Below are 1,153,433 nucleotides of genomic sequence, written 5' to 3' on the forward strand. Positions count from 1 at the left end.
GCATCACGGATGAGCTGTCCAGACAGAAATAACTCGATTGTATGCAGCACCAAGCAGGAAGGACCGAACTTTCTCTGGGATCAAATTGCGGTGAGATCAATCCGGGGCAGGTTGGAATGACTACTAGTTGCTACCGAGTAACAGATGTGGAAGTCTGAACATGCTCAGGAAATCCGAATGGGAAATGCGCCTATGTTGGAACTAAAGGAGTGTCTGAACGCACCCACACATAAAGAAAAATAAAGTGTACACTGTGCACAGATTATTCCTGTGTTCACTGCAATGTATAAACAGGGCTACTGTGAGTCTTGACAAGACTAGACTTCATAAGCTTTCCCTGCTAAACCTCAGCTACAAACTGCAGACCTACAAAATGCCACAAACTAAACTTTATCAACATTCAAATACAAGATGAGTGCAGACTTTGGGAAAGATTGCAAGTGTTTTGAAAATGTAGTTGAGATGGCAGGTAGAAATATAAAGCCGCTCAGCTGGAATGAAATACAATGGGTTTCGATGTCAAGCTGTTCTTGGTCAAAATTGGGGGCTAAGTAGAGATTCTGCAAATTGCACTGCAAAAATATTCGATACTAGAACTTGCCTCGTTTAAAGGTGTCAATCAGATGTGAATTGATCACTTGGATTCTGAGGATTGTGCTGAACAGCCATGAAGGCCTGATGAATAGTTTTGCATTGGGATTTTGCAGAAAAAGTGCATGTGCAGGACACTTCCAATTCACTACCATAGCTAAGAACTACTTAGATGAACACAAGAGGCTTGGATTTTATTAAAATACAGCATTTATTTACAACTGATTTATATGATTGATAACTGATTCAATCATCTCTTCTAAATAATTGCCTGCTGAGCAGAGCAGTCATGCAGGAAAGATGAGAGGAGGAATTAGAACGCAACTGGGCTATGTAAAAAAGTGTTTGTGTACAAAAGCCAGTTGTGCTATACTGCATGATTAGGAAGGAATACAAAACAGAAACATACCAAACAGCAATGAACAGGCTGACAAACAGGCAAATCAATCACTGAAAAACTGACTACCTGTTTGCAACCAGCTAACAAGATGTGAGCTGAATAGGTGGCTGTTCAAGCATCTCTATCTAGAAATAAGCCTTGCAAATTATGTTATCATACATTTTAATGCACTTGGTCCCTTAATAGTTCTATAAAGCATTACTTACCCACTTAAAAGAACAGCTGAAAAATGCCTCTTATATTCACTTGAGCAACCCTGGGAATAATGAACATAGACTTCTCACAATCCCAGAAACTAAACATAATTATTCTTCTTTACACGTCTCCTTTCCCAGTACAGTTAGGGATTCTGTTTTGGCACTATAAAGGGCCATAGGCTGGTTGGCATTTGTAGACAAACCTGAGAGTGAAATATTATTTGGGGTGTCTATAAATTGCACAAAACACAGTGGAGTCCAACAGGCCTTTTGTTTGCTGTTTACCATTCCATTTTCTATCCCACTTTTCAGTGAATGCTACTTGGGGATCTTGTGAGGTCTTGCAAGGTTCTGCTTTTGAGAATACACAGTAATGCAGGATGAAAAGAAAAAACAAGTGCTCTAAATTCTACAACAGACAAAATGATTTTTAAAAATGGATTTGAATAGTTAACTCACCAATTCCACTGTTTCAGATTCCTTTCTTGAAACAATCTGAGGCTTGCAGCCTGCAGCAAAGCTGCTAGGCTGCTTCAGCCTGGTTTGCTGCCCTGGGAGGAGGGAGGAGGGCTCTCCCGTTTGGGCATGCAATCTTGTGGGCGGGGCCTGGCTGTCTTAATGGCCAGACTTCTGCTCCGTCAGTCCTGCGGACAATCGGAAGACGACTGCTGGGAGCATTTGTTTGGAGGTTCTTCTGTTAAGCCTGGGGTGGTCTGTCCTCTCCCTTTCTCGGTGAGGGAGATTTGGGGGGTAGACTTGAGTTACAGGTGGGGCATAAGGTGACTTTGTTTGCTGGGGCTGCTTTTCTTTGTGGAGGGTGAAGTGGAGTCGGCCATTTTAAGTACCCTTCTTGTGTGAGGGGTGGCTGCCATTGTGGAAAGTACCTGTGAGCGGCCATTTTAAGTCCCTTTCTGGTAGGAGGGGATGCAGCCATTTTAGGAAGCTCTTGGGAGCGGCGATTTTGTGGGTGCTATTCTGACTGTGAGCACGTTCCCCCGAGAGTACTGAGATTGGGAACTCAAAATCTCCTAGATATCCCCAGGCCAAAGGAAGCCCGCTTAAAATCGACAAGGGACCGGGCCTTTTCTATTATGGCCCCCTCCTGGTGGAACCAGCTGCCGGAAGAGGTGAGGGCCCTGCGGGACCTCGCCCAGTTCCGCAGGGCCTGTAAGACAACCCTCTTCCAGCTGGCCTATGACTAGCTGGTACAAGAAACTGAGCGTAGTTATACTGGATGTCTGCTGCCCCCAATGGTTTAAATGTTTTAAATGGTTCAATGTTTTAAATGGTTTAATGTTTAAATTTAAATGCTCTATGTTTAATGCCTATTTATGTTAGATTTATGTTAGATTCCTGTGTTGTAAGCCGCCCTGAGCCACTTGTTGGGAAGGGCGGGGTAGAAGTAATAAAATAAATAAATAAATAAATAAATAAATGTCAGGTGGTAAGGGATCGGGCAGGTCCAAGGGCAAGAAGCCAGCGCCTAAAGCGCCCAAGGCTCTTGCTAAGAGGAGCCTTGGATCCAAGGAGCCACCCCCGTTATCCTCGTCTGATGAGGAGGGCGATGTAGCAGTTGATGCCAATATTATGCGTAGGTTGCGGGCTTTGGAGCAGGCGTCAGGAATTCCTTCTCCAGGAGGGTGGAGGGGGATAGGGCTTCTAAGAGGGGGCTGCGAGCTACTATACTTACCAGGCTGTCTATTCTTGAGGGCAGGTCTGGTGGAGTTGCAGCTGACAGGGATATTGGTCCCAGCGGTCCTGATGTGGGTGCGGTGTCAGCGGCTGGAACATCTGGAGTCGGATTGCTGTTGGTTCCCACTGGATTTGTAGGTAAGTCTGGGGACAATTGGCAGGATTGTGCTGGGCAGGCTTGGCCATGGGGGCCTGCCTTGTTGGCCAAGCAGGGTATTCCCGCTGCAAGTCCGGAGGTGCCTGTTTCCCCTGGGTCGGGGTCATTTTCGAATTAGGTTTGGCCAAATGGGCAGGGTGGCCTTTGCAAGGCTTACCCGGGTGCAGGGTGCCTTGATCTCTTATGGGTGCACCTTCTCCTTATGGGATGGTTCCTTTTACATCTTTGCCCTTTGGGGATGCTGCCTTGTCGTTAGGGGACCACTTGTTAACCACAACCAGAGAGAAAATCCTGAAAGGGGAGAGCTGGAGAAAAAAGATAACGAGGAGTTGGATGAGAAGGAGAAATTTAAAAAGCATAAGGTGGATCGGACCTGGTCAAATTGGTTGCCAGGGTTTTGTATTTATGCCGGGGTGATTGCCTGGGTGCAGTCTTAGTGGGCAGCTGCCCTTTTCCAATATTTGGATATAATTTACAAGGGCTACACGGCCTTCAGCAGCCCCGCCTGGTTGCAGTACGATGAGGAGTTTCGGATGAGGGCCGCCCTATATCCGTCTCTTTAGTGGGACTGCATCCATCAGCAGCTGTGGCTGCAGGTCATGTCCCCAGCTAGGCCTAACTTGGGTGATTCCTCTGATAGCAGTTACCTTGTGAGCAGGTCATCTACAACCTCTTCGATGTCATCAGGCTCTCCCCTTGGTTCAGCAAGGCAGGCAGTTCAACCCTGTTTGCTCTAGTGAGAATTTGGCTCTCTGGGAGTGTGCAGCAGTTCAAGCACGAGTGTCCCATGTGCGGTGGGTCCCACTCCTTTAACAGCTGCCCCAGAGCTTGGGGACGTAACAATACAAAGAAGCCTGGTAGGGGTGGAAGATCGTATCAAGCTGGAAAAGGGGCCCAGTCTGATAAGGGTGGGGCCTCTTGAGCATTGGCTGTCAAGGTAACCTCGAAGGGCAGACAGTTTTTATTTGTTGGAAGGTTTTAAAGTTGGTTTTAGTATCCCTTTTCAGGGGCCTCAAGTCCCATTTATGTCTGGGAACCTTAAGTCTGTTAAGGGTTTGGAACAGGTTGTTAGAGACAAGATTGCCAAGGAGTTGGCGGAGGGTAGGATCTTGGGTTCTTTTTCACAACCTCCAGTGGGTACTCTTAGGGTTTCGCCGTTGGGCGTGGTGCCAAAAAGGCGCCTGGTGAATTTCATTTGATTCACTATCTCTCCTTCCCCAGGGGGAAGTCTGTGAATGATGGGATTCCCGAGCACTTATGCTCAAGTTGGGTATATCAGCTTCGACCAGGTGGTAGCCATGGTGAGGTGCTGCGGGGTGGGCGCTGAGTTGGCAAAATGCAATATTAAATCTGCATTTCGCCTTCTACCAGTGCATCCTGATGATTTTGAGCTTCTGGGGTTTTCTTTTGAGGGCCAATTTTACATGGATAGAGCATTGCCAATGGGCTGCTCTGTATCATGTTCTGCTTTCAAGTGTTTCAGCACATTCTTGGAATGGGCTGTGCGGGAGAAAGTGGGTTTACAGGATGTTGTTCATTATTTGGACAATTACCTTTCTGTGGGTCCCAAGGAGACTGGGTGTTGTGGACAGTGCCGTCTGGCTTTATAGAGCTGGTGGCGGAGCGCGGGGTCCCTTTGGCTCCAGAGAAAATGGAAGGTCCACCCCAAAAGCTGACCTTTTGGGGGACTGAGATTGATACTGTGGCGCAGCTGTCCAGGGTACCTCTTCAAAAAATAGTTGAATTGAGGATTAGGATTTTTGCCTTTCTTCTTAAAAAGAAGGTTACCTTGCTGGAGTTGCAACAGCTAGTGGGGCACCTCAATTTTGCGTGCAAAGTGGTTGCTCCGAGGAGGGCTTTTCTTAGAACACTTTGTGATGCTATGGCAGGGTTACGCTTGCCTCAGCATAGAACTCAGGTTACCTGCAACATGAGGGATGATTTGAGGGTTTGGCAGGAATTTTTGGCGTCCTTCAATGGAGTCTTCTTTTGGAGAGAGGACATGAGGCTTGAAGTTGAGCTCCAGGTCATGTCTGATGCTGCTGGGTCCTAGGGTTTTGGAGTCTATTTCCACGGACATTGGTGCGCAGATAGTTGGCCAGACTCCTGGATACAGGTAGGTGTGAACCGAGAGCTTACGTTTCTCGAGTTCTTTCCCATTTTAGTCGCAGTTTGGCTGTGGGGGAAGGATATGGTCAATCACACCATTCATTTTTGGTGTGATAATATGGTGGTAGTCCATGTCATTAATTCCCTTTCATCTAAATCCCGGCGGGTTATGAAGTTGGTGAGGGCCTTCACTCTGTGTTGTTTGAGGCTTAATATTTTGTTTTTAGCCAAGCATGTTCCTAGGGTGAGTAATGGGGTGGCTGACGCTCTCACTAGTAAACAGACAGAGAGGTTTCGTCAGCTGCCCCCAGAAGCCGACAGAGAGGCGGTGCCAATGCCCTAGGAGCTATGGCTGATTGAAGAGCTGAGACCTGCAGAGTGAAAAGCCTAGCTATTTTGCCTAGCACCAGGAAGTCTTACGAACGGGCTGTGTGGCAGTTTGAAGACTTTAGGACTGAGGTAGGGTATCGCATTGTTTGGCCCCTCACAGTGGAGCAGTTGCTCCATTACTGTGTTTTGCTTCGAGGTAAGGGATTGGCCGTGCAATACATTAGGGGTCACCTGTCTGCATTGGCTTTTGCCAGTAAGGCGCTGGGTTATAGGGAGGAAGCAGCTGATTTTTGTCTTTGAAAGATGCTGGAGGGGTGGGTCAGAGAGGCCGGACCCAGGGTACATACACGGAATCCTATGTCTCCGTCGATTCTGTGGGGTTTGAAGGGAATTTGGGACATGGTGTGTGCTTCTTCTTTTGAAGCAAGTTTGTTTCATTCCACGTCTTTAGTAGCCTTTTTGTGGCCCTTAGAGTCAGCGAGCTGGTGGCACAGTCCAGAAATGATGTTTCTGGTAAGGCACTGTTGTTAAGGGACCTGGAGCTATCTGTGGGTAAGGCTGTGATTACTGTACGTTGCTCTAAAATGGATCAGTTGCAAAAAGGTACCATACTTGAGCTGGGTAGTTGTTCAGAGCTTGAGCAGTGTCCAGTTACCGTGTTGGCTGCTTATTTGGCAGTCTGGGGGCCCAAGGATGGGTTTTTGTTTTGCCATTATGATGGTAGCCCGTTGACAAAGCATCAGTTTTGGGCAGTGACATCACGGGCTTTAGGTGAATTGGGGTTGACTGGGGTGCGGTTTGGGACCCACTCCTTTAGAATTGAGGCAGCCTCGACAGCTGCCGCTATAGGGTATCCTTCCTCCTCCATTCAGCACTTGGGCCGTTGGTGTTCATCGGCCTACAAGTCTTACGTTCGACCTTTCCTCAGGCCTTAAGTAATTTCTTGTTGCATGGTTATTGGTTCTGTTCTTGTTTAACTGTTTAGATGCTGTTGTTCCTGGACAGAGGAGTCGAGTTCTTGTTTGGGCCACTCATCAGGTGCGGTTGGCTCTCAACTGGGACTCAACCAACTTGTTTGTATTGAATGGCGGGGGCACCGGGGCCTTCAGTGGCTGGGCCTGTTGCCTTTGTTATTTCAAAATAGTGTGGGTCCTCCTCCTCAGGTTTTAATCGTTCACCTGGGAGGCAATGATCTGGGGCTTTTAAAGGGCAAGCCTTAGTTTGGCCAGCCCACGATGATTTTCAGTATATTAGGAAGCGATGGCCTGGGACCACCATAATTTGGTCAGCCATGCTGCCCCGCCTTGTTTGACACTGTGCTTGGGACCCTGCAGCTATTGAGAGGGCCCGGTATAAGGCTAATAAGGAGTTTAAGAAGGTGTTGGAAGGGGGGTTGGGCCACTATCTGCCCCATCCGGACATTTCGTCGAAATTTCCTGACCTCTACAGAGGGGATGGGGTACATCTCTCAGAAAAGGGCAATATGCTTTTCTTGAGAGATTTGCAGGAAGGGTTGTAGATGGCTTTTGGCCTCCCAGTGGGCGCTAAGCCCTAAGTAGAGACTTGGCCTCAGTGGTGGCAGGTTTTGCAGGTTTAGGGCACTATGCGGCTAGGGGAGGACTGTGAAGCATCCCCCTTTTGGGGAATTAGGGGTCTGGCACGATCAACCTTGGGGTTTGGTGACCCAGGGTGTGGAGAATGCAGACTGTCCTGGAGGCTCAACTAGAGGGTGCCTTCCGTTGAGACGTGCGTCTGGGTTTGGGCCCTCTGGTGCATGCCTCTCGGTTGGGCCTGCCTGGCGGGAGCTGAGTCACACAGCTCCGGCTGGGGGGCTGGGTTTCTCGCCTGTTAATGGTAGGGGAGCAGTCTCAGTGACCCCTAGCCCTGGCCAGGCCGCTGGTTGGGTGCCCTTGCTGTTTATTATGATGTTTAATAAAGTGGCCCAATTATTATACCAATGCATTGTGTCTGACTCTTTATTCCAACCTTGGGGGGCAAATGTTCTACTTCTAGTTTTCACTGATGTTGACAATGAATGAATAATAACCCAGGGAATACATACTGGCTTTCTAAGAACACACCAACAAGAAGTGAGATTGATTTCATTAATATAGCCTTTTTGACCTCAAATAATAAAGTCATCATGAAGCTCCTTCACATGCCAGCATGAGGCCTCTGTCCTCAGGGAGTGAATGTAAAATTATTTTAGCCATGTAGCCTCCAAGTACACAAATCAAGCAAACAGGGATATCAAAAATGCTACAGGAAAAGCAAGTCTATTTTTAAGCAGATACAATCCACAACATACTTTCACTGGAATATTTCCATTGCCTGTTTTTCCTATCACTAGGGTTGCCACGTTCCCCCTGGCCACAGGCAGGAGGTGGAGGGAAGGCAGGTCTGAGGAGAGCAAGTACTACCCTGCCACTCTTGCCTTCCTGCATCTGTGCAGACCTGGGAAGGCAAGAGCGATGGGGCAGGGGCGGCAGCATATGCTCTCCTTGGAGACCACCTTCACCTGCAAGGGAAGGTGGGCTCCAAGGAGAGCACATGCCGCCATGCTGTTCTGCTGCTCTTGCTTTTCTGGGTCTGCCTGGGGTGGGGGCCTAGGGCTCCAGGAACCCTGATGTTGGCCCTGTCCTCAGATCCCACCTGGAGGCTGGGTTCTAGGGATGCCAGACCTCCCAGTGGGAACTAAGGTCCCCCAGTTTTCAGTGCTCCTCTCCACTACTGGTCACCTGGTCAGCAGGAGAAATTATCCCTCAAAACAGACAAGACGCGGGGGAAAAAAAACAATGTGCCTACATCACCTATTAGAACTGGGGCATGACATTGGAGGCCAACGCCATGCTGGGAATTATTAGGAAGGAAATTGAAAACAAATCAGCCAGTATCATAATACCCCTGTATAGATCGATGGTGCGGTCTCATTTGGAGTACTGTGTGCAATTCTGTACACTGCACCTCAAAAAGGATATTATACCACTGGAAAAAGTCCAGAAAAGCGCTGCTAGAATGATTAAAGGATTGGAACACTTTCCCTATAAAGAAAGGTTAAAACGCTTGGGGCTCTTTAGGTTGGAGAAATGTCGACTGCAGGGTGACATGACAGAGGTTTACAAGATTATGCATGGGGAAGAGAAAGTAGAGAAAGAAATCCTTTTCTCCCTTTCTCACAATATAAGAACTCATGGGCATTCAATGAAATTACTGAGCAGTCAGGTTAAAACCGATAAAAGGAAGTACTTCTTCACCCAAAGGGTGATTAACATGTGGAATTCACTGCCACAGGAGGTGGTGGCAGCTACAAACATAGCCAGCTTCAAGAGGGGCTTGGATAAAAATATGGAGCAGAGGTCCATCAGTGGCTATTAGCCACAGTGTGTGTGTGTGTGTATTTGGGCCACTGTGTGATACAGAGTGTTGGACTGGATGGGCCATTGGCCTGATCCAACATGGCTTCCCTTATGTTCTAAAGTGGCTCTGGATGGGGTTGTTATTGAATCACTCTGGACATTTCTTGCTGTGCTGGGTCTAGGAATAATATTTTGCAGATGGTGTGTAAGAACTGCCAGGGTTTTTTGCAGCTGGATTGGGCAAAAAGAGCTTCTGCTGAAGAACTTTGGGACTCAAAGTTTCTGAGTGACAGTCATACAGTGGGCAAATTCCATTTGGGACTGGAGATCTCCCAGAATAGCAGCTCATCTCCAAACTATAGATTTCAGTTCACCTTGGGAAAATGACTGTTTTGGAAGGAGGAATCTATCACAATTTATTTAATGGAGGTCCTGGCCCTGCCCAACCCCTGCCCTCCCAAGGCTCCACACCCCCAAATCTCCAGGAACTTCACAAGCTAGACTTAGCAATTCTAGCAATCTACTTTAGGCTAGAAGACTTTTCTGCAACTGAAGGAGCTTTCCTACACCTTAAGTGGCTCTTCAGTTGGCCATGTTAGTTGGAAGGAGACTCTATAGGCTGGATGGAGGCTTCAGATTTCACTTAATGGGATTTGGTAGGCTACAAGCTTCTGTTTCTCTTTCTGGGGATCTGATACAGGTCAGTGGACCTGCTGCTTTGACCCCTCCCCCTTATGTTATATTACACATACATATGCACATTGCAAAGATGCCTTAAGTCTCTGGAGCTCTCTCTTCTAAAGGAAACTGAAATTTGTCTCTCAAGAACCTTCTACTGGTTATGGAAGAGAGAGTGTACAAACATATTTTGTCCATTAATCCTGTGATGGACAACATAATCTGCATGGCTGGCTCTTTGTAGTTAGTATGGACAATATGGCTTCTGTTCAAAAAACTGTAACTGTGCAGCAAAGTAGCTTGTTCCAAGTATTTGCTCAATCTGTTTACAACCTTGATTTAACTCCCATAGCAACATAAAGACTAAAAAGGAGACAGGGGTGAAGGTACTAAATTACTTGCTGCATTGCCACATAATCCCATTTATGCAGGAAGGATTTTCTTGAAGCATTTTGTGAACTTCCTCTCGTATTATTAATATTTTGATAAAATAGCTTTATTAGCATGTCATATCCAGAGAATTAGAAACAACTTCTCTGGCTATTGATGGGCTCCGCTTGCTGCACAGTTAATATGAGTGTATAAATCACTAGTGCATATATTTTTACTACTTTTTCCCCTTCTCTATAGCTTTAATCCTTTCCCCTCCCTTGATTACTCCTATTTTCATATTGATTAAAGCTCTCTTCCCAGACACAGCCAAGGGCCGCATTGCCTAACCTTGGTATGTAACATTGCCCTCTCAATATTTCAAGGTAAGGCTATTTTTTCCCCCAAGGAAAAAGTTCTAGAAATGTTATTTTGTGTTTCAGAGACTGTGTGAGTGGGAGGGGGAGACTGACCTTGTATTTTAAACCAGTATTTTTTAAATAACATCAGAGGGCATGAGGAAAGAAATTGGCAACTTGAGTGGTGGGATCAAATGCCTTGAAAAACAGCTACAATTTGTGACTCTCCAAAATAAAAAATGGGAAGAATAAAATGAATGTTGGGATGAGTTATAAACTGCACTTCTCATTTAGGGCCTTACTATTTCAGATGTTCATCAATACAGTTATTTATTTTAGATGTTTGGTAGGAAAACCCTCTTGAACAAGAAAAGTAGTAATCTCTGTTTTATGCACATGTCATCCAGCATGAGGGGGTTTAAAAATGGGGTAGTTATGGCTTTTCATTATGGATGCAAGTCTTGCTATTTAGTATTACTCTAGCACTAAATATGTCCCATTAATCTGTATTCCTGATAGTGGAATTGACATGCACTAATGTAGCTATTAGCACTATTTATACTAAGTGTTTTAGAACTGGCTGTTCATAAACATATTCCCAAGTGCTCAAATCTCATCCCTGACCCAAAATATTAAATGCCACACTTTGACATTTGGTTGTTTTTAGTAACCAAATCCCTTGAAAACTATGCAGAAATCTGTAAAGCCATTCAGCCCTTAATCACAGCTAATATGAATCATTTTGTCAGTTAACACCAGGCATATAAATTGCAGGAACGAGGATTTATGACACTAAAGTTTAATTCACTGAAATCACTTGTCAACATTTCATTAGAATTCTGTGGTTTAAAAGGACTCCTTTAAATATTGCTTGCCCAAGTTTCCCTGAAAACAGAGGCATGAAACTTTTTTCTACCCATGAGTTGGTGTAGTTCAGACATACTTGTATTCTTCAAGCTAACTGCAGCTTTAAGGCATGATCCATGAATGGATGCAAAGAGTCTTCCCCTTGCCGGAACATGCTGTTGAACTGGTGACCAGCAGGATCCCACTTAACATCATCTGCTACAGCTGATCAGATCAGTCCCAAGAGCTCCCAGCCAAACATAATGCACTTAGAATATTGTAGCCACTAGACCCTAGCTCCATATGGGGTCTAGTTTGCCTTGATCTGACTTCTGGTCCTCAGGACTGAAAAGTTCTGCTTTATTTATAAGATCATACTTTCCAATAACAATGTAGAGTCATTTAAAAATAAACACCAACAGAACGTAAAAAAAAACTTTCAATGGAGGGGAGGAAGACAGAGAAATTGCAAGAATTGTCTCTGATTTTTTGGCAAAAGGGTCAGTGATTCCTTTTTGTTTGACTGCTGTGGTTTTTGGTTTTGCTCTTCCTTGTACAGATCATTCAAGGCAGCTTTTCAAGAACGCAATGGCAAAAGCAGTCATTTCTAACATCCATGGAACATTATGCAGTTATGCCAGCACTCCCAAAACTGAAAAATTCAGAACACACAGCATTGCTTTCTCAAACCACTCCCTCCTCCTTTTCCCCTTTCTCTTTTTCCTCCTCCTCCTACTACAAAATGGAATGTTTGCCTGGCTGCCATTTTACTCCCAGGATATGAGCTCTAAGGTAAGCCACCCAATTGTGACTCTTCCCTTCCTGCCATTGCTCTTGAAGCAGGGCTGAAATAAAAAGATATTAAATAAGGTAAATTGAAAGCCATCAATTAGGCACAAGGGCAAGAAAACAAAAGGTCAAAGAGTTTTTAAAAGTGCCTGCTAGATGTCTCTGTGAAATAATCCTCCTAGGTTGCGAAAGTAAGGAAAGGGACGTTAGAGGTGTGTTCGGCTTGCAGAAGCATAAGGCAGCAAAAGAGGGTTAATCCTTCACTCACCAGCTCTGCCACAGTTGCCTAAAAGAGGAACTAGAAACTGACTGGAATAAGCACTAAAATAAGCTTTAAGCAAATGTACCTTGGAAAATGTCTCGGGAACAAGTCAAAGGTGCAAATGTGTTTTTGATGAAGGATATTGCTGCAAGAGTGATAGCAACATCAATGCCATGTATGGAAAGACCCTCCCTGTCTCCTCCTTGTTTCTTTAGTAATATGACACTTGTAATGATGTATGGGATATGAGGTGGTCCTTTCCTGTAATTGTGCGAGTGTTTACTGGAAATGATTGTCTGTGACTGTAAAACTGTAGACCTCCCAGATTCGTTTAGACATGAGTCTGATCTGGGGTCCGTGTACACACTAAATAAATGGCTGTTTCTTCCTGATTTCACCTGTGGCCTTGTTTCTGTCTGACCACCAAGGGCTAAGGTTTCTGCTACACTCTCAGCAGCCTGCCTCCCACACACTTTCCTTCCTTTGCTATAGAGGGATGGGGGTTTGTCTGGCTATTCCTTATGCATGGCATGATACTGTGCTGCACTGTACTGTCTCATGCTATGGACAAGGAGCCACCCAATGAACAGGATCAGGCATTTCAGAGGCAGCTAAACTGCTATTGGAGATTGGTTGCACACTAATGACTGGCAGTAATGTAGCAAGCTGAGCTGATGGGTGTTCACACATTTGTGAGCCAGTTACTACAGTACAGCCTAATTTCAGTGACACAACAGCCATTAAAAAATTCTATTCATAAGTTTGAATGAGTAGTACGGGACTGAGAGGGTAAGGGACCTTTTTGCAAATTTGTTCTGGGCCCAAAGAACTGATGCTCAATGTCTACCTATAAGGACATTAGACAGTCGTTTTCTCAGTGAACAGACTAGCTACCAGTATGCCACAACAAAGAAGTATTGTTTCTGGGTTGTTGTTTTTAAAGTCAGCACTTGTATCTTTAGTCTGTGGTGGCTATTTAACGATGCTTATCATTTTCCCACCATGTAGTTATCATATGAATTTATCTAATCTACCAGTCCCAATTTCACACTAGACCTTTAATCCTGGTTTGTCCCCAGGATTTAATCCAGCCTTGTCCCCAAACTGACATTCCACACTAGAATCAGAGAAACCAACTCTATGACTCTATGGTTCTATGATTTTAGTGTAGAATGTCACCTTGGGGACAGGGCTAAACCAGGATTAAAGATCTAGTGAGAAATTGGTCCTGGACTCTGCATGGGGATCAACAGTCTCCCTGTGTCAATTGTGGGTGCTAAGCACTCTGACTCAATGTGTTGATCACCCACAATTACACTATGTTCACAACCAAGCACCAAGATAGTTAGTTTCATGTTGATCTGCAGTAGAAGACCTAGATTTGAGTTCAATAGCATCTTAGAAACCAACATGTTTGTTTCTTTTCTTTTTTTTGCGGGGGAAGGGGGGTTATGAGCTTTCAATACCCAGCATCTCCAATAAGGATCAGGCAGTAGGCGATGTGAAATACCTCTGTTCGAGATCTTGAAGAGCCACTGCCACTGAATAGACAATACTGACTTTATTGGACCAGCACTCTGATTCAGTATAAATTAGCTTAATGTGTGTTCAAGTTACAGCAAGTGTCAAAACAGCACTCTTTTCCAAGCACAAGTTACTCTAAAATACTTCTTAAGTAAAGTGAATAAATAAATAATTCTTTTTCTGAAGGTGAAATCTGATATGATAAAAGACAAGTAGCAGCCTAGCATAAAATTTTGTATGGGTATTATCATGATGCAATGCAGTTAGCTGCTTTCCACTATTTGTAAGTTGTACTTTTCATAGGAAAGTTTGAGGTGGTGATGTAAGAGCATTTCTACCAAAAGCTAATGGAAGAAGGAATACATACCCTGATTTAATCACAACATGTTTTCAGGAGGAAGGTAGAAAAGGCCACAGCTTCCTGATAGCTCCCTATTAAATTCTGGAAGACACCTACTTTTGGAGCAGAGGCTGGCAAATACATTGTGTACCAACAGAGCTAAAATAAACAATTTTAATCTAATTAGGGGGGAAAGTATGTTTTTGGAGTCTGGTGGCTGTTTAAATTTTAGAACCAAAAGCTGTGCTGAGATTAGCATTGCCCTATGTTTGTTCCTGCTTGTCTTCTGCCTACTGATTTGCTATATTTGCAAATAAATAGATATACAAAAAGCCCCATTTAATATCTTCAGTACCTTCAGATAGCAAAGTACATAGACTTCCCAAAAGTTGCCATAAAGTCCCAAGGAACCCTAAGCTAACTCTCAAGTAGCTTCTGGCAGAGCTCCAGAGATAAGAACACAAGAGAAGCCATGTTAGATCAGGCCAGTGATCCATCCCGTCCAACAATGTATGTCACACAGTGGCCAAAAATCAGGTGCCATCAGGAGGTCCAGCAGCAGGGCTAGAACTCCCTCAGCCTTCCCACTGTGGATCAACCAGGCACCAAGAATACAAAGCATCACTGTCCCAGACATAGAGTTCCATCTATACCTTGTGGCTAATAGCCACTCATGGACCTCTGCTCCAGTTCTCCAATTCTCTTTAAGCTGTTTGCACTTGTAGCTGCCACCACTTCTTGTGGCAGTGAATTCCACATATTAATTATTCTTTGGGTGAGTAAGAATTTATTATAAATGAGCAATGATTATACATTGTTTAGATTATAAGTCTGTTAGCTATGAAATCTGTTTGGGACAAATGCTATAAGCTGCTCCGAGTCCATTGGATAGATGGATACACAGACAGCGGGTGGGGTAGGCAGAAAAAGAGATGAACTTCCCACTTGAGAAAGTTGGGTGGGGTAATTAAAATGTGTTTTTGACAATACTAAAAAGATGTTTTAAACACACAACTATGCTGATACAGTTCACTTTTTTTCTCCTTTCACTAGACTTCATAGTTTGTCCCCAAAGTTAGCACTAACTGTATTTGCCACCTGGAGTGAGGTGGGCAGGGCTCTTTTTCTAGCAGCAGTTCCTCTGCATATTAGACCACAACACCTGATGTAGTCAGTCCTCCTGGATTTTACAGTAGGCCCTGTACTAAGAACCCTCTAAGCTCTTGGAGGATTGGCTACATCAGGGGGGCCTGGCCTAATATGCAGAGGAGCTCTTGCTAGAAAAAGAGCCCTGAAGGTGGCTGTTTTTCTTTTTTGGGAGAGAGGGGTTGTACCACTTTGATAAGTTACTTCAATCAATATTTTGTATTTCACACAAGTTAAAATATTTATGGGTTTAAAATATTGAAATTTGTCATTTGCAACAAGTTTAAAAACTTCTGTCGTCGTATAGCCATCTGTCAGCATTCATGTCTATCACTTCTGAGAATGACAAGTTATTTTTATGTATATTGAACAAATAGATTTTCTTTACTCAGCTCCACCTGTGGCTTATTAGCTTGACCAATTATTCATGAGCAAAAGTCTAAACAATGTGTTTTGTGTACAACATATTCAGGATCTTTGGGCTTTCAATATTAATTAAGAAGAGTTTTCTAGTCCTCATGGTAGGTAGCACAAGAGTTTTCAAAACAAGCTAGAATCAGAAAAGAGAACAAAATGAAGGGCCTGCTGTATGTCCTTGGGTTTTTTTCTCTTGTCCTTTCACAGTCACAAATATGGAGTCTGCTATGGAGATTATGAGCCATAACCAGAATTGCGATATTTACTTGCAAACTGGAACAGCTGGATGAGCTGTACCTCGTGGACTTATTGTGAAGGTAAAACACAGGAAAGAAATGCACTATTCAGAGCTCCTTGTTGGAAGCCTAGATTAAAAAATCCAATAAACAGGATAAAAGAAACCAGCAGTTCTTTACTTGTTTTATTCATTCCAACACTAGCAAATGAAATCCAATTAAATAAAATCTATATTCCCCTACCTCTTATTTGTATAGCTATTATCAATTCACTAATCATGGAATGTGGTTTACTAAAATTCCTCTTACATTTCCTTTGGAACCAGAGATGGGATGACAGTGTTTCTCTCATGGCCTTCATCCAACAAAACTGACCAGCATTTATCTCAAATGAATGTTGTGCCCTCAACCCAAATCAGTTTAGATAAACATAGTCCCTCTGGTAACTCTCTATTTAATATGAATCAGCAGGTGTTCCTTCAATTAAATCTTGGCATCAGTCTTATTTTAAATTATCAATCAGGCAATTATTTTACCTTGTTTGCATTACAAATTCTATTTCCCTCCCCCTCAACTGGGAATGTGACAGAAAGATGAAATAAAAAGACCAAAGGGCAGGAAGATTCACTGCACATCAAAAATCCTTGCAAGAGATGTGACAGTCCATAAAGCAAGCCTGTTAAGTCCATGTTCACAGCAAGTAAAGGAGTTGTTTCCAGATTGCTGTGATCATCCCACATTTCCATCTTTCCCACATCCTAGACCATTGCTTGACTATAACGACTCTTTTGCTGTTCATCACTCTCCCTCCCTATCAATTTTCATTTCCTTCCACGGCTTCTTTATCACTTTCTTTATCACTTTTGTTGTCAGGAGTACAACTACTTTTAGATCAAATGTTTGTCATAAATCCAAGAAATAGGCATGTAGCCCATAAAGTGTATAAATGAAATTGGCTGGCTTTAAGGGGCATTAGTAGATAATGTTGTTTCATATCCACATATGCTATTAAATATTGTCACACCTCAAAAAGAAAAGAAGAAAAATTCTCTTACTTCCAATACAAGAGAGTGTACTCTACCTCCCTCCCAACGTCACTGTCCCAGCACATAGTCTGTTTTTAAGTAATGGTGCTTGTGCTTCCCACACACTACAGAGGGGAATAAACAGTGTGTAGCACAGCGTGCTTTATAAAAGCCCTGTTTTCCATCCTGGAAGAGCTCAAGAGTTGTTATTTAGCAATCATCACTTTCAGACTTCTAAGTCTCTTCTGAGAATTTTTTAGGCACTTAGAACTAATTCACATTTCCAGAGATGGTGAATTGTGAATTGAAGGCCTTGGGTTGCAAAGAGCTGTCCAGAAGTCAACAGAAGTTGGAAAACTGAAAAGTGAAAATTCTTAGCACCCCGTAATTTAGCCACATACACAAGTAAGCATTCCCTCTCTAATATACCATTCTTCTAAAGAAGGCTTAACTTAACTAGCCACAGTGTTACAATTTGAAAGAGTATATATTTACCTGTTAGTTGCTTGCCAGCAAATTTTACTTGTTGGTGTACACATATGCAAGCATATCAGACATTGTGACATCACCATGGGGTTTTCAAGGCAAGAGATGTTAAGAGGTGGTTTGCCATTGCCTTCCTCTGGTATTCCTTGGAGGTCTCTCATTCAAATACTAGCCAGCGCTGACCTGGCTGAGTTTCTGAGATCTGATAATATTTGTTTGTTTACTATTTGTATCTGTTGGGTTTTCTATTGCAATTCCACTTCCTGTTGTCATGAGTTAACTAAATGAATGTATATGCATGCTGATGCTTAGCCAGTGAGAGATAGAGCCAATGAGAATGTGCGCACATATTTCCCTCTCAGGCTAGGTGTCAAAATGTAAAGTGACCATTGAAGCAATGCCCTAATTGGTTAATCCATATATTTGGGAGGTGGTCTGGGGAAAACCATTTGGTCAGTTTTACAGCCCTTTGTGTAAGCCCTCAGATCTCCATGCAGTTAGAGTTTGGACATCTCAGTGTCGAGATGTAGCTTAGAGAGCTAGATAGGATATTGAGTCCTTCTTTGTTTTCTAGTAATCCCAGTAACCCTTTCCTCATAGTAAAAGTAAACTACTTTGTTCTTAAGCTAAACTGTGTGCCTGGCTGTTTATTATTGTGGTTCTTACCACACAACTCTGCTAAAGTGTTTCTAAACCCCAACAGTATCCCACCCTCCCTGTAGCCTGGACTATTCAGGTTAAATGCTCTTTTACTGTGCATTTTTACAGGCTATCCGCATTAGATGTGTTTTTACTGCAAAGCTCATGACAACAGCTTGCAGTAAGCTACAGCGTGGGTCTGCCTCTTGTAGTCTGACATCTCAGTGCTCAACCCCTTGCCATTCCTGGTTTATAAACTTTAGCCACCCATGAGCAGTAAATTGAGTTCAAGGAGTATTAAATTAACAATTACAAGGAAGAGCAGTCCCAGCAGCTTTGAAAGAGGCAATGGTGATTCCTCTCTTGAACAAAAAAGCCCTGTCTGATCTCTAAATTTCAGAATAATTTTTTTTTTTTAAGTAAAGGTAATCCCCTGTGCAAGCACCAGTCGTGTTCGACTCTGGAGTGACGTTGCTTTCACAACGTTTTCACGGCAGACTTTTATTGTCCTTTTGGCACAAGGTGTTCAAACACACAGTGACTGACCATGTTTTCTTGGTTTCCATGGTTATCTTGTTTCATGATTATCTTCACCCATTTCAACATGGTTGCTGGCCACATTTTGGAAATGGAATTGCTTTGTTCAGCCTGAAAGACAACCTACTCCAGGAAAGACAGACAGGAGGAAATGCATCCCTGATGATTGCCCTGGATTATGCTTTGATATCAATGACCATGATATCCTGCTGGTCAGTTAGAGGGGTTGGTTTGAAAGGTACTGTGCTCTGTTGAGTCTGATCCTACATGACTGATCAGTATCAGAATGTGATGCTTGGTGAACACTATGCTACATGGTTCTACATCCCCATACTTTTAACATTTACAAAAAACTTATCCTTGAAGTCATCTAGGGATTTGGAATGAGGCAACACCAATGTGTAGATGAAATCCAGCTCTGTCTGTATTGTATGAAGTGGCAGATGTTCTGAATCCTTGAAAAAGTAAATGGGATAAAGTGGCAAATGTTCTGATTCCTAGAAAAAGTAAATGAGATGGACAACAGTGAATAAACTGGAGCCCCATCCAAATAAGATGGAAGTGCTTGGTTCTCGAATCAGTACATGTGACTGGTTCATAACATGCAAATCTTCTTCTACACATATACGGTTAAGATCATGTAACCAGGGTAATTATGTTAGAGCTAAACAATTTGGCATATACTTGGGTCTTGATTTGATACAGCATTCCAATTAAGAAGGAAAAACAACACAGAAAAAGAATAACAAAAAAGAAATGTTCATATAACAAGTTAGCCCCATTCCCTCACTCAGACACAGAATTTTACCTCCATTTTTTCTTCCTTTCTGAGCAGCCCCTTTATCTGAGAGCCAGTTTGGCATAGTGGTTAAGAGCAATGAACTCTAATTTAGAGAAATGGGTTTGATTCCCCACTCCTCAACATGCAGCTGCTGAGTGACCTTGGGTCAGTCACCATTCTCTCAGAGCTGTTCTCTCAAGAGCAATTCTCAAAGAGCTCTATTAGCCCCACCTACCTCACAGGGTATTTGTTGTGGGGAGAGGAAGGGAAAGAGATTGTAAGCTGCTATAAAGTACTCCTATGTAGGAGCATCCAGGGGAGACAGCTGCTGGTTAAACTCCCCCCCCCACACACACACACACACACCCGAAAAGTTCTTTGCAGTTATGTAGACCTGATTGCAATCTATAAGCAACTAGAAGGATCCATTTTAAGTGCAGCCCTGCTTCTGTGTTGCACATAATAAACTGAAACTGATTATTAGTTATGATGCTTTGGCAAAGAGTTTTGCTGAGAAAAGTCTCTCAAATATGTTCTGATTTGGATGTCAACTGTAATATAGCTGCAAAGCTAGAAATCCCCACTATACCATCAGGTCTGCTTGTGGAACACTTTGATCAGGTTACCACAATGGATGCTGCCATGTACTTTGGATCCTTGCCCATCCTGGTTATTGAAATGATGCAAGGATTGAATCTGTAAGTCCCTAATATCCATTATAAATCAATCATTGACCCAGGGGAACTTTCCTTGGGCTCCGAAAAAGTGGCCATCCATCTGCTATTTCAAAAACAATCGCCAGAGAAGAATGATGTGACCAAATCACCTGGTAAGGTCTCTAATTTACCTTTTCTAGGCAACATTATGGAAAGAATGGTAGCAGAGTAGTCTTCACAGATAACTAATCTTTTCTAGATTCTTTTCAGTTTGTTTTCAGTTTGAGCTACAGTGCAGAGGTTGATTATCTCCATCAGAAAATAGACAAGGGCTGTTCCTCACTTTTGCTCTTACTAGATTTATCAACAGCCTTTGTTACTACCATGCCAGTATTGAGATGTTTGGAGGCAGAAGCAGAGATTAATGGATATGCTTTGGAATGGTTCAAATAATTCCTCATAAGCAAGACTCAGAAAGTTGCTTTTGGAGACCAGTTGCCATGGGTGTGCCTTCACATGCAGTTTCTGTAGTGGCTCCCACCTTGTGGAACAGCCTACTTGAGGTGATCAGGGAAGCCCCAATAGATCAGCCATTTCACAGAATGTGCAGAACAGAAATGTTCAGAAGGGCATTTTTATGAAAGAGTTTAGAATGGTAGTGTAATGGAACAACTCAGGAGTCTGCTTATATAATGGATAGTATTGTAGTCTATTGCAACATTTATTGTATGTATAAAATGCATGTTGACTAAAACAAATCAATGAGTTTATGGCCAAGAAGATGTGAACCAGAGATTTCTTGATTTACAGTTTACAGTGCAATCCTAAGGAGAGTTCAGCCCTTCCAATTCCATTGAAGTAAATGAGTCATAGAGGGTTATAACTATGCTTAGGATTTCACCGTCTGTCTTGTAGACATTGCACCACACTACACCACACTACAGTAGCAACAACTGTTGTCCCCTGATGAAGGCCTTACGTTCTTTCTTTCTTTTTTGCGATATTGGTTATTTGCTGATGAATTCATTGTTCATGTTCACAGTCAGGGAATTGACCTGACTTTCAGTGCTCTCTCGCATCTCAGCACTGATTCATATAAGACTCATCTTCCTAGTTGGTGAAGTGCTTTTTTATGGCAGGTGCTATAACTGATGCCTTTCATGTCTGATTGATGAGTGATTTGCATACTTTTCTTCCTTGGTTCCTCATATCTTCTTAAAATATCATTTCATTTTTTTCCTATTTGTTCAGATACCTTGGTGAAAGGGAGTCTGGAAAATGAGATGAACAAAGACACCACATCAAAAAGAGATTGGAACTATTCACGCATTTGTAGTTTCTAATTACACAAATAAAAGCATTTAAATAGTTGGCCTGACGATTAATTTTATATATCCAAGAGACAGAGATAAAAATGTGAAGGCTACAGCTCTGTCTGTCTTCTTACCCTTCAGGTACACTTGCTAAAGGTACTCTGGAAAATAAGCGATCTCAAGACTACCAGTGTTTTATCTCATGAGAGCAGAAAATTGCATAGCTGCTTTGATGGTGCACTACCTAAATTCCCTGTTGGTAGCTCTGTGCTAGTTTTGCAAACCTTCCCATGTGATTTCTATCACTAAAAACATATGTAACTGTAATTTTACTGGAAACAGGGAGCATGAACCAACAACTGCTTTTTAGGCAGCATGTAGGTACCCATGTAGCCCAATCCTGTGTAGATTGCTAAAAGATCCATGACGTTCAATGGGATTTGTTCCATCAGACTGTGTTCTTAAACATATTCTTCAGTCCCACCTATTGCAAAAAGTGGGGCACAAAAATATGACTTTTAAAAAGGATGTGGTCATGGGTAGGGCTGTGACTTAATAGCAGAACATCTGGTTTGCATGCAGAAGATTCCAAGTTCATTCCCTGGTATATCTAGTTGAAAGGCGATAGATCATATATAAGACCTCTGCCAGAGAACCTGGAGATCTGCTGCCAGTCAGAGTAGACAATATTGATATTGATATACTAATCGTTTGACTCAGTGTAAGGCAGCTTCATGTGACTGTGGCTGGATTTTGTCTAGGGTTTTTAAAATTTAGTTTGCAAAGAAACATGCCCATTTTGGTGTAGCAGTAAGCCCATTCCTCCACTTGCAGCTGCTGGAATGGCCTTGAGTCAGCCATAGCTTTCACAGAGCTCTCCTTGAAAGGCAGCTTCTGTGAGAGCTCTTTCAACCCCCTCTCAGCCTCACAGGGTGTCTGTTGTGGGGGAGGAAAGTAAAGGAGATTGTAAGCCGCTCTGAGACACTGAGATTCAGAGTGAAGGGCAGGGTATAAATCCGATATCATCAGCATCATTTTAATTCCCATTTTTGGAACCCACCTCAAGATATTTCATTAGCAACTCTATTCCACAGTCCTACATTTATCTTCCTATTACTGCTGCTTAGCAGTTACTAACTATTCTTATGCTTAAACAACAGCTTTCTCCTTTTTTTTATCAGCCTGCACATGCTGTCTCATTTGCAGACAGGGTAGCATCCATAATGCTTTCACTGATGATGAATTGTGAAGTCACAGACTCTAGATTGTGGTATCACTGAAAGAATCAAATTGATAAAGGAAGAAGAGCACACATTTCACAAAAATGTCTTTATAATGGTCAAGGATGGATGAGGAAAACTAGGCTAATGGATATTCATTGTTGAAAAAATGTGCCTTTTTTAAAAAAGCAGCTCACATCTGAAGATACTGAAGAGTAAATAAGTGGGCCCTTTGTTATGAGTGTACATGCCAAGAATTGTTTAGTAATCTGGCCATAGGTATAATATAAGCATTTTTTACAGAAAGCACATATTCTTATAAATTATTATTGCTCTTTCCTATGTTGATGGCAACTCTATAAAACATACTAACTACCAAAGTACTTTTTAAACTTTAAGGTGTATGTTAAGTACTGTGTTGTCTATTTTGGTTGAAAATTGAGAGCTGTGTGTGTCAAAGCAGGGGAACTACTGGGACGCACCAGAAGTATGCACAATTTCAAGTTAATTTAATGGAATTTATGTCCACATGGATGAGGGCTTTTTTTGTAGCAAGAACTCATTTGCATATTAGGCCACACCCCTCTTATGTAGTCAAACCAAGAGCTTATAGGGCTCTTATTACAGGGCCTACTGTAAGCTCTTGGATAATTGGCTACATCAGGGCAATGTGGCCTAATATGCAAAGGAGTTCCTGCTACAAAAAAAGCCCTGGATAAGAGTATTAATAGTATTAGCATTCCCTTTAAAGTACACTGTAATATTATAGATATGGTTAAGACATGAATCTTTTAAATATATTTTATGTGCACATGTATGTGTGCATGTGAGTGTGTGTGTGCACCTGGAGTCATGGTGACCTCTGATGACTGACCCCTGCTGGGGGCATGGGATATTCAGAAAGATGGTTAAATAAAGCCTGCCCTTGCCTCACAGCTCCAAAGAGGTCTCCCATCCAAGTACTTGTCAGAATTGACCCTGCTTAGCTTCGAAGATCTGATGAGACTGGGCTTGCCTGGGCTATCCAGGCCAGGGCCAACATTAGTCTTTGGTAATCATGTTCTGCAAAACATGACTCTGTCCACCAAGATGAAAACGTAATTCTGGTAAGACACTGACTGGCTGGTGTGCCATAATCCACAAATGGGTCCTGCACTGATGCAGGGTAGGTCAAATGAGTCATGCCACCACCACTGGGGGGGGCGGCGGAGGGGGAATCTAGTTCTCTAAAGAGGCCCATCAGTAGCTATTAACCACAATAGCTAAATAAAACTAAAATGACTGTGTCTCCAAGTTAAGGCACCTGCTTAGCATTCAAATGGTGCCAGGTTTACTCCCCAGCATCTCCATTTTAAAGGATCACAAAACCAGTCAAATTAAGTAATACCGATCTTGATAGGTGAATGGTCAGTCTTAGTAGAATAGCAGCTTCATGTGTTCAGATCCAGCAGCTCCATGAAGACAAAATTCAGAAGACAAATCTGCTTGACAACTTCCAGAGGTCCCAGGATTGCAAACAAGGTAGGAGAAGGTAAATGTTGTTCTAATCCAGAGAGATCTATTGTTCCTAATGAGAGTGACAAAGAGGAGAGAGTAGGAGGGAAGCAGAAGAAAAGTTAAAATTAAGGAGATCCCAGTTCTGGAAAAAAGGATCTTGAAAATCCCACTACTCAAGGGCTGCAGTCCTGTGAGCATTTACCGTATTTTTTGCACCATAAGGCGCTCTGGACGATAGGATGCACCTTCCTCCTGGGGGGCGATCCGCTGCCTCCGCCTCCGATCCCAGCGCTTCCCCCGCGCCTGCCTGTCTGGCTCCAGCTTCTTCCAGCAAGTGCTGGGATCGCTCCACGCTGCCCCCACCGCAAACCCAGCGCTTTGCAAGCGCCGGCTGTGGAGAGGGCAGCGTGCTTCCTCCGTGCCTGCCTGCCTGGCTCCAGCTCTGACGCTTATAGCAAGTGCCAGGATCGCTCCCTCTGCCCTCCGATCCCGGCGTTTGCTGTAAGCATCAGAGCTGAAGCCAGGCAGACAGGCACGGAGGAAGCACGCTGCCGTCTCCACAGCCGGCGCTCGCAAAGCACTGGGTTTGCGGAGGGGGCGGGTGCTTCCTCCGTGCCTGTCTGCCTGGCTTCAGCTCTGATGCTTACAGCAAGCGCTGGGATCGGAGGGCAGAGGGAGCGATCCTGGCACTTGCTGTAAGCGTCAGAGCTGGAGCCAGGCAGGCAGGCACGAGGGAAGCGCAGGGATCAGAGGCAGAGGCAGTGGATCGCCCCCCCCAGGAAGGTAGGTACCTTCGCTCCATAAGACGCACACACTTCCCCCCCACTTTTTTTTGGGGGGGGGGTGCGTCTTATGGTGCAAAAAATACGGTACTTAGGAATAAGTCCTAATGAACTCAGCGGACCCTTCTGCTGAACAAACATAAATCAAAAGGAGCACATGGATAAGCAGAAACTTATGTTTCCTCACCACATATTCCTCCAGTCTTTTTACCCCAAGTACTGTTCTAATGAAGTCAGTATCAGAGTTTGGCTGGGTATAGATGGGGGAAAGCACTCTAGGGGGCAGAATGAGGGGTGCTGAACTGCAGGTTCCGAACATCAAATGTATGTACCTTTATGTACTTCCTGAACCTGGTAGTTCCATGTGCACAAGATCAATAGTTTTCCAGGCTGTCCAATGCATACAGAAGTGGCAGAGGAAGCAAGCACTGTGGGGGTGGAGCAGCCTCTACAGAGGCCAGAGAGAAAGGGAAGGGGGACAATGACATTGAACCCAAAGCACTAAACATAAGGATGTTTCAAGATTTTTCCGACATTTGTAGGCATTCTTCTACTACAAAATACATGGCTCAAATCTGGTTTTTTTTTTAATGACTTCCAAATATTACAGTTCAAACACTTACTCCTCTGATTTAATTTGAGCTGTTTTATCACATTCCCTGCACTTACTGAGTTTCAGCATACCTTTTTACACGTTCATATATCAGTCAGTCACCATGTCATTTGAAACCTATTCTGGAAAGCACTAGCTGCATTGGATCATATCAGATTGGTGGTAAAGCAAATAAAAATAATGACTGGGTACTGTCATTTGTTTGAACTGGAATGATTCAGAAGAAATATTGGATCTGACAGGTATGGAAAAAAGCAAAGTACTGCAAAAAACAGTACCACTGCCAAGACCTTTTAAGGGGTCCTCCTTTCCTTCTTCAGCATCCACCTGTAACTTGTTAGATTTGTTAGAAACTGCATAAATATTATACTAGAGAACAGACCCCGGCATTTCAAATGGCAAAGGTATCCAGCTTCAAAACAATTCCTCTAAAAGGGAATTTTTTCTTGAAGAACACCTGGCTGTTATAAATCAAGTTTTTTTTTTTTCCCATCGGTAGATAGCAAAACGTTTGACAATGGTGCTGTTTTGCTCCCTCCTTAATGACTGGAGGTGGTGAAGTAGGAAACAAGTTTTGCCACTTCCTTTTGTAGCCTCCAAGGCCTTCTCAGCAGCATGAATGGCTTATGGTCTAGGAAATGGTTTGGAACAACATGAGCAGAGCTGTTTGCAAAGGCATTCAGAAATGTAAGGCTTATAGAATTTCATATTGCTTCTGCTGATAAACAATCTGGTTTAGCAAGATTGTGGTAAGAAGTAACAAACACTTCTCTGACTCCAAGCAGAAGGAGAAGGTTAAAGGGTCATTGCAATTGTGATAAGAAATAACAAACTATTCTCTGTTAAAAAAGGAATTTAGGACTGGACACTCCCCCCCCCCAAAAAAAAGTGGAAATATATGTATGCCCTGCTAATTGTCAGAAGGCAGAACACAGTGTTAAGTATCTGTGCCAGAATCACACCGCCAGGCAAGCCTTTAACAAGTATTCTTACTAGAAGAGCAATTTTTAAAAGTATGGTTTTCATTTCACTACAATTGCCCGCAAATAGCAGTTGCCTCCATGACTGATTTAGCAGGGAATGGGGAGAAGGCTACATCCAAACCTTTCTGATTGTGCCATTCATGCTCAACCTCAGCCTAGTCTCTGCTTGACTTCTGGACTAGCAGCAATAAGCCGATGCATTTTAGCAAGCTCCATTTAGCTTCTGGGTATCAGGCACAGAGCTAGAAGCATGGGACAGTCTACTGCTGTACTGATATAGAATTGTGAGTGTGCATGACAGACTGAGTAGTTACAAAGGGCAGCTTTTAAGAAAGCCGAAGGAAGACTGAAAGGGCCATCAGCATGATACATGCTCTCATTTCTTTTGTCCTGCCATTGTCTTTGTTCAAGCAGGCTTTTTCAGACTTTTGAAGTGAATCAGAAAACTTGTAGCCAAACATAGTCATAGGATATGTGCATACAATGTGCATAAGTAACTAAATTGTACCAATTTAGTCTCTCAGAAAGAAAGAAGCCTCTAGTCTATCTGCACTCTCATGGGTAGTTGCACCATTCTAAGACCATTGACTTCAAGTGATTTAAAAGGGTATACCCTGCTGAGGATTGCCTGCCCAAATATACAAACCAGTGCACCACTTCATGGTGAGCCTAATAATTTAGAGACACATCCTTTTAAGGAACATAGGGAATTTACAGAGGATCTCTGCTGGTAAGAGGGAAGCTGCAGGCAGTAGGAGACAGAGAGAGAGAGAGCGTTCAGGGAAGCTATGAGAAATGCTGCGTTTGGCAATTATTACATGTGTTTAACTTTGGTATGTCCTTCACATGATTGGATCCCTAACATATCATATACTTCATGTTCTCTGCAGTAATTTGGGAGAGGGACACTGCAAACTGAAATGCTGCAGAAAAAACTTTTACACAACCAGTCAGAATAGAAATCATGGTGGGAAAAGTAAAACATGAGTTCTCACATTCTATGGAAAATCCAAAATAGAGAGCTGGATTATGATGCATAAGGTTTGGAACTTAACCAACTTGTAATGGAAAAGGCTTGACTATTCCAGTTATAAATTCACTGAGGAGAGTATTCCCAGCCCTTAAGAAAGATCCATACCCAAATTTCGAAGCCATCTTCCGGTAAAGGAACCTTGATGTTATCTGCATTCTTTTCTGGATTTGGATTTTTCATACCCTTGGACTCCCTTTTTGTCTCCATTTGGAGTTAGAATTAGTGTGTCCTAAATGTATGTAATGTGGATTATGATAGAATTTAAAATGTGATATTTCTTCATGGTGAAATACATATTTGCTTCATAGTTTTTAGAAATCATGGTGGTTCAGAAAAATGAATTATGTTTCTATCACAGGTAGTGAAAACTCTAAAATACATTTCCATGCTTGCTGCAAAACTATAGCCCACACCCATGCTGAAATTCCCAGAGTGCAGTTTGGATAGCAGTACACAGAGAAGAGAAACCAAGCTGTGTACATAAACACATACATATACATATATATATGAAATCTGGTCCTTCAGTCTAGTGACTACTACCGTACATGACTCTTTAAAATGACTACATGGGTTCTCCAAGGATAGATGTCTGAGTGGCCACAGACCATGATAGAAGGAAACAGATCTTTTGTTTGCTTGTTAGTTTTGTTTGTTTAGGGACTTCATATGCCCCCTCTCCACAGTCCTGCTTGAAGTGACCTACAAGTTCAAACAATACCATGAAATAGATCCAGGTGGGCAGCGTGTTTGTCTGAAGGAATAAAACAAAGTTGGGGTTGGTCTTAAAGGTGCTATTGAATTCCAACTTTGTTCTAATGCCATGAAATGACAAATCTTCATAAATTATACTATCGAAACAAAACAAGCCATTAAAAAAAGCCACTGATCATTCTTAAAAATCCATAAAACAGACCTGACTCCTGAAGCAGATCATAAAACAGCTAAAACAAAACAAAATATAGTAGTGAACAGACGAGGAAAAAGAAATGTTGTGGAATGGCACCTAAAAGGTGATATCGTATGGGCAGATGAGCCTCAAGACCAAATGGGAGAGGAAGAAGCCACTCAAAAACTGCTAGGAAAACAGTTGATTGTGCATTTCAGACACAGAACTTTAAAAAAAGCAACACTTCTACAATTCTTTCACAAGTCTCTGCCTGAATAGCTTGCGAGGGTTCCTCCTCCCTCTTCACCTTTGATAGCTAATCAAGACATTTCCGTATTCAGATACTGTCACCATCTAAACAGAGATACAGAGTGTGGATTGCAGAAGATGGCTGCTACTATCATATCCTACTGCTGAGATTCTGATAGGCATCAACTAGTGCTGGGAGTCAAAACTGTGACCTTGGTGGACCTAAAGTTTGATGGATCCAGAAAGGGAGTTATGATGTCAAAAAGACGTAGGGGAGGGAGCACCACTCTTTGCTCTTTCTGCCTCCCTATTCCCATCACCTGTGTTATTTATTTTCATATTGTGAGGTAAACAACATGACATATTAAAGTACCTGCTGCTTCCCCTCTTTCACCTCCTGCCTTTTTGTTCCCTTCTGTATTCTGCAGTCAAGCTGATGAGAGCTCTGACATTTAGTCGGGGTGGATCAAGATCCATCTTTTCAGAGTCAGCCCTGCCTTCTCTGCCAAAGAGACATGCTGCTCTTTCCATGTGCCTTCTTTACAGCCCATGTCACAGAATGAACAAGCTCCCATGCCCTCCTCTTCCAAAGCTTTGCAAAGAAAAGGGTTTTTTTTTCCCCTGGCATTGAACAAATGGGGGAAGTGAAAAAGAAAAGGACAGGAAGGAGGGGGCATTCAAAATTAAATAGACCAAGGGAAGCCTCAGGAAACATAATGATGATGTAGATACCTGATATTATACTGCCACCTAGTGCCGTTAGAATGTATGCTGGAGAGCCAACAGTAGAACTAGCAATTAGCAGTTAATTTTAAAATATTAATGCAAAATGTAAGGCGGGGGGGAATGAGAGGATAAACCTGGTAGAGATATTTCCTCTTTCAGATTGCCTTTTGCCTTCCAATTCTGAGACTATGTTAAGGCTTAAGAAACCTATACTGTCTTGCAGGGTGTAAGAGGTACCTCATTTTAAACAGAAATGTTTTCAGCTTTTCTTACCTACTTAGATCTTGAGAAGACATTGTCTCTTTTAAGGATAAGAAGTGAGCATTCCATATGTCAACAAGATACAGTTAAACTCTGAACTACAAGGGTACTTTGTCAACAGTGGCACTAGAAACAAATGTTGTGTGTCAGTTGATGGAGAAGTGAAAATCCCTTACATCAGATGGTACCGCCTCAGTCTAGAGAAGGAGATCCATTCATAGAAGCAGTCTTCCATACAAATATCTCCAGCTAGACCTAGAAATAACCAAATGTGCTTTACAATGCTCTTCTGAGAACCACACTGCATTATTTTGAATGGGATCTGTAGGAGGTTGTGCATTTGAGAGTGCATCCAATTGTGCAGGTTGATAGATGGACTCCCTGATGCCCTGGTCATACATCTTGGTGAGAAGGACATTGGGTCCAGCATGGACCTCAACCTGGCCCAGAAGGCCAAAGTGGACTTCTATGTGATATGTTCTAAGTTCCTGACTATGACACTTTCCTGGTCAGACATACTGGAAAAATGGTTCTGGCAGAGGGCAAGCTGCCTTGCCAGGGTGGATGTGGCAAGGAGGAAGGTGACCAACAGGCCAGGCACAAGGTTGGATAAGCCCTGGAAGGTTCACTGTGATGTATTTTATTGTTGTACATCACCTAGACCCCAGCACCAGCTGGGATGAGATGATTCATCTAATTGAAACAAACAAACAAAGGCTCCTAAGCAAGCTTAACAGTCATGGGGTAAAAGGACAAGTCCTCTTGTAGTTTAAAAAACTGGCTAATTAATAGGAAACAGAGAATGAGTATAAATGGACAATTTTCTCAGTGGAGGATGGTAAGCAGTTGGTGCTACAGGGCTCAGTACTGGGTCCAATGCTTTTTAACTTGTTCATTAATGATTTGAGTTGGGAGTAAGCAGTGAAGTGGCTAAATTGTTCAGGGTGGTGAGAACCAGAGAGGCACTCTGAAGGGATCTGTTGAGGTTGGATGAGTGGGCATCAACATGGCAAATGAGGTTTAACATAGCCAAGTGCAAGGTAGTGCACATTGGGGCCAAAAATCTTAACTATGAATACAAGTTGATGGGTGTAAACTGGCAGAGACTGACCAAGAGACAGATCTTGGGGTCATTGTAGATAACTCACTGAAAATGTCAAGACAGTGTGCGATTGCAATAAAAAAATCCAATGCCATGCTGGGAATTATTAGAAAGGGAATTGAAAACAAAGCAGAAAGTATCATAATGCCCCTGTATAAATTGATGGTGTGGTCTCATTTGGAATACTGTGCACAATTCTGGTCACCGCACCTCGAAAAGAATATTATACCACTGGAAAAAGTCCAGAAAAGGGCAACTAGAATGATTAAAGGTTTGGAACACTTTCCCTATGAAGAAAGGTTAAAACGCTTGGGGCTCTTTAGGTTGGAGAAACGTCAACTGCGGGTTGACATGATAGAGGTTTACAAGATTATGCATGGGATGGAGAAAATAGAGAAAGAAGTACTTTTCTCCCTTTCTTACAATACAAGAACTCGTGGGCACTTGATATTGCTGAGCAGTCAGGTTAGAATGGATAAAAGGGACTTCCAGTTTCGGCGACCCGTTGTTAACTAAATCAGTAACCTTTAAAGCAAATCTGTATAAGATGTTTTACAGATGGTACATAACTCCACAGGAATTGTGAAAGATGTATACTAATATGTCTAACAAATGTTGGAAATGTACTAAACAGGTGGGTTCTTTTTATCATATGTGGTGGACATGTGAGATGGTGAAAGACTATTGGAAAATGGTTCATGAACTGTCACAGAAGATTATGAAGATAAAAATTCAATTCAAACCAGAACTATTTTTATTGAATATATTTCCTGAGGACTACTCCAAAGAGATGAGACATTTGTTGGCGCACATTAACACAGCAGACAAGATGCTTCTGGCACAGAGATGGAAGCTTCAGGAGACTCCCACGAAAATGGACTTGGTGGGGAAAATTTTGGAAACAGCTGAGTTGGACTACTTATCCCAGTTGCTGGCTGGGAAATCTAAGGAAGAAGCAAGAAAATACTGGTTGAAATTCTATACTTGGCTAGATACTCAAGACTCTTAAGATTCTTTGGTGTGAGCTTATATCTCCTTTCTCCTTTATTTTTCATTATAAGACTGCCTTTGTTGGAAATGGCAACCTGAACAGGTACTTTAACAAGAAGACTTGTTATCAAAATGCTGATGATCTAAAGCTAAGAGATAATAATATGTGATAACTTATGTATTCTAAGAAAGTATATTAGATGCAGACTTGTATTCTATGAAAGTATACTACATGCAAATTAAGACAGATTTGTAACTATAATTTCTTACTCCCTCTTACCCCTTACCCTTAATTTCTAGAAAACTAATAAAACTTTTAAAATCTAAAATAGATAAAAGGAAGTACTTCACCCAAAGAGTGATTAACATGTGGAATTCACTGCCACAGGAGGTGGTGGTGGCTACAAGCATAGCCAGCTTCAATAGGGAACTGGATAAACATATGGAGAAGAGGTCCATCAGTGGCTATTAACCACAATGTATTGTTGGAACGCTCTGTCTGGGGCAGTGATGCTCTGTATTCTTGGTGCTTGGGAGGGGCAACAGTGGGAGGTCTTCTAGTGTCCTGGGCCCACTGATGAACCTCCTGATGGCATCTGGGGGTTTTGGCCACTGCGTGACACAGAGTGTTGGACTGGGTGTGCCATTGGCCCATCGCTTCTCTTATGCTCTTATGTTCTTAACAACAACAACAACAACAAATTTGGTACTCAGCCATCTCACATCACCAGGGGGACATTTTTTGTTTGGATGGTGTTCACCTTGCTGAGTGGAGCACTGGGTTCAGGATGGCCTACAGGTTTGGTTGCAGCTGTAGGTGCTTTGGTGGGAGTTGGTTGAATGTCTCCGTATCTCTTGTGGCAGCATTAGAATGGGCCCAGATCCATTTTCAGAAAAAAGGAGGCCTGTGTGCCCATTTTCCCCACAGCTGGGGATCCCCTTAATGGATTGGGGATGAGGACTTACAAGGGACATGACCAGCGCAGAGGCTGTCATGGTACCCTCACATTCAAGTGGTAGAGGCGATCACATAGTGGCTGCCATCCATGTGGAATCCATTATGCTGCCATCCCATGCCCCCCCCCCAGCAGATGGGCTGGGGTGTTCAGGTGTTCTTTCTTCAGCAGTTGGGTCAGTTGAGGCATAGATCCATTTTGCCAAATTCTGTGTTAAGGTTTTTACAGCTGCTGTAACCAATAAAGTTGCAGCCATTTTCAGTCTAAAGCTAGTTGTACTTGTCTTGAATTTACTTGGGGAGGGGATGGACAGTCACTTTGCCTTTCCCTCTCTCCTTATTGCTAACCCATAAGAACTTTCAGTATATCTGATGGTTTCCCAATCAGTTCCCTACAACAGGCTTACCTACCTCTGTTTATACAATTTTTCTAGCAGCCCGCAAACAAAATGCAAAGACCCAGGAAAAAGTAATCTTTTCACAGTTCCCCTTCCCAAAAAAAACAGGAACTATATACTCTAGTATATTAAATACTAGAGTACATTGTGTATTTGATGTAGAAGGCTGTTATGTTCTTCAGAAAATGTGAGGTTACAAATACTAAAGATGATTGGATCATCTTGTGTGGGATACTTTAAGCAGTATCTCTGACTAGATAATTTCGAAGTTTAAAGCTACCCCTATTCATTCAACATAATGAAAAGTTAGCTAAGACTCACTTACACAAGCAACAAAGCTGTTTACTAATCCATATTTCTTAGTTCAGTGACTTGATAACTAAACAAATGGTGCTTCATATATGAATCAGCCAGAACTGGGAGGGGGACACAGTACTACTTATTTTTTTAATGACATAGGATTTATAGCAAAACTCATAATCTGCATTCAGCACATTGCCTTTTGAGGAGGCTATTAATTTTCATTCCCATGCATGGCTTTTTAAAGCCTGCGGTACAGGTTACCTTTCAAGAAAAGCATTAACATGTCAGGAAAGAAGTGGTAATGTTGGCAAGAAATACCTACCCGCAAATTGTAAGAGGTGAAATACTACTCCCCATCTCTGTCCCACAAGTGTGAAGATACAAAGAGCAGGTTGCAACGGAGATTTTCATCAGAACCAGACAGAACCTTCCCCTGCTTGAAGTTCCAGCAACCTTTCTCGAGTTTGCAAAACAGACAAACTCTGGGACCAGCCCTTCTTTCACTACTGCTGAGAGCAGCTTGAGCATGCGGAGGTCAGAGAATATCATCCAAAGCAAAGCAAATGCCTTCCCACAGAACATAGAAGCATGGAGGCACTGGCTGCAGTCATGCAGTGATGACTTGCAGGTGAATGGGATGGGGATTCTGCTTGGCTCCTAGTGGGGAAGCCACTTTGCAGCTTATCCTCCACATATGCACACATGCTGTGAAAGCATAATTACGCCATATCCTTTCTAGCTTTATATTTGTTTCCTATAAATTCATCTGCAATCTTAAGGATGGCTACCAATGGTAATTACAGTGGAAGGCAGATATATTTCTCAGGAGTGTTCTGTGCCATGCTTTAGATAATGTCATCTATTATAGTCTTGAGAGTTTAGTTGATGGGTCTGCAGTCCTTAAATATCCTGTTCTAGAGAGTCCTATTTTTTGCCTGACATAGATTTTCCTGCTTTGTAGACAGCCTTTTCAGAAAGAATAGCTGGAGTCTACTGAGACTATTAATTTCTTGGGTAGCTTTTCAGCTGATAAAAGGACTCTTTCCATTTTCTGCAGCTGTGTTGTGAAAACATAGTGGTAGTCCATTACAAGATGGCAGAGTGACTGCATAAGATCTTCTCATAATTTAATGTATTGTAAGGTATGTCTGCTGGAAAAAGGCTCTTTATTTAGCTGAGTGGAATAGTAGGATACTACCCTGTCACTGAGGTGTTCAGTTACACAATCTCTCCAAAGGCAAGATTATTTTCTTCCAGAACCTCCTTGGTGGTTTACAAATGTCATAAATCACCAAAGGTTTTGGGGTGAGCAGAGAAGCCAAATAAATAATTATGATGACCTGTGAATTTCTTGCATGTCTTACTTTCAGGACCTTCAGTGCTTATTTGGATTTGGTGAGATGACAGTTTTTATTTATGTAACTTTGTATTAAGGGTGTGCAAAAAAACCCCAATATTTTTCAGATTTGTGTATATTAGACCCAAAAAATATCAGTATTCACAATATGCCCAGATTCCAATACTGGTATGGTATTTGGATTGGGGGAGGAGTCAGGAGTCTAATTTTGGGGTTCATTATACCTTCTGGGGGAGCTATCTGGGTGTCTGGGGGTTGTTTTTTCAAGCTATGGGCCCCAAATTTGCAGCATTGCTGCTGATACCTGTCCTCAGGAGATCCCCCAAATTTCACAAAGATTCTAATTTAACAAAGGGTCTAATTTTATGGGTCCCCAAAGAGGGTGTCTCTGTCCATCCTCCATTGTCTCCAAAGGGGGAGGGCAGACTTTTTTTTCCTCCAGGGCAAAAGCAAAGAGGCAAGCCTGCAGCAACTACTGCCATGCAAAGAACCAACACAAGCCCAAAAGAACCAAAGCAGAACTCAGGAATCTAAGCAGAACAAGCCAGTGTGGCAAGCTCAACAGAACTAATGTCAAACCATAGAATCTTAGCACAAGCCAAGTGAGAGGGGGTACTCTTGCAAGCACAACTGTTGCCAAGGTTCTGTAGATGCATTTTGGTGCAGGTGGATTCAGAAAGGCAGTGGGAAGTAGTGGAGTGTCTATACCAATCAAATTGGGCAATTGGTCTGCTACTTTTTCTAGCCTCGTTTTAATTTTGAGAAGAGCATTTTGCCCCAACTTCCCAGCACAGACTGAGTGATGATGCAGGCACAAGTACATGCTCATGGCAGTAACCCTCAAAAGTCCAGAACCTGGTATCTGATCAGTGGCAAGCTGACCCTCAGGAAGACCAACTGCTCAACTTTCCAGGGGAACAGGCATGAGCAATATGAGCTGATAATGTTGTCTACATGGGGGGGGGGCGGCGGACCATGCTCATCCTGCATGCTCATTGAAAGGCATGAGAGGACCTCTCATGCCTTCACATAGTCCCTATGCCTTCATGTAATCCCTGCCACCCCTGCACAACAAGCAGGGGATGTGTACCAGGGAGAGGCATCCTGGAGTAGCCTGCAGAAACTAACATGTCCAACCAGGCCTGAAAGCCAGGCCTGAAGCAGCAGTTGGAGGCCTCTGCATCCAGGTTGGAGTAGCAACTGCTGTCCTCTCTGGTTGAGTTGGAGCAGCAGCTGGCATCCTCCACTGCTGCTGCTGAGTCCATTGTGTGCTGAGTTCACCATGTGCTTGACCTACAGGTTGTTGGGGGCAGGGGGATAAGAGATTGGCAAAACTCTGAAGAGTAGTCAAACAATGTGAAGTAAAAACCATAGGCTGATTTCGCACTGACCTTTTACTGGCGCGACCACCCTCCTCACGCCGGCAGATCTGCAGGGATTTCGCACCAGAAGCGCCGGCGCAGCCAAAAGAGCCGGCAACTTCCGTCGCGAAACCAGCTCAAACGGAAACCGCCAAGAAGCAGGAAAACGTTTGAGCGGGTTTCGCGACGGAAGTAGCCGGCTCTTTTGGCTGCGCTGGCGCTTCTGGTGCGAAATCCCTGCAGATCCGCCGGCGTGAGGATCGTGGTCGCGCCAGTAAAAGGTCAGTGCGAAAACGCCCATAGAGTTTTAATCAATTAATACTGAGACATGATATCACTCCAGGCCATTTTAAAATTTAATTTTCACCTGCTGCCACACATAGTTGCGGCAAGAAACACCATCTGTGGGCAAAGTTCCATAGCCCCATTAGGTAGCTGGCAATCTAAGGCTCAATAGGAATGGCAAGGGAGGGTCAGGTATCCCCCACCAGAATTCTGTCACTCTCAGGAGCTTAAGCAAGCCAATTTCCCAACTGCTTTTCTCAATCTTCCCTTAATTAACTCTCCATTGCTCTCAACATTCAATGTCTTTTGGATCATATTTAGTCCTCATTAAGCTGTTCGGGGGGTTTTCCTCCACACTTTGGGTTAATTTTTCTGCAAACCTGAGGTGTTGCCAAGACTCGAAAACCCCAAGCTTTTTGTGTCTTTGTTTTTGCTGCTTTGTGGACATTGAAACCATAGGGAGATTGTATTTCACAGTATCTTTGTGATGGTTTGCCAGTCTAAAATGTTTTACTTGTCATGCTGCCTTATAAATGGCCTTGCTTGTGTCTAATTAGTATGTAAAGGCATATGAGCTGTTAAGAGTCAAGGAGGGCTTCTGACTTAAGATATAGGCACCCCAAAGTAAAGTGGAACTGAAGGTTGTTAGAACAACTTTTTTTTATCAGGCTTAAGATAAGAACACTTTTGTCTTTGCAAGTCATAAGAATCAAAAATAACCCACACATAAATGTGATAAGGTGTATTTGAAGCAAACCATCACAGACCTATCTAAAAATCCAGTGCTTCCTTTGTTATATATCAGCTAAGCTTTAAAGGCATGTTTTTTCAAGCATGAAATGTTTGTAAAACCTTTGCAGAATCTTTCATCTAAAAATAGTAATTTCATCCTCAACATCACTGTATGCATACTGAGAGATATAATGTTTAATTCTTTGTCTGGAGTTCAGTACCTAAGCAACAAAGTTTCAAAAGGGTACACTACCACGACTACCATTACAATACCTGTTGCAAGAAGAGGCTTGTTCAATTGATTTCAGTTGTCCTTGCTCCTGAGTGCTTACTGCCTGTTGTTTGCCCACCCACCTCTCAAATGAAACACCACACAAGTTAAATTGGGACTTTATTTACACAAAAGCTGAACTGCACCATTACATACATCATAAAGCATGGGTTGCCTTGAGCTTGCAAAGGAAGCTTTCTGACAGGGCAAATCCCCCCCCCCCAGCTTGGGCCACGTCCAGAAACTTCTGGACCCTACTTGTCATGGCCTGCACACCAGTGCATAGAGGGGATGAGTGCACATACCCTTGGTTCACGACTGCGAAACCTTAGGGCCAGTCGTATGCTCCCCCAACCAAGCCACCCAGACTGCCAAGCCTCTAGGTAGCCCAATTGAGGACCCCCCTCCATAGCTGATATCTCGGGGTGCTTGCCAGTTCCAAATTCTTCTAACCCATGCTTTTCCTGCCTTCCCAGTCAGGGCCTAACCAGTGACACCAGGCCTATTTATGCCTCACCCCCTTTGACTATGTGGAGAAGGTTAAAAAAAGATCCCCTCTATGGCCAATCAAAGTGAGGCCCAAAAAATTCCTGCTCAGCCCCATAACTGGCAACTAGCTAATCTCACATGGTCTTACCAAGAGGGTGGGTGGGTGGGTGGGAAGCTTGCTTCGGGAGAGATTGATCTGGTAATGGCTTTTGCTGCCCTACCTGGCCAGCCAGTCACCTCCAGGATTGGCTAGATCGCCTGCGCCAAATCTGAATAGGCTCATTCAACCCCTTGTGGTTTTATTTGAGGAAATGGGGTGTGGTCAATCTATGCTCTATGGCATCCACCGGTTTTTTGAAGGCATTGGTATCCTCATTTGCTCAGAATCTCAATGATGGTGAAATGTGTCATCAAGTTAAAGTTGACTTCTGGCAAACTTGTAGGTTTTTCAAGGCAATAGACATTTCAGAGGTGATTTTGCATTGCCTGCTGTGAGAAAAAGGCCCCTAATTTCAGAACATCATAGTCACCCGTTTGGTTGCCAGGGTGCCTGGAGACTCAACTCACACACATCTGCCAGGAGAATGTGGGTTTTGTCTACCAGACTGTAAGGGACTTATGTGAGTACTAAAAGCCACAATGTTGCAGCAGCACTCCATGTCTCTGGAGGAGTGCTAACCAGGAGAACAGATGGGTTTCCAGTCGTTCCATGCGATCACCATCTCGGCCATTGCAGCGGAAGAAGTTGTGCCGCCAGGAACTGTCTGAGCAAGTGGTTTCCAGCCTTGACCACAGAATCCATATGGGAAGGCTAACATTACCATCAGCTATCTTCCTGCAGTGCCAGACTTCATTACAGTGAAGCGGGAGGCTCACATACTCAACAGATGTTACCTATGCATAAAGCAATCAAGCTTATCTTAGGCGTGGATCCTGCCAGACTGCCTAAGCCTTTGTCCAACGGAACCCAAGACAAAGGATGGTGCCAGTAGAGGAATGAAGAAAAGGAAGAACACCTTCACCCAGAGCCAAGTTTCTTTGTATAGATTGGGTGTTACCTTAGGTAGCAATTTGGCCATCTATTGTCACCTTTTAGATAAGTTTTGATAGCCTTAATCACCTCCACCCCAATAATTTCTCCCATTCTTTTCCTTAATGGTCATCTTAGAGCCTCCCCCTTTGGCCCATTGTTACCAGGAAGTCCAATCAGGTAACTAGGGCCAAGTCTGCTCATTGGCCAGGTACGGGCATCCAATCAGGTGTCCCTAATAAACTGGCTATTGGCTACCGCATAAGTCCAGCCCTTATGGTCATTGCAGAACCTCCCCTTTTTCTGAGGTCATGTACCAGCTGACCACCTGTCATCCGCCCCTGTACCTCCCATCCCCTAAGGGCTCAAGGTAGTCCTTATAACCTGTGACCTGACTCCCCACAGGTGTGCATCTAGCAGTACCCCATTCCTGCTGTTTAGATACATCCCCGATTCCTGATCAGTTGAGGGTCCCTTCCTCCTAGTCCTCATTTTTTGCCATTGGAGCCTTCCTTGAAGACTACGATCAGTAATTATAACCCTGTTTGTCCATCCTTATGTTACTTCTATGCATTTCTCTCTATTTTTATTAGGACTGTATGTATGTTTTATGAGTTTATTATCTTGTGTGTGTGTGTTCTATATTTTCCTGTAATAAAAGCATAATTGTTTACTCAATTAATGTCTTTGGTAAATTCAGCAATAATTTCTGGAGGTGGAATCCTGTTTACATAGATTCTAGATCCTTTTTAAGCCATAGGTGCCCACCTGTCAATTCCCCAACCTCTTTTGAGGGCATTTTTGGGTTATACTGCATCCACATCAAAAAATGACAGTTGCAATGCCACCCCCTTTTCACATAACATCCATGGAAAATGAACACATGGATGACAGGGAGAGTGACAGGGAGTGAGGGAGTATAATAGCAAGCCCCTCTTCCAACCTACACACATGTACAGGAAGATATGTTTCAGTCCTAGATAGTGTATTGTATTCAGTTTTGGGAATCACAGTTTAAGAAGGGTATAGACAAGCTGGAACATGTCCAGAGGGGGACAATGAAGATGGTGAGGGGTCTGGAGACCAAGTCCTGTGAGGAAAGGTTAAAGGAGCTGGGTATGTTTAACCTGGAGAGGAGATGACTGAGAACCATCTCCAAGTACTTGAAGGGCTGTCATATAGAGGATGGTGCAGATTGTTTTCTGTTGCCCCATAAAGTCAGACTAGAACCAACAGATTGAAATTAAATCAAAAGCATTTTCAGCTTAAACTTTAGGAAGAATTTCCTGACAGAGCAGTTACTCAGTGGAACAGGCTTCCTCAGGAGGTAGTGGGCTCCCCTTCTTTGGAAGTTTTCAAACAGAGGCTAGATGGCCATCTGACAGCAATGCTGATTTTGTGAACTTAGGCAGATCATGAGAGGGAGGGTAGGAGAGCTGCTTCAGTGTTTAGTTCATGTGGCCCTTTCTTACATGCCCAGGGAAATGCTGATTACCACTTCGGGGTCAGGAAGCAATTTTCTCCAGACCAGTTTGGCCAGGGATCCTGGAGGTTTTTTGCCATCTTCTGGGCATGGAGCAGGGGTCACTGAGAGTATGGAAGGAGGTATTTGTAAATTTCCTTCATTGTGCAGGGAGTTTGACAAGATGACCCTGGAGATTCCTTACAACTCTATGATTCTATGTATACGCATGCCTAGGAATTACCCCTGAAAAAAATGTTAAAAATCTTCCTGAGGTCAGGAAGGCAGCCCTATTCATGTAGACTTCTTTGTACACATTGGGGGGAAGGGGGTGTTGAATCCAGTGGTGTTCCACTCTTAAACCAATCCAAAAATGCTTTATGCTTTGCACATACAGAAAGAACAGTTTGGATCCAATCATTTTCACTTAGCATATATACCCTGCAAGGTTTGTTTTTAACCCCTACGCAAGCATGTAGAATTGTTCTGTTGGACCCCTTCTATTCGACCCCTCCCAATGTCTTCCATAGAAGGTACAAAGTTAAGGGACAGATTTGTCCATCATGATGCAATTCCTTCCTCTTCATCAGTCCTCATTAATTTTTTTCTGAAACAGTGTATGGCAAGGACTAACAGAAGATTGTTGTGTACGGCTCGATTATATTTATTTTTGTCTTCAGTTAATTATATCTAGGAATGTGCATTCAGTTTGCAAAGAATCACACGAAAATGAATCATGCTGCTTTGATTCTAAATAGGCCTCTAAATGAAGTGAGATCCCTTTGCGGCATTGTCGTATCCTCACTGGCGGGGTGGAGTAGGAATTCCACACACCCTGCTTCTGTTTCCTGCTGCCAGTCATAGTGGCATGGGAGAAAAGTTTTAAAATTGGTCATTGGGTCAACAGAACAACATAACTTCTGGGTAATACTGTCAGTCTTCTCTAGGATTAGCTGGAAACTGGCAACCTGCCTGGCTAGCTTATTCCTCCAAATGACTTTGAGCTACAGCAAAGCTATCCAAAGCAGGTTATAAATAACAATTAAATAAGGGTTCTAAAAGAGCTTATGGATGTAATTTCTGAGCCTCTGACTATTATTTTTGAAAATTCTTGGAGAACAGGAGAGGTGCCGGAAGATAGGAGGTGGACGAATGTTGCCCCATCTTCAAGAAAGGGAAAAAAAGAGGATCCGGGTAACTTCCGACTCGTCAGCTTGACGTCTATACCTGGAAAAGTTTTAGAACACATCATCAAACAGTCGGTAGAAAGAATGGATGTGATTACTAAGAGCCAGCATGGTTTTCTCAAGAACAAGTCATGTCAGACTAACCTGATCTCTTTTTTTGAGAAAGTGACTACCTTGCTGGATCAGGGGAATGCTGTAGACATTGTTTATCTTTATTTCAGTAAGGCTTTTCATAAGGTTCCACATACTATCCTTGTTGACAAGTTGGTAAAATGTGGTTTGGATCCTGTTACCATTAGGTGGATCTGTAACTGGTTGACAGATCACACCCAAAGAGTGCTTGTGAATGGTTCCTCATCCTCTTGGAGAGGAGTGACAAATGGAGTGCCTCAACGATCTGTCCTAGGACCTGTTTTGTTCAACATCTTTTTCAATGATTTGGATGACGGAATAGAGGGAATGCTTATTAAATTTGCAGATGATACTAAATTGGGAGGGTTGCAAACACAGAAGAAGAAGAAACAGGATACAGGATGACCTTGACAGGCTGGAAAACAGGGCTAAAACCAATAAAATGAATTTTAACAGGGATAAATGTAAAGTTCTGCATTTAGGTAGGAAAAATCCAATGCATGGCTATAGAATGGGGGAGACGTGTTTTAGCAGTAGTATGTGTGAAAAGGATCTAGGGGTCTTAGTGGATCATACGCTGAACATGAGTCAACTGTGTGATGTGGTGGCTAAAAAGGCAAATGCAATCTTGGGCTGTATCAATAGAAGTATAGTGTCCAGATCATGGGATATGATGGTATCACATTACTTTGCTCTGGTAAGACCTCATCTGGAGTATTGTGTTCAGCTTTGGGCACCACATTTTAAGAAAGATATAGACAAGCTGGAAAGGGTCCAGAGAAGGGTGACGAAGATGGTGAGGGGTCTGGAGACCAAGTCCTATGTGGAAAGGTTGAAGGAGCTGGGGATGTTTAGCCTGGAGAGGAGGCGGCTGAGAGGTGATATGATCATCATCTTCAAGCACTTGAAGGGCTGTCATATAGAGAATGGTGTGGAATTGTTTTCTGTGGCCCTGGAAGGTAGGACCAGAACCAATGGGTTGAAATTAAATCAAAAGAGTTTCCAGCTCAACATTAGGAAGATCTTCCTGACTGTTAGAGCAATTCCGCAGTGGAACAGGCTTTCCTGGGAGGTGGTGGGCTCTCCTTCCTTGGAGGTTTTTAAACAGAGGCTAGATGAAGACCCTGTGAATTTAGGGGGAGGTGTTTGTGAGTTTCCTACATTGTGCAGGGGGTTGGACTAGATGACCCTAGAGGTACCTTCCAACTCTATGATTCTTTGATTCTATGATTCTAAATAAGCAAAGTGCTTTGAATGATGTCAAATGTCTAGCTTCATCAAAGTTCCAGCCCATTGTTCCTTTGCTGTGCCATCTGAATCTTTCCTTCCATAAAAAGATGCGGTTTCCAAACAGTTAGGGGGAGACTGGTGAAGGGGCAATATGATTGATGGCTTTGAGTTGAATAAAGGCTTCCTCATCTAATCACTGTCATTCTTGGGAAGAAATTATGAAAGAATTATTTCTCATTCTATGAGTTTATGTGTCATGTCTGTTCATCACAGCAGCACCTTCTCACTATTACCTCATATGCCAAGGTAGGAACAGCTGCAGTTCACTCATGGACCTTTCCTATAATCACCTCCACACGGCTTTGTTTTTTGTTTTTGTTTAAAAAAAAAACCCTCTCGAGTATATAGAGAAATCCCCTATTCTTTGCTATTTTGGGGGGAAGGGGAGGTGTTATAAAGCTGAATTTTTAGGAGAACTTTTTTGGGACCTGAAGGGAATTGGCAATTGTGGCTAATGCTGTGCATGCCGCATGAATGGTTGTTTTATTTAATTAGTAGATATGCCTCCTTTAAAAAAAACTCAAAGCAGTTTCCTAACATACAGTTCTATACACAATAAATAATGAAAGCATCATCCAGTACTAAAAGAACCTAATATAAAATTCTGCACCATTTCTGAAATGGCAGAAGGAGAGGAAAAGTCCACATATCAGTTGGCCGCTGATGGAGTTGCCACAGAAATCATTATAATGGGAAGACTTTAGGGTAGGGGTGTCAAACATACAGCTTGTGGGACAGAACCAGCTCACCCAGGCCTTTAATCCTGTCCAAGGCTCTCTTCTCTCCCGCTCCCCACCCCTGCCTCTGCCTGTCATTCACCTTCCAATCTGCCTGGGAGTGCAGAGAGCAGAGGGCGGGGCTGCTGAACTTCCCTCATCTCATCTTCGCTGGCTTTTTCTGTGCCCACATAAGTCTACTAGAGTTATTTGCTGAAGTTTGCTGGCTGAGGAGGAGGGGGCTTGCTTGCAAATGTTGTGCTACTCTGTAGAGGCTTTTCTCTTGTGTTGATTGAGCTAAGGAGCCAGCTGAGTCTGCTAGAGTTATTTGCTGAAGTTTGATGGCTGACAGGGAAGGGTTTGTGCTTCTGGGTGGAGCTAAAGACAGGAGCCTGGTGGTCTGCTAGAGTTCTGAATTATCAATAATCCTTGTCCCTCCATTCGTTTTGGGGTGGTGTTTGTTTAATTAGCATATTTTTGCCTGGGCTATCCAGGTCATGGCTCAGATGAAGAGCCTCTGCTTAGCATGCAGAGTCCCAACTTCTATCCCTGGCACTTCCAGTTAAAAGAACAAGGCTGTGGCTTATTATTAGAAAGACTTCAACCTGAGTCCCTGGAGAGCCACAGCCGCTCTGAGTAGACCTGAAGGTGGGGAAAGCTTGCAATGCCCAGCCATTTTATGTTTTCCCCTGGATCCTAGGCTGGCTCAGAGAACTGACCATGAGAGCAGGTTGGGGAAAGCATTTGCTACCAAACCAGGTCTTCTGTTGCATAGCATCTTTGAGTTTTTCTGTATCCTTTTATCTCCACTACCTGGCATTACATTTTATGACAAACGTGTCCTGGTCCAATAAAGTCCCATTTATGTAGGATCTGGTCCTTATAAAAATTAGTTCAACACCCCTGCTTTAGGGTCTGTTTGGGCCCATATGGAGAGATGCAGATTTCAGATAGGTTGGACCCAGCCATAAAGTCCCTATTTCATTGTTTATCTGTTCATGGTTTATTGGTTCACTTTGTTTGGGAGATGTAAAACTCACCAGGAGTCTTCAGTAGGCTCTCCTCCACCCACCCTCCAAGTTTGGTGAAGACTGGATTTGGAATGTCTGAGTTATAGCCATAGCCAAAGCAGGTGCTCCCAGGAAAACTCAGCTTCAGCTCTCACTAACAACTCTTCATGATGCAGAATGGGAGCTCTGTGATTGGCTCCTGGAGCTGCCAATCAAATGATGGACAACTGTTATTGGCACTTCTAGGGCTCCTGGAATTGAGCAATTCCAGAAGCAATTGATTGAATCAGCACTAGGCTGTCTGGGAAATGAACTGCAAAGATGAAGCACGCAAAGCAGCATGGTTAGAAGCGGGTTGAAACAATCCATGAATTGGCCCAAATTCGTGCACAAATTACAATTCATTGTTCTGTTCATGCCCCTGCCTATTACCAACTTTAGGTTCTGCAGCATGGAAGAAAGGTAGACTTACAAACAGTTTAAGTAAGAGACATTTCTACTGATAGGTATAAACAATGGGTATTTAAGACCTAGATCAACAGAAGTGACAAAAGATATACGTAGTTCATTGTACCTTGGACAACCAAACTGCTTCTTCCTGATTACATGTGAGACAGAATTCAGCAATTTTTTTTTCAGAATACTGCCATGTGAACTGGCCTTACTATCCTAAGCTTCTCATGTTTATCAGTATAAAAACCTATGCAACAATGTACTCACTTGCTCACTTAGAGCACATTGCACTCTTTGAGCCTTTTTGGAAACACCCAGAGGCAGCATCCTTGCTCTCTCAGTTGGCTACCTCTAATGTTCATTGCTTCTTCACAACAATCTCTCTTACCTCCAGCTGATATCTTTTCTCAGGGCTAATCTACAACAGTCTATAGGTACCCAAAGATTTTAAACTGACTTCCTGGTGTGCCTCTTTTGCTTTCATTTGACAGCTAGAGGAAACCAGGAAACTTCACACTGAGCAAGAACACATTGCTGATGAATTGGAAACAGCTGTTTGCATCACTGGAGTACAATGGAAAAGCAGACAGCACAAAAGTGTGATGCGAGTGATGAGCAGGGGGGAAATAGCTTCCCAACATGAGCTTTGAAGTTTTTATACTCTGTTGGCCATGGTTGCCCAGAGTGTATTTAAGTGGAAAAGAAAAGTCCCACAGATTAACATGGCATACATAGTGGTGCATAAGTAATGGAAGGATTGTATCCTTGGAAAGAATATGGGGGGCATGAATGGATGCCTTCTAACTCACATCATCTATTAATGCCAAAGTGACACTGATTAAGAAATGGTATGAATAATTCCATTTTTGAAACTGGATTCAGTCCAAGTGCATTATCTTCTAAACAAATCTATTATGCATACTCACTATATTTCAAAGTGCTGGAACCTCATAAGAATTTCTTGGAGACATAGTACCTAAGAAACCTATAATTTACATTTTTGAGAAACGGCACTATGTAAATAGGGGATGGTAGTGGGGGTAGGGGTCCACTACAGAATACAGATAGTAACAAATGGGTAAAGGTTTCAATGCTAGCAAAATCTGTCCAGCAATAAAAAACATATCACATATACATTTCATCGGGTGAGAAGGAAATAGCCAAACATTAGAACTGAAGTACATAGTACAGATCATGAGTTGGTCTATTACGGGTATAGTTTGTAAAGAGAAGAGAATTTCCTTGTAGGCACCAGTATGATTGTCTTTTTTTCCCAATATGCTGAGCAGAGCACTTTTGTACCTTGAGACCTGCATCATGCTTGGTTATTCACATCAAGCTGAGGTCCCCTTGTACCTTACTGTATCCAGCTTTCAGGAAGCACTCATAAGTTACAGTAGTCCCTAACATGTGAGCCACCCTGTGCCATTTTATGGGAAGGGCGGGATATAAGTTATAGAATAAATAAATAAATAAAATAAACATGGTATCCATGTGAGCCATGGTGGCCACCAGTGCTTTTCCTGACTCTCACTTCCTTCTTCCCCAAATCCATCTCTTCCCAAAAGTAAAAGATACAATCCTGGATTTTCTTCACATAATTTGAGGAGGAAATGTTTCTGCAGTGCCCAGGAAGCATCATCTTTGTGTTTGCGGGCAATGTCTAATTAAATTCCACAGACTATATCAGAGGAAGATGCTGGGCTTGGAGTCTCACTATATTTTTATTGGCCCCAGAACCTATGGCAGGCATTTGATGGTCACTTGTTCCCTCTGTGTAAGAGCCCCATGGTGCAGAGTGGTAAAGCTGCAGTACTGCAGTTGGAGCCCTCTGCTCACGACCTGAGTTCAATCCCAGCAGAAGTTGGCTCAGGTAGCTGGCTCAAGGTTGACTCAGCCTTCCATCCTTCCAAGGTTGGTAAAATGAGTACCCAGCTTGCTGGGGGGGGGGGGGGAGTGTAGATGACTGGGGAAGGCAATAGCAAACCACCCCGTAAAAAATCTGCTGTGAAAATGTTGTGAAAACAACATCAGCCCAGAGTAAAAAATGACTGGTGCTTGCACAGGGACTACCTTTACCCTTTTTTTACCTTTTTGTTCCCTCTGTAACAGCTATTTTGTAATGATACCTACTTCCCAGTTCAATATTCCAAAAGTGATCACAAGCTTCACGAGGCTGGGGACCATGGATTTAGAGGCAGAAGCAACTTTGCGTGCAGAATTATTCCCATTAAAGGCTATCGGGAGAGATGTAGGGAATTATAGAGCCACTGGCAATCAAAACAGGATGGCTATATGGGTCAATGACCTGACTTGACAAGGCAGTTTAAATATTTACATAGTTTCCAAACCAGCATGCAAGCTACTCGACAGGTGAAGACTAGCCCCATGCACCAGCCACTTGTTTTTAATGACTTCACACATTGCAGCATGGGGATGTTATGCTGAAGTACTTCACTCAAACTGTTAGAATAGCATTGAATTTGTGAGAAGAGGCAACCACACCACTTTGTTGCTGGCAATTGGGTTCCTATCTTATCAGAATAGCAAGGAGGAAGCCCCAGTGGCAGAGGTAATAGGGGAAGATGCTATTTACATGCTCTGACCTTGGCTGCCTGTATTTCTCTTCAAGGAGTTCTTTTCCTGTTCACAACCATTTCCTCAGAGAACTAGGCTGAGAATCACCATGTTAGACTGTGAAAGTATCTGTCCTTCCCATACCACCTTAAGTTATCCTGGGTATGTTTGCTTATTTGACTGTTATGAACACCCGATAGTTTAGAAATATTTTAAAAAGTTAATGGCTGTGCAGAAATGTCATTAATCTCTCATGAGAGGCGCATTATTTCCAATGTCTCCAACCTGATCTTTCAAACTACTTTCAATATATTTTATTCTACTTCCCCCCTTCATTTTTAGTGTTCCATTGCCAAATATTCTGAATCATCAGGATTAATCTGAAGCCTGGATGAGATCCAGGTGTTACAAATAAAAAGCAAGGTGCTTTTTGGTTTTCTTCCAGCCCTGCTGGGATGTGTAACTCATGTTTATTGGTGTGAGAAAAAGTGGAGCTAATCAGAAGAGAAAGGAAGTATTCTCTGTGGCCTTTATGCAGGCTGCACTGAACACAACTTGCCCAAAGTGTGCATTGGTGAGCTGAATCTGTTGCCTGGACATTTCTTTTAGTAAACATAAGGTAAAGGTTTTAATGTTTTGATGCTTTGATGAATAGAAATGATACAAAGCAACAAATGTGCAGGATCTTACCATTCCTGTCTATAAAGCAAGATTTCATACAGATCACCACTATAATATATTAGATGTGCTCACAGAAGAATTGAGAAGTCTGCATGCACTATGTCAACATTGCAGATGCTGGATGTCAACCAATGAATTTTGATCTAGCAATAAAGGACAGAAAATCTGACTCTGGGGGGGAGTCAATAGATGCAAAAGTTACTGGAGATGACTGAAAATCAATCCCTTGCATTGTGCTGGAAGTTCCATTGGTTATTTTGCATTTCAGGGCAAGATAATTTATTTCCTTCATTTTTCCCAAAGGTTATGCTACTGATATTGAGAAAGTCTTTAGTATAATAAAAATCAAATAGAATCCTTGTCCCTGCTGCTATTCAAGGACTCTGTTCCTTGGCTCATCAAAGCAGCCAAAATGATGTTCATTCAAAGCGGCTTCTGCATTAAGGCAACTCAATGAGCAAAGTCTAATTTTCATAAAGGGCAGCAAAGGGCAGTTCCAATGGCTGCCAATGGCTGCCTTGGTGGATGATGTTCCTGAAGCAGAGATATGCCAGTGCTCCCCAGCTCACAGGAGTACAATTAAATTAACTAAGTCCTTGGCTGTCAACAAGTGAATCCCAAAGACTGATCTAGGATTAGAGAGATGATGTGAAAGTTCATGGTTTAGACTCAAGACAATTCCAAAAATGTCTAATACCTGTAGTGCTGAGTCAACAACAGTCTCTAGGTGTGTTTCTTTTGATTTACTTGAATTTAGAATTCTGAGCTTGGCAAACTCCTACAGCAAATTCTCCATGAAATTTTCCTGGGGATTCAGTAACAAGTGAAGGAACTAATACTTTCAAATGACATCTAGGCCCTATAGCTAGAAAGCTGTCTGGCTATTTTTTCCCCTGATTTGTCCATCCTGAAGCTAGTTCTACTTTAATTACCAGCCTTTTCAGTTATAACTGATAAGCTTTCCTAGCTGTATCATCTCTGGGAGACCCAGATTCAAACCGCCATTCTATCATAGATGCTAGCTGGGTAACTTTGAACCAGTTACACTTTCAGCCTAACTAATCTCACAATGTTGTTGTGAGGCAAAATGGATGAAGGAAGACGTATGTATGCCACCATGAACCCAGAGGTAGAATTAAAATGTAGCAAAGTAAGAAAACAAATCAATAAAGCTTCATGATCAAGCTGACAGGAAAAGAGACGATATTTGTAGAGTAGTTTTTTTTCAAATGATGGAAGAGACAACAGGTGGGTAAGCAAGAGAGGAAATAGTTGTAGCAATCAAAACAAGAGAGGATCAACATCTGGACAAGGGGTTTAACAGTAAATGAAAAGCCTGATTTTGGAATTCTAAGAGTGCAATTAGAAGGTTATGGAAATATGTTTTATGCTCAGTAATCACAACCATAAGCCCTTCTAAATGAAGCACTTTTGAAAGTGATTGCTTCCAAAGCTAAAATTGAAAAAAAAAGTACACAAAATCTAGATGGTCTCATTAATTTATCATGAGATAAAATGTATACCCATCCGGAAATCATTTTATGCTGACTTATTAGAAACAAGAAGATGACTGGACGTTGCCTTTTTATTTCAGAAATATATCCTGACAAATGTAATACTTCTTTTTCTTTAGGTACTCGAGGGAAGGATATCATTGTTTAGATTGCTAAAGAACTTCGTCAAAGCATTTTTTGCACTGCATAATCTTTCCCAGGTCAGTAATATACACTGAGATCATAAAATGACAGGCAAAATATTTCATGTCTCTGTTTATGAAACTGGAAAAATTCAAGAATTTGGGATGGAATATATCTTCAAGTTGAGAAATCTGTTAGCCCCGATGACCCCCTATGCAGGGACAAAGAACTATCCCCCAACCCCCCACCCATACTCCTACAGTCTAGGCAGCCAAAAGCAGATTGTTTGAATTAAAGGAAAGCTAATTCATGATGAGGCGGCCAAGTCTATGTGAGAAAATCTCATACTCCTTAATCAAGCACTTTTTTTGTTGACTCCATGGGACCTCACACCAAGGTCAAAATGAACAACCAGTGTTTGCAGATCTGTAACCATATATTCCATTCCCATCAAGAACATCCATTACAATACAAACTTTCCCAGTATCTTAATCAATTCCTTAATCAACAGAATAACTTCACCTCTACTACCATTCCCTTTGAACTAACCTCAAGTATCCTGAAAATCCAGTTCCTATCATTGCCAGCAAAGCCATCAAGTGCAAAAAGGACACCTTTCAACAGGCATTTTAGGCTTATTTTTATTCCAGGAAAATAAACTGCTTTAATACCACCTTCTTTACTGGAAGTTCAATGTCAGGAAGTGATTGTTCCTACAAACCCTACTGTTTTATGACTGCTGTGTCTCCAGTGAGCATATCCTTGAGTCTATGTGTACCAAATTTTATGGTGAGTAAAAGGGAGACAGCAAGAAGGGTGGGGAAAAGAAAAGCAAACCTGATAGTGCTAGGTCTGAAAATAGGGTTGCCAATCTCCATTTGGGGGTAGGGGATCCTCTGGTTTGGAGGCCCTCCCCTCACTTCAGGGTTATCAGAAAGCGGGGATGGGGGATGTCTGCTGAGCATTACATTATACCCTATGGGGACTGGTCCCCATAGAGTATAATGGAGAACTGATCCAAGGGTATCTGGGGCTCTGGGAGAATGGTTCTTTGAGGAAGAAGCACCAGATTTTCAGCATAGCATCTGGTACCTCTCCTCAACTTCCCTCCAAGTTTCAAAAAGATTGAATCAGGGGTTCTAATTCTATGAGTCCCAAAAGTAGATGCCCCCGTCCTCCATTATTACCAATAGAAGGAAGGCATTTAAAAGGTGCACGGTCCATTTAAATGGCCAGGGCTCTCTTTGGAGTTCAATCATGCTTGTCACAACCTTGCTCCTGGCTCCACCCTCAAAGTCCCCAGATATTTCCTGAGTCGGACCTGGCAACCCTACCTGAGAAAAGTGCCCAGACAAATCTATTTATACTTGATAACAATCTATCCATAGGGGCAGACCTGATATTGCTAGACCTGAGAAAGGTGCTCAGACAAATCTTATTACACATGATAACAATCTATCCAAAGCAGGAGGATGTGATCTACTTGGCCTAAAATTTCTATTGTGACTTTCATATTCCCTGCCAGATGCTACAGGGCCAAACTACACATTATAATGTAGGAGAATCTGGAATGGGGACATGCAACCATACCACAGCTGCAAGCAACATATCTGCAGGACTATCTCTCCCAATAAAGAAGAGCCTTACACTCAACAGAACAACATCTTCTGGTGTGTGATCCCTGGCCCAAAAGACATCCGCTTATTCTCAACCAGAGCTAGAGCCGTTTTGGCTCTGGCTCCAGCCTGGTAGAATATTCTCCCAAGTTAGATCAGGGCCCTGCAGGACTTATTATAGTTCCATAGGGCTTGCAAAATGGAGTTGTTCCACCAGGTCTTGATTTGAGGCAGCAGGTGTCCAACTACATCGGCCTCCCCTGCTCCAATCCGCCCTTGTTCTGTGCACTATATCAGCTTCTGCCACCAGTGGTGACTTTTGTCCACTTGCTCAATATGCTGGTCCTCTTGAGGTACACATACAGTGAGCACTTGGGAGTTTTGTTAAATTGCTAATTGAGTAAGTATGTGAAATTGTTCTTAACTGTTTTTATCTGTCTGTTGTAACCCACCCTGAGCCTGCTTGTGGGGAAGGGCAGGATAGAAATTTAATTACCGGTACTAAATAATAAATAAATAAACTCCCAATGGGAACTGTATTTAAAAGTGCTGGGGGGCAGGTTTCAGATCAGAACTGCAATGCAAGGAAGGAAAGACTCCTGCCTTCTCCCCCCATACTATTTTCTGAAGATGAAATGTTGTCGGGTACATTATTTGTCCCATGGGAGGGAGGCAAGCAGGCAGAACCATGTGGCTCTTCCCAGTGAGTGTGTAAAGTGTGTGAGAGAGGAAGAGAGCACAGCTCCACTGTGTGGTTTGTATTTGTTTCAGAAGCTGTGTGTGTATAGTAAAATGAATAGTAAAGTGTTAACTAGAACCTGATTATGGGATGGAGAGAAACAACCCCTAGACTGCTGCTTACTTTCATTTTTCTGTGTTAGTCTGAAGAAGTTGGTTAAAATTGTTACTTTCAGCAACTGCTGTGAGTAAAGAGTTTTATACCATTGCCCCACTGAGATCACAAAAGTGTGGGCTTGCACACTTTGTGTTTGGGAAAGTACTATTTATTTTGGCTGCTTTGTGAGTGTGTGTGTGTGTCCCTTAATAAAGCCATGCTTGGAAATGATAACACAGCCTGGCAAGGGACTTGTCATTATGGAATGACTGGTGATGACTGTTGACTGTTAATGACTTCTGAACTGTCCATATCCAGAGTTGTTCCCACATACATGTTGTCACACAGTATCAAGACAGTTTCATCTTCACCTGTGTATTAAAATAAATAGCTTTAAATATTTTAAGGTAAAATCTATACATCAGATAACCTGTGATCTGTGCGCTTTAATGTTCTGACCCAACTAAGACCCTAGGTCTCTACCTATATCACCTATTATGTAGGTACAAAAACAGTTGCAAGTCATAAAGAAACAAAATTTATACTCCCACAATTACAACACAGCTGCATGTTGTCCAGTAAGCAATGGCATCTAGAGAAATTAATCCATGACTCTGTAGCCCACAGGACCCCTTCACACTGATGCACAAGTCTCAGTGCATTGCTCAAATCAGAAATGTGGATGAAGCCATATTTAGGGTTGCCAAGTCCTGCCTTGGCTTTGGTGGAGGAATTTTTTCGCACGTACCTTGTGCACGTGGCGTGATGACATCACCCAGAAGTGATGGCATCATGCTGGTCTTGTCACACTGGGAATGCTCTAGGATTCAGGTTAAAACTCTATGGTACAATAGAGTTTTTTACCCAAATGCTAGAGTGTCCCCTGTACCATGTTCCCAGCATGATGATGTCACTTCTGGGTGATGTCATCATGCGAGGCACATCACGTGATGACAGAGCTCTTTGGACATGGGGATCTCCCAGCAGCCCACTCTGTGCCGACAGATTGGAAGGCCCAAACCGGGGGAAACCCTGCCCCAAGTGGGAGCTTGGCAGCCCTATTTGATATCAAGGCAGGTCTCCTGAATAAGGTATATCTTTCCACAGATGCTTTCAAGAAAAGGGACATTGAGTGTTTGCAAACTTAAAGGGTACTCTAATCCAGGTATTTTGTACAGTCCTCCAAAACTCCTTTCAGTCCAGCCTGAATTTATTACTCAAGTTTGCAGGGCAATAACTGATCTCCTCAGAATCTCTCTCACATGTAGATTTATTTTGGGACTCAAGCAAGCAAGCAGAAAGGCCCATCAGGCACATCTTCTGGTCATTGCCAATTGCCATGGTGGGGCTGCCTATTTTCTGGCAGTCTGTTATGGTAGCTTGCACTAAATCTGCAAGGAAACCAATGAGTTAATTTTGTGTTGCAGATCAGCTGTTTAAATCTTAATTTAACATATTCATTGCTTGTTGCAGAGTTCAGGGCAAATCCCAACTCATATCATTGCATTTTATTTTTGAACCTCAAAATGTACAACTATGGTAAGAAAAGAACATTATGCTAAGCTCTACAAATTTGTTTTGTTTTCTTAAGCAAATAATTCAAACATGGCATGATTCATGCTAAACTCATTTATGTCTCAGTTATTTTAATGGCTGTATTTAGCACACACTTAATTCTTATGGAAAGTCATGAAGCAAAAATGTTCAATTTTAACTGGATTATACTCTTGATATGATACACACATTGTTCTTCTGCTTCTCTTTAGCAAGATAAATAGAAATGCTAATGAGTCAGGATAAACTTATGGTCCAGCTATAGTGGCTGCCATTACATCAGAACTCATGCTAGTACAACTAGCCAATATCTCATTTTCTTCTAGTGGTACTGTCAAAAATACAGTAAATCCTTGCATAAGAAAAAAAACAACATGACTTCTGCAAAGGGAAGCCTGCTTTACCAGTCTTATTGTTTTTTTTGAAAGTGTCTGTAAGCATGTGGAAAGAGATGATCCAGTAAGCATTATATATCTGAACTATCCAAAAAGCTATTGAGAAAGTCCTTCACCAAAGACTCCTAAGTAAAGCTGTCATGGGAGAAAATGACAGATTTTTTTATGGATTAACAACTGCTTCAAGAACAGGAAGCAGAATATAATAATAATAATAATATAATAAATTTTATTTGTACACCGCCCTCCCCTGCCGAAGCAGGCTCAGGGCGGCTAACAATACGATGACCAATGGTGCACCAAACAATAAAACGGTTACATTAGAAACATTAAATTAAACATTAGTTAACCTTAAAAACCTGTTAAAACAATTAACTAAAACATATTATAACACTATCCTTGACGCTCTTCTAGTTAGTACTGATGGCGGATTTTCTTCGTTGTTGGTATAATTCAGTTATTCATAAAAGCTAATTTAAAAAGGGTGGTCCTGCAGGCCCTGCGGAACTGATCAAGGTATAGAAGTATATAGTACTGACAATAAATGAAGTCAGCAGTAGAGTCACCGAAGAATCCATACTGGAAGTGACACTATATAATTTGTTCTTAAATGAACTCAAGCAGGGCTTTTTTTGGTAGAAAAAGCCCAGCAGGAACTCATTTGCATATTAGGCCACACACCCTGATGTCACCATTTTTGTGCAGGGCTTCCACACCCCCTGACACCAAGCCAGCCAGAACTGTGTTCCTGTGCATTCCTGCTCAAAAAAAGCCCTGATTTCAAGGCAGGAGTGTTTACTCACTGAATCATTCTCCACTCTCACTATACTACCTTATACGGCTAAAATTGAACACCTGTATTCTAATAATTATTTTAGTACACAAAAAGCAATAAAATGGTTTTGACAGTCTTGCTCAGAACACTAGTATTTTATATATAATTATGCATTTATGCATTAAAGGCTCTCTTTATATATTATGTGTATGTGTGATGGACAGACTAGGTTCCACCTCTCTCTAACAGCAACCAATAATAGCTGTGGGAATGTTGATGAGTTGACAGAAGAAAAACAGCAGTTGCTGGCAGTTGGAAGCTGGCAAGTTGGGAGTTGAGAGGGAAAAGAGTATATCTGATTAAATGAAACTGTGAAGAAAAGCTGCTGAAAATAATCAATTTGTAACAATCAATTTGTAATCTATCTAACTATAATTTATATAATGTATAATTTATCTAACTATAATATCATCTATCCAATATGATATGAATAAATGGTGACTGTGTGTGAATGGAAATGTATGTGAGCCCCCAAACCCAATAACTTTGTTATTATAGGGGGCTGGGCTACCAGTCTGAGGGTGTCTCTTTAAGTGAGAAGTCCTGAGGTGTGAAATGGTCATGGCTGTCTATATACAGGCCTCGGATTGAGTGGGAGCTCACAGGAGCGCAGCTCCTGAACCTTTCTGAGAGTTCCACCTCATCCTTCTGAGAGTTCCACCTTCTTATCCATTGAATAGTAGGTGCAGCTGCATAACAATCCCTGGATGAGCTCCACCATCTATTTTTCTACAAAGCGACCCCTGCCTATATATAGTTAAATGAGATAAGAAGGGTAGTGATGAATGTAGTGGCTGACTTACATGTACCCTGAATTTGAGAGAGAGGTGTAGATGATAGCAGTCACCCTGAGTGGAAACAGGCATCACAGTATGTGTGAAGGTACTCAAGGCCCAACCTTGTAGGTTCCCAGGGCAAGTGCACACAAAAATCAGGCTGTTGTTTATAAAATAATTGTAAAGCTTATTCAAAAGATATTAATAAAGAAAAATTATTACCAACACATTACTCTAAAACCATACAGAACTGACAACAATAAAGCTAGCTTCAACTACCTAACACTTGCAAGAACTGCATTAGGTGGCACCAACCTTAGATCCAAAAGAAAGGGCTAAAATATGCCCACACGTCACATTAAAAGCGGGCATGCTGTGCTCAAATTTGAACCGCTGATTATTGATTCAATATGGAGCTGATCAAACAAGCATCCAAGAATGTGACTCGTCCCGATATTGTCCTGTTGCTGAATTATCAAACACTGAATGCTATATCACTCTTTTCTTGGAGCATGAGCACAACCAATCAAGCAGATCCAAAGTCGTCTTGCTCTCATTCAGTTGCTGAGCAATCAGACTGTGATTCCTGCCATGGGGTTTTCATTGAACATGCACCCAACCATTGGGAGGCAGAAAATCAAATGTTGCTTCAGAGGTGTGTAAGAACATAAGAGAAGCCATGTTAGATCAGCCCAATGGCCCATCCAGTCCAACACTCTGTGTCACACAGTGGCAAAAAAATTATTTATATATATATATATACACACACACATACATACATACATACACACACACACGCACTGTGGCTAATAGCCACTGATGGACCTCTGCTCCATGTTTTTATCTAAACCCCTCTTGAAGGTGGCTATGCTTGTGGCCACCACCACCTCCTGTGGCAGTGAATTCCACATGTTAATCACCTTTTGGGTGAAGAAGTACTTCCTTTTATCCGTTTTAACCTGTCTGTTCAGCAATTTCATCAAATGCCCACGAGTTCTTGTATTGTGAGAAAGGGAGAAAAGTACTTCTTTCTCTACTTTCTCCATCCCATGCACTATCTTGTAAACCTCTATCATGTCACCCCGCAGTTGACGTTTCTCCAAGCTAAAGAGTCCCAAGCGTGAACCTTTCTTCATAGGGAAAGTGTTCCAGCCCTTTAATCATTCTAGTTGCCCTTTTTTGGACTTTCTCCATGTGTATGTGTGGTGTATGTGTGGTGGGAGGGGTTCTGGGAATTTACATTGCTGATTCAAACTAGGAGACAGCCAGGAACTACTTTTCTGGAAATGGGCAGTGACAATGATATCTGAAAATTCCTCACATTGAAAAAAAAAATTTTTTTTTCTGTTCTTCTGAATAGTGGGATAACAGTCCCATGGATCCTGTGTTGATCCGAGAAGTAGAAACCTCACCTCAGATTCCCGATGATCTGGTCAAGCGCATGTCTGCTGGGGCTTTGAAAAAAGAAAGGTGGGGGGAAGATGGCAGCTGCCAAACATCCCAAGGGGCAGTATCACACATAAGCTATCCAAACATGAATAACCCGAATGTGTGCCACTTTTGGGGGAAAGGGTCATACTTTTTCCGGGGTCAAATAACGGCAACATCAAACCAGGGCGAGTCGGGATGCTGATGAGTTGCATTCGAGGGACAGATGTGATAGTCTGGACAGGAACCACAGGCAATTCGAAACTAAAGGAGTGTGTGACCACACCCTCATACTCTCAACCAAGGGGTCAAAGGATTACTGAAGGAGTATAGGGAAATGGCTGAGAAGCTGAAGATGAGAAGTGTTTGCCTGCTCCAGAACCACTTATATTGGAAGGGGTGTTGAAAGACCTGAGTCAGATTGAGGTGACAAAAGAGGAAGTCCTACAACTGATAGACAAATTAAAAACTAATAAGTCACCAAGCATACATCCAAGAGTTCTGAAAGAACTCAAAGTTGAACTTGTGGATCTTCTGACAAAAATATGTAATCTTTCATTGAAATCTGCCTCTGTTCCTGAGGACTGGAAGGTAGCAAATGTCACCCCCATCTTTAAAAAGGGATCCAGAGGAGATCCGGGAAATTACAGGCCAGTCAGTCTGACTTCAATACCGGGAAAGTTGGTAGAAACCATTATCAAGGACAGAATGAGTAGGCACATTGATGAACACGAGTTATTGGGGAAGACTCAGCATGGGTTCTGTAAGGGAAGATCTTGCCTCACTAACTTGTTACATTTCTTTGAGGGGGTGAACAAACATGTGGACAAAGGAGACCCAATAGATATTGTTTTACCTTGACTTCCAGAAAGCTTTTGATAAAGTTCCTCATCAAAGGCTCCTTAGTAAGCTTGAGAGACATGGAGTAAAAGGACAGGTCCTCTTGTGGATCAAAACCTGGCTAATTAATAGGAGGCAGAGAGTGAGTATAAATGGGCAGTCTTCGCAGTGGAGGACGGTAAGCAGTAAAGTGCTGCAGGGCTCAGTACTGGGTCCCATGCTCTTTAACTTATTCATAAATGATTTGGAGTTGAGAGTTGCCTCCCCAGTCGGAATAAAGAAGCTGACACAGTATGTTGGATAAACTGGTTCGCTTTATTAAAGATAACTTAACTAGAATGGCAAGGGGTATAGGCCTAACAGTACAAGCCCTGGGGTCAACCACAGGACTCCGCCCTGTCCTTAGAGGGCAAGCCACCCTGCCCCCAGCATGAGCCCAACATTCTGGCTGGTGCTGAGCTGCCAGGCCCAAACTCCACCTCCACATAGGCCAGCATCAATCCCTCTGGAAAGATCTGCCCCAGTGAGGCTTTGTCGTGATCTGCACTCCTCGCATTGAGCCATACAGCCCATCTGCAGTTCATACAGACCACCTGCACCTACTGGTGCAGGGCCATAGGTGCTCCCCTGAACAAACACCGTAGCCCATACCTCATCCTACGATCACCAATGCCATGCCTCTGCTTAGGCATTAGCGCCCACCGGACGGCCCAGAGCCGACTGCAACCCCAGCCTAATCTCTTCCAAAAAGGCCCGGTTACCCAATTCAGATAAATGCACCCCATCCGGCCTATACAAGGCGGCATCCTCGACACGTATGGCCGGATGGGGGAGGAATATTCCTAAGCCCCCCTCCATGACTTTCTGCAAGGCCTTTTTGGTCTTGCGCCTGGCGCATTCTATCCCAGCAGGGGACAAAGCATATCGCCAGAACCTGCGTGGCAAAATTGCTGCCCACACCAACAGAACTCCTGGCCATCTCTGCTTAATGGCCCACATATCATCCCGCGCCTGCAATGAAAGGGCCTTCCCCTTCATAAACCCAAGGTCATTACCACCAAGTGGATGACCAAAATGTGCGGAGGAGGCGCACTCCAGCCACCGAACAACAGTGGCATGATCCCTGGCCAATGCAGGCCGTGGCGACCCAGCCACTCCACAGTCGCCCACTCACTGAGACCAGCTGGGTGCCAACCAGCAATCTCCTGGCCTGGTGGGCAGCCCAGAAAATCATACTGTGCCCGCAGATGAGGATTCGACGCCTCTCCCTACGAGCCACAGCACCTGAAAAACAGAAAAGAGTCACAACCCAGAAAATACATGCCAACAGGCAACATAGCAACAACCTGCCCGCTACCCCCGATCTCACTGAAAGGCAAACGGGTGAACATATGACCAGTAGGCAGCCGACCGCCAATGGCCCAACCACTGTATGGCCCGAGGGGTGTAACCCATAGCTGCCGCGGTGGATGCAGTACCAAATCAGAACTAATGTGTAGTGAATTTAACACCCCCTAACCCCAACTTCGCCAGTGCCTTACCGGTCACTGCCCAAAATTGGTATTTAGTTAGAGGGGAACCCCCACTATGGCAAAACAAGGGGCCATCGCCCTCTCCCCTGAATGGTATATACCGCTCCAATGCAGTGACGGGGCACAGCTCCAGTGAAGAACATCGCCCAATTGTAATCACTGTGCCTCTCTGATGCTGGTCCATCTTGGACTGCCTTACTGTCACCGGAGCTTGCCCCCCTTCGAATTTGACATCCTTAGCCTGAAGCACCTGTTCAGAGATATCCTTTTTTGACTGCACCACCAACTCACTGATCCATAGTGCACAGAAAAAGGAAGCTAAACATACGTCAGGCCAAACCCTGTAAAGCCCCGTCAACACTGACGGAGATATGGGCTGTTGGGCATCCACCCACGGCCCGCGTTCCCTTGCCCAACCTTCCAGCATCTTTCTCACTCTGAAGTCACCAGTGCCCTCAGCCAGCCCCTGAGATTTACTTATAAAGGAAAGTGCTGCCAACTGTCCCTTGATTGACTTGAGCCCCAACCCTCTGCCCTTCTGATGAATGCAGAATTGCAATATGTGCACTACCGGGACCGGCCAGCTATGCGGAAGCCCAGCCCCGCTCCTGAAAACCCAGAATTGCGCCACCACCCTATCATAAGCCTTCTTGGTGCTAGAGCTAAATGAATTGCCCTACTGGCTTCAGCTTCCCAAGCTGCCAAAGGTCCTGTGGCATTCGTGCTGGCTGCAGATCCGCTTCCAGAGCGAGCTGGCGAAAACGCTCGATCTGTTGACAAGATAGAGCGTCTGCCACCCCATTGCACACTCCCGGAACATGCCTTGCCAGGAACAGAATGTTCAAACAAAGGCATCACAACATGAATGCCCGCACAAGATTCATAACCACTGAAGACTTGGATGACAGGGAGTTGATAACATGTACAACAACCATGTTAGCACAGCAGAAATGAACTGCTGCTCTCCCCAAAGCCAAACTGCCACTACAATGGGAAAGAACTCCAAAAAGGTGAGGTCCCGACAGAGACCACTGGCCAACCACGCCATGGGCCACTGCTCAGCGCACCAGTGTCTCCAGAAATATACTTCGAAAGCAGTGGCACCCGCTGCATCAGTGGAAATTTGAAGCTCCGCTTCTATCTTAAATTCCTCCCGCCAAAATGAAATCCCATTAAAGGATTCCAAAAATATCTTCCCACACCTCCAGGTCCTTATGCATACCTGTGGTCATCTGAACTCTATGATGAGGAAGCCGCAGGGACCCCATGGCATCACATAGCCGTCTCAAGAAGGCCCTGTTAGGAGCAACAACCTTGCATGCAAAGTTGAGGTGCCCCACTAACTGCTGCAGCTCCAAAAGCGACACCTTGTGCTGCTTCTTACAAGAAGCTAAACGATCCCTAAGACCCTCCACTTTATCTGCAGGCAGCCATGAAGCTTGCCGAATAGTGTCCAGCTCGATGCCTAAAAAGGTAATCACTGAGCTGGGCCCCTCAGTTTTTTCATGGGCCAACGGGACCCCTAGCTCCCCTGCCAGGTCCTCAAATGACCGTAATAATCTGGTGCACTGCCCCGACCCCGCTGGGCCCACGAAAAGGTCATCCAGGTAATGCACCGTGTTCTTTAACCCAGCTTTAATCCTAAGCGCCCATTCCACAAAGGAACTAAACCGCTCAAAAGCGGCGCAAGATACCAAGCATCCCATAGGTAAGGCCCTATCCATGTAATACTTTCCAACAAAGGAGAAACCCAGGAGGTCAAAATCTTCTGGGTGCACTGGCAACAGGCGAAATGCTGACTTAATGTTGCATTTTGCCATTTCAGCCCCCACACCACAACCCCGTACCACTTTGACTGCTTGGTCAAAGGAAGTATACCTGACCGAACATAGAATGTCAGGAATGGAATCATTCACTGAGCCGCCCCTGGGGTATGACAAGTGGTGTATCAAATGGTATTCCTTCGGCGCCTTTTTTGGCACCACCCCTAAGGGAGACATCCTTAACGTAGGCACTGGCGGAGTGTCAAAGGGGCCAAGAACCCACCCCTCCGAACACTCCTTGGCTATTTTCGCCCTGACCACGTGCTCCATCCCAACCACCGAACGAAGGTTGGAGGCCATACAAGGGACTCTAGGTCCCTGATACAGAATCCTAAATCCAAAATTAAATCCCTCCAGTAAATAGGCCCTATCGGCAACCAAGGGGTAATTACCCAAGCACTGTCTAAGTACCTTCAGACGTATGGGTCTGGGTCCCTTTTCCAGGTGGCTGCGGATTACTCCCACTGCTGAGGTGCTTGGCATTCCCCTTAGTTTTTGACCTGCTGCAAGCTGAGAAGGCATGTGACCCCCCCCCCCCCCCGCATAGTGGGCACTCATGTTTAAATATACAGGCTTTTCTAGCATACACGCCCTTGGAGGTAAATTCCCAGAATAGCAGCCAGGGTTGAACCGACTGGCCCACCGAACTGCGGGCACCAACCGTATTCTGCTGCCTATGCACCAAATGCCCACGATCCACCCTATCACCTGTATTGGGCTTTCCCGGGGACTTCAACTGCAGCCAGAACTGCTGATTAATTTGATCCCAGGGAAGACCTGGATTGACCGCAGCCCTCATTCTGAAGGCCTCGTCATATTGCAACCACGCAGCCCCAACGAAGTCCATATATGCACGGTGGACTATGTCACAATATTGAAAAGGGGCTGCAGCTCGTAAAGGTTGCACCCTTGCTATCACTCCTGCATAAATCAGGAAACCTGGCAGCCAATTGGCCCAAGTCCTGTCCAACTTTCTACGCTTCAGCTTCTCCTTCTCCTTGTCGTCTAGCTCCTCTTTGTCTTTCTTTTCTAGTTCTCTAAATAGGAGACTGAAAACATCCACATATTCACCCCGGAGTATTTTTTCCCGGGTGGCCATTGCCAAATGTTCACCCAAGGGCAATGCGGTATCACCATATGGCAAAACTTGAAATGGTATGGACCCATAAGGATTCGGTGGATAATGCCACACACCCCAAGGGTGCTCCGACCATGCCCCTTGTTGCAGCAACTGCTGCTGCCCGCCCCATGGCAGCACACCCGGTGCGGACTGTGAAGTAGATGTGCCTTGCGATGCTGGTGTAGCCACTGACTGCAAGGGGGGCTGTGAGGTAGAACCCACTGTATTCTGGCTTTGAAGCAGGGCACCAGGTGCACCCGAACCCCAAGAAGATCCCGCCTGACTTTAGCGCCCAGAAGGGGCCACCTGCCCAGGCGGTGACCCAGCCATATATGGTGTATTGTGGATAACCGCCTGCTGGGGGAGGCCCCAAGACCAAGTCGGAGGCTGCTGTTGCAATGGGAACTTACCCGCTACCCACGAAGGGGTAACAGCAACTGCCACCACCGGGGTTGTCTCCACCACCGCCCTGCCTGCGCCAGAATCCACAGGGTCCCCACCGGGGGCCTCTCTTGTGTCCACCTCTGCTTCCTGATCCGATTCCTGCTGCATATCCAAGCCGACAGCCACGCCCTGTAACACAGAGAGACGAGCCAGCACCTCCTTTTCAAAAGTGAACTTGGACAAACGGTCAGTTGCCCTATGGCACCCTTCCTATGTGGGAGCCCCCACAGCACCCCTATGTTGCTCCAAAGCGGCCAGTTGCCCAATGATGGCCTGCCGTAGCTGGGCCTCCTCACCCGAGTCATGAGGTGGCCTAGATTGCTGCCCTCTCTTCTTAGTGGGCTGTTTTCCCTTGGAGGGGCCATGACCCTTCCTGGGAGCCATTCCTCCCTTATTAACTACCCCTCGAGTAACCTAGCGCCCCACTTATTGTCCTACCCCCGGGCAACCAATGCTCTTTGGCAAAGAGAAAAAACCTTGAGCTGCTACTCCAATCCAGCTTCCCCCGGGATCGACTCAGGTCGTGAGCAAAGCACAAGGCTACAGCACTGCAGCTTCACCACTCAGCGCAACAGGGCTGTTGTATACGTTGCTCTCTTTTTGATGGTTGGTTGTTTGTTTGGGGGGGGCAATCACCAAGACTAAGGCCCCCCACTACCCTATTAACCGCAAGGGGGCGGGTGTGAGCCCAAACTCCTGCACCAAGGGGGGGAGGGGGGTGAACAGTTGCCAGCCGGGCACTCGCGCCCTCACAAAAGCACTCCCATGTCCTCTAAAAAACACCCCTGACTTGCTGTTCCAGCTGGGCAAACCAGCGCTGAGATCCGCCACTAGCGCAATGAGCCCGCAGCGCCTCCCACATATCCTCCTGAAGGCCTCGCATGCGCCACCGCACCCAGAGCCGAGCCACGCGATCGCAGTCGTCTGAGCTGCTCTCCCACCGAGAGCCGAATAACAACTGCGTGGAGTTGGGCGGGGCCAGGGCCTTTATAGCCCTGATGCCATGCCCAACAGCCTACCTGGATGCAAGGAAATGACAGGGGCCAGCCTTCCCTCCTTCCAGGAGGGCCACAGCAACCCCCAGACTCTAGCCGGCAAAGCTGGTCCGGCTGGGAAGGGGTCGATCTAAGCAGTGAACTGGCCAAGTTTGCAGGTGACACTAAATTGTTCAGGGTGGTGAGAACCAGAGAGGATTGTGAGGAACTCCAAAGGGATCTGTTGAGGCTGGGTTAGTGGGCGTCAACGTGGCAGATGAGGTACAATGTGGCCAAGTGCAAAGTAATGCACATTGGGGCCAAGAATCCCAGCTACAAATACAAGTTGATGGGGTGTGAACTGTCAGAGACTGACCAAGAGAGGGATCTTGGGGTCGTGGTAGATAGCTCACTGAAAATGTCAAGACAGTGTGCGATTGCAATAAAAAAGGCCAACGCCATGCTGGGAATTATTAGGAAAGGAATTGAAAACAAATCAACCAGTATCATAATGCCCCTGTATAAATCGATGGTGCGGTCTCATTTGGAATACTGTGCACAATTCTGGTCACCGCACCTCAAAAATGATATTATAGCATTGGAAAAAGTGCAGAAAAGGGCAACTAGAATGATTAAAGGTTTGGAACACTTTCCCTATGAAGAAAGGTTAAAATGCTTGGGGCTCTTTAGCTTGGAGAAACGTCGGCTGCGGGGTGATATGATAGAGGTTTACAAGATTATGCGTGAGATGGAGAAAGTAGAGAAAGAAGTACTTTTCTCCCTTTCTCACAATACAAGAACTCGTGGGCATTCAATGAAATTGCTGAGCAGTCCGGTTAGAACAGATAAAAGGAGGTACTTCTTCACCTAAAGGGTGATTAACATGTGGAATTCACTGCCGCAGGAGGTGGTAGCAGCTACAAGCATAGCCACCTTCAAGAGGGAGTTAGATAAAAATATGGAGCAGAGGTCCATCAGTGGCTATTAGCCACAGTGTGTGTGTGTGTGTGTGTGTATATATATATATATATATAAATTTTGGCCACTGTGTGACACAGAGTGTTGGACTGCATGGGCCATTGGCCTGATCCAACATGACTTCTCTTATGTTCTTAACCTCCCCCTTCCCATCACAGATCACAAGTTTCCCTGAGAAACCACTTACCAGGCTTCCACTGTTGGCCTTGAAGATGATAATATCTACAGGCCAAAAACCCAATTAACAATACTTACAAGACAGTTCAGGGCCATTACAAACCACATAAACCCTTGAGGGGAAATGGGGGAAGAGGTGTTTTGCCTCACAGTATGTATATACATATCCTAGACCTTTCTTTATGAAAAAACCACTTTCTAATAACAAATTATATTAGGGTCTGATTAGACATTCTTGATCATTATAGCAAAAGGAACAAACGTTTTTGCTGCTTAGGATTCCTGGCTTTTAGTGTTGCCAATCCCCAGGTGGGCAAAACCAGAAACCAAAGTGTACTGATTAATAACAACTGAAATAAACCACTGCATTACTTATATAATGCAAATAATTGCTCCACAAATATTTCTTATATCCTATTAATGTATTCTTCACCAAAATTCTTACAAATGTCCAGGAATACAGCACAACTCAAAATACAAATTAATTTCCAATTGCTGTAATGGTACCAAAATCCACTGTCTGTACCCTTTCATTGATAGACGTGTGCAGTACCAATAAATGTGCTACTTCTTGCTTGGGTAGCAGTTCGAAATCCAACAGGTGCGGCGACATTTACATTAAGCTCACTGGAAATTACAGAGAAGCATGTTAAACATCTTTGATTCTATGATTTGTGAGGAACTTTTTGGGGGAGGGAGGGGGGTGAAAGCTTTCAGGCTTGGTATTTTTAAAGCACAGAGATAAGCTGCAATACCAAGTAATCAGCAAACATCTCAAAGACTTCAACAAACATAAGATGGCTCTTTCCACCAGCACCCGTTTAGTGGACTGTATTCCAGTGAAAACATCTACAAATGTCATGGGTCTCAGGACGCAGGGCTATTTTTGTAGCAGGAACTCCTTTGTATATTAGGCCACACACCCCTGATGTAGCCAATCCTTCTAGCACTTACAGTAGACCCTGTACTAAGAGACCTGTAAGCTCTTGGAAGATTGGCTACATTAGGGGTGTGTGGTCTAATATGCAAAGGAGTTCCTGCTACAAAAAAACCCTGTTTAGGAGATTACTTTGATGTGTCACCTACTTTGGAAAAATTTGCAACCTTAATTCAGCAAATGTTAAGCGTTGTTTGCAAAGGATTAAATAAACATAGTTCAGTTCAGTTTTTATTACAGCCCACAGGTCATTCAGAAGCAGGAAAAAACACTTTTATAAAATTCACATGACTACATTAAACTGCCTTAAACTGAATCAGACCTTTGATCCATCAAGGTCCATATGGTCTACTCCAACCGGCATAGGGTTTTCCAGGGTCTCAGGCAGAGAAGGTCTTTCACGCCACCTACTGCTGGATTCTTTGGAGATGCTGGGGATTGAACCTGAGACCTTCTGCATGTCAAGCAGATGTTTTGCAACTGAGCCACATCCTCTCCCCAATACTTGTGTTTAAATGCCTTTTATTTAAATCTGTTGAACTTTAAAGTGTTTAACGTTGGTTACACCATGCTCATATTCCTTATTTGTTCAGCAAGATTTCATCAAGTTATAATGTTTGTATGCAAGACAGACTGAGAACAAAGACAAGTAACTATATAGGCAATGGGTAGCATTACAGGGTTTTTTGTTTAAAATGTGCATAACTTATTCCAGTATATCAGACTCAGGTAGAACACCATGTCCCCAACCCAGCATATAGCTAAGGAGTTTTAAGCCTGCTGAAATTAGTAGGCTTAATGATATCAAATGCTCTGTAGGCCAGTGAATATTTTGTCAGTTCCATCCTTCGTGCTTATTTAGAACATTATGAATTTATCTAATTTCAGCTCAGTAGTTCCAACCTATCTTGTATTCTTTTTAATACTGAAACCATATGGTATGTCTCCTACACACACACACACAAACAAACAAAACGGTATTTTCATATGTTCTAGGACTGGGCTGGCTCAGCCAATCGTAAGAAGCTGAAATGCTCCCATAAAAGCATAAGTCTCCAGCTTAGGTAAACAAGATAATTATCCATGTTCAATTTACAGTCTAATTAAAGAGAATCTGCAGAAAGAGAAGATTTTCTTTTATCTTATCAGCTGTGGGCCTTTTCTTCTTCTAAGGTACGTATAATTTTGTCTATCGAGCATTATAGACAAATGAGTATTTCTCAAAGTTTTACAATGCCAAATTGTAAAATGCCAGCATTATCAAATGGATTCAAAGCCCAGAGAAGTTTTGAAAGGCTGAAAAGTCTGGCAATTTAATTTTAGGAGCCTATTAGAACATATTCTATACATTCATACACTGCCAACGTTACAATAATTTCTATTATCTCAAAGGAATCTACTTTCTGAGCATTAAAAATGCAGATGAAGTTATACCACATTCACCATGGTGATCATTACCATTCAACATTTTAAAAGCTTAAACCCATTACAATTTGATGACGGCTAAATAGAAAAGATTTTTTTTTTTTTTAGATTAAAACAAGCATTAGAAGCATAATTCCAGACCAGTGTTATTTGTAAAGAAATGACATATTCATCTCTATAAAATAGGATGTTAAATAATTTAAACTATTATATTCTGTTAACAAATTAGCAATGCATGTATGAATAGATAGATATATGTGAGTATTCAATAGAGGATTATCAGGAGAAGGTCAAGTGCTACAGAAGACGTTGTGTATGACAAGGTTAGTCACTGAGCATCCAAACTGACATGTAATGGCTCTGATGGAATGTTTGAATAGATACTGGATTGTGCTACTTGGTATGGAGAAGAAAATGCTGATAGTGACACTGTAGAAACCATTAAGCAGTCAAAGACTGAAATCAATAGCAATACAGCCTACCTCTCTGTTGAAGAGGGGCAGTGTATTGTATATTGTAAGATTAATAACAAAAGTGTATGTAGGTCAGCTGTAATAAACTCAAAATTTGCAACTGCAGTCTCTGACGTGCTAAAAAAGCTATAATAATATACAAAAGAAGGGGGATTTTATGCCAAAGAGCTTGAAGGTTCGTTGCTGTTGAATTTAAGGCATATTATTGAAGGAATTACATATTAATCTTTAAAATGGAAACTGTCAACATGCTACACTGCAATGGATTTGAGTTACAATGACATGATAAATAGTGACTTTCAGCCACAAGAAGAAGGACAAAATAGAATGAATGGGGAGTTTTGTTATAGATTCACCATCAAATGGTTATCAAATTTATCTGAAAGTGCTCTTATGTGTATCTCTGACTTAGACATTGTCATTTATTGCCCAGGCTGATAGCCATGAGTTTAGATAGCTTTAAAAGAGTTTAGACAAATTCATGGAGGAGGTCCAACAATGGCTATTAGGCATGATGGCTAAACGGAACCTCCCTGTTATGAGACAATTCACCACTGAATACCAATTACTGGGAAGCAGCTACAGGGAAAAGTTTTGGCCTCTATACCCTGCTTTTAAGCCTTTCAAGGGTATTTGGTCACTATGAAAAACAGCATGTTGCACTAGATGGACCATGGGTCTGATCAACATTCTTATGTGGAGATAACATTGTGGCCCTCATGCATGCAATCTGTTTCTACCAGAGACCAACTCCTCTAGCTGGAGTTTAGGTATTAAGTGAGAAATGCTGTCTATGAAATAATCTTTTGAACAGCAGCTTTTTAGTCAAACTGAATTTTCCAGGTTAAAACTATACCAGATAATAAATGTATGGTTTTAAATTATGCATGCAAAATACAGCATTTACCAGCTGCATTGGACACATTCATATTTAGTGGATCTTTAATTCAAGGTTTGTGCAAATAATTCTCTTTGGTCGTTTTCACACTGACCTTATTCCGGAGCGATGTCCCTCTTCACCGCGCAGCGTCTGCGCGGATTTCGCACTACTTGCTCCGCAGAACCCGGAAGTCCCGCGGCTTTTGAGTCGCAAATGTAAACTGGTTTTTGGCGGTTTACATTTGCGACGCAAAAGCCGCGGGACTTCCGGGTTCTGCGGAGCAAGTAGTGCGAAATCCTCCCAGACGCTGCGCGGTGAAGAGGGACGTCACTCCGGAATAAGGTAAGTGCAAAAACGACCATAGTTATTATAGTACAGCAAGTTTATCATGTACAGGGGTAGAAAAAAGGGTGCAGGAGCTTAGTAAAATATCTTATTTGCATATGCCCCAGGATCTATGTGCAGGGGGGAGAGAACTTCCCACTGCATGCAGACCTTGGCTGGAGGTTCAGGAGCTGTGCTCTTGTGAGCTCCTGCTAAATTCAAGCCCTGATCATGTATAAGTTATTTTCCTCACTTATAAAAAGACTTTATATCCAATAGCTATTCTTTGAATAATATTTCAGATGATCAGACTTAAGGTTATTTATTTAAAAAATTAAAATGTAGTATCTATTCTTATCTCATGTAAAATATGTTTGTGTGAAACTATGCTAATAGTATAAATGATAGGAAATGATGTGTAGATCCTATCTATGTGCTGTTTGAGCTAAGACAAAATGATAATGATACAAACTGAGGACATCATCTGGGAGATGAAATAGCATCAATATGTCTTTAATTATGAGATCAGTTTAGAAGTGTTTCTGTTTATTATTTTTCTACATCTTAATTTCCTCCAAATATAGTAAAGCACAAACATAAGTACATTAAAGCTCTCCAGTAATGTATGTTTGCACAAACAGTTTTAATTTTCTGTTAGCCCAGTGTGATATTTTAAATCTCTGCTGTGGACTGATGTGCTTAACTCTTTTTTTCTAAACGTAAGGGGAAAAGATGTTATCTGAGTTAGTAAAGCTGCCCCTGAACCAAGTATTATGTTCCAGTGTTTCATATAGTTCCTCTTTTGCTTTGGCTGCTCAAGGCAGAGTACTTCATGTACATCTGAAAAAGAGGAAACACGCATGTTGAGAAAAAGTTTTCATTTAAAAAATTTAACTAAAAGTGGGGGGAAATCAACAAAACTGAGGTTATTGTTACATATTGTTGTGGCTGCTGGCTGACCATTATGTTGTTAGGGTACTTGCCCCAAATAGTCAGCTAGTTTTTTTCAATGGGTGCCCAATCCCATCATTAGAAGATAGTCCCTTAAGGGAGAGGCTGTAGCTATGGCTCATGGTAGAGGATTTGCTTAGCATGCAGAAGGTCCAAAGTTCAATCCCCAGCATCTCAAAGGATCTGGCAGTAGATTATGTGAAAGATCTCTGCCTGAGACCTTGGAGAGTTCTCCCAATTTAAATAGACACTACTAACTTTGATGGACCGATGGTCTCATTCAGAATACAGAAGATTCATGTGTCTCTGATGTCCTGTTAAAGTACTCATCAGAGACTGGAGGACCTCTGTTCCCAGTAGAAAGGAGGGCGAGGTACGTATGTGTGCAAAGAAATAATAGCTTTGGGTTTTTCAAGAGAGACTATACCAGTCAGGCAGCTAGCTAGCACTTTGAGGGGCATAAGGCCTTTTTCTCTCCTGATGTGGGGATGGTCTTGTCCTAGAAAAATCAAGGGCTTTTTTTGAGCAGGAATGCACAGGAACACAGTTCCAGCTGGCTTGGCATCAGAGGGTGTGGCCTAATATGCAAATGAATTCCTGCTGGGCTTTTTCCACCAAAAAAACTGTGTGAAACATTGGTGATGTCAGGGGGTGCAGCCAAATATGCAAATGAGTTCCTGCTGGGCTTTTTCTACAAAAAAAGCCCTGAAGAACAACTCTCAGTTGTTTCAATCTTCTATATTTTATCGGTTGCTTCTACAGAGATCCTGTTGTAACATGTGTAAATTTATTATTTATAATTTCTTGATCATTTTTCTCTTTGGAGAAAAAAGGGGAGAGGTATAAATATTTTAATTACTAAAGAATAAATTCAAAGAAAACATTTGGTAGCAATGCTCTTGGCATGCCTCATTTCTAGACAACTGGGGAGCACTTCAACAATACATTGAGAAATGGCCTTGACTTCCCTGTTACATCCAATTAGGTGATCCATGCATACAGTTCCATTTAGGTCCATGAATACATTAGCTTCTTAGATTTCTATTTTTTTCTATGCATAAAGATTATAAAGCACATCAATAATTATAGGACAGAGGTGAAGCATTTCCATGACATGTCGTTTTTGTGATAGTGTCTTCTATGGCAAAGTGCCATTTTCCTCTGTTTGTAGCTGAATCCAATGACTGGTGAATGAAATAAAATCTTGCAGCTGACAACATTTAATTTAGGAGGCTCTTAAGCTTGTCATCTCACAAAGCTGAAGCAGGGACAGAGACAGACTACAGTCTCTCAGCTTGGGCTGTTTGCCATTTTTTAAATGGACTTACATTTTAATTTTCCAAATAATTAAATAAAAAAGCTGTACTCTCCTCCAACTAGCCATCTACAGTGATGCCATGTGGCATTTTATGTCACAAACTGGAACAGCAGATCCAAGTCTGCTGCCGGATCCAAGTCTTCTTTTCTAAATACTACAGCCAAAGTGGGCTCATATGGCAGTGTTTTGAAATGGAATTAAATGAAGATTTCACACAATGGACACAAAACCCTGCATCTTGCAGTTCTACCACCTGAGGGCATGGTAGTCAACCTGCTGTGACCCTCATTCACTCTTTTGTCATCTCTACTGGCCAGGCATATGAGAAGGATTACAGATATCAGTGCTCTGAGGTGAAGAGAAACTGTTGATCAACCTTCAGGGAACTTGATTTCCATTGGGCATAAAGCATCATTCAGTTCTGCAAAGGAAGGAAGAGTTATCATAGTAAGCAAGGTGGCCTTGTACAGCATTGAGCCTCTCTCTTATACGCACAGGTTGTTCTAGCCAAACCTCAAGACAAAACAGTGACAAGGATAAGCAACATGTCTCCACATTCACACTGTCTTGTCTTACATCTGCTGGGATAATGCATGCACTGGGATACCCACTCTGCAGCTATGTTAACGAGTTGGTTCCAATTACAGAGGCTCAAAATGTGATTATAGTAGCTAAAGGTCAGAGCTGTCCTCATAAAGCATGTGAACCAGAGAGAAAATTGGGTTGAATTAGTATTTCATATGAACACTGAAATAGGGATTTTATTGCCTGGAGTAAACTATACAAGAAGAAAATCAATTTCCATGACATATCAAAGCCATATCCAATAAACTTTGAGGGATATCTCTTCCTGTGCTTCTACAGGTTTAAGCTTTGAAAAAAAATCTTTGTTGAACTGTGTCCCGTTGAAAATGCCATCCATATGGACTCTCCAGCACAAAAGAAAAATATCTCCTAGAATTAATTAGACAAAATGTTCATCTCCCACGTCAGAATTTCTGTCATCTAATATAAAAAAGAAAAGAAGAAATAAGTGAGCATATTAAAACTGCTCTATTCTTCTAAGACAAGAGTGCTCACTAAAGATGTGGAAACTTGAAGTGAGGTTATTTTGAATTTCTTCATTTTGTATAAAGAAAATATAATGAAGACATCATTATTGTCCCACTTCACCAAAGAAGAATTTAACATTTTTTCTAGGAGGTTCTTTTACCTTCAAAATGCTCATAGACACCCTAAGCTCATTTGCTTAATGGTATGTTCTCAAGATGGTCAGCATTTCTCATTTAGAGAAATAGGTGTATCTCAATAGGTGTGATATACATGGATAAAAATTGCTTTTTGTGTTGGGGATTGCTAAAAATGGTGCATAGAGAACCATATGGTGCAATATGCCAAGATGTACTGTTATGTCTAACATATTGATGGATTTTAGTTTCAGTCATTTGAAAATCTTTGAATTGTTAACCTTCTTTTTAAGTTGATAATTAGGGCCAATGCACATTTCAAAGTCCATGGATTAAGAACATAAGAACATAAGAGAAGCCATGTTGGATCAGGCCAATGGCCCATCCAGTCCAACACTCTGTGTCACACAGTGGCCAATATATGTGTGTCTGTGTGTATGTGTGTGTGTGTGTGTGTGTATATATATATATATATATATATATATATATATATACACACACACACATACACATATATACACATACTGTGGCTAATAGCCACTGATGGACCTCTGCTCCATATTTTTATCCAATCCCCTCTTAAAGCTGGCTATGCTTGTAGTTGCCGCCACCTCCTGTGGCAGTGAATTCCACATGTTAATCACCCTTTGGGTGAAGAAGTACTTCCTTTTATCCGTTTTAACCTGACTGCTCAGCAATTTCATTGAATGCCCACGAGTTCTTGTATTGTGAGAAAGGGAGAGAAGTACTTCTTTCTCTCCTTTCTCCATCCCATGCATAATCTTGTAAACCTCTATCATGTCACCCGCAGTCAACGTTTCTCCAACCTAAAGAGCCCCAAGCGTTTTAACCTTTCTTCTTAGGGAAAGTGTTCCAAACCTTTAATCATTCTAGTTGCCCTTTTCTGCACTTTTTTCAATGCTATAATATCCTTTTTGAGGTGCGGTGACCAGAATTGTACACAGTATTCCAAATGAGGCCGCACCATCGATTTATACAGGGGCATTATGATACTGGCTGATTTGTTTTCAATTCCCTTCCTAATGATTCCCAGCATGGTGTTGGCCTTTTTTATTGCAATTGCACACTGTCTTGACATTTTCAGTGCGTTATCTACCATGACCCCAAGATATCTCTCTTCATCAGTCTCTGCCAGTTCACACCCCATCAACTTGTATATGTAGCTGGGATTCTTGTCCTCAATGTGCATTACTTTGCACTTGGCCACATTGAACCTCATCTGCCACATTGACGCCCACTCACCCAGCCTCAACAGATCCCTTTGAAGTGCCTCACAATCCTCTCTGGTTCTCACCACCCTGAACAATTTAGTGTCATCTGCAAACTTGGCCACTTCACTGCTTACTTCCAACTCCAGATCATTAATGAACAAGTTAAAGAGCATGGGACCCAGTACTGAGCCCTGCGGCACCCCACTGCTTACCATCCTCCACTGTGAAGACTGCCCATATATACTCACTCTCTGCTTCCTATTAATTAGCCAGTTTTTGATCCACAAGAGGACCTGTCCTTTTACTCCATGTTGATTGTTGATTGTTCATAGACTTTGTCTAGGATTTCTTTGCTGGGAAATAAATTTCTATGCACATGCAGGACCAATTCAGATCAAAACTATGGTGCAGAGAACAAGAAGACTTAACCCTTCACCACCATGCTTTCCCCCTGACCTAAAATGACCCCATTGGGTAAATTTACATGTAGTTATTGCAAGAGTCCCTTGGCGCAGAGTGGTAAAACTGCAGTACTGCAGTCCTAAGCTCTGCTCATGACCTGAGTTCGATCCTGGTGGAAGCTGTGTTCAGGTAGCTGGCTCAAGGTTGACTCAGCCTTCCATCCTTCCGAGGTTGGTAAAATGAGTACCCAGCTTGCTGGGGAGGGGGGAAGTGTAGATGACTGGGGGGAGGCAATGGCAAACCACCTCATAAAAAGGCTGCTGTGAAAATGTTGTGAAAGCAATATCACTTTAGAGTCAGAAATGACTGGTGCTTGCATAGGTGACTACCTTTACTGTTACCTTTATCAGTATAGCTATACTGAGAGCCAGTTTGGTGTAGTGATTAAATGTGTGGGCTCTAATCTGGGAGAACTGGGTTTGATTCCCCACTCTTCCACACGCACCTGCTGAGTGACCTGGATCAATCAAAGCTCTCTCAGAGCTGTTCTCCCAAGAGCAGTTCTCTGAAAGCTGTCATAGCCCCCATCTACCGTTCTCTGTTACAAGGAGAGGAAGGGAAAGGAGAATGTAAGACCCTCTGAGACTACAAAGTGAAGGGTGGGGTTTAAATTCAATCTCTTCTTCTTCTATGTGTAAATTTCTCCAGTAGTACACATAGCAGCTATCCAGGGCCATTTTAAGCTGCTAAAATAGCATAAGGAGCAGACTTAAGAATATGTTGTCGAAGGTTTTCACAGCTGGAGTGCATTGGCTGTTGTAGATTTTCCGGACTGTGTGGCCATGGTCTTGACATTGTGAGACCTGACATTTTGCCAGCAACTGTGACTGTCCTCCTCAGAGGTATAACCCAGAAAACTGGAGTTCTCTCTGGGTCAACATGGAGTTCCCTCTGGGTCAACCCAGAGAGAACTCCAGTTTTCTGGATTATACCTCTGAGGAGGCCAGTCACAGTTGCTGGCGAAACATCAGATCTCATAATGCCAAGACCATGGCCACACAGCCTGGAAAATCTACAACAATAGACTTAAGAATGCCTGACAGAAACTCCTTATGACAGCCATGCTATAGACATAAGGTCTTTGTAGTGTTCAACTTAGCCCTCAGGCTTAAACTGGAATGTCCTTGTAACTTGTGAAGCAAAATGCCCTTTACTGTTAGGAAAACAGATAGAGTTAAATAAGAAGAGTGTAAGTATGTGTGCATACACACAGAGAGAGACTAGAAGCAGGATACATGTATTCCATGAAATGTTCCCCCATCAATGACCAAGCCAATCTAATGAGAAAAACCATTTCTTTGCTTTGCATACATGCCACTGCTAATTAGTTGCCCTGGTGATATCCAGAAAGACACCCCTGTACTGATTCCCAAGCCATGCACCCCTGGAATGTGATATTGCAATGTAACCCTAAAATATTAATATGACACAGCAATGCCCATTTGAATTGGAATGGTCTTTCTTGAGCATAAGGGAGAAAAATCCAGTTCCTTCTAGGCCCCAGGCAGGCTGGAATGATATCAAGTCTGGTTCACAGGCTGGACAGATGTGGTGGCCATGCTGAACGGCTAAGGAGCATCCATCTTTCTGCTCCTGGAAATGAAGAATTCCAGGCCCAGAGAGGGACACGTAGTGGGCAGAGTTGTAAAAGTTCCTTCACTTCTTTTGGCAATCTTTTAAGTCCTGTTATCAAAGCATAAAAAAATAAGGGTTACCAGGACCCCTGCAACACAAATAAATGGCTTGTATTTATATGTTCTGTTATTCTTCAGGGCAAGATTGCAGAAACACAAAGGCTAAAGGTTAAGTGGCCATCGTGTTGTGAATGTGTGGTATACCTGTAAACTGGTCTCACATTTCTGCCAGGGAATCTGACTTTTAACAAAATTTCTATTTTTCTTTAATTACTGCTAAGGCTATCAAAGTCAACCAATCTCCTGAACACTTGATGGATGCCTATCCATGTTTGACATTAAGGGAGAAATCTATCACTTTTGGGGAGTTTCAAAGGAATCAGTTTAGAAAAACAGGGCCATAAAAAGTCATTTGGCCAGTGTAATTAAAGTTCCTCTATTGGGGTATGGATTTATGACACAATGATCTCTGATTGGATATTCCACATATGACACTCTGATTTTCCATTGGTGTGACACTCTGCTTCCTCATTGGGTAACTGAATTGCTTGATGTGACGTAATTTACCCTAGAAAACAGGCAACCTTACCTGTCAAGATTAGGGAATTCCTCCATCCTCTCCTCCCTCCATCCCTTCCTGCCTTCACCCCCCTCCCTTCTCAAGAGAAATCTCCCTCCAGAGGCCTTGTGTTTCTTCTGACTGAGCCTACTCTGCAAGATCTAGGTATTGTATCACCTCTCCCCCCATCCATACTTATTCAGCTAACCACTGTATTCCTCTTGTATGCTTGAAATTGTTTGATTGGGATGTAAATATTTGAAAACCAATACCTATAATAAAATCCATTAATAACCAAAGGATTTTCAGTGGTCTATCTCCATAAACATTGACAAAGATTCTTGCTCACCTCATAGACTCACCATTTTGGGCTAAGAAATATTAATATTCCCCAATAAAAGTTTAGTTGAGGTGTAACACTGGAAAATCTGAAAAGCAAAGCTTTTTTTCTAGGGGACACTGCAGAATGAAGTTCCAGAACCTCTTCATGGAAACAAGTTCTCAAAAAATTGTTTAAAAGTTCATGAGGGGCACTTGTGTTTCTCCTTCATTTCCTTCTTAAGAGTTCTGACACCTGTTTTTCCAGGGGGGGAAAGCGCTCCTGAGAACTCCTGTTTGAGATTAGTTATGTATTATTACAAGCATTTGTGAAATGAATGACCATTAAGCTAGTATATAATGTCTTGTGAGAAGCCATGAAATGGTAACTTTAGCAGAAACAAAAACAATGCTGTGCTGCTGTCCATTTCCAGGAGATCAATCCATTGTCATTCTCTAGGGCAGGGATGGCCAATGGTAGCTCTCCAGATGTTTTTTCCTGCAACTCCCATCAGCCCCAACTAGCATGGTCAATGCCTGGGGCTGATGGGAATTGTAGGCAAAAAACATCTGGAGAGCTACCGTTGGCCACCCCTGCTCTAGGGGTTCCTGAAGGGTGTAAACATATTATTTTATTTTTTCCTTCATCATCTGTGTGTTTGATCTGAATTGCTTCCCTGTTCCTTAGAGGAAAAGAATCATTGATCCTTGGCAATATATAGAATGACCCACAACATTTCTTTCTGATACACCATATCTCTGATCCATACATAACTCACTCTGCCAACACTCACATGCCACAGGCAGGTGTAGAGATGCATACAAGCTACCTTAATACTGCACCAGATCCCATTTGTGTAGAGGAGAGCATGAACTGGTTCGCAAACAAAAGTTGTCATTAATTTTGGCCTTTTCATGGTTTGTGTAGCCATGTTCATGAACTGAAGAGCTGCCATGAACTTACACAAATCTGTATGCAGTGCATGGTGGTTTGTGAAAGAAAGCTCTTCACAAAAAACAGCTGAGCTGCAGGAGCTCCCCATTTCTCAGCTATTTGGTTTAAATGGCTCAGAGCCATTTAAACCACAGCTTTCTGCTCCATATGAAACACCCAGGGAAACAGAAAGTACAGTTTTAAATGGCTCTGAGACATTTCACCTTCAGCTTTCTGCTGACAGTGGATTTTCCCAGAAAGCAGGAGGTGAAACACCTTCCAGCCATTTCACCCCATGCTTTTTGTTCACTGACAAAAGCTGTAGCAAGCAGAGACCTGGGGGTGAAATTTAAACTATTTAAACCTCTGCTTTCTGCTTTTCACAGGGAGCAGAAATCAGTGGGTTAAATGGCTCCAAGGCATTTAAACTCTTGCTTTCTGCTCCCGACATTTAAATGGCTCATGGACCCATACAAACTGGTTCAGTTCATAAACCAACCTCCCGGTTCAAATGGGACTGTGGTTTCATTTGTGGTGCAGCCATGAACGAGAACCAAACCACAAAAATGCAGTTCATGTCCATCCTCACAGTTGTGTACAGACAACTGACTCTTTTTCATTGTTCACATGGGATGTATTTTAGAATTCTTCTCAGTGAAATGTGCTGTGCCTAGCAATGCAATAAGAGACAGCTATTGTGTTCTGAAATGTGGGTATTAATTAAAGGGCTCTGCCTTTAATCACAGCAAAAGTGGTACTTCCTGATCATCGGGAGGGACAGTGGCTCAGTGGTAGAGCATCTGTTTGGGAAGCAGAAGGTCCCAGGTTCAGTCCCTGGCATCTCCAAAAAAGGGTCCAGGCAAATAGGTGTGAAAAACCTCAGCTTGAGACCCTGGAGAGCTGCTGCCAGTCTGAGAAGACAATACTGACTTTGATGGACCAAAAAGGTCTGATTCAGTATAAGGCAGCTTCATATGTTCATATATATGTTCATACTAGAATCCCTATTTGCATACTTAGTAATGGTAGTTATTCCTGGTGGATAAAAGCATCAGCAATGCAAAATCCTCAATAATTAATCTTAATATAATCCTGAACATACGTAGCAGAAATACAGACTTCTGTGTTATTCTTTAGATAAAATTATCATAGACTCATCTACTTGAAAAGTAATCAGTATCAAAGCATGAGTTAAAACTGTTGTACCAGAAAATACAAATCTTTGAGCCTCCCTGGCAATATTTGTGGTCTTAAAACTGCATTTACTTTTCAAGTTTGTATTATTTTTACATTGTTCTTCTCAGCTTTGTGGAAAATCTTTACAAACATCAAACAAATCTGACTATATGAAGGAAAAGATTAAAGAGTCTGTTTACAGAATTCTATCAAATGTGCAGAGAAAAATCATTCTTCTCTATTTCTTGGTGTTATTTGCCACAAGAGTAGGCAAATGAAATACTGCACAAATGTGGGATGGTTTCTTTAACTGATGGTTTGCCTTTATTCATTTTGATATTGTATTTGAAGCATCAAAGAAATCTAATGGAATTACTGATTTTTATTGTTAAAATGCCTACCCAGCCATGAGAACTTGCCTATCATTTTCAGATTGCCATGATGCTTTTACAAATATTATGCATATCTGAGCCTTTTACACAAATCTTTGTGATACTGTCAACTGAATGTATAAGTTCGCTTATGTTCTTCTCCAACACATTGAAATCAGTGGTGGTTATTGAAGAGCAAAACCCTTTTGATCACATGCAATGGCTACTGTGCCAAGCAAATTTTATTATTATCAGGCATTGTTAAGAACAACCCATTAGAAAATATTAGTGAACCAATACACTGATAATTGTTCTGATAATGTAGCATGGTGGCATACATCAGCTGAAGAATAGCCAGCTTGAGGTAAGGCTAAAATATCAGACCAAGATTGAAGAGGCCCAAATAATTCAGCCATAAAGCTTGGAGCTTCCTAACAAGAATAAATTAAGCAGTTCAACCGTGGAAACAATTAGTTGAGGGAGGGGCTTTCCCCTTTAGTCATTCTCTCAGTTTAACCCACTTCACAGAGCTATTGTAAGGAGGAGATCTCTAGCCATATATACCATTCTGACTTCCATGGAGAAAGGGTGGCATTAAAATGTTATTTCAAAACTTGTGCTACATTCAGATAGGCCATATCAAGCCAAAATGGCCTTTCTCCCTCCCCAAATTTATCCCAGAAAGTCTAGATTTGTCTAGTAGCACCTTAGAGACCAATAAAATTTTGGGGGTATAAGCTTTCATAAATCAAAGCTCCCTTTGTTAGATACTTTGACTATGGTCAGACAACAGGCTTAGCATGTTTTGCCATGCTTCTGATTTTGTCTGTACTTTTTGCATTGGAGAGTTTTGTCTAAACATCTAATAACGTGCTGCTCCGCATGGTCACCCCATGATTGACTGTTCAGATATTGCTCTGTGGTAACCATGGAGAATGTGATCAGGCAGCATCCTTTCATTTATTTATTTTTTGTTTTTCATGCATGTGCATAAACACGTATTCGAAGCACTGGCTCCTTTTTGACAGCTTCACAATCCCTCCACCAAGTAATGTGATCACTGGTTCCTATACAGCTGTATTTCTCCATCAGAAATCACTCTCTTTCCCACCTGGTCATACTCTCTTTCTCGCTCATTTCATAGGACTCTGTTTCTGTGGCACTGCATCTTACACCTTTTTCTCTCTCCATAGAGCTTTCCCACCAGAGCAGTATTATGAAGTGACTTGGAGTAAAGCTCCAAAGGCAGAATCCTGGCCATCAATACGGGAGCCTAAATAGGGACTGACTCCAGTGCCATCCCACCCCAAGAAATGACAGGAAGGGTTGTTTTTCTTGCATTTGTCACTTTAAAACAACCCTCATGAGCTCCTGATTGCAACAAAATATTGCAGCAAAGCAGAGTGCAAGCAGTGATTCAAAACTCTTGTGCAAAGATCCAGTGATGCTCATATCACTAATTGCTTAAAAAAGGGAGGGGGCAAAAACTGAGGGGGAAAGTTCAGACTTCACAAATGGCTTGACTTTGCAACAGGGGACTCAGAGAATCAGACATCCAGGAATTCAGGGTGCAGTCACTTATATCTGTAATCAGTTCCGCAGGGCTTGCAAAACCACCCTCTTTCTGCAAGCATATAAGGAGCCCTGAAAGCGATATCTAGCCATCGAAATACATCTACTGAACATAGCACCTTAATTTATTGTAGTTTTAACTTTTTATGTAACCGTTTTTAAATGTATTTATTAACTGTATTTTAAAATTGTTTTATGCAAATCATGGTATACCATGTCTTGTTAGCTGCCCTGAGTCTGCTTCGGCGTGGAGGGCGGGATACAAATAAAAGTTTATTATTATTATTATTATTAAACCCTGGACTTTCCCTGGTGACAGAAAACTTGCAATTGAGAAGCGGTGAGATCAGGGGGGTGGGGGTGACAACTGGGGAACAGAATACTGACAATGGTGTTTGAATGTGATTTTTAAATCCACAGGGAAACAGCCATGACAACAGATTAAACAGTTCGTCTGACCACAGCCTTTGTCAGATATTTGGTGAAAGGACATTTGACTCTTGAAAACTTATACCCCTCCTACAATTTTGTTGGTCTCTTCTACTGCAGACCAACATGACTATCTTCTGAAATTATCCTAGAATATATGCTAAGGGAAATTATAAAATAGTAGTGCAGATTTTGCAGGCTGGACTAGCAAATACCCCATAACTCTCTCATTGCCTTTTTAAAATGATCAGTTCTATAAGGAGACAGAACAATATGACAATGGAAATAAAAATAGCATTTCCGTCACTGATGGTTTTTAAACTCATCCTGGACAGGCATCTGTCAGGAATGCTCTACTCTGGAATTTCCACATGTAGCAGAGAGTTGGCTCTTTCCAGTTCTATCATTCTGATTCTATGATCTCCATCAAAACGTCTGCCTTCCTGGTTTGTCACTATGACATACACTTAGAAACGGAAAAATGTCTGCAGTAAAACTAGTTATATTTTCCCTTTCTGTGCCAAGCCAGTACAACTTCTGAGAGTCTCTTGCTACATGGGAGACAAATATAGACTAAAATGCATGCTGTATGTGAGCTATGGGAATTATATGATCTTCATGACTACATTCAAACATTAAATATGAATAGTAAGCTCTGAATCTTTACACAGTTATTTATGCTTAAAAATCCATATTATGCTGATAACCTAGGATTAATGATCATGTTCCTGACAACAGCTCCTGGAAAGTTATGTTTACGCTGTCTATGTGACCTATAAAAAAAACCCCTTCCTTTGTTCAGAGCTTCTAAAGAAGTTAATAATGAGCTCTTACACAAAGTAGAAAGAGGCAACATCAAACAGCGCAAAGTATTATCTGCCATATGATTGAGTCAAAAAAATTAAACTCTGGATTTTCATGCAGCGCTTTAAAAAAGTCTACGCAGAGAAAAAGCTTGCATATTATCTATGTTTAATCCATTATTACAATCTTGCTCTTTGCCCTCTTATTCAAAAAAGCTCATCAGACAATAATTGTCATAAATTGAAGCCAGTCACATTACACATTTTTATGAAACACTAGATAGCATTATTGTAAATGCTGCATAAATATCTTTGTGCTAATGGCATCTGTTCCACTGCTGTAGAAATGACTGTATGATCACTAAATCAATCAAATACATTGAGTGGTGCTTCATGCTTTCAGATGAGCCTGCTCTTTGCTTGGTTAAATTAGGTTAGACAGATATGCTCTTGTTGCTATTTTATCTCAAAAGTGTGTCCATTCATGGGTTGGTTTCATTGGGTTGGGTTTTTTTACTATCTGTATGGTATAGAGTATTTATAACCCTTACAAAAAGTAAAAATGTATACAGTGTATAAAAATAAAAAAGTCACTAAAAAGAGCAACCAGTTAAATTAGATAAAAACAAGCAACAGTAAAAACCCCTAATCTGTGTTGGAGCCCATAAAAACAATTCCAAAAGCCCTCCAGAAAATGTTTAGCAGAGCACTGGAAAAATTATTTATTAAACTCATTTGCCAATTGCCTTTCATTTCAGTCTCAAAGCAGTTTGTGTAAAAATAGGAAAGGAGCCCCATAAAACTCATGAGACAAAGAATTACGAAGTCAGGAGCAGGGCTTTGTATGTAGAAAAGGCTCAGCAGGAATTCATTTGCATATTAGGTAACACCCCCTGACATCACCATTGTCTCACAGGACTTTTTGTAGAAAAAGACCAGCAGGGACTCATTGACATATTTGACCACACCCCCTAACGCCAAGCGAGTCGGAACTGCATTCCTGCGAGTTCCTGCTCAAAAAAAGCCCTGGTCAGGAGTAAGGGCCAAGAAGACTGCATCCTGAGTACCTACCACCCGTCTTACTTCTGGTAATGCAAGGCTGGAAAGTAGGAACCACCAACTGAAAATGGATTCTGGGCTTATTCATATGGAAGGAAGCAGTCATAGAATCATAGAATCATAGAGTTGGAAGGGACCTCCAGAGTCATCTAATCCAACCCCCTACACAATGCAGGAAACCCACAAATACCTACCCCAAATTCACAGGATTTTCATCACTGTCAGATGGCCACCTAGCCTCTGTTTAAAAACTTCCGAGGAAGTAGAGCCCACTACCTCTCAAGGAAGCCTGTTCCACTGAGGAATTGCTCTAAGTCAGGAAGTTCTTCCTAATGTTGAGCCGGAAACTCTTTTGATTTAATTTCAACCTGTTGGTTCTGGTCCTACCTTCTGAGGCCACAGAAAACAATTCCACACCATCCTCTATATGACAGCCCTTCAAGTAATTGAATGTGGTGATCATATCACCTCTCAGCCGCCGCCTCTGCAGGCTAAACATCCTCAGCTCCTTCAACCTTTCTTCATAGAACTTGGTCCCCAGGCCCCTCATCATCTTCCTCACCCTCCTCTGGACCCGTTCCAGCTTGTCTATATCCTTCTTAAGATGTGGTGCCCAAAACTAAACACAATACTCAAGGTGACGTCTTACCAGAGCAGTGTAAACGATACTATCACATCACGTGATCTGGACACTATACTTCTGTTGATACAGCCCAAAATTGCATTTGCCTTTTTAGCCACCACATCACACTGTTGACTCATGATCCACTAAGACCTTTAGATCCAGCGTATGATCCACTAAGACCCTTAGATCCTTTTCGCACATACTACTACTAAGACAAGTCTCCCCCATCCTATAACTATGCATGGGATTTTTCCTACCTAAGTGCAGAACTTTACATTTATCCCTGTTAAAATTCATTTTATTGGTTTTAGCCCAGTTTTTCAGCCTGTCAAGACCATCCTGTATCCTGTCTTCTACTGTATTTGCAACCCCTCCCAATTTAGTATCATTCGCAAATTTAATAAGCATTCCTTCTATTCCTTCATCCAAATCATTTATAAAGATGTTAAACAAAACAGGTCCCAGGACAGATCCCTGAGGCACTCCGCTTGTCACTCCTCTCAAAGAGGATGAGGAACCATTCACAAGCACTCTTTGGGTGTGATCTGTCAACCAGTTACAGATCCACCTAATGGTAACAGTATTCAAATCACATTTTACCAACTTGTCAACAAGGATAGTATGTGGAACCTTATCAAAAACCTTACTGAAATCAAGATAAATAAAATCTACAGCATTCCCCTGATCCAGCAAGATAGTCACTTTCTCAAAAAAAGAGATCAAGTTTGTCTGACATGACTTGTTCTTGAGAAACCCATGCTGGCTCTTAGTAATCACATCCATTCTTTCTAAATGTTCCAGGACCAACTGTTTAATGATTTGTTCAAAAATTTTTCCAGGTATAGATGTCAAGCTGACGAGTTGGTAGTTACCTGGATCCTCTTTTTTTCCCCTTCTTGAAGATGTGGACAACATTTGCCCTCCTCCAATCTTCCAGCACTTCTCCTGTTCTCCAAGAATTCTCAAAAATAATAGCCAGAGGCTCAGAAATTATATCCGCAAGCTCTTTTAGAACCCTTGGATGCCATTCATCTGGTCCTGAGGACTTAGTTTCATTTAAAGAAACTATGTGTTTATGTACTATCCCTATGCTGATCCTAGGTTGGAACTTCATACCCTCCTTATATGTTCTGTTTTTGCCATGTTGAGCACTGTTTCCCTCAGAAGAGAAGACTGAGGAAAAGTAGGAACTGAACAGTTCTGCCCTCTCTTCATTACCCATTACAAATTCACTTTCCTGCCCTCGCAATGGGCCTGCCATGTCTTTGCTCTTTTTCTTACTCTGAACATAAGAAAAGAACCCTTTTTTGTTGTTTTTAGCATCTTTGGCCAGCCTAAGCTCATACTGAGCTTTAGCTTTCCTAACTTTTTCTCCATAAGCACTTTCCTAACTTTTTCTCTGCAAGTCCTTCCTGCATCAGTCACAAGCCATTTAGAGGCTAAAATATCAAAAACAACACTATGAGTTGTGCCCTCAAGCAAAATGAAGCTAAAATGGCACTGGCATTACATGCTAATCATGGTGAGTCCTCATCATAACATTTGGCTGCTGTCATGGTTGTTATTGTTATTATTACAATTATTTTAACGTGTAAAGTTCTTCACAACTTTAAATTAACTCACCCTGAGGAATTACTTAGCACTAGTGGTACTGAAAGTTGGGTCTTAGGAGAGTAGAAGTAAGCTTCAGAGCAGACATAACTTCAGAGCTGAAGTACCTGAATACCTAAATCATATTTAAATCAATGTAATTTAATCATATGGTTCAACTTTTATTTCCATGGGGTTTATGCCTATGGCAAGAACCTCTGGAATATAACAAAGCACCTATCTTTTTGCATTGCCTCCCAGGAGGGCCACCATGACTGGCATGTATATCATAAGGTGTACCCTCAGTATACCCTAAGGTGGGTCAGCCACCAAGTTACAGGTTCTTTCAGAGAAGTCCACTTTCATGCCTTTTCCCTAGTCCCTCCTCTCAAGTCCACCATTTACCATCAATCCCAGCCATATGCACTGTAATGTTGGGGAGGGGGCATGCATATGGGGAATACAGTTGGGAGACCCAGGAAGAATTTATCAGTGGGTGGCCAGGCCAAGCCAAAGCTGGTGCAGAGCCCTGCAAATGGATCTGGTTCTTAGGAGATTGCAAAGCTATGGAGCTCTTGCTCTTCCTCTCTCCCACCATTAAGGGATGACGCTGGGGCAGGCCTGATGAGAAACCACATTAGCAGGAGGAAGGGTAAAAAGAAAGGTGAGTGCACAAGATGCATACATGTTAATCTCCTTCCTCCCCCTTCCCATAGTTTGGCTTTCAATAACAATAGCCATTAAAAACCAAGACAGGTAAGGTGGGCTAGAAGACTCTGCCAACATAACAGCAGCAGGGACCCGAGAGGGAATAAAGTAATCCCACCTTCTGCTGCTGATGCTCCTAGAACATAAGAACATAAGAGAAGCCATGTTGGATCAGGCCAACGGCTCATCAAGTCCAACACTCTGTGTCACACAGTGGCAAAAAATTTTTTATATACACACATACACTGTGGCTAATAGCCACTGATGGACCTGTGCTCCATATTTTTATCTAAACCCTTCTTGAAGGTGGCTATACTTGTGGCCGCCACCACCTCCTGTGGCAGTGAATTCCACATGTTAATCACCCTTTGGGTGAAGAAGTACTTCCTTTTATCCGTTTTAACCTGTCTGCTCAGCAATTTCATCAAATGCCCACGAGTTCTTGTATTGTGAGAAAGGGAGAAAAGTACTTCTTTCTCTACTTTCTCCATCCCATGCATTATCTTGTAAACCTCTATCATGTCACCCCGCAGTCGACGTTTCTCCAAGCTAAAGAGTCCCAAGCGTTTCAACCTTTCTTCATAGGGAAAGTGCTCCAGCCCTTTAATCATTCTAGTTGCCCTTCTCTGGACTTTCTCCAATGCTATAATATCCTTTTTGAGGTGCGGCGACCAGAACTGCACACAGTACTCCAAATGAGACCGCACCATCGATTTATAAAGGGGCATTATGATACTGGCTGATTTGTTTTCAATTCCCTTCCTAATAATTCCCAGCATGGCGTTGGCCTTTTTTATTGCAAACGCACACTGTCTTGACATTTTCAGTGAGTTATCTACCACGACCCCAAGATCTCTCTCTTGGTCAGTCTCTGCCAGTTCACACCCCATCAACTTGTATTTGTAGCTGGGATTCTTGGCCCCAATGTGCATTACTTTGCACTTGGCCACATTGAACCGCATTGATCCTCCACCTCCCCACCATCCTCTCCCTTCTATAACTTACAAGAACATAAGGGAAGAGGAATCTCATGATTGGCAACCTGTTTGCCAGCCTGCCTTCCCCAGCCTCCTGGCTCTACTCACCCCCTCCAAAACATTATCTGCCTGGGGCTTCCAAAAACGAGAACTGGCCCTGCTTTTCAGGCCACTTTGTTACAAGAGCATGATGGTCTTTAAGGGAAATTCCCAAAGTCAAACAGGAACTAGAAAGTGTCCCAGATTTAAAAACTATGGAGAATAGAGAACAGAGAGTGACTGTCTAGAAAATTAATATTGAATTTGGTTTTCCATATTCCTACCAGTCACAAATTTATGTCAACTATCTACGTTTGCTAAAATCGTGTCAGTTTGTTGCTAAGAAATCTTCTTACCTAAAAGTTGTTTGCAGGGTTTATTGTATGCGAAGTCAAGGAAATAGAACTCATTCTTCCATTTAGTTTAAGGGGAAATAATATGTTCATCAAAAATTGAAGTCAGTGGAGAACTCTTAAAAAGTGATTAGGTGGGTAGATGAAACAAGAGAACAAAGTTTGAGTCCAGTGGCACCTTTAAGGTCAGCAGAGTTTAATTCTGGGCATAAGCTTTTGTGTACATGCATACTTCATCTGTTATCTGATGGAGTGTACATGCACTAGGATTGCTAATCTCCAGTGGGGATGTGAGAATTGAATGTATTTGCATCTTCTGGAACTGTAATCAAGCCCATTTGGAGTCAAGATATTAATACTTCATTATACTGTTGTCTAGGGACTTGTTCTCTTTATGTATTATAATACTGTTGTAAATATTAGTAATTTTGTCATCATAACCTTGAGGTTGTGTTTTGTTTACAATCTCCAGTAGGGGGCAGGGGATCCCCTGGTTTGGATTCCCTCCCTCCACTCCAGAGTTATCAGAAAGCGGAGGGGTGTGTGAATGTATGCTGGGCACTCCATTATACCCTATGGAGACCAGTTCCTATAGGGTATAATGGAGAATCAATCTGTGGGTATCTGGGGCTCCAGTAGGCAGTGCTGGATTAAACCCTGTAGAGGCCCCTAGGCAGTCAAAATCTCAGGGGCCCCTCGCAAATTATCTCAGAGTCAGAGTGCCTGCCACACCACCCACAGCCCCACTGCAGCCTGCAGGCACCTTCTCATGTTCAGGCTGGGAAGGCTGCAAGCAGGGAGAAAACCCGGAGAATGGCCCAGGGCCCCTTAAGTTGTGGGGACCCATAGGCTAGTGCCTACTTGGCCTAATTGTTAATCCAGCCCTGCCAGTGGGGGGGGTGTTGTTTTCTGAGGTTCATACACCAAATTTTCAGCATAGCATCCAGTGCCTCTTCTCAAAAAACACTCCAAGTTTCAAAAAAGTGGTCTAGAGGGTCCAATTCTATGAGCCCCCAAAGAAGATGCCCTCGTCCTCCATTATTTCCAATGAAAGGAAGGCATTTAAGAGAAGCACAGTTCCTGTAAATGTGGTGGCCAGAACTCCGTTCAGAGTTCAATTGTGCTTGTCACAACTTTGCTGCTGGCTCCACCCCCAAAGTCCCCAGATATTTCTTGAGTTAGACTCTAGCATGCACACAAAAGCTTATACCAAGAATTAAATTTTGTTGGTCTTAAAGGTGCCACTGGACTCAAACTTTGTTCTTAAAAAGTGAGGATGAGAGACCAAAATAGCTGCAGCATTCACTATGCAGAAAGTCAGTAGGTCTGAAATGCAATAGTTGTTGAGAGAATTTGTTACCCCTATTACCATAAGGCTAGAATGTTACTGTTTCATACCAATGACAGAGGATTAGCCATAGAGAAAAATTACATTTACTACCAACTGCTTTTGAAATTTTTAAATGTTTTCTAAGGAAGCTATAACCAGTATTTTAGAGGCATGAAGCTTTGACAGTCATTATGATAGTCAACAGCACTGAAGAAAACTGGCTTTCAAAAGCTTGCTGGAAGCCAGATGCTATTATTATTCTACAGTTAGAAGTATTACCAGAGCAACTTTCTGAACCCTTCAGTATAATTTATCTAATTCCCTAAACTACTCACTGAAGTACTTTTACACTGCTATACATACCTATCAATTGCAAAATATTTCCAGACTCAAAAACCAGCTTTACTTCAATCTGCGTACAATTTAAGATTTGAGGTTCTTACCAGTTATCCTTTCATGTTAGGGACCTGGATTAATTGCTATAAAGCCATAAAAAACAAAAATAGCCTATTCCTGTGTCCTCCAACCATTTGTCCAGTGTCCAAAAGTATATTTTACTGTTCAGCAGTATTCAGACTCTATAAAAATGTCAGTTTGCAATTTCAGAGAAGATGCACTCTTATGGTGTGTGCCTCCCAATAATCTTCTCAAGAGACAATAACAGTGGCTCGTTGCCTTTCTGAAAGTTTTTGTCATAGTTTTCCTTTTCCACTCCATCTGATAAAATGCAGTGATATGTTAATATGTTTTCAATTGAAAAAGAATCACAACTGAAGCAAACGTTAAATGTGCCTGACTTCTTAAGACTAAACAGAGCACCAAGGCAGTCATCCACTAAATCTGCTGATAAGCTTAGCATCTCTATAATTGTTTTACACACAGTTACAAGATGCCTAGTGAATACAAAATGTGATACATTTTGTTGAATCACACAAATGCTACAATAGATATTGTTATACAATATATAATAGACAAATGGGTGGTTCATAATGGGTGGACACTGCTGTAGGGAAAAAGAAAGCTGAAATATCCAAAAAAGTAAATATCCTGGAGTAGATTCTCTCTAGATAGAATTAAGCGATTAAAGAAAATATTTTCTTGCTGCCTGTCTTGAATTTCTTTCTCATCTTGTTTGATGGGCAGCTTTCCCAAATATTTTGTGACCAGTTTTGCCTCTGCCCAGACTTGGTATTAATTACACTTAATTCTTCCACCTCCTTGATTCCAATCCTGTTGACACTGCTCAATGCGTGATTGAGTGAACTGAGATATAATGATTGCTATGGGTAGTCTTGGTACTGCAGTATTCTGAAACTAAGAATAGTGTGGAACTGATCAATATATGGATGGGAAACAACTGGGAGTCTCATATCAGCTGCCCTAAACTTTCTAAAAGGAGAGAGAAATACAAGAATGTAAAAAAAAAACCCTGAAAACCAGACTAAAATTGTTCTGGAGCTGTGTATTAAACTGCAGCTTTTCCTAAATTACCTCCCTGTTCTCAGATTTCATGGAACTTCCATTTCTCAGAGACCATCAGACAAGTGAGAGCCCACAAGGAATTCTGAGAGAAGGAAAGATGGAGATATTATATCTTTGTGCCCTTTTCTACATAACCGAAAAATAATCAGAGAGGAAGACAGGGTTCTTCTGTCCACTTCTCCGAGAAATGAAGTTCATAGAAAAAGAGGAAGAATCCAGGCTTGAAGGACTCTTTGGTGTTCAATCTGTATTCACTTCAGGGAGTGGTGTATCAATGCACCATCTTTCTTTTTCCACAGCCATTTCAGCCTTGTTTTTTAATCTCTAAAGTGATATTTGGTGGGAAGGGAGAACTGATCCTGAGAGGGAAAAAAGGATGCTGTCTCAGTTGCTTCTGGTACAGAGACACATTTCTATGTCTGTAAGTATAGAGAATAACAGAAGGATATATGTTCACTGTATCCATTATACATTAGCTTCTTTGTTTGTATCCTTTTTTGTACGCACAGTATTGAGACATGTGAGCCACAACAGCAAAAACTTCACAGCCATTATCACAACTCTGTTGACTTCCCTCAAAATCCTTCCAGAATTTGCATTGAACAGTTACATCTGATTTCAGTGGACAATCACTTTTTCATGGCACATCTTTACATTGTGTTCACAGTCAGAGAATGTGGCTATTGTATCTTATTGTAGTTTACTCCAGTTTCTTTAAGACATATTTACAATGGTTTTGTACCACTATGATATAGGCAAGAAATATACTTGCTTTTTAAGTCGGTAGCCAGTTTCTAGAAGTTGTGGAATTATTTTTTTTAAATTTCTATTGTATACTTTTCTGCCCTGGCTATTTCAAATATGGTTTTGTACACAGTTAACACACAAAAAGACTAATTGTTTGATGCTGTTATTATTGCAGCAGCATTTCAGAACAGTGGCCCTACATATCCTGAGTTAATGCATAATGTCAGCAACTGGAAATATCAGAACTCCACCCCCCCCTAATATTGTTTGATCAGATATACTGCAAAAGGTGGTGACTTTTACAATTGTACTGCATACGTCTATTTCTAGAACTAAGGTGGTCTGTTTCCCTGTGGATCTGAGGTATGAAACCCATCATTGCTGTAGCCACCAGCATATAACAGGGAAGACATTGGTATGTGCAGTCTCTGAGGGTGTTTGCCTTTGAACTCAAAATGAACAACAAGCTATTTATAAAATGGGTCACTGCCAGAGACCAGGTTCTGGTGATAATTGCTCTCTCCAATCTGACACAGCTGTGATTGAGTGCATACAGTGTCCCCTTAGCTAGGAAGTTGATTAAGAAATTTTAATTAACCAATTAGCCATACCCATTCTGATGAAATTGTTAAATGCCAAGGTTGCTGAGCCAATGTACATATGAATACGCTTGAAAAGTTATGCCTTATTAATCAAAAGCCATGAAGCTAAATAAGAAATTAAAGTAAGTTTTCAAAAGCTAAAAGAGACAAATTGTGTAGTCAGGGTTACAGTTTTGAAGACCAGTGATTACAAAAGTTTTATCAAAATAAAACAGCACTTACCTGGCCGGGCCGCCGCTGCGGCTGAGGACGGGGGCCGCACTTTGCCTCCCTGGAAGGAGGGGAGGCTTATGTTGCCATCCTGCCCATCTGGGGACTCAGAGGGGGGTAGAGTGCTGGGCTATAAGAGGCCCTGCTCTGCCCTGTACTGCGCACTTTCTTTTGGCTCTTGGCTGAGAAGGATGTGTATTTCATGCTCCCTCTGTTATAGGCCGAGAGCAGCTCCGGGGAGGCCGCAGTTTGGGCAGCTCGGGTGGATGGCACAGCTAGCTGCTCTTTTCACAGTGCGGGGGCTGAAGTTCGCTCAGCGTGGGTCGGCGCGGTTCTTGGCGGCCGCATATTTGGAGTGGCACAGCAGCAGCGGCTGGCTTTGGCGCAACATGCCCCACCTCCAGGCCTCCAGCAGAAGAGCCCCTTCCCTTCCTTATTCTGCTCCCCCATCCACCCCCACCCCTTTCTCATATTGTTCAGAGGAAAGGGAGGAGCAACCAAGGGGATTTTGAGGGCAGGACTAGTCCAGGGAGAGAAGGCAATGGGATCCAAAAAAGGGTAAGACCCATCTAAGGGCAAGCAGCCCCTCAGGAGGCCCAGCAAGAGGGTGCACACGGGCAGCCCTGCCCTCGGAGAAGGGGAGGAGGCACTACTAGGATGGCAATCCTGGAGCAGTTACAGCTCCTGGAGTAGGAAAAGGATGTCAGCACTGGGCCCTCAAGCCAACCTTCTGGTCATAAGGCCTCTAGAATTCTCAAGTCTTTTTTTGAGGAGGTTCTTGCTCAGCTTTCTGCGTTACAGGGAATGCAGGATCAATCTGCAGTGGAGGACTCGGGACAGGATCCAGATGATGGTGACGAAGCAGCAACTGAGCGTGAGACCTGCATGCAAGGTGTGGCTGGCCGGACAGTTGTGTCAAGGGAGGCTAACCCGGTGGCGGTGGCTCTGGTAGGCATGGATGGTAAGTTAGGCACACTGCAGTTTGGCACCACTTTGACTTGGGGGCAAAGGATGCAACCATTCACTCAGGGTACATCGACAGCTATGGGGTTCCCCTCAATGTCATATGGACAAGTGGGGGCACCCCCCCTTTCTACCAGTCAAGCGCTTCTGCAGCGCAGGCCTCCCAGGGACAGGGCTATGTGTGGGGGCCTGGGCAGTTGCCAGCCGCCATGGTGCCTCCGTTCCACATGCAGACAGCCCTACCGCACTGCCACCCACAGGATCATTGCTATGGGGGCAGCATCCTTTCATTCAATCACCACTAGAGTGGCTGGGACACTCATGGGGCATATGGGGTAGCAACTGGAGCCCCTACGGGTCGGTTCCTTTTCAATATCACCCCTTTGATGATACTGCCATGTCCTTAGGCGACTGTCTTACAGTGGCCACATGGGAATAGATTCTTAGGAGTGAATACGTGGATGTTTTTACCCTCCTATATCAGGAATTAGAGAAGAAGAAGAAGAAAGAGGAGCTGGACGGTAAGGAAGGTTGACAGGACCTGGGCCAATTGGCTGCCAGATTTCCTGATTTATGCAGGTGTCATAGCGCGGGCACAGCTTTTAGGGGCGGCGCCGCTATTTCAATACTGCAATATAATCTATGAGACTTACACAGACTTTTCCAGGGCTGCTTGGCTACAGTATGATGAGGAGTTTTGGATGAGGGCAGCCCTTAAGTCTGTCATGACAGCAACTTTGACTGCAGTTGATCCCAAAGCATTGGAGGTGACCTGGAGATCTGTCTCAATCCACAAGTCCTCCCACCAGAAGGAAATGCCTTTGAATGACTCTAAGATCCAATGTGCCCACCAGCTTACGTCCTTTGTGGGGTTGGCCAGAGAACTCGGTGTTCTGTTGGCTCATGAAAAGACCAAAGGTCCAGCATCAGTACTGATGTTCCTGGGTATCAAGCTCAATACCATGCAGCAAGCTTCATGGCTGCCTGCAGAGAAGGTAATGGGCTTGAGGGAAAGACTGGCTGCTGTTAAGGTGAAGCGTAAAATCTCACTGTTAGAATTACAGCAGCTGGTGGGTCACCTTAACTTTGCATGCAAAGTGGTGGCCCCAGGCACAGCCTTTCTACAGTGTCTGTGTGACTCCATGGGTTCCCTTTGGCTGTCTCACCACAGGATCCATGTAAACAGGGGCATATAGTTGGACCTGGATATGGCAACAGATCTTAGAGTCATTCAATGGCATTTCCTTCTGGTGGGAGGACATGTGGATTGAGACAGATCTCCAGGTCACCTCCAATGCTTTGGGATCCCTGGGTTTTGGGGTATATTTCAGGAGGCACTGGAGCGCGCAGGAGTGGCCCCATGAGTGGACTGTCAGTGGTCTATGCCATAATCTCACATTTTTTGAGTTTTTCCCCATTGCAGTACGGCTGTGGGGGGCAGAATTAACAAATCATACGGTCCACTTTTGGTGTGACAACCTTGTGGTCATCCATGTTATCAATACCCTCTCCTCAAGATCTGAGCTGGTAATGGACCTGGTTAGAGTTTTCACTTTGCACTGTTTATGCCTGAATATTTTGTTTTTGGCAAAGCACATTCTGGGCATGTGCAATGGCAGATGGAGAGGTTCCACCAGTTTTCCCCAGAGGGTGACCCCTGGCTGGCAAAGATGTTCCCGGACATGTGGCAGCTTGGAGGGCTGAGGCTAACCGGGCAATGCAATTAACTTTGGTGCCCAGTTCCCGGAAGTCATACGACTGGTTGGCCGCGCAGTTCCACTCTTTTAGGATGCAGGTAAGATTGCCGGACCTGTGAGCCATCCCAGTTGATCATTTGATGCAGTTCTGTGTTCATTTGAAAGGTAAGGGCCTGGCAGTGAAATCCATTCACTCTCATATGGCTGCATTGGCTTTTAACAACAAGATACAGGGCTTCACAGATGCCGCTGGGGACTTTAGGGTGAGGAGAATGTTGGAGGGATGGGCGCAGGAGTAAGGTCCCCGAACAGACACATGGGAGCCCATTTCACCAGCAGTTCTTAGAGGTTTGTGCCAGGTGTGGCAGGAGGTATGCTCCTCAAGCCACGAGGTAGCATTATTTCATGCGGCTGCATTGACAGCCCTCAGAGTTAGCGAGTTGGTCGCTCAATCACGCAGGGACCAATTGGGTCGTGCTTTGCAAGCTGGCAACCTCAAGTTTATTGGGGACCAGGTCGCTATTACCATACAATGCTCTAAGAATGACCAGCGACAAAGATGCACAGTCCTTACCTTGGGCCCCTGTTCAGATCAGGATCTGTGCCCAGTTCTTGCCCCACGACAGTACAGTGCAGTTCATGAAGAACGGGGGGGTCTTATAATGAGTCTTCATAGACCAAGTACCAGTTTTGGACCATCACAGCTAGAGCATTAGTGCAGCTGGGGATTGCAGGAGTTAAGTTCGCTACTCACTCCTTTAGGATCAGCACCGCTTCCACTGCAGCAGCCATGGGCTATTCTGACTCAGCAAATTAGCGCATTGGGCGCTGGCGGTCTGCAGCGTACCACTCCTATGTGAAGCCCCTGCCTGTTGTCTAATTGCGTGTTTTACAAGTTGCTGGCCCTATGTTAATTTCTATATGCTCCCATACAGGTGTCGTGGCTTGGCAGGAGAGGAGGAGAATACTCATATCGGGCACAGCATGGTCTTTTGGGCAGCTCATCAGGCTCAGTGGATGCCAGTGCGGTCCCCAGCTGGGACTTAGTGAGTGGGCTGTGTTGGAGTGGCAGGGGCGACAGGGCCTACTGTGGCCAGGGCTACTGCCACTGTTATTCTGGGGGAGGAATGGTGAAGATCCACCTAGGTGGCAATGATTTGAGCCTTATGAAGGAAGGGCCCTGTTGTTGCAGGCCATTAATGATCTCTGTCATTTCGAAGAGGTGGCCGAGGGTGCTGATCATGTGGTCCACCATCCTCCCCCATAGGGTCTGGCAGGCCGCTCTTGATCCAGCTGGGATTGAGCGGGCCAGACAGAAAGCCAACCAGGCCTTGCAGAAGGCATTGGCAGAGGGCTTGGGTATTTACCTGCTGCATCCGGTCATAAGAGTTGAACATGCAGAGCTATACCACAGTGATGGGGTGCACCTCTCAGTTGACGGCAACAGGGCCTTTTTGGAAGAGACCCAGCTGGGGCTTCGGGCGGCTCTGGGTCACCCAGTGGGCATGAGTGCCTAAGTTGAGGCTTGGCACTGGTGGTGGCAGGAGGGGCTTAGGTTATTAACATGGTGAGCACCCATTCTGCAGCCCCATTTTGGGATAAGTGGCAGGGTGGATCAGCAGCTGGGCTGCACGGCTCTCTGCGGTGAATGCCTGCCACGGGGGGGGGGGGTCCTCCCCTTGCAGGCTCCTTTTGTTTAGGGGAGGCCTCGGAGGGGGATGGAAACCCCAGCAGGCTGGCCTGGCTTTAGCCATCATTCTTGGCTCATGCTGGGGGTGTGGGGCTCACTCGTTACAGGACGAGAAAACGTAGGGGTTACCTTTGGCTTGTCCTGTTAGTTCTGTTTTGCCCCATGCCAGTTTAACTGTTTAATAAAGTGGCCCTACTTTATACCCAAACATTTCATATGACTCCTTATTTCGGACGGGGGGGGGGGGCAAAAGACTTAATATTGCATGATGTTAATTTTGCATTCTTATGGAGAAGTAAGGAATTGTGTAGTCATCAATCCAGATACAGAAACTCTCTTGATTTTGGAAAGGTCCATCTTGAATCCTTTAGGTAATTCAATGGGTCATATCCATGATAATCAGATACAGCAGAGGGAGGTCTTGTCTTTCACACAGTGCTATGCTAAACAGAGTCACCATCTTCTTAATCTACTTAAGTTAATGGGCTTTGAAGAATGTAACTCTACAGAGGATGGCACTGACAGTTATGAAGAAAAACTAGTAAAAGCAGCTTTTTAGTGTTTTAGTAGGAGCAGCTGATTAGGCCATTGCTCTATAGGGATGAGAAATCTTAAACCTCACCAACTGTCCTTCTGCACTGTATTAAATGTGCTGGACAAAGGTGGGCACAAACTGGATTACATTTCTGGAATTACAGACCACCACCGCCACAAGGTCTCCCTAGTGCTCTCTCTGGTAAAGACAGCTGCAGTTACAGGAATCTATGGAACAGGTCAGGAACAAGCCAGTGACACAAAACTCACAGGGAAACTTCACCTGGACAGTGCATCCCCAGCCAAACACTGGAAGCAAGGTTCCCCGTTATGCTTGCAGCCACCTTCAAGTCTCCAAAATCAGGTCCTGAAGGACAGAAAGGCAGGGGCTTCCCAAAGTTATGCCGTGACAGCTTGGTGGATATGCAGCCCCTCCTTACCAGTGAAAATCAGATGATGTTGGGTAAGGAAGTCCACCCACACCTGGCAGAGGTGGCCATCTTCACACCCAAGCACCAAGGGTACAACCTGCATGCTGCATGCTGGATCACCCAGAGAGGAGGAGTGGGATGAAATGCAAGGGGACAACAGGAGGTCTGGATCTTACCATGTGAGGTTAAGAGAGGAGTAGCTCAGCAGGGGGAAGTTGACCTTCAGGAAGGCCAACTCATCCACCCTAGCTGAGTCGAGGCAGGAGCAGTGAGGGCTGGGAATGTCTCCCAGGTAGGAGATTTCCCACTCTCTCTGGACAGTGGTGGGAGGGCAGAAGAGGAAACTCATAGCCATAAAAGAGAAGTTGGGTCAGATGGCAGCCTTGCATGGCCAGTACTCAAAGGGATCACTGAAGACAGACTCAGGGGACATAGTGAGATATCTGTCATCACCACCTCTGCTGAATCCTCTGTCATCACACATCTGGCAGCCTAGTCATTACTGATCTCCCAAGTCACCACTGATAACTAGCAGTGAGGCTTCTCCCTGGTTGGGCTCTTTGAGGCAGAGGTGCCAGACTATGGCTCCTCCTCCTCTTCTATAATATAGTGGATTCAGTGCAGTGAAGAGACAAGGTGGTAGTGATCATAGCTCTTTATTAGGTACAGCATAGCATAGGGCTGCACTCAGAAACTGGCTAACTGGGCCCATAGGGCCAACTATATACAACTCCGGGTTCCCATGCAAGCACATTATTGGATCATTCAAACCAGCAAGGGGCTCATGATTGGAGCAGGGCAGCAGGGATCTGGATCCTGCTGTCCTTTGTTCCCGAGTCCCCAAGCTCAGTCCTTCTGGCTCCAATGAACCCAGTAGGAACACACATAACAGTCTTCCCTTTGGTCCACATACACAACATCCTCTTCCCCCCCCCCCAGCTTCTTCCACCTGCTGTTCCCTCTGGCCACATCTGCTGGTCTATAACCTCCATACTTTTTTGCAGAGCTCACACTTCATAAAATCATAAAATCACACAGTTGGAAGGGGCCATACAGACCATGTAGTTCAGGATTTCCCAAACTATTTTCTCTGTGGGAAAAACTTCATGACCCATTAAAATTTGCCTTCCCCCATTTAAACACCCCACTGAGGGGTTTAAATGGGGAGGAAAGCCCCACCGAGGTGTTTAAATGGGAAGGGAAGCCCAGGGACTGCCTCCCCCCCATGTAAACACCCCACCAGATGTTTAAATGGGGAGGGGAGTCTGGGACTGCCTTTGCTGTCTCCCTGCCTTACGAGGAGACTGCAAAGGCAGGCAATCAGCCTCCCCCCCATGTAAACACACCACTGGGTGTTTAAATGGGGAGGGGAGCCTGGGGGCTGCCTTTGCTGTCTCCCCGCCTCATGACCCGGTATTGAGATGTCTGTGACCTGGTGCCAGGTCATGACCCGGCAAATGGGAAATGCTGATCTAGTCCAACTCCCTACTCAATGCAGGATCAGCCTAGAGAACATCCCTGACATATGCATGTCTAGCAGCTGCTTAAAGACTGGCAATGAAGGGGAGCTCACCATCTCCATAGGTAGCTGATTTCACTGTTGAACAATTTTTACTGTAAAAAGGCTTTTTCTAATATCCAGCTGGTACATTTCCACCCTTAATTAAATCCCATTATTGTGAGTCCTCTCCTCTGCTGCCAGCAGGAACAGCTCTCTGCCCTCCTCTTCAAATATTTAAAGAGAGCAATCATGTCTCCCCTCAACCTCCTTTTCTCCAGACTGAACATTCCCAAGTCCCGCAGCCTTTCCAGGCCCCTGATCATCCTCAACACTCTCCTCTGCACCCTCTCCATTCTGTCCACATCTTTTTGGCAGTGAGGTCTCCAGAACTGTACACAGTACTCCAGGTGTACCTAAACAATTCAGTGTACAGCAGGATTATGACCTTATGATTTGGATGTTATGCCTCAGTTGATACACCCCAAGATCACAATAGCATTTTTTGTTGCTGCATCACATTGACTGCTCATATTTAACTTACAGTCCACCTGTACCCCAATAACTTGTTCACACACACTGCTATTCAGAAGTGTATCCCCTGGGCATGTTCCTCATTTTTTTTACTCAGATGTAAAACTCAGAATTATCCTTGTTAAATTGAATTAGGGGAGGGACGGTGGCTCAGTGATAGAGCATCTGCTTGGGAAGCAGAAGGTCCCAGGTTCAATCCCTGGCATCTCCAAAAAAGGGTCCAGGCAAATAGGTGTGAAAAACCTCAGCTTGAGACCCTGGAGAGCCGCTGCCAGTCTGAGAAGACAATACTGACTTTGATGGACCAAGGGTCTGATTCAATATAAGGCAGCTTCATATGTTCATATGTTCATATGTTGAATCTTGGTCATATCCACCCAATTGTCCAGTGTGTTCAGATCTTGTTGATTTCTATCTCTATCTTTTGTTGTATTTGCTGCTCCTCCCAATTTGTTATCATCTGCAAATTTAATAAATAGGCTCTCCACACCTTCATCCAGATCATTGATGAAAATATTGAGAAGTACAGGCACAGACAGTTTCCCCACTGTCCCCTCACTAAAAATTTCCTGACTCCAGACCTGTGACAGATGCTTCCTGGCTTCAGACTAGGAGATACCATGGAGGGGTGTACAGAAGGCTGGAGCAGCATTGTTTGGAAGGGGAAAATACTTCTTTCCCTCCCCCAATCTCAAAAGACTATTATCAACTACTGGTTCTGAGCAGTGCTAATAACGTTTTGTCCCCTGTGGAGAGCCCCAGGGACAAATCAGGAAAAAGAGGCTCTGAGGCCTGTAGTGATGCCTGTTAGGGGTGGGATAACAGGATGAAATTTAGTGCCCAGGGTGAGGAGCCTGTGGTCAGGCCCAGCATGTGGGGTTCTGTCACCCGAGGCAGAACCCCAGCATGCACCACCCAGTATTTTTTTGTGTGCATGTGCTTTGCACATGCAGCATGATGATATCATCCATAGGTGATGTGATCATGCCGGGCACTCAGCGAGTGTTTTTAAGCTCCCTGAGTCCATCTAAAATCCCCAAACCCCAACTAGGGGGAGGAATTCTTGATCAAAATGTGGGACCTTAACCAAGGAAGCTACTAGCTAAGCCCCTCTGTTTGGCATGTCCAGAGAAACTGGGTGGATCAGAACTCTGAGGCCACCTAACACTACAACCTCAGCAGGTGGGTAGAGTCCCCAATCATGAGGGAATGTTCTCTGCCTCTCTGTGTAACTGGAAAAGCCAAGAGAAAAGACTGCAGAGCTGAGCTGAGCATATATATAGCATGATGATCCTCATAGAGCAGAATGGGAACTCTGTTACTGGCAACCAGCAATCCCTGTTAAGCTTTGGAGAGCTCCTATTGGTGTTTCCAAGGCTGGGGAATTCTACCCCTCCATTACTTTTGAGTTTTGTAAACATTTTAACTGAGCAGAGACAATCTTTCTGGAAAATGCAATAATTAATGAACCACCACAGACAGAACCAAAGTTTGTGAAATGTTCATGCTGTGTGCCCTTCCACAAAATTGCTCCACGAACCATAAACCAGCCAAAATTTGTGATGAACATTACTTTATGTGCCCGTTTGTGCCCATCCCTACCCCTGGACCTGTGCTCTTTATCCTATTATATCAGACCTTCTACCATGCAGAACTTTAGGGATTGTCTGGAAGTTTGTGGCTTCCATTTTCTTGGCTCTCTGATCTCAGTCCTCTGTTTTCTATCAAGGTAAAGGAAACCAGTCAGATAATAGATGGTTTTGATCTGAATTGTTTGCTAGTTACTTATTCTCCTTAGTTAAGAGAAATAAGTTTGAGAGCACAATAAGAGATATAAGAACAATCAAGCCAGGAGCTCAAGGAGATTAAATTGGAGTAGGAACCCAAAGGGGGGTAGTCTACAGCTTTCGCAGGCTGCTAGCAGAAGATATAAGTGGAATACTAGCTGCTGCCTAATCCTAGATTGGAAAACCTGATCCAAGATAAGGTCTGCAATAAATCAGTGAATTCAGCAATTGAAGTCAACTATAATATAAAATTATATCCCATAAATGGCATTGTGCCTATGTTTAATATATTATCTACATTATAATGGCATAGTCTTTATGAATACTTCCATCTTTGATGGCTAAACAAATATCTAACAGCAAGGGACTGCCCCCCCCTCAATTTAGGAAAATGCATGCAACAGGGGCATTTTGTGGGGAAAGGGCTGCCAAGTCACAGGTGACTTATGATGACCCAGAAGTTTTCAAGGCAAGAGATGAACAGAAGCAATTTGCCTCTGCCTAGCTTCCAAGATTTGATGAGAATAAGCTAGCTAGGGCCATCCAGGTTAGGTCAATGGGGCCATTTAGGCAATTGAGAGTGCTTGGATCTATTTTGTTTGAGGGGATAACCCAGAGCATAGGACTTGCAAGGAAATGTATAGTGCAGAGATCATAAACACAAAGTACAAACAGAAGTACACAGTGCCATCAGTCCCAACATGTTGGGGGGAGTCTAAATACAGAAAGGAGGCTTGAATTGCAGCTTTCCAAAAGTCTTAACTCTACTCCTACCAAGGAATTACATTTCTGTAATGTACAGAACCAACATTAAATATTGCCATCTACCCACCCCAGAACCATCAAGACTAATGTGACCAGAATCCAGCACAGATACTGCAATGGGAAACTGCAAAGTAAACTGTAATGACTGTGAATGTGGGAACTGTGAAAAGTAATTAATGTTGTGTTCCAAGAAAAACCTTTGCAATGATGACAATTCTGCAATTGTTGTGACAACGACGCATGCAGGCATAGCTGGAATTAGGCAGCCAAAGCCATCATTGTGTTGCAACACAATTACCGAAAGCCTTAAAAAAGAGAGGGAAATGACCCACTGTGGAGTGAATGTGGTGGGCATTTGGTCTTGGGGGAGGAGATGGCTTTTGGGACGAGCACCCTTTTGGTTGCAAATAAACAAATGAGAGATGGGCATGGAGGGATGGAAATTGGGTGGGAAGGTTAATGTCAAATCACTGAGATTCACACTTTGAAACCCTGAGTTCAGAGACAAACAGGAACAAAATTCTGGAAAACTTCTGGGAAATCCAGGTGCTGGAAAATCCAGAGGAAACAGGGAAGATGTGGGTCAAATGGTAACTGCGGATAATTATGTAGGGAATCAAGCAACAGTTCTGAATAAATGTGGTCAAAGATGGAGCAAGTAGTTGTGTGGAATCAGTCTAAGAGTAAACAAGACAGGGCTGAATAGGTCAAGTATTCAGTGTAAGGCAGCTTCAGAAGACACAGGCAATAGATGTTCCCCAAACATTAACTTAGATGTCACTGATGTGAAACTTAAACGATACCCCCTCCAAAAAAAAAAAAAAAGATTGTAGACTCTGGATTCCATATTCCACAGTATTCTGAAAACATACAAGCTTTCATATTCAGTTTATTTTGGGTGCTTTGGATTTATATGGTTTTGAATCAGAAAAGAAGTCACCATTACCTATATTTTTACCCTTTTTAGTCTTTATTGGCAGGTATTCTGAAAGCACAGGTGTGTTTTCTTTAACAGTTTAGGAGGGGGGTGTTATCATCACACTTCCATCAGCAGCAGCTGTTTGTTTATTTCAGCTCTAGGGGAATATGGCGGTAGCTACAGAGCTCCTTTGTTTTTGATATTTTTTTCTTATCAGAGTCCTGCATTACAGGCCTGGTTTCTCTCCTTCTGATCCTATGAAAGTCTACTTTAAACTGCATGCAATTTTCATGGTTCTTTGATGTTGCTAGTATAGCCCTTTTCTTTTGTAAAGCTTTTATTTATAATTGCTTTTAAAAGACTTTCAAGGGGAAATGGCTTGCAATTAACTCAGGCTTCCTGGTCCCCTTGCAAGTCCGAACATCCAAAGGCAGTTTTTTAGGACTGGTATACCTGGCCTGGATAGCCTAGTCTAGCCCAGACTCATCAGTTCTCAGAAACTTAGCATGGTCGGCCCTGGTTAGTACTTGGATGGGAGACCACCAAGGAAGTCCAGGGTTGCTATGCAGAGAAGAAGATATTGGATTTATATCCCGCCCTCCACTCCAGAGAGTCTCAGAGCGGCTCACAATCTCCTTTACCTTCCTCCCCCACAACAGACACCCTGTGAGGTGGGTGGGGCTGGAGAGGGCTCTCACAGCAGCTGCCCTTTCAAGGACAACCTCTGCCAGAGCTACGGCTGACCCAAGGCCATGCTAGCAGGTGCAAGTGGAGGAGTGGGGAATCAAACCCGGTTCTCCCAGATAAGAGTCCGCACACTTAACCACTACACCAAACTGGCTCTCCAGAGGCAGGCAATGGCAAACTATTTCAGTTGGTCTCATGCCCTGAAAATCCTATAGGGTCTCAATACATTAGCTGTGACTTGACAGTAAAAAAAAAAAAAACCTAACAGTTATGGAGTGTAGCCACTGCCTTGTGGAAGCATCCTGCCCGTTCAGTACACAGAAAAAAACACATGGAGGGAGGGCCTGTAATGCAGTTCTTTGGCAAACTAGAGAGAGATAGTATTGCAATCAAAAGTAAGCTTTTTATTCATCACCCTCAGATGGTGCTCTTATTGCTTCCACTAGAGCACTGTTTCCCATTTGCAGGGTCAGGACCTAATACCGGTCCATAGAAGCCTCACTACCGGGTCGCAAGAAAAGCCAAAGCTAGTCCCGCCCCCAACAAAGCATGACCTCTGCTCTGCTTCCTTTCTTCCACCATCTCTGTGTTGTGCAAAGAAAAGCTAGCCTTGAAGACTAACACAGGCTGCAAAGCCTGAGCTCTGTTTGGCTTCCTTCCTTCCCCCGTCTCTGTGTTGTGCAGAGAGGAGCTGGGCTGCCTCTCCTTCCTTCTCCCTCTCTCCCAGTGTTTGAGAGAAAAGCTGGCATCCACTGGCACTTTAGATTCATGAAGTGTTCTTCAAGTTATGAGCTATCATGTGTCTTGCAGTATGTTCTTTAGGAGAGATTTCCCAGGAGGCCTGGACAGCAAAGAAGGGGTGTGTGTTTTTTTCAGCTGGGAGGGGCGAGGAGTGGGCATTCCAGTAGCTAATTTTTTTACCAAATAATCCCTGGGCAGAATTGTTGAATATTGCCCACTGAAACTGTTTATGCCAGTGGAGTCATAGCATCATAGCATGTTGACCTGCAAAGCTTTGCTGGAAATTTCATAAACTTTTAGCTTAAAAGAAGAGGTAGCATCAAGTAGAAGGAGAGAGAGTCTGAAATGATGCCACAGAGTCTCCTGTATTTTATATGCATTTATAATTTTTTTAAAAAATATGGTTGAACTCCTAAGCTCGATTTCCCTGTTTGAAGCACAGGTTACAAGCCCCAGGAGTAAGTCCTACGGGATCCTGCCGTAAACAAGTTTTATTAAGTTTTAACAGGGAAGATTAGGGTATTGAAGGAAGGATCAGGGATAAGGTACAGAAAATAAAAGAGTAGATTACATTTATTACTATATCAAGAGAGAAAAAAAGTATAATTCATTATACCTGCAAGTACCCAAAAGTAGTACATATTACATTTAAAATCTACAAACTTTTTGATATAGTATAAAATCCTACTATTTAGTGGGAAATTACAGATTTTTATCTGCCTTATCTGTACTCATACAAAACCACATCTATATATCTTTAATCTACACCAAACAACAAAGGAAGAAGAAAAAGAAAAGAGAGAAAAGTTCAAATTCTGGTCTTCAATACTATCTTATTGGGCAAGAAGTTTCTGTATATAACAACAGCAACTGTATATTGGCAACATTTCTCTTATCTAAGTTACAAAGGAATCTCAAGGTTAACAAAACTAAAACCAGCTTCTCATTAACCATAAAGGCCTTTGAATTAAATGGGTACAGTTATGATGTGCATGTCTTATTAGCAAATGTTGATAACTTTAACGACCTACTTGAAAAGCTAGCCATACAGGGATCTTGTGCCTCTTACTAAGATATCACTGTAGAAGACAATAAATATCTCTATAGTAGACAATACTGAGTAGGTTGATCAATTATCTGACTTATAATAAGGTATTCCCCTTTATTAATAATGTTTCCCCATGTTTATTGCCAAGAAGCAATGTTTTCTTTCCTCTAAGAAATATGGAAGCAAATGAACACATTTTTGAAGGAAAATAAATTTTAAGTAGTCTAAAGTAGTATACAAAAGAAAATCACTTCTGTAGAAGAATCAATGCAAGAGAATAATGTGCTTATGTTCCTTCAGCTGTTGGGATCCCCAAAGAAAATAATGGACATGGCATCATAATCCTTAAAAGACAGCATCACAAAACTATGTGGGGAACTGAGGGAGCCCTGTGTCAAAACACTCTTGTGGAGCAACTGGTGGGAAATCCAGCATTTGGGCAGCTTGCTCTCCTTCGTGTGCCTTGGCAAACTCAGTCACTTGAGCTGCTGTGCTTCATGCTAAAAAGACAGAGATGAGGATTCTTGCAAATGAAGGTTTCTGAGCACTGCAGCTTCTGCAGCAACATGCATGAAAGCTCTTTAGTTTCCTTGCTGGCTTCTCACTCTATCACCTGTATCAGGACTGGTTGGCAGTCAAGCACTGGCAATTGGCAGGTGTCATAGACAGCATTTGAAATTAAAACCAAAACTTTCCAGATCATATTAGGATTTATTGGGGGGAGCAGGCACACATACAATTTCCCATTTGTACTTTGAAATGGCAATATATGAGACTGTTTTATACTGTTGGACCACTGGAATATCTATCCATTATTCATGTGGTCTCTTACTGAGCTACAGGCCCATCCTGAAGGTTTCAAATTCATAATATCCTCCTAAAAATAATTAAAATGTAATCTATAATCTGATTCTGTAATATGTAATCTGATTCTGTAAATAATTTTATTAATCAAATCCGTTGTTAAAACTGTCACACTTCTGTTGAATGAAAGTTGCTGTTCTTGACTTTCAGAAGTACATGTGGTAGAGATTTATATACAATCTTTTCTCATTTATCCGATGTCAAATACTTGTACATGTGCTATATTGGGTGCAAGCAACATTAAATCATGTACAAGCTAATTCAGATTAGTTGCTGCAGTGTCAAATAATTGATCATTGCTCAGCAATCATCAGTTACAGCTGGCTCAGACATGCACTATGGATGGCCTAAGTCACTAAATTAAAGATATAATTTGATACTCACTTAATTGGGAACAACCCGCACTGAATTTGTGGAAATGACTTTTGTATACACGTGTGTAAAATCAAGATGCAAATCCCTGCAACAAAGAACTTGCAATTATAGAAAGACAGGGAGAATTTCATAATACTTGTACACTGGTTTAGTCACAAAGTTACTATTTTTCGATGAGTATTGTTTAATTGAAACCCCACCTCCCTTAACTTTTGAAATAAAGAAGATACTTTATAGAATCTGTTATGCCTGTAAGACCTAATGAAGAAAAAACAAATATAGTGCAAGTTACTAATTTTGAACCCTTAAATATACTGAGGAAGCTGGCAATTCATGTTAGAGTAGTATTTTAGTTAGGCTCCTCATTAGATCATAGATCCATCTTTATGTCCTAGATGCCTAATAAACTGGACAAATAGTGGAGTTAAATAGTTAAAACATAGCTCACACCCTCCATAATCTAAGGGTAACCTTTAAGACATTTAATGCTGAATCAATCAAGTAGAGAGACTGATATTCTCACACTGCCAGTGAGGAAATTTATGATTCAGTCTCATGGGAGAATCCATTTGAAAATCTTAACACAGTGTCAGACACATCCTAATATTAAAAACAGAGGGCTTTTCTGTAGTATCATCAGCATGCCTATAAGTCTGCTAGCTCAGAAATGCATGATTTGAAATTTTTATATCTTATTGTGATCAACCCTGGCAGCAAGAGATTGGTGTATTATGTTGGTCCATCTTCCACAGAGACACAGAGAATGTGACATGAAAAGGACTTCTTATTTTGTGTTGCAGCTCAACTGTTACTGACCACACTCATTAACCCTTGACTTCCCCTATGCCTTTCTTCACTGGGGTCACTTCCCTAGTTTAGTCTAAACCCAGGCTATAGGAGGTCATCTCTTTCAAAAACTGATTTGCTAAGACACAGGTTTGCACTTCCCTTGACTCTGCCTTTCTTCCCTCTGTTCTCATACTCTGCCTTTTATGTATGGCTCTTTGTCTGAAACCCCATGCCATGATAACTAACCCTGAACTATCATTAACTTCTGACCCCACCTTCCTTATTGGTCTACTGACTCAGTTGTATATGCCCTCCAGAACAACCCATGTCCAGAATGGCATTATGCCACCACTCAGTTGGAGCAGAAAGTTACATTCACCCAGAGGCAAAATAGTTCTCCAGATTATAGTATTAGTGAGTATGGATGGGCACAAACTAAGAAAATGCAGTTCATTATGGTTTGTGGTTCATGGCATGCCTGGTTTGCGAACCATGAACCATCATGAACTAAATGAACTCAAACTCACAAGAGATCTCTGGCTAACTCTCCTCTACCTGCCTTCCAAGATTGGTGAGGATTGGATTTATGTGGTCCAAGGGGAGCATTTTTGCAAACCTAGCAGAACCAGTGGAATGTGCCCGGCTGAACCAGTGCCTCTGTGTGGCACTGTAAACCCAACATGACTAAGCTCAGTCAAGAGAATCTCTGCAGCAGAAACTGAAGGGGGTCCATTTCTGTAAATCCAGAACAACCACTGTGTTGTTCAAAGTGTGCAGCAGTACCAGTGGCATTGTGGCAATACCAGATCAACAGAACTGATGTGAGGCACAAAATCATTCTCCAAGCAAGGGGTAGTTTGCAAGCTCAGCACAACCAGGTCAGTGTACAGAATGCCCAGAAGAACCCAGTGCAGTATGGTATTGCAAGCTTAAAAGGACTGATCTCAAGCGTCACAAGAAATCCAAGCAAGGAGGGATTTGCAAGCTCAGTGCAACATGTTACAATTTGCAGAATGCCCAGCAGAACCAGTATCACTGACATTGCAAGTGTAAAAGGACTGATCTCAAAGCACAGCAAATCCAAGCAAGAGGGGGGTGGGATTTTGCAAACTCTGCACAAGAAAATGGGAAGTGAACACAAAAGAATGCCAGCAAAGGGGGAGGGGAGCAATCTTCACATGACTAGTTTGAAACTAACAACAGTGTTTCCAAGGCTGGAGAATTCCACTCCCCACAATACTTTGAAGTTTGGTAAATATTTTGTTTGAGCAGTGACAATCTGTCTTGAAGTGTATCCATTCACGAACCTCCACAAACTGCTTGAAAGTTCACAAACTTTGTGCCAGTTGACTTGCCAGGAACTTCAGTTTGCGAACCATGAACCAGCCAAAATTCATCTTGAACTTTAGATTGTGAGCCCTGTTCATGCCCATCCCTATTAGTGAAATATGAAGTCCTGTTTCATGCACTATTAGAAGCAGGCAGTCAACAGGGATGATAGCAGCATCCAGGCCCGGCTCTGGGGGTTATGCCATCCCAGGCAGACCCCAACTCCCTGCCCCTGGCCTTGGCAAGGTCAGGGTGGCAGTGGGCGCTCTCAGAGCCAGGCTCTGAGCATGCTTGCTGCCACACACCCTGACTTTGCCAAGCCTTCCTGAGCCTCAGGAAGTCTTGGCAAGGTCCAGATGGCAGCGGGCGCACTCAGAGCCGGCCTCTGAGCAGCTTACTGCCATGCCCCCTGACTTCACCGAGGCTTCCGGAGCCTTGGGAAGCCTCAGCGAGGTCCAGATGGCAATGGATGTGGTCAGAGCCAGGCTCTGAGCGCATATGCTGCCATGCCACCCCACCTCACCCAGGCTTCAGGAAGACTGCACGGGGTCAAGGGGCAGCTGATTTCACATTCCAGGATCTGTTACAGACCCGGAGAATGCAAAAGCAGCTAGGCAGCATCTGTGCTCCATGGAGCCTGCTTTCTGTTGGAGAAGCCAGGCTCCCAGGAGCATACATGCTGCATTGTGAGGAGAGGGGGCACCTTGTGGTGCCCTTAGGCCAGGTGGTACCCTAAGCCGCCACCTACTTGGCCGACTCCCACGTGCCGGCCCTGGCGGTGTCCTCCCTATCCATTGCCATCTTCCTCTCCTGACCATCCATCTCTTCTGAAATCCCCTATGATAACCTAGCCCCATTCCCACTCAGATATAAGATTTTCCCTCTGTTTTTTCCTTCCTTTCTGGCTGAGCAGCCCCTTTATCAATTTTCTTCTTTTGTGAAGGTTTATGGCTATCTCACCTTATCACTTAATAGTATTTTGCTGCTGGCTCAGTGCTGGAAGTTGAAGGAAACGGCAAGATCACTGTCTTAACTTAAACTTCTGAAAATGGCATATGAGAGGCTTTAGAATGCTCAAAAAAACCAAGATATTTCATTCAATGTAGAGGGGGAAAGGTCATGTGAAATTAGGTGTAAAATGTCTGAGGTGAATAAAATATAACTCTGAGGTAATTTAGTAATTTCACATTCATGTTTCTAGCAAAGGAGAGCTTAAAGCTCTTCACAATGTCTTCAGATCTTGGAGATGAGTAACTTTGGTTTCAGGGTTTCTAAAACACTCCAGTTCAGGTTTCAGAAGGCAGGGATACAATACCAAGTACTCTAAAACCCTCTTAAGAAACCAGGGATCACTCCACTCTTTAAAACGACCTTCCTTTTCAACTGGGCAGGGAATTACTTCTCTAAAATAGAAACTCTGTCCCTGTTTCTGGCCTGAATGGGGATCTTCAGCAATCCTCCCTCTTCTCCTTGTCAACCTTCCCAATTCTCAATCAGTGCTAAACTGGATTCTCTTCAGCAGTCAGTTCCCAGCTCTTTCTTCTCAACTGACTCTAACCAATCAATTCCCTTTGAGCAGCCTGTCAAAGGCTATCAAATACCATTACATCCCCTTCTCTATGGCTTGTGCTCTGCAAATTGCCAGAAGAAGGATTAGCTGCTCCTACTCCTGGGTTCAGGTTGGGCAGGTATGACAAGTGACACAACCAATTGAACTAGCACTGAATATACCAATCAGTATTTTGTGCCAATCTCATGATATGTGCAAGGGCATGTGGTGGACCCAGAAAAACACTGAGGATGCTTGTCAGTCTTCACATTGTAAAATCACAATGTAAGCTGTAGAGAGGAACATATAGCAAAATTAGGGCCAAGGAATCTGAATTTTGTAGTTACGTGGACAGCAGGATTATAGTCTGTAATGACTAATTGGTTGGAAATGTGACCCATACTCATGTGACTCAACACAAATTCACTACTATCCATTTAACATCTGTTATGTTTTCATTATCTACACTGGTTCCAGATAGCTCTTATTCCAGCAAAACATTATTTTCCCAGAAGACTACACCCAATTCTGGCAGAAGGTCCATTTATCTAGAATCATTGAATGTCAGAGCAATTCTTTCTTTAAATACTGTTATCCTCTCTTCAGAAGGCTGCTGTCTTTGTATACTTGGAGATAACCATCTTAATTGGACTCCTTAACTAAATCCTTATCCCAGTGAACTCAGAAAAGAGTTCTATTTCCTCTAGTATTGTTTTCAGGGAGTCCATTTCAAATTGTAATTTTCTATTCAACAAAACAGAGTTAACATAAGCCTGCAGTCTCTGTACATATGTACTGTACTAAAGGCAGACAATTTAGCAGTATTGAGCCTAGTTAATTACAGCAAGCCAAAAGCCGAGAGATAATCCAGCATTAATTGTGAGTTTATTTATTAATAGTCATTTTGCTGACACTAATCTCCTCCAGAGATGAAATTAATAAATAAATAAATATATATATATATTCTCTTCTAGTGTAAACTCCAAATGAGTTGCTTGTCATTTCTGTTACTTGCACAGAGATAAATCTTGAAAGAAGGCGAATGCAAATTTATACCCCGCCCTTCTCTCTGAACTCAGAGACTCAGAGCGGTTTACAATCTCTTATATCTTCTCCCCCACAACAGACACCCTGTGAAGTGTGTGGGGCTGAGAGGACTCTCACAGCAGCTCCCTTTCAAGGACAACTTCTGCAATAGTTATGCCTAACCTAAGGCCATTCCAGCAGGTGTAAGTGGAAGAGTGAGGAATCAAACCCGGTTCTCCCAGATAAGAGTCTGCACACTTTACCACTACACCACACTGGCTCTCTGGTATTTCCAGAGTACAAGTGTCATGGGAAAGGGGTTTACATAAGATAAACTTAAAAACTGCCTATTGTATATTTCTTACTACAGGCTCTGACCGGTTAAGCATGACCAGTAATGATTGCCAACCCATCCTTCTCTCTGTGAGATAGCTGATCTGGAAGCCATTGATGTGATGCCAAGGTCAGACCATTTTGCCCTGAAGCAGGGCCAGTGCTAGGATTTTTGGTGCCCTAGGCGAGCTGCCCACTAGCACCCCCAATTTTTTAAAAAAAAAACCTGAGAATTGTAGGAGAAATGAAGAAACTTGAAACTATTTACATTTTTAATTTGCATTTATTTTAAATTTTAATTTTTTAAAAAAAAATTGGAAGATTAAACAATAAAATTGTGAGAATTCTACTTGATCCTTTTAGCTGGAGGTGCCAGGGACAAGACCTTCACATGACCATTTCTACTTGATCCTCTTAGTTGGAGGTGCCAGTGACAAGACCTTGTGCATGTGAGAAAGAAGCTCTATCACTGACCAATGGCTCCCACCCAATGGCCCCATGGCTCCCACCTCGTGGTAGAGTAGGAAGGATGAGTTGCAGCATACAACTTCAACAGGAGCCAGTTTTTAGAAACTGTAATTGACTCTTCTTCAGCTTTTACAATTGGTTAATTTATCCCTGCCAGGCTCTGAGAAGTGCACTGTGCAGGCGCCGTCCACTTTTTCATTCCCGGACCTGGGGAGTGTGAAACTAGCCAGGCAGCATCTGTACTCCATGGAGCCCACTGGGGAAGGCAGGCTTCAAGGAACACACACACTGTGCGTGAGGAGAAGAGGTGCCTAGCAGATGAGGAGAAGGAGTGCCTACACGGCCTACTCCCATGCACTGGCCATGTCCTGAAGGCTCATTTGAGCATTCCAATTCCTCACTCTCCCATGTGTTATCAGGGCCCCTGGAGGATTTATTCCAGTTTGTAAAATGCAGTTGTTCCACCAGGCCTTTGGTTGAGGCAGTGGGTGTCTAATTACACTGGCCTCCCCTGTCCTAATCTGCCTCTATGTTGTGCACTACATCAACCTCTGCCATAGGTGGAGGTTCTTGCCTACCTGTCTGATATGCTGGCCTTTGGATGCATATAGCATACACCTGGGAGCATTGTTAAATTACCAGTTCACCATCATGTGTTATTTTGGGTTTTGTAGGCTTTTAATTGTAACTATTGTAGGGAAGGGCAGGATAGAAATCTCATAAACAGTCTTAAATATTTGAAAAACATCTAAGTATCACACCTTAATTTCTGTTCCTTTGATCTGTCAGTGATGTCATTATCATTATCAATCTTTTTTTTTTGTAGCTTTCCTCTGCATAGTTTCAACTTTAGCATCCTTCATAAACTGAGGTCCATGGAACTAAGTTCCCAAATCACATCTGTACAGCTTGTGACCCACCAAACAAAATGAACCTCACAAAATTCCAGTCTGTGTCCCATCCCAAGGATAGTGGGTATGGGGGCCAAGTGGAAACACTCGCCTCCGTCCCTAGTATTGTGCAATGCCAGGTCCATAAATAATAAAACCTCAGTCCTTCAGGATTTTTTTATCAGGCAGGACATGGACCTGGCTTGCGTGACGGAGACCTGGGTGTGGGACGGGGAGACGGTTGCTCTCTCCCAAGTAGCCCCGCCTGGGTTCTTTGTTCTTCACCAGGCTCGGACTAACGGGTGAGGGGGAGGGGTGGTCTTTTTCATATGAGAGGATTGCTCCTTCAGGGCGCTTCTGCTGCCAAAGATTGTGGGCATAGAGTGTGCTGGCCTGATGTGGGATGTTGGGGAGAGTTTGGCAATCTGGCTGGTGTACCGTCCACCTAAGACACTGGCCAGTGCCTTACCATCCCTGATGGAGGCTGTAGCAGGCTGGGCATTGGAGCATCCTCGGTTTATAGTCCTGGGTGACTTCAATGTCCATGCTGAGGATGCGGCTTCCACTCGGGCGACGGATCTAGTGTCTTCCATGGCAGCACTGGGACTCTCCCAATATATAACAGTGCCCACGCATCGTGCTGGACACACGTTAGACCTGATCTTTGCAGCGGGAGTTGTGGATCAGATTTCTGTTGAGGCAGTGCCATGGTCTGACCACTATGCCCTGAGGGCCTGTGTGGATGTGTCCCGGATTGCGTCTGCAACCTCGTGCCCAGCACAATAGTATAGTTGTGTATATAATGTTTAGTATAATTTGGTCACTAACAACTTTACCAGAAGGTAAACCAAACATTAGAGAATTGGAAATTGGCTGTTAGGCTTTTGCAAGTTTTTTCGCAGATAAAGTCTCGTCACTCCGACGCGACCTTCCCACCATAATTGATACAGTGAAAGAACTTGGGGCACTGAGCATGGCTTCTGGTCCAATTCTAGATTCCTTCAATCCACTCGGCCTGGAAGAAGTCGACAGGATCCTTTTTGCTGTACGCCCTACGACCTATGGGTTGGACTCATGCCCGTCCTGGCTTATAAAAGCTAGCCAGGCATTGCTATGTGAGTCATTGCAAGGTATTGTTAACAGATCCCTGGAAGAAGGGATGTTTCCCACTCCTCTTAAAGAGTCTGTGGTCCGTCCCCTCTTGAAAAAACCATCTGCAGATCCGGCCGCACTGGCAAACTATCAGCCGGTATCAAACCTTCCCTTTTTGGGTAAGGTTATAGAGCGGGCGGCGGCAATTCAGCTACAGGGATTCCTGGATGACACTTCCGTACTGGATCCATTCCACTCCAGCTTTTAACCAGGTCACGGGATGGAGATGGTTCTGGTCGCCCTCATATATGACCTCATGCGACATCTGGATCGGGGCAGCTCAGCAGTGCTGTTATTATTAGATCTGTCAGCCGCATTTAATATGGTTAACCCTCAGCTACTGACTAGCTGCCTTGCCAACATGGGGATTCAGGGGTCCGCCTTACAGTGGTTGGCCTCCTTTCTCCAAGATCGGGGACAAAGGGTGGTGATAGGGGAGGAATCATCTCAAAGGCACCAACTTATATGTGGTGTGCCACAGGGTGCGGTTCTGTCCCCAATGTTATTTAACATCTATATGCGCCCCCTTGCCCAGATTGTCAGGAGGTATGGGCTGGGATGTCACCAATATGCAGATGACACCCAGCTCTATCTATTGATGAGTGGCCAGTCCAACTGTACCCCGGAAAATCTAGACCTGGCTCTTCAAGCCGTAGCATCTTGGCTCAGGCTGAGTTGGCTGAAGCTGAATCCGACGAAGACAGAGGTTCTCTACCTGCGCCGGGGTGGTCCAGGTGGGGAGATCCGTTTGCCGGCTCTTGATGGGGTGTCACTAATACCGACCCCTGAGGTCAAGAGCTTGGGTGAGCTCCTTGAGTCCTCTCTTACAATGGAGGTCCAGGTAGCAGCCACTACTAGATCCACCTTTTTTCATCTTCGGCGGGTGCGGCAGTTGGCCCCTTTCCTGGAGCATGACGACTTAGCAATGGTGATCCATGCTACGGTCACCTCAAGAATAGATCACTGTAATGCTCTCTACATGGCACTACCCTTGATGCTGACTCAGAAACTAGTGCAGAATGCTGCGGCATAGCTGTTAATGGGGCTCCCCTGATGGGAGCACATTCGGCCAGTGCTGAAAGAGCTGCACTGGCTACCTTTTGTGTTCCGAGTCCATTTCAAGGTGTTGGTATTGACCTTTAAAGCCCTTTATGGTCAGGGGGCCTGTCTATCTGCGGGACCGCCTTTCTCCACATGTTCCCCAGAGAGCACTGCGTTCAGGGACAAAAAATCTATTGTCCAACCCTGGACCAAAGGAGGCTAGGTTGTGTTCGACACGAGCTAGGGCCTTCTCGGTGGCAGCACAAGAATTGTGGAATGCTCTCCCAAAGGCCATAAGGGCACTGCGGGATCTTTCCACTTTCCACAGGGCCTGTAAGACCAAACTGTTCCAACAGGCCTTTGATATCTAGCCGGGTGAGAACTGCCACCCGACATCATATAGAGTACTAGGTGATCACCATCAGAAAAGAAGAACTCGCCTATATTGTAGTGATACAGCACCACAAAATGTTTTTAAAATCTTAAATTGTAATTATGTTTTATTTGTTTTTACTGGTTTTAACTTGTGAATATGAATGTTGTTAGCCGCCCTGAGTCTGCTTGCGGAGAGGGCGGGATAGAAATTGAAAATAATAATAATAATAATAATAATAATAATAATAATAATAATAATAATAATAATAATAATAATAATAATAATAATAATAATAATAATAATAATAATAATAATAATAATATACCAGTTGTAAGTCACCTTTCTCTAGCCTAGTCTTCATTTTTCCCATAAAATAAAATATACAGCAGCAAAAACCAAAAGATCTGTTTCTACAAGGGGATGCCCCTGACAGTCATGACAGCTAAAGGGTGACAAGTCTTTCCCAATAGCACATTCTTTAGAACAACAACACAGATTGTAGGTTTTCAGCCTGAGTTATCAGGATTGGCAGAAACTCTAATTTTGTCATGGCCCTCCTTCTAAGACAGCTTTCAGCTTTCTGCAATCATTACCTTGCAATGAAAGCAACACAGAGTGAAAAAGACAGAGTAGCAAATTCTACAAAGCCCATAGGCAGTGATGCCCACCTAATAGCTGCTGTGAAGTAGATTTTCCCATATGTCCAGCCAGTGTTTGATGCTGCATAAAAGGGTGCTACAAAAAAGCTGAATGTGTCTTTCTTGTCTTATTTGCCTTAGAAAGGTGTTTATTAAGACATCCAAGTGGTTCTCACAGCAACTTTTCCCCATTCTTTTCGTGACTGCTGAACTCCTTTATTTATTGACACTCTGCTTTTCTCCCCAACAGTGATCCAACACAACTTACACATCATTCTCCATTCCTCCATTTTATCATAATAATAACACAGTGAATCAGAGTCACACACATAGGCAGAAATATAGAAGAACAGTTGCTGAATTTAACCCAAAAAATAATAGACAATGTCTCAGTCCACAAAAACAGCCTGGCCTTTCAGTGATGATGGCTAATGACTGCAAATACTTATATAAAAGACAAACATGAAATCACACTTATACAATTACAACAAGCCATTTCCATGCACACATGGTCGCAAAGACACTGACCCGAGAAAAACAGTCTCCTTGATGGATGCGCGTCTCTCCTTATTTAAAGAGCCAGCGCTCAAATTTCAACTCCCGCGTTTCTATGGAATGTGATGAGAATGTTGAAGAAATGTTGAAGATGGACACCGTGTTCCAAAAGACCCAAAACTGGAAGTCCAAAAGCAATGGTAGACTGGTAAAAACTGACCCCTCAGCCCTGCCCCAGACCAGAGGAGGATTGGGCCACTGGGGAAGCTGTTAGCAAGAGGCTGTAGCTAGGCAGTAAAGGGAGAGCCCTCAACTGAATAGAATACCATAGAGTCCACCCTTCAAAACAGTTATTTTCTCTAGGGGGGGGAGAGATTTGTTGTCTGGAGATCAGTTGTGATCCCAGGAGATCTTTAGGCTCCACCTGAAGGTTGGCTACTCTAAGCCTGGCAGCACCCTCTGGGTGATGCCATCTGACTGGTATGACTTAACTAGGCCTGGCTGCTTGCACCTGTTCAGCAGCAGCCCCCCTAGGACAGTCAATGTGACTTAGCAGTTGCCAACTCCAGGTTGGCAAATTCCTGGAGATTTGAGGGGTGGAGCCTGGAGAGGGTGGGTTTTAGGAGAGGTGGGACCTCAGACAAGTACAATACCATAGACTCCATCCTCCATACCAGTCACTTTGTCCTGGGGAACAATTGCTGCCAATCTCCTGGTGAGATGCAAAACCAAAAACCGTGATGATATTAATAAAAACAAATAATAATTCATTAGGGTTTGTAGAATCTTTCGGGATCAAGTGCCGTGTTCTACTGGAGAAAGTTTTCCTTCCAGACATTTCGTTCTCAGCTGCGGAGAACATCCTCAGTGGCGTTACAGCATTCAAGGCAACATTAATATTTCTAATACAAACATAATTTGATATTGAGTAACCAACTTACCACTACAAACAGAACAGGAGCTTATACAAGCACATCAAAACATTTTCAATGGCATATTACCGCAATCATCATTAACCTACAAGCCATTTGCATTTCATCTCTCCATGATTCTCCCTGTTGTATAATCTCCAGGTGAGGGCTGGAGATCACTCAGAATTAAAATTATTCTCCAGATAGAAGAGATCAGCTCCCCTTGAGGTGAGGAGGGGAGTGAATGCCTTCATTTGGTAGGTGAGAAGACAGCAAGGGCGGGGTGCACTCACCCAGAGATTCTTTCTACAGGCCATTGGAGACTATTTAAAACTATAATCCTAGAAGCTCAGATAAAATACATACCACAAGTTAGGAAAGGCACAAACAGGTATAAGAAGAGGCCAGCATGGTTAACAAACAAAGTAATGGAAACTGTAAAAGGTAAGAAGGACTCCTTTAAGCGGTGGAAAACCAGTCCAAGTGAGATTAATAAAAGGGAACACAGGCAGTGGCAAATCAAATGCAAGACTGTGATCAGGCAGGCAAAAAGGGACTATGAGGAGCATATTGCAAAAAACATAAAGACCAACAATAAAAATTTCTTCAAATATATTAGAAGTAGGAAACCAGCCAGGGAAGCAGTGGGGCCCTTGGATGACCATGGGGTAAAAGGATTACTGAAGGACTATGGGGAAATGGCTGAGAAGCTGAATGCATTTTTTGCCTCTGTCTTCATTGTGGAAGATGAGAAGTGTTTGCCCGCCCCAGAACCACTAATATTGGAAGGAGTGTTGAAAGACCTGAGTCAGATTGAGGTGACAAAAGAGGAGGTCCTACAACTAATAGACAAATTAAAAACTAATAAGTCACTGGGTCCGGATGGCATACATCCGAGAGTTCTGAAAGAACTCAAAGTTGAACTTGTGGATCTTCTAACAAAAATCTGTAATCTTTCATTGAAATCTGCCTCCATTCCTGAGGACTGGAAGGTAGCAAATGTCACCCCCATCTTTAAAAAGGGTTCCAGAGGGAATCCAGGAAATTACAGGCCAATCAGTCTGACTTCAATACCGGGAAAGTTGGTAGAAACCATTATCAAGGACAGAATGAGTAGGCACATTGATGAACACGGGTTATTGAGGAAGACTCAGCATGGGTTCTGTAGGGGAAGATCTTGCCTCACTAACCTGTTACATTTCTTTGAGGGGGTGAACAAACATGTGGACAAAGGAGACCCGATAGATGTTGTTTACCTTGACTTCCAGAAAGCTTTTGATAAAGTTCCTCATCAAAGGCTCCTTAGAAAGCTTGAGAGTCATGGAGTAAAAGGACAGGTCCTCTTGTGGATAAAAAACTGGCTGAGTAATAGGAAGCAGAGAGTGAGTATAAATGGGCAGTCTTCGCAGTGGAGGACGGTAAGCAGTGGGGTGCCGCAGGGCTCGGTACTGGCTCCCATGCTCTTTAACTTGTTCATAAATGATTTAGAGTTGGGAGTGAGCAGTGAAGTGGCCAAATTTGCGAATGACACTAAATTGTTCAGGGTGGTGAGAACCAGAGAGGATTGTGAGGAACTCCAAAGGGATTTGTTGAGGCTGGGTGAGTGGGCGTCAACGTGGCAGATGCGGTTCAATGTGGCCAAGTGCAAATTGGCCAATGCACATTGGGGCCAAGAATCCCAGCTACAAATACAAGTTGATGGGGTGTGAACTGGCAGAGACTGACCAAGAGAGATATCTTGGGGTCGTGGTAGATAATTCACTGAAAATGTCAAGACAGTGTGCGTTTGCAATAAAAAAGGCCAATGCCATGCTGGGAATTATTAGGAAGGGAATTGAAAACAAATCAGCCAGTATCATAATGCCCCTGTATAAATTGATGGTGCAGTCTCATTTGGAGTACTGTGTGCAGTTCTGGTCGCCGCACCTCAAAAAGGATATTATAGCATTGGAGAAAGTTCAGAAAAGGGCAACTAGAATGATTAAAGGGCTGGAACACCTTCCCTATGAAGAAAGGTTGAAACACTTAGGGCTCTTTAGCTTGGAGAAACGTCGACTGAGGGGTGACATGATAGAGGTTTACAAGATAATGCATGGGATGGAGAAAGTAGAGAAAGAAGTACTTTTCTCCCTTTCTCACAATACAAGAACCCGTGGGCATTCGATGAAATTGCTGAGCAGACAGGTTAAAACGGATAAAAGGAAGTACTTCTTCACCCAAAGGGTGATTAACATGTGGAATTCACTGCCACAGGAGGTGGTGGCAGCCACAAGCATGGCCACCTTCAAGAGGGGGTTAGATAAAAATATGGAGCAGAGGTCCATCAGTGGCTATTAGCCACAGTGTGTGTGTGTATATACATATATATGTATATATATTTGGCCGCTGTGTGACACAGAATGTTGGACTGGATGGGCCATTGGCCTGATCTAACATGGCTTCTCTTATGTTCTTATGTTCATTGTATTTTTCCTCACAATGGGCCTTATCCTAGTGCTATAATAGAAAGCTGGAATAGAAGGTGAGTTACTTCTAGTAATTACTTGTGTACTGTACCCAGAACAAAACTAGAATATTCCTGAAGTGTACCTCTGGGCAGAAGATAAAGGATCTGGTACTAGGTCTGGTGCTTTTTAACTTGTTCATTAATTATTTGGAGTTGAGACTAAGCAGTGAAGTGACTAAGTTTGTGGATGACACTAAGTTGTTCAGAGCAGTGGACTGTGAAGTGCTCCACAGGGATCTATCAAGGCTAGGTGAGTGAGCATCAATGTGGCAAATGAGGTTCTACCTGGGCAAGTGCAAAGTAATGCACATTGGAGCCAAAAATCCTAACTAGACATGTAAATTGATGGGGGTCTGAACGGGCAGTAAGTGACCAGAAGAGAGATTTTGGAGTCATGGTAGATAACTCACTGAAAATGTCAACACAGCATGTGACTGCAACAAAAAAAAGCAAATGTTATGCTGGGGATTATTAGGAAGTGGATTATGATCCCACCTATACTGAAGTTTTGAACAGTACCATGGAATGTATTTTAATTGTTATTTAATTGTTTTTAAATTGTAATCTTAAAATTGTTTTGAATTGACTGTTAGCCACCGTGGGTCCGCTTGCAGAGATGGCGGGATAAAAATTTAAATAAATAAATAATAGATTGAAAGCAAATCAACCACTATCAAAATGCCTCCATATAAATCTATGGTGGGGCCTCATTTGGAATATTGTGTACAGTTCTGGTCACTACATCTCAAAAAAGATATTATACCATTAGAAAAGGGCAACTAAAATTATTAAGGAGATGAAACACCATTCCTATGAAGAAAGTTTTAAAAGGTTATGGCTCTTGAGCTTGGAAAAATGACAACTGAGATGTGACATGATAGAGACTTGCAAAATTATGCATGGGATAGAAATGGTAGAGAAAGAAGTACTTTTCTCCCTCTCTCACAATACAAGAACTTCTGGGAACTCAATGAAATTGATGAGCAATAGGTTTAGAACAGATGAAAGGAAGTATTTCACCCAAACTAACTAACACATGGAATTTACTGCTGCCAGAAGTGGTGATAGCTACAAGCATAGACAGCTTCAAGAGGGACTAGATAAATGTATGGAACAGAGGTCCATCAGTGGCTATTAGCCAGAAGGTATTGATGGAACACTATGTTTGGAGCAGTGATGCTTTGTATTCTTGGTGCTTGGGGAGTCAGCAGTGGGAGGGCTTCTGGCCCTGATGGTGGACATCTTGATGGCACCTGGTGTTTGGCCACAGTGTGAAACAGTGTTGGACTGCATGGGCTATTGGCCTGACCCAACATGGCTTATGTTTTTATGTTGATCTGAAATAGGAAAACCCACTAGACACTTAGGGCTTCTTAAGCACACATCTGCATCTGAATCAGACCTGCCCTTAGTCATCCAAAATGAGAAGCCTGCTTCAAGAGCATGCCCCAGACTATAGGCAGTGCAACACTATTTAGAATGGGTGACACCATCTACCCTCCAATAGCACTTCCATCTTGCCGGAATTAAGTTTAATTTATTATCCACTCAAATCTGTTTTCAGGGTTTCTTCAACCTCCCTGGGATCAGTTGAAAGTATAAGATAGAGATGAGCATCATCCATACATAGGTGACAGCCCATCCCAAATCTTTGGTTGATCTCACCTAATGAGTTCATGTAAATGTTAAGCACCAAAGGGGGCATGATGGAACCTTGCCAAACCCCATAGACCAAAGGTCAAGAGTCTGAACAGCAGACCTCCAGCACCAGCTTCTGAAACCTACCTATTTTTACAGAATGGTACCTCCTAATCCCAGTCCAGGTAGAACGTCCATAAGCATACTATAATCGATGGTATTGAAAGGCAATGAGAGGTTCAGAGAATCAACAAAGTCACATTTCCTCTCTCTATCTCCCAAAGCAAATCATCCATCAGGGTGGCAAAGGCTGTTTCAGTCCCATAACCAGATCTGCAACCAGATTAGAAGGAATCTAAACAATTTGCCTCTTCCATGAAGGCTTGGAGTTGTCCAGGCACCATTCATTCAATCACCTTGCTCAAGAATGGAAGGCTGAGATTATGTAACTAGCCCGTCACTGAATTTAGCTTACATGGCAGAGTAGTATTTGAACCTTAGACATCCAGATCCCAGATTGACACTCTAACCACTATACGACTCTGGTTCTCAGATGTATCCCATAAGAAGAAGTCTCTTTAAAATATAGACAAAGGTACCAAATATCCCTTATTTTATCAAATGTGTTCTGTTTGCTCCCCATATCTGAACAGCAGGTAGCCCATATTGAGCTCTGTATGTTTATCCTCACGTGGGGAATACCAAACAATGTCATTCAAAACATTAAAAATGCTAATAGAGTAAAATATGGAACATTATATAACACAAATACTAAAAAAAAATATCTAAAAATCAAGATAAGAGGAACTTACATTTGCTTATTATGGAGTAGGTAAGGTTCTGTATTTTGTAACAAATAACTACAGTTGTGTAGTTTCTCCCACCTAGTAATGCCTTTCTAGTACTTGGTGACCAAAGGGGAGAAAAGTAAGACCACTATGAACTAGCAGATATACCCCCCCCACACACACACACACACACAAGGTATCATTAATTTCTTAACTGAATTGAAAGTGGGCTATATATCTGGCTATACAGGGTTATTTGAAGAACTATGGACAACAGGGGAGGGAAACATCAATAATACACAGATCAGCCAATAAAGAGCAAAAGATACTGAACAGAATTATTTGATAAAGCACTCCCAGTCGTCTTGTCTGACATGTGCCAAGTATTTGTCAGAACTTGTATCTTTGCTGCTGGTCCTCTATAATGTGACCAATGCTGTATGGTAGTTTTATCGTGGCTTAGAGCTGTATTGTTACTGAACCAAACTGACTCCATGTTGTAACCTCTGCTTAACCCAGAGTGCCTGAATAGTAATTAACCTTGCCCCACTGGTATCCAAAATATTTGGGGCTGTAGAATGAATTATGTCTTGTCTCTGCACATTCTCACACTGGGACCCTTTGAAGCCGAACAGCATGGCCTTCGGAGTAGGGAGGCATCCTCTCTACTGATAGTGATGGTGAGAAGACAGCTGCGCCCTACAATGTGAATTGTGGCTTTGTGAGATGTTTGCTTTACGTGTATAAAATCAAGCTGATGCTGGCTCTCGCCATTACTGTTATCTTGCCTTTTCCAGCACCTAGTTCTCTTCAATAAAATCCTAGCTTTGTAACTGAGTATGGGATCCGTTTGAAGTTCTTGAGTTCTGACATTATAACAGTAATGGCGAGAGCCAGCATCAGCTTGATTGTCGAAATGTGAATTCCACAAGACCGAACTGGATTACTTGGGCTTCCGGGTGTCGGGGGAGGGATTGTCCATGGACCCCGCAAAGGTCCAAGCGGTGTTAGACTGGGAACCCCCTCGAACCCGCAAGCAGTTACAAAGTTTTATCGGGTTCGCTAATTTTTACCGCGACTTCATAAAGGGGTTCGCCATGGTCATGCTCCCTCTCACAGAACTCCTCAAAACTAAAGGGAAGGGTGACGAGGCTAAAAAACCCGGCGCACGCCTAACGTGGACGCCTGACTGTCAAAAAGCTTTCACTGAGCTAAAACGCCTCTTCACCTCCGAACCCGTGCTGGCTCATCCTGACGAACTAAAGCCCTTCGTGGTCCAATGCGACGCCTCCGACGCCGCTGTAGGAGCCATATTAATGCAGAGGGGAGAAAATGGGGTGCTCCGACCCTGTGCCTATATTTCCAGGAAATTTTCCAATGAACAAAGGAACTGGTCGGTCTGGGACAAAGAGGCATTTGCAGTCATGTTTGCCTTAAAAACCTGGCGCTCCTGGCTTGAAGGAGCGAGAGTCCCCTTCGAAATCTGGACCGATCACAAAAACCTGGAAGCCCTCACTGGGCGTCGCAAAATGACTGCAAAACAGATCCGGTGGGCAGGCTTCTTTGCTAAGTTTGATTTTGTGTTGAAACACATCCCAGGCTCAAAGAACTTTTTAGCGGACGCCCTTTCCCGCATGCCCCAACACGACAGTCTCAGGGAGGAGGTGGTGGACTCACTAATTTCCCCCTCAGCCATCGCGGGGGGGGTCACTACCCGCTCCGGTAAACAGACCAACCCACCGGACTTAGAATTACTTTCTCGGTTCCTCTCAGAGTACAAACAAGAAACTGACCGCCCCCCCAACTTGGTCAAAGCCGAGAACGGGCTCTGGTTACATAATGAAAAAATCTATGTGCCCGATCCCCTCAGAAAGGAGGTTTTGGACCGCTGCCACTCAAGTCGCTTGGCCGGCCACTTTGGCTATGTCAAAACACTCAACTTGCTCACCCGCCAATTTTGGTGGCCGAAAATGAAAAAAGATGTTTCAGAATTTGTACTCTCATGTCCCACTTGCCTCATGGCAAAACGAAGGGGGGGCAAACCTCCGGGCCACCTAGTTCCCCTCCCTACAGCCACCCGACCTTGGTCGGTAGTCTCCATGGACTTCATTGTAGAGCTCCCGCCTTCACAGGGCAAAACAGTCATCTTGGTCGTAGTCGACACCTTTTCAAAGCAGGCTCACTTCATTCCTTGCAAACAGTTACCTACAGCCAAAAAACTTGCCCAGCTCTTTTTCACTCACATTGTACGCCTACACTCATTCCCAGACAAGGTCATTAGTGACCGCGGAACGCAGTTCGTTGCCAACTTCTGGCGGGAGTTCTGCAAACTAGCTGGCATTGAGCAAGGACTGAGTTCTGCCTACCACCCCCAGTCGGACGGACAGACGGAGAGGGTTAATGGCCTTCTAGAACAATACCTCCGCTGTTTCATTAATTTCCAACAGTCCAACTGGGTAGATCTCCTCCCCTTTGCAGAATACGGCTACAACAATAGCCTCCATAGCTCAACCAAAACCTCCCCTTTTCAAATCATCAATGGCTACGAGGGCAAGCCGTTCCCCACGCTCGCCCTCCCAGCCAGCCCATCCCAGCCAACATCATGCCAACAATGGTGGGAGGGACTTCGTGAAGGCTGGAAGGGAATTCAGGAAAACCTGGAGGAAGCGAAAAAAGCCTACAAAAAACAGTTTGACAAAAAACACTCTCCGGAGTGGGATCTGAAGGTGGGGGATACAGTTTTCCTGTCGACAAAAAACCTTCCCCTTCCCCAGTCCTGCCGCAAACTTGCACTGAAGTTCCTAGGACCTTTCAAAATCAAAAGGGTGATAAATAAAGTAACGGTGGAACTCGAACTACCCAAATCTCTAAGTAAGATCCATCCTGTTTTTCATTGCAGCTTGCTTCGGAAAGACCCTGGTGCTACGTCCTTCCATCCCAGGGCCCCACCGCCCCCTCCGACGACAGTGAGGGGTCAGAGTCACCATGAAGTCCAGGAGATCCTGGACTCCAGAGTCAAACGGGGGAAACTGTATTATTTGATCAGGTGGAAACACTTCCCCCCGAGCTGTGACGAGTGGGTCGAGTCTCAGAACGTAGTGGCACCGCAACTGCTGAAAAAGTTTCACCTACTGTACCCGCACAAGCCCAAGGCCGGCCCCGCGGGAGGGGGCGCTTAGGGGGGGCAGTATGTCAGAACTTGTATCTTTGCTGCTGGTCCTCTATAATGTGACCAATGCTGTATGGTAGTTTTATCGTGGCTTAGAGCTGTATTGTTACTGAACCAAACTGACTCCATGTTGTAACCTCTGCTTAACCCAGAGTGCCTGAATAGTAATTAACCTTGCCCCACTGGTATCCAAAATATTTGGGGCTGTAGAATGAATTATGTCTTGTCTCTGCACATTCTCACACTGGGACCCTTTGAAGCCGAACAGCATGGCCTTCGGAGTAGGGAGGCATCCTCTCTACTGATAGTGATGGTGAGAAGACAGCTGCGCCCTACAATGTGAATTGTGGCTTTGTGAGATGTTTGCTTTACGTGTATAAAATCAAGCTGATGCTGGCTCTCGCCATTACTGTTATCTTGCCTTTTCCAGCACCTAGTTCTCTTCAATAAAATCCTAGCTTTGTAACTGAGTATGGGATCCGTTTGAAGTTCTTGAGTTCTGACAGTATTGTATACTGTTTATCAAAGGCATTCTTTTTTTCCTCCCACCTACTGGTCATTTCTTATCTCCTAGATAAGGAATTCATTGTTGAAAGAACCTTTACTTGAAAAACTCTTCTGCCCTCCAACTGAAGAATTTCAAGTATATCAATTATGCCAAAAGAAATGCAATGAACTGTACTAAATGTATGGGCTAGAATATGATTACCATATCTAATGCATATAACACAATGAATTCATGCTTTTTGGTAGTGAACTTTAAAGAATGATTTCCATCAGGGTTTGCTTGCATAAGTAATGTAGCAGAAAATGCACCCTGATATCATTACATGATGTATTGGGCTGATAATGCATAAGATACGTTGCTCATAATGAAGCAGGAAATGTAACCCTATATAATTCTGTGAATTTTGTAAGGAATTACTGACATATGTAATGTAGCTAGAAATATGAATCTATGGAACTATAGGATGCGTAGTACTAAAAAAGTTTCATGACCTTGTAAAATTTGTGACGTGTACAGAAGCACCATTAGAAACCACAACATTCAAAAACCAATGGAGCAACATTTTAACCTTCCAGGACATTCAGCTGATGACCTAAAACTAGAAATTCTCTTACAAAGGAATTTCAAAGGGACATAAGAGAGATTGCTGAACTGCAACTGGTTATGAAGCTCAAGACAATGTATCCTTGGACTGAACTGAGACCTAGGTTTCTTGTCATCTCACCAATGCTGATTTCTCTACACCTACTACCCCTCTGCACATCATAAGTAATCCAATCACACCTGCTATTGTCATTTCCCTGCTATTGTAATTTGGGATCTGATATCACTCCACTGTCCAAGATACAAGGACAGATGGATTCACATTCTAGCTGTATATGAAGACATGAGCAGTGATTCATGAAAGTTCATACACTGCCACAAATTTTGTTAGTTTTTAAGGTGCTACTGGACTCTTGCTCTTTTCTACTGTACAGAATCACATTTCATAAAATATCCTGGTCCCTGCTGCTTTAAGGTTTAGATCCATGAGTATTCTCCACTCATGGCCAAAATGAGCCTGTGCAATTGGTCTAGGTTTACTATTTGCCTGAATGGGGTGAGCAACCTCCTGACAGTTTGGCCTATCCACCATCCTTTGTGCTCAGGCCAGTGGGAGAAATGTGGGGGGATGAAATGACATTGCACCGTGCATTAACATCACTTTTGGGTGAAAATTTGGAAGTAACATCAGCATGTCAGGCAACTAACTTTAGCTTGGGGCAAACTTTAGAAAGTCACCTGATGTCAATTCCAAGTTTTCACCTGTAAGTGACATCAGTGCATTGAGTGATGTCATTTCCACTCATTATCTTGCCTTTAGAGCTCCTGAGGGGTGCATGATGATGGCCTGACAACCCTAAGTTGGTCACAGAGGATAGAAATATATGCATGATGGTGGAAAATGGTGACTGGATTTGCTTGTCCAACCACCAGTCTCCATGTTCCCTTAAGATTTCTTCTTGTCAGATACTAGAAGTCTTCATTTTGGCTACAATCCTATGCACACTTTCTTGGAAGAAAGTCCTAATTAAACTTAATAGCATTTACTTCTGAGTAGGCCTGCTTAGGAGTCCTCCCTTTGAAAGGATTGGTGGAGTTCACCAAGCTAGGTCTCATTAAGACTATTATTTCTCCTTAATGGAGGGAAAGGATGTAAGAGCTTTGAAAGAATTAAAAATAGGGGGAGTTTAAGAAATTGTCTGGTAATCCGACTAGTAACTCAAAGACAACCACAGAAAGAATTTATAACTAAGCTTTCTACTGTCTAGTAAGAATGCCATAAAAACTTGTTATTATTGCTGAACAGCAGATTCAGCACAACCAGCAACTCAACTGGAGAGTTACTTAGAAATATTGAAATACATATCAGGGAATGAATAGTCTTGCTATGCAAAATTCAGCTTTATAAAGAGTACACCTTAACAGAAATCACATTGACTGTATTTATAAAATAACAGTTTCTGTTTTATTTTTTAAAAATAGAGTTTCTTTTAGAGATATATGTTTCTGACAAGTTCATCTTCAGGCATTTCACTCCTTTTAAAAAAATATACACTAATAACATTTTAAGTGTCCACCTGAAAATACCAAGCATGAATGTAACAACCATACATTTGCAAACACCAAGGAGATAGGACATCTTAGTCCTGAGAAGATGAAACCTCTCGACATTGAAGGAATGGAGTTGGAGGATGTCAAAAGGAAGGAGATCTTCAGCATTGAGACAACAGATGACACCAATGGGAAGGTGGAGGAAGGTGTTTGATTCTTTCCTTTGCCTATTTAGATGGCTGAGGGCTTAGATATGACTAAGGGCATACAGGACCTTTTCTCTGGAATAGCACATCACTTATCACAGTGAGCTTGAGGAGCATCCAGAGGTTTCTCTTATCATGCAGCTTTTAGTAGCCCTTTCGTGGTGGGCCTTGGGGGTAAAAAAGTGGCTGGAGTCACAAGTTGTGGTATTGTGTCCTTTCCCCAGAAAGAGCAGTCAGGCATCATGATCATCACTTGGAACCATTTTGCACTCCTAGAAAAGTGCCACATTTGAACTATTTTCCAACATTTTTCCAAAAAATGTTTTGAAGGTAACAGAAAGCTTCAGAAGATGTCCCCTCTTCCATGGTGGTAAAGAGAGAATTGGGGAGGACGGCTTCTAAATATGCAACACTTTTTTTCATACTGTTCTAATGTCAGCTAAAAATGTCAAGGCACTTCAAAGTTCTTTTAAAAATTGTGCTAAGGCTTCAACCATGAATCCAAAATGAATTATGTCAGTCTCCTTAATTCCAAAATGTATATTAATCAAAAATATACCAAACCTTTCTCAAATGTATTATACCTTATGTAGAGAACAGGTAGGGATGTTTGAACAGAAATGGAGGGGGGAAATGTAACACAAGCAGAAGTACACTTTCTGTGTTTCCTGCTTGGAAAGCTACCAATGTTTCCACTGTCCTATATATGGAATGCCACTATCTCCTGGTGGCTGTTATAAGTGAGCTATTGATTGTTCTGGGCTCTAGGCAACTGTGATTGAGGGTTTGGATAAATTTGTGCCCTTCAAATAATGTCCATTGTCCAGCAAAATTCAGTGTATGGAACAATTCCACAATATTTTCATGCTCTACCCTCAAGGGAGGACTCCTAAGCAGGTCTACTCAAACATAAGTTTCACTTATTCAATAAGGTTTACTGTAAGGCCTTCAACTTACCTGGTGCCCTGCTCTGTAGGATGCATAATGTTTAATTAAACTCAAAGCTTTCCTTTTGATTTTTTAGGTATTTCATTGAAGAACAATTCCCATAAGCAAACATGTGGGTGGTTTGTCTCCATTCCTGCTATATATTAAGAATTACTAAACATAGTTAATACATATGAGTAAATATAGACTCCTTGTCAACAAATGTGAAGTCTATTACCTGGTTTGGTAAACATAGAACTGTTTTTGTTTGCAATATTCCAAATACTTTGAACAGCTCAATGCTTATGAGCAATAATTCATTATGAATAACAATACACAGATCATGGAGATTTACTAAGTATAACCCATCATAATCTATCCATCAATGTGACAGGCAATCATTTCTGGAATTCCAGCTGCCATTATGTCTGAAATCACCTTATCTACTGTACGCTTTGTAGGTTCCGGGAATATTGGCTTTTATGTGGCACTATGACCTCCACTTCCCTTCAGTATTCATGTGGGTGTTTCATGCTGTGAAGCAATAAAATGTTCTAAACCAAAAAGGAGGAATAAACTCAGGCTAGGATCCTGCAATGATTTAATCCTGCTAAGATCAATGGGAGATAAGAGCACATAGCTATGGGGAAGACTGCATGAAACCGCAGAGCTTAGAAGCACAAAGGAGGAGATGAGTGGCTTTTCTGCTGTAACATCTGAAGCAAAACTTACCTATTTTCCTCATTCTGCCTCCCCATCAGGTTCTCCTCTAGCCAGATATGTGAACCATCTCCACACAGTGGCCTCTCACATATGCTTGCTAAGGATGATTCCTAAATTTCTGTTCCACACATAAAGCAGGAAGGGCATGTGTGTATTTTTATTTGAATTTTATACATTCCAAAAAAATAAACAATGACATATTCTATAGTAACGCCCAATACAACTACGACCATACATAAAATATGGACAATCATCTTACATAGACATAAACATAATAATAATCATTTCTTTTACAGATGTTTCATCTACATATCTAAATCATACATAATTGCAACCCTGTATAAACTACATGCTACAATACTCTAATTTATTACAATTTTCAATCAGAACCTGCTTGCTAACATAAAACTCATTTATGTATATTCTTAATTTTACAGTTCTGTTTAACTTTATTCTATATTTTTCTACATAATTCAGGAAGTGAAGAAAAAGAAGACCTACTGAGTCTCTATTTGATTTCTCACCTCCATTTGATGCTTGGCCAGCTTCTGTCTGCTAATCACAGGAAGCCAAGAAATAGGATCCCCCCCCTCAGACAAAATGCATAGGGCAAAATATCTATCTATCTATCTATCTATCATCTATCTATCTATCTATCTATCTATCTATCTATCTATCTATCTATCTATCTATCTATCTATCTATCTATCTATCTATCTACCTATCTCTCTATCTCTCTATCTCTCTATCTATAATCTATCTGTCTGTCTGTCTACACGCACACACACATACAAATAGAGTAGGCTTCCCAATCCCCAGGTCCCAGCAGGGGATCCCCTGGTTTTACAGACTTCCCCCCTGCCCCCAGCGAGCTGGCCAGTGGTGGAAGCCCCGCCCCCACAGCCACCACTTATCTCTAGATCTCCGGCAGATTTAGAAACCTGCAAACAAGTCCCCTTTCAAAATGCCTGTGTGTATGTGTGTGCCTTTAAAGTTGAGCAGGAAGTACTTCATGGGGAAGGATCAGTAGCAGAAGCTCTTCAAAGCAGAGCCTCTCCATTTGTTTTGCTTTCGTTTTAGAGCAAGTAAGGGGGTGGGTATGAGTGTGTGTGTGTGAGAGAGAGAGCAGTGTAGCTAGGGCTGCCAATCCCCAAGTAGGGGCAGGGGATCCCGCGGTTTGAAGGCCCTTCCCCTCTTCAGGGTCATCAGAAAGCAGGGGGAGGGGAGGGAAATGTCTGCTGGGAACTCTATTATTCTGTATGGAATATTGTTCCCATAGGAAATAATGGAGAATTGATCCACAGGTATCTCGGGCTCTGGGGGGGGCTGTTTTTTTGAGGTAGAGGCACCAAAGTTTCAGTATAGTATCCAATGCCTCTCCCCAAAATACACCCCCAAGTTTCAAAAAGGGTCCAATTCTATGAGTCCCATTATTTTCTATGAAAGGAAGGCATTTCTTCCAAAGGTGTGTTGTTCCTTTAAATGTAATGGCCAGAACTCCCTTTGGAGTTCAGTTATGCTTGTCACACTGTTGCTCCTGGCTCCACCCGCAAAGTCCCCAGATATTTCTTGAATTGGACTTGTCAACCCTAAAATAGAGGGGGAGCAGGAACGAGCATGCTGGCTCCATTCTCTGCCTATGTGCAGTCAATGGAAGATGAACATGGTTTTTACAGTCATACAAGGTGTACACATCTTGTGACAACCTGATAAGACCCCAAAGATTTGTAGACCTCACTAAATAGTTGCTTTGGTTCCCTGGAGATAAAAAATGCAATCTTAAATATATATATTAAAAAATCAAACCCCAACAACTGTAAATCAAATATATATGACACGCCATCCCTCAATAAAGATAAAGCTCTAATAGTTACGTTCCCTAAACAATCTAGCTTTCCCTACTTTTCCACCACAACTGGCACTTCATAGGCTTGCTGATAGATTATTTTGGTGCCAATACAGGACTGCCTCTATTTTTAGACTGCTTCTGGTCCTGCTGAGGCATTCCTCCCATCTTTTTGGATAGTTACTATTCCTCTAGCATATTCCTCTGGTGTCTTCCTAGGCTATCTGTCCTCCTTCTCCTGCCTTCTCTTTGATTGCAAATTTTCCTTGCCTTCAGCTTTCTTCATTTCTTTTTTCTGAAGATCATCTGCCTTTCAGGTGCTTCTCTCCTGCCTCTCTCCTCTCTGCTTCAGTCAACTGTCCCTCATGTACTCTCTCAGGAAGGTTCCTTCCAATCAGCTGTTAACATTTAATCCAACCTTAGTGTGATTGGTTCTGGAATTTGTGATTTCACAAGGCCCCTCAAAACCATTCTTCCTAAATTTATTCTGAGCTTGAAAGCTCTTCTTATATTTTAACCTCCCCTTAGGAACAGTCAGTTAGTTCACAAACTGAAAATACACTATAATACATTGAAACCCTTTTGCTATCACCTTATAAACCTCTTTACATATGCAAAATACAGACAATAATTACATATATTTTGAAATTGTTACAAAGTATTTGTAGTCCTTGTTAGAGAATTCATTTCTCCAGATCCATCCCAATGATAATGAATGCTTCAAAAAGAGTATACCTGATCAGCAGGATGGAGCAGAGGTACAGTGCCCAAGTTTCAGCTATTAGACGTAGGGGCAAAGCCAGCATATAGGTTTTTACTACCTGCCACATGTATTCTTTTTTACTCTAAATATATCCTCTAAAGAGGTCAGGTGCCTATTAGCACTAGAAAAGTGGAAGAAATAGCACCTTCTTACATAGCAATCATCTATAGGATTAAATCCACTAAATTCATACTCACTAGGGGTGTGCATTCGGTTCGGCCGAATCGAAGAAACCTCCAAATCACCCCTGATTCAAAAGTATACGGCTCCCCGTATACTTCTGAATCAATATTCAGAAGTATACGGAACTCCATGGAAAAGGCGGGAAAGGAGCTTCGGCAGCTTCAAAGGAGCTGCTTGCCTCCTTTCCCGCCTTTGGAAACCTTTTCCCACCTCTCCCATAGCCTCCCTGGGATCAGGGAGGGAGGGGGAGAGGAGCCCCAGCAGCCAATCCAAAGCACGCATTTGCAAAAGGCATTGCAAATGCATGCTTTGCAGGGCTGTTGTGTAGCTGATGGCTGGGCTAATCCCCCAGGCATCAGCAACATTGTTGTTCTTTTGTTTACTTGGGTATCCAAGTAAACACTGTTCTCTGGCCAATCACAGAGCAGTGGTATTTTTTGAAACTGCTCTGTGTAGGGCCAGAGTACCTTTTTAAGAAGTCTGCCTGGCTGGACTGCATTCCATTGCTTCTGTGTTGGTGTAAGAGAGAGATTGTGCTGCGCTGGCCCTTGGACTTAGCTGCTGCTGCTGCTCTCTCTCAGCCTTGCCTGACCTGCCTGGAGAAGAGAAGACATCTAAGGTATGACAGTCTTGCGGTTCTTGTTTTTATTTTAGTTAGTAAAAGGACTTTTTAAGACTCAGAGTCCCTTTACTTATCCAGATTTGGGTAGGTGAGTACTGGGTAGCTTATTTGGGGTTAGAGTTAGGGGGTTCTGCTGGGGTGGGGGCCTGAGGCGGGGGGCTTGCCAATTTGCCCATATCTTACTTTAGTGAGAGAATTTTTAAAAGTGCAGTGTCCTTTTACTTTTTCTCATTTGGGTGGCTTGGCTTTCTTGGGGCTAGGGTGAAGGTTTTTTTGGGGGGACGGGTTGGTAAAGTTCCTGTATTGTTAAAAGTCAAGTTTTTTTAACTGTTTTAAAAGGATTCTGTTGCTGCTGTGTTGTGCTGCTGTTGTTCCTTTTCTCTTCTGGTTCTTGGGGAGGGGGGCTGTTTGGCCTTATTTTCATTGTTAAAAAGGTCACTTTTTTAACTGTTGAGTTTGTTGGCCTTTTCTCAGTGATCTGTTTGGATCTATTCTCTGTTGTTGCTGGTTTTGCATCCTGTCCTGTTGTCCCTTTTCCTGGTTCTGGGTTTTTTTTTGGGGGGGGGGGTAGGTTAAAAGTTAAGTTTCTTTCTGTCACGTTTTGGTTTTTAAAAATTACCTCTGGTTGGTGTGGGGGTTGGTGTGTGGACTGTGTGGGGTGGGTCACTTTTATGTTTTTATAGTTGTTTTTGGAGTCTGAGGGTGCTTTCAGTTTGGCTAGGGCCACTAAATAGGCTGCCCCATCTAATAAGGATGTTTTGGGGGATTGTGTTTTTTGAAATTTAAAAAAATAATAATCCAGTTTAGGGCTTTATCTTCTTTTAAAATTCAACTAGGCCAAATAGGGGTGATTTTAAAAGATTTTAGGTTTCTCATAAAAGGCAGCATGACTATTAGGCGACATCAGGCTCCCTTTTAAAGAGACTAGGGTTGCAGTGCATCTTGCTTGCAGCCACTGAAAGCTGGTGCATCCTTAGATTTCCATAGGGTAAACCACAGCTTCTCTCAAGTTATAGGGGTCACCTGATTTCTAGCTGGCAAGGAAATCTGGTTCGTCCCAAGATCTAGTTAGGAGAAGTTTAACTAGGAGGATATAACAAGGATTGCCTTCATCTCAAGGTAGCCTTTTAAAAACTGTAGCCAGGTAGAGGCAGGATCACCTAGTCTCCTAAACTTTACCAGATCACTACTTCCCCAAATCAAAGAAGGACAGGTTAGGGACCAAAAAAACAAACGAACAAGTTTTGGTGGGAGGGTTTTTAAAAAGAAGTCAGGGCACCTGTTAGTTCAGGGTACAGTGCAGTGAGTTAGGTTTGTAAAAAAAAAACCACTCTCATTTCAGGTTGTGTGAGACTGGCCAAGGGTGACATGAGTGACAGGAAACAGAAGAGGGGTCCTGGGGGCAAGGCCAAAGAGAAGACTAGAGGGGAAGAGTGGAGGGGGAGGACCCAGTTTCCCCCCACCTACCTGTGTGTAGGGTCACTCCACAGCCACCTTCCAGCACTCCAACCTCTTGCCAGAGTGTGATGAAGAAGTCCCACCTTGGGCCCTTCATCAAGGCTGCTGCTGGGGCGCTCCCAGCAGAGGTCCCATTTGGTGCTGGCACTGAGTAGGGGTCTGCTGCTCAGGCAGTCTCTCCTCCAGCTGATGTCGCTCAGACTCAGCAGCCGGAGGAGGGGCAGCAAAAGCAGCCCTCTTTGGAGATGAGCTTTGGGGACAGTTTTCTGTCCAAAACAATCACCCCAAGGAGGGTGCAGAGTGTAGTGCAGGAGCTGGAGGAGAAGCTGGTTGGGGAGGACCAGCCCCCTTCTTCAGTTCCTTCAGGCACCAGCAGTCTTTCAGGGGATGGCCAGGAGGGAAGGCTACATGGGGTGGAGGGGGAAGAAAGGTGCCTCCATCTCCGCCCACTTTCCCCCAGCAGCCAGCCCTTCCTGCCACCTCGAGACACGATGTGTCTCCCCCAAGCACCTCACAGGAGTCAGCTTGGGCATCCATACACCTCCGAAGTCTGGAAGCATTTCTGACTTATGGAGGATCCACGCTATGTGCAGTGCCAGCTGTGCAGGGCCTGGATCAGTCGTGGGCGGGACCCTGCCCACCTGTGGAAGCACCACCAGGCAGTGCTTCTTAAGGGGTACCCAAGCAGCCAACACCACCCAGCCAGGAGGTCCAACCCATCGCAACTACCTCCAGAGCTCTCCAGGAGAGTTCCATGGCAGTGCAGGGACGCCAGCCATCTCTGCCTGAGATGTTTGGTGGGGTGGCACCTGTGTGCCAAGAGGGGGAATCAGGCATGGCAGGAAGGTGATCGCCTGGAACTTTGCCAGGTCGGTCACCCATGGGTTTCCATTTTCAGTGGTCAAGAATCCTGGGGTGCTAGGGTTGCTTGAGTACCTGGCACCCTGGTACAAAGTTCCTGCTAGAACCACCATTAGCAGGACCATTGTGCTATCTGTTTTCAGGACAACCAGATCCGTGGTGAAGGCACATTTGTCCCATGCTGCTGGAGGGACTGTTCATTTCACCTCAGATATCTGGAGCTCCCAACATGTGTTTGAGGGGTATCTCTCCCTGACTACGCATTGGTGGCAACCCAGTGAGCTGCAGGGTGGGTGTATTAGTAGCAGCAGGCAGGGTCAGGGCCTCCAGGCCGGCTATCGCTGGGCCTTGCTGCATGCCGAAGCAGTCGACGCGTCGCACATGGCGGATACTCTCAGAGCCATCCTCTCACGGCAGTTAGAGGGCTGGGTAGGCAACGGGGACGTCGCCACGGGCTTCTTGGTGACTGACGGTGGCTCCAACATCAAGGCAGCAGTCCAGCGTCAGGGCCTACAACGCCTTTCTTGCGTGGACCACCTTCTCCACCTCGTGGTTAAGGACGCATTGGGCCAGACAAAAAGCCAGGATTGTCGGTAACTAGCCACGACCCATGAGTACCGACTTCTGCTCCAGAAGTGTCGGCATATCACGGGTCACTTCTCACGCAGCAATATCTGCTCGTATCTGCTGCATGAGAAACAGACACTGACAGGCGTACCAGGGCATCGCCTGATTGGTGACATCAGCACACGCTGGAACTACACCTGTGCCATGCTGGAGCACATGGTGGAGCAGAGAGCAGCCCTGGATGCCTTTGTCTCTGAGACGAGGATCTTTTAGGATGAGAACCGTCTCGGGTGGTCATTTCTTAGACTGTGGAGGTTATTGGGCCCTTCAAGACTAGGGTTGCCAAGTCCAATTCAAGAAATATCTGGGGACTTTGGGGGTGGAGCCAGGAGACTTTGGGGGTGGAGCCAGGAGACATTAGGAGTGGAGCCAAGAGCAAGGCTGTGACAAGCATAATTGAACTCCAAAGGGAGTTCTGGCCATCACATTTAAAGGGGCGGCACACCTTTTCAATTCCTTCCTTCCATAGGAAATAATGAAGGATAGGGGCACCTTCTTTGGGGGCTCATAGAATTGGACCCCCTGGTCCAATCCTTTTGAAACTTGGTGGGTATTTTGGGGAGAGGCACTAGAAACTATACTGAAAATTTGGTGCCTCTACCCCAAAAAACAGCCCCCCCCCAGAGCCCCAGATACCTGCAGATCAATTCTCCATGATTTTCTATGGGAATAAATCTCCATAGCGAATAACAAGAGTTCCCAGCAGCCATTTCCCTCCCCTCCCCCCACTTTCTGATGACCCTGAAGCGGGGGAAGAGCCTCCAAACCGGGGGATCCCCTGCCCCCACCTGGGAATTGGCAACCCTATTCAAGACCCACACAGAAATGCTCTCGTCTGACACAGCGAGCATCGCACTGGTCATCCCCATGGTCCACATGGCCCGTGAGGACCTGGCCTCGTTTCTAGTGCCAGCTCAAGGCCGTGCAGACATTCTTCCAGTGGTGCGCACCCTGGTTGTTAGGCTGCAGGAAGGGCTTAAGGCCTGCTTTCAGACTTTCACCCAGGAAGTGCAAGCCCTGCAGGACTTTAACCAGTTCCGCAGGGCTTGCAAAACTACCCTCTTTCAACAAGCCTATAAGAAACCCTGAAAGTGACATCTAGCCATCTGGATATATATCGTAGCACCTCTAATTTATTGTGTTTTTTAAGATTTTATGTAACTGTTAACTGTATTTATTAACTGTATTTTATCATATGAATTGTATAATAATCATGGTACACACCATGTCTTGTTAGCCGCCCTGAGCCTGCCTCAGCAGGGAGGGCGGGATATAAATAAAATTTATTATTATTATTTATAAGGTCACATGATGGCAGCATGTTAGACCCACGCCTTAAGGCAAGATCACCGAGTGGGCCAACGAGCTCGATCACTGGCGAGATGAGCTCTCTCAGAAACTCGAGCACTGAAGAGTCAGGGCGGGCCCAGTGCCGGTAGCTGAGGAGGATGGGGATGGAAGCAGCTCATCTGCCACTTCCACTGCTGTTCATCCCCAACCTTCCCAGCTAGGCAGTGTTTCCAATCAGATTCACGCCACAAAGAGTCCCGAGATGACACTCATCCGGCGGCTCGTTGGCCCCTCTGGGAGCGGTAGGCCCCTGAGAGCAGAGACCGGTGCTGCAATGGTGAGGGACTATCTTTTGGAGCCCAACGAGTCACAGGAAACATTTTCTTTGGACTACTGGGTCACGAAGGAGGGGGTTTGGCCGGCCCTCTCCTCTGTGGCCAAGGTGTTCCTCTCATGCCCACCAACGAGTGTGCAGAGACAGCGTGTCTTTTCGCATATGGGTGACATTGTCTTCCCACATCGCAATTGCCTGCAACCCTGGACAGTCGAGCAGTTGGTCTTCCTGAAGGTCAACTTGCCTCTGTTCGGCTCCCTGAACGTAGACTTTGAGAATGAATGAAGTGAGCATCTACTTGTGTCTGCATCTTCTCTTGGCCCGTGCTTGGAAGGTGGTTGTAAAATGTTCTCCCACTAAACATAGACTAGAGTCCAAAGACAGCCCAAAAACTCACTCACAAATTGATTGGCAGTGCACCCCCCCCCCCCATTCATCATCCATCCGCAAACCAAAAGTGAATGCTGGTCTAAAATCTGCAAAGCAATCCAAATTTCCCCAGTCCCCATCCACACATGCCTAATAATATTAAAAGGGCCATTGCAGCCCCCAACTGTAACTGACAGCATCCACAGGCCCAGCCAGGATAACTCAGTGTTTTTTTTTTTCAGGGGCAGGAGGAAGAAAGAGGGAGGTGCCAGTGATGATGACAGGCAGCCAGCAGCCATACCAATGCTGAGGTCCCTCTAATGGGACAGTGATAGCTGGTGTATTGCTGCTGAGCTGAGAGAGAAGGAATGGTTCCCTTCCTCTCACACAATCTGAGGCCCTCCCAGTGATCTTCCTCATTTGGGGTGGAACTCTGGCTCGCCTCCTCGTTATGCACCCTGGGTAATGCAAAAGAGCTTGGACCAGCCAATCATCCATCGCTCAAGGTAAGTCTAAACGCTTCTTGCTTTGTGTCAGATACAGAATGATGTGGAGCTAGGTGTGGTCCATTACTTCTCTTGTTTGAGACTTGTGTTGTTTGGGGCAGGGCAGGAGAGCTGGCATCTGTAGATTGTGTGTTCTGTGGCAGGGAAGCTGGCATCTGGGTGAGAGACCCAGAATCAGCATGCTTGTTGTTTTTGGCCAGCTCTCCCCGCGTTGTTTGGGACAGGGCTGGAGAGCTGGCATATGTAGATTGTGTGCTCTGTGGCAGGGGAGCTGGCATCTGGGTGAGAGACCCAGAACCAGCATGCTTGTTGTGCTTGGCCAGCTCTCCCCGCATTGTTTGGAGTAGGGCTGGAGAGCTGGCATCTATAGATTGTGTGTTCTGTGGCAGGGAAGCTGGCACCTGGGTGAGACACCCAGAACCAGCATGCTTGTTGTGCTTGGCCAGCTCTCTCTGCGTTGTTTGGGGCAGGGCTGGAGAGCTGGCATCTGAGTTTGCTGCAGCCAGGTCTGCAAAGCAGACCTTGAGCAGATTGTGTTTTGTGTGGCAGTGACGTTGGCAACTGGGTTTATATTGTTTCCAGGCCAGCAGGGTTCATAGAGTTGATAGATGGATGTAGTGCTTTTGGATCCTAAAGAGATTCTCTGGTATGAAGTTAGGTTTGGCTTTGGGTACCCCAGGAACTGGACCCCCTGGTCCAATTTTTTTTTTTGACCTTGTGGGTTTTGTGTGGGACAGAGCCCTGAAGCTGCACAGCAGGGGGTCCCTCAAAAACCCCTGCTCCCCAGAGCCACTGTTCTCACGACAATTACAGTGAGGGAAGTGGCTATAATTGGGTTTTTTTCTCACCATTGGAAACAGTGTTCCTTTTGGGGTGCCCACAGATGGATGCAGTCTTTTTGGGCCAGGGGGGTTGCATGTGGGGAGTCCCCTGAAGCTGCCCTGCGGTTTTGGGGCCTCTCCCTCAAATCCCCCTCTGGCCAGAGCCACTTTCCCCACAGCAATTATATTGGAGGAAGTGGCTAATTGGGCTTTCCCCAGCATTGGTGGCAATGGGCCTTTTGGGGAGCCTAAAGACAGGGACCCCCTTGCCCAATCTTTTTGGGACTTGGGGGGTTTGTAGGGGAGAGTCCCCTGCAGGTCCCCTGCAAATTTGGGGGTTCTTCCTCCCCTTCAGGCAGCTTCCAATATACCCTATTTTGCCATTGATTTCAGTGGCCATAGGGTATAATGGGGCCGTATATTCGGAAATAGCCACGCATCTACCGTATATACGGCTATTCCGAGTACCAGTATTTGGAAATATACGGTATTCCAAATTTTTTGGCCCCGTATATTTCCAAATCCGATTTTTTCCTTTTTTTTTTTTTTGCACATCCCTAATACCCCACTTATTGAAGACATTATAGCTTCAAAGAGATCCAGAATCAAGCTGTTCATCATTAATCAAAACCCATCAGCAATTAATCTGGCACATTTGTTGGACACAGATGGCACTTACAGCAGCTTCCTTCAGGGAAACTGACCATTCAGTATTGTGTGGTAGAACAGTCCTGTTCCACTCTGCCAGCCCTGTTCCATCCTTTGCCAGCCCTGTTTCATACTGTCTTCCTGGATTTTCCCAACACCTCCCAAATGGAGGTGATTTTCTCTCTCTCTCTCTGTTCAACCACCACCACCACCTGACTTCTCTCTCTGTTCAACCACTGCTACCAGTTTGTAGGAAATGCCCACTGGGAGGGTCAGGACTCCCAGCTTCCTTTTCAAATTCTGAGGCCTTAACTCCGTGTCTCCCACTACCCAGAGTCTGGTTACCATAGGGACAGCTTGCTATTTTTTGTACCGCTAGGGGAGTAGCCACTTGCGAAATGACTACCCTGCCTTGTCCAATAGCATATCCAAGACAATGGAGATCTATGTTGCACAGAGAACCACCACCAGGATCAAAATTATAATGCATTTCTTATAAATAAAGTGTTCACAAGTATACTTTTAGCACCGCACCAAAATAAGTAAGGGATTCAAAAGAAACTGCAATTCCTTGGTCCCTTGCTCTGCACATTCCCTATCTGATATTAAATATAAGGCAGGCTCATTAGCTTAGAAAGTTCCAGCTTTTTGCAAGAGTACCATTACCTTCAAGTCTTCTGCAGGTGTGCAGGCTAGCTCATGGCAATGGCCTCCTCTGCATCTCAGTTAAGCAGTCTGTCTGCTTCAATGGAATTAGCACACAAAAGGACCCTTACTCCTTGCGAGGGGTGGAATTCTAGCATATTACGCCACACCCCCTGATGTAGCCAATCCTCCAAGAGTTTACAAGGGTTTTTTTGTAAACTCTTGGAGGATTGGCTACATCAGGGGGTTGTGGCCTAATATGCAAATGAGTTCCTGCTAAAATTCCACCCCTGCTCCTTCCACCCCTGCTTCCAGAAGTTTTATTGTTTCTCTTTCTCCACCTATTGATCAGGTCAGGTTGGGTCAAACAAGCCTTTCCTGAAGTCTCCAGGAGTTTATTCCTGAAGTCCTTCTAGTTTTAATTTCTCCAAATACCTATTCACTGCTTGTATGGAGTGGGGGGGGGGGGGACTGGACCATCCCAGCATCTGTAGTTAGACTTATTAGCATTTCTAAAAAGGTGACAGAGGTGAGGCTGGAAAGCAATTGAATTTTCCGCCCTCCTGCCTGTTCTCTGCCCAGAGACAAAAACGTCTAAAATTCAAGAGTGAAGGTTTTGTTCAGTTCAGACCTCCAAAGAAAAAATGCATTTCTTCATGGTTGTTATTGTGCCTAGAACCTGAAATTAGTCTCATGGGAACATCTCAAGTGGATTACATTTGTACTTTTATCTGCACATACTCAGAAGGTTGCCATTGGAAACCTAGGAACTTCAGATTGAGACTTAGCCTGTGGGGTTCCACAGAGATCCGTATTATCTACATTTGTCACTATATAATTAAGACCTTTAAATAAGAGAAATAAAATAAAATAAAAGTCTTACTATTTGGTGTTAATATCAGTCTTTGTAACTGAGGTTATTTCACACATGTATTTTCACACAGCCTTATGAGAGACATGATCCACATGTAATTTACGGTAGTTGCCTATACTGACCATCCATGACTCTGAGTAGAATCAGTTTGACTTACTGCATGGGGCAAAAAGCACTTGCAAGCACCTGCTTGACTAGCATAGCAGTCAACCAACAAGATCTGGGGCTCAGCTGTCAAACATGATATGTTCATCCATAAATCTCTTTGTGACAAGTACCAGCAGCTTCTTTGACCATTCCCTCTTGCAGGCAGTTGAAGTGCACTGTTGCGCACTCTCAAGCTTTCTTTGTGTTATAACCCCCCAATTGTGGAATGACCTTTGGAAAGCTCCACAAAATGGAGCTACTTAAGAGCACTTTCTATGAAGGATAGTGGCAAGTGTACAGTCTGGCTCCTGAGACTGGCTTCTATTTAGGTTTCTGTTATATTTATTGCTTTTATTATAAGGAGCTGTTGTTTTAACTTAGTGAGTTTTATTATTATTTGTCATTTTAAGTTTTTTGTTACTTGTTTTGGATCCAGGCTGGAAAAAGTGGATTAGAAGCATTTGAAATAAATGCATATATATATTTGGGCAGCCCTCCCTTCATATTAACAATTATACAAAGAAGAACTATACCCACATTACTATTTCACACTAAGAGGTTGTTAGTTTAGATTGATTTAATTAGATTGTTGAATTTCCTAGCTCAGAGAGGTAACCAAGACTGCATATATACCCTCATACACCCATTCTCTCCCTGGCCAGAGACTTCCCCTCCTCTGCTCACTTATTTGAAATCCAGGACTTGGGACTGACTCCCTTTGCTCTCTTCAACCAATATTATGGCATACCTATAACTCATCTTTCTCTTTTCCCTCCTTCCATGTGTGAAAAGCAAAGCAAAACAATATTCTCTTTTTAATTCAAGCCTCTGACCCTATAATAGCAGTCCGAATTTGTCCCATGTTATCTCTATATGTTATCATAGAAAGATGAATCCAGCACTGCTTAAATGCAGGTTAAATGTGAGGGATGGTTGTTATACCAGGTGTGGCTGCTGCCTAGAAAAAGATTAAAGGTGATTTGAAATACCAGGATCCTCTGTCTATATGCTTGTCTGGATTTCATTAAGAAGCAGCTCTGGGGCTGTAAATTGGACAAACTGAGAAGTCTAGAATGAGAGCATGTACCCTTCCAAAAGGACCAAAATAAGAAAGGCTTCTTGGAAACCAGGAAGGTTTGAAATAGTCTGGGAATGACTACTGTTTCAGAAGTAATTTTGTATTTTGTTTTCCATTTCAATAAGATTGTATCTGGTATCTGTTAGTTGCAGTAGCTTGATGCAGTGCTTATGAAACTCCAGTCACTGAAACAAGATGAATGAACTGGAGTACAATACACAAGAAAAATTGGAAGCTGAATCTCATATACAAAATATTATTAATACTAATTTCCACTTATTACCAAGCAGCTTCCATGCATGTATAACATTGCCTTTTGCACCCCATACATGACTTTAATTAAGATCTAACTTATTCATGACTATAATTCAGACCTAACTGCTAGTCGAGTGAAATCAGTCTAATTAGTCCCAGAGGGCATTTATATGAGAACTAGGCTTCCTTTTCATCTTTATGTTTTGGCAAACAGGAAGGATAGTGGGTTATCATTTTTAGACTTTTCTAATTTAAAAACCTCAGTGAAGCTACTAGGAGAATTCCAAAAGCAAAAACATTGCTGTAAAGGTCTACATAAAGGCCCCCATGTTAGTTTAATTCATTTTACATGACATGTAGTAGGAGCAAAACAATGAGGATGATTATCCAGCAAAAAGCTCATAAACTTTTCATAACCACTTGTCTGACTTAGTATAAAATAGGATTGTACATGTTTACTTAACCTTTGAATGGGACTCAAACCTTTCAACTTCTTAACCTTTGAAGAGGATTCAAAAGGCTGGAACTATAAAGTCATACTTTATTTTCCAGTGCTCTGTGTAGTGATAATCTCTGCTGTCTATGATATATTTGTAATATAAAAATGGCAAGGCAGGATTCTTAAGCTCTCAAACTCCCAGTGTGCTATTGATCTGTATGTGGGCGTCCTCATATATCCTAAAATGATGCTCTATAATCAACACTGGAGCTTGTTCCATAGGTCAACTTGCCTTTACATACAAAGATTCTCAAGGCCAAGCTCAAAACATAGATGATAAATATTTCTGAAATTGCTGTATTAAAGAGACTGATGGAGAGGTAGGTCAAAACAAGCATTCATGGAGAATGACATTAACACAGTGCCATCCTAAGCAGAGTTACACCTTTCCAAGTCATTAATCTCTTAAGGAGTGCTAAGCATTACATGCTTATTGTCTTTATTATCTCACCATCCTCCAAGCATTTCAGGGCAGCTGCATACATGCCCCCCAATAGATTTCACAATAATCCTCTAAGTTAGGCAGCGTGAGAGTGGTCCAAGGTTGCCAAGTGAGTTTCAGTGAAGGCTGGGAGTATGAATCCAGGTCTCACCATGTCTGACATTCTAACCATTATATCACACTGTGTCTGAAATGTATCTTCTTCTTTTTTTTACAGAATAAGAAAAAATGTTGTGAATCCAGTATAATTAAAGTCATCCCTTGAACTAAGACCAGGGCTTTTTTTGAGCAGGAACACACAGGAACATAGTTCCAGCTGGCTTGGTGTCAGGGGATGTGGCCTAATATGCAAATGAGTTCCCACTGGGCTTTTTCTACAAAAAAACTATGTGAAACTATGCTGATATCAGGGTGTGGCCTAATATACAAATGAGTTCCTGCTGAGCTTTTTCTACCAAAAAAGCCCTGACTAAGAACATTGTATATATATCTGCTATACATTCTGTTGCACCTGAACATCTAGGACTGAATTCTATTTCATGTCAGAATCTATAAAAATAAAGAACTCAGACCAATAATGGCTACACACTCCTCCATCATAGCAACAGGGGAAAAGAAAATGTTATGATGTTGAGAAAATATTCACCCACAATTCTTTAATCAATCTTTAATCATATAACTGTGATGCATAATACCTCTGTATATTCCTCTTGTAAAATCCCATTGACTTTGTAAGTCCTGTAGAAATATTTAAATATTTTCAGCTGTAAAGTCCATATCTAAATATTTCAGTACAAATTTTACCACTAAAAAGTTACTTAAAAAAAAAGTTATTCATAATGCCTTTAAAAGCTAACTTAATTACCAAGACCATGGTTGCTGATAGTAGGGGGAAATCTAAGGAGGATAATTGTTGAAGTTGTAATATATCAACAGAACAATAGAACTCTGAGCAATACAAAGGCAAAGGAGACCCAAATTTGCTATAAAAGAAGCAGCTAATTATATAGAAACTCAATAGATCTCATGCATTACAACTGTGCTTGGTCATGTTTGGTTTTGTGTGTATTCATTTGGTTTCATGCATATGACTTTTACAGTATATAAAATGAACAATTTACAGGATCAGGATTAAAATTATCTTGATTTGCTGTACTTAATATAAAAGTTGCAAGGTGGCAGTATATCCTTAGAAATGAACATCTCTCACTTTCCTTCATTTTTATTCTTTATTTCCTTTTTCATGATAAAATATAATACTCTATATGCCTGACTTGATCTTAGGAATCACATTTTTAGGGCCTGATTATCCTTTATACATTGTTGCTACTAAATCAGTGAATAAAACAAATGTGCATATTTTTCCAGAACCAACAAAAACAGCCTAATATTTCAATAGCTGAATCCCACTGGTCACTTGAATATTTGAACTCCTGCTTCTGCAACTTGTGATACCCATAAAGAAGTGAAAAGGATAATCTGCTGTATGGCCCTGTTCAGACGCACAGTATAATCAGATGTCGCTGCTGTTTCCTTCCGGATTTAAAGTGGCTGATCAGACAGCAACATCTGCCTCCCAGTATTAACTTGTGGTAGCCCCCCCCCACTGCCAAATCCTTCTTGGAACCAGATTATTTTGTTACCTGCTCCTTTGCGGTGTTATTTGAGTTCTCCGGTTTCTTCTCATAGTTTTCTCTGTCTGGATAGTTCTGCTGTGATATTAACCAACTTCTGGATGTCTGAAGGCTGCCCCAGAGCAAAAGGAGCCTCAGATATCCAGTTTACAGTTGCCATTTTATTTTACTACTTAGCGATATGCACATAACCTCATAACCACATAATGTTTAAACCTATGCACATGCACGCATGCTCATAATAGTGGAAGGGAAAAAAAGAACTGCATGGTGCCGTCATGTGGACGGCAGAAGATGGTTTCACCGCAGAGTGATTCAAATTGCATTACAGCAGTCTGATCAATAATATCCGGAACAAAGATATTCAGAACAGAACCGGGTCAGTTTAACATGAACTCAACATGCTGTGTGAACAGGGCCTATAAGTACTTTACCAAAGGAATGTCATGATGACCTATAGCACTGCACTGACCTTGCCAGCAGTCTGATGTTGTGATCTTATACAGGAATGCTATTGTGATTGAATAGTCAGAAGGATCCCTAAACAGGGGTCCCAACCTTTTTGAGCCTGCAGGCACTTTTCTCATTTTCTGAGGGGATGGTTAAGCACCATCCCAAAACAGCTGACACAGGAGGTGCAACTAAACCCAAAATGGCTGTTGCATGAGGTGGAGGCAAATACAATATCTCCCTCTATGCTCAGCAAAAGAATTACATGGCAACCACATTCAATGCAGGAAGCTGCCACTGGTCTCTCAAGGTTAGTATTACCTGTACTTTCTAAAAAGTTTTGCAAATGTTTCAGGAAGCAGAGGCACACAACATTCAGGAACCCTGCCCTAAATCATGTGGGGTCCTTCAAGAAGGGTTCCAGCAAGGGAAAATAGAATCCAGCCTGTTCTTCAAAATGAAGAATGATAAATGCCAGTATGTACTGATGTCAACTGATGGACTGTTGTTATGCTGTCAATGTGAATCTGATGTGCAAGAGATAGTTGACAAGCTGAGTGCAGAAGTGGAAGCAAAACGTTTTGGGACTTTGGAACATTATCTTGAAATACAGGTAGAAAGAACAGAGAATGGAGGGTTTTTTCTAAGTCAAAGAACCAAAATCCTGAATCTTGCTAAGGCACTGAGCCTGGAAGATATCAAGAGAGCAAGTTTCCCATTTGACCCATCTTACCTCAAGCTGGAAGATGGAGTGCCTCTCAAGGACAGTAGTCTGTACAGAGAAACTATTGGGAAACTACTGTATCTAGCTCAACCCGACCTGACATAAGTGCAGCTGTTGGGATCTTGAGCAGAAAGACAAGCTCACCTAATCACCATGATTGGAATGTGGTGAAGAGACTTGTTAAGTATCTTATTGGGACAACTGATCTGAAACTGAAGATTACAGCTGATGATGACCCAAGATTGGTTGGATACATGAACGCAGATTGGGTCTACGCAGAAGACACTACTGAATGCAAATCAGTAAGTGGGCATCTGTTTTTCTATGAAAGCAACCTAATCAACTGGACAAGTCGCAAGCAGAGTATAGTAGCTATGTCCACAATGGAAGCTGAGTTTGATTCTGCAGCAGGTGCCTGCAATGAGCTTGAATGGATCATATACCTGCTGAGAGACTTTGGAATATAAGAGCCTATTCCAGTAACCCTGTTTGAAGATAACACACCTTGCCTAAGTTTGATCAGGAGTGAAAGTGTCAAAGGCAAGACCAAGCACATTTCTGTGCGATACCACAAGGTGAGGGTGTTGTAGCAACAAGGAATGATTGAAGTAAAGTTTTGTCCTTCGGAAGAAATGATTGCTGACATCCTGACCAAGCCGCTCACCAAGAAGAAGTTTGAGCACCTGAGAGAGAAGCTGAAACTTCATGACTTCAGTTCGTGAACTTGAGAAGGGGATTGTTGGGTTTCTGATGCAATTTCACTTCCTGTTGTCATGAGTTAATTAAGTGTTTGTATATGCATGCTGATGTTTAGCCAGTGAGTAGGGAGAGCCAATGAGAATGTTTGCATGTACTTCCTGCCAAGGCTAGGTGTCAATATGCATAGTGACCATTGAGGGAGAGCCCTAATAGGCTAATCCATATATTTGGGTGGTGGTCTGAGGGAAACCATTTGGTCATTTTTATTGCCCTTTGTGTTAAGCCCTTAGATCTCCATGCAGTTGAAGTTAAGACTCAAGAGAGTCAAGATGTAAACTAGAAGCTAGATAGGATGATGAATACTTCTTTGTTTTCTAGAAATCCCAGTCATACCTTTCCTCATTAGTAAAGTAAACTACTTTGTATCTTAAAAAAAAAAGGAAAGTTCAAATTGAAACAATGCTAAGTGAAACTGGTTCAAGACATTTTGAATACATCCCCAATCTTTTCCTTTGTCCAACTGCCCGCCACTTTTTCTTCTGCTTAAGGAAGGTGGCTTTCCAAGCAGTTATGGGGCTGAGGACAATATGTAATTGCTACCTCTGAGCTGTCAGTGAAACACAAAGCATCTGAATGAAAACTGGCATGCTGTTAATGCTTCCTTTGCTTCCTTTTCCAATCAGTGTGATGCTTGGGCAGAAACATGAAAATATAAAAACATGCAGCAGTCTAGGGCTAACAGTTTTTTCTACCCTGTGTATATGCTCTCTTGATAGCATGCACTATTTCCATTGTGTATACCTATCTCCATTGTGTACCAAACTCATATGTCAGTGTTAGTTTCACTTTGACTTAGCCTTTTAAAACTAAAACAATATTATTTATTCCCCTGTGAAAGTAATTTACTTTGCAATCCCACCAACAAACTATCTGAAAACTTGCAGGGAATTTTTCAAGGGTAATTTCTTCAACTCTAGGTGATACTGTACACAAATCTGCAATTTCTGTGATTTTGGTACAAAATGAACTGAAAATAACTTACATGTTTTTATGGATAACTACTAATCCCCTGCACCTATCCTCCAGAAATCATACACACATCATACCTAAGAATTTTTCTACATTTTCTACATTTGTATATGTCCATAAAAACATGGCAGGACTAGCAGAAACCTTTTAAAATGAATAGTTGTCCCTATAAATGAAAGCCCAATAACCATATGAATGAAGTCAAAACTACTTTGTCCCCTCCTAAAAATCTTTCATCACTATAAAGGTTATACAATTCTGAAACTTAAATGTCAAAGTTATAGTAAATTGAAATATCCATACTGAAATCAATGGAAAAGGATTTCAAAACTAATTAAAATTGGAAAAAAAATGAGCACCCAAATCAGGCACAAAATGAAGCAATTTTTTTTAAATGAGCCAACTAAAGCTATCAAATGAAGCAATGAAATAAAAAAATGAAACCATTTTAAAAAACATATCTACAGGAAGGGCCATCCAAAAATAACAGCACAATGTTTACTAGAGTAGGTTCAAATCTGCTTGCCACAGATGGAATCAATAAGAAAGACTTTTCTCAGAAGCCCGTGGGTATAGCACAAGTGAGAGGTAGATGTTCAGTTCTTGAGTGTAAACATCATGATTGGCATAAATTCAAAATATCTGGACACAGATTAGATGTTAACCAGAGTTTTGTACACCCCATCAAAAAGATCAAAGCATGGGGGGGTGTATAAAATATTTCTCTAGAGTAGAATACTTAGTTACTCAGAGCAAAGAGACCATCTGCCCTGGAAATTCTTAGAGTGATCAGAGTTTATCACATGATCTGCTGTGTTTAGGTGCTCTTGTAAGTCCAGTTGGCCTTAGGTACAATTCTTTCTTTTGCAAAATCATTGTGCATAGCCTGAAATTCTGCTTGACATTCCTGCTGCTGGCTGGATCCTGGCAAAAGCTTATTAAAAGACTGACAGTGATCTAGTTTTCTTTGATATACATTTCTGCATCAACACACCCTAAATCTGGTTATATAAACATTAGCAAAAAACTATTCTAAAAGTAATGTCTTTTTAAAGGAAACATTCTAAGGAATGACATTAAAACGTAGTTCTGTTTTGTTAATTTGCCCCTTTCTTATTACCCTATACCAGGGGTGGCCAATGGTAGCTCTCCAGATGTTTTTTGCCTACAACTCCCATCAACCCCAGTCAGCATAGCCAATGGCTGCAGCTGATGGGAGTTGTAGGCAAAAAACATCTGGAGAGCTACCGTTGGCCACCCCTGCCCTATACAGTACAGCATTATGGTTTAGTTAAAATTGACTGCTTGGGTAAATTCTTAAAAGTCAAAAGCACAAAGTTTATTGCCTAGCTTTGTATAACTAATTATTTTAATGAGCATAATTAATAAACACTAAATGACTAGTATGCTCCCTGAATAAGAACATATTCAACCTGTATCTACACAGAGAGAGAAATGCTGCTCTGTTCCCTGACTCCTGTAAGGTCCACGCAAACATGTTTCCAAATCTTATCAGAATTCAGAACAGAACATTACAAAAAAATGCTCCATGCTTGGTCATACCCAGGCTATAGGGGCATTTGGGACAAAGTCCAACCCGCCCCCCCCCAAAAAAAACTTATAATGTTTCATCACTAAATTCTCATTTGCATTTTTTAAAGTATGTAATGTCTCTAGCCCTTCTTGTTACAGAAATATAATGGGAAATGTTAGGTTTGCCAGCTTTCATGTAGCACTCACTATTACAACTGATCTCCAAAGATCAGTTCACCTGGAGAAAATTGTTGCTTTGGAGGATTGATTCTATGGCATTATATCCTGTTGAAGTCCTTATCCAGGTATTTTCCAACCCATAGTTGGCAATCTTAGGAAATGTGTAAGTGGTTTTTGACCACATGACCTGGAAAGGAGTGCAAGAAGTTCCAGGTTGGGTAAAGAACTCATAGAGTTGCCAACTCCAAGTTGGGAAATTTCTGGAGATTCCGGGGTGGAGCCTGGGAATGGTGGAATCTGGGAAGGGAGATCAGCAAGGAAGTGATGCCTTACTGCTCACCCTCTAAAGCTGCCATATTCTACAATTGAACTCATTTCTATAGTCTAGAACCAGCTATAATTTTGGAAGGTCTCCAGTCTCCCATCTGGAAGTTGGCATCTGTGGTTGGTTAACCCATTCTTGAAGAAATTCATTATCACCTGCTCTGCTCTTCTCGGCTTCTTTTTTTGTTTGTTTCTATGTGTTCTGCCACTTTAATATGCTAATGGAGACCTTAGGATAAGTAAGTCTTGTGTTCTGTAGTTGTAAGCCATAGGAGTAGAGTACATGCTTAAATTGTTCACATGTGGGCCAGGCCAACTCTGAACTTTGAACCAAGATAAATCTTTGCTTCCCCCAACCTTTCTGCAAACCACTTTGCTGTAATTTGACTGTGTAAAGGAACACATGCAGAATGCCTTTTACTTCCAACCAAATAATTCTTCTCTAACTGGTGCCCCCTCAAAAAATATGGGATTAAGAAATTAAGGATTGAAGTGGCATAATACTCAGTCCACCTTAAACTCCAGAACCTCCTCTACGGAAAATCAATTATTTACTACAAAAACCCAAAGTGATGAAGGAGCATAATAAGCAAATAGTCTTAAAATCTGCCAGTTCTCACTGCATAAAGATCCAAATATATCTGAGCCAAGAACTCAGGCTAGTCACTCCCTCAGCCTAACCAACTTTACAAGATTGTTGTCGTGAGAATAAAATTGAGTAGAATGCTGCAATTTAATTTGCCCCCCAGTCAGAAGAACGAGACAAACACAGTATATGGGTAAATAAACAGGGCAACTTTATTGAACATAAAAAGGCATGGGGAAACCTAGCTAACCGGACAGGCCAAGGGAAACCCCTGACCCTTCCCTGTCCGGCGGGGCGAGCCACCCAGCCCCCGGCAGAAGCCGATTAATACCGGCTAATGCCAGGCCGGCAAAGGCCAGGTATACCCTCCGCCGGCCAGGCGCTGTATTCCAGAGCAGCCTGCCAGAGAAGGGAACCCTATAGCGGACCTCCCAGCAGAGAGCCGTACAGCCCATCTACCGTTCCATCCCGCTACATTCCCTGAAACAGGGAATAACCCGAGGGTGCTCACTGGTTACCAAACTAACCAATAAAAATCCTACCACCACAATGCCAAGCCTCAGCTTAGGCAATTGCGCCCACCGGCTGGCCCCAGCCACAGTTCATGTAAAAAGGCCCTGTTACCCCTCACGGACAGGTGCACACAGTCCTGCCAATACAGGTCCGCCACCTCGACTCTTATTGCTGGGTACAGCAAATAAATGCCCAGGCCTTGACCAAGCGCCTTCTTAATAGCACTGTTGGCCTTGCGTCTGGCTCTTTTGATCCCAGCTGGATCCCATGCCGCCCTCCAGACCCTGTGAGTCAGAATGGCAGACCACACGATCAGCACCTCGGGCCACCTGCTCCATATCACCCACAGGTCCTCAATGGCCTGCAACAAAAGGGCCTCCCTTTCAGCAGGCCAAGGTCGTTGTCTCTGAGGTGGACAACCAAAATATGCGGTGGAGGACCGTTCCTCCCCTGGAACAAGAGTGGCAAGAGCCCGGCCCACCACAGGCCATGCCGGCCCTGCCACTCGGCGACGGCCCACTCGCTGAGCCCCAGCTGGGATCCAATTGGTGAACATCAAGCCTGGTGGGCCGCCCAAAACACCATGCTGTGGCCAGCGATCAAAATCCTGCACCGTTCAGGTCGCGCCACAGCACCTAAGAAACAGAAACAACCAACTGAACAAAACAATGGTAACACGATCACCCAAGACAAATCCAATCAGGCGTCCAATGGGCGAACATAACTTTTATAAACTGCGGACTACCAACGGCCCACCCGCTGAATCACTGGTCCCGGGTACCCCATCACAGCAGCTGTGGAAGCCGCTCCGATCCTAAAGGAATGGGTACCAAATCTGACCCCCCCCCCCAACCCCAGTGTATCCAAGGCCCTGGAGGTGATCGTCCAAAACTGGAACTTGGTCAACGGTGACCTGTCAACATGGCAAAAAAGGGGGCCCCGCTCCACACCCCTTACAGCAACATACTGTTTTAATGCAAACACTGGGCAAATGCCCTTCTCATGGCACTGGCCCAAGGTGATCACAATACCTTTCTGCTTTTGATCAGTCTTGGACCTCCGTACCCTGATAGATACCTGTTCGCCCTCAAATTTTACATCCCCAGACTGCAGGGCACGACCAGAGGAATCATGGTGCGAGCTAAGAACTAGCTCGCTAACTCTGAGCACCCCAAAAAAGGCCGTTAAAGCCGCAGCATGAAACCAAGGGTCTGATTCAGTATAAGGCATTCATATGTTCAAAATGAAACGCTGTTAAATGAGGACAAAAACTGCTCCTAGACCTCCAAATCCTGACGCGTGCCTCAGCTAATCCTAATCTGATGATGAGGTAAACGTAACCCACCCATGGCGTCACAAAGTCACCATAAAAATGCCCTGCCAGGAGCCACTACTTTGCACCCAAAGTTAAGATGGCCCACAATCTGCTGAAGCTCCAGCAACGAAATCTTGCGCTTACTCCGCAACGCCCAGCTTCAACCGCAGGCCCTGGACCTTCTCAGAAGGAAGCCGTGAAGCTTGCCTCACTGTATCCAACTCGATACTTAAGAAGGTTAAAACCCGTGAAGGGCCCTCGGTCTTCTCATGAGCCATCAGGACCCCCAATTCCTCCGTCAGCTGCAGGAACAAATGGAGCATCTGGGCACACTGTCCAGAACCTCCCGTGCCCATAAACAAAAGATCATTCGGATAGTGCACTGAATTGGCGGAACCCGCCCTCTTACACAGGGCCCATTCCAAAAAGGAGCTAAAACGCTCGAAGGCAGAACATGATATAGAGCTACCCATAGGCAATGCCCTATCCATGTAATATTTGCCCTCAAACATAAACCCCAAAAGCTCAAAGTCATCGGGGTGAATCAGAAGAAGACGAAATGCTGGCTTGATGTCGCATTTCACCATTTCGGCACCAACTCCGCAACTCCGCACCATTTTAACCACCTGGTCAAAGGAGGTATAATGAACCAAACACAAATAGTCAGAAATGGCATCATTCACCGACCCCCCTTTTGGGAAAGACAAGTGGTGAATAAGCCAGAACTCCCCCGGCCCTTTCTTTGGCACCACACCCAAAGAAGATACCCTTAAGTTAGGTACAGGCGGACTATCAAACGGGCCCAAAACGTGGCCCTCCACACACTCCCTACCTATCTTATCTTGAACTACCTCCTCCATCCCCTGAATGGAACATAAATTCTTTGCCATACAAGGGCCCCTAGGGCCCTGAAATGGAATATGAAACCCAAAAAAGAAAACCGTCTGCAAGATACTTTCTATCCATGGCCCTGGGGTAATTGGCCAAAAGCTCATTAAGTACCCTCAGCCTGATGGGGTTGGGTCCCTTTATTAGCTGACTGGGTACTGCCACCCCCGCCTGACCACTTCCCCCCTGACCTGGACTTGGATTTACTGCATGCTGGCAAGGCATGCAAACCCGCACACAGCGGGAACTCGTGTTTATACTTACACGTTTTTCTTTTACAAACGCCTTGCGATGTATACTCCCAACACAGCAGTCGGGGTTGAACCGGCTGCCCCACTGAGGTGCGGGGACCTACTGCGCCAGCCTGCTTGCTAACCAAATGCCCACTGTCGGACCTTTCCCCGCTATTAGGCTTAGCCGGGGACATAAACTGTAGCCATAATTGTTGGTTAATCTGGTCCCACGGAATTGCAGGATTTAACGCCGCCCTCATATGGAATTCCTTGTCATACTGCAGCCACACAGCACCAGATAAGTCTGTAAAAGCCTTATAAATGATATCACAGTATTGAAAAAGCGGGGCGGCCCGTACAGGCTGTGCCCATGCTATCACCCCTGTGTATATCAAAAATCCAAGCAACCAATTGGCCCAGTTCCTATCAACCTTCCTCCGTTTGAGCTTCTCCTTGTCCTTCTCATCCAGCTCATCCTTATCCTTCTTCTCAAGCTCCCTATAAAGAAGGCTAACTACATCCACGTAATCACCACGCAAGATCGTTAAATGGTCACCCAGCGGCATGGCAGTGTTCCCAAAAGGTCAAGACTGAAAGGGGACTGAGCCAAAAGGCGTCGGGGCCAGGCCCCACCCTCCCCATTTGGCAACAGGCCAATGACTATAAGGCTGTTGCCCCCATGGCAATGTCCCTTCCGTTAACTGCTGCGTCGAAACCCCCTGCAAAGTAGAAGGCACGGCTGCTGATGCCGCGACCTGAGTGGGGGCCCAGGGATAAGGCTGCCCATGAGACATCGATACCCAAGCCCCAGGACTGCAAGGGAGGCCAGAGGACCCGCCAACACTACCAGGTCCAAACATAGCCGTGGAGCCAGTCGGACCCAGCAGGCAGGGAGAGCCCCAACCCCCCCAGGGCCAACCGCCACTGTTACCTAGATTTCCCCACTTACCATCAGGGTCCTCAACATTAACCGCCAACACCACTGGAGCTGGAACCCCACCGGGCCTAGAGGGGCCTGCCCCATCAGGAGACTCGCCCTCCACTTCCGACTCAGAGTTGTTGTCCGCCAGCTCCCGGCTCGGCCCTCCAGCAGCATCATTCCAAGCGACCATGTCCTGCAAAGAAGAAAGATGAGCCGGGACCTCCTGCTCAAAAGCCCTAGTGGAGGTCCTCACTGCCTTACGGCCCTTCACTAACCCAGACTTAACTGGGTCCAAACCATGCTGTTTCTCTAAGACACCCAAGTGCTCAATTATGGCACTCCTGGTACGCACCTCATCTTCTTCCCCAGGGCGTGGCAAACAACCTTAAGGGGTTGTTTGCCCTTGGAACCCCCTTGTCTCTTCTTAGGACCCATAACTACCCCCAAAAAACACACAAAATGGGGGGGGGGGGTGATCTCACCCACCAAGGGGTAGCCAAGCAATAAAAAGCAAGGTGTTAACCCAGGCTGATCAAATAAACAGATCAAAATAATGTCTAATCAAAGCTGTTCAGTGCTGCCCTGCTCAGCCTCCCAGATCTAAGGAGACTGGGCCAGCCTGGGCCATCAAAGTTAAGGGAGCGAGAATCAAAGAGTCCAGGCACTTAACCACTACACCAAGCTAACTCTAGCCAGAAAACCCCCATTCCAAGAGAGGACGCTCGAGCGTTTTGGTACCCGCCCAGGCTATTCCACAGGGCTAAAGCCCGACCGGAGCTCAAACAAACGGGCCATTTCCCCTTCCCAGCCAAGTCCCTTCATGCCCAAACCTTGGAAAAAGGTAAACAACCCCGCGTCGCGTCCCCGCAGGTCTGAAGACCAGCAGAGGTGAAGGGAAGGAGGGGGGGAGAGGAGAAGAAACGAAACCAGAGCCAAAGGCCGACGACAATCCCCAGAGCGCGAATGGAGGAGCGCGCTCCGACAAAAGCCCGGACACAACTGCGCCACAGGAGGCGTGTCCAGGCTTATAAGCCACGATCCATGCCCCCCCCAACATCCCCAGATGAGGGAGGCTTGTTTGCCTCCACTCCATCCGGGGAGGCAAAAACGGCCCCTGCCCTAAGCCGCCTTAAAGCGGTGCGAGCGGGAAGGGGCCACATTAGGGTCCCAGTGAGAGGAAGGGTGCGGTATAAATAAAAATAATCCCTTCCCTGAATGCCAAGACTATGACCGATTTCGCACTCACCCTATTCCGCTCTCACATTCGTCTTCTCAGTGTGGCATCATTCCAATTTCCCATTAGTTCTTTGAGGGGGTGAACAAACATGTGGACAAAGGGGACCCAATAAATGTTGTTTACCTTGACTTCCAGAAAGCTTTAATAAAGTTCCTCATCAAAGACTCCTTAGTAAGCTCAAGAGTCATGGAGTAAAAGGACAGGTCCTCTTGTGGATCAAAAAACTAACTAATTAATAGGAGGCAGAGAGTGAGTATAAATGGGCATGTTCACAGTGGAGGACGGTAAGCAGGGGGGTGCCGCAGGGCTCAGTACTGGGTCCCATGCTCTTTAACTTGTTCATTAATGATTTGCAGTTGGCAGTAAGCAGTGAAGTGGCCAAGTTTGCAGATGACACTAAATTGTTCAGGGTGGTGAAAACCAGAGAGGATTGTGAGGCACTCCAAAGGGATCTGTTGAGGCTGGGTGAGTGGGTTTCAACATGGCAGATGAGGTTCAATGTGGCCAAGTGCAAAGTAATGCACATTGAGGCCAAGAATCCCAGCTACAAATACAAGTTGATGGGGTGTGAACTGGCAGAGACTGACCAAGAAAGAGATCTTGGGGTCGTGGTAGAGAACTCACTGAAAATGTCAAACAATAAAAAGGCCAATGCCATGCTGGGAATTATTAGGAAGGGAATTGAAAACAAATCAACCAGTATCGGAGGCTGACTTCCTGTTTGGCTGGAAGACAGTCTGCAGCTCCCTAACAGAGGGGGATTTTATTGTCACTGTTCAGGGTATTAAAGACCCCTGATAAGGTCTATGCTCATTAACCCTAGGCAAGGGTTAACCCAAGACGACTTATCTTCCTTTAATGCTGTTGATATCGAACTGGAGCAGTCAGGGAGCTGACTCCTTCATTTCTTGATGTCCGGCAATGGAATGTCAACCATCGTCTGCAGTGACTCTAAAGTGACTTCGGTCACTTAAGGCTGTCGGAATCCAAGCACGCTAGAAGGACTGATTTTAATTGCAAGAAAATAGCAGCCGGGGGAGTTGAGAACATCTAAAAGGTAGACTCATCATTCTTATCTTCACTCTGAGAGACTTTGAATATAGTTTAAACACTGAGTGGATTAATAACAGACGAAGGCAAAGCATAATTGAATGGAAAAAAAACTTTTACCTTGTTAAGCTGAGCTCTGTGGCTGTGGATGTGAACAACAGCAAAAAAAAAAAAACCTTTCAAGATAAGAGTGAAAGTTGGCAATGGGAGGCTGGTGACGCAGAAGAAAGAAAAGAGAGTTGCCGTGTATATAGGCCCATAAACTGCAGAACCTAGAATGAACTGAGCTGAGTGGGGGCACAGCAGGAAGGGAATTCAGCTTGGGAGAACTGAACGCCGTAAAAACAGTTGCCTTCAAGGATATTTTGGAGAAAGGACATATTGTTGTGAATTTTTGTGGTTGCGGTTTCTTCATGCAGCTCAAAAAACTGCGAGATTAGACACGAGATCAGTCTAAGCTGTGACAGGAAGTGAAACTAAAAGGGGCTGGACAATAAATCAGAGCCTATAAGGACAACAAGAGCTGTGACATCCGACCTTTGAACTAGGAAGGAATTGAGTCCAAGACTCAGATCAAGAAAGACGAAGAGAGACCTCTCTAGGCTGGAACTGTACCATAGAGAAATAACGATTGCCATTTTAAAAGGGAGAAAAACTGTCAAAATTGTTAAAATTCAATATCTTTGCTCAGGAAGAAGGGAGAAAAACGAAACTAGTCTCATCTGAAAGAACTGGCTCTAAGCTATTGGATTGGATGCTAAATTTTATGTGGGGATTTTTTTAAGGTTTGGTGATTTTTTATATGTCAGTAGAAAGAACAACACGTGCAAGAGCCCAATCATTTGACAAGATGCAGGCTCAATTTGACGCTCTGGAGGCAAAAATGTTAAAAGCTATGGACAAATTGCATTTGGCAATAAAAAAAGATATTAAAAAAGAAGTTGGAGACCTTAAGAAGGAGATAGAGAATTTTAAGGAAGAGACTCAAAATAAAGTGAAAGAGGTAGAGATGAAAGTGGATACACAGGCCTCTGCCTTGCTAAAAATTCAAGAAAAGGTCATAATACACGACTGTAAGTTGCTGGAGTCACAAGTGCGTCTAAGAGGGGTACCTGAAAAAGAAGACACAGACTTAAAAGGCTATATGGTGGATATCATCACTGAGTACATAGAAGAAGACCCTGACAGATTTAAGAGTATGTTGGAGGGTGCCTACAGAGTCAACTCAGTTTATGCGAAAAATAAAGGTCTGCCAAGAGACATCGTCATAAGATTAAGATCAAAAGAAGTGGCAGAGAAAATTTTGAGGAAAGGGTACCAAAAAGCCTGGGCAATAGAAGGGAGCAGAGTTAAAATAATGAAAGAGCTACCAAGAGAAGTGATCAGCGATAGGAAAAAGTACAAGAAGCTAACCGATCAGTTGCGTGCAGAGGGCACAAGATATAGATGGATAATACCAGAGGGTCTTGGATTTGAACAAAATGGCAAAAGGATTACAATAAGAAGCGAACAAGAGATGCATAGCTTTTTTGAAGAAAATAAAGAACCAACATCATAATGGAGTACAAATTACTATCTTGGAATATAAATGGACTAAATTCACCACAGAAAAGAAGGAGAACATTTCATTGGATTAAAAAGCAAAAATGTAATATAATTTGTTTACAGGAAGTTCATATACAACGCAAGGACAGTAAATTTTTGTGGAATAGAAATTTGGGGTTGGAATTTTTTTCACTAGCAGAGCAAAAGAAAAGAGGGGTGGTTTTTTACATTAAAGAACAACTTGACCCAAAATTAATCTTTAAAGACAAAGAAGGAAGATACATTGCTGTTGAGGTGACGATAGGGGCGAAAAAAACGTTACTACTAGGACTCTATGCACCCAATGGAGCGAAAGACAAATTCTTTAAAGACATAAATAGACAAATGGACGAAGAGACTTATGACCAGGTATTGATGATGGGTGATTTTAATGGGACAATACAAAATAACCTTGACAGATCAAGTCCAAAGAAGAATGATAAAGAAGGGAAGCTGCCCAATTCTTTCTTTGAGTTGATTAAACAGGAAAATCTAGAAGACATTTGGAGAAAGTTCAACCCTGAGGTAAGAGACTATACATTTTTCTCAGCAAGGCATAATTCTTTTTCCAGAATTGACATGTTGTGGGGTTCCCAAGGCTTGGGCCTCATAACAAAAAAAATTGAGATTCTTCCAAAGGTTTGGGCGGACCATAATCCAATATGCTGGTCAACAAAATTGCAAAGAAAATCAAGAAGATGGAGAATTAATGAGGATTTACTACAAAATAAAGACACTGTATCATTCTTAGAAAAGGAGACTGCAGCATTCTTCCAAATAAATGAAACGGATGATATGGAATATCCAACAGTATGGGACACTTATAAAGCAGTAATGAGGGGTATATTAATTACATTGAATAATAAAGACAAAAGAGCAAGAGAAGAAAGGCTGTCAGCACTGCAAAATGAAATAGATAAAAAAGAAAAGGACTTAAAAAAAAGACCAGGGAAGAAAAAATTAATAAAAGAAATTACGATATTACAATCCCAAGTTAAACATTTGCTGAATAAAGAATTAGAATGGAATTTAAAAAATTTGAAACAGAAATCGTTTGAAAGTGCAAACAAACCTGGTAAATACCTGGCCTGGCAATTAAAAAAAAGGAAAGAAAATAAGACTATAAATAAAATCATGGCAAATGGGAAAACAGTAGTGGATCAAGAAGGAATTAAAAGAGAATTCTTTAAATACTATGCAAATTTATTCAAGGGTGTGAATGTAAGTAAAGAAAAAGTGGAAGAGTATCTACGAAACATTCAGGTGGCACCTTTGACGGAACATATGAAAAAGATATTAAATGACCCAATAGAGAAAATTGAAATAGAAGCAGCAATAAAAGCAATGCAAGAGGGTAAAGCTCCAGGGCCAGATGGATTCACGTCAAAATTTTACAAATCTCTCAAGGATGAATTAACACCCAAACTGTTGAAGTTGTTAAACACGATAAGAGAAGAAGGGAAAATCCCAAAGACCTGGAGGGAAGCTGTAGTCTCTCTGATTCCTAAGGAAGATAAAGATAGCACAAACGTAAAAAATTATAGACCAATCTCATTGTTGAATAATGACTATAAGATCTATACAAGAATTTTAGCAGAGCGACTGAAACAATACCTGACCAACTTTATAAACAAAGACCAAGCGGGATTTCTTCCTAAAAGACAAATAAGGGACAATGTAAGAGCTGTTATTAATGTTGTGGAATACTATGAAAAGCATCCGGAAAAAGAAGTGGCCTTATTTTTTGTTGACGCAGAGAAAGCCTTCGACAACTTAAATTGGGACTTTATGTTTGCGGTAATGGAAAAAATTAATTTAGGGGAACAATTTATAAAAATGACAAGAGCAATATATACAGATCAGCATGCAAAATTGTGTATAAATGCAGACCTTACCAAAGAATTGAAAGTGAGTAAAGGAACAAGGCAAGGATGCCCGCTATCACCATTGTTGTTTATAATGACTCTTGAAATTTTGTTACAACAAATTCAAAAAGATGAAAAAATAGAAGGTCTAAAAATTAGAAGATTCTCTTATAAATATAAAGCTTTTGCAGATGATATAGTGTTCATAATGGAGAATCCGGTTCAAGTGTCACCACTGCTGTTAGCTAAGATAAAAGAATACGGAGAACTAGCAGGATTATACATAAATAAGGAGAAATCGAAATTCCTCTGTAAAAACATGCAACCAAATAAAACAAACGAACTACAAAAGGTGACAGGTTGTGAAGTCACAACCAAAGTTAGGTACCTTGGAATAGAGATAACAATGAAGAACATTGATTTATACAAAAACAATTATGAAAAACTGTGGTGTAAGATGGACAAAGATTTGATGAAATGGAATAAACTCAACTTGTCCTTACTGGGCAGGATAGCTGCAATCAAAATGAATATTTTGCCAAGGATAATGTATTTGTTTCAAACCATCCCGATTGTAAAAGAAGCAAAACAATTCAACAAATGGCAAAGGAAAATCTCTGATTTCATTTGGGCCGGAAAGAAACCAAGGATAAAGATGAAGATCTTAACGGATGCCAAAGAGAGAGGAGGTTTTCAACTTCCCGATCTAAGACTATACCACGATGCAGTTTGTTTGACATGGATAAAAGATTGGATAATGCTGTTAGATAAAAAACCTTTGTGGTTAGAAGCTCACGGAAATAGATTCGGCTGGCATGCATACATGTACTATGGGAAGAATAAAATGGATGGTTTTTTCTCTCACCACTATGTCAGAAATACATTACTAAATACTTGGATAAAATACAAGAAATACGGGGACGAGAGAAAACCATTATGGATAGTGCCAGCAGAAGTAATAAAAATAACAGCTGATTCTGAAGAAAAAAGAGAAATGTCATATAACCAACTGCTTAAGATTCAAGGAGACAAAATTGAATTAAAAACCTCAGAAGAGCTAAATAACAATTATGATTGGTTTCAAATGCAACAAATTAAAAGTTTGATGGAAAATGACATAAAATCAGAGGGGATTAGACGAGAACAAACAGAACTGGAAAGAGTCCTGTTAGGTGACAATGAAAAATTGATATCAAAAGTATATAAGTTATTATTGAAATGGTCTACAGAAGAAGAAGTAGTAAAGTCTCAAATGGTCAAATGGGCAATTAATGTGAATAGAGAAATACAAATGGAAACATGGGAGCACCTCTGGAAGAACTCAATGAAGATATCAACTTGTCAAAGCATTAAGGAGAACTGTTTTAAAATGATGTATAGGTGGTATATGACTCCGAAAAAATTGGCTAAGATAAGTAAAAAAATGTCGGATAGATGTTGGAAATGTAAAAAACATGAAGGTTCTTTCTTCCATATGTGGTGGACATGTGAAAGAGCGAAAGAATTCTGGAAGATGATACAACAAGAAATCACCAAAATTTTGGGCTATGATCTTAAGAAAATTGCAGAGACGTTTTTACTTGGATTACAATTAGAAAAATACCCAAAAGAAGACAGGACTTTAATTTGGTACCTGTTATCAGCTGCTAGGACTTTGTACGCGCAGCTTTGGAAGCAAGAAAAAATACCAGAGAAATGGGAATGGACCATGAAAGTTTTATCGTGGTGTGAAATGGACAAATTAACCAGAACACTAAGAGACTATGATTTAGAGATATTCAAAAGGGAGTGGAGAAAATTTAAAGGATATATGGAGAAAACTTGGAAAGTAAAGAAATATTGGACATTTTTTTAGTTGTAAGAATATATATACGGAACTTTGAGCAATCAGAAGTGCCTTTAGTATGGATTTGAACTTATAACCTCGGGGAAGTCAACATTGGAGGGAGGGGGGATGGAAATGTCATATGGGTTATTGTGAAAAAAAAAGAAAAAATTAAGAAATAGATAAGCTTTGTAACCATATGCTACCAATAAATTGTTTAAAACAAAAGAAAACAAATCAACCAGTATCATAATGCCCCTGTATAAATCGATGGTGCGGTCTCATTTGGAATACTGTGTACAGTTCTGGTCACCACACCTCAAAAGGCATATTATAGCATTGGAAAAAATCCAGAAAAGGGCAACTAGAATGATTAAAGATTTGGAACACTTTTCCTATAAAGAAAGGTTAAAATGCTTGGAGCTCTTTAGCTTGGAGAAACTTCGACTGCGGGGTGACATGATAGAGGTTTACAAGATTATGCATGGGATGGAGAAAGTAGAGAAAGAAGTACTTTTCTCCCTTTCTCACAATACGAGAACTCATGGGCATTCAATGAAATTGCTGAGCAGTCAGGTTAAAACAGATAAAAGGAAGTACTTCTTCACCCAAAGGGTGATTAACATGTGGAATTCACTGACACAGGAGGTGGTGGTGGCTACAAGCATAGCCAGCTTCAATAGGGGACTGGATAAAAATATGGAACAGAGGTCCATCAGTGGCTATTAGCCACAGCATATTATTGGAACTGTCTGGGGCAGTAATGCTCTGTATTCTTGGCGCTTGGGGGGGGGAGGGCAAAGTGAAAGGGCTTCTAGACCCACTTGTTAACCTCCTGATGGCACTTGGTTTTTTTGGGGGGGGGGTTGTTGTTTTGACCACTGTGTGACACAGAGTGTTGGACTGGATGGGCCATTGGCCTGATCCAACATGGCTTCTCTTATGTTCACTATCTGCCCTGGAGCTGCAGCAAAGATCGGCATTTAAGCACAGCAAACAGAAACTGTTTTTAGCAGTTAGTGGGAAATCGGAAGGACACCACACTTAAAAAACGAACATGAGAGTGGCATAGGGTGAGTGGGAAATTTGTCTAAGTGTGCAAAGCATTTGTTTGTTTCGTTAATACACAGTAGTGACATTAGGGTTGTCAATCTTCCATGGCCACCGGTGGGAGATTGGGGGTAGGATTACCAGCTCCAGGTTGGGAAACTCCTGGAGATTTGGAGGTGGAGCCTGAGAAGGACAGGAACATCAGTGGGGTACAATGCCATAGAGTCTACCATTTAAAGCACCCATTTTCTCCAGAGGAGCTGGTGTCTAGAGATGAGCAGTAATGCCGGGGGATCCCCAGGTCCTACCTGGGGGCTGGCATCCTTACATCTATCAACCTGACATTAGGGGATAATTTTTAGGCTGCGTGAGTGGTTTGCAGGCTACTGCAATTTATGAATCTCTACCTCTTTTAGCAGTTAACAGAGTAATCCTAAATAGATCTGCTCAGACCTATTCAATGGTGTTTACACAAAGGAGAGTGTTTTCAAGATTGCACTGTTAGGCACTGATTCAATGTTAACTCCTCCCTAACCACCAGCATTCCCTCCCAGCACAGCTGTGAACAGAGGTGTGCACAAAAAAAATGTAATAATTTCAGACCTAAAGTTCACCTAAGGCAGGGCACTGTTTTTGTTATGCTGATTTTTCAGATTGGTTGTTACAAATTCTGGGTTGGGGAAGGCAGCACTTTTTCAGGTCCTGAAAATTCCTGAACATTATTTTTGTCATCTCCCCTTGCCCCCAAGGCAGCAGGAGCAGGGATGGAGGGAAAGAGAGGAAACTAGTCCTGGAGTAGCTATACAAGCCTTGTCCCCGCTGGAGGATTCTTCCTGCCACTGCACTAGAGGAAGCATAATCCGTCCCCTCAGCCAGAAAATGGCTTCAAAATGTTTCTATAATTAGGAATGATGGGATTTTCCCCCTTAAAATAAAACTGATGTCTTATATAGGACCTTCCAAGTTTCAATAGTTTATTTAAATAAGCAGGGGGGAAATCAATTTATACATTAAGCTTTTTTGTTTACTATTTAACCCCCCTAGAATCAGGTTAACTGAAACATGTTTCTTTATTATGAGATTTATAATTAAACCAGGTGTGATCAATGATAGCAAATATATTTTGGTTTTGTTCAAAACCTAAAATGGAATCATAGCTCTCAAGGTAAGTGATTTGTTTACAAACCTGATACAAGTCATTTGTTGATATGCCTACATTCTTCACACGAAAACTGTTGTGGCCTTAAGTCTATGGGGTAGGATTTAAAAGTAGGTGCGTAAATTCAGAAATGCCCAAACCAAAATTATACCAGAAATTAACTGTTTCCAGTTGGCCCAGAGAGTTCCAAAATGACCCAAGACACTCCCCAAATTCGGGAAGTAATAGGGTTGCCAATCCCCAGCTGGGGGCAGGGGATCCCCCGGTTTGGAGGCCCTCCTCCCATTTCAAGGTCATCAGAATCTTGAGTGTTTTAGGATTTCAGAAAGGTACATGAGTGAGGAGGGAAAAAGAGATAGGCTCTAATCCATGTGATACTCCACTGCCATTAGCAATGGTATGACAGGTGAGGAGGCCAGAGGACTGACTGTGGGCACAGCAATGGGAGGCATGTAGGGGCTAAGCTGGTGGAACAAGTGTAGCCTAATGGTCACAATATCAGGTGCATCTGGATCAGACCAATGGCCCATCTAGTCCAGCATCCTGTCTCAAACAGTGACCAGCCAGTTCCTCTGGAAGGCCAACAACAGGGCATAGAGACCAAAGATTTCCTCTGATGTTTTCTCCTGGCTCTGGGATTCAGAGGATCAGTGCCTCTGAATATGGCGGTTCCCCTCAGTCACAATGGCTAGTAACCATTGATAGATTTATCCTCTATGAATCTATCTAATCCTCTGACCTGAATGCTGAACTTAGTAGTATTGTGGTCACTGTTCCCAGTTGGTGTAACAACCTCTACATCTCTCAGCAGACCTTGAGACCTGTTCAGAACCAAGTCCAAGATCATTACCCTTCAGGTTGGCTCTGTGACCACCTGTTCTAGTGAACTGTCATTTATGATGTCTAGGGATCCTATTTCTACAGCATGTCTTGAGCACACGTTTACCCAGTCACTGAGAAAGTAGTTGAAATCCCCCAGTAATAATAATATTATCTGCTTTAGTCACCTCCTTTATTTCCTTCTCTCATCTCAAGATCAGCCTCTCAGCTGTTTGAAAACCCCTGGTTTCTTCTCCCCACAAAAAGTTGCAGGAGGAAAAAAGCAGAGGTTTAAGCTTTTAATGGCCCACAAATCAACCACCTAGCTAATGTGGATTCATAGTTCAGTGCTGAAGCAAATCACCAAACAAAGAAAGAAATGCCCTCCTTTTGGCCCAGGCTTATAACAATAGAGTGATTAACAGATATTCTCACAATTTGACATGTCACTGTTTTTTTGGTTTCTCATGCTCGTGTTACCCAGATCAAAGTTTTGCTCAATTTGTTAATTTTACTATTCTGTCATTGGATCTTAAATTTGTACCATTCTACATTCTAAACCACTGCTTACCAGCTATATGTAGCTCTGCTCACTGTACCTGATTCCTTGTCTGATGAAGTGCACTTAGAGCACACGAAAGCTTACATTCTGAATAAAACTTTGTTGGTCTTAAAGCGCTACTAGACTCCTACTTTGTTCTACTGCTTCAGACCAACTCGGCTGCCCATTTGGATCCACCAAAATACAGTTTGTCTCCATTCCTAATTGAAACCCCTAATCTGTACTTGAATAGCTGACCCTGTATGTGGAACCAGCAACACTTCTGAGGATGCAACCTTTGCAGTCCTGTCCTTTGACTTTCTTCCTTATAACCTAAAAATTTTCTCCAGGACTACACAACTACATTTTCCAATGTCATTGGTGTCAGTGTGCACCATGATTGCTGACTCCTCCCTGGCACGATCTAGGCAGTGTGTTATATACAAAATCCTCCCAGTAGGCAGGCAAATCATCATCATATGGTCACAGACCCTATTCTCTATATTTCATCTTCCCAGCAGCTGTCTCCTGAGTTCTTCTGTCTCCCAGCTCAGCTGGCTCAGTTCTGTCTCTACCTAGGAGAGGCCTCACATTTCACATCCCCACAACACTTTCCTCCCAGGAGTACTAATCCTTTTTTATCCTTTGTATATTGGAGAAGCTAGAAGAAGCCGATTAGGACCCGTGGAACCCTCAGAGGGAGATAATAGTGGAAGCTGGAGAAGTAAAAAAAGAGCAGTTTAACTGCCAGTTCTGCAGCTTGTATTTAGAAGTCTTACAGGCAGATTAGAACTAGCTCTATCTCATAGGTCAATTCCGCACTAGAGCTTTAGTCCTGGTTCAACCCTGTCCCCAAACTGATTTTCTACACTAGAATCATAGAATCATGAACTCATAGAGTTGGTTTCTATGATTCCATGGTTTAAGTGTAGAATATCAGTTTGGGGACAGGGCTGAACTATGATTAAAGGACTAGTCTATTCCAGGGCTTTTTTTTGAGCAGGAATGCACAGGAATGCAGTTCCAGCTGGCTTGGCCTCAGGGATGTGGCCTAATATGCAAATGAGTTCCTGCTGGTTTTTTTCTACAAAAAAAACCCCGTGTGAAAAATGATGATGTCAGGGGTGTGACCTAATATGCAAATAAGTTCTTGCTGGGCTTTTTCTACAACAAAATGCCTGGTCTCTTCTGGCAGAAGCAGACTGCTGTTGTAGGATTAGCAGGAAGAGCACACAATGCTGGTTAAACTCTAAAATTCAGTCTTCCTGTGCAGTGGAAAGCTAAGGGATCTTTTGATATAAACTCCAGTAATCTTCAAGTAAGGTTCAGAAAACCTGAAATAAACCTAATTATTCTACTCTCATGTGATAGGCCATTTCTGCATATCTCTCTCTCAAAAATGTTACATTCTGAAGTGAAATTGTTTATTTCACTTCAGAATATAATGTTCAAGTTTATGCTTAAACAAAAAAAACATTCTTTTAAAGCAATAAGTTCTTTTTTGTTTATTTGTTTGTTTCTAGGTTCTCATCTCCTTGCTTCTCTCAAATGAACAAGAATTATTATTCGATTTTAATGACCAAGAAAGAAATGTACTTCCACAACACACCTGAGGAAGGAGGTAGTGTGCTTCATTATAATTTACCTCACAAATTACTTGCTTTCAGAGAATTACCAGGTACTTTTAGGCCAGTTTCTAAGTCATTCTCTGGCTTCTTTGATAACTTTTTTTTCTGGGGCAACATAGTGGAATGGAGTTCCAGAACCTCTTTGTGGAAACAAAATTCTAAAAAATTGTTTAAAAGTTCATGAGAGGCACCAGTGTGTTTCTCTTTCAATTCCCTCTTGAGAGTTCCGGCACCTCTTTTTCCACACGTGCATACACACACACAAAGCCCTGCCAATAGTAATACAATTCTAACCTGCTATGCCAGTTTAATCAAGATATAAGTGAAGCATATGCAGAGCATCGCAGATCTCCAACTTTTGCTCACTCTCCAACTTTTGCTTACACTCCAGTGTGAGTAAACAAAAAATCTAGTCATAACTACTCACATTGGTTCCAGCCAGTCCAGAAAAAAAAAGCTGTGCTCCTTCAATAAATGTTCAATGTATGGAAGTCAACAGTTGAAGCTTTTCTGGTCATGGAGGTAAATCATATCCTATTCTGCTTCCATTAAAGGAACAGAACATTTTTATCTGTATGAGTTATCAGTCTACTGACTGATGAAAGAAACTGCAGAATTCGGGTGGGGGGGCATGTCCCATAGCTGGCCATCAGACCTGCAGAGCTTTCCTTGACATTTTAGATGATGGCTTTAGGCCTATGCTTCATATAAATGAGTGACTGATATAGCATGAAAGTTAGCTTATTAAGGTATTATAGTTCTTGCCAGGCAAAGAAAGGTGATGTTATTATCATTGAGTATACTATTTACACTTTCCCCCCAGCAAGCTGGGTACTCAGTCTGCCGTGAAAACGTTGTGGAAGCAATGTTACCCCAGAGTAGGAAATGACTGGTGCTTGCACAGGGGCTACCTTTGCCTTTATACTATTTACATATTAGTATTTAAAGGCTGCAATCCTCAAGACTCTACGGAACTAGAAACAATGTAAGTTTTACTCCTAAGTAATCACGGTCAGAATTCATCTTCTTCCTTTAAATGTTCAGGTAAAACAGATTTGCCAACAGGTAGAGAAGAGATTAAACTTCCCCTGGCAGGGAAAAAACTCTCACTTTTTCAGATATAGCTGTTCTGAAGCAAGAACCATTGTCGTACACCTTATCAGGCAATTATGAGAAATAGGTCAGAGAAGCTGAGACTATTCAAATGTCATTCTTGAGTTCCATAAATCAATCACCAGCCAGTCTCAGATAATAAAAGAAAACTCTTCAGATCAAGGGGGGGAAAGAAAGTGGAGCTATTTCCAGAAAACATCAATGGCTTTTCATGAAAGCAATATTGACTCTCAATTATCTTCTGATAGATTATTGTTATAAGGAACAACTAGAGTGTCATCTAGAAGATATCTTTCTCTAAATAACATTTTTAATTTACTGGTATGCTATGTGTTATTTTGCTTGGATAACTCATATAGCAAACTGATAAAAAAAACTTTTTTGAAAAAAAAATTAACAATAGCCATAAAGAAAATATTTTTGCTACAAAGCATTTTGCAATTCTCCCCATGGAAAAAGCTTCACAAAATGCAAATCTGTGGCAGCTCTCCACCCAGTTTTGAATCTCTTTGTCTGGAAAATTAATTATGGTGGAAAGTAGGAGTCTACTCCGGAGCCAGCCAAGAGTAAATGGATGTTTTACTACAATGCAGAAGTACTTTTCAAAGTTCTAGTGAATAGAAAAATGATATTTCTAGCTACTGGTAGGTACCTAAAACAGGAAACGAAAAGTGAGCTTGTTGTTCTTTATTATTTATTTAAAAACATTTTAATGCTTCTGTGATGATATAAGGATGCGGGGGGGGGGGAGGTGCATAAGTGATGCTGTGACAGTTATGGTGATGGAAAAAGGCCAGGCTCCTCTGTGGCTAGGAAGTAGAGGAGAAAGTGCTCCTCCTGGATAGAGAGTATCATTTTCCAACTGAAAACATGCTAGCCCTCTGATTGATTGGAGGATCCAGGTTAAGCTCCAAAATGTGGTTCACAGAGCACATGTGGGATGGAGTCTGAAAAAGGAAGCAGTTCCTTTGTTTAGAGAACTCTTTTCAGTCTGCTTTGAGAGTGCTTGTGATACATGCATTTGCTGTCTGTTTACTATGAAGGATGATGGAGGAGAATGATGCTAATGGGGGTTGCAGATGCACCAGGAATAGTGATAGTAAAAAGGTAGGCAAAACAGTGGCTAGTCTTGCCCCATACCATGTCAAGGATCATTCACAACAACTGCCTTTCCACCAAATCCCAGACCATACAGGGCTTTAAAGATTAATACCAGTACCCAGCTTGCTGGGGGGAAAGTGTAGATGACTGGAGAAGGCAATGGCAAATCACCCCGTAAAAAGTCTGCCATGAAAGCATAGTGATGCGACATCACCCCCTTTACTTTTTTACCAGCACCTTGAATTGAACCTGAAGCAAATTGAAAGCCATTGTAGATGGAACAAGACTGGAGTGATATGGTTCCTATGACCAACTCCAGTCAACACTCTGACTGCAGCATTCCTTACCAATTCCAGCTTTTCAATTGTCTTCAATGGCAGACTCTTGCAGTGGTTCATTGCAGTAACCTAATCAAGATGTTACCAGGACATACACCAGAGTGACAAGATCTTTTGTTCCTAGGAAGGGCTGCCGTTGGCTCACCAGTCGAAGCTTAGTCCTCTTGGGTTTGCATTGCCACTGGTTCTGCTGGACACATTGCACTGGTTCTTGGCTTGCAAAAATGCCCCTCATCCTTTAGTGAGATTCTTAGGGAGTTTGATTCTGTTCTGCTGGGTTTCTATTTCCCTTGCTTTTTTCTGGTGTTTTTCCTCCATTGGAAACAATGGAGGATGGGGGCACCTTCTTTTGGAATCCATAACTCTGATCTGTTAAATCCAATCTGCACATAACTTGGAGGGCATGTAGAGAAATTAATTTTATCATCGTCATCATCTGGCATTGTGTGTAGTATAGTCAGAGGATCCTAAGTTTGTCTGGCAGCCTAAAATTCCAGATCTTTTTGTGTCATGTGCCACTTGGTGATGAGCTAGACTTATTTTGGGGGCTGAGAGCTCTGAAAGAGTTGTAACTGACCCAAGGTCACCCAGCTTCATGTGGAGGACTGTGGAATCAAACCCATTTCTCCAGATTAGAGCCCATAGCTCTTAACCACTACACCACTGTAGTTTCCCATGCAGAGGAGAGCCAGCTGGAGGTGTTATGAGTTTGGTGTCTCTAGTTTGCACAGAATTCACTTTATACACTGCTGAACTTTCTCAATTTGCACCTGTCTTTTCCCCAGAAAGCAGTTTCCTTGGGGACCTTCTTTGGGGGTGCCATAACTTGGATTCTATAAATATAATCAACACCAAATTTGGAGGGCAGGTAGAGGATAGTCAGCCAAAGATTGCTTCTGGGTTTGGTGTCTCCAGCACTCGGGGGCAGGGGGGCATTTTCCCATATCATGATCTTCACAATGGTTCCGTTTGTATGAACCATTTTTAGTTTCATGATGGTTCATGGTTTGGTTTGTGTGTCTGCCACAAACCACAAATTGAATCACATATTCCCAGTTCATGGCCATTCTTAGTTTGTTGGAATGAAGTTTCAGCTTGTTAGCCTTCATCTATTCCAAAAATGTCTCCAGGCACCTGTTCATGGTTTCCATAGCCTCCCTGGAATATACTGGTTATGAAAAATAGGAACCAATATTTTCTATGAATGGGTACAATTTTGGGGATAAATGTTGTGAAAATAATGGCACTGGGTTAAATATAGTTTCATTAGTTTGGTCTCATGTGGCATTATTTTACAAAGTTTCCTACAGCAAATATTACAAGGTGTCTGAAGAAGAACTTAAATTTTAAAAATGAAAAAAAAAAAAAAAGTGGTCAGATAAAGGCCCTAGGAACTTTTGAGTCTGATGGAAATGCTGCAGGGGATTGGAGGAGATGGAAATAAGGTTCCCAGTTATGGTAAACTGCAAGTAGGCCCAGGGTTATTATTTTTTTTTAATAGCACTGTTTCTTCATATGGCTCTGAAGAACCAAAAGAGCTATTTTGTAATGTTTCGTTTAATGGCAATTGCAGTTAAGGAAGTAAAAAATGGTTTGGATTAATAAAACTGAACACCCTGTAAGGATACCAAGTGTTCACTTGGGAGAGCCATTTTTCTACTAATGGAAACCACCACATACACGTGCCTTTGCCTCTGGAGTTGGTAAGAGAAACAAAGAGGGCAGATATGATGTTGCACATAGCCCAATATCATGTTCACCTCTTGCCATCTCCCCAAAGCTCATGGGAGTGCCAGGCAGGGGCATATTAATAGTAAAAGTTATTCACTAGAACTGATAGTAAAAAGAAAATAGAAAAGTATAGGTTCATAAGTAGCTGATTTAAAGCTGTTAACACTCATTTGAATCTGGGGATTGTGTGAATTGGTTATTTAAAACTGCATAAAACAGAAAAAGAGAGAATAGTGGTATAGATTGATTTGATGGTAGAGTGTTCAGTGGGGATAACCTAGGCAAAGGAAATGACTACAAAGCAGTTTGAGAGGCTTGGAGAAAGCTAAAAAAACAAATGGATGTTCTCCTACACTGCCTAAGTACTTTTCAAAGCCTAGCATACAGTCTGACTCAGACTAGAAGAAGCCTTACCAGTAGGTTAACTTTCTAGGCTTCATTCAGATGTGTCTTTTTACAAAGGACAAGTGGTCTATTTAATCTGATGGTTGTGTGAACACATACTTCAAATATTTGAAGTTCCAACATTTTTAGGGAGGCACAGTATAACCCAAACTCATCTTTCCTGCACTGAATTCTTTTTAAAAATATATTTTCCAAACAAAAATTGTCTTATAATAATAGACACAACTATCGAATCCTTCAGCTGTTGAAGAGTGTCTCTTCTTGTAAATGATCACACTTTTTTTTTTAAATTGACTAATAGGCATGAATTAATGCATTTTTTAAAAGACTTACAAAACATTGCCAAATAAACTGTCAGAATTCAAATACTAGATGAGTATATACTCTGGAAAAGATAGGAAGTGTGTGTGTGTTTAATGTAGTGTGGGTAGCTCATAAAGCAGCTCAACTGCAATTAAAAGCAATAGTTTCTGATGTATAAACTGCATTTGATGGAAATGTGAGGACAAAATAGTTTGTTTTTACAGATATGCACTTAAATGGTCACAAACTGGGAAAATGTAATGGCCCTGTGGCAGCACCTCCCTTGAACTTTTGAAAGGCTGTCGTATAGAGAATCATAGAATCACAGAGTCAGAGTTTGAAGGGGCCATACAGGCCATTTAGTCCAACCCCCTGCTCAATGCAGGATCAGCCTAGAACATTCGCAACAAGTGTTGGTCCAGCTGCTGCTTAAAGACCGCCAGTGAGAAGGGCATCTCCAGTCCCATAGCCAGAAAATTTTGGGTGGAGGGGCCCTGGAAAAAAAACTGGTGGAGGGGCTGCTAAGCTTGGTTGATCTCTCACTCTTCCCCTCTCTCCCTGTCACTTTTGCTCGCTCATGTGCACACTGGAAAGGGAGGGACAAGAAACATCTCGCTGCTTGGCAGCCATGGTGGAAAAGGTGCAGCCAGGGCTACCCCAGGCAAGGCACCACCACCCCACCCTCCAGTGGGGGAGGGCCCCCAGCGCCGAGCCAAATCAGGCCCCATTTGCACAGAGGGCTCCTCTTGAAGAGTCCCCTGTGCAAACGCCCCCCCTCCGCTTGACCCTCCCACACTGTGGGAAGGCCGAGCAGGGCCAGATGGCCTCGTTTGCACAGAGGGCTCCTCTTGAGGAGCCCTCTGTGCAAACGCCCCCTTGCTCTACCCTCCCGCAGTGCAGGAAGGCCGAGTGGGGCCGGATGGCCCTGTTTGCACTGAGGGCTCCTCTTGAGCCCTCAGTGCAGAGCCCCCCCCCCCCCATTTGACCCTCCTGAAGGAGACCCTCACTGTCTCACATGTGGTGATTGTGAGGGTCGGGCTGCCACTCAAGCGACAAGGAGGGAGTGTTGCCCATAGCCAATGGAGGGGCCGTACAGAGGGAAGGGGGGTTAATAGAGCGGCTGGCCCCCCCGGATCCCCCTGTAGCTATGGGCCTGGGCTGATTCCACTGTTGAACAACTCTTACTGTAAAAAAGTTTTTCTAATATTCAGCTAGTACCTTCCCACCCTTAATTTAAACCCATTATTGTGAGTCCTCTCCTCTGCTGCCACCAGGAACAGCTCTCTGCCCTCCTCTAAGTGACAGCCCTTCAAATACCTAAAAAGAGCAATCATGTCCACCCTCAACCACTTTTTCTCCAGACTAAACATTCCCAAGTTCCTCAGTGTTTTCTTTAAGGCTTGGTCTCCAGGCTCATCCTCATTGCTCTCCTCTGCACCCATTCCTTTCTGCCCACATCTTTTTTGAAGTGAGGTCTCCAGAACTGCACGCAATACTCCAAGGATGATACACAGTTGTTTTCTGTTGTCCCAGAAGGTCGGACCAAAACCAATGGGGTGAATTTAAATCAAAAGTGTTTTCGGCTAAACATTAGAAAGAGCTTCCTGACAAAGCGGTACCTCAGTGGAACCAACTTCTTCGTGAAGTGGTGGGCTCTCTTTCTTTGGAGGTTTTTAAACAGAGGCTAGCTAACTGACTGCAATGCTGATTCTGTGATCTTAGGTAGATCATGAGAGGGAGGGCAGATAAGGTTGCATCAGTGCCCAGTTCTCGTAGCCCCTTCTTACACAACCAGAGAAATGCTGATTGCCACTTTGAGGTCAGTCAGCAATTTTTCTACAGGCCAGTTTGGCAAGGGATCCTGGAGCAGTTTTTGGCATTTTTTGCCAACTTCTGGGTATGGATCAGGAGTAACTGGAGGCATGGGGTGGAAGCATTTGTGAATTTCCTGCACTGTGCAGGGGGTTGGACTAGATGACCCTGGAGGTTCCTTTCAAGGCCATATGATTCTATCCATCACACTTCACATCCCTGTCTGCTACTAGCTTCTGATGTCTTTGCTGCTCTGTCTGTGGGGTGCCATCTTCAGGTGCTGCTATGGTTCATGGCTGTCACCTCCAGGGTGAACTGGCCTCTCCTGGCCTCTGGCAAGTGAGGGAGAGCCCAGTTGCCAGATCCCCATTGAGGGACTCCTAGTAGATGTGGGGAGGCATTGGTGCACTTGGCCCTCTGTGGGGAGTAAGCGCAGGGATCCCTCCTCCCCAGCATCTTTTCCTTCAAGGGACACTGATCTCCTCAGTCTGGAGGGAGGGCTGCAATTCTGAGGGAACCCCAGGTCCCACTCAGAAGATGGCATCTGAATGGCCTCCCTCCCAAATGGTGGCACCCAGGGACCTGTTATTTTTGTGGGTCTCTTTCAGAAAGATGGGGCACTCTTCAGAGTTGCCCTTCTTGGCCCCCTAGCAATGAAATGGACCAGATTATGACCCCTGGATGCACCACTTGCCCCACCCCTCCTAGTGCTTCTAGCTTGCAACAATGCAGTGAGGTCATATAGCAGAATCAGCATGAATGCCACCACACCAGCAGCCAGTAACATGTTGGGGCACATTTTTCCCCACTTGGCCCCTGGGTAACTAGCCCCTTAGGGAGCAGATAGTGATATGCAGCTGCACTACAGCTGGCTGCTGCCATGCTGGCACAGCTCAGGATTACTCTATAAGCATGAAATTGGTGTGTTTTAATTGTGTTAACTGGATTATCAGTATAGCTTTTTTATAGTCAAAAATACTCTTCCTGTCCCTATGTGGATGGATCTAACATCATAGTCAGAATGATTATAATCCACAAATGTCTATATACCTGACATGAAGAAAAGAGAAGCAGGAAGTGGCAAAGTGTTTTCCTCAAGTGGTAAAGTGTATAATCTAAACAAAGTAATCAAGGACTTTTAGAATCCAGGAACTGCAATGAGATCCTCCCAAAAGAAATTAGATTGATCGGTCTTCACACAGTGTACCCCCCACTAGCACCTAAACTCATGCCATGAAATATTTAAAACAGTAAATTCAAGAATTCTCATGCAATTTATTTATCTTTAGGTACATAAATTCCTGACACTTTCACTGTGTTTTTAATGCTGATCTTTAATGCTATTATATTTCTTTTCCTGACAGCTGGATGTGAAGTGTGACAACTGCCAAAGACGTATTTTCTCAAATACCACTATTATGAGGCACAGCCTGCCATAAACAATGCTATAAGCAATGCTAATTTGGAGCAGCTTGCAAGCTTACATTCACACTGCTGACACCATGACATTATGTATACTAACCTTAATGACTCCAGTTATATGATGCCTCAGTAAATTTGCTAACATTGAATTTACAATAGTGGCAAAAAAAGCATTCCCTCATGTAGGCTTATATTGATTCAAAAACATGCTGGTCCAGAAACAAAGCAACACTACTATTAACAAAATGATTGTGGCTCCATATCAGTCACACATATTTGTTAGTTTAGTGTTGTTAAATTTCATTCGCTACATGTTACCAAATAAAACAGAAGTGGCTTGTTATCATTAACTTTAATCTCTCAGGCTCAAGTGTCTATCTGAAAAAGCCCTGATATCTAGATCAAAATTATTCTTATATTAGGAAAGAAGAACGGATTCATTTTTTAAATAATAACTAGAATGCAATCTGTATCCTATATCTATTATTTGAATATGTGTATTAGTTCCCTGTGGAACTAGTAGCTAAAGATTGTCCGCTAGGAAGTCCTTGGTTCAAACTCCCCAAATTCATTGTGAGGCCTTTGACAAACCACCAACTCTTCCAGTCTCAAGTCCTGCCTTGTCTGCCATATGACAATGATAACAATAGCCTGCCTTACAGGGCTATTGTAAGGCAAGCCATATTATTTCAGAGGTAGTGTCTGCAGGAACATCCTGTCCCTTAAATTTAGGCTTAATGGAATTTTATTGACCAGGTAGTGTTATTTACTTCCACGCCATAAAAACCTTCAGCTGCCTATTTTCACATATTGCACATTCCTTCATATTTGAGAGACTGCTGGTGAATTGTTCTTATGCTGAGGAGATCAGCGACATCAGTTGAGTTGCAACATCTGACTTGTACAAGGAACCAGTAATACAAGTCCAGGACATAGGTCAGAGAAATAAGGGAGGAGACTAAAGAGCCAGCCAAGATTCTGCAGATTATCAATAAAACCTGAGTCACTGGGACCAAGCCTCCATAATTCTTTTAATAATTCAAGCACTATTTTTTTTATTTTTAAAAAATCAGTAGATAGGGAAGAATTCAGTTTTGCAGTTTATATGCCAAGATAGATTATCTGTTTTATTGTTTTATAACTGTATTATCATTCATCCTGTTATCATTTTGTTATCCATCTCGGGTCTTTAGATAAAAGTAGGATGTAAATATGTAATGAATAAACCTGAAAACATATTTTGAGGTACTTTGAACACTGGCAATATGCTATATACTTGAAAAGAGTTACTGGAGTTCTGGGCCTTTTTTTGTAGAAAAAGTCCAGCAGGAACTCTTTTGCACATTAGGCCACACCCCTGGTGCCAAGCCAGCCGGAACTGCATTCCTGTGTGTTCCTGCTTTAAAAAAAGCCCTGCTGGAGTGTATTCAATCATCAGTGTACTTTGCAGAGTGAGAATTCACCACTTTCCCCTTTCCCTGCAGTCCACTGAGCCCTGGAAATGTTGTCCCTGGGGAACAGCAGATCTTCAGGAAGAGTACCAGGTGCAAAGCAGGGGCTTGTGGTGGAAGACAGAATTGGCAGGAATTGCTGCTCCCTCTTCTGAAGATACATGAAATGGCATGAGAAGGGAGCTGCAATTATACTTAAGAGTGCCCAGTAAATCTTTGGAACCACATGGCTGAATACATGCCACCATTCCTATGTAGAAACAGGGCTTTTTTTGAGCAGCAACACACAGGAATGAAGTTCCGGCTGGCTTGGTGTCAGGGGGTGTGGCCTAATATGCAAATGAGTTCCTGCTGGGCTTTTTCTACCAAAAAAGCCCTATCTAGAAAAGATTCAAACTGTTGCTTTTGACCTAGTAAGCTATAAGCAGGTTGTGTACCATGGGGGTCTCCTGAAATCTGAAGTCTTTATTTTGTAGACTCTCAGTGGTTGATAAATAAGAGAAAGGATATCTTCTCTCATTCTTATGGTCTTCCTTTTTGTTATCAGCTTCTCCATGCCATTTTAAGGAGACGAAAGACAGACCTGCCAGTAAGGCAAGGCACCTGCCAGGCTACTGCAAGCTGGTTCTCAAGATAACTTCATACCCTCCCAGCATATTAAAAAAAAAAACTCACTTGTACAAATATAATACTGTTACTAGTTAAACCAATGTTACAGTGAAGCTAGAACAACAATGTTTAGCATTAGATGGTTCTTTTTGTGTTCAAAGCATTCTACATAAAATATGTAGTATTTGTTATTTGAGTCCAGAGAAGGAGGCTAGTAGTATTCTTATTCCTGGACTACTGATATGGGAACAAAAGCATCCGGGCTTCTAGTTCATGTTGCTCAACCACCTCTAATGAGAGCAGAGAATGTATATTGGCTATACTGGTCATACAAAAATTCCAAAAGGATCAGTCATGTGATACCTTTGTATTTAGACCAACCAAAGTATCAGAGAGTAGAATGCTTTCAAGTTCCACAGGACTCTTTTCAGACTGTATATTCAATACAAAAATAAAAGGAGGAGAGGAGAAGAGAAGAGAAAAATGTTCCAGAACATGAAGGGACAGTTTGTCATCTGTAGAGTATTCAAGGGTGTTGTTAGAGCCTTGCAATGAAATACATGGTTGGCTTACACACTTAATTGGATTATATGTTGCTTGGTACAAAACAAGTTTCAAAATGCAACACAGACTCCAGGGACAAAGAAGCAAAATTTTCCCCTTAAGAAATATAACAGTCATCATGCAACTCCCTATCTCCCTTGCATCAATTGTGAATTATCCTAATAAAAAGTATTTTTATAAGGAAGGGAGCATTGCAAAATGCAATCCTTGTAATCACCTCTGTGATGGTCCAGGCTGGCAATTAAAAACTAATTGATAATATAGTGAGAGGATCCATACAGAGAACTAACTTATAAACTTGCTTATTTAAAATATTTCTGTCTCACCCTATTGTCGTGGAAAAATCCTTTATGAACCAACCCTTAAAATATGCAGGTCATTTATTCATTGTTCGAAGCACTTAGAATCACTGGTTGCCAGTAAGCTTGTAGAAATCAGCCCCTACCCGCCTTTGCCATGTGCGGCTGAGGGCGGGGGCCTCACTTTGCTTCCCTGGAAGAGAGGGAGGTTTGCACAGCCTTCCCACCCATCCGGGGATTGCTGGGGGGTGGGGCGCTGGGCTATAAAAGGCCCGGCCACACCCCAAGTTGACCAGTTTTCGGCTCTCAGTCTGAGGGGACAGCTTGTTTTCTGCCCCCTTTTTGCAGGCTGAGAGCAGCATCGGGGAGGCCACAGTTTTGGCAGTGCAGCAGTGCGGCTCTTCCCCCTGGCCCCTTTCAGAGATGTGGAGGTGGCCAGGACAGGTGCAGAGGCCATGGAATGGAGCCAGGAGCAGTGGTGGCACTCCGGGCAGTGTAGCGGCCACGTCTAGTCTACACCCTCCCCTGCCGTGCACTGTAGCAGCATCCAGGAGGGCAGAGAGGTGTATGGCGGCAGCGCCGGGTGTGGTGGCAACACTCAGGGCAGCATAGCAGCTGCTCTTAGGCTGCATCCTCACATGGCCCTGCCCCCTGGAGTGGCATAGCAGCCGCTTTTGGGCTTCAGCCCCCCAACACCTTGGGCAGCATTTAGCCCCTCTTCTCTGGGTTGCCCCCCCCAACCATCGTGGTTAGCAGCAGGCCCTGGGCCACAGGGCTAGGGGTGGTGTAGCCAGTTTGTAAGGGTTATGGGGCCCAAAAAAGACAAGACCCTTCCAAAGGGAAACAGTCCCTTAAAAAAGCTACGAAGAGGGGGCATCCAAGTAGCCCCATCCTGGGGGAGTGGGATCAGGCCAGCACCAGACTAGCAATTCTTGAGCAATTAAAGCTGCTCAAACAGGAAAAGAGTGTGGATGCGGAGCCCTCTAGTCACCAGTCAGGTTGTAAAGGTGCCAGAGCCCCCCAAAAGTCATTTAAACAGGAGGTGCTGGCTCGGCTTTCTGCTCTACAGGGTATGCAGGACCTGGATGCAGGTGGTGAGGAGCTTGGGCCAGATTTGGAGGATTTGGAGGATGCTGAACCAGAGAGAGGCACCGGCACACAAGCTTCTGGGAGCAGGCAGGGAAGGCCAAGTGTGCAGGCCAGCCAGTCATGAAGAAAAAAAAGGGTGCCCTCTGTCCTCCAATGTATAGTGTGGCTTTTCCTGCTGAAAAGAGAGAGCCTATGGGGAGGCAACATTTTCACTCAATTCCTTCTTCATCATTATCTGGAAAAGATGTATACATATAACTCTGGTTTCTGGTGTTTGGTGGCACTGTTTTTGATCCTCTCTTCAATGCCCCAAAGGTTTGTTTTGTTAAAAAATGTGAGAGTCACAATGTTGGGTCCTGTCACCAATGTAAGTGTTTCACCCCTAAAGTACAATCTGATAGAGCCTTTAGGCTCAAAACAGTCCTCTGGCAGAGGCCTTGACTGTCTCCTTGGCAGTGAAGCCATCTGCTGCACACGAGTGATCCTCCAGACCTGAATCGCCTTGGTTCAGTTGGTTCCATCTTCAGATATACCTCTGCGCAGATCCTAATTGCCAATTCAGCCATCTTAACAGAAGAGTGCATCGGAACTGCTTCCAAGAAGGCAAAATCAAAGCACAAGACCTATCAGTCTCTGTGTCATAAAGACTCAGAATACAGTGAGTTGGTTCCATCAGTTCTGTAAGATCCAATAGTGTTGGATAGGAGGAGAAGCCTCTATTCATGTCACCTTGCACCCCCCCCCCCCTTCCCTGCAGCTGCAGGAACCAGAGGATTCAGGTTCCAAAGGGTAGATTCCTCTCGAACAGCAGACATGGGCACTGGCTCTAGAAAAGGCCCACATTCAGCTTCAACCCATCAGCAACAACCCACACCTTGGCTGATTCCACAGCCTCTGGAGAGCCAGTTTGGTGTAGTGGTTAAGTGTGCAGACTCTTATCTGGGAGAACCGGGTTTGATTCCCCACTCCTCCACTTGCACCTGCTAGCATGGCCTTGGGTCAGCCATAGCTCTGGCAGAGGTTGTCCTTGAAAGGGCAGCTGCTGTGAGAGCCCTCTCCAGCCCCACCCACCTCACAGGGTGTCTGTTGTGGGGAGGAAGGTAAAGGAGATTGTGAGCCGCTCTGAGACTCTTCGGAGTGGAGGGTGGGATATAAATCCAATATCTTCTTCTTCTTCTTCTCCTCTTTAAATTGTTGCAAGCATTTTCCTTACAGAGAGAGACATGGAGGGTATGTAATGCAAACAGCAAGAAGAGTCATTTCATGAGTGGAAAGTAGTAAAATGCATAACATTTGGATATCCTCATAAAACAGAGATTATTGCCTGTCTGAGATACACCTGAAAGCAACATTAACAAAGTCAATCAAAACAACAAGAACAACAAGCTTGGCGTTAAGCATCTTGCTAATGAGTCCTTGCTGAGCAAAGCTCACATAAAGCAATTGGAAGGAGAAGGATTCCTAGCATCTGAACAAATCAGCACAATTAAAAACCTGGAGCAGAATCAAGGAACTTCAGTAAAGAAACTGTGCCAAAAAGGACTCCAGGTAAGATTACCTGGTGGAGGCAGCTTTGCCCTTTCATGCTGCCACTGTGGCTGAAAGTCTGCTCTGGTCAGTGAGGTGGGGTAGGACTCAGGTCCCCACTGCTAAACATCAGCTAAAGGACCCCAGGGATACATGGTGGCTGCAGAAGTGGATGTTGGCACAGTGCAGCTGTTGTTGACTGGTCAGTTTTGCTCTGCATAGTTCACTGAAATCCTGTGCACACACAGAACACAACTGCTGAGCTGCCAACTCCAGGCTGGGAAATTCCTGAAGATTCTGGAGGTGGAGCCTGAAGAGGGCAGAGTTTGGGGAGGGAAGGGACCTCAGTGGGGTATAACATCATTAGAGTCAACCCTCCAAAGCAGCCATTTTCTTCAATGGAACTGACCTCTGCAGCCTAAATAAATTGTAATTCCAGGAGATCTCCAAGACCCACCTGGAGATAGGTAACCCTATTGGCCAGCCAGGACTTAAGCCTTTCCAGGATACTAACAGAGCTGCCACCTCCTTTCACCCTTAGAGAAGGATCTGCTTCCCTTTTGCCAAACTGTCAGTCATCAGCAGAAATTTCTTCACAGGCTGTGGTGAGGAAAAAATAATCTCTGGTTTGCCAGTTTAGAAACCCAAATTGCATATGAGAAGTTAACAAAATGAGCATTTCCCTTAACACAGTGTTATGTGTCCCATGGCTATGTCTCTAGGAAAAGGAAAAATTGCATTCAGAAATGTTAATTCAGTAAAATTTATTTAATTTGAATTTTTCTTCATAGCATTCAACATTTATTGAAAGCACCCCCACTTAATCCTTGAGGAATATTGATCAACTAGGCTTGTCGGCTTATTATGGTGTTTATAGCACTGCAGGAACTGTAGGCCAGATTTTCTTCTGTTGCTGATCTGTACAAGAAAGCATATTGTAGCAGATGTATACAGAGCTTTAAGAGTTGTTATACAGACAGCTCCTTGCCTTATTGTGCAGCTGAGATACCTCAAACTTTACAAGAGGCAAAGTTTAGAGAAGTGCAAGTACTGAAGCAAATATTTGCAAATCTCACATGAAAGCCTTTTTCTACATGAAACTGCCTGGAGAGATCATCCAGAGATTAGAAGCACAGTTCCAATAATATCTATTTTTTAGAAAATGTATATGCTGCCTCTCCAGAGACCTGCTGAAGGCAGCTTGCAAGGTAAAAAGAATAAAAGTTAAAAAAATTACAAAAAACAATGATGCGTAATATTATCAATATTAAAACCAGGAGAAAAACATGCAAAGAGCCCACCAGGGACAAAAAAACCAATTCTAGCAGGAGGCAAAATTGCATTCATAAAACAGACCTCAGGCTAGAAGTAGGCCATAGAAATAATAGTAAAATAGATGAATAGCATCTCAGTTAAAAGACTATGCACAGACAATGAGGTAAGTACCTGGTGAGCCTCAAAGGGGAAGACGCTCTGTTAATCCTGTCTGGCTCATCTCTGTGCACTGGGTACCAAGAGCAGAACTTGGAAGCAGGATCTTAACTGGTATTGACTGAAGAACTGGACAATATGAGGTAAGGCAGTCAGTCCTTCAAGTATTATGGCTGCAACTTAAAGGTAAGAATAATAGCTCCACTTTAGTACTGGAGACAAATGAGCAGCTGGTGCAGACCATTCAGGACAGGAATTATGATCAAGTTCTGTCATAGGAGGCATCTAATTTGCTGAGGAGGGGGCAAATTGTGCCATGATTTCTTCCATAGTGGGAAGTTTAAACTGTTCCTCCTGGATAGCTTTTTTGAGACTTCTGGGATAGACATATTCTCAACTTCCCTTTAGATTTCTCTACAGTGGCCAACCCTCTCATGGATTTCTGCCTTGACATGGCAAGAGAGCTTGAGTGGTTCAGTGAGGCTGTGGGCTATGCCATGCAGGGTCACCAAAATGGACAGGCCACAGCTGAGAACCCAGACAAAATGTGATCCACTGGAGAAGGAAATGGCAAACCACTCCATTATCCTTGCCAAGAAAACCCCATGGACAGTAACAAAAGGCTAAAAGATATGGCACTGGAAGATGAGTGCCTCAGGTCAGAAGGTGCCCAATATACTACTGGGGAAGAGCGGAGGGCAAGTCCAAGTAACCACAGAAAGAGTGAAGCAGCTGGGTCAACGCCAAAAGGACACTCAGCTGTGGATGTGTCTGATGGTGAAAGAACAATACTGCATTGGAATGTGGAATGTAAGATCTATGACTCAAGGTAAGCTGGATGTAGTCAAACAAGAGATGACAAGACTGAACATCAACATCTTGGGAATCAGTGAACTAAAATGGACAGGAATGGGTGAATTTAACTCAGAAGATCACTACATCTATTATTGTGGGCAAGAGTCCCATAGAAGAAATGGTGTGGCATTTATAGTTAACAGTGAGGAAGGCAGGAATGGGATACAACCTCAAAAATGATAGAATGATCTTGGTCCGTATCCAAGGCAAACCATTCAATATCACAGTAATACAAGTCTATGTCCCAACCACTGAAGCAGAAGAGGCTGAAGTGGACCAGTTCTATGAAGATCTACAACACCTTCTAGAACTAACACCGAAAAAAGATGTCCTCCTCATCATAGGGGACTGGAATGCCAAACTGGGAAGTCAAAAGGTAACCGGAACAACTGACAAGTTTGGCCTTGGAGAACGAAATGAAGCTGGGCAAAGGCTAATAGAGTTTTTTCAAGAGAACAAACTGGTCATAGCAAACATCCTCTTCCAACAACCTAAAAGGCGATTCTACACATGGACATCACCTGATAGGTGACACAGAAATCAGATTGATTATATACTCTGCAGTCAAAGATGGAGAAGCTCCTTACAGTCAGCAAAAACAAGACCTGGAGCTGACTGCAGCTCAGATCATGAACTACTCATTGCAAAATTCAGGTTTAAACTGAAGAAAACTGGGGAAGCCATTAGGCCATTCAGGTTTGACCTTGATCACATCCCTTATGAATATACAGTGGAGGTGAAGAATAGGTTTTAGGAACTAGAATTGATATACAGAGTGCTGGAAGAACTATGTACAGAGGTTCATGACATTGTACAGAAGGCAGCAATCAGCACCATCCCAAAGAAAAAGAAATGCAAGAAAGCAAAATGGCTGTCTGATGAGGCTTTTCAAATACCTGAGGAAAGAAGGAAAGTGAAAGGCAAAGGTGAAAAGGAAAAATTCACCCAACTGAATGCAGATTTCCAGAGAACAGCAAGGAGAGATAAGGAAGCCTTCCTGAAGAAACAATGCAAACCAATAGAGGAAAATAATAGAATGGGAAGGACAAGAGATCTTTTCAAGAGAATTGGAGAAATCCAGGATACGTTTCGTACAAAGATGGCCATGATAAAGGACAAAAATGGTAGGGACCTAACAGAAGCAGACGAGATCAGGAAGAGGTGGCAAAAATACACAGAAGAATTATACAAGAGGGATCTCAATGTCCTTGACAACCATGACAGTGAAATTGCTGACCTTGAGCCAGTCATTCTGGAGTGTGAAGTCAAATGGGCCTTAGAAAGCATTACTAACAATAAAGCGAGCGGAGATGACGGTATCCCAGTTGAGCTATTAAAAGTCCTAAAAGATGACGCTGTTAAAGTGATGCACACATTATGTCAACAAATCTGGAAAACGTAACAGTGGCCACAGGATTGGAAAAGGTCAGTTTATATTCCAATCCCAAAGAAGGGTAATGTCAAGGAATGTTCAAACTATCACACCATTGCACTCATTTCACATGCCAGCAAGGTCATGTTAAAGATTCTACAAGCTAGGCTTCAGCAGTATGTAGATCGGGAACTACCAGAAGTTCAAGCTGGGTTTTGGAGAGGTAGAGGAACTAGAGATCAAATTGCCAACATTCACTGGATTATGGAGAAAGCACGGGAGTATCAAAAAAAGTCTATTTCTGTTTAATTGACTACGCTAAAGCCTTTGATTGTGTGGATCACAACAAACTGTGGCAAGTCCTTAAAGAAATGGGAGTACCAGACCACCTCACATATCTCCTGAGAAACCTGTATAAAGGTCAAGAAGCAACGGTCAGAACGGGATATGGAACAACTGATTGGTTTAGAATAGGAAAAGGAGTTCAACAAGGATTTATAATGTCACCTGCTTATTTAATTTATACGCAGAGTACATCATGTGGAATGTAGGCCTGGATGAAGCAGAAGCCAGAATTAAGGTTGCCGGAAAAAACATCAACAACTTCAGATATGCAGATGACACCACTCTAATGGCAGTAAGTGAGGCGGACCTAAAGAACCTCTTGTTGAGGGTGAAAAAGGAGAGCATGAAAGTAGGCTTAAAACTTAACATTAAAAAAACTAAGATCATGGCATCCGGCCCGATCACACCGTAGCAAATAGAAAGGGTAAACATGGAAGTAGTGACAGACTTCACATTTCTGGGATCCAAGATCACTACAGATGGTGACTGTTGCCATGACATTAAAAAAGCAGTATAATAAAAAGTATAGACATCACCCTGCCAACTAAAGTCCATATAGTCAAAGCGATGGTATTCCCAGTAGTAATGTATGACTGTGAAAGCTGGACTATAAGGAAGACCGAACACACAGAAGAATAGATGCTTTTGAGCTGTGGTGCTGGAGAAGAATCTTGAGAGTCTCTTGGACTGCAAGAAGATCCAATCACTCAGTCCTAAGGGAAATCAACCCAGACTGTTCCCTGGAAGGTCAGATGCTGAAACTGAAGCTCAAATACTTCGGCCACCAAATGAGAAGGGAGCACTCCCTGGAGAAGATCCTGATGCTGGGAAAGCAGAAAGCAAAATAAGAAGGGGACGGCAAAAGATGAGATGGCTGGACAGCGTTACTGATGTAACAAACACGAATTTGAGCAGACTTCGGAGGATGGTGGAAGACAGGAGGGCCTGGCGTGACTTTGTCTATGGGGTTCAAAGAGCTGGACTCGACTGTGCGACTGAACATCAACAAACAATGACCAAGTATCTCACCCATTCTATGGCTTTCTGATTTTTTTTCTAGAATGATTCCATTCTATCTAGTTCCTTGCATTATTGTGCAGTGCATGTGCTTCTTGGATGGCTCACTGGGGTAATTTTCTTATTAATCTGGGTTGTATGTAAGCAGTTAAGAACATTTTTTTAAAAAGTTTTTATTCACAAAATCTGTACTCAGCTTTTCTGCCCTCATCAGGACCACTAAAGTACCTAACAAATTAAAAACATGCATAATAAAAACACACTTAGGCCGAGGTCAGATGCATATAAACTGACGAAATGGGCATGGATGAAAGCCAGATGCATGTCGGATTTTATGCAGTTGTCCAAACATCAGCATCTGGCAATGGTCATTGGCTCGTTCGTGTCCCAAACTACCACAACTGAGACACGGACTTTTTTGATAGTACATTAAATCCGGAATAAGAATGCTTCCGACGACTCCCACGCGTACTATGTTTGAACGCTCCATTGTAGCCGACTCGTCACAAGCGCAAAGCCGCTTCCCTGCAAGAGCCCACTCCAAATGATATCATTGTACCAGCAATTGTTGACTCAGCCTTCCAACCTTCCAAGGTCAGTAAAATATGTACCCAGCTTGCTGGGGGGGGGGGGGAGTATAGATGACTGGGGAAGGCAATGGCAAACCACCCCATAAAAGGTCTGCCATGAAAACTTTGTAAAAGCGGCGTCACCCCAGAGTCGAAAATGACTGGTGCTTGCACAGGGGACCTTTCCTAAATCGGGGGGAGGGGGGAGGCAGATGACCCACCTTTGCTGTCTCCCTGCCAGGGGAAGAAGATGACCCACCTTTGCCGTCTCCCTGCCAGGCAGAGAGACAGCAAAAGAGAGTTGTCGTGCTCCCCCTCCCATTTAAACACGGTGGGGTGTTTAAATGGAGGGGGGAGGAAGATCACCTACCTTTGCTGTCTCTCCGCCAGGCGGAGAGACAGCAAAGAGAGTTGCCGTGCTCCCCCCCTCCCATTTCAACACCACGGTGGGGTGTTTAAATGGGGGGGGAGGAAGATCACCCACCTTTGCTGTCTCCCCGCCAGGTGGAAAGACAGCAAAGAGAGCTCCTGGGCTTCCCCTTTCTTTCTTGGTGTTTAAATGGGGGGGGGGGCAGATCGCCCACCTTTTCTGGCACCTTTTTTTTTAAAAAGCCAAGCACAATATCCCACATACTGCGCTTGCGCGAGTATGGAATGCCATCTCAAAAAATGAGGTCCGGTTGAGACCTCTGATCAACCATTGACAGGACCAACACTGCTTAGAACTGAAGGATGGAGGGATGTGTGATCAGGAAATTTGTTGTAAAAAAGCTGTGGGGTATAATAGCAATGGGTTAGGGATGGATTTAATGGTGAGTGTGACAGCGGCCATAATTTCTCATATATCCCTGCCTGCCAGCTAAGAACACCATGGGAGGCTGTGCCTTATATGCTGCTACACTCTAGAGCTAAGTGTGTGTGCACCAAAGGCAGGTGTAGTGTGCTGATGTGGTGGAGTGGTTATAGCATTGGACTAGCACTTAGGCTGACAAGGCTTAAATCCCTTGCTCAGCCATGGAAGCCTGCCAGGTAGAGTTGCTAGGTCAGATCGACCTGGGGGCGAGGACTTTCCAGGAGTGTGGGGGGATGTGTGATGTAATGACATCATGCAGAAGTGACATCATCACGTTGATGATGCTGCATGGCGATGCTCAGGTATTTGGGGCAACCATAGAGTTTTGTCCAAAATACCAGAGTGTCACCACATGGTGTTGTCCACATGATGATGTCACTTCTGTGTGATGTCATTGCATCATGTTTGGGGGCAGGATTTCCTCCTGCTGACCAGCGGACTGATGGCAGAGAAGAGGCCTAAAAATTTGGGGATACCCCACCACCAACTGAGGAATGGCATCTCTACTGCCAAGTGACCTTTGACCTGTCAACCTGACCTACATTTACAAGGTGGTTGTTGTAAGGATAAAGTAGAGGGGAGGGTGTGAAAAGCCTCTTTAAGTCCATGATCAAAGAGAAAAATGGGATATAAATAAATAATAATAATAAAATGCATTATAAGCAGAGACAGGGCTTTCTCACACTCTGGAATGCCCCCCCCCCCCGAGACTGCCTGATACCAAATTCAAATTTTGTTAAGGTGCTAGGCAAAGACTTTTTTATTTTCTCTGGCTCTGTAGATTGCTTATAATTGGTGTTAACTACTCCATCCCTCCTTAACATTTTTAGGCTGCAGCTGTAAGCACATCTTTATGCTGGTTTTTAGGCTATTTATTGTCTAATCATTTTAACTGGATGTATTTTATAGCTGGTTTTAAAATGGTTTATTATGTTGCTCCTAGTGATGTATTAATTTATTGTTATTTGTTATTTATGTTTTATATGTGGTAGGATATAACTGTTGTAAACTAACAATGTATATCAAATAAAGGGTTTGTAAGCTCCATGTGACTCAAGAGATCATAGGTCAATGGGGGTGGGGGAGGCAGAATGAGAGGTATGACTTCTTGGTTGCACATTTGAAGAGAAATTCAAGACACTTTCTTGATGTGATGCATTATCCAACCATTTGTGGTAGAACAACTGCACCTGCGGAATTGTATCCTTTCCCCTAACATCGAAACAAAACATTTCAAATCACCCCAAATATGCGCCATAGGAAGTGTTGTGAAGGATTTTCTATGCTGAGTATGCTTTGCCCTGAAACAGCAGAAACAGCCATGTCCAGAACTCTTAAGCTGAAGACCATGACTTGATAGACTTACTGTACAATAAACATACACCAGGATGGCTCCAATTTGGAGAAAACATAACAATGTACAGAAGATTATCTTCTCATACATTCTCCATATCCCTTTAACTATTGCCTTCTATGTGCAACCCCTCCCTTCAGTCAAACAACATGCAGAAGGAAGAATGGCCATGAGTGCATGGATCCAACCTCCACACCATCACCAGCTTATGACCTACACCTATACATAGCACAAATGTACACACATTGGTGCCATCCCTGTGAACAGGAATGTTTGGATTTGGAAAGCTGCATCCATGGTCATGGATCATGGAGAGAGCACATACACTTCCTGTGAATGTAAGTGCTGCACTCACATACCAGCAATCATGCGGAGGCGGGGGGGGGGGGGCTACACTCATACCTGTTTCCCCTTTCTTCATGAAGACTGAATGCAGGAAGGGCTTAAAATGCAATCAAAGCATTCTTTATTGCTTGATATGTTGATAAGATTACCAGACTATCAAGCAATGAATTCTTTAACCCTGAGGGTGTTTGGTTGTTCATGTGTACTATCTTTCATACTATCAGAAGACCATGAACAGTACAGACTGCATGTGATGACACTTATTCAGTTTATCAAATTATGAGAGTAAGTCTGGAATATTAAAATTCAAAGCCTTATTGCATCCATCTTCACAATATCTCTGCAACAGAATTTACTCCTGTTCTCACCTTGCAATTGTAGATTTACTCGAAGTAACTAGGATCCTATTAAAGACTTTTTTAAGAAATGAAACTGCAACAAATGTATTTTAACTCAGTTCAACAAAAGACTCACACAAGTCTTTATTTTTTTCAAGTTATTTTATTAAACAATCATATTTTACATGTTATCAAATCTAAACCCTGAAGTGCAAAAATATGTTCTGAGGTATTAAGACTGGAAAAAACCATGCACAATCTTGTTTGTGAGAGACCCGACACTACAGCAGGCAGAATATTTTATGACAGATGTTGACAGACCATCTTGAGAGCCAGAATGAATATAACAGTTAATAATTGTGTTTTAAGTCATGATACTCAAATAACCCTGATAATAAACCATTTGTGTAAGTTCACACACAAAAATATAGACACAAAAACCACAGGAAACTGGAAAAGTACATGAAGGAATTGTTTCAAGCAGTGTGTACAATGTGCAACCACAACGGAATTCAGTTTGTTCAATTTAACACTGGATATAGGCCCAAAATGCTACTGTCTGGCAGATATAGTTAGCATCCAAACTATATTGCACTATATTCTGCATCATGCAGCCTCACTTACTGTCAGTAAAATATACCCTTATATATTATAGTGAGCTGCACAGATATATCTAAGCTGCCATCCTTAAGTGCCTAGTTAAAGAAACAAAGTCATTCAGCTCTAACTCCCACTTATCTGAAGCTTATCAGATGAGCTAAAGGTGTGAGACAATGCATGCTGGTAAGGTACTTGTCAAACAGGTTTCTTTCCCTTCAGGAGTGACTAGCTCACAGCCATAAAGGATAATATAGTATTCCTGAATGGAAGAGGAAAGGTAAGTTTGAATGACATACATGAATCAGAATCAACTTCAGACAATACAAAGTAGTAAGTGGTCCTCCAGTACATCGATGCACAGGGAATACAGGGGGACCACCATCTTTAAAAGTTGCTGTCAGGGTTACCAAGTCCAAGATCAGAGATCCCCCTTTATACACTACTGAATCCACACAAGAAAGCTGAGACTTTGCCACTAGTCCATGTCTCACTTTCCTTCTCTACTTGTGCTTCACACCTGCTGCTAAGTAGCACTGCAGATGGGTGAAACAGAGGAAAGGACTGGGTGGGGCGGGGGGGGGGGGGAGACACAGGTAAGAGTTGCTATGGCAGCTTCACCTTCTGATTTAGCCGTGTATTGAATGGAACAGAACAGTAACCGCTTGACAACCACTAAATGGAAATATAGCCCTGGATTATCACCACTCTTATAAACATACTAGATCCTCTCTAAATCTAGTTGTAGTCACTTTAATGAGGCAGTGGGCTCATAATGAGTAGGTTCTTGTCTTTTAGAGATTTATGTTAGGTCCTCCTAAAGTATAACATTCTTTGGGTTGACTAACTCTTTCTCCACAATCTATAAATAAAATGTGTGTGTTTTTCCTTCTATAAAGAACATCTTTCACTTTTTTAATGCAAAGTTTTTTCTATAAAGAGAATTCTTCAGTGATTCTCAGACAGAGCCCTAAGCAGCAATATTCCCCATTGAGCTCAGTGGAAATTACTTCTGCCTGTGTATAATCATACTTGGGATTAAGCTGAAAGTCGCCCTGATGTCTCATGGACTTTTACAAAAGCCCTTAATATATTTTACTTTCTTTTCCTCCAGAGGTGATAAGTTCAGGATAGCTTTTCCTTTCTCAATAACAGAGGTTGCTGGAATCTTGATGAACATCTATTCTTCATACTAGAAAGCAGAATTAGAACTAAGAAGAATGTTTATTGAATTTGGATGAGATTCACCAAGAATTGACAAACTTGTTACTTCTCTGTTCAAAGCATTTTAAAGATATTTAACAGAACACTTTTAACACAAATTGAAATTGATAAGACTTGTGCAAAATTGGATTTTTGATCCAGTGTGTGCCGTAGTAGAAACTGACTAACAGAAACAGACTAATTTTGTGACTAAATTTGAATTTCCATAGGACTGTGTTGAACATCCCTCCATATGTTAGGGTTGAAAACAGCTATTTGAGGAAATAAGAATGCTTCCAAACAATGCTGACTGAAAATATTTGGTGCTGTGGTTCCCTTAGCTGGTACATGAATCATTATTCTTTCTCCTTCTTGGATTACTTTATTCCAGCCAATAAGGGGGCACGTAATGTCATAATGCTATGCAGGTGATCAGATTTTGCTATGTGCTGAAGTCACTGAAAATAAACTTATTTCCGAATGAGGGCAATGCTTCATGGACTAATCATATTGATGATTCCAAACAATCAGGGACAGTGTTGTCATTGCATATAAACAATACATATGCTAAGGAAAATGTAGAAAGAAAAGTAAATTAATAAACGAACATTGTCAAAGCAGTAGCCAAAAATATATTGAAAGGAGAAACTTTCTTCTAAAAAGTGAGTAGCTTCAACTTAGCATTAAATGTTCACGATTAAAGATTGCTGCCTTGATATGGCAAGATGGCTTGCATGGTTCAATGAGGCTGCAGGCTATGACATGCAGGGCTACCCAAGATGGACAGGCCAAAGCAGAGAACCCAGCCAAAATGCAATCCACTGAAGAAGAAAATGGCAACCCACTCCAGTATCCTTGCCAAGAAAACCCCATGGACAGTAACAAAAGGCTAAAAGATATGGCACTGGAAGATGAGCCCCTCAGGTCGGAAGGTGCCCAATATGCTACTGGGGAAGAGTGGAGGGGAAGTCCAAATAACCACAAAAAGAATGAAGCAGCTGGGTCAAAGCTGAAAGGATGCTCAGCTGTGGATGTGTCTGAAAGGAAAGTCCGATGCTGCAAAGAACAATACTGAATTGGAATGTGGAATGTAAGATCTATGAATCAAGGTAAGCTGGATGTGGTCAAACAAGAGATGGCAAGACTGAACATCGACATATGGGGAATCAGTGAACTAAATGGCAGAATGATCTCGGCCGGTATCCAAGTCTATGCCCCAACCACTGATGCAGAAGAGGCTGAAGTGGACCAGTTCTATGAAGATCTACAACATCTAGATCTAACACACACAAAAAGATGTCCTCATCATCATAGGGGACTGGAATGCCAAAGTAGGAAGTCCAAAGGTAACCAGAACAACAGAAGGTTCGGCCCCTTCCCAGCCGAGCCAGCGTGCTGGCTATTAGGCTGGGGGCCGTTTTTGCGCCTGCGGAAGGAGGGAGGGGCAGAAACATCACCCGACATACGGGTGTCTGCCCAGGCGTGAGCTGGGGCTATATAAGCCCCGGCTCTCGCCCTCCTGCGCAGTTTGGATTTGGCTCTCTGTGAGAGAGCCACGTGGGTTGGAGCTGCAGCAGGATTGAGGCCTGGGCAGCTCGGAACGTCAGGACTCGCAGCGGAGGCTTCGGGCGTCGGCAGTTTGGCTGAACAGCTGATCGGCGGGGCGTTGCGCAGCGAGACGCTTGCGGCGGCTAAGTCCTGCTCTGTATTGTCCGGGGCTTTGGGAGGTGGCCGGGACGGATCGGGTCGGCGCGGCGCTTCCTTAGTTTGGGCGCCTCGTGGGCGCTTAGTCTGGGGGGAGCTTGGTCATTATTCTGTTTGCCTGAATCGGGGCAGAGCGCAGCGGCGGCTGGTAGGGTGCGCTGGCGACTGGCCATTGTTAGGCGGCAGCCTTCCCCCCCCTGGGTTCCAGGCCACCAAGGCGCTTTACTGTGCCTCGTGGAGGGCGAGTGGGTCACTGATTCGTTTGTTTGGGGAGGGCTGTGAAGCACCCCCCCACCCCCCCTCCCCCTGTTTACTGGCTTTTGGGCGCATTATATCTGGCTACCCAATTATCTGCCTGGTGCTGGTGCTTGTTTCACCCCCCCCCTCTCTCTCAGCACCCTTCCCCTCCCTCCCTCCCCTGGGGGTTTGGCAGGGTGCAGGGGGGGTGCCTCCCCTTTGGTTTGTGGCCTGATAGTCTGGGTCCTAACCCCTTTAATTACCCTCCATTTCCTTCACATTGGTGGAGGTGGTTGGGGCTGAGAGGGGCTTCTGGGTGGCCGGTGTGCGTCAGCCTTTGTGAATTGCCTTTCAAAACAGTACAAATGGCACCGAAGAAAGGGCAGGGCAAGTCTAAGGGCAAGCAGCCCGCCCGCCCACCCCGGGGGCGGGGCCAGCAAGGAGCACCAGCCGAGGAGCAGGATCAGAGTGAGAGGGTCCGACTTGCTATCATGAGTCAGTTGGATGCCCTCGAACAGGATCGTGTCGCCAGGGGTGCCCCCATTTGGGAGGGGCGTCGCCGTGCCACCGGTCGGTCGGCGCGGCTGACTTTCGAGTCAGAGTTGCTCGCACGGCTGTCTGCTTTGCAGGGCGGGCCGTCGGAGCCTGAAGAGCCGCTGGAACCCGATCAAGAGGAGGACCCCGGCGAGGGCCCATCTGGCGTGCCATCGGGCGACGGTGCATCGGGCAGTGGGGGGCCGCAGCCCCCTGGAGGTTCGGGCGTCCTACCGGGTGATGGTGGTAAGCCCTTTATTCTGCCTGTCCAAGGATGGCCTTGGGGTCCCATTCAGCCGACCCCCCAGCTGCAGGGGGTGAGTGGGGTGGGGTGGGGGCCCGCGTTGGTAGGTGCCAGTGAGCAATTGGGCCCCGCCCAGCCGTGGGCTTGGGGTTTGCATACCCCCGGTTTGCCTTCCAGTCCGGTCCTTGCCCCTTCTGGCCAGCAGGTGGGCGCTGTAGCGCCTCCTTCAGCCCCCTCTCCCCTGCCCACACCCGGCACCTTGCCCTGGGGTGGTTTGCAGTGGGCACAATTGCAGGGGGCATGGCCTGCAGCTCAAGGGGGCGGGTGGTTTTATCCCCCGAACCCCTATGCTAGTATCCCCTTTCATGCTCTCCCTTATGGTGACACTTCCTTGCCATTGGGGGACCATTTGACGGCGGCCACGCGTGAGAAAATTCTCCGCGGGGAGTACGTGGATGTGTTCAGTCTCCTGTTTAGAGAGCTCGAGAAGAAATCTAAGGACGAGCTCGACGACAGGGAGAAGGAAAAGTTAAAACGCAGGAAGGTCGATAGGGCTTGGGCAAACTGGTTGCCCGGCTTCCTGATCTATGCCGGTGTTATAGCTAGGGCCCAGCCGGCTAGGGCGGCTGCCCTCTTCCAGTACATTGATATAGTTTATAGGGCCTATACGGACTTCGTCGGTGCAGCATGGCTGCAATACGACGAAGCCTTCCGGATGAGGGCCGCAGTCAATCCTGGAATGCCGTGGGACCAGATAAATCAGCAGCTGTGGTTGCAGCTGATGGCCCCGGCTAAGCCAAATGCTGGAGATAGGTCCGACAGTGGACATTTGGTACAGAGATCGCAGCAACAACAGACTACCCCAAGTGCCCGCGTTTCCGCGGGCCAGCCGGTTCAAACCCGGTTGGTGTGCTGGGAGTTTGCTTACAAGGGCGTGTGCCCCCGTAAGCCCTGCAAATTCCGCCACGAATGCCCGTTGTGCAGTGGGGCCCACGCTTTGTCGGCCTGCAGTAGAGCAAAGCCTGGAGGGGGGGGCAGGCGCCCCGGCGGCGGCGGCGGTGGTCCGCAGCCACCTGGAAAAGGGACCCAGCCCCATCCGCCTTCCGGCTCTCAGTAGGTTATTGGAGGCATACCCGTGTAGGGCTGATGCGGTATATTTGCAGGACGGGTTTACTCTGGGGTTTCGGATTCCTTACAGGGGGCTTAGGGCCCCCTTTTTGGCACCCAACCTAAGATCGGTTGTGGGGCTTGAGCATGTGGTCCGGGTTAAAATTGCCAAAGAATGCCAGGAAGGCAGGGTCCTTGGACCCTTCGAGGCACCGCCGGTCCCCACATTGAGGGTATCCCCGTTGGGGGTGGTGCCCAAGAAGGCAGTGGGAGAGTACCGGATTATTCACCACCTGTCTTATCCCAGGGGAGCTTCGGTGAACGATGCTATCCCTGAGGAGCTATGTTCGGTGCGCTATACCTCCTTTGACCAAGCGGTCAAAGTAGTTCGTGCCTGCGGGGTTGGGGCTGAGTTGGCGAAATGCGACATTAAGTCGGCATTTCGCCTTTTGCCTGTCCACCCCGATGACTTTGAGTTATTGGGCTTTGCATTCGATGGGAAATTCTATATGGACCGGGCATTGCCGATGGGCTGCTCCATTTCCTGTGCAGCGTTTGAGCGATTCAGTTCCTTTTTGGAATGGGCGCTCAGGGATAGGACGGGGGTTAACGACACGGCGCATTACCTGGACGACTACCTTTTCGTCGGTCCAGCAGGATCTGGTCAGTGCGCCAGGTTGTTAAACTCCTTCCAGGAATTAGCCCTCGAACTTGGCGTGCCACTGGCGCACGAGAAAACCGAGGGTCCCAGCACGGTCCTTACCTTTCTAGGTATTGAGCTGGATACACTCCAGCAGACATCACGGCTACCGGAGAATAAGGTCTCCGACCTTAAGAACCGGTTGGCTGCCTTGAGGGGGCAGCGGAAGGTTTCCCTGTTAGAGCTGCAGCAGGTTGTGGGCCACCTTAACTTTGCTTGCAAAGTGGTGGCCCCCGGCAGGGCCTTTCTGCGGCGCTTTTGCGATGCTATGGGCCAGCTGCGCCTCCCTCACCATAGGACTCGGGTCACTGCTGGAATGAGAGCGGACCTAGAGGTTTGGGTGGAGTTTTTGGAATCCTTCAATGGGGTTTCGTTCTGGAGGGACGACCTGAAGATTGAAGCTGAGCTTCAGATTTCTTCGGATGCGTCCGGTGCCAGTGGATTTGGAGTATACTTCAGGGGCCATTGGTGTGCCGAGCAATGGCCCGCTGAATGGTTGGCCAGCGGGCTTTGTAGAGATCTTACGTTTCTGGAATTTTTCCCCATTTTAGTGGCTGTTTGCCTTTGGGGAGAGCAGCTTGCCAACCATTCAGTTTTGTTTTGGTGCGATAACATGGCTGTAGTACATGTTATCAATTCCTTGACTTCTAAATCGGCCGCGGTCATGAATTTGGTTAGGTTTTTTACCCTGCGTTGCCTCCGGTTGAATGTTTTATTCCTGGCTAGGCACGTACCAGGCGTTTGTAATGGTGTGGCGGATGCTCTGTCTCGCCAACAGATGGAGCGTTTCCGGCAGTTGGCCCCAGAGGCAGATCCATGTCCGGCGGAAATGCCCGCGGAACTCTGGAGGCTTGGGAGAAGGAAGCCGGTAGGGCCATTCAGTTGGCGCTAGCCCCTAGTACAAGGAGGGCCTATGCCAGGGCGACCGCTCAGTTTGGTGAATTCAGGAGTGCGGCTGCACTCCCGGATTGTTGGCCTATTCCGGTGGCGCACATCATGCAATTTTGTGTGCACCAAAAGGAAAGAGGCCTGGGGTTAAAAACCATAAGGGGACATCTGGCGGCATTGGCCTTTGACAGTAAGGCCCGCGGCCTCCCGGAGTTCACGGGTGACTTTAGAGTTAAGAAGATGCTGGAGGGCTGGGCCCGGGAGAGGGTACGGCAGGTAGATGACAGACAGCCTATCTCCCCGTCCGTCCTCAGTGGTTTGTTTGGGGGATGGCCCAGTGTTTGCTCCTCCCCATTCGAGGCTGCATTGTTCCATGCTGCCTCGCTGTTGGCCTTCTTTGGGGCCCTGCGCGTGAGTGAGCTGGTAGTGCAGTCAAGGGCTGACACTTCTGGGAGGGCGCTCCAATCCGGAGATGTAAAGATTACTAATAGCCAGCTAGTTCTGACGATTCGCCGGTCCAAGACTGATCAGAGACAGAGGGGGACCACCATCACGATCGGCATGTGTGCATCGCAGGAATTGTGTCCGGTCAGGGCTGTTCGTCGCTACGTGCGGCTCAGGGGTGAGGCCCAAGGTCCTTTTTTTAGGCACGATGATGGCTCCCCTCTTACCAAATATCAGTTCTGGTCGGTCACAAGCAAGGCCCTAGTTCGCTTAGGTCTCGCTGGCGTCAAATTTGGGACGCATTCCTTCCGGATTGGGGCGGCCTCCACAGCTGCTTCTATGGGCTACACGCCATCTGCCATTCGGCATATTGGCCGATGGCGGTCGGCGGCTTATAAGTCTTATGTGCGCCCCCTGGTCACCTAGTAGGTAGGTGGGGGGGAGGGGTCTGTTGTTTGCATTGTGTATGTTATGCTGACAGTTGTTTGTTCTTTCAGGTGCTGTGGCTCGTGGTGAGAGAAGGCGGGTTCTCATCTGCGGGCACAGCATGGTTTTCTGGGCGGCCCACTTCGCCAGACGGTCTCCTGTGGGCACCCAGCTTGGCCTCAGTGCGTGGGCTACTGTGGAATGGCTGGGTCGTCGGGGACTGCGCTGGCCCGGGATCATGCCACTGTTGTTCAGGGAGCGTAAGGCGTTACCTCCACACATCCTGGTTGTTCACTTGGGAGGGAACGACTTGGGGTTGCTGCGTGGGAAGGCCCTTTCCCAGCAGGCTTTGGCCGACCTCCGCGAAATTCGGCGCAGGTGGCCGGGGGTCCTACTAGTGTGGTCGGCAATTTTGCCGCGCAGGGTCTGGAGGTACGCCATTTCGCCAGGTGGAATCGAACGGGCTAGACGTAAGGCCAACAGGGCCATTCAGAAGGCCATGGAGGGGGGATTGGGAATTTTCCTCCCGCATCCGGCCATACGGGTCAATCAAGCTGACCTGTATCGGCCGGATGGTGTGCATTTATCTGATTCGGGTAACCGGGCCTTTTTGGATGAAATTCGGCAGGGGGTGCGGTTGGCTCTGGGCCACCCGTTGGGGCGCTAATGCCTAAGCAGAGGCTTGGCATTGGCGGTGGCTGGATGAGGTTTGGCCACGGGGTTTCCCAGGGGAGCACCTATGGCCTAGCACCGGTGGTGCGGTGGTCTGCAGGAACCGTAGATGGGCTAAACGGCTCAGTACGGTGATGCAGATCACAGGGAGCCTCACCTGGGTGGATCTTTCCATGGGGGATTGATGCCAGCCCGGTGGGTGATGGCTGGAGGCCTGGCCGCTCAGTTACAACCCGAATAAGGCGGGTTTGTGCTGGGGGCAGGGTGGCTCGCCCTTTCGGCAAGGCGGGGTCCAGGTGTTGACCCCAGGGCTTGTCTGGTTTGGTTTACCCCCCCTGCCAGTTACAGTTGTTAATTCTTAAATAAAGCGGCCCGGTTTATAACCCAACACTTGTGTCTGCCTCTTCTTTCCGACTGCGGGTGCAAGGTTCGGCCCCTTCCCAGCCGAGCCAGCGTGCTGGCTATTAGGCTGGGGGCCGTTTTTGCGCCTGCAGAAGGAGGGAGGGGCAGAAACATCACCCGACATACGGGTGTCTGCCCAGGCGCGAGCTGGGGCTATATAAGCCCCGGCTCTCGCCCTCCTGCGCAGTTTGGATTTGGCTCTCTGCCCGCCCTCCCTTCCCATTGGCAGTACAGGCTTACGCTGGTCGCCTTTTTGGGGGCCAGGTAGGAATTTTTTCACTCCCACACAATTGGCGTCCGTGGGGGTGTTTTTCGCCTACCTTGTACTGCCTAGTAGGTTAGGTTTGGTTAATGGTATTAGTTTGGTCGCAGGCTGGATGAGGTTTGGCCACGGGGTTTCCCAGGGGAGCACCTATGGCCTAGCACCGGTGGTGCGGTGGTCTGCAGGAACCGTAGATGGGCTAAACGGCTCAGTACGGTGATGCAGATCACAGGGAGCCTCACCTGGGTGGATCTTTCCATGGGGGATTGATGCCAGCCCGGTGGGTGATGGCTGGAGGCCTGGCCGCTCAGTTACAACCCGAATAAGGCGGGTTTGTGCTGGGGGCAGGGTGGCTCGCCCTTTCGGCAAGGCGGGGTCCAGGTGTTGACCCCAGGGCTTGTCTGGTTTGGTTTACCCCCCCTGCCAGTTACAGTTGTTAATTCTTAAATAAAGCGGCCCGGTTTATAACCCAACACTTGTGTCTGCCTCTTCTTTCCGACTGCGGGTGCAAAAGTTTAGCTTTGGAGAACAAAATGAAGCTGGGCAAAGGCTAATAGAGTTTTGTCAAGAGAACAAGCTGGACATAGCAAACACCCTCTTCCAACAACCTAAAAGGTGACTCTATACATGGACATTATCTGATGGGCAACACAGAAATCAGATTGATTATATACTCTGCAGTTAAAGATGGAGAAGCTCCTTACAGTCAGCAAAAACAAGACCTAGCTGACTGCAGCTTAGATCATGAACTAGTCATTGCAAAATTCAGGCTTAAACTGAAGAAAACTGGGAAAACCATTAGGACATTCAGGTTTGACCTTGATCACATCTCTTTTGAATATACAGTGGAGGTGAAGAATAGGCTTAAAGAACTAGAGTTGACAGAGTGCCTGAAGAACTATGGATGGAGGTTCATGACACTGTGCAGAAGGCAGAAATCAGCACCATCCTAAAGAAAAAGAAATGCAAGAAAGCAAAGTGGCTGTCTTATGAGGCTTTACAATAACTGAGGAAAGAACGAAAGCAAAAGGCAAAGGTGAAAAGGAAAGATGAACCCAACTGAATGCAGATTTCCAGAGAACAGCAAGGAGAGATAAGGAGGCCTTCCTGAAAGAACAATGCCGCCTCGATGGGGAGGGTGGGATATAAATCAAATAAAATGAAATGAAATGAAAAGCAACAGAGGAAAATAATAGAATGGGAAGGACAAGAGATCTCTTCAAAAAAATTGGAGAAATCAAGGGAACGTTTTGTGCTAAGATGGCCATGATAAAGGACAAAAAATGGTAGAGACATAACAGAAGCAGGAGAGATTAGGAAGAAGTAGCAAAAATACATAGAAGAATTATACAAGAAGGATCTCAATGTCCTTGACAACTACGATGGTGAAATCGCTAATCTTGAGTCAGACATCCTGAAGTATGAAGTCAAATGGGCCCTAGAAAGCATTACTAACAACAAAGCGACCAGAGATGATGGTATCCCAGTTGAACTATTCAAAGTCCTTTAATGATGCTGTTAAAGTGATGCAAATTTGTCATTATGTCAGGATTGGAAAAGGTTAGTTTATATTCCAATCCCAAAGAAGTGGAATGCCAAGGAATATTCAAACAATCGCACCATTTCACTTATTTCACGTGCCAGCAAGGTCATGCTAAATATCCTACAAGCTAGGCTTCAGCAGTATGTAGATGGGAAACTACCAGAAGTTCAAGCTGAGTTTCAGAGAAGTGGAGGAACTAGAGATCAAATTGTCAACATTTTCTGGATTATGGAGAAAGCACATTTGTACCAGAAAAAACATCTATTTTGGTCACCAAATGAGAAAGGAGCACTCACTGGAGAAGACTCTGATGCTGGGAAAAACAGAAGGCAAAAGAAGGGGGGGATGGAAAAGGTGAGATGGCTGGACAGTGTTACTGATGTAACTAACATGAATTTGAACAGACTTCGGAGGATGGTGGAAGACAGAAAGGCCTGGCATGACTTGGTCTATGGCAGGGGTGGCCAGCGGTAGCTCTCCAGATGTTTTTTGCCTACAACTCCCATCAGCCCCAGCCAGCATGGCCAATGGCTGAAACTGATGGGAGTTGTAGGCAAAAAACATCTGGAGAGCTACTACTGGCCACCCCTGATCTATGGGGTTGCAAAGAGTCAGACTCAACTATGCGACTAAACAAAAATTAAAGATTTTAGCTCAGACAAAACATGGATAGGAATGAGTCATGCATCCATTCTAGTCATTTCTGCATACAGTGGGAGGTCACAAAAAGCAAAGCAGAATCCAGCCCACAGCAGCATTTCATCTCATTGTGAAACAAACTAAAATCACAACCACTAAAATCACAACCAGTCTACAGTTCAGTGACATTGCTCAGCAAAAAATGATAACTATATTCTTTAAGTGCTAGATTTTGTGTATAAAGGCTTGGCATCAAATGTATGAGGGTGTAGCAAAAAACAGAAACAGAGGTTATCCTTTAGAAAATATTGCATTAACTGTGAATGTTACGTGGCACTCATATTTATTTAATAGGAATATATTTGGAGATGTTTTGCCTAAACCTTTGCTTAAGAAAAAATTATGACATCATTCAAAGCTTTGGAATCATTCTTAGTTGTCAGTAATCTCACAGGCAAAATGTCAAATGACCTGATCACACACATATGCAAATGAAAATAATACCTATTATCTTTACTGCTTATTACTTATACAATAACATGCATACCCTACAAGTAGGAACAGATGAAATCTGGAGGGGGGGGAAGGCAAAATGTTGCCTTGGTGCCATTTTAAAGAAAACATTTTATGGCAATCTCACAGAGAAAGTCCAAGAGATTTATTTGTTCTAGTTGAAAACTGGGTTTCGTATACCATTCAGAATTGGGCTACTGCCTGACCACTTCCTTTGGAGAAGGGTGATGGAGAACACAAAAAAAATGATGCTCATAATTCCTAGAATCACTATTCCTGAAATCAGGGCACTGGTGACCGAATTCATTTGGAAAGCAAATCCATTTGGACTAGCTGCAAAAGAAAAAGAATTAAAGTGGAAGATATTATACTATTATTTTTTAAAAAATCCTATTAACTATCTAGCCATATTGATTTTAATGCCCATTTATTTACATAAAAGCCCCATTCTGCTTTACTGTAAAGGGTATAGGAGAAGTTTAGTTAGTTGCAAATCAGTGGGATTAAAAGATTTAAAACTTTGGCTGGGACTCTGTTCCCTTGTTGTATTCCTTCAAATTTTCTTTCCTAACAGTATCTGCACTCCCAAACTATTCTTTGTGTCATAGCCTCATAAGGAAACCAGACAGAGCCCATAATATATAATATAACCAGGACTGTAACAATTTTTCAATGTTAAAATCTACTCTAAAGAGTAGAATCAGCCAAGTATTTAAGGCCTGCTAGGAGCTAAATCAAATGTTCAAGATTAACCATTTGCTTCATTCATAATCAATATATTCTCAGTTTAAATTAGTACAAAAATACAGTAACACAATTGACTAAATCCATGGAATTCCCTTATTCACTTCCATAAATGTAAAATCCTCCTGTTTTTACAAATAGTTCTCAGTTATTGGTACAACTTACCAAGCTGTGAATTATTAGTTGGAGTCTCATCTACATAGAAAAAGAGATATTTCATAACTTCAGGATGCTATTTCTGTAGCCTCTTTCCATTCAAATAAAATCTATGATATTTTAAACCACACCAGCTGTTCCTACATTGTTGATTGGTCACTATCAGTATATTTCTTAGACTTAGAGCATTAGTTATAAGAAAAGATTTTATGTCTAGGACAATTAATAATCATGGTATTGTTATTAAGACTTGTTTATTTCTTTTTGAAACATTTGCCTTTTTTAAGAATATAGAAATAGGGCATGTAATATTCTCTTCCCAGACCTTCTTGACTTTCCCTTTCCTCTCAGTTTACTTTTTGTCTTCTCTTCTTTGCTTTGGAGTATGGGATCAATTTGCAATTGCTTGCCTACATAGCAAAGAATAAATTCTCAACCTCTTTTTAACAGTGATTGACAGATGCTTGAACTCTTTTCAAGTGCTAATTCAATATGTGGAGGAGAGATCACACACATTATCCCCAGTTGATTTTGATTTGAAAATCAGAACAGAGCCTGTGCATATGTAAGGCTGTCTTGGTGCAGTTGTAAACCCTGCTCCCCCCCCCCCACCCTCCCAATTTAGCAGTGGCACAGAGGGGACCTAGATTATAATACTAATACAATATGTGGAGGAGGGATTCCACATGCTGTCCCCACTTTTGATTTTGATTTGAAGATCAGAACAGAGTCCATGCACATGTAAGGCTATTTTGGTAAAGTTGGAACCTCTGTTTGGTTTTTGTTTTCCTACTTAGCAGTTGCATGGAACCTACATGATTGATCACCCAGCATACCATGCACTCTGGTACTGGGAACTATCCCTAAACAAAGCATTTAGATAAGTCTTGAATTCATGTAATGTATGACAAAGTCTGTTTATTCTTACCAGTCCTTGTAATGATGGGGCCAGCAGAGATGATAGCACTTCCAGAAGTGCTTTGAGGAGTCCAAGTGGTTCTCTTTACAGCATCTCTTCTTTTTCTGTTACCGCAAATCTGGTCAACAAAACAATCATGATTTCAGAGTGGAGAGAGCTATTTTCCTCTGATACATAATATAAAGCATTTGGGGGTTGTATTGAAAGATCTGCTACATTTTTATTTAACGAACTGTATACAGGAATTTACTTGCTGTTAAACTACTTAATTAGTAAGTATAATGTCATTCATGCTTGTTTGTGTGGCTGGCAAAGTGGGTAAGGTGAGTGCTAAATGCTTCCTTGAGAGCAGGAGTTATGCTGCCCAAGGAGGCAGTGATTAGACCAGTTCTGAAGGGGTGGGGGGACCCTCCCTGAGCCCTACTATGCTGGAAAACTTCCAGACAGTCTCCAATCTTCCATTCTTGGACAAGGTGCTAGAGTGGGTGGTTACTTCTCAGATCCAGGGGTTCTTGGAAGAGACTGACTTTCTGAGCCCATTTCAATCAGACTTAAAGCCAGGATTTGGAATGGTGTCAGACTCTGTAATGTTCATGACTAATAAATACAACATACTAACCATATGGACCTTTGATACTAACCCAAAGATCTTTCCTGTCATATAGTTACTATGCATATCAAAAGAGACAGCCATTGATGTATAAACCTTGTTGATGCTCCCAGGGAACAAAAGAATGCATACGTTAAAAGATAGCCTGGCCGCAAGGCAACTTCTCAGAGGAAAGAGATAAGCTGAAGCCCGTGTGAAAGTTTGCACCTCCAGCCCCTTGATGTTTTGGGAAAGGGAGCTTTGTTTAGAATTGCTTTGATGTAGAACCTTTAAAAATAGTTACTGCCTAGATACTGGTAATAGTCTCAATCTTTGTATCCAGCTATGAGTTTCCAATAAAGTATCATTTTGTTTCGAATGAATGCTGCCTTGAGATTCCATTCGCCTGACAAATGGACACAACTGCTTTGGTTGCCTTGGTTCATGGGGGGAATGTGACACTAATTCTTCTGAATCCTGCTCCCCTGGCTGATGACCATATGGCTAGAGAGGTGCCTTTGCCTCCTCAGAAGGTGGAAGAGGCATTAATTGGTGGCTATACCATATATAGGTATGTGGGTTTGGGGGATACGGGTGGTGCTCTCACTGGATGGTCCCACCTCCACCTTCTAGTCTTCGCCTGCTCACAGCTCACCCTCCTGCCCTGTTTGCAGGGCAGGCTTCAGCTGATCACCCCTTTTGGGGGCCAGATAGGATTTTTTTCACCCTTTTTGAATTGGCTTAAGGGAGTGGTATTTTCAGGGGTGGATTGGGTAATTTGCAGAGGGTGGTGCTGTTAAATAGGTTTTCAGGTTGGCTGGATTTTTAAGATAAGAGTCTGGTGAGTACAACTCTTGGGTTATTCAGCTCTGGGCAAGGAAAGCAGACTGCCTTCAGGGAACACATTGGATTGACCAAAGAGAAGCTCAATCCACTGAGATTAAGGCACCATGTTATGGTGGTTCAAACTTTATTGTGGGGGATTAGTCTCAGAAGCTAGTATTGGGTGATTCCTGTGCTATCCCATGGCTGTGCCTATGGGGTTCCTCTGGATTCTACAGGTAGCTTGGAATGGTTTTGCAGGTAGTTCTACAGGTAGTGGCTTGGAATGGTTTTGCACAACTTTGGCTTAGTGCAGCATCTGTGTCCATTTCTGGTTCAGTCAGTTCTAGCTACAGTGATTCATGCCTTCATTATATCTAGATTGGACTATTGCAATGTTAGGAGACATCTAGAAAGGCATTGGCAGAGCCAAGGACTCATACTGAATCTGATAGATCATGTTGTAAAGCTTCCTGTAAGACCTATGAAGCAATGGCGATGACAGCTAAGAAATGTTACCACTTGCTAGTATTGTATCAGCTAGTTTACCATCCCAATTGTTTAAGGTAATCCACATAATCTGTGGATTGCTAAAACTGAGCCTTCATTATATCAGGGCCAGAAATAAAATTGGGATTCCTTTTTTTAAAAAAAATGCTATTGAAATATCAAGCACACACTCTGACTGCTGACTGTAACATAGATCCACTGAAAGAACTAATATGAACTATTTTGACCCAGTTTCCATGACAGATGTTGATAAATTCCTGGGATCTATGAAGGTCACTGCTTGTGCCCTGGATCCTTGTCGATCCTGGCTTCTAAATTCATGTAAAGACCATATCAATGAATCCTTAATATCTATTATAAATCAATCACTAACTGTGGACATCTTCCTTTGACCACTCAAAGAGATGGTTATCTGTCCACTTCTTTTAAAAAAAATCCCTACAGAAAAATGGTGTAGCTGATTATTGCTCTGTCTAATCTGCCATTCCTAGGCAAAGAGATTCAGAGACCAATAGCAGACCAACTCCAGGGATTCTTGGTTAACTCATTTGCTCTAGACCCTTTTCTGATTTCAGACCAGGCTATAGGTCATAATATATATGATTCTGCATTATATTATTGACCAGAATTTTGGAATCAGATGTTGTCTCCCTCCTCATCAATTGACCTGGCTCCAGATACAGCTTAGTTCACCATAAACCAGGTGAGAAAGTGAAACTATTATCTACAGTGATTCCCTTAATTATAACTTAATTATTCCCTTAATTATAACAGTTATCATATTAATCTCATGATTAATTATATAATAGTTTAAGCATGAAAAACACTACAATAAGCTTTTCACAATTTAACTCCAACTTCACTGGGGCTGTGGTCAGACTACTGGTGGTGTAATCTGGTCACACTTCTAATTACACCTTTTTATTTTGCAACAGGAACTTTTAATCTGACATCCCACCCTGAATTAGCTTCACTGCATGCTTGCCCTGTGGTCAGTCATTCAGATGGTTGCAGCATCCTTTTTTTGGTTTGTCTTTCACTCATGTGCATAAGCATGTATCTAAAGCTCTGCTTCTTTTTCACAGCTCTACAATCCTCTGCCAAGTACTGTGGCCTCTCTCAGCCTCCTTCACATTACCTCTCTTCCTTGACATACATGGGACTGTAACCATCATGAAGAATTACATGGGAGTTGCCCAATTGATTTCAGTACATTTAGTGTTGTGTCAATCATGTGATGCTCTCCAACAGCAACCTTTTTTCTGCTAACACAGTTTGCATGGGGAAAAGTGGGATGGGGAGTAGGGTTGCCAACCTCCTCAGGCTCCCTGCCAATATGGGAGCCTTAAAGTCTATTTTCATGGCTTTCCAACACCAAGAAACAGGAGAGTTGGAGGAGGGGTTGTCAAAAACAACTCCCCTGGGGTCTCCCAATCGTGAGAGTGTTGGATTCAGAAATGCACAAGTGGGGATTCAAATTCCTGGGGTGAAGATCTGCTTATGCGCACATTTCTATGTCTTTTTGGATTTTTTTTTAAAAAAGTGGAATGGAAGATTCGTACTTCCCAACCGCCTTGATTTCAAAGCAGCAAAGTCCAGATATCTGGAAATGTAGGGTGAAAGTGCTAACATCTATAAAGATGGGACTTTCCCTAGAGCCTAAGAATTCCAATTTGAAGGCAGGTCAGAACTGGGTACCAACAAGTGAGGAACCAGAAGCGGATGTCACTGTCTGTGCACTTTAAATCCGGAGGGGGACAGCAATGGCATTGGATCAAACTGCTTGTTTGACCACAGCCTGGATTATTCTGAGTGATTCTGGCCTCTATGTTATTACACATCTTGAAGCTGTAACATGAATTGCATTGTACATTAGTGTGACTCAATTTCTATACCATGTTTTCACAGAATTCACATTTTTTAAAAGAGCAGAACCCTCTGCATTTAGCTCAGACTATAGCATTACCAAAACACTTCAAAACCTACAGGAGCAAGAAAAGGGCAGTCATCTGCTCTGCACAGCTTTGTCACACAATGAAGAAAAACTGTGGACATTTTCTGATTCTTGTGCTTCACGAAGCGGAACACCTCAAAGGAAAATCGGCCCATCTGACTCTTGCCGTTTTCAATTATAGTTGTCTGAGGGTCCTTGTCACAGCTGAAAGAAAATATTGAAACTGATGTAACTTTATTTACCACTTTTTCTGGTTCTGGAAGAGTAGAGAAAGTAAACATAACATTTAGATTTTCCCTTGTCTCAGAGGAAAACAATAAACACCATGAGAAATGCATAAGCATTGTTCAGAACTGCCAAGCTTGAACTGCCAGTCTCAGTGAGCAATATTTGCTCAATGCTCTGTGAATGCTGGTTGTCTCCTTTTGAGCTCTACTTCTCCCCATCCGCACTTCATCTTCTACTGTTACCCATAAATAATAATATTCCCTTGTCACTGTCTAACACTTTCCTGAGGAGCAGGTTAAGACTTTTTTTTTTCTACGGCTTTTGATTCCTGTTTCTGTTGTCTGCTCCTTCTGTCATCTTGTTCTGTTGCCTAAACTAGTCAGCTATTGCACTTCTGGGAACTGTTCCACTGTTTCTGTCATGAATTAGTGTAGTTGTCATTTCATGTCTATTATTAGATGCCAAGCACCATTTGTTTCCTAAGCATTCTTCAGCAAAGGAGAAAAGTGTTTTCTGATAAACATGTTCTACACAGAGTATTTATTGAGGCTCATGTATGGATTAAACCTTGCAAAAATGTGAAGGTAATAGTAATCCATCCATACGATGTTTTCTATTAAAACAACACCTACGACCAATTTACTTATCATTTAATGTCTAGGGATACCCTTTTCTGCATGATGGAAATTCAGACTGTTTTCAGTCATATACCAAGCTTTCAACACTTTAACACTTTCCCATCAGTATTAGTTGTTATCACTATGGTGCTAAGACGCCAATGCAACAGTGTTTGGAACAACATTTATAGTAAGGAGTACCACTCCTTATTATACAGATTACCAGTATGAGGAGAGGCTGATTCATGATTGCTGCATTAAAAGCATATTTATCAGGCTGTTCAGAATGCCAAACCATTGTTTGGAGGTTCATAAATAAGCAATGAAGGAGTCTCATGGTTCAATTCTAAAGACACTTACTATATTTTTACACCCCTAAGCTTACCGTCCTCAGTTGCTCTAGAAAGGTTTGTTCTGCTTAGGTCTGCAGTGCCAGGCTCACTTCTGTAATCCCCCTCCCCTTTCTCCTCATACAACACATGTAGTAACTGGCTCTTAAAATGAAGTGGTATATAACAAGTACCCTGCTGAATGAGACTAGAAGTCTATCTAGTCCAGCATCCTGTCTCACACAGTGGCCAACCAGCTCCTCTGGACAGTCATTCTTTGCACTTACCTTGCAAATCATTACCCCAAACCACAGTTTGTCCCCCCAGTTCAGAATCATGGTTTGCAGAGCAAATGCAAAGCACAGACCAGATGTAATGGCAATTTATAATTTTCCGCAGATGTCAAAATAATTACTGCAAAGCACAGTAAAAATCATGTAAGTAAGTCCAAGGCTCCTTTAAGACTCATTCTTGTAGCATCAAAATGGCATTATAACTGGATCAAGCCAATATAAATTCAGGTCATGACAAATGTCTATTTTTGATATTTGTATATACTTGATATTTGCACCTGATTTGTGGTCAAATACATTTTCGTTTTACTTTACAGGGTGATGCTGATGCCCAAGCTAGCCCAGGGTATGAGCTAACTTGGGCAACTTGCCTGAGGGGGCAAGTTGTTAACTGCATGGATTTTCATTTCAGAGTTAATGCACTAAAGACAGTATCCTTAGTGTATCCTTTGTTGAAGGAGTCATGTAGAATAGATTCCATTAATGGCTATATTATCTGTATGTATATTTTGCACCAATATCAGAGTGCTTGTTGCTTTTGTTATGGGGCTGTTTGCCACACTCAGTAGCCCTCTTCATACACGTAAACAAACATTAAATGAAACTAATGCATCATGTAAAATTAGAAGCTTTTACGCTTATTTTGAAAATAATATACAAATTTTATGTCAATCCAACACAACAGTGTGGCAGGGAAAAATTCAAAATGCCTACCTAAAGAAGAGATCATAACGCAGATCATCATTTGGATTTCCAGATGGTGTAGTATAGCAGTAGTCCATCAAAACATTCCATCTGTGCAATGAAAGATAATTAACTGTTAACAACCATTATTATTGAATATATTCAGTATATTCAGATGTATGCATTGTAAGTGCTGGTTGATAACTTTAACATGTGCTGTTATCTTATGTTATGGCTCAATAGATGAACAAAATTCATGCTTTTCAGTGAAGCAATTCAGCTTTTCTTTATTACATATGATACTGAACAATATTTACAATATAACTAGTGTGGAGTTATAGTCCTGAGGTCCGTTAAGTGGTGTCAATGATATAGTCATGGAGTACTGTATTTACCATTGATTTGCTGTCATTTCATTGGCTTCTTCAGACTTCATAAGAGCATTAGCCAGAACTCAGATTCTTTTTTTTTTTTTAATGGATGCATCTGCATCATACGTTAATAGATTATGAATGAACCACCAAGGAGGGTAACCCCATTTTTAAAAAGTTGGGTGTACCTATAATTTTGTTGCTGAATAAGATGCATCAACAGCAATTCTGGCCCACTGGCCTGAAGTGTGAAAGTTTTCCCCTTGGTGCCACTAATCAGTTCTGCACTGGTGGGCAACAGTTTTCTCCACCGTTTCTTTCACACCCTTGACTTTCTCATGGCAGCTTCCCTTCAGTCCCTACTTCTCAGGGGTGAGGAGTTTGCTAAAAGAGTGGGATATAATCCCTGAAATTTAAGACCCTAAAATGCATCCTGCTGGACAACCTTTTTATGGGAGCCAATGCAGACAACCCAACTGTGCCTGGCACATATAGGGGGCCATGTCAATGCTGACAAATTGTATTAGTTTCCAGTGCTTAAAACAATTGGACAATTTTTCTTTTCAGTGGTCAGCAAAAATAGAGTCCCAGGGCTAAGTATAATTTTGTTCTGTTGGATTTCCCCATATTCTTTTTAATGGACAAGTAACTTCACTAGAGGAATCTATTTTTAATGTTCTATTGGAGCTGTAAATGGGATCAATGTATGGCCCATCCATTGCTTTCCTTAACATCTCAAGCTTGGCTGATCGCTTGGCTGGAAGACTGGGCAATGGAGCTTTCACCCCAGTTGCTAGCAGCAAGTACACTTACTGGCTAAGTGCCAGTTCCTGACAAGCCACTGTGGCGGAACCGGCCCGATTCTGCCTTCAGACCCGGTCCCGTCTGCTCCCTATTGAGTCGCCAACTCCTGGAGGGAGCTATTTCTCCTCCTGCCCCTTGGGCTCGCTGCCACCACCTGCTCAGTCTAGGGGTTCCGATTGAGAGGAACAGGACTCCCAATCCCCCTCTCCAGCTATGAGGCCAGGCCTCAAGGTCCTCTGCCACCCTGTACTTGGGTTTCACAGAGACCTCAGCACTTCTTTGGGGCACCCCTGGAGGATTGGCACCTTATCCAACTGCATGCCTTCCCCCTTCCCCGGGGCCCCCTTTATAAAACAGCGTGGCCTAAAGCGGTCTGGGGATCTATGTGGTACAGAGATTGACTGCCAGCATTTAAAACAGAAAAAATATTTATTTAAAAGAGAAAAAGATAGGGAAAGAAAAACAAAACAAACACAGTTGCATTTAAAAAGTTAGCACAGCACCCGCACAGCAAACAGCATAACAAAATAAAGGTGGTTTTTAAACGCATCGTATTGTCCCTGGTCTACACTTGCCCTGCCTATGAGAATGACTTACTTGGTCTGACTGCCTGGGGTCTCCCAGGCAGGAGCCTCCATGCTCCCCACATGCTCGCTCGAGCGCTGGCTTCCAACTCCCTTCTCTTCCTGCTAACACACATGCAAAGAACAAAAGCACTTCCTGCCTCTCTAGGAGACTTTCCCCCTAGAGTTGTTGGTTTGGCTCTGGAAGGGAGGGGGGGAGTGAGGGAGGCTACAAAGCCTGCTGAGGGATTTTACTGATCCCTGCCAATGAAGCACCAACACTCTAAGATGGCGTTTCTCCACAGCCACATTGCCAGCTTTTCCCACTAGCGTTAGGTCCAAAGCTGTTAAACAATGAGAGGATTCTATTTGCGGGGGAAGGCGGGGCAGAGACAAGCCAACAGAGGGAAAATGTAGTGCACATGTAGAGAGAGAAAACAGTATTCATGCCAAAGAGTTCCACCCCATCCCTGACTTATGAATAGCCTGCAATGAGGTCTTATCACCCAAGACTCAAAATAGCATTGCCACATTCTGATGTGATAACCTCTTGAAGAAGGGAGAAGGTCAACAATCGCCAGTGCCCTCCCCACAACCCCTGAGCAACTAAAAGGCCAACACCATGCTGGGAATTATTAGGAAGGGAATTGAAAACAAATCAGCCAGTATCATAATGCCCCTGTATAAATCGATGGTGCGGTCTCATTTGGAGTACTGTGTGCAGTTCTGGTCGCCACACCTCAAGAAGGATATTATAGCATTGGAGAAAGTCCAGAAAAGGGCAACTAGAATGATTAAAGGGCTGGAGCACTTTCCCTATGAAGAAAGGTTGAAACGCTTGGGACTCTTTAGCTTGGAGAAACGTCGACTGCGGGGTGACATGATAGAGGTTTACAAGATAATGCATGGGATGAAGAAAGTAGAGAAAGAGGTACTTTTCTCCCTTTCTCACAATACAAGAACTCGTGGGCATTTGATGAAATTGCTGAGCAGACAGGTTAAAACGGATAAAAGGAAGTACTTCTTTACCCAAAGGGTGATTAACATGTGGAATTCACTGCCACAGGAGGTAGTGGCAGCCACAAACATGACCACCTTCAAGAGGGGTTTAGATAAAAATATGGAGCAGAAGTCCAACAGTGGCTATTAGCCACAGTGTGTGTATAATTTTTTTGGCCACTCTGTGACACAGAGGGTTGGACTGGATGGGCCATTGGCCTGATCCACCATGGCTTCTCTTATGTTCTTAAATGTGCAATCCTAATAATACTTTCCTGGGAATAAACCTTATTGAATAGACTGGAGTAAGTTTCTGAGTAGACTTACTTAGGATCATTCTCTTAAAGTACAATTCAGAAGTAACTCTGCAAACTGTGTGCATGGAAAGGTTTTGTATCTACTCTTTCTGCCAGAGGAGAAGGAAAGGCAGGAGTTGCTGCATGAATTCTGCATAAACTTTTTCCTTCCTTCCTTCATTTTGATTTTTAGCCTGCCCTTCCTGTAGGACAGGCTCAGGGTGGGTTACATCATAAAAACAATCAACAGTAAAAAAAAACAATAAAAGACCAATTTAAAATCTATAAAATCCAAAACTACAGAGTGACAATAGAGACTAAAATGGCAGGTTCTGCCTCACAGACATAGCCTATTGTCCAGGTCCAGCAGATCTTATAGCACTGGGATGGAATGAAGTAATTATCTCCCTTCTCAATGGCTGCACCTGAAAGGACAACAGAAGGCACAGAGACAGCCCAATGGTATGTATCTCACATCCTGGAAAACTCCCTCAGATTAGTTCCCCCAACTATTTGGGATCTTTAAGGGGAGTGGCAGCTATTAAGTAATACTACTCTGCTAATTTCCTCTAACTTTGGTAAAAGGAAGAAGTAGTGGATTTTTTTGACCAGAAACAGAGCACAAACCGCACACCTATACACACAGATCATAGCAAAGATCCTCTGTCACAACACAATATAATATATTTTAACTACAAAACATATTGTGTATCACTGAGCTTTATAACATGCCCTACATCTAAAGACTTGGGGCAGGAAACACCATTTCTTTTCAATTACTAGGTGTCTAGGATTTGTCTTAGGCAGCCCCATGGCACAGAGTGGTAAAGCTGCAGTACTGCTGTCTGAGCTCTCTGCTCATAACCTGAATTTGATCCCGTCAAAAGTTGGGTTCAGGTAGCTGGCTCAAGGTTGACTCAGCCTTCCATGCTTCCGAGGTTGGAAAAATGAGTACCCAGCTTGCTGGGGGAAAAGTGTAGATAACTGGGGAAGGCAATGGAAACCACCCCATAAAAAGTCTGCCATGAAAACGTTGTGATGCGATGTCACCCTGGAGTCAGAAATGACTGGTGCTTGCACAGGGGACTACTTTTACCTTTACTAGGATTTGTATTTCACCTTTTTTTGGTATTTTATATCTGTGTGTGTGTGAGAGAGAGAGCACATCTGGAAGTCATGGCAGCCTCTGACCCCCTACTGAGGGCCTAGAGGATATTCAAAGAGGTAGTTGAATAAGCCTGCCCCTGTCCCTGGGCTCTGGTATATCAAGAAGGTCTCCCATCCTAGTACTTGCCAGAGTTGACCCTGCCTAGCTTCTGAGATCTCACAAGATTGGGCTTGCCTGGGCTATCCAGGTCAGAGTGTATTTTGCCATTAAAAAAAAATCCTGGTCTTTTTCAGTTTAAGGTACTCTGGTAAGCCATTGAACTAACCCTGACTGCCACCTGTCATAATAAAAATACACATACATTCATAGTACATATGGTTATCTTCTCTAGATGCAGCTGATCCAGCTTTAGCTGAGTCCATGTTAGCTAGACTGACAACATAAGCAGAATCATGATCAGTACTTGTTTAAGGCTACCCAATGACTGAGCTGGAGTTTCAGTCTAGATACAAACTGGAATCTATCAACAGTGGTGGGGTGCAAGTTACATCACCAAATCCTTCAAATGTTTCAGGGTGCTTAGAACCTGACACATACAGCAAGCAAAAGGAACTATATAATTTATAGTACCTGCCATCAAGGTTAGTTGCTCTCACACCAGCAAAAATTTTTGTCTTCAGTGGTAACCCTGTACTAGGAATAATCAGCTGCTGGCTGTAGGTTGAGTCCTAGAAAAGCAAATAATCCTGTATTATGTATTTTATGATTTATTTAAGGAATTTACTCTCCAGAGTCTTGCTCAAGACAGCTATGAGAAAAAGCAATATTATAAAGTCACAAAGCATCATATATTATCAATATAAAAACCAAACAAGCCATTAATATACCAACAACATGTAATATAAAAGGTCTTGTAGTAATTGATGTAGTTACCAAAATCATGCAACAAATGCTATGAGTATTAGACAATTGCTAATAGAAATTTACACATGAAGGGGTTATAAGTAACAAAGAAAAGTTTTTAATCCTCTACAAATAAGACTTCTTCAAAACACTGATGTTAAAATGCATATTGCATATCTGAATGTCAAGCCCAAACAAAAAGATGAGCAAAACACAGGTCACCAGCGTCAGCTGAAAAGTGGCAGGGCCAGGAACTCCTTCTTTCTTGCCCATTTCTACAGCCCCTCTTGGACCAGATGGTAGCAGCCTGGGAGAATCACCTCCTCTTGAACCACCTCAGTGAGATTCTGGATCACTTCAAAAGTAACCCAAACCACCATTAAGGGAGGCAAAGGGCAGTGACTTGAGAGTAGTTTATGCCATCACTCCTTCTCAGCCAGGACAGGCTTGAGACGTACTGCCTCTAATGTGCATTTTAGACTTTCTATGGACATCACAGAGGGAGGCATTCCTCTGTGTTGGTTCTAAGACAAGAGGCAAGCACTGCCTCTAAAGCCAATCCTGGCCACTCACTAGGGTGGCTCAAGAGGAAGTGCTTCCCCCCTCATATGCCACCACTTTGCCCATGATGGACTGCAGAAATGCTGCTTCTTCTGACCATCTTGGACCTCACCAGACACACAGTAAGGAAGTCCTTTTCCCATGCTGCTGTTGTCCAAGTCTAAGTCAAGCAGCCATTGGCACTTCATCTGGAGCCTAACCTGGACTCTTCTGGGGCAACACAGGATAAGTTCGGTAGCTTTATTCAACCTTGGTGTAGAAGAAGGGGGGTGCGGGGGTGGGTGGGCTCCCTCTGGGTATCCTACCCCCCCCAGGGAAAGTGTATGCGCAATACATAGCCTCTCCTCTCCCGGTGTAGTGAACGCCGCGTGGTCACTGTCTGGCTATGCCTGGTAGATGGTCACTGCAATGGCCTCTCCTGCATTACTGCATCCGTAGCAACACCTTCTCGCTGGTCCCCCCCCCCCCGTTTTTCACAGAGTTTGCTACGTTATGGTGCGACCGAATTGTCCGGCGGTATAACCGGATGGGCAGGCTGGGCCCACCAACCTCGCCAGCCTAAGAGAAGGAAAACTCTAACATCAAACCCGGGCAGATAGAGCTCGTTAATGTAACACCTACCACCTGGAGGACTCGCTGCCGGCGTCCCGGCTTACTGGGCCATGGCAGATGACCCCCAGGTGAAAGGGTGGAGCCAGTACCGCGCACACTGCGCTTCACCTAAAAAATTCCTCTGCGCAGGCCTGAAGGGCATATCCACATACACAACCCACAACGCATCAAGTCCTGCAGCGATGGGCAAGGGGTGAAACGGCAGGTGGAAGGTGCCACTGGAAGCCGCAGTCCCAATCCTGCATGTAGGCGGTTCAGGGTATTGGTCGCCTGATGCTAACCCGGAGACGAAAGCATTTTTCGGCAGCACCCTGAACGACCAAGCAGCCTTATCTAGGGACAGCACTGCTTGCTCCATACGGAGAGGGGCCTAGAAAAGGTGGCCTAAACAAAGCTCGTCTCCTCCATCCCAGTTGGCTAGCCGCGGTCAACGGGCATCCTTACTTGCGGTGAAAAAATAACAACAAAGAAAAGGCATGCACCTGCCTCACAAAGTGTGCAAAGACTAAAGCTTGCGTGTTGGAACATCAGAACCATGCTTGACACAGTAGACAGTGGTCGCCCTGAACGACGCTCTGCTCTAGTTGCCCACGAACTTCTCAGGTTGAATATCGACATAGCAGCTCTCAGTGAGGTCCGTTTCCCTGAGGAAGGTAGTCTTCAAGAACACGGTGCTGGCTATACCCTCTACTGGTCGGGTAAGTCAAAGGCTGAGAGCCGCCTTTCTGGTGTTGGCTTCATGGTCAGGAACTCCATTGCCTCCAAACTCGAAAACCTGCCAACAGGTCACTCAGATCGCATCATGTCCATGCGCCTCCCACTTCAAAACAAGCAGCATGCAACACTCTTCAGTGTGTATGCCCCAACCCTTCAAGCAGATCCTGCAGAAAAGAACAAGTTCTATGCTGATCTACGCAACCTCGTACGGAAGACCCCTACAGAGGACAAGGTGATCATCCTTGGCGACTTCAATGCCAGAGTAGGTAAAGACTCGGAAGCCTGGAAAGGAGTACTTGGCAAACACGGCATTGGCAACTGCAATGACAATGGGCGCCTCCTGCTAGAATTCTGCATGGAGCACCAGCTCACCATCACCAACACTATCTTCCATCAGAAGAACAGTCTGAAGACAACGTGGATGCACCCACAGTCCAAGCACTGGCACCTTATCGACTACATTCTGGTGCGCCAGAGAGACCTTCGAGATGTCTTACACACCCGAGTAATGCCCAGTGCAGAATGTCATACGGATCATCGTCTTGTACGCTGCAATCTCCGTCTTCACTTTAAACCCACACCCAGGAGAGGAGGTATCCCTCGGAGGAAGTTTCAGGTTGGCAGTCTCCAGTCAGCCGAAGTTAAAGCTGCCTTCCAGGCAAAACTCCAGTCAAGAATTGAGGACCCCAGTTGCCCCACAGACCCTTCTCCAGAAGCACTCTGGGAACACCTAAAAACTACCGTCCTGCAGATCTCTGAAGAAGTCCTCGGGTTCTCCACAAGGAAGAACAAGGACTGGTTTGATGAGAACAATCAAGAGATCCAAGATTTACTGGCGAAAAAGAGATCTGCCTACCAAGCACATCTTGCTCAGCCCTCCTGTCCTGGGAAAAAAGCAACCTTTCGCGCTGCATGTAGCAACCTCCAGCGCAAGCTTCGAGACATTCAGAACAATTGGTGGACCAAGCTTGCAGAGAGAACCCAGCTGTGTGCAGACACTGGTGATTTAAGAGGGTTCTACGAAGCCCTGAAGGCAGTATATGGTCCATCATATCAGGCTCAGAGTCCCTTGCGTAGTGCAGATGGCCAAGTGCTCCTCACAGACAAGGCATCCATACTGAACCGGTGGTCAGAGTATTTTCAGGTTCTCTTCAGTGCCAACCGCGTAGTTCAAGATTGAGCAATCCACCTCACCCCACTTGAACCAGTGAAAACAGAGTTGGATGAGATCCCCACCCTAGAAGAGACTGTTAAAGCCATCAAGCAACTGAAAAGTGGCAAGGCAGCAGGAGTTGATGGAATTCCACCAGAGATCTGGAAGCATGGGGGCACAATACTACATAGCTCACTTCACAAAGTACTTGTCACCTGCTGGGAACAAGGCAAATTACCACAGGACTTTCGCGATGCAATCATCATCACCCTATACAAGAACAAAGGGGAAAAGTCAGACTGCTCCAATTACCGGGGGATAACCCTGCTCTCCATCGCAGGCAAAATCCTTGCCAGAACACTCCTGAACAGACTGGTGCCCACCATTGCAGAAGAACTCCTCCCAGAGAGCCAGTGCGGCTTCAGAGCTAACAGGAGCACCACCGACATGGTATTTGTTCTCAGGCAGCTCCAAGAGAAATGCAGGGAACAGAACAAGGCTCTGTATGTGACTTTTGTCGACCTTACCAAAGCCTTCGATACCGTTAGCAGGAAAGGCCTGTGGCAAATCTTGGAACGTTTAGGATGTACCCCAAGGTTCCTCAGCATGTTCATCCAGCTACACGAAGACCAGCGAGGCCAAGTCAGACACTGCAACGACCTCTCGGAGACCTTCCCAATAGGCACAGGTGTAAAGCAAGGCTGCGTTCTCGCGCCAACTCTCTTTACGATCTTCTTTAGCATGATGCTTCAAAGAGCCGCAGTAGATCTAGATGATGACGATGGTGTCTACATCCGCTATCGCACCAATGGCAGCCTGTTCAACCTGAGGCGACTAAAGGCCCACTCCAAGACGATGGAAAAAATCATCCGAGAGCTACTGTTTGCTGATGATGCTGCACTCGTCTCCCACTCGGTATCAGCTCTGCAGCATATGACGTCCTGCTTTGCAGAGGCTGCCAAGCTATTTGGCCTAGAAGTTAGTCTGAAGAAGACAGAAGTTCTCCACCAGCCTGCACCCCAGGAAGATTATCACCCTCCCTGCATCACTGTGGGTGAATCAGTTCTGAAGACAGTCCAGCAGTTCAGCTACCTGGGGTGCATCATCTCCTCAGATGCCAAGATCGACAAGGAGATTGACAACAGGCTGGCAAAGGCAAACCGTGCATTTGGCCGACTGCACAAAAGAGTGTGGAGCAACAAGCATCTGAAAAAAGGCACAAAGATCAATGTTTACAAAGCGGTTGTGATGACAACCCTCATCTACGGCTCCGAATCGTGGGTTTTATACCGCCATCACCTGCGACTCCTTGAACGCTTTCATCAGCGCTGCCTTCGCACCATCCTCAACATCCACTGGAGTGACTTTGTGACCAACACTGAAGTCCTCAAGAGGGCGGAGGTTACCAGCATCGAGGCACTGCTGTTGAAGACGCAGCTGCGCTGGGCAGGGCATATTTCTAGGATGGAAAACCACCGCCTTCCCAAGATTGCCCTGTATGGCGAACTCTCCACCGGCCATCGAAATAGAGGGGCACCAAAGAAGAGGTACAAGGACTCCTTGAAGAAATCCCTTAGCACCTGTCACATCAACCATCACCAGTGGTCTGACCTAGCCTCAGATCGCAAAGCATGGAGGCACACCATCCACCAGGCTGTCTCTTCCTTTGAGAACGCACGCATAGCTGGTCTTGAGGACAAAAGGAGATTGAGGAAGAATCGCACTGCTACAGCACCAACCCTAAATCAGACTTTTCCCTGCAGCCACTGTGGCCGGACCTGCCTGTCCCGCATTGGTCTTGTCAGCCACCAGCGAGCCTGCAGCAGACGTGGACTATTGCACCCTTCTTAAATCTTCGTTCACGAAGTCAAGCCGAGAGAGGGTGTAGAAGAAGCAGTCCATATGTGCTTAACCCATTCGCCACTGCTTTTCCCATGCTCCATTTTCCCATGTTCCCTTTCTTCACTATAAGCATTAACACACTTAGGAACAATTTTTTTAAATCCTGAACTTCCTCTGCCTTCCATTCTTCTCTGAGAAAGGCATTGTTGGGTAATCATGAATAAAAAGTCATGTAGCCCAAGGACTACAAGTAGGAGGAATAATTGGGGGGGAATTGTTCCAGCCCCAAAGCATCTAGAATAAGTGTATGGGGGGACTGTAGGTGAAAGAAATGACAAAGTCTTCCCTCTGAAATGAATGGCACTTTTTCACAAGAGTAGCTTTATCTCTCACTTATTCACATTATATATTGGGAACCACATAAAACTGGATCAGCACTCAGACATAATTCATCATGAGCAAATGCACTTACAGTGAACCACATTTAATAATGCTATAAGTTATGGAGAGGAAAGATATGTGGCAACTGCAAGTGGTGCCAGACAATCTAAAATGAAACTAAATCAAATGGTAACCATCATATGTGAATGGAATAACAAGTAATCTAATACGTCACATAGAATCTACAAACCAAGCTGAGAAATATATTAGCAGAAAAATCATCCCTCCATTCAATTTTGAAAGAAAAAAAAAACCTTCCCAAAGTACTTAATGTCAGCAAGATGGCATTAAATAGTAGTAATTTTATTAACCTTCTTCAGAATTTCTGGAAATATCCAGCATAAACTCCACAAAACCCAGTGTCATTGGGATTCACAAGGATGTGTATAGGAATAGGGATGGGCATGAACCACTTTTTTTGTGGTTTGGTTTGGTTCATGTTGAACCACCAATCAATAGGAACGGGAGGCTAACCCATGGAACGGGAGGCTAACTCATGGAACCATTTAAGGTTTAAACCCCTGCTTTCTTCTCCCATTCCTTTTTATGGGGAGTAGAAAGCAGGGGGTTAAAATGGCTCTAAACCATTTAAACTCTGCTTCCTGCTCCCTGTGAAAAGCCATGGAAAGTGGAAAGCAGAGGGTCATATAAACAGCTGAGTGGTGGGGAGCTTCCCACAGCACACCTGTTTGGTTTAAATGTCTGGGAGTCATTTAAACCCTTGCTTTCTGTTCCCCGTGGCTACCTTGTACTTGAGATCTTAGCTTTTCAGGACAGGAAAAGAACTGAGTTTTTCCCTAGGGATAATTAAAAATACTTTCCCCATAGTAACAATAGAGATTAAGTATTTTGGCAAAGGGTAGCTCCTTAATATTGATCTCATAGTAGAGACTAGTTCTTCTAGCTGTGAAGTGAACTCCAGCTGTGAACTGAACTCCATTTCCCACAAGAATTATAATTTTTATCTTATTATTTTCTCCTCAGAGTAGTGTTTTCTGCCTCTACTTTCTTGTCTTTTTGTCTGGTAGAGTTTTTGATTAAAAAAAAATGGTGTATAAAATTGTCAGATGTTAATTAAAATACATATATAATAATGACATTTGAATTATTAATTTACAACATTAGTGATTTGTTAGCTAAACTTTATGGATAATGAAGTGAGTTAAACAATAGCTTAACACTCATCCAACACTGCCTGCTTTTCTAGAGGTACTTAAACCACAGACTCTGGTAATGTTAAAAATTGTACCTCAATTCATTATGCAGACACAGCAGAGTTTGACTAGAATGTATTAAATTTTAAATTTATGGAAATTACTATACTTCATATTCATGTTTAATTAATTATTCCCCTCACAAACTGAGGGCTTGACCCTGACAACACCCCTTAGTCATGAGCATCTCTTGTTCACTACGTAATCCCAATAAAGCCAATGGTAGATTTATGCATATACATGAAATCAGCAGGAATTCTGACAAGAACAATGTAATTCCCCCTCCCCCACAAGCATGTATGTGAGAAACACAACCACATTATATTTGGATTGGGACCTCAGTTTGTAAATAAAATCCAACAGTTTCATATTAAACATTATACCACAAAACAAAATATGATGTTGATATGCCACCCAGCAAATATATTTAAGATTTTCTTCCATAATATTTCATGTAGTTTATATCACTCTAACAGTATAGTGCTTCTCTTAAGCATGGAGAGCCCTAAGCCTAAATTTTGTGACGCTAGAAGGAGTTGATTACAAACTTTGGAAACACACATTTTGTCTTAATTATATTTGGGGGGAGTTGTTTATTTGGGGAGGTGGTTTAAGAAACAAGTATTTCCAGTTGAAATGATAAATGCAGAACGGTCACAGGAACAGATGTGCCCAGATTCTAGAGATACTTATATATAAACTGCAAGAAATCATTTGCATAAATCCCTCCAATTTTCCGTGGGGAGACAGATATAAAATTTTAGAAGGTGGTAGAAATGGTTCAATAATTCTGTCAGTGCCACCCACACAAGTGCTCTCTTTCTGACTGGTAGGGCTCTGGAAAAAATGAGGATTTTCAGCACCACAGAACTGAACTGATTGCTGGGTGGAAATTTACTTACTAGTGCTAGTGCTAATACAATTTACATACAACCCCAATTAAGAGAGTGGTTTTGTTACTGTTTAAAATGTTTTTCATTTTATTTGTTAAGGTACAGGATGTATCTAGGAGAGGATCCATAGTTCAGTAGTGGAGTACATGTTCACACATAAAAAATCCCAAGTTCTGTCCTGGCATCACCAGTTAACAACCACAGGCAGTAGGTGATGGGGAAGTCTTTTTCTGTGTTTGAAAGCCTAAAGAGTTTCTGCCAGTCAAAATAGACAGTGCTAGGGTTGATGGAACAACGGTCTGACACTATATCAAGCAGCTTCATATTGTTCAAGCTATTTATATATGCATAAATATATAAATCACTTAATATAAACCAGTTTTAAAATAATTTTTACAACACAGCAAGATCACTCTCATCACAAAGGGCAGAACAAGAGTGAAAGTGAGGGCTGACACACCTCCTAGTCAAGGGAAGCAACTTATGTATCCACCACTGATATTGCAAACACCAGAAGAAATAGCAAAAACTAGATTAACATCATAGATGAGAAATCCTGCCCAAAGAATGTCCGGCCCTTCCCAGCCAAGCCGGCTTGCCGGCGCTCAGGCTGGGGGCCGTCTTTGCCGCCCCGGAAGGAGGGAGGGGCAACATCACACCACATAGGGTGTTTGTTGTGGGCGCGGAGCCGGGGCTATATAAGCCCCGGCCCCCGCCCCCTCTGCACGCAGTTCCTTTGGCTCTCTGTACGAGAGCCACGTGCAGGTTGGGTCTGGATCGTAGGCCTGATCGGGCTGGGACTGCGTGGCGCGTGCGGGACGCGAGCGGCGGCTTTTCCACCGGGGCGGAGAGGCTGAGCGGCGTTTGCGACGGCCAGGACGCGAGCGGCGGCTTTTTTAGCGCAGCGGAGAGGCTGAGCGGCGCTTGAAGCCGGGTTTGCTGGGCGTTGGGTGGCCGGGAGGCCGGGGCAGGGGCGCGCGCGTGCGGCAGGGCATACCTGGCCCCTTGGGACATCGGGACTCCCCCTTTGTGGCAGCTATTTGTTTCCCCTCACTGAGGGAAGTGCGCAGCGGTCCCCCTTGCGGGCAGTTCGCTGGCGGGCGGCAAGTGAGGCCGAGGCCTCATTGTTCCCAGGGCTTTATAGGCCGGGGGGCCAGGGTTGGGGCGTGCGCACGCCGGGAAGCATACCTGGGCCCTTGGTCGTCGGGGCTCCCTTCTTGCGGCAGTTATTCGTTTCCCCTCGCATTGAGGGAAGTGCGCAGCGTTCCCGATTGTGCGCATTTCGCTGGCGGGCGGTGGGTGAGGCCGCGGCCTCGTTGCTGAGCCTGGTAGCCACTTCAGTGTAGTTTAGTTGTGTGGGTTTGCACCCTGGTTGTGGCTGGCCTGGAGGGGCATTGGTTGGGAGTGATAAGTTTCGGCCCCACCCCCTCTCCTTTTTGTACAGACTATCTGACCTGCTCCAGGGGCAACTCCCCCCCCTCCCCGTTTCCAGGCGGCTGAGCCCTAGCTGGGCAACGTCTCTCCCTTCCACCCCCCCCACACCCCAGTCAGGCAGTTCGAGCTACCTTTAGGGCCCTACCTCATCTGGGTAGTTGGTTGTGGATGTGGGTAGCGGCCGGTTCCAGGCATTCAACCTCTCTCTTCCCCTGTATTTGTGGACAGGGGGAGTTGGTGGTTCCTTGCGTGACCTCCCCCCCACTGTTGCCCCGGCTACAGGGCGGGGCTGTGCGCTCTTGCAGGAGCATTTCACTGGTGCACCCCCTCCTCTCTCTTAGTAAAATACACCCCTGGTTGGTGGGTTGTTCAGAAGGCTCCTTGGTTTATTATACATTGCTATCTGGTGACTTGTACAGGATGGCTCCAAAGAAAGGCCAGGGCAAGTCAAAGGGAAAACAGCCCGCCCGCCCACCCCGTGGGCGTGGTCGGCAGGGTACTCCAGTCGAGGAGCCTGGCCAAGGAGAGAGGGTGAGGTTCGCTATCATGAGCCAGCTGGATGCTTTAGAACAGGATACATTGGCTAGGGGCGCTCCCATTTGGGGGGGACGTCGCCGGGCCTCCGGCCGGTCGGCGCACCCGACTTTTGAGGCAGAAGTGCTTGCACGTCTATCTGCTTTGCAGGGTGGGCCACCTGAGCCTGAACCACCGGCGGTACCGGACCAGGAGGAAGATCCACAGGAGGGCCCATCAGGTACGCCGTTCGGTAGTGGTGCAGCCGGAGGTAGTGGGCAGCAGCCCTCTGGAGGTGCTGGCGTTTTTCCCGGTGATGGTGGTAACCCTCCTCTTCTGCCAATTCAGGGGTGGCCATGGGGCCCCATTCAACTTCCTCCCCCCCCCCGGTGGCTCCGAGTGGGGCGGCCTGGGGTATGGGGCAACTGGGAGTAGTTGAGCAGCCGGGTCCTGTCCAGCCTTGGGCTTGGGGTTTTCATGGAACTAACCCACTCCCCTGTCCGGTCTTGTCCACAAGCGGCCAGTTGGCAGGCACTGCGGCGCCGCCCATGGCCCCTTCAGCCCCGCCCGCAATGGGCATTTTGCCATGGGGCGGTCAGCAGATGGCGCCTCAGAGTAGCGGGTGGTTTTACCCCCCCAACCCATATGCTAGTATCCCCTTTCATACCCTTCCATACGGCGATACCTTTCTGCCGTTGGGGGATCATTTAACGGTGGCCACGCGTGAGAAAATCCTCCGTGGCGAGTACGTGGACGTTTTCGGTCTCCTTTTCAGAGAGCTCGAAAAGAAAAGTAAAGATGAGCTCGATGATAGGGAGAAGGAAAAGCTGAAACGTCGGAAGGTTGATAGGTCCTGGGCGAACTGGTTGCCTGGATTTTTTATTTACGCCGGAGTAATCGCGAGAGCGCAGCCGGCTCGGGCGGCGGCCCTTTTTCAGTATATAGAATAGCCATGTCTCAAGACTCTCGTCAGTATAGATACTTAAACTGGCAGGCACCAGCGTCAGAATATTATTATGCTGCCAGATTAATTTAACTCAAACTGTGAATTCTAAAAATTTTTTAATTATTAACGGGTTTTTATAATGTTTAGATGTTTTTATTGTTAACTAAGTTTTATCTATTACCTATTGTTGTACATGTATAGATGCTGTTAGCCGCCCTGAGCCGCCTCGGCGGGGAGGGCGGGATACAAATAAAATTTATTATTATTATTATTATTATTATTATTATTATTATTATTATTATTATTATATAGACATTGTTTATAGGGCGTATACGGACTTCGTGGGTGCAGCTTGGCTGCAGTACGACGAGGCTTTCCGTATGAGGGCCGCCGTCAATCCAGGGATGTCGTGGGATCAAATAAATCAGCAGCTGTGGCTACAGCTGATGTCCCCGGCAAAACCAAACGCCGGAGACAGGTCTGACAGTGGCCATCTAGTGCAGAGGTTGCAGCAACAACAGTGCTCTACAGGGGCCTGTGATACCTCGGGCCAGTCAGTCCAGTCCCGGCTGTTATGTTGGGAATTTGCATCTAAGGGTGCGTGCCCCAGGAAACCTTGTAAGTTCCGGCATGAGTGCCCGCTCTGCAGCGGGGCCCACGCACTTTTGGCCTGTAGCAGATCTACATCCAGACCAGGCAGTAAGACCCACGGGGGCAGCGGAAAAGGGGCCCAGCCCCATCCGCCCAATGGCACTCCGCCATCCGGCACATGAGCACGTGGCGGTCTGCGGCCGGCCGAACTTATGTGGTCCTCTGGTCACCTACTGGTGGGTGGTGGGCTCTTTTGGGTTGTATTGTTGTTTATGCTGACCGCTGTTTGTCTTTTCAGATGCTGGCTCGTGGTGAGTGACGTCAGTTCTCATCTGCGGGCACAGCACGGTTTTCAGGTTTCCCATTTTGCCAGACGGTCTCTGGTGGGCACCCAGCTTGGCCTCAGTGCAGGGCTACCGTATTGGCTGGGTTGTCTGGGGCTGTGCTGGCCTGGGATCACGCCCCTGCTGTTCTAGTAGGCTGACCTGTATCGGCCAGATGGTCTTTATTTTCCAAGTTGGGCAACCGGGCCTTTTAGTGGGCTACGGCAGGGGGTTCGGTTGGCTCTGGGCCACCCGGTGGGGCGCTAATGCCTAAGCAGAGGCTTGGCATTGGCGGTGGCTGGAGGAGGTTTGGCCACAGGGTTTTCCAGGGGAGCACCTATGGCCTAGCACCATTGGTGCAGTGGTCTGCAGGAACCGTAGATGGGCTACACGGCTCAGTGCGGGGAATGCAGATCACAGGGAGCCTCACCTGGTTGGATCTTTCCATGGGGATCGATGCCAGCCCAGATGGTGATGGCTGGAGGCCTGGCCGCTCAGCTACAACCCGAATACGGCGGGCTTGTGCTGGGGGCAGGGTGGCTCGCCCTTTGGACAAGGCAGGGTCCAGGTGTTGACCCCAGGGCTTGTCTGGTTCAGGTTTCACCCCCTGCCAGTTACAGTGTTATGTGTTTAATAAAGCGGCCCGGTTTTAAACCCAATTCCTGTGTCTGCCTCTTCATTCCGACTGGGGGGGCAATGTCCGGCCCTTCCCAGCCAAGCCAGCTTGCCGGCGCTCAGGCTGGGGGCCGTCTTTGCCGCCCCGGAAGGAGGGAGGGGCAACATCACACCACATACGGGTGTTTGTTGTGGGCGCGGAGCCGGGGCTATATAAGCCCCGGCCCCCGCCCCCTCTGCACGCAGTTCCTTTGGCTCTCTGCCCGCCCACCCGTCCCTTTCGGTAGTACAGGCGTATGCCGGTCGCCTTATTAGGGGCCAGGTAGGAATTTTTTCATCTCCACACAATTGGCTATTGTGGGGGTGTTTTTTGCCTACCTTGTACTGCCGGTTAGGTTAGTTTTGTTAGTGGTAATGGTTAAGGTCGCAGGCTGGAGGAGGTTTGGCCACAGAGTTTTCCAGGGGAGCACCTATGGCCTAGCACCGTTGGTGCGGTGGTCTGCAGGAACCGTAGATGGGCTAAACGGCTCAGTACGGTGATGCAGATCACAGGGAGCCTCACCTGGGTGGATCTTTCCATGGGGATCGATGCCAGCCCAGATGGTGATGGCTGGAGGCCTGGCCGCTCAGCTACAACCCGAATACGGCGGGCTTGTGCTGGGGGCAGGGTGGCTCGCCCTTTGGACAAGGCGGGGTCCAGGTGTTGACCCCAGGGCTTGTCTGGTTCAGGTTTCACCCCCTGACAGTTACAGTGTTATGTGTTTAATAAAGCGGCCCGGTTTTAAACCCAATTCCTGTGTCTGCCTCTTCATTCCGACTGGGGGGGCAATGCTACACCTGTCTTCAACCTAAGATTATATTCACAGGATCAATGTACAAGAGTGACTTGAAGAACTACTCTCTGAGTAAAAGGTTTGTTATGCAAATGCCTCCAAGTCCATATTTATATAAATCCCAACAAGACTGGTTCAACTGATGTCTTGGTATCTTATATCAATTATACCATTTTGTTCATGAAGTTCCAAAAAAGTTTCCACTTTCTTCCCTTTTCTATATACAAATTCTATTATGTTAAAAAAAAGAAAGTAATATCTTTAATCTAACACTGTTTACTGTGCTCTGCCAAACTCTGAACTGTCACCGACCGCATTGGCAAAATTCTCAAACGCCATAATGTTGACACAGTTTTCAAGCCCACACAACAGATCCGCCACATGCTGCGCTCGGCCAAAGATATGAGAGATCCACTTTCAACCCCTGGAGACTCCTGTGGTGCAGTCTACATTGGCACTACCCAACGCAGTATCAACACCCATCTCACCGAACACAAGAGACACTGTCGCTTGTTTCAGCCAGAAAAATCAGCTGTAGCTGAACATGCACTTCAAGAAGGAGACCACGTCATCCACTTTGAAAGAACTGAAGTCCTTTCTACGGTCTCACATTATCATACCCGCCTGAACAGAGAAGCTATTGAGATTTACAAACACCAGCACAATTTTAACAGAAAGGAAGAAGGCATTTTCATCCACCAATCTTGGTACCCAGCTCTGCAAAACACCCTACAGACTATAAATTGCAGAAAGTCTCAGAACAACCAGCAAATTCCACAGAACAATCAGCACAGTCAACAACCATCTTCCTTATCTTCAAACCCCTTCCAATCCTCCCAGCAATTAACACAGAACAATGGTCACATTCAACAGCCAGTTTCCTTATCACTACCCTTCCAGGAAGCCCCACCAAACAATAGGCACATCCACAAACCAATTGCCCTTTCATCACACCCCCTCCATCCTAGAAATAGCAGCTCTCCAGCAGCCCTGGCCCCACTCAATGCACAGCAGCCAAGAAGGTCTGAGCGCCTGCTCCGGCTGCAACGCCACTGAGGATGTTCTCCGCAGCTGAGAACGAAACGTCTGGAAGGAAAACTTTCTCCAGTAGAACACGGCACTTGATCCCGAAAGATTCTACAAACCCTAAACTCTGAACTGTCAGTCAGCCAAATATACAAACATAAAATCTATTTAAACAGAATTTGAAATATTCTGCTACCATATTAGTAGCTCATTCATTATATTTTATCAAAACCACTAACTTTTAAATCAACAGCATGACTTATAAAGCAAGTTTATGATGACATGAATAATACTAATGATAACACAAAAAAGTAATTTACTAAAATGATACTTGAGAGATGGAAAACCAGTTTTTAATCTAGTATTCAAATGAATCAATAAAAAATTTAATCAACTCAAAAATAACATTTGGAAGACTAGTGTTACTATTATAAATTAAAGTCAGTAAGATCCTTTTATATTTCTCTTCCAATGTCCCTGTGTATGCAATATGAAATTACATAGTTATGTAGATTCAAATCTGATAACAATGCTAATAAAAGAAAAGGTCAGAATTCAAAATATTAGTCCTTGCAGTGTTCAAGGAACTTAAAAAAAAACCCAAAACCCAGCAGTAACATGCTATAGACGTTGTTGTATTTCCTATATCAACACCTGCCCACTGAATTTTGCACTCTGCTATTGCCCCATACATAGTTAGGATGATGGGATAACCACTAGGTTTGTGTCAACCATCTCAGTACCATTCCTTGCCATGGAGCACTCACATTTAGTCAATGACACTCACATTCAGTCAATAGGTGCCCTATTCATGTTAGAGTTCATGTGACTAAGCCTGAGAGACAATACCTAGTTAGCCTTATGAATTTATGATGTTTATTTATTTATTTATTTATTACTTTGCATTTATATCCCGCCCTCTCCGCAAGCGGACTCAGGGCGGCTTACAGTATCATAAAAACAATCATTCCATAAAACATATAAAACCATAATACATTTATCAGTTTAAAACTATTATGCTATCTCGATCCAGTCTGGCGGTATTGGGTTCTGACTATGACCACCAGCTTCTGTAGGATGTCCGGTGGCAGCTCATTTTCAGTCAACCAGAAATGCCTGTCTAAACAGTTCGGTCTTACAGGCCCTGCGGAACGCCGACAGATCCCGCAGGGCCCTTATAGCTTCTGGGAGGGTGTTCCAGAGTTCTGGTGCTGCCACCGAGAAGGCCCTAGATCTTGTTGCACATAGCCTGGCTTCTTTTGGGCCAGGGGCAGACAGCAGATTTTTTGTCCCTGATCGCAGTGCTCTCTGGGGGATATATGGGGAAAGGCGGTCCTGTAGATAGGCAGGTCCCTGACCATAAAGGGCTTTAAAGGTTAATACCAACACCTTGAAGCGAACTCGGAACACAACAGGCAACCAGTGCAGTTCTCTCAGCACTGGCTGAATGTGCCCCCGTCGTGGTAGCCCCATTAACAGCCGTGCCGCAGCGTTCTGCACTAGTTGTAGTCTCCGGGTTAGCGTCAGGGGTAGCCCCATGTAGAGAGCATTACAGTGATCTATTCTTGAGGTGACCGTAGCATGGATTACCGTCGCTAGGTCGCTGCGGTCCAGGTAAGGGGCCAGCTGCCGTGCTTGCCGAAGATGGAAAAAGGCAGATCTAACAGTGGCTGCCACCTGAGCCTCCATTGTAAGGGAGGACTCAAGGAGCACGCCTAAGCTCTTGACCTTTATAATTTACAATTGCTTTATAATTGTTAGAGTACTGGTTCATCTAGCTCAGCATTGCCTACTTTGACTGGCAATGATTCTCAGACTTCTAAGGCAGAGAAAAGGTCTTGCCTAATACCTGTTAAGTAAGATATTTTAATGGGAGGACTGAACCTGGAATTTCTGCACACAACACACAAGCATGTGCTCTTCTACTAAAGGTTCAGTTAGATGATATGTATGACACAAATAGGGTCAGGGAACCAACACAACTTGCAATCACACATAACATCAGGGCATTAATGTTCCCAAATGTTCTGGGGTCAAATTTAACTTGACAGCATGACACAGAAGAAAAAGTCACCTTCCCTACCATGCCAATTTTTGAAGCTGGAATGACCACAAGAGGATACATGTAACATAATTTTGATGCCCCTGAAGCACTCATCCTCGAGGGACCCCCCATTTTTGCCTTGACTTGTTCCCCTTTTCTATACACATGTATACCTGAGTGTGGGCCTAAAAATGATAGATGGAACATGAATTAAGGTGATATCAAAAAGCATGTGAGCCATGCTAAAGTGAAAAGAAATGTAGGATAGCTTCTCTATCAGTCACGCAAATACTCACCCTAAGAAGGATTCAGTCAAGGGCTATTTCCCCCAAGGACCATGGAACTTCTTCCCAGATAATTTGATCCTAACTGACAACCTAGGTCTACAAACCAATAAGCAGTGAACAGATTCCAGCAATTTCCTCCATAACTCAAAGACCAGACAGGAAGATTCCTGCCCTCCCCATAAATGACAAGTACATATCTAACTTCTGAATTTCCCTAGGGAATATCACACTCTCCATGGAAAAGGAGAAAACCTGCTCCCATGTCTCTTTCCCCTGCCTCATCAATTTCAGGTCCCACTGCTTCCCTGCAAGGACAAATCCCCTTTCCTCCAAGAACAAGTTCAATATGTCTCTTTTTCCTCTTTTTCCCCAGTAGGTAAGCAGTTTTCCTAAAGAGAAGTTTGTATGCATTCACTTCCTGGTTTTCCTTTATGTGATTTTATTTTTACTTCTCTGCTGCACAGCAAGTTAGCTCTACTGATCCAAGTTGCTGTCACGTAACACATTGGAAAACTAATATTCCCAAGCACACTGGGAACAAATTCATCTTAGAAGCTTCAGCCTTCCATCCCACACCATTTTGCCAAGCTGCAACCACAGCTATATCACATATATAATCTAGTTCAGCCCTAAACCATGGTTCTTCCCAACCTTCCATTTTATACTAGTCTCTCAAAGGGTACTCCTGTCAATTGATCCTTGGAATAAAATCTTAGAATGAACTAAGACAGTCACACAGTAGGTTCTCCAGCAGAGAAAAATGTGCTGTTTTAAAAACTTCTTCTTTATACTTACATTAAAAAGGAGTAAATTCAAAGTGCTAATAAATGTTCCATTGTTCTCTCTTACAGATATAGCAGCTGATGACCTAAAATAGATTTAGAAATTGAAGAAAAACTATTGATAAGATCATTTATGTGTTGCAATTTTATTTTTCAGTGCTGATTGTTGTTTAATTGATTCTTAGAGTCACCACAAAAAGTCAATTCATCTGTTTTAGCTACCCTATGTATAAGATTTATAATAGAGAATCTGAAAGGACTTTAGCTATTCTTAAAGTAATAGACCTTGTTTAAACAATGAATCAGACAAATAATTAGCTAAGAGGCTAAATGACAGAAACAGAGATCTTAACTCTCCATGATGTAGAGTAGCCCCCTAATAAAAATAACATTTCTTGGTCATATATTTAGTATATTACTGCTGTGCCAAGAAAAATTACAATTTGCTCAGAATACTTATTTAGTTATTTGTTTTGAAAATGTCTACCCTACTCTTCTACCCATAAATTCTTAAGAATAAGTTATTAAGATTAAGTAATATTAATACCAAAACATCTCATTAATAATGAACCAGAAAGAAAGAAACAAAACCAGGGCATTAACTAAAAAAGCAAAAGATGGTAAAGCAAAAGTAAAGTCTGAGGAAATAAAACGAGGTAATCATAGTATCAAAATAACAGTCATAGAAACAAACACAAAAACAGCAATCAGCAAATAAAAATTGGTGGCAGTGTGATAAAAAGTTGGTGAATTGACACCAGTGTCTATTGCTAATGAGGGGTCTGAGCCAAGTGGCCCCTAAGGCTCTAGCAAAGTTAGTAAAGTTTGATTATACTTGTTCCTGGCTACCAGCAACTCTCTAGAGCAGGGGTGGCCAATGGTAGCTCTCCAGATGTTTTTTGCCTACAACTCCCATCAGCCCCAGCCATTGACCATGCTGGCTGGGGCTGATGGGAGTTGTAGGCAAAAAAACATCTGGAGAGCTACAGTTGGCCACCCCTGCTCTAGAGCAGTGGTCAACTGGAAAATTTCCCTGTAAATTAAATGGCAAGTCCACCCCTGATTTTTCCCCCAAAGTCCCTCTGGGAATTTATGCTTTCACCAGTCTCTGGAAGACCAAAAAAACAGACCAGACAAACTTTGCGAGAAAAGGGATGTTTTATTCATTTGACAACTACTGCTTTGCTATTCACATGAATTTTTGAAGAAAATTTCATCATAAAAGTAGCAACAAAACACACACTTTTCTGCTAAACTTACTCTATGGTAAACCAAATTCTTAGAACTGATTTCCTTCTTGCAATTAATTTTTCCTTCTTTTAATTATTCTCCTACTCCTTTGCCCTTCATTCTTATTCCCATCCCATTCACGCTTCCTAATTTCTTACAGCTACTTTGTACAGACAATAAAAGGATCGACATTTACACAGATACTCAGCAGAGATCTGGCATGTTTGTACAGCATATCCAGTCCCTCCTCCTCCAAAGTACTGGACAAATATCTTAAAGTGTAAAGACAAAACAAGACTCTCTGTTTGGAACATAAATCCTTTCTTACAATATCAAAGTGATAATAATAATACTTACGAAGCAAGTTGTGTATTGTTGACCAGGTATTCCAAAGGATAACTACAACTAAATTTATACAGAAGACCTGGTAAATAGCTGATTATTGTTGGTGGATCCGGAGTGTCTATATAACCTGAAATATTACCTATTTGGACTGTTGATATATTGCCATATGCATTAATTCCTGGAACCGAGGTTACCTATTTGGAGAAAACAACCATTTATTTGATGGCAAATCCTATTTAAAAATATGATGTTTAAGTAATATAGAGGTGGATGATAAAGTTTAAATATAATCCTTATAGCATTATTGGACTATTTGCTCTGGCAGAGATATCCTCTTCCATTGCCCCACTGTCAAGCACCTCTAATTGTTTAAACTTCTCTTTGCAACCATGACTCTTAAACACTTGGTATTCTCACAAATGGAAGAAACAGATGCCTGCAGCTTGACTGGCAATAATATCAGATTCTATAACATTTTACCATTTTAGCCCAGTATACCAGACTGCTCAGACATAATGCTCTCCCTTCAAGTTCCTGCTGCAGCAGATAAAAAGAAGAAAAATTACAGCCATTATCTATCAACCTAATTATCTGCAACTCCTGCTTCACAGACTGGCAACCAAAAGAAGACTGGAGGGAAGGAGGGGGATGGTAGATGGTCATCAGTAATGGCATGAAGTGACGTTGCTCTTCTAAAGGAATTGCCAGAAATTATAGTAAAAACTTTGAGTTTTTCCCTAAAATGAGATGTCACTCCACTGTCACTGTGGCCATTTTTAAAAAATTCTCCTGCCATCACTTGGAGTATTCATGAGGGATGGGCATGAACTGCATTTTGGCAGTTCAGTATGGTTCATGGTTTGTGGCTCATCCATGAACCAAATCATGAACTGATATGCCAGTTCATGAATGAATCAGTTCACATCAGTTCATTAGCCATTTAAAGTTTAAACCCTGCTTTCTGCTCCCCTCAATCAGGGTCTGTGTCAAAATTCATTGATGTTCTTGGCAGTTCTTCAGTTTGCAAACATCAGTTTACAAACAACTTTACAATCAACAAACTGACCAAAATTCATGAAAAGTTTAGTTTGTCAGCTGGTTCATGTCTACTCCTAATGTGAAATGAGGGGCAAAGGAATTCCTGCCGGGCATTGAGAATCCAGGAAGTAATGTGGATTCCACTATGGTGCTGGCATTACTGAATAATATTGGCATTTTTATTTAAAAGATGAAACAAGATGAAAAATAATAAAAAGCAGCAAAACATAAAGATCATAGTGATAACAGTAACAATAAAATAAAATCAAAAAGATAAATAAAACAATAAACATAACAATCTGAAATAAAATAATATATGACCATAATGCACATGTAATATGTGCCAGACTTTTATTAACTTTTTATTTTGTAGTAAATGTCACCTTTTAAAGGGTTTAATTTTATGCTGTTGTCACTATTTTTCATATCACTGTCACAAATTACTGAAATTGCTAGAATTCTTTGAGTAGCAGCAAAGGACAAAGAAATCCATAATTCTTCAATTACCAGTAAATTTCTGCTGACTCCAGGACAACTGCCCTACAATTATATGAAGTGCACTCTGTGATTTTGGTTGTTTAATTTGTTCTATATTGGTATTTCTCTTTCTGTAATTAATACCATTACTAGCACAAACATTTAAAAAATCTTCAAATTTGTTTGGGAAAACAATAGCGTAATGTCAAGCAAATATAGCTGCACTGTCCATCAGGATGTGATACTTCCAAAATAAATACTTAATACTTTGTATCATAACAACATTTGGAACCCAAATGTTAGGTGCTTGTTTAAAGCTTCTCTCCAAGAGTAGCTTTTGACCAATCACATCAAAAGTCTGGAGTAAAGGCATTTTACGGCACCAAGGAGGAACCTGTAACTATCCTTCACACATATAGAGTTAAGCCAAATAGTGGAACCTGAGACTGGAATTCAGATTCATCTCCCAGTTTAATTAATCACTCTAAATCTGTCTCTCCCTTTTTAAATTGTAATCTAGGATTTAATAGCCAGATAAATCTATGTTATTCTAATGGCCAGATAAACCTGTGTTATTCTAACTGCGTATTTATCCCTTCATAAAATCCATGACATTCTGAGCCTAGCCCAACCAGGGATCCTCAAGCAAGCTCTTCAACACCAAGCAAATTTTGCTGGATGATATCAACATCCTTGCTGTGATTGCCTGGTTGATGTAGGTTCAGGGCTGTTTTAAAAGAATAAATGTGCTGTTAGAATGACACAGGCTTATCTGTTGCAATGGGGCCATCATCACCAGCTCAGTCAGGGCAGCTGCCTGTGCGTTACGATGATGGTATACCAGCTGCAGTCTCTGGCACACAACACAAAGCTCATATGATTCAAATTGGCAACAATTTGTACTGGCAATCTGTGAAAGGCAAAGGAGTCTCACAGGATCACAGCTGCTTCTTTCCCATTTGTTGCCTAATACAGAGTTGGTGAACTTTCATGTGACACTTCAGAGTCCAAAATCTTGCTGACACCAATTAGACATGCTCTATTACATATAACCTATCAACTCTGATGGTGGCGGATGTAACAAGTGGTGCAAAAATATTATTTCCCCCTTTTTAGAAATGATACATTATTTCTCATTGTGAGATGGATATTATATTATTTCTTTTCCTTCATTGGACTCCCCCATCCCAACTCAGGTTAACATGAGTGAGTCTAAATGGTCGGAGACATGGTTATGCTGGAGTCAAAACCTCTTAACATCTGAAAGTTGTCTCTGTGAGGTGAAACTACCAAGGACTTTACCACTTCTGGAAGTCCCCCAGTACATAGAGAAGTATTATTTGTAGAGCACTTCTCCCCTCTTCTCTTGGTTGATATAAAGCAAAATACTTTGTCTTACTCTTAAAGCCAATCAAGAGTTGTGAATTGTGAACAAATGACAACTAGTTTTTATTTACTTACCTGGAAAGGGGGGGAAATAGAGTAATAAGGCTCTAAACCTTTTACATGTGTAACACAACACTATTTGACACAGTGCATAGAAAACAGTTACTAATAAAACAATGTATTCTGAGATAGATTTAGATGGGTAGTTGTGCTGGTCTGAAGAAGCAAAATAAAGTATGTGACCAATGGCACCTTTAAGACCAAAAAAGTTTTATTTACTGTATGAGCTTTTGTGTTCATGCACACTTCCTCTAAGCAGAGGTTGAGCAGTAAATTAGCATGCAACATAATGAAGATATATATCAGATTCAGGAATAACAAGCTTGGTTTATATGGTTCAAGAGGGGATTGGACAAACATATGGAACAGAGGTCCATCTGTGGCTATTAGCCACAAGGAATAGTGGAAACACTGTGTCTGGGGCAGTGATGTTCTATATTCTTGATGCTTGGGGTAAGGGGCAACAATGGAAGAGCTTCTTGAGTTCTGGTGTCCCTGGGGGACCTCCTGATGGCACCTGGTTTTTGGTTACTGTCTGACAAAGGGTATTGGACTAGATGGATCATTGGCCTGATACAACATGGCATCTTTTATATTCTCAAAAAATACATTAAAAATGAATCTATATGAAAGAAAATGGCAGTTTGGATGGTTTTTGTTGTTGCTTCTTTTCTTAATACTTCCTCTTTCACTTGCCCTACCATAGTTCCATGGGCCCTGGTTCCATAGGCTGTTAGGGATGAGTACAAATTGCATTTTTGTGGTTTAGTTGTTTTTTTAACAATAATAAAGTTTATCTATCCTTTGCACAAAATAATTACAAAGTGTCAACACTTTAGCATACATCAGATCTGACATATGAAAATCACAGTAAACAAGGACAAAGCAAAAATTAAATACAGATCAAAAATAGATCAGCTTTTTGTAGAATGAATTGTTAGGTACAATGTCATATTCAGTTAAACACCAGAGGAAACCAGACAGCAACCACACAATGTTCATATTGCTCAATCGAAAAATCAAAAGAATTGCATGCAATTTTATTCAGAACAAACAATTCCCACAGCCTACGAAAGCATTGATCTAATAGAGTTTATCCAATTTGCAGCTATTGTCATTCTAGCTGCTGCAATCAAAATATTAATTAGGGTTTGTAGAATCTTTCAGGCTCAAGTGCCGTGTTCTACTGGAGAAAGTTTTCCTTCCAGACGTTTCGTTCTCGGCTGCGGAGAACATCCTCAGTGGCATTGCAGCCGGAGCAGGCGCTCTGACCAAGAAGATCAGAGCGTAGCCAAGAAAGTCAGAGCGCCTGCCCCGGCCGCAACGCCACTGAAGATGTTCTCCGCAGCTGAGAACGAAACGTCTGGAAGGAAAACTTTCTCCAGTAGAACACGGCACTTGAGCCCGAAAGATTCTACAAACCCTAATGATGTTACCAGCCGTGAAAACCTGAAATCTTTGATAAAATATTAATTAATTCAACAGCACCTTTGTTAAACATTTGGTCTTTCCAATTGTGGTTTAGTTAGGTCTGTGGCTGAACCACAAACCTATATGAACTGGGAGGTTAGTTTGTGAACCAAACTGATTCGTAGGGGTTTGTGCTCTTCATCATTTTCTGCGGAGAGCAGAAAGCAGGTATTTAAATGGCTTAGAGCTGAATCCAAGAAATGTTCCACACGGCTCAACTGTTTAAAAGTGCTTTCTTTGGCAGTGAACCCCAAAGACTGACTCTCCAAGAAATCCCCTTTAAACAGCTGAGCCATGGGAGCAGGCTCAACTATTTAGAGCCCCAAACAGTTGAGCTGCAGGAGCAAGCTACCACCTCAGCTCAGCTGTTTCCAATTTAAACGGCTACCATTCAGATGTTCTGGTGGCTTTTGAGGGAGGAAGAAGGGGATTAAACCCTTGCCTTTTGCTTTCCATGAACCTCCATGAACTGCCTTAAAAGTTCATGGAGGTTTGAGGCTGGTCTGCAGAACCAGCCAAAACTCACCAACAGAGTTTTGTGAGCCAGTTTTTGCCCGTTCCTATTAGCTATTACCTGCTGAACAGGTTTGCCAACCTCCTTAGGCTGGGACTTGAGGTCTTTCAGAATTAGTTTTTTCCCCAGACTTCAGAGATTTCTTCCCCTGGAGAAAATGGTTCTTTTGGGAAGTGGATTATATGGCATTATACTCCACTGAAGTTCTCCTTCTGCCCAAATCTCATAATCCCTATATGTCCTGGAATTTATCAGCCCAGAGTTGGTAATCCTGCCTGTCAATGTTCATTTCAATTTTAAAGAGGTAGTTTTCCAGAATTATGCAGGATTCTAATCTGACAATCACAATGCAACATATAGCAGAACCTATCCAGCTCCCCTAAATTATGGTAGGCTCATGATGTAGAGGGCAAACTTTCAGGTACCAAAACCATTTATTCAGTAGATTCCCACATGGCAAGAACAGTAAAAATAACCAACTATGATCTTTGCTGTGCAATTTGAAAAATAGCAACAATTTAAAAAAAAACATTTTTGTTGGGGAAGGGAAGAGTAGCATAGAGTTACTTTATGTGAGTTTGAAAAAGTGGAGTAAATTGGGGCTCCCTTTTTTATAAAAACAGATGTACAGTAAGTATGCCAGCAAATCTATAGTAATCTAAATCCTACTTGAAAACAACAAACTGTGGATTCAAAGGAACTTCCTTGTAAGTATTTTAAATATCACAGACATAATAGTTATCCAATATTCAAATTAACAGTCATTTTAAAACAAATTTGTAAATTATAAACTCCACAATGCAGTATATGCCACTCCACCCACTATTCGTAATGTGTAGCTTCCAAAGATCTTGCCTTACCATTAAAGCATTTCCACAGGCCTCCAAAGTGCTGAGATTAATGATGAAAATGACCACTGCTGGAAAGGTGTTATTATTTATAAATCCCCGGCAATGGGAATCCCCATGTTTCCCATTTAGAGCTAAATCAGTTTCAGAGTAACCAGAAAAAAGGACAGTGCAAAAATTAATCTTCATAGTAATTGCCTGTACTCCACAATAGACACTGATATCTCGTTCAGCTGCAATAAAAATGAAAAAGAAATGCGTTTAGGAGCCTGCAATTATTTATTAATTTCTAAAACAGTGAAATTGTATATTGACTAATCAAGTACTTGGTGTAGCATACAGAACACAATAAAATGAACAGAGAACTGATTTTAAATGCCATCACAATTTCAAAATTATCCAGAGTGAAAGCAATTCCAAGTGAAACAAACAAATATGTTTTGGGAAGGAATTCCATAAGTAAGCACTACTACAGGGCCAGCCCTAGACTGCCTGGCACCCTAGGCAAGGTCAGGGCTTTTTTTGAGCAGGAACGCACAGGAACACAGTTCCGGCTGGCTTGGCATCAGAGGTTGTGGCCTAAAATGCAAATGAGTTACTGCTGCCCTGGGCAAGGCTAACTTCTGCACCCCTCCCCTGCACTGATAACATCACCAAGTCACATGGGGGGCACCCAATTTGGTGCCCCTAGAAGGCTGGCACCCTAGGCAATCACTTAGTTTTTCTAGTGGCAGGCCCAGCCCTGCATTACTAATGAAGAAAAAAAAACAGACTATACAACCTGAAAGGAATGAAGAGTGAAGCTGATGCTGCAGATTTTAATGTAGAGGAAATATCAGTGAAGGTGTGTCTTCATATATGTAGCAGCTACATGGAAAATTTTAAATTGTACAGCCTGCATTGTGATTTTTCCCCTATTGTACTCTTTTTTAATTCCCTGTAGTTGGTGGGCTGGAACAAGAGGATCTCCTCCATGTTTTTAAGGACATTTACAGGGCAATCCTAAGCAGCGTTACACCCTTTTAAGACCATTGACTTCAAATATGTAATTCAATGTGTAATATTTCCTCAAGGTGTAATGTTTACACATTGTTTCCTCAATGTTTGTAAACACCCTAACCTATCATATACATATTTTGCCAGCCACTCTTAAGTATCCATTGCAGCGGCAAACATGCCATGCAGTGTATGTGAATAAAAGAATAGTAATAAAATATCTTAGTGTACAAAGTGGTCCTTTGAAAGCTCTCAAACAATCCCAAATGATGCAAGATGTGAAATTATTATATGCAAAGAATTTGATAATGCAGCCTTTACACAAATCTCTACCTCTGATAGCATTTGATTTAGAGGTATATTTTGCCCACAGTTATTCCTGCATAACGTAGGATTCAGTTGAAAAAAAATGAGTGAGAATTGCTCTGACCTGGATAGCCCAGGCAAGCCTGATCTCATCAGATCTTGGAAGCTAAGCAGAGTCGACTCTGGCAAGTACTTGTATGGAAACCCCCTTGGAATACCAGTAGCTGGGAGAGCAGGGAAAGACTTTATTCAGCCACCTCTCTTAATATCCTCCATTCTCCCAGTAGGTGTCAGTTACCAGAGGTCACCATGACTTCCAGTTGCACTCACTCACACACACACACACACACACTACAAAAATGTCACACACAAAAAAAAAAGAGTGAGAATTCAGAGCACTCAATTCATTTGGTCCTGGAAGCATAACTAGCAGTTAATAATAGCATTTTAGAATTCTAATCAACAAAGCAAAAGAGGCTATAAAAGGTAGACAGTTCTCGGATAACGTCAGATTAGTACAACAGGAAAAAGTCAAGCATATTGATTGAACCTTAGGAAAAGGATAAAAAGAATCAGCAAATGTCACATTACCATCATAGATACCAGTGACTGTGAGCACCCACATCTATAACTTGATTCTAATTCTATTTACTTGGAAGTAAAAGCTATTGATTTCTTTAGACCTTGCTTCAAAAATGGTGCTTAAGACTGTAGGTTTTGAAATATCCAGCTTGATTCAGCAGGAGACATTCATATGTGTAAGCACTAGGAGCCCTCTTTATGTGTTGTTAACACAGATGCACAGAACTAAGTAACTGCAGTTACACTTGCCAAGTCAGGGAGAGTTGTATGAACAAAGATGTTTACTAAAAATATCATCACAGCTGATTCTTCTGTTAACCAAGGAAGGGTCAAAGATACTTCCTTAACCAAAGAGACTGGAACTTTCTTTCAGATGATACTTCCATGAACCAGGGAAGGGTCAAAGATACTTCCATAACCAAAGAGACTGGAGCTTCCCTTCTGATTTCTAAGGGAGAGGTGTACATGGATACCAGGGTGGACTGGAAAGGAAAAATGACACTGGGAAAGGGCTCTGGGTTGGAGAAGGTCATTGCCCTCTCTGACCTTCTCCAACCGAGCCCTCTCAAAGAAGGAAGGGAGAGGTAGCCTGACTCCTGCCCCCAACTCCCCTTTGCCATCTAAAGCTTGGGCAAGCCAGGCACAGCCCTTCTGACCTGCCCCAGTGGCCATTATTGTCAGTCCACCTCAATGGATATTGTATGCCCAGCAGCAGAAGCACTGTACTCTTTGAGTGCTATTGCTTTCTTTGGGGTAACAACATTTTGCCAGTACAGACTCCAGAGTTTTCTAAATATTCTCTAGAATGGCCATCACATCAGATGTTCAGTCTGTTTTTTCTGTAGCCCATGAGTCAGAGAAATTTAGGCACATGCAAGGGCTCCTGCATATGGTCAGGAAGTCTTTGACTTCTATCCATTAGACTTATGTTCCAATTTCTGCATTTTAATGGATACCTTTTAAAGTTTCAGAAGTAATTTACTGAGTGGTAGAGGTGGTTTTAAGTCAATGCCTCCTGTACTTGCAGACAACTTTCATAGTTCTCTGCACAACAGCCATAGTTTGTATGTATTCAGGTTCAATGGTTATTAAATGTCTCACAAATATGTATTTTCACTAATTAACTAGTTAATAAAACATATAGTTTCACTAAATTTTAGTATACTCTGAACAGTGCAAATGCTAAAAGGAAAGATTACTGGAAGGATTTTTTACTGTATTGAAATCCTGGAAATGTACAAAAATTATACCCCACCTCATCAGGACCACCAAGGCAGTTTACATTGTTGTTTTTTAATTAAACCATTAAAATGGGACAGATAAGTCTCCCTAAGGAGAGTTCCGCAGATGTGGTACCATTACCAAGACGGCTGTCTCCTGAGTTTCCACCCACCTGATATCAGAAGTAAGGTTCTCAGTCTCCCACTGGGGGCAGGGGTTCCCCCAATTTTGAGGCCTCCAACCCGCTGCCATTGAACCGGCCAACAGGGAAACCCCACCCCCAAAGAGCACTGGAACACCACAATGTGTCTGGCATGATGATGTCACCCAAATGTAAAATTATTGCACTAGGCAGATTGAGGGGGGACACTTTAGCATTTAGAAAAAAATTCTATGATAATCATAGAGTTTTTTCCAAACACTAGGGCATCCCGCCGCAACATGCCCTCCACAGTAACCGCATTTCTGGGTGATGTCATTGTGCCACTCACACAGAGCACATGTGAAGAAATCTCCCACCCTGCTGTCGCCAAGAGCTGACAACCCTAGTCAGAAGGCAGGGCACCTCAAGCAGGGCCAAGGAAGATGACTGGAGCAGTTGGATAGGGCCACAGAGGGCAAGCAGTCCTTCAAGTATCATAGTCCCAAGTCATATGGCACAAATTCTGCCCAGAAATAGATTGGAAATCAATGTAAGTGAGCCAAGACGGGAATGATATGGTCCCTAAGACCCATTCAGTCAACATCCTGGCTACAGCATTCTGCACCAACTGAAGTTTCTGAAGACTTTTCAAGGCCAGACCCATGTAGATCACATGGCAATAATCTAACCAGGGCATGCACCACAATAGCCAGATCTTTTCTTTCCAGAACAGGCTGCAACTGGCTAACCTGTCAGGTTTAAGCTTCTATCTGTTAGACCAAATCCACTTCAAAACTGCCTTCAAGCACTGATTCAGGAATTCTATGACCTCCCTGGAATCAGTTGTAAGTACAAGACAGAGCTGAGTATCATCAGCATATCAGTGATAACCCAGCCCAAATTTTTGGATGACCTCCTTCAGCAGTTTCATGAAGATTTTGAAAAGCACAGAGAACAAGATGGTGCATTATGAGATCCCACAGCCCAAAGGCCAAGGGGCTTAGCAGCTATCCCCCAACACCACTTTCTGAAACCTACCCTCCAGTTAAGACTAGAATCTAAACTGCACCTCTCAGTCCGAGCCTGGAATAGTGGTCCAGAACGATACCATGATCAATGGCATCACAAGTCATCAAGAGGCCAAGGAAGGTCAACCACATCCCAGATATTTATGTAACAAACAGAACAAATGCTTCATAATTAAGAAAAAGATAACACTATTCCATCACTGTTAGGTAGAGTAAATATTGTTGAACACAGTAAAGCCTTTGTTAATACTTTACAGTTTGTGATTTTTCTTTGTGTGTCACTGTGTAGTTTATTCATTTAAATAACAAGGAATGTATTAGATCTTCTTAATGATTTAACCTTTTTAAAGACATAGGAAGAGAGCTGGAAAGTACCTCCAGGGTCATCTAGTCCAACCCCCTGCACAATGCAGAAAAAGTGTTATTTGTTGCCACAAAGACTGTCTGGGTGAATTGTTGTGCCCTTCTGACAACATGAGATTGGAAGAGCTAATGCAAACATTATGGTTTTATATGTTTTATGGAATTGATTGTTTTTATGATACTGTAAGCCGCCCTGAGTCCGCTTGCGGAGAGGGCGGGATATAAATGCAAAGTAATAAATAAATAAATAATAAACACATAGCTCTTCCACATACTTCAAGGAATGACAAGGGGCTCTAGGTCAACAAGGGTGTCAAAGACTAATAGATTTTGGCACTTCAAAGACTAATAGATTTATTGAAGCCAGTGCTTCCTGTGAGAACAAAAACAAAAATCCATTCTTAAAATAACATGAGGAGGGGCTATGGCTCAGTGATGCAGTACATGTTTGTGTACAGAAGGTTCCAGGATCATTCCCTGGCATCAGTGGTCAAAAATAAACAAGATAATAACTGGATCAGAAAGTGCCTGCCTGAGACCTTGACAAGCCACAGCTAACTGGAGTAGCTAGTACTGTGAAAGACCGATAGTCTGATTCAACAAGGCATCTTCATGCACTCATGAGTAACACCCAGAAACAATATAAACACACATGCCACAATGTGAATAGCTAGTACTATTATCATCACTTACTAGGAACCAAAACATAAGATATCATATACTAGCCATCTAAAAACATTTAGAGTACAATCCTAAAGCAAATTACACCCTTCTAAAACCACTGAAGGTTTAGGAGTAGACTCTGATTAAGATTGCACTATCAATATATGTACAGATATTTATTTGGTGTAGAGCCAGTTTGGTGTAGTGGTTAAGTGTGTGGACTCTTATCTGGGAGAACCAGGTTTGATTCCCCACTCCTCCACTTGCAGCTTGGGTCAGCCATAGCTCTTGTAGGAGTTGTCCTTGAAAGAGCAGCTGCTGTAAGAGCTCTCTCAGTCTCACCTACCTCACAGGGTGTCTGTTGTGGGGGAAGAAGATAAGGAGATTGTGACTGCTCTGAGACTCTGAGATTCAGAGTACAGGGCGGGATATAAATTCAATATCATCATCATTTATTTTTTATTTGACTTCTAGCCCACCCACTCTCCCCTGTACAGTTGGCTCAGGTAGTTTACAACATACACAAACAAGATTTACATTCAACATTACTGAAATATTATTAAAGTATTAGATGGTGCATGATTAATGAGTCCCAAGAGACTCTAATTATGTACACCTGAAGATGAAATAATGCAAAGCAAGTGGGAGGATTAGGGAGTCCTTCACAATAGAATAAAGCTGGGCAGAGAAGGCCAATTTAGATGGATCACCACCACCTCAACTATAGGCCTGGCAGAACATCTCTATTTTACAGACCCTGTGAACTGTAGTAAATCCTACAGTGCCTGGAACTCACCTGGGAGAGTGCTTTACCAGGCCAGCACCAGAGCTAGGGTTGCCAGCCTCCAGGCAGGGCCTGGAGATCCCCTGCTTTTATAACTTATCTCCAGCTGGCAGAAATCAGTTCCCCTGTAGAAAATGGCTGCTTTGAAGGCTGGTCTCTATGGCATTGTACCATGCTGAGGCCTTTCCCTCCCCAAACCTCACCTTCTCCAGGATCCCCTCCCAAAGTCTCCAGGTATTTTGCAGCATAGACCTGGCACCCTAACCAGAGCCAAAAAGGCTCTAGCTCTGGTTGAGGCTGAGCAGACATCTTTTGGGTCAGGGATCACCAACTGATGATGGTCAGAGGAGCAGCTGTTTGAGGGACATATCAGGAAAGAAAGTCCTATAGATATGTTGATTTCAGCCCACAAAGCGCTTTGAATGTTAAAATCAGAACCTTGAACTTTATCCAGAATTCAACTGAAAGCCAGTGCAGCTGACACAGTACTAGATGTAGGTGACGACATGAGGACATACAATGCTGTGTTCTGGACTAGTCGCATTTTATGGGTCAATCTCAAGGGTAGAGCGAGTTACAGTAATTCAGTCTGGAGGTAACCTTTTGTAATGAAGTTCTCTCTTAAAGGGTATTATGGCTTTTAAAAATCTAATTATATATGTGTGTGTGTGTGTGTGTGTGTGTGGTGGTTTTGATTTCTGGGCTGCTTGCCATTTTTTATTCTTCCAGCAGTGTTTTGGTTATGTGTGACCTTGGAAGGAGTTGTTCTAATCTCCTTCTAATTAATGGTCACTCTCAGCTGCACTAGGAAAGTCAGCTTGGGTTGATTGGTTCTTCCGGGATGCCCATTTTTGGTTTGTCATTAGCCAGCTGAGGGGGATTTATACTGTTTCCCAAAACCGCTTTTTTACTATTGTCTTCTTGGCAAAAAGCCATCCTGCTTACCGGCTGGTGATTATGGTAAGTCATATTAGTTAGTTATATTTTATAGCTGAGGGGAGTGTAGGTTGTTACACCTTTACATGGATCTCTGTAGCTAAGTCATGAGGAGAGAGATAGGGAACCAGCAGCCTGAACTGCTGAAGGTGGAAAAATACAGATCTGGCAACTGCTGTGACCTGGACCACCATTGAGAGTGATGAATCCAAGATCACACCCCAAACACCTCACCATCAGTGCAGGTGTTAACTATACTCTATTGAGGAATGGGAGTTGGATCCCCATCCCCTTCACCCAGTGACCCACGTATACGACCTCTGTCTTTGTTGGATTTAATTTCAGTGAGCAGAATTAGGATTGTTCCTCCTTGATCGTCCTTGAAAGAGCAGCTGCTGTGAGAGCCCTCTCAGCCCCACTCACCTCACAGGGTGTCTGTTGTGGGGGGAGAAGATATTTATGTGAAGAAGTCCCAGAAGAGCTCAGAGCAAAGAAAAAGAAGAAACTGCAGAAGAAACAAGCTACACATATATATTAAGCCAAAAAAGATAGAGAAAGATCTTTGTGGGATCTGGTGAGTTTCATCTTACATCATGGGAGAGTATTTACAAGATCACTGGGAGTCATGTTGTGGAGGCTTTTACCTCAGTAACATCATTGCATATTAGCCCTAGGGTTGCCAATACTGGGTTGGGAAATAACTGGAGATTTGGAGATGACGCATTTGGAGAGCAGGGTTTGGAATGGGGAAGGCTCTCAGCAGGTATAATGCTATAGAGGCTGCACTCCTAAGCAGCCATTTTTTCCTGGTCTCTGTAGTCTTGGGATAAATTGTAATTCCAGGAAATCTCCACCTGAGGTTGGAAACTCTAAAAACTGGGAAATTTTCTAAAAAAAGTAGAATGTTGATTACATGAGAAAGAAAAAATATAGGAGACAGGTGGGGCTTTGTTCTGCAGGAGAGTTAAGGACATGAGAGTTAAGCTGCTGAAGCCCAAGGAAGCAAAGGTGAAGATGTGGGAAGTGCCCAAACAGGCCTCCAAACAGGCACAGACCAGCACCACAATGGAAAGGGTTGCAGTAGGGTTGCCTGCCTCCTGCCCTCAGCTGATGTTTTCTGCCACCACTCTAGGGTTGCCAATCCCCAGGTGGGGGCAGGAGATCCCCCGGTTTGGAGACCCTCCCCCCGCTTCAGGGTCATCAGAAAGCAGGGGAAGGGGAGGGAAATGTCTGCTGGGAACTCTATTATTCCCTATAGAGATTTATTCCCATAGAAAATAATGGAGAATTGATCTACGGGTACCTGGGGCTCTGGGGGGGGGCTGTTTTGGGGGGTAGAGGCACAAAATTTTCAGTATAGCATCTAGTGCCTCTCCCCAAAATACTCCCCAAGTTTCAAAAAGATTGGACCAGGGGGTCCAATTCTATGAGCCCCAAAAAAAGGTGCCCCTATCCTTCATTATTTCCTATGGAAGGAAGGAATTGAAAAGGTGTGCCATCCCTTTAAATGTGATGGCCCGAACTTTAGAGTTCAATTATGCTTGTCACAGCCTTGATCTTGGCTCCACCCTCAAAGTCTCCTGGCTCCACCCCTAAAGTACCCAGATATTTCTTGAATTGTACTTGGCAACCCTACACCACTCTGAGATGCATTTTTAAAATTGCCATTAGCCAGCAGCATGATATCAGTTCTGGGATGTGATGCCCCATCTGTCTAGGAATTGTCCAAAACTCTAAGGTAAAACTCTATGGTAAAACCATAATGTTTTACCATAGAATTTTAGACAATTCCTAGACAGATGGGGCATCACTTCTGGGTTTTCCTGGAAGTAATTTCACACTATCAGCTGACAGCTACCACCCCATGTCCCACGCCACCCAGTCTCCTGTTGGTATCCTGACTGGGTCTGGCAGCTCTATGCCATAGAGATATAAAGGATCAATTTCATAGATTGAGTAACCAGGCCAAATGTTAGATGCATGTCTTTCATCATGCATTAACAGCCCAAAGGAGTTTTCCTGTTCTCTGATAATTATAATCCAAAGGTTGCAGCTTTGCAGAATAAATAGCCTATAAGTATTGGGAAATTCCCAAGCATGCTATGAGTAGCACTACTACTAATTTGAAGATAAAAATTTAATTGCCAGTATTATTACCCCTTTTATTGAATCAATAAAGTTGTAGAAGCATGATTGAGCTATATTTTTGTGATGCATTAAATCACAAGCAGAAATATTAACTGAAATCTAGAATCAGCATTATTTTTATAGCCTTTGTGCATAATCAAGAACATAATCCACAGTAGCCAACAAGTTACTAAGGACTTTGTGAGGCTAGCCATTAGAATAATGATCCAGTCACTTCAAAATAAGGATTTGGAATTATTTATGTGCAATAAATTGCATTTTTGAAAAAGACTTCAGAACAGAAGCAAGTTTTGAAGGTAATTTCTGTTGTGCAGATAAAATATGCATGTAGAAATAGCCATACACTTCTAGAACTGTAAGGAAAATGTCTCACAGAGTTTCTTTCTTAATGTGAGTTTAAGATGTTTGCTGTATTTTTACATAATCATTGGAGCTATTTCTAAGAAAACTAATTGAATGTCTGATATATAAGCATAATTGAGCAAGCATAAACCGGTGCCCAATCCAACACTGTTCCAGTTAATCAACTTAATTATACAATGCAAAGTTGACTATGAAGTTCATAAGTCTGGCCATTTTAACTGAATAAAACATGAACATATTGCATGAGGAGTGAAAAAGCTTTCTCTAGCCCTCATCTACTCCTCTGAGGAGCTCTTTGTTTATTCTCAAAATCTCAATCACCACACAAGTAGGGAGGATGCTCGAAGGATGAATGGGGTGAGGAACATCATGTCTCCAAACTTATGACATAACTGATTCTCAAGTATACTCTTTGTTTACTCTACTTCTAGTAAAAGTGACACTATGCATTCCAAAAAGAAACAGGGTTCAGTATGCAATGTCCATTGAAGTTACTGAAGTTCCCTTCCCTTAAAGGAAGGGAAAATGTACAATAAAAGCAAGATATAAATGTCATATGAGGCACGTGTATTGTATTAATATTAGTTTATTGAACAATTTCTGTGTTGTACTTCAGAACTGATCGGCTATTTAACTCACAAGGAAAGTTCCTAGTGGACCACTGTCCTGCTGGCAGCCAGGAGCAAGCAGAGCCAAGTCCACCCTTCTGGGGCTGCTCAGCCATTCCTCACCATTTTAACTTCCCTGTCCACTCCTGCTGCACTTTCTCCCACAAAAGTCTTTAAAAGCTTCCCTAAATAAACTCTGCTTTACACTTCCTCCCAAAAAGGTCAGTGAGACTTTCCCCTTCCCATGCTTAAAAATTCTTAGTCTGGGGAAAGTGAGTTCTGGTACTAGCCAAGAAAGCAATTTTGTATTGCATGGCCTACAAGCTGGACTTAGATGTGACTTTTTATAAACATAGTGGAGCCACTGTTTCATTGGAATTTTGTTCTCTTCAAGGCTATGTTTGCTAAAGAAATGGGAGAAAACATTTTGCTTGCAATCTCTGGCATATAGGCACACAGAGCTGAAAACTGGGGAGAATAGAGACCACTGCTATACCAGCTCCCCCTGCCCCAGTAGCAGCCAGTGCTGTAGCTTCCTAAGGTGAGGTAAGCAATTTGCTGGATCATACCAGTATCTGGCCAGGCAGATTGCTGGACAGCAGTTACCAGAACTTCATACTTATAATTTGGCCACAGATAGGAGCCAGGATTGGGGCTCTGATACTGGGAAAGGTAGTGAGAACTCTTTGCCTCCAAGTAATTTCCCCAGTCAGATAGTTCCATCTGCCAGACTACTTTAAGCCACAGGAGGAAAAGAGAAGCTTAACACCACTACCAGCCTTGTATTGCTGGCCCATCACCCTCTGTCCTGCAGTCTTGCATAGACAAAAAACATGAGTTCAATGAAGCCTTGACAAGCTGCCACAGAGGTCAGCTTGGTAAATCATAACCCCCTAAGCTGTGCCAGCCCCTTTTAGATGAAGAGGACGGAGGGGGGAGAGGGAGAGAGAGGGGGGGGAGAGAAAGTGTGTGCGCTCAAATGGAATGTTCATAGTTCTGTGCACAGTGAATGTTTATGGTGATGATCAATAAGCCATGTTGGTTAACAGCCACTGATTGTCTTCTCTTTCATTAACTTGTTACTAAGCCACAGAGGAAACATATTTCTGTACTGCTGGAATGAAAATTGCCTCTAAAAAGATCATTGCTGATAACAATATGCATCTTTACTAAGTAAACTATCTGAATATACATCCTGTGGGCAACAAATTAGTGCACTGAATTCACCCTTTGCAAATGAAATTCTTTTGTTATTATTGGTAGCTACATCTGCATATGGCAGGGCTGATAGTACTATGTTATTTCATCCACCATTGGTTGGTTAATGAGAACTTCTTTCTCCCCATGCTTCATTTACTTTAAAGATCTGTAGTGGTTACAAATAAGCATCTTTTGAAAACAAGATAACGAAAGACTTAACAATTAATATGTTGCAATTAACACTTACCAGGAAACCTGCTGTGTAGGTTGGCATCACAGTTGTATCCATTGAACTGTGCAGTCACTGAGAGCACCTTTACAGTCAGTAGGATCAACAGCCATACTTGTTCCATTGCAAAACCTAGTAAAACATTTGGCAATTATTCTGTGTGTTTGTTTATGCATTAGAGATTCTTATGGCAGAAATATCATGTAATTGGATCAGAAGTCTGGGAGAAGGTTGACCAATCTTAGCCTAATTTTAAAGCAACAGCCTTTCTCTGCAGACAAAAGACTGATCAGCAGAAAATTCATGTCACAAAACAGAAATCACTTACAGAGTATGTGTCTAATTATGCCTATGCTTTCTGCCAACATAAGAAAGCAATATTTTCAGTTCTCCTGGATTTATTTCACAGTAATTTTTGTGCACTGATTCTGGCCAAGGTGAATTTGGTGGATGCCATCACTTCCAAAGTTCTCTACTGAATTATTAAACTCAAACTGCACATTACATAGATCTCTATGTTATCAGGATTTTTTTTTCTCAATGGGTGCATGTTTGTTCAGACAGAGTTCTGCTTGTATCATATGAACTGTTTAACAGCAATTTTGGATTATATGATAAGGAACCAGACTTCTCATCTCCACTCTGCTGTATTGGACTAAATCATTTGGCAATAATTACTCTGTTTTTAAGCTTTATATATAATATAAAATTTTATTAAAGTTTTTGTACAATTGAATAAAAAAGAAAGGATTAAAGTGCAATCTTCAGTAGGTTTACTCAGAATCCTACTTTCCAATAAACTGTTCTTATGATTGGATTATTAGACTTTGTATTTACATAAACCAAGACAATACAAATTTCAGGATTCTCTACCTGTAAATCTAAGAATGACACTTCTATAACCATTATTCTACGTTCATCTGATTTGTAGGTAAAGGTAGGTGCAATATTCAGCAGAAGAAAGAGAAGTTCTGCAACTGTATCTATTCTTTTTTTAGTATATGTAGATTTTATGTGGTGTGGTAGCTTTTGTCATAATGCAGCTCTTTTAGAGCACTACAACTCTAATCAAACAACAGGCACTATATTTTTTTATTACTACATTTGGGCGCTAGATGTGTTAGCAGCCATTGTTCATAGAAAAAATACCTTTCCATTTACTCGGCTGCATCCACTGATCATTGCAAAACAAAATATATTGCATTTTGACTATATACAATTCCCTTGCTCATGCTTTCAGATTTAAGAATAAATTGCATGCAGACAATTGAACTAGAAACAGCAACTTTATTTATTTCTGTTATTGATTCATTATGTTACTGGTACTACAGATAGAAATATGGGAGATCCTAAACATAGATCTTCATGTTGTGTGTTTCACCCTAAGACTTGGCAATATTGAATAAATACACTCATTTGAAAAATGAGATGCTTCAACTCAGAGACATATTTGAATAAACTGTTGTTTTATAAACATAAAGTGTAATTTAGATATTAATCTTAACAAGATTATTAGATTATGTTACTGGTTTATCTGCTGGTGCCAAAGTGATCACCACAAAAGCTATGTTGTGACTAATGGGACCTGCATGGATAATAGCTATGTATGGTAGGAACTGTAATGAGAAATGTGAGATTGAACAAAAAAACTGGCTGGAGCCAACCCACTGTTTTGATCTTTTGTCGCTGCTTTGGTTTTGGCTGTGTAAAGTACTGAGAAACTTTCATCTTTGGAATAGTTAATGGAATGATTGATTGTCTTAAATAGTCAGTACACATAAATTAAGTACTTCATAGAAAGTTTACTAAATTTACTAAAATTCCTTTGTATATTCTAAAGAGGTCTTTCTTATCCAATAAAAAAACAGCAACAAGGAACTAAATCCCATTTAATAGGAATTGTTGCCCATCAAGTACAGCTAGAAGTGTGGTCTTCTGTGATTTCATTCTAATCCCTTCCCAGAAACTTTCCACATAAGACTGTATTTGGCCAAGGAGGTGTGTATTGAAGTTTATGCCCAGCATTAACAGTTATTTGGTTGAGCCTAACACTATTTTATAGCTACCATGTTGGCATAATGTAAACAATGGCTAAACATATATAAAAAAAGGTAAAGGTAGTCCCCTGTGCTGGTTAAAAAATTTTCTTCAGGCTTACCCTAATTAGCTTTTTTTAGTAGTACAGCAAGACAAAGGAGATGATCTGGGCAGTCCTGCTGTTCAAAACCCCCTTGCTAAAGCACAGCATGAGGATTTTTTGTAGGTCAGCTATACAGTCGCATTTTTAAATGCACAAATCCTGAGCAGGTTCCATCCCCAACCACTCCACTTAAAACTATCAAATAGTGAAGTCTGCAATAATCTCTGCATGAGTCTATGGACATCCTATCAGTTGACATAAAAAATAATAATATGCTAGATGGTCCAGGGGTCTGTCTCAGTATGAAGTACGGTCATATGATATACATATGTATATATTATTATTGTTATTCTCCAGCTATCCCCAGCCATATGGACAGGTGCAACTGAAATAATTCATTTTGTTTTAATTATCTATGTTTTTAAAGTGAACAAAATAGAAATAACGGAGGCTGGTAGCTATTAGTATAAACACACTTTGTTGCTTCAGACCCATCCTGGTTTATTTTCTTCAGCAAAAGAAATAACCTGAATGCAATGTACAATTTGGTTGCAGCCTTATCTAATCCACAAATGTTATATATACCTTTTGGTTATAGGAATGTTAATATTTCTTGAAGTCAGCATCCAAATGCTATTAGGTTTTGACCTCTTTAAATTCACCGTGTTCTGCAGTTTTTACTGAAAACAGCCCAATTGATGGTGAAATGGAAAAATGATTAGTTTACAGAAATGCCATTTCCCTTTATTTTGAATCTCACTCAATAATCATGTTGGACTCAAAAATGTTGAAATCATCCTAGAAACAATTCTGAAAATATTCCTGGTAGAGCTGAGGAGGAGGAGGGGGAGAAGAAGATTATTAGGAATAATATATTCCAGGGGTGGCCAATGGTAGCTCTCCAGATGTTTTTTGCCTACAACTCCCATCAGCCCCAGTCATTGGCCATTCTGGCTGGGGCTGATGGGAGTTGTAGGCAAAAAACATCTGGAGAGCTACCGTTGGCCACCCCTGATATATTCTTTTATCTTGGGTAAGAGCTAGAAAAAGTCTATACATCCGTTTTCCCTCTGCTTAAATGAAAGCCTTCTCAAAATACATTTAAGTACTAAAGTTCCTATGTTATCCTGGATCATATCAGTAAATCAAAGGGCTTTTATTTCCAATTCAAATAATTTCTCATGTATATACGGTCAGCTTAAAGAAACAAACCCAAAAGAATGGTGCGCAGCTGTTTTTGTAATATGAGACAATTCTTACAATCATTGAAATCAAGTCCTTCAATTGCAATGAAATCCTGCTCAATAATATCATCTATCAAAATTTCCCCCTTGCATCTGTCAGTGCATTGATTGTATGAACTTGCAAACAGACTACATAAACTGAGTAAGATTGTCTGTCTCTTGGATGACAATGTTTACTGTGTTTGATTTGCATCAACTCTCTGAAAAGACAATTTCTCATGTCCTCCTTCTACGAAAACAGCAAGCTAGTGAGGGGCTGGGTTTCAACAAATTTAGTCCAGGGTGAAAAACTAACACTTCCTCTCACACTGGATTTCTGTCACAAGTTGTATTTCACCTTGTTCATCATTAGCTCCCAATAGCTCAACCACTGTTACCTATAATCCATACTTCCTGATAAGTGACATGAAGGAAACATTTAAAAATTACACAATATTTGATGCTTACCAAAAATATATCGGAACATTTTAAGTAGCTGTCATGAAACATACTTACCCAAATCCCTTGGAATGGTTGACTCAGCTGTACTCCATGTATCCTGTACTGTCATATGTAATCAAGTGTTTAACATCACTGCCCAGCAAAACTTTTCGAGAAATACTTCAGTTACTCAGAAGACGCAAGAGATGCTCACTATGGAAATTCTTTTTTTTTTTACAGTATGCTTGGATTTTAGATAGGAAAAGCTGCCAGTTCTCAAAATGCTTCACAAGTCTGTTCATCACCAGACTGAAACCTAAGTAGGTTCTTTATGATAGTTTTTTCAGTCCTGAGTCTTTGTGTGAGTGTGTGTGTCTGTGTGTGTGTGCTTTTGATCTCCAACTTTCCAGGATACAAATATTTCAAGAGGTCCGTGTGGGGTGAGCAAGCACTCTGGAGATATTATTCTGTCATCAGCTCATTGAGAGAAAATCTTGTCTGCAAGAGAGAGAGAGAGAGAGGAAAGAGTCAAGCATGGAGATAGTATCAATAGCTAACCTGCAAGGTTATCAGTATCCTGTTGTGTTTGTGAGAAATTTCTAACCCTTTTCAATTGGTCCATGCTCAGAAGAAAGAAACATTTCATATTGAGATAAAATGTGATGTGAGATGTCACCATGAATGTGGATGTCATCAACAAGGTATCTATACATACAACGCCAAATGAACTCCATGAAAAGATTCAACAGCTAGAAACCAAACCTTGAATTGTAAGCTCCACTGATGCATCTTTACAATCTTTTGTTAGTTAATCTCTGCACTGTGGTTCTAAATTGTAGAGGATTAAAGGTTTCAATCTCTCTATTAAGGAATGAGCCAATATGGCTATTTTTGTTTTTTTAATGGCATGTGTTGTTTCACTCTGTCTTTTTTTGTTGCTATCAATGAGGATTCTGTTGTTTCTTTTATGACATTTTAATACTACTTTTACATTGTTGTAAATGTAAACACCATTTTAGGCCATGAATATGCAATTGTTGCGAAGATACTACTGAAAATGCTTACCTTTCTGTCAGAAAAATCTGGTGCAAGAAGACATGTGATTGGAACTTCTAATCAACTCTGTTAACAGCACAGAGATTTCTCATGGACCATGGCACAAGAAACAATGAGTGAATGGAAGACTCTATACATTGGAGGAAACCTCTGCCATTATTAGAACAGAAATGTATGCTCTGACCCAATAATACTGCAAAGATGAAGGCTTGTTGGTTCAATTCTCACAATAGAGAATCAAAATTAAAACAGAATATTCAAATCAAACCAGCAAAACTCAGTCTCACACCTGGGGTCCACATATATGGAAACTAGGGTGGCCAGACCGTCCCGGTCACCCGGGAATGTCCCACTTCTGGGTCCTAATTCCCGCCTCCCGACCTGCCTATACCGGGACCATTACAAGTCCCGGTTTAGCCAGCGAGAGGAGCTGGGCATGGGCGGGGCCAGGAAGCGGGGGGAGGCTGCGGTGCTGCCTCTTCTCCGTAGCTGCTCCACTGAGATGGGCTCAGCCTGAGCCCATCTTGGAGGAGCAGCTGCGGAGAAGCGTGGCAAGCCCCGAATCTGGGTCCTTCTAGGACCCTGAGCAGCAATGCTGGAGGAGCAGGAGCAGGCCGGACTTGCGCCCCGCCCCTCCACTCCCTGCAGGGGCAAAGGCGGCATGCGTGGGCCTGCTTCACTTCTCCGCCCGGCCCCTCTGCTGTGGGGGCGGCAAGGGACATGCTGGGCCGGCCTCGGAGGAGAAGGAGGCGGCCGGAGGAGGAGGAGGCGGCATGGCTGCGGCGGAGGCGCGCTGGCCTTCCAAGCCAAGGACTTGGTAAGTCCGGGGGTGATGCGGAAGGTGGGAGGGGAGCTGTGCTGCGCTGGTAGCCGAGGGAGAGGCCCTCCTCGCCTTCCCTGCTGGCCCTAGGCTTCCCAACACCCCCCCCCTTCATCCCCCGGTGGGTCTCCAGAAATCAGGAAGCGGGGGGGGGGGGCTGGAGGGGGGGAGAACATACCTGTAGGTGTAGCAGTTTGTAAAATGCCTGCCCCTTTAAGGCTGGCCTGGGCAGGAAGGAGGAAACAGGAAGGGCTTCGGAGAACGGCCCCTCCCTTTCTTTGCTTTCGTTTTCACAGCAGGCAGAGGGAAGAAGACCAAGTGCGGTAGGTGTTTGTGTGTGTGTGCGTGAGAGAGGGAGGGGGCCCGGGGCAAGGAGGGGTGATTCCTTGGTATGGAGGCCCTTCCCCCCCTTTAGAAAGCGTGTGTGTGTGGGGGGGGGAGGGAAATGTCTACTAGGCACTCTATTATTCCCTATGGAGAACAATTCCCATAGGGAATAATGGGGGATTGATCCGTGCGTATTGGGGGCTCTGGGGGGGCTATTTTTTGAGGTAGAGGCACCAAATTTTTAGTATAGCATCTAGTGCCTCTCCCCAAAATACCCCCCAAGTTTCAAAACGATTGGACCAGAGGGTCCAATTCTATGAGCCCCAAAAATGGTGCCCCTATCCTTAATTATTTCCTATGGAAGAAAGGCATTTTAAAAGGTGAGCTGTCCCTTTAAATGTGATGGCCAGAACTCCCTTGGAGTTCAATTATGCTTGTCACATCCTTGTTCTTGGCTCCACCCCCAATGTCTCCTGGTTCCACCCCCAAAGTCTCCTGGCTCCGCCCCCAAAGTCCCCAGATTTTTCTTCAATTGGACTTGGCAACCCTAGCTGGCCCGGCCTCCACAGGGTTTAAACTGGCACTGATATGAACTTTGGAACTGTACTCAGATCAGCTCTGATGCCTAGAAACTACCTCTGTGTGCTTGCTGTGTAATAGCACTCAGGATAGTCCTCTTCAAGCTTCAACATCCAAATTTCCAGGAATTTCCAACCCAGAGTTGGTAACCCTAGCTCTATCACAGATTTAGGAGGTCTTTGATTGCTGATTTAGGAGGTCTTTGATTGCTGGGGAGGGGGTCAGTAGTAGGAAGTACCCATACAGGGAGCACATACATTGAAGGTGGAGGTATTGTGACTCAATTCACACCCTACATTTTTTATAAACATGGCACTTAGGTATGCATTTTGCAGGGACAAATGTAGTCATATTCTAATATGTTAAATGTGCCTATTTGCAGTGTTTGGTTTAGCATTCCTTGTTAACTGAACTTTCCAGCACTTATGGTAGATGCATTTCTCTGATGCATAAAATACATATATGTTAGACAATAATTTACATGGAATTTCCATCTCATTATAAAACATTGGGTGTAATTTTGCATAACTAAAGGTAATGGATTGGGCATGCAATAAAAATCCCAGTTTTATTTGATCATTACTTAAGTCCTTTCTTTCATATTTGCATAGTGGCATGATAAGAGTTATAATTTGCTTTGTTTTAATTTAGTGTCAATAAAATTGATTCAGACATCTGTTTCCAAAACAGAAAAAAGTGTTGTTTTTCCAACATGAATTTTTAAAGTAAAAGATTGCCTGCTTCTTTTAAATTTTGCCCCAGAGGTTTTACTTTAAGAGCATATTCCTACAGCTGCAAACCTGGTAGAAATTTGCAAAGTCCCATCCACTCCAATTATCTAATTAACATTGACCAGAGTTTTAATATTGCTGCTTGGTAATTCCATTGGCCATTCCATCTAAGAATTGTACACAAATTTTAAGTCAGCAGCCAATATGGTATTCCTGCAGCACAGATTAGTAAAGCTGCAGTACTACAGTCCAAGCCCTCTGTTCACGACCTGAGTTTGATCCTGGCGGAAGCTGGGTTCAAGTAGCCAGCTCAAGGTTGGCTCAGCCTTCCATCCTTCCGAGGTCGGTAAAATGAGTACTTTCTGGGGGGAAAGTGTAGATGACTGGGGAAGGCAGTGGCAAACCACCCCGTAAAAAGTCTGCCATGAAAAACATTGTGATGTGATGTCACCACAGAGTCAGAAATTACTGTTTTGGAGAATTTGTACCAGTATACCATTAACGTACTACAGTAGCAATTTCTGAAGGTGTGTAAAGCGGAACTAAATTTATTGTGCTTGGAGCATGAGTAGATGGAAAAATTCAGTTGAAAAAAGGAGGCAAATAACAAGGAACATGTTCAGATACTTGATAGCTCACTATAGGAGCAAGGGAAGACATGTACTGAAAGTATATATAATACTGAAATCTGTTGGTTATCTTACAGAATGCAACTAATGGACATGTAGTTTTACTACTTGTGATTGTGGCTTTGGAATTACTGTCTAGAAAGCTCCATTAAGTTCTGTATGGTCAGTAACAATAATAAAGTTAAGCACTTTAAAATTAAGCATTGATGCATGCCATTTAAGACCATGCTTAACTATTTAATTGAAGTTAATAGGACTGAAGTGTTTAGCTCTGGCTAGATTGTGCAAATGTATCAGTGTCTTTGCAAATGTTAAAATGCTTCCCAGCTATGGATCTCTTGATTAAGGGTATGCAAACCCCCTCCCCCCATATTTCTTGGTTCAGGTCTATAGGATTAAAAAAAATCCAGTATTTCTGAAAAATCCCAGATCCCAGTATCGGTATGGTATTTGGATCCTGGATTCTTCAGAAATCCCAATTTTTTCTGGGTCCAATAGACCCAAGAAGAAAAATATCTGTAGTTTTAAAAAAAACCCGCCCTGACTCTGGGGCTTCTCCTTGCAGCATGGTTTAAATTGTGCTTAAAGAAAAACTGGCCCCAGGATCTGCTTGTGGCAAGGAAGGAGATCACTCCTTGCTGCACACTGACTTGGCTGGGAGTGCTTCTCCTGGAGAAGCTATCCCCAGGATCCATCCTTCCTTCCTTCCTTCCTTCCTTCCTTCCTTCCTTCCTTCCTTCCTTCCTTCCTTCCTTCCTTCCTTCCTTCCGTGGCTCTCAAATATCCGATGTTCATGTCTTGCGGCTCTCAAACATCTGACCTTTATTCTGTGTTGCTCTTTTGTTAAGCAACTCTGGCCACCCCTGGAGTAGACAATACTGACTTTGGTGGACCCAAGCACTGATTCAGTGTAAGGGAGCTTTGTGTTTGTGTCTTCTGGTGCTTTCAGACATACCACCCAAATCCTTTCAGCAAAGGCCAGATAGGAGTTATGGGCAGTGTTTGCCTGCAGTGCAATTTTGTTCTCAAATCCTGTATTTACTTCATCAGTATATGGGATAAGGCACTTTCTCAACTGTGCTGCATAATGCAGCCTATTTATTTTGTCCTGTTTGCTCTGTTGGCTCTATTTGCGCCACCTTCATCACTTTCGGGGTGTGGATCCCCCAGTGGGGTGGTCTCCCGACTCCCTCCGCCGGCTGTTTCTGATAGCCCTGCGCCCCCTCTTTCATTTGATATGTGTCCCGTGCGGATGCCACCCTCCCGCCGGGAGATGCCGCAAAATGAGCCCCCTTGAGGCTTATGGCGGCAGGGCTTGGGGGAAGCGAGCTAGACTGCTGTTCTTTTGAGGGGTCATAGAGTGTTTCGAGCCCGTCCCTGTGGCATCGGTCCCATCGTTGTGGGGCCCAGGGGGCCGGCGCAGCGGCACGCTGAAGCAGCCTGTCGGTCACTTCCGGGTTCCTGTCCTGCATCTCGACCTGTGTTATTAGTGACAGGCTGCTTCGGCATTGTGATGCGATGTCACCCCAGAGTCAGAAACGGCTAGTGCTTGCACAGGGACTACCTTTACCTTTAATAGCCACTGATGGACTTCTGCTTCATATGTTTATCCAATCCCCTTCTTGAAGCCATCTATGTTTGTAGCCACTACCAACTCCTATGCCAGTGAATTCCATGTGTTAATTACTCTTTGGGTGAAGAAATACATTTTTTTAACCGTTCTAACCCGACTGCTCAGCCATTTCATTGAGTGTCCATGAGTTCTTGTATTGTGAGAAACTGAGAAAAGTACTTCTTTCTCTACTTTCTCTATCCCATGAATAATCTTGTAAACCTCTATCATGTAACATTACTCCAAGCTAAAGAGCCCCAAGCACTTTAACCTTTCTTCATAGGGAAAGTGTTCCAACCTTTAATCATTCTAGTTGCCCTTTTCTGGACTTTTTCCAGTGCTATAATTTTTTTTTAAGTGTGCAGGGCTTTTTTTGTAACAGGAACTCCTTTGCATATTAGCCTGCACACCCCTGATATAGCCAATCCTCCAAGAGCTTACAGGGCTCTTAGTACAGGGCCTACTGTAAGCTCTTGAAGGATTGGCTACATCAGGGGTGTGTACTAGCTTATGCAAAGGAATTCCAGCTAAAAAAAAAAGCCCTGGAGGCATGGTGACCAGAATTGTACACAGTGCTCTAAATGAGGCCACACCATCGATTTATTCACGGGCATTCTGATACTGGCTGATTAGTTTTCAATTCCCTCCCTAATAATCCCCTGCATAGCATTGGCCTTTTTTATTGCAGTTGCACACTGTCTTGACATTTTCAGTTAGTTATCTACCACAACTCCAAGTTGGTGGGAAATTCCTGAGAATTCTGTGGTAGAGTCTGAAGAGGGCATACGAGTTAGAGCATCAGAGTGGGGTCTGCAAGACACAAGTTCTTGTTGTGGAAGCTGACTGGGTGATTTCGGACCTATCACAGCCTTCCAGCCTAACCTGCCTCACAGGGTTGTTGTTCATATCAAAGAGGGGAGAGGAGAATGATGTAAGCTGCTTGGTCTCCCCCACACTGTGAAGAAAGACTGTCTTTTTTCTATGTAGAGGCAGCAGGGAAGGTGATGGAAACCTGAAATCAGAGGGGCAGATAAAGGGAAGGAGATCAGTTGTCAACTCAAGATTAGGAAATTCCTGGAGATTTAAGGGGTGGGGCCTGGAGAGGGTGGGGTTTGAGGAGGGACAGGACCTCAGACAGGTACAATGCCATTTCCTCCTGGGGAACCACTGGAGAGCGCTCAGATTTACAATTGCTCTTTAGATGGTAGAGATCAGCTTCCGTTGTGGTGGTGGGGAGTCAATGCCTTCACTTGCGTGGATAGGAAGACACCAAGAATGGTGGGCACTCACCCAGAGCCTCCTTCTAGAACCCCTTGTATTTTTCTTCATAACATCTATAATTTCTCAGCCACATTAAGCGCTGAAACATTCTCCTGCTGCCTCAAGACCTTGCCAGACAATCAATATTGTTTGTCACCATCTCAGTAGACAACTCTAATCCATTGCCCTGTAGAAAAGTAACAGCTAACCCTTCATCTCTTTGAGATGAGCCATCCCGAAGCAGAGACATTTCATCTCCTATCAGCTTTCCCCCAAGATTCAGTTTAAAAACTGTTCTGCCATCTTTTTTAAGTGCCAGCAGCCTGGTTCCTTCTCAGGACAAGTACAGCTCCCACTTGCTCCAAAAAGCATCCAAGTGCCTAACAAACTTGATCCCTTCCTCCCTACACCATCATCTCATCCACAGACTGAGACTCCTAATTTGTGCCTGTCTTTCTGGCCCTGCATATGGAACAGGTAGCACTTCTGAGAAGGCTACCTTGGAGTCCTTGGCCTTGAGTCTCCTGCTGAGCAGCCTAACTTTTTCCTCCAGGACCTCACGACTGCCTTTCCCCCACATCATTGGTGCCAACATGTACCATGACCACTGGCTCCTCCCCAGCACTGTCTACCAGTTTATCTAGAAGACGTGTAATGTCTACTACCTTCATACTAGGCAGGCAAGTCACCATACAGTCAGTACACTGGTTTTCCACCCAGTGGTCTACCTGCCTAAGGATCAAATCACCAACTACCAAGAGTCTCCCTCCCTGCCCAGGGATGGTTCCTTGATGTGAAAGAATACCCATTCACAAAAAAAAAAGGATGCCCATTCACCAACTGAAGAAGAGACCTCTTCTGAGGGGTCATTCCACTTATCCTCAACACAGTGCCCTGTTGCCTCTCAACTCTCATGCTCCCTGACAGCAGTGAGGCTGCCATTTTCAGAGTGGGACACAAGTCCCCGAGAGTCTTCTCGATGTGCCTAACTGATGGTCTCAGCCACCTTGACCTCAAGGGTGTGAACTCATTCCCTGAGAACCAGGAGCTCCTTGCACCAAGCACACACCCAAGACTTCTGTCCAGTGGGCAGATGGGGTTTAGGATTGCTTTGTTAGTATTGTACTGAAAGAAAGAGTCTACTGATGATGATTCTAAAATCAAGATACAGAGTAAAATCAAAACAATCTTCTGTCTCTAATCATTGGACCACTTTGACATAGTGAGAGCTCCATAATCTGGTAAATTACAGTGAACAATACAGAGTCAACCACTTAAATCTTTACCTGAAGAAATCCCCGTTAACATCAATGGAAGCTTGCATAAGTAAAAGACTGAGTAAAGCCTAACTGCTGTCTCAACTATTGGTAATTAGAATGATTTCACTGAGCAGAGATATTACATAGAAAGAGGAGGGAGCATGAATGCAGAAGAATTATTCACAGTTTTAAGATCTCCAATTAAAGTTAAGGCAGGATCACTCTGCATGAAAGGAATCAGCAATAGAATATTGCTTAAGAATCATAAACAAGTATACTTAGGGTACCTTTTACCCTTGAGTAGATTTACAATATGTGAACCTTCGGATTTTATGATGTCATTAGTATAAAATTTTTGTGCCTTTTGGTCTTTAGCAGAGAGGTTATTAAAAGCATAAAATTGTTTTACAACCCTACCTGCCATCTCTCTCTATTAATACTGATGTGAAATGCGCCACCTCATAGAGATCTCCAATGACATTTGGTGATGGCTTTTCCCCTCCAGTAGGAGCACAGTTTTATTTCAGCCTTCCATAAAGCAACCGACCCAAAACAGTGTCAATTTGCTGTTGTACTAAACACACACACCCAAGGCCATCATGGTATTTTAGAAAGATAGTGGGTCTATCAGAATATTATCAGATAGGAGCATGCTTAACCACCAGTCAGCCTTTCAGATTAGCTTTATTTCTGCATCCTGATGATAATATAGCTCCCTGTGGCAGACTTTTTCCTCCTCTCAGCTCAGATTATTCATATTTGAAAGGCTGAATGGAATTGCAAGAATGGGGTGGGGGAGAGAAAGAGAACCCAAGGTAACAATATCCAATGAAAAAGTAGAGTTGCATTTTGGAGGGTGAAGAGGTAGGAGGTATCCAGTGAGAATGATTTAGACAAGCAAGATTTGGGTGTTGTCCCTAACAGTGAAGTGTTAAGGCTTGCCTGGTTGTCATTTGAAAGTCTGAAACTCTTAAAGCACATACTTTATAATCATGAAGCAGGAAGTAACTCCCAATGTCAGTAACTTTTGTCACCTAATATACTATGCTGGGATGACGTTAAATGTCATGCTAACCAAGGGCATAGAATCAAGTTTGTTTATTACTCTAGATTAATGTTTTCTCATCAACACATACAGACCAGCGAACAGCTGAAATAAAATTGTTCCCAAAGACCCCTGTATATTTTCTTCTGGAACTCTTAGTGACCTTGATGCTATCAACCATGTTATCCTTTCATGCCAGCTGTCAGGGTTCAGTACTTGTGCTTTACACATTGCTTGCATTACAAATTATAGCAAAGGATGCAGAAGGAGGTGTTAGGGTTGCTGCTCCAGACCATGGAAACTATCTCCTACAGTACCACAGGGCCCATTGTATTGCATGTGCTATTCAAAAACTATATGATGTTTCTAAAATAGATCACCCAAAGCTTGGACTAGGGCAGGGGTGTCCAAACTGCGACTTGAGAGCCATACATGGCTCTTTCATACATATTGTGTGGCTCTTGAAGCCCGCACCACTGTGTCAGCTGGCTTGGACAAGGCATTTCTCTCTTTTAATCACTTCTCCATGCCAAGCTAGCCAGTGGCTTAGAAAATGCATTCAAAATTATGTTGTTGTTTTTTCCACCTCCACCTCTCCCCATCCCATTTGTTTTCCTTCCTTCCTTCCTTTCTTCCTTCCTTCCTTTCCATCTTTTGGCTGTCAAACATCTTACATTTATGTCTTGCAGCTTTCAAACATCTGATATTTATTCTATACATTTATTCTATAATTTATTGTTTTAACTGTTGCCATGTAATTGTTTTTAAGCCAAACCTATGTAAGTTTTATATGTTGTAAGCCGCCCTGAGCCACCTCGGTGCGAAGGGCGGGATATAAATCAAAATATAAATAAATAAATAAATACAGCTCTTACATTAAGCAAGTTTAGCCACCTCTGGACTGTAGTGACATCAATAGTCTAATGAGTTATGAAAAAGATGGGTAGCTGTGTTAGTCTGTTTGTAGCAGTAGAAAAGGACAAAAGTCCAGTAGCACCATAAAGACAAAATTTGTGGCAGGGTATGAGCTGCATGAATTAATGCTCACTTCTTCAGATACCTTCTGAAGAAGTAGACAGTGATTCACGAAAGCTCATAACCTACCACAAATTTTGTCTTTAAGGTGCTACCAGACTCTTAATCTTTTCTTCTGATACTCAGTTATGTTCTCTTGATCTTTTCTTCTGATACTCATAAGTCCATTTTGTGATTGGTCGTAACCCAACGACAGCTAGATCTAGGTCTTCGCAGTATGGTGTAGTGCTTAACAGCAATAGATTCTAATCTGAAGAACTGTATTTGATTCCTCATTCCTGCACATGAACCTTGTTGGGTGACCTTGAGCCAGTCACAGTTCTCTCAGAACCCTCTCAGCCCTACTGACCTCACAGGCTGCTTGTTGTGGGAAGAGAAAGGGAAGACAATTGTAAGCTACTTAGAGACTCCTTAGCAGGGTTTTTTTGTAGCAGGAATTCCTTTGCATATTAGGCCACACACCCCTGATGTAGCCAAACCTCCTGGAGCTTAAAGTAGGCCCTGTACTAAGATCCCTGTAAGCTCTTGGAGGATTGGCTACATCAGGGGTGTGTGGCATAATATGCAAAGGAGTTCCTGCTACAAAAAAGTCCTGCTCCTTAAAATAGAGGAAGGCAGGATACAAAAATCAGCTCTTCTTCTCCTAGCTATCACATTCTGCCTTTAAAATTCACTTCCCAGAGAGACCCACCCTATTGATACTTTTCTGGCTTTTAATAAGTTTGGTAAACGGTTTCTTTTTCAAAGGAGTAAATGACATGTTTACCCTGCCTGCCTGCCCCCCTCCAAGTGTTTTGTTGAGATCCTGTTTTCCAGGAATAATAAATAATGATACCTAAGCTAACAATTAGAATTTTTCTTCTCACGATTTTGGTTATCTATATGGGGATATCTATGATATTATCAAGCTGCATTGTACATCATTTTGAGTATTTCCAATAAAATTAATTAACACAAAAAGAAAAAAACTGAAATAGCACAGAGTGACAGACCATATTCTTTTAAATATGTCATTATGTTTATTGACTATTTTCTTCCTTTTTCTTTACAAGAATATGCATCAAAATAATTTGTTCATCTTAGTGCTGGGTGCACTGAGTTATCAGTTTCTGTAACAGTTCCACAAACAACAATAATAGAACAAGTTCTCACAATCCTTAGTATGACCCCAATTCATCATTTTGTACAATCAGTAGAATCATAGGTGATGATTCTCCTCCTCTGATTCAGGCTAGAAGAGAGATGTCGCATGATCAAATAATTCTTCCCACCCACACACATTATCCTTGCACAAAACAGCTTGCCAGAGAGAAAGTGATCTAGAACTGAACAGTGAGTGTGCAAAGACCATCATATTTGCAGGTATCCTTAGTGCATTTTCATTTAGAAAATGATGTTACCTACCTACACACTTCCTTTTTCTCATTTTCTCTTTGGAGCCCATAATGCAAATTTGGGACCAATGTGATGCCTTCTTCTCCATTTCTATTCACATGGCTGCTTATGTCCTTATGATATGTGACAAGTCTGTCCATGTAATCTTTGGCCGTTTTCCCATTGAGCTTACCTCGGAGCGACGTCCCTCTTCACCGCGCAGCGTCTGCACGGATTTCCCACCAACTGCTCCGAGGAACCAGGAAGTTCCCGAACTTTTGCGTCGCAAATGGAAACCACTAAAAACCAGTTTACCATAGTGACGCAAAAGCCGCGACTCTACTTGGTTACTCGGAGCAGCCTCGGAGCAGTTGGTGGGAAATCCGCGCAGACAATGCGTGGTGAAGAGGGACGTCGCTCCGAGGTAAGCTCAGTGGGAAAACAGCCTTTGTTTTGTCTTAATTTGACAGGGATAAAATATTGAAATTTCGTCCCACCTCATATAGCAGTCGACCGATGCTGTATGCACTGCACTGGTTACCAGTTGAGTACCGAATCCATTTCAGGGTTTTAGGATTGACATGCAAAGCCTTACAAGGCCTGGGACCGACATACCTGCAGGACTGTCTCTCCCTATATGAGCCCCAAAGGACGTTGTGATCAGCCAAACAACACCTTTTGGTCATCCCTGGCCCTGACTTGCCTCAACTAGGGCCAGGGCCTTTTTGGCCCTGGCCCCAATCTGGTGGAATCAGCTTCCGGTGGAGGTGCAGGCCCTGCTGGAGTTGTTACCCTTCCGCAGGGCCTGCAAGATGGAACTGTTCCACCAGGCATTTAGTTGAGGCCGGTGAGCGTCCTCTACTCTGTTGCTTATACCATTGGCTGCCCCCTCTCCCCACAGTGATCTATCATCTGAATCTTTATATTCGGGCCATTGAATGATTACACCTAAAGTTGCACTATGTGCCACCCGCCTCTGCTATTTAATATTGATGTAATGCTGTTGTTTTAAATTGTATTTATTGATTTTATTATATGTGACTGGTTTTTATCTGAATGTGATCCACCCTGAGCCCATCTGGGAAAGGGTGGAATATAAGTAAACCAAATAAATAAATAAAAATATACATTTCAGCGCAGCCATTTTCCTCCATCCTTTCTCATATGGAAACTGATTCACTAATGTAGAAAGCAGTCTTGTTTGCAACTGTATGTTCTGAGATATCCCCAGACATATGTCACCTTCGTCTGAAGAAACAGAAAATCATTCTTGGGGCGGAGCATTGCCAGTGATCATGGCAGACACATGAGAGGAGAGCTCTAATTCCCGCGGCCCTATTTCCTGCCCGTTCCAGCGCCGGATCATTCTCTTACAGCCCTAAACAATGCAAAAAGCTGGGGGAACAACCTCACCTTTCCCCAAGAAGACAGAACAACTGGCTAAAGCCTTTCCCCGGGGAGAATATCCTCACAGAGTAGCGACTGCAGCACAAGTGATTTTAAAAAATGGCAGCTTCCCCTGACAACAAGGAAGGGAGCACAGCCTACAACGAGGCCTCTATGGAGGAATTATTTCAAGCCACCTTACAAACGTCTCTTCAAGCCATGGAGATGTCTCTTTTAGATAAATTTTCTGCACAAAAGGCTGGGTTATTGAAACACATTAATGACCAGTTAAAGGACTTTACTAAATCTCTCACAAACTGCGCAGACTGCAGACACAGCCTTGAACCTAGGCATGGCTTTACAGGATGAAAACCTTCAGCAAAATGATCATATTCTTCAGCTCGAGGCCACAGTAAGACAAAATAACCTTAAACTGCGTGGTTTTGTAGAGGGGGTGGAAGCTTCTAATGATCTAATTGATTTCCTGACACCCTGGCTGTCCCAAGTCTCCTAACAGAAGGCTCCCCAGAGATATTCTAATTACAATACCTGATCCATGATTCAAATCTTTGCTTCTGAACACAACCAGAGAAAAAGGATAATTAAAATACCAGGACTGTAAAATTACCATTTATCCAGATCTTCCTCAGGATGTATTGTCTCTCAGGAAAACACTGAAGCCAATCACCACCAAACTGCAGCAGGCCAACATAAAATACAGATGGACAATGCTGTACAAATTACAAGTGCGATACCTTTGCAAACAAAATATAGCCACAGATCTGGCCTCTGGAATTACTATGTTGAAGGCCCTACACTTGGAAGTCCCTGCAGACTTACTGAAGAAAACAGCTAAGAGGAAGCTCTCATTTACCCCAGAGAAGAAATGCAAGACTCCCATCCTGGAAAAGACTGAACATTTGCTGCTGACTTTCTAATTGAATACATGGAAGCTGTCAGAACTGATTTCAGTGAAGAATACCTGATACCTGATTTATGAGTATAAAGGGAGGGGGGAATGGGGCTGGGGGAGGGGGAGGGGAGTTACGTTCTTCTTTCCTTGCCTTCTTTGCTGTGTTAATAGTGTTATAACTGCTGTTTTATTTTGTTGGTTAGAGTAGGTATGAGGGTGGAACTTAAGTGAAGCTTAGTATAAGAACTTACCAGTTAAGATTTCAATAACAAGAACTAGATAGATATTTTTGAAGTTAAATTTAGTAGTATAGACCTAGAGTTTTACATTGAGTATTTGGTGACCTTAATACTTATAGGATACGATAGCACATTTCTAGAATTTTGTGACTAGATTATTAGCATATTTAGAGTGTTTAACTTGCAAAATGAATCCTTTAAAAGTTATGACATAATGTACGTGGCTTAAACAACAAAATCAAACAAAAACATGTATTCTGTCAGATTATGAAAGATAAGCCTAACATTTTGTTCCTATAGGAGACACATCTGAAATCTAAAGATCACCCAGTCTTGAAATCCCCCTGGTTTGTTACTCAACTCCTTGCCCCTGGGAACTCAAAAGCGATGCCAAGCACATCCGCTTTGAACTACAAGACGCCATCATCTCTGATCCTCAAGGTAGATTCCTTTTTGTAAAAGGCAGTTTGGAAGGCTTTCCTCTAACACTAGCTACCTTATATGCTCCAAATATGAATCAGTTAGAATTTCTAAACCAGTCATTATTGCAGCTACAAGCCTTCCAAACAGATAATGTTATACTAGGAGGGGACTTTAATCTGATAGCCAATAATAATAATAATAATAATAATAATAATAATAATAAATTTATTCTTATATCCCGCCCTCCCCCGCCAAAGGCGGGCTCAGGGCGGCTCACAGGCTTTAGACAGAACACATAGGCAGCCCAACCCTCGAAACTTAGGTAACACAGATACAGGTTTATCTTCCCTTCTTGAAAACTATGGTCTATATGATGTATGGCGTCATTCCCACCAAAATGAGAGAGATTATACATATTACTCAGCAAGACATAACAGAGCATAGGGGAAGAGGCAGTCTCACAAATATGAACATATAATCAAACAGCAACAACACAAACCATCATACAGTACAATCCCATGCCAAGTTACTACAGTCCAAGTCCATTTATTTCAATAAGCTTAAGGCTGGATCCAGATTCCAGACTGAAATAGTGATTTCCAGCAATTATCCCTTCCTGATGCCCAGGCCTCAGATTCAACAGGAGCTCACAGGAGCACAGCTCCTGAACCTTTCTGAGGGTTCCCCCTCTTCCTCCCCACTCCCCACCTTGTCCATTGAATAGTAGATGTAGCTGCATAACAGTTCTTGGATTACGAGGGTGGGTAGCCAGCCAGCCACCAGGAGCTTTGCTACACACCCAGCAACCCTCATTAACCCGTAGAGAAGTCTGTGCCACCCTTTCTCCATTTCTTATGTGATTTTGGGTGGCAGGTGGTTTGCTGGCCTTTTGACTGGAGAGGTGGCCCAGGAGAGCCCAAGACGAGCGTGGCTTGCTTTGGCTGGCTGGATCTCTAGCCATCCCAAGCAGGCCTTGCTCGCCTGGGGCTCTCCTTTGTTGCATCAGGTTGCTTTTGGCTGGGGGGGGGGGTGTGTGGCATATACTAATGAGTTATGCTAATGAGCTCTGCCACCTATTTTTCTACAAAATGACCCCTGCTGATGCCACCAATTACCCCTCCCATGTAATTCCTCAGAGGTCATATCCATCAAGAGCAGAATTTTATGAAAATCAATGAATTATAGTGGGAGGGATGGACAGAAAAAGTCCATTTTGCTATAGAAAATTTAGTCTGAATCCAACCCATAGTCAGACATAACTCTTCTTAACATTTTACTGTAAATAATGAATAGCCTAAGTGCCAAATAAGGGCATAACACAGGGGCAAAATATGAAAAGATAAAGGCTAAGTGCTGAAACTGGGAGAACAAGCACTGGATTTTTCAAAAAGCAAATACATACAACTTCTTAAGGGTCAAACATTTGAATTCATGCCTTTGCCAAAGCTCACAAATACTCAGATTCAATTTGTGACCGTGAAAGTGGTCAATTTGTTGCAGTACTTGAAGGTTGTGAGACATACATTTAATGAAAAAGAATTATCTTTATTCATGAGCATGGTCAGAGGGATTAGGTTTTCAAAAATACAAGTGGCACAGGGGAATCTAGGCAAAGATAATCAGAGCAGAGTCTCTTTGCTCTCTTAGATGCTTGGGGAAAATGCTCAGCTCCTCTATCTCCAAACAGTGTAAGCTTTTTAGTCACTTGCCTTTTGCTTTCTTGTTCTATCGTCTTTATTTCAGACAAGGGATTTTGCAATGTAAAATATTCAGCAGGGTTTTATTTTATTTTGTTTAGGTCTTTTCAGGACAATTGAAAGCTGTTATCCTAGTCAAAACAGATGTAAGTGTACAATGCCTCATGTATCAGAGAAATAGAAAGCAAAAAATACAAATTTTTACATGGTTCTCAAAGATGCCTCATTACAAAGCACTTCAATCCTTATAGACTTACATTCCCCTCCATTTCACACACCCCTACTGGCTATTTGAATGCTTAGTTCTGCATTTTACTTGATGTCAGAAATTCTGGTGCCTGAAAGTGACTTTTCAGAGAAGTATACACAATCATTATTTAAAAAAAGAAAAAAAAGAACTTTCATTCTTTGCCCTTCATATTTTGGGATGCCTTTTATTGGTGTTCACTGCTTGATTTCATCTCATATATAATGTCTGGACTTTTCATGGTCACAGGCTAATAGTAAAAATATTTTTAATTCTCTTTCTATTTAGAAAATTGTGTTGGGGTAGAGTGCCCCTGAGGGTCTTGTGCTCTATGGAACAAGACCTTCTGGTTGCCCCGGCCCAAAGGACATCCGCCTAGCCTCAACCTTTTTCAGCCTTAGCTCCAGTCTAGGGAAACATACTTCCACCAGAGATCAGGGACCTGCAGGATCTACTGTCATTCCGCAGGGCCTGTATAACAGAGCTGTTCCACAGGCCTTTGGTTGAGGCAGCTGGGAATCCAGAAAGATGTTAACCTCAACCCCGAACACAGTTGGCACTGCTGATATTGTTAATATACCTTCTGCTATCTTATGCATCCCAGTCTGTGAAATTGGAATCCAATGCTTTCAGCTGGAAACCCTGTATTTAAAGAAATTTTATACTGTCTTATTGATGTTAAATTGCTATTTATATCAATTCTGTTTGTTCCTGTTTTTATGTTGTGGTTCACCCTGAGACCTCTTGCAGGAAGGGTGGAATATAAATCTAAGTAATAACATAAATATAAATAAATAAATAGAGTGAAAGGAAGACAAACAAAAATGACTAACCAGAAAACTTAAAGCCCTGGATCTACTTCTACTAAACAACCATGGACATCTTTCTTCCAGTAATTAGAAGCTTCAGAAATCAGAATATTATTTGTTAAATAATATCCTATCACTATCACTTCCCTCAGGTTTCTTGGCTGAGCAAATAGCCAAATATGTCATCCTGACAGGGTGAAACCACCAAAGTTTCTTCGGGAGAGAAGAAAATATATTTCTAGCCCTGAACGCTCAGTGAAGGGACAGGGAAATAGAGGGAAAATATAGATTCTGAGGGAGGACAGTGTATGAGGTCTGTCATAGTTGTCATGTGTCCACTGAGGGGTGGGTGATTTTCTTGCCTGGTGGTACTCCAGCAGCCAGCAGAAGAATTTAAAAAAATAAAAAATCACCATCCACAGTGTGATATCATTTCCAGGAAAAAACTATAAGTGGTGTCACACCATTCCAGGAATCACTGAGAACTATATAATAAAAATCATAGTGTTTCTGGCAATACCTACTAGAGAATTAATGTCACTTCCAGGGAAAACCCATGTCACCACTTCCCTTGGTTCTCCTACTGGTTTCCAGTTCAGGCCTGGCAACTCTATCCATAATCCTAAACATATTTAGGTAACACTCTATTTGTGGCATATTGGTAATGTTCCTAACCAAATTTAAATAGTTTTTAGAGTCTTGTTGGCTTTAGTGTGAGAGATAAGAGCAAGCTTAACAATGCAATCATAAGCAGTTGCACCCTTATAAGCCCATTGACTTCAATGGATTTACAAGAGTATGACACTATTTAGGATTGCACTGCATATATCTTCCATTCACATTAACAGAAATTTTAAAATGTCTAAATTGGGCTGATTGTTGCTCATTGCCATCATGAACCTCCTGAAAGCCAACAATAGCATGGTCACTGGGGACCTTTGCTTAGAAACATTCCATAATTGCCGCAGAGTAAGAAGTGGAGGCATACATGCACATGCATTAAGAGATTAGCCTAGAGTACTCCTGTGCCAGCACATAGAAGAAAAGATAGGGCTTGTCAAGGCAAGAAACAATAATCTTATCATCTCCAACTTGCTCAGGTATACTGCTGAGTAAGAACCAACATTTGCTTCAGAAGTCGGTCCCTCTAATTAGAGTCCCAGCAGTTGTATAACACTGGTAATTTCTGGCACATCCTGTGTTCTCAGACACATACAAACTGATGAGGTTTGATGTTTCCTAAAAAATCTTTCAACTCCAGGAAAGATCTTACATCTTACAGTGACTTGTACTCCTGCCCAGGACACCAACTCTGGGTTGGGAAATTCCAGATTTGGATCTTGGGGGGGGGGGGGGGGGTAGAGTTTGGGGAAGGAAGGGACATCAGCAGAATCTAATATGATACTGTATACCTTCCAGATCCACTATTTTCTCCTGGGGAACTGAAGTCTGGCAATGAGTTGTGATTCTGGGATATCTTCACCTGGAGGTTGGCAGCCCTACTATGCCACAGATAATTGCCCTGAAATAGCATCTCTAAACCAGAGGCAGATAAAAGAAATTTTACCGGGTCGGGGGGGGGAGGAACCTGTAAATCTGGAATCTGATGCAATATTGTATTCCTAACGCCATACTAAAGCTACTTAAAAAAAATTATTAACAAGACTTTCATTGCCCTGAGCACAAACAAATAAAATCTGGAAAAATCCCAGATGCCTAGTTTCCCAAGTTCTTAAAAATTGGTGTTGACATAGGAATGTTTTCAGTTATCTGAGAGACTGGTGCTTAAACGCTCGAAGTGGTTTTCCAAGCGCTGTGTTTAAAAAACAAACAAACTTGTATATCCTTTTATCCTTCTTTGAAACAGAACGTTTTATTATTTTCAGGAGTTAAAGAGAACATTTTGATTCTGAAAAGTCACACTAAAGTAATCTCTGTTGTCTAACAGACTTGTACTTCTTTCACTTAAACGCAAATAAATCAGAGGCACTACTTTGGCCAAAAGAAACAAGCAGCCAATTAAAAACTTCAAGTTGTGGACAGATTCCCCCATTCATATGGTTCCTTACACACTTGCAGGTGCTGAACAGCATATCTTGTATTTCTGAGGGGGAGAAGCCATCACAGAGAGGATATTGTTCTTCTCTAAGTGCTTTCCTGGTTTCACATTTTCTGAAGTACAGTGATAAGTCGCTGAAAACCTACTTCATTCACATGATTGGGAACTTGTTCAACTTTAGAGTGAAGGGTGAATGAAGCAATAATTATTGTCTGAAAATTATGAGCAGTTTACCTCAAAGAAGTATGCATACATTTTTCTGTTACATTGAGTCCAAATTCTGGGCTTTTTCAAGAAGCTTTACTCACATTCTAAAAGAGTTATACCACTGAATGGTCCCAGTTGCTGGGCACCAGTATAAGTACATGAATGAGGCAGAACTGCAGCGAATAGAACGTTATAATTAAGTTTTCATCATTTCTAATATGAGCTCCTCTGATTAGCCTTCCACCTGTTAAATAACCATCAATTCAAGCAGATCAAAACTGAGACTAATGCTGAATAAACTTGGAGGAAGAACTAAACATGAACAACATTAAAACTAGGGAATTGTTTTGAGCAGGGCTTTTGTTGTAGAAAAAGCCTAACAGGAACTCATTTGCATATTCGGTCACACCCCCTGATGCCAAGGCAGCCAGAACCACATTACTGTGCATTCCAGCTCAAAAAAAACCCTGGTTTTGAGTTACAAAAATAATGCTCTTGAGTCTAACTGCAACTCCATCCAGCCTTGCAGATAAGTATAACATGTCTACTAGCCTGCTTAGAATGCTTCCAGGCAAGGGTAAAGGTACAGTAAATAAAAGAAATATATTTATTCTATAGTGTATACAATAATATAATTAAGAACATAAGGCCTGGATATCGGAGCCTCCTGCAGCCCGTCGCATCGCGGCTTGGCTGCAGGGGAGATTTTGCCCCCACCATAGGGAGAGCGGACTTGTCAGCACGCTTTCGGGCGCGTCTGAAGGGGGCGGGGCTTCAGCGCTTTTATTGAAGCCTCCGCTCCCCGGCTCGTCAGTCCTCTCGTCTTGCTTGGCCCTCCCGCCCGCCCTGTTTGTTTTGTAGGCATCTTGCTGGTCGCCTCATTTTTGGAGGGGCCGGGTAGGAATTTTTTACTCCCCGGCTGTTTGGCTGGTGACTGGGAGGTGTTTTTCACCTACCCTGCATAGCATATCAGTGGATTGAGGAATTGGCCTCGGGTTGGTGCCTAGGGTGACCATAATGTCTGAAGGCCAGCCAGGGACACTGGGGGGGGGGGGGTGCGCGCGCGCTCTGTGCGCGCGTCGTTGGAAACAGGAAGTGACGTCACTTCCGGTGACGTCACTTCCGGTGATGTCATACCACCACCGGAAACAGGAAGTGGCATCACTTCCTGTGACATCATTTCCCCCGCGTCACCTGCCGGAAACAGGAAGTGACTTCACAGCACTTCCTGTGACGTCCCCAAAAATCCCCCAAATATCACCGCCGGAAACAATTTTGTTCTCAAATCCTGTATATACTTCATCAGTATATGGGATAAGGCACTTTCTCAACTGTGCTGCATAATGCAGCCTATTTATTTTGTCCTGTTGGCTCTGTTGGCTCTATCTGCGCCACCTTCATCACTTTCGGGGTGTGGATCCCCCAGTGGGGTGGTCTCGCGACTCCCTCCGCTGACTGTTTCTGATAGCCCTGCGCCCCCTCTTTCATTTGATATGTGTCCCGTGCGGGTGCCACCCTCCCGCCGGGAGATGCCGCAAAATGAGCCCCCTTGAGGCTTATGGCGGCAGGGCTCGGGGGAAGCGAGCTAGACTGCTGTTCTTTTGAGGGGTTATAGAGTGTTTCGAGCCCGTCCCTGTGGCATCGGTCCCATCATTGTGGGACCAAGGGGGCCGGCGCAGCGGCACGCCGAAGCAGCCTGTCACTAATAACACCGGTCAAGATGCAGGACAGGAACCTGGAAGTGACCGACAGGCTGCTTCAGTGTGCCGCTGCGCCGGCCCCCTGGGCCCCACAATGATGGGACCGATGCCACAGGGATGGGCTCGAAACACTCTATAACCCCTCAAAAGAACAGCAGTCTAGCTCGCTTCCCCCGAGCCCTGCCGCCATAAGCCTCAAGGGGGCTCATTTTGCGGCATCTCCCGGCGGGAGGGTGGCACCCGCACGGGACACATATCAAATGAAAGAGGGGGCGCAGGGCTATCAGAAACAGCTGGCGGAGGGAGTCGGGAGACCACTCCACTGGGGGATCCACACCCCGAAAGTGATGAAGGTGGCGCAGATAGAGCCAACAGAGCCAACAGGACAAAATAAATAGGCTGCATTATGCAGCACAGTTGAGAAAGTGCCTTATCCCATATACTGATGAAGTAAATACAGGATCTGAGAACAAAATTGCACTAGAAGACACAAACACAAAGCTCCCTTACACTGAATCAGTGCTTGGGTCCACCAAAGTCAGTATTGTCACATAAGAGAAGCCCTGTTGGATCAGGCCAGTGGCCCCTCCAGTCCAACACTCTGCGTCACATAATAACATAAGAGAAGCCCTGTTGGATCAGGCCAGTGGCCCATCCAGTCCAACACTCTGCATCACATAACAACATAAGAGAAGCCCTGTTGGATCAGGCCAGTGGCCCATCCAGTCCAACACTCTGGGTCACATAAGAACATAAGAGAAGCCCTGTTGGATCAGGCCAGTGGCCCATCCAGTCCAACACTCTGCGTCACATAACAACATAAGAGAAGCCCTGTTGGATCAGGCCAGTGGCCCATCCAGTCCAACACTCTGCATCACATAACAACATAAGAGAAGCCCTGTTGGATCAGGCCAGTGGCCCATCCAGTCCAACACTCTGCGTCACATAAGAACATAAGAGAAGCCCTGTTGGATCAGGCCAGTGGCCCATCCAGTCCAACACTCTGCGTCACATAAGAACATAAGAGAAGCCCTGTTGGATCAGGCCAGTGGCCCATCCAGTCCAACACTCTGCATCACATAAGAACATAAGAGAAGCCCTGTTGGATCAGGCCAGTGGCCCATCCAGTCCAACACTCTGCGTCACATAAGAACATAAGAGAAGCCCTGTTGGATCAGGCCAGTGGCCCATCCAGTCCAACACTCTGCATCACATAACAACATAAAGAGGGAGGGAGGGAAGGAAGGGAGGAAGGGAGGAAGGGAAGAAGGGAAGAAAGGAAGAAGGGAGGGAGGGAGGGAAGGAAGGAAGGAAGGGAGGGAAGGGAGGGAGGAAGGAAGGAAGGGAGGGAAGGAAGGAAGGAAGGAAGGAAGGAAGGAAGGAAGGAAGGAAGGAAGGAAGGAAGGAAGGAAGGAAGGAAGGAAGGAAGGAAGGAAGGAAGGAAGGAAGGAGGGAAGGAAGGAAGGAAGGGGGAGGGAGGGAGGGAAGGAAGGGGGAGGGAGGGAGGGAGGGAAGGAAGGAAGGAAGGAAGGAAGGAAGGAAGGGGGGAGGGAGGGAAGGAAGGAAGGAAGAAAGGAAGGAAGGAAGGAAGGGGGGAGGGAGGGAAGGAAGGAAGGAAGAAAGGAAGGGAGGAGGGAGGGAAGGAAGGAAGGCAAGGGAGGGAGGGAAGGAAGGAAGAAAGGAAGGGAGGGAGGAGGGAGGGAAGGAAGGAAGGGAAGGGAGTGAGGGAAGGAAGGAAGAAAGGAAGAAAGGGAGGAGGGAGGGAGGGAGGGAGGGAAGGAAGGAAGGAAGGGGAGTGAGGGAAGGAAGGAAGGAAGGAAGGAAGGGAGGGAGGGAGGAGGGAGGGAAGAAAGGAAGGCCGCCCCCCGCCCCCCCCCCCGCTTTCGGCCCCCTTACCTTATTCCAGGGCGGCGGATCCAGCGGCGGGGAGTCCTCCGGCGGCGGCCTCGCGGCGAGGGAGGGAGGGAGCTGCCGGGGCTGGCCTCTGGAGGCCTCCAGGGACCAGCGCCGGGCCTCTCCGCTACCGGCGCTGGCCTCTGGAGGCCTCCAGGGACCAGCGCCGGCTGCTCCGCGGCTTCCCCGCGGCCTCCGCTGGTCCCTGGAGGCCCTCCAGAGACTCTGGAGGGCCTCCAGGGACCAGCGGAGGCCGCGGGGAAGCCTTCGCTGGCCGGCGCTGGTCCCCGAAGGCCTTCCAGAGGCTCTGGAAGGCCTTCCGGGACCAGCGCCGGGTGCCCCGCGGCTTCCCCGCGGCCTCCGCTGGTCCCTGGAGGCCCTCCAGAGACTCTGGAGGGCCTCCAGGGACCAGCGGAGGCCGCGGGGAAGCCTTCGCTGGCCGGCGCTGGTCCCCGAAGGCCTTCCAGAGGCTCTGGAAGGCCTTCCGGGACCAGCGCCGGGTGCCCCGCGGCTTCCCCGCGGCCTCCGCTGGTCCCTGGAGGCCCTCCAGAGACTCTGGAGGGCCTCCAGGGACCAGCGGAGGCCGCGGGGAAGCCTTCGCTGGCCGGCGCTGGTCCCCGAAGGCCTTCCAGAGCCTCTGGAAGGCCTTCCGGGACCAGCGCCGGGTGCCCCGCGGCTTCCCCGCGGCCTCTGCTGGTCCCTGGAGGCCCTCCAGAGACTCTGGAGGGCCTCCAGGGACCAGCGGAGGCCGCGGGGAAGCCTTCGCTGGCCGGCGCTGGTCCCCGAAGGCCTTCCAGAGGCTCTGGAAGGCCTTCCGGGACCAGCGCCGGGTGCCCCGCGGCCTCTCCGCGGCCTCCGCTGGTCGCTGGAGGCCCTCCAGAGTCTCTGGAGGGCTTCCAGCGACCAGCGGAGGCCACGGAGAGGCCTCCACCACTGCCGCCGGGCCCCGCGCGCGGGCGGGGAAGGCGGGGAGTGAGGGTGGGAGCGTCCCTGCGCGTGCGCAGGGGCCCTGCGCAGGCGCAGGGACGCTCCCTCCCTCACTCCCCGCCTTCCCCGCCCGCGCCCGCGGCCCACCGGCTCCGGGGCTGCCTAAACCGGGACCTTTAATGGTCCCGGTATAGGCAGCCCGGGATCCGGGATTGGGTGGCCAGATCCGGGAATGTCCCGGGAGACCGGGACGGTCTGGCCACCCTATTGGTGCCCTTGTATAGATTGGTCACTTTTAGGGCAGGTTTTACGGGGTTTATGGCACCATGCGGCCTGGGGAGGACTGGTTAGCCTCCCCCTTTTGGGGAGTTGGGGGTCTGGCAGGATCAACCTTTGGGTGTGGCCCGGGGTGTGTGAATGCAGACTGTCCTGGAGACTTGGTTGGATGGGTGCCTTTCACTGAGACTCGCGTCTGGTGTCTGGGCCCTCCAGTGCGAGCCTCCCTGCTGGGCCTGCTGGGCGGGAGCTGTGGCACACAGCTCCGGCTTGGGGGCCAGGTCTCTCGCCCGCTTAAAAAGGCAGGGGAGCGGTCTGAGGATACCCCTGGCCCTGACCTGGCCGCAGTTTGGTTGCCCTTGCCGTTGCTATGTTATTTAATAAAGTGGCCCATAATTTCACCAATCTAATTGTGTCCGTCTCTTTATTCCGACTTGGGGGGGGGTAACAGGCTACAGTGTCATTAAGAATAAGCTTTACAGGAGCTGTAATAATTTCCTATACAATGATAAATATCAAATGACCAATCATAGGCGTTTCAGTGGTCAATAGTATATTTTTGAAACACTTCAAGAAAATAAACAATACAAATCAATCCTGACCAGGTGATGTTATCTCATATATTGTGTGGTTTGATGTTAGCTTTTAAATAAACCGTGGGTCCTTTCACATGGTAACTGTACTCCCACATCAATCTTCCACTGATATTATAATCTGGTATACAATTTCAAGTATTTCTGGATGTATGTATCATCAACTAGCATATCAAATCCATTTGCTTTATTTTGATACTTCTTTCTCTCTTTCTCTCTTTCTCTCTTTCTCTTTCTTTCTTTCTTTCTTTCTTTCTTTCTTTCTTTCTTTCTTTCTTTCTTTTGCTGTAGCTCTACCCTTGAAGCATTCTCAGTCAATTTTGAGTTAGCTTCCCCCTTCTCGTTTGTTTACTAGCCTAGTTACGCAAGTGTCACGTGCTTTTTATGTATGGACTGGGGAAGAAAACTTTCTTCTAAAAGCATGATAACTTGTAGTCTCATATTTATTTAGACTGCTTTGAGAGATTTTCCTCTTAGACTGCATAACTGTATAATTTCTTTTAGAATGCTGCTCTTTCCCCTTAGACAATGAAAAACAATGACAGCAATTTGAACTGATTCTGGCATTGTCCTGAACAGAGGTGGTAGAGATGACTAAGCAGCATTGCCCTGGTCCTGACTGAAGCCCCTGGACCCGCCAGGTGTGGCCCATGGACCAGGAGTTTGACAGCCCTGCCTTAAGAACTACCTTATCTCATGTGCCCTCAGCATTTCTCCCCCAGACCCTTAAAGAATAGTATTTAGCAAATGGAATCTAATAGTAATGAGTTGGCTGATTACCATGAGGCACAAGAGTTTCACTGAATATGTGTATTGTGTGCACAAGGCTTTTGGAAGTAGCATTTATTTATTTTATTTTATTTATACTTCATCCTTCCCCAAAGTTGACTCAGAGTGGCTTACAACATAAAACCGTCAAACAGTAAAAATGATAAAACAGTGAGTAGCAGCAACAAAAACCCATACTTCAAATCAGGCAAGAATAGATACCCCAAGAACTCCAGCATGACAAGAAGGGAGATAATTCCCAAGCTTGGCATAGGTGGAAGAATGCCAACCTGGCATGGGGCTGTCCTTGTCCTGAATCCAGAAACTGCAGCTGGTGCAGAATGTGGCAGCCAGGCTGCTGCTGGGGCTTTCCATGTAGGAGCACATACAGCCTGGGCTGTGGACGCTGCACTGGCTGCTGGTGGTATACTGGATTAGCTACAAGGTGCTGGTTATTATCTTTAATGCCCTATATGGCTGAGGACCTGCTTACCTTAGAGACCATCTCTCCCCACATGTTCCCCAGAGGGTACTTAGGTCAGGAACACAAAACTCACTATCAATCCCCGAGCCAAGGGAGGCAAGACTGAAAACAACTCGAGAAAGAGCCTTCTCAATCGCAACCCCTCATTGGTGGAACCAGCTGCCTGAGGAGGTCAGAGCCTTGCGGGACCTTGCCCAGTTCTACAAGGCCTGCAAGACAATACTATTTCAGCCAGCTTTTAACTGAAATGATTACCACTGCCAAGATATTAGCTCTAAATGAACTCTTATGATCACTGAATGCCATCCTTAAACTGTATGGAAATTAGCACTAAATTGTTTTAATCTAATGTTTAATTTAACTGTTTTCATTGTTATTCTATTATGTATTGTGAGCTGCCCTGAGCCTCCTTCAGCAGGGAGGGTGGGATATAAATCAAATAAACATAAACAACATAAACATAAAAAAACCATCACTGACTCACAGCAGCAGTTCAGAGCCTTCACTGCCACATTCAGAGTTTAGGAGGAGGAGAAGGTTGGATTTATACCCTGTCCTTAATTCAGAGTGATTAACAATCTCCTTTTCCTTCCCCTCCCCACAACAGACACCCTGCAAGATACATGGGGCTGAGAGAGCTCTGAGAGAATTGCTCTTGAGAGAACAGCTTGAGAAAACTTGTAACTGACCCAAAGACATACCAGCAGCTGCATGTGGAGGAGTGTGGAATCAAACCTGGTTCTTCCAGATTAGAGTCCACACTCTTAACTTCTACACCAAATTGGCTCTCAAAGGAAAATTAGAGCTGGATGTCATTAATATATTAGTGACAGTCTCCACATGACTTACCCCAGTGGTTTTATGTTTAAATTACATTAAAATGCCACCTTCTGGATACTACACATGAATAGAACAACACATGAAGCTACATTATATTGAATCAGACCATTAGTCCATCAAAGTCAGTACTGTCTTACTCAGACTGGCAGCAGCTTTCCAGGCTCTCAGGACAGAGGTCTTTCCCATCACCTGGTCTTTTCAACTGGAGATACTGGGGTTTGAACCTGGGACCCTCTACATACAAAAGCATGACCCCTCCCTACTACATTACTGGAAGCACCAGAAACATCAAGGTTAGTAACTTCACTCCATCACATGCCATATCCCAGCCCAAAAATACAGGAGGATACTATGGTCAATACAGAATTAACATCTCTAAGAAAAGAGTCAGCACAAATAAATTGCATACCTTCTGTCCATTACCCAGTGAAGGTCAACTAGGAGAAAAGGATCTTAATAATAAGATAATGGTCCATCGGGCAAGCAGCAGAATCCAATGTATTGAGCCCTTAGTGGGCTTCCATACATAGTATTGTAGTGTTTGGCTCAGTAGATCACAATTTGGATGAGCGTGCAGCAAAGAGTAATCAGATGAAAAACAATGCATTTTGATTTCCTATCTTCTTGTAAGATCTCACTGAGCATTAAAAATGAAAGTTGAATAAAAAGAGGAACAGCTGAAAGAAATGTTCTGTTTATGCACTTTACTTTCTTCTGTGAGCCATGGTTTTGACACCAACTCATTATTTTGCAAGAAGGCATAAGGATCAATATGCCATCAAGATAAAGGAATAATATAAATTGTCCTGAGACTTAAGACATTTCTTTTCCATCAAACTGAAAATTGAAAAGGGAGGGTTTAATTGTCTTCTGCTTATATTATCATAAGTTTAATTAGTAGTCTGCAAAATGAGTTCTACAAAAAGATAATGAGTTCACAAATCATGATTTTCCAAAAGTGAATCAATTCTTTGGAACATCCGCAACATGACAAGTGATGTGACTGGGTCATTTCTTTCAACAAAGAACATCTCAAATCCTAATATACTAACTGCAAATTCTCCCATTATATTAATATTAACAATTGAGGTTTGAACTAGAGCCTCCACTATGCCTTGGTGTAACCCTGTCATTATGGAATATGCAGCAATAACTTCATGTAATAATGGTGGGACTTCGCCAACAGAAAAGTCTACTCTACTTCATATAACATATTTGTGAAATAGCAGTGGATCACAGTACAAGAAGGGGAGAGGTATTTAGAGGGTTAATTTGGACTATGTATGTTACCTAGCCACTAGAAGTTTCTCTTCTATTTGCCGTTTTGCTTATTCATCTTGTTTTATCTGCCCTAGACCAAGAACCTTCCCTATGAAGAAAGGTTGAAACGCTTAGGGCTCTTTAGCTTGGAGAAACGTCGACTGAGGGGTGACATGATAGAAGTTTACAAGATAATGCATGGGATGGAGAAAGTAGAGAAAGAAGTACTTTTCTCCCTTTCTCACAATACAAGAACTCGTGGGCATTCGATGAAATTGCTGAGCAGACAGGTTAAAACGGATAAAAGGAAGTACTTCTTCACCCAAAGGGTGATTAACATGTGGAATTCACTGCCACCTTCAAGAAGGGGTTAGATAAAAATATGGAGCAGAGGTCCATCAGTGGCTATTAGCCACAGTGTGTGTGTGTGTGTGTGTGTGTGTATATATATATATATATATATATATATATATATATATATATATATATATATATATATTTGGCCGCTGTGTGACACAGAATGTTGGACTGGATGGGCCATTGGCCTGATCTAACATGGCTTCTCTTATGTTCTTATGTTCTTAGAGTGTAGCAAAACTATTTTTTTTATTTTTTTTATTTATTTTTTTTAATTTTATTCAATTTTTAGCCCACCCTTCCCATAGGACAGGCTCAGGGCGGGTTACATCATAATCTTAGTGTGCAGCTGTGTAAATAAAAAACCACTAAGAGACACCATAAATTTTAAACAACCAGACAGTGTAATGTAGAGGTCAGTGGTGTTCTGACCAAGCTTGCGCATAGAACTTCAAATAAACAAGAGCATGTAACAAAAAGATAGTCATAGTTGACAATTCAAAAACAGTCTTTCCAATCACAAAGGAGTAACAATATTCCAGTATTTAATTCATAGAACTAAAGAAAGCCCTTCCAAAGACATCTGTTCTCGATGTCTGGTTGTTTAAAATATATGGTGTCTCTTAGCAGTTTTTTATTTACACTAGACCAAGAGAAAGCACTACTTCTCCACATGTGGACCTATATTGTTACCTAGTCTGTGTGTTTTGCCCTATTCCCATCAAATGGCAACTGCTGATATTGGGAGCATGATGGGTAGCACATGATCTCACTAGTATACGTGTGGTGGTTAAATCTGAAAAGGAATAAAGTTACAGAGATATTTAATCTATATGATTGTTTTTGCAAGTCTGTCCAAGAAGTACAGAGCATTGTGTCTACTGCAGTCCAAATAATTGACTTTTTCTGGGTTATATATTCAGTTTAATAGCTAGAGAACTAAATAGGTTATATTTCCTGGCTGCTACCATTGGTGATCCTCTAAAATTCTCTTAAAATCCCATACATTCTATGTAGCAGTCTTCCTTTAGAGATTTTGAGAATCATTCAATTATCATTTACTATAAGTACCCTTAAGTGTGTCCAATATTCTGCATTATTTAAGAAAAGCTGACACAACAATAATGATTGGTTGATGACATAGCTTGGCTGTGACCTTGCTGCCTCAAATGATTGCTGCCTCAAATGAAAAGATCAGAACCCTGGTACAAGCCAATGTGTGAAGCTCTGAACCAAAATTTAAGCAGAGGAAAACAATAGGGTAATTAATCCTTGAATATATGCATAATATATTATGAATGAAGAGATTGAAATCAGTGCCTATGGTTCTTTTTGCCCTATACAATAGGGATTAGGGGAAGATAGCATGAGACCAATATAATAATTGCTTGCTAAGTGTAATGATAAAAGCAAAATGCTATTATGCAAAATGAAACCATTATATACCAGTGTGATTAGAGTATCTTCATTTAGATATCCATACAATCAAATGTTTTTAAAATATATACCTTAAGAATTATAGCTCCATTTGCACTTGGAATTCCCTTCTCTTAGCTCTTAAGATTATTATATTATTTATTTCTTCAACAGCTTTAATCAAGAAAGCTCCTTAAAAGCCACATATCATTTGAGACGGTCTAAGACCTGATGCTGCAAAAGGAAATCGAAGCAATGTTCATATCAAAGTGATGCATGGTTGTATAATTACTTAGACTGCAATTCTCAAGCTTCTTGGGCTAGATTATTCCCATTGGCATTGATATGATTTTAGCGGAGCTATTCCAGAGTTAATAGATGGAGGATCATATTGACCTTCCTAAGTATGCATACCATCTGCGTGTTTGCTTCCCTTCAGAAGCTGAAACAGTTGACTTGCCAGGAGGAAAGGAAGAAGTCTCTCTTCACATTCAGCTGTGCCTGCACTATTCTTTCTCCACTCCTGAAGTAAGCATGCCTCCATAGCAGACCAAATTATGGAAGGAAATTGCCCACCTGTCATTCTGTGGAGTGGGTTAACCTCCTATGATCATACATTCCTACATCTATTTTGTAAACATGGAATAATATTTTTACTTTAGATTTATTATTTTGCAGAGAGGTGTTTCTGCCCTGTAAGGTATCAACAACGGGTGCATTCACACTACCCTAAATAATGTGTTTTGCAACTGGATTTTTACTGTGTAATCCCTGCCCCCATCCAGTTTTCCTCCTACTGAGATTTAAAGGCGTACACATCTTCCAAAGCACAAGCAGTTTCCAAGCTTCTTCCAAGCCTGCTGAGATTTAAAGGCTCATGTTGGCTGTTGGGGTGGGGCTTCCCCCTGTTGGTCAGCTGACTGGCAGCAGGGACGAGCCTGCAAAACTGGGGGATCCCCTGCCAGGACGTGGGGACTGGAAAGCCTAGTTGACCTTTATGTTTCCAAAAATAGAATATACTTTGGGGGCTAGGCTGAAACAGCTATGTGAATTATAAGCGGAGCAGCACCACAACAAAATCATAAAACATCACTTTGAATGCCCAAATAGCTGGCTGCAAGGCAGTTTACAAAAGAGACCCTTTCATCCACAGAAGGTTTCCATGATCCATATTGTTTTGATTGACTTCTTCAGGTTGTATCACTCAACCTGTCCTAAAATCCTCCCAGTTTGCCATCTGGACTAATGAGAGACACACTAGCAATGTAGTCCTCTACAGAATAACACCTTTTGAAACCTATCTCCATCTTTGTATCAGCAGTTGGCTGAATTACTATATAAATGTAATACTCTGTATGCAAGACAATCAGAACTTATCTTAAAGTATTTGAAAAATACTTACCAGCCAACTGAGGGAAAAGCAGACAAACTATTTGCCTTTTGACTAAAACAGATTAAAATAAGAATACCATTTTTGGAATCATAAATATTGGCAGTATTACTTACATGAAAACACAAGTGATTTATTTTTTTCAAAGGCATACAAATTACCATCCTCTTAGATCAGATGAGCGAAAATCAGTGCTGGTTACTCCAGTATCAATACTTGACACTGAAGAAGCCATTAAAAATATGAAGTCAGGAAAGGCCCTATACTTGTATGGATACCCTGCCGAATGGTATAAAGCTTTTCGTGATGAAATTGCCTCTGTCCTTATAAACTGGTTAATGACATTAGTATAGGATATTTGTTGCCAAAGACTATGTACAAAGCCTTCATCTCTCCGATTCCTAAACCTGATAAGAATTCTATGTCTTGTAGCATTACAGGCCAATTTAATTAACTTAGCTACTAAAACGTTTCTCTCAATACTAATAAAATGTCCCAATGCATGTGCAGAATCCATTAGCCACATAACCCAAGAGCAATTTGTTCCCAGGAGACAGAGAGCAGATCACATCTGTCTGTTAGCTGATACAGCACTGAGTCAGGAAGTCCTTCTACTTATCTAGTATTATCGCTAGATATAGAGAAGGCCTTCAATAGATTGTACTGGAATTACTTATATCAAGTTCTGAATAGGCTAAAACTTCCATTAGAACTGATATACTGTGATATACCAGATCAAAAACTTTCCTAAAAGGAATTTTCAACACAGCTGCTAATGAATGGGCTCTATTGCCATATTTTCTCATGGTGAAGAGTACTAGGAAAGGATGCCCCCAGCCTCCTCTTGTGTATAGCACATGCTACTGGTCCTTGAACCAGTAGCATGTGCTATATAGCAATCACATGATATTATATAAGTTAAAATTCAAGAACAAAAAGTAAAACTGACATTCTACATCTATGACATTCAGGTTTTAGCAAGAAAAATCAGCCCTTAAACATGTAATTGATTGATCAGTCCAGGTCAGTACCAGAAGTAAACTGGAGTAAATCCAAGGCATGGCAATCAGACAGGCATGGACCAATCTAATAAATAAAAGGTGCCCCTTCCGATGGAATGCAAAATATTTTAAATACTGAGGAATCCTAATCCCACAAAACATAAAAGATCTTAAAAGATCTGAGAAAGGTCTAGATCACAGGGCCAGCCCTAGGGTGCATGGCACCCCAGACAGACTCACTGCCTGCTGCCCCATGCCCAAGACCAGCCCACTCCTCCACCGCCCCCTCCCTCTCCCCCTTTCTGCAGCATTGCAACATGGTGCAACGTGGCACCATGCTCCGCAGCCATCCCCTGGCATGCTCAGAGCAGCACCAGCACTCTAGCGCTCTCTTTGAATGCTCAGATGCCTGTGTCAAAGCGGGCAAAGCTGAGCCTAGCTGGACTCCTCTGAGCGCATGAGGGCGGCAGAGCATGGTGCTGTGGAAGAGGAGGGAGGGGGCTGGTGACCATGACAACAACAGGGGGGGATTAGGCATTTGTCTAGGGTACCAGGAGGGGGAAGAGCCCAATTCAGTGCCCTAGGCAAATGCCTAATTTGCCTACTGGGCGAGCCAGCCCTGCTAGATTATAGATTATTATAGATGATATGAAATTATAGCTATTAATGTTATAGGACGTAATATATTTTTAGAGACCTCCCAGTCCAAATTCAGCAAAGTAATTTCTGTGACATAGATCTTTTTAAAAATTTTCTGTGGGGATCAAAGCACAAGTCTCAATTTCTACTTTAAAAAATACAACTTCTCCAAGACAATGGAGATTTCAGTTTGACTAATTTCAAAATTTAGCACATAGTATTCCTAGTTTCACAGGCTAAAATGTTGCAAAAATATAAAAACAGACATTAAATGACCTTTGTGGATACAATTGACTATAAGCAATGTAATCTTTTATGTATATAAAATGCATTACAGTCATAGATCTCCAGAATAAATTCTATACTCTCTTACAGTGCTTACTATAAGAAGGGCATGGAATGATCTCAGGTCACCTCTTCAGCCTGCTAACTGATAGTCTTAACTGGAGATGCTAGAAATAGAACCTGGGATCTTCTGCATGCAAACTGAGCCACATACCTTCCGTAAAAGAGTAAGCCTAGTTTTTATGAGCCTTCCATCTTTTAAAAGAACAAGTTTATTATGTGGGGTTGCTATTAGATGAAGGTTCAGGTCTCTTCTATGGCATATAGAAGTTCTAACAAATTTCAGTTGGTGTGCTAGCCATTTCTCTTCTTTGAAAGATCTGATCTGGCCAGAATTATCCATTCTTTGATCACATCCAGATTACTTTACATAGGAGGGCACTTTACATAGGAATGCTTTTGAAGACAGTTCAGAATCTTCAGTCAGAACAAAACGCAGCAACAATACAGTTGGCTGATGTGAGGGATGATTCAGTGTTCATAAAACAGGCATTCAAAAACTGAACTTACATTGTTCACAATGCCAATTTGCTGTCACTGAGCATTTCATGCAGTTGCCTTCACAATAAGCAGCATTTTTAGTAGTCTTGTATTGTTGTATATGTGGAATCCATCATGGCAGCTGGCTTGAGTTGCTGCTGTTGCCTGGCTGGTTTGGATCACATAGACTCCTTGGGTCATCACTGGACAGATGATACATAATCTAAAATCAGCTTTCAGAGCATATTTGCACCTATGTCATCAGCACCATTAATCAAGTTAAGGCATATTCAGAAGACTGAACTTCAGTTCCAGGCAAGGTTCCCTCTAAGCTGCAAGGTCTTGTGAGCAAAAATTCTTCTTTGTGAGCTACTGGCATTAAAGTTGTGAACTACTGGCATTAAAATTGTGAACTACTGCATAAATTATTGTGCTCTGGGGTCATTCTTCCTGAGCTAAGACAAAAATCTGTTAGCTGGAGGCTAAAAATCTATGAGCTAGCTCACACTAACTCAGTTTAGAGGGAACACTGGTTCCAGGTAGCGGTGGAAGAACAAATAAATGAAATCTAATTAACACAGACAAACTTACTGAGTTTGGGGGTTCAGACTAGGAAACTCAGTGGCCAAGACCAGAACTCTAGAAAGATAAGCTACACAACTTCCTGACCCACTTCACCCACACAACAGGAAGAAACTGAGGAAAACATGAGTTTTACATGTTTCTGTTATGGGAGGCCTAGAATAGGCAGGCCTGCCCCTTTCCAAGAACACATCTAGGGGAGAAACACTCAAGGATTTTTGGCTAACAGAGCATAGGGGTTTTATTAAGGATGATTATCCTGGTGCCTGCAAAAGCAGATCATAAAATCACACTGAAGAAGATACTGAGTCCTTCTTGTATAAGGCAAAAGTAGGCAAAAGGTCATGGTTTAGAATTTTGAAGAGAGTTCATCAGTTCTGTTCCCAAACATAATTCTCTCTCTCCAACCTCTGCTCAGAATACATTCCGCATTCCAAAAAGAAAAACAAACTATGAGACTCTTCCCTGAGAGACAGCATGGCTCCAACCCTTGTCTGAGAGATCAAAATGAACATGTTGGGAGGAGGGGGCAGACAGAAATACAACATTTCTAAAATTTGTCCAACCAGTGTTGGCTCATAATTATAAGACATGTGATTATAAGACATGTAAAATTCCTCAACAGTTCTTTTTTTTCCCTTTTGGATACATTTGGTGAACCAATGGGAAAGGGGAACAACAATGGGGAAAGCAGTGTGAGAATACACACTTTGTGATTGAACCTTGCTCCCATGAAGTAGCACCAAGTCAGCTAGGCACAATGGAAAAGGTGAGAGTACAGGGGCAAGCCACACAGCTCTCTCTCAGTTTCCTTGCTAGTAATAATAATAATAATCATTTTATTTATATCCCGCCCTCCCCGTCGAGGCAGGCTCAGGGCGGCTAACAACATCAATCAATACAGTAAATTATACAGTTATTTAAATAATAGCTAACAATTATTAAAATTCTAAAAACAATAGAATGATAAAATTAACATCTTGGTGCTATTCCAGCAGGTGACAAGCAAATCAAACCTGCTTATATTTTATTGATTTTGTAGTATCCAGGCCTCAGATTCAGCAGCTCACAGGAGCACAACTCCTGAACCTTTCTGAGGGTTCCCCGTCTTCCTCCCCACCTGCCTTGTCCATTGAATAGTAGGAGCAGCTGCCTAACAATTCCTGGATTAGGAGAGCAGGCAGCCAACCAGCCACCAGGGGCTTTGCTGCACCCCCACGAGCCCTCATTAACCCCTGGAGAAGCCCACACCTCCCTTTCTCCACTTCTTATGTGATTTGGGGTGGCAGGTGGCTTGCTGGCCTTTTGACTGTGTGTGGGGTGACCAAGGAGAACCCCAGGCAAGCAAGGCCTGCTTGGGCTGGCTGGATCTCTAGCCAACCCAAGCAGGCCTTGCTCACCCAGAGCTCTCTTTTCTCGTGTCGGGTTACTTTTAGCTGGTGGGGGGGTGACATATGCTAATGAGCTCCACCACCTATTTTTCTACAAAATGACCCCTGGTAGCATCTAATCAAGATAACATATAAGGAATGGAGGAAACAGTGTAAAAATGTGTATCTACAGAGCATTTACCATCTGATTTTGAATGTTTTGGGGGGAAGCAAATGTTTCTTGAACTGCTTAAGACTATTGCCTATAATTTGTAAAACAAACAGAGGGGGAGGGGCATCTATAGATAGTGAAAGCTACAGGAAATGCATTTCAACAGCTCTAAGGTAGGTAGGTAGGTAGGTAGGTAATTTTATTTATATCCCGCCCTCCCCACCGGAGCAGGCTCAGGGCGGCTAACAACATCATTCAGTTATACAAAAAACAAAGTTAAAAACAAAGTTACATTTAACATTAAAATTCTGATAAATTTAAAATTAATTAATTAATTAATAATAAAAGTGCTAATGCTGCTTGTTCTTTTTTATGATGGCGGTAATCATTAGCAACTACTTTCTTCGTCAGCGAAAGCCAGTCGAAAGAGGAAAGTTTTGCAGGCCCTGCGGAATTGTTCAAGGTCCCGCAGGGCCCGCATTTCCTCTGGAAGTTGGTTCCATAGGTTCGGGGCTACAGAGGAGAAGGCCCGATTGCGGGTGCATTGCAGCTTCACCTCTCTTGGTCCGGGGGTGGTCAACAAGTTTTTTCCAGCTGACCTCAGTGCTCTCTGGGGTTCATATGGGGAAAGACGGTCCCTAAGGTAGACAGGTCCTCGACCATATAGGGCTTTAAAGGTAATGACCAGCACTTTGTAACGAACCCGGAATATAACCGGCAGCCAGTGCAGCTCGCGCAGCCCAGGCCGTATGTTCTCCCATTTAGGGAGCCCCAGCAACAGTCTGGCCGCTGTGTTCTGCACCAGCTGCAGCCTCCGGGTTCGGTACAGAGGCAGCCCCATGTAGAGGGCATTGCAGAAATCCAGTCTCGAGGTGACCGTTGCATGAAGTACCGTTGCCAGGTCTTGGCGCTCTAGGAAGGGAGCCAACTGCCTTGCCCGCCTCAAATGGAAAAAGGCTGACTTGGCAGTGGCTGCTATCTGGGCCTCCATTGATAATGAAGTAACTAAAAAAGAACTAAAAAGTAACTAAAAGAACTAAAAAAAAAAAAGTAGTCCCCTGTCGTTTCTGACTCTGGGGTGACGTTGCATCACAACGTTTTAACTGCAGACTTTTTTTACAGGGTGGTTTGCCATTGCCTTCCTTAAAGGTAAAGGTAGTCCCCTGAGCAAGCACCAGTCATTTCCGACTCTGGGGTCACATTGCTTTCACAACATTTTCACGGCAGATTTTCTACAGGGTGGCTTGCCATTGCCTTCCACCCAGCAAGCTGGGTACTCATTTTACTGACCTTGGAAGGATGGAAATCTGAGTCAACCTGAGCTGGCTACCTGAAACCAGCTTCCGCCGGGATTGAACTCAGGTCATGAGCAGAGAGTTCGGACTGCAGTACTGCAGCTTTACCACTCTGCTCCACAGGGTTCTAAAAGAACTAGATTGTTGCCAATTTGCTTCAAAACTCAATTTAAAGTATTGATCATTCATTATAGAGCCCTAATGGCTTGGGACCAGTATTACCATAGAAGCTAATCGTCCATTAAGCTCATCTACAGTGACACTATTCTCCATTTCTTCTGAGGTAAAGCAAATTATCACAAGAGACAGGGCCTTATCCACTGCCACAGGTAGTTTTGGCACTCAGATCCTACTGCCATTTGCATGGTATCAAACTCTATAAGCTTTCAGTGCCATGGAGAAAATTGCTTTTCCTACAGGCTTCTTGTTTTTCCTTTCCTATTACTGCTGAATGATCTTTGAATCACTGTGCATTCATTTTATTATTTCCTTGTTTCTGGTCTTTTAAAGTATTTTAATTCTGCTGTTTCTTACAGTACTGTTGCATTGATGGTCTTTTAATTGTTACTATTGATATGAATCTCTAGATTTAAGTAACTTTGTGTTGGAGAATTTCAAGGCCCAGGAAATTGCCTGGGACCTTCACTAATGTTCTATGGGTTGGATTAGGACTGTACAGAGAAAATTCAGAGGGAGAGACAACCTTACCTTAGAAACTATTTACTGAATCTTGAAAATCACAGTGCAGAAACTTTTAACCATATAACATTCTAATATGTAGTATACAGAATTAATCACATTAATCAAATACCTAAATAGAGTTCACTGTAATTCTATAAAGGATATATCCTAGTTGCTCTGGCAAGACCTATAAGGAGGGTGATTGCCCAGAACAACCATGAACAAAAGCAAACACTGACATTATATACTTGTAAAACCCTATATAGCTGTCAATCTGACACACTTGACAAATCCCAACCTCTCAAACATAGCAGGCATGAACTTTGCAGAGAGTGAGTATAAATGGGCAGTCTTCGCAGTGGAGGACGGTAAGCAGTGGGGTGCCGCAGGGCTCGGTACTGGGTCCCATGCTCTTTAACTTGTTCATAAATGATTTAGAGTTGGGAGTGAGCAGTGAAGTGGCCAAATTTGCGGATGACACTAAATTGTTCAGGGTGGTGAGAACCAGAGAGGATTGTGAGGAACTCCAAAGGGATCTGTTGAGGCTGGGTGAGTGGGCGTCAACGTGGCAGATGCGGTTCAATGTGGCCAAGTGCAAAGTAATGCACATTGGGGCCAAGAATCCCAGCTACAAATACAAGTTGATGGGGTGTGAACTGGCAGAGACAGACCAAGAGAGAGATCTTGGGGTCATGGTAGATAATTCACTGAAAATGTCAAGACAGTGTGCGTTTGCAATAAAAAAGGCCAACGCCATGCTGGGAATTATTAGGAAGGGAATTGAAAACAAATCAGCCAGTATCATAATGCCTCTGTATACATCGATGGTGCGGTCTCATTTGGAGTACTGTGTGCAGTTCTGGTCGCCGCACCTCAAAAAGGATATTATAGCATTGGAGAAAGTTCAGAAAAGGGCAACTAAAATGATTAAAGGGCTGGAACACCTTCCCTATGAAGAAAGGTTGAAACGCTTAGGGCTCTTTAGCTTGGAGAAACGTCGACTGAGGGGTGACATGATAGAAGTTTACAAGATAATGCATGGGATGGAGAAAGTAGAGAAAGAAGTACTTTTCTCCCTTTCTCACAATACAAGAACTCGTGGGCATTCGATGAAATTGCTGAGCAGACAGGTTAAAACGGATAAAAGGAAGTACTTTTTCACCCAAAGGGTGATTAACATGTGGAATTCACTGCCACAGGAGGTGGTGGCGTCCACAAGCATAGCCACCTTCAAGAAGGGGTTAGATAAAAATATGGAGCAGAGGTCCATCAGTGGCTATTAGCCACAGTGTGTGTGTGTGTATATATATATATATTTGGCCGCTGTGTGACACAGAATGTTGGACTGGATGGGCCATTGGCCTGATCTAACATGGCTTCTCTTATGTTCTTATGTTCTTTGCCTGTTATTAATGTAACATTTTTGAGAGAATGAAGCCCCAGACTCTTCTGGCACTTCTTCAAATGGCAATCTGTATATTATCAACAGGTTGGGAAGCTCTTAGATGTATACTATGTCTAGTGAGACATAGGGGCCTGTCAATTTATGTTTAGGCTTTGGAGCTAGTACCATGGGCTTGGAATATATAAACTATTCTTTCTGCATCAGGAATCAATTCTTGCTTCAAAAAAATAGAGGACTTAGCCAGGCTATAGAGTCTTATGGGATGCTAAGCCAAAGACTTCATAGAACAGGGTTCGGGGCTATTTCAAGCTGCCATACAGAAATGCCCCAGACTCATTTATATTTCTGCCACACTTGGAAGTTACTTCAATAGCTAAAAACAATAGGTATAAATATTTTAAATAAATTTATGATACCCTTTCACTATTTCATAGGTAGGGTTGCCAGTCCATAAGATTTTTAGGGGATGATGCCTGGGGATAATGGAGTTTCAGGGGAATGTGATGTCACTTCCATGTGATGCTTTTGTTGTTTGTTTTTCATGTATAAGTGCATATTTGAAGAACCAGCTCCTTTTTTTTACAGCTCTGCAATCCCTCCACCAAGTACTATGATCATTGGTTCCTATACAACTGTATTTCTCCATCAGAAATCACTCCCATTCCCACCTAATCTTACTCCCTTTTCCACTCATTTCCTAGGGATCTATATATTTATGTGGCACTGCCTAAATGCATCCTGCACTTTTTCCTCCCCCCATAAATATTTCCCACCACAGCAATGTTATGAAGTGGCTTGGAGTAAAGTTCCAGAATTCTTGCCGCTGATATGGAAGCCTAAAGAGGGATTATTTCCAGCACTGTCCCACCCCCAAGAAATGGCACACTAAAACAAGCCCCCATGGGCTCCTGATCACAACAAAATATTGTGGCAAAGAAGCATATAAGTCTTGATTCAAAGCGCTTGTGCAAAGATCTGATGATGCACGCATCACTAACTGCTTCAAAAAAAAAAAGAGGCAAAAATGGAAAGGAAGGTTCAGACTTCCAAAATGGCTTGATTTCACAACAGGGGAGTTCAGACATCAGGACTTTCTGTAATTCCCGAGCTTTCCCCAGTGTTGTAGCAGTAGTAGTTATTTATTTCAGTCTTTTGACCAATACACAATTCAATCAGACATAAAATACAATAGTAGAAAATTCAAATTTAGGAACTTTTAGGGTGCAGTTCCCATAATTTGATAATTAATGCACAAAACTTAGCAACTACACATGTGATCTTAGCATTATTATCAGATAAAAACCAGTGAACTTTCCTCAGTGTCGGAAAACTCACAATCAAGCAGTGGTGGGGTGAAAACTGAGGAATGGGATACTGATGATGCTGCTTGAATGTGATTTTTAATCTGCAGAGTAACAGCAATTAGATCAAACAGCTCATCTGACGGCAGCCACAGAATTTGCTACTATATACTTCCTCAACATATAGTAAAATCATATGTCATGATTTCTTTTTCAGTAATTACATCTTGGTGGGGGGTTTTTTAATATACCTTGTTGAAAAACATAATTAAAATAATCAAAACACTGTTGTATATTAAAAGTAAGCATCTATTATAATGTTTTATTGAACAAGTCAAGTAATGCAAGTGCAAGAATGTCCTAATTCTATATGATCAAATGTTAGTCACAAGGGAGGGGGGCTGAATGATTCAAGATCACCTTGGAGCAGCACTGAAACAACCAGATTTTTAGCTGTCGGATGTTGCAACTATGCAAACAGAAATAATATTAAATGATTTGCAAAAGTAAAGTTCTACAGAAGCATGATTCGGTGTAAAGTTCTACAGAAGACAATCTAGTTCACATGAAGCTTAGAACATTACCAGTGAAAAGATTTATCTTCAGTGGCCATACATCCAGCTATTAGAAGAGTTGCAAGTGTGGAATAGAGGATGATTTATTTAAGGGGGGTGGGGGAAAGAATAGAGGGAAAATATAAATTATGTCAGAAACATCATTCAGAAACTAAGACTCATGAGCAAAGGAGAGGGGAATGTTTCAAATAAAAGTTGCCAATTATACAGCTGACTTTTTTGGCAATTCACACTCCATTTTTAGATGATCATTATATGAAACCTTACAATACTGCCTGTAATCAAGAAGATGGAGAATCCTGTTTTCTGGGGGATACAGAAGAAGCAGAAGGAAGAAGAACTTATCTTTTTTCTGGCTTTAGACAGAATTACCAAACGATGTAGCAATTATAGAACTTTAATATTGTAAGCCAAACCTACTGGAGCTTAAAATGTGCTACAGATACCTGGGATCTGCAAGGATTTGCTCCGTCAATGAACTAAAACTTTCAACATCCTAGAGAGAATACATAAAAATGCATTTTTAAAAAACTTTTTTAAAAAAAACTTGACTCCACAGAAGCCTGTGCTACAATAAAGATATGTTGGTCTTTAATGTGCCACAAGAGTCCTGTTAGTATTTAGAGTTTTGAAAATTTATGTTTTCTAAAATACATAATAAAGTTATGCTGGGGGGGAGCTCTTTCATGCATAGAAAAAAGGATTTTTTCTGAGCTATGGTTCGCACAGGAGACCGTCAGTTGAATATTATCATATAATAATAATAATAATAAATTTTTATTTGTATCCCGCCCTCCCTGCAAAAGCAGGCTCAGGGCGGCTAACAAGACATGGTATAACCATGATTCGCATAAAACAATTTTAAAATACAGTTAATAAATACATTTAAAAGACGGTTACATAAAAAGTTAAAACTACAATAAATTAAGATGCTATGTTCAATAGATGTATTCCGATGGCTAGATATCGCTTTCAGGGCTCCTTATATGCTTGCAGAAAGAGGGTGGTTTTGCAAGCCCTGCGGAACTGATTAAAGTCCCGCAGGGCTCGCACTTCCTCCGGTAGTTGATTCCACCAGTGGGGGGCCATTATGGAGAAGGCCTGCTCCCTTGTTACTTTCAGTTTGGCCTCCTTTGGTCCAGGGATTCTTAAAAGGCTTTGGGAGCTAGATCTTAGTGCTCTCTGGGGAACATGTGGGGAGAGGCGGTCCCTAAGGTAGGCAGGTCCTCGGCCATATAGAGCTTTAAAGGTAATAACCAGCACCTTGTAGCGAACTCGGAATATAATTGGAAGCCAGTGCAGTTCCCTCAGCCCAGGCCGCATGTGTTCCCACTGAGGTAGTCCCAGTAGCAGCCTGGCCGCCGCATTCTGCACTAGCTGCAACTTCTGAGTTCGGCACAAGGGCAGCCCCATGTATAGGGCATTACAGTAGTCTAGTCTCGAGGTGACCATTGCATGGATCACTGTTGCTAGGTCGCTACGTTCTAGGAAGGGGGCCAACTGTCTCGCCCTTCTAAGATGGAAGAAGGCGGATTTCGCAGTAGCTGCTATCTGTGCCTCCATTGTCAGGGAGGACTCCAGTAGCACTCCCAGGCTTTTGACACTGCGCACTGGTATCAGTGACGCACTGTCAAAGGCCGGTAGGGAGATCTCCCCTCCCAGCCCGCAGCGATCCACGCAAAGGACCTCTGTCTTCGCTGGGTTCAGCTTCAGCCCACTCAGCCTGATCCAGTCTGCCATGGCCTGCAACGCCCGGTCCAAATTTATAGGGGTGTCAGCGGTCCGGCCACCCATCAGTAGATAGAGCTGGGTGTCATCAGCGTACTGATGGCAACCCAGCCCATGTCTCTGGGCAATCTGGGCAAGGGGGCGCATAAAGATATTAAACAACATTGGGGAGAGAACTGCCCCCTGAGGCACCCCACAATTAAGTAGGTGTTTCCGGGACATCTCTCCTCCAACCGCCACCCTTTGTCCCCGACCTTCAAGAAAGGAGGAAAGCCACTGTAAGGCTAGCCCCTGAATTCCTGCGTCGGCGAGGCGGCGGATCAGCAGACAGTGATCGACCATATCGAACGCAGCCGATAGGTCTAGCAACAGCAACACCGCCGAACCGCCTCGATCCAGATGTCGCCGGAGGTCATCCATGAGGGCGACCAACACCGTCTCCACCCCGTGGCCCGGACGGAAGCCGGACTGATATGGATCCAAGGTGGAAGTGTCATCCAGAAAGCCCTGCAACTGCAAGGCCACAGCCCTCTCGATAATTTTGCCTAAAAAGGGCAAATTTGAGACCGGCCGGTAATGAGCCAATTCAGCCGGATCTGATGTAACCTTTTTCAGGAGAGGGCGGACCACTGCCTCCTTCAGGGGCGTTGGAAAATAGCCCTCTGAAAGAGATCTATTTATGATGTCCCGTATAGGACATCCTAACTCCTTCCGGCAGGCCTTAATTAACCAGGAGGGGCATGGGTCCAGATCGCATGTAGTAGGGCGTGCAGTTACAAGGATTCTGTCAACCTCCTCCAAGCTGAGTGGGTCAAAGCAGTCCAGGGTCGAATTAGAAGACACGCACGGAGCCTTGAGTTCGCTCACTGTATCTAATATGGCTGGGCAGTCATGAAAATTTGGTGAGATCGGAAATTTGGTGATCCTGATTCGGGTCACTCTAAGGTGCCGTTCTGTCCCCTGCCCTAGGTTTACCCAATGTTCCCCGCATTGCCGTCGTTCTTTTCTGTGTCAGTAGAATGAGTTCAAGAGACATCATGCGAAGTCGATCTCACCAAATTTCCGTCCCCCACCCCGCACTCCACTGGTGATATGATTTCTTCTCCGCCCCATTCTCAGTGTCATGGGAAAGCTCCCTTTATGGGGGCGGGCGGGTGGCTTGGGAGCTGACAATCTGCTGGAGCCCTGAAGCAGTCTTCAGCCTCCCTGCCCCCCCGCCCCCTCACCCGCCGGCTCCCCTGCCTTGAGTCCTCGGTCGGAGACTGCCAGGCCCCGAAGGGTAGCCACCTTGATCCTGGAGCTCTGCCCTCCTTCCTCGCCCGGTCCCACCCGAGGGCCTCCTCCCTCCAGTTAGTCTCCGGGGCACCCGGGGGGCATTGGCCAGGAGCCGGCCAAAGAAGGAAGGCCGAGGAGGAGGCCCAGGTGAAGCTCCCGGGCTGCGAGGGTGCCGCAGGTCGAGGGGCCAGGAAATCCTTGCGCCAGATCCTTCCCCCCGCTTCCCCCGGACCGAAGGGCAGCCCAGCCGGCCGGGAGGAGGCTCGCCCTCCTCGTCCAGCCCTTGCTGGCTGCGTGTCTCGATTGGGCATTTCTCCGCTGGCGTTCTCCCTGCCGCCCCCCTCCTCTCTGGCGTGCCTCCTTCCCTTTCTCTTGGGCTCCCCTCCCCTCAGCGGCGAGTGTCTGGCCGGCTGGGTGCGCGCCCCCTCTGCTGCCGCCGCCGCCGCCTCTTTCAGCCATCTGCTCTCCCCGCTTTCTCGCCAGGATGCTGATGGAGAGGTGACCCGCCATGGGATGCAGCATGCGGCGCTGGAGCCGGAGCAGAGGGCGTCGGCGAGCCGGATTTGGGCTTGGGCTCCGGCAGCAGCAGCAGCCGCAGCAGCCAGGCTGGGCGGCATGGGGGGATGGCGCTCCCGGGGGAGCCGGCCTTGCTCAATGGGGTTGCCAAGGAGACAGGCCGGCCACCCCCCTCCCCCGGCCGGCCACCCCCTGTCGCGCCAGTGCCCGTGATTGAGCTGGTGTGCGGTGGCCGCCCTATAAAAGGCAGGGAGACACCAGCTGGAGCTATGCAGAGCCAGCCGGGAGACAGCGGCAGCAGCAGCAGAGCGCCTGCAGCCCTCGCCACGGGCCCCGGCACGCCCCCCGCTGGTGGCAGCAGCAGCCACGATGCCCGCATGGTGCAGCTCAGCCCCGCCGCAGCACCCGCCCTCCCACTCCAGTCGCCTGCCAGAGCCATGCTCTACGGCCTTGGCGCCCCGCTCAGCACCGCCAGCAGGTCCGTTGCTCCCGCTCGCCAGCCGGCCTCTGCACTCCGAGGCAAGGATGAAGCACGCTCCCCTCTCCACAGCCGCCGCTCGCAAAACGCTGGGTTTGTGGAGGGGGCGGGTGCTTTCTCCTTGCCTGACAGCCTGGCTTCAGCTGTGATTCTTAAAGCAAGCGCTGGGATCGGAGGGCAGAGGGAGCGATCCCAGCGCTTGCTGCAAGAAGCTGGAGCCAGGCAGGCAGGCGCGGGGGAAGCGCCGGGATCGGAGGCGGAGGCAGCGGATCGCCCCCCCCCAGGAAGGTACGTACCTTCGCTCCGTAAGACGCACCCACTTTCCCCCCCACTTTTTTGGGGGGGGAAGTGCGTCTTATGGTACGAAAAATACGGTATGTTTTCTTTGCGGCCTTGATTGCCATCTCATAGGACCTCATAAACGTCCTATAAGATGTTCTAGTCACTTCGTCACGGGTGTGTCGCCATTGCCTCTCTAGCCGTCTGAGACCTTGTTTCAGCTGGCGCAGCTCCGGGGTGTACCACGGAGTCAGCCTACTCCGAAGCTGTAGAGGGCGTCGAGGTGCGATCTCGTCAATGGCCCTAGAAAGTTGAGCGTTCCATATCTCAACCAGGCCATTGAGGGAATCGCCAGAGGGCCAGGGATCCCGCAGGGCCGATTGGAACAGTTTCGGATCCATCTGGCTCCGCGGGTGAGCCATAATAGGCTCGTCACCTAAACAGGTTTGGGGTGGCATATCTATACGAGCCCTAAGGGTGAGGTGGTCCGACCACAGCACCACTTCAGTGGTTATATCGTCCACCGTAACCCCGGCCACAAAGACCAGGTCTAACATGTGACCGGCCTGGTGAGTGGGGGCTGCAACAAACTGAGAGAGTCCTAGTGTTCCCATGGATGACACCAGGACCGTCGCCTGACTAGAGGCTGGGTCATTAGCATGGACATTAAAGTCACCCAGGATCACCAGCCTTGGGTGCTGCAACGCCCAGCCCGTCGCCGCCTCGAGTAGGGACGGTAAGGCGCCGGCTGGTGCATTAGGCGTACGGTATACCAGCCAGATTGCCAATCCCTCTCCAGCCTCCAGTGCCAAGCCAGCACATTCAATACCTTCGATCTTTGGGGCCGGGAGCACCCTGAAGGAGTAAGCCTCACGTACAAATAATGCCACTCCTCCCCCCCGCCCGCTAGTCTGCGATCGGTGAAAGGCCAAATAACCTGGTGGAGCTGTTTGTGAGAGGGCTAATGTATCTCCCTCTCGGACCCAACCTGGCATTGCATAACACCAATGACAGAGGCGGGTTATTCTTCCTGGCCCTGCTCCCAATTGGGACCTAGGAATCTCCCTGTCACCATTGGGATGGGACACAGATTGGAGGGTGAGCGAGCACTGACCTGTCTCGGTCTCCCTCCCTTATATCGTCTGCTCCCACCGCCATACCTCCCCCTCCCCAGGAGCACTGGAATCCCTAGACCAGCCATTCCCCACTGGTGGTTACCGCTGTCCTAGCCAACACTGATGCACAGTAGTCACACGCTCTCAAATCACACCGTCCTACTAGATCCCAATATTCGAATTAACCCAAAGAAACCTACCCCACCCCCAGTTCCCTTATATATGATTGGTCAGATACATAATTTAAGTCTGATGGCTAAAATTAATTATAAATCCCACCCCATAAATTATCCTCAATTTAATTAGCCAATAAAATTCATAAATTCAAATCCAATGCATACAATAAATATCTAACAAATTAAACAAACAAGAGATATTTTACTTAATGCAATTTTGTTTTTGCAAGAGTCACTGTATCATCAAGTACTGATTTTTCTGATCAACTTTACTGTATGTGACAGTCCATTCTGGATGTGTGATATGATTTGACTAAACAAGGTCATCAATATGGGAAATTGTTTCTAAAATATGCTTTGTGCTGTATTAGGGAGGTCTGCTCCCAATTGGGACCTAGGAATCTCCCGGAATTACAGTTCATTTCCATACTACAGATATCAGCTTCCCTGAAGAAACTGTATGTTTGGAAGATGGAACCTATGGCATTGAAACCCACTATTAGGCTCTATTGCCAAATCTTCAGTAGTTTCCCAACCTGAATCTGGCAGCCTTACCCCTGCATCCCCTGCCAGTGACCATGGGAGACCTAGCAACCCTACTTGTGTATGCAGAAATACATAATGGGATACAGAAGATGACTTAGTGCAAGAATTACGTGCAGTGGCTTTCTTGTATTTCCACTTGCACTAAACCCTTATATTATGTATGATCCATGTAAGCTCACCATGTTGTCAAGGCTTCATGTGAATAGCCTCCTCATGCCTTTAGCAGCAAGAAGATCCAACAGCTATTCAGACATTTGCAGAAGTCCTCAATAGACTTTCAGTTACCCATTTCCTCAATAGCATTAGGTGCTAAATGGATTGAAAGCAGGAGTGATGGACAAGGAAGATTCCCAATCATAGTTCCTAGTGTACAACAGGACTGAACATTTTTTAAAAAAAATTCCGTACATTTGAAGGGAAACACATAAATCTCCTAGCCTTATGCATGTATCAAGGTCAATTGGCCATGACCAATAAAAACAGCAATTCATAATTCAGCCAGACCATGCTGTCACTGCTCTGTGCTGTATGCACATATACAGGCATAGTACACTGTTTAGTCAAATGAACTATTCATGCCTGAACAGCAACAGCAACCTGAGAATTTGTAAGAACGATAACTGCAGGCAATAATATTTCTTGTGAGTTAAAAATGACACAACATCTCAGGACATAATGTTTGATTTAAAAGTATGTACTCTTTTTGACCCAACAGAAATAGCTGATACTGTTATCTGCCCACCATAGTAAAGATAGCATTTCAAAAGCAAATACCAGCAGCCAGAAAACGAAATAAGAGTAATACAATACTATTGGCATTCTAGTTGCTACCAAATAAGTGCTGGGCCTCAAGGGAATAACAAGAGTTCCCTCTGAAGGCTAAAGTAACAATAAAACTTGTGGCACCTTTAAAACTAATAAATAGTCCACAGTATATACTTTTAGGGACCAGAGCAGCTACGGTTGCCAGCCTCCAGGTGGGGCCTGGAGATCTCCCGCTTTTAGAACTGATCTCCAGTTGACAGAGATCAGTTCTTCTGGAGAAAATAGCTGCTTTGAAGGGCATTGTACCATGTACCATTGTATCATGCTGAAGACCTTCCCCTCCCCAAACTCCACCTTCTCCCAGATCAATCCCCAAAGTCTCCAGGTATTTTCCAACCCAGACCTGGCAACCCTACCAGAGTCTGTTTTATTAGATGCATGGAATGTTAACTCTCAGCTGGCCAATATATATGGCCACATATGCATTCATTCATATGCATACCCCTATAAGCAGTAGTTTAAGGGCCATGAAGAATCATGGGATATGGGGTTGTCTGAAAAATTCTTCCCCATATTACAAGAGCATGAGATTGCTGAGCGCCAGAGCTAATGGTGAAGCTTTCTTACCTAGTTCTAAACTTCAGTACTCTTGCACTGACCTGCTGTCTCCTCAACAGTAGGCATATGCACCAAATAGGGTTGCCAACTCTGAAATGGTAAATTCCTGGAGATTCACGAGTGGAGCCTAGTGAGATTATGCTTCAGGGAGAGACCTGAGCAGGGTATAAAGTCCAAAGCAGCTATTGTCTCCATTGGAACTGATCTAGGCTTCCCAATCCCCAGGTCCCAGCGGGGGATCCCCCATTTTCACAGGCTTCTCCCTGCCCCCAGCCAGCTGGCTGGCAGGGGAAGCCCCGCCCCCTATAATCACCATGTAGTTTTAGAGCTCCTGCAGGTCCTTTTTTTAAAATATGTGCCTTTAAGGCTGAGCAGGAAACAGGAAGGGCTTCGGAGAACGGCCCCTCCCTTTGTTTTGCTTTCGTTTTTAGATCAAGTAAAGTTCTGCAGGAAGAAGACCCAGTAAGTATTTGTGTGTGAGAGAGAGGGAGGGGGCAGGGGATTCCCTGGTTTGGACGCCCCCCCCTTTAGAAAGCGTGGGGGGGAGGGAAATGTCTACTGGGCACTCTATTATTCCCTATGGAGAACGATTCCCATAGGGAATAATGGGGAATTGATCCACGGGTATTGGGGGCTCTGAGGGGGCTATGTTTTGAGGTAGAGGCACCAAATTTTTAGTATTGCATCTAGTGCCTCTCCCCAAAATAGGGGTCCAATTTTATGAGCCCCAAAAGATGGTGCCCCTATCCTTCATTATTTCCTATGGAAGAAAGGCATTTTAAAAGGTGTGCTGTCCCTTTAAATGTGATGGCCAGTACTCCCTTGGAGTTCAATTATGCTTGTCACATCCTTGTTCCTGGCTCCACCCCCATTGTCTCCTGGCTCCACCCCCAAAGTCTCCTGGCTCCGCCCCCAAAGCCCCCAGATATTTCTTGAATTGGACTTGGCAACCCTAAACTGATCTCTTTAGTCTGGAGATCTGTTTCTCCTGGCCTCACCTGGAAGCTAGCAACCCTAACACCAAGCTACATGAGATGCCTGTGATCAGTGATAGGTAAATACCCAGACTGTCTCTCCATATGTGGGAAAATCATGGGTTCAGGACCTAAGATCCCTATAGCATTGTACATATTTCAGATACATACTTGCATATATTTGTAGGGGTGCAGCAGGACTGTTCCACCCTCCCCTTCTGTGAACATACCACAAAATAAACATAGAATTTGCATGCATTCAATGAGCATGCATACAACGAGTACACCTCAGTGCTTATAGTGCAGTGAATGTTCATTTGTGTGGGCAGTGCTAGTACACACAAACTTAGGGGACTGGCTTCGTGTGGAGGAGTTGGGAAACAAAACTGGTTTTCCAGATTAGCATTCACCACTTTTAACCATGCTGGCCCTCCAAAGCAGGTTATATGTTAAGGTTACAGTGCTTCATGATCTGTAATTTCATGTAAAAACACTAATAGCTGCTCTGTTTCTTCAATTAAATGACACCACTAGAGAAAATGATGAAAAGCTGCTCTTGTTCACCTGTAAAAAAAGGCAGAGAAGTCTGTTTTAAATCAAACCAAGGCACACAGGTGAAGGGGCTAATCTCTCCTTCATCTCACATCTGACTCCAGCCCTAGCAGCATTTTTCTGTGGCTGGGCCCTGACAGGTAAGGTCAGGTGGGCAGAGGTAAAGATGATGAAAGAAAAAAAGCAAAGTGAGATAAGTGAGAAGAGTTGTGCCCCCCTCTCTACATGTCTCATTTTTTTACTATAAAAATAATACTGTGTATTAGAGCACTATAATAGTATTAAGTCATAATGTTGCTTTTCTACAACAGAAAAGAAGCCAAGATGGATCTTGAACCTGAGATTTTGGAGAGGAAGGGTTGAAGGGAGAATAGTTCTGTCATATAGTATATGTGCTTTGCTAGAACAGGATCCCCAATTTATTTATTTATTTTATTTATGCTGTTTATATCCCACTTTTCTCAATGAGATTCAAAGCGGATTGCATAACATAAATAAATACAATCAACAAGATAAATTTGATACATCTACCAAGCAACGTAACGGGACTAGGCATTTTGGGAATCTGAAACTGAGCTGTAGCTGAACAAAGCATACGCAGTAAACATGACATTAAATAATTCAGAACATTTATTACATCAGTAGAAACACAATGCATTTTCTTGGGCCAATCTGTTGTGACATAACTCTATGTCCTTTTCAAAAATGCCCTCCTGAACAATTCAGTTTTGCAAAGTTTGCAAAATGCCAGAAGTATGGAAGTCTTCATGACCTCAGGCAAGGCATTCCACACGTTGGAGATCCTACAGAGACGGCAAGTAAGTGTATGTGCAGTCATTGACCATGCCCATCTATAGAGGGAGACCTGCAGACGGATCTGCTCAGATAAGCAAAACTGTCATGGCAACACATAGGTGGAGACAGCAGGGACTCATTTGCATATTAGGCCACACACCCCTGACATCGCCATTGTTTCACACAGGGCTTTTTTGTAGAAAAGCCCAGCATGATCTCATTTGCATATTAGGCCACACCCCATTATGCCAAGTCAGTCAGAACTGTGTTCCTGCTTAAAAAAAAAAAGCCCTGGGTAGAGAGACTCTTGCAGATATGATAGCCCAAAGCCATGAAGGGCTTTGTATGTGGCAGCCAATATAATGAACTGGGCTTGGTAACTTATGGGAAGTCAAGGGAGTGATTGCAGAATGGGCGTAATAATGCATTCTCTGCCTAGCTCCCTATACTAACTAAGCTGTGGCATAGTGCACCAACTTGAGTATCCAAGTTGATTTTAAGGGAGACCTATGAAGAATGCATTACAGTAGTCTAGTCAGGGGCAACACTGGGATTTTTGAGCCCTCCATGGGGTCAGAGTGAGGCTGCAGTGCCTCTTTTGTCCACCCGGGCTCTGGGTGGGCGAAAGGGGCCACGGGGCTGCTGTGCCTCACTCAGAGGCTGCCTCCCCTGCAAGAGGAGGCAGTCTCAGAGTGAGGCCATTCTCCTCTGAGCCCAGCTAGAAAGCCGGGCTTGGAGGAGAGCACACAGCCGCCTACCTACTCCCACCTGCAGGCCAGAAGTCTAGTTACTGTAGCATTGATCCAGGTGGCCAGATCATCAGAATCAAGAAAAAGAGCCATTTTCAGGGCTAAGCTAAGTTGGAAAGGGGGAGGGTTGTTTGTTTATTTTTGGGCTACATTAACTTGTTTCTCCAGCAGTAATGCTGGAATCCAGTAGAACTCCTAGGCTTTTAAATGAGTCAGCAAAGAGTCAGCTAAACCACATCAAAAGTGAGAAGTACAATGTCCTTTAAGACCTCAAGTTTCTCACTCAGCATTACTTCCATCTTGTCAGGTTTCAGTTTCAATTTTGTAATTTTCAACAATTTAACCACAGTAGTAAGGCCAGTAGCTCTAGTCTAGACCACTTGACCACATATCCAGGGGATTTGGATAGATAACATATTGATGAGATCCAGTTCAAAACCTATGAATGACTACTCTTAAAAGTTTTACATACAGGTTGAATGTCTCCTCACATTGGCAATGGCTGTCCTGAGTCTCATAAATAGACCTTTCTCATAACCTGCTACCTGATCCTTTTAACTGGAGCTGCTGGGGACTGAACCCACGACCATCTATATGCCAAGAAGATGATGTACTACTGAGGCATGGCCCATCATTAATCCAGACTTTAGATATGCAAGAAAAAGTAATATGACACTCTTTGATCTTTATCAGAACTTTCCGGTCAGGCTTGGCTCTCTGGCTAAAGCAATGAAGGGCCTGAGCACAGCTGCTGCTCCCTTGCCAAAGATTACCTCATCCAGTTCTGCTGCATCCCTTGCAACTCTACTTATCCTTCCTAATTCAGCATCAGCCCAATCTAACATACTTTTTTTCCCCCTAGAGGTTATAAAATACAATGTAATTCATGCAAATGATCAATAATTACGGTAATAGGCTTCCCCCCCCCCCCTTCAGCTCAGATACAGCAGATCTCAGCATGAAGAATCCTTATCTGCTGAAAGCAGCTGAAAAATAATAGGCTTTAGTAATATGGCAGTGCTTTCGTACACTATGCATGACCCCCTTTTATTTGCACCAGTGTAATTCTCTGTCACATGATGGACAGGATCCCGCAGCTAAGGATTGCTTGTGAATGGTCCTGTCCCCAATAAATTATGCTGGGGATTTGTTCAGAATCCAGATTCCGCCCTATTGTTTTCATCTCTCATCTTTTACAAGGAGTAATAATTCCAGAGCCTGTTAGACTGTTGCAGCAAGAAATAAATAGGAGTCTTGGGGCACCTTAAAAACTAACAATTTTGTACCCTAGAATAAGCTTTCACAGTGGTATGGCTTTGCCCATTATTCAGTATATACTTCTGAAATGCAGAAGAGTGGGTGAAAACATACTACAAATGGGTCCCAGAGTCTTCCGACCTTGGTAAATTCTTTGACACCTGCTAAGCTGTCTACTGCAATCTAATCTTCTCTGAAGGCAAATAAAAATTGCATTGCCAAAGGGAATTGTTATGAGGCGTTGAGATAAAGTAATTTCTGTCAGGAGCTGATTTAGCATCACCCTGAGATGGTTCGATTTCATCAGGAGAGGGAGAGAGAGAGAGATCAACTTTTGGGAACCCTTCACAGCAAAGCAACATTTCTACACAATTATTCTCAGATTTGGAAAAGAGACCTCAATATGAAATGTAAAGATGAGTAGGGTACAGATAATGAACAGAGATATTACCATTTACAGGCAGACGGTATAGAATAAAGAACTATTTTAGGAAAAGGAAGTGATTCGTTTTAATCATTGTTTTTTTTGGAGGGGGGCGTTGAAAGTTGCAGCATGAAACCCTTCATATGCAGAAGTACAAACCTCTTTTATCATGTCCTAAGAGAAAGGGGATGTTATTAGATGAATGGAATATCTGCTTACTGAAAAACAAGTGGAAGCTAACAACCCTTCCAAATTAGTCCTTCTTTTCTGTCATTTGTGATTGTTGCAAAACCACAAATCTTGTCCATGTGGACCACAAGCTGACAGAGAACTTTCCTTTTTTGTGTTGTTACCGCTGTCTCCCTCATAGTCTTCATACACACCAGACAGGAAACGGCTGGGCAACTGCTTGGCTGCACGTGATCAGCCTCCTTTATTGCCAGACCTTTTCCCCACCCACGACCCTAACTATATAGATGGGCTACTCCTGCATGACTAACATTTAAACCCATCCTCCACATGAGCAGGCACCGTTTGCATAAGTCTTTCCCAGTGAACTAGAAGCCTCTCTCCTTTCAGGGTGCCAGTCATCTCTTGCCTCATTTACTACCCAAACCATGTACAAGCTGCTCATAGAAAAGTGGTTACTACAAAACTAAAGTAACACTTAGCCCCAAGACAGAAAGTTTTTAAACATTAAAATGGAAAATAGAGGATCTATTTAGTCACTTGGATTGTTATCAAACATATCCTCTAGGAATTTCTCTAATCCCCTTTTAAAACCATAGAAGCTACATCGCTACAATCTGTGGCAGTTAATTCTGTAAGTGTGTGTTGTGTGAAGAAGCAGTGTCTTCTATTCATTCAGAATTGTTTGACAGTCAGTGCTTTCTTTACACTTTCAACACACCCTTAGTAATTTTATAAATGTCTTTAATGGATCCTCTCAACCATTATTTTTCTAACGCAAAAAGCCCCAAATGTCTTAGCTTTTTCCCACAAGAAGAATGACTTGACAATTTTGGTTGTACTTCTCCCAGTTTTAAAATATTCTTTTAAAAATGGGATTATCAGAAGCATACACAAGTGACATGGTTGAGTTTTGTAAATGAGAGGAATGGAAATTAAGGGTTTCCGGCGCCCACCCCACTGTTAGAAGATATATTTTGAGGGGAGGGGAGGTACAGTGAAGACCCTTCTAAAGAGAATTTAGAAACCAATTTCAAGGGCATTGGAAAGGTCGGCTGGGAAGCATTTGATCCAGATCTTTCTTGGGAGGTTTTTTGTTTTGTTTTTTTCTAGTTACTCTCTGAAAAAAAATAATGTATCTATTCTGAATAAGAAGATAAACCATATTCCTAATGTGGCTATACCATAAGTTTATATAAAGATAATATTATACTGACACTTATATTTTCAATCTCTTTTCTAATAATCACTAACTTGAAATCTGCCACTTTCCACAATCACTGCATTCTGTAGTGACATTTTCACTGGTTTATGGTCTGCAACCCCAAGATCTCTTTGTTCAGTCACAGGGTGCAATCACACCAAAATTTGGCTGGAAAGTATCCCAGCTCTGAAAAAACCAATTCTCTTTGATCAGTGCCCCAGCATTCACACAGTGCCTGTCCTGCTGCCAGGAGACACAGAGGCCCCACACGCACAAGAGGAGCATTCAGACTGCTCAGGCGCTTGTGGGGAGAGTGCAGCATGCACCCAGCCATTCAGACCACCAGGAAATGCACTCTATACATGGTTCAGCAGTTTGCTACCAGGAAGTTCCTGGTAGTTATTTAATCTGATCCCAGCCCATCCTAGGCTTCCCAATCCCCAGGTCCCAACGGGGGATCCCCCAGTTTTATAGGCTTCCCCCCGCCTCCAGCCAGCTGGCCGGTGGGAGAAAGCCCTGCCCTCACAGCCACCATGCAGCTCTAGATCTTGGGCAGGTTTAGAAACCTGCAAACAGATCCGTTTCAAAATGTGTGTGTGTGTGTGTGTGCCTTTAAAGTTGAGCAGGAAATACTTCATGGGAAGCGTCAGCAACACAGTCCCTCGGTTTGTTTTACTTTCGTTTCAGGGCAACTAATTGTGTGTGTGTGTGTGTGTGTGAAAGAGTGAGAGAGAGAGAGAGAGAGAGCAGAGTAGCCCCTGTTCTTTTCAGATGTCGTTGTGGAGGAATCAGACCCAGTAAGTGTGTGTGAGATAGAAAGGGTTGCCAATCCCCAGGTTTTGAGGTCCTTCCCCCACCCCATGCTTTAGGGTCATCAGAAAGCGGTGGGAGGGGAGGGAAATGTCTACTGGGCAATTATTCCCTATGGAGAATGATTTCCCTAGGGAATAATGGGGAATTGATCCATGGGTATCGAGGGGCTCTGGGGGGGCTGTTTTTTGAGATAGTGGCACCAAAGTTTCAGTATAGCATCTAGTGCTTCTCCCCAAAATACCCCCATGTTTCAAAACGATTGGACCAGGAGGTCCAATTCCATGAGCCCCAAAAAGAAGGTGCCCCTATTCTTCATTATTTCCTATGGAAGGAAGGCATTTAAAAAGGTGTGCTGTCCCTTTATAAGTCATGGCCAGAATTCCCTTGGAGTTCAATTATGCTTGTCACACCCTTGCTCCTGGCTCCTCCCCCTAAGTCCCCAGATATTTCTTGAATTGTGCACACTAAATCTGGATGGGAGGCATGGCTAAGTCAGGCCAAATCTCTTGTGTGATCGCACCTACTGTCTGTCCAAACTGTTTTTAGGAACCTGAAGTTAAGACTGGACTGTTCTACAGAAATGTGACCAATTGCTAACACTACCTTTGTTCAGTGTAACTGAAATCTGATGAAGTCAGTGAAAAACAGTGATCTGATAGGGATCTAGGAATTTCAAATGTAGCAATTTGTACTTGGAGCCACTGGGTCTGCGTAAACTGTTGTAAGACTGCCACTGCCTCAGGTAAGCAGACATTATCATTTTATGACCTATAGATAAAAAGACTGTTGTTACATATTTTTATAGCTCATGAAGCAAATTACTGCATAACTTGAAAAGCTAACATGCAAGATTTTGTAATATCATGAGATACAGGGTGTAGTCACACACTGCTAAATAATGCAGTTTCAGTCCACTTCAGAAACTGTTTGTTAGCTGCCCTGAGCCCGTTAGGGGATAGCAGGATACAAATCTAAATACATAATTTTTTTTTCAGTTTGACATAGCAAAATTCAGTTGGAACATGCCTTGAAAGTTGATTGAAAGTGCATTATTTAGCATGTGTGACCACAGGTATCTGTAAGAAAAACCTGTTCATTACTTCATTTCTAATTATCTGACTGAAGACCACATCAATCACACTTATCCCACCATTCCTCCAAGAAGCTCATAGTTCCGTTTCCACATTTATCCTACCAATAACAACTATGTGAGATTGAGAAATAGTGAAAAATGGTCAGAAGCAGAGTCATGGCTCAGTAGTAGTACATCCTTTTCACTTGCTGAAGGTCCAAAGTTCAATCCCTGATATGGCCAGTTAAAAGCAACAGGTAGTAAGTGATGTGAAAGAACTGAGACTCTGGAGAAAAGCTACCAGTAAGAGCAGGCAATGCTGACCTTAGGCAACCAGCATCAGGCATCTTTCCATATCATCCATTGAGACCAAGCCTAACCATTAGACCATACTACCTCTTTTATTTCTAGCGTCTAGTCTGTATCTTTATGTCAGCTTGCATATTTGCTCTTTCATAAGAAATGTATCTGGTGCTCTGATGGTCAGACTCTGGGAGTTTATCCACCAGAACAAAAGATAGAGGATGGTTATAAAATGATGAAAGTATTTAAGATAGCGGCTAGATTTAAAAACTGTATCATAATAGGTGATTTTAACTATCTGCACATTGATTGGGTCAGTATATGTTCATGTCAGGAGAAAGAGATTGAGTTTCTAGACACTCTTAATGACTGTGCTGTGGAGCAGATGGTCACAGAACCTATCAGGGGAGAAACAATCCTGGACTTGGTTCTAAGTAATGCCTAAGATCTGGTGAGAGATGTAAAAGTGATTGCAACTCATGGGAGCAGTGAGCATAATGTTTTTGAGTTCACCATTTGAATAAATAGAGTGTTGCCCAAAAAGACCAACACAACCACTTTTAACTTTAAAAGGGGTAACTTCTCTGAGATGAGGAGGCATGTGAGGAGGAAACTGAAAGAAAAGGTAAATAGGGTCAAAACCCTTGGGGAAGCTTGGAAGCTGTTTAAAACTACAACCCTTGGGGAAGCTTGGGGGCTGTTTAAAACTACAATCCTAGAAGATCAAACAAAATATATACCACAAGTCAGGGAAGGCACAAATAGGTACAAAAAGGCCTGCATGGTTAACAAACAAAGTCATGGAAGCTGTAAAAGGTAAAAAAGATTCCTTTAAGCAGTGGAAAGCTAGTCCAAGTGAGGTTAATAAAAGGGAACATAGGCTGTGGCAAATAAAATGCAAGTCTGTTATAAGGCAGGCAAAAGGGACTATGAGGAGCATCTTGCAAAAAGCATAAAGACCAATAATAAAACTTTCTTCAAATATATTAGAAGCAGGAAACCAGCCAGGGAAGTAGTGGGGCCCTTGGATGACCAAGGGGTAAAAGGATTACTGAAGGATGATAGGGAAATGGCTGAGAAGCTAAATGCATTTTTTGCCTCCGTCTTCATTGTGGAAGATGACAAGTGTTTGCCCACTCCAGAACCACTGATTTCGGGAGGGGTGTTGAAAGATCTTAATCAGATTGAAGTGATGAGAGAGGAGGTTCTACGACTGATAGACAGTTTAAAAACTGATAAGTCACCAGGCCCAGATGGCATACATCCAAGAGTTCTGAAAGAACTCAAAGAAGAAATTGTGGGACTCCTGACAAAAGTATGTAATCTTTCATTAAAATCCATTCCTGAGGACTGGAAGGTAGCTAATGTCACCCCCATCTTTAAAAAGGGTTCCAGAGGAGATCTGGGAAATTACAGGTCAGTCAGTCTGACTTCAATATCAGGAAAGTATGTGGAGACCATTATTACAGAGAGAATTAGTATGCACACTGATAAACAAAAACTGTTGAGGAAGACTCAGCATGGGTTCTGTAAGGGAAGATCTTGTCTCATGAACCTGTTAGAGTTCTTTGAGGGAGTGAACAAACATGTGGACAAAGGGGATCCAATAGATGTTTACCTTGATTTCCAGAAAGCTTTTGATAAAGTTCCTCATCAAAGGCTTCTAAGTAAGCTCAAGAGTCATGGGGTAAAAGGACAAGTCCTCTTGTGGATCAAAAACTGTCTAATTAATAGGAAACTGAGAGTGAGTATAAATGGGCAATCTTCGCAGTGGAAGACGGTAAGCAGTGTGGTGCTGCAGGGCTCAGTACTGGGTCCCATGCTCTTTAACTTGTTCGTTAATGATTTGGAGTTGGGAGTAAGCAGTGAAGTGGCTAAGTTTGCGGATGACACTAGATTGTTCAGGGTGGTAAGTACCAGAGAAGACTGTAAGGCACTCCAAAGGGATCTGTTGAGGCTGGGTGAGTGGGCATCAATGTGGCAAATGAGGTTCAACGTGGCCAAGTGCAAGGTAATGCACATTGGGGCCAAAAATCCTAACTATAAATACAAATTGATGGGGTGTGAACTGGAGGAGACTGACCAAGAGGGAGATCTGGGGTCGTGATAGATAACTCACTGAAAATGTTGAGACAGTGTGCAACTGCAATAAAAAAAGGCCAGTGCTATGCTGGGAATTATCAGGAAGGGAACTGAAAACAAATCAGCCAGTATCATAATGCCCCTGTATAAATCAATGGTGTGGTGTACAGTTCTGGTCACTGCACCTCAAAAAAAAATTATAGTTTTGGAAAAAGTCCAGAAAAGCAACTAGAATAATTAAAGGGTTGGAACACCTTCCCTATGAAGAAAGGCTAAAATGCTTGGAGCTCTTTAGCCTAGAGAAACGTTGACTGAGGGGTGACATGATAGAGGTCTACAAGGTTATGCACAGGATAAAGAAGGTAGAGAAAGAAGTACTTTTCTCCCTTTCTCACAATACAAGAACTCATGGGCATTCAATGACATTGCTGAGCAGTTGGGTTAGAACAGATAAAAGGAAGTACTTCTTCACCCAAAGGGTGATTAACATGTGGAACTCACTACAGCAGGAGGTGGTGGCGGCTACAAGCATAGCCAGCTTCAAGAGGGGATTGGATAAACATATGGAGCAGAGGTCCATCAGTGGCTATTAGCCACAGCGTATTACTGAAAGTATTTGTCTGGGGCAAGTGATGCTCTATATTCTTGGTGCTTGGGAGGAGCAACAGGGTGAGGGCTTCTGGTGTTCTGGCCCCACTGATCGACCTCCTGATGGCCCCTGGGGGTTTTTTGACCACTGTGTGACACAGAATCTTGGACTGGATGGGCCATTGGCCTGATCCGACATGGCTTCTCTTTATGTTCTTATGTTCTTACAGGCCTCTGCCATAGACTTTTAAAAAGGCCCAGCAAATATATAACATTTTTGTTCCACTGTGCATACTTCAGACCTGCTCATTTGCCATTTTATTACCCTGGAACTTTTGCTCTTGTCACTTCTTAATACTTTGAATGTCTTCACTAAAGAAAAAAAGAATGCAGGCCCTTCTGTAGTCACAATCAATACACACAATTAATTGAGCTTCTTTACAATCGCCTATCCTTCTTCTTTAAGCCTTTGTCATTGCCTGGTCTCCTTTACCTCCCTAACAGAAATTATCCAAGCAGAGCTAACATGGAAGGAAGGAGACATATATTTACCTGTAAAGGTATGTACTTCTTTGTGGGGAGCAACACGGGTAATACAGGGGAGCTATTATTTTAATTACGGTAAATGGATTTAATAACTTTTTGGGCTATTGTTACATACCCCAAGCCTTGAGAACCAGTAAGCGGTAAATTAAAATAAAGTTAATACACCAACGGATACAGGTCCCCATAACCTTAGGTTCTCTGACTTAAAAATGTGAAGTTCCTTTCAACCTTTCCACTTAGTTCATCTTCTAAATTTTTAAAATTATCCTTACAGTGCATTTATCAACATCCGTATTGAAATACATCTTAACAGCCAAATATAGGCTGCGATCACATGCACTAAATAATGCATTTTCTTTTTTAAACAAAAACAATTTTATTCCAGTAACATATGGTAACAGTCAATTATTGCATTATTAATTACTTCTTTTTAACTATCCCATATATTACTTTTCAAACCCCTCCTCCCTCCGTTACTTGACCCCCGCCAATATTATATACTTAAAATTCTAATATTTAAAGGTACCCTTAACTAATAAAACAAAAATTTCTATTTTTCTTTCTTTTAAGACTTAATCATTATCAAAAATTGCCCAATGTCCTTTTATTTTCCACTCTTTTTCTATATAACTTCTAAACTTCCACTCCAACTTAAAAGTTTCTAGATCATAGTCTCTTAAAATTCTTGTCAATCTGTCCATTTCACTCCATGTTATGTTCTTGTCAATCTGTCCATTTCACTCCATGTTATAACTTTCATAATCCAATCCCATTTCTCTGGTATTCTTTCTTGCTTCCACAACTGCGCATACAATGTCCTAGCAACTGAGACCAAGTACCAAATTATAGTTCTATCTTCTTTTGGAAATTTTTCCATATATAATCCCAACAGAAAAGTGTGATATGCAAATCTCGTTATTAGGAAGAGTCGCCTCGGTAAAAATGAACATCCTACCTAGGGTATTATTTCTGTTTCAAATGATTCCAATCTCAATTCCCCAGAGCTTTTTCCAACAACTGGAAGAGAGAACCTTTTGTTTTGTTATACTTCCAACATTTATTTGAAACCTCTGGATATGCTCTGGACAGTTTATCTGGGGTATAATACCAGCAATAAATCAATTTGTACAAATTTTCTTTAAATAAAGCAGATTTCATCAATTTCAAATTTTCTTTCCAAATTTTTTCCCATTCGGTAATTTCAATACTGTATCCGAAATCTTTCATCCATCGCACCCAAGCTTCTTTTACCACTTCATCCTGCATTTTATATTCTAGTAACCAGTTATAAATTCTAGAGACTAATATCCGATCTGACTCAAAAATAATTGCATCAAATTCGTTTACTCTGTTCGAGAAGCCTTTTTCTTTATCGGATTTATACCTGGATCTTATTTGTACCTTTAACCACCAGTCTAATTTAGAATATTCCTCAATTTTTAATTCTCCTTTCGAGTCTAATAAACATTCATATGTATAGCTTTCCTCCCAAAAGTAAAGATTTGGGTGTAAAGCCGCTTCCACCAGCGAGAGCCATTTAGGTGTATATCTGTATATCAACATTTTTATTTCCCCACCAAGCTTTAAAAAGCGCTCTTCTTATTTCATGTCTGAGAAATTTGCTATCCTTTGCTGGAGGGCTATACCAAATGTAAGAGTGCCATCCTCTTGTCAAGTCAGCACCTTCCAAAATTAACACTTTTTTATTTTTTTAATAGTAGCCAATCTCTCACCCAAGTCAAGGCACACGCTTTGTAATACATCTGCCAGTTCGGAAGCGCAAATCCTCCTCTTTGCTTAGAATCTTGCATAACGTTTAATTTGATCCTTGGTTTTTTATTCTGCCAAATGAATTTTGTCACTAATTTGTTAAGTCTCTGCAACTTTCTTGATTTCGTATCCCAAGATCCTAGATATTTCTTTTTGAATCATCTGCCAATACTTTTTTGCTCTTTCACAAATCCACCACATATGGTAAAATGAACCTTCATGTTTTTTACACTTCCAACATCTATCTGGCATCTTATTATTCATCTTTGCCATCTTTTTAAGAGTTATATACCATCTATACATCATTTTAAAACAGTTCTCTTTAATACTTTGACACTTTGAAAACTTTATAGAATTCTTCCAAAGATATTCCCAAGTTTCCATCTGTATTTCTTTATTTACATTAATTGCCCACTTAATCATTTGAAATTTCACTATTTCATCTTCTGTAGACCATTTCAAAAGCAGTTTATATAATGCCCACTGCCTACTTTTCTCAGACAGAGATTAGTCCAAGATATGCACAGAAAACTTTGAGGAGATTTACCTTGGCTAAAAGGGAGTCCCGGGGGGGGGGCTCCTTTGAGGCTTTGAGGGGTCTCCGGAAAAGAGTTGCATTTTCATCATCTGCAGAAGCTTCCAGAGTCATTTATTTGACATAAGCTCAACAGAATCCTAGCCTTCTTGGACATTACTAAACATCTAAAGCTACACAAGACCGGTGTGAATCTGGATAATTTGCAGAAAAGGTACAGATTACTATCTTTCATTCTGGGACTATTTAAAGTTAAACAGAATAAATTCAAAAGGTGGGAAATGGAAATTTAGAAAGCTTGGAAGAAGAAGGGAAGAAAGGTGAAAATTAGACTTTTTAATTTTAAAGGACAGTGCTAAAAAGTCAGAAGGAATTTATTGTTTGGTCTACTTGCGGTTTTGAAAAAAGAGCATCATCACAGACCTGCAGCATACACAGTCAACACAGGAAGTACATCAAGTATCGTGAGATCTCTCTACCAGCAAAAATGGGATTTGGTGGCAAGTAAAGCAGGAAGTATTAGATGAAAAGTCTACTCTAGGACTATAATACCATAGAAAAACATCATCAGCCATTGCAAGGAGGTAAAAATTAAAATAATAATTTTAAAGTGTCCGGGACATTAATAATTATTGGAAACAATTGAGATGGTGATGAATAGATAAATACTATTGGACATTATTGTCAATATTGGACTTTAGAAGCTTTTAAAGGAAATTTTTTTAAAAAGGGAAGCAGAAAGTCGCGACTGCCATTTTGAAAGAAACAAAACTTTCAAAAATTAATATCTCAGCCTGGGAGGCTCTGAGGATGGCGAAATTAGGCTTGTTGGAAAAAGCAAGCTCTAATCTTTTGAATTTGATAGTTGAATTTTAATTTGGTGAGAACAAAATTTTTGGTGTTTTTAAATGTCAGAGCATAAGCAAACTCGTACAAGGGCTACCTCTCTGGAGAAAATGCAGGAACAATTAGAGGCAATGGAGGCTAGAATGATGAAAGGTATGAAAGACATGATAACTGCCTCTAAGAAAGAAATTATAGAAGAGATTAAAAAGGATATTGAGGATCTCAGAAATGAGATTGAGGAAACATCTAAGAAAGTGCAGCAGGTTGAAGGGAGAATGAAAGTACATGATTCCACCTTGTTGAAAATACAGGAAAAAGTGACAATCCATGACTGCAAATTGATGGAAACGTCTGAGAGGAGTATCTGAAAAGGAAGAGAGTGATTTGAAAGAATATATAATAAAAATAATCACAGAATTTTTGGAGGAAGATCCTGAAGAGTCTAAAAATATGTATGACTATTTGTATAGAGCGAACTCATTCTATGCCAAAAAAATAATCTACCAAGAGATGTGGTCATGATATATGACAAAAGAAATGGTGGGAAAGATTATGAACAAAAATTTTGAAAAGACATTGATTGTGGCAGGTAGTAGAGTAAGAATGAAGGAATTACCAAGGCAAGTGATAAATGACAGAAGAACATACAAAAAACTCACATAGAAATTACGGTACAATGAAATGAGGTATGGATGGATAATACCTGAAGGTTTGAGCTTTGAACTTCAGGGAAAAAGAACCACAATTACAAATGAACAGGAACTGCGTAGATTTTATGAAGAACATAAAGAATTTGCACCATGATGGATTACAAATTATTATCTCGGAATGTAAATGGACTAAATTCACCACAAAAAAGAAGGGCAACATTTCATTGGATTGAAAAGCAAAATTGTAATATAGTTTGTCTACAAGAAGTATATATAAAACAGAAAGATTATAAATTTTTATGGAATAAACAATTGGGATTAGAATTTTATTCCCTGGCTGAGCAGAAGAAAAGGGGAGTGATTTTTTATGTTAAATAGGAATTGGATCCGAAATTAATATTTAAAGATAAAAATGGAAGATTTGTAGCAGTAGAAATAAATTTGAATGGGAAAAAAGTTGTTATTGGGAGTGTACGCGCCAAATGGAGTGAAATATGTATTTTTTAAGGATATTACACAACAACTTGCTGAACTGACGTATGATCACGTTTTGATAATGGGAGACTTTAATGGAACAATTCAGAATGCATTGGATAGATCTGGACAAAAAAATAATAAAGAAGGAAAATTGCCAAAATCTTTTTTTGAACTGGTTAAACAAGAAAATCTGGAAGATATATTGAGGAAATTTAATCCTGATGTACGGGACTATACATTCTTTTCAGCAAGACATAATTCTTTTTCTAGAATTGACATGTTGTGGGGCACTAAGGATTTGGGCCTTATAACAAAGAAAATTGAGATTTTGCCTAAAATAGGAGCTGATCATAACCCAATAATGTGGATTACAAATTCATTGAAAAAATCAAGAAGATGGAGATTAAATGAAGATTTACTACAGAATAAAGAAATAGTGACATCTCTAAAAAACGAGATCAAAGCTTTCTTCCAAATAAACGATAGAGAAGATATTGAATTCCAGACAGTGTGGGATGCCTATAAGGCAGTAATGAGAGGAATATTGATAACATTGAACAACAAAGATAAGAGGGCAAAAGATAAACAGATGTTGGACATTCAAAATGAAATAAAGAAAAAAGAAGGTGAATTAAGGAAAAGGCCAGGGAAGAAGAAAATTATGAGGGAGATCACAATATTACAAACACAAATGAGACATTTGCTAAATAAAGAATTGGAATGGAATTTGAAAAAATTACAGCAAAAGTCTTTTGAAGGAGCAAATAAACCTGGAAAGTCCTGGCCTGGCAATTGAAAAAAAAAAAGAGAAAGTTAAATTATTAGTAAGATTGTAGTGGAAGGAAGAGAGGTGATCAATCAAGAAAGAATAAAAAGATTTTTTTAAATATTATGCTAAATTATTTAAAGGTGTTAAAGAAAAGATGGAACTATATTTACAAAATATTAAAATAGCACCCTTGACAGAAAATATGAAAAAGGTTTTGAATGCGCCAATTGAAAGAATAGAGATTGAAGCAGCGATCAATGCAATGAAAATTGGAAAAGCTCCTGGAACAGATGGATACACAGCTCAATTTTAAAAAATATTTAAAGAGGAATTAATACCAAAGCTCCAAAAATTGATGAATTTGATAAGATTAAAAGGTAAAATACCAAATACATGGAAGGAAGCAGTGATTTCGTTAATTCCAAAAGAAGATAGAGATGTCACGAATGTAAAAAATTATAGACTGATTTCATTATTGAATAATGACTATAAAATATATACAAGAAAACTGGCAGAACAACTTAAGCAATATTTGATAAATTTTATAAAAGAAGATCAAGCAGGATTTCTCCCCAAAAGACAGATAAGAGACAATATTAGGACTGTTGTAAATATTACGAAAGACATCCAGAAAAGGAAGTAGCATTATTCTTTGTGGATGCAGAGAAAGCATTTGATAATCTAAACTGGGACTTTATGTTTGCTGTAATGGAGAAAATGGAGTTGGGAGAAGAATTCATAAGGATGATAAAAGCAATATATACTGAACAACGTGCAAGGCTATGTATAAATGCAGACCTTACAGAAGATATGATAATTAGTAAAAGTTCAAGACAAGAGTGTCCGCTCTCTCCACTGTTGTTTATAATGACACTTGAAATTTTGCTGATGCAAATTCAAGAAGATAAAGAAATAGAAGGACTAAATAATGCATTTTCAATCCACTTTTAATGCACTTTCCAACTGTATTTTTACTGTGTGAACTGGCAAAATCCAGTTGGAAAATACATTGAAAATGGATTGAAAGTGCATTATCTAGTGTGTGTGATCAGGGCCATAGAGTGAGTGAGGTGGAGATCCAAGGAAAAAGAAGAAGAACACATCTAGCAGAGGAGAGGAAAGAAGGAGGGAGCATGCAGACAAGCTCTAAGTCATGGGGTGCGTTCAAATGCTCCTTTAGTTCTGACATAGGCACATTTCCCATTTGGATTTCCTGGACACGTTCAGACTTCCACATGTGTTACTTGGTAGCAACTCGTAGTCATCCCAACTTGCCCCAGATTGATCTTGCCACAATTTGACCCCAGAGAAAGTCCGGTCCTTCCTGCTTGGTGCGGCATACAATCGGGTTATTTCTGTCTGAATGGCTCATCTACGATGCAGCCGGTTTGCACTTCCCTCAAACTTTGACCGTTTCTGGTGCCATTATTAACAGACAAATTCATGCATGCACATGACCACATAACCGTTCAGCAGAGTTTTGCATTTTTCCTGTCAACACGGGCTACACGGGAGCAGAATCTTTCTTTTTTAGAGGAACTGGAATATAATATCCCCATTATGCGGGATCTCCATGTGTCAACATCAAGTCCCACTTCTCCCTGAAAGTAGTTCTCTGCTGATCGGCAGGTTGAATGAGTCTGGCTAGGCTTCTCTCCCCCGCCCCCCTCTCGAGGATCCCTTCCCACAACAGCTGTTTTTCAACCACAAAATACATTGCAACTACCTCAGGCTTTTTTTTCCAAACACACACACTGAAATTGTCATTCTCCAGGAAACACTCCAGCTTCCCCACGCACTCTCTTCCAGAAGTTTAACCACACCCTGTAATAAAAGAGCATCATAAAGATTCGTCTCTCTCTTTTAAAAAATGTTTTGGAAAGGGCTGCTTTTCTTTCTTGGAAAGTGATCTGCCATCAACAAACACTAATAATGGGGGTGGGGAGGCTTGCAGGAGGCGTGGAAAGCAAGAAAGCCCTCCTCGCTGCCCGAGGTCTGAATCCAAGTCCTTTTCCATCTACAAATGTCTTGAGTTCTAGAGCAACCATATCAACAAAGAGATTGCAACCCCCTGCGGGAGGTGTGTGGGGTGTGTATGTGTGTTGGGAGGAGGGGAAGAAAAAGGCAATCAGGATGTCTTCATTCCCCCCCCCCCTTCCAAGTGTGTGCACACGTTTGCTTCTCTCTCTGCTCCAGGTTTTGGCGGAACTTGTTATTTCAAGCAAGCACATGCCCACAGGAAGAAGCGATACAAGTCTGCGATGTCTGATCATTCAAATACGGGACCAGTGCAGGACCGCTCTCTTTCAGGAGTGGTCATCTGATCAGAAATTGGATCGTGATGCATCCGCTTTTAGTGTTACGTCTGACCACACCCATGGACAGAGAAAGAAATTGGAAAGTGCATCAACAAAGAAGGAAAGAGCAGACCTCATTCCCCTCTCCAAGGCACACTGGAACTTGCAACTCATCCATCATCCATGCCAGGAATCTGTCCTGTCTCATTAAAACCAATGAAAATAATGGAAGAATGGAAGGAAGTTTTTCATATACTCCCATGGTACATAACCTGCTCCTGGTGCATGAAAGATTTCTGAGCAAAATTCCCTACTGGTTGACAATAAAGAAGAAGCTGGCTGGCTGGCTACCAACCATAAAATAATAATAATAATAATAATAATAATAATAATAATAATAATAATAATAATAATAATAATAATAATAATAATAATAATAATAATAATAAATTTATTTTTATATCCCACCCTCCCCTGCCTTGCTTCCTCCTCTCAAAAGACATATATGTAAAACAAATCATTGTTAGAAAGCAATTAATGTTTTATTTCTCCAGTTATTAAAAAATTGAATTATGAAATAATGAATTACAATCTTTTTTGAATTCCAGAGACTGAATAATTTAATATTTGACTATGCATTCATTTGGCATTTTTTTAAAACTGGTGTAAATCCAGTGATTTTTCAAAACAATTATTTAATAAATTTCATTAGTCATTTGTTTCCACTTTCAAAGACTCATGCAGTGATACTCCTATCTCTCCTATTCATCAAATGTTTCTTCCATACACATGCCATGCATTTCAATTAAAAGAATGAGAGCCCTATGGACAGGATGTCATAATCAGAGCTTTTTTTGTATCAGGAACTCCTTTGCATATTAGACCACACACCCCTGATCTAGCCAATCCTTCAAGAGTTTACACGGCTCTTTGTACAGGGCCCACTGTAAGCTCCAGGAGGATTGGCTACATCAGGGGTGTGTGGCCTAATATGCAAAGGAGTTCCTGCTACAAAAAAGCACTGGTCATAATATAGATGCTGAGCCACTGAGAAGATTCCATTCAATAAGGAACAAACTAGGCCTTATGGGTAAACCAGTTTTTCTGGGTGCCATATTTATGAAAAAGAATAGTGAGATGCGTGGAGAGGAAATTCATTGCACTCTATCACTTACTGTACATTACTTCTCTCAAATGTGAAGTTGCCAACCCAGCTTGGGAAATTCTTGAAGAAGAAGAAGAAGAAGAAGATATTGGATTTATATCCCGCCCTCCACTCCAAAGAGTCTCAGAGCAGCTCACAATCTCCTTTACCTTCCTCCCCCACAACAGACACCCTGTGAGGTGGGTGGGGCTGGAGAGGGCTCTCACAGCAGCTGCCCTTTCAAGGACAACCTCCGCTTGAGCTATGGCTGACCCAAGGCCATTCCAGCAGGTGCAAGTGGAGGAGTGGGGAATCAAACCCGGTTCTCTCAGATAAGAGTCCGCACACTTAACACTACACCAAACTGGCTCTCCAGTTGAAGACTGGGGACAGAGCCTTGGGAGGGTAGAGTTTGAGGAGGAGTGGGAGCTTGATAGGAATGTGATGCCATTGAGTCCACCCTCCAGAACTGCCATTTTCTCCAGGACAACTGATCTCTAGGGATGTGCATTTGGCTAAATCCAAACTGGAAAAATATTTTTAAAAAATCTTATCAGCATTTTCTAGATATTGTTTTAGCTGGATATAGATTTGAGTTATTGTTCAGCTATCCCAAATGGCCAAGCCCTGATAATCCTGAAAATTTGGGAGGGTTTTGGGACCACCAGAGAGTGCAACTTAAAGGGTGTTTAAGGGATCACAGTCCCTATAAATGCCTTCTTCAAGCCACATGACTCTGTGGTGAGTTCGCCCAGGTGTTTAAGAGACTGCCAGTTCCTTTAAATGCCTTCCCTGTAAACTGACTTGGTAATCCCTCTAAATGCCTTCCCCCCCCCTCCATTGAAAGCAATGGAGGATGGGGCACCTTCTTTGAGGGTCCATAGAATTGGACCCCTTGGTCTAACCTTTTAGAAACTGCAGGGGGGGAGGCATCACAAATTTAGTGCCTAAATCTAAAAAAAAACCCAGAGTTCCAGATATCCCGATTGATTCTTCATTATACTCTATGGAAACCAAAGACTATAATGGTCCCCATGGGGTATAATGGAGCTGAAAGAATTTTCCAAATATTCCCTGAATCCAAATACTATACCAATATTGGAATTTGAGAATATTGAAAAATATCGGTATTTGGGGGTTCCAGATGCCCAAACTCAAAAAACAGAGGGGGGGTACCAGAGATCAATTGTGATTCCAAGAGAACTCCAGGCCCACTTGGAGGTTTGCAACCCTACCTACCAAATAATCCTGAGTATCAGAGTCAGGCCAGGGATAATTCAATTCATCAACAGTGCTGAGCATTTAGCACCTTTCATCTCCATAATGCTGTTGTAAATTCAGCCGCTTATTCCATACCTGCTTTATTATTTAGCACGGTGGGTATGTGAACAACAAAGATGGCTGCCATTTCAACTCTATATTGACCCACTTCTGACCAGCCTCAGATACTATTTGGGAAGAGTTAACTAATGTTTTAACACATTAGGCTACAGCTGCAACCTTAAGCATATTTTCTTAGGAGGTAAATTGCATTGAACTTCTGACTACACGTGAACTAGACTGCACTGTTACTGAATTAATTGGTAGATTATTCAAATAAAATTGTTTTAAATGCAACTACTTTAAAAGGTATCCCTAATCAATCAAGTAGGATTTATTAAGTTAAATTGTTTTTAATGCAGCTACTTACCAAAACTTCTGTAGGAGAGATGGGGGAGCTTTTTTGAAGATAAGCCTTGAAGCTACAGTATATATTAAGGCATCATTTAAAAAAAAAATCTTTTTCCTTCAAAACTTTACAGTACTCAAATATAAATGTATGCAGATGTAATCAATTAATTAATCTGTTAAAATTCATGCAATTAATTAAATAAGTTTTATCTAAGAGGGTGATGGCCTTACTTTTAGTAACTTCCAGGAACCTCGCCAGTTTTTTTTAATTGTAATAAACTGTCCCAAGTTTAGAAAACTGCATTTTTACTAATTCACTTGCATTCTCAAATGACAGAGATGCTACAATGTAAAACTAGTGTATGTTTTCCATATTTAATTACAAACAATTATATCCAATAATGGTTTTCTGGCTTTCTTAATGACTTATAATTAGAAAATAGTTGTAAATACGTGATTAGATATACTCTCACAAATGATGTAATTAAAATAATTATGGAAATTATGGAAATGTTGATCAGGCAAGCAAAAATTTACATGAAGAGATTAATATAGTATAACAACATTTATTCCATGCATGAACAGTATGGGTGCTCACTCTTTATTTCACTGATGATACTTCAGTAGGAAATGAGAATAAATAAGGTGTACCAAAAGTGATGTTACATGGAAGGAAGTAATACAGATTATAAATGAAGGTGGGAGAGAAGGAAATTTATAAATGAAGGTGGGAGAGAAGTGTAAAGCTGTGAAGCAATAAATGAAATCATACAGCCAATTAACACTATCCAAATGCATCCTAAAATGTAGGATGAGAAAAAGTGAACTCCATGTGGGTCTATCATGAAGCCATCATATCACTGCTTTGCTGTGCTCCCAAGGCCTGATTTGCAAAGAAGGTGGACATTTTAGATCACCATCATTGACACACATTCTCAAGTCTTTGTGAAGACACACTGAACAATATGGACTTGATCATGCATTGATGGATTTACATGATAATCTTTTGCCACCTAACAATCCCACTTAAGAACATTGATAAATCCTACTAGGTCTAGGCCTGCCAATCCAAATGTGGTGACAGGGGATCTCCTAGTTTGGAGGCCCTCCCCCCACTTCAGGGTCACCAAAAAGAGGGGGGGGAATGTCTACTGAGTACTCCATTATTTCCTGTGGAGACTAATTCCCATAGGGTATAATGAAAAATTAATCCATGGGTATCTGGGGTTCTGTGGGGGTTGTATTTTGAGGTAGAGGCACCAAATTTTCAGCATAGCATCTGGTGCCTCTTCGTAAAAAAAAACCCCAAGTTTCAAAAAGATTGGACCAGGGGGTCCAATTCTATGAGCCCAGAAGTATCCTTTATAATTCCAAATGGAGGGAAGGCGTTTAAAGGAGCATGGTCCCTTTAAATGTGTTGGTCAGAACTCCCTTCAGAATTCAACTGTGCTTGTCACAGCCTTGCTCCTGGTTCCACCCCCAAAGTACCCAGATATTTCTTGAGTCGGACTTGGCAACCCTAACTAGGTCTGACCTATTTTCTAGGTAATCTAACATCCTGTTTTCTAAATTGGCCAGTCAGATGTGCCACAAAGTTACAAACAGGTCACAGAGGTCGAAGGCATTCCTGGCTGCTACAGGCTGCTACCCTCCATGCACACACCAGCTGTCATTCAGAGCTATACTGTCTCTGGATCCTGAATTCCCATTCAGCTCAGATAGCTAATAGTCATTGATGGACCTATCCTCCATACTTTTGTCAGTTCCTTTTAATGCCAACCAAGTTATTGACTGGCACCAGTGCAGTTGTTGGAGCCACAAAAGAAAGTGCACATGTACCAGCAGATTACCCACTTGCAGGGTGGCACCATCAGAAGTACTAAGTCTTATAGGTGACAACTATCCATTTATTTCACTTCCTGTCATTTAACCAAGTATATCAAGTATACTGAGTCTGTGGTTTGCTTTGAACTGGCAAATGTTTCTGTCCTATAAGCTTGGCCTCTGATCACTGTGGCTCAGTGCAGCTTCCATAACAGAAGTGATGGTAATGCTTGTTAATACTTCTTGATGGCATTGCCGCCTTGCCCCTTTCATGTCTTAATGGCTTTGGCCCAGCTAACCCTCAGAATTGGAAAAGATTGTCCCATCCAGCTGAAAGAAAGAGGCAACTTTGGATACGTCTGTTGAGGAAGAAGTAGCAGTGTGTGGGTTGACAAAAAAGGGAAAGTATGCAATAAACCAGGCTGCTCTAGTTGAGGAATAAGCTAAAGTCCCTGACATGTGCAGGATTTCTCTCTCTAGCATATATTGTATCTTCAACATAAAGAACAAGGTAGAACAGACTAGTGTCCAGTAAATGCATATAACAGATTGAGCAAAGTCTTCAACAATGGGTAGAGAGCAAGCTTGGCATTTGTTACCAAACCTCCTTGCTCAGATGAAGACTGGAGGCTATCAAGTCTTTGTTTTGTGGATTTAACTAGTTTATTTTACTGGGTGATCTGTGTCATGCTTAAATGTATTAAGGATTTGTTGTTGTTGTTCAGTCGCACAGTTGAGTCCGACTCTTTACAATCCCATGGACAAACTCACGTCAGGCCCACCTGTCTTCCACCATCCTCCGAAGTCTGCTCAAATTTGTGTTTGTTACATCAGTAATGCTGTCCAGCCATCTCAGCTTTTGCTGTCCCCTTCTTCTTTTGCCTTCTGTCTTTCCCAGCATCAGGATCTTCCAGGGAACAGTCTGGGTTGATTTCCCTTAGGACTGAATTATTTGATCTTCTTGTAGTCCAAGGGACTCTCAAGATTCTTCTCCAGCACCACATCTCAAAAGCATCTAGTCTTCTGCACTCGGTGTAGACTACACTAAATAGCTTTACTGTTATTTGGGCAACTCTACCTAGCATCTAAACTTGACCAACAGTTACTTAGGCCTCATTCAGCCTTACCTGCTCATATCAAGAGGTAATAACTAGACTTCAACCAATTTCCCACTCACCCTACGCCATTCTGATGTTCCTCTTTTCAGCATGGCATCCTTCTGATTTCCCACTATCTGCCCCGGGGCTTCACCTTGTGTCACCATTTTTGTGTGGTAAACAGAAACCTCTAAAAAACAGTTTCTTGTTGCCACGCAAAAACAGCAACCCAAGATGAAGCCCCGGGGCAGATAGTGGGAAATCAGAAAGATGCCACGCTGAAAAGAGGAATATCAGAGCAGCATAGGGTGAGTGGGAAATTGGTCTTCATTTCACAGTAACCACAGACTGTGGGACAAAGTAAACATTACTGGTTTTGAAGAGTTGGGTCCAGGGAACTCTGTTCCCCCCTTAAGTGCTCCTGCCCTGCCCAGCCATTATCCCCTCTGAGAACCGGGGGGGGGGGGGGGGGAGAGTTATTCCATCAGTTTTGCTGCTCCAAGAGATCTCCATTCCAAAGTATCTGATGAAGGAAGCTTTGATTCTTGAAAGCTCATATCCCGAAAATCTTGTTGATCTCTAAGATATTGTTGGACTTGAATCTAGCTGTTCTACTACAGACCAACATAGCTAGCTACCCAAGCTCCCTCGAAGCTGTGGAGTTTTGTGAGCAAAAATTCTACTTTGTGAGCTACTGGCATTAAAGTTGTGAGAAAGCGATTTGGCTAATGCATAAATTAGTTTGCTCTGGGGCCATCCTTCCTGAGCTAAGACAAAAATGTGTGAGCTGGAGCCTAAAAAACTGGGAGCCAGCTCATGCTAACTCAGCTTAGAGGGCACACTGAGCTACCCTCTGAAACTAAGAAAAAGGCAGGTTCCAATGCATAGTTATTAGTTTGTACATTTAATTGTTTAACAGAAACTCCTTGGTGCCTACAGGGAAGCCTGAGGATTGATATCTGATGACAGTCCTTCTGCTTAAAGGACTGGAAAGAACTTGTCTCCCTTTCTTGCAGTCATATAATTTAGTGCAATATAATGCTCCTGGCAGAAGCCCGCAGCACTTCCTCCCTGTCAGATTGGAAGTCTCTGGAGCTTGACCTGGTCCCATTTAACCAGTGCCCTTTCTTCCATTTCTGCTGAACAAGAAGTGGTGACCCAGTAGGCAAGCAGACAGACCTTCTAAGCAGACTGGAAAAGAAGCAAATGGAACCCTCATCATCTCTTTTACTCTCTCAAAGGCTTCAGAGGTACTTCTCCTTGCTAGTGTCACAGCCATCATAATCTTCTAACATAAAGTCTTTCTGCTTCGATACCCTGCATTAGAATATCCATCTACTACATAAAATACATTTTGAAAATCTGCTCTATTTAGTAATTAGAGCTACTACTATACATAAGACTAGAAACAATGGCTCATCCCACAAGAAAAATTATATTCTTAAATCATCAATCCAAATGCATACAATAGAAACCAAAGAGAATTGTATTTTGATCACTGGATGTGCTTATAACACATTCTCACTGGGAGGTTCCACTAGCCTCCTCTAAAGCACTCTTTTTATTGTTATGGTAATGGTACCTGTCTTCCAGCCAGGACACAGAAGGCACCACTACTGAGATAAATGAGTTTGCTGAAACTCTCAAGCAGAGAAATGACAGCCTTGTTGCAAGTCAGGCAGCCAACCAGCAATGACACAGCTTTTCTGAGGATCTTAAAATCCTGGATGTGTAACGTTACAAATGAACTATGTTTGTAATATAATAGATTTTTTCCTCTCTTCCTAAGGTAGCAAGCCCAGCAATTTAAGCAATAAAAAGTGCTGAGGTAGAAAAACAACTCATTCTGCCCCTGGGATGCTTTGCAGGTTACTATTGACAAGACAAATGCCACTATTATACAATACACCAAGCAACCAAAGACCCTCCACTCTTCCTTTCCTCCAAGCCACAACCAATATAAACTACTGAATACATTTTTAGAGCTTTTTCTTGCCTTCATATGCAACATGTTTCCTAAAGAATGTTGGCAAAGAAGACTACATTTTTGTTGTTTTTTTAATGGGCTCAGAGTTCAGTTATCTGTATGTTCCTAGGTATCCATGCAGTAATATAAGAAGAAGAGATCTGAATCTTCTTATGGCCTCTTTGGGCCAATTCATATGAGCACCTGCAGAGTAGTAACCACTACATACACTGATTGTAGCTGCCAGTGCTATAGTTATGAACTCCAGCTTGGGAAATTCCAGGACATTAGGGGGTGGTGCCTAAAGAAGGTGAAGGCTGGGTGGAGGAAGTTCATTGTGGCTGTGATGTCACTCTAATGGTGGTTTCACACAGATTTGGCCCAACCTAGCCCTGCCTCCCATTCGGATTAAAAGCACACAATCGTACAAGCACATCTGCCCTCCAAGCTGCACCCATTATCACCCCATCTCCAGACGCCTCATTAAAAAGTAGCATCCCCCTGAATTGGATGTAGGTCACATAATTGGCTGCTGTCTGAATGCCCCAGGGTGATTCATAAGCGGAAGAGCTGTGTGATCCTGCCAAGCTGTTTACAGTATGGTAGGGGGGGGGTTCCCCTAATCCCTCTCAGAGGAGCACTTGTGTGCTTCTCTGCTTGATCACGCACACAGAGGACTTTTTAAAAAAGAACAGCCTTTTCCACAGTGGTCCATGGTTCAGCCACACTAGTAGTGTGAATGGGCAACCACTGACCACTGCTGGGATCCTGTCCCTTCAGCAGCTGCTGCCTGATAGCCCAGAACCAGACCAAACTCAAGCGGTTCTTTCCCTATGAGATGCTACTTGGTCATTTTCACAGTGTGAAACCAGCCTAAGACTTCCATTTCTCCTGGATTCTGTGGTATACCATAAAGTCCATTCTCTGAAGCTGCTGTTTCCTCCAGGAAACTTTTCCATGGAGTATGGAAATGGTAATTTAAAAAAAAACTCCAGGCTGCCTCGAGAGGTTGGCAGCCCTATCTAGGAACTAATTTTGAGCCCAGTAGCACCTTTAAGACCAACAAAGTTTATTCAAGGTATAAGCTTTCATGTGCAGGCACACTTCCTCAGATACATAGGAATATGTATGGATTTAATTAAAACAGTGGAGCAATAAATATGTCAAATAAGAAGTCTTTAACACAATGGGCGTTTTCCCACAGAGCTTACCTCAGAGCGACGTCTCTCTTCACCGCGCAGCGTCTGCGCGGATTTTCCACCAACTGCTCCGCATAACTAGGAAGAGCCGTGGCTTTTGCGTCGCTAACGTAAACTGTTTTTTTAGCGGTTTACATCTGCGACGCTTATATCAAAACATCTTCATTAAGTTGTATGGTAATCAGCCTATATCAATGAACTGTTACCTTCCATTTCAATGTATCTGAAGAAGTGTGCCTTCACACAAAAGCTCATACCCTGAATAAACTTTTGTTGGTCTTAAAGGTGCCACTGGTCTCAAAATTTGTTCTACTACTTAAGACCAACACTGCTTGGATGCACAGAAACAGTTATACAAAAAGCATATTCACAGTTTATGCACCTTGAGCTTAAGCGAGCACATGCACACACACACATACAAGAAATCCCTTTCCCATTAGCTTGTTTCAAATCAACAAGTTCAGAGTTTGAAGCAGGGCACCAGGATGAAGGCTCATCTTAGGCAGCAACTGTTATGCTGAAGGTGGTCCTGAAAATAGGCCCTGTTTATTTGAAAAGGGATTTTTTAATGGGGCAATTACTTAGATGGATTTACTGGGAGCGACAAAACTGTCTGGAGGGCATTATGTGCAGTATATCATTTGCAATGTCACCTGCCAGAGAAAGTGTGTGTGCTTTCAGCATGTAAAAACTGCTCTTTCTACAACTGTAAGATGTTTTCCTACAAACTCTACATTATTGATGAGGAACTCAGACTTACATCAATTCTTTTAGACTGTTAAAACTGATGACCTTAACAAAAGCACTCACTTCAGATGCATTAAGTATTGATAGAAACATAAACTGACAATACAGTTTAAGGTGGGTTTTCTTTACACTGCTGTTTAACAGCAGTTCACCTTTCCGAGCTAGTATTTAGAAAGATGGGAGTCCTGAGCACAATAATGAAAAATGCCTCCTTGGACAAAATCTGTATACCTGAGGATATTTGGAGTATACCCAAATGGTTACTTTCCTCAGTGCTGTCGCATTATCAGTTTCTGGGATTTGTGACTGATGAGAAAGGAAAAAGTGCTTAAGCTGTGTCGGCACTGTCTCCAGAATCTTTGACCGTTTTCGCACACAGCTTACCTCGCAGTCACAATCCTGATCCCTCCGCAGCGTCTGGTCGGATTTTCCACCATCTGCGCCGAAGTTACAGGAAGTGCCACAGCTTTTGTGTAGCAAACGTAAATCGCTAAAACCCAGTTAATGTTTGCTACACAAAAGCCACGGCACTTGCTGTAACTCCAGCACAGATGGTGGAAAATCCGACAGACGCTGCGGAGGGAACAGGATTGTGACTGCGAGGTAAGCTATGTGCGAAAACGGTATTTATTTGCCATTCTCCTTCTTCAAACAAATGCAACTCTAGTACAGAATCACAAAAGGCTGCTTTAAAAGGGGCAAAAGGGCTTGAGGCAACCCTATGTCTGTACCACTTGTGAGCATACAAATATTTATTTGCACATAACTTTGTTGTATAAGCACATTAGAGAGCATCCTGAGTTCCATCATGACTTTGCAAAGATGTCGCTAGAAACTTAGGAGGGTTTCCAAAGGGGGCTATTAGGCCACAGACTTCAAGCCAGTTACTTTGAAGCTCTGTTAATGGTTGGGGCACTCATTTCTCCTCGTCCCAGACCATATAAGCTTATGCTTCACACTTTCTTATATTCAGTAAAATGAGCCTATATACTAGGCACATATGCCAAAGACATAAATCCCTTTGTTTCCAAACAAGAGGAATACATTGTCTAAGACAACACAACAAATCCTCCTAAAATACAATGAATTTTTTTCAAGAGTAAGACCATCGGCCCTTGCCAAATCTTTTCAGCTTCCACTATAAAACTTCCACCCACTGAAGTCAGGCTTGTAGACCGAAGTCCCAATTTTTGTGTATGATCTTTTTAAAAAATCCAGTTTAATGCCATATTTAGAGATGTACCCTTAGCACAAGAGTTAACGTACCTTGCCCAGAGCAAGAATTTTCAACCAGAGATTCCTGCACTGATTAAGCACTTTTACCCATCATTTATCTAGAGGTAAACCAGATTGCTGCAGCAATTTACACTAAGAATCAATTGCCGGAGCTGAAGTAACATTATCATTGCAGTATGCCTCATGCAACTAAATATGCACTGGAAATGTAATCAACAGCCCATTCAATGTATTCTTGATCCCTATAAGAAACTCAATACCAAGACCAATCTGCAATGAGTGGTTTTGCTGCAAATAAATACCCTTTTGTTCACTCAGCTGGTGGCTAATTGCCAATTTGTTTCATGGACAAAACCTGACACTCCAGAACAGCTATTAAGGATGGAAACTTTTAAAAAAATCCAGCTAGCGTTAATCCTGAAACAAGGTTATTCTAGCAAATGCCCATCTTGCTCTATCTTCTGATCAGCATTTCATATATTTCCATTGGATTAAACTCACACATACACACACACAAAGCAAATCTCTTCCAAACATGTAAGAGCTCTAACAAAAGCCAAGCATTGATCATTATGACTGAATAGGATTCCAAACAGACCTTCATTGGTAACATGATAACAAAATCAGTTCTTCAGTCAAAGCATCCTTTTTTTCTTTTCTTTTCTTTTTTGCACCACTCTTCTGTTCCTTTTGTGCATGGATATAAAGATCTGAGCCATCTACCTGAATGAGATTTGGAATTCAGATGGAAACAATAAAAGATATTAAACACTTTCTGTCCCCCCCCCTCCAAATTTGTATTCATCCTCTCCTTTTGTCAGAGCTGTAATCACACTCCCATCTGTATTCAACGGATTTATGCAAACAAGGCCTCCTCTGTCAAAAAAATCATAGCCTGCAAATTCAGTCACAGACTGCTTAGCCGTGTCAATTATTGTCCCTGAAAGAAGATGCAACTGGGCATTTTGACATGTGTCAGTTTTATTTATGGATCAGACAGTCTTACTGGAGTTTTGTATCATCCCTGTTGCTGAAGCATAAGATAGTCTGCTTGTGTTCAATTGAAAAAAAAAAGGCAAAAGAGAACAAAAGTCTATGTGAAAGTGGCAATAATAAAGAAATTCCTCGACAGAACTGAAAGACAAACTTTTGCTTTCGGCAAATGGGGTATCATGTATCTTATGTCATGAGAATGTAGTTGTATAAGGATGCTGTTCACAATTGAACTTCTGCTTTCCATTTATATTTCATTTGGGTCTTTTATCATCTAATTCACTCTCCTCTTTATGCCTACATCAGAAGTGGGCTTCCATAAGTCCTTTATTCAGGTTTAAGACAAAGTCATTTATTAAATGCTCAAGAAATCTCTCTAGGGTAGCCAGAACAAGTTGGCAGACATAATACCACAGTAGCCAAGCCCTGCTTACCTCTGGGCTCTTTCCCAAGGAATACTATACTGCACACAAGACTCCACTTCCTCTTGTTTTTACATACCTTGTAGTCATCTCTATTTATCTAGAAGAGCAGTTCCCAACCTTTTCAATATGGTGACCTACAAGTCCAAATTTTCTTGATATGGTAACCCAGCCAAAGCTCACTCCAGTATTTTTGGTGGCCTGGGCAAACTACAACCTTGGCATCCTTCAGAGTCAGTTTGGTGTAGTGGTTAAGTGTGCAGACTCTTATATGGGAGTCTAATCGACAGAACTGAAAGACAAACTTTTGCTTTCAGCAAATGGGGTATCATGTATCTTATGTCATGAGAATGTAATTGTATAAGGATGCAAGTGGAGGAGTGGGGTTTGATTCCCCACTCCTCCACTTGCACCTGCTGGAATGGTCTTGGGTTAGCCATGGCTATCGCAGGAGCTGTCCTTGAAAGGGCAGCTGCTATGAGAGCCCTCTCAGCCCCATCCACCTCACAGGGTGTCTGTTGCGGGGGTAGAAGATATAAGAGATTGTAAGCCACTCTGAGCCTCTAATTCAGAGATAAGGGCAGGGTATAAATCTGCTGTCTTCTTCTCCTATTTTTTTTTTAAAGGTAGTCCCCTGTGTGAGCACCAGTCATTTCCAACTTTGGGGTGACGTCACATCATGATGTTTTCACGGCAGACTTTTTAAATGGGGTGGTTTGCCATTGCCTTCCCCAGTCATCTACACTTTCCCCCCAGCAAGCTGGGTACTCATTTTACCGACCTTCTATTACAGCATTCCATTTCCTGCAATGGCTAACCAAATGTTTCTGAGAAATCAGCAAAGAGTGCAGCTCCCCCTGCTATGAATCCTAAGCAAGCGGCATTCCGACATACACAGCCTTTGGATATGGAGGTTACTTTCCAGCCTTTGACCACCCTCTCTTCTCCATTACCCCCTCTAATCCCCCCTAAAATTCTAAGAAATTCTCTCTAGTAATCAACAGGATATCTATATTCAGTGAAGGAAAAAAATCATCTAATGTATAACATGGAAGGTACTGTTTCCAGGGTAAGGTCTTAGTTTCCAAAATACAAATGAGAGCAATGGAAAGGGCAGGGGTCACCTAAGGGAGGGCTGTCCCACAACCCACTTGCAGAGGCTTTGTGACCCACATTCTGATCCTGACCTACAGGCTGAGAAACAGTGATCTAGAAAATATCAATACACACTGCTAAATGTGACTTGCCATCTGTATATCATATGCTGCTATGATCTTGACAAGCTTCTCTTTCAGTAGTCTCAGGCAGGCACAAAAATTGGAGGTTTTTCACACACACCCCCAGGGGTGTCAAACATTGCGGTGCCATTCATGGATGGTGAGCGTTGTTCAGTTCAGTTGCTATAATTTCTGCGGGCCCAATCAAGCCATACAAATACACATTCATTGAGTGTACACAGTCAGGTTCTAGCCAATATTGTACAACCCAGTGCACAAAAGATGTAATTTCCATGGATTCCTCTCTATTGCGGCTGTTCTTTCTGATCAATGGAAATGAGATCTGTACAGAGGAACAGCTGCTTGGGTTGACAAGCTGAAGTGAGGAAGTACGGGGGGGGGAATCACTCCTACTTCCTGTAACTATAGCAACAGCCCTCCAACTGGTGTGGTCTTTCCCATGAGATTTCCCAAAATCCCAGAACAACCTCTGACCCTGCTAAAAGCACTGCTCCCCAGAAGGCCAGGCTTGGCATAAGAGGTGACATGCAACGAGACTAGGAGACGTCTTTGACCTTGACACAGAGAGATATAGGCTCATTGACAGAGCTGACACTGTTGCCAGATCCTCCATAGAATCCCTCTTCTCTGTGGAACAGCAGCTTGGCAATTACTATCTATGCCCCCAAGCTCCAGGAATCTATGGCTAAGATGTTGCCTATTGTCTGCCTGCAATGCAGATAAGGGGATTGTGTCTTCGCCCAGAGGTGTCAAATGTGCAGCCTGCGGGCTGGATCAGGCCCCTGGAGGGCTCCTTTCAGACCCCTGAGCATCTCACTATCATCTGCTTCCTTCTCCCTTTCTCTTGCTTCCTTAGGCATCTTAGCTTGTTTTGTTTGGCTTGCTCAATTGCACAGTAGTACAGAGCAAAGTCTCTATTTTCTCTATTGGCTTAGGCTCCTCTCTTGGGGAGGAAGATGAGCTTGCTTTGCCAGGATCTCTCTTGTTTTAAACAATTTATTGGTAGCATATGGTTACAAAGCTTATCTATTTCTTAATTTTTTCTTTTTTTTCACATTAACCCATATGACATTTCCATCCCCCCTCCCTCCAATGTTGACTTCCCCGAGGTTATAAGTTCAAATCCATACTAAAGGCACTTCTGATTGCTCAAAGTTCCGTATATATATTCTTACAACTAAAAAAATGTCCAATATTTCTTTACTTTCCAAGTTTTCTCCATATATCCTTTAAATTTTCTCCACTCCCTTTTGAATATCTCTAAATCATAGTCTCTTAGTGTTCTGGTTAATTTGTCCATTTCACACCACGATAAAACTTTCATGGTCCATTCCCATTTCTCTGGTATTTTTTCTTGCTTCCAAAGCTGCGCGTACAAAGTCCTAGCAGCTGATAACAGGTACCAAATTAAAGTCCTGTCTTCTTTTGGGTATTTTTCTAATTGTAATCCAAGTAAAAACGTCTCTGCAATTTTCTTAAAATCATAGCCCAAAATTTTGGTGATTTCTTGTTGTATCATCTTCCAGAATTCTTTCGCTCTTTCACATGTCCACCACATATGGAAGAAAGAACCTTCATGTTTTTTACATTTCCAACATCTATCCGACATTTTCTTACTTATCTTAGCCAATTTTTTCGGAGTCATATACCACCTATACATCATTTTAAAACAGTTCTCCTTAATGCTTTGACAAGTTGATATCTTCATTGAGTTCTTCCAGAGGTGCTCCCATGTTTCCATTTGTATTTCTCTATTCACATTAATTGCCCATTTGACCATTTGAGACTTTACTACTTCTTCTTCTGTAGACCATTTCAATAATAACTTATATACTTTTGATATCAATTTTTCATTGTCACCTAACAGGACTCTTTCCAGTTCTGTTTGTTCTCGTCTAATCCCCTCTGATTTTATGTCATTTTCCATCAAACTTTTAATTTGTTGCATTTGAAACCAATCATAATTGTTATTTAGCTCTTCTGAGGTTTTTAATTCAATTTTGTCTCCTTGAATCTTAAGCAGTTGGTTATATGACATTTCTCTTTTTTCTTCAGAATCAGCTGTTATTTTTATTACTTCTGCTGGCACTATCCATAATGGTTTTCTCTCGTCCCCGTATTTCTTGTATTTTATCCAAGTATTTAGTAATGTATTTCTGACATAGTGGTGAGAGAAAAAACCATCCATTTTATTCTTCCCATAGTACATGTATGCATGCCAGCCGAATCTATTTCCGTGAGCTTCTAACCACAAAGGTTTTTTATCTAACAGCATTATCCAATCTTTTATCCATGTCAAACAAACTGCATTGTGGTATAGTCTTAGATCGGGAAGTTGAAAACCTCCTCTCTCTTTGGCATCCGTTAAGATCTTCATCTTTATCCTTGGTTTCTTTCCGGCCCAAATGAAATCAGAGATTTTCCTTTGCCATTTGTTGAATTGTTTTGCTTCTTTTACAATCGGGATGGTTTGAAACAAATACATTATCCTTGGCAAAATATTCATTTTGATTGCAGCTATCCTGCCCAGTAAGGACAAGTTGAGTTTATTCCATTTCATCAAATCTTTGTCCATCTTACACCACAGTTTTTCATAATTGTTTTTGTATAAATCAATGTTCTTCATTGTTATCTCTATTCCAAGGTACCTAACTTTGGTTGTGACTTCACAACCTGTCACCTTTTGTAGTTCGTTTGTTTTATTTGGTTGCATGTTTTTACAGAGGAATTTCGATTTCTCCTTATTTATGTATAATCCTGCTAGTTCTCCGTATTCTTTTATCTTAGCTAACAGCAGTGGTGACACTTGAACCGGATTCTCCATTATGAACACTATATCATCTGCAAAAGCTTTATATTTATAAGAGAATCTTCTAATTTTTAGACCTTCTATTTTTTCATCTTTTTGAATTTGTTGTAACAAAATTTCAAGAGTCATTATAAACAACAATGGTGATAGCGGGCATCCTTGCCTTGTTCCTTTACTCACTTTCAATTCTTTGGTAAGGTCTGCATTTATACACAATTTTGCATGCTGATCTGTATATATTGCTCTTGTCATTTTTATAAATTGTTCCCCTAAATTAATTTTTTCCATTACCGCAAACATAAAGTCCCAATTTAAGTTGTCGAAGGCTTTCTCTGCGTCAACAAAAAATAAGGCCACTTCTTTTTCCGGATGCTTTTCATAGTATTCCACAACATTAATCACAGCTCTTACATTGTCCCTTATTTGTCTTTTAGGAAGAAATCCCGCTTGGTCTTTGTTTATAAAGTTGGTCAGGTATTGTTTCAGTCGCTCTGCTAAAATTCTTGTATAGATCTTATAGTCATTATTCAACAATGAGATTGGTCTATAATTTTTTACGTTTGTGCTATCTTTATCTTCCTTAGGAATCAGAGAGACTACAGCTTCCCTCCAGGTCTTTGGGATTTTCCCTTCTTCTCTTATCGTGTTTAACAACTTCAACAGTTTGGGTGTTAATTCATCCTTGAGAGATTTGTAAAATTTTGACGTGAATCCATCTGGCCCTGGAGCTTTACCCTCTTGCATTGCTTTTATTGCTGCTTCTATTTCAATTTTCTCTATTGGGTCATTTAATATCTTTTTCATATGTTCCGTCAAAGGTGCCACCTGAATGTTTCGTAGATACTCTTCCACTTTTTCTTTACTTACATTCACACCCTTGAATAAATTTGCATAGTATTTAAAGAATTCTCTTTTAATTCCTTCTTGATCCACTACTGTTTTCCCATTTGCCATGATTTTATTTATAGTCTTATTTTCTTTCCTTTTTTTTAATTGCCAGGCCAGGTATTTACCAGGTTTGTTTGCACTTTCAAACGATTTCTGTTTCAAATTTTTTAAATTCCATTCTAATTCTTTATTCAGCAAATGTTTAACTTGGGATTGTAATATCGTAATTTCTTTTATTAATTTTTTCTTCCCTGGTCTTTTTTTTAAGTCCTTTTCTTTTTTATCTATTTCATTTTGCAGTGCTGACAGCCTTTCTTCTCTTGCTCTTTTGTCTTTATTATTCAATGTAATTAATATACCCCTCATTACTGCTTTATAAGTGTCCCATACTGTTGGATATTCCATATCATCCGTTTCATTTATTTGGAAGAATGCTGCAGTCTCCTTTTCTAAGAATGATACAGTGTCTTTATTTTGTAGTAAATCCTCATTAATTCTCCATCTTCTTGATTTTCTTTGCAATTTTGTTGACCAGCATATTGGATTATGGTCCGCCCAAACCTTTGGAAGAATCTCAATTTTTTTTGTTATGAGGCCCAAGCCTTGGGAACCCCACAACATGTCAATTCTGGAAAAAGAATTATGCCTTGCTGAGAAAAATGTATAGTCTCTTACCTCAGGGTTGAACTTTCTCCAAATGTCTTCTAGATTTTCCTGTTTAATCAACTCAAAGAAAGAATTGGGCAGCTTCCCTTCTTTATCATTCTTCTTTGGACTTGATCTGTCAAGGTTATTTTGTATTGTCCCATTAAAATCACCCATCATCAATACCTGGTCATAAGTCTCTTCGTCCATTTGTCTATTTATGTCTTTAAAGAATTTGTCTTTCGCTCCATTGGGTGCATAGAGTCCTAGTAGTAACGTTTTTTTCGCCTCTATCGTCACCTCAACAGCAATGTATCTTCCTTCTTTGTCTTTAAAGATTAATTTTGGGTCAAGTTGTTCTTTAATGTAAAAAACCACCCCTCTTTTCTTTTGCTCTGCTAGTGAAAAAAATTCCAACCCCAAATTTCTATTCCACAAAAATTTACTGTCCTTGCGTTGTATATGAACTTCCTGTAAACAAATTATATTACATTTTTGCTTTTTAATCCAATGAAATGTTCTCCTTCTTTTCTGTGGTGAATTTAGTCCATTTATATTCCAAGATAGTAATTTGTACTCCATTATGATGTTGGTTCTTTATTTTCTTCAAAAAAGCTATGCATCTCTTGTTCGCTTCTTATTGTAATCCTTTTGCCATTTTGTTCAAATCCAAGACCCTCTGGTATTATCCATCTATATCTTGTGCCCTCTGCACGCAACTGATCGGTTAACTTCTTGTACTTTTTCCTATCGCTGATCACTTCTCTTGGTAGCTCTTTCATTATTTTAACTCTGCTCCCTTCTATTGCCCAGGCTTTTTGGTACCCTTTCCTCAAAATTTTCTCTGCCACTTCTTTTGATCTTAATCTTATGACGATGTCTCTTGGCAGACCTTTATTTTTCGCATAAACTGAGTTGACTCTGTAGGCACCCTCCAACATACTCTTAAATCTGTCAGGGTCTTCTTCTATGTACTCAGTGATGATATCCACCATATAGCCTTTTAAGTCTGTGTCTTCTTTTTCAGGTACCCCTCTTAGACGCACTTGTGACTCCAGCAACTTACAGTCGTGTATTATGACCTTTTCTTGAATTTTTAGCAAGGCAGAGGCCTGTGTATCTACTTTCATCTCTACCTCTTTCACTTTATTTTGAGTCTCTTCCTTAAAATTCTCTATCTCCTTCTTAAGGTCTCCAACTTCTTTTTTAATATCTTTTTTTATTGCCAAATGCAATTTGTCCATAGCTTTTAACATTTTTGCCTCCAGAGCGTCAAATTGAGCCTGCATCTTGTCAAATGATTGGGCTCTTGCACGTGTTGTTCTTTCTACTGACATATAAAAAATCACCAAACCTTAAAAAAATCCCCACATAAAATTTAGCATCCAATCCAATAGCTTAGAGCCAGTTCTTTCAGATGAGACTAGTTTCGTTTTTCTCCCTTCTTCCTGAGCAAAGATATTGAATTTTAACAATTTTGACAGTTTTTCTCCCTTTTAAAATGGCAATCGTTATTTCTCTATGGTACAGTTCCAGCCTAGAGAGGTCTCTCTTCGTCTTTCTTGATCTGAGTCTTGGACTCAATTCCTTCCTAGTTCAAAGGTCGGATGTCACAGCTCTTGTTGTCCTTATAGGCTCTGATTTATTGTCCAGCCCCTTTTAGTTTCACTTCCTGTCACAGCTTAGACTGATCTCGTGTCTAATCTCGCAGTTTTTTGAGCTGCATGAAGAAACCGCAACCACAAAAATTCACAACAATATGTCCTTTCTCCAAAATATCTTTGAAGGCAATTGTTTTTACGGCGTTCAGTTTTCCCAAGCTGAATTCTTTTCCTGCTGTGCCCCCACTCAGCTCAGTTCATTCTAGGTTCTGCAGTTTATGGGCATATATACACGGCAACTCTCTTTTCTTTCTTCTGCGTCACCAGCCTCCCATTGCCAACTTTCACTCTTATCTTGAAAGGTTTTTTTTTTTTTTTTTGCTGTTGTTCACATCCAAAGCCACAGAGCTCAGCTTAACAAGGTAAAAGTTTTTTTTCCATTCAATTATGCTTTGCCTTCGTCTGTTATTAATCCACTCAGTGTTTAAACTATATTCAAAGTCTCTCAGAGTGAAGATAAGAATGATGAGTCTACCTTTTAGATGTTCTCAACTCCCCCGGCTGCTATTTTCTTGCAATTAAAATCAGTCCTTCTAGCGTGCTTGGATTCCGACAGCCTTAAGTGACCGAAGTCACTTTAGAGTCACTGCAGACGATGGTTGACATTCCATTGCCGGACATCAAGAAATGAAGGAGTCAGCTCCCTGACTGCTCCAGTTCGATATCAACAGCATTAAAGGAAGATAAGTCGTCTTGGGTTAACCCTTGCCTAGGGTTAATGAGCATAGACCTTATCAGGGGTCTTTAATACCCTGAACAGTGACAATAAAATCCCCCTCTGTTAGGGAGCTGCAGACTGTCTTCCAGCCAAACAGGAAGTCCGCTTTGCCAGGATCTCTCAATTGTGCAGCAGATCTACTGAGGCAAGCCTCCATTCTATTGGCTGAGGCTCCTCCCCCTCCTCATCTCCTGGGAAAGAAGGGAAAGAGTAACAACTTCCTCTGACTTATTTATTTAATCTGAGTTATAGCCAGTCTTTCCCATAGAACAGGCTCAGGGTGGGTTACCTCATAGGAGAAGACAATCAACAGTTAAAACCAAATTAAAATATATAAAATCTAAAATAACAGACTGAACATTGAAAGCTAAAAATTCTACCTCACAGTATTGCCTATTGTCCAGGTCCAGCAGGTCCTACATCACTGAGGTGGAATGGGAAGCGGGGAGGCCAATAAGAAGTGACATCTGCTGCCTCAGCTGAAAGCCTGGTGAAAGAACTCTGTTTTACAGGCCCTCAAGAATTGGAGTAGGTCCCACAGGGCCTGGATCTCCAGGGGGAGATCATTCTACCAGGCAGGGACCAGGGCCAAAAATTCCCTTGATCCCACAGGAGAAATGCAAAGAAAGCACCTTTAAGACCAACAAAGTTTTATTAAAGATAGGAGTTTTTGTCTTGCTACAGAGAGAGAGAGAGAGTTTTGATGGCTCATTATGCCAGGCTCGTTATGCAACTGGGTTTTGATGGCTCGTTATGCAACTGGGTTTGCCTTCCCCTTTTCTTTGTATTCATGACTTCATGATCCAGCCTTTCTCAGCAGGAAAACAATGTGAATTATTTAGATGAGGAATAATAACAAACCAATGAGGTGAATTAAGCTGAGAGTGTGTGTTCAGACCAAGTTCACCCAGCACATTTCCTTTGTAGCTTGGGCATTTTTAACCTAGGCTTCCCAGATAAGTAGACTGATACCACTATACATTGTTATCTCTCTAGTCTTCCACAGGAGTTGCAGTTCTTTTTCTAGGGAAGACTATAGTTTTGCAAACAAAAACAAAACCCTCAGTCAGTGTCATGGTGCCTTCACATGTTCTTGACTAGCACATGAAGCAACTTAGGTACAAAAGCTCCCAATGCCCAGTCAATTTATGTTTTTCTTGGGTCCTAGGGTCAGACTCAGGGCATTGACCATGAGATTTCTGTAATGAATGTCTATAATTCTTGCTATGAATTATTGTATCGAAAACTGCAGATGATGTCTGTGCTGTACCAATCTTGAATATGCTGTTCAAGTGTTGTTCAAGTGTGCACATCTATAAGTTGCAAACCTGCTTTTGATTTATTGACATTCATTACAAAGATCTCATAGTCAATGCTTTGACCCAAACAACCAGAGGAAATCATGAAGCAGATGAGCATTGTGAGCTTTTGTACATAAATTGCTTCATATGCTGGTCAAGATTATGTGAAGGCACCATGGCACAGACTGAGGGCTACGTGCTTGTCTGCAAAACTATAGTCGTCTCCAGAAAAATAATTACAACTCCTACATGGCAGTACAAGAACAGAGAGACAGCCATGTACAATGGACAGTATCAGTCTACTATCTGGGAAGTCTAAATTCAAGATCCCCAATCAAAGGAAAATGTGAAAAAAATCAATGGAAATTTTCTGGGTAAACCTGGGCTGGACACACACACTCAGCCTAATGCAAGCTTGTTATTTCTCTTCTAAATAGTTCACATGTTTTCCTATTGACAAAGACTGAGGGGCATGAATACAGTGAAAAAGAGGAAGGGAACCCAGCTGCACCCATAACAAACCCAAAAAATCTCCCTCCTTCTCCCTCTCTGTAGCAAGGCAAAAAGCTCATACCTTCAATAAAACGTCACTAGTCTGAAAAGTGCTCTTTGAATTTCTCTGGATGGTGAAGACTGGGCAAAGGAAGCTAGAGTGCTTTCCTTCCTTCCCCCAAGGGACAAGGAGAGTGAGGAGCCTCAGCAGGAAGGAAGAGAGGCTTGGCTCAGTAGCTCTGCACAGTGATTAATTGAGTCTGGCAAACTTAATCACCCAGCAGAGCTATAGACTAGGCTTTTTCATTGGCTGAGGCTCCTCCTCTCTCCTCCTCCCTTTGGGAAAAGGGAAGGGGAGAAGGAAGGAGCCCCGAGAGGCTGCTTTGCTGGCAGGCTAATCACTAGGGAGAAACACAAAATGGCAACCGAACACAGCAGGCAAGGGAGAATGAAGCAGACAACAGCCAGTTGCTGGAGGGCTTGCTCGGAGTCCTCTGCAGGCCAGATTTGGCCTGCGGGCCGCATGTTTGACACCCCTGTGTTAGAGGTTGTTAAATAAACAAAATATTGCCAGAGTGCTAATCTTTTAAGCATGTTTTAATTAAAAAAAATCTTTCATTATGTTTGACTGTGTCCTTTATAAAGTTTATATCTCCACTACCGTGCATTATATTTTATTACACACACACATGGCCCAGTCCAACAAGGTCTCATTTGCGTCAGATGTGGCCCTCATAACAAATGAATTCGACACCCCTGCCTTAGTTCATCATCTCTGGTATGAATTATTATGCTTATAATCTGATTTCCTGTCTCAGTTCCTGTCATATTATAGCATCAATGGAATGTCCTCGTTTCAGCTAATCACTTCATTCCGGAACATGGCTCTTCCAGCTGTTTGTCATACGTCTGCATTTCCTCCCTTTCACTCCAAGCTATGAAGGAAAACATTAACTTTCCAGATACCATCTATACTTGGGAAATGTCAGACACCTCTTTTGTCAAACAACTGAAATCCAACCACACTATGGTCACACCCTATTGTTATCCTAGCTCACCCATGTTATCACACCCTAAGGATACATTTTGGGGTGTAAATATATCAGCCATGTGCCAAGGATGTTTTGCTTGGGTGCCCAGTAAGCAAACACCTCTGATTCATATCAGGCTTTTTGTACATAGCTCCTTCTCCTGAACCTTGTCCACTCTCCAAGATTGGTAATGTATCATACTTTACCCCATCCCCATTTTACATGCTACTTCCTTTTATTTCAATATTTTGTGTGTATGCCCTCCAAAGCTTTGTGTATATATATTTATTCTCTATTGTTTTATTAGTAAAATCCTTTTGCTTTTACATTGGCCTGGTTATTGACTCGACAAGGGTCAAAGGGAATGATCTCTGTAAACATAGGTAATAGATCTCATTTTTACTCCACCTTTCACTAAACTCTGCCTGTTTGCTAATTTCCCCAATATAAAATCAAAAGCCAACATCTCTATAATTATCCAGACAGACTGATCAAGGGTTCACTAATCTTGTATTTCCTGAGCTGCCTGTCACTCAATTTCAATGGAGAGCAACTCCCACCCTTCAGCCATTAGCTGAGCTGCCTGTTGCTCAATCTCAATGGAGAGCAACTGCCCCCCCTCCAGCCCCAGGACAGACAAAGATTGAGCCACTGCTTGGCAGAAGAGAGAAAAAAATCCTTTCCTCAATTGGCTGAGGAAGGGAGGAGAAGGGAAAGAGCCAGAGAAAGCCTATTCTTGATTGGTTGAGGGGTCCTCCTCTGGAAGGAAAGCAGCCAAAGACGGGGGGGGGGGGGGAATGGTGTCCCGTGGGAACAGACTGGATACAGAGCGGGGGGAGGAAGGACAGAAAGCAAGACAGAGAGAGAGTGAAGTCCTGTGCTTAAGACCAACAACGTTATCAGAGAGAGTGTTGGTATGAAAGATATCACTAAAGGCCTCTGAGGGAGAACCCATTGGGGCCAGTCCTGACTAGGGCTGCCAGTTCCAGGTTGGTGGGAAATTCCTGGAGATTTTGTAGTGGAGTTTGAGGAGGGCATAAGAGTTAGAGCTTCAAAGTGGGCTGTGCCAGATCAGGTTCTTGCTGTAGAAGCTGACTGGGTGATTTCGAACCAGTTGCAGACTCTCAGCCTAACCTACCTCACAGGGTTGTTGTGCAGAACTAAGGGAGAAAGGAGACTGATATAAGCTGCTTTGGTCCCTGCCACACACTTTGGAGAAAGACTGTCCTTTTCCTAGGTAGAGGCTGAAGGGAGGGAGGAGGCAATGGAAACCTGAAGTCAGAGGGCAGATAAAAGGAAGGAGATAGGGTTGCCAATTCCAGGTTAGGAAATTCCTGGATATTTAAGGGGTGGAGCCTGGAAATGTGGGGGGCACTCACCCAGAGCCTCTTTCTAGAACCCGTTGTATTTTTCTTCACAACGAGGCTTATTCCTAGTCTTACAATAAAGCTGTTGGGGTAACATTTCTTTTCCACAAGTGCAGCTCCTGTGAGGCAAGGGGACAATTTCATCCCATTGCCCCTCCTCACTCCAGCCCATCAATCCTCAAAGTTTATTCTCTTCATTAATTCTGCAGTCCCAAAAATGATCGTCCTGGGGGTGGCTAAAGCATGAATGTGGAAAACTGTGTAACTTCTGCACAAAAATGGCCAGATATTGCCTTCTGCATTTACAAAGCAACTGACCTGGCAAGCTCTTCAACCCTGGTGTTAACACACAGCTTTTCACACCATTTCTCTTCCTAATTCCTCTCCCCAGGCTTCATCTAGGTCTTACACACCCAGCCTTCTCTGTTTCAGTGACCCCACTGAAGTCAGGGCTATTAAGGGGGGCTGAACTTTGACTTTTTGTAGACCAAATTACCAATAAGATATATAAAACATGTTGTCCCTATCCAATTACCCATGCCTGTTGATGAAGCATTTCTCTAAAAAGATGAATCATCTGATAAATCATCTGAAACTAGCCTTTGGCTAGTCCTGTGGAGGTCTATGTAGATTTTTTGGTACAATGTGTTATGATTCACAGTCATCATTGTTATGATGTTTTTAGCTCCATTGCTAAAGGCCTGGGAATTGAGCATCCATTTAGTACTAAAAGCCCAAACAGATTTCTAACAAGGATCTTCAAAGACAAATGGTTACTTTACATTGAAGTATTGAGCTCTTAGGAACACTTTGGCTCGTTTTCAACGGACTATGTACATCACATTATCTTTCTGTTATAAAAGGAAAACAATCATAAACTTGTAACCAGAGATGATGCTGAAAGGTGTAGGAGTACATTAAATGCTGCTGAATTTTATAAAAATATGTCTACTTGTGACAGCTTAAGAGATTCATTTCCCAATATATAGGATAAAAGTCTGAGCACAGAACCCACCATTTTTATGTGGCATGGATCTGAGAGGCCATTTGTTTGTTCCTGTTTCCGGTACCATGTGGTTGAACTGTTGCCCAGCAGCCCCATCCCACCCTAAATCCTATGTCTTTCTTTTCTTTTTTTGCAACCTGATGTCCTCTGGACAAATGACAGAAGTGCAAATGAATACACCCAATTTTGTATTAAGGCAGGTGCTTCATGTATTAAGTTACTTTCCAAGTGTTTTCAAGGGGAAGTAACTTGATTGCCTGAGTACTGACTACTCCAGGAGTATATTAGTCAAAGGTCCTTAGGGCAACCCTCCAAATCTCTTCATACCTATAATGATGAGCAGTTGCCCAAGTTTTCATGATATTAACTGAAGCTCTCAGAACCTCCTTCACAATACTAACATTCCTGGTGATTCCATCAAAATTCCTGGAAGAACCATCAACCCATCCCTGACTACTGTCAGCAGATCTGAATCATACCTGCTTCCCTTGCTCATTCAATCATCTGAAACTAGACCCACCTCCTGGACCCCCATTACAACACTCTGGCACTTTTTCCTGGTACCCCTTCCAAAAGAAAATTGGAACTGTTCTATGATAGCTCAGATCCTGATCCTGACACCAAAGGAAGCCTGAATCCTAAAGATGCACATATTACAGTGCAACCAAAATTCAATCAATAGGTAGTTGAATCCTGCACTTTCAATTCAGTGCCATTTTGGATTCTAATTCTGCACCAAATTCCACTATTGAATTTTCCAGATATTGGTAGTTGGTTTCACATTAGAACCTTCTTCAAGTTCTACAGGTTTGAGATCACTGAACCTGGGGCAGTGATGTTCTGTATTCTTGGTATTGGGGAAGCAACAGTGGAAGGGCTTCTGGAGTTCTGGCACTGCTGGTGAACTTCCTGATGCCACTTGGATTTTGGCTACTGTGTGACACAGATTGTTGGACTAGAGAGTCCATTGACCTAATCCTATGCTGTATTGGATTCTTCTCTAATGTTCTCATGACCTTCTTTATCAAAACAAGCACAGTATTTATCTTTCTTCCATTCTGCTTTCCTTCCAAATCTGACCCTTGCATCTTTCTGCCTGTTTCCATTTCCTTAGTGTCTCTCTGCCACTTTATCTCAGTTAGTTTGCTTTATTGTAAGCCAGTCCTACCCATAGCATTTCCATGGGACTAGGGATTCTTTCCTCACTACCCAAAAATCCTTCTCAGAATGAAATTCTATATGTACATTTACAACATAATTCAACTCCAAACTGCATATGTCAATATGTTTCCAAGCAGGCTATAAAACACGTAAAGTACATTGTAAAATAAGGTCTAATTTAAGCAGTCAGCTATCAAAGTGAAATTGAAGGGGGGGGTTACCATACAGTTGTTACGTTTAAGTTTGTACATGCCTTGAATCTTTGTTTTCAAGGAGACTAGGGCCTGGATGAGATGTGGAATGGTATGGTATAGCGCTATCTCCTCAAATCTCAGAAATCAAGCAGGGTTGATTCTTGGGTGGGGAGTCACCAAGAAAGACTGCAGAGGAATGCAGTGGCAAACCACCTCTGCTTCTCACTGGCCTTGAAAGCCCCTTGCTGGAATTGCCATGTGTCAAATGTGACTTGACAGCACATATATACGTCTGGATTTCCATGAGAGACCTGTGATTTCACACACACACACACACACACACAGCTATTCCTGGGGGTCTCTCATATACCAGAAGCAGCACTGGAGAGCATTGTAGTCTGCCCTGGGAGGAGGGAATCAGCAAAATCATCACCATCCCCTTTGCACCCACAGATATTTTAGGAAGAATCCCTGTCCTGGAAAGATAACAAACACACTTATAATGCCAAATCTTCTTTGAGCAATCACAATAAAACATGTATGTTTTTAGATTTTTGTGTTCTACTTTTAAGCTTGCACAGGGAATTGCTATTGGGTTTTAAGTCCAATACACAGCCACACTGTTGTCACAGTTCTCTGTATGTGCGTTTCTTATCATTGTCAAAAGTACACACAATTTGGAGATAGGCGGTTCTTTTTTTATCTTGTTCCAGTATGAAGAGGAAAGAAAAACTTCACATTCGCTCTGTCTTCTCTCCTTCTCTTTGTTTCGCTGCAAAAAAAAATTCACTCCTTTAGACAGATGATGAAGTTCTTCCATTGAGGATGAGATGAACTGGGGAAATGGGTTTTTTAATTATTTCAGCAACTAGTACTTCAACAGTAACTCAGGAGGGCAGTGAAATGAGAGAGAATATGTTCTTCTCAGAGTGATAACAGAAACCATTACTCTTGCTTTGATTTGTAGTTATCATGTAGTGTGATTGGCTGCATAACACTATGATAGGATTCCCAATCCCCAGGTCCCAGCGGGGGATCCCCCGGTTTTACAGGCTTCCCCCCGCCCCCAGCCAGCTGGCCAGAGGGGGAAGCCCCTCCCCCCACAGCCACCATGTACCTCTAGATCTCCAGCAGGACCTGCAAACAGGTCCAGTTTTAAAATGTGTGTGTTCCTTTAAATTGGAGCAGGAAGTACTTCATGGGGGAGGGTTAGCAACAGCAGACCTCATTAGAGTGCAGCCCCTCATTGTTTTGCTTTCGTTTCAGACAAGTGAATGTGTGTGTAAAAGAGAGCAGCGAAGCCCCTGTACTTTCCAGACCTCGTTTTGGAGGCACCAGAGACAGTTAAGTGTGTGTGTGAGTGAGAGAGAGAAAGCGAGAGGAAGGGAGGGAACTCTATTATTCCCTAAGGAGACTTATTCTCATAGGAAATAATGGAGAATTGATCTGCGGGTATCTGGGGCTCGGGGGGGCTGTTTTTTGAGGTAGAAGCACCAAATTTGCAACATAGCATCCAGTTCCTCTTCCCAAAATACCCCCCAAGTCTCAAAAAGATTGGACCAGGGGGTCCAATTCTATGAGCCCCAAAAGAAGGTGCCTCTATCCTTCATTATTTTCTATGGAGAGAAGGGATTTAAAAGCTGTGCGGTCCTTTTAAATGTGATGGCCAGAACTCCCTTTGGAGTTCAGTTGTGCTTGTCACACCCTTGCTTCTGGCTCCACCCCCAATGCCTTCTGGCTCCATCCCCAAAGTCTCCTGGCTCCACCCCCAAAGTCCCCAGATATTTCTTGAATTGGACTTGCTGGGAATTATTAGGAAGGGAATTGAAAACAAATCAGCCGGTATCATAATGCCCCTGTATAAATCGATGGTGCAGTTTCATTTGGAATACTGTGTACAATTCTGGTCACCACACCTCAAAAAGGATATTATAGCATTGGAAAAAGTGCAGAAAAGGGCAACTAGAATGATTAAAGGGTTGGAAAACTTTCCCTATGAAGAAAGGTTAAAATGCTTGGGGCTCTTTAGCTTGGAAAAACGTCGACTGCGGGGTGACATGATAGAGGTTTACAAGATTATGCATGGGATGGAGAAAGTAGAGAAAGAAGTACTTTTCTCCCTTTCTCACAATACAAGAACTCATGGGCATTCGATGAAATTGCTGAGCAGTCGGGTTAAAATGGATGAAAGGAAGTACTTCTTCACCCAAAGGTTGATTAACATGTGGAATTCACCGCCACAGTAGGTGGTGGTGGCTTCAAGCATAGCGAGCTTCAAGAGGGAGTTAGATAAAAATATGGAGCAGTGGTCCATCAGTGGCTATTAGCCATAGTGTGTATATATATGTGTGTGTGTGTGTGTACATATGATTTTTTTGGTCACTGTATGACACAGAATGTTGGACTGGATGGGCCATTGGCCAGATCCAACATGGCTTCTCTTATGTTCTTATGGATTTGGCAACCCTACACTATGCTGTTATAATGCTGAGCCCTGTTTTGCTGATTGATAAAGTTAGCCCTTAAAAAAGAGATAGATTAAAATGGCACCAAGGCACCCAGGGGGACGACAAAATAGGAAGAAAACTAAATGAAAAGCATAAACATAAAGAGTTGCAGAATAGTTGAAAGAATACTACTAAACAATCACCAGCAAAATTTTCATTCAGTTCTATCTATTACACTTTTCCAGGGCATTTTTTGTTGCAAGAACTCCTTTGCAGAGTAGGCCACACACCCATGATATAGCCAATCCTCCTGGAGCTTACAGTAGGCCCTGTACTAAGAGCCTTGTAAGCTCTTGGAAGACTGGCTACATCAGAGCTGTGTGGCCTAATAGCCAAAGGAGTTCCTGCTACAAAAAAGTCCTGCACTTTTCCTAGTTCATTTTTTAAAAAAAATACTGTTCTGGATTGGAATTTCTGATATACAATAAGGAAAAATTCTTTTAAGGTACAAGTAGCTTCAGACAGTGTTTTAAAATGAAGGGGTTATAATAGGCAAAGCTAAAGAGGAAGCGGAAGGGGCATGTGTTGGTAGGCAAAGCTTCAAACAGAGCTTGGGTACTATCAGTTGCGTGGGGGCACCAGCCACCATTAAGAAGTTATTAAGATCCCAGTACAACTCTTTTAATAAGGGAAGTTATCCTGGTGGAAACTTGGCCAAGCCATCAGATCCTGTTTACTTCACAAGTCATTTGTTACCCATTTAAGCATTCTCCCCTCCCCTTACATGTCAAGGTCAAACACATGTACTTATGGGCTATCCGGTGTATACTGGGCTCCAATTTTAAGTAATGCTTAATTATGGGGATAGGCAGATTCACAGAAATAATCAGGCAGAAACAGATACAAGAATCCTAATCTTTTTTGGAAAACCAGCAAGCAGAAACAGCAAAAGGTACACCCAGAATCAAACACAGAAAGAGAGAGCACAATATGATAGAATAATGCTACCAAGCAGCAGCAGCACCTCCGAGGCATTTGCTGAGGGGGACCATAAAATGAGGATGAAGACAGACATACAACCTGAACCATCAGAGGTTGAATTCCAGGACAATACAGAGGAAAAGACAGGGAGACACACCTGTGCTGAACATCAGGCAAGCACAAATGGTGAGTAAGGTACAAAAGGAAAAGTGGAGCAGAGACTGAGACCTGTTCAAAGTCTCTGTGCAGTGTCACAGAGGCAGTAGATTTAGGTTCCTGCTAGCAAAGTGCTTGAGGAATCGAGGTGTGTTTATACACTAAGAAGTCCTACTATGAGGATGCTTCAGTCCAGGTGTGGCCAAACAGCAGCTTGGGAGCCACATGTGGCTCTTTCACACATATTCTATGGCTCTTGAAGCCCCCATCACCCTGTTAGCCAGCTTGGAGAAGGCATTTATCTCTTTAAAACTCTTCTCCAAACCAAGCCAGCAGCTTGGAGAACGCATTTAGTGAAAGTTGCTTTCCTTCCTTCCTTCCTTCCTTCCTTCCTTCCTTCCTTCCTTCCTTCCTTCCTTCCTTCCTTCCTTCCTTCCTTCCTTCCTTCTCTCAAACATCTGACATTTATTCTATGCGGCTCTTATGTTAAGCAAGTTTGTCCACCCCTGCTTCAGTTTGTTGAGGCCAGGCCTGGACTTTGGGGGAAAGGTTGGATCTAATTGTGTTGTTTGTATTTAACTGCCATGCAGGAAAATTAGGAAGAGACAAATTGCGCTTACACCCACATGAGATCCATGATGTCAAGATGACAGTTCACCTGGTTATTTAGAGGACAAAGAACCAAGATTGCATGATGGCTGTGATACCTTTGATAGAGAGGTTGACTGCCTTACCATAAGGCTGATTACTTTGTGAATTCTCCCATGCATCATGCTATTATTATTTCTAAAATTCTGGAATCTTAAGCAGGAGAAGGTTGATATGATTGCCTTCCAGGAGATCCTTCTCCACATAATGGGAGTACTTCTCTATTGATGAGAGAAATGCCTTTGGGCAGCTGGAAATTTACTGGAACCCCATCTTTACTACTAAAGTCCAAAGTAACTTTCCCATTGAAATGAGCAATACTTTTGCAGTGTGCTTGGGGTTTCCCATGCTGGAGGTCTACTCTCTGGACATCACATTGTGTCTTCTGAAACAGCATTCATTGCTGAACTTGGGACAGCCCTTGAAAAGTGTCCAGAAGCTACAACTGGTACAGAATGCTGCAGACACCTTGCTTCCTGGAGTGGGTCTTAGGGACCATATCACTCCAGCATTTTCCACCACTTTCAGTTTTCTTCCTGGTACAGTTCAGAACATTGATATTGACATTTAAAGCTCTATATGGCTTGGGGTTATCATATTGTAAGAACTGCCCACTCAAGGAGAAGACGTGATTGATAATAATTGATGACAATGATATTGGATTTATACCCTACTCTTCACTTTGAATCTCAGAGTGGTTTACAATCTCCTTTACAATCCCCCGCAAGAGACACCCTGTGAAGTAGGTGGGGCTGAGAGAGCTCTCACAGAAGCTGGCCTTTCAAGGACAACTCTGCAAGAGTTATGGCTAACCAAGGTCATTCGAGAAGCTGCAGGTGGAGAAGTGAGGAATCAAACCTGATTCTTCCAGATTAGAGTTCACGCACTTAACCACTACACCAAACTGGCTCTCTAAGCCTAACCTACCATTAAAATCACCTTCTATGGTTCTGCTTCAGGTGCTCCACCATCTATGCTACACAGGTAGCTGCCCAAAACAGCCTTTTTCAGTTGTAGCACCAAAATCAGATTCTAATGTTTTTAAAGCCTGGAGGACCCTAAATTGAGTGGAAAGGTGGGATAAAATGTTTTAAATAAACAAATTAAAATCACCATAGTGATTTCCTATAGTGAAATGCAGGCCTTCATGAAGGTAGCCAATTCACAGCATGGGGGTTTGCTACAACTCTTAATATGAGATTCTGCAAACTCAAGTTTCCAGGATACTGAGAAAACACTGGTGGAAACAGAAAACAAGGTCAATTGGGGGGCTGAAACAAATTCCAAATTACTGTAGCACATAAAGACAAATAAAAAAATGAAAATGTCAGCAACATGACCACTGTCAATGTTTGCCACAATCACCAGAATACGCTCAAGGCAGGCCCTAGAGGCAGAGGTGGATGAGATTGTTGAAAGCAGAGGGGAGACGGAAGATAGGAATGGAGAAGTAAAGCTGCATATCAGATTTCTTCTGCCCCACAATTCCTTGGGATCCTGTCAGAGACCAGGAAAAGGTGGAACTGGGTCCCATGCTCTTTAACTTGTTCATAAATGATTTAGAGTTGGGAGTGAGCAGTGAAGTGGCCAAGTTTGCGGATGACACTAAATTGTTCAGGGTGGTGAGAACCAGAGAGGATTGTGAGGAACTCCAAAGGGATCTGTTGAGGCTGGGTGAGTGGGCGTCAACGTGGCAGATGCGGTTCAATGTGGCCAAGTGCAAAGTAATGCACATTGGGGCCAAGAATCCCAGCTACAAATACAAGTTGATGGGGTGTGAACTGGCAGAGACTGACCAAGAGAGAGATCTTGGGGTCGTGGTAGATAACTCACTGAAAATGTCAAGACAGTGTGCATCTGCAATAAAAAAGGCCAACGCCATGCTGGGAATTATTAGGAAGGGAATTGAAAACAAATCAGCCAGTATCATAATGCCCCTGTATAAATCGATGGTGCGGTCTCATTTGGAGTACTGTGTGCAGTTCTGGTCGCCGCACCTCAAAAAGGATATTATAGCATTGGAGAAAGTCCAGAGAAGGGCAACTAGAATGATTAAAGGGCTGGAGCACTTTCCCTATGAAGAAAGGTTGAAACGCTTGGGACTCTTTAGCTTGGAGAAACGTCGACTGCGGGGTGACATGATAGAGGTTTACAAGATAATGCATGGGATGGAGAGAGTAGAGAAAGAAGTACTTTTCTCCCTTTCTCACAATACAAGAACTCGTGGGCATTCGATGAAATTGCTGAGCAGAAAGGTTAAAACGGATAAAAGGAAGTACTTCTTCACCCAAAGGGTGATTAACATGTGGAATTCACTGCCACAGGAGGTGGTGGCGGCCACAAGTATAGTCACCTTCAAGAGGGGTTTAGATAAAAATATGGAGCACAGGTCCATTAGTGGCTATTAGCCACAGTGTATGTGTGTTTATAAAATTTTTTACCACTGTGTTGGACTTGATGGGCCGTTGGCCTGATCCAACATGGCTTCTCTTATGTTCTTATGTGGAAGAAGTGACAGAGGATCTGGCTACAGGAAGAGAAAATTGGAACAAACAGCAGGGAGGAAGGCAAGGAGGAGACAGAGGGGAACTGCAATTTCCTCATCCATATATACCTTGAAGGGCTGCACTTGTGTTTTCAGTTTTGATATGGATGAGAGGAGACTTGCATGTTGCTTGTGTGAATTAATGCTGGTAGAGCAAAGATTCTTGCAAATCAGCCCCCAGAACTTCTATTTGGGCTCCAGTAAGTGGCTTGAAAATTGTGACCTCAACTAGCTACATTCCTGAGGGGGGTCATGGAAAAACCAGTCACATAATATGGAAGAGTCTTATGAAGAGAGTAAACGAAGTTCTTATCCAGCACTGAAAGGACAGCTTTGCAGCAGATTGTCACAGAAACAGAATAGATTTTCCTACTTGGTTAACCATATTCTTGAGGGAAAACATAAGGCAAAAGAATTATTAAGGAGCATGTCACTGATATGCACATCTTTATTATGTCAGCCCTTTGCAAAAAAAAAAAAAAAGCAAAAATAAGATTGATAGTAAAAGCCACTTAACTTTTTTTTCTTTGGAACTACACCATCTGCTTCTGATATACTATCTGCTTGTTTTTGAGGAATTCACATACATTTTAAAGCCCCTGAGTAACCATTTGAATGGAAATTGGACACTGCTTGTTACTTGGAAAGCTTTTTTTGCTGAAGAGCTTTCTCATTTGTTCTATTAAGTGTGCATATAAGCAATACACTTTATAAAATTTATACCCAAAATAGAGAGAACCAAAATAATATTGGTGGCAGATGGTACAGATGGTACAGTTCTGACAAAGCTATCAATGAAAAAAAATGCACACAGAGTGAAGGGATTCAAAATACTGCATTGGAGAAGATCACCAAGTTTCTCATTTCTGTTTCATAATCCAGCTGTGCTCCATTAGAATACAGCAATAAGAATACTGAAAACTTTTTGAGAGTGCAATTTAAAGCAAGTGCATGCATGACTAGCATCCCATTCCTTGAAACATCCCTAGAATATAAGCCTTTGACTCAAGTGAAATTTAACAGAATTACACTGAAGCAAATTCCAATTAATTCAGTGAGACTCATACCTTTTCCACAGTAACAGTCACTCCACCCTCTTTCTTTAAGATCGGAAAGCCACAGGGGGAATTGAAGAGAGACATGAGTCAAAATGTGCCCATGCAGCAACTGGTGTGGAATTGATCGCTTGAGCTGGGGAAAGCAGAAGCTACTGCAAAAAAGGTCTTAGAGAGGCATCCTAAGAAGGTCTACTAAGGATTTGAAAGGTTGGGGGCATTTACATTTTTGGGGGGGCACTGATGCCCCCCAGTGCCCCACACGACCTTCCCTCTAGTGACAGGCAGGGCTAGCCCACGGCCTTCTGGCTAGGCAGCACAGCTCCCCCCTGCCCCAGTCACCGGATCTGCTGCCTACTCATGAGTAGCCCTCCGAGTAGGCGGCAGGCATGGGGCTACTCGCAGGAACAGGCGGGGGGGAGGCAGGCAGCAGAGGCGAGGAGAAGCAGAGGCAATCAGGGCTGGGAGGGAGGGGGGCGAGGAGAAGCCGCTGCGATCGGGGCTGGGAGGGAGGGGAAAGGGCAGGAGAAGTGGCTGCGATTGGGGCTGGGAGAGAGGGGAAAGGGCAGGAGAAGTGGCTGCAATCGGGGCTGGGAGGGAGGGGAAGAAGCAAGGAGAAGGGGCAGCAATCAGAGCTGGGAGGGCGGGAAAGGAGGTGGGGAGAAGCGGTGGCGATCGGGGCTGGGTGGGAGGAGAAGAGGCAAGGAGAAGCTGCTCCGATGGGGGTTAGATGGGAGGGGAAGGGGCAAGTGGCTGAGAAGGAAGGGAGGGGGTGGCGGGGAAAGCAGCAGGGAGAGGAGGGAAGGGAAGGTCTTCCTTGCCTGCCCCTGCCAACACCCTCCCTTCTTTTCCTGCCGTTAAAATAGTGTGGGGTGGAGGCAGAAGCAGCCCTAGCCCCCTGCTAGTTAAAAGGCCCCCGAAACAGCTGATCATCGGGCCCTTTAACTGGGAGGGAGGGAGGCCACTGCTTCTGCCCCACCGGCACAGCTATTTTAATGGCGAGGAAGGGAGGGCAGCCGCAAGAGCAGCAGGGAGGGAAGAGAAGACCTTTTCCCTCCCTGTCTTTCTGGTCACAACCCTCCCTTCCTTCCCAGCCACTAAAACAGCCAGTGGAGCCACAGCAAAAGTAAACCCCAGCTCCCCCCTGGAGTTAAAGGGCCCGCAAAACAGATGATCTGCTGGCCCTTTAACTTTGAGAGAGGCTGAGACTGCTTCTGCCCCTGGTCGGCCAAATTGCTGGTAGGGCCAGCAGCAGCCCCCGGAGCTATGGCAGAGGCCCTGGGGACTGGTTGGAGTGTCCAGTCAAAGGGCCTCACCCAGAAGTCGGGGGCTGTTCCCCCACAGCCCCCCTTGTAGCTATGGGTCTGCCTATTATGCACAGGTGTTTTGCTTTGATTTCACTGTGCATGTCAATCAGGTTTTATTTTTGATTCTGCATTGTTTTTCCTCCAGTTCTCAGTTTGCTTCTTGTTTGCTGTTTCTCCAGGTATTCTGAGAGTGTTTTTGTAATGGATTATCCTTTGTTTCACCTCCAAGCTGAAGGTTAGTCAAAAGCATATAGATTCCCCTAGATTTCCCCCATGCTGTTCCTGCCCATCATGGGCTCCCTGCCCTGTTCCTGCCCACATCTTTTTTCAAGCAGCAAGAGTCTTTTTATATGAGAGCATTGCAAGTCTCATGCCACTTGTATATTTTTAAAAAATGATTCCCAGCTGAGCTGCCCTCTCCTGTTGCCCTGTTCAGCTCTGGGACTTTTAGTCCCAGCATTTGCACAACATTCAATCGTTGAGGATTCTGGACAACAACCACCTTGGTTTAGCCATGGATAGAACATCAACCATCTGGAATCCTTTATGGCAGGGGTGGCCAACAGTAGCTCTCCAGATGTTTTTTGCCTACAACTCCCATCAGCCCCAGCCATTGGCCATGCTGGCTGGGGCTGATGGGAGTTGTAGGCAAAAAACTTCTGGAGAGCTACCGTTGGCCACCCCTGCCTTATGGGATTTAGCCCTCTCAGTTTTTTAAAATGAATAATACCAGGACACCATGGAAACAGTCTGAGGGAGTTTGAACGCCATAATTTTAGAAGTTAACGTTTTTATAGTTTTTAAAGTCTGATTTTGTTGTTTTATTACCCGTGTTGTAACCCACCCTGAGCCCATTCACAGGAAGGATGGGATGCACATGGAATCAAATAAATAAATAGCCTGAAGTATCATTTTCTACAACTCAGAGTCAATTCTTTTTTCTCATGGTAACAGAACATCAGTTACAAAATAGTAAGCAAAATGTGTGGGACTGTACTATAGCACCAAGAAGGATGGGGTTGGGGGGAACATGTAGAAAAATTCCAGTAGGGACCATGATGCCATTTCAGAAACCCAGAAAATGTAAATTCATAATTAAAGCTGAAATGACGTCTTCATAACTTATTAAACTGTGTATATGCGAAGAAGAGGGGGAGGAGGAGTGTCTTATACCCCTCCTTTCACTCACAGTTTCAGAGCAGCTTACAATCTCCTTCTCTTTCTGTCCCCACAACATACAACCTGTGAGGTTGGTGGTGTCAAGAAACTGAGACCTAAGTGTTTGTGTTTTCAATGTCTGTATATGTTTGTAAGTCTTTCGGAATTTGCACTAGCATTGTGTTAAAGGTAATAGGCACTTAACCAATCAAGGTAGAAACTAATTGGAGATGGATGTCATATAATCAATTATTAAAAATACAAGGTGGCAAGATAGAGTTGAAAACAGCTGAAGAATTGAGTACTAAGTATGACTGGTTTCAAATGCAACAAATAAAGAGCTTGGTGGAAAATGATATCAAAAATGAAGGAATAAGGAAAGTGCAAACTGAACTAGAAAATGTTCTGCTTGGAGATAATGAAAAGTTGATTTCAAAACTATATAAACTATTACTGAAATGGTCTACTGAAGATGAAGTAGTAAAATCTCAAATGATAAAATGGGCAATTAATGTTAATAAAGAAATACAGATGGAAACATGGGAATACTTGTGGAAGAACTCTATGAAAATTTCAACATGTTATAATATCAAAGAAAACTGTTATAAAATGATGTACAGGTGGTATATGACTCCTAAAAAGTTAGCAAAAATGAATAACAAGATTCCAGATAGATGTTGGAAATGTAAAAAGCATGAAGGTTCTTTCTACCATATGTGGTGGACTTGTGAAAGAGCGAAACAGTTTTGGCAAATGATTCAACAAGAAATCTCTAGAATCTTGGGATATGAATTTAAGAGAACTCCAGAGACTTTCCCATTGGGATTACAAATGGAGAAATTTCCAAAAGAAGATAGAACTGTAATTTGGTACTTGCTTTCAGCTGCTAGGATATTATATGTGCAGTTATGGAAGCAAGATAAAATACCAGAAAAATGGGATTGGATTGTAAAAGTTATGTCATGGAGTGAAATGGATAAACTTACAAGAATCTTGAAAGACTATGATTTAGAGGGATTTAAAAGGGATTGGGATAAATTTAGACGATACATAGAAAAAGAATGGAAAGTAAAAGGACATTGGGTGATTTTTGAGAATACCACTTAGGTTTTTAGGAGAAGAAAGAAGATGAACTATAATAACTGGGTGGGACTTTATAAAGTATAAGAAATGTGTTTGTTTATTTCTCTGCAAAATGATATATATATATCCTTTTTTATTAAGATTCTTTTAAAGTTAAAGATACTTTTTGATATCAGAATTTTAGGTAATGGGCACCGGCGGAAGTCAAGATTTGGGGGGAGGGGAGGAGGGGAAAGTGTAATGTATGGGGAAGGTAGTAAGTATTTATTAATATTTTATTAGTATTGGATATAATTACCATATATTACCAAATAAAATTGTTTAATTCAAAAAGGTAGAAACTAATTGGTCACACCTGTAAAATGAGCCCACTATGACAGATAGATCATCTAGATCTAGCCTTGATGGGGTAGCATCTAAAGCCAAGGCTAGATGACAGCTTTTAGATTAGATTGTGTCAGTGATTGGCTAACCAATCAACCAGCCAGGATAAAATCAGGCTAGGTGCCCACAAAAAGAGGAGCTTCTACTTCTTCAAATCAGAAGCCAGGAGTCTTCTTCAGGACATCAAGAAGAAGGTACCAGTGCAACAAGGTTGAAGGAGGACGGGACTTTGAAGACATCTCTCCGGTGTTGTGGGCCTTATAGCATAAAGCATCAGTGGGTATAAATTTAGGGAATTAGCTAACTGACTACACAGTCCAGTGTAGGGAGGCAGGCTTGTTTGGTGTTCCTCTGTGCACAGCATGTTTGTTTTGATTGCTTTTTATCATCCCATTTTGTGTTTCCCTTTCCCTCTTATTTTGTAAATAAAGTTTATATTTTTTTAAATAAGTTTTGCCTTTTACTTGGTAGACCTGGGACCTGATAACACACTACGTGGTAGTGGGACCTGGGACCTGATAACACACTACAAAGAACCTACGTGGTATTCTTTTAAGTTTTCTTAAGTTATTTTATGTTAGTTTTTCCCTTCCTTTAGCAGGCCTCTAGGGCGTGTTGTATACTCCCTGGGCCTCGATGTCGGTTATGGCATGTCAGCAGCTGGGTGTTAGTAACAACAACAGCTGTAGTTTTTTCCTGATAGGTGGGGCTGAGATTTCTTTGAGACAACTGTGACTGACCCAAGGTGACTCACCTAGGTGCTGCATGTGGAGGACTGCGGAATCAATCCCAGTTCTCCAGATTGGAGTCTGCTTCTCTTAACCACTACCCCAAACTGGCTTTCTGGAAAAAGCTTGGGGAAAGGACTTACTGAAATGACTCATGGTCTAGGTGTGGGAAAACCTGTTACAAGTCTATATAGGGTCCAAAGACTGGCCCTGGGCTCTAGTTCTGAGATTCCTATTTCTGTTAAATTGTGTATTAGAGAAGGGACAAAGGTAGAGAAAGACAGAACATTGAGGGAGTTGGTTGTTTCTGAGAGGCTAATCATATATACTTGGACTGTCCAGGATAAAATTTAAAATGAGAATATAATTGATATTCACATTTATTTCAAACTTGTCAATAATTCCACTAATTAGATGAGATTTAGGATTTTTTTCTCTACCAGAATAAATACTGAAAATAAAAATTGTTGTGATATATTAGGGCTGCCAATCCCTAGGTGGGGGCATGGGATCCCCTGGTTTGGAGGCCCTCCCCCCGCTTCAGGGTCATCAGAAAGCGGGGGGAGGGGAGGAAAATGTCTGCTGGGAACTCTATTATTCCATATGGAGACTTATTCCCATAGGAAATAATGGAAAATTAATCTGCGGGTATCTAGGACTTGGAGGGGCTGTTTTTTGAGGTAGAGGCACCAAATTTTCTACCTAGGAAATGTGTTATCAATCATACTTCAAATATAGTCCTTGAGTCCTGCCTACTCTGCAACATTGTTGGTAATTTTTTAGAGAACAATGGAACTTCATTTCACATGAGTCACCGCACTGCAACACTGTTGCTGAGAAATACTTTTGTACAGCAACCTTGACACATAAAAAAAAGAGGTCTACGTAGCAATAAGAACGTTGGTCTCTTAGGCGTTTTGACTTGGTGGACTTTTTGGTGTTCTCTTTATGTTTTAGTGCTCTGTGTGTATAAGATGTAATTTTGTGCTATGTTTTTGGGGCTCTGCATTAATTGTACTTTCTCACTTTGAAAAAGTGCGTGTAAGAAAATGTATTAAGCAAAACTACTAGAATTACATTAAGCTTCAGCAAAAATATTTTGTTAGAGTATTATTTTGAAACTACTTGTGAGTAAAATTATTAGATCACAGGTATTTCCAGATTATCAACCTTTACTGTGTTCATCCCATATGGTTTACACAATCCCCAGGTGGGGGCAGGGGATCCCCTGGTTTGTAGGCCCTCCCTCTGCTTCAGGGCCATCAGAAGGTGGGAGGAGGGGAGGGAAATGTCTGCTGGGAACTCTATTATTCACTATGGAGACATTCTCATAGGAAATGGAAAATTGATCTACGGGTATCTGGGGCTTGGGGGGCTGTTTTTTGGGGGAAATGCACCAATTTTTCAGTATAGCATCCAGTGCCTCTCCCCAAACTACCCTGCAAGTTTCAAAAACATTGGGCCAGGGGGTCCAATTCTATGAGCTCCAAAAGTATGTGCCCCATCCTTCATTATTTCTTATGGAGGGAAGGCATTTTAAAAGTTGTGCGGTCCCTTTAAATGTGATAGCAGGAACTCCCTTTGGAGTTCAATGATGCTTGTCACACTTTTGCTCCTGACTCCACCCCAAAAGTCCTCAGATATTTCTTGTATTGGACTTGGCAACTCTATGACATATTCATGACCTTATTTTTATAAATTCCTCACTGAGGCTGCGATCACATACACTAAATAATGCACTTTCAATGCACTTCCCAACTGGATTTTACTGTGTGAACTGGCAAAATACAGTTGGAAAGTGCATTGAAAATGGATTGAAAGTGCATTATTTAGTGCATATGATTGCAGCCAGAGACAATTTTTAAAAATTTAAAACAGAAGTACAGTTTTGTACATAACTCGGCTTCTTAGATTTCACTGTTTTCAGCGGAGTTTAATGTGTGCTGATGGGAGAATTACATATTCTACAATCAACCTGTCTGTCATGAAGCTCACTGGATTACTCTGCTAGTCATCATCTCTCAGCCTAACTCATTTAACAGGAAAGATTACTAAGGGGGAAAGCTTATAGATGTTTATAATAATAATAATAATACATTTTATTTATATCCCACCCTCCCTGCCGAAGCAGGCTCAGGGCGGCTCACAACATGTAAATTTGATATACAATAAAACATTCAATAGATAATACATTAAATAAAACCATCATTTAAAACCAACATTACTATTAAAATTAACATTTATGGTGCTACATCTCAGACCTTCAGTGAATATAGTGGCGAAAACGTCAACAGCGGATCTAACTTAACTCCATATTTAGACGAAGGCCATCTTAAAAAGAGTGGTCTTGCAGGCACTGCAGAATTGATCAAGACTCCACAGGGCCCGCACTTCATCTGGAAGTTGATTCCACCAGTGTGGAGCAACCATCGAAAAGGCCCATTCTCAAGTGGTCTTCAATTTGGCCTCCTTCGGCCCAAGGATTGTCAACCAGTTTTTTTCCACTGACCTCAGTACTCTCTGGGGCTCATATGGGGAGAGACAGCCCCTAAGGTAGACAGGCCCTCGACCATATAAGGCTTTAAAGGTAATAACCAGCACTTTGTAACAAACCCGATATACAACTGGCAGCCAGTGCAGCTAGCATAGCCCTGGCTGTATGTGCTCCCACTTCGTGAGCCCTAATAACAGCCTAGCCGCCACGTTCTGCACCAGCTGCAGCTTCCGGGTGAGGCACAAAGGCAGCCCCATGTAGAGGGCATTACAGTAATCCAGTCTTGAGGTGACCGTTGCATGGATCACTGTTGCTAAGTCATGACGCTCCAGGAAGGGGGCCAACTGCCTCGCCCGTCTCAGATGAAAAAACGCGGATTTGGCAGTGGCTGCTATCTGGGCCTCCATTAACAATGAAGGCTCCAGTAGAACCCCCAAGCTCTTGACTCTATGTGCTGCTTTCAGTGACGCACCGTCAAAAACTGGGAGGGGGATATCTCTTCCTGGAGTGCCACGACCCAAGCAAAGGACCTGTCTCTTTGTTGGATTCAGCTTCAACCTACTCACCCTGAGCCAACCTGCCTCGGCTTGCAATGCTAGGTCCAGATTTTGTGGGACGCAGTCAGACTGACCATCCATTAGTAGATAGAGCTACTTATAAAATTATGCATGAGGTAGATAAAGTAGATAGATTTTTTCTCAATCTCCCATAATACCAACATATACGGGCACTCAATGAAGTTGATGAGCAATAGAGTCCGAACAGACAAAAGGACTTTTTTACCCAAGTAAATAAATTGTGTAATTGACTGTCAATGGGTGCCATGATGAGCACTAATATAGATTTTTTTAAAAAAAAAAGATTAATGGAGAACAGATCCATTAATGATTACTAGTCATGGTGCTGAAGGGAACATCCATGTCCAGAGTCAATAAAGTTTTATCCATTTATTAATTTAATAGTCTCTCACTCTGATACCAATACTAGGAAGCAACATAGAGTGAGACCTGTGAGAATAATACCCCTATTTCCAGAACATCGTAGTCACCCATTTGGTTGCCAGGGTGTCTGGAGACCCAACTCACACACATCTACCAGGAGAACGTGGGTTTTGTCTACCAGACTGGAAGGGACTTATGAGTACTAACAATTACAACGTTGCAGCAGCATTCCGTGTCTCTCAAGGAGGGCTGACCAGGAGAACAGATGGTTTCCAGTCGCTCTGTGCGATCCCCATCTCGGCCATAGCAGCGGAAGAAGGTACGCCACCAGGAACTGTCCAGGCAGGCAGTTTCCAGCCTCGACCATAGAATCCATCTTGGGAGGCTAACACCACCAGCAGCTATCTTCCTGCAGTGCTAGACTCCATAACAGCGAAGCGGGAGGCTCACGTACTCAACAGATGTCACCTACGCATAAGACCATCAAGTTTATCTTAGGCGTGGATCCTGTCAGACTGCCTACGCCTTTGTCCAATGAAAATCAAGACAAAGACTAGTGCCAATACAAGATTGAAGAGGAGGAAGAACATCTTCACCCAGAGCCAAGTTTCTTTGTATAGACCAGGTGTTACCTAGGGAGCAATTTGGTCATCTATTGTCACCTTTTTAAATAAGTTTGGTAGACTTAAGTACCCCCCCCACCTTAATTTTTCCCATCCTTTTGCTTAATGGTTATCCTGGAGCCTCCCCCTTGGCCCATTGTTACCTGGAAGTCCAATCAGGTAACTAAGGCCAAGTCTAACTGCTAATTGGCTAGCTATGAGCATCCAATCAGGGACCGCCAATTAACTGGCTTTGGCTACTGCATAAGTCTAGCCCTTATGGTCATTGCAGAGCCTCCCCTTTTTCTGAGGTCATGTATCAGCTGACCACCTGTCATCCGCCCCTGTACCTTCCATCCCCTAAGGGCTCAAGGTAGTCCTTATAACCTGTGACCCAGCTCCCCACAGGTGTGCATCTAGCAGTACCCCAGTTCCACTGTCTAGATACATCCCCAATTCTTGGCCAGTTCCCCCTAGTCCTCGTTCGTCGCCATTGGAGCCTTCCTTGAAGACTACGATCGGTAATTATCACCCTGTTTGTCCATCCTTGTGTTATCTCTGAATTTCTCTCTATTTTTCTTAGGACTGTATGTATTTTTATGAGTTTATTACCTTGTATGTGTGTCTATATTTTTCTACAATAAATGTTAATTGTTTTACTTAATTAGTGTCCCTGGTAAATTTAAGCAATAATTTCTGGACATGTATCCTGTATACAAAGATTCAAGATCCCTTTTTAAGCCAAAGGTGCCCACCTGTCAATTCTCCAACCTCTTTTGAGGGCATTTTGGCTTACAGACCTTGGTCTTGTTCTTTTGTTTGTTATGATGATAAAAAAGAAAAGTGAAGAGCAATACATCTCTCTTTTGAGCAAGGGCAAGCCACACAGGTGATGATGATAGATCTGTCCTTGCTGCATGCAAAATTTCTGCCAAAATCTACATACAAGTTATATTTTATTGGTTTAAGAATTTAACAGTGGCATTGTGGGTAGTGATGTTTGAACATCTGCCAGTTCAGTTCATGTACTATTCACCAGTCATGAACAGGGATCTGTTTTTTCCACGATTGATTCAATAGTTTGTTGATCTGTTCGTGGCTGTTTGTTGGTTTGTTTCAGTGTATTTCTTCCTAACCATGTAGCTCAGCCAGCACACCTGCCTGTTCACCACTGCACATTCTCATACAGCCTGACTACTACCCCTCCCTTTCTGTGGCATTGCTCCACTTAGTAGGCAATTGTTTTAATAGACGTGCTAAGTTAAATCTGTCACATATCATATAAATTAGTCACAAACAGATGCTGTGTTTAACAGAATTCTGTATTTAAGTGTTCTTCTACAGAGCCCATAGTGACACTAATGGCTGCCGACTGGTTTGAATCAGCAACATCTTTGTACATCTGCAGTTTTGTCAAGACCCAATGCAAATCTATTTGACAGGCATTCTCATCTACTCAGCATGAACTGCACAAGCTAGATGATTTGCTCACATGTGACCAACAACATCAAACATGGTAAATTCAATTGTCAAACATGTTTGTGGCAAAATTTCCATATCCCAAAACAGAAAACTGCAACTATGTTAAACTGGCAATATACATGCATTTGATTTGGATTTCTAGGGCATTTTAGTTGCCAAAAAAACCCACCTACTTTTTTCCCTGCCATGTGCTGTTTTCAGGAAATCACTTTCTCTTGACTTCCACTCTAAATCTACCCTCCCCTTTCCTTCCACTGCTCTCATAAGATATGCCTCAAAGGACAAGTTTCTAATAACATTCTTTTCTTGCTCTCCAAGTATTTATATCAATTGCAACAGCAATTTTCAAATAATAAAAAAGTAAATTCATAGGACTGAACTTTATTTGAAGGGAACTTTGACTGCAGGAGAATTATTGCCAACTCTTATCATTTCCAGAAGATGTCTTTAGTTTCTAGCTATCATCTTCTCATAACTCATAAGCATGCGTTACCATAAACATTACAATGTTTAAGAACTCCAGACAAGTCATGAAAAGTAAATGGCTTGCCTTACTGTTTTTATGTCAAAGTATAATTCCATCTACACTTAAACTGCTGTTAACTGCAGAGAGCTTGTAGCAAATCATACAGATCTGCTCCCTCTGGCTAGATATGCTTTGTCTAATACAGAGAGTTAAGAAATCTGTATTCCATTAGCTATGACTTGGTTATGAATCATATCATCAGATTTTTTTGTACACAGTTAAATGTCCTCACCCCTACATACTATCACCCCAAATCCTTAGAATTTTAACTTTATTTTAGTAAAATGGCTCAGTATTATGAAAATCCTGAAGGGTGAGGATATGCTTGAAACTGCATGGGTCAGAAACCAAAAAAGAGTCTAAACTACATTTGCAGAGACAAGCATAATTTTCACCCAAGACTGGCCCTCTCTCCATGTTCTTCCTCCTTTTTACAAACCTACTCAGTCCTTTTATATCTACAGGTAATTATCAGATTAAGTACTGGTAATTGTTTCTGACTGCAGCAATCCTGAGGTAATTCATCTGTGGTCTCTTTAAATGGGGTTTGTGGGGCCATGAACCAGTTTTTTTGTGAATGAAGCTCCTAGTTCTATTCATGGTTTGGGTACAAACCACAAACTGACATAAAATGCATTTTTCCAGTTTGTGCCCATTCCTAATTATGACATGTTTAAGAGGCCTCATACCATTGCCAAAAATGGTAGCTCTTAGGTTTTAAACAAATATTAATTTTATTGTTATTGTTGACTTCTCATAATCTCAGGTCCTAAAACAGAAGCTTACTTGGGACTGCCCTAGAAAAGTGGTCAGAAACTTCATTTGCTGCAGAATGCTTCAGCCAGAATGTTGCCAGGAGTTTGTTGTAGGGACCACTATGGGCCATCTGTACTGGTTCCCAGTCTAATTCTAGGCACAATTCAAGAGGTGAGGTTAACCTTCAAAGCCCTACAGGATTTGAGACTAGCATGCCAAAAGGACTGCATAGTTGTTATGAATTTACTCAACCCCTATGGTCATCTTCCAAGGCCCTGTTTCAGGTGCCACCATCTTCTGAGATTAAGTGCGTGCCAACCCAGAGAAGAACCTTGGTCAGACAACTCTGGAACCCTCTCCCCAGCAAGACGTGTTTGTCCCTTTCTGTTGCCCCCTTCCACCAGTGGGCGAATTTTCGTAGCTTTGTATTGTAATTGTTTTAATGATGTGTTTAGGTTTGGTTTTAATTGTTTTAAAGATACATTTTTATTATGTGTATTTTTAATTGCTTTGCTGCTTGATAATTAACTAAATAAACTATACTTTAAAAAACGGTAGTCCCCTGTGCAAGCACCAGTTGTTTCTGACTCTGGGGTGACATTACATTATGACTTTTTTTGGCAGACTTTTTTTACAGGGTGGTTTTCCATTGCCTTCCCCAGTCATCTACACTTTACCCCCAGCAAGCTAGGTACTCATTTTACCGACCTGGGAACCTTGAGTCGACTTCCTGAACCCAGCTTCTGCCGGGATCGAACTCAGGTCATGAGCAGACCTTGTACTGCAGTACTGCAGCTTACCAATCTGCACCATGGGGCTCTTATAAATACTTAGCCTTTACATAAATCAAGTTCTGCCCACTCCTTCATCTAAAGACTGAGATATTGGCACAGTACGGTTTCTGACTTTAGCCTCATATGAGCATTTCTCCACTTCTGCAAATGAATGCTCCAACAAAAAGGAAAACATCTCCCTGCCTCTTCCTCAGACTATCAGACCTACATGCTAAACTAGCTAGAACTTTATTTTTGCCAGCAGAAATGCAAGGGCAAAGGTTTATGACTTCAGATGGTGTGCTTCTGACCCTCATTCTTCACCTTCTTTTGGGCTAATAGTGATTTTAATTATCTGCAAATTTGTACTTACTCAAAGGCTAACATTCAATTTATCTATGGAAATTCAAGGCACCCCATGTAAAAAACAGATTTGTCAAACCTTAATGAGATCATTATTATTCATGCTAAATGTAGTTGGAAATGAATTAATAGCAAAACATTTCTCTCCGTTTCCAGAATGCCAGGGGATAGAGGTGAAAAAATGTCTGACTGTGCGTAATAGCTTTGTCATTTATGTCTGGCTTTGTCTCATAAACAAAATAGTTCCCCTCCTGCAGTGTAAAAAGAACATTCATACAAAGCCCTCTGCCTAAAGCACTTGTCAAGAAAAGGTGTGCGCTATTTCTTTAAAATTCCCTTAGCCAAATAAAGACCTATTTCTCATAGTCCATGTGTGAGCTATGGAATGATTGTCCAGTTTTATTTCATTGACCAGAGAATTTTTTCTCTATTCTGCTATAATGATTACCTAAGTAAGCTTTGGACAAAGGAAATGCAAAATGGTTTATTCCCTACACCACTATCACAGATTCTTGTGGAAATAATCACCTACAGCTAAATGATATGGCTGCTCTGAAGAACTATATCTTATAGCTGATTTGGAGGTCATCCTCTTTTGGTCACACCCACAACATGTCATTTAATGTACCTTAAATTTTCCCAGTTACTAACCAATGGTAGTAATAGGACTCACAAGCACAATAGCCTATATTAGATCAGGAATTAAAAGCAATTTAAACAATTAAAAATGATAAGCATTTGAACTTACTGTGCTAAAACTCTCATTTCCATATGAGTCAAATCCTTCACTTGATTGCTTCAATGTGTTTTTTGAGGTTCAAATTGGGTGTTAAGTCAAGTGGCTTCCTGGAAAACCCCCTTTCTTATAATACAAGTTTAATATAATAAGAATTTGATGCAGGGAAAGCTACAATATCTGTAAGGCAGTGTAAGCATGTGAATGGATGAATTGTTCCAGATAAAGCCAGTTCTCCCGCCTTTACCATTAATGAACATTGAGCCAGGCAGCCATAAAAAACAGATGGAGACTCCTCACTAACTGTGAAATGTTAATGTTTCGTATGCTTAAAGATTGTAGTAAACAGCAGAGAGGGGGGGATGGAAGACACAGGACAACTGCATAATAATGTGAATGCCAAATTTCCTTTTTTCACAGTCAAAACACATGCAACCTGTTTGACTGTGCTGATCACAACTTGCAGAGGGATAGCAAATCAAACCAATGGCTGATGGAATATGTATGATGCAAATGGTACAAATACTATAAAACTCTTTAGAAGTTAAACACTGCTGCTATAGTCATTAGCTTATTAAAAATGCAAACCTAAGCAGAGTTACATCTTCCTCAACTCATTGACTACAATGCAGGTCCATCGCCATTGGTGATGCCCCCTCCCAAATGTGCCCTGGTCCCTCCTCCCCCAGTCCCCCTTCTCTGGGAGGTAGAGGGAGCCTGGGCAGCTGGCGACAACTGCATTTGTTAGCAGCGTATTACAGCCAGCCTGCATGCCTCATGGTTGGCCAAGAGGGAGCCTGGGGCATGCAGTGCTGCCTGGAGAGAGAAGAAGGAAAAGCCTGGTTGGCAGCAGCTGCACCCTTCTGCCTGTCCCAAAATGGCAAGGACTGAGGCAACATCCGTGAGTGCTGGGACTTCTCAGCCAAGCCAGTTGACACCATGTCTGAGTGTGGTGGGCTTCCTGGTGAGCTGGGCAGGGCCCCCTGTTGGACCCCCTCCTCAAAAAAATCTGGCTACATGCCTGCTTCAATGCATTTAGAAGGATGTAATTCTGTGTAGGATAGCACCATAGGTAGTCTTAGGCAGGTCTCTCCCCTCAGCAATATGTAGCTATTAATGGGATGGATTCAACCATCCTCCAAATAGCCTTCCTCCAGCCTAAGGAGTCATCCACCATATTAAGTGGCTTTTCCTCCAACAGAAGTGCCGCTGACATTTAAGGAACACTCCTTAGATTGGAGAAATGCTTCAGACGTGAGCCAAAAGAAAAAGTGTGGTATAAATGTTCTAATTAATAAGTATATAAAGAAACTTTGTGGAGCGGTAGAATAGGGGTAGATAGGCTCTAACCCAATATAGGGCTACCTTGCAGGGTTGCTGGAAGGTGATAAATTAAAATATTGCCACAATACTGCTTTGTTATTGAGTGCATTTCCAAATTCCCCACAATGATGGGAATGTCATTTAAAGGAATGCAAATGAATTGCCCATGCCAGCTGGTTTGAGCCTGAAACATCCCAGTTCAATTTTGGATGAACTGGACTCATTAGAACTTAGAGTTTGTGCCATTTTCTGCTTCCTGTGCCCAAAATTTCCCTTTAAAATCAGTGCATTTTTCCATTGTTATTTTTGAGTGCATATAAAAAGCACAATGTATGAGGAAAGGAAAGGTCCCCTGTGAAGAACCAGTCATTTCTGACTCTGGGGTGACGTTGCTTTCACAACGTTTTTACGCAGACTTTTTACAGGGTGGTTTGCCATTGCCTTCCCCAGTCATCTACACTTCCCACCCCCCACCCCCCGGGTACTCATTTTACTGACCTCGGAGAATGCTATAAAAGTTGCATAGAATAAAGCAAAAAATAAAACAATGCCAACAAAATGAATTGGGAGCACCAGTACTGAAAATAAGCCAAACAAATAGGCTTGCAGTGACATCAGAAAACACAAGGACACGCAGAAGGGCATAGTCTTATATCCCTAGTCCCAAACGTTGCTGCAGGATCCAAAATATCAGATGTCACTTGCTTTTTCCTTAAAACAATTTTCAGGAGATCTGGTGTGATCTATATTCTTAAGATGTATACGGAAGCTTACTTGCCTGGCATCAAATCCCAATCAGATCAAGTGGTGAAAAACCATTATTTATCTACAGAACACATCAAGGAAAGTTTGCCAGTTTTGAAGGAAACACAAACAAGTTTTGATGATATTTGCAATGAAAAGCCGCAGTGCTGCTGCCTTTTGCCATTTGTGAGGACTCACTGCCACCTGGTGAAAATGAACACAACCCACATAAACTGGTTAGCTTCTGCAAGCAATGCTCTTTACATTCCTGTGCACTGTGCCATTTCCTTTTTATCAATTCCCTAGCATATAGCTGTCTTTATCCCAAAATATTAAGGAATGTGGGTGTCATTGGTCAAAGCATAATACAGACAAAATAAAAGCAAAGCTATTTCCTATGGGATGTCTAACATCTCCTATCCCTCTCCTTCCTCTTCCCTTGAGAACCTGCCAGACTGTTTGTTCCTCAAGTTATTCATGGGGGTCCTCCATGCCCAGTAGCATTCTTTTGAGGGGGGTGGACAGCCATGAAAGGGGAAATCAGAGAAAATCATTCTGCCTCCTCTTGCCCATGGAAAGTTTAGGCAAGATCCAGGTGGATGGTGATAGTGTGGAGCTGCTCTTAAATGTTTCTTTTCTACTTGTTGTGCATGTGCTCAGGTGGGCAAAGGTTTCTATCTGCCTATTACATTGTTTCATTTTATCCATTTTACCCAAAGATCTCCCTTCCCCTCTCAACTGTTTTGTGCAATAGGCTGAAAGAGAGTGGCTGGCATATGGTTCCACAACCGGATTCATGGCTGAGTGGAGATCTGAAGTATTCCCCATTCTAGTCCAACACTCTAACCATAACACCACACTGGCTCACTTTCCTGTTGCAAGTTGTTTAAGAAAAAGGGACCTCACTAGAAGATAAAACCTGTGTTACCTAATTAAATTCAGAGTATCAAGGGACAGGATGTGGATCAAGCATCAAGAGCATTGTCTAGCATTGACAGAACCACCATCAATATTTTCTTAATCAAGAATCTGACAGCTTACTAAGGTCCTCCAGTAAGAACGTGCTGCCTCAAGCAGAGCAGATATACTAGCCAATAACTACTTAGTTGTGTACGGCATAATTAAATTAGATAACAAAGAGAAGCTGAACCACTGAGATGAAGTTTACTAGCCAAGAATTAGAGCCCCTGTTTAGAGGAACAGCTTATTGCACACCAATCTTCTGATTGGCTTTATTGTTCAGTGTGCCTAATAAAGCAGTAGGCTGCCTTCCCACTTAATTCTTAGAGTTGCTGGAAGCATAAGCAGAATCATCACTCTTGCAGGGAGGAAAAAAGCAAACTGGAACCTTGTCTAAAAATTTTGGAAGTTTATTGTGTTCAATTGCCCATAGTCATGAGGTTATGGACTACCACCTGCATGTGTAGTCTAAAGGATTAATTTTAAAGGGTTTGCTGAAGAGCGGTTGCTTTGCAAGGGCAATATCTCTTTTGCACAGTAGATTTATTTTGATTTACACTCGCTTGCAAAATCTATTACTGCAGGTGTTTTTGTAAAAAGCTAGTAAAATGCAGCAAATGCTGCAGAGGCCTATTAGATATAATTAAATCTCTCTCTGCAGCTTCTTAGGTAACTAAGTTTGCCCGCTGTATTTGAATACATGATGACCGAAAAAGCCTCTGCAGTATTATTCAAGTGAAGCAAAGAAGATTGGTCTAAAAAAATAATCACTTAGGACACAGTGCAGCCAGAGTTATTTTGCAAGGGGGAATTAAGCATGGGCCTAACAGAATGATACTATTGCACATTTTAAGGAGAAGGAATTCTTCCTCCTTTATGCAGTGGGGCTTATTCACAGGCTAATGCATAGGAGAGCCAGTTTGGTGTAGTGGTTAAGTGTGCGGTCTCTTATCTGGGAGAACCGGGTTTGTTTGCGTTTTACTGCACAATCCTACTTATGCAATGTGTATTCTGGTCAAGAAGCTATTTGACCGAAACTTTTAAAAATTTTAAAAATGTGCACAGAGATACTTTAAAAACTAAGCATATGATGCACTTAGATAAGGTAATCATTAGACTCCCACTGATTTGAATAGGACAGCTAAGCATTTGCTTTTAAATGATATATTTGACAAGTGGGAGACCCACAATAATTGCAGTGGATCCATCACTGCTGCCAGGCCCAGCTCCCCCCCCCCCCCCCAGAAATGAGCTTTGTGCAGTTCCCGGCTGCCGAGCCCACCAAAGCTCCTTCCCCCAGTCAATGGTGGTGAACCCTGCACATCTCCTGGCCACCAAGCCCACTAAGTCTTCTCCGCCATCTCATCAATAGTCATGGGTCCCATGTGGCTCCCAGCTGCCAGGCTCACCAAGCCTGCTATTGCCCCACCAGCAAGCCAACATGGCTCCTAGCTGCCAAGCCCACCAAGGGTTATCCCAAACATACACTGTCAGCAGCAGTGACAGCAAGCCTTGTGGAGCTCCCAGCCACCAGGCCTGCCAAGGTCCCCACACACACATACATACACACACAGTGATGATGCCAGCAAGCCCTGCACAGCTCCCAGCAAAAAATTTCTTCCTTCCTGGCTCAATGATGACAACATGTCCAACAGACGATATAAGAGTGCTGTCTGCTCAGACAATGCTTTTGTTTGGGGCAGGGATTTAACCCTTCAATGAGTTTTTAAAACCTTATGAGATTTTCTGCAAACCTGGAGAATCCCCCAAGTTTACAGATCACTCTGTTTATCAACAGTGTGACCCCAATCTTCAGGTTTAGATGAGCCTCGGTTCTGAGATGAGGGCCATGTGTTGCCATTAGATACATAGACAGACACCCACAAGAAATTTGTGAGGTAGCTGTCCCACTTCCCCCACCTTTTCTTCCTTCCTTCCTCCCTCCCCTCTCCCCCTACCTCTCTCACACTCTCTTTCCCTTCTGCCATTTTCTCCTAGGGAACTGATCTCTGACATTTGAAGAGCAGTTCTAATTCTGAGTGATCTCCAGCCTTCACCTGGAAGTTGGCAACGGTAGTTCTCATGGAGGAAATGACTGGTTTGGAGGGTAGGGTCAATGGCATTACACCTGTCTGATGTTCTTCCCCTCTTCAAATCCCACCCTCCCCAGGCTCCACCCCTCAAATGTACAGGAATTTGCCAGCCTAGAGTTGGCAACTCTCTCTCTTTCCCAACCAACAGCCAACCTACCTTAATGTGCCCCTCTGACTTCAGCTTTCTATCTCCACCCCCCTCCCCCACAGCCTCTACCTAGAAAAACTTAGTGAGGACCAAAGCAGCTTACATTATTCTCTTCTCCTTTTTATCTGTACAACAATCCTATAAGGTAGGTTAGGTCCAAAATCACCCAGTGAGCTTCCAAAGGAAGACAGGGATTTGAACCTGTGTTTCCCAGACCCTAGTTTGTTGCTTTAACAACTGCAATACACAGGCTTTCATAGGATGGCTGTTGTTGAACAGTAGCAGGCAACTAGGCCTAGCTGAGTCATGCAAGTCAGTGTCTGGGGTCAGGACAGATTTAGGCAGGAGAGCCAAAACAGTCAAGCCAAAGCACTAACCAGAGTCATGTAGTCAAGAGTTCAGACTAAGAGTCATGCACAGGTGAGTTAGAACAGGTCTGAGAAGCATGGCCAAGCAGGTCCAATGGTCAAGAGTTGCAAGAGGTAATAGGATCTGATGCAGCGGTCACAGCAACCATGGTTATGGCAAGTTGCTCCCACTTCCAAGACTTTTGCCATTCCCTCTTTTATGCTAGGCTCACAGCTGAGTCCTGTTGAACCCTGGAGGCCTGTGGAGTCTCTTCAGGATCCTGGACTCATGAAGCACTGCCTTGCAGAGTTACTCCCTCAGTGGTCCCAGTGCTCATGGGATCTGCCAATATGCTGTCATCAGCAGCCTGTACGGTGGGGTCTGCCTCTGCTGACTCTGAATCACTGACATGGCCATTGATTTTATCAGAATCAACTAGTTCAGGCTGATGCTGACCCACAACAGTCAGGCAGTATCAAATTACACAGAGGGTGCTGTCAGGCTTAGGGATGCCAACCTAAAGGTAGGACCTGGAGACACACACCCACACCCAAATTACAACAATTTTTGACAGCAGACATCTATCTCCTTGGAGAAAATGACTGCTTTGGAGAGTGAACTCTGTGGCAATATATCCAGCTGAGACCTCTCCCTTCTTCAAACCCTGTCCTCCTCAGACTGCACCACAAAAGTCTCCAGGAATTTCCCAGCCTGGAGTTGGCAATCCTTGTCAGGCCTGGCCCCAAGAATCCCTCCTTCAAAGGCTGGAATAGCAGTAAGCAATATAAGCAACAAAACATCTGTGGTGCCCCCTTCCCTTGGTGCCCTATGGATATGTTTAATGGCTAATCTAGGGTTGGTTGCCTGGCAACAGCCTTTGAGGGAATCCATTTTTAAAAAATCACAGGTGCTCCTTTGATCATTTTCGTCTTTTTAAAGCTGCCCAGTGTTCTGTTTTTCTAGAGTTCACATTTATCTGCAAACCTAGGGCTTTTTCCAGATTTGTAGAAAGATATTTCTTGCCCATTCATAGCTCCAGTCACTGGATTTAAGTAACCAAAGATATCTTGACTTAACGATTAGAATATAAAATGTGGGAGATTCAGCTTTGGCTAGATCCATTTACCAACCCAGCCCAAGTGCTGGAATTCCAACCTAATGTGTTGGAAAAGGAACCAGTGGAAATTAGCATGCTGAGTGAGGATTTGAGAGACCTAGGTTCTAATCACCACTCTCCCACGGAAGCTCACTGGGTAACCTTGGACCAGTCACTCTTAGTCCTCTTCACAAGGCTGGTGATGAATATAAGATGGAGGAGGGGGAAATGGTGCTGTAAGCCATTTTACATTTCCACTAAGGAGAAAAGCAAAAAGGGCAGTATCTAAAATAAAATAAATTGAAATAAAGTATTAAACAACGCTGTAACAATGATAGCATTACTTAAATAAAGTAGGTTTAAGAAGCTAACCTTTCATAGATCTATAAAACTAACAAACATGAGTTTGGGAGTAATTCTGTTCCATGTAAAATGATTACATCAGTCGTTATTTAAATTAATGTGCTGACAAGATTTTGCTTGCTTTTCTAATGTTATTTGATGATGTTCTGCTGCCATCTAGAGGGCAATGTGTCACTTGCAATCAGTTGCAACCATTGGGTGTAGCACATAAATGCATTATAAAAGATTTGGAGTTCTGTTTCAATAGCCTTCTGAGTTGTTGCTAGTAAGAGTTCTTAATGCTATTCTTTTATAGACATGCAATAATCATACTATATCGATACAGAATTCAGGCGTCCCATCTTCTTTCTGGCATGGCTCCAGGGGTCTTGAAAATCACTCAAATATCAACAAGTAAAACTTTTTCTGTGGTAGTAAAAGCTGCACTTGCTGGATTTGTGCTTCTCATGAACACTGTTAATAGCATTATGGCCCTTCCAGAAAAGCAGGCAGCCACAACAATAAATTTCAATGCAGTAGCCATGTACAGCACAATTTATAGAGTTCTACAGTACCTTTAAGCCTACCCAGTAGATTCACAAAGGGAAATGAAGTTTATGGAAATATATACAATTTTGTCCAATATGGGTGGTTAGGGAGAGACTGTAATACAAAGCAACACGTTTAAAACACACACAACCTACACAAAGACTTCATAATAAATCATTCAATGGGAGAAAGCAAGATTTAACCAGTCTGGGTTCACAAGTCCAGTAATCAATACGGCTCTTAAGTCCTCAGTCTCTTAAAGGATAGCATTTTAACTGTGTGTCACTTTGAGTGTTTTATATTAAAATAGTGCTTAAGTTGCATAGCACTAATGGTATGCATTCAGATCTACCCAAGCCAAAAACACACCCCCAAAATACCTTCAGTATTTTTCAGGTGTATTTTAACATCACAAATGTATCTGGAATTTTTCAGGAAAACAAAAAAAAATCACCCCAAAATCCCAAATATATTTGGGGATTACTGGGAAGATTGGCAAAGCCACACAGAAAAAGCTGAGTGACAGGAGCAGACTGCATTTAAACAGACTGCAGAAGAAAGCCCAACAAACACCTGAGCTAGTAGGGAGCAATCTCCCCACTAGCTCATCTGCTTGGGGCTCTTTTTTGCAGTTGCTTTAAACAGGGCACATTTAAAGGGACTGTAAAAGACAGCTCAAAAAAACAGCTAAACTGGGGAGGGGGAGCAGATCTTCCCTCCCAGCTCAGCTGTGTTGTGGGTTGTTGTCAGCTGTTTTCTGTGGCTTTGCCACTGCTGTGGGATTTTCTTTCTTCTCAGGTCTGTTGGACCCAGAGGAAAATTGGATTTCTGAAAAATGCTCGCTCCAAATACTTCACTGGTATTGGGATCTGGGATTTTTCAGGAATCCCAAAAAAAAATTTGGGGGGGGGGTGGTCCAATAGACCTAAACTAAAAAAACCCAGGGGAAAAATGCATACCCCTACATGGCACCATGTACTACAATTATTGTTCATAATGATGTTGGCAGAGAAATTAAGACAGCAACAGTACACAACCTGATTAAAGAGTAGGTAAAGGTTTATTTAGAAATTAATATACTTGATAGGAAAGAGCAGAGCCAGAGACAGGTTTCTAACTACATCTCTAGCAGAGAGAGGGTAAGACTGAGCATGGCACTTTTGATAAGAAAGGAGAATTGCCCTGAGAGTAGCAATCTGGAGACAGATAAGGAATGAAAGGTGAAAAGGTGCTGACCTCACTATCCTATCTAATTGTCTTCTTGCTGCCCCCTGCAGGGTCTTCTTCTCTTCTTCTCTGCCTTTTCCAACAAATGACACTGGGGGTGCGGTCACATGTCACATTAAAAGCGGGTGTGTAGAGCTCAAATTTGAACCGCTGAATATTGATTCGATGCAGGGCCAATCAGACGGGCATCCAAGAATGTGACTCATTCTGTTGTTGAGCAATCAGATATCCAATAGTATCACGCTCTTTTCTTGGCGCATGCATGATCAGATGGTGATTTCTGGGAGGGTCCATTGAACATGCGCCCAACTGTTTGGAGGTGGGAAATCAAACATTGCTTCAGAGGTGGGGGGGAGAAGGGGGGAAAGTTTCCGGAATTAACGATGCCGATTCAAAACAGGGAGCTGCCAGGAATTACTTTCCTAGAAATTGGCAGTGACAATGATATCTGGAAATCCTCCACATTGAAAAAAAAGATTTTTTTCCCCTGTTCTGAATAGTGGGATAACGTCCCCCCCACCACCACCACCACCGATCCTGTGTTGACTGGAGAAGCAGAAGCGTCACCTCAGATTCCCAGATGATCTGGCAATGCGCATGTCTGCTGGGGCTTTAAAAAAAAAAAAAGGTGGGAGCGGCGGTAAACATTCCAAGGGGCAGTATCACGTGTGAGCTGTCCAAACAGGAAAAAACCGATCTTGTGCCGCTTTTCTGAAAAAGGGCTGGACTTTCTGCACTATCAAATTAATGCCACATTGATTCGCAGCAAGCTGGGATGACCCTGGATGACTCTCAATTGCCAAATGTGGATGTCTGGACGAACACATTTAATCCGTCAGCGAGACGGAGCTGTGTCGCCACTAATGGTATGTCTGACTGCACCCTGGGTAACAGGCAGGCTTTTTTGTAGCAGGAGCTCCTTTGCATATTAGGCCACACACCTCAGATGTCGCCAATCCTCCACGAGTTTACAGGGCCTACTGTAAGTCCTTGGAGGATTGGCTACACTGGGACTCTCTCAATTTGTTATAACTCCCACACACCAGGCAGGGCACATGCTAGATTTGATCTTTGCGTCTGGGATTCTGGTGGACGATATTGCTGCAGAAGCGGTGCCATGGTCAGATCACTTTGCCCTCAAGGCTCAAATAGAGACACCGCCTCAACCCTGTATTACTTTGCAGCTAGGATTGCGTCTGCAAATTCACACCCGGCACAATTATTTAGGATAATTGGAAACCTTACTACACTTCCTCAAGGCAGACCAAATGTGAGATAATTAGAGATAGGCTGTGAGGCTTTTGCGAATTTTTTTGCAGATAAAATCACATCGCTCTGCCTGGACTTGCCCGCCTCATTGGATACAGTACAAGAACTCGAGGCTCCATGCCTGTCTTCTGGTTTAGTTCTGGATCACTTCGACACACTTAGCCTGGGGGAAGTTGACGGAATTCTCTCTACTGTACGCCCAACAACTTGTGATCTGGACCCATGCCCCTCTTGGCTGATTAAATCTTGTAGAGGGAGCTCAGATGTCCTTTACGGGACATTGTAAATAGATCCCTCTCAGAGGGGCGCTTTCCAACACCTCTGAAAGAGGCTATGGTCCGTCCTCTCTTGAAAAAGAGTACAGCAGATCCGGCCAAATTGGCAAATTATCGACTGGTCTCAAATTTACCATTTTTAGGTAAAATTATTGAGAGGGCAGTGCCATTACAGTTGCAGGGTTTTCTGGATGATGCTTCCATCTTAGACCCTTGCCAGTCCGGCTTTCGTCCAGGCAATGGGACGAAGACAGTGCTGGTCGCCTTGGTGGATGACCTCCAGAGGCATCTGGATCAAGGCGGTGTGGCGGTGCTGATGTTGTTAGATCGACATGGTCGACCAGCAGTTACTGACCCGTCAGCTCACTGACGCAGGGGTCAGGGGGTTGGCCTTGCAATGGCCAGTTTGGAGAGCCAGTTTGGTGTAGTGGTTAAGTGTGCGGACTCTTATCTGGGAGAACTGGGTTTGATTCCCCACTCCTCCACTTGCACCTGCTAGCATGGCCTTGGGTCAGCCATAGCTCTGGCAGAGGTTGTCCTTGAAAGGGCAGCTGCTGTGAGAGCCCTCTCCAGCCCCACCCACCTCACAGGGTGTTTGTTGTGGGGGAGGAAGGTAAAGGAGATTGTGAGCCGCTCTGAGACTCTTCGGAGTGGAGGGCGGGATATAAATCCAATATCTTCTTCTTCTTCTTCTTCTTCCTCGAGGGACGGGGACAAAGGGTGGCAATAGGGGGAGAGCTGTCCCAGAGGCACACACTAGATTGTAGGGTGCCGCAGGGTGCAGTTCTCTCCCCGATGTTATTTAACATCTACATGCACCCCCTTGCCCAAATTGCCCGGAGGTATGGGCTTGGGTGCTATCAATATGCAGATGACATCCAGCTCTATCTACTAATGGATGGTCGGCCTGGCTGTGTCCCAGGAAATCTGGACCTGGCATTGCAGGCCATGGCAAGCTGGCTCAGGCTGAGTAGGTTGAAGTTGAATCCAACGAAGACAGAGGTCCTTTGCGTGGGTCGTGGCGATCTGGGATGAGAAATTCCTCTCCCAGTTTTTGACGGTGTGTCACTGAAAGCGGCACACCGGGTCAGGAGCTTGGGGGTCCTACTGGAGCCTTCATTGTCAATGGAGGCCCAGATAGCGGCGACTGCCAAATCCACATTTTTTCATCTTAAGAGGGACCTAGCAACAGTGATCCATGCAACGGTCACCTCGAGACTGGATTACTGTAATGCCCTCTACATGGGGCTGCCTTTGTGCCTCACCTGGAAGCTGCAGCTGGTGCATAACAAAGCGGCTAGGCTGTTGCTAGGGCTCCCGAAGTGGGAGCACATACAGCCGGGGCTGCGCGGACTGAACTGGCTGCCAGTTGCATACCGGGTTCGTTACAAAGTGCTGGTATTACCTTTAAAGCCCAATATGATCGAGGGCCTGCCTACCTGAGGGACTGTCTCTCCCTATACGAACCCCAGAGAGTACTGAGGTCAGCAGGAAAGAACCAACTGAACATCCCTGGGCCGAAGGAGGCAAAATTGAAGAACACACGGGAACGGGTCTTCTCTATTGCAGCTCCACATCTGTGGAATCAACTTCCAGACAAAGTGTGGGCCCTGCGGAGTCTTGAGCAATTCCACAAGGCCTGCAAGACCATTCTTTTTAAGATGGCCTTCGCTTGATTATTGAGCCATTGATAGACTCGCTGTAGGTGTTTTCCCGCCATTACAATCATAATTAAATTTACAACATAGCACCAGAAATGTTAATTTTAAATAGAAATGTTTTAAATGTTGGTTTTATAATGTATAACTATTGAATTGTATGATTTTATTGTATAATGGATTAATATGTTGTGAGCCACCCTGAGCCTGCTCCGGCGGGGAAGGTGGGATATAAATAAAAAAATTTATTATTATTATCATTATCATTATTATTATTATTAGAGATGCAAGAATTGCATTCTGCTCTCATGGTGCCAAGACGGTAAGAGAACAATGTGTGAGAAAGGAAGGAAAGACCCTGATAGCAGGGCTTTTTTTGAGCAGGAATGCAGTTGCAGTTGGCTTGGCATCAGGGGGTGTGGCCTAATAAGCAAGCAAGTTCCTGCCAGATTTTTTTTTTACAACAAAAGCCCTGTGTGAAACAATGGTGACATCAGGGATTGTGGCCTAATATGTAAATGAGTTCCTGCTGAGCTTTTTCTACAAAAAAAGCCCTGCCTAAGATTATCGGTCTACTCATCAAACGGATAGCAGCAGACTGAAAGGAGAGGGGATCCCTTGTGTCATGACTTCTCTGTATCTTTAACTCTATAGTTGCCCCCTCTGAAGTCTGAGAAATGAGACAGAGTACAGTCCTCCACTTTCAACACAAGCTGAAAGCTGAAAGTGTGGTAGATTCTGTCGACATTCTTTTTACCATGGAATGTCTCTAGAAATCCCCATTACTGATTTGCATAGCAAAACTCCTGAGCCTAAGATTAGCACACTTTTAAGGCCATGAAAGTCAGCTTAGAATGATGTAACTCTGCCTAAAATGGCAATGTAGGTCATATTTCCTCCAAGTAATTTTCAGTATTGCTTCTCATTCTGACTTCCCATTTGTAGATGTGCATGAATAATCACAATAGTTTCCCCACGTAGAAGTTGGGTTTTTTTTCCCAATGGTGAGTGATGAAAGCATCTCTTGTGGGACTGTGGTTCAGTGGTGGAGTCCATGTTTTGCATGCAGAAAATCTCAGGTTCCAACTCTGGAATCTCAGGTCACATAGGTAACATAAGGAAAGACTCTGCATGAAAACTGGGAGAGCCACTGCCAATCAGTCAGTCAATGATACTGAAATGGATGGACCATTGATCTGAAGTTTTGCATACAGAAATCTCAGGTTCCAACCCTGGAATCTTCAGTCAAGAGATCTCAGGAAACTTAGGTAACTGACATTGAAGAACTTTACCACATAAAACGGAAACACCAAGGAACACGGACAAACATTCTCAGAAAAATAAGTTTGTACACATGGCTTCAGCTTGGTATTTAGAGAATCCAAATGTTGCCAGTTACATTGGCCAATTTAACTATGTTTACTCAGAAGTAAACCCCACTTTATTGGAACAAGTATGTTTTGTGCCACCTGTATTATAACATTTTTAAAAAATAATCTAAACAATAGACTTGTAAAAACTTTATCATTTAGCATTGGCAAAGAAGGCTGTGCAGTGATTTCTAGAATATCAAGTTATACAATCAGTGACAGATGGGGAAGCTATAGTCACCTAACAGAGGGAAGGCTTATTTAAATTAGGTGGGAAATTTTTATGCAAAAATGAACCCTGCCACTTCTAAACTGTACTGCTGCTAAAGCACTTGTTAAACCAGACCCTTACCATGTAGACAGAATCGTGATAGCCAAAGAATCCTAATTTAAACCATTTGAAAAGAGTCATAAGGTGTAGACCACATTAACATCTGTATTCTGTAGCTAAAAAGATATTAGTATATGCAGGGATAGTTAAATGACATTTTGCTGTTCATGACAATGTGAAGCCATGCAAATAGGACTAGATATTACTCTCAGCAAGGAGGAAAGAAAGCCATCTGTAATGGACTAAGGCAGTTAGCCTGGTAGCTGGGAACAGCTTGCGCTGATTGGCTGAATCGCAGCATGGTTGCCAAAAGTATAAATTTGTCAAGAGGCTTGTGTGGGGGGGGAAATGCCTCACAACTTTTAGTTCAGTCTGGGTACTGAAGGCACCCGAGTAATGCCCAGTGCAGAATGTCATACAGATCATCATCTTGTACGCTGCAATCTCCGTCTTCACTTTAAACCCACACCCAGGAGAGGAGGTATCCCTCGGAGGAAGTTTCAGGTTGGCAGTCTCCAGTCAGCTGAAGTTAAAGCTGCCTTCCAGGCAAAACTCCAGTCAAGAATTGAGGACCCCAGTTGCCCCACAGACCCTTCTCCAGAAGCACTCTGGGAACACCTAAAAACTACCGTCCTGCAGATCTCTGAAGAAGTCCTCGGTTTCTCCACAAGGAAGAACAAGGACTGGTTTGATGAGAACAATCAAGAGATCCAAGATTTACTGGCGAAGAAGAGATCTGCAGCTTTCGATACCGTTAGCAGGAAAGGCCTGTGGCAAATCTTGGAACGTTTAGGATGTCCCCCAAGGTTCCTCAGCATGATCATCCAGCTACATGAAGACCAGCGAGGCCAAGTCAGACACTGCAACGACCTCTCGGAGACCTTCCCAATAGGCACAGGTGTAAAGCAAGGCTGCGTTCTCGCACCAACTCTCTTTACGATCTTCTTTAGCATGATGCTTCAAAGAGCCGCAGTAGATCTAGATGATGATGATGGTGTCTACATCTCCTATCGCACCTATGGCAGCCTGTTCAACCTGAGGCGACTAAAGGCCCACTCCAAGACAATGGAAAAACTCATCCGAGAGCTACTGTTTGCTGATGATGCTGCACTCGTCTCCCACTCGGTATCAGCTCTGCAGCATATATTGTCCTGCTTTGCAGAGGCTGCCAAGCTATTCGGCCTAGAAGTTAGTCTGAAGAAGACAGAAGTTCTCCACCAGCCTGAACCCCAGGAAGATTATCACCCTCCCTGCATCACTGTGGGTGAATCAGTTCTGAAGACAGTCCAGCAGTTCAGCTACCTGGGGTGCATCATCTCCTCAGATGCTAAGATCGACAAGGAGATTGACAACAGGCTGGCAAAGGCAAACCGTGCCTTTGGCCGACTGCACAAAAGAGTGTGGAGCAACAAGCATCTGAAAAAAGGCACAAAGATCAATGTTTACAAAGCGGTTGTGATGACAACCCTCATCTACGGCTCCGAATCGTGGGTTTTATACCGTCATCACCTGCGACTCCTTGAGCGCTTTCATCAGCGCTGCCTTCACACCATCCTCAACATCCACTGGAGTGACTTTGTGACCAACACTGAAGTTCTCAAGCGGGCGGAGGTTACCAGCATCGAGGCACTGCTGTTGAAGACGCAGCTGCGCTGGGCAGGGCATATTTCTAGGATGGAAAACCACCGCCTGCCCTGTATGGCGAACTCTCCACTGGCCATCGAAATAGAGGGGCACCAAAGAAGAGGTACAAGGACTCCTTGAAGAAATCCCTTGGCACCTGTCGCATCAACCATCACCAGTGGTCTGACCTAGCCTCAGATCGCAAAGCATGGAGGCACACCATCCACCAGGCTGTCTCTTCCTTTGAGAACGCACGCATAGCTGGTCTTGAGGACAAAAGGAGATTAAGGAAGAATCGTACTGCTACAGCACCAACTCCAAATCAGACTTTTCCCTGCAGCCACTGTGGCCGGATCTGCCTGTCCCGCATTGGTCTTGTCAGCCACCAGCGAGCCTGCAGCAGACGTGGACTACTGCACCCTTCTTAAATCTTCGTTCGCGAAGTCAAGCCGAGAGAGAGAGAGAATAATTCAGCCTGCCAAATCTCTGGTGATTAGAGATTGTCTGTTCAGTTGAACTCCTGCCTGACAACTGATTTGATTATAAATAATAATTATTTTACTCCCTCGCTTGCTTCTTGTGAATCAATAAATATTCTTTGTGGTTTTGAACTTCAAAAAGTCTGGTGCCTAGTTACTTTTCTGATGAGATTTTATTTGGTGTGCCTGAGGTACTGGGTGAAGGTGATAAAAAAATTCATAGTGGTCATCCCCAAGCTGATCCTGACTGGTCCCTCACACCATCCATCCTTCAAAAGATTCAAAGCTACTGTGGGTCAAACATAGATTTTTGCCATATAAGTAGGTTAATACATCTGTGCTGTCAAAATGTTACAAAATTGCAGCACCTTTCTTAAAGGATGGGCACTGCATTATATAAATCCTACCCAGTCTGATTTTGGGTAAGCACAAATACCATTTTATCTTCAGGCTGTGAGAAGTTATACATTTCAGGTAGATGCTTACTGTTTTCATGCTAAGTCATCCATTTGACCCAAATCTGGGTTTAACCATACAATTGCCATTTGGAAAGGGTCTGGCAATGATTATGATAAATTTATTTCCTTGGTTACTTTACTTACTTACTTTACTTTATTTGATTTATATCCCACCCTCCCCGCCGAAGCAGGTTCAGGACAGCTCACAGTATAAAACCACAACAACCAATTAAAATCCATACATATTATAAAATTACACATCCAATAATTAAAACAGTCGGAATAATTTGATGCTAGTCTCTTAGATGTTATATAGTTTCAATGGTGAAAGTATTTCTTCAATTTCCCTACGATGCAAGGCTCAGCATCAGTTGAAAGCCAACCAGAAGAGAGTGGTCTTACAGGCCTTGCGGAACTAGGCAAGGTCCCGCAAGGCCCTCACTTCCTCTGGTAGTTGATTCCACCAGTTGAATGGTGGTTTGGGAGATTATAAGCACTGCTTGAGGTCATCTAAGCTTAATTATTTGGGATGAGAATGAGAACGCTGTACTGTTACATTGATGTGCCAAAATTTTCACAGTTGCTAGTACACATTGGTTCCCACAAGGAGATCTGAAACCTTACCTGAAGTTTTCAGGAAATCATCTACTTGTTGTAACAGGTCCTTCTGGACAATAAGGAAAGAAAGAAAGAAAGAAAGAAAGAAAGAAAGAAAGAAAGAAAGAAAGAAAGAAAGAAAGAAAGAAAGAAAGAAAGAAAGAAAGAAAGAAAGAAAGAAAGAAAGAAAGAAAGAAAGAAAGAAAGAAAGAAATCTTGGTTTTAAGGGAGTTGGGGTTTTGAGGGGGTACCCAGTACCCATCTTTCTTCCATTCTGTGTTTCCTTTTTGAAAATGTATTTTATTAGAAGTTAAGTGTTTGCTTAACTTGTCAAGTGCCTTAGATTGCTCCGGTTTCTATGGTCTCCAGCCACCAGAGGGCAAGCCTACTCCATCTGTCTTATTGGAACAGAGCATGCAGAAACACGTACAGAGTGTGTGTGTGAGAGAGAAAGGCTCTAAAAACTCTTGCAGAAGGTGCTTTTGCAATTTCACATTTTTAATATAAAGAAGAAAATTATTGTTCAGTTTCTGATGAGAAAATCGTATGAGTTAAGCATTTTGTGGGGGAGGTATCAGCTTGAAACTAAAATTAAAAATATCAGTAAATGAAGACAGTATTATCTAGGTAAACGATATTTTAGGCTTCTATGTGGTTCAGTGCATGTCCCATGCTTCTCTTGGTAACTTTAGTTATGCACACTGGAGTAGACCAGCAGTGTGTACTACTGCGAATAGCCATAAGAACTGCATATCATAAGTTTATGACTTTAAACTGCTGCAGAATGTACCAAAATGAGAAGTCTGATCATTTTTCGCTGCCTTGCTGTGGCTGAAATGAGAGCCCCAGGATGCTGAAACCAACCTGAGCCACATGTTGTCTAGCAATTGAGCAGCAGTATAAGAAAATCAGGTCTCCCAACAAGTCTCCCTCCCTCCTGAGGCCTAGTGGGAGAGGGAGGGGAAGGTTTTTAAAATAAAGTTGCCTGAAATTCTCTGCCTGGTGAATACCTGGAATTGACATCACATTGATAGTGTGATGTTGATGCCGAGCTGTAGTATTTGGGCAAATCCTTAAGTATCACATCGACATTGTGCTGGCAATGTGATGTCATTCCCAGGTATTTGCCGAAACTGACATCATGGTGCCAGTGCAGTGTCATTCCCTCACCCCCCACCCTCCCATTGCCAGGCCAGGGTTTAAACCAGCAACCCAAGTTTGAGATTTGTTGAGTATCGGACTCTGCACCCGCGCCGCGCAAGCCGGGACGTCCTCGGGTTACCTGGCGCAGCGCGGGAAAAGTCACCGCCAATCAAGACCAAGCGCGGGAAGTTTAACTGGCCAGGATTGGGCTGGCCAGCAGGGGGGTTGATCCGGGGTGCATGTATATATTAGCGGACCCGGCCGCGTGTTCCCCAGTTCTGTAATGTACCAGCGATTAAAGACCAATGCCTTTACCACGTCTCGTCTCCCAGTACATTACACTGGCGACGAAGGTGGGATCTAGATAGGTCCGGCCGGAGACGAGGAAGGCGAGAGACCGCAGGATCGGGCAGCCCGCCGCCACCATGGCGAACTCGAGCGTAACGACGGGCCATCTTGCGGAATTCAACCCGGAGCACCCCGAGAGATGGGAGACCTACACCGAAAGGGTCGAGTGCTACCTGCGGGCGAACCTGATCGACGATGACGAGAGAAAGAGAGACGTCCTGCTGAGCGTCTGTGGCGAAGAGACCTTCGAGATCGCACGAGGTCTCTCCGCTCCAGCTAAGCTGACGGAGAGGACCTACCGGGAAATCGTGAGGCTCCTCACGGGCCACTTTTCACCCCAACCGTCCATCGTCGCCCGCCGATTCCTCTTCCACAAGAGGGACCAAAAGTCGGGGGAGACAGCGGCGGTCTACCTGGCGGCCCTTCGGCAGATCGCCGGAAATTGCAACTTTGACAAAAGGGACGAAGCCCTGCGGGACCGTTTCGTCTGGGGCCTCCGCGACGAGCGATTGCAGCAGAAGCTCTTCGCGAAGGAGGAGCTAACGCTACAACAAGCCTTCAACGAGGCAACGGCCTTCGAGAGGGCCACCAAGGCGTTCGGCCAGCCACGAGGTGAAGCAGTCCACCAAGGGGAAACGGAGCCAGAAGACCGAACAGAGGAAGAAGCGTTTCAACTCCGGCGGCCCCAAAGAACGGACACAAGGGCCCCCACTAGACAGCGAGCGACGGAGAGGGCCACCGCCACCACCGGTCCCAGGTGCGCCAGCTGCGGCGACCCCCACGAGCGCCGGGACTGCCCGTACCGCAACCTGGACTGCCGCAGCTGCGGAAAGACGGGCCACATCGCTCGGGCTTGCCGGGCCAAGAACAGCCGCCGACAACCATCAGCGCATCACGACTCCCTGGACACCCACACGACGGCATCCACCACTCTGCAGGTATTGAACTTGCCCCTATCGGCCCCAGACAAGGTCAAAATGTCAGTCCTAATCGAGGGCGCCCCCTGCACCATGGAAGTGGACTCGGGTTCCTCCATCTCCATCATTTCGGAGGAAACCCTCAAGAAACTATGCCCCCACCGCCGCCTTCAAACGAGGCCAGCGGACTTCGTACTGAGGGACTTTCAGAAGAACCCAGTACACATCGTGGGGTGGGCCCGGGTGCATGTGGAAAGAAGGGGTTTCAGAGGGCCCCTGGACATCCTAGTAGTCAAGCGCCAACTGACCACACTTCTAGGGTTGGCTTGGTTCAATCCCCTGGGGATCCAGCTGGTGGGGGTGGACCACTTGCAGGCAAGCAATTTCGACGGGGTCTGCCGAGAGTTCCCCGAGGTCTTTGATGGGTCTTTGGGGAGCTATAAGGGTCCGCCCATCACCCTACCGATTGACCCAATGGTCAGGCCCATAAGGCTTAAAGCGAGGCGCGTCCCGTTCGCCCTTAAGCCGAAAATAGAGGCAGAACTGGACCGCCTAACGGCCCAGGGCGTCCTAGAACCGGTAACATACGCGGAATGGGAAACCCCCATAGTAACGCCCGTCAAACCCAATGGGGAGGTGAGGATCTGCGCTGACTACAAGTGCACGATCAATAAGGCGCTACAAGACAACCCCTACCCAGTCCCGGTGGTCAGCCACGTCCTAGCAGCGCTAGCCGGGGCGAAGGTTTTTGGGAAGCTGGACTTAGCACAAGCATACCAGCAACTGCCGGTCGACGCTAAGACAGCGGAGGCGCAGACGATCGTGACCCACAGGGGCGCGTTCAGGGTTAAACGGCTGCAGTTCTGGGTCAGTGTGGCTCCGGGGATATTCCAGAGCATAATGGACTCTCTCCTTAAAGGGATCCCCGGAGTTCAACCCTTCTTTGACGACGTTTTAATCGCCGCCCCAATGAAGGAGAGTTCTGCTGCCGCCTGCGCGAGGTCCTCAGGCGGTTCCAAGCGGCGGGGCTGAGAGTCAAAAAGGAGAAATGTTTGTTAGGGGTCCCGCGAGTGGAGTTCCTGGGGTTCGCCGTGGACGCGGCGGGGATACACCCGACGGCGGACAAGACCAGGGCCATAGTCCAGGCTCCTGCGCCCAAATGCAAGGCAGAACTACAGAGTTTTTTAGGATTGTTGAACTTTTATCACACGTTCCTACCGCACAAAGCCGCCGTAGCGGAACCGTTGCACCGTTTGCTGGATAAACAGGCCCCGTGGGTCTGGGGCCAACGCCAAGCCGCGGCGTTCCAAGCAGTGAAGGACCTCTTGGTCTCTAACGCGGTACTTCACCACTACGACGAAAACCTACCCCTGATCCTAGCTTGCGACACCTCCCCCTACGGAGTAGGAGCGGTTTTGGGGCACCAACTCCCGGACGGGAGGGAAGTGCCAGTCGCGTACTATTCACGGACTCTATCTCCAGCGGAGCGGAACTACGCTCAAATTGACAAGGAGGCCTTGGCGATCGTGGCGGGGGTGCACAAGTTCAACGACTACCTCTACGGTAGGCGTTTCACCATCGCCACGGACCACAAGCCGCTCCTGGGCCTCCTAGCTCCAGACCGTCAGACCCCCCAAATCCTATCCCAGAGGGTCCTGAGGTGGAACCAGTTCCTGAACTCCTACACGTATGAACTGGTCCACCGCCCGGGTAAAGCCATGGGACACGCCGATGCCCTCAGCCGCCTGCCGCTCCCCATGACAGAACCGGATCCCGCCCCTGCACATGGGGTAATGCTCATTGAATCGCTCCCCGAGCGCCCCCTGCACGCGGCGGAGGTGGCTCGGGCAACAGGGAGGGACCGCATCCTGGCACGGGTCAGGGACTGGGTGGGGAGGGGGTGGCCATCAGGCAAAGTCGAAGACGCGTTCAGGCCATTCGCGTCCAGGAAGGACGAGCTATCAACCCACAAGGGGTGTGTGCTTTGGGGCAGCCGGGTGGTGGTTCCCCCCCCCTTGCGCAAGCAGGTGCTGGAAGACCTCCACGAGACCCACCCGGGCATCGTGAGGATGAAAGCCCTGGCCCGTAGTTATGTGTGGTGGCCGGGCATGGATGAGGAGATAGAGGGGTGGGTGAGGAGGTGCCAACCCTGCCAAGAATCCCGGCCCGATCCCCCATCAGCCCCGGTCCACAGATGGGAGTCTAACAGGCGACCATGGTCCCGCCTCCACTTAGATTTTGCAGGCCCGTATCAGGGCCAAATCTTTTTTATACTTGTGGATGCCTACACAAAATGGCTGGAGGTGATTCCAGTAGCCTCGACCTCCACAGCAGCAGCCGTCCGGGCACTCAGGAGGGTCCTATGCACGCACGGGATCCCAGACACCCTGGTGACGGATAACGGTACTGCATTCACCTCCCGGGAATTCCGGGAGTTCACGGAGAGGTACCTCATACGACACATAAGATCCGCACCCTTCCATCCGGCCACCAACGGCCAGGCAGAGCGGATGGTGCGGACCACCAAGGAAGCACTGGGGAGAATAGTACAAGGGGATTGGGACCACCGCCTCTCAGCCTTCCTGTTCCACAACAGGATCACCCCAAACCCTATAACGGGATCCAGCCCCGCAGAACTGCTTATGGGGAGGAAACTGACAACACGCCTAGACAGGCTGCACCCCGACCGGGCCCCCGAGGTCCGCGGGTCCCCAGAGGTCCGGGAGGCGGTGCGGGGGTTCTTTCCGGGTGACCCGGTATACGCGAAGAACTTCGCAAGCGGTCCCGAGTGGGTCGCGGGGAGAGTCCTTAGGGTGACAGGTTCCAGGTCATACGAGGTGACCACCGAGGGGGGCCAGGTACTAAGGCGGCACATAGATCAGCTGCGCCGCCGCACCCTACCCGAAGAAACAGAGGAGGTAGGGAATAGGGAACCGCGGGCAACCGAAGGTCCGGAAGGGCGCTCGCCAATACAGGAACTACCCACTTATGACGCCCCCAGAGACACCGAACCAGAGCCGGAGCCTGAAACAGACCCCAACATCCCGCAGCCAGAAGCAGCATCGCCCACAACGGAACCAGCCTCCGCACCAAGAGCGACCCCGAGGAGATCGACACGGGAACGGAGAGCACCGGCGTACCTCCGGGACTATGTGGTTTAAACTAAGGGGGGAGGAGTGTTGAGTATCGGACTCTGCACCCGCGCCGCGCAAGCCGGGACGTCCTCGGGTTACCTGGCGCAGCGCGGGAAAAGTCACCGCCAATCAAGACCAAGCGCGGGAAGTTTAACTGGCCAGGATTGGGCTGGCCAGCAGGGGGGTTGATCCGGGGTGCATGTATATATTAGCGGACCCGGCCGCGTGTTCCCCAGTTCTGTAATGTACCAGCGATTAAAGACCAATGCCTTTACCACGTCTCGTCTCCCAGTACATTACAAGATTCAAAGTGGAAAAGAAGCAGGAAATCAAATATCTGTGAGGGGAACAGGAGTTTTCCCCTGAGGTAAGGGGGATTTTTATGCCACTTTGTTCCCTTAAACGACCCAAAGTCCCTTTGCAGAAAAAAAAAAATCAAAATACAATTTAACAATTAATTTAATGACCAATTTAAGCAAAGAATAGAATTTAAACAGAACAAACAAAGAAACCAAAGAACATGTTTTTGCTTTAGCAGGAAACAAAAGATTCCTTGGAGAAAGTGGAAAGACATTCAGATGAGCTAAAAGGGTTGCACTGTGGCTGGCCACAGATACTATGGAGAGAGTTCCTATGTCCTGGGAACACTACTAACTAAGAAAAGTAGGGGAAGTCTTGAGGTGTGTTAGAAGCAGTTTTAATTATCTCATCAAGCTGGGTTTTCAGAAGAAATGTTTGCTATTCAATATTGGGTCAGTATGGAAATACATCACAGTGATGCTGAAGTTTGGGTCTTGGCTAGAGAGTAGGGATGAGCACAAACTGGCATACAAACTAAAGCTGTCTAATTTTGGCCAGTACAGTTCGTGAAGCTAAGTTTGTGGCAGGTCAATCGGCATGAACTTTGTACAAACTTTCAAGTAGTTCCTGGTGGTTCCTGAATGGATATATTTCCAGACAGATTGTCTCTGCTCAATCAAAATGTTTACCAAACTTAAAGCAACAGGGGAGCGGAATTATCCAGCCTTAGAAACACTAGTAGGGGCCCGCCAAAGCTTAACAGCACTGCTGGCTGCCGATAGCAGAATTCTCATTCTGCTCTATGGGATCAGAATGATATATATTCCCTCAGCTCATCTCCACACCCTCTCCTCTGTTGGGTGCTGGCAGTTAGGCAGAGAGGAATGGAGAGCACCTGTATTTATTCCTGATTGTGACTATCTCTCCCCTGGTGGGGGTTGGGTATTAGGTGGACTCAGGGCTCTGAGCTACCCCATTTCTCTGTTCATGCTGAACAAAAAGGCTTAGCTACTGGGTGCCTTGGCTGAGGACCCACATTTATACCTTCCTACACCTATGGTGGACTCAGGGCTCTGAGCTTTCACACAATGACTATTTGCAAGTGGACTGTTTGCTATTCTTACACAGTGAAAATCCAGTTGCAAAGTGCATTATTTAGTGTGTGTGAATGTACCCAGTGTCCCTCATTTCATGTATTTATGTAAATTCCTAGCAATGAAGTTCCCAGCAGTGAACTCCCAGAACTACCTGAACACATCTGCTCAAAGTCTATTTGGAAGATGTGGACATTGTGAATTGGGCCAAAGTACACACCCTGGGGATATCAGCTAAGAAATAATACAATATGCTGTTTCTGGGATTTTATGAAGATGTTAGAGCGGGGGGGGGGGTATTTGGAATAGCTTATGTACATATATCAGAAGACTATCTCAATATCAAATCTTTGTGAGTGTTCATTATATTCCTCTTTGTCCTCACAACAAGCTTTAACAGAAGAGTCAACTCTTTGCTACTTAATAAAATTCATTATACCAGTAGGATGCCTATCTGAACACAAGGCAGAGTCATATTGACAGTTTTGATTAGCTACTAAGTTTGCTAAAGCTACAATTGTAAAATGTTGTCTGCAGTGCTGGCCTAAGATTGAAATGAATTGCAACAAAATATTTTTATTTATTTACTTACTTTAAATTTGTATGCAGCCCACTCCATGTATGGACTCTGGGCAGCTCACAATCATAATACAGCAGTACAATGTTATGATTATAAAATTAAAACACATATAAAACAATTTATAAGTTAGAGCTTAAAAATGGTGCTCACATAGGCAGTCCAGCTTCATTTTGGTTCTTAATTCTTTATTTTACTCTATTAGGTGTCTTCACATTGGTTCTTGATTCTTTGTCTTACTCTATTAAATATCTTATAGATAGATGGTAATATTCAGCGACATAATGGTGGCAGCTCCTCACAGATCAGTTGCTGTAGGCCTGCCAGAAAAGCTCAGTTTTACAGGCCCTGTGGAATTGGGAGAGATCCCACAGGGCTCTCATGGCCTCTGGGAGTGTGTTCCACAGATTAGGGGCTGCCACAGAGAAGGCCCTTGCCATGTAGAGCATAATCTGGCCTCCCTTGGTCCGGAGATGGATAACCGATGTTGACTTGCTGAATGCAGTGCTCTCTGGGGTATATAAGGGGAAAGACGGTCCCTTAGATAGACAGGTCCTTGGCCATATAGGGCTTTAAAGGTCAGTACCAACACTTTGAAGCAGATTTGGTACACTATAGGCAGCCAGTGCAGCTCTTTCAGCACCGGTTGAATGTGCTCCCATCGAGGGAGCCCCATTAACAACCGTGCTGCAGCATTCTGCACCAGCTGCAGTCTCCGAGTCAGGTAGCCCCATGTAGAGGGCATTACAGTAGTCTATCCTCGAGGTGATTGTAGCATGGACTGCAGCGTGAAGCACCATTGCTAAATATCAACTGATCTGTCTGATTTTATCCCAAACTGTTTGTTTTACAATGCTTGCATGGTTTTAAATGTCATTAAATATAAAGTAAAAGGGAACATCAATTGCAATTCTGTTTCTAATTGCAGAAAAACCTTTGTTACATAGGACTGCAGAAGATTCAGCCTTTGGATTTGATTATTTTTAAATACAATGGTTTAGATCTATATAATTCCAAATGCAAGATTCATTATCAGTGTTCAGTGAGATGCTTTTGGACCACTTTATGATGCATTAGGGAACTATGTGAGGAAACCGCATTTTAGCTTTATTGGTGTTTGAGGGAAAATGAGCAAATAAAAGATATGTAATAATTTAGACATGTTCATTCAAATGCACAGCTTGAGTTCAAGTTATAAAGTAAATTTAGAAAAAAGAAGCTTTGAGTTTCAAAAGGACAATTTTAATAAAAATTGGATAAACAGTATGTAAGATACCCAGACGTACATTTATCAAAGGACAGCAATTAACTGTTTAATAAAGTAAGCCTACAGAAGAGAAAATTAAAAACCTGAAGATAATACTGAGGACAGCTCAAAGTAAGTAGGAAAAGGGTAGATGTGGTATCCCCAATTTAAAACTTCACAATTATGAAGCTAAACAAATATGATTAGCCAATCAGGTGTAAACTGATCATAGAATCATAAAATCAGAGTTAGAAAGGACTCCCAGGGTCATCTAGTCCAACCCCCTGCACAATGTAGAAAACTCACAAATACCTCTCTCACACACGTTCAGTGCCCCCTGCTCCAAGCCCAGAAGATGGAGGAGGGGAACCTCTCCAGGATCCTTGCCAAAACTGGCCTGGAGAAAAATTTCTGCCTGACCCTAAAGTGGCAAACAGCATTTCCCTGGATGTGTAAGAAAGGGCCACAAGAACTAAGCACTGATACAACCCTTCCTGCCTCCTTCTCATGATCTGCCTAATTCACAGAATTAGCATTACTGTCAGATGATCATCTAGCCTCTGTTTAAAAAGCTCCAAAGGAGGAGAGCCCACCACCTCCTCAGGAAGACTGTTCCAATGAGGAACCACTCTGTCAGAAAGCTCTTCCTAATGCTAAATCAAAAACTCTTTTGATGTAAAGATTGCTGGTTCTGGTCCCACTTTCTAAGGCAACAGAAAACAACTCTGCACCATCCTCTATATGACAGCCCTTCAAGTACTTGGAGATAGTGAACATATCACCTCTCAGTCCTCTCCAGGCTAAATATACCCAGCTCGTTAAACTTTTCCTCATAGGACTTGGTTTCCAGACCCCTCAACATCTTCGTTGCCTCCTCTGGACATGTCCCAGCTTGTCCATACCCTTCTTAAAGTTTGGTGCCCAAAACTGAACACAATACTCTAGGTGAGGTATAACCAGGGAAGAGTAAACTGATATCTTCACTTCACATGATCTGGACACTGTACTTCTGTTGACACAGCCCAAAATCGTAATTGCTGTTTTAGCTACTACATCACATTGCTGACTCATGTTCAGTATATGGTCCACTAATACCCCTAGATCCTTTTTGCACAAACTACTGCCAAGGCAAGTCTTCCCCCATCCTATAATTATGCATCTGATTTTTTCCTACCCAAATCAAAACTTTACACTTATCCCTGTTAACATTCATTTTATTTGCTGTAGCCCAGTTTTGCAGCCTGTCAGGATCATCCTGTATCCTGTCTTCTACTGTATTTGCTACTCCTCCCAATTTAATACCACCTGCAAATTGAATAAGCATTCCCTCTTTTTTTTCATCCAAAATATTTATAGAGATATTGAACAAAACAGGTCCCTCCCAGGACTGATCCTTGAGGCACTCCACTTGTCACTGCTCTCCAAGAGAATGAGGAACCATTCACAAGCACTCTTTGGGTGTGATCTGTCAACCAGTTACAGATCCACCTGACAGTAATAGGATACAAACCACACTTTACTAATTTGTCAACAAGAATATTATGTGGAACCTTATCAAAAGCCTTACCGAAATCTACACAATGTCTACAGCATTCCCTTGATCCAGCAAAGTAGTAACTTTCTTGGAAAAAGAGATAAGGTTAGTCTGACAAGACTTATTCTTGAGAAACCCATGCTTGCCATCCTTCCTAAATGTTCAAGAACTGACTGTTTGATTATTTGTTCTAAAACTTTTTCCAGGAATAACTGTCAAACTGATAGGTCAGTAGTTACCCAAATCCTCCTTTTTCCCCTTCTTGAAGAAGGGGATGATGGTGATGTTTCATTATTTTATGTGAATATAAGAATCATTTGCATGTTCTGTTATGGATTAATAAAACTAAAATAAAGCTGTAAGATTCCATCATATATCTCCCAATTGACATCTGCAATTAGATACATAGATTTCAACCTGGATCACCTCTTTGAGAGTTTTAATCTGTGGGAAAAAATAATCTCAGATTTTATAAATATCTGACAATCAATGGCAATGTTATTTTATATGAAGAAATTATTCTAAAAGGGGAAAAACCTTCTATATTCCAGTTTTTTCAAGTGAAAACCTACAACCTACACTGAGCACTGCCTCCCCAACCTTGGTCAGGCCAGTTGGGCACCCCCCCCCCCTCAACCTGTGCAGGGCTCAGCTGAGTTGAGTCAGGCATTGTCCTCTGCTTCAGGTTGCTTGAGGCTTGAACAGATGCTGCTTCTGCCCTGCTTCATCTTTACCATTGCTTTCCTCTGCATAGCAATCCTTGGCTTCTTTGGTGGTCTGCCATCCAAATACTTAGCTTCTGAGATCTGATGACATTGGGATGACCTGGCCCATCAACATCATACCTCTGTAAATATCTGTAGGCAGCTTTGTTTGTTTGCTTATTTTTAAAGACTTTTTTATTTTTTTTTAAGTATTATGTTACTCCTGTGCAGCATTCCCCATGTTCATGGATGGATTTTTTAAAAGAACTAGAGAGAATCACTTACATCCCTGCCTGCATTTTAAACATAGCAGAGGAGGAGAGGATTCTCTGGAAGTGCCTCTGAAAACATGCGGGACTTTTAAAAAGATTTTTTTTAAAGGTATTGTGTTATTCCAAAGCAGCTTTACCCATGTCCCAATTAAAAAAAAACATGGTGGACAAAGAATCCCAAGGTAACATGAGAACTTGAGGGGGACTTCAATATACATCAGGTTTGAAACGGAAACTATGGCTAACAATTGAGAGAGAAATTATTAGCCCTTCCTATATAGAATCTCCAATCCAAGGGTAATATTACAAATCCCATCAACAACCAAAAGTCTTTTCAGGAGGCAGTGATTCTTTTTCCTCTAAAGGATACAGGACCAATAAACACAGAGATAATGAGGGGGGGAAAGGTGCTATTAAGTAGCTTAGGTAGTCTATGGAATAAAACCACATCTTTAGAAGAATCAACACAAGAAAATAATATGTTTACACCCCCTATAGAACAATAATGGACAGACACATACACACATGGAACTGGCCAGCTGCACAGCACTGTTCTGCAGTTTCAGTCTACACTGAGGTTCCATTATCAGGCTACGCCGGAAACCTTGTATTCTACCTCAAGAGTCATTAATTTCATAGGTGCTTGTAATAATATATAACAGAACCTAATAGAAGTGATGCTTCTCAGACTCAAGGCCAACTGAGTAGCAATGGCAAGTATCCAGTCTAGATAACTGTGGTCCCACTACTCCTTTTACAAGGTACATTATCAATGGCATGCTACCTAAGTCGGGTTCTTTCTTTCTTTCTTTCTTTCTTTCTTTCTTTCTTTCTTTCTTTCTTTCTTTCTTTCTTTCTTTCTTTCTTTCTTTCTTTTCTCCTCCATTTTTGTCCTCATGACAACCCTGTGAGACAAGTTAGTGCTGATCAAGTGTGATTGGCCCAAGGTCACCCAGTGAGTTTCCATAGCATGAGTGGGGAGCTGGGTCTCTTCGATACTAGTCCAACACTCTACACCATTACACCACATTGACTCTATCAACCAGAAATATGAAAAAAGCAAAGATAAATGTTTGGAACTACAAGCCTTCAGGTCTGCAAGGCAATGCAAGCACAGATGGAGAAACTGCATACCACCTGACTCCTCAAGATAATAATGGTCTTCTGCAATTTCACCACACAGATCATAAATAACGACTCCAGCATAGAAGAAGCCATGGTTAAGTGGAGCCTAAGATTCTCACACTGTCCTAGGCTTCTGAAGAGTCTAGTGCAGGGTTTCACAAACTTTTCTTTCGTGTGGCCCGGTTATTTTTACACTTCTCCTTCGTGGCCCACTCAAATTTGGGGGTGGAGCCAAGAGACTTTGGAGGCGGAGACAGGAGACAGTAATTATGCCATTTCCTGTGGTGTCAAGGGCCAAGTGAAGTCACTTCCGGGGCACACTGAACCAAAATTCCACCTTTTCCTATGATGTCACTTCCATGGCACTCTCCCATGCCTCTTCTTCTGAAGTAACTTCATTTTCAGAAAAATCTCTCTGAAACTCATGCTGAGCCAAAATGGGGGTGGAAAGTGGGTGGTCCTCTCTTTTCACTCCCACACCTACATGCATCTATCTGTTTGTTTGTTCTTCTCCAGCTTGCAAGCACTCCTGATGATTTAGAGTTGGGAGTGAGCAGTGAAGTGGCCAAATTTGCGGATGACACTAAATTGTTCAGGGTGGTGAGAACCAGAGAGGATTGTGAGGAACTCCAAAGGGATCTGTTGAGGCTGGGTGAGTGGGCGTCAACGTGGCAGATGCGGTTCAATGTGGCCAAGTGCAAAGTAATGCACATTGGGGCCAAGAATCCCAGCTACAAATACAAGTTGATGGGGTGTGAACTGGCAGAGACTGACCAAGAGAGAGATCTTGGGGTCATGGTAGATAATTCACTGAAACTGTCAAGACAGTGTGCGTTTGCAATAAAAAAGGCCAACGCCATGCTGGGAATTATTAGGAAGGGAATTGAAAACAAATCAGCCAGTATCATAATGCCCCTGTATAAATCGATGGTGCGGTCTCATTTGGAGTACTGTGTGCAGTTCTGGTCGCCGCACCTCAAAAAGGATATTATAGCATTGGAGAAAGTTCAGAAAAGGACAACTAGAATGATTAGAGGGCTGGAACACCTTCCCTATGAAGAAAGGTTGAAACGCTTAGGGCTCTTTAGCTTGGAGAAACGTCGACTGAGGGGTGACATGATAGAGGTTTACAAGATAATGCATGGGATGGAGAAAGTAGAGAAAGAAGTACTTTTCTCCCTTTCTCACAATACAAGAACTCGTGGGCATTCGATGAAATTGCTGAGCAGACAGGTTAAAACAGATAAAAGGAAGTACTTCTTCACCCAAAGGGTGATTAACATGTGGAATTCACTGCCACAGGAGGTGGTGGCGTCCACAAGCATGGCCACCTTCAAGAGGGGGTTAGATAAAAATATGGAGCAGAGGTCCATCTGTGGCTATTAGCCACATTGTGTGTGTGTGTATATATATATATATATATATATATATTTGGCCGCTGTGTGACACAGAATGTTGGACTGGATGGGCCATTGGCCTGATCTAACATGGCTTCTCTTATGTTCTTATGTTCTTATGATGCCCATGTTCAATTGCCTGCACCACCTACACACCCTTTCCTCAACAGCACTGGCCAGTGTATGCAGTTGGGAGTGCCATTGCTATTGCCATCAGGAATGACAGCGCTGTGTATCACCCACACTGGGCCCTGGCAGCTACTCTACCTCAAAATATGCTGAAACATTTAGTAGGCCCTTCCTTCAGCTGCTACTACTGAAACCCTTCCTCAGGCTACAACCAAGCTTGCTTGGTTTCAAGAAAATTTTTCGACAGCTATTTTACATACTTTGGCTGAAACCCTGGAAAATTGCTGTGAAAGGTAGAAGAATTGTTGTGCAATTAATAAATTAATTTCAAGTTATATGAAGTTCATACAAGCTTTTCTGCAGTTATCCCAAAAAGGATATTTATGAGGGGCTTGCAGCTTTTTACTGGCTGTGTTTCCCATGCCTTTAAAAGCAACCTGTTTTGCAGATATTTAGCCAGTGAACTTCTTTCATCCTTTTTAATATCTACAGGAGGAGTTTAATTTTGGTGTCAGACAGCTGTTAAAAGCAGGACCAGTAAAATGGTGCCAAGTTCACAGTACCATCACTTCCAGTGCTGTTGAGATACACTGCAGTAATCTTCAATAATCTCTTTCTGCTCCACACCTCTCACTCTCACTCACTCACACAGAAATCTCATAGAAAGGCCAGCTGGCGATGCCAGCTTTTCATTGGCAGAGCTCCTATGTCTGCAACAACAGTATGATGAACAGAAAAGTTTCATCCAGTAAAAATGGAAGGAAAGAAAGAGAAAGGAAAAGAATGAAATGGAAGGAGAGGAAAAGAAAGACATGGAAAGAAAGAACATATAAGGAGCTATGCTGGATCAGGCCAGTGGACTATCCAGTCCAAAATTCTCTCATACAAAAGTACCAAAATGTCTACCAGTGGGGCCAGGGCACTAGAAGCCCTCCCACTGTTGCTTCCCCCCCTCCCAGCACCAAGAATACAGACAGAGCATCACTTGCAGGGAAAGAAAGAAAGAAAGAAAGAAAGAAAGAAAGAAAGAAAGAAAGAAAGAAAGAAAGAAAGAAAGAAAGAAAGAAAGAAAGAAAGAAAGGAAGAAAGAAAGGAAGGAAGGAAGGAAGGAAGGAAGGAAGGAAGGAAGGAAGGAAGGAAGGAAGGAAGGAAGGAAGGAAGGAAGGAAGGAAGGAAGGAAGGAAGGAAGGAAGGAAGGCCTTTCTCATCATCAGATGACCCCAGCCAGCAACAATTCTGCACAGGGATCGTTTGGAAAAAAAAAATAGCTACTGGAATGCCCACTAACCACCCCACCCCTCCTGGTTGAAAAAAACACACACACCCTTCTTTGTCGCCCAGGCCTCCCAGGGAAATCTCCCCAAAAGAGCATACTACAAGGCACATGAAAGCTCATACCTTGAAGAACACTTCATGGGTCTAAAGTGCCAGTGGACTCCAATTTTTCTCTTAAACACTGGGAGGGGGGAGAAGGAAGGAGAGGCGGCCCAGCTCCTCTCTGCACAACACTACTGCCACTGCCTCCACCTGCCCAGTTCACCCAACAGTGACCCTTTCTGTCATCTCCTCCTCCCTTTCCCCATTACCTCAACCATCCTCCTCCTGACATTCCCAGTAGCAACATTTTCTAGCTGCTTCTGCTGATAGACTGCTTAGAGGGTTGCTAAGCAAAATGGTGGTGCTTTTTCCCACTGTATGTTACACCTTTAAGTTTTTTTTAATTCCTATCAACTTTTTATAAAAGATATTTGTACAAACCTTCCCCCAAGTCTGTACCTGGCCTCAGTGTGTGGGTTTTTTGATCCACACTCAAAGGTCCAGGTTCAGCATTACATATAGGTAAATTGTGTTTGATTTCTTAAAACAAATGCAATGAAATGGAAAAAATATTTCAGGACGTGGTATTAAAGGCCTCTTTGTTCACATTCTATGTTGAAAGCTTTCAATGGGCACAGGTAGTACCAGGTCGTGTCCTTGGTATGCTGGGAACAAGAAGGTAAAAATGGAAGCCATCCAGATGAAAATAGTTTATCTTAATTACAGTGAATTGATTTAATGGTTAATTCCTCTACAGCACTTAAATGCTCATGCATACTTTTTAACATTGATTGGTAGATTGGTAGAATAGTGGTTTTTAAAACAATTAGACTAAAAAAGACTAACCAATTGCAATGTAACTCACTGCCTTATAGTATTTTTATATTGTAATAATTGATGGTGTTTGCCCACTTTGGATTCCAGTTGTGCTGGAAGAAAGGTGGGTTTATACATACTAAATAAATAATATCCCAGACAGCTGTTTCTTTTTTTTGTCCTGTGCTCTTCTCTTCAAAAGCTAAATGTGCACTTTATATAGTTTTGCTTTTAAAAGTGAGTAAAGGGGGAAATGCCTCTTTTCATTCCCATCTGCTTTCTACAGCATGAGACAGGGCAGTCTGCAACTGGAGCAGAACACAAGTAGAGGACTTTCAGGGGGAAAAAAAGAAGTCATCTGAAGTTTCTTTTTAAATAGGCTGCTGAATAAACATGAAGACCAGCAAACACTGGTTGAAATCCCATCTAAGACATCAGGTAAGCTTCTAATCTTAGATGGGTTTTCAACCAGTCTTTGCTGGAGAGGGGGAGGTTCTTTAACCAATAACCTGACAGTTGAAATCCCTGGAGTAGCCTGTCATTAGCCTGGGTGGAGTCAGATTGCTTTTATAAAATTGTGATCCTTTTATTCAAAAGTCTAAATGATACAGCCTTCCCCTCTCCACTCCTATATTTCATCTAGAACTGAATGCTGTGCTCATATGTCAGCTCCTGTAATGTGCGGCTATAACAGGCATGTTGTGCTCACATACGTCATATGAACTCACGATGCTGCCAAATCCTCAGTTTCTCAAGGTCAGTATTGTCTATTGGTTGTGCATCTTGAGGGTCTTTCATGTTACGAACAGTTGGATCCTTTCAAATGGTGTGTCAGGGATTGAACCTGAGGCTTTCATCATGAAAAACACCTGTTCTACCACTGAGCCACGGCCCCTTCCCATGTAATTGAGAATTAAGGTGGATTAGAAGCAAGGACAGGCTTCTCACAGTACTGTGAACACTGGCCAGAATGAAACTGGTTTTTTTCAATCAATTTCCAAAAGTGTTAAATATATGAAATTGCTGACTAGTCGGGTTAGAACTGATAAAAGGAAGTATTTCTCCACCCAAAGGGTGATTAACACATGGAATTCACTGCCACAGGAGGTGCTGGCAGCTGCAAGCATAGACAGCTTCAAGAGCGGATTGGATAAACATATGGAGCAGAGGTCCATCAGTGGCTATTAGCCACAGCGTAATTGATGGAACTCTCTGTCTGGGACAGTGTTGCTATGTATTCTTGGTGCTGGGGAGGCAACAGTGGGAGGGCTTCTAGTGTCCTGGCCCCACTGGTGGACCTCCTGATGGCACCTAGGTTTTTTGGCCACTGTGTGACACAGAGTGTTGGACTGGATGGGCCATTGGCCTCATCCAACATGGCTTCTCTTATGTTCTTATGTTCTCTTATTGCCATTGTTTGGTTCCCATTTTATTTTATTTAGTACAAGATGTCCAGGCTCCTTTCCTCCATTATACCCTCAAAACAACTTGCTGATCCCTGCCCATAATAAAGATTGATTAACTGAACTTGTAGGGTAGTTTAGACTGAGAGTGAATGACTGACACAAGGTCACCCAGTGATAGGGTAGCCAACCTCCAGGTGGAGCCTAAAGATCTCCTGGAATCACAACTGAACTCCAGACAATAGAAAATAACTACTTTGGAGGGTAGACTCTTTGGCATTATATTCAAGGCCTCTCCCCTCCCCAACCTTTGGCTTCTGTAGAGTCCACCACAATATCTCCAGGAATTTCCCAACCTATAGCTGGCAACCCTACCCAATGAGCTTTGCAGCACAGTGGATATTTGAACCACAGGCATAAATCCAATGACCTTTGTAACTTCCAAATCAAAGTGGCACAATGAGGTTGAAAAATATACCCCTCCATGCTTACCATGGCACTGACTGATAAGAGCACTGGATTCCTTCTCTCTGTTTCTATGGCATGACTTTGTTTATACCCTTTTCTAGCTTGCTCCATCCCGCTTGAACTTTGTAAGGCCTTTACTCAGAATCTTACATCGTTGACTTTGTAAATCTACACACAGTATAGTGCTTTCATAGGTGCAAAATGGGAAAGGTCAATAAATTTATTTATACCCACAGTTTAGCATTCCAAGCAAGCAATCTGATTAGTTCTTACTGTAAATGTGTCAGAAGCAAGTATGAGCAACTCTTACTGGAAGACCCACCTACAAAGCAATTATATAATCCCTGCCACTTGCTGCACTTGTCAAACTAGCTCTGTTATTTGCTCTGCCTGTAGCCAGCCTTTAAAATCAGGGCATAAAGAGAGAGGCTCTTTGGCTTCATTTTAATTGAGTCTCTTTCTTAAACAGTAGCAGAAAAATGCATGAGCAATACAATGTAGCATGCACAAACCATATCAATGCATGCATTAGCAAACTACATGTCTAGAACAATTAATCTGGGTGGATTTACAGATTTTTTTTAAAAAAAATTGTTGATTGGAGATATAAAATAGCTTGCATGATGCTTTCTTGCAGTCTCTATGATTTATTTTTTCAATATATGCAGGCGGAAGCAATCAAAAGCAAAGAGGATTGGTTGCATTTATAATCTCATAAATGGATAATAGATCAAAAGGGGTCTAGATCTACTTCCTGTCAACCATCTAAAGCATTTCACTTATTAAGATGCAGCAGTTCTTGGCATGTGGTACACTGAAGTCTATATCAGCTAGGGGAACTTGGGTGTGGCTGATCATATCTTATGGACAAGCAGTTTGATTAAACTGTCTTTCTAGTTCTCTGACTTGGAAAGGCAGCCTATGCAACACAGAATGAGTCATCCCTAAACCTCCTTTGGCTTAGGTTTCCCATTATGCAAGATGGGAATGTTTCTTGCTTATGTCACAACTCTCAGCTGCCTGAGGACTGCAGCATTTATGCCTTTCTCCAAGAGATTTTAGTCAGACTGATTTCATTTGTAAACTTAAAACAGAAATATCTATAAATTATACTCACATTGTTCATATACTTTACCTCATTTACAAAATGATATACCTTTGGATAAGGTGAATATGTATTTGTGTACAAGTGAGATAATAAATACTTCCCCAGAATATGAATATTGCTTTTAACTACTTCATTTGTTAGGAGGAGCTTCTGTATGTGGAGCTGGGGATGCTGGTCAAAGAAGTTTTGGATAAGCAGAGCCAAGGAAAGCTGTGACACAGGGAGTGGAATTGGGGTGTGATTTTACTACCCTGGGCTTTTTTTTTGTCGAAAAAGCCCAGCAGGAATGATTTGCATATTATGCCACACCCTCTGCCATCACCATTGTTTCATACAGAATTTTTGTAGTAAAAGCCCAGCAGGAACTCATTTACATATTAGGCCAAACCCCCTGATACCAAAATAGAAGATATTGGATTTATATCCCACCCTCCACTCTGAAGAGTCTCAGAGCGGCTCACAATCTCCTTTACCTTCCTCCCCCACAACAGACACCCTGTGAGGTGGGTGGGGCTGGAGAGGGCTCTCACAGAAGCTGCCCTTTCAAGGACAACCTCTTCCAGAGCTATGGCTGACCCAAGGCCATTCCAGCAGGTGCAAGTGGGGGAGTGGGGAATCAAACCTGGTTCTCCCAGTTAAGAGTCCACGCACTTAACCACTACACCAAACTGGCTCTCCTACACCAAGCCAGCCAGAACTGCATTCCTGCTCAAAAAAAGCCCTGGTACTACCCTTATTTGTTGGAGACACCCACTGCTTCTGTGTTTACAAGTCCATCTAGTTCATCCAGAGATTTTCAGAGGGTAGCCATGTTGTCTACAGTAGAACAGTTAGATCCAAGTCTAATAGCACCTTAGAGATTTGACTGGGATTTTACTGTACCTTTTAGGGTACACTAAAATAACCCTTCTCAGTTTGGCTGCCTGAAATCCACAGAAATACCAAATCAAGTGTGAAAAAGTGCTTTAATAGTTGTGATTGTTACTGTTTTTACAAGCTTGTCCCATTATGTAGACTGTATTATGTTGTTAGGCATACTAGCTAGACCTCTCTGTACTAAAAGAGAAAGTATAATAGAGGAAGAAAGGACAATGCAGGAAAAAGTAGAGCAGGGCATGAAAGGAAAAGAGACAGATAATAACACCTGCTTGTGTTATCTCCTTCCTTACATCAAGCCACAGTTTAGTTGAGCCTTGCAGTACAGGGCAGGGTGGGCTAAAAGTCTAAAAAATAAATAACAGCATGGTCCCCAACAGAGTAGATTTGCTTCAGTGCCATGCCACCAGTTTTGACTTTTGCCCTTTGGGACAAGAAGCAGAATATTGACCTCCATGTCTTTCTTAGCAGACAGGTCCTTCACTGTGTACTTTGAATGATCTCCTGGATCAACAATGAAAGGTAACATAGCATAAATATGCAAAGTACCCAAGACCTCTTAGTTCAAAATGCATTTGCTGTGCAGCTTATCCCTGGGCCAGAGAAAAACAGAAAGGGAAATGGTTGCTTTGGCTGCAACTGTTGGAAACAGAATTCTGGACTATAAAGATATTATAAATTGTTCCCAAGATGCAATGGAGTATGACCTCCAAAACATCAAACCTGTTCCATTCCACTAATCCCCACATACTAATTTCCAACTCAGACCCCCTCCAAATCAACCTCTAGCCCACATTCCCCCAAAATTAATCGATTGTTATTCTGAGGGCAGTCATGTTGGTCAGTGCAAAAACAACTAGATTGGAGTCCAGTAGTACCTTCGAGACCAATAAAATTTTCAGGATATGAGCTTTCAAGAGTCAAGCTCTCCAATATCAGACAAAGGGCTCTGACTTTCAAAAATTAATGCCCTGAAAATCTTATTAATCACTAAGGCGCTACTGGACTCTAATCTAATTGTTGTTCAGAAATTCCAGAACATTCATTTCTACTCTGCCTCCCAAAAGGAAAGAAAAATCTTCATTTTGCTTTTCTCCCCATCCAATCTATAAACACTGATATTCTCTTATCTTCACTTAAAGAAATAGGACTTTCCAGGAAGAAGATGAAGAGGAAGAAGAAGAAGACATTGTTTTGCTATCAGCAGCAACCTCCTAGAAACTGCCAATCTGTCTTCAACAGCAACCCCCTTCCTTCACCTTCACACTACTGAAGTGGTCAATATGTCTCAGCACCATGTGCTCTGTTCTAGAGGAGTCATACCTGGGTAAAAGTCAACTCCTGGTATCTGTATCTCTCTATCTTGCCTTGACTAAGATCTTTATCTACGTGCCTACCTGCTCTCTGTTTCTTGTTCTGCTGTCTTCACAAATCTTTGGATAGATCTGTGCTAAAAATTATCAGACAGTGATCCCTGTTCCTCTTATACAATTACAGGTCTCAGGAGAGAAATAATGACTGTACAATTATTTTAAGTATATGCTGTAGATATGCCCTTGGTATCTTTCTTTTCATCCTTGAACCTTGCCCAGACTTCTTGAACCTGTACCCAAATCATTCTTCATTCTTCAGTCCTCGTTCCTCTGCTCCTGTTTCATTCCTTTTCAAACAGGTTTTCTTCTTCTTACACCAAATTGCTTTTTCACATTATCACTTTCTGAACATCCAGGAAACTAAAGTTTTCCTGAGATTCAAGTCAACAGGATAAACATAGAATTCTTTCCCCCACAAACTTGCTCAGTACAGTTTCTTATATAGAACGTCTATATAAAGCAATATGAAAACTATGCTGTAATGATGCTAAATGATATAATACATATATTATGACAACAATAAATGTAAGTATAACAACAAGGTATAAGCAGATAGTGCAACAGGCTTCCACAGAATATTTCCAGACTCTGCTTTTCAAGTCCAAAGTGATCAACAGCAGTAAATCTTCAACAATATCTCATAACAATCATATTAGTGATGATCAGAGTTAATTCAAGATTTCATTCACTTGAGAATCCCAGGTAATTATCTCATCTCAGTCCCCTTTGCCAGTGAACCAACTTGAGTGTGGTGAGTTTTATTATCCAGTTCTATACTACTATTTAAAGACTGTTTAAACTACCACAATAATATAATTTACTTCCTCATGGGCACCATTCAACATTTTAGAACATTTAGTAACTGTATTCTCTTAGTAATGGCTGTAACCAAAATCTGACTTGGGCTGTAACTAAAAACTGAGTAATCGTGTGGAATAACTATACTCTGAGGCTGAATTAAAGTACATAGATGATCTTTCATGCATAGTAGCTTTGTGCCTATAAAACCATTCCTACCCTAGGTATGAGGTAGGAGAAAACATCTCAAAACTTTCCAACAATGATTAGTAATGCTGCAGCAGTCTTCTTGCCAGAACTATCCACCTTTACCCACCTTTACTCATAATGCCAAGAGATGGTAAGGGGGCCATTTGGTGACTATCTAATGGTCCCAGCTCTTGCAAGTGGCTATGATTGGATAGCAACAAAATGTTTATACAAGCTGTAATGCCTCCTGCCTCAACCACCACCTACTGGTGCTCAATGGTAAGGATGAAATTTCCTTCCTCAGTTGCTCCCCAGTGGCAGCCAGCAGTTCTGCCTAGCAAATTGCTTCACCAGCCACAGCTGAATGCCTCTTACATTCTCTCAGCCTCAGCACCACTCTGCTGTTTGAAATACGGGGCAGTTACCAAGATTATTTTGAATTGTTGTTGTGATTTTGGCCATCTTGATTGCCGTGAGTTGACCTGTGATAAATAGTCAGGATCTAGCACAAAAGAAGCTTAGAGTACATCTGGGTTTTGTTTTTTTTTCATAATAGCCTAGGATACCCCTACATTTTTCAGAAGGTTACACCTTTTAATGAAATGGAAAATCATTTTGAATGGAAAGTTTTGCAGTCTGGACTGAGAGAGGTAGGGAAACAGTAGAGAGCTTAGCTGGAGCACGAGAGTGCAGCCTTGGGAGGCACTGGGAATGTGATACAGGATCAACCTGTTTTATTAATCTGCTTGCATTTGTCATAAAATAAATCTTACAAAGGCACTATCAATCTCCAGTACATTGTCATTGAAGGGGAAATGAAAGCCTTCGTGTCCCTAAGTACTGTGGGAACTAAGAAAAAATATGAATGAATAGCAGTAAAATGCATTGTTATGTCAGATTGGTGCAGGATGGAGAGAGAGAAGTCACATTACACTCCTTAGTGCTGTCCTTTCCTCTTGAGGTCATTCTACTCACTTTCCGGGCAGAGAGCAGGGTTTCTCTTACTGCAGTGGTGCTCCACAGCTGCAGTAGAATATGTTCCTCACAAGAATTAATGGTAACTTTTATCCTGTATGAAAGAAATTAGAGAGATGTACTCAGAACATCGTGAGGTAGTAGCCAACCCTCACTCCTGCTCATTCCAGTTTCTTTTGAAGGCATCAAAATGAGGGGCTTGTGAATGGAACTCCTGCCCTGTTATTTGTCTCATAGTACTTAAGGAGAGTCATTGTGACAGTCCTTTGCAGCATGGCCCTTTCCATTTCCTTCAGCAGGAACTCTGCTTGAACTTCTTGTTGCTATTCTAGAATTACCTATGTTAACCTAATGTGACAAAATGACAGAACTGAGGAATTGTCTTTTATATATAAAGTCATTGTGATTGGACCCTGGTATTGGTGGATCTATATTAAATTTAGAAACATTGTCACAATCACTGATATTACTTTTCCCATCCATTTCCAGTGCCTAGCCCAGGGATGGTTAAAGGATGAGATAAAAGGGTTGCGTACAGACACTCAGTTTCTTCTGGAAAAAATATTCTATTGTTTATCTGTTTAGCCTGACTCTCTCAAGAATGGAGGGGGCGGTGAGTATCAACATGGTGAGTATCAACAGTTCTTTTTTTCTCATTTCTCCTGAATGCGGTTTTGCAGCATCGGTACCCCAGTCCTGGGTGGAATCACATTTCTCCAGAATGTGATTTTGCAGTCCTGGGTGGAATCCTACTGCACAGAGAAACTCTGAAAATTTCTAGGCAATGCTGTCTAACAACCTGTTTATGAAAGTTACCTGAACTGATGCAAGTGCTATTTTATAGCATCTGGTAAAAGAGATTGCAGAATCCCACACATATCTCTTCTACTGGGGCAAAAATACAGAGTAAAATGGAGGTAGCCACACCCCTTGAATGAATCAGTATCTCTTGGTAGCAGTGGAGTTTTGCTTGAATTTCTATATGCTATCTGAATGCATATGGGTGGAGATGATTTAGAGACCTTCTCTCCCTTGGTAACTCCCTGGGAAACACAAAGTGTCCACTTTCCTAAAGGTTTGTGTCCTATTAATGTATTTCCTAAGGGCTCTCCTATGACCAGCAAGTGCCAGTCTTTCTCCCTAGGATTCTTAGGGTAAGGATGAAAAAAAGGATAAGGTTACTTCCTGACTCAGAGAAATAAAGTTTTCATTTTGGGGACAAATTTGTTAAGGGCTTCAGGCAGCAACTAGAAATCTGTGAGCCACTAACAAAGCCACTGGCAAAACTTTGCTGTTTTGGTGTCTGTTTCTGCTGGGATGGGCCTGGCTAGCTGAAGTTGGGCCAAACATGTTGCAATAGTTTTCCAGTTGACGTATAAGGATGATTTACCATGCCTGAAACCATATATGCCTACTATAAACCAGACAGAGTTCTGTTCCTAGTAGTTAATTAATAACTCTGCTGTAAGGTAGGTTTCAAAACTTCTGAACTTGCTGTTATCTTAAAATGCTAACCATTCTCTGTTTACCTTTTCATTTTGATCATGTTCCTGGAATGGGTCAGATTCATAAATCCATACTTTAAATAAAACACCTGCTCTTTATTTAAAATGCCAATTTTTTTTCCAGCTCTTCATGGGGTGGAAGTGTGAATGTAAATAATGATAAGTTACACATATTTTAAATTTGATTCCAAGTATTTTGTTCTGCATTTTTTCCAGGAAAAGGATACAGCAATCAGGAACTGTTTGTTTTGGTTTTCTTACTATGGTGGTATCCAAACAGACTCAATTGTCCTAGAATAAATCTGAACCAGTGATGACAGCACCAGGTTGGGTAGAGCCAGGGGAATTTGGGGGGATTTCAATGGGGTATAATGCCATAGAGTCCACCTTCCAAAGTGGCCATTTTCTCTGTCACCAGGAGATCACCTACAATCCTAAGGCATCTGGAGATCGTGCGAAATCCGGGCAGATCCTCCGGTGTGAAGAGGGTGGTCGCGCCACTTGAAGGTCAGTGCGAAAACGCCCTTTGTTTTGATTTTCTTACTATGGTGGTATCCAAACAGACTCAATTGTCCTAGAATAAATCTGAACCAGTGATGACAGCACCAGGTTGGGTAGAGCCAGGGGAATTTGGGGGGATTTCAATGGGGTATAATGCCATAGAGTCCACCTTCCAAAGTGGCCATTTTCTCTGTCACTAGGAGATCACCTACAATCCTAGGGCATCTGGAGATCACCAGCCACCACTTGGGGGTTACAAGATAGATAAGGGGGACTTTCACAGCACATTCCAGAGGGGGGGGCGGAAAGTCTTTTGGGAGCAGACGAGCCGCTACGTGGGCGCAGGAAGGGTTTGCACCGACATACGACCAGCACCTCCACAGCGGGGGGGGAGTAATGTGGGAGGGGGCCGCCTGAGCACCGCTCTGCCCGAGGGCAGCGGCGCCTGAGGGCTATGCCCGAGCATGGTGGAAGTGAGGCGGAACGCGGCATTCAGGCAAAGGAGGGGGTGGAGTTGGGGGCGCAGCCAGGCTTAGGCAGCTTCCTGAGCAGTCTGGCCCTTGACACGCCCCGAGAGGTTCAACTTTACGTCTGCAAAAACAGCAGCGTGTCCCATATGCACTTGTTGAAACCAAAAACAAAGGTCGCCTCCACCACTGTGGAAGCTCGCAAACCCCTTAGGGAGTGGCGTGATTGCCTTGCCAATCCCCTTGAGCCTCAGCCTGGCGAGCCCCCTCCCCAGCACCCAATTGCAGTCTCCCCTCTCCTAGAAATACTTCAGCTCTGGCCTCACACAACTCAGTTGTTAGGGAGAGGAGCACATGGCGGGAAGCTCTGCCGGCGAGCTTTTGGCCATACAGACTTAGAGTGAGGGACGGGCAGGCATGTTGGTGATGGTTTTGCTCTGCACAGTTGCTTTGACAGTATCTTTGACTTGCGAGGGGGAGAGAGATGTCTCTCCCCTGGGGCTAACTGCTCTTGTTTCCAGGTCTCCACAGGTTCCAGGCTCCCAGAGGCTCTGCATGCAAAGACTGTCGCCCATGGCTGGGTAAGTTCCATTGTCCCCCCCCCCCCCGCCTCCCCCTCCCCTCGCTCTCGACCACTTGGTGTGCAAGTATCTCTGGCACTTGAACCAGGCAGTGAGCTCTGGCAGGGGACATTTGCTGACCCCACTCCCCTGTGCTGCCGCCTGCTCCGTTCCCTTGGTCTGCCCTCTGCTGCATTCCCAACCCCTGGAAGGGCATGGTGTGTGTGTGTGGCAACTGCCCCTTTGCGGGGAGGTGGGTCAGAGACTGTCTCTTTAAGAGAGTGCCAGGTTGAAATGCAGCCTGCTCTTCCAGCCACCGCCCCCTGCAGGTGCTCTTGATCTCTCTCTCCGTTTTGCAGGTGGGACTCCAACACATAGGCGTCTGCATGTGTCACTTCATCGTCCCCCACTCCGTCAGCTGCTTCTGCCCACCGCTCGTAATGGAGCCCCACCCATGGCGAGACTGCCCAGCGCATGCCAGGGAGACTGTTGCACTCTGTTCTGGAAAAATAAAGTCTAAGCTGTGCCCTCTGTTATCTCTCCTGCTTGGCATCTGCTGCACATTCCAGGGGCAACCTCCTCCCTCTGCCAGTGGCTTCTCTGAGGGAATGCCTGGGAGGGTGGGCAGACTTGGTTCTTGTGGGTGGAGGAATGGGCTATGAACCACCACGCTGCCCCCTGCATGGCTGGACAGGGGAGGGGGTGCCACCCCTCAACCTGCCTGGGCTGACAGCCTACCCGACTGCACAGGGCTGTTGTGCGCTGGGCATTTTTTTGGGGGGGGGAGTGCTGAAGTGGATGCATGCCCAGTGGCTCACACTCTGAGTTCTGTGGACACCAGGGGAGGTGTTCCTTGTACATAACGGGGGGCAGCAGCAGGGCAATACCACGGGGGGGCTCCAGGGGGTGACTTTCGGACCTGGTCTGGTTGCTTCCAGACACACATTCCAGCTGCTGTCTAGGACAGGGAACTCCTGCACTTGGCACTTCCTGCTTGTTCGCACGTGCCTCTGCCCGCCAGCCTGCCATTGGCAGAGTCTCTGACAGCCAGGCGTGGACTTTCTGCTCCCTCACCTGGTCATGTGCAACAGGCTGGCCAATCCCGTGGTCCCATGTGAGCCTGCACCTCCCCCACCCCCACCTCAGCAGTGGGCCAATGGTTTGCACCTGGGCAGAATCACCATGGCGACGGGTTCTCTCTCGTTCGTCAGGCTGCTCTTCCCTCTGCAAGTGTGGCATAATGTCTCGCCTTTGGAAGCCAATGAGCGGCACCATAGATCCACCCACGCTTGAGTGGCCGGCCACCACGTATGTCTGGATTTGGCTGCCCATGTGGAAATCAGTATAACATGGTAAACAATGAAGTAAATGAAGCTTTAAATATAAATCAATCTTATATCAGTTTCTTTTAACACACTTTGTAAGCGTGGTCCTAGTCCTGATGACACATAATTGCATTAGAAGTAAATATTTTCACAAGGACAAACTAGAAACATACAACATAAGGGCATAAACTCTCTATGCGCTACTGTTTTACACCATCAACACTAAACAATCTTCAAACAAAAATTTACAATGTTTACAAAACAAAACTAACCTTGAGAATGTGATAAGGCAAACAGCAACCAACTTAAAATAGTGATTGTTAAGCAGTCTCAAATGATGTTTTTTACAAAAGCATCTGTAAGGACAACCTGGTACCATATACTACAGGGGCACGCACATTCTTAGGTTCTATTGTTTAAAGAGACCTTTTCATACAATCAATAGCAAACAGTCACTTAACAAAAATTTACAAGGTTTCCAAAACAAACCTAACTTCAAAATGTAATAAACCAAGATATGGTCCAATTAAAATAATATTGGGGGGAGGGGGTTGTTTCAATTAGAATAACATTGTTGACTCTTTTTTCCATTACAGAGATGTTGCAGTTGAAGTAGATGACATCCTGTATACCTCAGGATGAAATCTGTCAGGACATAAATGTGACATGCCTCAATGAAATGAAACTTATTTTGCACAAATCCTATTTCAGAACTTCATCAGAAATAAATTATTTCGTGATTTGTTCAGAACCTATCATCCTATATCACTTGAATGTAAAAAAACCCTTGTTATAGAATGGCAGCAGCATTCTCTCCATCTTACATTTTTCAGAATGAAGAACCTGATACCCAGGAAGACACCCCTGTACTTATTCCCAAGCCATGCACCCCTGGAATGTGATATTGCAATGTAACCCTAGAATATTAATTGGATACAGCAATGCCCATTTGAATTGGAATGGTCTTTCTTGCACATAAGGGAGACAAATCCAGTTCCTTCTTGACCCAAAGCAGGTCTGTAATGTGATTCTGGTTCACAAGCCAGAACAACATGATGCCAGCTAAAAGGTTGAGAAGCGTCCATCTTTCTGCTCCTGGGAGTGAAAAAGTTTCAGGCTCAGAGAGACTGGTGGGCAGTGCCATAAAAATTCCTTCACTTTTGGCAACCTTTAAAAGTCCGGTTATCAAAGCATAAGGAAATAAGAATGACCCAGGAAACCTCCAACAAAAATAAATGGCTTGTATCTGGTAATCCTCAGGACAAGATGGCAGAAACACGAGGTTAGAGGCCAAGCACTCCTTTTGTTGTGAATGTGTGTTATAACCTGTAAACTGATCTCACAATTCTGACTTTTAACAAAGTTTCTATTTTTCTTTAATTAATTGCTAAGGCCATCAAAGTCAGCCAGTCCCCTGACCACTTGATGGATGCCCATCCATGTTTGACACTAAGAGAGAAATCTATCACTTTTGGGGAGCTTCAAAGGAACCAGTTTTGGGAAAAACAAGGCCATAAAGTCATTTGGCCAGTGTAATTAAAATGCCTATGTTGGGGTATGGATCTATGATACGAATGGTCTCTGATTGGATATTACACATATGACACCCCGACTTTCCATTGGTGGGACACTCTGACCCCTCATTGGATAGTGGAATTGAGTGATGTGACGTAATTTTCCCTAGAAAACAGACAACCCAACCCGTCGGGTTTAGGGTTTCGTGGATGCTGGTTGCAGAAGAAGAAAAAGGAAGGAAAAAGGGAATCCCTTCATCCTCTCCTCCCTCCACCCCCTTCCTACCCTCACCCCCCCTTCCTCTCAAGAGAAATCTCCCTCCAGAAGCCTTGCATTTCCTCTGACTGAGTCTACCCTGCAAGATATAGGTATTGTATCACCCTTCCCCATCCTGCTTATTCAGCTAACCTCTTGTATTCCTCTTGTATGCTTGAAATTGTTTGATTGGGATGTAACTATTTGAAACCTATGCTATAATAAAATCCATTATTAACCAAAGGATTTTCAGTGGTCTATCTCCGTAGACAAAGACATAGATCCCATACACCTCACCTCTCGTAGGCCTACCATTTTGAGCTAAGAAATATTAATATTCCCCAATAAAAAGTTGTTTGAGGTGTAACAAACCCTCCTACACATATAATATAATATAAAAATATAAGCTCATCCTTGCAAATGCTTTTGTGAAAACATCATTCTCAAGGCTAGTTTTGTTTTGTAAACATTGTAAATTTTTGTTAGAAAATTGTTTAGTATTGATGGTGTAAAATGGTCTCTTTAAATAGTAACACCAAATAAAAATAGGAGGAGGGACTGGATTTATACCGCACTCTTCATTCAGAGTCTCAGAGAGACTTATGATCTCCTTCCCTTCCTCTTCCCACAACAGACACAGTGTGAGGTAGGTGGGGCTCAGACAGCTCTGATAACTGCTCTTGAGAGAGAAGTTCTGAGAGATTTGTGACTGACCCAAGGTCACCCAGCAGCTGACTCTTAGCCACTATCCAACAAACAAGTTTCTTCAATCAAAGCAGACAACAAGATTATTGGTGCCAAATTGCACATGATAGATGGTTCCAGGATTCTTCTTCCTGGATTTTTTAAAAAGAAAAGCCGTTGTAGGAGGTCAGAACTGGGCGTGGATGTCTGACAGGAGGGACAGGCTGCTTAACACTGTTATTTATTCTCAAAATTGCCACCCATAAGCTGATTCTCACTCCGGGCTTGATCCCATCTAAAGCATGATTTCTTTGCCTCTTCCCCCCGTGTTACCAACCTTAAAGTGGGGGCTGGAGTTCTTCTGGAATTCCAACTGATCTCCAGACTACAGAGATCAGTTTCCCTGGATGAAATGGCAGCTTCAGATGGTGGACTCTACAGCATTGCATCCCTGCTGAACTCTCTCCCCAAACTCCACCCTTTTTAGACTCTGCCCCAAATCTCCAGGAATTTTCAGCCCTGGAGCTTGTAACCCTACTTCTACCCCCCACTGCAGCCTGAGATACCCACTGAAACAATGCTCCTCAGCAAAGGAGGCTCCTGGGAGCAGCATGAAAAGACAGCTCAAGGGTTGTCACAGCATGGAAGAAATCAAGGAACCCTCCCTTTGCATATATGGATCTTTTCCATAGGATCTAGCCTTCTGTTAGAGAGCCAGTTTGGTGCAGTGGTTAAGTGTGCGGACTCTTATCTGGGAAAATCAGGTTTGATTCCCCACTCTTCCACTTGCAGCTGCTGGAATGGCCTTGGGTCAGTCATAGCTCTTGAAAGAGTTGTCCTTGAAAGGGCAGCTTCTGTGAGAGCTCTCTCAGTCCCACCAACCTCACAGGGTGTCTGCTGTGGGAGAAGAAGATAAAGCAGATTGTAAGGAGATTCGAAGAAGAAGAAGAAGAAGAAGAAGAAGAAGAAGAAGAAGAAGAAGAAGAAGAAGAAGAAGAAGAAGAAGAAGAAGAAGAAGAAGAAGAAGAAGATGATTATGATGACAACGATGATGATATTGGATTTATATCTCGCCTTCCACTCCGAATCTCAGAGTCTCAGAGTGGCTAACAATCTCTTTTATCTTCCTCCCCAAAACAGACACCCTGTGAGGTAGGTGGGGCTCAGAGGACTCTCACAGCAGCTGCCCTTTCAAAGACAACCTCTGCGAGTGCTATGGCTGACCCAAGGCCATTCCAGCAGCTGCAAGTGGGGAATCAAAAACCCAGGTCTCCCAGATAAGAATCCACACACTTAACCACTACATCAAACTGGCTCTGTTCTCAATTCCATGTAGAAAGGCATAAAGATAACCAACAGGAGCATCTAGATTATTTTTTCATTTTGGTGCTCTTTCACAGATCAACATTCCTAGGAAAAGCCTTAGTTTGAAATAAACTAAGAGAAGGTGGGGTGTAAATCTATGGTTTTGTTCTTCTTATGTTGGAGGAAGACTTCCTAGGTAATAAAGGAACTCACATATGATGTTTTTGAATTCTTTCAGGAGCTGAAAGAACTAAGCAAGATTCCCAATTTCAGCCTCCCAGGATGTTTTTCAGTTTTAAAAGAAGTGAGAATGATTAAATTGCTCTTTGCATTTTGATCTCCAAGAAGATCCACAGCCCACTAAAACTAAACAAAATCTGGCACTAAAACCTGGCACTAAAACTTGGCCACTAAAATGCAAACAATATGTAATATAGAAACCTAGCACGCAAGCAGTATTTCAACAGTATGATGGAATTCTAAACAAATATGACTTTTTCCGGGCAAAGAATGTGTAAATGGTCGTGTACTCACTTCTGTTGGAGATTTGTTAATAAAATAATGATGTTTATTTCAAACGAAGGCTTTTCATAAGAATGTTGATGTGTGAGTGAGCACCAAAATGGAAAAAAAAATCTAGATGCTCCTGTTATTTATTTTATCTTTATGCCTTTCTCCATGGAACTGAAAACAACATACATGATTCTTCCTTCTTCCAATTTATCATTACAACAACCATTGTGAGGTAGACTGAAGTGTGTGGCAGGTCTATGGTCACCCAGGGAGCTTCATGCCTGAGTAGAAATAAGAACCTCTGTCTTGACAACTCCTCCTCTGACACACTAAACACTACACTATACTGGCTCTCAATAAGAGCTATAGTAACACTTTAGGTGCAGAGAACCTGTCCAAATATATTCACTGAGTGTAGCTATTTCCTTCTAGCCACAAATATGTCTGGGCAAATGGCCATATCCTGAACTGATGTTTGCTGGGAAATTGCATGCAAACGAAGTAGTGTAACAATACTAACAATCATGCTTATTTCCCAGATAATTAAACCTGCCTAACTAGTCTGGCTATTCAATGCTGTCTAGCATTCATTTTAGCCAGATAGATGATAGGTGACAGAATGATAGGTGAAATGGACTTTTGGTTTGGTCTATCTAGAATCTGATGTTCTTTCTTACATTCATACAGTACCAAAGTAAATAATTGATAATTTTGTAGATAATATTAGAAGAAGAATTGCAGATTTATACCCCGCCCTTCTCTCTGAATCAGAGGTCGTTTTCGCACTTAGCGTTTGCTCCTCTTATTCCACGGCGCAATTATGTCCGGCTCATTTTCCTCGTTTTCGCACATGGACTCATTTGCGGAGTCACTTTCCATGAAGCCCCGGCTCAAATCGTTTTCCCACTGGCATCGACTTGAGTTCGATGCCCTGTCAATCATTTTTTTTTTAAGCGCAAGTCTGGTTGCGTAAGGACGTACTAACGTAACATCGGCAGTCACAGCTGTTCCTTCCCCTTCTTTTCGTGGACAAACCGCATCACGTGTGCTGCTGCTGCTTATGGATTGGCTGCAGCTGTAGAATCCTCCACAGCCCTTTATGTATTAACAGAAGCATTCACAGTGGAGAATCCTAGCACTAGATTCCCCCCCCAAATTCTGAAGTTGCGAAATATCGCAATAACGAAGAGAGAGAAATCGAGGGGTTTGTGTGTGTGTGTGTGTGGCAGCTTCTTCCTTTCCCAGCCTCGCTCCCTCCCGGGTGGCGAAGCTGGGATTTCCTCTGCGCTCTTTCCCCTCCCTGGCTGGCGCTTGCAACGGGGACCTGACTGATTCCTGCCGCCAGAGCCCCCCCCCCCCGCCCCATTCTCTCCTTCCCCTTCTGTGGCGCGTGTGAAGAGCGAGCTCGCGTCTATTTTCTAACCGAGCGGAATGTAGCCAGGGAGAAGAATGCAGGACTCCAACTTCCCATTTTATACATGGCGATTTTGTGCAGGTCCAGAAATCCTGGTGGCACAGCTGAGGGAGGCATTGCCTTTTTAAAACACACACACATGAACGCTTTGGCCCACGCCGGCACTAGATTTCTCCCCTCCCCCCAACAATGTATAATGTAGTTGCGAGATAACGCAACAGCGAAATAACGCAGGAGGGTTTTTTTTTTGTTGTTAATTTCCAAATATCGCTATTACGCAAGAAATATGAAGTTTTTTAAAAAAAAATGGCCGTGCGGGCACTTTTGGGAAGCGCCATGAACGGCTGATGATTGGCCAAGGGGGTGGATGGGGTGGGAGGACGGAAAGGGTGGGAGGACGGAAAGGTGACGCCCACAAAGCAGTCGATCCGGCGTGGATGGATTTCCCACAGCAAACTCCGAGGAGTGGATCCGGTGTGGATCCGGAAGTTTTCAAAAACTCCGGAAGGAGGTGGATCTAGATACTCCGGCGTGAAACCCCTGCAGCACCGGAGCAAGACGCAGCGCCGGAGCAACAGGTGCGAAAACCAGGAAAAGATCCGGAGGTAAATGGGGTGCTACGCCGGAGTAAACGCTAGTGCGAAAACGGCCAGAGACTCAGAGCGGCTTACAATCTCCTATATTCTCTCCCCGCAACAGACACCCTGTGAGGTGGGTGGGACTGAGAGGGCTCTGGCAGAAGCTGCCCTTTCAAGGACAACTCCTGTGATAGCTATGGCTGACCCAAGGTCATTCCAGCAGGTGCAAGTGGAGGAGTGGGGAATCAAACCCAGTTCTCCCAGATAAGAGTCCACGCACTTAACCACTACACCAAACTGGCTCTCTACAATCTGCAAACTGCTATGAGACAGACTTTGTTCAGTTTTGTGTCCTAGTAAGCCATTAGTCATTATCACCTGTATTTTGTTCCTGTAAAAAAGCCCCACTGAATAAATAGGGACCTCCTTCTGCGTAGACCTACTTAGAATTGCTTCCCTAAGAGACCAACCTGTCTCAGGCATTCTATCATTTTATTTCTATGAGGGCAAATGGCACAAAGGCTGAAAAATCAGGCCCAGTGGCACAATATTTGTTTTACAGAAGCACTTGCGCCTCAGGGAAAACAACTGTGCAACAGCTTTGTTAAGTCAGGTACAATGAAGAAAGGAAAATCCCCAACCAAAAAAATGACTGATACACAGAGCTGTAGGTGTGCTTCTCATAATACCCTGCTAATGCACCACTTGTTAAATTTCAGTGTTGCTCACAAATTAGAAAATCAGCATGCAACACAAGATGAGGAGACTGATTGTGTATTACATAATTTTTTCAGACATTATCCACTTTATTCAACTAGGTATGCAGTACTTAGGAGAAGCTTAAGGTATGTAGTACTTAGGAGAAGCCTAGGTATGCAGTACTTAGGACAATATAAATTCATAATCACATATGCTTTTATCCAAAGGACAGTTCTGACAATGTTAGGCTGTCATCCATTCTTTCTATGGGGTAGGGTTGACAACCTCTAGGTAGATCCTGGAGATCCCACCAAATTACAACTTATCTTCAGACTACAGAAGAGTTAGTTTTTATACCCTGCTTTTCTCTACCTTAGGGGGTCTCTTTGAATGTTGGTACAGGAACCATTTATATAAGCTATTTTTAAAAATGTTTAAAAGCCGAATTTTTTTTTTTAGAAAAAAAGAGTCTCAAAGAGCCATGTGTATGAGAGATAAAGCCAGAGAGCTTAGTCCCTCTGTTCATTTTGCATTCCTTTCAGAAGTTCTTTGGGATAGTAAAGAGTTAACTAGAACCTGATTATGAGATAGCGGAAAACTCCACCCCCTAGACCTGTCTCTCCTTAAGTTGGTTGAAATACAGCAGATCGTTACATTCAGCAACTCCAGTGAGTAAAGCTACCTATACCATTGCCCCAGGGAGATCATTACATAATTATGCCTCTTCTCTTAAAAAAGATATATGGAAACCTTGTATTCTGATTTAGATACTATGTAATATGGAAGAGAACAAAAGTACAAGGCAGCCTTGGCATAGACATTAAAAACCTAAGGACAACAAACCTTTGGGCCCTCAATGCCAAATATGAGACAGCCTCAGTTGGGGGGGTAGCTGGATATTGTGAGTGAGCAGTACACCAAGAGAATTCATGTTCTATCCTGAATCCCCAGTATCAGCATGAAGTACATACACTCAAAAACTGGAACTCTGGAAACAAAACAGAAATATAGTCTATGTGTAGTCCATCTCTTCAAAAATACAACTGTAACTGCAAATATTCACAGATAGTATTATATATGCTATAGTAAGTAAGTAAGTAAGTAAGTAAAAGTAAGTAAAATTTTATTTGTATCCCGCCCTCCCCCGCCGAAGCAGGCTCAGGGCGGCTAACAACACAATGACCAATGGTACATTAATAAATAGTCCCTAGTTATATGGAAGTACTACCATTAGTGTTGCTATTTGGTGTGACATCACAAGCCCCCATCCTACGTGTTTGAGAGTTTGGAATGCCGGTCCTCAGGCAACCTTAATGATCTGTGCAGATTTGCAGATGGATGTCTCTCTAACTCATCCAGTGAAGTGGATATTATCTCCAGCAAAGAGTTGCCCTCAAAGTTTCAAGTGAGAACAAAGGCAATTTGGGTGGACTGTGTGCTCTATGCAACCAACAGCTATTCTTTGGGTTAGTGACTTCAGTCTCTCTGAGTAATAGCTTGGCAAATTTAATCAGCCCAGGAATAACTGACATGAAACCGCTGGAACAATATTAGTCTCTGAACCATTAATTTTCATGCCTGACTTGATGACACTTGGATATTTTATAAGCAATATTTGTGCAAGAAGAGCATTAACAAAAAGAGTCATAAAGGGTTTTACTTTATAGCTCCTTGTTTGCAACATGTAGCTACAGTATTAAACCCACACTGGTGAAGTCAAAATCTTCTCCCTTCCCTTCCTCAAGGGCCCAAAAGAAAGCCAGTTCAAACACACCCACATTATTGCACAATGAATGACTAAGCTGTCTTCCTTTGTAACAAAGAAATTAGTTTAATTTGATAATAGCTCAAAGTAAAAGTGTATTTGGAGTCCTGAATTGTAGTAATAGCCAGCAATGCTTTTGCCTAAATCCACAGCTGGGGAAAGGGGTTAACCTGGTTTGGAGCCCTCCCCCCCCCCGCCAGCTTCAGGGTTTCCAGAAAGGGGGGGGGGGTTGAATGTCCACTGGGCACTCCATTATACTCTATAAAGACTGGTCTCCATAGGGTATAATGGAGAATCAATCTGTGGGTATCTGGAGGGGGCTGTTTTTTGAGGTAGAGGCACCAAATTTTCAGCATAGCAACTAATGCCTCCAATTTTTTTAAAAAAAAACCAAATTTCAAAAAGATTGGACCAGGGGATCCAAATCCATAAGCCCCAAAAGAAGATGCTCCCATCCTCCATTATCTCCAATGAAGGGAAAGTCAGTGGTTCATGTGCAGAGTGCAAAACAGAGAACTGCCACAAGGTAGACGCTAGGAAGAAAATTGAGCCTCACACCAGCACCTAGTATAAAAGTAGTGTATTTACAAATATATACAAAACAACTTGGTGCGGTGAATAACATACATTAAACTAAGTAACAAAGTGCTACGCCAGGAACCCACTCTCAACAGAGAGAAATACTGTCTGGCACTGTAGTCCATATATATACAGCTCAGCCAATCACGGCAGTCCACACAATTGCTGACTCCAGCAGGTGCTTTCCCCTGGATACAGTCCAGCTAGAACCGGGTCACTCCCAAGGTTGATCTGACCTTAACTGTCAGATGCTGTCACTGTAGATCCACCTGCTGCTCCTTGCTGCATGCATGCTGTGGACGGAGGACTCTCACACTGACAGGGAAGGCATTTAAAAGGTGCATTGTCCCTTTAAATGTGATGGCCTGAACTCCCTTCAGAGTTCAATCTTGCTTGTCACAATCTTGCTTCAGGCTCTACTCCAAAAGTCTCTTGGCTCCACCCCTAAAGTCCCCAGATATTTCCTGAGTCAGACCTGGCAACCCTATTTGCCTTGCATGGCTCCATTTGCACTGAACCTGCAAAGGCATCTTCAAAGGCATTTAACATAAATCACGTTTCATATATTAAGTTTTAGTCAGTCCTTCACACATAATAAAGCAGGATCTCTACTCAGAACTGAGCATTCTCAGAAAACATTTAGAATATGTGTAATAAATCTATGAACTATCTATGAATGTCCAAGATTTGATAACTGTTGACATGAATGTTACAATTTTAGATGAGTTTTGTGAATTCCATATGCAGACAGATCTTTGCTGCTTTTTTAACAGATTTATACTAGCAGTGCCATCTAGATAAATGACAACTTTCATCAGCTTATCTTTGAGTCTGAAATCAGATACAAATGCCATATTTCACTCATTCATTGTAATAAAATATTTTTGATTCTTGGACTCCCACTCAGAATTCAGGTCATTGCATCGTCTTTGAAAAATTGAATATGTTGTTCTACTTGGTTGTATCACCTGCTTTAGATATCTGCAGCATGTCAGTTGTTGATAAAACTAAACCTACAGAATAAAATATTAAGTATGAAAATACCTTAGAGTTTATTTTTATATATTTCTTGGGGCAGTTATAATAATAAACATGCTTAAATTCTTTTGGAAGTCCCCGGGCCGAGGGAGGCCAAACTGCAAGTCACCAGGGAAAGGGCCTTCTTGGTTATAGCTCCCCACTGGTGGAACCAACTACCGGAGGAGGTGCAGGCCTTGCGGAGCCTTACTCAGTTCCGCAAGGCCTGCAAGACCTCCCTCTTCCAGCTGGCTTTTGCCTAATATGGAATTCACTGTAGAAGAAATACTGTTGCCACAGAAAGATTGTAAGATGGATAACACCGAGATTTTAGCACCAAATTAACTGATGGTTTTAATTAAATGGTTTTAATGTAGGATAATAATATGTATATAGGATCTATAATATGTTTTTGTCAACACCTTGTTTTAACTGTTGAAATGTAGCATATTATGTTATGCCATGTGAGCCTGCTTCGGCAGGGAGGGCGGGATACAAATTAAAGATTATTATTATATTATTATTAATAATAACATTATTCTCAAATGCTCCTGATCAAAGGAAGGAAGAATGAATTTAGGAATACTTTTTCAGTATGATCTTAAACACATTTAAACACAAGCAAATATCAAGTTCAGTTATCCTTACCTACTGATATAACCATTGAAGATTAAGGCTTTATCTAATTCCAGACTTCTCGTGGGAGAACTCAAAAGGACTAAGGGGGGAAGGAAAATCTTGATGACCCTACAGAAGGAAAGGGTAAATGTTTAATGGAGAATCATGGATGGCACAGTATAAGAGAAATTGTTAGTATTTCAAATATCACCAACTTTTACTAAGAAGAGTCCCCACTCTGCCAGGGACATTTGCTGGGTAACCCTAATCTAATCACTCTCTCTCAGCCTTTTACTGAAAATGTTTGTGTCTCCTCTTTTAGATGGGGAAATTAGCAAGAGAGAGACTTGATAGAGCAAATTGTAAGCAAGGATCTTTTCTCCAATGATACGGAGGTTGGGTTTCCAGAAAAGAAGACTCCAAGCAAATATATTTTATATTGTTTACTAGAAAATATGTAAAAAGATACACTCATACACACAAATACACAATACAGACAATCAGGAGGCTAAGAAGAGTAGAGGTGATCTTTAGAGATTTTAGGGAATTGTTGAATAGGGTGATACTACCTGGTCTAGAAGAGCAGACGTTCATTCAGCAAGAAAACTAAGAGAAGAGCATGCACAACCAGTGTGCCATGCCCTATAGACCCAATTACAAAGAGTAACGACAGGTACAGACTGTAAAAATGGCGCCCTACAGAATGCATACCGGAGGGGTGATTTTGACCAAGTTTATATAGGGTTTTGAGGGGGGGGGGGTGAAGACCTTTCTGTTGATGGGATTTTCATGATGGGTCCCCAGGATGGGTCTCCAGAAGGAGACAATCAATAGTGATAGCACTGTGTTTGCTATACAGATGGGACATGATGAGATTTGATGGGTTTAATCTGGGTTGGTTTTGACACCAGAGAAGGGAGTCAGTGTTACAGACAAAGACCTTAATGTGATAGACATTAGCATAGAAATAAATAGAAAAAGCTGAGTTGGAGTAATGGACCTGAAGGAAGGGCCATTGCTCAGTGGTGGAGGATTAAGTTATGAGTCATATTTATCAGCAGACCCCATTATTTTAATGCATTCCATTTGGTTGGGGGAGAGGCCCAGACCAAGAGGGTGCCTTAAGTGATAATCAGAACAAGCTCACTCCAGGTTCCATGCTATTTTGAATGGAATATTCCTTGGCCTGTTTCTGATCAGACTCCATTTTGTTTCCAGAACTGAGAGCCCCACTCTCTCTTGCTATTGGGGTGCTCCTGTTAGGCAGGCAGCACCTCTTGGCCACAAGCCTAGCCTACCTAGTTGTTGTTGTAAGAATAAAATGAGGCATAGGACAATGCTTTTGTAAGCCACTTTGAGTCTCCAATGGGGAGGGAAAAAGTGTATAAATAAAATAACTTTGTTTTTATGGAATCCTGATTTTTTTTTCCCTTTGGTTTTGCGACAGACTTATGCACATGATGTTCATCTTTCTTCTCTATGCTTTCTCTATTGCCCAAGCCATTTCTACTTAAACTTTGTTCTACGTTTCTTCCAAATATCAAGGAAACATCAAATGTTTTGCTTTCTGTACAAACAGCCTGCTCTGACCTGGATGGCCCAGACTAGCCCTATCTCATCAGATTTCAGAAGCTAAGCGGGGTCAATCTTGGGTAGTACTTGCATGGGAGACCATGAACTAAGTCCAGGGTTGTTACCCAGAGGCAGGGAATGGCAAACCACCTGTGTTCCTTTCTTGCCTTGCAAACCCTACAGGGTCATAAGTCATTCATGATTTGATGGCACTTTCCACTACTAACTTATCTTGTGTATAGTTATATAAACATTGCTGCCAGAAAGATGTAATAAAACTTGTGGTGCCTGTGAAAGGACAGCACAAAGACTTTGAAACAGGATTTGATTTGTGCTTAGCTGATCAGGCTGTTATTATTTAGTCGAAATAAAGGTTAGCTTTGCCTCCACAACAGATGTGAAACAAAGATTCTAAGTGCTTCGAGTCATTTGTTGCTACTTAGTCTGAACAAGTCTTAACCAGAGCAGGCAGATCTGTCATTCTGCAAAACAAATCACTCAGTTCATCTGATAATTTGCTTTAACTGTCAGTTTAGCTTACATTGAACATGGTATTTATTTTGACTGTTAGTTGTCAAAGAATAGCAACATCTTTTGTACCTGGGAATAAAGTAAATTTATTTATATTGGTCATTGGCTACAAGAAAAGAGGAGCAAAGTTGTAAAATCATGTTGGATCCATTCAGGGCTTTTTTTGCAGCAGGAACTCCTTTGCATATTAGGCCACACACCCCTGAGGTAGCCAATCCTCCAAGAACTTACAGGGCTCGTAGTACAGGGCCTACTGTAAGCTCCAAGAGGATTGGCTACATCAGGGGGTGTGGCCTAATATGCAAAGGAGTTTCTGCTACTAAAAAAGACCTGGATCCATTCCAAATATCTCAATAAATTTACAGAACAACAACAAATTTTAAATGAGCCAATAACAATAAGGGAACTTGGAGATGCAATGGCATCTCAAAAGAATGATAAAAATCCAGGTCCAGATGGATTACCAGCAGAATTCTACAAAGCTTATGAAGAGTCTTTACTCTTACCATTTAAACGTCTTATTGAAAAGATTCAAGAAGAAGGCCAAATACCAGTGTCATGGCAAGAAGCTACAATATCTTTGATTCCAAAAGAAAATAATGTTTCCAAAAGAAAATAATGTTCCCCCATAAAAAAAGCCCTGATTAACATACTCACTAACATACTACACAGATTGGAGTAGTGGTTAAGTGTGCGGACTCTTATCTGGGAGAACCGGGTTTGATTCCCTACTTCTCCACTTACAGCTGCTGGAATGGCCTTGGGTTAGCCATAGCTATCGCAGGAGTTGTCCTTGAAAGGGCAGCTGTTGTGAGAGCCCTCTCAGCCCCACCCACCTCACAAGGTGTCTGTTGTGGGGGGAGAAGATATAGAAGATTGTAAGTCTCTGATCCAGAGAGAATGGCGGGGTATAAATTTGCTGTCATCAGTTGTCATCAATATAATGGTTATTGATTATCAAAGCTCTCAATGTTATCTATCTGATTTTAGCAGCTGGAAACACATGTATTTATTTCATTTATAGTCTGTTTGTCTTTCTGATATTCAAAGTGAATTAAATAGTTTAAAACCATGCAATATATAACAGTGGAACAGTATATGACAAAGGAACAAAAATGACATACAAACGGAATGGATTCCTATGACTGGTTCCTCCTAGTAACACTTTGTTTTTTATCTTTAATTCACAACAAGACTCCAAAGCCAAGTATACTGTAACACTGGAACTAGCTATCACAGGAAGCTCATAAAGTAATGAAGACTGAAAACATTTCCACAAATACATAGGCAACATTCTAGACTTCTATTTTGGTTTTGTTCCATTTTGATTTTTCATTCTTCCAAAAGTTGTGTGTCCCCCAAATCTTGGTCTCTAAGCTTTCAAGTCAATGCTCCCTTCATCAGATATGAATTGGAATGGAGATTTCTGAGTCCTTATATCACAAAGAAGGCAAAAGTACAATGTGCATAGTAATTTTCTGCCTCCAAGCATTTCCCCTCTGCTCTAATCAACCTAATTACAATGTGCACTGTACTTCTGCATCCTGAATTACTTTATTGCAACACCCTTCACAGCTTCTAACTAGAATAAAGACTCAGAGATCTCCATTCCTACTTGTGTCTGACAAAGGGAGCTTTGACTTTCAAAGGCTTATATCCCAAAAAGTTTGTATAAGTGCTCCTGGACCCATATCTAGCATATCCAGCTATGTAGATATATCCTTTGTTCTCTTTAGAACTGGTAGCAGTGGGGAGAGAGCCCTTTCATACTTTGAAAAACTGTTAACCAGCAGTTAACTCTATCCAATATTTTTAAACTCAGAATATAAAATGACACTGACATGATATTTCACTTATACAATTATGCTTTGACAGCAGTTATAAAATAGCTAATATATCCTGTCTTCCTTTAGAATGTATTTATACAACCAAGGATTACAATAATTAATACTAGTTCTTATAATTACTGTGTCACAGGGCTAAGTTGTTTCCATAACCAATTATGCTTTCATGAACCACTGGAAAAGGGAAAACATCGCATGCCAATGGGAATGTTGTGGGATTATCTGTAAGGATTATCTATTATGACCAGTGGTAACAGAAAAGAATAATTCTGGAGATGTGTACTCAGTCATTGGGGGAAAAGCATGCCAGCAGTGCTGATCCTTTAATCCAGATAATGATTGGTTATAATGGAATGCTGCCTCTGAAACCAGTCTACATTGCTGTAAAGTGACACTGTGTGCAAAAGTGTCTGACCACAAGTTTGTTTCATAAGAGATCACAACAGGTCAAAAGGGTGATCACAGACAAATTGTACTGGTGCCTTGAATTCGCACATACTAAGAAATTAATAGGGGGGAAATGACTAGGACACATTTGTCTAGATCTGCAGCATTGCAGTTATCCAATTTACCTCACAGAGAAAAGTCCTGGATCAAATAGTCTTTTCAGGTAGTAATGTGGTATAGTGATTAAGAAGCAAAGCAATGACCCAGGAAGTGCCTGGTTCCAATGTCAACTTGGCCCCTCCTTGGCCATGCTACGATAGTGGCTATAGGCCATGGGGCCACTTTTGCCATCCCAAAGGATCAGGAGGCTAATGGCTTCTCAGTCATCCAGAGATTAGAGGAGGGGTGGAACGTCGGGGCTATATAGCCCCAACCCCACCCTGAGCCATGCAGTTGCTTTCGACTCTCAGCCCACCCACCCACCCTCAGTAGTACAGGTTTAACCAGTCGCCTTTTTAGGGGCCAGGTAGGAATTTTTGCACTCTCACCTGATTGGCTGGCGATGGAGTGTTTTTCGCCTACCTTGTACTGCTTGTTAGAGGTAGGGAAATGAAGGTCGTGTTGATATATTAATTTAGTTAGTCACTTGGCAGCAGGAGGAAGGGGTTACTGAAGTTGAGGTGAGCACCCAGGGCTCAGCACCAGTTGAGTACATGCGATCTGCAGGAGCGGCAGATGGGCTGTATGGCTCAATACTGCACAATGTGGATCATAAGTGAAGCCTCCTTCTGGGTGATCAAGGCCTAAGTTGAGGAAGGCTGAGTTTTGGCCTGGCCGGCCTGGCAATAGCCACATCACTGTGGCTCATGCTGGAGCATAGGCGTAAATTACACAGGGGCTGGGGGGCTCCAGCCCCCCTCCGGATTTTCCCACCCGGGGCTAAGCCCCCACCAAGCAACCAACACAGGACTTGGGGCTTCAAAGGCATGAATGGGGTGATAAAGGCTGTGTGTTATTTTCCCTCTAAGCTTCAAAGTCAGTGAATGACTTTACAACCCAACCTTAGCTCCTTAGAAATGCTAATTGAGCTTCTCCCACCAGAGGCTAGGTTTCAATATGCATATAAACCAGTGTTGGTAAACTCTAATTTGGTAGATCAATACATTGGCAGACCAGAGTCAAGGGGGTGAGGAGATCATAGCTCTGGAGAAGCTGAGGACTCAGAGAGCCCTGAGTCATGTGACCTGAAGGTGGGGGCCAGGGGTGCTCAGAACTCTCAAGTCCTGAGTGACAGCTAATGGCTCAGAGGTTAACTGTCAGGAAGGAAAAAACGGTCAGAAAGGGAGAGTTGGACTCAGGGAGTGTGTGAGAGAGGCTTGGTGTGAAATGAAACTCTATATACACTCTGTGAAATCAGCCAGGTGGCTGAGTGTGAGGCATATCTCTAGGTCACGAATGCCCTCTAAGGAAGAGGAAGGTGACAGAGAGTGTCTAAGTGGAAGACCTTAGTGGTCACAGTCATATGATACACTGCTCCTAGGAGTTTATAAGGTGGCTGAGGGAGAGCCGTGGGTCTGATTGAGTCAGGAGAGCTGAGGCTTGTCAAACCAGATGACTTGAGGGATCAGGCACTCAAAGCCCAAGAGGCCAGCCTGATTAAAGTTTAGGAGAGTGGATTAATAGAAGAACTGTGTACCCTGAAATACCTCAGAGCATTGCTGGAGGGTCTAGCCGACATACTGTATAGCAAATGTTATTCCTACAAGATACAAACTAGCCTCTGTACATACATCCCATCCCCAAGTTAAAGCCTATTTTGTAAATAAAGAACTATAGTTTGCTGTTACATTCTCTGGTGCCTGTGTGATTGGGAAAGACTTCAAATCTGCAGTGGTCCCCTGCTCATCTACCGTATCAGACCCCCGAAGAGACTAACGTATATTTAGCTGCCCTCGCTGCGGCAGGAGGTGATAGGCTGGCATTGCCATAGCAGAGGGTGTGATAGGGGGGTGCTTCCTAAATTTATGGGGAGGGAGCTTCTCTATAAATTCATAGGTAGTGATAATGGAGGCCCCTCCCTGTGATGTCACTGGCTTCTCCCTATGATGTCACTGGATCAAATGCCTCTGGCTGGGCCCTAGCCCCCCCCCCCCCCGGAAATTGAAAAGTCTATGCCCCTGTGCTGGGGGCAGGGTGACTCATCCATCACTGGTCAGAAAAGGGTCATGGGACAACCCCGGGGCTCGTCCAGCTTTAGGTAGCCCTTGCTGTGCTAGTTAAGCTATAGTTATGTTTAATAAAGTGGCCTGTTTTACCCAACATCAGTGTCAGCCTCTTTATTCCGATTGGGAGTGGGGGGGGGGGGCAACTCAGCTGTATAATTAGGGGAGAAGTTGCCTTGGGCCAATTACCATCTCTCAACCTCCATCGGTAACACAGAGATAATAAGCCAAACTACATGTGATGCTGGGAATTCCATGAATGGCTTTTTCTTCTTTTTAAAAATTTAGAGAGAGAGAGAGAGTGTACAAATTTAAAGTTCAATGTAGAAAAAGCCATATCTAGTTTACAACTCCATTAAAATCAATTAAGTAAATTATTGCAACACTTGCCATGTGCTATGTACGCTATGTACAACTCCATGAACATCAATTAAGTAAATTATTATAACACTTGCCATGTGTAGTGTGCTATGGTAGTTAAGAACAGTGGACTCTAATTTGGAGAACTTACTGCTCTGCATGAAGCTTGCTGGGTGACTTTAGGTCAGTCATAGTTCTCTCAGAACACTCTCATCTACCTCACTCTGTTAGGGGGAGAGGAAGGGAAGGCAATTGTAAGAAAACTTTGAGACTCCTTAAGGTAGAGAAAAGCAGGATATAAATTTTTCTACATATTCCATTTTCAGTGTGACAAGCAGACAATAAAAATGTGTATAAACACAACTCAGTGAGACAAGCAGACTTTGAATCATCATAATAGAGCTATTATTACTTGCCCAACAGTACCATACCAATTTTTAAAGTTTATGTATAGACGATGAAAATACAATAAGAAAGAGTAAGTATTGAAATAGATGGTTTACACTCTAAATCACCTTGAGTTCCTATAAGGTAAAAAGGAAGCTAATAAATGTCTTAAATAAAAATAAATAGTTAAATCAAATGTCTGATTCTGTAGCTTAGAAAGGGTTTCCGACAGTTAGAGAACAGTGGTTTTTGCTGTCTTCCGTCTCTTAACTTAATCTAGATAACTTCAGCAAATACCACACTGTTTGCATCCACAGTTTAATAGTTTATAGTGGTATTTCCCCATTTTTAACCTACTAGCAATGTGGCTGCTGTATAATACTCATTTCTATTTGTACTTGGTACTTGCTATATACGGTACCAAGTTGTTTTTGCCCTTTCTTTTTAAAATCAGGCATGCTGATATGTTGTTGATCCAGCTACCATACCTGGGCAGCTGTGCTGAGGGCCAAACACCCACCTACCTTGGAAACAGCTGCTTAGTTCCATCCCCATGCCTTGATGCTACTGTTGTAAAGGGACATTTAATTTAGATGTCTCCCCTCTCTTTTCTTGGGCTCCAGGAACTGAAAGAAGGATTCAGAGAATGATCTAGTTCTTCTTATTGACCTGGTTGCCACCACCTCTGTATTCTGAGCTCCATTGCATGTGATCAGCTGATTGACTATATGCCAGATTTTACCAATAAGGGTTACTTTGTGTAACCTTCTACTACTTCAGTGTGTTGAATCCCATATAATTTCAGATAAAAGAAGAAAGCATTTGTCAGGGAAAGAATGGCTTTGCTAATGCAACCTACAGACAATCCACTGTCTATAATGAAGCACTGGATAGAACATTCAGGATGTTGGAAGAGAAGACCAAGACACTGTCTCAAGCCTTAGCCTCCGAGGGAGTGGGGTGGAGCAAACAAATCAGTGAGATAGACAGGCAAACTGTTGGTTTTCTTCCTGTTTACTCTCCTGTCACTATCCCTTTGATGTAGACTGGCAGATCTCAGGAAAATTGCCTCTTCCTTCCACTTCCACTCTCTCACACACACACGCAGCAGAGAAGGTGCATGCTGCTCTCTTCTTTTCCACAATGGAGGCTGGATGCCTCTCTGCATCCAGTCTAGGGTTGCTGAGTTCAATTCAAGAAATATCTGGGGACTTTGGGGGTGGAGCCAGGAGACTTCAGGGGTGGAGTCAGGATTAAGGTTGTGACATGCATAACTGAACAAAGGAAATTCTGGCCATCACATTTAAAGGGACCACACACCTTTTAAATGCCTCCCCTCCGTTGGAAATAATGAAGGATAGGGGCACCTTCTTTGGGGGCTCATAAAATTGGACCCCTGGTCCAATCCTTTTGAAACTTGGAGGGTGTTTTGAGAAGAGGCATTGCATGCTATGCTGAACATTTGGTGCTTCTACCTCAAAAAAGAGCCTCTCCAAAGCCCCAAGTAACCACAGACCAATTCTCCATTATATCCTATGGGAATCAGTCTCCATAGGGAATAATGGAGTGTCCAACAGATATTTCCCTCCCCCCCCCCTCACTTTCTGATGGCCTTTAAGCCAGGGGAGGTCCTCCAAGCTGGGGGCTTTCCTGCCTCCACCTGGGGATTCGCAACCCTTATCCAGTCCTATCCAAGATAGATTAATTTAGTTCTCGCTGTCTCTTAAGTTTTATTATCTAAAATGTAGTTCCTAAATAAAAGAACTATTATTAGTCTTGAAACAGAAAAGTGACTTTGTAACTCTGCCAGCACACTGAGACCAAAGGGTTTCTACAGTGTGTAGCCAAGGTGCACTCTGCTTAATCGAGACAGGATACTTACTCATATGGCTTATTCATATATGAAGTGTGATTTTTCCATGATTCTGCTGATTCAAATTACTTTTCCTGGAGTCACAAAGCAGCTTTGTGGAACTAAATTTCTGAAGCACTGCAGGGGCCAATTTGGATTAAAATTGCAGCACTGAGGAAGGAGAGGCACCAGCCTTCTCCCTCGCATCCAGAAGCATTTTTGCCCCATTGTGAGGCTGCAGGTATAGTATTCAATGTTCTGCAGCCTAGTAATGTGACAAAAGAGCCTATTCAGCTCAGGAAAATGGTGCAGGAGAGAGGCTGATGTGACATCCCTTCTCTACTGGCAACATGTTTCCAATCTAAATCAGACCCTGTGGTACTTGGGGAATTATGTTCCCCACAGTTGCTTTATGGCTGTAGGGAAAGTGAGTCAGGTCAGGAGACACAACTTGATTTGTGGCTGAACATCTTGGCCATTTGATCTTTAAAATCAATTCATATGCTACCATCATCACACATGAAATCTGTTACATATGCTTGGATCCTGTGTTTTCCAATATCAAGTAAGAAGGGGACATCAGGGATTACGCAAATGATACTCATTCCCTCTCCTATTTGGACCAACAGCATCAATATGGGAAAGCCACATCATTTGCCAGACTTTTATAGTTCCTCACCACAAGCATCGCCAGAATAGTAATAGGATTAAACCATGCAGAAGCAATCCTTAACAATACTTTAGACTCAACACTATAAAATCAAACATGTCACATGATGCTGTTCACTATTAATATCATTGTTCAATGTCATCAAAGGCTGCTAAATATAGGATTCATGGCTATACCAACCATATACAGACCAAGATCTCCCCCTACTAATATGCCACTCAACAGTGTTTTGGGGGGGCAGCAAAGAGAAAATGTAGTGCACATTGCCATATGGGGTCACTACTGAAGAAATCATTTGTGCTTATGTGGCCAACGAACCCTCTTATGCAGAGTTAGTGAAGCATTATTAGATATTAAACATGCAGTCTTAATAGCCTGGAAGACTACATTGCTAAATTGCATCTTTCCTTCATTTCCCTTTCCTCACAGTATCTGAACTTCTAAAAAATAGATGCTGGTTATAAACCAGGCGGAGAAAAACAGCCACATGGCTCAGAGGCTGTGCTCAGGAGTGGTAACATTGTTTGTTTTTTTCTTGCTCCAGTGTACAGGGCCAGAGCTAGACTGTTTGATACCCTAGACAAGACTAACTACCTGAGCCCCCCACACACAAACACTGATAACCAATTCTATCCTGAGGGCCCATAGGATAGAATGGAGTCCATTCTATCCTATGGACCCATAGAATAGAGAAGTTAGGCCACTGCTGTGGCACACCAAGCCTCTCAGAGACTCCAAAAGGCATATGGGGAGATCTTTTTCCTGCTTTTGCACCCCTGAGACTGCTTCAGCAGGGAGGGTGGGATATAAATGTGAGGAATAAAGAAATAAATAAAAGCCCGTGCCTCTCAGAGACTCTGAGAAGGGAGGGGGGGCTTTTCCCTGCTTTTGTACCCCAGGTTGCAAAAGCAGGAAGAAAGCCCTGCCAGACTGGGGGGTCCAATTCTGTGCCCCTGGACCAGCAGCACCCTAAGCGATTGCCTAAGTCACCCAGTGGGAGGTCCAGCCTTGCCAGAGATTTTGCCCAACTCATTCTCATCACTGTATACACCCACTGGCTATGTGGCCTTTTTTCTATTTAGGTTCCATAATCCCTAACATCAGTATTTTTGGTGTCTCAAATAGCAACCTGGGGAATGGTGAGACAGGGAAAATTAGGCTGCGATCACACACCCTAAATAATGCACTTTCAATCCGCTTTCAATGCACTTCCCAACTGGATTTTGCCAGTTCACACAGTAAAACCCAGTGGGAAAGTGCATTGAAAGCGGATTGGAAGTGCATTATTTTGGGTGTGTGATCGCAGACTTAGTCTCATAAGAAACATTGTGCTTTTTCTTTATGGGATCCAAACCAAACTGTCTGTTCATTTTCTTGATGCCCAGTGTGTTCAGAAAATGTTTCCCATGAAACTGTGGAAAAAATGGAAGCCCACACTAACAGCCTTCTACCTATCTGCACTCATACATTCCTGTCTCTGCTTTGGAGTCATCTGAGGAGACACTACTACAGTCATCTGAGGGGAACACTACCAATGGTGTTTCTAGTGGGAGCTTGTACATAGCACCTAAATTGGGGAACTCTTTCCCAGAGTCTAATCATGGCGCCTCATTAGGAGCCTTCCATTAAATGTATTAGCTGCTGGAGGCTTTTGACTAAGGTGTTATTATATCCATGGGTCTTATCTGGTTGATTAGGATGTTGCTAAGATTTTTTTAAACAAACAGTGTTTTGATTCTGTAAATCACCTCATGTGTTTTATTCATGGGACCACAGCATATTAGGGTAGCCAGACCTGTGCCAGGCACTCACAGTAGCTTGTTGAAGAGGGACATAGAGATCCAGAAGTGACATGTCAAAGAACATTCTACGAATTTCCCCAGTCTCTACAGAATTTACCTGATCTCTCCACAGAGGCTGGGAGGATTCCTAGAGAGCCACTTAATTTGGTGATGCTCTCCCAACTTAGACATTTTTTCCCACCACCCCATTAAGCACCAGTGGTGGATGGGGAGCTTTGGCAGGCATTTACCATTTTTAGTAGGCAAACTACAACCTGATAGCATAAAAATAATCTAAATATAAATCTAGCCTGACTACCTTATTTTGGTCAGGAAGGAAGGAAGGAAGGAAGGAAGGAAGGAAGGAAGGAAGGAAGGAAGGAAGGAAGGAAGGAAGGAAGGAAGGAAGGAAGGAAGGAAGGAAGGAAGGAAGGGATATGTTTTTGTTGGATTAATGTCTGTGTTAAATTTTTGATATCTCCAATTCTGGATCAATGAGAAATTTTTTCCTATTCTAATTAATCTTGACCTCCCTCATCCATTCCTTGGGTAATTGGCCTGGTCTGACAGCATTTTTCTGATGCCTTGCTGCATCAGGGTTTCAGTCCAAAAGACTTTTATTAACCAATGAAATGACTGTGAATTAATAAGAAGGCCATTTTCATGTGAACCATTTTAGCCAACAGAAGGTGAATGTAAACCTCACCTGGGAGGAGAGGACCTTAAAATATTTCTAAAATTCTTTCCCCAGTAAGAGTTGGAAAAGATAATGTGAAGTTGTGGCAATCCTTGAATTTGATCTTTATGAACTATATACAGTTGTGTAAGGGCTGATTACCCAAGCGTAAGAATTGTGAGAAAGTATGCCCTAAAGGAATGACCTTGCATACCAACCTCCATAAATGAGTACCTGATGAAAACATGTGGTATGGAGGGAAAGCAATAGCAGCATGTAGTTGAAAGGTAACAATTCTCAAAATTAAATTTTCCTCAGGAGCAGCCTCCTCCAAAAAACATCACTCCCTGAGCTGTAACAGGTACAGAAGACTTGCTGAGATCCACTATGATCTCCATCAAGAACTTCTCTTTGGCCTGACCATATCCATCATTGTGTTTCAAAGCTACCCAGGACTCAGGACTGGCTTCCCTGAATATTAAGGACTTCTAATTGCCAAACCACAGGGGAAGCCCTGTTTAATTATACTCTGCTATTTTTCCCAGTGGACACCTAAAGCAGTTTACAATATAATGTTCTCCCTCCTCTATTTTATCCTCACAACAACAATACTGTGAGGCTGAGGGAGTGATTGGACTGAAGCCACACAGGGAGCTTGTATGACTGAGTAAGGATTTAAACTTGGGTCTCCCAGATTCCAGTCCAGCACTTAACCACTACACTATGCTAGCTATTAATGTGCTTGCAGAAAAGCTTAGACATTTTGCATCCAGGAGATGGTGACTAGGAATTACCTGAGAGACTGGGAAAATGCATGGGATTAAACAGAGACATTTCAAATCTTCTTTTCTCTGGTCTTCAGTCTACCTCAGAAAATGATTTTCCTAACGGATCACACATCCATTCACACACACACACCCCAGATTGTTGGCACATGTATGTCTTTATGAATACTTTAAAACACACAGATTTGTTTTGATGCATGCTTTCATAGATTAGAGCCCATGTCATCAGATATATGAAATGTTATCCTCCAGTAGCAGATAAATGTGCATACTGAGAACAAATTTATACTGTACACAAAGGGCCCTAACGTGAAAAATGCTGATGTCACATTTCTGAGATATATGCATTATAAAAAGAGAATGGCTGCTAAAAATAGCATCATGCATCTCACACGGTGGACTGTAGTCCTTTAAACCTTGTGGCATACTAAATGTCAGAATTCAAAAGAGCCAAAGGACTTGTCTTTGCTACATTATAGCTAAAAAATGGTAAAAAGGAAGTCCTCTGTGTAAGCACCAGTCGTTTTCAACTCTGGGATGACATTGCTTTCACAACTTCTTCACAGCAGACTTTTTACAGGGTGGTTTGCCCTTGCCGTCCCCAGTCATCTACACTTCCCCCCCAGCAAGCTGGGAACTCATTTTACTGACCTCAGAAGGATGGAAGGCTGAGTCAACCTGAGCCGGCTACCTGAACCAGCTTCCACTGGGAACAAACTCAGGTCGTGAGCAGAGCTTAGGAATGCAGTACTGCAGCTTTACCATGCTGCACCACGAGGCTCTGTACATTATAGCTACCCTTCAGAAATTTATTACCAAGAAAACTGAAACAGGGATGTTGCAAAGAGAGGGCTCCTGAGTATGTCATTGCCACTGAAAAGAGTATAGCCAAGAACAACACTTCACTGGCAGCACTAATAATGGTTGGATAAATGTATTAATGACATTTCTGAGGCCTTAAGCACAGTCATAGAATCCATAACGTCTGCTCCAGAGCAACTGTGCTATGCCTGGACCCCTCCTCCCTCGAAGGACTAGTCTGGTACCTTGGAAAAGGTGATGGCAGGTAGTTTCTCTCTCAACATTTCACAGGGTCAGTCCTCTAGACTTTTACCTGGTCTGCAAATAGGATCAAAATAGGTCCTACAATCACATGGGACATGTGTCATCAAATACTGGCCAGAGGCTTGTCTTGGAAGGTGCAAAGGTCTGTATTTTGACAGTTCTCTTCCATCTTTTAAATCCATCAGTGCCAAAAATCAATTTCCAGAAAAGGCAGTAAACTAACCCATTCCTCACCTTGCCTGACTTTCCCTTATCTGGTTAATTCTGCATGTATCTATAGTCAAGACTATTTTAATCCCATAGCACCCCTTTGTAATAGTTTTCTTGTTTTGTCTATTAGAGGTCAGGTCACCAAACACAATAGACATCTTTGAATGTAACATTATAGTCACAACCCATGGGGAAGTTATGAAGCTTCCCTGGTTCAAATACATTGTTTCATTCACACCATCACAGCATTGTACTAAGAACAATCACATCATTGCTCAAAGGCTATATCCATATGCACTCTGGTTCTTCTTGGGCTTTCTTGTTGTGAGTGAGTGACAATGTGTCTCTGTGTCTGTGAGTGTGAGAGAGGGGGCATTATCTGGACATCCACTAAATTACACTCCCAACACAAAACTGGGTACAACTTCTTCTTTGAGTGGAATGCTGATTCATTCTGCTCATCTTTCTCCTTGAATCTCTATTCTGGAATAGGTAAATATAGTCCTGTGCATGTATAGTTCTCTCTAAGCTGAGTTAGCGTGAGCTAGCTCACAGATTTTTAGCCTCCAGCTCACGGATCTTTTGCTTAGCTCAGGAACAATGACCCCAGAGAGCACTAATTTATGTAGTAGCTCACAACTTTAATGCCAGTAGCTCACAAAGTAGAATTTTTGCTCACAAGACTCTGCAGCTTATAGGGAACATTGGTCCTGTGTAGAATAAGTTCCCTTCTTGTCTGTGTAAAGCTACCACTTTTATTTATTTTATTTCTTTTAATTTTCTTTAGTAAAAACTAATTAATTAAGGCCTGGTTCATTTGAGAGTTCAACTGAGGGAAAAATCTCTGTAAACATAGGTGGAGATCCTGCTTGTTGCCCCCTCCTGCATTGTCTGAGTCTTCTAGCTAATTCCCCCAACAAACTCAGGAGACCCTTTCAACCACTTAGGATAGCAACTAACACCATTAGGATTAAGTATAAATGAATACAGCTTCATTATTCTGCCTCTATTTTCCAACCCTTGCTCAAGAAAAGAGATATCATATAAGAGGAATGGGAATTCCTTGCTGCTTTTCAGGAATCTCAAGGACTGTTCCTTTGCACAGTGATTACTCGACTAAGCCAAATGTTGGGTGTCTGTATGTTTTTATTATCTTTTATATACTTTATTCTCATGCTGTTTTGATGTTGGAATGTTTTAAAAAAATTTATGTTCCCCACCCTGGGAACCCTATTTGTGTGGAAAGGCAGTGTAGAAATATAACAGAAATGACAATACCAGCACTTTGAAATACATGGGATAAACACCAGCTTTGAACTGTGGTTGAATACTTCTAGTTGGCAGATTTTCATCTGCCTCATTAGAGGCATATGCAACTGGAACCTAGTATAAGTCACATTTCCTCCATCCCACTGCCATAGTTTCACATGAATCATGACAATAGGTACTACATGTCTCGCACCAGTTTTTTTTTAATGAGACTCAAACTAGAGTTTACCAACATGGTTTTTGTACATGTGCCCCGCTAAATCTAAATGTTGTGTGCTAGCCCATTCACATTACATTTCAGTAGTGCTTCTGCCTCAGGGAAATACAATTATTCATGATGGGGTATTCATAGAATGCTTACCAACATTACCATGGTCTGCATCATGCCCATTTCAGTCCTTCCTACTTATATGTGATACAGAAGGATTTTCTAAAGATTGCTCATTGACACAGATTAATTCCTATAGATGTTAGGGAGATGCAATAAGAACCAATCAAGATCTGATCCAACCATACCCATTCCATTCATAAATAGACACTATATGCTCTCAATTCTGAACAAAATTATTTTCAACATTCATGAGATATCAGAAGCCTTCTAGTCTGATTTGGGTGCCTCACTGTCTGGTTTCACTTCCTTGAGCAGCAGGAGGCAGAAGAAACACTAAAGGAGGAGAAATGACTCAGTGGATCTGTGCCTGGCAGGGACATTCTCCAACAAACAGAATTGTCCTGCTTAATTTTTCTGTGCTTGGCATCTCTGCTTGTCATCAGTGGCTGCAGAAGGTTTTGTTGTTGTTGTTGTTTGTTTATTCTATAAAAGTATGGTCCCTGTGTTTACAAGATGTATTTTGTGCTTTGGGGGTCTGGTCCTGATATGTTTTGCTTGTTCCTTCTGGCCGGAAGACAAGAAAGATTGACACAGATAGTGGCAGAGGCTTTGGCTTGATAAGCAGCTCACCAAACTGGGTGTGTGTGGAGGGAGTGGATAGAGTCTTAAGGCTTTTGCACACATACTTTGCTTGCCTGCAGGAGTCAAAGGCAAAATACTTTGTTGCACTCGCTGGCAATCAGACAAGGTTTCAGGGGGGAAAGGCAGAGGCTGCTTTCCACCCACCACCAGCAATAGTTCATAGCAAACACACACATTTTACTAATTATTTTAATATTTGTTATTTTAATATTTATAGTTAGGATTTGCTCCAAGATTTTAACCACAATTGGAGTCAAGCAAGGCTGCATTTTAGCGCCTACATTATTTAACCTTTTCCTAAATGACTTGGCCCCTTTCATGAGCGGTGTTGATGGCCGCTGCCCAAAAATAGGGCAGAAACATGTCCCGCTGCTCCTGTATGCCAACAACACTGTCGTACTTTCATTATCAGAAATTGGGCTGAAGAGGATGTTAACACGTTTCTTAAACTATTGCAATAGGAACAGACTTTCCCTAAATTTCAAGACATCTAAAATTATGGTGTTTGGGCAGAACTGGAAGCCCATTGATTGGACTATTCAAGGCAAATCCATTGAGCAGGTTAAAGGTTTCAAATACCTCGGCATTCATTTCTATTACAGCTCTAGTTGGGCCCCACACACACTAGGAAAATGGTAAACTCTTTAAATAGCACAGTTCTTGCAATTTACCATTTTTTCTTTACCAAAGGAAATCAGTATATACCTGCGGCCCTTAAAAGTATTTGACGAAAAAATCTGTGCCGAATTGTTATATGGTGCTCCAGTTTGGATTTCTGCCTTTAATGTAATGATGGAACATGTTCAAGCTAAGTCCTTGAGGAAATTTTTAGGGCTTCCAGCATGCGTATCTTATGTGGCCATATGCTTGGAGATGAATCAGAGACTTTACAAAAGCTTGGATTACAACTATTATGCCTTCATTTTAGATGCAATCCTAAAATGCTTTCTGAATCTCATTGGCTGACATATTTGTGAGAAAATTTCACTAACTGGTTTTAATATTAATGACTTGGTCCTGCTTTCAAAGGGGCAAGCTTATATTTTGATAAAGCAAAGACTTATTGATATTGAGATTCAAGAATTGAAAAGCCTTGCCTCTGGTTGTTGTTCCCCAGCATGTTGGGAGCTTTCCTTTGGCTCTACTCTTCCTGTATACTTATCTTATCTGACCGATCCTCACCTCTGCAGGACGTTTATGTTAGCTCGTTTTAACATTCTCCCATCTATGTTGTTATATGGGAGTTTTAAGAAAATTTCATATTTAGATAGACTGTGCCCATGTGGGATGAATGAGATTGAGGTTAATCAGCATGTTCTTCTGTATTGTATAGTCTATGACGATTTTCATGCTGTATTTTAAAGCCCTTTTTGCAACCCTTGGAGGGTCGATCTGAGGACCTTAAGATCTTTTCTCTATTAGCCTCAAATAAGAGTGACACCATTGAATCTGTAGCAAAATTCTTTTACCATGCTTCCAAGAGGAGATGTTCTTTTGACAACAGACTCTATTGTTATTCATATGGTCTTGTTATGCCAATAAAGGTTTTGTGATGTGGTGCACTTACTCATGGTAAACATAATTTGCCATGTTGACTCTCACTCACCCAGCCTCAACAAATCCCAATGGAGTGCCTCACAGTCCTCCCTGGTTCTCACCACCTTGAAGAACTTAGGCTCCTTTCAGAAAACCTTTGTAATCATTTCAGATACAACCATTTTAGCAACTGACTGATAACATTTTATTTACCTTATCATACATCTGGCTAGCATAGCAAGGTTGAGCTATTATTGAGGTAAACTGCTTTCTTCAGTTTTCAGTGCTTTCTTCTATTTTCACCTCTTCTTTGTGTTTCTGAATTACTGTAGTGTGCTGTTTAAAATATCTGCAGTGCTTCCAATAGTGGCGTGCTTCCCCCCCCCACCCCCTTTTTTTCATTGCACAATCTTCCTCAAACTTTGTCAGAACTTGGAACATAAAAAGTTCAAGAAAGATCATGCATTGAAAAAAGATCAGGAAAAAAAATGTGGCAATGTTTGAAATGACCAGATTACTTCAGAAACAGACTGTTTCATGAACAGCTCATTAATGGACTGAAATTCACTGTATGAAACCCCTGTATGAAACCTCTGTCCCTGTATTGCTTTACTTGTAACTGGGCCAACAACAGATATTCAGTTAATGTGAAAGGGGCCTTAGTGTCATCTGCAAATTTAGCCACTTCACTGCTTACTCCCCAATCACTAAAAAGCACTGGACTTAGAACCAAGGCCTATGGTACCCTACTGCTTACCACCTTCCACTGTGAAAACTGCCCAGTTATACTCACTCTTTGTTTCCTGTTAATTATCCAGTTTTTAATCCACAACAGGAGTTGTCCTCTTATCCCATGTCTGCTGAGTTTATTTGCATTGAAAAAAGTTTATTTAGGAACTAATGAGTTTATTTAGGAGCTTTTAATGAGGAACTTTATAAAAAAAAAGCTTTCTGGAAGTCTAAGTAATGTCTAGGTAAGTCTATGGCCTTCCTTTCAGGGTGAGATTCTGTTCTACACGATAGTGTTTATTAATCACATCTGTTTTGACTTTATGCCAAATACATTAAATGTAGAGATCCAGTGTGGCATTGTGACCATCAGGAGAGGTCCATGTTTCTGACATCAAGAATCACAAAACTGAGAAATTTGTAGGAGAACACTTTAGCCTCCCAGGACACTCCGTGAGGGACCTCAAAGTAATTGTTCTATCGCAAAGGGATTTCGGAAACACTTTAGAATGCGAGTTTGCAGAGTTACAAGTTATTACAATGCTTACTGTTAGAGACAATTTGTATGCCTCCCCTGGCCCCTCCAGGAGATGCAAAGAAAAAGAGCTGTCAGTCGGGAGTCTCCTTTGAAGTATACAACTTTATTGATATCAAGAAAGAGGGGAGTCGCTTTTCAACGAGCTCCCTGATTAGTTCCATACATGCCATTTTATCCTTTACTCCCGGCCGATGAGTCCCTCCTCCTTTCCCCATAGGCTGAGGTACTTAGAGGGTACAGGCTACCCGGCACGCCTACTTCACCCCCTCCTTGACATGTACCCCTCCCGTTACATACATTGCATGTGCATTTAAATTTACCTTTCCCCGAGGTGGGGTGTGTCAGTTAATATTCATTACTTGATTACGCCTGCGTACTTGCTGCTGATTAATCTCTATTGCTGATTAATCTTACTGTTGCCATGGCTTGTTCAGCCGTGTTATTTCTTTTCGGTTTCTGCATTTTAACAATGGCTACTACCCCTGTGCTATGGTTACTAAATGTTTGTACCCGGTTCTGCTCCTTGCACCTTAACAATCATTAAGACATTACATTTGGTTCCTCCTGTTTCAGCTCATTTCATTATTTCACTCCTCTCACTTACAATAGTGGAATCTCCAGGGCTTAACAGAGATATCAGGTTCTTATCTCACTGCACATGCTAAGTCAATCAGTTCTTGCATCTGTTTGTTAACTCTTTTATTATTATCTGTATGCTAATTTGCTCCTATTCACAGTCTTAACAACTGCTTTAATTCAATCTTAACTATACTTTTCACTCAGTTACTTATGCTCTTGACTCCAATCAGCCTTTCCTGGCAACAACCCCCCCCCCCTCCATAACTATATGTACACAAAAGTTTATACCCAAAATTAAACTGTGTTGGTCTTAAAGGTTCCACTGAACTCAAACTTTAGTCTGTTGCTTCAGACCACAAAGTGAATCTACTAGCCTAGTTGATAGTCGTATCCCCAACTTCTTCCTAGTTACAAGGATATTAATTTTCCTTTGGATAATGGAGTGTGCAAATGCTATATAAAATGTATGTACTGCTAGCTGGTGCAGTATTCCCTCTAAGCTGAGTTAGTGTGAGCTAACTCATAGTTTTTTAGTCTCTGGCTCACACATTTCTGTCTTAGCTCAGGAAGGCTGCCCTCCAGAGCAAACTAATTTATGCAGTAACTATATTGCTCATTCATAATTTTAATGCCAGTAGCTCACAAAGCAGAATTTTTGCTTACAAGACTCCACAGCTTGGAGGGAGCATTAGTTGGCATAGCTTTAAACTTGCAAGATCAGTTGTCATAGCTACAAATTTGCAAGACTACAACAGCAAGAAAATTCTCACACCAGCAAGAAAACTCAGAGTCAAATAAAAGATCAGTGGGTACTGCAGTTGGCCACTCCCAGTACTTGTTAATATTGTTGGAAGTTGTTGGAAATTTCATTTAAAGATTAAACGTAACACTTCATGTCACATTGCAATGTTAAAGCTTTCAGCCTTAAGATGAGGAACTGAATTAGACAACAAGTCAATTTTAGTTTGATGAATATGGTTGTTACACAGTCCCTAATGGCTCCTTATTGTTTAATCTGTGATCAATTGGACTATTCCAAACATAGGGTGCATTCACACTATGTTAAATAATGTGTTTTGCAGCTGGATTTTTACTGTGTAAGAATAGCAAAAATCCAGTTGCAAAACGCGTTACTTAATGTAGTGTGAACGTGCTCATACATACACACTCGTATCTGCAAAGGTGAATAGGTCTGCTGTCATATAAGCAAACTGGTATTTCTGTAGGGATTTTTCAAGATAATGTGCCTTTCTGCTGCATTGTTTATGCAGGGCAGGCCTCATTTTGGGCAGGAACTCACAGGAGTAGAGCTCTGGAACCTCTAAATTTTATTGTTCGCTTTCTTTCTAGAGAGCCACTTTGGTGTAGTGGTTAAGTGTGCAGGCTCTTATCTGGGAGAACCGGGTTTGATTCCCCACTCCTCCACTTGCACCTGCTAGCATGGCCTTGGGTCAGCCATAGCTCTGGCAGAAGTTGTCCTTGAAAGGGCAGCTGCTGTGAGAGCTCTCTCCAGCCCCACCCACCTCACAGGGTGTCTGTTGTGGGGGAGGAAGGTAAAGGAGATTGTGAGCCGCTCTGAGACTCTTCGGAGTGGAGGGCGGGATATAAATCCAATATCTTCTTCTTCTTCTTCTTCTTCTTCTTCTTCTTCTTCTTCTTTCTTACCCCATTCCCAAATGCTTGCTTACGGGCTCCATTGCTCAAACACCCTGTGTGAATTTTGCTGGACTCTAAGATTTGACAAACGTTCTAATATTTTTTCCCACAAAAAATGGGAAAATAACCAAAACATATAAAGCAGACAGATGGAAATCTTCATCATGAAACTGTGACTACATAGGGGAAAGTAATTTTTTTAAAACTATGATGGGAGTAAGGTATTATTATGGCAATTGTAATTCAAGAAGCATTTTATGGTAGAAGCTGAGCTGATATCTGGTGATTTCAGGGGTGAGTGGCATATGCAAATGAGTTGTGCTAATGAGCTCCAGCACATCTTTTTCTACAAAATGACCCCTGATGCAGGGAAAGAAACAGTCCCTGTAATCTTTCAATTAATACACAGTATGTAGCATCAAGAAGAGTCCATTCCTTAATATCTATTTCCTTTTAACATTTCCCCTTAACTTCTTTGTCAAACTCACTTTGTACAGTGTTTCTAAAGTTTGATTCTCCCCGCCCCCCGCCCCCCATGACTGGGCTCCATCTCTTATCACTGATGAAAAAAGCACTGACGAGGTTACATGAGTCACCCAGATCTTATGTCTATTATTAATGTCAGTGCCAGATCTTCACAGATTCATTGGTAGCAGAAATGATTTCACAGTCTGGGCAACTTTCATTATCATTATGTATTTAACCAATGAAATCTGGAGGAGGTAACCATACTGCAGAAGCCAGTCCTGTTAATGTCATGTTTATAAGCATTAAGGATTTGAAGTGTCAGTCCTATTGTGTGAACACCACCTTGCAGTTTTATGTCACTTCATTAGACAGATAATCTGACAGACCACTTTTCACACATCATGTTGTTAACAAAGAGTTCTCAGACATTGCAAACAAAAGGAAAATGGCAGTGGCATTGGTGCTGTCTCCATTCTGGCTTCAATACTTTCTTCCCAACCTATAACCATTCAGCTTTCCTCCCTTTCTACCATATCCAGTAATTCCTTTTTATGCTGCTTATCAGGCCAAGTTACTTATCTGCCTTACATAATCTACCAAAAAAACCTCCATTTTCCCAAATGACCTAATCTTTAGCTATACTGCACTACATGGAATTGAAATTTTTTTACAATTGGTTTCCATTCTCTGTGCAAGCAGAAAAATACCACGGAAGTTCAATATTCTCTGAGAAAATACCAACAAGATAATTCTGAACGTCCTTCTTTCTGATTAATTTATCTCTATCTCTCTGTGAGTGTGATGATGGTTCTGTCTAACTATACACGATACTATATTATGCAGAGACAAAATACACATAATGAAATGCAGCTGCACAATAGCTGCTCTTATATTGCTCTTATTTTGAAATGTATCTTATCAGTTTCTTAGTCATGGAAACAGGAGAGGCATTTCTAAAATGCTCTAAAAAAATCCCTAAAATACATTAAGATAGACATCTAACTAGGCTTCCCAAATCCCCCACCTGGGTGGGGGACCCCTGATTTGGAGCCTCCTCCCCCCGCTCGCCAAAAATCCAGAAAGCAGGGGGGAATGGCGGCCCTTCCCACGCAGCCTAGATCCCAGCAGCTTCTCCTCTCCCCTTCCCACCGATCCCCGATGCTTCTCCTCCTCCCTTCCCTTCCCTTCCCACCTTGGATCGCAGCAGCTTCTCCTTGCCCCTCCCCTTCCCACCCAGCTCCATCGCAGCAGCAGGAGCTTTCCCAGGCTGCTTCCAGCCCCGCCCCAAAGGACCATGTGCCTTTGCACCTCTGGAGGTGGTGAAAGGCTTCAAGTTTCTGTGTCTGTGTCTTTGTTGCTGTGAAGAAGCTGGCTGGTGAGTAGAGAGGCCAATCCCCTACATCAGATTTGCGAGAAGGGGTGGGGTGTGGAGGAGAGGGAAACGTCTTCATTATTCCCTATGTGGAGATCGTTTCTCATAGGGTATAATGGGGAATTGATCTGGAGGTTTCGGGGGCTCTGGGGGAGCTATTTTTTGAGGTAGAGGCACCAAATTTTCAGTATAGTATCTAGTGCCTCTCCCCAAAATACCCTCCTAGTTTCAAAACGATTGGACTAGGGGGTCCAGTTCTATGAGCCCCAAAAGAAGGTGCCCCTATCCTTCATTATTTCCTAAGGAAGAAAGACGTTTAAAAAGGTGTGCTGTCCCTTTAAATGTGATGACCAGAACTCCTTTGGAGTTCAATTATGCTTGTCACACCCTTGTTCCTGGCTCCGCCCCAATGTCTCCTGGCTCCACCTCCAAAGTCTCCTGGCTCCACCCCCAAAGTCCCCAGATATTTCTTGAATTGGACTTGGCAACCCTACATCTAACCCTAGCTGTACATAGTATTTTCAACTACTATCTATTGCCATTACTTTCAACAACACAGAGGATAGGACAAGAAAAAACATGTTGGGTAAATTCATAAGGACATAATCTCACCACCTTTATAGGGTTGCCAATTCCACAGTTGGGGGCGGGGGATTCCCCAATTTCAAGGTCCTCCCCCCTCTTCAGGGTCATCAGAAAGTGGGGGGAGGGGAGGAAAATATCTGCATGGCACTCCACTATTCCCTATAGAGACCAATTCCCATAGGTTATAATGGAGAATTGATCCACGGTTCTCTAGGGCTCTGAGGGGCTGTTGTTTGAGGTAGTGGCACCAAATTTGCTGCATAGCATCTGATGCCTCTTCTCAAAACAGCCTCCAAGTTTCAAAAGGATTGGACCAGGGGTCCAATTCTATGAGCCCCCAAAGAAGGTGCCCCTATCCTTCATTATATCCAATGGAGGGAAGACATTTAAAAGGTGTGTGGTCCCTTTAAATGTGATGGCTAGAACTCCCGTTGGAGTTCAGTTATGCTTGTCACAACCTTGCTCCTGGCTCCACCCCAAAGTCTCCTGGCTCCACCCCAAAATTCCCCTGATATTTCTTGAATTGGACCTGGCAATCCTACTTTATAACCAGGTACTATACAAACTTATTTAGAAACAAATCTCACTAGATTGAATATAACTTACTCCTAGGTTTCATAAAGAATCCTTTTTGTGTGGTGGAAGTCCAAGCATTTGTACCTCCACCACCACACACCTGTGACATGGATACTTTGAAGAAGAAAAAGAAGAATTGCAGATTTATACCCCACCCTTCTCTCTGAATCAGAGACTCAGAGTGGTTTACAATCTCCTATATCTTCTCCCCCCACAACAAACACCCTGTGAGGTGGGAGGGGCTGAGAGGGTTCTCACAGCAGCTGCCCTTTCAAGGACATCCTCTGCCAGAGCTATGGCTAACCCAAGGCCATTCCAACAGGTGCAAGTGGAGGAGTGGGGAATCAAACCAGGTTCTCCCAGATAAGAGTCCATGCACTTAACCACTACACCAGACTGGCTCTTGAGTTGAGTCTTGTTACCCCTATAATTCTTATTTGTGTAATTTTCCCACCTCCATTCCTGGAAGTGAAGGAATTTTGCCTCCATCCATATGGGTGACCATAAAGAAGAGCCACCTCACATATTACCTAAAAGATATGGTAGGAGAGGAGTGCCCATCTGCTCATCCTCCAGCATGCAAAAAGGACTGAATGCTAGAACCCAAAGTAGATGACAGAACATAAGGAAACCAAAACCACAGAAGAGTGTTAAGGTGTCTTGAGCAGTTTTAATAAATGTTTTAAATAAATAAAATTATTAAATAAAATATTTATTTCTAAGGGCAAACTCATATCATGTTATTAGTCAGTTATTCACATGCATGGTAACAAGTTCAGACTCAAATATAGAAGCTTCTGTTTGTTTTCCCCATGCACAAGTGTATTGATTGATTTACTATAGTATTGGATTTATGTAGTCAGTAAAAATCATTTTACTGTCAGCACCATTTGCCAAAAAAGGGGTTCTCTGAAGACAGAATGGAAACTCCTGCTGCAAAGTATTGCAAGATATAAAAAGACATCTGTGTGGTGGTGCTACCTCATCCCCCAATACTTCCTCAAAACCTTTTCATTGAACCTTTTGACTTAATTTTTTTGTCCACATCCTTTACTGATGAGAAGAGGGGAAGAATGAAGAGCACAATGTTTCAGGGCTCCTGATGTCTGAGGAAATTCCAGACAGGGAACAAGGTGCCACTGATTTGCCATTATAAACTTGAGTGGTCCCATAGGGAAGTGTTCTTTGTGCCAGCACTCTCTCTCTCTCTCTCTCTCTCAACCAAGCTTGCTTCAAAGAGTTGTCATGAGGATAAAATGTAGGAGTCCATCAACAAAATCTTTCTTCATGGAGAAAATGTGAGGAACTGAATGGAAAAAAGAGGAATAGTGTGCAAAGAAACAATTAGCTTTTTCATGCTAACAGCAAGTTATATGCTATTATTAGGGTTGCCAAGTCCAATTAAAGAAAAATCTGGGGACTTTGGGGGCGGAGCCAGGAGACTGGGGGTGGAGCCAAGAGACATTGGGGGTGGAGCCAGGAACAAGGATGTGACAAGCATAATTAAACTCCAAGGGAGTTCTGGCCATTACATATAAAGGGACAGCACGCCTTTTTAAATGCCTTTCTTCCATAAAAAATAATTGATAGGGACACCATCTTTTGGGGCTCATAGAATTGGACCCTCTGGTCCAATCGTTTTGAAACATGGGGGGTATTTTGGGGAGAGGCACTGGATGCTATACTAAAAATCTGGTGCCTCTACCTCAAAAAATAGCCCCCCCAGAGCCCCCAATACCCACGGATCAATTCCCTATTATTCCCTATGGGAATCGTTCTCCATAGGGAATAATAGAGTGCCTAGTAGACATTTCCCTCCCCCCACACGCCTTTTAAAGGGGGGGAGGGCCTCCATACCAGGGAATCCGCCCTCCCTGCCCCCTCCCTCTCTCTCTCACACACACAAACACTTACTGTACTTGGTCTTCTTCCAGCAGAATGTGCTTCCTGTGAAAACGAAAGCAAGGCTCCACAGGCAAAGAAAGGGAGGGGCCGTTCTCCATGGAAACTGTTACTTTCCCATGAAGCCCTTCCTGTTTCCTGTGCAGCCTTAAAGGGACACATTTTAAAACAGATCAGAAGCTCTACAACATGATGCCTAAAGGTATGTTCTCTTCCCCCCCCCACCCCCAGATTTTTTGAGAGCGGGGGAGGAGGATGCAATTTCTCGGGGGTCCCCCTGCCAGGGTGGGGGGGTTGGGAAGCCTAGCTATTATACAGGGGTTGTTTTGTAGAAAGATAGGTGGTGGAGCTCATCCAGGGATTGTTATGCAGCTGTACCTACTATTCAATGAACAAGGTGGTAAGGAGGAGGTGGAACTCTCAGAAAGGTTCAGGAGCTGTGTTCCTGTGAGCTCCTGCTGAATCCGAAGCCTGCTATTGTATAATTATTTTTTATCTATATACTTAGGGGCTACATGCGTGATTCCGCAGTCAGGCAATTAGTAGCTCTACTGGCCTATTTCAGACTGGAAGACTTAAACTCCTCTCTTCATACACCATTGTTCCAGTCTGAACTGGGCCTACCCATACCTGGGAATTAAGTTCAAGGGCAACATGTGGTTGACAGGACCAGGAGTGGACACAAGGAGAACACAAGTTAGGCCTCAGGCATGGCTCATAGAGTTTTTAACATGTAATGGCCCACAGAGAATCTTTATCTTGGAGCCCATAATGGCTCACAGAAACCCTGGAAGAAAATGGTGGATAGGGTTGCTAGCCTCCAGATGGGGCCAGGAATCTCCTGCTTTCTGAGCTAAGAGAGAGCAGCTCCCTTGGAGAAAATGGCTGCCTTGAAGGGTGAACTCGATGGCATTATACCATGCTAAGGCTTTTCCCCTCTTCATATCCTGCCCTCTCCTAGATCCATCCCCAAAGTCTCCAGGCATTTTCCAGCACAGACCTGGCAACCCTAATTGTGGATGATGATCATTCTCATCATCTAACTATGCCAGATCTAGCATACATTTGTATAAAATGGATGTCAATATTGCATTGCATTTTTTAAAAAAGTGACAGGACAATTGAAATAAAAGAGCTGTGGGAAGCTCATGCTCAACGGTTCTCACTTGTTTGGAGGAATGTTATTTTCCATTCCATGACAAACCTACAACCTTTGGGAACAATCTCTCCAAATTTAAGCCTTCTTCTATGTAACTGTTTTCAGTGGAAAAGTGAAGCACATACTTAAATCAGTGGTATTTAAAAATGTTTTAACCTTGGCTGGATTGTGTCCTTTAATATTCTCTGAAGTCATGGATCTGGGCAAACCAAGCACTCACAAAACAAAACTCACTGTCACACTTCCTGAGAAAAATATTGGCATAACTTGAGATTTTAATGAGATTGTCATTGAGCAGTAAATGAAAAAAAATCTGTACCTGCAGTCTAGAGAAAAATAGCCAATACTTTCAGAAGAAGCATGGTTATACACACACACACATATTTATATATACACATACATGGTGCTTCTGACCACGGTCAGGGTGTCTGTTGTGGGGGAGGAAGATAAAGGAGGCTATAAGCCACTCTGAGATTCAGAATGGAGGGCAGGGTATAAATTCAATATCTTCTTCTTCTATAAGTATATGCTTCTCAGTCTTCATAAAAACCACTCACTAGACTCCCTGGTTACACTGAGAAAATTAGCTTACTTCCTCAATGGTAACAAATTGAGGTAATGTTTGAACCAGCACATTTATTCAGGAATCTCCATTCAGCTCAACTAAAAGCCCATGTTGACCAATAATAATCTTTGCAAGGTGACTGAAGATGGCTAAAAGCAGAATATTTTATGCACATAAGGTGCTTGTGATCGTGAAGCTAGAGCTGGCCTCAGACCTGCCTACCTCTAGCCTGATTCTTTAAACAAAATTTAGGGCACAAAATACTGATCTCATGGAAAGTCCATCTCTGAAGATGGAAGTGGTGACTATTTGGAACTATCAGACACAACAATCTCTGTGCAGCTTCCTGATGCTGCTTCTTATCTTTTCTTCTGTTAGTGGTTTCAAGCCACATTATTCATCAGGGCTGCTTGAGAAGTCACTCAGTCACCAAGTACGGTCATAAGCATCCTACATCAAGCGTGGGCAGGGGTGCAGGTCTGAAGGTCATTTATCTCCTTTCAAACACAACTAAACCACAATCTAAACATCACTTTAAAAGGTTCACATTCTGCTTTGTTCTTCTTTCAAAGACATGCACTTGAGTTGACGAAGTGTTCAACTGCATGCCAAGACAGTGCCTGTTTTTGCATGCAGCTTCAAGAGATGGGTCTTAAGGATGTAAAAGCGTGAGGTAGGAAGTAAGAAAGTACCATTTCATATATTATACCACAATCCCAGGTTTTCTACCATGAGTACAGTCAACAGTGAATCCAGGTTCTTGCATCAGAATACATGTTTTCAAGCACCTGTACATGTTTTCAAGCACCTGTTGATGGCCACATGTTATGTTATTACTTAAAAAAAACCCACCTTTTAAAAACACCTTCATGCCTAAAAATATAATGTGTAAATAATCTCAAAACCTCAGTTTGAGGAGAGAACGTTAGGGCTAAAAAAGCATAGATGCTGCTCTCAGATGAAGAAGAATTGGCTTTTATACCCTGCAGTATACCCTACTGTAAGGAGTCTCAAGGAGGCTTACTATTGCTTTCCCATCCTCTCCCTACAACAGGTACCTTAGTGAGGTAGGTGAGGCTGAGAGACTCCTGAGAGAACTGTAACAGACCTAAGGTCACCTAGCAGGTTTCATGTGGAGGAGGTGGGGATCAAACCTGGGTCTCCAGATTAGAATCCACTGCTGTTAATACTACACCACGCTGGCACTCATGTGGATGTGCATGTAGATATTCTTGGGGAGAGGGAAGGAGTTCTTTTTTACTTTTAAGATTTCTGCTGGAAATATCTTTTCTTCTACGAGGAGAAAAGCACTTGGGAATGGGATTAATTTTGCAGAAAAAAGTCAGCCAGAGGGGGAAAGAAATAAGCAATTGTATTGCTACTCTTTCATTGCAAATTGCAACCCTTTGTTGCTTTCTGTTAAAAACAATAACCACCACCAAACATCAGAGGAAAATTGCACACATCTGTGTGTAATGTCTTGTCTGGTACTTTGTTCTTAAACCAAAATGTTTAAAAAAAAAAAAGAGTGATTCAGCCAAATTCTTGACAAGATCCTGCTGCAACTTCCTTTTTTGTTTTCCTACACACAGTGTATGCTAACAAATTATGGTAAACTATTAAGAACATTAGTAATCATCTGTAAGAAAATGTTGCCTCCAAGTTCTGAGAGGTTGGTGTGGGGGAAAATATGGGCAAAACAATATCTTGAAATAAATGGAACCTAGAAACTACTTTGAGGGTGGGGCTAAGATTAAGGCAAAGATTTTCCTGTGGACTGACCCTGTGGGGAGTTATTAGGACAATCTGAGATGAGTTAAATGGAAATCTATCAGTCAGTATTTATTACAGTCAAAGACCAGTACAAAGTAAAAAAGATATCAAAGCAACTCATAGATGTACGAGCAGCCAGTTAAATCAAGGATCTATCTGAAAGAGCCTTCAAGTCACTCACCCTCCTGGCTTAAGTAACAGCTACTAAGAAGCGCAACTTTATAGAAAGTTCTGCCAAACAGGTAGCAAGGGGTTCAAAATGCTTGAGCTATCACAACAGATAGAGACCATTGGAGCACCAATTCTCCCTCAATTCCCTTGTGATAGCAAGAGATAGCAGCCAAGTAAACCTTCAAAGAAGAGAATGCCAGGCACTTAGCCTTCAGGTGTAATAAAAAATCAAATATGACTTGCAAATATGACCTGGCATCATGTCCTTCTCCCTACACCAAAGGGAAACTTGTCTCCACTTATACATATGAGATCTCCTAGTGCTGCCATTAATATCACAGTAAGAGCACATCATTAAGTCCCTTAGATTAAGAAAATCTTAGGTCTCTGTCTGAAGCCTCCAAGCTGTCAGGTTGAGGCAGCTACAATCATGATGAAACACCTGGTTGATGCTGATTAAATCTGGTTGATTTGGTAGAGGAAAGAACTGGCCCTGGGAGATCTCCATAAGAATCAGAAAACATATTTGATGAAGTCAAAAAAGTACTATCAGGATCATGTTCAATCTGTCCCACCTGGCTTTCTCTATTACCCTGATAAAGAGCTGGGATGGAGTGAATGTGTAAAACACCAGCACAGCTGAAATGCATCCCCTAGGGAACCAGTTCCTACCCCTGATCAGAAGCAGAGCTGTACAGCCTCTTTTTTTTCATGCATCACCAAAAAGGTCAACATCTGGAACCCCCCAGAAGGTGAAAAGAGGTTTCAGGTAAGTGGCTTTTATGGACCACTCATGGAAGAGTATGCCAACCCTGCTTAATCAGCTTCCATGTTTAAATTCCCAGGGTTAAGGATAGCATGAATTGAAGCACTGAGGTTTACTGCCAAAGGTAGCTTCCTGACACTGGCTGTTTCTGCACTTGGCAGAATATCCTCTCTCAGTGCACATTTAAAATGTTCATCTACATTGCATGCCACCATCACTTCTGCCTTGCTTTGTATTGTCTTAAGTCATCTACACTCATTTTCTTGAATTGGCACTGAAAGCGGTTTCACCCCAAAGTTGCTCCTCACTTTACAAAAGTACTTTTGAACAGGAGTTTTCTGCAGGTGGATTCAATGCAAAATCAGAATCAACCCTGAGTGTAGAAACAGTAACTGTATTGTCCATCTGGACAAGAATGGAATGGTTCAAAGGATATCTGAGAAACACCTTAGGACTTAATGGACTGCTCGCAATTCTAAAATGTTAATATGCAGAAGTTTCTCATCTTCTAAGCAAACCCCCCTCACCAACAAACAACAGTGGTACATCACAGAAGAATTTTGAGGAACTTTCAGAAATTCAGAAAAGGTAATAAAATTATTCTCCACCCCACCCCATTTCTCTGAATATATACATAGAATAGTATGTATATGATTCCAGTTTGTCAACATTTCCTTAAAATAAGCTTTTCCAATATAACACCACCAACACATCATCATGTACTTTCCCTCCTCTGCTGTTTAAATGACAGACTATCTATTTTCAAAAGGCATGACAGAACAAAATGTATCTCTTGCATGTGCAACTATGAGTCATTACATTTCAACACATGCCAGGAAAAGCATCAGAGAATGAGATCAAACTTAGAGAAAGGAGGAAGAAGGAGCTTGTGGTCAGGGTGAATGAACTGCCACTTCAGGACATCCATCCACCTTTCCTGTGACCTTGTTAATGACAGTCCAGAATTAAGAGCAGCACAGAATACTTTAAAGGTTAACAGTTGTGGCATAAATATTTAAGGTGTCACAAAATAGTTTTGCCACAACAGGCTGGAATCTGTCATTTAGATATTATAGTGGTGAACAGCAAGAGCATTGACACAGCACTGAATACAAGTAACAAGGGTAACTAATTGTTTCTGTAGGAGTGGCGGTATCCAGGGCTTTTTTTGAGCAGGAACACACAGGAATGCAGTTCCAGCTGGCTTGGTGTCAGAGGGTGTGGCCTAATGTGCAAATGAGTTCCTGCTGGGCTTTTTCTACCAAAAAAGCCCTGGCGGTATCTAAATGTCGGTCTTCCAAGGAATTGACAAACATGGGGTGCTTCTTTGCCTAATGAAACTGCCCTGTGAAAATTACAAGAAGTCATGTGTCATCTGAGAGATGGACAATTATTCTAGAGTAGTCTGTTACAGCAAATAAACAGAAGGCATGTAGCACATTAAAAGTAACAAGTGTTGTTTTATTTTTAATTTTAGCATAAGCTTCCATGGTATTCATTTGAGGGTAGGGCAGAATTTGCTTTATTTTATGCCAGGATAGTCATCTTCCCAGCAGGGGGAAGGCAATAACTCAACCTTGGTTCTTGTTTCCCGCCACTACTCTTTCATCAGAGGGATTGAAATAATATTTTTAAAAATACAGTATGGTCACTTCCATGGAGTGATGTGATGTGAAGTGATGTCAGTCCTCTTTAAAAATTGCCAGAAACTCTGCGGTTTTAATATAGAGTTTCTGCAGTTCCTAGAGAGATGTGATCACCTCTTGGGATTCCCCATAAGTAACATTATGCCCTTGCCATACAGCACCAACTGCATGTCCCCACACCCCTGGATTCTCGCCAGACATGAGCTGGCAACCCTATTATATTGATATCATTCTGTCCCATGAAGGTTTTGCTACAATAAATGTGTTGGTCTTTAAGGACACTTGGCTGGCTTTGCTGCAACAAATATATTAATTTATTAAACATTTTTAATCTTACATTTCACGTCACAAGATATTAAAACAGAAGTTAAAACATAGCCCCCCTACCCACCACAGAGAGCCAGTTTGGTGTAGTGGTTAAGAACAGCGGACTCTCTTATAGATAGTACATGACCCCATAGAAATTGTGTAAGATGTATACTAATATGTCTAACAAATGTTGGAAATGTGCTAAACAGGTGGGTTCCTTTTATCATATGTGGTGGACATGTGAGATGGTGAAGGACTATTGGAAAATGGTTCATGAACTATTACAGAAAATTATGAAGACACAGATTCAATTCAGACCAGAACTATTTTTATTGAACATATTTCCTGAGGACTATTCTAAAGAGATGAGACACTTGTTGGCACATATTTGTACAGCAGCCAGGATTCTTCTGGCACAGAGATGGAAACTTCAGGAGACTCCCACAAAAATGGACTTGGTGGGAAAAATGCTGGAAACAGCAGAGCTAGACTACTTGTCCCAGCTGTTGGTTGAGAAATCTAAGGAAGAAGCAAGAAAATACTGGTTGAAATTCTATATTTGGCTATATACTCAAGACTTTTAAGATTCTTTGGTGTGAACTTATATCTCCTTTTCCCTGTATTTTGTGTTATAAGATTCTCTCTGTTGGAAATGTAAACTTGAATAGGTATTTTAATACGAAAACTTACAATAACAAAATATTGATGATGTAAAGTTAAGAGATAATAATGTGTGACAACTTATGTATTTTAAGAGAGTATTTTAGATGCAGACTTGTATTATATGAAAGTATACTATATGCAGACAAAGATTGATTTGTAACTACTATTTTCTGTCCCCTCTTACCCTTTGGCCTCAATTTCTAGAAAACGAATAAAACTTTTAAATCGCAAGAACAGCAGACTCTCATCTGGAGAACCGGCTTTGATTCCCGACTCTTCCACATGCTGCCATATGGGATACCTTGGGCCAGTCACAGTTCTCTCAGAGCTCTCTCAGCCCCACCTACCTCACAGGGTGTCTGTTGTGGGGAGGGGAAGGTTAGAAAATTGTAAGCCTGAGTGAAGGGTGGGGTATAAATCCAACTCTTCTTTAAAAAATTCCTTGAATACATGTCAGATGTTTGAGAGTCACAAGAAGGAAGGAAGGCAAGCAGGCGAATAGCAGAAGGGGAGGAAGGAGGGATAGAGAGGTGGAAAGAAAGCAACTTTAACTTTAAATGTATTCAAGCTTCTGGCTGGCTTGGCTTAAACAGACAAATGCCTTTTCCAAGCCAAGTGACAGGGCAGTGGGGGTTTTGAGAGCCACACAATGTGTGAAAGAGCCACATGTGGCTCCCGAGCCACAGTTTGGCCACTCCTGGTCTATACAATGACTAGCAATTCCAGTCAAAGTAACAAAGATGTGGCCATAAATCAGAGTTGGAAAACAATGGGGGAACACAATGAGGAAAATACTGAACTGTAACAATTTTGGCAGTAGCATCTTACATTTTTATCCCTGAAGCTGTTTAATCTCTAAATAAAACCCTTCAGATAAATTATTAATGGTTTTTGAATTGGGCATCATTAATACATCAATGACACCTAGTTCTATATCTCTCCACCCAAATCTCCTAGTGATGCAGTAGAAGTCTTGAATAACTTAGCCTGACCACTGTAATCAAATGGCTAAGAGTGAATAAACTGAAGCCTAACAAGACATCAGTAATGCTGATTGTGAAAGCTGAGGTCTTGTAAGACATTATGCTTTCTACCTTTAATAGTGTTCAGCTGACTTGGTTAAGAGTTTAAGGGTAATAATGGATCAAGCATTCCTATTGGAAAGGCAAGTTAATGCAGCTGCAAAAAAAATGCTTTTTTCCAGTTTAGTTTAGCCCAGAAAATGGCCACGTAACTTGACTCATCAATCTGGCCACCAGCATACATGCTACAGTAATTTATTTATTTATTACTTTACATTTATATCCCGCCCTCTCCGCAAGCGGACTCAGGGCGGCTTACAGTATCAAAAAAACAATCAATTCCATAAAACATATAAAACCATAAAACATTTATCAAGTTAAAAACTAGTACGCTATCTCAGTAACACCAAGACCAGACTACTGTAAGAAGATGAAGATATTGGATTTATTTCCTGCCCTCCACTCCGAAGAGTCTCAGAGCGGCTCACAATCTCCTTTACCTTCCTCCCCCACAACAGACACCCTGTGAGGTGGGTGGGGCTGGAGAGGGCTCTCACAGCAGCTGCCCTTTCAAGGACAACCTCTGCCAGAGCTATGGCTGACCCAAGGCCATGCCAGCAGGTGCAAGTGGAGGAGTGGGGAATCAAACCCGGTTCTCCCAGATAAGAGTCCGCACACTTAACCACTACTGGCTCTCTAGTTTGGTGTAATGCACTAATCCACATAGATCTGTCCTTGAAGTTTTTAGAGAATGCCACAACTCAGTTATTATTGGGAGCTAGCTAAAGCATGTATATCACACTCACTCTGCAGCCACTCCTCTGGCTGCCCTTCAGTTACTTAATTCATTTTGAAGTACTAAAAGTCCTGACAAATTCCAGGCACCAAGTCACTATGGCACCTTGTAATTTCATTGCTTTTCTAGTATTTTTAGCAATGATTTAATTGTAGTTTCTTAACAATCCTCAGTTTGTACAAAGTACAAAACTCATTCCACATCATTTTTGTTGCTGTATGACATAAAATGCAGTTCCCATCCAGAGGCAGGCTGCACAGCTTTGCGTCTGGGGGGCGTTTTGCCTCCTCGCAATGAGGAGGAGCGGGTAGGGCATCATCAGAGGTGGGGGCGGAGCAGGCACGCCCTAGAGGCGGTCTCCGCTCCCTCCTCTCATTTTTCGCCTTGTGCTCAGGGAGGGCAGAGTGCAGCTTGGGTGCTCTTTCCCTCCACGAGGCCTGTTGCCAGTCACCGCGACTTTTCGGGCCACGGTGGTTGGCGTGTCGAACTCGAGCCGCGGTGGTCTTCAGGAGGAGTCTCATCGCATCAGGAGCATCTTCAGGAGCTTCTTTGATGCACCGGTTTGTCACTGCGGCCTGTTCCTAAGCGGTCAGCACCTTTGCCTTCATTGTCTAATGAGGAGGATGGCACTTTTGAGCAGTCGGTGTTAGCCAGTATAGCTGCTTTGAAGGGGTCGAGTAGTAGGCAGCCGGTCATATTGGGCATAACGGGCCTGGCTTCCAAGGCAGACAAGTGGGCTGCTAAGAAGCGCTTCCAGGAAGAAATCCTTAATCGTTTGTCTTCTCTTGAATGCAGGTCTTCCATGGACAAAACGTAGGGTGTGTCACCTCTTCCAGCGCAGGTGCCCAATGGGGATGCTTCGCAGTTTGCAGTTGGGTAGGGGTGAATTTGCACAACACACTACCACAACTTGGCCCTGGGGGCCATAGGGGCAGTCTGCCACCTTCAGGCTGGTTGCCAATAACCAGCCTGCAGCTTTTAATAATTCCCAGCCTTTGGCTTGGGGCTTTAACCTGGCTAACCTTTGGGATCCTTGGAGAGGCCTGCCAAACCAGTTCCCGGGAGCGTCCTTGGCACCCTATGGTGGCTGGGGTGTTTCTTATCTTTGGGGTTCATCATACTCTGCTGTGCCAGCTAAGGCTTTACCTTTCGGTGATCTGGCCTTACCTCTTGGGGATCACTTGTTGCCGGCCACCAAGGATAAGATACTGAAAGGGGAATTTGTGGACCTATTCTCTCTGCTCTATAGGGAGCTGGAGAAAAAGGATAAAGAGGATTTGAATGATAGGGAAAAGGAGAAAATCAAGAAGTGGAAAGTTGACAGGACATGGGTGAACTAGGTGCCCGGGTTCATTATTTATGCCGGAATTATTGCCAGGTCACAGCCATGGAGGGCCACGTCCCTTTTTCAGTATTTCGACATCATTTACAAAAGCTATACTAGCTTTACTGGCCCAGCCTGGCTTCAATAAGATGAGGAGTTCAGAATGAGGGCGGCTTTGAACCCAGCCCTTCAATGGGATCAGATTCAGCTACAGCTGTGGCTGCAGGTTATGTCTCCAGCACGACCTAACCTGGGTGATAGGTCAGACAGTGGACATGTTGTTCAGGGCACAGCCACTGCTTCTGGTGCCCGCAGCAGTGCGGGGCAGGTGGTTCAACCCCGCCTGCTTTGTTGGGAGTTTGGGTCCCAGGGGGTGTGTGGTAAAAAGAACTGCCCATACAAACATGAGTGCCCTCTTTGCAGGGGTCTCATTCCTTCATGAATTGTTCCAGGGGTAGATTCAGGAGGGGACAGCACAAGCAGGGCCCGGGCAGCACAGATAAGCCATTTGGTAAAGGGTCCCAGCCCAATAAGGGCGACAGTGCTTAAGGCATGTCTCCGTGATTATCCAAGGGATGAAGATTGGCTTTATTTGTTAAATAGTTTTAAGTTTGGGTTTAGAATTCCTTTTCAGGGCCCCAGAAAGCCATTTATGGCCAATAATTTGAAGTCAGTTGTAGGGATGGAGCACATAGTTCATCAGAAGATTGGGAAGGAATTAGCTGAGGGAGGGTGATTCACCCATTTTCCGCACTCCCTGTGAGTACCTTGAGGGTCTCCCCATTGAGCCTGGTGCCTAAAAAGGCCCCAGATGAATTCAGATTGAGTCATCATTTATTTTACCCCCATGGGGAATTGGTGAATGACGCCACACCAGAAAATTTGTGTACTGTGCGGTACACATCTTTTGACCAAGTGGTGCAGATGGTAAGGCATTGTGGGGTAGGGGCTGAGTTGGCAAAGTGCAACATAAAGTCCGCCTTTGCTTCCTACCGGTTCACCCTTTGGATTTTGAATTGAACATATGAACATATGAAGCTGCCTTATACTGAATCAGACCCTTGGTCCATCAAAGTCAGTATTGTCTTCTCAGACTGGCAGCGGCTCTCCAGGGTCTCAAGCTGAGGATTTTCACGCCTACTTGCCTGGACCCTTTTTGGAGATGCCTGGGATTGAACCTGGGACCTTCTGCTTCCCAAGCAGATGCTCTACCACTGAGCCACCGTCATTTCGAAAGGGCAGTTTTATATGGACTGGGCCCTGCCCATGGGGTGCTCTGTTTCTTGTGCAGCCTTCGAGCTCTTTAGCTCCTTTTTAGAATGGGCAGTGCGCTGCCAGGCTCGTTTGAGCAATGTGGTGCATTATCTGGATGACTTTCTATTTGCAGGCCCCTTAGGTTCTGGCCAGTGAGTCCATTTGATGGCGGCCTTTGCAGCGCAGTCGCGGAGCTGGGCATTCCTCTAGCCCATGAGAAGATGGAGGGCCCTACCCAGTGATTGACATTCCTGGGGGTTGAACTAGATTCATTCCAACAAACTTCACACCTCCCAAGAGACAAAATTCTAAGTCTGCAGGAAATGGTTGCTCAGTTTTTGCTGCAGCGAAAGGTGACCTTGAGGGAGCTGCAGCAGTTGGTAGGTCACTTAAATTTTGCGTGTAAGGTGGTAGCTCCTGGTCGCCCCTTTTTGAGGAGGTTGTGTGATGCAATGGCTGGATTACGCCAGCCGCATCACTGATCAGGATTTCACGCAGCATTCAGGAGGACCTTTTACTATGGAAGGAGTTTTTAACCTCCTTTAATGGAGTCTCCTTTTGGAGGGCTGAGTTACAGCTGGAAGCTGAGCTGCAAATTACATCAGACGCAGCGGGGTCCCTTGGGTTTGGCATATACTTTCGTGGACACTGGTGTGCAGAGGAATGGCCCGATCTTGGTAGCCGTTTGGTTATGGAGGAATGAGTTGGCAGACCACACAGTCCACTTTTGGTGCGACAACTTAGCGTGGTGCATGTTATCAATTCCCTCACTTCCAAATCCCCCAGGTTGATGAGTCTGTTGCAGGCCTTCACTCTCCGTTGCTAGAGGCTTAATATTTTATTTTTTGCCAGGCATGTGCCTGGGGTGGCTAATGGGGTGGCTGACACTCTCTCCCACAAACAGATGCAGAGGTTTCACCAGCTGGCCCCAGACACAGATCTTCTTCTGACAGTGATGTCCCCCGGGATATGGATGATCGACGGGTCGAGGCCGGCAGAGCAATAAGTCTCGCCATTGCTCCCAGTACCAGAAAATCGTACAACAGGGCAGTATGCCAGTTCAAAAGTTTTAGGAGCAAAGTTGGTTACCAAAGGGGATGGCTTCCGGTGGAGCAATTACTCCACTATAGTGTATCTTTAAGGCACAGGGGATTAGCAGTTCGATCTATTCAGAGCCGGTTGTCTGCGTTGGACTTCGTTAGTAAGGCTTTGGGTTTCCAGGAGAATACTGGTGACTTCTGCATTAAGAAAATGTTGGAAGGTTGGTCTAGAGAAGTTGGGCCCAGGCGGGATCCTAGGCAACCGATTTCCCCTGCAGTTCTTAGGGGTTTACGATCGATCTGGGGGCAGATGTGCGTGTCAGAGTATGAAACACTGCTCTTTCATGCTGCCTCTCTCATGGCATTCTTCGGGGCTCTCCAGGTGAGTGAGCTGGTCGCTCAGTCCAAACGGGACGTTTCAGGGAGAGCCTTGATGGCCGAAGACATTTGTCTGGCTGGCGGATATGTATGTTACAGTTCATCGTTCCAAGACCGATCAACTGCAACAGGGGGATTCTATTAGTTTGGGTTCCTGTTCTGACGTCGAGCTCGAAGGAGTTAGGTCAGAGGTAAGCTTTCTGATGTAGTAAAGACAACCAATGTAATTTTCTTGTGACAAACTTGTAGCACAAGAAACGGTGAAGAGGCTAGGATTAGGCTTTGTGGTCCCCCACCAGTTGACAGGAGGGACATGGCAACCCTAGTACAGATGCATTCTCTGTTGTGACACCTACCTTGTGAAATGAAGTGATCATAAAAGCTCCTGTGGTTCTGCCTTTCCACAAATGTAAAACAGAATTGTTCAGGAGGCCATTTTTATAAAAGTAATAAGGCTACAGTTTAACAAAATGGTTCAGGAAGGCTCAGGACTTTGAATTATACCACTACGTATAGTATGGTTATCTTTTACTTGCTTATTATCCTACTCTCATTGCTTTTTTTATATATTTTTAGTACCATTTTCTGCTTTGTTTAATCATATAATGCCTTTTTTCAGACTGCTGTAATCCTATATGCATTACATTGATTTACACCGTGTGATCCACCTTGAGTCTAAGTGAAAAAGAACTATAAATAAAGAAAAAAGAAAATAAATCGGCAGCTGATTCCTAAAGCAATGATACATCCTCCCCAATTGGCCTTAATTACTCATAAGCATCTTTGATTCTGAACATTCCTCCTGCTGGGAAGAAACCATCCCATCAAATCTGTCTCCGCTCACTAATCTGAGTAGGCAGCTCCCTGAGGCATGCTGTCAATCTATTCGTCTTTGTGACATCTATGCTGAACCAACCAAAGCATGATTAACAACATAAACAGATCAATTGTATAACAAGCCTCTATTCTCTGTGTGCAATTGAAAGTCACAGTATCAACATTCATCTGTGCAATGCTGTGCATTAACTCCTGGAAAATGGAAAGTCCTATAATCCCCCATATGATCTAAACATTTTGCATGTTATGGATACCCAGTCTTGTTCAGAACTCACTTGAAATCACTGTCTGGCTCCCTGCTTTATGTAGCTGAGATCTTGATCCTTATACTTTCCTTATTCCTGCAGGGTGTCTTCTGACCTTTTCCTGAACCACTATGTCTTCTTTCACCTCTATGCATAAGGGTCCTGACTGATGTTTTGGTTTGGAATAGCATTCATGGAGAAGTGTGATCCAAAATATGGGAAATTCTGCTTCAACAGGACAGACATTTTAGGAATAATCCCAATATGCAAAAAAGGATATGATACAATCTTCAAAAAAACCTGTACTATCACAGGTTTGGGAGAGGATTCATTTATATGACACATATCTATATCCATTTATATAAATATTTATATCCATTTGTCTAATTAAAGTTGAGAATAGGCTGAGCCTTTGTTTGGGCATTACTATGGATTTATGGGATGCTTTCATAAAAGCACAGGAAACGTGAGGTGATAGAGTCATGTGAAAAGACACTAATATATTCCTGTCTACATGTGGTCAGCATTTAATGCTTCTATCCCTGATTACAACATTGCATATAGGAGAAGGCTGGGTCCACTGTGTGAAAGCTTTTTTGCCTTTTTTGTTGGGTTCCAAGAGAAACTAGTCACTGTGGAGTGAGTTGGAAAAGTGACATTTAACAGAACCATCTCTGTAATTCAGAGGATGAGTTCTCTGTTTTGCTCCCATGGATGGATGTCTTACATTCCGGCTGCACTTACCTGTGATCACACCTGTGAGTGGAAAAGAAATTCTACAGGACTGTGGAATGGCTCTTGGAAGCTAGAGAGTGGCAGCATCTGTGAACTTTAGTTGAACCAAGTTTCAACTAAATCCTTGCCAAGAGCTTTGTTGCTCAATTTTGCAGAGTATGTATTAGAATTGTTATATGAAGTCACTGTGGCATTTGAAGTGTTATATGATGTTATTATTGTGCTGTTTGCCTACTGATGTTTGAACCTAATATTTTGACTGAAGTAGATGGTAGTATCAGAAGTTAGACATAAAGACATTGGTTCTTTATTTCAGTGTAAACTGGTTATTTTTGATGGATGCACTGTTTTGTCATTATTATTTGTGCAATAACATAATAGGAAGGCCTACAGAATTTTACAGAATGGACATTAGATATGTGTAGCACTTTTATAGATAGTGTTCCCCTGCTCATTTAGCCAGATAATAGTCATCTCTCTTCTAGCTACACAGAGAATAGACAGAGTAACCTTGTTAGTCTGTAGCCTTCCCCCAATCATGTTAGTCTGTAACATGTTAGTCTGCAGCCTTCCCTCAATTATTTTAAATTCTGAAAATTTTAACTGTAACAAAAATTGTATTGGGATGTTATTGTGTTGTAGGCCATCCTGAGCCCTGTTTTTCAGGGGAGGATGGCCTAAAAGTCTAACATCGTCATCATCATCATCTTTTATTAACAATATACACAACTTGCATGAGTGTCACATAATGTAAACGTTTTGTACATTTTTTCCTACACATACACATGCCTTGTATGTGCGAGAGCTCAAGATGAGCTTATATTTACTTCATTAACACCTAAACGTTTAATTACCACAGATGGAAGTTTAGATTTCAGCCTTTATTATAACAGGACTTGTGGGCTTTAGAAGTCTGCTAAGTCATGAAGTCACTGACTCATTGCCAAACATTGTGCGTGATGAAACTACTGAAATCATTAGGAATGATGGGGAAGTACAGGGAAGGTTTTTTCCACCCATTTATGCAACGTCTATTCTCTGTCCATCACAACTGATAAAACATTTATTTTTACTCTCTCTACCATGTCATTTTTGAAAATCAAAATGGCAGGAGAGTATGCAGCAGCACCTGGTGAGGCAACTGCTTCTGAGCAGCAATAAGGAGGAAGGGAAGCTCCCAGATCCTTACAAGCTAGAGACATGAACCCAGGGGGCATATATGCCTGTCTTTCCAATGCAAAGTCTTCAACAGTGTCCAAAATTTATAATAATAGGACATATTTGTCTGTCTGTCCATTTGTAGCAGGCATAACTTATAAAATAAAGCTAAGAGTTTCATAATTACCCACCAGCTTCAGGATAATTGTGCCAAAAAGTGAAGAAATTGGCATGCCCTGGCCCAGACTACCTCCAGAACACCCTCCTATTCTCTGTCCATCACAGCTGATTAAGCATTTATTTTTACTCTCTCTATCATGTCAGTTTTTGGAAATCAAAATGGCAGGAGAGTATGCAGCAGCACCAGGTGAGGAAGGTGGAGATAGCAAAGGCAGGGATAGTAGAGAATTGGGCAGGGGGTTACGTGCTGGCAGACTCACCATCTGAAACAATATTACAAAATGGAAGTAAAGAATATATCTCTTGCAAAAGAGAAGTTGCCATTTATTAATGAATGGCCATTTTTCTGACATACCCAAAGACTGGTGCTTCTGTGTCACACCATTCTGAGGCTCCAGCTGCATGTTCCATGGTGTTCCATCACTCTTTCTTCTGTGAGTTTTTTAAAAAAAAAAACAATCCTAGAGTAGCTGCAGCAGGGTAGGAAAAGGTAGACAGGAATGACCTGCTTAATCCTCTCCTTTCCTATGATTTTACAGCTCACAATCACCTTCTCAAGCTGCTTTTTGAATGCAGGGAAAGGAAAAGCAGGGACGATACACAAATACCAGATATTTCCTCCCCTAAGGAGAAGGGGGCCAGTTTAGTGTAGTGGTTAAGTGTGCGGACTCTTATCTGGGAGAACCGGGTTTGATTCCCCACTCCTCCACTTGCACCTGCTGGAATGGCCTTGGGTCAGCCATAGTTATCACAGAGGTTGTCCTTGAAAGGGCAGCTGCTGTGAGAGCCCTCTCCAGCCCCACCCACCTCACAGGGTGTCTGTTGTGGGGGAGGAAGGTAAATGAGATTGTGAGCTGCTCTGAGACTCTTCGGAGTGGAGGGTGGGATATAAATCCAATATCAACAATAGCAGTGTAAATGCCCAGTGATGAATGGATTCTGCATGTCATTTCTGGAGAGCCAGTTTGGTGTAGTGGTTAAGTGTGCAGACTCTTATCTGGGAGAACCGGGTTTGATTCCCCACTCCTCCACTTGCACCTGCTGGCATGGCCTTGGGTCAGCCATAGCTCTGGCAGAGGTTGTCCTTGAAAGGGCAGCTGCTGTGAGAGCCCTTTCCAGCCCCACCCACCTCACAGGGTGTCTGTTGTGGGGGAGGAAGGTAAAGGAGATTGTGAGCTGCTCTGAGACTCTTCGGAGTGGAGGGTGGGATATAAATCCAATATCAACAATAGCAGTGTAAATGCCCAGTGATGAATGGATTCTGCATGTCATTTCTGGAGAGCCAGTTTGGTGTAGTGGTTAAGTGTGCAGACTCTTATCTGGGAGAACCGGGTTTGATTCCCCACTCCTCCACTTGCACCTGCTGGCATGGCCTTGGGTCAGCCATAGCTCTGGCAGAGGTTGTCCTTGAAAGGGCAGCTGCTATGAGAGCCCTCTCAGCCCCACCCACCTCACAGGGTGTCTGTTGTGGGGGGGGAAGGTAAAGGAGATTGTGAGCCGCTCTGAGACTCTTCGGAGTGGAGGGCAGGATGTAAATCCAATATCTTCTTCTTCTAAGTGACAATGGAGAATGGGGAAGGTAATTTTTACTTGGAAACCAGCTAAGAGGGAGGTTGGGAGGTTAAGAAGCATCTCTCTATGCACTCTTCTTCCAGGTGTGGCCTAGCTTGGCCTAGATGCTGTGTATTAAAAATCACAAGTTTAGTATGATATTTACCAGTGCGAGGGTTGCCGATCCCCAGTTGGAGTCAGAGGATCCCCTCATTTGGAGGCCCTCCCTCCACTTCAGGGTTATCAAAAAGCACAGGGTCTGCTGGGCACTCCATTATACCCTATGGAGACTGGTTCCCATACAGTATAATGAAGAATTGATCTGTGGATATCTGGGGCCCTGGAAGGGCTGGGGTTTTTTAGGTTGAGGCATCAAATTTTCAGCATAGGATTCCCAAGTCTAACTCAGAAAATATCTGGGGACTTTGGGGGTGGAGCCAGAAGACTTTGAGGGTGGAACCAGGAGAAATTCACATTTCCTAAAATAAATAAGTAAAAATACAGCAGTGCAGTTCCCCTGAATACAGTCTTCATTTCCTCATCCCCAATCAGCTGCATGTCCCCTGTACACTCTCTCTCTCTCTCTCTCTCTCTCTCTCACACACACACACACACACACACACATACAAAGAGAGAGAGAGAGAGAAGCCAAAAGAAACAGTTTGCAATCTCACACTTGTGTGGTCTCATTGGGGCAATTTACTCAAGAATTGATGAAGTTCCAAGTTTTTCAGACTAACACAGGGAAACCAAAGTTTCTAGTTTACCCAATACTATGCAAACAACCTTTGAAAAGATTGTAAAACAAACGGAGGATCTGGGCTGCTTTCACAGTTACTGGGAGCAGCCATGTTGTTCTGCTAGCTCACCCTCTCCACATTCAGCCTGGTCTCTACAGATTTAAAGGCACAGACACACTGTCAATAAAGTAAGCCTTTCCAAGCATCTTCTTAAGCCTTCCAAAGTGGAAAGGCACATGGTGGCTGTTGGGGTGGGGCTTCCCCCTGCTGGCCAGCTGACTGGGGGGTGGAAAGGAGCCTGCAAGACTGGGAGTTCCCCTGCTAGGACCTGGAGATTGGCAAGCCTATTTCAGCATAACATCTGGCGCCTCTCCTCAAAGCACCCCCCCCCCAAGTTTCAAAAAGATTGGACCCTATTCTGAGGAAGATCCAAAACCTCAGAAAGTGAACAGGTACACCTTAACTGAAATCAGCCACTCTACAAGCCCATCATGATATGTCTTATTTCTGTAATTTTAAAAATAAAATACAACTCGGGAGCTTGCATGTATGGGCTGGTACTATGGGAGCTCATTTATAAGTTTGTACTGACTTCAGAGAAATGGCACTTGGGCCCTATACTTGAGTCAGTATAAATCAGCTTTGTAGACTCCAGAAGGTAGAAAGCAAAAAGAAGATTGAATGGTAGTCAGAGAGAAAGGCGATGGTAAGGAAGTGGGGTTCTTGACGATGTGGAAATGGTAGTGCATTTAATGGTAATAAGGAGTTGGAAGGGAGGGATAACTTGATAGCATAATGGGGGAAATGGTAGCCAGCAGGGATACGCATTTGGCATTTGCAAGCCAAATTAATACCCATGCTTTTTTAAAATTTCAGGCATTAGTTAAGATGAATCAGATTATCTGATCTGATTCATTTTACTGATAAGAGAATCCTGAATTAATTTGGGAATCCCGGATTTTTCAGCTCCATTAAACCTTATGGAGTCATTATAGTCAATAGCAAATTTCCTAGGGTATATTCAGTGGGCTGGGGAGAAGTGGTTTGAGGTAGAAGCATCAAATTTGCAGTGTACCTGTTGGAGCTTCTTCTCAAAAGAACCCTCAAGTTTCAATAACATTGGACCAGGGAGTCCAATTCTATGGGACCCAAAGAAGGAGCCCTCATCTTCCATTGTTTCCAATGGGGATATAGCATAAGAATACATGGCCAGTAAAATGTCTCAGAGAATCTCCGCAGTTAAAAGTGGGGGGGGGGGGTTTTGCAAGGCCAGCAGTAGAATCATTGCAATTGCCTAGCAGAACCAATGCCAAACCCAACAGAACTAAGGTCAGATCTGAGAATCTCTGCAGGAAGAAGAGGGCATTTCTGCAAGGACAGTAGAACCAGTGCAATGTACTAGTGGCCAGCAGCAGAACACAGAGCCATTGTGGCAAATGCCAGGCCAGCATGCACAGAATCCAAACAAGAGGGAGGAGGGTTGCAGGACAGCAGAACCAGTGCAGACGTGGCTGCTCAGCAGCAGAACCTAGTGCCAGTTTACTAGTGCCCAGCAGCAGAATGAGGCCAATGGCAGCTCAATGTTACTGGGATTCTGTGTACTGGGCTGCCCACCATGCACTTTTGAGTGTTCAGCTGGGCTTCTACTGTCTTGTTTCTGCCAATAATAATAATAATAATTAAAAACCTGCTGGGATTCTCTAATGTGACATTGGTTATTTCTGTTGCTGGCACATTGGCACTGGCTTCTGCTGCTTGGTACTAGTAAGTTGGCACTGGGTTCTGCTGCTGGTCACTAGAAGGTTGACATTGGTTCTGCTGCTGGGCACTAGTACATTGCACTGGTTCTGCTGTCCTTGCAAAAATGCCCTCCCCCTATTGGTGAGTTTTCAGTGTATTTCTAGGTGTGAACCCCACAGGCAGTGATAGGTTTCTGGAATTCTGTTGAGAGATTTTGCTTCAGAGGGCTGATTAAATGTTCCCAGGGCTGGCTCGCCTGCTAGGAAAACTAGGCAGTTGGCTAGGGTGCTGAGAGGTGGTGGGTGGCAAATTGGGCTCTCGCCCCCCCTCCGGTGCCCCAGGCAATCACTTAGTTTGCCTCCCTCCCCCCGCGCTGCCGCCGCTAGCCCCTTCTGGGCCGCCCCCCCCCCCCGGTATGACGTCCTGCTCCCCCGGCGCTCTGCTCGCCTGCTCGCTGCCGCTAAAAGCAGTGGCATTCCGCTTGCTCGCTCCCTTCCCCCTGCTCACCAACTAAAAGTAAGCTTTGCCGGCTTTGCAGCTCGCACCTGCGTGTTTTGTCTCTTAACAAAACAGATGTGGGCTGCGAAGCCAGCAAAGCATACTTTTAGACGGCAAACAGGGGGAAGGGAGTGAGTGGAGCGCCGCCGCTTTTAGTGGCAGCAGGCAGGTGAGCAGAGTGCCAGGGGGTGAGCAGGACACCACATGGGGGGGCGGGAGGGAAGAGAGGGGGCACAGAGCCGCAGGGAGGCACTTTGCGGGGGGTGTCAGGCAGCAAGTCTGCCTAAGGTGCCCCAGGGCATCGGGCTGGCCCTGAATGTTCCTCTATTTTATAGATTCCACTTCTGTTAAGAAATTCCTCTGTTGAAACTTTACAGTAAAGTAACTCACTTTAACCATCCACCCACACCGTGCAGTGACACTTCAAGACATCTTCTGGAAAACTCCTGCTTCAAGACCTTAGATATTCAATCAGAATCTGATACTTTCTGCATATCTCAAATCTTGGGACACTGTTAAAAATATTATTTTACCAAAATTGTCACTACATTATACTTTTCTTCACCAGGAATGGTTCCAAACATCATCAAACCATATTTCCATTTCCAAATGAAAAGCTGCTAAAATTATACATCTAAAGGTCCTCTGCCCAACACAAGATCCTCTCTAAACAACTTTTGGAAAATAAACTGCAAACGGGAATTCCCTGGTTCTTTTATTTTCAATTACGCCATGCTACTTCTCAAAATAAACTTCCTTCAATAATTCAAGATATGTTACGAGAGGGCTCTGATTCTAACTTTAGGGGCTTAACATCACAAGTCTACAAATTACTGCTGCACAGGCTTGCTGACAAACATATGCCCTAACAAGACTGCTGGGACAGAGACTGCACTAGGGTGTTCACTGCCAAACATTACCCTACAATCTGGATCTCAAGCTTAGCTACCTCAGCTTCAAGTCACATGAAACTACAAAACTTTAAAATTCTAACCAGGTGGTACCTTAGCCCCAAGAAACTTGCATTTATATCCCCTACATCTTCTTCACACTGTTGGAAATGCACTGTTGGAAATGGTGTGGTAACACCAGCTCTTTTGCTCACTGCTGGTGGCAATGCCCTCACATTGAGTTATTTTCAGGGCCAGCCCTTCCACTAGGCAAACTAGGCATTTGCCTAGGGTGCCAGGCTGGGAAGGGTGCCAAATTGGGCCTTCCCAGCCTGGCAACACAGGCAAATGCCCAAATTTTGCCCTGTGAGGGCTCCTGGCCAGCGCACAGCCTCTGTGTTACTCCCTGAGCATCCTTGGATGCTCAGAGAGCAATACAGAGACTGTGTGCTGGCCTGAAGCCCTCCCCGCCCCTCTCTGATGATTCCAATCATCAGAGAGGGGTGGAGAGGGCTCCTGGCTGGTGCACAATTTCTGTATTGCTCTACAGAGACTGTGCACTGGCCAGGAGCCCTCCCTGCCGCTCTCTGATGATCGGAATCATCAGAGAGGGGTGAGGAGGGCTCCTAGCCAGCATGCAGTTTCTGTTTCATTCTCTAAGCATTGGACAATGCTCAGAGAGTGATACATAGACTGCATGCCAGCCAGGAGTCCTCCCCGCTTCTCTCTGATTATCAGAATCATCAGAGAGGGGCAGGGAGGGCTTCTGGCTAGCACACAGTGTCTGTATCGCTCTCTGAGTGTCCTCCAATGGGGCAGGGGCCAGAGCACAAAAGGGGGGGCAGTGCCACAGAGGGGGCAGTGGGCGGCTGGTCTGCCTGGGGCACCATGCACCATAGGGCCAGCCCCAGTTATTTTGGGAAAGAGTACTTGAACATATAAATTGCACAACAGGCTATAATATTCTACTTTCACCTGAGATTATTTTTCTACATTACTGGCAAGACATATTGCTTCCCAAACTTCAACATGATCTCATCAACAGCTAATTAACAACAGCAACAACCACCATTGCATTGCTCTGGAAATCAGATACCATTCCATCAATATCTCTCTGGTTTGAAGAAGTATGGAGTCAATTCATTATGGAGAAGATCATGGATCAACTCTATCTGAAATATATCCCAGAACTACTTTTTTTCCTGAAAAATTGTTTCCATTTTTAGAATACACTACAACCAATGACATCTTGCCAATCAACATAACTTACCGACAACTCATCTCTCTATATTTCTTTACTCATCAACTTTCTTCAGATCTTCTTGATTTTCCTCCTCCTCTTATTTGTTTACAGTCAAGGACTAATAGAGGGCAATCCCTCCTCCCCTCTAGACGTAAGGGGCAGGAGCTTCACACTGTAGTTTTACCCACTACTCTTTCTCAAAATTCCAAATTTTCCCCAGGCTCAACAAAGTTAAGGAACTTGCTACATGTCGTCACTGCCATCAGTTTCTGTCCACCTGATTTTCATTGCTGCTGCTGACAACTCCTTTATACTATTTATACATCTTGCCATTGATATGAATTATATATGTAATCTATGCACAGATCGATCCACCTATATATTCCACCCTTTCTACAATGAGCTCAAAGTGGCAAAAATGATCCCACCCCTCCTGTTTAATCCCCAGGAGAACCCTCTGAGGTAAGTCAGGCTAAGAGATGTTGACTGATCCAATGTCATCCCATGAGTTTCCCCTAAGAGACTGGGGATATGAACCTAGATCAAATTTCTAACTACAATGGATCACACAAATAATGTAGAAAATGTATACATATTAACTGGGGGAAAATCAACACAAGAAAGCAGAAAATGGTGTGGAAATTAAGATTCACTGGTTCTTTTCTCATACAGGAGAAGCAAAAACAACATGAGGATATTTGTTCTTGATTGAGTGGGCAAATTGTCATTGGATCCTGACAACTGTTCAGTAAGCAAATCTCTCTCTCTCTCTCTGCACTTTCTATCCAAGCAAATCTGTCTATAACTCAGAGCAAACCTAAGAAGCATATTCCCCTTTGCTCTCCCCACCACCCACTACCTAAAGATTAGGGATTTCTAGCAACCACCAAGTCTTCCAGCTCAATCAGGGTAAAACAGATGATCTTTCCCATGTGTAGTGATATCACATAGACACTACAAACACAGGTGCCTCTGTAGCTGCCTTCATCAGTCAAGCAGAACCTCCATTCTGTTATTTCTAAAATAAATCAAAGCAAAAGAGGTAATACTATATATGACCAAGAGGTAATACTATATATACACCCTTGTTGAGAGGTCATTTCTTTTGCTCCATGCTTCATATACATAGAACATTTAAATGAGAGAGTCAGTTTGGTGTAGTGGTTAAGTGCTTGGACTCTTATGCGGGAGAACCGGTTTTGATTTCCCACTCCTCCACATGCGCCTGCTGATGTGTTTTGGGTCAGCCACAAGTTCTCTCAGGGCTGTTCTGCTCAAGAGCAATTTCTGTTTGAGCTCTCTCATCCCCACCTACATCACAGGGTGTGTCTGCTGTGAGGAGAAGGAGGGAAAGGAGATTGTAAGCCACTCTGAGACTCCTTTGGATAGGGAAGGGTAGGGTATAAAGCCAGTCTCCTTGTTCCTCTAAATGGCCAAAAAGTTCTCAAATACTTTTTTAAATTTTGGCAGTTTTTGTTTTGTTTTGGCATAAACATCTGCTTAGAAATTACCCTTGAGCAGTTTTTGGTCTTACTCTACTGCTTTCAATCCAATTTGTCACACATTAAATGCATAGCCACTCATTTGTAGCACATCACCCAAGCATAGGGCTTCCACTGCAAGAAGACTGTATTTTCCAACATGCAAACCACTTTAAAAAAAAAAAAAAGGAAAGGTCACAATCAGTTTACTCGTACACTGTGGCAGAAGCAGACAGTGCTAAATTACCCCATTGTAGGGTAAATTAATTTTGTAAAACATGGATAGCGTTTAGTGTGTAATTGTGTACAAGTGTGTGGTGGGGTGTGCTTAGTGGGGTGTAGTGGGGTGTGCTTAGTCAGTTACCTGTGTGAGTGAAAGGGTATATAAGGAAGTTCCTGTAAATGTTAGAGAGTATGGGTCAGAGACTATGTAAGCAATATGCCATGGAGAAAATGAAGCTGAAACAGAAGTGAAAATCTAGCACCCCTTTGGTGGAGTTACAAAACAATTTAAAATTACACCAGAATCAGTCATTAGATTCTTCTTCTGATTCTGGAGCAGCCTCAGAGAAAACAACTAATATAGCTTGACCGTTGCTGTGTAACCAGGAAGGGAACAGAAAAGCTGACATAAGCTGATCTAATGCTGATGCTCTCAAGGTGAAAGGTTCCCACTTCTTGTTTTTCTAAATGTCAGACCATCATATCTGTGAATGCCTCATCCTTATCTGCAGTTGGAATCAAACCCTGAAGAACATCCTTCTGGCTGTCTTGCTTTCTGCATAACTTGCTAAGAACTTAGTCAATATTTTGACATATCTCTATGCACTGTGTCAGTGGTGTTCTCTTCCCAAGGCAATTTAAAGGCTGATATAGTTCAAGAACTAACAATGGGGAAAGGATACACAAATACTAACTTTAAAAAAAAATCCCTCAACTCCAGAGTTTTATTTGACAGGGACTTCTCATTGGATTATGGGCAGAGAGGTGAGATTGATTTCATTTCTCTGTTAGAGGCCTTGGTTTTACCTTATGAAACCCTGCAATCAGATTTGATTGACCTATTTTTATTTGTTCTTCTCATGTGATTGGTTCAACATATATCAAGCTCATCTGTCCATTTAAAACATGCTAACATTTAATGGACATAGCATTATCCTGATCAATGTTCCCCCTAAGCTGAGTTTGCGTGAGCTAGCTCACAATTTTTTAGCCTCCAGATCACACATTTTTGTCTCAGCTCAGGAAAAATAGCTTTGAAACTCAAAAATGGCAGGCTGAGAAATGGTTAAATACCATCTTTTCTCAAAATCAACCCCTTCCAAAGTTCATTAATAAGGGAAAAAACAGTCAAGGTTTATTTACATGTGATTGTGTGCAATACATACTTTCTGTCATACATCTGTAATAATGAGTGCCCAGCGATCCAGATTACAGCAAAGCTTTTGATTATGTGGATCATGAGAAGCTATTGTTGGCTTTAAAAGAAATGGATGTGCCATAGCATCTGATTATTTTGATGCACAGTCTGTACTCTGGACAAGAGGCTATTGTTAAGACAGAATATGGAAAAACAGAATGGTTTCCAATTGGCAAAGGTGAACAAAGATGGAGGACAAGGTTTTGAAGGAGAAGGGTAAATTTTATCTCCCTGTCTCTTCATTCCATGTTTAGAATACAGCTGGATTAGATTTAGATGAAGGTGGAATGAAAATTGGTGGAAGGAACATGAATCATTCAAGAGATACAGATGATAGTGAAGTCTTGAAACAATTCCTGATGAAGGGTAAAGCAGAAAGTAACAAAGCAGGATTACAACTGTATGTCAAGAAGACAAAAATAATGCCTACCTGGCAATTACACAACATTAAGGCTGTGATGAAGAAATTAAAATTGCCTTTCTGTTCCTTGGCTCCATCATCAACCCCAAGGAAGACGGAAGGAGATTTAGTCTGGGAATGGCTGCCATGAAGGAACTAGTAAAGGTCCTTAGTGTAAGGATGCGTTGCTGGCAACTAAAGACAAGTTAATTCATGCCATAGTATTCCCCATTACTATGTATGGGTGTGAAAGCTGGACAAGCCTGAGGGAGCTAGATTGTCCTTTACGGGACATCATAAATAGATCCCTCTCGGAGGGGCGTTTTCCATCATCTCTGAAAGAGGCTTTGGTCCGACCCCTCTTGAAAAAAAGTACAGCAGACCCGGCCGAATTGGCAAACTACCGACCGGTCTCCAATTTACCATTTTTAGGTAAAATAATAGAGAGGGCAGTGGCGTTGCAGTTGCAGAGCTTTCTGGATGACGCTTCCATCCTAGACCCTTGCCAGTCCGGCTTTCGCCCGGGCTATGGGACGGAGACAGTACTGGTCGCCCTGGTAAATTATCTCCAACGGCATCTGGATCGGGGCGGTGTGGCGGTGCTGATGCTGTTAGATCTGTCGGCCGCGTTCGACACGGTCGACCATCGGCTACTGACCTGCCGCCTCGCCGACATAGGGGTGAGGGGGTCTGCCTTGCAGTGGCTCTCCTCCTTCCTCGAGGATCGGGGACAAAGGGTGGCTATTGGGGGCGAGCGGTCCCAGAGGCGCACACTGGACTGTGGAGTGCCCCAGGGGGCAGTTCTCTCACCAATGTTATTCAATATCTATATGCGCCCTCTTGCCCAGATTGCCAGGAGATACGGACTTGGGTGCCATCAATATGCAGATGACACCCAACTCTATCTGCTGATGGACGGCCGGCCTGACTGCGTCCCTGAGAATTTAGACCAGGCCTTGCAGGACATGGCAACTTGGTTGAGGGAAAGCGGGCTGAAATTGAATCCAGCGAAGACAGAAGTCCTTTGTCTGGGTCGGGGCGCTCGGTAAGGGGAAATACCTCTTCCGGTCTTCGACGGGGCGCCGCTGAAAGCGGCGCACCGGGTTAGGAGTCTGGGAGTTTTACTGGAGCCTTCATTATCAATGGAGGCCCAGATTGCAGCCACCGCCAAGTCAGCCTTTTTCCACCTAAGGCGGGCAAGGCAGTTGGCCCCCTTCCTAGAGCGCCAAGATCTGGCAACGGTACTTCACGCAACGGTCACCTCGAGACTGGATTACTGTAATGCCCTCTACATGGGGCTGCCTCTGTACCGAACCCGGAAGCTGCAGCTGGTGCAGAATGCAGCGGCTAGACTGTTGCTGGGGCTTCCTAAATGGGAGCACATACAGCCTGGACTGCGCGAGCTGCACTGGCTGCCAGTTATATATCGGGTTCGTTACAAAGTGCTGGTCATTAACTTTAAAGCCCTATATGGTCAAGGACCTGTCTACCTTAGGGACCGTCTCTCCCCATATGAACCCCAGAGAGCACTGAGGTCAGCCGGAAAAAACTTGTTGACTACTCCCGGACCGAGAGAGGTGAAGCTGCAATGTACCCGTAACCGGGCCTTCTCCTCTGCAGCCCCGAGCCTATGGAACCAACTTCCAGAGGAAATGCGGGCCCTGCGGGACCTTGAACAATTCCGCAGGGCCTGCAAGACCTTCCTCTTCCGACTGGCTTTCGCTGATGAAGAAAGAAATTGCTAATGATAACCGCCATCCTAAAAGAACAATATTAGCACTTTTATTAACTTAATTAACTAATTTTTAAACCTAATCAGAATTTTAATGCTTAAATGTAATTTTGTGTTTTTTGCTTTCTTTGTATAATTGAAATTTGTATGATGTTGTTAGCCGCCCTGAGCCTGCTTCGGCGGGGAGGGTGGGATACAAATAAAATTATCTAATCTAATCTAAGAAGAAAGTTGATTCATTTGAAATATGGTTTTGGAGGAAAGTTTTACAGATACTATGGACTGCCAAAAAGACAAATCAGTATGTTCTAGGACAAATCAAGCCTGAACTTTCCCTAGACCTTTAAATGACTAAACTGAGGCTATTGTACTTTAGTCACATTGTGAGAAGACAGGAGCCACTGAAAAAGGCAAAAAAGCTAGGGAAAAGTTGAATGCAGTAAGAAAAGAGGAAGACTCGATATGAAATGGATTGACTCAATTAAGGAAACCACAGTCCTCAGTTTGCAAGGGTGTTAATAATAGGACGTTTTGGAGGACACTAATTCTTAACATTGCTACAAGTTGGCAGTGACTTGACAGCACTTAACACACACACATCTGAATTTTTGTCCATGTTGGGGCAAACAGCAGCACCCATATCCACCTATCTGAACCCCTCTCACTCCTGTTCCAAATAAACTAATCCCTCCACCACCCCGGTTGCATTTAAGGGAAACAAAGAGATCAGTCACAATTCTTTACTGTGGTTTGGTCTTCAGGCTAAGAGGCTGGAATACAAGAATAGTCTCTCACAGTTTAGGAATATATGAGCTGCCTTCTGTGAGCCAGGATAAGCAGTAGCAGAAGAAATTATGGCCTCTATCCTACCACTCCACTAAGCAGAGTGTGAAGCCATTCTCTAGCCTATGGAAACTGTTTCCAATGAAAGAGACACTTGAAGAAAGGTTCATTAGGCTAGAGGAAGTTCTTACCCCCTAAAGCAGGATTCAGCCCAATGGCTGTATATTGCCTGCAGTCACCCCTGCTTTTCCTAGCATGTGTTTATTATAGTTTATTATAAGAAGCTTGTGTTCTGTATACTATTGGTCAGTAAAATAAAAGTTATCAGAGCAAGTGTAATCAGAGCTAGAATTCTTTACAAATGCCTCTCTTTTTTGTCTTCTGCTTTAATAATATCTTCAATCGTATGAGAGCTCAAATGTGCTTTAAACCTCAGGTATGAAAACTCTGAAATATGGAACGGAAAATTCCAATCTCATCCTTGAATTTCTGTGCGCAATATGGGTATATCGTATAATGGTCTCAGGTAAACATCTTCCAGGGTTTTTGTGAGGAATATAAAGATAATATATTTGAAGTGATTTCAGCACCTAAAAAGTGCTACCTAAATGTCATATTATTGGAAGTGGTGTCCTAATTATGAAAATCCTGCCCACAATTGCCCCCCTAGGATTGCCAATCCCCAGTTGGAGGCAGCGAATCCCCTGGTTTTGAGGCCCTTCCCCTGCTTCAGGGTTATCAGAAAGTGGGGTGGAGTATGAGTGTCTGCTGAGCTCTCCATTATACCTTATGGAGGCTGTTCTCCAAGTATAATAGAGAATCAATCTGTGGGTATCTGGGGCTCTGGAGGAGGGCTGTTTTTTGAGGTGGAGACACCAATTTTTCAACATAGCATCTATTGCCTCTCCTCAAAACACCTCCCCCCCAAGTTTCAATAAGATTGGACCAGGGGGTCCAATTCTATGAGCCCCAAAAGAAGGTGCCCCCATCCTCCATTATTTCCAATGAAGGGAAGATACTTTAATGGAGCACAGTCCTTTTAAATGTGATGGCCAGAACTCCCTTCAGAGTTCAGTTGTGCTTGTCACAAACTTGCTCCTGGCTCAACCCCCAAAGTCTCCAGATATTTCCTGAATCAGACCTGGCAACCCTATACCCACAAGAGTCCAATCCTTCATGCTATCATGGCTCAGATTAAAAACAATTAGGCAAGCATTTTTTTTTGAGGAAAAGTAAACTTTTATTGAGTTAATCATCATCATACAAATCGCTCTAAAAAAACATACATCATATAGAGCTAGAACATCACAATGCAGCTTGATACAACATTCTGGGTATTATCCCTACAAATATCAAATAACTAATGCTGTCATATTAACAAAATAAAAGATTATCCGAAGTAACTATTGGTCAAGTACAGACTCCGCCTGGCATAATAATATAATAGATTACCCCTCCCATATAGGGGTTCACTTAAGACACTAATAAAGATAAACATTCTTGTACTGAAAGAGAGGAGGGATTTACTGAAAGTTTAGCAAGCATGTATTGTTTACTGTGCAATCCTAAATAGAAATACATCCTTCTAAGTCCACTGCTCAATTGGTTTATAAGACTGAAACTGTGTTTAGGGTTAACATTGCATTTCCATTTTCTTGAATTTTGTTTCTGCTAGGTTTTACATAGCCTTCAACATTTCACATATGAAACAGGGACATAGAGTTCTAACACTTCTTCTCCCGTACTAAAAGAATATCAAGAGAGATTCCTTTGTCTCCCTCAATTAGTATCTTCCACCAGCAAGTGAAGGTCATACCCCCAATAACAGCTACTGGCTTTCTTCCCTAGTTCTGGTGTTGTTTTGTATTGTTTTGTATTGGCGCAGAGTGGTAAAGCAGCAGTACTGCAGAACTATGATCTGAACTCTCTGCTCACGACCTGAGTTTGATTCCGGCGGAAGTTGGATTCCCAAGGTTGACTCAGCCTTCCATCCTTCTGAGGTTGGTAAAATGAGTACTCAGCTTGCTGGGGGGAAAGTGTAAAAGAAGGTAATGGCAAACCACCCCGTAAAAGTCCGCCGTGAAAATGTTGTGAAAGCAACATCACCCCAGAATCGGAAACGACTGGTGCTTGCACAGGGGACCTTTCCTTTTTCTATTGAATTATTTTCTCATTACGATGTTGTTTTTTAATTGTTCTATCGTTTATGTGATCCACCTTGGTGACTCATCACATAGAAAGATAGCATTAAAATGTTTTAGATTAATAAATAAGAAAATGATATATAAATTACATAATTAGCAGAGTTTCTCCCTTTGCATGTTGCTGAGGCTTTGCACTCTCTTCTATGTTTATTCCCTCTACTATGCAAAAGCCTGCACTACACTGATTTAGAAGCTGAAATGTTTGATTTTTGTTTTTAAAATATTCTAGAAAAACATGATTGTTTCTCCACTACAGGTTATCATTACTAGCAGTTCCAAATGAGCTTTGGCAATATATGAGATTGCACACTGTGTGCTGCATAAAGCCTTAATGTTCAGATCATTCTGTGTATATAGATTATAAACAAAATGCATCAATTCCTCCAATTTCTCTTGACCTTGGGGAGGAATCTAAATCTTGAAGAATGACAACTGGCATTTATTGGGATAAAACAGAGACAGTGATTCATCACGGAGAATTTCTGGAAAACAGGATTGTACCCTGCATTCTTGGAAAGTACAGGTTTTTTTTAATATTTTTTAACTTTTATTGGTTTTTAACTTTGTTAGGTGCTCTGATTTTCTAGCGAGAAAGAGCTACATACAGATATTCTGCATACATATATAAGACTCTCCCATATCTTGCTATATCTGTACAAAACCCTGAAATGATAGAGAATTATTTTGTCAAGCTGACTGGAATCACCTTCATTCTCAATTCATGAGAGCTCCTTACTGTATGCAAAGGTAAGCATATGCTCTAGGCATGCCTAAATAGCATTGTCTCATAAGTTTTATTGTTTTTGATAACACACTATGCCATGTAGTTTGCTAGCCCTGTGGACAAATATCTGGCGTATAGTTTCCCAAGTGATAGCTGATATGCGTCCACGATAAGCATCAACTGGCATTCTATAGTATGTTTGTTCTGGCCTATCCCAATGTCACATGTTTGGTTATCTCAAATGCCAATCTTAGTCATTTTCTATGTTCCAATTTAAGAACTCAGCACCAGACTTTGCTCCCAGTTGCACTGGCATTCACACTATTTAGCAAGATGATTTTCCATTGTAGGGTTATCCACAACATCTTTCTAGAGCATAAATGACCCAGTAAAATTCCAAAGTAAATTTCTGCCTTCAGAGTTCAAATACCAGTCTATGTCTCAACTAGAATCTGTATTTAAGTTGAACCATTCTGGCTAGAACTGATATAACACATAAGGAAAGATCAGAAAGGAGGTGGTGGAGGTGTTTGTTTTTGTTTTGCCATCAAGTCACAGCTAACTAATAGCAACCCCAATCGGTTTTCAAGGCAAGAAACATTCAGAGATGGTTTGCCATTGCCTGCCTCTAGATTGTGAACCTGCTATTCCTTGGTGGTCTCCATCCAAATATTGGATGCCCAGCCTCTGAGATCTGATGAGGTTGGACTAGCCTGAGCTATCCAGGTCAGGGCAGACCAGAAATTACTATCTAGGCAAAGTAACCATGTCTAGAAAGCAGTGAGATCATTTCTGCTTATTCCTGTTTTCCACGGTAATACAGTACAATTTGTGAACAACACATGAAGCTGCCTTTTACATGAGACATTGGTCTAGCAAGCTAGATTCAAGCCCAGTAAGACTTTATAAACCAACATGATTTGGGGAGTATAAACACTAAGAGTCAAAGCTCCTTGACTCATGCAATCTTATACCTCAAAAATCATGGTGCCTTTCAATATAAATAAACAACAATTATAGAAACAAGTAAAAGGCTACAATTTAAAATCTCCAGTTAGGACTGCTAATAAATAAAAACTACATTAGTCAAATACAGTTCTAAATAAAACTGTCTTCAACTACCTCATGAAGAGTGAAGGTGTGAGGGCCAGGCACACCTCCCTAGGGAGGTTGTTCCATAATTGCGGGACTGCCACAAAAAAGGTCCTCTTGTGCATCCACAAGATGAGCTTCTCTGATTGATAGAACATTTAGGAGGGCCACTTCTTGTAATCTTAATTCCCAGGAAGGAGTATATGGGAATAACAAGGATAAGTGCCAAATTCTACATCTAGGTAACAAAAATGAGGAACACACATACTGGATGGGGGATATACTTCTGAGTAGCAGTGTGTGTGAACAAGATCTTGGGATATGGGTGGAACATAAGTTAAAACTAAGCAGCCAATGTGATGCAGCAACAAAAAAGGCTCATGTGATCTTGGGGTGCGTCAACAGAGGCATAATATCCAAATCACAAGATGCCATAGTCCTGCTATACACTGCATTGGTCAGGCACACTGGGAGTATTGTGTACAGTTTTGGAGGCCTCACTTCAAAAAGGATGTGGACAGAATGGAGTGGGTTCAGAGAAGAGTGACAAAGATAATCAGGGGCCTGGAGACCAAGACCTATGAAAAAAGGCTAAGAGATTTGGGAATCTTTATTCTAGAGAAGAGAGGTTGAGGGAGACATGATTACCCTCTGTAAATATTTGAAGAACTGTCACTTAAAGGAGGGTAGGAAGCTATTCCTGTTGGCAGCAGACAAATGGACTCACAATAATGGGTTTTAAAAGTGTGGGAAGGTACTAGTTAGATATTAGGGGGGGGGGGAATTTACATTACAAGTTGTTCAATAGTGGGATCATTTGTTCAACAGTGGAAAACACTTGTCAGGGATGCTGTAGGCTGATCCTGCATTAAGCAAGGGGTTGAGTTAGATGGCCTGTATGGCCCCTTCCAACTCTGTGAAACTATAATTCTAAAATAATCCTTCAGATATCCGAGTCCCAAATCATGTAGGGCTTTAAAGGACACAAACAACACTTTCACATAGGTTCTGTACATGCATTTCCCATTCTGCATATACTAAGATTCCAGGTCACCTAGACAAAATCTATACAAGTAAGCTTCTGGCCATTATTTCTGAGAATTCTTGGAGAACAGGAGAGGTGCCGGAAGACTGGAGGCAGGCAAATGTTGTCCCCATCTTCAAGAAAGGAGAAAAGGAGGATCCGGGTAACTACCACCCATCAGTTTGACATCTATACCTGGAAAAAGTTTTAGAACAAATCATCAGTCAATCAGTCCTGGAACACTTAGAAAGGATGGCTGTGATTACAAAGAGCCAGCATGGGTTTATCAAGAACAAGTCATGTCAGACTAACCTGATCTCTTTTTTTGAGAAAGTGCTCTCTGAGTCCAATGTGTCAAATTGGTCAGCAAACATAGAGAATAAAATAAAAGTGATGGACCTGTCTATAGAATCACTGTCCATACTTACATTTACTGCTGCATTTCAACAGATCAAAAACAGGATGTTAGACGTTTAGTGTCAGAAATTAAATAGTCTGGGTAACAAAATCTGCTCCTCTCTGAACTCTGAGATTCCTCTCACCACAGGGAAGATGGCCTCTTATCTATCATCTTTGCAGGTGCCACAACAACTCGCTAGGTGCAATGCTATGCCCTCTGCCATTCTTGATGGCAGATTCAATAAAATAGCCTACTCAGTTAGGTATTGCTCTTGTAAACAAAAATGTGTTGAGTCAATTACTCACGTTCTCCTGCACTGCCATCTGTATACGGATCTACATTATATGTATTTATACCCTGTTTTTAGTCAGTATGATCAACTGCTCTGACGCACTTAACGTCCGTACACTCTTGAATGATTTTTCTATCAACGTTACTGAGAGGTCAGTCAATTTTCTGTACTCTGCTCTAAAGTTGTACCAAAGGATATCACAGAAATAATTTCTGTTCACACAAGAGTACATGAAAGTTGTGTTTCTATCCTGTTTTGCACTATATTAATTTTGTACTTTTTTTATGCCAATAAAGACTGACTTGACTTGACCTACAAAGAGCCAGCATGGATTTCTCAAGAACAAGTTATGTCAGACTAACCTTTTTTTTTGCGGGGGGGGAGGGAGAAAGTTACTACCATGCTGGTAAAATGTGATTTGGATCCTGTTACTATTATGTGGATCTATTGCACCTTTAAAACTAACTTAATTTTATTCAGAACATAAGCTTTCGTGTGCATGCACACTTCTTCAGATGAGGAATGAGGTACAGTAAGCAAAGCCACATATAGCTGGTGGGGTTTGGAATGCCAAGTGGTACAGTCCAAACCCCACCAGCTATATGTGGCTCTGCTTACTGTACCTCATTCCTCGTCTGAAGAAGTGTGCATGCACATGAAAGCTTACGTTCTGAATAAAACTAAGTTGGTCTTAAAGGTGCAATCGACTCCTATTTTGTTCTACTACTTCAGACCAACATGGCTGCCTACTTGGATCTATCTATTATGTGGATCTGTAACTAAGTGACAGATTGTACCCAAAAAGTGCTTGTGAATGGTTCTTCATTCTCTTGCAGAGGAGTGACAAGTGGAGTGCCTCAAGGATCTGTCCTGGGGCCTGTTTTGTTCAACATTATAACTGATTTGGATGAAGGAATAGAGGGAATGCTTATTAAATTTGCAGATGATGCTAAATTGGGAGAGCTACAAATACAGTAGAAGACAGGATGCAGGATGATCTTGACAGGCTGAAAAACTGGGCTGGAAACAATAAAATGAATTTTAACAGGAATAAATGTAAAATTCTGCATTTAGGTAGGAAAAATTAGTTTGGTGCAGTGGTTAATTGTGCGGACTCTTATCTGGTAGAACCGGATTTGATTCCCCACTCCTCCACTTGCAGCTGCTGGAATGGCTTGGGTCAACCATAGCTCTGGCAGAGGTTGTCCTTGAAAAAGCAGCTTCTGGGGAGAGCTCTGTCTACCCCACCCACCTCACAGGCAATGTTCCCTCTAAGCTGCAGAGTCTTGTGAGCAAAAATTCTACTTTGTGAGCTACTGACATTAAAGTTGTGAGCTACTGGCATTAAAGTTGATTGCACCTTTAAAACCAACTTAGATTTATTCAGAACGTACGCTTTCGTGTGCATGCACACTTCTTCAGACGAGGAATGAGGTACAGTAAGCAAAGTCACTTGTAGCTGGTGGGGTTTGGAATGCCAAGTGGTACAAAGTTAAAAACCAATAGCAGAATAGTAAAATTAACAATTTCAGAAAACCTTTGATTTGGATTGCATTAGCATGGGAAACCATAAAACCGTAACATGTCAGAATATGAGAATGCCTGTTAATTATTCTATTGCTAATAAACCTGGGTCAAAAAGAAGGCATTTCTTTCCCAGAAGGTTTTTTTTACCCAGGTTTATTAGCAATAGAATAATTAACAGGCCTTCTCACATTCTGACATGTTACTGTTTTATGGTTTCCCACGCTAATGCAACCCAGATCAAAGGTTTTCTGAATTTGTTAATTTTACTATTCTGCTATTGGTTTTTAACTTTGTACCACTTGGCATTCCAAACTCCACCAGCTATATGTGGCTCTGTTTACTGTACTTCATTCCTCGTCTGAAGAAGTGTGCATGCACACGAAAGCTTATGTTCTGAATAAAACTAAATTGGTCTTAAAGGTGCAATCGATCTCCTATTTTGTTCTACTACTTCAGACCAACACGGCTTCCTGTTTGGATCTATGGCATTAAAGTTGTGAGCTACTACATAAATTATTGCACTCTGGGGTCATCCTTCCTGAGCTAAGACAAAAATGTGTGAGTTGGAGGCTAAAAATCTGTGACCTAGCTCATGTTAACTCAGCTTCGAAGGAACACTGCTCACAGGATGTCTGTTGTGGAGGAGGAAGGTAAAGGAGATTGTGAACCACTCTGAGACTCAGAGATTCGGAATGGAGGGTGGGATATAAATCTAATGACATTATTATTACTACTACTACTACTACTACATTGTAATATATAATGAAATAATTATACAACTCACAGCCCGGTTGCTAACAGGCCACTGACTGGTACCAGTCCAAAGCCCGAGGGTTAGGAACCTCTGATATAGAGAAGCTGGAACAGATCCAGAGGAGAGTGATGAAGATGGTGAGGGGTCTGGAGACCAAGTCCTATGAAGAAAGGTTAAAGGAGTTGGACATGTTTAGCCTGGAGAAGAGGTAGCTGAGAGGTGATATGATCGTATCACTCTCAGCTGACTGAAACCAAGCCCATCAAAGACAAAGGTCCTGTGGCTAGATTGGGGTGGCCTGGGTTGGAGAATCCATCTTCCCACTCTGGACAGAGTACAGCTTCCTCTGTCAGGAATTTGGCTGTGATCCTGGATGCCCCCCTCTCATTGGAGGTTCAGGTCACAAATACAACCAGGAAAGCATTTTCCATTTTTTGCCAAGCCTGACCATTGATCCCCCACTTGTCACATGCTGACTCGGCCACAATGATCCATCCCGTGACCACCTCTAGACTAGACCTGTAACTCACTTTATGAAGAGCTACCCTTGAAGTTGCTCTGGAACTTCAACTGGTTCAGAATGCAGCAGCACAGATCCTTAAGGGGACCCCCCTGACAGTACATATACAACCTGAGCTCTACCAGCTACACTGGCTACAGATCAAGTATTGAATCAGGTTCAAGGTTTTAATACTCACCTTCAAAGCCCTAAATGGCCTGAGACCATCATATCTAAGGGACTGCCTCCCTACAGACAGCATTACATTCATCCAACAACAACTTACTGGTAGTCCTTGGCCCCAGAATGGTCAGACTGTCCTCGACCAGAGCCCAGGCCTTTTCAGTGGAAGTTTCAGTGGAACTCTCTCACATCCTGCAGTTCCTCAGGCCTTGTAAGATGGAGATGTTTATCAGGTGTATGGTTGAGGAAAGTTTTGGCCAGAAAGGCCACCTCACCTCCCTAGTGCTAGCCTGCAAATCCTGCCATTCTGGTTGCCCCCTTAGTAATCAACCCTCTGGAGGTTGTTAAAGTGCCATCTGATATAGTTTGATTGTCTGATTCACATGTTTTTAACTGTAAAGTTTATTTTAAATTTTGGCGTTGATTTTATTGTTATTTAACTGCTGGAAGCCACCCTGAGCCCTGCCCAATGGGGAAAGGAGTGGTATAAAAATCTAATAAGTAATAAATAAACCAATGGCATGGAATTGTACCACTTCAGGGGTGGGAAATGATAGTAGCTATCAAGCAATAAGCCTAAAGAAAATGTTTTGACTCCTCACTTTTAATTATTGGACACCTGATCTTTTCACTGTTGGTTGGTGAAGAATTAAAAGAAATAACCTTCAGCAGGAATACCACTGAGTGGGTAGATGTTGTCCTCATAAGAGCTAACAATTCAGCGATTGCAGAATGATGATTTCCCTGACACACTTATCTGAGTCACAAAAGCAATCCCTAAAGAGTAAGGGAGCATATCTGGACCTGTTCTATGATATCCATAGACCAGATTCTCAAAGAATCTTGTCTCAGGTATTGTAAAAACTCTGTCAGCAGAGAACCACTGCAGCCCATGAGAAGTAGAGACCCGTGGCTGGTGCCTAAGGCAAAGCTGTTGTTATACGCACTACAGCTAATGCCTTCTGCTGGGTAATTTAGCAGAGTAAAATGGAACAACACAGTACATACATATAACTTAGCGAAAAGAAAGTTTACAAAGAAAATTAGGAAGGGTTACATAATAAGATAAAAATAACAAACAATCTAGCTAGCTAGCTACATTTTTCTTGTTACTGGTTACTCCAAGATGGATACTCTGGCAGAGGTTACTCTAAGCTGTGGAGTCTTGTGAGAAAAAATTCTACTTCGTGAAGTACTGGCATTAAAGTTGTGAGCTACTGCATAAATTAGTTTGCTCTGTGGCCAGTCCAGTGCACAGAGCTTCTGGCATCACAAAGGTAAATGTAACAGCAAGGAAGCACAGTTTTAGGAGGAAGGGAATGAACATTGCTCTTTCCAAGAGTTCTCAGGTCATGGGGACATTTCTTAATAAGGAAAGAAGGAAAGTACTAGAGTGGGAAAGAGGTGTGTTTGAATCACGCTTAGTTACCTCATTGAGCTGCAATTGTAAGAAGCACCTCTCAACTGATCAGAGCTGAGTCATGAGACAAAAAGTTCTTAGTAGAAGATGTTATTGTGCAGCTGGAGCTCTTTCTATGGCTTGAGACACATCAGATGTATTTCAACCAGATCCTTTATGCAAAACATAAGAACATAAGAGAAGCCATGTTAGATCAGGCCAATGGCCCATCCAGTCCAACATTCTGTGTCACACAGCAGCCAATATATATATATATATATATATATACACACACACACACACACACACACACACACACACACTGTGGCTAATAGCCACTGATGGACCTCTGCTCCATATTTTTATCTAACCCCCTCTTGAAGGTGGCCATGCTTGTGGCCGCCACCACCTCCTGTAGCAGTGAATTCCACATGTTAATCACCCTTTGGGTGAAGAAGTACTTCCTTTTATCCGTTTTAACCTGTCTGCTCAGCAATTTCATTTAATGCCCACGAGTTCTTGTATTGTGAGAAAGGGAGAAAAGTACTTCTTTCTCTACTTTCTCCATCCCATGCATTATCTTGTAAACCTCTATCATGTCACCCCTCAGTCGACGTTTCTCCAAGCTAAAGAGCCCTAAGCGTTTCAACCTTTCTTCATAGGGAAGGTGTTCCAGCCCTTTAATCATTCTAGTTGCCCTTTTCTGAACTTTCTCCAATGCTATAATATCCTTTTTGAGGTGCGGCAACCAGAACTGCACACAGTACTCCAAATGAGACCGCACCATCAATTTATACAGGGGCATTATGATACTGGCTGATTTGTTTTCAATTCCCTTCCTAATAATTCCCAGCATGGCATTGGCCTTTTTTATTGCAAACGCACACTGTCTTGACATTTTCAGTGAATTATCTACCACGACCCCAAGAGCTCTCTCATGGTCAGTCTCTGCCAGTTCACACCCCATCAACTTCTATTTGTAGCTGGGATTCTTGGCCCCAATGTGCATTACTTTGCACTTGGCCACATTGAACCGCATCTGCCACGTTGACGCCCACTCACCCAGCCTCAACAGATCCCTTTGGAGTTCCTCACAATCCTCTCTGGTTCTCACCACCCTGAACAATTTAGTGTCATCCGCAAACTTGGCCACTTCACTGCTCACTCCCAACTCTAAATCATTTATGAACAAGTTAAAGAGCATGGGACCCAGTACCGAGCTCTGCGGCACCCCACTGCTTACCGTCCTCCACTGCGAAGACTGCCCATTTATACTCACTCTCTGCTTCCTATTACTCAGCCAGTTTTTGATCCACAAGAGGACCTGTCCTTTTACTCCATGACTCTCAAGCTCTCTAAGGAGCCTTTGATGAGGAACTTTATCAAAAGCTTTCTGGAAGTCAAGGTAAACAACATCTATTGGGTCTCTTTTGTCCACATGTTTGTTCACCCCCTCAAAGAAATATAACAGGTTAGTGAGGCAAGATCTTCCCCTACAGAACCCATGCTGAGTCTTCCTCAACAACCCGTGTTCATCAATGTGCCTACTCATTCTGTCCTTGATAATGGTTTCTACCAACTTTCCCGGTATTGAAGTCTCAACATGTCTCAATTAATTATCCAGAGGACCTGATGAATTAACTGCAGCTGGGCAGTCTTTCTGAGATTGCCTTTATGTTGTATTGAGCATAACGGGATCAAGGTCTCAAATGTATCCTGCTTTCAAAGGCATCTTGTCCTGATTCCAAGAGGGTACCAAGATGGAGGGGTGTTATCAGCTAGGGCTGGCTAGTGTGGCCTAGTGGTTCTGGGAAAGCCTGTATTAGAGTGACTACTAGGTCTACATTTCCCAGGCTACCCTTTGGACTCTGTAACTAGTTAACAGGGGATTTGAAGGGAAAACTTACACAAGTAGAGGAGTAGGGGGAGGTTCCAGGGAAGAAGGGATAAAAGGCCTCACCCAAAATTAGGGTTGCCAAGTCCAATTAAAGAAATATCTGGGGACTTTGGGGGTGGAGCCAGGAGACTTTGGGAGTGGAGGCAATAGCAAGGTTGTGACAGGCATAATTGAACTCCAAAGGGAGTTCTGGTAGGGTTGCTAAGTCTGTCTCAGAAAATATCTGGTGACTTTGGGGGTGGATCCAAGAGACTTTCACATTCTCTAAAAATAAATAAGTAAAAAAACCAGCAGTGCAATTCCCCGGAATACAATGTTCATTTCCTCACCCCAACCAGCTGCACCTTCTCTGTATTCTCTCACACAAACACACACACACACACACACACACACACACACATAGAGAGAGAACAGCCAAAATAAACAGTTGCAATCCTACACTTGTGTGGTCTCACTACGGCAATTTACTCACGAGTTGCTGAAGTTCCAAGTTCTAAAGAATAACTCAGGGAAATGAAAGCGTCTAGTTTACCCTTTCCTGTGAAAATGGCCTCTGAGACTATTATAAAACCAATGCAGTTTCTGGACTCCTTCCCTTCCACCAGTTGTTCTGCAGGCTTGCCCTGCCCACAGCCTGGTCTAAGATTTAAAGGCAAAGAGCACCTTTCTAGAAAAAATGGTATTTCCAGGATCTTCTTAAGCCTTTGAGGTTTGAAGGCACATGGGAGCTGTTGGGGCGGGGCTTCCCCCCACCGGCCAACTGGCTGGGGGCAGGAAGGAGCCTGCTAAAGCGGGGGAAGCCCTGCTGGGACCTGGAGATTGGCAAGCCTACCCAAAGTGGAAGGTTGTTCAAGCAGAACTGAGGAGAGGCTGCCGCAGATGAAAGGATCCCTCATCTACAAGGTGTGAGTCAGCCTGAAGCTATTCACCAAGAGACAGCTAGGAACAGTCTAAATGGATGCATTGGGATATTTTATTTAGTCTGTTCATTTACTTTTACTGTTCTTGTTATTCTACAAATTATTTGAAAACCAATTATTGCTAGACTTCTTAAATAAAATTGTTGTCTGGGCCCTCACACCTCTTTTAGTCACATATAAAGTAAAACCTACTGGGGGAAAGCAGACATAAAGGATCAGGTGAGTGCTCTGGGTTCTCCCAAGGAGGCCAGTACTAGAGTAGTGGCAGCCTAGAGAGATAGGCTTGCCAATCCCCAAGTCTCTATACAGATTCACACAACAAAACCTTTCACAATTGCTTTATGTTCAGTCTCCTTGTTTTTAGTTCATATTAAATGGTTTATGGTCCAAAACCAATATGCAATATACAATATTCTCATATATTCAAGATGAAACAAAACAATGTGTACATGTATACAAAAGTCGCAAACAGCAAATTATCTGGAATCTACAAGTAAGTTGGTCTCCTGCAAAAATTTCCTCTTCAATCAATATACTTCCAAAGTTCCTTAAGGAGTAGTCCGTTGTTGTTCATGCAAAGTTCCAAAAGCCAAAAGATGACACATTTCCAAGTATGTTTTGATTGGATCTTTATCCAAATTATATGGACTTCTAAGTGGGAACCAATCTCAAAAGCATTTCAAATAGACAAAGGTTCATACCATAAGTTGGGATTGATAAATCCTTCACTAGGTCCTTTCAAATAGGCAAAGGTTCATGACATAAGGTGGGATCGATAGGTCCTTCAATAGGTCCTTTCAAATAGACAAAGGTTCATGACATAAGGTGGGACCTATTGATGGGGAAGGGAAAGGACCGACAAACATAGAGGTTCCATTGTGACAGACAAATCTGTACTTGTTTTCTACAGGTTAATAAATAGGAAAAGTCTAGACTTCAGCTTTTGCCTCTTCTTTTAGCAATGATTAACTGCTGCATATAGCTCATCTGATAATGCTGAGGAAATACGTCAAATGGGAGCACCTGTCATAGAACTGATGTCAAAACTCGTGTCTTCCAATACATTCTTTAGAAGCTTGTAAGATACCAGTACCATGATTGATGAAGAAATACCAGCTGCTAAAGTAAATAGAACTGCTTGGATATTATTGAAGTTGCAAAATGATATTAGCTTCTGGATGAAAACACGGTGGTGATGAAGTTCATTTTCTCTGCTTGTAAATCAATCACAATAGGGAGCTTCTGAGAAGGGTGGCATGAAGAGTTTGTTCACATAATTCTCCAAACTGGCTCCTGAATATTTTATGCTATTGATTCCAAGAAAACTCTTATAATAACTACACAGTATTAGGAAGTGTTGGCACACCTTAATTTTCTAGGAAATTAATCTTAGCACACATACATTCCAATAACACAGGGAGGATGCACTTCCTATAACTCCATCTTTGTTAACACCAAATTGTTTCATGTTTTAAAAGGTGAAAGAGGATGAATTTGTCCTCTCTCTGGGGGCCAGTTTCATGCAATCAGCAGTATGATGTGATAAAGTTTCTGATGGACTCTACTGCTTCTGAATACAAATGGAGAATTCAATGTCTGAACATTCCTTTATGAAAAATGCATCTTATTTTACACACTATCATATGATGGTGAAGACCTGGCCACAGTTCTTCTCCCTGACATGCTGCTTTTCTGTTTGCAGTTTTATCCATTCCAATACATCATTCAGGGACCTGTTACCAGAAGAGGTACAGGCCTTGCAGGACCTTAACCAGTTCCGCCGGGCATGCAACACTGTCCTCTTCCAGCCGGCTTTTTAATGTGGAATTATTATACCATTGCTATGTAAAGCTATATTATATCTGTAGCACCAAACTAATCTGTGGTTTTAAATTTTGGTTTTATTGATGTTTGAATGTTTAATTGATGAATAATTGTAAATTCGACTATTTTATTTTGTTTTATTATTGTACTATTGTATATTGCATTTTATACTATGTAAGCCAACCTGAGCCTGCTTCGGTGGGGAGGGCGGGATATAAATTAAAAATTATTATTATTATTATTATTATTAAAAAATTAGAGAAATGGTTACAGAAGTGCACGTGTGTCACACTTCATCTTTCCTAACTTCTGTGAAATAAGACTTGAGCACATCACCAGTGAATCAGCAATTCCTGCAACTCATAGATCAATATGGATGAGTTATGAGTACTATATGAACCAGTATTGAATTTCTATACCATAAGTCATCAATTTATTAGGCCCCTAAGCCAATAAAATGGCAGTCCTATGCATGCTTGACTTGAATTCAGTGGGACATGGTCTCATTGGCGCTCTGAAGCATCCATAGCAGCAGTAAAATTTCCTCATGCTTTCTCCTTGTACCCATCATTTCCCCCCCTTCCCTTGCCTCTAGCAGGCTTTTTGCCATTTTTATTTAAATCAAGTAGTAGGAATATTGCTATAGTATTAGGCCAACATAGCAATAAACCTACCATTATAGTTTTAAATAAAACAACAAAAAGCCAACCAGAGGAGAGTAAGAATAAATATGGTGCTGGATGTAGACAGGGAGGTATGGAAATCCATAATTTCCTGTCCACGTTTTACCCAAACTTACATTGGATATGATCTTCCTGGAAAGATCATGCCAAAGAACTTTAGGGAAATTCTCAAAAGAGCCAGGGAAAACCTAAAGGTGAGTGAATGCACAATGATGTCAAATAGATGTCTGAGAAAAAAAAATGCTGCTGGTAGAGAGGGGAATGCAGAGCAAAAGCTCCATGTGGAAACAATTTTATTTCTGAGAAAACAGAGGATTTGTGAGTTTGCCACACTCAGGCTGATTCCGCACTCACCTTTCTCCGGGCAGGCTTCCATTTCTGGGTGGAGCAAACTGGCAATTTCGCACAAGTTGCTCTGCGCCAGCATTTTGCGTGGGGCAAACCAGTGATTTGCCCCGCCACAGTGTAAACCTGTTTTTTCAGGTTTGTACTTAATTTTTGCACTTCCAACTGGGGCTGCCACTGAAAACATCCATTCTTTTATCACAAGGGAAACTGATCTCTGTAGTCCCAGCGAAGAGGAACTGGTGCAAAATTGCCAGTTTGCTCCGTCCAGAAACGGAAGCCTCTCCCAGAGAAAGGTTAGTGCAGAATCAGCCTCAGCCTTACATCATAACAACTGTCAGAGGTATTACTTTCTGCACTTCCGACTGGGGCTGCCACTGAAAACATCCAAGTATGGGTTGAGACCATGATAACCTGTAAGCTACCACTCAAGAGTTCACAGTGAGAAAAGCAGGTCCGCAGATGTGTAGGCCACAGCAGTTGACCAGCAGGCTCAGGTATTTCTCTGCACTGCAAGAAATACTAAGAAAAGGATCAGCAGTAGTATAGAGAAAATGATCCAAACACCCTTGGGAAGCCACTGCAAACATGTGGTTTACTGAGCTGAGATAGAAAACATATGGAAGATTTCAAAGCAGTTGTTGCCAAGATCTTGGTGCCAAGATTAGTTTTACCTCAGGCAGTGACAAATGGGGTTGCCAACTCCAGCTTGGGAAATTCCTGTAGATTTGGGGAGGGGAAGGAGCACAGTGGAAATGTAATGCCATAGAATCCACCCTTCAAAGCTGCTATTTCCTTCAAGGGAGCTGAACTCTGTAGTTTAGCTGTCTATTGGAATTCCAGGAGAACTCTGGACTGTAACTGGAGCTTGGCAGCCATATTCTCATGAAGTCCTGAAAAGGAGTTTCAGACCATCTGTAAGAGCTGAGGCCCACAGAAAAGTATTAAAAAAGAATTGACTATAATCTCAACTAGGGTTGCCAATCCTCAGTTGGAGACAGGTGATCCCCTGGTTTGGAGGCCCTCCTCCTGCTGCAGGGTCATCAGAAACTGGTGGGGAGGGAAATGTCTGCTGGGCACTCCATTATTCCCTATGGAGACTGATTCCCAAAGGTTATAATGGAGAATTGATCCATGGGTATCTGGGGCTCTGGGGGACTGTTTTTTGAGGTAGTGGCACCAAATTTTCAGCATAGCATCCAGTGCCTCTCCTAAATACACCCTCCAAGTTTCAAAAAGATTGGAATAGGGGGTCCAATTCTATGAGCCCCAAAAGAAGATCCCCTATCCTTCATTATTTCCAATGGAGGGAAGGCATTTAAAAGGTGTGCAGTCCCTTTAAATGTGATGGCCAGAATTCTCTTTGGAGTTCAATTATGCTTGTCACCACCTTGCTCCTGGCTCCACCCCAAAGTCTCCAAATATTTATTGAATTGGACCTGGCAACCCTAGTCTCAACATACTTGGGGACAAAAACAGTGTTCCAAGTTACAGTAAACTCATGTATAAGATGTGTATAGTGTACATTTGATTGTTTTGATTGAATATTGAGTTATTCTGATGTTACAGCTAAATATTCACAAACTGCACATTCATCCAGCTGCAAGTCCCCAGTTTTATTGATAAATGTTTGTTGGCTCTTTGTTACAAAGAGATATACATACACAGGGGCAAGATGTATGTGCATTTATTGTAACATGAGCAGAGCTAAAGCCAATCACAGAGAGAACCAGCCTTCCCTTTCTGCCTATCCTCAGGGCCCCCCTTCCCTTCTGGATTACTAGGTAGACTGCTACCCACCTCAGTAACTGGAGGCTAGCAATGTGCAGTGGCTTTTTGGGGCCATGCAATATTCAGCCTCACTGTGCCTTCCTCCTGGATTTAGCTTTTGGGTTACTGACTACCTAGGATCACTGATTTATATCACTACCCAGATAGGTACCTATAAACTTTAACTTTACCCTCTTGCTCTGCTTCATTGGAATCTTGTCTCCCCTTCCTGAGTGGTACATGAACTTAATGGGGTTAGACTGTAGTAATTCTTCATAGGATTGCATTGCCAGTACATTATCTTATTCTGCTCAATCAAATTCTCTCTTTCATTCTGAGATCTGAGTGCTACTTTCTAACATGCCTAAGAATGTTAACTAGGATTGCTAGACCCCCCTGATGGAGGCAGGGGGTCCCACCTATAGACTCCTCCTTCCTGCTGCTGATCATCTGGCCAATGGGGGATTGAAAAAAGATGGAGACCCATCCAACTTGCAGTGACATGTCAATGTCACTGCCCACGTGACCCAGAAGTGACATCATCACAATGGGATGTCAAGGCAAAGTTCTGTTATTTGGGCAAAAGCTCTATGGTAGAAACCAAACTTACCACAGAGTTTTTGCCCAAATACAACATTTGCCACAACATCCAGTATGTGGTGATGTCACTTCTGGATCACATGGACAGTAACATAGACAGGTCACCATACATCAGATGGGCCTTCTTGCTGTTCCCAGTAAGTCCTCCCTTCCCTACCAGTTGCCAGGAGGGGCCTAGCAAACCTTATATCAAACAATGCCTTCTTCACCTTAAACCTAAACCAGCAGATCTTTTTAGTATAAGAACGAGGCATGGAAAAAGAAATGTTTCTTTGGTGTTCCCAGAATAAATTTGAACTGGAAAGTGACCCGCATTCACATGATTCTACATTCAGGATACATTTGTCATCCCAATCTCCATATGTAGGGACTGTAACCAGGCCTTTTTTTGTAGAAAAAGCCCAGCATGAACTAATTTGCATATTATGCCACACCCCTGATGTCAAGCCAGCCAGAACTGCATTCCTGCTGCACAAAAGCCCTGACTGTAACAAACTGTGGTATAATGTTTTAAGACTACTGGCATAAGAAAGAATAAGGGAAAATAAATGGTCAGTCAGAAATGTGTTTCAAATGCTCATGTGTGGGAGGGATGGGAAGGAACCATCAGAGGCTTTGGCAGGGGCATCCCCACCCACACAAGACAAATTTGCTGACTCAGATGTGCTATTTCAGCAACTTTTCTGGCAAACAAATATTTAGCATGGCATTCTGATGGTATACCAAGAAGTAATATACATTGCTATTATTAAATATTTGTTTTGTATCAACAGTGCTGGAGGCAACACTTGTGAGGCATTCTCTACTCAGAAGGTTTACAATCTGCAACAGATGCACAAGGGCGTGAAAAGTGTGACTAATGGTAAAGAGAATAAGATATAGGAGGAGAGGAGAGGATATTGAATTTATACCCTGCCGTTCACTACCTAAAGGAGTCTCCAAGCAGTTTACAATCTCCTTCCCTTCCCTTCCCCACAACAGATGCCCTGTGAAGTTTTATTTCCATTTATATCCCGCCCTTCCCACCAAAGTGGCTCAGGGCGGCTCACAACATATAAGATCTAACATAAATATTAGATTTAAAATACATCAAGTTACAGCAGTTAAAACAATAAAATAATAAAACGTATAAAACAAGCGATCTATCAGAATACTACACTACAAGCTTCTATAGAGTTTCCAATGCCAGTTAGTTATAGGCCAGCCGGAAGAGGGCTGTCTTACAGTTTAGGCAGAGGTAGGCAGAGCTGAGAGAGCTCTAACAGAAACTGCTCTTGAGAGGAACAGCTCTGCAAGAACTTGTGATTGGCTCAAGGTCACATCAGCAGGTGCATGTGAAGAAGTAAGGAATTAAATAGTTCTCCCAGATTAGAGACCGCACACTTAACCACTACACCAAACTGTCTCTCTGTTGCACTGAGGGAATCAGTACAATCCTAAACAAAGTTACGTCCTTCTAAATTCATTGACTTCTGTGGACCTAGAAAGGTATTATCATTGCAAGGCATGGTGCAAGATGTCCTGGGTGGGATATAACCTAGTTTCTCCAACACAACTTGTGAGATTCCCATAATGGACACTTTTAGCATTTATAAAGGACATTATATTTCAGTAATTAATTTTTTTAAAAAAAACCTGAGTACCTAAAAAGCAGTTTTTATAGTAGCAGGAAATAAACTGTGGGGTTCTCTAGGGTTTTGTTTTAGAATCGGTGCCTCTAAACTTATAGACAAACAATCTAGAGTCACAGTGATGAATGCCATCTGCAGCAGGACTGGTGAAAAAATGTTCTTTATCTCAAAATGCCTAGAACATGGGAATCCAAGTCAAAGCAGTGGATTCAACTCATTAAAAACACAAAAATTATTTATATGAAATATAATGTCTACAATTAAATAAAGATTTTTAAGAACCTGCTTTGGCGGGGAGGGCGGGGTATAAATCCAATAAAATAAAATTTAAAAAATAAAGAGTTTTTTAATATTAGAAAAACTCACAGAATGTGAATGTACCATAAATGGCTATCAGTTGTGACAGCCTCCTTGTGGAATCTCCTTATTTATGACAGCATAGATACATATGCTGTCCAGTTAAGTACAGTGGTTAGGTGCACAGACTCTAATCTGGGAGAGCCAGGTTTGATCCCCTACTCCTCCACATGCAGCTGCTGGGTGACCCTGAGTCAGCCACAAGTTCTCAGCAGAGCTGTTCTCTCAAAAGGTGTTCTCTGAGAGCTCTCTCAGCCCCACCTATCTCCCAGAGTGTGTGTTGTAGGGAGAGGAAGGGAAGAAGATTGTAAGCTACTCCGAGTAAAGAGTGGTGTAGGTATCCAATCTCTCCTCCTCCTTGTCCTCCTCCTCCTCTTCTTCATATGTAAGTCCGCCTAGGTTGCAAACAAGTTACGGAGACTCCAGTGAGGGACTTTCAAGGCAACTGAGAAGCAGAGGTGGCTTCCCACTGCCTTTTTCAGTAGAGTCTTTCTTGGTAGTCTCCCTTCCAAATATCAGCCTTGCTTAGCTACTGAGTTCTGACAAGACTGGGCTTCTTGCTCAACATCATAGATGGTAGAGTACAAAAATGCACAGACAAAAAAAAAAATCTTCATTAAACCCTGCTTGTGAACTTTTCAGAGCTATCTGGCTACCCATTGTCAGAGACAGAGTGACAAACCAGAACTTTGGTATGCTCCAAGACGGATCCAGAACCTGAGGTGTCCAGAGCACTTGCTTGTCATAGGCAGGACTGCCAAGAGTCACCATGGGCCACTGGACAAAAATTCCATCGACCTCCCCACATATGACCTTGATCCAAACCAAATATAACAAAACAGTCAAATCACTTGGCTTGCTTGTTACCATGATTCTATGGTAATAAAATAATTGGCCTGCCTATCTATGTTTATTTATGTACTTTATTTATATTCCACCTTTCTCCCCAGTGGAGATCCAAAGTGGCTTACATCATTCTCTGCTCCTTCTTTTTAACCTTACAACAACCTTATGAGGTAGGTTAGGGTTAGAATGGCCCAAGGTCACCCAGCAAGTTTCCATGGCAAGGTGGAATACTGGCAGGCATAACTCATCAGAGAATAAAGCTAGGAGACTGAAAATTGGCCACCAGCTTCAGGTTGATTGTGGGAGTTCCATGGCCAAAACTGAAAGGCATTGGAAAACCTGGGCCCAAGTGAGACAAACCATCACCATACCTTGCTATTTGTAACTGAAGCTAAGAGTCTCTGTGACAGGCATAACTCAGAAAATAATACTATATGTTTGAAAACTGGCCACTAACGCTAAAATGATGGTGGAAATTACAGTGCAAAAATGAAGGGAGATGAAACACCCTGAACTAGATTATCTTCATGACAAACATGTAATAAGAGAAATTTTAAGCAACTTGTCATGTGTCACTATTATTGTTGTTGCCGTCATTGTTAATTCAGTTTGTTAGATCTAGGTGGGTTGCCACATTGGACTCTAACTTTATTCTATTCAATTTGTTAATCACCCTATCCCAGCTTGGGTGGGCTCTGGGAAATGTACGAGGCATTATGGCATGAAACAAATATTAAAATATTAAAATTCAGAATACAAGTTAGTAAAAGACCCTGAATAAAAGAAGTCTATGATGGCATCTTATAGATTTTTAAATCTCAGTTCTGGACTACCTGACCATTTTCTAAGCAGGGAAGAGGGAACTCAAAAACAGAATATATGGAGGGGGATGGAGGAAGGGTGTCAGCCAATGACCTGCAGAATTGCATCAGATCCCACAGGGTCCTATTACAGATCCCCAACTCGCCATGGAAGGTTGCTGGGTGACACACTTTCAGGCAGACCTACCTCACAAGGCTGTTGAAAGGATAAAATAGAGGACAGGAGAACAATGCATCTTTGGGTCCCCAGTGGAAAGAAAGACTGGGTATGGTATTAGTTATAAATTAATTTTAATGATGTAATTTTAAAATTACATCATTTGTCATATGTCTAAATCTAATCATTTGTCTAAATCTCATTATCCAAACCTCCAGATGTGTTCATCTTGGTGTTTTGAGGCAGTGAGCAGGTAGATAAATCAAAATAAACTGCATCAAAACAAGACAAAGATGATGCTGGTTGAGACGACTGATATTCTACAGGGACTGAATTCAGTTGTCCTAAATGGAGTAACATTGGCTTTTTCAGAGCAGGTTAAAAGCCTGGCGGTGCTCATGGACTCTGCCTTGCTCTTTGAAGAGCAGGTTGGCATGGTGACCAGGGATGCCTTTTCAGCTGCATCTGAGTTACCAACTTTCTCATTACCTAAACTCAGCTGATCTGCTCACATTAATCCATGTTTCAGTAATATCACAGTTGGATTACAGTAATGAGCTCTACATGGGGCTGCCCTTGAACACAAGCTGGAAACTATGGCTAGTCCAGAATGCAACAGCCCAACTGCTGTCAGAAGCTAGCCACCAGGAATATATATTGCCCATTTTAAAACAGCTTTATTGACTGCCAGTCTGTTTTTGAGTTCAATTCAAGATGTTGGTTATGACCTTCAAAGCCCTTCATGACTGTCTCCTTCCCTGTTCAACCAAATACAGTCATCAGACAGCCATCTGTCAGCTATCCCACCACTCAGAGTGGCCTGTCTAGCATCAACCAGAACCTAGGCCTTTTCCGTCATGGATCTGGCTCTGTGGAATGGTGTCCCTGAACAGGTGTGAGTGGGGGCCCTCCTTGGAGATTGTCTGAAGGCACTGCAAGGCCTACCTATTTGAGGGGGTTGGAATAGCAGACATCTTTTTAGTGGAGAGACAGACTTGGGGATTGTTTTTTTTTTATTTTTGGGTTTAGCTGGCATTGGGTTTAACTATTATTTATTGTAAGCCACCATGAACCAAGAGGAAATGCAGGATATAAATGTTTCTTTAAAATAAATAATCAAACCATTCATAACTTTTTAAGAAATATCTTCCAGGTGGTATTTTCAGAGACAATCAAGACTGAGGCACTGTATTGCCTGCCTTCTGTTGCTTCTTAAATTTTGCAGATCCTGAAATGGCAGAGAAATATCCCTTTTAAGGTAACATTTGCTGTTGCTCACAGGAGAAACGTAAATCAAAGTTAATTCTCGTGCCTACAGAAATAGGATATAATAAGGTCAAATAATGATCTTATATAACATTCAGATCATAACAGTACTATAGCTTTTTTTAAAAAAAAAAAAGTTTGTGCCTCACGCTAGCATCAAAAGCCAAGGTAAAATGGAAATGAGGAGCTTGTTGGCTTTAATCATTCTCCTAATTAAACTCCATTCCATCACATCTGTGGAAATCCAATGATAGCATGAAGGCTTCACATGTGTCACTGAGGGCAACAGTTTGGCATAGATATTGTTCCTAATTTGCTATGACTCATGAATTGGAAAGAACCTTCTATGGATGAATCATCAGGCCATGCAGTTAAATCAGAAGGATACATGTTCAGGCAACTCTTGCCGTTTTCTACTCTATATTTTTTATATATAATTATAAAATTCAAAATGGAACCAGTAACATTAGCCTAAAACAAAGCAGAACACCTTGTTTTGAGCCTTTTATAAAAGTTGTATGAAACTTTATTGGTTCTCTGGTATCATGTAACAACTGCTGAGCAAAAGTGGCATTCTTTGCCGAAGAGCATGGACAGCCACTCCCAGACAGAAAAGACAATGCTGAGCTCTATTGGGCTAACAGTAGAGCTGCCGACTGGCCTGGAGAAAAATGTTCAACCAAGGAACAGAGAATGTGTAAGCCAGAATCTTAGCTACCTGGGTCCCCCTCCTAAGTTATCTTTTCCAATTGGAGCGGACTTTTTTTTTTAGGGGGGGTGGAGTTTGAAATCAATAAATGTCAGCTCCCTTGTGGCTTGGCAAGCAAATGTGAAATTAGGGTTTGTAGAATCTTTCGGGCTCAAGTGCCGTGTTCTACTGGAGAAAGTTTTTCTTCCAGACGTTTCGTTCTCAGCTGCGGAGAACATCCTCAGTGGCATTGCAGCCGGAGCAGGCGCTCTGACCTTCTTGGCTGCTGTGCATTGACTCCTGGCTGCTGACTCAATGCACAACAGCCAAGAAGGTCAGAGTGCCTGCTCCGGCTGCAACGCCACTGAGGATGTTCTCCGCAGCTGAGAATGAAACGTCTGGAAGAAAAACTTTCTCCAGTAGAACACGGCACTTGAGCCCGAAAGATTCTACAAACCCTAATGATGTTACCAGCTGTGAAAACCTGAAATCTTTGATAAATGTGAAATTGTTTCAAAAAGAAAAAAGTATTTAACATGTTATGGTTTTCAAGTAAACAATTTTTTATCATAAACCCAAAAACTTTACAACTAGAAGTTGTGGTTGTGGTAATGGTTGTGATCATAGCAACATTTGTAGACAGGGTGTGCATTCACACTACACAAAATAATGCGCTGTGCAACTGGATTTTTTGCAATTCTTACACAGCAAAAATCCAGTTGCAAATCACATTATTTAGCGTAGTGTGAACACACCTAGGATCTTCAGTGCCCTTCAGAAAGGGCACTCAGAACAAAGGCAAATCCTAGCAAACTGTTCTCAATAACACAAGAAAAATGAAAGTCCAAAATGTTTGTGCAAGGCTGCTTCTTCCCATATGCTTCTTCATTGGCTCTTGCTGCTACTGCTTCTGTTCTGTATGCTTTCTTTTTCTGTCCTGGGCCTGCAAAGATATTAGCAGTTCCCTCAGTTCAGTTCTGGGTAGGGTTCTCAGCCTCCAGGAGGGACCTGGAGATCTCCCACTTTTACAATTGATCTGCAGCTGGCAAAGATCAGCTCCCCTGAAGAAAATGGCTGCTTTGGAGGGTGGACTATACAACATTGTACCATGCTGAGGTCCCCCCCCCGCAAGCCCCCTCTCCTGGTTCTACCCTCCAGGTATTTTCCAACACAGATCTGGCAACCTAGCTCTGTGCCTTCTTTGCAGACCAGAGTGACCTGCTCAGGGGAAAGAGTTTTAAACCATATCTAACAGCAACTCATCTAACAGCTTAACCGACCCTTTCTTTTATCACAGCTACTAAAGGGGAAATTCTAGCATGCAGTTTCACCCTGGTTGGGCCCATCTCATAACTGCAAAGAAATCAGCAGTTTCCTTAGTTCAGCTCTGAGCCTTCTCTCTCCTGCTGCAGGTCCCACTGACTGAGGGGGCAGAGCTCTTGCAGTAGGTAATATGTGAGCAATGTTATGAATTGTCCATGCTCTGTTGCTCCCTAGCCCCTAGATTGTAAACCTTTTAATAAAAATCAAATAATATTTTAAGTGGAAATGACATGGATTATATATGGAAATGGGCAGTTCAAGCTTTTCATGGCATCCAGGTAAATAATATTGCCTGGTACAAAATAACCCTAGGGATGCCATCCTCCAGGTTGGACCAGGGGATCTCCTGGAATTACACTTCCTTTTCAGACTACAGAGATCAGTTTTCCCTGTGATAAAAGGAAGGGTTGGTTAAGCTGTTAGATGAGTTGCTGTTAGATATGGTTCAAATGGATGCTTTGGAGGGTGGACTATGGCATTTTACCATCCCCATCCCCAAATCTTTTGGAGTTTGCCAACCTGGATCTGGCAACCCTAACCCCCCCTCCACTTCCCCCCAGTGGCTAGGGGGGACTTGCAGCCTATAAAGGGACAAGATTTCTTCAGGTCAGTTGGCTATCCTAGGCCAAATATCTGAGTCAGCATAAGGTAGCATTATATATTGCCACTTCCAACACCAATGCAGTGTTGCACAGATACAGTGGCTTTTATCCTGAATCCTTTCTGCTGGTTTCCTTCACAATGGACCATAGAAGAATAAACATGCAGAAAGGAATTTTCAAGGCATATCCCTCAGTTTTCATAAGCAGTTTTTTAAAAACCTGATCACAAGCCTACCTATATGCCAACGGATCTCAGGACACAACATTCTCTGCTTGTGTTTTCTCATGCATGATTCTGTTGTGGGAACAACAAGTGAAAATACTTCATGACCTTGATAAATTAAGAGATAAGGGTTTGCAGTACATATAATTTTTAATGTGAGTCATCTGAAGAAACAGCTGCAGCAAAATTGGGCAAGGCAAACTTCATGAAGTCAAAGTTATCGGGCTCATACATTAAGACAGAGAGAGAAGATTCATATATACAACTCAACCATATGCTACACTCTCCTTGCAGAGAAAATCAAAGGGTATTATGAAATACGATTTCCCAAATGGTTCCCTGGGAATTTAAAACTAAAGGACTGCTTGTATTCCTTTTATAGAAAAGATGACACTGAAACCAGTGGGGATTTTGCTTCGTACATGTAAAATTTTTAATTGGATACGTGGAAAGGAGGGTCAAAACCTCAGATTTTGTTCTCAAGTATTTGTTTTAAATGGAAGGCATTAAAAGAACTCAAATACATTTTGGCCAACAACAGATGGCTGGTTCAGAGCAGCTTCAAGCTGCCCCAAAAACAGATGGCTGGAAAAAGAGTGCCCTGGAGCTTCCAGAAGGCGCTTGGGAAAGGGGCATCTGGAACACTCACTGGGAGCATCTGGAACACTCACACATCCTGTTTGTAGCTCCCCAGGCACTATCTGGGTAATTCCCAGCCTTCCAGGTGGCTGGGGAGGTGCCTTGGAGGTGCCCCAGCGAAAGGCACCATTTTCAAAGTGGTGTCTTTTTGAGCCAGCTCCCAGAAAGCCAAGGGCAACTCAGGGGCAGGACAGGGATGGGAGGCAGATGAGCACGTGCAGACGTACTTTTTTGGTCCGCCTGCCTCCATCCCTGGGGCAGCTTTAAACGCCCATCTGTTCTCACCTTTTGTGAATGGCTCTCCTTTTCAAAGGTTATGTAAATATTGTGTAAATAAAGATATTTCTACATTTCTATATTTCAACCAGATGCTAGGCTATAAATGCCCAGTTATAACCACTTGTTTTCTTTACCTGAGTTACAATGGGTGCCTGTAAAAGCACCTTCCATATGGCATCTCCATGATCTCAGTGTGGTCCTTGATTAGTTGGGAGAGAATAAACACCAGCTAGCTATGATTAAAGCATGTAATTTTCACAACAGCAGCCATAGAAATGAAGGACCAACTATCCAAAGCAACTAACTTTACTGAGGAAACTTTCTTTAAAATGCTAGGGAAATCTAAGTGGTATGAAAGACCACTACAGGAGATCATGGGGAGCTGCTGCCAGTCTAAGTAGACAATACTGACCCTGAAGAACCAATGGTCTGACTCAGAATAAAGCAGCTTCATGTGTTTATGCTATTGGCAGAACTGTGCTTATTTATTTCCTATATTTATGTACCATCTTTCAACAGAAAATTGCTAATAAAGAGAGGGTTTTTAAAAAAATACAGGTGACAATAACCCATACAAACAGAAAAGGGACATGGGTGACAGGGACATGGGTGGACAGTTGGGTGGCTGAAGCAGAGCAGATTGAAACTGAACCTAACCAAGACAGAGGTTCTGTGGCTGGGGGTGGTTTGAGATCGGGGCATAGATTACCCGCACTTGATGGGACACCACTAACACCAGCACAATCTGTTAAGAGTTTGGATGCCTCCTTGAATGATCCATGGATGCCTCCTTGAATATGGAGGTCCATGTCATGCACATTGCCAAACTGATATTCTTTCATCTGTGCAAGGCACAGCAATTGGCCTCTTTCCTACCATGCCCCAACCTCACCACAGTAATCCATGCAACAATCTCCTCAGATTAGACTACTGTAACTCACTCTGTGCTGGACTGCTGTGCTGTAGTTTGCTCTGTGCTGGCCCTTTAGACTGACCCAGAATCTCCAACTAATCCAGAATGCAGTAATGCAAGTCCTAACGGGAATATCATGGATAGCACATATACAGCCTGTTGTACACCAGTTGCATTGGCTCCCTCTAAAATACCAAGTCAGATTCAAAGCTTTGGTATTGACCTATAAGACCTTGAGCAGTCAGGGACCAACACATCTATGGGACCATCTCCTCTGTTATGTCCCCAGAAGGGCATTGCGCTGTCAGGATAACAACTTGTTACTAGTCCTGGGCTCTAAAGATGCCTGGTTGTCCTCAGTGAGGGCCCAGGCCTTCTCAGTTCTGGCCCCAACCTGGTGTAACTCCCTGCTAAACTCATCATGGCCCTGCAGGATCTTATACAATTCCACCAGGCCCATAAGGCACAGATGTTCCGCCAGGCTTTTGATTGAGGACAGTGACGGTGCCCATCTCAAGCTGGCATCCTCTCTTGTCTTTCTGCTTCATGCTCGCTCACCCCCCACCCACAAAGTAGTCTGTACCTAGAATAAGTAATAATCTTTGCCAGCTGTTCTTAAAATGTATTTTAAGTATGTTTTAAATATAGCTGGGGGGGGGGGGTTAAATGATGCTGTACATTGCCCAGAGCCCTGCAGTAGCAGGGATCGGGCAATCCACAAATGTAATGTATAAATAAACATAAATACATCTAATGAAAACAGAAAACAAATACTACATAAAAACAATGAGAACCTTTATTACTAATCCCCAATGTAAGCCAAAATGCCCTCAAAACGAGGGTGGGAAATTGACAGGTGGGCACCTGGCTTAAAAAGGATCTTGAATCTATGTATACAGGATACACGTCCAGAAATTATTGCTTAAATTTGCCAAGGACACAAATTAAGTAAAACAATTAAAAATGTATTCCAGAAAAATATAGAACACACATACAAGGTAATGAATACATACAACACAAAAACAGTCCTAATAAAGATTTCAGGTTTTCACGGCTGGTAACATCATTAGGGTTTGTAGAATCTTTCGGGATCAAGTGCCGTGTTCTACTGGAGAAAGTTTTCCTTCCAGACGTTTCGTTCTCAGCTGCGGAGAACATCCTCAGTGGCGTTGCAGCCGGAGCAGGCGCTCAGACCTTCTTGGCTGCTGTGCATTGAGTCCTGGGCCCTAAAGATGCACAGCAGCCAAGAAGGTCTGAGCGCCTGCTCTGGCTGCAACGCCACTGAGGATGTTCTCCGCAGCTGAGAACGAAACGTCTGGAAGGAAAACTTTCTCCAGTAGAACACGGCACTTGATCCCGAAAGATTCTACAAACCCTAATAGTCCTAATAAAAATAGAAAGAAATGCAGAGATAACACAAGGATGGACAAACAGGGTGATAATTACCAATCGTAGCGTTCAAGGAAGGCTCCAATGGCGACAAACGAGGACTAGGGGGAAGGGACCCTCAACTGATCAGGAATCAGGGATGTATCTAGACAGCGGAACTGGGGTACTGCTAGATGCACACCTGTGGGGAGCTGGGACACAGGTTATAAGGACTACCTTGAGCCCTTAGGAGCTGGGAGGTACAGGGGCATATAACAGTGGTCAGCTGGTACATGACCTCAGAAAAAGGGGAGGTTCCACAATGATCATAAGGGCTGAACTTATGCGGTAGCCAATAGCCAGTTTATTGAAGGCACCTGATTGGCTGCCCATATCTGACCAATGAGCAGGCTTGGCCCTGGTTACCTGATTGGACCTCCAGGTAACAATGGGCCAAAGGGGGAGGCTCCAGGATAACCATTAAGGGAAAGAATGGGAGAAATTATTGGGGTGGAGGTGATTAAGACTATCAAACTTATCTAAAAAGGTGACAATAGATGGCCAAATTGCTACCTAAGGTAACACCCGGTCTATACAAAGATACTTGGCTCTAGGTGAAGATGTTCTTCCTCTTCTTCATCCCTCTACTGGCACCAGTCTTTGTCTTGGGTTCTGTTGGACAAAGACTTAGGCAGTCTGGCAGGATCCACGCCTAAGATAAGCTTGATGGCTTTATGCATAGGTGACATCTGTTGAGTACGCTTTGCTGTAATGGAGTCTGGCACTGCAGGAAGATAGCTGCTGGTGGTGTTAGCCTCCCAAGATGGATTCTATGGTCGAGGCTGGAAACCGCTTGCCTGGACAGTTCCTGGCGGCGCACCTTCTTCCGCTGCAACGGCCAAGTTGGTGATCGCACGGAACGACTGGAAATCCATCTGTTCTCCTGGTTAGCACTCCTCCAGAGACACGGAGTGCTGCTGCAATGTTGTGGCTGTTTGTACTCACATATGTCCCTTCATTCTGGTAGACAAAACCCACATTCTCCTGGCAGATGTGTGTGAGTTGAGTCTCCAGGCACCCTGGCAACCATACAGGTGACTACGATGTTCTGGAATTAGGGGTCTTTTTCTCACACCAAAGTGAGAGCTTTCAAGTGTTGGTGTTCTGCAAGAGCTAGTTAGTGAATTTTGTGCTCTGTGACTCTTTTCTGTATGCATAAAATATTGCACTAGTAGGCATAGTACCACATGGTTTAGATAATTATGTTTAGATAATTAATAGTGAAATCCTATGTGACTTATTCCAGTCTAAATTTTTTTAAATCAGGACTGTCCTGCTAGTTACCTAGTGGCACTACATTACTTCCGAGGAAAACTTGGAGGTGCTTTAGGGTAGTTCTAGGACAGGGGTGACCAAACTGCAGCTCAGGAGCCACATGTGACTCTTAAACAGATATTGTGCAGCTCCTGGAGGCTGAAGAAGAACTTAATGTAGACTTGCTCTTAAGTAAGCATGCTTAGCAGCAAGACCTTAATCAGCCTCTGAGCATTGACCCATAAGTAGGTGACTATTTTGCAAGCTCTTCTCCTCTGGGGAGGGACGGTGGCTCAGTGGTAGAGCATCTGCTTGGTAAGCAGAAGGTCCCAGGTTCAGTCCCTGGCATCTCCAAAAAAGGGTCCAGACAAATAGGTGTGAAAAACCTCAGCTTGAGACCCTGGAGAGCCGCTGCCAGTCTGAGTAGATAATACTGACTTTGATGGACCAAAGGTCTGATTCAGTATAAGGCAGCTTCATATGTCCATATGTCCACTCCACCACAGAGGACATCAGGGGACCTAGAGCAGGGAAAGAGCTGAGGGAGCCACTGGAAGGAGGGATGGAATTAAAGAGGGTGGCGCAGGATTCCCCCTTAGTTTCATAACTCTGTATTTACTGTCAAGGCAAAGAGAGATGCATAATAATGCAAATGGTGGTCAGTGACTTATATGGTACATGTTTTCTTCTCTCACTGGTGCCAAAAATAATTCCCTAACCTTTCCATATGCTGGTTTTATGGGCACTGTTATTCCCAGCTTTTGTTTTTTTAAAAAAATCTCCTTCTAGCATGGTCATGCTGTAAAATATATACATATGCATTTTATCTTTCTGTGCAAAGAAAGTATTAAGAATTTTAATAAGATATGTGTATAATATTTGCAGCTCTGAAACATCTGACATTTATTTTATGTGGATAGGAATTGCCAGAAACTCTATGGTATAGATCTATCCAATGTTACTTCCAGGTTTTCCCTGGATGTGATCTAGCAGCACAGACATCACAGCCCCACCCAATTCCATGTCCCCAACCTGCCTGCCAGTTGCCAGGAATGGCCTAGCAACCCTAGTTGGCTTAGACTGGAGTAACTCCATAGGATGGCACTGCAAATGTTCCACAATTGCTGCCTAGGATCCAAGCCTTCAGTTACATTAGCCAGAGCTGTAGCAATTTCACAGCAATAAAGTATATATCATGTTCCAATTTTAGTATATGTGCTACCAAAGCAAGTACATGAACCTATTGTACCCTCTTTGACTTGGATCCATAACAAATTTGATCTGCTGAGCATAGCCAGCTTTTCACTTTTTCATTCAGGGAACCTTAAATCAGTCTTAAACTGACAATTTATTGAGTCTTGTAGGAACTTAATTAACATCTAATCCTTTGAAAAGCTTCCCATCATATAAACAGAATCCTCATTAAACCTCTTCTACTTTTATTCCATAACAAAATTACAGAGATTAGTCAAGGATTTTCTTAATGTGCTTTGGCACAAGGTACAAAAATGTAATGACATGGAAAAACACTACTTCCAGGAATAAGGCTTAATGAAACCTGGAAGATAAACACTTTCATATATTAACAGTTATGGCATATGACTGTCACTTTATCAGTCTGTTTACTGTGAATTGAAGCCAAAGATCACAGTTTATCTTTCACCATTTGTCTACCCAAGTTGGATAATTAATTTTATGTTTACATTTGTCAAGAGGTTTTACTAAACATCAGTCTTTTTAAAAGTATATCTATTTGCCAATGGTTCCTACCCTGGAATGGGAGACTCCTGGGGGCCACAGAGTTATTTAAAGGGGCCCCTGAATCCATCTGTGTGCTAAGCACTATCATTTTGATTTATTTGCCATTATGTACTTTCACAATAGAATCATAGAGTTGGAAGGGACCCTCCAGGGTCATCTAGTCCAACCCCCTGCACAATGCTCCTGCATTCACAATTACCTCCCCCTAAATTCACAGGATCTGCATTGCTGTCAGATGGCCATCTAGCCTCTGTTTAAAAACCTCCAGGGAAGAAGAGCCCACCACCTCCTGAGGAAGCCTGTTCCACTGAGGAACTGCTCTGACTGTCAGGAAGTTACTTATAGTACAACCAGAAATATGTGGGGGATCTGCAAAAAAATTTGATGTTTAAAGGCAACCTCATACTCAGCAAGATTGGGAAACACTAATAACATGCAAAGAGCCCTGCTGGATTAGACCAGTGCAGCATTCTGTCTCACAGTGGGATCAAGGTGGGATCTAGGTGAACTGATCTCTTTAACTTTAACTTTTTGGTTTTCTCTTGATTGTTTTTTCTGCATTACTTGGTGTTCTGTTTATCTCTGGTTTTATAATGATTATAATTTTGCAGGTAATTTCTAGTGTTAATTTAAAGTAATTTTTTATTTTCATTTTAAAAAGAAACAGGAAAAAGCTTTTTCATGTGGCTTCAGAATTTCAAAGCATTTTACATTTCTGCTTTTCGCAACTCTTCATTCTATGCACAAATGCATTCTATGCACAGGATGAGTCCCATTTTGTTCTTTCTACCACTGGCATAGCCTAAATTTGATTTTTGCCTATCTCTGTTTGGGGGTATATTTATTAAAGCAGTTTCCTCCGTTCAGGCACATTTAGGTAATGTATCTCACAGCATTGACTCAGGTCAGCTACAAAACCTTTCAACACAATTTTCCTGTGCTTTCTCTATGAAGTTAATAATTTTCCCCTCTATATTTTGTCTTCATAATTATTCTATGAGGTAGATTAGGCTAGGAGACAGTGACTGGTCCAAGGTCACCCCATGAGCTTCAGTGCAGCCAAGAGAGGGTTTGAACCCAGGTTGTAGTTTGATGCATTAACACAGGAAACAGAAGCCTGTTCTTCCTGAGGTGGTAAACCTCTTCTTGCAGTTGCCCTGTCAGACTGCAAGTGTGGTCTTGAGTAGCAGCAAACCTTCTTGTACACAATGCCTTAACTGACTACTGGAGAAAATTGAAGCATTCTCCAACAAAAACAAAAAGGAGAGGGGACTCAACGCAAGATATAGCTGTAATTTATGAAGATCAAGCTGTCAAAATAAATTATTATGGTGTACACATTAGCAAAAGAAAAAATAGGTTAAAAGAAATTGTTTGAATATCAGATTCTTAAAATGTTTTACAAACAGAGATAATAGTTACATATATATATTTGATGGATATATCTTATGACCAATGTTTCAGTTGTCAGTATTATGATTTTAAAAAACACACACATCCAGGAGTATATATACGGAAAGAATCGGGCAAACGATGATAGGAGGCCTCCTGCTGGCAACCCATTCCCACCACTGCTTCTTTGGGCATGCAGAGGCTCTTGTACTGAGCCACAGCCCCTCTGTCTGATTTCTCTCCCTGAATTCTATGCGTGTGTTAAGTGATGTCAGGTTGCTTCCAATTTATTGTGATACTTATGAATTAATGTCCTCCCAAATGAACTATTGTTAACAGCCTTGCTCTTATCAAAGATTTCAGGTTTTCACGGCTGGTAACATCATTAGGGTTTGTAGAATCTTTCGGGCTCAAGTGCCGTGTTCTACTGGAGAAAGTCTTCCTTCCAGACATTTCGTTCTCAGCTGCGGAGAACATCCTCAGTGGGCCATGGCTTCCTTTATTGAGTCATTACATCTAACACTGGGTCTTTTTCTTGTCCTGCTGCCTTCAGCTTTTCCTTGTATTATTATTGTCTTTTCCAGTCACTCCAAAGACTGAGGAGGAAGCCACGACAAAAGACCTAAACCAGAAGCTATAAGAGGTCACAACTATAATTACTAAACCAATAAATGCAATTTATAAACAATGTAAAATGTTGGCATTTTTTCTCTCAATGTACAATTACAAAAGATAAACTTTGCATCTCAAAATACAAAGATAATACAATCAGAATGGTAATGATAACTGACTTGAAGGAATTGAATCCTTCTGCTGCTGGGGTAGATACTCTCTTAAAGTGAAAGCGTTCCAGTGCACACAAACATCTCAAAGTCCACAGTAAATAGTCTATTCTTTCAAGTAGAGAACTTTGTCTCTCCTGTGGAATGTAGTAAATTCACTTTGGTGTCCCCAAAGTCCCTCATCTTCTCATAATATAACCAAAGTATGATAGCCTCAGTTTAGTCATTTTAACTTCTAGAAAGAGGTCAGACATGATTTGAACTAGAACCCACTTATTTGTCTTTTTGGTCATCCAAGGTTTCCACAAAACTCTCATCCAATATCACATTTCAAATGAATCAACTTTTTTCACTATCCAACTTTCACACCCATATATGATAACGGAGAGTACTATGGCATGAATTAACTTGACCTTGGTTGCCATAGACACATCCTTACACCTAAGAATATTTTCTAGCTTCTTCATGGTTGCCCTTCCCAGGCTCAGTTTTCTTCTGATGTTTTGGTTGCAGTGTCCCTTTGGGTTGATGATAAAGCCAAGGAAAAGAAAATCTTGAAAAATTTAAATTTCTTCACCATCAGCCTTAATGTTGTGTAATCCCCCAGGAGTCATTACTGTTGTCTTCTTGATGTTCAGCTATAATCCTGCTTTGTTCATTTCTGCTTGAATCTTTATCTGAAGTTGCTTCAAGTCTTCACTATTTTCTGCTAATAATGTGTAGGAATGTTACACAACTCATGGTTGATGTTCATCACACCAGTCTGTCTCTGCTGCCGCTTTGACAGTGGTGGTGTTTTACTTTATACATTCTGCTCTACATAATCATTTACTAGAAGTATACAGAGCAAGGAAACAGATTTTACTTTAGCTGTCTACCCCAAATGTGTATTCCAGGAAGGAGGTGAAAAGGGCAGGACATTCCAAGGCCCTCAGCATTCTTGCATAGGGCAGAGTACATAAAGGCTTAAGCCTCCCTTCTAAGTCGATAGATGAATGCAGGACAAGGTTGGTTTGCCAGACCGTTGCCCTTTCCTTCAATAATGTGTATCATCTACATATCTGAAATGATTAATGTTCCTTCCACCAGTTTTAATTTCACCTTCATCTAAATCTAATCCAGTTTTCCTTGTGACATGTTCCACATATAGAATGAAGAGACAGGGAGATAAAATACATCCTTGTCTGACACCTTTGCCAATTGGAAAGCATTCTGTTTCTCTGTATTCTGTCCTAACAGTAGTCTTTTGTCTGGAGTGATGCTATGGCACACCCATTTCTTTTAAAACCAGTCTTAGCCTTTCATGATCCACACAGTCAAAAGCTTTGCTATAATTTAAGAAATGCTAGTTGCTTTTCTTCTGAAATTCTTACATATGCAGTAAGAATATACAGTAACCACCATAAATTTGCAATATGATCTCTAGTGCCTTTCTCATTCCATACATGAGCTTCTTTTGAACTTCACTTTATTCATGTGAGATGGTCCAATAGTTGCTGGAGTATTTGATGTCACTTTTTTTTAAAGGAATTTAGATCACATGTTTCCAGTCTGTGAGCCATTGTTTGTTTTCCATATTTATTGACATATTATTAAGAGCTTGATGGACTCCAATTCTGTAGCTTGAAATAGTTCTATTGATATTCCATTTACTCCTGGTGATTTGTTTCTGCCAATTGCTTTTCATACAGCTTTCACTTCACTTTCTAAAACTAGGTTCTTCTTCAAAAGTTTCTTTTTTTAAGGAATTTGTCATACTTTCATCTCTTTTGTGTAGTTTTTCAATATATTGTTCCCATCTGAATTCTATAACAATATTCAATTGCTCAAAGCAGTAGACAAGTGCACCTTTACGACCAACTGGGATCTATATTCAATTGCTGATTAAAAAGAAAAAGCCCCTAGTGATGTGCTTTGGAATGACTGGTACCAGAGGCTGCCAGTAGGGAAAATGCAAGCAAACTTGCAATGAGAAAGCCCCAGTGCTGCAGCACTGTATTGCCAGTTGCAACAGCAACAGGTAAATCACACAAGCCTGTACCTATGTGGACAAAACCACAGGTTATCCAAGGAACCTTCAGAGCTGAGTAGGGATTTGATGTCTGACATCACAGATCCTAGTCTGAAATTCTAACCACTATACCACAGTGGTCTCATATAACAGGTGTGTCTAATACAGAGATGAGTAACTTTGAACACATGTCAGTACAGTCAAAGGAGGACTAAGAGAGTCTCTTAACTGATGTTTGATTTCTTGACATAATTTCTCTTTCCCCTCCCCCTCTTTTCTGCCCTTCATTTTATAATGATAGACTTCTGTACTGAGCAAATTTAGGATTCAGAAAAGAAGATGAAGAAGATATTGGATTTATATCCCGCCCTCCACTCTGAATTGCAAAGTGGCTCACAATCTCCTTTACCTACCTCCCCCACAACAGACACCCTGTAAAGTGGGTGGGGCTGAGAGAACTTTCACAGAAGCTGCCCTTTTCAAGGACAACTCTGCAGGAGCTATGGCTGACCCAAGGCCATTCCAGCAGCTGCAGGTGGAGGAGTGGGGAATCAAACCTAGCTCTCCCAGATAGTGATATTTTGGTGGTGAAAGTTCCTGTTACTGGAAAATTCAGATTTGTATAATTTAGAGGTAAAAAATTATCTTCATAAGTAAAACTGAGAGTTCAAATTTGTTTGCTCTCATTTTTTTTTATTTAACCCACTGATACTCTCTTTGTGGCTACAGAGCCACAGGATCTTTGACATGCCACATGTAGCTCTTCTGAGCACTGTTCCCCAATGTTGCACCTGCTCAATATTTTAGAAAAGTGTACAAAGCCCTTGCCCAGTGGGTCTTGTGGTTGGTAGCTATATCTAAGAAACAGTAAACTATGCCTCTCCTTGAGGTGTGGGCCTCCTGCCAGGGATGGTGATTGCTAAAGTGGCTCTCTGTGAGCCACAGACTGAATAGAACTGATCTAGTCTCAAAATGTGCTTACAAAGGCTGAGTTTCCCTGATACAGAGACTAGTCAATATATACATTTGTCTCCTGTCGTCCCTCCAAAAAGTTGCAGTGGTCCAAAAAGTCATCTGGCAATACATGACTTAATCCTAATGCCACTCCTGATAAACAAGTGACCTTCTTGCTGTTATATAGGCCTGATGCACTTGATGAGGGTAGAGTTGCCAAGCTCCAGGTGGTGAATAGGAGACCCCTGTGTGCCACAGTCTTACTTACAAGAAGGGTTTTTTTACAAAAACACTATGTTTCTTTAAAGAAATTGCTATACAAGCCTAGTATTAGTTTAATTAATTTCACTCTTGTAATTTTTTAATTTTTTGCTAATATCATTATATATACCAAATCTTAGGGTAAACAACCCTATTATGTGAACAGTTCATATTTTAAACACCAAATGATAAATAAACATAAAGAGAACACTGACAAGTCCACCTAGGCAAAAAACCTGTGAATAAATCTCTTGCTTGTTACGTAGACCCTTGTTTCATCTGTTAAAGTTGTTTGTATCCAGGCGTTACTTCACAACAATGTTAATGTTGTTTGTATTGATGCATTACTTTGCAACAATGTTGCAAAATGTGAATTGTAGCTGAAACAAGGTTCAAAAGTTCTCCACAGATATGCTGAATCACAAAGGAAGGATGGACTCGATGGAGAACCGCTAATGCCGCTTTAGTAATTGACTAACTGCAAGAATACTTGTCTGAGCATTGGTTCCAAAATTTGAAGCACTGTGATCAAGAAGAAGTGGACATTGAAACACGTGATTATCTAGAATACATGCTATCTTATATACTTCAATACAGTCTATGAGTCCCGCCTTCCTTTGAGATACAAACAACCTCAACATTGTTGTGAAGTAACACATCAATACAAACAATGTTAACATTGTTGCGAAATCACACATCAATACAAACAACATTAACAGATGAAACAAGTAAGACTGTGGAACACAGGTGTCTCCTATTCACCAATCAATTACTGTGTTCATCCCATGCGGTGGATAAGCTCCAGGTGGTGGCTGGAGATCTCCCACTGTTACAATTGATCTCTAGGCAACTGAGATCAGTTCCCCTGGAGAAAATGGCCACTTTTGGTGGACTCTATGGCATTATACCCTGCTGAGGTCCTTCCCTTTCCCAAATCCTGCCCTTCTTGGACTCTACCTTCAAAAGGTATTTCCAAATGCAGAGATGGCAACCCTAGGGTTCTGTGGTTAATAAGGCGTCAGGACGGGTCAGGACGGAGTGCAAAGGGAAAGAAGAGTATTCTGCAAGGTCCTTTTTTCTTCTCCAGCCCTACTTCCAATAAAGCAACATAATATTTCTTGCACAGCACAAATGTGTTATGACCAAGGAAGGGAATGGCTATAGGTATAAGAACTGAAGTGCCTATTTCTGTCACTAGTGGGTTGCAAACCTATGCACATTACTTGGGAGTAAATTTCTTTGAAAGAAGTAGGACTTAACCTCCAAATAAATATGCAGGGTCACAACATAGAAATAGAAAATGGCAAACCACCTCTGAACACCTCTTGGCTTGAAAACCTCATTGGAAATCAGTTACAATTTGACATAAATCAGTTTGACATAAATTTGACATAAATCAGTTACAATTTGACATAAATCAGTTACAATTTGACAGAAGAAGAAATGCATATGATCAGACATATTGGTCCTTTGATCTGTCTTTCAGTACATCATATTTTTATCCTGTCTTTCCTTTCAGGAGTTCAGAGCAGCATACTTGGTTCTCCCCTCTCCCTCTGTGTTCTCACAACAGCAAGGTGAGGTAAGTTAGGCTAAAAGAGAGTGACTAATCTGAGGTCACCCAGCAAGTTTTTATGTTATTGAACAATCACATTGGCTGCAAAGTGAAAAACAATAAACACCTCCCCCCCCACCACCACCCAAGAAATGATTATGGATCAATGTAGGAATGCTATAGTACCCAGGAGTGAACAGCAAGTAAGTTGAAAAACAAGTGATTGTGAGGAGGACAGGAGAATGTATTAAAAGGTGGACTACTTTGCTAGTCCACCTTAGATAGACTAGTGCTTCAATTGCATTTTAAATTAACAGCACCATTGCCACAAGCTGGGTCTGGAAAAAGACAGCAAATTACCACTGAAAGCACTGTAATGCTACAGGTTAGCAAAAGCATTGTCTGGAACCACCATTAAAACAGTCTGAATGGATCTTCACTCCAGGCTGAACTTCAAAGTCACAGAATCCAATTGACATTCCAGAGTTTGCAGCCTTCCTGGTGACAGCTTTGTTAGTGTACAGGTGTTATCAGGGAACGGTTCTAATGTTTGATTAGAAGAAGGTAGCAGTTTGACCAAGGATCTCACAGAATGTTCTTTTGAAATGCAACAATTTGTCCTTTGCTCAGGCAATTAATATAAAGTAAGGTTGAGTTTTGAGTCCCTAATCTGACAATGGCTCTTCGTGCCCCATTACAAATCAATGGCAGGTCCTAAATGTGCCCTTATCTCCTGTATAAAAAACCTTTTGAACCATAATTCTGCATTGCCAGATAGGTTAGGGCCAAAGGAGTGACAAATCTGCCTTCTTTCTCTCTGTATTTGCTAATTTCACTCCCCATGGGCAATCCTTCATCCCTCAGGCCCAGACATTAGCAGAAGGACCACCCAGACTTCTCTTTAGAGAGTACCTCATATACATACCATATGCATGTGTTGGTAGATGCATGCATTACCTAGTTTCTTACTGAAACGGCAGAGTGAGGCTGTGAAACAGAAATGATTCTTTCCCTTTACAGCTGCTTAGATAAAAATATCAGAATAGAAAAAACAACTGTGCCCAAAGAAAAAGTATCCACACAATTCGGGTAGAAATATTAAAAATGTCTTAACGGTGTATTATCACCAACAGTTGTTTTTTTCTATTCTGCCTTTCACTGTGCTGCTCTGTTCTCTAGATAACAATGTCAGCAGCATACTCTTATGCTCTGGCTTTCAGGCCACCAAAACGGCCAAATATTGCTAAACCAAAAACTGGTTTAGTACTGGAGTTTTAGGCTGATGTGTGTGTGTGTGTGTGTGTGTGTGGACACCTGCATCTAGGCTAGAACCACTGAAAGGGGATATATTGTTTGCTTGCTGAATTCAGCTTTTTAACCCCCACTTAGTTCATACAGTTAGGCCTAATATCTGGCTGAGAGCTGAGGCAGTTTGTCAGCTGATGAGTTAGCCTACAAGTGAAAGTTTTCAAGTTCATTTTAGTTAGTTCTGCTCAACAAGGTGCCCTTGGATAAATTTCTCTCATGCAAATATGTGTTAGATTTATGTGGGTTGCCAGGTTGGTCTGAAACAACAGAACAAAATGTGGGTCAAGTGGCACCTTTAAAACCAACAAAGTTTAATTCTGGGTGTAAGCTTTGGTGTGCATGTACACAAAATCTTATACCCAGAATTAAACTTTGTTGGTCTTAAAGGTACCACATAACTCAAACATATACGTGTTGTGTGCGTGAGACAAATATCAGGCTCAGTTCTTCATATAATGAGAGTGTTAAAATGTTACCTCAATGAAATGTGAGATTATTGTAAAATATTTTTACTACAAAAAGCAGCTCAATTAGGTGTAATCTAGCATAAGGGCATGCCAACCGATGGGAAGGCACAAAGCATACACCTTGGAGGGAAACCAAGCCAAGCCTTACTGCAAAAAACACTCAGTAATAAGTTTGCTTCTCACATGAAGCTGCTGGCAGAAACGCTTCCCAAACAAGTAGCCCACAGCTGTGGGAAATAGAGCCAAAGAGGAGAGATGTTTTTTCTTCCTCCCTTTGCATCCCACAGCCTTCTGCTGCTCGCACGCATGACATGCCAAGGCAGAGAAGAGCATTGGGCTGGATCCAAATTCAAACCCTTTACATATTTCACCCATCTCCTGTGTTCTGTGGCCAGCACTCCACCTTAGTGACTAATCATGCCAGCCTCTGCTGCTACACAACCTGTTCTTCTTTTTCCCGCCTCCACATGCTACAGAAGGCAAATTGATGACTCACAGAAACCTTGGCATACATGAAACACCATTGCATTTTGCTCAAGAGGCCATAAATTTAGGTACATGGAAGAAAATAAGGTCAATAGCACTAGTAGATGTTTCTCCAGTGCAGAGTAACCAATACTTACAAATGGACATAATACAAGGGATGGTTTATGCTGCTGAAAGACCACTCTTCCACAATCAAGTGGAAATAGAACGGAAACTTGCACCCCATATGACTCCCAGACAGTTGACATGATTGCTTCTAGATGCCTTTTCTCAGGTGTTAGAACCTAGGTAAACTTTTGATTTATGGAGTGACTGTGGGCAATGAAAAGTCAATGGAGACAGCTAGAGCAACATTGGAGGAAGACTCAGGATGGCTCCAGTAAGTTATGGGTGTAAACTCATTTAAAAGTGTACTCCCTGTCAGTGATGGTGGCAAAGAAACAGCACAAGCATCTGCACAGTCTAGGCCAGTAATGTTCCTGGTGGTCAATGGCCTGATGGAATCAGGCCTGCAGGAGCTTGGTGGTCTGTTGCAACTGTTTGTGCAACACCTGCAGGAAGCCTGCAGGTAGGAATTCCACACAGGAATACAAAAAAGAATTGAACAAGATTACAAAAGAATTACCACTGAGCATTCAGGAACAGATTCGGACAGACACATTACAGGAACCTCGACCAGGTACTTTTTATCTTCTACTCAAAATACATAAACCAGGCAACCTGGGCCATCCCATTGTGTCGGGGATAGGCACTATCACTGAGGGGGGTATCTGGATATATGGACTCTATTCTAAGACCCTATGCCACCAGTGCCCCTAGTTATGTTCGTGACACTACAGATTTTCTGAAAATACAATCTTTGAACAACCTTCCAGAGAATACTATCTTAGCCACCATGGATGTGGAATCTTTGTATACCAACATCCCACACCGAGATGGATTACAAACTGTAAGTAATATAATCTCTGATAAAAAAAACATAGCTAACTTTGCCACCAAACTGTGCCATTTTGTTCTCACCCATAACTACTTCAGATTTGGCAATGAACTTTTCCTACAGATCAATGGTACAGCCATGGGCACCTGCATGGCCCCACAATATGCTAACATCTTTATGGCTGACTTGGAGCAGCGCTTCCTAGACTCCCACCCACTCATACCTACCTTATACTTTTGTTAGATTGATGACATCTTCATGGTCTGGACACATGGTAAAGAAGCCATGCATACATTCCACCAGGCTTTCAATGACTTTCATCCTACCATCAACCTGACAATGAATCAGTCTATGCAAGAAATACATTTTTGGACACCACTGTAAAAATAAACAATGGACGCATTAACACCACTTTATACTGGAAACCTACTGACCGACAAACATACCTGCATGCCTCCAGCTACCACCCCAAACATACCAAATGATCCATTGTATACAGCCAGGCTCTACGCTACAGCCGCATTTGCTCCAATCCTGCTGACAGAGATTCTCACCTGAAAGATCTACAACAAACCTTTTTGGAACTAAAGTACCCACCTGATGAAGCAAGGATACAGATTAACAATGCCAGAATGATACCTGTTACAAAAGAGAAAATAACAGAATACCACTAGTGGTCACACACAATTTTCAACTTAAAACAGTTCAACTTATCATCAACTTACAACCTCTAATGAACAGTGACAGCTCTCTTTCAAAAGCACAGGGGGGTAAACCTTTTCTTACACACAGACAGCCCCCCAACCTCAAACAACACCTCACCAACAACAATACACCATCTCATCTGAGCATGGACACCGGTACCAGAGCTTGCAATAAACCCAAGTGCCAACTTTGCTGCCACATACACCCAGACAACACAATCACTGGGCCTAACAACATTAACTACACCATCTCAAGCTCATTCACTTGTTCATCTTCTAACATTATATATGCCATTAAATGCCAACAATGCCCTTCAGTTCTCTACGTAGGGCAAACAGGACAAACCCTACACCAAAGGATAAATGGACACAAATCTGACATCAGGAATTACAGAACTGAGAAATCTGTGGGAGAACACTCTAACCTTCCAAAGCATTCAATGGATGACCTCAAGGTAGCTGTTTTACTGCAAAGGAACTTCAAGAACAGAATGGAGAGAGAAATTGCTGAATTACAAATTATTATGAAACTTGGAACAAACACCTCCCCAGGACTGAGCAGGGATATTGGTTTTTTATCTCATTACATGTGATAAACCCACTCTCAGTGAGTATAGCTATACATCCACAGTATTCCAATGTATTTCTCTTTTATAATAGTGTATCAAAATAATGCTTTATATTGACATACTAAAATAAGGGATATTGGCTATTTATCTCATTACATATACTTAACCCATTTTCATTTTATGTATTCTTGTATGTTTTCTAATGGCAGACTAGAATGATGTTTATAATGTATAGATTGATGTTGATAAGTAAATTAGGTGGACTACAACTAGGAAATACACGTTCTTTTGTGATTCACCTAGATTACAGAAACACCAATTGGCAGAGGACTTTGTTACCTTTTATGGCTATCCAGACCAAATGGCCAAGCCAGACTGGTTTACCATGTGATCAGTCTGCATACTTAATCAACAAACTGCTTGTATTTCAGCCCACAATACCTGATCCCCTCATCTGATGAAGTGTGCTTAGAGAGCACATGAAAGCTTACGTTCTGAATAAAACTTGGTTGGTCTTCAAGGTGTAGTAGAGTGTCAGACTAGGAGCTTGGAATCCCAGATTAAAATCCTCCTTCTGCCATAAAGCTTGTTGGGTGACCTTGGGCAGTCACTGTTTTGCAGCCTAACCTACACCACAGGGTTGTTGTGAGGATAAAAAGGGAGGACAGAACGACACTTTGAGCTTTCCTGGATGAAGCAGATTATTTATATCCTTTCCAAACTGTTTTTAGTCTTGGTTATGGGACTGAAACAACCTGGGTGGATGACTGGTGCTGAGAAATGGACAGTAGTGCAGTTTGATTGACACTCCTGGACCTGTCACTGCTTTTGATACCACTGACCATGGTATTGTTCTGTCTTTCCAGGCTGGGATTGAAAGACACTTTTTGTGGTGCTTCCAGTCATACCCAGACAGTACGTTTCAGACTGAACTTTGAACTAGTTTTCAAAGATTAAGGGCGTTTTCGCACAGAGCTTACCCCGGAGCGACATCCCTCTTCACCGCGCAGCGTCTGCGCGGATTTCGCACCAACTGCTCCACAGAACCCAGAAGAGCCGCAAAGTCCCGCGGCTTTTGTGGCGCAAATGTAAACCGCCAAAAACCAGTTTACATTTGCGATGCAAAAGCCGCGGGACTTTGCGGCTCTTCCGGGTTCTGCAGAGCAGTTGGTGTGAAATCCACGCAGACGCTGCGCGGTGAAGAGGGACATCGCTCCGTGGTAAGCCCTGTGCGAAAATGCCCTAACAGTCCTCATTTAACAGCCCCTCATTTGGTGGGTACACAAGAGAGGGCGTTTTCTGTGGCAACTCCACAATTATGGAACAACCTCCCTAGGGAGATACATCCAGACCCTTCATTCTTGATTTTCAGGAGATGGTTGGAGACATTTTTATTTAGGACTGCATTTGATTGATTTAACTTTTATTATTGGCAGCCCTAATTGAAATTTTTAAACTGTGACTTTTTATGGGTTTTATTTTAATAATGTTTTATTTATATTGTCTTTCACATTTTTTTATTCTGCAGAATGCAGCCAATTGTAGCATACTGAAATATTGTCTTATAGGTAACTCTGAAACACTGACATCAATGGGTTTCTCTACTTGAGTTAAAGCAATCAGTTGGCTCTGTCAGAAGCTGTGACCCATATTCATCAATAAAACACTGTGATCCTTAGCATAATTGATTACTTGAAAGCAAGTCCCATCACGATGAATGGAAAATCAGTGAGACTTCTGCGTATTTAGGGTTGGGCTTTAATCTGTTAGGGCTATGCTATGTTAAGCATGGACTAGCTTTTCAGCAAGGACTTGGAACAGACTTGAATAGAGCAATCCTAAATACAGTTACACCCTTCAAAGTCCATAATTCCAATTGACTTGGAAGGAAGTAACTATGTTCAGAGTGCCACTGTAAGTCTGTTTCAGTTCTAGAATTCATTGATGGTTGATGGAAATCAGAAGTTAGAAAGTAAACATGATAGATGATACCCACATAAGGATTAACTAATCTAAGTAGAAGTGTGGGAGAAGTGCGGGTGGTAGGCACTAGAGAAAACGCCAGTTAATTAAAGACCTGTAGGAGGCAGTAATTAAGGGTGACAAGAAGAGGGAGAGATTAATTACAGGTAAGAAAGGTGTTAACCAGTCTGAGGGTCAATAATAGAATATGTAATCAATAGGAACATTTAGTCCTCCCAAACTGATGCCATTGATTTAATACATTGTTTCTGAAACCTAAGCATATCCATTCCTCCACAAGTGATAGCAATGTGGATTTATCTTTTAATCATTTCAACATGGGAATGACTTTATTTGCCTTTTAAAGCACTATATTTGAACTAAAAATTGTGCTCTTTAAGACTTACTATTGGCTCACACAAATTAAATTTGCTAAAGATAAAACTTCAATTTATTAATTTGCTAATTAAACCAATTAAAGCTTATAGCCATTGCACTAATCCTTTCCTACAGGTGTTTGTAACATGGAAATAATATGAGGGAGCAGTTCCAAAGTTGTAAACAAAACAATAACTTGATTTTATTTATTTATATTTTACTGCAGAACTCAATGAAGCTTACAATATAAATAAATCATTATTAAAATAAAACCCATAAAAGTCACAGTTTAAAAATTCCAATTAGGGCTGCCAATAATAAAAGTTAAATCAATCAAATGCAGTCCTAAATAAAAATGTCTCCAACCACCTTCTGAAAATCAAGAATGAAGGGTCTGGACATACCTCCCTAGGGAGGTTGTTCCATAATTGTGGAGTTGCCACAGAAAACTCCCTCTCATGTACCCACCAAATGAGGGGCTTTAACTGATGAGATGGTCAGGAGGCCCCTTGCCTGTGATCTTAATTCCCAGGCAGAACATACGGAAGATGGTCCTTCAGATACCCTGGTCCCAAGCCATGTAGGGCTTCAAAGGTCAAAACCTTGAACTGGGTGGTTCAGTAACCAATATAATTGCCATAATTTCATTTTTCATTTTATTCGATTTATATCCCGCCCTCCCCACCAAGGCAGCTCAGGGCGGCTCACAACATAAAATTCCAACAATAAGATTAATGAATATTAAAATACATTAAATAGTTTACAGCAGTTCATTTCATTTTATTCAATTTAATATTGGGGGTCAAAGGATTACTGAAGGAGGATAGGGAAATTACTGAGAAGCTGAATGCATTTTTTGCCTCCATCTTCACTGTGGAAGATAAGAAGTGTTTGCCTGCCCCAGAACCACATATTGGAAGGGGTGTTGAAAGACCTGAGTCAGATGGAGGTGACAAGAGAGGAGGTCCTACAACTGATAGACGAATTAAAAACTAATAAGTCACCAGGTCCAGATGGCATACATCCAAGAGTTCTGAAAGAACTCAAAGTTGAACTTGTGGATCTTCTGACAAAAATATGTAATCTTTCATTGAAATCTGCCTCCGTTCCTGAGGACTGGAAGGTAGCAAATGCCACCCCCATCTTTAAAAAGGATTCCAGAGGAGATCCGGGAAACTACAGGCCAGTCAGTCTGACTTCAATACCGGGAAAGTTGGTAGAAACCATTATCAAGGATAGAATGAGTAGGCACATTGATGAACACGAGTTATTGAGGAAGACTCAGCACGGGTTCTGTAAGGGAAGATCTTGCCTCACTAACCTGTTACATTTCTTTGAGGGGGTGAACAAACATGTGGACAAAGGAGACCTGATAGATATTGTTTACCTTGACTTCCAGAAAGCTTTTGATAAAGTTCCTCATCAAAGGCTCCTTAGTAAGCTCAAGAGTCATGGAGTAAAGGGACAGGTCCTCTTGTGGATCAAAAACTGGATAATTAATAGGAAGCAGAGAGTGAGTATAAATGGGCAGTCTTTGCAGTGGAGGACGGTAAGCAGTAGAGTGCTGCAGGGCTCAGTACTGGGTCCCATGCTCTTTAACTTGTTCATAAATGATTTGGAGTTGAGAGTAAGCAGTGAAGTGGCAAAGTTTGCAGATGACACTAAATTGTTCAAGGTGGTGAGAACCAGTGAGGATTGTGAGGAACTCCAAAGGGCGTCAACATGGCAGATGAGGTTCAATGTGGCCAATGTGCAAAGTAATGCACATTGGGGCCAAGAATCCCAGCTACAAATACAAGTTGATGGGGTGTGAATTGGCAGAGACTGACCAAGAGAGAGATCTTGGGGTCGTGATAGATAACTCACTGAAAATGTTAAGACAGTGTGCGATTGCAATAAAGAAGGCCAATGCTATGCTGGGAATTATTAGGAAGGGAATTGAAAACAAATCAGCCAGTATCATAATGCCCCTGTATAAATCGATGGTGCGGTCTCATTTGGAATACTGTGTGCAATTCTGGTCACCACACCTCAAAAAGGATATTATAGCATTGGAAAAAGTGCAGAAAAGGGCAAGTAGAATGATTAAAGGTTTGGAACACTTTCCCTATGAAGAAAGGTTAAAACGCTTGGGGCTCTTTAGCTTGGAGAAACGTCGACTGTGGGGTGATATGATAGAGGTTTACAAGATTATGCATGGGATGGAGAAGGTGGAGAAAGAAGTACTTTTCTCCCTTTCTCACAATACAAGAACTCATGGGCATTCGATGAAATTGCTGAGCAGTCGGGCTAGAACGGATAAAAGGAGGTACTTTTTCACCGAAAGGGTGATTAACATGTGGAATTCACTGCCACAGGAGGTGGTGGCAGCGACAAGCATAGCCAGCTTCAAGAGGGGGTTAGATAAAAATATGGAACAGAGGTCCATCAGTGGCTATTAGCCACAGTGTGCATATATGTGTGTGTGTATATAAATTTTTTGGCCACTGTGTGCCACAGAGTGTTGGACTGAATGGGCCATTGGCCTGATCCAACATGGCTTCTCTTATGTTCTTATGATATATGCTCCTGATAGCTTCCCTAGCCAGCAGTCTAGCTGCAGCATTCTGACTGAATTGCAGCTTCTGAATGCTCTTCAAGGGTAGCCTCAAGTATGAGTACATTACAGTAGTCCAGTCTAGATGTAATTAAGGCACTGATCACTCCAGCTAGGTGGAGGATTGGAGTCAGTTGGTGCACCAACTGGAGCTGGGTAACCACACACTGAACCACAACAAGCCGGGTTTACCACTGAACCACAAGCAGCACTCTCCAGTGGCAAATCTGGCTTTTCAGTGAGACTATAACCCCATCTAGTATAGGGGAGATCTGAAGTCCCTGGTCTGCCTTTTTGACTAACCCAGAGAACATTCTAATGGTTCCGCCCTCATACCTTGTTTGAGCCAAGGATTTACCAAAAGCATAGTGTAAACTAAGAATGTCAATAGTATTATTTAGGAGATATTTTAAATCAAGGATGGGGATGGGGAAATAAACAAGGTCATCAACCTTACATATTTTCCGTTCCCCCCCCTTTTTGGGAGGGGCAGGTAGATCTACATTGTGCTTGAGATTTTTCTTTCATTTATGTAATTTCATTTAAGATTAACACACTCTGGCTTTAGCATCCATCAAGAATAGATCAGAGTAGATATTTTAGTACAGAGGACATACTAAAAACAAAAATAAGAAACAAACTCATAGGGTGGGGTTGGGGAAATATCAAGTGCCCTACTGTGCTTCCCTTTGAATGAAGTAATGCTTTTCTTACTTAATATACAAGGAGAACACCACAAGCGATAAATAAATATTTGCTCTTCAGCAGGAAGCAGCTGTTTTAGTTCAGTTTTTTTAGGGGGTGGGGGCAAGTGTTGCTTTCATTTCATTGATGCTGCAACTATTTGTTCTCACTGGCATGCAACTCTAATACAAAGTTATTTTGTGTCCAAGTGGGAAAACCTTAAGGGTGTCTGCCGAGTTCCATGCAGACTTGGATGGTGATGATCGTCTCCCAAACTTTTCTTTAAAACGGGTTCTGATAGCACAGAAAAAAAATCTCTTACATTACACATATGAAGTGCTGTTCAGTAATGGTTTCTGTGCATGAACAGTTGCTATTGGTTCTGGTGACCCCTGCATGGCAGCTTTTTCACATGGACTAGCACCTAATTTGTAGAATCAGAAAGAAATGAATGCTCCTGACACATGTACATGTGCCACCTGGAACACATTTTAGCATTGCTTCTCTTGTCTTCTTTAAATGGCACCCCTGAGCGGGGTTATGGTGAACCCAGCTGGGCATCACTTGGTAGGGTTGCCAACCTCCAGGTGGCTGCTAGAGACTTCCTGGGGTTATAACTGCTCTCCAAGTGACAGAGATCAGCTCATCGGGAGAAAATGGCTGCTTTGGATGGTGGCTTTTATGAAATTATACCCCACTGAAGTCTCTCCCCTCCCCAAACCCCACCCTTCTCAGGCTCTACCCTCCTCCAATTTCCAGATAGTTCCCAACTTGGAGCTGGCAACCCTGTCACTCGGTGACTCATCAATTATTTGTCAATGCTTTGATCTTAGCATCTGAACAGATAACACACAAAATGAGTGTCTTGGTCTGACACTTTCAAGTATATTTTCACAGCCATAACAGCTGAGCTAAGTGTTTTTGGACAACTGGCAGGATAAAGGAGATCAGGGTAGCATAGTTTATATTATTTCCCCCACCCCTTACAACATCTCTGTAAGGTTGGTTAGGCCAAGGGAGAGTGGCTCGAGGTCATTTACAATACAACTCTAACAAATGTTATGCACTTCTAAGCCCATGATTAGACAATTGCTTTCTTGAGGTGCAAATTTGGTAATACATCATGCTCTTTTTCTGTTTCTCCTTGGATTAATAGAATACTGCCTGTGACTTTCATTCATTGAAACCGTGATTTTTGCTTGAAATTATTTCAGATTAACCTATATAATTGCAGAACCTTGATCTCTTGTGTGTAGAACTTCTCAGTGACTTTAGATACCAATGATCATGGTATCCTTATGGCCTTCCTTTCTGGGATTGGGAGGCACCATTTTGTGCTGGTTCCAGTCCTACCTGGAGAGTAGGGTACAGAAGATGGCCATGGGGAATGCCCTGTAGGGTTCTGCAAAGCTCCATAGAGGATACTATATGCTCTTTAGCATCTATATGAAAATGCTGGGTGAAGTCATCTGGAAATGTGGCATGGGTTGTCACTAGGGTTCTCAGGCTATAATGGACAACTGGTAGGGGTTGGGTTGGAGGCTTGGGGGTGCTGTTGGTAACAGAATGACATTAGTTTCTGGGGAAAAATAGGAAGTGACATCAGACATCTCTTGTAATTGACTCTCTGGTAAATTCCTAGAGAGGACTGAAGTCACTTCTGGATTTTTCCAGGAAATTACATCACACCATTGCCAAAAGTGATTTAAACTTTTTCTCCTTCCAACAGCCACTGAAGTGCTGCTGCTAGGGATGGCTGGTGGAAGGAGATGGCTGCTGGGGATAAGAGATATCCTGACTCCAGCAGGAAATGGCAATCCTAGTTGTTACCAATATGTTCTATATTGTGCTTCTGGCAGATCCCAGGAAGGCTGTAGAAACCCTGAACTGGTGCCTGGAGGTAATTTTGAAGTTGATTCAAGCTAAAAAATCCTGACAAGATGTAAGTGTGACTGGTGAGTGGAAGGAGTTTAAGGTGACACACATTTTAAATAGGTTTGCATTCCCCTTGAAGGAATAGGTCTGTAGTCTGGGGCAGTCTTGGACTCAGGCCTACTAAAGGTTGCCAGGTCTGTGTTGAAAAATACCTGGAGACTTTGGGGGTGGATCTGAGAGAGGGTGGGGTTTGAGGAGGGGAGGAGCCTCAGCCGGCTACAATACCATTGAGTCCACCCTTCAAAGCAGCCATTTTCTCCAGGGGAGCTGATCTCCAAGGAAAAATTGGAAGAAATTGGTGAAACCCTGTATATGAGTACTGGCACTCCCTCCCACCTTGTCCCTCTACATATATACTTTGGAACTAGCATACTTGATGGATGACCTACTTTCTTTTGAACTTACACTGCCAGTATGGTAATCTTTAGAGGCCCTGTTTCACGTACCCCCACTTTTTGAGATTAGGTGGGTGGCAACCTGAGGGAAGGCCTTCTCAGTTGTGGCACCAGAGCTCCAGAATTCTCTTCCCATGAAACTTGCCTGTCCCCTCTGTTCCCAACTTCCACCAGCAGGTGAAGACTGTTTTGTTTGGCATTCCCTCAGTGATCCCTCTTTCTTTCCCAGTGTTTTAATTGTTTTTATGTTTCTGTAGGTGTCTTTTAGCTCTTGTTTTAATTATTTTAATAATATGATTGTGTTGGTTTAATGGTTTTGAATGTGTGATTTTATTATGTATGTTTTTAGTTTGTTAGCTGCCTTCATTGCCCCTTATGAGGACAGAAAGCCAGGTAAAAATTCATAAAACAAATACATATTTACTCACTGATTTCATGCAACAACCTTAATAATAAGAGAGTTCTCACACATTCTGTCCTTTTTTCAATCCCCCATATTACAGGAATAATTACTGGAAATAATTGTAAGCATCATCTGAATTTGTTCTGAAATAAAATCAGCAGTTGTTCTACTCATACCCTAATATTCAGATGCAGCTCCATTTCCAGATGCTTCTTTAAACATTTCCATGACAAAGACCTTGCATTTTTCCATGCTACTTATTCCATTAGCCTTCAGGATTAAAACATTTCTTTAAAATATAGCATTAATATACTTTCCTGTCATAAAAAACAATTCTATTACCCCACCTATAATCCGTGGCAACAAGTACAAAATCTTCATCTTCAATTCAGCCTTTTCAATATCTGACTTACCAAATCATGGTAGACCACCATGACCCCCTCCCCGTTCCCCTGGCCTAACCTACTGGTGTACAGAGAAACCTGTATCCACATGGAATCCATACCATGATTCCATCTGTCAAGGTGCTTCATCCACCAATCTGCTGGTTTGGAGTGTCTGCTCCTGAAGTTGGGTGACTGGGACAGGATAGGGATTCTGCTGGTGTACTATCCACCTTGCTTGCCCAGCCATCTCTTTTCCTGGGTTAGTTGATTTGATCTCAGGCCTGCTAGTGCAGACCCCAAGTCTGGTGATCCTGTATGACTTTAACATCTATGTCAAGGTAAGGCTGTTTAAAAAATGGCTCAGGATTTCATGGCCTCCATGATTATCTTGGTTCTGTCCCAAAGTGATTACTAGCTCACACATTTAGAAGGGCAAATTAGATTTAGTCTCTTACCCTAATGGGAAGGTGATCTGGAGATGTGGAAGTTAAAGCTTACTTCCTTGTCCTGGACAGGTCATTACCTGGTAGAGTTCAGACTTAGTAGAAAGACAGACCAAGGCCCTTGAGGTTCTCTCTTGGACACAAAATAACTCAGTGTTGGAGCTGTATGCCAGTGAGAACAGATAGTTGCAGTATCTATTAGATGAAAGCAACACTTGCTCCCACTCCTCACCCCAAAAAACAGAACTAAAACTTCTTCCTGTTGAAGAGAAAGCAAATATTTATTTATAGCTTGTGGTGTTTTCTTTGTATATTACGTAAGAAAAGGGTTCCCTAATTCAAAAGGATGTACAGTAGGGCGCTTGGTATTTCCCCAAACAACATCCTATAAGTTTGGATTTGGTCTTTTTTTTTTTTTTTTGGTATCTTCATTGTACTAACATATTTACTCTGATGAGAGCCAGTTTGGTGTAGTGGTTAAGTGTGTGGACTCTCTGGGAGAACCAGGTTTGATTCCCCACTCCTCCACTTCCCCTGCTGGCATGGCCTTGGGTCAGCCATAGCTCTGGCAGAGGTTGTCCTTGAAAGGGCAGCTGCTGTGAGAGTCCTCTCAGCCCCACCCAACTCACAGGGTGTCTATTGTGGGGGAGGGAGATAAAGGAGATTGTGAGCCGCTCTGAGACTCTTGAGTGGGGGACAGAATATAAATCCAATGTCGTCTTCTTCTTTTTATGGGTGCTAATGCTAGAGTGTTTTGGTCTTGTATTGCATAAATGAAAGAAAGATCTCAAGCACAATACAGATCAGAGAGAGAGAGAGAGAGAGAGATGATCACCCTGTTTATTTCCCCATACCCATCTTTGCTTTAAATATCTCCTGTCAGTTCCACTTCAGCTGATATTTCCTAAATAATAGTATTATCTTACTTCATACTATGCTGCTGGTGAAACCTTGGCTCAAAAAAGGCATGAAGGGGGAGGGAAAAGGGAACAAGTGGTATTCATATATTGTTGTACACCCTTTCACTCACCATGGATAGTAGTTTATGAACATATCCTCCATGAATCTATCTCACCCCTACCCCACCCTTTAAAGCCATCACTATGTCTACCAACAATGAATTCCAGTTTAATTACATTCCAGGAGAAGAAAAATATGGAGAATCTTCCTTCAGCATACCGTGTTGCATCCAAAGAGACCCAAAAGGGAAAGTTCTAGGTTTTTATAAGGAAAAATCCCTCAGAGCACAACCTGAGAGCCAATAAAAAGTCTCTTGCCAGCTTAGGTCATCACAACAATGAACCATGCTGTTTTCCACATTGGCAGGGAGAACGAGTCCTTAAACTCATCTCACTGGGGGTGGGGGGGAGAGGCATGAGAATGGAGCATTCAAAATTCTCATGCTTCACTCTTTTTCTCAAGGACAATCACTCAGCCAGCTGTGTTGTTACAATAGATAAAGACATTGGATTTATATTCTGCCTTTCACTCAAGAGTCTCAAGAGCAGATCACAATCTCCTTTATCTTCCTCCCTCACAACACCCTGTGAAGTAGGTGGGGCTGAGAGAGCTCTCCCAGAAGCTGCCCTTTCAAGGACAAGCTCTGTGATAGCCATGGCTGACCCAAGGCCATTCCAGCAGCTGCAAGTGGAGGAGCAGGGAATCAAAACTAGTTCTCCCAGATAAGAGTCTGCACACTTAACCACTTCTCCAAATTGGCTCAGACCAAACGAAACCTAGTACACCAGAGCATTTAAAACTTATTTTTAATTATAGCTTCACTACAGGGGCAAAACAATGTATTATGTAGATTAATGTTGCCCTCTCTTCCTTTATCCAAAATCTTAGTTACATTCTGCAGGGATTGATGGTGAAATGGTCCAATGGAAGTCCAGTGATGTCACACTGAATATCAGTATTATTGGTACTTCCACACACCACTAAGTAATGAACCACATGATCTTAGTCAAGTGGCATTGAAGAGATGGAATATTCATGGCACACATCTTAAAAACATGGAAATTATCTATGTGCTAAATGGAAAATGTAGCTGATCTGTTAACGCCAGATTATCACCTCCTATACAGTTTATATATGCTGTAATTAACCACAAGCAGGCATGCAGACTTTTTAGAAGACACCAAGTATGTAGCTGATACCCCTGAGATCACAATCAACTATTCTGAGAATGAGCCATAAGATTTCAATTTGCCATCCTGAAGCCCTGACTATGGGTCCAAAATCTGAGATTTACAGCCTATTCCTGAGTCTTGGCAACCCTAAGGGGAGGGGCTGCCATGTTAAAGCAGGAGAAATAAGCAAATCTAATATGCTTAAAGATATTTAAATTAAACAGGATTTTAAGTACCAGGTGCACAGCCCTTCAGACCTAACAGTCCAGGGTGACTACTGGGTTGTATCCTACTGCTGTTCTGCTGATAGAAGACAAAGGAAGGATGCTCTTGCCAGGTTTCCTTACTTACTGCAGAATGTGGACACTGCAGATGACCATATACAGTTTAAAAAGTCACCTTTATATTTGCATTAAACAAAAACAGAATCCTGAATGTGAGCCTATATTGTGGAACACCAACACAACCACCTCAGGTAAGAAATTAGACAGACCACAAGACATCACTGTCATTGACTCAAGTTTATTTCAGCCTGTGCATTTAATATTACAAGAATAAGCACTGCCTTGATATTTAGAGGTACAATCTCTATGATTAGCTGTCTACAAGACATACTTTTTGGTCAAACAATATGATCAAATTTGCTTTAGCAAAGAATGTACAATTCAGAACACTAACCCAAAATGACAGTATAATACAGTCAGACTAGAATGGAAACCTATCAAAACAGAAAGGACTAGAAAATTTGATAAATTCCATATTTACACTCTTTGAAAAACAAGTAAAGATTTGACAACAAAATAAGCTACTTAAAACATTAAAATGTGACAGCCTACTATACCTATGAGGTAAAATACAGTATTAACTGAACTACTACAAAGCCCTGAGAAATATTTTTTTCTCAATTCAAGAACAAAACAAGTTCAGCATAAAAACATGAGATCTGGTAGATCAGATGGATCCAGCTTGTCCAGCATCCTGGTTTCCAGAGCCAGATTCTTCCAGCAAGTCCACAAGCCAAGGTTGTGGTGACAGCTTGTTGTGCATTCCCTTGGAGACTGTCATTCAAGGTACACTCCCTCCAAAGATGGAGATTCAGTTTCATTAACATGGCTAACAGCCACTGATTCTAGGAATGGGTCACATTCCCTTATAAAGACAGGCCATTAACCACCACAAGAGCGTGTAGCTGTGAATTTAATAAGTTTATTATGTAATGCATGAAGCGGCATTTTCCCTTTTGCCTCTCCTTATATACAGTGCCACTTCAACCACATATTTTGTGACGGTATTATGATCTTGGCTACTTTAATTTCAATCACTTTCTTAATCCTTAGTATCAACTCAGAATCAGCAATTGAGAAGTTCTGTGTTTTCACTGATCAATCCACAACTCTGAAAATGATTTCCTCCAAAGTCACTTCAAATCTTCAGTGAAGCTGGCATTTGTGCTCCCTCTCCCAGTATTCATCATTAATACCTATCTACATTAAACCCACATTGCCACTGTAGTGGGTATGCATCCAGTGTGGAGAGGTCCTTTTGGTGCTCTTCACAGTTTCCTTGGGATTTCATCACTCTGGGTAACTTGATTTCATTGGCAAACTTGGTTACTAATAAACTTCTGCTCTTTTCTCCTTTTAAATGCACAATGAGCAAGACCTGAAACCATCTTTTAAGCTTTCTCATTTCTGCTCACAGAAACATATGGAGAAGAATCTGAGAATACATGGACTTATAAAAAAATCAAACAGTTTTCCAGTCAACTGTAAACTAAGAGCTTTAGGAAGAATAAATATAAGGTTAAAGTAATTTTTTGTAAGCTTTGCTGTGACCAATGTGAATTGTAGAGATAAATGTCCTGTTTCTAAATCATATTGAATTTGCCACAGAAGATCTTGTTGTTTGATCACATACACACTAAACTGGCATTCAATTCCTATAAATCTAATATGATCCCAAAAAAACCAAAATCTTTTTATCTAGCATCAGCATATCATTAGATTTCAAAAACTATGAAGTTACACAGCATGATTTAAAACATAAAAATCCAACTACAGAACTACAACCAGCAAAATCTTATTAGTATTCCTAAAAACTTGTATTTCAGTTTATAAACATCTAGCGTGTAGAGCATTTTACATTATTTTATAAAAGTACTACAATTGTTCTTGCTTGACATGTTACACCATGGTTTTAAGTCAGTTATTTTGCCATAACTGCAAAACTGAGAAGTTCAGATGATGATCCAGAATACCCTGGTATGAAACATTTCCATACCCTGGTATGAAACATTTCCATCTGTTCAGAAGAATTGTTATTAATACACTATATAATAGTGAACAAAATATGTTTGTTTCATAGAAACAACTAACATTTGCCTCCACGGGACAAATGGTCTATTTACAGTTACATTAGGACTGCCTAACTGACAGTGAGTGTAAAGTCATCGGTATTCATGGAGCTCAATAGACTGATGATCTCTGCTGAACTGTCTTCCCCTTCAGGACACGTCTTATCTGAAGAACAAGAGAGATACACAATCAAGATACACCTTCTTTGACATTATGAATACACACAGCAACCCTAAACACACCAACTAAGTACTATATCCCACTTCCCTCCATAGGGCCACACCTCCAAGTAAAATATTCAACTTAAAGTGACACATATCAAGAGACATTCACAAACCTTTGGAAAGGTAAGTGAAATAAGGACCAAACATAGTCCCCTACTTCCTTCATAGTTTAGGTTCAGATCCAGTCAAATCATATAAAAACCATGGCTTGGATCCTACAAACAAGTTCTGTTTGTGCTAGGTAGTGTCTAGCATGGAGTTCACTTCCTCTTGAGTCAGTACTTCTGTTTGAGAAAAATCAAAGGTTTTCAATTAGCCCTTGTGGAAACAGAAGTGCTACTGCAAGCAAAAGCTTGCTCTGTGACACAGACTATCTAGCCCAAACAGAACTTGCTCATAGGAGCCACACCTATGTAGTTGCATTGAAGAGAGAATTCAATCAGGAATTAAAGCAATGATGTCAATGTGGGTATACTACATTAACTGCTCACAAAGTGGTTCCTTTAAAAAGGATATCTGAATCCAACTCCCTGAAAGTCAAAGGACAGTTCCATCAGTAATTTTATCTTAACATTGTAGCTAGTGGCAGGCACAGCAATGAGACTCTATGCTCAACTGCTCAAAATCTAGGATTATTGTGATGAACTAGATTACTTAATGTTCTGTAACCTGAAAGAAAACTGCACTTCCTGAATCTTCAAAGGAGGTCACTCAGGGGAATAACTAACAGAATGACGTCAAAGAGAGGGCCAAACATGATTATCTTTAAGCAAGCATCCTTTTACAGATTTCAGACTGAAATAAAATTACCTTTCGCTCCATAAGACGCACCTGAGCATAAGACGCACCTAGTTTTTAGAGCCGTTTGTGTGAATTTAGAGGCATTTGTGTGAATTTTTTGCAGTATTCGCTCCTTAAGACGCACACATCTTCCCTCCACTTTTTTTGGGGGGGGGAAAGTGAGTCTTATGGTGCAAAAAATACTGTATGTTCATGAAATCATCCTTTTATTTATACAGAAAGGTAAGTAAAATTAACTGACTGTTCCCTTACTGCCCTCATAGTTTTGCTAACAATTCCAGAATTTGGTGCATGAAATATAACAAGTCAACAAATGCAGTTGCTTTTACTTAAGTTACCGTCCTATACAAGAAATGTGTGCTGATATTCTGAATACAGCAGAAAGAAAAAGGGAGTGTGTGTGTGTGAGTGTTAGATCATCACTCATCCAACTCCAAGACAAGACCTCAAATGTTTAGGTCTTCTTACCTCAACTCCTACAGGGCCATCAGGAACCAAGTGAACTGGTTGCTCATTTTCCAAGTTTCTGGCGCTAGGATCAGCTCCCTTGCGCATCAACAACCGAACTGCATCCAGCTGAGTCATCCGATGCTGCAAACTGGCAGCTACATGAAGTGCTGTATTGCCACTGTAAGCCTGGTTGAGGCAAGAGATGCACACCATTAGCTTCAACAAAACCAAACAAGACAGAGTGATATGGTCATGCAACTAGATATGTGTTCAAGTAGACTTATATTATGATTGCTTAAAGATCACACACCTTTGCATTGATGAAAGAAAGATAGGTGGGCAGCTCTAAAAACAGACGAAGGAGTTCCACATTTGCTTCTTCAGCAGCTAAGTGAAGGGCTGAGCGACCACTTTTGCGATCCTATACAAAAAGAGAGGCCAGTTAATTTTGTATATTTAGCATCCAGCCACCCCACAATGCAAGAAAAAAAATTAAACTACTCTTCTTGGATTAACACATTGAATGCTCTTGATATTTTTCTCCTTGCAATGCTATAAAGTAGAACATTAATATTTCCTATTTACTGACAGAATCTGAGACTGAAAACCAGCACTTCTAGGGCTACTAAGTATTTTAGGACTGGTAGGATTTCCATCCAACAATTTTATCTATTTTACCTATTTGACCACAGTGGCTCTGAAATAATTAAAAGCAAAGGGAAATGAAACTACACTTTGCCTGTAAGAAATCCTCACACACAACCTCATGTTGCAGTTATGTTAATATCTGCACAATCCAGAAAGTGTCAGCCATGACCAAGCCCCATTGAAAGGAGTGGAACCTGCAGCCCAGTGACCCACTTCCAAATAAGCAGGCTAAATAAGCAGGCCCAATAAGCAGTCATTTAACTGCATTTTAGTTTCATTGATTTTAATGGGACAAACATGCCAACACCAAGTAACACAGAACATTATACACTGGAACTCAGTATTTGAAGATCTGGAGTGGATGAGATGAGCATGCTACAACTTCATATTCATGCAAGCAGTTCTTGGATCTAAATACAGCTCAGAAAAAGTTGCACCTGAATCAGCTCTAAGAGCCCCTGTTCATATTTCCGGCTGCTACTTACCCTGGCTTCAACAGAGGCCCCCATCTGGATTAGAAACTTGATTGTGTCCGCCAACCTCTTGCTTTTCAATCTCAGTTCCTGGACCTCAGGAGTGTGGGGTGACTGCTGGCTCTGTAGCTCATGTACTACAGCATTATGGGCCACTACTGCACAGTGTAATGCTGTCAGACCTTAAAAAACAAAAAAATATTAGTAATTCAACAAATAGTCAAAAATAAAAACTTAATTGCTTTTCCAATGACTTGATCGATTCAGAAATACTAATCTTGAAACAACATCCAGGCTTCTGTTTGTGATACAATAATATGAATTTTAAACGGTTCCTCAATTTCTTAAGTGTAATGTATAAAAACTAGCTTTTAGGTTTCTTAATTCATGGATTTAATAGTTAGCATATATTCTGTTAGCAAACTGATTTTATCATGTGCTAACCTAACACGAATATAGCTTCCCATATATTACTAACACAGGGAGAAGCAGATTATCAGTAGGTTTAATAGCTGGCTATAGTCCTCTCCTGCCAATGGCACACTAATTTCTTAGGTCTACACTGTAAAAGGCAGGGATATGTACGTGTTCTTAGCAAGTGTTTTTCCTCAAGGTAGAATGAAAGGCAATTGCTCACCTTCATAGTTGGTTGCTTCCACATCTATGTACTGATCACTTACAATGGCTCCTTTCTGGATTGCCTGTCAAAGAGAAAGAACAGATTAATGCCACCCAAATACCCACCACTGTGTATATACCAAAACCTCCAATGTGACTTGTTTAGGTCACCAAGGCTGTTCACATATTAAAACTACTCCTTTTACAAATCTTGAAAGTTCTAGCACCACTTTTTCCAGAAAAACAGCTGTACGTGTTTGCGTGTGTGTATAAACTATATCCGTGCTGGACCCACAATGTATTCAAACTGACACTCTGAAAAATAGTATCTCTTCCTATATGATTGCCATAATGTTGTGAAAAGCAGCATTTTTTTCTCATCAAGACTCAAGTCTTTCTTAAATCCCACAGAACACTTCCTTCCACTTAGCACAGAGAGAGAAAAAATAATAGCATTGCTTTAATGTTTACTTGTTGACTACCCTTACCATGGGCACAAAAGTATACAGATCTAGAATGAATTTTACCACCTGACCTGATGCCCTTGGAAAAAAACAGCCACCTATAAGTTATTAGGAATGCTTCCTCCTAATAAGAGCAGGATGAGAAAAAAAAATCACATGCATGAAATAAGGGGGCAGTGACATGAGCTGGATTGTAACAGACAGTGGCTCTGAGTAGCTTTTTTTTTTTTTACAAGGCCATTATAGCACTACTATTGCTAACCATAAAGTGTGTACAATGACCAGTTTCAGCAACTGCTGCTACACTTAATATGAAGAGAGAATGGTAGAAGGAATAGTTTTGAAACTTGCCCAGAAGCCTCACCTGAAGGACTTGTGCATGCCCTTTTTCAGCACACACATGAAATGGTGTCCTACCCCAGCAGTCCGTTGTATTCACTTGTGCCCCAAGGCTAACCAAGTCATGTACAATAAGATGCTGATTTGCAGCCACGGCTACCTGCAGGGCACTCTGCAATAATGAGAAGATGACATATTAAGTCATATAAATGTTACCAGGAAATAGCAATTTAGAAAAACCAAACCATAATAAAATACTTGTAGATATACCCAAAGGCACAACCCATTTCAGTATGCAGCTCTTTAAAGACGATAAGCCTGTGGACTTCTGCAACAGCTCCCAGTTAATTATTAGCCAGCATGCTAACATTCAAGATTAATATTAAACAGACATTCCAGGACGCTTTGTACAAGTCCTGGAAATGAGCAGTATACAAGGGCACACATTAGGAGCATGTTATGCTAAGAGTATCACCTGGCCATTGTGCTCCTTAATATCAAGCATGTGTAGGGCTGCCATCTTTCTTGCCAACACATAGGAAACAGCCCGTCGTCCCTGGGCAACAGCAATATGGAGAAACCTGCAGGAAATATATATATATATTATACTTGTTATTATATTCAAAAAGCATATATTCCAAGACATTATCCACAAAAAAATTTTTTTAAAGAGTTTATAGAAGTGGCGGGCTTCACAGGCTCCCATATGTAGTCATATTTCCCAAAATATTCTTTTATTCCCTCCCCTCCTCCTTATTTAGGTGTGCAATGAGGTCTGTATGACATTTAGTTAAAGTGCAACACCAAGTGCTTAATTTACAATAAAATTTAGAATATTCAAGAGATGTACACTAGTATGGGAATGGCATCTTGTTTTCCACACAGAATCTCCATTTAAGACTAATTAACATGTGAAGAATACTCACGTGTCACCATCGGAATCTTTAGCAAGGATTTGATCCTGCGTAACGTTGGCCAATTTGTTTTCTTCCTGTTCCACCTGCCACTGGAAAAATGATTTGCCTAGCTGTGCTGTGCTTCCAGCAATACTCTGGTGTTGTGCAGAAATATTTGAATTAGCCAGTGATAAGCCATGTTCTTCAAGACTATTGCAGGTATTATTTGGCAGCAGGTTACATTTCTGAGGGTGGCTACTGATATCAGGTTGCCGGTGACTTCCAGGCAAAGGCTGACAGAGAGAAGCAGAATGGTTGTCTAGTCCCTCTGTATCGTTTAAGAGATCAGCAAAACTTTGGGTAGAGCAGTACTGAAGTTCCTGGTTTTCAAAAACATTTTGCTGATAATCAGAGGACTGGCTGCTTGCAGAATGTGGTCTATAGTCCAACAGCGAATTCTGGTTATAGTGCTGCGGCAAATCCTGAGGCTGTGTGGGAGAAAACTGGTAAGTTTGGGGTGGTTCCTGCATTTGTGAGTGACTGTTTGATTGAAAGGTTTGGTACTTCTGAGGCGGCGAGAAAGCCTGTGCTCCTGCAATCTCTTGATATTGCTCCCGTGGTGAATCAGAATTAGCCATCGTGTGAAGCCAGCTAACTTGCACCGTGTTCAGAGAAACAGGGCTTGATTCATTCTTAATATTAATGATGTTCTGCAGCATATCACAACTGCTGTCTTGTTTGGGATCATTTATTTGTGTATCCTCCATGTTGTTATCCATCGATGTTGGTGTCTGTGGAGGTGTCTAGAAGACACAACATACATGTTTTTAAGCCAATCATGTCCTGTCACATATGGCCAGTGAAAAACATATTTTGATGTCAGCAATAAATATAAAAATATCATAAAAATACTTACCAAGAAATGAGGTTGGAAAGTAGATGCCCTTTTATAACAGGATCCATCAGAAAAAGATTCATGAGCTTTTCTTTTCCTATCATTACTCAATATGGTCTTCAGCTCTACAAAAAGAAAAAAAACCCTAAGTATCTTTAATGGTCTACATTTCAGTGATCTAAACACAAATATTATTTTCAAAGGAAAATAAGAATAGTATACCTGCATATGATTCACAATTCACTGTTCCTCCTTGTACCTATTTAAAAAAAATAGATATATTGTAGTGAAAACATTCTCTCCATTCCTCAAACAGTTTTAAGAAGTGATACTCTTTTTCAATGCTAATTTAACACATAGCATTTCCCCGTAACTATGAATATTACAGCAATTCCAAAGTAAAAGAATTAAGTACATTCTATGGGCAATTAGGAATGGAGATCAATAGATCATTACTACAATTTTTAACTTTTGAGAAATGTGTTTTGATCCTTTATTCTGTTGGACAAGGATCTAGGAGATCTGGGTTCAAATGCCCACTCTGCTATGAAGTAAACTGTACATCTCCCTTCACTTAGCTTAATCTACTTGACAAGACAGTTGCTGCAAGGATAAAATGGAGGATAGAAAAGTGATATATACTGCACTCAGCACCTCATAGGAGTGGGCAGCATAAAAATATACTTTAAAAATCCTACTACAATTTCCAGCCTGCACTGTTACTTCTTCACTTTGAGCAAAAATCAAGAAACAGGCTAAATGAACACTGTCCCATAAAAATATGGCAAGCAAATAACTTTTCAGCCTACTGTCAATCATGCTGGTGAGATACTTGGCTCTAAAGGTTTACATGTGTGTAGTTAACATCTGGGAAATGATTTTGTCCATATCAACTAGCAGGGTTTTTTCCCTCAGAGAACCTTGCCTTGGTTCATTTTGCAGTTATATTAATATGCATTTTCAGATTCTTAAATGTAAACCTGCACTAAACTTAGGGCACACAAAAATGTCCACATATATTATCTTGTTTTTACAAGTAATTATTTTAAAACGAACAATATTGAGATTGAGAAGTATTTATAAACATGGATCCCTTTTACAAGCTACTAATCCCAAACTTGCAGTTATTAGTAAGTGAATATTTAAAACTGTGCAAAAAAATGTCATGACACCAGTATCCTTAACAGTTAAATTGTCTGTTACTAAAGGTTATTTTTTTTTGCATTTTCATTCTTTATTAAAGGAAGAATTTAAAAATTAAGAACTCCAACAAAATCTTTTGCACCATACAAACTTAATATCACTTAAACATTATATCTTCATGTTTTCTTCATCTTCATTTTCTTCCTTCATTCTTCTCTCAAAGATTAAATAAGATTTATAAGATTCACTAGTTAATATTAACTCTTTATATTAACTTTACATTATATGTTTCAAATCAAGTTTGAGCTAAGTTATTCTACAAATAATATAATATATCTCAGCCCTTGGAGACCTTAAAATTTAAGGACTGGAGGAGAACAAAACTCCACCTTCCATGGGCTGATTATACCTTGGAGGAACATACCCAGATGCTTACAAGAGTCCCACCACTCTCTACTGTCAGAGTTATGCTTCCATTATAAATTGTACCCAAAACCTCATTTTTTAAAAGGAGTCAACACTCTCCTCAAAATCTCCAGGCATGTGAAATATATGCTGCTTTCTCCAACTCTGTTCTATACTAAACCTGTAAAGAGTCACTGCCTTGCACTTATACATAAAACACAGAATGGCTGGCATTTACTATTACCTTGGAGAGTATTCAGACACCAATGATATCCATAAAGCTATAATGTGAAGCACAAAAAGCAGAGCTTAATGGTGCTCTGTCTCTGGTATCTGCCAATCAGATGTATACTCCTTCCAAATAAGTAGGCTCCAGTTTTAATTATCACAGTTCATTTATACTGATAGATCTAGATATCATAAAATTTATTAAGTCACCCATATTAGCGACCATTTTACAGTAATGAGTTCCCTATAAAGCATTACATTACTGATGTTTCTAAAGAAGGGACAGCCATTGTCTACTGAAAAAAATGGATTAAAACAAAAACAATCACCCCACCTTTAATAATTCATCTGCACCATGACCTGATGACATCTGTTTGCTGTTTCTAATATGCAACAACAGTTCTTTCACAGAATTTTTCACACGAACTCCTTGGAAAGGTCCTCTTTGTTGTTTTCCTCCCCCCATGTGGTGTTCCACTGTGGAGATACAAACACAAAATAAAACTAAAAATACTGACACATTTCATAAACTAGAAGATTCAGTATTGTTAAGGGGGGGAAATGCAAAAAGTTATTGATACAGAATTCTCTCAGCCAAAAATTTTATCAACTCTTTTTGACTAATAAAGCAGAATACACAAAAAGTCATTACCAGCATTCCAGAAGTACAAGAGATATCTGACAACTTCAAGCTCACATATATACAGAACCTGCCATCCATTCCTCTATCTCTTCCCCAGATTTGTTAGTCGGGTGGGGGAGAATCCTCAGTCAAATATGATTAGCAATAGTATAAAATCATGTGAATGAATTTTCAGAGCTACTTGCACCTGTTGCCTCCATAATGAATTTGTTTGTCCGAAATAAGAAAAAGTATCAACCAAAATGACGTACTGCAAATATTACACTCATTGTAAAATGTCAGTCTCTTTAAATACATTCAAATTTGAAGATCAAAAACCAGAAGTGAAATGAGGAAGCAACAGTACAAGAGAGTCCAACAGAGAAGCTGTGACTTCATTTTAAAAAGTACACAAACCTCAACAAATCTGCGTACTAGAAATATCACTGTTCAAGCACTATTAAAATGATTGTGATACTATGATCAAATCTCTAGTTACCCTGAAACTGGAATTTCTTCTAGAGAAACAAGATCCTTACTCGAGCAATTTTATTTTTCTTACTCAACCAATTTATAGCTATAATTACTGTTAAGAGGAAGACAGTTTCCCTGAAAACATGTACATGGCTGTTAAATCTACTCTATTAAAATACTGCACATTTATATATTAAAAAGACACAGTGTTTCTGCAAGGCAAAGTTTGTACAAGTATTTTTCCATAGAGAAATCTAAAATACATGATAACAGAAGTTCCTATGGCAAAATGCCCAATTGTTTAAGGTAGTAAAATACAACTACCTTTTAAACATATACCACAGATATCCTACTCTTCCCATTTTTAATATTCTACTCGACAAGCTTAATTCCAAAATGAAAAACAAAATAATGACAAAACAATATTTCAGGTAGAAAAAGAAAATATAGCTTTATTTTTGAAACTTTATTAAAGGTAAAAAAAACCCACTAACTCTTTTTAAAGTACTTGATTCTAAATTGCAAGTATTTGCTTGTAAAATATACATAATCAAAAGGTAATTTCAGTTATAAGTACCCCTACGTTATAAGTGTCTGAAACTGAAAGAATTAAATTATTCAAATAACTAAAGCTATCTATTCTATACTAAATATAAATTCAGAGAGAGCACATGCTATGTTGGCTTCAGAGAATGGAATGCAAAAACAGAAGTGAAACATTTTAGTGGACTAAAAAGGTTTCAGTTTTCACAAAATTACAGAAAATTAAAAAGTCTGATGACCAAACCATCTCATGTTAATATTAATATTCATCAAATGTCTTAAGGACTTATGGCCAGTGAAGTTTCAGATTAGGAAAATGGTGGTAGAGAAGCTTAACTCTCCCTCCCCTTGTGCTGCAGTCCCGTATTGAAATTGGATTTTTAAAAGGAAAAAAGGCAAGGAGCTCCATTCACAGGACTCCCAGTGTCACACATAGCTGAGCCCTCAGGCTCACTCTGGACATGCACTTGCTATACTGACAGAGACTGCTAAGCATAGAGCTCCCCATGCACCTGCATACAAATTCAAAGCAACTTCCAGTAAAATTCACACTATGCAATCAGTTTCCCAGAACATGTTGGAAGAGTTAAAACACATGTGCAGACGCATCACATTATTTCTGACGCAGAAGTGCTTTTCACACAAGAAAGCATAATACCAAAAAAAGGTCCCAGCCCACTACTGGAAAACAGACCTGCAGCGACAAAGGACTAGAAACTTGCACTTTACACATATGCAGCAGGCAGTGCCATAGACACCAGAAAGTTCAGCCAGGCTGCCAGCAAAACACATATTACTTTTAAGTACCAGTTATTTTAGATGCAATAATAGTAGTTCCATATTTGGGGCATGGTAATAAATTCATATTTAAGTTACCTCTTTTGCTACCTTGTGACTGCCACAGGCGCCAGGGAAGCTTCCTGGAGAATATAGATCTAGATAATTCAACTGGTGAAACCATCAGTACCGGGAGGGGGGGGGGATTATGCTATTAATATAGCGTTGCTATTTCATCATTATTCGTACTGTTTGTTACTGACGGGGGTCAGTGGGTTATGTAACATCATAATATATGGTATGTAAAGTGCTGATTAGATTCTGAGCTCAGTTCTGTAACTGATTTTATTATGATTTTAGCTGTTCTTGATTGTTTGCTTTATTATTGCTTATTTTGGTGTACTCTGCCATGAGTCCCCATGGGGGAATGGGCAGAAAAATAAAATAAAATAATAATAATGTAAGCAGGCTGATATGGAAATGAGGCAGTAACGTTCAGGTGTTTTAAAGTACGGTGCACCACTTCTGGAATGCACATTTTTTTGAAACGCTCTGTTTCAAAGAAAGTTTGATTCAGGATTATATTAACTACACTCTATGAACAGACCTACACATCTTTCTAGAACAAATCTTTACTTGCAAATTGTATGTGGTTGTCCTGCCGCATGTTCACACACACAAATTCTTGCAAGAGAACAAAGTTGAGCCCAGAGGCACCTTTAAAACCAACAAAGTTTAATTCTGGGTATAAGCTTTCGTGTGCTTGCATTGGTCTTAAGGTTACCACTGGACTCAAACTTCGTTCTATTGCTTCAGACCAACATATTCTTGCAAGCGAGATGTTGACATTACCCCCCAAACACACACACAAACACTGTAACGATGCAGCTGACTCTACTACCCTAAAAGCAAACAGAACGTATGTGCCACCGGCCGCAAAGACTGACATCCAGCATAAACTTTTGTGGCTCGGGGCCCGCCTCGGTATTCCTCGCAGTCTTCCTCTGTCATGCGGGTCGCCACACACATCCAGTGTGGCAAACTGGGCAGCGGGCCTGTCACCCACCCACCCACCCAGGCTCTGGGCAGCAAGACCGCGCTCGCTAAAGGCTGTCGCCTAAAGGAGATCTGCTCGCAGTTCAGCGACAACTCGGCTTCGCCCGTACCTTGCCCGCCTGCGCGCCCGACGCTCCTGGAATAACGTCTCTTGCCGAAATCACCGCTGCCCCGGCGGCGGCTATTGTGACAGCTGCCGCTGCTGCCCGAGAACTCCGACTCGGAGCCCGGAGATTCTGGAGCGGAGTGACTCGGCGAGCAGCTGCTCTCGCTGGAATTGGGGGACGCCCCGTAGAAAAACGCCAAGTTGAGAGGGCTGCTCAAGGAGTCGCAGTCGCCGTCCAGCAGCCCGTCCTGGCTGCTGTCCACAATCATGGCGGCTCGCTCTTCCTCTTTCTCGCAAGGGGAACAGCGAAGAGGCCGCGACACCGAGGCGAGGGCTGACCTGAGCAGCAGCAAGAGGAAAAAGGGGTCGAGGAGTAGGAAGCGGAGGCAGCCGCGGCAGTTCTTATAAGGGTTCCACGCCCTAGGAGGAGGAGGAGGAGAAGGAGGCGGCGAGGCGGGCAGGTCTTCGGCTGCCAGCCGGCTGGGACGAAGGGCAGGGCGCGTCTCAAAGCTGTTCTTCCAGTAAGCGCACCGCCCTCTTCGGCTGGTTCATGAATCGTCTTCCTGTCAGCCTGGCGAGAGTGCTGGGCTCATAACAAGCCTCAAGCAGGCCAAGGTCGCCTCCGCCAACGCGTGCCCGCCTCTCTGGGCGCCAGGTGGCTGCAAGGAAGGAAGACGGCGTGCATTGATTGCTTTGGAGGGGGGAGAGGAATTAACTCGCCTTCCAATCAAATAGTCTCAAGGCAAGACAAGAGACAGCCGTCAAATAAACCATTCAACGCGGGTGGCAGGAACTGTGGCCCTCGCTAACTCAACGTGGCAAGTTTGCCCGCCTTCTGTTGAGCACCGGCTAATTCGGTTGCCGCTTTAAAGGGAAATTAATTCTAAGCATATACCCAAGAGCTCAGTGAACTGGGGCAGCTTGGTTGACCTGTATCAACGTGCAAAGTGGTAAACTATTTTATGGTAAATGATGAGCCGCGTGTTGAAAATGGCCTTCACCTATTCCCCAAGCCCAACTTTAAAATGAAAATAAAAACAGAATTGCAAAAAGAAAGAAAATAGGCTTGTGGGCTCAGGTATCCAAACAATCCAAACAGGGCAAGAGAGCTCCCCTCAGGAAAAACTGGTCATCTGTATGAACTGAGTTACTTCAGAAACTTGCAAGGGTTAACCTCAGCCACAGGTCTCAACCGAAAGCTATAAAATAATACCACTAGCATAAGTGCCTTTCTCTTAACTTCAAACACGGTAAAGCGGTGAGAGGAAGCATTTCCAGGTCAGATGGTATGATTTCCAAGAACACCTCTGGTTTTAAACAGAGTCAACAATCTTCATTAGGGGCTTTTGTGAAGAAGGCAACGTGATTGATAGTGCAAGTCCAGAAGGATTTTTCTGCTTGATTGTCTTCTTTATACTTTTAAAATATATAAAACCAACAGGTTAAACTTTACTTGGTATGCAGATGCTGGGGAATTTTTTGGCTCATATAAGTTCCGGTAAGGTAGGTGTTAGCAGACACCAAGTCTAATTATGTTGGTAACTTCAGGTGGGTAGCTATGTTGATCAGATGCAGCAGAACATACCAATCTAGGACCTACACTACAGCCACATCTGTTACAGTCCTACAAACACAGAAGGATCTACAACAAACCTTTTGGAACTAAAATATCCACCTGATAAGTAAAAAAAACAAGGCTAGGATAGTACCCAGAGAAAACCTGTTGCAATACAGGCCCCAAAGAGAACACCACTAGTGGTTACATATTTATTTTATTTATTTATTTATTTATTTATTTATTTATTTATTTATTCTATGACTTATATCCCGCCCTTCCCATAAAAATGGCTCAGGGCGGCTCACAGCAAAGTTTAAAAGGACCGCAGAAGGCAGTCTGAGGATCAGCTCTCAACTCAAAACAGTTCAACGTGTCATCAGCAACTTACAGTTGGGGTATGTATTCAGGTCCACCCAAACAAAAATATACCTGAAAAACATCTTATTGGTATATTTTTGTATATTTCAGCATCACAAATGTATCTGGGTTTTCTTGGAAAAAGAACCCCGTGGTGCAGAGTGTTAAAGCTGCAGTACTGCAGTTCTAAACTCTGCTCACGACCTGCATTCAATCCCCGGTGGAAGCTGGGTTTTCAGGTAGCCGGCTCAAGGTTGACTCAGCCTTCCATCCTTCCAAGGTTGGTAAAATGAGTACCCAGCTTGCTGGGGAGAAAGTGTGGATGACTGGGGAAGGCAATGGCAAACCACCACATAAGAAGTCTGCCGTGAAAACGTTGTGCAAGCAATGTCACCCCAGAGTCGGAAACAACTGATGCTTGCACAGGGGACCTTTCCTTTCCTTTCTTGGGAAAACCCAAAAATTCTTGGTTATATTTGGGGATTACCAGAAGACCTGAAAACAGGAGAGTGGGAGCAGATTGCTCCCACCTCTCAGTTGTTTGTCAGGCTTGTACTGCAGTCCCTTTAAAGTTTAAAAGGACCGCAGAAGGCAGTCTGAGGATCAGGATTTGTGGTGCCAAAGGTGATGCCTGTTCCTGTCGGCTCTGTTTGGGGCTGGCTTCTCATCCAGACCAGTTTAACCGTGCTGCAGGAGAAACTGTCTCAGCCAGGATCTGTGTGCCTTGAAGAGCAATCTCCCCGGCGCATGCAGATCCTGGATTTGGCTCCTTCTGCAGTGTGGTTTAAACCAGGCTGCCGGCAAAGCCAAGCCAGCCACAGGATTGGGATGGCTTTTTAAATACCTGGTATTCTTGTAATTTTTCTTAAATTTGGTATTTTTTGGTTTGGGTTTATTAGACCTGAAATAATTTCTGAAAATGACAGTATTATGATCTATTATTATTTTTTAAATCCCAATCCATTGGACCCAGGGGGAAAATGAGATTTCCAAAAACATCCTGGATCTGAATATTGTCATTTTCAGAAATACCAAAATTCTTTCAGGTCCAACAGACCCAAACTGAAAAATACTGAATTTTAAAAAAATTGCACACCCCGACTTACAACCTCTACTGAATAATGACAGTTCTCTTTCACAAGTACTGGGGTGCAAACCTTTTCTTGCCCACAGATAGCCCCCCAATCTTAAACATCGTGTCACCCACAATAATACATCTAATTTGAACTAGAGCTCACAATAAATCCAGATTCCAACTTTTCTGCCAATTACACCCAGCTAACTGGGTTTCACATCGTAACAACACCGTCAACTTGGCTAAATGTTCAGCTGCTCAAATTAAACAGTTTTTCTTTGCAAGGGGCAACCAATTAGTTCCAGCAGCTATTAAAGTGTTCAAAGCCAAAACGCTTGCCCAAATCCTCTATGGTATCCCTATTTGGATCTCAGCTTTTACCAGGAAAGTGGAGGGCATTCAAGCCTCATTCTTTAGACAAATTCTTGGTTTGCCAAAATGTGTGTCCTACTTTGCTCTCTGCTCTGAAGTGGGTCAGTCTTTGGTGGAGACAAAAGCCTGGATTGCAGTGTTTAAATTCTGGCTCAAAATTCATTTTAGAACAGATCCCAACAGCCTTCTTGATTGTATGAAAAGAGACCCATATATTTCATCCTGGACAGCAGTGCTTCTGTCTAAACTCAATCAATTGGGGTTAGAGGTAGATGATTTTTCTACCGCTGATGAGTCATATATCTTCAGATGTATTAAACTGAGACTATGGGAATCGGAGGATACGAAATTACGGCCAACTGACCCTTATATTTGCTCTCCAGCTTCCTTAGGTCTTTATGCTTTTTGTGGCAAAATGCCCAATTATCTATCAGACCTAACCACTCCAAGTCATCGCAGGGCATTTATGTTGGCTAGACTAAACGCGTTTCCCTCCAAAGTTTTACAAGGGAGATATCAGCGAGTCCCTTTAGCCGACAGACTTTGCTCCTGTGGAGCAAATACCCCTGACTCAATCCAGCATATATTGCTTGATTGTTCTTTATACCATAACCTCCGTAAAGATTTATTTGGCAAGCTTTCTTTTTCTCCAGATTTGTCCATTCTGCCACCCTGTTATTATTTATTGAGTGATACTGAGGGGGTGGTTAGTGAGGCTGTGGCAAAATTTCTGGCTGACATCCTTAAATTTAATTCTGACCATGTTTGAATGCATCTGTAAGCTCGGTTTTATCTTGATTTTATCTCCAATGTTTAAATTTTTATATTCTGAGTATTTTTATCTGAATCTATTATGCCATTAACCAGACCTAACGACTACAACTGTACCCTCTCAGGCTCATTCACTTGCTTATCTTCTAACATTGTATATGCCATTAAATGCCAACAATGCCCTTTAGTTCTCTCCATAGGACAAACAGATCAAACCCTATGCCAAAGGATAAATGGACACAAATCTGACATCAAAAATCACAAAACTGAGAAACCTGTAGAAGAACACTTCGACCCTCCTGGACATTCAACGGGGGACCTCAAAGTAGCTGAGCGAGTATGCATGCACACAAAAGCTCATACTTTGAATAAAACTTGGTTGGTCTTAAAAATGCCACTGGACTCAAACCTCATTCTACTGCTTCAGACCAACATGGCTGCCCAGCTGGATCTAGCTGTTCTACTGCAAAGGAACTTCAGAAAAAGACTAGAATGGGAGATTCCTGAGTTACTAGTTATTACAACACTCAGGACAGTTGGAGCCTCCAGGGCTTAACAGAGATATTAGTTTCTGATACTGAGAGCTTGTTTGGTGTAGTGGTTAAGTGTGGACTCTTAACTGGAAGAACCGGGTTTGATTCCCAACTCCTCCACTTGCACCTGCTGGAATGGCCTTGGGTCAGCCGTAGCTCTCGAAGGAGTTGTCCTTGAAAGGGCAGCTTCTGGGAGAGTTCTTTCAGCCCCACCCACCTCACAGGGTGTCTGTTGTTGGGGGAGAAGATATTGGAGATTGTAAGCTACTCTGAGTCTCTGATTCAGAGAGAAGGGCGGAGTATAAATCTGCAGTCGTCTTCTTCTTCGCTTACCAAACTAATGTCATTCAGTTCTCAGATCTCTTGTAAACTCTTTATTATACTGTATACTAATTTGATGCTACTCACATGTCTTACCAATTGCCTTCATCCATTCTTAGCTCTATTTACTGCTCTGTTACTTATGCATCTTGACTCTAATTGGCCCTTCCTGGCAACACCAACCTACATGTAATGGTTGGTGACTTCTATTTCAATGTATCTGAAGTGTGCGTGCACATAAAATCTTATACCCAGAATAAAATTTTGTTGGTCTTAAAAGGTGCCACTGGACTCCAATTTTTTAATATTGGTATCTGCAGGGCTTTTTTTGAGCAGGAATGCATGGGAATACAGTTCTGGCTAGCTTGGTGCCAGGGGTGTAGCCTAATATGCAAATAAGTTCCTACTGGATTTTTTCTACAAAAAACCCTGTGTGAAACAATAGTGATGTCAGTGGATGTGACCTAATTTATTTATTTATTTATTTATTACTTTATATTTATATCCCGCCCTCTCCGCAAGCGGACTCAGGGCGGCTTACAATATCATAAAAACAATCAATTTCATAAAACATATAAAACCAAAATACATTTATCAAGTTAATATGCAAATGAGTTCCTGCTGGGCTTTTTCTACAAAAAAGGCCCTGGGAAACTGACAGTAACTTTGTAACTGACAGTAATAGATTGATGTTGATAAGTAGATTGGGTGGACTACAACTGTGATATATATGTCCTTTTGTGATTCACCTAGATTTGCAGAAACACCATTTGACAGGATATTTTATTACCTTTTATGGCTATGCAGACCAAATAGCCAAGCCACAGTGTTTTATGTGACCATGTGATCAGTTAGTTTGCCCTCTTTATCAACAAACTGCTTGTATTTCAGCTCACAATACCTGATCCCCTCGTCTGAAGTGTGCTTAAGAGAGCACACGAAAGCTTACATTCTGAATAAAAATTGGTTGGTCTTAAAGGTGCAACTTGATTCCTGCTTTGTTCTACTACTTCAGACCAACATGGTTGCCCAGTTGGATCTATCTGACAGTAATTTTGGGATGCTTACCAGTTGCCAAGCCTCTGACTCCTTTTCCACCCTCTACCTCTTTTAAACCTGCGTATCCTACAATTCCGTATGTTATTGTTCCACCCCAGAATGGAAATTGGGGATTGCTTGCTAGAAAGTGCCCCTCACATTAAAAGTGTGTGAAAATATAAATCACAAAAAGAGACTGTAATCCAGATTTTTTACTTGGGAGATGGTAGTGGTGTTTTCAACAGGAGTGAAAATATAAACATGTAATCAGTGCGATTTGACTTCTGGGTTTAAAGAAGTTGATACCATATGGCCATTTTCTTACCAGTACTCCACACTGGTTTACTTTCATCCCTGGTTTTCAAACAAATTATTCTCCCATTTCCATTCTAACATCATCATAGGAAAAAGTACTTTGGAACTGGCTTAAAAGAACAGTCAAGGAAGAGAATTCTCTTTCTTTGTATTCCCCCTCTATCATTATCTTTTTCAGTTGCATGTCAATTCAAAGAGAGTGAAAAATACAAATAACAAAAATAGTTTCTCTTTCACTTGTTTACTCCAATATTTTTATTCCAGTAACAGCCAGGGCTGCTGACAGAAGGGAACAAATAAGTACAACAAATAAATAGGAGACAGGGCCTCCCAGGTAAGGGGAGGGGAGGAAACATACAAAATACTGCTGGAGGAGTAGCAGCATACCTGTTCCAGTCAAACATCTTGTGTCTTCAAACATTCTGAAATGTGCAGATGACCAAAAAGAAATAGCTACAGCTGCCTGCAGTTGATGAGAGGTTTAACCGAACATCACTACCTCATTTCAAAGAAGCAAGTACCCACTGGTGCCAAACTCGCTGATAAAATTAATTGCTGGTTTGAGCAATACAGATATCCCTTGATAATTTTTATTGGACTATTTGTTGGTGTAAAAACAGTAACTAATCTATTCAGCTATCACATGTTTCATGTACCATCCATAAAAGTCTAATTACTGTAATCATGGAAACTAGTCATGAAACAGTGCTTAAGAAAACCTTTGCCATACAAACTGTGGCTAAAGTCCATTGATTGTACCAATATTCCTGAAAACCCTACAATATTAAGACAATATCTTGTCCAAACACTTAATGAATAGGAATACTTAGTATGAAGTAGACAGAATTCCTGAGGTTATGGGCCAAAACTTACTAACATTGTAGTTCAGTATGCTACAGCAATAGAAGGGGAAATCCACTATTAGGATTGAGACTGAAAATAAGCAAATGTCTTAATTCTATAATGTGAGTTTGTTAAAGCCATACTTTGAATACTACTTACAGCTCTAATCTACTCCTCTAAGAAAGGGCAACTAATGTTATTAAGGAGTTGGAATGCATTTCCTACAAGAAAAGACTAAAGTGTTTAGTGCTTTTTAGATAATTTTGCTGCAAAACAAAACTAATAGGGGCCTTCATAAGAGGTCTGTAAAATTGTGAATGAGAGGAAAGTGAATAGAATTTTTTTTCTTTCCTTCATAACATTTTTTCTTTCCTTCATTAACAATATGTAACTAAACATGACCTAAGGAAATTGATTGGCTATTGGTCCAAAAAGAAGTATTTCTTATATACAAGTAACTCATGAACTTTGTTACTGCAATGTACAGTGAAAGCTTTGAGGTTGGGCAGCTTTAATAAAAGATTATACAGGTTCATAATCTATAAAGATGTTACAAAATGGAACTGGAACTTCCAGTTGCCCATATAAGAACACAAGAAGAGTCCTGCTGGGTCAGACCAATAGTCCATCAAGTCCAGAATCCTGTTTCACACAGTGGCCAATGAGTTCCTCTGGAGCTCCAACAACAGGGCATGAAGCTGAGGCCTTCCCTAGTTGCCTCCTGGCTCTGAGATTCTGAAGACTAGTGCCTCTGAATGTGGAGGTTCTCCTCAGTCACCATGGCTAGTAGCCACTGATAGACTTATCCTCCATGAATCCATCTAATCCCCTTTAAAAGCTGTTTATTCCTGTGGCCATCATTACATCCTCTGGCAACAAATTTCATTTTTTAATCACTCTCCTTCTGTCCGTCCTGAATTCTGATTACCAGATGCTGGAGGCCTAGGGCCAAGAGATGACCATCGTCTTCATGCCTGTTTGTAAAATTTACAGAGTCATCTGATTAGCTACTAATGGACTAGATAAACTTAAGGATTGCCTTTCTGCATCACCCTAATAAACCATGGTTTTTTGTCAATGCAAATTAACAGAAAATTTTCAAATTATTTCAAAAGATAGCCTCCATCATAGACTTACTGAATGAACTATGTCGGAGCGGGAGTAGCAGAGTGAGGGAGATGACTTGCCCGACACAGGGCTTCAGGAAAGAAAATCAGGCAGACACGTGCAACTAGTGCCAAAAGGTGTATTAACATATATACACAACAAGTGCTCTCTTGTGCAGTCTATACAATATCACCTCCACGGACAAAGTGCTTCGCCTAACCACCATCTCACAGGGAGAGACCTGTGTGATGCACACACAGATCATATATAGTCCAAGCAGCCAATCCTGGCCGTGCTGACTCAGCAGATTGCATCACTTGGCTTCTGCCGGCTCAAGCCGGTCTGCTGATCAGGTCACTGTGACCTAGCCTGGCAGCTAGATCACCAGCTGTCATACTGTAGCTGTCAGACTGGGTTTATGTAGATTCTTGCTCCAACACACCTCCTAATCTATTTAAACCCAGTACACCAAAACACTTTACACAGTTTACATACATGTCCACCAGCAACATTACAGTTCATATTTACGTAGCTCGGAACCCTTTCCGGAATTCGTTCAGGAACTCATCATGATTGTAAAACACATCATCGTGTTCCTGTTCAGCCAGCTCTTTCAGACGCTTGGCTTCAGCCTCCTTCTCCCTTGCCTCGCATTCTGCCACCCAGGCTTTCCATTTCTTAGCCTTTTCTTTTAACATTTCCTCAAATCCGGGTGGGTCTGGATTGACAGTCAGAGTGACATAGGGACACTTGTACCTAGCGGGACGTTGGCCTTTGGTGGACCTGGCAGACACCCGTGGCCCTGTGCTTGGACCAGCTTTGTCTTCTTCGGGTTGCTCTGTTCCCACCTCCTGGGCTGGTTGCTCTGCCCCTGTAATTGGGTGTTGAACCTCCTGACTCTCACACTTTACCTCCAGTTCCTGCATTTGAGGCTCTGCCTCCTGACTCTGCTCGTCAGGCTCTGTGCCAGCATTCGGCTCACCTTCTCCAGCCCCACTGGGTGCCACCTCCTGGGCTGGAGTTCTGGGCTGCGCTCCAACATCGTTATCGCTACTTGGCAGCAGGACAAATTGTTTCTGCAAGGAGTGCAACCTTGGCCAGCTGCTTTCTTCATTGAACTGGGCACTCTTACTAAGTGTTATCTTGCTTTTGCTATTGCAGAAACGATAACACCTGGCCCTTGGCTTGTAGCCCAGAAAAATTAGGCTCTCTGCCCGGACATCCCCCTCCCCGCTACTCGTGGAGTGGATGCCAACCCGAGCCCGTGACCCAAAGACTTTTAAAGAACTCAAATCTGGGGTCTTGTTCAACAGTAACCTGTAAGGCACATTTTTCACAGTATTACACCAAACCCTATTTTGCAAAAAAACAGCTGCATGTATGGTTTCTGCCCAATAGGTCATTGGCAGTTGTGCATCCTCTAACATGCAATACATCACATTCTGCAATACAGCCCCATGCCCATTTTCTCGGGGCGTTGCCGGGTTCGTCAGACGGTGGGCGATGCCCTTGTTCTCCAGCCAACGTTTCATCTGGTTAGATAAGAATTCCCCCCCTCTGTCGGTTTGTACAGCTAGGAGATTAACCCCTAATTGTCTCTCCACTGCTTTGACCCACTTGGTGAATGTCTTATACACCTCAGACTTATGCACCATGGTGAAAACCCACGCGTACCTCGTGTGGTCGTCGGTGGCCACCAAGCAGTATCTCCTCCCCGACAGACTCTTTGGCAATGGGCCAATAACGTCTAAATGGACTAGTTCCAGGGCTCGTGTGCTTTCCCTTGAGCTTTCTTTAGCAACAGCACACGCCTTGCTTTTGGTCTTCTTGCAGACCTGGCAATCCAAGTAACATTTGCAAGGATTTACTTTCAAACTAGGCACAAGCTCCAGGGTTTTCTTTAACGCCCTAAATCCGCAGTGCCCAAGTCTCCTATGGAGCAAATGTATACAATTATTGTGCACAGGCTCATTCGACACCTGAGCCACCTGGGCACAATCACTCTGGACCACATACAGTTTACCTTCCCTCTTTCCTGTCACAAGCAACTTTCCCCCACCTCCCAGGATTTTGCAGCAGGTTTTCTCAAATCTCACCTGGTATCCCTGGTCAAACAGTGTGCTAACACTCAACAGGTTAGACTGCAGTGAGGGTACATACAACACATTTTGCAACATACATTTCAGTGCAGGAAATTCCACATTGCCTGAGCAAACAGAATTGGCAGTGGTCCCATCAGCCAATCTCACATACTTATGCTCAGGACTGTCAATGTTTTTCAACAACTCCTTCTCGCAGCAGAGATGGCTCGTTGCCCCGGAGTCTAAAATCCAAGCAGACCCTGTGCTCTCTACTGCAGACGTGACCAGCCGGGTTGCTTCCTCACACGGGCTGGCGGTCCTCCGCTCTCGCCGCACACGCCCCCGCCTCTTCTCCCTCTCAGGGCAAGCTCGGAGCAGGTGCTGCGACGACCCGCATCCATAGCAGCGACGGACTGCAAACGCAGTCGGCTCCACTTCCTCCACCTTCGGACGCCTGCCAGCAGCAAAAGCTGGCTCGTTCTTGGCTGTCTTCCCGGACACACCGATAACAGCACGCTGCCTGGCCGACACCCCCGGACAGCTCACGGCCGCAATTCTCTCTTGGAAGTCAAGCAGGTGGGCACAGACGTATTCCATGGTCAGGGTCGCTACGTCCACCGTCTCCAGAGAAGTTATCAGGGGAGTGTACTCAGGTGGCAACGACGACAGCAAAATGTACACTCTGTCGTCTGGAGCTACAGTCTTGCCTCTTGCCTCCAGCTCAACGAAACAGTCCGTTAGCCGTTTGATGTGATCTTTCACACACCCTCCAGCCGGCATAACGGTGCGGAACATCCTCCTTGTCAAGGCCATGAGGGAACCAGCAGTGGTGCTAACATGCACCGCACTCAACGCGTCCCAGGCAGCCTTGGGAGTGTCCTTCCCTCGCACATAAACCAGCTGGTCATCTCCTATAGACAGCACTATGTTGGCCAGTGCCTTATCCGATAACACAGTCTCGGCAGGAGATAAGTCAGCAGGGGGGTTACTCACGAACGGCCATTGCCCTTCACGCTTGAGGTAGTGTTGCATTCTCAGGCTCCACACCGCGTAGTTGGCTGAGGTGAGCTTCTCAACGGCTACTCCAAGCTGTTGCTGAGCCATCGTGCCGACTCCTCCTCACAGCTGGCTGCCGACGTCCCTCTGGCTCTCAAACAGAGAACGGTGGTGCTTCTGTGTCCTTCACCGGCGTTCCTCGCCTCCGGCTCTTTCCAAACTCACAGTCAGCTCAACTCTCAACTCTCTCCTCCGCGCAGCGGAACCGCCCTGGGCCCATAACCCTGTCGGAGCGGGAGTAGCAGAGTGAGGGAGATGACTTGCCCGACACAGGGCTTCAGGAAAGAAAATCAGGCAGACACGTGCAACTAGTGCCAAAAGGTGTATTAACATATATACACAACAAGTGCTCTCTTGTGCAGTCTATACAATATCACCTCCACGGACAAAGTGCTTCGCCTAACCACCATCTCACAGGGAGAGACCTGTGTGATGCACACACAGATCATATATAGTCCAAGCAGCCAATCCTGGCCGTGCTGACTCAGCAGATTGCATCACTTGGCTTCTGCCGGCTCAAGCCGGTCTGCTGATCAGGTCACTGTGACCTAGCCTGGCAGCTAGATCACCAGCTGTCATACTGTAGCTGTCAGACTGGGTTTATGTAGATTCTTGCTCCAACAAACTAATATTTATGGAATACTACAAATTATTACATGATATACATGAAATATACATTATTGGTTATTAAGATCAAACACTGCTATAAATTATGACCAGCACCAGGCTAAGGTCTCAAAAGAATGCATAAGTACTGCTAAATATCCCTTAGGTAGTACCAAAGGAAGACTGGTGGATGATCTAGATGTTTTAAACCATCTAGATTTTACAAATTTGAATTTATTAAGCCAAAACTTGAGCCTTGGTTGGCTTTCTGATTACTTGGTATAATTCACCACACTCCAACTCGAGAGCCATTTATTTGAAAGGTGAAAATGAGATTGCTTAATGGTTTACCATCTTGTTTCAGACCTGCTTACTCTACCTTTTTTCTATAAAAGAAATGAGACAAGTACCATGATACAGGTAAGTTTCACCCCTCCCACAAATACCCTACATATAATACAGATTATAAAAATTTCAGACAACTGGAAAAGTTTTATATATTGTAGTTTCATCTAAATAATTTGATTTTATACTTACATTGAAATGTTAATGTGGAAGCCTTCCTGACCTGTACAACAAGGCATTTGGCCACAAAGGCGGCAACACTAAAAACACTCTGAAGAAGGCATATGCAAAACTCTTTTGCCTGCATGATGGCACTCTAAGTAGGTGTTGATGCATGGAACTGTCACCCAGCAGTATACTGGAAAGGATATTCCTGAAGTTACATGTGGGTCCTTGGCCAACAAGGGATTTATAGCTCATAATGATCACTTTGAATTGGCAGCTAAAGCAATAACTTTGTTGTGTTATTGTACTACTATTGTAACACAACTTTATTGTGTTACTGTATTGTATTTTCCTCCATGGGAAAAAAATCTTCAAACATTATTCATTATTGAAGTACACAGTTGATTTTGCTTTTTCTGAATCATGGTCTTAACATGTGAGCTGAGTGGGAGAAATATGAGAGAGAGAAATTTAAAGTAGCTGATTCAGTCCTAGACTGAAAAAGCAGAGGCAGATCTGGAGGCAGTTTTGTATAATATCAAAGTTGTGTCATAATTTCATAAGATACCAGATAAGTATATCCCATATTGTAAAACCCAACTATTGGCTGGTAAGCTTGATTGGAGAAAATTAAATACTTCATAGAATGAGAAAGGTACAGGAGAGAAAAGGATTACATCTCCCTTGTCCACATATTCTGTTTCTATAAATTATACATTCCTCCTGCAATATATCTGTGAACATATGGATTTGTGCATAATGTATTAGAACCAACCAACTTGACACAAAACATTGTGCAAGCTTTTGAGCTCACTAGAACTCTTTAGCAGGCAATGTGTTACAAAATTTTAAGACAGGGGTAGGAAACAATTTTTTTCAGGCTATAAAATGACAGCCTGGTTTTACAAGCATCCTCTGTGAAATGCAGGCAGGCAGGAAGGAAACTTCACTTTGTTGGTTTGTTGGTTTCTGTAGATAAGATCCTTCACCCATCTCGCCTTACTCCTTTGTGTGCATGTGAGATGTTCTATTGGAAGAAGATGTGAGTCTCATTTGGCATTTAAAAGGAATGTGGTTGGAACATTTCTGTTTATTCCATATTTCCAGTGTGGACAAAGAATGGACAAACAGCATATGTCTATTCCCAAATAATGTGCTGTATAAAGCAGGGGTGTCCAACATGCAGCCTGGGGGCTAAATCAGGCCCCTTGAGGGTTCCTGCCAGGCCCGTGAGCAAGTCTGCTTTCATCTCCCTCTCTCTTGCTTCCTCCTGTGTCACAGCTTGCTTTGCCAGGCTTGCTCAATTGCACAGGAGCTACGGAGCAAAGCCCCTATTTTCTCCATTGGTTGAGCCTCCTCCCTTGGGGAGGAAGGGGGGGAGGAATAGCTTGCTTTGCCAGGTTCTCTCAACCATATAGCAGAGCTAGTGAACCAAGCCTCTTTTCTTTCTACTGGCTGAGGCTCCGCCTCATCTCCTGGGGAGGGAGGGGAAAAGCCAGAGCTTCCTTTGCCCAGTTTCCTTGATCACATGGAAGAGATACAATCTTTAATTGTGTTTGTCTGTATCCTTTATAAAGTTTCTATCTCTGCTACCTTGCATTATATTTATGACACACATGGCTCAGCCCAACAAGGTCTCATTTATGTCACATCTGGCCCTCATAACAAATGAGTTTGACACCCCTGGATAAGGTTAAATAGAAGTATAAAATTAAGAGTATATACAAGTAAGTTATAAGCAAGTAAACTCTGACTGACAACTGTAACAAATAGATTATTATAGGTTATGGTCGTATTCTACATATGCAGCTTATGTTATGTGTATGCATGATTTATACATTTTAGATTATGTAGTTGTAGAAGATGAAAGATTATTGTTTATGTAAGATGGCTGTCTGTGTCTTATCATCAGTTGATTATTGTATTATGGTATATGTTAGTGTCTATTTTTGTCTTTATAAATTGATAAAATTTTATTTTTCAAAATGCCCCTTCCCAAATAATGTGCTGTAACTTAACACTAGCAATCCTTTGACTCAAGAATACAGCGTAAATGAAAATACAATTTGCACAACCCCAGACCAAAATCTGACTCAACTTCATGTGAAACGGCCAGTTCCAGCTTGTGACCCCATTATCAGAATTGTGGGGTACAACCTTTATTTCCACTGGCAATTTGAAGAAAGGTGTCAGTCTCCATTTTAAAGTTACAATTTTTGCTGTGGAACCTATTGCTTATTGAACTGTTGTTCTTGCCAGTCTCCGCTCACAGTGGGACTTCGTCGAGTCAAGAAGCTGAAATTTATTGACGTTTGTGATGCTGTGTAGCACATGATTATTTAAAAGAATACCCATTTTTGTACAATATTGATGATTTTTGCATGAATTGCATTGTATAATATGATTTACAATTGTCAGTAATTCTTTGCTGTTTCATTGCCGAGTAAAACTGTTCTACAGAAATAGTAAATATTAGTAGGACTGAAGAGGGGCAATAAGTCATATTCTTGCAGGGGGGGAGGGCTGCAGTCGTAATAACCTGACCACCCGGTCAGAGATTTTAAACACATGCTCTTTGACCCAGTTCTTTATATCACTTTGACAACCTAGGATTATTTAAAACCACACATTGAGTCAATCTTGTGTAATAGTGATAAGAGTACTAGGCAGATCTGTATTCAAATATCTGACTGCTATAAACTTTTAAGTTTAGTGGTGGAGTTTGGGCAAATGAGTATTTTGCAACTAAAAGGTGGGGCGGTGTTGAAGTAGACCGACCCTTGGCACTTACCGTGAGGGGTCCTTCTCCTCCAGAGGAAAGGAGGACATCTTGGGTATTTCCCACCATCCAATCAGGGAGGCAGGTTTTCAAAAACTTCCTCTTCCTATATGGTGTGGAAACTCCCCCTCCTCTGTCAGGAGACTCCAAGAAGCAGTTTCCACATTCTATGAAAAAACCCCACTGTGCAACATTAACCATTAACACAAAATGAGAGAAAAGAGAAATAATAACTGTGAAATAGTACAGCCAACATGGCAGGAACCAATCTGAATAACATCAGAAGAGCAAGGATAGGGCGATACAAGGGAGGGCAAGATGTTCTCCTTTCCTCTGGAGAAGGAGCCCTCACAATAAGTGCAAAGGGTCATTTTCCCTCAGAGGCAGAGGACATCTTGGGTCCTCCCAGAGCAGTATGTTAGTAAGAAAGGGAATCACCCTAATCAGGTAGGATATGCTGTAGAACCTTGCATCCAAAAGCTGCATCTGCAGAATCATATGCATTCAGTCTATAATGGTGCACAAAGGTTGAGATAGAGGACCAGGTGGCCGCTCTGCACACCTCTTCTAAAGATGCATTCTTGCCAAGAGCTGCATTGGTAGCCGAAGTTCTAACTGAATGAGCTGTTATACCATTTGGAACTGGAGCATTCAAGGCTTTGTATGCTTCGGTAATGCACTGTCGGATTGCATAGCTGATGGCCGTCTTAGACATATGCTGACCTAACTTGGGGGCAGATACGTTAATAAACATTGAGTCTGTCTTCCTAATTGTCTCTGGGCGCTGTAGATATATCTTGAGAGCTCTCCGAACATCAAGCGTGTGCCAGGTATGCTTCTTAGGATGTTTAGGGTCCAGGCAGAATAAAGGAAGGTAGACCTTGAACTCTGTGAAACTTATATACTTTCTCAGGTTGAAAGGTGGGATCCATACATAGGACCACTTTGTCCTTATGAAATACACACAGTTCACGTTTAATCAAGAAAGCCCCTATTTCAGATACTCGTTTGGCCGATGTAACCACAACTAAAAAGATGATTTTCATTCCTAGCCACTTTAAACGTACTCACAAGGGGATTTGGTCAATGCAGAGAGAACTGTGTGTAGGTGCCAAGTAGGAAATCTGTGTACCTGTGGTAGACATTTCAAGGTAGCCCCTCTTAGAAATCTACGAATGTGTGGGTGAGTGGTTATACTTACTCCTTCAATCTGCTGGAGTACCAAGGCCAAGGCTGTGACCTGCCTTCTGAGAGTTGGCGGTTTCAAGCCCGTCTTTAGACCATCCTGTAAGATGTTCAGAATGGACGGGTGTAAGGAGTCACTCCATTTCCTTCTGCACCATCTGTGGAAGGCCTTCCAGGAAGCATAATATATTCTGAAAGTGGGCACTTTTCGTGATGTCACGTCAGTGGAGTACCTCAGTTTCAAGAAGGTTCTCTGCTCAACCTCCATACAGTCAGATGCAGTCACTCTGGATTGGGATACCAGATGAGTCCCTGCGTCAACATGTCTGGACGGAGTGGCAGATGGAGAGGGTCTGATGCCGCCATTTGTTGCACTAAGGAGAACCATGGTCGACGAGGCCACCATGAAGCCACCAAAAGGACCTCTGCCTTCTGTTGCTTGATCTTTCTGAGAACCTCTGGTAAAATTGGGATCGGCAGAAAGGCATACATCAGACCTCAAAGCCACTTGGACGTCAGAGCGTCCATCCCTATCGCTTGATGATGAAAGTACCTTGTGAAGAATTGTGGTACTTGATGATTCAGGTAAAACAGATCCACATCCAGCAAACAGAAATGTTGACTAATCTGCTGAAACAAGGTTTGGTGCAATGACCAATTGCCTGGAAGTATGAGCTGGTGACTGAGCCAATCCGCCTTTATGTTGTTGGATCCCTTGATGTGTTCCGCCCACATAGAGGAAAGATGATGTTCTGCCCAGGTGAAAAGGCTCTCCGCTTCCTTGTGTAGAGTGCAGGATCTGGACCCCCCTTGGCTGTTGAGATAAGTCTTGGCCGCAACATTGTCTGTGTGAACTAACACATGCTGTTTGAAAAGAGAGTCCTGAAAATGAAGTAGAGCTAGGCGAATGGCTTTTAACTCAAAGGTGTTGATTGGGAGATGGAGGTCGGCCTGATGCCACTGGCCTTGTATTGCTTTTTCATTCAGTGTCGCTCCCCAGTCTGACAGGCTGGCATCTGAAAATATTTGGATCTCCTTTTCTGTATAATACATCTTCCCCTGTCGTAAGTTGGAGTCTTTAGTCCACCAGACTAGGCTGTCTCGTACCCTGTATGGGAAGTGGAGTGACCTGTCCTGTTTCTCCATAATCTGAAACTGGAAAGGTCTGAGGAAGAACTGTAGAGAACGAGAGTGAAAACGTCTCCACTGGACTGCATCCAAGTTTGAGATCAAAACTCCCATGAGTTTGGCTAATGTCAAGAGCAAGGATATTCTGCTGCAGATGACTTCCAATGCCAACTTTCTTGGTCTTCTCTACTTTGTCATCTGGGAGAAACAGGGAGTTCCTTCTGGTATCTATAATCATACCAAGATGTTCCAGGTGCTGTGTGGTCTGAAGATCGCTTTAGGAAAGATTGACTAGGAACCCATGCTGGGCCAAACACAGTAGAATGCATTGGATGTCCAATAGCGCTTTGGTCTTCAACGGTGATTGGATCAGACGGTCGTCTAAATATGGATGAACATGAACACCCTTCTGTCGCAGATATGCCACCAGGTTCACAAGAATCTTGGTGAACACTCTTGGCGCTGTGGCAAGCCCAAAAAGGAGTGCCCTGAATTGGAAGTGAGTTCCATCTACACAGGAACTTTCAGTGTGAGATCAGGATAGGTACATGTAGGTAAGCCTCCGTCAAATCCAGAGATGCCAAGAATTCCTGAGGTTGGATTGCCTCTGTGATGGTCTTCAGTGATTCCATATGAAAATGGCGAACCATGATAGATTTGTTCAGGAACTTCAGATCTAATATCGCCCTCCAGTCCCTGTTTTTCTTGGGAACCGTGAAAACTATGTAATAAACTACCTGACCTCTCTGGTTCCATGGGACATGTTCGATTGCCTGGATTTTCAGTAGATGATCAATGGCCTTGAATGTAATGTCTCTCTTAACTGGATTCTTGCGTAAGGGTGAATAAATGAACTGGTCTGAAGGAATTATTTCGAATTCTATGGCATAGCCTCCAGAGACGACCTCTAAGGTCCAGCAATCTGCATGAGAGCCCTCCCAAGCTGTCTGTAGTCGGACTCCCACGGGAATACTGAGTCATAATTTATTGGGCTTAGCATCCCTGTCCTGTTTGTCCGCTCTCTCGGGCTGTGATCGCTGGAACTTGGGAGTTGCCAAAATTCCTTTGGACATTCTGTTTGCCCTGACTCTAGGAGGTTTGTTTAGTATCTTGTCTGGGGCATGTGAAAAAACCAGACGATCAAAATGGTTGTCATAGGACCTCCTGTCTGCACAATGTATATTCTTTGGCATGGCCTTCTTTTTATCCTCTTGGAGACATCACAATATGCTTAGAATGGATCTGGCAGGCCATGCTTGGAGCCAGATGCCTCTCCCAGCCACTGCTGTTGAAGCCATGGCTCTGGAACAGAAGGTGAGGGTGTCCAAGGAGGCGTCAGCTGAGAACTTCGCTGCTCTTAATAGTCTACGGGTGCCTTCTAGGACCTTTTTATTAGCCTCTAGTAATAACTGAATAAACCTTCTCATTCATACTATGGCTGCCCTAGAGACAATGGAATTCGTACCCGCCGCCTTGAGGGCCGTTGCTGTAGCTTCATGATTCCTCTTTAAGGCCAGGTCTATCTTCTTGTCAAGGTTGTCATGGACAAAACTGTGTCCATCTTCAGAGAGGAGACCGAAGGACTGAAGTGCAGCAACCGACCTTCTACTAAGGGCACCTTAAGTATCTAATTGACACAGAAAGATAAATTATATGTCTTTTAAACAAAATTAGGAACCTGACATTTGAATTTGGTCTGGTTCATTCCGCCTTCAGTTGCTTCTCAAAAAATTCAGGGAAGGGGAAAACCTTCTCCAAAGCACGATACCTAGGGAAAAACTCTGTGTTCCCTATAGATTTGTTTTTTGGGTTAGTCAAGGGACTGTTAAGTTCTTCCTCTGATTGAGTGTCATAGATATCTAGTGCAGCTAAGGATTTCACTAACAAGTCCTGATAATTTTCAGTCTTAAATAACCTCACTGAGGACTCTGGTACACAGACATCTTCTATCTCATCAGAGATAAAGTCCCTACCCTCCTCAGGCTCTGCACCTGTGTCATCACGGGATTCACTCTCAGAGGATCTATCCCTGTCTGACCTCTGTGAGGGTTGTTTCCTTGCTGCCTTAGTAAGCCAGGTGGTAGTCCTTGGTTTCTTAGGAGAACGGGACCATGACTGGGAACTAGAGCAGACCAACTCTTGACCCCCATCCCCATAGCAGCAAGCTCTGAACATCTCTGCCCTAATAGTTTGTTTAAGCGTTTCCATAAACTCAGGGCCAAAAGGAAACCCGGTGCTGGGTACATTACCAGACCCCTGCATAGGTGATGAGGACAACTGGCCCCATCGTGCTTCATTAGCATCCGTTTCTCCCGCTTGGAGTCTGGCACTCACACTGAAGGAATTAGGGCCTCTCTGTCATTTCGTGCTGTTTGGCGTCAAAAATGCCAATCCAAGATGGCTGCCGCCATCCGCCGAAGCATGTCTTCTCCTCCCACACTCCAGCAGGGCGCCCATAAAAGGCACGTTGCCAGCAGCTGCAGCAAGCCTAACGGTCATGCTAGCTCTGGAAGGTGGTCCTGCAGTCCCTTGAAGGGTACTGGGGGTGGAATCCTCCATAAAGTCGTCCAGGGGTCAGGAAGACATGGCTGTGTCTGCTCCTCTTTACATCACGGCTATTTCCAGAGGCCGTAGCCACCACGATGTCTTCAGTCCCCCCCCCCAGGAGGGAAATCAGAAGAGGAGGAGAAAAAAAAGGAAGGAAAGGTAAAATATAGGAATAGGAATAGAAATGAGTAAGAGAAGAGGAAGGATTAATCTTTTCTTAAAGGGTAAAAAAACTAGGAACCTAAGCTACTGTGCTGCTCTGTCAAGGCAAGAAAAGAACTGAGGAGGGGGAGTTTTCACACCATACAGGAAGAGGAAGTTTTTGAAAACCTGCCTCCCTGATTGGATGGTGGGAAATGTCCTCTGCCTCTGAGGAAGAACCTGGGAATGTGAGGCTTCCATCCAGCAGCTGCTAGGCAATGGGTGTCTTATTTTATTTATTAAATGTTTAGTTGCCATTCATCTGAAGGGCCTTGCGGCAATTTACAACATTAAAACCAACTTCCCGCAAGCATTGCTTATTTGTTCCAAGACCAGCCAACAGTGGCAGGTGATCTCCACAACAACCAATAGCCTGTCTGAGATAAGAACAGGCCCACACTGTGGAGGTCACACTCTTAAATCTTTTACTTTGGGGACAAAGCAGGTGATCTGAAGGTGGGGGGATTGAAGATGGTCACCTTGTAGATAGATCACTATTTGCTGGTGTTTAGATAGGGATATCAACATTTCACGGGGGTAGGGGATTGAATAAAATTATCCACCTTTGTAGCCTAATGGATCAAATTGGTTTCAGATGGCATTAGAGAATCTTCCTGCTGATATGGCTGGTGCTCCTGTTGATGATTTGGTTGACCTCTAAAATCAGGAAATGTCCCAGGGCACCCTCTCTCTAGTGTTAAAGCTCAGATAGCCCCTTGGGTTACTGTGGGGCTATAGGCAACAAAAAGACAAAGGGAGACGGCTAGAGTGGCAACAGGAAAAGACTTGGGATGAATCCAATAAGGCATGAGCTAGAGCTCATTTTAAAGATTACAATATGGTGGTAAAGAATATTTCACTCATATGTTCACATGGTGATAAACAATATTTCTCTTCTACCATTAGATCTGAATAATGTAGATCTGAATGTAGAACTCTTCTGGGTGGTCAGGGACTACTGGCAGACTAACCCAGCTACCTATCTTGATCTATCCCCAGGGAGATTTGTTTTTCTCCCTCTATTATTGACTTCTACCAGAGGGTGAAGACATTTTTGGTTTGACATACCTCCAATAATTGTTACTGTCTCTCCTCTCTGGTTTTGGTGTTATGTGACTATTTTATGTTGTTTTAATGTTGAAATGTGTTGATGTTTGTCTCCTGGGGGAACCTATTTAGGTAGAAAGGCAGCATAGAAGTGTTCAAAATAAATAAACTTTTCTTCCTAGTGGAAACACAAAGTGACTTACCACATTCTCCCTTTCTACATTTTATCCTCGCAACAGCACTGTGAGTGTGTGACTGGTCCAAGTTAACTAAGAAAGCTTCCCTGGCATAGTGGTGATTGAAACCTGGGACTCCTAGACCAATTCAACACTCTAGACCAATTCAACACTCTGTCTAACCACACTGTCTCAGTCAGCAAACTTCTGCATGACCTTTCAGTGAACTATCAGACCTATCACTGAATGCCTTATAACTCTTCTTCCAGGAAATATTTCTGTCAAGTAGCACCAAGACCTGCATAGACGTACTGGGAAGATCTGAAATTGTCTTTCAGTCTGAAATCATATTTTGTATTCTTCTCTACTTAGTGTTTTAATTTATTGTTTTCTAGTAGTATTATTTTAATGGTGTTTAATCATAATGTTAGCCATCCTGAGAAAATAAACTTACATATGAATATATGAAGCTGCCTTATACTGAATCAGACCCTCGGTCCTCAAAGTCAGTATTGTCTACTCAAGACTGGCAGCAGCTCTCCGGGGTCTCAAGCTGAGGTTTTTCACACATACTTGCCTGGATCCTTTTTAGTTGGAGATGCCAGGGATTGAACCTGGGTCCTTCTGCTTACCAAACAGATGCTCTACCACTGAGCCACAGTGTATCTTATCCCCTTGTCTGAAGAAGTATGCCTGCATACGAAAGCTTACATTCTGAATAAAACTTTGTTGGCCTTAAGGGTGCAACTTGACTCCTACTTTGTTGTACACAGGTAAGTTCACGTAAGTCCCAAGGAAATGCAAGAATTATAGTGGTAAAAAAATAGCCAAAAGAACTTTATTTACAAAGAATGGTAAAGGGAGGGGGAAACATCTGCCCCCAAAAAAATCCATTTTATGTATGCCTACACAGCTCCTTGTAATTTGTTTTCAATACGTTTGGCCTTTTTTACATATTACATTACTTTAATATTTCATTTTTAAAACTAGGTGTGTTTTTTAATCAACCATTTACAAGGTTTCTGAAGTGGAAAAATTCTGCCCAGAGAAAACTATCTAATATTAGTCTGGGAAAATACCATGAATTATGTACAATGATCCATAAATGCCCATAAGTGTGCAAAAATGAACTTAAAATATTAACAGTTATAACATATGGCCAAAGTGGCCAGGCAGGAAGTTCTTTTACACACATTCTGTTGTCAGAGAAAAAGTTATCCCCTTTCCTACTTCACTAAATGTACGTGAAACAGGAGTTCTCATGGTCATATTAGCACTTTAGTCCTTAACCAGAAGTTCCTTAGAAATGTCGCAGGAAACCCTGAGTCAACACTTCTCTCCTTAAATTGGCTCAGATTGTACCAGTCATGTACAGCCTGAAATCACTCTTGCTTGCAGCATGAATAGAGAAGGGACCAGTGCACAGCCCATGTAACTTCTAGAGATCAGAGCTCCCAAAAATTAACAATATAGAGGACCCTGAACAACAAAATCTTAGGAAATTACTTGGAAATTAGTTCCATTGAATAAAGCGGAACTTAACTGCCAAACAAGTATGCACATATCTCATCAATCACACTGATTTGATGCCCTTCTGTTGATAGAGGCAGAGCTTTTTTGTAGAAAAAGTCCAGCAGGAGCTCATTTGCATATTAGGCCACACCACCTGGTCTGGGAGCATGTGGCTGCCACATAGCAGGTTGGGCCAGCCGGAGCCCTGGACAGAGGAATCTGTTCACAGAAAGAGTCCCTCTCCATTGAATTCAACCCAGTGGAGGGAGAAAAGTTGAGTTTTTGCAGTTTGCTCTTCTGATGATCAACTATTCCATTTCCTCTCTTCAATGCAGAATTAGCCCACGACTGCAATGCAGGAACAGAATGTGAGCTAAATAAACTTGCCGATAAGACTCTTTTATCAACACTATGCAGGAAGTAGGTCACAAGAACATTCTCAGAGTCACTAGCTATGATGAGCAAACATTGTATTATCCACACAAATATTTGTTGTACCTATGCAATCACCATTGATGTCAATGTTTCTTTGTCAAACTAACACAAACAAAACATTTTTCTAGACATTTTGGGCCAATTTACACAAAGGCAGCTGCCATGTATTTATTACTAGAGAAGAGAATGGCCTCAGTGCCAAGTATTAAGGTGATATATTGTAATCGTTTTGGATTTTTTAAAAAAAAGACCACAATATTTGCTAGTTAAAGCCCAAGGATTATTTTCTTTTAAGGAATCAATCAATATCTAAGGCTGATGTCAAGTGTCAGAAGCATCAGGCCTCTGCCTGATTTTAAAAGGTGATGCTATTTTTACCAGCCTTGATTTTTCAAGGCAGAACTGCAACCACATAGGTGGCATTTCTTGAGGACAAGCCAGACCCTACCATGAAGATGGGGGAATTATGGAAAGATGGCTGCCTGCTTGTACCATCCAGGCTGAGTGTTACTCTCTCCTATGCAAGCACTTAAGGCCTGGGTGTGGCTGAGGGTATGAGTCAACGTGCTCTTGGCCTTTATTTCTTAGACCAAGGGTCATAGCCTAACAACAGGAAGATCTCCTGGGGAGAGTGTGGATCTGTTTGTTCTGTATTTAAAAGCCTCCCCACCATACACACTGTTAATTTGTTTTTGCATTGTTGTACTTCTGTCCTGAGCAGCATGGGCCCCCACACGGGGAGAAAGACAGGTAATAAATGAATTAAGAAGAATATAGGGACAGCTGACAAGGCATCCTGGAAGGCGTTCATAACCCCTTGACACAACTGATAACATAGAGAAACTGTAAATGGGCTACATCTACCACTCTGTGCACCAATTGTGTAAAGGCAGTAAAGTTTCAAAACTCTAGTCTAAAATAAATAAATCCAGTCTGAAAACATCACCAGCTCTCCCTAGCATACTGTCTACCAAACACACACATACCACTATGTTTGCCTGTAATTACTCTCCGGGCAGCCAAAACTGTAATACCACTCTAAGCAGATTCATGCTGTGCCAGCAACAGGCTTCTTTGTGGAAAACAGAAAGTTGGCAGAATCAATCAATGACTGATAAGCAGCTAATCAGCCCTTATGATTCTTATGCCCTGCAAGATATCGGAAATACATTTATCTTTGATCACCTAACTCCACCTCAGCCTCAACCCAGTACCTTTAGTAAATAAACTGCACACCAAGCATAAAGCTGGCTGTGATTTTTAAAGCAGAAATCACAGGACTTAGTATTTATCACAGTTTTAAAATCCATATTTAGGGCCTTTTTTTTAGCAAGAATGTACAGGAATGCAGTTCCAGCTGGCTTGGCATCAAAGGGTTGCGGCCTACTATGCAAATGAGTTCCTGCTGGGCTTAAGCCCTAAGTGAAAAATGCTGATGTCAGGGGATGTGGCCTATTATGCAAATAAGTTCCTGCTGGGCTTTTTCTACAAAAAAAGTCCTGCCCATATCGTATCCATCATGTTCAAGGAGCTCAGGGCAGCACAGGAGGTTCTCTTCACAACAACCATGTAAGGCAGGCTGGGCTGAGTATATCACTGGCCCAAAATCACATGGAAGGACCATGACTTAGTGGTAGAACATCGGCTTGACAAGCAGAAGGCCCCAGGTTCAATCCCCAGCATCTCCAGTTAAAAGGGTAGGTGATGGGAAAGATGTCTGCCAGAGACCTTGGAGAGTCACTGCCACTCTGAGTAGACAATACTGACCTTGATGGACTGATGGTCTGATTCAGTATAAGGCAGCTTCATGTGTCCATGGCAGAGTGGACATTTAAACCTAGGCCTCCTTACAACACCCCACTACACTCAATTTTTTAATTACTTAGCTTTTAAATAACTATAATACCACATAATTATAAATCATATATTAACAATTTTTTCATATATAAAAATTTAAAATAAAATTAATAATTTTATTTGTGCCAGAGCTTGTCCCACCTTTTCAGTGTCAGTACAGGAAGATGTAGAATAATGGCAAATGAATAGGGCTCTTATCAAGTACACATTATATTTTGAGGGAAAGTCTGAGAGCCTGCACAAGAAGGGGCGTCTCTGGAACATTCAGTATGGGCCAAGTATTACTCCTTTCTCCACTGTTCTAAGATCCTATACCATCAATGCTCCTAGTTATGGGCATGACGCCACAGATTTTCTAAAAAAAATAGAATCCTTGAACCACCTTCCAGAGTACACTATTTTAGCCGCTGTGGATGTAGAATGTCTGTACACCAACATCCCACACAAAAATGAGGTACAAGCCATAAGGACCATGATTTCTGACAACATCACAGTGGACTTTGCCATCAAACGGCCATTTTGTTCTCACCCATAAGCACTTCAGATCAACAGTGCAGCCATGGGCACCTACATGACCCCACAATATGTTAACATCTTTATGGATGACTTGGAGCAAAGCTTCCTAAACTTCTATAAAGGTAGTCCCCTGTGCAAGCACCAGTTGTTTCTGACTCTGGGGTGACATCACATCATAACATTTCACGGCAGACTGTTTTTTTAACGGGGTGGTTTGCCATTGTGTTCCCCAGTCATCTACATTCCCCCCCCCCAGAAAGCCAGGTACTCATTTTACCAACCTTGGAGGATGGAACGCTGAGTCAGCCTTGAGGTGGCTACCTGAACCCAGCTTCCATCAGGATCGAACTCAGGTCGTGAGCAGAGAGCTTGAACTGCAGTACTGCAGCTTTACCACTCTGCACTATGGGGCTCTTTCATCTATCCACCTACACCTCTCTTAATCTTGCTATATAATGATGACATCTTTCTTATCTGGACAGTAATGATAGTAAGAAGCTCTGGACATACTCCACTAGGCATTCAACAACTTTTACTGTACCATCAAGCTGACAATGAATCAATCTATGCAAGAAATATATTTTCTAGACATAGCTGTAAAAATATACAGTAGACACATAGACACCACCTTATACCAGAAAGTACTGACTGACAGACATAGTTACATGCCTCTAGCTACTGTCCTAAATATACCAAGCAATGCACTGTATACAGACAGATTTTACATTACAGCTTCATCTGTTCCAATCCTACAGACAGAGATCCTCACCTGAGGAATCTACAACAAACCTTTTTGGATCTAAAATATCCACCTGATGAAATCAAGATTAACAAAACCAAAACAATACCCAGAGAACACCTGTTGCAAGATAGGCCTGAAAGAGACAATAATAGAACATTACTAGTGGTCACATACAGCTTTCAACTAAAAACAGTTCAACACATTATCAGCAATTTACAACCTCTATTGGATAATGAAAGTTTTTTTTCACAAGTACTGGGGAACAAACCTTTTCTTGCCCACAGACAGCCCCCCCCCCAATCTTAAACAACTCCTCACCCACAATAATACAGCATCTAAATTGAACATAGACGCTGGTACCAGGACTTACAATAAACCCAGATTCCAACTTTGCTGCCACATACACCCAGACAACACAATCACTGGACCTAACAACATCAACTACACCATCTCAGGCTCAGTCACTTGTTCATCTTCTAACATAGTATATGCCATTAAATGCCAACAAAACCCTTCAGTTCTCTACACAGAGCAAACAGGTCAAACCCAATGCCAAAGCACAAAAAGATACAAGTCTGACATCAAGAATAACAAAACGGAGAAACTCACAGGAGAACACTTCAGCCTCTCAGAATGCTCAGTGGAGGACCTTAAAGTAACTATTTTATTTCAAAACAATTTCTGAAACAGACTAGAATGGGAGATTGATGAGTTATAAGTTATTACAATGCTCAGAACAATGGAACCCCCAGGGCTTAACAGAGATATCAGTTTTCTATACTAATAAAATACTGTATTTGTTTGTAAACTTTTATTATGCTGCATGCTAATCTGCTGCTATTCACAGGTTTTACCGATTGTCTTCATCTAATTTTAGCTCTAATTGGCCTTTACAGGCAGCATCCTTCTCACCCACTATCTATATGTACTCTGTCTCAAAGTATCTGAAGAAGTGTGGTAAACATTTTCCTATAATTACATCTCCATGATTCCTCAGTTTCCTTGCCCCAGTTCCCAGGAAGAGGCCACTCTCCCTCCTCAGCTACCATGGTATTTGCATTTTTTAAAAATTGGCAATACAATATTGTTACATCAATATCCTAGCTTTCATTTTTAAAAACAAGTATCTACCCCTTTCCCTTGCAAATATTTGTCTTTTCCCTTATATATTCAAAAGAGAAAGAAAGAAAGAAAGAAAGAAAGAAAAAGAAAGAAAGAAAGAAAGAAAGAAAGAAAGAAAGAAAGAAAGAAAGAAAGAAAGAAAGAAAGAAAGAAAGAAACTAATTGATAAAACAGTATATAATATGACGTTCTAGTGCCAATTAAAAAAATAAAATAAAAATTCCCTGGGGCAGGAGGAACAAATGGCTGCATCAGGGACAGGGTCAGTGAAAATATCTTAGAAAGACTAAGAAAATATATACCAAATATAATGCTTGCTAATCAAACAGGCTTTGTACTAAAGAGGTATATGAAAGATAATATACAATTTATACTAGCCACCCTGAGCCTGCCTAGCTGCCCTGAGCCTGCCTCGGCGGGGAGGGCGGGATATAAATAAAAGTTTATTATTATATTATTATTATTATTAGATGCAATCAGATTTATGAAGAAAAGAAAGAAAGCAGCTTTTTAGTTTTTTTGTGCAGAGAAAGTGTTCAACAATTTAACATGGTATTTCTTATTGAATACTGATGCCCCATGGCACAGAGTGTTAAAGCTGCAGTACTGCAGTCCTAAGCTCTGCTCGTGACTTAAGTTTGATCCCTGGTGGAAGCTGGGTTTTCAGGTAGCCGGCTCAAGGTTGACTCAGCCTTCCATCCTTCCGAGGCCGGTAAAATGAGTACCCAGCTTGCAGGGGGGGGGGGGAAGTGTAGATCAGAGGTGGCCAACGGTAGCTCTCCAGATTTTTTTTTTGCCTACAACTCCCATCAGCCCCAGCCAGCATGGCCAATGGCTGGGGCTGATGGGAGTTGTAGGCAAAAAACTTCTGGAGAGCTACCGTTGGCCACCTCTGGTGTAGATGACAGGGGAAGGCAATGGCAAACCACCCCATAAAAAGTCTGCCGTGAAAACGTTGTGAAAGCAACGTCACCCCAGAGTCAGAAACGCTTGCACAGGGAACCTTTCCTTTCCTTTTTATTGAATATACTTCAGAATATAATAATAATAATAATAATAATAATAATAATAATAATAATAATAATAATATTTTATTTTTATATCCCGCCCTCCCCGCTAGGCGGGCTCAGGGCGGCTAACAGACACGGGAGTCTCATGATTCACATTAAACAATAATAGACATGGGAGTCCCGTGATTCATAAAACATAACAATTTAAACATTAATTACAATAAATTATTTAAAATACATAAAAACGTATAAACATATAAGATATAAAAATAGGTGCTAAAATGATGTATTTAAGATGGCTAAGTGTCTAAAATGATGTATTTAAGATGGCTAAGTGTCTATTCATTCATTAATCAGGTTCTGTCTTAGTTACCACATGGTGACTCAAATGCTAACTGAAAAAGAAATGTTTTGCAAGCCCTGCGGAATTGGTTCAGGTCCCGCAGGGCTCGCACCATCTCTGGGAGATCATTCCACCAGCGAGGGGCTATCACCGAGAAGGCCTGCTCCCTAGTGGCCTTCAACCTAACTTCTCTTGGCCCAGGGATTGTTAATAAGTTCTGAGAACCAGACCTCAGTGCTCTCCGGGGTACATATGGGGAGAGGCGGTCCTTTAGGTAGGCAGGTCCTCGGCCATATAGGGTTTTAAAGGTAATAACCAGCACCTTATAGCGAGCTGTGGTCCCTCAGTTTTGGGACTGGATGCACAGGATATATATACAAATCAATAAGCAAGGATATTATTAAATGGGAAAGTAAAAGAAACAATTTCAATAGAAAAAGGCAGTGGAGAAAAGCTGAGTGGGGAGTGCCCACTGGGGGAATGGAGGATCCCTTGCCCCCAGGAGGGCCTGGTAACACAACTAGATGGGGCCATTCCTCTTGTGGAGTCAGCATGTCATTTCCAGCCCAGCCATTTTTTCCCCTCTGGCCAGCCCATTGAGAGTGCCAGCATACCATCCAGATCCTGTGGGGCTATTCAGGGAGCCACAGGGAGAGGGAGGAACAGCAGAGGCTCCCCCACTTACCAACCTGCCCACCACCTCCATACTGGCCAGAAATAGAGGGAGGGAGGCTGGGAGCGGTGGCCAGGCCAAGAGCTGCACCAGGCCCAGCAATGGAGGATGCCCCTTTTTTACTGCTCAGCAGCTCAGATGAGCCCTTGCCTACATAATGCACCAACCACAAGGCCTCTGTTTTGGGGGATTTAAACCTCCACTCCACTCCATTTTTTGAAGGTTTCAGATTTTTCTACAAACCTGACGGAGGAATCCCACAAATTTGGAGGGAATTTTCTTTTCTGTCAATATGGTCCCAATCCAAAGATTTAAATAATTTAAAATCGGGGCACACCTGACTATTAGAATATATGGTGTGCACATCACTTTTCCAAGAGATGAGAGGTTCCAGGGGGTAACACTTACTTTGGGCAGTTCCCTTTGGAAGGTTATAGCATCTTTGCAGAACTTGCTTTATTTAAGATATACAAGTAGAGCACAGAGAGAAAAAGAGGCACTCCTACAGGGCAGCATATCCCATACTCCTTACCAGTTCCCTAGAGAGACATTATGTCCTTCTGCTCTGCCACTGAAACTCGCTGGGTGTCTTAGGGCTAGTCACACACTCTAAGGCGGGGATCCCCAACCAGCCTGTGGGCACCATGGGAATTCTGAGAAAGGGTGATGCATGAAACTACAAAATGGCTGCTACAGGAGACAGAGCGACACACACAGAGAAAGCTCAAGTGCAGGTGAGAAGCGGGTAATTTAAATAATACACTGAGAAAGGAAAGTGAGATCGAATAAACGAAACAGTGGTGGCAGCTGCCACTGAAACAATGTTATTTTAATCTGTCCATTTAATCAGATCTCCAGAGGCCAATCCAAAATCCTGCTAGGCAAGTACTACACCTGGCCTTGTCCAATTTCGGGGCACCAGGAAAGATGTCTGCAGGTGCCATGGTGTCCATGGGTACCATATTGGGGACCCTAGTCTAAGACCTAACTGACTTCACAGGGGTGTTGTGAGTATAAAATCAAGGCTAGAAGAATAGTGTAAGCCTATTTGGGTCCCCATAGGCGAGAAAGGCAGGTTAAATAAATAAAAATAAGGTGTTTCAGTCAACTCACAGCAACTCTGCTCCTCTCTGGCTCATTCTGCAGCTGAGCATTTTCACAAAGACATACATCTGCCCCCTCTCTCCTATTAGGAAGGAAGCTCCCCTCTTTCCAGCACTGTTGGGCACTGGAACAAAGCTATTTCTTGACACTCAAACTCTACTATCACGGATAGATCACTAATCCCTTTGGCATATAACACAGACTGATCCGTAGTGATCTGCCAAACATATGAGACAGAACTACTTGGAATGACAAGTTCACTACAAAATCATAACCACCTATTTTAAAAAGGTAACACAATGCACAGCATAAAAACTCCATCTTGCAGCCCAGGGATTCTTCAAGACTGCATTCGGTTTTGCTAAGTAAGAAGTCCTTCCAAAAGGCAACTTGATGGAAGACTGCTTGGCCTCTAACAGTCCTAACCCCAAGATTCATAGGGCAGGATCTGTGATGGCAGAGCATAACTACCCAGTATCCTGGCACTTTTGAATCAGAATCTCCCAGTGTTTTTTTTTTTTTTTTTTTTTTAAACCTCTTCCAAGGTGTACAGGGGCCAGATTTGGATAGGGACTAGTGTGAAGGGACAGGGTTTTTAAGCCTTCCTCCTGTGCTGTTTTTCTAGACTAGAGCACCTGACAGAGAACTTTCATAGTGAGTCATTCAGAGGGCTGGCCTATTGTTGACCTGTACTTCCTTGTAGTGATAAATGCAGAAATGCTGTATATTCACCTAAAACACCCAGTCTGCAAGTTTGCCACTCCTGACCATGTATGCATAATGTCAAGACTTTACACTTCTGGTCATACAACATGACACCACATTGATTTGTGCCACACAGGCAAAACAAGATATATTTTCAGAGGGGTAGCTATTATAGCAAAACAAAACAGAAATCCAGTGGCACTTTAAAGACTAACACATTTATTCTGAACTTCTGTGAGTCAGAGTTCACTTCCCCAGATTCTCTGAAAAAGAGAGCTCTGACTCACAAAAACTCATGCTGGAATAAACGTTGTCAGTCTTTAAAGCAAGATATAACCTACGTAAAGAGCAGATAACTCTCATGCAAGCAAACATGGCTCATAAACCACATGTCACACAAAGAAATGCACCTTGTACTCTGTGTGAAAACAGATTATTAAGAACAAACAATAAGGAACATTGTTGCTTTGCTTATAATTTTTCAGTGACACATTTGATTACTGTCAATTTGGTGTAGTAATTAAAAGACCAGACCAGACTAGGACCAGAGAGATCATTTGTAATTCTGGGAGAACTCTGGGCCGCACCTGGAGTTTGGTAATCTTACCAATGACACCATCTGATAATTCGAAACAGCATGCACATAGTGAGCTATAAACAGCTGCGACTAGGCTCCTCCCCCCACAGCCACTGTGTATACACATGCACTTTGACACATGCTCACATCAAAAATATTTTTAAAATTCATTTTCCTTGGATGCTTCTCTTTGCCCCTCCCTGGAGATTTAAGGCCTTTGAGGAGGGTGCATGGTTCAGTGGTGGAGAATCTGCTTTTCTGGCAGTAGGTTCCAGGTTCAATCCCAGGCATCTCCAGTGTGTGTGTGTGTGTGGGGGGGGAATCAGGAAGTAAGTGATACAAAATACCTCTTTCTGAAGCTTTTGGAGAGAGACTGCCAGTCTGAAAGGGCAGCACTGACCTCGATGAACAAGTGGTCTGATTCAGTATAAGGCAGTTTCATATGCATGATGTTCCTCAGCGAGGACAAGTGTATTACCAGTCCTCAAATATATTGAGAGCATTCTTTGTTCATACAGAATAAGGGCAAGGCCTAAAAAAAAATCTCCAGAATCCTCTACAGCACATCAGAGTTACATGATAGAGGCAAGTTCTTGAAAAATGGGTTCCCTAAATGTATAAAGCCTTTAAACTGGTGCTCTAAAACCAGAAATTCTTTTTCAAAAGCAAAACCGTATTCAAATTTTCAGTGTTCACATGCATAGTTCATCAGTTTTCTTCTTGACCACCCATTCTTTTCTATTCCTACCTTGTGACCCTAATCCAATGATAGTCATGCTTAAAGGACTTTTCCAAACAATGATGCTTAAATCAGAAATGATTAACTTGTACTATTGATTTAATGAAATGATGGAGAATAACTCCATCAGGGCCACTGTATGAAATCATGTATAAGTCAAAGCAACCATGTATTAGACAAGTCTGACCACAGCTATTTATATAAAATTAGGTTTTAATAACTAGAGGCTCCTCTCTGTCCTGTAGAACTCCTGTTCTTTTAATACAGCAAAAAATTCAGTTCAACAAATGAAACTTTCCCTAGGTACTGGAAAAGGCTATCGAATTTCTACCTGCCACCCCAATAAAGTGGCAACCACTTTTTAATGGATTGTGTGAAGATTATACACCAACCACCTGCTAGCATTTTAAAGCAATAAGGGCGAAAAATAGTATACCTTCATATCTGAAGATAGTTTTGAGAAGACAAGCCGACAGTTGTTTCAATTGGTTAATGATCCTCAGCAAGTATGTGATCCGTGTATTTGATTAAAAAACAAAACAGCCCTTTTCTCTGAGTTTTAAATAAAGCAGAGACAGTGGGCAGCCCTCTCTCCAACCCCTCCCCCTCTGCTTCGGTAGCTAAAGTGAAAGTTTCACACCCGCGTTTCACGCATACGTTCTTTTTATTACAGAGTTTCAGATCTTGCTGTTTTTTGCAATAGTTAAAAGAGGGAGGAGTGAAAGAGGAATGTTGTGACACGCGAGAGGAAGCCGGGGTGGAGAGACTAGAATTGCAGCTCGGACTTTTTCGGCAGTGTGGAAATTCCCAGGCTGAATAAGCCATCACTGGGACGTTCCCCACCCGCTGAGTTGCTGGAAAATCCGGAGTGGTTTTCAGCGTCGGGACGGGAGAGGACTTCGATACTCTTAATGGGATTTGCTCAGTGGCTCGTTCTTATCAATCAAGCAATCAATCAATCGTTGTTCTTATCGCAAAATAATTTTCTTAGGAACGTTTTGCTTTTCAAAAATCTGCACACGGGAGTTCATTGTTAAAGAAAACTAAAATCCTTTCACTTTCATTTTTCTGATTTTCCACAGAAGCAAGTAAAGAGGAGCCTGGCCCCCAGTCACAGTTCCAGCTTTGGAAATGTTTGGTTTGGTTGCTACTGCTAACAAAAAGATTTGCTTAAACATGAAACAATAATACAGGGGGGAAGATTATAGCAGAAAGCACATTATGTATAGCCAGTGCTTATGACTATTTCGCTAGCTTTCTGTTCTGTAGCTTGTTGCAGTTCTCCCTAGCTGTGCTTGTTAAAACTGAAGGTCATACCCGTTACTGTAACCAGAAGGAGGCTTTGACCTGCCAAAAACTCACACTGATTTTAAAGCATACACTTGTAGAATGAGGAGTTTGAAATTCTGTTTTTGCAGGGGTATGCAAAACCCCCCCAAAAAACCCAGGTTCAGATTATTGACATTTTTAAAACATTGAGCAAAGTTAACAGTATTAGGAAATCAAACCAATTCTGGTTTTTCCCCCTACACAATTGGAATAAAATTCTCTGGGAATGTGCCCTTCATCTCCTTTACAGGATTGTTCAGAATAATACCACTCAGTAAATTGGAAATATATTGACCCTAGATATATGATAAACATGAAGGGGAAAGCTTAGATCTTATTTCTGCAAAGCCTGAAGCTTGGATCCAGCAATGTGTGAACACAAACAATAACAGTGCAAGCAGTAGCATTAGATAGATGCAATGCATGCAGTTACTTGCACAATGTCCTGTGCAACAGGATTGCCAATTCTGGTTTGAGAAATTCCTGGAGCTTTAGGGATGGTACCTGGAGAAGGCAGAGTTCCAAGAGGGGAAGGAACTCAGCAGGGGCCTGTTGCTAGAGAATCCACACTCACCCCAAAGCCACCATTCCTTCCAGCCATGAAGCTCCAGGCATAGATGATCTTGGTTCTTGGGCCATTTATACTCTCTTACTCTAATCTACCTCACAGCCCTAACCTCTTTAACCTTTCTTCATAGGGAAAGTGTTCCATCCCCTTAATCATTTTAATTACCTTTTTCTGGACTTTTTCCAATGCTATAATTTTTGAGGTGCAGTGTCCAAAACTGTACACAGAATTTCAAATGAGGCTGCACCATAGATTTATGTAGGAACATTATGATACTGGCTGTTTTCTTTTCAATCCTCCTAATAATGACACTGAGACAACATCTTCAGTGAGTTAGCTACCATGATTCCAAGGCCTCTCTCCTAGTCAATTACTATTAGTTCAGACCCCACTGACATATATTTATAGTTGGGGGGGGGGGGTTGCTCCAGTGTGCACTGCCTTGTACATGCCCATGTAGGACCTCATTTGCTATATTGACACCCACTCGCTCAGCCTCAACAGATCTCTGTGGAGCCCCCCACCCCCGTCCTCCCTGGTTCTCACGGCCCTGAACTGTCAAGGTTTTCTCTCACCTCAAGCCTGGGATGAGAAGACCCCTGTTAAGTATGCAAAGCAAAACAAGTTACAAACTACTAGAGAGAGAATAATTCTCACTCCAGCTTAAAATGGTATCTGCCACCAGTCTCTTCTCCCAACTATTTCCCAACAGTACCAGAGTGAAAAGACAAGCCTCTGGGCCTCTCAGGGAATTAACAAGAAAGTTAGCCCTGCAAGGTTGGTTTGCAGTCTGAGTTTCCAAACTAAGATGTTACCAGTAGGTGGTTGGGTCCAAGACTTCTGGATTTAGCTTTTGAGGCTACAGGAGACAAGAATCTACACCAGGTTAAAAATATAATTGTTTTATTAAAGTGCCAAGATATTAAGAGACAAGACTGTGTTGCATAAAAAATAATAGATCTAAGCATAACCAGCGTAGCTAATAGTCAATAGTTACCAGTGTAGTCCACAAGGTTACTAGGTTCAGCATCCAAACGCTGGTTCTCAGAGACAAGTCAGGACATCGGGCCACGCAGGAACAGAAATTCAAGATGGATCCCAAACAAGGCTGAGCTGGGCGACCACTGACATAGCTTCAGCCAAGTGACCACCAAGCTAGTGCAAAGCAAAAGGCTGGCTAACAGAAAAAAGATTCTGATAACCAATTAAAATCAGAGAGATGATGTAACTCTCTTCTTCTTGTTACTGAGACATGACAACTGTACTGCAGATTAGTTGTCCAGTTCTCAGGTACAAGGCTATTCTTCAGATGCTAGGAATTTGCCAATTAAGAAGTCCAGGGAAAGATGGTATGCCTCCCTTGGCCAGTTGCAAGCAGTTAGCCTGAAGGTCACAGCTCTGTTGTTTTAACTACCTCTGTGAGAAAGTATTTTGTTGGCCATAAACCTAAACCAGGATTTTTACATTGAGCAAAACTTGTAGAAAATCATAATCCTTTACATAAATTCAGTGTCATCTGCAAACTTAGCTATTTCACTGCTTACTCCCAACTCCAAATCATTAAATAAGAAATTAAAAAGACCAGACCTAGTACAGTCCTTTGGTACCTTCCAAAGTGAAAACAGCCTATTTATACTCACTTTCTGTTGCCTGTTAATTAATCCACAAATGGACTTGTCCTCTTATCCCATGACTGCTGAGTTTACTTTGGAGCATTTGATGAGGGATTTTCTGGAAGTCTAGGTAAACAACATCTATTGAGTCACCCTTGTCCACATATTTATTTACCATCTCAACGAACTCTAGATGGTTGAGACAAGATCTTCCCTTACAGAATCTTACAGAAGACCTGGTAAGCATTCTAGAGAGCTGGTCAAATAAAAAAGCTCGTTTGAGTGAGGGTAACTGGTGTGACTGTAGAAGACTCAGAATTGAGAATAATTAAAACACAGGACAGTGGCTGAAAACTTCAACCAATTCACTATGAAGTTATCCCGCTGAATTCAAGTCCTTAAGATTTCTATAGTGTTCAAGAATGCTGAACACAACAGCATACACAAACACACATGAACTTACCATACCAACTCCAGAGCAGACAAGAACTTTTAAACCCCTCTGGCATCTGGGGTCCCATCCATCTCCTCCAAACCTGCATTTGTAGAATGTGTGCCAATGCCAGCTGCCAGGGGCAGATGCATGAGCCTTTTCCCGGGACTTCCCCTCACCCCTTGCCTCAGTGCCGCCTACAGAAAATGCTGTGGGCATGAAGCAAACAAGTGTGAACCTCTGCCCTGGCTGCGTAAGCAGAAAGATGAACAACTCGCTAGCCCTTCTGAAAGCTGATTGTTTTGAACTGTTCCCTGAAGCCAGGAAACACTGAGTGGGTGAAGCCTTCCTGCTCTCTCAGGATATCATTATACCATCAGATTACCTTGATACAGAACACAATTTGTCTTAATTGCTTTTGACTGTCTCATTTGAGCTGCACCAGGCCCAGCAATGGGCCATTAAAGGAAGTGAGTGCAACTTCGTTTAGGATTGTACTATAAGGCAGCAATTCCAAGTACACTTGATAGGGATTAAGTCCCACTGAATTCACTGGGATTCACTTAAATCCCCAGATATAGCAAGAGAATAATTTTCTTTTAAATTACCCTACCATATTTAGATGTGCTCAAGATAACACATGAAACAAGACTTCCATCATTAAGTAGATTGATGTAAACCAGCAGAGTATGATAGTTAGTGTTGGACTGAGACTGGGAAGACTCAGGTTCAAATCCTGTTCAACCTTGGTCTAGGGTTGCCAGACCTTGGTCTAGGGTTGCAATGGCAACCGGCAACCAGCTGGAGGTTTAGGAGGATGGGGAGATAGAAACAGGTGTTGTTTTGTTGTTCCAGTGCCACAACATCACTTTCAGCACAACCCAGAAGTGAAACCATCACACTGGTTTACCATAGACATTTAGGGGAGACCTGAAGCACAATGATGTCACTTTTGGGGTTGCACTGTAAGTGCTGCTGCAGCATTGAAATGATGCCTACCAATTCTTTGCCTGCTGCTCTGCTGAGTGGCAGCAGACAACTAAGGCTGATGGTGGGCAGCCCCAGCCTGGTCTAGTCACTATCTCTCATTATCAACACAACTTTTCTTATTGGGTTGTTGAGAGGATAAAATGAAGGAGAGTGCCATGCCCTGAGCTCCTTACAGAAAGGGTGAGGGGGAAAAGGCACTAAATAAATATTACTTTTTATCAAGTTGATAAATGTGATTGTTACTTGCTATTATTTATTTGTTTGTTTTCTTTTATTTGTATCCCAACTTCCCCATGAGGCAGGCGGAGGGTGGCTTAGAGATCATGTAACTGTGATGAGAACAAGAGATAAAAGTTTAAAATCTAGACATTTAAAATTAAATTCCAAGCTAAAAACCAGAGTAAAAGTTACCAACAATAGTAATACACAAATAGGAACCTTCTGAGCAGTGTTGTGGGATGTTAAGCTCCTAGCCACTAGGCTGAGCAGACAGCAGGGAAGACCAAAAGATGCAGATTTGGGTGTCCACTGCCTCAACTAAAAGCCTGGCAAAGAGTTGCAGAGCCCTGATCTCAGATGCTCCCTTAACTTCCTGCATTTGATGGAATGTCATAGCTGAACATAAACTGCAATTACTTTTCTCTTTGTCTTCTGTGGTCATGTTAGGAAGATTCATATGTTTGATTGAAGAGATATTCATAGAAGAGATAGTTTGATCAGCTTCTTCCATTCTGGCTCTTGAAAGCTGCCTTAGTGTAGAGGTTAAAATACTGGACTACAGCCTGGAAAATCCAGTTTTGAAACCTCACTTGTGCCATGGAAGCTTGCTGGGTGACCTTGGACCGGTCAGACTCTCAGCCTAACTTACCTCACAGGGTTGTTGTGAGGATAAAACTAAAGAGGGGAGAACAATGTAAGCCACTTTGGGTACCCATTGGGGAGAAAGGTGGGATGTAAATAAATGAATAAATATTTGCTTATGAAGAAATTATGATTTATCACATCCCATGATGGCAGTTTTCCATTGCCTTGGAAGCATGGTTCTGTAGCTTAGGCTCAGCATTCTCATTTCAAATCTACAAGTTCAAGTTTTCCAGAAGAGCCCATAACACAACAGCAGAACATTTATATTTCACATTTTCCAGGTTCAGTCCTTGACATCCAGTGAGAAGGATCTCTGACAGTACAGCTGGAAAGTTCTTCCTGAGATTCTGCAGAGCTGCTTCTAACAGTCAATCTATAAAGCAGCCACTATGAAGCAACTTCAAAAGAATACAACAGAAGTCTGCTATATAGTTAGCATCAGACAACGATTTCCAGCAGGCCTTAGATTCAGCAAGGGCTCACAGGAGCACAGCTCCTGAACCTTTCTGATGGTTCCCCCTCTTCCTCCCCACCTACCTTGTCCATTGAATAGTAGGCGCAGCTGCATAACAATCCCTGGATTAGGAGAGCCGGCAGCCAAAAAGCCACCAGGAGCTTTGCCACACCCCAGCAACCCTCATTAACCCCTGGAGAAGCCCATGCCACCCTCATTAACCCCTGGAGAAGCCCATGTGATTTTGGGTGGCAGGTAACTTGCTGACCATTTGATGTGGGGCAGCCCGGGAGCGCTCCAGGTGAATGAGGCCTGCTTGGGTTGGATGGATCTCTAGCCAGCCCAAGCAGGCCTCACTCATCCAGGGCTCTTCTTTCTTCCATCAGTTTGCTTTTGGCTGGGGTGTGTGTGTGTGATATGCTAATGAGTTATACTGATGCGCTCCACTACCTATTTTTCTACAAAATGACCCCTGCTTTCCTGAGAGCAAGGTGCAATCCTGAGAAAAGCAAAATAGCAATACTATCAATTGATAAATGGAGTACATTGGCATCTCTGTATCGTATCAAGTTAAGGGTATTGTCAGCTGAGTGCATTGCAGCAAGGGAACAAGTGCCAGTGAGCAGGGAAGAGTACTTAATCTGTATGACAAAAGCTCATTTATAAGCACTTACAAAACTTGGCAAAAGTAGTGGGAACACAGCTAACCTATTTATCTGGCATTATCCACTTTTGGCACTTAATTGATGTTTAAAAAAAATCTTTATGCTTCAGCATCTGCTTCAAAACTACTCCTTTCCCCTCTCTGATGCCAAGACCATAAAGAAACTTGATGAAAACAACACAAGGTGGGGCAGGAAATGCCAGCTGCGGGGGGGGGGGGGGGAGGGGGAGAGTTAAACAAGAAATAAGGGACTAGCAGCAAGCTTTTCGAGCTAAAGCTGATCCAAGCAAAAAGTAGGGTGGAAAGGAAAGGAAAAACTGATTCACACAGCTGAAGAAATTTAAAACACAACTAGATGGGAGATGATGAGTGGGAGAAAGGAATAACTCCACTTAGTTTTGCAAAAACTTTCTCTATGACATCAGTTCCTTTGAAGCATTTCATCTACATAGCTTGCCTGTTGAGTTCTATCACATCTCCCTGTTTCTTTGAGGGGAGAGAAACTTATAGCTTGCACAGCCTGTTTGCCTATGTTTGGAGGAAGAGAGTCTTGTGGTGTTCTTATAATATTTGCTTTACTGAATACAGGCTAAGGACAGCCTATCTGCTGTCCTTTTAATGGAGAATTAAGTCATTAAAAGGACAGCCTATCTGCTGTCCTTTTAATGGAGAAATGTTCTGTCCTTTTAATGGAGAATTAAGTCATTTACAAGGTCATCACCTGGTAAATTTCTTCCATACCATGAAAAGTTCAGCTGCAAACTTCTGCCCATTAAACCTCTGTTAGGGCACAGGACATTTTTCTCCAGACCAGCTGGCAACTCTATGAGTCATACCCTATCTTATAAAACACAAAAAGGGATCCTGTACAACCAAGGTGCTTCAGCCAACTTATGACAGTATCCACCTGCTTCCCTGTCTCTTCCAACACAAATTTATTTTGTCGCATGTAGGGTGTAACATTTTCACTCTTTTCTGTGACAACTCTTATATGCAACCTCTATAAAGGCACCTCTGTAGTGTTCTGAGGTGATGTGTGCTGTGCGGACCCCATGCCTTCTGTAGTGTTTCCTATTAATTGTTGCTGTCATCAAAGGCTCTTCCCTTAGAATCCTTAGATGCACCCAAAGAGCAGGATGGCTTAGTTATATTTGGTAGAGTGACAGAACAGTCAGTGGGCAGGGGTGGCTCTGTGGTAGAAAGGGATCCTTACTCTAAATAAAACAGTTGTTTTCTCTTAAATATAAATAGAGTTTATTTAAAACAACATAATGGTCTCCATATGGTTAATACGTTTGATGGTTTCAGACAGGTACATAAACATAATAGTTTGAGACAAGTGTACAATTCTTGTTGCTCTAAAGTTTCTTAAATAGACCTAGCTACGGAGGCTTATTTTCTCACTTGCCCCTAACAACTTCCACAAAGTTTAATTTTCATAACTTTCTGCTTAGGCCAATAACTTTAACACAGAACACCGATTTCTCTCACAGCACTCTATAGCACCTCAGGTGCCTTCTCTCCACACATATACTTAGCACTAGCTCTGTCACAAAACCTCTCAGAATAAACCAGTCAACTCTGCCCCCTAGGGTACAGCTGTCATCCAGTCATAACACACCTCAATTACCCATCCAGCCTCCTTTTTCTTACTCTACAAGTTTGCATTTTAAATCACAGCAACATGCATATAAAACTCCACATTAAAACACAGAAATAAAACACACACACAATATTTACATAGTGAAAACATCATACATGTCCTCTCCTTTCATCTAGGACAGGTTTGCGTCCTCCATCAGTGGAGCATATGCTGATAATTATCCCCCACTGACGGAACATCCACAGTGGTTAAATAATGTTAATGTTTTTGATAGAGGCCTTGGCTCCAGTATGCTTAGGTTAAATCCATTTACTCATTTGTGTGAGACTATGATTTGGTATCCCGTGTCACAGAGTAATAGGACACAAAAATGTTGGTTAAGGATTCTGTGCAAATGACATCCTTCAGATAAACAATAATATCACACTCACAGGATTTTTTAATGCTGGAAATGATGTGATGCTTAACATCTGATGAACATGCAATCCCCGCCCCCTCTTCAGTTCTTTAATGCACTAGTGCCATTTAACTTTATCTGGAATAGGAGGTGAGCAGTGTAGAGCCAAGTTTGCAGATGATACAAAATAATTTAGGATGGTGAAAACCAATGCCTACAAGAGTGCTGGGAGGATCTCCACAAACTGGATGAGTAGGCAACAACATGGCAAACGAAATTCACTCTAGGCAAGTGTAAGATGATGAATACTGGAACAAAAAATCTTAACTTTAAATATATTTTGATGGGCTCTGAACTGGTTAAGTCAGAAAGAGATCTTGGAGTTGTAGCAGATAGTTCAATGAAAATGTCCAGTCAGTGAATGGCAGTGGTTAAAAAGGGTAACTCCATGTAGTGGATTATTAACAAAGGAATGGAAATGAAATGGCCAGTATTGAAATGTCCCTGTACAAATCTCTATTGGGTTTATAAGAGGATTAAACATATTAATGGAGAATAGGTCTGTGGCAGAATGGGCCTGCAGCCGGCCCTGTTTTGGTTTGCCCTCCGAGGGATTCCCAACTGCCTGGAGGGCTTTTCCTTCCCTCTACAGTAGTCTGCTACCACCACCTGAGAGGATCAGGACTCCAAGTTTCCCTTCCAAGCTCTGAGGCCTTTCCTCTGTCTCCTGCTGCCCAACATCTGGTCACCACAGGGACAGACTACTGCCTTGCACAACTCTGGAGGAATGGCTGCATGCTGCCTGCCTTACTCCCCCCACCCCCCGCAAGAACTCCTTTTAAAATAGCATGTCTGAGACAACGGAGGTATATGCGGTACACATAATTACTCCCAATGTTGTGTATGTGGACTTTATGATTCATTGTGTGGGTAGTTCCTGCCTGGCTCATTGGAGCCTCAAGGACAGAGCTTGGGGACTTGGAACAATGGGAAGCAGGATCCAACTCTCTGCTTCCCCAGACCAATCACCAGCCCCCTGCTGGTTCAAATGACCCAATGACGCTCTAGCGTGGAAACTTTGGTGTGTATATAATTGGCCCCGTTGGCCTAGTACAGCAGTTTTAGTCTAACGGTTACCATGCTGTAATTGAATAAAGAGCTTTGATCACTGCAACCTCATCTCTTCATGCATTGAACCCACTGTTCAACACCCAGAATCCAAAGTTATAAAGTATTTATTAAAAATAAAATGTTTACAAGCATATTTTTAGCTAGGGTTGCCAGGTCTTACTTCGCTGCCGGCTGGGGGTTCATGGAGATGCTCTGGGACTCTTCACCTAGAAGTGACAACATCACATTGCTGACATCATACATGGCACTCTAAATTTTGGGCAAAACCTCTGTTTTTTGTTACAAAACCACAGTTTGCCCAAAATCCAGAACATCATAATGGAACGTCCCCAGTGCAGTGATGTTATCATGTCAGGGACATTGCACGTCAGTGTCCCTGTTCTGCGGGGGGGGGGGGGGGGGTGACTTGGAGCCCCAAAGACCAGAGGATCTCTTGGCCAGACTGGAGGTCTAGCAACCCTACTTTTAGCACTGCACCAGATTTGAGCAAGGGAAACAAAAGAACTGGGTAAAAATGCAAATCTTCTGTCCCTCACTATACATGCCCTATCAGGTATTAAAACAGGACAGGCTCCTTAAGCTTAGGGTGCTGGAAATCTTTACAGAGTTACCTTTACTTTGCAGCTGTCTGTAGCTCTCTGAGTGAGCTGAGCACATGGTGAAAGATGGCTTCCTTCCCAGAGAAGATGCCTGCATGAATTCATGTCCTCAGCACCCAAGGAAGAAAGAGCCCCTCCCTCTTGCAGGGAGATTTTATCATCTCTGTTTCTCCACCCCGCTGACCCAGCCAGGCCAATTCAAGAAAGGGTTTCCTGCAGCATCTTCCTGGAGAGTACTCCTGGAGAATATCTAGCATTTTAGTCTTCCAAATATGTTCCCTGCTAGGAGGGGCGAGGGCTTAACTCACCTAATTGTCTCTAGCTAAATATATTAGCATATGTGTTGTAAGCCATTGTGTTGTAAGCCGCCCTGAGACACCTAGGTGAGAAGGGCGGGGTATAAATCTTAATATAAATAAATAAATAAATAAATAAATAAATAAATAAATGTATACAGGTAAACTGGAAAGCCATTGTACCAACTCCACCCCCCACACACACACATGTTCCCAGCACAGAGAGGGGGAAACCATGTTAAAACAGGAGAGAAAAGGGCGTTTCATCACAAGGTCAGTCTGTGGACCTCCACATTCAGAGACAGTAATCCTCTGAATACCAGTGCTAGAAGGCAACATCAAGGGGGAGGCTAGGGTCGCCAGCTGTGGGTTGGGAAATACTTGGTGATTTGGGGGGTGAAGCCTAAGGAGGGTGGGGTTTGGGAAGTAGAACACTGGTCTGATTCAGCAGGGCTCTTCTTGTGTTCTTATGAGTAGATACTCTGTATAGCTCATACCCTCCTTGCTATCAGCATCTCTTTCAGTATTCATGCTCTTCTTCAAAAACTGCCAGATTGCAGCATGAAGATTTGCCTCTAGCTTTGAATCTGCCATTGCACTTTACAAACCAGCTATGGTTTGTCTTATCCATCCCCCCTCAGTCCTTTCCTCTGACCCCCACTCACCTGCTATAAAGAATAGGACTCTAGGTATACTACACATGGAAGGAGGGGCAGTTGATGGGACTGAGGGGGCTGAAGAAGACAGTTACAATTTTTCTTGCTTTTCAACAGATCTGAACTTTGCAGCCTGAACTGAGCCTGGGGATCTCCAGCTTCAAATTGTCCTGAAGCTCACTGGATAACCTTGGACCAGTCATGGTCTCAACCTAAGAAGGTTGTGGTGAATTTAAAATGGAGAACCACATACTCTACTCAGAGTTCCTTAGAGGAAAGGTGGGATTTAAAGAAGTGTACCTTTCTTTTTAATGTGACAGGGCCTCTTTGCCTTTATAGCATGGCAGGACAAAGATCCACTGGCTGAATTTCTGTCTTAAACCTGCTGAAAGCATAGGAGCCCTGCCTGAAGTGAGGTGGCAGCTCTATTCACCCTAGAGCAAAATTGCACCTTTTAGCAATCAAAATACTTTAAGTATTATGGTGCTTATATATTTTCTAGGAATGTACACACTTAAGAGTAAAGTAACAGATTCTCATATAAATCCAAACAGCTAGAAACTAGGTTGATCTTGAACTCATAATGGTGGTGTCCTAGAAATGAAAGATGGCTCTTTTTGCCACTGGTCTATAAACATTCAGTGTTTAATACAGGTTGTATTGCCTCAGGGTTTTCTAATATTACAAAACATGGTTATCAGGTCACAGAAGAATGTGTCAAAGTCTTATAAAAATATATTCTACCACCTAGTGGTAAAAGTGAGGCACTGCAAGCATAAAATGAAATGATACAACACTGAAAAGCAAAATTTATTCCGTTTATGGCAGGGGTGGGGAACCTCCATCCCAAGGGCCGTATGCGGCCCTTGAGGTCACTTGATGTGGCCCTCGGGGATTGCTGGGTCAAATCGAGCCATGTGGTAGCCTCTCTGGGGCCTGGCTGGCCAGCGAGGATCGTGGGGCCCAACCACGCTGTGCAGCAGTCTCCCCAGGGCCAGGCAGGGATCTCAGGGCCCAGATGTAGTGTGTGGCAGCCTCCCTGGGGCCTGGCTGGCCAGCCAGAATTGCTACAGGGCCAGGAAAAGTTACTGTCACAGTTCAGTTTCCACTTGATTATCCCAGATCGTGTGGCCTAATATGCTAATGAGTGTGTGACCTAATATGCTAATATTAGGGGATGTAGTCTAATGTGCTACTGAGTTCCTGCTGGGCTTTTTCTACAAAAAAGCCCTGGACCTATGCATTTGTCTAAGGCGGCTGGCCGGGTATATGTTTGTGTGCCAGATTAGGCTCTCCCCACATGACTTCAAATAGAAAAAACAATTATTTGCATTAATTTTGCTGGCCTGAATCATTGTCCCTTGGGGGAGCACTGTTTTTTAAGTTGATAATTTTTATGGCCCACGAATGATGTTATAAATATCCATATGGCCCTTGGCAGAAAAAAGGTTCCCACCCCTGGGTTATGAGATATATGCTGTTAGTCGTTAAGGTGCCACTGGAGTCCTGTTTTATGTTGCTGATGCAGACTAAATGTCTACTCATCTGGCACTACAAGGAATTAACCACATTTGTCTGTACCAAAGAGCTTCCCTTTTGCTATGTTTATGCTTTCATGTGCACTCCTGCGTTTGACATAGGCAAGTTATTCCTTAGGGTGATTGGTGTGTAAATACATAACAAACAAGTGAAGGGGGGGGCCCTCAAAGCCAGGTAGAAGAGAGGCATTTCTGGACAGGAGCATGATCATTGGTACTGGGAGAAGTATGAAAGCCAGGAGAATGCAGGCAAAACAAAACAAAATGGAGGGAGACTCATGCTAACCAGTCTGAACTCTTCAAAGGAAGGGCAGGGAAAAAGAAAACACCTGATAGACACATCTCAGGTAGTGTGAACATCTTTGAAGATGTTTGGGGCAGTCATCATCTAAGGATTCAATGCTGTATGACACTTGTAAATATCCTATTAATATCTTGGGAAGAAATATAAGCAATGATAAGATCAATGAAGGGAATCTTTTAAAAAAGATTGTCCTCCAACAGAACAAAATGAATACACAGGCCAAGGGGAGAGGAAAATAGCTTAATCAATTGCAAATGTTGCACAGACTTTAATAGTTTTTATTTTATCATTTCCATTATTAATGAAACCATTTTCATTATTCAAAACCACAAGCTGAAAAAAGGAATTTAGCAGGGAAACAAATAGCATGTGTAGGGAGGGAGATAGAAACCCATGACCAGTGTAGGTCTTACAGCATCTATAACGTTTCATATATGGTCTTTCATGTAATAAAAGGGAGTAGACCTTTAGGAAGAGTTGCTGAAATTAATTGTTTCAGTATTAGTCTAAAAAAAATCCCATAATTCCTATGTAATACTATGTAATATTCCTATGTAATACAGCATCCCTTACCACATATTCGTAAGTATGGCACATTCATTACACCTTCCTCAATATTCATTAGGATCTTTAATGCTCTAAGCAGGAGCATAACAATCACTTTTGTAGGACACTCTTAAGTGTTTACAAATAATAAATTTTAGGGCATCAGAGTTTCTAGTGATTGATAGAGCTATCCTTGTCACTTCTAGGAATCATTGGAAATTCTATGACCAGAACTTCTTGTAAGAAAATGAGGCCTTAATTTTCAGCAGGCAAGGGCTGCAATTGCCTGGAGGTCTTCTACCACCAGGCAAATGAGAACCCTAGCATTATATGGCTTGATCCACATCTTCTCATGAAAACTTCCCAAAATAATGTCAATGCCTCTGTGGAAAAACAGGTTGCTTACCTGTAACTGATGATCTTCGAGTGGTCATCTGGGCAGTCACACTGATGGGAGAAGGCGCCAGCGCCGATCACGATCGGTAAACTCAAAAGCTGCAAATTTCCGTGGACGCACCTCAGTGCGCATGCCCAGAAGCCCCACTGTGCATGCCCACTGAGACGGGAGCGGACATCCCACCAGTTCCTTCTGACTGCTGCATGATCCCAACAACGGACCAGCAGCAGAGGGGAAGGAGGGCGGCTAGTGCGACTGCACAGATGACCACTCGAAGATCATGAGTTACAAGTAAGCAACCTGTTTATCTTCTTCGTGGTCTCTGTGCATCACACTGATGGGAGATTAGCAAGCTAGAAGCTTACCTGGAGGAGGGTGCAACGGTCCATCAGCAGGGAAGAGACTGAAGAACAGTATGGCCCACCAATGTACACTGATGCAGACGAAGGTCCAGCGCATAGTGTTTAACAAAAGTATGCGGGGAGGACCAAGTGGCAGCTTTGCAAATGTCCCGAAGAGGAACGCCTTTCATGAAAGCCACAGAAGTGGCCATGGCTCTCGTGGAGTGAGTTCGTATAGGCCCTGGAAAAGGTCGCTTATTCAACAGATAACAAAGCTTTATAGCCTCAGTTATCCATTTGGAAAGTCTTTGAGACGAAATCCTCTGGCCCAGGGATGCAGGGGCATAAGAAACAAAAAGTCTAGGGTCCTTCCGAGAGGGACCTACTCGATGTAAGTAAAAGGAAAGTGCCCGTTTAACATCCAAGGCATGTAGTCTCCGTTCAGACTCAGTAGCTGGATTCGGAAAAAAACCAGGCAAGTAAATCTCTATACTTAAATGGAAGGAAGAAATCACCTTGGGAAGGAAGGTAATATCCAGACGCAGCAAGATTCCCTCATTGGTGAAACGTAAGTATGGGGGGGTCACATCTCAGTGCTGCAAGTTCACCCACTCTTCTTGCGAAAGTAATAGCTACCAAAAAGGCTGTCTTCCAGGCCAGCAATTGGAGAGAACAAGTCGCCATTGGCTCGAAAGGTTTCCCCGAGAGTGCATGCAGAACTCCAGGGAGGTCCCAGGCCAAAGTAGGGTGCTTAGTGGAAGGATACAGTCTAAGAAGACCATGTAGAAATCTCTTCGTGTTGGGATCGTGAAGACTGAATGACCATCAATCCGGGCATGGTTGGCTGAAATGGCAGCCAAGCATACTCGTATTGATGACACCAATAACCCCTTGTCGAGGAGAGCAAGCAGAAAATCAAGGATTGTATGAAGACCTGCTACACTCGGGTCAACAGAAGAAGCAGAGGTGAAATGCACGAACTGCGACCATTTATAGGCGTAAGATTTACGAGTGGATGGCTTTCTGCTATTTAGGAAGACATACTGAGCTCTCACAGATAACTGGTTTACACCAACCTCCAAGCCGTTAACTTCAAGTGAGGAACATTGTGGTGCACCACTAGACCCCGGTGAGATAGGAGAAGATTCGGAGCCACGGGGAACTGATGGAAAAGTCCCTTGGATAGATGAAGGAGAGGGGAGAACCAATGTTGTCTGGGCCACAAAGGGGTGATGAGGATCCCTCTTGGATGCTCTCTGGATATATTTTGCACTACCCTGGTGATTAACGGAATGGGAGGAAACAGGTAAATGTGCTGCTTGTGCCAAGGAAACAGAAGGCCGTCCTCCAGAGATAGAGGATCCATTCCCTCCCTGCAACAGAAAAGCTTGCACTTCTTGTTGTTGCGAGTGGAGAACACGTCTACGTCTGGTGTTCCCCATCTCAGGAAAATGGGTTGAAGAAAGTCCCAATTGAGCTCCCATTCATGTAGGGAGGCTCCCCCACGACTGAGAAAATCCGCACAAGAATTCTGGTCCCCGGGAAGATGTGTTGTCATCAGTGACGCGCCCAGTTCTCTGCAAATCTTCCAAATGCGCAGGGTTAGAAGACAAAGTTTGCGGGAGACTGTGCCCCCCGTCTGTTTATGTAGGACATTGCAGTGGTGTTGTCCGTCAAGATGGCCAGTTTTGTTCGAGAGTAATGGCTGAAAGGAGAGAATGGCATGATGAATCGCCAATAACTCCAGAAAGTTTATGTGATGCTGCACATGGCATTTGGGCCACCTGTCTCCCACACAGAGACCGTTCATATGCGCCCCCCCAGCCCCAAAGGGACGCATCTGAGGTTATAGTTATCGTCGGGGGTGGCTTGTGGAAGGGGGCTCCTTCTAGCAGGTGATGCCTCTGTTGCCACCAAGTGAGGGAAGATAATACTGCCTGAGGAATGGACATCTTGCGAGAGGGAAGGTCCACATTGCATTTGAAATGTTTGAGGAACCACAGTTGTAGGACCCTCATGTGGAATCTGGCAAACACTAGAACTGATGTGGTTGCGGCCATCAGGCCCAGGAGGCACTGAATTTGAAGAGCCGTGACTGTGGGATTGTGAAGACAGACTTGTACAAAAGCTATTATGTCGTCTGCTCGGTTCGCTGGTAAGAAGGCCTTGCAGGACAGAGAATCTATGATTGCTCCTATAAACTGCACTTTCTGAGAGGGTAGAAGACAAGACTTCTTCTTGTTGACCTGCAAGCCCAACTCCTGTAGAAGGGCAAGAGTGGTGATGATGTGTTGCACTAGACGAGATTCTGACTCCGCTACCAGGAGCCAATTGTCTATGTATGGGAATATTGTAATACCTTGAAGTCTCAGATGGGCTGCGATGACAACCATTGTTTTCGTAAAAACCCTGGGGGCCGTAGAGAGACCAAAAGGCAAGGCCCGATATTGGTAATGGGCAGACCTGATGGTAAATCTGAGATACTTCCTGTGGGATAGGTGTATGCTGATGTGGAAATGTGCATCTTGTAGATCCAGAGTGGCCATCCAATCTCCTGGATTGAGGAGGAGAAGGATGTTGGGCAAGGAGGTCATTTTGAATTTGTGGTAGGAGATGAACCAGTTTAGAGCTCGAAGGTCCATGATTGGTCGAAGGCCTCCATCTCTCTTTGGGACCGTGAAATAGCGTGAATAAAAACCTAGTCCTCTTTGGTTTGATGGAACTGGTTCTATGGCATGTTTGTGAAGGAAAGTTCACCGACCGTAGTGATGATCCAAGCGGCAGTCAGAAGAGAACTGGCAGGATGTCCGCTCCCGTCTCAGTGGGCATGCGCAGTGGGGCTTCTGGGCATGCGCACTGAGGCACCTACGCGGAAATCCGCAGCTTTTGAGTTTACCAATCGTGATCAGCGCTGGCGCCTTCTCCCATCAGTGTGATGCACAGAGACCACGAAGATCTACAAGTAATACTGGTTATTTTTTGTAATGCAACAAGAATAATCCCTTTATTCTGTTATTGGTAGAGTGAGGGGGGTGGGGTTGTAGAAAAAGCCAGCAGGAACTCATTTTCATATTAGGCCATACTCCCTGACATCACCATAGTTTCACACAGGGCTTTTTTAAAAAAGAAAAAGCCCAGCAGGAACTCATTTGTATATTAGACCACACCCCTTATGCCAAGCCAGCTGGAACTGTTCCTGCTCTAAAAAAAGATCCCTAGGTAAAGCCTAGCAAGTTTTTACAGTCAGTCAGTGGGCATATAGCATAGGGCAGTATAGCATAGGGCACTAAAGCCAAGCCTTGAATCCTCACCTTCCGCAGTAAGCAATACAAATAGTGATTTTTGGTAAGGCCTAGATAGAAAATAGGTGAGGGTACATGTGAAGGTCTCTTATACCTACTGCGATTAGACATTCCCAAAAACTATGGCAATGTCAGTATTCATTTCACCAGACATGTTATGTTATAGAACTATATATGTAAGCACTGAAGGTGTTTTATATTCATATCAGTTATGATATAGATTCACATTTGTTTTCTGTTCCAGGTAACTTACTAGTGGTAACAAAACAATGGAACATTTTCAAAATCACAAACCTTTTCAAAGACAATAATTCATAGTGAGCCATCAATGATATACAGTTTGCAAAGACATGAATCTGGACTAACTTTGCTTTGAGTTGCTCAAGCTAGAAATCGTGCCCTATTACTCTAGTTTAACTGGCCTTTACTAGGATGGGGAGTCAGGGATTCTCTAGAATTTATAAGGATTTATATTTCAAGCAATTAGAATTCTGTTTCCTTTTTGTAAATTAGTGGTGAAGATGAAAAGTTTTTGTGTTTTACAGGAGCGTTTCAGGTTGGGATCTCCTAAACCCCCTTTCATCTCAATTCAGTGTTTTAACATTTTTATTTACTTATTTTCATTATTTATAATCTGCCTTTTCCACTGAGCCTCAAGGAGGATTACGCCATGTTAAGTTAATGCAATCAATAGGACGAGACATCTAGTAAGTATGACTGGGATTGCAGAAATCTGAAACACAGCATAAGTATTAGATATGATATGTTAGAACAGAGGTGTCGAATTCATTTGTTACAATGGCCAGATTTGACATAAATGAAGCTTTGTCGGGCTGGGCCATCTGTGTCATAAAACGTAATGCCAGGTAGCGGACATATAAACTGTATAAAGGGCGCAGACAAACACAATTTTTTTCTTAAAATAAAGCATGCTTAAACATTAGCACTCTTGCAATGTTTTGTTTTACGGTGTCTGATAAATGCCATTTCTTGCTATGAATTATTGCACCAAAAACTGCAGACAATGTCTGTGCTGTACCAATCTTGAATATGCTGTTCAAGTGTGCACATCTATAAGCTGCAACCTGCTTTTGATTTTATTACTGAGCGGCGCTGCCTGATAAAATGGAGTACCCTAGTGCCTAGAGAGAGAGAGTGGGTCTCCTATTCCTGGAAACAAAATGGAGTCCGACCAGAAACAGGCCAAGAAAACACTCCACCTAAAGTGGAGTGGACCCCGCAGAGAGCTTGTTCTGGTTGGCACCTGAAGTCTGTCTCTCAGCGCAATCTCACCTATCCCCCCCCCCAACGTCTCCACCCAAACAGGATGCATAATAGCATGGGAACTGCTGGTAAGTGTTATTCTCACTCTGATCTTTTGCTATCTGTCGATGGCCTCTTCCTTCGATCCATTGCCTCTACTCTGCCACTTCCATTCAAATTCATGATAAGACCCATCCTGCCACTCAAGGTCTTTGTCTTTCCTAAAGGATCCTCTTCCTGAGTGTCAGCCGAAACTGGTAATGAATCATTCAGTCACGTCCAAGCCCATCATTCTAGTCAATGTGTGAAATTCCCAATCTATTGTTTTAATCACATAACTATTCAAGGAAGCCATCACCGGACCATCAAGGACTCCTTGGTAACTAACAATTCCCATCCATCGGACCCCTATATAGTATGGATCAAAAGCTCATTCCAGTGTACTTTCTGTAGGACATGTCACGCTTGTACCTCTCTATTTTTCCACTGAACGGACGTCTCCTCTTCTGGATCAGGTGAATATTACCCGCTTCAATGACCCTTAAATTCCTCTATCGATAACCTTTATTTTTTGGATTTTATAATTTTTATTGGTTTTAACTACAAAAGAGAAGCATAAGCATAGTTACAAAAAAGGGGGGAAGGGCATATACAGAATGGGAAAAGCAGAAAAAAAAAGAAAATACAAATATATCAGTTTTAATTCTACCTCCAAAAAAAAAAAATCCAAAATGTTCTACCTGCAAGTATAGAATTCTCCATATATTTTACCATCTTTCTCTTTCATTATAAAACATTTTTACTGAACTATTATTTGCAATACAAGTCTAAACAATTCTTCTTCAATACATATAAGTATAAACAAGTCAGAGCAATTTCAACTCGGAACTAGCTGCTTTGGCTTAACCATGTTGAAAACACAGACTAGTTTGTTAGTTTAACACTATCCTCATTAACATAGACACAAAAAAATTATATCTTTATCTTTAAGAAGATAAAAGAAAAATACAACATAGTATTTTGTCTATCTCAATATAAACAGTTTCTCCTGGTAGACATACTAAAAACAAATCTGCCAGTTTACATAATAACTGTGCTGTCTGCCTTTTTAACAATTAATCCAACTCTTATATTCCTACTGGGCTAGAAAAAACAACTTATTATAACCCCAAAATAAAAATCACATGCCTGTTCTTATTGAGAGTTCCATATCCAACTACCCATCAAGATAAGGACATTTCAAGAAACCCTTCTTACTAAAAAGAAATCTATCTCCTGATTTGTAACTAATATGCACCTTCTCTCTCCTTAATACAGTCTGTGACCAATATCTTTATCCTTGACAGATTAGAAATAGAGCACAATAATTTATCTATCTTATTATAGACAATTTCTTCAAACAAACATATTCGAGGCGGATCTACTAATTTACAAAATAATTACGATGTCTACCTTCTTAATAATTATAGATTAACTTGTAGGATTACCCATATCAATAACAAACATAAAAAGCTAATATCATTATCTGTTAAAGACAAGTTCACCAATTTATCAAATAATTATGCTATCTGCCTTCTTAAAAGTTAATCTAGATAAACTATTTTTACATAAAATTCTTTTCAAAGACTTTTTTCTCCTTTAGCTTTTATATCCATATTATTTTAGACAAGACAATTTATTGTAGCCCCCCCAAAAAAACCAAAAAGAAAAGAAAAAGGAATCTCACTTAGCCTTGTAATATCACATATCAGATTTTCTTACAAAGTCCATTTCCAACTATCCACAGAGAGAAATCTTGTTCAGGAGGCTCTTCTTTCTGAAAGATTTCCACATCATGATTTTCTGGTTAAAATGCATCTTCTTACTTCTTAATGCACTTTCTTCTCGAAGAAAGTGGGAAAAATTCCACAGCCTTTGTTCTTCTCGACATAACTTGAATCAGTCTCCATTTCTAGTCTTCTTTTTAAATTACGCCATAGGGTTCCATTTTGATTTTCTTTTGTTTGTTTCCCAACAAGTCACTCTCCCATTTCAATTCCACAGATATCACCGGGTTCTCTTTAATACTCTGCTCGTGTAGATTTGAGATTTCGCTAGCTCTTGGCACAAAAGCTCCCATTTGCTTCTTAACCAACACTGTCAATAAACCAAGGTCTTGCCCCAGAGACTTCAAACTGATGAAAATATCTTTTTTGTGAAAAATTTCTCTTAGCAAAGCCATTTTTCTCTGTCAGCAAACACAGTCCATTAATCCGGGTTGAAAAGTAGCTCAGAGTCCCTGATAGTCCATCCTTCCCAATCTCCTTCAACTGGAGTTTTAAATTTTAGCATATGAATTTCAAATCAGACGAAAAGGAGAAATCCCTCTAACAAGTATTTCATTTTGTTCAGACCGTATTGCAGCCGAATAATAGTCTCTTTAACAAATATCCAATTATGATCTGTGTCGATTTAAGTATCCATATTCAGATTCATTCAAATTGTTTCCAGTACTTAGAGATGTTCTTTAGCTTTTCACGGCCTCATTCACAGGGAAATTAGAGGTATGGACCTCTTTCCCTTTCTTTGAACTGCCAGTTTATTAAAATGCAAAAACGACCCATTAGCCATTGGCAATTGAAAGCCGACTTACTTGCAATGTAGAATTGTCATGCTTGGGGTAGAGGGGTGATAGATCAAAAGCTTATTGAAGAGAAGAGAAGAGAAGAGAAGAGAAGAGAAGAGAAGAGAAGAGAAGAGAAGAGAAGAGAAGAGAAGAGAAGAGAAGAGAAGAGAAGAGAGCAATTGGGCGTTCACCTCTTGCTGCTGTAATGGCGATCACAATGGGGGAGAGCTTCAGGGCATACAGAAAGAACAGGAGCAACTGCTGTTGCGCCCCTGTCTTGCTGTAAAAGCTCCATGCCGAAAAGAGACCCCTCCAGGGCCTCTTTGGGGGTGTCACATCTGTGGCACCCCTCCCCCTGCCTGATTCAAGGGGGCCACAAGCAGGAGAGCTCGCGGACCTGACTGAGATCAAGGCGACGTAACCGAGAAACCCAATAACCTCTATTTTTCCTAGTCTCTTGAGTGCTTGTTAGTGAACCTGCGTGTGTAAATCCTTTTATTACATATTTGAGTAAAGCATTATAAAGTACAACTGCTTGGACTATTCTTGGCTGAAAACCCAAACTCCGTATCATTGAAAGCAAAGATCCTTCGCTCCTAATTCACTCTATCAAGTCTCTTAGCTAATTTCCCCATTAAATTAAGTGACTCAAAGCAGTGCCTGTAACAATTTATTGACATTCATTACAAAGATCTCATAGTCAATGCTTTGACACTAATGCACAGAGGAAATCATGATGCAGATGGGCATTGTGAGCTTTTGTACATAAATTTTCATATGCTGGTCAAGATTATGTGAAGGCACCATGACACAGACTGAGGGCTATGTGCTTATCTGCAAAACTATAGTCTTCTCCAGAAAAATAACTACAACTCCTACGTGGCAGCACAAGAACAAAGAGACAGCCATGTACAGTGGTCAGTATCAGCCTACTATCTGGGAAGTTTAAATTCAAGATCCTCAATCAAAGGAAAATGTGAAAAAAAATCAATGGAAATTTGCTGGGAAAATCTGGGCTGGACACACACACTCAGCCTAATGCTAGCTTGTTATTTTTCTTCTAAATAGTTCACAGGCTTTCCTATTGAGAAAGACTGGGGGGTATGAATACAGTGAAAAATAGGAGGGGAACCTAGCTGCGCCCATAACAAACCCAAAAAATCTCCCTCCTTCTCTCTCTCTGTAGCAAGACAAAAAGCTCATACCTTCAATAAAATGTCGCTAGTCTGAAAAGTGCTGTTTGTATTTCTCTGGATGGTGAAGACTGGGCAAAGGAAGTTTGTGTGCTTTCCTTCCTTCACCCAGGGAACAAGGAGAGGGAGGAGCCTCAGCCAGGAAGGAAGACAGGCTTGGCTCAGTAGCTCTGCACAGTGATTGAGTCTGGCAAACTTAATCACCCAGCAGAGCTATAGAGCCAGGCTTTTTCATTGGCTGAGGCTCCTCTTCTCTCCTCCTCCCTTTGGGAAAAGGGAAGGGGAGAAGGAAGGAGCCCTGAGAGGCTGCTTTGCTGGCAGGCTAATAGCTAGGGAGAAAAAACAAAATGGCAACCGAACACAGCAGGCAAGGGAGAATGAAGCAGACAACAGCCAGTTACTGGAGGGCTTGATCGGAGCCCTCTGCAGGCCAGATTCGGCCTGCAGGCCGCATGTTTGACACCCCTGTGTTAGAATATGGTGTTACATTAGTAGAGAACAATGCAGTGAAGGCAAGATAACAGATATAGTAAAACAGAAAATATATTGTATGCAGTAGTAGTTCACAGTCCTGTTTGCATTATTAAACCACCTTTCTGTATCATTCCATTATAATATAGCCCTATTACCTTTTGAGAAATGTCCTCATGATCAATTCTATTTTGCAAGTTTGTGGAATGTCAGGAGAGTGGGAGCTTTGCTGACCTCTTCAAGCAGGTGAGTTGCCACAACAGAGAATGCACATATGCAGACAGGTGTTGTTTTTGCCTATTTGGAGTGTGGCACCTGCAGAATTCCCTGCTCAAATAAACAAAGCTGTCATGGTGGAGCATACAAGGGAAAGGCTTGCAGATATGACGGTCCAAAACAATGAACAGATTTGTATGTGACAGCCAGCACCTTGAATTGGACCCAGTAGCTGATGGAGTGACTGAAGTATGGGTGTAATATACAAGTTATGTTCTACCTAGCTCCTGAAAATAAACAAGCTGTAGCATTTTGTATCAACCGGAGTCTCCAAGCTGACTTCAAGGGCAGACTCCTGTAGAATGCATCACAATAATCTAGTCTCAAAGTTACTTTGGTGTGGATCCAGGTGGTCAGATTGGCTGTCAAGATAAGGGGCCAACATAGACGAGACCTGATGTTTCACCAGCAACTGTGACTGGCATCCTCAGAGGTGTAACCCAGAAAACTGGAGTTCTCTCTGGGTCAAATCTGGCTCACAATACCAAGACCACGGCCACACAGCCCGGAAATCTACAACCAATGGACTCCGGCTGTGAAAGCCAACAACAACGTATTATGTAGCAATTCTTTTTTTAAATAAGACTTTCCACCAATTTAGAAACATAGAACCACAGAGTTGGAAGGGGTCATACAGGCCATATAGTCCAACCCGATGCAGGATCAGCCTAGAGCATCCCTGACAAATGTTTGTTCAGCCCCTGCTTAGAGACTGGCAGTAAGGAGGAGCTCACCACCTCCCTGGGTAGCTGAATCCACTGTTGAACAACTCTTACTGTAAAAAAGTTTCCCTAATATCCAGCAGGTATCTTCTTGCCCTTAATTTAAACCCATTATTGCAAGTCCTATCCTTTGTTGCCTACAAGATAGAATTTGCACCAAACAGCTCTTAAAACTGCCCTACAAATTTCCACCCCAGAACTGATCTATAGAGATGGTGTTACGCTGGCTACATGCCCATCTAATGTTAAGGAAGCCAATTTAGTGACAAGTACCAGCTTTTTGTTAGGTCAACAGTTTCATATGACTTCTTTAAGACTCTCAAATGTATATCAATCAAATCTGGTGCCCTTTTTTGTCAGTTAACCCTAGAACTTCATTTTCAAGGTCCCACTCGTCTATATGTAACTATCCCTTTAATTTCACATTGATACTGATGTAACATCTCATGCTGGCTGTGTTATGGTGACCGACTAGTCTTTATATCTAAGTAGTTAGGCTCTAACTCACTCTGTAATGGTAGTGCAACAGTCTATTTACTTTGACACAGTTGTTCATTGGTAAAGTTGGTGATCAAAAAGGAAGTTGATATTGTAACACTACACCCCCAGTTTCCCACTGATCAGAGGAGTGCATAATACTATTTTTAGTATCTTTTAATATATTATGTATCTTTTATATTACTTGGCTAATATTATTAGAACAATATTAACTCTGTGAAGTTAAAAACCACAGCCTTTCTTTGTTGCTGCATGACCTCTCTCTTCATCACTGTACAAAGACTTCTAGGCCTTACAGACTCAATCCCTGATAGGCTATAACGATTGGTAAAGTACTTCCACAACACACAGCAAGCTGAAATCTTGGATTATCACAAAGGATTGAAAAAGTGGTATCTTTTACCTCTCTCCTAGTACACATCGGATATGAATTCTGCCTCATAAGGGTCCACACTTCCGCACAGGAAGAATAAAATGCAAGGTTGCTGAGATCCTTATTATTTGAAGCAGTCTCTCAGACTGTAGAAGATGGAGTTTCCATTATTAGCTAGGAAGAAATCTCTCAATGACCACTGAACTATGTTTATTAATACTGCAACAATGGAAATGTTTAATAAAATACTGATTTGCCTTATATGGCCTTCTGTGCAAACAAATGCAACAACTGCAAAACATTTTGCCAACTGGGAAGTGATACAGAAATGTATATAATATCTGAACCATGTATATATCTGAACTGAACTTCATCTGTTGTAAATATGTATAAGCTTAAGTACAATGCAGTCTGGACAAATCAGATGCAGGTTACAGCCACCTCAAATCAGCAATGGTAAATTAGTAATGTAGATATATCCAAAACAGTACTACAGCAGCAGCGACCACATTTGATTATGAATCCCCCTCAGGAGACTATAGTACGTTTCTGGTGGACACACAAGAGATAAGAAAACATCCAAATGATTTTTCACAATGATCTCTTCTGGGTGTAATTTGTGTGGCAAGTAGTGTGCCAGTGACATCTCCCAAGCGTCCACAAAGTATACTCCCATTCCTGAGAACATCATCCTCATGACTGTATCAAGCTGGTATGAATACCAGTCACTGTTGAACAGGCTAACCTCTGGCCCAAGCTCCTGGACGTTGGCTGTCTTGATGATTACCAGAGTTTTGGGGTTCCGATCCAATAGCTGAACAACAGATCTACGAATGTTTCTCAGTCTCCTGATGTACACTTCTACAGGGAAAGTGCTGAAATGAGACCAGATAGTTATGGCAATCACAGTGTTTCTTCCACCTACTATGCGATTCAGTTCATTAGCGATGTAGTGCAGTTCACTGCTAAAAACAGTAGTAAAGCGAATGGGTGGCCCATGGCAACGAAATTTTAGCAAGATGTTATGTTTTATGTCCACAGACATGAAGGGACCAACATTTTTAGGGCTGCCCAGGTTCAGTTCCACAAGATCTGAAATGAGAAGAATTATGGTGTCATTGCCTGCAATTTGTCACCATTTAATGCTGCTGTTAATATTTAGCATTACTTCATGGGCATCAATTGTAACCATTTCCATTTGAGAACTACAAAAAACATCAGACATCCCAGAATGGTTACATATTTCCCCTACCTATCCTGCTGACCAGATACTAGGTCTTGGTTTACCTTTGACTGCTTCCTCTTCTTTTTCATTACACTGAATCTGCTGATAAATCATGTAATTTTCTTTCTGTTAAAGCTCTGGTTCATTGATCATCTCCTACCTTGACTATTATACTTATCTTCACTCTAGCCTTCTCTATCCAGATCTCTGCTCCTGAAGTCATTCACCTCTTTTGGCATTCAGACCATGAGAAATCCTTCATCAACACCCAGCACTGGCATTCCATCTGTTTCCACATTTTGAACCAGCTCCTGGTCCTTAAAGTACCTTCTTCCTTCATGCCCAGTGTGCTTGGAGCTTCTCTCTACTTCTTAATCACTCCTCAAAAACTACCTCTTCCATTTATCTTTATTTAACAAAATTTATATCCCATTTTTTGACCTCACAAGGATCATTAAGACAGCTAACAAATTAAAACCAGTAAAATCAAAAATCATAAAGAATTTAGTGTACATTCTCATCCTTAACTGAAGCCTAAAAATGTCTGTTTGCACATAATAATCCCTCTGCCCTCACTTTCCCCTTTGGTCTGTATCTTTTATTATCTCCTACACTATCAAACTGCAAAAGGAAAAAGAGGGGCAATTTACTTGTTGGAAGCAACCATTTGTCTACGAGATGAATATGCTCCATGATTTTTTTTAAAAAAGCTGTTTTAAAGAATTCTTACTGGTAAAATACAGTATTCAAGAGGTGATCAAAATGAAATGCTAAATCATTTTTAATACTTAAATTATTCTAGCTCCTTCAAATTAAAAAAATATAGGTTAATGTCAACCAAAGGAATATTAGTTACATATCTGTTTCTAGACAAATGTTAATTTTTTAACCAAACAAAACAAGTATTGAATACAGAGGTTATTCCAGGAGGGGTTATGGCTGTGCATCAGGGTACACTGGGAATTAACACTAAAAAATTGACTCAGCACTTTGAAAACAACCACTTTTTGTGTTTGGGACAAAATTCACCTTTACTTTCTTGTCTTAGAAAGGCTCAGTTTGAAATCTGAGAGGCTCACTTGAGAGAGATTCTGTTCTATTGTTTAACTAGCAAAACCAAAGCAGAAAAAAAGTAACCTGGAACAAACGATGTTAGATATTCAAACCATTGCCTGACTGTAGAGTCTCCAAAGAAGTGGATAACTTTCCCCTGTAAACATTCAGTAATATCTGATGATCTGTTAAAATGCTGAATCCACTGGGTTCTTGGCCTCCATTCATCTTGATAATAATAACCAGAGGGAAATACATCAGGACTCTGTGATCTTTCCAGATTGTCCATCTCTGAAAGGAAATAATTCAAAATATTTAGTTAGAAAAGAAAAGGCTATGCTTTATAAGCTAGCTAGAAAAGACATCATCAGTCTTCTCACAACAGAACTGGCTTGATAGGTGTTAACACCTAAACTTTCAGTTTCTTTAGAACAGGAGTGAGAAGTGGCAGACGAGACATTTCTTATGATTGGTATGAGGGCCCCATCCACTTCCATTTCTCAGAGACAACATTTTCCCTCAGTTTTTCCTTCCCTTTACTACTAACTGAGCCACCCTATTCATGTGTTTTCTTCTTTGCTGAAGAACTCTGGGTGTCCCACCCTATAACTGTATGATATGTTGGCTGCTGGCTCAGCCCAGGAACCTGAGGGAAGGATCAAGTTACCACTTTAACTTAAACAACTTAAATGGCACTCAAGGCATTTTGAAATTCAAAAATAACTATTTTATTTAACATAGAGGGGAAAGGTCAGGTGAAATCAGACTGAAATTTCTGAGGTAAAACCAGTACATGCACCGACTTTAGTTCTTATTTTTCAGCTGAGAGTTCAGCTAAGCTATTCAGTTACTTAAAATCTTTATGTTGAGATGCTTTTGTTCCAGTTTTTTTTAAACACTCCAGCATGCTCTGACTCTTTGGTTTCCAGAAAGCTGGTACCCAAGCCCCTTCTCTTGAAACAGTTTTTAACTGAGTTTATAACTGACTCTTAAGGCTCCTGCCCAATCTAACCATACCAGACCAGGGATCTCTGCACTCTTCAGACCAGTTTGACTGGCTAGGGAAATTCTTTCTCTCGAGGTCTATCACTTTCATTGGCCCAAATAAGACTCTGTCTAACTACCTACTGGTCCTTCCAACTTTCCTCAGTTCTCCTGTTAAATTGCTTTCAGAGCTGCATTTTGAAACTGTCAGTACTCAACTCTTCTCAGATAGGGCTGAAATCAGACTGAATCCTCCTCAGCATCCAATTCAGAAACATTTCTCTGCTCATGAATGCTAAGTAATCAAATGTCTTGGAACAGCCTGTCACTCAGGGCTCTGTGAAGAATTAACCCTTCACCATCCTTTAGTTGTTTGTACAGCACTTCTAAGCTTTTAAAAAGTGCAGTCCATCATACTCGGCTTCCCCACAGTAAATCTGGAGAGCCTCATTCTCACAGGAGCATGTGCACATGTTAAAACTATCAGATCAATGGTGAGTGGACCATTGGAACTCACCATGAGGGGTCCTTCTCCTCAGAGGACAAGAGGACATCTGAGTGGGTTGTTCCCATAATCCTTCAGGGAGGCAGGAAAACTTTTTTCTCCTTCCTTTAGGCGCTTTTGGGACAACCCGCCCCTTCAGTTAAGGGACTCCGAAAGCAGTGAGAACTTTATGACCTGTCTAAATCAACTGTAGAAATAAACAGAGAACTAACAGGACAAGTCAACAAACAATTATAATCACATAAAAACATGCAATACAGCAGAATTATGTACAAGAATGTCAGCCTGTAAGATAACTAGATGAAGACTAGATAGCAGCATCAGATAAGCAAGGCAGAGAGAAGATGTTGAAAGAGGGAGAGGCGAGATGTCCTCTTGTCCTCTGAGGAGAAGGACCCCTCACCGTGAGTTCCAATGGTCCATTCTCCCTCAGAGGCAGAGGACATCTGAGTGGGACCTTCTAGAGCAGTGTCATTCAGATGGGTGGGATCTCATAATCTTCTCCTGAATTCACTATGTGCTGTAGTACCTTTCTCCCAAACGCTGCATCAGCTGACGCTGTTGAGTGGATTTTATAATGTCTAATAAAAGCTGAAATGGAAGACCAGGTAGCAGCTCAACAGACTTCTTCCACTGAAGCTTGGTTGATAAGTGCCACATTGGTAGAGGCGCTCCGAAGAAAGTGTGCTGTAATACCTGGAGGGACTGATATCCTAGATGCCTTGTAGGATTTGACAATGCAAGCCTTCAGGGTGGAGCTGATAGAACCCTTCGACATCCTTTCCCTCTTTTGGGGTTGGGCGATGTTAAGAAACATGCTGTCAGACTTGTGAAACTCCTCTGTCCATGTAATGTATATTTTGAGCACCCTTCTAACATCAAGTGTGTGCCACTCAAATTCCCTATGGTGTTTAGGCTGGGAACAGAAGGTTGGAAGACAAATCTCCTGAGACCTGTGAAACCGGGATGCCACCTTGGGAAGAAAGGTCGGATCAGTTCTCAGGGCAACTTTGTCCTTATGAAAAGTACACAGGCCCACTCTGATCAACAGGGCATGCATCTCTGATACCCTTTGAGCTGATGTTATTGCAACAAGGAACAAGACCTTCATGCGAAGCCAATGTAGACCCACTTCTCTTAAAGGTTCAAACGGGGCTTTAGTGAGAGCTGACAACACCGCATTTAGCCCCCAGGTTGGAAACCGGTGCACCTGTGGTGATCTCATGGCTGTGGCACCCTGCAAAAAAAGCTGAACCTGGGGATGTCTGGATAGCTTGTAACCTCTGATTAGATGAATAGCAGTAGTCAATGCAGTGATCTGGTGACGCAGGGCAGTGGCCTTAAGACCCACATGCAAACCCTCCTGAAGAAAAGCTAGGATGGTAGCGATGGATGGAGAAACAGGATCCAGCTTCTTATGCTTACACCATCTTACAAAGGCCTTCCATGTCATATTATATATTCGGATTGTAGACTGCCTTCGGGATGCCAAGATGGTATCTATCACCTCCATGGAATAGTCAAGGTTCTGGAAGTAGTTCCGCTCAAATCACCAGGCGGTCAAGCACAGCCATCCTGGGTTGGGATGCCACACTGGACCCTGTAGAAGCATGTCCAGTGTGATAGGAATCGTTACTGGATCCCCTACGGACATTTCCATGATCATGGAGAACCATGGACGTCGTGGCCTGCATGGAGCTACCAGAATGACCTCTGCTCGAAGTTCCCTCACCCTCCTGACGGTTCTTGGAATCAAGGCAACGGGAGGGAAGGCCCTGTGGCTATGGAGACATCAGGGCATCTCTCCCCTCTGCTTCCTTGTGATGGTACCTAGTGAAGTACTGGGGAAGCTGATGGTTCTGAGGAGACCCAAAGAGGTCGACTTGAGGAGATCCCAGCATCTGGCACAGGAGTTGAAAGACCACAGGGTTCAGAGTCCACTACCCTTCTGTGATGGTATCTCTGCTCAACCAATCTGCCTGCACATTCTCCAGACCCTTGATATGTTCAGCATGAATAGAGGGCAGGTGTTTCTCTGTTCAAAACAAGATCCTTAGGGCTTCCCTGTGAAGCCGAGACGATCTGGAGACATAAGAACATAAGAGAAGTCATGTTGGATCAGGCCAATGGCCCATCCAGTCCAATACTCTGTGTCACACAGTGGCCAATAAAACCCCCCAAGTGCCATCAGGAGGTTCACAAGTGGGGCTAGAAGCCCTTCCACTTTGCACCCCCCACCCACCAAGCACCAAGAATACAGAGCATCACTGCCCCAGAAAGTTCCAATAATATGCTGTGGCTAATAGCCACTGATGGACCTCTGCTCCATATTGTTATCCAATCCCCTCTTGAAGTTGGCTATGCTTGTAGCCGCCGCCACCTCCTGTGGCAGTGAATTCCACATGTTAATCACCTTTTGGGTGAAGAAGTACTTTCTTTTATCGTTCTAACCTGACTGCTCAGCAATTTCATTGAATGGCCACGAGTTCTTGTATTGTGAGAAAGGGAGAAAAGTACTTCTTTCTCTACTTTCTCCATCCCATGCATAATCTTGTAAACCTCTATGTCATCCTGCAGTCAACGTTTCTCCAAGCTAGAGAACCTTTAACCTTTCTTCATAGGGAAAGTGTTCCAACCCTTTAATAATTCTAGTTGCCCTTTTCTGGACTTTTTCCAATGCTATAATATCCTTTTTGAGGTGCAGTGACCAGAATTGTACACAATATTCCAAATAAGATTGCACCATTTTGTGAGTTAAAACAATTTTATTGGTAACATATGGTAACAAAATTATTTCTTAAATCTTAATAACTTCTTTTATCTACCCCATATATTACTTTTTACCCACCCCTTCCCCCCGTTACTTGACCCCCGCCGGTGTTATTTACTTATAATGCTAATATTTAAAGGTACTCTTAACTATTAAAACAAAAACTTTTCTTCTAAAACTTAATCATTATCAAAAATTGTCCAATGTCCTTTTACTTTCCACTCTTTTTCTACATATCTTCTAAACTTTTCCCATTTCGTCTTAAAAACTTCTAAATCATAGTCTCTTAATGTTCTTGTTAATTTGTCCATTTCATTCCATGTCATAACTTTTATAATCCAATCCCATTTCTCTGGTATTTTTTCTTGCTTCCACAACTGCGCATATAGTGTCCTAGCTGCTGAAAGCAAGTACCAAATTACAGTTCTATCTTCTTATTCTTTTAGGCCACCATCTTCCTTTTCAAGCACTCCTCTCAGACGTATCTGAGTCTCCATCAATTTGCAGTCATGGATTGTCACTTTTTCTTGCATTTTCAACAAGGTGGAATCATATACTTTCATTCTACCTTCTATCTCCTGCACTTTCTTAGATGCTTCCTCTGTTTTCTTTCTCAGATCTTCCATATCTTTTTTAATCTCTTCAGTAATTCCTTTTTTAGATTAATTTAGATTAATTTATCATCTCTCTCATACCTCTCATCATTCTGGCCTCCATTGCTTCTAATTGGCCTTGCATTTTTTCCAATGAAGTAGCCCTTGTACGGGGTTGCTTGTGTTCTGACATTTAAAAAACAGCAAAAATTTGGATACCAATTTCAAATTCAACTCTCAGATTCAAAAGAATAGGACTTGCCCTTTATAACAAGCCTAATTTCGCCATCCTCAGAGCTCCCAAAACCAAGATATTTAGTTTTAAAGTTTTTAAATCTTTCAAAATGGCAGTCGTGACTTTTTGCTGCTCCTTACATTTCCCCCCCTTTTATAAATGTCTAAAGTCCACACAAATAATATGTCCAAAAATACTTATCTTCTTGTCCTCTTCTCAATTAATTCCAACAATTTTTAATGTCCCAAACACTTTAAAAACTTTGTTTAATTTTGACCTCCCAGCAATGGCTGCCACTATTTCTCAATGGTGTTATATTCCTAGAGTAGGTTTTCCATCCGGTACTTCCTGCTTTACTTGCCACAAAGTCTCATTCACACTGGTAAGGAGATCTCACGATACTTAACGTACTTCCTGTATTGCTTGAATATGCTGCAGGTCTGTGACGATGGTGCTCTTTTTTCAAAATCGCAAGTAGACCAAACAATAAATTCCTTTCCACTTTTTAGCACTGTCCTTTATATTTACAAAGTCCAAATTTCACCTTTTCTTCCCTTCTTCTTCCAAACTTTCGAAGTTTTCATTTCCCACCTTTGAAATTTACTCCATTAAACAGTAAATAATCCTGGAGTGAATGTTAGTAATCTGTACCTTCTCTTCCAATTATCCAAGTTCCCACCAGTCTTGTGTAGCTTTAGATGTTTAGCAATGTCCAAGAAGGTTAGGATTCTGTCGATCTTATGTCAAATAAATGACTCTGAAAACTTCTGCAGATGATGAAAATGCTTCTCTTCCCGGAGACCCCTCAAAGCTTCAAAGGAGCCCCCCCCGGGACTCCCTTTTAGCCAAGGTAAATCTCCTCAAAGTTTCCTGTGCATATCTTGGACTAATCTCTGACTGAGAAAAGTAGGCAGTAGGCATTTATTTGCCTTCCACTACCCCGAACAGAAGTTCCAGCTTGCTCCAGTTATGAGAAGCAGCTCAGGTCAACATTTTCCTCCCCCGGAAGTCCCCAAATGAGACTGCACCATTGATTTATACAGGGGCATTATGATATTGACTGATTTGTTTCCAATTCCCTTCCTAATAATTCCCAGCATGGTGTTGGCCTTTTTTATTGCAATCGCACATTGTCTTGACATTTTCAGTGAGTTATCTACCACGACCCCAAGATCTCTCTCTTGGTCAGTCTCTGCCAGTTCACACCCCATCAACTTGAATTTGTAGCTGGAATTTTTGGCCCCAATACTTTGCACATTGGCCACATTGAACCTCAACTGCCACGTTGATGCCCACTCACCCAGCCTCAACAGATCCCTTTGAAGTGCCTCACAATCCTCTCTGGTTCTCACCACCCTGAACAATTTTGTGTCATCCACAAACTTAGCCACTTCACTGCTTACTCCCAACTCCAAATCATTAATGAACAAGTTAAAGAGCATGGGACCCAGTACCGAGCCCTGCGGGACCCCACTGCTTACCGTCTTCCACTGCGAAGATTGCCCATTTATACTCACTCTCTGTTTCCTATTAATTAGCCAGTTTTTGATCCACAAGAGGACTTGTCCTTTTACTCCATGACTCTCGAGCTTACTAAGGAGCCTTTGATGAGGAACTTTATCAAAAGCTTTCTGGAAGTCAAGGTAAACAACTTCTATTGGGTCCCCTTTATCCACATGCTTGTTCACCCCCTCAAATAACTGTGGCAGGTTAGTGAGGCAAGATCTTCCCTTACAGAACCCATGCTGAGTCTTCCTCAATAACTTGTGTTCATCAATGTGCCTACTCATTCTGTCCTTGATAATGGTTTCTACCAACTTTCCTGGTATTGAAGTCAGACTGACTGGCCTGTAATTTCCCAGATCTCCTCTGGAACCCTTTTTAAAGATGGGGGTGGCATTTGCTACCTTCCAGTCCTCAGGAATGGAGGCAGATTTCAGTGAAAGATTGCATATTTTTGTCAGGAGATCCAGAAGTTCACCTTTGAGCTTTTTCAGAGCCCCACTAGTTGTTCAGATACACCTTTGCTGTCATGTTGTCTGTTCGGACTAGTATATGTTGGTGACGTAGCTGGTCCTTGAAGTGCAATAAGGTCAGGCAGATCGCCCTGAGCTCTAATACATTGATAGGGAGCTGTTTCTCCTTTTACCGGACATCCCTGAAAAACTGCCCCCCATCCGGACAAACTGGCATCGGTGAATAACTCCTTGGGAGTGAAGCCGAGCCCACTGTATGAAGTCCATGCAGGAAATCATCAGACCCAGGAGTCTGGCCAACCAAGCAAGCAAGGAGAATTGCTTGTTCATCACTGATATGGCAATCTGTCTGATTCCCTGCACCTTCGTCTCGGGAAGCAACAGGGAGCAATTGGTGGAGTCTATTATCGCCTCGAGATGTTCGATACGTTGGGGAGCAGTGAGCTCTTGGCAAGGTTTACCAGAAAACCATGAGCCTGCAAACATAGTATTGTGCTCTCTGTGTCTTTGTTGCATCTGTGTACGCTGTGTGACCGGATCAGAAGGTCATCCAGGTATGGGTGGACGTGAATGCCCTGTCTTCTGAGATGCACTATAGGGTTGATTAGAAGCTTGGAGAATACCCTAGGAGCCGTCGACAGCCCAAATGGCATTGCTCGGTATTTAAAGTGTAGATCCTCCCAGGTGAAATGGAGGAAACCCCTATGTGAAGGATGGATGGGTACGTGGAGGTACACCTCGGTCAAATCTATGGACGTCATGAACTCACCCTCCTGGAGAGAGTGCATGATGAACCTCAAGGTTTCCATCCAAAAACGTCGAAGTCTGTTGAATTTGTTCAGGAACTTGAGGTCCAGGATGGCTCTGTGGTCCCCATTCTTTTTGGGTACAGTGAAGAGAATAGAATACACGCCCTGGCACCTTTCTCCTGATGGAACCGGCTCGATGGCTTGAATATCCAAAAGGTGCTGAAGAGCCTTGCAGTTGGCAACTCTCTTGACTGGGTCTCTCACAAGAGGCGATCTCATGAATCTGTTGGGAGGGGCAGTTCTGAACATGATGGAATATTTTTGTGCAACTATTTCTAGGGCCCACGCATCTGCCTGAGAGGCCTCCCAGGCTGGTAGAAAATGCAAAAGGCGAGCGCCCACAGGAAAGGGAAGGTAGTCAAGCTTGCTTTGACTTGGAGTCACGATCTTGTCTGTCCGTCTTGGTGAAGGCTCCTTTAGCTGGTTTGTTGCCAAAGGAGGTTCTCTTGAATGACTATCTGGATGAATCCCAGCTGGTCCTCTTTCCGTCTGACCTAAATTTAGCCAAGGAGTGTTGCGAATGAAAAGGATGTGATCTTTGTTTCTCTTGGCGATGAAAGGACCTGGACATAGCCTTCTTCTTTTCCTTTGTCTCCACTAGTATCTTATCCAAAGATTCGCCAAAAAGCTTCTCACCATCGAAAGGATAAGTGGAGACTAGCGATTTGGACAGAAGGTCAGCCTGCCAAAACGCTACCCGTTGGGACTGCGATGTCTTCCTGCAAGCGGCGCCACTTTCCCCTGGCTGCCACGTCTTCTGTGGAGCCGTCCCAGGTAATGTGATCATGCCATGAAGGCATGTCAGTCTCGCCGTTGCTCACTGAAGCCGTGTCTGCAGCTCGGGAATCCTGTTCCTCCTCCGAGAGGAACCCATCGTCCCGACTGGTCGTCATTACGCGCGCCCTTGGAATGCTGACGATGATCTTTTGCCTTCAGATGAGGCAAAATTGAAAGCAGAAGCAGAAAAAAGGTAGAAAAAGATCTTCTTTTAAAAAAGAAGAAATTAGAGAAATAGTGAAGGAGAAATATAGAAAAGAGATAAGATAGGCAAACCAATAACAGGAAAGGGAATAACAGACTCTCAGCCTAGCTGTCTAGCTGCTCTTCCTATAGAGGCAGGAACTAAACTGAAGGGGCAGGTTGTCCCGAAGGCACCTAAAGGAAGGAGAAAAAAGTTTTCCTGCCTCCCTGAAGGATTATGGGAACAACCCACTCAGATGTCCTCTGCCTCTGAGGGAGAAGTAGACAGAGCCTTTTTGTAACCTAGCAACAACCACCACTTCCATTATTGTGTACAGGAACATTTAGTAAACGCTTTCAAAGAAAATAAAATATAAATGACAAATGCCAGCATGAAATATTTCAACCAGTTAAATCTGGAATCTTAATTCTGGAAACTGAACTTAGAAATAAGGTATAAAAGATTTAATAAATGTGCTTGCAGCACAGAAACCACTATGCAGACTTAATATGCACTTTGAGCCAAATTATATGATCAGTTTAGTGGGTATTTATACAATGATAGATTCTTAATTTAATACTCAGTTAATTTTATAAACTGGCTTCAGACAGGCACTGAGGCAGAAACCGTGAAACAGGAAGTTCCTAGTTCAAATCTCACTTCAGCCATGATTGCCATAGGCAAGACACTAAATCTCCTCAATCCCTGTCTTGCAACAGAAGGGTGATAAATACTGGCATATCTAACAGGGCTGTTGTAAAGAGTACTGAGATGATGTATGTGAAACCATTTAAGGCACCACATAACTACCAGGTGTTGTTCTGTGTGTAAAATGCCATCAAGTCACAGCTGACTTATGGCAATCCCAGCAAGGGGCTTCCACGGCGAGTGAAAAGAAGTGGCAGTTTGTTAGTGTCTTCTTCGGTGATACATCTTCCACACACCAACCCTGCTTAACTTCCAAGATCTGACAACCTTGGGTAATATCATGCCACCTTCCCTCCAATCATATTGTTAAGTGATGTTAAATCTCTTCCACAACTCTTGATCAGCAGCACCTCCCCACACCAATAAAATTGTCACCTGAAAGCTGCACTCATTAAAAGATCAGCAGTTTGAGTTTGCTCTAAGTTTTCGCTGATTAGATGAACCCTGTGAACAAGGCCTTAGTGATCCGAAACAAATCTTGTAAATGCTTTCTTTACCTGCATGTCCCAAAGGTCTTACAATCACCCTATCAGGACCACTTGAGAATATTGGCACTTTGATATTCACATCACTAAAAAGAAAAGGGAAAAGATAATAAAATGAGACATAATTCATTGGAAAATTCATACATGCCTTAAGTCAAAGGCTCAAGGTTTCTCAAAGCATTGTTTCAAGCATGAGAGCTGGGGAAGATTGAGGAGAACAGTAGAAACGAGAAGGTAGATCTATATGCTACTGGGAGCTGCATTCTCATTTGGAAGTTAGAGACATCAACAAGGATTTGGAACACAGTACAGCAGGTGTCTCCAACCCCTGGGCTGCGGACTGGTACTGGTCTGCAGCCTGTTAGGAACCAGGCTGCAGGGCCTCGCCGCCCCACTGCAACGCCTCCTCCTCCGTCCCTTCTTCACAATTTTAAGGCCCGGGAAGGGGTGGTGAAGCACCGCGTTCCTGGCCCTTTAAAGGCTGATAAGCAGGAAAACCCCCACAGAAGGCTGGGCTCCTAAGCCCCCGTGGTGTGCTCATGATCAGTGCTGGGGGCAGCGGCGGCGAGCAACCCGCTGAAAAAGTGGCACCACCCTTGCCTCCTCCCCACTTCCTTCCCCTGCCCAGGAAGGCTGGGGAGGCAAACGGGGATTTTCCTAGGGGGTGGAGCAGGGGGAGGCTGAATTCAGTGCCCCCACCCTGCCAGCCCTGGGGCTACAGTGGGCGGGCAGGACAGGGCCTCAAAGTGAGGCAGAGACCTCTGCCCATTCCTCATTTAAAGACCCCCATGAGGAGCAGGGATGGGGTGGGAGCAGCAAAACCCTAGCACCCCTACCCGCACCGGTCCGTGAAAAAATTGTCTTCTGCAAAACCGGTTCCTGGGGCCAAAAAGGTTGGGGGCCACTACAGTACAACACTGACTTGTACTGTCATGCATCCCTACAATCAATGAGGGTGTGCTAAATTACCATTAGTATGCCACTTATAACAGTGCAAATATGTAATCAGAGCAGCAACAGAAACCAAAAGCTGCTCCACGAGGACTGAAGCTTGGCTATTTTGCCAACCAGGCAAACTAGAAGCAGAACTTACATATGAATACATTCACTCTTGCTGCTTCGTATCCTTTTCTATTGGCAAGTTCAGCCTACAAGGTTGTTGATGCAATACTTTTCACCTTCCATGCACACAATTTTCAAAGGAATGAAAACATCAACATAGTTCTCTGCTCAAAACAGAATGGGCAATTACAACACCATATGAAAGAACACACACCTTTGGAAAAGGAGGCTTTCTTCTGAGGTTAAAAGGCCCTTCTGATATCCCCCTTTGTAATGGCTGGTCCTAGTGGCGCAAGAGAGTTTTCTTGGCTTATAGCAAAACCATGGCTCACCAGTGTAGAGATCTGTGAAGTTACAGACTGGCATGTCTCCAGGCAAACACACATTGCATACAGTGGTTTCTGATACCCTCCCTGATTTGAATAGGCTTTTAAAGTACACCCTATCTGGTCTTTCTTCTCGTAAACGTTGAAGGACTTGGATCCCTTCACTAGGATGGACCAAGGACACTGATACCGTGATCTCCCCTGGCCAAAGTAAAGTGAAAAAAACTCTGTAGGATCCATTGTGGTAATCTACAACCCTTCCAATGGCTCCAGCTTTCAGGTGAGCAGAGTGGATTCTTGTCTGAAGATAGTCTCCGCCATACTGTTTTGGTTTCCCTTCATAGTCTTTTACATAGACCAATACCTCCAGCTGATCACCAACCCTGAAATGTGTATAAGGATTTAGTATAACAAAATTGCTGTGAGAAGGGTCAGTGCTCCTCACAAATGGGATTTTGTTCTTTGGGGGTTTGGGCCACTGGATAGCAGCAAATAAGGATTCTTCTTCCCTTTGCTCTCTCTTGGACAGCACTTGATGCTCATAGCCACAGTATAGCTTTCTGGGTGTTTTAGTTGCCTGTGATGAAGACTGCGGGTTGTCATCGTCTGTCAACCATTTTAAACCTGTATCATGATCCAGATTCTAAAAGAGAAGAAAGCCATTTGAAACAGGCCAATATTCCATCATAGATCCATAAATGCAATCCCCAGAAAACATTACCTCAATAAGATACTTAGCTTCAAAAAATGTATAGGCTAATACCTTCTTTAAATTATTGTTTCCTTGTTGCCTATCACAATGTGATCAGAAGAACAATTAGTGAAATGACTGGGCAAAATTTATGTGCATGTAATCACTGTGGGACCATTCTTTCTGACCTTGGAGAAATAGATCTTGTATACTAGACAAGAAGTACACAATGCATGAACTGCCAGTTATACAAACAGACTAACATGTAACAGAGATCCTCAATGTAATAGTCGGATAACTCATAATACAATGTTAAAGCTTTGTATATATAAAATAAAAAGAGGCAAGCTTAGAATGCAATTTATAGTCCAACTTACTATATGGCTACTCTAGAATAAATGGGATTGGTTTGCAGTCAAACTAAAGTAAATGCTGGCAGATGGAATTCCATATGTTCTCTTCTTATTTACTAGTTATCATAAAGATCAAGGAGGGACTGATTTGAGCAAAGTTTTACAAGAGCCTTGCCCTTGCATCTTTCATATGTGCTCTTGAAGATATAAATTATTGAAGAATATTACTGTGCATATGAGGGATTCATTGTACTCGTCACCAAATAATGACAGCTGCCTTTCACATCTGGAATTAGAGCTAGTCTGAATATCACTACTGCCACAGAGATTTCCATCCCTGTGGTGAGTCCCTCCCACCATCCTACCAAGTAGAGTTGTTTACCACTTACTCCATACTCACACTGCAGATTTCCTCATCCAAGATCCCCATAACTGGCATTTGTTGCAGTGGTGCAGAAACTCACATGATAGCCCTATTCACGTGTTACACTGAACATATATCCTTGTATGTCTGTGTGTGCGTTTGTTTGCATGAGAAAACCAACATGCATTAACTTTACAAACAAAACAGAAGACCAGTGCTTGGATAAATGTGCTGTTTCAATCACACATTCTGCTGTACATGTGTAGAAGGTAACATGACCTGGGGGTCACGGTCTTGTCTAGTCTGGTCCTGAGAGAACACATTAGGAACCAAAATGTTCAGTTGGGGAATCTTATGTATAGCCTGTCATTACATGTAAGCTACCCCAACAAGACAAATAGGCACCCCAGTGCCATCGCGGGTTGGGCAGAAAGTACTGGGAGAGGCTTAAACCCACACTTCCTGTGTACTGTGGTTCTAATCCAAGTTGTGCCCCCAGATGACCAAGGATGAAGTTTAAATATAGAATTCCCAGTGTATGTCTCCTTGACAGGCCTCGCAGATCCAGAGGAAGTATATCATATACTTAGGAGCTTCTGGAGGCATTCTCCCTTCACTCACACATTGGAAGTCATAATTTTTCTAAGACAATGCCTGCCACCTGCAGTTTGATAAATACTAGTATATCAAATATAACCTCAATTATAAAATTGGCTTTGTAGCTGATTAAATCAACAAACTAAATGCTGTGGCTCTAATTAACAGAACAATTAGCTGATCCTCATGATATCAAGATGTCAACATCAACTGTGAAAGAACAGGACAGAAGTAGCTTCCAGAAGACCTCAGATAATCTCTTTTTAGAAACAGACTGCTAAGTACAAAGGACAACTATTATTATAAAAGGCAGTCTTTTAGCAACCAACCTAATTCTCAAAATGTTCCTTGAAAGGCTTATGATTGGACCAGCCAAAGTATAAATTTTGAGATGACAAAGCAAAATTTGATCATTTTTTTCCCTGAGAGAGAGAGGCAGGCAGAGAGACAGAGAATGAATGGCACTAGTTAGGTATGGCTGATGGCATTTAGAGGAGGCTTCATAAATTTATCCTGCCAGTCATATAATCAGTCTTCATCCTCTTATTTTTTCTTAATATTGCTGCCATCTGTGTACATCAGTGACAGAGAGAGCTTGTCAAACTGGTAGGTTTCAACAGATACACATTTGCCAATATACTGCATTTTTTCTGCAATTTTTCAAAACATGCTACAATTTTTCAGCCTATAAAGGAAAGAGTTGGAGTAATTATTACAGATTTCTTTCCAGTGGATGGGAAGCAACTTATCTGAGCTTTCTGCCAGTCAGGAATAAAAACCCAAATAATTCTTATGCTCAGAAGTGACTTGTGAAACAGCCATAAGAATATATGGTCCCTTCAGATCATTGAGGCATTTCTATTTATAATCAACATTTACAGCGCAATCCTAAGGGGGGGGTGAAAGCAGGCCTGGCGCTACGGTTTCCGCCGCCCCAGGCAGAAACCTGCCCCCCCCCCAATTGCATCAAAAGTGATGTCATTGCTTGGCTCGCCCCTCGCCACAGAGGGAGCTGACTGGGCAGTGGCTGACTGCATCCTTTTTCCTGTGTTCCGATTCGGAACGCAGGAAGAAGCGCAGGAGGCCGTTGTCCAGAGCGCCGGCTCCTTCTGAAGAGGGGAAGGGGGCTGGGCGATGAGCAGGTTGAACATTTTTGCTCAGCCTGTACCTTGCCCAGCCCCCTGCCTCTTCAGGGGGAGCTGACTGGGCAGTGGCTGCCCGTGTGCTTTTTCCTGTGCTCTGATTTGGAATGCAGGAAGCAGCTCGCAGGTGGCCGCTGCCCAGCCTGCCGGCTCCTTCTTAAGGGGGGAGGGGCTGGGCAAAGGGCAGGCCAAGCGTTTTCGTTCTGCCCACCCCTCTGCCTCTTCAGAGGGAGCTGACTGGGCAGCTGCAGACCACATGCTTCTTCCTGTGTTCTGAACGCAGGAAGAAGTGCGTGGGCAGCTGCTGCCCAGTCCGCCAACTCCTTCTGAAGGGGGGGAGAGAGCAGGGCGAGAGGCGGGCTGGCCCTGCACACACCTCCGCCAATGTCACCAAGGCTTCCCGACCCTAGGGAAGCCTTGCTGACATCGGGAAGACAGCGGGCGCACTCAGAGCTATCTCTGAGTGTGCTTGCTGCCATGCCCCCAACCTCGCTGAGGCTTCCTGAGGCCCAGGACGCCTCACTGATATTGGGAAGCTAGTGCCATAGTCATGGCATGTGAGGAAAGGGGGTGTCTCATGGCACCCCTAGGCAGCCGCCTACTCTCACGTACTGGCCCTGGGTGAAAGTTCTTTGGAAAGAAACTAAGGCCCATGCCTGCGTAAGTCAGATTTAGGCCAATCTAAGTCCACTTATGTATGAGTGGAGGCGACTTACTTGGGCATGGGCCCACCTGAGCGGGTCTCAGCCCCAGGGCAGCAGCACCCCAGCCCTGCGCCCAAGCATAGGCAGAAGTCTATGGAGAGGCCGACGATGGTGTGAGGAGGGTAGAGTCAGGTGGGGGGGCAGCAGCTGGTCCGATGCCTGTAAAGAGGCAAGTCAGTGACTGTCCCTTTAAATCTCTGGCCAACACGCTGCCTCATGCTGCCATGGCTGATGAACTGCAAGCAATCCAGGAGCGCTGCAACTCGGGACCGTAGGGTGGGCGTCGGCTGGTTCCCTCCTGTGCTGAGGGGGGGTGTTCTGTCAAAACAACCCCCCCACACACACCTCTTCCGTCCCTTGCTGCAGCTGACTTGACACTCCTCCCCAGGTGCTCCGGATCTTTTTCTCTGTTTTGCAGGTGGGGATTTGACAGAGAGGCTTCCAATTATGGTGCGTCTGAGCCCCACCCCCAGCTCTACTCAGTTGACTGTTCCTGCCCTCCTCTCAGAGTGGAGCCTCGTCCTGCAGGACTTTCCAACTTCCACCTGGTTCCTGCACAATAAAGCCTTAGATGTGTCTCCACTTTGTCTCTCTTGCATGGGTTCTGCCTCATGCTATCTGCCCCTCTCCCCCCCCCCCCCTTCTGCCACTCTGTCTGCCTATTTAAGTCTTAATTGGCTTTCAGGTGCTTTGATTGAATGCTGAAAAGCATTTTAAGAAGAATATCAAGATAGGAAAAAAAGAAACAAATAATAAATAAAACAATAAATGCCTCAAATGAAGTTTTTTTTCTCCTGTCAACCTTTTTTTAAAAATACAAACATATTAGATTTCTCCAAATACTAATCAGCTGGGTACTCATTTTACCGACCTCGGAAGGATGGAAGGCTGAGTCAACCTCGAGCCGGCTACCTGAAAACCCAGCTTCCACTGGGGATCGAACTCAGGTCATGAGCAGAGCTTAGGACTGCAGTATTGCAGCTTTAATACTCTGCACCACGGGGCTCTTCAGCAGTCAGAAATCTTAAAACAAAATTTACCCATAGAGTATCTACTAAGTAGGCATTCCAGACCACTGTAAAATGTTTTATGAACATATTATTGGTCATCTGAACAAAATTCAGTGTGATCACAAAAAGAAAAAAATGTGGGTAGCTGAAGCAAAGAAACTGTACCTCTGTATGTAAAATACCAACCCACTCTCTTTTTGCTACTCTGTATTGTACATGCTCAGAGCACGTCAGTCAGATACAATGCTGGGAACCAGTTCAGAGGAAAAGGTCGGGGGAAATAATGCATTACTGGTATCAAGGGCCAGAGTCTGCAGAAGGTCTCATTGATGAACAGAAGCACTTGGCCACTCTGCACTTGATAGGCATGAGATCCCTGTCACGGTCTCTCATTTGCCAATGGAGAGGCACATGAAAGAAGAGTGGGGTATGATTCTTCTGCACTCCTTTGAACCTAGTCAGCTCTTGTTGCACTGTTAACAGAGCCAGGGTACATAGTTCTCCAACATGCACACACACATTTTCCTATGCAGAGGTTGCACATGCTGGCCACTGGAGAGCTGCTGTCCCCCATCCCCCATATGGCTCAATACAATCTAACCGTCTTATAGGGAGATTTTTTAAAAAAACATTTTCCCACTTGCCAATTCCGAGCAGACTTCCCAAGGGCAGAATGATCATTCTCATTACAGAGACACAAGGTCTTTTAATACATGTATTCACATGGTTCAGGTGCTTAACTGCAGTTGTTTTCTTCTCTGCCTCATTTTCAATCTGTCTTTCCATGGTTTCTTCATCTTTTCTCCATATCTCAACCTTTCATCTGATTTGAGAAAACATGAAGCAATGACAAAGAAACCACAGAAAGATAACAAATGAAAAATGAGGCAGTGAGGAAATTCATAGAAAAACTGCTGTTCAGTACCCAACAGCAGGAAAACCTCTGCCTGAAAAGACTAATAGTCCCCTTTACCTAGAAACTGGCTCCTTTGTGTGAAGGCTGCTATTATAGCTTCATTAAGGTTTGAGGCAGATGCAAGTCTACCAAAGAAAGCTTGGAGTTGCCTGTAAAAATGCTCTGAATAACAGGTGGCTGGGGAGCAGGAAAGACGATTTTCCCCATTTCCTCTTTCTCTTTTCTGCCACTGAGAGGGTGTTGCCTCAAGTGGAATAAGAGACTATGCCTACTTGGCTAGAACCAGTTTTACCTTATGCTCATTAGGACAGAGATAAAAGTCTGCTGTGAAAACGTCGTGATGCGATGTCACCCCACAGACGGAAACGACTGGTGCTTGCACAGGGGACTACCTTTACCTTTTCTCTTTTTTAAAATGCTGTACTGACAGATGGGGGTAGGAATTTGGTTGGGATCTAAGGGCTGATTTACATTTTTTGAAGTCCATATGGTGGATATGTGGCTACCACAAGGGCTTTGGATCAGGCATGCACTGGGAATTCTCTACTGGGAAATGATTCAGATTGGGACTGCAGCACTGTAAGAGAAGGGACTGAAGCCTTTGTCCCTGAACTGTTTTCCTGAGCCTGACTTGAAATGGCCCCTCCTGAAGATGCCACTATACGAATATGTATGATTGACAGCTGCTCATACCCAAGCATTCTCTGTTATGGCCTCCACCTTGTGGAATGGCTTCCTTGAGGAGCCAGGGAGTCTCCCATACTACTATCATCCCAGAGATTGTGTAAAACAGAATTGTTCAGGTGGACATTTTTATAAAGGGAACAAGGCTGTAGTATAGTGAAAAGGTTCAGGATACTTCTTTATAAAAAGAAAAGGATGGTTATCTATCCCAATGTTTAGTGTAAATTGTGTGTTGCTCTCACTGCTTTGTCTTGTAGTTTTTAAATTCTATTTTCTGCATTGTTTATATTATGTAGGATATCTTTTTCTTTTGCATTGTTTTTCTGATTTTGTAATTTCTAGTCCCATTGTATTGTCTACCAGATATTTTATGCTGTTTGATTACATTTTTTATATTATGTTATCTGCCTTGAGTCTCAACCAGCTCTAAGATGTTTCAGGAGGAGCGGGATATAAATGTGCAGAAATAAATAAACCAGAAAGGAAGACTATAAATTAAATACCTGTAAGCTTCCCCAACCGGTAAATGGCAGCTTCTCAGGACCATTTGGGCTAAGAAAAACCGTGGGGGTGGAGGTTTGATCCCCTTCTCTTTATGCATCATGGGCCTAATCCAAGAGATTAATTTTCCAGGGGATACCTTCCAGAACACATTTGTTGAAAGTCCACATAAGGGACAAATGAACTTTGTAGCATGGGAATTACATATAGCATTGGCCCTCACAATGGCTAGGAGGAGAAATAAAGGAAGTAAAGAGAGGCAGGAGAATAAGAGAATTGAAAAGGGCTTAATATCCACACGAATGAACATAAACATTTCATGGGGCTTTTCTTAGAGTAATAATATACCACTTCACCTATGTAAATTTAAATCATCATTCAATCCAGCTATGTAAATTTTAGTTAAATCTTATAAAGTGAAGAGAGTTTCTGGCTATATCGTTGTGGCTTGGAGTAATTAGCTACAGCAGTGAAAGAAACTAACTTGATAATGCAGTCCTATGCCGAATAACTGCAGTCTAACCCCACTGAAAATTATGGGCTTTGACTGGAGTAACTTTGCATAGGAATGCACTGTAGAAGGACTATCTGAATGTTAAGTTTGCCAAATGTCTACTCAATGTCTACCCAAAGGACTTTCAGGCAGATGTCAGCCACAAATTCCCTGCTAGGAAATCAGTTCCTGAACTAAAACTCAGGATGATGCTATTTGCCTCATGTACATTTACTAATGGGGTACTTGTGAGTTTTCCTAATGTGACAAATAGTTCTCCTAAGGCTATATCAGGTTGGGAAAATTGCATGAGGTAGAGATTGGAGCCCATTCCCACCCCCATACATTGCTGTCCTGGTCCAAATGGGATCCCTGTGTGTTTAGGAACTGAGTTTCCAGTGTCAGGAACATTATTGATTGTTTTCTGTTTTAGAATTGAAACATAGCATCTTGCAATGACTCTGATATGGAGGACTACATTCCTGACTGGTCAAAGGATGAGAATTCTGAAGATGGAATTCAAGGAGAAGCATATGGGAGAACATGAAACAAAGTATATTCAAGGATGTTGATGCATAGTGTGATGTCTATAACAGTATTCTGCATGACACCTGCAGCTATTTTATGAGGTATTTTTCAAGATGCGGTGAAATATGCTATATGTGGGGACTGGACGGCAATGGTCAACGATCCAACAAATGGAAAGGTCCATCAGCCAAGTAACAGAGGCTTATTTCATGTACCCTCCATAATACAAATCAATGTGTCTATATTGCCAACAACCATATATGTGAAACCTTAGACCAAGCTGATTATTGTGTTCAGAGGAACAATTAGTATAACAGCGGTGTTGTATTTGGGCAGTTTGCAGGTGGTATAACAACACTGTATGGCAAAATGAGAAAAACATATTTATCTAGCTCATCATCAGTGAAGTACCTGAAGGACTACAGGAAACAAATATGAACTTTGAAATTTTGTTAAACAGGAATAAAATTGAGTAGAGTTCACAGCAGCCGCACTCTGCACCCCTGCACTATAATGGAAAATCTGGTGGAAACTAGATCTACAAGACAATGGAAGACTAGAACAGCTCACTGACATGACTGTAATAAGGACAGTTCCTTCATGGCAAGTTTGTGCAGAAGAACTGATGTTTAAAGGATCTAAATGCACTGGATTTTTATAATAAACTGGTTTCCAGTAATGTTAAACAGAATATATTATGAAGAATCATGTATGAAACAGTGTTATAGCCAGACAGGTGTGACATGTCAAGTACAAGTGTGGAATTGTGGATACTATAATTGAAATGGTCAGAATAGAGAAAATGTTTGAGACCCCAAAGGAATGGAGTTCCAAAATTAACACAGAAACCACAGAAAAAAGGCACTTCCTGGGGCTGTCGGAAAGCCATGGTGTATACAGGTTTATCTTTCATACAGGCTCTTCAACCCACATTGGCTTTTAAAGCCAAATTGATGATTTATTTACTTACACAGTCAAGGGAGACTTAAGCTGGAATTTTCAAAACCTGTTTTGATCCAATGCGGTGTGTGTGTGTGTGTGTGTGTGTGCCGCATTGTGGCAGGCTGTCGTTTAAAAGGTCTCCCACATTTTTTAAAGGTGCTGGCTCTCTTTCCCACCTTTTCCCTCCTCAGCCATTTTCCTGCCTTTAAAAAAAAAGGGGTTTCAGCATATCAATAAATATTGCTATCAGAGTTGCAGAAAAAATGCTTTAACAAATCATGAGCTGCACTTCTGAATGAACAAACCTCCAGTCACAGCAGGTCAGGAGGAAGAGCCTCCCACAGAAACTTCAACAGCTTTTAGAGCATTGCTGAGAAGACAGCTAGATGTAGAAAAGAACCATGCTCTGCGCTACAGTGTAGAGCAAAAACAAATGCTTTATGCAGAGTATAAGGCAGTTACCCATAATAATCAAACTGGAAATGGGCCTGAAATTTGTCCTAATTAGAGTAAATTGGACCACATCTTGCACAGTGATACAAATGCAAAACACCCTTAAATAGGTATATCATATTCTGCTAAGTGACTATACTTGAAACAGACATGTAGCACCAAAAATGTGGCAGTTTAAAACAGAAACAGCAATTTTCAACCTATCAGAAAATGGATATAACCAAAGTCTGAAATCTCTGCTCCTCCTTGCTTCAGAGAAAGACTAGGCAGCAACTGAGAAAAATCAGGATACAGTGGCAGTGACAGTATTCTCAGGAAAATATTTAAAATTATGACATATACTCCCAGATGTGATTTGTGTGAGTAGAGCCTCAGAAGGGCATAATATTTAAGCGGTAATAATAAGTTTAGGAAAATATTTGACTTATCACAAGATTATATTTTACAGAATGTTACAGATTTTCCCGCTGCTGACAAAAACTAGATATTAACTGAAAGAAAATACGAGCACATGATAAAGGACTTGTAACAAATGTAAGAATTTCAGTGGCTTTGCATTTTGAATTTAAATGACAACCATTGTCCACTGTTTTGACGTGTCTAAAATGCCTATCTTCTGTTGAAGTTTTGATAAGCAGTTCCTACATTATCAAAAGCACTACTATGTGTGTAACTGTATTTCAATAATAAAAAACAGAGCATCAAAAACTGTCTAATGTGTATATTTTAACAATGAAAATGTTTTGGGAAGAGGCATGAATAACTGATACTTGATCTGGAATGATGTTCTGCAGAAATCTGATTTTTCTTCAGACCAAATAAATAGAAAATTTTAGAGAGAGCCAATATATCTTCTGAATGAGTCCAATTTAACCAGGATGAGGCCCTGCAAATATTTTAAAAGTAGCATTTATCATATAATCTCAAAAAAGTACCTGGAAAAGATGTACAATATGAAGATCAGCAACCAATCTGAAACAATATTTGAAGATTTAAAATATCTATATGTGCTTGGACTCTCATATTATAGTTTAAAGTGAGAGCTATAAGCTTTGGAAGAAAGGTAAGAAGGTGTATAGATCTTGCAGGTTAAGGACATTCCCATAAAATTGTTTTCTTGTATGCAGTGGTGAAAAGTGACAAACAGGAAAAATTGTTGTATGCCTAAAATAGTTAATTAACACTATTATACAATAGCTTGGCATGATCGTGGTCCTGTAGATGCTTCTTAGTCACATGGAGAAATCAGCCACACCAACAACCTGAGTTTGCTAAAATTAGAGGAGAACAGCCAATCCTGGTAAGGAGGAAGTATCATTAATATGGGCAAGATAAGGGAAGTTGTTGATCTTGACAAAAAAAAACACACAGATGATACTTCCACGGGTCAGAAACAAGCCTGGGTTTCTCAGCTAAACATGCCAAATAGGGAGTTCAGAGGCCCAGAACAGAATGATAGAGAATAGTGAGGATGAACTAACAGTTCTTATATATTTTAAGAAGATATTTAAGTACAGAAAACTTTATTTGAAATTTGAAAAACGTATAGATGTGGCAAACAGAACTATCTGGAATTTCTTCTTTAACGATGTTCCATTTATTTAATTATTTAGCACAATGGTTGGGAACCTTTTTTCTGCCAAGGGCCATATGGATATTTATAACATCATTCGCGGGCCATAAAAAATTATCTACTTAAAAAACAGTTCTTCGCCAAGGGACAATGATTCAGGCCAGCAAAATTAATGCAAATAATTGTTTTTCTATTTGAAGTTATGTGGGGAGAGCCTAATCTGGCACACAAACACACACACCCGGCCCGCCGCCCTAGGCAAATGTCTAGGCCCAGGGCTTTTTTGTAGAAAAAGCCCAGCAGGAAATCAGTAGCATATTAGCCCACATCCCTTAATATTAGCATATTAGATCACACACTCATTAGCATATTAGGCCACACCATCTAGGATAATCAAGTGCAAACTGAACTGTGACAGTAACTTTTCCAGGCCCTGCAGCAATTCTGGCCGGCCAGCCAGGACCCAGGGAGGCTGCCACACAGTACATCTGGGCCCTGTGATCTCTATCTGGCCCTGGGGAGGCTGCCACATGGGGAGGCTGCCAGCAATCCCTGAGGGCCACACCAAGTGACCTCAAGGGCCACATGGGACGGAGGTTCCCCACACCTGATTTAGCAAAACATTTATATCTCACCTTTCCTTGTGGCAGCTTTACTGCCTCTTCCTAGTTTCCTCTGTTTTGCTACACAGAAGAAACTCTGTTTTTCGGAGTGGAATACAACATAACTTTCCTTTAGTTGAGAACTTCCATGTGATGCCATGCTCCTTCCAAGCATGGCTTGTGGTGGTCTCGGGGCTTATCCTATTTAACTGGAACAAACAAGCCACTTTTCCATGAGCCCAGGGAGCAGAATTACTCCTTTCTAAACCCACCGACTTCAGTGAACTGAGAAGGGTATAAACTCTGCTTAGGATGGCACTGACAATTCAAAAAGAAGTACTCGACTTCCGGGTTTCGGTGCTTCGTCTTTGGCGGGGTCTGCGGAGTTTATCTCCAGCAGCCCCCCTGAATCGGGCGGTTGGAGGGGTGCCACAGTCGTGGTACCCCCAGGGGGACCCAGGCAAGGGTCCCCTGAGTAAGGTGCTTGACAGGAGCCGGGGGAAACGCCAGCCAGCCAGCCTCTGAGCCTCCTGTTGCTCTGATACTCCACCGCAACAATCGCCATGACAGCAACAAAAGGTGAATGTCTTAACAGCTTTCTAAACTTCTTCTTTTCTACTGTAATTGCTGAAACTCTACCATGCAAGTAAGTTTACTTAAAAACCTAACCGACTGTAAAACCAAACAGGACTGTTAAAAAAAAAATAGGGGAGGAGGACGTTTTTCTCCTCCCCCACAAAAGAGGCTTCCAAAAGAAGAACAAATTGCTGAAAACTGGCACTTTTGTTTCGTTCTTTTAATTGGACTGAATACAGACATGTGAACTGATCTGGTTTATAATTAATAAGCTACAATTGGAACACTAGCATATTTTAAGACAGTCTGAATAGAAGTTGAATATGTTTGTAAAAGAAATTCATTTGATGGGGATTGGAACAGATGTGGCTTGAACTGGAATGTAAGAGAAAAGCATACAGCAAGAGGAGAGCTGGAAGACAAGCTAACTAGGTCTCTGAGCTATTCATTAACTTTTGTTTATTTTATTTTATTTATTCGATTTATATCCTGCCCTCCCCACCGAGTTATCAGTTATCGGACTGAGTAGTACTGTGGGAAGATGACTTGGCAAACTGAAGTGGATGATAAAAAAGATTTTTGTGCTACTATATCTTCCGTACAGCATGACATCGGTCTGCTAGCAGAGTTGATAAAAAAGCAGGTGGAAAATTTTCTTCTGAAGTATAGTGAAACTGAAAATCTACATAAGCAGAAATGTTGAGAGATCCCAAAATTGTCTAATGAGCAGGGGAAAGGGAATAAACAACAGACTGGAAATCTGCTGAATCAAAATCAGCATGGAGATGACATATGCAGTTTCAAAGGTGGAATGGAAATTACAACTTATTAAAGCTTTGGTAAGAGGAGGTGACTGTGTGTGGGTCTTATCCTTTCTAGCAGAACAGATGAGCATGACAAGGGGAGAAGACGGACATTACGCCAAAAAGATCAAAACTTGGAAAGCCTTTAAAAAGAAGGGACTGGGACTATAAACTGTGTTTGCATATTTGGTCACTAACGGTACAACGTAACAGAGCTGATGTGGTATTCTGAAGTGGAAGCTGGAATTTTATAATTTGGCTTTATATTTTATAATCTAAGTAGAGAAATCTAGTAGAGACTGTGTTGTAGCAACTGTATTATCTTCTCCTTAGATAAAAATAAATATACATGGGGGTGAGGTTGTTATGGTTTACCAATTCTCCTCTTTTTAAAATAACATGATAGTTGGAAATAGAGTTTCCAAAAGCTCTTAAATAACTCATGAACAATTAGTGAATAATTAATTTAGACAAATAGTTGGTTATGCTCAATTTATATTAATCTAGAGAACACAGATATTATATAATGGCAAAGATCTGCTCTTGATTTCTAACTTTGGAACCTGTTTATATTGACATAGACAAAGTAATGTGCTTTTGTTTTTAGCTCTTGTTGGAAACAAACAAGTTACTAGAGTGTATATTCATCTTACCCATTTATGCTTATTTTTAATATTTTTAAAACCATTCAGTTAGTTTTGCTCTGTTTATCTCTTTGTTTTTCTCTTTTGGATAAATGTTTTGCATCAAAGATAAACAGTTCAGATTTATACTATAAATATTAGAAATGTATAAGTTTAAAAAGCTATAAAAGGACTGTAGAATTTAATGGTAATATTTGGTTAAAGTTTAAAGGTTTGCAGGTAGAAGAAATCTGGTATCTGGTTTTGTTGTAGAAAGGTAACTGATATACTTTTTGTTTCTCCTTTGTTCTTCTGTTTTGTCCCGTCTTTTTTATCTTCTGTATCCCCTTTCTTATACTTAAAACTAATAAAAAGTTAAAATGAAAAAGAAGCATTCATTTTCACTATTTTCTTAGAAGACCCAATTATTTTAATCCACCCATGATGATATATTTGTTAAGAAACAGGATTTGTTAAAGAACAAAAGAGATGCATCTCTAACTTGATGTCACTGACATCGCAGCTAATTTAAGCACTACCTTCAGCTAATAGGATATCCTTTTAACATTCCATCTTCCTAAGCATAAAACAGATTTGCTTTGAGCAGGATTTGTCTGGCTCTGAAGATTAATTTTACACATTGGTAAAGCAAGTAATAAAAAGCTGCATCTGCAGTATGGATTTAACAGCACATGACAATAGGAATGCACAGTGTCAAATATAAAATAAAATAAAATTCAGTAGTGGATGGCATGCTTTTTAGTCTGGATTCTCTGCTTTGCCACATATATAATTAATATATTTAATATTTCTAATCTCATCTCCAATGTTACCTCTTCTTGTCTGCACATGGGTCTCCTAACAAGTTCTTCACGCATATCCATGCTGCAGCCATCCAACATGACGCAATATGATTAGTGTAGTTGGACAGTTGTGCATGAAACGGACAGACTAAAATTTGCTGAATATAAGTGGAGACGTTCTGGAAATGACAACAGAAGAATGTTTCACAGGTTTATTCTATTAGTGCTTACATGCAGCATTATCAAGCAATGCAATACCTACAGAAGCAATGAAACTTTGATTTTCATCCCTGTCATGTACATTCAGGCCTTTTCATGCACAGAGTGAGGCTTTTCCTGACCAACTGTTTACACCAACTCAAGCTGTATTCAAAGTAGCTGAAGGCAGTTTAAAAAGTCTCACCAGTTATGTTTCTTCAAGGCTGAAGAAGACCATTTACTGCTAATTTGGCAAGTCTGGGGGAAAAGCCTTATGCAGATATCTCAGTCAAGCATCCTTAGTATGCTTAAGGATGTTCTTGAACCAATAAATACAGGGAAAGCACTACTTTTCCCATCACCATCTACAAGAGCCTTGCCAAGAAGCAAATAATGGCCCCAGGCAGCAGGTCAGAGCATCACTTACCATGTATTTGCTTGAATTTTGCACAAAAATCAGAAAGCTTCCCTTGAAGCAGCATCAGTACGAAGAGCTTCCCTGAAGCGCCTCCATCTCTTCCCCTGGTAGTAATGCTGAACTAGGGGTCCCAACCCTCCCGCTCCAGCGAGGGACCCCAGGTTTCCGAGCCTCTTCCCCCGCTCCCCCAAAAAATGGAAGCGGGGGGAGAAGCGGCGTCCTCCTGCTGCTGCTGGCGTCGGGGGCTGCCGGGGAGGATGCTGGGGGTGAACAGCATCACCAGCGGGGGTTGAGGAGGCCGCCTGCGCTTGCGCTCCATGTGCTCCTCATCGGCTGCTGTGCTACTGGAGGCGGCTGACCACGCAGTCGGTGTAAAGGACAGGCTTGAGGGTGCGCGAGCGCTGCGGCCAGCCGTAGCAGAAGGTCTCCACGCCCCGCCCGTTGCCCCCGTAGCGCTCGCGCACCCTCAAGCCCATCCTTTACACCGACCGCGTGGTCAGCTGCCTCTAGCAACACAGCCGCCGCCGCCCCCCCCCCAAGTCCCAGCAACCCCAGGTGAGTAAGCGCCCTGCCCTGCCCCGCCGCAGCACGGGAGGGAGGGAGGCTGGGGGGATGGAGCTGCCGAGGCCCGGTGGGTTGTCCTTGCCGCCCTCCCTTCTCTGCTGCCTTCGCGGCTTCCCTGAGACGGGGCGGGCGGCTTCTGTGGCCCCACACCCTCCTCGGAGGCCCAGTTGCCCAGCGGTGTTTCCTGCAAAAACTGCCGGAAGAGCAGGGCCGCCTCTTCTCAGCTTCATTTTAGCTGCTCCTCCGAGATGGGCTCAGCCTGAGCCCATCTCGGAGGAGCAGCTACGGTGAGCGGAGAACAGGCGGCGGCGGCAGCCGTCCCCCCCCCCCTAGCTCCACCCCAGTGTCTCCTGGCTCCACCCCCAAAGTCCCCAGATATTTCCGAAATTGGACTTGGCAACCCTATGCTGAACTGAGCCAAGCCAACTGTTTTGGAACAACTATCTAATAGCATCCAGAGGCATGAGAATTTGTGTTGCCTTTGTTTAAATAAGATTTTGGGAGGCTGTCAACTAACATGACTTATGGCAACCCCATAGAGTTTTCAAGTCTTCAAGAGATGTCCACAGGTGGTTTGTCATTGCCTGCTTTTGTGTAGTAACCCTGGTATTCCTTGGTGGTCTCTCATACAAATATGAGAGCCAGTTTGTTGTAGTGGTTAACTGTGTAGACTCTAATCTGGGAGAACTGGGTTTGATTACCCACTTCTCCACATGAACCTGCTGAGTAACTGTGGGTCAGTCACGAAATAACTGCTTTCTCAAGAGCAGTTCTTGAAAGAGCTTTCTCAGCCTCACCAACCTCACAGGGTGCCTGTTATGGGGAGAGGGAAAGGAGACTGTAAACCACCCTGGGACTCCAAGTGAAGGGTGGAGTATAAATCCAGTCTTTTCTTTTCTTCTCTAATGAGAGCCAACCATACTGACCAAATACTAACCAGAGTCACCCCTACCTAGCTTCCAAGATCTGATCAGCTCAGGCTATCCTGGGCTATCTAGGCTAAATAAGATTAGATTAAGATAACTGTATTAAACCAAGCAGTTCCACTGGAAAGAAACTGAATGATCTATCCGCCCAAATGGAAAAAGAAAGAAGAGCAGAGGGGAAGGCAGAAAAAAATATTAGTAGGGGGCAGAGTCAAATGAGTATAGTAAGGGAAAGAAAGAAAATGAGAAAATAAAAGAGTGCATAACAAAAACATTGCAATGATTATTTAAATTTAAAATTAAATGTAAATAACTAGTACAAATCTGTTCTACCATCTGTTCTTTTTTCTCCTGGGCAAGGAACCTCCCTCTTTGCATCAGTGGAAGGTTCTTTGAGGAAGAGGAAGGTGACAACGCATCTGCAGAATCCAGCTCTACATTCTTTTAAAACAGACTGATCCATTTTGAAATCAAATATACACATGCAGGTGGTGGGGGGATGACAAAACAGAATAAAATGAAGTGTGCCTTTAACACAAAGGATAATTTCTTCAAAAATAAAATTCAGAACTCTAGTTCAATGTATGGATTCATTCTGAAACATAATACTCCCTTAAAATGATACTTAAAAAAAATAAAAGGGCAATGGAATGGGTAGAATCAGTCTGACAAATCAGAGGCTTCTTTAATATAAATGACTAGCTCTCCAACTGTTGTATGTAAGCTTTTAAATGACACAGAATTCTTGATCAGGTTAGATGTTTCTACAGATTGTTTCAAATTAAAGATTAAATGAGGGAGTTTTTTGCAAAAATGTAAAAAAATCCTAGGCATGTTAAATAAGAAATTTTACTGAAATCAAAAGGACATGCTCCTTGCTTGGGACTAGAGGCCTAAAGCCAAACCAAATATAATGGTGGCACATCTGTTTGCTCAAGGCAGAATCTGTACCAGCCAAACACAAAGCAGGGGTGCAAGGATGCATTTTTTAGAACTAGAGGCATGTGCTATAAGGATATCATAGTCTCCTAATGCCCTTGCAAGGATGAGAGACAGAATTTAATTTTTAGATTTATATCCTGCCCTTTCCCACAAGCGGGCTCAGTTGTCTGGCACAGAATTACAGTAAAGGGGTGCCTGTACTTCAAAGTTTCCTTGTTTTTTGTATATCTGAGTAGCCGCAACTGGTGCTGCTGAGAAAGTGTACTCTAAAAGGTAAAGGGAGTCCCCTGTGCAAGCACCAGTCATTTCCAACTCTGGGGTGATGTTGCTTTCACAGTGTTTTCACGGCAGACTTTTTACGGGGTGGTTTGCCATTGCCTTCCCCAGTCATCTACACTTTCCCCCCAGCAAGTTGGGTACTCATTTTACCGACCTCAGAAGGATGGAAGGCTGAGTCAACCTGAGCCGGCTACCTGAAATCAGCTTCCACCAGGATCGAACTCAGGTCATGAGCAGAGAGTTCAGACTGCAGTACTGCAGCTTTACCACTCTGCACCACGGGGCTCATGTGTACTCTAGGACACACTTATTTATGTCATGTCTTCTTGGAAGGTATAGTAGCCTTGGTGCTTTGTACAATCCACATGAATGGAGATGCTTGTTGTAAAGCAGACTTTCACAGTTGCATGCAGGTCTAAGCATACTTCTCTAGAAATAGGGTGTACTGAATGTTAAAATTTTCAGCTCACTGACATACGTATGCATGTGTAATCTGGGGACAAAGATTCACTAAATAAACAAATGAATATATCAACTGAGGATAACATTTCATGCATATAACCAAGTGGGATCTAGCCCCTGAAAGCTTGTAACACAATAAATCTGTTATTCCTTTATGACAGAAGAACCTGTTGTTAAAACAGCAACATCATACGGCTCTTCACTTTAAGGGAGGAAGAGTGGCATGTTGCATGAACCTGGGGGCACACAAACAGACCATGTTAGGCTATGTTTATTGCCCTGCTAGAGAGCCCATCTGCTGCTTATTTGGTTTTTCATTTGTTTGTTTGTATCAGGATCCTGTTAAAGGCACAGGAGAAAGACCAGAAAATATGTGCTGCATAATATTGCTAAGGGGAGGAGCTCCTCAACCGTTAATAAGCTATATGACTGGTATGAATATAACATCAGTCAGCATTATGAAGATGATGGCAAAAACAGTATCTGTCACATCTCTACCAGTCATGAAACTTTTAAAGGCATAGGACCTCTGCTTGAAAAAGAATGCCCGCAAAATACAAAAGCATGAAAGAATGCATGCAAAATACAGACAGAGTGTGATGAAAGTAAGCACAACAGGAAATTGCTTTCCATGGAACAACCACCCAGAAAATCCAAACAGAAGTCTGCTTTACAAAGTACTGATAATAAAATTGGAAGAACTTACAGACAGACAACAGACAAAAATTGCATCAGAATTACATGGAAGAAAACTCCATTTAAACAGTTGGAAAATGTATTTTTCTTATATAAGAAACAAGAGCACAGTAAAGCATACACAGGTACCCTTCAATAATCTAGCATGTAGGTAACATTTGTGAACAGAAGGAATTCAGCTCAAAGTCACTGTCCTGTCCACAAGAGAGTACTGTGTAACTCACCTCTAACTGATAAAAGTTGTGGACGAAAACCAGAACAGCCAGCACTGCCAGCCCCAAGCATAAAATATGTATTTTGTAGAAACTGGGCCACATGATCCCTTCATCCCTTTCTCGCTCAGGTAAGATGCTGCCATGGTGTCCATAGTCCACAGGCACCAATGTCATTGTGACTGAGTAGTATCATGCAAGAAATTTCAACAGGAAGCTTCTGTTGCATTGCCTCTTCCTGTGAACAGATTTAAAATTTTCTGAATTAGATCTTAAAATACAGCAATCAACCCATCAAAGTCCCCTTGAGTCTTACTGTGAATAATGTAAACAAAAACAAAATCAGTTATATGGTTCCCACAGCCAGGGATGAATTTTTACCCTGTTCTCTGATGAGAATGGATTCTAACCTTATATAGAATAATAATGGAGTTGGAAGGGACTCAAGGGTCATCTAGTCTAACCCCTGCACAATGCAGGAACTTCAGAAATACCTCCCACCACCACCACTCATACATCTGAAGTGAGCACTGCTACATGCCCAGAAGATGGCAAAAACCTCCAGGATCCCTTGCCAAACTGACCTGGAGAAAAATTTCAGACTGACTCCAAAGTGTCAATCAACATTTTTCTGGGCATGTAAGAATGGGTCACAAGAACAAAGCATTGATGCAACCCTTCCCACCCTCCTTCTTGTGATCTGCCTAATTCACAGAATCTAAACAACAACAGGGCTACAGCGGATAGAAAGCTAAACAGAATAACAAGCTGCTGCAAATAATAAGCATTGTAATAGTTATCACTATCACTGAAATAGCATACCATACAGTAGAATAATAACAATAATTACATCTCATATACAACATAGAATCAGTTCTCAGAATGGAAGTTCAGACAATAAATAAAGGTGACAGAGTGGATTGCAAGGATCTTCATACAGACAGAGATTGTGTCACTTTTACTTATTGTTCGAACTTCCATTTTCTGAGAACTGATTCTATATTGTATATGCAATGTGATTATTGTTATTACTTAGAACCATAGAGTTGGAAGGGACCATCAGGGTCATCTAGTCCAACCCCCTGCACTATGCAGGAAATTCACAAATACCTCCCCCTAAGTTCACAGGATCAGCATTGCTGTCAGATGGCCATCTAGCCTCTGTTTAAAAACCTTCAAGGAAGGAGAGCCCACCACCTCCTGAGGAAGCCTGTTCCACTGAGGAACTTCTCTGTCAGGATGTTCTTCCTAATGTTGAGGTGGAAATTCTTGTTTTAATTTCAATCCATTGGTTCTGGGCCTGCCTTCTTGAGCAACAAAAAACAATTCTGCTCCATCCTCTATATGACAGCCCTTCAAGTACTTGAAGATGGTGAACATATCACCTCTCAGCTGCCTCCTCTCCAGGTGGCTCCTTCAACTTTTCTTCATAGGACTTGGTCTCCAGACCCCTCCCTCATCATCTTCATTGCCCTCCTCTGGACACTGTCCAGCCTGTCTATATCATTCATAAATTATGGTGCCCAAAACTGAACACAACACTCTAGGTGAGGTCTAACCAGAGCAGAGTAAAGCAATACCATCACTTTATGTGATCTGGACATTATACTTCTGTTGATACAGCCCAAAACTGCATTTGCCATTTTAGCCACTGCATCACACTGCTGACTCATGTTCAGTGTACAGTCCACTAAGACTCCTAGATCCTTTTTGCACATACTGCTACCAAGACAAGTCTCCCACATCCTAGAATGATACACTGAATTTTTCCTACTTAAATGCAGAACTTTACATTTATCTGTAAAAATTATTTTTATTTGTTTTAGCCCAGTTTTCCAGCCTTGTAAATTTCAAGAGATTAAAATGGAACAGCAAAACTGCTGCTGATGTTAAAGAAATTATATGGTTAACATTTACACAACTGAAATATTTATGTTTCAAAGCAGTTCATCACCAGTCAGTATACTGGACAACTTCTGCCAGATTGTTGATGTTAAGAGCCAGTTTGGTGCAGTGGTTAAGTGCTCTTATCTTGGAGAACCAGGTTTGATTCTCCACTCCTCCACTTGCACCTGCTGGAATGGCCTTGGGCCAGCCATAGCTTTTGTAGGAGTTGTCCTTGAAAGGACAACTGCTCAGCCCTACCTACTCACGGGGGGAGGAGGGAGGTAAAGGAGATTGTGACCGCTCTGAGATTCAGAGTACAGGGTGGGATATAAATCCAATATCTTCTAACAGATCCAAGAATTCCTGGGAAAATGAGCAACACGATTGGATCTTGAGTGTAAATGCTGTAAAGCTGATCAAACAAGTTGCAAAGAACCTTAATTGTGATGTTGTCCAGTAAATATTTAAAAATGAAAACCAATTCCTTTTCAAAAACAATCTTTGGGAAAACTCCAAATAATATGATATAGCTAAAGATACCGTGACCTTTTGGTTTCTAGTCAATAATTGTTTTGATGATTACAATGAACTGTCTATTGTAAAGGTGGCTAACAATGTGTAGGAAAACCATCTTATCTTTAATGGCATTATAGATTATGCTGATCTTGACACAGTAGGTCCATGGTCACATGTTTAAACTCATGCAACTAAGGACCCAATCACTCCTCCTACTAAGAGTAAAACGCATAGGCTATAGCAAAGATGGCATTTCTTTTCAATTCTTCAAAACCAGTTTGGCATGGAAAGTTATTGCCAGACTTTTAAATCATGAACTTATGTACTGGAGTACCTGTATCAGAATTTTCATATGATTCCAAATTAAAGACTGGGAGGCAGCGATACCATCCTAGTAATTACAGAACCACTTGTTTAAGCTCAATGCAAAATATTTGTGATGCAGATCAGAGGTTTGGGATCAAGAAAGTATAACTTATTTCAGATGCTGCCACATGTAATCATGTAATGGTTTCTTGAGCCAAATTTCTAATCTGCATAACAAGTTTAGGCAGGGCTCATCTAATATATACTGCAGTATAAGAAAAATATCTCTATGCAGATAAAGGCTGTGACTTCGAAAACAGGAATGGGCATGGAGTAAAGTTTTCTAAATTTTGATCACAGATTTACCTTTTCTAGTCAGAAGGCTGGAATTACTCTAATTTCACTGAAATGAAAAGGGCTTAATTGGAAAGAAATTTGAAAATTAACTTATAACAGACTTTTGTCATATGGTAAAAATATCCAATTCCTGAAAAATGTCCAGATCATGTAAGAATCAGCAACCCTATTTTCAGTAGCAGAAATAAATTTCAAATCTCTATTACTATCAGAAAGATTCACTGTAATTGACCTTTTATAGATGCTCCATATACTGCTGCAGCAGTGAGACTGGGTTTGGGAAAAATTATGGTTTTTTTCCCCCTCCCTCCAAGAGTGCTTCACAGGCTTATTCAGCTGCCATTAGTACATTAGTGCTTATATACCATTTATTATTGATATATTTTTTTCATTCACACTCCAGCTTTCCTGCTGACATGTAAAGTGATGAAATTACAAAATTAAAAGCCTTTCATTCCAAACATTCAAACCACATTACAACTGAAGTTGGATAAATATCCTCCAGGGTTGTGATCTGAAAAAGAAGTCCTCCCTCAACAGAATTGATTTAGCACTTGGAATTTCTAGGAAAAATATAAACATTAACCAAGATCAAAGAAAAATCTGTCTCCAGCCCAGATCATAACTACTACAGTAATAACATTGTTGGGCATAATCATCTGTTCATATTTAATGTCTGTAAGATGGCTAAAAGGGTCAGGCCCTTTCTCTCTTTCAGAATGCAGAACTCATGAATAATATCAGGGTAACAACATTTCAATACTCAGTTTTTGGAATATCAAATTTTTGAACACAGTAATATATTTTTAAGAACCTTCTCTTACTATGAAACTTTCAACCCATTGGGCTGAATCGAGACTAAATTTTCCAAAGGCAGAATGGAACTTTCCTGGCTTCTCCTTCCCATGGGGGCCCATTTACCTCCACAAAACGCTGCTCTGCGCATATAGAGGGTCATGAGGAATGAGATGGGAAAGAAAGGAGGTCAGTGGAAATTGCCAGTTTACTTTGGATCCAACCCAGTGAGTCCCTTTCCTGTGTGGAAAAAAACTGATTTTGCAAGTGCCTACAATGTTTGCTGAATACTAGAACTAAAATGGTTTTTATTGCAGAGGTGGCCAAACTGTGCAGCTCCACAACACATATTGTATGGCTCCTGGAGGTTGAGAAGGAACAATTCAGGCCTACTCTCAAGTAAGTGTGCTTAGCATTGGGACCTCAGTCAGCCTCTAAGTGCTGGCCCATAGGTATGTGACTTCACCATGTGTGAAGTGGGGTAGGAGAGGGAAACAGGCAGACACTTCTCCTCCAGCACAGAGGTCGCCTGGAGTGGGAAAAGAGAGCACACTGGAAGGAGGGATAGAATTAAAGAGGGCTGTGCAGGGTTCTCCCTTAGTTTCATAGCTCTTGTAGGAGATGTATTTACTAACCTGCTTAATGATGCAAATGGTGGTCAGTGACTTATATGGTACATATTTGTTTCCTTCTCCTACTAGTGCCAAAAAATAACTCCCTAACCTTTCCCTATGCTGGTCTTAGGGGGACTGTTATTTTTAAACAAGTCTCCTTCTAGCAGGCTGTGTTGTAAATAAGTCTCCTTCTAGCAAGTTGTGTTGTAAAGTACATGCATATGTATTTTATCTTTCTGTGCAAAGAAAGTATTGTTTTAATAAAGACATATGTGTAAAATGTGTTCATGTCTTGCAGCTCTCCAACATCTGGTGTTTATTCTATGTGGCTCTCATGTTAAGCAAGTTTGGCCACCCCTGGTTTATTAGCTCATTTTCCATTTAGATTACTACATGGGGTCTGAAGAGATAAAAGAGATTTTTTAAAATGACATTGTTCCATGTATTCCTTACCCGGGAAAGAATTTGGAATAATGTCAGGATTTCTACTGTGCCTACAGATTCTTTTATAATTCTCCTTTTGTAATAATTGTGTAATTTTCTTGATGCTTTTCAAAAAGCACAGTCTGTAACCACAGATGTCATCCCACCTATACTCCTCCCACTTTCACTCCCCCCAGTGGCAGAGCTCCACTTTAAATCCAAGATGCTCTCCCACACTTCCTTTCCTTCAATTAATGTTTCTGAGAATCAACCATTGATCTAGCTCCAGCACAAAGGTACTGTTGACTCTGAACACACATGAAGCTGCTTTATACTGGGACCACTGGACCATCAAGGTTGCCTCTGACTAACAGTGGCTCTCCAGGGTCTCATGTGGAGTCCTTTCACATCTCCTACCCCCTGCTTTAAAAAAAAAAATTGAGATACCAGGGACCTTTTCCATAGAAAGCAAATGCTCTGCAACACAGCCACAGTCTCCCCCCACTTTTTCTTCCTTGTTATAAAATAAGAGGGAAGGAAGAAAGAGAACTAAAGCAGAAAACTGGGATTAAGGTAAACTCAGAAATAAGGTAAATTCAGGGATAAAAGCCATATTATGGTAACTCACAATTTACCACATGGTAAATCACAATTCTATGCCTTCTGGTTATACCCTTCCAAGCCCAGTAAGGTCAACCGGTGTAGAAAGGTGTAACTCTGTTTAGGATAGATCCAGGTGGGCAGCCATGTTGGTCTGAAGCACAGGATGTCACTGTAGATTTCCTGATTTTTTTAAAAAATATCTTCCTCATGATATCCCCTATAGGTTATGATTTGACTTTTGTGAGCCTATTCTAGCCCTTTAGGTGGCTAGAATGCCCAGACAGAGTAGGTATAGGTACAATTTAAATTATCTTATGGCATGTTTCTATAGCAGTAATTCCTGTCTTGCTGTTTGTACTATTTTCTTGCATAGTTTTTATGCTGTGAGCCATCTTAAGCAAGCAGAAAAACAGCATATACATTTTCTAAACAAATAATCAATATATCTATATCCAGATCACGCCATAGATAGAGCTGAAAAATGCTCTATTGATAGAGCTGAAAAATGCAACTAGGGACTGGGAGAGGATTTCCCTATTAAAGATGAAGCTCGCCAAAAAAAAAAAATCTGAAATTGTTAAAAAATACACTAGAGGATTATCCCCCCACAAACAACGCAAGCAACCTGGTAGGAATGCCTATGGAAGTCTCAGTGGGTGTTGGGGGTTCTTGGACAACCACAACAATATTGCTGAACCTCCCCAGCTTTGAACATGAACATATGAAGCTGCCTTATACTGAATCAGACCCTTGGTCCATCAAAGTCAGTATTGTCTACTCAGACTGGCAGCAGCTCTCCAGGTTCTCAAGCTGAGGTTTTTCACACCTACTTGCCTGGACCCTTTTTTAGTTGGAGATGCTGGGGATTGAACCTGGGACCTTCTGCTTCCCAAGCAGATGCTCTACCACTGAGCCACCACCCCTCCACTAAAGCAAAGCTTTGGGGGAAGGAGCAGGAGTGGACTGGGAGGATGAAATAGCCCTAGAAAAGGTCCCACTCCCTCTCTATCACAGCCCCTGATGGAAGAGCACTCACTGCAGAAAGGCCCAGCAGTGGCAATCAGAAACTCACCTGGCTCAGCAGTCACCACGCAATTCAACCCAGCTCAATGATAGCCACAGCACAAGGGGGCCTGGCCAGCATGCTGCCCAGCCATACTTTCCCCAGGAGAGACTGTCTGGGCTAGGGAAAAAGGGAAAGCTGACAGCCTGGGGGCAGATGAAAAGCCAGGGCCAGCCTAGTGCTGGAGATCACCATGCAACTGGGTGGGGAGGGGAAAAGTAAGCAGGAAAAAGGGGGAGACTCTGGGGGCTGCCAGAGAAGGAACAAAGGGTGAGGGGGTACAAGGGGAAATGAGATCCCCCTCCTGCAACTTCCTTGCAGGTTCCCACTTGTACTAGTGATCCTGACCATTAATCTTGCTCTATTTATATTTTATACTTTTTAAAATATGATCATAGTGCTCTCTTACACTGATATTGTTGCATCTGTTGCTTATCTTCTTGGCACTGCTGTATTTGTGGAGTGCTACTGTGGTGTATTAATCATGTTCATATGCCACCATGAAAACCTCTTGGTGGAGAAGAGTGTGTGTTTTCTTGTTAGGATTTTTAAAAATGCATACAGTATCTATTTTAAATGGTGGTTCAATTTTGTAATGTCTCCACCAACCTCTTTCACAAATAAAAATGGTTTTGTGGGGTGGTTAGCTAGAGGATGTGGAAATCTGTAAGGAAGCTGAGGCCACACTCACACACATGCATTTTATTTTATTTTTTAAAACGAAGGAGAGGGAGTGGGGGAGGGAAGGCTGTATCTGCAGCCCTAAACTGCTTGGAAGCCAGGAGGAACAGAAATGAGATCGAATTTCAGTGAGACACAAACGGGAGGAGGGGCACTCTCAGAAGTCAGACTGAAAATGAGAACAGACCGATCATCGAAAATCACCACTGATTCCTTCCAAGATGCTCTGTGTCATTAGTTCCTTCTTGCAACTGACTCGGTCCTTCCTCGCCCAGTCCCACAAAGAGGATCTTCCACTACAGCTTCTTCCCACCGCCCCAAGTCCCGACGGAGCCAGTGTTTGGCCCGAAGCGCCTCCTTTCCACCAAGGCACACCTGACCCCAGAGAACCTCTGACACATCCAGCGTGCCTCCGAGTACAGCCAGAGTGCCCTTCGAGCTCTCACTTCTCCACAGGGAAAAGCGAAGGGCTCGGAGCTCACAAGGCACGAGCGCAGGCGGGACCGAGTCCCTCCCGTACAGCTCTGCAAGCCCCTCCAACGGAGACGCTAAGAGCCCACCCCCACCCGGTGCAAGTCCACTCACCTTCTCCCCTGCGCTCGGCAGCCCCAGCAGCACCCTTCGCCTTTCCAAGGGACTAAAAACGGCCGAGACCCCACGCCGGCTTGGCCCGCAGCCACCCCTTTTTCTGTCTTCTACTCATCGGTCAGCAGCGGGTTTGAGCGGCGAGCGGGAAGAGACCACTCTGGGGCGGGGGTGAACTTGCAACCCCTCTGCGTCCATTGCCAATTGGCAGATGGCATCGCGCGCGCCCCTAACCACGCCCGCCGCAGTAACTCGTCCTGTCCCCCGGCATGGTGAGATGTCGTCACGCTGCTCCTTTAGGGCCTCTCTCTCGGATCGCTTTGCTGGCTGCCTGGATGCTGCGCCGTATTCTGCAGCTTTCCTCGGTCGCGAGAACTGGCATTCTTTTGAGGCCTCGTTGCAAGAGACAAGCTGGCTTTTAAGGCAATTTTAGGACGTTTTTTGTTCGGGCGGAAGGCATAAAGCTGGATTTATTCACGAACTAAGTAATCTGCCTGCACAGCATTCGCGGGCTCTTTGGGGTAATGCTGTAGGGCCTCCCACGGACCTAGAGGAAGGAAAAAGAAACGGATATTGCTGGTAATGAGGGCGCTCGAAGCCTGTATGCAATGTAACTCTGTCAAATAGAACACAACTACTGTCTGTAATTCTCATGAGACTATCACAATTGCAGACTGGTCTAGTCTAGCTGGTTTAAAAGAGGATTATATTCTGTGCTGCAGCCGTGAAAAGGCAAGCTTGGGCATCCAGTGAAGTTGATGGACTGTAGATTCAGGACGTCCAAAAGCAACACTTCTTTACTCAGTGTAGAATTAGCTGCTAGGGGATGTAGGTATGGCTGCATGCAGGGGATGATTACAAAAGGAACTGAAAACAAAACGGCCAGTATTGAAATGCCACTTAATAGATCTACACTGGCTTTAAAAGGAGATTAGACAGACTGATGGAGGAAAGGTCTATTGGTGGCTACAAGCCATGGTGTCTAAATGGAAACTCCAAATTTGGAGGCAGTAAACCTCTCAATACTAATGCCAGGAAGCAACATCAGAAGGGTAACAACATCTGATAAACATACAATTAAAAGCTTTCTAAATATAGTATATAATTATTCAAACAACATTAAAAATCGTTATGACAATTTCTATTAAAAAATCCAGATGGACCACTGATCCAGTCTTATCAGCATATGTCCGCAAATAGCTATTAATGATCAGGAATTTCCATATTTAGAGATAACTCTCTCAATACCAGTGCTGAGGAGCTACAGCAGGGGGAGGCTTTGACTATTTGGATGGTCACTGTGTGGAAATCAATACTGGAGTAGTGGAACATCTTTCTGCCCTTCCCTTTAGTATCCAGACTGAAATACCTGTTTATTTTTTATTTGATTTGATTTATATCCCACCCTCCCTGCCGAGGCAGGCTCAGGGCAGCTTAGTTGGCTCTAATAAAGATGCTGAACTAGTATCTGGATTCTTTTTAGATGCATTCATGATTGTTGGCAAGGGTCGTTTTGTAGAAAAATAAGTGGTGGAGCTCATTAGCATATGCCGCCCACCCCCTCCACCAGCTAAAAGCAACCCAAGGCAAGAAAGGAGAGCCCTGGGCGAGCGAGGCCTGCTTGGGCTGGCTTGAGATCCAGCCAGCCCAAGCAGGCCTAACTCGACTGGGGCTCTCCTTGGCCACACCCCCCCCCCACAGTCAAAAGGCCAGCAAGGCCAGCAAGAGGCCCGTAGCCAGAAAATTCCAGTGGGGGGGCATGGAAAGAATTCTTGGATGGAGGGCCCCCCTCTGGCAGCTCCCACACTCTCTGCCACCACTTTTCTCCCCGCGGCTCTGGCGCCCCCCCCCCATGCTGAACCTCTCCCCCCTCCTTCCCACCCAGCCACCCACTGGGCGAAACTGTAAAAAGCGGTCTCCTGGGGCTCTTGCAAGGTGCCCCCCCCGCCAATCACATGATTGGCTGGAAAAGCCGCTCCGAAGCCAGCGGTATCTATGCCAGCTTCCCAGTGCAATCAGCAAGTTCAGCGCTGGGGTGGCCAGTGCTGAATTTGCTGATTGCGCCAGCTTTCCGGCATAGGAACTGCCAGCTTCGGCGTTGCTTTTCCAGCTGATCACATGATCGGCCAGGGGACACCTTGCAAGAGCCCCAGGAGCCTGCTCTTTATAGTTTCGCCCAGTGGGTGGATGGGTGGGAGGGAGGAGGGGGAGGTGCAGCACGGAGGGGGCCACCAGAGCCTCGGGGAGAAAAGTGGTGGCAGAGAGAGCAGGGGCCGGGAAAAGAAGGGTCCATAAAGGTCCGAGGGGGGTTGGGTGGAGGGACCGGGCCCCTTTGGGCCCGCCCTGTGGCTATGGACCTGCGTAAGAAGTGGAGAAATGGTAGCATGGGCTTCTCCAAGGGTTAATTAGGGCTGCTGGGTGTGTGTGTGTGGCAAAGTTCCTGGTGGCTGACTGGCTGCTCACTCTCCTAATCCAGGGATTGTTATACAGCCATACCTACTATTCAATGGACAAGGTAGGTAGGTGGGGAGGAGGAGGGAGGCTGTCAGAAAGGTTCAGGAGCTGTGCTCCTGTGAGCTCCTGCTGAATTCAAGGCTTGATTTTTGGTACATCATTTTTTCCCTTATTGTGTTTAGTACTGTAGGACAACTATTTCACTGCAAGGAGGAAAGTGTGGCTAGTTTGTTGGTTTTGATGGCCTGAACGGGGGACTTCCACGTACTCTCCCTTTCTCACAATACAAGAACTCATGGGCATTCGATGAAATTGCTGAGCAGTTGGGTTAGAATGGATAAAAGGAGGTACTTCTTCACCCAAAGGGTGATTAACATGTGGAATTCACTGCCACAGGAGGTGGTAGCAGCTACAAGCATAGCCAGCTTCAAGAGGGGGTTAGATAAAAATGTGGAGCAGAGGTCCATCAGTGGCTGTTAGCCACACTGTGTGTATGTGTGTGTGTGTATGTATATATATATATATATATATATATATATATATATATATATATATATATATATATATATATATATATACACACATTTTTTGGCCACTGTGTGACACAGAATGTTGGACTGGATGGGCCATTGGCCTGATCCAACATGGCTTCTCTTATGTACTCATATTTTCTTAAAAATAAGAGTTACCATTGTTTGTTTGTTCAGTACTGAATGATAGGTTTATGTATAGAACATTGGCAAAGCTCACTCAACAAGTGTAATCATCTGAGGCCTAGTGTGACCTAGAGGGCAGGGAGAAGCCTGCCTAGGAGTAGGGTTGCCAAGTCCAATTCAAGAAATACCTGGGGGTGGAGCCAGGAGACTTTGGGGGTGGAGCTAGGAGACTTTGGGGTCAGAGCCAGGATCAAGGGTGTGACAATCATAATTGAACTCCAAGAGAGTTCTGGCCTTCATATTTAAAGGGATCGCACACCTTTTTAAATGCCTTCCTTCCTTAGGAAATAATGAAGGATAGGGGCACCTTCTTTTGGGGCTCATAGAATTGGCCCCATCCTGATGAAATTACCTGCTGAGTGACATCCATGCCCTGCCTGACTTTTTAAAATTTCACAGGATACGTAAAGTTTCACCTGGCTTTTGGTTGAGGCCAGCAATGGTTTTTTGCTTCTTTAATCTGCCTAGCACCTTCCCCCTACCATCACTGAATACTAGCATTACCATCTTGTTTTAATATGTTTAAATGTTCTGAATGTCGAATATATTGTTTTATTGTTTTAACTTGTTTTATATTGTATTAAATTGTTATAAACTACCCTGAGCCCCATGTAAGCAGGGAAGGGCAGTTAAAAATTTCCAAACAAACAATTGATTTCTATGGAAACTTCAACTCATTCAAACCTTAGCCCCTTCCCTCAGCAGGTAATGTCCACAAAAATGTACCTAGTTTATAGTACTGTATATATAGTAAGAGGCAATCATCTATCCCCTACTTTAAAAAAAGCATCTCTACAGAAAAGTGATGTGACCAATTACTGTCCTGTCTTTAATTTGCCCTTTCTGCACAAGAAGAGATTAGATTAGAGATTAGACCCCACCCTTAACTTGGAGCTTCTGAGCAGTTTACAATCTCCTTTCCCTTCCCCTCCCAACAGACACCCTGTGAGGTAAGTGGGGCTGAGAGAGCTCTCCCAGAATGGTTTTTGAGAGAATAGCTCTGAGAGAGTTATGACTGACTCATGGTCATTCCAGCAGCTGCATATGGAGGAGTGTGGCATCAAACCTGATTCTCCCAGATTAAAGTCATGCACTTAAACCACTACATCAAACTGGCTCTCAAGGTGATTGAGATAGCCATGTTAGACCTGTTCGAGGGCTTCTTGGATATCTTATGTCCTCTGGACCCTTTTCAGTCTGGCTTCAAGGCAGGCTGCAGGATGGAGACAGCACTGGTGGTTTTAGTTGATGATCTCCATCTGAATGCAGTCAAAGGACATGCCTCTTTATTGCTCTTACTGGATTTACGTATATATTTGCTTCCTTTGATACAGTAGACTGTGCTTCTTTCTTGCAATGTTTGGAGGCAGAAGGAGGTATTGGGGATGTGGTTTGGATTGGTTTAAATCAGGGGTGTCAAATTCATTTCTTAGGATGGACAGATCTGACATAAATGAGACTTTGTGGGGCCAGGCCATGTGTGTCATAAAATATAATGCCGGGTAATGTAGATATAAACTTTATAACGGACACAGACAAACACAGTTAAAGATATTCTTTTTAGACTTAACACAAACATGCTTAAAATTCTGCCAATATTTTGCTTAAATTGGAAAGGTGGGAGAATAGTGGAATTTGGCAGTGCAATTTTTAGAATAAAACATCAAGAAAAAGCACAAAGGCTCTGACTCTGTGGAAACAATGAAATGGCATTGTAAACTTTACCCCCACCCCTGAATTTACTCAGATTGGCAATGGCTTTCCAGTATAATATCCCCCTTTAGCTGTGGGTTCCCACATTAGAATATTCTCTAGATTAGGGCCATTCAACATAGATAAGCTGGCTAAAAGCATCAACCTTTTGTTTGCAAGGACACAACTCCAGGAAACATGAGTTTCAGCTAGCTATAGGAATGCTGAAAATGTAACCATCTCCACTCCATCTGAAGTGGAGTGGAGCAAAGACAAAGCTGCAAGAAAAACATGGAATGGACCTTAAAATCCACCCATTTTCCTTGCAGCAGCCAGCAAAGAAAGGCACAAAGAGCCGGAGAACTGAGACTCAGCCTCAGTTTCAAAGATCCTGGAAGTGAAAGAGATGCATCCTTGAGCTTCAAAGGGTAAGGACAGGAGGGGGAGAAAAGAGCCCCATGGGCCTGATCAAAGCCCTGCACGGGCTGGTTCTGACCCGCCAGCCGGATGTTTGACACCCCTGGTTTAAATAGTTCTTTATGGACCAGATCCAAAATGTTGCCTTTGGAGACCAGTTATCAGTGTAGGCTTTGTCCTTTAGGCTTCTCATGCTCTTCAATCTTTGTTTAAAGGCTTTAGAAGAAGTGATTCATAGTTTTGGTAAAAGCTACATGTTAGCATAATATTTCTCTATGCAAATTTCCTATAGAGGCATTGGCTAAATGGTTGAGAGGGAACAAACTGAACACTTAAAAGAAGGTAATACTGGATGGGATGAGTGAAGTCTTGAAGGACACTGTGCTTCCACTTTTGATGGGGTTCAGCTAAGCTTTACTGATTTAAGAGTGTAATGATTATACCGGACTTGTTACTGCTGGAAAAGCAAATTAATGCAGCTGCAAAAAAATGCTTTCTTTCAGTTTAGTTTAGCTTGACATGGCAACCTGGATCCATGCCACAGTAGCATCAAGACGAGACTATTGTAATGCATTCTACAGAGGTCTCCCCTCAAAATCAACTTGGAAACTCCATTTAGTGCAAAATGCCACAGCATTATCATCATCATCAGAAACTAGGCACTGAAAACAAAGAATTGTCCGTTCACAAAGACATGGCTGACGCAGGTGGGCTTATCCAGACTACAATCCCATCACGCAGCAATAAAATCTGTATAAATCCTGCAATAAAAAAAATTCAGTCTAGGGAATGAATGGTTGTGAACATGGATTCAATCAGTTCCACCTGACATCCCCAAACCAGGTAAATGCTGAGAGGTCTGCAGGATTTGACATGCCACCTAAAGTATGGAATACAATAATAGATTACGAACTGGCTTTGGCAGTTGTGCAGACTTGTTTATATGGGGCAAAATACCAGGTCTCAAATGCAGTTGTGATGCAGACTGCCAACTGTCACAGGAATGGGAATGTTGTGCTTTCCAAGGAGATATGACAGAGCTCTTTGAAGTCTCCCCCAGCTGCAATTGAATCAATTGAAATTTAGATATTAGCAGTTAGGATTGCCCAATTGGTCTGCATGCCTGTTGTATCAACTTGGTTATGTATTTTATATATATGCTTGTAACTCTGCTATGCAATAAATACTAGGCAATGCCTGCATTTTATACCCATTCTGCTGTCATTCCATTGATTTCCCATTATTTACCAGGTTAAATTAAAGGTACTAGCCATCATATACAAAGCTCTTCAGCTGCCTCATCTGCAGGACCACCTGTCCTCCTATGCCTTACCATGACAACTTTGCTTATCTGAGCAGGACTTTCTCTATAATGAACTCACACCCCATGGAATGGCTTGCCTAAGGAGGTCAGGAAGGCTTTTAAAATAGTCCAAGAGAGCATACAAAGGAATAGCGCTGCATTATATTGCATCCAATTATTTGGCCTTCCTGAAGAAAGCCACTCAAGTATACCTGCCCATGGGGAGCGTTGCTGTCATACTTCACTATTACTTCACCTGACCATCTATCCAGCTGTTACAGCTATTGAGTAAATATATCACCATCTTTTTAATTGTTTTATTGCTTTTATTATTATTGTAAAATTGACTTAATGTTTTAAAACCTGATGTTACCTTCCCTGAGCCTGCTTGTGAGAAGGGCAGAATATAAATTCAATAAAATAAATATAGCAGAATGATTTAGCAAGAAGTTTCAACAGAGGGAATCGACTGTGGACCATACTACTGAGTTGCTGCATGTTTCTACCTTGCTCTGACTGCATTATATTTCTATTTATAAATGCCATTTATTATGTTAAACAGTGCCATACTTAATTTGTATACTATCATATTGCTGCAATCTAGTCCTTTTACATTATTTATTGGATGTCTCCTCATCCTATTGATTGTACTGACTTACATTACATTATATAATCACTTTTAGTCTGAGTGAGAAAGCAGACTACATAAAATATAACCATTGCTGCAAATACTAACTCTAATAAAAATAGGGAGTTCCAGAATGATGGAGTGGTGAGATAGAATAATGCAGGCATTTATTGAAAATAAAAAGAGGTGGTGGCTGACTTTAAAAAAAAGGCATTGTAAATTTCAGCCCATGTGGACTTGGAAGATATATAGCATATATCCTACCATCTGATATCTGATCAAAATCTGTTGAGAGGAGAATGTGGATCTCATCCAGATGGCTGTATCCTTGCAATCACCTAGTGCAAGCTGCTGATATTGCTGTCAAAGTTCTGATCAGGCAAGCACTGGACTGGACTAATGGATCTTTTCCTGGGCTGATTGCTCTTTTCCAGATTTCCTCTAACCTATCCAGACAACTGGAGTCCAGGTGTTGAAAAGCGGGCAGGCTGTCAAATTACTAGTCAGGTGGAAATTCTAAAAAGGGATTTTTAATAGATAATTGGTTTAGCAGCCATGATCATTGTGGCAGCATCAATCACATTGTAAAAAAAGTATCCAATCTTCTTTGGCATCTTTAAAATAGGACAATGTAATGAATCTGCTACTCAATCTTTACTGCCTCCACTTTGAGAGCATCTGATCAAACTCTAGGTTTCCCTAGAACACTTATCTGTCCCTCACATGGAGCAAAGGTAATTCTGGCAGTTATTGAAATTGTGAAATGTTTTACAGAGTAATCAGAAATCATATACAAGCTGACAAGTATTCCATGTTATTCAGAAAGCATCTTTATTTGGCTACATCAAGACAACTTACAAATGCAATTTTAAAAAAATTGTGTCATGCAGACTATTATTTTAAATGGTGCTATAAAAGTTATATTACAGTTAAAAGCACAGCATAGAGGATTACATGATCATTTCATGATACTTCTAACTTGATCTCGACTATGTAAATTGCAATTATCCAACCTGTAATCTTACTGCCTTGCAGCACAGAAGTAAGAGGATGCCATGGAAACATACATCTTGTAAAAGGGAAAAAAAAACTTTGAAAGGGTTTTCCTCTTAAACTTTGCGCTTTTTAAAGATGCAGAAGTTTTACTACTAATTACAATAAAAACAGTGTTACAGGAAATGCCTCTGAAGATCTTACATTCTGTTTTATCAAAGTTAATAAAGGCAGACTAGTCTCCAAATCTACAGAGCACAGACCAGTGTGCTAAAAATTCTACAGTGTTTATCTCCAACTCACATCTATGCAAGAAAATACAGGTGACAATACTGATTGTTTTGTATCCTTTCTTTAAAGAATCTAAAAGAGAACAAAAATGAAAATTAGAAATGTGTTCTAGAAGCTCGATCATAGCCATGTTAATTTGAAAGAAAACTCCAGTAATTTCAACAAGAAATGCCTAGGATTCCAGCCTAAATATTTTACATACAACAGAAACAGCAGCAATTGCCCTTAGTAATTCTGATTATAGAATTAGCACACAGCTGTTTACAAGAAAACTACAAAATTATGGGCCCCAGTTGAAAAAAGGAATCCAGTATTTCAGGTTCTCACTACTCCTATGATAAAGGTGGCAGGGCTGGAGGAAAGGTGAACAGCAAAGTATGCGCATCGACATCCTACCATTAAGTGGCTACCTCACCTACTGGGGTCAAGAACAGCTTCCTGACCACTTTGCCAGAGGCAGGAAGAAAAGTAGCATTAGAATGCATTGCGTTTCCTCTTTCCATCTTTATCATAAAAAGACAAAAATAGCTGGCCTGTGGCCTGAACACAAGCAGCCACCAAAGAAGTGGTGCAATTAAGTAGGAGGAGGGGATGGAACGCTGTTCTTTCCTTTCACCCTTGCAGTTCCTTCTTTGGCTTCCCACAACAGAAAACACACATATTCTGAATGTGTATTTATTCTAAGATGAATTTGACTTTAAGTCTCAGAAAAAAGTAGGCTGCAGGTCATATAAACAGTCTGCTAACATCACACACATATTTTAAATAAATGCTTTAAGAATCCAGTGATAGACTTTGTTAATCTGAGAACTCTCAATCCTTTTTCTTCTTCAAAGGAAAAGCAGAAGTACTGTTCCTTCTAGTCTATAAAATACCACTAAATTGTTTTGCAGACATACAAACAAATTACATCTAACTGTTCAGGAACTAGGCACCATTAGTCTATGGAAACTGACACAAAGCTCACCTATACATACAAATCATACTGAACAGAATAAAATGTTTTATTAAACAAGGCAAAGCTGAGAAGAATTCTATATTGTGAACATCTTCCCATACCAAACACGTTTTAGCTGTTATATAGATGGAACATACAAGCAAAATAAGAATTTGCAATAAACAATATGGATTCAAATGGAAGAAACCTTATTTGTGTTTGAATTCCACTGCTACAGGCAAACACTGAACATTCTGGGCCTTCTCTGAACCTTTGGATTTTCTGTCAGCATGGCAACCAGGCAACAGATTTTATTTCTTCACAATGCCATCTGTACAAAGCTTTCCAGTCAGCAAGGATTCCTCCATGCATCAAGCAGATAAGCAGTTAAGTTCTATGCCAGACAAAGGCAACAGGACAACACCCAATGTATGTTTCACTGCCAGCAAGCATGTCTGTTTGCAGCCAGGAAGAGATCACTACAGTGCAATGTGAAAGAACACTCAATGTGGCTATTGATAGCTAGTGTACAATGGCAGAACATATACTAGGCCTTTGGGAAACATGGTCCTTAATAACCAGTCACACACACTTTGCTTTTCAAGCATATGGCTCAATTAAATTCAAATTCTACTTTGAGAGAGAGAGCTGATTTCCACTCAGTCCCCTTTCTTGTGGATCCTTATTTCAATAACAGCAGTGGGTGGGGGACTTTGTCTACATCTTTCTTTCACTGGTCCATAGGGGTCCAAAATAGCTGTTGCTTGGCTCTCCAAAATGCTGGAGTTCTTCAACTCCATCTGACTTCTGTGGGAATGGAAGACTAGTTATATAAAACCATCTAGAAGGTAGATGTGCAGGTCATACTATATGGTGGCTATACCGAAAAATGATAACATATGACAGTCTCACCACTGTCAGAAATATAATTCTTAAATTTTTGTTCACTGGCAATGCAGATAATACATTTGTGTAGATTTCAAAACAATTTAAGCTGCTTCAGATCAAACTGTGTTAAGGCAAGAAGGGAAAAAATGCCTTTCCTTGCTGGGAAACTTCTTTAGATCAAGTGTTCTCTGGAAACCACCCTGGTAACCAGCTGCTGCCACTCAGAGCCTCCTGAGAACATCTAGACCAGGGTAGCCAAACTGTGGCTCCGGAGCCACATGTGGCTCTTTCACACATACTGTGTGGCTCTTGAAGCCCCCACCAGCCTGTTGGCCAGCTTGGAGGAGGCATTTGTCTCTTTAAATCACTTTTCCAAGCCAAGCCACCCAGTGGTTTGAAGAATGCATTTAAAGTTAAAGTTGCTTTCTTTCCACCCTTCCTTCCTGCTCTCAAACATCTGACGTTCATGTCTTGTAGCTCTCAAATTTATTATGGTGTTTACGTTAAGCAAGTTTGGCCATCCCTGATCTAGACTGACCAACTGAGAAGGCACTCTTCCAGCACAGTACTATAGCAATAACTAAGTGACAGGAAATATCGACTAAGAAAACAGGAAATATCGTATCAACTATGTAGCACCTGTGCTGTCGAGCACATGAGGAAGAAAGAGAAATATTTCAGAGAAATAAACTGTACTAAGCAAAGCAAAAAAAAGTATTTTTAAAAAGGATTTATTATAAAAGAGGAAGAGAGAAAAGGAAGAGGATGGATGGATCCAAAAGTGGTGAAAAGAGGGTAAAAACAGAAATACAAAGAAGGAACACAACAGCAGCAGAGATGTTCAAATAACAAGCCATACAGTTAAACTAAGCTAAACACACATTACCAAAGATGTAGTAGGCTCCTCAGAGTATGTGCAGAGATCCCTGCAGTAACAAGAAGTCAAAGGGATCATTCCCACCCAGCTTTCTGTGGATTCAATTTGCGCTGAAGGCTGAAAACTGCAGACAAGGCAAAATCCCAAATTTCCAGACATTTATGTTAGATAAAATTGGACCTAAACCAGCCTCCTTTCTAAGAGTGACAAACTGCTTTAGCGAATCCCCATGCAAAACTCCATCTCACATGTCAGAGGCGACTGTTACGAATCAGAGCCATGTAAAATATAGTCCCATCTCCATCAAGCATCCGGCAACGGCTCTGAACTTCCATGACAAGCCAGATTGTCCTTTGTCCCAAAGGGATTAAATCTACCAGGATGGTTCATTGTGGAATGCAAGTGAATTGGGTCATCTAACCCTCCAGGGGTCCAAAATCTCAGATAGCACTCTTGGGCCTTTAGTAAGTGTTAGGGTTTCTGCCACATACTGATTTTCTTCATTCAGGTTAATGGAAACTAAAAGTATGTAACTTGGCTAGACTGCATGCAGTACCTTTAGGTCTCACTTTCTAGTACAGACTAGATACGTAGTCTATATAAGCAGTTACATGCTAAGCCTGTTAATTTTAATGGATTTATAAAGGTGTTAACTGCTTAGTATGGCATTGTAAGGCATTTATTAAAGGCTCAAATGGTGCAATAGGATTGCACTTCTAAAAAGTCATTAATTTCATTTTCAGAACTTAAAGTGTGCTATAATTAATGAATTCCATGAAAACACTACTATTAGTAGTAACTCCTAAGCAAGGGGAAGAGGGAGGCAAGAGAAAAGTAATATTTGAGATGTTTAAAACATAATGAATAATCTTGTGAAAAGGAAGCTGTGATAAGTCTTCATAAGAAAGTCCACAGTTAAACCCATTTATATTCACCATTGTTTTCTCAATGTAAGATCACAGCATACACTCCTGCATTCCAAAATACTATGGCGGTAAATCTGAAAGTTAAACTTCAAATAGTGAAGATTTTTAAAAATGTCTAGTTATAAACCCAAGGCAGATTTTGCAATGGACTCACCACTACAGCAATGTTCTTTAGGCTGTCTACTACCTTGTCCTTATACCTAACATTAAAAAAACACACATCAATGATTACATCTCTGTTCCTAAGTCTTCATATAAAAATACCCATTTGCCGCTCTTCATAATTAATAGTAAAAACATGTTAAACAGTTCAGTGTAAAAACCAGTGGGGATTTATGTTGGGAAGACAACAGTTACTCTTCTGAATAAGTACAATTGGAATCAGGAGTGCTTATGATTCTCCATGATTGCCAGAAACTCTGAGGCTCACCACAGGGCCATCGTATAGAGGCAATTCTGCTTTAAAAAGGTAAAGAATCCCCTGTGCAAGCACCAGTAGTTTCTGACTCTGGGATGAGGATGCTTTCATGTTTTCATGGCAGACTTTTTATGAGGTGGTTTGCCATTGCTTTCCCCGGTCATTTATACTTTACCCCCAGCAAGCTGGGTTCTCGTTTTACTGACCTTGGAAAGATGGAAGGCTGAGTCAACCATGAACTGGCTATCTGAACCCAGCTTCCACTGGGATCGAGCTAATTCAGTTACAGGACTTCTCTCATATGAGCAGACAATGACAAAGGCAATTCTTTGACAAATGTTGAGCCCAAATCTACCTTCTGTTTCAGTTGTTACAGCATGAGCAGAGATCTGTGCCAAAACAACTGAAATAGCATACTATGAAAATCTGTAGCCAAAACAACTCTGGTCAGTTACCTTTAAGGATCTTTTATCCAACCACTTTTACTGTAGTAAAACAGAAGGGGACCCTGGAATGCAGAGTGTTAGAAACTGAAGAAAACTTGACTCCCTAGCTTCTAAAAACTTCTGTTTGGAATACTTGCATCATATAAAAGTTTTCCTCTGGTTCTTGGAGAAATCAGGGAAACTGTACTCAGACACCATGAGTAAACCCCAGCATGTTTGTGATGAAAACTGAAGCAGATGTGCTTGTGAGCTCTCTCCCTCCTCCTTCTTCAATAGATCATAGTTAGAAGGCTAAGACATCATAATACTCCCTCTATTTTTTGCTCCCGCTGTGGAGTCTTGTAAGCAAAAATTCTACTTCATGAGCTACTGGCATTTAAGTTGTGAGCTATTGCATAAATTAGTTTGCTCTGGGGCCATCCTTCCTGAGCTGAGACAAAAATATGTGAGGTGGAGACTAAAAATCGACGAGCTAGCTCACACTAATTCAGCTTAGAGGGAACACTGGTCACAACCTAATACTTCTTTCTTCAATCACTGCATGAGGGAAGGGATGTGAGAACATAACTATTCATATCAATCATGAATAAACTGAAGTTTACTCATAATGTCTGAAGAGGATATTGGACAGCTATATTATTGAGATTCCTATCTGATAAAAAAACAGGGTTGTATGAAAGTCAGCACCCATATTTGCATATTGCATATGTTCTTTCTTCAAGAAAAATGATCTGTGTGTGTAGCAAGGCCGGGAAATAAAATAATCTATGACTTAGTACCTGAGTTTATAAGCATATATTCAAAACACTTCTTGTATTAGACTTTAATATCAAGAAATGTTGACTATCTTTTCCCCTTTAGATGTTTGCATACTTCTCCAATTTACAAATATTCTAATTATTTAAATTTCTCCACATAACCAGACTATAGTGAGAATATAGTAAGAACATATGCTTTGTATTTTGGAAAACTAATGGCTTAGTTCAACAAAGGTAATACGAAAAGTAGCCAGAATGTTCAAAATTATATTTCATAGAAACCTGTTGTTCAATTACATAAAAATTTGAATTAAGTGCATTATTTCCATTATAGTGAACTTTACCTTTTAGAGTTTAACACAGTGTCAAGGGTTAGATCAGCAAACGCTGTTTGTAAGCTATACTGTTCAAACAGCAGGGAACTGGAAGTCCAGAACAGTGTAAAAAACCCATTTTTTTAATAAACAACAACAAACATCTATTAAAAGTAGCTTTTCTACCATTTCAGTAGGTCAATGCCTGCTACACAGTTATGCTAACAGGAAGTGCCTGGAATGAAGAGTCACAGTCTGTTGGTTTTCCTTCTGCTGTTTCTACATTCAAATTACACTTTTCTGATGCCTGACCAACTGAATCTTGTGATGATGCAAATGCATCTTGGGAGCCTGAGGCATCTAAGTTTTCTAATGAAACAGCTGCCTGGAGCCTACTGCTTTCTATTTCATTGCTGCAGCTTATTTTTTCATCAGCATCATCTAGCTGCTCAACTGATTTTAAATACTGCTGGAGAAGGCTACTATCCTGCTCGCTGTTGGATCTGTTTTCACTACATTCCCCATGGTTCAGTTGAACTTCTTCTGCATCTGAAAAGCAGCCTGAAAGAGAATCTTCATGCTGTCTGACTGTTTCCAAAGAAGTCCCTAAAGTGCTCTCATTTGTTTCTACCAAACTTTCTTCAGATCTCTGTGATTCATTAAGGCAATTTTGTTCAGCCACATAGGAATGAAAGCCCGAATCAGGAAATTCCGGTAAAGACTGCTGATGACAAGCTTCAGCAGCTGAAACTACCCAGGTAGAACTAGCAACAGGAGACAGTATTTGATTTAGTCTGGATGTCTCTTTGGGTAGCTCTGAAGGATGCAAAGCACTTGACGCAGAGATGCCATGCTGCCCGGCAATACTTAGATGTTGGTTCACAGAAAGCTGCCACTCCTGCATGGATCTAATCTGTTAACACAAAGAGGAAATTATATGATGCAGTATGAGAAATATAAGCACCTGTATTTGTGGCAGGCGGGTGTAAGTTAAATCTATGATGTGTTGAAGAGAAAAGCTAGTAGCTTGGCTAATGAAGTAAAGAGGAACAAGTCTGGATATGCAGTGATTGTTCAGGAGTCATTGCATTGCACCAAATATAACTTTATCCATACCAAAATAAAATGAATTTGAACTGGGACACAGAAGGTGTAGGTGAGAAAAAGAAAACACTACCAGATCAAAGTAGCAACTGCCATAAGCCCACCTAGGTCTATGTGTTCTTACATATGTGCTGTATGCATGTAAAAAGTGAGTTCCCCTTCACTGTGCAACCACCCCAAGTTAAAATTCAGCTTCTCACATTAGCAATGACTTGGACAACCCTGTTAAAGGCTGCCTCTGGACAAGTACAAAGGACAGAGGTTCTCAATTACTTCAACCCATCCCATGTACAAGCAAGAGCAACTGATTTAAGGTGTGTGTGAGGAGGAGCTGAATCACAGTATCCTTTGTTAAACAGAAGACTTCATTACTACAGATTAAGTTGCAGCACAGAGAAAATAGCTATCACACCTACTGGTTACAGATCGAATGAAAGAAAGAATTATAAATTTAAGCTAAAAATCATACAGAAGTATTATCTCCAACTCTCCTCCTGGATAGCTGTGGACCAAGTAAAAGTCCTTGACCCCACCTACCCCCTGCAGAGGAATCCAATTTCCAGCATTTGAACAAAGACTAACAGATGTTTCAGCCTTGTAATCCTTCCTGCTCTTTGTTGATGGGAAGCCTCTCTCAATTCAGATTTAGACAACTTGCCCCATGTGGAAAGGTGCACCTCAGTCTCATACAACCATCCTAGAGCACATGTGTTTCACACATCTCCATACTAAGATCATATTTTACAACAGCCAATGATCTTGCCATCCCTGACAGGTAGGCAAATGGTTATCTCTTTGTGGAAATACTTGTTTTGCTTGCTAACCCCTTTGTGCATTTTATGTGTCTCTTCCCTGGAAAATTAAACAGCTGTCAGAATCCCAAGACTCCCTAATGCAATTCATAGCACTTTGCATTCCAAAATCATAACAGCAACTACTTCTAAAACTCACTGCAAATAATAGAGAGTACTGAGGAGGGAATGTGCACAATAACAATCTACTGAAGCTTCAACAGTATGGCACTTTAATTTGTGAACAGCTTCACCAATACGTACCCAAGGATTGCAAAATCAATTGATGGATGTTATGCTTTCTGTCTAATGTACTCAACAATAGAAAAAGGCACACAGCTAAGATTACTGGAAAATTAGTGTACTAAAATTCCTTATAATAGTGTACAAAATGCATAACATTGAAACATACACAAAGTGTATAAATACACGTGTACAGTACTTGTGTGACAAGCAAGGCTCATGCAAAAACCGCAATGCGGATCAAGACTACGAACTATATATCATTCTATATCCTACTGCAAGCTGCACGAAGTCTGATAGGAGCCAGCAATGTGAGACTCGTGGCGAGAAATACTTCTGAAACTATTGAAGCAGAGTCACCCCTTTCTGAATATCCAACGAAGTAGACCAGTGAAACGGCTGGCTCCAGCATGCAGCCCCGTCATCGGAACGTGCCAGGGTTTGTTTGCTGCACCTTTACCCTCTTACTATTTCTAAAATGTGGACTGGGTCCAGATACAGACTTTGTGCAGCTTGCAGTGGGATATAGAATGATATATAGTTCATAGTCTTGATGCGCTTTATTGCGATTTTTACATGAGCCTTGCTTGCCACACAAGAGTACTGTACATGTGTATTTATATACTTTGTGAATGTTTCAATTTTATGCATTCTGTACACTGTATTATAAGGAATTTTAGTACACTAATTTTCCAGTAATCTTAGCTGTGTGCCATTTTCTATCGTTGAGTCCCTATTCCATGGCTTCCTCTACGTGCTATTTTCTGTCTAATGTAAGCAAAGATTACTGGCAAGCAGCAAGCACTAAACAAGCCATCTTTGACAGAAACCTTAACATTGTCTATTTTTTTTTATGATGAAAAGCTTTAGATGAGAAAAACCGCACATGGTTTGAGAAGTACACACATCCCATTCGTACCTCTCAAATAGTGGCAAAGTCCTTCAGGATACATATGCAGTGTTTATCACATGATACATGCAATTTTCTATACTCAAGCAGTATCAGTGGAAAAAATTTGTTCTGTGATGCTTCCTGTAGTCAGATGAATTATACAACACCAAACATGCTTCTCTTCAGGGTATCCTGTCCTAGAGTCTTGGTTTATATTGAGATGAGCTGTGAAAAGGATTGAGGAGGTGTGAAAAGGACTGAGGGACAAGCTTTTTACCTGGTCCCAAAGGAATTTGATGGCCTCCTCTTGCACCACTCTTTGAAGTTTTTCTTCATCCTTTTCTTTTCTTAGTCTAAAATAGAAAAGACCCAGAAGGTAAGTTATTTACACTAGAAAGAAATTTAAAATACCTTAAAACTGTTACCTCTATCCAATTGGCCATATTTGTTGCAGTATTTACATTACAGAGTTACCATTAAAACTTCATCACTCTTCCCTTGTACCAATTCTTGTTCTTAGAATGATAAATACTAACTCCTTCTTTGATATAGTTATTGAGGACTAGGACTTTCCTTCTTGTGCATTAAACATTAATGTAATAATTCTGCAAGATAAAATCAAATCTTTTGTTTCATAGAAGAAGAAAACGAGATTGGATTTATACCCCGCCCTTCACTCAGAGTCTCAGAACTGCTTTCAATGGCCTTCCCTTCCTCTCCCCACAACAGACACCCTCTGAGGTAGCTGGGGCTAAGAGAGATCTTTTGAGAATTGCGCTGGAATAGGGATGGGCATGAACCAAGAACCAAACCGCAGTTCAAGCACAAACTGGTTTGGTTTATGATTCGTTTCAAACTGGTTCATTTGGTTGCATCATTCCCAAACAAAAAAGCAAACCACATTTTTTCCAGGTTCATTTGGTTTGTTTTTGCAGTTTGTTCTCCAGACAGCCTGGTGCCGAATCAATCAATTCCTAGGCAACGCTGGGGAAAGCCCTAAAAACCCCCAAAACAGTTGTCCATAACTTGATTGACAGCTCTGGAAGCCAACCACAGGGCTCCCATTCTGCTCTATGCGAGCAGATTATATATCAGTATGATACCACACTCTGACTCAGCTGCTTGTACTTTGTAGCACAAAGAGAAAAGAGTTATTTCAGTTGTTGTTTGCTGCATGGCTGATTTAGGGAGGGCTTTGAGGGACTCCTTTCCCTCCTATACATTGGGACAATTTTTTAAACACCTCTCCCAGATGAGAAGGTGTTCCTTTCTGTGGTTTCAGGGACTGAACCTGAAGCTAGAGCTGAGCTTTCCTGGGGCCATTTGCTTTGGGGGGGAGATCTATAATTTGGACATCCCAAATCCAATCTTCACCAAAGTTGAAGAGCTGGTGGAGGAGATCCTGCTAAAGACTTCCTGTGAGTTTGGTGTCTCTAACTCATGAGGGGGCTGTTCTACCACCTCCCAACAAAACACAAACCAACACAAACCGCCATTTTCCCAGTTCATGCCCATCACTACTCTTGAGAGAACAGCTCTGAGACAACTGTGGCTGACCAAAGGTCACCCAGCAGCTGCATGTGGAGGAGTGGGGAATCCAACCTGGTTCTCCCAGATTAGAGTGTGCTCCTAACCACTACACCAAACTGGCTCTCTAAAATCTTCTATAGATTGTAGGGCTTTTTGTTTTTCTAGTTTCCCTTCACCTTCTCCATAAACATAACCAAAGACAACATCTGAAGAAATAGTACTGAGCATGCAACAGCTATTATCTTGCTATCTTACAGTTAGAAGCTAGATGTGTTCAAGGTTATATTGAGCCTCAGTTTGTGATAGTGTAATGTCTAAGTTTCACCGTGAAAAAGCAAATAGGACTGCTGACTTACTTTTCTACTTCTTCAGTTAAATGGATAATATGTTCCTGCATTCTGCTGAGTCGTATTTCATAGCGCACCTCTTTGGCTCTGAGATGGTGGTTCCTAGTGTAATATCCTCTCCAAAAGGCTTGAAGCTTTGTGGCTGCTGTATTCATTTCCTGAAGTGCATCATCCTTTTGAAATAAAGGCGCAGGGGCATCTGCAGATCTTTCTTCTAGATATGTAGCAGGGCAAGCAGTTTTGATTACGTCTTCTTCAGGTTCATGCAACAGCTTGACATGACTACACTGAATACAGTCCTTGGAAGATGCCTGGCAGCTTCCAGTATCAGTGGGTAGGGTAACAGTGGCCCCTGATACACTGCAAGTGGACAACACGTCTTCTTTTTGCCCTTTCATTTGAGTTTCCATAGTCTCTGCTGATTTGATGGGATGCTCTTCAAGAACCAAAAAAGTTTTTTCCTGCTTTTCTTTATCTTGCTTATTCACCTGTTTTACAAACCCAGTGTTAAGATCGTCTATATTTTTTGTATCACTAAGTCTCAGGTCTGCAGTAGTAGGAGACATCGGTGAGAGCCCTGAAGCAACAGGCATAAAAGTAGACTCTGAGGACAGAAGACTACTGTTTAGCTTGTCCTCATCAGTTTGTATGTCTTCTAGATAAAGTTCCTCACAAGCATTTCTTTCACCTTGTGAAGAAGCTGGAAAAATATTTGTAATTGCATAGGAATGATCATCATTACATCTTGGCCCAACCCAGGAATTCTTTTGGATAACAGGTTCTGTAAAAACAAAATAAAACAGGAATTAGAGAGCTTTTGATATTTTGTAATGTGCTTAGTGAACAGTACCTATTAACAATCAACATGATCTACTTTTCCCTCTCAGACCTACACAGAGCACATGATATTTCTCTACTGGCTCTCAGATAAGTGTATGCTGTATTAGTAATTTCCTTTAGTGGAAAGCCTATCCACGCTTCAGAGAACTCCACTGGTTCTGGCGTTCTCTAAAACTGAATGTGAAGGCCAAATGTGCTTCAAGCATGAGAAGTACTCACAGTACGTAGCATGCATAGTCACAAAGGGGAGGAGGAGAAAGAAAAGGCTGGTTTTCCACCCACTATGAGACATCAGAACTTTAAAGTGGTGATTTGAGCACAAAGGGTACATATTGCAGTCTGCATTGGCTAGATAAACATTAACAAAAATACTTCTGGAAATGTTCCCCCCTCTCAAATAAAGAGGAGGCATATTCGCCTCTGCCTTTCCAAATAAAGCAGCATTGGTTTACACTGACCCTGAGATACTGCTTCCCACCTCTTTACTCAGCAAGTACATTCTCCAAGTTCTTATAGATTCTACTCTTTTGCAAGTTTCCTACCACACCATACTCCCTCTTCTCCTCAAGCTACTATAATGTGTCATTTTGCCCCTAGGCAAAAGAAACCAGGGCTACAAGTAAAGTGTACAAGGAATTCTACCACCAGAAGATATTAAGCAACAACAGTGAATATGACTTACCTTGTTCAGTCCTTATTTGTGGCACATGAGCAGGGCTGTTTGGCTCACTGGTAACAGGCACCCCTTTATTCCAAGACAAGGAAACAGGGATCTCATCAGCTTGGCTTTGGTACATCAGTTGCCTCTGGTGCAACCTAAAGACAACAATTAGAGACTGGCTTGGTTTCGCTATCCATGGAGCTTATTGGTACTTAGTACTTCCAGGCTTTCTGGAAGAGCTCAATTAGCAAACATGAGGTCTTTCTTGTGAAAGCCACTGTGTCAATGATTTGGACTAGGGGAGACCTACTCACTATAAAACTCATGGGGTGACACTGGGCCTGTCATTCTCTCTCTCTCCTCCTAACCTGTTACTGTGGGGATAAAAAGAAGGTGGAGAGAATCATGTACGCAGCTCTGGGTTTCTTAGTTGAAGAGCTGGTGGAGGAGAGCCTGCTAAAGACTTCCTGTGAGTTTGGTGTCTCTAACTCATGAGGGGGCTGTTCTACCACCTCCCAACAAAACACAAACCAACACAAACCGCTATTTTCCCAGTTCATACCCATCCCTACTCGAGAGAACAGCTCTGAGACAACTGTGGCTGACCAAAGGTTATCCAGCAGCTGCATGTGGAGGAGTGGGGAATCAAACCTGGTTCTTCCAGATTAGAGTCTGTGCTCCTAACCATTACACCAAACTGGCTCTCTAAAATCTATAGATTGTAGGGCTTTTTGTTTTTCTAGTTTCCCTCCACCCTCTCCATAAACATAACCAAAGTCAACATCAGAAAAAATACTATTAAGCGTGCAACAGCTATTATCTTGCTATCTTACAGTTAGAAGCTAGAAACACAGGATAAAAAATGAACTAAAATAAATGCTTCAATCTCTTGAACACAAAAAGACAATTCACTGTGTTTATATCTAGTGGTACTTGGGCTGAAGTTGCCACATTACCTAGGTTATCCTTCGTGTACTTCTGCTGCTGAAAACAGCTCTCTATTTCATTAAGTTACTTACTAATGACAAAAAATAATTGTTCTTACCTTTGTTTATGTAGTATTTTTTCCAGTTTGGCATCCTCTGCAGTTTGGAGTCCAAACATAGTGGTAAGAGGGCAAACACTGGCAAGGTACTGTACTAATGAAACATGTTGGCCTGGGCGAAAAGACCTTCCCTTTCCTTGACTGTAAAGCCACTCTGCTTTCAAACTAGAGAGAAGTAAAAGAACAGCAATTATAGCAGCAAAAGTATTTACAAAACAATTTTTATTCAAAAATATGCACAGCATGATTTTAACCACTTGTGGATCCAGAGGCCTTGCATTCATTATAATATTTTAATATAGTTAGGTTTTTCTGGTCCTGTGGTCTTCCCAGGCCACCAGGGTGGTCTCTTTGACATTTTTTTAAGAAGACTTTTCCCTAAAAGGGGTGGGACTAATCTTTCTCTTCCATCTCAGAACTCCAGGAAAGCCCAAGATTGGCCCTTGCCCATTTTGAAGTGAAAATGATACACATTTCTGAGTAAAAAGTAGGGATCTGTGAGCAACCTTCCTCCTCCAAAGCTTCCCCCTCCAAAACATTTCCTTGGGATTGGCTGGCAGGGTAGCTGCTGCTGCTGGGATGTGTGCTTGCAGGCTGGGGAAACACAGGCCATGCCCGCATGTTCTAGCAAAGGACTAAGGGGCACATAAGTATTAAGAAATAAGTTCAGTTAAGGTGTGGTATTCTTATTTGTTTCCTTTGCCTGGCAGCCTCAAACCCCTAAGAGCACGAATGGGAAGTGTTACTAGCAACTTTTTGTACTTTCTGGCTTTTCCATTCTAAATGAAATCTTAAAATAAAACCTTTAAAAACTTTTGCGAGGAGTTCTTTGTATTCCTCAGACTCTGTGGCTGATCCAGACAGCTCCTCATTGCAAAAAAAGGAGCTCTGCCAGGTGAATTCAAGGCAAAAGGGTAACGGGGTAACCTGGGTCCCTCTTAAGTAAAGGCAAACCCTTCCAAAGCCTGGTTGGTAGCTTACCAAACCACTACCACCCAGGGATTAAGCAGGGCTTGTTGAAAGAAGGCAAGGGGGAAGGGGGTATAGGGCACTCTGCTGTGCAAGAAAGATGCTCCAACTGATCCCTCCTACTCCAGAGCCCATGACAGTTACACAATAAAATTTAAATAATACAATAAACCAATTAGCAATACAAACAAAACTGTTTATCAACACAAAAAAACCCTATTTATCAACACAACAATCACATGGGAAAACAAAGCTTGATGTCTAAGTGCATGTTTTTAATTAAATGGTGGAACAAATATAAAGATGTTATGAGGCAGAATTCTGTCTGCAGGGAACCTGAAGCAGTCAATTATCAAAAAACCCTCTCTTCCAGCTTCCCACCAATATCACCTCTTAAAAGAGGCCTAAAATAGAGACTCACCAGGCAAACACAATCAGAAGGTGATAACCTAGCCACACATGCAGTGTAGGAATCACACAGTTTCTTTATGTGTGTGTGTGGGGGGGTTGTATATTTTTAGGCGTGCGTGTATCTGCACCTAGAAGTCATGGTGACTTACCCCTGTACTAAGGGCTTGGAGGATATTCAGAGAGGTGGCTGAAAGCCTGCCTCTGTCCTCTCAACTGTGTTATTTCAAGGACAGTCTCCCATCTAAGTACTAACTACAGTTGACTCTGCTTAGCTTCTGAGATCTGACTAGATCAGGCTTGCCTGGGAATCACATGGTTTCATTCTATTTCTGTACTAGCCAAAGCCAAGTAAAACACTGGTATCTTAGACTTTACAGTTGACAGACAGTAAGCCATATAAAATTAGTTAACATCTGAATAATTGTGATGACAGAAGCAAATAGCAAGAGTTAAGAGTTTCCAAGTCTCCTCAGAAGAAACAAATTTCCATTGATCCAATTCTAACTGATAAGCTTATTCATCCGCTGCCATCAGAAAAGCTGTTAACAGTAATACCAGGGTGGATTTGATGCAAATCAAATCAATTTCAGTCATGATTTAAATCACTAGTCAGTATGACTAGATTTAAATCATGGTTTTCTACATAAAGACTCATTCTGCTCAAAGTTTTCACTTTCATTTCTACTGCTTGCCCCTTACTTCTTACATTTAGCTCCTTGTGCAGATCTATTCCAATCTTCTATTGCTTGAAGCTTAGCGCTTAAGAGGAAAGGGTTGATTCTGTGTACACAGATTTGCAGAGGAACAATGGGATTAAAGTCTTTTTCTCAACTCTTTATGTTTATTTTTAAACACTTTTACTGTGAAGAAGAGGTATGTTACCTCTGCAGGCATAAATTCATAGTTTTGAGAACTGCAAAATGAAGCATCTGTGATAGTATATTCCAGACAAAAAAAGTTGCCCAAAATAATCTTACAGAACCTTGAGGGAGCACATGACTTTGTTAATGGATTAATGGAATTCATATAGCAAAAAAATTAAAGACTGCATGAATTTAAACACTAGCACCTCATGCTACAGAATTAAAAAGTAATCCATATTTCATGATGAATAACCTTTGGACTATAACCTATCTTAAACAGAAAACTATCTTCAGATAAATTTTTCCTCAAAATGCATTCTATTTTTTAAAAGTCCAATTTAAGTTTTTTAAAAAAACAAATTAAATGTTAAGAATCTGATTTTTAAAAATAATTGATTTTTATTCACCCTTAGTACTACCCATAGTGCATCAGACCAGAACAGTTTTATCTACAAAGTGTTCAGAAACTGGCCAGATGAGCTGGTATGTGGCTTGTCCACCTTTTCTAATGAATTAAGTTGTGACAATCAAACAACCTGATAACGATCCTGCTGCTCTCTTTAATGCTTTGGTATCTCCACAGAGCATGGTACACCTCGTTCAACTCTCTTTCCAAGGCTAGTGTGGTCAGCAAGGTCAATATAGAACCCCTATTTTAAAAGGCTCTTGCTGCTGACTTTTGATTTTATTGATATTTCATTTTGAAGATTTTTTTCAACAGAAGGCTAAAATATTTAACCACATGAAAAAGCTCTGGCAGACAGCAGTAGAAAGCAAAGAATAAAGCTCTCTTTACATCAATGTCTATCGCATCACAGGACGCCAACGACAAGTTTTCAGTCACTAGCACTCTTGCAGACTCCCTGAAATACTGCCCACAAGTAGTCAGTTAAGCAAGAAGCCTAGCTCTCTGCTAGGCCAAAGGATACTTAGGAGTGACTGTGTTAATGGCTAGGCCAGATATTTGATTTCAGTGCAAATATAGCCAAACACAGAAACACTTGTACAACCAGGTGGCAAATCCCATGGAGATTTCTGGAATGTCACATAATCCAAAAGTTCTCTAAATCCACCAAACAATGAGACTTTGTGCTCCTGTGATCTACGCTTGACTAGGTAAGGATCTCTACATGGCAATACAATACTGAAGCTGCTTCTAAGAAGTCACCAAATTCAGGGCCAGTAAAGGAACATCATGTCAAGCACACATCAAGCAATGTGAAGGGCCTCTGACAAACCCAGCCTACATACTAAAGGCCTACAAGAACTAGGAACCTGCGAGACCAATGAAGGAGTCCTCTTGGTACCGCTATGAGAAAAAGTTTTACTCTGCTCTCACCAAAGATCACATAATGCACAAAAGGCTCGAAGTATATCAGATCATGAAATTAATGTCCCTATAATAAATCAAATATAATCCATTCTTGTTTCATGTTGTTATTTCACAATTCTATACAATACAAACATTCATATAAAATCTTCCATTAAATCATTAAAGTCCCGTATTGCTGGCTTAAACAGCTCTGGATTTATCACAGGTTCACAGATCAATGTTTCTGAAGCATTACAACTATAGACAGAACCCCCAATTGGGGAAAAGCCCATCAGAAATCCTAATTATTATCAAGTGATGATCTTTTTGGTGAGACTGAACTTGGTTAACATAAACATGAGTCCCTGGGTTAAGTCCCTTTTTGGACACCAGTATCTTCCTCAAAAGAGCCTTATATTCAGAACCCCTGCATGTCAGTTTCACTTCTACTGGGAGCCCTCAATGAGGGAAAGAAAAGCCGTCTATTCCGTTCTCTGCTCACCAGGAACTGGAGGTTCTGTCTATATGTTTTGTATGAAAATATGCTATGATGGACTCCAAGGGTTTTAGCTAAGCAGCAAGAAATCAAGACAGCTGTTAAGTCACATGACTAAGCTGTGATATCAGAATGCTTAGAATTCTGAGGAATTGGGGAAAAAAGAAGCAGTGAGACAGTGAGTTGAGAGGGTTGGTCAGAGCTTTCAGACCTAAAGAGCAGATCTGTGAAGGAGCAGCCAGTTTGAGGGAAGTTGTTGCTAGAGACTGAATTCTGCTAGTTACCTCTAGAGAGAGAGGGTAGTTAAATAAAAGGAACCCCAAACAGGAAAGCTCCTTGGTGTCAAAAGAGTCACACACACTTCTCAGAGAAAGCTTTTACCTGGCAGAGAAAAAGACTAGGAATCTGGAAAGGCAGCTTGCCAAAGGGCCTGGGTAGAGGCAAGGACAGTCTCATAGGCCAGATGAAAGTGAGGTAATTCTCATTCTGTATAGAGATTACCTGGAAGTCCTGACTAAGAGAGTATTAGGAACAACAAGTGATATTAGCAGGACAAGTGGAATAACATTGTGTGCTCTCAGAGCAACAAAGTAACTGCATAAGCTGTACCAGCTTGCTGGGGGTAGTGTAGATGACTGGGGAAGGCAATGGCAAACCACCCAGTTAACAAAAAGTCCGCTAAGAAAATGTTGTGATGCAACATCACCCCATGGGTCGGTAGCAACTCAGTGCTTGCATAGGGGACTACCTTTATCTTTTTAGAGTGAATTAAAGTGAAGCCTCTTGAACTAAAACAAAAGTCTGTCCTGTGTAAATATCCCAACCCTGCCTGTGTTTGTGTGAATAAAGATCTATTCTGTTTGCTGCTCAAAAGCTGTGATGCCTGAATTTCTGAGGAGAATTTATGAACTACAGACATCAACCCCCACAGAAACAGTGTCAACCCAAAAAGGGTATAGGCCAGATTGAAGGAATTTTAAAATAAAGTTTTGTTTTTATTTTGGCAGTGAGCTACCACAAAGATACTTGTTACACATCAGCAGTATAGCTGAAGGAAAGAGGTGTGTGTGGAAAGGGGGAGAAAGTAGAGGTCACTGTAAAGAGGCAGTCAGTCAGAAAATTAGACAGAAACTGATCAAGTCTTTAATGAGAAACCACTCAATGTCATACATGCATTGTACGGAATTGTAAAACAACAACATGAAACATAAAAAATGGATTATATTTTATTCATTATAGTGACATTAATATAAGTATTCTGAAGTCTACTCATGCTGGTGGTTGTAATTTCATGCTCAGCAAAGATCACAGCATCATAATTCTTCAGTCTCACACTTTAGGATGTCTGGAACAGGGGATAGTATATCTATGACAGTGGCATACACAGACTAATTTTCTTCCCCTAGGTTTGTGCAAAACTGAATTGATTTATTTAATCCCTAGCAACATTCAGCCAGGTCTCAGTAAATACACAAATGTTAGCAGGTTCTCCTAGAATTAAAGAAGGAACAAGCACATTCAGTGACCAGACATCCAGCTAATATAGTACGAACAGTTGCCCCAACATTCTTTGTTCAGAATAACTTCACTGGTTGCCTGTTTTTTCCAAGGCTTAATCCCAGGTGCTAATTTTGACCTTTAATGTCCTAAATTAAAGGTCCCAAATGGCCTGGAATCACAGTACCTTAAGGATTGTCTGTTCCCACATGAACCTGCTAAGCACTGGGATCTTCATATCAGACTCTGGTTCATGTGCTGCCACCTTCAGAGAGGAGGTTGGTGGCCACTTGAGTCTCAGTTTAGGATACCTGGATAGGGTCTTTTCAGTTGAGGCACCTTGTCTGTGAAACACCATTCCTTTATTTGACTACTTTCCAGTTTGGTGGAGCTTTGTTGTCAGGCCAGGAATTTTTTTAAAAATCATAAAATATTTAAACTAGCAGTATTACATTTTATTGGCTTTAAGTTTAGTAAAATGACAATATTTTTTAAATGGCTGTTGCACTGAGATATTTTTGGGCTGAGTAGTTTCAGTTTTAGGTGCTAAGTGTTTAATGTTGTTTTGTGCTGCCAACTGGCTTTTAATTATGGTATTGTGGGTTTTATTGGATTACATTGCATTTAATTGATACCAGAAATCACCTCAAGTGATTTTAATCAAAGAGAGCAGTACAAACATCTATGTTGACCACAGAGCATTCCCACTCTGACCATATCTCTCATTGCCTCACCAAATGGATTACTAAACCACACTCTCTCCCAGCCCTCTCTGTTATATTTGATTTTATTTCATAAGAACCTCAAAAGGGAAGACTCTATTTACCAAACTAATTTACGTAACTAAGAAGAAGCACAAGATCTTACTCTTTATTCTGATTACAAAACTGAGAGTTAGAGGAGAGAATGGAGTTAATGGTAATGGAACTTGAGATATATGTTTTGTCATATTCATTACCCATTGCTTACCTTTCTTTCTGAGAAATCACATAACCATCAAGGACTTTAAGACTGAGACACCAACTAACAATGTATGGCCGATAGTCAAATCCTGGGATGGAAGGAGTGGCCATCACACAAGGATTATTCATAATTGACAACTGCTCCAGCTCAGGGAAAGAAGACAAGAAGGAAATCTGAAACAAATAATAGGTTTGTTGATCAAATAGTACTAATTTAATATCAGGTGCTGTAGTTTTAAAGATTTAATACCATTTACAAGCCAGTTATTTTATTTTCTGTGACTTACAGTAGGTCACATGTCATGCTAAACATCATGATTAAGCCTCAACACTAATGCCTCTGTAGCATTCCCTCACACTGTGATTTCCTCCCTCCTTAACAACACTTTTCATTTTGGTGGCCAAGCACAAACCACAGTTTGACACTTTAGATTAACCACAAAATCAAGCTGGATCTTTTCAAAGTTCAGTTTCATCACAGCAGAGAAGAACCTCCTATCTCTGGTCACACCTCAAAAAATATTATAACATTGGAAAAAGTCCAGAAAGGGGCAACTAGAATGATTAAAGGGTTGGGACACTTTTCCTATGAAGAAAAGTTAAAGAGCTTGGGGCTCTTCAGCTTGGAGAAACGTTGACCGAGGGGTGACATGATAGAGATTTACAAGATTATGCATGGGATAGGGAAGGCAGAGAAATAAGTGCTTTTCTTCCTTTCTCACAATACAAGAACTCATGGACACTCAATGAAATTGCTGAGCAGTCAAGTTATATGTATCGTCCCCTCTTAAATCTCCTTATTGACTTCTGGTCTTTAACGACAGAAGACAGAGAAAATTGCAATCAACTGCTCTGCATTCACTGAAACTTCATAATGTCACAGGGACCCAGACAGAGAGCTATCTCTACAACAAATGATAATGTAAACTGAATCCCAAATTTAACCAGATCTAATCTGTCCTAACAAAAAGTAACATATAGACAAAATATTTTTGACAGATACTTATCAAGAATGTAGATTCAGGTGGATAGCCATGTTGATCTGAAGCAGCAGAACAAAGTTTGGGTCCAATAGTACTTTTAAGGCCAACAAAATTTTATTCAAGGTATAAGCTTTCGTGTCCATGCACACTTCTTCAGATACACATCTGAAGTGTGTTTGCACATAAAAGCTTATACCTTGAATAAAATCTTGTTGGTCTTAATGGTGCCACTGGTCTCAAAACTTTATCAAGAATGTATAATTCCAAAATTGTAAATATGGTCATCATAATCTCACAACCATAAAACAAAAGCTATTCTAAAATTTCTTTGCTGTTAATTTTTCATATTAACCTTATATAATCATATTTTGATTCATAAGATCACTAAAATGTGTTCAAACTTTTATCTGAGATATTAACAATCCTAGACCACAGCTTAAGTGCACAAATTTACATTATTGCTTAGCCTGGGAGAGAGGCATTAAAATATATGGATATTTGGAGGATCCACTTAAACATGGTTTCATAAGGACACTCAATTAACCTGGATAATTATGAGACTCAGATAAGAGTGGCTCAGGCTATGCACCTATTTTGAAATGCACTTTATACTTTAATTACAAAAATAGCATCCTTCCAAAAGAATGACCTTCATTCTTCGGGAAAAATAGCTTTTAATTATTCTGTCCTAATTATATCCTCTTTTTGAAAATGTACAGCTGGCATCTGTTCTGTGCCAGTGATTCTGTGTAGGTCCCCCTCCTGTTTATGGACATATGTAGGAAACTAAAAACTGCAGTGAGTTATCTTTGCTTTATTTGAAAGGGTTTTTTTACCCTTCTCAAAAAAGTACCTAAAGAACAACTCATTTGTGTTTATTGAGAAACACTGTTCTTACCTCATTTAAGTCTCTGACTTCATTTTCTGCCAAAGAAAGAATAGCAAGACCTTGAGGTAAACAAGCAGGAGTCGTGCGCAATGATGTTATGATATTTCCATGCAGTAAAAGAGTCTTGAGGGAAAGGAAGTAAAACAGGTAAAAATTTAACAATGTTATTAGAAGTTCTTTGAATATTCCAAAAGAACTGCCTAAATGCCATGAAAATACACCTCTGGCATATATCTGTAGAACATACAAACACTAAATTGGCTGTTTACCAGCACTTTATAACAAAATAAATATTTTAACCTACATGTTCATCCATTGAAAGAACTACAAATAATGAAAAGGAAATACATTATTATGTTGGGCATAGTCAACTGTCTTTGTTCACCATAAGACAGTTAGAAAATCCTTGGTTTCATGCATTCCCTTCCTCCTACATCTTCCCTTACACAACTGGAAACTGAAAACCAGTTTGGAACTGTAGAATAGTCTAACATTTGAATCAGACAAAACAACAAACTGTGATTTGCTCCCTAGCCTACAAACCAGAACTAAGCAATGGCGTACAGGAAAGAGAACAAAGGTTTGTGATGCCTGACCATAGCCACGATCATTAATGTTGAAGAGCTCTCAGACAAGAAAAATACTACATACAATAACCAAGCAACATTTACCTTCAGAGAGGAAAGCTTCGAGATATCACCTATTTGGGATATATTGTTATCTGATAAATCAAGATGTTGAAGTGATGTGCAGCTGTTGAGTTGATCCATCAACTACAGAAACATAAAATGTTATTTTCAGCAAACATTCACAAAACTATTATACATGAGTTTCTCAATGAATTAACTATAGAAAAACACTGCAGCACAGCTTCTTGCTCTTTAAATGTAAAACTATGCCAAAAATACTGTAGGTCATGCAACCATTGCCCAAGGTGTTTTGAAATTTCATGCTAAACAAAAACAAAACAATGCACTCACAATAATAGACTTTGGTCACGAGAATAAACCATGAGACTGATTAGATACTTCATTCTGGTTGCAATATTTTAAAGAAGTTAAATAATTTGGAAATTTTAAAAAGAGGAGTAGGGCATTAGACCAAGAAGGAAAAATGGGATGGGGGTGGAAGAGTGCTGATATACAAAGATGGGGACAAAAAATGATGCATGAGTATGATTAGAGATTTAGGAAAAGTGGCTCTGGAAATACTATTGAGGCAACTTCTTGTTTCTAAAGCTATCAACAAATTTCCATCTGCAAAAATAAACACTAGAAATGTACTTTAAAAAACATGAAGATGAATATTCTCTGGGCTAATTCAGGTATAACACTTGGCATCATAGTATACAATGATTACAACAATAATCTTTGTTATATATATATACACACACACACACTGTGGCTAATAGCCACTGATGGGCCTCTATTCCATATTTTTATCTAACCCCCTCTTGAAGCTGGCTATGCTTGTAGCCACCAGCACCTCCTGTGGCAGTGAATTCCACATGTTAATCACCCTTTGTGTGAAGTACTTCCTTTTATCCGTTTTAACCCGACTGCTCACTAATTTCATCGAATGCCCACGAGTTCTTGTATTGTGAGAAAGGGAGAAAAGTATTTCTTTCTCTACTTTCTCCATCCCATGCATAATCTTGTAAACCCCGCAGTCGACGGTTCTCCAAGCTAAAGAGCCCGAAGCATTTCAACCTTTCTTCATAGGGAAAGTGTCCCATTTTCAGTGAGTTATCTACCACGACCCCAAGATCTCTCTCTTGGTCAGTCTCTGCCAGTTCACACCCCATCAACTTGTATTTGCAGCTGGGATTTTTGGCCCCAATGTGCATTATTTTGCACTTGACCACATTGAACCTCATCTGCCATGTTGATCCCCACTCACCCAGCCTCAACAGATCCCTTTGGAGTGCCTCACAATCCTCTCTGGTTCTCACCACCTTGAACAATTTAGTGTCATATGCAAACTTGGCCACTTCACAGCTTACTCCCAACTCCAAATCATTTATGAATAAGTTAGCAGACACTCCATACTGTTTGTCACCATTTCAGTGGACAACTCTGATCCATTACCCAGTAGAAAAGTAACAGCTAACCCTTCATCTCTATGAGATGAATCCTCATGAACCAAAGACATTTCATCTCCTGTCGGCTTTCCCCCAAGATTTAGTTTAAAAACTGCTCTGCCACCTTTTTGATTTTAAGTGCCAGCAGCCTGGTTCCATCTGGGGACAAGTGGAGACCGTCTCTTTTGTACAGCTCCCGCTTGTTCCATGAAGCATCCCTGTGCCTAACAAACTTAAACCCTTCCTCCTTACACCATCGTCTCATCCACACATTAAGACTTCTAATTTGTGCCTGTACATGGAACAGGTAGCACTTCTGAGAGGTCCTGGCATTAAGTCTCCTGCCTAGAAGCCTAAATTTTTCCTCCAGGACCTCATGACTGCATTTCCCCACATCATTGGTGCCAACATGCACCACTACCACTGGCTCCTCCCCAGCACTATCTATCAGCCTATCTACTACACACGTAATGTCCGCTACCTTCACACCAGGCAGGCAAGTCACCATACCGTCAGTACGTGGTTCTGCTACCCATCTGTCTACTTGCCTAAGGATCGAATCACCAACTACCAAGACCCCACCCCCCTCTCTCCCTGCCCAGGGATGGTTCCTTGGTGTGAAAGGATTCCCGCTCACCAACTGAAGAAGAGGTCCCTTCTGAGGGTGCATTCCCGTTATCCTCAGCACGGTGCCGTTTTCCCTCTTGACCCTCATGCTCCCTGGCAGCAATGGGGCTGCCACATTCAGAGCAGGGCTCATCTAATACGTCCCCAAGAGTCTTCCCCGAATGCCTAACTGACTGTCTCTGCTTCTCCAGGTCAGTCACCTCGGCCTCAAAGGTATGAACTCGTTCCCTGAGCACCAGGAGCTCCTTGCATCGAGAACACACCCAAGACTTCTGTCCTGTGGGCAGATAGTCATACATGTGACACTCAGTGCAAAACCAATGCCTAGTAAAGGTGCGTTTGAACATGAAAGATACTACAACAGAGCAAGCCCTCAGCATATGAAGAGCCATCACACACTTAAAAAAAAAAAAAGGCTTCTAAGAACAGTGGTTGAGTTGTGGCCAAATGTGTTCCCCCAATTTTTAGCACTGCTTGAGAAGAGCAATTTTATTCACTATTTTTTCAAGCAATGCATTCAAACTAGGGTTGCCAAGTCCAATTCAAGAAATATCTGGGGACTTTGGGGGTGGAGCCAGGAGACATTGGGGTGGAGCCAAGATCAAGGCTGTGACAAGCATAATTGAACTCCAAAGGGGGTTCTAGCCATGACATTTAAAGAGACGGCACACCTTTTCAATTCTTTCCTTCCATAGGAAATCATGAAGGATAGGGGCACCTTTTGCAAACTTCCCCCCCCACTCCAAGACTTTGAAGAAACCTCATCCCCACCCACCGTGCACCAAGCAGTTGCCGGCAAAGGGGCAGAATAGGCGGCGGGCAGCAGCGAGGCTGGCAGCAGAGAAGGCATCGCTGTGGGGAAAAGAAGCCTGCCGGAGTCCACACCGTCTAGCAAAGCGGGAGGCAACTCAGCTCTCGGCTGCCCTCACGGCCTTCCTCCACCCCGTCGTGCAGGCCGGGCGTGGTCCCCTCAGAGCTCCTCCTCTGTCACTCGCTGCCTGCCTCTTTCCAGCTGCCAACCCACCAAGGCTGAGGGGGGCAGGCTGCGGAGCTGCTTGCCCCCCCGCCGCCGCCCCCAATCTCTGATTTTACCTCTGAGGCGGATGCGTGTTTCGCATGCTGTGCTTTGCCAGAGCAGCTGCTGTGACCCTCCCTGCCAGATCCTTTAAGGGAAGCCCAGGACCTCTTGGCGCAGCTTGTCCCCACTTCCTTCCTTCCCTCCCACGTGCTGCTGTGCTGCTGCAACTGTTCCTCCCATGGAGCTCCCAGCCAAGGTGCTGCTGCAGCGGCAGCCTGGAGATCTCATCCTCTCGCAGCCCTTCCAAATTACAGGCCCTGTGCCCAGGGACAGGAAATGTGCCTTTGCAGCCAATGGGTGACAATGATCCATCAGGGGTGACAGGCCCAGCTTCCAGAAAGCCTCCCGCCTCCCCAGTGGGACCACAGAACCGTTGCAATGATTGAATCCAGCAGGCAGGAAAGAAGCAGCCTCATCTGTCTCAGAGCCAAGCCTGCGTGTCTGAAATGGCTAATAGGGATGTTTTCTAATGAAGCCCATGGAAAGAGACCCCCTCCCTCCCTCCCTCGAAAGGGCCCTCCAGGTGGACGGACAAAGGCAGGACTTCTTCTCAGGTCCCTGGTGGGCGGGGGGGGGGGGAGAGAGGGGAGCGGCTGCGCTGCTGCCGTGCAGCCTCTTCTCCGCTTCACTGTAGCTGCTCCTCCGAGATGGGCTCAGCCTGAGCCCATCTCGGAAGAGCAGCTACGGTGAAGCGGAGAAGAGGCGGCAGCCGCGCAGTGGCGTCGCCTGCTCCAAGATGGGGCGGGTCGCCATGCTCCTTGGCGCCGTTTCCCCCCTCCCCCCACTTCCATTTTTGGGGGGGGCGGGGGAAGAGGCTATGAAACCTGGAGTCCCCCGCCAGGGCAGGAGGTTTGGGAAGCCTAATTCAAATGCACCTTTACTAGGCATTGGTTTTTATTGTAGATATCTATGCCGGGGTATTGAACTCATTTGTTACAAGGACTGGATCTGACACAAATGGGACCTTGTGGGGCCAGGCCATGCAGATTGTAAAATATATTGCCAGGTAGTGGAGATATAAACTTTATATAGAATACAAAAAACACAATAAAGATATTTTTTTTCTTAAAATACAAACATGCTTAAAACTCCGGTGATGTTTTGTTTAAAATGGAACGGTGGGGGAATAGTGGGATTTGGCAATGCAATTTCTAAAATAAAACAACAAGAAAAGGCACAAGGATCACAGCAGAAACTAAAAATATAAAATGCTCTAGGCTTAGGAAAACATTAAATGGCTGGGCATTGCAAGCTTCTCCCCTGCCCCAAGTTTTACTCAGACCGGCAATGGCTCTTCAGTGCAATATCTCCCTTTAGCTGTGGGTTCCCAGGTTAGAGTACTCACTAGGCACCAGTTCTAAGGTCCATTCAGCAGAGACATGCTGGCTAAAAGCATCAGCCCTTTATTTGCAAGGTCACCCAACTCCAGCAAGAAAAAGCTTCTAACTGGCCAAATGAATGCTAAAAAGTGAATCTGAGCTCCACTCTATTAAAATACATTGTAGCACAGACAAAGCTGCAAGGAAGACAGGGAATGGATTTTACATTAAGATCTCTGTGCCCAGATAAGACTACTTCCAGAGTAGTCTATCTGGGCACAGAGACCTTAATGGAAGTCCATTCCCTGTTTTCCTTCCAGTTCTGCAAGCCCAGAATTGCTTCCTGCTTCAGCCTGCAAAGATAAGGAAGGAGCTGGGAACTTTGGCCCCTTTAGAGCTTCAAAGGGTGAGGACAGGAGGAAAGAGGGGGGAGAAAAGAACCCCACAGGACTGATTAAAGTCCTGAGCAGGCCGTTTCTGGCCCATGGGCCAGACATTCGACACCCCTGCCCTACGCCATGCTTTTTAAAAGTACTCTTGCAACTTGAAGATAATAAAGCAAGGTACAATAAACTAGATTAAAACTGTATTAGTTTAAGCAGGGAAAATTAAACTACACACAATTGTTTAAATTAAAATTATTTAATTACATTTATATTCTAATAGAAAATGTAGGACAATTCACCTTTAAATTATTTCCTGCCAGGTTCAGCCACTCCAAGTGCACTAGATCCTTCAATCCTTCTACATAACCAATACTGTTGTGAGGCAAGTTTAATACCCGAAGCTGAGTGAGTTTTGCTACACCCATCATCCGTACCAGTCGATTATTTGCAACAGACAACTGCAAGGTTAAGAAAAAAATCATTGTAGTGAACAGGGCACAAACCGACCATGATAGCATCAAATAATGTTTCCATTCAACACCCAATTTATGATGTTTCCATGCTTTTCAAAAAGCTCATGATACACATCTAGGAACTTTTGAATTAATCCACAGTAGAATTATACTGAGTGTGAAAAATGTAACAAAGTGAAAGCACAGTTGCGTTAATCACTGTCTCTGAAAACTGCTAGTTACAACCATCTGAAATACTGTTTTTTGAGATTTTTGAGAAAGGATAAATTATTGCCTTGCAACGTATGGATGGGACCAGGGCTTTTTGTGTAGAAAAAGCCCAGCAGGAACTCATTTGCATATTAGGCCATACCCCTGACATCACCTTCTTTCACACAGGGCTTTTTCGTAGAAAAAGCCCAGCAGGAGCCCATTTGCATATTAGGCCACACCTCTTGGTGCCAAGCTAGCCGGAATTGCGTTCCCGTGTGCTCCTGCTCAAAAAAAGCCCTGGATGGGACACTTTACAAGATCAATTTATCACACAAAATTTGAGGGACAGAAGTTATGACTCTCCCCAATACCAAAATGGTAGTGTAAACCAGCCTGGACAGGACACTTGAATACAAACCACTGTCTGTCAAGGTCAGTATTGTCTACTCTAATAGACAAAGGCTCTCCAAGGAGACTCTTTTACATCAATCATGAGGCAATCCTGAACCAGACAGTCATTGGGCCACAGCCCCACCATACTAGAGAAGCAAATTAATGAAGCTGCAAAAAAGGCTTTCCACCATCCCTCTCTCTCTCTCGGCTTGGCTTCGCGAACGAAGATTTAAGAAGGGTGCAATAGCCCACGTTTGCTGCAGGCTCGCTGGTGGCTGACAAGACCAATGTGGGACAGGCAGGTCCGGCCACAGCGGCTGCAGGGAAAAGTCTGATTTAGGGTTGGTCCTGTAGCAGTGCGATTCTTCCTCAATCTCCTTTTGTCCTCAAGACCAGCTATGCGTGCGTTCTCAAAGGAAGAGACAGCCTGGTGGATGGTGTGCCTCCATGCTTTGCGATCTGAGGCTAGGTCAGACCACTGGTGATGGTTGATGTGACAGGTGCTAAGGGATTTCTTCAAGGAGTCCTTGTACCTCTTCTTTGGTGCCCCTCTATTTCGATGGCCGGTGGAGAGTTCGCCATACAGGGCAATCTTGGGAAGGCGGTGGTTTTCCATCCTAGAGATATGCCCTGCCCAGCGCAGCTGCGTCTTCAACAGCAGTGCCTCGATGCTGGTAACCTCTGCCCGCTTGAGGACTTCAGTGTTGGTCACAAAGTCACTCCAGTGGATGTTGAGGATGGTGCGAAGGCAGCGCTGATGAAAGCGCTCAAGGAGTCGCAGGTGATGACGGTATAAAACCCACGATTCGGAGCCATAGATGAGGGTTGTCATCACAACCGCTTTGTAAACATTGATCTTTGTGCCTTTTTTCAGATGCTTGTTGCTCCACACTCTTTTGTGCAGTCGGCCAAATGCACGGTTTGCCTTTGCCAGCCTGTTGTCAATCTCCTTGTCGATCTTGGCATCTGAGGAGATGATGCACCCCAGGTAGCTGAACTGCTGGACTGTCTTCAGAACTGATTCACCCACAGTGATGCAGGGAGGGTGATAATCTTCCTGGGGTGCAGGCTGGTGGAGAACTTCTGTCTTCTTCAGACTAACTTCTAGGCCGAATAGCTTGGCAGCCTCTGCAAAGCAGGACGTCATATGCTGCAGAGCTGATACCGAGTGTGAGACGAGTGCAGCATCATCAGCAAACAGTAGCTCTCGGATGAGTTTTTCCATTGTCTTGGAGTGTGCCTTTAGTCGCCTCAGGTTGAACAGGCTGCCATCGGTGCGATAGCGGATGGAGACACCATCGTCCTCATCTAGATCTACTGCGGCTCTTCGAAGCATCATGCTAAAGAAGATCGTAAAGAGAGTTGGCGCGAGAACGCAGCCTTGCTTTACACCTGTGCCTATTGGGAAGGGCTCCGAGAGGTCGTTGCAGTGTCTGACTTGGCCTCGCTGGTCTTCGTGTAGCTGGATGATCATGCTGAGGAACCTTGGGGGACATCCTAAACGTTCCAAGATTTGCCACAGGCCTTTCCTGCTAACGGTATCGAAAGCTTTGGTAAGGTCGACAAAAGTCACATACAGAGCCTTGTTCTGTTCCCTGCATTTCTCTTGGAGCTGCCTGAGAACAAATACCATGTCGGTGGTGCTCCTGTTAGCTCTGAAGCCGCACTGGCTCTCTGGGAGGAGTTCTTCTGCAATGGTGGGCACCAGTCTGTTCAGGAGAATTCTGGCAAGGATTTTGCCTGCGATGGAGAGCAGGGTTATCCCCCGGTAGTTGGAGCAGTCTGACTTTTCCCCTTTGTTCTTGTATAGGGTGATGATGATTGCATCGCGAAAGTCCTGTGGTAATTTGCCTTGTTCCCAGCAGGTGACAAGTACTTTGTGAAGTGAGCTATGTAGTACTGTGCCCCCATGCTTCCAGATCTCTGGTGGAATTTCATCAACTCCTGCTGCCTTGCCACTTTTCAGTTGCTTGATGGCTTTAACAGTCTCTTCTAGGGTGGGGATCTCATCCAACTCTGTTTTCACCGGTTGAAGTGGGGTGAGGTGGATTGCTGAATCTTGAACTACGCGGTTGGCACTGAAGAGAACCTGAAAATACTCCGACCACCGGTTCAATATGGATGCCTTGTCTGTGAGGAGCACTTGGCCGTCTGCACTATGCAAGGGACTCTGAGCCTGATATGATGGACCATATACTGCCTTCAGGGCTTCGTAGAACCCTCTTAAATCACCAGTGTCTGCACACAGCTGGGTTCTCTCTGCAAGCTTGGTCCACCACTCGTTCTGAATGTCTCGAAGCTTGCGCTGGAGGTTGCTACATGCAGCGCGAAAGGTTGCTTTTTTCCCAGGACAGGAGGGCTGAGCAAGATGTGCTTGGTAGGCAGATCTCTTTTTTGCCAGTAATTCTTGGATCTCTTGATTGTTCTCATCAAACCAGTCTTTGTTCTTCCTTGTGGAGAACCCGAGGACTTCTTCAGAGATCTGCAGGACGGTAGTTTTTAGGTGTTCCCAGAGTGCTTCTGGAGAAGGGTCTGTGGGGCAACTGAGGTCCTCAATTCTTGACTGGAGTTTTGCCTGGAAGGCAGCTTTAACTTCGGCTGACTGGAGGCTGCCAACCTGAAACTTCCTCCGAGGGATACCTCCTCTCCTGGGTGTGGGTTTAAAGTGAAGACGGAGATTGCAGCGTACAAGACGATGATCCGTATGACATTCTGCGCTGGGCATTACTCGGGTGTGTAAGACATCTCGAAGGTCTCTCTGGCGCACCAGAATGTAGTCGATAAGGTGCCAATGCTTGGACCGTGGGTGCATCCAGGTTGTCTTCAGACTGTTCTTCTGCTGGAAGATAGTGTTGGTGAGGGTGAGCTGGTGCTCCATGCAGAATTCTAGCAGGAGGCGCCCGTTGTCATTGCAGTTGCCAATGCCGTGTTTGCCAAGTACTCCTTTCCAGGCTTCCGAGTCTTTACCTACTCTGGCATTGAAGTCGCCAAGGATGATCACCTTGTCCTCTGTAGGGGTCTTCCGTACGAGGTTGCGTAGATCAGCATAGAACTTGTTCTTTTCTGCAGGATCTGCTTGAAGGGTTGGGGCATACACACTGAAGAGTGTTGCATGCTGCTTGTTTTGAAGTGGGAGGCGCATGGACATGATGCGATCTGAGTGACCTGTTGGCAGGTTTTCGAGTTTGGAGGCAATGGAGTTCCTGACCATGAAGCCAACGCCAGAAAGGCGGCTCTCAGCCTTTGACTTACCCGACCAGTAGAGGGTATAGCCAGCACCGTGTTCTTGAAGACTACCTTCCTCAGGGAAACGGACCTCACTGAGAGCTGCTATGTCGATATTCAACCTGAGAAGTTCGTGGGCAACTAGAGCAGAGCGTCGTTCAGGGCGACCACTGCCTACTGTTTGATGAGCCTAGTTCATGAGATGGCCCTTGGGTACCTGGATCCATGCCAGAATAACCTCAAGACTAGACTACTGTAATGCATTGTAAATTGGTCTCCCCTCAGAATCAACTTGAAAACTCCAACTGGTCCATAATGATATGGCTCAACTACTTAGGGGAACTAGATGGAGTATGCATATTATTCCTATTCGGCAGATGCTCCATTGGCAGCCCATCTGTTATCAGGCACTGTTTAAGGTAATGGTTATCATATACGAAGCCATTCGTTGCCTTGCCCCTTCTTATTTATTATTGTGTGATCCCTGTAATAACAATAACAATAATAAGGTTTTTAATTGCCTCCAGTGGGACTCTGAAGAGATGGCTTGGACATATTCTAAAGTTAAACAAATATATAAAGAAATAAGAGGGGACTACAAGGGAGAAGCCAGTTGTGGCAATCTTTGGGTATGTGTGCATGTGTGTGTAACTTTGGAGACTCCAATGAATACAAATCTAAAGATTTTAAAGTTGCTAACAATCCAGTGTAAAGCCTGTGAAAATCTATTGAAGAACATTCTAATATGGCCACGAAGCAGTTGTTCTGTGTAGTTTGCAACTACAGACTCTTTGAAGGCTCCATATTTACTTAACAAATGAGCAACATTGACGTGTGGAGTATTGGTTGTGCTATTATAGAAATGGCTTGTGCTAAACCCCCTTGGAACGCCGAGAAACATTCCAATCATCTTGCTTTGATATGCAAGATTGCCAGTGCAACTACTGCTCCATCGATCCCATCACATCTGTCTCCAGGTTTAAGAGATGTGGCGCTTCAGTGTTTAGAGCTTCACCCTCAGGACAGAACTCCAGCAAGGGAGTTGCTGAAACACCCTGTCTTCCACACTACGTGGTAGATTTGAAAAAGCGGTGATACACTGAACAGGATGCTACTGAATAGAGAACAATGCTGGTCTTCCTGTGCAGCTTGCACAGCAGTATGTGTTGACTGCTCAGCTAGCCTTAATTATACCTTTTTGAGGACGAGGTCAGCAGAAGACCTATACTTAAGTATGTGACTGACAAATCGAGAGCATTCTAATATGTTGAGGATGTTGTATTTACCTCTCTTGATTTTTAAATGATTTTTGTCTAGTTTTTTTCCAGTACTTGTAAACTAAGAATAATCTAGCAACCATAGCATAAGAGTATCACAGTCATATACAACTAACCTGCATCAAGTTGCTGCATTTCTCTAGATGCTCCAATTTAATTAACTGGTTTTTATCCAGAATCAAAGTGTGTGTATCTGCATCACAGGACAAAGTTGGTCCCAATTTCTGTAATCCTTGTCCTGACCAATTAACTACTGAACCTATGATAACAAAAGTTCAAAAGTTAGAATTATACATGTATATATTGCCTTATACTGGAAAACAAGAAATGAACTTTATTCACAGGCAATGTGTTTAATAATTATTTTTTTACAAAATTAATATACCACCTTTCTGCCCTCACAAGGGCCACCAAGGCAGCTAGCAATTTAAAATATACATGAAAAACCTACACTTTAAAACCATTAATATCAAGCCCCAACATACATCATTAAAACAATTTAAAACAAGGAGTGAAAATATATACAAAACATAAAAACCAATTAAAACGTTGGCTAGAAAGATCACTCACCAGCAGAAGAGGACAGATAAATCTCCCTGGGGAGAAAGTTCCAGAAATCTGGTGCCATAACCAAGAAGGCCCTCTCCCAAGATGCCACTCACCTAAATCTCAGAAGGTGGGGGACAACTGAAGCAAGGCCTCAGAAGAAGACCATAGAGGCCATGCGTATCATAATACTAGAAAAATTACTGTGAATTTCCATCCAGTTCATTCTTTTCCATGTTTGCTTATTTGAAATCAACATTAACAATGTGAAATGTAATGTTATTAAGTTATCTAAAAAGTCCACCCATTTTGACAGTGGGAGCAAAGCTTTATCGAATTATAAAATATTCTTGTAACTGTTATATCTATACAAGGGCACAAAAGCATTCTCCCTCTATAGCAACACTTAGTGGTGCAGCAAGATCATTCACACCACCCTTTCCCCACACTGCTTGCTACAGCCTTCTTTCCCCACTTTTCCATCACGCCTGTTCAAAGGTCAGCTTCTATGGCAACTTTACCAGGACATCCTTGACAGCCAGTACCTCCCCCCCTCCTTTCATCATGCTGTAATGTTATAGCGCAACTCAGCAGGGAAAGAGAAAACAACCCTTGGCACTTACCGTAAGGGGTCCTTCTCCTCAGAGGAAAGGAGGACATCTTGGATGTTTCCCACCATCCAATCAGGGAGGCAGGAATTTTCTAAGCTCTTCCTCTTGATTGGGAACACCCCTTGCTCAGTTCAGGTGATTCCAAGAAGCAGTATAAAGTAGCTCTGAAAAAACAACTGTAACTACTGGAAAGAAAAAACATTGAACTTGATAACTATAACGAAAAGCCAAACTAGCAAAAAGGCTATAATACTACCATCGGCCTAAGCCCTATGAGGCATAGGTAGGAATTAAAAGGTATACAGAAGAAAGACTCAGAGGTAGGCAGGATAGGGCAATAGAGGGAGGGCAAGGTGTCCTCCTTTCCTCTGAGAAGAAGGACCCCTCACAGTAAATGCCAAGGGTTGTTCTCCCTCAGAGGCAGAGGACATCTTGGGTTCTCCCAGAGCAGTAGAGACATACAGGGTGGGATCGCCCTATTCAGAGACTACATGCTGTAGTACATTCCTCCCGAAGGCAGCATCTGCTGAGGCGTACAGGTTAAGTTTGTAATGGCGGACAAACGTCGAGACAGAGGACCAGGTGGCTGCCTTGCAGACTTCTTCCACTGCAGCATTCTTATCAAATGCCACATTGGTAGCAGCACTGCGAACTGAGTGCGCAGTGATCCCTTGGGGAACTGTCAAGTTTTGCTCCCTGTACACCTCTGCAATGCAGAGTCTGATGGCATAGCTTATAGCTGATTTGGACATGCTTAGGCCTAAATTTGGAGGTGCAATTATGATGAACATGGCATCTGTTTTACAAAGTGACTCTGTCCTGGAAATGTAAAATTTTACCGCCCAATGGACATCTAGTGTGTGCCAGGTAAGCTCCATGGGATGACACGGGTTTGGACAGAATGAAGGGAGAGATATCTCCTGTGACTGGTAGAATCTTGAGACCCTTGGTTGGAAGGTGGGGTCCATATGCAGCACCACCTTGTCTTTGCATTTCACCAATAGTGCTTGCAATTTGGAGATTCTTCTGGCTGAAGTCACACAACTAGGAAAATCACTTTCATGCGAAGCCACTTCAGAGAAACCACCCCAAGAGGTTTGAAGGGAGGCTTGGTCAATGCTGTTAACACTGGTGGTGGGGAATGTAGAGTGGCCCCCTGAAGGTAATGGCGAACGTGGTGGTGCATAGTAGGACTCACCTCTTCGATTTCCTGAATCACGGAGGCCAAGGCTGCTACTTATCTCCACAGTGTAGCCAGCTTCAAGCCTGATTCTAGACAATCCTGTAAAAACTGGAGTACTGACTGCAGAGAGGGATGTAACGGATCGACCCCTTTTCTTCTACACCACCTGTGGAAGGCCTTCCATGATGTGTTGTATATTCTGATGGTAGAGGTCTTTCTGGAAGCTACGATGGTGTCAGTCACCACAGGTGAGTAACCTTGGATCAGGAGCGCACTCCACTCAACTTCCACACAGTCAGCTGCAGCCATTCTGGATGAGGATGCCAGATGCGGCCTTGTTGCAGAATGTCTGGCCATACCGGTAGATGAAGCGGATCTTCTACTGCCATGCGGCATAGTGAGGAGAACCATGGATAATGTGGCCACCAGGGTGCTACTAGAAGAACCTCCGCCTTCTGCTGCCTGATTATCCTGAGGGTCCTGGCAATCAGGGGTATCAGAGGAAATGCGTAGAGTAGACCTGGAGGCCACTTGGATGTGAGAGCATTTGTGGCTTCTGCCTGTCAATGGAAGTATCTGGTGAACTGTGGCAACTGGTGATTCCGAGGAGATGCAAACAGGTCCACCACGGGTGGACTGAAGTGTTCCACTGCTTGAAAGAATAGCTTCCTGTTCAGGGACCACTTCCCCGGTTGAATGTATTCCCAACTGAGCCAGTCTGCCTTGACATTGCTGGAGCCCTTGATGTGTTCTGCTCTGATTAAGCTCAGATGCTGCTCCGCCCAATGGAAGAGGAGCATTGCTTCCTTGTGAAGAGCCTGTGACTTGGACCCTCCTTGATAGTTGAGGTACACTTTTGCCGCCACGTTGTCGGTGCAGACAAGGACATGTTGATGTAGTAGTTGTTCCTTGAAGTGCACGAGGGCTAGTCTGACTGCCCTCTGTTCCAGAATGTTGATTGGGAGTCTGCTTTCTCTTGGAGACCATTGACCTTGTGTTGGTCTCTCAAGAAGGGTCGCCCCCCAACCGTGTAGGCTCACATCCGAGAAGAGTTGCAGTTCCTTCTCTAAGTAATTTATTTTTCCCAGGCAGAAACTGGAATCGATGGTCCGCCATTGCAGACTTTCTCGGACCACTAACGGCACTGGAATCATGTGGTTGCGCTTTTTCATTATCTGCTGTTGAAAGGGGCATAACAGGTGTTGAAGCAGTCTGGTGTGAAAGCGTCCCCATTGGGCAGTGTTGAGATTGGAGATGAGTACCCCCATCAATTTCGCCAAAGTCAGCAGTGAAGATGAGTCTATCTGTCCGTATCAAGTTCTTGGTCTTCTGAACCTTTTCCTCTGGGAGATAGAGGGCATTTGCTCGGGTGTCTATCGTCATGCCCAAGTGTTCCAACCGCTGAGTTGGTTGTATGTGGCTCTTCGTCAGACTGAGCAAGAAGCCATGCCACTGGAGACATTCCATTGTCTGTTGTATATCTTGAAGGCACTTCTCCCTTGTGGGGGGACGAATCAGCTGATCGTCCAGATACCTGTGTGTCCCCTGTTGGCAAAGAAGAGATGCTAAGTTCATGAGAACCTCCGCGAATACCCTCGGGGCTGTGGCCAATCCAAAGGGCAGGGCTCTAAATTGGAAATGGTTCCCGTCGACACAGAACCAGAGGAACTTGCGATGGAGAAGGAGGATGGGAATGTGAAGGTAGGCCTCGGTGAGGTCCAGAGATGCTAGGAATTCTCCTGGCTGAAGGGCCTCCGTAATAGTCTTGATTGATTCCATATGGAAGTGACGTATTCTGATGGACCTGTTTAGGAACTTCAGGTCCAGGATGGCTCACCAGTCCCTGTTCTTTTTGGGGACAGTGAAGAAAATGGAATAGAACCCCTGGCCTCTCTGATCTTGTGCAACTGGTTCTCTAGCCGCAATGTCCAGTAGGTGGTTTATGGCTTGGCAGGTAATGTTCCCCCTGGCTGGGTCTGCATGCAGAGGCAAGATCAGAAAACAGGGGGGGGGGTGCTTTTGAATTCTATGGCATAGCCTTTTGAAATAATTTCTAAAGTCCAGGAATCGACTTTGGAGTCCGCCCATATTGAACGAAACTGCAGTAGGCGGGTCTACTGGGAAGGTGTTTCAGTCATGCTTGGTAGACTTTGTGTCTCTATCCTTGTCTGTCCTGTCCAATTGTTGCTTTTGGAATCTGGAGTTGGCGAAGGACTTACGAAAGGACTGTTTTGATTGCCCCCAGGATGACTTCCTTGAGTCTTGCCTGGGTCTGGACAATGATGAAGAATGAAAGGATTGGGGGCCGAAGTTCTGCCTGTCCAAACGGCAGATGTTTTTAGGCATGGCTTTCTTCTTATCCCTGGTTTCTACCAGGATTTTTTCCAGCGCGTCTCCAAAGTGCTTTTCACACTGGAATTGATAGGATGCCACTATGTTCTTAGAATGTAGGTCAGGCTCGAAGCCAGATGCCCCTCCTAGCCACTGTCAATGCCACCATTGCCCTGGAGTGCGCGGCAAGCCAGGAGGTCATGCCGGCTCTGGAAGGTCCTTCTCCCATGGCCCTAGACTGGGCGCCGGAGTGTGGACCGTCTTTGAGGAAGCTGTCCCTTCTACAACTGGCCATGGCATCCTCTTCTCACCGTGGCTATTTCCAAAGGCTCTAAAGCCACCGCGACGAAAATCCCCCTCAAGGGAAAGGGGGGAAGGGGGAGGCAAAAAGTTCCAGAAGAGAAGAGGAGGTTAAAAGAAAGGAGGCAGGGGGTTTTTTTGTTAGTTGGATAAGGAAATGAGAGGAATAGAACAGAAAATAGAGAATAGGAAGAGGAGTTTTATATATCTAAATAGAGCAAGAAATAAGCTGAAGGATAGGGACCTATCCTAAAAAGCTGCTCTCCCTGTTGAGGCAGGAAAGGAACAGAGCAAGGGGTGTTCCCAATCCACAGGAAGAGCTTAGAAAATTCCTGCCTCCCTGATTGGATGGTGGGAAACACCCAAGATGTTCTCTGCCTCTGAGGGAGAAAAGTCCACTAAAGAACTAAGGAGCAGAATGGCACACAGCAGCAAGCTGCCCCACACCAACCTGTCTCTTCTTGTACTGAGGGGGGATTTCCATGTGGAAGCAAACATACCCAAATGAAAAGGGAAGAAAACATCTCTTGGGAAAAAGCAGAGCACTTTGGAAAAAGCCATACATCAGTTGCACCAAATAAATGGATTAGTTGAAGATGGCCTGCTGTGCTACACCCCCAGATTCCACCCTCCCCAAGCACTGCCCCAAGATCTCCCATACTGAAGATCTTGTAGTTGACAACACCATTGTCAACAGAGTTAACATCCATGGGTCCGTGGACTCCACTGGACTTAAGAGAATAACTCTGTTTAGAATTACAATACAAGATATATGTCACCTTGTAATACAGAAAAAATACTGACTAGGTTATTGTTCAGTCTGCAAAACACAGGACACCACTAGTGCACATTTTCTGTAGATAAAGTTATGCACATTAAATATATGATAGTATATGTAATGTACTGAGTGACGAGACATGTTGAAGGCAACATGCTTTATTTGCGAGTACATCACAAAGCAAGGCAACGCGGGCCGGGTCCCGATTATATACATACCCCGGAACAATCCTCAGTCTGGCCAGGTCCAAACCTGGCCAGTTAAACTTCCTGCCAAAGATCGTGATTGGCGGAGCATATTTGCGGAGCTACATCCGGGGACCAGTGGACTTCCACTGGTCACCTCCGTAGCGTCTGCTGTGTTGTAATTTCGGGACTGAAATACAAGACAACAGTATAGCAAATTTAACAGTCACCCAAGTTATGCCCTTGTAAATCCATTTACATCAATAAGCTTAGAAGGGAGTAATTCTGTTTAGGACTGCAGTATAAATTAGCATACAATCTCTCTCTAGAACTTGATGAGACCTTTCAGAAATCTGATTGCTCAATCAAAAATTCATGGATGGTGATATAGGGCTGGATTGAAAAATACCTGTAGATTTTGGGGATGGGTCTGGGAAAAGGCAGGGTTTGGGGAGAGGCATAAGCATGGTACAATGCCATAGAGCAGCTTTCAAAGCAGCCATTTTCTTCAGAGAAGTGGATCTCTGCCAGCTGGAGATCAGTTGTAAAAGCGAGAGATATCCAGGCCCCACCTAGGGACTGGCAATCCTAATGGTGAAGGGAAAAGGAGGCAACCAAGAAGGAGTGGGATTATAACCTCTTAAAACACAGCCCAAGAAGTCTGCTGTAACAAGCATAAAATAACTTTACAACTTTGTTTCTCTTTGTGTAGCCTGTGCTTTTGTTCCCTCAGTTGGTTGTGTGCGGAAATGAAGACCCTCTGGGATTCATGCCTGGATATTACATTTTCATAAAAGTGAGCCCTTTTTCTCTTCTTAACTACTTGGCGATGAGTCTGATGGTTCAGTTATGGCGACAGGGCACTCCATACATGCTCAGAGGCCTTCATCATGAGTGTTTCCTTAGAACAATGTTCTGCAGTTCAGCTGTGACAATGGCACTCAGACAAGAAATAAACTAGTTTACAAGGTAACTCAAAAGCTTCAGCCAGTCTTCCATTCTAACCAAGATCAGAACACCTTTTCAAGCAATAGACAAAGTCTAGTAAGAAAAGATAGCAATACCCGTCCTTCAAACTATTGTCTCCGATGCTTCTATAGCTGATCTCACCTGCCGCTAAACACCGATTTGACGATTACGTATAGACTCTGAGGCAGCCGAGAAAAAACTGTTTGGAGACAACTAGTGCTCATTTGTATTTGCTATGCTAAACCCTCGTATCAACAAAAGTGCAACATAGCTTTCACCTCGGCTTCAAACAACCCCATTGTTGTAAAAGCACAACGCCCGCTCCCCAAAATAAAGAAAACGGCCACCCCGCAAGGTCCTCTGGGATTTATAGTCCAGTTCTAAAATAACTGAAGACATTAAATGAAGACATTAGAGAGAAAAAACTACAACCCCCATGAGCCACCACACGACACTACCATCCCTCGCTCTATCTCATCCCCGTGAGAGATAAGTGCTTGACTGCCCCACACCCAACCCCACAATAATAGTTCTCCCTGCACCTCTATTAGGGTCCCCTCAGTGCTTTCCCTACCGCCCATAGGTGACTGAGTAGCCTCCGTCCTCGAAGATAAGCCTGCTGCAGCTGCACTTGCCGCCGCCATACTTCCCGCTTGTTAACAACACTAGGCAACCGGGCGTGTGCTGAATGCTGATTGGCTGGTTAAAATACCGCAGAAAAATATTTTCTAAAGATTTACTATAAAACTAGGAATCTATCAAAACGTCGAGGCATCATTAAATGTGATTTCTGAACATTTTCACCACTCCCGAACTGCGTTAAAAAGTATCCCATGATGCTCCATGAACAGGGGAATTTTCCCATAATACATCACGGCAGTAATAGAATCCGGTTTCCCATGAACCTCTCTTCCTTTTCGCCGTTGGAGTTGCCGCTGCTGGAGCGGTTGCTGTCATTATGAAGTAAGAACCGGGTTCTTTTTCGAGGGCTTAATCCGGAGCCATCCTCCGCTTAGAGCGCCGGTAGGCAGCTACCATCGGTGTTTTTCGGCTTGCTAACCTTTTTTTCTTTCTTGTTGGCCCTTTCTCGCGATGTAGGGTCGAGTTGTGCAGCTTCAGCGGGTACAAGATATATCCGGGCCATGGCCGCCGCTACGCGCGCACGGATGGCAAGGTAAGGGAAGAAATTTTTACGGTAGTTGTGGCTTTTGTTGAGTCTTCGGTGTGGTTTCTCAACTATCTCTGCCCCTGGTTATTTCTTATGTACTGTGACTGTAGGAGTTTTATGATGGGTTGACGTTTACACGAAAACGAGTTGGTAGCCGTTTAAAGACCTACCTCGTTTCTTATTCTTGCCCTTCCTACTAAGGAGCTCAGAGGGGGATACTTGTGACGTGGGAAAGGCTGAAAGCCAGGTTGTTGAAAAGTAATCTATAAATGAGTATTTAGTCTCTTTAGGCCCAATTTCAAATACTGACATCTGCACATCACCAACTTTCAGTGCAACCCAGACAGTCTCAATTCAAGTTACATATACGTTCTTGAGAGCATCATAATGTGTGAGCTGGTTAACCTAGAAAATTATGTTGTGATAAGTACTGTGATCGCCACTGTACAATTTGTTTGGGAAAACAATTTTCCTAGAATTTTTGGACCCATTTTTAAACATGATTTATTTTATTACTGCTTCAAACGTTGTATAGTTGAAAGTTTGATGGAGCAATGCTATTAGTCAGTGGTTAAAAGCCTTTTTTTAAAAGCAGGCCACACTTTAAATTTGCTCAGGTTTTTGGATCCATTTGCAAAGTAAATCTATCCTATCCCCCTGTGCGCGTGCACACACACATACACACACATAATAAGAGTGTTGCGTCAGTTAATATTGAAGTTTAAAAATTAATAATGTATAATGTTACTGAACAGTAGACAGTACTTAATTCTTTTGACTGAAAGTTCTTTAACAGATCTGAGATCCAACCTTCTTACAGGCAGTCACTGAAACTAAATACAAGTCCAGATTTGCATCAAACATTTCAGAACCACCTTTTCTAGCTTCCCATTTTAATTCTTGGTATGCTGATTTCTTTTGGGGCCTAACCCACAGTTTGAGAAGCACTGCTGTAACTAATAGGTTTAGGAGGTAGCAGTTCGTAATGAGATGCAAATGCTTATTGTTTATAACATGCAGAACCGCCTCTCCCCATATGAGCCCCAAAGGGCTTCTGGTCATCCCTGGCCCCAAGGACCTGTGACTTGCCTCAACTAGGCCCCAACCTGGTGGAATCAGCTCCCAGTGGAGGTGCAGGCTCTGCAGGATTTGTTACCCTTCCGCAGGGCCTGCAAGACAGATCTGTTTCGCCAGGCATTTAGCTGAGGCAGGTGGGCGTCCTCTACTCTGTTGCCTGTACCATTAGCTGCCCCCCCCAGTGATCTATCATCTGAACTTTTATATTCGAGCCACTGAATGATTACACCTAAAGTTGCACTATGTGCCGCCCGCCTCTGCTACTTAATGTTGATGTAATGCTGTTGTTTTAAATTGTATTTATTGGTTTTTATTGATTTTATTATATGTGCCTGGTTTTTTATCTGTATGTGATCTGCCCTGAGTCCATCTGGGAAAGGGCAGAATATAAGTAAACCAAATAAATAAAATAAATAAATAAGAAATAAACATAGTTACACATTCTTTTAGCAATAATTATTTTCTTGTTTTAGTGGGAGCATTCAGAGCTCAAAATTTTATACTCTGCTGTCTTAGGTAGTAGATTATTGGGATTGACACATTTCCTGATCTAAGATGTTTTAAATCACCACCATTATCATTAAATGTACAGAATATTAAGAAAATGTTTCACTATTGTATTTTTGGTCTGAAGATGGGCCCATGATCTGAAAGGTTAAAGCTTACTGTTTTAGGAGGCTTTAATTCTATATCAGAGTAGTGTGCTATATTTCTGGCATGCAAACTGAATCCTAAATAACTGATTTAACAATGATTCTGTTGCAGGTTTTCCAGTTTCTTAATGCAAAATGTGAGTCAGCATTCCTCTCCAAGAGAAATCCCCGTCAGATCAACTGGACTGTTCTGTACCGGCGCAAGCACAAGAAAGGGCAGTCTGTAAGTATATTGTAGCTTATGTCACTATTTCCTGAGATTGAAAATGGTATGCAGGATGATCATGCTGCTTTGTATTGATTACTGAGTTTGGAGACTTGATTTAGCTGCATGATACTTGAGTTAAGCCAGACAGCATTTGTGTGTACAGTCCTTTCATAATCTTTTGCAGTCACTGGATGGTGTTCAACACCAGATACTTGTTAGTAACAGCTTTCATGAAAATAAAAAGCATCAAACCTGTCACAAGAGAGAATGTTTTTAGTGTATAATCAAAAGGAGAGGACCACTTGGGATTGGAAACCTATTCAGTACTGTTCTATAAACAAACGTAGTTAATTAGCTTAACAGTTTTAGCCAGTTTAAGGAAAAGACATTAAATATATGCTTTAAAGCCGAAGGGGGGGAAGAGAGTCAACTGGATTGAGTGTTATGATTTTGGAGAATATGTGGGCTCCTATTTATGTACTTATGAGATTCAAACTGGGTTCAGTCCACATGTTGCCATTGTATGTCCTTTAGCATATCTTTAAACTTTGGGCTTGGATCTGATGGGGTTTTCCCATGGATTTGTGGCCACTGGCTTTCTTGCTTTGTTAGAGCCAAACCTATTCTTCGTTTCCATTTGTACTTTTTCGTATGTTGTGGGGAGTGTCTTCAGCAGCATTGTACATTTATCTGATACTAAGTCCTTCTTGAATCATTAAAAGATTGCATGAGCAGATGTGTCTGGCAGCAGAGGAACATGATCCAGCAGTGGAGGACCCCCATTGGAATTAACTGTTGTCATTTATAGACAGCTCTTTTTTCTTAGGCAGCAGTTGAAAGTGTAGGTAAGGTTGGCATTTGATAAACTTGACACCACTTAATGTCATGCAGTTGGCTCCTCAGCAGTTACTTTTGTATTAGTTGATACAAGCTTGTTAAAAAAAATTGTAACTGTAAAGCAGCAAGGATGTGGCTCTGGATATAATTTATGCAGGGGAGGGCAGGGCACTTATAGCTGTTCTACACTAGGGATACCAATTTTAGCTTAGAACAAAGCAGTAAACAAGTGCACCTTTAAGACCAACTAAGTTTTATTCAGAATGTAAGCTATTTTAGCTTAGGTTAAAAGAGAAGCTACCAAGAGAATAAGAGATCTTACTTTTTAAAAAAAAAACCTTGTATGTAGCACTCCTTAAGCACTACCTGTATTTTGAGTCAAAGACTGTTCAGAAGTGATACGCTTAATAAGGTCCTCTGTTCTTATAGTGTGGATAGATGTTTAACAATTCTTTCCCCCCGTGGTTTAGGAAGAGGTGCAAAAGAAACGTACACGACGTGCTGTCAAGGGCCATAGAGCAATCACAGGTGCCTCTTTGGCTGAAATAATGGCAAAGAGAAATCAGAAACCTGAAGTACGAAAGGCCCAAAGGGAGCAAGCCATTAGGTGAGTAATAACATTTCCTTAGTATCAACAAGGTTAATTTATTTCCAGTAATTCTCTGGTTTTCTAGTTGTGCTGTGCTGATTGACTATCCATAAGCATGACTCTATATTCTAATACTGCGTATGAAAATATGGGCATCTGAAAATTTTAGCATGCCGTAGCCAAGCAAAACTTGTGATAAGCAGGATCGTGTGCATTCTCTGTTGTGGCTTCCACCTTATGGAATGGTCTGCCTCAGAAGGTCTGGAAAGCTCCCACTCTCCTTTCACAAATTATGCAAAACTTAACTATTCAAGAGGGTTTTTCTGTTCAGGTAATAGGGTTGCATTGTACAAAATGGTTCACAAACTTGGATAAATTATTGGGATTTGTAGTCTATCTATACTGCTGTGTATAGCTTTTTGTAAGTGGGATCCTGTTATGTAATTTCTGTACCACTAAATATGTCATGTGAATATTCTGCTTCAGTTCTTTCTGGTTGGTTCCAGACTTCTGATATCCTAATGCCCTGGTTATTGAATGTCCCACTTTGTTGATTGTACTTACTCATTAAATGTAATCCACCATGAGTCCCTATAAGAAAGCATTGACACCTGAACCTATCCCAGTACGAATGCAGAGCACCATAAGAGAGAGAGAGAGAACATCACTATATGTAGCACTCAATACGAAATCCGTCATCTTGGATCTTAGGGAGTGAACCTGAACCTGTATTATATGTTTGACCTATATGAGCCGTTTGAAATGTTTTAATGATTTTATTGTAACTCTATTTTAACACTATGTTGTTTTAACTGTTGTTAGCCGCCCTGAGCCCATTAGGCAGAATATAAATGTAATAAAATAAAAAAAGGCAAGATTATAAATAACAGATTTTTAAAAGCCATAACCCTCCCCTAATGGGGCACCAGGGAAGGTTTTCTCTGACATCAAACTGAGCTTTGGAGGTACATGGAACATGGTTGAAACAAAGCACAACTGCAAGTACAGTTTCCTTAAGTTTAGGAGGACAGCTGGAGCTCACTCACTGCTTTCAAGAAGTTCGGAGCAGCATCAGCTAGCTAGCTGGCTATCTCTAGCCATCATCTTAAATTTGGACTTGGAGAAAGGGTTGAGAGTTGATTCCTCATAGTCACTCTGCTTCAGAGGCGCACTGAGCACTCAGTGAAGTGCAGCTGATGTCTACCAATGAGGAGAGGGATGCTTGTCACAGTAAAAGCCATGGTCAAATACAAACGAATGACTTGAATTCATCAGTAATGTTCATGGAGCATGATTTCCTCACATTCCTCCTTCCACTTCAACACAAAATACTCCTAGGTGATAGAGGCCACTCAGGAACAGTATAGGGGCTGTAGGAGGAGGAATCAGCAGAAATTGCTCCCTTCTTCCATCCATGAAAATCCTCCCTGGCATCCAACCCCGTAACTAAAAAAACAGCATTGTTCTTTATATGCTTATATAATAAGGTATCAAATGGCTGCTACATTGTAATAAAGTTTTGTGTTTTTTGGACAACATACACATAGTACACCTGAGTAGAAATGCCAGTTTTTGTTGCCCATTTCCTTGACCATTCTGGAGTGTTGGTAAGCTGATTAATTATCATTTTGTAAATAATTTACAGAGCTGCCAAGGAAGCAAAAAAAGCTAAGCAGGCGACAAAGAAGGCAGTACCTTCCACAACAAAGGTGAGGCACAGCAACAAATGGCTCCAACTTGGTGGAACTCTGCCTGTCTCTGTGGATCTATTACAATTCTGCAGGGCCTGCAAGGCAGAGATGTTTTGCTGAGCAAAAGGTTGACAACAGCAACAGTTTTAATGGCTAACAGTATTAACAACTATCTGCCTTGCAAACTGCTTCCACTTCCGTCCCCCATTAACAGTTAATTTAATTACAAACTGGGGGCTATAACTGTATTATGGTGCCATTGTTGGGGTCAGATTAAGTTTAATTAGATCTGTATTGTAGTCTGTTTTTACTTATAGTTTTATAATTGTGTTGTGACAGCTAGGCTGTTTGATTCCTGAGCCTGTTTGAGGGGAGAGCAGTATAAAAGTTGAATTAAATACATAAATGAGCTGCATGCCTGTGTATTTTTTTCAGTGACATTTCTAAGTAACAATGACAACAAGAAGAGTGATTGTAACCCTTCAATTTAACATTTTTGTTTACTTAATGAGTAATTAGTAATAGTTTAAATCATAAAAATTTGGTTGTGAAAGTGTTTGGTCAAAGCTCAACTATTTATTTTAGTTGCTTTTAATGTTTGCTTTTCTGAACTTCATGGAACTTTGTTCTAAAAAAGGCACTCATAGAATTGACCAGTCTTATTCTAGAGTCTCAAAATGCTTTTTGTGCGCTTTCAAATCAAGTATAGTATAGCAGGTACAGTTTTCAGACTGTATTCATTTCTCTCCTAGTCAACAGCTGAGGGACCACAGCCGTACAGTACCACAGTATTTTTAAACCATCTAGGAAATAAATTGAAAATTAGAAGGTTGCTTTCTTGTTTTCCAGGCTTGCCAATCCCATGGATGCAGTTTAGCATCATGTTATGCCAGTTGTTGGGGGAGGGGGGGGTTACATTACGGGATATTCTCTAGTTGAATACCTTGACAAGGAGAAAGTGGGTGAAAGCTGGCCAGTCCAGCTTAGTGGTTCCCTAGGGAAGTCCATACCATGTGGCCATATGTTAATTGTATATCATGATTAATATCTTATTTTCAATCGACAGGCACCTTCAAAGGCTGCACCAAAGCAGAAGATTGTGAAGCCAGTGAAAGTATCTGCTCCTCGTGTTGGTGGAAAACGCTAACTTGCCATGGCATTTTGGTTATGTCAAATAAATGTTTGACTTGTAACTTGTATGTGTGACTTGATTTTGTGCAACTTTTAAACTTAGAATTATTTAAAGTGTTTTAGACTTTATATGAGTGAATAATAGGAAGAATGTGTAGTGACGAAGTCTTCTGTAAAGATGAAGTCAACAGAATATGTCTGATGGGGGATGTGCTGTTGCAAAACTGAATATTGAAAAAGTCCATTGATATGACAGTTCCATTATAGACCTGCAAAAAGATACCAAGGAAAACCTCTTACCTACATATTCCATGTTGGAGTCACTCTGAAGCTAAACAGTGACTATGAATTCCCTATAATATTGCTTAGTGTAAGTGTAGCCTAGGCTGTTTCATTCCAGGTATTTGGGGGGGGGTGTTGTCTGAGTGGATACTTGTTCATTTGGGAATTGGTAAGAATAAGGTATATAGGGAAGTTACTGCTTTATAGAGAGTAATTAAAATGTGGAATTTGCTGCTGGAGGATGTAGTGATGGCCGCAGCTTTAAAAAGGATTAGATAGGCTTAATCTATCAATGGTTACATGCCATGGTGATTGAGGGGAACCTCCACTTTCTGAGGCAGTAAACCTCTGAATCCCAGAACCAGGCAGCAACATCAAGGGAAAGCCTCTATGCCTTTTTGGTCCTCCATACAATCTGGTTGGCCACTATGTGAGACAGGATGCTGGACTAGATTGACTACTGATCTGATCCAGCAGGGCTCTTATGTTCTTACATTATTATTTTTGGCATCAGCCTGTAAATCAGTAGTTGAAAGTGATACTGTCACAAAATGCCCTGGCATGGTTCAGATAGTAGATAGCTTTTCTGCTGATGAAAGTGGGAAGGGGGGGTCCCTCCTTGACCACCCCAAAAAGGTTATGCTGGGGATCATGAGTTCTGCATGGACAAAAAGTCCTGATAAACAGCTATAGTTGGGTGAGACTGAGTGGAACAGCTGGTTGGATCCACCCCTGTATCTGGATTGTGAACTGTCTTTTTTCCTAGATGAAAAAATATTTATTTTAGTAAATTTCTATTCTGCCCATTCCCTGTAGGGCTTAGGGCAGAGTACAACATATAATAAAACAATAAAAACAGTTTATAAACAGACAACTCAACAGCACTCAGATTACCATGACATCACATATTGCCCAGCCTAGCCATCTCACATCATGATATCTCATAGGGATGGCAGTTTTTATTCCAATTCCTAGCACAGCCAGGGAGGCCAACCAGATCAGGAATATCACCTAATGCGATGCATTGCTATGTTTAAATACCGGTAGTTTCAAGGCAAACATGATTTCAGATCAACCTGGTATTGCACCGGATTATGCCTTATTTTCCATAGGAGAGAATGCTGGTACCATTAACTAGTTTGAGTAAAAAATGCCATTTAAAACTGGCCTTTAACTTAGGAGGAGGCATCTTATTTTAGAAAATCATTTAATTGTAGATAAAAGTATTAGAACCAACCATATGAAATGCCTAATTTTATTCCTAAAGTGAATCTCAGCATTAACTATGTTAAGTACACATCTTGACAGAAGGCATTTTGTAGCTGAATAGTATTGTCAACACACAACCCCTGACAAGATATCCTTACGAGTTTCCACTTGGAACAAAAAAAAATCGGTAGTCCACAATGTTCCTATTTCTATAAGACTATTTTCACTCAATTTACTGGGGAGAGCGCCGTGGGTAGTTTTGCCCAATGCAAAGATGGTGGCGATTGTTAAAGCTGGGTCCATAGCGGCATTCACGGAAGCGGCCTCTCAATCGGTAGCGTCTGCCCAGTTCCAACATGGCGCGCACTCCCTTAAACCACTCCCCCTCTCATCTCCGCAAAGAGCTGGTCCACATTTTCCCGGACCTCACTTCCGCTTGTGCAGCAGCCATTTTGTCTTTCCGTTGATCCTGCTGCCCGAGCTTCTTCCTCCCGCCCGTCGCCGCGGACTGCGAAACTCCAGTTCCACCCCCTGAGGCTCGACTCTGTCTAGACTTGGGTCTCTCTCCCCTCCCCTCTTTTTCCTATTTGTCTCGCGCAACCCTCCCCCCTTCCTATCCCTCCGCTTAGATTCGCGATCTCTCGAATACCTGGGGTAGCAGCGTCCCCCTCCCGAATCCACCTTGTCCTCGGCAAAGCTTCCCCCGTCCCCGGTATCTACCGTGAGGGACCGCAAATGCTCCCCACCCCTCCTCTCCTTCCCCATTAGCAGCGCCCCGCTTGCCTTGACCGGCCGAGGCCTCCCCTGCCCTCGGCGCCCCCGCCTGCCTGCCATGTCGAGCGAGGAGAGCTACCTGGCCATCCTGCGCTACCTGACCAACGAGCGCGAGCCCTACGCGCCGGGCACCGAAGGCAACGCCAAGCGCAAGATCCGCAAGGCCGCCGCCTGCTACGTGGTGCGCGGCGGCATCCTCTACTACCAGCGCCGGCAGCGGGACCAGCAGCGCTTCGCCGAGCTCGAGGTGGTGCTGCAGGCCGATCGCCGCGCCCGCCTCATCCGGGCCGCGCACCTGGAAGCCGACGGCACCCACCGGACCCGCCTGCAGACATGGCAGCGCCTCTCCAGACGCTACTGGTGGCGAGGTGAGCGGGGTGTGCCTGCTTGGCGGGAAGGGACGAGGACGCGCCGAGCGTGGGAGCTGTCTCGCTTGGTCCAGGCGGAATGTGCGCTGGATACAGGTTCCCGGAGCCCCGGAGGAAGGGCTGCTGGTCGCCTGGAATGAACTCCCTGGAAAAAGGGTTCCGCTCACAAAGTGTCCTCGGTGGGAACGCTCGCTACGCTGGGAGCGGCTCTTCCCTTTCGCTTACTTTTCTCAGCGGAAGCGATGGTCTTTAATGTAATACTTGGCATGAGTATTGCTCGTCTGAGGTGTCCAGAGCTCTCTAGGTTATCTCAGTAAGCCCTACAGCTATCTTGTCGGGGAATCCAGTGTTATTCCTGAACAGCCCGATCCCACCTGTTTTTACTCAGCAGTTGGTTCTGATCTCGACTGACTGAGAATTCATGTGTCTGATGAACAGGCTGAAAGTTGACTTGCCAGTAAATGAAAGTATTCTTCTGACTTTTCCTTTAACAAACTAACATAGTTATTCCCATGAGAAGTAAGAACTCCAAGTAAGTAACTATGGGAGGACGATTATCACATATTTGAAATTAAATGGTGGCTTGTACAGATTTTATAATGTTTATTGATTTTAACTACAAAAAGAAGAAGCACAGGCATAGATACACTAAAGAGGGGAAGGGGGTTATACAGAGTGGGAAAAACAGAAACCAGGAAGAATACAAATATATCAGTTATAATTCTACCTCCAAATAAAATACCCAGTTCTTTCTACCTGGAAGTATAAAGTTCTCCGTATATCTTACCATCTTTGTCTTTCATTATAAATTTTTTACTGGACTATTACTTGAAATACAAGTCTAAACAATTCTTCATCATCATATATAAGTACAAAAAAGTCAGAACAATCTCAACACAAAACTGGCTGGCTGAATTTAACCATATTGAAAGCACAGACTAACTTGTTAGTTTAACAATATCATCATTAAAATAAGCATGTAAAATTCATATCTTTATCCTTAACGAGCTAAAAAAAACATAGTAATTTATCTATCTCAGTACAAACAGTTTCTCCAAACAAGCGTACTAAAAGCAGATCTGCCAGATTACAAAGTAATTGTGCTGTCTGCCTTTTTAACAATTGATCCAGATTAACTATTTATATAACATTTTGAAGACCTTTCTTCCTTAAAATTCTTCTCAAAATTTTCCATCCTTTAACTCTTATATCCCTATTGTTCTAGGAAAAGCAACTTAATATAACCCAAAAATCTCACTTGACCTTTAAAAATCATACATCAGTTCATATTGAGAGTTCCAACTACCCAGAGAGAGAGAGAGAGAGCGACAATTCAGAAACCCTTCTTCCTAAAAAATTCTATATCCTGATTTATGGCTAAAATGCACCTTCTCTCTCCTTAATACAATCTAAAACAAATATCTTTATCCTTAACAAGCTAAAAATAGAACACAATAATTTATCTATGTCATTATAGATAATTTCTTCAGACAAACATACTAAAAACAGATCTACCAAATTACAAAATAATTGTGCAGTCTACCTTCTTAACAATTGATCCAAATCAACTATTTATATAACATTTTTGTAAGACTTTCCCATCTTTAAAATCGTACCCTTTTAAAATCGCGTATCAATTCTTAGTAAAAAAAAATTCCGTATCTATTTGCCCACAGTGGAAACAACAATTCAAAAATCTTTCTTTCTCAAAGATTTTCACATCTTAGTTTTACTGCTTAATTCAACCATAGTCAAAATACGGACTAGCTTGTTAGTTTAACAATATCATCATTATAATAAGCATAAAAAACCAATATCTTTATCTATTAAAAACAAATGTACCAGATTACAAAATAAGTATGTTTTTTGCCTTCTTAAAAGTTAATCTAAGTTAACTATTTTTACATAACATTTTTTTCAAAACTTTTCAGTCCTTTAGCTTTTATATCCATATTACTCTAGGAAAAACAACTTATTATAGCCCAAAAGTCTCACTTAGCCTTTTAAAATCACATACCAGTTCTATTACAAGTTCCATATCCGACTCTCAACAGAGAGAGAGCTAGTTCAAAAACCCTTCTTCCTGAAAAATTTCCACATCATGTTTTTTTTGTTAAGATGCACCTTCTTTCTCCTTAATGCAGTCATCCCTCTCAGTAAACGTAGTAAGAATTCCACAGCTTTTGTTCTTCTCGAGATAACTTCAATCTGTCTCCATTTCCGGTCTTTTTAAGTGCGCCATAGGGTTCCATTTTGGTTTTCTTTTGTTCGTTTCCCAGCGGGTCACTCTCCCTTTTCACTTCCACAGATGTCATCAGGTTCTTTTTAACACTCTGCTCGTGTAGATTTGAGATTTCGCTAGCTTTCAGCATCAAAGCTCCCATTTGTTTCTTAATCAACTCAGTCAATGAACCAAGATCCTGCTTCAGAGAATTTATACTGCTCAAAATGTCTTTTTAATAAAAGATTTCGCTTGGCAAAGCCATTTTTCTCTGTCAACAAACTCAGTTTATTAATCCAAGTTGAAAAGTAGCTCAGAGACCCAGATAGTCCATCTTTCCAAATCTTCTCCAGCTGAGATTTTGAATGTTAGCATTTCAATTTCAATCAAATGACAAAGAGAAATCTCTCTAAAATGTATCTCATTTTTGTTCAGACCATATTGCAACCAAATAATAGCCTCTTTGACAGATATTCAATTATAGTCCAGGTTGATTTAAGTATCTATTTTCAGATTAATTCAGATTATTTCCAATGTTTAAAAATGTTCTTTAACTTTTCGAAGCCTCATTCACAGGGAGAGTGGAGCTGCAATCAGCCTCTTTCCCTTCCTTTGAACTGCCATTTGTTGTTATGTAAAACGACCCATTAGCCAGTGGTATTAAAAGCACACTTACTTGCCACGTAGAATTGTCATGCTTGAGGTAGAGAAGCGATAGATCAGAAGCTTATTGAAAGAAAGAAAAGCAAGCATTCGGGCGTTCACCTCTTTCTGCTGTATTTGCTGTCATGACGGGGGTGGGGGGAGCTTCAGGGCATACAGGAAGAACAGGAACAGCCGTCGCTGCATCCCTGACTTGCTGTAAAAGTCCCATGCTGAAAGAAGACCCCTTCAGGGTCTTTTTTGGGGGTGTCACATCTGTGGCACCCCTCCACCCGCCTGACTCAGAGGGGCCACAGGCAGGACAACCCGTGGACCCTGCTGAGCTCAAGGCGACATAACCTGGAAACCTAAATGGTGGCTTGTAAACGTGTGCTGAACTAGAATCCACTCAGTTAGATGCATTCAGTGTATCTGTCCTCAGCTAGCTGAATTATGTTCACATCTGCAGGATGGGCTTTTGGATAGTAATAATAATAATAAAATTTATATCCCCGCCTAGGCAGGTTCAGGGCGGCTAACAACATATCCATACAATAGTTATACAAAACTTTTAAAATCAGCATTCGTCTTAAAAACCATTCTAATTTACATTTAACAATAATTTAACAATAACAGTGGTATTTCTGGTTCTATTCTGTCAGTTAACATAATGGTGAAAATCACTTAGGCGGAAGTCACTTAGGCGAATCCATTAGTTCAGCAATCCTTCAATCAGCAGTCCGCAAAGGCCATCCTAAAAAGGCTCACTCCCGATTGCCACCCTTTCTCCCCGTCCCTTGAGGAAGGAGGAAAGCCATTGTAAGGCCAACCCCCTAACCCCTATGTCAGCGAGGTGACGGGTCAGTAGCTGATGGTCGACCGTATCGAACGCCGCTGACAGATCTAACAACATCAGCACCGCCACACCACCTCGATCCAGATGCCGCTGGAGGTCATCTACCAAGGCGACCAGCACTGTCTCCGTCCCATGGCTCGGACAGAAGCTGGACTGGCAAGGGTCTAGGATAGTCATGCATTTTGGCTGCAGTGGATCTTTAAACTTTTGGGAGACCATTCTATTTCAATAAGAAGCTTCTTTCAAGTGTTTGGAGTGAAAATAAGAATGGTTGTTCTCTAGCCTGTTGCATAGCTGACTCTGTTTTGAAAATAAAAGAACAGAAGATTGCAATATGACAATTATCTTTTGAAGAGCTAAAGGTTACAAAGATTCTCCAGGGACATTCATACTGTGGCCTGAAGGCCACCACTAGCCATGGACACTTTGCACCCAGCAATTGGAGTCTGCTAGTGCACAGGTCAACTTTGTACCTCTGCTGACATGCCTGAAATAAAAACAGGCATAGCTGAAGTGACACAGATTCCCCAGTGTCATGGATCATCTCTTAGATGACTAAGAGGAGAGACTGTTCCCATTTAGAAATCCTATAGCAGCTGTGGCATGTGTGGCAAAAAAGAAGGTAGACTATGCCCCCATCCAGTCTACCAAATAGTTATGGGTAGTGGTGGTGTAAGGCAGGGGTGGCCAACAGTAGCTCTTCAGATGTTTTTTTTTTGCCTACAACTCCCATCAGCCTCAGCCAGCATGGCCAGTGTCTGGGGCTGATGGGAGTTGTAGGCAAAAAACATCTGGAGAGCTACTGTTGGCCACCCCTGGTGTAAGGCATTTCTGTATTACCTGTACAGGATCTTCTCTGGGCCTTGATGAGCAGCCCATAGTCAGTATTGAAAATGGCATTTGCAAAGTCTACTCTCTTTGTATGGGATAACTTACTGCTTAGACACAGATGCAGCTGAATATTTTATAGAGGTTCTAAAAGCAAACATCAGCTACAAAGGTGCTCAAGCCTTACAGCCCAAGGTTGGTCCAGTTTTAGGTAGCAAAATGGACACGCTCTTGCAAACAAGATAGTTCTATGCTCAAGAATGCTTCTTGAGGAATAATGGGATTTTGAAATTGGTCTAATCAAAGTGTAATCTAAGAGTTTCCCATGCTGCTGATTCAACAAGAGACTGGCAGAACCCCAAAAGGAGAAATTCTGTATTATTTAAAAATTCTGCAACATTTTGTTATGTGGACTGTGTTTATGCTTGGTGCACAATTGTGATGATCTGGCATATGTATTAATGGAGGTGGGTGGGCGGAGTGCAGTTTCTGTGTATCTTGCAGGATTGGATGTCCTCAAACAATACATGGAATCCTGATGCTAGCTAAACTATGTAGGAAGGTCTGTAGGAAAGTGCTGGCACTAGTTTGTTGATTCCCTCAGTTCCTAACAGAAGGCTGGGTTATTATCTGTTGGGATTCACAAATAGTAGCTGGACAGTTAATTTCTGCTCATCAGCTCCAAAATCCAATTCCACAGAAATATTACCTGGAATTATCATATTATTGTTAGACTTATGAGACATTATACAAACTGTGTTAATTAAAAGGAAACCCATTCTTATAATTGCAAGACTTTCTGTTCAACCTTATTATATAAAATGTTTTTTTATTTTCAAACTGTGGTTACTTTTTGATCCATTTGCCCTTTTGTTTAAAAAAGAATTAGCAAGTACCCGATTTTAACAACAAAAATTAAATACTGTAGAAAGTGTTCAGTTTGGAGAGAAGAAATTTGTGCCAATCCATAATTTCGTTATATTCTGGGCTTTGTGTGTACCACAAAATCGATGTAGTATTTGAGCTTTTTATAAATGGTGTTGTTCGGATCCAGCCAGCCTTTCTGCAGTGAAAATAGGTGGAGGGGTGTCCTTCAACTACCCAAAATGGCTATGCTGATCATCATGGGACTTGAAAGGATAGAAATTGTGTAGCTTGTGTTGGACTGGAGCTATAGTAAGAAACAGAATTCAGTGATTCAGTATTTACCAAAAATACTGGCTAGATCCAATCTTAAGAATTTGCTTTTAAAACCCTGTTACACTTAGTGTAAAAGTTTGGGTTTTTAAAAAAAGGAAAATTAAAGGAATTGACAAGTTTTCCTAGATCAAGAAATATTGTATACCTTATAGGCTTTTATAACATTTTTGGTGGCAAGAATTTATAAATCCATCTTTTTCAGGTAAAGTTTTTTTTCAGATTATGGGAGGGGATATGTCTTCCTGCATAGGGCATACATAATACACAAAGGGTTTCCAAGTTTAGATACTGACATTGCCAGTCTGCAAATAGTATAATGAGGTGGTTCATTGTCCATTACAGTAAACTACTGTGCTAGTTGGACTTCATATGTTCAAGCTGCAATCTTTCTTAGTTAAATGGCAGAAAGTCCACTTCAATTCAATTCAACGGAGTTTGCATACCATCATTGTAAGTGTCATTTAAAGCCTCTGGGTTGCGGGGAGGGGGGGGGAATTAGTAGCTTTTAACAGTGATGTATGTGTGCTCTTCCTGTCTCTCCACTCCACCCCCCTCTGACTGAAGGATAAGATACAGAAAGAGCAGTCAGATATTAAAAGGAGCCGCTGTTGATGGAAAGAAAAACATTGACTGAAATTAAAGTAAAATTGACTAAAAGGTCTTAAAGGTACTGTTGAATAAATGCCTTTGCCTTAGAAACACTTGCTTTGAAGGAAACCTTGTTACTGGCAAGTTGTTAAACTTTTCTATAGAATGCTAATCAGTTCCACAAAAAAAAGATTAGGTAACATAATTTACTGTTAAGGATACCTGAAAGACCATGAGCAAAGCCATCCTTTACTGTGTAAAAAAAGGTAAAAATTCAAAAAGATTTTTATGCTTTTCCTTAGGTATTCTAAAGCAAGTCAAAGATTACATTAAAGAATGTAGCAAGTGCCAAGAAAAATTGGATCGTTCCAGATCGTTATCAGATCCTTCTGAAATGCTGGAAGAACTTGGATTAGACACAGCTCTGCATGAAGACAGTAATGAAACAGATGATGAATTAAGTAATTCTGCATCACTTCCAGCTGCATCACCCAAGCCTGTGAAAAAGAAGCCAATAGCCAAACATGAGCTTGTATTTGTAAGTTGCATTTAAAGTACCTTGGTACAGGAGGTTAGTTTACATTTTCATCCCTTATTCCTATGTAAAGTACTGAAGGGCATTGGTACTGGGGAGTAAACCTTTTCTTATCCACAGACAATCCCCCAGTCTTCAACAACTCCTTACTCATAATAATACATCTAATCTAAACATGGATGCTGGTACCAGAGCTTGCAATAAACCCAGATGCCAGCTTTGCTGCCACATATACCCAGACAACATAATCACTGAACCTGACAACATCAAGTATATCATCTCAGGCTCATTCTGTTGCTCATCTTCTAACATTATATATGCAATTAAATGCCAACAATGCCCTTCAGTTCTTTACATAGGGCAAACAGGTCAAACCCTATGCCAAAGGAGAAATGGACACAAATCTGCCATCAAGAATCACAAAACTGAGGAGTCTGTAGGAGAACTCTTCAGCCTTCCAAGGCATTCAATGGGTGACCTCAAAGTAGCTGTTTTATTGCAAAGGAACTTTACAATTCTGTTCAAGCCTAGAATCTTATGTAATTAAATGGCAGAAAGTCCAGTTCAGAATAGAATGAGAAATTGCTGAGTTACAAGTTATTACAACACTTAGGACAATAGGAATGTTCTCCCCCGCAGCTTAAAAGGGGTATTGGTTTCTTATCTCACTACATGTGCTAATGTCATATCTGTTGTAAACTCCCTTATTATACTGTATGGTAATTTGCTGCTGTTCACAGGCTTATCAGTCACCTTCATTCAATTTTAGCTATATCGCTGCTCAGTTATTTATTCATCCTGACTCTAATCGGCCCTTCCTGGCAACACCCTTCACATTCTCTACCTATATGTAATAGTTAGTGACTCCTGTTTCAGTGTATCTGAAGCAGTGTACATGCACACAAAAGCTTATACTCAGAATAAAACTTTGTTGGTCTTAAAAGTGCCACTAAACTCTGTTTTTGTTCTGTTGCTTCAGACCAACATGGCTACTGATCTGAATCCTTTAAAGAAATAATTTTAAAGTAAGATAGGATAAATTTATTTTGTGTCACAAAAAACACAAATATTATTTGTTGTATTTTTATCTTAAAGTGGCTAACAAAATTTTAAATTTAAATTGGGTGAAATTTAACTGCCAGTAAATTTTCAACTACCCTAAGGGGTGGGATAATTTCCACCAACTCTGTACTCTTGTTTCAGACTTCCAATTTGCCTCACAGTCTGCCCCAGAGGGTCCCCTGTCCCCGTGGAGCAGCATTTCAGGAAGATCTGTGGCTGCACTTGGGAGACAGGAATATTCTGTTCCATTGACAAACGTGTCTTGGGTAACCAGAAAATTTAGTTCAAATTCAACCCATTACCCTTACTGACTGCAAAATGTGGTTCAAGAAGGGAAACATTTTTCTAGTTATTCACTAAACATATTTCAAAAGTTAGTGGAAAGTTAACATGCTCCTTTCTTCATTTTTTTAATGCCAGGTTGATAGTAAAGGTCTTGTGAAACAGTCTTCTTCAAAGCATTGTCAATCAGTCTTGAATCAACTGAATCAACAACGGCTTTCCAATCAATTCTGTGATGTTACTTTGCTCATTGAAGGAGAAGTATACAAAGCACACAAATCTGTTTTGGCAGCTAATAGTGAGTACTTCAGAGAACTCTTTATCGAAAAAGGAGCTGTTTCCAGTCATGAAGCTGTAGTGGATCTTTCAGGTAAATTGATCTGACAAGAACCATGTAGAAAATAAGTTTATTGAATTTTTGTGGTCAAAGATTGGTTGATTGAATCTAATTGTAGATAAATTCCTTGCTGTATTTTTGAAAGCTTGTGGAATATTTCTCCCCCAATAGAACTGAGATTGTTTGCTGTTTGGCTTGATCTTAGGGTTGCCAGCCCCCAGGTCCAGGCAGGGGATCCCACAGCAGAGTAAAGAATACTATTACTTCACGTAATCTGGATATTATACTTCTGTTGATACAGCCTAAATGCAGAATTTTTCCCTGTTAAAATTCATTTTATTGATTTCAGCCCAGTTTTCCAGCCTGTCAGGGTCATCCTGTATCCTGTTTCTGTCTTCTACTGCCAGAGCTATAGTTCTTGTACCATTTGCTTTTTTTTTTTAGCAAGTAATAGCTGCACAAATCAGTCTGAAGAGAGTGGAATCTAATTTTCAGTTATTGTACCACTAAGTCTAGATAATAGTCTTAACACTGACTTTAATATTTTACAAAATAAAAGATACAAAGATGGTTTTGGTATGGTCCTGCAGTATAATACTGTTTTCTGTATATTTAGACTTGCAGTTTAATAAATAACTTGGAGCACTATGTTTTTCTTTAGAACAAAGATTGGTTCCTGCATAAGCCTCTTAATGAGGCTGCAAATACATGAAAACCCCCTATTTCTGCTTGTATAGGCTTCCAAAAGAAGGGAGAGATCTCCATTTCTATAGAAGCCAAAATAGGCAAGTATTGCTTGAGAAGGCTTCAAATGCAGTCTGGTTTCTATAATGTGTAAACAGTTAAGGCTGTTGCTGCCACTAGCACTACACTCAGTCTCTGGTTTCTAGCATCCTTCAGTTTCTAAGCCCTCTTCTTTTTCTTGTTTTTTAGAAGTATATACCCTGAAGATTTTATGCATATAGTTTCAAAATGTTGCTGCAGTCAGTGATTTTCCAGTAAAATTAATTCACTTTAAATTAAACTGGGGGATCATCTCTGCAAACTCTTCTGACATCTTATTTCTTATTTGGTGCAGGGTTTTGCAAGGCCAGCTTCCTGCCTTTACTGGAATTTGCTTATACCTCAGAGTTGACTTTTGATTTCTGTAACATGGCAGAAGTAGCAGTGCTGGCGCGACATCTCTTCATGACAGAAGTCCTAGAAATCTGTGAAAATGTGCACAAACAAATGGAAGATAAACAAATCACGGTGTACCAGAAAGGGGATGTTCAGGTAGTTGAGGTAGCACAGAATCTTTTAGAGTCAACTGAAAATGGGGCTAACCCTGCAGATGGGACAGAGCAGCCTTCATCCACAGAAGATGCCGTTGCAACTGTGAATGGAGCATATTCAGGCACTGAAGTGGAAGAGCTGACTGAGTCAGAGGCTGTCCTGCAAACTGTGCCAGAACCGTCTTTGGACAACCCTCCAAAACCTGAGGTGCATTCTACTGATACAGAAGCAGCTGAAAGCGATGAAAAAGCCCCGACAGAGGAAGTCATCACAGAACAAAGTGTATCTGTGGAGCAGTCTGAGCCTTCAACAGCAGAGCAAGAAGTCATCAGCACTCCAACAGAAAGTGAGGCTGATAAAAATGTAAGCAGTGAACAGAATATAAGCAATGAATTAACTTCAGATGCTGCTGCTGAGGATTCCCAGGAAGGACTTAAGCGAAAACGTGGTAGGCCATGTAAAACGCAGAGCATTCTTCTGTCTCAGTCAGAGACCTCTGTTTCCAGTCAAGATGACACTTACAAAAGCAAGCTTCGCCAACGGTCTGTTAGTGAAGGTGGCTATATCAAATTGCACAAGGGCATTGAGAAGAAACTACAGAATAGAAAGTCAGCCACCAAATCAGCCATCCAACAGGTATAAGAGATACTTTAAAACTGGTAGTATGTTGCCTTCAGTTTGATCTCTCATGATGATGTCTTGATCTCAGCATGATGACTTACAAATAATTCTTTGATACTCTTTGTGTCACTGATTTTATCAGCCTACATTCATTTTCACTAGCAACTAACACTTTTTTTATTTTCTAACTAGGTTGCCATGAAGCTAGTGCAAAGAGGCAAAAAGATGAAGCAGCCCAAGAGAGATATTACAGAGCACAATGAGGCAGAAGCACAGCACAAATGCAATGAATGTGGAATGATTTTTCAGAGGCGTTATGCCCTTATAATGCACACATTGAAACATGAAAGGACGAAAAATTATAAATGTCCAGTGAGTTGATCTTGAAATGTACCCTGAGTAGATGCATGTTCTGCTACTCTGTGGGTTGAGGTCCTGCCAGTATTTCCACTGGTGTGGGTGGGGATGATCTCCCCTGATTTCTCACTGCAGCCTTGTCCCTTGTGTCACTCTTTCCACATGGGTCCCACAATGTGTGGCCTAGCCTTACAGATCATTCTTGCTCCAGCATGGAAAAGCTGGTAGGATCCAACCATATGGATACTATTTTTAAGTATTATGTTTTTCTGGTTGTTTATAGGCTAGCATTACACCTTGAAGTACTCCCTGATTAGGTGCTACGGCTGTGTTTTACGGTGCCTTCTAATTCTGTGTTTATTCCAGTAATCTAGCTGATCTCTAATGTTTCAATCTTCGCAGAAGTTAGCTTCTTAAAAAATAACAATTTTATAGTGAATGCCGAAACTTTCAGTCCTTTGTTTTAGTGATTTTATAGTTACATGGTCACCCAGTCTTGAAGTATTGCATGGAAAATGCACTCTTTTCTTTCAAGGAAGTGTACTGTGGGTGAATTGATACACTCTAGTCCAAGTTTGAACAATCTTTTTGAATTCCAGATTTCATTAGTCTATCGTAGTCAAACCTTTTGAATGCATAGTGTTTACAGACCTGGAAGTAATTCCTACCTTTACAAAAGTGTGGTATGCATGCTGGTTTTGACTTGAGTCACAGGTACATTTTCAATGAGAAATCAATGCATGTTTTTGTTGTTCTAGCTATGTAAAAAAGAGTTCCAGTATGGTGCCTCATTACGAGCTCACCTTGTCCGTCATACTCGAAAAAACGAAGTGACTGTTGCAACTGCTAGTATTGAAGAGAGTGGTGCAGCTGCGAAGGGCAGAACTAAACGGGAGTTTATATGTGATATATGTGGAAGAAGTTTGCCAAAACTCTATTCCTTGAGAATTCATATGCTAAAACATACAGGTGTAAAGCCACATGCATGTAAGGTAAAAAAAATGAAACTGATACCACTTTTTCATATTCAGGCCATGTCTCTAAAAATTTAATTACTAACTAAAAGAACAGAATTTCAAGTATTGTTATATGCAAACTCTTAAAGGTAAGGAAAAAGTATGGTCAGTTGTAATTAAACTCATAATTTGGAAGCTTTAGGAATGAAGCCAGAGGCGCTATGGAATCTTTCTTCTAATTAGTTAATGAGCTGCAGTTAATGGACTATCCATAGCAGGAGCAGTGATGCTGTTTGCCACATTCTTCTCTCTCCAGATCTACTTTCTGATCCTGAGGAAAGTTGATCTCTGGAACTGTGAGACCCATGTGAACAAATAGCCATATGGAAGAGGTGGGGCTGTAGTAAAGAGGGTGAGAAGTGCAAAATTTCGTTTATACCAGAAGTGCAGCTTTGCCAATGGAAGCAGGGGGGCTGGTGACTTTTCCCTCTTTCTCTTCCTCACTGCAGCAGCTGATCTGTTAGTCCATTCGGTTCCTGTGATTCCAGGAATCAACAATCCTGGGACTGCTGGGGAGAGGAATATGGCAAAAGTTTACATTTGCCAGAACCTTTTACTAAGTGCTTCCTGGATTCCTCCCAGTATCTGTGTTTCATAGTTCCTGAGAAAGATGAAAATTCATCAGTTATTTGAGACACTCCACATTTTACTGACTTGGATTGAAACTCAAGATTTTTGAAATCACTATTCCTATGGTACTTTAACTGTTCTAATCCAGTGAGTTTGGCAGCAGCTAAGTTGTCCAGTCTCTTGATGTGCACTATATATCTCAAGGTATTTTCAGGTTTACAGTTGGTGTTGGTGATGAAGCCACACTGCTATTTGCTGCTGAAGTTTTGAAATTAAAATTGGTGTGTTGCAGGAAGATTCTGAAAGCGTTGGTTGAAATCTCAGTTTGAATTATAATTAAACATTGACAATATTTGCTTGCACCTGATGAACCTCTTAAATATTTTTAAAGTTGAGCTTGCTTGCTAAGTTTCTTCCAGGTGGGCAGCAGTGTTGGTCTGAAGCAATAGAACAAAGTTCGAGTCCAGTGTCACCTTTAAGACCAACAAGGTGGGTGAATTTGCATGCATGCACACTTCCTCAAATACATTGAAATTGAAGTTACCAGTCCATACATATAAGTAGAGGTTGAACAGCAAATTAGCCTACGACATAATGAAAGTGTTTTAACAGATGCAAACAGAAATAGCAAGCTAAGTTTATATGGTCACCATTTGTTTGGATTTAATTCTGAGGGGAAAACTGTGAAGTAAATAAATGTCAAAATTGGAGATAGATATTTAATTATAAATATAGCCTTCTTAACTGTGGAGTGCTAAGAGTAATTCACTGAAACCCTATTGTTAAACTGGACTACAGATCACCCCATTGCAAAGAAAAGGATGCTGTTAGTTACCTCCATGCTTGAGAGGAGACAAATAAAGCATAACAACAGGATCTCCATTAATTACAGTTAGCATTCCACAATTAAGAATGTTATGTTTACACATCTGTCTCCAATTTTGACGTATTTATTTGCTTCACTGTCCCCCCCCCCCGAAATAAATTCAGACACATAGTAACCTTATAAACTTAGCTTGCTATTCCTGTTTGCATTTGTTAAAACATTTTCATTATGTTGTATGCTAATTTGCTGTTCAGTCTCTACCTATATGTATGGACTGGTAACTTCTTCCTCTGTATCTGAGGAGGTGTGCATGCATGCAAAACCTCATACCTTGAATAAAACTTTGTTGGTTTTAAGGTACTCAACTTAAATGTTCTACTGCTAAGTTTCTGTTCTTCATTGGAATTTTGTCAACTTCAGCAAATATAAATTTTGTCCTTTTCCAAAATAATCCAGTTCCTTTTGCAACAGAAGGTTATAGGGAAATAGAACGTGTTAGGTCCAAGTATATTTCATGAAGATTATTTATCATAGAATGTTGTTCCCCCCCTGCTTGAGAATTCCTTAACATTCTCGCTGGCAATTTTATGTCTTATAGATTTGTGGTAAGTCATTCACCTACAAGCATGGTTTAAAGATGCATCTTGCACTCCATGAGGCGCAGAAGCAGTTTAAATGTGAATTGTGTGACAAGTCTTTTGTTACAAAACGAAGCCTGCAGGAACATGTGAGCATTCACACAGGTAAACAAGTTCCATTTCTCTTATTCCTCAGGTATACAGACAGCAATAGCTGCCAGAATGTGTAAACTAATATACTTAACTACAAACTCTCACACAAGGTTTCAGTTTCAAACTGATACCTGAAATTAGGGCTTTCACAAGCTTTAGGCCAGGAAGCCAACTTAACTGGAGATTAGAATTCTCTTGTGGTGAGTCACATGAGTCTGTACGAGCTCATTCAGCCCTGTTGCTGGAATGTACTGCCTCCTCTTTGTCCTATGTTGGAGTCTAGTTCTTCCTTTTAACCTTTGGGAGACGAGGGGCTGCTGCTGTATTACTGGTGGCCTGGCAACCTTTCCATAAGTACACTCATCACCCACCCTTAACAGACATCTTGACTTAATCACAATAACCTGTCACCAGATCACGTCAGTTCCACAGTGGTCCATTTTCAGCTATGCGGTGATCCAGCTGACAGATGAATGAGGGAAATGCAGTAGGAAATGAACTGGAGAAGTAGATTAGACTGCACTTGATTGGAATGATGGAAAGTAAATGCATAATGTTTTCCCAAGCTTGGAAAACCGGCAAAAGATTGTCTGTGTGCAGAATGTATGGCCTTACTTCTGTTACTGACTTACTGTTAATCATCTGTACACAGGACTGATGCCAAAGCATGTTAACCTGTTTTCCTTAACAAAAATCAGTAGCAGAGCTAGTAATGTCAGAATATGTATGAGGGCTGACTAACTCTGAGCTTGTTAATGTTTAAATCATAATGTTTTAATGATTTATGGGTTGCCTTTTAAATGAAATTTACATATCTAGTTAGCACATGGTAGAAAGTTAGGCTTTCACATATGCCTCTTTGTGTCTCGCTCATGTACATATTTTCTACAACCCTCTTTGGTTGAGATCATCTCTCCCCCTTGTTCCTTCATTGTATCCCCTGGTCCCTCATCTTCTCCATATTCAGAGCTGCCCCAGTTCCCTTGGCACTATGCCATTTCCTGTACTCAGCCCTGTCCAACCTCTTACCTGTGCTCAGAGCCTATCAGCCAATCTTCATCCTGGAGATTTTGTTTTCTCTTGTAACTACGTCTTCCCCTAGTACCTCTTTTGTCTCCACATCTTTGATTTCGTTTGTCAAGATGCCGTTTGTCTTCACTTCAGACAAAACCGGAATTTGTTTTCATCCTGTTTCCTGCTTTCCCCTACCTGGTGTTCTTGCTACCCAACAATTAACTCCATAGATCTCTCTCATTTGAGAACTGTAGCTTCCAACCTGCCCTGTGTGAGACCTTTCCCTTTACAGAAACTGTTTCCTTTAAAAATGAAGGGGGAGGACTATAAAAATTATCCAAGTAATACCAGAATTTTCTGTACGATATATCTATATGATACAACACCAGCCAAACCTATGGCTGGCAGCAGAATCTGCCAGCAGACAACAACCTTCTTAAATCTTATTAGCACTGTTTGATATTTTTAATGCATATGTAATTTTACAGTATTAATTTTAATGAAGTGATTACTTCTGTGTTTAACAACGGAATGTTCATTAATGGCATTTCAACTCTTGTTTGTCAGGAGAATCAAAATACTTTTGTTCACACTGTGGAAAATCTTTTCATAGAGCTTCAGGACTTAGTAAGCATATAAAGAAGCACCAACCCAAACCTGAAATCCGTGGATATCAGTGTACTCAGTAAGTAGGAGTAGACTCTTGAGCCTATGGAAGTGACATTTATTTTGCTAACGTTATTGGGTATTGAGAGAGATGCTTCTGTTGCTTTCAGTGAAGATGGCCCAAATTAGATAAGGCAAAAACGATTATTGAAGATGTTTCTGTTGCTGAAAGAATGCCAACTTTCTCTGAGGAAATCCGTAGCTTGTAGTCTTGAAACAGTTTTAAAATTTTTCTTTGATTACATGAAAATGCTTTATTACTTTTTGCTGTAGACCAGTGGTTCCCAAACCTTTTCAGGCCACAACCCCCTTGGTTCCATAAACTCATCCGCAGTGTCTTCTACCATATAAAAATCATTATTCAGAATAGCAGTTTGCACAACCTACCAAGATTTCATTTATTAAACAAAATCATTGATGAACTAGTTATTTTTTCTAAGTCTGATAAGTCCTCTAGCAAGTTCTTAGAAACCACTTTTCAGTAAATTCTTAATGTGGTGAAAGGGCTTGATGAAGTGATTCCAGTTTCTCAAAATCTGGTTGAGTTAGATCTTCATGGTCTCTGTGCTTCACACTCATGGGATAGAGCGCCTGCGCCGATCCCCGAATCGGTACCTAAAAAGCCCGGAATTTTTTCGTGCTTGGCACCAGTGGGCATGCGCAGGCATCCCAGTATGCATGCTCGCCAGCGCAAGTATCCCACCAGTTCCTTCTTGACCGCCGCGTTGAAAGGATCTGCTTTTGACTACTCCGGTCGGTGCCTGGTAATCTGTTGGATTTCCTCTTCTTAGCCCGTTTGTTGTTTTCCTATTAGTAGTTATAGTTAATAGTTGTTGTTGTTGAAAAACAAAAATTTGTGTTGGACTTTGCCCCTTGGGGCTTTATTTCCCCCTTCCCTTGTGGGCTCCAGTCCTATGGAAAGGCATTGGGGGTTCTTCAAACACTGCTTGAAGTGTGGAAGTAAAATTGCACCCCCTGACGGTCACTCCCTCTGCTTGTTATGCCTGGGCGAGGGACACTGTGTAGACTTGTGCTCGCATTGTTTGAGGTTTTCGAAGGAAACCCGAAAAAATCGTGCTGCAAGGCTATCAGCGGCCTTAGTCAAGTCAGCTCTTCGCCCGCCTAAAATGGCTGTGGATCCATCGGCATCGATGGGGGATGCTACTCAGGCTCTGGCTTCGATGTCGGTAGATCCATCGTCACCAGAGCGGGGCTGACCCACAAAACAACCCTCTGAAGGATTAGTGGTGCCCACACCATTGAAGAAACATCGGGACGAGTCGGGGACCTGATCGTCCCTCCCGAAGAAGCTCAAATCGAAGGAGAAGAGGAAGAAGAACAGACTTTCTTGCACTCCTCCTTCTTGGGATGTCTTGATGGAGTCGGTGTCGGCGCAAGTCGCTCCACCTCGAAAGATCTTGGCGTCTCCTAATCCGCGAAGTCCGTCGGTACCGAGGAGCCGCAGCTCATATCTGCTCCATTTTTTGGGATCGGAGCAGGAAATAGATCTAACTCAGCGAACCCACTCTTCCAGGTCGGGGTTGTGTCGTCGGAGCGACAGTGGTTTGGTATCGGAAGTCAAGACTTCGGCGCCGAACGAACCTCTAGCACCTATTACAGGACAGAGAGAGCTCAAACCAACTACTGTGATGCGTCGCTTCCCTCCTCCTCCATTGTGGGACCAACACCAGTGGCCTTGCTCATGCGGACCGTACTCGTATCCGTCGCCATACCCATGGTACCTTCCCCGTGAGTTCCCAGAATGGGATCATTGGTCAGAAGCTTTTTTCTCAAGGCTTTCGCATCAATCGGCCATTCGGTGTGCACCTTCGGCATCGGTGTCGATTCCTCCCAAGAGATGCAGAGAGCAGTCTGGGGACCAACAAGTTCATCCGTTGGTATCACTCCGTTCACCCGAATGTGCTTCGACCCCGGTTTTATCTGAGCACTCTGCTAGGAGAGAGTTGTCGACATCGGACTCTGAGGTCGGTACCGATGATGCGGACAGAGCAGCGGAACCTTCTCCAGATTCTCATATTGCTGAGGACCTTCCCATATCACTATCAGAAGATCTCAAGTCTTATGGGGACCTGGTGAAGCAGCCTCTCCCTGCCAGTAGTCCAACCACAACCAGTCGTCGATGATACCGTCTTCGATATTATGCAGAGGGATACATCGACGGCTGTGGCCGTTTCAGTGACGAAAGTTATTCTACAGGCTGTGAAGGAACCTTGGACAAAGCTGGCATCCACACTGATCTCGACACTTCGCCTGGACCATATGTACCGTGTTCAGGAGGCTGGTGCTGAGTTTTTGTTTTCCCACCCCAAACTCAACTCGGTGGTGGTTTCATCATCCTCAAGGGCGCGTAAGACCCATTCTTCTCCACCTGATAAAGAGGGCAAGAAAATTGATAATACAGGCAGACGATTCTACTCAGCAGGAACTTTGGGAGTGAAAATCTCAAACTACGCTGCTTGTATGGCTCGCTACCAGTATGCAGTTTGGGAGCAGCTCACACCGTTGATGTCATCCTGAGTGAGGAAAAGCGGGCTTCATTGAAGAAGCTGCAAAAAGAGGGATTTGCCGTAGCCAAAGAACAGCTGACTGCGTCAAAGTACATGGTGGAGGTCTCTGCCAAGACCCTCACTTCTGCCGTCTCCCTGCACCGTCACTCTTGGCTACAGTCTACAGCTCTCCAGCCTGATACCAGGGCTTATGTTGAAGATCTTCCCTTCGAGGGTGAAGGTCTTTTTAGTTCCACCACTGACAGTGTCCTTCAAGAGATGGACAAAAGTATAAAGACCTCAAAGAACCTTGGTGTTCCTGCATCTACTAGGGCCGGCAAGCCTAAGCAGTGGCACAAATCTTGGCCCAAGAGGCCTTATCAGAAATTTCCCCCTGACCAACCCTGGAGACCTCGCTCTTCACAGCCGGAGAGTAGATCTCCTTATAGGGGAAATAACAAGTCGAGGTTTGCTTCAGGTTCTGCAAACACCAGCAAATCTAAGGGCTCTCACCAGCAAAAGCAGGGCCTTTGACTTTTCTGCCACACACATCGTCGCCCCTCTTTCTTCTCACATCCGCCTCCATCACCATCTACCGGCTTGGGAGTCCATCTCCACAGATGGGTTCTCTCCATCATTGCAGAAGGCTACAAGATAGACTTTGTTCAGGTTCCGACTCAGTCAGTGATTGTTACAACACCTCCTTCCCCCCCTCTGCTAGAGGAAGTCAGCAACCTCTTGCAGAAACAAGCCATAGAACCGGTTCCGTTACAGCCAGAACGGGGTGTGTGTGTGTTCTATTTTCATTTCCTGATCCTCAAGCGGGATGGGGGATTGAGACCAATCATGGGCCTTCGAAATCTGAACAAGTTTATTGTGTACCAGAAATTCAGGATGTCTACTCTGCAAACAATTCTTCCCCTCATCAACCAAGGGGACTGGATGGCAACGTTGGATCTCAAGGATGCCTACTCCCATATCAGCATCCATCCATCTTACAGGTACTTCCTCCGGTTTGCGATAGGTTCCAACCGTTTCCAGTTCAAAGCCCTTCCATTCGGCCTGTTTACTGCACCATGGGAGTTTACCAAGATGATGAGTGTTGTAGTCGCACATCTTCGGCTCCAAGGCATAGTCGTTTTTCCATATATCGACGACTGGCTCCTTGTGGCAGATTCGGAAGAGCGTCTATCTGGCCATATTGCAATCACTCTTCGTCTTCTTCACACCTTAGGTCTGCAGGTCAACATGAAAAAGTTCCATCTCATACCATCAAGGACAGTTCAGTTTATCGGGGCTCTGCTGGACACAAACCTTCACTGTGCTTTTCTGCCTCAGCAAAGGGCAATGGACATTTTCAATCTTGTCCATCTTTTTCAAAGCCGGAAATGGGGCACAGCACAACAACTGCAGCAAATGCTGGGGCTGATGGCAGCTACTACAAGTGTGCTGTTGTTTGCGAAATTGCACATGAGAGGGCTTCAGCTTTGGTTCCTCAGAAGGTTTCGGCCCTTACGGGACTCACCTCGAAAGAGGTTCATAATTCCATCATCAATCCTTCGGGCCATGGAATGGTGGGCATCTAGAGACAACATCTGTCAGGGAGCTCCCTTCCATCTGCCTGTGATGACAGTTATGTTCATCACAGATGCGTCCTTATGGGGCTGGGGTGCTCACATGGACTCTCTGTGTGTGGGAGGACCTTGGCCTCCACAACTGACTCTTTGTCACATAAACTATCTCGAACTGTTGGCAATTCATTTTGCTCTTCAGTCTTTCCGTCCTCTGGTGGCAGGGAAGGCTGTGGCCTTGTTGACGGACAATACTACAGCCCTTTGTTATGTCAACAGGCAGGGCAGAACAGTCTCTCAATGGCTTTGTGCGCTAGCAATAGAATTGAGGATGAAGTGCCTGGAGCATGGCATCTATGTGAAAGCTGCGCACCTTCCAAGAGTTCTCAATCTGCAGGCGGATTCGTTGAGCAGAGGAGCAGCATCTCTACACGAATGGGAGATGCAGTGGCGCTTCCTTCAACCTGTGTTCCAGCTCTGGGGGTATCCTCAGGTGGATGTTTTTGCCACAGCACGGAATCGGAAGTGTCCCCTGTTCTGCATCAGGGGAGGATCGGATCCAGAGTCTTTGGGAGACGGCCTGATGTTCCTGTGGAACAATTGGTTCCTGTATTTGTTTCCGCCTCTTCCACTGCTGACAAAAGTTGTCAACAAAATAGCGAGAGAGAAACTGAGGTGCATTCTAGTCACACCGTGGTGGCCTCGGCAGAACTGGTTCCCGCTCTTGCTTCGTTTAGTGAGGGGAGTGTTTTATCAGTTCCCGGCAGAACCGGACCTTCTGTCGGCCCAGGAAGGACAAGTGTTTCATCACAACGTACCTCACCTGAAGCTGACGGCGTGGTTCATCGACCCTGTGAATTCTCGAGCAGAGTCCAGCATGTCTTTCTAAATAGTAGAAAGTTGTCTACCCGTGCTTCCTATGATAGGAAGTGGGGGAAGTTTCTTCGGTTTTTGGCCGACTCTACAGTCTCACCCCAACGGGTGGGTCTACCAGTGATTTTCGAATTTTTGTTGTCCTTGGTGGATGCTGGACTTTCCTTTTCTTCTGTTAAAGTTTATTTATCAGGAATTTCATTGTACCATGAATCTGTCGAGGGGCATTCAGTTTTTGCTTATCCTCATTCGAAACAGTTTATGAAAGGACTGGTCAGGTTGCATCCTCTGTCTAGATCACCTCCACAGTTGTGGGATTTGCTGTTAGTATTGGATAGGTTGACTAAGCGTCCCTTTGAACCAATGGCAACCTGTTCCCTACAGCTTCTATCCTGGAACACTGCATTTTTGGTGGCAATCACGTCAGCATGCTGTGTAGGGGAGCTCATGGGTATGCATTGTGACCACCCATATTTAGTTTTTCATGAGTTCGGAGTGTCGTTGGCTCCTGGTGTTTCGTTTCTCCCTAAGGTGGTTTCCCAGTTTCACCTTAAGTTGGACGTTTGGCTGCCCACGTTTTATCCCACGCCTTCCTCGGATGAGGAACATTGGTGGCACACTTTAGATATTAAGCGTGTGTTACTTTTTTACTTGAGTTGTTCTAAGAGTTTTTGTCAGGACCAGCATCTTTTTGTTTCTTATGCTGCTCCTAGATTGGGTTCAAAAATTTCATCTCAGCGGCTTTCGAAGTGGCTTACTGAGACTATTAAACTATGCTACTTGCTGGCCAAGATGCTGTTGCCTGGACCCATTCATGGACACTCTACTGGAGCGATAGCGACATCGGTGGCGTTCCTGAAGGGTGTTTCCTTGATGGATGTGTGCAAGGCCGCCCCTGGTCCTCTCCACATGCTTTCATGAAGCATTACACTTTGGATGTGCATGCTCAGCAGAGGATTCGTCTGGGAGCTGCGGTGCTGCAAGCTGTCTCTTCTGGTTGACCGTCTTCCCACCTCCGGGTATGTCTGACTTGCTAATCTCCCATGAGTATGAAGCACAGAGACCACGAAGAAGATAGACAGGTTGCTTACCTGTAACTGTAGATCTTTGAGTGGTCATCTGTGCATTCACACTACCCGCCCTCCTTCCCCACTGCTGACAGTCTCCCTATGGTAGGGGCTTCCAGCGGTCAGGAAGGAACTGGCGGGATCCTCGCGCTGGCGCCGGTGAGCATGCGTACTGGGACACCTGCGCATGCCCACTGGTGCCGTGAAAAAATCCTGGGCTTTTTAGGTACCGATTTGGGGATCGGCGCTCTATCCCATGAGTGTGAATGTACAGATGACCACTCGAAGAACTACAGTTACAGGTAAGCAACCTGTCTTTCTGTTATGTATAGTTAGTTTTAATATGCAGGCCTGGTGGAGTTAGTTTTGTGAATCACGTTACAGTACTCAAACCAATCTACTACCTGTTTAATATCTTTCCCATAGCAAGAGGTCTGTAGTCAGCCAGCTTCAAGCATGCCTTGATTTATGTATAGAAACTTGAGACTGTATGTACAAAAGGAAGCATTAACACTTACTCTAGTGAGCAAATTGGAAAATCTGCTGGCTATTTGTATGGGAAGTCAAGTTTAGGCTGATAAGTTTGCAGGCCTTTCAAATGTGTCATCTCATTTTTTTATGGTTTGTAGAATGTAATCTTTGATAGGGAAAATTGTTTATCTTATGCCTGTTTTCAGAGAAAAAAGTTGGATGTCAGCGTTTTAGAGATATGATATATTCTGGGGTGCCTAGTCAAAAAGATTAAGTCTTTAAAATCATATCCTTCCTTCAGAATCCACTTGGGTAGAGGATTACCCAAATACCCATTTACTATAGCAGAGCAATCTGTGCCGCTATAATATTAATCAACTGTCTTTTCATGGGGATTATTTTTACACTTACATTCAAAGAAGCATAACATTGTGGTGTGCAGAACTGTGTTTTGGTGCTTAAGCATACACGCACACAAACACTGTGTTCAAATGCAATTTCAGATGTGAGAAAAGTTTCTATGAACCTCGGGATCTCCGACAGCATATGAATAAGCATCTTGGGGTGAAACCATTCCAGTGTGAATTTTGTGGGAAGTGCTACAGCTGGAAGAAAGATTGGTATTCCCATGTGAAGTCACATTCTGTTACAGATCCTTACAAGTAAGTAAAGGTAGCTTGTTTATGTTCTGAATACTCAGATGAAAATTCCACGGGCAAGAGTTTATTATGTAATTCTGCTCATGCAGAATGGGATATGTGAACTAATGAAGTTGCCTTATTCAGAGTCAAACCATTTATCAAAGTCAGTATTGTCTACTCTGACTGGCAGCCAAGGTTTCAGCTAGAGGGCTTGCACATCACCTACTACATGATCCTTTTAAATGAAGAAGTTGTGGATTGAACCTGGTGCTTTCTGCATGCAAAAGACTTGCTCTGCCATTGAACCAGGTCACTCACTGTAGGGAAGTCCGTGAATATATTTTAAAGGACTTCTAAAGAAATTTTATTTGAAGCAGATACTCTGATAACTGCCTCACCCGCAGCATCACATTAGACTTGTATATCATACTACAGTTTTGTCCCAGTCTTATTTCTAGGAGCACAGGGTTACATATATAATTATCCTCCATGCCACCCTTGAGATGGAACAAATTAAGCTGAAGGTATGTAACTGGTCCTACTTTGTTGGGATTTTGAACCCAGTTATCCCTAGTCACACTGTAACTACTAACCTACACTGGCTTTCCTGGGCTTCGCTGCTCCTGTGATTAAACAGTTCCAATAAATGCCTTTCCATTTCTTTTTATGGGAGGAAGAAACAGCTTGAATTCAGTGATTATCTTAACAGGAGTGCAGAGATAATCAATCTTAATGGTTAAAATGCATTATTTTTTTCATAACACCATCACCAGATGGTTTCAGTTCTGGTTTTCATCATGAGTTTGGATAGCTCAAGTTTGCATCAGTTCAGTGTTCTCTTGTACTATAGTACTAATGATTTAAAGGCACCTTGCAAATGTGAAACACTGCTAAATATTGAACAGTAAGAAATACAAATATTGAACAGTAATATTGAACAGTAAATATTGAACAGTAAGAAATACAAGCACAGGAAAAACATCTTAGGTTGTTCTTCCAACAGTTCTTCAGATTAGAACTACCTCTAATATTTCCTTATAAAGCCTCCATTCTTTATAAACCAGCTGTAATACTTGCCATTTATGCAGTTTATTTGTATAATACAGCATGCTTTATGTAAAGTCTCAGCAATTCCTACAACAATTCCTTGTAAGGTAGAGTTGTATTAACCCTATGTTATAAGTAGAAAATGGAAGCAGTGAGAATATCGGTTTACAGAAAGTCTCCTAATTAGTTGGTGCTATAATGTTGTTTAGGTTGTAAAACTAGTTATTGTTTTTTGTTGTTTAGGTTGTAATACCAATGCTGTAAGGACCTTAGCTTACCATAGCTCCATTTTTTGAAATGGGACAGGTCACATCTCCCTTTTTTTGAGAAGGGGCAGGTTACACAAGCCTCAAGAATTGGACACAGATGCTGGACTACATAGCAAACAATTACCCTCTTGGAAGTTGGGGAGGAGCTGAAAGAACAGACTTGTGTCAGCTGGTGCAGCCATACTTGATAGCCCATTTCAGGGACAGTCTTTCCCCTTCCATCTGACACTTCCATCTGCACATGGCCTAGAGGCTTCTGAACCCTGCTCCCAGTTCCGTACACAACACCAAAAGGTCTGAGTTTTATATCTACGTTATGCTGAGGAAAAAGGATATTCATTTGGATCTTAGAATCTGAAGATTAGCCCTCTAGTCCAACCCTCTGTTCATTGCAGAATCAGCATTTAGCATCCCTGACAAGTGTTTGTCGAGCTGCTGCTTGAAGACTGTCAGTGAAGGGGGAGGTCACCTCATCCCTAGGCAGCTGATTCTCCTGCTGAACTACTCTTAATGTAAATATTTTCCCCCTAATATCCAGCCGGTATCTTTGTGCCCATCATTTAAACCCTTTATGGAGAGTCCTGTCCTCTGCTGCCAACAGGAACACCTCCTTGCCCTCTTCTAAGTGACAGTCTGTCAAATACTTAAAAAAGAGCAATTATGTCCACCCTCAACATCATCTTCCCCAGACTGAACCATTCCCAAGTCCCTCAGCTTTTCCTCATAAGCTTAGTCACCAGGCCCCTAGTCATCTTTGTTGATCTCTTTTAGGGGTATGATCTTATTTGTTATGAGGGCTGGATCTGACATAAATGGGACTTTGCTGGGCCAGGCCATGTGTGCCATAAAATGTAATGCCAGGAAATGGACATATAAACTTTATAAAGGATACAAACAAACTCAGTTTAAACATGTTTAAAACCCTTGTGATATTTTAACAGTCTTTGATAACTGACACCTCCTCCCCCCTCCCTTAAAAGATGCCTGGAAAAACGGAAAGATGGGAGACTAGTGGGATTTGGCAATGTAATTTTTAAAATAAAACATCAAGAAAAACACACAAGGATCACAGCAGAAACTAAAAATATAAAATGCTCTGAGCTTAGGAAAACATGAAATGGCTGGACATAGCAAGCTTATCCCCTCGCCCCAGATCTACTCAGAGAGGCAATGGCTCTCCAGTGTAATTTCTCCCATTAGCTGTAAGTTTCTAGGTTAGAATTACTTAGGTTCCACTCTATTGAAATACATTGCAGCAAAATACATGTGAAAGGGATATTCTGTTAAGGTATCTGTGCCCAGATGAACTACTCAAGGACTGAAATGACAGCCCCCAGAGTGGAATGATGGTCCCTGGGAGTAGCAGAAGCATTCTGAGAATGGAATGAGGGCCCCCAGAGTGGAATTCCATTCCCAGAATGCTGCTGCTACTCCCAGGGACTATCATTTCACTCTGTGCCTTGTCATTCCAGTCCCAGAACATAGATTCTATTGCTAGGAACCGTCATTCCAGTTCCAGAGCACTGTTTCTATTGCTAGTCTGTCTGGGCCCAGAGACCTTAATGGAAAATCCATCCTGCATTTTCTTTGTAACTTAGCCAATCCAGACGAGCTTCCTGATGAAGCAGGCAAAGACAAGGCAGAGGGAGCTGGGAACTTCAGCAGCCTACAGCTTTGAAGGGTGAGGACAGTTGGGGGAGGAAGGGGGAGAAAAGAGCCGTGGGATGAATTAAATCTCTGGGCAGGCTGATTCTGTCTCACAGGCTGTAAGTTTGACACCCCTTGTCTACATCCTTTTCAAATTGAGGCCTCCAGAACTGCACACAGTACTCCAGACGCAGGCTGATCAGTACAGTGTACAGTGGAACTGTGACATCTTGTGATTTGAATGTTATGCTTCTGTTGATACACCCCAAACCATCTTTTTGCTGCTGCATCATACAGACTACTCATATTTAGCATACAGTACTCTGACACCCCAAGATCTTGTTCACACGCAATGCTTTCCAAAAGTGTCCCCCATTCAGTATGCATGTTTCTTATTGTTACCTAAATGTAGAACTTTGTTGAATTGCAGCCTATTCATATCTACCCATTTTTCCAGTGTATTCAGATCTAATTGAATTCTAACTGTATCTTCTGGAGCATTCACTACTCCTCCCAATTTGGTGCCATCTGCAAAATGAGTAGTCCCTCTACACCTTCATCCAGATCATTTGTAAAAAACATTGAAAATTACTGGGCCCAGAAGTAAGCCCTGTTGCACCCCACTGAATACCTCCCTTCAGTCAGATGAAATGCCATTGACAAATATTCTAGTTCTGTATCCACCTATCCTAGAGTCAAGTCCATAGTTCTCCAGTTTGCCCACAAGAACATCATGGGGAACCCTGTCAAAAGCTTTAATGAAATCCAAATTTCCCACGATCCAGTACACTGTGACTCAGTCAAAGAAGGAAATGGTCTGGCAGGGACCTATTAGGGACAAATCTGTGCTGACTTCCCTGTATCACCATGTCTTTCAGAAGTAGATTGACACTTTAAAATCTGCTTCAGTTATCTTCATTGAGACAGACTGGCTGACCTGTAGTTTCCTGGGTCATCCTTCCTTTTTTTTTTGAAGACTGGGATGAGATTTGTCTTCCTTCAGTCTTGTGGCATATCCTTCATTCTCCAAGAGGTCTTGAAGATGATGGGCAGAGGCACTGCAGAATCTCTAAAAAGTTCTTTGAGCATGCTCAGGTGCACACCATCTGGCCCAAGGGATTTGTACTCATCCATTGCAGCCAAGTGCCTCTCAACAACCTCTCTGTCCATGTCAACCAGCAGCCCAGATGCTGTGCTTTGCCTACTATTTGAGGGCATATCTGTAAGCCTCTCCCTTTCTAATTGGTCAAATATGAGCTCACTTCTATGGGACACCTGAAACGAGGATTAGCAAGAAGGGGGGAGGCTTTGTCAGCTTCAACTCTGAACCTCAGAATATTAGCTCACCTCACACAGAAAGTTTAATAACCACAGCAATCTTGTAAAGTTTGAACTAATTAGAAACTATCTTTTTCGAAATTCTTCATTTCACTTTCGCAATTCATTCACTTGTCTGTGTGTTATTACAGTGAAATTTCTAGAACTGGATTTTAGTTAAGAGGCCCTGGGTGAAGCCTCTAGCACATGCCAGTAACTAGAAAGGTTGAGGAAGGGAGGTTGAGGAACGTGCTTGGATCTCCCTCCTAAGATAGAAAAGGTCCTTGCGCTATCATATGCACACACATTGGTAGCTGAGCCATCCTTCTGGTAGCAGTTCTGCTGGGGATTAAAGGGTACAGAGATACTGTGAATAGTGCATGACACGCCTTTAAATGTACATATCCCAACAGTGGATCCAGTGCTCCTTAAAAAGTGGCTGTGGAGAAACGCCATCTTAGTTGGGAGGGAACATGAAACTGCTAAGCAGGCTTTGGGGCCTAGCCCTCCTTTCATTCCCCCCTCCCTTCCAGAGCCAAACCAACAACTCTAGGGGGAAAGCCTCCTAGAGCGGCAGGAAGTTCTTGGTATGTGAGTTAGGCAGGAAGAGAAGCAGTTCTCAGCTGGCGCTCAAAGGAGGAGGTTGCCAGTGTGGGGGCTCCTGCCTGTGGAAGAGGCCTATTCAAGAGGAAAAGGCCCCCAGGTAGTCAGACCAAGTAAGTCATCCACAAGACAGGGCAAGGTTAGACCAGGGACAGTAGGATGCGTTTATAACCACCTTGTCTTTGTCATGCTGTTTGCTGTGCGGGTGCTGTGCTGTGTTAACCTTTTACATGCAACTGTTTTTGTTTTGTTCTTCTTTTCTTTTCTTTTTTTCTTTTAATTAAATATTTTTACTGTTTTGAATGCTGGCAGTCAAACTCTGTACCACATAGATCCCCAACCACCTTAGACCACGCTGCTTTAAGAAGGGGGCCCCGGGGAAGGCATGCAGTTGGATAAGGTGCCAATCCTCCAGGGGTTCCCCGAAGAAGTGCTGTGGTCTCTGTGATACCCAAGTACTGGGTGGCAGAGGGCCTTGAGGCCTGGCCTCATAGCTGGAGAGGGGGATTGGGAGTCCTGTTCCTCTCAATCTGAACCCCTAGACTGAGCAGGTGGTGGCAGCGAGCCCAAGTGGCAGGAGGAGAAATAGCTCCCTCCAGGAGTTGGCGACTCAATAGGGTCTGAAGGCAGAATCGGGCCGGTTCCGTCACAGTGGCTATGGTAAAGTTTGGGCCAGGAATTTGGACTCTTTTTTAATGTATTAAACGACACCTTCCTACAGTTGTGATCTGAAGAATAGCCATTCTTACTTCATGAAACATTTTCACTTCCCTAAACATTTATTCAAAGATTAGCCCATGTATATTTCTTAGCAGATTATATAACCTATGATGATCCCATTTACAGTGTTCTTGCTATTATGAACAAGAAAGAACTGCATGAACTATGTGAGAGAGAGCCTGTAGTGTGAGGAATAGTTAGTGTAATGTGCCTGAAAGCCATACCACATGTGGACCTGAACGTTCATCTGGTAATCTTACCTGAGGAAAAATTAGCTCTCAGCCCAAATATGCAATTTATTTACTCCCTTTGAGTATGATAACAATGCCTTACAAGCTGTCATGAGAACTTCGTTAGGTTTTTACCATCAGATAGCCTTGTCTTCAATTATGGTCATCTTTGAAAGTGAAAACACAATCCTAAAATACTTCAGTTGCTGTAGGGTCACTAAAGTACCAGATTTAAATGCACTGTAAAATCAATTATTTTAAGATTTGCACATAACTCTTGGACATCTGTCTTATGTTACCTTCACGTTTTTCAGGTGCAATGTGTGTGGCAAAGAATTCTACGAGAAAGCTTTGTACAGAAGGCATGTCAAGAAAGCTACTCATGGGAAGAAAGGGAGAGCAAAACAGAACTTGGAACGTATTTGTGAACACTGTGGGAGGAAATTCACTCAACTTCGGGAGTATAGAAGACACATGAATAACCATGAGGGTAAATGTGGTATATTGGATGTTAACAGCGCTGGCCCATGAGTGTGTGGCGCCCCAGGCAGGCTCCCTGCCCCCCACTGCCTTCCTTCCCTTCCTGGCGCTGCCAGGCAGTGCCGCGCTCTGTCACCACCCCCACGCTGCATCGAGGCTGGCCCTTACTGGCTTCGATGCAGCTCCCGTAACTTCTACTTCTTTGAAGAGCCCATGATGCAATAGGAGACTTCACTCCCCCTCCTTCCAGAAACTGGAAGTGAGGGGGAGCAAAGTCTCCTATCGCATCGCGGGCTCTTCATAGAAGTAGAAGCCACGCCAGCCGCATCGAAGCCAGTAAAGGCCAGCCTCGGTGCACTGTAGTGTGTGTGGGGGTGAGGTGTGTGGCAGCAACGGGGAGGAGCCCAACTAGAAGTCTGCCATGGGCATCCGGGGGGGGGAGGAGCCCAATTCAGCACCCCCTACCTCCTGGTGCCCTAGGCAACCGCCTAGTTTGCCTAGTGGGCATGCCGGTCCTGGATGTTAAGAGAAATTAATCATGAGCAGTTTATTTAGTTTAGAAGCAACGAAGTATCTTGTTGAATCTGGAGAAATGCAAGTTCAAGGACATTTGCAGGTGCAGGTTTTCTCCTCCTTTAACCTCCTTTTTCTCCCAGCAACTATTCCCTGAGACATCCAATAAGCTGATGGAGGTCACAGGATACGCATGGTAGTAGTGGGGAATGTAGTCCGGAAGACTGCAGTGAGGAGGTGTAGCCCAATGAAACCTCACCTTTCAATAGTATTTCTGTGTGCAAGAGCTGGCACAAATGTTACATGGAGGCAGTTTCCCACCAGTTTTCCATTTTCACTGTTGCCCCACTCTACCTCACCCATGGCTTGTGACTTTTTCGTCCATGTGGGTTGTGCAGCTTCTAGCATCAACTTTTGGGAGGTCTCAAGAATTGCCTGTGGAAAGAGCAGTAACTGGAAAGATCTAGCATTTGCTTTCCACTGGTCCTTAATTGAATCCAAACTATTAAACTGGTGGGAAAAACAATTCCTGTCAATATTGCATTTACAGTATTGAAAACATTATGAGTTGGATGTAAACTCTTTGCCAAGCCCAAAAACAAACCAATATGCAACATCTAGGTATCACTGTCTTAACCCACTAAAAGTTGGTTGTATTTTTGTAGCACAGACTATAGCATCTTTTAAGAATATTTCATAAGATGTCCTGAGGAGGCTGTTTCTTGCCTGCTTAATACTGTTAATGCATTTTGCATTTCAAAACATCAGACACAAGAATAACTCAGAGTGACTGTGGTTGAGAGTGATATATCTTGGCATGAAGACATTAACCAGTGAAAGAGAGCCTTTTAGATTCAGTGTTTTATACTGTGATCTGTGGAGACTGAGCCTCCAGAGAGATTGCTGCTGACTTACTTTTGCAGAGGTGATTTACTTAGCCTTCCAAAGGCTTTTAACCTTTCTTTATTTTCATATTTTGCTGACTAGGAGTTAAGCCCTTTGAATGTTTGACCTGTGGAGTTGCCTGGGCTGATGCACGTTCTTTAAAGCGCCATGTGAGGTCACATACTGGAGAGCGGCCTTATGTTTGTCCAGTGTGCAACGAAGCCTACATAGATGCTCGTACCTTGAGGAAGCATATGACCAAGTTCCATCGAGATTATGTACCTTGTAAAATTATGCTGGAAAAGGACACACTTCAATTTCATAACCAGGGGACCCAAGTGGAACATGCCATCAGTATTTTAACATCTGATGCAGCAGAACAAGAAACAGAGATGTGTGGTGAAGAGATTGAGACAGTTGTAGTAACTGAAGAAACTCTTGAAGCTGTTGCAGCTACTGAAGAGTGTACAACAGTTTCTACTCTTTCTGACCAAAGTATCATGCAGGTAGTCAATTACGTATTGGCACAACAGCAAGGACAGAAAATGGCTGAGGTTACAGAAGCTATTCAGACTGTAGAAGTAGAGGTAGAACATGTTTCTGATCAAGACTGAACACAAATGCTGTTTGATGCAGAAGAGGATGACCTGAATGGAACAGCATGAAGCTATCAAATTATTACCAGTCAGAATGATTGGACTTGTATAGTAATGTCGTAGTACCGGAACCGTGTTCTGAGTTTGTTTGTATAATACCAACTTCTGTAATTAAAAGAAATATTGGAGACCTTCAGCGTAAACCATGGTCTTATACTAAGATTACTGCATCCATTGTAATCACTTCATTTAAAAAGTAATCTTAAAAATAAAGTCTTCTAAGTGACAGTGGTAGGTATGCTGTAGTCTTTTTTTCTCTCTGCAGATAGACTATATATATATATATATATAGTCAGAGTAATTCTTTTTGTGTTATCATAAAAAAAAAAAGATAACCAGATTTACTCATAAGGCATACTGAAGACTAGGATAGGGCTGTGCACTTGGAGCTAATTATGAATAATTTGTTGACACATATGAATATTGTGGTCACAGGTATGATTGTGTGCAGTAGTCAGTCTACCATGCTTATTTGTTCATATATCTCTGCACAGCTGTTTTTGTACTCAAGTCTAACATACACAAATGGTGGAAAGCTATGATTTCTTGTACTGAGGGTTTCTTATGGAAATGAAGTTGCAATCAGGTGTGATTTTTTCAAAGCACACTGTGGCAGGGAGTCTCACTGGGAAACTAATATAAACGAATGTGTAAATCCCTGCACTTACTTTTTTTTTTGCGTAACCTAAGTCCTAAGGTTGCAGTGTTTGAGACAAGTAAAACATGTTTGTACATTTTATTTATATTAACTTTTTGTAAAATTATGCTGTATTTAAAAAGAAATATAAATCAAAAAGACTAAAGAACAAAAGTAGTATTGTTGTATATATGAAAACTTATTTTGAACATCATAAATTTTGGCTCACAAGCTGACAGAACCAGTGCTTTGAAGTCTGTTGTGGAATGTTCTTCAAAATGGAAACTGTGTAAAACTGTCTTATTTCTCATAGCTATATTTGTGTTCATGGCTAAGCTACAGGCCACAGCTGACTCTGTCGAAACAGAAAAGGTAGAATTGTTCAGTGTCTGTAAACTATGTAATACTATGAATCAGTAATGAATATTCAGAAAAATTTAGGTGTAGTGTAGCTATATTGTCTTGAACCAGAGAAAATACAGCATTTAAGCTAAGGATGGGGAGCTGCACTAGATGGCAGTAGCATTTGTACCAGCTCTTGCCCACTAGTGAGTGCACAATTTACTATAGTTCTTTGTTCTAGAAATGCTCTCAGTGTCCATTCTCCATACCTATTGCACAAATCTGCAGTGTCAATGACAACATGAAAGCATCTTGTTTTCATGAAGAGACAAATAGTATAACTGCAGAAGATGAATCACTACATTAAATTGCTAAAATGTGTGGTTTGTGTATCAAGTTTCCACTTTTACATATGTTATGAAATTCTAACTAAAATGCCGGTATTTGGCAATAGCTGTTGTTTTAGTAGGCCCAAGCACTCGTGTTTCCCAGTATATTAATGAACACAGACTAATGGGTTAAACAATGCTGTGTCGTTAATAGCTGGCATGAGTAGAGGTATGCAAATGCTTCTTATTTGATCATGATTTTGACAAAGTGTTGGTGTTCTTTCTGAGCTGTTTTAAAATTTCTGTACTGAGGGAAGATCTCTTTTGTAATGGAAATGTGTGTGCTCAGAATTTTAACTCTTGACCTCAAAACCAAAATTGTCCCTGCAGTGCTTAAGTACAGAAAAGTTGTTTTCACTAACCTGTTTTTTTAAAAAATCCTTTCCTAGTACTTCTTCTGCCTCTTCAAAGTGGCATTAAGGGTGTGTCTTTTGTTAATGGCTGGGGAAGGCAATGGCAAACCACCCCATAAAAAGTCTACCGTGAAAATGTGAAAGCAATGTCACCCCAGAGTTGAAAACGCCTGGTGCTTGCACAGGGGACTTCCTTTACCTTTTTAACTATTTAAAGGCATAGGTCTTACGAGGGCCGCCAAGGTGGCTAATAATATGATAAAATTACTTTTTAAAGCAGCTTGGTAATATTAGCATTTGTTAACCTTCAAACTCTACCCTGCATCCATTTCAGTTCAGCTTCTGCCCTGGTTAGGCAACAGAGATAGCATTCGTCACCTGGATCAAGGTGGGTCAGCACTCCTGTTGCTACTTGATTTAACAGCAGCATTTGGCACCATCTATCTTTTGACCCACCACCTTGCTGAAGTGGGGATATGATGGACTGCCTTACAATGGCTTCTCTCTTTTTCCAAGGTCGGACAGAGAGTGGCACTTGAGAGGATTTCACCGCATTACCCCCTGATGTGTGACATCAGGAGACCCTACGTTATATAACATCTATATGTGCCCTCTCGCCCAGCTGATTTGGAGGTTTGGACTGGGGTGTCATCAATATGCTGATGACACCCAGCTATATCTGTTGATGGCTGCTCAGACACCACCCCAGAGGTTCTTGCCAGGACACTGGAGTCCATGGCTGACTGGTTGAAGCAGAGTCATATGGACATATGAAGCTGCCTTATACTGAATCAGACCCTTGGTCCATCAAAGTCACTATTGTCTACTCAGACTGGCAGCGGCTCTCCAGGGTCTCAAGCTGAGGTTTTTCACACCTATTTGCCTGGACCCTTTTTTGGAGATGCCAGGGATTGAACAGGGATTCTAAAGCATCTTACCAAGCAGATGCTCTACCACTGAGCCACCGTCCCTCCCCACAGAGTCAACTGAAAGAAGGAGGCTCATCTAAGGAGGTCCTGTGCCTGAGCTGCAGGGGGATGGAATCGAGGATCTGGCTCTTTACCTTCAATGGGGCACTGTTAGTACCAGCATTGATGATGAGGAGTCTGGGTGTATGCCTCACTTTCAATGGAAACCTAAGTCAGGACCATTGCTAGATCAGCCTTCTACCATCTTCATTAGGTCAGGCAGTTAACCCTCCACTGCCATGACTTAGCTACAGTGATCCATGTGTTGGTCACCTCCAGGCTGGGCTACTGTAACCTGTTCTATGTTGGGCTACCCCAAGACTGATCCGGAAACTTCAGCTGTTCGAAAATACAGCCGTACATGTTCTTATGGGGACTTCAGCACATATACAGCCTGTACTCTGACAGCTGCATGGCTTCCAGTGGAGTATCGGATCAAGTTCAAGGTTTTGATATTATCCTTTAAAGCCTGTGTGGTCTGGGATCATCATATTTGCAGGACTGTCTCTCCCACTATGTCTTCCAGAGAACTCTGCATTCTTCTTCAGATCAACACCTGCTGGTGATCCCTAACCCAAAGAATGTCCAATTAGCCTCAGCCAGAGCCTTTTTGACTCTGATTTCAGCCTGGTGGACCTGTCTCCCACTTGAGATCAGGGCCCTGCAAGACTTACAACCAATCTCCAGGACCTGTAAAACTGCTGTTCTGCCATATTAGACCGCCCCCCCCCCCAATCTAATCATCTACTCCAGGGGTGGCCAATGGTAGCTCTCCAGATGTTTTGCCTACAACTCCTATCAGCCCCAGCCATTGTTACCTCAACCAGCTTTTTATTGGGGAATATTAATTTTTCTTAGCTCAAAATGGTAGGCTACGAGAGGTGAGGTAAGCAGGAACTCTGTCAGTGTTTACAGAGATAGACCGCTGAAATCCTTGGTTAAATTAATGGATTTTATTATTGAAAAATGATTTTAAATAGTTAATCCCAATCAAAGATTTTCAAGCATACAAGAGGAATTACAGAGGTTAGCTGATAGGAAGGGAGGGGGGAAAGGTAATGCAATACCTAGTTCTTGCAGTGTAGGCTCAGTCAGAGGGAGAGAGGACTCTTTCAAGAAGGGATGGGGGGAAGGCACTCTAGGAGGGACTCTCAAGAAAAAGGGGGAGAGACTCCTGAGAAAAAAAGGTATAAAAATATAGTGGAAGATGGGTTAGTCTATGTAATGAGATAAACAGCCAATATCTCATTACATATACTAACCCGTCTTCCACTATATTTTAATGTACCCTTTTTTTTTCTCTTGGCAAAATGTATTTCTTTTAGAACAGTGTATCAGAATTAAGGTGACCAGATCGTCCCGGTCACCCGGGAAAGTCCCAATTCTGGCCCCCAATTCCCGCCTCCCGGGCTGGCTATACCGGGACCATTAGAGATCCCAGTTTAGCCAGCGGGGAGCCGGCGGGCCGCGCGCGACCGAGCGTCCCTCCACGTGCGCACGGCGGTGTGGCGGGCTCTGCACATGCACGGGGCCAGGAGAGTGGGCGGCGTAGGGCCCGCCACACCGCCGTGCGCACGCGCAGGGACGCTCGGTCCCTCACTCGCCGCCTTCCCCGACCGCGCGCCCTAGCGGCGGCAGAGGGGGAAGCGGCGGAGGCCGTGGCCGGAGCGGGAGGTGGGCCTGCGGCGTGGCGGGAGGCCCCGGGGTCAGTGGGCTCGGCCGCCTCCTTCTCAGCCGCCGGCAGCGCCGCCAGCAGCACCAGCCGCTGCTGCACCTCCTGGCCAGCCCGCCCGGAGGGGAGGCCGCGCCCTGAGAGAAGGTAAGCCGGCACGCAGGGAGGGGGCGGCGGGAGGGGGCGGCCGGCCTTCCTTCCTTCTCTCCCTCCTCCCTTTCTTCCTCCCTCCTTCCCTCCCTTCCTTCCCTCCCTCCTCCCTTTCTTCCTCCCTCCCTCCTCCCTTCCTTCCCTCCTTCCTCCCTCCCTCCCTCCTTCCTTCCCTCCTTGGCTCTCAAATATCCGATGTTCATGTCTTGCGGCTCTCAAACATCTGACCTTTATTCTGTGTTGTTCTTTTGTTAAGCAACTTTGGCCACCCCTGGAGTAGACAATACTGACTTTGGTGGACCCAAGCACTGATTCAGTGTAAGGGAGCTTTGTGTTTGTGTCTTCTGGTGCAATTTTGTTCTCAAATCCTGTATTTACTTCATCAGTATATGGGATAAGGCACTTTCTCAACTGTGCTGCATAATGCAGCCTATTTATTTTGTCCTGTTTGCTCTGTTGGCTCTATCTGCGCCACCTTCATCACTTTCGGGGTGTGGATCCCCCAGTGGGGTGGTCTCCCGACTCCCTCCGCCAGCTGTTTCTGATAGCCCTGCGCCCCCTCTTTCATTTGATATGTGTCCCGTGCGGGTGCCACCCTCCTGCCGGGAGATGCCGCAAAATGAGCCCCCTTGAGGCTTACGGCGGCAGGGCTCGGGGGAAGCGAGCTAGACTGCTGTTCTTTTGAGGGGTTATAGAGTGTTTCGAGCCCGTCCCTGTGGCATCGGTCCCATCGTTGTGGGACCCAGGGGGCCGGCGCAGTGGCCCGCTGAAGCAGCCTGTCGGTCACTTCCGGGTTCCTGTCCTGCATCTCAACCTGTGTTATTAGTGACAGGCTGCTTCGGCGTGCCGCTGCGCCGGCCCCCTGGGTCCCACAACGATGGGACCGATGCCACAGGGACGGGCTCGAAACACTGTGAAGTCACTTCCTGTTTCCGGCAGTGGCATTTGGGGGAAATGATGTCACAGGAAGTGATGTCACTTCCTGCTTCCGGCAGGTGGCGTGGGGGGGGGGGGGGGAGTGATGTCACTTCCTGCTTCCGGCAGGTGGCATGGGGGGGGGGGAATGATGTCACAGGAAGTGACGTCACTTCCTGTTTCCGGCGGTGGCCACCCAGAATATTGGGGGGTTTCGTACTGACATACTCAAATAAGGGATATTGGCTGTTTATCTTATTACATATACTAACCCATCTTCCACTATATTTTAATGTATTCTTTTTTTCTAATGGAAAACTAGAATGATATTTAAACCTCTAAACTAATGCCCTCTATTTAAACCCAGAAGTAACAACAAACTTATTTATGGCACTTTACACCTATGGCATCAATCTGCTTTTTATCACGCTCCGTTGTTGTTTCAGCCCAGTTAATAACACTAACTAACAAGCACAGACCCCAATTTGTGGTTCTTTTAATCTGCTAAAAACTTTTCCATGACTCTACATACTAGCTCACTGCCCACTTTGTCTATATTTAGGACTGCCTGCCATTCCATTTTTGTCTGATGAAGTCTGCTTAGAGCACACGAAAGCTTACATTCTGAATAAAACTTAGTTGGTCTACCTAGGGCCTAGAGATTTGATTTGGTTTGCCTCTCTTCTGTGGAAAAGAGACCATTCCAGTCATATTCCAGGGCTACATTGCTATATCACCTTCCAGGGGTAAATATCTCATATTCTAGGGGTGCATTGTTGGGTATCAACTCTACCCACTGTACGAGGTAGAGGCATTTTTATGTATTGACTGGTGGGAATTTGCCCTTACTAATAACCAATGCAGCTGAGCACACATACAATACAAGGGGGAAATATCTGAGAGCACCTTAATTGTGTTGTCACTATCTTGTGATTTTTGTATAGAACTGATTTTTAACTTTTTATAATATGTTTTAATCTTTTAAACTATATATGTTGTGAGCTGCCCTGACCCTACTAGTGGGGTAGGGCAGGATATAAATCAAATAAAAATAAATAAATTTTACTTAGGTTATGGATTTTAACACAGCAGCAGCATCTACAATTAAATTCTCAAGTAGCTAACCAGGGCACAAATAGTCTAATACTACAGGTGTGCTGGCTTTTTCTGGGGAGGAAACTCTGGAACAGTTGTAAAACTGTCATTTTACTTAATCTGCATCCAGAAATTAGACAGATTGAACTACAAAGTTGTTTCAGTAGTTGATCTGGTATGATAAGATCCAGGAACCTGCTACAGGAATGTTACATCTGACTAGCTGTAGTGCCAGCTGTTTTAATCAGGAATTTTACAGAAAACAGCACAGTTACATAGCTTGATTTGCATTAAGGTTATAGCAATGAATGTCCAAGTGTTTATTATAAGAATTCTGCAAATCCTATTGATGCTGTTGCAAGGGTAAATACTATTGTCAGTAAAACTGTTTAAGCCCTGGATCCTACCTGGTGGAATTCTCTGCCAAGTAACTCCTGTGGGACCTTATGCAGTTCTGTAGGGTGTGCAAGGCAGAGATATTTCACAAGGCTTTTGGTTGAGGACCGCAATGGATACCATTGTATTCGGCACTCCCTTTCCCCTCTCTGCTTTTCCCACTTACAGTGGGGTAGTAATACAAATTGGCACCATCCTGATATTATTTCAATTATTTTAACTTTAGATTTTAAACCGTATATGTTGTTGTTAACCACTCTGAATTCAGAGGAGGGCAGTATACAAATCCAAATTATAAAGTAGTGAAAGTGATCCCCTAATGCAATGGCTGATAGAAACATTGCAGTCAGTTCCATTCAAAAGTTTGCAATTATTGATCTTATTCAGAAAGTTCCCCAGAACACTGTTTGAAAGACACAGAACTGATTTCAGTCACTGCAAAGTTCATCTGGGTGGTACACTTTCCATTACAGATGAGCAGGAATTGCAGCCACCTATAATGAAAGTAAACAGGAACACCTCTTTTAGAAAAATATTGTGAAGGTTTGAATGTTTGATACCTCATAAACACACCTTGCAAATGGCATCAACACATTCTCTGTTTCCTGAAACAGCATTCTGTGTTTCCTGAAATTGTCATCAGAAAAATACTTTTGTCTACAGGCACAGTTGTATTACCTACTTGTAGCAATTGGTTTCATCTAGGCTACCTTACAGATTTTCCAGAAACAAGATTTTGGTGCCCATGAGATATATGGTGCAAAGCTACAACATTTAAGAATATTAATATGGCATGGAATATTGTCTTGACAATTTTTTATACTTACCCACTAACTTAAGCAGTTAACCCAAAGAAGATACAGTCTCACTACAAGTGAAGTTCAATGAAGTTCTCACACCATTCAACTTATTTGAAATGGAAGAGACTCAAGCTTTCCTCCTTCCCTGAAGAGTTCTTATGAATCATAAAGGTCTAAGAGGTTAGCACATTACAGGCTTGAGTAGTACTGTTCCAGTATTTTGTGTGTTCGGAATATTGAAAGCAAACCTGTTAAATTTGTTAAAAGTGAAGCAGATGCCCATAGTTGAGAACTTTTTTTTTTTTTAAGAAAGACGCTAATTCTTTTTTCAGGCCTGGGAAATAGGTATTAATGGCAATGTTTGCCTACATAAACAGATCTTTTCTTCCTTCCCAGTGTACTCTACTATACTCACCGAAATGCCCCTGGGGTTCATGGAATTCCTATAAGAGCAACAGGCACAATATAGAGGGAGGAAATTAGTGAAATCATATGTTCCTTCACTGGAATATAACCTTGGGTTTGCAGTAAACCACCAGAGGATCCAACCCACTGGCTTTGGGTCACTGGCTTTAATGAGAAAGAGGCCAACATGATCAGACTCAACATATTTTTGAAGTAATGAATTTTCACAAGTATTTAAACAACTTCAATTATAAAAGAAATAACTTTTACATTTCTAATGTTTGTAACAAAGCCTTTAAAGAAATTATGTTACATGGTTGTTTTTTTTAACTCCAGACAACAAAAATTCACATACAAATACAAGAGTTTAAAAAAAAAAATTAGAACTTATACAAGGTCAAAGTTCTTCTAAATGAAAAAAAACACACAAACAAAACTTGGGTGAAGTTTTGTTCCACCAGCTACCCTCCATTTGTACACAATGAGTTGACTAAAATGATGGCAGGTAAACTAGAATAAGTTTGATATCCAGTCTAGCAATTTTGCCACCATATGCTACTAAATGATTCAGGTCCACCACACTATCAAGTAATTTTGGAAGTGCTTGTTTCCACTAGACCTGTCAATACTGACTGCTAATACTACCTAAAGTAATTCAATTCTGCTTAAACAAGTTCTTAAATATAGTTTAAGTTTGTAGGCAGGATAAGGAAGATGGAAGTAATATTACAACCTCTAGTAAGAAATAAAAAGATGGCCTACCACTGATCCAGCAAAACTAGATGCAATCAATCAGAGATAAAGTGAAAAGTTAAATTTAATACTAAAGAGTAATTGCTAGAATTAAAGTAGCATAAAAGGTTGTCTTTCAGTGTGATAATGCCTTAATTAAAAATAAAATTATTTTAGAGTCTAAAGTAGAATTTTATGTTTAAAAATATGATCACACATTGCTAAATCTGCATCTCAACAATTGCTTATTTACTTACGCATATAGCTTTTCTATTCCCCCTAAAGGACTGCTGAAAATAGTGAAACCAAACTAAGATAACATGATAAACTACAAAGCCATACTTTTGGTAATGTGTTTTTATATTGATAATCATTGCATTAATTTGTCTTGAACTGACAAAGAAACATTAACAAGCACTGGTCAAGACTCATGATTAAGAGGACATCAAAAATACTGATTAATCTTTGTTGTGAATCTTCATTATACACACGCAAGATCCATTTCTGAGTAAAACAGGTCACAGATTACACAAATTTCAAAACAAGATTATAGAGCTAAACTACCACAGCCAGAAGTCCAAGTTTGCAGGAGGTTTAACTAAATGCTATAGGCTAGTTTTTAGGTTTGTATGTAGTCTAGAATGATAAACAACCTGGCAATACTTGGTCTACAGCATGGTGATCTCCCTCTATGTAGCCTGAAGGAAATAAGCATGTCACTCATTACAGAGGAAGAGCAGCTGGAAATCTCAGTGTAGTAGCATTTAACTTAAACTGATTCAAGAGGCAGTAACCATTTACCTGTCTTCATGTAAGAATAGTTGTAAAAGAAAATTCTTAAAAAGGTACCACTTCCAATGTCTTTATTTTCCATAACCTTGTGAAATTAATTGCATGGAGCTACAAAATTAGCAAATGCTTTGAAATCTGTATACAAAACATAAATTACCTCTACTTTTAAACTCAGCTTTTTGTGGACCACTAGAAACTTTAAAAGTGGTACCCAAAACAGCCTTATACCGCTCTAAAAAAAAGGAAATCATTCCTTTATGTCACACCCTCCCATTTCCCCAACACCCAAATTTCAAAACACAACTTATTCATCTTGTTCGCGGACATTTCCAAGGTGACTTTTCATGTTTCGTTCCCATAGCTTCTGGTTGTCAGAAAATCCATGCTTGCCTTTGTTAAAAGAATTTGGTCCTGCTGAAGTTGGAGTATCCCTATGATAAAAAAACAAAACAGCAGAATAATATCATTTGTTTCCCATTTATGGTTTAAAGGTACAGAAAACGAAGGTTGTTCATATGTCATCTACAACTACCAAAAGGTATCTTTAGAAGTTAATTACATACAGAATGTTTCATTATCTGATTCCTAATACTTCCTTTTTTGCAATGCAGATAATTTACTGGAAAAGTGCATGGTTGCAATGTAATGAAAAATTCTGAATTTTGACAAGCAAGAAATCTCACTAGGAAATGTCTCAGGAAAAGGTAATAGCCAAACAGTTTGATTCAAATAACAGGTATGATCAAAGTTACAGGTGGGAACCAATGAATCATGAGCAGGTATTACCTGCCACCTATTCCTTCAGCAATCCTTTTTATAGTCGCTCCTGGAAACAACATGGGATATTGTTACAGGGGATGCCAAAAAGCACTTCAGCTCACACAAGGGGAGGGGAAGAGAGAGATCAGATTAAACGCTACAAATAAGAGGTGTCTCTCTCTCTACAAAATGAAAAGGCACAAAATTCATTTTGAATATATTGTGCTAATAAAAATATCAGAAAGCAAATAATTCAGTAAGGTAAAAATGGGAGCCCCCTCCCCCACTCAAATAATAATAAGATGCCAAACAGCATTCCAACATTGAAACTATTTTGGCTTTAAGGTAGAAAATCTGTTGCAACCTTTATTATTTGGCAAATCCCAAATTTAAAAAACTCACTAAAGTTTCACCTTTTATATACTCCTAAACCACCCACATGTTGAACATCTTTTTCCTATTTTTCTTTAGAGCTACTCTACCTTCCAATGTTCTTCATTCGCATTTTTGCTTCTGGAGGCATCTCTTCAGGCTCACTCTAGAAAACAAATGAACATAAGAACGTCAGAAATTCCGTTTCTGTGTAGTCAAGACAGTGAGAATCAGTGTGATATAGAAATTAGACACAGGCTAGGACTTGATGCTCCCTGAGTGAATCAAACCAGCCACTCCTCTTAGACCAATTTCATCAGATTGTTGTGATAACAGAATGGAGGAGAGAAACATGGACACTGTCCTTGGGGAAAAGGTAAGAGGTGTAACATATGTCTTTTTAAAAGGCAGTTGACTATAAAATTCAATGCCTCAATAATAGAATTACAGAATACATTATAACCCTTATCTAATTTACACTTAAAGAAAACTATGTATTAGCACTGAGAAGTAAACAGGCACAAATACTCTACAACTCTAAAGAGTTTTCGTGCTTCATTAACATTTCTACAGTATAAAAGTATGCACATCGTATTGCATTAAAATATAGTCAGTTAAAAGCTCCAAGAGGAATATATTTGTATATATAGTGTAGTTTCAGGTGTAGGGTTAGAAACTAAAAAGGAAGATCTTCATAGAAAGACCCTGCTCCTTGTACAGAGCCTTGCAGAAATCACTTTCAAGCTACAGTGATTCCTCAAGTTTGTAGGTCTGAAGACACATCTATTACTGTTGTGGACAGTCAGAGAGGAATACCATCTCCATACTGCCCATCCTGATCAATATATTCCTTGGCAGGCTCAACCAAGCAGTTTAAAATCTGCCTTGTGCTCACCAGGTATGACACTATGTTTAAACAGAACTTCAATCATGTGGAATATGACAAAGAAAGGGGGGACTGATTCATGTTTCCAATCAAAATGGGGGTGGGGTTCCCTCTCCACCTTGCTTTAAGCTCTTTTCTTTCAATGCTGCACTTGTTCAGAGTGGCAGCAAGTAGCGTTGAGCAAAGGGGGCAGACTGCAGGTCCTCCAATATAGGGACCATACAGATGGAAGGGGGAGTTGAATGACTACCTATTCACAGAAGTGGGGAGTCAGAGGGGGGATGTTCTCACTTTTCTTCTTCCAAAGCAGATCCTTTTTTTAATTAATATTTTATTAAATGTGCATATATCAACATATTTATACATCTCATATAAATAAATTTCGTTTTTTGCTTATTCTACAAATTGAACTGAATACTAACAACAAATCAATAAACTCCTGCCCCCCACATCATACCTCATGCTCTTCCTAGACTCCCCCAACATGCCCCTCCCCAAAGTAGTATTTTGGGGAGCACAGTGGGTTTACTTCAATAGATAAGCAGACCTTTTGATTTAACCCCAGCAATGAATGTGGTTGTCTCACACTCCTCAATCAGAAAGGTGTCACTGATATTGCCAATTTCATGCTCCCCTCACAAAAAAAAAATTCTACAGTTTTCACATGTCTTGAACCCTAGGTCAAATGGGCAATTCTGGAGTTTTACTATTAATGTATTTACAGAAGACTGAAAATACTAAAAATTTAATACACCATCTTTAAAAAGGTTGTTAAGAAAAAGGACAGGCCAGGTACTCTGTAGTCTTATACTAGGCTTAGGGAAATGCTAATTTCAGAGTTAATCAATGGCTTAGAATTATTCAAGAGGACGCTTACATATCTCCTGTTTTAGGAGATTCTTGGGCCAGTTCTGAGTAGCAATAATCAACAGTATGTATATGAAATTCCCAATTCTCAGAACATAATTCCAGCCAGAAAAGACAACCCCCCCCCCCTCTATGAAGCTATATTTACTTACATCTTCATCTTCATTGAAGACTGCTGCTACAGAAAGTGTTTTTGGAGCAAGGGTCGGAGTAGGTTCTTTAGGTTTCTAAAAAACAAAGGCAACAATTATTTCTGCAACAAGTGTATAAACACAGTCCAATAACTTCAAACACATTGTTCTTCACAAGATATTATGGAATTTTATATCCATAAAAATTAAATCTGATTGATTTATCACCTTAGTAAACAACATCCTAGAACTAAGCCACCATAAAGCCAGTTAGTTCTTTGGATCCAAAGACTGCTCCTGAAAATCAGGCCTTCTCTGCTTCATAGCAATCAACTTTGAAGCAGGTGGAAGTCAACTTTTAATGCAGCTAATTACAAGGTCCTGATAGAAGTCCAAGAAACTCACTGGATTCTGGCTAATAATTTTTTTTTACATTTAATCACACACTTTAAGTAATAAACATAAATAAATACTTTGTCTCTCTCTGACAAGGACAGAATAGGACTATTGGCTTAACCTTGCTAGAAGTTAGGTAGTTACTGGCTTGAATCCTGCCTAGATTCTTGTTGGTAAAAGGGGAAGGGGGCAATTATCATCAGTTCCTCTCTCCTCAACAGCACAAAACATATCCCAAAATGCTGATCCTTTCCTTCATATATCCACAGACATCTAGGTGGGATCCAAGCCAATACATGCTATTTTACAATCCCTTAAACTAGGGGTGGCCAAAGTTGCTTAATGTTAAGAGAATAAATATCAGATGTTTGAGAGCTGTAAGACATGAACATCAGATGAGGGAGGGAAGGAAGGAAGATAGATGGGGAAGGAGGGAGAAGTGGAAAGAAAGCAACTTTAACTTTAAATGTATTCTCCAAGCCACCAGCTGGTTTGGCTTGGAAAAGTGATTTAAAGAGACAAATGCCTTCTCTAAACCAGTTGATGGGACGATGGGTGCTTTGAGAGCCATACAATATGTGTGGAAGAGCCACATGTTGCCTTAAACCAACACAAAAGAGTATATGTGTGTGGGACGGGAAACAATTTCTCAGCATTTCAAGTAAATTTTATGCCTACTAACATCTTCCAGACTTTATTCTTTCTTAGACCTTTATGACAGTAAATTACTATAAATAATTATGAACAATTAAAATTTAAATAAGGCACCTTAATTAACTCCCCTTTTAAGCAACAAGATTACAAATGCATCATTCGTACAAGAGCCTACAAACAGCTTACATTTGCTCCAAGTTTGATGGATATTGTAGGTGGTTTCTTTGCAATCTGTGTGCCTATGGCAAACCCAAACTTGGACATTTTGGCAGGAGCAGGCTTTGCGGTGAAGTCTTCAGTTTCTTCATCAGCTGCCCGTTTCTCCACGCCGCGACTCGAACTTTCCCCTCCATTACTGGAAGAAACAGTCTTAGTTTTCACAGGTTTTTCTGCCTCTTCTTCAGGTCCTGGTGAAGTCGAAACAACTTACCAAGATGAGCTATTTTTACTGAGTGGACTGATGGGAGCAGCAACCTCATAAAGCACTGTTATGAAGAGGAGACTTTTGCACTTACAGTGTCAGCGCCTCCACAACTGTTTATACAGAGCACACTGTAAGAATATAGACATACAGTGAAAGAAGCTCCAATCATGTAACTAACGCAGAACATAAATATTCAGTTACACATAGTACTATTGAAACTAACATCCTGGAGCCATATGACACCTCTACACTGACTGCAAAGACCATTCAAATACAGAGAACGCTAGTTAACTACACAATCAAAATCTAGTTTAAACAATTTTCATTTGTGTTAGCATTGGTTTCAGACTGTTGATTCCTCTGATAGTTAAAGATCAGTAGCAAGTTAGTAGCTGCAACACAACTGTCTAATCCATAAGAGGTGGTGGTGGCTATAAGCATAGACAGCTTCAAGAGGGGATTGGATAAAAAGATGGAGCAGAGGTCCATCACTGGCTATTAGCCACAGCATTTTATTGGAACTGTCTGGGGCAGTGATGCTCTATATTCTTGGAGCTTGGGGGGGGGGGTAAAGTGGAAGGACTTCTAGCCCCACTTGTGAACCTCCTGATGGCACGTGTTTGTTTTTTTTGACCACTGTGTGACACAGAGTGTTGGACTGGATGAGCCATTGACCTGATCCAACATGGCTTCTCTTATGTTCTTATGGGAAAGGAATGGAGGCTTATTGCCACTCAACTATTAGGTTTAAATGGCTTGGAGTCTAAATGAACGCTGAGAATTCAGAAAACTTGCTTACACTATCATTACACCACTACAGTGTTATAGCAATACTTTAGGGTTTTTAAAAAATAATTAAATCACTTGTCTTGGACACGAGGGAATGATTTAACAATGATGACACTCCAATAATTGAAAAGTGGGTTGGAGGTGGGTGGGACAAAAAAACCCAACAGAAACATTATAAACTAAGAAAAAGACAACTCAGAATCAGCTTCCAGAAAAGTATCTGGGTGAAACTGGTCTCAAAACAACCAGAGCCAGGGAAAAACAAAAAAGGGGAACAAAAATGCATTAAGAAATCTGGAGAAAACCAGAAGCAGTACAGCGCCATAAGTGACAAAATGCCCCATGTGGAAAAGTTCCTGGTAAGACCAGCCAATTAACTAGTCAAGTATTTCAAATAAATATTACTGAAACAAACATATAATTAACACATATTACAGCTAAACTGGTTGCCCCCCCCCCCGCTCCCCCAGTCAGCAACATGTATTCAACCACACCACAGTCTTCTGTGGGAATCAATTTTCACTGATTTGTGTCCTTCCCATTGCAAAGCCTAAGGGTCCAGTATCCCCATGAACAAAATTTCAGAAGACTCAGTGGACTACAATGGGAGAGGAAGCAATTGAGTCCTATTTCATGTGACCTGTAAATCACTGAACATGTCATAGTTTCACAATCACAAATAACTTTTTCCTCCAATCACTGTGTTTCTGTTGGCTACATATATAGCAGATGGCCAACAGATTTGCCGTACTGCTGGTTTGCCCCTAGCTACTGTCAGAACTAGGGGCCAAGTACTTCTTAGTCTTGCCCCTGCTAATACATGACACCATTATGAAATTAGAAGTAAGCCAACAGTGGCAAATTTTCACTTAGTGGAACCAATCAAATAACAGTGATCACTTGAAATGTCTGACCTACTGGTTGGCTGCACGATTAAAAAAACTTGTGTCAGCAGAAAACAAATGTTTTAAATCTAAATAGTTCTTCAAAATTATTTATCTGATAAATATACACTTTCCCACAGCCTGTCCCATCCTAATGGATCAGACTGGCCAATAGCAGTGCAAATAAATAAATATCTTTCTGATTTTGCCCTGCAACCCAAAGAACAACCTAAGTCTCAGAAACCATCAAAAAAGTGCTCAGGCCTGAATTTTGGAAAGTATGCAATGAGATGAAGTTTGGGGGGGAGCACTCACCAATAGGAAAGGAAAAAGGAAAAGTCCCCTGTGCAAGCACCAGTTGTTTCCGACCCTGGGTGGCGTTGCTTTCACAACGTTTTCACGGCAGACTTTTTACAGGGTGGTTTGTCATCGCCTTCCCCAGTCATCTACACTTTCCCCCCAGCAAGCTGGGTACTCATTTTACTGAACTTGGAAGGATGGAAGGCTGAGTCAACCTTGGGCCGGTTACCTGAACCCAGCTTCCGCTGGAATCGAACTCATTATTATTAGCTAAGATAACACACAGAAATGGGAATTCTCAGCATCCATCATAGATAATAAAAGGAAATAAAGGACAACATAATCTCTAAGTATCTTGTGCCCAAACCACTGAGAGCTTTGAGATATAACCAGAGCATTTCAGCAAGGTTAAAAAAAAAACCTGTCCAGCTGCTGTTGCAACTAAAAATGCTCCAAGGGGAGCAGTTTCTTAGAACCTCTGACTAAACAGATTCTCCCTTTAATTTTAATTTGAAACATTTTATGCCACCTTTCCACCCAATCAGTCTCCAAGGCAGCAAACATAAAAAATCTGAACAATTAAAAAGAAAATCTAAAATTATGATTCAATTAAAAAAAAAAACATGAAAATGAGGGAGGAGAGCCAAAGGATTTTAAATTCTTTAGACGTGTTCAGTTAATGTAGTCAGAATTTTATTTGTATACCGTTGCTTTTTAAGTTTTTGTTGCTATTTGTTTGTTGTTGCAAAAATCAAGGCCCACTAAATGAAGGCAATTCAGAGTCAACAAAGTATTTGCAAAGGTAGTTTTTGGGGAAAGTCCTTATTTCCTTCCATTTTACTTTTTTCTTTCCCAGAGATACAGTCATAGCAAAAACTATAGAATGAACTCTAGTTTTTTGTATTTCTTGATGAATCTGCAACTGCTTTACAAGAAAATAGCTTTGAAATTGTTTGATGGTTTATGGTTGTCAAGTTTAAAAGGCACCTTAAAAGAACACAGGCCACATATTTATGGGCTCCTCTAACAGAAGAAACAAGTTCTGGCTCAATTCTAACAAGTTCTAATTCAAATTGGGGAGTGAGGGGGGTGATGATGTTTACTTGCAAAATCCTGCAAAGGCAACCAGTCATGTTTTCTGTTTTTCTAGGATTCCCTGACATTTATACCAGGGTATATATTTTTTAAAATCACTATTTCCTTGCTTTTAAAAAGTATTATAATCCCTGAGTAACTGAGCTTTAAAACCTGTACTTTCTATGGTCCCATGTACATCAGCCAGTACAACTTGACTTGTCTTCCTTTTGTCTCTGTCTCTCTGTGCCATTTCCCTCATCTTTCAGAAATGCCATGTCAACCTATTTTGAGAAAACCCTGGATCAACTAATGACAGCAGGTCTCTAACAAGATATCTCTTCTGAAGCATATAATAAAGCTCTGAAATATTTGCTATATATCATTTTGTATCTTTAACATAACTACATTAGCACTTATTTGGAGAAAACTGGGGGAGGGATGGTGGCTCAGTGGTAGAGCATCTGCTTGATAAGCAGAAGGTCCCAAGTTCAATCCCCAGCATCTCCAACTAAAAAGGGTCCAGGCAAGTAGATGTGAAAAACCTCAGCTTGAGACCCTGGAGAGCCGCTGCCAGTCTGAGTAGACAATACTGTGATGGACTGAGGGTCTGACTCAGTATAGGGCAGCTTCATATGTTCAACTCCCTGGGGAAGTTCCACATTTGCTTTGTGCACATTTTAAAGGTATAAACAACATATTACTTACACAGTAATTTAGAATATCCACTTATCTTATTTTTCCAGTTGTCCTTTATCCCCAAACATCTCTGTACTTCACCAGTGCTTCTACAGTGAGATTAATATCTAATTTACTGACAACTGAGAACCACTTGGAGAACCTTCTTGCTATCGTTGGCAAACATTGCACAACTTACAAAGTGGACTCTAGGTTAGTGAGCTTCTAGTTCACATGACAGTAAATTTATTCTTAAGCCAGCTTCCCCTTGGAGTTGACCAAAAAGCCACAATCATACTGCACTTCCACAATCATTTAGTCAGGGATCACTATTTTACATTCCTTTAAGAATAACGCTAGCATCTGAAGACATGTTCATGCACATTAAACCTTCCACCCAGAATAAAACTCAGTTGGTTTCAAAGGTGTCACTGAACTCAAACATTTTTCTGAGCATCTTTAATTCAGCTGGTTGGCTGACAAGGGATAAAAATTTGTTCATTGTCAAAAGTAGTATGTTAATTACATAAACTGGCTCATAGATGGCCGGGAATCTTGTATATGTATTTCAATATCGTGACGTATTTCTGCTGCAGCGTCTCAGCAAAATTATATTTGCAACCCCGCCATGTTACATTATACGGGCCTTTAACGCAGCCAGCTTGACGCAAGGGATATTTTACCACCTCAACCCAATCCTCAGGCGAAAGAAATGAAATCATTCAACATACTTAGGCTGTTACTTTTTGCCCCTACACCCAGAACCAGCCAGTTAGGGGGCTATGGCGAGCCGGCAGAAAGCCGCGGCGCTTTCCGTTCGGAGACTGGACCGCGCCAACCCGTCCGAACTCGAGATGGCGGTTCTGTTTCTGTTGGGGCGCCACCCCAGCTGCAGCCAGATGCGAACCCGCGGGAACCCAACCAGACCCAAGGCCCTTGAGGGCTAAGAAGGACGTCTGGCGCCTCTCCCGCTCCTCCCAAGCTCCGCCTGCCTACGCCACTGCCCGACCCACAACACCCCTAAACTGGGCTCTAATCTCCTCCACACACATCCCTCAAGCCCCTCATGCAAGGAAGGGTGGGTGGGAGGCAAAGCAACGCAGTGTGTTCACCTCCGTCAAGTCGCGGTCGCTTCAGCTTCACGTCGTCGCCTTTGCCGTCCGCCATTTTCCCCCGCCGCCACCACCTCCTCCTTGCTGGTGAATTTCGAGCATGCGCCAAAGCGTTGCTCAGGCCTCTCAAGCCTAACTCTACAAGTGAAAGAGGGGAGGGAATTCCCTTTCCCTGTCGTATTGTTTACGTCTATAGCCTGCGCCCCCCGAGTCATCTTGCTTCTGGGATGGATCGTAATTTCCGGTTTGCAGCAAGCCGGGTTTAGTATATTAAACGAGAATCGCCGAAGGGGCGTTAGGGTTGTTCGGCGGTCCACTGATGCTATATCTAGCGTCCTTTCAGTTTGGATTAAAATATAAGGGCGAATCATTGTAAGAATGTCCAGCTATCTCACTAGTGGATAGCCGTGTTGGTCTAAAACAGCAGAACAAAGTTCGAGTCCGGTCCCACTGGATTCAGACTTTATCTCCCACTTCAAGAAATTCTTAAGAAAATTACATGGGCTGCAGTCCTCTGCATATTTGACTGAGGTCAAAATCTACAGAATGCAGTGGGCGTTAATTAGGGCAGGATATATCAGGCACAGGTTTGCGTTGATGATAAAGCCAGTTCTTTCAAACGGAGCTTTCTTCAGGAATAACATTCCCATTTTTCAGATTCTTTTTGTCCTGCCCTTCCTTCAAGTTCAGAAATTGTCTCATGTTGTCGTTTACAAGCTAGTCAGGGAGTGAGAAAGTGACTAGTCTAAAGTGACTTTTATGACAATGGGGTTTGAACCGAGTCTTTCTGGTCTTAAGACTATCCAATGCATCATACTAACGTTTCCCAAATAATGTGTTGCATTGTATTGCTTATCCATATCCTTAAGAAACCTAGAGAAAAATTTTACTACTCTTGTCAGTATGGATTAGTAGTGCATCTTTGATTATAAGCTTTGAGGCAAGTGCTGAAGGCACTCCAGGGCTAGCAGTTCTATTATCAACCCTGGTGAGTTCCAAAACTGTAGTGACAGGTAGTTAATAAGCAATAAGAACTTTAAGGAGGTAGGTAAACAGGAAACTTCAACTAAGAATGGTGGGAAGTAGCTGGGTTCCAAGGGGTAAGGCTTTAACTAGGCCTTTTGTGTTTGTTGGCAAGTTCAAACACACTGGTTGCAGGCTCATCTTCCTAGGCCTCTCCTAATAATCAAGAAACAAAGTCTGTACCTTCAACTTCTGTCTGAGACCAGGAGTCCAAGTTCTTTTTTCCAATTTATCCTGCTTCCTGCTAGTTTGAGCCAGACATGGAACTTGACTCAGGGGAAGGGATGGGATTCAGGCTATAAAACCCAACAGCCTGTTAGGTAGTCTGCCACCACTCCTTTTTACTGTTCTAGTTTTGGGAGGGAAAAAGGAGAAACCCTCTGCCCTAGCCAGAATATTAAATCTACAGCCCTGCAAGGTAGTCCTCTTGCAGTCTGCAGCCATATCCAGTTATACTGGCAGAAATATGACCAAAGGTCTTAAGGTATTGGATCCTTGGAGAGCTCTAGTAAACAATCATACAGCCTTGTGCTTAAAATAGTTAAGGCTTTTATTAAGAAAACAAATTATACTCATAATGTTAAGGCACATGAGCAAAGGAAAATAAAAACACTCAGGATACAACTAACTAAACAACACAGCAGTTGGAGAGGCAAAAGTTACCATGCAGACTTGGCTTCATAGTTCTTCAGATGGACAGCATTCTGGCATAGTGCTTTGGATCTTGAGGTTGCAGTGATAGGGCAGCATGCCCTCGGTTCTCCCACCTCCAGTACCATCAGTACAGGATATTAGTAATTATGGGTCTCAGCCCACAAAGGTACTCTGGATTACCCAACAGGGCTGCACACACATTGCCTTATCCTAATTGGATGGCACAGCAAAATACATGATCAGTAAATGATTGAGTCTGCTATAGCTTCAGACACAATCATGCTGATCATGACTACTTACAGTTTGACATTTGAGAATGCTGTAGCCAATGCTTAAAAGTTCACATAGGCCTATTGGCAATAAGCCTTATGTCATCAGGCATGAGGACTCAAGATCAGTTTACACTCACTACTTGGCTCTTAAATGGCCCTCCCCTGCTGACTTAAGCATCAGCCAGCAAGAGCTTAGGTCTTGAAGCCTGATTCAGAATTCTGGAATCAAGGAAAGCCAATCAAGAAAAGGCTTTTTCTTCACACAACTTCAATCATAGCTGATATCTGGGCTCCCACAGGCCTGCCCTCCTTCAGACATTGAGTTTCACTTTCCCCTTTTTCTCTCCTCTCCCACCTCCCCTCAGGAAAATGAAAGGACAATAGGAGGCTATTGGGAGGTGTACTCCCTCAGAAATTCCATTGCATCACACTCCTCAGCTGCCACCCCCCCCCCCAAAAAAATCAGGTGATTTATACTAAAATCTTCCCCTTTTGCAAGAATATTAAACAAAGCTCATTTGACCTTTTATCTGAACTTGATAAAAAATTTGTGCCAGACTAGATAATTTATCAGATAAGTATAGCACATTCCTAAATATATTTACTCAAGACAAAAATTCCACAGAGAACGATGTATTTTCTTCCAACTAAGCAGAGGTGCAACTTGAAGCATCCAAGAATAAATAGTACATATCCTACAAAGAATGATTCTATTCAAACACTAGGGAAAACGAAGATGTTTATAACCAGTTAATATCTTATTTTACATGGAATTCAGAATATTTCTGTAAAGCCCCCAAATCATGAGATTTTTAATGTTTCCTTTTCAAAGTTCACATGCCCATGCAACTTAAAAATGACTAATTTTCATTTTGAGTTAAGTTATACTTAAGTATTGTCTTTTAGCTGCAGAAGGAAACAACAATAAACCCAGATTTAACAAAATCAGTATTTATTTTCCACAATGTCAGTATCAAGACAGCTCTCACAATATTTACATTTATATAATTCCTTTATCAGTCTATTTGTAATTTACTTGAAAAAAACGTACTCTGAAGTTTCTTGCCCAACAACTGTTTGAAGCAGCCACAGTTAATTGTAACCACTGTAACATCTGCAGTAAAGATGAGTTATCATTTGCTTTCCACCTGTAATACAGCACAAGCAAGGAAAAAAAATCAAATGGGCATTGCTGAGGCTAGAATTTCTAAGAGACTTCAGGTATAATACCCTATGACCCTTTTTCAAACCATGAAAACTACATCTCTTGGCACAATTCTTTTCTGACTTCATCTTATAGGTCAGGGATGGCCAACGGTAGCTCTCCAAATGTTTTTTTTGCCTACAACTCCTATCAGCCCCAGCCATTGGCCATGCTGGCTGGGGCTGATAGGAGTTGTAGGCAAAAAAAATCTGGAGAGCAACTGTTGGCCACCCCTGTTATAGGTAACTTTTTAAGACAATATTCATTATGCCTTTTACCCTCTCCTAGTAGGAATAGGATGTCTCAATTTTGGCAGTCTTTGCTTACATTGTCACATTTTGATATTAAGAGTCTGGACTATTAGAGAAATTCTTTGTTGCTACCAGGCACAAATATCATTGATTTTAATAAATGTATTAAAGAACATGATTAAAACAATCCCACTTATTTCAATGCAAATAAGAAACACTGGAGATGTTTCAAATGCTTGCAAAACTTCAGATGGGGGCAGATGCTTATAATGCAACTTAATTCAGAAATTCTCAGTCCATTTTCAAGTCACGATCAGAGATCTTTAAATCAGTGCTTAATTCAAAACTGGGTCTACTATCCGCACTTCCTGAGAAACTGACTCTGTGTATATGTGTAAAAGACAAAAAACAGCCAACATTTAAAGACAGGATATATTCTTGCAATTCTGATCTTCTCAGCTGTCACTGCTTGCCAATTTTTAAGAGAACTATTGTTTTTTTCACCTTATAATTCACTTGGCCTCCCAATTCAAACTATAATTTCAATCCATTCTAATAGGAAATGATAACCAGGAATACTGGAACTGGGATTACAATCCCTGGTTGCTGGTTACTCACAAAGGTAAGGACTATTGCTGAAACTGGGAAGGAGCAAGGTAAGTAAGGCAGTGGGGACAGGCATTTGTTTGTGGCATGGGGGCTGTTGTGACCATCCTTTCTGAGCAACTGCAGAAACCCTAGGACTTCTTCAAGGGTTCAGCTGGGTCACATAAAATATTGTTTTTCAAGTTAAGTACAAGGATGGATTTGCCCATCATTTTTTAAAGTACTAAGGTGAACATTACCACATTCAAGTTCAATTAGAAATATCTGCAACTCACAACTCTGGTGAACAATATATTAAGACACATCTTCCCACCACTTCCTCTGGATTTGCTGCCTGATGGAGTTCTTTGCATACTGGCTGCTTGCCTTTTCTTGTCCAGCTGTTTTTTCAGATACCCTCATTTTCTTTTGAGTTGCAAGCTGAAGCTTTGAATAAAAGGAAGGGCTTACAAAACCTGAATGTTTTCTTCTTGGTACAAATTGAAAAGCTTTCATCCAATCCCCAGTGTCCTTCAAACTCATTAAGATTTGCATCATTTGGTCTAGAGTAAGGTTTTTAGCACCTTCTTCCCAGTGCAAGTATTCATCCAAAGGAAGCCGCGCTGTTGCCAATTTCAGCCGTTTTGCTTGGGCAAGGGAGACTCCTTTCTGTATTGACTTGTCAACTAGAGATCCAATTATATAGATTTTATCATGCTCAAACCTTTCCATTACATTAGGAGAATCAGCAGTTAAGTAGACAAGCTGATCTTGTGGGAAGACTTCAACATAACTCTGTTTTGTCATTGTCACAAACAACTTATCCCATGCTTCTCCATAGCGTCTGAGAAACAATTTATAATAAGGACCATCCACATTGAGATTACAATAATGCAAGTGAAATGGATCTACAGCTTTACGATTGATTCCTTCAGCTTCCATCATCTGTTTCACTGCATTTTCCATTTCTTTGTGTGACATATAGTTTTCATAGGTCATATCATACACCAGTGGCTGACCAAAGATCATAGACTGAGCAGCCCGCCAGTGGAATACAGTATCCTCTGACCTGGACCAAAACTTCATCAAAAATGTATTCTTTGCTTCACCATTATTATTTTCCTTAGCTTTTTGTATCTCTTCCTCTCTTATTTGCTTTTGTTTTTCACGCTTTTCTTTCTCAGCTCTCTTTGTAGCTTCCTTTTTAGCCAGGAATGTTAAATACTTCCTTTTTGAAGTCTTAGAAGGACATTCCATTAAGATTTTGAATTGTTCTTCACTTATATGTCCCGGAACAGCTTTACCCAACAGTCTCCACATCTCAATAAGTTCTCTAGTAGCTGCTAAGCTAGAGTCACCATCGTTCTCTGATATTTTCTCACCAGTTTCTTCTTGTGAAACAGACCGCACAACATGTTTCCATCCATCCAAATCTAATTTTTCAGTGCTGGATGATGAGGAATCTTTACTCAGCCAAGGAGACCAAACAAACGTTCTGCAAGTAGTTAGCTTGCAAGGCTTTATAAAAAATAATCTTTTTATCCCATCTTGTACAGCTAAAGGGAAAACAAGTCTTCTAACATTAAACAGATGCTTGTTGAAAATGTTCATTTTTGGAACTGTGGTATCCAACAATCACCTGCAATCACATATAGAAAAATAATTGCAAGTTAGCAGATGCAAGGGTCAGGAAATAATTTTCTCCAGGTTGGTTTGGTCAGGAATCCTGGAGAGTTTTTGCCATCTTCTGGGCATGTATCAGGGGTCACTGGGGATGTGGAGGGATGTAATTGTTAATTTCTTGCATTGTGCAAGAGGATGGATTAGATGACCCTGTAGATCTCCTCAACACTATGATTCTAATAGTGAAACTGCTTCTAAGCTTATCTTAAAATATTATGATATACCCCCCTGAATACAGATTGCCAGTTAAAGTACATATTCAAGCCTTGCAATACCTCAATGAAGAATGGTGAAACTGTAAGAAAGCAAGAATACTTTAGGCGGCTAAGGAGGCTGTTGTATTTATTTAATCGGCTTTCTAGCCCATACTTTCCTGCACTGCAGGCTCAGGGTGGGTTATGGGCTGTAAGAAAGCTGTGGCAATAAGCTATGATGCTTCTGTAAAGCTCTTTGTTGAGAAAGTCTCTCAAATACTTTCTGTTTGGACAATGGTGATAATACAGCTGAGACAAACCCCAACAGCCTTTATAGATCACTACAAGCTCATTACTGTGATAGTCAAGATGCTGAAATCTGTAGAAGCCACCACTTGTGCATTACACACTTAGCTATTCCGAATATAAACACACGTAAACATCACATCAATGAGTCCATCATAAATCAATCCCTGACTGAGGGTACATTTAATTGTGCCTTAAAGGAAAGGAAAGGTCCCCTGTGCAAGCACCAGTCGTTTCCGACTCTGGGATGACACTGCTTTCACAATGTTTTCACGGCAGACTTTTTACGGGGTGGTTTGCCATTGCCTTCCCCAGTCTTTTACACTTTCCCCCCAGAAATCTGGGTACTCATTTTACCGACCTCAGAAGGATGGAAGGCTGAGTCAACCTTGGGCCAGCTACCTGAATCCAGCTTCCACCGGAATTGAACTCAGGTCATGAGCAGAGAGTTCAGACCACAGTACTGCAGTATTGCTGCTTTACCACTCTGCACCATGGGGCTGCTTAAGTGCCTTAAAACAGGCAGTCATTTGTCCATTACTTAACAAAACATTGCCAAAGAAATATCATGGCCAATTATTGCCCTATCTCTAATCTGCCCTTCCTGAGCAAAATAATAGGTAAAAGTGGTTGCAGAGCAACTTCAGGCATTAATAGATAAATCATCTGCCCTAGACTCCATTCAGTCTGGTTTCATGCCTGGCTATAGGATAGAAACGGCACTGGTGGTTTTACTACATGATCTCTTGTTATTAAATAGCTATATGAAGCCCTTGTGAGAAATCATCTGTGGATTTGGCATGGGGTGCAAACAATATGCTGATGACACCCAGCTCTACATTTCTTTTTAAAAATTGTATGGTCTCTAAACCAATACCTATTATAGTTGAATAGCTAAGGGTAAACAAGCTGAAACTTAATCCAGACAAGTTGGAGGTAATGCAGATTCACACTGTAGTTATCTTGAGAATACTGTAATGCACTCTATGTGGGTGAGCCAGGTCCAGTTATTTAACTCCAGTTATATAATCCCAATTCCACTGCATTACACTGTTGTAGACTGTAGTTATTTATTACGGTCTTTTGACATTGTGTAGATGTTACATTCAAATGTTACCATCATTCAAATTATATCGTATTTTGTAATCAGCTTATTGACATGAGAAATGCACACTATAAATGAAAATAAATAAAATAAAGATTCAGATTGTAATGGGCGAGATAGTACGATACTTTAAAGATATTGATAAGGAATTTTGCAGGGAAGGGAATGAAAACCCAGCACAGAAATCTGAAGACAGACATCACAATTCTTTAGCCTATTACCATGATAAGCCTTTGCATACCTGATCGTTTTTTTAATGACCAGAGCACAGATCAGTCAGTATGGTACCGCCTTCTCCTTTGCAGGCATCAACTCACAACAGCAATGCAGCAATAATCCACTTCCAAAGCCTGAAGCAAAAATCAAGTAAATTTGGAAGACAGGTAATGTGCTTCAAGTTATACAAGATAAAACCAAAGATCAAAAAGAAATAATGTAAAGAATATTTGTATTCTCTCTTATTTACTTATTCAGGTAGAGTGCTGAAAGGTATATTAACTTTGCTTTGAAAGGTGTGATTCCATGGGGGGGGGGAATGGCATTTAAAATAGTTCTATATGGTTTCAATTATGGTTTTATTACAACAGAACATTTGGAAATATCAGATAAACACTATCATAAAAAATGGCTCTCAAAACTACACAACAGCTACCCATCATAGTTAACCCTTAACAAAAAAACCTTTTCAATTCAACTAACTCATTGTGAGAAAATGCTCTCACATCACATAATCTTCTTTATTCCCGCCTATGTGCTTTATGAAACTGCTTTGCTTCCTTACTTTTACTGAATAGTTACATGATGCATTCTTTAGTAATTTCTTTTTCTCTATAAATGGATGGAACCAAATTGGCATTACTGCAAACTTACTTTTAAAACTTAAGGACTACACTGCCATTTCTGATTTGTATGAAGATACAATTCAGAAGTAGTGAGTGCCATTCTTAAAAAAGAAAACTTTGTTCTGAATTCCATGCTGAATTATGACAGATTGTGGAACTGACTCTCTTTCACCTCAAAATTTGCATCGTGTTGAATAAATTTTTCCACCACTATATACAGTGAATCTTTCAATATGCCCTCAAAATTTTTGCTTTTTGAAAGACGGTCAACTGAATGCTGATGCTGTTGATTTTTCTTTGATGGGGAAGAGGAAATGCCAAGCTGGAATACAGAAACAGTTTCTGTGCTACAGGTAGGCTATTGCTAATCTGTTCATTGGTACGGCTGGCTTTTTCTGGTGGAAACTGTTTCCAGCTTGCTTGGAGGCTGAGTGTAGATCTTGACTCTGTATGTATCCTGGTATAAACTTTTAAAACTCTCAACTGCTTTAGAGCATCAAGTTTTTAAAAGATTTTTTGTCCATGGCAATCATTCCCTGAGTTGAACACAAATGAAGCTGTCGTATACTGAATCAAACCATCAGTCCATCAATGTCAATATTGTCTACTCAGACTGACAGCAGCCCTCTAAGGTCTCAAGAAGACATAAGTTTGGGTCCAGTGGCATCTTTAAGACGAACAAAGTTTTATTCAAGGTATAAGCTTTCATGTGCAACAGCACTTCTTCAGATACAAATAAAGGTGTCACTGGACTCATACTCTGTTCTGCTGCTTCAGACCAACCCAGCTACCCACCTGAATCTATCAAGCAATGGTGTTTCCCCATGACAAACTGCCTGGGGCTTTTTAAAGGAGATGCTAGGAACTGAACCTGGGACCTTCTGCATACAAACAGGAAGCTCTTCCACAGCAGCACCCTGATTTCTTCTAGCCATCAAAAGGCTTCTATTTGGACTCCTCATGCCCTCTGCTGTTATTTAGACTTGGAACTCTTTCCTTCTGTGCCTCTCTTTCTTCCTACCAATCCTCCCTCTGCCTTTTGCCCTCAGGTTCCATTCCTAATCAAAACAAAGCCCAAGCAGATATCAACTTTACCTTTATCTTTACCTTCATCCCTTTGCTCCCCACCCCTCCATCTTCTGACATGGCTGAAATCTAGATTGGTATTGCTTCTGTGAAGCTCTATGATCAAAGATGATCACATGCAAAAAAAAAATACAATATATTTAGGATAAAGTAGCAGGGAACCTTTTTTGGGGGGGGCTGACTTATGGTAGCCCTGTGGGGTTTTCAGGGAAAGAGACGTTTGGAGGTGATTTGCCATTGCCTGCCTCTACATGACAACCCTTGGTTGTCTCCTGTCCATGTGCAGACTGGGGCCAATCCTGCTTGGATTCTGAGATCTGGTGAGATGGGCTGTCCAGGTCAGGGTGCTGCTAACATTATTTCGCTCCTATTATTTCTATAATTTCTACTTTGGCACTTAGAGGTTTCAAATGGATGACCGATGAGGAATCATCAGATAGTTTCCCCCCTCTCCATTTCTCTGTGCACCTGAAGATCTCATAATTGAAAGGAAATCCTCCTGAATTGGTGTTTGCTTTAGAGTAAACACACAGAAAATCAGGTTTTGGTGTTATTTGGTCTTCATTGTAGAACTGAAGGGCAGACGTGGGTGGAAGGAGGAAGTTTCCAACCCTGTGCTGTTAAACAGTGCTCCTGTTTTGGGTTTGCAGGCAATTTTGGGTACTTTTTATCCTGGGTTCAAGACTGGCTTCATTGCTTTCAGTGACAGTTGAAGGGATTGGTAGTTGTGACATCTGCCTGCTTGTCATCGTCCCCTTTTTGCCATTAGAAAAGTCAGAGTAAAGCACACTGAAAAGCCTTCCTCTGACTTGGATAGCCCAGGCTAGCCCAATATTATCAGATCTCAGAGGCTGGGCTGATTCAACCTTGGCTAGCGTTTGGATGGAAGACCTCTGTGGAATACCAGGGTCATGGTGGGAAGGAAGGCAGGCAGTGGCAGGGTTGCCTTGGGGACCCTGCAGAGTTGACAAGGGCCAGCTGTGACTTGACAGCATTTTCTACCACCACCAGTTAGACTTCTCCCATTGTAGGCCTTGTGACTTCTCTAGTTAGAATTCACCTACAGTATTGTGTTCAGTTTTTGGCACCACAATTTAAAAAGGATACAGACAACCTGGAATGTGTCCAAAGGAGGACAATGAAGATGGTGAGGGGTCTGGAGACTAAGTCCCATGAGGAAAGGTTGGAGGAGCTTGGTATGTTTAGATTGGAGAGCACACAACTGAGAGGTGATCTGATAACCATTTTCAAGTACTGAAACGACTGTCATATAGAGGATGGTGTGGAATTGTTTTCTGTTGCCCCAAAGGTCAGATGAGAACCAAAGGATTAAAATTAAATCAGAAAAGTTTTCAGCTAAACATTAGGAAGAACTTCCTGACAGAGCAGTTTCTCAGCAGAACAGGGTTCCTTGGGAGGTGCTGGGCTCTCCTTCTTTGAAGGTTTTCAAATAGAGGCTAGATGGTCATCCAACAGCAATGCTGATTCTGTGAACTTGGGGAGATCATGAGGAGGGCAGGAAGAGTTGCATCAGGGCTTAGTTCTTGTGGCTCTTTCTTATACACCCAGGGAAATGCGGATCACCACTTTGGGATCAGTCAGCAATTTTTCTCCAGGCCAGTTTTACCAGGGATCCTGGAAGCTTTTTGCTATCTTCTGGGCATGGAGCAGGGGAATGTGTGTGTGGGGTGTGGTGGTGGAGGTATTTGTGAATTTCCTGAATTGTGGAGGACTAGATGACCCTAGATGTCCCTTCCACCTCTAGGATTATCTGTCTCTAGTGTTAATTTTTTTTTTTTACAAATCTAACTACCCATTTATAAAGAAAAAACAAGTAACTAAAAAGTGCTGTATATGATTATTCAACATGTAAGGATATAGAATGGCCTTCTGAAAGAATAAAAGTCAGGAAGCACTCTCATATAGTGAAATAAATAAAAATCAACGGGACAAGATAGTAACATGGATGTTTTGTATGCTGAGAAACAGTCTGACAATTGTTAAGAATTCTCAATTAGGCTATATAACTGGTAGCTTTATTTATTTAAACATATTTTTGCCTGTTGTCATGTTATTTGCCACGATGATCCTTTGGATAAAATCAGCATAAACATGTTTTACTGCAAATGTACAGTCTTTGTGGCCAGTATTTCCCCCTTCCCCTCACTTTTTTCACTTGAAAACATTAAGATTGTTAATTTACATTAGATGCTGTTGTGTATTTTAAAAGGGGAGAGGGGAAAAACAAATGGGGTTTCTGCTCCTCAACAATAGCAGAAGACTGTGAAGGCAGATGAACAGGTCCTGCTTGCCTAGTTCTATAACTCATGCAGTCTAGTGCTATAATCCAAATACCTTGTAGTGATTAATACTGAAGTTTAAGTCTACACGAGCAGAAAGCTGCTCATCTGTCTCTGAATCTGACTGATACAATACATGAGAGGAGTATTTTTACCATCCTTTCCCATACCATAAGAGACCAGGGGAGAGGAGATTATTGCAACTTTTCTTTCAAGGCTAATAAATTCTGCTCCTAGTGACTGAAGTTGTAAAGGTGTAAGAGTTCTTAAAAGCTTGCAGCATCCTAAACTAGGAATGAATGAGTGCAGAGAATTAGTGACAAGAGATTAATACCTTTGTGGGCAATAATGTCTCATTCCAGAATACATTAAATGTTGTTAGAAAGTCTATCAAATTCTCCCTCCCATACTTTCTTAAAATTTTTGTTTGATGCTCAGCCACTTACAACATTACATGGCTCCTTAAAGAAACAAGCATACTAGTTCTGGTTAGGACATGAGGAAGTGGGGGGGTAGGCTTTAACAAAATGCATTCTAATGGCAGGGGACCATATTCTTTGTATGGCCCCATTTCCTGCTCCACTGGAATACCTGCTGCGACTATCAAGTTGGTCATTAAAATGGGATTTATCAAAAAACATCCATCTTCTTCTCACCTTGACACAGAGAGAACTCTAGCCTTCTGTGTTGTACCTCTGAGGATGCCAGTCACAGCTGCTGGCGAAACGTCAGGTTCTAGAATGCTAAGACCATGGCCATACAGCCCAGAAAATCTGCAACTATCAAAAAAACAGTTCCGCTTAAGAAGTCAAAGCAATAACTTTTCCTAGATCCAGGTCAATGGCCTAATGGGGTGTTCTGCTGTACGCCAAGCAGCTGATGAAATAGACTCTGCACTACAAGGATAGGGGAGTCCTATCTTGCACCAGAACGTTTCTCAACCTACCTTTTCAAAATTCGAATCCTGTCTTCTTTCTCCCACCCCTACCGTAACACTCACCTGAAGTAACTAAAGCAACGCGCCTCCGCGCTACACTTGCCCGGTCCGTCCCTAAACATCTTCCCACCGGAAACAGGAGCAGCGCTCTCACCGGATATTACAACTCGGCGCGATGACTGCATCACCTGGCAAATTCCGCCTGGTTCGGAATAACGTCGAGGGCAGTAGCGTTGTCGTTCACTAGCATGATAGGAGCGCTACTAAGCCAATCACTAGGTCCTAAAACGACCCTACCAAGCGGGTCTTGAGGGAAGCTTTTGTGATCATTCCCTTCCTGCGGGCTTCAGGGACTTGTGCGCATGCGTCGCGGTTGTGGCTTCGAGCGCCATGCTGGAAAGGTAGATGGTGTTTTCAGGCCGAATCGTCATGAGTTTTTTGTTGCCTAAACTAAACAGGAAAAAGGAAGTGGACGAGGCGATCAAGAGCGTAGCCGAGAAAGTCCTGGTGCTTCGCTTTGGCAGAGATGACGACCTTGTCTGCTTGCAACTGGATAATATTGTGAGTAGGTGTTTGCTTCTGTAGATCAAGCAGTGCAATATTTTACATGTTATTCGTATTTATTTGTCGTGGTGTCCAGGATTAAACACTTCCCGAGAATAATTTTCTTTAACAGTTGAAATAAAAATATTAAAACGTAACGTGGAGGTCTTAATTTCTCCACTCCTTAGGAGTTTCTATGTACCCTCCCTCTGTGGTCGTTTATGGCTCCTTATATATTCTTCGTCCGTAATTGCCTTTCAAGGAAGAGTTATCGTGAACTGAATTCCAAATTGCTATGGTGTTAGTTAAAGGATCACTGCTACTTTTAGAGTATTTGTACTGATGTAAGCAAGCTGGGGAAGGTGATGGTGGAAACTGCTGTCAAGTCACAGCTGACCCCATAGAGTTTTCAAAAGAGATGTGCAGATGTGGTTTGCTATTGTCTGCCTCAGTGTCATGGCCCTGGCATAACTTGGAGGTCTCCCATTCAAATACTAGCTAAGGCTGCTCCTGTTTAGTTTCTAAGATCAGGCTAGCCTGGCCTACCCAAATTAAGGGATACAAACTTTTAAATACAGTGGTAAGTATATGCACACTTAAGACCTCAGTGGGATATACTTAAGAGTCAATAGATAGAAGATTGCACATTCCTAGTTCTAGTGTTGGCCAAAAATATCTATGGGGGATAGGATCATAAGCATTGGAAGGGACCTCCAGGGTCATTTAGTCCAACCCCCTGCACAATTGCAGGAACTTCACTAATACCTCCCTCACACACATCCCCAGTGACCCCTGCTCCATGCCCAAAACTCCTTGTTAGCATATGCCAGAAAAAAATGGTAAAAACTGCAACCCTATGCATTTGTTTGAGAGCTATTCAATTCAGATCAGAGGTACACAGTACTACATAAACATGCTTAGGCTTCTACTGAAAGGGTGCTATGTGTGGCAAATGGGGCATTATGCTAGTACAGCTGCCATAGTATGAGCAGAGGCTTGTGTCACATAAGTGTAATAAGCCAAACAATTACCATCTCAGCCTTATTTATTTATTCATCTGGCATTTTAGGCCACCCTTCTCTGCAAGCAGGGCTCAGTAGTTTGACAATGCAAAGCAACATCACCATTAGCCTTATATAGTCAGATCACAGGTCATATTTTCCTGCCCCTCCCATTTCATAAGGTACAGTTGTATTGCACTTTCAGGTTTAATTCAACAGTGAATTAAAAACTGCTGTAGTGATTTAAGACTCCACTTCTTATCCTGCCATATAAGACCTAATAGCATCTTTCCCTCTTATTTTTTTCAGCTTGCAAAAACAGCTCATAGCTTGAGTAAAATGGCTACAGTTTACTTGGTAGATGTATGCAAGGTGCCAGTATACACCCAGTACTTTGACATTAGTTATATTCCATCAACAGTTTTCTTTTTCAATGGGCAGCATATGAAAGTGGATTATGGGTAAGTTGCTTTGTATGCTTTTATCTCAACTATTGATAGCTCTGCTTTATATCAAATAAGCTTTTATGATGCCTACAAGCTGTAACAATACAAAGAAGGGATGTTTGTGGTAACTGAGTTTCTGGCCGGTTGCATCCCTCCTATGCTTCTGCTATTCCTGCGGAAGATTTAACGTCTACTCCCAGATAACACAGCCAAGTTTGGAAAGAACATCAAAGTCAAGTATGGTAAGGACCAGAGCAAAGAAAGGTACTAAAAACCCTCCCTATAGACCTCATAGAAAGGGTAAAACTGACTTAGAAGAATCTGAAAATTCTGACTTGGAGACATCTTTGTTGGCAGCGGGAAATGGTGGCAGAAGTAACCCATCCCTGAGCAAACAGACTGAGATACTGCATGTCCTAATGAAATTAAGGACGATATAAGGTTTCTTAGTGGAGAGGTTGGACTATTAAAAAAAGACCTTGGACTTATCAAACAGTCAGTCGAACCAATTAACAAGAAATTGGATGAACTCACTGCAGTGTTGAGAACAACTGATAAGAAAGCTGAAGCTGCATATCGGACAGCAAAAAAGACAGCAGAGGATTTGAAAGACTTTAAGGATTTTGAGTCCTGGGCCAAAAATAAGATCATACTTCAGAAGTTAAAACTGAGAGAAAGAAAGGCCAAGCTTCGTGGAATATCTGTAAATTTTGGAGAGACAGAAAACCTTACTACAGCTTTAAATAGATGGCTGAGTCAGATTCTTCTCACAGAAGGAGAAGCAGAGACTTCCCAAGAATTTCCAAAAAGGCTCCTGACAACGTTTCCCCAGACACTGTTGTTGAATTTAAAAAACTACAGATGAAGAACAATCTTTTTAAAATCGCCAAGGAAAAACAGGGACTGTGCCTTGAAGACACGATAGTTTTTTTTTTTATTTCCTGATATCCCAGCTGAAGTAATGAATGCAAGAAACAACGAAAATTTTACTTGATAAAGGAATTCAGTATAGGTGGTTACTGCTAGGCCATCTAGTGGTCAATATGGAAAATCAAAGTTTTACTGCATATAATGAGGCATCTGGCAAGGAACTAATTGACAGTGTAATTAAACAAAAGTCTGAAAGAGTTTGAATTGGGAAATTATGTTTTCTTGAGGGCAATTAATAGACTATGTATATATTTAGAAGTTACCCAAAGATATGGTAAATGGGAATGGAAAATGGAAATTGAATTGTTAAAGCCAATGGATTAGCAAGAAGGTGGTGGGTGTGCCCCCCCCCAAGACCTCCAACTGTAGAGATTTTTCTGCAGCACTCAGTTTTGGGGGTAACCCTGCCCTGCTTTCTTTTGCAGGCACGAGAGAATATATTAAAGTTTTAAAAATTAAGTGTGTAAAGATGTTAAGTACGTGAAAGAAGTGAAGAAGTTTTGGAACAAAAAGAAAGAATACAATTAGGATTAGAACAAGAATAAGGAAAAGTGGTACGGGGATCGGGTGAGATCAGGTAAAGAAAGGAAATAAGATAAAGAGGAAGAAGTTTATTTATTTGTTGTTAGTATTCAGTTTGATTTGTAGAAGACAATAAGCAAAAATAAAAATGTATTTATATTAGATGTATAATCATGTTGATATATGTACACAATAAAATATTAATTAAAAAAACAATACAAAGAAGAATAGTGTTCAAATTGGGAGAGGCATGATTTATTATAAAGCTAATATTTGTCTCTATTCAAAATAGTTGAGTCTTTAACTTGACTAAATAAAAATAATTCTGGAAGAGCAGCTATATGCATTTGGAGCAGCAAAAAAAGGTAACAAATGAAGGGGTTAGAGTACTTCCTTACAAAGTTTTAAAAATTAAGTGTGTAAAGATGTAAGTACGTGAAACGCATTTGTATTTTCTTTGATTTAGGAGAGGGAAAACTGGGAGGCATGATATTTATGAAATTATGCACAGAGTAAAGACATTTTTCTTCCCTTCATGTAATACTAGAGCTTGAGGTAACCCACTTAAATTGATTGGGAAGCAGATTCAGGACTGACAAAAGAGAATGCTTCACATAACACAACATTCATATTGCATTTACTGCCATTAATTATGATCACTGGCATTAAAAAGGGGTTAAAATCTAGGATGTTAGATCTACCAATGGAGGAGGAGGAAAAAGAAGAGTTGGATTTATACCCTGCCCTTCACTTAGAGACTCAGAGCAGCTTACAATCATCTTCCCTTCCTCTCCCCACAACAGACACCCTGTGAGGTAGGTGGGATTGAGAGAGCTCTTTTATAACTGCTCTGAGAGAACTGTAACTGACTAGGATCACCCAGCTGGTTGCATATGGAGGAGTGGAGAATCAAACCTGGTTTTCCAGATTACAGTCTTCCACTCTTAAACCACTTCCTACACCAAATTGGCTCTGATAGCAAAAATGACCCTCTAAATTCAGAAGTAATATGTTTGTGGATAACAATTGTGTTATGTGCTTCCTAGAAGCATGTGGCTGGACACTATCTTAGGAGTATACCAATACCTTAAAAGGCTGAGAAATTACTGATTGAGCTGGTGGACTGGAATGGCTAAGAGCAGGGGTGTCAAACATGTGGCCCAGGGACTGAATCAGGCCCCCGCAGGGCTCCTTATCAGATCCCCTGTCTTCTGCTTCCTTCTCTCTCTCTCTCTTGCACCCTTTTGCGTAACAGCTTGCTTTGCCAGGCTTGCCTAATCTAACAGGAACTACAGAGCAAAACCTCTATTTTCTCCATTGGCTAAGGCTTCTTCCTTGGGGAGGAAGGAGAGGAGGGAGAGCTTGCTTGTATGAAAATAATACTGACTAAACTTACAGAGCTGTTACATAGAGATTACAACAAAATTATGTGTTTGAAGTACTTTGAAGAGCAAAATATAAAGCATTAATCATACTTCAAATAATAAGCATTTCAGAATGTAAACTTCGCTCATTAATAATCTGTCACTTGCCTTTCTTTCCTGTATAGTTCTCCTGATCATACTAAATTCATTGGAAGTTTCAAAACAAAACAAGACTTCATAGATCTGATTGAAGTGATTTACCGTGGAGCAATGCGTGGAAAACTCATTGTCCGAAGTCCAATTGATCCTAAGAATATTCCAAAATATGACCTCCTCTACCAGGACATTTAATGCCTATACGGAGATGAACGAAACTTGGAACCTCAGAAGACTGCATAGCCCAAGCCTTCTAATTTGCAACATTCAAGATCAGAAGAATTTAGATTTCTTATCCTCAGAATCATATTGGTCACTACTCGAAGTTGGATATTTTGTCAAGAGTTTACACAGATAGCTCTTTGCACTAAGGCTACAAGATTTACTCCTAGTCTGCTAAAGTAAACCTATTATAACATAGTTCTAAATAAATACTTCCAGGCTACTTCTACATAGTAATCTCATTCTTAAATGTTGCTAATTCTTTAAAATTAAATTAGTCTTATTAACTGGTATGAATTTCTTAGTAATCAAATGAGCATCACTATGAACAAAACTAATCTTCAAAAATGTGACAAATACTGGTTTTGCTTACATTAAAATGGATAGTAGGTTCTCTGCTAAAGAAAGATAGTGATAGCAGCTCATTCTTTATGGACTTTTGATTGGCTTCTTACAGACTTTTTTGAGCAGGAATGCAGTTCTGACTGGCTTGGCATCAGGGGGTGAGGTCTAATGTGCAAATGATTTCCCGCTGGGCTTTAAAAAAAAAACCCTGTGTAAAACAATGGTGATGTCAGGGGGTGTGGCCTAACATACAACCCCTCTACATGGGGCTGCCCCTGTACCAAACCCGGAAACTGCAGCTAGTGCAAAATGCAGCAGCCAGGCTGCTACTGGGACTGCCTCGGTGGGAACATGTGCAGTCTGGGCTGCGGGAATTGCACTGGCTGCCAATTGTTTACCGGGTTCGTTACAAGGTGCTGGTCATTACCTTTAAAGCCCTATATGGTTGAGGACCTGCCTACCTTAGGGACCGCCTCTCTCCATATGTTCCCCAGAGAGCGCTGCGATCAAGTTCAAAAAATCATCTTGAAATCCCTGAGCCAAAAGAAACTAAATTAAAAGCCACCAGAGAACAGGCGTTCTCTACAAAGGCCCCCCAATGGTGGAATCAATTGCCGGAAGAGGTGCGGGCCCTACGGGATCTTAACCAGTTCCGTAGGGCCTGTAAAACTGCCCTCTTCCAGCTAGCTTTTAAGACAGAACTGATAAGATCAGTAATACCGAGCCATCTTATACGCCATTGTATTTTAATGTCATACTGTTTTTAGTTTTATTGTTTAAATTATTAATTATATTATCTATTGTTTATCTGTATCATGGTTTTACCATGTCTTGTTAGCCGCCCTGAGCCTGCCTAGGCGGGGAGGGCGGGGTATAAATAAAAGTTTATTATTAAATTCCTGCTGGGCTTTTTTCTAAAAAAAAAAAGTCTGCTAAATAGTATTTGGATTGTTGTTCAGTTTTATATTTTTTAATTTAGCTGTACTGTGTTTAAGTGCAGTGCTACAATAGGGAAAGCGGACTAAGGCAACCAATTTCAAAGTAGGTATTTTGCATTTATTATGTACATCATTGGTACCCCACCTTTCTCCTTAAGTGGGAACCTAAAGCAATGTATGCGGTTCTGCTCTCCTCCATTTAGTCATCACAACCCTGTGAGGTAGGTTGGGTTGAGTGTATGTGATTGACCTGAGGTCACTCAGCACACTGTCATAGCAAATTGAAGATTAAAACCTAGATTTTCCAAATTGCAGTTTGACACTCTTTCCATGGCATCACACTGGATCCTATGTACTAAACTATCCCTTTATCTACATCTATTAGTGCCATCCAAAGCAGAGTCACTAGGCTTAAAAGGGTACAACTCTACTTAAGATGGCACAATAAGTAGGTTAACTTTTTACTAGCTCAGGGAAGATTGTTCTGCCTCCCCCTTCAAAGGCTGTACTAAAGACTGTACCAAAGACTACATGGATAAAAGCACATGAGGCAGGGCTATAGTGAGAAGGGCAACTGGGTGGGACTGTCCCTGCTTCCTGTTGTGGCAACAGAAATCTGGCAGGATGCAACCTAGCATTTTTTAAAAAAACAGCAACAGGTGTACACCAATATTCTTCAAAGAAAACTTTCCCATAAACCATTTTATTGTATTGTAAAAACTTAAACACAAGTTTCCATTGAAATAAAATGTAACTATAATTCAAACAGACTTAACAGAATATTATAGTGATTCTTTTTCATGTCTAAATCACATACAGGTAATGCCACAAAGGTGAGCTACAGCAGCTATAAGGCAATATGCCACTTTTACTGATGACAGAGGAATATGAGTAATACATGAGTTTAAGTTTTTTTAATAACTTTTCTACTCCTTGTTCCAATAGGAGAACGAATAAGGTGTGCTTTAGCACTGACTTTCAGTTCATTCTTAAGATATTTGAAAATGGACTGTAGACTAGAGGAAAGAGCAAGACTACACTTTTCAGTTCCTGCAGAGACTGTAGGACAATCTTTGTTCATGGAATGGCCTACTGCTTTATCTAGAGGCTTATTATTTGATACCCATTTCCGGCAATGCTTCTGGATCCATTCCTGCACTTGGCAGTTACCTTGTGTCTGGTGCATTGTGTGGTGAGCAGAGTCAACAAGTGCTACAGCATATACCTTGTTCATAACCTCAGAAGTTCTTTGCATGAGCAAGTTAATGAAAACCAATCCTCCATAGCCGTGAGCAATGAAGGCCACCTTCCCAGCTGTGCTCTTTGAAATGAAATGGTCCCAAACATACACTGTATGCTCTTCAGGGCTACTGTTGTATTTCTTGGGAATTACATGTGTTGACTTTAAAACACAACAGGATTTTTCTTCTGTCTTCAGCTCAAGGAAATTGTCATTGGGATTTAGCACAATCACTTCCCAACTGCTCTGTAGTGCCATTGTAATGAAGGGTATTTGAGTTCCATGTTGGAGCCCTTCATGAATTGTGGCCTTTTGATCCCACTGACCAGCATGAAAGACTCCCCGATCTTGAAGAAGAACAACTAGAGTTGTGCAGTTTCTTAATACATTCTCACTCATGAAAAAGAAACTCTTAGGCTCATTCTCTAGAGCATCTATTGGGATGTAAATTTTTTGCAATTTGCAAACCCGTTCCAGAAGTTCATAAACATACTGTGTAATTAAGTATCCAAGAACTTCATAACGTTTATGATTACTATCACATGAATTGTTATAATTAAAAATAAAAGGTTCATCGGTATCTACATGCCTAAGCTCACCGTTTTTATTAAAGTCATAGTTCAGTTTTTCTGGGCACTTTGAACCATATATTAGTTTTCTGAAGCTCAGATCCTCATTCATTTTCAACCACTACAAATAAAATAAAATAAAATAGATTGGAAGGCCATGTCATAAGGGTATACTTGATTTTTCATTAGGTAATGACTCAAAACCTTACTTTTAGTAAGAAAGAAAACAATTCTCAGCATCTACCACACCACCCCCTCATCAGGCATGACAGCATACATGGCCCAATTAAATTAGACATTTTTACACCTCATTGATTTCAGTGTGCAAATTGGGCATACTTCCCACTGAAAACAGTGTGATACACAGTATGATCTTAAACAGACCCTCCAGAAAGGCTTCAAATTCAGCTAACTTTTATGGTTATTGATTTATAGTAGCAGAGTGTCATACTAGGATCTGGAAGAACCAGGTTCAAATTCCCACTCTCCTATTGAAGCTGGCTAGGTGATCTGGAGCCAATCACACGTTCTTAGTTTAACCTACCTCACAACAGTTACAACCATAAAATGGAGAAGAGGCTAGGTATAAAATAAAATATAAATGTACATAATGTATAAAATAAGCAGCTATGTATAAAATATCTGTAAATATATACTTACGTTCATGTTCCTTTAAAGTAATGACAAAGGCTTCTAGGTACTTCAGTTATTCTTCAGAATTCTGCCTAAACAGATGCAAGCATTATGATGGGCTACCTACAGATCAACATCTCCCTCTGTCTTTTTTAATAAATGCAGAGTTATAGTGCCAATTCCAAGAGTCTAAAGCAATTTATAAATAGACCATTGTTCAGTTCTTTCTTTAAAATCAGAATTAAAATATGTAATCTGAATTATTTCCAACGGTCAAGAGTCTGGGTGTGCTCCTGGATACCTTTCATCTATGGAGGCCCAGACTGTGAAGGTTATCAGGCTGATGTTTTTCCAAATTTGTCAAGACAAATGACTGGTCCCTTACCACTCTCACTCTGACCTAGCCATGGTGATCCATGCAACAATCTCCTCAAGGTTAGATTATTGTAACTTACTCTACATAGGGCTAGCCTTGAACCTGACCCGGAAGCTGCAGCTAGTCTAAAATGCATCAGTGTGGATGCTGACAGATACACCCATGACAGCACATATCCAACCTGAGCTTTACCAGCTGCACGGGCTCCCAGTTGACCATTAGATCCTCTTCAAGGTTTTGCTTTTAACCTTAAGGTCCTAAATGGTCTGGGGCCAACCAACGTAACTGCAGGACTGCTTCTCCTGGTATGTCTCCAAAGAGCATTACTCTCACAGGATCAAAACTTGCTGGTGATCCTGAGCCCAAAAGATATCCAGCTGGCCTCAACCAGAGACTGGTGGAACTCTCTACTTTGAGACATCCAAGTCCTGTGGGACCTCATACAGTTCTGTAGGTCACGTGAAACAGAGATGTTCCACCAAGCTTATGATTGAGGACAGCGGTGTTTCCACCCCCCTCCCAATCTCACTTTGTCCACGACCCTACCCTTAGAAGAATGACCACATATAGAATGCCATCCAAGACAGAAGGTCCTTGCTTCTATTGGTTTTATTAGAACCATGATTTATTAGCTGATTTTAAATTAGTTTATGTACTGATGTTTTAATTGAATTCTATTTAAATATGTTGTACACTGCCCTGAGCCCTTTGGGGAGGGCGGTTTAAAAAAATTAACAATTATATATTGGGAAAAACTTAAGCCATTTGCCACAAATCAGTGCTTCTTAAACTTGTGTTTACTAAACACCATAATTCTAATTCCTTTGTGTTTGAATACCACCTCATGGTATAGCCACAATGTTGGCAAAACTCCCATGTTATATCTATAACTGGGGTTTTTAGTAAGAACATTAGAGAAGCCATGTTAGATCACGTCAATGGCCCATCCAGTCCAACACTCTATATCGCACAGTGGCCAAAACCCACTTGCCATCAGGAGGTCCACCAGTGGGGCCAGAACTCCAGAAGTCCTCCCACTGTTGCCCCCTAAGCACCAAGAATATAGAGCATCACTGACCCAGATAGAGTGTTCCATCTATACCTTCTAGCTAATAGCCACTGATGGGCCTCTGGCTCCATATGTTTGTCCAGTCCCATATTAAAGCTATCTTTGCTTGTAGCCATCACTACTTATTGCGGCAGTGAATTCCATGTTAATTATTCTAAAATGACCCAAATTAAAAATGCATACAAATACTATATGTATGCGCAACAGGATAGTTTTGCATGCAGAGAAGCATTTAAAAGTTTTTGCTACAACTACTTATATTGCTGAAATTTAAATTGAAAAGCAGATTGTATCTTCAATAAAAGCACTTTCTGAAGTAGAAACCAAAAACATCAAAGAATTCTACATTTCAAAAGTAGTTTCCCTTTACAGTACATAGAAAAAACTTCACCATGGACTTATTTTCTGTTATGATCTTGAGAACTACCTGAAAGCACATTAGGGCCCCCAGAAAGCATTTAAGCACCACCCCCATAGAAGGTATTGACTAATCTGCTGTTTTTACTAGGAAAAATGAGTTTGCATTTTGCATAAGATTACAGATGTGGCCTGCCATTAAGAATTTACTTGTATGTCATATTGGATGGCATCTAAATCTTCTCAAGCAGGATTATCTGTTTCATATTAGGGCTGTTATGGAATGGCTGAAAAGGTTTTCAACACTTCAAAATTAATTAGTTTACCTTTTTAGTCTATTTGCCTTTAAAAAAATTAGAAACCTCAACAATGCAATGGTTATACATCCACAAGCAGATAGACAAATAAACACCAAACCAGCACAGATATTTCAAAAAGTTCTACCCGCACATTTCCCCATCTTCTCCCAGAGACAAGATTTTTTTTGGGGGGGGGAGGATAAGGTTTTGAGGGTCAAAGCTCCCTTTGTTAGATATTTCTGCATATCTAATGAAGAAAGTTCTGATTGTCAAAACCTCATACCTGCCATACCTGCTGCTGAACTTGAACCTAGCTATTCTACTGCAGACCAAACTGCTATCTTCTGAAGCTACTTGCTAAGTGTGTTAATATTCATTTTTTGCACATCAATCCTCAGAGGCAGATGCTGCATTTTCCCCTGCACTTTGGCCCAAAGTTCTGCCATTATTCTATATTTATAATTTTATAGCATTGTTATATAATGGTGTAATCTGCCTGGAGACTCAATAAGAAAAGGAAATGATAAATGAAGTAAAACAAATAAAATAGATTTTGTGTGGACCAAAGCAGACTATTATCAGATGCAGTAATACTACTGAGCAGTCATAGGTCCTTGAGTATGAAAAAAAGAGTTAATACAAACTGCACCTTCTATCGAAATTGCATTTGTAGGATTTCAGTGCAAGGCCATATATTGGTTGTTAGTTTACATTTAAATTTACTTTTCACCTAATAGCAAATTTTAAATACTTCCTAGTTCAGACGGTTGTGCAATATTAATCACCTTTTGAACTATAGTTTTTGTCGATATACTTAAAAAGCTAAGTCACAGCATACACCAAGGATTTAACAATATCAGGTCGTCCTCCCCCCCGCCCCTGGAAAAAAGGTTCTCGTTTATTAGTGTTTTAACTCGTAATTCGCTTTAGTGGGTTCAAGTCAACAGGAACTCGGATTTATTATTATTGTTATTATTGTCATGGCTTCCTGGTCGGGCCCCATGTACGCCACACTGAAGAAACCCGCACAATCTCAAAAACAGTTTGCTAATTCCAAAAACGGCCTTTGGAAACAGCCTTTTGCTCGAATTAAGCCCTTTTTTCAAGGAAAACGATTTTGCATTCTATGCTGAGGGGGCGGTATGAGAGCAACGGAAGTAAATATCGGCGAAAGGGGCGTGTAGTTGGAGGACTCCGGAGATTAACACAGCAGGTCGACATCCGAGCTAGCCAGGACTGTTTTGGCGGAGGGAGAACCCACTTTGACGAGCCCAACACGTCTTGACAGTGGGGCGCGGAGACCCAGAGGAGAACCTAGAAAGGGGGAGCAAAGGGAAAAGCAGCCTTAGCAACATAACCGCTTACCGCCGCTCTTCCGGACTCCAGAGGGGCGGTGACTGACTGTGGCGGAAATGGCGGGTGTCCCAACTCGAGGAGAGGCCGGCCGCTGCACTCGGAGAGCTCAACAAAAGCGAGCGCAGGTGGAGGACTTGCGTGGACTTCTCTTTTCAGGTGAGAGACGAAGGGGGCAGGATGCGTCGTGGCCTCGTTCCCGGCTGGCGTAGAAAAGCCCTTCCTTCCTTCTTTCTTTTGAGGGGCTGTTGTCTCATTGTGGGAGGACGAGTAAAGGAAAAAGGTTTCAGTAAAACGGACTGTCGCGTGGGAGGCTTTTCTCTCCCTTCGTTGACTAGTGTTGGCGAGCGAGACGAGATAAGCAGTCCGAGCTTGTTTACTCGCAAGCAAGCCTTCCTAGTACTCAGTTGTGGCTGGATGGGCGAGCTTACTGTCAAATCAACGGGAGAAATAAACGGGATGGTTTTATTTTCCCAGGTACGGTGTTAATGACTCATTAGTCCGATTTTGTACTTTAATCCGGGCTAATCAACTGTTCTCATTTGTTATGATTGTGTTCTACAAGAAACACCACAGTGATAGGAAAAAGGCAGTCCCGTGGTGCCAGACCTGGAATTTAGCAGATGGAGCTTACATTACAGCTGTCTCCATCCGAGGAAAAGCTGTTTAATTTCTGCAGGGCGACAAATGTTTAATATGTTACACAGGTCCTACTAAAAGAAAGTTTGAAACCTTTGAGTGAACCCTAAGGAACTGTGTTTTGTGATTACACGTAGCTTCTGTTATTGCTGTCTCCAATTGATTATTGACGCTGCAACGTTTGTGTTCTTCATTGAAACTACACCCCCTCCCTCCAAAAAGTTGCTGTACCCTACTTCTTACAATTGTTAGAAAAAAATAAACATTTATATTCTTCAAAAAAGAGTTAAGAGTCCAGTAGCATCCTAAAGACTAACAGAATTTGTGGTAAGGTTTGAGCTTTTGCGAGTTAGTTTTCTTGTTTTTCTGCTGTATGACTTTAGAACATTGTGTTGCTTGTGGGTTAAATCTTTTATTTTGACAGAAAATTAAATAAAAACTCACATAATTTTCAAAAATAAAGAGAGGTTTGGTTGGTTGTGTATAACAGTTCTGGAGACTCACAGGGATTCAGCTTTAGACTCCTTCACACACTTGTTCAATGATCTTGATATATTCACTCTCTCAATCTAGCCTACCCCATAGGGTGTCATGAAAATAAATAAAATTCCACTCTCAGCTCCTTGGAGAAAGGGAGAATGAAGATGGAGAATTGGCATTAGGTTATTAATTGATGGATTGAACAGTGGAACCCTATAGATAGGGACAGCATGTTTCTTGCTGAAACACATTATATAAACATTCTTTACATAGCTTAACACAGATAACAATCTCTTGTGTGGGGAGGGAGGTGATTGGTTTAATTTATGTATTGGAAACAATCAGAATGTTCAAGGAAAAGGCAGACATCTTTTTTGTAGAGCACAGTTATCAGCCCAAAGACTCCACTTGTTTGTTGAATAGATAGATATGAGTACAAAAGACAGTTTATAGTATTCTGTTCCTGTAGAGGGCTTTTTGGGGGGGGGAGGTGTCCCTCCCTTGCAAGGTCTCCTCTGATTCTCTTGCTGAGCCTATATGTATGCTCAGCTCATCTGCTTGCTCAGCTTACTTAGCAATATACCACTCCAAAACTAGCTCAAATTCTCATAAGAAAAACATGACTAGTGCTGACATATTTGTTTTTTAAAGCTTTTTTATACCATTTTCCCCAAAGCTTGAGGTGGCTTTCTATAAAAGTAACAGGACAGTATCAGTTAAGGTAAAACTTAAAGTTTAACCACTCAAAGCCTTGTAGCACATAAATTATAACAAATATTTTGTGAGCTGGAATCTGCTTTGTCAGATGTATCCAGTTTTATGTATCTGACATATGCATTTTTATTTATTAAAATATCTGAACCTTCCTTTCCAGGAAAACAATTCACAAATTGGCCATCTTAAAAACAAATGCAGTAAAACAAGATAACAATGCAGCACACCACCTGACAATAAATAACCCCAAATAAACCACCAAACCATCATCAGCTTATCAGTCAGCAATTCTATGGTGGAGAGTTTTAGTAACTGACAAACAGCACAATAAAAATATTAAAAATAGCTGAGTTGCACTGAAGTCCTAAACAAGCACCAAGAATACAGAACATCACTGCCCCAGGTATGGTGTTCCATCTATACCTTCTGACTAACAGCCACCAAAGGACCTCTGCTCCATATGTTTATCTAGTTCCCTCTTGAAGCTGTCTGTGCACCACTTCTTATGCCAGTGAATTCCATGTGTCAATTATTCTTTGGGTGAAGAAGTACTACTTTTTATGTGTTCTAAACCTATTGCTCATTATCTGTTCTAAACCTACTGCTCATTAATTTGAGTGCCCACAAGTTCTTGTATTGTGAAAAAGGGAGACAATGACTTCTTTCTCTACCTTCTGTATGTCAGGCATAATTTTGTAAACCTCTATCATGTCACCCCTCAGTTAAGCTAAAGAGCCCTAACCTCATTAATCTTTCTTCATAGGGAAGGTGTTCTTTCCCCTTAATCATTTAGTTGCCCTTTTCTGTACCTTTTCCAGTGCTGTAATATCTTTTTTTGAGGTACAGTACCCTTCCAGATGAGGCTGCACCATAGATTTATATAGAGACATTTTGATACCGGCTGATTTGATATCAGTCCCCTTCCTAATAATCCCCATTCCCCAGCATAGCTTTTGCCTTTTTTTTACTGTAGTCTTACACTGAGTTGACATCTTCAGTGATTTCTCTATCACAACTCCATGATCTCTCTTCAGGTCAATTAGTACTAGCTTGGACCCCATTAATGAATATTTATAGTTGGGATATTTGGCTCCAATGTGCATTACTTTGCACTTACCCACATTGAACCCCATTTGCTATGTTGACACCCTCTCTCCCAGCCTCAACAGATCCCTCTGGAGCTCCTCCCTGCTTCTCACAGCCCTAAACAACTTAGTGTCATCCACTGACTTAGCCACTTCACTGCTTATTCTGAACTCCAAATAATTAATAGACAAATTTAAAGAAATCACTGGACCTAGTACCAAGCCCTGTGGTACCCCACTGCTTACCATCTTCCACTGTGAAAACTGCCCATTTATACTGTTAATTAATCATCTTTTAATTTACTAGAGGACTTGTTCTATTATCCCATGACTGCTGAGTTTACTCAGGACACTTTATCAAAAGCTTACTGGATGTCTATGTAAGCAACATTGATATCTAGGTAAACAAAATTGAAATCATTGGGTTTGAAGAGCATAGCACTATTTACGATTGCACTGCTAAAAAGGCTTTTCTAAGGGGTGGACTTTCTCCATCAGACCCTTTTAGAAAATTGTGGACTGTGGCTCAGAAAAGCTTACATAACAATAAATGTTATTCTTTTAAAGCTTAGTATGGCTAATTAAAAATGTTTTCAGTTAACATTAATCATGCTTTGGATTAACTTACACACTTAAGAAAAAAAGTGAAATATATAGAGTTGGAGTAAAATGTGTTCACCATCCCTTTAGAGTATAAGTTGTAGCTATGATATGGGCAGTCTCTGAGGGATGCGGATTCTAACATGAATGGCTTTAGATATAAGATCTTGAATTGAGGCCAAGAGTTAATTGGCAGCCAGAAGAGTTGCTATAAAACGAGTTCTTAGCTTGTAGTAGACTAATAGATTCCTTCACAGAGAACAAGCATTTGGTTATTAATTGTTAGAGCTCACAGTATAATCCCACAGACAAAGGCAGCATATGTCTTGCAAAAACTAATTGTAATAGCATTCTTTACACAACTTAGCACTGATAACAAAGAATTGTTTTGGGGGAGTAATCAGTTAGGGGTTTTACCACTCAAACTACCACTGGAAGAATCACTTTTCTCCCAAAGCACTGAAACTACCTACCAGCATCTTGTGTGGATTTCATCCTGTTTAACCTTATCCTTAACCTTAGAGAAGTAAAGCTGCAGTATTGCAGTCCTAAGCTCTGCTCACAACCTGAGTTCGATCCCGGCAGAAGCTGGGTACAGGTAGTTGGCTCCAGGTTGACTCAGCCTTTCAGCCTTCCATCCTTCCGAGGTCGGTAAAATGAGTACCCAGTTTGCTGGAGGGGAAGTGTAGATGACTGGGGAAGGCAAGGGCAAACCACCCAGTAAAGTCTGCCATGAAAACGTTGTGAAAGAAATAGCACCCCAGAGTCGGAAATGAATGGGTCCAGGCAACGGCTTCTTCGCCAGCAAGTAGCACAGTTTAATAGTCTCAGTAAGCCACTTCGAAAGCCGCTGAGATGAAATTTTTTAACGCAATCTAGGAGCAGCATTGGAAACAAAAAGGTGCTGGTTCTGACGAAAACTCTTAGAACGACTTAAGTAAAAAAGTAATGCACGCTTAACATCCAAAGTATACCACCGACGTTCCTCGTCCGAGGAAGGCGTGGGAAAAAACGTAGGTAACCAAACGTCCACCTTAAGGTGAAACTGGGAAACCACCTTAGGGAGAAACGAAACATGAGCCAACGACACTCTGGACTCATGAAAAACTAAGTATGGGTGGTCACAACGCATAGCCATGAGCTCCCCTACACGGCGTGCCAATGTGATTTCCACCAAAAATGCAGTCTTCCAGGATAGAAGCTGTAGGGAACAAGTTGCCATTGGTTCAAAGGGACACCAAGTCAACCTGTCCAATACTAACAGCAAATCCCACAACTGTGGAGGTGATCTAGACGAAGGATGCAATCTGACCAGACCTTTCAGAAATTGCTTCGAATGAGGATGAGCAAAGACTGAATGCCCCTCAACAGATTCATGGTACAATGATATTGTTGATAAATAAACTTTAACAGAAGAAAAGGAAAGTCCAGCATCCACCAAGGACAACAAAAAATCAAAAATCACCGGTAGGCCCACTCGTTGGGGTGAGACTGTAGGTTCACTAAGTCTTTTTTTTTTTTTAAACAACTACTACTAACTATTATCTAGAAACTAGAAAAACAACAAACGGGCAAGAAGAGGAATCTCACAGATTACCAGGCACTGACCAGAGCAGTCAAAAGCAGATCCTTTCAACGTGGTGGTCAAGAAGGAACTGATGGGATTCTTGCGCAGGCGTCGGTGAGCATGTGTACTGGGACGCCTGCACATGCCCACTGGTGCCGAGCACGAAAAAATCCCAGGCTTTTTAGGTACCGATTCGGGGATCGGTGTGGGCGCTGTATCCCATGAGTGTGAAGCACAGAGGCCACGAAGAAGATATAATAGATCCAAAACTGGTTCTAACCCAAATTTCAGATTTATAATTAAATTATATTTAAGATTTATCCTAACCATAACTGGCTCTGAAGGGGGAATATTAAATCAAGAAAGGAGAAAAGCAACATACAAGGCTGAATGGAAAAAGGAGGAGCCTGTGGGGGCATCCTTGGTATCCTAACTATAGTTGGAAGATTTGACAGCATTACATCTTCACTGTATCTGTATAGATACTGTGAGTCTGTATCCATGACAAAAAATATGCATATGATTTACAGATTTGTGGGACTTCTTATTTCTTTGCAAAATACCTGAGAAATAAAGAAAAAGTTTATCTGACCTCTACTCTGCTATAACGTTAAATTGGTTGGTATTCTAATCTGCATCTCTATTTAGCTTAGAACTTCCAGAACAAAGAATTATATCGATCTTTTTATGATCAGACAGTGTCCTTAATATAGCAAAAAGTAATGGGAGCCTAGTGAGTATGCCTTCTGCATTTATTGGCAACCTTATGAACAACAGCACATAGCCTGGAGCTATATGCACATTTAGGAAGCAATTGTCAGGGAAGGTTTCCTATTCACAAGAGATGAACATACCTTTAGTATTTGAGAAATGCTTATTATCGGTGAAACTTAAGTACTTGTTTTGAAAATGCTAGCTGTAGCATGATGCAAAATGCTGCTATTTTCTGTCTTGTGTCTTTCAGCAACAGCTATGGAAGGGTATGGGAAAAAAGCAAGTCAACTTAAAGTAAGTGGTTCTTGGTTTGTATCCATTATTTGGAGGGTTCAGCTCATAATGTTCTGCAGAGATTGTGTAACCCTTGGGGCAGAACACAGTATTGAACTGGGATCTGAGAGACCTAGATTCAGATCCCCACTCTACCATAGAAGCTAGCTGGGTGAGCTTGGACCAGTCATTCTCTCAGTTGTTGTGAGGAGAAAACAGAGGGGAAAATGCTTTAAGCTGCTTTGAGTCCACATAGGGAAGAAACGTAGGGTATAAGTAGTGAAATAAATAAATATAAATGTGAACAAACAAACTGCTTCTAAGAATATGTTTAAGAATACTATCTGTGAAATGCTTTGATTGTTGAGAGCACTATACAAATACCAAGTGGCTGTATTATACCCACACACAAAACTTTCTTAGAAAAAGTGCATGATCTGAATACTGTCCTTTAACAACAACATTCTAAGAAGCACTAATGATACAGTCAGAATTATCTCACTTCTTCTCGTTTTCCTCCTGTGCTGTGACTGGCTTTTTGCTATTTTTGCTAAGATAACCCAAATATATTCTAAAATAATTTAAACAAAAATTAATTTGTTGAGATCTCTATTCTCTCTGGTTTTCAGTGTTGGCCATTGTGCCATCCATTCTTTGGAGGTTTTCTTTTTTAAAAATTAAGTTTGTCATCTCAGTGTCACCTTTACTCTTTGTTGTCTTTCCTGGCTTATCCCTAAATCATGGCTCTTTACATTTTCAAAATTTATTCTTTTATTTCTGTTGATGTTACTCTTATGCTTTGTTCCCTGCCCTTCTCCTTTCTTTGAAACCTTTAACATTGGTTTTCACTTGTGTTTTTCCTGCCTTTCACTTTGATCAGTTTTTCCTATTTCTCATTTCCTTCTTTGGTTGCTACTCCTTGTGCTTGGTCAGTCGTGATGGAGTAGGAGCTGCTTCATTCTGGTTTCATGTGTGTTGCGAGTTCCTGAAAAGCAGCTTTGGGGCAGCAGCCACCAGGATTTGGTTACACTTGAAGGAAATTTTCTTTTTCTGGAAGAGCCTGCAGATGTTGAGATGAAATGTGTACAAAATACCACCATGTTGTAGCACTATGAGGTAACACAGAAAGGAACCTTATTTAGCACTTGGGCTGCTTCCACATGGGTATCCCCCCCCCCCCCGTTCCCCAATCCATGGAACACAAGAAGCCCACAGATTAAACAGGAATGTTCACATAATATTGCCCTTGTTCTAAGCATGACTCTTAAGGCTTTCTGCTTTAAACCAGGCTAAACAACTTTTGATCTGGTTCAAAGGGAGAGCTGCAGGTGGAATGGAACTCAACCTCAAAATAGCATTCAGTCCTCATCCTTTAAAGCCTCAGCAAGGACAAAGAAAGTGAGGAAACGAACAGGGATTTGGACTGCAGGGGAGTGTTTGCAGTTGCTGTCTTGATGGGGAAGGGGAAGTGAATGAGGAATGGGGAATGTGAATGCAATGTAATGCCTGCATTTTTCTAGTCCATTTATGTTCTTATTAAGCATATGGAGCAGAGGTGCATCAGTGGCTTTTAGCCACAACTTATTGTTGGAACTCTCTGTCTGGGGCAGTGATGCTCTGTATTCTTGTGCTTTTTTGGGGGGGGGGGGCACAGTGGAAGGACTTCTAGCCCCATTGGTGGACCTCTTGATGGCACGAGTTTTTTGACCACTGTGATACAGAGTGTTGGACTGGATGGTCCATTGGCCTGATCCAACATGGCTTCTCTTATGTTCTTATGTTCACTTGCTGCTGCTATATGGGGTTCATTTTGGCTTCCCACATAAGTGCAGTCTTGGTCTTTATTCTCAGGTCTTGGGAGTTGCCCCAGTGAATCAGTGCAGGAAAGATATTGGTGAAAGTCATATGGTTATTAGTTTCTAAATCTACAAATATTAAATACTGGTTTCATATATCATTGTTAATAAATACTTGTCTTGTTTCCAGTCCTCTAGGTTTCAACATCTTAAGTTTTTTTAAATCTGTATTTCAGTGTTTGGAGATGGATATTGTTTCCCTTTTTCTGTGTGTGTGCGTTTTAAAACTGAATGTAAAATCTTATTTCAGTTTCAAATACCAAAGAAGAAAGCCAGTACACAATCAGATGAAGTCCATATTCAGTCCCCATTGGCAAGAGTCACAGATAAGCATCAGTGGGGCTACCCTTTAAAAGAGGTAAAAAGAAGCTACTTGCTGTCTTTTCTATATGCTGATAGTGGACTTTATTTCTTTTTAAAACAGTAAACAGTTTTCCTTTTATGTAAAGGAAAAAATATCTAATATCTTTAAACAGTAAAGAATATTCATTATGATTGCATTTTAAATGGCATTGACATTTACCTGTTATAAATGTGGCAGAATTTGCTGCTAAATGAGACTAGGCCTTTTTAAGCATCATCTTGAATTGTATCCCATAAGACTTTGCAGCCTAGCCAGTGCTAGATTCTTTTCAATAAATGTGGCTGTACCTATGCCCTTTACATAGGAGCATAGTTGACATTCCAAGAGGCAAGTATACCAGGCTGAAGTCAAAACATATAGATTATGAGTTTGTGAGGTTTTTAGTTCCCTATCCTTGATGAAGAGACTGTCTAGAGCCTCTTGACCTCACAGATGATAAACTAACTTAGGGCAGAGTTCATACTGCCACCATATGGGGGCCTGGGTCTTATCAAGCACCTCACATTCCTAATTGACATCTACGTTTGATTCTATAGACTGCAGAAAGGTATATATTGCTTGTGCTTTTGTTGTTTGGGGCTGCATGCCAACCAGTCCCAGTAATTCTGTGTGGGTCTTGGTAGGCAGATGGAATATATTCCAGTTACATATATTCAGTGCACTCTGTCAGAGGTATTGTAGTTTTCTTTCTACTATATGTTATGCAGTAAGGTTTTTCTTCTGCATGTTTCTGAAGTCCAATAAATAGTTTTCATGTGGCACAACCGTCTTTTTCTCTTCCTCAAAAAAGATTCAGTCTCTAGCCAGTCTCCAACCAGCCCATTGAACTCTGGTGGGGCCTGAGGTTTCAGGGAACACTCCTGGGCTCAGGAATTCCCCAGCAATAAACAAATACATTGAAAGTCAGCTGTTTGGTCATGCTGCCTTTCTTTTAGGTATGTTTGTTAATTTATTATTCTTTTCTCCCAGTGGGCCTGCAGTGTGCCTTAAAACGTTCTCCCTTCTTCCATTTTATCCTCAGCAACAATTCTATGAAGGTGGTTAGGCTGAGAGGGAGCAGCAAAATAGCTCACATCACCCACTGAGCTTTCATGGAAGGCAGATATGAGAAGGATATGGGATGTCCACAAGCGTAGATGGTTTTAAAAGGAGATTAGACAAATGCATGGAGGATAGGTCCATTAATGGCTACTAGCCATGGTGACAAAAGAGAACCTCCATGTTTAGAGGCAATAAACCTCTGAATACCAGTGTCAGAAGGCAAAATCAGGGAAAAACCTTAGCCTGTGACCTATTGTTGGCCCTCCAGAGTAACTGGTTGTCCACTGTGTGAGAGAAGTTACTGGACTAGATGGATAATGGTTTGATCCAATGGGGCTCTTCTTATGTTAGAAAACAAAATTTTTAGTGAAAAAAATAAAGTATTATGTGGACAAAAAAATTAATGCAGTTACAAGAGGAAGGACTAGCAGCACATTATAGATAGCATATTAATTGCTGCTGAAATTATTCACATTTAAACAATAAAGATATCCTTGAAAATATGTTGTGTACAGGGCTTTTTTTTAGCAAGAATACACAGGAACACAGTTCCAGCTGGCTTGGCATCGAGGAGTGTGGCCTAATATGCAAATGAGCTCCTCCTGGGTTTTTTTCTACAAAAATAAGCCTTGGTTGTATATATCGACAGTGTACCTTGGAATTACTATTGATTGTCCATAGTAAGTGCTGCAGGTTGTCTTCCATTAAAAAAATCAGGCTATATATTTAGAATGAGTAAAACCTTGCCTTATAAAGCATTTCACTCATTGAAAAAGAAAAGAAAAATCTGAATTTCCACTTTTTCTTCAATACATTCTGAATGAGTGAAATGTTTTCTTAAATAGTTTAATTCATGTATTCCAAAGCAGAAAATATTTCATAGGATAGTTTGTTTTCCGCATTCCCCACCCATAATTTTCTTGTTTTTCAATTGGAAAAAATTGCAAAACGATATTCTGGGGCTGGGGGAAGTGTGTAATGAAGTGCCCCCCAGACCTTTTTGTCTCTATTCACTGGGCAATATACCAGGTTCATTTTAATACAGAGGATTCTATTTCCTCTATTGCCATGATACATTAAGTCTTAAATGTAGATATGGTAGGTGTATATTTGGATAATTTTACTTGTCATTATAGAGGGAGAAGAAGATAGAATTTCTTGATAGCAAAGAATTGTTTGTTTGTTTGTTATTGGCCTGTTTAGATTTGTTTATAATGCTTACTGCTGTCCTCATAGTGCCTGTAATTTTTTTTCAGTTTCAAGGCATGCCAACTTTCTGTTCACTTTTCCATTAATTTATTCTGCCATATTTAACTATTTTTTAATTCAGTTATTCCCCCTCTGATCCATTTCAGTGGAAGCTGGAAACTAGAAATAATGCAAACTGTAGGAGGAAAGGACACTTTGAGAAATGTCATATGAATGATGAAGGAGCAGCATTTAGGTAAGCGAAGGAAGCTTTGAACACAAGATCAGATATTTTTGTGCAATAATCTGTGTAATGCAGTAATTTGTTAAAAATTGGTCAAATGTAATCAAGCAGCAGGTTTCCAGTGTTTAGATTTATTTTTAGCACAGTTTTATAAGAACTGCATATGGTAATCATCTTTTAGGAGATGAATTCCCTCTTTTCTCTCTCACATAAAGAATTACCACTTTTAAAGTGATACTTGCAGGAATCTATATATAAAAACAAAGGAATTTTTTCCCCTTCAAAGGAGTTTTATGGCTATGCGTATTCATGAAGATTTAGTTGGCAAATCTGCTAGCTGACAAAAATACGTGATTAATTCCACCTGTTGAAAATTGATCTGAAAAAGAAAATCTTCCTAATAGGTTGTGTTTTGATGGATTTCTGGGGGATGGGAATTTAAACATTGTAGATTAGCAGTTGAGAATGCCTCTCTGTGTGGCCTTGCTGTTACTGTTTGGACCATGGATTCTGATAGAACATGAGGCGGTTGCTAGCGATGATCTCTTAGATACGTATATGGGAATATAATTGAGATTAGCCTCATAAAACAGCTCCTGTGGTAACCTAATATTAATATAAATGCATAGACAAATTGGACTGGATCAAGTATTTCTGTTTCACTAATGGTGGAGTCTTCCTCTTAACTTGAGGAGCCATTTTCTGGTATGAGCATAACACACCTCTTCCTCGAAAGCAAACCTCCTTGCACTGATTGAAGATTCCACCATTAGCAGGACATAAACCCTGGATCCAGTACATTAAATCTACATTGTGTTTGTAGTGGTTCATGAATATGATTGGTATAAACCTTGGAATGCATGTTGTACATCTATTATCTTTCTTGACTTTTCCACTGATTCCTTTAGAACTTCCACAGTGGGTTATAGCCTGAGCTGTGTCTTCAGTCATAAACATGACAGGTTATTTGTTAACAATTGTGCAGTCCTTTAACAATTTATATGATGGTAGGATTGCTCAGTGTTATGTTTTACTTCCAATCTTAGCAAATTTTGAAAACTTTCGGTAGACTAAAGTGAGTAGAAGCAATTGCCTGATGTGTCATGTGATGGAAACTTGTTTCTGATTCACTCTTACCAGAAGTGTACTTCTTTTTTGTGTGGCTGTATTCAGATAGCATGATAAACCATAGCTGATGAAACTCTAATTTGCTGTGACATCCAAATGCAGGCTGCCCATCAAATTGTTGTTTGATGGTAGGCATTAAATGGGGATTCTGAACCTTGCTTTTATCTGTCATGTTGCCTGTCGTTTGTTGTGATATCTGAATCCCACTTAGATCAGTGTAATTATTTTTCTCATACTTTTCCATAAAGAGATGGTTAAATAGAGCAGAAATAAAACCTAGCCATTCTTGTGGCATTTAGCTATCAGTGGGGCTTTTTTAAGACTACATCTCCCCTAGCTGCTAGTGACTGTGTAGCTCCAAAGTGTCTTGAGTGGGCGATTCAAAATGCATTTTACCAACTTACTCAAAATGAAATTGCTCCCCATGAAACATTTTTTCACATTCCACATACTGCCTTACCTTGCCTTCCCCTCTTCCACAAAGGGGGATGCTCCCATTAAACTATTTCCAATGATTCAGCAAGTGGTAAGTGTCCTCTTTCTAAGCTTTTATCTTCTCTCTGAGAAGAAAACACAATACAAAGGTCTGTGGTAAAATAGCAGATTGGGGGGCTGTAACATCTATTCTGAGTTTCGGTGGGCTATAAAGTCTATTTTGAGTTTCAGAGTGCTTAGGAAATATATTGAAATAATTTGACAGGCAGGGTAACTGATGGATGATTTTGTATCTGAGGCTTAGTCTGGCCTTGTCTTCCCCACCCCTTTCCTATCTATTCTTTGCAGCTGACTAATAGTGAGCAGGCAGCATATATAGTGAACCAACTGGTGGGCAGTGCTGGAGTGCTTGGAGTAAAAGGGAGGGGGATCCTCTTGAAGATGGGAAAGGAAACAAACAGCAGATTAATTGAGATCTGGTAGAGTTTGTGCAAAAAATATGTCTTAAACAAAGCAGTTTATTTTGACATACAAGCACAGCATGTTTGTAAAATCAGAGTTATGTGAGAAATTCCTCAAACACTGTCTTCTAAACTATTCTGGAGTTACCTTATCCAGCACTTTTTTTTTTTAAAGACCTGGTTGGTAAAAATGTCTCTCTCTCAAATATTGCCATTAGTCCTCAAAAATGAGGATGGTTTTCTGCAAGTATGCTAACTTGGATCCAGTGATGCGCAAGCAGAAACATAAGCAGAATTAGAGCAGTTTCATTTATGTAAGAGCTTGTTTAGCATTTTCCTCCCTATATGCTAAAGTGTCCAGACATTGATTACAAAAATCTTGTGTGAGTGGAAACTCAAGGATACAATACGTTTGACTTGGCACAAACACCACAGTCTTTCTGGCATTTCTACTTGTGCAAACGCGCTAGAACAATGGGAATTTTGCACTCGATCCAACCCTGTGTCAGCATAATACAGTATTCTTTGATGTTATGTTGATCTGACTGTTGGTATGCTCCATGCTAAGTGCACAGGTACTGGTACAGTAGGTCTAAGGTCAGTTCTATTTATGTTGATTCTCCTATCTGCTGCTTTTTAGGGATGCACTTCTCTTTTAAGTATGCCCTTCTCATAATTCTTGTAGCTTCATAGATACCATTATTTATGTAATATATTTGAGAGCCAGTTTGGTGTAGTGGTTAAGTGCGTGGGCTGTTATTTGGGACAACCGGGTTTGATTCTCCACTCCTTCACATGCATTTGCTGATGTGACCTTGAGTCAGTCACAAGTTCTAACAGAGCAGTTCTGCTTGAGAGTAGTTCTGGGAGAACTCTCTCCGCTCCACCTGCCTCACAGGGTGTCTGTTGTGGGAGGGGAAGGGAAAGGAGATTGTAAGCCACCCTGAGACTCCTTTGGATAGTAAAGGGTGGGGTATAAATCCAATCTCTTGTTCTTAAAAATGAGCTAGTGAAATGCCATTATGATGGATGAGAGTTGATGGGAGAAAGAACAGTATTTTGCAAAGACCATTTGGGAAATACTGGATTATTCTTTAGTGGAATGATGGAATTTGGGGTTTTGAAGAATATGACTTCAGTGGAGAAGTACAGTTTACTTTTATCAAATGTAAACACCGTAAATAAATTATTAGAGACCGGATCTTTTTCTAGCAGGAGCTCCTCTGCATATTAGGCCACGCCTCCCTGATGTATCCAATCATCCTGGAGCTTATAGTAGGCCCTGTACTAAGAGCCCGCTAAGCTCTTGGAGGATTGGCTACATTAGGGTGGCGTGGCCTAATATGCAGAAGAGCTCCTGTTAGAAAGAGCCCTGTTAGAGACTATATTGTATTTATCAGGTATCCAAACCAAAATACCAGATGTGATTTGCTAGCATCAGAATAAAGAGGACAGCATTGGTCATGCATTAAATACACAGTAGATAAAGCCATCTCAGGGAATAATATATTTTAAAAAGGTTAGCTCTAGCATGAAAGGAGATGCAACTCAGATAATTTACATTAATTTCCACATGTTTAGAAAGGTTTTTTACAAATCTTGGTTGAGATCTTTTAAGTGAAAATGTAACATTGGGATTATTAATTCCTCTAAAGAAATTTTGTTGGATTCATGTATCTTATTTAGATTTCATTACTTTATTTATCAATACTATTATTATATGTATGGCAGGCAACCTAAAGTTATATTGACGAATGTCCTGAAGACGGAAGTAGGAAGAAAATACATAAAGACACAGCTTATAACTGATGCTAATTTATCTCATGCTGTCAAGTTGCAATCAACTCGGCAAATCTCATCATGTGTTGACAGTATAGAGATATGGCAAATATTAAGTTCACCTCCCCAAAGCCTTTTTATATCTAAAAGGTACGTTTGATTAACTCAGTCTCAGACATAATACATCTTTACCTGCTTTCTATTGAAAAATGCATGTGATTGTTTTCCATGAGCAAGTATTTTTGATGTTTTGTGTCATTAGCCATTTTTCACGTGCAGCACATCTTTTTTGAGAGATCCTAACCTGCTTTTGGAATCACTTAGTTTGAGAGGGAATTTGTTTACTCAGATCTCTCTTAAAACTTCATGTTAGTTTCTAGCAAATTTTAGGAATACTAGAATAATTATTTTTGCCAATTTGGAATATTAGATAAGTTCTTGTCATAAATACCTTTTAAAAGAATGTACATCTACAAAGAAATCTGCTTATAATTTTATCTCTTTTTCCCAGTAAAGAGATAGTTATACTACTTCATGAAAGGTTTATTAGTCTTGGAACCTCTTTACATCCACAGTCCTTAATTTCACAAAGAAGATAGAGTTGTGTTGCTAGTAGCAACTTACCCATTCCTCTGTGAACTGTTTGGTTTTCCCATAGGTCTTTTTATACACTTCTCAACAGTACAGTGCATTTTGTAATGAAAACATCCTTTGTACAGCAGGAAAATGCAGAACATTGAGAAACTGACTGATAGAAGAGACTACAGAGAAAGATGAGAGAACAGTTAGAAGATGATTGTGTTCAAAACATAAATTAGCACCTGTAACTTTGGTTTTTAAACTATGGCCCATGGCCTACCTACAAATAGTATATGATGTACCTACAAATTAAAGTATACAGTACCAATTTACAACAAAAAGTATTGGAGGATTTTTTCCAGAATGAAGAATAATGAACTTTGAATTTAAAATCAAATTATGCTGCAGTTTATTGTAGCTATTCTGAACTCTGTGGGCAAATGGAAGGATGAATGAAGTGGCCCTGAGTAGTATAGTCTCCACTGGAGAAAACCCTTCTGGAACAGTGCAGTCCTCTCCTTCTAAAAGACAGCCATGAGGAAGTTTTGAGAACAAAATGGGATATAGGATAGAAGGCTGCTGCTTAGAGAGGGGGGAGGTCACTTGAAACATGAGCAGAGCTAACACTTTTACAAAGGGAAAGGAAATTTCAGCTGATCCACTTTTTTACTGCAGTCCCTTGCATTGCATACAAAATAATTCCTGAAGGGCCCCAAACCATAAAAGAAACTGGAAAGGGGATTGATAGCAAAGGACTCCTTCATGTACTTGCTCAGTTCATGGAATATATGCAGCTCATGGAATATATGCAGGCATAGCAAAGTTGACCTGCTGTTTAAAAAGCACCCCCTTTCATTGGAAAGAACATGGAATTGCATTTCAATTAAGAAACTTTGCAGAAGTTTCCCCTTTTATGGCTTTGGACTGTGAAAATGTAGTAGTCTTCAAATAATGGATAGATAAGAGCTCCACTACAACACTTCAAAGTGTAGGAATTGCTGACCTAAAAGATCACCATGGGAAGGCATTGCCTTACTTATTAAGCACAACTTTATCATTCATTGGATTAGTCTTACATCTTACTCAAATGAATATTTTGCTGCTGTTTTTGTTGTGTTTTTAATCAGATACCATGGCTGCTGCATTTTTTTGATATTTCTGTTTTCCAATAAAAGCAGATTCATCTGAAAATATCTGTCAGAGTAGCTTCTGGAAGAGATGACAGAAACACTTCATTTTTTTTGGCTATCTTCGATAGATAAAGGCTGTCAGTAAATAGCAAGATGTGCTGTTTTGAGCTTTGTGAAAGCTACATTCATAGTTAATTGTCTTAGTTTATGTGCTACATTTTTTACTCATGCTGGCAGCTTTTCATAATATTTAATGCCATCATCTAAAATGTTGAAACTCAAGTCCAGCAATAAAATTTTATTTGGTGTTTCCTTATTCTGTGACTCAACTTGTTTTAAGTTAATACGATTTTGAGATTGCCCAACATTTAGGATACATGAATTCAACCAAACAGTCTGTACAAGTTCCAGAGTACTAATTATTGTATGTATGGCAGGCAACCCAAAGTTACCTTGACGAATGTTCTGAGGACGAAAACAGGAAGAAAATATGTGCAAACTCGTCTTTTAGCTGATGCTAATCTATCTGATGCTAGCAACTTGCAATCAGATGAAGAGCCCTCCTCATCTGTTGCCAGCCAATCATACAAAAAAAAAAGTTCTCAACAAAGCTGTATTTTATCAAAAAGGTATGTCATCCAGCATAATATTTGTGTGATTTTGGTCCCTACACTAATATTGCTAGAATATGATTTGGTTGAAACTAACATTTACCAGGAAGTTGTAACTAACATTTATATTTGAAGTTGTAAACATATGATACAGTCCCCCTAAAGTTAAACAGTGCAAACCTAAGCAGAGTTCTACTAGACTAAAGCCATTAATTTCAATGTACTAGATTGGAGTAACTGCATAGGATTGCACTGAGTCCCACTTTCAGCTGGAGAGAATTACACACATACTTACCTGTCTAGATGAAATAAATGGGATTCAAAATTACTTAAGCTGTACCTCACTTTTTTTGTAGTCTGTATGTTCACATGCATCTCTTGTTTCCATAGATGTGCTTTGGGAATGATTTCCGTGGAGGAATACATGGAGACTGTTGTCGGGAAATTGAAAATCCACATGGATTGCCAATTCCAACATTTTCCCCATATACATTCCTCCAAAACATCTTCTATGGAAATACATTGTTACAACTTTCCTCAAATGTAGATATGTCTTAGCTATGTCATTATAATAAGCTAAAATTGAATGCTTGAAGTCTAGGGATTCTTTACATCGCTGCCAGCAGAATTCAGTGGTTCATGCCACTGTGGTCAGTACTGAGTCTGTCATTCTGAAGACTTTAAAATCTTCTTTTTGTTGCTGACGTGTGTGTGTGAGCTTATGTGTAAGAGATCATGGGAATTACTTGCCCTTTACCTTGCAAACTAGGCACCTTGACCAAAGCAGAATAGGGGAAGAGTACATATTGTTTAAAAAATAGCTTATTTTAAGGCTGCTTTGAAGCCTTTTGTAGGACTACAAAAAGTTTAATTAGTATGTTAATTACACTTTAGTTGATTAATTGGTGAAGTCCAAGTAATGAATGGATCTGAGAGTTAAAGGCACACATTGATCTCTTGAGATTTGATAGTTCCAATGAATTACTTTAATGGAAGAAGAAAATATTAAAAGTGGCCTTTCCCTCTAGCATGATAGGGAGCTTTTGTTCATTGAATTGCGATTTTGCTAATATTTCCTTCACTTGTGATGCAATTCTATGCAGAGTCATTCTGGTCTAAGCCCTTCGAAATATTTTGGTGTAGTAACGGCATACAATTGCACTGCCAGTATCTTTGAAAGTTACCTAGGGGGAAGATTTGGTAAGAAGCAAACTTATTTATAATTAATTGATTGATTAGTTAATGGTTTAATCAATTAAATTTCTTTACTTTGTTGATAGCCATAGTATTAATAATAATATAATATATTTCTGATAGTAATGGTGTGTTAATGTGAAGTAGACAAGCTGTCCTACCTAGACCTTCAGGGATGATGGGGTAATAAGGAACATCATTGTGGAAGTGAAAATACTTCAGTCATGGAAGTGCATTCACCAGTGACAAGTCACTTCAATGAGAAAAATGGTGTCATAATGACTTGTATCCATGTCTGTCTACTGCATGGGGGTTCCAGAAATCCCGGCTGAAGTCATAAGTGATTCCTAAACTCTTCTGACTGTAATTTATGATTTACAGATGAGTAAACATGGTGACAAAAAGTTGTCCTTTATAAGGAGATGTTGTTTCTGACAGCTACAGGAATGTATATAAGGTAGATGCTGAAGCAGGTTCTTTCCACTTTTAAGGGGATGTGCAAATTATACACTACCAAGGTGCAAGTGAAAATGCAGGTCAGTTTGAAGCACATACCTGGGCTTTGTAAAAGTTAGTGGACACCTGGGTCTGTGATTTGCCATGGAACAGAAGAGCAGGATCAATTATTTAGCCCTACTTTTCACTATTTGTTTTATAAAATAAATGCATGGAAGAATTGAGGGAAGGAAATCAGAAGAAGATAAAGTCATATATTGAAACACTTAGACATTAGTCTCCTGTCCCAAAGTTCCTGTCAACAATGCTGAAGTTGTGAGCACTGATTGTAGCTTTTTCTACAGTGCAGCTGAATAAGATATTTGATTCCCATTCTGAAAGTGCTGATTCTTCAGGATAGATACTGCTTCAGAATGACTTCTTTTGTATATAATTTCCAGAAATGGGATATTTTGTCTTTTTGTATTTACTAATATAATATCTGGAAGTGTGATGATATGTGGTGTTAGGGGCTTGGTCTTCCATTGGCTTGGTCCTGGGAGACTCCCACAGGAGCCTACAAGTGCTCAGAATTTATATATCTAATAGTGAGCGGGAGCAATCTACAAATATGTAAATCTGCAGGTAACAAACTTCATTTGACACATTGTTGTCTGGTCACCCAAATTAGAACCTTCAGTGGCTTTTACAATTTTCCCTGCTTTTCATCATCCTAAATAATTTTGTAACATCTGCTTTCCCCCTATTCAAGAGCAGTTATGAATAAATAGCGCTGGTTGCATTCCCAATCCTTGTGGGAGCCCATCACACACTTCCCTCCATTGCGAGTACTGTCTATTAATTACTGCTTTCTGTCCTGCCATGTTAATCCGTAAAAGGACCCATCCAAGTAAATAATGTCTACTGCATGTTGGTTAAATTGCTTAAGGAACTGGCCTGTAATTCTCTGGATTCCCTCCCCCCCCCAAAAAAAACCACCCCTGTTTTTAAAATTTTAATTTCTATGTGATTTGCTACTTTGTAGTCATGTGGTTGATTTTAGTGAGAAGATGTGCATACTTGTTAGTAGATCAACAATTTCATATTAGGGTTTCTTAAGAACCCCAAGGTGTTCGTCATGTGGTTTCAGGTTAAATCACTTCAATTGAAACATGTTTAGTTCCAGTGTTGTTAATGAGAATAGCATTTTGGTTAAATGGAAGCATAAAACACATTGCTTTGGACATGCTACTAAAGCATGGTTATTTCAAAGGCATGACAGTGACTCTGAATCTCAGTGGTCTCCATTTAATCAGTTGTGAAAGCAACTTGGTGGACCATCCACATGAATGCTCCCAACTAACCATTTCACATGAAGCCTATATACAGCCATCACAATTTGCACAATTGTGGTAGCTTGAAAAGAGCCATAAAATGAATTACATTAGACAGGGCCGGATCTAGGGGAGGGGGGCAGAGGGGAGTGCTTGACCTGGGCGCCGGCGGAGGGGAGGGTGCCAAAATGGATATGAATCCATTGTATTCTATGGGACCATAAGACAGAATGGCTCATAAGGGAGTGTCATTTTTTAATTTTGCCCCCCCTTCAAAAAACATGTAGATCCAGTGCTGACATTAGATATGTCTAAACTCCATATGAAAGAAATTATATAAGAGCCAGTTTGGTGTAGTGGTGAAGTGTGTGGACTCTTATCTGGGGGAACTGGGTTTGATTCCCCACTCCTCCACATGCAGTTGCTGGAATGGCCTTGGGTCAGCCATAGCTTTCACAGGAATTGTCCTTGAAAGGGCAGCTGCTGTGAGAGCCCTCTCAGCCCCATCGACCTCACAGGGTGTTTGTTGAGGAGATTGTAAGCTGCTCTGAGTCTCTGATTCAGAGAGAAGGACGGGGTATAAATCTACAGGCTTCTTCTTCGTGCTGCTGCTTCGTGCTTCTTCACAGTACCCTCTAAGAATGAGGCTACCTGCATGCAATCATGCACTGCCCATCAAGAATATAAGGAACTCCTTAGCCTGGCATTTTAGAAGAAATCAGTCTTATTCATAGGTCTAGTCGTCACCAAAATGGTAACCCTATGCCTGTGTTGTACCGCTTCAAATTGCAAATTGCAGGTCATATGATTCAGTGCTGTTTCGTGTATGTTTAAAATCCCCACATACAGTAAAATAACAGGTCAAGAAGACTAAGTTAGAATCACTTGTGTAAAGGAACTGTCTGTATAGCCTCACTTTCACTCACCTTGCTGATGTGAGAACTAAACCTTAATCTTGATGAATATGTAAAAAAGTTTAAAGAGAACACACAAATATATTTAAATTCACTTTATAATCTTTTAAATTGCCAGGAAACTGCAATTCTTATACAATATAAACAATTTTTTTTAATATTTAAAGACTTTATTGTGTTTTCAAATAAACAATATACATGCAAGTATAAAAACAATAAGATTACAATTTTTGGTAATAATAAAAGGAAACATACAAAAATCAAAGCGACAAGGCTTAACACTCATTCAATATATAGCAAGAATTTTGAGGTTATCTGTGATTGACTTTTTAATTTTAGTATGCTGTGTGTGTGTGTGTGTATATATATATATATATATTCAAGAAGTGGGAACCAACATTTTAAATACTCTGACTGAAAATCTGGATTTTCTGCTAAGGAAGTAGTATCAGATATTTTGTTCATAATTAAGAATTCCCAAAGTTTGTTGAACCATAGTTGTGTTGAAAGACATGCTGTATCCTTCCAATGCCTGGCAATTAAGGTTTTGGCATCCACCAACATAGAAAATTAAATCCTTAGTAATTGTGGGTACATTAACCACTTCCTAAAGAATAAATAATATATTCTTTGGCTGCAAGGGAATATCATAACTTGTGATGTCATATATTAAGTTGTTACACAGCAGGGGACCAGGAAGGGCCTTCTGCTGACTGACACCACTCAAGTAAGGGCCTGAATGGGTTAGGGCCAGGGCCCAGAGCACCGTTTCTTCCTTATTAACAAAACCTTTTAACCGTGACTGAAGAGATGTGAGGACCCAGGCAGTTTAACAACAACAGATCTATTATAAGTGCTCAAACAGTAGTGTATAGTAAAACATTTAGTGCAGCAGTGAACTAAGTAACAGTAAAGGTTAGGTAAATAAATAAAAGCCCTGATGCGTCTGACTAGCCATTCCCTTCCTAATACCAAACAGATTCACCTACTTGGGTAAGGAAACCCTCCAGTTGCCTTCTCTCCAGAGAGAATATTTCTCCTTGCAACCCTTCCAGAGAGAACACCCTTCCTTTCCAGCCAGGCCTTTTATGCTTTCCCTCCCAGGTCCCACCTCCTCTAGGCTAGTTTTCCCACCAAAACTCTGCCACCCAGTCAGAGGGACAGAAGGGATCCTGATATATGTAGGCCCACTAGCAACTCCTTGGCAGGTGCCTAGGTGCCATCTAGGCCACAGTAGACCTCAGGTGAGTTAAGAATATTATTCCAGTATTTTACCATAATAGGACATGTCCATCAGCAGTGAATAAAAGATCCAGGTTGATTTCAACCTCTCTAGCAATTAGGGTTGTATGATGGTGATATTAAATGTGTAATTTAAGAGGAGTTATATGCCATCTATGAACTATTTTTCTGAATTGCTTCTTATGTTTATACCTTTTTAAGGGATACTGGAGAAGACCAAATCTTAACCTAATGTTCTTCCAAAAGGTCCAAGGCACAATCAAATTGCCCACATTGTTGGTAGCTCAGTTTTTTTGCCCAAGAATTATAATTTAACAATATTATATATCAAAGAGAGAGAACCTTTGGTGGTGGGGTCCTTTTGTAATATGAGATGTTCAAATTCTGTATGTGGTCTTTTAAGGCCAAATTGTATCCTGGGATCACTAATGAGATATCTGACTTGAAAATATGGAAACCATGGGAGAATTGAAGAGCTTAAAGAATCTAATTGGCTTTTATCTTCAATAGAGGCTTTGTGAGTAATTTTGCAAAGTGTAGAAAGTTTTCCTTGTCTCCAATTATTAAATTCCTTATGTGATATTCCTGGGGACACCCAGTTCTGTCCCAAAAAGGATGAAGCTGAAGATATCTCTGGGGCTAGAATTTTCTGTTTGGCGAACAAAAAAGTCTTATAATCTTTCTGAGCAAATCAGTTCACTAAATCAATAGCTACTTAATGCATGTGAGGCATTAAATTGTATTTTTCTAAACATCTGTATGTAATAGTCAGTTACTTAAATCACATAGGTAGTGATTCAACCCCCTCTCCCTATCCTTGAATATCCAAGAGATGGTGTTAGATCTGCATTTGTGTAAGGGAGTTTGCACTCACTTGCCCTCTTCCTTCCTGCTATACAGAGTAGAAGGAATTGCCTTCCTTTGCTGTCAGCACCACCACTGAATTCACCACAGTAAAGGTGTGTGAGCATGCCTTTCTGTTATAACAAAGTTTTTGAGTGTCCTGGGCTGCAGCAAAATGTTTATGTATCAGGGCAAGTGGATCCCTGGGAGAATTTGCCAGTTATCAACATAATTCATGATGAAAGTGGAATCTGTAGCGAGCGCCTGCTCCCACTGAGCCTTAATTAAGTCGAGTGGCTTGCTGGGGTGCTAAGCAAGGCAATTCCCATTCATAACAACGTAATTAGTATATGTGTCTTTCTCTCCAGTGACACACGTGTTGATTGAAAGAAGCAAGGAGCAGAGAATACAGCTTAAACAAATATCTGACTTTACAGCAGGTTTATGAATTTTCATGAAATCTGATTGAAGGAGGATTCAATTAGTTTTAAGCTTAGTGAACACGAAGAAGGTTTTATGTCAAGGAAGAGGTTGAAACATCTGTAAAAATTATTAATCGCTGTTGAAGGTTTAAATGAGATTAATGACTGGGTTCCCTCCTCCAGGCATGGAAGATATCATAGAAAGCCAAATGACCATATTCTGAAACCCTCTACAGATACAGAAAGTAGCAATTCAGTGCCAACTCTAAGAAGATGTGATGTGATGCTAGAAGGTTTGCAATTAAGACATTTTTTAATGCATTTCAGTATTTGGATGAAACATTTAAACTGGATTGGTCTGCTGAGACAGAATTCTTCTTTGTCCAAATTGAGATACAGACTGTAATTTCTGTTCAATAGATTATCCAGATTCTTTTATTTCCACAAAAGTGGTAGGAATCTTTAATGTTATTACTCATAATTTCATCCTTGAAATTAGTTGCATAGATTGCTGTGTAACATATTTTTAGTTTTAATGCAAGTTTATTATGCAGCAATCTTTAGCATTCTTACCTGAACACAGTATAGTTTATTCCTGTTAAGGTACTAGAAATTTAAGATCACCCAATTATAACTACCTTATTATCTGTACTCAGTAAGAGTGGAACAGGATGAATGTTTTCCTATTATTTTAGTATGTGCTTATACATTAAGTTGCAGGCTGTATTTAATGATACGAGTACAAAACTGAAAGTGCAGATTATTTCAGATATATTTAATGCAGTATATAAAAGTGTCACCTTTTATGGCTATCTTACATATCTAGTGAAACTAGGTACATTGTAAACGTTTCTTAACATACTACTGATTTAGAAACTGAAGAGATTTTCTAAATGAAGTAAATTCGGGTGGTAGGGTGAAGACATTGTTTTTTGCTCCCTCTTTAATATCATTATGCCTTAAGTAGTGGGACTAATGTAGTGTCAAAAGTGTATTATAATCTACCTTTACTTCATCATTCTATTTTTAAAATTTTAAATACAGACTGTAGCATACAGAATAAAGAAAGAGATAATCAAGATAGAGGGAAAAAGGATTCAAAGAACGCCTCTGCTGGTTTGCAGGAAACATGCTTTCAAAATAATGAATGTAGAAAAAGAAGAAGTGACGTTTTTTCAAGTCAGTGGAATGTACATTTTCAAAAAAAATCATTGTGTAGTGTGAGTAAGTTTTACATTTTTCGGTCACAGTAAGAATAATAAATTGTTCCAATAACTAATAGATGTTAGATATAATGTGTGCAGAAGTATATGCAGTTATATGAACTGAGCTAATATTTTTGCCCATCTATAGAAATACCAGCCCTGACCAGGATAGTCTAGGCTAGCCCAGTTTTGTTAGATCTTGGAAGTTTTGCAGGGTCAGTCCTGGCTAATAGATAGATGCGAAAACTCTAAGGAATCACCAGGATCATGACATGGAGGCGGGCAATGGCAAACCACCTCTGAACATTTCTTGCCTTGAAAACCTTATGGGGTCACCATAAGTCAGCTGTCTCTTGACAGCAAGACATAAAAGAAAGAAAGAAAACAAAATGCCACATTGAGATGCATTTCAGTGTAGGGCATTTCTGAGTCCAAGTGAAATGTCCCAGTTTATGAAATGCCATTGAGAGGGGGAAATCCTAAAAGGAACCAGACTTTGGAGTGCATGTGATAGTACTATCAGGATCATGGCAAGGTAAGGCAGTGTCTGATCTTGCAACATCTTTCCCAATGCAGGCTGTGTTCTCCATGTTGCACTATCATTTGGATGAGTCCATTTGGGTTATTGAAGGAGTCTTTGATTTGCACTGGGATTGGTTGCCTCTGGTGTACCCTGATGACATCATTAAGGGGTTGCTAGGACCCAGAGGCCTCATTGTATCTTGCTACATTCCCAGAATTAATTTTTTACTGTTCTTTGTGGTTCACACTGATCCTAGAGGGAGTAAATCTTGTTCAGCACTTACTAGTAACTGTCAGTGTACAAACTGGTGAATTTTGTGCCATGAAGTCAGCCAATCATTTAAGTATTTCTACTGTGCTTTTCTTGAAGTGCAGACTGCAACCTGATTTTTTTTTGAAAACAGAGTTTCATTTTCTTTTCTTTTTGTAGAAGGAACAGAGCTCAGAACCAACTAAGTCATCTCACTGCAGATGCCCAGGTGAGAATCACCAAGGTCAAGAACATAATGCTCAGCAAGAAAACATTCTCCGGCCTTTGGAATGGGACTGTTGTGAAACCTTCACCGCAGCTGATCAGGATGCTGAAATTTGTCCATCTGAAAGCTGTTCAAATATTTCTCCAAAAACAAAGCATCACTCTTTTATCAGTGAGGATGTCCAGATGTCACCCCCCGTTAACTCTCCTGAGAAACAAGAAGCAAATACTGCTCTGCCTTTGGAGGAGCCTGGGAATATATTGGAAAAGAATAAACAGACCACAGATTCAGCAGAGCCAAGTATGTGTAACACCCTCCTGCTTTAGAAACTTTGTGACAGGCGGATACAATTCACATCTGTGTATGTCCCAATTACTTTTTTATGATACTGTTTCTGTCAAATGATTTTCAGGTTGACTTTTACCTGTTTAGAGTAGAACTCAGATAATTATTCAAGCATTTCACCTATTTTATTTGAAGTTATTAACTGTTTTACTCCTGCGCCATTATTTCCTTTCTTTAGTTGTCCTTTCTAGTGATGAAGAAGAAAGTGCTGCAGCAAAGGATAAAAAGCCCTGTCTCCAGATTGGAAAAGGCCACAGACCTGAGAATAAAGGAAAAGAACGAGAAAATGTGCTGCCATTGTCAGAAGAGCTGTCAGAGGGTTTAATTGAAAGCAAGACTGAACAAGTAATAAACCTTTTCCATGCTGATTGTCTGTAAGATCATTTTATTCTCAAGAACATGCAAGAATAATTTATGTAATTTTTACAAAAACCATATACCCCCTAGTGTTCTGTGTTCACTTTCACAGAATTCAGACACCAATTCTAACCCCTTTGCTTGTGAATTAATCCCACAGATTTCAGCAGAACCTGCTTCCCAAAGGTGTACTTAGCATTGCAGCCTTACAGAATTTACAATTCTTTTTTCTCTCTTTTTTTCATCTGTTTTTAATGCATTTTGTATAAAACTACGCATTACATATAGTTCTGTGACTCTTGACTGCACCGACTTTCTTTTATCAGATGAAGCAACTTTGTGGTTAACTTCAGTTTTTTCCAAGGCATTTGCTTAAAATTGCACATGACCTCCTGCTTTGCTACCCAAGATTCAGATTTAAATTAAAAAAAAATCAGTCTGGAGACATGTAGCTTTTATATTTTTAGAAAAAAAGCTGTGGGGTCATAGGAATCTTGAATCAGGAAGGAAAGACAAAAAACACTCCTCTACTTACTCTGAAACTAACCACAGTTGCTTTGTCTGATACAAGAATGCCCTTGAGTAAAAGCGAATTGCAGGACTACATGTAATTTCCACCCTAGGACCACTTTCAGTTTTGTTTTGGTTGGTGATTATATAAACTATAATGCCATGTGATAAAAAAAAATCAGTTCTCAGTTCATTTGTGTGTTTTACTACCTTTAAGGGCTGCTCTACAAGTTATGGTAGACAGGGGCCCAACCCATGGCTGCCAACACCATTTTAGAGGAAAATTTAGCCTTTTAAAAATCGCTATGAAGTCCACACAGCAGTAGGACCAGGTGATCTTGTTCCCTATTTCAAAACAGCCTTGTTTTAGCACTTGAAAATTTGGGCGGGTGGGGAGATAGCTTAAGTACTATTGCAGCATGGGCCTGATCAAGATTGGGCCCTTGCAGCAATTTTTAAATGGCTAAATTTCCTTTTAAAAGATGTAATGTAGTTTGGCTCTAATTGGCAGTAAATACCGATAAAAAGAACATAGTTCAGTAAATACCTGAATCAGAACACTAGTCCATCAAGGTCAGTTTTGCCTATTCAGAATGGGTCTTAGAGGTCTTTCACTGGAGATCTTAGGGATTCAACCTGTGGTCTTCTGCATGAGTAGCTCTACCACTGAGTCACAACTTCTGTACTCTAGTGGTTAGAATATCAGACTATAACTTGAGGGGACATGGATTCAAATCCTCACCTTGCTATGAAGCATACTTTTTGTTAAGCTAGCAACCTTGGGGAGGGAACCATGTATGCTACCCTGAGCAGCCTGGAGGAGAAATGAGATAAGAATCTACTAAATGTTTGGTTTTTTAAATGTCCTGGTTGTTACTGCAGTCCTGGAATATTGAGGTTGTGTGCATGTCTTTAAAAGTATGTATGTAATTATCGTTACAGTTGTTGGTATTTGGTGGAAGGGGAAGATATTTAATCTTTTTTTTATTTCATAGGTTTCCACTGAATCACTTATGCTTAAGGCAACTTCAGACTGTAAGACCAATGAACAGGTGGATCTTATCTTAGATGTAAACATTGCCATGTTTTTTATTGGAAACTATAAAGGAATGGCAGCAGGTTGTACCAGAGTAAGTTTACTGTGACTGAGTTAGGCTTGCATTCAGAAAACCATAAAACTAATTTGAAATATGATTTAGGTTTCTAACCTCACCTCACTGCATATATACCTGTGAGGTGAGGTTAGAAACAGTGATATAAAGGAAATGTAGGGTCTCTCTCTTTCTGGTGCCATCCTCTGGCCATAGTGCCATTTTCACTTTCCAGAGTCTCTCCAGACCTCAAAGTTGAAATGAGGGGAGGGTTGTGTCACCTAAGTCTGCCTGCAGCATTTCCCTTGTATGTGCAATACAATGCTCCTCCTCTCCTCCCTGGCCTGGTTGTGGAACTGCCATTCCTGGCTCCACCAATCAGCCCCAGCCCTGGCTCTGCCTCTTTGGCCTAAGCCCTTATCTGGGCCAGGAGTTGGAGCACTACTCACTTGAGTCTGCTGCCTCATTCTTGCTGGCCCTCCCTCTTTCTCTCAATGGTCCATTCCCTGGTTGCCTTCAGCCATGCCCTCCCTGCCTGGCTTCTCCCAGGTTCTTGCATGGCTGGTCTCCTCCCATGCTCCAGCCAGGTCATTGCGCTTCTGCTGGCTGCCCCCATGCTCACCAGCTGGCCTGATGTCCTCTGAGGCTCACTCTTCTTCAACATCAGCTTTGATATCCAGCACCAGGAGATGACATTATCAGCCAGTGCCCAAAGTTCTGGGGTCCAGGAGGGAGGTGGTGAGGCCAAGGTCTGGTTGCTGCAGGCATCAGCTGCTCAGGATTCTATGCTTGGAATTCTGGCTGAGTTGATGATGGTTGCCTGTGGTACATGTGAGTGGGTGGATCCTACTAAGCTCCTGCAACATCAGGTAGTTCTGTGACTTGGGTGCAGGTGCCTTTGGCTGAGGATGGGCCAGATGCTGGCCCTGGATGGGAAATAAGTTACATTGTTCACTAGAATAAAAATGGAATGCCTTTGCTGAAAGATGGACAGCTCTTTGGATCCTGGTTATAGTTTCTATCTGCACAGCTGTCCATGCCTATGTCCTGCTGAAGTCAATATGCAACATTACTGTCTGGGATTATAAAATATTGGTTCACCTATGAATAGCAAATTATCATGCCTGAATATCTGCTGCATTTCCAAAGAAATGTGGTTTGTGCATGTTAATGTTAGATCCCAGCCACTTATTTGAAATATAAGGTCTTTGGTTTAAGCAGAATACATTTTGAAGTGAGTGTATCATCAGGCAAGTATTTTTTTGTTTGTTTTTTTAAAAATAGAATGTCGAGTCTGAAATGTATTAAGTGCTCATTTATTTTCCCCCAGTTCAGTTTCAAACATGTTACTGAAATGTATTTCTGAAGTGGTGCATTAAAAAGATTGACTTTTTGTTTCTTTCTCTTTTTTAAAGTTTACAACCAGTTACATTAAGATTCCATTTGAAGGTAAGATTGTTTCACTGAATTTCTTGAATGAGATCACTGAAGCAACAATACTGACTTATTAGCACAACAGAGCTCATTAGCAAAAGACCTTCCTTGGTTGTATCTGATGTGTTAAGCATGCTGTATCTGTTTTAAATAGGTGGCACCACAGTTTAAAGAAGTGCAAAATCATACCAAGGGTTGAAGCCGGAGAGCTTTTCCACTGAACATAAGAACATAAGAGAAGCCATGTTGGATCAGGCCAACGGCCCATCCAGTCCAACACTCTGTGTCACACGGTGGCAAAAAATTTTATATATACACACACACTGTGGCTAATAGCCACTGATGGACCTGTGCTCCATATTTTTATCTAACCCCCTCTTGAAGGGGGTTATACTGAATTTTACCCAATTTACAGCCCCCGTTCCACAATAGTTTTGTTACATGTAGGTCCCTTGAACCACAGCAGAACCTGTGTTGGTGGTGAAAAAGAACCACACCTTCCCTTTTCCTAGCAGAAAAGTTGGTTGGACCCACTCCTACAAGTGCTTTTGCTTCTTTCTTTGAGAGAAGTGTTCACTTCTTAGCATTATTACTTAGCTTAATTCAAAGGTTGACAATTATGTAAGAATGGATCTTAATTGTTTTCAAAGGCAGTTTTTACTTGTGCTTGGTTTGATCCAGCCCATTTTCATCAATGAGAAATTCTGTTGCCAGGCTTAATTCAGTCTTGAAGGCTATCTGCTTATTGTAAATTTTGTTCCCTACAGTGGCCCCTAATAAGAACATGGACCTGTTAGTAGATACCAGGCACTTAACAAAGGTTGGTCTGTGGAGTGAAAATATTGATGATTCCTCATCTCCAAGGAGTAATGCTGTCATTTTTCTTTGGCTGTCATCAAATTATGTGGAACAGATTGAAAATAAAATAGGAACATCTCTGCCAAACAAAGGTATGTATTGTTTATAGTTAACTTGTACATCTGTTAGGCATTCTAGGCAACATAGAATTTCAGTGAATATGCCATGAATATGTCTGAATTTAGATTTTAATTTAATGAAAGAAAAACACGGAATATTTTACAGAACTGAGAGTTTTGCTAAGATTTGCCTTACATAATGCTAAATGTCACAAATCAGTGATCTCCTCTGGTATGTCATTTAATTTGCTGATGATTAAGTACCCAAATGGAAAGTTCAGGGAAATGCGTGCTATGATAAGCATTGAAAATTAGTATTTAGAAATTAAAAGACTACTTAATATGTTAAGTGTCTTTTGGAACTCTTCAGTATTGGATTCTTCCGGTTGGATCCTCAACCCATTTATTCTAGGGTACTTTTAAAGTATATTATCTGTTTATTTGTACTTGTTTGAAGAGGAATTATACAAGTACTTTTATATATCCGAATTGCAAGGAAATTATTCTTTGTGATAATATGTTGAGTGACATGTTTGGGTTGAGTAATTAAATTGGTATCCAGTTAAAGAGTTTGTACTACTCAGCCCTTTGAGAATTCTCCTTGTTAGCAGAGCAGTGTAAGACTCCCTGTCATCTATATAAGGTACTTTCCATGAGAGAGACTTATCTTTTATAACACAATGAAATATGAGTGCCTAGTTGTTTGATCATTAACCAGCAAGCACTTCAAGTTAATGACTTCATTTGAAATAAAACATAACTCTTTTTTCTCAGGCAAGAACTGGAAAGGAAAATAAAAATGCTACGTAAGCCTATAATAATAGAAAACGGAAGATTCTGTTCACTTACCCTGAAGTCTTCCTTCTCAGTGGTCCCAGAGTGGGTCAGTCCTGACCTATGGGAATATAGCTCCTCCTCTCCGTAGGCAGGGCCAGCAAAACAAGTTCCTTCCAGGAGGGGGTGCTATTCCCCTTAACTTTCAGTTCATCTTCAAGCCAGTCAACTCTCAACTAGAAACTAGAAAACAAACTGCAACCGAGGGAAGAAACACCACAGTAATATCTGTCGTCCCCTCCCAGACCTGGAATCAAGGACGCATACACAGAATCATCCAACTTCCTTTATTCATAACAGTGGAACTGGACAGTTTGGTACAACCAAACCAGAATGCCTGTAACCAATAACTCCCCATGTGCAATTACATCGTCCACAGTAAACTCAGCAGAAAGACAAATGCCCGAACACCCGGGCCTCCCAGTGTATTAATGCAAAGACTGAGTGAATCCCAAACCGGGCGGGGAGGACTGACCCACTCTGGGACCACCAAGAAGGAAGACTTCACGGTAAGTGAACAGAATCTTCTGTTCTCCAGTGGTCCCAGTAGTGGGTCAGTCCTGACCTGTGGGACTTATAACAGCAGTTCCCAAGGGTGGGCCCACTCAGTCCTTTGGATCAAATAGCAGCCTGCAACACCCTCCTACTGAATGCCGCCTCCGCTAAAGCGAGCTTATCAATACGGTAGTGCTTTGTAAAAGAATGAACGGAGCGCCAAGTGGCCGCTCTACACACCACCTCCATAGAAGGGAAAGCTCTGTAAGCTGCCGAAGTGGCTGCTCCCCGTAAGGAGTGAGCTGTGATGCCTGATGGAGGCTCCAATCCCCTGGCCATATACGCCTCGATGACGCAGCCTCGCAACCATCATCTAATTGTAGATTTAGAAATTGCTTTACCCAGGGCTCTGGCATTAAAAGAAACAAATAAGGAATCAGAAGACCTTAGAGGCTTAGTTCTGTCCAAGCAAAGGCTTAAGGCTCTGCAAACATCTAAACCAGGGGTCCTCAAACTTTTTAAATAGGGGGCCAGTTCACTGTCCCTCAGACTGTTGGAGGGCCGGACTGTTGTGGTGGCTGCCTTTACTGTACAAGTCCGCGGGCCGTCAGTTCTCCATCTTCTGCATCTCTCTCTCTTCCCCACACCACACACCCCGGCCTGGGAACTCACCTCACCTCGGTATCACCTCACACTCTGTCTCCGCCACCTCAGCCCAGTGCCGGAAGTGTGCATTGCTAACGCGAGTTTAGGTCAAACGTCACTTCCGGTCTGATTTTGCCATAACCCGGTGGGCCGCATAAACGTCCTCAGTGGGCCGCATCTGGCCCGCGGGCCGTAGTTTGAGGACCCCTGATCTAAACAGTGCCATAGTCTCTCCTTTTCGTGCTGTAGATTGGGACAAAAGGAAGGAAGAATAAGCTCTTCTGATCTATGAAACAGTGAGTTAACTTTTGGGACAAAGGCCGGGTCAGGTCTCAAGACCACCTTATCTCGGTGGAAAACACAAAGATCTTTGTGTATAGACAATGCCTTAATCTCAGACACCCTGCGTGCCAAAGTAATCCCCACCAGGAAAATCGTTATAAAAGTAAACATCTTTAAACTGCATGAAGCCATAGGCTCAAAAGGCTTGTGACTTAATGCCTCAAGCACTACATTCAAATTCCAAGAAGGGAACCTGTGTGCCTGCAGTGGATTAAGGAGAGAAACCCCTCTTAAAAAGCATTTGATGTGTGAATGTTTGGACAGCAACTTGCCCTTCCTATCACCTCTCACCGCTGAAATGGCCGCCACCTTCCTTTGGAGGGTGTTGGTACTAAGTCCCTTCTCCAACCCCACCTGAAGAAAGGCTAGCACGACTGCTATCTTAGCAGCCATTGGGTCTGCACTATTCGTCTGACACCAGGATACAAAGGTCTGCCAAGTGGCATTGTACACTCTATTAGTAGACATTTGTCTAGAGGTATCTACAAACCCCTTTTTGGTACCCCAACTCAGTTAGTTGCCTCCGTTCAACTTCCACGCTGTGAGTCTTAGCATCTCCAGTCGTGGACACAGCGCCTCTCCCTGTAGCAGAAGATCCTTCCTTAGTGGAAGTATCCAGGGTTCGACTACCCTGAGACGCATCAACTCCTGGAACCAGACCCTTCTCAGCCAAAAAGGTGCTATTACTATTACCTCCGCCCCCAATTCCTGTACCCTGAGCAAGAACCTGTGCAGCACCTGGACTGGGGGAAAGGCATAAAGAAGAGTCTTGGGCCACTCTGCGTGCAACACATCTGTGCCCATGGCCTTTTGAGTTTTTGTTCTTGACAGGGTGTTTGGAACTTGATGGTTTAGTTCCGACGCGAACAACTCCGCCTTTGGAAACCCGAACCTCTGGCAAACTTGATGGAAGACCATCTTGTTCAGCGACCACTCCGCTGATCCAGGGCCTGACGGCTGAGCCAGTCCACTAACCCGTTGTCCTTTCCCGCAACGTGTGAAGCCTTCAGGGACTGAAGATTTGTCTCCATCAGCAGAGTTGCTTCTCGCTGCAAGAGTTTCGATCACGTCCCCCCTTGCTTGGTCACAAAGGCTTTCGCCGTCATATTGTCCGTTTGGACGAGAACATGTTGGCCTTTCACTATGTCCGAAAGGTGGAGCAGAGCTAGTCTGATCGCCCTCAGTTCCAGGACATTTATACTGTTGGAGGTCTCCTGACCGGACCAGTGCCCTTGAACCATCTGTCCTTTCGCATGTGCCCCCCAGTCAAACAAGCTGGCATCTGTCGTCACGACTGTTTGAATTGGTTCTCGCAGAGCCTGTCCGGCTTGGAACCGCCGTGGCAACAACCACCATTGCAAGGCCACTTTCACCCGTTTTGGCACTCCTAACCTGGAGCGGCTTCCTCTGAGCAATGGCTGTCTGGAAGGGACGTAGGAAGGACTGGATGGGTCATGTATGGGAACGTGCCCATTGCACAAGGTCCTGGCACGAGACTAAGAGTCCCACCAATTTTGCTAGAGTCATCACTTGCATGGTTTTGGCCTGCAACACTGAATGGATCAGTTGTGTCAGTTTCGCTTGTCTTTCCTGGGAGAGGAAGACTCTGTCTTCCCTGGTATTGATCTGCACCCCCAGGTGAAGGATGGATTGAACCGGTATGAGGAACTCTTCTCCCGATTTATGACAAACCCGTGAGAGGACAGAACATCCATTGTCTCCTTTAGGGCAGCTTTTGTCTGCGTAAATGATGGTGCCTTGACTAGGCTGTCATCCAGGTATGGAAACAATGACACTCCCCTGAGATGCAGGGCTGCCAGTATATTTGTCACCAGTATATTTGTGAAGACTCTGGGTGAGGACTTTAAGCCGAATGGCAATGCCTTGTATTGGTAGTGGCTGCCGTCGTAAGAGAATCTCAGAAAATGGCGGTGCCCCTGCCGAATTGGTATGTGTAAATAGGCCTCGGATAGATCTATCGATGCCAGAAAGTCCTCTTTTTGTAGGGCTAGGAGGATCCGAAACTTCTTCGTCTCCACCTTTCTGTTGAGCCATTTCAGGTCTAAGATTGCTCTCACATCCCCATTCTTTTTTGGGACGATGAAGAAGATCGAGTAGACACCCTGGGTCCTCTCCTCCTCCAGCACCAGTTGTATAGCCTCTATCTCAAGGAGATGGAGGATGGCTGATAGCAAAAGCTGATCTTTTTGAGGAGACTTGTTCCTGAGAACTTCCAGGAATCTGTCTCGTGGAACTGTCTTGAATTCTATACTGTAGCCCTTGGACACCGTCTCCACCACCCATTTGACTGTTACTGTCTGTCTCCACACTTCGGCAAAGTGTTGGAGACGGCCCCCTATTTCCCCTGGGGGACTGTTCTGGGCACAGTCAGGTGGTATTGCCTTTCCTTGGGCCTTTGGAGAACTGCTCTTTGGTACTGAAAGATGAAGATCTGGAACTGCGGGGCTTCTGCTGCCATTTTCCCCTATAGGATTTGAAGTAATTCGACTTGGAGTCTCTCTTTTGATCCTGAAAGGGCTGGAAGCGTCTCTTATCTCTGTCCCACTTTTTGGATGGAAGAACCTTCTTCTTATCCCTGTCCTCCACCAGGTAGCGCTCTAGGCCTTGGCCGAAGAGTAAATCACCTTTAAAAGGGACTGCTTCTACTTTGGCTCTTGCAGACAGATCTGCGTCCCAGTTTCGCAGCCAAGTGTTCCGTCGGGCCGTCACACTTGAGGCTTTGGCTCTCGCAGATTGTTGCATAGCGTCCAGAGTGGTGTCCGCTGCAAAGGCCGCAGACAAGGCAATCTTCTTTAGCTCATCTTTAACTTCCTTGGGCAAGTCTTGTTCCACCTTGGCCAATTCTGAAGCCCACGAATAAATGGCTCTGACAGCCAAAGAAGCTGACACTGATGTCTGCAAAGAGGTGGCTGAAGCGTCAAAATCCCTTCATAGGGCTTGTTCAATCCTTTTATCCGTGGGGTCCTTTGGTGTGCCATCAGCATCCAATGGTAGGATGGAAGAGGAGGCGAGGCTGTTAACTGGGTCATCCACTCTGGGCAGCTTGAGCCTTTTCATGGCCTCTGGAATAAGAGTGTAAAACTTGGAAAAAACTGAATGGGTCGCCTTTGGTTTTGCTGGGTGTTCCTATTCTGCCTTCATAATGGAGAAAAACCCTGCTGGCAGTGGTACCAGCTGTGGCTTAGATCTGGCCTTAAGAATAGTTTTCTCTGATCCCATTGGGAAATCTGTTTTCTCTTCCTCTTTAAGTTTAGGATCAAAATTTAGTTCCAAGGCTCTGACAATTTTAGGGAAGAGCCATGAATAAATGTCAGGGGAAAACAACCTATTCTGAGATGGCTGAATTATCTACACTTCTTCCTCAGAAAGCTCCCCTTCTTCCTTTGAGGAAGATAGTTCTGAGTCCTCAAGAGTCTTCCCCTGGCTCAGACACTTAAAAACTTTCCAAATCTATGCGTCTCTTCTTTCTCTGTGAAGGGGCAGTCTCAACTTCCTCCTCCACCAGATGCTTAGTCTTTTTTGTGCATTTTTTAGACTTCAGCTTTGCTAGACTGTATTTCTTGTTTAACTATCTGTTGGATTGAGGCAAAGAGATTTGCCTTAGCCTCTGTTCCAGATAAATCCACTATTGGGCTTTCTGTCTGGTCCTCTTGAGAGAGGGAGTCAGGCAAGTCCAAATCACATATAGCTGTGTCCTTGGCCTTGGGGAATTCAGATGGGGTAGCCATTTTGAAGTGCCCAGGATATTGTAAAAAGAGAAGACACAAAATGGCCGCTTTTCCCGCCTAAATTTTCCTTCCCCTTCCACATCCTGTAGGCTCTGCTCAGGCCTTGCTACTGGGCTGTGGGATTCCCTTTCATTCTCTGGACCTCCTCTCCGCCTGGCCTTCCTTTATGGAAGTAATCAGCCTCTGGACTAGTGCTTTTGTGCCTTCTGGAAAAAACCCTGGCACTAGGGGCCCTTGAGGCTCAGTTATTCCAGTGAGAGGAAGGGTTGGGGTGGGGGGGGGGAAGACTATTCATTAAGTCCTCCCACAGGCAACCTTGCACAGGCAGCCCTACTTTCCCCATTCCTGAACTTCCTCCTCCACCAAAACCCTCATTCCATGGGTCTCTGGGACCCTACCTGTTCCTCAGGAGGGAGGAGGAGTTCGTCGCTGTCCTGTCTGCCCTGTGCACGCTGCCGGGTCCAGACAGAGGTTTGGGATGTCCATGGGGCCACCGACGTGTGTGCTGCTGTCTCCGCCCCGGTCGTCTGCAGTCTCCGCTGCTCGCCACTGTGTTCAGGGAGGCGTGGGGAAAACTGCAGCCACGTTCCTGGGTCTCCCGGCTTCTGCCGGACTCCAGGAGGGTTCAGGTGCCGAAGGAAGGGGGGAGAGTAAGCTGCCCCGTCCCTTTCCTCGTCACTTCTGCCGTCTTATTATTTTATTTTATTTTTATTTGCAAAGTTGAGCCTAAGCTCAGCTGGCATGTCCTGCTCTGGAGGCAGGGCCAAGCAAAACTGAAAGTTAAGGGGAATAGCACCCTCTCCTGGAAGGAACTTGTTTTGCTGGCCTTGGAGAGGAGGAGCTATATTCCCATAGGTCAGGACTGACCCACTACTGGGACCACTGGAGAACCTTCATTCAGTAAAAATCAGACTTAGCTAAACGTAGCTCAAACTTAGCTAAATACACAAAGTTTAGGGGAAATCAGGTTTAAGCTCACTGGAAAAATATTATGCAAAGTTTTGAAAGCATACATACACCCAGGGTCGACTTATCCAGTAGGCACAGAGCTTAGGGCCTGTGATATTTTTAGGGGCCCACAAAAAATGTTTTAATTTTTTTTTTAATCATAAGGGGGGAAATACGCTTTTAGGGTCAAAGAAAGTGTTTTAAATTTTTTCTCACAGAAAAAAATGAAATTTTAGGGCTCACAAAATTTTTTGGATTTACCTAAAATAGAAAAAAATGAAATGTTGACATATTTCAAGTTATATCAAAAATAATTTTTAATATTGATATTATTATGTGGGAGGGGGCCACAACGTGCCTAGGGCCCACAAAAGTCACAATGTGGCCCTGTGCACACCCATCTCTTATGGATTAAAAGTAGTTCTGGACTTCTCCTGGCCAGCTAATGAATTTTACAAAGGTTGTATGAACTACATAAGAACATATATAAAATCAGAGATATGACATGTTCTGTGTGATACATGTTTGGGATGAGTAATTAAATTTTAGCTGTTTATTGTGTATGACTGGCCCAAAAGTATATAGCTAATATACTGGTGGGTAACACTGCATTAGTGTAAATGAGGAGCAGTGTGAGCTCCTCCCCTTCACTGGGTAGACAATGTCCCTTGTGAACTGGGCCCTCCCTGTGAATACCTGATAACTTGGAAGCCTGGTTTACTTGATTCTTCCCTGTCCTTTGCAAGGGTAAGAAATGAATTTGGATATTCATGCAGAGAATCTGGTTCACACTTCAGCCTTTTGGTAGTAGATGTGTGAGGGATTTGCTGTACCTCCAGCATGACATTACTGTTGGGGGATTTCTATTGTACCCCCAACAATATAAAAAAACCAAAATCAAAACCTGCACTTACCAAAACAACCTGCAGTTGTCAGAAGGCTAATACATACTCACAAATAAGTTTTAAAACCTCGTAGATAAACTATCTGACTCCAGATTTCTCAAAGCAAAAACAGTTTATTAGTCTCCAAGTTTCTCTTTAGACAGAAGGCTTAGAAAGGCAAAACAAGAGATTGCATTAGTACAGTTGCTCTTACAGTTCCTTTAGACTTAAGAAGATTCCTTTAGAAGGCTTAAAATATATGGACAGAAAGGCGGAACAGAAAACAGTTTACACAGTTAGATCATAAAGCATAAAATACAATAAAGCAGAGAGCATACTGAAAAATTTAAGTTCCCCCAGGACTTAGCCTTATTAGTCTACATTTTCCCATTTAAAATCTAAGTCCCATATCCCATTCTATCAGAGCTATGCTCTGTGTTCAATGTTTGAGGCCTCAAACAGAAATTAACAAGGATTGTTAATTTCTGGGCTAGACTGACAAAGAGGTCCCTGCCTCTTTGCTCAAAAGTGGAGGGTTTATAAAGACTGTAGTGACTTCATACACACAGTTGCTTGTGTCATTCAGCAGTAAGTAATTTTGCAGCCAAATAAACAATAATGGCTGGGAACGCCTCAGGCAACCATTTCCCTAGTCCTAGTTGCTGGGTTTATTTCAATGGCTGCCCCATCTTGTTTCTTGCCCTTAAAAGACACTCAACTTTCACCCACTTAGCAATATGAATGCATGATAGTGCCAAATAGCTTAGAGCTCTGGTGGCCAAGTTCATAACTGCAGTCAAAAATCACAGAGAAATATAGAGGCTTCTAAGGTGTTTGAAGAGCTTAGTGCTCCTTTCATAAGAGCATAGCTGCTTTCAAAAAGAGTTCTTGTAGCCAATTTCATAAAGAGTATGTTTAAGACCATAAAGAATATGGTTAGGATCATAAGGAGGGCCAGCCCAAAATAAATTCTGCCACATGACAATGATATCTTTATTTAGATGGGGTGGCCATGTAGTATCAGGGCATATGTATCTGTATATATAATGTTTGGAATGTTTTCAAGATTGTACATGTTTGTTAGTATTCTGATGTGGGAATTTGTAGTCCATCCAGAGCACCTTCTTGCTCTACTGGAATAGTGTTGTCGTTAGGCCTTTGTAGTGATCAGATCTTAAAATTGCATACAATTCTGGAAGATTCCTGTTGGTATAAGAACTTTTGTGTTCAGAAGGCATGGGAAGGTGTGATGGACTGAAAGCAGTCTGCCTGAGTGATAATTGAGACACACTGTGATTGACTGACCACCACCATGGCAACCAATGTGACAAGTTAAAGGGTGCAATGAGAGTGAAATCTCCGGAGTTCAGAACAGACTGAGCTGGCATTCAGTTCCAGTTTAGCTCTGGTGGAGATCAGGCTGAGAGAAGTTTGAGGGAGATTGCAGATCAGGCAGTCTGAGACAGAGCTGAGCAGGAGTCAAGTAGCATCTTTAAGACCAACAAACTTGTATTCAGAATGTAAGCTTTCGTGTGCATGCACACTTTTTCAGACGAAGAATGAGGTACAGTAAGCAGAGCTACATATAGCTAGTGGGGTTTAGAATGCAAAGTGGTACAAAGATAAAATCCAATAGCAAAATAGTAAAATTAACAAATTCAGAAAACCTTTGATCTGGGTTGCATTAGCATGGGAAACCAATAAAAAGACAGGTTGCTTACCTGTAACTGTAGAACTTCGAGTGGTCATCTGTGCATTCACACTCATGGGATAGTGCACTTGTACGGATCCCCGAATCGGTGCCTAAAAAGCCCGGGATTTTTCCGCGCTTGGCGCCAATGGGCATGCGCAGGCGTCCCATTGCGCATGCTCACCTGCGCCAGAACGGGGATCCCGCCAGTTCCTTCCTGACAGCTGGAAGCCCCTCCTGGAGGGAGACCGTCAGCAGTGGGGAAGGAGGGCGGGTAGTGTGAATGCGCAAATGACCACTCGAAGATCTACAGTTACAGGTAAGCAACCTGTCTATCTTCTTCGTGGTCTCTGTGCTTCACACTCATGGGAGATTAGCAAGCAAGACCTGGAGGTGGGAAGACGGTCAAATGGAAGAAACAGCTTGCAGCACCGCAGTTCCCAAACGAGTCCTCTGTTGAGCAATCACATCCTGTGCGTAGTGCTTCATAAAGGCACGCGGAGAGGACCAGGTGGCAGCCTTGCAGACATCTGTCAGGAACACGCCTTTCAGGAATGCCACCGACGTCGCCATCGCCCTTTTAGAGTGGCCGCGAATAGGCCCAGGTAACGGCTTCTTAGCCAACAAATAACACAATTTAATAGTCTCAGTAAGCCACTTTGACAGTCTCTGAGACGAAATCCTGGAACCTAACTTAGCGGCAGCATATGAAACAAAAAGCTGCTTGTCCTTGCGAAAGCTTTTGGAACGACTTAAATAAAACAATAAAGCACGCTTTACATCTAAAGCATGCAACTTACATTCCTCATCCGAGGAAGGCGTAGGGTGAAAAGTGGGCAACCAAACTTCTAAGTTGAGGTGGAACTGAAAAACCACCTTTGGGAGAAAAGAAATATCAGGAGCCAACGAAACTCCAGCTTCCTGAAAAACAAGATACGGGCAGTCACAGCACATCGTCGTGAGCTCTCCTGAACGACGTGCTGATGTGATGGCTACCAAAAACGCAGTCTTCCATGAAAAAAGCTGTAATGAACACGTGGCCATCGGCTCAAAGGGACGACAAGTCAGTCTGTCCAGCACCAGAGTCAAATCCCACAACTGTGGGTGCGATCTAGATGGAGGATGAAGCCTAAGCAGACCCTTCAAAAACCTCTTCGAATGAGGGTGTGCAAAAACAGAATGTCCCTCCGCTGGTTCATGGAACACAGAGATTGCTGCCAGATAAACCTTAATGGAGGAAAAAACAAGGCCATCATCCACCAGGGATAGCAAAAACTCAAAAATTACAGACAATCCCACCCTCTGGGGAGGAACTGAAGGATCAGCTAGGAACTGAAGGAACTTCCACCACTTCCTGTCGTAGGAAGCACGGGTGGAAAGTTTCCTGCTATTCAGGAAGATGTGCTGGACTCTGCTAGAGAACCCACAGGGTCGATGAGCCACGCTATCAGCTTCAGGTGGGGCACGTTGTGATGGAAGACATGACCTCCCTGAGCTCCCTTGGTTGATGAGGGCCAGGATTGTTTGCAGAGTGGACATTCTGAACTTCTGGTACAGGATAAACTTGTTGAGATTCCAAAGGTCCATGATGGGTCGCAAACCCCCATCCTGTTTGGGAACTAGGAAGTAACGAGAGTAGAAGCCTCCTGTCCTGGCTTCCATTGGGACCCGTTCTATGGCTTGTTTCTGTAGAAGGTTGCTCACCTCCGCCAGCAGAGGTGGAGAAGGGGGTGTGGTGATTACCACGGATTGGGTCGGAATCTGAACGGAGTCTATTCTGTAGCCTTCCGCTACGATGGAAAGCGCCCAGCTGTCCATTGAGATAGACTCCCAGGCCAGTAGGAAAGGGCGGAGGCGGATGGAAGGAGAAAGGATGGGGACAGTGACGCATGCTACTGAAAAGTCAAAGGCCCTGCTTTTGAGGGCGAGTGTCCTTGTCTTGCCAGTGGTCTGAGAGGCGTATCAGTTTATATTGTTCCCCCTGTATGGAGACCTGCTTTCCGGTTGAGTAGAGCGAGGTCGCCACTGCTGTTCTGGGGAGAACTTCTGGTAGGGTTTCTTGACCCAGGGTTTGTGCCACCGTTTGGATTTGGGAGCTCTGGAAGGTGCCGGAACTCCCAGGTTTCTAGAAGTTTTTATGCTCTTGTCAATCTCTTGCAGAGCAGTATCGGTCGTGGTACTGAAGAGGCCTTTGCCTTCAAACGGCAGATCCTCCACGAAGGCCCTGGTGTCTTGTTGGAGAGCTGTTGACCTCAACCAGGAGTGGCGTCGAAGGCAGACGGCCGACGTAATGGTTTTTGCGGAAACGTCCACCATATGTTTTGCTGCAACCAATTGCTGTTTGGCTACAGCAAAACCCTCCTTCTGCAGCTTCTTTGCCGCTGCTCTTTTCTCCTCGCTCAGGGAAGACAGGAGAGGGGTGAGCTGATCCCATACAGAGTATTGGTATCTAGCCATGCACGCAGCATAGTTAGATACCTTTACTCCCAGAGCCCCTGCAGAGTAAAATTTCCTCCCCACATTGTCCAGCTTCTTCCCTTCCTTATCTGGTGGAGAAGAATGCACCTTGCGAGCCTTTGAGGAGGATGACACAACCACAGAATTCGGCTTCGGGTGTGAGAAGAGGAATTCTGCTCTAGCCTCTTGGACCTGGTACATGTGGTCCAATCTCCTTGATGACACCGGAGTAGAGGTAGGCTTCGCCCAGGGCTCCTTCACTGCCTGAAGGATCACCTTCGTCACAGGCAATGCAATAGCTGTAGAAGTGTCACGCTGCATTATGTCAAAGATTGTATCATCCACGACCGGCTGCGGCTGTGATATTGGAAGGGAAAGAGAGGTCACCATCCTCTTAACCAGGTCTCCATACGACTTCAGATTCTCCGATGGCGAAATAGGAAGATCCTCAGCTGTATGCGACACTGGTGAAGGTTCTGGGGCTTGTCGTTACCGATTTCTGATTCTGACGAGGAGGACTCTCTTTGCAGCGAATGCTCCGAAAGCATCGGTGTTGACTCTCTGATTGGTGATCGAATCGCTACCGATGAACATGAGCGGGACTCGTCCACCGCTCCAATGTGCCTCTCAGGTGGGACGGAGATCGCTGCCGAAGGGCGAGGTCTGGAGTGATGGGAGAGTCTCGACATCTGGGATGCCTCAGATTGTCGGTCCCACTCTGCATAGTCCCGTGGGGGGAACCATTGGTACGGTGGGTAGGAGTACGAATATGGTGAAGGCCAATGACGCTGATCCCAAGGTGGTGGTGGTGGTAAGCGACGAGGTGCTGATGATGGGTCCACTTCTCTTTGGCCTTTCGCCTGGTCCATCGGCTCCGTCAATTGTATAGGTGCCATATCTCTATTTCTGAGACCGAATCACTCTCACTACGCCGCCTCGATCCGGAGGAATGGGATTGCTGGGTGAGATCGATCTCTTGCTCCGATGCCGAGAGATAGAGTTGCTGTGAAGCGCTGCCTCTCGACACTGAAGGGCTGAGACGAGGGGACGCCAGAATTTTTCTTGGTGGAGCCATAGATGCCGAAGCATCTCGAGAAGGCGAAGGAGTGTGGGACGACCTCTTCTTCCGCTTCTTCTTAGACTTTGCCTTTTTCGGCGCGGATGATCGGGTCCCCGACTCATCCCAACACCTCTTCACTGGGGTGTCCACCGACCCTTCAGAGGGACGCTTTGTGGATCGCCCGCGCTCGATGGGCATCTCGGTCCTGATCGGCGATGTATTGGCCGATGCAACTGTAGGGGCCGTGGACTCTCCCATCGGTACCAACGGGCCCGATGCTATCTTCTGCAGCCAAAGTGCTGATTTGACCAATGCAGCCGAAAGTCTCACTGCTCGATTCTTGCGCGTCTGCTTGGAGAAGCTTAGGCAATGCACACAAGAGTCCACACAGTGTCCTTCGCCCAGGCAAAAGAGACAAAGGGAATGGCCGTCAGGGGGGGCAGTCTTCTTCCCACAAGATCGGCACCTCTTGAAAAATCCCCAGCACCTTTCCATAGACGCAAGGAAAAAACTCGCTCAGGAAAGTTTCTGAGGGGAAAAATGGAAAAAAGCAAAGCCCTGAAGGGCAAGTCCAACAGCAACACTTTTTTTTTTTTACTAACTAACTAACTAACAACAAACTACTATCTACGCTAAGAAAAATAACAAACGGGCTATATACAACAGGAGATAAAGGCAATCCAACGACTACCTTACCGACCGGGGACACACAAAAGGGAATCCTCTCAGTGTGGCGGTCAGAAAGGAACTGGTGGGATCCCTGCGCTGGCGCTGGTGAGCATGCGCAATGGGACGCCTGCGCATGCCTATTGGCGCCGAGCGCGGAAAAATCCCGGGCTTTTTAGGTACCGATTCAGGGATCGACACAGGCGCACTATCCCATGAGTGTGAAGCACAGAGACCACGAAGAAGATCAGGAACATATCAATGTGAGAACATCTGTTAATTATTCTATTGCTAATAAGCCTGGGTCAAAATGAGGACATTTCTTTCCCAGAAGTTTTTCCTGTCCAACTAATTTACCTTTTAATATGTAACATAAATATATACATCATTCTAGTTTGCCATTAGAAAAATACATTAAAATATAGTGGAAGATGGGTTTAGTAAATGTAATGAGATAAACAGCCAATATCCCTTGTTTGAGTATGTCGATACAAAAACATTATTCTGATACACTATCTTAAAAGAGAAATACATTGGAATAATGTGGATATATAGCCATACTTGGTGAAAGTGAGTTTAGCTAAACATATGCTAAACCCACTTTCTATTTAAGAGTGTTACCCAGTGTGAAGGAAACACACAGACCCTGTTAAGACGCACAGTATAATCAGATGTCACTGCTGTTCCTTCCGGATTTAAAGTGGCTGATCAGACAGCAACATCTGCCTTCTCATTAACTCATGGTAGCACCTCCCCCCCAAAAAATCCTTCTTGGAACCGGATTATTTTGTTACCTGCTCCTTTGCGGTGTTTTTTTTTAGTTCTTCGGTTTCACTTTATAGTTTTCTCCGTCTAGATAGTTCTGCTGTGATATTAACTAACTTCCAGATGTCTGAATGCTGTCCCAGAACAAAAGGAGCCTCAGACATCCAGTTTATGGTCACCATTTTTTTTTTTACTACTTAGCAATATGCACATAACCACATAATGTTTTAACCTATGCACATATACACATAATGTGTGCATGTGGATAATACGTGCATGCACACAATAGTGGAAGAAAAAAAGAACTGCATGGTGGCATCATGTGGACGGCAGAAGATGATTTCCCCGCTGAGTGATTCGAATTGCAGTATGACAGTCTGATCGAGAATATCCGGAACAAAGATATTCGGAACAGAACTGGGTCAGTTTAACACGGACTCAACATGCTGTGTGAACAGGGCCACAGTGTGAGGGAAGCCTGCCTGTATAAAGTGTTCTAATTTGATTTTCTGCCTGCCAACGATTTTAATATACATTGCTCTGATGATATTTCCTCCCTCCCCAGCCTTTCTGTATATAATAAAACCTTATTCTTGTTTGGAATCTTAAAATGCTGTGCCATTTATTTGTGACAAGGTTAATTTTGGTTTTCCTGAGGTACTGGGTAAAGATGTGACAGGATTCAAAGTGGTCTCCTTTTTGCCTGCTGACCCTGGCTCTCTCACAGGTCACAGAGCCAAATGTTTTAAGTGATATGCAGCTAATTTAACTAGTTAGATCTTTTAAAAAGATTGTAATCTAACAATTCAATCGAAGTCAATGTGGTTCTTTCAGAGAAGTTAGTTCATTTTCTCTGCTTGTTTGTCTTTTAACTGTTAACTGTTATCTGAAATACTGACCTCCTTTCTTCCTGTATTACTGTTTGAAATGCACAGATAGTGTGAACTTTTAGAATAATCACTGCTGAAAGGTGCTTTTAATAAATCTCTACTAAACACGTACTTTTCTCACTACAGCGAAGGGTACTGAATTCCTTTTCCTTAAACTGTCTGAGACATTCACAGAAGGGGAGCAAGTCACATTGACCAAGATAATTTTGGAAGTAAGCAAGAGAAATTCCACTCCAGATCTTGCCTACTTTTTGCCTTGGAAACAAGCATTTCTGTTGTTTCAAGATATTTCTTCTAAAGAAAGCTCCTTCATTGATTATTATAGTACCGTGTTTCAGCAGCAAAAGGAGAGCACTTCCGTTCTGGTAGAGCTGCCAACTCAGGTAAATCAGTTCTTCATTAATGAATCCTTGGACTGAAAGAGTTTGGAAACAAAGATAGCAGTTTCTCTTAAGAAAAGCTATATGCATTTATAACTCAGTTTTATTTAATTTTTTACCATGTGCATGCTGTGCAGAACAAATTTCTGAACAGGTCATGCATGAAAGGCTTTTGGGGCATAATGGAACTGTTCCTTGAGGATGGAGAAGGTTGGAAGAGACAGACTTCATTTTTTTTCTTGCTTAATGCTATACAAATCCAACTGTCTTCAAAGAGTCCCCCAACATTCCTACCTTAGCCTCTTCAGCAATTCATGAATGACACTAGTTATATAACTGTTGTATGTAAAGAGTTAATTTTGAGTCCACCAGCACCTTAAGAGACCAGCAAGATTTTTCAGATATAAGTTTTCTAGAGTCAAAGGTTCCTCTGAAACTGCTTTAGATGGAACAAAGCAGTAGACAAGTGCACCTTTAAGACCAACTTAGTGCACTTGTCTACTGCTTTTTTCCTGTTGCTTTAAACCAACACGGCTGCCTATTGGGATCTAGCTACATGGAATGCTTTAGATAGACTTCGCGTTCCTGTGGTCAGAGTCATGGTGAGTGTGTGGATTGCTCATGATATTTGGTACCTTAGCTCATATACTTTAGTGTAGTGACTTCGTGTTATTTATTAGGTTAATGTCTTAGGTTAAGGTATTACTGAGGGATAATTTGTATAATATAAATATTTTTACAGTTGTAGAATTTGTTCTTTAATGGGTTGTTCTGGTTGGCCCTGGTACTTTACTTGTTGACTTGCCTCCACCAAAAGGACCAGACCCCCAGCAAACAATAGAAGCTGGTAGAATCCTGGCATCCAGTCAAACTGGAAGGGTGCGGGGGGGAGCACCAGGCACAAGTGGTAGTTTGGCCAAGACCTGCCCAGCCACTTCTTACAGTTGTCCCCATGGCAGCAAATCTCAGCAAAGCTTGAGAGCCTCATGAGATGTGACTGGGGGGAGGGGTGGAGAACTCAAGCTAAAAACAGCAAGTTTTTAGAGGTTCCAAGCACCTTCAGCTTCTGTGCAGGTTGATTAAGGCATGCATGTAGCTGGGAGTTCATCCCGGTCTATCGCTGTTACAGTGTATTTAAACTGATGATAACCATCTACATAGCATAGCTAGTCGAGACAGCCTCCCTTATCAAATATTTCCAAGAGGAATTGCCCTGTAAAAGCAAAGAACTATACTTATTATTACATTTATGTAAGATTTCATTTTAAGTGGAATAAGGTCTTATATAACAAATAGTCATTTGTTAAAAGGCTATTTAGGTTTCATTTTGTCCCTTGATTCCAAAAGCCTAGTAAGATAAAATTGTCTGGTGTTTCTAAAACTGTACCTGACAGATTCTTTCCGTTGTAATCATTCTGTATTAAAAAATTCTTAATCTGCTTAGAAGTGCATAACGAGAAGGTCTCGTCTGTTAGAAACTTTCCATATACACAGCGGGAAGCTATCCTCCTTCCAGGGAGTGTTTTATTCTCAGTGAACAAGGCAGGTAAAAAAGAATAATGGGGTGGGAAACTGGTGAAGAAAAACTGAAATGCTCTTTCCATGTTCTACTCTGAAGGCAAGCAGCAGGTCTGATTGTCTAAATCAGGGTTTCCCAAACTTTTCTTTCCTGTGGCCCGGTTATTTTTACACATCTCCTTCGTGGCCCACTAAAATTTGGGGGTGGAGACAGGAGACAGGAATTATGTCATTTTCTGTGGTGTCAAGGACTAAGTTATGTCACTTCCAGGGCACACTGAACCAAAACTCCACCTTTTCCTGTAATGTCACTTGCAGGGCACTCCCCCAAACCTGCCTCTTCTTTGGAAGTAAATTCATTTTCAGAAAAAATCTCTTTGAAACTCATGCTGAACCAAAATGGGGGTGGAAAGTGGGCGGTCGTCTTTTTACCCCCACACCTGCATGCACCTGTTTGGGTATTCTTTTCCAGCTTGCAAGCACTCCTAATGCCCATATTCAATTCCCTGCACCACCTACACATCCCTTCCTCAACAGGCCAGTGTATGCAGTTGGGAGTGCTGTTGCCATTGCCATCAGGAATGCCAGCACTGTGTACCACCCACACTGGGCCCTGGCAGCTGCTCTACTTCAAAATATGCTGACACATTTAGTAGGCCCTTCCTTCAGCTGCTACTACTGGAACCCAGCCTCAAGATACAGCCAAGCTTGCTTGGTTTCAAGAAACACTTTCAGCAGCTATTTTTCATACTTTTCTTTGGTTGAAACACTGGGCAATTGCTGTGAAAGGTAGCAGATAATTGTACTGCAATTAATGAATCAATTTCAAGTTATATGAAGTTCATACAAGCTTTTCTGCAGTTATCCCAAAAAGGAAATTTATGAGGGGCTTGCAGCTTTTTACTGGCTGTGTTTCCCATGCCTTTAAAAGCAACCTGTTGTGCAGATACTTAGCCAGTGAACTACTTTCATCCTTTTTAATATCTACAAGAGGAGCTTAATTTTGGTGTCAGATTGCTGTTAAAAGCAGGACCAGTAAAATGGTGCCAAGTTCATAGTACCATCTCTTCCAGTGTTGTTGAGATATACCACAATCTCCAATAATCTCTTTCTGCCCCACACCTCTTACTCTCATTCACTCACACAGAAATCTCATAGAAGGCCACCTGGCTACTACTGGAGGTGCCAACTTTTCATTGGCAGAGCTCCTATGTCTGCAACAACAGTATGATGAACAGAAAAGTTTCATCCAGTAAAAATGGAAGGAAAGAAAGAGAAAGGGAAAGAATGAAATGGAAGGAAAGTAAAAGAAAAGAAAAGAAAAGAAAGACATGGAAAGAAAGAACATAAACATAAGAGGAGCCATGTTGGGTCAGGCCAGTGGACTATCCAGTCTAAAATTCTCTTAAAAGCACCCCAAAAGCACCAGAATGTCCACCAGTGGGGCCAGGGCACTAGGAGCCCTCCCACTGTTGCTCCTCCTCCCTCCCAGCACCAAGAATACAGACAGAGCATCACTTGCAGGGAAAGAAAGAAAGAAGCGGGGGGGGGGGGGGAGGGGAGGCAAAGAAAAAAAAGCCTTCCTCACCATCAGATGACCCTAGCCAGCAAAAATTCTGCCCAGGGGTCATTTGGTAAAAAAAAATAGCTACTGGAATGCCCAATCCCCGCCCCTCCCGGCTGAAACACACACACACACACCCTTCTTTGCCACCCAAGCCTCCTGGGGAAATCTCTCCAAAAGAACATACTTCAAGGCACATGAAAGCTCATACCTTGAAGAGCACTTCATGAGTCTAAAGTGCCAGTGGATGCCAGCTTTTCTCTCAAACACTGGGAGCGTGGGAGAAGGAAGGAGAGGCAGCCCAGCTCCTCTCTGCACAACACAGAGATGAGGCAGGGCAAGCTTTGCTGGGGGCGGGGCTAGCTTTGACTTTTCTTGTGACCCAGTAGTGAGGCTTCCATGGCCCGGTACTGGGTCACAACCCTGCAAATGGGAAACACTGGTCTAACCTATTCTGCATCCCAATGGTAGATTGATTCAGGGACAGCAACTGTTTTCTAATTCATAAAAAGGTATATATATATGCTGTGTTTTGAAGTCAGCTCTTACATTTCAGTTGTCCTATTGGCATCTTCCATGTATCTAATGGGGCCTTTAATGTAGAGCCATAAAGATGATTTTGCCTTTCTTTCTTGCAGGAATCAAAATTAAGCCTCACTAAGCCCAGTTACACTCTGCTGCAGAAGCAAAGTGGTGGCCAGTATTCCTTTTCAATTTCATCTACAAAAGAGAATGAATGGAAAGAGTTCCAGGAAACCAGATCTGTTGCCTAGTATGTATAGTTGTTTAAATGGTCTTGAATTTATATAGGATTGAATCAATAGCTTCAACGAATGTAAAATAGCGTTACTATTAAATAATCCTTTGCTAACATGGCTGTTCAAAATATGTTATTTCATACTTTAATTCAAAGTCAGAGAAGTATTATCTTTAGGAGAATATGAATCATAGTTCTAATGCACATATGAGATTTTGTTCCTGTTATAATCCATAATCACAATAGTTGCGAGAGTTTTTTTATCCTACTTTTCACTATATAACATGTTACTCCTACTGTTATACTAGGCACTGAAAAACAATAGGGTTGCTCCCCCCCTCACTCCCGAAAAAAAACCCCACATCCACACACAAATAGTGTTATTCTCACACAGCTGAACTTTCCAATCACCTCTTCCAATGACATCTGTTCGTGTGCTCTTTCCCCACCATTCCTGAGGTTTCAGGGATTATCTAGAATGGCATTTAGAGCAGCAGCAGGGGCATTTGGCTTATAGGAGAGAATCAGCAAGATGTGGAGGCTTGTGCACAAAAGGAATTCTTTGATTTTGTGGAACAGAAGTCAATCCATGCTGGCCCAGGAACCTCATAGTTTACATCTGATGAATTAGGTAGACAGTGAGAGTGGTTGGAATTCAGAGGAATAATTCAGAGGACCATTTCTGGGGAGAGTTGTGCCAGTGGAGAAGTGCTAAGATGCGGTAAAGGATTTTTAAAAATGTGTTAGTCTTGAAGAGGGGTTTGAAGGCACAAAGGGAGAATGGATGACTAGAGAAAGAAGCAAGTCATTATTACTTTAATAGCAAGTCACATTACTGAAGTGAGAGGTGGCTGGCTCTGAAAATCTTTGCTATTTTCATGTACCATGCAGAAAATGTGACAAAACATAGATGCACTATTATCTTCTAAATTAAGGCAGTTCCTACAGGAATGAAATTTTTCTATACAGATCTGATTTCCTTCTGTTAAAAAGGAAACTAAGCTGTATTAAAGCTTTGGAAATACTCACCTGTGTGCTGTAGCAGGCATAAGGAGAAGAATTACTGCATAGTTAACTGTAAGAACCCCATGTTACCCTTTGCAGTGGATTATAAGTAAAGAGGTGTTTGAATCACAGACTACAGCATTAGGACTTTAAGCACAGAGATTAGTGCTTTGCCAGTACACTATATATAAGATAGCGCTGCATTTCCATTTAGAGACAAAAATATTGACAGAAACCAGCTCTAAAAAAGGCAAGCAAACAGCATGGAGAACTACTGTCTACAGTATTTTAGCAGTCATGCCCAAATTGTTCATAATAGCCATTTGAATAAATAATGGAAATTCTAGACAAAATGCTAGTGTGAAAGCAACTTGAACTTCCTCCTCAGAAAAAAGGGGCTTATAATAAGGAACGGCTCAGGGGAATGCAATTTATGATTGCCTGAAATTTTTGTATATGCATCATGACATGGCATTAACTAAAGCATTTCACTTCTGAAAAGCTGTTGGAGTATTCTTTCTAACAGTCAGTTTTGCTAATTAATTGAGGCTAATTTTTCTAAAACCTTCAACTTCAAGTTAAGTTGTGGCTTTTTAGTTGCTATCCTTAACATTCTATTGATGTAGCAGAATATTAATTCCATGTAGGATTAGAACATAAGAACATAAGAGAAGCCATGTTGGATCAGGCCAATGGCCCATCCAGTCCAACGCTCTGTGTCACACAGTGGCCAAAAAAAGAGGTTCACAAGTGGGGCTAGAAGCCCTTTCACTTTGCCCCCCCTCCAAGCACTAAGAATACAGAGCATCACTGCCCCATACAGTTCCAATAATATGCTGTGGCTAATAGCCACTGATGGACCTCTGCTCCATATTTTTATCCAAACCTCTCTTGAAGCTGGCTATACTTGTAGCCGCCACCACCTCCTGTGGCAGTGAATTCCACATGTTAATCACCTTTTGGGTGAAGAAGTACTTCCTTTTATCCGTTTTAACCTGACTGCTCAGCAATTTAATTGAATGCTAACGAGTTCTTGTATTGTGAGAAAGGGAGAAAAGGACTTCTTTCTCTACTTTCTCCATCTCATGCATAATCTTGTAAACCTCTATCATGTCACCCCACAGTCGACGTTTCTCCAAGCTAAAGAACCCCAAGCGTTTTAACCTTTCTTCATAGGGAAAGTGTTCCAAACCTTTAATCATTCTAGTTGCCCTTTTTTCTTGACTTCTTCCAATGCTATAATATCCTTTTTGAGGTGCGGTGACCAGAACTGTACACGTTATTCCAAATGAGCCCGCACCATCGATTTATACAGGGGCATTATGATACTGGCTGACTTGTTTTTAATTCCCTTCCTAATAATTCCCAGTATGGCGTTGGCCTTTTTTATTGCAATCGCGCATTGTCTTGACATTTTCAGGGAGTTATCTACAATGACCTCAAGATCTCTCTCTTGGTCAGTCTTGACAGAATGAACAGTGTGACTGTTGCAGCTTCAAAATAGCAGTAAGCTTGTATTAGGAATGTGGGGAGTTGGGGAGTAAGTATGCACTAAAAGCTTAGCACGTCACTAATTCAAAGGGGGCATGTTAATGTAGCTCATTTTGATATATGTCTGCAATTGAATGGGATGACAAGGATGATTGTTTTTGTAATGTTTAAGGGCCTGCATGTTGCTTGACCTGTTTACACTATAACCATTTTCATTTAATATATATTTATTTATTTAGAAAATGTTTATACTGCCTCTACAGGAGCCTGTCCAAGGTTGCTTACAAAATAAAAACAATAAAAACAAAACATTAGACGCTATTAACTATAACCCAGCCAGCATAAAAACATAGACTATTAAAACAAAGCATTATGTAACCATTAAATAACAGTTTTCAAACTTAAATCATGTTTTTTTTTTAATTGTCCTGTTAATTAAAAGCTTTGGTAAACAGAAATGTTTTTGAGCTTCAGTTTCAGTATCTGGGTTGATTTCCTTTAGGATTCACTGATTTGATCTCCTTGACATGTGGTTATCTACTATCCATATTTTTAAATTGTTGTATTGTTATTGAAATAGCAGTAGAACATATTAGCATAAATAAGACTTTTACCTTGACTTTTAAATACTGTGTGTTATGCATAGTGAGTTCTTTTCTGTCATTCTAATACCTAAGGGTAATGTGTTGTGTCAACACAAGGTATGTTTCATTGCATCCTACCAATGCAAGATGTCCTCCATTGGTGCGATACGGCTTGTGTCAACTGAACATACTGGCTTTAGCTGAGCCACCCTGTAGATTAATCCAATGACAGACAACTAGGTCAGTCAGGAGGGTCCTACAAGATACCAATAACATAACTGCCCTCTTTTCCTGAAGGATAATTTTGTTGGATGTATTTCTTGTTCATTTATAAGAAGCTATTAAATATGTCTTTTACTTTTAAGCTTGATCGTGTATCCTCCCCCACCTGCAAAAGGAGGACTCGGTGTCACAAGCGAGGACTTGGAGTGTTTGGAATATGGAGAATTCCTTAATGATGTGATCATTGACTTTTACCTTAAGTGAGTAATAAAGGATATGGTAAACTTCACTCTGGTTGCTCAGAACTAATTGTGTTTGAGGAGGCTAATTTGGGCAGTAATTTCCATCTGGAAAATTAACATAAGAACATAAGAGAAGCCATGTTGGATCAGGCCAATGGCCCATCCAGTCCAACACTGTGTCACACAGTGGCCAAAATTTATATATATATATATATATATATATATATATATATATATATATATATATATATTGTGGCTAATAGCCACTGATGGACCTCTGCTCCATATTTTTATCCAATCCCCTCTTGAAGCTGGCTATGCTTGTAGCCGCCACCACCTCCTGTGGCAGTGAATTCCACATGTTAATCATCCTTTGGGTGAAGAAGTACTTCCTTTTATCTGTTTTAACCTGTCTGCTCAGCAATTTCATTGAATGCCCAAGAGTTCTTGGATTGTGAGAAAGGGAGAAAAGGACATCTTTCTCTACTTTCTCCATCCCATGCATAATCTTGTAAACCTCTATCATATCACCCCGCAGTCGACGTTTCTCCAAGCTAAAGAGCCCCAAGCGTTTTAACCTTTCTTCATAGGAAAAGTGTTCAAAACCTTTAATCATTCTAGTTGCCCTTTTCTGGACTTTTTCCAATTCTATAATATTCTTTTTGAGGTGCGGTGACCAGAAATGTACACAGTATTTCAAATGAGCCCGCACCATCGATTTATACAGGGGCATTATGATACTGGCTGATTTGTTTTCAATTCCCTTCCTAATAATTCCCAGTGTGGTGTTTGCCTTTTTTATTGCAATCGCACACTGTCTTGACATTTTCAGTGAGTTATCTACTACAACCCCAAGATCTCTCTCTTGGTCATTTTCAGCCAGTTCACAACCCATCAACTTGTATTTGTAGCTGGGATTCTTGGCCCCAATGTGCATTACTTTGCACTTGGCCACATTGAACCTCATCTGCCACGTTGATGCCCACTCACCCACGCTCAACAAATCCCTTTGGAATGCCTCTCTGGTTCTCACCACCCTGAACAATTTAGTGTCATCTGCAAATTTGGCCACTTCACTGCTTACTCCCAACTCCAAATCATTAATGAACAAGTTAAAGAGCATGGGACCCAGTACTGAGCCCTGCAGCACCCCACTGCTTACCGTCCTCCACTGCGAAGACTGCCCATTTATACTCACTCTCTGCTTCCTATTAATTAGCCAGTTTTTGATCCACAAGAGGACTTGTCCTTTATTTGGGTTAATTTAATTCCACTTTTCCTCCAAGGTGTGCAGGGTGGCATATAGATGGTTTTATCCTCACAGCAACCCTGTAAGAGTTATAGTAGCTCTTGAGAGTTTTTCTGGCTAATTTCTAGTGCTTTGTTTAAAATGGATCTATCTTACACTAATCTTATTTTACTTTTGAGAGGATATCCTAGAGTCACTGCATAATTCCTTAGTCTTAGGGGATGTACTTTCTAAATTATTAAACAACCCTCTTATTAGGATTCAAAATTAGGCTTTTCTTCAACTATCCCTTAGCATTTTTTGGCTCTGGGCTGTATGGGAATTCAGTGGTAACATTTCCCTTCCAGGGGTGATTAGGATGGTAACAGTGGCCAAATCCAGTCTGCTGAGGTATTCTAGCTACTTCTCTATTTGCTAGCCGTGAGATAGGAGAAGAGAGTGGAGAAATTGGCTGTGGTGGTAGAAGTACATAGTAACAGTGTACTGTGTGGAATTCAGGAACTATCTTTGTACAAGAGAGAGAGAAAGAGAAACAACTTTCGGCTTGTCCCCCTCACAGTTCAGTTCAAAAAGTGGTGATAGTCCCTTCTCACTGTAGCTGTGATGGAAGGAACAAAAATAATTCCTAATATTGAAGCCTATAAATGAATGTAGGAGGGAAGGGATTAACGTAAGAAATAAAGTGCTTGTGTATCTTTTTACTTTTCTGTAGGTACCTCTTGTTGGAGAAAGCTCCCAGACATCTTGCTGAGCAGTCGCACATATTTAGCAGTTTCTTCTATAAATGCCTGACCAGGACAGAAAAAAATTCGGAGGAAAATCCAAACCTTTCGTAAGTTATCTTTAAATGCTTAATACATTTAAACTGATGGAGTTATCAGCTCTGTATGCAGAGGGAAGAGGGGAGGAATATATGGTTCTAAAAATAAGAATAACCCAGGTTCATTCTGAACACAATCCATCTTTTGAGTCCAGTAGAACCTTAAGGACCAGCAGCATTTTCAGGATATGAGCTTTCGCGAGCCAAAGCTCACTTTGTCAGATAAGCTACTTCAAACACATTCTGGGTGCATTTTTAATGGAAAATATTTGTTGAATATATTCCTGAGCAAAATTTGCTCACAGCCCTCAGTTTTTTTGAAGAACTCTAATGTTCCAGTTCTTTATCTGCCATGGAGCTTTCAGTTGTGGATTTTTTTAAAGATCGGTAGGTGGGTTTTATTAAATGCTTTCAAATGATAGAAACATTGAATTGTCAGAAGAAGTTGATATTGGATTTCTATCCCGCCCTCCACTCTGAATCTCAGAGCAGCTCACAATCTCCTTTATCTTCCTGCTCCAGAACAGACAGCCTGTGAGGTGGGTGGGGCTGAGAGGACTCTCACAGCAGCTGCCCTTTCAAGGACAACTTCGCCAGAGCTATGGCTGACCCAAGGCCATTCCAGCAGGTGCAAGTGGAGGAGTGGGGAATCAAACCCAGTTCTCCCAGATAAGAGTCCGCTACCAAGATGATGCAGCTACTCCATCCATGATATTTGCCAGCATCTCAGGCTATGATTGCATGGGAAGCAGCAACAGATAGAAGATAGGAGCCATGGGTGCTGCTGACTATCCTGTCAGTTGCAGTATTCTTTCTGCTCTGCCTTCCAACATCCTACTGGAGCTTAAGTGATGAGCTATCTAGAGTTGGCCAAGTTAGCAAATTCTCAAAGACTGATTTACCTACAAAGAATTTATACTCATTTTACTGAGTCTTAGAAAGTGATAAGTGATAAAAACACTGCTCTTGTTCTGGAAGAATAGCATTAACAGAATTATTGGGTACTTTTTAATCCACAGACTGGCACAGAGAAGACACAAAAGAGTAAAAAGATGGACTCGACATATAAATATTTTTTCTAAAGACTACATTTTTGTGCCTGTGAATGAAGAGTAAGTCTGATATATTTACTGGAGTCTAAAATGCTGTTTTCTGATTGTTTCCCTTTCCGAAGTTTTCATTTATTTTTAGTTATATTTCATACTCTCTAGGCTAGAGTTTGAGCACTTCCAAAATTTGCAGTATTCTGTAATAAATGCATGGGGATAGAAATTAGACATCAACATGTCCCCCCTTAGAAATGTAGGCCTGGATCAAAAAAGATCTTTGATACAGTTCCCCACCCCCAACCATCTGTTTTATAATTTTTATTTATTTGTTTTCCCATCAAGTCACAGCCAATCTATGGCTATCCCATAATTTTTTCAAGTCAAGAAATGTTCAGAGATGATTTGTCATTGCCTGCCTCTGCCTAGGAACAATGACGCTGCTTGGCTTCCAAGATCTGATGGTTTCAGGCTAGCCTGGGCTATCCAGGTCAGGGCATTTTATAAACAAAGGATGTCATGTAGGGAAATTGATGTTACAGTGTTAGATGCTAATCTGTGTGGGGAAAAAACGCTGCCCTTTAACAACCTAGGACATAAACACTGCTGAGCCAAAAACTCCATATCAACTAGTTTGAGATAACATTAATGTTTGGTTTTGAAAAATGCATCAGATTTAAATGCCACTCCTTAATACATTTACTGGATAGTGATAGGTTCAGTAGGCGTTTTATTCTAACAGAAGCAATCACAGCAAAAAAAAGGCACACACCAAGGATGTCCTTTATCTCTATTATTCTTCTGATGGAGATTCTCTTTATAAAGATTAGGAAGAGGAGTTGGTTTTTATACCCCACTTTTCTCTACCCAAAGGAGTTTCAAAGTGGCTTACAGTCACCTTCCCTTCCTTTCCTTACAACAGACACCCTGTGAGGTAGCTGGGGCTGAGAGAACTCAGAGAGCTGTGACTGCCCCAAGGTCACCCAGCTGGCTTCATGAGGATGAGTGGTGAAACAAACTCAGTTCTCCAGATTGTAGTCCACTGCTCTTAACCAGTACACCACACTGGTTCTAGGCCAGATTAGACAGTGTGTTAGTTTTAAGGGAATAAAAGTGGATTATGTAGAATTCAAAATGAAAAGCTATACAGATGATGTGGTTTTGCAAGTGTTGAATCCCCCCAAATTGTTACAATATCTAATGGAATGTATTGAAGTATTTGGATCCTTTTCAGAATACAAACTGATAAGTCACCAGGCCTGGACATACATCCAAGAGTTCTGAAAGAACTCAAAGGTGAAATTGTGGATCTCCTGACAAAAATATGTAATCTTTCATTAAAATCTGGCCCTGAGAACTGGAAGGTAGCTAATCTAGGATTTTGCTCCCCCGTTATATCTACAATCACAATAGTTGTGAGAGTTTTTTCTCCTACTACTTTTCGCTATATAACATGTTATTCCTACGGTTATACTAGGCACTGAAAAACAATAGGGTTGCTCCCCCCCCCGAAAAAAACGCCATATCCACACACAAATAGAGTTATTCTCACACAGCTGAACTTTCCAATCACCTCTTCCAATGACATATTTGTGTGCCCCTTCCCCACCATTCCTGAGGTTTCAGGGATCGTCTAGAATACCATTTTGAGCAGCAGCAGGGGCATTTGGTTGATAGGAGGGAAGCAGCAGAATGTGGAGGGTTGTGCACACAAGGAATAGCTAATGTCACCGCCATCTTTCCAGAGATCTGGAAAATTATAGGCCAGTCAGTCTGACTTCAGTACCAGGGAAATTAGTGGAGACTGTTATTAAAAAGAAAATTAATAGGCACATGGATGAAAAAAAATTATTGAGGAAGACTCAGCATGGGTTGTGTAAGGGACGATCTTGTCTCACTAACCTGTTGGCATTCTTTGAGGGGGTGAACAATCATGTGGACAAAGGGGACCCAATAGATGTTGTTTACCTTGACTTCCAGAAAGCTTTTTATAAAGTTCCTCATCAGAGGCTCCTAAGTAAACTCAAGAGTCATTGGGTAAAAGGAGGGTGGGTAAGCAGTGGTGTGCCGCAGGGCTCAGTACTGGGTTCAGTGCTTTTTAACTTGTTCATTAATGATTTGGGGTTGGGAGTAAGCTGTGAAGTGGTTAAATTTGCAGATGACACTAAATTGTTCAGGGTGGTGAGAACCAGAGAGGATTGAGGCACTCCAAAGGGATCTGTCAAGGCTGGGTGAGTGGGCGTCAAATGATTTTCAACGTGGCCAAGTGCAAGGTAATGTGGCCAAAAATCCTAACTATAAATACAAGTTGATGGAGTGTGAACTGGTGGAGACTGACCAAAAGAGAGATCTTGGGGTCGTGGTAGATAACTCACTGAAAATGTCGAGACAGTGTGCAACTGCAATAAAAAAAGCCAACACTATGCTGGGAATTATTAGGAAAGGAACTGAAAACAAATCAGCCAGTATCATAATTTGTGGTTTGTAATGCCCCTGTATAAATCGATGGTGTGGCTTCATTTGGAGTACTGTGTAGAATACTGGTCACTCCAACTCAAAAAAGAAATTATAGCATTGGAAAAAGTGCAGAAAAGGGCAACTAGAATAATTAAAGGGTTGGAACACTTTCCCTGTGAGGAAAGGTTAAAACGCTTGGGGCTCTTTAGCTTGGAGAAACGTCAACTGAGGGGTGACATGAAAGAGGTTTACAACATAAGAGAAGTCATGTTGGATCAGGCCAATGACCCATCCAGTCCCAACCCTCTGTGTCACACAGTGGCCCAAAAACCCAGGGGCAATCAGAAGGTCCATCAGTGGGGCCAGGACACTAGACGCCCTCCCACTGTGCTCCCCCAGCACCAAGAATACAGAGCATCACTGCCCCAGACATAAGAACATAAGAGAAGTCATGTTGGATCAGGCCAGTGACCCATCCAGTCCAACACTCTGTGTCACACTGTGGCCAAGATTATGCATGGGATAGAGAAGGTAGAGAAAGAAGTACTTTTTCCTCTTTTTCACAATATGAGAACTCGTGGGCCCTCAATGAAATTTCTGAGCAGTTGGGTTAGAATGGATAAAAGATCATAATAGCACCTGAAATTATTTTATGATATTGTTTTATATTTTTATTTATGAAGTACATTATTTTTTTAATTATTTATTATGTTTATTAATACTGGTTTTTATGACCTTTCAGTGTGAGCTGCCCTGAGCCTGCTTTGGCGGGGAGGGTGGGATATAAGTCAAATTAATAAAGAAATAAATAATAAATAAAAGGAAATACTTCTTCACCCAAAGGGTGACTAACACATGGAATTCACTGCAACAGGAGGTGGTGGCAGCTACATGCACAGATGGCTGCAAGAGGAGATTGTATCAACATATGGAGCAAAGGTTCATCAGTGTTATTATCCCCAGGGTATAGATGGAACTCTCCGTCTGGAGCTGTGATTGTATTTTTGGTGCTTGGGGGGGCAACAGTGGGAGAGCTTCTAGTGTCCTGGCCCCATTTGAAGGACCTCCTGATGGCACTGTGTGACACAGTGTTGGACTGGATGGGCTATTGGCTGGATCCAACATGGCTTCTCTTATGTTCAAAATTAACAGAAGAAAGACTAAAATAATAATGAAAATGTTAATGTAACAAGAAGAGGAGGAAAAGGGCACATAATGTAGAGTTGCCACCAATCCCATTAAATATTTGGGAATGAGTGCAACTGGGCAAAAAGGTCATCTTTTCAGAAATAACTACCAGAAGATATGGTAATTGATACGAGCAGATTTATCTAGATGGAAAAAATTAAAAATCTCCTGGATGGGAAGAGTCTCTGCAATTAAAATGAATGTACTACCAAAAGTACTTTTTTGTTTCAAATGTTACACACACACTCACATACATATATATGAAAAAACATTGCAAGAATGGCAGAGACAGATAATCAAATTTATTCAGAAGGCAAGAAACCAAGAGTAAGTTTTAAAATATTACAAGATGTGAAAAAGAGAGGAGGATTAGTAGTTCCAAATATAAAATTATACTATCAAGTGGTGGTTTGGCTTGGTGTCTGGTTTTAAGAGCCAAGACAAAGAACAGTAAAATTTCAATCAGCCGATGTAGATGACAGCTTACGTAATTATTTATGGATCAACTGAAACTATCACAACACAAGAAAGAAGCCATGTATTCAGAGATGGACTGTTGAGAATATGTTTTGCACTAGAATCTATTGAGCTCTGCAAATTCTCCACTTACATTTCCAGTAGAGGCCTATTAGAATAACAATACCAGAAATAAAAATGATTTTCTAACATACAGTATCAAAATCAAAAAGGAACAGGAGCGAGCCATGAGAGCACCACTACTAGCCTGATGCCATCTGCATGTCCTAGCCATCTGCATGATAAACTCTCATGGAAAAATCAAGTCATGGCAAGACATTTAGTGGTTGTTATATCATCAAACAACTTCAAGATTAAAGAAGATCACTAACACTGAAGGTGGAGCCTTAAGAGATATGACTCTTAAAGACCAACATAAAGACCAACAATAAAAATTTCTTCAAATATATTAGAAGTAGGAAACCAGCCAGGGAGGCAGTGGGGCCCTTGGATGACCATGGGGTAAAAGGATTACTGAAGGAGGATAGGGAAATGGCTGAGAAGCTAAATGAATTTTTTGCCTCCGTCTTCACTGTGGAAGACGAGAACTTTTTGCCCGCCCCAGAACCACTAATTTTGGAAGGAGTGTTGAAAGACCTGAGTCAGATTGAGGTGACAAAAGAGGAGGTCCAACAACTGATAGACAAATTAAAAACTAATAAGTCACCGGGTCCAGATGGCATACATCCGAGAGTTCTGAAAGAACTCAAAGTTGAACTTGTGGATCTTCTAACAAAAATCTAATCTTTCATTGAAATCTGCCTCTGTTCCTGAGGACTGGAAGGTAGCAAATGTCACCCCCATCTTTAAAAAGGGTTCCAGAGGAGATCCAGAGGTTCCAGAGGAGATCCAGAAAATTACAGGCCAGTCAGTCTGACTTCAATACCGGGAAAGTTGGTAGAAACCATTATCAAGGACAGAATGAGTAGGCACATTGATGAACACGGGTTATTGAGGAAGACTCAGCATGGGTTCTGCAAGGGAAGATCTTGCCTCACTAACCTGTTACATTTCTTTGAGAGGGTGAACAAACATGTGGACAAAGGAGACCCGATAGATGTTTACCTTGACTTCCAGAAAGCTTTTGATAAAGTTCCTCATCAAAGGCTCCTTAGAAAGCTTGAGAGTCATGGAGTAAAAGGACAGGTCCTCTTGTGGATCAAAAACTGGCTGAGTAATAGGAAGCAGAGAATCAGTATAAATGGGCAGTCTTCGCAGTGGAGGACGGTAAGCAGTGGGGTGCCACAGGGCTTGGTACTGGGTCCCATGCTCTTTAACTTGTTCATAAATGATTTAGAGTTGGGAGTGAGCAGTGAAGTGGCCAAGTTTGCGGATGACACTAAATTGTTCAGGGTGGTGAGAACCAGAGAGGATTGTGAGGATCTCCAAAGGAATCTGTTGAGGCTGGGTGAGTGGGTGTCAACGTGGCAGATGCGGTTCAATGTGGCCAAGTGCAAAGTAATGCACATTGGGGCCAAGAATCCCAGCTACAAATACAAGTTGATGGGGTGTGAACTGGCAGAGACTGAGCAAGAGACAGATCTTGGGGTCGTGGTAGATAACTCACTGAAAATGTCAAGACAGTGTGCGTCTGCAATAAAAAAGGCCAACGCCATGCTGGGAATTATTAGGAAGGGAATTGAAAACAAATCAGCCAGTATCATAATGCCCCTGTATAAATCGATGGTGCGGTCTCATTTGGAGTACTGTGTGCAGTTCTGGTCGCCGCACCTCAAAAAGGATATTATAGCATTGGAGAAAGTCCAGAGAAAGGCAACTAGAATGATTAAAGGGCTGGAGCACTTTCCCTATGAAGAAAGGTTGAAACGCTTGGGACTCTTTAGCTTGGAGAAACATCGACTGCGGGGTGACATGATAGAGGTTTACAAGATAATGCATGGGATGGAGAAAGTAGAGAAGTACTTTTCTCCCTTTCTCACAATACAAGAATTCGTGGGTATTCGATGAAATTGCTGAGCAGACAGGTTAAAACGGATAAAAGGAAGTACTTCTTCACCCAAAGGGTGATTAACATGTGGAATTCACTGCCACAGGAGGTGGTGGCGGCCACAAGTATAGCCACCTTCAAGAGGGGTTTAGATAAAAATATGGAGCACAGGTCCATCAGTGGCTATTAGCCACAGTGTGTGTGTATATATAAATTTTTTTGCCACTGTGTGACACAGAGTGTTGGACTGGATGGGCCGTTGGCCTGATCCAGCATGGCTTCTCTTATGTTCTTATGACTGAGTTTGAACAGTTGATCACAAAACAAAAAAAGCCTTTATTATGATGGATTTATAAGATCTTCTTCGTGGTCTCTGTGCAGTCCCACACATGGGTTTTCCTATCAGGACGAACCCTACCTCGGAGATTTTAAAAAGCTAGCCTAGGCGTTATTTTTGGCGCGCACTCCCTCTCGCTCTGGGGAGCAGGCATCCACTGCGCATGCCTGTAGCGCGAGGGAGGCGCCCAACCCACTCAGTTTCTTTCCAACCGCCGCCCGGGATAGTCCTACCTCGTTGCGCTCCTCACTTACCTCAGATATCTAGCCTCCGTTTCTTCAAGTTTCCTCTTATTTCATCCTTCGCTATTTCTTCATATTCTTATCTTCAAAAAAAAACAAAAAAAAAAAACATTTAGATAAATATCTTCCCCGCTTTTCCTCAGACCTCCCTTCCCCCACCCCCCCCCCCGGGCGTATGGAAGGAAGGGACAGTAAAATAACCTTCAAAAGGTGCTCGCGCTGTAGGGCGAAAATCCCTACATCGGACGGGCATTCGCTTTGCTTGTTCTGTTTGGGAGAATCCCATAAAGTGGACGCCTGTGCGCATTGCCTTCAATTCTGCAAACAGGCGCGCAAAAACAGAGCCGCTAGACTCAGAAGCCACTTAATGGAGTCTGTGCTCCAGCCTGATATGTCGCAATCTTCGTCAGCAAGTAAGTCGCCCCCCCTACTGACTCCCCAAGGGGACGGCGCAAGGTCGGCAGCTTCAGTGGCCATTGTTCCCAGCAAGCATAAGTCCGGCGATGCCGCGAAAGCCGGCGACGGCGCGAGAACGTCAGAACAAACGGCCGCGGCGACTAAACCAAAGGGCGGGAAGCACACTAAGAAACATAAGCATTCCGACCCGAAGGGCCAGAAGGATTCCAGAAAACCGTCCGATCCGAAGGCTCCGCGGAAACCGACAGACCCGAAGGACCCGAAGATTCCGAGGGACTCGAGAAAATCTTCCGAACAACAGAACGAGCCCGAATCGCAATGCGAGCCCTCCACTCCCGGATCCGACACCCAGGAAGTGACCACCCCGGCTACGGAGTCGCCGCACCAGCAGACGGAAGAAGTTATTCCTATTCCGTCCCGATCCCCTTCCCCGCAAGGATCCATGCTAGACCCTGCTCTGGAGCCGATTCGAGACCCGCAACAGTGGACTCGACACCACATCAATCCTAGATCGTTCCGCGATATGTCGAATCCCATCCAGTACAAACATGACGCTTACAGGTACTTCGATGCGCATCGGTTCCCAGCCAGGTCCCCCAGCATAGAGAGATATCGGTACCATCATACGCGTTTCCCGGAGAGATCCCCTAGTAGAGGGAGGGACCGCCATCGCTACAACCCGAGATCTCGGTCCCCATCCATGTCCCCGAGGCGACGCCATTATGCTTCAAGGTCTCCTTCCATCGAATCCCATGCGTGTTGCGGATACCACCATTCTCGGTACCGAACCGATTATCACAGGAACCCATCCAAGGAAGCGACTCCTGTCCAACGGAGCAAGCAACTACCGAAACAGCCGTCTCCGACTCCTTCCACTTCGACTTCTAAACCTAGAGGTGCGATTCCAGTGGAACCCAAAAGCACGACTCCAACCAGACCGGACCCACCTGAACCCGAACCTGACTCTGATGCTGAATCCGACGCTCAATCATCGGACTCGATACAGTCCATGTCCCCTGGGTCCCCCGCCTCGGATATCGCCAAGCCCGCGGATTTGTCACCTTCCGAAGGGGCAAAGACATACCTGGACTTGATTGCCAATATGGCCTCTGCACTTAACGTAACTCTTACTTCGGATGCACCCAAGGTGACAGACGTGGTACACGACTTGGTGCACTCAGATTTACCTGCTGGTTCCTTTCTGCCGATGCTGCCGGTACACCTAGAAGCCATCAAAGAAGCTTGGGACAACCCAGCCTCCATTCCCCCAACTTCAAAACGAATTGAATCCCTTTATAGGATCCAAGCACCGGACTCGAAATTTTTATTTAGCCATCCAGCACCGAATTCTCTGATAGTGCATTCATCTTCTAAAACTAAACAGACCCGCCACCCGGTACCCCCTGAGAAGGAAGGCAGGAAGTTAGATACTCTTGGAAGGAAAATGTATTCAATCTCGACGGCAACTGCCAAAATCAACAATTACCTAGCATACTTCGCCGCGTATTCCCACAATATCTCCTCCCAACTGAATACACTCGTCTCTGCCCTGCCTGAGCCCTCCCAGAAACAAGCCTGCAAGCTGCTTCAGGAGCTCAACAGGATTTCAAAGCAACAGATAAACACCATCCGTCACTCTGTGGGGTGCACTTCCAAGGCGATGGCCGCCTCAATTGCCCTAAGACGACACGCTTGGCTTCGATCCTCTTCGTTGCAGCCCGATCTAAAATTCAAAATAGAAGACCTTCCCTTCGATGGACAAGGTCTCTTTAATGCCACAACGGACGATATACTGTCCACCGTGGACGACAGCCGCAAACGAGCGAAAAGATTGGGGGTAGCCCAACAGCAACAACAACAACAGAGCTATAAGCCCAGATCATGGAAACCAACGCCCTTCAAACGTTCCAGATCCCCTCGACAATCTGAATACTGGAAACGTAAGGCTCCTCCTCCAAAGCAATCCTTTAACCAGAGACAGCAGAGACCACAACCACCTAAAAAGGCTGCATCTTCATCAAAGCAGTCTCTTTGACTTTCTACCTCTACCAATTCAGCACGTCTCCAGACTTCTTCCATTTCTCGACAATTGGCAACAAATAACCACGGACAAATGGGTTCTGAACATTATTTTGAGGGGCTACTCCATAGAGTTTCAAGCACCACCAAAAAGACATCATTTTGTTTCCACTCCCCCATCACCTTCCCTTCAGGAAGAAATAGACACCTTAACAGCCAAAGCGGCTATAGAGCCTGTCCCAGTCCAGTATCATCGGACAGGTTTTTATTCCAGGTACTTTCTAGTCCCGAAAAGGGATGGGGGACAGCGCCCGATTCTGGATCTAAGAGCCCTAAACAAATTCATCCGCCACAGAAAATTCAGAATGATCACCTTACAATCGATTCTGCCCTTAATCCCCAGAAACTCCTGGATGGCACTGGTAGATTTACAGGACGCATACTTCCACCTGACAATACACCAATGCCACAGAAAGTTTCTGCGCTTCGCCGTTGGCAACAACCACTACCAGTTCCGAGCTCTGCCCTTCGGACTTTCCACGGCACCACGGACATTCACGAAATGTATGGCGGTTATTGCAGCATACCTCAGACAACGCGGCGTTGCAACCTACCCATACATAGACGATTGGCTCCTTGTGGGAGCCTCAAGGACGCAGTTGATGAAGGACATTTCCATCACACTTGCGCTCCTAGCAAACCTGGGCCTCCAGGTCAATCATCAAAAGTCACACCTTACCCCAACTCAAGACATTCAGTTTATTGGGGCTCGTTTGTGCACCACGGACCACAAGGCGTATCTTCCTGTGGACAGGATATCCTCCATTCAGACGCTGGCCACACAAATAATGCAACAACCCAAACAAGCGGCCTTCAACATTCAGCGCATGTTAGGACTTATGGCAGCCACGACGGCAGTTCTGACACACGCAAGACTACGCATGCGAACCCTACAAATCTGGTTCGTCCGCGCGTTTCGACCCCAACACCAATCTCAAGGAACGGTCCTCACTGTTCCAAACCACATCCTCCCTTCGCTCGAATGGTGGACAGTTCCAGCTCACCTGCTTGCGGGAATGCCCTTTTTACGGCCAAGCCCATCAGCAGTGGTTACAACAGACGCCTCGAGATGGGGCTGGGGAGCTCATCTCGACGTACTCACGGTCCAGGGGCAATGGACACCGTACGAACAGTCGCTCCACATCAATTGCTTAGAGCTTCTAGCTGTTCACAGAGCGTTAAAATCGTTTCTTCCATCTCTTCAAGGCCTACACGTACAAATCGCCTCAGACAATGTGGCGACGGTTTTTTATATAAACAGGCAAGGAGGGACAGCATCCACCCGCCTTTGCAAAAGAGCAATGCACCTGTGGCATTGGAGTATTGCCCATCAGATCCACCTCACTGCGGTACATCTTCCTGGCGTACAGAATATTCAAGCGGACAGACTGAGCAGATATTCCATCAACGACCACGAGTGGTCACTCCACCGGTCATACCTTCTGCCAGTATTCCGGAAATTCGGAACTCCGTCAATAGATGCGTTTGCTGCACCAGACAATGCACAGTGTGCGATCTTTTTTATGAGAGGTCCGCCCTCACAACAGTCTGCAGGGGATGCCTTCATACAAACGTGGACCGGTCCACTACACTTCCTCTTCCCTCCCTTTCCGCTAATAACACGGTGCATACAGAAAATTCAACTGGACAACACAGATTGCATTCTAGTGACGCCATGGTGGCCACGCCAGCCATGGTTCACAACCCTTCTCCTCCTGTCAGAAAACACTTACCATCACTTCCCTCTGGCACACAACCTCCTGTCCCAGCAGAACGGCAGGGTTCTGCACCACGACCCGAACAGGCTTCGCCTAACGGCCTGGAGGATATGTTCTCAGACTTTCCTGAAGGAGTAAGACACGTTCTCCTTAATGCAAGGAAACCGTCAACAAGGAAGTCATATTCCATGAAATGGAAAAGGTTTTCCATCTACGCTACCAAGCATAATTTCAGCCCCTCCTCGGCTTCCATGCCTCAAATCTTAGCGTATACACTGCATTTGTCAGAAAAGGGCCTTACGTACTCCTCTCTGAAGGTGCACCTGGCAGCAATCTCAGCTTTTCACCCGCATGTACAGGGTCGAACTGTTTTCTCACACCCTGCTGCGAAATCCTTCTTAAAGGGAATCTTACATTTGCACCCACCACTGCGGCAAATGTATCCTAGCTGGAGTTTGTCACTAGTGCTTAGCCAACTAGTAAAACCGCCTTTCGAACCTATGGCTACGATACCACTTCACCTCCTCTCATGGAAAACGGCACTTTTAGTTGCACTCACCTCTGCTAAAAGAGCAAGTGATCTCTGCGCGTTCAGAGCGGACTCGCCTTACACCATGTTTCACCATGATAAGGTGGTGTTACGGCCAGATCCCGCTTTCTTACCGAAGGTGGTTTCCGCATTCCATCTGCATAGAACCACTACCTTACCTGCTTTTTTCCAACGGCCTACGGATAAGGGCCAAGAAGCTCTACACTGTCTAGACGTGAGAAGAGCACTCGCCTTTTATATAGATAGAACTGCATCGTTCCGCACAGACTCCAGACTTTTTGTGGCCTACGGCCGCCGTCATAAGGGAAAAAAGATATCTACACAGAGACTATCAAAATGGTTGGTTGCTGCTATAGAGCTGTGCTACAAACTCGCGAAGCAACCAGTCCCATCTGCCATAACAGCTCATTCTACAAGAGCTTTGTCAACGTCATCTGCCCTTGCCAGGGGTGTATCCATGGAGGACATTTGCGCTGCTGCCGCTTGGTCTTCCTCCTCGACCTTCGCCATGCACTACGCTTTGGACGTTCGTGCTAGGCGGGATGCATCCTTCGGACAGGCAGTTCTTCGCTCCATCTTTGACTAAGAAGCTGGTCCGGGCTTGGTGAGTAGTTACTTACCTTATAGCCTATAATGTGCTGACTATGTTGCACTAACCTTTGCACTATTTCTTCCTCCAACTCTAGTGCCAGCACCCACCGCCTTGCAGGTCAGCTTATCAGTCACCCATGTGTGGGACTGCACAGAGACCACGAAGAAGATAAACAGGTTACTCACCTGTAATTGATGATCTTCGAGTGGTCATCTGTGCAGTCACACACGCCCGCCCAGCCGTCCCCGCTGCTGGCTACTTGTCTTATATATCCGCGCTCCTATTATGTCAGCGGCGGGGAAAGAAACTGAGTGGGTTGGGCGCCTCCCTCGCGCTACAGGCATGCGCAGTGGATGCCTGCTCCCCAGAGCGAGAGGGAGTGCGCGCCAAAAAACGCCTAGGCTAGCTTTTTAAAATCTCCGAGGTAGGGTTCGTCCTGATAGGAAAACCCATGTGTGTGACTGCACAGATGACCACTCGAAGATCATCAATTACAGGTGAGTAACCTGTTTTTACTATGCCAGCTAGAAACAGAACAAGTGAAAACAGGTATGATTAAATCAACACAGAATCTTAAAAAACAGATCTCTATGCATCAGTGGGAACACCTATGAGAAAAATAACAAGTTCACAGCCAGTCAGGCACTAAGAGAATGCTGGTACAAAATGTTTTTCGGATGGTACATAACTCCAAAGGATATAGAGAAAGTTAACAAAATCTGCAAAGGAAAATGTTGGAAATATCAAGACATAGATGGAACCTTCTTTCATATGTGGTGGACATATAAAGAAGCAAAAAGATACTAGAAGAAAATACATGGAGAAATGCAGAATATATTAAAGTTTAAATTCCCCATGGAGGCCAGGAATATGTTAATTATGCTGCCAAAAATTTTAGAAAGGTTATTCAGATATATAGTAAGTGTGGCTAGAATTATTTATGCATTAAAATGGAAAGCAGATGTTTCCTCATGCATAGAAGAGTGGAAAAATAAACTAGCCTAATATGCAGTGATGGCAAAATTAACAATTTATTGGAGAAACAGATCAGTCATGAAATTTGAGAAGAGATGAAGTGTGTATTATGCAAGCAGGAGATAAACTGAGAATGAAGTAGTTTAAAACATTGTATACAAATGAATTGCAATGAAGAACCAGAACAAGAATCAGTTTTAAATGCAAAATATTGAATATAGAATCATAGAGTTGGAAGGGGCCATACAGACCTTCTTGTCCAACCCCCTGCTCCATGCAGGTTCAGCCAAAAGCATCTCTGACAGATAATCATCCAGCCATGTTTTGATGACTGCCAATGAAGGGGAGCTCACCACCTTCCTAGGCAGCTGGTTCCACCTCTGAACCTAATATCCAGCTGGTACCTTTCTGCTTGTAATTTGAGCCCATTGCTTCGGGTCCTATCCTCAGCTGCCAAGTGGAACAGCTCCTTGCCCTTCTCTAAATGACAGCCTTTCAAATATTTAAAGAGAGCAATCATGCCCCTTCTCAATCTCCTCTTCTCAGACTGAACATTCCCAAGGCCCTCAGCCTTTCCTCATAAGGATCTTCCTCCAGGCCCTTGATCATCCTCGTTGCTCTCTTCTGCACATGCTCAATTTTGTCCATGTCTTTTTTGAAGTGAGGCCTCCATAACTGCACACAGTATTCCAGGTGTGGCCTGACCAAGGCAGCATACAGTGGAGCTATGACCTCTTGTGATTTTGATGTGCTAGCCCTTTTGATACAACCCAGGATTGAATTTGCCTTTCTTGCCACAGCATCACAGACTGCTCATATTTAATTTTCAGTCCAATAGTAGCCCAAGATCTCTTTCGCATACACTGCTTCCCAAAAGTGCATCCCCCATCCAGTATTTGTGCTTCACATTTTTGTGGCCCAGATGTAAGACTTTGCATTTATCTTTTTAATTTTATTTATTTATTTATTTTATATCCTGTCCTCCCCGCCGAAGCAGGCTCATTTTGAATTACATGCACAACTGCCCACTTCTCCAGATTATTCAGATTTTGCTGCATTTTAATGCTATCCTACTGGATGTTTGCTACTCCTCCCAATTTGGTATCAGCAGCAAATTTTATGAGCAGCCCTTCCATCCTTCATTCAAATCATTGATAAAAATGTTGAAAAGAACCAGGCCCAAAACTGAGCCCTGCGGCACCCCATTGGACACCTCGCTTCAATCTGACGAAACGCCATTGACAACCACTCTTTGGGTACGGTCTTATAACCATTTTCCTATCCACTGAATTGTCCTATAGTCCAGTCCACAGTCTTCCAGTTTGCCCATCAGAATGTCATGGGGAACCTTATCAAAAGCTTTACTGAAATCCAGGTAAACCACATCAACAGCATTCCCACAATCCAGTAAGCTTGTTACTTTATTAAAGAAGGAAACCAGGTTGGTCTGGAATATAGAGTATTCCAACCAAAATTACTTTTAACTGTATTCCATAGACAGTGTTTTAAAATTTCTTTGTGTAATGAAAGGGTACTGGGGAGAAATATTTTCCATTTTCTATTATATGATATATAATTATTTTCCTTTTTGTATTTTTATTATATTACCTATTTGCCAAAAATAATAGCGGGTATGCAGTAATGGCGAAAGTATGAAGTACTGAGTTTGCAACAGCTCTGAAGCTAATTTGAGAAACAGATTGATTATGAAATTTGAAATGTAGAATATTGAATATAAATGCATCTCAACAGAAGTAATTTTTATTGTACCTTACAGACAGTGTTCCAAAACCCCTTTAATGTAATGAAGTGAGTGTTGGGGAGAAATAGTTTTTCTCTCATTTTTTTTGTCTATGATTTGGATGGCCCAGGCTTGTCTAATCTCATCAGATCTCAGCCCTGGTTAGTATTTGGATGGGAGATTCACCAGTGAAGTCTCAGGTTGTGACACGGGCAAGCAGTGGCAAGCCACCTCTGAATGTCTCTTGCCTTGAAACCACTACTGAGTTACCATGTTAGTTATGACTTGATGGCATATTCCACCACCACTAGTCACTTAAATCTAAAAGTAGAAAAGTTCATTAGAAGTTATTTCTAAATAAGGATCTTAGTATTGTAGGATACTTTTAAAATATTACATATATACAGGGCTTTTAAAAAGCCGGAATGCACCAGAACACAGTTCCGGCTAGGTTGCCCAGTGTTCTGGCTCTGCCCTCTCCATTGCACCCAGTTAGCAGAGGAGTGCTGCAGAGTCAGCAGCCAGGTGCAGTGGCCAGCCAGCCATTAGCAGCAGCAGCTGATTAACCCTGCCTCATCCCCAGAAACCCAACATATGAACACTGCCACCACCGGGACCTTGTGAGTTAGGGTGGTGGGTGGCTGATTTCTTTTTTTTTGTAGGGGGGGTGGGCAGGAGAGTGCCAGGCCTGACCCGGCTTAGGGAAGCCTGGTACAGCTGGGCCTCTCTGGGTGGGTGGTAGGAAGCCCATTGTCCTTTTGGTGGTGGGGGGGGGACAGCTGAAGAGTGCCCAGGCTGTGCCAGGCTTGCCCCGCATGGGGGAGGCTGGTGCAGCTGGGCCTCTCCTGGTGGGCAGCACCCTTTTGTTGTCCTTTTGGTGGTGTGGGGGGGGGGGAAGCCAATTTGTGAACACCTGCCTATATGTCTCTTTAAGAATTTAGCCCCCTGTATAGTAGTATTTCTGTGTGTCATCTGCTCACAGGATGGCAAGGGATGTGACATGAAATAAAACTTTTTCCATTGTTATCATTTCACATTTTGAGTGCTCTCTCCAAGGCGGTTCAGCATAACATTAAGGGTTTTTTGACTTTTTTTTAGATGTCTCTGTTTATATCTTATTTTACGATTGTCTTGTTTATGGGTTTATAGGCTTGTTTATGATTGTCTTGTTTATATATCATGGTTTCATTTTTAGTATTAAAAGCAAGAAATAAGTGATGTATGAATATATCTGAGTTTGATAACTGGCAATGTAATTTGATTGGCATAATTTAAAAAGCTATTCTTAATAAAAGCATTGCCTAATAACTTGATCAGGAAAAAATAACATATTAAACTGAAGAGGCAAGTGCATCCCACTGGTTATTAGCAAATTTAGTAACAATTACACTGGGAAAGGCTTTGTCACTTCCCTTAAAATATCAGGTATTGACTTTCTCTTCCTTTTCTTGGCAGATCTCATTGGTACATTGCTGTCATTTGTTTTCCTTGGCTAGAAGAAGTTATTTTTGAGAAATCTCTGGGTCAGTGTTCATTGCAGTCACTCATTCACCAGTTTCCAGTTCAGCCTGAAATGAAAAGTGGAACTGTTAGAACAGAAACTGTTTTGGTCTTTAATGATAACAAGAATGATAAAGAAGAAACTGATATAAATAGCAACCTACAACTGAACGGTAATGATTTAACAGAATATGATGAAAACTGCTGCATCGTTTTGAAAAGATACTATATACAAATTACTTATATGTTTGTGAATGATTCTGCATATAGCTGTAGGTAGAGTTGCCAACTCTGGGTTGGGGAATTCTTGAAGATTTAGCAGTGGAGCTTGAGAAAGCTAGAGTTTGGGAAGGAGAGAAAGCTCACACAGGGATGTGTGCACCCTTCAGTGTTGTCCATTTCTTTGGGGGACCTGTTCTGAAGATCAGTTGTAATTCCAGGAGAACTCTCCAGGCTCCTGAAGGCTGGCCATCCTAGCAACAGGTTTAGGTCTGCAGACTATGTACAAGGGGAAAAAACAATTTATATGTTTATGACTACAGCAGAACAATTGCTTAGATTTATTTATGTCTTTACTATATTTATGGCCTGCCTTTCTCAGGCAGATTATTGTGTAAATCACTGTGATCAAATACAATGAGACATCTAATAAGCACTGTTGTACTAGAGCTAGAATTACACAAGTCTGAAACAAGCATAGAATATTAGGCACAATACAGATAAATGGTATTAAATCAGCAGAAAATATTTGAGAGAACACAAGAGCGCAAATAGATACCTTTATAAAAAGAATTCTGTTTAAATAGTTAGTGGAATGTGAGGAGAATTCTGTTTAAATAGTTAGTGGGATGTGAGGAGCCTTCCTGACCTGCTCAGGCAAGGCCATTCCTCCAAAGTGGAGGCCACAGCAGAGAATCCAAGTGTATGGGTAGTTGTTCATCTTGCCCATTTTAAGGGTGGCACCCACGGAAGACCCTAATCAGGTGAATGAAACTGTCATGGATGAGCATAGGAGAAGAGGCATTACTGCAGATATGAGATTTCAGGAAAATCATGTGAGGCTTTTGTACCTTGAACTAAACCTAATTGGTGGATAGCCAATGGAATGACTGCAGAATAGGTATTATATGCACTTTCCACCTAGATCCAGACAATAACTTAGTTTCAGCCTACTGTTATCAGCTGGAGTTGATGTCAAGGGCAGACCCATGTAGAGGGCACTGTAGTTAACAGATTGAGACCCTGGAACCACAGATGGAGTTGCTAGATTCCATGCAGCAGCCAGATTCAGCTGTGGTTCAGTGCTGACTCAGTGAAATGTTATTTTTTACACTTTTTATGTAATGTTTTTCTGTACATATTTTCATTGTTGTACATTTTGTACTGTTGTTTTATGACTGTAATAATCACTACTAGAGTGCAGTACAATAGTCTGATATTACCATGCCATAGATCCAAGTGGCCAGATGAGCCAAGTCAAGGCTAGAAAATGATTAGCTCACAGTTCCCTAGAAGCAATATTTCTCCAAAGTCTCCACATCCATTTATTTGCAGAACTGCATTTAATATGGACACACCAGCCATATCTAATCAATTACATCAACTCTAGAAAGCCAGTTTGGTGCTGTGGTTAAGTGAGCAGACTCTTATCTGGGAGAACCGGGTTTGATTTCCCACTCCTCCACTTGCACTTGCTGGAATAATAATAATAATAATAATAGATTTTATTTGTATCCCGCCCTCCCCGCCTAGGCGGCTCAGGGCGGCTAACAACATTTTATGCATTTACATTGATAGATAAAAACTTTAAATTTAACAATTAAAATTAAACATATAAAAACCAGTTAATTGAATTAAAATAGAATGGCCTTGGGTTAGCCATAGCTGTCGCAGGAGTTGTCCTTGAAAGGGCAGCTCTGCTGTGAGAGCCCTCTCTGCCCCACCCACTTCACAGGGTGTATGTTGTGGGGAAAGGAGATAAAGCAGATTGTAAGCCGCTCTGAAACTCTGATTCAGAGAGAAGGGCGGGGTATAAATCTATGGTCTTCTTCTAGTAATAGCTTGGAAAAATTACTCCTTTTAAGTGCTTGAGGTTACTTTAAATAGAGGTAACAAAGGTGAAAAGAGATTCTGTTGTGTGTTTAGTAATTCTTTCAGTACTCATGATCAAAGTTGTGATTTTGGTCTAATACTTGGTTGGCTTTTTATCTTGTAAACAGAACCTTCACATGCATCTCTGTTTTTCCATCTGTAAGGGAAATGGGGAGAGTGTTGTGCCATTATAGCTCAATCCTGTTGGTAAAATATATGCAAAAGAAATGTAATATTTTAGTTATTCATTTCCTACATTTCACTATTCAAATCTATCCCTTCTTCAGCTACAGTAATCCGCCCCCCCCCCCAAAAAAAATTTTTTTTGTTTGTAACCCAGTTTTGTTTGTTGCATTATGTTAGATAATGATCATCATGAAAGGCTGTCTCCAACACTGGATTCCAGAAGTTCCAAAGTAAGTGGTTTTTATATCTTAAAAAGTTATAATTGTGAACAAATAAAAATAATGATTTGTGGTTTGTCACAAAAGACCTATAGAAGTGGAAGTTTGACAATATAAAAAAGGTTTCTGTCCATCCATTTTTATGTTAAGTACAGTAAATCAGATATAATACTGAATAAGCTCTGATAAGTTCATGCATTTCCCTTAATATTGTAAATAATCTAACACTTCAGAAATTAAATGATACAAAAATATGGTACAGAGATCTGAACAAGGTTTGGAGAAGGTTTGTGCCTCTATTAAGATTAGAGTACCAGAGGATTTTCTGAAGGTGGAGGAGGTACCCCCAGATGGGTAATTCCACCAATTTAGTTCACAGGCAGGCTAAGCTAATTAAGTAGGACTTTAAATAATCTTTGAGGGTGATTAGAATCCCAATTACACTCTTTTTTGCTTCACGGCCAGATTCTTCTCCTTTGTTACTGAACTCATTTCTTTGCAAACTTTTCCTTAGGAACGTTACCCTTCTCTCTTCCTTTCCCTTGCCTTTGCAAAAAGTGTCAGGAAGGACTAACAAGTCATTGTTTCTCTCCCTGGGAGATCGAGAAACGGCTCAAAGGTCCTTTTAACCCACCTTCACTACCACCTTGATGGCATATCCCTTCCTCAGACTTTACCAGCACTCTTCACAGGCAAGGAGTCAATATAACTTCCTCTTATTCTCTCTGGAGAGCAGTGTTCAGATGTTGGGAAGAGAAGAGAAGCCAGTGCTTGGGCTCTCAAGCAAGGGAAACAGTCATGCACAAAGTCCAGCAGAAGAACTGCTTTCAAACCACTGAGTCTTCTGTACCCAGACAGACCACACTGAAAAGATGTCTAGAGGCTTTTTTGCACCATGAACTATTTTATATCACAGGGGGCAAGACCCCATTCAGATCCTGCCCTTCTCAGCTACTGACTACTTCTTGGCCATGTGCAGTTCCTCAGCTTGGCTACTAGATTTTCTCTGTCATAATTGCTTTACGCTAGTTCTGTTCCCCACTCCCACAGATTAGTCCCACCCCCAGTTATTGTGGGGAATTAATTGAGAAGATCCTTACAAATAATTTTTGATTGCAACTTGCCAATGCCAGTAAAAAGCACAAGAAGTATGGTCTCTCCAGCCTCTTCCTTCCCTCTTGTCAAATGATCTTGTAGCACAGGCCACACCCCCCCTACAGAGCAGATCTTCCACATGGATCAGGCCCTATATAATCAATCCTCTTGCTCCTCCATTACAGGCTTGGCCTTGTGTCAAAACCTCTCTCTTAATGTGTGTAATGCTGCCACCAGGAATTTAATTCCAGACCCTTTAGTTAATGTTCTCCACTGAATTGTGCCCAAGCTTTAAGGCTTCTTCATTGGACTATGTGGCCCTGAGGATGAGACTTATATCTTAAAATCATAGCACTCCAGGAGAATATAAAATAAAATAAAACTTTATTTGTACAATAAGCATATTGATTTCAAGTTGTTTATACCTTAATTCTTCAATGAATAATAACAACTTCTGACTGAGGTGTCATGCTCTTTCACTTCACACACTCCTCACTCTCAAATCCTCCTTTCTCTTCCAAACTCAACTTTCTGACAGCTTCTGTGTCTCACACTCTTATAATACTCTTGACAATATTAGCTTTGGGGTCTCTATCTAGGCCCTAATTTGTGCTCTAAAGTAGTCTATTTTTCTTCCCTAGTATCTTAATGCCTTTCACAGCACTAGGATGAGAAGCTAATCAGAAGACTGTAGACTGCTGACTAACCACAACTGACAGTTCACTGCTGTCACTCTTAAGAATTCACTGCTGATCCCCCTGCCATACATCTTAGTTCCTCCCACACTCTCTGTCACCAACGAATCACCTCACTTACTCATTCCCCTTCTTTCACTTGCCTTTCTCTACTGCAGCTTACCAACAATTAAAGGAACACACACGTATAAGTTCAAATCATTACACCTTATTTTCAGCAATTAAGACCAAAAGTGCAAGTTCTAGATAGACATAGTCAGAATTATGGAAGTTTATTCTGGTATTTCATGTTCTTGGGTTTTTGTGTTAGGAAGGCAGAATATGAATTAGTAAAAGCATTTCTTGGTCAGTTTAATAGCTTTCTTATTAGGTAAGTATGAAATGATGTGAATTTGCCTAGTCAACTGTTCTTATATCTGATTACTGCTTGTGAAATTATTTTTCAGAGTTCCTCAAGCAGTTCTGGAATAAAGAAGCTTTGTAAAAGGTAGGCCTCTGTATTTGTAACAACACAGCAGTATTTGACTATGTTTGTTTTTTAAGTAGCTGTATTTTACTGTGATAGGATACTGGTGGCAGCCTGCCAAATGATATCCAAGCCCTGTGGGACCCAGTGCAGTTCTGCAGGGCCTGTAAGGCACACATGTTCTGCCAGGCCTATGGTTGAGGACAGCAACAGTTTCCATTAAGCCTGGCCTCTTCCTTCTTTCCTAATAGTTGTGGCTTTAATTTGTCAAACTGATTGTATAACTTTTATTGGAATCTTCAAATATATTAGAAGTAGGAAACCAGCCAGGGAGGCAGTGGGGCCCTTGGATGACCATGGGGTAAAAGGATTACTGAAGGAGGATAGGGAAATGGCTGAGAAGCTAAATGAATTTTTTGCCTCCGTCTTCACTGTGGAAGACGAGAACTTTTTGCCCGCCCCAGAACCACTAATTTTGGAAGGGGTGTTGAAAGACCTGAGTCAGATTGAGGTGACAAAAGAGGAGGTCCAACAACTGATAGATAAATTAAAAACTAATAAGTCACCGGGTCCGGATGGCATACATCCGAGAGTTCTGAAAGAACTCAAAGTTGAACTTGTGGATCTTCTAACAAAAATCTGTAATCTTTCATTGAAATCTGCCTCCGTTCCTGAGGACTGGAAGGTAGCAAATGTCACCCCCATCTTTAAAAAGGGTTCCAGAGGAGATCCGGGAAATTACAGGCCAGTCAGTCTGACTTCAATACCGGGAAAGTTGGTAGAAACCATTATCAAGGACAGAATGAGTAGGCACATTGATGAACACGGGTTATTGAGGAAGACTCAGCATGGGTTCTGCAAGGGAAGATCTTGCCTCATTAACCTGTTACATTTCTTTGAGGGGGTGAACAAACATGTGGACAAAGGCGACCCGATAGATGTTGTTTACCTTGACTTCCAGAAAGCTTTTGATAAAGTTCTTCATCAAAGGCTCCTTAGAAAACTTGAGAGTCATGGAGTGAAAGGACAGGTCCTCTTGTGGATCAAAAACTGGCTTAGTAATAGGAAGCAGAGAGTCAGTATAAATGGGCAGTCTTCGCAGTGGAGGACGGTAAGCAGTGGGGTGCCGCAGGGCTCGGTACTGGGTCCCATGCTCTTTAACTTGTTCATAAATGATTTAGAGTTGGGAGTGAGCAGTGAAGTGGCCAAGTTTGCGGATGACACTAAATTGTTCAGGGTGGTGAGAACCAGAGAGGATTGTGAGGAACTCCAAAGGGATCTGTTGAGGCTGGGTGAGTGGGCGTCAACGTGGCAGATGCGGTTCAATGTGGCCAAGTGCAAAGTAATGCACATTGGGGCCAAGAATCCCAGCTACAAATACAAGTTGATGGGGTGTGAACTGGCAGAGACTGACCAAGAGAGAGATCTTGGGGTCGTGGTAGATAACTCACTGAAAATGTCAAGACAGTGTGCGTCTGCAAGAAAAAAGGCCAACGCCATGCTGGGAATTATTAGGAAGGGAATTGAAAACAAATCAGCCAGTATCATAATGCCCCTGTATAAATCGATGGTGCGGTCTCATTTGGAGTACTGTGTGCAGTTCTGGTCGCCGCACCTCAAAAAGGATATTATAGCATTGGAGAAAGTCCAGAAAAGGGCAACTAGAATGATTAAAGGGCTGGAGCACTTTTCTATGAAGAAAGGTTGAAACGCTTGGGACTCTTTAGCTTGGAGAAACGTCAACTGCGGGGTGACATGATAGAGGTTTACAAGATAATGCATGGGATGGAGAAAGTAGAGAAAGAAGTACTTTTCTCCCTTTCTCACAATACAAGAACTCGTGGGCATTCGATGAAATTGCTGAGCAGAAAGGTTAAAACGGATAAAAGGAAGTACTTCTTCACCCAAAGGGTGATTAACATGTGGAATTCACTGCCACAGGAGGTGGTGGCGGCCACAAGTATAGCCACCTTCAAGAGGGGTTTAGATAAAAATATGGAGCACAGGTCCATCAGTGGCTATTAGCCACAGTGTATGTGTGTATATAAAATTTTTTGCCACTGTGTGACACAGAGTGTTGGACTTGATGGGCCGTTGGCCTGATCCAACATGGCTTCTCTTATGTTCTTATGTTCTAATCTTTTATTGAGATGCTGTTCATCTCAATCTATAAGTCTAATAAATAAATGAATAAATATGTTTCTTCACCTAATACAACAGCTGTTAATTTGTTTCCTTAGTCATACTTAATTAGTTATTTATGTTTCCTTGGAAGTTTACAAAATGAAGTCAGCATTTTCTTTTCTGTAGGCCATGTATCCTTATACTGGATTCCCTGAAGGCAGGATCCATAGAGAATACTGTTCAACTTTTGAGAGAGTGAGTAACAGTGTGTTTCATTTGAGTCTGCATTTTAACAGATGCTGTCAATCTTCTTTTAGATCCGCAGTTTGTGAGAGCCATGTATTAGCATGTGTAGCCTATGTTTTCATAATATCCAATTGTTTTGAATTAATTAATCGATTATATATATATATATATATATATATATATATATATATATATATATATATATATATATATATATATATATATATATATATATATATATATATATATATATATATATATAATATGCTTATTATTATTACACCATATAGTTATTTTGATCTGTTTCAAATACCTGTGCAATGAAGTTCTGAGGAACAGAAATTAACTTGCAAACTTATTTATATTTATACAAACAACTCTTTAAAATGAAATAAAGTCTACCTGGGATCACTGTGTTAAAATCCTGGCCCTATGTGAACATTTAACATGAGTTTTGTAGCATATGAAAAATTCAGACTACTATGATGTTAGCAGGCAATTGATGACCAAAGGATTCAGTCGGGCTACTAGGTGCTTCCCTCTACAATTGCCCCCCATGCCTTCATTTTTTATACCAAAGATCTTCCCTTATGGATCTCAGCAGCTGATTTCCATGTGCTAATCTAGACAGACACAGTGGGAATAAACACCTGAAACATATAAGAAGAGACCTAGGCCAGATCCCTCTGTTGCTGTTCATACAAAAAAGTGGAAAATTAGAGTGCTTTGCCAGAATTCCAGTCCATGCTATAGTGAGTTAGTGGACTATTCTGGGCATTCAGTCCTTTTTCTGTTCAAAGTATAACCTCTATAAAAATTCATTTGCTGATAGCCAGTACACCCTGTAAAAGCATTATAACATAATAAACTAGCTGCCAATCATCAGAAGTTTGGTTGTCATGGGTTGCATATGGAGGACTTTTGGGTATTGGGCAAGGCCTACAAGGCTCCCACTTTCAGTAATTCTCCTGCCATAAGAATAGCTGTGTAATGAGTGTATCTGCTGTCAGAGGGGAAAAAAGGACTTATAAGTGAGTGTGCATACACATTGCTTCTACATACCCAACTGATGCTTTGGTTCCTAGCCACAGAAGTTCTGCTTCATGGAAGAACATGTTGGTATATCCAAATAGTGGAGATAAAAGAAAAAATAAATTGTTATTAATAAGGTTGTTAATAAATCTTATCCAGATATTTATTACAGATATTCATGATGTAAATCCAAGTATCCACACAAATGTAACAGTCTGTTGTTATTTCAGATATTTAGAACTGGAATGGGAAGCAAAACATAAAACGCATCGTGAGTTCAGCAAATCAACAATGGTGGATTTTTGTCCAAGAGTCCCTAAACAAGATAATAGTAGTGATTGTGGAGTGTATTTACTGCAGTATGTGGAGACTTTCTTCCAGGTGCTAAACTATATTTAAACTTTTGACTAATTCTTCCAATTTTTCTAGATAAAACTCAAATCCCTGTCCTACCAGAGGCAAATGGATAAACACAGGGCTTTTTCTTTTAGAAAAAGCCCAGCAGGAACTCATTTGCATATTAGGCCACACCTCCTGACACCAAGCCAGCCAGAACTGTGCATTCCTGTTTTTAAAAAGCCTTGGATAAACGAAAGTTCAAATCAGATAAATTTCTTATTGCCTTGGAGCAGATATACATGAGATTACTAGGTATTCCCTTTTTTTTTGCCTTTTGATTCATTTTGTGTTTAGGAACTGAAAGCAGGTGTTAGCTATGCTGCAATCCAGCAGATTTATGTTTGTTAAAATCTGCAACCATCATAACTTTAGTCTGTTGCTGGAATGTTTAGGCTTCAGGGTTGATTCTGGTCACTAAGCATATTATTGTAAGGAAATATAATTTAACACAATCTCACATTAGTTTCTCGTAGAATTTCAGTTTTTTTAAGAATCAGTATGTACTCCAAATATTGATAATTCAGGTTTAATAAAATCTAGCTAAAGTAAAAACTATCTGCTGATGCTCAAAACATTCCTTAATATGCAGCATGTGTGCCATAATTGTTCCACCAAGCCTTTTTGTCAGGCTTGCAATGTCTTTCTTTTCCATAAACCTCCCAAGCTCTACTTCTTGCTTTTGTGTGCCTAAGAGCACCATAACCCTGTAACAACCACTCTTTATGTGTATCGGGAATTGTTAAAAAGTGAAATTTTGTGCAGAGAAAGCAATATTTACCTGTGTTTTAAATTAATACAACTTTTTTTCTTTAATCAGGATCCTGTTGCTGACTTTGAACTTCCACTGCACTTAGAGCGCTGGTTTCCTCGTCAGGCAGTGAAAAATAAGCGAGAAGAAATTAGAGACTTGATCTTGCAACTTCACTTGCAACAACAGAGTGGTAGCAAGAAGTAGCTGGACTGTTCTTCCAGTTTTGCAAACGATTCTCCCCCTAAAACTACTGGAAATCCAATCAGAAGCATTTCTACCATCAGACTTCCTGAGAGAGAGAGAGAAAACTGCACATCATATTGTTGCCCATTTTAAAGATATATTTGACCTCATAGTTTTAAAAATGTGATTTGTATCACAAGCCACCCTGGGGAAATAGATATGTATACATTACAATTATCTTGCTTGGCTGAATTTTGATTTGGCATACAAGTGGCATAAATGGTAATGTGCTGCAAAGATGGGAATTTTTTTAGCCTATTTTCCATATTGCTAAATAGATCTGTAGATCTTACTGCTGATCCTGCACAAGAGGGAAGCAATAAGGTGTCATCTTAGAGATTCCTTTCTGTGTAGCTTTTTTGAATTCAAGAAAATCATGTGGAACTGGTCCTGTAATTTCAAAGTGTAACACAAGAGGGGGCACTCAGGGTTTTCCACATCCATCTTGATCTCACAGATCAGATTTGGAGTCCTGATTTTTTTTTCCTGCTGTGCAGTAATTGTGTATAGTATGAGTACTATGTATTTTAATGTATTTCAAAAATATAAGGCCATATGGTCTTTGCTGTACTGGATAGAGATAGTAACTTACACCTGACAAGATATTACCTGTTTCAACCATGTTTTTGGGGAGACTGGGTGGACTGTTGAAGGAGAAGGAAGGCAGTCAGAGATCTACATCTATTGCTTGCACTTCATAGGATCCAACCCAGTCTATACTGAAAAGATGAATACTTGTGATTTTTATCCAAGTATTAATACTTGTAGTTAAAGCTATTTGTGGGAGAAGTTCCACTGAAGCATATCTGTGCAGTGTGAAATCTGAAAGCCAGATTGCTCTTGTACTTGATAAGCTAGAAGCACTGAATAAATAAATAGATTTTTCCCCCCGAGAATCTGTTTATTTTTCCCATGCATGCACCTCCTGTGACTGCTAGAAGGGATAATGGAACTCTTAGAGAAAGGGTTTTTTCTTTATTTGTTATAATGTAATCAAGCTATTATTTCCTTGTTGTATTTTAAAAGTTTTTGTCTTCTCCCTTATATTAAAATTATGCTGTAATATTAAACGACATACTGTCCTAGACAATCACATAAGAGCCAAAGGGACCCAAATGAAAACTGGCACCAGACCAGAACTATTTGTTGTTTTCATTGGGTGGTTTGTCCAGCTACTCATAAGCCCATGGTGCTTCCCTTGTATATCCTGATTTGGGGTGGTGGTGGTGGTTGTTAACCATTCAGTCATGTTGACTCTGATTCTGTAGGCTAGCTCTCCCATGTTTTCCAATCTTGTACTGCTGCTTTGATTTGGGGAGGGGGGGCATCTAATAGAAATCTGCATTCAGTGATGGTGTAACATTGATCAAATCTTAAATGACAAGCAGTGATTTTGAAAGTTCATACTGTGTATGATTACAGCAAAACAGATGTGTGATTTTCAGATTTGATTATGTTCAGATGCAGATTTTTTCTTAACCAGCAGCTGTGTATCCGGAGGAAACCTATGCATGAAGAGGCACTGTGTTCAGAACCAAACTAGATGAGACAGCTGATGTGTGATCCAATATATATATTTTAAAGAGATATTTGTATTTTTCCCCATAGGGCAAAAAGCAGCTTTGGGAGAGGCAGGATTTAGCAGAATGTCAGATCTCCCAGTTTAAGTCTTAAACTTTTTAAAAAAGTGGCAAGTCCCATCATGACCTGCCATCATCTCCTCTACTTCACACCTAAATTTAATGTAAAACAAAATGTATCAAGTATCAATCACTTTCCTCAATGTTTCCAATACGCACTGCAGTCAGAAGTGCCTCATATTAGTGCTTGGCCTACATTTCTGACCCCAAACCCTCTTCCTTTACTGTTTTACTGTTCTTTACATTCAAAGCATTCCACCTCCTCATCAATGTGTAGGCTAAGAATTTTCTGTGTAACCTTCACAGTCTGTGTGTTTTTGCCACAACCGAGATATGTTTAGACCAAGATAGGTTTAGTTCTTACCCAGATGCATATTATTTTCCTTAAAATCCCAATGCTGTGAAGTTGCTTGTCAGATGTCTACCTCCTACATATTACTGTCGTATGGCACAGCAGGGTGAATACTACATCAGACAAGGACAACTACCGGAGTCCTAACATAGAGGTAAAGAAGTCTGATGAGCATCTCCCTGGCATGGAAGTCTTAAGTTGGCTTAGCGAGAATGCAATAACCTGCCATCCATATAAGAGCCTCCTCTTTTATTATTGAAAATAACGGTTACGTTGATTTACAATGTCACCCCCCAAAAATATGCCATTCAAATGATTGTCATAAATTTATAATGTTTTGTCTCTTTTTTTCCAGCATAAGTTCTTTTGCCTGTTTAAGTTAAATTCATGCCTTTTTTTAAAGAAAAAAAATGTCCTTTCTTCTTCACACATCTTTATTCTAATAACCACCCCAGTGCACCAGATCAGGATAATGAATATCGTGCTTCTGCTACCACATACCAGTAGCATTTTGTCACATTAATTTTATATTGAATTATGAATCTTATTACAGCAAATTCCTCTCTGGCTTGCTTGTGTTGGAAAGCTAGACCAATATTTTTTGATGCTATTATCCATTGATAAAGTAAAGCTCAGGGCTTTTTTTGAACAGGAACGCACAGGAACTCAGTTCCGGCTGACTTGGTGTCAGGAGGTGTGGCCTAATATGAAATGAATTCCTGCTGGGCTTTTTCTTTTTTAAAAAGGCCCTGGTAAAGCCCATAATGCATAGCTGATCCACCAAGTCTTTCAGCTATTTCTTCAGTCTATGTTGCTGCCATGTTATCTGTAGGCTAGTTGTTGCAGGACACGGTGGTCCTGCAGCTCCAGATACGGCAAGTACATTACATATGCTCCAGAAATGGCAAGCACATTACATTGGCTTGGATCCAGCTGAGGATTCCTGTGGAGTAGAGTTCTTGCTCAAGAAGAAGCGTGAACAATAGACTGCTCTAGCTGTTTGTGCTAAATCAAAACTAGTAAACCTCCACTTGGTTTTCCTCTTGTGCAAAACATTGTACAAACTATTCCAGAGTATTTCCCATTCACTTTTTTGAACAATGTGATGTGTTCCATATTACAAATATTATTCATATCCCTCTTTTTTTCTAGAACATATCCTTTCCTTAAATATATTCCTTAAATCAGAGATAATTTGATATTGGAAATGTATGTTGAAGTTGTTTGGTATGCAATCAATTCCTGTTTGCAGGAACGTTGTCTGAAATGAATTGCTGTTCTTTAGGCTATGAAATCAAGCCCTGGGAGAAAGTTAATGAGAAGCTCCTCTTAAAGACTAACAGTGTACTGGGCCAGGATAATGAACATTCTCCGGTGGTCCGTGGTAGTGGGACGGTCCTGAACTGTTGGGAGTAGGCTCCTCCTCCGGAACAGGGTCGTTGATCGCTTGATCCGGCCTGGGGGAGGGGCCGCTCCCTTAGGACCTCGTCAGTCCAAACGGCCCTGTTGGAAGAACAGGACGTGTTCGCGGTGCCTGCGAGGCACGTTGATCAGACGGAAGAATTTTCTCTTTGAAGGCCCCTGCCTTTTACTTCAGCCGCAATCGGCGGCGGGCAGGGAAGTCGCCGTCAGCGTTAGGCTTTGCCTAACAAAAACGGCTCGTGCATCGGCTGCCGCGGAGAGAGGGAAACGAAGGTCGCCCCTTTCTAGCCTGCGCAGGAGGCGTTGGTGTGAGCGGCAAAGCCGACAGTCTGGTCCCACGCAGCGCCGGCTGGCGTAGTGCAGACGACCAGGGCCCGGTTTTTACCCGGCGGAAGACCTTGGCGAGGGCTCCAGGCAGCGGTTTACTCGTGTGTAGGTAAGCCGTCTGGGAGAAAGAGCGGGAAACCTTTCTGGTTTCGCTCTGCCCTTATTCTTGGGACGGGCTCTGCTGTAAGGAGGACAGCCCACCCAGGAGCCTGCAGCTGCCTTTTTTCCCGCCTCCCTGTGGGGAGCGGGTAGAACGTTAGTTAATTCAGCCTCTCCTTTTCCAGACACGCGCCGCGTGGTCAGGAAGGGAGGGGGGAGGTCGGGGTTGGCTTGTTGTCGCCCTGTAGGGGTCGCCTTGGCAGGCTGTTAACCTGGGAATGGCAGTTTCTTTTCCCCTTTTTTGTGTTCACTTTCGTTTCAGCCTCCTGTGCAGTGGAGATGGCTGACGAACAGGAACAGGGGACAGGTTCAAACAGCGACTTCTCCATGCCTAAGTATTCTGGCTCAGCTTCTGAAAGGGATCGTGAGGATTCTGACCCGGACTTATCCGGAGAGAATGCCAAACTGAATTTACTTGCTTGGTTAAAAAGGGAACTTAGCAAGGAATTTGCCCCGTCTCAGGACACCGCTGCGCATGCTCACCCTCGGAAGAGGAAGAGGCAAGCGGTTTCAGATTTTGCCATGGCCCCTACAGACCCTAAGAAGGCAAGATTGAGTAAGAACTTAGAGTCTCCTAGTGATAGCTCGCAGGAGGAAGAGGAGGTTGCTTCCTCGGTGGACTCCTCTGCTAGAGAGGAGGGAGAACTCTCTGAGGAGGAAGATGATACTCCCTCTGTACAGTCTAGGGTGTTCCCAGTGGAGTATTATTCTAAGCTCCTTCCTAAGGTCCTGAGGGAACTGGACTTCACGACCACACCCAAAGAGAAAGCAGATTTGGACCCGGACCTACCTTCAGGGTCGGGGAAAATGATGCCCAAAGTGGGGGTGTCTCAGACCGGTGTACCCTTGCCCGCTCCCTTTTTTAGTCTGATTAAAGCGGAGTGGGAGCATCCGGCCAAGCCAAAATCTAATCCACATTTATTTTCCAAACTGTATGGGTTGAGCCCAGAGGCTACTAAGCGTCTGAAATTGCCCCTAGTGGACGATCCTGTAAATAGTTTGTTATCCACATCTGTGCTGCCTATGGATGCAGACGGTCTACCTAAGGACGCTTGTGACAGGCGGATGGAACAGGCCCTACGAAAAAACTTTGAAGCTTCGGCTTGGTCCATCCGGGCTTCTTCAGTGGGCTCCCTGTTTGCGCGTGCAGTTTATACCTGGGCTTCCAATTTGGCGTCAGCTGATAGTGATGCGCCAAAAGAGTTCAAAGATGAGCTCAAGAAAATAGCCCTGGGCACAGCATTTATTGCAGATGCAACCTTGGACGCTATGCAGTTGTCTGCTAGGGCAGTGGCATGCAGTGTAGCAGCACGTAGGAATGTCTGGCTTCAAACCTGGGAGGCCGATGCAGCGGCTCAGGCCAGATTAGCAGCTGTTCCATTTAAGGGTGTGAGTCTCTTCGGGGACGAATTGGAGCGCTTCCTGATTGAGGGGAAGGACAAGAAGAAGGTTTTGCCTTCTAAGAGGAAGGACTTTAAGTCTAAGAAGCCTTTTCAGCCCTTTCGGGACTCTAAAAAGTTCTCACGGCCTGCGTCGTTCAAGCCCTTTCGAGGGAAGTGGCAGTCTCGCAGTAGGGATACCAAACCCTTTGCTAGCCGTAGTGACAAAGGAAATAAGAGTGACTCCAAAAAGGGAGGGTCACAATGACTATGCCACAAGGCCAGATCTGGTTCCTATCGGAGGGCGGCTTCAGTTTTTTGCAGCTCAATGGAAGGCTTCGGTTGCAGACCAATGGGTGATCGACACGGTTTCCAAGGGCTACGCCTTGGAACTGGAATTCTTCCCACGTCAGAGGTTTCGTCCAGTCCTGAGGAAGCAGGATCCAATCAAGCACCTGGGAATGCTGGGTGCTATTCAGCATCTTCTGGACATCAGGGCCATAGAACCGGTACCCCCAACTCAGAGGGGTCTCGGGGTGTATTCCATCTTGTTCCTGGTTCCGAAGCAGAATGGCGATACCCGGGCCATTCTGGACCTGAAGTGGGTCAACCGCTTTGTCAAGACCAAAAAGTTCCGGATGGAGACTTTGCGTTCCATTCTCTTGGCAGTGCAGGAACGAGAGTATCTGACGTCAATCGATCTGTCCGAGGCTTATTTGCACGTGCCCATTCGGCCAAGTCACCGTCGGTTCCTCAGGTTCGCCTACGATGGGAAGCACTTCCAATACCGGGCCCTGCCTTTCGGGCTCAAGTCTTCCCCGCGAGTGTTCACGAAGATCATGGTGGCGTTGGTGGCTCATTTACGGATGGGGGGCGTGGCTCTTCATCCGTACCTGGACGATTTGTTGGTCAGAGCTACTTCGCATCAGCAGAGTCTGGAGGACACAGAACGGACAGTGCAGGTGCTGCTGGACCACGGGTTTGTGGTCAACAGAGAAAAAAGCAACCTTGTTCCCACGCAAGCGATAGTGCATCTGGGAGTCCTGATCGATACTCAGAGGCACAGAGTGTTTCTGTCGGAAAGCCGACAGGTGAAGCTCAGGTCCTTAATGGAGGAGGTGCTGGCTTTGACTCAGGTTCCTGTAATGACTCTAGCGAAGCTGTTAGGGGTTCTGGTTTCTTGCCAGGATGTGCTGGCTTGGGCGCGTTTCCATCTACGGCCTCTGCAATGTTTTCTGATTCCCTTTCAGCACGTGATAGCTCGCAAGCTACACAGACTAGTGACTCTTCCACCGGAGCTACGGCGGCAACTCCAGTGGTGGTTGGAACCATCCCGGTTTCAACAGGGGGTTGCGATGGCGGAGCCACAGAGGATAGTAGTGACGACGGATTCCAGTCTCTCCGGATGGGGACGCATTCTCAAGGGGCGATGTGTCAAGGTCAGTGGTCTCTACTGGAGTCTCGTCAGAGCATCAATCTGTTGGAGCTGCGGGCGATCCGTCTAGGGTTGTTACGCTTCCAGACTTCGCTACAGGGGCGTCACGTGTTGGTAAAGACGGACAATGTGACAGCAAAAGCCTATGTCAATCGACAAGGCGGGACCAGAATCAAGAAACTGTGCTGCGAGGCCAACAGTCTGCTAAATTGGGCGGAGAGGTATCTCTTGTCCATAAAGGCGGTGCACGTAGCCGGAAAAGACAACGGGCTGGCGGACTAGCTCAGCCGGCAACGGCTGGACCAGTCGGAGTGGTCTCTGGACACGAGGGTTTTCCAGTCTCTTCAGGACAAATACGGCAGAGTGGCGGTGGACTTGTTTGCAACCCCGGTCAATCGTCAAGTGCGGCGGGTTTTTGCCAAACAGAACTGCGATCAGGCGGAGGGCGTAGACGCTCTCAACTGCGACTGGCCGGACGGCCTGTTGTATGCCTTTCCGCCACTGCAGTTGATTCCCCGGTTGGTGAACAAAGTTCTTCAACAGTCTGCGGAGCTGGTGTTGATAGCCCCCTTCTGGCCGAGACGGGGGTGGTTTCAGGATCTATTGCGGCTGTCGATGGAAAAGCCTTGGCGTCTGCCAGTGTCCGAAACGTTGCTGAAGCAAGGGACAGTGCTTCACCCTCATCCGGGCATGCTGCAGTTAACTGCGTGGAGGTTGAGCAGGCGCAGTTAGCTAAGTTGGGGTTTGACTCCACAGTGATTAACACTATGCTGGCCTCTAGGAAGGGTTCTACCACTCGGGTGTATAATAACACTTGGCGGGTGTTCTCTCGTTGGTGTGACGAAAGGGGATGGGATCCCTTGAGGTTACCTGTCCGGAAGCTGTTGCTCTTCCTACAAGAGGGCTTGGATAAGGGGTTGGCCACTAATACCCTCCGTAGACAGGTGGCAGCTATTGCGGCTGTGCGTGGAACTAAAAGAGGGGGTTCTTTGACACGGCACCCACATGTTAAGCGTTTTTTAAGGGGGGTGTCCTTGTTAAATCCTCCTACAGCTCATAGGTTTCCTACCTGGAGGTTAAACGTGGTGCTGAAGGCGTTGTGCCATGCACCTTTCGAGCCCATGGCCACCTGTAACCTGAAGGATCTTACTCTTAAAACATTGTTTTTGGTGGGGATAACTTCGGCCCGCAGGGTTTCCGAGTTACGGGCCCTTTCAGTGGATAAAGACCCCTGTACCTTTCACAACGACAGGGTGGTGTTGAGACCTGATCCGACGTTTGTTCCCAAGGTGAATTCAGTTTTCCACCGGTCTCAGGAGGTGGTGTTACCCGCATTCTGCCCTAATCCCAAGCACGAGAGGGAAGCGGAATGGCACCGACTGGATGTAAGACGTGCCTTGAGTTTTTATATTAATAGAACCAAGGATTTTCGGAGGTCCGAGTCCTTGTTTGTTTCCTTTTCCTCCCCCTCGCTGGGGAAACCAGTTTCTCCCTCAACTCTGAGCAGGTGGTTGGGGCAGTGTATTTCTGCCGCTTATGCAACGTCAGGGTTGGAGCCTCCAGGAGGCGTCACGGCTCACTCCTTACGGGGGGCGGCTACTTCTGCAGTATACAAGTCCTTCTCATCTTTAGAAGGCATCTGTAGGGCAGCTACCTGGAGTTCTGTCCATTCATTCACCAGGCATTATAGGGTGGATAGGTGGGCAGCGGCTGAGGCGGCCTTTGGTCGCAGAGTGTTGCAGCAGGTCATACATTGAAGGTACAGGCCCGCCCAGGGTACATATTGCTTTTGTATGTCCCAACAGTTCAGGACCGTCCCACTACCACGGACCACCGGAGAACGGAAGATTGGAAGCTCTTACCGTGAAGCTTCCTTCTCGGTGGTCCTGGAGTGGGACGGTCCACCCCACCCGGTGTGGTACCTTCCTCTAGGCAGATAGCAATGCGAATTAGTCGCGGGAGGTACTGGGGCACTGGGGGCGAAAGTTTGTTATCTGGCTGTTTGCCGTTACTTCGGCTGGTTGCAGTTATTAAAATGGAGTTGCATCATTATGGTCTCCGAGTGGTTTGTTCCTATGATGCAGAGTTTTGTTTTGTAGATTTATGCAGTTGGGGGGAGCATGGCTGTTCTATGGACTGACGAGGTCCTAAGGGAGCGGCCCCTCCCCCAGGCCGGATCAAGCGATCAACGACCCTGTTCCGGAGGAGGAGCCTACTCCCAACAGTTCAGGACCGTCCCACTCCAGGACCACCGAGAAGGAAGCTTCACGGTAAGAGCTTCCAATCTTCCGTTTTGCTTGATCAGAAGTACAAGCTTTCCAATAATCCTTTTATCACCAAGAGAAGTCATTCCCCTGATATCCAGGATTGCTTATAAGGTGTCAAAAGATATCTTAATAGCAGGTGTTCCCAGTATCCTACAATGCACAAAAATATAGCTTATATAGCAATATTTTGGTGCATTCCTCTCATTGTTACATTGCTTTTTGTCTAGCTAGATGATGCAGAATCCATTTAATAAGACTGCACTGTTACATTAGGTTTATTTGTTACTGCACTGTTACATTAGGATCATTTAATTTACATACATTAACAGTAAATACAGAGGAAGCAAATTATTTAAGTCATTCAGAAAACTGTCTTCAGATGGGGAATCCTGTCTCTTAACCAGCTATTTGCTATTGCACCATGTTACAATATGACCTAAACTGTGACATTTTGAAGAGCTTCATGAGCGTTTCCTAGGAATCTTGCACAGACATATTAGTGAATAGTACTCTTGCACCACATGTTTAGGCGTTTCCTGATTTCAATAAACACATTCTTCATTATTCTGACTGCAATAATCCATTCTTTGTCTACTGGTGCAACAGTTGGTATATGAATGGCATTGACAGCACCCAGTACACATGAGCAATTGGTTAAGTGATATTCTCTGATGCCAGCTTGCTGATTTTTCTGTCATTGAAATTCTGTAAATGATTCTGCAAGCTGTAGCATCAAATCAAGGAATTTATGGGAAATGCATGATGTGTTGATTATATATACAGTATGTCACAGAAGTGAGTACACCCCCTCACATTTTGTAAACATTTAAGTATATTTTTTCATGTGACAACACTGAAGAAATGACACTTGGCTACAATGTAAAGTAGTGAGTATAGCTTGTATAACAGTGTAAATGCTGTCCCCTCAAAATTACGCAACATACAGCCATTAATGTCTAAACTGCTGGCAACAAAAGTGAGTAGACCCCTAAGTGATAATGTCCAAACGGGGCCCAAAGTGTCAATATTTTTGTGGCCACCATTATTTTCCAGCACTGCCTTAACCCTCTTGGGCATAGAGTTCACCAGAGCTTCACAGGTTGCTAATGGAGTCCTCTTCCACTCCTCCATGACGACATCAAGTAGCTGGTGGATGTTAGAGACCTTGCGCATCTCCACCTTCTGTTGCAGGATGGCCCACAGATGCTCAATAGGGTTTAGGTCTGGAGACATGCTTGGGCAGTCCATCACGTTTACCCTCAGCTTCTTTAGCAAGGCAGTGGTCGTTTTGTTATCATGTTGGAATACTGCCCTGCAGCCCAGTCTCCAAAGGGAGGGGATCACGTTCTGCTTCAGTATGTCACAGTACACATTGGCATTCATTGTTCCCTCAATGAACTGTAGCTCCCCAGTGCCGGCAGCACTCGTGCAGTCTCAGACCATGACATTCCCACCACCATGCTTGACTATAGGCAAGACACACTTGTCTTTGTACTCCTCACCAGGTTGCCACCACACACACTTGACACCATCTGAACCAAGTAAGTTTATCTTGGTCTCATTGGACCACAGGATATGGTTCCAGAAATTCATGTCTTTAGTCTGCTTGTGTGCAACAAACCGTTTGCGGGCTTTCTTGTGCATCATCTTTAGAAGAGGCTTCCTTCTGGCAAGACAGCCCTGCAGACCAATTTGATGCAGCGTGTGGCGTATGGTCTGAGCACTGACAGGCTGACCGCCCACCCCTTCAACCTCTGTAGCAATGCTGGCAGCACTCATACGTCTATTTCTCTGGATACGTCAACCTCTAGATATGACACTGAGCATGGGCACTCAACTTCTTTGCTCGACCATGGTGAGGCTTGTTCTGAGTGAAACCTGTCCTATTAAACCACTGTATGGTCTTGGCCACCATGCTGCAGCAGTTTCAGGGTCTTGGCAATCTTCTTATAGCCTAGGCCATCTTTATGTTCACCTGTGAAGCTCTGGTGAACTCTGTGCCCAAGAGGGTTAAGGTAGTGCTGGAAAATAATGGTGGCCACACAAAATATTGACACTTTGGGCCCCATTTGGACATTATCACTTAGGGGTGTACTCACTTTTGACATTAATGGCAGTATGTTGTGTAATTTTGAGGGGACAGCACATTTACAGTTATATAAGCTGTAGACTCACTACTTTACATTGTAGCCAAGTATCATTTCTTCAGTGTTGTCACATTAAAATACTTAAATATTTACAAAATGTGAGGGGGTGTACTCACTTCTTTGACATACTGTAGGTCATGTTGCTGGGCAGTTGATTATTGAATCTTCTCTCCAGAAGATCTTGGATGCCTCTGAAGTCTGGTTATGTGATCTACAACCAACTCAGACAAGTCAACCAGATGCTCATTGCAAACACTGATGCTAATTGCAGTGCTAGACAGACAGTGTGCATGTGTCATTGTTCCTTAAAGGGCTGTCCTCAAATTCACAAAATTGCTGCTGGAGATCCATTCAAAGGCAAAGTGTGTAACAGTGCTTGAAATTTTGTGAATCCCCCACTCGTTTATTTCCAGGCTGCTACATCTTTGTCGTGACTTTAACAAAATTACTAAAAACTAAAGTGGATAGGGTTAGGTTTTGTGGTAGGAATAATCAGAAAATATGGTCACTAAAATATGACACCCTGAAGACTGAAAATTAAACCTTGTTCCTAAATTTTTATGGTGGCTCATAGAGCTGAGAGAAATTTGTTGGTCTTCTATATATAACCAAGGTAGAGTGCAGGAAAAGGGAGCAGGAGGCATTGCAGGACATATTGCTCTACGGGTTGCGCAAATGGAGCTGTGCTAAATTTATATTTCTGTTCACACATCACTGAATCCAGCCCATAATGCTACTTACTTGACTCTTCATGTTAATAGGTGAGCCAACCAACAGCTCAGGTGCATACATGTTTTTCACTTCCAAATTCAGACATAGTGGTTATTGTGAATGTCTGTTGGCTAGTGTATACATCAGGTTGTTCTGGAAAGGGAGATGTGTCAGTGCCCACTGTACAAGGTGCAAAAGACAAGTATCACCATTAATATTGTTCCACAATAGTCTTTCCTTTCTAAATGATAAAGGGACAATGAAAGAAAATTGGAAGATCCACAAACATGGTATTGGTTCAGCACACCTGAGATGTTCTTGAAGCTAAATCAAATCAAGTGTATTCTTTCAAAATTATCACCTGTGTCTACCAGATGTGCCTAGGGAAAAGGAGCTCCTAGTGATTACCCTACTCATATAAACTATTGTTTTGATAGCAAGGTGGTGGTGTGTTCTTTTTAAAAAAGAAGCTCAATGAAAAATGTACCTAATTAAGTGTGAAAGGTACTGTCCTTGCGTGGACTGCCAGTTAACGACATGACAAGCTCTGCTAAATCTGGCTTAGCTGGCCAGCTTAAAACTAAAAAATTGTCTCAGTGGTCCATCAAGGAGTGCTCTGTCAGCACCTCCTTCAATTTCTGAAATGAAAACAGAATTATTTCTTTTTTAAAAAGAGGATACTGTAGGCATTTTGACTGCCTTTTTTATAATATATACATTAGTCTAATCCTTTTTATCAAGGGCAGTTAAATGGGACGCCAGAACTCCTACAAGGAGATAACATTATTAGATGCTTAGCACATTCAAGGCTGCCGATACTGCTAAAAGGAGGGCTTTGGTTTTTCTTTGCCTTTTTAAAAAAAGTACAAACTAAGAAATATGCATGACTTTCCTCAAAACATCTGTTTGGGAGTCTGGATATTTGTGCTGATTAAAGGGGATATGCAAGCATTTACAGGTAAGAAAATACTCTTCAGTTATCTGTATTTCTTTTGAATCTTTCCTTAACTTTTATGTTTAATATAAATGACTTAAGTGGAATGTAAAGAAATATGTAGTCAGATTCTGCCTCTTTGCTGGATTTTATTTCAAGAAGATTCGTTTTAATTTATCAGCAGTGAAATTAGTTACGGGCTGCCATAGTTCAGTCTTTAGCAGAGGAGTAAACTGTTCTGCAAATATTTTATTTTCAATTGAACATAAACAAGATTTTAGCATTCATTACAGATTCAGCCTTTGTGTGTTATGCAGATTCACTTTCTTACTGCATTTAATTTTTGTCTTTCCCCTCAGTTATGTATAACCTGACTACAGATTTTTACCAAAGGGGCCACTACATCATTTGGTATCTCTTCAGCAACCGTTGTTGCCTGGCATTGTATATTGCCCATACTTGCTATCATTCAGATTCTGGGCTTCTCAGCCGTTGGGTCTCTCCCTCACCATCTAATTTACAAGTAAAGCTGCTATTCTTGCAATTGTAGCAATAATCATATGAATGAAAAGTGGCTATACCTGATTAGCTCTCAAGTTCAGCTGTGACATTAGAAATCGCTTTCAACTTTCATTCATACCTTCTTGAGTGGACATTAGTTGCACACCTATTTGTAACCTATGCACTCCTTTATGATATCAGATGTTACACTTTGTGCTTATTGTCAATACTATGAACAAACTGAAAATATTTAAAGTCATTTAAAGTTACTGCAAGATCTCTAACATGCCAGGAAAACTATAACACACTTTTTGAAAAAACAGCACATGCATAAAACTACAAAAGCCTGGTACCCACTTTCACAGTCTCCATGAGTGACCCACTTTTGAGCTAAGTGCTTCTCTAAAATACATGGGTGACTCAGTCTCGTGCCATTGTGTAGGAATAGCAAATAGGCAATATGTTGAGGAAGAACTTATTTAGGAAGAGTCTTGTCACATAAGCATCAAGATGAGATGTCTCAGCAACACAGTCAAGGTTGGATTTGTGTGTCCCTCAGTCTTCGTACGAACAGAGCTCCTTTCTGTGGCATACTGTCAGTATGCTGTTCTCAGTTAATTATGTGTTAAAAAGTTAAGCCATTTAATAGTGCTGTGGGATATTAAGGGAGAAACCATATTTTGCAAGCCACATTGAACAGATTCTCTGGAGAGGTATATAAGTTTTCCAAATAAAGAAATGTTGTTAAACTGATCACCCTGAACATTTAGTACTTTTTGGTAGTAAAAGAACAAGAAAATCACATAGTACACACAGAGTAAAAAAAGATAACCAATAATGCTTGAAACAGGATTGTCTTACTATCACCTATGTTATCTAAATGTATACTTTTTATTTTGATTTAGACGTATTTCCTTGTGAAATGTCTTTTTAGAATTAGTAATGTTGTGGAACTGTGTAAAGACTTATTTGTGATATTATTTTGCAGAAGACCCCTATTCACCTTCAGAGGACACCCAGACTAAGGATGCTACACAAGACCTTGGAGCTGATGGCTGGCAAATAACAAGCCCTCCCCAGTTTCTGGACTCTAAGCATCATCTTGATATTAGGAACTCTGAGAAACGAAGCAGTGGTTTGGTGTTACGAAGGAAGAGATCAATTTTGTTTCCTACTGGAGTTAAAATATGTCCCGATGAGTCTATTGAACAGGCCACTGTCAACCACCTGAAATATTTCAAACTCAGAGGTAAGCAAGCATCAACAGGCTGAGATAAATATTCTTGCAAGGCAGTGATTTGATATCTGGAGTTCAAACAATGAATGCTTGGTGAATGACCAATTAGAACTTATTTGTTAAAATAAGCCTGTTTGTAAAGGACAATTGTTTGCAACCTATCTGTATTTCTGTATAGAAATGTACCTGCTTGTTTGTCAAAGGGAATTTTTTATATGTTCCTGTGAGGCTGCTCTGAACAGTTCCATAGAAGGCATGATAGTGGGGAATTCAGTCAAGACAGAGTCAGTGGGTGATTTCCCCAGATACAGGAGGAAGTAGTAGCACAAGTGGTAGTTATGGGTACAGCTTGAGAACTTGGCTTGTAAATCTTCTCCCTAAAAAACATCTCTCAATTTGTTATCAGACTTATTTGCTTCAAAAATGATGTGACACTAGTATGGGTGATTTCAGCAGGTAATATAGCCTTTGGCATGTTTGGAAAAGGTGGATAGTCTGTCAGTATAGGCAGATCTCATAAGGAATGTCAATACTGGCAAAGAAAAATGAAATGCAGTACACCTATCACAGAACTTGGTCCCCTGAGAGATAGGAAATATTTGGGAGCATTAAAGGAAAACTGCCATGTTGATAAAACATCAACTTATTCATCTCCATTATAAAATATGACTGAATGTTTATTGAAAGAATGGTCTTCTCCTGTTTCTTAGCTTCCTGCTAAGAAACAGGTAATGTGAAGAAACACAGAATATTCTTCTCTATACATAGCAGCTGTGCAATTAGATTTCACTGCTGCTTTGAGACTTCTGATCTATCAATATCTTTACAAAGCATTTTATCTCTGGAAAAAAATGGTATATTTGTGACATTATAATGATTGTGGGATATTAAAGTTAGCCCTAGCAATATAAAATATTGAACCTGCATATGTGGTGATAATATGTTTATATTTTTGTGATAGAGAAACTTCAAAGTACAGGCATAAGCTGTTATTCTCCAGTTAGGGTCACAGCCTATATGTGGGTGGAACTTTAAGATTAACATCTTTGCTACTGCTAAAGATTTAAATAATGTGTAGGTGGACTAGGTCATGGTGTAACCCGGTTCACTGGGTAGCATTTTTATTACCAAACTGACTATAGTGAAGAAATCATTGGCCACAGCCTAAAGATTTACCTGGCAAACTTCAAACATATAGGGGGTCTCCTAGGGCATACGTTTCTAAAATAAATCATAGAGTAAATCAAAAGTCCATAGAATCCAAGACAGCCATTTCCCCCCCACTCTGCTGCACAATATGTCATTCCTATCACTCAGGGCAACTTTAGGAATAGCCTCCAAATGGAAGATGTTGAGAGGTGAAGAGGAGGCATTTTAATGCACACATTAAAGGCAAAAAATAATTAATTGGATCCATATTGGTATTGTGTGTGTCCATCCATCTGCTTCAGCTATCTATTATATTTACAGTGTGACTGACCTTGCCCTATGAAATTAATTTGGCCTCTCTTCCAAATATTTGTTTCCTTAAATCCTCAGAACTGGTGCAAATTGAAAGATCTATAATCAGTTTTCACACAGAAGAATGGGACAGATGACACATAGTAGGAATGCAATTTAGAGAGGGTAGAAATGAGCAGTACAATTCCCACTGTATTTATTACCCATGCGATTATTCTTCAGAATACGCTATTTGGAGGATGTGATTATTCTTCAGAATACACTATTTTGGGCACACTGCCTAGCCCATTTTTTTTTCTCCCCTGGCCTCTTTTTAATTTCTAGCAATTAACCGAAATATACATCATTTATAGTATAAAATATATCTATCTAGAGATATCATTGCCTGAATTTCAAAATAAGTTATTAAAAATTCTACTCTTTTTCACTTATCTTTCAGAATGTCCATTCCTAATAAACTCAATACTTTTAATAATCATTCCATTTGAGAAAGACAAGAGACTCTCTTTAAGCCTCAATTCCAAATAACTATTCTTTGAAAAACATATTCAGTATTAAGAATCCAGTTTCAAACTGATAATTCACTAGATTTGCCTGCTCTGGGTGGGGAAATACCTGGAGGTTTGGGGATGGTGCCCGAGGAGGGTGGGGTTTGGGGAGGGGGAGGGATTTCAGCAGGACATAAGGCCATAGAATCCACCCTCCAAGACAGCCATTTTTTTTCCAGGCAACTGATCACTGTTGACTGGAAATCTACTATAACAGCACCCCCACCATCACCTGGAGATCGGCAACCCTATAACTCACCACAAACTGGTTTAGAAAAAATATAGCTGTATCCAAATATTTCTGAGTTGCTCTTACCTGTCTTACAGCAACATGCACTGCTAAAGCCCAATAAGATTATTCCTCTTTGCAAATCTGCATGCGCTCAGTGTCCACATTTCCTCCCTGACAATGTGCAAGATAATGGAGTCAAATACTATCAATATGAAGTTTTATGCTGTGAAATGTCTTAAAGATAACCATACCCAAAACTCATGAATGAATCTATTTTTCTCCCCAGTGCTGTATCAGAAACATTTCAACCTGTGCCACTGGCCCACATAGATTTATCTCTCAAGTTACCTAGTCATGACAGTTTGGTATAAGTCAGCCAATAAGTGCCCCCCCCAAAAAAATCTTAGTTTAGCTATTATTATTCTATAGTTGCTTCTCTCTCATACAATAGAGAGTCTTACCTAAGAAAGTTACATATTTGAAAATATTTAAACCATCCTATTTCCTGAGAAATTATATCACCATTTATAACAAGATACATAGTTCATTTAATTTTATTACTCCTATATGTCCTCCTTTCTATTTGTAATTGAGATCTTAGAGTAACAGGCAGACATTCCAAGGTATGAACAAACAACTAAAATAATAAAGGTAATAAATATTTTGTATTCCAGACTAATCCATCAGCCCTGAATTTACTGAAATAAATCAGATTGATCTAGGTTCTAAACAGAGAGCGTACACTGACTGTTTATAGTTATAAAAAAGGTATCAGTACCCTATCAGGCAGCATCTAAGAACATAAGAAGAATAGGTGTACTTTAGATTTCTGCATTATTAATTGTTCTTACAATATAACTAAGAGACACCGCAAAACAAAGTTTGAGTCCAGTGGCACCTTTAAACCAATTAAGCTTAATTCTGGGTATTAGCTTATGTGTGCATGTGCATTTCATCATACCACATTATTTAATCTTTTTGCTAATATCATAGTTAATGTAGCTCACGTTCAATAAGTAGTTTAAGTTCTGTTATATTCCACACAAGAAAAATCTTTTCCATTCTTGAGAATAACAACAATGCTAGAATTGTCCTGAGACTTAGGAATCATCCTTACAACCAAAAATAATTGGTTCTAAAGAATTACTGGTCGTAGGAATTGGTTGTAGGAATCATTCTTACAACCTAAAATAATAACCATAGGCACAAGACATCCAGTTAGCCTGAGGTCCTGATAAGAGGTCCTTATTACAGATTACAATCATGTAGTTTTGGAACAGCCGTTTTGTGAAGAGGCTCCAGTAACCCCTATTAGACCCTAACTCTAAATACAAACAGAACCTTAAACATTCTTTATAGGAACAATAACAGGTCTGCCAGGCCTCTGCTGGTAACCTTCATGAGCTTTGGGAGGCAAGTCATAGAAAGTATCATGTCACATGATATATCAATATCACTTCAGGGTGATAGGCCTTTAGAGACTTATGGGGTTCCTAGAACACATCATTGCCACAGAGTAATGTCACTTCTGGGTCTTTGTATGACACCTTGCCTTGCCCCCAAACCTCACAATATTTACATTGAAAAGGTAGCATGCCTCTAACACTCTGTAATTGGCACAGATAGGTGCATCCAATCACTAACTGCTGGTGTGTGTCCTCTAGCTCCTGAGTTCATAATCTGCCACCCTCATATAAAGAAGCAAAAGGCAAGGAGAAAAACTGGCCCAAGTATTCTCAAGGAGACTGATGTTGCAAGGAGTAGAAGCACAAGAGTTAAACTCCAGGAAATTCTGCACTGCAAATGTGGACGTGAACCCTCACCTACAGCCAAGTTCCCTTTTGCCAGATCCACTGGGAAGGACACTTAGCTTCTCTGTCCATAGCATTCTTATGCTTCTATAGTTCAAACAACACAAGCAACCACAATGGGCCCACTGAAATCCTCTCCTGCCAAGGGGTTGAATCCAACGCTCCCTCTAAGCTGTGGAGTCTTGTGAACAAAAATTCTACTTTGTGAGCTACTGGCATTAAAGCTGTGAGCTACTGCATAAATTAAGAACATAAGAACATAAGAGAAGCCATGTTAGATCAGGCCAATGGCCCATCCAGTCCAACATTCTGTGTCACACAGCGGCCAAATATATATATATATATATATATACACACACACACACACACACACACACACTGTGGCTAATAGCCACTGATGGACCTCTGCTCCATATTTTTATCTAACCCCTTCTTGAAGGTGGCTATGCTTGTGGACGCCACCACCTCCTGTGGCAGTGAATTCCACATGTTAATCACCCTTTGGGTGAAGAAGTACTTCCTTTTATCCGTTTTAACCTGTCTGCTCAGCAATTTCATCGAATGCCCACGAGTTCTTGTATTGTGAGAAAGGGAGAAAAGTACTTCTTTCTCTACTTTCTCCATCCCATGCATTATCTTGTAAACTTCTATCATGTCACCCCTCAGTCGACGTTTCTCCAAGCTAAAGAGCCCTAAGCGTTTCAACCTTTCTTCATAGGGAAGGTGTTCCAGCCCTTTAATCATTTTAGTTGCCCTTTTCTGAACTTTCTCCAATGCTATAATATCCTTTTTGAGGTGCGGCGACCAGAACTGCACACAGTACTCCAAATGAGACCGCACCATCGATTTATACAGAGGCATTATGATACTGGCTGATTTGTTTTCAATTCCCTTCCTAATAATTCCCAGCATGGCGTTGGCCTTTTTTATTGCAAACGCACACTGTCTTGACATTTTCAGTGAATTATCTACCATGACCCCAAGATCTCTCTCTTGGTCAGTCTCTGCCAGTTCACACCCCAGCAACTTGTATTTGTAGCTGGGATTCTTGGCCCCAATGTGCATTACTTTGCACTTGGCCACATTGAACCGCATCTGCCACGTTGACGCCCACTCACCCAGCCTCAACAGATCCCTTTGGAGTTCCTCACAATCCTCTCTGGTTCTCACCACCCTGAACAATTTAGTGTCATCCGCAAATTTGGCCACTTCACTGCTCACTCCCAACTCTAAATCATTTATGAACAAGTTAAAGAGGATGGGACCCAGTACCGAGCCCTGCGGCACCCCACTGCTTACCGTCCTCCACTGCGAAGACTGCCCATTTATACTCACTCTCTGCTTCCTATTACTCAGCCAGTTTTTGATCCACAAGAGGACCTGTCCTTTTACTCCATGACTCTCAAGCTTTCTAAGGAGCCTTTGATGAGGAACTTTATCAAAAGCTTTCTGGAAGTCAAGGTAAACAACATCTATCGGGTCTCCTTTGTCCACATGTTTGTTCACCCCCTCAAAGAAATGTAACAGGTTAGTGAGGCAAGATCTTCCCTTGCAGAACCCATGCTGAGTCTTCCTCAATAACCCGTGTTCATCAATGTGCCTACTCATTCTGTCCTTGATAATGGTTTCTACCAACTTTCCCGGTATTGAAGTCAGACTGACTGGCCTGTAATTTCCCGGATCTCCTCTGGAACCCTTTTTAAAGATGGGGGTGACATTTGCTACCTTCCAGTCCTCAGGAACGGAGGCAGATTTCAATGAAAGATTACAGATTTTTGTTAGAAGATCCACAAGTTCAACTTTGAGTTCTTTCAGAACTCTCGGATGTATGCCATCCGGACCCGGTGACTTATTAGTTTTTAATTTGTCTATCAGTTGTAGGACCTCCTCTTTTGTCACCTCAATCTGACTCAGGTCTTTCAACACCCCTTCCAATATTAGTGGTTCTGGGGCGGGCAAACACTTCTCATCTTCCACGGTGAAGACGGAGGCAAAAAATGCATTCAGCTTCTCAGCCATTTCCCCATCCTCCTTCAGTAATCCTTTTACCCCATGGTCATCCAAGGGCCCCACTGCTTCCCTGGCTGGTTTCCTACTTCTAATATATTTGAAGAAATTTTTATTGTTGGTCTTTATGTTTTTTGCAATATGCTCCTCATAGTCCCTTTTTGCCTGCCTGATCACAGTCTTGCATTTGATTTGCCACTGCCTGTGTTCCCTTTTATTAATCTCACTTGGACTGGTTTTCCACCGCTTAAAGGAGTCCTTCTTACCTTTTACAGCTTCCATTACTTTGTTTGTTAACCATGCTGGCCTCTTCTTATACCTGTTTGTGCCTTTCCTAACTTGTGGTATGTATTTTATCTGAGCTTCTAGGATTATAGTTTTAAATAGTCTCCAAGCTTCCCCAAGGGTTTTGACCGTATTTACCTTTCCTTTCAGTTTCCTCCTCACATGCCTCCTCATCTCAGAGAATTTACCCCTTTTAAAGTTAAATGTGGTTGTGGCGGTCTTTTTGGGCAACTCCCTATTTATACAAATGGTGAAATCAATAACATTATGGTCACTGTTCCCAAGCGGCGCAATCACTTTTACGTCTCTCACCAAGTCTTGGGCATTACTTAGGACCAGATCCAGGATCGCCCCACCCCTGGTAGGTTCTGAGACCATCTGCTCCATAGCACAGTCATTGAGAGCATCAAGAAACTCAATCTCTTTCTCTCGACCAGAACACATATTGACCCAATCAATCTGCGGGTAGTTAAAATCACCTATTACGACACAGTTTTTACGTTTAGCCGCTATCTTTAATCCCTCCATCATATTATAATCGTCCTCTCTCTTTTGATTTGGTGGGCGATAACAAACTCCCATAGTTAAATTTCCTTTTGGGCCCTCTATTTCAACCCAAAGCATTTCTAAAAGGGAATCTAATTCTCTGACCTCAGTCTTACTGGACCGTATATCCTCTCTGACATACAGAGCCACCCCACCTCCAACCCTTCCCTCCCTATCCTTCCGATATAACTTATATCCAGGAATCACCGTGTCCCACTGATTCTCCTCATTCCACCAAGTTTCTGAAATTCCCACAATGTCTATGTTTTCTCCCAACACTAAACATTCCAATTCACCAATTTTACTTCGGACACTTCTAGCATTTGCATACAAACATTTATAATTTCCCAAGCAAGCTAGGCCCGCCACCTCTCTCCTGCCGCCTCGAGACTCTAGCAGACAGTCCATACTGTTTGTCACCATCACAGTGGACAACTCTGATCCGTTACTCGGTAGAAAAATAGAAGCCAACCCTTCATCTCTTTGAGACGAGTCCTCCCGAACCAGAGACATTCCATCTCCTGTCGGCTTTCCCCCAAGATTTAGTTTAAAAACTGCTCTGCCACCTTTTTGATTTTAAGCGCCAGCAGCCTGGTTCCATCCGGAGGCAAGTGGAGACCGTCTCTTTTGTACAGCTCCGGCTTGTTCCAGAAAGCATCCCAGTGCCTAACAAACTTAAACCCTTCCTCCTTACACCATCGTCTCATCCACACATTGAGACTTCTAATTTGCGCTTGTCTCTCCTGCCCTGCACGTGGAACAGGTAGCACTTCCGAGAAGGCCACCTTGGAGGTCCTGGCCTTAAGTCTCCCACCTAGCAGCCTAAATTTCTCCTCCAGGACCTCACGACTGCATTTCCCCACATCGTTGGTGCCAACATGCACCATGACCACAGGCTCCTCCCCAGCACTGTCTATCAGCCTATCTACTACATGCGTAATGTCCGCTACCTTCGCACCAGGCAGGCAAGTCACCATACGGTCAATACGCGGTTTCGCCACCCAGCTGTCTACTTGCCTAAGGATCGAATCACCAACTACCAAGACCCCCCCTCTCCCCCTGCCCAGGGATGGTTCCTTGGCGCGAAAGGATACCCGCTCACCAACCGAAGAAGAGGTCCCTTCTGAGGGCGCATTCCCCTTATCCTCAGCAAGGTGCCCTGTTCCCTCTAGACCCTCACGCTCTCTGGCAGCAACGGGGCTGCCACATTCAGAGTGGGGCTCATCTAATACGCCCCCAAGAGTCTTCCCCAATTGCCTAACTGACCGTCTCTGCTTCTCCAGGGCAGTCACCTCGGCCTCAAGGGTACGAACTCGTTCCCTGAGGACCAGGAGCTCCTTGCATCGAGCACACACCCAAGACTTCTGTCCTGTGGGCAGATAGTCATACATGTGACACTCAGTGCAAAACACTGGAAAGCCCCCACCTCCCTGCTGGCATTCTACCTTCATGATATATATATTAAATATACAGTCCTCTTTAAATGCTGTTGTTTACGTGGCTCCCCTTCTGGAAGGTCAACTTAGATAGATAGATAGATAGATAGATAGATAGATAGATAGATAGATAGATAGATAGATAATTTTATTTGTATCCCGCCCTCCCCGCCGAGGCAGGCTCAGGGCGGCTAACAACATCATACAAATTTCAATTATACAAAAAAGCAAAAAACACAAAATTACATTTAAGCATTAAAATTCTGATTAGGTTTAAAATTAGTTAATTAAGTTAATAAAAGTGCTAATACCTTATTGGGAGAACAAGGAAATCAGGGATCTGGGTTCCTGGTCCTTAGGAAGCCCCCAGGCAAAGAGCCACAGGCCAAGAGCCCTTTAGCTCTCGCCCTTCGGCTCTCGCCCTTCGGCTCGCGCCTTTGGCAAGGCGCAGCTTAAAATGCAAAGAGGGTGGAGCAGACCACTCCTAAGCAATCATCAACAATTACTCTCAATCAATCAATCAATCAATCAATCACTTTCACCTTTAGCCCACTCACCCAAACGTACAGCAGTTCCCCAGCTATCACAACTCAGCCTTTTCAGCAGTCACCCAAGCCTCAGAATGAAGTCTTTCAAAACACAGAAATTCTTAGCAACTTCTCCAGCTGTCTCAGCTTATCAGAGCTGCTCTGCTCTGTTCTGTTCCTCTCAGGCCTCTCTGAGATGTTGCTCTGGGGCCATTTGCTCTAGGTTGCTCTGGGGCCATTTTTCCTGAGCTGAGACAAAAATGTATGAGTGACAGGCTAAAAAACTATGAGCTAGCTCACACTAACTCAGCTTAGAGGGAATACTGGCTGGATCCCAGCCACAGGGAGATTCAACGTACCAGCCAGCCCTAAGCTTTGTAGAAACGAGGGCAACATTAAGGGAACACGTAAATGCATCCACACTAAAGGCAATCCAGCCACCTTCCTGATAGATCATTAGAGAATGGCACACATGTGGCAAACAACAGTCTTGGGGGATGCTAGTCACAAACAGAATACACTTTTTACCCAGCCATGCACCAATCAGCAGCAAAACAGGAAGCAGAGACTGAACTACAATCTGTCCTCTTATAGCTGGGAACAGTTCTTAACCATTCACCCTGCTGGGTGCACAAGAATGAGACACAGTGAAGGGAATTAGGCACACTCAGCAGCCCTGCCATCGAAACCAGCCATAGGGAGTTGGATAGGGAATATTGTAAATACAGACGTGGCAGAGTAGAAAGGCATAAGGATATACCTGGTCCCAGGTTCATATTGTGGCTATTAGCCACAGTGTATGTGTGTATATAAAATTTTTTGCCACTGTGTGACACAGAGTGTTGGACTTGATGGGCCGTTGGCCTGATCCAACATGGCTTCTCTTATGTTCTTATGTTCTTATTGCAGACAGGAAGTGCCCTGAAACTGTTAATTTGGGTTTACAATCAGAGTTGAGATTAGGGTTGCCAAATCCAATTCAAGAAATATCTGGAGACTTTGGGGGTGGAGCCAGGAGCAAGGGTGTGACAAGCATAATTGAACTTCAAAGGGAGTTCCGGCCATCACAGTTAAAGGGATCGCACACCTTTTAAATGCCTTCCCTCCATTGAAAATAATAAAGGATGGGGCACCTTATTTGGGGGTTCATAGAATTGGACCCCCTAGTCCAATCTTTTTTAAACTTGGAGGATGTTTTGAGGAGAGGCATCAGATGCTATGCTGCAAATTTGGTACCTCTATCTCAAAAACAACCCCCCCCCCCAGCTCCAGATAAATTCTCAATTCTAAATTCTTGAGAGCCAGTTTGGTGTAGTGGTTAAGTATGCGGACTCTTATCTGGGAGAAGTGGTTTTGATTCCCCACTCCACCACTTGCACCTGCTGGAATGGCCTTGGGTCAGCCATAGCTCTGGCAGAGGTTGTCCTTGAAAGGGCAGCTGCTGTGAGAGCCCTCTCAGCCCCACCCACCTCACAGGGTGTCTGTTGTGGGGGGAGAAGATATAGGAGATTATAAGCCGCTCTGAGTCTCTGATTCAGAGAGAAGGGCAGGGTATAAATCTGCAATTCTTCTTCTTCTTCAATTATATCCTACAGGAATCAGTCTCTATTGGGAATGGCGTGCGCAACTGACACCCCCCCCCTGCTTTCTGATGACCCTTTAGTGGAGGGAGGGCCTCCAAACCAGGGGATCCCCTGTCCCCACCTGGGGATTGGCAACTCTAGTTGAGATTTTGCTCCATTAAACATCATCATAAGTGTGTGTCTGTCCACACTGCTTGCTGATTGGCTGCTCCCACATGCCCATCATTTTGGCCATACACTTTCTGCCTCCTGGACTGGGGGGAGCTAATTACCAATGCAATTTCTCGGCCCAGAAACCTATGACCTCCATCATCCCTTCCCAACATTCCCCTTATGCAAACTGCATAGTCTCTCTCTCTCTCTCTCTCTCTGATACTTGGCCAATATCAGGGCATATCATGGGTGAAGAATGACTTAGAATGACTAGAGAAAGAGAGATGTAAGTCCAATAACTGAGCAGTGAAATGAATACAGGTCATACTAGCCAAGGTAGTGTTGTGCACATAGCAGCTAGCTGACATCATATAGGGGAACTGGGTCCCTCCTAGCCTCTCCATCTCTTGGATAGCTGCTGCAAGGTATCCAGATCAACACAAGGGCAGCCATTGTCCACTGAAGTAGCATAGAACAAGGGAGCTACAGGGGACTTGATGGTGTTCAGTCAGGGTCTGTACCTCTCCTCCCCCTTTTCTTGGAGGGGGCTCCACATGATAGGATGTCCCTGTTGTGTAGGGGCTGTTCCATGGGGCTCTGATCCTGCAAGGCAATATGCATTATAAATTAGGTCAGCAGTAGCACAGGCTAGCGTGGAGTGGCTGGTAGACAACCCAGACTGCAACTGTGCTTCTGGTGCCCCCACCACTAGGGAAGGGCTTGATTGTGGTATATTGTGTAGTGTATTGTGCTGACAGCATGCACTCACTGCTGGTACAATGGTGGGAGTCAGGATTGTTGGGGCAACACATAGAACAGGTCTAAGGTTGCCAATCCCCAGGTGGGGGCAGGGGATCCACTGGTTAGGAGACCCTCCCCCGTTTCAGGGTCATCAGAAAAAGGGTGTGGGAGGAGAAAATGTTTTCTGTGCATTCCATTATACTCTATGGAGACCGATTCTCATATGATATAATGAAGAATCAATCCACGGGTATCTGGAGCTCTGGGGGGAAGGGTGTTTTTAGAGATAGAGGCACCACATTTTCAGCATAGCATTTGGAACCTCTCCTCAAAACAGCTCCCAAGTTTCAAAAAGATTGGACCAGGGGGTCCAATTCTATGAGCCCCAAAAGAAGGTGCCCCTATCCTTCATTATTTCCAAATGGAGGGAAGGCATTTGAAGAGAGTGTGGTCCCTTTAAATGTGACTGCCAGAACTCCCTTCAGAGTTCAATTGTGCCTGTCACATCCTTGCTCCTGGCTCCACCCCCAAAGTCCCCAGATATTTCTGGTGTTGGACTTGGCAACCCTAAGTACAGGGAATTAGGGTGAAACAGTTACAGCAGTCCATGTTTGAGGACAGGATTCCTCCTAACTTGTCCATCTCTGTGGTGTTCATTGTCCTCCCCTTTGTTGCCTATGCCCTAGACTGGAGAACCTAGAAGGGTTCTGAGCAGAACAGAGTTACACAAATAGAACAATGTTTGTTCTCTCCCTTGGCTACTAAGCGTCCTCCGTGCAGGTCTTGCTGCGTGCTGTAAGTCTGCATAATGGGCTCCAGAGCTATAGCTCATGTCACACACCCTATCATCTGAGCTATGGGTGTCATTGGCTGCAAATTTTGTATCCTAAACTGCACTGGTGTGGGGGAAAGTTGGTTTCATAACTGTTTCCTGAACTGCTGTAGGATTTATCTGAACTATGCCAGTGTTTTCATGTTATATTGGTGCTGGAGGTGTATCAGGCTGGTGAGGCTTAGGAAGCCAACTAAGTCCTGTTCCACCCATGGTATGCCCTGATACTGGCCAAGTCTATGCCACTACAGGGACTATAACCAGCATGGCACAAGCAGAATGCTGATAGGGTTTACCACTGGCGTATCTCTAGATACATTGGCATGTCTCCAAGATAACCCCCATTCTAAGCCCTTTTAGGATGGAGTTTTGGATGTGGATGTTAGTCTTGTTTTTGACAAATCTCCAGAGGAAGCAAAATTTGAACTGGAAGAAAGCACCAATTCATAGTTGTTTTGTATTCTCCTGCCTCATATCAAGTGAACGATAAACTCCTGTTTCTATAGAATGTAGGTATTATGTTGAGAAATAACTGAATAATTGAGAATGGGGTCTAATTTTAATTGGAGTACCTGGGAAAGGAAAACTCTTTCTTGTAGAACTGGATTCTCTAAAGCTATGGATTTTCGGGTCATTCACAGAAAGACATTAGACATATACATAAAAAAGCAAAATATGTGAAACAGTCTAAACTGTAGGCTGCCACATCCATGTTTACAAAGTCCACAGTTTAGTGTACACTGCTAAATAATTTCATTTTAATGAGTCAAACATACTCATTTAAATATATCCCCGTATTATATGGATGTAATTGATGCCACTATTATTTTAACATTCAGCTGATTCTGTGAACCTTTAAAGAGCCTTCCCACCAAAGAAATGACTGCACAGAAATAGCAATTCTATGAAAGAGGCTACTAGGATACATCCTTCACTAATTTCCTCACTACTCTCCTGAATCACCAGCTGTTAAACTTTGGGCTTTTCGAGTTTTAACAGCACATCAAGTAAGAATATTGGTCTGGTATCACCTCCAAAACAGGATGGCTTTCTTGACTCAATATTCTAGTAGTGGCTGTACATGGTTCAGTCCTTAAGAAGTACAAATGGGATTATACATGGATTAAAAGCGAGCACTGCTCATTTACACAAATGACCAAGAAAGCTGCCCCACCCCCAGTAGACATCCCGAACTTGTCATGTGCTGTCCCTCCAGTTAACCTAGTAAATCCCTTTCAATAGAACAAAACATAATAGGCTAAATAACTCTTACTGCTTGGAAAGATAAATGGCTCTTGAACAGTAAAACACCTGTCAAGTAGACACTTCCCGAAACTGGCAATGCCTAGGTAGAGAGAAACTGATGTGCAGTCATTTCTTTGGTGGGAAGGCTCTTTAAAGGTTCACAGAATCAAATAATAGTGGCATCAATTTACATCCTATTATTTTAGGAAGATAGTGTAATTAGAAACGAAGCAGAATGTATCAAATACATTAAATATAAGTGTTACTCACAGATGTCAGAGAGACATGGAGATTTAAGGGTTAAGTTACAAAATAGTGCAGGTATTTGCATCATCAAGAACTCCATCCAATAGGTGGCCAGTTCATATACATTCCAAACACTACTCCAAACTCTAATGGCCTGGTTTGCCAGACAAAGATTACATTTTTGTATTAATACTTGTATGATAGCTCAAGAAAGCCAGTTCACATGTTCATATTAATTTCATTTCATTTTCTCCAGTGTGCTGATTTTTATATTTGCCAGTTATTGGCTCTCTAAGATCATACAAAGCAATCCAAATGCAGTTGTTCAAATTATGAAATACAGCTTGTCCAACAAGCATTGTTTTCACAATCTCTCCTTTGTTGTATTCCTATGGGAAAGAAAGCTCTAGCTAATTTTCAAAATTCTTTTTATTTTTGCCTTAGGCAAACTGCTGAAAAAGTAATATGCAAGATTCATTTATTTGCCCCCTGTGCCAATTTTTTTTTAAAGCTCTACCCTTTTAGAGGGGTGAGTTAATTTGAAATTAAGCTCTAACCCCAGAGCCACCAAAACCTAGTAGGTTCTATTCCTAGCACTTCCCAAACTTGTTATGCTCCATACCCTTGCCCCGCCCTCTGATTTAAAGAGCTGGCAACCCCTTTTGACCATCACTAATGCAAATGTTAACATTACTTGAGAAAATAGCTTATTCATGTTTCTAGTGAAAAGGTTCTATGAAATGAGGGTTGTCAAGATTTGTCAAAAATGTCCTGTTGCTTTAGTAGAGGCTTAATGTCTGGAAATGTGCAGCTGAAGCTTTCATAGCATGGAGGTAAACTAGCCCAGCCTAGCCCAATCTTGTCAGATCTTGGAAGTGAAACAGGACTGGACCTGGCTAGTGTCTAGATAGGAAACCTTCAAGGAATACTAGCATGTGACACAGCAGCAAACCACCTCTAAATGTTTCTTGCCTTGAAAACCCTACAGGGTCACCATAAGTCAGCTGTGACTTGACAGCACTTTCCATTACCAAATAGCACCACCTGGTGAAAACATCCCATTAAAGGAACAGGGCATTTTTTTTCTCCAGACAGTTGGTAACCATGTCATAAATACATGCAGTAGGTCTGAACTGTAACAGAGAATGCATTTTTTGAAGAAAAAATACTGTGTAAGACATCTGCTTTTCATTTTAGCAATAATATAAAAGGAGTCTTCAAAATGGGGCAAAAATTTGGTGTCTCCCATTTTTACCAATGTTGCCTGGACACCACCAATGTGATGAAATCACTTCTGGTACATGTTGGAAGTAACATCACATCATCAGTAATGTTACCTGGGCTTCTCTCCCTCTTCTGGTAAGCAGGCACCTGGAAACCCTACTTCTATGGCAGAGCAGGGATTCAATCCTGGGTCTCCCAGATCCTAGTCTGACCTCATCATCACTATACTGCAGTGGCTCTCTGATCCACCAGGTCATGAAGCCAGACAAGGAGAAGAAACATTTAGGGCAGAGTTTCCTATTTGCAGGGTCGCGACCCGGTACCAGGCCATGGAAGCCTCACTACTGGGTCACAAGAAAAGCCAAAGGTAACCCCACCCCCAGCAAAGCATCAACTCTGCTCTGCTTCCTTCCCCCGTCTCTCTGTTGTGTAGAGAAAAGCTAGTCTTGAAGACTGACACAGGCTGCAAAGCCTGAGCTCCATTTGACTTCCTTCCTTCCCGTCTGTGTTGTGCAGAGAAAAGTTAGTCTTGAAGACTGACACAAGCTGCAAAGCCTGAGCTCCATTTGGCTTCCTTCCTTCCTTCCTTCCTTCCTTCCTTCCTTCCTTCCTTCCTTCCATCTCTGTGTTGTTCAGAGAGGAGCTGGGCTGCCTCTCCTTTCTTCTCCCCTCCTCCCAGTGTCTGAGAGAAAAGCTGGAGTCCACTGGCACTTTAGACCCATGAAATGTTCTTCAAGGCATAAGCTTTCATGTGCCTTGCAGTATGTTCTTTTGGGGAGATTTCCCTGGGCGCAAAGAAGGGGGGGATGATTTTTTCATCCAGGAGGGGCGGGGCATAGGCATTCCAGTAGCTATTTTTTTAACCAAATGACCCCTAGGCAGAATAGTTGCAAGTTGGGATCATCAAATGGTGAGTAAGGCCTGCCTTTCTTTCTTTCTTTCTTTCTTTCTTTCTTTCTTTCTTTCTTTCTTTCTTTCTTTCTTTCTTTCTTTCCCTGCAAGTTATGTTCTATCTGTATTCTTGGTGCTGGGGGAGGGGGGAAGAAACAGTGGGAGGGCTTCTAGTGCCCTGGCCCCACTGGTGGACATTCTGGTGCTTTTGGGGCATTGTATGAGAGAATTTTGGACTGGATGGTCCACTGGCCTGATTCAACATGGCTTCGCTTATGTTCTTTCTTTCCATGTCTTTCTTTTCCTTTCCTTTCCTTTCCTTTCCTTCCATTTCATTCTTTCCCTTTCTCTTTCTTTCCTTCCTTCCATTTTTACTGGATGAAACTTTTCTGTTCAGCATACTGTTGTTGCAGACATAGGAGCTCTGCCAATTAAAAGTTGGCATCCCCAGTTGTAGCCAGCTGGCCTTTCTATGAGATTTCTGTGTGAGTGAGTGAGAGTGAGAGGTGTGGGGCAGAAAGAGATTATTGGAGGCTACCACTGTATATCTCAACAGCACTGGAAGTGATGGTACTATGAATGCACCGTTTTACTGGTCCTGTTTTTAACAGCTGTCTGACACCAAAATTAAACTCCTCCTGTAAATATTAAAAAGGATGAAAGAAGTTCACTGGCTAAATATCTGCACAACAGGTTGCTTTTAAAGGCGTGAGAAACACAGCCAGTAAAAAGCTGCAAGCCCCTCATAAATATCCTTTTGGGGATAACTGCAGAAAAGCTTGTATGAACTTCATATAACTTGAAATTAATTCATTAATTGCACTACAATTCTCTGCTACCTTTCACAGCAATTTCCCAGTGTTTCAGCCAAGGGAAAGTATGAAAAATAGCTGTCAAAAGATTTTCTTGAAACCAAGCAAGCTTGGTTGTAGCTTGAGGCAGGGTTCCAGTTAGTAGCAGCTGAAGGAAGGGCCTACTAAATGTGTCAGCATATTTTGAAGTAAAACAGCTTGCAGGGCTCAGTGTGGGTGGTACACAGTGCTGGCATTACTGATGGCAATGGCAACAGCACTCCCAACTGCATACACTGGCCAGTGTTATTGAGGAAGGGGTGTGTAGGTGGTTCAGGCAATTGAACATGGGCATTAGGAGTGCTTGCAAGCTGGAGAAGAACACACAAACAGATAGGTACATGCAGATGTGGGGGTGGAAAGAAAAGACTCTGGGAATGTATGAAAAAGTTGCACACTGCCCACTTTCCACCCCTATTTCGGCTCAGCATGAGTTTCAGAGAGATTTTTCTGAAAACGAAGTTACTTCAGAAGAAGAGGCAGGTTTGGGGGAGTGCCCTGGAAGTGACATCACAGGAAAAGGTGGAGTTTTGGTTCAGTGTGCCTCGGAAGTGACATCACTTGGCCCTTGACCTGGAATGGACACCACAGGAAATGACATGATTCTTGTCTCCCAGCTCCACCCCCAAAGTCTCCTGGCTCCACCCTCAAATTTTAGAGGGCCACGAAGAAGAAGTATAAAAATAACCAGGCCACGGGAAAGAAAAGTTTGGGAAACCCTGATTTAGGGGCTGGCCTAAAAAGTCCTCCTCCCCTCCTTTTTTTGCATTGAAAATGTCCAACCACAACTTCTGGATTGGCTTTAAAAGAAGGTGATTTTATATGCTCAAGACTTACCGTACTCTATAATGGGATTCAGTGGAAACTGCAGTAACTGAGTTCTTTACATCCTGCAGAAAGGTATCTGCAGGTGAGCAGACAAGCAGTTAATTGCGACTCTGGTTTAAATTGGCATTGTCAGCAATGTGAAGTAAAGAGAGCTTCCTTTTATTTTTCAATATATTGCTAAATATGTACAATAATACTTTCCATTCTGAACTTGTTCCATTTTTCCACATGAAAGTATAAGCAATCCACTTCAGTGGATTTTCCTGACACAGCAGAAGGTACACTGACTTCCCAAAGCTTTATCCCTTCTGTCCATAAGAGAGGCCCGCTGGTCCCTAAGTTCATGTTTGGTTAATGCAATAAGAACCCACAGATGGTGGTGAGCTTTTGAGGCTGGACTCAGTGGGGTGGCTGTCACACTAACTAACTGGAAGGGCAGATACTAAATCTCTAAGCTAGTTGGAGGCGACTAAGGTGTTTAGAGGAAGCAACAGCTTGCATTTGGAAACAGTTATCCTGCCTAATTCTTTTTTTAAATTGAGCATTAATTAAAAGGAGAGGAGAACAGAGATATCATTAAGAAGAGGACTAGGGGCCTGAAGCCAATACAGAAAGCAATAGGAGCCCCTGGGGGCGGGGGGGCGGGGAGGAAAAGAAAAAAGTATTTAATTAACACTTATTACCCTTGGCCTCTGAGTTGACAGAATAATGTCAGTTAGCCTTTCAAAACCTCTGCTACTGAAAAACATAAATTGTACAGATAGTAGTTGATGTGAAATTTTATCAATTTTGTTTTGCCCTAGCCACAATGGAGTTCATTTGTTTGGAAGTAGAACACAAACTACTTAATGGGACTAAAAAATTTTCTGACAGTGATGAAGCTTTACTTCTAAGGAGCCTACTTGTATAACAACAGGGAACATGACTAACATATGTGTAGCATTTGGCCTCTACCATTAATCATGGTGCTCTGTAATATTAAAGCAACGTGCAAGTATCAAATCCAAGAAATTCACAGCTAAAGGTTATAACAAGAGGGAAAGAAAATGAGATGACAAAGAAGAAAAAGATTGAGAAAAGGGGGTAATTCAGCCTGACTAAATCCTTCTGCTCCTGACCTTAGCATTAGTCCCCCTCCTGAATGCATTCTCCACTTGTGCCTGGGAGATGGGCTAGACCGGGGGTGGCTGACGGTACCTCTCCATATCCATATTTTTTTTTGCCTACAACTCCCATCAGCCTCAGCCACTGGCCATGCTGGCTGGGGCTAATGGGAGTTGCAGGTAAAAAAACATCCGGAGAGCTACCGTTGGTCACCCCTGGGCTAGACTGTCCCTAAGGCTAGGGTAGCCAACTCCAGGTTGGGAGGTTCCTGGAAATTTGGAGAGCGAAGGGACCTCAGCAGGGTATAATGCCATATAGTCCACCTTCCAAGTAGCCATTTCTCCCCTGGGAACTGATCTCTGTAGTCTGAAGATCAGATTCAGTTGTAATTCCAGGGGATTGCAAGGCCCCACTGGGAGGTTGGCAATCTATCTAAGAGTACAAATAATGGTCATGGCATATGAATTAACCTAGTTATTTATTCCTTTATACCCCACCTTTCTCCCCACTGGGGACCTAAAGTAGCTTACATTTTTCTCCTCCTCTCCATTCCTCACAACAGTCCTGTCACTGGGTGCTCATTGGAGCAAATAACAGAGCTATTCTTATGTGCTGATTAAATAAATACATATGAAGTTGCCATAATGTACATATGAGGATGAGGCTGTTCCATCAAGTTCAGTACTGTCTACTTTGACAGTACACAGCACTTCAGGATCTCAGGTACAAAAAGCTCTTTCCCAAAATCTTCCCCAAGAGATTTATTAACTGGATACCAGGGACTGAACTTGGGAGCTTTGTGTGCAAAGCACACATGATTAGGGTTGCCAGCTTTGAGCTGGGAAATACCTAGAGATTTTGGAGGTGGAGAATGGGGAAGAGAGGGACCTCAATGGGGTATAATGCCATAGTGTTCACCTTCTAAAACAGCCATTTTCTTCAGGGGAATGGATCTCTGCAATTTGGAGACCAGTTGTGGGAGATCTTCAGCCACCACCTAGAGAATGATAAGTATCAAAATACAAAACGAATAATATCAGTACATATCACCAAGTTAAAACCTCATAAGTTACTCAACGTTCCTACTGTCCTTATGCGGCTGAAAGCCACTAAATTACATGCAGTCCAGTATTTGGACCACCTACTTTTAATACTGGACTGAATGTAATTTAGTGGCTTTCAGCCGCATAAGGACAGTAGGAACACTGAGTAACTTATGAGGTTTTAACTTGGTGATATGTACTGATATTATTCGTTTTGTATTTTAATACTTATTATTCACAACAAGTTAAAATTGCATTTTACACGGAGAGTTTTTTTCTTTTTGTTGTGGCTTAGTCTCTCCTCCGTCGTCCCATTTACATTGTGACACCACCTGGAGAATGGCAACCCAATGCCACAGCTTCTCCCCTAATAATAATAAATACTACTTTTTCAGTGTGCCAGGAAGCTGTATGGGAAGTCTTCAAAACATTCTGGGAACGACTCCCAGGACGCGAAGAACATCAAAACTGGCTGAATGTATGTGAGGAAGGAACTATGAGTATATTTGAGATGGGAACCAACTTTAGTCAGTCTGAAGAACATCAAAGCCTCATCATGAAGGTAAGGGAAAATATTTAAAATTAATTTTAAATTAAAACATTTGTATACTGCTTTTTTACTCAATTTAGGATTGAAGCAAACAGAAACATTCAGTAGTTGGGTTATGTAATTAAGTTATATTTACTATGTCAAAGCCACTTGCACATACCTTTCAATTATTTGGTTGCAGCGTTCTGTAACAGTTAAGTATTTAAAACATTTTTCAAGGGAAGCCCCAGGGATAACACATGCCAGTAATCAAAGATGTATGTGGTTCGATGGTTGATGTGGTGGACCAGGCCTGCGTCTACTAGCTGGCCTCGGCCCTGCCCACCCCTTTCTGGTATGCTGACCTGAAGGGGTCATTCCACTCTACTGCCTCAGGGTATTGCTACCACTGTCCTGTTTGGGGCTCTGGTTAGGCTGGACAGCCTCCTAACCTCCCTCTGAACTCACTAGGAACCCTTCTTGGAGCTTCCCATGGATCGTTGGGGCTCCCCTGGAGAGTTGGCAACCAAATGCTCTACTAATTCTCTCCACCTTTGGGATTCCCCAACCCACTGTTAGTTCCAAGTGATTGGGGGAAACTATGTGGTACAGAGGAACTCCAGATTGTAACAAAATGTTTACAGACTATAACTACAAGCATTTCAAAAAGTGAACAGAAGAAACAAATCAAAGTAGATAAAAAACACTCCTTCTCTCCCTGTTTTAATACTTGCCTTAACTGGACGACATGCAGAGCAGGCACCTTGCTTAGACTGTTGCAAGTTCCACTGTACACTCCTGGAATTGTAGCAAACTCAGGGCTCCCCCCCCCCCCAAATCACTAATATGTAATGCAGTTTCCGCCCAGGAACTGGTTTACCCTCTTGTAGTATTCTGGGAGACAGACCTAAAGAACTTCCTGGCTCTCTAGGAGGCCTCCCCAGAATTGCTGTTTCCAGACAGGAGGGGAGGGGAGAATGAGGAGGAGATTAGGCCAAAGCCTACCTCAAGTTTGACAACCTCCTCCTAGCCAACTCCCAACTAAATACCAGCCAAAATGGCATTTCTCCATAGGTGATGATACCGAAAGGTGCTTATAAATGGAAAAGACTCAACACAATAAGTACTTACCATGTCTTTCTCTTGCCAGAAGTCATCCATCATGGCAATTAAAAATGTTTTAGTCTAGAAGGAGGCCAGAAGCCAGACTGAAAAATGCATCTAGCTAATGTATCATTGAGAACTGCCTGCAGTGGGGCAACCATAGCATGCTCAACCACCTTGCCCCCAAGGAAGGAGGGTTTATATGAAAGCATTCTGAACAATTTCCTGCAGTTTAGCTCAATTTTTTTCTGGGGTGGGCAGAATGAACACATGGTTGGATCTATGCAGGAAAATCTTGAAGGTGAATGTGAGAGCCAGTTTGGTGTAGTGGTTAAGTGTGCGGACTCTTATCTGGGAGAACCGGGTTTGATTCCCCATTCCTCCACTTGCACCTGCTAGCATAGCCTTGGGTCAGCCATAGCTCTGGCAGAGGTTGTCCTTGAAAGGGCAGCTGCTGTGAGAGCCCTCTCCAGCCCCACCCACCTCACAGGGTGTCTGTTGTGGGGGAGGAAGGTAAATGAGATTGTGAGCTGCTCTGAGACTCTTCGGAGTGGAGGGTGGGATATAAATCCAATATCAACAATAGCAGTGTAAATTCCCAGTAATGAGTGGATTCTGCATGTCATTTCTGGAGAGCCAGTTTGGTGTAGTGGTTAAGTGTGCAGACTCTTATCTGGGAGAACCGGGTTTGATTCCCCACTCCTCCACTTGCACCTGCTGGCATGGCCTTGGGTCAGCCATAGCTCTGGCAGAGGTTGTCCTTGAAAGGGCAGCTGCTGTGAGAGCCCTCTCCAGCCTCACCCACCTCACAGGGTGTCTGTTGTGGGGGAGGAAGGTAAAGGAGATTGTGAGCCGCTCTGAGACTCTTCGGAGTGGAGGGCGGGATATAAATCCAATATCATCATCTTCTTCTTTCTTGACTCAATGTCATTTTCTTGACTCTATGGGCACCACGCAGCAAAACCTATGAATACTTACTTCATTTATACCTTGTCTTTCTCTCCAATGGAGACCCAAAGCAATTTACATGGTTCTTTTCTCCATTTTATACTCACAGTAACCCTGTGAGGTAGATTAGGCTGTGAGAGTGTGACCGATTTCCCACTAGGCTTGTTCTGGTGTTGGAGGTCTTTTTCCCCTGACGCTTCCATCCAATTTTGCACAAACTGCCCCGGGGCTGAGAGTTGCCTCGCCTCTTTCCCATGGCAAGCAAGATCCTCTGAAAACTAGTTTCTGCTTGCTGAGGGAAACAGGCAGGGCAAGTTGCAGCCCTGGGGCAGCTTGTGTGAAATTGGACAGAAGCATCAGGAGGAAAAGAGCTTTAACACCAGAACAAGCCTAGTGGGGAATCAGTCTGTGAATAGACCAAGGTCACCTAGCAAGCTTCCACATTAGAGCAGGGATGCAAACCTGGGTCTCCCAGATCCTAGTTTTACACTCTAGCCACTACTCCAAAGTAGCATATGACTGAATGCTTTTGCTAAACAGTGCTTAGTTCTTGGGTTGTCTTTATTTCAAATATTGTTTCTTCAAGAACAAAGCTAGCCTCTGATCCTAGGAATGCAGACAAATAAACCTACTTGTTGGTTCTGGCATATTGTGCTTGGATTATTCTATAAGAAAAGGAGACAGAGCAGTTTGGGTATCGGTGGTATTCCACGTTTCTGTTATTTCTGTCTAATTTTTCTCCTTTATTCGTATCGTCAACCTTTTTAAGTGCCTTGTAAGCCAAATAAATAAAAATAGAAAAAATAAACCTAACCAACCAATCTGCAAATTGGTTGCTGTTGTGCTGGAAATAAAGTTATGATATCTAGATGGGTATCTGCTGGCCTCAAACATGGATTTGCAAATTGATAGGGTGGCATGCCTCTTGTGCATCAATAATTTATCAGATTCTGTAAGTATCTAAAAGCCTAATCAGGGGCTGAGTGATACCAGGCAACATTCTGAACTTCCTGCAACAGGCTGCCTACCTGCTCTTTACTTGTTCTGTTGTTCACATTCTTATTTGCAAACATAGAGCCTGATATAAGGCACCAGCTTCTTGGCTTCTGTGGCACAGCAGAGTATCAAGTGATGGAAGGATGGAAGAGTTTGCAGGTTATTTATTGAAAACATCTTGGTGATGTTATAATGTTCTTTGTGCCAAGTATAGAGCACAGGGATGAAGCCAAGGAAAGAGGGCTGCAAATATCTCATAATCACACTGTAGGGCTGCCAAGCCCCCGGCTTTTCCACCTAATGTTGCTTTGGAGATTGCAGGCAGTTCCTGGAGTCCTGCCACCTTATAGAGGAGCCAAGAAGGTAGAGGTACCCAACCCGCCGGCCCACATTGGTACCATAGAGTTTTTCCCTCCCAAATGGTTAGAGTGTCCAGGAAAACCATTGATTTCCCCCAAAAACGCCTAGAGTGGCCATTGTGCAATGTCGTTGGCATGATGACATCATGCCACGCATGCTTTGCATGCAAGAGGTAAGTCCCCCACCGGAGACTCCAAGAGACTTGGCAACCCTATCATACTGAGACATGAGCACAGAGGCACTGCATTAAATGGAAAGAAGCACAGGAGGGACCCGAGTCAGCTGGCTGGTGAGGGGAAAATGAGAAACTCCAGGGGATAAGGTGCATGCTCAAACTTGCTGATGTCATTTTCTGTATGCCCAGAAGCAATTTCAGTACTTTGCCTGGAGACGCGGCGGATGCTCTAGCATTTGGACAAAACTTTATGGTTACTCCCATATGAATCATGCCTCAAAGGCCAAAACTCCTCTTTCCCCTGCTTTTACTGATAGAAGCCAAGCCTTGATGGCTGGCAGTGCTGGTGTGGTTGATATTTTATTTCTTGACGATATAGGTGATGCTTCTAGTATATGGGGGGAGGAGGGTGGTTAACCCTCAATATATTTTATTTTTAGATTATGAATTTTTTTGCAAACCTGGACTTGTCTGCTCACAGCTCTAGACTCTGGCTTTAAGTATCCACAGATTTGGACATACTGAAAACTAGATATATTGATATCTGTGATTATTATATTGTAAACACATTGCTGATAGATGTATGTTTTTAAAATACTTTATTTCCAATGGCATTGCTATTCATAGTGAATAGAAATATTTAATCAGCTATATTTGATAGAAGCCGGCATTAAGACGTACAGGATTAAACTAATACAGATCAGAAAGGGGATTCCCTAATCCTTACAGGACTCATTGTCAAGGAACACATTTCCCTTTTGACCTTCCCCTTTCATGTGCCTCTAAAGTAAGTAATGCTCATATCAATTATGTGGTAATTATATCCCATTTAGTTTTGAATTTAGTACTTTATTGCAAACTGTTGTTCAAATAAAATTATTAGAATTTGCATTGTTTTGGAATTTACATTATTAAAAAAGCTTAGGGCTGCCTAATAAATAGTATGTCAAATTCTCTTTCTCTCCATAATGTCTAGTTCAATTTACCTCATGTCCTGGTATCATCATACTGAGTGTTTCCCCACCTCCTAGTGGCAATCAATTAAGTGGATCTGGAGCAGGAAAAAGGATATTCTAATGGTATTAGGGCATGAGGTGAACTGAAGAGCTCATTCTAGAGCTTCTAGAGTTCTTCCATCTGCCATAACAGAAAGGGGAATGTGATCTCCCTAACAACTTTAAAATGAGCTTTTCCACCTAATGTTGCTTTGGAGACTGCAGGCAGTTCCTGGAGTCCTGCCACCTTATAGAGGAGCCAGAAAGGTAGAGGTTCTCTGATTGTTTAACATAGGGGCTGCTAAACAGTACTATTGTTAACTAATGTTAACTAATTATTCTGTTTTGTAGCACATATTGAGAACTCTCTTTTAATTTTTTTTTATTTCACATTTATATCCTGCCTTTCTAGGGTTGCCAAGTCCAATTCAAGAAATATCTGGTGATTTGGGGGGTGGAGCCAAGAGACTTTGGGGGTGAAGCCAGGAGACATTGGGGCAGACCCAGGAGCAAGGGTGTGACAAGCATCATTGAACTCCATCATTGAACGCCATCACATTTAAAGGGACAGCACACCTTTTTAAATGCCTTCCTTCCATAGGAAATAATGAAGGATAGGGGCATCTTCTTTTGGGGCTCACAGAATTGGCCCCCTTGGTCCAATCGTTTTGAAACTTAGGGGGTATTTTGGGGAGAGGCACTAGATGCGATACTGAAAATGTGGTGCCTCTATCTCAAAAAACAGCCCCCTCAGAGCCCCCGATACCTCCAAATCAATTCCCCATTATACCCTATGAGAATTGATCTCCACATAGGGAATAATGAAGTGCCCAGCAGACATTTCCCTCCCCTGTTTCTGGTGACTCTGAAGCGAGGGATTGGCGTCTTTACTCATGAGTTGCTGCCAACTTCTTCAAAGTAACACAGACACACCATCCCAAGAGAAAGTCTTTCAATCGGAGACTGAAGCCTCCGGAGGGGGAAAGACACATGGGGGCTGTGGGGGTGGGGCTTCCCCCCGCTGGCCAGCTGACTGGGGATGGGAAGGAACCTGGGAAAGTGAGAGAACCCCCTCTGGGACCTAGGGATTGGCAAGCCTATGTCTTTCTGCCCTCACAAGGGCCACCAAGGCAGTTAACAAATGGGATATGCATAACAAAATCACATTTTAAAACCACTAAAACTAGTCTTGTACCCCCTTCAAAACCCCACAGATCAGGCATGTCCAACTTCAAATAGGTCGTGATCTATTTTTTCCGGACAAAAGTGCTGGTGATCTACCACCATGAAAATTAAGTTTCAAATTAGTTTCAAATTAGATTTTAACCCACCAAAGTTGGGTTCCACACACCCCCATTTACAATGCACCTTCTGTCATTTACTGGTAAGCAAAATAAGCAAAAACAAAACAGAGACGAAGATCCAGAAAGACTGCGAACAGTTTTTCTTAAATTTTTATTGTTATAACTTTCTTTAACTTTTATTGAGTAATTTGTATTAAATGTAGGTCAAGTATTGATCCAGGCTGATCTTGTGCAATCTTTAAAACTTCACTCTTGCTAATTAGTGAGACGTCTGAGCCTGCATTTCATCCACCAGCTTTTTGAAGTTGGGTGAATATTGCGTGAAGGCCAGTCTCAGGGAATCTTGGAGATGTTCATCTGTCATGTTGGAACTCTGTGTACTCTTTGTCGTTTTCAGATGGGAAAACGCAGATTCACACAAATAAGTTGAACTGAAACAGGAGTGTACAGCTTCACTGCATCTTCTCAAGTTGGGAAATTTGTCTCTAGGCACTAGCTTCCAAAACGATTCTTGTTCAGCATGGGTCTTGAGAAAAATGTCATTTTTAAGGGTTACTATTTGTTTTCAAGAGATGCCTTGTTCAATGAGTAAATTTTACTGATAGCAGCTGCAGTTTCCTTAATGTCCATATCTGCTTTGAATGGGTATGACAAGTACTCCACAACTTTTTCAATTTTTTGGAAGTCACAAAATCTTTTTTTCAAATTCCTGGATAACAGAGCAGATTTCTGTCACATACTTCTCTTTCTGAAAAACAAAATTTGGATATTGTCCCAGATGGTCCTGCGTATTAGGAAAACGATCAAAAGTGTTGTTTGCAAGGTCAATCATCATTAGCTCAAATTTGCTCTTGTAGGATGAAACTGTACTCATCATCTCGTCAATGCATTTGTTTTTACCTTATAGTTCAATGTTCATATCACTTAGTTCACCTGTAAAGTCAGCGAGCAATGCCAGATCATATAACCACTCCTCATCTTCCAACTCTCCTTCAAAAACCTTCTTATTTCATTCAGCAAATCACAAAATCTTTGCAGAAATTTGTGCCTACTTAGTCACCTTACATCTGTGTGCAAAATGATTTCTGCTGCCCCTTCATCAAGAGTAAGATTGAAAAGCCATCTTTGAAGTGATCTTCCATGAACTGAATTTACAATTTTGAAAGTGATGTCCATGACAGTCTTTGTACTGAGTCTGTTGCTTGCCAAAACTTGCTGGTGAGTGATGCAGTGGTAAGAAAGGAAATCTGGAAAAATGTCATGCTGTCTACAGAGGCCTATGAAACCGTTAACCTCACTTGTCATTGCTCTTACTCCATCAGTAGTGATGGAAACAAGTTTATGCAATGGAAGATTACACTTTGTCACAAAAGAATGGAAAGAGTTGAATATTTCCTGATCAGTAGTTCTCCCTTTTAAAGAAATCATTCCAAGTAGTTCTTCTTTAACACTGAAGTCTTCAAAAACCACCCAGATAAAGACTAGTAACAGGGCTAATGTCTGTAGATTCATCCAGTTGGAATGAGAAAGCAACACCAATTGAAACATCCTCCAACAATTGTTCAATTGTGTCTCCACACATCTTTTCTGTTCGCCACACAACGGTGTTTCTTGACAATTGTACATCTTAAACAGCAGCTATGATTTCTTTCTTATTCTTAAATCCTTCAAAAAGATTGTCTGCTGCTTCAAGAAAACAATCTTACAAATTCTCCTTCATTGAAAGGTTTGCGTTTTTTTTGCGATCAGGTTGCTGACGTTGAAGGATGCCATGGTTGCATTGACCGAATGTGACCTTGGCTTCGCCATCAACTGTTGCTGTGCAGCCAATTTCGATTTATGTTCTTTGAGCTTCAGTTTACGAATTTCACTTTTGGGTGGAAAATCAGCAGCAAACTTATTGCTATGCAGAGCCTTATAATGACACTCCAGATTACCCTTTTTGGGCAAGGATACAGCAGCGTTACAAAGTAGACAACAACACTTGTCTTTCACCATGATGAGAAGTAGTTAATTTCCCATTCATCATGAAAGTGGTAGGTTTTGCTCTTCTTTGGAACACTCATCTTCATTATACTGGGGTGGCTGGGATGCTAAGTTAACACTGGCTGAATCTGGTCCAAAACTGTCACTGTCCCAAAGTATTAAAGATCAGCAGGACCTGAAGACCTCTGGATGGTGCCAAAACCACACATGCAGTTCTAAAAGTAAAAATAAGAATTCATCATACTGGCACCAATAATCAAATACCACCACACCAAACAATCATCAAAAAAACCCAAACATCTGTCCAGCAAACCATGAGACCAAGTGGGGCTGGTGATCTACCTCTGACCCCTCCGCAATCTACTGGTAGATCGCGATCTACCTGTTTGACATACCTGCCACAGATCATTAAAGCAATTCATACCAGAGCTAAAATACATACAAAGACATAGAAACAACAATTTGGGGCTGTTCAGATGCACAGTATAATCAGTTGTCGCTGCTGTTTCATACTGGATTAAAAGTGGCTGATCCAACAGCAGCATCTGCCTCTCAGTATTAACTCATAGTAGCCCCCCCCCCAAAAAAAAAAATCCTCGGAACTGGAGTATTTTGTTACCTAATCCTTTGCGGTGTTTTTTGAGTTCTCCAGTTTCACCTCGTAGTCTCCCCATCTGGATAGTTTTCGACCAACTTCCAGATGTCTGAAGGCTGTCCCAGAGCAAAAGGAGCCTCAGACATTCGGTTTACGGTTGCCATTTTTTTTTTACTACTAAGTGATATGCGCATAACTGCATAACCACAAAATGTTTTAACCTATGCGCATGCGTTTGTGCACATATGTGCATGTGCGCTTAAAAGTGGAGAAAAAAAGAACTGCATGATGCCATCATGTGGACTGCAGAAGACGGTTTTACCACAGAGTGATTTGAATTGCAGTATGGCAGTCTGATCGATAATATCCGGAACAAAGATATTTGGAACAGAACTGGGTCAGTTTAACACGGACTCAACACGCTGTGTGAACAGGGCCTCTATGTACCATTTTGGAGCGATATGAAAAGGTTAAAACTGCACTGCCCTGTTTCTCCTGAAATTTATGCAGCTAGACTACAGTGGCGCATAATGTCATAACAATACCAATTTCATCCATTTTCACATGTTAAATTAGCATTATGGACCATTCCAGACCTAAAAATTGGGAAGAAACCTTTTTATTATTATTGAAGGCTTGGATCAACAGGGATTTTTACATTGGACTAATTGATGAGTTTTCATCATTTTCTTAGCTGAGGTCTAGATATGGCTTGTCAACTTCTGTTGAATGGTAATATTTACAACTACTACATCTGTTGATATCTAAGTATGCCCCTGTGGCATTGACAGTGCAATCCTAAAGAGAGTTACACCAGTCAAAGCCTATTCATTTTAATGGGCTTAGACTACAGTAAGTCTCTTTAGGATTGTACTGTAAGTGTCTCAGTGTCCTCTTTGCTCCTAGAAACTTTAATTGAATCAAGCCAGAAAATAAACCTAAAACATTTGTTTATAAATATTTGATGTTGATCATTACATATGCAGGAATGAGTGCAATAAGGAGCTAAATTTTTCCAAAGCAATGGGATATAGCCTGGATCTTAAGTTGCAACTTATTCAACCAAAAATTATATTTAGGATATACTGGACACCACAGTGACTTTCAAGCAAAGTAGAGTGTCTAACTGTTGGTGTAAGGACATTTCCCTTAAAACATATATTTTGGGTATGTCCACTCATTTGTGTGTGTGTTTTTTTCCGGGAAGAAGTTATTACTCATATCAATTTTAGAATGCACATTAATCTTTTGAGGATGTTTACATACTTTAAAACTAACTGCCCATCTCTTGGAGGCTTACCAATAGCAACAAAAAAAGAACCTCCATGCACTTACAACAACTAAAATTCTTGGAGACATAAATGCCCACCTCTGGTAAATCAGTGGACTGAGGACCTTAGAACTCTATCAGTATTGAAATGCGTGGCATATAGATGATAGCTATGTAGGACTTATTTTTGGATTATTGGAAAGCTTTTATAGAAACTCATCTGTAGATGTGCCACCACTGTTATATTTTTGTCTCTACTTTATATACCCTTTTTTCCTTTCTCTTTTTCTCTTCTAAATTTAGTTGCTGGATTTTGATTTGTCCGTCCTTTTTGCACTTCTCTTCTTTGCCCATCCTGTCATATGGTAGGGGCCCTCCTGGCAACTGGTGGGGGGGGTAGGGAGAATTGCCAAGAGAGTGATGTGGCTATGTCACTTCCAGCATGCTGCGATGTTGTGGTGATGCTCTGGTATTTGGGGGGGGGGGAACTCTATGGTAGAAATGGTTTCTATCATAGAGAGATTCTGTCCAAATACCAGAGTGTCACCCAGGCACCACCAAAAGTGATGTCACCACATCATTGGCAATGTCACCTGGACCTTTTCTTTTCTTTCCTGTTAAGTTTCCCTACTGGCCAGCTAATCAGCAGTGGGGGATGAGTCCATGTCTTCGATTCCTGAATAAGATTTTCAAAAACTGGATATGTATGTTTTTAGGGGAAGCTGGTTGGAGTAGGTGGGTTGATTGAGGGCCTTTTGGGGGGCTTTTTAAAAAAGAAAAAGCCCAACAGGAACTCATTTGCATATTAAGCCACACACCCTGACTGAACCATAAACTGAACCACAAACCAATATGCGGGTTTGTGAATGAAATTGGTTTGTATCAGTTCATGAGCCATTTAAAAATTAAACCTGTGTTTTCTCCTCTCTAGATTCAATAGTTTTTATTTTCCAACATACATATAACAAAGAAAATAAAGATGTACCTATATAACACAAACAAACAGACAATAAATTGGAGAGTAAGAGTTTAAGTCGGTTATTTACAATATATCACATCATTCATATTCCTACTACTTTTCCTTGACCTATTTCATTTATTTCTGGTTCTTACATCATTCTTACCTTATTTCATTAAATCTTTTCAGCCAATCATATACGGGTTGCCAGGTTTCTTTACACTCTTGTATGTTTCCTTCCTTCAGTTTCACTGAAAGAAAGTCCATTTCTGTTGTTTCAAATAATTTTTGAACAATTCTTCTCTCTTAGATTTCTCTGGTAATTTCCAGTATCTCGCATAGACAATTCTTGAAGACGTAGTTGCATGTACTAAGAATGTGGCTATCAACTTAGGTGTGGGGGTTTGATATATGTTCAATAAATTTAACTCAGGTAGATGTTTTACATTTGTTTTTAATGCTTTTTGTAACCAGCTGTGGATTTGGATCCAATATCTCTTTGCTTTTTCACATTGCCACCACATATGGTAGAAAGTTCCAACTGCCTTCTGACATTTCCAGCATCTATTAGAAGTGTCCGCATATATCTTTGATAATTTTTCTGAAGTAGTATACCACCTGTACAGCATCTTATATATGTTCTCTTTAAAGGTGATGATCTAGTCATTTTAATGCTCATTTTCCACAATCTTTTCCAATCTGTAAACTCTGTCGCATACCCGATATTCTGCATCCACTTCACTATACTTTCTTTGATAATTTCATCTTGCATTTTCATTCCTAATAATAAATTACATATATTTTTTAAATTAATTTTTCATTAGTACCCATCAATATTTCATCTAGCTGTTAGGGTTTACAGATACTTTAGCAGAGTTGCGTGGAGAGGACCACACATAAACAAGCCAGGCACACGGTTTAGCTTAAGAATAAAGTAGTTTACATTTACTATGAGGAAAAGGTAGACTGGGATTACTAGAAAACAAAAGAAGGATTCAGTATCCTATCTAGTCTCTAGATTACATCTCGACTCTATGGAGTCCAAACTCTAACTGCATGGAGATCTGAGGGCTTTCCTTCAATGGTCATTATACATATTGACACCCAGCCTGAGCGGGAAGTACGTGCAAACAGAAGCCCGGGCCATCACCTTTAGATCTGCCTTGTTTTGATTTACAAAATCTCGCAATGTGCCCTGGCCTGAGGAATTTGTAACAGGTCCTTTGATCTCTGGTCCCTCTCTCCTCCTTCACAGACAACGCTTGCATTTGGCTTGACATTTTAGAGAGTTTCCATTTAACACTCAAATCTCTCAAATATGCAATTGTGAAATCAATATCAATCTCTTCTCTGGATTCAACCGGAGCAAGAATGCTCTCATACGATTCTGGAAATGAGGAGACAATGAGTGCCTGAAGTTCCTCAGTGGAAACTGTACCTCCTGCTGATCTTAATTCAGCTACAAGAGCCAGAATTCTATCTTGGTGATCTGAGATATCACCCCCTGGGGCAAGACTGAGGGAGTAGAGGCGTTTGCGCAGATACTGCCTCTGGATAAAGATGTGTTGCCCGTACTTTGAATTCAGATTATTCCAAATCTTCTTTACGTGGTCACAATTAACAACAATGGCTGTCTCTTGGGATGAGACAGAACTTAGAATCAGCATCTTGGCTTTAAGCTCGTCTGCATCAAATTTATCTCTTCGCTCTTGAGACAAATCCTCTGGAATTACATAATCCAGCACACATTTTATCTGTTGCACTCCCAGAGCACACTCAGTTGCCATTTTCCATAAAAGGAAGTTATCCTTGGACAATTTAGGGATGCTAAGCTTATGGGAACCTTCCATATTGTATACAACCTGCTCTGGTGGCTGTAACGTCATTCTTTCCTCAGCCAAAGATGCTCTCGCAGAACTTGCAGGCGCTTGCCTCTGTCTGGGTCTTCTTCTCCGACAGGACATCAAAGAGAATCGGTTCTTTGTTCCCAAGTGGCCAGCCAGCGACCACGAGCGATGGGGAAGGAATTCCTTCAGATGCAAATCCGTGAACAATAGACCTGAGCTCTTATTTACATTTCTTAGCTAATTGCCTTGGCTTTTGCTCACAGCTATGAAGCTCACTGGGCCCATAACCTTTTGTTAGGGTTTACAAATACTTTAGCAGAGTTGCATGGAGAGGACCACACATAAACAAGCCAGGCATACAGTTTATCTTAAGAATAAAGTAGTTTACTTTTACTTTGAGGAAAAGGTAGACTGGGATTACTAGAAAACAAAAGAAGGATTCAGTATCCTATCTAGTCTCTAGACTACATCTCGACTCTATGGAGTCCAAACTCTAACTGCATGGAGATCTGAGGGCTTTCCTTCAATGGTCACTATACATATTGACACCCAGCCTGAGCGGGAAGTACGTGCAAACATTCTCATTGGCTACACCTCTCAATGGCTAAACATCAGCATGCGTATACATTCATTTAATTAACTCATGACAACAGGAAGTGAAATTGAAATAAAAACCCAACACTAGCTCGTTCATTTTTCTTTCAAAGCCAAGTTCTTTAACTCTCTTATATCTTGATTGAATGTGCATCTTTGTCCACCAGTCTAGTTGCATATTTCCCTCTATCTTCAAGTTTTCCTGCTGGTTTAACAATGATTGATAATTATATATTTCATCCTATTTGAATAAATTTGGATGCATCAGTGCTTCTACTGGTGATATCCACTTTGGCACCTTCCTGTATATTTGTGGTTTAATCCATTGCCATGCTCTATAGACTGCCCTTCTAATTGTGTGTTTTCTCCTCTCCATGGCTTTTCCCTGAGCCATTTAAATGCTGCTCAACTGTTCAGTTTAAAAGGCTTTGAGCCATTTAAACTGCTTTCTGCTTCCCTCAAAAAGCCATGGAAACCAGAAAGCAGGGGTTTCCAAACAACTGAGCAGCAAGGACTGCCACTCAGCTGATTGGTTTAAATGGATCAGAGCCATCTGAAGCCTGCTTTCTGTTCCCTGTGGCTTTTCACGGGGAGCAGAAAGCAGGAGTTTGCCATTTAAGGCCCCCCAAAAAGCCATGGGAAGCTGAAAGCAAGGGTTCGCAAACAGCTGAGTGGTGGAGACCACTGCTCAGTTTTTTGGTTTAAATGGCCCAGAGTGATCTAAACCAAACAGCTAAGTGGTGGGGAGCTTCCCACCTTTCATCTGTTTCTCATAAAGAGCAGAAAGGTTCTGCTGTTCACAAACTGCGTCAAAATTCTTGGAAGTTCATGGCAGTTCTTCAAACGGCCAACATCACTTTGTGAACCAACCTAAATTCATGATGAACTTTTGATTGTCAGCTAGTTCATGCCCCTCCCTACAAGTGAGGGCACACTCCCTCAGCAACAGCTAGTGCTGCTGAACAAATCCAACAAAATGCACATTTGGGCCCCCTGATTTGGAGTTTTACAGAATTTGGCAAACTATCCATTTTTTCTCAGGAATAGGCCAGTCTTGGCAGTAATTACTGGGCATTTTCTGCTGAGATTGGCCAGGAGCCAAGGCTAAAACTTGGATTTTTCCTGGGACAGTGATGACAGGAAGCAAAAGATTAACACCTCTTCCCAAGTGAAAAATCTCTGTAAGCCGCATGGCTGCTGGCTGTGATTCAGAAAGCTAAGCATGTTGCTCTAAGAGTCTGGGGAGCCTGTTCAATGAGTAAAAAATGGGGAAGGGGGGAATTCAGACAAGAAAAGGAAAACGACAAACGACAAAAAAAAAAGATGCCAAATAAATGTTAAATGGAGGAAATCTGCAAGCAAAAAATGCAAAAGATCTAAAGCATGGGAGAAGGTGTAACGCACAGACCCAGCATTCCATGTCATAAATATATTAGTAAGATGTATGTATATCAAAAGCATTACAAAGGAAGCAGGAAGCTGGTTTCACTCCATTGGGGCTCTTTTTAAGTACTTGTCAGAAGTTTAGTTTAGTCCTCACTGGAACAGTGTAGTGATTTCCATCACTTGTTACCATATAAATATTACCTGTTATTGTATAAATATAACTTGTTACAAATACCACTTATCATATAAATATGGACGGTAAATAGCTTCCTTTAGAAGGAGTAAGGATTGGGGATGCTGAGGAGGAAACAATGATGGATTGTTAATAAGTTATTTTGAAGGCTGCTTTATTAGTATTCCCTTTTACAATTAACTGCATAATGTCTTGGTTGTGTAATGGTATTCACAGCTGTCCTTGCAGGTGGAGTAGGTCTGTTTGCATGATAGCTCAAGGAATGGAATGTGTGATCTCAGTTCCTGTGCCAGGAAAAAAAAACTTTGGTGTCAGTAATTGCCTGAATTGTTTCAGACTGTCTGAAGTCATTGAACCTGCTAGGGAAGAATAAAGAGTAAATTTGTTGCTGTCACTGAGAAGCAGTCACTTGACTTTTCCGACACCATAAGGGCTCAGAAAGGGGTTACAAACGTAACTTTTCACTTTTGAAGGCCTTTTATGAGGCAGATACATCAGCTAAACAGCAACAGTATGAACAGCAAAAGTATGAATCAGGAAAGTGTTCAACTCTGAGCTCAAGATTTCTTATGAACCTCATGCTATTATTGCAAATTGGTGAAGGGAAGAGTGAGGCTTTGGTTTAACTCACCCATTCAGCATTTTTCTATTTGTTTGATAATAATACTGCATGAAACTCTGAGTCCCTTTCAAGTCATAATTCTATTGATTAGTTTAAACTAGGCTTCATTCACTTAAGGGATTCACTATTTTTCAAAAGGGGAGAAAATAATAGAAAACACAGATTCAGTTCAAGACAAGTATCCAATGCTGCGATCCAGTGATCTCTTGGTGCAAGAATAACCCCCTTGTTAACCCCCCCCCCAATTATTTCCTCGAGAAAATTGGTTCCTGGGGTTGCAAGGCCCATGTGGACTATTAATAGCCACTGTGGATAGCGGAAGGCTACATAGAGGAGAGAAAGGAGGCAAAATCTCCCTCTCCTCCTTGTTCCCTCAGCACAGCTCCACTGACAGAAGATGCGGCCTCTCCAAATCCAAAGCCTAGACTACATGGGTTCTACAATCCAAGGAATAATTTTTCCTCAGGGAAGAAAGGACTGCACATGGAGAAAGGAGAACAAGGGAAAGATCCACATCCATCAATGCCTTCTGCTGCCAGATTGAAGAATTCAACAAGCAGTTCCTGTGATAACTGCTCTACTTGCACACACACAAAAATCTGGCAGAGGTAATAGATTCACCTATCTTAACCTGAAGCATGGCTTATTAAATAATGTATGTGGGGGGAGGGGGGGTCAGTGTTTCTGACTATGTAGAGTGCTTTGGTACATTGTGTGAAAACTACCTTCTTGGAGTCCTAAGTCCAGACAAGCTAGGGTAACTACCTAATCTGACAATATCCAGGGTGACAGCATGACTCCATTTGCTGTCAGACCCAAACACTTCTAGTAAGTATTATTTTAAGCCTGCTGGTCTTGACCAGGTCAGCTGTCTAAGTAATTTAGAGAGGGATGACAGTCTGGAAAATAGCCTATTTGCTGTTCAGGTTTCTTCTATTCCATTCTGAGAAAGGGAGACTAGAGAATGGGAAAGTGGATGCTTATGGTAGTCTTCCATTGCAAAGTACTTTTTTTGTGAGTGTATAAACTACTGATGCTTTGATGTCATAATACTCATAATAAATGCTCATGTATAGAGAAAAAATGGTTTCTCTTCAAAGATGTATATTTCAGAATCCCTTATTTCCAGGGACATCTCTGATCGTAACAGGTGTCTTATTCATAGTATATTAAAATGATACATCTAGAATAAATTGTCACACTCCTATTATTGTTTTTATGCTGTCCCTTGTGAGCCTTGTGGTGCCCCTTCCTATGTGTCTCTTTGTGGCCTTGTTTTAATGGATCTGTAGCTATCAGAGGACTGTAGGAATAAACAGTAAACTCTATGAATAGCTGTTTTTCTACTTGTTTCACCATCCAGAATCTTCCTAGGTATTTTAATGCAGTGATTTTGAGATTGTTACTTAGTAGTTGTGTGTGATCTTCAATGGAGAAAGATTTTCTCTGATAGTGAATGACTCCCCCCCCCCCCATGATTGAGGTGGGGTTTTTTTTAACTTTCCTAAGAAAAAGTGGGATACAGAAGGTTAAAGGGGATAGGGGAAAATATAAATTCATCAACAAATACTATGAATAGTTACATACAACAAGTAAAATCAACTGTGTATTAGTGAAAATACATGTTTCAAATGTAGAAGCAGATAATAAAACGTCATTATTGTAGTGTTCAGGAATGAATTCTTTTTTAAAAAAATTAGACAATTCCCCCCCAAATATTAGTGTTAACCTATTAACAATTAAAAAGTTACATCTAAACAAGCAAACAAATTTCTGCACTAAGTTTAAACCATCTTTAAAACCTAGATATGATCTTAATCGTTTGTCAGATTCTGGGTCTTATTCTTAGTGAATGGCTTTTTTCTGATGGAGAAAAGGTTTTCTTTTTAACGGCAGGGCTTTTTTGGAGCAGAAACACAGTTCCAGCTGACTTGGCATCAGGGGTTGTGGCCTAATATGCCAAGGAGTTCTTGCTGGACCTTTTCTTTTAAAAAAGCCTTGTGTGAAACAATGGTGTCATCATGGGTGTAGCCTAATATACAAATGAGTTCCTACCAAAAAAAAGCCCTGTTTAAAGTAATTTTTTCCATGCCAGAGGATACTTGATGGAAAAGTGTCAGTCCCATGTCCATTGTGTGTTCACAGCCTCTGGAATATAGTTACTGATGGTATGGATGCCTGATCCTTAATTGGGAGTGCTTGTATTTAACATATTTATTTAGATTCCTATGGCTCTGTACCTTGAAGGCTTATGGGAGGTAACCAGTTAAGTTAACTATGAAAAAGGTTTACCCACCCAGCAAACTGAATAAAATGTTATCAGATTCAGATTTCTCCATGCTTTACTAGCTTCATTCTGAGTTCTAGAGTTTATAATGATCTAAATGTCAGAAGGCATTACTGCTATAACAGCTATGTTAAGGTTGCTAGTACATGATCATGCTGGTTGGCATTTTAAAAACTGTAGTCATGGCGTTTAAGGATGACTACTGACTCCTGAACCCATGCCTCAGTAATTTAATTCCCTTCAATTGAAGCATGAAAATTAAGGCCTAACAACAGCTATGTTAAGGATCACATCCTAATGTATGTGGAAGGAAATACATTCAACTAAGTGAAACATAGCTTTATAGAGGGCTTTCAGATTGGCTTTCTAAGTGCCCAATCATAGTGGGCAAACTGATGCCTGCTAATGCAGGCAAACAAAACAGGGGGTGATAATTTTCATCACCACATGATGACATCATTTCTGGCATGACCTGGAAGTGCCAGCGTTAAACCAGGGCAATGCTGGTGCTTCTGGGTCACACCAGAAATGACGTCATCACACAGCAATGAAGATCACCACCCCCTGTAGTAAGTATCTCCACCATCTTATGCTTTTTGTTATGTCTGACAACCCTGCTTTCATACTTGGAATTAGAGCAACTGTTCAAATCAGGCACAAGTGACATTTGCTGAGTTGTAAATGCAAGCTAGCATAGTTCACAGAATTCATGCATGCTCATTTTCCATAACTGCCTGCTGCTGTTATATCGCTAACCTTTCTCATCTCTACCTGCTTCCATTATTGCCGCTATTCTGCATTTAGTGGTTGACAGTGATGGTGATGGGAGAGCAGACAGAAGCACTGGAAACAGAGTTACAGGAGATTTGATTTAAATCTATTTCACAGAAAGTCCAGAAATAGAATTTGAACATCCATTTTTGCATGCTACTGAAACCTCAGTCCATTTAGCTCAGTTTTATCTTCTCTAAAAAGCTTCAGTCCTTCAGGGTCTCAGTCAGGAGTCTAAGTTTTCTTTTCCAACTGAATAAATATTGTCCTGGAACTGTGTGTTATTGGACTCTGATCACCTTTAGAGCATCCAGGCCTCTCCAGGCACTGCCAAATAATAAGGAATGGTCTTTTAAAAAATGCAAACATATAATTTCTGAATATGCAGAATACTGATCCTTACCTGCAATCTGTTTTTTTTAATTTTCTAGAAACTGTCCTTTGCTAAAGAAGTAATAGGCAGGTAAGTATCTACATTGTCTTATATTTTATAATACCTTGTTAAAAGTACAAAGCAGTTTCAATAATTTGTAAATCTTTTATTTTATTCTTACATTTTCAGTTCCTGCACTGACTGGACCTGTGGGTAAGTCACTGTTTTAAAGCTTCACAATCCCTTCCTTTTCCAGCTGTGGCAGGTGCTCAGTTTAACACCAGCATCTTAAGACTTTGTTTCCTAAGTATTAAAAAAGGCACTAGAGGTTTACTTAGACTGCAGATCTCCTAGTAGGCTTATGAACCTGTGCAACTTTTGCATGTATGTTCAATATATTGTTGCCTGTTTGAACTTAACATAAAGCCTCATGCCACTGGATGAAAATGTATGTGGAGCAGGAAGGGAGAAAATACTTGCTGAGGGATATATACGGTATGGGGAAATCTTGATTGTACAGACTTTGGCTTGCAGCTTAGTAATATACCTACGAAAGATTTTAAAGCATTGAGTCTGTTTTAGAAGATAGGATTAAGAAGCTCTTTAGACCTGCTATCACAGGCATCGATCCATGTTTTCAAGGAGGCTTAGATGTGTGTTTCCTAACCAGCAGTCTCCCATTTTATGTTAAATGACTTTTAAAACAGAAGAGTTTCCACAGAAATTTGTGATATGGCATGGAGCAGGATATGTTAGTCTGAGATCAGACGAGATTGGGTGTGTTCAGAGTGGTGTGGCCGTAGGTGGATATGTTATTCAAAGGGGGAGAGTTAAACATCTGAATGGCTTTAGCAGGGCAAATCCACAGAGTTATCTAAAGGAACTCTTGGGTTCCAAGCCTGTATATTAAAGTTGCCAGGTCCAACTCAGGAAATATTTGGGGAGTTTGGGGATGGAGGCAGGAGACTGTGGGTGGAGCCAGGAGACTTTCCCATTCCCTATAAATAAATAAATAAAAATACAGCAGTGCAGTCCCCCTGAATACAGTCTTCATTTTCTCATACTCTTTTTTGCATTCAAATGGTTCCACAACAGCTGCACTTCCACTAAATTAAAATGAATACCCACACACTCACAAAGCAGCCAAATAAACAGTTTGCATGCCCATAGTTTTATGATTTCCCTGGGGCAATGTACTCACCAGAATTGCTGAATGTAACAATCTGCTGTATTTCAACCAACTTACACAGAGAGAGAGAGGTCTAGGGGGTGGAGTTTTCCTCTATCCCATACTCAGGTTCTAATTAATACTTTACTATCCTTTCTACAATTCAAACAGCTTCTGAAAGGAATGAAAATGAACAGAGGGACTCTATCACGTCCTCTCTCTTTCTCACACACATACACACTACTCTTCTTGATTCCCCCCACCCCCCTGAAGCTTCAGTCTTGCTGAAATTTAAAGGCACATACAGAAGGAACTGCAAGCTTCTGAACCTGCCTGAGATCTAAAGGCACATTGTGATTGTTGGTGCAGGGCTTCCCGCCACTGGCTAGCTGGCTGGCAGTGGGGAGGAGCCTGCAAAACCAGGGAATCCCCTGCCCAGACCTGAGGACTGGCAAGCCTATTGTATATTGTGTACAAGTCAGTCAGTCAGTCAAAAATTTATTGTGTATAGCCATTGGCCATTTCAAAACAGAACACAAACAGCAAAGCTCCCAATTAACACCTTAAAAATTTCCCAGAAAGGCCAACCTCAAAAAGTTACAGCATTTGATATTACTCTTGCTCTTATCTTCTCAGCTGCAAAGGCAAACAAAGATATTCTATAGGACACATGAGCATCATTGTCATATAACAGAAATATAATCTTTGCATTTCTGAACTTGCTTTTAAGGAGGTTAGTATTCCAGACAGAAATATAATTATGGGGGCGTTGCAGAGTGGACAAGATAGAATATAATGGGAAAGGTTCTCTATCGCAGGAGAACCACAAATGCAATTGTTCTGTTGGGATGTGGAATCGATCAGTTAACAGAGTTGTTTGCATAGTCTGAAAGTGGAGAGCTGTGAAGGATGTTCTGATGTTAAATCAGGAGATATTAACCAGGTATGGGGATCTCAGATGATCATATTTGATTAGTCTGAACCAGAGGGCTACTTTAGGTTTTAGGATTAGAGAACAATCTACCAAGCCAGCTGGAACTGTGTGGAACTGCGTTCTTGTGCGTTCCTGCTCAAATAATGCCCTGAACATAAGTGGTTTGCAACTTGCTGCTACAATTTGTCCCAGTTAGAAGGCTATTGAAAAAGCATTCCACAAACAAAACCAGGGACTTAAATTAAATGTGTCACTGTGAAGCCTGCTTAGGCAATCTTTTACTAATGCAGAGAAATCAAATAAAACTAGAGATGTTTTCAAGCATTTGTATTCATAAATAAGTCCACTGAGTTCAGTGGGAAGTTTTCTATGTTTAAGTCCACACGGAATTGAAAAATTAATAACACAGTATTTGGAATCAAACTCAGAATGAAAAATGTAAAAATAGTGGGTTTCACCAATGATATTAGAGAGAAAATATAGCAAATATAATTAGATGTGTATATTCATGTTCCTTAGCTATCCTTAGGAGACTTTCTTCCCAGCATTACAAAGAAGCAGAGGCAACAGTGCTTTGTGTGATTCTGTTTACTTTGAAAAGTGTCAGTCTATCATGATAAAATCAAGAAAAAAATGTTCCACATATCACAGCTATCAGTTAATTTGTTTAACAATTTCTTCAATTTATAGCACAATGCTAAGAGAACAGGCTCACTGATACAATAGAATTCTGTGGCTTGATATTGTTGGCTCTTATAATGGAAATGTTTAAGCCCCACTGTGGAAAGACCATAAGATTACCATTCATTTTTCCTACATTTTGTCTGTTTTTTAAAAATTGGTGTTTGGGGGTACAGATAGGTAGCCTCGCCTAAGGCACCAAATAGCCTGGCCCTGGTAACAATACAAGAAGCAATGCCAGGAATGCATATTCTCTCCTTTCTCATAAATCAGAAGAACAAGAAGTAAAAGCCTATTAATTAACAGTACAGGTTTCTACTTGGTGTTGTTTGTTTTGTTTTTCCAAGACCTGGAGAAAAGCCCAAAATAGTTAGACCACATTGTTGTATATTTGGCTTGTTTTACCTCCTTTCACAAATTTGTTTTTCCCCCAATCTTCCTTTGTTGTTCCCCCATCTTCCTTTGGCCAGACAAAAAGCTAAATAATGCCACAACAGTTCCTAGCCTCAGGTACCAAACTTGGGTTTTTCTAAGGCACATTAGGGAGAAAACAAAGATATGACACCTATAGCTTTACTTTCAGCTTTCCTCATTCCCTGGGATGAAGAGTAATCAATAGTGGTGAGATATTGTTCATGGCTTGCTTTGGGTCAGAGTTTTATCCACTTTGTCTTTTCTTAAGGCGGACAGGCTTTGCATTGTCCAGAAGCCTCTGCTGGTTTAAATGGGATGGATTGCAGAGACTGCATCACACCATTATTCCAGCATCTGCACTGCTTCCCTGTTATTCCATGAGCATACTTCAAAGGCCTGCTTCCAGTGCAATCAAAGGCCAGCTGTGACTTGTTTGATACACATTTTAGTGATAAAATTGCTTATATCCACCAGGATTTAGACACCAAAATTTTGGCAGGACAGTATCAGAATTACTGTAGAGTACATTGTGCTATTGTCTGGATGAGTTTCAGTTATTTTTGGCCTAAGGATGTGAAAAAGCTGCATGAAGCAGAATGTCATATCCTGTCAAAGCTCATGCCTTGTCCATCATGACACTAGATGAAAGGGGATTTTCAGTTCGGATCAAGGGAGCAGTAAATGATTTACAGGCGGAGACCATCCCTGCTGCTTGAAAGGAGGCAGTAGTGAAACCCTTAGAGGAAGTTCTTCCTAGACTAAAATGACTGGAATAACAATTGGTTGGCAGCAGTATCTCTTTTTGAGGGGAAGGTTATTTGAGTATGTAGTAGTATATACCTTCAGACTTTTGGGGGGGGGGGGGCGGAGACTCATTATTTAGCTTCAGTTCCGATTTTGAAGTTGAAAGTGCCTTAGTTGCTCTGATGGATAACTTTTCCCAGAACTGAGCCTGGGAGAATGCAGCCTTTCAGCACTATTGAGAATGGTCCTATTGGCGTGAGGGGTATCAGACCCACTGCACTCTAGTGGTTCCAGTGCTAGGCTTCCTAATCCCCAGGTCCCAGCGGGGGATCCCTTGGTTTTACAGGCTTCCCCCCGCCCCCAGCCAGCTGGCCGGCGGGGGAAGCCCCTCCCCCATAGTCACCATGTATCTCTAGAGCTCTGGCAGGTTTAGAAACCTGCAAAAGGTCCATTTTAAAAAATGTGTGCCTTTAAGGTTGAGCAGGAAACAGGAAGCGCTTCATGGGGAAGAGTCAGCAGCAGTTTTGTCAGAGCACAGACCCTCCATTTGTTTTGCTTTCGTTTTCAGAGCAAGTAAAGTTGTGGAGGAACCAGACCCAATAAATGTGTGTGTGTGTGAGAGAGAGAGAGGGAGGGGGCAGGGGATTCCCTGGTTTGGAGGCTCTCCTCCCGCTTTAGAAAGTGGAGGGGGGGAGGCAAATGTCTACTGGGCACTCCATTATTTCCTATGGAGAATGATTCTCATAGGGAATAATGGGGAATTGATCCGCAGGTATCTGGGGCTCTGGGGGGGGGGATATTCTTTGAGGTAGAAGCACCAAATTTGCAGCATAGCATTTGTTGCCTTTTCTCAAAACAGCCTCCAAGTTTCAAAAGGATTGAACTAAAGGGGCCAATTCTATGAGCCCTCAAATAAGGTGCCCCTATCCTTCATTATTTCTATTGGAGGGAAGGCATTGAAAAGGTGTGCAGTCCCTTTCAATGTGATGGCCAGAACTCCCTTTGGAGTGATCGGCCTCAATCCCGTCATCTTTGGCTGTGGGTTTGGAGGCTGTGGTGGGCTCGCTGAAGCAGAGTAGGTTGAAACTGAACCACTCAAAGATGGAGGTTCTGTGGCTGGGGGGACCAGGGTTGGAGCTGGAGTGTAGGTTGCCTGCTCTTGATGGGGCACCCTCAACACCGGTAACAACAGTCAAGAGCTTGGGAGTGACCTTGGATGCCTCTCTTCCAGTGGAGGCCCAGGTCACACACATTGCTATAACTACGCCAGGTCAGGCAACTAGCTCGCCTCCTGCCTCATTCAGACCTAGCCACGGTAATCCATGCAGTGGTCACCTCCAGGCAAGATTACTGTAATTCACTCTACTCTGGCCTACACTTAAACCTGAAAACTAGGGTAGCCAGTCCCCAGGTAAAGGCAGAGGATCCCCCTGTTTGGAGGTCCTTCCTCACTTCAGGGTCAGAAAGCGGGGGGGAGGGTGGGTAGTGTCTGCTGGACACTCCATTATTCGCTAAGGAGACCGAATCCCATAGGTAATGGAAAATTCATCCACAGCTATCTGGGGCTCTGCGGGGACTGTGTTTGGGGTAGAGACATCCAGTGCCTCTCCCCAAAATACCCACCAAGTTTCAAAAGGATTAGACTAGGGGGTCCAATTCTATAAGCCTCAAAAGAAGGTGCCCAATCCTTCACTATTTCTAATGAATGGAGGACATTTGAAACATGTGCAGTCCCTTTAAATGTGATGGCCAGAACTCCCTTTGGAGTTCAATCATGCTTGTCTCACCCTTGGTCCTGGCTCCACCCCCAAAGTCCCCAGATATTTCTTGAATTCGACTTGGCAACCCTAATTAATTCTGTTATAAGTCGACAAAGGAAAACCTGTATTCTAGCATCGCAAAACAAAGGGTGAAAGAAGACCATGAAACACAAGATTGCTGTAGAGATTTTCAGCAGGATGGGAGCTGTGGGCTCCATGTTGAGAAATCACCATAGGGGCCAACTTTGGATTGGTAACACCATGAAAAGGGAGAATGAGCTTCATCCTTCTCCCTTACCCCTTTTTTGAGCCCAAAGAGCCATAGTCAGCAGAACTTGCAGAACTGACATGCTACATGATGATCCATGTTTCTACCAAAGTTTCTTTATAAAGTTGGTGTCACAAAATGGTTTTTTTTGTGCCATAGTTTGTGGACCCTGCTGTGAAATGTGATTCAGTGTTGCATTTCAGAGGGTCCAATCATAAGTATGAATCTATGAGAGATCTGTCCTTTAGATATCCGATTTCGTGACATGATGGTGTGGAGATGATTGAGTAAACTTCCGTGCCATAAACAATGGCCAGCGATGCGATAAGCGAGTAGATGTTGAGTTTGTGGTGCTCACCCACAAAGTTTCGAAAATTCATTCTTTGACATTCTGAGGATCCATGAGGATCTATGGTCTGGAACTCTATTCTTGCTCCATGGGATTGCCACGAACTCATGGACCCATAACTTCTGTGGTGCAGACTCTACCCATGGACATGATACATGGTTTGATGTTGATGTTCAGATGATCCCGAGCAAAAACCATGAGGATCCATGTGGTTCCATGGTGCAGGACCAGTTTTTGCTCCATGGTGTCACCACAAAACTGTGGATGCACGGTAATGGGATATAAGTTGTGGCCATTGACATGATATATTACTTGAGGGAGAGCTTGGGATGATATGAAGCAAGAACAGAAAAATCTATTAGGATCCATGGTGCAAGACCAGTTTTTGCTCCAAGGTGTCACCAAAAAGCTGTGGATCCATGGTTTTAGGATATAAGTTGTGGCCATTGACATAATGTATGACACCAAGGGGAGCTTGGGGTGATCCGAAGCAAGAACAGAAAGATCTATTAAGATCCGTGGTCTGAAACCAGGTTTTTGGTCCCTGGCACTGCCACGAAGCCATGGATCCACGATTTCTGTGGTACAAACTCTGCTCATGGACATGATATGTGATTGGATGGTGAGCTTCGGGGGATCTGAAGCAGAAATCATTGGAATCCATGCAGAATTGTGGTTCAAAACCAAGTTTTTGGTCCCTGGCGCTGCCACAAAGCCATGAATCCATGATTTCTGTGGTGTAAACTCTGCCCATGGACATGATATGTGACTGGATGGTGAGCTTGGGGGGATCCAACACAAAAATCATGTGACTCCATGAGGATCTGTGGTCCAAAACCAAGTTTTTGGTCTCTGGCGCTGCCATGAAGCCGTGGATCCATGATTTCTGTGGTGGAAGATGGCTTGCAATTAACAAAAACAGATCACCATGCTGAATGAAACAGCGATATTTCTGCTTTGGTGTCCCTCCTATGACTGTATCTAATCCTGATGCAAATTTCCATTGCAAACAGAGGAAGCAACCCCAAAATATAAAATATGTGTTCTCATTTGCCACTGCAGGTGTGTGTGTGTGTGTATCTGTGCCAGCATAGCTTCAATATGGCTACAAGCTTCAGTGCATTTAAAATGAAGTTTAATTTTAAAATTTGGAGGCTGACAGTGCAATTGACAGTGCAATCCTAAACAGAGTTAGGATTAGAAAGGTGTAACTATATTTAGGACATCTTGTAAATCTCTAGCTGATTATCATTAGAGAGTAGTTTTAGTTAATGCAGGCTAATTTAAAGGCATACTTAAAAAAAAAATTGTAGTGGCATCCTAAGCAAAGCTACACAAGTCTAAACCCATTTACTCCAATGGATTTAGAAAGGTGTAATTCTGCTTACTGGGAGAGATGGCATATTGGTATAGTCCAATCTTGTCAAATCTCAAAAGCTAAGCAAGGTCAATACTTGAATGGGATGCCAAGTTCTGCAGAAAAAAAAGGCAACAGCAAACCACTTCTTAGTTGCCTTGAAAGCTCCTTGGTGGAGCAACTTGATGGCAATTATGCATGTACATAACACTGCTTAGTATGGCACTATAACAAGGGTGGCCAAAACTTGCTTAATGTAAGAGCCACGTAGAATACACAACAGATGTTTGAGAGCTGCAAAACAAGAAGGGAGGGAAGCAAATAAATGGGGGAAGGAGGACGGAGGGAGAGGTTGAAAGAAAGCAACTTTAAATACTTTCTCCAAGCTACCAACTGGTTTGACTTGGAGAAGTGATTTAAAGAAAGAAATGCCTTCTCCAAGCTGGCCGACAGGATGGTGGGGGCTTTGAGAGCCACACAATATGTGTGAAAGAGCCACATGTGGCTCCTGAGCCACAGTTTGGCCACCCTTGCACTATAAATTGATTTTTGTGCTATGGAAATGCTTAAAATGGCATTATGTTCTAGCAGTGGCTGGTAGTTTTTGTTTTTTAAACGTTTTTTGTTTTTTTAAATTTGTTTTTTAAATGGTTCTTGCATATTTGTCAATATGTCAAAAAGGTCCCTGAAGTTCAGGTGATATGCAAATACTGAGTAATCTGTTAACAGTCTAATTCTGTTAACAGAATTTGGTGAAAATGAGGGCTATGATTAAAAATAGTTGTACTTCCATAGAAAGTCTTACACAAAGTTGTTCTGTTGCAGCTGTGACTAATCCTGTCCCAACACCTGTCCCAACAACAAAAAGTTCCAGGAATAGTTCATTTGGGTTTCCTGCCTGTTGCATAACTCTAGGATGAAAGCTTGCTCCAATCCAGCTGACATTTTCTTAATGACTTGGTTATTTGGAAATTGTTCAAATTTGAGCCTTTAAACTAGCATTGATGCTATTGTTGGGATTTTATCTTGCTTAGTATATAAAACAAACAAAACCCCAATCTGAAACAGCATCCAAAACATTTTTTTAAAGTAACAAGTTAGTAATTAAAACTGGCATCTAGTTAGAACTATGGGGTGCCTTTGTAATTGCCATTGTATGCTAAACATATCTCAGCCACAATGATAATGAGAACTGTACTTAAAAGCAAACTTCCATTCTCAATGTTCAGCAAGAGCCTACCCATTCTTGGAAGGACAGGAGAGCCTCCACTTCATCCTCACTGCTTCTGCCACAATCTCTTCCTCCTCTGGCCCACCCACTACCAGTTTTTATGCACCTTCTTCAATTTGTGCAGCAGTCCAAATGGCTGTGTAACCCCCAGCAATTTGGGTTTTGAAAGTTTTTTTGTTTGTGTAGGTTTTTCACTTTCTAAATTATTTATTTTAAAACATGTCAGTTTTTCCTGCAAATCTGGTGTCCCCCTGGTTTGCAGAGTCCTGAATAACAGCTGACCACTTTGCATGCAATTGGAAGCCCTGCCGTTATCTATTAGATATGTATGTGTAGACACCAGGAGAAATTTTTAGCATTTGATTCTTTGGATTTGCCAGACTTGTGCTGCAGAAAAATGGGATCCTAGCTAAACTGAAAGACCTCTACTGAGTGTCAGCACTTTTCTCCACCCCCATAGAGGTTAAAATTAGAACTTTCTGGTGCTTGACTTTGTTTTCCTGCAAAGAATAAAAAAATGTGTTTCTTTTCCCTGAAAAGAATAAGGAACCCCATATGAGTAGAAAGTGCTGCTTCATAGGATTGCCAAGTCCAATTCAAGAAATATCTGGGGACTTTGGGAGCGGAGCCAGGAGCAAGGTTGTGACAAGCACAATTGAACTCCAAAGGGAGTTCTGGCCATCACATTTAAAGGGGCCGCATACCTTCCCTCCTTTGGAAATAATGAAGAATAGGGGCATCTTTTGGTGGGGCTCATAGAATTAGATCCCCTGGTCTAATCTTTTTGAAACTTGGAAGGTGTTTTGAGGAGTGTCACTGGATGCTATGCTGCAAATTTGGTACCTCTACCTCAAAAAACAGCCCCCCCAGCCCCAGATACCCATAGATCAATTTTCCATTCTACCCTATGGGAATTGGTCTCCATAGGGAATAATGGACTGCCCAGTAGACATCTCCCCCTGCTTTCTGTCAACCCTGAAGTGGGGGGAGGACCTCCAAACTGAGGGGATTCCTTGTCCCCACCTGGGAATTGGCAACCCTACCTCTTACATACGGCACACATCAATTCTGTGCGCTCTGTGGCTGATTGACTGGTCCAGCGCATCATTGAGAAGTTTAAAGATATTGCATGTAGACTGGGCAGTATGTTTTATGCTAGAAGTCAATAGGTGCCTTCTTTACAGTTGTAATACTTCAGTGTCAGAATGCCAATCTAAAAGCTCAGACTAGATGATTAGTCAACAATGAGCTCTGTGGGAAAGTTTTTATTGTCTATTATTGCAAATAATAAGTAAAAGTACAGTAGCCCTTATATCACAGTTCTATTTTGTATTTCTTTGAATCTAAAAACTCAGACCAGAATCTGCTTAAGAACAAGGCATATCACAAGAGTTCTGAAAACCATATAGGGCAGCGCTGTCAAACATGTGGCCTGGGGGCCGAATCAGGCTCCCAGAGGGCTCCTATCAGGCCCCCGAGCAACTGGCTTTTGTCCGCTTCCTTCTCCTTCTCTCTTGCGTCCTTCTGCAAAACAGCTTGCTTTACAAGGCTTGCTCAATTGCATAGGAGCTACAGAGCAAAACCTCTATTTTCTCCATTGATTGAGGCTCCTCCCCCTCCTGGTTCCCTGGGAAGGGAGGGAAAGAGCCAGAACTTCCTTTGCCCAGTTCCCTGGATCCCATGGGAAAAATACAAAAAAAGGACTTTTAAGACCAAAAAGTGCTAATTTTTTTTTAAAAAAAATCTTTAGTTGTGCTTGTCTGTGTCCTTTAAAAAGTTCATATCTCTGCTACTTAATCCTAATTAGGTACACACCTGGCCTGGCCCAATATGGCCAAGCCCGGCCCAACAAGGTCTCATTTTTGTCAGATCCGTCCCACACTCCTGATATAGGGTATGTGTAGATTGCTATGCTTTTCTTTTTAAAAAAAAGAAGGTCTGGGGATGGGAAGGTAAGGAGGATTATGTGCTGTTATATGAAGGCAGAGGTGGGACAATGAGTACAGGTACAGATGGAAATAAGGGGCAGGACAGGTGGCTGGCTAATGTATTTTCCAAATAACTGATGCCTGAGATCCAGGCCTCTATAGATCCAGTCCTGGTTAAATGTATTGTATAAACAAATAGCTGAAGCATTTAATTCCTAGTCAGAGAATTGAGAAGTCCAAAGATTCCAGTTCAACTAAAATGGAAGGTAGCTATATATTTTCTGGGCTGTGTTGTTGTCATTTATATGATAAAGGCTTGTTATAAAACTCCTTTAACTCCCACAGGGACTATTCTTACAGTGATCCCTATCTCCTCTCCTGTCTAGTATTTTTGACCAGCAGGCATTTGAAAGAAACTGCTTGAGTCAGTGTGGCAGAGTGGTTAAAGTTTTGGACTAGGTAAAATGTCTAGGTTCATATTCCCAGCACACCATGAAATTCACTGAGTGTATTTGGACCAACCTCTCAGTATAATCTTGTTCACAGGGTGCATGAGGATAACATCAGGGAATGCCATGTATGCCATCCCAAGTTTTTTGGAGGAAGGATAGGGAAAATATAATAGATAAGCAAGGTAATATGTTATCTAATGACATTAGCAGAAATTAGTAGGCAGAAAATGTGGAAAATAGAGTTTATATTCTGGCCAATTGGCTGGATACTCTTACTTTGAAGTGTCTTCCTTGAATAATTATTCCTTATCTGCTATATGTATGAACTTCAGGACTTATCATTTTCAGTATTTTTGTGGTGCTTGGTACTTTTTGGAACAAGATCTCAACCTGGCAAGAGTCTTCTGCCCTGCTACGGTTTTTAACATATAATGTGCTCTTTATTCCTATAAATTGTTCCTGTAGAAAATGCTGGGTACTAAGGTAAATCCGTAAATGACTCCTTTCAGTGGGAAGGGGCATGTCAGTCTCCTTTGATTAATTCAGGACATTCTGTATTTAAAATGAATCAATGCTTCAGTAACTTCATTTCTCTATATAACTTTACTAGTTGTTGAAAAGCATTGAGAATAAATCTTGTAATACATTAAGCATGAATTCGTACATGTTGTAAAGGTATAAGGATACCAATTTGAGTTTCAGAAAATGTACAAGAAAAGAATTTAATTCTTAGTTCAGCAACTTTGAGTTACAAAAAATATTGGTCTCAAGATTATATATTATTATATATTACAGCCCAGTCCAGATGACCTGTCTGTGCATTGACTGACTGTGTGGGAAAGGAGAGCAGGCACAAGCGCTCTGGCACCTAACCGCCCCCCCCCCCCCCCGCATGATAAACTGCAAAACTGAAACATGCAGAAGCTGTCTCTGTGTTCCTCACCCTACCCCGATCTGTGAAGCTGCTTTACTAGCATTGCCAAATCCAATTCAAGAAATATCTGAAGACTTTGGGGGCGGAGCCAGGAGACATAGGGGGTGGAACCAGGAACAAGGGTGTGACAAGCATAATTGAACTCCAAGGGAGTTCATTTCAGTTGTTTATTGCCATCACATTTAAAAGGACAGCACACCTTTTTAAATGCCTTTCTTCCATAGGAAATAATGAAGGATAGGGGCACCATCTTTTGGGGCTCATAGAATTGGACCCCCTGGTCCAATCATTTTGAAACTAGGGGGGTACTTTGGGGAGAGGCACTAGATGCTATACTAAAAATTTGGTGCCTCTACCTCAAAACATAGCCCCCCCAGAACCCCCAATACCCACAGATCAATTCCCCATTATTGCCTCTACCTCAAAACATAGCCCCCCCAGAACCCCCAATACCCACGGATCAATTCCCCATTATTCCCTATGGGAATCATTCTCCATAGGGAATGATAGAGTGCCCAGTAGACATTTCCTTCCCCTCCACGCTTTCTAAAGCGTGGCCTCCAAACCAGGGAATCCCCTGCCCCCTCCCTCTCTCACACACACAAATACTTACTGGGTCTTGTTCCTGCAGAACTTTACTTGATCAGAAAACGAAAGCAAAACAAAGGGAGGGGCTGTTTCCTCCTTCCTGCTCAGCCTTAAAGGCACATATTTTAAAAATGGACCTGCAGGAGCTCTAAAACTGCATGGTGACTGTGGGGGGCGGGGCTTCCCCCGCCGGCCAGCTGGATGGGGGCTGGGAGAAGCCTGTAAAAGCGGGCGATCCCCCGCTGGGACCTGGGGATTGGGAAGCCTATGCTTTACTGATCACAAGGAGGGAGTGTACGCACAGGCACTTCCTCCATGTGTTCTTACCATGCAGATGACTCATTGATTGTGTGACGACACAGGACAGGGCCAGTGTGCTTGTGTCTGCACCTCATCCAAATTGTGTTTTGAAGAGTACTCTCCTCTGGTTTGTAAATGATACCTAGTATATACTGGAGAGGAGCAAGGTAGTTATTGAAAGGATTATTTTAGCTCTAGTTTTACACTCTGTTCTTTTATTTTTCAGGTTTGGATTGTCAACACCTCCTCCGGTTGGTGTTGCCACCACTTTGAGAGGTAAGTTCTCTACTCAGAACTGCTGAGAAGGCTTATGCTTACAGTGATGTTTACATGGTTTATTCATGAGACTTGAGGGCTCTCTTTTGCATGGCATCTTTGGGGCTTCCCTCCTAGCTTTTATAACTGAAAAGCCTTGAATACCATTGCAATGATTGGGAAAGGCCTGCCATATTAAAAACACATTTATGAACTGTTGAAGACATTTTGTTTTGACACATTTTGTTAGCACAGTTTTAGTTATTTGGTGATGTGAAACAGATAGGCTGACAGTAATGCAGTAATTGTCTAAAGACATTAAGGTATTTGTAAATCAATTCACAATGCCACTTGTCTTTTTCCTAAGACGCAGCTGCCGAAGTTCTGCCCCCTGATGAGGTTTCAGTTGAGACGCCTTCAGAAACAATTACTGACAAGATTGAATATGTTGAAGTAAGTGTGTGGAATTTTTCTTTGCATTTTGGAAGTAGGGAATTGCATTTATGTTTCATTAGTTTTGTGCAAGTGATGAAAACACTCTATATTCAATGCATAAATGCAGTGCATAAATGGCTGCAGGCTTTGTTCCTGACCTTCATGCTTAGATTTATCTGCCTAGTGCACAGATCCCATCTCTGTATGCACATAGACTCTGTGCACAAGGTACAATCAGTGCTCAGAGGGTGGGGACACAGCTTGCTGCTACAGTCCCATTTTCCTAGCACATGTTAATTGTACACTGTATCAGTTGTCTGTAGGCTTCCCAACCCTCCCGCCCTGGCGGGGGACCCCAGTTTTTCCAGCCTCTTCCCCCGTTCCCCAAAAAAACGGAAGCGGGGGGAGGCTGCACTGCTGCCGCCTCTTCTCCGTAGCTGCTCCTCCGAGATGGGCTCACCCTGAGCCCATCTCAGAGGAGCAGCTACGGAGAAGCGTGGCGAGCCCCGAATCTGGGTCCTTCTAGGACCCCGAGCAGCAACGCTGGAGGAGCGAGAGCAGGCCGGACTTGTGCCCTGCCCCTCCACTCCCTGCAGGGGCGAAGGCGGCCTGCGTGGGCAAGGGGGGGCGTGCTTCACTTCTCCGCCCGGCCCCTCTGCTGGGCCTATGGCTGCGTGGGCGCTGGGTGGCAAGGGGCATGCTGGGCCGGCCTCGGAGGAGAAGGAGACGGCGGCGGTGCTGAACTGAGCTGTGGTGGGAGGAGGAGAAGGAGGCGGCATGGCTGCGGCGGAGGCGCACTGGCCTTCTGAGCCAAGGACTGGGTAAGGCCAGGGGTGATGCGGAAGGCTGGCGGAAGACAGGAGCGGAGCTGCGCTGCACTGGTAGCCGGAGGGAGAGGCCCTCCTCGCCTTCCCTGCTGGCCGGTAGGGTTGCCAATTCCCAGGTGGGGACAGGGGATCCCCCGGTTTGGAGGCCCTCCCCCCCTTCAGGGTCATCACAGCCTTGATCTTGGCTCCACCCCTAATGTCTCCTGGCTCCACCCCCAAAGTCCCCAGATATTTCTTGAATTGGACTTGGCAACCCTAGTTGTCTGCACAAGATTAAGTGACTCATTCCTTTATAGACATGTTACAGCTGTGATAATAGTTCTCCCCTCAGTTTCTGAGATGTTTAAGGGAGCTTCTGAAGGCTCCCCAAGACTAGTATAATCTTGTCTTGGTATTACAAAACAGGGCATTCTGAATCAGATTTTTTTCTTTCTAAATCCACCAGAGCTGGCACTATAGGAAATCTTGCTCCCTGTTTAGAGTGATCAATTTTTGTTTGAGAATTGGTTGTATTTCATGGCCTTGTCTGTTTTGAAGGTAGTTGAAAGTGATCTAATCCTGCCACCTCCACTGTGGCAAAATCCTTCTTATCAGACAGCAATAATAAGATTAGCCAATATTTAGGCTGCAATATGTTACAGATTGAAAATGTGAGTTCAAACCATTTGCAAGGTTCCCTATTATATATATCATAGGAGTATCCTAACTAGATCCCACTAATAGTTCTTCTAATTAGATGCTACTAATTTTCCAGTTTAGACCACTATAAATTAAATGATGGTCTTTAAGAAGAACAGACCATTTTCTGTTTTCAGTAGCCAAGATGGGAACTACTGTATACAGTGCATTTCAGTTGTTTATTGCAACGATAAATGCCTTACTTTAGAAAAAGTATCTGTAAATTATTGCTGAAAATAAAATATGCAAACCACAAAATCTAAAAAAAATGCTTTGGGATTTAGGTGATATTGCACATGGTTTATGGTTATATTCAACTGCCAAACTATGCTGAAAATTTTAAGAATGTCTTAACTTTAGTTGTCCTTGCTGATTCAAAGCCTGATCTTTCAGATCTTTTGATACAAACACTGGGGAAGGGGGAGTTAGAATTGATAACAGTCTAAAGATAGTACTTTTGAGACATGGTGTTATAAATAAAATACGTTGGTTAAAATTATTGCCTTATACTAAGAAAATAGGAGATACACATAGGAAAGATGATATATTTTATTACAAACTGCTTACTCCTATGAAATCTCAAAGGTGAATCAAGGTAACCTTCCAACCCTTCCTTTGGCCGTTGTTATTGTCCTCTCCCTAGACACTCACCTACTTTTGTTCAGCCATTACTTCTTATCCACTCACCACCTCTATTCCCAGTAGTTCTCCCCAACTACCCATCAATTAAGCCTGTCCCCCAATATGTTCACCCCACTTTTCACCTTTGGTAAACAGATTTTACAGATATTTGTACATTAGAACATTAAAAGTATACTGCTGGGTCAGACCAGTTATCCATCTAGGCCAGCATCATGTCTCACATAGGAGCCAACCAGTTACTATGGAGGACCTACATAGAGGCCAAGGACTTTCTCAGATGTTGTCTCCTGGCACAGTTTCCAATAAATTTATAATCTGTTTGACTACATGTTACAGACAAAGAAATGAGTCTGTGTATTACAGGATACACATTCAGTTATCTTTAATAACTACTGTCTGCCTTTAGTTGTAGAGCTATGGAACAGACCCATATCTCCAAGAGGGGTAGAAATTTGAAAAGCAAGTTGTATTCAAAATAAGTTTTGATATTTATTTTGAGTAAGTTTGTGCAGAAATTATACTAACCAGAGTAATGTTTTTTCTCCTAAACCTCTTTCACTCAATGTTTCCTCCTCCCCCCCTCCTTCAGTTCAATAATGAAATAAAGAAAGAGGATGAGAAATTAGCGAGACTGGCACATGAACAGGTGGTTGAGTTCAGCATTCTTCTTCCTGAAGAGAAATACAGCGTCGAACTCAGCGACCCCTTCACTGAAGAGTACCAGCAACTCTCACAGCTGTTTATTTCTGAAGTAATTGCCTTACCTGTCCATTTCCCCCTCTAATCTGAAATGTTAATGATTAAGCATGCTGATTTTTATCTTCTTTAATGGAATTTTCTGGGGCTAATGGTTATGCTCTATCTCACCAGTTGCCAGTGAAGAACTGCAGGATAGCACGTTACTTTTACCACTTTCATTGCTGAATGGACTGTATATATGGTTTACCCTGTTCAACTTGTTACAATTTCACTTTTCAGTCTCTGCAAGGGGCCTACCATATCCTTGCTTTTTTTCTTGCTTTGTACATAAGAAAATAATCCTTTATGTTGTTTTTAGCATCCCTCATTAGCCTAAGCTCACACTGAGCTTTAGCTTTCTTAACTTTCTCTCTAAAAGCACTGATTGTTGTTGTTTTAACCATTCAGTCATGTCCAACTCTTGGTGATTCTGTGGGTCAGCTCCCTCCATGGTTTCCCATCTTGAAGTGTTTCTTTGAGTTGTTCCATGTTCAGGCTGGTGTGAACTTTTATTATATATATATATATATATATATATATATATATATATATATATATATATATATATATATATATATATATATATATATATATATATATATATAGCTATTGTGTTCTTTGGTGGCCTGGTTTCCTTTTGCTGCTAAACAATCCAAGCACAATTGCTTTTTCTAGTGAGTTCTTCCACATGACATGGCCAAAATAATTCAGTTGCAGTTTTTCATCCAGTGGCATGTCTGGTTTTATGCCCTTCAATACTTGTTTGTCACCTTTGCTGTCCAAGGAATGTTCCTTCTCCAGCACCACAGCTCAAATGAGTCACTTTTCCTCCTGTCTTGCTTCTTCATGGTCCAACTTTTGCAGCCTTAAGTTGCAATGGGGAACACAAGAGCACAGACTAAATCTGCATTTGGTTGCTAGGCTGATGTCCATATTCGTTATTTGTTTATATATTTATTTATATTCATCTTTGATTATAAGACCTTCCTTCCATTTCCTAAACAAGGCTTATTTCTCAAGTGCTTTGAAAGCTGTTTATAGAGCTACCTTGGCTTCTTTAAGTTCCTCCCATTTTTCCTTCTCATATGAAGAAGAAGAGATTGAATTTATACCCTGCCCTTCACTACTTAAAGGAGTCTTAGAGTGGCTTACAATCTCCTTTCCCTTCTCCTTACAACAGGCACCCTGTGAGGTAGGTGGAGCTGAGAGAGCTCTAAGAGAAACTGCTCTTAAGAGGAACAGCTCTGTGAGAACTTGTGACTGATTCAAGGTTACATCAGCAGGTACATGTGGAGGAGTGGGGAATTAAGCCTGGTTCTCCCAGATAAGAGTCCGTACACTTAACCACTACACCAAGCTGGCTGTTTTGTGATTGTTTCTTCAATATTTTGCTTTTAAGAAACTCCCGCCCCTCTTGAATGCCCTTCTCCTTAAGTAGTGGTCCTTAAGTAGTCTCCTTGGTGTAGTAGTATGGACTCTTATCTGGGAGAACCAGGCTTGATTCCCCACTCCTCCACATGCACCTGCTGATATAACCTTGAATCAGTCACAACCAGTTTGTGGTTGCTGGGGAACTGCTGTCTGTTTGGTTTGAGTGGGCTGAAGGTGAAGGTGATTGATTAGGAGTGGCTGTGTTCCTTACCCTCTTTGCATTATTAAGCTGCGCCTTGCTAGAGGCTGAGCACATTTCAGAGAGCTCTGAGAGAGAGCAGAGAAGCTCTGAGAGAGAGCAGAGAAGAAGTGATATAAGGGTGAGGTTTGGCTAAGCAGCTGGGGAAGTTGCTGAGAATTTCTGAGTTTGTGTGACTGCTGAAAATTCTGAGTTTGTGGTTGCTGGGGAACTGCTGCCTGTTTGGTTTGAGTGGGCTGAAGGTGAAGGTGATTGTTGCTGATTGATTAGGAGTGGCTGTGTTCCCCACCCTCTTTGCATTATTAAGCTGCGCCTTGCCAGAGGCGAGAGCTAAAGGGCTCTTGGCCTGTGGCTCTTAGCCTGGGGGCTCTGTAAGGACCAGGAACCCAGATCCCTAATTTCCTTGTGCTCCCAATAAGGTAAGTTGACCCTCCAGAAGGTGAGCCACTTAAACAAACAGGATTTGAAAGGGGACTATATATTTTTGAAAAAAGCTATCATGAAGGTAGAATGCCAGCAGGGGGGTGGGGGCTTTCCAGTGTTTTGCACTGAGTGTCACATGTATGACTATCTGCCCATAGGACAGAAGTATTGGGTGTGTGCTCGATGCAAGGAGCTCCTGGTCCTCAGGGAACGAGTTCGTACCCTTGAGGCCGAGGTGACCTGGAGAAGCAGAGACAGTCAGTTAGGCACTCGGAGAAGACTCTCGGGGACGTATTAGATGAGCCCCACTCTGAACGTGGCAGCCCAATTGCTGCCAGGGAGCATGATGGTCGAGAGGGAACAGGGCACCGTGCTGAGGATAAGGGAGAATGCGCCCTCAGAAGGGACCTCTTCTTCAGTTGGTGAGTGGGTATCCTTTCGCGCCAAGGAACGATCCTTGGGCAGGGAGAGAGGGGGGGGGGTCTTGGTAGTTGGTGATTTGATCCTTAGGCAAGTAGACAGCTGGGTGGCAAAACTGACCGTATGGTGACTTGCCTTCCTGGTGCGAAGGTAGCGGACATTACACGTGTAGTAGATAGGCTGATAGACAGTGCTGGGGAGGAGCCAGTGGTCATGGTGCATGTTGGCACCAATGATGTGGGGAAATGCAGTCGTGAGGTTCTGGAGAAGAAATTTAGGCTGCTAGGCAGGAGACTTAAGGCCAGGACCTCCAAGGTAGCCTTCTCAGAAGTGCTACCTGTTCCACGTGCAGGGCTGGAGAGACAGGCACAAATTAGAAGTCTCAATGTGTGGATGAGACGATGGTGTAAGGAGGAAGGGTTTAAGTTTGTTAGGCACTGGGATGCTTCATGGAACAAGCGGGAGCTGTAGAAAAGAGACCATCTCCACTTGTCCCCAGATGGAACCAGGCTGCTAGTGCTTAAAATCAAAAAGGTGGCAGAGCAGTTTTTAAACTAAATCTTGGGGGAAAGTCAACAGGAGATGAAATATCTCTGGTTCGGGAGGACTCATCTCAAAGAGATGAAGGGTTAGCTGTTACTTTTCTACTGGGTAATGGATCAGAGTTGTCTACTGAGATGGTGACAAACAGTATGGACTGTCTGCCAAAGTCTCGAGGGAGCAGGAGAAAGGTTGCGGGCCTAGCTTACCTGGGAAATTATAGATGTTTGTATACAAATGCTAGAAGTGTTTGAAGTAAAATTGGTGAGTTGGAATGTTTAGCGTTGGGAGAAAACATAGACATTGTGGGAATTTCAGAAACTTGGTGGAATGAGGAGAATCAGTGGAACACGGTGATTCCTGGATATAAGTTATATCGGAAGGATAGGGAGGGAAGGGTTGGAGTTGGGGTGGCTCTGTATGTCAGAGAGGGTATACAGTCCAGTAGGACTGAGGTCAGAGAATTAGATTCCCTTCTAGAAATGCTTTGGGTAGAAATAGAGGGCCCAAAAGGAAATTTAACTATGGGAGTTTATTATCGCCCACCAAATCAAAAGATAGAGGACGATTATAATATGATGGAAGGATTAAAGATAGCAGCTAAACGTAAAAACTGTGTCGTAATAGGTGATTTTAATTACCTGCAGATTGATTGGGTCAATATGTGTTCAGGTTGAGAGAAAGAGATTGAGTTTCTAGATGCTCTCAATGACTGTGCTATGGAGCAGATGGTCACAGAACCTACCAGGGGTGGGGCGATCCTGGATTTGGTCCTAAGTAATGCCGAAGACTTGGTGAGAGATGTAAAAGTGATTGCACCGCTTGGGAGCAGTGACCATAATGTTATTGATTTCACCATTTGTATAAATAGGGAGTTGCCCCAAAAGACCAGCACAACCACGTTTAACTTTAAAAGGGGTAAATTCTCTGAGATGAGGAGGCATGTGAAGAGGAAACTGAAAGGAAAGGTAAATAGAGTCAAAACCCTTGGGGAAGCTTGGAGGCTATTTAAAACTACAATCCTAGAAGCTCAGATAAAATATATACCACAAGTTAGGAAAGGCACAAACGGGTATGAGAAAAGGCCTGCATGGTTAACAAACAAAGTAATGGAAGGTGTAAAAGGTAAGAAGGACTCCTTTAAGCGGTGGAAAGCTAGTCCAAGTGAGATTAATAAAAGGGAACACAGGCTGTGGCAAATTAAATGCAAGACTGTGATCAGGCAGGCAAAAAGGGACTATGAGGAGCATATTGCAAAAAAACATAAAGACCAACAATAAAAATTTCTTCAAATATATTAGAAGCAGGAAACCAGCCAGGGAGGCAGTGGGGCCCTTGGATGACCAAGGGGTAAAAGGATTACTGAAGGAAGATAGGGAAATGGCTGAGAAGCTGAATGCATTTTTTGCCTCCGTCTTCACTGTGGAAGACGAGAAGTGTTTGACTGCTCCAGAACCACTTATTTTGGAAGGGGTGTTGAAAGACCTGAGTCAGATTGAAGTGACGAGAGAGGAGGTCCTACAACTGATAGACAAATTAAAAACTAATAAGTCACCAGGTCCGGATGGCATACATCCAAGAGTTCTGAAAGAACTCAAAGTTGAACTTGTGGATCTCCTGACAAAAATATGTAATCTTTCATTGAAATCTGCCTCCGTTCCTGAGGACTGGAAGGTAGCAAATGTCACCCCCATCTTTAAAAAGGGTTCCAGAGGAGATCCAGAAAATTACAGGCTAGTCAGTCTGACTTCAATACCGGGAAAGTTGGTAGAAACCATTATCAAGGACAGAATGAGTAGGCACATTGATGAACACGGGTTATTGAGGAAGACTCAGCATGGGAAGATCTTGCCTCACTAACCTGTTACATTTCTTTGAGGGGGTGAACAAACATGTGGACAAAGGAGACCCAATAGATGTTGTTTACCTTGACTTCCAGAAAGCTTTTGATAAAGTTCCTCATCAAAGGCTCCTTAGTAAACTCGAGAGTCATGGAGTAAAAGGACAGGTCCTCTTGTGGATCAAAAACTGGCTAGCTAATAGGAAGCAGAGAGTGAGTATAAATGGGCAGTCTTCGCAGTGGAGGACGGTAAGCAGTGGGGTGCCACAGGGCTCAGTACTGGGTCCCATGCTCTTTAACTTGTTCATAAATGATTTGGAGTTGAGAGTAAGCAGTGAAGTGGCAAAGTTTGCAGATGACACTAAATTGTTCAGGGTGGTGAGAACCAGAGAGGATTGTGAGTCACTCCAAAGGGATCTGTTGAGGCTGGGTGAATGGGCGATCTGGTGTCATCCATGGCGACACTAGGACTCTCCCAGGTTGTTACAACACCCACTCATCAGGCGGGACACATGTTAGACCTGGTCTTCGCGGCGGGAGTACAAGTGAACGATATTGCAATAGAAGCAGTGCCATGGTCGGATCACTTTGCCCTCAAGGCTCGTATGGATATGTCACCCCAAACCTGTTTGGGCGGAGAGCATATTTTGGCTCGCCCGCGGAGCCTGATGGACCCGGAATGGTTCCTGACGGCTCTACGGGATATCTGGCCCACTGGCGATTCCCTGGAGGCTCTGGTTGAGTCCTGGAATGATGGACTCTCCAGGGCTATCGAGGAGATCGCACCTAGGCGTCCTCTGCGCCCCCGCCTCAAACCGTCTCCCTGGTTCAACCAGGAATTGCGGCAATTGAAGCGGGACCTCAGACGTCTAGAGAGGCAATGGCGGCGTACTCGAGACGAAGTGACCCGAACATCTTATAGAGAGAGTTTGAAGACCTATGAGATGGCAATCAAATCCGCAAAGAAGACATACTTTGCGGCTAAGATTGCGTCCGCAACTTCGCGCCCGGCACAATTGTTCGAAATAATTCGAGACCTGACGACTCTGCCCCATGGCAGACCAAATTCCGTTGAATTAGAGATAGGCTGTGAGGCTTTTGCGAACTATTTTGCGGACAAGATCGCGTCACTCCGCCACGACCTCCCTGTCAACTTTGAGACAGTTAACGCAACCGAGGCCCCGAGCATGTCTTCGAATTATATCCTGGACGGTTTCAGCCCCCTCAGCCTGGAGGAAGTCGACAGCATTCTCTCATCTGCCCGCCCAACAACTTGCAAATTGGACCCATGCCCTTCCTGGCTTATTAAATCTTGCCAGGGGGATCTCAGATATCCTATACGGGATATCATAAACAGATCCCTAACGGAAGGGCTTTTTCCGGCGCCCCTTAAAGAGGCCATGGTCCAGCCCCTCTTAAAAAAACCATCTTTAGACCTGGCCCAATTGGCACACTATAGGCCGGTCTCAAACCTGCCCTTTCTGGGCAAACTTATTGAGACGGCAGTGGCGAGGCAGCTACAGACTTTCCTGGAGGACGCTTCCATCCTCGACCCACTTCAGTCCGGCTTCCGCCCAAGTCACGGGACAGAGACGGTGTTGGTTGCCCTGGTGGATGACCTTCAACGGCATCTGGATCGGGGTGGCTCGGCAGTACTGATGTTGTTGGACCTATCGGCGGCGTTCGATACGGTCGACCATCGGTTGCTGACTTGCCGCCTTGCCGACGCGGGGATTCAGGGGTTGGCCTTGCAGTGGCTTTCCTCCTTCCTCGAAGGTCGGGGACAAAGGGTCGCGATTGGGGGGGAACTGTCCCAGAGGCGCTCACTTAACTGTGGGGTGCCCCAGGGACCGGTTCTCTCCCCGATGTTATTTAACCTCTTGCCCAGATTGCCCGAAGGTATGGGCTGGGGTGTCACCAGTATGCTGATGACACCCAGCTCTATCTACTTATGGACGGCCGACTGGTCTGCGCCCCAGAAAACCTGGATCGGGCACTACAGGCCGTGGCTGAGTGGCTCAGACTGAGTGGACTGACACTGAATCCTGCGAAGACAGAGGTCCTTTGTTTGGGCCATCAGGGACCGGGGGGGGGGAAATCCCCCTGCCAGCTTTTGACGGTGTACCGCTGAGGCCAGCGGACAGGGTCAGGAGCCTGGGGGTGCTATTGGAGCCGTCCCTAAAGATGGAGGCTCAGATAGCAGCCACTGCCAAGTCCGCGTTTTTTCATCTTAGACGGGCAAGGCAGTTGGCCCCCAACGACCTAGCAACAGTGATCCACGCCACGGTCACCTCGAGATTAGATTACTGCAATGCCCTCTACATGGGGCTGCCCCTGTGCCGGACCCGGAAATTGCAGCTAGTGCAGAATGCTGCAGCCCGGCTGTTACTGGGCCTCCCAAGGTGGGGGCACATCCGGCTGGGCCTTCGGGCTCTGCACTGGCTTCCAATAATATACCGAGTCCAGTACAAGGTGCTGGTCATTACCTTTAAAGCCCTATATGGCCTGGGACCTGCCTACCTGAGGGACCGTTTCTCCCCACACGTTCCCCAGAGAGTACTGAGGTCTGGCACTCAAAATCTGCTCACCATCCCCGGGCCCAAGGAAGTGCGTCTCAAGGCAACTAGAGACAGGGCCTTTTCCACAATGGCCCCTATGTGGTAGAACCAGCTACCGGAAGAGGTGAGGGCCCTGCGGGACCTTGCTCAGTTCCGCGGGGCCTGTAAGACAACCCTCTTCCGGTTAGCCTATGCCTGATTAGATAATGTAGCTACCAGATTTCTGTGATTATACTGTATAGTTTTAATGTTATAATTTTAAGGTTTTTAGGTTTTAATTGTCTGATTTTAGATGTAATAACTTGCTCTGATTTTACTGTTTTATTGTTTTATTGTCATTGTAAACCGCCCTGAGCCACTTCTGGGAAGGGCGGGATAGAAGTCACCAAATAAATAAATAATAAATAAATAAATAACGTGGCAGATGAGGTTCAATGTGGCCAAGTGCAAAGTAATGCACATTGGGGCGAAAAATCCCAGCTACAAATACAAGTTGCTGGGGTGTGAACTGGCAGAGACTGACCAAGAGAGAGATCTTGGGGTCGTGGTAGATAACTCACTGAAAATGAAGAAGAAGAAGAAGAAGATATTGGATTTATATCCCGCCCTCCACTCCGAAGAGTCTCAGAGCGGCTCACAATCTCCTTTACCTTCCTCCCCCACAACAAACACCCTGTGAGGTGGGTGGGGCTGGAGAGGGCTCTCACAGCAGCTACCCTTTCAAGGACAACCTCTGCCAGAGCTATGGCTGACCCAAGGCCATGCCAGCAGGTGCAAGTGGAGGAGTGGGGAATCAAACCCAGTTCTCCCAGATAAGAGTCCGCATACTTAACCACTACACCAAACTGGCTCTCTAATGTCAAGACAGTGTGCGATTGCAATAAAAAAGGCCAACGCCATGCTGGGAATTATTAGGAAAGGAATTGAAAACAAATCAGCCAGTATCATAATGCCCCTGTATAAATTGATGGTGCGGTCTCATTTGGAATACTGTGTACAATTCTGGTCACCGTACCTCAGAAAGGATATTATAGCATTGGAAAAAGTGTAGAAAAGGGCAACTACAATGATTAAAGGGTTGGAACACTTTCTCTATAAAGAAAGGTTAAAATGCTTGGGGCTCTTTAGCTTGGAGGAACGTTGACTGCGGGGTGAAATGATAGAGGTTTACAAGATTAGGCATGGGATGGAGAAAGTAGAGAAAGAAGTACTTTTCTCCCTTTTTCACAATACAAGAACTCGTGGGCATTCGATGAAATTGCTGAGCTGTCGGGTTAAAATGGACAAAGGAGACCCGATAGATGTTGTTTACCTTGACTTCCAGAAAGCTTTTGATAAAGTTCCTCATCAAAGGCTCCTTAGAAAGCTTGAGAGTCATGGAGTAAAAGGACAGGTCCTCTTGTGGATCAAAAACTGGCTGAGTAATAGGAAGCAGAGAGTGAGTATAAATGGGCAGTTTTCGCAGTGGAGGACGGTAAGCAGTGGGGTGCCGCAGGGCTCGGTACTGGGTCCCATGCTCTTTAACTTGTTCATAAATGATTTAGAGTTGGGAGTGAGCAGTGAAGTGGCCAAATTTGCGGATGACACTAAATTGTTCAGGGTGGTGAGAACCAGAGAGGATTGTGAGGAACTCCAAAGGGATCTGTTGAGGCTGGGTGAGTGGGTGTCAACGTGGCAGATGCGGTTCAATGTGGCCAAGTGCAAAGTAATGCACATTGGGGCCAAGAATCCCAGCTACAAATACAAGTTGATGGGGTGTGAACTGGCAGAGACTGACCAAGAGAGAGATCTTGGGGTCGTGGTAGATAATTCACTGAAAATGTCAAGGCAGTGTGCGTTTGCAATAAAAAAGGCCAACGCCATGCTGGGAATTATTAGGAAGGGAATTGAAAACAAATCAGCCAGTATCATAATGCCCCTGTATAAATCGATGGTGCGGTCTCATTTGGAGTACTGTGTGCAGTTCTGGTCGCCGCACCTCAAAAAGGATATTATAGCATTGAAGAAAGTTCAGAAAAGGGCAACTAGAATGATTAAAGGGCTGGAACAGCTTCCCTATGAAGAAAGGTTGAAACGCTTAGGGCTCTTTAGCTTGGAGAAACGTCGACTGAGGGGTGACATGATAGAGGTTTATAAGATAATGCATGGGATGGAGAAAGTAGAGAAAGAAGTACTTTTCTCCCTTTCTCACAATACGAGAACTCGTGGGCATTCGATGAAATTGCTGAGCAGACAGGTTAAAACGGATAAAAGGAAGTACTTCTTCACCCAAAGGGTGATTAACATGTGGAATTCACTGCCACAGGAGGTGGTGGCGGCCACAAGCATGGCCACCTTCAAGAGGGGGTTAGATAAAAATATGGAGCAGAGGTCCATCAGTGGCTATTAGCCACAGTGTGTGTGTGTGTGTGTGTGTGTGTGTGTGTGTATATATATATATATATATATATATATATATATATATATATATATATATATATATATATATATATATATTTGGCCGCTGTGTGACACAGAATGTTGGACTGGATGGGCCATTGGCCTGATCTAACATGGCTTCTCTTATGTTCTTATGAAGTACTTCTTCACCCAAAGGGTGATTAAAATGTGAAATTCACTGCCACAGGAGGTGGTGGCGGCTACAACCATCGTCAGCTTCAAGAGGGGGTTAGATAAAAATATGGAGCAGAGGTCCATCAGTGGCTATTAACCACAATGTGTGTGTGTATATATATATATGTGTGTGTGTGTGTGTGTGTATATATATAATTTTTTTGACCACTGTGTGACACAGAGTGTTGGACTGGATGGGCCATTGGCCTGATCCAACATGGATTCTCTTATGTTCTTAAGTATTTCTAGCCATGGGATTCTACCCAGCATAAAGTTAAGTTTGTCAAAATTTGCTTTCTACATATAGCTTTTCCCTTCCCCTAGACTCTAAATTCCAAAATTACATGGTTAGTATTGCCCAGGGTTTCCACTACTTTCACCTCGTCAATCAGTTCTTCCCAGTTGGTGAGAATCAAGTCCAAAATAGCAGATTCCCTTATTTGCCTCTCCACTTTCTAGAAAATTGAGTTGTCAACAAGACAAGTCAGGAATTTATTTGACCTTTCATTTTTAGCAGAGTTGTCACTTCTTTTTGAGAACTTTGTAATCTTTTGTAGGAGTATCTCATCTAAGTCCTTTGCCTGGCTTGGTGGTCTGTAGCAGACCCCCATCATAATATCACTATTATTTCTTTCTCCTTTTATTTTTACCCAGAGATTCTCAACTGAACTTCCATGTTCAGATTCATGTATTTTCTCACAAGTATATATGTCCTTTACTGTTACTCCTCTGCCCTTTCTTGTTTGTCTGTCTGTCCCTTTTAAATAAATTGTATCCTTGAATCCTAATATTCCAATTGTAAATGTCATCCCACAAGTTTCAGTAATGCGTATTAGGTCATTGTCCCTTTCCTGTATTAGGACTTCCAGTTCCAGAAATTAAATCAAAAGAATTGCCGGCTCAACATTAAGAAGAACTTCCTGACTGTTAGAGTGGTTCCTCAGTGGAACAGGCTACCTTGGGAGATGGTGGGCTCTCCTTCCTTGGAGGTTTTTAAACAGAGGCTAGATGGCCATCTGACAGCAATGAAGATCCTGTGAATTTAGGGGGAGGTATTTGAGTTTCCTGCATTGTGCAGGGGGTTGGACTAGATGACCCTGGAGGTCCCTTCCAACTCTATGATTCTATGATTCCTCCTGCTTGTTTCCCATGTTCTGCATGTTAGTGTAGAGACACTGAATCCATGTTTTATGTTCCTTGAAGTTTTTATCTTGTACTTACCTGTAAGTTAATGTTACCTAGCCTATGTACCATTCCCTGCAAAATTTTAGCCTTCTTATTCCATTATTGGCATTGTACTAGGCTTTGAATTATCTCCCCATGCCATGTGATTTAGTTTAAAGCCCTCCTTATTACGTTTGCAAGGCTCTTACCAAACACATTTTTCCTATTTTTGTGAGGTGCAAACCTCCTCCTGATAGAAGAGCTTCATCTCAAAAGTGTAAACTATGGTCAAAAATCCAAACTTTTCCTGATGACACCATCTATCATTTGTTTGCAGTATTCTTCTTTCCCTTTCTAAGACACAGCCTTCAACAGGAAGAACAGATGAAAACACAACCTGCACTCCCAGGTCCTTCACCTTCTTACACAGAACCACATAGTTTCTTTTAATACATCTGGGCTGTGCCAGGCAGTATCATTTGTTCCCATATGGATCAGCAAGAAAGGATAATTATTTATGGGTTTAATGAGTCTTCCTACCTTCAGTCATGTCCTGGATGTGAGCACCCAGTAGACAACATACCTCTCAAGTCAACAAGTCTGGTCAGCACACTTTTGCTTCTACCCCCTCAGTAATGATAGAGGTATTTTGGCTCTTCCCTCTCATGTTTCCTTGGTTGGAAGCAGTTCACCTGGGCAGCTGTAAGCCCAGGGTGGGGAGGGTATCCTTATCATGCTTTTCTTCCCCTACCTCCAGAGGTTTAAAGAACATTGTGATCAGTGGGTGAGGGTATGGCAGGGGAAATAGAACGGCAGAAGATTTAACCCCCCACTTCTATAGTGCCACATCCACAACCTATTATCATTTTCCCAACGGCTATTTTTTGTAGTTAAATATATATCTGGGGATCTTTTAACAGATACTCTGCATCACATATGCTTTGACGCAAGCTGGCAGTGAAAGAAAGAAAGCACTTGGGAACTGCTCTGTCTGCTAATCTCCCCAGCTGGTGCGTGACCTCTGACAGAATCTGTGCTCAAAGATAGAGAGTGCTCATAGTGGCCTGTTGTTGTTGCTGTAAATACAAAACTTCCTTGTATCCTGAACATTTCTGCCCTTTCTCATAAATATACGTCTGTTTATATTGCAAACTATTTGAGGGAAGACAAAGGGTTTTGAATCTTGCCCTTATTATAAAATCCCTCCCTCTGCTCTCCAGGCCTGGCTGATAGAATAAGCTATATAAGGTTTTCTTACCACAAATGTTGCTTTCCAGCTGAATCTTTAGGCTTGGCTTGCCTAGCCAGCTGGCACTGGGGAGATGTACTCTCTATATGCATCCCTGACTAAAGTGCTGTTTATCCACCCTTGCTCAAATGACTAAGACTGTTGCTATTGTGAGTACTAAGAAATAAATTATCAGTAACAATCATAATTATTTCTCTAACTCACCTGGATCATGTCTTGGCAAACACTGTTGAATATATTATACTAGGGCTAGTCTCCTGCCAGATTGTGGACCATATGGAAAATAGATATATTCCATCCTTCAGCCAAAGAGATCCATTCTAGCTCTTATATGTGTCCAGATTAGGCAAGACATTTTAATTTTCCAACATATGTGGCCAAGTAACAGTGGCATACTATATGTGGAAGAAATGTCAGCTCAGACAAAGGCCTCTTGGCATGCTGATGTTCCTTTCATCCTTTGCCTAGTTCTCTCTGTGCTTGGATAAACACTCTTCCCAGTTAGAAATTTTTGACGAGTTTTTATTCTGGGCAGACTGAGTTTAAAGTGAAAGTTGTTGTTATGAAGTAGCAAATATCAATGAAAAGAGGCACAATGGTTTCTTGCATTGTTTCTTGCTTCATGGTGAGTACAAAGATGGGTTGCTTTTCTCAGAGTGAACCAAATTGAATGAATTGTTAGGCTTGGATTCACAACCGTTTCATATTCCAGTCACCTAGTTCCATCCTGTTCCTGTCCAGCCCACATTTAGTTTATAGAGTTTTATCCTTCTCCAGGACCAATCATATTTTTACTGTTTCTTTAAGTACCATGTGGTGGAAAAGTTTATAATACTTATATTATTTAGATACAAATAAATAAACAATGTTATTAGGAAACCCACCAGGTGCATCATCTTACTATTTTTATATAAGTGCTCTACTGTGGGTATAGATCCTAAAACTAATATATTGATGGCCTTTCAGAACTGAGCAAGATATTTGCAATGAACAAAAACTGGATGAGCAAAGGACACAAAATATGGTATAAGTTTGGGTCATTTGCTATTTTAATTGTGTATCTAGCATGCATAGTGATCTGTTCTGAGGCTGCTATAAAAGTTAAGACTGGCAAATAATTTACTGGCACATAACAGAATGTTTAATTACCTGTCTCAAAGCATGTTTGAAGGTCTACAGGTTTCTAAGGCTGCCATGTTGTACACCTTACCTATGCAGCTAGACACAAAACTTTTCTTTTGAGTACATAGGATTGGCTGTTGAATATGCAGGAAGCATTGATATGATTTCTTTATTACTACAATATGATGCCACCTCAGCAGATTTTTCTTGTGAGTTTCCAACCTACATGCTTCTAACCTACATGCTTCTAAATAAATAAAAAGTGCATGTTTAAACTTTTCAGACGTGAATTTGTTCAAAGTTTTCTCTGTTCACTCTAAACCAGTAGTACTCACTCAGTGGCTTGTAGGGAGGCACATTCATGATTACCATAATTCAAAAGAGCCATGATGTAACTATTGTATGTCCTTTGTACTTCCCCACCAAATGTGTGTGTTAAGTGCCATCAGGTTGCTTTCAGCTTATGGTGACCTTATGCATTAATGTCCTCCAAAACAGCCTATATTTAACATCCCTGCTCAGGTCTTGCAAACTGAGGGCTGTGAGTCATCTTATGTAGGGTTTTTCTCTATTCCTTTTTTCTTGAATTTTTCCTAGCATTATTGTCTTTTCCAGTGACTTTTGTCTTCTCATAATGTGACCAAAGTGCAAGGACCTCAGTTTAGTCATTTTAGCTTCTAGGAAGAGTTCAGGCTTGATTTTATCTAGAACTGAACAAACAGTATCCATAAAACTCTCCTCCAACACCACATTTCAAAGGAATCTGCTTTCTTCCTGGAAGTTTGTTCATTGTCCAATGTTCACAATCCATACATAGGAATATTATAGCATGAATCAGCTTGATCTTGGTTGCTGGCAACACATTCTGAAATTTAGTAATCTTTTCTAGCTCCATGGTTACAGTCTTCCTTTTGGCTAATGATGGAGTCAAGGAATTGAACAATTTCAGTTTCTTCATCATCAGATTTAAAGTTGTGCAATTTCCTAGTGCCCATTACTTTTGTCTACTTGATGTGCAGCTGTAATCATGCCTTGGCACTTTGTGCTTTAACACGCAACAGTAGTTGAAACAGTGTTGTATTCACTGTTTTCTGCCAATTATGTGGTATAATCTGCACATCTCAAATTGTTAATGTTCCTTTCACCAGTTTTCACTTCACCTTTATCTAAATCAAATCCAGTTTTCCCTATGCTATGTTCTGCGTATCGATTGAAGAGATGGGGAGAGAAAACACATCTTTGTCTGATACCTTTGCCAATTGGAAACCACTGTGTTTCTCCATGTTCTGTGTTAACAGTAGCCTCTTGTCCAGAGAACAGGTTGCTTATCAAAACAATTAGCTGCTGTGGCATACCTATTTATTTGAAAACTAACCATAGCTTTTCATGATCAGCACAGTCAAAAGTTTTCAATAAAACACAAGATGAATTTCTTCTGAAATTCTCTCATATGCTTCAATAACCAATGTAAATTTGCAATATGATCTCTAGTGCCTCTTTCTTTTCTGAATCCAGCTTGAACATCTGAAATTTCTCATTACATATATGGTAAGTGTTTCTTGTGAGATTTTGAGCATCACTTTAGCATGACAAATTAATGAGATGCTCAATCCTTTGATGTCTCCTTTTTCAGAATTGGAATGTAGATTGACCATTTCCAGTCTGTGGGCCATTGTTTTGTTTCCCATATTTGTTGGCACTGTTAAGATTTTGATGGTCTCAGTTTCTGTGGCTTAGAATAGCTCTATTTGATTCTGATTCTGTCACCTTTTACTTTTCCTTCTCATCTTCCTTTAGCAATTTTAAGAGTGTCATTAATAATCATCCATCAAGGCTCTTCATTTCTTTTGGCTACAGGAATAGTTTTTGTGCATTCTTCCTTGATAATGTCTTTGATTTCAACTCATAGTTCTTCTAGGTCATGTTCACTTGAACTTAGTATTACAAGTCCATTCTTTACATGATGTTTAAATTCTTCAAGAATGTTGCTTAGATTGTATTTTGGCACTATGAATGTTTTGGTGTTTTTCTTCACCCACCAAATACATACAATAATGCAAGATATAACAATTACATATATGACTATAACTTTGGCTGCAGCTTTAGTTCTAGCCCTAGCATGGGGCCTGCAGCTGATGCATCCTCCAGTCTCTCCAGTGAGTGCTCCACCTACCAATGACAAGCCCTACCGGGCAATGGTCTTGCCCACTTTGCTGAAACATGAGGCAGATGTCATATGGAGGAGTCACAGATACCATGTAAAAAGAGCCACATGTGGCTCCAGAGCCACAGAGTGAATATCACTGGTCTAAACAATATTATCTGGAAACTGAATATTTTTCAACAAACCTTTGCAGACAATAAATATCTTTTATCTTAGTAGGGTTAGATCCAGCTCAAGGACTGTGTTTGTACTGCACAAGGATCACTTATATTCCTGGCTTTCCCAAGGGCTGAAAATGGCTGCTAAGGAAACAGGAAAGTGAGGAAAATCAATGATAATCACCATGTTTCCTTAATGGATGACAGAATCCAATCCAGTATTAAACTTATGCTATGCCTAACCGAGCTCTGGTAGTCAGAAATCCCTTCAGCACATAACAGATAAGAGGATGGACAGTAAAAAGACAGAAAAGGAAGGAAGGAGAGAGAGAGAGATCGCCTTGGAAAGGAAAGTATACATAGCAAAAATATTAATGAAAGGTGGAACATTGTATCACTTTTGCCACTTCTGCCACTTTTAAAAATTACCTGCATGTGTTCTGTAAGAGACCACCTGAAAAAGGACAGGACCTATCATTTTTGTCTCCATTTTTTTCAAATAGATTCAAAATTCATATGAAGGATTGCCTGGATACAAGAACATCCATGTAACTGAATTCAGGTATGAAATTCTGTCAACAGATAAGAATAAATTCCTTATTTTATTAGTTTAATCAAATTGCCTGAACAAAACTGCCCACTTGTATTTCTCTGCAGAATCTAGATAGATAAATTTGGTAAAGTACTGACTAGCTCTGAGGACCACACTGATGAATACAGCTATAGTTATCCCACAGAGTTGTCAACCTCCAGGTGGGACCTGAAGTTCTCCTGTAATTACAGCTGATCTCCAGACCCTGGAGAAAATGTCCCCTTCTAGGTGAAATCCCTCCCCAAATTCCTCCCTTCACAGGTACCACTCCCAAATCTCCAGTAATTCTCAGGGCCATGGCACATGTTGTTTGTTTCCAAAATGGGATAAATGATATATCATTCAATACACATTCAATAACATATAATATCAAACACGAATGCTCATCCAAAACACAGTTTTTGGAACAAAGAAATTGGCCTCTATCTAAATTGTTTGTTTTCATTACAGTAACACTGGTTTCCTTGCACAGATTCTCAGATACTTACATAGGTCACAATCCAGCATAGAATTAAATACTGAAATTATTGAAATTATACTGAAATTAGCGAATAATAATTTCCCAAGGTACAGGGTGGTAAGCTGCAGTCCAAGCTCTGCTCATGACCTGAGTTCGATCCATGTGGAAGCTGGGTTCAGGTAACCAGCTAAAAATTGACTCAACCTTCCATTCTTGCAAGGTCAGTAAAATACTCATTTTACCGACTTTGCAAGAATGGAAGGCTGAGTCAATTTTGCTGGGGGTAAAGTGTAGATGACTGGGGAAGGCAATGGCAAACCACCCTGTAAAAGTTTGCCATGAAAACATCATGATGTGTCATCACCCCATGGGTCAGTAATGACACAGTGCTTACCTTTAAAAACACAAGCAAGATTAAATTTTCTGTGCATTGAGTTAATATTGTAGCAAAAATAATGAAAATATAGTTTGTTGCATTACTTTACTATTAAGGGACAATATGCTTTTGTAACTTAAAGAAATATGATTTAACCTTCAAACCCTTCATTACCCCAAGGTAACATAATGAGCATCATGGTTGATTGGGGATTTGACCCTGTATTTCTCCAGTTCATGTCTAGCATTCTTCCCACTGCAGCAAACTGGGAACAAGGCCATAATTGTGGTTTCATGAAAACTGATGCATAAAATGTACTAAATATACCAGAATACAGGTGTTACCCCATACAAAAGTTGTACATTAAAATTATTTGTGGAAAGATGCAGTATAAATATCTTTAAATGATATTTTGTTAATTCTGACAGAGCTGTGATGTATTGCTTAACTGAAAGCACCTTTTCTCATTTTATTTTTTTATTTGAACTTTTCTTGTCCCCTCCCCCTTTAACATTTAGGTCTCCTGAGGATGACAGGTAAAAGAAGCTTTCAATATTTTTTCTTGTTCTGCTGATAGGTTATTAGTTTGTTGTTTAAAGGCTCCAAGATAGCCGAGCCAATCTGCAATAGCAAGTTGTTGTGTAAATGCACCCTATCCAAAATTTAGACAGATGATGCTTCTGGATTTTGAGTCTAAATATAAGGTTCCCCTAGTGGTTTAAAGCATCATCTGTGTGGTCAAAAATGTTCAAGGCAAACTATGACATCACAGGCTGTGACAACGGGCCATCCATGCCAATGGAAGTCATATGGTAAGATTAAATCCATTATAATAGAAGTCATATGGTAAGATTAAATTCTGCAACTGACTTGAGGAACCACACAACATAGAGGCAAAGGAGACTCAGAAAGTGCAGGTGGTTTGATAATACTAGCAGATCAATGCCCTGATGTGCCCACTGTAAGTGTTGGCTATTAGGGCTTTTTTTTTTTGTAGCAGGGACTTTTTTGCATATTAGGCCACCCCCCCTCCAATGTAGCCAATTCTCCTGGACCTTATAGTAGGCCCTGTACTAAGAGCCCTGTAAGCTCTTGGATGATTGGCTACATCAGGAGTGTGTGGCCTAATATGCAAAGGAGTTCCTGCTGGAAAAAAAAGCCCTGGCTATTATCTTGCAATAGTTTTGAACCTGAAGTCTGCAATAAACATTGCCATTGGCTATGCATTGATGAAAAAAGTGAAGTAACTCTTATAGTGAATCTAATTCAAAATCAGCAGAGAAGTTTGCAGAATTTCTACTTTGGATGATTTTTAATACTACCTGCCTTTTCTCCAAAGGGCTCCAATTGCATAGATGGTTCTTCCTCCCCATTTATCCACACTACAACTCTATGAAGTTGGTTGGAATGACAGAGCCACTGGCCCAACATCTCATAGAGAGTATGGGAAAAAAAGATTAGAACCCAGACCTCCCAAGTTCTAGTCCAGCCCTAACCCTTAATCACTACACTGCACATAGCAGCTGTATAAGTGAGCAAGTGAGGGTCTGGTTTACTAGAATCATAGAGTTGGAAGGGATCTCCAGGGTCATCTAGTCCAACCCCCTGCACAATGCAGGGGATTCACAAATACCTCCCTCCCTCCCTCCCACACACACATATACATCTCCAGTGACCCCTGCTCCATGCCCAGATGATGGCAAAAACCTCCAGGATTACTGGCCTGGTGAAAAATTGCCGACTGACCCCAAAATGTCTATCAGTATTTCCCTGGGTATGTAAGAAAGGTCCACAAGAACTAAGCATTGATGCAACCCTTCCTGCTCTTCTTCTCCTGATCTGCCTCATTCACAGAATGAGCATTGCTGTCAGATGGCCATCTAGCCTCTGCTTTAAAACCTCCAAGGAAGGAGAGCCCACCAGCTCCTCAGGAAGCCTGTTCCACTGAGGAACCACTCTGTCAAGAAGTTCTTCCTAATGTTTAGCTGGAAACTCTTTTGATTTAATTTCAACCTGTTGGTTCTGGTCCGACCTTCTGGGGCAACAGAAAACAATTCTGCACCATCCTCTATATGACAGCCATTCAAGTACTTGAAGATGATGATGAAGAAGAAGAATTGGGGTGTGTGGAGTCTGCTTCGATGGAGTCAGATGTGTAGTCGTTGAGCTCCGTGCCTGATCGCCCCGACTCACCACTATACCAACGCAGTTACACATTTTTATTTGCCCATTAGTAAGAAAAAGTCAGCTGGACTTAAAGCTAAGGCAAATTTGGGGAAAATACAATCAATCCACTCCTTCATGAGCGTTGGAACCTTCTATTTGGCCTTAACCACAACTTCTATGTTGGAGCCTAAGATGGCTGCCAACAACTCTTCTCTGCCAGATACAGGCTTTCTAACAACCCAGGCATTTTAAGATTCAATCACTGCTTTTAGGAAGGAAGTTATGGGCATCCTGGGTCTTCTATCGGATCGACTGGACTCTGTGCAATCACTATACAGGATATTGCCCGCATGGCCGAAACAGCTATGCAGACCAGGCTAGCTAACCAAGATAACATTAGATCCCTACAATCTTCTGAAGCATGGGCAAGGGAAAAAATTCTATCTCTAGATAATAAACTGAGTGAAAGGAATGTAAAATTTCACGGTTTCAATGAACGCGAAGAAGGGCCCACCCAACTTTCCATATTTATGGCTACATGGCTTTCATCCATATTAAACGTAGAAGATGGCGTAACTCCTCATATTTTAAAGGCATACAGAGTGGGTGCCCCTTCTGTCAGATGAGCACGTGGTCCCCGGGACATAATTATTGAACTGGCTGATTTTAGAGTAAAAAAAAAACAATACAGGATTCAGCTTGTAAAAATGGTTTTCTCATGTATAAGGATAAACAGATCCAAGTTTTCCCGGACCTGTCAGCAGAAGCTCTGCAAAGCTGCTGCACTCTCAAACCAATCGCACAGAAACTACTTACCGTGGACATCAAATATAAATGGTCCCCCTCTAGAAAACTGCTAGTTCGTCATCGTGGCCAATTTTGGTCTATTGAAAATTTGGATGCGGGCTACACCATGCTGAAAATGCTGAACTTGGAACAACCAATGGACATGGATAAAAGATCGCAGAAGAGGAAGCTGACCTTTACTCCACCTTCTAAAGGTGGCAAAATCTCTACCAGATCTTCTTCCCCTGATAATCTACAGTCAGATTCATCTGGGACCGCATAAACTCTTAATACCTGATTTTTCCCCATAACTCTGAATACCTACTGCACTGTGTTATGTAATATTTTGTTTTACTAAGATGATGCTAATATCCGTAACATATCCTGTGTTGTTGTTTTTATTTATTCTTGGGTGGGCCAGAGCGGAACGGGTTTTTTTGGAGTACTCAGCCACTGTGCTCTCTTATGGTGGAATGGCAGTTCGGTAGGGTCAGTAAGACCCGGTCTCAGTTTTTTTTCTGGGACCCAGTTGTTTTTCTCCTGGGATTTCTGTTGTTCCTTAGATTCTTTTTTTGTTTAATACATCAGCAAACATTGAGTTGTGTTAATTTTATTGGGCCACGTAATACTACTGACTGGGATACTTTGCAGGAATTTTCAATGGTTCAGAAAGGGTGGGGGAGGGTAGGGGGGTGGGAGGTGGGTATAGTTGGTTCTTCAAGTTCTTTAGGTTGAGGTATTGGTGTTATGTGTTGCATTTAAAATTTTTGCAAGTTATTATGGCATTGGCTTCTCTTACACAAATTTCAAACTTGGTTTGGTTGGGCAAGTTTACAATGACCTTTATATTGTTGGCTTTGTTTTATGCAGTTACAGCGCTTCCAATTATCATTCTATATTAGGAGATGCCTTTTTTTGTTTTCAGCAAGAACATTATGGAACTTCTTTCTTTTAAACTTTTTCCCACATGGATTTATAGGTTATTTTTCCAATGGAGCGGTTCTCTTTTGCCTTATCTGCAATCTCCTGAACTCTGTCTGTTATCTTTCTTTTCCTATCTTCTTACTATATTTGATTATGGCTGATTCATTGAAAATAGTTTCTCAATTGTCGAGGAGTTAATCATATTATAAAATCCAAGTGCATTCATAATTATCTAAAAACTCAACACACAAATATTGCGTTCCTTCAAGAAACGCACCTCAGAAACAATAAACATTTTCTTTTCAATTCTTCATTTTTTCCAATTTCATTTGACACGCCACACTCTTCTAGAGCACGTGGAGTGGCCAGTCTTCTCTCGAAATCACACAGATTCTCATGCCAAGCTATTGAACAAGACGCTCAAGGTCAATTTTTATTTGTTAAAGGAATTTTAGATGAAGTTCTGGTAACTCTGGCTGTTGTCTATGCCCCAAATTCTGGCCAGTTAAACTATATAAGGGAAACCATGTCCAAATTACATTCCTTCCAAGAAGGCTCTCTTATAGTGGGAGCTGATTTTAATTTTAATTACCTTATGAACAAATCATTAGATAAGGCAACTTCCCATCGTCCCTCTAAACCTAAACACCAATCTAAGGTCTCACTATCTGCCCTACAAAAGATAATGTCGGATATGAATTTAGTTGATACATGGCATTTTCTACATCCTTCTGAAAGGGATTATACTTATTTTTCTAACCAATTTCACTAGAATAGATTATATCTTTATTTCAACCTTTCTCACTAATTCTCCAATTACCGCCTTGATAAGGCCTAAATGTTGGTCTGATCATGCTCCAACCCTTTGCGAACTATCTCTGAAGGAAACTACAGACAGAAGCTATACTTGGAAATTTAATAATTTTTTATTAAAAGATATTAACGGATAGTCCAAGACATACAAGATTTTTTTGAATTTAACTTGACAGATGATGTATTTCTTCCTTTAATCTGGGATGCGATTAAGGCCTATCTCCGAGGAAAAATCATTTCGATTTCTGCAGCCTACAATAAAAAGAGAAATGAGTTAAAGCAAAATATTTTTAAAAATATTGAATCCCTAGAATCTCAACATAGGAAAATAGGTAACAACAAGGTATACCAAAAACTATTGGAAGAAAGGAAAAAATTTGAAGCATTGGAAGTTAACAAAATAAAACAATATTTTTGGTACAAAGGTCCATGAGCTCTAAAATTACTTGCCTGGAAGGTTAAAAACACTCATCAGATTTAAGCATTAAGGGCATTATAGATTTTAATGGTAAATTCAGACATGGACCAAAGCTATCTTACCAGTTTTTAAAGAATTTTATATGAATTTATACAAGTCTACTAAACTCTCTTCTCAAGCAATTAAATCTTTTTTAGATTCTAATAAATCCCTGAAGATTCTTACAGACATACATAGAAAATTTTTAGACCAACAAATTGATGAATTGCAAATCTCTAATACTATTAAATTGATGAAAACTAACAAATCTCCTGGCACCGATGGTTTTACCTCAGATTTTTATATATTTTTTTATTCCACACTATCCTCTTATTTATTGAATATTTTTAATCATATATGGTCTGATGGCGCACTACCACCTACTTGGAATTTAGCAAAAATAGTTGTTTTGCATAAGAAGGAACGGGATTCTCTTGTTACTGCCCTGTGTTCCTTTTGAACCATGATTATAAATTATTCACAAACATAAAATATTCACAAACATTTTGACCCAAAGACTAAACCGTATAATAGGTGATTATATTTCTTCAGATCAAACTGGTTTAATTCTAGGTGGAGAGCTGACTGATAATACAAGAAAAACATTGAATATTATTCATTATTGTAAACCTAATTCATTGACTAACACATGCCTTCTTTCTCTGGACGTGGAGAAGGCTTTTGATACCATGGAGCCAGACTTTTTATACTTTTGCAAAAATGAATTTTGGACCAAATTTTCTTCAAATTCTTTCATCTTTAAATTCTCAACTCCAAGCGATATTACGCATTAACAATGATAATTCCAATATTTTTTCTTTAGCCAGAGGTACGCACCAGGGATGCCCACTGGTAACCTTCTTTTTTGTTGTATACCAATTCAAATTCTAATAAAATTATTTTGAAAATGAAAAAAAAGAAGAATTGCAGATTTATACCCTGCCCTTCTCTCTGAATCAGAGACTCAGAGCTGCTTACAATCTCTTATATCTTCTCCCCCACAACAGACACCCTGTGAGGTGGGTGGGGCTGAGAGGGCTCTCACAGCAGCTGCCCTTTCAAGGGCAACCTCTGCCAGAGCTATGGCTGACTCAAGGCCATTCCAGCAGGTGCAAGTGGAGGAGCGGGGAATCAAACCTGGTTCTGCCAGATAAGAGTCCGCACACTTACCCACTACACCAAACTGGCTCTCAAGAATTTAGAATTGAGAATTTATCTGGAGCTGGGGGGGGGGCTGTTTTTGAGATAGAGGTACCAAATTTGCAGCATAGCATCTGATGCCTCTCCTCAAAACATCCTCCAAGTTTAAAAAAGATTGTCCAGACACTTAACCACTACACCAAACTGGCTCTGTAAACCTCTCTGCTGATTTTGAATTAGATTCATTATAACAAGAAGGTGATCATATCACCTTTTAGTCATCTCTTCTCCAGACTAAACAGACCCCAGTTCCTTCAACCTTTCCTTATAGGACTTGGTCTCCAGACCCCTCACCATCTTCGTTACCCTCCTCTGGACACATTCCAGCTTGTCAATATCCTTCTTAAATTGTGGTGCCCAAAACTGAATACAATACTCTAGGTGAGGGCTAACCAGAGCAGAGTAAAGCAGTACAATCACTTCATGTGATCTGGGCACTATACTTCTGTTGGTAACAATCCAAAATTGAAATTGTCTTTGTAGCCACCGCTTCACACTGCTCAGTGTATGGTCCACTAAGATCCCTCCATACATAATCTGACTTGCCACATATTCATAAGAGTTGTTGCACTTCTCACCTGAGTGAAGGTTGCCTACACTTTTACTTAACAGGAAACATTTATGGGTGTGCAGATATTAGAAAGCCTTTGTGCGTGTACAGAATATTAGAACAAACACCTGAGTCTTTCGTACATCATTGGCACTAATTTTTGCTACTCCCACCACAGAGATGGACATTCAAAGTGCTATTAAATATTGCTAATAGGAACATGTTTCTGTGTAATATTCTATTGAAATTGTCATTCTTAATCATTTGTTGAAAATCAAATATTGTTTTATGAAAAACAATAGCAGGTGTATTCTACAGGCCTCTGTCTGATAGTTCTCTCTATATTTTCAGTGGTGTGGAAGTTCTATACTCTGTGTTTTTTGATGGGGAAGCCATCAGCAATGCTACCTGGGACCTGATTAACCTTCAGTCCAACAAAGTGGAAGACAATGCCTTTATGGAAATTGAGGATAACCCAACCGTTGTTTACACCGTCAGTGACTTCAGACACTACATTGCCGAAATCCTTCATAAGAACTCTTTACTGGATAATGCCTCACTGATCTTGGATCCTGACTCTCTGCAACTCATCAGTGGTGTGTATTACATAAGAAATATTGCACATATTCAGTTAATTTACCAGTGTTTACTCTTAAAGTAAGTTAAGTCACTCTCACCTCCCCCCACTCCCAGAAGTGTATAGACACTGATGCATGACTGGCTTTCTCTTAAAGACATAATTAAAATGAGGCCAAAGGCACCTTTTTCCTTTTTGTACTAGGCCTCATCTGCTTACGTTTTTTTTGTAATAATAATTTTTATTGTAATCAAACACTTAAACAATAAAAAGGAACAATTTAACAATACATATAAAGTAGGTATTATCTCATACCAGATAGTTAATAAATTTACCATATGACCATCAAACTACATCAACTAAAAATTATTTTGTCTTGTTACTTATACAAATTGTTACATTAAATTAGCTAATACAAATAATATTTGTTTATTATATTAGAAATCTCACCTTGAGCCCTTAAATATTCTAAAATAGGAAACCAAATGATTTCAAAGGTATTAATCTGAAGAGGATTCTGTATTGATTTTATGTTAGATGTTATTTTACTCATTAAATAAAGATTCCATAATTTTTTATGCCATAGGCTTAATGTTGGTTGTTGTTCACTTTTCCAAAGGAGAGCAATACTTGATTTTGCTGCATATAGCAACATAGTTATCATTTCATAGGTAGACCTAGACTGTATATAATGAGGCTGAACATTCAAAAGCAAAATTTCTGGCTCTAATTCCAATGAGAATCCAGTAATTTCTTTTATTTTTTGAAGAATTATATTCCAAAATTGTGTTATTACTGGGCAGTCCATCCAGCAATGTATATATGTGCCAATCTCACCACATTTTCTCCAGCATTGTGGTGAAAGCTCTTTTGTTATATGAAATAATTGCTGGGGAGTGGTGTACCAAAAAGTTATAATTTTCAAGGTTTGTTGCCTAAGTTCTAAAATAGGAGTAGTTGAAGCATAGCTATTCCAAATTTTATCCCATATCTCAGTTGTAAGATTGGAGTTACATAATGTTTGCCATTTTTGTTGATATGGTAATCTTTTAGTTTCTGTATTAAATAAAATGGCTTGATATACTTTGGAGAGTATCCCTTTAGAAATACCTGTTTCTGACTAAAAAAAATTCAAATAATGTTAATGGTTGTTTTACTGTTTCTATTAATTTAATAGACTCATGGAGATGTTTAAGTTGATAATATTCTAACCAATTGATTTGAAAAAATAGGTTTTTTTTCTAGTGATATCTGCTTACATTTTTGACAAGCTGGGCTTTGCCTTCAGTCCACTATATTCAGGGGTCAAGGGAACTGACCAAGCTAAACATATGATGCAAGAAGAAATTCATCCAGTAACCCTGAATGGCAGTCTAGGCCTTTCTGGGGTGCGCTGCTGTGATTGCTTTCTCATAATGCCTCCTGTCCTCCTAATGATGGAAGCATCTCTTCTGCTGGTTCTTCCAACCTTGACAAAAGGTTTAAGAGTCCTAAAAAGTGCTGTAAACAGACCTTGGATTCAGCAGGAGCGCACAGGAGCTCAGTTTCTGAAACTTTCTGACAGTTCCACCTCCTCCTTCCCATCTTGTCCATTGAATAGTAGGTGCAGCTGCATAACAATCCCTGGATGAGTTCCACTATCTTTTTTTCTACAGAACAACTCCTGACTGTAGAATTCCTTTCCCTCTTGGGGTTGAGAGAGTGTTTTACGTGTGTGTGTGTACATACTATTATAGTGTTTCAGAGGGATTTTTGCTGAGATGTTATTGCCTGTTATATGCAGAACTGTGATTATTGGGGCAAATTTCTTAGATTTTGGTTGCTTTAAGTGATTCTTTATTATTTGTTTTTAAAGTGTGCTATTCTGAACCTCCTCAAGCTCCTGGCAAAGCAAGATACAAATGTTTAAACAAATATTTAAAATATCTTCCAAAGAAAGGTCATACTCAGAATCTTTATTCTGAACAGAATGAAATTATATGAGGAAGTAATACAAGTCCAATACAAAAATAAACAAATATGGCAAATGAATTCTGTGCTTGTGTGCAATAAACAATACAGAATATTCATACTGCACTCCTCAAGTGAATTATAGATGATGAAGAGTAGATTTTTATACCCTGCTCTTCTCTTCCTGAGTCTCAAAGCAGATTACTATCTCCTTCTTTGCCTCTCCCCACAAGAGTCATCTTGTGAGGTAGGTGAGGCTGAGAGAGTTCTGAGAGAACTGTGGCCCAAGGTCACCCAGCAGGCTTCATGTGGAGGAATGGGGAATCAAACCTGGTTCTCCAGCTTAGAATTCACCGCTTCTATATTGGGGTTATTATGCTGCAAATTATGGTGAGGGTTATGGTGTGCACTCTTCTAGATTTTCTTCAGAGTCTATCATGCAAGACATAAATGTTTGTTTCTTCTAATATCTAATAATTACAAAAAAGATTTGTTTCTATAAAATTAAATATTTTTAATCAACATGAGCACCATCATTTCTTCCTTGCTACTTGTCTTCACAGTAAGGGCAGTAATTTCTACAGGAACTGAAGAACCATCTCTGACAACCACAAAGCCCATTGGTGATGTAAGTGTATTTCTGAATTATTTTGTTCTCTCAGTTCTTGACCTTTTAGCTACTTACTGAATCTTCTAAATAATCATCTAAATAATGCAAAGATCTTTCAAATGCTTTCTCTTAAAATGTTCACAAATCTCTTATTTAATTATAACTACTTGATACAGTTCACAATAATTTCAAGTAGTGTTTTTGTCAGGACTTTTGGATATTTATGTGAGGCAGTCATGATTAGCTTACTGAATATGCCTCTTACTGGCAGAAAGAGATGGAAAATAGTTTGTCTTTGCAGAGTAGCTTTCCTGTCCTATTATCCATATGACGTGTGCAAGAAAATCAAAACTTGCCAACTTAATATTATACTTGTTAATGTAGAATACCATTCTGAGAAACTTTGAATAATGTTAGGTGCCTTAGGAACATGTCTTTGCATTTAAATAAATGATGAAGTGCAATTCTTGGCAGCTATGTAGCAGTGCTCCTGACATTTCTACAGAAAAGAAATTGTTCCAGTCTTTACACATATTTTACTACTTGTGTAAGTTTTCTCTGCCATCCATAGTGTTAAAGTTTTGTTCATTTTTTGCATTTATTTAATTAATTAGTTTATTGGTTTCTTCTAGGAAGTATAAGGTGGTACACAAGAGGTTCCCAGGTGATAGTTAAATATTTTATTCTAGTTTCAGATGGAGAGATGGAGCAGGGTGGAAATGAGGACTTATTATAGTTCCTCTAAGTGCTTCCAGACAATAAGAACATAATGATAGGTGACTAATGAACAAAATGAAACTGAAGTAACATTCTCCATCTGTGGCCTTGGTGTCCATCCACCTTTTTCCTGGCCTTTCCCATTCCCATTCTTTCAACCACACTCTCCCAGATAGTAGTATCTGTTTTTATCTGAAAGCATGTATATAGCTTAGAGTAACTGCCACTGAAGAAAATCTGCTGAGTGTTGACAAACCATGGCATGTTTGTCTCCTGAAAAGTGATATGGAAAATTTTTATTCCCTTGCTTCCCCAAATTCCGTATAGAGAGAAATGGAACAAAGAATAAACTAGTTAGCTGTGTCAGTGGTAGGAAGACGAGTGCTTGCTGGGCCTTTGGAGACAAACCCGTGCTATAGCCTCTGAAGCCTGCCTTCAGGATTCATATTACTAAAGGTAGTACTATGACACCAACACCATTGAGTTCAATACATATTTCACAGGCCAGCTCACACACAGCCTTGCTGTGTATATTGCACATGTTACATATAGTGAAAAATGGGGACAATCTTGGGTCTTGAATACTGTGATATGTACAGTTTTTTATTCAGATACTATAGCTTGTAAACATCAAGGATTTTTCTTTTAGGATCGTGTTGTAATATCTGAATGGCCATCTGCAGATGAGTCAACTGTAAGCAACATCTTGCCACTTGATTTTACCAGACCAGGTTTCGTCTTTGATATTGAGCAGTTCAGTGACAATGAAATCTGGTTAAGACCTGATGGCTTTCCAAGCCCTGAAAGCAACATCAGTTCAACAGCAAAAGGTACTGTCCATTCAAAAGCTGGATTACCTTTCCCTCTGATGATCATTTTTTTGTGGATGGAAAATAGGAACTAAAATTCTGTCACATCACTTGTGTTAGACACAAGCTCCCCTTGTGGACTTGGAAACATTGTCTTTATTAGAAAGAGGTAAGTTATTTTGTCTTACTCCCAATGGATGAAGGATGAGTGAAAAGAATGTGAGGAAAAGGAATGTGAGAAATTTGTCCTTAACCATCTCTGAGAGTCCTTTTATTGTTTTACTGTTTCTCCTAAATCCTGTACAGAATTGAAATTGTCTTGGATTTCATTAAATCAGTTTCTCTAATTTATTATTATAGCATAAGTATAATGCAAAAAGGAAAGGAGAGAGGTGAAGGCAACTTACGTTCCCTCAAAGAAAGCTGATTACAGTTCAAATGTAAACTTTTCATTTAAAGTCTCTGGTGACAGCATTGTTTGACCCAAAAGGGCAATAAAACAATCTCTTGGGTTGCTCAGGTAGATCAAATGTTAGTAGTGGTCAGTTTCCATGTTAGTGGTAGAAGTATGTCTGAGAAGCAAAATCAACTCAAAATTATGGAGTCCAGGAGGGGGCCCTTTTGTATACCCTTTACCCAACAACTAGGAGCTGATTGTGTCCAGACAGTACCAAGAAGTGGGATACCTGCGAGCCTAATATCATTGGCTGAGACCTCTCGTGAAATGGCTCTTATAACTAGAGGTCACTGATGATAGACAATGTTGGAGCTTTTGTGGGGGAATCCAGCTGACTAATGTCTGGCCAGGAGAATGTTGATGTGTCATAGGTTGAGACTACCCTTCCTAACTATTTGACTAGTATTCTGGAAAAAATAATACATTGTAAGTTTTCCCAGAATACATTGTAAGGGATATTTTTGAATGGCATGTTGGGTTATTGTCTTGCAAGGACTGATAACTAAACAAGTATAAGGGACCTCAGACAGTCTGTTTCCTCTTGAAATCACCTTTGATTGCACATCACCTGATCATGATTCTATGGTTTGGCATCAAATATTGTTTCTTTCTCTACCTCTGTCTGTGCAAGGCCTGAGGATCTAGGGGCATTCCACTGTTGGGAAGGATATCTTGGAGTAACAATCCCTTTGATTGGTTCTGTTGCACATTTAAGTACTTTTCCAAGCTATTTACGATATTATTTTTCAATATATTATTTTTGAGATGGGGTGACAAAAACAGTATACAGTATTCCAAATGCAGCCATACTATAAATATAGGAATGAGATGCTATGATGACATTGACTGGGGAAACCATATAATAATGTGTGTGTGGGAAGAAATGTTTACCTTTGCATTGGTTTGTTTTATAGTGCTTGAGGATACTAAGAAGCCAGAGGATTTACCTCTGAGTCCTACTCCTCACCTTGTGCCAAAAGAAATCCCTTCTACAAGTGAGTCTCTGATTCCTCTCACTCCAATACCATCAGCCAAAGAACCTGAGGAAGTGATTACAAGTTATGTAGAAGAGGGTACTCTACCACCTGATATATATACAGATGCATATGACTCTAGTTCAGGGCAGGAACCACTGTCAAGTGCATGGCCTTGGGATAAAGCTACATTGGAGCCAGAGGGATCAGGTGTATATGATTATAAGGATGTATGGGTTTCCTATACATCTGAGACAGTACCAATGGAAGTCATTTCCCTGTCACCTTTTGATTCCTCCATAGAAAGCATTCTTGCAACATCTACTGAGATGTTCAGCATAACACCATTGGAGGATTCCACTGAGGACCATGAAATCTCCTCTAAAACAACAGGAAGCCAAACCCTCAAAGCAACTGAGCAGTCATCAACACACTATCCACTTGAGCCTGTTACAACAAGAGAGCCTGAGATCACCTCTTTGTGGACTGGATTTGTGAAACCAGAAGTAATTTCAATAGTGACTCCTGTAGAACGTCCAGTGACTGATGCTTTTACTGTGGAACAGCCTGATTTAGAGTCAGTATCCCAAGAGGCCTTTGGAACAGTTGTTCTGAAATCTACTGATGGTGCCACTCATAAAGCCACAGATGAAGTTACAAGTTTTGAAGTTTTAACTATCGTTCCTGGTTCAGAAGATTTCACTGGAGTGGTCAGCACTTATATTCCTCCTAGTACACTGAGCTCTGCTATTGAGGTCCTCTCTGACATGCCTGCTGCTCAGCCAACAGAATTTCAGACAGCAGTAATCCCAACTAAATTGGAAGAAGACTTGGTAACAAAAGAAGTAACAGACCAAGACTATTTAGGCACAACATATTCCCCTGAAGTGAAGGAAGGAAGAAGGATGACTGACAGTCACATTGAGCTGTCTACAAGTGCCCGTTCCACAGAGATGGCCAGTATAGCTTGGGCTACTCATGAAGATCACAGTGCTACTGTCCCTGCACGAGCTTTAGTGGTATTCTTTAGTCTTCGCGTTACCAATATGATGTTTTCAGAGGACTTGTTTAATAAAAATTCCCCTGAATATAAAGCCCTGGAACAACGATTCTTAGAACTGGTAAGAAATATTTTGTCATCTAACTTTATTTTTTACTGTTACATCTGAGAAACACAGTGATAATGGACCTTTGATTTTACAAAACAGATTATAAGTTTAATGTTTGTCTACTGGGTTAATTTGTATTTTAATCTGCTGTTATTGTTCACATTTGTATTTTAATCTGCTGTTATTGATTCAGTGATATACATTTATAAGGGAAAAACTTCAAGCAATAATGAAATGTATACTTCTTATATCAATTTAAACCACAGTGTATGGCAGGCAGTATGTCATTAATAATCAGGGGTGGTGCTGGGTTTTTTGCCGCCCCAGGCTACCCTGACATCTGCGGCCCCCCACAGGGGTCAGAGTGAGGCAGCAGTGCCTATTTTGTCTGCCTGAGTTCTGGGCGGGCAAAAGGGGCTTTAGGGCTGCTGTGCCTCACTCCGAGGCTGTCTCCCCTTGCAGGGGAGGCAGCTGGGAGCTAGGCCATGCAGCCTCCTTCATCCACCTGGGTGCTGGGAGGGCAAAAGGGGCTGCAGGGCTGCAGTGCCTCACTCCGAGGCTGCCTCACCTGCTAGAAAGCCAGGCTTGGAGGAGAGCACACACTGGCCTGCAGTCTCACTGCTCTCAGAGTGGTGGAACAGTGGGAGAGGGTTGCTGAAGGTGCCCTGTGGTGAGGTGGTACCTGAGGCAGACACCTATTTTGCCTACTCCCACCCTCTGGGCATGCTAATAATCATCATTGTCATCTAATTGTTATAAAAACAATGGTCAAGTTAGCACACTTTGCCCAAAACCTGTGGACTTTCCTACAAAGCAGGTTTTTCCCACTTCACCCTCCTACTGCAACCCCCCTGAAATTTTGTTCTTGGGGATTGAAGACCATGGGAACAGAACGGGGAGGAATGGAGGAGGGGAAAAATAGGGAATTGGCAGACATTACCACTGTCACATTCAGGGCCTCATCTGATGCTGTAGCTGTACCCAGGGTTTCCAGAATATACAAATATAGTAACAATAACCACAACAATAAATACAGAGGCAAGGCCTACAAACTGTTATGGAGTCAGACATCAAAGATCCAATCCAATGGTCTGGATAAGGAGGGTCAAGGGCTCAAAGGTCCTGTTCCAGGGCTGGGGAACAGGTGCGGGATGCACAGTCTGGGTTCCAGGCTGTAGGAGCAAGCACAGGTTACCAGCAACAAGGTACAAGCCAGCAAGTCAAGGTACAGTTCTGTTTCCTAGGCAGGTCAGCTTCACATGGCAAGCCTTGCCTCCTTTGCTGACTCATCCCTCAGGACGAGGGGTTGCCATGTCCCCACCATAGAGTTTCCCCCCAAATTGCTAGAGAGTCCTTGTGCAAAACCATAGAGTTTCCCCCAAATTCCTAGAGCATTCCTGCACAGCATGCTCGGCATGATACATCACTTTCGGGTGATGTCATTGCACCGCATTCTGCTGCCCATGATAGGGCTTTTGGGGGCAGGGAAACCCCTGGTGACCTGCTCCATGCTGGTGGGTTGGGGGCCTCAAAACCAGGGGAACCCCTGCCCCCAGAGGGAGTTTAGGAAGCCTACTCAAGGTCCAGGTGTTGCCCTTTATGGCTGCATTCACCTTCTTACAGATGCAGATCTTTACTATTTCCCTGTCAGCTTGTCACTCCTGGTCCTGCAAGGACTCAGCTCCAGGAATTAATATTGTTAATCAGGAAAATGCTTTGTATTCTCTCTCGAGTTGCCAAGCGCTCTGTCCTCTGCTGGCTTGGGAGAGGCCAGCAGAGATGGGGACACTGGCCTCTGTGGTGTCTCTTACTTCTCCTGGAAGAATGAGCAGCCTGGCCATGACTAGGAAGTGTTCTAGATTCCCAATGCTTCCCCTGCTGGGACTGCTGCTGGACCCAGCTGCTCAGGTGGGGATTCCATAATTGTGGGGCCTGATTCTTCTAATTCCTTTGAGGAGGTGGTGGCATCTGGCTAGCCCATGACAATCACTCCCTCTTCCATGAATGAAAATGTTATTATTGGGTATGGCATTCTGAACAGGCGCTTGTTACACAGCTCCTGTGATTTTAGGCTTCATGGAGTGCTGAAGCAGGTGTTTTGCTTTTGGCGCCAGAAAGAGAGGCCCCGTTCAAAGAAGAAGGCCTTTTGACAGGCAATTCCATTATGCTTATCAGCCGGCAAACTACTAGATTCCACTTAAGACGTGTGAGTTAAAGATTGGCCCAGTGCCAAATAAGAACTTGCTTCCATCTTCCCTTTTTCCCCTTAATATATCCCTCTCTGCCTTTTCAAGTAATTAATTAGCTTTGTCTTTATTTACTCATTTATTTTTTGCTCATTGTAAGGACATTGCAATGCATAATAAGTAATTGGGAATGAAAGATAAGCTACACATACACACACACACACCCTTCTGACTAGCTGGAAAACTCTTTTTTAAAGAGTAAAAATCAATGCTGAAATGGACATCAATTATAATTAATTTCCAAATCGGAGGGAGGGCAGAGAGTGGAGAAGAACCTTATAAACTCTTAAAAGTATAAACTATGGAATATAGAAACTGCATCATGATGGTATTGCCATTTTAATTTTTTAAGAACTGGAATTAACAATAATAAACCATCCGAATTGCTATGTTGTGATACTGCCTTAGTATCAAATTACTGAATAAGAAAGCTGATTAAACTCACCCTTGAGAGTGATGTGATGTGACAACAGCCTCATCCAACTAAGTCCCCCCCACACCCCAAAGCTAATTTGAGCTCTGTGATTATAATTGTACTCCACGGTCTTTCTTTTAAAAGCCTTGTGAACATACAGGGAATGAGGAGATCCGCAATTTTGACTCTGCTTCCTGTGAGTGCTCATTTCTTTGAAGATATTTTTCTCCCCCATTTTTTCTTTTATGTTTTTTTCTTTCTCATTTGAAGAAGCTGATCATAACTGAAACTCTGGATTTTGGCCCCTTCTGTCACCTTTGGGCAAGAACTGCAAGAACAGTTTCCTCTTTTTAATTTTTTTTTGTTATTATTTACCTCTTTGGAGAAGCTTTAAGCTCTTTCTAACAATATTAAAAATATTAAATTTACTTTAGCATTTGGGATATAAATCATAAATCAAACTAATATTAACATGCAATATGTTTCCCCTTCTTTGTAATGTATACATTTTTACTCTTTTTTTTGTTCCAGTATCTAAATTTACTACTATTTCTCATCCTTCTTTTGATGTTACCGCTTCTCCCTCCTTAAAGGACACCACAAGAAACAACTTAAATGATTATTGTTATAACTAAATACTATTATTCATATTTTTTAAATCTCAAAGCTTTTTAAAAAGTGTTGGAATTTAAAGAGAGATCAAACAGACAACACAGAATGTCAAGCAGACTAAAGGACAAACAAAACAAAACCCTAGAACAATTATAAGAGGAATGGAATTCTTCAGATTTTTTGGAAAAAATTCAGGACACTTTGTAGTTTGCAATTGCAAACTATCACAGCATAGATCAAGGAGTTTGAACAAAGAACCCAACAACAAATTAAACTTGCTGGAGAATCTATATGTGACAAAATTTTAAAAAGACACATCAGTTTTGCAACAAAAGTTTACAGCCAGCATATCTGAGATACAGAAGTTCAACAAAATCTACTAGAAATTGGCGCATTTAAAGTTCAATGCAAACATCTAAAGTCACATCAAGAAGCTACAGACCAACACTTTGAGTGAGCAAATCAAAGAACTGAAGCCAGGGCTGGCACTTGTAAGTCTGGCCACAGGGATGGTGGGCACCCATTCCCCATGCTGTGGCATCACAGTCCCCATGCAAAGATTCACCATAGAGAGGTTGACCTGGGACTTCTGGGCTCCTCCAGTGGCCCATAGTGGGAATGGTGGTGGGGCTTGGGGCAGGGCTTCAGGAAGGGCAGGCGGGCAGGAGGCAGGGCACCCAGCTGACTGCTGGGGGACAAAGTCACAGAGGAAGCCCAAGCCCAGCAGCAGGGTGCTGCTTCTGCCCAAGCCCGCCGCTGCCCCCCGCCACCTTCACAGCCTGAGGAGGTGGTGGGGCCAGGCAGCTGCAGCTCCACTCCCAAGCTGAGCAGGTCAATGACGGTGAATCCCTTGGAGCACAAGCTGCCACTGGCTGAGCATGCTCCCACCTTCTCTGGGCCAGGAGCACTGCGTGCCAGTGCCTTCCCCTTGCCTGGGGCATCCTTGTCCAGCTCCTCATGGACCATCATGCTACTCTGGCTGGTACCAATGGGGAGGGGGAAAGGTATGCCTGAACTTTTTATCCTGCTCCCCAAGCCACCTGGCTTCAGTTAGCCACCCACAGTAGAGCCACAGGGCACGGGGCACTCAATCCCAGTCCCTAAGTGACATCCCATGTGCTTTGTCCATCCCCCCTGCTGCCAGCCTGAGTCTGGTTGGGTTGAGATGGCATCACTCTGCACCTCTGAGGAGCTGCCCAATGGAAGGAGTGGGGAGGGGGCTGTGTCCTTCCCACCAGACACATGGTGCTGCTGGAGAAACCAGATCTGGACCCCCGTGTCTAGCTCCTGCTGCTGGACACACTGGCCCCTTGGAGGGATCACTCTCCGGCCACCTCTCTGCATGTGTCTGGCACCCTCTTGATGCCTTGAGATAGCCCCTAGTGGACATAGCCACCCCTCTCTGTGCGGAGGGTGGAGGAGGCCAAGCCACAGGGCAGCCTCTGGCACCAGGATGCCTTGTCTAGGGTGCCAAAAAGCCTGGCACCGGCCCTGATTGAAGCACTGGAGACTCAGAGTAGAATTTGTAACCTTCATTTAGATTCATTTCAGAAGAATTTGTCAAGTCTAATATAGAAGAGAGTTTTTATACACCACTACAGGATCATTTTAAGATTGAATGGGTTTTTCTAGATATTAACCAAATATATCAAGTTAACTCAAAATTCTTAACCAAATATAAAAAACTTCAAGATATCTTAGTTAAATTCACACACCAATAAACTCAAGATGTTGTATTGAGCAAGCAGAGAGACTCTCCTGTTAAAGTTCTGGGGACAGAAGTACAGATTTTTCAGGATCTCCCTTTGACTTTACTGGGGGGAAAAGAAAATACTTTGACTTTCTGAGACAAACTATACAAAAGGAGGGTATAAGATATTTTTGGAGAATTCCCATTTGCCCTTGAAGTATTTTTACCACAAGGAAAAAGGACAATATCAATGATAGGCCAAGCCAAACAACTTTCAGAGGAACTACTGATGGATAACACTCCCAAGGATCAAAAAGACCTGAAGAAACCAAAAGAGAAAAACAATAGAAATATTTCTGGTAATGGAGAAATTAGACAAAGCAGCAGCATGTTATCAATAAATATTAATGTTATATCAATAAATATTAATGGTTTGAACTCTCCTACAAAAAGGTCCAAACATTCAATAATTTTTTTTAAGACTGATATAATTTGTATTCAAGAAACACATATATAAAAAAGAACTTAAGCATATTCTGGAAAATAAAAAATTGGGAAAAGTTTATCTGTCATGTGCTATTGCAAAGAAAAAGGGAGCTGCAAAAAGAATGTAAAAATATATGGAAAGATGGTAAAAATTAAAATTATCTTGGCTGGGAAGAATTTTTGCAATTAAAATGAATATACTGCCAAAAATATTAATTTGAGTGGACTTCGGAGGATGGTGGAAGACAGGAAGCCCTGGCATGACTTGGTCCATGAGGTCACAAAGAGTCGGAGTCAAATGTGTGGCTGAACAACAAAAACTACCAAAAATAAACTTCCTATGCCAGGTGATACTAATCAATATACAAGATAAAATTTTGAAAGACCAGCAAGAGCAAATAAATACATTCATATGGAATGGTAAGAAACCAAGAATCAAATTCAAAGAGTTGCAAGATGGGAAAAAAGTGGAGGCTTAATGGTCCCAATATTAAGATATACTGTCAAGCAGTGTGCCTAATCTGGATTGCAGACTGTATTACAAACCCAAATGATATATTATATTAAACAAGAAAATGCAGACCAGACAGAAGGGTTACACAATCTTCTTTGGGTATAGAAAACAACATGAATCCAAAAGAAACCTCATGCTATTGCAGACAGCTTACTTAAAGTCTGGGATTCTCTGAAAATAAGGATTAGTGTGCTGGCCTCACCAATTATGTCACCCATAGATGCATTCTATGATAAATATAAGAGAAAAATTAATGATTTTATAACCTCTTGAGATGTGCTGAATCTCTTCTGTTGGAAGAATGAGCAGCCTGGCCATGACTGGGAAGCATTCTCAATGCTTTCCCTGCTGAGTCTGCTGGTGGACCCATCTGCTCAGGTGGGGATTCTATCAGGGCCGAACCCAAATCCTCTGAGGAGGAGGTGGCAGCTGGCAGGCCCACGACAGCCACTCCCTCTTCCATGAATGAAAATATTATTATGTGGTTGGATACAGGCCCAAATCTACTCTTAGTGTGAATTAAAATGAATGTTTTCCCTTCAAAGTGCATTGATTTTTGCAGACAGCATGCATTTCCAGTCAAATGGAACTAATTTTTGATTGGTTAGCATGATATGAAAATGTTAACATTTAAGTACATTTAGAAAAATGGCCAGGTGAATTCATATCTTTAGTTTAAACACTTGGTTGATGTAGAATACATACATGTTGAAAAAAAATATAATCACAGTATTTATGTATGATTTCTCTTGTACTGCAGCTGGTTCCTTATCTACAGTCCAATTTAACGGGTTTCCAGAATTTGGAAATTCTGAACTTCAGAAATGGCAGTATTGTGGTGAACAGTCGAATGAAGTTCGTGAGACCTGTGCCTCGCAATGTCACTAATGCTGTGTACATGATTCTGGAGGACTTTTGCAACACTGCCTACCAGACCATGAACCTGGCCATTGACAAGTACTCTCTTGATGTAGAATCAGGTATTATAAAGTTTTGTTGCTTGATCAGTAAGCTTGTCTAAGTTATAACATTTAAGATAGTTTAAGAGGGTCACCATGTTGGTCTGCCATAGAAAAGCTAGATTCGAGTCCAGTAGCACCTTAGAGACCAATGAGAATTCCGTTTGTCCATCTAATTATAGCCATAATGTTCAAAAGTCATTAAAATTTATATATTTTTAAATATTTTTAATTAAAATTTATATATAATACATAATTTTAATGTCTTTATATGTACAATTGTAGTGCCTTTATTCATGCAATTAAAAGATAAACAATAAGAATGGCCAGAAAGGGAATGCCAATGAAACAAAAAATGTATGGGTACTCTCCTTTTGCCTATTTAGTGTCCACTAACACCAGGGGTGGAATTCTAGCAGGAGTTCCTTTGCATATTAGGCCATACACCCCTGATGTAGCCAATCCTCCAAGAGCTTACAAAAAAAGAGCCTTGTAAGCTCATGCATGATTGCTTACATCAGGGGTGTGTGATCTAATATGGAAAGGCACTCCTGCCAGAATTCCACCCCTGACTAACACCATGGTTTATGTCTCAGATTTTTAGAGAGACTTTGCAAAATAGGGATCATTGTACCATAGTATGAGGCTGACCTTGTTCGGCTTATAGACATCAATGCTGAAAGGACTCAAAGGAGATTCATGAGTCTCTTGGAACTGAATGAATTTTTTTCTGAAGGAAATTACATTATTTCAATACTTTCATGTAAGACATGCTATTCAGTCCATTCTAAGAATGAATAATGTCTTCAGGTCAATGAATAAATCTGAAAATGTGATTGAATGCCACTACATACTATTTTCTTGCCATAGAAAATATGTCAGGGTCATGTTCCAGCCTAGCTTCTCTATGTCATTCAAGTTTCTTTTTTGTAGTATCAAGTATTTCAAATTTGAACCAAGGTGACAAAGGCCAATGAGAACTTAGTACATATAACATCTGCCTCATCAAATCTACCCACTTGTCTTATTTAGTATTAATAATAGCAGCATCTATATCATGCTTTGTGAAAAATTTAAAGTACTTTACATGTGTTGTCTCAGTGATCCTTTAATGGGTGTCAAACTTATTTGCTATGAGGGCTGGATCTTGATGTCGGGTTGGGCCATGTGTGCCATAAAATGTAATGTCAGGTAGGGGAAATATAAACTTTATAAAGGATACAGACAAACACACACACACAGCCTAATCCACCTCACTAATGAGGCTTCTTGAGCCTCAGCCAACAGAAGGAAGAGAGGCTTGGCTCAGTAGCTTTGCTGTGCAATTGAGAGAGCCTGGCAAAGTTAGCTCTCCTTCTGCCACTTCCTCCTGAAGAAAGGAGCTTTGCTCTGTAGCTCCTGTGCGACTGAGCAAGCCTGGCAAAACAAGTTGCAATGCTGAAGGAAGCAAGAGAGGGAGAAAGATGCAGACAACAGTGAGTTGCTTGTTGGCCTGATAGAAGCCTTCCAGGGGCCTGATTCGGCCCTTGGGCTGCATGTTTGACACCCCTGCTTTACAGCAACTTTTAAAAGGTATTGGCATGTACCCAACCAACCACTTGCTTTGCAGGGTAAGACTTTCCCATTTCTCCCACATTTTGCAGGCCAATGAACTCAGCCAGATATAGTTCCTAGGAAACTGGACCCTCAGAAATAGCATAGGGAGAAAACAGAGGACACAATCAGTGGGAAAATGCCACAAAGAGAACTTGACAGTTGGATGGATGCTCCTATCTCTACAGTGCAGATAGGGGAGTGGAGGAAGAGATAATAATAGCTTGTCTAAGGGTACATAATAAACTCATATTTGAGGTGAGTTTTGAATTGACAACTCTGAATTTTTTTTTATTTCCCAACGTGTCATAGAAATTAATCATCATAATGTTCTCTAGGTTCTGTTTCCTTGTGACTTTGGTTTTTGCTTGCAGTGTCTGTGAGAAAGGCAGACAATAAATGACATATATACCTAAATTCTTGCTATACAGGTGACACAAAAAATGGGCTTGGTTCAGGCAAAATGGGAGAGTTTGTTTGTAAAACCTTGGTTTGACTCTTAAGATGATCACTGAAATCCTGGTTTACCTGTTAGCATTCTTGTCCTGGAAACAAGCCAAGGTAAATCCAGAATGTCTTCATTTGTATGTCATCCAAAACCACAGTTAAGACTAAATGGGGATAATAAACCCATTTCAAAATTCTTAATTTCAGATCCTGGTTTGATTGACCATAGTTAACCATAACTTTCAAACAATCAAGTAAAACATGGTTTCATGTGATGTCTGGACAAAGTCTAGTGTTAGTATGTATTCTCTTGATTATGTGAATGGCCTGAGTCTCTCTAGCAAGCCACAAAAGTGACTAAGGTAGAGTTAACTGCTGCAGATACTGTCCAGTTTGTATCCTCTTTTTGTCTCTGTTTTCAGGAGAGCAGGCTGATCCTTGCAAGTTCCAGGCGTGCAATGAATTCTCTGAATGCTTGGTGAACCAGTGGAATGGGGAGGCTGAGTGTGTCTGTTATCCTGGTTATCTAAGCATTGACGGATTGCCTTGTATTAGCATTTGTGATCTCCAGCCTGACTTTTGTCAAAATGATGGGAAATGTGACATAATCCCTGGGCAAGGGGCAATATGTAGGTAAGTGAAATTTGTCTCAGCTTTTCAAATGCAGAAATCATACTCATTGTTCTCCTGGGGTCCTCTTTACTGAAGTATAGCAGGTACCTTTGATAAAGAATGGAAACAGATCAAGATTTGGGAAACTGAGAAGATTTAGGAAAGTGATCATTCAAGACTCCCATATATCAACAAAGAAATAAGTAGAGGGAGAAATTTACTTTCACTTCTTTTTAAATATTACCAATTTAAAACTGAATTAAATGTAAAATTAACAAACCTCCATTGAGTAATGAAATTAAATGTGAAAAGACTCTTAATGAAGGTATGCTGTTCATATTTTATGGTATCTTCAGACCTTGACAATGAAGGCAAAATTCTATGCATAGCGAGTTGAAAATAAACTTCATTAGTTTTCGATTTCAGGTGGGCAGCCATGTTGGTCTTAAGCAATAGAACAAAGCTTGAGTCCACTGGCACCCTTAAGACCAACAAAGTTTAATTCTGGATATAAGCTTCCATGTGCATGTAGACGCTTCTGATGAAGTGTGCATGCACAAGAAAGCTTATACCTAGAATTAAACTTCTTGGTCTTAAAGGTGCCACTGAACTCAAACTTTGTTCTATTGGTTTTACTGGGACTCCTGAGTAAACATATGTAAAATTTAACTATAAGATAAACACAGTCTGTTCACCAAAATGTTGCAGATATGAAGCGCAGTTTTTGGTGAATATTCTTCAGAACCAAATCATACAGAAAATTAATGAGAAAATGGCACTTAATCTGATTATACACGGATGCTGAGAAACTGTAAAGAAACTTGGTCTTCTCAAGGTTGTGATTGCCCAGCTATGGAGAAGATCTGGTATTATACTTGACAATTTTGGGTTCTCTAAAACATATATACATATTAAGATACAGAAATGTAAAGATCAATAAGAAGAACATAACATAAATATACTGGGGATACATCTCACATGGATTAAAGTAGAATCTCACTGGGGTTACAGAATCCCTGTTATGTTTTAATGCTCTCAAGAATGAATCAATACTGGTTTAATAATAGTAACTGCATGTTTGACTTTTCTTTTTTCCTTTGAATGTGGTGGTTGTGGTGTTACAACTGGAGTTTTCTTTGTTTAACTAATATTGTAATAATATAATTGTGTAATAGAGTATTTTCTTTTAAAACTTCTAATTTAACTGTTTTAAATTACATCTTGTATAATAAAACTCTTTTCTTTCTATCCTTCAAGAAATTCTAAGAATGTACTACTTGTATTGCTTTTTGAAATGAACTGTCTTCTAATTTTATTAATTCTAATTATTTTCTAGTATCATTAATTGTATTGTATTGTTAGTAATAAATATTAAAAAATAAAATTAAAAAAAATCAATCACATGCATTGGTCTCCCTATGTTATACTGTTTCTCCAATAACCACAATAGGTCCTCAAGATATGAACAAGCCCAACTTCAGAAAGAAGCCCCCCTCCAATCACAGTGCACTCACACATTGTTTTTATGCCTCTGTGCTAGCTGCTTGTTATGAATGCACAATGCCTTTCTATTCACTCACCTACTGTCTTACCTTGGTGAAGCTTTAACATGAGCTTATAATTTGAGGTTGATAACAGAATGACTTTCCTTTGTTTTTCTTTATCATTGCCCTTTTGATGGGGGTGGATGACAGATGCCGTGTAGGTGAGAACTGGTGGTACAGAGGAGAGCACTGTGAAGAGTATGTCTCGGAACCACTTGTTGTGGGTATTGCAGTTGCTTCCGTAGCTGGCTTTCTTCTCGTAGCATCTGCTGTTATTTTCTTCCTGGCCAGGACCCTTCGAGATCAGTACACAAAGAGTGAAATGGAGGACACGTTAGGGTAAGGCTCTATTGGATAGTATTTCATTTTTTAAGCAAGATGGGTATTGACAGGAGACAAAGGAACAGACAGGTGGACAGTGCAGGAGAGCATAGCCATATTTTTCATATGGCCAGTGAGCAAAAATGGCTTTTTTGAATACAATCCCTGGTTGGCTCCTAGTTTGGGCTAAATTACAAGAAAAGTTTAAGGGAATCCTAGCAGGTAAATCAAAATAAACAAGTGGGGGACCAACAAGGACTCGCAAGGAGGATCTCATTTTCCTCTCTGTCAGTACATCTTCTTTTCCTTTCCTAAAAGCCCCCACAGCCCCTCTCCTTTTCTTGCTTTCTCCTCTCCTTTCCACCCACCAGCCTATCTACCTTTCTCTGCCCACCTTTCTTTCCCCATGTCTTCAGCTTTCCTTTCTTCCCTCCTGGCAGCCTCACCTCAGGAAAACTGCGGCCCAATTGCATGGTGTAAGCAGACTTGGACCCATTTGCACTGAATGGAACCTGAAAAGACTTGTGGGGGCCACCTTACATTGTCTTGCATCCCCTTTCCACATTACTTCCTCTTTCCCTCATCCTAGCAATTTCCATATTCTCACCTTTGATTATTTCCTTCTCTCCTTCCAACCCATCCTTTTGTCTGCCTTTCATCGACCTGCCATGTTGTTTTTCTAAACTTCATTTATATCCTGCCTTTCTCCACAATGGAGATCTAATGCAGCTTACATCATTCTCCTCTTCTCTATCTTAACCTCACCACAACCTTGTTAGATAGGTTAGTCTGAGCATGTGTAAGTGGCCCAGGGTCACCCACAGTTTCCACAGAGGATTGGAGTTTCAAGGTCCCAATCTGAAACTTTACCACTACACTATACTAGCTTTCATGGGGTGGCTGCTGTTGAACTGTAGTAAGCAGCCAGGCCTGCATGAGTCATACAATTCAGGTGGTATCAAATTGCTCTGTGGTTGCTGCCAGGCCTGACCTAGTAAGTTCTCCCTCAAAGTCCACAACAGCTTTGGAAGGGGTCCTGCCTCCTCCCCCTGCCTTTCACTGACAGAAACAAAGCAAAAATCAACCCCAGAATGCTGGCCATCTGGTATTGTTGCCTAGCAGCAGCCACTTAATATATCGGGCGTTTTCGCACTGACCTTAATTGGCAGCGACGTCCCTCTTCACCACGCAGGATCTGCGTGGATTTCGCACCAATTGCTGCGGAGCACCCGGAAGAGCCGCAAAGTCCCGCGGCTTTTGCGGCACAAATGGAAACTGGTTTTTGGCGCAGATCCTGCGCAGTGAAGAGGTTTGTCGCTGCCGATTAAGGTCAGTGCGAAAACGCCCATCTATTTGTTAAAACTAAAGTACTGCTTTTTGTTTTTTATGAACCCCCAGTATTTTGTTTATATTTCAGATTTTTCTGCAAACGAGGCATTTTTCAGGTTTATTGAAAGAATCTTGTCCATTCACCACTCCAGTCTTTGGGTTTAAGTATCCTCAGATGGGGACACATATCACTATTAGAATACACAAGTGGAAACCTGTATAGTCTTGCGGGGGGGGGGGGGCATCTCATTTCCCCCTTTCCATTCCCTAAAATCCCCCATAGTCTCTTCCCTTTTCCTTCTTCCTTCTCTCCATCTTTCGTTCCCATCCAACAGCCAACATGCCTTTACTGCCCTTCTGTCTTCAGCTCACCTCCCCCAAAAGCCTGTACTTAGGAAAACTATGGCCTAGTTGTGCAGTGCCATATGTTTTTGCCAGAAGCACCTGCATGGTAGAGAATAGGGATGGACATGAGCCAGGAAAATTAGTTTGTGGTTCGTGGCTGAACCAATGAACCATGAACTGAACCACAAACCAAACTCGGACATGTATTCACAAACCAAACTGGTTCTTGGTTCGAAGCCTAACAAACCTCATCAAAAAGGACCACAATCCCTTTAAATGGGGTTTGCAGAAAGCCCCAATAACAGCTGAGTGATGGAAGCTGCCTGCTTCCTGCTGCTCAGCTGTTTCAGGCTGTCTTGTGCAGTGCCTTTAAACTTTAAAGGAACTGTGGAAGACATCCTGAAAAACAGTTCAGCTGTTTCAGGCTGTCTTGTGCAGCCCCTTTAAAGTTTTTAAGGGACTGTACAAGACAGCATGAAATATTTGAGTAGCAGGGAGTGCTTCCCTGCCACTCAACTGTTTTTTGGCTGTCTTTTGCAGTCTCTTTAAAGTTTAAAGTGTCTGTACAAGTGAGTCCAAAACAGATGAATGATGGGTAGTGCCTCTCTGCCACTCAGCTGATTTTGTGGCTCTCTCAGAGAACAGAAAGCAGGAGTTTAAAGGGACCTGGAGTCCCCTTAAATCCCTGCTTTCTGCTCCATCCATGAACTGCCATGAACAGACATGAACTGCTTTACACATTCATGGAAGTTGGTGATGGTAGACCCATCATGAACTTCTGTTTGCAAACCATGGACAGGGCGAAATTTGTGACAAATTTTACTTTGTGGTTTGGTTCATGCCTATCGGTAGTAGGGAACCCATTCACTTAGCTACCTTTTGCCTGCCTCCCATCTTCAGCTATATTTATTATTATTTACCTCATTTATATCCTGCCTTTTCCATAGTAGGAACCACAGCAGCTTGCATCGTTCTCCTCTCCTCGTCTTTATCCTCACAACTCTGTGAGGTCAGTCATGCTGAATGTATGTGACTGGCACAACATCACCTAGTGAGCTTCCATTGCAGACTGGTGATTTGAACCTGGGTCTCCCAGACTCAGCTCTGAAACTCTGCTACACTACACTGGCTTAAATAGGGTGACTACTGTTGAACCTAGGTGAGTTATGCAAGTTGGGTGGTATCAAGTCACCCAGTGGTTGCTGCCAGGCTTGTTCTCAGTGAGTCCTCACTCAAAGATCAAAACAGCCCTGCCACTTTCCCCTACCTTTTACTGACAGAAAATAAGCCTAGAATGCTGTGATTGCCTAGCGGTGGCTACTGAGGCCTTCCCTTTGTTAAAGCTACAGACATTGCTTTTATCATTGTGGGTTTTTAAAAACTCTAATGTATTGTTTTTTAGGTTTCAGATTTTTCTGCAAACTTGGGGAATTTTTCAGTTTGTAGAAAGATCTGTCTTGGCTATTCACAGCTCCAGTCACTGGATTTAAATTTCTTTGGATTTGGCTGACTTTGCTATTAAAATAAATGATGATATCAGCCAATTTTGGCCTTGTTGAGTGTGGGAAGCCTGAGGAAGGGAAATGTTAAAGCTGTTGGCTGAAGAAGGGGTATTTAAAAATAGGTCAACACTTTCACTACATTCGGTAGCTGATGAGATTTGCTAGCTCCTTCAAAAATTACAAAGCCAACTCAGACTCTCATAGGGTTTATAAACAAGACAGACAGAAGGCCACAGGTGTCTTAAACAGCTGTATTGAAGCGATAACAGGGGCTCTAGCAGGAACACTGAGGGCTGCACTGGCCCACTGTTAAAAGCATTGTGCCACACACACACTGTAACACTCTTCATTATTTTTAATAAGTTCCAGTTTATCAAGGCTCTATGGTTAACATCTCCAAGGAACCCTAAACTGAAGCTTGTAGTGTGGATCTCCCAGGTTTATCTCCCAGGTTGTTTATCTCCCAGGTTGTTGTCTGGAGTGCCAGACTACATTAGGGTTAAGTAAATTTGGGAAATATTTTGCAACAATAGGTATGTACTGCTTGCCATTTGCACATTTCTACTTTCCTTATAGGCAAGGGGACAGCCTTTCATCCATCGAAAATGCAGTGAAATATAACCCAATGTATGAGAGTGATGCTACAGGAAACAACCCATACTGTAAGAGATATCCACAGCTTACTTCTTACAGCTCAACCAGTAATGATACATCCACTGAGTACAGCAGTGAGGAAATCAGGCACATTTATGAAAACAGTGAGCTCACTAAACAGGTACTTGTTTTGATTTTCACCCTGTTCTATTTCAAGGGCTTGATCTGTAGTCATTTAAACACAAATGGTTTAATCCTAAAGCCAGTTATACCATCTAAATCCATTGAAGCCAATGGGCTTAGAATAGTGTAACTGTGTAGGAACTGATGTCTTGTGATGAAATTGTCTCCACCTTCCTAAAAGCTCCCACTGGGCTGCAAGCTCTGGCTAGCAACCCAAATACCACCTCTTCAGACTTGCTTGAGGTGGCTTACAATTAAAACAATGGAACAAAACCAACCAAGAGAATGAAAACAAGTCAATAAAATAAGTGAATACAAAAAGTCAAGCTAGTAGTGTAAATACATAAAAGCAAATTAGTAGAGGTACTAATAAAACTAAGCCAATTTAAAAAGAAAGGGCACATAAGCACATATTCAGACTGTTTTATGAAAGGTAGTTTTTCAGATTTTCCAAGGGCTCTTGGAGGCCATTTTACAGTTTCATAACCATAGAAACAGAGAGGTCAAAGGACTGATAGAGCCACATCTGGAGTAGGAGATTGGAGCAGATGGCTGGTGCAATCCATGGAAGGTGACAGAAGAGTGCACAGGATGGAGGAAGAGAGTGGAGTTATCAGCTATCTCTTGCAATGACACTTCTTTAACTATGGGCGTTTTCGCACTTACCTTTTACTGGCGCGAACACCCTCCTCAAGCCGGCGGATCTGCAGGGATTTCCCACCAGAAGCGCCGGCGCAGCCAAAAGAGCCGGCAACTTCCGTCGCGGAGCCAGCTCAACCGGAAACCGCCAAGAAGCAGGAAAACGTTTGAGCTGGCTCCGCGACGGAAGTTGACGGCTCTTTTGGCTGCGCCGGCGCTTCTGGTGGGAAATCCCTGCAGATCCGCCGGTGTGAGGAGGGTGTTCGCGCCAGTAAAAGGTAAGTGCGAAAATGCCCTATCATTTTGTATATCTCCTCCTCCTTGTTGGGAGGATGAGCATTCCAGCTATTGGGGCCTTATCTGTTTCTTCCTTCCTCACACTCCATACAACAGCCATAGCTGCTGCCCTCTTCTCTGCTCCCAGCTAATGACTTTCATAGCAGGAGCTAGAATCTTCTTGAATAAAGCATGGTCATCCATGTATATGCTTTCAAGTTTCAGGATTTCATAAAAAATTGAGTTCTGAGAGTCGAAAATAAGTAGGGTTGCCATTATTGGTTTGAAAAAATCATGGGGATCTGGGGGTGGTGTCTTGGGATGGATTCTGGAGATGAGAGAAAGCTTGGTGGGGATGTGATGCCAAACAGTCCATGCTTTGAAACTGCCATCTCTTCCATGACAGCTGGTCTCTCTAGTTTGAGTTGTAATTTAAGGAGAATGCAAGGCTCCACCTGGAGGGTGATAACCAGAGGAATAAAAGTGATAAAAGTGACAACCATCTTGGGCATTTCTACCTCTCAGCAGCTTGCTTGAGACTTTGCCATCAATCTTTAGTGGGGTCTCTTTAGCAGTGCTCACCCAGCTGTCTCAACTCCAGTGAGCTGGCCTCACTTGGAACTAAAGCCAGTAAAGGACATGGAGTCCAGCAATGCCAGCACAGCAACCACAAATGTCACTGGGAACTGTGGGCCATGCTAACTGCATTGTCCAGTTGTATGCTACCCTCAGGCTGCACATTGCAGATGCATGAATGAGCAGAGTGGAGTTGTTGGACTGAACTTGGCAGAATGGAATAGTTGAATCCAACCCAATATTGAGAAGTAGGATTTGGGGCTTATAATATTGTAATATCTTGTCCATTTAAAAATGTGTGTTTCCTCATACTGTAGGAGATCCAAGACAGAATACGGATTCTAGAACTTTATGCCAAAGACCGGCAGTTTGCAGAATTTGTAAGACAGCATCAAATGTGAGTTAGATGTTTTGAATGTAATTTTGTAGATGTTCCTCTGCCAGGTGTGTTTATTATATTCTGCACGTTCAAAAGAAAACTACCTCAAAGCAAATTGGACGACTCATTTTAACTCTATGAAACGGGTAAAATCTAGGGGTGTGTTCTCAGAATAAACCAAGCAAAAAAAAAATTCCTTATCTGTTTCTTGGAGGTATTTTTTCAGCCAATTATTGAGTGGACTACTGATTCAGCTACCTGAAAATGGCTGCCCCCAAAAATCAGGACCATAACCACAGTTAAAGGGCATTTAAAAGACTCTCTTTCAATGCCTTTTGGAGTGAACTCTCAGCTTGGAGAAGGCATTTAAAGGGACTGCAAGCTCTTTAAATGCCTAAGGAACTCAGGGTCTTGCAGCTTGGAGAAGGCATTTAAAGGGACTGCATTGAAAACTATGGAGGATGGGGGCATCTTCTTTTGGGGTCCATAGAATTGGCGCATCTGGTTCAACCTTTTTGAAGCTTAGGGTTTTTTTTCTTTTTGGAAGATTGAGGAGAAGCACCAGCAGCAGCTATGCTGCAAATTTGGTGCTTCTACCTCAAAACTGGCCCCCCTCCCGAGCACCAGATATCCTTGGATCAATTGACTGTAATGGGGTATAATGGAGCCAAAAACCTAAATATTTCCTGGATCCAAACCATACCAGTATTAGGATTTGAAATCCAAATACTATAACAGTATTAACATTTGGGAATATTGGGGAATACCAATATTTCTGGGGTTCAATATACCCAAACCCAAAAAATACCGATTCTTTTTGCACACCTCTAGTAAAAACCCACTATATTTGAATGTTGTATAGATTTTTAACATCATATATTTGGATGACATTAAGACAGTAAGTATAAAACCACCATGATCTTATATTGCATTGGAAATATGATGCTATGCAAAAGTACCAATTATTAACATTAGACCAACTTTACATTTCTTCTCGTAACTATTGAGACATCATTATTTTATTATAACAAAGCAGTAGACAAGTGCACCTTTAAGACCAACTAAGTTGTATTCAGAATGTAAGCTTTCGTATGCTCTTAAGCAGACTTCATCAGACATATGGGAATGGACGCAGCAATTCTTAATATAAGTTTGCAGTGTGGAATCATGGGAATGTTTTTAGCAGATAAAAAGAATCACAAATAGGATCCGTGTTTGTTAGTGTAGGACAAAACGGCTGAAAAAACACTAGGTGATAAAAAGCAGACTGCTGTAGGAGTGCCATAAATCTAGGTAACATTCTGGCTTTGTTAGTTTAAATAGAGAGCATGTTTACTCAAGAGATTATAACATCCATTAGTTTGCCATAGGATGTGTTGGTATATGCAATAAGACAAACAGCCAATATCCGCCATTTGAGTATGTCAATACAAAAAAACAAATTGATTGGGTCAATATGATTGATTGGGTCAATATGTGTTCTGGTCGAGAGAAAGAGATTGAGTTTCTTGATGCTCTCAATGACTGAGCTATGGAGCAGATGGTCTCTGAACCTACCAGGGATGGGGTGATCCTGGATTTGGTCCTAAGTAATGCCTAAGACTTGGTGAGAGATGTAAAAGTGATCGCACCGCTCGGGAGCAGTGACCATAACATTATTGATTTCACCATTTGTATAAATAGGGAGTTGCCCCAAAAGACCAGCACAACCACGTTTAACTTTAAAAGGGGTAAATTCTCTGAGATGAGGAAGCACGTGAAAAGGAAACTGAAAGGAAATGTAAATACAGTCAAAACCCTTGGGGAAACATGGAGGCTATTTAAAACTACAATCCTAGAAGCTCAGATAAAATATATACCACAAGTTAGGAAAGGCACAAACAGGTATAAGAAAAGGCCTGCATGGTTAACAAACGAAGTAATGGAAGCTGTAAAAGGTAAGAAGGACTCCTTTAAGCAGTGGAAAGCTAGTCCAAGTGAGATTAATAAAAGGGAACACAGGCTGTGGCAAATCAAATGCAAGACTGTGATCAGGCAGGCAAAAAGGGACTATGAGGAGCATATTGCAAAAAAACATAATGACCAACAATAAAAATTTCTTCAAATATATTAGAAGCAGGAAACCAGCCAGGGAGGCAGTGGGGCCCTTGGATGACCAAGGGGTAAAAGGGTTACTGAAGGAGGATAGGGAAATGGCTGAGAAGCTGAATGCATTTTTTGCCTCCGTCTTCACTGTGGAAGACGAGAAGTGTTTGCCCGGTCCAGAACCACTAATGGGTGTTGAAAGACCTGAGTCAGATTGAGGTGACAAGAGAGGAGGTCCTACAACTGATAGACGAATTAAAAACTAATAAGTCACCAGGTCCGGATGGCATACATCCAAGAGTTCTGAAAGAACTCAAAGTTGAACTTGTGGATCTCCTGACAAAAATATGTAATCTTTCATTGAAATCTGCCTCCGTTCCTGAGGAGTGGAAGGTAGCAAATGTCACCCCCATCTTTAAAAAGGGTTCCAGAGGAGATCCAGAAAATTACAGGCCAGTCAGTCTGACTTTAATACCGGGAAAGTTGGTAGAAACCATTATCAAGGACAGAATGAGTAGGCACATTGATGAACACGGGTTATTGAGGAAGACTCAGCATGGGAAGATCTTGCCTCACTAACCTGTTGCATTTCTTTGAGGGGGTGAACAAACATGTGGACAAAGGAGACCCAATAGATGTTGTTTACCTTGACTATAAGAAAGCTTTTGATAAAGTTCCTCATCAAAGCCCCCTTAGTAAACTCGAGAGTCATGGAGTAAAAGGACAGGTCCTCTTGTGGATCAAAAATTGGCTAATTAATAAGAAGCAGAGAGTGAGTATAAATGGGCAGTCTTCGCAGTGGAGGATGGTAAGCAGTGGGGTGCTGCAGGGCTTGGTACTGGGTCCCATCCTCTTTAACTTGTTCATAAATGATTAGGAGTGAGCAGTGAAGTGGCCAAGTTTGCAGATGACACTAAATTGTTCAGGGTGGTGAGAACCAAAGAGGATTGTGAGGCACTCCAAAGGGACCTGTTGAGGCTGGGTGAGTGGGCGTCAGCATGGCAGATGAGGTTCAATGTGGCCAAGTGCAAAGTAATGCACATCGGGGCCAAAAATCCCAGCTACAAATACAAGTTGCTGGGGTGTGAACTGGCAGAGACTGACCAAGAGAGAGATCTTGGGGTCGTGGTAGATAACTCACTGAAAATGTCAAGACAGTGTGCGATTGCAATAAAAAAGGCCAACGCCATGCTGGGAATTATTAGGAAAGGAAGTGAAAACAAATCAGCCAGTATCATAATGCCCCTGTATAAATCGATGGTGCGGTCTCATTTGGAATACTGTGTACAATTCTGGTCACTGTACCTCAAAAAGGATATTATAGCATTGGAAAAAGTGCAGAAAAGGGCAACTAGAATGATTAAAGGGTTGGAACACTTTCTCTATAAAGAAAGGTTAAAATGCTTGGGGCTCTTTAGCTTGGAGGAACGTTGACTGCGGGGTGAAATGATAGAGGTTTACAAGATTAGGCATGGGATGGAGAAAGTAGAGAAAGAAGTACCTTTCTCCCTTTCTCACAATACAAGAAATGTGGAATTCACTGCCACAGGAGGATTGTGAGGAACTCCAAAGGAATCTGTTGAGGCTGGGTGACTGGGCGTCAATGTGGCAGATGAGGTTCAATGTGGGCAAGTGCAAAGTAATGCACATTGGGGCTAAAGATCCCAGCTATAAATACAAGTTGTTGGGGTGTGAACTGGCAGAGACTGACCAAGAGAGAGGTCTTGGGGTCATGGTAGATAACTCACTGAAAATGTCAAGACAGTGTGCGATTGCAATAAAAAAGGCCAATGCCATGCTGGGAATTATTAGGAAGGGAATTAAAAACAAATCAGCCAGTATCATAATGCCCCTGTATAAATCGATGGAGCAGTCTCATTTGGAATACTGTGTACAATTCTGGTCACCGCAGCTCAGAAAGGCTATTATAGCATTGGAAAAAGTACAGAAAAGGGCAACTAGAATGATTAAAGGGTTGGAACACTTTCCCTGTGAAGAAAGATTAAAACGCTTGGGACTCTAGCTTGGAGAAACGTCGACTGCGGGGTGACATGATAGAGGTTTACAAGATAATGCATGGGATGGAGAAAGTAGAGAAAGAAGTACTTTTCTCCCTTTCTCACAATACAAGAACTCGTGGGCGTTCGATGAAATTGCTGAGCAGTCAGGTTAAAACAGATAAAAGGAAGTACTTCACCCAAAGGGTGGAATTCATTGCCACAGGATGTGGTGGCGGCTACAAGTATAGACAGCTTCAAGGGGGTTAAATAAAAATATGGAGCAGAGGTCCATCAGTGGCTGTTAGCCGCAGTGTCTATATATATATATATATGTGTGTGTGTGTGTGTGTATAAATATATATACATTTTTTTTGGCCACTGTGTGACACAGAGTGTTGGACTGGATGGGCCATTGGCTTGATCCAACATGGCTTCTCTTATGTTCTTGGTGTAAGCCATGTCATGTAAGCCGCTCTGAGTCTGCTTTGGTGGGGGAGGGCGGGATATAAGAATAAAATTATTATTATTATTATTATTAAAAACAAAAATTCTGATACAGTATTCTAAAAGAGAAATAATATAAGTTAGCTCTTAGAAAAACAGGGTGGATTAAAGTATAGTGGAAGGTGGGTTAGTATATGAAATGAGACAAAAGCCCACTTCCCTCATTTGAGCATGTCAACACAAAACCCCCCCATTATTCTGATACACTGTTCTAAAAGAGAAATACATTGGAACATTGTGGATGAACAGCTATGCTCAGTGAGAGTTGGTTTGATATATGTAATGAGATAAAAAACTAATATCCCTGTTCAGCCCTGGGGAGGTGTTTGTTGCAAGTTTCATTACACATTAGAACATAAGTACATAAGAGAAGCCATGTTGGATCAGGCCAATGGCCTATCCAGTCCAACACTCTGTGTCACACAGTGGCCAAAAAATTTATACACACACACACACACACACACTGTGGCTAATAGCTACTGATGGACCTCTGCTCCATATTTTTATCTAAACCCCTCTTGAAGGTGGCCATGCTTGTGGCTGCCACCACCTCCTGTAGCAGTGAATTCCACATGTTAATCACCCTTTGGGTGAAGAAGTACTTCCTTTTATCCATTTTAACCTGTCTGCTCAGCAATTTCATCGAATGCCCACGAGTTCTTGTATTGTGAGAAAGGGAGAAAAGTACCTCTTTCTCTACTTTCTCCATCCCATGCATTATCTTGTAAACCTCTATCATGTCACCCCACAGTCGACGTTTCTCCAAGCTAAAGAGCCCCAAGCATTTCAACCTTTCTTCATAGGGAAAGTGTTCCAGCCCTTAAATCATTCTAGTTGCCCTTTTTTGTACTTTCTCCAATGCTATAATATCGTTTTTGAGGTGCGGCAACTAGAACTGCACACAGTACTCCAAATGAGACCGCACCATCGATTTATACAGGGGCATTATGATACTGGCTGATTTGTTTTTAATTCCCTTCCTAATAATTCCCAGCATGGCATTGGCCTTTTTTATTGCAAACACACACTGTCTTCACATTTTCAGTGAGTTATCTACCACGACCCCAAGATCTTTCTCTTGGTCAGTCTCTGCCAGTTCACACCCCATCAACTTTTATTTGTAGCTGGGATTCTTGGCCCCAATGTGCATTACTTTGCACTTGGCGACACTGAACTGCATCTGCCATTATTTTATTATGTTAGCTGTCCCCTCCAACCAAGTTATTTATATTCCTAGTGGTTTTACAATGGATAAAGCTGTGCCTCAAATCCATTATGTATGGATTTGCATTCAGCATAGATGCTTTGTAAATTTTCTTTCCCCCCTCCCAGGTAGTCTAGAAATGTAGATTAAAAACCCATACGGCATCATCTGGGCTTTTAAATGGTTTTTAAAATTGAAATTCTTATGTTGGTTTTTAACTTTTTATAGTACATGTTGTTTTATAGTATATCACCCAGAGCCTGGCATAAGCTGGGATAGGGCAATTAATCAAGTGCAATAAATAATAATAATAAATAATATGAGATAATTTTAATTTATCTATATTACACATTTTTTATAATAAATAGGTTGAACTTCAGAAGTGCATTCCAGGGAGTTAATATAAAATGGTGTCAGATGGAAAGGACCCAGGGAAGGGCAACAGATGGAGTTTGACACAGTAGGAACTTTATTTCAGTAAAAAAATCTGCTAACCAACAGTTTATATAGGGAGAGTACCAAGCATTTAACCAATCACAGTGAGAGGGGAGTGGAGCAAGAGTAACAGCTCGTAAAGCAAATTTAACTCTAGAAAGTAAACTCTGGACTGTTCCTAGACAGGACCAGCCCTAGGGCACATGGCACCCCAGGCAGACTCACCGCCCCACGCTGCCCCCCTCCATGGCACCTCCTCCCCCCTCCTTTCTCCACTTCAATGCCCAGGAAGGGGTGGTGGAGCACTGTGCTTCCCAGGCTCTTTAAAGGTCCCCCCCATTGATCAGCTGATCAGCAGATAAAACGACGCCAGAGGCTCGCAGCTCCTATGCTGGCCCTCTAGTGCAATCACGATCAGTGTGCAGTTAAGAGGGCAGCAGCAGCGGGAAGGATGAATGAGCCACTGAAAGATTTGCCTAGTGGGCGGGCAGAAAGTGGGTGTTCCCAGAAAGTCAGTTGTTCAAGTCATCCTGTGACTCATGATACCTGAAAGGTCATTATTGGATGCTACCTTTGTGGAATCAACACTTTTTAAAATCAAGCTCCAGATGAATCATAAATTAACATGATTAAGATAAGTTGGTTAAAATCAATACACATTATCACGTGTGCACCACTCAGTCATTTTGCATCAAGCACAATATTTTTCACTTCTGAATGCACACCTGTTGCAGTTGTGTGGCAAAAGCTAGTTATTTGATATGAACATCAAGATTCCCCCAAAATTCAACTGTTTATTAAAAATCAGAGGCACCAGTATCTCTCAAATTAAGCATATGCAGAAAAACGTAATTGTAATTGCCAATTAACACAACTGGAATTTTAATGCAGTTACCAGTTCAAACCATTCATACCTTAACATATTAGGGAGGCAGTCTATGTTCTAGGGGTAGTAAAACTAAACCCTCTGAAATGTTCATACAAGAATGAAAAATCTCAAGGCTGGAATCAGATGAGTTTTGGAAATCCCCTGTGATTTTTCATTATCCTTGTTTAAGATTAGCTAATATTCAGTAGCTTTTCCTTTAAAATAGGGGTTTGAAAGCTGTCAGGAACACAATTCCTACAAGCTAGTACTTGAATTCTGCAAATATAACAAGGTAATGAGCAAAGAACCTGTCGTTGTTAGTAGAATGTAATGTCTGCTCCTGTGGGTTCTGGGAAAGCGTAAGCTTACGTGACACGGTTGGACTCTCACTACTGTGGTGTTCTAGGTATATAAAACTCAGTTCTTCGACACTGTTGATGTAAACTCACTTGTACACATTTTTAGTTCTATTATCCTAGCCTATCAAGTTTAGTCAAAAACATTCATATTTTCTAAAACTGGTCCTCACATTTTAGGAAGGATGTTGAAGTGTGAAACCTATACTTGCCTATCCCTGTCTGCTTAAGGGTTTGATTAGTGACTAAAGGGAGACATGACAGCTTCTGCAGCTCCTGCTTCCTAGTAATTGTATTGCCTGTATGTGGTTTTTGACAAGAACTTATATAATCACTGCTCTGTTTATTTCCTTTTAGGAAATTGCTTTAAAAACAGATCCAGTAAAAAGGATCCATCATAAGAAGTGATGGACCATGTTGCCACGGGGATGAGGCACAGATGTGCTTGCAAAGTTTCTTATAGTCTTTTCAGTGAAGTGAAGTGTATGGATCTTAACTGTTCATGGGTGGATTCTCTTGTCCACTCATGGGTGGATACGTATGAGGAATGCTGCTTGTCATTGGATAATTCTGAATGCAGCTGTAAATCATGAGATATGTCCAGCGTTTGCAAGGTCATGAAAATCAGTTTCATTTGTGTGTAAATGGAACAGATTTTTATTCAATGGGATATTGACCATTCTGCAACTGAATTCCCTTGTGAAGGTTTGTTTTCTTTCTGTTTAGGGTTCTGGCGAGGTATTATAAATAAAACATAATAATTTCTGTCAGGACTTCTTTGCTTCAGAGAGCTACATGTTTGGGGGTTTTATAGTAATGAGATAAATGTTGAGTTGCATTTGACATTCTTATAGCTTTATTACTGTTTCATTCAAGTGATATTTGCATTTTAAGAAACAATTTGGTTCACCAGTAAACAAAACTTAAAATGGTAGTTATTTAGATGTTTAGCATATAATTTAGCTTTTCTTGCCCAGCATAATATTAGAAGAATGTTCTGTTATTAAGAGCAAGTTTAATGAGGAATTTAAGACCACCACGTCCATTGGTTTAAAATAGTTGCAACTCTTGGCTTTTGTACTGTTCATCTCATTCCCTTGAAAACTGGATCAAACCATCTAGACAGTCATCTCTTTCCATCAAAAAATTACCAGAATGACCATGTGCTACTTCTGGACATATGTCATGGAGAGAGATGCTCTGAAGGCAAGAAAGGCTAAATATCCCATAGGCAACAGTTTTACTTTGTGAGCAGTTTGATTAAACAGATGTGGATTTTTAAAACCAATTTTAATTCATAAATCAATGCACTGGTTTGTTTTCTTCTAACTGTTTTCATAATGGTTTCATATACAGTAATAAAAGACAACGCTAGATTTATTTATTCCAATTCATTTACACAGCAGATAGATAACATTTTAGTTCCTAGATTTTGGAACTACTGTGGCACATCCCTCCCCTTTGTGGTTGCACTCATACTGCCTCCTCTTGGTTGAGATGATCCTTGATTGAACAGAGTCCTGAGTCAAGTATGAGTATTCTTTGGCAATACTGCCTGAAATGTAAGAACAAAATTTCATTGTGCACTTCCAGACAGAGAACTTTCATCAACAGATGAAAGATACTTCTCATGTGAATTCACATACTGAATGGACTTAGCTCACTGGATTTTAATTTTTTTTAACCTTTAATATTAGTGCAAGGTAGCTCTTCCCTCTTCCTTAGCAATATGGTGCCATTAGGCAAGGATTTGGTTAAGGGTTGGAGGCTCATATTTGGTAGCCAAACATGCTGTCAGTTCTCGCAGCCATGTTCCTTAAGTGGAATCGGGGAACATGCATCGGATGGCTTTTTTTTTTTCAAATAAAATGTTTTAACTATGATCAGCGTTCAATATCTCCATATGTACAGTATACTATCCCACAGCCTTAAACTTTCCTCCATGCTGTTTGCAAGACTGGGCTTTCTGAGGCCATTGTAGTCCATTTTGATTTATTTGAGCAGGAATGCTTCAATAAGTGGAGGGATTAATCCTCTGACATATGTTTTTGCAGCTGGAGCACATCCTAGAATCTGGCTGTGAGATGTATTGCAGTTTAAAGTGGTGCATGAGGAATATGCTGCATGCCTCTTCATGCTTCTTGCCTGCCTTCAAACTCTACCAATAATTTGCCATTTTGGGCTTGTCTGCACTGCTGCTTTGCTACTTGTGAATCTTCAATGAGGGTGAATCTGAAGTGCCTTTGACCTGTGGCATTTGCAGGAGGCACAGCTGGAATATGGGTAATCTAGTTTAAAGAGTGGCCAATTTACAGCCACTTCCAGTTAGGGCTCGACCAAACATTTGCAAACAGTAGTCTGGGATTAATCCTGGAATGCTGCCATTAAGTTTGTGGTACATCAGTCAAATGTACACTTTTGTATAATCAGCAGCTTTCCAAATGGCTTTTCTATCAGGCAAAAGTGTACAGTGGCACAGTCTTTGTGATTCAATTATTTGTAAAAAAAATAATATAAAAAGAGAGAGATACAAAGAATAATCAAGCCTTCATATCCCAAGGTATAGCCCAGTTATACCTAATGAATGAAGACATTTAAATCATGGGGATGCAAGAGAATAGTAACTGCATAAGGCAAATGTGTGGAAAGCAAAGCAAGCTGAATCTATGGTAATCTTCAGTGCAGACACAGCTTCAGCAATACAAATGAATTACATTTTAGTGAACAGTTAGAGACTGGCAATTGTTGAGCTGTGATTGCAGACATAACATCTGAAACGCAGTTCTGTGTGAGGTAGGCCTATTCTATGTTCCTGTGACTTGAGCACATCTCTCAGCAATAGATTTGTCTTCCAGAATGCTAGCCTTGAAAAGGTTCTGATCATACTGAAATAAGCATATCATTGTTTTTTACAGTGCATATTTTTCTTATTGTACATAATATTCTCTCTTTATTTTTCATTGCAATAAATTTTTTTCTTTCACGACTCCATGTGATTATTTTTTTACCAATTATATGGCATTTGTGTCCATTTATGTCCATAACCTATACAATTACCTTACAATTTTATCTACAGTTTTTAAACATATATATATATATATTTGTTGGCTGTGGCACTTCATGAGTACAAGGGAATGTCGTGAGTACAAGAGAATGTCACATTGGACAAAAGTGCACCAAAGGCTCTCAAATTGTAGTGGCAGGTTTATGCTGCTGATTTTAAACAGGTATTTTCCTGGATCAACAGAGCACAAGAGATCTGGGAACTTTATGTAGTAGACAATGGCATGGGATTGTCTGATTCCTAGAATCCAGATTATTTGGGGGAAGTAATGCTAATATCTCATCTTCAATTGCCTCTCCTACTGTGCTGTGGTGCCCTGGTGGTACAGTCACCACCAGGATTTCTGATTAAGTTACATGTTGCATACAGTGCCTACACTGAAGTAAATGGTCTTATCTGAAGAGACGGCATTTTTTGAGGTGTAAATTTCAGTTACACTCAGAAGTGCTAAGAGGAACCACCAACACAATGCTAAGGGAGAAGAACCTAGTTTTATTGTATAGAGTATTGTTGGAGTCTGTGTGAAAAGGTAAAGGAAAACTATGCTCATTGATGATGAAACAAAATCTGTGTTAAGGACTCCTGCACAACCTTGTTCAAGCAGTTACAAAAGAATGCTCTCAGCTTTGATGAAAGAGGATTAACCAAAAGAATATTGTAAAAGATTAGTGGCCTCTTGCAGAGAAGGAGGGCACCACAGAGCATTTACCAAGGAAGCTCAAGCCATGCAAAGGGTTTTCCTTGTTTGACCTGCAGGTACTGGATTTCTGGTACACGTCGCTTGCATCTGTAAGCATTTGTCAAGGAAGTGAGCACCTTCACCATTCCACTACTTCCAGCAAGGGAGATAAAGCTAATAGGTTTATGTCTAAACAGGAATGGTTATATATAACTCCAAAGTACATGCAAGACATCAAAGCTATCACACCTTCTCAAAGTAAAAAATGACTATTCCATGGCCTTTTAATGCTGGATAAAGATGGATCATAGAAAACTTTACACCTGACTACCACTATTTTTGTTTCCATCAGTAATATGGTATACTTCTCAAACATGGTATATATACATCTCTAGGTAAAATTGGGTACTAGCAAAGTAGGCCTTCTATTTTTTGCTACAAGAGGAGGAATCAGAAAAGTTCTTGCATGGTCATTAAATGTCATACTTCTTTCCCATTGATAATAAAGAGAGCACAATCCACCAGAAAGTTCCTTTATACAAGTTTCTCTGAATGAATCAGAACTGGCTATAACATGTTCATCTCAAAGGAGTGTGTACAAGAAAAATTCCCTGTGGATTGCATCCCTTGTGTTTTTTCTACATTCCCATCATGTGGGCAATATTTCCAAAACTATACTTCTAAAACATCAGCAAAGGGCAGTTATCAGTTTCCAATTTGTCGCATTGATGCTGCCTAGAGAAATTAGTTCTGCATCATTTTGCAGTCTAAGGCTATTGAAGGCAAGAAACAATAGATTTTTCCAATAGTTTGTAAATAGGTCAGTATTCTTGCCAGGCATAGTTTATAACCCACATGGTGAACACACACACACACAGGGAGAGAGAGAGAGTGCAATGGAAACATAGGCAATCTATGAATAATTTGACACCTTTAAACCATTTTTTCATAGTTTTGCATGGATCAAGGATTAGCCCTATATTATCAACATGCATGGGGATAATGAAAAAGTTATTTTATGCATAATTCACTGAGACTGTCAATACATTACACATCTTTTCATCACTTCTGTTTTTCTCATAATTTTTATTTTGCAGAACATCTTTATAAATCGCACTGTTTATTCAACACCTAAGGCTTCTGTGACTTTAATTCCTATAGAATGAAATCAAGCTCATTTTCAATTTATAACAACTCATTTACAAGCATTTGCAGAAACATGGTTTGGTTATGGATTCATTCATTAATTTTCATATATTCAGCCTCTCAGTACAATTAGATGTATGTTTTTTCTAAACCTCCACTTACCAATAAAAATTATGTGTAGCATACACTCTAGAAGACATTCTTCATGATTCAGGATAAAATAATTTGTGACTTCTAGTGCTTTTCATGTTAGACTTTTTAAATATAAAGACTGATAGCATACATTAAAGGTGATCACTGTTAACTTTTGTCTGGGGTAGAGGACCCTGCTCCCAAGCTTACCTGGTCTGGTGGAGGATCCCAGGTGGGCAGTTCAGGCCTTAACAGTTGGAGCAACAACAGTGAGCCCATGGTGGAAGCCCTGCCAGAGAGCAGGCAAGGAAGGGCTGGGTGGACCACAGCACAGGGAGGCTTGGCTGGGGCTCTGTCACCAAGTCATGCTTGATGGTGATCCCATGAATGAGACTGACAGCATCCCCATCCCATTCAGGTTAGCTCGGGATCTATCTTAGAGGCCCTCTAAGGTACAGAAAGGGAGGGCACAGAAAGTGAAGGCCTGGGCAAGGAACCCCATCACCTCTGTTGCCCACACTCAGCAGGACCAAGCCCCCTTTCATGGGGCTTTAAATGAGCCCAGGGATGCCCTGCCCACAGGAAATCCTTTAAAAGTCAAGGAGAAGGGTAGCCAAGGACGATGGGCCTAGGCTTGCCAATCCCCAGGTCCCAGCGGGGGTTCTTCCACTTTCCTAGACTCCTTCCCACCCCCAGTCAGCTGGCCGGTGCGGGGGGAGCCCCGCCCCCAAGGGCCATGTGCCTTTGCAACTCCGGAGGCTTCCTCTTGGGATGGTGTGTCTGTGTTGCTGTGAAGAAGCTGGCAGCAACTCGTGAGTAGAGAGGCCAATCCCCTGCATCAGATCCGCCAGAAATGGGAGGGGGGAGGAGGAGAGGGAAACGTCTTCATTATTCCCTATGTGGAGATTGATTCTCATAGGGTATAATGGGGAATTGATCTGGAGGTTTCAGGGGCTCTGGGGGAGCTGTTTTTTGAAGTAGAGGCACCAAATTTTCAGTATAGTATCTAGTGCCTCTCCCCAAAGCACCCCCCAAATTTCAAAACGATTGGACCACGGGGTCCAATTCTATGAGCCCCAAAAGAAGGTGCCCCTATCCTTCATTATTTCCTAGGAAGGAAGACATTTAAAAAGGTGTGCTGTCCCTTTAAATGTGATGGCCAGAACTCTCTTGGAGCTCAATTATGCTTGTCACACCCTTGTTCCTGGCTCCACCCCCAATGTCTCCTGGCTCCACCCCCAAAGTCCCCAAATATTTCTTGAATTGGACTTGGCAACCCTAGATGGGCCAGACTTCTACCCTGGAGTCAGAGAAGAGGTGTGGAGCAAGGGAGAGAGGGGCTAGGGTGTGACAAAGCTTCCCTCCTCCCCCAACACCTGAGGCTTTGTCTGTGGCCCACCTTTAAAGGATGCTAGAAGGTGCACAGTGTCGGGCTCTGTCCCTTGAGAGTCAGAGTCTTATGCTATAGTTAATGAAATAATACTGTAAATTTCAGATTTACAGGGGTGGAAGGTGTTGGAAGATAATGAAACTACATTAAGAAATGGACACCTACCATCAATAACCAAAATTTGGACCTCTGCTTATTGTTTGTAAGCCAGCCACTAGTTGAGAGCAGTCATCTAGTTTAGGGTTACAAGGAAAGGGACTGGGGACCTACTCTGAAATAGCAGTCCATTGCATTATTAGGAACTCAAACATTTCTGAAGCTTAATCAAAACCCAATGTGTGGGAATAGACCAATCTTGCTTCCCTTTCATCACCGGGTCTTTATATCTAATATCTGAATATAGCCCTAGACTGCAGATCAAAACATCTGCACTATGGAGTCAGGTACAAAAAGGTGAGGAGTCTCTATAAAGCTGGGAAAAATTCAAACTTTACCAAAAATTAAATTATAATGGGTGCATAAAATAAAATATCAAAAGGTTTAAAATGCTGAAATCTAGCCAGATTACCTCATGAGATCTCTGAAGAGATTTTGATTTGCCCAAGGCAAAATCAAAAGTATACAACATAACCAGTGTTCTCTGTGGTTCTCTGAGTAATCCCAAAATGGGTTATGCATTTCATTTTCATTTCAAAATCTTTGGTGAGGAAGTGTGGGAAGAGAAGGAATAGAGAGGGATGGAAGACAAGAAGAAAGATGAGAGGAAAGTAATGTCACAATAGAGGGAAAGAGGAAAGAAAAATGGAGCAAAATGGTGATATAGTGGCTGGCGGAGCAAAGAAAGCAAGGAAGAGGAGACATTGAACAGATTGTGAGGGAAAGGGAAGGAGAGAAAGTAGAGACAGTATAAGGCAGAGGGAAGCGATATTCCCTCATGTATGTATTTTCTAAAAACTTGTATGTTCTAAACACAAGAAGGATGAAATTAGATAGTTGCCACAAAAGACCCAGATGTCCATTCTGTCTTCTAGTGGCATCTACTAATATAAAACAAGAAATGTGATGTCACCATAAATCTAAAATTTTCCTGCTCAGCTCCACTTCAATGGCTGCCACTGGTAAGGCTCAGAAAATTCATGGTGTGGTACTATCATATTACATACTTTGTATTAATCGGCTAATGTTATTGGAGAGTGGAGAGGTCTGGTGATTTCACAGGGAACCACATCTCTCCTATGAAGTTATAATTTAGACAGAATCACAGATATCAATTAATCCTTAAATGCTCAGGCATAGCTGAATGGGGTTCCAATTTTCATTGGAACCATGTGGGAGAGGAAAGTGGGTTTAATCCTTCTATATGTCATTGTATTGCTTATTAAAAATGCCCCTTGAACTGTTAACTACGCTTAATTTACAAAGGAAGCATTAGGAGATCCAGTCCCAAAACTAGTTTATAACATGTAGTTCAGCTCTCACAAATCCAAAACATGTTCACAAAAGAGTGAATGCTTCGGATAGTGTTTGGTTTATCCTTAGATATTGGCAAAAGTAAATAAGTAGTTTTAATGCTATGAACATTAGGTATTTTCTACAGTATTTATAGGTTCAGTGTTCTAGCAAATGTTCTAATGAATAGCTTTTAGAAACCTGAGGGCAGCATCACGTTTATTTATTTATTCATTCATGCATGCATGCAAGAAAGGTGTTGGTTTCTGAGGACTTTATGATGCAAGAACAGATGGTAAGGATCTTTTCTCCATAACGTTAAGCTATCAACCATATGCTTGTTATTTCAGTATGCCTCCTGTTCAGCTCAGTAGGTTTGGAAAGATTTTTCCATCACTCATTTTTTGTACTTGTTACACCACATTTTTCTTTTTGATAGCTTAAAACTCAGAAACTGATCGTTTTCCAGCAAAGGTAATTCAGAATTCAAAAATTAAAAGAGAAATGTTGAGCATACTTTCAGAAGAATACCCAAGTGGCAAACTGGCCAATGTGACTGGTTACTGCTGCAAACGATGGGGCAAAATTAGCATGGCATCAAGGTGGGCTTAGGTAACATTATAATAACAGCTGCTGAGTCGTATGAATTTAATTTTTAAATATGGAGCTGGAAAGCAAGTGACTAATGCCTAATGGTCAGTGCAGTCCATCCTTCAGGATCTTTCTTGATTAGCAAATACACAATTCTGCCTCTTTCACAGAAAATATGGACAGAAACATATGGACAGGAACTTATAGATAGAGCTCCCCAAATACTAACAGTCCATAAGAATTATGAACAAGTGATAACCTTCGTTACTTGGCAAAATGACAGTCTCCATTTACAGAGGCCACCCAATGAATGAATGAACTTTTAAATTCTTTCATGTGCATTGTACTTAAATCAAGTGGAAAGGCCTATATGAAGTAAGAAAAGGCAGAAGACTTAACTCGCAATGAAATAGGTGTGCTAATGGTCCTGATGCTTCTGGGGATTAAATTCAGCATATGGCTCCTTTCTCCTCTGAATTACTGGTTTAAATCCAGATCAGCATTTACCATCTGTTTTTTGTTACTCTCTATTAATGTATTAGTCTGTGAGAAGTGAACTGGGGTCTCAATCCAGTTTCGAATGGACAGGTGAACATAATGCCAATGAAGCTCTGCAAAATTCAAGCATAGATCTGGCTCAACTTCATTAGGAAGCCAGAATTGACTACTTCATCCAGAAGGACTGTTCATTAATTTTTAGTTGTTTGTCCTGAGGAGAATTTTCCAGTATGTTTCCCAGCTAAAGAAACATGTTCCATTAATGGATAGCTTTGCCCTAGAAAGCTGTACAGCTCTGTTCCTCATCTCTGAATCAAACAGTTATGCCTCCTAAAGAATACTGTTATTCTTTTTCAGAATGGCTAAAAAATGTCCAGCTGTTTGAGAACTCAGAAGTTAAAACTACATCAGCATAGCACTGTATGGGGCATGCACCATGGATATAGAGGTTTCTATTGGAGGTGAAGTGAGGCTAGGAGTTGATATTTTATGAAAATTTATTTTTGCCAATTATTTAGGTGAGGAAATTTAGTGAAATGTAGCAAAAATTCTTGCCTGCTTAGAAAAATGGTCAGATCACTGTGATTTAGCATAGTGACATCACCCTATAATGAACTGTGATTAATTACATGGGTCATAAGGAGCTCCTTTGATGTGAGGATAACACAAGACTCTGTTTGGTATTGTGATGTCATTTAGTCAAGTTTCTATTGGTTGCATGATGATGTAACGGTATCATACCATAACAGGTAATTCCTGATTGGCTTAGGCCACTTAACAAGGAAGTTCATTTGTTAAAAATATATATATATATATATATATATATATATATATATATATATATATATATATATATATTTATTCATTCATTCTATAATTTATATCCCGCCCTTCCCACAGAGTGGCTCAGGGCGGCTCACAACAACGACAAAACAATAAAACAAGGTGCATAGTTAATACATTTAAAAGTCAAAACATTTAAAAAATCTAAAAACATTAAAATCTTAACATTAAAACTATCCAGTATATTTCACTAAAATCTGATAAGCTACATTTATCTAGTCGGCATAAGCTAACCGGAAGAGGGTTGTCTTACAGGCCCTGCGGAACTGAGTAAGATCCCGCAGGGCCCTCACCTCTTCCGGCAGCTGGTTCCACCATGTGGGGGCCATTATAGAAAAGGCCCTGTCTCTGGTTGTCTTGAGACGGACTTCCTTGGGCCCGGGGATGGTGAGAAGGTTTTGAGTCCCAGACCTCAGTACTCTCTGGGGAACGTGTGGGGAGAGACGGTCCTTCAGGTAGGCAGGTCCCAGGCCATATAGGGCTTTAAAGGTAATGACCAGCACCTTGTACCGGACTCGGTATGTTATTGGAAGCCAGTGCAGAGCCCGAAGGCCCGGCCGGATGTGCCCCCACCTTGGGAGGCCCAATAACAGCCGGGCCGCGGCATTCTGCACCAGCTGCAATTTCCGGGTCCGGCACAGGGGCAGCCCCATGTAGAGGGCATTGCAGTAATCCAATCTCGAGGTGACCGTAGCATGGATCACTGTTGCTAGGTCGTCGCGGTCCAGGAAGGGGGCCAACTGCCTTGCCCGTCTAAGATGAAAGAACGCGGACTTGGCAGTGGTTGCTATCTGAGCCTCCATCTTTAGGGACGGCTCCAACAGCACCCCCAGGCTCTTGACCCTGTCCGCCGCCGTCAGCGGCGCACCGTCAAAAGTCGGCAGGGGGATTTCCCCCCCCCCCCGGTCCACGACGGCCCAAACAGAGGACCTCTGTCTTCGCAGGATTCAGTCTCAGTCCACTCCGTCTGAGCCACTCAGCCACGGCCTGCAATGCCCGATCTAGTTTTTCTGGGGCGGAGACAGGTCGGTCGTCCATAAGTAGATAGAGCTGGGTGTCATCAGCATACTGGTGACACCCCAGCCCATACCTTCGGGCAATCTGGGCAAGAGGTCGCATATAGATGTTAAATAACATCGGGGAGAGAACCGCTCCCTGGGGCACTCCACAATTAAGTGTGTGCCTCCGGGATAGCTCCCCCCCAATCGCGACCCTTTGTCCCCGACCTTCAAGGAAAGAGGAAAGCCACTGCAAGGCTAGCCCCTGAATCCCCGCGTCGGCGAGGCGGCAAGTCAGTAACCGATGGTCGACCGTATCGAACGCCGCCGATAGGTCCAACAACATCAGCACTGCCGAGCCACCCCGATCCAGATGCCGTTGAAGGTCATCCACTAGGGCAACCAACACCGTCTCCGTCCCATGACCTGGGCGGAAGCCGGACTGGAGTGGGTCAAGGATGGAAGTTTAATGGCACTGAAACTGCGCCTCGAAGAAAGAAGCAGTCATGAACTGTGCATGGAAAACAGAAACAGAAAAATTAATGAAAATTTCATCCCCCAAACCTTCCCATTTCAATCCCCCTCTTTCCATGGGCAAAAATTTTGTTTAGCTCTAGTTAGGACTTTTAAAACATTTGGGATGAGATAAATGGGATATTCCTGTAATTTAGGGGTGTCAAACTCATGAGGAATGGAGCTCACATAAATTAGACCATGTTGGGCCGGGCCATGTGTATAATAAAATGTAACGCCAGGTAGCAGAGATATAAACTTTCTAAAGGACACAAACACAATTAAAGATTTAAAAAAACAAACAACCTTAAAATATGCTTAAAAGATTAGCACTCTTGCAATATTTTGTTGCCCTCCCCAGTCAGAATAATGAGGCAAACACGTATATTGAGGTATAAATCAGGGCCATTTTATTAACATATTTAAATGGTGTGGGGCAAACCAATGACAGGCTACCCTGCCCCCAGCATGAGCCATCACTATGGCTACTGCCAGGCAGCTGAGTCTGGGTTGCCCTCCCTTGCCTAGGCCTCCTTACCCAAAGGAGCCCCTCAAGGCAAGGGCACCTGGTGGCCAGCCATCAAGACAGAGAGCCGTACAGCTCAGCTGCCGATCAAGCCCACCAGTTACACTCCAAAATAGGGAGAACCCAGGTGCTCACCGAATCTGTGGTATATGCCCCACCTGAACCCCTGCCAGTGACCAACTTTAAAACTCCACCCTTCAAATGAAGTCCCAAACCACAGACATACAGCAAGGTAGGCAAAAAACACCCCAATCAAAGCCAATTAGTTGGGATGAAAAAATTCCTACCTGGCCCCGACAACTAGCAACTGGTTAACCTGCACTATTGCGGGCCGGGAGGGTGGGTCGAGAATCAAAGAGCAACTGCATGCTCTTAGGCGGGGCTGGGGCTTATAAAGCCACCAGTATCCCACCCTCTCCCAGTCTCCAGATAGGTGGGAAGGCTTGTTAGCCTCCTTTCCTTACGGGGAGGCAAACGCGGCCCCTGGCCGTAGCCGCAATAGCGGTGCAGCCGGGAAGCGGCCAAATTTATTTAACAGTTTCTGATAACTGATGCCTCTTGCTTTGAATTATTTCATCAAAATCTGGAGATAATGTCTGTGCTGTAGCAATCTTGAGTATGCTGTTCAGGTGTTGTTCAGGTGTGTATCTGTAAGTTGCAAACCTACTTCTGATTTATTAACACCCAGGGGAAAACATGAAATGGCTGAGCATTGCGAGCTTTTGTACATATGTTGCTTTGTGTGCTGGTCAGCCAGTGGAGAAAACAGAGGCTTTGCTCTGTAGTTCCTGTGTGATTAAACAAGCCTGGCAAAGCAAGCTGTGATGGAAGGAAGGAAGGAAGGAAGCAAGAGAGAAAGACGGAAGCAGATGACAGTGAGTTGCTTGTGGGCCTGATAGGAGCCCCCTGGGGGCCTGATCTGACCCTCGAGCTGCACGTTTGACACCCCCCGCTGTAATGCTTAAACAATAATTTGTTTCACAGTAGAATCAACAATATTTTATCACAGGATATGAAGAATTTTTAAAAACTCATTCTCTGTATTTGACCATCTGTTCATTGTATAAAAGGCATGGCTTCTTCTACTGATGCCTACCATTTATATACAGAAGGCAAAGAGGGTTTTTTTCATGTCCCTCTGTATTGCCCCAGCTCTTTCTGACCACTGGGGGAAAATAATTTCTAGGGTAGCAGGATCTATGCAAAGGAAAAGCTGTGAGGGTTAGCTGAATGGGCACTGTGATGAAATTGTTTTCTCACCTTGCTTGTGGAAGAGAAAGGATTTCAGCTGCTTGTCCTTCCTCACTCTAGCCTCCCTCCAACCCATGTGGCTGTTTCTCCTTGTAGGTCCTGCAAGCCTGGGGTGTTTCTTCCAGAAATTAGAAAGCTGTAGAAATACAGAACAGCATGGGAAATCTACACCTTCTGCAGATGGCATAGAGGATATTGCCCCATGTCTTAATTCTGAAACATTTGAACATATGAAGCTGCCTTATACTGAATCAGACCCTCGGTCCATCAAAGTCAGTATTGTCTACTTAGACTGGCAGCAGCTTTCCAGGGTCTCAACCAGAGGTTTTTCACACCTATTTACCTTTTTAGTTGGAGATGCCGGGAATTGAACCTGGAACCTTCTGCTTACCAAGCAGATGCTCTACCACTGAGCCACCATCCCTCCCCATTTATATCTGACTTGTAGCATAATTACCCAACACAAGGCACAAATATAATAAAAATACAAACAAATTGATGATACTAATAGCGCTAATTAAGTATTCATATAGGAAGAACAGTTTTCAGCTTAAGGCCACCTTCTGTTCATATGAGTGCAACATCAGTGCCTGAATAACAACCAAGTACTTTGCTATTCACCTCTCCACCTAGGCTTTTTACTTCAACTACACCTTATTAAGAGGGATGTCAAAGCCAGGTGTCCTGGACAAGTGAGGTCATTAAAGATCTTTGGCTTAAAACCAAATAACTACATATTAGCCATCCTACAAAAGAACATGCAAGATAGAATGAAAAGCCGAAAAAAAATGTTCCCTTTTGTTTTGCAGCATATTTTAAAATTGTATAGGTAGAGGTTAAAAAGTAGAAAGTTTCCCCAGTGACTGAAAGATAAGGTTTATATATTTGTTAATTCAACAACCTTCCTCTCTCCTCCTCCTTTTCTGTCCTTAGGCTGGGAAAAAGCATATTGCAAGGTTTCCCATCAGTCAGATGTGTTCCTTCATCCCATTTGATGGCAAAGCCTGGGTTAAATATAGGCTGCCACCATGCCAGCAGCCATTTGCCTAATCAAGCATGTTATTCAATTGGAATTTAAGTACAATTGGATTGATTTGAACATTAATCAAACAAATGCTAGGTCATGACTGAAATATCCATTATAAATGACAACTTTTAAATCTTAGATCTCTTATCTCTGGCTTTTCTCACTTTTATTAAAATATGAGATTTTCCTTGTTGTCCTAATCCCCCTTCATGCATGTTTTCCTCTCTTCTGGGAAAATATAATATTTGAATGCTTTTCTTGGTGAATGTTTTTAAAGGTATAAAATAGTAAAGGGTCCAGTAGCACCTTTAAGACTAACAAATTTTATTGTAGCATAAGCTTTTAAGAAACACAGCTCTCTTTGTTAGATGCATGGAGGGTACGTAGATGGTAAGGGGCCAGTTTCTACATACCCTCCTTGCATTTGATGAAAGCTTATGCTACAATAACAATTGTTAGCTATAAAGGTGCTACTTTACCATTTTGCAGCAACAGACTAAATGGCTAACTCCTCTGATTTTTAACTGTAGCCCATCCTCATTGGTGTCCAAGATGGTTTTCCAGCTTGTGAGGAGAATGTCAGGACTGATCTTTGTAGCATCAAGGAACATTTTTTTTTCTTTGAAGGGTGCTGGTTGCATTTTGCTAGAAGTCTTCTACGTGCCGAAAGCAGACTATGCGGGAAAAGCAGAATCATGTGCTGATAGCCTTGCTTAGCCTTTGTGGCTGCAAGCTTCCCTGTTGTCTCTGTGGTCAGTTATCTATAAGGCATTAAACCAACTACCACAACTGTGTGTGTGGTAGAAAGTAAACAGGGATTATACAAATTTTTACTTATCAAGAACAATCTGAAATCACATCTTCAGTGAGACTCACTGAACAGCATACTGTTTGATTGTACTGAAGAAATTGAGATGATTGTTCTGAAGTATGGTAGTCATTGTCTGGAACAGAACAGTCATGTCAGGTATCCTAGACTAGTTCTTTGCTTCTGCAGCAGAAACAGAGGCTTTTGTCACTAGAGCTAAAGTGACTTCCTATCCTAGACAAGTAAATTAACAATATCAATAATTTTCATTGCATTTCCAAAGCAGGTCTGCACTATGAAGTCTGACACTCAGTCAAACAGTGCTGGATTAAACCCAGTGGAGGCCCCTAGGCAGTTGAAATCTTGGGGGGCCCCTCGCAAATTATCTCAAGAGTTGGAGCACCCACCTCGCTGCCTGTGGCCCTCGCTGCAGCCTGCAGGCACCGGTGACTAAAAAGGCATATGCAATTTTGGATTGTATTAACAGACATATAGTGTCCAGATCACGTCAAGTGATGGTATCACTTTACTCTGCTCTGGTAAGACCTCACCTAGAGGACTGTGTTCAGTTTAGGGCAACACATTTTAAGAAGGATATAGACAAGCTGAAATGGGTCCAGAGGAGGGCGATGAAGATGGTGAGGGGTCTGAAGACCAAGTCCTATGAAGAAAGGTTGAAGGAGCTGGGCATGTTTAGCCTGGAGAGGAGGCGGCTGAGGTGCTATGATCACCATCTTCAAGTACTTGATGGGCTGTCATCTAGAGGATGGTGCAGAATTGTTTTTTGTGGCCTCAGAAGGTAAGACCAGAATCAATAGGTTGAAATTAAATCAGAAGAGTTTCCGGCTCAACATTAGGAAAAACTTCCTGACCATTAGAGCAGTTCCTCAGTAAAACAGGTTTTCTCAGGAGGTGGTGGGCTCTCCTTCCTTGGAGGTTTTTAAACAGAGACTAGATGGCCATCTGACAGCAATGCGGATCCTGTGAATTTAGGGGGTTGGACTAGATGACCTTGGAGATCCCTTCCAACTCTATGACTCTATGGCTGGTGAGGACTGGGAAAGTTATTTTAAAATTTACCATATGCCACATATATGAGAATATGCTTACATTTAATGTTGAAGATGAATAGTTAGCACATAGTGACAAACAGAACAGAAATCACAATACCTGGCATACACTGGAAAGTAAGTGTGGAAGAGGGAGCATCAACCATTTTGTGACTCCTTAACTACCCTGATTGCAACTGCAAGTAGAAATAACCTTCAACAGATATGCATCCCATTTAAAGGTAAGCATGCATACATATTCTATATTCTATAGGAAGAAGGTGCTCTAAAACTGCACTGAACATTGGTTCTCATATTGGTATGGGTCACATGTGCCCCATTTCTTGTTAAAGGTGCTTCATAGGCAGGTGAGAATATTTGTACTACAGGGTTCTTTCTATTTGTATTTTAAAACATTTATATCCTACCTTTCCTTCTAAGGCAATCAGTAACATATTTCTAAAGACATCTTACATAAAACCTGTCAGGTGTCAAAACCCACACAAAAACTTCATTTAAAATGTCCACAGAAACAAAACAATTTTGTCCTTCTGAAGACCAACAGCAATATGATCCTCATTAGCTCCACAGAGAGCTTATTCCACAGAAGTGGAGCCAGTACAGAAAAAGTTCATGAATTTCCCATCAACCTGGAACTGGCAGCCCGGTCAGAACTGGGCCATATGAGTTCTCAATGAGTCTCTCTGTCTGTTTTCCTTTCAGAGGAGGAGGGGGAGGAGCCTTCAGCCAATCAAGAGAAGACTTTATTTTGCTGTTTCCCTCCTCCTCCCTCCCTCAGCAAATCAAAGGAAGGCTTTCTTTATGGTTCTTTCCCTCCGTCTCTCTCCCAGCCATTTGAGGGAAAGTTTTCTTTCTTTCCTGTGTAAAGCAGCGCGGCAGGCATCTCACCCAATGTGAGAGTAGGGAGAACCAGAAACTGCCGGAATCAAGGTTGGTTGCCTTTTACTGACCGATTCATCTTGGCTGGCTAGCAACAGCCACTTGGGTGGGAGAGAGGAGTGGACTCAAACAATAGCATGCAAGTACTCTTGATTGATTGTTTGACATGCCAATTGTTGATGAAGTGCACTCCCAACCAATGGGAGAGCTCTGAATTGCCAAGACAAAAGGACTTTTATATCTATAGGATATGAATCATAGAGATCAAATAGAAATCCAATGGTAGGCAGAAGAAAAAAATCTAAAAGCACCATAAGTGATGGCATGATGTCACTGCTAGGGAAAAATCCAGAAGTGACATAATACCTTTCTAGAAATTTCCAGAAACACTATGGTAAAACCCCCATCTTTAAAAAGGGTTCCAGAGGGGATCCAGGAAATTACAGGCCAGTCAGTCTGACTTCAATACTGGGAAAGTTGGTAGAAACCATTATCAAGGACAGAATGAGTAGGCACATTGATGAACACGGGTTATTGAGGAAGACTCAGCATGGGTTCTGTAAGGGAAGATCTTGCCTCACTAACCTGTTACATTTCTTTGAGGGGGTAAACAAACTTGTGGACAAAGGAGACCCGATAGATGTTGTTTACCTTGACTTCCAGAAAGCTTTTGATAAAGTTCCTCATCAAAGACTCCTTAGAAAGCTTGAGAGTCATGGAGTAAAAGGACAGGTCCTCTTGTGGATCAAAAACTGGCTGAGTAATAGGAAGCAGAGAGTGAGTATAAATGGGCAGTCTTCGCAGTGGAGGACGGTAAGCAGTGGGGTGCCGCAGGGCTCGGTACTGGGTCCCATGCTCTTTAACTTGTTCATAAATGATTTAGAGTTGGGAGTGAGCAGTGAAGTGGCCAAATTTGCGGATGACACTAAATTGTTCAGGGTGGTGAGAACCAGAGAGGATTGTGAGGAACTCCAAAGGGATCTGTTGAGGCTGGGTGAGTGGGCGTCAACGTGGCAGATGCGGTTCAATGTGGCCAAGTGCAAAGTAATGCACATTGGGGCCAAGAATCCCAGCTACAAATACAAGTTGATGGGGTGTGAACTGGCAGAGACTGACCAAGAGAGAGATCTTGGGGTCGTGGTAGATAATTCACTGAAAATGTCAAGACAGTGTGCGTTTGCAATAAAAAAGGCCAATGCCATGCTGAGAATTATTAGGAAGGGAATTGAAAACAAATCAGCCAGTATCATAATGCCCCTGTATAAATCGATGGTGCGGTCTCATTTGGAGTACTGTGTGCAGTTCTGGTCGCCGCACCTCAAAAAGGATATTATAGCATTGGAGAAAGTTCAGAAAAGGGCAACTAGAATGATTAAAGGGCTGGAACACCTTCCCTATGAAGAAAGGTTGAAACGCTTAGGGCTCTTTAGCTTGGAGAAACGTCGACTGAGGGGTGACATGATAGAGGTTTACAAGATAATGCATGGGATGGAGAAAGTAGAGAAAGAAGTACTTTTCTCCCTTTCTCACAATACGAGAACTCGTGGGCATTCGATGAAATTGCTGAGCAGACAGGTTAAAATGGATAAAAGGAAGTACTTCTTCACCCAAAGGGTGATTAACATGTGGAATTCACTGCCACAGGAGGTGGTGGCGGCCACAAGCATGGCCACCTTCAAGAGGGGGTTAGATAAAAATATGGAGCAGAGGTCCATCAGTGGCTATTAGCCACAGTGTGTATGTGTGTGTGTGTGTGTGTGTATATATATATATATATATATATTTGGCCGCTGTGTGACACAGAATGTTGGACTGGATGGGCCATTGGCCTGATCTAACATGGCTTCTCTTATGTTCTTATGTTCAAAGAGAACTGTAATTCCTAAAGTGATTCTGAAGAGGGATCCCTGAATAATTAATAAATACCTCAATAATAATAATAATAATGGAAAATATGGTTGTGCCTTCAAAAGAGAATGTCTGATGCAACATTTAGAGTGACTGTTAAGAGGCCCCTCAGAGGAGCTTCTGCTAAACTGTTGAAACCAGACAGGCTAAGGGTGTGAATCCAAGATAACAGGGGCCCCGCAGAGAAGGAGCTTCTTGCTGATAACACAGAGGGACAGAGCAGGGGAAAACTATAAGAAATTACTGGAAGGAAAGCAGGAGGTGGAGCATTTGAATTAGATAAGAGGGGGCTTGTCTGCTTGTTTTGGGGATGAATAAAAATGGTCAGAAGGCTGATGATTTTAACTTAGTCATTTTGAGCTTATGCTGACAAGTTCTACTTTGATGACAAAGTAAAATACCTCGCTTCAAACCAAGCAATGTGTGGGGCTTCATTATTTACCTGCTACAATTCCTAAACTGTGATTATTTATGGGAATAGCCAGAATTGACACCAGTCCTCTCTAGGAAGTGCCAAAATTCCTAGAGAGGTGTGAAGTCACTTCTGGGTTTTTCCAGAATGTGTGTTATGCTGTTGCTGATGGCCATCCCCATCCCATGTCCTTACCTCTCTGGTCTTCTGCTGGTCATCAGGCTCAGACTGGCAATTCTACAGTTGTATGATTTCTGATAGGCAGAAACCTGCTGATTATCTATAATACATGCTTTTGCTTGGAAGGCAGCAGCAGTCTTCTGAACCTATTAACTGAGCTGCTAGCCATCAAACTGCATTACAACTTGCGCCCTGAAATTAACAAAGTTGTACAACACTGAGAACTACTTAGGAAACAAAAGCACATGTGCTTACAAATCCAGAGTAGCACTGACATTACCCATAAGAACTTCAGTTACAACTCAGTTATTGAGTTCTATTAAGTTTACTTTTAAGAGCAACTAAGTTTTATTCAGAATGTCAGCTTTTGTATGCTCTTAAACATTCTGAATAAAACTTAGTTGGTCTTAAAGGTACACTTGTCTACTGCTTTGTTCTGTTGCTTCAGACCAACACAGCTGCCTACTGGGATCAAGACTAAGTTTATTCCTGAAGAAAACAAACTAGGTTTATTTTCAGGCTTACACTCTCACTCCTCCTTCCTCTCCTCACACACAGAACAGAGACTGAGGACTTCTTGGTCTGAGAAGCTGGCCTTTTGGACCCATGGGGCCTGTGGAGGATACTCACAACATGATTCCAGACCTCAATTATCCTACCACAACAATAATATTTAACCTTTATTCCTTTCCTTTCCTTTTGAAATAAAGCAGTCTTCCACTAGGGGACAGTAGAAGTTCACAATATTCAGTTATCTGAAATACTATTTTAATAAAGAGATGTGATAAATAAAAGGACAACCAGGCTATAGTTACATATGATTGCATGTAAAATGTTTCTTTTGGCTCTTACAGCAGAAGATGTGCTGAAGATTAGTTCTCCATCAAAAACCCAGCAGAGCTAGGGATTATTTTAATTTTCTCCTTCATGATGTTTTGGCCCCCCAAATCCCAGTTTTGGCTGAATTTCTCTGTTGTACAAAACAAACCCACAGTTCTTTATTTTTCATGCCACAGCCCACTTTAACCGGAGCTTGTAAGCTAAGCAGGGTCAACTACGGTCAGTAAAAACCAGGTCTTGGATTCTGACAGTTCCACCTTCTCCTTCCCACCTTGTCCATTGAATAGTAGGTGCAGCTGCGTAACAATCCCTGGATGAGCTCCACCACCTTTTTTTCTATAAAACGACACCTGGTAAAAACCACCTCTGCTAATCTCTTGCCTGAAACAATCCATGGATGGAGTTGCCATGAGTTGGTTGCTGCTCAACAGTATATTCTCCTCCTCCTTCATTTTCTGTTTCTTTATAACATATTCATTTTCCCACATTGTATGTGTTGGAAAAGACACCACTTTGCATTATAATCTTTACCATATTTTAAGTGATGAACATCATATGCATAAATATTGGGTTGGATCCAGCCAGGTTTTTGATTCTATATTCTAATTCTCTTTACTACACTCTCCATCCTGCATGGCTTCTGCCCATGCAGGCCCCATGATCCCCAATGTAGCTTTTTTTAGTGGTCAAAGGGGACGCATCCTTTCTTTTTCATCAGCAGAAAAGCTGGCTATGTACAATCCCTTGTATAAATTATTATTAAGAACCATACAAACTAGCAAAGAAGAGTGAAGAAATGGAAGTGGCTATAAAAGGAAAGAGTACAGTACGAATACCACAGCTTGCATAACGATGTGGAAGCAAGCGTTGTGAGGACTTGAAATTTGAGAAGGATGAAAAGTTCTTGGGTTGGCCACCCCTTGCAGTCAGGATTCCTTTTAGTCTTGTGCAATGTAATAACATCTGTACATGTTTGCAAAGAGCATATGAGGACATTTTCTAATTTGTCTCAATTTGTACTATATAAGACTTCAGTTTTTCATTAAAAATTCACACTATTATTGCAACGTTAACAAGTTAAGTCATCAGTCTCTGAAAACAAACAAGGAAAGAGGCTTGTCTAAATTCCTTGCTCATACATAATGCCTCTTTCCAGGCCTCTGTTCAGATATGGCTGGTGGCTGAAAACACTCATTCTCAAGTCTCACTATGATCAGGGCAACATTTCTGGTTGCTCCAATATGATCTGGCAAGAAGATCTATGATTTCATGTTTTGCAGCTCTCAAGCATGCAGTGGGAATTATTAATGTACAAATAATTAGTGGAGCATATATAAAGTAACATTACACATTCTCCACAAGCTGGCTTTTCCATATGCACATAGTATATAAGGAAACGTGAGCTAGGATTGTAGCACTCCTAGGAGCAGCAGGAAAAAAATCCTAAGAATATCAGTGGAACTGCAGGAGGAGGGGGAGGAACAGAATTGTAGGTGGACCGTTTGGTGACATTATTGTTGTTGTTATTATCATTATTATCATTTAATATATGTGTATTTTTTCTCAAGGGAAGTCTAGGCAGTATGCTTAAAGTTTCCAGACTGCATCCTATAAAGGTACAGATCCATACTATTTAGTTTCAATAAGATCAGTGCATAAGATGCCTTTAAATAATATGACCTACATGTACTCTGTTGATGAACTGGGCTTTATGTACCTTGAGAAGGGACTTTAAAGAAGCAGTAACAGTTTGATTGAGAGTGGAGGGGGGGTATAGGGTGCCCGTGCCAAGTAAAGCTATAGAGCTGACAGAGAGCCTTGGCCTTTTGTGCTAATTACTAACTTTATAAGCAAAAAACTATTGCCCTAAAACTAATCTTCAGTATTTATAATAAGAAGCTGCTAGGAATTATTTACATATTTGTGAATTCTTAGGAAAGCAAAGGAGGAAGAGCTGACTGGAAGCCACATCAGCCTGCTTGTCTAAATCACATGTCCTAAGACTCTTAATATTGTTGACGAATGTGAAGTCTGTATCTTCAGTCAATTGCTAATACTAGTTGATACTTATTTCCAACTGACCATCCAGAATCGAAGACTTCATCCATTTGGCCTTCATCTACTTGCCTTTCAATGATTTGACAGTATCGGCTATTCCGACTGGATACTGCACAAGGGAAAACATCTGCCAGTAAGGCTGTTCCAACAAGAGACTAGTCTAATCTTGTCAAGATGCATAATAATAAGGAATCATATGATTCCTTGTGTAAACAGATATTAAAGACATCGCATTTTAAAATCATGAAGATAAAGATTATTACTTATATGGTGATTTTAAAGAGCTGATGAAGTAGCATCAAGTCGGCAGACTGGGATAGCACAAATTAGAAATTGCATAGTATGTTCCAAGGGCACACTTGCATTTCTGCTGCAGATAACCCTTTCCCAATGAGAATGCTTGCATCCTTTAACCACTGTATCTAATAGTAAACTGGATGGTCCCTGTGTATATGACAAAAGCTGAACAATTAGAATGCTCGCAGGCAAGGTGAGGGGGCTTGATTTATTCAGGTGATTCCAGAGGCGTTCATGAAAAATTACTGCTTTTTCTCTAGCCAAAAGAAACCCCCCACAAATTTAAACTGCAGGTTTTTATGCCAGACATAAGGAGGTGTAATATCAAACTGACCACTAGAGAGAGCAAAATCATGCTGAATGGAACCCCCATCCTGAAGCAATGTGAACACACAAGCCAGGAAAATGCAAATGTAGAAAAGCCCAGCCCCACCCCAACCTGCAAAATGTCTTTGGTTAGAAATGATAGTGCAGCAAAAAAAGTATGTAAACTGTGGAAAATAAAATTTTATTGTGTCCTCCCCAAAAAGATTTCTTAAAAACTATAACCTGTCTATAACCCCACGACTGATAATATTTCATTTATAACATTTCACATATGATTAGACCTCAGTCACAATGAGACATCTCTCCACAGGTCTATCTTAGACTTGCTGCTACAGGTTTGATTTTGTATGAAGAAGTAGATAAAAGTGACAGGCATTGATCTGCTTTGTGAACCAGCTTCAGTCCCACTTCATTTTAACAAATACTAATATTTTCAATATGTGTTATACTGGATCTTGTCTTGTATGCTGACACAGATAGATAGTCCAAAATATGATGGACCATTTCCCTCCTACTGGTCTCATGAGACAACAGGCTGCAGAGAAGCTTTATGTACCCAGCCGTGTTATGATACCTATCATGCACTGAAAGGGTTGGGCAGAGTTGTGCTGAGGTTTTAGAACTGGAGATTAAACAGGAGATTAAAACTACCCTAGTGGAGAAGGGGTGGAACATGAGCACTGCCCCAAGCATGTCAGCAGTGCTATTAATGTGGCAGAAGAAGGTGCCCTGGGGGTTGGTGAGGGCATCACAGGAGCAGATAGGAGGAAGGACAAGCAGGGCCAATTCACCAGGTAAAAAACACCTACTCATGGGAAAAGGTCTCCTTGGGAGAAAAGACCTGCTCAGGAGTACCTGGCTGCAACTTTCTAGGAACTGGAAAGGAGAGTGGTTCTCTAAAGTGAGTACAGACATAAACTCCTTGGATGGGGAGACTGGTATTTCTAGCCAAGATGCCACAAAAACTACTGGCCAGGCCAGGCATTAGCCCTACCAGAAACTGATGCGGCCAGAGTTATGTAGCCAAGAACAAGTGAGGAAATTCAGGAGGGGAAGCCATCCTAAGAAACAGGTTGAAAGCAGGTGGAGATAAACAGGTGGCAACAAGACAGATAGGTTGCAAGGTGAGTGTTAACCTTTGAATCAACAAAATTGGAAACTTAGTCATGTCTTGAGTGGTGACTCATCTTTGACTATGTAGATATACCATGGTACATCCCTGAGGTAGAATGGGACCCCTGGACAGAGGAGCATCGTAGGGAGTGTTTGGGTTTTGTTAAAGGATTTTGTTCTCCTGGGTGTCAGAAAGAAGAGCATTTCTGCCGCCAAATGCCCTCTATGCTACCAACCATATATATTTGGGGGTTTTCTAGAGCATTGCCTAAATGTGACATCATTCCCATCCCCTGTCCCCTTCTCTCTCTCTGCAAATATCAGTAGCACTAGGCAAGTGAGCACAGTGGTTGGCAAATGTTCACAGGGAGAGGGAGTAGGCAGTTGGCAAGCTTTGTATGCCATCCCCTTCCTTGACTAAATCCCAGCCTAAAAATCCTTATTTGAAGTTCTCACAATGCACTACTGATTGATGGGAAAGCATGAATTATCCAAGACTTACAGGTGCACCGGCAGCTCTAACAAACAGGAAAAAAAAACCATTCTCCTGATAGCTAAAAGGAGCTCCAATAGGCATATTGTTCTGGAACTTTGAAAGATGATAAGGGAAAGGGGCTTTCTAGAGGCCAAAGTGACGGCAGACTTTTGCCACTTGTGGGGAGGGGGGTCCACTTGCTTTGTGGACACTGTCTAAATTTTCCCCTAAACCTTTAGAGGCCTATCCTTTGGATTCTATAGAGGCCATCCTTTTCTCAGCTTGAACAATTCTTCTTTTTAGATTATTCCCCTGTCCTTTGGCTGCTTCTTTCTTTTGTTAAATACTGGATTCAATGCATTGAAGTTCAAAACAGGAATATGCTTTATTAATAACTCAGGAACAAGACAAGATGTCATGGCCGTGACCCTGCTTATATACATGCAAAGGAACACCTCCCCCCCTAGACCTCCATATCAAATCACAACGAGCATTGCGCTAAACCCTCTGATTGGCCTAGGGTTGCCAACCTCCAGGTGGGGACAGGGAATTTCCCTGGTTTTGAGGCCTTCCCCCTGCTTCTGGGTCATCAGAAAGCAGGGGGGGGAGAGAAATATCTGCTGGACACTCCATTGTTCTCTAAGGAAACCAATTCCCATAGGGTATAATTGATAATTGATTTGCGGGTATCTGGGGCTCTAGGGGAGCTGTGTTTTGGGGTAGAGTCACCAAATTTTCAGCATAGCATCTGGCACCTCTCCCCAAAATATCTTCCAAGTTTCAAAAGGATTGGACCAGGGGGTCTAATTCTGTGAGCCCCAAAAGAAGGTGCCCCTATCCATTATTTCCAATAGAGAGAAGGCATTTAAAAGGTGTGTGGTTCCCTTAAATGTGATGGTCAGAATTCCCTTTGGAGTTCAGTTGTGTTTGTCACAGCCTTGCTCCTAGCTCCACCCTAATGTCTCCTGGTTCCACCCCCAAAGTTTCCTGGCTCCACTCCAAAGTCCCCAGATATTTCTAGAATTGGACTTGGCAACCCTAGATTGGCCTCAGAAGAGTCCAAGTCTCTGTTGTATCACAAGTCTCTGCGCCGTGCTTGCTGGGCACATGAATGCTCTACTAAACATGAAGTTCAGTACACAACACCTTTCTTGTGAAGTTTGCTTTTTAAGTTTTCTTTTCATTTAGAGAACCAAGGAACTTCAGGCCTGAAATGAACTGCCCTGAAATTCCAGGCCCTAAACTGTTTTGCTGTTGGTTGTTTTGCTTTGCTTTTCTTCTCATTCTCATGAGCCTGAGGGTTGTTGAAAAGCCCTTGAGCCCAGGAAGGTCCTGTCTTCCCAATCATCTTGGATCCTTGGATAGATAGTTATGAATCTGGATTTGCTTGCTAGAGAACTTTGCTTTAACCGGAATGTACAATTAGTATTTTAACATGCACTAATCTTGTCCTTATGTTGGCGGCCTTTTTTCCAAATGTATAATGTATAGTTTCTAAGATTTACCGTAGAGTTTTTGGCACTTCCCCTAGAAGTGTCATAGTGATACAGTTGATGTTGGGGCCCCCATGTCTCTGTCCCCAACCCTCCTCCCTGTTGCCAGGCTCAGCCCCTATAGACCACAGTAGATATCGATAAACTGTGCTTTACTGGAAGACCTCTTCAGGAAAGCAGTCACTGTCCAGAAGTCAAGATAAGCACAAGAAGCACTCAGTCATCCTTGTGAAAGATCTACATCAGGGTAGCCAAACTGTGACTTGGGAGCCAAATGTAGCTCTTTCACACATATTGTGCAGCTCCCAGAGGTCAAGGATGAACTTGATGCAGGCTTACTCTCAACTAAGCATGTTTACCATTGGGACCTCAGTCAGCCTCTGAGCACTGACCCATAGGTAGGTGACTACTTCCGCTGAGTGTGAAGTGGGGAAGGAGGAAGAAATGAGCAGGCTTGCAGGCTCTTCTCCTTCACAACAGAGGTAGCCCTGGTGACAGAGCAGGGAGAGAGAGTGCAAGAGCCAAGGGAGCCATGGGGAAAAGGGATGGAATTAAAGAGGTATGCACATGATTCCCCCTTACTTTCATAGCTCTTACAGGAGCTGCATTTACTAACCTTGGCAAAGAGAGATGCATAATAATGCAAATGATGGCCAGTGATTTATATGATACATGTGTGTTTCCTTCTCCCACCGGTCCTCCCCCCAAAAAACCATAACCTTTCCCTATGCTGGTTTTATGGGGACTGTAATCCCCAGCTTTTTTAAAAAAAGTCTTCTAGCATGGTTGTGTTGTAAAGTGTACACATATATATTTTATCTTTCTGTGCAAAGAAAATACAAAGAGTTTTAATAAAGACATGTATAATATTCGTTCATGTCTTGTGGCCCTCAAACATCTGACATTTATTCTATGTGGTTCTTATATTAAGCAAGTTTGGCCACCCCTGATCTATATTGTAGTGGAATGACCCTGGATGCAAAATTGGCCAATCAGTATTTCTTTGCATCCGTGACACCTGTATCCTACCATCCAAATGCAACCTCTCTCATACTTAAAAGTGCAGGTATATTTGGGAGTTACTGGTTGGCCACCAGTCTTGTCCCTATTTGTTTTACGAGAACCCTGACCCTTTAATGCACTGGGTCCCCACTCTGTTTCCCAGAGACAGTCAGACAGGGCTACTCAGTTCTTCTTTCAGATGCCTCTCACCAAGATATTTTCCTGAGCTACAAGATTAGGGAACTAAACACTGCCTTCCTTCCATGCTGCCACCATTTATATGGTATCTCCAGGCCAAGACCTAACTGGTTTTTGTGTGTAGGTTCTTCCCCGAGACAATTAACAGTCAGACAGCAGGGATAAACAAAAAGGAGTTAACTTTTATTCAAAGCTTCAAAAAACATTGGCGTGTCATAGGCACATCAACATGTTTCTCAGCACTTGAACTTTTAATTCCCAACTCTCTTCATTCTTCCTTTCCTTTCAGTTACAAGCTATCTTTCTTCTAGCTAGCTTCTGAGTCATGCTCTTTCACTCAGAGAGTCAAAACCTATCTCTGTCACACACAGCTCTCTCTGCTCTAACTGTCCTAACCATCAATTGTCAACCTTTCCCCAACATTTCATGAGCTCTCATTGGCTGTACTCTGAGAGATGCAGAGCTGGACCAGTCTGTCACGGCATATCAAGTCAATATCAAAGGTTGCAGATGTAGACAGCCTAGACCTGCGTGGCTCAGGCTAGCCCAATCTCATCATATCCTAGAAATTTAGGAGGTAGTGGCAGCTACATGCATAGATGGCTTCAAGAAAGGATTGGATAAACATATGGAGCAGAGATCTATCAGTGGCTATCAGCCACAGGGTATAGCTGGAACTCTCTGTCTGGGGCAGTGAAGTTCTGTATTCTTGGTGCTTGGAGTAGCCAACAGTGGGAGGGCTTCTAGTGTCCTGGCCCCATTGGTGGATCTCCTGATGGCACCTGGGTTTTTTTGCCACTATGTGACAGAGTGTTGGAGTGGATGGGCCATTGACCTGGTCCAACATGGCTTCTCTTATGTTAGGTTGGCCCTGCTCAGTATTTGGAAGGAATTATAGAATCATAGGGTCCGTTCAGATGCACCTTTAGTTGCGGCATAGTCATGTCTCCCATTCAGATTTCCGGAGCACATTCAGACTTCCACATTTGTTAATTGGCAGCAACTTCTGGTCATCCTGACTTGCCCCGGATTGATCTCACTGTAATTTGACCCCGGTGAAAGTCCGGGCCTTTCTGATTGGCGCAGCATATGGTCGGGTTCATTCCTGTCTGAACGATTCATGTGCGATGCAGCCTGTTCACAGTTCCGTTTACCGTGCCATTTTTTAACGGACAAAAAATCCACGCATTCATCATGCAACACTAGAATGCATGGCTGGTTTGACCGGAACATTGTATTTCAAGCCTTGGAAGTAACGGTGCCTGAAAAGTAATGGTGCCCCACCACTTAATGGTCCAGCACTCAAGAAAGACATCAGGCATGTCTGGCGTGGGTTGAGACCCTCAACCTGCTTGCCTTGTGGGGGGAAAGTAGGGTTCAGAGAGCACTGAGCCAGTCGCATAGAAACATCGATATTTATGATGAAATCGCCAGGGGCATAGCCACTCGAGGACATCGTAGGATGGCCCAGGAATGCCGCACCAAGAGTAAGGTATTAAGATCGGAATACAAGAAGGTGGTGGCGGCAAACTCTAAATCGGGATCAGACCATAAGACACATCCCTTCTATGAGGAGCTAGATGCCATACTCCATGGAGAAGCGGACATATGCCCACATAGGGTGTTGCAAAACACTTGCTGTGACCAAGCCTTCGAGTAATCAGACATCCGAACCTATGAAGACCATTCTTTTGTTTTTGCAGGAGCTAGACCCTGCAACCAGCAGTGTCATTAGCAACGATACAGGAGATGGATGTTCAGGTATGGCAGGGGGCCCCAACTCCCAGCACAACGGACAGGTACTGCTGCTATTCAAATAATTTGGAATCAGTACAGGCCCCGTGGAGGCTGCCTCGTTGTGGTGCCCCTCTGATCACCTCGGGGGTGGGTGGGTTAATGTGGCTAGGCTCCACCACCAGAATTATTCGATTAGGGCACTGATGGAGGTCTCCCAACCTAAACTTCCAGAAGTGAGGAATGGTGCGAAACTCTCTCTCCTCCAGCCTTCTCTTCAAACAGCTTTGGGGAGAATAAAGTTCTAGTGCCGATCGGATTTTGAGTGCAGATGATTATAGTTTTTCAAAAATGTTTCTTCTGTTGCAGGTGTTCTATTCAAACTTCCATCTTTTTAGAATGATTTCATACTCAGTGGGTAATCACCAGCCTCAACAGTAAAGCTGCCTTTTCCCACTCATCTTCAATCAAAGATATACATCAGTCTAAGATATATTGCCAATAACTAATGCAATGTAACCAAATCAAATAACAACTTACCAATACACAAGGAAAGCACTACATGACAAGTTGGGAGGAAATATGTTAATTTACATAACCTATGAAAGCCATACAAGCAAATAGCTTGGATAAAACATTTGGAGTTGCTCTCTTTACACATCTCCTAGCCCAATCTCCCTACCTCAATCTTTCTTTCTTTCTTTCTTTCTTTCTTTCTTTCTTTCTTTCTTTCTTTCTTTCTTTCTTTCTTTCTTTCTTTCTTTCTTTCTTTCTTTCTTTCTTTCTTTCTTTCTTTCTTTCTTTCTTTCTTTCTTTCTTTCCTCCCTCCCCGCTCCCTTTTAAGATGCAATGAGCAATAATCGCATAACATGTCAATTTCATTTTGCCCCCACAGTCGAAATAAGAGACAGACACAAAGTATTGGGTTTAAACCGGGCCGCTTTATTAAATTCAATTAATCTGTGAACTCGGCAGGGATGAATCCTAACCAGACAAGCCCCTGGGGTCACCCACGGACCCCGCCTTGTCAAAGGGCGAGCAACCCTGCCCCCAGCACAAACCCGCCGTATTCGGGTTGTAACTGAGCGGCCAGGCCTCAGCCTTTCTCCACCTGGGCTAGCATCGATCCCCCCTGGAAAGATCCGCCCGAGGTGAGGCTCCCCGTGGTCTGCATTCCCCGCACTGAGCCGTCTAGCCCATCTGCGGTTCATACAGACCACCCGCACCACAGGTGCTAGGCCATAGGTGCTCCCCTGAAAACACTGTGGCCAACACATCCCCGGCTAGCGGCCAACCTATAACCTACCTATACACCTAGCACTAACAGGCAGTACAAGGTAGGCGAAAAACAACTCCCCATGGGCCAATTATGTGAAGCTGAAAAAATTCCTACCTGGCCCCCAACAGGGCGACCGGTTAAAACCTGTACTGCCAAGGGAGGGTGGGTGGGCAGAGAGCCAAAGGACTGCCACACTCAGTCGGGGGCGGTGCCAGGGTTTATATACCCCTGACACCACGCCCCTTACAAGCCCCGGATTGACATCCACTGTCAATCACTGCCCTCATTCTTCCGCGGGGGCAAAAACGGCCCCCAGCCTGAACGCCGGCTGCGCGGGCTTGGCTGGGAGGGCCGAGCCTTGCCCCCACAGTCGAAATAAGAGACAGACACAAAGTATTGGGTTTAAACCGGGCCGCTTTATTAAATTCAATTAATCTGTGAACTCGGCAGGGATGAATCCTAACCAGACAAGCCCCTGGGGTCACCCACGGACCCCGCCTTGTCAAAGGGCGAGCAACCCTGCCCCCAGCACAAACCCGCCGTATTCGGGTTGTAACTGAGCGGCCAGGCCTCAGCCTTTCTCCACCTGGGCTAGCATCGATCCCCCCTGGAAAGATCCGCCCGAGGTGAGGCTCCCCGTGGTCTGCATTCCCCGCACTGAGCCGTCTAGCCCATCTGCGGTTCATACAGACCACCCGCACCACAGGTGCTAGGCCATAGGTGCTCCCCTGAAAACACTGTGGCCAACACATCCCCGGCCACCGCCAATGCCAAGCCTCTGCTTAGGCATTAGCGCCCCAACGGGCGGCCCAGAGCCGCCCGCAAACCCTGCCGAATTTCCTCCAAGAAGGCCCGGTTACCCAACTCTGACAGATGAACCCCATCCGACCGATACAGGTCAGCATCATTGACCCCTATGGCCGGATGAGGGAGGAAAATGCCCAAGCCATCCTCCATGGCTTTTTGAAGCGCCCTATTAGCCTTGCGCCTAGCGCGCTCAATCCCCCCAGGAGAAAGGGCATACCTCCACACCCTGCGTGGCAGAATTGCTGACCACACCAGGATCACTCCAGGCCATCTTCATTTTATTTCACGAAGATCGGCCAATGCCTGCTGCGAGAGGGCCTTCCCTCGCAGCAACCCAAGGTCGTTACCCCCAAGGTGAACAACCAATATGTGTGGAGGCGGAGCAGCCCTTTCCCTGAACAATAAGGGCATGATACCAGACCAGCGCAGGCCTCGTCGACCAAGCCATTCCACGACCGCCCATGCACTGAGGCCCAGCTGAGTGCCCAATGACGACCGCCGAGCCTGATGGGCAGCCCAAAACACCATGCTGTGCCCGCAGATGAGAATACGCCGTCTCTCACCACGAGCCACAGCACCTGTAAGACAAAAAAGGGTCAGTCCGGTGCACATAACAACAATACTAACCGCGCACCGACCCACCGCCCTCTATGGCCCTAACGGGCGAACATACGCCTTGAAGGCCGCCGACCGCCAGCGCCCAATGCGCTGTATGGACGTTGGCGTGTATCCCATTGAAACGGCCGTAGAGGCAGCTCCAATGCGGAAAGAATGGGTTCCAAATTTTACCCCCTTCAAACCTAGTGCAGCCAGGGCCCGGCTAGTCACCGCCCAGAACTGGTATTTTGTGAGGGGTGAGGCATCCTCGTGCCGAAAGAAGGGGCCCTCCCCCTCACCCCTGAACCGAATATACTCACTAACAGCCAAAACTGGGCACAGCTCCTGGACCGCGCATTGCCCCAGGGTGATAACCGACCCCTTCCTCCATTGGTCAGTCTTGGAACGCCTTATCGTCAAGACTACCTGGCCCTGGCCAATTTTTACGTCTCCGGCCTGGAGCGCCCGCATGGAAACATCCATCCTGGATTGCATCACCAACTCACTGATCCTCAGGGCACCGAAAAAAGCCACCAACGAAGCCGCATGAAACAAAGCGGCCTCGAAGGGGGAAGAACAAATGGCCGGCCAGCTGCCAAACAGCCCCTTCAATATGGAAGGGAAGAGAGCCAAAGGACTGCCACACTCAGTCGGGGGCGGTGCCAGGGTTTATATACCCCTGACACCACGCCCCTTACAAGCCCCGGATTGACATCCACTGTCAATCACTGCCCTCATTCTTCCGCGGGGGCAAAAACGGCCCCCAGCCTGAACGCCGGCTGCGCGGGCTTGGCTGGGAGGGCCGAGCCTTCTCAAGGCTTCGTCCAGGAACTTGAAGACTTGCAGATTGGTTTGTTTGGAAGTTTCAATGAGAACAGTGACCCAACCCAAGTTGGCCTTTTATCTGCTTCAGGTAAGTGTCAGTATCGTTCTTATGCCTCTGTGAGGCCAACCACGCATTCTCTGAAAACCATATGGGCATCCTCTCCACGGAACACTTGCATAATTAAGGCCATGATCACTCACACTAAATGACACACTTTCAATCCTCTCTCAGTGCATTTTCCAACTGTATTTTAGCTGCTCACCCGGGAAAATCAAGTTTGAAAGCCCATTACAAGTGGCTTGAGACTGCATTAATTAATGTGTCTGATCACAGGCTATGTTTCCCTTACAGACACTGACTCCGGTGGGAATTCAACTGCTCAGCAAGATGAGGGAGGCAGTGGAGCTACTGGAGGAGCATCTGGACATGAGTTTATGACCTTTCAGTCAAAGCCTATAACTACATCATGCACTGCTTTTTTACTCATGGGTGGGATTCACCATTAGGTTATGGAAACAGCGTTGAGTTTCCTACGTCTAGTCACTGTCGTGCTGTCAAATGCTTCTCCTGCAGGGGAGCAGATGGATGAGGCTGCAGATTCAACACCGGATGAGGGGCAAGCAGATGGGAGTGAGTGGAACCCAGACAGTGAGTGTGTGGATTTTTCTAGTGCACATTTATGTGTTAATTTTGGGCATTGCCTACTCCAGGCTACTACTCCAGACCCAGCAACCCCTTACTTCTTCTGTGAGTCTATTTTTTACTTCCACAATTCATAACCATCATGCGTTATCAGCTCCAACCCTCCCTACCTTGGTTCTTCCCTTAATTCCTTCCCTCATTTCCTTTTCTTACTTTCTTTTTCTTCCTGTCTCATTCTTCTTTTCTTTTCTTTTTCTTCCTTCCTTCTTTCCCTCCATTATTCCTTCCCTTCTTTCCTTCTTCATTAGATCCCATCAAATTGTCCACCCTCTGCACTTTTCTTTCTTCCTGCAGTCCTGCCTTTACTGCCCCCACTATCATCCAGCTTTCCACCGCACATGAAAGATCCTTCACCCTATTACCCAGGCCAGGATCTCTCTCCTAAGTACTGCATGTCTAGCAAACTACAGTACTGATCACTGACTCAACTTTTATCCATATTGTTATTTCAGACATTCCACCTGGGGCTATCATGATGGACCTCAGCCCACGTTCCACACCTGCGTTCATCAGGGCAAGGAAGAAGCGTGTGTGTGCACTGCAAAAAGTTGATGAGTGCCTTGCGCAACGTGCCAGTCAGGAAAATAGGGCAATGATGAATTCAGCCAGAGAGGAGCACCAATATTTCATGAACGAGCTGCAAGCATCCAGGTTGGAGGACCGTTCTTCCCGGGAGGTTATCCATGGATTTATGCAGGCATCAGCTGCAGCGTTGGGAGACATCTCGAGGTGTATTGCACCACTGGTTCAGATGCTAGGGCGAAGGCATCTTGACTTTAAAGAGGGAACAGTGACAGGAATGGGGGGGTGCAGGGTCCGATGTGGAGGCTGTTTCTGTGATTGAAACAGCCTCAGGCACGTGATTGGCACGTGATTCAGTCAAGGTTGCAGTTGCAGGAGAGAGAGCAAAGAGGGCACCCAAAAGGAAGAAGCCGTACTCCCCCTAATTCCTAGTTGGGATAAAAAAAATTCAGTGAGAAGACATTTGATGGCAGGCAATGCATTACTTGTTAAAACCTGCCACTTTCCCCTAGTTTTTGGCCAGTGAGCCTTTATTTTGTGAAATTAAGAATTGGCTTGTTGAGTCTTTCCACAGCACAGTGGCTAGCATCATTAAGAATGTGTATTGTTATGCACTAAAGTTTCAGTCAGTACTTGTTAAAACCTGCCACTTTTCCCTCGTTTTTGGCCAATGAGCCTTTATTTGTGAAATTAAGAATGCTTATGCACTAAAGTTTCTGTCACTACAGGGCATACCATGATTCTGTGCTATCTTCTTCCCATGGTTACCAACCATTAGTCCTGTTAAACAACAAATCCATTGTTACAGATAAATTGAAAAATAAACACCACAGCTTTGTGCATTGCTTTAAACTTTCTTTATTAAACAAGCATGTAAGGAGCAACGTGCGCCATTGCACGAGAGGAGTCACTGAACAACAGGTGTTCAAATAGAGGGGAGAGGAAGGGAAGGGCATTGTCAGGTTGAACATCACCATGACGGCCTACCCTTTTTTTTAAACAATGAAATAACTTAATGGGTCTCTCTGAGGATGGTGGTATGGCGCCTTTCAATCTCTCCCCTCTCAGCCTCGCATTTTCCCTGATCCATTTCCATTGATGCATCATCTCCCTGCCCAAACTTTTCCTCAAGCAATTCTGCTTTGCCCTCCTCCGTACTATCTCCTTTAACCTCTTCCTCAACCGATGGCCATGAAGGTTCCTCGTAATCTTCAACAGTAACCTCCCTACCCTTGGAGCCACCCACATCGCTCTCCTCTCTCTCATGAACTCGGAGCACTTCAAGTCAGTCGTTGCTGGATGTCCCTTTGGTGGAGTCGTTGCAGACCTCTCTGGAGAATCTCAAGATTATGCTCATGCTTCTTACTGCAATAAAGAACGGTGTGTGTGTGTGTCCAATTAAGGTTGGGTGCATGCTGTGCTTTGAGGTTCAAAAGAAGCAGCAATCATGAAGCATTGGCATACCTGTTTAAGGGTTTCAGAAATAATAACTGTCTGTAAATAGTTATTGCGCAAGGTCTAAAAAGCTGCTTCGTGATCTCCCTATACAAGGTTTCTAGCCTATCACTTATTTGCCTATAGGGAGGGTTTTCTGGACTAGAGGTCCAAAATATAGCATGAAGCTTTAACTATACAAAACTACATTAGGGGTGGCCAGGCAAGTTGAGTATCATTGTTTGTAGACAGCACCCTCTTTAACAATGGGGCATTGGTGATGAACCTCATATGCTTGGTTCTCTTCATAGTTAATGGAACATGGGTGAGTGGTGGTGCAACCCAAGTGATGGCATAGCGCCCTTTTTTCACCAGATATCCCTTATTTCACCTGTTATCTCCATGTCTTCATGCCATGCTTCAAGTCTGTTCAGTCTTTCTATGAGTGCTGCCATCTCTGGCCCCATGCTCTCCTGTTTATTGGAAGGTCGCACGTGTTGTTCACCTAGTGGGTGAGAAAAGCATGTCACTACCAACGTTCCCTCTAAGCTGGGGAGTCTTGTGAACAAAGCTTATTCTTCATGAGCTACTGGCATTAAAGTTGTGAGTGAGTGATTTGGCTATTGGTTAAACTAGTTTGCTCTGGGGCCATCCCTTCTGAGTTAAGTCAAAATTGTGTGAGCTGGAAACTAAACATCTGTGAGCTAGCTCATGATAACTCATCTTCGAGGGAACACTGGTCACTACTATACAAGGGGAGGGTGCTCTTATCTATGTGGCTGTGCCCGGCACTCCACTGCATGCACCTTCATCTGTTTCCAATTCGGAACTGATGACAACGGCTTGCTTGTCTGCTGATGGACTTTCTCCTTCTTGCTCCAGTTCCCCCTCTGTGTAGATGCAGAAAGTGATTAGTCTGGTGGGGATGATGATGGATAAGAGCTTATACATTTTAAGAAATGACATACTATTCAGCACTGTGACTGGGGTTGGTTTTCCGCAGTCAAAATGCGGAGAGACATATGGTGGAACAACCCTTTGAGTTGCAATCCTGACAGGACGCCGTGTAGGTGATGATGTTTCATGGTAAGGAAAAAATAGGGAAATGTGTTCAGCACACTCACCATCATCCTGTAGCTGTGCTTTGTTGAGGGATGACTCAGAGCTGCTCACAACGAGGATGCTCCGGCGGGGAGGGTGGGATATAAATAAAATGATGGTGATGATGATGATGAGGATTGCTGCAGAGGATAATGAGAGATGTGAGTAACGCAGCATGTGAGGGAAGTGGTAGGCAATAAGAGGCATAGGACACCAACGTCAGTAATTATTGGGGAGTAATTATTGGGGATCAGTCATGCTTGGTGAGCGCAAGGCAAGGAACAGAGGGAGGGGAAGCAGCAGTAAAAAAGGAGTCATAAACACAGTGATCTTCATCTCTACTAGTTTGATGCATTGTTTAGTCAAAGATTGGGGTTTTATTCCCCACTCCTCCACTTGTAGCTGCTGCCATGGGTCAGCTTTAGCCATAGTTTTTGCATGGTTTCCCTCACAAGGGCGGCTTCTGGTCCAGCTCTGTTAGCCGCAGTGTGAATTGGAGAATAAGGCTGGATATACATCCACTGTTAGCTCACTATTACCCATGCTGATGAAATGCAACATGTAATGAAATACTTAAACAACTAAACAGACTGGCTTCTGATTGGCACATAAAATTATAGGTCCATGTACCTTGGAGTTGCCTACACCCTCCTTAGATTAAGCATTATATGGGTCACACTGGCTGTTAAGTCCACCCAGTATTTGATGGTATGTGAATTTATGATGTGCAATCTTGCCCTCCCAGCCACCAAAACTTGAACAAGGGGTGATTATGTGAAGCAGTCATGGTTTGACTTACCAGCTGATGTTTCCTCCTGACACCTCATCTTGGCTGCCGCCAGTCACAAGCATGGAAACCCTCCTCTTTGGTCTCTTCAAACCTGGATTTGTAAAGGAAAACCATCACCGCCCTCAATTGTCCAGATTTTTTGCATTGCTTACACCAAATAAAGCACTAGATTACTTTGCAGTTGGCCCACTGTCGCATCATTCAGCAGAGTGCAATTGAAAATCCACCGCAGTAATTACATGCAACCTAATACTGTCAATGATAAAGACAAATTTATAATAAATAAATAAATTGACAATGGGAGAACATCTCTCCCACTTAGCTTAGACAGAGTGGATGGGCTAAGAGGCTGCCTTTTTTTGGGTAACACTGCAGGAGCCATGTCTAACCCAATGCCATCCCAGCAGCAGCTGGTGGATCTCATCAACTCTGGATGGATGATCGCACAAAGTGCAGCATATGAAGCTTGGGCTGTGATCACCCACACTAAACACTGCAATTTCAATCCACTGTCAATGAACTTCACAAGCACATTTTTCTGTGTGAGCTTGAAAAAACAAGTTCGAAAGTACATGGAAAGTGCTATTACAAAATAGGAGTCGATTGCACCTTTAAGACCAGCTTAGTTTTATTCAGAACGTAAGCTTTCGTGTGCATGCACATTTCTTCAGACGAGGAATGATGTACAGCAAGCAGAGCCACATATAGCTGGTGGGGTTTGGAATGCCAAGTGGTACAAAGTTAAAATACTATAGTCTCACAGTGGTGGCCAACGGTAGCTCTGCAGATGTTTGTTGCCTACAACTCCCATCAGTCCCAGTCATCATGGCCAATGGTTGGGGTTGATGGGAGTTGTAGGCAAAAAACTTCTGCAGAGCTACTGTTGACCACCCCTGCAGTAGCAGAATAGTAAAATTAAAAAATGCAGAAATTCTGTGGCTATATCACCATACTTGGTGAAAGTGGATTTAGCATACATAATGAGATAAAATAACAAAATAACATCTCTGTTTAGTTTGTAAATCAGCAATTCCCCTCTCCATTCTGTTCTTGAAGTTCTGAGAGTTGGGTTCAGCATCTGTAATGAGATAAAAAACCAATATCCCTGTTCAGTAAAGGAACTTCATTGTTTTTTTTTATCTCATTACATTAACTGTGTGCAACTGCACCGATGGTTTACAAAATGCATTGCAACGCAGAGAATTTCTAGGGCTGCAGAAAACCTATGCAATCTTGACACAGCTCTGAATTAAAAGGATAGTTGTGCATACTCACAGGGTAGTCTGCGCTCCCTCCATCCTGGCTTCCCTCCTTGTTCCCAGAGTCTGAGTAGAAGACTGAAATATGGAGGACGGTCCTCGAGAGGTGGGATGCAACCCCAATCCTCCATGGCTTCGAAAAACGCACATTTGAGCCTTTTGAATTTGGCTTTAACCTGTTCTGTGTTGCGCTGATGCCCCTTCTCTACCAGAATCTCTGCCACCTGCTGGAAAATGGAGAGGGACTCCAAGTGGGTGTAGGGCATGACCTTTCCCCCCGTGTTTAGCCTATATAAGGCACGTAGCATTCTCCTCACCTCCTTATCTCTCCAGTGTACACCCTTCATGGGGGTCACCATTACTCTATCTCGCAAAACAAGTCACAAACTTTGTCGGGCATGCGCTTAACGATCCCGTTGTACGCAGCATTTGAAAGTCAAAATTTAAGCGCCCTGGTGCTTACGTGAGAGTGACTCTGCTTAGCGGTGGTTTATTGTTCACCGCTTACATGTTACCTGCTTCTCTCTGATTATTTGTGCAAAAATCTTCAAATATTGAAGAGCATTTTCTACAAAAGGGCTTCACTTCCAGCACTGCAACACTTTCTACCATAGCGCTGTTTAAATGCTTCTTGCCTTTTGGTGGGAAAAAACCCCAGGAACTCGGCAGCATATCTCATTCGTCTACGCACCGGGATTTTTTTTTTTTTTAAGAAATGGAAAATTAGGATCTGCATGGATCTTCATGAATTCATGTGATTTCTTTCATTGAAATGAACTAAGTCCAGTATTATTCCTTAGATCCTATTATATACTTATGCTTGAGGCTGTGGATCCATGATTTCTGTGATGCAAACTCTGCCCATGGAACAGATTCAAGAATTGATGGTGAGCTTGGGGGGATCAAAGGTGAAAAGCATGTGGATCCATGGTTTGAAAACATTTCCTCCCCACTATTTTGGGGCGGGGGTTATGTGGAGACATGCCTTTTCTTGTGCTGCCAACAGTCTAGGTCAGGATGTTCTGCATCATGGATCTATGGAAAAATAATGGACTTAGTTCATTTCATTGAAAATAATCATATGAATTCATGACGATCCATTCAGATCCTAATTTTACACAGACCCATCTGTGTGTGTTGGGGAGAGAACTTCCCACTGCATGCAGGCCCTGGATGGAGGTTCAGGAGCTCCTGCTTGAATCAAGACCTGAGTGTGATTCACTTCGGTCATCAATTAATCTGCAATGTATAGATGGAGTCGTGTGTCTGGGGTAGTGAGTGGCCATGGCGTTTAATCACTGTAGTGACCCATCCAGGTCCCCTTCCATGCCAAAGATTGAAGCTCCCCACCAAATCTCTGCAGTGGAAGGATGGAAGAGGCCAGCCTTCCCTTTGACCTGGTCCCTGGATCCCTTTGGAGAAAAGCAAGCCAAGCTTGCTCAAGAAGAGGAAGAATTGCAGATTTATACCCCGCTCTTCTCTCTGGGTCTGATTGGGTGCCCAGCAGCTCATGAACACATCCAGACCCACGGACGAGTGGGTACCGCTACCCATGCCTCAGATTCAGTGGAGCTCATAGGAGCATAGCTCGGCTTCTGCACCTTTCTGAGAGTTTGACCTCCACCTCCTCTCTCTCAGAGTTCTACCTCCTTCTTCATCGAGCAGTGCATGCAGCTGCATAACAATACCTGGAAGAGCTCTACTACCAATTTTTCTACAAAATTAACCCTGGTGGTGACCATGTAAATAATGTGTTGGGGAACCTCTGTCCTGAGGGACATATACGACACTTGTTGTCTCTTTGCGTGGCCCTCGGGTACTTCTATACAGATACATAGATCAAAATGTTGTAGCCACACTAGGGCCTAGCTGGCCATTGAGGAACGTGGGGCCCATCTGTGCCATGCAGCAGCCTCCCAAGGGCCAGACAGGGATCATGGGGCTACAAGGCTGGTTAACAGAGAAGACACAGAGAAGAGTTGGCTGTTTCTGAGGAAAGACTGCTAACATTCCTGGACCTGAGGTGCAGAAGAACATGTGCCTCACAGTTTACTGTCCGCTTCACTGTTTGCTTTGCAGCAGTGTTGTCTGGGGGGAGGGGGAGGGGGGGAGACAAACTATCCCAGACTTCTTACAACAGGCCCTGAGGAGAGGCGGTAGTAATCAGTAAGGCTCCAGGAGAACCTCTCAGCAGAGAACTGTCTCTCTCAAAGGTCAGCGGCCTTCTGATGGGGTTCTGGCCTGACAGGGCTAGCAGTAGACAGGTCACAGCGAGGCTACCCAATGACAGGGGGGAGTGGTGGCAGACAGAGTGCAAAGCCACTTCTGTGGTAGCCACAACTTCCAATAAAAATTGAGAATCAAGTCAACATGTTCAGCTTTTATTATATCTACAATATTTATTTTGCTTTCTTTATCGCACAAGGAGGCTAACAGTCAGATTGAAAAAAGATGTCATGATAAGATGTCCATCCCCACTGAGAGATGGGTGCCCTGAAGAAGGCAGTGTCCCAACAAGAAATATCTGGATACCATATAAGGAAACTGCCTGCTGATATCTTACAACCTTGCAAACTTTCCTTCTGGCCAAATCAATTCTGTTTGGCAAGATGCCTTCCTCCATTAGCATTGTTGAAGCAGCTCTGAACACATCAGCATTCTATTCAGGAGTCTGGAGAAGAGACTCTGCAAATCTGCAGCCATGGTGATGGCAAGTTCAACCCCTTTCCAAGCTGGAAACTTATTTTCACCCAGATGGATCACTAAGGCATCGGAAGGAGCCCAGAGAAAGACTTGGTGAGATGTGTTGCCAGGAAAATGAGGAATGTTTTTTCTATTAAGGTCTCTAGTAGTCTCTCTGGGCCCAGAGACCTTAATGGAAAATCCATTCCACATTTTCTTTGCAGCTTTGTAAGTCCAGAAGAGCTTCCTGCTGAAGCAGGCAAAGACAAGGCAGAAGGAGCTGTGTGTGTGTGTGTGTGTGTATATATATATATATATAAATTTTTTTTGGCCACTGTGTGACACCGAGTGTTGGACTGGATGGGCCATTGGCCTGATCCAACATGGCTTCTCTTATGTTCTTATGACATCTCCACCACAATGCCAGCAACAGCAATGCCAGCAAACTGCTGTCCGACTAGATGATAACTGGTTGTGTTTGCCATCCACCACATGGCAACAGCGACATGCTCCTCCACTGATATCGGCTCTCTCATGTCAGTTGACTTTCGCTCAAGCTTTGGTCTTAAGGTGGACACCAGCCAGTTGAAACTATCTCTGTAAATAGTGTGATTGAGAAAGAAAAGCAAAAATGGTAAGGGCACGCAATGGATCAAGCCGCTCCACTCATAGCGTATGATGCACTCTTGGTGGAGATGGACGAAAAGTGATGACAAAATCTTGACAGTTTAGAAAGTCAGGCTGCATGACTGTGGGATGTACTGAAACGAATCACAATATTGTCCATAGGAAACAATGGGAGAGACTGGATTGCCCATAGGATATAGTGGAGGATTAGATTGTCAACTGACTTGCGTTCTTACCTGTCAATACACTAGTATAGGTTGGGAAAGTGTTTCCCTTCGTCAATCCACTGGTATAGGTTGGGATACATTGTTTCCCTGTCAATCCACTGGTAAAAGTTTGGAAAGTGTGTATCCCCCTGTCTTCCAATGGTAGAGGCTTGGAAAGTGCCTTCCCCCCTGTCAATCCTTTCCTGTGGAATGTATGAAAACTAATGACAGGATTGTCCATAGGGAGCAACTGGTGCCAGTCCCTGGTGCTGGAAATCTGCCCCTCCCCCAGCAATCCGGTTCCACATCCTGGATCGAAAGGAGTCAGCTTAGCAGTGGGGGCACCCTTTCAGGACACTGCTCCTGATAGACTGGGAGCGCAGCTCCGTGGCACAGTTTTTCCTATCATGGGGGGGGGGGGAGGGGTTGAAATTAACATGTGGTGGCCCGTCTGTGGGGAAGGGATGGAGGAGGAGAAGGCGGGGGGCTTTAGATAGCTGGAACGCAGCACCAGAGCCCGTTCTGGCTTTGAAATTAACATGATGTGGGGAAAGGAGGAGGAGCTGCGGGGGGGGGGCTGTGGAGTGGGGGGGGGGTCTGCCAGGCAGCAAGTCAACCTAGGGTGCCATGGGGTGTCGGGCCCATATTGTCATTAGTTTTAATACATCCCACAGCGGTTGCTTGAGGATGAGAGGTGCTGTGTGTGTGTGCACGTGATGTTCTGATCGATGTTCTGATGACTGAGGGAAGTCTGATGGGGTTATGAAAAATGACCATTTGGTGGGTCAAACTTCCAGCATAACAGGGACCGGATTTGACCATACCCACCATGCACCAAACGTCACCTCCCAAACAAAAACGCACCCCTGAAATGATTACATGGCACCTCTCCAATATTAATGCAGAAGCCATCACCACCCAAACCTCACATCCTTGGGATTCTATCTTTACACCCGTTCTCCTATTGTTACTGGAAGCAAAAGAAAAAAAAAACACCTGGACATCCTGAAGTTTTTAATCCATTGCTCATCCTCCCAAACGTGGGTGGCAAAGACCCTCCACCACTCAGTGGACCGTGGGTATGTCCACCATCTCCTACCAGATCCCTCAGCTGACAGACATTCCATGTGCACATTTTGAATGTTGTTTTGTAGAACACAAAATCTAAGTCACCGTTTTCGAGAAGCCTGACAGTGACCCAGAATTGCTAACCTCCACCTCCTCCTTTGCCACCTCTCTAAGTCGTGATAGGCAATGACGAGAAGAGTTGTGGAGATCAGCCAAAATGTTGCTACAAAGCCCAGGAACTGCAGCCACCATTTCTGACTCCATGGTCAAGAACCTGGGGGATTTTTAGTATGTGTGGGAAAGTCTGAATGGTTTTGTAGCAGTATCAGAAACTATCGCGGAGGAATACCACTCCACAAGCAAAATTAGTTTTGACAGCTCAGGGCGAACCCCGCCATTGAATTATGTCATTAGGGATCAATCCGCGATGAATATGCATGAATATGGATGCGCACATGCTCAGAAGAAACCCCACTATGAAAATTAACATATGATCGCATAAGGATGGGACATGAGCGGATTGAATCATCTCTTCTTTAACAGCTTTGCGCATGCCGAAAGTAAGAGGTGATACAGGTCTGCGATGTCTGATCATTCAATATGGTATGGGTGAGGGCTGACTCTTGGTCATCTGATTGGAAACATGCTGATTTAAAATTAGGCGATTCAAATAGAGTCATAGTGCAACTGCATTAAGTGTGACGTCTGACCGCACCCATAGAGTTAGAAGGAACCTCCAAGGACCACCTTGGAATGCCAGGGTTACTATGCAGAGGAAGGCAAAGGCAAGCCATCTCTGTTAGTCTTTTGCATTGAAAACTCTAGGGGGTCAAGGGGCTTCCGGGTTTTGGTCATGGCGAATTGAGCTGCTTCTCAGCCGAGGAGCAGACCAGAAACTCTGTTCTGGGCAGAGAAGGTGACTACAACACCTGCTGCCTACTTCTTCCAGGCAGGGAGAAGGCCAAGATTTGCATATCAAGTTCTGAGGGGATTTACTTTGACTGACGAGGGACTCCAGTGGGGTTCCTTTTTGGCTTTGAAGAGTCCCCCGAGAGGGACTGCATTCCATCATCTACAGAGGATCTCTGAGGTCATTAAGTTGACTTAAATTCACCAAGATTCAAAGCTTCTTTGGGACTGATTAACATCTATTTTCAAAAAGAGCAGTGTGCCGAAGGATATCAGCATTGAAGGTAAAAGGACTCCGGGGCTTATATAAGACTAATTTAAAATAAAAACAAAGGTCTGGATCCAATTATACTATCTTAATTTAAGAAAGATAAAGGAGGGGTAAAAATTGGGACTGGAGATATTGGAGGAATAAGATTAAAAGAGGAAAAACAAATATTGTTTTGAATACCTGTGGTCGGGAACAGACAGCCCCCTCCAAGGAGGACTGCTGACTTGATGAACATAACACAGGAAATGTCGTCACTGAAATAACGCGAGACTTTTTAACCATTGAAAATGAGACTTTGTGGCAAGAAAGGAAGGAAGGCGCCATTAAGAGAAGGGAAAATAACAAGCCTCCCAGCCCTCTCTAGGAACTCAAATAATAGAGAAGTACCAGTGGCCATTATAAGAAGGTCAAAATTTTAAAAATCAATTAAAAGAAAACGGGACATTGAAAAATAGTGGAGCAGGCAGATATTGTTACAAAAAGGTGAAACATTGGACTATATGTTTAGAATTAATTTTGGTGCAGTTTTGAAGAAAAAAGGAAAAAACTTTTTAAAAGGACAGAAAAGCTGCGGATGCCATTTTGAAGGAAAAATAACCTTAAAAATTAATATCTGGACTTAGGAGCTTCAGAAAATGGTGATTTTGGGCTTATATAAAAGGGTATGGTCTAATCTATAAGACTGTGTATTTGAAATTTGAATCTGAGAGGTCAACTTTGGAGCCTATTTTAGTAATGGGCAAGAAGTGATGTCTGTGCAAAAATCAGTAACAAAGCAGATCCAAACGAGGGCTAGGTCACTTGAAGAAGAAAAAATGGTCGAGTGGCAAGATGCAATGGAGGCTATGGAAGTAAGATTGGTAAAGGTAATAAGGGAAGCAAAAACAGAAATAAAGAAAGAACTAAAAAAAGACATTGAGTCCACTGCAGAAGAAATAAAAAAAAGAAATTAAAAAAAAGGCCTTGAAGATCTCAGAAAAGATTCTCAAGCAGCGTTAAAAAAAGTTCAAGAGTTGGAAGAAAAGGTGAAAGACCAAGGTACAAGAATGGACATAGTGGATTCCACTATTCAAAAAATGCAGGAGAAAGCATTACTACAAGACTGCAAATTAATGGAAAATCAGATACGGCGAAGAGGAGTGCCTGAATCTACTGAGACTGACTTAAGGACATATATAATAAAAATTATTGCTGAATTTCTAGAAGAAGACCCAGATGAAACTGATCATTTCTATGACTACATTTACAGGGTAAATTCGGAGTATGCCGGAAGAAATAAACTACCAAGAAATGTGGTGGTGAGGTTTGTGAAAAGGGATATGGTGGGAAGAATTCTTAGTAAACAATTTAAGAGCACATTGGAGGTGGATGGCAGCAGAGTAAGAATCATGAAAGAATTGCCAAGGAAAATTATCAGTGACAGGAGACTTTATAAAAAGTTGACAGAAAAGCTGAGAGAAAAAGAAATGAGATACAGATGGGAAATCCCAGAGGGTCTAAGCTTCGAATTTAAAAGACAGAGATTTACCATCACAAACACTCAGGAAATGACAAAGTTTTGGGGGGAGCATAAGGACTTTGGGGGAACAGATCAAGAATAAAAACCATTATGGATTACTAATTAATATCTTGTAATATAAATGGACTTAATTCACCACAAAAAAGAAGGGCAACCTTTTACTGGATTGGAAAACAAATGTAACATAATTTGCCTGCAACAAGTACATATCAAACAAATGGATTACAAATTTTTATGGAACAAACAACTTGGTATGGAGTTTTGTTCATTGGCCAAGGAGAAAAAAAAGGGGTGTCATTTTTATATCAAACAAGAATTAGACCCAAAATTAATTTTTAAAGATGACAACGGCAGATATATTGCAGTGGAAGTGACTCTGAACTACAAAAGAACATTGTTGCTGGGAATTTATGCCCCAAATGGAGCAAAAGACTCTTTTTAAAAAGATATTATGCAACAATTAGACCAAGTGGTGCATGAACAAATTTTGATAATGAGAGATTTTAATGGAACAGTAAAAAATACTTTGGACAGATCTGGAAAAAAATAACGAAGGAAAATTACCAAAGTCATTTTTTGAACTGGTAAAACAAAAGAGTTTAGAAGACATTGGGAGGGAATTAAACCCCAAAGAACGTGATTAAACTTTTTTTTTGGCAAGGCATAATTCTTTTTCAAGAATTGATATGATATGGACTACAAAAGATCTTGGACTATTAATGAAACAAATAGATACTTCCTAAAATAAGGACAGACCACAATCCAATAGTGAGGTCTGCAAAGTCAGGGAAAAAGACTCCAAGATGGTGGATAAATGAGGATTTGCTATAGAAACAGGAGATAGTGGTGTCTCTGGAAAAGGAAACCAAATGCTTCTTCGAAATAAATGAAAATGAGGACACTCAATTTCAAATTGTCTGGGATGCCTATAAAGCAGTAATGAGGGGCATTTTAATTACATTGAATAATAAAGATAAAAGAGCCAAAAATAAGCAAATGATGGACATTCAGAAATAAATTGGGGAAAAAGAGAAGGAGCTTAAAAAGCAACCTGGGAAAAATAAAATTGTAAGAGAGATTACAATATTACAAAGCCAACTGGGACATTTGTTGAACAAAAAAGTGGAATGGAATTCAAAAAGACTCTAACAGAAATCTTTTGAAGGAGCGAATAAACCTGGAAAATATCTTGCTTGGCAAATGAAAAAAAGAAGGGAGAATAAAGTAATTAACAAAATTGTGTCGGGAGGAAAAGACATTGTTGATCATGAAGGAATTAAAAGGGAATTTTATAAATACTACGCCAAGCTATTTAAAAGTCAAAGTGTGGATAGAAAAAAATTGATGCGTATCTACAGAAAATTAAGGTAAATTCTTTAACAGAAAACATGGAGAAGGTGTTGAATAAATCAATTGAGAGAGGAGAAATAGAGGAGGTGATTCATTCAATGAAGTTTGGAAAAGGACCCAGTCCAGATGGCTTTATGGCAAAATTTTGTAAAGTTCTTGCGGAGGTGCTATTACCAAAACTTCAGAAATTGATGAACATTATAAGAACAGATGTAAAAATTCCTAACACATGGAAAGAAGCGGTAATTTCGTTGATATCAAAAGAAGACAGAGATGCTACAAATGTAAAAAGCTATAGACCAATTTCATTACTTAACAATGACTATAAAATATATGCAAGAATTCTAGCAGAACGCCTTAAACAGCATTTGAACAGTTTTATTAAAGAAGAACAAGCAGGATTTCTTAGAGATAATATTAGAACAGTTATAGACATCATCGAATACTATGAGAAACATCCTGAAAAAGGATTATTTTTTGCAGATGCAGAGAAAGCATTTGATAATGTGCATTGGGACTTTATGTTTGCAGTGATGGAGAAACGGAGAGTGGGAGCAGATTTTATAAGAATGGTAAAGGCGATATATTTTGAACAATCAACAAGGCTCTGTATTAATGCAGATTTAATGGAAAAAATGATAATAAGTAAAGGAACAAGACAAGGTTGCCCTCTATCTCCACTGATATTTATAATGACTTTAGAGGTTTTGCTAATGCAAATTCAAGAAGATAAAGAGATAAAGGGATTGAAAGTGAAAGGCTTTTCTTATAACTACAGAGCATTTGCAGATGATGTAATGTTTATAAATGAAAATCCCAGTCATGTAACACCATTGTTGCTTTGTAAGGTATAAGAATATGGAGAATTGGCAGGCTTTTACATAAACAAAGAAAAATTGAAAATTCTATGCAAAAATATGTCAAAGAGTAAACAGGAAGAACCACAGAGGTTAACAGAGTGTGAAGTTACCTCCAAAGTAAAATACTTAGGTGTGGAAATAACAACAAAATATTGATTTGTATAAAAATAATTACGAGAAACCCTGATGTAAGATCGATGGAGATTTGGTAAAATGGAATATATTGAATCTGTCTATGTTGAGCAGAATTTCTGCAATTAAGATGAATGTCTTACCGAGAATTATGTTCCTGTTTCAAACAATTCCAATAGTGAAAGACAACAAACAATTTAATAAATGGCAAAGGAAACTTTCAGAATTCATATGGGCCGGGAAAAAACCAAGAATTAAAATGAAAATCCTGACAGATGCGAAAGAAAGGGGCAGATTTCAACAGCCTAATTTAAAGCTATATCATGATGCAGTATGCCTGGTGTGGATTAAGGAATGGATGACATTACTAAATAGAAAGTTACTAGCACTAGAAGGTCATGGAAATGTTTTTGGATGTCATGTTTACATGTACTATGGGAAAAATAAGATGGACGGCTTCTTCTCACATCACTATATCAGAGGTAATTTGTTAAATACTTGATTAAAATGCAAAAGATATGGGGATGAGAGGAAACCGCTTTGGATTGTGCCAGCGGAAGTAATAAAATTGTATTCAGATATCAGAGAAGAGTGGTTATCATACAAACAACTTCTAAAAATTCAAGGAGGAAAGGTGGAATTAAAATCGGCTGAGGAAATACAACATAAATATAATTGGTTTCAATTACAACAAATAAAGAGTTTGCTTGAACAGGACATTAAGAACTATGGAATAAGACAAGATCAAACAGAACTGGAGAGAGTGCTGCTTGGGGAAAATGAAAAACTGATTTTAAAGACATATAAACTATTATTGAAATGGTCTATGGAAGATGAAGTAGTTAAATCACAAATGATAAAATGGGCACTAAACATAAATAAAGAAATACAGATGGAGTCATGTGAACACTTATGGAAGAACTCTATGAAAATATCTACATGTTATAACATTAAAGAAAATTGCTTTAAAATGCTATATAGGTGGTATATGACACCTAAGAAATTGGCAAAAATGAACAATCAGGTGTCGGATAGATGTTGGAAATGTAAAAAACAAGAAGGATCTTTCTACCATATGTGGTGGACTTGTGAAAAGGTGAAACAATTTTGGCAGATGATTCAGCAAGAAATTTCAAAAGTGTTGGGTTATAATATTAAGAAGGCGCCAGATTTTTTTTGTTGGGATTACAAATGGAAACATTTCAAAAACAAGATAGAACGATAATTTGGTATATGCTTTCAGCTGCACGGACATTATATGCGCAGATGTGGAAACAAGATAAAATACCAGAAAGGTGGGAATGGATTTTGAAAGTTATTCATTGGAGTGAAATGGACAAGCTTACAAGAATCTTAAAAGAATAAGACTTAGAGAAGTTCAAAAATGAGTGGGGAAAATTTCAAAAGTACGTGGAAAAACAATAGAACGTTAAAGGATATTTGGTGATTTTTGACAATGGTTAGTCTCTAAAGAAACTTTATATGGATTATAGTAAAAAAAGCGAGATTATTGGACTATATCTTTTTCGTTTCTTTGTTAAGGACTATAGGACTATTAGGAAGATGGATTATAACTATAACCTACGGCTTTTTCTTTTTGATGTTTTTTTCATAAGTAAGATTCTTTAATAGATACAATTTATTACCTTTTTAACATTATAAATAAAATACACTGCTGGGGGTCACCAAAATGGGGAGGGATGGAGAAAATGTAATGTATGTGTATCAATTTTTAATTACAGAGGATAATGTGCTATTACAATATATTACAGTATAATAAATTGTTTTAAACAGAAAAGCCTAAGGGGTCACCATAAGTCAGCAGTGACTTGATGGCATCTTACACACAGTGGTATATATAAGCAGGGAATCCACTTGCCGAAATCACTTCATTATTCCCTGTATCCCTTTACTCATACTATTTCCTTTTCCCCTGTATTGGCAGCCCACATATTCTTTCCTTTTTCCTTTCTTTCTCTCCTTCCCACTCATCAACCTTTACTTTTTTTCCCCTCGCTCTTCAGATTTAATGATCATTTATTTAATTCATTTATACCTCCATCTTTCTCCCCAATAGGAATGAAAGGCAACTTATATCCTTCTCTATTTTCACTTTGAGGTCTAAGATTGGCTGCATGCTGTCGTTAAATTCCTGTTAATATTGCATATTGTTAAATGATCTGATGTTCCTTAAGTTTTGCCTGTCCCTTCAAAGAAAAATCTGACTTGAATTAATCTCATGATTATCTTCTTTGTGAATAAGATACTGCCTCAAAGGAAATTAGAGAACAATTTCCTGTTTCTTAGAGTGACTGTTTGCTTGATTACTGGAAAATATTTTATTTAAACCATATTGATGAGTATGGGGTTGAACAAAAGGGATAACATTCTGCATAGTAGAAATCAGTCAATGTTCTTAAAAACATATAGTTATTTACAATATGAACTGGCTCATCAAGCTTCAGTTCCAGTTTATTACTCCTCTGTTATTGGCGAAGTAAAACAGGCAAGGCTGGAAAACTAGAGAGATGAGCCATGCAGTTTTCCTTTTCTTCTGTCCCCCACCAACCTGCACAAGGCTATAACTCCCAGCCATACAAGACTGAGAAGGGATCTCCTGCCATCTCTCCTAGTAGCCCAAAAGAGAAAAGAGAATGCAGGCCTCGAGGAGAGGCAGTGAGAGGGGAAAAGATGTAAAATGTACTGGGTTCAAAGCATGAGGACGCCCAAGAGATAGTGAGTTTAGCTCTTTATTCAGTGATTCAGCATAGTGAGATAGGAACAGAGCTGTCTGGCAGGACCAATGGCCCTCCTTATATGCATGCAAACCTCCCCACCCAAAAACCCATTACCATCATCCCATTACACACAACTATAGGTTAACAGCTGGCCTAAGGATCCCTGAGGGGCCTCCTTCCTGAATCCCATTACCATAATCCCATTAAACACAGCTATAGGTTAATAGCTGGCATAATGAACCCTGATGGGCCTCCTTCCTGAATCCAGGTGGCTATTGTTTTAGGGTCTCGAGCTCAGCCAAGTCTCTGCTGGCCCTAAGGCCAAACTCCAATTCCAATACATAACAGGATGCATGAACCCCCCTCCTCATCAGAGCAAAAGGAACTCAGGTCCCCACCAATTCTCCGCAAGCAGGGAGTTTTTTGGTGGATGAAACTGCCTACCTATGGCTAGCTGGCTGAGAAAGGTCTATTCCATCATCTACTATTACCTGAGATCCTTTAAATTCCCAGTGGGCCATATAGCACCTTGGGGGGACAGTGGGATTACCTAGGAGACACCAAGAGGCAAGGAGGCAGCAGGGGGCACTGGAAGTGAGCCCTTTGACCACATTGTTCATGTTTAAAAATGTATTTATTTTCATACAAACTAAGAGAGCCAGTTTGATGTAGTGGTTAAGTGTGTGGACTCTTATCTGGGAGAACCGGGTTTGATTCCACACTCCTCCACTTGCAGCTGCTGGAATGGCCTTGGGTCATCCATAGCTCTTGTAGGAGTTGTCCTTGAAAGGGCAGCTGCTGTAAGAGCTCTCTCAGCCCCACGTACCTCACAGGGTGTTGTGGGGGAGAGGGAAGGTAAAGGAGATTGTGACCACTTTGAGATTCGGCATGAAAGGTGGGGTATAAATCCAATATCATCTTCTTCTTCTTCCATATATTATATGATCAATTTAATGAAAGCAAAAACAAAGTAAAGCAGTAGTAATAATTATATTAGGGATATAAATAACTTCTCAGCCTTCTCACACACAAGTGTGTGTGTACGGATATATGAAATATGAAATGGCTGGGCATTGCAGGCTCCCCCCCCCCCCCAGGTCTATTCTGAGTGGCTGAAGCTTTCCAAGGTTTCAGGGGTTTTTACAGGTTTGTTTGAGATAACAATTGTGGTTGTTCTCTTCAGCCATTGTTCTGCATTACAGCCCCATATTAGGAGTGAGTTTGTGTGTTAAAACTAATATTTCACTGCAAAACGAGTTCCTTGAGTCTATATTTTAACTGTGATGGGTCCCAGACGTACCCCCTCCCCCTTAAAAGATGCCTGCCTAAAATTGAGAGATGGAGAAATAGTAGGATTTGGCAATGCAATTAAAAAAAAAATAAAACATCAATTAAAAAGCACAAAGATCACAGCAGAAACTAAGAATATAAACTAAAAAAATATAAAATGCTCTGAGCCTAGGAAGACATGAAATGGCTGGGCTCTGTGACCTCCCCACCACCATCTACTCAGAGTGGCTGCCCAGAGGAGAAACCAATGGCAATGAAGGCAGCCCTACAACTTGATCTGAAAGGGTGAGGACAGGCAGGGAAGGAAGTGGGGGGAAGAGAGCCATGGCCCTGATTAAAAGCCTTCATGGGCCAGTTCTGTCCCCAGGCCATGAGTTTGACACCTGTTTAATTCATCATTACTATTCTTGAACTATTTCTTTTTTGTGTCAACAAACCAAACAGTAGTTTACAAATTCCTGTTGAATATTTTTTCAACAACACTCAAATTCTTATCTGGTGTAAACCATTTTAATAGTGAGCTTAATTTAACAGCTTGATAATAAAGATAAATATATTAGGCACACCCAGCCCACCTTATGAGGTTTCTGACACAAGATGCTATCAGATACTCTAGTGGGGTCGTTTTGCCAGATAAACTGAAGGATTCACTTTTGTCAGCTTTTTAACATTCCCAGATTGATTGCCATGGGAATGTTCATGAATAAAAACAACAGTCTTGGTAACACATTTTGATAGTAGCAATCCTCCTGAACCAAGATATAGGAAGTAATCTCAATTTGTTTGGCTGAATTTCTAATTCTGAGAGAAGTTTCCTATGATTAACATCCACAACTTTACTCATATCTTCCTGAGCCCAAATTGCCAGATATCTAATAGGATGACAATGCCATGGGATGCCTATTATTTATTTATTTGATTTAAATGAGCAAGTTTGTTTTTCTGAAATATATCCTTGCTAATGGTGATCCAGCTTGATATCTTTAAATTAACTCTATATCCTGAGATCCCCCAAAGGAATACAAGATCCTTAACACAACTGGCAAGGACTGAAAAGGCCTCATGATAGACAAGATTAAATCATCCACAAATAGAGAGTTTGAAATTATCTTGCCCCATATGAACCCTGCAGGCTTCTATTTCACTTCTCATTACAATAGCAAGAGTATCTATCATGATTACTAACAACAAAGGAGATAAAAGACATTATTGCCTTGTGCCTCAGTGAAGTTCTAGTTCTTCCGACAAAGATGGCTCTAGCTCACCCAAGGTCCATTTTAAACTACTGAACTGGCACATGACCTTTCATTGTAAGCATCCCTATTTCTGAATAATGGTTAGCAAATGTGGTTATCAAAGATTCTTATTAAATGACTATGGGCCTTTTCACACTTACCGGTGGAAACCGGAAAGGAGTCGGTATTGTGCTGCCTTGCAGTAATCCAAGACAGGGATGGGAGTTTTTAGACACATGTTTTTTTCCCCGATAGGGTTCCGTGATTGAACCTAGCCATTTCACACTGTTCTGCTTTTATCTCGCTTCCACCAGCACCAGCCGTTTTTGCCTGCGTGATCTCCGGCTTTTTTTGGGGGGGGGGGAAATGTCGGGCTAAGATCGCTATAGCGCTATAGTGCTATAGTGACGTCTCACAACAGCACCACCATAGGGATGCCTGGGCTCCATCGAGATGCCAGAGATCGCTACCGCTGAAACTTGGTAACAGGTGCCCCATTGGATACGCAGTTCAAGCGGGAGATCAGGGCACCAGGCATTGGTCTGTCACCTGTTGCTATCACTTCCATGCCCACACAGGAGTCAGGGGAATGTGATTGGTTTGTAGGTGACTGTGAAGCACATTTTTTTCGGGGGGGGGCTGTTGCCACCTGGAGAAGGGTTGCCCATAGGGCAGCAGGTTTTAGCGGGAGAACAGACCAACAGTGATTGGTGAAACAGATGGTTTGTGTGGAAGGCCATTGTTCTATTAGTTCTATTGTTGTAATAGTTATGGTTTCTATCACAACAGTATTGAGACTTTTTGGATTTCATCATCTCCCCATACTGCTAGGAGATCCAGAATCTCCTGCTCACTCCAAACTACACCTCTTGACCCACTCATCCTCCTCACAATTCCTGACAAACCATTCACCAACCTAATAAACCAGACAATCCACTCGCCAACTACAACCCACAGAAATCTGTGGCTTCCCCCCCCTGACATTTATACCTGCTGCAGCTTGACACAAGTCCCTTTCCAGCCAATAGCCTCCAGGTGGCAACAGCCCCCCCCCCACAAAAAATGTGCCTCATAGAAACCTACAAACCAATCACATTCCCCTGACTCCCATGTTGGCATGCAAGTGATAGCAACAGGTGACAGACCAACGCCTGGTGCCCTGATTTCCCGCTTGAACTGTGTATCCAATGGGCCACCTGTTACCAAGTTCCAGCGGCGGCAATCTCTGGCATCTCGATGGAGCCCAGGCATCCCTATGGTGGTGCTGTTGTGAGACGTTGCTATAGCGTTATTGCGCTATAGCAATCCCAGCGACGTTCTAAAACAAAAAATACAAAAAAACAGAGATCATGTGCCGGCAGGCAAAAAAGGGCATGAAAACTGCTCCCGAATTAAATACTGGACATTTCACACAGCGCTCCATACCAATTTCAACCCAGAAGGAGGGGTTGAAAACTGGAAGAAGCTGCTCTTTGTTAGTAACGACTTAGGCATGCCTCACTACTGGGACAGCCACGGGACTGTGTGAAAAGGTGAGAGTATTCTGGTAGCAGCCAGTTACTGAGTCGGGTCTGTCTGAAATGCCAGCAGAAACCCATTACTGTTCAGTAACTGACCAGCTTCCATATTGGAATATGGAAGGCTGTGTGAAAAAGCTCTATGACTATTGTAAGAAAAAGCCCCCTACTTTTCATACACATGGACATCGTGATCACCAATATGGTTGGCAGGCTGCCTGGAGTTTGACTCGCACACATCTGCTCTAAGAAGTGGACTTTGCCCATGGTTTCTAAGGCTTATGTGGATACTATAAGCCTCAGCTTTGCAGCAGCATTCTACATCTCTGGATGGGTTTTAGCCAGAACTACAGACGAGCTTCCAGCTGCTCCTTGCGTGCCCAGTCTTGGCCGCTGCAGTGGAAGAAGCCACACCACCATGAACTGTACAGGCAAATAGTTTCCAGCCTGTTTCCATGAACCAAAGGCTAACACCACCAGAATCCATCTTGTTTTCCTGACTCCATATCCAACAGCTGCTTCAACTTCTGCATAAGGCAATCAGGCATGGATCCTGCCAGACTGCCTAAGCCTTTGTCTAACGGAACTCAAGACAAAGATTGGTGCCAAGAAGAAGACTGAACAAGAGGAAGACCATCTTCAGCCAGAGCCAAGTTCCTTTGTGTAAACCGGGTGTTACCTTAGGTAGCAATTTGGCCATCTATTGTCACCTTTTTAGATAAGTTTGGTAAACTCAAGCACACCTCCACCCAGTAATTTCCCCCATTCTTTCCCCCATTTTGGAGCCTCACCCCGGTTCATTGCAACCTGAAAGTCCAACCAGGTACCCCTGGACCAAGATTGTTCATTGGTCAGTCATGGGCACCCAATTAGGTACTACCAATTAACTTGCTATTGGCTACTGCAGAAGTCCAGCCCTTATGGTCACTGCAGAGCCTCCCCTTTTCTGAGGTCATGTACTAGCTGATCACCTGTCATCCACCCCTGTGCCTCCCATCCCCTAAGGGCTCAAGGTATTCTATATAACTTGTAACACAGCTCCCCACATGTGCGCATCTAGCAGTACCCCAGTTCCGCTGTCTAGATCCATCCCTGATTCTAAGGCCAAGTTTCGGGTCCCCTCTCTCGTCACCATTGGAGCCTTCCTTGAAGACTACGATCGGTAAATATCACCCTGTTTGTCTACCCATATGTTGTCTCTATATATATATTTCCTAGGACTGTATGAATGATTTTATGAGTATTTTATCTTGTATGCAAGCCTATATTTTTCTGGAATAAATTGTAATTGTTTTACTTAATTAGAGTCTCTAATATTTTTAAGCATTAATTTCTGGATGTGGAATACTGCATACACAGGTAAAAGATCCTGATTAAGCCAGGTGCCCACCTGACAATTCCCCATCCTCGTTTTGAGGGCATTTTGGCTTACACTATCAGACTTCGAAAAGCTGGTATCACTGGATCAAGTTCATTAATTTTGTTGAATAAATGAAACTTAAAAGATTTAATTGGATTTTTGAATAATCACACAATTAATTGTTACTGTTTTCAGTTTTGATACTATCTTTCTTAATGGATCATGCAAGCCACTGTTCTGAATAATTCTTTTTTACAGAGGAAAAGGAAGAGGAGGAGGAGATTGAATTTATACCCCACCCCTCACTTGGAGTCTCAGAGCAGCTTATCTCCTTTCCCTTCCCCTCCCAACAACAGACATCCTGTGAGGTAAGCGGGGCTGAGAGGGCTCTTTCGAGAACTTCTCTTGAGAGAGCAGCTCTTTCAAGCAATGCAACTGACCCAAGATCACTTAGCAGGTGCATGTGGAGGAGTGGGGTATCAAACCCGGTTCTCCCATATTAGAGTTCATGCTCCTAAGCACTACACCAAACTGGCTCAGAGCAGGGGAGGGGACACCAGGAACAAATTAATGTAAGGAACACTGGGAATAAGTTTATGAGATGAAGGAGATTGTGGCCTGAAAAGGCTCGGAGCCCACTTTCAATAGAGTTGTCAAGGGTTGAGCTTAGGACCTTCTGCATACCAAGCTTGTACTCTGTCACTGAGTCCCATGGCCCCTGTCTTAAGTACAGCCGACCAGTTTTCATTGATGGGTATTATGTGGCTCACTAGCATAGCATAATTTCAATTCTAACTTGATTACTCTACCAGGTCCAGAAAAATTGATGGTATTAAGCAAAGTAAGTTAATTTGGTATGTTTCTGAAATAGCCCCTAGGGAAATCTTCCTTCCTGGGCAACCTGACTCCTCTACCAGACTCAAAGTAATAGCAAGGCCGGAACAAAACGGCAGTATCAGCACCAAAATGCCTCTGGAGCAATGAAACTGGTATGTGGATCCAATATCTGGTCAGTGTACCTTCGATGAACAAGGCAGCTGGGGCAAAACTTCTAAGAACAGAAACAAGTCATTATTTCCTAATTCCAGGATTTGAGATACTTTAAAACAAGGACTGCATGATTTAAATGTTACTCAATTATGAGGTTTCTGAGAAACGATACTTCATTGGAGAGCATAATGGCTAATGGGTCCACCTTTGGCAGTCTTCTAGAACACATTGTATATGTGCCAGTTCTTCTTAGCTAGAGTGCAAGTGAAATGTGAAAATTTCAGCATAAAAGACAATAGAATTGTTTTTGGCATTCTGGGGAGCCCTGGACTATGTTTGTAGTTAACAAATTCTCACTTTTGAAAAGAAACAGATCATCTCATTGTTTTGCCATATATTACCATGTTATCAACCAACAACCTGAAGTGATGAAAAATACTGCCGTGGCTACAGAATACCTCTTAGCAGCAGTGAAAAATAATTTTCTGTAATTTAAAATCTTGTATTGTGATACTTTTCCTGTGGTGCAGTGTTGTCTTACTTATTTTTCATTTCTTTAAAGCTGTGACCAGGGTTACTAACCCATGAACTGGTCCTTTTAATAATAATTTTTTCTGCAGCACTGTAGGTGAAAATATTTTCTTTCACTCCCAAAAAAGCTTCATCTGCTGGCTTCTATGCATCTAACCGTGCTATCCTAAGTATACTGCACCCTTCTAAATGTAGTGAAGTTAAAGAGCTCAGAAGGATTGTTCAGGTTGACACTGTCATTAGATGCCCCTGGAGGAATTGTTCTACAAAATGGGTGCCATAGCAGAGAAGGTCCACTCTCACTTTACAAAAAATCAGCACATTGAGTTGACTTGACACCTTCTTGAAAGACTTGGCTGGAGGAGAATCATATGGATCTTATTACAATGTTTTTAATTGTATAAAATATTTTGGAGTCCACTTTTCCAGAGAATACTCTTCTTGAGGCAGGTGAAAAGTAAAACATGACTGACTCACAAATCATCACAGAAATAATTAATAATTATTAAACTGTTAAAAACAGCCAGTTTAAACCCATGTATAGCATAAAAATACCATAAAACATTTAGCAGTCTAAAATGATCCTCATACAACAGCCCCTTAGCTAGAAGCAGACTGAAAAAACAATTTCAGAAACCCAGTCCCCTTAGTTAAAAGACTTTGGTACCAAAGATCTTGGCCTGATGCTTAAAAAGAGTAGGGTTGGTAGCAAATGAACTTCAAGAGGAAAGCATTCCACAGGCAAGGTTTCACCACCGAAAAAGCCCTATCTCTGGTAATTATTTTCTCATAAATCATAGTATTTGTTGGACACTGATTCTGAGAAATTCAATTAGAAGCATTTTGCATACTTAATATTTCATAACATTTCTTGAAAAGATGTGGTTTGTGCATAGTTCAGCCAATATAGGATGCTTTTCCATTGTTCTTGCAAAGTGCTGTCCAAAAACCTTTCACTTTTATGACGTGATGGAATTAATCATTGTACATAAACACATGATGGTATGGAGGCATACCAAGGGTGAGACAGTCCCTGACCAAGATGATAAAGGGAAGAATATTGAGATGCTGAAGTTCACTGGGCACTGTTAGGGCTCATGTTGCAGAGGCCAAATTGTTTGCATTGGACGTAGCCTTGGATACATCTGTCCTTCCCAAATCTCCAAAGAAGAGCTGTAAACGCAGATGTTTCATAAGATTTGTTATAAAATTGTATTTATTAAAACTTTTAAAGCTTGTATTTCACTAAAGCTTCAAAGTGGAGTGCAACATTTTCAAAAAGAATTTGAAACCAAACAAGTAAACTAATGATATAGAAAGCATAATCATAAACCAAAGCCAAACACAAGCATTGGAAGCAAGGAGCAGCAAGTCATTTCACTTTGTACTTTCATTAAATATATTTGAATGTATATTAATCCTCTTGGCCAGTTTATCCTTATCCACTCAGACAGGACTTATTACCTTTTTGACTAAATCTTGCTTGATGTTTATTCCATGAAAAACTGGGACCTCTGAGTTCTCCTCATTCTTTATGACCAATTTCGCACTCACCCTTACTCCGGCCTCACGTCCATCTTTTCTGTGCACCGTCCTCCCAATTTCCCACTATTTGCTCCGGGGCTGCAGCAAACATCGCGGTTTTCATGCAGCAAATGGAAACCGCTATAAAATAGTTTCCATTTGCTGCACAAAAACCGCGATGTTTGCTGCAGCCCTGACGCAAATAGTGGGAAATAGGGAGAACACCGCACGGAGAAGACAGATGTGAGGGTGGAGTATGTAACTATCATATGTATTGTTGTACTTAGATCACACTTGAATGATTTACAACTGGTTTCTCTCTGCTATAACTTCTCTCAGCCTTCCTTAATTGTGACATAGGTTATAAATGTGTCTGCAAAATGATGATATGCTCTGAGCATCTGATAAAGGGAGAGCTGACTCATAAAACCTTATGCCAAAATCACATTTGATTAATCTAAGTGGTCACAAGACTTTTATTTAGATTTACATTTGGGACCTATCATCTTACCTCGTGATACAAATTGATTCTTTGTATTACTTATGAAACTTCATGGAGCTAAAATCATGTGAAACATCTGAGAATTACTGTTCTGTATGTGTGAAGGGAGTTATTAACCTCACTTGAGCTTTTATTTGCCTGAAAGTAACTGCTGTTGATTTCAACATGATTTCATAGCACTTAATGATTTCAAAGGTTTAATAGTAGAATAGAATGGCTGGGGAGACAGTATCATGACCAGAACATATAAAATAATTCACTGGGAAATGGGACAGCTCCATAGGTCTCCTTTCCTCATTCTGAGCTCCATTGCATGTATTGCACATCTTTAGAAACGTCCTACATTCCGTTTTTAACACCGTGAGTAGTACCACTAAGTTGAAAAAGACAAAGTGTGCTGCCTGTCTGTAATACCATACCAGATGGGATGCTCATTTAAGGACTTGGCCCAGAGCAGGTGACATTTACTGTAAGACAGCTTTCCAAATACCTCGAGGAAGGCCAATTCCTCACACACACACCCTTCTCTGCAACTAGCACAGCCCTTTCTGACCCCATTTTATATAAACAGTTAATTGTTAAACCATCTCCTTGGTATTAGTGCACTGCACAGTCTCAGCTCACTGCAAGGTTATTAGTTTAGCTTTCATTTTTCTGATAAACTCTGGACTGGAGGCATCTTTCCTTAGGAAAGTTTTCACACTATGTACTGTATTGTTCATCACTGCCTGTGGGTACTTGCCAATCCAAGTTGCAACTTGGTCCACAAACACAGGACTTGGTTCCCTCAAGCTTACTATTTTCAATTTATTCTAAAGTGCAGGAAAGTAGTCTGAAAGTGCTGGTTGAAGATCTGTTTTCTTTCTCTACAGACCCTGTAATACAGCAAATGTTTATTTGATCTATGTGCAGAAGCCAAGACATTCCTAACTTGGGTTTAGCTGAAATGAGCTCTAAGAGAATCTAAGAGTGTGCACTACTCACTTCTCAAAATAAGTTCAGGGATTTCACCTTCTCTGCAAGTATTGCCATTGTCTGAAAATTTGCTCACAAGAAAAAGGGACTGAACTTCATAAATGGATTACAGCTATTTTGGCCACAGTATTGGCTCTGCTGGAAAAAAAATACTCAGACTTCTTTATAGCCTCTTGAGAATTTTGTGATTTTTGTATGAACAAACAACAACAACAACAAACCCCTAGAGCAATTCTGATTCATTTTAATTGAGATGGCTATATGTAAATAAAGTTGCAAAACAGAGCAGTCTCTCCAGTGCTATAGCAATGAAATCCTAATACACTGAAAGGAGATTTTAAATTGTTAACAGAATAAAAACACTGGCATTTTACTTGTATTCAGTCTTTTGCCACATCATCAAATAGAACTGAAATCTTAAATGAAAAAATTGGAAGAAATCTTGGTATGTATTCAAGAGATTTCTGCACATGTAGAAATCATGTTAGTTGTTTCAGACATGTTTGTTTACTTTTTAAAAAATGTCTCCTTTGATTAAATAAAATAAAGCTAAGCCTTTACAAAGCACCTTGACTTTTACCTATAAAGGACAGTAAACTTCAGAGCTAGCCCTTCCATGAAACAGGATGGAACAGCCTGTCTCATTCCGCAAATTTTGGAGTATTGTTGCAACAAAGCAAACTGGCAGTTATTAGTACATTATTAACTTCATGGTGAGTGAATACCATTAGATTTTTTGTTGCATGTACCAAAATGCCTTGGGTATATCAAAGGCTTTTCAACCCCTTTCTCTATTGTTGATATTCACATGTCAAAAGTAGAGAGTAAGGATGGGCATGAGCCAAAAAATGAACTGTGCTTCAAGCACAAATCATTGTTTGTTTTGAACTGGTTCATTTGGTTGTGTTGTTCCCAAACCCAAAAATGAACTGTCTTTTCCCATTGAGGTTCGGGTGGTTCATTTTTGTGGTTAATTCTCCAGACAGCCTGGCACTGATTCAATCAATTCCTAGGCAGTGCTAGGGCTGAACTTTTGGAGAGCCCTAAAACACCCCAAACAGTTGTCCATAACTTGATTGGCAGTTCTGGGAGCCAACCACTGATCTCCTATTCTGGTCTGTGGGAGCAGATTGCTTTCATTTTGCAGCACTAAGAGAGAAGAATTAGTTGAACAGAAGAGCAATTGTTTGCTGTGTGGCTGATTTTGGGGAGGCTTTGAGGGAGTCCTTCCCCCACTCCCACATACATACTGGGACATTTTTTTAAACACCTCTCCTGGCTGGGAAGATATTCCTTGTTGTGGTTTCAGAGACTGATCCTGAGGCTAGAGCTTAGCTTTTGGGGAACTGTAACTTGGATGTCCCAAATCCAATCTTTGTCAAACTTGGAGGAGGGTGGAGGAGAGCCTACTGAGGACTCCCTGTGAGTTTGGCATATCTAACTCATGAGGGGGCCAATCTACCATCTCCTGAACCAAACAAGCATTAACCAGTTTGAGAAATGGAAAAAGTTTGCGTAAGTTCATGGTTTGTGCAAATCATTCTTGGTTCATACCCATCCCTAGTAGAGACACAGTTTTAAATGTGTTTGTACTGTGTTTTTGAATCAGTTGGTGGCCACAGAGAAAGGTTATTTACAATCTCATGTGTGAGCTTTACAATACACATGTGATTTGGGCTTCTGTATATGTGGAACCCAAGATTCTAGGGATTAGATCCTTGCTTTTCACTTTTGGCAAAAAGCAGCCAAACTGAGCTTTATAAAAGGACCCATGGCACTGCCTATTTTGTTGATAACTAATAGAAGAGGTAGTGAATATAGGCATGATTATTATGGGTCATTACAGTTTTTATCCATATGGGCCTGTTGCCTGATGCCAATGTTCAATGAAAGACACAATAGATAAATTCAAGAAGTAGATACAACTTTATTGCAATAAAGGATACCCTTGGAAGCAAAAAACCAAGAAGTCTGTGCTCATTTTCCCGCATACACTTTTTATGCAATGCTGTATACAAGTGTCAGACATGCGCAGATGCCTGTTATGACGTAGGTCCTTGGGTTCCTGTATGCCTTTTAAGGAATATCTTTGCCAAGCAGACATATAGTTTCTCCTTATAAGCACTTTTTATTTTAAAACATTTTATTTTATTTTAAAAAAGGAAAGTGAAAGAGAAGTGGGAATAAAAAAAAAATCACTATTCCATTTCTGAATTGGACAAAAATAGATGACACATAAAAAGCAAAGAAAAGTATTTTTCCATATGAGTAAGTTCCAGCAAATTATAATCTTTTGATCTGTTAACATAATCTCATTTTAACAATCAAAATTCTACTAATTCAGTTTCATATTACTAACATTGCCTATAAAGGACAAAATGATCACAGTGTGTCTAGCCAAATATAGAAGGGATTCCAAAGGATCTCTGTTTCTTGTACCAATCTCTCCTTCAGGAGAAAAGGGGAGGGACAGTGGCTCAGTGGTAGAGCATCTGAGTGATCTCTTGGGAGAATATTTAATAAAAATAGTTCTGGCTTAAATTGGACTTGGGTCTTCAATATCTGTTGTAACATTTCATGCACCATTTCCCAGTATTTTTTCACTCAGTCACAATACCACCGCATATAGTAAAATGTACCCTTATGACTATTACATTTCCAACATTTATTAGACATATTCCCATACATCTTAAACAGTTTATCTGGAGTAAAATACCACCTATAAAACATTTTATACAAGTTTTCTTTAAAAGTAATGGATCTAGTCATTTTAATTGTGGAGTGCCCCAGGGAGCGGTTCTCTCCCCGATGTTATTTAACACCTATATGTGATCTCTTGCCCAGATTGCCCGAAGGTATGGGCTGGGGTGTCACCAGTATGCTGATGACACCCAGCTCTATCTACTTATGGACGGCTGACCGGCCTGCGCCCCAGAAAATCTAGATCGGGCACTACAGGCCGTGGCTGAGTGGCTCAGACTGAGTGGACTGAGACTGAATCCTGCGAAGACAGAGGTCCTTTGCTTGGGCCGTCGAGGACTGGGGGGGGGGGGGAAATCCCACTGCCAGCTTTAGACGGTGCGCCGCTGATGGCGGCGGACAGGGTCAAGAGCCTGGGGGTGCTACTAGAGCTGTCCCTAAAGATGGAGGCTCAGATAGCGACCACTGCCAAGTCCGCGTTTTTTCATTTTAGACGGGCAAGGCAGTTGGCCCCCTTCCTGGACCGCGACGACCTAGCAACAGTGATCCACGCTACGGTCACCTCGAGGTTGGATTACTGTAATGCCCTCTACATGGGGCTGCCCCTGTGCCAGACCCGGAAATTGCAGCTGGTGCAGAATGCCGCGGCCCGGCTGTTATTGGGCCTCCCAAGGTGGGGGCACATTCGGCCGGGTCTTCGGGCTTTGCACTGGCTCCCAATAACATACCGAGTCCGGTACAAGGTGCCATTACCTTTAAAGCCCTATATAGCCTGGGACCTGCCTACCTGAGGGACTGTCTCTCCCCACATGTTCCCCAGAAAGTACTGAGGTCTGGGACTCAAAACCTTCTCACCATCCCCGGGCCTAAGGAAGTCTGTCTCAAGACAACCAGAGACAGGGCCTTTTCTACAATGGCCCCAACATGGTGGAACCAGCTACCAGAAGAGGTGAGGGCCCTGCGGGATCTTACCCAGTTCCGCAGGGCCTGTAAGACAATCCTCTTCCGGTTAGCCCACGCCTGACTGGATAAATGTAGCTTATTAGACTCTGTGAATTATACTGTATAGTTTTAATGTTAAGATTTTAATGTTTTTAGGCTTTTAAATGCTTTGATTTTTAAATGTAATAACCCTGCACTTTGTTTTATTGTTTTATCGTTTGCTGTGAGCCACCCTGAGCCATTTTGTGGGAAGGGCGGGATATAAGTTATAGAATAAATAAATAAATAAATAAATATTATATTTCCATAGATTATCCCAGACAGCTAAATCAATATTATGACCTAAGTTTTGCGGCCACTTAACCATACAATCCTTTACAAATTCATCTTGCATTTTCATTAACATTAAGACAGAATATATATATATATATTGAAGTAGTCCATGGAGATAGAATGAACAATAGGAAGAGAGAGTAGTGAGGCTAAGTAGTGAGAAGAAAGGGCTAAGCAGAAAAGCAATAGAATGGAGAGAAGGGCTGTGGCTTCCCCCCACCTGTATAGACGCCTGTCTAACAGTAGCTTTCCACTGCCCCATCCTCTGGTTACTGTTTCTTATAGATAGAATGGGAGCATTTATATAACATTTACTCGCAGCACAGAAAATGGCAAATCCTGTCATATGGAAAAGGACAATTACAATCTTTTGAAACATCAGGAGAAGAAAGTAAGATATGATTAATCTCAAAGCACAGGGATCCTCAGGAAATTACTCTACTTCAGGATAGGGTTGCCAAGTCCCCTTCCTCCTGGAGTGATGCCAGCATGATGACATCACTCGGAAGTGACAGCTGCTCTAGGCTTTTATGGGAAAACTTTATGGTTTTCCCAGACGCTGTAGCCATTTCCCCTCCCAAATGGCTAGAGCGTACAGGAAAACCATAGATTTTCCCGGAAATGCCTAGAGTGGCCGCTGTGCAGCATCGCACTTCCAGGTGACATCATCATGCCGGCACCATAGGGGGAGGGTCCCCCCACTGGCCCAATGTGGGCCGGTCGGTTGGGAACCTCCCAGCCAGGGAAACTCCTGCTCAGACCAGGGGCTTGGTAGCCCTACTTCTGGATAGTGCTGTAATCAGCAGGGAGAATTTCTGTTCTTTTCCCAAAAAAACACCATTTAAGATTTAGCCATTGATTCCTCTAGTCCAGGGGTGTCAAACATGCAGCCCGGGAGCGAAATCAGGCCGCTGAAAGGCTCCTATCAGCCCCTGAAGCAACTCGTTCTTGTCTGCTTCCTTCTCTCTCTCTCTTGCTTCCTTCTGCATCTCAGTTTGCTTTACAAAGCTTGCTCAATTGCACAGGAACTACAGAGCAAAACCTCGATTTTCTTCATTGGTTGAGGCTCCTCCCCCTCCTGTTCCCCTGAGGAGGGAATGAAAGAGCCAGAGCTTCCTTTGCCCAATTCCCTGGACCCCTTGGGAGAAATACAAAGAAAGCACCTTTAAGACCAACAAGTGCTAATGTCTTAAGCATGTTTTATTTTAAGGGTTAAACAAAAAATCTTTAGTCATGTTTGTCTGTGCTCTTTTAAAGTTTATATCTCTGCTACCTAATCTTAAATAGGTACAAACATGGCCCAGCCCAATGCGGCCCAGCCCAGCCTGACAAGGTTTCATTTATGTCAGATCTGGCCTCATAACAAATGAGTTCAACACCCCTGCTCTAGTCTCTTTTTTCCTCTTTTTGAATTTCTCTTTGATAAAATGGAATTGGCTAGAAACTGATTCCAAGTTCTGGAAAGAGAGGAAAAGATTGCCGGATGTCATGGGGCTTTTGCCCATACCCAAATCACAAAAATAGTGATGTAAAAACTCACACTTCTGATCCCAAATGAACATAATCTGCCTGATGTTGAATCTCACTGTTTTGTATCCATTTAGCTCAGTACTGTCCATTCTGATTGGACGTAGTTTGCTAGGCTCTTAGACACAATGGTTTTTCTATGGGCCCACTACCTGGAATCCTTTAAATGGAGATGCCAGGGATTGCACATTGGATTTATTTATTTGGGATTTATATCCCGCCCTTCCCACGAATGGCTCAGGGCGGCTCAGGGTGGATGTTCTGAAGACAATTCATGTGCTCTGCCACTAGTTCACAGCCTCTCCCTCACATTATATTTAAAAAAAAATAAAAATACCAAATCTGATCCAAGTTGAGTTTAATATTTAATGTGGCATAAATGTGACCATCTAAGCTCATGAGAACAAGGGCTGAAGTGAATATGGGGTGTCCCAAGAGATAAGAAAATTTGGTTCAATGTACTTTCCATTATAAATTTCCTAAGCCAGTTACTGAAATTCACAACACATTTCAGTACAATTTTAATACTTCTCAGAAAACAACAGAAGCCTAAAGAATGCAGGCACTGACCTGCATGAAATTTGAGGTTTGAAAATGGTATTTTTATTTAATTGTTTTCCATATGCTACCATTTTACCCTTTTAAAAAGTGGGAGTTGGATCATATGAGGATCAGAAGTTGACAAGTTAACACTGATGTGTCTTCAGACTGCATGATGCTTCCCAGCTGTGGAATCTGAGACTTTTTTTCTGAACCCAAATTTTCCTCAGAAGGTTGTTGCTGTTGCTGTCATTATCATTGTTGCTGTGGTTGATGATGAAATATATATCCCATAAACATGCAAATAACATGTAGGGAAAATAAGGTTGTAAAAGGGGTAGGGTACAACCAAATTTTTTAAAAATGAAATGTTAAAATCAACCTTCCAATTCAATTTAAAATAGAGAAACTTCATAAAAGATATCTTAAAATTCTGAAACAAAACTCCTTTGCAATTTTTCCCACTTTGAATATGCACATATATGCCTTCCCTCAGTATTAAAAACCAGATTATCTGAGGAATTATCCACACATTTAAACTCAGACTGACTTTCTTGGAATGTGATTTCTAAAGAAACTGAACCATCTCTGAGAAAACCTTAATATACTTCCTTTTCGAAATTCTGGATTTTGCAGCAATTTAGGCTTTACCCCTATTTCTGAATGTTTCAAATAAATGTTTTAAATAGATTTTAACCCGAATTTCCATTTAATGTGCTGAATTTTGAATAAGAACCTACATTTTTTTTATTTTTAAAAAATGGATGGTGGGTGGTCCTATCAAAAATGTTTAGCACCGGGCAGGGGGGTGGGGAGGAGAAACTTCCCCAAAAGAGAAAGATCAAGATAATTGGTATACTTTATAAATACGTAAGTTGTTTTTAGGTTTCCTAGGCTCTGAAGTAAGACATTTCACACTTGAAGAAAATTCCATTTTGGTTTAGTATGACAGGAAAAAGTGATCATGCTTGTAACCAGCAATAATGATTAAAGGTACTGTGGGAGAACAGGGAGTTCAAATGGAGCAGCTGAAACAACACAGACTGGGAAAGGTTTGAAAGACAACACTGTTTTAGATGGTTTACCTATAAGATGACCCTACAAAAAGGCTGTTGCCAAGAAAAGGATATATCCTACAAGCATCTCCAGAATTCTTCTTTGCTCTTTTTTTTTTAAAGCAGCTGTTTTATTAAGTGGTACAAGGATTGTTTTTTCGCTTTTATATTTCTTGGTAGAAGGCAGTTTCAAAGGGATTCCCCCTGTGCATGGAGTTAGAGAGCACTATTAATTAGTACTATTGCCCATCTACCCCTCAAATGAAACACTGCACAAGTTATGGGTTAAACTGGGAATTTTATTTACACATAAACTGATCTGCACTCATTACATACATCTTAAAGCATGGGTTGCATTGAGCTTGCAAAGCAGGCTTCCTAATAGGACTAACCCACCCTGGTTCAGGGCAGGGTCCGGAATCCCTCCACTGAAGTTCCTCTGCATGGTCCTCACTGGTCAGCTCAGCACACAGATCCATCTTCTTTCAAGCTTGTGCTGAACCAGAATGGTCAGGGATGGTGGTGGCTGCCAGACCTGGCTGGCCATTCCCTCCCTGATTGGTCAACTGTCCTGTTCTGAGCCTGAATAGGCTCTCCCCCCCCCCTTGTGATTCCATCTGAAGGAGTAGGAGGTGGGCAATTGCTGGCGGCTGCGCAATAGCCTCCACCAGTTATTAGTACCAGTTATTGTTGCATACAGGAATTTATTTATTTAAGTAATGTTCCATTTGTTCTTTTAAAAGACTCCTCCTTTTTTCCTTTGAGATGCTAAGAGCAATATGTATACTTTTGTAGCATCTTTGTATACGTACTGATAATATTATAATCTCATATGTGCAGTGGTTTGTAGCTTTGTTTGTAAGAGCAATATGGAGACAGTTGTGATTAGTGAAACCATGTAGGGTTTAAAGGGTTAACATGGCCTTGATCCAGATCAGCACATAATAGGAAGGCATCTAATAGAACATCTTAGGAAGTTAATCACACACATACACACCACACATACTTTCTTTTTTTATACAAATATTTTGTCCCCAGTCCCATGAGGGTTAGAAAAAGTCACTTTAAGCAAGAGCCGCATATCTTCCCTTAGGCACTTAAAAAGAATTTTTAGTGGTTTTGGATTATGGGAAGGTAAATAAGCAGTAACCACTTCAGTATTCAGAAGACAATCCAATATTTCTTAGGCATTCCACTCATATCTAGCTCAATCCAATTCATGCTTTCCAAATTGTTAACAACATTTTTTTCCATTTAGAAATGGGGAAGGCGAGGGAAATTCATTTGCTTATGTGTTGATATGTTAAATTCATTTTGGATCAAGGTTTGTATATGTAGTTCTCATATCAGCAATGGTATATTCGGTTTAACAGAAAATACGATGATTATAACCAGGGCCTTTTTTGTAGAAAAAGCCCAGCAGAAACTCATTTGCATATTAGGCAAATGATCCTCATGCTACAAAAAAGCCCTGCCTAAGGTACTCATATTCAGGGAAATTACTCCAACAGGAGAGGTGATTACAAAAATTATTATAAATTGCAATCTTGTTTATGTAAAAAACATGTAAAGTATGTTAAAAGTGGTTATTTCAATTTCAAAATATGGGGGATTTCAAAGAATTTTACTGTTTTCCTCTCTTTGATGCTAACCTCTGCATTGTAGTAGCGTTCACATGTATATGTTGAAGAATGTGAAATTCATAGGAAGATCAAAAGAGCTCTAAAGTAGTCAACAAAACAGCCATTTAAAATGAAATAGGTTTACATGAAGGAACATGGGTAAATCAGTAAAGAGGAAATTGGACATACTAGAATAACACCAGGAAGTATTTTATTTAGTGTGGGAGCTACTATGGAGGAAGCCCCAGCTTTATTGTCCTCTGTTTTCTTATATAGGATTGTATGGAGCTTAGCCAGAGATTTTATGGAGTAATCTACTCTTTTTCTTGGGAGAATGAATTCATGGGAGCACAGCAATGTAGTAGTAAGATCCACCCCAACCTACACATAAGCTCCTTTTTGGATTAATGGCTCGAATTGGGGGACACAGTTCACTCTTCTTTGTTCTGTGAAGCTCATCAAGTGACTTGAGCCAGGCAATCTTTGTAATTCTATCTATAATCACAGGGTTTTTGTGAGGTAGAAGATGGGAGAACCATATATGCTACCCCAAGTTCCTTAGTGGGATGAAAATGTGATAGATGTTCATTGGATATTCATAATTTTTATGCTGTTGTTAACTCGTTTTTCATATTGCATGGAGAACTGTTTTATGCACGTAGGACCTATGCACACTTTCTAATGAAGGCATACAGATTGGCAAGTAGGCAGATTTCCTGAAGAAGATGATGAAGAAGAAGATATTGGATTTATATCCCGCACTCCACTCTGAATCTTAGAGTTTCAGAGTGGCTCACAATCTCCTCTCCCACAACAGACACCCTGTGAGGTGGGTGGGGCTGAGAGGACTCTCACAGCAGCTGCCCTTTCAAGGATAACCTCTGCCAGAGCTATGGCTGACCCAAGGCCATAGCAGCAGCTGCAAGTGGAGGAGTGGGGAATCAAAACCAGTTCTCCAAGATAAGAGTCCGCACACTTAACCACTGGCTTTCAATGATGCCATGTGTTTTGATGCTTCCCAAATGTCATCCTATAATCTAGTGTTGGAGCAACTGACCAGGGCCAGCTTTTGGTACTCTCAGCAGCTGACCTTACCTGCCTCCCCTTTGTTGTGGAAAAGCCGCCCCTGCCAGGCCACCATATTCTCCACCAGGCAGCACTGACACCTTGAGCTGCTCTGCTTGCATGCAGATAGGTGATAAGATGGAGAAAGCAGGCTGGTTAGCTACACCTGTAGCAGCAGTGCAGCCTCAGAGTTGGACTGGGAAGGAAAAATGGCCCTGGAAAGGGCCATGCCCCCAGCCCATTCCTGGCATAACTCACCAAAACAAGGAGGGATGACTAGCCCACCCACCCTGGTGCAGCTTGGCCAGGCATTAGCCCTGCCTCTCCCAGGGAGGGAGGGCAAGCAGGCTACTGAGCCCACCAGGGGGTCAGTCTACTCACTAAATTGGTCTGTACTGCATGGCTTGGCTGGGTGTGGGCCCCTCTTCCACAGAGCAGGGAGGGCAGGAGGAAGAGGGAGTAAGTGAGCATACCTGCCAAGACACATACAGCTTGGGTGGTCACAAGTGGGCAGGCCCTCCTCTCCAAAGGAGGCTCCAGCTCTTCCTCCCTCCTCCTTTATGGGGGCAGGAGAAGGAAGGTTGAGTGAGCTGCCATGCCTCAAGCCTCTGCAAAGCTGAAGGATGAGAGGAAACATGGTGGAGCTGGTGCCCATCTACTGCTCCTCCCTCCTTTCTTGAGGAAATATGAGGAGGGCAAAAATGACAACCTGGGTAACAGTACTTAGCCTGGGAACACTGCATAGGGCTGCTGCTTGCCCTGGCAAGCATCTTTTGGTTCTTCTGGCACCTCCCTCCTGCTGGTGTCCTTGGCAATTGCTTAGGTCTACCTAGTGGGCAGGCTGGCCCTGCAATTGTCTAAGAGGAAAGATGCAATATAAAAAGACTCATCTGAATCCGAATCAACTACTGCAAAATAGATCAATCAATCCAAACTGAGTACATCTACTGGCACTGCACAAAGAGCAACAGACAATCCTTTTAAATGTCTTGAACACTGCTAAATGTTTCAATATGAGGCCTTAAAATGACTTTTAAAGTGCACTCCAAAACTGGATGAGCCTCAGAACTCACAGTTGTTCCATACGGTCTCTTACACAAATCATTATGCAATAAAATTTATGGATTTTTAGTTTCTCAAATTAAAGGATTTTTTTATTCTACCACATCTACAGAGTTGTCACACACTCCTTTTTCTTGAGACATTTTGAAAGGGCTAAAATTTTATTTTTCTTTGAGGGCACCAAAGACAGAGGGGGATACTATATTATTATCATTTTTTAAGGGAATAGGATTGTACTAAATGAGATTGTCAGGAGGGTCCTTTCATAAAGAGAACAGGGTTGTAGTTTATTGCATGTATAACTTGTTTGTAGTGTATTGCTTTCTGTTTTATGTAAACAAGTTGTTGCACTTGTTTGTGATATTCTTATGCATTTTTTCCCTAATTTTGTAACCTGCCTTGAAAAAGGTAGACAGTAAATAAAAGAGATGTTTCTAAATTCTGCTATTGAATGTGGTATTAGGGAAAAGAGAGGCCATGAGGCTCTACTTCCATCATGTACATAGCTGCCAAGGCAAACAAGGCAAAACAGGTAAACTGGAGCCAGTCTATTCCATTAAGGGGAGCTAGCCTAATGCAGCTCTAACTCACTGATGTTACAAAGGGAAAATTTAGAAGGGGTTTGTGGTTGAATTTAAAAGAGAATCCATCTTTAGCTTATCTAATTGCACAGCTTTCTGACAGCCACTCTGTTGACTAAACTCTGGTACTCCTCAATTGCTGTGATCTTACAACTTCAGAATAAGAGGAGGGGTCCACATCCACTGGGCCTTCAACCCAGTGTCCTGGAACTACATTTCCTTTGGTTCCTGATAACCCTTTACGGTACTGGACATGCCTGCAGCAACACTTATTCCAAGGGTAAGCAACTGTTTTGGTCTGAGTGCCAAATGAAAGGCAATATTTGCCTCTGAAGAAGTTAATGTGCTGTAAAACAAAAGGGGGAGAGAAGAAAATTGTACTGCATCTGAGATGACTATCTGAGGTGGGTGATGGTAGCAGTGACAGCTTCTCTTCTTCAAGAGGTAATGGCAATGTACATGCACCTGGTAATTTCTGTATCTGAAAACACTACGCAGCAATGCTGCATGCCTGCACAGTACATTGGATTGCTATTTGCCCACAAATGGTGAGAAAACACCTCTTGTGAATGCCATCCCTCACCCTTGCTCACTGAAGCAGCAGTGGGAAATGGGGGAGGGGAATGACATCATGCAATGTGGCAATATCACCTCCAGATGATATCAATAAACTCTCTAGGAATCTTCCCAATCTCTATGGTCTTTACCATAGAGATTGGGGGAAATCCTAGATGGTTTGCTAGACACAGAAAAGAAGTAACATCACTTCATCCAGAAGTTCTGTCTTTGCATCAGACAACACTGCCTTTCCCCACTGCTTGGCAACCCTAAAGGTATAGTGTGGATTGTTGGAGTGGGGATACTGAATCACTTTAAGGGGCATGTGCAGAATGAGCTTTGGCTGAAGGCATCATTGCTCCAGGTTAAAAAAAAGAAATTCTGGTGTTGTGCTCAAGTATGTCCTGGATCAGCTACAGCCATGATGTATTCTGGACGGACCTTATTGATTCTGGCGTCCCGGACTCTTTGCCAAACCCCCACTATCTTCCCTTGTTAGGGCCAACAAGGGGAAGCCCTCACTTCATGTGAGGCAGGTGGGAGCCATGCCTGAAAGGTGGTGTCAGCAGAAGTGAAAGGTAGCAGTGGAAGCTTGATTTCCCCCCCCCCCTCCATGGGGGGCAGGACTGTTGGCTGTTTGTCCCCTCTCCCAGCTGCCTCTGTCACCCATTAGTTAAGACTACCATGGATATGGTGGTGGAACAAGGAACCCATTATGCTGAGCAAAATAGTCTGTTGTACTATAGGGATTGCGTGCCCTTGATCTAGAGTCAGCAGAGGCTATTTTGTGGAACCCACACTAAGCCCTCACTACTGCTTTTAAATCTAAAAAGTCACCACCAGTGTGCAGCTTCAAAGTAAGTATGGGAAAGGGAAAGTGGGGGCAGTAGAGAGGATCCAAGGAACATATTACATTTTCAGCCATATAAATTGGTTCCCACAAATTATTTCTGGGGCAGACTGTGGGGAGACTGTCCATTATTAACTTTTTATTTGTAAGGATACTACATGCCTGCCTTTAATTAAAGTTTTCCTCCCCTCACACATGGCTGCAAATTTTAAAGCAACTTCTTGGTATTCAGTAGACAGTGTTTGCAGTCATTGTAATTTTTACATTTAAAACACAAGAGGAATGCTTTTATTGTGGTTGTCACACACAAGGCTCTGTATTAACTGTATGCAAAGCATATTCATGTGTGAGGTATAAATGCACTTTAGTACTGACAGCGGTTTAATGCCTAATATCTCTGTTTTCTTGGTTTTTCTTTTCTTTTTAAGAATCGAGTTAGTCATAAAGAAATTAATAGTGTATCAAAACAGGAAGAGAGACGATACCTAAATACCCGTGTGTCTTACAGGCCTATGACTAGGCACAAAGTAGGACACACTCCTACCTGTGGGATCTTGAATTTTTATTGTACTAGGCCCCTCTCAGCTTTCTTTTGCTTATCCTTCCCTCATCTGGCCCACCTTATGTTCTTTCCTTAGGGCCAAATTGCACAGACCTTGTAGTGTGTAATATAGACTTTTAAAAGTATTTTGGCCAGTTCATGGGTCACAAAGGAAAGTTTGTTTCAATATTTTTATTTTCAAATGAAGAAGGGGAAAGGGAAAGTTGATATAGAAAAAGTAATAATACTTCTTTTCAGAAAAATAGGATACATTCTGCATATCGCTATAACATCAGATACAAGAAAGTTCCATCATATTTTTATTATTACACATTTACCCTCTTATCACATCAGTCATATAAAATTATGTTGTAAATTCCCATTTGAATTATCAATTTGGTTTATATTCCAATCAGGTCCTCTTGTGGATCAAAAACTGGCTGAGTAATAGGAAGCAGAGAGTGAGTATAAATGGACCGTCTTCGCAGTGGAGGACGGTAAGCAGTGGGGTGCCGCAGGGCTCAGTACTGGGTCCCATGCTCTTTAACTTGTTCATAAATGATTTAGAGTTGGGAGTGAGCAGTGAAGTGGCCAAGTTTGCGGATGACACTAAATTGTTCAGGGTGGTGAGAACCAGAGAGGATTGTGAGGAACTCCAAAGGGATCTGTTGAGGCTAGGTGAGTGGGCATCAGTGTGGCAGATGCGGTTCAATGTGGCCAAGTGCAAAGTAATGCACATTGGGGCCAAGAATCCCAGCTACAAATACAAGTTGATGGGGTGTGAACTGGCAGAGACTGACCAAGAGAGAGATCTTGGGGTTGTGGTAGATAACTCACTGAAAATGTCAAGACAGTGTGCGTTTGCAATAAAAAAGGCCAACGCCATGCTGGGAATTATTAGGAAGGGAATTGAAAACAAATCAGCCAGTATCATAATGCCCCTGTATAAATCGATGGTGCGGTCTCATTTGGAGTACTGTGTGCAGTTCTGGTCGCCGCACCTCAAAAAGGATATTATAGCATTGGAGAAAGTGCAGAAAAGGGCAACTAGAACGATTAAAGGGCTGGAAAACTTTCCCTATGAAGAAAGGTTGAAACCCTTGGGACTCTTTAGCTTGGAGAAACGTCGACTGTGGGGTGACATGATAGAGGCTTACAAGATAATGTATGGGATGGAGAAAGTAGAGAAAGAAGTACTTTTCTCCCTTTCTCACAATACAAGAACTCGTGGGCATTCGATGAAATTGCTGAGCAGACAGGTTAAAACGGATAAAAGGAAGTACTTCTTCACCCAAAGGGAAATTCACTGCCACAGGAGGTTGTGGCAGCCACAAGTATAGCCACCTTCAAGAGGGGTTTAGATAAAAATATGGAGCAGAGGTCCATCAGTGGCTATTAGCCACCGTGTGTGTGTGTGTGTGTGTGTGTGTGTGTGTGTATATATATATAAAAAATTTTTGCCACTGTGTGACACAGAGTGTTGGACTGGATGGGCCATTGGCCTGATCTAACATGGCTTCTCTTATGTTCTTATGACCCGGAGATCAAGCCCTATGAGGAAAGGTTGAGGTACTTGGGAATGTTCAGTCTGGAGAAGAGGAGGTTGAGGGGGGACATGATTGCTTTGTTTAAGTATTCAAAGGGCTGTCACTTGGAGGAGAGCAGGGAGCTGTTCCTCTTGGCAGCAGAGGAAAGTCTCACAATATTGGGTTTAAATTAAGGGTGGGAACATATTGGATGGATATTAGGAAAACATTTTACAGTGTGAGTTGTTCAACAGTGAAGTCAGCTACCTACGGAGGTGGTGAGCTCCCCTTCACTGGCAGTCTTTAGGCAGCACTGGACAAACACTTGTCAAGGATGCTCTAGGCTGATCTTGCATTTAGCAGGGGGTTGGACTAGATGGCCTTCTTACTCTATAATTCTATGATTTCAACAGTTCATATATATAGACAGCAGTGTTCCCTTTAAGTTGAGTTAGTGTGAGCTAGCTCACAGTTTTTTAGCTTCCAGCTCACACATTTTTGTCTTAGCTCAGGAAAACTGGCCCCAGAGCAACCTAATTTATGCAGTAGCTCACAGCTTTAATGCCAGTAGTTCACAAAGTAGAATTTTTACTCACAGGACTCCACAGCTTAGAGGGAGCATTGATAGGCAGATGCCTCTACATAAGTGAACAGCAAATTACCATACAGTTTAATGATGTTTTGACATATGCAAAGACTGAATAGCAATAACAAGCTAAGTTTATAGGTCACTCACAATATGTTAGGATTTAATTACACGGAATAAACAGTGGTGCAATAAATATGTCAAAAGTATGAGACTTTGACTTCTACCAAATGTGCAATCATGGCATAGGTAAGAGTTCCAGAGGACGGGCAAGTTGAGGATGAGCAGGTGTCAAGGCTCACCTCTCCCCCTGCCTTGCATGCAGCAGACAGGCAGAGTTGATGCTGCGCAAGGAGTGGTGGTCAGGTGCCAGTAGATCTCCAACAAGAACTGTATCTTGTGGGTGGTAGCATCCCAGATGGGCTTGACAGTGTTCCCCAGCATCAGAGCAGGTGAAACGTGTATTGTTTGTTTGCTTATGTTATGTTAATTTCTGTTCCACACTATCCTGCAAGTGGGCTCCGGTCGGATTACAGCAAATCTAAAGAAATAATAATGAACAATAAAATTAACAATAAATTTAAATAGAAGACAATGAAAACAAAATTAAAACTACTTGATTTCAGATGAAAGACAACTAATCGGGCGATAATACAAATAGAGTTGGGACTGATGATATCTCAGTAGGCCCAAGAGAAGGTGGGATACTGTGGCAAGGAAGGCCAGACTTGATGTGCTATGGGCGTCTGCTGCCTTGCTCAAAGGCCTCAAACAAAAAGGAGAGTGGGTAAGGAGCGAAGTGCTTCTGAAGTATAAAGAGGAGAGGGAGATCAAGAAGAATACCGCATGGGCTATGTACTTTTTTCCAGTTGCTCAGATTATTACTAAGATTATTAAAAAAACACGGTACTTAGTTAACGAAATTCCTGGATGCCAGCAACCGCCTATGATAATTTATAAGAGGACAAAAAATTTGAAGGAGATGTTAGTAAGATCTGACATTAGGAGTGAACGCAGGGGTGATGAGATGTCAGTGGGGAATTTTAAATGTGGCTCATGTTTAGCTTGTCAATTTTGTCTACAGACTAAGGAGTTTGTTAACCCACTGATGGGTAATAAAATTAAACTAAAACATCGGACCACCTGTTCTACCAAAAGAGCTACTTATGCAATAATCTGTCCGTGTACATATGTCTACATTGGGAGTACAATGAGAATAGTGAAGACACATGTCTTGGAACACAGGTCAAGATGGAAGCACAGTGTGGCTGAAGCTCCACTCGTGGAACATTTTTCTAGATTTCAGCATGATCCAGAGTTTTTAAGATCTGTTATTTTGGAGAGATTTATATCTCAAGAATGGAATGCGGTGGATGTGGAGAAATTTATCCACTGTCAGGAAATGCAGTGGATTTTTAAACTGAAGACTCTGGAACCAAATGGTCTCAAGAGTGAGTGGGACTTATCATGCTTTCTGTAGGAATAAAGGTTAAGTTTTTAACAATAATGAGTTCTGTGATGGTAGAAATGAGCTTTGAAAATAGTAATGAAGAGTATAACTTTAAAAACATGAGTGGAGTTTTGGAACACACCTGGGGAACCATAGTGGGGAGCAAGTGGGTAATGGAGATGAGTGGATGTCATTGATACAACACTGTGAGAAAGTGAGAAGTGATTAGTGTTAAAATATGAGGTAAGCATTATTTGGTAGGATGAACTTGATTTATAGGGAAGTAGTTGTGATTTGAAATGTATGTTTAAATAAGTAGTGAAAATAATAATGATATTTGAGAAGTGATTAATGTTAAAATTTGAGGTAAGCATTAACTGGTATGGTGAACTTGATTTATAGGGAACTAGTTGTGATTTGAAATGTATGTAGTGAAAATAATAACTACCGTATTTTTCGGACCATAAGGCGCTCCGGACCATAGGACGCACCTTCCTCCTGGGGGGCGATCCTCTGCCTCCACCTCCGATCCCAGCGCTTCCCCCGCGCCTGCCTGGCTCCAGCTTCTTCCAGCAAGCGCTGGGATCGCTCCACGCTGCCCCCACTGCAAACCCAGTGCTTCGCGAGCACCGGCTGCGAAGAGGGCAGCATGCTTCCTCCGTGCCTGTCTGCCTGGCTGCAGCTCTGATGCTTACAGCAAGCGCCAGGATCGCTCCCTCTGCCCTCTGATCCCAGCGCTTGCTTTAAGCATCAGAGCTGGAGCCAGGCAGACAGGCACGGAGGAAGCACCCTCCCCCTCCGCAAACCCAGCACTTCGCGAGCGCCGGCTGTGGAGGGGGCAGTGTGCTTCCTCCGTGCGTGTCTGCCTGGCTCCAGCTCTGATGCTTACAGCAAGCGCCAGGACCACTCCCTCCGCCCTACGATCCCAGCGCTTGCTTTTACTCCATGACTCTCAAGCTTTCTAAGGAGCCTTTGATGAGGAACTTTACCAAAAGCTTTCTGGAAGTCAAGGTAAACAACATCTATCAGGTCTCCTTTGTCCACATGTTTGTTCACCCCCTCTAAGAAATGTAACAGGTTAGTGAGGCAAGATCTTCCCTTACAGAATCCATGCTGAGTCTTCCTCAATAACCCGTGTTCATCAATGTGCCTACTCATTCTGTCCTTGATAATGCTTTCTACCAACTTTCCCGGTATTGAAGTCAGACTGACTGGCCTGTAATTTCCCGGATCTCCTCTGGAGCCCTTTTTAAAGATGGGGGTGACATTTGCTACCTTCTAGTCCTCAGGAACGGAGGCAGATTTCAATGAAAGATTACAGATTTTTGTTAGAAGATCCACAAGTTCAACTTTGAGTTTTTTTTCAGAACTCTCAGATGTATGCCATCCGGACCCAGTGACTTATTAGTTTTTAATCTGTCCATCAGTTGTAGGACCTCCTCTTTTGTCACCTCAATCTGACTCAGGTCTTTCAATACCCCTTCCAAAATTAGTGGTTCTGGGGCGGGCAAAAAGTTCTCATCTTCCACAGTGAAGACGGAGGCAAAAAATTCATTCAGCTTCTCAGCCATTTCCCTATCCTCGTTCACTGCCTCCCTGGCTGGTTTCCTGCTTCTAATATATTTGAAGAATTTTTTATTGTTGGTCTTTATGTTTTTTGCAATATGCTCCTCATAGTCCCTTTTTGCCTGCCTGATCACAGTCTTGCATTTGATTTGCCACAGCCTGTGTTCCCTTTTACTAATCTCACTTGGACTGGTTTTCCACCGCTTAAAGGAGTCCTTCTTACCTTTTGGTCCTGATCATCCTTGCTGCTCTCCTCTTCACCCATTCCAGTGTGTCAACATCATTCTTGAAATGAGGCCCCCAGAACTGCACACAATGCTCCAGGTGTGACCTGACCAATGCCATGTACAGCAGGACTATGACATCTTACAATTTGAATATTATGCCTCTGTTGATACACCTCAAGATCTCATTAGCCTTTTTTTGTCACTGCATCACACTGGTCGCTCATATTTAACTTATGGTCCACCCATACCCCAAGATCTTGTTCATACACACTGCTACCCAAAAGTGCATCCCCCATCCAGTATGCATGACCCTCGTTTTTGTTACCTAGATGTAGAACTTGACACTTATCCTTGTTAAATTGCATCATGTTCACTCCCACCCACTTTTCCAGCATGCTCAGATCTTATTGAATTCTATCTCTGCTGTGTTCACTGGAAAGCCAGTTTGGTGTAGTGATTAAGTGTGCAGACTCTTATCTGGGAAAACCGGGTTTGATTCCCCAGTCTTCCACTTACAGCTGCTGGAATGGTCTTGGGTCATCCATAGCTCTTGTAGAGCTGTCACCTCACAGTGTGTCTGTTTTGGGGGAGGAAGGTAAAGGAGATTGTAAGCCACTCTGAGGTTCAGACTGTAGGGTGGGGTATAAATCCAATATCGTCGTCTTCTTCCTCCCATTTTGGTAAAACAACAACAACGTAGGATCACAGTTCATATTACAGCAAATACAAAAAAACCACTGTGTTATACTGGCTAACAACATTTAGTAACACCTTTTAAAGAATCATACAAATCCTTTGTACAAATTATAAAGAAGTACAATTTTACAATATTATAAAGAAAGGTCCATCCAATAAGCATCTGGATATAGGCTCATTTAATCAGAAGTCTTCCTTGGGAGTATTCCTTCCTCGGGACTATTTCCTTCAAAGTTATCAGTTAGCATATGATACTTGGTCATATGCTTAAATTAGCATATGATACTTGGTCATATGCTTAAATAATGGTATTCTGTAAATGCCTAGATAGCTAAAGTGAATAAATCTCTCTTTTATTTTGTGTCCTGTTCTTTACATACTTGTGGTGTTGCCATAGTCAGCTTTTCCCCAGCCAAGCATGGAATAATCAACCATAAATCTTGAATGTGTGAGAGGATATGAAGAAACCTGCTCCACAATAAAAGTGGCTGTCTTAAAATATTCCATTGCTTACAAACAAGGGTTTTTTGCCAGATTGTTCCAACGCCTGAAGAAATTACGCCAAGCTTAAATGCTGATCATCTGCTGTTTATAGCATAATAATTCTAGCATTATGTAGAATTGCTAACATTTTAAGTCTCTGGTAGGGTAACAAATGGTTGTAATGTAATTTTCTTTCTGTCAGTTTTCAAAATACAAGGTGGAGGATTAAAAATATTATGGACCAGCATTGGTTTCAAAAACAGCTATAATTTGTACCATGCTGTTATGAGTTTGTATGTTGTGATTAGCATGAGTGGGTTTTGCTTGACAAACTTGATACGCGATCAAGGGTTGTTACCAGAAATGCTGGGAGTTTCCTCTTTTTATGGGGGAATTAGCAGAGGCAGACCTATGTAGAGCTTTTTAGGGTGGGATTCTCACAAGGTACAGACCAGTACTAGTTCAGAGAGAGATATTTTGAAATCACCAAACCAAGTGAATAAAGAAAGGAATTTTATTAAAAATAAATTTAATATGATAAAAATACCCGCACACTGAATGAAACTAACACACACATAAGAACACCAGAAAAATAGGTTTTAGTGGAGCAAATGGGGGTAAGATTTTTTTTGGGGGGGGGAAGGGGGTTGGAAGATTCATAGCTACCTGTCTGAAGAGTAGAAGTCAACGGAGGAGAGGCACACAATGATTAGCATCTTGGGTGTGTAGTTGGATCCAGGAACACACAACACTGAGCATGTCCAGAATGCCTTTTTAAGTAGGCAAAAACATATCCCAAGGCATGGCTGGGTGTGTTAAGTGGTTTAGACAATAGTTTGATGGGATTCCCATTGTGTAGTGAGGGTGAGTTGAATGCTTCCCAGGTGATAGACACAAAAGGGTAATGTTCTATGTTTGCTCAGAGAATGGGGCCAAGAGACGGCTATTAGGTAAAAACAGGGAAGTTAATTATATTCTTGATAGACTGGAGCTGAGGAGAGGAAATGCAAATGAAGACTATCAACTAGAAGAATAGCTTTCAGGAAATATGTGATTAGCTGAGGGGCAAGGCTCTGCTGAACCTAGAATGTGACAGTGTGGACCATAGGAGAGTATCAGTCATAATCCATTCATACCAACAGAGATGGGCTAGAGGCATGATCTTTTATCAGTGCTTACTGATGGACAATAGTCAGCTTCTTAGCCCACTGGAAATGGGGACCTTTGGATTACAGCAATTGCTTATCCATTGTTCCACCAGGGAGAAGAGGAGATGTAGGAAGGGGTTGCACAGAGGAATGTGGCAAACAGCCCTGTCTCTGGCACCTGTATCTCTCTCAGGTCCAGCAATGACTCTTAGCAGGCCCACCTTTAGTGCCAACCATGGCTTTCTGGGGACACTGCTGTGGAGGTCTTTTAGGATGTTGGGGTGTCTCTGCTCTGTTGGAATGACCATCTGCCAGATTCAGGGCTGTTGCCATGGCTACAGAGACAAAGACTGATAACTCCAACCTTTGAGGTTAATACTCATTTAATTTTGGGAGAGAGGGACAGAGAAAGTGAAGGAGTACTAGCAGTTTGAACTGGGGCCTGAGAGAGTGGGAAGTGCATCTTGGGGTGCAGCCACTTTCTTTATGAACCCAGTGCAGAAAACAGAGGAAGCAGCCTTATACTGAATCAGACCATCAATCCATCAAGGTCAATATAGTGACTCTCCAGGGTCTCAGGCAGAGGTCTTTCACAGCATGTACTACCTGGTCGTTTTCACTGGAGATGCCAGGGATTGAGCCTGGGGCTTTCTGCATGCAAACCAGAGGCTCTTCCACTGAGCTACAGCCTCTCCCCTAAAAACTCCCATCCTCTGAGGAAGACCAGTCTAGTGCCAGCCATCATGCAGAGAATGAGCAGCCAAATGGAGGATGTTCCAGTCCTCCTCCCTACTAGAAAGAGTCTTCTCTATGGACCAGCTGCTTAGGGACTGCAAAGTCAAGGGAAAGGATGCTTTGGCCTCTAATATGGGTTGGAGCACACCAGTCCTCCTCATGAACCCATGGACGCATAATGCTGTCTTATCCTGAATCGGACCTATAATATAGTGGGTTCTAGGCATCGAGGACTCGAGGCAGTAGTGATAGCAAGCTCTTTATTGAGTACAGCATGCTGATGGCTTAACTTCATAACTGCTGAACAGGCCCCGCAGGGCCAATTATATACAGTACTGTGTTCCCGTGCTAGTCTTTGATAGGGCCATTCAAACCAGCTGGGGGCCTGTGATTGGAGCAGGGCAGTTAGGATTTGGATCCTCTTGCCCATTGTTCCTCAGACCCCAAGCTCATCACATACATGTGTTCATAACAGGACCACTGATCCTTCAACGTCAGTATTGCCTATTCAGATGGCAGTAGCTTTCCAGGGTCTCAGGCACAGGCCTTTCACATCACTTACTGCTAGATCCTTTAACAGGAGATTTCAGGGATTGAACCTGGAACAATATGTTGTTGAACCTGGAACCTTCTGCATACAAAGGAGATGCTGTACTAATGAGCCACAGCTCTGCCTCCATTCTCTAGAATAACAGTTGTTCTGCCTGGTTTTAGGAGTCTCTTTTTACCAGGCTTTGCTTGTATATTTGTAAGATATAAGATCCCATAGGTATCCCCACTCTCACTCTCTCTGTCTCGTATATAAAGGAAATTATGTTTACAACTCTCTCTGGGGAAGCCAGGAGTGTCTAAAAATGATGCCAAGAGCAGGATATTGCTTTCTTGGAGAGAAACCATGAGCTTGTGTGATTGAAAAGAAATGAAAGTAACCTTGAAAGAGAGCCTAGTCAACAGCTAATAAGGAATCAGGACTGACCTGACATCCCAGTTGTGCAGAACAAATTCTCAATTTTCTGAGGAGGTCCTTGTGATGGCTGAACAGACTAGCTAGGACCATTAATATTGCAGTATGCAGTTTTGTATTGAGATTATCTTGGAAACTGTCAGCAGTGAAGGTAGTGAAAAGCTGGAAAAGTCCCTGGAACTAAAAAAGCTAGAAACATATGGGCTAGAAATAGGTCTGCTAAGGGTCAGAAAAAAGCTGTCATTTTACTTTACATGTGCCAATGAGACAAAAAGGACAGGAGGAAATGCAAGAATGGGATTCTTGGAGGAGAATTAGGTTTTGGATAGAAGCAGAAGTGTGGAAACCCCCTTTACAGACTTTTTTATAATTCCCAGCACACACTGTGAAGGCATTTGTGGATGGAATCAGATGCCTATGGCAGTTTTGCTCCAGAAGCAGGCCATTACAGCGGAAGCATGTGACAGACTGCAAAGAAAATCAAGTTTTAAAATGCTGCTAGTTCAGAGAGCCTGGGAGGTAAGGAGTTAAGCTTCCCTGGAGTGGAGAGCTTGTTAGATAGGCTGCTGTACATGTTCTCTGATTGACCAGTGTCAGCTGAGAGAAAGTATATGATCAGCTGTGTACTGGAGGGCAAAAAGCTTTTTGTCTGGAGTTAGCAAGCCAGTGAGATGGCTTCTGACAGAGAAAGAGATGGCTGGAGTCAGTGGTTCTGACAAGATTAGTCAGACAGGTTCTTCTTCTGAGAAAAAAGATACTCCTTTGCTTTAATTGAGTAAGAACTACTCTGAGGGAGAATTGTGATTCTAACCCAAACTGCTTTACACAGACATCAGCACAGGAAGAGAGAGTTGGCAAGGGTGACTGGGTTGTTAGGTTGTAATTCCCAATCAAGCAAGACAGAAAGGGGTACTGCTTCTGAGGAAAAAGAAGAATATTTCCTGCCAGTTAAAAAAGGTGGAGCACTAAAGAGAACCCCGGTCTGTGGTGAAGGGAATAAGCTTTAGATACCTTGAAACTTAGTGGAAACTGTGATTTCAAAAGGGAGAAAACTAGGTTCTATGAGAAATAGCAAATCTCCAGAAAACTCTGGAGATTTACTCTGAAATAATATTGAAACTGTTGAAATATACTAAGCAAAATATATCCTACCGAAAGTTCTAGAATGTTTGAAAATAAGCTACAACAACACCCTTTTGTTCGTTTTAAGCATTCCTGTACAAAATATAATTTTTACCTCAGCATTTCTAGACCCTTATTTCTCCTATGAATTTTCTCCCTGTTAAATAAAATTATTTTATTCTATTTTGAAAATATACAGTCTCACATTCCATTTCAAAGGGTTTAAGACAACAGGGCTCCTAGTTTTCCATCAAGTTCCTGTGCTGGATCAAAAGTCAAACTAAATCTCTGGCAAAGGATGGCACAGTCAAGTATTTTATGACAAAGAAAGAATTACACACTAAGGGGAGGGACGGTGGCTCAGTGGTAGAGCATCTGCTTGGGAAGCAGAAGGTCCCAGGTTCAATCCCCGGCATCTCCAAAAAAGGGTCCAGGCAAATAGGTGTGAAAAACCTCAGCTTGAGACCCTGGAGAGCCACTGCCAGTCTGAGAAGACAATACTGACTTTGATGGACCAAGGGTCTGATTCAGTATAAGGCAGCTTCATATGTTCATATGTTCATAAGGGGTGGCCCAGAAACAGAAGGAAACTAAGTTTTAATGGGAAAAATCTGCCTGGGAGTTGGGAAGGAAGAGGGGTCCATCATAGAGCAGTCCAGACACTCATGAAACTAAGGGACCAAAATACTATGAGAGATCTATCTGTTATTATCTAAGTCGAAGCGTAGGATAAGTTACTGGGCTGAAAAAAAGAAAAGGGAATTCCTGGCAGCTGGCCTGTTTGGCTTAGATCTAGTGCTCTGGGAGAATATATGCCAGATGGAGTCTTGTTCATAAACTTGTATCTACAGTTTGAGCTTTTACAACTTTTTAAGCCCATTCAGTGACCATAGAAGGGTGGTAACTCCATTTTGGATGACAATGTAACTATAATTCGTGCAACAAACCACTGCTTATTGTGTGGCTTGCCCTGTACACATCAAAGCATAATTCATCAGAGGAAACTGGCTAAGTGTTGAGGGGCCAGAGAAGGATTGCAAAAGCTCCAAGTTTAAGTTGAGTTTGAGAGGACTGAGATTGAACATTTGGATGTTGAAGAGATGTATGTCTTCATAGAATCAGCATGTACCCAAGCAGGGACAGGGACTTTGTGTAAACAGTGGTGATTCTTTTGTTTTGTTGATAGTGAATACTGTCCTCAGTAGGCGGCATAGGAATTGTTTAGTCTGAAAGGCAATTATTTTGTCTAGAGGAAAAACTTCCTTGGTGATGAAAACACTTTTTTATTCCAGGGGAAAAGAAATGTATTTGTAAATATATGTCACCTTTTAAGTTATTTTTTGTAACCTTTCATTTATCTTGTTTTCCAGAATGAGCTCTGGGTTGGAAAATACCTGGAATTTGTAGTTTATCTAGGGTTGCCAACTCTGGGTTGGAAAATACTTGGAGATTTGGGCAGTCGAGTCTGAGGACGGCAGGGTTTGGACAGGGCAGGGACTGTCATTTTCTCCAAGTGAACTGATCCCTGTCCCCTGGAGATCAGCTGTAATCCCAGGAGGTCTCCAGCTACCACCTGTACGGCCTACCAGGTTCATCTTGAGAGACTTCCAAAAGAACCTGATGCAGATAAAGGGGTGGGCCCACTTCTGAGTGAAATTCAAGCAATTCAATGACACGTTGGACTTGTTGGTAGGGGGGGGCAAGCTCACAAGTCTACTTGGCCTGGTAGGAGCCCCTAGGAATAGAAATCAGAGTACATCAGATGCAACCTCCCAGCTTCATGTACATATGTGAAGAGTTCCCCAAAGTCTTTGATGGAGCTCTCAACTGCTACTCAAGGTCCCTGGTGTCCCTACAACTTGATCCAACTATACAACCCGTAAGACTGAAGGCTAGGCATGTCCTGTTTGCACTCAAGCCCAAAATAGAGGCAAAACTAGACCACCTTGTAGCCCAGGGAGTACTGGAGCCAGTCCCACACAGAGCTTTCTTGTCCACTCTCTTGGAGACCCCAATTGTGGCGCCTATGAAGCCCAATGGGGATGTCAACATCTGCTCAGACTACAAGTGCACAATAAGGCACTGAAGGACCATGCGTACCTGGTCCAAGTGGCTTCCCTGGCTGGTGCCAAAATCTTTGGGAAGCTGGATTTAGCACAAGCCTATCAGCAACTCCCTGTTGATGACAAGACAGCTGAGACACAAATGATAGTCACCCACAGGGGGGCTTTTAGAGTAAAGCAGTTGCAGTTTGGAGTGAGCGTAGCCCCTGGGATCTTTCAGAACTTAATGGCCTCTATCCTTAAAGGGATCCCGGGAGTGCAGCCATTTTTTGATGACATTCTGATTGCAGCCCCCACTGCAGAAGAATTTGGCTGCTGCCTCCACTCTGTATTACAACGTTTCAAGGCAGCCGGTTTAAAAGTGAAGAGGAAAAAGTGCTCTTTGGAAGTTCTGTGGGTGAAGTTCCTGGGCTTTACAATCAATGCTCAGTAGTATGATCCACCCTACTTCTGAGAAGGTCCATGCCATAGTGCAAGCCTACACACCCATTTCCAAGACAACTTCAGGCCTTTTTAGAACTCTTGAACTTCTATCATTCCTTCTTGACCCACAAGGCCACCCTCGCGGAGCCGCTCGACCATTTGCTGGACAAGAAAGCTCTGTGGGTCTGGGATAAGAAATAGGCAGTCGTGTTTCAGGCTGTCAAGAATCTCCTTGTTTCCAACTAGGTCCTGCACCACTTTGGCGAGTCCTTGCTTGTTGTCCTTGCATGCAACGCTTCTCCTTACAGCATGGGGGCAGTCCTGGTTGCCAGATGGGTGGGAGGTACCTTGTCGGTGACAGAGTGGAACTACTCCCAGATCAACAAGGAAGTACTACCCATCATGGCTGGGGTGAGGAAGTTCCATGATTACTTGTATGGGTGACCCTTCACCATTGCAACAGACCACAAGCCACAACTCGGACTTCTCACCCCAGATAGGAAGACCTTGCAGATCCTGTTGCCATAGGTTCTGCGCTGGAATATCTTCCTGGGTGCCTACCAGTATGACCTCGTCTATCACCCCGGGAAGTCTATGGACCTTGCGATGCACTCAGCCACCTTCCGCTGAGATTCATTAACCCTGACCTGGCCCCAGCTCATCAGATCATGTCTGATTGGCCTCTGCACACTGCAGACATGGCCAGACACATGGCCCAAGACCACATTGTCTCCCATGTTCTGGACTGGGTGGGGAGGAGATGGTCCACCAACCAAGTGGGCCCGGAATTTAGTGTTCACTTCCCGCAAGGATGAACTGTCGGCACACAAAGGGTGTCTACTTTGGGGGAGCCATGTAGTGGTCCCAACTCCACGGTGTAAATAGGTATTAGAGAGCCTACACGAAATGCACCCGGGGATCGTGCGCATGAAGGTCCTTGCCAGGAGTTAAATATGGTGGCCTGGGCTGAGTGAAGAGATTGAAACATGGGTGAAGTGGTGCCATTCCTGCCAGGAAATGCAACCGGATCCCCCAAGCACACCCATACACCAGTGGAAATCTACGCACATGCCTTGGGCAAGGCTTCACTTGGACTTTGCGAGCCTCTTCCATGGTCAGTTATTTTTCATTTTGGTGGACTCTTACATCAAATGGTTGAAGGTGATACATGTTGCCTCCCCCTCAGCCTGCACTGCCATCTGGGCCCTCAGAAGGGTTTTCAGCACCCACAGCTTGCCAGACATGGTCATGACAGACAACAGAACTGCCTTCACCTTGGGGGAGTTTGAGGAGTTCTTGGGATGATATTTAATCAGGCATGTTTGGTCTGTGCCTTTCCACCTGGCCACAAACGGGCAAGTGGAGATAATGGTGTGCATGACCAAAGAGTCCCTAAGCAGGATCATCCATGGGACCACCGGCTAGCTGCCTTTCTATTTGGCAACTGAATAACTCCAAACTCAGCCACTGGCCACGGCCCCATGGAACTCCTCATGGAGCGGTGCCTCACAACACGTTTGGATTGGCTGCACCCCAACCAGGCTCCAGAGCGGTGCCCAAACCCAGTGAGCCAAGGAGCACCCAGAGGATTCTTTCTGGGCGACCCCATGTATGCCCAGAACTTCTCGAGCGGCCCAGAATGGATTCCTGCAAGGATGATATGAGTAACTGGCCCCTGTTCCTACAAAGTGTTGACCAAAGGGGGCCAACTGTTTTGTCGGCACATTGACCAGCTGTGCCACAGGATGCTCCCAGAAGAGCTGGAGAGTGCAAGGGAACCTAAGGAAGACAGAGACTGGGAAGAGCAGGTGTTACAGAATGAGGACGAACCAGCACCACTCTGTCCTGTGTCCAAGACTCACAGAGAAGCGGACCCTCTGCCCACAACTGGGGAAGTCCTAATGGCTCCAGTTTCCCTGCCGCAGCCGAGAGTTCCTGTTTCCCCACCACAGCTGAGTGAGAGTGCAGCCACACCTAGCTCGGCTCCTGCGATACCTCCTCCTCAGGCAGAGCTCCGATGCTCACAGAGGGAACATCACTGACCAGAGTACCTGGAGAACTATGTATGTTAGTACTTTGGAACTTGGGGGGGAGGGGTGTTATGTACTGGACTTTATGTTTATGTTTGGCAGGAAACTTTATCGTGTGCCTGGGCAGCCGTGGGAAACACTAAAGACTCATGATTGATTTGGACTCTAAGCAGTAACCAGTGAGCAGTCTTGGCACGAAACTTGGCTGCCCTGATTTGGTATGGGAATTGTGTGTGTGCGTGTTCATTTGCATGTATATAAGTGGGTTGCGGCCCTGCCATGTTGTCTTAGTATGTAGTTACCAATAAAGCATGTTCCTGATTGAACTCCAGTGCATCAAACCCAGTATTTAACAGAAACGTATTCTATTTAGTGTAGCGATTGGATCATGCATGGTCTTTCTTCTGCTGACAGTGCTGATTCTCCAGAAGAGAGAAGCTGCTCCTGACAAGAAGATGGGATGGTGGAACATATACAAAACACGGGCACTGTCTGTTTTTAAATATGTGCTTTTACTGTTTCCCCACCACAGCTGGGTGAGAGTGCAGCCACACCTAGCTCGGCTCCTGCAATACCTCCTCCTCAGGCAGAGCTCCGATGCTCACAGAGGGAACATCACTGACCAGAGTATCTGGAGAACCTTGGCTCACTGGGTTTGGGCACCACTCTGGAGCCTGGTTGGGGTGGTAGCTCTAGGAATTAACAGTAATTCTAGAGTTTCCTTACCAACCATCCTTTCCTAGTTGCCAAGCTTGGCCTGTAGGGGTCCCAATCCGCCCGCTTTAGCGGGAGACTTCTGGGTTCCCAGCTTAATCTCCCGGTCTTCAAAAATTGAGAACCGGGGGGGGGGGGGGGGGGGGAGGGGGGGAGAACATACCTATAGAGCTCCTGAGCAGTTTGTAAAATCCCTGTCCCTTTAAGGCTGGGCAGGAAGGAGGAAACAGGAAGGGCTTCGGAGAACGGCCCCTCCCTTCTTTGCTTTCGTTTTCACAGCAGGCACAGTTCTCCGGAAGAAGACCAAGTAAGTATTTGTGTGTGTGTGTGTGTGTGTGTGTGAGAGAGAGGGAGGGGGCAGGGAGGGGGATTCCCTCGTATGGAGGCCCTCCCCCCCTTTAGAAAGCGTGGGGGGGGAGGGAAATGTCTACTGGGCACTCTATTATTCCCTATGGAGAATGATTCCCATAGGGAATAATAGGGAATTGATCCGTGGGTATTGGGGGCTCTGGGGGGGCTATTTTTTGAGGTAGAGGCACCAGATTTTTAGTATAGCATCTAGTGCCTCTCCCCAAAATACCCCCCAAGTTTCAAAACGATTGGACCAGAGGGTCCAATTCTATGAGCCCCAAAAGATGGTGCCCCTATCCTTAATTATTTCCTATGGAAGAAAGGCATTTAAAAAGGTGAGCTGTCCCTTTAAATGTGATGGCCAGAACTCCCTTGGAGTTCAATTATGCTTGTTACACCCTTGTTCCTGGCTCCACCCCCAGTGTCTCCTGGCTCCACCCCCAAAGTCTCCTGGCTCCGCCCCCAAAGTCCCCAGATTTTTCTTTAATTGGACTTGGCAACCCTATTGGCCTGACAATCCTAAGCATAGGCCAGTGAGGCCAGAGGATTGTCACCTAGGACATACTAGGCCTTGTCTTGCCTCCTCTGACATCTCTGGTGCACTCAGCACACCAGAAGGTATAGTGAGTGCAGGTGGGAATCTCAGCTTTTTGCAACAGTCCTGATTGTGCAGAAGGGCCTATGTGGGTACATGACTCCAAGCTCCAGAGCAAGGCCATAGAGTGGAAATATCTCTCCAGTGAATCAGCAACTGAACCTCTACACAGAGAAGTGTAGTATAGTAGAGAAGGCAAGAAAATCCAGTCTTTCTTCTTTGCAGAGCCAGCACATCCATTAGCCAATATTTGGCAATTGCCTCGGGTGCCGGCTCTTGCGGGGTGCATTGTTTCTGGGAGCTGAGTGGTCAGAGGAACTCTTCCAGCCCCCTCAGCACTGAGAAACAACGGCACTTTCAATCCTGGGTGAACTCAGAGAGCACCCAGGACTGAAAGCGCAGGTTGTTCCTCCAGCATTGAGGGATTGGAGGATTTTCCTCAATTCCCTCAAAGCTGAAAGATACGCGTTTCCCTCTCCTCGTGTCCTCTGAGGGCGCAGGGGAAGGGAAAGGCAGCACGTTCCTTTGGCTTTGAGGGATCAGAACATTTTCCTCCATTCTCTCAAAGCTGAAAGAGCCCCATTTTCCTCCCCTCAAGTCCTCTGAGGGCGCAGTAGAAGGGAAAGGAGACATTATTTCTTTGACTTTGACGGATCAGAGGATTTCCCCCTGATCCCTCAGAGCTGAAAAAGTGGCACTGAGTGCCCAGCGGCCAGCATGATGATGGCATAGTGACATCACCATGGTGCACGTGCACCTTTCAACTTGGAGGGAGTGCATGTTGGGGTTCTGCCTTGGGCGGCAGAACTCCACGTGCCGGGCCTGCTTCTTTGTTACTATTAAATGTTGTCCAAGGCTCTGAAAACAAATTCCATGGCCAAGCCTAAGTGAAGCGTAACTTTGAACACCAATATAAAATTCCAGACTATCTTGATTTAGCTGTCATGGCAGAATTTGTTCACTGCCCTCTAAGCTGATTCTAATTGACAGACAGGGCTTGGACTGAACAGCTGTTCCTGTATTAGCATTGCTTCTGCTTTGCCTCCCAGTGGACTTGTGCCATTTTATAACCTGGCACCACTGTTTTGCCTAGCTCTTCTGTTTACATTGATAAACTACTGACATGTTGTCTCTTAATTGCTATGCAAAATCTCTAAAATGCCACCATTAGTAGTTTACCAATGATTTTTGTAGCTCAGATAATATGAGGCAGCATATGGGACTGTCTTTCAGCTTTCCACATTTGATCATTCTCTTAAATTCTATTTTTAAGCCATTTATGTTAAATTTGCTCAGGAACTTGGCCAGTTATTTAGTCCTGTCTGTAGGTTAGACTTTTTATTAATAGGCAAAGGGGCTTGTTTTCAGTGACAGCTCTTTCTTGCTTCTGTCATTAGTGGGATTTATGAGGCAGACACAGTGGCCACATGCAGCCTCCAAGGCAATTCAAAGTGTGACTGTATCCTGAGAATGTCAGAGCTTACTTGCTTTAAACAGAGACCATCCACTGCAGATCAGTGTTTTAAAGGCATTTTAAAGGTCCGTCCTTCTTAAACTTGTCTCAATTTAATCAAGTTAAACTTGTCTCAATTTAATCAAGTTAAACTTGTCTCAATTTAATCAAGTTAAACTTGTCTCAATTTAATCAAGTTAAACCCTTTCTTTTCTCACACCATAGCTATTCCTTCCCCACTTGACATGTGATATCCGTTGACAATGGCTTCACATTAATTTCATAGCTACCATTGCATCAGTGATCTCTGAAAGAATGTTCAAGACAAATGTGATTCAGAATTTTATCAAACTAAATAAAAAGAACTGCTATTTTATTAGTCTCAAGTGGTAGTCTTATCTACCATCACTTCAATGGATGACTCACATTTTTCATACTTAAATGGAAGTCATCAAGGAAAAAGAAAATGCATGCATGAAATGTTCAGTTTGCTTTGGCATATGTCAGATTGTGCTTAATATAAATTGAAGTGAGGCTAGAATTATTTTTTTTTTAATGTAAGAGATTCTGCTTATGTGAACATTCAAACATGCACCTGCCCTGCACCTATAATCCACCATGTGTGACTGTTCTGATCTTATAAGTTGGCTTCATGTAGGGCTTTTTTTCTGGGGAAACATGGCAAAATGGAGTTTCAGAGTCTCTTCATGGAAACAAAATTCTCAAAAATATTTAAAAGTTCATGAGGGGCATGCCTTCATTTCCCTCTTAAGAGTTTTGGCACCTCTTTTTCTAGAGAAAAACTCTCTAGTTTTATGTATTGTTTTTTACTAGTAATAAGACCCGTTGTAAAGAAAAATACAATGGACTCTAGAAAGAGGCTCTGGGTGAGTGCCCCCCCACCCTTGCTGTCTTCCACCCACCCAAGTGAAGGCATACACTCCTTCCCCCCCACCTGAAGGGAAGGTGACTTCTGTCATCTTGAGAGCAGTTGTAATTCTGAATGATCTCCAGCCCTCACCTGGAGATTAGAAACACACAAAAAAATGCTGTGTATACTATATTTGAGAACCTATTGGTGCAATTGTGAGTAACGAGCTGTTGCATGTGAGAGCGGTTGCCTTAGCACGGGGTAAGATTGATTTTGCTATTTGTTTTTTCAGCAGGTTGTAAAACCCAATTTTAAAAACAACAGTAAATCTGTATAAATCAGTAAAAGAGTAAATTAGCCAGGATCAAATCAACAAAATGTTTTGCTCAAACCTAAATTAAAAAGAAAGGTCTTGCAACCTTTATAAAAACCCAGTAAGTAATTGGATTCCCTCATATCTTTCTGTGGTCTGTTCCAGAGAATTGGGAACATCATTGAGAAAAGCTGCACACCTAGCTTCCTTGAATCTTTTCCAGCAGCTGGAAGGCATACCAGTGATGCTTGTTCACCAGATTTTAGCATTTGTGTGGGCTCATATAGAGAAAGGTGATCTTTCAAGTATGTGTGTATGTGAAAAGTTCTAAAAATTAACGTACTGAATTGAGTTTAGAAGCATCTGAAGCTTAATTGTGGTCATGATGACTACATAAGAACATAAGAGAAGCCATGTTGGATCAGGCCAACGGCCCATCCAGTCCAACACTCTGTGTCACACAGTGGCCAAAAATTTTATATACACACATACACTGTGGAGAGCCAGTTTGGTGTAGTGGTTAAGTGTGCGGACTCTTATCTGGGAGAACCGGGTTTGATTCCCCACTCCTCCACTTGCACCTGCTGGAATGGCCTTGGGTCAGCCATAGCTCTGGCAGAGGTTGTCCTTGAAAGGGCAGCTGCTGTGAGAGCCCTCTCCAGCCCCACCCACCTCACAGGGTGTCTGTTGTGGGGGAGGAAGGTAAAGGAGATTGTGAGCCGCTCTGAGACTCTTCGGAGTGGAGGGCGGGATATAAATCCAATATCTTCTTCTTCTTCTTCTAATAGCCATTGATGGACCTCTGCTCCATATTTTTATCTAAACCCCTCTTGAAGGTGGCTATACTTGTGGCCGCCACCACCTCCTGTGGCAGTGAATTCCACATGTTAATCACCCTTTGGGTGAAGAAGTACTTCCTTTTATCTGTTTTAACCTGTCTGCTCAGCAATTTCATCGAATGCCCACGAGTTCTTGTATTGTGAGAAAGGGAGAAAAGTACTTCTTTCTCTACTTTCTCCATCCCATGCATTATCTTGTAAACCTCTATCATGTCACCCCGCAGTCGACGTTTCTCCAAGCTAAAGGGTCCCAAGCATTTCAACCTTTCTTCATAGGGAAAGTGCTCCAGCCCTTTAATCATTCTAGTTGCCCTTCTCTGGACTTTCTCCAATGCTATAATATCCTTTTTAAGGTGTGGCGACCAGAACTGCACACAGTACTCCAAATGAGACCGCACCATCAATTTATACAGGGGCATTATGATACTGGCTGATTTGTTTTCAATTCCCTTCCTAATAATTCCCAGCATGGCGTTGGCCTTTTTTATTGCAAACGCACACTGTCTTGACATTTTCAGTGAGTTATCTACCACGACCCCAAGATCTCTCTCTTGGTCCGTCTCTGCCAGTTCACACCCCATCAACTTGTATTTGTAGCTGGGATTCTTGGTCCCAATGTGCATTACTTTGCACTTGGCCACATTGAACCGCATCTGCCACGTTGACGCCCACTCACCCAGCCTCAACAGATCCCTTTGGAGTTCCTCACAATCCTCTCTGGTTCTCACCACCCTGAACAATTTAGTGTCATCCACAAACTTGGCCACTTCACTGCTCACTCCCAACTCTAAATCATTAATGAACAAGTTAAAGAGCATGGGACCCAGTACCGAGCCCTGCGGCACCCCACTGCTTACCGTCCTCCACTGCGAAGACTGCCTATTTATACTCACTCTCTGCTTCCTATTTCTCAGCCAGTTTTTGATCCACAAGAGGACCTGTCCTTTTACTCCATGACTCTCAAGCTTTCTAAGGAGCCTTTGATGAGGAACTTTATCAAAAGCTTTCTGGAAGTCAAGGTAAACAACATCTATCGAGTCTCCTTTGTCCACATGTTTGTTCACCCCCTCAAAGAAATGTAACAGGTTAGTGAGGCAAGATCTTCCTTTGCAGAACCCATGCTGAGTCTTCCTCAATAACCCGTGTTCATCAATGTGCCTACTTGTTCTGTCCTTGATAATGGTTTCTACCAACTTTCCCAGTATTGAAGTCAGACTGACTGGCCTGTAATTTCCCGGATCTCCTCTGGAACCCTTTTTAAAGATGGGGGTGACATTTGCTACCTTCCAGTCCTCAGGAACGGAGGCAGATTTCAATGAAAGATTACAGATTTTTGTTAGAAGATCCACAAGTTCAACTTTGAGTTCTTTCAGAACTCTCGGATGTATGCCATCCGGACCCAGTGACTTATTAGTTTTTAATTTGTCTATCAGTTGTAGGACCTCCTCTTTTGTCACCTCAATCTGACTCAGGTCTTTCAACACTCCTTCCAAAATTAGTGGTTCTGGGGCGGGCAAAAAGTTCTCATCTTCCACAGTGAAGACGGAGGACTTTTTGCCCGCCCCAGAACCACTAATTTTATCTATCTGTCTGACTGAAATGAGAACTTCTTTTAACTCCCAGGAACTACATTAACTTTTTGCTTGGCAACTCATACAAAACTCATATTAAGGCAATCACCACATCCATCCTAGACTCTTTCTTGAAAGCCACTCCTTTCCAAGCTAGCGTTGTACTGACCTAAATTCCCATTTATTGGTGCACGATGGGTCACAAACACAAAAGCCTCTCATTTTTTTAATCTTTGTTAAACCTTTTAACCTTTTTTAACCTTTGCAACTCTCAAAAGGGAGACTGAGGTGGGATAATCAAAGATAGCATATGGATATGTTGATGGTGGAGCCATGTTATGCAATCTCCCATGTTCTCAAATGTCCTTTGCTTAGGTTGGTATGGCAAATTATTGTTGCCAAATACATGCTTTGTAGCATTTAACATGTACGCTTGAAAGAGTATTTCAAAACAGGCTAGGAATGTTCCAGGAAAACCATATTATGTGAGCACAGCATTTGTTTCAGTGTGTGCCAAGAAGATCTCAGAGTTCTAAAACTGGAAAAGTAGAGAATTTGAGGGAGGCATGATTTCATTTTATTTAATAGCTGTAATTGACACAAATGAGCTAGTTCCAGAATTGTGCTGATAATTTTCCTGTTGTATATGAAAAAGTACTTTGTGAAGTATGTTAGCTAAGCTTAATGTATTCTTCCCATTTTCTCAGTGAGGAAGAGAATATAGAGTTGGATTATTCTTCAGATGTTTCTTTCTGTTGCTGGCAATCATCATTGCTCCTTTTTCCAAAATGTGCCCCATGATCCTCTGGCTTTGTTTATATATATATATATATATTTGAAGTTCCAGCAATGATCAGGTTGGGAAGTATGTCCTTATATTACACTGAGGCCTTTATTGCACATCAGTGCTGTTTCAAATTGGCTTACATCTTAACTTCACTCTTAACATAATAATAACATCAATGGTTCACCTTCATGTTCTTAAGCAAGTTTTAAATGGATACTTTGTTAAGTTTAGGTTCAAACAGGAAAGCGTAATTAATCATTTATAATTAACAGGAATTCCTATGGAATCCATTTTGTGTCAATGTCTTGAATGTACGCATGTAAACAATTCTGTCAACACGCTCTTTTGAAAGCCAGCTGGGACCTTAAGAACTGGTGCTACAATATACATGTGTTGTTAAGTAGCTTAAATGACTGACGCCTGTCTCTTTTGATGTTTATCACAAGCAACTGTATACCCAAAGCTATAGTATTAATGAATAACAGCAGTGTTTTGTCTCTTCTCTTGGTTAAAGCTCTCCCCTGAGCCTTTAAGATAACATTTGCCTGAACTGCCATGGAGAAAAAGCTTTTAGCTTTGTAGAATTAAGTGCCAGTATTAAAGGCAACTTGGTTGACATATAAAAAGAATAAAATACTGACCTTTCAACTTTGAGTCTCTGTAGTAGTACAAATGAAAAAGATCCAATAAATGTCAAGGTCATTGCAGGCTTGTTCACGTCCTGCATCACTTATGGAAAGCCCAGTTGGAAATTACTAATTTTCAGAATGAACTTGTGAAGACTTGGACATGTAATGCATAGCGAGCCATGAACTGTCTCTCTGTAGGCTTGATCTTTTTAGGAAAATATCTGCTAGCAAGTAGAATTGGAAACTGTGTATACCTGTTGCTTTCTTTATTCAAGGAATATGTGTATAGCCTCTCACTATAAGGCTTCTGATTCAGGTGAGAATAAAAACCTTAAACTAAGACATCTCATATAATATAATGGCAGCGGGAACATGATCAATAAAACCAGCAACAGGTTAGGCGTTAGGGAAAAATAGGACAATAAAGGAAAATAATACTTAGCATCTCACACGGATTTCCAAAGTGAAGGCACCAGATGTGAATTGGTGCAGCAAGGAAGATCCGATAGATAGGGTGACACTCAGCAAGACTCACAATGTGATTAAAAAGGCCCAAATATGTTAGCTTTTAATTGTTTCTATACTCACAGGCACATAGTCATGACAAAACCCTTAAATCCATATCCAAGGGAAAGGTAAGTATTATATGAAAAATTAAGTTGTCATTTGTGATCAAGACTAAAACAAAACGAGCATCTGTTGCTAAAATTACTATCAACAGCACAGTGGAAAAATACAGATTACAAATTTGTAATGAATTTCTTGGTGTACAACACTTCCTAGGCATACAACATGCAGACTGTGTGTACAAATGTAACTTATTGCTTATTGCTTTCTCAGCAATTGCAGTTCTCACTCCTGAAGAGAAGAGTCGTTGTTCTGTTTGAAAAGCAACCTGATTCCTCTAAGGTGGGGACAATTACAGCAATGCTTTAAGCAGATTTGCAGCTGCCCATGAGGTTCTCTTTCCAATCACAACCCTGACAGAGAAGTCACAATTAGACTTCTAAATGCTAAATATATTACTTTCAGAGAAACCCACCCATTTATACATGTCATTTTTTTTTACTGTTTGCTTTCCACAAGCACTTGAGGCTTTTAGTTTGATTATAATTAAGTAGTGAGTTCAGCCAGCATAGTGATTCAGCATCTTTATTAAGTGACTACAACTACAACCCAGCACTCATAACATGCAGCTGGGGGAGGGGAAAACCTGCCCTCATGAAGCAGAAATCACCCTGTGATTGCACCCTTTTTAGATCCTTTATTAGAATATGCATACTCATTGGCAGATCCTAAGATCCTCTGATACTGCCTCCCAATTGGCCAGTTTGAATTTTGCAGCCAATTGGGATGCAGATCTTTGGATCCTCTCAGTCTATTGTGTTGTGCCTCAAGCTCAGGACACAACAATGATAAAAGTCAATTTCAAACATATTTATTTGCACAAAACAATTTTGCATGCTGTAAATATGTCTGTGTCTTCATCCAACTGAAACAATACCATGTGTTTATCACATTAGCCACCCATAAGCAGCACAACACTGTTTTTATATTTGCCTAAATTTCTATTGGAGTGAAAAAGAGCAGCACAGCTTGTCAAATAAATATGAACACACATCTTGCTGGCTGTTCTGAACGAGAAACATTGTGACAGGATATTAAATTTCATTTTTCCCCTCAGATACCACTGAAAGCACAAGGTTTTATGAATGAAAATAATAGCATACTAGAAGTCTCAGAGCCAGTTTTTGGTCCAGAGACTTGATTTAAGTTATGAAAAAACTTTATAATCTTCCAGAGCACGGGAACTTTTTTTTCTCTAAAATCAAGATGAAATTATGGGATTTCCGGTATTTTATGTTTCTGGCCAGAAATTTTATGGGAACAGCTGATTAAATATCATTTCACTACTTCTAAGTTGGGGTCCTAACTGAGGCCCAAAGTAGATGTGACAAAAGAAAATCTATGAATGGATCTTTCACTTAAAAAAAAAAAAACAATGTAAAATTGTGACCACATAATGCCATATTTCTTATTGGGCTGTAGAGCAGGTAAAAAGGGAATATAACTTTGCTGTCCCTTTCATGATCCATCATTCTGGGGCTACTGTTTGACTTGCTCACAGAGGGGTTTAGGAGCCAATTGGGTTTAGGAGCCCAGCATTCTTCACTATGGGACAAATAGCCACCCTAGGGCCAATTCATACAATGAAAATAGCTGTGGGGGAAAGAATTAAAACCCTTCCTTTATGTTTCCAAATCAGATTTGAGCCCTGCATAGCTGCAACTGAGATATGAAAAAAAAGTTGTATTAGCCCTAAATGTCAGGAAGCGACTGCAAATAAAAATACAAAAAGAAAAAGATAGCCATGGAAAAGCAAATCATAGAGCACTGCACAGGCATCCTCCTTGTTGTTGTTTTAAATTTATATCATATTTCATCCATTGTTTGCATTCTCAAAGTTGCTCACATTTCTAAAATTCATGATATAGAACAGGGATGTCAAACATGCAGTTCGGAGGCTGAATCAGGCCCCCGGAGGCCTCCTGTCAGGCCCCCGAGCAACTGGCTGTCATCTGCTTTCTTCTCATTCTCTCTTGCTTACTTCTGCATAACAGCTTGCTTTGCAAGGCTTGCTCAATTACACAGGAGCTACAGAGCAAAACCTCTATTTTCTCCCTAGGCTGAGGCTCCTCCCTTGGGGAGGAATAGCTTGCTTTGCCAGGTTCTCTCAATTGTGCAGCAGAGCTACTGAGCCAAGCCTCTCTTCCTTCTATTGGCTGAGGCTCCTCCCCCCAGTCCCCTGGGGAAGGAAGGAAAGAGCTTCATTGGCCCAGTTCCCTGGATCCCATGGGAGAAATTCAAAAAAAGCATCTTTAAGACCAAGGAGTGCTAACGTTTTAAGTTTTTAAAAATATATATATATATCTGTGTTTCTCTGTGTTCTTTATGAAATTTATATCACTGCTACCATATCTTAAATTGGTACACACATGGCCCAGCCTGGCATGGCTCAGTCCAACCCAACATGGCCCGGCCCAACAAGGTTTCATTTATGTCAGATCTGGCCCTCATAATGAATGAGTTTGACACCCCTGATTATAGAATGTCATAAAAAGGCAAACAGAAATATCCCAATCTGATCAAAATCAACTGTTTTTTTCCCTTATGATTCTGTCTACTGTTACATTTTAAACAGTGAATTGATCCCTATCATCTGGATATCATCTTGACCCTATCATCTTGACCCTCTTCAGTCCGGCTTTCGCCCGGGCCATGGGACGGAGACGGTGCTGGTCGCCTTAGTAGATGACCTGCAACGGCATCTGGATCGGGGCGGCTCGGCAGTACTGATGTTGTTGGACCTATCGGCAGCGTTCGATACGGTCGACCATCAGTTACTTGCCCGCCGCCTTGCCGACGCGGGGATTCAGGGGTTGGCCTTGCAATGGCTTTCCTCTTTCCTTGAAGGTCGGGGACAGAGGGTCGCGATTGGGGATGAGCTGTCCCGGAGGCACTCGCTTGATTGCGGGGTGCCTCAGGGTGCGGTTCTTTCCCCGATGTTATTTAACATCTACATGCGTCCCCTCGCCCAGATTGCCCGAAGGTACGGGCTGGGTTGTCACCAGTATGCTGATGACACCCAGCTTTATCTGCTTATGGACGGCCGGCCGGTCTCCGCCCCACAAAATCTGGACCGGGCGCTACAGGCTGTGGCTGGGTGGCTCAAACAGAGCGGGCTGAGGCTAAACCCAGCGAAGACAGAGGTCCTTTGCTTGGGCCGTCGTGGCCCAGGGGGGGAAATACCCCTTCCGGTTTTTGACGGTGCGCCGCTGATGGCGGCGCACAGGGTCAAGAGCCTGGGGGTACTTCTGGAGCCTTCCTTAACTATGGAGGCCCAGATAGCAGCCACTGCCAAGTCCGCATTTTTCCATCTTAGGCGGGCTAGGCAGCTGGCTCCCTTCCTGGAACGCGACGATCTAGCAACGGTGATCCATGCTACGGTCACCTCGAGGTTGGACTACTGCAATGCCCTCTACATGGGGCTGCCCCTGTGTCGAACCCGGAGATTGCAGCTGGTGCAGAACGCCGCCGCCCGGCTGTTATTGGGGCTCCCAAGGTGGGAGCACATTCAGCCGGGACTTCGGGCGCTGCACTGGCTGCCAATATCCTACCGAGTTCGATACAAGGTGCTGGTTATTACCTTTAAAGCCCTATATGGTCTAGGACCTGCCTACCTGAGGGACCGTCTCTCCCCGCATGTTCCCCAGAGAGCACTGAGATCGGGATCTCAAAATCTTTTGGTTGTCCCCGGGCCAAAGGAGGCCCGCTTGAAGATCACAAGAGACCGGGCCTTCTCTGTAATGGCTCCATTTTGGTGGAACCAGCTGCCGGAGGAGGTAAGGGCCCTGCGGGATCTCACCCAATTCCGCAGGGCCTGTAAGACAGTCCTCTTCCGGCTGGCCCACAACTAACGGCCCTGTATACCGACTACCGAATGCTGTATATTGTATACTGAATTTTTACCTGAAGCTGAATGGAGTGTAGCTTTACGACTGCTGGCTGTTTTAATTATGTATAGTTATAACAAATGTTTTATTTTAATTATATATTGTGAATTGTTAATTTAAAGTGTAATTTTATACTTTTATGTTAGTTTTATATATGTTGTAAGCCGCCCTGAGCCACTCGATGGGAAGGGCGGGATATAAATCCCAGATAAATAAATAAATAAATAAATAAATATCAGGTCTCAGTGAAACAGTATCTCCAGTGGGAGTATGTGCCCCATATTTTCCACAGTGAAAAAAAGACACAAAGAAAGCAGGACTGCTATATCTAGGATTGTCTGTTTTTGGTATTGTGATGGGAGAGTCTGTATAAAGAAAGGAAGAAAATGTGCTTGGCTGGCTTTTGTGGTGATTTATTGTGGCTTTCTTGATGGGATTAACCACGTATGACAAGATAAACTTAAGTAAATTAACAATGATAAAGTGTGAAGGAGAGCCAAAATGAATAATTATTGCCATATGGAAAGAAGATTTGTTCTGATACACTGATACATTGATTTGTTCTGATTGTTATACTGTAGTATAACTATTGTTCATGTAGTGTCTAGCCGACGCAGGGATTCAGGGGTCAGCCTTACAGTGGCTTTCCTCTTTCCTTGAGGGTCGGGGACAAAGGGTGGCAATTGGAGGAGAGCTGTCCCAGAGACACTCACTCAATTGTGGGGTGCCGCAGGGAGCAGTTCTCTCTCCGATGCTATTCAACATCTTTATGCCCCCTTGCCCAGATTGCCTGGAGACATGGACTGGGTTGCCATCAGTACGCTGATGACACCCAGCTCTATCTATTGATGGGTGACCAGACTGGCAATGCCCCGGAAAATCTGGACCAAGCGTTGCAAGCCGTGGCAGACTGGATTAAGCTGCAGCTAGTGCAAAATGCAGCAGCCAGGCATCAATATGCAGATGACACCCAGCTCTATCTGCTAATGGACGGCCGGCCCGTCTCCGCCCCGGGGAACCTGGACCGGGCTCTGCAGGCTGTTGCAACGTGGCTTAGGCTGAGTGGGCTGAAGTTGAACCCAGCGAAGACAGAGGTTCTCTATGTGGGTTGTGGCACTCTGGGGAAGGAAATATCTCTCCCGGTCTTTGACGGTGGAAACATGTGCAGTCTGGGCTGCAGGAATTGCACTGGCTGCCAATTGTTTACCGGGTTCGTTACAAGGTGCTGGTCATTACCTTTAAAGCCCTATATGGTCGAGGACCTGCCTACCTTAGGGACCGCCTCTCTCCATATGTTCCCCAGAGGGCACTGCAATCAAGCTCAAAAAATCTTCTTGAAATCCCTGGGCCAAAAGAAACGAGATTAAAAGCTACCAGAGAACAGGCGTTCTCTACAAAGGCCCCCCAATGGTGGAATCAATTGCCTCTTCCAGCTAGCTTTTTAAGACAGAACTCCTGATAAGATCAGTAATACCGAGCCATCTTATACGCCATTCGATTGTATTTTAATGTCATACTGTTTTATTGTCTAAATTATTAATTATATTATCTGTTATTTATCTGTATCATGGTTTACCATGTCTTGTTAGCCGCCCTGAGCCTGCCTAGGCGGGAAGGGCAGGGTATAAATAAAAGATTATTATTATTATTATTATTATTATTATTATTATTATTATTATTATTATTATTATTATTATTATTATTATAGTATACTGACACAGAAAAGGAAAAGGCAATCACAAGCAAAGAGCAAACAACAACAACAACAAAAATACCCTTATGGTATGAAAGGAGCTAAAGAACTGGCCTTCCTTGGAGATGTTTTGTAGTTCATGCTGTGAAAGAGAACAGGAAAGGCTCTAACCTTTCAGCACTAGCTGAGTTTGCTGCTGTGTGTAATCTACAGTGATGGTACATGGGAGCAGAGGGGGGAAATCCAGATATCCAAAATATTGGAACAATCTAGATAGATGCATGAAGTCAATCATACAGCAGTTCCTTGGTAACTTGGCAAATTTTTCAAAGAAGTACTTGGGAACCCTTAAGCATTACTTAGAGCAGCTCTCTGGACTGTGGCCAATAATTTAGCAATATTTAGCAACTGAAAGATGGTACTTTCTAAGGAGGTGACTTACACTGAGACACGAGACTTTGTGTGTATGTGTGTTAAGTGACTTACAGTGATTCTGTGAAATGACCTCTAGAATGTCCTATCATTAACAGTCTTTCTCAGGTCTTGCAAACAGACAGTCATGGCTTTCTGGATTGAGTCAATCCATGCTATGTTGGGTTTTCCTCCCTTCCTTCTGCCCTCAATATTTCCAGGTATTACTGTCCTTTAGGGTTGCCTCCGGCAGGGGACTTTTTTCATGAGTCGGTGGCCTTTAGGGTGGCCTCCGGCAGGGGACTTTTTTCATGAATCGGAGTGTGATGATGTCACTCTTAAGTGACATAATCGCTCTGGCAATGTCATGCACTGGCTGCTCTAGGAGCTTCTAGGAAAACTCTAAGGTTTTCCCAGATGCTATAGCAATTTGGGAGGAAAACTCTTTGGTATCTGGGAGTTTGGCAGTCCTGTTGTCCTTTCTTGTGAATCTTATCTTCCTAACATGTAACCAAAGCACAACAGTCTCTATTTAGTCATTTTAGCTTCTAGGGAGAGTTCAGGTTTGATTTGATCAAGAACCCACATATAGGAGACCTAGATAGTAATATAATTTAGTTAGCAGGATATTATAATCAGAATATTGCATTTGCACTCACTCATAAGAGGCAGTTTTCTCCATATCACTAGTTTAACATAATAGGAGTTATTTCAATATGACTGAAAAATAAGTTTAAAAAACTTTTTTGCTGCCCTGATCTGGATAGCCAAGGCAAGCCTGATCTTGTCAGATCTTGGAAGCCAAGCAGAGCTGACTCTGACCAAGTACTTTGATGGGAGACCTCCTTGAAATATCAGTAGGAGAACAGGGTCAGGCTTTATTCAGCCATGTCTCTGATATCCTTCAGGCCCCCAGTAAGAGCCAGTCACCAGAAGTTGCCATGATTTCCAGGTACACATACACAAACACAAAATACAAAACCAAACTTTTTTGCTGTTTTAATGATCAGCAATAAAGCCACACAGGCACTATCAGGTACATTTCACACTTGCTAAAACCAGGCACATACAACCTTTCTAAAACATAACTGTTCAGGTATAAGTGATTACTCTTTCTTCTTTACAGTGTAGTCTGTTTATTCAGTTCACATTAACTGCAGTGTATGGATGTAAAACAAAGCTTGCACTTCAGAAAGTTGAACAGAATGTAACAGTACTGAGTCTATATTTAGAGACACTAGGTTTCACAAAGTATAAACATCTAAGAAGTTAATAAATTTGTTTATCCTTAAGCGCACTTTCAACTTTCCTCGTTTAACTGAAGAATGAACTGCTTACAGTAGAATTTTCAGAAATGGATCCAAGTGTTCAGTTGCTTGATTTATGATTTCTGAATTTCTCCAGATAGTTCTGACTATCAGGTTCTTTTGGTACATCAGGTAAGATTGGCTGGGAAAGAAAGAAGGAAAATAGAAGGGAGAGGGAGAAGAAATATAAAACATGGCTTGTGTTAGTTATAACTTTTTCTAAGATATTTTCCCAAGTTAAAGGGCTCACAGTTGACCAGATAAGGTGTAGGCAATCATCTAGCTCATGATGGCTTCCCCATCAGAAGACCCATCTAGCAGAACTCTGAAGGTCTAAAATGTTTGACAAGTCAGGGTATTGCTTGTTCAGTAGCAGTACCATCCTAAGCAGAGTTATACCCTTCTATGTAAACTAAAGTCAATGGACTTAGAAAGTTGTAACTCTACTTAAGATGGCACTAATTTAACTGGTCAGTGCAATATGATCTTTCAAGCAATGTTGTGACTTAGGTAAGTTGTCTTATTTCACCTTATTTTGGAGTCTAACAGCCCAATCCAGAGAACCGCCATGTAGCTGCGCTCGAATGCAGAACTAGTGTAGGCGGATGCAGTCGGCTCCCAAAGGGAAGACATTACGCCATGAGTGGAGGGGGAGAGTGGGCCTGACGAGCTAGAGAGAACCCGTCGCCATAGTGATTCCACCCTTGCGCACGCCATCGGCTTGCTGCTGAGGTGGGGGTGGGGGAGGCACAGGCTTGCATGGGACCACGGGATTGGCCAGCCTGTTGCATGTAACTGGGGGAAGGGGTGGAAAGCCCACACCGGAAAGGCCATCAGTCCCCTCACACCCTCCTGCTGTCAGAGACTCTGCCAATGGCAGACAGAAGGGCAGAGGCATGCGGAGACAAACAAGAACCACAAAGTGCAGGGGCTTGCTGCACTAAACAGCGGCTGGAATGTGTGTCTGGGAGCAGGCAGACCACCAAGTCCAAAAGACACCACCCACCACCACACGGAGCCCCCCCAGTGTTGCCCTGCCGCCACCCCCTGCTAAATGCAAGGAACACCTCCCCCGGGGGCTGCAGAACTCAGAGTGCGAGCCGCTGGGCATGCATCCACTTCATCAGCCCCCCCCCTTTGTGCCCTGTGCACGACAGCCCTGTGGGGTTGGGTAGGCCATCAGGCCGGGCAGGCTGAGGGGCAGCACCCCCCTCCCCTGTCCAGCCATGTGGGGGCAGAGTGGCAGCTCATAGCCTGCTCTTCCCCCCAAGAACCAAGTCTGCCCACTTTCCCAGGCATTCCCTCAGAGAGACCACTGACAGAGTGGGCGGGGGGCGGGTTGCCCAGCGAATGTGCAGCAGATGCCAAGCAGGAGAGACAACACAGGGCACAGATCAGACTTTATTTTTCTGGAACAAAGTGCAACAGTTTCCCCGGTGTGCACTGGGCAGTCTCACCATGGGTAGGGCTCCATTCAAAGCTGCAGGCAGAAACATCTGAGGGAGTGGGGGGGGTGGAGCGACACATGCAGAAGCCTCTGTGTTGGATTCCCACCTGTAAAATGGAGACAGAGATCAACAGCACCAGTAGGAGCGGCAGCTGGAGGAGCAGGCTGCGCTTCAGCCGGGCACTCTCTTAAAGGGACAGTCTGATTCACATCCCCACATTGGAGCACAGTGGAACATACCCAGCCTTGGGTGACAGTCCTCTCATGCAGAGCCTGTGGAGACCTGGAAACAAGAGCAGTTAGCCCCAGGGGAGAGACCTCGCTCTCCCCCTTGCAAGTCAAAGATACTGTCAAAGCACTGCAAAGATACCACGCAGTGCAAAACTGGTCACCATTGTGCCTGCCTTCCCCTTGCTCTAAGTCTGCACAGCAGGGAGCTCGGGTGCAGCCCTCAGGCACCGCTGCACTTGGGTGGAGCAGTGCTCTGGCAGCCCTCTGCCCACATAACTCCCCTCTGCTGTGGCGACGCCAGCCATATGTGGGTGCAAATGCTTCTGGTGCCCACGTAGCAGATCGTCTGCTCCCAAAAGACTGTCCTCCCCCCCTTAGGATTGTGCTCTAAAAGGCTTTATATGAATTCATTTTAAACTCTTATAGTATCAGTTTGGTATTTCTGATTCTTTTAACTGCACCCCTCTGTGTTAGATAAGACTTCTCATATTTATGACCTACTTATAATTCCAAGACTTCTTGAAAACATGGCCCTAGATCAGGGTGTTGTTTCCACACTTAATTGGATAGAATATAAATCCTGGGATAATTTTTTCCCAGATGAGATGAAACCATGTGGGGCATTGCAGCATAAATGCCAGTCCTTCAGCCTGCTATGTAAGAATGGTGGGATAAATGCCATTTGCCTGCTACATAAGAATGGTGGGATAAAAATGCACTGTCAGCTAGATATCTAGGAGACTGTAATTCTGGAAGATATACAGGTCCCACTGGGAGAATGGCAAACCTAGGCCTGGCAGCAACCTCTGAGTGACCTGAAGATCACCTCACTTGCATGAATCATCTAGGCTGCTTTTCAATAGCCACCAGGTCTTGGAGACCCAGGTTCAAATCCCCATCTTGCTGCAGAAGCTCACTGCGTAACTTGAGACCAGTCATATACTTTCAGCCTAACCTACTTCACAGGGTTATTGTGTGGGTAAAAAGGAGGAGAGGAGAATAATGTAAACTGCTTTGGTACCCACTGTGGAAAAAGGTGGGGCATAAATGAAGTAAATAAATAATAAATATAGCTGAAGATGGGAGGCAAGTAAAAGATATGTTGGTGAATGTTTGAGAAAAAGAGAATGAGGCAGAGATGCTTCCCACAAGTTATTGTGCGTTCTTTCTAGGGTTGCCAAGTCTAACTAAGAAAATACCTGAGGACTTTGGAAGTGTGGAGTGACTTTGGGGGTGGAGCCAGGAGACTTTCCCATTCATGTAAATAAATAAATATACAGTGGTGCAGTTCCCCTGAATACAGTCATTTCCTAATTATCCCCAGCAGCTGGCTGCACTTACACACTCTCTCACACACACTCACTAGGGTTGTCAAGTCCTCTTACCTTTCCAGTGGAGGCCTTTGTGTGTGGGGGGGTGTACTGGGAGGTGGGGGGGTATGCAAATGACGTTTTGGACCACTTCTGGTAAAATCAGAAGTAGCCCAAACAGGAAATGGCTGACAGCCATTCGAGTGGTATCTATAGGGTTGCCAAGTCCAATTCAAGAAATATCTGGGGACTTTGGGGGTGGAGCCAGGAGACTTTGGGGGTGGGGCCAGGAGACATTAGGGGTGGAGCCAAGATCATAGCCACGTGCCCCGTCCCGAATCCGTGTTAGAGCCCCCTTCCTCCCACCTCCCCCGCCCGGGAGACTCACTTGAGGTTGTTGAGGGAGTGGACGTTGTGGGCAGCGCTGCCGTACCCGCTGCCCCAGCTGCGCGACCGCCTGAACATGCCAGCGGCTGTCTCGCCTCGCCTCCGCTCTCTGGCTATGGCCTGGCTCCCCTCATCAGTATCGCCTCTGCCAGCCCCGCACTGCCATTCGGCCACCACACACAACTGCCCAGCAGCGGAAGGAGCCACGCGGGACACGCTGGGAAATGTAGTCCCCGAGGAGACGCCGCCCGGCAGCCAGAGAGGACGCAAGGACTACAAGTCCCAGTGTGCACCTCGTGAAGGGAGGCTGGACTGGAGCAAATAGCAGGCTGGCGGTGGGCGGGTCTTTGTGACCCGGAGGAATGGAGGAGCCTGAAGCCTGCGAGGGAGGCAGGCAGGGAAAGAGTGTCTCTGTTTGAGAGTGGCACCAAAATTGGCGCCATTTCCCCCCCCCCCCGCTTCCGGATTTTTGGAGAGCGGGGGCGGAGGCTGCTAATTTGAGGGTCCCCCACCAGGACGGGGGGTTTCGGAAGCCTAGGTATCTAGGGGGATAAAATGGACCACTCAAATGGATGCCAGTCATTTCATTGCCAGTTTTACTCCTCCCCCCTTCTAATCGGGGAGGGGAGGAGAGGAGCAAAACTGATCCCTGAAAAGGGATAGCTGCTAGCCTAAACTAGCTGCAAGCCTGCTCAGTGATCAGGATGACTGAAGCCGTGCAGCCATTTTGAGTGGTCCTTTTTGTTTCCCTAGGGAAGCAAAAGGGACCACTCAAGTTGCTAGCAGCCATTTGAGTGGTACTTTGTGCTTCCCCATTCAAATGGCTGCTCTGGGGCAGCACTTCTGGTTTTTCAGTCCACTTCAAGTTTTACCAGAAATGGCCCGAAAAACCTCATTTTGGGGTAGGATTAAAAATAACCCCAAGCGATAAAAGGAGCACTTATATATTTAAAAAAGAATGTCTTTAGTGGTTGTTACTAAACACCCACAGCATTCCATGCTTGCTTTCCATGCGTAAAAGGCAGAGGGTCATTCAACTGATTACAGGCCAGCACTTTGGGCCCAGCCGCCTCACAAATGGAATGGGGCTGCCTCGCCAGGGACCATGTAGAGGCTCCAGGATGGCTCTTTTTGAGCCATTCCACTTTCAGCCGCCTCCAAGCTGCCCCAGAATGCCCACCTGTTCTTAACCTCCCAGACCTATTTTGGCCTTTGAGAGAGGACTCATCAGACCTACAATTGGCAGCTACCATTGGTTAACCTGACTGGCATGACTCTCCTAGGCCTGGCTACTTGCTACTGTTGTGAGGATAAAAAGGAGGAGAGGAGAATACTGTAAGCTGCTTTGGTCCCCATTGTGGAAAAAAGTGGGATATAAATGAAATAAATAAATAGTAAATATAGCTGAAGGTGAATTGGTAAATGACTGAGAAGGCGAGAATGAGGTATAGAAAGGGGACAGCACATGGGGGTTGCCAGGAGGAGGGGAAGGGGTGTTACTGAGAGGCGCTGCCTGATATAAATGGAGTACCCCAGTGCAAATAAAGAGAGAGAGGGTCTCCTATTTCTGGTAAACAAAATGGAGTCCAACCAAAGACAGGCCAAGATAACACTCCATCTAAACGGGTGGAGTGGACCCAGTAGAGAGCTTGGTTTGGTTGGCGCCTGCAGTCTGTATCTCAGCGCAATCTCACCCATTTCCCCCTCCAGCTTCCCCGCCCAAACGGGATGCATAATAACATGGGAACTGCGGCTAAGTATTACTCTGATCTTCTGGAACTTGCCAAATGTCCCTTCCTCCAGTCTATCACCTCTACCTTGCTAAATCCAATCAAATGCATAACTTGATTGATCCTATCTTTAAAGTTTTTGATCCCTTTTCCGAGTGTCAGACAAAACCCGGTAACAAATTATGCAGTCCCTCCAAGCTTATCATTCTAGCGAAATGTGCGAAATTTCCCAACATAGCGATGCAAGATAGCCATCTATGGAACATCAAAGCTCCTTTTGTAACTACCGGCCTCTATCCTCGTACCCCTATAAAGTGTGGGTCAGAACCCCATCGTGATGTGCATTCTGTAGGGCACCATTTGCAGTCTGTACCACCCGTTACTCCAGTAATTGGATCTATAGGACGCGTTACACTGGTCGTCTGCGTTCCTCTCCATGTATTTTTCCTTTGGATGGACATCTCCTCTTCTGGATCAGGTGAATATTATCCACTTCAACGACCCTTGAATTCCTCTATCGGTAACCTCTAATTTTCTTAGAGTCTTGTTTGTTTGTACAACTTGTGTGTGTGTGTATAAATCCTCTTGATATATATCTTAAGTAAACACTATAAAAGATACAATTGCTTGGTCTATTCTTGGCTGAAAACCTGAACTCCGTATTATTGAAAGCAAAGATCTTCGCTCCTAACTCTCTCTACCAAGTCTCAGCTAATTTCCCCATTAAAATAAGAGACTTAAAGCACTGCCTGTAACAGGGGAAATAAAATAGGGAGGGGATACAGGGAGAAGTGATGTGTCCCCCCAGTCCTTGAGAATTCCCTACCATGCAAATGGGCCTTGCCCAGTAGACAATATTGAGTAGACAATATTGACTTTGATGGACTGAGGGTCTGATTCAGCATAAGGCAGCTTCAGTAGCTGGCACCCACAACTGGGCCATAGTTTTCCTAAGTAGAGGCTGCTGAAGGGAGGGAGCTGAAGACAGAGGGGCAGATATATCTAGGTTGATTGGTGGGTGTAGGGGGCAACCCCCATTTTTATAGGGTGCTTCCGCAACTGGGCCCAAAGGTGCCATGATGACATCTGGAACTGAGGTCATCACATCGCCAATGTCACGCAGCAATACTCTAATTTTTCAGCAAAACTTTGTATTGGAATTGGCTACATACCATAGAGTTTTGCCACAAAACTAGAGCATCATCCCCCAATGTTGGTGACATAATGATGTCACTTCTGGGTGATGTCATCACACCAAGTGCATGGAAAAAGACTCGTAGAAAGCACCCAGGAGCCCCCCCAACTGCAAGGTAGGACCTGGTAATCCTAAATGGGTGGGAAGGAGAGAAGGAAGCAGGAAAGGGGAGAGGCTATAGGTGATTTCAGGGAAGGTAGAGGGAAAATAGTGGAAGAGAGGCAAATAAGATTTGCCCCCGCATTTTTTTTGCAGGTTCTCGCTTGTCTGTATTAATATCTATATCAATGAATTGGTAGAAGTTTAAAGAGGGAACTTGTATAATGTTGTTCCAGATCTCTAAACTCAGATTGAAATGGCCTGTTGAAGTGCCCAGAACTTACGTTGTTCTGTTACTTAATAATAGTTTGTCCTTGACCAGACCTACTATGACACTTTATAAGGAATTTGAAATCTGACCTTTTCACAGGCCTCATTGCTGCAGCACAGATGTATTTTAGGATAATGTTTGTGTGAAGTGACTTACTGCTAGTTTCTGTCAACTGTTAAGAGCACACAACTGAGAGGAATTCTCAATAGAAGAAGAGAAGATTTTCTATTTGGGTTATTTTTCCTTTCTGGTTCTTTTTTTCAAACTGTTTTTCAAAGTTTTTTCAAACTTTTTTTCAAACTTTTTTCAGTATGTCCTGAGATAGTTCATACATCAGAATCTTTTAGAGTGTATCAGCTTATTATTAAAGTCTTTTTTATCCTTTGGGATTATCATTGCAAGTTAATAGCATTAGAATTTATACAGAGTGTTTATACACATATAAACCTTTGACGTTTTGGAGGCAGGCCAATGCTAAATACAAACCAAGTGTAATGTGAAACCTCTTTGAATTTGTCATTAAACATGTTTTCCAGATGAAGATTACAAGTGAAAAACAACAACAGTTTAACAGTGTTAAAATTATTAGACAATTCATAAGCTGCTGTAGTTCTGGATAACTGTTCCTCCTTTTACAGTTATAAAAACAAACAATTGACTGCTGCAGAAGCAAATGATCTGTGAGTAAGGGGAGGGATGGTGGCTCAGTGATAGAGCATCTGCTTGGTAAGCAGAAGGTCCCAGGTTCAATCCCCAGGATCTCCAACTAAAAAGGGTCCAGGCAAATAGGCATAAAACACCTTGAGACCCTGGAGAGCCGCCGCCAGTCTGAGAATGCTGACTTTGATGGACCGAGGGTCTGATTCAGTATAAGGCAGCTTCATATGTTCATATGATCGTGTATAACATGAGCTCCACCATGCATCAGCAAATGGAATTTGTGAAACACTAGACAGGATTAGGGAGAGTCACAGGCTTTGGGTCATAGGCTTGGTTATGTCATAGAAAGGCTTATGCCTTTATCTGTCTCTGCAAATATGCTATTATTTGCTCTCTGTGTTGTTTTCCTGAACCAAAATTACCCAAGGAATCGTATTTGCCCCAGTGAGGGCCAGTGAGGTGTAGTGGTTAAAATGTCAGACAAGGGACTGGGAGACTCAGGTTCAGATCCCCACTCTGCTTAGGGTTACTATTCCCCAGTTGGGGGCAGGGAATTCCCGCTTTTGTGTGCTCCTCCCTGTCACGGCCAGCTGGCCGTGGGAGGAAATTTCCTCCCCAAACAGCAATACCCTGCACATGCTGATATCATGCAGGAGTGACATAGGTGACATTGGGGAGTAAAGCTTTGAAGGGGCTAGGACCACAACATCTGAAGAATCAGGCTGTTTGGTCTAGTCCTCTTCTCTGGGCCTTTTGCCTTCTAAAATGAAGTTGGTGGCTTTGGTAGTGGAACCATGGCTGATTCCGCACTCACCTTGGTCCGGGGCAGGCTTCCGTTTCCACATGGAGCAAGCTGGTGATTTCTCACCAGTTGCTCTGTGCCACCATTTTGTATGGGGCAAACCTGCAATTTGCCGCACCAGTGTAAACCTGAAAAAACAGGTTTACACTGTGGTGGGGCAAATCACGGGTTTGCCCCGTGCAAAATGGCGACGCAGAGCAACTGGTGCAAAATCACCAGCTTGCTCCATGCAGAAACGGAAGCCTGCCCTGGACCAAGGTGAGTGTGGAATCAGCACACATCTTTGAAGCTCCTTCTCTCAGGTCTGCCTTACACCTTCATTGCCATCTCTTAATCACCACAGAAAGACTCCCCCCCCCCCCCCAGTTTGACTTACATTTGGTTATATCTTTCAGCTGCATATCTGTGTTATTTGTCTTTTTCTGGCTAGTAATTAGTTGTTAGTTTGATTTGTTATAATTTTAATTGGTTGATTCCAACGTCATTGCTTTTTAACTGTCTGTAGTTGTTTGTGATGTGCTTGGAATCAACATTCTTCCAGAAAAGCTGGGAAAGAAGACTTTCAGTTAATAAACTGCCAGACTCAACCCTTAAAACTGCTGCCTCCAAGAAACGGTCTTCTCCTGTATCTGTCAGTCCAATAACACTTTGATGCCATAAATCATAAGACTTTGATCAATATTGATTGCTGTTTGTTGTGATTATGATACAATTGATATTTATATAGACTATATGTCCTCCATAACCATTTTTCTAATGTTACACAAGAATTATTATTTAGCAAGAAGGAGCACAAGATAACAGCAATCCCTGTCCCCTCCCCCACTGCTATGGGTAAGTGGGAAAATTCTGAAGTGGAGAGAGAAAATTTTATATTGAAAGAATGTGAAAAGAAGAAGTAGATGCTATTGTTTTTATTTTGAAAATAAAGTATCACTATGGTAGTGAAACTGGATCTGGCTATGCTTGGAACTGTCCCCCAATTGTCTCTTGCTGAGCAAATCACTGGGAAAACCTCCAAGTGCAACATGTGGAATAATTCAATTCAGAATTTATTTCAAGATGGAAAAAAATCCCCCAAACCAAATAAAGAAACTTCCACTTTGAAAAACCCTCATTTTATGCCAAATATTCCTCCTTATTTCACCCCAGTGTAGTACAATAATGCACTTATGATGTCAGTGATTGTGCTGGTTTTTCTAAGCAAAAAGGTGAGTTCATTTCTTAATTTTCAGGTGGTACTAAATATTTTGGTGAGGCATCTTACTTCTTGCCTAGCAGTAGAAATAATGAACAATATAGTAGACCTTCACCATTCACTTGGGATCCATTCCTGAGATTTATGCCCCATCAGCCCCAAATTTCTGGCTACAAGCCCAGAATCTGGGGAACCTGGGCCCAGCTCTTTAAAAAACATAACTTTAATTTGGCCCTGAATTTCTTTGGAGTTTGTCTATTGAATGTAAATATAACTCTGTAATTCCAGATTCACAGATTAAATATCCTGCTATAATTTATTACCCACAATTATACTTGGTTGTAAAGTTGGATAGCTAGCTACTTGAAAAGCATCTCGGGGGGGGGGGGGGCGGTTAGTAAACACATTTTAATAAGCAAAATGGGGCTGGGATTTAATACTTTTGAAACATGATCATCTATGAATTTATTTATTTTTCTTTTTCTTTAGGAAGCAAAGATTCCAACAAAAATACATAAGAATTTAAAGCAAACAGGTGAAACGACTATATTGTGCTTAGCAATTAATTCTCAAAGTATGTCAGTGCTAGTGTATCAGTTAACTGAAAAGAATTACAGATATGCATCAAATGCCTTGTGCAACATGTTTTATACATATGGTGGTGGAAAGTACCATCAAGTCACAGCTGACGTATGGTGAGCTCATGGAGTTTTCAAGGCAAGAGACATTTAGAGGTGGTTTGCCATTGCTTGCTTCCATGTCATGACCCTGGTATTCCTTGGAAGCCTCCCATCCAAATCCAGCCAGATCCATATATACACATACATACAATATATATTTGTTGTGTAAAAGCTCCCTCAAAATATATAACATCACAAAGAAACTGGAGTTATTTTTAATAGCGCTCTACAGTATGTGAATCACATATAAAAAACATGTGTCCACATGTCCTAAATCCAGATGTATTATATTCTGCAAGTTTAGAAGAGCATAGATAATATAATTAATCTCATATGAGCTTTAAAGAACAAAAACAATTTTTGTAGTGTACTAGAATAGGCCAGATCATCATGATAGGAATATAACCTTTTCCTGGAACTTGTATGATAGTGTCATCCTTTGATGAAAAAGAGCAGTCCAGGATTGCTAAACTCTGGGTTTCTTTGTTCTCTTTGTTCTCAAGGCACTTGAAATACATGCGGAAGGTTACACACACAAGGGGTGAACTCATGAGGTTTAACTAAAAATTGCTATGACAGCTTTGGACTAAACAAATTCAAGAAGTGTGCAGCTAAGTGGTTGGGTTTAGGAAGCTCTCAACTATTGTTGTTAAGAGTCTGGTCAAGTGCAGGTTAAAACTGGCTCCTTGCATGCCAAAGATTGCAGATGTTACAAGAAGAGTGCAGATACTTCTGTGATTAACAGGGAACTATTTGTTTACAGTCAAAAACCTATGTGGAAAATTCAATTGAATATCTGCAAAATAACAGCAAAACACATATCTATTTCCAGCACTATCTTTAGAGCTACCCTACACCTGAGTCCTTCAGATGACTTGCATACAAACCCTGAAAGGGCTGGATCCAATGGTAATTTCTACTGACACAAGGAATTTTCATCAACTGAACAGAACTTTTGTCACCTGCCCCATCCTGTTGTAGCCTGAAACGCTTCCCAAAACACTGCTTCTGGGGGATAGGAGCAGCATGACAGGGGAGCTAGAGGTCTGCAGAGGGAGAGTGCATTAGCAAATCTGTTACTGGATTCAACCCGCTGCACTGTAAAATAGCTGTAAAGCTTCAGGAATTCAGTACTGCTGGCATAATTTTTCTCTCATAAAGGACTACAGCTGCTGAAAAACAGGAAGACACAACACTAGCACTCACTCCCCCATCTTCTTCTGTCTCCATGTGTGTGTGTGTGGGGGGGCATTGTCAGCCTTAACCAAGGTTTAGAATTGTATCTGGTTATAAACTTATTATATACATACATAACAAAACTAGCTAAAATGAAACAAATTCCCTCTTCATTATAACCCCACTTCAAACTCTGGTTAAGAAGAGAACTCAGTGACACTCAATGCAGATATGAATTGTTTAGGCTAATGAAGGAATGAAGAGGGCAAGAAGAAGTGCATACATCTATGGCCAATTTGCAAACTATGGTTTTCAGGGTTGCAACACTATATCTGCACTGCAGCGCTAGCAGTGCATGTTCTTCTTTTGAATCCATGTAATGCCCAGTCCATCTCTACATCTATGAATAACTACATTGTTTCAAACACTCTAGAACAGGGGTGTCGAACTCATTTGTTATGATGGCCGGATCTGACACAATTGAGACCTTGAGGGGCTGGGCCATATCGGGCCGGGCTGAGCCATGTCGGGCTGGGCCATGTGCATACCTATTTAAGATTAGGCAACAGAGATATAAAGAACACAAACACAAATATTTTTTTAAAAAAACTTAAAACATGCCTAGAACATTAGCACTCGTTGGTCTTAAAGGTGCTTTCTTTGTATTTCTCCCATGGGATCCAAGGAACTGGGCAAAGGAAGCTCTGGCTCTTTCCTTCCTTCCTCAGGGACTGAGGGAGGAGCCTCAGTCAATAGAAGGAAGAGAGGTTTGGCTCAGTAGCTCTGCTGTACAATTGAGCAAGCATTGCAAAGCAAGATATTATGCAGAAGGAAGCAAGAGAGAGGGAGAAGGAAGCAAATGACAGCCAGTTGCTTGGGGGCCTAATAGGAGCCCTCCAGGGGCCTGATTTGGTCCCCAAACTGCATGTTTGACACCCCTGCTCTAGAAGTACAGACTGCTTTCTACTCCAAGGGAAACAACCCTGCAAAGATTGCCCAGCACTTCCAACATCTCAAGGCAAAGAGAACACAAAGCAATATTGACTGTTTTTTAAAGACACATTTGTAGTTGCATGGACAAAGTCTTACAACACTGTTAGTATCCTGATGCTCAGTGAAGAATGGCACAATTTACAGATGGCAAAAATTCAGAGAAAGGGGGACAGCCAGAGACAATTTGTACCAGATGCCTTAGCTATTCTTGTTAGGGCCAGGCTGGGGGCATGGCTGCTTGTAACTAGAACCAGACCTACAGTGTGTGTTCTCCAACTCAGAAAAACAGCAGTGGTTGCTGCAATGGAGAACTGAACTGAAGCTGCCAGTGTACTTTAATTCCTACCCCATTTTACTGTATACTTCCTTGTTCCTGTATGACTCTCAGTTGAGAAGATTCATGCAGCTGCATGTTTGCTGTGAGGTTTTCTGTGGGTCTCTTTTGAGCTCATGAAGCTACATATCAATACATTACATCTGGCAAAAAGAATCTATTCACCCACAGCTTCTTAGGGTACACACTGTAGCTGCATTCTTCTTTTCAGCCCTTCTCAGTTTTAGCATTAGAACTAGGCTGAAAGAAAGCAGCAGAAAGTAGAAAGATAAAGCAAGGCTCATTAGCTCCTCTCACTCAAGTGCACCCTTTGAAGTTAAACCCCCCCACCTCCTTTATACATGAATGATTCAGACATGAATGATGAGTATATAGTTCTTTCAAATATTAAAATAATGCATACTGACAACCTACTATGCATGCGAATTTAGCAGGCGTACTACCCACAATCCTTCTCATACCTTGATATGTGAACAGGAGCAACATGTGTGTTTATCACACATGTATAATCTCGATATGTGTCACAAAGTTAGAATTCAATAGCAATGTGTCAGAATGTTTGAATATGAACCCTGAAAAATTCAGTGAACAATTTGCACATATTAATGCTCCATTTGTATGGTAAAAATGCAAGTTGCCCTTCTTCAGACAACCTGAAGACTGCGTGTACTAGGAAGATCTCATGCTCCCATTGCATGTAGATTCAGGTGGGGTACTTGTGTCGGTCTGAAGCACCAGAACAAAGTTTGAGTCCAGTGACACCTTTAAGTCCAACAAATTTTTATTCAAGGTATAAGCTGATGCACTTGTGAATGAACTTTGTTGATCTTAAAGGTGCCACTGGACTCAAATTTTGTTTTCCCATTACATGTAGTTGGTGGGCTCCTGCTACAATTTGTTATCTGAAAAGTCTTCATGTGGTTGCTCTGTTTTATTGAGTCTGGCAGTTATTGAGTGAGGCACAAGCTGGCAGTTATAAAAGTCATTACTAATCAAAGATGTCAAAGAGGTAGAGCGAGAGAAAAAGCTGAGCTGGTTATTTTGACTTATCCATGTGAGTGCAGAAAGAGTGTATCCCAGCCAGCCAGGAAAGCCAGAGTGGTGTAGTGGTTAAGCATGCTGGACAAGGATCTGGGAGACCCAGGTCTGAATCATTACTCTGCCATGGGAACTTGCTCAGCCTAACCTACCTTACACAGTTGTTATGAAGATAAATGGAAAAAGGAGAACAATGTTGAAAGTAGCTTTGGGTCCCCATGGGGTAGAAAAGTAGGATATAAATATCTAAATAAATTAATCTATCCCACTTGTAAACTTTAAACACAGTAGTGTATTGATGGTGAAAATGGATCCTTAAAAGATATGTTGTTGAAGGCTTTCACGGTCTGAGTTCATTAGTTGTTGTAGATTTTCTGGGCTGTATGGTTGTGGTCTTGGTATAGTAGTATCTGAAGTTTTGCCAGCAGCTGTGATCAGCATCCTCAGAGGTATAATACAGAAAGAGTTCTTTCTGTGTCAAAGTGAGAGGAAAGAAAACAAAATGGTAGGAATTTGAATCTTCTCAGGAAGGTGGGGTAGAACTGAGTCATTATCTTGTAGGAATTTCCTAGGCTGTGACATGTTAATGGAGGACCTTTCCAGAAGAGGTTCTTTTGTATCTGGAGCTTTCCTGAGATGGCTCTTTGCATATGGAATATTTGTTGGAATTCTAATCTTATCTATAGTGCTGTTGTAAGCTGTAGAGCATTTTGTGTTTTTCAGGACTGGAAACCATGTCCTATTCATTTTTAAACTCTCTTCTTTCCTGTTGAAATTGTGTTTATGTTTGTGGATTTCAATGGCTTCCCTTTGTAATTTGACATGTTAATTGGATGTGTTGTCCAGCATTACAGTGTCTTGGAAAAAGATACTCTGTCCTGTTTGAGTTAGGCTGTGTTCAGCCACTGATGATTTTTCAGGTTGGCCTAGTCTGCAGTGTCTTTCATGTTCTTTTATTCTTGTCTGTATGCTACATTGTGTGGTCCCGATGTAAACCTGTCCACAACTGCAAGGTATGTCGTAAACTCCTGCAGCCCAGAAAATCTACAATAACTAATGATTCTTAAAAGCTTTTCTAAAAGCACAAGAGTAGTTGTATTGATAGAATTTTTCCTCCAACCTCTTTCTGCTGCAGTGCCTGATTTGGTGGAAGAAACATTGGCACCAGATTCTGTTGATCTCTATACAACTGCAATCCCATCCCCCAACTACCAAAAGAATGTAAAATAAAACAGATAAGACATAGATTAGAAATAGATCAGAAAGTATTTATATACAGTCTTCAACTCTGTAATAACACTGTTTTTGGAGTCCATGATGTTTGGTGCCTAGACAATGACTTGTGTATTCTAGGAAAATTATGTCTTAGGATACCTGATATATGGGATGCTTCTATTGCAGACATAAAGTGTGACATAAAGTGTTGGACTGGATGGGCCATTCTTATGTTTTTATCATCTCTTATTCCCACAAAAGGCAAATGAATGTTCAATTCACATGGTCTTTCAGAAGGAAGCTGTGGACAACAGGACATCTCTTTCTTCCTCTGATTCTTCCTTAACTAATTCCAATGGATTTCCTGCTGGACAAAAGGAAAGGACATCTGCTCCTTTTGTTTGCAAAAAGCCAGTCTCCCTTTTCTTCTCTGATATATCCATTGCCAATTCATGGAAGCAAGAACTGCAGGATGAAAACCAACTGGAACAAGTAAGTTTCATGGATACCTGGCCCTCCTATTGGTAAGAACTAGGCTAGGTCAAATAAACCTTAAGTGAACCCTCTGCTTGTGCAGCTTGAGACTGCTCTGTGTCAAGGTGGCTGTGAGTGACCCAGTGTGGTTTAGTTTCCTCAGAGAAACTGTTGTATGGAGATCAGTTGTAATCCCATGACATCTCCAGCCACCACCTGGAGGTTGGCAACCCCAATATCAGCTATTGTTCTCCTCAGCACTTGCTCCTCCTCATGCTCAGCCCTCCAGGAGAATTTAACCCTGGCAGGCCTGGTAAATACTGTCTCTGTGTTATGGTAGTCAGGTTGGCAAATCATGGGTCAGATCCTAACTCCCTTTCCAAGCTCCTGGGCCTTTCTTCTCACCATAAGAACAGCAGTTGCAGATGCAGTGCACAAGCCCCTGTTTTTCCAAACTACAAGTCCCATGATTCTTGGGACTGTATTCCTATTTTAACCCCATTCTAGAGACAATATGTGAATTTTCCTATGTTCCTTTGCTATTTGGTCACATTCCAGTTCTATGGGCCCTAAATAAGATTCAAGTTGCTTATATTTGAGATCCCCACTGCCAAGGAATATGAAGATTACCACTGCTATATAGTTTTAAGGACTTGGAAATCAGCTCTCCATCTAAGATTGATAACTGGGTAGCAAAACTCTTCGAAATGACATTTTGAGAGCCTGCTACATTTATATAAATGGATTCTTTATGCAAATTTAATAGCATTTGGGATGCTTTCTGATATAATTTCTGTAGATTCCTACCCTGCAACAACCAAACAGTGCTGCTGTTGTCATAGGGTCCAGTCACACATAATAAATAATGCACTTTCAATGCACTTTCAAGGCACTTTCCAACTGGATTTTGCTGTGTGGAATGGCAAAATCAACTTTCAAACAGTTTTTGAAGTGGATTGAAACGACATTATTTATTGTGTGTAACTGCACCCACTTACTCTGCTCTGGTAAGACCTCACCTGGAATTAGGGTGGCCAGACTGTCCCGGGAGCCCGGGAATGTCCCGGTTCTGGACCCCTATTCCCGCCTCCCGGGCTGGCTATACCGGGACCATTTAGAGGTCCCGGTTTAGCCAGCCCCGGAGGCGGTGGGCCGCGGGCGACGGCGGGGAAGGCGGCGAGTGAGGGAGGGAGCGTCATTGCGCCTGCGCAGAGCCCCTGCGCACGCGCAGGGACACTCCCTCCCTCACTCGCCGCCTTCCCTGCCCGCGCGCGGGGCCGGCAGCGGTGGCGGAGGCCTCTCCGCGGCCTCCGCTGGTCCCTGGAGGCCCTCCAGAGTCTCTGGAGGGCCTCCAGGGACCAGCGGAGGCCGCGGAGAGGCCGCGGAGCAGCCGGCGCTGGTCCCGGAAGGCCTTCTAGAGCCTTTGGAAGGCCTTCTGGGACCACCGCCGACCAGCGAAGGCCTCTCTGTGGCCTCCGCTGGTCCCTGGAGGCCCTCCAGAGTCTCTGGAGGGCCTCCAGGGACCAGCGGAGGCCGCGGAGCAGCCGGCGCTGGTCCCGGAAGGCCTTCTAGAGCCTTTGGAAGGCCTTCTGGGACCACCGCCGACCAGCGAAGGCCTCTCTGTGGCCTCCGCTGGTCCCTGGAGGCCCTCCAGAGTCTCTGGAGGGCCTCCAGGGACCAGCGGAGGCCGCGGAGCAGCCGGCGCTGGTCCCGGAAGGCCTTCCAGAGACTCTGGAGGGCCTTCCGGGACCAGCGCCGACCAGCGAAGGCCTCTCCGCGGCCTCCGCTGGTCCCTGGAGGGCCTCCAGCGACCAGCGGAGGCCGCGGAGAGGCCGCGGAGCAGCCGGCGCTGGTCCCGGAAGGCCTTCCAGAACCTCTGGAAGGCCTTCCGGGACCACCGCCGACCAGCGAAGGCCTCTCCGCGGCCTCCGCTGGTCCCTGGAGGCCCTCCAGAGTCTCTGGAGGGCCTCCAGGGACCAGCGGAGGCCGCGGAGAGGCCGCGGAGCAGCCGGCGCTGGTCCCGGAAGGCCTTCCAGAGCCTCTGGAAGGCCTTCCGGGACCACCGCCGACCAGCGAAGGCCTCTCCACGGCCTCCGCTGGTCCCTGGAGGCCCTCCAGAGTCTCTGGAGGGCCTCCAGGGACCAGCGGAGGCCGCGGAGAGGCCGCGGAGCAGCCAGCGCTGGTCCCGGAAGGCCTTCCAGAGACTCTGGAGGGCCTTCCGGGACCAGCGCCGACCAGCGAAGGCCTCTCTGCGGCCTCCGCTGGTCGCTGGGGGCCTTCCAGAGCCGGCGCTGGTCCCTGGAGGCCTCCAGAGGCCAGCGCTGGTAGCGGAGAGGCCCGGTGCTGGTCCCTGGAGGCCTCCAGAGGCCAGCGCCGGCAGCTCCCTCCCTCCCTCGCCGCCTTCCCCGCCCGCGTGCGGGGCCCGGCGGAGGCCAGGGAAGCGTAGGAGAGGCCGCCGCCGCAGGACTCGCCGCCGCCCTGGAAGCAGGTAAGGGGGCCGAAAGCGGGGGGGGCGGGGGGCGGCCTTCCTTTCTTCCCTCCCTCCTCCCTTCCTTCCTTCCTTCCTTCCTTCCTTCCTTCCTTCCTTCCTTCCTTCCTTCCTTCCCTCACTGCCTTCCCTTCCTTCCTTCCCTCCCTCCTCCCTTCCTTCCTTTTTTCCTTCCTTCCTTCCTTCCTTCCTTCCTTCCTTCCTTCCTTCCTTCCTTCCTTCCCTCCCTTCCCTCACTCCCTTCCCTTCCTTCCTTCCCTCCCTCCTCCCTTCCTTCCTTCCTTCCTTTCTTCCTTCCTTCCTTCCTTCCCTCCCTCCCCCTTCCTTCCTTCCTTCCTTCCCTCCCTCCCTCCCCCCTTCCTTCCCTCCCTCCCCCTCCCTTCCTTCCTTCCTTCCTTCCTTCCTTCCTTCCTTCCTTCCTTCCTTCCTTCCTTCCTTCCTTCCTTCCTTCCTTCCTTCCTTCCTTCCTTCCTTCCTTCCTTCCTTCCTTCCTTCCTTCCCTTCCCTTCCCTTCCCTTCCCTTCCCTCCTCCCTTCCTTCCCTCCTTATGTTCTTATGTGACACAGAGTGTTGGACTGGAGGGGCCACTGGCCTGATCCAACAGGGCTTCTCTTATGTTCTTATGTGACACAGAGTGTTGGACTGGAGGGGCCACTGGCCTGATCTAACAGGGCTTCTCTTATGTTCTTATGTGACCAGAGTGGTGGACTGGATGAGCCATTGGTCTGATGCACAGGGCTTCTCTTATATTTTTATGTGGCACAGAGTGTTGGACTGGAGGGGCCACTGGCCTGATGCAACAGGGCTTCTCTTATATTCTTATGTGGCACAGAGTGTTGGACTGGAGGGGCCACTGGCCTGATCTAACAGGGCTTCTCTTATGTTCTTATGTGACCAGAGTGGTGGGCTGGATGAGCCATTGGTCTGATGCAACAGGGCTTCTCTTATATTTTTATGTGGCACAGAGTGTTGGACTGGAGGGGCCACTGGCCTGATGCAACAGGGCTTCTCTTATATTCTTATGTTACACAGAGTGTTGGACTGGAGGGGCCACTGGCCTGATGCAACAGGGCTTCTCTTATATTCTTATGTTACACAGAGTGTTGGACTGGAGGGGCCACTGGCCTGATGCAACAGGGCTTCTCTTATGTTCTTATGTGACGCAGAGTGTTGGACTGGATGGGCCACTGGCCTGATCCAACAGGGCTTCTCTTATGTTCTTATGTGACAATACTGACTTTGGTGGACCCAAGCACTGATTCAGTGTAAGGGAGCTTTGTGTTTGTGACTGGAGTAGATAATACTGACTTTGGTGGACCCAAGCACTGATTCAGTGTAAGGGAGCTTTGTGTTTGTGTCTTCTGGTGCAATTTTGTTCTCAGATCCTGTATTTACTTCATCAGTATATTGGTTAAGGCACTTTCTCAACTGTGCTGCATAATGCAGCCTATTTATTTTGTCCTGTTGGCTCTGTCTGCGCCACCTTCATCACTTTCGGGGTGTGGATCCCCCAGTGGGGTGGTCTCGTGACTCCCTCCGCCGGCTGTTTCTGATAGCCCTGCGCCCCCTCTTTCATTTGATATGTGTCCCGTGCAGGTGCCACCCTCCCGCCGGGAGATGCCGCAAAATGAGCCCCCTTGAGGCTTATGGCGGCAGGGCTCGGGGGAAGCGAGCTAGACTGCTGTTCTTTTGAGGGGTTATAGAGTGTTTCGAGCCCGTCCCTGTGGCATCGGTCCCATCGTTGTGGGGCCCAGGGGGCCGGTGCAGCGGCACGCTGAAGCAGCCTGTCGGTCACTTCCGGGTTCCTGTCCTGCATCTCGACCTGTGTTATTAGTGACAGGCTGCTTCGGCGTGCCGCTGCGCCGGCCCCCTGGGTCCCACAACGATGGGACCAATGCCACAGGGACGGGCTCGAAACACTCTATAACCCCTCAAAAGAACAGCAGTCTAGCTCGCTTCCCCCGAGCCCTGCCGCCATAAGCCTCAAGGGGGCTCATTTTGCGGCATCTCCCGGCGGGAGGGTGGCACCCGCACGGGACACATATCAAATGAAAGAGGGGGCACAGGGCTATCAGAAACAGCCGGCGGAGGGAGTCGGGAGACCACCCCACTGGGGGATCCACACCCCGAAAGTGATGAAGGTGGCGCAGATAGAGCCAACAGAGCAAACAGGACAAAATAAATAGGCTGCATTATGCAGCACAGTTGAGAAAGTGCCTTATCCCATATACTGATGAAGTATATACAGGATTTCAGAACAAAATTGTTTCCGGCGGTGATATTTGGGGGATTTTTGGGGATGTCACAGGAAGTGCTGTGAAGTCACTTCCTGTTTCCGGCAGTGGCATTTGGGGAAAATGATGTCATTTGGGGAAAATGATGTCACAGGAAGTGATGTCACTTCCCATTTCCGGCAGGTGACGCGGGGAAATGATGTCACAGGAAGTGATGTCACTTCCTGTTTCCTGTGGTGGCATGACGTCACAGGAAGTGCCGTCACCGGAAGTGACGTCACTTCCTGTTTCCGGCGGACCACGCGCTTCGCGCGCGCACACCCCTACCTTCCCCTCCCCCCAACATGTCCCTGGCTGGCCTTCAGACATTATGGTCACCCTACCTGGAATATTGTGTTCAGTTTTGGGAACCACATTTTAAGAAGGATATAGACAAGCTGGAATGGGTCCAGAGGAGGGCAACGAAGATGGTGAAGAGTCTGGAGACCAAGTCCTATGAAGAAAGGTTGAAGGAGCTGGGCATGTTTAGCCTGGAGAGGAGATGGCTGAGAAGTAATATGATCACCATCTTCAAATACTTGAAGGGTTGTCATCTAGAGGATGGTGTGGAATTGTTTTCTGTGGCCCCAGAAGGTAGGACCAGAACCAATGGGTTGAAATTAAATGAAAAGTGTTTCTGGCTCAACATTAGGAAGAACTTCCTGACAGAGTGATCCCTCAGTGGAACAGGCTTCCTCGGGAGGTGGTGAGCTCTCCTTCCTTGGAGGTTTTTAAACAGAGGCTAGATGGCCATCTGACACCAATACAGATCCTGTGAATTTAGGAGGAGGTATTTGTGAATTTCCTGCATTGTGCGGGGGACTGGACTAGATGACTCTGGAGGTCCCTTCCAACTCTATGTTTATATATACATAATCATTTTATATATATTATATAATCATGTGTAATGGCACAATGAATTTGATTGTACTTCTACTAGAATAGTGGTGGAAGAGATGTCTGAGATCATTCACCACCAAATGAGAAGGGAGCACTCACTGGAGAAGTCCCTGATGTATATACCACTATCTTCTTTGCCCTTCTCTGGACCCATTCCAGCTTGTCTATATCCTTCTAAAAATATTTAGAAATGTTTCTCCAAAGTTCTCCCAAAGTAGGAACATTGTTTTATCAGGAATTAGGTACCAGAAAACAAGGAATTGTACCTGTATGATAAGATAACATTTTTGTTGTTCAGTCGCACAGTTGAGTCTGACTCTTTGCGACCCCATGGACAAAGTCACGCCATGCCCTCTTGTCTTCCACCATCCTCCAAAGTCTGCTCAAATTTGAATTTGTTACATCAGTAACGCTGTCCAGCCATCTCATCTTTTGCCGTTCTCTTCTTCTTTTGCCTTCTGTCTTCCCCAGCATCAGGGACTTCTCCAGTGAGTGCTCCCTTCTCATTTGGTGGCCAAAGTATTTGAGCTTCAGCTTCAGCATCTCCAGGGAATAGTCTGGGTTGATTTCCCTTAGGAATGACTGATTTGATCTTCTTGCAGTCCAAGGGACTCTCAAGATTCTTCTCCAGCACCACAGCTCAAAAACATCTATTCTTCTGCACTTGGCCTTCCTTATGGTCCAGCTCTCACAGCCATATATTACTACTGGGAATACCATCACTTTGACTATATGGACTTTTGTTGGCAGGGTGATGTCTCTACTTTTTATTATACTACCCAGCTTTGCCATAGCTGTCCTCCCAAGGAGCAAACGTCTTTTAATTTCATGGCTACAGTCACCATCTGCAGTAATCTTGGATCCCAGAAATGTGAAGTCTGTCACTACTTCCATGCCTTCCCATTCTATTTGCCAAGGTGTGATGGGTCTGGATGCCATGATCTTAGTTTTTTTTATGTTGAGTTTCAAGCCTACTTTTGTGCTCTCCTCTTTCACCCTCAACAAGAGGTTCTTTAGGTCCTCCTCACTTTCTGCCATTAGAGTGATGTCATCTGCATAGCTGAGGTTGTTGATGTTTTCCCTGGCAATCTTAATTCCGGCTTCTGCTTCATCCAGGCCAGTGTTCCACATGATGTACTCTGCATATAAATTAAATAAGCAGGGTGACAATATACATCCTTGTCGAACTCCTTTTCCTATTCTAAACCAATCAGTTGTTCCATATCCCATTCTGACAGTTGCTTCTTGACCCTTATACAGGTTTCTCAGGAGACATGTGAGGTGGTCTGGTACTCCCATCTCTTTAGGGACTTGCCACAGTTTGTTGTGATCCAAACAATCAAAGGCTTTAGTGTAGTCAATGGAACAGAAATAGATGTTTTTCTGATACTCCCATGCTTTCTCCATAATCCAGCGAATGTTGGAAAGTTAATCTCTAATTCTTCTACCACTCCGAAACCCAGCTTGAACTTCTAGTAGTTCCCGATCTACATACTGCTGAAGCCTAGCTTGTAGGATCTTTAACATGACCTTTCTGGCATTGAAATGAGTGCAATGGTGCGATAGTTTGAACATTCCTTGGCATTACCCTTTTTTGGGTTTGGAATATAAACTGATCGTTTCCAATCCTGTGGCCACTGTTGCATTTTCCAAATTTGTTGACCTGTGTGCATCACTTTAACAGCATCATCTTTTAGGACTTTGAATAGCTCAACTGGAATACTGTCATCTCTGTTCACTTTGTTGTTAGTAATGCTTTCTAAGGCCCATTTGACTTCACACTCCAGAATGTCTGGCTCAAGGTCAGCAATTTCACTGTCACAGTTGTCAAGGACATTGAGATCCTTCTTGTATAATTCTTCTGTGTATTCTTGCCACCTCCCCATGAAAATCCCATGGACAGTAACAAAAGGCTAAAAGCCAAAAGATGACATTACTGTAGTATTATTTTTAAATTTCTGCTGCTGGTATAATAGAGTTATTCTAATTGGTGTGTGGTCTACTGTATCTCAAAAGTTTTGGGCAGGAAAAAATAGAATATCTACAAAATTTGGTAACACTTCCTGTAGGACTGATGGCCTAACTACATAATAAATTTTCCTCATGTGCATCCCTGGGATGCAGGGTTGCCAGCTTCAGGTGAGAAATTTCTGGAGGTTTGGAGCTAGAGCTTGATATGAATGGTATTTGGGGAAGGGGTGAGGCCTTAGCAGGCTAACATGCCATAGATCCCATCCTCCAAAGCAGCCATATCCTCCAAGGGAACAGATCTATGTAGTCCGCAGACCAATCGTACTTTTGGGAGCAGTCCAGACTGAGTCTGAAAGTTGGCAACCGTATCAAGTTGGCTTGGAAAACATGTTCTGTGACTTTCCTACTTCCTAGGCTGGCACAGGTCTAATTTGGATCAGTATTGTGCAGTGCAAAAAGAGTAGCTGTAAATCATGTTCTTGTGCTGTTTTCCTGGAGGAACTTGACATTAAAGTTTTTTAGCACTGTGTGGTGGTTAGACTGTGGGAATAGGCTCTGGGAAAGAAGGTTCCAATCCCCACTGTGCCATAAAACTTGCTGGGTGACCATGAGCCTGTTTCTGTCTTAGCCTAATCTGTCTCACAGAGTTATCATTGTGAGGATAAAACTGCGGAGGGGAGAAGGATTTTTAGGGCTGCCAAGTGTCAAGCATTGTCTATTTATTATTATAGTTACCAAAATATAGAAATGTTACTAACCATGAATTGAGCCCTATGCACATCAAAGTAGAAAAACCCCTTTTGTTCCTTTCGCTTTATTAACAAATGCAGGAATGCGCTCTTTGAAGATAAAGCCTCCTGGGACTAATTCCCATGCCAGCTAAGCTGGGACCCAGGAAGAACTGACCGCAGTAGAGATAAGGAAGTTACAGTGAGAACTTTCACACATGAATGTAGAATTGTTTAGGGAATGTAGAGTTGTTTATAGAACCTTTGATGTGCCATCTTTAAGTATGCATTTTACTGTTACACTGTATCAGTTCCAATACTTTGCTCGGCTGAGCCACATGGATTATCAATAAACCAAACTTTATTTCAAAATTCAAGGACTGGTTACTTTGAGATCTAATGCTTGACACCAAGCTCCCGCTGGGGTTGGGAGATGCCCCGTCCTGGAGGGGCCCAACCCACCAGCAGAGAGCAGGCCACTGTGGGGATTCCTGCCCCTGAAAAGCCCGGTTGGTGTGCGCCATTCCTGGAAGTGATGTCATCATGCCAGGGACATTGCACCAGGGACACTCTAGGACTTGTGCTAAAAACTTTATGGTACTATAGAGTTTTGCCACAAATCCTAGATCATTTCCGGTGTGATGCTCTAGGAATCGTGGTAAAACTCTATGGTACCATAAAGTTTTACCGTGAGTCCTAGAGAGTCCCTGGCATGACGTTCCCGGCGTGATCATGTCACTTCCTTCCGCCACAGCAGTGGAGGGACTCGGCAACCCTAATGATGTTGCAAACTGCTTTGGGGGCTCTCTGGGAGGAAATCATGGTAAAAATACAAATAAATACAGCCGTTGAAGCTTCTGGTAAAAAATGGAAATTTGGTGCAGCCTTATTTAATATAGTTAATTAGATGGATTTTTTAAAAAGACATTTATATGTCACAATTTAAGACAATTCACTGAAGGGAAGAAGACCATAGAGTTTTGAGAATATTTTTTAAAGCAATGATTGATTTGATAATCATTTGCATAGGTATTAATTTGTTAAAACTCTGGTTAGTTTGCTTAATGCCAACCTGTTATGGAACTAAGCATCGCATGCTTTGTCTTATTAAATTTAATGAAATAAGAATACTGAGGCAAAAGGCAATGTAACTTGCTTCACTGCTTCCAAAATCTAGAAAGGTCTGTGGTGATGTAATATATCTTTCCCCAAATGGGGGAAGGGCACAGTGGGAGGACTTCTAGTGTCCTGGCCCCACTGGTGGACCTCCTGATGGCACTTAGGTTTCTTTGACCGTTGTGTGACACAGTGTTGGACTGGATGGGTCATTGGCCTGATCCAACATGGCTTCTCTTTGTTCTTATGCTCTCCGTATCCATGAACAATCCACAGAAATTTAAAGTTGTGTCAACTGATGTGAAACAATAATTCACTTCACTGTGTTTCTGTAATTAAAAATGAAGCCTCCTACTCCCCTTTCTATCCCCCACCCCAATTCAGCATGAAGAAACATACCTCAGGATTCTGATGGATTTAAAAATATGTGACTCAGCCTGGAATCACATTGCTTCCTGGGGAATTTTTGAGATAAGTGTGTGTATGGTGGTGGTGGGTGTGAGTAGGCGACATGTAAGTAAAAACAAATAAAAATGGATTTCGTTTTCATTTCCTTTTGAACATTTATCAGGAAACATATCAACACAACAATCAGCACAAACATATTCCCTGAAGGGTTTGTAGAAGTGAAGTAATCTGAATTACATTTTTCCCCATAGTATGCGCGAGTCTTGGCTGTCACAAACAATTATTCCTTTTATATCTGATTATAATCAACACATGTTCTTCATTTAGCTGGGCCTTCAAGCATTACATTTTTAAAGAAATTGATGTTTCTTTTAACAAAATAGCTGGTCCTTAGCAATATCTTATTGCAAATTCTATCTGTCCCATTTTGCCCTGTCCTGGATAGTAAAGGCTAGCCTGATCTTGTCAGATCTTGGAAGCTAAGCAGGGTCAACCCTGGTTAGTATTTGGATAGGAGACCACAAAAAAATGTCCACTACACATGGCAAACCACTGTTGAATATCTCTTGCCTTGAAAACCCTATGGGGTTGCCATAAGTCTTGACAGCAAAAAAAATAAAAAATATCTCACATATTGGCCTGCAGGAAGTTAGTTGAGCTAAAAAAAATTGAAACAACTGGCATAAGTTAGATCCCACTATTATAACCCACACTGATTTCTGTCAGACTTAAAGATTCCTATCTTTCTGTGCATTGGTTCCATTACGTTTCACTAAACCTGTGGTACTGAGAAATGGTAGTGCAATATGATCATGAATATTGTTTTCTATATTTGATTGAAAATAAAATTCTATGGGATGTAGTTGAGATTTTATAATTTCTGAGGGCTGAGTCATATTACAAAATCTTTGTGTTCTTATGGTGGCCAGAAGTATGTTAGGAACTTAATTTCCAGACATGTGACCCTCCAATCAGATCAGGGTTCACAGCAAGAGAAAGTTCTACCTCAGATGGTCTCAGATAATCACTAACTCATTGTAACGATAATAGGGAGGAGAGAAGAATGATGCAAGCTGTTCTGGATCTGCTTTGGGGATAAAAACAGAATATAACTGAAATAAGTAAATAAGTAAATAAATATTTGCCCCACTGTAAATTTAGATCTGCTCAAGGATCTGTTGAAGATCCTAGATGAGATCTTGTGATTATTTTCTATTAAAAGCAACTGGGGGAGGAGTTGGATGACGGTTGTCATGGCATGTGGTATGTAGTTTATCCTTTTGTTAGGGTTGCCAGGTCTAATTCAAGAAATATCTGAGAACTTTGGGGGTGGAGCCAGAAGACTTTGGAGGTGGAGCCTGGAGACATTGGAGTTGGATCCAGGAGCAAGGTTGTGACAAGCATAATTCAACTTCAAAGGGAGTTCTGGCCAAACCATCACATTTAAAGGACTGCACACTTTTTAAGTGCCTTCCTTCCATTCAGGGCTGGCCCTGCCACTTGGCAAACTAGGCAATTGCCTAGGGTGCTGACCTTCTGGGGGCGCCAAATTGGACACCTCCCCATGTGACTCAGTGATGTTATCAGTGTGTGTGGGGGGGCAGAAGTTAGCCTTGCCTAGGGTGCCTGACAGTCTACGGCTGGCCCTGCTTTCATTGGAAATAATGAAGGATAAGGGTACCTTATTGTGGGGCTTATAGAATTGGACCCCTTGGCCCAATCTTTTTGAAACTTAGCAAATTTGGTGCCTCTACCTCAAAAAACACTCCCCAAGAACCCCAGATACCCATGGATCAATTCTCCATTATACACTAATCCCCACCTGGGGATTAGCAATAGGTTTTACATACTAACACCTGTAAGAGGCATTATCGACTGCTCTGGAGTTGCTGTTTGTCTGCTACCATCTTGTTTTGATCTGATTGTTTAAATTCTGTTTTTATTATACATTATTGTTAGTTATCTATCTTATTCTGAGCAGACCTGAGTCAATTTATGGGATCGGTCAGGATGTAAGCCTAATAAAATTAAAAAATAACATGTATAGCCCACTCAATTTCTTAGGCTCCAGTTGCAGACATTAGGAAATATGCTTTTAGAGCTGGAATGTTAAAGTATATAATTATCTTCAATATTGAAAATGGCTTTGTGTGTTGACCGTCATATGATAAACTTTTCATTGAAATGATGCATTGGTGTTATGTCTTTTGCAATAAACATAGCTCTGCTTAGAAGAACCAGTTGCCTTTTTATTGGGCTTCAGTTTTGGATCATGTGGTCATTACAGACATGGGTGTGAATATTTGTCACATAAGCATGCGTGCAGTGCATGGCATAAACCATTTTAAAGACTAGTTTCCCATCTGTAATGCAAGTTTCCTGTTTCTAGATCTGCTTGTCATCAGTACTGTAATAAAAACTTAAGCAAAAGTACTAGGATAGATTACATGGTAAAAATTACACAAGTGCTTTGTTAGAGGACACAAGTTGCAACTTGGAAAAGGATAAACTAAAGAAAAAGTTCCCCCAGATGGTATATTTTGGCTCTCTGGGAGCAGAAAACATGGGGAATTAGACATAAGGGTTTCCTAGTGGGAATATGTAGTTCAGTACTTAAGAAACCACTGATGCAATGCTTTCTCTGAAAAAAAATGCCCCCTCCCCCCCCCCCGGGAGGTTTGAGATGAGCAAAGCCTCCACTTTGGCCGTTTTCCCACTTAGCGTTTGCTCCCCTTATTCCCCGGCGCAATTATCTCCGGATCACTTTTTTCGTTTTCCCACTAGTGACTCTTTGCGGAGTCGCCCTCCCTGAAGCGCCGGCTCAAATCGTTTTCCCACCGGCGTTTTCCCAGTGGCATCGACTGGAGTCGATGCCCTGTCAATCATTTTTTTTTAAACGTCATTCTAGTTGCGTAATTACGTAACAACGTAACAACGTAACAACGTAACAACGCGACAACGTGATAGAGAATCCCCTTTTTCGCGGGCAAACCATCACGTGACGGCTCTGTTTTAATACTGGCCGCAGCGGCGTCCTCCACACTGCCTCGTATCGTCAGAAGCATTCACAATGGAGAATCCTGATGACGAGACTATGGCGCTGCTTTATTCAGCAGTGGATATTCTGATTTTGTGTATCTACGCCGCGCGCCAAGTGCTCCGCACCGGAGAAAAACTCCTCGCTCATGGACTTGGATCACCGAAACCTCTGGCCGCCTCTAGGAAGTCTGACCCCCGGCTTCGGCTGATTAGAGGTGGCAGTCGCCGCCAGCAACGTAGATGGCACTACCTTGCCGGTATCCGGTTCGCGCCCAGGTATTGGGTGTTCCCCCGTGAACTCGGCTGGTGGGAGAACTTTGTGCTTGTGTACTGGGGCGACGAGCAATGGCTGGATAACTTCCGGATGACCAGAGGGACCTTTATGGAGATTTATGCCGCTTTGAAGGACAAGCTGGAAAGGCAAACCACAAGGATGAGGTCTCCGGTCCACCCTGAGAAGCGGCTCGCGGTAGCGCTGTGGTACCTCGCTACCGGAAGCGCCTATCGGGAAGTCGGTACGCAGTTCGGGATCGGCGTTACCACCGTCCATGGGATTGTGATGGAGATCTGCGAAGCCATCGAGAAACGTTTGTTCTCAAAGGTCGTGTGCCTCGGTGACGACATCGGAACGGTGTGTATTTTTTTTTCTTTTCCCTAGTTTTGCGTTATAACGTAACATCGATATATCTGACCCTGATGTGATTCTCTATTGCTAATACAGTGGAAGTTGAAATATCCCTGATCCATTGTGCTCCATTTCTCTACAGATTATGGATGGTTTCGGTAAGCTCGGTATGCCGCATACGGTGGCTGCTCTGGATGGATCGCACATCCCGATACGGGCGCCTGGGGGCAAATCGGAGGAGTTCTGCAACCGGAAGATGTTCTGCTCCATGATCCTCCAAGGCACGGTTGATCACACAGGACGCTTCGTGGATGCAGAGTTCGGCCACAGCGGAAAGACCAACGATGCCTTTGTTCTCGCGAACAGCCATCTCTGCTCTGGCAATGATGCAGGGCTCTGGGTTCCGGGGAACCCCACGGTGACTTTGGGAAATGTTACCATACCTGCGCTTGTATTGGGCGACGGAGCGTACCCCCTTAGACCGTGGCTGATGACCCCGTACAGGACACCCGTCGGGCCCGTGCAGAAGCACTTTAACAAGAAACACGCCAGGGCCAGGAACGTGGTGGAGCGTGCTTTCGGGAGGCTTAAGGCTCGCTGGCGTGTCCTGCTAACGCGAATGAACGCGCAGTACCGGAGTATTTTCTCCATCGTGACCGCATCTGTGACTCTGCACAATATTTGTGAGGGAAAGGGACATGCGGTCAACCTGGACATTCCAGATAAGGAGATAACACTCCTCCCAGACCAAGAAGAACCAGACTTCAGGGTTATAAACAGGAGGCAGTTAGAGAGTGGGAGGACTGTGCGGGATGCTGTCGCAGAATATATTTATCAAAGGAGATGATTCTTCGGCTTTCCGTCCCCCATGCCTCTCGCTGCCGCTGCCCTTGAATGAAAGACTGCTTTTCCGGTGCTGCGAAGTTACGCTGTTTCAACCGTTCTATGTATAATCGCCTTAACGTTATACCTGCGTTTGTTTATACTGCTTCCCGTTTCAGCGAATAAAGCTTTGGGCATTATAAACTGCATAGTGTTCATTTACTTTGGTTGCGGTTGGGGGGGGGGCCAATATTTCGGTGCACCGGTGGTCCTACACGTGCTCCTGGGCTGGCTCTGTTTTTGCCTTGCCGATCATAAAATGCCTTCCCCATGATTGGATGGATGAATTTTGATTTTGCACTTTCTGGCAGCGACCCCTTCCTTCTTTATTACTGCTTTATGGCAGTACAGTACAATTTCCCCACCCACCCTCACCCTTCTAGTTTCTGATATGCCTTACTGGTGGGATGTGTGCCAGGGGGAGGCACCAGGTCTGTGCACAGACTACCACCCACACCCACCCATCCCAGTTCTGATAAGCCCTGCTGGTGTAAAACCATTCTTATCAGGAACTATTTGGATACTAAATAAATAAATCACTTAAAATGTTCTATGGCTTTTTTGTGCTTTGTTTATATTTTCATTCACCCACCCTCACCCTTCTAGTTTCTGATATGCCTTGCTGGTGGGATGTGTGCCAGGGGGAGGCACCAGGTCTGTGCACAGACTACCACCCACACCCACCCATCCCAGTTCTGATAAGCCCTGCTGGTGTAAAACCATTCTTATCAGGAACTATTTGGATACTAAATAAATAAATCACTTAAAATGTTCTATGGCTTTTTTGTGCTTTGTTTATATTTTCATTATTATTGTTTGTATTTTAATTTGCTGTTGAACATTCTAGCTACTGGGAAAGTTTTTTATAAATATTTTAAATCAAATAAAATTTGAAGTTGTATGTATTTATTTACATTATACTTATATCCTGCCCATTCCATACAGACTCGAGGCAGCTAACAGCATAAAATAGACAGTAAACAGACAATATTAAAAGAGTTGAACAATCAGATACACAACAATGGCGCTACTTCAGGCAGTTCATATAATATCTTCTTTCTCACACGCACAGATCATGGGCAGTTTGTTATAAAAGCGCTATTGATCCAGGTGTGGTTGCAGCCCTCCCCTATTAGATGTAATATGCAATCCTACAACCATAAAGGAGAAGGCTCAAGAAATTTACATTTTCTTATGCTATTGCTAAGAGAAGAGCTGTAATGCATGGTGTTTCTGCGGATCCCCCCACCAGCCACCCTCCCCTGTTATGATATTACTGGTCCAATAAGTGGCACTGCAGATTCCAGTGCATTTCTCACAGCTGCTGTGTGCTTTCATTCACATGAGTCTAATTACTTTTTTCTTTTCTATATCCAACCGCAGTCGACAACCGTCCAGGAGGCGCGGTAGAGCAGCCAGGCCCACCCCTGGTGGAAGAGGATGATGAGGGTCCTCAGCTGGTTGGCCTGAGGGTGCATTGCCTGACAAAGCAGGGGTGGGGGTGCTGGGAGGGGTGGGGGTGTTGGGGAATAAAGTTTCATTCTCTTACATGTGTTGTTTGTTCAAATAAATTATTGTTACTTTTGAAACCTTAAGGTGTCGTTTTCCTTTACCTAGACACTGAACAGGGAGAAGTGCAAACATAACTTTAATAAAAGTGCGTAAACATCAGAGGAACAAAGCAATAGCTAGGAGCACACTGCCTGTGCAGGCATAAACACTGAAATAACATCATAAATGACATCATGCACAGCATGTGAACAATGAAATAACATCAGATAAACAGGTATAACCAATGAAAAAACATCATGAATAACAACATGCACAACATGTAAACAATGCCTGCAACTCACACCTTCCCTTGATGGGCATTGGTTCTGGTACCCATGAATGGGACATTGCTGGAAAACAGCAACATAAGAAGCATCTGTCATAGACAGCAGTGCACCTTAGGGGCAGCCTAACAATAATCCAATGGAGTTATCATCAGATGTTCCAAAGGGAGTGCTTTCAGGGCTCAAAATACACCCTCTGCTTCCCTGTGCAGGATCGTTTCTTGCCCCTACGTGAGGCCGCAACACTGCCACTGGAGCAGGGTGCAGGAGCCAGGACGCTCTGACTTTCAGGCACAGACGGTAGGGTCTGAGTATCAGGCACAGACGTGGGGTTGTGACTCTCAGGCACAGAGAGGAGTGGCTGACTCTCAGGCATAGATTCCTCTGCCAAAACTGGGTACTCCATATCTGACGGCAGAGTGCCCCGATTATAGCTGCAGTCACAATCCAGGTGCAGCTGCCTACGTGTGACGGATGGTGTAGATGCTGCATATGGTGGCGATGTTGCAGTGGCTGGTGACTCGCCCACCCTTCCGTGTCCCCGACCTTCCCTAAAAATTTGGGCAATGCTGCCTAGCATATCAACAGCTGCCTTCATAACATCCACAGTCTCCCTTGTTGCCTTTTCAAAAGCCTCCCTGTTTTGTGTATCACGCTCCCCCTGCACTGAGAACCTGCGTTCTTCAGCTTCAAGCATACGGTCCAACCGCTCCATTGTGTCTTCATGATCCTGACGGCTTTGAATCATCATCTCCTTAGCCACATTATTAAGCAAGGCAACCCTTCGCTGACGTTGAGCTTCGTTCTGCGCACTCTCTTCCTTTCTTTGCTGTGCTGATGACACCGGCAGATGATCTCCTGAAGCATCTGAAAGAAGAAGGATGGAAGGAGTACATTACCTGGAGAACTCTGGCAGTGCACCCATTGTTTCAGCTATGTTACAAGCTGCACTACTGTGCTGCAGGCATTGGCACCGCTGCTGCAGTTTACGCAGAAATCCCCGAAACATACCTCCTTCCTCTGTTTCCTGCTCCGAGAGGACAGCATCCCCAGATTCTCCAGTTTGAATACTGCACCCTTCTCCCTCCTCAAAGCAACCTGAAATTGATACAACACTCATTCCTTAACGTGCAAAGTGCTGAAAAGCCCTGCCTACCGTAAAGTTCTTCACTATAACATGTGTTCAGGAGCAGCATCAGTGTCAGCAATTGTAAGCTGGGCAGTAATTCCGAGTCCCACTGAAAGCTTTCACATTCAACAGAAGACTAATCAGAGGCACTTACCCCCCGGCAAGGACTCCTCTGCTGGTTGTTGAGCACTAAATTCCTGGCTCTGTTCCTGCTCCTGCGACGCATCGCTTGTGGTCAGGATGATTGAGCCTATAGGAATGCAGGAAAATCAGCAGTGTTAACGCAGAAGGCACAGAAGTATTGCGAGTCTAATAAGTGCACAGTACAGTGAGGCAAGCATCCACGTCTCCCTTCATCTAGGGGAAGTTCCATTAAGGTTTCCCCCATGCCTCCCAATCACCGGCGAACCCACAGCGACCCACATATATACTGAGGAATCCTCTGCGTGGGTTTCCTTAGGGGCGAGAACGGAACCCCATACACAGAAAAGTACAGGGCTCAGGGGCACTGCATCGCCCTGATACTCACCTGGAGGTGACACAGTGGTGTGCGTGCGGAGATCATCGGCGTTGATTGTTTGGAGGTCAGCGGAAACGATGTTATCTGATCCCAGAAGCGGCAAGTTTTCCTTGTTTGCCTTGTAATACTTCGCCGTCCAGCTTCTCCTCATGTCGGGGGGACGCGCGGACTTATCATCCTTAAGGATGCGGTGCAGCACATCAAAGTGAGCGCAGTAAACTGGGGATACTCCAGTCTTTGCATTGTGGCTAACGCATCTCCTGTAGTCCGCGCGCAAGCCCTTGGTCTTCGTTCGGCACTCAAGCGCCGACCTCTTGTGTCCCATGGCATGCATGGCCTTAGATATAGCCTCGTAGACATAGGTGTTTTTGCGGTTAGAGGCCAGCGCATTCTGGATCTTATCCTCAACCCAAATGGACAACAAGGCTTCTGTTTCTGCCTCCCGCCAAGAAACTCCACGAGCCCCCATTGCCCTGCCGCTGGACGCCATTGCACGGAGCTGCTGTGCGGTGGAGGCAGTAAGCTGATCAATGCCGGCCAGCCAAATCTGTCCCTTCTTCCTCCCAGTGTCCTGTTCGGCTCATACAAGCTGTGACGATAGCTGCCACTCGCCTCATGATTGGCCACTAGCATTTGCAGCCTCCAAGCATTGGCTAATTGACAGTGATGTGGGCGATTCCCTGATCCTCATTCAGCGGTCGCAATTCTCGCGAGACCCTCGCCACAACACCCATGAATTTCTCGCGAGACCAAACATGCTATCAACCATAATGTATCGACCATAATGTATAATGTATACTGGAGAAGGGGGGGGGGGGAACTATTCCAGGAGGGGGTTTTTTTTCCCCTTGTTAATTTCGAAATATCGCTACTACGCAAAACTGTTAAGTTTAAAAAAAAAAAAAAGGTCGCGCCGGCACTCCGGGGAAGCGCCGCGGAAGGGTGATGATTGGCCAAGCGGGTGGATGGGGTGGAAGGACGGAAAGGGAGAGGGTGACGCCCACAAAGCATTCGATCCGGTGTGGATGGATTTCCAACAGCAAACTCCGCTTAGTGGTTCCGGAGTAGATACTTCCACCCAGTAATACTACATATTTCTTATCATTATGCCTGCGTTTACTTAGGCTGCTTCCCGTTACAGCGAATAAAGTTTTGAGCATTATAAACTGCACCGCGTTCATTTACTTTGGTGGTGGTTGTGGGGGGGGGGGGTAGTTTTTTGGTGCACCATGGGTTTCTGACACGTGTTTCTGGCCTGGGTCTGTTTTTGCCTTGTCAATCAGGATATGCCTTCCACATGATTGGATAAATCAAATCAGAAAGGGAAGGCTGCTATTTCGCAACATCGAAAGAGCGTTAGTTCGAAATGGCAGCCAGGGGAAGGAGAGGGACGTTCTGGCAGCGGGAGGAGGTGCTGGCTATGCTCGATATTGTTGAGAGGAGCGGGCACGCGGCCGATGTAATGTCGAGCACCCACCTCAACACAAGCCACATCTATGCGGCGATAGCCCGGAGGCTGCAGCGGAGGGGGTTTGACCGGACTGCCGCGCAGTGCCGGTCAAAAATCAAACGCCTCCGCTGCAGCTTCATGGCTAGCCTTGAAGCTTGGGGCGGTATCCCCAGGGCGTCAGGCAGGACGCCGTACCATGACGCCATGGTGCGTCTTTGGGAGTTGGCGGGGCGGCCCCGTTGGGAGGACCGTCATCATGATTGTGAGTAACACCACACACACACACAACACAAAAACGCCACACACACCCCTCCCTTCTTTATTACTGCCTTATTACTGTAATGTGGGGTGGCCATGGGTGGTCACAGAAACCTCCTTAATTGGATCAAACACCCAAACCTTCCTATGCTCTGCTGAGCATTCCTGGTGGAATGGGGGGGGGGGGCATGGGTGATCACAGAAACCTCCTTAAGTGGATCAAACACCCAAACCTTCCTATGCTCTGCTGAGCATTCCTGGTGGAATGGGGGGGGGGGGGCATGGGTGATCACAGAAACCTCCTTAAGTGGATCAAACACCCAAACCTTCCTATGCTCTGCTGAGCATTCCTGGTGGAATGGGGGGGGGGGGGCATGGGTGATCACAGAAACCTCCTTAAGTGGATCAAACACCCAAACCTTCCTATGCTCTGCTGAGCATTCCTGGTGGAATGGGGGGGGGGGGCCATGGGTGATCACAGAAACCTCCTTAATTGGATCCAACACCCAAAACCTTCCTATGCTCTGCTGAGCATTCCTGGTGGAATGGGGGGGGGGGCATGGGTGATCACAGAAACCTCCTTAAGTGGATCAAACACCCAAACCTTCCTATGCTCTGCTGAGCATTCCTGGTGGAATGGGGGGGGGGCCATGGGTGATCACAGAAACCTCCTTAAGTGGATCAAACACCCAAACCTTCCTATGCTCTGCTGAGCATTCCTGGTGGAATGGGGGGGGGGGCATGGGTGATCACAGAAACCTCCTTAATTGGATCCAACACCCAAAACCTTCCTATGCTCTGCTGAGCATTCCTGGTGGAATGGGGGGGGGCATGGGTGATCACAGAAACCTCCTTAAGTGGATCAAACACCCAAACCTTCCTATGCTCTGCTGAGCATTCCTGGTGGAATGGGGGGGGGGGGGCCATGGGTGATCACAGAAACCTCCTTAAGTGGATCAAACACCCAAACCTTCCTATGCTCTGCTGAGCATTCCTGGTGGAATGGGGGGGGGGGGGCCATGGGTGATCACAGAAACCTCCTTAATTGGATCCAACACCCAAAACCTTCCTATGCTCTGCTGAGCATTCCTGGTGGAATGGGGGGGGGCATGGGTGATCACAGAAACCTCCTTAAGTGGATCAAACACCCAAACCTTCCTATGCTCTGCTGAGCATTCCTGGTGGAATGGGGGGGGGGCCATGGGTGATCACAGAAACCTCCTTAAGTGGATCAAACACCCAAACCTTCCTATGCTCTGCTGAGCATTCCTGGTGGAATGGGGGGGGGGCATGGGTGATCACAGAAACCTCCTTAAGTGGATCAAACACCCAAACCTTCCTATGCTCTGCTGAGCATTCCTGGTGGAATGGGGGGGGGGCATGGGTGATCACAGAAACCTCCTTAATTGGATCCAACACCCCGCCCCCACCCCATTCTATTTCCTGATGTGCCGTCCTGATCCAGTACATATTACCTGCAGGTTACAGTGCATTTTTCACATATGATGTGTGCTTTCATTCACACCACTTGCATGTATGAGTTTCATTGTTTGGTTTTTTTCTAGTTGACACCTGTCCACGAGGCGCGGCTGAGCGGCCAGGCCCACCATCGGAGGGAGAGGAGGAGCAGGGTGCGGAGGAGCAAGAAGGTACATTACCTGACAAAGCGGCCGCCTCTTGGTTACTGCGCAGTAAACGCATTAATAAGCCATGTGCGCAGGGGGTTCAAGATAATAACATAATGATTACTTTTGCAAATCTTAGGCGGTGTGAGCCCAGCAGCCCAGCAGGCCGGAGGCGCTGAGGAGGCGGGAGGCGCTGAGGAGGCGGGAGGCGCTGAGGAGGCCGGTGAGTTCGCTGAGCTGAGCCGCAGATAGAAATCAATAGGCATGGCATGCAAGTTTCTAATAAATATGATGTTGCAGCCCTTGTTAGCCGCCCTGTCAGATGAGTACAGGAGTGCACTAACTACCTGTCTCTAGGGCCACGAGGCGAGGCAGAGCAGCCAGGCTCACCCTTGGGGGGAGAGGAGGATGAGCAGCAGGGTACTGAGGAGCAAGAAGGTACATTACCTGACAAAGCAGCCACCTCTGGGTTACTGCACATTAGAGGCATTAAAAAGCGATGTGCGCAGGGCGTTCAGAAAAAAAAATTAATGATTACTTTTGCAAATCTTAGGCGGTGTGAGCCCAGAAGTCCCGCGGGAGGAGGGCGGTGATCCGGCCAGAGAGGCAGGTGGGTTTGCTGAGCTGCCTCTCAGGGCACTGCGAACTAATGTTGCTATACAATGGACACATGCCTATACAATGCACACATGCTATGTGTGCATTGTATGTGCTATACAATGCACACATGCCTATAATTTTCTAATGTGCATGCATGGTGTGCTTGCATTTCAGTGGTGGAGGAGCCGGTGCAGCAAGCACAGGATACCGTTGCCCGTCTCGAGGCCCTGATGAGCCGGATCGAGGCCATCGAGCGGCGCCCATCAGCGCCGGAAATGGAGGCCCTCACCCAACGGGTCGAGGCCCTCGAACGGCGCCCAGCAGCGGCGGAGATTGAGTCCCTCACCCAAAGAATCGAGGCCCTCGAGCGGCGCCCAGCACCGGAGGCACCGCTGGAGGCCATCGCCCGGCTGGAGGCCCTCTGCCGCTCAGCGTGTGAGTGCTCACTATTTTGCATGATGGGTGGTTCTTGTGAGTGATGGACTGCTGTGCGTACATTACTGAGGGCGTTGCACTTACTTGCTTCTTTTCTAAATTCCAGTGAGCGCCTTCACACGCCGGATCGACGCCCTGGAGCGGCATGTCCGGAGGCAGGAGCGGCCCAGGGGTGGGGGGTTGGAGGAATGAAGTTGTATATATGTTTAAAGTTGTATATAAGTTTGTCATTTGTAATAAATCATTGTTAATGTTGAAACCTGAAGATATCGTTTTTCTTTACCTAAACACCGAGCTGGGACCTTTGCAAAACATAACTTTATTAAAAGTGCGTTAACCGGACAAGAACACAACATCAGCTGTACACAGCTGCTGCGTAATAATAGCTAAGGTAGGAACAGCCTGCCCGTGCAGGTATAAGCACTGAGATAACATCATCAATAACAACATGCACAACATGTAATCAATGAAATAACATCATCTTGCCCCTACGGGAAGCCGCCACACTGCCACTTGAGCAGGGTGCAGGAGACAGCAGGCTCTGCCAAAACCGGGCAAGCTATATCTGAAGGCAGTGGCCCATGAGTTTCGCTGCAGTCACATTTTAGGTGAAGCTGCCAATTTATTTATAAATTGGTTTCCCAATTTATTTTGGGTGGGTTCAAGGAGAAGCTGATATCTCGGCTTGTGAAGGGTTCAAATGGTTTACATTCAGACTTTATTAGGGATCTTCTTGAAAGACAGGTGGCCTCCCTGATTAAAGCAAAAGTCACTTATGTGTGGAAAAAGGACTTGGCAAGTGAAGCAACTATAGCAAGTGCAGAAAAAGAATTCGGGGGAAGGGAGGAAGAAAAAGCCTTATCCAAAACCCACTATGCCTTATTTCGTACTGAGCCCTATGGTTCCAAGCTAATAGACTTTTAAAAAACACGATATTTCATTTCTAAAGGACATCCGTGCAGTTCAAAAAATCAGGACTTCTGACACATTCTGAGGATTTCCGCCACACACACACTTTTTAGGTTTCCACCCTGATCTGGGCAGCTCAGGCTAGCCTGATGTTCCATCTCAGAAGCTAAGCAGGGCTCAGCCCTAGTTAGTGTTTGGATGGGAGACCAGCAAGGAATACCAGGGTGGTGACACAGGCAGGCAAGGGGAAACTACCTATGAATGGCTCTTCCCTTGAAAACCCTAATGGGTCACCATTTCAGCAGTCGAATCAGCTGCCTAGGGAGGTGGTGAACTCCCTCACACTAGCAGTCTTTAGCACCTGACAAACACTTATCTTAGGCCAGAGGTGACAAAGTCATTTGGAATGAGGGCTGGATCTGACACAAATATCACTTCGTCAGGCCAGGCCATTGTGCCATAAAATACCAGAGATACTAGAGGAGCCCCGTGGCACAAAGTGGTAAAGCTGTAGTACTGCAGTCCAAGCTCTCTGATCACGACCTGAGTTGGAGACGCTGCATATGGAGGAGATGTTGCAGTGGCTGGTGCCTCACCCACCCTTCCCTGTGCCCGACCTTCCCTAAAAATTTGGGCAATGCTGCCTAGCATATCAACAGCTGCCCTCATAACATCCACAGTCTACCTTGTGGCCTGCTCGAAATTCTTTACCAAGCCTGTGTCACGCTCTCCCCGCAAAGTGAACCTGCGTTCTTCAGAAGCTAGCATTCGGTCAAAGCACTCCATCGCATCTTCATGATCCAGACGGCTTTCCAGGTCCTCCCCTCTGGATAAAGCACCCTTCTTCCTCCTCAAAGTCACCTGGAATTGAAATTGACACCACACTCATTCCTCTCCATGGCTAGTGCCGCAAAGCCCATGCTTACCTTAAAAATCTGTGCTATAACATGTCTTCAGGAGCAGTTCTGCTCATACATGAAGCAGGAAACGCAGGGTCAATGGCTCAGCAATTGTAAGCTGGGCAATGCATCTAAGTTCCACTGAAAGCTTTCACATTCCACATAAGACTTATCAGAAGCACTGCAGGCCGCACTTACCCCGAAATGACTCCTCGCCTGGATGTCCATCAGTAAAAACCTGGCTGTGTTCCTGTTCCTGCAACGCACTGCTTGGGTTCACGCCGCTTGAACCTATAGCAATGCAGAGAAATCAACAGTACCACGCAAGCGGGGGGGGGGGGGAGGGAGGCAGAAGGCGGAGGAGTGTCGCGGGTATAATAAGTGCCAAACACCAACGTCTCCCTTCATCTAGGGGCGGTTTCATTAAGGTTTTCCCCATGGCTCCCTATCACCGGCCAACCACTTACGTTTTGTAGTTTCGTTAGTACGAAGTATCGCTATTGCGATAAAAGATAAAAGTCAAGCTTCTCTTAAACGGACCTGCTGTGCGGTGGCGGGAGTAAGATGCTCAATGGCGGCCAGCAATATCTGTCCCTTCTTCCTCCCAGTGTTCTGTTCGGCTCCTGCAAATTGTGACGACAGCTGCTTCTCGCCTCATGATTGGCCACTAGCATCGGCAGCATGATGTGGGCGATTCCCTGATTCTAGCTCCGCAGCTGCAATTCTCGCGAGACCCAACACCCTCAACTATAATGTATCGTCCGCAATTCTCGCGAGACCCTCGCCATAGCACCCATCAGAGTCTCGCAAACCTAACACCCTACCAATAATAATGCATATTATCAATAATCACGTATCCGCCGAAATGTGTTATTTGTAACGCAACTACGAAGTAACGAAACATCACTCGTAATGACCGGTTTAGTGAAGTAAAAAAAAATAAAAAAACATTAATGCATCCACTGTTGAAATGGTGTAACAGCGGAGAGACAGCGCAACATTGCAAAAAAAACTGCAAACGAGGCTATTCCGGGAGGGGTTGTTATTTCGTAATATCGCTATTACGCAAAACTGAGATGCTTTTTAAAAAAAAAAAATGGACGCGCCGGCACTTCGGGGAAGCGCCGCGAAAGGGTGATGATTGGCCAAGAGGGTGGATGGGGTGGGAGGACGGAAAAGGGGGAGGGTGACGCCCACAAAGCAGTCGATCCGGCGTGGATGGATTTCCCACAGCAAACTCCGCTGAGTGGATCCGGAGTGGATCCGGAGGTTTTCAGAAACTCCGGCAACATGCTGGAAAACATACTCCGGCGTAAAATCCCTGTAGCGCCGGAGCAAACCGCAGCGCCGGAGCAGCATGTGGGAAATCCAAGAGAAGATCCGGAGGTAAATGGGGCGCTACGATGGAGCAAACGCTAGTGCGAAAACGGCCTTTGTGTTTTAACAGTTTTTTTCCTGCTCTGAGCAGAGAACAGGCTGGGAGGGAAGAAGTCCATCAATGGCCTTCCAGATTCACCACAACTCACCTTCATACAAATGCTAATAGATCTAGCTAGAGACAGTGGGAATTCTAGGGGAATACATTGCTAGAGAGTCTCTAGGTGAGAGATTCTTGGAGATTTCTGGGGAATGCCTCTTTGACCTGGTTAGTGGATGGAGTAACAGATGTGATAAAATCTCCTTGCAACATGAAGGCACTCTTTTTTCCTTGAGTGCTACATCCAGGAGTGCACATAGACCTCTCCACAGGCAAGGCAGCCATTGGTCATGTGTTTGCCTTAAGAGCTGGAGCAAGCTTCAAGGTAATGTCCACTAGATAGAGATCTGTAACCTTTTAAAGGTAAAGAGCTTATACTATATTTTAATACCTGATAGGGCATGTATAGAATGAAAGAAAGCAGCCCCATGGTGCAGAGTGGTAAAGCTGCAGTACTGCAGTCCTATGCTCTGCTCACGACCTCAGTTCAACCCCAGCAGAAGCTGGGTTCAGGTAGCTGGCTCAAGGTTGACTCAGCCTTCCATCCTTCTGAGGTCGGTAAAATGAGTACCCAGCTTGCTGGGGGGAGGGAGTGTAGATGACTGGGGAAGGCAATGACAAACCATCCCATAAAAACGTCTGCCATGAAAACATCATGATGCAACATCACCCCAAAGTCGAAATTGACTGGTGCTTGCACAGGGGACTACCTTTATTTTTTATTTTTTTAGAATGACAGAGGGTTTGCACTTCACCCATTTCTTTTGGTTCCCTTGCTCAGTTGGGTGCTGTGCTAAAAGTATGTTAGTAGCAATTTTCTTTTTAATAAATACTTTATAACTTTGGATGCTAGAAGCACTTGTCTGTACCATATAGACCTCCACCATCTTGGACATTCTATTTTAAAAGAGGTCCCAGGAGGAAAGAAGGCAGTTGACAAGTGACTATCCCACCAGGGGTATACAAGCCAGTATACTATCCCCATGGTGACCAGATGCTGGGCAGTGGGAGACACCAAAGTAAGGCCTCAGGACTTGGAAGGAAAGCTGGGAGTCCTGATGCTTCCAGTGGGTAATTCTGGCAAAAGGTCAGGCAGTGGTGGGCTACCCTGAGAGTAGAAGAAAGGTTCTTCCAGGTATGGAGAAACACTTAGGAGGGCAGGACTGAATAGGACCTGCAAGCCAGAACAGGCCAGTCTTGCCTCACCATCAGTTCTAGTGTCTGTATGGACCTTTGTTCCTTCTTTATAGTTCTAATAATAATAATAATAAATTTTAATTTATATCCTGCCCTCCCTGCCGAAGCAGGCTCAGGGCAGCTTACAAGACATAGTACATTGTACCATGATACAACAATAAAATTCAAAACAATGACAATTAAAATACAATTACATACAAAACAACATTAGATTAATAATTTAAAACACAATAACATACTATGGTGCTACAGTCTTGATGTGCATATAGATCTCATTTTTATGTTGAAGCAATGGTTCCACCTTAAAAGGCCAGTTGGAAGAGGACGGTTTTGCAAGCCCTACAGAACTGATTAAGGTCCCGTAGGGCCCGTACCTCCTCTGGTAGCTGGTTCCACCATTGGGGTGCTGCTATAGTTCTCCACAAAAGAGGGGCATGAGATACAGTGAAATATAGCAAAAATTCTTGAGGGTTAAAATAATGTTTGTATTTTGATTCAAACAATAAGCAAGTCATGCCCCATAGATAATATTATGACTCATGAAAAAACGCTGACTTGGCAGTGGCTGCTATCTGGACCTCCATTGATAATGAAGGCTCTAGTAGAACTCCCAGGCTCTTGACTTGGTGTGCCGCTTTCAGCGGCGCACCGTCAAAAACCGGGAGAGGTATTTCCCTCCCCAGAGCGCCGTGGCCCAAGCAAAGGACCTCTGTCTTCGTCGGGTTCAGCTTCAACCCACTCAGCCTAAGCCACGTTGCCACAGCCTGCAATGCCTGATCCAGATTCCCTGGGGTGCAGCCAGGCTGGCCGTCCATTAGCAGATAGAGCTGGGTGTCATCTGCGTATTGATGACAACCCAGCCCAACCTCCGGGCAATCTTGGCTCCAGACTGTTTAGGGCCTTAAAGGTTAGAACCAAGACCTTGAAGCAGATCTGGTGTTCAACTAGGAGCCAGTGCAGCTGACAAAGCACAGGTTGAATATGTGCTGTCATAGGTGTGCTTGTCAGTGTCCACCCTGTTGCATTCTGGACTAGCTGTAATTTCTGAGTCAGCTTCAAGGGTAGCCCTTGCATTCAATCTGACTAGACATAGAGATCTATCTTGTCTATCAAAGTAACTTTACTTTAAGAGAGCTTGCCTGGGGAGTTGTAGGAAACAATCCTAAGAACACTTTCCTGAAAATGAGCCTCACTGAATAAAATGGAACATACTTCTGAGTAGACATGGGTAGACCTGCTTAGGATTGCTCCTGGAACTGGGTTGTCAACCTTCAAGCAAGGTTTGCAATTCCCCAAGAATTACAACTGATCTCTATGAACTTTTTCAAACAGCCTAAGTATTCTGGTATGGCAGCTGGCCAGTTACTGATAGTAATGGGTTTCTTCTGTCATTTCAGACAGATTTGTTTTAGTGGCTGGTTGCTACCAGAATACTGTTACCTGTTCTCATAGTTCTGCAGCTGTCCCAGGACCGAGGCATGCCTGAGTCATTACTGACAAAGAGCAGCTTCCTTTTCAACCCCTCCTTCTGGGTTGAAATCACAATGGCAGGCTGCGTGAAATACCTCATAGCACTTCCAGGAGTGCTGGCCATTTTTGCATCCTTTTTTGCTAGCCAGTGTGCAATCTCTGCAACTTTTTTTTTGGAACGTCAGACTAAGAGTGCTATATTTTGTGTTTTGCCTATCTATTCAGTCCTATGATTCTGCAGATGGAACTCAAGCTAATTGTGATTGGTTTATGTAATTGCTTTCAGTGAAGAATGACTAAGTTTAACTGAACTGCATCTATAAAATCCATATGTATACTTGCAAAGATACCACTTTTTTGGGGGGGGAGGAAGAAAATAATTGCATCATCTATTAAACCTAGTGATGTTTAATAAAAATTACTACAGATGCTCATGAATTCCATTAAAATTGTTTCAAAGTGAATTATTCCATTGATCATTAAATGGTGCAGTACTCTACATTTATACAAATTCGTAAGTCATGTTTTTACTATACTTGATCACAAAAATTCCGCAAAGTCTTACATTTTTAATGGGAAAGGGTACTTTTCAGCTAATGTTATGTTCTCTAAAAATGACTCATGTTATCTAAGAATAACTCATGGATGCTGTAGTTACAGTTTTATCATCTTCTGAGCTCTTCCACCATTCTAAGCTGGACTGGTTATATCATGCTCCCAGTCTGACTTGCACTTCTCCCTACTACTCATCTGCACAAAGAAAATGTGAAAACTCTATTGCATCAAAAAGAATTTGGCTCTTCCACAACTCAGCCGCCTTTACTCAATGTACTCAACATGAGCAAAACAATACAGAAATAGTAACAAATAGTTTATAAACTCAGGAAAGGAAAACACTAACTAGCTGGTAAAGTTTGTCAAATGTTTCTAATTCAAATAACTTCCATTTCAGGGATATGAGAAAACCATATTACATACATTTTTTATTGCATCTCATTATTCTTTCAACTAACTTTTGTTCGTATTTCTTACAATCACAAATGACATGGTACATATGTGCAATGGAAATATTATCCAGGCTACTAATATAGAACAAACTGTTGAAATGCTCGTAAATTTTGACATTAAAAATGGCAAACAGGAATAGAAGAAACAAGTTAATCAAGAAACAAAGTATGCCTACCATTATAGTCAACGTCTATGTCATTATATTGTGTATTATTTCAGATACAGATGCTTTAACAAATTTAACACTAATGTTACATTAAGTGGATGGTAGTGAACATATATCTCTCATGGATTGCTGCCTTGACATGGCGAGAGGGCTTGCGCGATTCAGTGAGGCTGTGGGCTATGCCATGGAGGGCCACCCAAGATGAACAGGCCACAGCTGAGAACCCAGACAAAATGCGATCCACTGGAGAAGGAAATGGCAAACCACTCCAATATCCTTGCCAAGAAAACCTCATGGACAGTAACAAAAGGCTAAAAGATACGGCACTGGAAGATGAGCCCCTCAGGTTAGAAGGTACCCAATATGCCACTGGGGAAGAGCAGAGGGCAAGTCCAAGTAACTGCAGAAAGAGTGAAGTGACTGGGTCAAAGCCGAAAGGACACTCAGCTGTGGATGTGTCTGATGGTGAAAGAACAGTCTGATGCTGCAAAGAACAATACTGCATTGGAACATGGAATGTAAGATCTATGAAAAGGTAAGCTGGATGTAGTCAAACAAGAAATGGCAAGACTGAACATCGACATATTTGGAATCAGAGAACTAAAATGGACAGGAATGGGTGAATTTAACTCAGAAGATCACTACATCTATTATTGTGGGCAAGAGTCCCATAGAAGAAATGGTATAGCCTTTATAGTTAACAAGAGAGTGAAGAACCCAGTAATGGGATACAATCTAAAAAATAAAAGAATGATCTCGGTCCATATCCAAGGCAAACCATTCAATATCACAGTAATCCAAGTCTATGCCCCAACCACTGATACAGAAGAGGCTGAAGTGGGCCAGTTCTGTGAAGATCTACAACACCTTCTAGGAATAACACACAAAAAATACGTCCTTCTCATAATAGGGGACTGGAATGCCAAAGTGGGAAGTCAAAAGGTAACCAGAACAACTGACAAGTTTGGCCTTGGAGAACAAAATGAAACCGGGCAAAGGCTAATATAGTTTTGTCAAGAGAACAAGCTGGTCATAGCAAACACTCTCTTCCAACAACCTAAAAGGTGACTCTACACATGGACATCACTTGATGGGCAACACAGAAATCAGATTGATTATATACTTTGCAGTCAAAGATGGAGAAGCTCCTTACAGTCAGCAACAACAAGACCTGGAGCTGAGTGCAGTTCAGATCATGAGCTACTCATTGCAAAATTCAGGCTTAAACTGAAGAAAACTGGGGAAGACGTTAGGCCATTCAGGTTTGACCTTGATCACATCCCTTATGAATATACAGTAGAGGTGAAGAATAGATTTTTAAGGGACTAGAGTTGATAGACAGAGTGCCTGAAGAACTATGGATGGAGGTTCTTGACATTGTACAGAAGGCAGCAATCAGCACCATCTGAAAGAAAAAGAAATGCTAGAAAGCAAAGTGGCTGTCTGATGAGGCTTTACAAATAGCTGAGGAAAGAAGGAAAGCGAAAGGCAAAAGTGAAAAGGAAAGATTCACTAACTGAATGCAGATTTCCAGAGAACAGCAAGGAGAGATAAGGAGACCTTCCTGAAGGAACAATTCAAAGCAATAGAGGAAAATAATAGAATGGGAAGGAGAAGAGATCTCTCCAAGAAAATTAGAGAAATCAAGGGAACGTTTTGTACAAAGATGGCCATGATAAAGGACAAAACCGGTAGGGACCTAACAGAAGCAGAAGAGATCAGGAAGAGGTGGCAAGAATACACAGAAGAATTATACAAGAAGGATCTCAATGTACTTGACAGCCATGACAGTGAAATCGCTGACCTTGAGCCAGACATACTGGATTGTGAAGTCAAATGGTCATTAGAAAGCATTACTAACAACAAAGCGAATGGAGATGATGGTATCCCAATTGAGCTTTTCAAAGTACTAAAAGATGATGCTGTTAAAGTGATGCACACATTATGTCAACAAATCTGGAAAAAGCAACAGTGGCCAAGGGATTGGAAAAGATCAGTTTATATTCCAATTCCAAAGAAGGGTAATGTCAAGGAATGTTTAAAGTATCGCACCATTACACTCATTTCACATGCCAGCAAGTCATGTTAAAGATCCTACATGTTAAAGATCCTACAAGCTTCAGCAGTATGTAGATCGGGAACTACTAGAAGTTCAAGCTGGGTTTCGGAGTGGTAGAAGAATTAGAGATCAAATTTCCAACATTCGCTGGATTATGGAGAAAGCACGGGAGTATCAGAAAAATGTCTATTTCTGTTCCATTGACTATGCTAAATGCTTTGATTGTGTGGATCACAACAAACTGTGGCAAGTCCTTAAAGAGATGGGAGTACCAGACCACCTCACATGTCTCCTGAGAAACCAGTATAAGGGTCAAGAAGCAACTGTCAGAACGGGATATGGAACAACTGATTGGTTTAGAACAGGAAAAGGAGTTCAACAAGGATGTATATTGTCACCCTGCTTATTTAATTTATATGCAGAGTACATCATGCGGAATGCTGACCTGGATGAAGCACAAGTCGGAATTAAGATTGCCAGGGAAAACATCAACAACCTCAGATATGCAGATGACACCACTCTAATGGAAGAAAGTGAGGAGGACCTAAAGAACCTCTTGTTGAGGGTGAAAGAGGAGAGCACAAAAGTAGGCTTGAAACTCAACATCAAAAAAACTAAGATTATGGCATCCGGCCCTATCACACCTTGGCAAATAGAAGGGGAAGGCATGGAAGTAGTGACAGACTTCTCATTTCTGGGGTCCAAGATCACTGCAGATGGTGACTGTAGTCATGAAATTAAAAGACGTTTGCTCCTTGGGAGGACAGCTATGGCAAAGCTGGGCAGTATAATAAAAAGTAGAGACATCACCCTGCCAACAAAAGTCCGTATAGTCAAAGTGATGGTATTCCCAGTAGTAATATATGGCTGTGAGAGCTGGACCATAAGGAAGGCCAAGTGCAGAAGAATAGATGTTTTTGAGCTGTGGTGCTGGAGAAGAATCTTGAGAGTCCCTTGGACTGCAAGAAGATCAAATCAGTCATTCCTAAGGGAAATCAACCCAGACTGTTCCCTGGAAAGTCAGATGCTGAAGCTGAAGCTCAAATACTTTGGTCACCAAATGAGAAGGGAGCACTCCCTGGAGAAGATCCTGATGCTGGGAAAGACAGAAGGCAAAAGAAGAAGGGGACGGCAAAAGATGAGATGGCTGGATAGCGTTACTGATGTAACAAATACGAATTTGAGCAGACTTCAGAGGATGGTGGAAGACAGGAGGACCTGGTGTGACTTTGTCCATGGGGTCGCAAAGAGTCGGACTCAACTGTGCGATTGAACAACAAAAGTGAACATATGGCTATACTCAGAGAGTTCAACATCAACTCACCACCCCTTGGTTGCTATCTAGTAGACCATAAAATATCCTGGCTAGTTAAGGCAACAGACACTGGGAGAAGTCTCAAAATTTAAATAGACCATTCTTTTTTCTTTTCTTTTTTTGTGGCAGAAGAACCCAAACTTAATTTGCAGCATTCCCCACCCCCACATCGGTATTCTCCAAACATACCTAAAGACCAGTAAAGCTGAATTTGGCCAAGGAATAGCTGATTTTCAGTGCAGTTAACAAGAACTTAGAAAAATGCACATTACTGGATCTTTATACATTGGATTAATTCAAAACATATTTCATATAAAATTATTAGCTTGTATCCAACCATCATGCATGGGCAGCACACAGAGTTTCCTCATGTTCCTGCCCATTTCTGCAGCTCCTTCTGGCCTCTGGAAAGTTTACTCCTGAGATTGTAGTATTCTTGCATGGTGCAATAGTATGCAGGTCAGGGGAGGACTGATGTAAGGAGTGATAAGGGAATTAAATTGCCCCCTCCCTTCAGTGAAGGTGTGTTTGTATAATACAAAGGAGGAGTGATTTCAATCCCCTGTACTTCATCATTCTCACTTCTAACCCAACCTCCATAGCTTTCCTTTGTGTGAGACTCATAACCTTAGGAATTATTTTTGTAAGCAGGAGTAGAAAGAAACAATGAGGGGAATCCCTCATTCCATAGTTGGATACAAGCCATTTACTGTATATGCCACGGGTAGGGTGTGAGGAAAAAAACCCTTACACAACATCGTGATTACCAGCTTGGTTGCCAGAGCACCTGGAAAAGTGACTCAATCACATCTGGCCAGAGAGTGTGGGTAAACCTATCCATGGGCAAAAGGGACTTATGCAGTACAAGCAGCCACAACGCTACAAAGGCACTCTAAACCGGTACAAGAGTGCCCACCAGGAGAATGGAGGGTTTTCCGTCGTTCCGTATGATGTCCATCTCAGCCATGGAGCAGAAGGGACTGTGCCGCCATGAGCTATCCAGGCGAATGGTTTTGAAGCGCTGACCATGGAATCCACCGTGGAGGGCTAACACCATACGCAGCCATCTTCCTACCAGACTTGACTCCATTCCAGCGAAGCGAACGGCTCATGTACACACCAGATGTCACCTATGCCTGCAAGCAACCTACCCACCCCAGGAGTGGTTAATCGTCCAACTGCCACTTTCTTTGTTTAATGGAGCTCTAAACAAAGACTGGTGCCCAGAAGAAGACAGAAGAAGAGGAAGACCATCTTCACCAGAGCCAAGTTCCTTTGTACAAACTGGGTGTTACCTAGGCCATGATTTGATTCCCTATTGTCACCCTTTTAGATAAGTCCATTAGTATTCAGTATCTCCCCACCCAAGTAATCTTTCTATTCTTCTCCCCAACTGTCATTTTGGAGCCTCCCCCTGGTCCATTTCAACCTGAAAGTTCACTCAGGTATCCAGGATCCAAGCAAGTCCATTAGTCAGGAGCAAGCACCCAATTAGGTGACACCAATGAACTTTCTATTGGTTGTCACAGTAGTCCAGCCCTTATGGTCACTGCAAAACCTCCCCTTTTCATGAGGTCATACACGAGCTGACCACCTTTCTCCTCCCTCGTACCTCCCATCCCCTAAGGGCTCAAGGGCTTATAATCTGTGGACTAGCTTCCCACAGGTGTGCTTCTATCAGTATCCCAACTTCCGCTGCATAGATCCATCCCCAATTCTAAGGCCAAGTTTCAGGTCCCTTCTCCCACTTCCTTGCTCGTCGCCATTGGAGCCTTCCTTGAAGACTACGATAGGTAAATATCGCCCTGTTTGTCTACCCATGTGTTCCCCTATCTCTCTATCTATGTTTCCTAGGACTGGATGTGTGTTTTGATAAGTATTTTATCTTGTATAGAAGCCTCTATTTTCCTTAATAAATTATAATTGTTTTACCTAATTAGAGTCCCTAATATTTTAAGCATTACTTTTCTGGACGTGGAATCCTGTATACACAGGTAAAAAGATCCTGAGTGAGCCAGGTGCCCACCTGACAATTCCCCAGCCTCGTTTTGAGTGCATTTTGGCTTACAAGGGGTGATTTCAGTTAGCAAAATAGTGGCCATAGGTAAGAACATAAGAATGCAAGAGCCTTGCTGGATCAGACCAATAGTCTATCTAGTTCACCATCCTGTCTCACCCAGTGGTCAGCCAGTCCTCTGGAGGTCCAACAACAGGGCATAGAAGCCAAGGCCTTTCCCTGATGGCACTGGTATCCAGAAGTTTGCTGCCTCTGAATGTGTAGGTTCCTTTTAGTTGCCATGACATGGTAGAAGATAAAAATACCTACCCTGTAGGAATGAGCAACAGTGCCAGGCTAACCAGATGCCTGGCTAGCAGGGACAGGGATCTGCCTACTCATCCTTGTGTGAATGGGCCTGACTCTGAGCAGTCCTGCATGGCTTCAGGAAAGATATGGTGAACAGGGGAAGAAAACTTGATAGGTTTGGGAGACAGAAAAAGTAAGGAATAAACTGTGGATTGAGGGTGAAGGCAAAGGCTTGGCCACAAAAGCCATGAGCTCCTGCCAGCAGAGGTGGTGGGCATTGCTGGAAAGGAAGAGGAAGGAGGAGGAAACAGACTGAGATGAGTGGAGAATTAATTTGTAGCAGAGAATGGGAAGATGGAAGGCAAGCTTGGAGGAGGCTTGCCAGCCCAGGTGAAAACCCAGCAGTCTGCCTTCATAGGGATGATGAGAGTGGTCTCCATGACAGGGGCTATTAAGAGTGAAGTAGATTAGAGTAGCTATGCTTAAAGCTGTGAAAGACCTAATAAATTTATTAGGAAAAAGAGACATTGATCTCTGTACTTCCTTTGCGGGCTATGAATGGGAGGGTTAATATGCCACTCCACCAGACCATGTGGAAAGATTAAGCTTCTTCACCTACCATGTTTTACTCTAATTCTGAAGTTATCATGAAAGAATCCAGTGTATAACCTCTGCACTGCACTGTGGATAGGGATATCTTGTTGGTGCAGTATTGCTGAATGTGTAGTTAAGACTCATGCCTCTTCATGAGTCATAATACCTCTCCCAGTTTTTGACGGTGCGCCGCTGAAAGTGGCGCACCAAGTCAAGAGCCTGGGAGTTCTACTAGAGCCTTCATTATCAATGGAGGCCCAGATAGCAGCCACTGCCAAGTCAGCGTTTTTTCATCTGAAGCGGGCAAGGCAGTTGGCCCCTTTCCTAGAGCGTCGGGACCTAGCAACAGTGATTCACACGACGGTCACCTCAAGACTGGACTACTGTAATGCTCTCTACATGGGGCTGCCTTTGTGCCAAACCCGGAAGCTGCAGCTAGTGCAGGACGCGGCGGCTAGGCTGTTGCTAGGACTCCCGAAGTGGGAGCACATACAGCCAGGGCTGCGCGAACTGCACTGGCTGCCAGTTACATACCGGGTTCGCTACAAAGTGCTGGTTATTACCGAGGACCTGCGTACCTGAGGGACCATCTTTCCCCATACGAGCCCCAGAGAGCACTGAGGTCAGTAGGGAAGAACAAGCTGACTATCCCTGGGCCAAAGGAGGCCAAATTGCAGAACACCCGCGCACGGGCCTTCTCCATTGCAGCTCCATGCCTATGGAACCAGCTCCCGGAAGAGGTGCGGGCCCTGCGGAGTCTTGACCAATTCCGCAGGGCCTGCAAGACCATCCTTTTTAAGTTGGCTTTTGCAGACTGCTGATTAATGATCGCTAAACAAATAGATCCGCCAAAATGATTTTGCCTCAGGGATCTTCGCTATCACGTAAACTGACAGAAATAGTGCCAGGAACATCATTGTTACTGTCAAATTATGTTAAATGTGAATTTAGAATTGTTTTTGGATAATGTTGATTTTAAAGTCTTGTATAATTACTGTATTGTATATTTTATGGATGTTGTTAGCCGCCCTGAGCCTGCTTAGGCGGGGAGAGCGGGATATAAATTATTATTATTATTATTATTATTATTATTATTATTATTATTATTATTATTATTATTATTATTATTATTATTATTATATACCTGCGAGACCGCCTCTCCCTATTTGTCCACTGAAGAGCTTTATGCTCACAAGATCTAAACTTACTGGTGGCCCCAGACCCTAAAGATGTCCTCAACCAAAGCCAGGGACCAGCACCCTTAAAGATAGTTACAAGTGAGCTATGAGTTAGATGACAAAAATATATTAGTACTGTTTTATTATGTTAATGATCCCCAGTGATATAGTAGCATGTTTTGCATATACCACTACTTAGAGTCAAGAAGACAAATGACAGTTCTAACTAACATAAAAAGTTAAGGGTGTATGGGAAAGAATATTTTTACTATGAATTTTTACTTTGGATTAGAGTTACTTTAGTTTTGTTTTTATTCAGGAAAATAACATAAAACTATTAAGGAAGTGCAGTGTGAAACATTTGTGGTAGTCTCATGAGAAAAAGGATGGGAACAAAAACTGAAAGATGGTAATGAGTCATGACTAGCTGCAAAAGAAACTTTGAGGCTATCTGCTGCATTTTTTTGGAATATAGTAACTTCTTTCCTTGGATGAAAGTTCAGAATTTTTGTTTGAAGGGCAAGTGGCATCTACATAACTTCTTTTAAAATTCCGCATATGGTTGTTGGCCTTGCTAAAAATATGTACATAGCATTGTCTCCATGTGAAATCTTCTCTTGGTTCTACTTCAGTGATATGCATTAAGCTGAAATGCCTGCAGAAGACATTTTTTTAAGCCATGCAGCTTCACAAGAGGGGAGCACATATGAATAATTTATTTCTTGTCCCAGTACTCATCCATCATGCCTGCTTAGCCAATTTCTTTGTGGAAAGAAGTTTGTTCCAACAGTCCTATCATCACAGAAAACGAGAGTTCTTTATAGAGTGGAAATTCAGCTCCCCCACCCCCTCAATCTGGCTTTGTGTTTATATGGCTGGGATCTCCTTACAGCCTCAAAAGTCACAAACTAAATTAAACTATTAGTCTAATTTTTTGCTGTTGTCTTGAAATTCTGAGATCCCTGAGGATATAGTCGGTGTTAATGTGCTATGTGAATCATTGCAGGATATGTTTTCAGTATTATAGTATTTGTTATATCTTGATGGCGTTGTTAACATTCCACAGCACAACCTGCTAATTTGGTGTAGTGGTTAAGTGTGTGGACTCTTATCTGGGAGAACTGGGTTTGATTCCCCTGTAAGCCAAAATGCCCTCAAAAGAGGTTAGGGAATTGACAGGTGGGCACCTTTGGCTTAAAAAGGATCTAGAATCTATGTATACAGGATTCCACTTCCAGAAATTATTGCTAAATTTACCATGGACACTAATTAAGTAAAACAATTAAGACTTTATTACAGAAAAATATAGAACACACATTCAAGGTAATGGATACATACAACATACATACAGTCCTAATAAAAATAGAGAGAAATGCATAGAGGTAACATAAGGATGGACAAACAGGGTGATAATTACCGATCGTAGTCTTCAAGGAAGGCTCCAATGGCGACAAACGAGGACGATGGGGAAGGGGAAGGGGACCCTCAGCTGGCCAAGAATCGGGGATGTATCTAAACAGCAGGAATGGGATGCTGCTAGATGCACACCTGTGGGGAGCTGGGTCACAGGTTATAAGGACTACCTTGAGCCCTTAGGGGATGGGAGGTACAGGGGCGGATGACAGGTGGTCAGCTGGTACATGACCTCAGAAAAAGGGGAGGCTCCGCAATGACCATAAGGGCTGGACTTATGCGGTAGCCAATAGCCAGTTTATTGGGGGCACCTGATTGGATGCCCATACCTGGCCAATGAGCAGATCTGGCCCTGGTTACCTGATTGGACTTCCAGGTAACAATGGGCCAAAGGGGGAGGCTCCAAGATGACCAATAAGAGAAAGAATGGGAGAAATTATTGGGGTGGAGGTGATTAAGGCTATCAAAACTTATCTAAAAGGTGACAATAGATGGCCAAATTGCTATCTAAGGTAACACCCGATCTATGCAAAGAAACTTGGCTCTGGGTGAAGATGTTCTTCCTCTTCTTCATTCCTCTACTGGCACCATCCTTTGTCTTGGGTTCCGTTGGACAAGGGCTTAGGCAGTCTGACAGGATCCACGCCTAAGATAAGCTTGATTGTCTTATGCATAAGTGACATCTGTTGAGTACGTGAGCCTCCCGCTTCGCTGTAATAGAGTCTGGCACTGCAGGAAGATAGCTGCTGGTGATGTTAGCCTTCCCATATGGATTCTATGGTCAAGGCTGGAAACCACTTGCCTGGACAGTTCCTGGCGGTGCAACTTCTTCCACTGCAACTGCCAAGATGGTGATCGCACGGAGCGACTGGAAACCCATCTGTTCTCCTGGTTAGCACTCCTCCATAGACACGAAGTGCTGCTGCAACATTGTGGCTGTTAGTACTCACATAAGTCCCTACATTCTGGTAGACAGAACCCACGTTCTCCTGGCAGATGTGTGTGAGCTGAATCTCCAGGCACCCTGGCAACCAAACGGGTGACTATGATGTTCTGAAATTAGGGGTCTTTTTCTCACACCCCACTCCTCCACTTGCAGCTGTTGGAATGGCATTGGGATTGTCATAGCTCTGGCAGAGGTTGTCCTTGAAAGGGCAGCTGCTGTGAGAGCCCTCTCAGCCCCACCCACCTCACAGGGTGCCTATTGTGGGAGGAGAAGTTAAAAGAGATTGTAAGCCATTCTGAGTCTCTGATTCAGAGAGAAGGGCGGGGTATAAATCTGCAATTCTTCAATTCTTCTTGTGTCAGAGTAGAAATGTAGTCCACCAAAAAAGCATATCCTTTTGCTTACAAGGGTAGAGATGTGCTTTGCAAGACAGTTCTCAGCCAGGGCACAGACAGACCAGAATACATCACTTAGCATTTCAGAATAAGGAGTAGGAAGGAAGTGTGTTCACCTTTCACTGAAGGGGGTGCTCATGTCTTCTGTTCTGTTGAGGTGTGAAACATTAGTTGGTGGAGGACTACATCAGCAATGGAGAAGGTGGATAGGACAGAGTCTACAGGTCTCATGATATTGACCTGAGAAATGAGTAATTTATTTTTATGTATTTGTATATGTCCATATTTCCTTGGCATCAGAGTAGCTAACAATGCAACAGCAAATTGAAAGGACACCCTTTAATGAAATAAACACAATAAGAGAGCAACCCCCCTCAAGATTAAAATAGCAATTAAATTTGCCAAAACAGTTCGTCTTCAACCAAATACCTTCTGAAATAAAACTTGTCTCTTAAATGAAATAGAACTTGTCTTCGTAAATGTAGCCTGTGAATGTATACCCACTCTGGGTATACCCACACTGGACATTCCAGAGGACTGGACCTACCACAGAGAAAGCCTGTGGCCTAGTTGCTGCCAGTCTTAAGAGAGGGCACCACAAGCAGTGGGGTCTCTAAGAAATGCAATTAAAACAATAACATAATTCTAACTCATTTTTCCCTGCTAAAGAGAGAACTGAGAAACAGTGTTGTGTAGTGGATAGAGTTTTGGACTTGAATCAGGGAGACCTGGGGTTTGGCCTTTTCCAGGAAGCTAATTAGGTGACCTTGGTCCAGCCTAACCCACCTCACAGTGTTGTGAGAAAATGGCAGTATCCATGTAACCCAAATGAACTCATTAGAGGAAGGATGAATTTTGAATGTAGGAATGAAAGTGGGGGTAGTGTTGCCAGCCATTGACTAACAACTGAAAGGAGAGGGAGGAGGTAAGAACTGGCAGAATCCAGTGAAAACCATAGTATTTAGGGGGATCCTACAGTTTCACATTGACAGGGTAATGTTGCTTCCCATTTTCTACTGTAATTGACATTCATTCATCACTTTGATGGCTCATTTGCATCAACCCCCATTGCTCTACCAGTGAGGTTAGCAGGTGAGGGTGTGACGTTTCCCACCATAGTGGGAGATCTGGTAAGTCAAGGTGGGGTACAGAAGCTGTTAACTGTGTAGCTATAGTTAAAGCTGATATATAGGATTGCTCCCAATATTTTATGACAAGTTAGGCTGAGAAAGAATCACTGGTCCAGAATAATCTGGTAAGATTCATGCCTGAATGGGAACTGGAACTCTGGCCTCTCTGGTAATTTTCTAATCAGGGTTACTTGGAAGAATTACCTGGAATTTCTGTTGAGCAGATACAGTGCCATGATAGATAGCGAGAGTTAGCTGAGAACTGGCCGAATAGACTGATAAGAGTAGGCACGCCGACAAGGAGATACTCCACACCAGTTCTTCCAGAACTATTAGTGTATTTACAGATATTCACAGAAGTGTAGTATATTTACAATATTCGCAATACAGAGCTTCAAAGTGCTTTGCCAGACTATCAATAATACAGAGAGGAAAAAGTCTCTGGCACTCAGCTCCTTTTATAGTTCAGCCCATCTATCAGGTAAATATGCTGACTCATTGTGACTACAGTGACTTTCCAGGCATTGCATCAGCCTGTCTTGTGATCCTTATCACATGACTTCAGTACTTTGACAGTAGATGATCTACATGCTTAATTTGTAAACTATCCAGTCACTGACACACCTCAGATTATAAATTAATGCATACCCAACAACATTGTTAGCTTAACATGTTTTTCTGTGCACAAACATTTGGAATACAGGTCTGCAATATTATCATCTGTGGAACATTTTACTAATGACATAACACCACGACTGATTGCCTCCTTTACATTATAATACCTTATTAATATATGTTTGTTTCTCCCTTTTGCATAGAGATTCTCAGCCAACTGTTTGGCAGCAGAACTATCAATCATTACAGATATTGGCAATTTACAATTTTTATTTATTTATTTATTTTATTTAGGATTTATATCCCGCCCTTCCCACACGTGGCTATGTTTAACAAAGAGTTAAACATAAAATTAGACTGACATTTAAATATATAAGCATTTAAAATATTTAAAACATTTAAAACCTTAGAAACATTAAATATCACAGCAAAATATATAACAGGAGTCTGGCAAGCTACATTTCGTTTCTCATCAGGTAGGTGTGGGCTATCCGGAAGAGAGTTGTCTTACAGGCCCTGCGGAACTGAACAAGGTCCCGCAGGGCCCTCACCTCCTCCGGCAGCTGATTCCACCATGTAGGGGCCATAACAGAGAAGGAACTATCCCTGGTGGATTTTAGGCGGGCTTCTTTTGGCCTGGGGATAACGAGAAGGTTTTGGGTTCCCAATCTCAGTTCTCTCTGGGGAACATGTGGGGAGAGACGGTCCCTCAGGTAGGCAGGTCCCAGGCCATATAGGGCTTTAAAGGTAATGACCAGCACCTTTTATCGAACTCGGTACATTACTGGAAGCCAGTGCAGAGCCCGAAGACCTGGCCGTATGTGCCCCCATCTTGGGAGGCCCAGTAACAGCTGGGCCGCGGCGTTCTGCACCAGCTGCAATTTCCGAGTTCGACACAGGGGCAGCCCCATATAGAGGGCATTGCAGTAGTCCAACCTCGAGGTGACCATAGCATGGATCACTGTTGCTAGGTCGTCGCAATCCAGGAAGGGAGCCAACTGCCTTGCCTGCCTAAGATGAAAAAACACAGACTTGGCAGTGGCTGCTATCTGAGCCTCCATCGTTAAAGAAGGCTCCAATAGTACCCCCAGGCTCTTGACCTTGTCCGCCGCCATCAGCAGCACACCGTCAAAAACTGGCAGGGGGATTTCCCTCCCCGGTCCCCGATGACCCAAGCAAAGGACCTCTGTCTTCGCAGGATTTAGCCTCAGTCCACTCAGTCTGAGCCACTCATCCACGGCCTGTAATGCCCGATCCAAATTTTCTGGGGCGCAGACCAGTCGGTCGTCCATAAGCAGATAGAGCTGGGTGTCATCAGCATACTGGTGACACCCCAGCCCATACCTTTGGGCAATCTGGGCAAGGGGTCGCATAAAGATGTTAAATAACATCGGGGAGAGAACCGCTCCTTGGGGCACACCACAATCAAGTGCGCGCCTCCGGGATAGCTCCCCCCCAATTGCGACCCTTTGTCCCCGACCTTCCAGAAAAGAGGAAAGCCACTGTAAGGCCAACCTCTGAATCCCCGCGTCGGCAAGGTGGCAAGTCAGTAACCAATGGTCGACCGTATCGAACGCAGCTGATAGGTCTAACAACATCAGCACTGCTGAGCCACCCCGATCCAGATGCCGATCCAATCCATATTCATATCCTGTAACATTTGTACAATCCGTTCAATACTGAGTACACAGTCATTCAACGCACTAAATGCAGCCTCACACGTGCTGCATGCAACTAGTGACTGTTTTATAGCCTTCCATTGAATGAGTGAGAAAACACATTATTTTCGTACAGAGAACAATACTCCCTTTTCATGGCAGTCAGCCAAGCTTCCTTCTCCTCTTCCAGCAGTGATAAAACCTCGTTATAACTTTCAGGCTCAGTTATATACACATGATTAACACTGTTATTATATCCATATCGGACAGGAGGAACTCCCTTGGTACTTTGGGAAGACACTCTCGGCACCTGATCAGCACTCTGCTCATGCTCAGACACTTCCTGTTTTACATTA

At 42.7% G+C, this 1,153,433-nt stretch overlaps 12 protein-coding genes across 17 annotated transcripts; 5 read left to right on the plus strand and 7 right to left on the minus strand.

The window, feature by feature from the left end:
- Positions 1-202,557: 202,557 nt before the first annotated feature.
- ZPLD1 (zona pellucida like domain containing 1) lies at positions 202,558-255,120 on the minus strand. Its single transcript, XM_060235159.1, has 11 exons — positions 254,973-255,120; positions 251,112-251,225; positions 239,537-239,757; positions 233,744-233,925; positions 232,170-232,242; positions 215,057-215,154; positions 210,316-210,396; positions 208,167-208,338; positions 204,269-204,377; positions 203,350-203,379; positions 202,558-202,773 (listed from the first exon to the last, which is right to left on the minus strand). The coding sequence occupies exons 1-11, from the start codon at positions 255,025-255,027 to the stop codon at positions 202,595-202,597; spliced, it is 1,314 nt and encodes a 437-aa protein (XP_060091142.1). The 5' UTR covers positions 255,028-255,120; the 3' UTR covers positions 202,558-202,594.
- An 86,082-nt stretch (positions 255,121-341,202) lies between these two features.
- RPL24 (ribosomal protein L24) lies at positions 341,203-703,961 on the plus strand. 2 transcript variants are annotated; one of them, XM_060234583.1, is made up of 6 exons: positions 341,203-341,209; positions 697,644-697,719; positions 699,556-699,666; positions 700,959-701,095; positions 702,723-702,786; positions 703,835-703,961. In XM_060234583.1, the coding sequence occupies exons 1-6, from the start codon at positions 341,205-341,207 to the stop codon at positions 703,913-703,915; spliced, it is 474 nt and encodes a 157-aa protein (XP_060090566.1). In that variant the 5' UTR covers positions 341,203-341,204; the 3' UTR covers positions 703,916-703,961. The 2 variants fall into 2 exon arrangements, with proteins under 2 accessions (XP_060090566.1, XP_060090567.1); XM_060234584.1 differs by lacking the exon at positions 341,203-341,209 and adding an exon at positions 697,251-697,508.
- On the minus strand, positions 536,746-550,281 carry NFKBIZ (NFKB inhibitor zeta). Its single transcript, XM_060234558.1, has 12 exons — positions 549,760-550,281; positions 546,512-546,654; positions 544,624-544,660; positions 544,423-544,526; positions 543,537-544,309; positions 543,086-543,191; positions 542,636-542,782; positions 541,827-541,890; positions 541,202-541,371; positions 540,379-540,489; positions 540,087-540,254; positions 536,746-538,758 (listed from the first exon to the last, which is right to left on the minus strand). The coding sequence occupies exons 1-12, from the start codon at positions 550,022-550,024 to the stop codon at positions 538,705-538,707; spliced, it is 2,142 nt and encodes a 713-aa protein (XP_060090541.1). The 5' UTR covers positions 550,025-550,281; the 3' UTR covers positions 536,746-538,704.
- NXPE3 (neurexophilin and PC-esterase domain family member 3) lies at positions 608,316-648,872 on the minus strand. Of its 2 annotated transcripts, none has more exons than XM_060234559.1 (6): positions 648,700-648,872; positions 640,882-641,107; positions 621,703-622,457; positions 620,439-620,512; positions 610,485-610,691; positions 608,316-609,214 (listed from the first exon to the last, which is right to left on the minus strand). In XM_060234559.1, exons 2-6 carry the CDS (start codon positions 641,044-641,046, stop codon positions 608,613-608,615), a joined length of 1,803 nt encoding a protein of 600 aa, XP_060090542.1. In that variant the 5' UTR covers positions 641,047-641,107; positions 648,700-648,872; the 3' UTR covers positions 608,316-608,612. The 2 variants fall into 2 exon arrangements, with proteins under 2 accessions (XP_060090542.1, XP_060090543.1); XM_060234560.1 differs by lacking the exon at positions 648,700-648,872 and adding an exon at positions 636,203-636,351 and having other exon boundaries at positions 640,882-641,022.
- CEP97 (centrosomal protein 97) lies at positions 662,691-697,341 on the minus strand. Of its 2 annotated transcripts, none has more exons than XM_060234580.1 (11): positions 697,120-697,341; positions 689,759-689,901; positions 684,382-684,540; positions 679,264-679,365; positions 678,602-678,715; positions 676,728-676,894; positions 670,211-670,375; positions 669,187-669,320; positions 667,674-668,445; positions 666,065-666,140; positions 662,691-663,670 (listed from the first exon to the last, which is right to left on the minus strand). In XM_060234580.1, the coding sequence occupies exons 1-11, from the start codon at positions 697,187-697,189 to the stop codon at positions 662,966-662,968; spliced, it is 2,607 nt and encodes an 868-aa protein (XP_060090563.1). In that variant the 5' UTR covers positions 697,190-697,341; the 3' UTR covers positions 662,691-662,965. The 2 variants fall into 2 exon arrangements, with proteins under 2 accessions (XP_060090563.1, XP_060090565.1); XM_060234582.1 differs by lacking the exon at positions 697,120-697,341 and adding an exon at positions 695,807-695,846.
- Positions 703,962-706,183: 2,222 nt separating the features above from the next.
- ZBTB11 (zinc finger and BTB domain containing 11) lies at positions 706,184-738,467 on the plus strand. Its single transcript, XM_060234585.1, has 11 exons — positions 706,184-706,532; positions 713,170-713,405; positions 714,885-715,116; positions 716,162-716,994; positions 717,172-717,351; positions 718,095-718,328; positions 720,347-720,491; positions 722,061-722,178; positions 729,152-729,310; positions 735,437-735,612; positions 737,103-738,467. The coding sequence occupies exons 1-11, from the start codon at positions 706,223-706,225 to the stop codon at positions 737,612-737,614; spliced, it is 3,135 nt and encodes a 1,044-aa protein (XP_060090568.1). The 5' UTR covers positions 706,184-706,222; the 3' UTR covers positions 737,615-738,467.
- Positions 738,468-747,356: 8,889 nt separating this feature from the next.
- On the minus strand, positions 747,357-756,810 carry PCNP (PEST proteolytic signal containing nuclear protein). Its single transcript, XM_060234561.1, has 5 exons — positions 756,629-756,810; positions 751,554-751,774; positions 750,339-750,413; positions 748,544-748,599; positions 747,357-747,733 (listed from the first exon to the last, which is right to left on the minus strand). The coding sequence occupies exons 1-5, from the start codon at positions 756,681-756,683 to the stop codon at positions 747,607-747,609; spliced, it is 534 nt and encodes a 177-aa protein (XP_060090544.1). The 5' UTR covers positions 756,684-756,810; the 3' UTR covers positions 747,357-747,606.
- A 2,702-nt stretch (positions 756,811-759,512) lies between these two features.
- Positions 759,513-769,529, minus strand: TRMT10C (tRNA methyltransferase 10C, mitochondrial RNase P subunit). Of its 2 annotated transcripts, none has more exons than XM_060234564.1 (3): positions 769,134-769,529; positions 764,147-764,255; positions 759,513-762,256 (listed from the first exon to the last, which is right to left on the minus strand). In XM_060234564.1, exon 3 carries the CDS (start codon positions 762,226-762,228, stop codon positions 760,933-760,935), a length of 1,296 nt encoding a protein of 431 aa, XP_060090547.1. In that variant the 5' UTR covers positions 762,229-762,256; positions 764,147-764,255; positions 769,134-769,529; the 3' UTR covers positions 759,513-760,932. The 2 variants fall into 2 exon arrangements, with proteins under 2 accessions (XP_060090547.1, XP_060090548.1); XM_060234565.1 differs by having other exon boundaries at positions 769,080-769,198.
- Positions 769,476-774,477, plus strand: TXNL4B (thioredoxin like 4B). Its single transcript, XM_060234568.1, has 3 exons — positions 769,476-769,631; positions 770,924-771,075; positions 774,062-774,477. The coding sequence occupies exons 1-3, from the start codon at positions 769,476-769,478 to the stop codon at positions 774,225-774,227; spliced, it is 474 nt and encodes a 157-aa protein (XP_060090551.1). The 3' UTR covers positions 774,228-774,477.
- Positions 774,478-776,224: 1,747 nt separating this feature from the next.
- Positions 776,225-781,903, minus strand: LOC132568583 (putative protein FAM172B). Of its 2 annotated transcripts, none has more exons than XM_060234567.1 (3): positions 781,446-781,903; positions 778,007-778,067; positions 776,225-777,467 (listed from the first exon to the last, which is right to left on the minus strand). In XM_060234567.1, exons 2-3 carry the CDS (start codon positions 778,010-778,012, stop codon positions 776,442-776,444), a joined length of 1,032 nt encoding a protein of 343 aa, XP_060090550.1. In that variant the 5' UTR covers positions 778,013-778,067; positions 781,446-781,903; the 3' UTR covers positions 776,225-776,441. The 2 variants fall into 2 exon arrangements, with proteins under 2 accessions (XP_060090550.1, XP_060090549.1); XM_060234566.1 differs by having other exon boundaries at positions 778,007-778,071; positions 781,446-781,558.
- Positions 781,267-864,567, plus strand: SENP7 (SUMO specific peptidase 7). The gene is made up of 24 exons (XM_060234563.1): positions 781,267-781,592; positions 787,483-787,526; positions 789,612-789,719; positions 792,122-792,210; positions 795,954-796,151; positions 798,148-798,339; positions 804,889-804,998; positions 805,750-805,925; positions 806,863-807,208; positions 807,432-807,598; positions 809,116-809,250; positions 810,627-810,660; positions 811,413-811,580; positions 827,096-827,370; positions 831,088-831,221; positions 834,652-834,768; positions 836,712-836,831; positions 837,839-837,931; positions 854,081-854,298; positions 856,580-856,632; positions 858,857-858,897; positions 861,187-861,255; positions 862,509-862,659; positions 863,495-864,567. Exons 1-24 carry the CDS (start codon positions 781,493-781,495, stop codon positions 863,630-863,632), a joined length of 3,276 nt encoding a protein of 1,091 aa, XP_060090546.1. The 5' UTR covers positions 781,267-781,492; the 3' UTR covers positions 863,633-864,567.
- An 11,593-nt stretch (positions 864,568-876,160) lies between these two features.
- IMPG2 (interphotoreceptor matrix proteoglycan 2) lies at positions 876,161-991,284 on the plus strand. Its single transcript, XM_060234569.1, has 20 exons — positions 876,161-876,468; positions 877,934-878,194; positions 898,172-898,338; positions 917,128-917,159; positions 917,259-917,282; positions 930,404-930,453; positions 930,800-930,885; positions 933,604-933,765; positions 950,137-950,195; positions 951,580-951,597; positions 958,309-958,553; positions 961,048-961,112; positions 962,461-962,641; positions 963,992-965,172; positions 971,884-972,103; positions 974,545-974,755; positions 976,429-976,617; positions 980,352-980,550; positions 982,361-982,440; positions 990,232-991,284. The coding sequence occupies exons 1-20, from the start codon at positions 876,390-876,392 to the stop codon at positions 990,242-990,244; spliced, it is 3,522 nt and encodes a 1,173-aa protein (XP_060090552.1). The 5' UTR covers positions 876,161-876,389; the 3' UTR covers positions 990,245-991,284.
- Positions 991,285-1,153,433: the final 162,149 nt, after the last annotated feature.

This window comes from Heteronotia binoei, chromosome 3 (genome assembly GCF_032191835.1).
Source record: "Heteronotia binoei isolate CCM8104 ecotype False Entrance Well chromosome 3, APGP_CSIRO_Hbin_v1, whole genome shotgun sequence".
Taxonomy (NCBI): domain Eukaryota; kingdom Metazoa; phylum Chordata; class Lepidosauria; order Squamata; family Gekkonidae; genus Heteronotia; species Heteronotia binoei.

What these genes read in the sequence shown, in the direction of transcription:
- NXPE3 (XM_060234559.1), bottom strand. Translation starts at nt 641,046, where the DNA reads ATGACATTGGTGCCTGTGGACTATGGACACCATGGCAGCATCTTACCT. An exon ending in GAAAGCCTCCTTTTCCAAAG is followed by an intron (nt 620,513 to 621,702) that starts GTGTGTGTTCTT and finishes TTTTCTTTTTAG; the next exon opens with TGATGTGAATATCAAAGTGC. An exon ending in TCTAACATCGTTTGTTCCAG is followed by an intron (nt 609,215 to 610,484) that starts GTTACTTTTTTT and finishes TTCTCATTTCAG; the next exon opens with ATCTTGTGGAACTGAACCTG.
- RPL24 (XM_060234583.1), top strand. An exon ending in ACGCGCGCACGGATGGCAAG is followed by an intron (nt 697,720 to 699,555) that starts GTAAGGGAAGAA and finishes ATTCTGTTGCAG; the next exon opens with GTTTTCCAGTTTCTTAATGC. An exon ending in CAGTACCTTCCACAACAAAG is followed by an intron (nt 702,787 to 703,834) that starts GTGAGGCACAGC and finishes TTCAATCGACAG; the next exon opens with GCACCTTCAAAGGCTGCACC.
- ZBTB11 (XM_060234585.1), top strand. Translation starts at nt 706,223, where the DNA reads ATGTCGAGCGAGGAGAGCTACCTGGCCATCCTGCGCTACCTGACCAAC. An exon ending in TAAAGCCACATGCATGTAAG is followed by an intron (nt 718,329 to 720,346) that starts GTAAAAAAAATG and finishes TATGTCTTATAG; the next exon opens with ATTTGTGGTAAGTCATTCAC. An exon ending in ACATGTGAGCATTCACACAG is followed by an intron (nt 720,492 to 722,060) that starts GTAAACAAGTTC and finishes CTTGTTTGTCAG; the next exon opens with GAGAATCAAAATACTTTTGT.
- PCNP (XM_060234561.1), bottom strand. Translation starts at nt 756,683, where the DNA reads ATGGCGGACGGCAAAGGCGACGACGTGAAGCTGAAGCGACCGCGACTT. An exon ending in GCGACCGCGACTTGACGGAG is followed by an intron (nt 751,775 to 756,628) that starts GTGAACACACTG and finishes CGACTTCACCAG; the next exon opens with GACCTGAAGAAGAGGCAGAA. An exon ending in TCTTCAATGAAGATGAAGAT is followed by an intron (nt 748,600 to 750,338) that starts GTAAGTAAATAT and finishes TTTGTTTTCTAG; the next exon opens with AGTGAGCCTGAAGAGATGCC.
- CEP97 (XM_060234580.1), bottom strand. Translation starts at nt 697,189, where the DNA reads ATGGCGGCGGCAAGTGCAGCTGCAGCAGGCTTATCTTCGAGGACGGAG. An exon ending in AAGTCAGAGACTTAAATGAG is followed by an intron (nt 676,895 to 678,601) that starts GTAAGAACAGTG and finishes TATTTGTTTCAG; the next exon opens with ATTTCCTTCTTGTCTTCTTT. An exon ending in GTGATTTCTCAGAAAGAAAG is followed by an intron (nt 670,376 to 676,727) that starts GTAAGCAATGGG and finishes ACTTCTCTCTAG; the next exon opens with TTTGAAAGCAGAGTGGCTTT.
- TXNL4B (XM_060234568.1), top strand. Translation starts at nt 769,476, where the DNA reads ATGGTGTTTTCAGGCCGAATCGTCATGAGTTTTTTGTTGCCTAAACTA. An exon ending in GCTTGCAACTGGATAATATT is followed by an intron (nt 769,632 to 770,923) that starts GTGAGTAGGTGT and finishes TATTTTTTTCAG; the next exon opens with CTTGCAAAAACAGCTCATAG. An exon ending in CATATGAAAGTGGATTATGG is followed by an intron (nt 771,076 to 774,061) that starts GTAAGTTGCTTT and finishes TTTCCTGTATAG; the next exon opens with TTCTCCTGATCATACTAAAT.
- TRMT10C (XM_060234564.1), bottom strand. Translation starts at nt 762,228, where the DNA reads ATGAACATTTTCAACAAGCATCTGTTTAATGTTAGAAGACTTGTTTTC.
- SENP7 (XM_060234563.1), top strand. Translation starts at nt 781,493, where the DNA reads ATGGCGGGTGTCCCAACTCGAGGAGAGGCCGGCCGCTGCACTCGGAGA. An exon ending in GGGGCTACCCTTTAAAAGAG is followed by an intron (nt 789,720 to 792,121) that starts GTAAAAAGAAGC and finishes GATCCATTTCAG; the next exon opens with TGGAAGCTGGAAACTAGAAA. An exon ending in TGGTAGAGCTGCCAACTCAG is followed by an intron (nt 827,371 to 831,087) that starts GTAAATCAGTTC and finishes TCTTTCTTGCAG; the next exon opens with GAATCAAAATTAAGCCTCAC.
- IMPG2 (XM_060234569.1), top strand. Translation starts at nt 876,390, where the DNA reads ATGCATGACTTTCCTCAAAACATCTGTTTGGGAGTCTGGATATTTGTG. An exon ending in GGATATGCAAGCATTTACAG is followed by an intron (nt 876,469 to 877,933) that starts GTAAGAAAATAC and finishes ATTATTTTGCAG; the next exon opens with AAGACCCCTATTCACCTTCA. An exon ending in ACAGTGAGCTCACTAAACAG is followed by an intron (nt 980,551 to 982,360) that starts GTACTTGTTTTG and finishes CTCATACTGTAG; the next exon opens with GAGATCCAAGACAGAATACG.
- ZPLD1 (XM_060235159.1), bottom strand. Translation starts at nt 255,027, where the DNA reads ATGACAGTACAGGATACATGGAGTACAGCTGAGTCAACCATTCCAAGG. An exon ending in AACCATTCCAAGGGATTTGG is followed by an intron (nt 251,226 to 254,972) that starts GTAAGTATGTTT and finishes ATGTTTTACTAG; the next exon opens with GTTTTGCAATGGAACAAGTA. An exon ending in CCTGTGGAAATGCTTTAATG is followed by an intron (nt 233,926 to 239,536) that starts GTAAGGCAAGAT and finishes TTCTCCAAATAG; the next exon opens with GTAACCTCGGTTCCAGGAAT.
- NFKBIZ (XM_060234558.1), bottom strand. Translation starts at nt 550,024, where the DNA reads ATGATTGTGGACAGCAGCCAGGACGGGCTGCTGGACGGCGACTGCGAC. An exon ending in AAAGATTCCGATGGTGACAC is followed by an intron (nt 543,192 to 543,536) that starts GTGAGTATTCTT and finishes TATTTCCTGCAG; the next exon opens with GTTTCTCCATATTGCTGTTG. An exon ending in TTTCTTTCATCAATGCAAAG is followed by an intron (nt 540,255 to 540,378) that starts GTGTGTGATCTT and finishes TGCCTCAACCAG; the next exon opens with GCTTACAGTGGCAATACAGC.